Genomic DNA, 1,030,782 nt, shown 5'->3' with positions numbered 1-1,030,782 from the left:
TGATGACTAGTCCACATTGTTTACTCAGCACTGCACACTGCTACTAAGTTTTCTGATAGTTCTATAGTTTCACTCAGAACAAAACCAGCTTCTCTGCTACACGTTTTCAAAATGTGATAGTAACAATGGAATGTTTAAAGAAGATTTCACATCATAAATACAGCAAGAAAAGCAGAAAGGAAAAAGAAAGGAGAAGGAACAACCATAACGAAGGATATGTGATAGTCTGGTTCATTGAGGCTTCTGCTACAATGGAAAATTTTCCGCAGGAAAATGGATGGATTTCCCTGGTATAGAACTTAAACACTTTCTAATCACTGAGGGGCTTTTCTTCCAAATAATGGCTATTGTTACCATATTATACATGTCACCCCACTTTCTCCAACAGCATCCTTTAGTTGTGAGAGAAGGAACTGTTGGAGCTTGATTCTACTTTAAACCATAATAGCCTGGGGTGGGGAGAAATACCAGAGCCCAAATTAATATAAGGTGACTCCAGCCCACTAATTTTGTTTCCAGGAAGGATAAGGATACCCTACAGTCTCCTCAATAACTTCTCTATAATAGCGCTTTTAGGCCAAGAAGATCCTCCCAGGCAGCTAATAGGGAGTTGCATTCTCTCCACAGGGTTACACATTCATTAAAAGTTAGACTGCTAACTCCAATGCTAACTGAGCAAAGAGGCACCTTTTTAAAAGTGGTGATTCTCTTTATTTAGCAGGAGGAGAGAGAAACTGGCCCTATACATCCCCAGCCCAGCATCCCTCCAATGGCTATTGCTGGTGTCTACCTTATGTTTCTTTTTTAGATTGTGAGCCCTTTGGGGACAGAGAGCCATTTTATTTATTTATTTATAAATAAATAAGTTCATTTTGGGAACTTTTTGTTCCCAAATATATAAATATTTTTCATATTGTCATATTCCTAGACAGTCTACGAATTGCCAGTTAATGCCAGTTAATTGCCAGTTAATGTGGCAATAACTACTGCCACATTATTGAAGCAATTGCTATATTATAAATGTAAAAGTAAGTACAAGTAAGTGAAAAGGTAAAGTAAGGCAGAAATCCAGTGTTCATTTTAAGCATATGCAAACGCAGTGGTTTAAAGTCACAATAAATGTGCCATGAATGCCTATGGGTAGGATTTGCACTGATCTGTCTTTTTGTTTAGACCAGCGATAGATCTATGTTATACTAAATTGTTTCCTCCCCTATTCTGCAGGGGGGAAAGGAAGATGGGATGGGGGTGTGCAAAAAGGGGAGAAGGATGGGTTTTGCCAGCAGACCACAACAGAAGGCACCCATTCCTTCTTGAAGTATCCCTGTTTCACTGGTACATGCACAGGCTATGAACAATAATACCTTGTTAGTGTTAAAAACTCAAACAGCCAACCACTCTAATACTGAAAAACAAACATTAAGAACTTGCACAAGCAAATCTTATCTCTTTCTGATTTGCATGTGGTCAGCTGGATCCCTGGAAATGACTGTTTGTCTTCCAAATTGCTACAAAATTATGTTGGCCTATACATTTCACAAGAGAATCAAAGAACTGGAAAGGTCAGTGGCGGAGGAAGTAGGTGGCAGCCCCTGTTCCTCCCGCCACCGTCAGCCCCCTAGCCATGCCCCCTGTGTCTGATGTCAGACACAGGGGTTTGGTTTTGCTCACAAATGGGGCCATGCATGCCATTTGGCCTCAAACAGGGCCACACACCCCTTTGAAGGCAGCAAGAGTTCCCGGTCGTACTGTGAATGTGGCATTGGCCAGAATATGCTCCCCAGCGGGACGTGTGATCCCATTTGTGTGCAAAACTGCACCCCCTGTGTTAGAAGTCTGATGCAGGGGGCATGGCTGGGGCACAAGGCACAGCTCCTGAGGGGCGGCGGCCCTGGTTCTTTCAACCCATTCGTGCAATGGTGGATCCACCCCTTGGGAAGGTACAGTACAGGAAACTGCTACAGCATCCCTTGACAGATGGCAGTCCAGACTCTCTTTGAAAACTTATAGAAAAGGCAAGTTCACCACTGTGAGAGGTAGGAACATAGGGACATAGATAGAGTGTTCCACTGTTGAAGAGTTCTTATAGTTAGGAAATCCTTCCTAAAATATAGCTTGAATCGCCTTTCTTACAGTTTCAAACTTTTGGTTCTAGTCCTGCTACCCCTTCAAATATTTGAAGATGGCTACCCTATCTCCCCTTTGCTTCTCCATGCCAATATACCCAACTCCTTCAACCATTCCTTGTTCTTTGTTGTCCTCCTCTGAACACGCTACACTTTATCAATGTCTTCAGAAACTCTATGGTAGCTCTTCTGGGACAAAAAAAAAGTTATCCCAAATGGTCAACCAGGTGTCTGAAAAAGGGTAAAGGTGGAGGAAAGGTAACCTTCACAGGCAGCTTCTGATATTGAGGGACCCAATGGGGGCTTGCCCTTCCTCCCTCTCTGCCCTTTTACTAGGGCACATCCTTTCAAAATTTCCCTCACAGTCAAACAAGGAAGATATTCTCCCTTTGCTTGGCTATGGCATTTTCCAGACTACAAGATTTGCAATGGGTAAAGCATTGCAAAGTGTGATGGAATAGTGCAACGGTTTAAAACCAAGAGTAAAGCGTTATTCAATGTTTCGTTGAAGGCTGGTGGCCATTCATATTTTCTGTCCATTGCAACATGTTTTCAAGGCAGGACTGTCCATATTCTCCTTGAAACGTGTTTATGTGCCCCTCTTCCTGCTTCATTTGGGCCAATGGAGTTGCGGTGTGTGTGGGGTGGGTGACATGAAAAGAACTGCTTATTTGTGGGGGGAGCAAAAGGGAATCATGTGGTGAGGAAAGAGGGGGGAAAGAGAGGAACTGGCACGCCTCCAGAGAAATAAATAAATAAATAAATAAATAAATAAATAGGAGGGAAAAGGTGGAGGGGAGGCAAGCACTTCTCCAGTGAGGGCTGTGGGATTGCACAGAAGTAAATGAATCATGATTCAGTTCAATGGGCTTCCTTTTAAGTAAATGATTGTTCTCTCTCCCTGCCCTTTGCCTTGTAGTAAGCAACTGGAATTGCACAGAAGTAAATTATTTAGTTCAACGGTCTTCCTCTTCAGTAAAAGTGCACGAGAAAGGATTCAGAAATCTGCTCAGCTGCTTTCCCCTCCCCTTCTGTGTTGACAAGCTCAAGTTATATTCGAAGCAAGCGGAGCAGGAGGGAGGTGTGGGGTTTGGGGTCTGGGGGGGCAGGAGGGGCAGGAGGGGCAAGCTGAGATTTCTCCCTGCCTGTTTTTCTCCCCGTGGCAAGGGGGCGGAGGAAGCAAGCATGTGCGCGGGGCAAAGAACTGTCCATACTGCAAAACACTACAATGCATAAAATGCATTGCAAGGCTCCCTACAACCAAAAAATACAGCTACTTTCCTGCAGCACATTTACAACATTGTGGGCAAAATTCAAATCAAGGCATGGGAAATATGAATGGCACTCTGCTGACAACGCAGCGGCACTGATGTGGAAACACGGGCAATACGGAGGAGCATTTAGAGGATACGTTGCTAATATGTTGCAGCGTGTAATCTGGAAAACGCCCATGAAGGTGTTTTAAGGGCTGCATCCTCAAACTGGGGAGAATGGGAGAAAGGGAATATTGCATATTCCACCTGCATCACATTCTTTGGCCTCCTCCTCCTCCATATCTGGCCAATGGGGTCACGGAGGGCGGCTGATGCGACAAACTATTTTTTACAAAAATGATTTCTTGGTGTTCTTGCGCAAATCCACCAGCAGTGGGAAGCACAAGCTGTCCGTTCGCAGATGTGAATCAGGTTGCACAGATTGCGGGTTGCGCAAAAACCCGGGTGTAAAAATTAAAGGCGGGGGAATGGAGAGAGCATGAAAGCCCCTGAGCTGGCTGGAGATGTGCCAATCTGGTGGGCGGGGAAGTAGGTGGGGGCTGTAGGTCCATCTGCTCAGGAGAAGCAGAGCCATGGTGGTGGCAACTGAGAGAGAGCCATTCAGGAACAGGCGTGTTTGTGCTTCGAAGCAAAACAAACAAGATTGTGTCGCTGAGGACAGAGGGAGAGAGAGCACCCATCCCTTCACACACACACTCCCTTCAGCCAGCCAGGCTAGTCTAGAGTTGCTGCCTGATTGGAGACAATATGAGGGATCACGGAGGCTTCAGCAGCCTCCCCTTGCACACACGCACACACGCACACACATGCACACAAATCATTTCACCCTGGCGCCAGAGCCAGCAAATTCTATCAGCTCGTCCCCTAGGGGGCCAGTCAAGCCTTGCCCTGAAAGCCCCACACATGCACACACATGCCTTTCCCGCCCACCCACCAACTCAGGCAGGGGGGCATGCAGGCAAGCAAGCAGCACGGGGAGGCAGAGGGGTGCACAACAGGGTGATGCAACTGCCACACATACCCCAGCCGGTCAGCAGAGCCCCCTCTCTGTGCCTCACTGGTGATGCGCTTTTGGTGGGGAAAGTGGGGGGAAAGGAGTCTCTTGCTCTCCCCGCCATAAGCAGCACCGTGAGCAATTAAGCCTCAGAGAGCTCCTGCATCCTCTGAAGGATGACAGAGAGCTCTTTCTGATGCATTACATGGCCTGAGCTTCCATTTAGCTATTTTCTGCTTAACTTCGTGATTAGATTCATGATCGATGCATCTGTGAGTTCGAAAGCAATTGCAGCTGAGTGCCGCCCCCTGGTCCTTGGGCCACTGCCCCCCCCACTGCCAATGCCTCCCCCCCACTCAAATAAAAATTATTTCATGAATGAAAATAACCGTCCACAACACTCTATGCTACAATGCATAAAATACAGGGCAAGCCTCCCTGCAACGGAAAAATACCGCTACTTTCCTGCAACGCATTTACAACATTGTAGGGCAAAAATGCATCAATAACATTCAAAGCAAGGCATGCAAAATATGAACAGCACCCTGCTGATAACGCAGCGACACCAGTGTGGAAAAACGGGCAATACGGACGGGCACTTAGCGGAAGCATTGCAGACACGTCACAGCACGTAACCTGGAAAACACCCAGGAGCTGCATCTCCAACACAAAGTATCTTCCAAAATGAATGTTTTTCCTGTGCACAGACCTACTATTTAAGCTCTGCATTATCTTCTGTCTTGGCCAGCTTTTATCTCCCACTCTTTATCCTGACCTGACAGGTTTTTATTAGCTTCCTTGCAGAGTTTGGAAGGAATGTTCCAGTATCACTTACTGGTCCTTTGAGGGTGGAGGTCCTCCCCACTGCTCCCATTCCTCATGTGGTCTCTGAACTTGTCAGATGTGAAGAGGTTTAGGATTGGTTTAGATTCAGATGGGTTAAGACTTTTTTCTGTTCTTTGTAACAACTTCGGACCTGGCTACAGTGAAGGGCAATAAGAAGACTGAAATTGAGGTCAGATGTAATTCTCCAATTCAGGTATAAGCATATTTGGAGCCTGGATCCAGGTCTCTCTCTTATTTCTCAGACTGAGGCAACAGCCAAGAGTGCATTCTATCAGCTTTGACTGATATGCCAGCTGACCCCATTTCCAGAAGAGCCCATTGTTTTCTAGCAGAGATATGCATCACCTTAAAACAGTGGTACATATGCTAGTAACCTCTAGGCTTGACTACTATAATGCTCTCTATGTAGGGCTACCGTTATACATAGTTTGAAAGCTTCAGTTGGTGCAAAATGCAGCAACCAGGTTGGTCTCTGAGACAACTTGGACAGACTACATTACTCTGAAAGAACTAGTCTGGCTGCCAATAGGTCTCAAAATACAGATAATTACCTATAAAACCCTTAATTATCCTTAGGCTCAGGATAGTTACTTAAGAGAGTACCTTCTTCTACATGCTCTCTGCCGCTGGTTAAGGTTATTAGGAGAGATCTGCCACCAGTCACCACCAGCTTGCCTACAACTTCTGCAACTTATTTGTAGCCACCCTGAGCTTTGGAATGTGCTCCCAGCCAAAATGCATGGTTTGCCTTCTCTGCTGGCCTTCAAGAGAGCTTTAAAAACACATATTTTTAGCCAGGCATTTTAATTTTAATTGTGGCTTTTAACTGTTCTAATTGGTTCTTTTAAAATTTATTTTAATTGGTTTAGTTTAATTGGTTTTTAACCACCTAGAGATTTTTATTAGGTGGTATATAAATACAAATAAATAAATAAACAGGCATTAGCAAACACATATCTCCTCCACACTGGTATAAGGTTGTTAAGCTGATGTTGTTTTAATCAAGTTGTGGCATATTTAATCACACTTTTGTGATTTGTCTCTTTCTCTCCTCTGCTGTCCACAAAGTAGTACATTTTTAAAGTTATCAAAAGAGGGCACAGACTTTGAGAACTATACCTGTAATATTTACTCTATTTATTGTAATTCTGCATGGCTGTGTTATTGTTACTTCTGTTTCTGTTTGGCCTATGGCTGCAATAAAAGAACTACTACTACTACCTGTAACTAAAAGCTGAGAAGGCCTCAGACAGAAGCAGTCTGTAGCATTTGAATAAAGGGTGTCCCCCCCCCCTTTTTTTTTTTTTTGTTCTTTGCATTTTAAAAGCCTCTCTGAGTGGATTTTTTACTCAGGAAAGGGGTGGCTGGGAGCTGAAAAGGGTTTCTCTGGTGCAATATGCCTCAGATGTTAGGAAACATAGGAAACTGCCATATACTGAGTCAGATCATTGGTCTATCTAGCTCAGTATTGTCTTCACAGACTGGCAGCGGTTTCTCCAAGGTTGCAGGCAGGAATCTCTCTCAGCCCTATCTTGGAGAAGTCAGGGAGGGAACTTGAAACCTTCTGTTCTTCCCAGAGCGGCTTCATGCCCTGAGAGGAATATCCTGCAGTGCTCACACATCAACTCTCCCATTCAGATGCAACCAGGGCAGACCCTGCTTAGCTATGGGGACAAGTCATGCCTGCTACCACAAGACCAGCTCTCTCAAGACCAGCAATCTACCAGTTTTCTCATCACGTGTAGGCTTGCACATGGGAGGATTTTTGAGTATTTTTCCCATAGCAAAAGAAGGAGAGTTTATCTGGGATTTCCACCCCAAACCAGGGTCAAACTCTGAGATAAAGAGGGGTGGTGGTAGAAGCCATTTTTGAAACTACCAGAAGTACAGGAAAGTTTAGGGGAAAGCCTTGCTAGGGAAGAGCAGAGGGGATGATCCAGCATTTTTCTTGCCCTCACGTGCACTTGCTCTGAGACAAAGGCTTGTAATCCACTACAACTACCTTTAAATCACAGGCTCCCGCTTGATGGGTACTATGTTTTTCTTGTTGAACTGTCTAACTGCCCCTGCTAACTGGGCAAAGAGGCACCTTTTACCGTGGTGATTCTCTTTATTTAGCAGGGGGAGAGTAACTGGCCCTATCCACCCCCAGCATAGTACCTCCAGTGACTGTTGCTGGTGTCTATCTTGTTTTTTGTTTTTAGAATGTGAGCCCTTTGGGGACAGGGAGCCATCTTATTTATTTATTATTTCTCTGTGTAAACCGCCCTGAGCCATTTTTGGAAGGGCGGTATAGAAATTGAATTATTAATAATAATAATAATAATAATAATAATAATAACTAAGTAGGAAGGGAAGATTTCCTGGCATTCTTTGTTTAAAACATAATAGTGCAGTTTTTATACCTCACCTTAACTATACAGGCACTTCCATGCCTATATATTTCAGCAAAAAGAACAATACAATAAGCAGTTAATCATCAGGATGCATTTATTCATTATGAGCATTAATGGTGAGTTCTTTTAGAGCAACTTATATTACAAAAGATATCACAACTTGCTACGTAATTAAATTCAAATCATTTGATGCTGGGTTTTTGTTTTTTGTTTTTACTATGCTGCAGTTATACTCCACTCAGAGTACAAACTAAGGAAACAATCTGTCTTCAGCTTTTGAAGCCAAATTTGCCATTGCTTGCCATGTGGTACTGTCAAAAAGAAATTGATGTAGAATTGGCTAAATTTCCTTTGCATCATTGACTTTGCTGGAATACACACACACACACACACACACACATTATTCCTAAATATTAGCTGTTTCATTTCTTCATTGCTATAAAGAAAAATTGAGGCTTCATCACACTCACTTTAACTTCATTAGAACAAAAAACCCTGATATTTATCAACCCAAATGGTACCCATATCCAGTTGTTGTTGTGTAACAAAATTTGAAATTATGGAAATTTGATATTTCTACTACCCTTATTAATCTGGATCAAATTCTAACTATGGCATAATATTTTTTCTAATTGTTCCTAAATAGGACATAGTTAAATATTTCTTCACCATCATTATCATCATTAATAACTTGAAGGATATTTTGGGTTCCCTCCCACTTCCTGGTCTACAAGTCATATCAAAACATCTGAAATTCTCAATAACTCTTATTGGAATCTCCAATACATCAACGCTGAAGAAGTGATTGTGTCATTTCACACTTTGAGGGACGTAGCTGGGGGAGAGGGACCCCGTGTTCGGTCCTTTCCTCAGCGGCCCCTCAGAGTAAGGGGGAGAATGAAGAAAATGGGGAGGGGTGGAGCTGGGGGAGCCCTCAGGAGCTGAGGGGCCCAGGTTCTTTGAAGCCATCCACTCAATTATAGCTACACCCCTGCACACTTGTATACTGGAGAGCTTTCAGAAGATTTCTGCACAGCAGTTTCTGAGAGCTGGAAGTTAGTTTCCAGAAGCAGCCAGGCTTCTTCATCATACTGCACTGGCTCAGTTGTGCTTGCAAGGGAAATATGTAACTTACCTTCATACACAACTCTGCTTGGTCATACAATGGCAGGTATCCCTTTAAGAGGGAGAGTTCCAGACACAAAATCTTGAGGGTCTTTGAAGTGCTCCAGATCCATTCCTATACAGGAGTCACATGTCACTTACATTGGGAGGTTTCACACATAACAGCAGCAAGTAAGAACTGCTGGTTCCAGGGGGCAGGGTGCATGCTACTGCTACTGCTGCCGCTTCCATGACCTGGAAATGTCTGGTGGAGAATGCCAAGTACCTACCTGTGCCTGACATTTCATCTGATATGTACAACCAATATCTGAAGTTGGGCAGAGAATGTCGGGCAGAAGTGGGTACCCAACATTCTCCACCTGACATTTTCAGGTTTGCAAGGAAGTGGCAGCAGTAGCAGGAGTGTGCACCTGCCAGGAGCTAGCAGCTCTTCCATACTTACTTGCCGCGGTTATGTGTGAGCCTGCCAATTGTTTTGGTTTCCTTCTCTGAGCCGAGGAAAGTTCTTTTGGGAATTCTCTCTGGTAAGAGATACCCTTCTATTACAGCAGAGTGCACAGAGCCAAAACACAGCAGAGTCTGCCCAGGCATGCGTGTATGCTGAGAGTAAAAGAAACTTGGAGCCAGTTCCTAGTTTCAAATCAATATAAGGAGTCTTTATTGGAGAACTCCATTCTAGATAGGGAAGTGGAGAGATAGGATGTCTAATCTAGCTAGCTAGCTGGATGCAGAGGGATGGTTTCTGCATCTCTGCACACATGGTGTAGGAAGAGAGGTGTGTGGCTGTTGCAAGGGAGAAGAAAGGGAAAGAGGAAGCAGCAAAGCAGGCAGGCAGGAAGTCCCTGAGAGTAGCAATCTACATATCAAAGGGATAGTGTCAGAGCAGTAGAGAAGGGATGACCAATTTCTTGACCCCTCTAGCCCTCTGACTCACTAGTCTGTCCCCCTCTGTCACTGAGGCATGAGCCAGTGCAGAGTCCTTCACTTCCAACAAGTCCCACAGTCAGCATGTACAAGACAGTTTTGGAAAAGATGGAACTGGAGACTGCTTGGGTTGTTTACGAATATAACTGTTTGTTTACAAATCTGTTTGTTTACAAATAGACAGGCTGAGCAGAGGGCTAGCAAGAACGTGGCATACAGTGCTCATCCCAAAGAAATAGCAGCACCTCAAGTCCACTTCAGTTCCCGAGTTCCAAACACCTGGACCATATTCAAACTGAATCAACTTTCCTTTTCAGTACTCACACTAGAGAGTTAACTATTTGCATAACAGACTAACACTGCCATAACAATATTATTCTTGTAAATGTACATTTTTAAAAATCTTATTCAGAAAAAAAAAATGGATTTCTTCTCTTATAAACTGGCAGAGATAATGATTTGCTAACAATTTCCCACTTAGGCCCTTAGTCTTTAAAAATTAGCATCTACACAGCATTAGGTTCCCCAAATTCCAAACAACACTATCCCTTGGCCACAGAATTACTTCTATTTCTATGCAACATACTGATGATAATAGTACTACTATACATTTGTATACTGCTTGCTTGACATATTTCACAGATCTTATCTCAGTTATTCTTATAATAGCCCAGTAAGGTAGGTCAGTATTGCCACCTGCGCAGATGGAGGGGGAGCACAAAGGTTGAGAAAGAGTTGCCTAAGGGCACTTACTGAATTAATGTCTGAAACTTGTAATTGGCTGTCTAAGACTACATTTTTATTTCTGCAAGAGAAATTACGTTGATTGGATATTGATATTTCTCATTTTATTGGCCATCATATGGTATACAAGACTTCACCAGGAAGCAACTACTCGTTAAGAAGAATATGTGGATTATTCTGCACAAACTAGATCTCCAACCTGGTTCTGTTCCGTTCCCTAATGTGTTTGTTAGCTTCCTGCCTTGAAAACTGTAATCTGGAGGAAAATTTGGAGGCACAACCATTTCTGTGGGAAATGTATCCTCAAGGCCAAATGACACATTACTTTAAATGCATAGTTTTCCTTTGCATGTATTCTTTTTTTCCTTTTAAAACAGCAAAAGTGAGGAGGGGAGAACAGGATTAGGAAGTTAAACTTTGCACCATAATCCCAATGAAAATCATCCCCTCCCCCGCAAGCTGCTTTTCTCTCACAGTAAATATTATTATTTCTTGTTTACACAGTCAGACAGAAGTTATTGACTGGTTTGTTTTATCCAGACATTGAGTCCTTCCCAAGGACCTGGGATGGCTGGATTTTATTGTCAATGTTGTTGTTGTTGTTATAGATACTGTATCGTCACAGAATATAGGCTGTTCCCAGTAAAGCTGCTTTTTTGTAATTGTGATTTCTGTGGCCCCTATGGTGTTGAGGCACTCTTCAAGGTCTTTTGGAACTGCGCCCAGGGCGCCAATTACCACTGGGATTATTTTCGTCTTTTTCTGCCACAGCCTTTCAATTTCAATTTGTAGATCTTTGTATTTGGTGATTTTTTCTATTTCTTTTTCTTCTATTCTGCTATCCCCTGGTATTGCTATGTTGTTGTTATTATCATTATTATTATTTCGATTTCTATACCACCCTTCCAAAAATGGCTCAGGGCGGTTTACAAAGACAAACAAAAAATAAATAAGATGACTCCCTGTCCCCAAAGGGCTCACATTCTAAAACGAAACATAAAACAGACACCAGCAACAGTCACTGGAAGTACTGTGCTGGGGTTGGATAGGGCCAGTTACTCTCTCCCTGCTAAATAAAGAGAATCACCACAGTAAAAGGTGCCTCTTTGCCCAGTTAGCGGGGGGGGGGGATTGTTAGTCATACCCATGGTACAAGGGCAAAGAGATTCAATCTCTCCTTATGTGCTATGGATCCAACTGGCCCCATCAATCAATCAATAAGAAAGAAAGAAAGAAAGAAAGAAAGAAAGAAAGAATAGACTATAGGTGTTAAATAAAGTGACGTTTGGCTCTTAGACTGGATCCCTCCTCACACTAGGCCACATTTGTTGTGTTTTGATTGTACACCAACCACCTAAAGAACATTTTAGCAGGGAACTGCCTTTTAAATTTTAGGCGAGGGGCCTAATTTTAGGCCCCTAATTTTAGGTGAGGGGCCTATTAGAATGGTCCACCTGAAGATGTTATTGGATCCAGTAAGATTGCAAGAAGCCTTGGAAAGATTCAATGTTGGCTTTGCCAGTGATCCTTTTGATGCCCTGGTTGAGAATTGGAACAACTTGCTCACCAGGGCAGGAGACACGATTGCTCCCAAGTGTCCTCTCCAACCAGCTTCAAAATTGGCCTCTTGGTATACGGAAGATCTACAGGGACTGAAGCAGCAAGGTAGGCAACTGGAGTGCAAGTGGAGAAAGAATCGATTCGAATCTGACAGATTGCGACATAGAGCACATCTAAAGATCTATGCTCAGACAATACATGTGGCAAAGAGGCAGTTCTTTTCTGCCCATATTGCCTCTGAGAGTTCACGTCCAGCGGAGTTGTTCAGGGTTGTGAAGGGACTAGTATCTGATCCCCTTCCCTTGAACCAGAATTTGGAGTCATCAGTTACCTGCTGCAATGTGTTTAAAGAGTTTTTCGCAGATAAAATATCTCAGATTTGAGTGTCATGCCCTCAGTCTCAGATAGCGAGGAGCAAGGGGATGCTGACAGCCCTTCAGCCGATGCAGGGGTGCCTGAGGGGCAGAGCCCCGCTGTCAGTTCCCAAGAGACGGCTGAGGCAGGTCTGGCTGATGTCGCAAAGCAGGCACAGCAGTCTGAGGCAGCAGAGACAGGGACTGACGAACCAGAGGATGATCTGCGCAGGCAACCCCCACTGACTCCACAGCAAAGACGGGTCGTAAGATGGCAAGCACAGCTGCAATCCATCAGGAGAAGTAAACGCCTCTTACAGAGGGCTGATAAGCCTTGAATCCCTGCTAGCTGAGAGTTATCAGCTTGGACTATAAAGCATATCTACAGCTTGCAGTTGGCCTCTGGAAAACAACGTACGTCATCTGTAGTGTCGACAGCCTCCAGCCTATGCCAGAGATATATATATATTTCCGAGCCATGTTTTTGCCTCTGCAACCCAGACTGGCCTTTTGTGAACTACATCCTAGACTTCCCTGCCGGGTGGCTAGATTACTGACATTGAGCCGACCTAGATGTAGACCCCACAATTAATTTGATGTCTGAACTGGAGGTGCCCAACAACTCCTCTTATGTGATTCATTCAACTGGGTTGGTTTCAGTTTGTGACTCCTGAGGATGTGGACAAGCTGCTTGGAGTGGTGAGGCCTATCACTTGTTCTCTTGACCCTTGTCCAACATGGCTTGTTCTATCTAGCAGGGAGGCTATTGTAGACAGCCTGGTGGAAATCATAAATGTTTCTCTGAGGGAAGGCAGGATGCCTCCTTGTCTTAAGGAGGCAATCATTAGAACTCTCGAAAGAAGCCTGCATTAGATCCCTCAGAATTGATCAATTATAGGCCTGTTTCCAACCTCCCATGGCTGGGCAAGGTAATTGAGAGGGTGGTGGCCTCTCAGCTCCAGGTGGTCTTGGAGGAAACTGATTATCTAGACTCATTTCAAACTGTTTTTCGGGCGGGCTATGGGGTGGAGACTGCCTTGGTCGGCCTGATGGATGATCTCCAATTGGGAATTGACTGAGGAAGTGTGACTCTGTTGGTCCTTTTGGATTTCTCGGCTGCTTTTGATACTATTGACCATAGCATCTGTCTGGAGCATCTGAGGGGGTTGGGGGTGGGAGGCACTGTTTTACAGTGGTTCCGCTCCTACCTCTCAGATAGATTCCAGATGGTGTCGATTGGAGATTGTTGCTCTTGAAATCTGAGCTTAAGTATGGTGTCCCTCAAGGCTCCATACTTTCTCCAATGCTTTTTAACATCTACATGAAACCGCTGGGAGAGATCATCAGGGGATTTGGAGTGGGGTGTTACCAGTACGCTGATGACACCCAGATCTACTTCTCCATGTCAACTTCTTCAGGAGCTGGCATATCATCCCTAAATGCCTGCCTGGATGTAGTAATGGGCTGGATGAGGAAGAACAAACTGAGGCTGTATCCAGATAAGATGGAGGTATTTATTGTGCAGGGTCAGAACTCTAGAGACGATTTTGATCTGCCTGTTCTAGATGGGGTCACACTTCCCCAAAAGGAACAGGTTCACAGTCTGGGAGTACTTCTGGATTCACACCTCTCCCTGGTTTCTCAGGTTGAGGCGGTGGCCAGGGGTGCTTTCTATCAGCTCCAGCTGATACGCAGCTGCGCCCATTTCTCAAGATCAATGACCTCAAAACAGTGGTACATCTGTTGTTAAGCTCCAGACTTTACTTCTGTAATGTGCTCTATGTGGGGCTGCCTTTGTACATAGTCCGGAAACTTCAGTTGGTTCAGAATGCGGCAGCCAGGTTGGTCTCTGGTCATCTCGGAGAGACCACGTTACTCCTTTACTGATGGAGCTACACTGGCTGCCAATAGGTTTCCGGACAAAATACAAAGTGCTAGATATAACTTATAAAGCCCTAAATGGCTTAGGCCCTGGGTATCTAAGAGAGCATCTTCTTCACTACGAGCCCCATCGCCCATTGAGGTCATTTGAGGAGGTCTGTCTCCAGCTACCACCAACTCGTTTGGTGGCTACACAGAGATGCACCTTCTCGGTCGCTGCCCCGAGATTGTGGAATGTGCTCCCTGCTGAGATACGATCTTCCCCATCTCTGGCAATTTTCAAAAAACACCTGAAAACCCATCTTTTTGCCCAAGCTTTCTTTAATCTCTGGTTTATTTTTAAATTGTTAAATTGTTTTAAGTTTTTTGTATATGTTTTTAACCTATTTTATACTATTGTTAACTGCCCAGAGACGAAAATTTGGGGCAGTGTACAAATTTGATAAATAAATAAATCTACAATTTAAAAAACACACACAACCTGTGTCTACTTTTTAATTATAGATTTTGGAACAAAAATGTCCACCAATTCAGCCTATCAATCAGAGGCAACATCTGGACTCCTTTACTCCCTTGATTACAAATCCCATTTCCAGCACACTCTACAATTTCACTTATTGTGGATACCTAAGAATTCCAGTAACATTAAGAAATGGGCATGAAGTTCATGAACCCATGCAACCAACACATTCTGTTGGAAGTAAGGCAGAATGCTGGCTAGCTGTGAAAACACTGTGCAGAAGTAATTAGGGATAAATAAGGAGGCTAGCAAATACATGAAATGTATGATACTAAAGTATTCTGTACTAGAGTACAAAATGAGACTGCTCCGGAGTAAATGCACTGTGGAACCGACTTAAGTACTTCCACTTACAGGAAGGTGGAAGGTTGTCTGTGAAGTCTGGCAACCTTGAGTGAATAACTTTTCAGGAAGGTGGGGGCAAGGAAATAAAACCAAATGCAAACAACAATTGAGAAAATGCCTCAAGGGAGAGAAGGGTTTAGTTGATGAGGCTTGTAAGACTTTTAATTACAGTAATTATCAGGCTGTACCTACACAGGTCAGAACTCATTAGCAAAAATATTAACACAACTGTTTAAGACACTCACCAGTTTATAATATTGCAGACTATATTATTACAGTGTGATGCAGGAACTACACATATTGGCACCATTTGACAGATGTGAATGTTCTGTACACTCTGTTTTGCTTTATTAACTGTTTTATTGTCTTAATGTCGATGGCAACCAACCCTCATCTTAGTTTCATTCCCTTACTTTAAAATTCTATGACTAAAATTCTATTGCTTAACAACGCAATAGCCTGAAACAGTGTTTCTAATCAGCTACTTGCTGAAGTGCTCTGACTCAGCCAGAATTTCTCTAGGGCTTTGGAAGAGAGTAGAGTGCATTCTATGGGGAATATACACCACAGTGAAGGAAATTCTGAAGGCACCTAGTACTACCTTGTTTGTATTGAACCATTTGAATGGTGGTAACACACACTCACAACAGAGTGAGTGGGAGAACTGAAGACGGACACCCATTCCGATAAAGCCTTAGCAGCAATCATGTCTGCTGCCCTGGTGAGTTTGCTGTTCCAGTTCTCCACCAGAGCATCAACAGGATCACTGGCAGAGCCAACACTAAATCCCTCCAAGACTTCTTGGAATCCTATTGGAGCCAATAACCTTCTTGGGCGGACCATCCTACTAGGCCCTTTAGCCCTGCTGAAATTGTGTGAAAAAGTGCTTCTGTTTGCTGGTCCTAAATTTCCTGGCAATCACTGTTATGGGTTCTAGTATTATGTGTTTCTAGTGTTATGTGAGAGGGAGAAAAATTTATCTCTATCCACTTTCTCCACACCATGCATGGTTTTATAGACCTCTTTCATGTCTCCCTGCAGTCATCTTTTTTCTAAACTAAATAGCACCAAGTGTTGTAGCCTTGCCCCATAAGGAAGGTGTTCTAGGCCCTTGATCATCTTGGTTGCCCTTTTCTGCACCTTTTCCAATTCTACAATGTCCCTCTTTAGATGTGGTGACCAGAACTGTATGTAGTACTCCAAGTGTGGCCGCACCATAGTTTTGTATAAGGGCATTATAATGTTAGCAATTTTATTTCCAATCCACTTCCTAATGATCCCTAGGATGGAATTGGCCTTTTTCACAGCTGCCACACATTGAGTCGACACTTTCAACAATCTATCCACTGCGATCCCAAGATCCCTCTCCTGGTCAGTCACCAACAGCTCAGATCCCATCAGTGTATACATGAAGCTGGGTTTTTTCATCCCAATGTGCATCACTTTACACTTGCCAGCACTGAACCGCATTTGCCATTTTGTCACCCACTCACCCAGTTTGGAGAGATCCTTTTGGAGTTCCTCACAATCTGTTTTGGATTTAACCACCTTAAGTAGTTTGATGTCATCTGCAAATTTGGCCACCTCACTGCTTACCCCAACTTCTAGATCATTTATGAATACATTAAAAAGCACCAGTCTGAGTACAGACATCTGGGGGACCCCACTTCTTTCTTCCTTCCATTGTGAAAACTCTCCATTTATACCTACCCTCTTTTCCTGTCTTTCAACCAGTTACCAATCCACACATGTACTTGTGCTAACTAAAGCAACTGCATCCATTGTGCAAGTGTACATTTAGTCAGGATGTCATAAGAACTGCCCTGCTGGCTCAGGCTGAAGGCCTATCTAGTCCAGCATCCTGTTTCACACAATGGTCCACCAGATGCCTCTGAAAAGCCCACAGAGGTGAGGGCATGCCCTCTCTCCTACTGACATGCAGGAGTTATGCTGACTAAAAATCTTTTAAAACTAAACAGAACCCTAAACTAGTTCTTATTAGATCTGTGTGGCTACTGCCCAAAACAGCAACCCCCGTGTTGCCACCAGGGCATCATGGGTTTAGAATGCATGCAGACTAACAAGTTACATTATTATGTATTAGCCCTTTAGTATAGCCATGTAAAATTGTTGTGGAGTCCAGCCAAAATCCTGAGTAGTCGTCTAGAGTTTTTAGTCTATATTCTATAGGGTTACCCAGAAGCAGGGGGACTTCCTTTCTCTCAGCCAATCCAGAGTAAGCAGCTCTGCCCTTTGTTCTTCATTTAGTTTTTCAGGCTTACCGAGAGCAAGAGAGATGTTCTCTCTGAATAGTTTCATGGATAGCAAAGCAATAAATCTTTTCACCTAACAGTAATATTTTCCACATTCACATCCTTCAAGAATTCATCTCCTGTAACCCCTTGGAAGTACTACCCTTCAGGATTAAGTTATCTGCATATCTTGGATGTAAAAATAAAGCTAATAAAACTATGGAAATCTTGGTTGTTTGAGTGATGCTTACCGGAATCTCCAGATTCACAGGACAACCCCAGATCTCCTTCTCCACTCTCCCTGGTAATGTATACTAAAAACACAGGACCTCTTATTGATGTTTCTCACTATGTCAGTGGTTGCCATTTCTCAATGTGGTAAAACTCAAAGCACAACAAGTTTAGTTTTATCACACATTGGCCACCTTTGGACATTATGGAAAACCTGAGGCAAACTCATCTTAGGTATGCCCCCCATGACGTCCAAACAGTTAGTGCCGCGGTTCCAAGACCAAACCACAGCTCCCATCCCGCCCAGTCTCCAATTGAACGCTTGGTTGTAAGTAGGGTACACTTACCTAACTAAGTATCCAAAGGCTAGAGCGTGTTGCCTGGTTTGGGCAAATCATCCAAACTGGAGTTAAGGGAGGAAGCTCCTCCTGCTGCTTGAATTCCATTGGCTGGTGCAGCTTTCCTTCCTGGGTCAGAGGAAGCCCATGCAGCCAGTTCCGCCCCCTTTGCAATCTCCCAGACTGTAGATTGTCATCATGTGGGAGCACTCCAGGGGACTCAGAGGGGAACTGCAAGTCCATTGAACCCGCAGTTAGAAGCTACGACTGAAGGCGGCCATTATGAGAAGATGACGGGACCCATGCTTATGAGCAGTAGCAACAGGTCCAAGAAAGCCCAAAAGTGTTGTTAAAACGCATGCCTATGAGCTACAAACCCATTCAAAAAGTCCTGCCCAAAAGTGTTGTTAAAACTCATGCCTATGAGCTACAAAACTATTCATGAAATGATGTTATTGTACAGTGGAAACAATTCAGCAATAGCTTGACTTCAACTTAGAAAATTTGAGCATATGATTAAAAGTCTAAACAATTCTGTTTAGTGCACAGTTAAAGAAAATGATTAGAATAACTAAAATGTTAAAAACAACAACAAAGAACTATAGCATTGAGAGATTCCTCCTTGGAGGCTGAAGTTGTTGATTGGCCAAAAATTTTACCCTCTTGGGTGCTTGCCAGAATTTCAGGATCCAAAGCCAAACGCATCTAGTTTCAGCAAAAGGGTATTTAAAATTCATACCTATGAGCTCCAAAACTGCATGCTCTTGTGCAGTGGTGCAATTCAACAAGGATGCAAAGCCAGAAAAACAAAAAAACCAGCCGAGTAGTTTTTGTTGTTAGTGCTACATTATCACTCAATCCACCCCGACCACATGGGTGGAAGACATTTTAGCAAAGCCACGATGTGTAAATCAGGCATTACATGTCATGTGGGGAGGGAGATTTGGCAGCATATGTAATCACATTTTATTATTTACTTACTTGCTTGTGAAATGTATATTCCACCACATGGCACGACAGTTCCTCCAGAATGGCTAACAACAATATGAAAGCAACCAAACACAAAACCCACAATAAAACTTAAGTAAGCACATTAGAATTGTAATATAAAAGCATTAAGAAAAGGTTCAGAACAGCATAATGCAGCATCAGCAAACAGCAGTAATTAAAACATTATTCCCTCCTCCCAACACTTGCTGGTATAAAAAGGCTTTACTTTTACAATAAAAAACTAGCCTGTTGGGCATCTTCAGGAATGGAATGCCATAAGGATGGGGCTGCCACTGAAAAGGCCCTCAACATTATACCTGTCATTTTAACTTCAACAAAGGGAAGGAGTTGAAGCAGAACCTCTCATTTACATAGGGACCTTGTTCCTACAATCGCAGAATTAGTCCAAGGAGCAGCCAGTTAAGATGCAGGAGCCGTGGGTGCTCCTGAAAAGTGATTGGGTGCGAAGGGTAAATCCTGGCTGAAGAACAGGAAAGTGACCATCTGTGAGGCGCAATCGTTCTCGGGCACCATGCTGAACCATCACCGGCTCTCTTAGATTTTATGCATAATGGCTTGGAGTGGCACCTGACTACAATCGCACCTCACAAATTACCACTTCCCAGTCCTCCAAACCAGAGGCGTAACTAGGGAAAACGGCACCCAGGGCAAGCACTGAAATTGCGCCCCCGCCCCCCCCCCCCAACATCTGATAATCACTCCTCTCGCCCCCTATTCCTCTTCCAAGACTACCTTTTTAAAAAAAACAACCATGCTTTTTCCCTACGTTATTTTCCAAAACGCACACACACACACAAAACGCACAAAAGGATGCACTTCTCCAAAGGTTGGGGTAATAGAAATAAGACTCACAAACAAGCACACATACAGAGGAATGAACTCCATGGAATATGCAGTCCAATTCTAAACATATTAGCAATGGGAAAATAGATTTTTAAAAATGGGGTGGTTGCAGTGGGGAAGGGAGAGAGATTCCGTTCGCCTCTCTGACTGCCAGGTAGCTGCTGCAGCCAGCTTCCCCAATCACCTGCCACCCCAGAGGGAAAGGGGAATGTCCAGGAGATTAACAGGGCAACTCCAAGAAGGGCAGAGAACTTGGGAAGAAGAGAAACGGCTGGAGACTTTGTAGTGCTCTCAACTCTCCACTGCCAACCCGCTCCCTCACACACATTTACATAGTGTTTGTTGGGAATTCGCCTCTTCTGCACATCCGGCACCTTCACCTCCAAGATACTCTTCCGGGGCATAGCGCTGGTTGTCTGCAAGCAACCCGAACCCCAGAAGCAAAAAGCGTGGGGTGTGTGTGTGTGTGTGTGTTGGGTTAAAAGCATTTAAATAACCCCTTCCCCACGGGGGCTGGTGCAGCCGAAGCTCCTGCTAAAGAACGAAAACTTAAAAAGCAGTGCTTGCAAAGAAGAGCAGAGATTGTGCTGCTAAGAGAGACCAGCCACAGCTCCCTCAGCTTCGGCTTCCTCTTCCTCCCCCCACCCCCCACAGTTCTTCTACCCCCTTCTCTCTTTCCCAGTCCAGAGTTTGCAGATGCGAGGACGGTTCCTCCCAGCCCTCCCTTCCTGCCAGACAACCTATCCCACTCAGGCACAGGCAGGGTGCTTATACGTCCACTTCCAGCCCACACCCTGCACTCTGAAAGGGCCACAAGCACGGCTTGGCTCACAGTCCTGCTTTTTCGATCCCCTGCTCCCCACCCTCTTCTCGCAGTCTGTGTTGGACTCACCCCATAACTTTGCTGCCCGGAAGCTACAACTTTCCAATGACAGCCAAAACACGAGTGGGAGCAAAAGGAAATTAAGACCTTCCTGCCTTCTGAGCGGTTTCTGCTGGTGTGAGCAACTGGAGCACGAACAAAACGGCTCCCTTTCTCTCAAAACGGCTCCCTTTTTCTCTCCCTAACTAACTTGGCCGAGAGGGAGAGCAGCGTGTGTGTATATATACACACGCTCTCCCTTCTTTCTCCCTGCTCTTCCCCGCCCCGCCAGCTCCAGTTCTGAGGGAAGCGGGCTCTCTGAGGGAAGTGGGCTCTCCAGACACGCATGTGCGGCGTGTCCTCCCGACACGCATGCGCGACTGGTGGCGGGGCGGCGGGGCGGGGAGTGAGCGTGCGTCAGCGGACTATAGTGTCAAGTAAAGTGATGAAAAAGAAAGAGAGAGAGGTCCGTGAAGCTGCAAAGCAGGCACTGCAAACAGCAAACGCGGCACCCAGTGCGGCGCCGGAGGAGCTGTCTGAGCAGTGAGCAATCAGGGGGGCGCCAGGACCAGGTGAGGGGGAGGTGGACTGCTCTTAATGCGGACTGCAGTGCACTAAAAACTTTTTTTTTTCTCGAAAAAGGCAGGGGATCGGCGGGGGTACTTTTTGGCGCCCCCTAGCAAGTGGCGCCCGGGGCACGTGCCCCCCCTGCCCCCCTATCGTTACGCCCCTGCTCCAAACAGGATTTACCCCTTACACATGATCACTTTTTGGGAGTGTGCAGGTCTCCTGCATCTTAGCTGGCCGTTCCTCAGACTAACAAGGCCAAAAAATATCTTACAGAAGAAAGACCCTTTTTGTTCACTCAAGGCTTTAAAAATTTTTATTTTTAAATCTGTTTTTTAACTGATTTTAAAAGATTTTTTAAAATCGCTTTGTATTGTATTTTGTATTTTCTCTTTTCCCTTTTGGTCTGTTATGATTTAATGTGCGGGGTGTTTTTATTTCACGTGTTAATGTTGTGATGTGAGCCGCCCAGAGAACAATTTGTTATGGAGCAGCTAACAAAGTTTCTTTATTATTATTATTGTTTACAGTCAGACAGGTGTTATTGACTGGTTTGTTTTATCAGACATCGAGTCCTTCCCAGAGACCTGGGATGGCTGAATTTTATTATCAATATTGTTGCTGTTATTATTATAGATATTGTCGCAGAATATAGGCTGTTCCCAGTAAAGTTGCTTTTTGTAATTGGCTGATGGTGATTTCTGTGGCCCCTATGGTGTTGAGGTGGTCTTCAGGTTGTTTTGGAATTGCACCTAGGGCGCCAGTTACCACTGGGATTATTTTGGTCTTCTTCTGCCACAGCCTTTCAATTTCAGTTTGTAGATCTTTGTATTTTGTGATTTTTTCTTTTTCTTCTATTCTGCTATCCCCTGGTATTGCTATGCCGATTATTTTAACTTGTTTTTCTTTCTTCTCGACTACAGTTATATCTGGTGTATTGTGTGGCAGATGTTTGTCTATTTGTAGTCGGAAGTCCCATAATATTTTTGCAGCTTCATTTTCTACAACTTTTTCAATTTTATGGTCCCACCAATTTTTGGCTACAGGTAGCTTGTATTTTTTGCAGACGTTCCAGTGTATCATCCCTGTTACCTTGTCATGCCTTTGTTTGTAGTCAGTCTGTGCGATCTTTTTACAACAGCTGATTAGGTGGTCCACAGTTTCATCTGCTTCTCTACAAAGGTGGCACTTGCTGTTTGTGGTGGATTTTCCTACTTTTGCTCTTATTGCATTTGTTCTTAGTGCCTGTTCTTGTGCAGCCAGTATTAAACCCTCTGTTTCTTTCTTCAAGTTGCCATTCTTAAGCCATTGCCAGGTCATGGTGATGTCTGATTTTCCATTTATATTGTGCAAATATTGACCAAGCAGTGGCTTATTTTTCTGCTCGGTTCTTGACTTGTTCTTTCTTGTAGGCCTGCTTTGTTTCATTGGTGTTGAATAGTTTTTTGTTATTGACCATTTGAAGTGCATCTTCTTCACTATCCTTGATATATTCTTCATGGCCTCTTTTCTCCTCCTCTACTGTTTGATGGACTTGCAGCATTCCTCTTCCACCTGAGCTGCAAAGGAGGTATAGCCTATCTACATCACTACGGGGGTGCAGAGCATGATTGATGTTCATGATTTTCCTGGTCTTACGATCTAGCGTCTCTAGCTCTGCCTGGGTCCAGTCTATTATTCCTGCACTGTATCTGATAACAGGTATAGCCCAGGTGTTTATGGCTTGTATGGTGTCCCCACCATTGAGTTTGGACTTTAGGATTTTTCTAACTCTCCTGATGTATTCACTTCCAATTTTTCTTTTAACTTCAGTGTATGCAATGTCATCAGCCTAGAGAATGCCCAAGTATTTGTAATGTTCTTTTTCTTCCAGGTTCTTGATCTTGCTTCCATTAAGCAGTTCTATTCCTTCTGGTTGTGTTATTTTTCCTCTGTTCATTATTAATGCTGCACACTTGTCTAGTCCAAACTCCATTGCTATATCGCTACTGAATATACAGATAGTGTTTAGCAGTGATTCGATTTCTGACTGGGACTTTCCATACAACTTCAGATCGTCCATGGACAGCAGATGGTTGATTTTACTGGATGTTTTAGATGTTTGGTACCCGAGGCCTGTTTTGTTTAGTAATTGTGAAAGTGGAGTCATGGCGATTACAAACAACAGAGGGGATAGTGAGTCTCCTCAGAAAATACCTCTTCTAATGCTAACCTGTCCAAGTGTCTCGCCATTGATTGTTAACTGTGTACTCCACATGCTCATTGCTTTTTTTTATAAATATCTGAATGTTTTTTCTGACACCAGTTGTTTCTAAACATTTTAGTATCCATGTGTGAGGCAATGAGTCAAAGGCTTTCTTGTAGTCAATCCATGCAACACTTAGATTTGTTTTTCTTCTCTTGCAATTTTCTAAAATCATTTTGTCAATCAGCAGCTGGTCTTTTGTGCCTCTGGTGTTCAGACAATTTCCTTTCTGTTCAACTGGAAGCTGTTTGTTTGTTAATAAGTGTTGCATTACTTCATTTGCTATTATTCCAGTTAATAATTTGAACATGGTTGGCAGGCAGGTTATCGGTCTATAATTACTTGGAACTGTTCCTTTTGCTCGGTCTTTCATTATGAGATGAGTTTTCCCAGTTGTTAGCCATTGTTCAATATCACCTCCTTATATTATCTATCTATCTATCTATCTATTTATTTCTCTAAGATGTACCTGTGGCTAATCCCATGTGTGGCAGCTCTCATGAGAGTACATGAACAGCTGTCGATTAGCCATGGGGATGGGGAGAAAATGGCGATGGCGGCGGAGAGGGCATCACCCTCTCCAGCCTGCCTGCCAGCTAAAAGACAGGACCACGGGGGTAATGGTGGCCAGCTGGCTGGCAGGCAGTGAAGAAAGCAGCACAGCCCCCTTTCCAGCCTGCCTGCCGGCCAAAAGGCAGGAGCACCAGGGGGAATGGGGGCGGGCAGGCAGTGGAGAGGGTGGTTCAGCCTCCCTCTCTGACTGCCAGCCAAAAGGATAGATAACAGGAGCTCCAGCAGAGGGGAGAAGACAATGGCGGTGGGCGGGCGGCGGAGAGGGCGGCTCAGCTGGCCACAAGGCAGGAGCGCCAGGGGTAGGAGGTGCCAGGGGTAGGGGGGACAATGGGGATGGAGGAATGGGGGAGAACTAGAGGTGCAGCTGCTCTGTGTCCAGCCCAGCTAGTTGTTGTTGTTGTTAAGATATTATTAAGATACCCTGGGCTTGTGCATGCTATGAATGTGAATGCATACACTCTGTTTCTCCAGAGGAAATCTGCTCTTCAATCTATCCACAGTGCAGAGCTGGCAGGTAGACTGGGCCTCCAATCGCCGGAAGTTCCATCCAGCGTCCTATCGCGCGCACGCACACCCAAGGCCCCAGTTGGGCCAGGACTTTGCCGAGAGAGGAGCTCTGTTCACTTAACTTTTGGCCCTAATCCGCTTGCGGGGGGGCGGCGGGGGCGGCTGGTTTCCAGCGCCCCAATTACACTGTGGAATACGGGTGCTGGAGGGGGCAAAGAGGAGGGAGGGGTAAGCAAGCCCTCCCCGCCCTAAAAGAAAGGCCCCAGACCGCGCACATCACTGACTGCTCCGGACCGCGCACATCACTACTTACTATCCTAAGCCGACACGTTAATAGTGAGGCGCAAGGGACTTGATTCTAGGGCAAACCTAGACAATCTCCAGTCAGATGAAGGAAAACTTCGGCCACAAAGGCAAGGCACTCTGAGTCAAGTTTATCTCAAGTTCTTTTTTCTTTTCTTTTTTAAATTATTGTTCCCTTCTGGGGCATAAGGATCTCTCCACATATTCAAATCAAACTAAGCCACACTTTTTCAAAACAAAAGTTGGCTACTCTGGCAGAGACACGTACTATAATTTTAAAATTGTGATGCAATATGAGACTGTGAGAAAGGTCTCTATAATTAGTCCCAGAAATCATTTATTAATTGAACACCACATTCAATGTTCGCACATGGTTAAATGAATTGTGGCTTAAGACTGTAATGTCTTCTTGGGTTTTCTTGCTGCAGAAAATAAATTGCATGTTCTTCTTTCACATGCTCATGATTATTAGCAGTCCTCTCAGTTTTGTAGAGATCTCAGTATCTTTTAGCACCTCAAATCTAAGATCTAAGATCTAAGTCAAGGCTACCATGGTGGCCAATGAGCACAGGAATTGCTCATTTTTTTAATATCCTTGGGTTTTTTACCTTTGCTAATTAATTTCTTTCTACTAATTAGAAGTTTATGCAACAACCAAGTATTTCCAGATGTACCATGCTAATAAATGGAAAGTATAACATGCTGACAGTTGACACTTTCCTGTCCCTCCTCTCTTCCACCGTTTCTACCATGCTTCTATCTTCCGTTGCCATCCAGGAAACTCCCCTCATATCAGGGCAGTAGTCACAACAACATGAATTAACTTCTGATTCTGCTTAACTTGTGTGCTGGTCAACTCATGAATAAGTATCCATTCCAGTGCCACAGATTCTTGCCAGCCACTGGCACTGGAGTGTGCACTCTACACCAGTGGTCCCCAACCTAGGGAGCCTCTAGATGTTGCTGAACTACATCAGACCCAGATACAATTTATTGTAGCTGAGGATGAAGGGATTTGTAGTTCAGCAACATCCAGAGGCCCCCAGTTTGGAAACCATTGCTCTATAGCAGGGATTCTAAACTTTGAGTCCCCAGATGTTATTGGACTTCAACTCCCAGAATCCCCAGCCCCAGTGGCCTTTGGTTGGGGACTATGGGAGTTGAAGTCCAATAACAGCTGGGGACCCAACGTTGAGAATCCGTGCTCTACATCATTGGGCGTGTCCATGTAGCAAGTGGCTAATGGTATACTCAGAATTTGGAAGTGAGAAGCATTTCTTGTGGCTGCCACGATTTGTCTGAATCAGCCCTAGACAGTTACCATCTTAGTGCAAAGAACACAATATTTTTAGAATTCATATAAATGGCATGTCTGGCTTCAACTATATAGTGTTGCCACCGCTGAATAATATTCCTTGTAGGCAGATTCAAGACAAGTTCAGGCAAACCTAAGGATTCTCTAAATGCTGATGATTTATTTTATTGCTCATTAAGGAAAAAGAGCAATATACAACTTATACTATAAACACAACTTATATAATGCATATAAAATACTTTTGAACTAAAACATGCTGTGTAAATTATTTAAGTGTTCAACTTGCTAGGGAATAGTTGAACAATTAGAAAATATTACATTAATGTAAGTCATTACAAAATAGCAAAGAACTTCAGTCTTTTGTTGCCAGCATCCAGCATGACTTCACTGAAGAAGAGCTTCCAAAGAAATTGTTCTGTAATAAAAATGATACCATCATTTGCAACAATAACATGTTATCCCGAAATACCATACATTTATGTTAACCTTGAGAAGCAGGGTGAATATAATGGCTGCATTGCCCCAGCTGCTAGGGTCATGATGTTGCACTCCCACAGTTATTGTATTCAGTCTATCATTTGAAGTACAGAATATCTTTCATACAATAAAATGTTATCTATCCTGGCATATTATTGCCAGGCCCTAGATATGTATCTAGACAAGTTAACCTACAGAGTTTCACTTCTCTTTAAGCATGCTCATCTTTTCCCTAGGTTCCTGGTACAAGATATTAAGAATCCTATTAGGGAAGTGACAGGGATAAAATGCCAGTGTTCAAATAGGTGTCTTACGGAGAAGCCACAGATATTTTTAGTGTTTGAATTGACTGTCAAAACTGTCTGATGTGTCAGAAGTCAGTACGAAAGTGATTATTACTCTAAGCAATTAGTTGGATGCTATGATGTCTTAAAGCTTTTGTCACAAGTTAAACATGGACTTTCTGCACAATTGCTGCTATATAATTAAAAGCAATATACTTTCTTTTAATCCCCATTTCCCATTGTATGTGAAATCACTTTAACTGCCTCACCAAAAATAGCTGAACTTCAGGAATAACCACATAGCTTTGTATAATCTGTGAATTATTTCTTTAGAAGACTCATCATATCCATTCTGTAGTTAGGCTAGAGATAGCTTAGTCTTAAAAGCTCTCCTGTTGTCTGGAAACTAGTCTCCCTGAATGTCTTTATATGTCTTCTCCTGTAATAAAAGAAAGTACATTTCAGAATTGTTATCACTATTAAAATGTTCATATTTGGGTAATGAATATAGACCTTTATCAGCTCGCTACAACTCTAGATTACAATGGATGAGGAACATCAGTTTTTGTTTAACCTTATTGAGGAAAATGCATCTTCTAGATCTGAATATAATAATTGTTGCAGAGTAATTACTTAACCTCTATAAGTAATTGAACAAGGAGCCAACTTTAACTGAGAAACAAGAGTTTGATATTTATTACTAACTAAACATAGGCTAAGAAAACAATAAACAGACCAACAGTCCCTTATGCAGAGAGAGGGAGAACCTCTCAGTTTGAATTCAAGGCAACACGTCAGGAGCAGACAAACAAAACATGACTCCATCCCCAAGCCAGTACATAGGGACATTCACATAAGAGAAGCATGCCCCATACAAAGAACTGAGACAATGTCTTTGGCAAAATCCCAATAATAATCAATCAGTAAGGTGGCTCTGTTAGTCCAAAATGTAAAATGCAGAACTGAAGATAATTGTTAAGTAATGATGTCCCTTATGAAAGCATAGTCAATGCTGATGGAGCTATTGCTAAAAGGCTGTACTTATAAAATTCAAGCAAAGTTCTTTGCAGCCTGCTCTGCAACGACTTGAAGCCAACTAGAGCTGGTAAGGTTATCTAAATTATTATATTATTAATTATTATTATTAACAATATACAATATTATTTACAGTATTTGTTGTGAACCACCTGTTTACCTACCTACAGGTATTTTATTTATTTATTTATTTGATTTATACACCGCCCCTCCAAAAATGGCTCAGGAAGGTATAACTTGTAATCGGAGGCATTGAATTTTATAAGCAACCAAAATGCATCATTTTCTATTTGGGGGAATGCAGTAGTTCCCCCAGATAGTCTATTGTGTGTGGAAATTGCTTGAATAAGTGTTAAGGACGCCTGTTGAAGTGGAGGCTCTCTCACCCCCTGGACTCTGGGGACCCGGCCCGTAGCCTCCAAGGTCCAGAGGGGCCTCCAGTGGACCAGGGGGGCCTCTGGGGGGCCTCCTGCTGCTACCCCATGCCTGCCCCGCTGCTGCCCTGCTGCTCTGAACCACCAAAAGTTATCCTACTTTAGCCACCAATGTGCATGGCCGGGGGTGGGGGTGAGCCGAGCAGGCCTCCCCCTGCCCCATGGTGGCAGTGTTGGTGGGCGGTGTGGTGGCTGGGCCTGCCTGTCTGGCCCAGCCGCTCCACCCACCACCACTGCTACCGCCACAACGGCGCAAGGGGAGGCCTGCTCGGCTCACACACACCCCACCCCCGCCCATGCACATTGGTGGCCAAAGGAAGGTAACTTTTAGCAGTTCACGACGGGGCAGGGGCAGGTGCGGGGTGGTGGCAGGAGCCCCCCCCTAAAATGCAGGGGGGCCTTGTGGTGGGGGGGCCTCACAGCAGGGACAGTCCAGGCACCAGTTTGCCTAAGTGCACCACTGTGTTGGAGTTTTATTGTGATATAATTAGTAGTCACCCACAGATGTGCCGGGCTTTCCCACTGTGCAATGCATGGAAGGCTATTTCCCTATTTTACAGTCCGTGTGTGTGGGGGGGGCGGGGGATCTTCCCTTCCATCTTCAGCCACTTTGTACCTCCTATGTATGATGTCCGTGAGAAGTGGGAGACATGCAAGAAGATAGTTTCAGAAGGTACAGGGAGCTTCAGAGAGAGAAGAGGGAATTGCTGAAAAATACCCCTTTCCCCTCAAGCAATGAAATAACCTGGTGTGTCTGCAGAAGGTTAGCCTAGATGTTGGCCAGTGACTCAAAGTCCCCCTCCCCACATACACACTTTATAAAACTTGTGTGTTAGATTTAATTTGTTTTATATTTTCAAACATTGGTGGGAGGTAATGGGGAACATTGATAGGGCTATTTCCCAGATCTCAGAGGGCCCTTGACAAATGAGTGCCGTGGGTCCCCTATTGCAGGCACGGTTGGCTCCAAAGATTTCTCTGGGAACCACATGACTGGGTGACTCTGCAAAAAAAGATAGCTCAGAGAGTTGGGACCTATTCCTACTAATCCAGGATGGTGGAGCATGTTCGTAGAGAGATCACTTGACCCGATTTCAGCCAACAAAGTTACACAAAATGGCCACCACTCCATTATACACCTGCACCATCTTTCCTTTCCAGGCTATGAAACCTTTTCCTATTGGTCCAGGATGGTATTGCATGTTCATAGAGGGGTCACACGCCCACCTTCAGGGAATGCACAGGCATATTCTGGAGTGGGGTGAGGAGGTGGGGGGGGGGCAGAACTTCTGGAGTGAGGGCATAGGCCTGGTACTGACCATTTCCAGTGATGTAGGCCCCCCTCTGATCTGATTCTGACAGCTTCCAATGACATCAGCAAGTACGTGCATCGGGTAAGGTCACTGAAAGCCGCGTGGCTTTGTTTGTGAACAAAAGCAGATGGTTTTTGACAGCTAATATGTCTCTTATACTATGACTGAGCTCTTAAATACCTCTGGGTTCAGGCTATTCCTCCTGAGCTCTTATCTGCTCCATGTTTGGAAAGTGGAAGCCTTCAAAGGGCAGCCTTCTAGGCTGGAGTTTTGCACTCCCCTTCCTCTGTACTTGATTGTGTCTAGTCTGTTGCCAGCACTGACATGCAGATTTCAGGGAGTGTGATGGTGTGGAGAGACTCAAAGGCAGGATGCTTCTGAGTACCAGTTGCAGGAGAGTAACAGCAGAGAGAGGGCATGCCCTCAACTCCTGCCTGTGGCTTCCAGCGGCATCTGGTGGGCCACTGTGCGAAACAGGATGCTGGACTAGATGGGCCTTGGGCCTGATCCAGCAGGGCTGTTCTTATGACTCCAGTGAGGCTCAGCAGGGCAACTCTGAGGCTCTCTACGGTCCAGTCCTAGGGCCTGTGCTGCTTCTGCTTTCTCAGTGTCAGACTCGGGGCAGGGGTCATGACAAAGTTGGGCTGTCCATATTTTCTGGCATCAGGTACAGTATATACTGTACTAGATGCATATCCATTCCTTGTGTTATTTTTTTTTTAAAGACACCATTTTTGAAACATTGAAAAATTTCTGTGTTGATCTAATGATTGGAGCTACCCAAACTAAGCTGTATGCAGCTGGTCTGTGGTTCCAACTGTTAACAAGAAAAATGCGTTTTCTCTAGAGCTCAGTCCTCAAGAGAATATTATAAATCTGAACAGAACAAGGCAAATGCACTTCCAAGGCGGGCTTACTGCTCAACTTATGTCCATCTTGACACACCCTTAAACACAGCTATGCCTCAAAAAACAATGTCTGCAGCATTTTCTTTTAGATTTCTAAGAAATGCTTAAAGTCTGTCTACCTCCCTGATATATGACCCCTACACAAGAATGCACATCCAGATTTATTTCTTCAAGAACACAGACACAACATAGCTGTCTCTGTAGTAAAGCTACCTGTGGGAATATTCTGCCATACATAAAAGCTGCTTCTATCATCTTTTCAATGATCCTACAGAAATGCACTGTAACGCTGAAGTCATCCTAACTTGGCTGAAACCAGCTATTTGGACTTAACTGCATTGCTGCCCAATGATTTTCCAAACAATAAATTATGTATGTGGCTAGGTAAGAGAAATTGCCTTCATTTAATATCCACAGAACATCATCCATATCAAGATATTTTCTTTCCCTCTGAAATTAATATATGCCTGGAAACTGACAATAGGTAGCTAAGAAGGTCTGCTCTGGTTTGGCCTCCCTCTTTTTTTAACACTTCCAATTGCCCAGAGTTTAGTCATGGGCTGGATATGAAGGATTGTGCAACACTGATTCTTTGTTTATGATTACTGAAGTGTGCACTCTGGGGCTCCTCCTTGGAGCCAGGAGCCAGGCAGCTAGTGACATTGGTCTAGCAAGCAACGTTTGCAGTTCACATACTTCATTGCACATTATTGGCCCCTGTATGCTTGTTCTGTTGTCCTAAATCAGCTATGGAGGGGAGCTAATCCCCCCTGAAGGAGAGGAGGGCAGAGGTAATTTAACTAAATTTCCCTAGCACAGTCCCAAACTAGGTCACCCTTTGTGGGGATGGGGCCATAGTTCAGTGCTAGAGAATCTTCTCTGCACGCAGAATGTTCCATGTTCAATCCCTGGCATCTCCAGATAGGGCTGGGAAAGCCTCCTGCTGAAACCTTAGAAAGCTGCTGCTGTCAGTCCATTCAGACAAAACTTAGCTAAATGGACGAATGGTCTGATCTGGTGTAAGGCAGCTTCCCAAATCCCTCCGTTGCTCTTTGGTCCAATAGAAAAATTGCCTTTGGCACACCAATGGTCATTTCCCTCCTCCCCCTAGAGCAAATAGCAGCTACTGGGGCCCCCAGTCCAGATCAGGATCACATTGGGAGAAAGGGTTAAGTCTCCTTTTAATGACTTCTCTTCTTTGACTGGTATTTAGGAGGAGCGGGAAAAGCATGCATGGGTGAATAATGTGTTTTACATAACATGTATTATTGTGCTTATTTATTTAAAATATTCATATACCTCTTTTCAGCCAAAGTGGGGGAAAGTACTCAAAGCAGTTTACACAGCAAACAGAGAAAATGATTCCGTCCCAAAAGGGATCACCCACAATCTAAAAAAAGATATAGGAAAGACAACAGCAACAGCCACTGGGATGGACAACATGCTAGGGTGAATATTTTATTCAACAACTGTTGGTTATTTTTTAGTAAATAGGCATTTATTTAATCTGGCTTACCCCCACTCCCACCTCTACTCCTTCTGGACTGGCTCTGGCTGTGGCATCTGTGTACTTCTCCCATTGGCTGCTATCTGTTGTTTTGCTCACTTTTAATTGCTGTAACATCTTGCACCTCGGCCGGGTTTACCTGGTAGGGTGGGTGAGAGGCACACCTGTTGGGCTTTTAAACTTTTGGCCCAAATATAGGGGAGCAATGCTGTGGGTACAGCCACTAGTGCAGCCCACCAGTGGGTGGGTCATCTGCAGGTGGTCTCCAAAGGAGGCCAGCTTTCAGTGGTGGCCTTTGGGGGTGGGGGTGGGGCCAAATGTGTAGTTTTGGACTTCTAAAAGAAAGACTCCTGCTGACTATAGTATTATTGTTGCCTAGTAATTGGTTGGGCCTGGTACAGGTGTGTGTCTTGGGTTGTCCACAGATGGGGAGGTGGGGGATAACTCGGGGGCAGCTATTCCAGTGGTGGTGGGGAATCGATGAAGATATAGCACTGAAACAGGTGAAGGGAACTCACAAATTTAATTGCTGTTTCCCCTTCCAGCAGGCCTACAACGTCTCTGACCTTGGAAAGCAGTGCCAATTACCCACAGAACCTCACCTTATTACTCTGTAATGCCAAGTCAGGCCAAAATAGGTCTGAGATAATCAATGACTTGATTTTGGATGAAGGAGCTGGCCTGGGATGCATTACAGAGACCTGGTGAGGCGAGGCTAGTGGTCCAGCTTGGTTTTAGCTTCTCCTGGTGGGATACTCTTGGTGGAGCAGGTGAGAGGATGTGGGTGAGGAGATGGTGCGGCTGCAGTCTATAGGAATACCATCTCCGTTACCAGGCTCCCTGTCAGGGAATTGGCATATATTGAATATATATGCCTAAGCCTAGGAATCAAGGATAGACTGAGATGGTGTACCGATCACCATGCTGCCCGACAAAGTCCCTAAATGTGCTGACAAATCTGTGTGTGGTGGAGTTGGCATTGGAACTGCCCGGGTTGTTGGTGGTGGGGGCTTGAATGTTCATTTTGGGCCTGGGTTGTCAGGAGTGGCTCAGGAGTTCATAGCAGCTATGACAACTATGAGCCTATCCCAGTTGACCTCTGGACCAACGCATGATGCTGATCACATGCTCGATTGGGTCTTTTGCTCTGATCAGGGTGGTGTTCTGTAGGTGGGGATTCCTGTCTGCCTGTCTGTCATTGACATGGACAGACCACCATCTAGCTAAGGTTGGAGTTGCAACCATAGCCCATCTCTGCAGGGGTGAAGGACCAATTAGGATGGTCTGTTGGAGAAGGTTATTGGATCCAATAGGAGTCCAAGAAGCTTTGGAAGGGTTTAAAATTGGCTCTGCTAGTGATTCTGTCAATGGGGGCATATGGACCATGGTGATCATCCCCCAACTGCCAGGGTCTTGGGGGGCACCAAGGCACTCCTTTGCCTTAACCCTGGGTGCCCCCTTTCCCCCTCCCACACCCAGCTGGTGAACAAAGCACTCGCTGACTGGGAGCACAAGGCACACCCCTCTCCTCACCAGCCAGTGTTTCACTGAAACACTGGGTGTGCTGGGCGGGGGAAAGCCCAGCCAGCATTTCAATGAAACACTGGCTGGGGAAGGATAGGATAGGGTCTGAACAGACTCTCTCCTGGGCAGTGGCCCCACCTCCACTGCATCTGACATCATTGAAGATGTCACAGCAAGTGATTGATGGTTCCAAGTTCAAATTCAAGGGGGAGGGGGCACATACTAGCCCCCTCATGACCCTAGACAAAATTCAAGGATGTGAATTTGTGGAAGCAATGCGGGCAGAAAAGAACTGCTTCTTTGCCGCCCACACTGCCAGAGCATAGATCTTCAAAGGTGCTTTTGTGTTCTGATCTGTTGGATTCACGCCAAGTCTTCCTCCAAATGCACTCTAGTCATCCTCCTCACCACTTCAGCTCCCATAGTTATTCCAAATACCATGGGGCTAATTTTGAAGCAGGTCAGAGAGGACGCTTAGGAGCAATTGTGTCTATTGAGTTCATTATTCCATGTTTGCACCAGAGCATCAACATTAACCCCTGCTAACTTGGCAAAGAGGCACCTTTTACCATGGTGATTCTCTTTATTTAGCAGAGGGAGAGTAACTGGCCTTATCCACCCCCAGCACAGTACTTCCAGTGACGGTTGCTGGTGCATATCTTATGTTTTGTTTTAGAATGTGAGCCCTTTGGGGACAGGGAGCCATCTTATTTATTTGTTATTTCTCTGTGTAAACTGCCCTGAGCCATTTTTGGAAGGGCGGTGTCGAAATCTAAATAAATAAATAAATAAATAAATAAATAAAAAACAGGGATGTAGGGAGCTTAGCTGCAGCCAGAGGATAAAGTCCTCCGGTGGTTCCCCTGCTTAGGTTTTACAATTCCTAGGCTTTACAATCGCATGTCAAAGCATGTATGCCCCAAGCCATGCCCACTGCGTCTGACATCAGATGCAAGGGGGCAAGGAAGATGCCAAAGATGGGGCCCATCAGCCCCAGAAGCGCTTCCCTTCCCCAGTAAGCGGTTCATTGAATTGCTGACTGGGAGCTCCTTCCCCTGCCTCTCTGACTTTCGATTTGTGACTCCTGAGGATGTGGACAAACTGCTTCAGACTGTACATCCTACAACCTGTTCTCTTGACCCTTGCCCAACTTGACTTATTTCATCTGGTAATCATATTATCAGAGAGGGTCTGGTAAATATTATAAATGCTTCTCAAGAGAGGGCAGGATGCCTCCCTGTCTTAATTGACCTTATTTGAAGAGGATCCCTCCGGGTTAGCTAATTACAGACCCGTTTCAAATCTTCCATGGCTGGGCAAGGTGACTGAGCGGGTGGTGGCCTCTCAGCTCCTGGCAGTTTGGGATTATACAGATTATCTAGACCCATTTCAAACTGGCTTTCAAGTGGCTATGGAGTTGAGACTGCGTTGGTTGGCCTGATGTATGATCTCCAGTTGGCTACTGAGAGAGGGAATGTGACTCTGCTGATCCTTTTGGATCTCTTGGAACCATTGGATACCATCAATCATGGTATCCTTTTGGGTTGCCTGAGGGAGGTGGGATTGGGTGGCACTGTTATACAATGGTTCCATTCCTACTTCTCAGATTCGCCTTTACAAGTATACCCCTGAACCAGCCCACGAACCGGTGCTTAGAACTGGAGCTGGTTCGGTTCAAACTTGGACTGACTGAACTGGGCTGGCTCAATTTGAACTGTACTTTAAATTGAGCCGACTCGCACATCCCTGCCATCTGCTGCTCAGTCAAGAGTTTGAACATAACACAGTTATTGCATCAGTTCATACCCAACATTCCTAGATTTTTCCTGGTATATTCAGACATGCCAACATTCCAGGATTGGCTTGTAACAGGTTTCTAAGCAATTTTGCGAACAAGTTCTGGAATGCCCTAGCCTGATGGCATTTTGCTATTAGGGGATTAATATACTTTGGAATCTTATGCCACTTCCAGATATGGCAAGTATGAACTTCCAGAACTGTACTACCAGTTTTCACAAGGAGAAAACATATTGGATAGTTGTATTAAATACCACCTAATCTTATCCTGAAAATCTACAATTTTTTACAATCTCTAATTTTAACTATATACAAAGATTTCAAACACACACAGACACACACACAAAACCGGTTTATCGCATTCCTAATGCAGCATATTTTCCCATTAGCAGTTTGGATACGCATGTAAAAACATGTTATAGGTTACAAAACAGCAACAAATTTGAACTTCAGGCAAAGCAATCTCAAATTAGAATTGGCATCAGCATTTCACAAACTGATTTGTCTACAAAGCTGCTCTCACATGGTTAGCAGAGAGAACAGCAAGGAAGGAAGATTTTATAACTCAAATATATTGTTCTGTTTTCTCCTATAGGCCATAGAAGACAGAGGTTTTTTTAGGATGGATGAACATCCTTGTTGACAAAGTAACTCTGCAATTTCATGAGGAGCTGTTTATAAAGAAATGCCTCTCAGCATGAAACTGAATTGGGTGGTTCACATGTAAGGGCAATACCACATCAGACAGCCACATAAGAATCAGGCAAAATTTACCTCCAGTATCCAAATGGATCCTATTTATTCTAGCCGGCTGTAGGGATGTGCATGAACCTGTTTGGAGGCCCTTTTACGGGCCTCAGAACAGGTTCAAACACAGGGCCAGTTCAAAGTTCAAAGGCCCCAGGTGGTGGCGCTGTAAGGGTGGGAGGAGGGTGCACTTACCCCTCCTGCCGCTTTCCCCCCCACCAGCATTATTTTTTCATAAAAACCTTTGGGGCAACAGCGTACCTCCCTGCTGCCCCATTGCCCGCTTCGGCCGAAAGTACCAGGCATGTGGGCACACATTGTGTGTGTGCACACACCATCTGACATGCACACGTGCATATGATGTGCACACACACACCTGTCACTTCCAGACGAGGAGGGCAATGGGGTGGCAGGGATGTACACTGCTGCCCTGAAAGTTTTTACAAAAAAATAACACCGGTGGGGGGGACGCGGCGAGGGGGTATGTGCATCCTCCCCCTGCCCTTAAAGTGCCACCCCTGCCGCTTCTGAACCACCCAGCCGCAGTTCTGTGCACAACCAGTTGTGATACCAGCCCCACAACATAATGGGTTTTTCTTCTTCTGTGCTTCTGCATTTATTAACACAGTAGCCTGGTTCACACAATAATCTAAATCAAGGTTTAATGTGGGTTATCGACATTAGCATGATTGTGTGAACCCATGCCAAGGTGGTTTATGGCTCTTTTCTGCCTTGGCATGGGTTCACACAATCATGCTAATGTTGATAACCCACATTAAACCTAGTTCACATGATTATGTAAACCAAGCCAGTGTCTGTTGACTAAGACAAAGAGTTTGTAACATTTATAATATTTGGGGCCTGCAAATCTTAGAGTATCTGTAGCTGTATATACCCCTCACCTGTTAAGTTCAACTATGAAGGTCAGGGTCCAGGTTTCTTCACTTAGGAGCCTAAATTCAGGCATGGGACTGTAGCTCAGTGCCTGAGTACCTGCTTTGCATGCAAAAAATTCCATATTCAATCATTGGCATCAGGCTGCGAAATGAGCAAAGAGTCCCCTTTTAAAGTGGTGATTCTCTTATATTTTGCAGGGGGAGAGCAACTGGCCCTATCCAACTCCAGCACAGAATCCCTCCAGTGGCTGTTGCTGGTATCTGTCTTATGTTACTTTTTAGATTTTTATTTATTTATTTGTTTATTTATTTATTTACTGCCCAATCCACAGACTCTGGGCAGTGTACAAAGCAAGAATAGCATCTGAGATTTATTATTAATAATAACAACAATAACAACAATAACAACACCTGTCTGGCTGTGTAATCAATAATAATAATAATAATAATTTATTTTATTTGTTTTGTTTAGTATTTGTAAAAGTAGAGTCATGGTGATTACAAACAACAGAGGGGACTCACTATCTGCTATTAAACTGAGGGTTTAATACTGGCTGCACAAGAACAGGCACTAAGAACAAATGCAATAAGAGCAAAAGTAGGAAAATCCACCACAAACAGCAAGTGCCGCTTTTGCAAAGAAGCAGATGAAACCATGGACCACCTAATCAGCTGTTGTAAAAAGATCGTACAGACTGACTACAAACAAAGGCATGACAAGGTAGCAGGGATGATACACTGGAACGTCTGCAAAAAATACCAGCTACCTGTAGCCAAAAATTGGTGGGACCATAAAATTGAAAAAGTTGTAGAAAATGAAGATGCAAAAATATTTTGGGACTTCCGACTACAAACAGACAAACATCTGCCACACAATAAATACACTAGATATAACTGTAGTCGAGAAGAAAGAAAAACAAGTTAAAATAATCAACATAGCAATACCAGGGGATAGCAGAATAGAAGAAAAAGAAATAGAAAAAAATCACCAAATACAAAGATATTGAAATGGAAAGGCTGTGGCAGAAAAAGTAAAAAGACCAAAATAATCCCAGTGGTAATTGGCACCCTAGGTGCAATTCCAAAACAACTTGAAGAGCACCTCAACACCATAGGGGCCACAAAAATCACCATCAGCCAATTACAAAAAGCAACTTTACTGGGAACAGCCTATATTCTGCGACGATATCTATAATAATAACAGCAACAATATTGATAATAAAATTCAGCCATCCCAGGTCCTTGGGAAGGACTCGATGTCTGATAAACAAACCAGTCAATAACACCTGTCTGACTGTGAAAATAAATAATAATAGTAATAATAAATTAAAGGGCAAATGCCTGGTGGAAAAGAAATGTCTTCAATAAGGTCTTAAAGACTGAAAGGTAGGAGGCAGACCAAATCGAGGGTGGTGGGAGTATTCCAAAGTGAAGGGGTGACAACAGAGAAAGCCCTTCCATGGGCCCTAGTACTATGGATCTCTGTGAGACCAGGGACCAAAGAAAGGACAACCTGAGAAGATCTCACAGGAAGGGACAGAACTGGCTGGGAGAGGCGGTCCTGAAAGTAGTGAATCCTTTGGGAACAGGGGACCATCTTATTTATGTATTATTTATTATTCTGTGTAAACCGCTTTGAGCGCTTTGGTTGAAGAACAGTATATAAATATCCATAGTAATAGTAGTAGTAGTAGTAGTAGTAGGTAGGGCTGGAGAGCTGCTGCCACTCAGTGTAGACAATTCTGAGCGTAATAGACTAATGATCTGAGTCAGTATAAGGCTGTTTTCTATGTACCTATATACTGTCAGATGCAAAGTCCTTGGAAGTGGCCCTTCCCATCACTATAGGTGTTAAGGCAAGGAAGGCCTTAATATTCCATCAGGCTTTTGGGAATGTGCTTTAATCAGTAGCCAGGATCAAGCGAGGCCTGTGCCTGTGTTCAGAATGCTCTCACACATATATGGTTGCCAGTTTTTCTTTCTAGCGGCAGCTCCTTGCACTTGGGCTGCTCTTGACCTTTATGGGTGTTTCTCAGGGGACATATGGAGTGCAGCAGAATAAGGCTGAAAACTCCCGTGTACGCATGGGTGCTTTGGATTCCTGCCAATATGCTGCTTTGTGTTTATAGGTTATCTTAATCTGGGTGGTTATTTTCAAATGGTTGTAAATATGCATATTTGATTTTATTGCTGATTATAACTGAATTTTATGATATTTTAATTACAAGCTGCTTTGAATAATCTGGCGAACAGAATATTTTAAAATAACTAATCAAAACTCCTACATATATTGATATGAATAGTATAAGCCAACTATTTGTTTAAAAGTCCCCTGCTTCTCCCTAGCCACACATTGCTTGTGTAGATACAAAAATGTCTTACATTGTATCCAGAGGATACGTACTAGGCTCAGGTTTTATGGACCTCTACAACTCCCAAGATTGAGAGCTGGCTTCACTATTAAGAATATATGCCCCTACCATTCAGATCTGACACCATTAAGAGTCCATTCTTAGCTTGCCATAGAGATTAGAGAGAGAGAGAGGGGGGGGGTCCTTAAAGGCTTGGACTCTTGTAGTGCATATATGTGTGTTTGTGTGTGTGTGTGTATGTGTGTGTAGATAGATAGATAGATAGATAGATAGATAGATAGATAGATAGATAGATTTGCTGGCATATATACATATGCAGCAAATGTTCAATGTTTATTACATCAGCATTCAAATGTATCTGTACTTTGGTTTGGGAAAATGTTATATCAAAATGCTTGTATTTTTGCCAGTTTTATACCTTCCCTTACAACACATAAACCTACCTATTTATGTGTGTCACAGCATATATTTCTATACACTTATTATTACAAATACTTAGAGAAAACAAAAATAATTCAGATTAATGAAGAATTAATTTAAATTAATATGGTAATACCAGAATTTATCCTAGCTTCTTTCTGTTGTGGAATAAATTTACATATGTTTTAGATAGGAAATGTATTATTTATAATGAAAAAAATGTGCATCTCTGTATGCTTAGTAAGTCATTGATACAGAATATGTATACTGGGAGAATTACCTTCTTATTTATATGTCCGGTAATCAAAAATGATGGGAAATGGGTGGAACTACAATAGAATAATGCATTAATCATTTTTTAAAAAAATACAAGTCTAGGCAGTTTTCAATCAGGCAGGGCACAGTTAGACAAACTAATGAGGTACCTTGGTAGTAAGTGCCTTTACATATACATACATAAAGTAAACTGTGAAACTATGTTTACTTACTCATCTTAGCTACTAAAATGTCATTATGCATTTATATTTTTAGAAGTAATACTGCAGTGTAAAAATAGAAAAGCGAGACTTAACATTGGTAACAATGACTTTCCACTTGAAGTAAAAAGTCTATTTTAACCTTTTTAAATATATATATATATAACCAAATCCTAAGTATATTTAAACAGAAGTAACTTCCATGAACTAATCCTGCCATTATTGAATGCATCCTCCTAAGTGGACAATGGTGCCTGCAGAGTAGGCAGGGGCAACCGAAGGATGGACCACAACACATTGCTAACCTCCTGAAGGATCTGCTGCCCCAATATAATCAGCAGGATAGTGGGGCAGTGGCAACACCTGAAGTAACACTGGAAGGACACAAAAGGGGCAAACTGCAGAGGAGGTGAGCTTTCTTGCATATATTAGATTTCTGAAAGAGAAATAACAATATGTTTCATATTAACACACCCATACATGAATGGAAATGAGCCCATGGGGAACTGTGTCACGATGACGATGATGACGACGACGACGATGATGATAAAGAAAAACACAGAATAATTTTAAAAAAACAATCTGTAAATGGAAGGGGTGAGCTATTTGTTTGGGGAAGTGCTTGCCTCCACTTGGTTCCCTATGTTGGCACCGCCTATGCTGATTTCCATAGGAACTGGGAGAAACTGGCACACAATCTTATCCAGTCATGCATGGAGCAATGGTCAGCAACAGCTGTGTTGGATCTGCATGCCCATTTGTACCATCTGGAATGGGGCTGATGTTCAGGCAGTCCACACGGTCCTGTTCATGGTGCTTGTAGCCCTAGAACTAACACAGCCTGCTATCCCACAGTGTAAGTCTATGATGCATTTTATTTATTTTTATATTTGTTTATTTGCTTCATTTATACACCGCCTGATTCCAGAGGCTCCAGGCAGTTCACATTTGGCACCATGATTAAGGATGTGCATGAACCTGTTCAGAGACCCTTTTATGGGCCTCCAAACTGGTTTGAACACTGGCCGGCTCGAAGGTTCAATGGCAGGGTGGTGTCTGCCTTTAAGGGCAGGAGAAGATGCATTTACCCCTCCCCACCACATTTCCCCCACAGGTGCTCAATTTCCTAAAAGTCCGCCGGAGCGGCAGCGTACCTCCCTGCCATCCCGTTGCCCCCCTTTACCAGATGTAACGGGAGTACTCAACACACCTGCGTGCATCAGGTGCACATCTCCCCGCCGCTGTCGAACCAGCTCCCGCCAATTTTGTGCACATCCCTAACCATGATGGCTTTAAATAGCCCCATGTTTCTCCTTTGGATGTCACATTCCCTCTATCCCTTCTCCGTCCCATTCCCTTTTTGTAGATAACAATAATACAGTTTTCTTGTTGTTGCTTCTGTGTGGCTCCTGTGAGTCGTTCACAGCTCACAGGAGTTCCCTCCGGATCTCCCATCTAGCTTGGCTTCCATTTACAGTTCTTCCATAGCACTTGTGGCCGTAAGTGTAGCCACAAAGTGGTGATATACTCAGTCAACTCAGTACAGTTGTTCCTGGGGGTATGGCAAAAGGTGTGCGTACTGCATCCACACACCATATGTGTGAAACATTATGCAATGGTAAACCAAAAATGCTTAAAGTATGTAGCCTACAGAGCCTGATGACATGCAAATGTTAATGTTATGTCATACCTCAATCATGCACAACTACCACAGATTACTTAGAAAAGGCCAAAGAGAAAAGAGGAACAGCACACTGAACAAAAAACAGAGGTAGTGAATGCCAGGAGGACCAGTGTTCCCTGTAACAGAGATTCCCAAATGTTGTTGACTACAATTCCCAGCATCCCTAGCTGCAGTGCCTTCTGACTGGGAATTATGGGTGTTGTACTCAACAACATCTGGGAGTTCCTGTAACAGGGGACACTGGCCAGGACACTGAAGACCACCAGCTTGTGTTGCTAGCACTGCTTTTCTGCCGGCTCCCAGAAACTTCTCTGCTTGCGTCTGAGGCTGCAGGCGAATGGGTCTCACTATTGACATGCTCGGCAGCCTCATAGCATCGTGAGCTCTCCATTTGTTGGCATATTGAGGAACAGTCACTTAGGAGGCAGTGGGACAGTTACCCCTAGATTTAGCAGCTGCAAAAGAGCCAAATTGAAAGGGAACTTGCCTTGCGCCTTCCCCATGCTGGGACACCTGAGTAGGCTCCTGAAGTTAACTCATAAGTTAAGACTCCGCTCAAAGTCTCTCTGAATGGTTGACCCTCCTTTGGTTTACCTCCCCTCCATAAATGCCTCAAAGGAGCTAAAAGCCAATTACCTGAGCAGGAAGTCAGATAAGGCTCTGTGAATGAGCATTCCCTCCTTATCAAAAGGAGGCTAGAGTGGACTATAGGAATTCAGAGATATACCCATTAAAAATGCTGATTAGTTTACTAACTAGGTGTTTCCAGCTGGAATGAATTTTGTGCTTTTGCACATTTAATCACTCTATTTGCATCAACCTATTCACGCATTGTGTTGTAGCGCAACACAACAGACAAACAATGGGATCTTTTGAGATTCCCCAGAACTCCCCTACTAAAGAAACAAGGTCAGTTGGAATGTCCCCTCAGGACACATTTTGGGCTTGATCTGCCCCTGGATTCTTGAGCCTGTGTGCTCCCCTTGGTCTCCAGTGCTACCCACTTGGTTTCCACATTCTGGAGTCACCCATTACTTGGACGCTGCAGCGGACACTTGCTATACCACTTAGCTGTGTTTTGCTCTGCGGGCCACCCTTGTTTCCGGGCCCTAGACTGGCTCCCTTGCTGGGCTCAATCTGCACAGCCCTCCTCGCTACCACTTGGACCTGGCTTCACAAGAACATACGACCTTTGGATTCATCCCTGCTACCTAACTCCCTTGATTCTTCGCTGCTACATGCTGCTCCCCAGTCCATCCTCGAGGAAAGAGGTATTTTGGTTGCTCCCAAGTCACAAGGGTCCACTCACTACTGAAGGAAGAAATAAGGTTGTATGATAACTGCTGCACTCCAACCTGGGCTCCCTCTATCCCTGTCTTTTCTCTCTTAAATCCAAGAGTCTTGTTTCTCTGAGCCTCCTTTCTCTGTCCAGCCTAGAAGCTACTTTAATTCAGACATTAAGCTAAATTTCCTCTTAGCAGTTGTATGGTTAATCTTGTAACATATTTTTAGTAATAATGTTCTTTTAGTGACTCACTTATCCTTACCCTCAAATAAAATAAATCTCTGTTTTTTAACAACTCTCTCTCTCAGCCAGTCATTTTCTGTAACCAATGCTTTGCACTAAATTTATTCTGATGTGGAACTGCTCCACTCTGAGCTAATTTCCCCTCACAAAGCCTGAACACAATTTTGGGGTGTTTACCAATCACCCCAGGGCAGTTCCATTAATACTTGTCTGGCACAATTTACTTTATACTGGAAGTTGTCTAGCTGGCATCAGTGCAAGCGTCTGTCTGGAACACCTCAGCTGTGCTTCTGGTTCACACTAGAACATAAGAACAGCCCTTCTGGATCAGGCCCAAGGCCTATCTAGTCTAGCATCCTGATTCACAAAATTGCCCATCAGCTGCCTCTGAGAAGTCCACAAGCATGCTCTCTCTTGTGCTGTTGCGTACCCTGCAGCTGGCATTTAGAGGCATCTTGTCTCTGTTACCAGAACTGCCCCAGAGCACTGGCTAGATGCTCCAACTGTACTTTTGGCTTAGTGTGGGGGAATTAACTTGGCTAGAGGGAACAGTTTGGTTCCAGTATCAAATCTGAGCAAGTTTGGTGTCTTGAAAACGATGATGAGACAGAAACACAGTTCAAAGGTTTTAGTAAGGTTATTTGGGGGTACAGAACACAAAGGTTCAGGTAGGCAAGGCAGTAAATCTTAACTAATATTCTAAGCATGAATATGGCTAGCAATAATTTAACTTAAAGGTCTAATTAGAAATGTATCAGCTTGGCTCCGGCGCTTGACCAGAGCCTAGCTTAAGGCTTGCCATGGAAAGTGCGTAAAAGTGGGGAGGCTGAAAAGAAAGAGGGTGAGGAGGCTTAGAAGGGTAAGAGGTTAGTTTACCTATCCTTCCCTGGTTTGTTGATGCATTCGTTGCATGTTGGTTGGCCTATTCTTGCAGGGAGTGGGCAGAAAAGTGGGGTAGAAAAAGGGTGAGGAGCAAAGGCTACAACTTGCTTAAGAATCTGCAGGATAGTGATCCAAACAGATTCTGAGGCCATGTGCTTTGGCCAGAGATACTTGAAATGTGTTCTGAGGCAGTTTCTAAGCTGTGCTGTCTACCCAGAGTACACTCCATTAAATACCCAGAGTACGCAGATTCCATGAAATACATAGAAGTTCATTGCTACTTGAGCTTAATCTTATTGAGTGAATTTTGCCCAATGAAGTTCTGTAGATGTGTGTATGAGTTGAATAGGGCTATGCTGGACTGAATTCTGAAGAGCAGGATGCTTTTAGGTGTATAAGATTACACATCTCTTGTTTCGATGTGCTCTTTTTCCAGAGGTCTTGCCAGCTAAATTGTTAATTCAAGGACTGGTTAGGAAATGCACCACTTATCAGAGTGACTCCCAAGGAATACTCCACTGTTATATTTTGTGAAAAGGGGGATTTCTTCCCTTGATTGATTCACATTTTGAAATTGTGTCTGCTCGCTTGGGTATTTTCTCCTCTTGTGTGCAAGAGAGGTGTGGGGATGTCCCATCCAGTCTTTGCTATTTCCACCTTGGGGTGTGTTGCTCCATGCTTAGCTCATGCTGAGCAACCAGCTATGGATCTTGCCAAACCAGGTAGGTGAAAAGTTCATAATGGAGGCCGCGATCTTACAATCTTGGGCTGTATAGCCTTCCAACATAGTATAGATAGAAGAGTGCTCTCTGGACTACCCTGAAATTGGACTGTCTGGCAACACCTCTGAGACTGGAAGTGGAGCATAGCCACCAGACTAGTAGCCCTTGATAGACCTGTTCTCCCCTTTAAAGCCATGCAAGCTAGTAGCCATCACCACACCTTGCGGCAGATAATTCCATAGATTAATTACGCGCTGTGTGAAAAAGTACTTCCTTTTGTTGGTCCTAAATTTCCTGACCTTCAGTTTCATGGGATGACCCCTGATTCTAATGTTGTGGGAGAGGGAGAAAAATGTCTCACTGTCCACTCTCTCAACTCCATGCATAATTTTATACATCTCTATCATGTCTCTCCATAGTCGCCTGTTTTCCAAACTAAACAGTCCTAGATGCCAGGGACAGAGCCACCACTGGGCGAACGGGTTCAAAGAACTCAGGCTGCCACCAATCAGGGGCCGCAAGGGGGCCCCTGGTTTAACTCCCGAGCGGGGCCGCGGGACCTCGTTTGGGAGTTAAATGGCCAGTGCTGCGTTCGTGACGCGGCCAGGAGCAGCCCTCCTTGGGAGCCAGACCACACACCCCACATCTGACGTCTGACATGGGGGCATGGCTAGTTAAAGAGTTAAGTTTAAAAGTTAAAGAGCATTGGTCCCAATACAAATCCCTGGGGGACCTCACTTCTTACTTCTCTTCATTGTGAAAACTGTCCATTTATTCCTACCCTCGGTTTCCCGTCCTTCAACCAGTTACCAATCTACACTTGAACCTGTCCGCTTATCTCATGACTGCTAAGTTTACTGAAGAGCCTTTGATGGGGAACTTTGTCGAAAGCTTTTTGGAAGTCCAAGTATACTATGTCAATTGGATCATCTTTATCCATATGTCTGTTGATACGCTCAAATAATTCCAAAAGGTTAGTGAGGCAAGACTTGCCCTTGCAGAAGCCATGCTGGTTCTCCTTCAGCAAGGCCTATTCTTCTATATGTTTAACAATTTTGTCCTTAAGGATGCTTTCCATCAAATTACCCAGAACAGAAGATAAGCTAATCTGCCTGTAGTTTCCCTGATACCCCCTGGATCCTTTTTTGAAAATCGGAGTTACATTGGCTACTTTCCAGTCCTTCGGTACAGAGCTTGATTGCAGGGATAAGTTCCATATTTTTGCTAGGAGAGCAACAATTTCAAATTTGAGTTCCTTCAGAACTCTTGGGTGGATGTCATTTGGCCCTAGCAATTTGTTAATTTTTAGTTTTTCAATACAATTTAGAACATCTCCTCTTGTCACCTCAAATTGGCCCAGTTCTTCAGTCTCCAAGCGTAAGGAACTGTGTTGGACTTCCTTGGCAAGGCTCCACTTGCATATAAGCTGAATTGGATCACACTATGGTCACTGTCCCCCAGTGATTCCACAACTCTGACATCTCACACCAGGTCCTGGACACCTGTCAGGATTAAGTCCAAAATCACCTTATGTCTGGTTGGTTCCACAATAAACTGTTCTAAGGCACAGTCATTATTTAGTGTGTCTAGTAATCTGGCCTCTCTGTCAATACCGCCACATGAATTTGCCCAGTCTATAGCCACCTTCGCACATAGTGCCAAACTGCAGGTTGATGAATCTGAGGTTAAATCTTGAAACCACATGAATTTGCCCACTCTATGGCCACCCTTGCCTTCACACATAACGCCAAACTGCAGGTTGATGAACCTGAGGTTAAATCCTGAAACTGGGAATCATCCTGCAGATGATCTTCCAACCTGGGCTGGGCAACCTTTGATTTCAGGGCAGAGTAGCCTGATCACTGGCAAGGCGTCAGCAAGACAGCAGCCACTGACCATGATCTTCAAAGGGGCATGCCCAGCATAATCGTCCTTTTTTGGCATGGACCGCCCACCCACCCTCGGCAGGGAAAGGGCATTTAAACCCTTTAAATGGCATTGAAACCCTTTCCCTCACAACACTTGTGCCGCCACCCTCACAAGAACCCCACCACCCAAACAGTCACAAACATGATCACTGCTAATGAGTGGGGTGAGGTGGAAAGGGGCATTATTTTTTTAGGGTTGTGCACAGAACTGGATCTGGTGGTTCAGTTCAAATTCAAACTGAATTCAAACCAAACCACTGGTCTGCCAGCTGCTTCGCTCAAACTGGCCGACCGTTCAGTCTGTTGGGAGAAACTGATTCAAACCAGTTCAAACGGCTTCAATCTGGTTTGAACCAGTTCAAGCGCTATGCTTGTAAAGGGGAATCCAATAAGAATTCCCTTTATAAGCAAAGGGGTGGGGAAAACATTTTAAAATGTTCTAAGACTGGCTGGGGGCGGGGCACGCAACAGCTCCTGTAAGCCCCACTGGTGGTGCCCACCAGCAGCACAGGCTGCGACCGGCCCAGTTCCGGCCTCCACAGATGCACAGAGGCCATTTGCATGATATTGCACCCCCCCAGAGGTGCGGACCAGCGGCGGCTGGTTCTGGCCTGTGCAGCTGGGGAGGAACACCGGCGGGACTTACAGGAGCTGCTGCATCCCCCCCCCCAGCCAATCTTAAAACATTTTAAAATGTTCCCCCCACCCCTTTGCTTCAATTGTAAGCCCTACAGGAGCCACCACCACCATGGCACAAGCCAGTGAGGTGCCCTCTTGTCGCCACCCCTGCCGCCCTTAGAACATTTATAAAGAATTTCCCCATGCCTTTGCTTGTAAAGGGGAATCCTCACCTGATTCCTCTTAAGTATAACCCTCGAACTGGGTTGAACTAGTCAGTATCAGACCAGTTCAGGTCTGGTTTTAACCCTCCTTGTGGGGCAGGCAGTCCAATTCAAGTTTGAACCAGTCAAACTGGGCTGGTTCAAAGAGAACCTGGTCCAATTTAAACTGGTTATGCACACCCCTATTTTTCTGTTACTCCAGGAAGTGACCATGATGACTTCCTAGGAAGAAATATGTATATGACGGCAGGCAAAGGATCTTGGGGTCTGGTCCACTGTGAGAAAGGATGCTCTTGTGATGGCAGACCTGGTTGAAGCAGCACAGGAAAACCTGGTTGAAGCAGCCCAACACACTCCTGTCTCTGTGTCAGCTTGCCAGTCAGGCATTAGCCTTATCATAAGAGTGCCTGTCCACTGGGGAGGACTAGAGACTTCATAAACTTTGGGTCTCCATAGGACTGCACCCTCATGAGCTAGGGCATCCAAATATAGGCCTCCCCCCACTATGTGTTTATATGTGTTATATGTGTTATAATATGTGTTTTAAATAAATAAATAAATAAAATATGGGCCCCCACTAGATCTGTTCAAAGAATAGAACTCATACTCCTCGCCTTCCTCTCTACACTCAACCCCTACAAACTCCCAAGGAGTCTGGGTCACTCCATGTGTCTCGCCATTTCCCTGTGGGCTCCATCTAGCAGGATCGGTGATGGCTCCTAGTACACTTTCAAAATTCCTGGGTTTGGACCGGCATTGGGGGAAAGGGAGACCCTATTTTCAGCTATTTTTGACAAGCTAGGCAGCTGTACTGAGCAAAAATCAACATGAAATGTGCCAGAGTGAGTGATTTCCAGAGTAAGCCCTTTCACTCCTGCTGTCCACCAGTCACCACAACCTGGAAAGGTGTTGCTGTTGTACCCTTCCCCTGGGCTTGCATGGATCTAGCAATGGGGCTGGACAGTGAAAGCCCTCCAACCCACATGCCAATCTATGGCCTGCCAGTCTCATGAGAGAGTGGTCCTTGGGAGAAGGGGCATTGTCACACATTATTAGCAATCCAGCCCGATGTACCCCGAGGTGGTTCTTCTCATGGGTATTGCTATAGGGTACATGCTTGCACCCAAGGGGAAGGGACTAGGTCCCCCTTCCCCTACTAATGTCTGCAAAAAATAGAGCAGAGAGTCACTCAATAATCCCAGGAACTACCTTTCAACCCAGACCCTGGGTATCACTCTCCTGTCATGTGTTATCTTTGTGGGGAAACAACATGTTGCCCGGCTCATGGTGCAACCGGAACTCTACTTGCTTGTGCAAGTACGTATTCATCACTTGATTTGTGGAGACCAGTGCCTGTCTTGTCATCCCATCCCCCTTTTCTACAGACTGGGGGGTGGGCCGACATGAGACACAGTGAAATGTGGGCACCCCCATTTTTCTCTTGATATGCTTTGAAGCTTGGGACGCAGCAATGAGGCGACCCTGTTGCCAGGTAATGGCTGGAGGTGTGCGGAGACAGCAGAGAGGCAGGGCAAGTGCTCGGAGAGGTGGCCAGAGAGAAGCACGGCAGGCATAGTGTTTCTGGTCTGGTCTGAGCCACTCTCTCTATGGCGTTGGCAGCAGCCACAACTCAAAACCTAGGTTAGTGTGGTGGCAGAATTCAGACAACACAATGCCACCTTCAAGCCTCAGGTTGGAGCAGCAAAACTCACTACAAACCAAAGGTTCAGATTACAGTTTGGGGATGGAAACCTCAGGTTGATCTTATGATGAAACTGTAGTTTCACATATTCGGATGACCATGAAATAGAACCTCTGCCCCCTTCATCTCTAATCTGGCATTATTTCCAAAGGTGGCCTATGTGAGGGTAATTGAAGTCAGCATTATTACAGCTCTGTCTCTCTTTCATGCCTCTCGGAATAAGTGTCCCACTGGTTCTCACCGTTCCACCAGGTTTCCATTATTCCTAATATTTCTAGAGAACAGAGACAAGGAAATAGGAATCCAAGTAACATAACAAGGAAAAAAGAATGAAATTCCAGGTCTGTCAGAGAGCAAGATTTGAATATCTCCACAAATCAGCAAACAGCCCCTCTCTGAGCCCTGATCTGGAACTCTCCCTCTCTCCCTCCCTCCCTCTCACACATAGGGAGAGCGGGGGGCTTATACTGAGTCAGACCATTGGTCCATCTAATTCAGTATCATTTACACTGACTGGCAGTGGCTTTCCAAGGTTTCAGACAGTCCTTCCCAACCCTATATGAAGATGCCAGGGATTGAACTCAGGAACTTGTGCATTCAAAGCAGATGCTCTTTCACTGAGCAATGGCCTTATACAGTCTATGGCTGTTATTTGCCAACATTTAAAGAGATGCATGATCCAATCTGAGAACTCTGTTGTCTCATCTAGTTTGGCCCTGAGAGCACATTTGTTAGAAGGGTAAAAACATTTCTTTTTGTAAAGTTGTTTATGTGAGATGAATAGTTTTAAAAACCATGCTGATACTTGAACATGCTATACCAAAGGGACTTCCTAATGGTGGCCAAAAGAGATGGTTCATGCTGGGTATATGCACTTCTCATCCTGTTTTTGAAATTCAACTTTGCAGTAAATGCCCTGGTTCCAGAATAATTAATTAACTGAGAAAGTATATAATTGAATCATTTGCACAGGCCTCTGGAACCAGGTAAGCTGTTTGGCTGGGCTAGATTGAATCTGTTCCATTAAGCATATTTTCAGAAGTCTATTCTCTGACATACACATTAATATAGTTCAATAATTAAAAAGATGCAGATGGCCACTCATTTCCACCATTTATATACCAGTTTGGGCTCTTTAGAAAACGAGGTGTACTCCTGGGATCCCTAATATTTTGTTCTGAAGATGTTCAAAAATAGAGAGTCAATGGTGCCTCCATATTTTGGCTCCATAAAGGATCCAAATGTATTGTTTTTAAAATAGGGGGAACAGCATACCACCATCACTCCTCCAAAACCTTATGACTCCTAAGACCTGCTGCTTAGTTTTCACCTTTCTTTGTAGCATTAAATCTAAATTTCCAGTTCCCAGAGCAAGAAACAATAATCTTTTCACTAGAATTAAAGTATTGATACAACTGTGTGGAAATAAGGAATCCAAATATACAAAGCTGGGTTGTGACTGAATACATTGCTTTCATTTTCTTGTAATTAACAGATTCTATTTGTAGAGGATATCCAAGGCTGATAACAATATGCTCAGGCCCACCTGGGTATGGGGGGAAAACTATTGTGAACCCTGTGCGAGGAATGGTCAACCAGAAGTTATCCCAAAGTAGAAGGCAGTTTGGCAGACTAGTTCTGGTTGCCATGGGAACTAGAGAACTCAGAAAGGGGGAGGTCAACTGGGAGAAAGCCCAGTTTATCATTCTTACTTATTTTGATGTATTTTTGATGTTCTCTTATATCAAAACTCAATAAAATAATTAACAGTAAAAAAAAGAAAAGAAAACAAACCTAGGAGAGACTTGATACAGAAGCAACATGGCAGCTGAAAACTGTTAGCTGAGATGAGATCTGTCTGAAACTTGCTGAGGTTTTATCTAAAGCTGAAGAATCAAGAGAGCAACTACACCCAAGTAAGAGATCTCAGTTTTTGATCCTGTAAGAAAGGAAGACCAGAATGAAGGTCCAAGCTACGTCGAGATTAGTGCTGAGAAGATCCACAACAGAATCTAGCTGCTTTAAAGGGGTTGTCACCTGAAATAAATGCTGAGAGGTGCCAGTTATCTGAGTGCAAAGCTGCCATTTGAGCCCAGCAGTTGCCACCACATACAGACTGTGAACCAGTTGTGTGTGTGTGGAAGTATGTTGTAATGGAACTAGTAATGTTAGTTTTTAAAAGTGGGACTATTATCTAATTCATATGTGTATGCATTTACTAAGTTAATGTTAGCTAAGAGCTTGAATTTAACTTGAATTTAGCAACATCTATAACTTACAAATTATTTCTTCTTTAGCATCTGATTTAGCACTTCTGATTTCTTTCTGTAAAATAAAACTAAGCCAATTATGAAAAAAATCAAGGATTGCTTTTTCTCTTATTAAAATCCTTGCACTTTGAATCCCTAACCAAGGAAATATTGTCAATGTACTACAAAATACCATACAGGTGGCCCTCTTTATTCACGGGGGTTCTGTTCTAGCATGTACGGAAACTTCAAATAAAGAATTTTACCCCTCTGGAAATCCAGGGGTTAGATTCCTTTTTTAAAAAATGCCGAAGGAGTGGGATGGGGAGAGAATTAAGAGTAGAAATGCACATTACTTTGCTCTCCAGGACTCCAGAAATGTCCCTCAAACCCCCAAACTGGCCAAATTTTTGATGAATATTTGCCACCACACAAAAATCTTTTTAAAGATAGAGCCTCAAAATGGCTAAGTGCTGTAAAATACTGGCCAGAAGTGACACCAGATGTTAACTCCAGGTAATGTCTGAATTCAAACTGAATTCGAACTGAACCACCGGTAGGGATGTGCATGGAACCAGTTCGGAGGCCCTTTATGGTGCACATACCCCTCCTGCCGCTTTCCTCCTGCCAACGTCGGTTTTTCTAACAGCCCATCGGGGTGGCAGCATATCTCCCTGTCGCCCCGTTGACCTCGTCTTCCGGATATGACCGGAAGTTGCTGGTGCGCCCTCCCCCCACTCTTAAAGGGAGACCCCCGCCGCCTTCAAACCACCCCACTGTGATTCCATGCACACCCCTAACCGCTGGTTCAACTAAGCAACTGTGAATAGGTGAATTTTAGCCCTTTTTTGTATGGAAAAGGAAACCAGGTCTCTGACCCATCTGCCCCCACCTGCCCTTTTTCAATCCCCATAGGGTTCCCCCTTTGCTTGTAAAGGGGAATTCTTACCAGAGCCTCCTTTGCAAGCATGCAGATCTGGGTCAAACTGGGCTGAACCAGTTCAGCCCGGTGAAACCAACTGCCAGTTGCTTCTAATAAACCAGCTCACAGACCAGTAGTTCAGTTTGAATTCAGTCTGAATTTGAACTGAATTATCTGGAGCAGTTCCATGTACATCCCTATTATCCATCCACAAGTGTGTCTGAAAGTATCCAGAGCGGCACTCTAGGAATTGATGTCACCTGCTGCCTGTTTCAAATACCACTACTTCTACCACGGATTGTGCCAGATAGAGACATTAATAGGCAATCCAGTGGAAGAAAGGGGTGTGAGACACAGAAAATCATGTCTTCCTACAATAGATTCAACAATGATATAATTGTTATAATATTATTATATTATATTATAATTAGATACATATAATTTGTAAGCTTGTATACACTGAGGGTTGTAAAGACCTTTCTATAAAAGCAAAACAAAGTCACTCCCACTATGTATTTATATAATTCTCCAGCACACTAAAGGAAGGGAAGGGGTTAGAACAAGGGAGTTCACCACTGTGTTAACAGAGGACAAAAACTGCAAACTCTACAAACACCACCATGCTCACCACCAAAAGGTGGTATATTTCAATTCTAATAAGCATGTTTGCATGTACTTGTTCTTTGTTTCTTATCTGTAACCGAAGATGAATCAGGATAAAATCCTTATAAATAAACAAAGTATATTTGCTGTCCTGTAGTCCTCTGGGATCTCACTTGCTATATATAAATTGCCCTGAATAACAGCTAAAGGCTGAAACATCTCTCCAGCAAGCTATGATAGCAGGCCCCTGTCTAGTTGAAATAATTTAGAATTAGTGAGAATTCTTTAACATGTCCTTTTCCTATCCTAACCTGCATAAACTTCCCTGTCCAGGCATTGACCTTGCTAGAATTCTCATCTCTAGCACTAGTTTGTGCATGTTGAATGTTTTCTTACATGCCTGAGAAATACATTATCCACTCCTTTTCCATATTTGTATCTGAATTCTATAGAGACTGGCCTCAACTAAAACCTGTGCATGTTACAGAAGGTTGCATGCTTACTGCTGTGAATGTAGTTTGAGCAGGGGGATAACAAGGTTAGAGTGGACCCAGAGACAAGATTTTAAAATGCCCCTCCCCCTTCACTGAAGCTCAGCTCATGAAGCAAAGAAATCTTAAATGAGGCTGAATAGTATGTGCCACAATAGAACATCATCCTAAATTATTTTTTGAAGGTTTTGTAAATTGTGGACGATGCAAGTCATTTAATGGTACTAGAGAAAGACATGCTTTTCTAGTAGCTCCAGGTCTTAACACTCACATCAATTTTGGAGGATGAGTACAACTGAAGGAAGGCCGGGAGGGTGCACAGCTGGGGGAGTCAGTCATGTGACTTGCCTCTGGGGGCCCCAAGGCAGTGGGCCCCCAGACAACTGTCTCCCCTTGCCCTATTATAGTTATGCCCCTGAGTTTGAGCAAAATAAGCAGGTTTCTGGGCAGTGATTTATTCCACCTTGACTGCTAATTCCTATGGGCAATGTTGCTGGTTGTCCAGAAGATGTAGAGCTCTTCCCAGATTTTTTTGTTGTTGTTCATGCCGCCCAACTCGTGAGAGAATCTGTATATTTTCAAACTACTTTGTTACTATTATGAATGAGCAGGGCAAAATATTGTGAGATAAAGAACAGTATAGGAACATATTTTAAATTGGGCTGGAGAGTGGACGCCTCTCACAGCTTTTAGGCAGATGGAAATTGGAGCAAGAAGCTTCTTGACTCAGTCTGGGTGTTTTCCTTCCTCTCTCCCATAACAGATTGGCATTGTGAGGAGATTCTGAGTGACATTCTTCACATCATCAGTCACCTGCTGGGTAGGGAGAAGGACTTTCACTCCATCTAACTGTGATCAGTCCTATGAAGAACTTTATGAAGTCCTTGCTTAACTTAAAATGCCTGATTTAGTTAATGTACCATGCCCCTCCCTACAACCATTCTTGCCCGACTCTTTGCCATTTCCCTTCAGTGTGTACTCCTTTTTCTTGTTATCATTAACTGTATCAAAGAATTGAAAATTCTAAATTATAGTGAAGAATTGTTTAAATTTAGCATTTAGAATTATTACATAAGAGGGTGTTTTCCTCCCTGCCCAAGTGCTAAGCATTAGGTCTGCAAATTTTAAACAATGTAATTGTTAGATTAATGGAAGTTTTAACTTATTAAATTTGCAATGCTATGCTTTGATACCTGGAAGTAAGTCTCATTGAACACAGTGGGACTAGCTTCTGATTGAGCATGCATAAGATTGGCTGCACATTGTTGATCAAATAAAGCTTAAGTTGTAGATTAAAATTTACCCCCTGATTAACTGGTGAGGCTGAAACATTAACTGGTGAGGGGCTGGAACTAAAAGCCCACCACCTTGCAAGCTGCACAGAAATGGCTGTTCCTCTTTCTTGTGCCATATTTAATGAACTAGAAATGTAATTATGGTTTTTTTTTTCTTCCATTCATATCCAAAGCTAGCAGGCAATTGGTATATCAAAGTGAAACAACTATGGCTTTTCTTCTTGAAATAAGAACCACACGCAACCAAAGCTGAACATACTCAGTGGAAATCAATATAGGTCTTTCAGATCTGGAACTTCTGCAATAATGATGAGATTTGAATTCATTCTTTTTTTTAAAAAAACACAAAACATTTTTAGCACCGATTGTTCCTGTAAACAGAAATATTCTATACTCAAAGACGCAAACTGACCAAAATATATATATATATATTAAAGATGCCCTGTCTGCCTAATGATGAGCAGTAACCTTTGCTTATTATGCTGTTCTTCCTTCATCACCTAAAATCCTCAAAAAGGCACATATTTTAATATATAAATACATTTAAGTGTATGGATTACTCTATTGAAAGGTAATTAACTTTCAATAATTTTTAGTATTGAGCATTAACTAAATCAGGCATTTTAAGTTAAGCAAAGACAAAGTAGTCAAGTAGGTCACTGGAAGGTTTGGCCAATGTATTTACAAACTAGCAGATGATAAAGCCTGGAACTGCCTATACCTCTGAAAAGAAAAACAAAGTCAATGAGAACAATTTCATAATAGACTTTATAGCCATAGTTTCGGATTCCTTAGAAGCTTGTTGTGTGGTTCCTGTTGTGTTTTGTTGCCCTAGGTCTGAGCATTGTAAAGTGAACCAATTGTTAATTCTGCTATTTTTTTTTTTTTAGCAGACCAGGTTGCATAGGGCTTTACATGTACCAGAGTAAACCATTGAGGAGCACAAAGGGTTAACCATTCACTAATCTTCAGAAGCCTTAGGGGAAATCCAGGAATATTCAGTCTCTTTTTTAAAAAGTCTAAAAATAATATCCCTGCAATGTGAACAAGCCTTGTTTGGATTAATAAAAGGACTCCATTTAAGTTTTCCTGCTGATCCTCCCCTCCAACAAGAAATCCTCCATTGCCAAGTTTTCTTTCTTCTCACTCACTCAGAGCATAATGTGGTTGGTATTCGTGTTGAGTTCTCTCTCCCGTGTTCAGTAGAGTGGTTGGGGCTCTCTGACACTTTACTGCCTGTTTGGGGACAACATCATTGATTTGCCACATCCTACCGACTACTACATCCTCTCTTAAAAGTTTAGACGCAGCTGCTCCTAATCATAATTCTTTTTTTTAAGGACATAAATAATCATACGACAAAACTAATTTCCAGAAGTTAGCGCAATGAACTCTTCTTCTCAGTCTCTTGCCTACTGTGCATGAGGCCAATCTATTGTGCCAGAGAGCATGGTGGTGTCTTCGGCACAAGTCGGGAAAACACACGCGTGTGTCTGTGTCCGGGGTGCGGGAGCGCGGCGCGCCATGGCTCAGGGTGCCCCGGCAAACTGTTGCTGCCGCTGCGCTAACTTGCAACAGCTCACTAAAATGCTAACGGAAGGTGAACGTTCCTCGCGCGCAGAAGAAGTTTGATGTTGACAAACTTCTTGTGGCAGCGAGACTGTGTCAGCACAACTTCCAGGAGAATGAGAGAGCTGCTCTTGCAAGGGCGGCGGGAGGCGGCCGCGGGGACGGAACAGCAAATGCTATTCAGCCTGAGCAGTTTCAAGCCGCCCATGCTGGGGAATTACTGTAGTCTAGCTACGGCTCTTAGCACTGGCGCTGGCTCTGTGTGTGTGTGAGAGAGAGAGAGGAGAGAGAGAGAGTGAGCGAGCGCGTGCGTCGGGAGAGGGGAGGAGGGGGAGGCTGCAGGCAAGGGAGCCGAGCTGGGAGCTTTCAAGTTACTTCGCTCCAGCCTTGCTCACAGCAGAGGCAGGCGAGGCTGCCTGTGGAGTGCGAGCGGCGCCTCCTCTGCTGCTCTCAGGGGCAGCGGCCCCTGGAGTCGCCAAACCCGTCTCTTTCTCTCTCTCCTGCTCCCGCACCCGAAAACTCCCTCTTTTGTTTCCCCGAATAGGACTCTCCAAAAATGTATGCTCGGGCAGACTGACAGCCGGGGTCAAGAAACAGCTGTTGGAGTTAATGTTTCTTCCTCCCACTTCGTCTGATGGCTGTGCCCTGCCAAGAGAAAGTGAGGGGGTGGGGGCTCTCTCGCGCTCACTGCCTCAGGCAGGCAGTTTGCTTTAGCAAGTAGATGGTGTCTTTCGTGCACAACCACACAGGCACACAAATGCACGAGATACACCACAAGAGAGTGCACACAGATACACACGCCGCGCGCGCACAGACACATACACTGAGCTCTGGTCGTCCAGACCTCTCGCCCGCTTCCCCGCCCCCGCCCAAAAAGAAACAGCGGCAATTTGCAGGAGTTAAGTGACACAGGGAATGCCTACAGAAAATGCTTCAACCTAAAACAAAAAAAACCCAACTTTGCCCACTTCTCTCTCCTTCAACCCAGCCGCCCGCTTGAGAAAGGGACAGTCATATAGCTCGATTCATTAAGTCGGAAGTGAGTTCCATCATGTTGTCCTCAATGGATCGTACTTCTAAGCAGTTGGATTGTAGCCACCGAGAGGAGAAAATGCTTTTCGTTTGCAGTGGCTGATTCGCCCTGAGGGTTGGCAGAACTGGTTTGTACAAGAGAGAAGTACACTAATGGTTTGGGAATACTCAGGCTTCTAGTGGAGGCTGCGTATAATGTTTTGACCACCCAAGTTTTCCGTGTTGCAGCGTTCTTCTTGGCAAGTAGCTATAGCTGCCTGTGCATTGGGCACCATTCTCCACACTGCCCCCTGTAGGTCTGCCTGTGCATTACACTGATGTGGTTCTAAATGAGAATCTCTTGTCCTTCAAGACAAATATTGTAGATAGCCAAAGTAGTGTAAAACATTCATTAAAGCCAACTAAAAGGTCACAAACAAATGAGCAAGCTTTCAGGTTTACCAAAGACTTTATGAGGCTGGTAGTAATAGCACTGTAGTTGCTTGGCAAGATGGACAAGTCCCAATCTGCAGCCCTGCTCCTAAAATGGAATGTGGGAGATGCAACACAAGAGGAGAGCTAGTCTTGTGGTAATTGTTCCCTTTATTAAGCAGGTCCCACCCTGGTTTGCATGTGAATGGGAGACTACATGTGAGCACTGTAAGATATTCCCCTTAAGGGATGGATCTGCTCTGGGAAGAGCAGAAGGTTCCAAGTTCCCTCCCTAGCATCTCCAAGATAGAGCTTAGAGAGACTCCTGCCTGTAACCTTGGAGAAGCTGCTGCCAGTCTGTGTAGACAATACTGAGCTAGATGGATTAATGGTCTGACTCGGCAGCTTCTTATGTTCCTATAACTAGGTTATGCCATGTTGATGCAAAAAAAGATCTCACATTACACCAATAGCTATAGGAACAGAAATGGGAGCACTTTTGAAGCTTGGGAGCCCTGCAGTTATTCAATTCTGTCTCTAGCATTAATTTGAACACATGGGCCCCTTGGAAAGCAGAGAACACAAGAAAAGGAAAGAAATTATAGTTTTTATGTAGCAAAGATCGTGATTAATGTTAAGTGCTACACTAGGCAAATTCTATAGAGTTACCTCTTATCTAGTGGTTGGAGGGCATGTTGATTCCCCCATAGGAAAGATCCCATTCAGTTGTAAAAAATAATCTTTCTTCAGTTCTAGGGCAATGTAAAGTGACTGCTTTTTAGTGGACAAGCAATCCTCCCACTGATGCCCCCTGTTCAAGGCAAAGATATGTATTTCACATTGCTCCAACTAAAGGTCAGTCTTATACTGAGTCAGACTGACAAAAGGAGAAATATCAGATGACTCCCGCTTTTCTTAGGTAAGGCAAAAAAGTTAAGAAGCAAATGATTGACAGTTGTGCTAAGTCAGTTGTGTAGGTAAAGATTCAGAGTGAATCACTCAAAAGTATACAATAAAATGGCATTGTAGTTTTATTTCTGTATATAAAGTAAATAAGGTGGGTCAGATCATACATTTTTGGAAGAATATTATAATGTTAAAAATTGTATAATAATATACAAATGCACATAACAAGCATCACCAATTTGTATTCGCTTTTCCCTTTCTTCTTAGGTTGTTAGCTCTTAGGTTTCCTTCACATCTAAATTTTAAATATTTACTTGGAAGTTTCATTGGTTCAAGTCATTTTAACAAGTGATACTATATCTTTTCATTTTCCATACCTGTAAGATGAATGTAATATCTTGGAACACTATCCACTCAAACTTAGAATTTGAAAATTCCATATATTTAAACTGGAGAACACTGAATACCTGTTTTCATTTTAGGATTGTGGCTGAGAGTCTGGTTATGTATATTGCTCATCTCTTTACTTTCAACTCCAGATTCAGAAATTAACCATCTAATTTCTGTCATGTCCCTCACCCTGACCCTGAGGATGCAGGACCAGCACTAGACTAAAAGAATCTCAGAACCAAGGCTCCCAAAAACAGCACCTTCAGAGCTGAAGCCCTTCAAAATGGCACATGAGACTGAATCCCTGAAGAGCTGGTTCTCCCACACCATTGCACTCCCTGATATCTGTATGCCACTGGCAACACGATAGAAAAATAAGACAGAGAGGAGAAGTGCCAGACTCTAGGCCAGAAGGCTATCCCTTTAAGGCTTCCATTTTCCAGACAGGGAGGCAGAGCCCAGGAGGGTTAGCTTGAGCTCAGAGGTATTTGAGAGCACAGTCTACCTCTGACTGCTGTCAGAGTAACCTGTCCTATGGAGCTCTCTGTGGTGCTGCATTTTACCTTGTCTTACCTTGCCTCTCCAGCTTCCAGACTTTGCAAATGTGTTTGTGGGATGAGACAGGACAATTTCACCATATTCTGCATGGCTGCCAAAAACAGAATGCTAGTAGATTTTAGCATTTGGGAATGTAAGATTTAAACATGATATTCCTAAATGCCTGCCTACTGGCAGTAATGGACTGGATGGGGGAATAATAAATTGAAACTGAATCCAAGCAAGATTCAGTCATGGTAAGGGGTCATACTTTGAGGGACATGATATATCCTCCTGCTCTGGATGGGTTTGTGCTCCCCCTAAAGAAGTGCATAGCTTAAGAGTATTTCTGGACACAGGCCTCACTCTAGTTTCTCAGCTTGAGGCTATGGCCAGAAGTGCTGTCTATCAACTTCAGTTGATAGGACAGCTGTGTCCATTATTTGAAAATAATGATCTCAGAACTGTGGTAACCTCTAGGTTTGACAACTGCAATGCATGCTACGTGGGGCTGTCTGTGTATGTAGTTCAGAAACTTCAGTTGGTCCAAAACACAGCATCTAGATTGGTCTCCTAGGTTTCTCGGAGAGACCATATTATGCCTGTCTTAAAACAATGGCATTGGCTGCAAATAGGTTTCCAGGCAAAATACAGAGTGCTGGTAATGACCTTTAAAGTCCTAAACAGCTTAGGACTGGGTTACCTGGGAGAGCGCCTTCTTCTGCATGATTCCCACCACACATTAAGGTCATCAAGAGAGGTCCATCTCCAGATACTGCCAGCTCATCAGCCAGTGACTCAGAAATGGGCTTTCTCTGTAGTCACTCCTGGACTATGGATGCCCTCCCTATAGACATTCATGGTTTAACATCTTTACTAGCCTCTAAAAGAGCCCTTACAATACTTTTTTTTCCCCAGCCAGCCTTTTAGAAATCTTTGAATGTTTTAAATTGTGGTTTTAACAGTTTGTCTTGTTTTGTTTTTGTTGTGTTTGTTGTTGTTGTTGTTGTTGTTGTTGTTTTGTGAACCACTTAGAGCCTTTGGAGTCAGGTGGTATATAAATAAAATAAAATAAAATAAAATAAATAATAAACTTTATCCTCTGCTCAACCTACTGGTGATACTTCAATAAAACTTAAGGCAAGTTATTTCCTTAATGCAAGTTTTTTATGCATCAAAATAAGTGCCTTAATTTAAAAGAAAACAACAACAAAGCACCCAGCACTGCAACTTCAGTACCAAACTTCTTGTACCAACTTCTGGTACTAAAAATGAAAATAGGCCCAGAAGCCCATTTTATAGTCCCTACTCAACTTTTGGGACAAAACTACTAAAGAGGAAACTCTCATATAGGTACATTGTTCCCACTCTTTTATTTGATTATTTTGTCATTTAGGGCTGTTATTAACTTGCATGCCTTCATGCTTCCATATAAATATTTAAGATTTGTACCATAACATCCAGTCATATATTACAGGTTGCTGTTACAATCATTAGACTACCATGAGAACTCAGATGAAAACTGTTATATTCCTAGACAAAAGCCTAATTCAGATGTTATTCAAAGAGACACTGTATAGTGTCTCAAACAGGGCTGCTTGAGCTGCGGGCATGCATTTGCAGGGAACCAGCGGTTCCTGCTGACTTACTTTCTAGGGGTCATGTGAAACTAACCAATGTGTACTAGCCTAATTCAAACGTCACTCACTTCCTCCACCAGCAACTCATGCTTCCAGTGGTGTTCATCTGAAAAGTCACGGTGGGTAATTCTGTGATCAGGATGCATGGCGGTGACTTCTTCAGATGAACACTGCTGTAAGCATGAGTGGGAGACAGAGGAGGTGAATGATAGGGACAGGATGGGACTTCTGGCCCCATTTGAATAATGTTTGAATTAACTTAGAGAGTAGTACACATTGGTTGGCCATCAGAAAGTGAATTAGCAGGAACCACCAGTTCCCTGAAAGTGTGTGCCCTCAGCACAAGCAGCTACTTCCACCCATTTCTGTGTTGTCTGAATCTGCCAGCCTCTGGTTCTCAAGCTGTACTGTTCCTGTTCCATCCAGGAACTCGACATTTGTAACCTACATTTGAAGTTGGGTGGCGAATGTTGGGAGGGAATGTCCCTCGGGAAGTTGGTGAGTTTGGGTGACAAAGAAATGGGCAGAAGTAGCTGTGCATGCCAGGAGCGCACATTCACCAGGAACGGCAGTTCCTACAAACTTACTTTACGGCCCGTTGTATATGAAGAGATCCGCATCTCTCCATATGCAATATACGTCCCATTGAAGAGATCTGCATGTAATCGGGGTACAGTTGGTTACATGATATCTCTTTGCTGTGCAAAAATTCATACAAATATTTGTTGTTGTTGTTGTCACAATATTATTGTAATAATAAATGCTCATTCTATGTATTGTGTATGAATGGCTATATCTAGTAATAAACTGACATTGCACACTTAATGAGTGGATATATCAGAGGAAAAGTCTAGGGGTAGGCATCCTAGAGATCAGGGGCATTGCAAGTTGGAGTGGGGAGGGAAAACAGACCCAGCTCCCTACCATCTTTTTCAGAGTGGTGTGAGGGGAAGAGCAAAGAGCAAGCCATCACCAGTCACTCCCTCAGGGGCCCAGGGACACTTGTCCTTTCTTGTTCAATTATAGCTACACCCCTGCTAGAAATGGTTGTGGGGGGGTTTTCCAGTTAACATTTGTAAGCATTCACTTTTAATTTGCTGAAAACAGTTTACAACAACCTTATCAAAATCAAGGATGACTTGCAAACTAAACTACAAGGCAAGCTGAGCTATGACAATCCCCACTACTTCCTCATAATTTATGCTCTCTCACCCACTGCTGTCTTTTGGTCTGCAGAATGTAGTCTTTAGGTTGCGATCTTCAGATTGGTCTGCTCTATTCCTATTTTTTGCACTCTGTTCCTATTTTCTTAACTCTGCCACTCATTTCTAATTACTATCCTATTTTTCTAACTAGAAAGGATAAGCCTTGATTGGTTACAGATATATAATCAGAATTAATGCTTGTGCTTTTTAGAGGATAGGAAGTGCCTAGAGCTTTATGCATTTTATTTCTGTTCATTGAACTTTCCTCTCCGGTTAATGTAGCTCTGTGTTCCTGCTTATTAAGTTCTTGACTCTGAAGGTATCTACCTACTATTAATATCTACCTATAGTGCATCTGTAGATATTACCTCTGCATGTTTGTTACTAGTGCTACCCAATAAGAAAGTCATTTAAACTGTTTGTCATCTTAATTTATTACAGCCTCAAAAGGATGGACATCTTCAATCTGGCTTTCCAGACACCATAATTTTAAATACTCAATAAGCAAATAAAAATAAAAAATGAAACCCTAACTACTACTTTTGATCTGGAGTCCTTACTGGAGTCCTTGCATGTTATACTTTTATAAAGTATTAAAGGGTTAAGGCTACAATCCTACACACACTTGTGTGAAAGTCCAGTGGGGAGCAGTAGGTCTTACTTCTGAGTATACATGAATAGGATTGTACTCTGATACATTCGAATACTTATTATCTTGATCCAGGAGCATGGTGTCTCCCAGGAATATTTTTATTTAGATGACCAGAATGCAGACTTTTAGAGCATGATTTAGTTAAAGTGAAGCACTTTTAATTTCCATTCATTTATGGAAGGTTCATGCTTAAAATTGCTTAGCTATGACTGTTTCTTTTCCTTGGTTTTCTATGGACTCATTTGATGGCCTTGGACAAAGTGGATGCTCTGCTCAGTTCAGATGCCATCTGCCAATTGGGAAGCAGAGTGCTCCACTTACAGGCTTGTGAGGATGAGTTAGATAAAGAAATGATATTGCCTCCCCCCCCCACTTTTTTAAAACTGCTGGACACTTTCTTAGCTACTTGCATGAAGCAGAGTCAACTGTTTCTTGTCTGCATTTTTCTACATATGGTCATACACTCTAGGAAATGGCTTCTAATCAGATTAATATCTCAAAAGTATTTTTTATAAACTTGCCCCATCACATACAATGACTGCTCACTATGAAGCATTTTGCTAAAGCTAACTGAAGTCCAGTATAGATCCCAATAAGGTCTGGATCAGGCCTTGTAGCCCCAGCCTTCTGTGCTCATTTAGGGCCAAACCTTATGATAAATGTATGGTTTTATCGTATGTATTTTCCCACACTCTAGTAAATAGCAGCAGGGGAGACAAGAAGTCAGGACTGTGGCTGCTGGGAGAAAGTAACACCTTTCCCCTTGTGCTGCAGTCCCAACCAAAATCTCCCTCACCGGAAGCTGCTATTTGTTTCAAGAGTGAAGCTGCCATTGGTGCTGGTGGAACTTCTGTCCTAGAACAAACAGTGGCTTCAGGGGTTAATTGCTGTTGAGACTACAGTGTGAGGGGAAGGGGTTAAACTCCTCTCTCCATGTATGCCATGACCCCAGTCCTGATTGGACTCCCCTCATGGTTGCTATTTGCTACTCAAAAAGAAAAAGAACAATGCAGAAGGCCAAATTATGCGTTTAATGTAACATGGAGTTTGGGCCTTATTACTTATTCTGTAATATAGAACTGTGAAGGAATGAGGTCTGAACTTCCCCTTTTTCTGTTACAGATTTCTATACTGCAAATTTATTTGCTTTCCCCCTGTGTTCTATGTTTAAAAGCTGTGCAAGATTTAGATGTTCACAGTTCCTGTCCTACAGCTGGTTTGGGAGGGGAAAGATATTTTCTGGTTAACATTTGGAGGGAAGAGAGGGTTTGATTTGATTTGGTATGTTTTAAAATAATGGAGGGAACTTGAGTTGTCCTGATTGGTTTGTTTAAAAAAAATTGGAGGGGGGAAATAAAGTAAAAGGAGGCTTGTCTGCAGCAGAGAGTTAGTTAGAGTTGGAGTCTTGGAAAGCCAGGAGAGAAGAGCTGCTGAAATTAAGAACTGGGAGAGTTAAGCTGAAAACTCTCTTGAGATCTTAATCACCCTCAAAGCAGTTGAAGGAACAGTCTGGAATTGAACCCCCAGTACTGGAAAGGAAGAGCCAGACCTGAAGCTGGTAAAGGTAAAGTGTGCCATTGAGTCGGTGTCAGCCCCTGGTGACCACAAAGCCCTTTGGTTTTTCTTTGGTAGAATACAGGAGGGGTTTACCATTGCCATCTCCCACACAGTATGAGATGATGATGCTTTTCAGCATCTTCCTATATCACTGCTGCTCAATATAGGTGTTTCCCATAGTCTGGGAAACATAGTCTGGGAAACATACCAGCGGGGATTCGAACTGGCAACCTCTGGCTTGGTAGTCAAACCACTTCCCCGCTGTGCCATTATGTGCCCGAACTGGCTTGGGCAACCATGGGTGGGGTGGGGATTGGTTTCTTTAAAAAGCAGACAAGCAGGTTCTTACCTCTGCCGCCCCACTGCTTTTCCAAGTGCAGCACCCACTTTCCAATGGCTGCATGCAGCTGCATGTACGGTGGCCTTGTGTGTGCCGATGCTGTGTGCAGGTGGCTGGGATCAGCATTGCAGCTGTGCATGGATTTTGGAAAGTGGGTGCTGCACCTGGAAAAGCGGTGGGGTGGCAGAAGAGCAGGTAAGGATCTGCTTACCTGCTTTTTAAAGGAACTGATCCCTGCCCCACTGAACTGGTTCAAATATGTGTGCCCAAGCTGGTTTGGCACTTTCCTAAGGAGGTGCATAACCGGTTCAGGCACATCCTGAGCATAAGCTGATTAGAGGTGATTATAAGAAAACTTGTTGTAAGGACTCTGGGTTAAGGCACAGTAGTAGGTGCAGGTTAGATAGGATGTGTTTTTCTCTTATCTTAATTTTTCCTTTATGTTCATATGGCTTTTGTTTTCTTTGTCCTAAATCTTCTGAAAGAACTACTCTTTTGAATTGAACTTTTTAAAAGTAAAATTTCTCTTTTTGAATTTAACAATCTGTATAGCTTCTGCCTGTTTTCCCCACCCCACGCTTAGAAGCCTTTCCACGCAACTAGCTTTTTAATGAAAAATAGGTTTGGAAGGCTGTTTCAGTAGACTCAGCCAGAGCAAATATGGAAATCTACATGGTGGCAGCGGTAAAGCTACAAATCACAGGAGTGGTGAGACCAGGCCATGACAGGAACTTTGTTAAAACTTTAACGATATTCTCTTTCTATGCTCTTTTTCTCAAAGTTCATCCTATTGTTAATTGTAATGTGCTGTACAGATTAATGTACAGCAGTGATCTTATGTATTTATTTATTATTATTCTTTTGATTTGATTTCTATACCACCCTTCCAAAAATGGCTCAGGGCGGTTTACACAGAGAAATAATAAATAAATAAATAAGATAAATAATATGGATCCCTGTCCCCAAAAGGTTCATAATCTAAAAAAACATAAGATAGACACCAACATCAGTCACTGGAGGTACTCTACTGGGGGTGTATAGGGCCAGTTACTCCCCCCTGCTAAATAAAGAGAATCACCATGTTAAAAGGTGCCTCTTTGCCAAGTTCGCAGGGGTAACTTCACTACTTCTTCACTATTCACTTCACTTCACTTCACTTCTTCACTATTTTTAAAAAGGGGGCCACTTTGGCAAAAAAAAAAAAAAAATTCCCTTCAATGTGAGAGCCATTTCCCACTGTGCTGACCTTTGCACAGTAATGTGTTTTTTGGCATTAGTGGGGTCCATTTAAAGAGATGGGGCCCTTTCTTAAGAGCTCTAGGAGAAAAGCACTGAGAAGGAACACACTTCCCAGCACTCTGTGCATGCCTTCCAAGATGGTGCAAGGGCTCGAGGGATCTGTTTCCATTTGAGTCCCCTGGCACTGGGCAAAGGGCAAGACTGCACAATGGCAATCGTTGCCTCTGAATGGTGCCAGCGGGGACTGTGGAGAGTATTCAGCTTCAGCTTTGCATGCGCTCAATAAACTATAAGTCAGGGAGCCACACTTGGTTTAATGGGGGCTGCCACTGGCCCCCAAGCCTTACAATGAAGAACACTGCTGTATCCTAAATGTTTTCCTTCTGTTTTTCAAGACAAACTATATTTTCGTTATCCAGAACTCCTTTAATTTTCAGTGGCCTGGTGCCTTTCTACTACCTGCTCACAAGGTGTGGTTCTGATATATTACATTAGGAGACTGTCTTCTGAGTTCAGTGGAGTTCCTACAGCTATGCTTTCTATTGTCAGATATAATTTCACCAAATTATTACTCCATAAGGAACATGTATGTACAAGAACTGAGTAATGAGTCTGAGACAACTATACAGCAGCACTGAAAATGCAAGTGAATGAAGGATTTGTCAAGCCAAACAGTAATATAAATTGTTAGCTAATATTTGATCCTAACAGAATTATTCTATCAGCTTTCTGTGAGAAAATGCCTCCTCATTGCTCTATATAAATCTGCATTTAATTTATTATGGGCAAATGGTTAGATTAAAAATTCTAGAAAATCTCTTTTGAATTGATACAATTATTTGTATCAATAGGAAATTTAAAAGAAATATTTTATTTATTATATGTATACACCACCCCAAACATCTGCCTCTGGGTGATTTACAACCCCCCCCCCAAAAAAAAATTAAAACCGACATAAAAACCTCAAAACCATTTAAAACCACAAGTCTAGTTTAAAAGCTTAGATGAAAAAATGTGTCTTTAAAGACTTCTTAAAAGTTGTCAGAGATGAGAAGGCTTTTATTTCAGTGCGGTGCACATTCCAGAATTTGGGGAGGAGGGGCAACAAAGAAGGCCTGTCCCTGTGTAGCCGCCAGAGATGCTGCTGCCAACTGCAGATGAACCTCTCCGGATGATCTCAATGAGCGATGGGGATCATGGTGAAGAAGACATTTTCTCAAATACCCAGAGCAGCTTAGGCCCTAGGTATTTAAGATAATGTCTTCTTCACCATGAGGGTGTTATAGGTTATAACCAGCACCTTGTATTTTGCTCCGAAACTTATTGGTAGCCAGTGTGGTGCTTTCAATACAAGAGTAATATGGTCTCCTCAGGATGATGATGAGTTGGTACCTGGCTAGGACATTCTGTACCAACTGCAGTTTCCAGACTACGTGCAAAGGCAACCTCACATAGAGTGCATTACAGTAGTCAAGTTAGGAGATTACCAACACATGTACTACTGTTTTGAAGTTGTTTATCTCAAGAAACGGACGCAGCTGGTGTATCAGCTAAAGCTGATAGAAAGTACCTCTGGCCACCGCCTCAACCTGGGACACCAGGGAGAGGTTTGGGTCCAAAAGCATTCCCAGACTGGATACTTGTTCCTTCTGGAGAAGTGTGATCCTATACAGAACTTGCAGATCAAAATCATCTCATGAGTTCCGACCCCATACACAATAAGTATCTCCGTCTTATTTGAATTCAGTCTCAGTTTGTTAATGATAATAATAATAATAATAATAATTATTATTATTATTATTATTATTATTATTATTATTATTATTAATGAATGAATCACCATGATCCCACTTTCACAAATACTAAACAATACAGGCCTCGGATACCAAACATCTAAGACATCAAGTAAAATAAACGATCTGCTCTACATGGACAATCTGAAGTTGTATGGAAAGTCCCAGTCAGAAATCGAATCACTGCTAAACACTGTCCGTATATTCAGTAGTGATATAGCAATGGAGTTTGGACTAGACAAATGTGTTGCATTAATAATGAACAGAGGAAAAATGAAAAACCAGAAGGAATAGAACTGCCCAATGGAAGTAACATCAAGAATCTGGAAGAGAAGGGACATTACAAATACTTGGGCATTCTCCAGGCTGATAACATTGCACACACTGAAGTTAAAAGAAAAATTGGAAGATCAGGAGAGTTAGAAAAATTGGAAGATCAGGAGAGTTAGAAAAATCCTAAAGTCCAAACTCAATGGCAGGAACACCATACAAGCCATAAACACCTGGACTATACCTGTTATCAGATACACTGCAGGAATAATAGACTGGACCCAGGCAGAGCTAGAGATGCTAGATCGTAAGACCAGGAAAATAATGACCATCAATCATGCTCTGCACCCCCGCAGTGATGTAGATAGGCTATACCTCCCTCGCAGCTCAGGTGGAAGAGGAATGCTGCAAGTCCATCAAACAGTAGAGGAGGAGAAAAGAGGCCTTGAAGAATATATCAAGGACAGTGAAGAAGATGCACTTCAAATGGTCAATAACGCGAAACTATTCAACACCAATGAAACAAAGCAGGCCTACAAGAAAGAATGAGTCAAGAACCGAGCAGAAAAATGGAAAAATAAGCCACTGCATGTTCAATATTTGCACAATATAAGTGGAAAATCAGACATCACCAAGACCTGGCAATGGCTTAAGAATGGCAACTTGAAGAAAGAAACAGAGGGCTTAATACTGGCTGCACAAGAACAGGTATGAAAGAACAAATGCAATAAGAGCAAAAATAAAAAAATCAATAACAAACAGCAAGTGCCGCCTTTGTAAAAAAGCAGATGAAACAGTGGACCACCTAATCAGCTGTTGTAAAAAGATCACACAGACTGACTACAAACAAAGGCATGACAAGGTAGCAGGGATGATACACTGGAACATCTGCAAAAAATACAAGCTACCTGTAGCCAAAAATTGGTGGGACCATAAAACTAAAAAAGTGGTAGAAAATGAAGATGCAAAAATATTATGGGACTTCTGACTACAAACAGACAAACATCTGCCACACAATACACCAGATATAACTGTAGTCAAGAAGAAAGAAAAACAAGTCAAAATAATTGACATAGCAATACCAGGGGATAGCAGAATAGAAGAAAAAGAAATAGAAAAAATCACAAAATACAAAGATCTACAAATTGAAATTGAAAGGCTGTGGCAGAAAAAGACCAAAATAATCCCAGTGGTAAATGGCACCCTAGGTGCAATTCCAAAACAACTTGAAGAGCACCTCAACACCATAGGGGCCACAAAAATTACCATCAGACAATTACAAAAAGCAACTTTACTGGGAACAGCCTATATTCTGTGATGATATCTATAATAACAGCAACAGCATTGATAATAAAATTCAGCCATCCCAGGTCCTTGGGAAGGACTTGATGTCTGGATAAAACAAACCAGTCAATAACACCTGTCTGACTGTGTAAATAAATAATAATAAATGAACAACTTTATTTGTTAGCCACCCCATAACAAATTGTTCTCTGGGCGGCTCACAACAGAGGATTAAAACATACAATAAAAAACATAACACATTAAATCATAACAGACCAAAAAAAGAAAAGAAAAGAAAATACAAAATACAATACAAAACAGCTTAAAAACTCATTTTAAAATTAGTTTAAAAACAGATCAAATCTGAAAACCAGAATTTAAAATGCCTGGGTGAACAAAAAGGTCTACCTGGCATCTAAAATAACCAAGTGACAATGCCAGGTGAACTTCCCTGAGGAGGCTATTCCATAAATGGGGTGCAACCACCAAAAAGTCCCTCTCCCTCCCCAGTAGCCACCTGCCTCACCTTGTTTGGCAGGGGCACACGAAGGGGGGCCTCTGAAGAAGATCTTAAATGTTTGGGTAGGGAAATATGGGGCAAAGCGCTCTCTCAGGTAACCCGTTCCCAAATTTGTTATCTCTCATCCAGCCCATCACCACCTCCAGGCAGGCATTTAGGGAAGTTGTGCCATCTCCTGAGGATGTTGACATGGAGAAATAGTTTTGGGTGTTATAAGCATACTGATAACACCCTGCACCAAATCTCCTGATGATCTCTCCCAACAGTTTCATGTAGATGTTATAAAGCATTCGAGACAGTATGGAGCCCAGGGGACACCATAGAAAAGTAGTTTCCAAGCAACAGCATCTGGAATCAGCCCAAGAGGTAGGAGTAGAACCACTGCAAGGCAGTGCCTCCCACTCCCAACCCCATCAGATGCTCAAGGAGGATACTATGGTCAATAGTATTGAAAGCTGCCAAGAGATCAAAAAGGAACAGTCACACTTTCCCCATCAATTCCCCATTGGAGATCATCCATCAGACTGACCCAGGCAATCTCCCCACTATAGCCCACCCGAATGCCAGTTTGAAATGGGTCTAGATAATCAGTTTCCTCCAAGACTGTATGGAGTCGGGAGGCTACCACCCTCTCAGTTACCTTGCCCAACCATGGAAGGTTGGAGACAGGCCTATAGTTGCTTATCTTTGAGGGATCTAATGCAGGCTTCTTCAGCAGTGGTCTAATAATTGCCTCTTTAAGACAGGAAGGCATCCTGCCCTCCCTCAGATAAGCATTTATTATCTCTATGAGGTCTATGAGTTGCGGGCATGTACTCCACTGGACATGATCTGTAACCTGTTGGATTCAAGGTGAGTCTTTCTCCACTTGCACTTCAGTCGTCTACCTTGCCGCTTCAGCTCCTGTAGTTCTCCCATATACCAAGGGGGCAGTTTCGAAGAGGGTCAGAGAGGACACTTAGGAGTGATCATGTCTATTGTCCTGTTCAGGTTGCTTCTCCAGTTCTCCAACAGGGCAAAAACAGTATCACTGGCAGCACCAACACTAAATTATTCCAAGTCTTCTTGGAAATCCTATTGGAACCAATCAACTTCTCAGGCGGACCATCCTAATAGACTCCTCACCCCTATATAACAAGGACTTTCAAAAAGGACAAAACATACGAAACCTTTACTTGAACCATTTACAGCTATTTCATATATGACATTTCCTCTACACAGATGCACAAGGTATAGCTTTTAAAATGCATGTATGCCTGTGTACATCTTCATGTGAAAATATCATGTGTGCATCTGTTTTACAATGCTTGCCCACAAGCTCCCAGCATTCCCAGGGGGCCAGCGTGGTGTAGTGGTTAAGGTGCTGGACTAGGACCTGGGAGACCCGAGTTCAAATCCCCGTTCAGCCATGAAAATAGCTGGATGACTCTGGGCCAGTCACTTCTCTCTCAGCCTAACCTACTTCACAGGATTGTTGTGAAAGAGAAACTCAAGTATGTAGTAATGTAGAAAACTCAAATATGTAGTATGTGTAGTATGTAGAAACTCAAGCTCTGGGCTCCTTGGAGGAAGAGCGGGATATAAATGTAATAATAATAATAATAATAATTTGTATATGCGGTAACACAAACATTGTACTTTCATATGTTGTGTTTTTCCTATGCATTGGATAAACACAATAATTTATTTATTTATTTTAAAATCATGTATACCGCCTCCTTCAAATACTCTAGGCAGTGAACAACAATACCAATCACATCACACACACACACACACACACACTAAAGGGCAAAAGCCTGGTGAAACAGGTAGGTCTTAAGAAGGGCCTTAATGTATGAAAAATGCATGAAAATGAAGAAGGTGGGGTGACCAGGCTCATTGTATTTGTTTGTTTGGTAGGTTGTTTCCTAAGAACCTCCATGAACAGAAGCATTTATGTTTTCTCAGTAGTGGGGTGTTTGCATGTGTCATTCTTTACTGAGCTACCTTTTCCCTATGCAGCTTCCTGAAAATCTGCTTCTAAGGGTTGGGGGACCCACCAGAGCAAGTGGGTCTCTGTGCTGTGCCAGTACAAATCATTCTGGTACACCAATATGTGTCAATGCTATTCTACCAATGTCCATCACTTCTAGTTTTGCAAAGCTTTTGCATGATACATTATGTTATATTTATGTGCATACAGGCATATATTTATGTGCATACAGGAATATACATGTGTTTGTGTAAATGTATATGCATTTATTTTGAAAGTGAATCTGGATATAGACCCTCTAAAATGCAGGGTACAGATAGGAAGTGTACAGCTATACATGTGTTCAGCATAACATGAATAATTGTACATGTGTACTGATCTGCATATATCTGTGTATAGACTGTACACAGATTTACTGCACTGACCATAATGTGTGAATACAGCTACAGCCTGTTAGGGAAGGGCTGGAGAATAAAGAGCTGTGGGCTTTAAGGCATCTTAAAAGGCATTTTTTATTCCATAAACCCATTTAGGGCAGCACAAACCTATTTAGTATTATTTAGGAGTATATTAAGCCATGTTGCATGCTCTACGTTTATTTGTAGATTTAAGGGACCCGGTAGGGGTAGTGCAGTGTAGTACTTTGAGTGGAAGTCAACTATAAGCTTTAGTGCCCCCCGCTTTAAAGATAAAGTTTGTGGAGAATTTGAGTACTATATAGGATGCTAATTTATAAATTATTAATCCATGATTGATGCTGAAAACAAACAACATAAACTGAGTTTCATTTTGCCCAAGTGATAGAGATGTTTCAATAGACCCATTGATTGTAATAGGCTTGTGAAAATGGGTCACATCCTTAAGTTTTGAAGAAATGTAAAAGTTTGGCTAACGTTGACTTTCCAAAGAGGAAAGTTACTTACCAATGTAGAGTCAATAAGCATCAGGATTGTGTGGTCCCAAGACATAAGTATTTAGGATGTAGTATGTATATACCAACAGCTTCTCTAGTACAGCATCACAGCATGTGGCATTATGGTGAGGTCTAGAAATTTCACCATGTGGCAGACAGATGGGCTTATAAACTGGTTTCCTACAGCTGCAAGTGTACAAAAAATATGGGATGGGATGGAATCTTCTATGTAGGTTTGATTAAGTACATTAAGGTAAGTGTTTTATAGCTGCTTCCCTCATAAATACAAAGCCATCTTATGTGTGCTTAACAAAGACTTTATTCCAGAAACAACTCTACTTTCTCCTTCTTCTTTCCCTCCCTTTTCTTTCTGACTCCATCCTCAACACTGTCTACAGAATCCCCACTGGGACAAACTTCTAATCAACAAAACATAAAGGACTGCTAGATAGAATACAACAGTAAGTTAAGTACTGTCTATTTTACATATAAACATTTTGCTTCCCTTTTAGCAGCCTGAAAGACTATTTGCAGCAGTTGCAGTCAGTGTATCAGGCCATGTTCCAAGTGCCTTCCCTGTGTCGCGCAAGTACATGCAACAACCACAATTAGGGCCTTCACAGAAGTTGCCACAAGCCCCTGGGGCTTCTCGCTCCAGAAGGTGCAGAGTTACGACTTTCTTGCTGTTTTTCATAGAGGATGCAAAACATTATTATTTTGCAAAGCTCTTGGCTGCTAAATTGTTGTTTTGCCATGTCATTGTTTTTTACTGTTTTATTACTGTGATTATAATATTGTGTAGGGATGTGCCCAACTGCAGTTCAAAGAGCGGTTCAAACACTTTTAGGGAAATTAGAAAAGGAACTTGATGGGAAAGGAAAGCTTGTGTTTACCTGCTCTCAGCCGCCCCTTCCAGCTTCCTGCTAGGTGGTGTGCATCCCAAAACGTTTCTCACACCATCAGCACACACATGGCATCCGTGCGTTCATGGGCACCATGTGCGTGCAGACAGCGCACAGGGCTTTTGGGGATGCGCACCACCCAGCAAAAAGCTGGAAGGGGCTGTGGAGAGCAAGTAAGCACAAGCTTTTCTTTTCCGTAAAGTTCCCTTTCTAATTCTAAAGTTCCCTTTCCCTTTCTAGCCTCAGTTGCCAGAAGCCTTGTAGGGAGGAGGAGGCTTCAACATCTGCTTCCCAGAGACAGTGGTTGCCCAGTGGTGAGGGCCTGAGTGGTTGCTGTCTTCTGTTGTCAGTTTGCCAGCCTGGGTGCCCCCTAGCTTGTGGGGTTGTAGCTGCCCTGCAGGTGAGTCTGTGCAGGACCAGGGCCAGAGGGGGTGAGTCAGCAGTTCCTGAGGGTCAGCTGCTCAGAGTAGCCATCTTTCTGGGCTTATAAAAGGCAGGGTTGTCACCAAAGGGGTGACACCAAAGGGGGTTGCCCCCTTGGGGGAGCCACCTGGGGGGGGGCAATGAGGGCAAGGGCCCGGTGATATTCTTGGGGTTCTGTTGTTTTTGGATCTTGGGTGTTTCAGAGGTGTCTTGGTTTGTCTGGGGATGGGGAGACAGGGGATGTGTCCACTGACTGTGGGCTGGCTATTCCGCTGGTATTGGGGAATAGAGGAAGTAAAGTTGGCAGATCAGCGCATTGTTACAGGGGAAGGGAAATCAGAAAGCTATTAGCTGTTTCCCCTTCCAGCTGCCCTGCCAGTTCTTTGACCTCAGGGAGTAGTGCCAACCGCCCACATACTCTCACCTTGCTCCTCTGTAATGCCAGGTCTGTCCAGAATAAGTCGGAAACTGTTGGAAGTGAAGCACTTCGCGCTGTCTCTTGTCTCAAAGACAGTGGAGGACAGACTAGTGAGTCAGAGGGCTAGAGGGTCAAGACATTGGTCATCCCTTCTCTACTGCTCTGACACTATCCCTTTGGAATGTAGATTGCTGCTCTCAGGGACTAACTTCCTTCCTTCCTGCTTAGCACTTCTTCTCTCTCTTCCCTTCCTGTTCCTTCTACCATGCAACATGCAAGCTCCTCTCCCTGCACCATGTGTGCAGAGATGCAGAATCCATCTGCATCCAGCTAGCTAGATAGATTAGAGATCCTAACTCCTCACTTTCCTATCTAGAATGGAGTTCTTTAATAAATGCCATATATATTGATTTGAAACTATGAACTGGCTCCAAGTTACTTTACTCTCAGCATACACGCATGCCTAACCAAATTCCGCTGTGTTGTGCCTCTGTGCACTCTGCTATAATGAAAAAGGGATTCTCTTACCAGAGAGAATTCCCAACAGAAACTATACATGATTTGATTCTGAATGAAGGGGAAGACCTGGTATGTATTACAGAGAGTTGGTTTTGGGAGGCTGGTGGTCCGGTCTGGTCCCAGCTTCTCCCTCCAGGGTACTCTGTTGATGAGCGGGTGCAGGGATGTGGGTGGGGAGGTAGAGTGGCTGTGGTCTATAAGAATAACCTTTCCCTGACCAGGATCCCTGTGGAAGTGTCTGACCATATTGAATGTATGTACCTGTTTGGGGACCAGGGATAGACTGGGACTTCTCTTGGTGTACCAATTGCCCCGCTGCCCAGTGGAGTCCCTAACTGAGCTGACGCACTTATTCTCAGGTTTGGCATTGGAGTTTCCCAGGCTTGTGGTGCTGGGGGACTTCAATGTCCACTATAGGACCGATTTGTCTGGGGCGGCTCAGGAGTTCATAGTGGCCATGATGGCTATAGGCCTATTGCAAGTGGTCTCAATACCAACTCATGTTGCTGGTCATATGCTTGATCTGGTCTTTCACTCTGATCAGAATGGTGTTCCGTGGGTGAGGACTCCTGTGATTTCCCCACTGTCATGGACGGACCACCATCTGGTTAAGGTTGGACTCACAGTCACACCCCAACTTCGCAGGCGCAAGGGGCCTATTAGGATGGTCCGCCCGAGAAGGTTATTGGATCCAATAGGGTTCAAAAAAGCCTTGGAGGGATTTAGTGTTGGCTCTGCCGGTGATCCTGTTGATGCCCTGGTGGAGAACTGGAACAGCAAGCTCACCAGGGCAGTAGACATGATCGCACCTAAGCGTCCTCTCCGACCTGCTTCAAAATTAGCCCCTTGGTATACGGAAGAACTACGGGGGCTGAAGCGATGAGATAGACAACCAGAGCGCAAGTGGAGGAAAACCCGACTCTAATCTGACAGATTACAACATAGAGCACATTTGAAGATCTATGCCCTGACAATATGGGTGGCAAAAAAGCGATTCTTTTTGGCCCGTATTGCATCTGCAAGTTCACATCTGGTGGAGTTGTCCAAAGTTGTGAGAGGGCTAGTGAGTGCCCCAACTCCCTTGAATCAGAATTTGGAACCATCTATTACCCGCTGTAATGTGTTTAATGATTTCTTTGTGGATAAAATCTCTTGTATTCGGGCCGACTTGGATTTAGAACCCACAATTACTGCAGTTTCTGAATCGGAGGTGTCCAGCGACCCCTCCTATGTGGTTAGGCTGGATCAGTTTCAGTTTTGACTTGTGAGGATGTGGACAAGCTGCTTGGAGCAATGCAGCCTACCACCTGTTCTCTTGACCCTTGCCCATCGTGGCTAATACTGTCTGGCAGGGAGGTTGTCATAGAAGGCCTGGTAGAGATCATAAATGCTTCTCTGAGGGAGTGCAGGATGCCTCCTTGTCTTAAGGAGGCAATTATTAGACCACTTCTGAAGAAGCCTGCCCTGGATTCCTCAGAGTTGAGCAACTATAAGCCTGTCTCCAACCTTCCGTGGCTGGGCAAGGTAATTGAGAGGGTGGTGGCCTCCCAACTCCAGACAGTCTTAGATGAAACTGATTTTCTAAACCTGTTTCAGACCGGCTTTTGGGTAGGCTATGGGGTGGAGACTGCCTTGGTCAGCCTGATGGATGATCTCCAATAGGGAATTGACAGAGGAAGTATGACACTTTTGGTCCATTTGGACCTCTCAGCAGCTTTTGATACTATTGACCATAGTATCCTTCTGGACCGTCTGAGGGGGTTGGGGGTGGGAGGCACTGCTTTGCAGTGGTTCCACTCTTATCTTTCAGGCAGATTCCAGATGGTGTCCCTCGGGGACTATTGTTCTTCAAAACTGAACTTCGGTATGGTGTCCCTCAGGGCTCCGTATTGTCTCTGATGTTGTTTAACATCTACATGAAACCGCTGGGAGAGATCATCAAGAGATTTGGTGCAGAGTGTTATCAGTATGCTGATGACACCCAAATCTATTTCTCCATGTCAACGTCATCAGGAGAAGGTATAACCTCCCTAAATGCCTGCCTGGAGGCAGTGATGAGCTGGATGAGAGGTAACAAGCTGAGACTGAATCCAGATAAGACGGAGGTACTTATAGTGCGGGGTCAGAACTTGGGAGATAATTTTGATCTGCCTGTTCTGGATGGGGTCACACTTCACCAGAAGGAACAGGTACACAGTCTGGGGGTGCTTCTGGACACAAAACTCTCCCTGGTGTCCCAGGTTGAGGCAGTGGCCCGAGGTGCCTTTTATCAGCTTCAGCTGATAACGCCAGCTGCATCAATTTCTTGAGATAAATGACCTCAGAACCGTAGTACGTCTGCTGGTCACCTCCAGACTTGACAACTGCAATGTGCTCTTTGTGGGGCTGCCTTTGTATATAGTCCGGAAACTGCAGTTAGTCCAGAATGCGGTGGCCCGATTGGTCTCTGGGTCATCTACGAGAAACTATATCACTCCTATCTTAAAACATCTGCACTGGCTGCCGGTAAGTTTCCGGGCAGAGTACAATGTTTTGGTTATAACCTATAAAGCCCTAAACAGCTTGGGCCCTGAGTATTTAGGAGAACATCTTCTTTGCTATGAACCACACCACCCATTGAGATCATCTGGAGAGGTTCGTCTGTAGTTGCCACCAGTTCATCTGGTGGCTGCTCGGGGACAGGCCTTCTCCATTGCTGCCCTGAGGCTTTGGAACATACCTTCTGCTGAAGTAAGAGCCTCCCCATCTCTTACAGCTTTTAAAAGGGCATTTGTTCACCCAGGCTTTTAATTAGATTCTGTTTTAATTGTGTTTTAATAGCTTTAACTTTTTAATTTTAGTTGTTGAAACGTTTTAATCTTTTATTGGCTGTTTTTATTGTTTTGTAAACCACCCAGAGAACTTGCGTTTTGGGTGGTATAGAAATGTATAAAATAAATAATAAAATAAATAAATAAGAAATAATTTCCCTAAAAGTGCTTGAACCACACTTTGAAGCATGGTTCGGGCACATCCCTAATATTGTGTCATGTTGTTCTGAACATTCTTTTATATTGTGAGCTGTTTTGAGCTCAGGAAACACAGGACAGTAGTATTTTCAATAAACAGATGACTCAACCAATGGTGTTATCTTCTCTGAAGCAGGTTCATTATCACTTTGGATATAAGTAAAATAACTTAATTGCATGCTGGTGTTTCTTGTGGCTCTTTATCTGTAGTAGCTCCTCACTTATCCCTACCTTGTGAGTCTCTTGTCAGGTTCCTCCACTTACTGGCCATTTTCTAGACTTCCCATGAAATTTCTCAGGAGCCTATTTCATTATTGCTGAGATGCTCTAGATCATGCAAATGCTCTAAAAACCAAAGCACAACTACCAATGATAACGTCCAAAAGTAATCCTTCATTACACGGTTTCATTATGTTTTGGACATGTGGGAATTGAGAGTACACTAATGCATAGAAGCATTATTCACTTTATACATCCACTTTTTGGTAGTGAGCAAATCCTGCATAAAACATGTTCATAGGTATATAACCTTTTAGTTTGTCTTCAGCATGAAGTTAATGCCTTTGCTAGTTTATTGCATTGCACTGCTGCATTACTATTATATTGTACAAATAGCAAAGAGAACATTTATGGGCAGCCAATTAGTTCTAGACCTTTTGTTGGGTTTATTTCCTGATGAAGTTGCTATTGCCACAACTTGGTTTCAAGGCTTCCTCCACTTGGTCTAAGCTATTTTAGCATTCAGAGAATTGCAAAAACATTCATTGTTTCCCAGTGCTATCTTTTACTTGGCTTCTTTTATTGTTCTACCTATACCTCTTGTGTTGCATATACCTCCTGTATTGCAGTTTTGTCCAGCCTATCCTATAATTCCCTATATTCTTCATTGCCAGATTATTTGTATATATAAGAGCCTGAGTGAACCCACTCAATGTATCTTACTTTTTTCAAGCACTTTGTCATTGTTGTTGTCTCTTTTCTAGAGGAAGTGGTCTATGTGGGTTCAGGAATGGGGCATATATGCACAGAAAGAGAGTAAAACTTACAAGATGTTTTCTTTTGAATTCTGTTACATGCACTGGAGCACTGGGTACATCATGAGCAGAAGAGATTTTGTTACAGTTTCTATCATTTGCAAAACCAACTAACTCTATGTGCTCTGGGGCACCAAAACCTGGTATTTGTAACTTACAGTACAGTACTTATCATCTTACAGCTGGCAGGCCTAATAGTTCAGATAAGCCTACACCACATCATGGTAGTTTGTTAAACTGAGGTGAGATATAGATTAAGCTATGCCTTGTACTACTTTGATCCATGCAGCGTCTCTTTTTTGATCTTTCTCCAGAGCATTGAGCCATGTACCAAGTATTTGTTTCCCCATAATGTTACCAGATCTTTTCATATGTATGTTTAAAGCTGGGTGCATTTAATCCTCCTTTTTATTGCCACATGTTTCTGATTTCATGCAAAATATATATTTTCACTTCTTTCTCAAAAATATGATATTCGAGCAGAAATATTACTTTAATGTACTCTCTCAATGTGCCTGCAATTTCTCTTTTTTACAATTATATTAAGTGAGAAAAGCCTTTGACCATCTTGGTGAAAGACCTGATGAGCAGGAAACAGAAACTTCTGTCAAGTGAGCCAAAAAATAAAGAATATTTGTCTAGCTCCCTGTGTTGGAAGGAAGGGCACATAATCAAAAGAGAAATTGAGGAAGATTTAAAGGAAGAGAGGAATATTTCTTCAGTAGTGTAGATTTTTATAGTAAAAATCTATTACTGCACAGGACAGCACAATAAAAACAAAGACCCTTTGAGTGAGAAACTGGCAGGCTCAGACAGAACAAAGGGGTAGAAGTGTATTTATTTATTGTTTATCCCTATGCTTATACCTACTGTTCCCCTGAGGAGCTTTTTATATATGGTTCACAGGAAGACTCCTGTCCTAGCAGCATACAGGGCCAGATCTGCTTAGCTTCATCAGTAGAACCACATCATGTATCTTAGACCAAGGAGACAATAACGTCAATGAGAAGCTTCTGAAATTATTAATTCCCTCACGTGCATGGGCTCACTGGTTAATTCAGATGCAGTTCAGAGGTGCTCTTATGAAAGCGTAATGAGTATAATAGAGAAGGTGAAGTCCTACAGCATGAGTAGCATCAATCTGTCACTATGGAGTAAACTGACGACAGTGGAAAGTGGTGGGTTCAGTAGCAGTACAGGTGGCCCTCATTATCTGCAGTCCTGGCACCCACTGTTCATGCATCCACGGTTGGGCTACCACCTGAGTTCCTTATCTGTGGTTCAAAAAATACTCAACATTCACCTATCCACGGTTCCTGAGTGGCCAATGTCATTTCCAGCCACCATTTTGCACCACGGTGTAATTTTGTGGCTCTTTCTTTTTAAAAACAATTTCCCATGGTTTTCCATGGAAAATAGGAGGAATTGGAGGTTTGGGGGACATTGCTGGACAGCTGGAGACCTGGAGAGCATGGTACACTACTTTACTTCTCTTATTTCTGCCTCCTCCCTGGTTTTTTTTTTAGCCCTTTTTAAAGCTCTGGAAACTTAATCCCCCTAATTCCTATTGACTCAAGGTCTCATTACCCACAGTTTCATTACCCATGGTTGTAGGGCAGAATGGAACCCCTGCGGATAATGAGGGCCACCTGTATATGACAAAGATGACTACAAATATTGATTATATTTTGAGTTTATTATTTTATTTATATGCTTTTAAAATAAGTTTGTAAAATAGATCCGGTTGCACTAGCAGAATGAAAATTATTTTAAATTTCCACAGTAACCATAATGGTAGTAATAAACCTCAAAATAAATGCAGAAATATGTCCATGCTTCCTCTCCCCACTCCACCCAAAGTTAGTATGACCCAGTAACTAACCTCTATGAAATCTGGATCACAGTGTATAATATCCAAAGTACATCTCATTGCAAAAGTAGGTTTGCAGAGTAAAAAAAAAATGTAATTCAGGCAAGATTGCTGAACCACCTGCTAGGAATGACTTGGGCTAGTCCTTAACCAATTTGATTCATGCAGAAATTCCTTCCTAGTCAAAGATCATGATTAGTAGTGGCAAGTGACCATCCTTTGAAGCTCTAGAAACACTTCTCATATGTTATTAACTTATCAATTAATAAAAATATTATACATATACATTGTTACCTCTCCTCCATACTTTGACTATGCTCATACTTTGACTCTAGCCAGCATGACAACTGCAAAATATTTGAAACTATGTTGGCTATCAAGACATTTATTAACTTAACGTGTAACACAAAATTAATCCACAATCAAAACCAGACTTTCAAGTATTTTACAAGATAAAATTGAGGTGTTTGGGTTGTGAAATGGAACCCCAACAGTGGATAGACTAGGTTGCCTTTCAGTTGGATTGAAAAGCCAGAAAAGATATTAAAAAAACATCACCCATTCACAGACTAGCATCAGCAAGCAGGATATTAATTTGAGGGGATGGTGGGATAGGGGAAGAGCGAAAGCTCATAAAGAGGGCCGAAGGACTAAGTTGTGAAAAACCACACAACAAATGAAGAGGATGGAGATGTAGCTGAGTGGCTGGGCATCTGCTTAGCAGAAGATCCCAAGTTCAATCCCTAGCATCTCCAGGTATGGCTGGGAAAGACTCCTGCCTGAAATCTTGTAGAGCCATTGCTAATTAATGTAGACAGTCCCAAGCTAGGTGGATCAATGGTCTGATTTAATATTTGGCTGTTTCCTATATTCCTAAAGAGCTGTATTGCCATCCCTTACAAATTATTTAATTTGTATAACATGTAGCTTCTGATACCGCTATAGAGAATTTATGTTTTATTTGTAAAGCATCTCTGTTCACATTTTTAAAAGAAATTTTATATTTATGCCTTTATGAAGTAAACAGTATTAATGTCGGTGATATGGGAGATAAATGCAGTCCATGGAAGAAAGAGGTTCACAATTAAATCATGGATTTGCTGCTGTGCAGTTCTAAGACATTAGCTTTACTTACAAGACAATAGGTTTATACATATTCCATAGATTCTCATTATACATCTTCTGTCAGCAAAATTAAATTAGACAATCTCACTACTTGCATCATCTCAGTATTAATAGTATTTAGAATACAAAAGGTTCCTTTACTTTATGTTTACACTCATTATCACCAATCATTTTGCTCTTGAAGGATAATATTACAATTTATATATGATAACATTACTATTGCTTTTTAATATTTTGTAATAAAAAAGCCCCACTGTTTTGATGTCACACACTTTTCCTTTTATTTACAAGCAATTATTCCATGCCTGTTTAAGGCACTAAAAGTAAGCTGGCTGTAACTGAATAGAGTCTGCTTAGGCAAAACCTGCAGATAAATCCTTATCTCCCAAAAGCACCTCAGAAAAGCATTTTAAAAAAATTGTTGTATTCTTTTAAAGACACCTATTATGTTTTGTACGGAGACTACTATCTGTCTGAATAAACTGTATGTGTGTTTTTTTTAGATTTTTAAGAGGCAGCAAAGAAAGACAAAAATAGTGCCAGGAAGAGAGTAGTATGTGTCTCCTTGGTAACATAATATCTGAGCTTTGCCTCACAAAATGGCAGCCAACCTTGTAGACAGAAGATTCTTAGGGCATTTTTTAAATATCTTCTGATTACTTGGATCAGCTTGGGTCCAGCTAATATGGAAAGAGCTCCTGTATCTTCAGTAGCTGCATTCTAGGGGAAGAGTACAGTCAGTGACACTTTGTCTCTACCAGACTGTGGCTAGAAAAGCTTTACCTGTTTAACTTATTGCCAATAGACTTCCACTATATTTTCTTATTTGTGTTTTAAAACTCATGTAAAGCTATAGCCTGAAGACACGCAGCAACTTTGTACTGCTGGACAAGTCGGAACTGATTCTGAGACATGAAGGCTATAGAAGGTCCCATGTGCTCTCCAAGAAGCTGGACATATGCTCCTGTCTGATCCATGTGACGTTATCAGTATGTGCATCATTTATCATTTTCTGGCTATTTCTGCACATGTCAGTTTTTTAAAACAATTTTTTTAAAAAACATGAGGAGATTTAATGTCAGAAGCCACTCTGAGCTGACACAGGTTGCACTTTCACACAGCTAAATGATGCTCTAGAGAAATATAATTAACCTCTGTGTTAACTATATCAAGGGGTAACTTGAGTTAGTAATGTGAAGAGCAATGAAATCCTCCTCTGAAATTTAAAGCTGGACTGTTCACTAAGGTCATATATTATTTATGAATAATGATAGTGTTTTTCTTTTGAACGTATACAATTGTTATCCTTTGTATAAGGATTGTTATCCTTATCCACACTGGAAGTATGGACTGCATTTCTATTTACTTGAACAACATCACATCAATAGCAAATTAATGAACTCCCTAATTCAAACTATAGACATATAAGGCTAAACCCTAAAACACTTGAGCTTGGATGCAAAATGTAAAATAATCTTGTCCACTTAAATTGCAAATGTTCTATCTGCTTTATTATGAAATAATAGTAATAATATAAATATTTTTGTGTCCCTGAATAATCACAGATTTATTCAGATTTAATAACAGATTTTCAGAAAATATTTCACTTGCATGAACATGCATGAATATATTATTATTACCATTTCATCAGAGAGAAGTATGAATTCTATGCTATCTACTTTTCAGCAATGTATATACTTGACCTTCACATAATTATTAATATTTTATTCCCCCACCCCGTTATTTCTGTCTTCAAGAATGAGTTGAATCAATGATCAGGGATTTTATATCTATATATCTATATATTTAATTCTCCTAAACATACCCATCGCTAATCCCATGTGTGGCAGCTCTCCTGAGAGCAGCTGCCTGGGAGATAGTGATGGGGACGGGAGACAATGGTGGTGGCGGGCCGAGGTGGTGGCAGGCCAACCTGGCCCTGGCCCAGCTAATCGGCTGGAAGAGGTGGCAGCGGGCCAAGCCTGGCTCTGGCTCGGCCACTGGTCAGGTGGAAGAGGTGGCAGCAGGCCGTCCTGCCACTGGGAGGAGGAGGAGGAGGCCGGAGGCAGTGGGCCAGCCTGGCCCTGGCCCGGCCACCGGAGGAGGCAGTGGTGGGCTGACCTGGCCTGGCCACATGCCGGGAGGAGGTGGCCCACAAGCCATAAAGCATGAGGTAGTGGTGAGAAGAAGCGGGACAGCCAGCGGGCCTGTCAGAAAGCATGGGGAGGGGGGCGAGAAGCGGGTGGCAGGTGGCCTGTCAGAAAGCTGGGCATGCCGGCGGAGCAGGGGGAGAACAGCGGTGGTGGCTTGGCCGGCCCGAGGCACAGATATCTGCGCCTGGCCCAGCTAGTTTTATATATTTTAGTTAGATTTTCTGCACATGGTGAAATCAGATCATCAAGAATAATTGCTGTGCATGTGACTTATAGAAATTGTTCAATAGCCATGTTTGGTCGGTTGTGCTACACACACAAAACACAGTAAAGATCCCAAAAGATCATGAAATTGATGTTTCTGTGTTAATCTGAAATTGGTCCAATGAAGCTGCTTTATTTTTTCCCCATTGTGCCATTTGGCCATTCTGGCTTATAGTTTACATTTTTATAGCCCCATACCCTGTTGCAGTAGCAGTTATGAAGCAGGCAAAACATTTCTCCAATAGCGACAACACATTCTATTTGACGCATGTGTGCCAGGGCTGTTCAGTTGTACTTCCCACTTAGGAACATAGGTAGCTGCCCTATACAGAATCAGATCATTAGTCTATCTAGCCCAGTATTGTCTTCACAGACTGGCAGTGGCTTCTCCAAGGTTGCAGGCAGGAATCTCTCTCAGCCCTATCTTGGAGAAGCTAGGGAGGGAACTTGGAACCTTTGTTCTTCCCAGAGCAGCTCCATCCCCTGAGGGGAATATCTTACAGTGCTCACACTTCTAATCTCCTATTCATATGCAACTAGGGCAGACCTTGCTTAGCTAAGGGGACAAGTCATGCTTGCTATCACAAGACCAGCTCTCTTCTACACTTCCCTCTATAAAACCCTTGGTACTCTCCTCTTTATGGTGGGGCAAATTTGCACCAGTGGTTTCTTGCTTTCTTAACCCTCAGATGCAGTGGTGCTAGCCAGTGTGGGTTGGGATGAGAAGTCCATGTGTGTCACTTTGGTAGCCTTGTACACATATATATGTAGTTGTCTCTTTACTTAAAGTCAGATCATTCATCAATCTAGCTCAATATTGTCTGCACTAACTAGCAGCAGCTCTCATGGGTGGTAGACAGGAATTTTCCCAGCCCTGCCTAGAGATGCCAGGGATTAAACCTGGTATCTTCTGAAATGCAAAGCATGTATTTATCACTAAGCTACAGCCCCTTCCCCAATGATCCCTTTGGCTGCCACACAACAGAGGATATTCAGTGAGCCACTGTAGTATAGTGAATAAACTGGCTGAAGGCTATTGTGGCATGGGGATGATAGGAATTGAAGTCCAACAACATCTAGTGATCCCAGCCTGAGAAGAACCCCTGCCTTAGGAGACAGGTTGTCTCTGGAGATCTAATGTAATCTGTTCTTGGCTTGCAGGAGAGGACTACTATTTGCCTCCATCTGATGCTCCAACCCATCTAACGTCTATATATTTGTAAACAAATCAAATATTATAAAAATGCCATAGGCCTCCAGTGATCTCTCCTCCAAAGGAAGCCAGACTCTAAGTAGTACTTCCCCTAGAAAATCTTCGCCACCGGGGAAGTGAGGAGTGCATGTAACAGTATTCATCACACTGATCTCCTTGAAGGAAAAGAGAGAGAAAGAAAATGGTTTGATTTAGAGCAATTAACTTTAGTTAAATGACCTTATATCACCTAAGTAGGGCTTCCTGACTGAAAATCATAATAGAGTTTTGGTCCAACTCAGTGGATTTTAACGAAGGGATATCTTCTTATCTCCCATTCCTTTCCAAAACCTGATGCTTACTAGCACAGTGAATGTGATGAAAGTTAACGTACACTTCAGAAAGGGAAAAGAGAATCGCTAAGGTTTGGCAGGCAAGGCTAGAGCTAGATCTTTCTTTTCGTTCACTTTTCACTCACAGATAAGCAGACACACATTCCCAAGTATCTTGTAAAATCAGTTGCAGTTCTACACATGCATGTACAAGTGCAGGGCAGTTTTTACAAGATACACAGAAATTCTTACTCACCCACATATCTTTCTGATGACAGAATCAAGTCACCACTTCAGATCTACTTGGAGTTATATTTGTTAAATGAATTGAAGGAGAATAGATATTTATTGTCTATTGAGACTTAGAGTTCTTGGTCCTAGTTGAAATGATAATAACCAGGTTTTAGCTCTACGATGAAATGCACAACCCTATGAATCTATAGTGGTAATTTATTTTATTTATAGAAAACATTTTGATTGTCCCCACAAAAGAAGGGCATTGCTAATTTCATTTTTCAGATACAAAGAGAGACCAAGTTATAAGAACTGGTCACACCTAGCTTATATCTGGATTTAATCCATGAAATTTGGGGATTTCAACAAAGGGCCTCTCCGATTACAGTTCAGCATTCCATTCAGAGGACTATGAGCCTTTCCAAATGACAATAAACTATATGGGATGTTAAAAGTTTTCACACAAGTTCCAAGCATAATCTTACTCCCCATACACATGCTATAACAAGCTTCCATGTGATCTTTTAACACAATCTTATTTTCTATACACACACTGACCAGCGACCTTGTGCAATTTTTGCAGCACCACCTGCCGGCCAGCTCTTTCACTCTGAGGAGAACCCACCCTTTTTCATTACCACTTTTGAGGTGACTGGGGGGAAAGGCAGGTTCTTCGCGGGATGCAAGAACTGGCCAGCAGATGGTGCTGCAAACATCATCCAGCTCGGTGTGTATGCAGGAAGTACAGTGGGTGAAAACTTGTGCAAAAACTTTTCAGTTTATTGCCATCTGCAGAAGGCCAATGATCATTTCCCTGCAAGTGGAACCTGCAACAAAATTTTGCATCTCCTCTATCCTAATGTTTGCCTGTTAAGGGCTCAAGCAGGCCAATTTCCCCCACTCCCACCCCAACCCTCATGCCCTGATTGGATTTTTCTACAGACACCTCAACATTCTGTGGTTCCTGGGGACCATTGAGCACACCTGATCCATGTCAGGCTTTCCCCCCTTTTCTTATTCTAATTTACAAATGTACGTACTTCTGGATACCTATGGAGTGCCCAATTCTGTAGAAACCACAGCCTTACTTTTGGGTGGTACAGTTTTGCTTCCTGTTTGATAGGCGTTTTATCTCCTGAGTTTGCTGTTAGTATATATAGATAGCAGTTCTAACAGTGGTGGCTCCTGTGTAGGGGCAAAGTGGGCACAGTCCACAATCACCTGCAGCTGCCATGTTACTTGCCTGACTATAAGTTGCAGGCATCATTTTGAATTCAGTAACATATGCAGTCTTTCTGTCTCTAAATATTTTACTGCTCCAGGACCTGCAGTTTGTGTGGCTATGGTGGGCTCCAGGCTCTCTGCCCTTGATGGACAACATTATCATAAGAATTCCCTCCCCAATTTTATTATTAAAAAGCCTCCTAGCCAATAATCAGCTTTTAGTTTGTTGTCACAAAGTGGGCTAGTTCTCCAGGAACCACTTACAGGTCCTCTAGGAGCCTCAGCTAATGAGGAAAGGCTCAGCTATTATTGATTGATTTGACCACTAATCACAAGCACCTGGAGGCAGGCACAGTTTTTTAATAGGGTTAGAAGGAAACAGAAGCCCCATTTTTATTAGAGCACATTGTGTTACTATTCCATCTTTTGTCCATCTGGCAAATCTTAGTAACATTCAGAGATCCAGGAAAGGGAGTAGGAAAGGGATGAACTGACACTTCCTCTGGGGAGTGCTTTTCAAAATGAATAGCCACCTCCTTTCTTCTTCCTTGTTCTTGGACTTTAAGAAATCCTGTTAGCTGCCTCATCTTTCTCTTACTCTCTCACCTCTCTGGAGAGGAGGAGGGAGGAATTTTGTTAGCTCATAAGACATGGTATTTTAAATGAAATTACTAACTGGACAATTTCAAACTTATCCTGTCTGAAATTTGTGTCTTTAAACAGAAATACTTGTTTTTAATTTTTAAGAATTCTGGGATTATTGACTCCTGTTTATGAGCAACCTAACAGGCACTGCTTGGAAACCAGAGAAGTTGAAAATAATCAAGTAGCTGCACCTCTCTCTATAGTCCTTATACCAGTTTTTGTTTGCTGTTGGTTGATTATTTTGTTGTTGTTTTTAAAACTCTTTTTGGTGACTGGTAGTAGTATTGAAAGGAGAGATCTTCAGCATACACTTTGGTCAAGTCTGTGATCTATGTTGCCTAATTTTCAAAAGTAAATGTTGCATAAAATTGCAGTCAATTCTATATAGTTTCTAAGTAAAAGCCTTAATAAACACATGGATGCTTACTCCCAAGTAACTGAGGTGTGCATAGCATTGCATCCTAAGGACAGATTCCAGAAATGATTATATTGTGAGAGAGGGAGAAAGAAGTCTTGCTTTTTAAAAAAAGTATGCATGTGTGTATTTGTGAGAAGAAAGGAAACTAGTGGGCTCGGTGTGGGCAAATACCTTGCCATGTTTGCCCACTAGTGGGCACTAGTATTTGCCCACTAGTGAGCAAATACTTCGCTGTATTTTCAAGCAGTGTGAAACTTGAAAATGCAGTAAAACTGCAAATAGGTGCTCAAGAATCCAACCACCACCACCAACACCACCTCCCACACACTTCAGGTGGTCTTGTTAGCCTAGCTCTGAATGGGGTAATGCACATTGGGGCAACCCCCCCCCCAATTTCTCATATACGCTGATGGGATCTGAGCTGTTGGTGACTGACCAGGAGAGTGATCTTGGGGAAATGGTGGACAGCTAGTTGAAAGTGTTGACTCAATGCGCAGCCACTGTGAAAAAGGCAAATTCCATGCTAGGGATCACTAGGAAAAGGGATTGAAAATAAAAATGCTAGTATAATAATGCCCTTATACAAATCTGTGGTGCTGCCGCATTTGGAGTACTGTGGTTCTTTTTATATTAAGAAAGACATTAAGAACAGGAAAGGGTGCAGAAGAGGCCAAGCAAAATGACCAGGGGCATGGAGCACCATCGTTCTGAGGCAAGACTACAGTATCGGGGACTCTTTAGTTTGGAAAAGAGGCAGCTATGGGGGGACATGATAGAGGGGTATAAAATTATGCATGGAGTAGAGAGACTGGACAGAGATAAATTTTTCTTCCTCTCTCACAACACTAGAGCCAGGGGGCATCTCATGAAACTGAATGTCAGGAAATTTAGGACTGACAAAAGGAAGTATTTTTTAACACAGTGCATAATTAATCTATGGAATTCTCTGCCATGGCACGTGGTGATGGCCACTTGCTTGGATGGCTTTAAAAGGAGACACAGCCATAGAGGACAGGTATCAAAGGCTAATAGTCTGGTGGCTACAGGCCACCTCCAGCCTCAGAGGCAAGATGCCTCTGAATACCAGTTGCAGGGGAGCACCGGCAGGAGGGAGGGCAAGCCCTCACCCCCTGCCTGTGGGCATATCGGAGGCATCTCTTGGGCCACTGTGTGAAACAGGATGCTGGACTAGATAGGCCTTGGACCTGATCCAGCAGGGCTGTTTTTTTGTTATGTTCTCATGGGGTTGAGATTGCAAGGGGGGGGTGGATATAGTGCAGATAAAAGGGATGGAGCTAGTGAGGGGACAAGAGACATGAGGACTTTAGAAAAAGTCCACACTGACAACCAGACTAAGGCCATGTTTGGAGCTTTACTTGCAGGGGCACATTTAGCACTAAATCTCCAACTGCTGGTATGAATTATGGAGATTTTGGTTGAGACAAGTAAACAGCTTCACAGATTGGAGAAAACCATGGACTGGTGATGCCCTTTTTAACTTGTCTCAGGGATGGACCTGTCTACTCTTAGCCCCACATATGGTTACCCCTAGCTCCCCGCCACCCTTCCCCCTGCCTCAACAGGCAGCAGCTGCCAAAGAGTCCTGGATTTAGGGCTGCAAACTGACACTCAAATTCTAAACATGTTAGTCTCACCTGATTTATTTCAATCTATCATTTGTAGACCACCCCAAACTTCTGTCTCTGGGTGGTTGACAACAACATAAATCAAATTAAGAAAAAAATGAAAACCTTAAAACTATTTAAAACCACAGTCTAGTTTAAAAGCTTAAGTGTTAAAAGAAGTCTTTAAAGATTTCTTAAAAGTTGTGAGAGATTGGGAGGTTCTTATTTCAGTGGGGAGTGCATTCCAGAGTCTCGGCAGTGGGCAGCGGGAGGGCCCATCCCTGTGTAGCCACCAGACAAGCTGATAGCAACTGCAGACAAACCTCTCCAGATGATCTCAATGGGCGGTGGGGCTCATGGTAAAGAAGACATTCTCTTAAATACCCAGGGGCTAAGCTGTTTAGGGCTTTATAGGTTATAATCAGCACCTTATACTTTGCCCAGAAACTTATTGGTAGCTAGTGTAGTTATTTTAATATAGGAGTAATATGGTCTCTCCAAGATGACCCAGAGACCAACCTGCCTGCTGCATTCTGTACCAACTGCAGTTTCCGGACTATGTACAAAGGCAGCCCCACATAGAGTACATTGAAGTAGTCAAGACTGGAGGTTACCAACATATGTACCACTGTTCTGAGGTTGTTTATCTCAAGAAATGGACACAGCTGGCGTATCAGCTGAAGCTGAAAGCACCTCTGGCCACCACTTTAAGCTGGGACACCAGGGAGAAGTTGGAATCCAGAAGCACCCCCAGACTGCATACCTTATCCTTCTGGAGAAGTGTGACCCCATCCTGAACACAGATCAAAACTGTCTCCTGAGTTCCAACCCCACACGATAAGTACATCTGTCTTATTCAAATTCAGTCTCAGTTTGTTATCCCTCATCTAGAACATCACTGCTTCCAGGAGGGCATTTAGGGAGGCTATGCTTCCTCCTGATGATGTTTACATGGAGATATAGATTTGGGTGTCATCAGCATATTGATAACACACTGCACCAAATTTCCTGATGATCTCTCCCAGTGGTTTCATGTTAAAAAGCATTGGATACGGTATGGAGCCCTGGGGGATGATATATAAAAGTTCACGTTTTGAAGAGCAACAGTCTCCAAAGGACACCATCTGGAATCTGCCAGAAAAGTAGGAGCAGAACCACTGCAAAGCAGTGCCTCCCACCCCCAACGCCATCAGACGCTCCAGAAGGATACTATGGTTGAAAGTATTGAAAGCTGTGAAGAGATCCAAAAGGACCAACAGAGTCACACTCTCTCTGTCAGTTTTCCACTGGAGATCATCCATCAGCCCATTCAAGTCAGTCTCCACCCCATAGCCCATCCAAAAGTCAGTTTGAAATGGGTCTAGATAATCAGTTTCCTTCAAGACTATCTGGAGCTTGGAGACCACCACCCTCTCCAGGAGCGAAGCCAGCTGAACGGCAGCCTGTGTCCAGCCCTGCCCGGGAGCTCCTCAAGGGATGTCCCATGAGTGTGATGTCATGTGTACAGGGCATGGCTAGGGCTCCGAAAGAGCCCTGAGGGAACTCCACCCACCCACCGTCCAGGCTCCAGCAAGCCCCGAGCCAGCTCTGCCCTTTCATTTCAGGCAGCCTTTGCTTCCTGAAAGCTTCTATGTCCTACATCAAGGGAGAGAACGGGAAATAGCTGCTTCCAGGCAGCAAGTGCTGCCTGAAATGACAGGGCAGAGCTGGCTTGGGGCTCACCGGAGCTTGGACCGTGGGCAGAGGGAGTACCCTCAGGGCTCTTATGGAGCCTGAGCCATGCCCCCCCTGTGGGCTTCGTCGGCCACTACCATTGGCAGCCCAGGTTCTTTGAACCCATTTGCACAATGGTAGCTCCACCCCTGAACTTCTCAATTACCTTGTCCAGCCACAGAAAGTTGGAGACAGGCCTATAGTTGCTTAACTTTGAGGGATCCAATGAAGGCTTCTACAGAAATGATCTAATGATTGCCTTCTTAAGACAGGGAAGTATCCTGCCCTCCCTCAGAGAAGTGTTTATAATCTCTAACTGGCCTTCTACAACAACCCCCATGACCGACAGCATAAGCCATGTTGGACAAGGGCCTCAAGGTAGCCTCAACCCATGGCCTCAAGGTAGGCCACACTGTTCCAAGCAGCTTGTTCACATCCTCAGGAGTTACAAACTGAAACGGATTCAACCTAACCACCTAAGTTGCTGGACACCTCCGCATCAGACATTGCATTAACTGTGGGATCAGAGTCTAAGTTGGCCCAAATGAAAGAGATTTTATCCACAAAGAATGCATTTAAAATTTCACAGTGGGTACAAATACCCCAAACAAATACAATAAATATGTATATACCTCTTTTCAACAGAAATTCCCAAAGCAGTTTACGTAGATAGATAAATAAATAAATAAAATGGCTCCCTGTCCCCAAAAGGCTCACAATCTAAAAAGGAAATATAAGATAGATACCAGCAACAGCCACTGGAGGAATGCTGTGCTGGGGATGGATGGGGCTAGTTGCTCTCACCCTACTAATTAACGGTGCCAAATTATTATTTAAGGCAAGAGGGGCATGTACTAATCCTTTCACAATCCTGAACCACTCCCCTGGACATGATCTTGCTGATATAATACAGGCAGAAAGGTATTGCTTTGCCACACGTGTTGCCCAAACATAGATCTTCAAATGTGCTCTATATTGTAATTGGTTGGATTCAAGTTGAGCCTCTCTCCACGTGCACCCCAGTCATTTATCTTGCTGATTCAGCTCCCATTGTTCTTCCATATACCAAGGAGCCAATTCTGAAGCGGGTCAGAGAGGACACTAGGATCAATCATTTCTACTGTCCTGGTTAGTTTGCTGTTCCAGTTCTCCACCAGGGCATCAACAAGATCACCAGCAGAGCCAACACTAAATCCTTCCAGGGCTTCTTGGAATACTATTGGATCCAATAACCTCCTTGGGCAGACCATCCTAATAGGCCCCTCACCCCTGCAGAGGTGGGGTATGACTGTGAGTCTAACCATAACCAGATGGTGGTCCATCCATGACAATGAGGAAACCACAGGAGTCCCCACCCACGGAACACCACCCTGATCAGTGTGAAAGATCAGATCAAGCATATGACCAGCAACATGAGTTGGTATTGAGACCACTTGCAATAGGCCTATAGCCGTCATGGCCACTATGAACTCCTAAGCCACCCTTGATAAATTTGTCCTAAAGTGAACACTGAAGTCCAACACCACCACCACAAGCCTGGGATACTCCAACCCCAAGCCTAAGACGAAGCACATCAGCTCAGTTAGCACTTAGCAATAGCAATAGCACTTACATTTATATACCGCTCTATAGCTGGAAGCTCTCTAAGCGGTTTACAATGATTTAGCATATTGCCCCCAACATTCTGGGTACTCATTTTACCAACCTCGGAAGGATGGAAGGCTGAGTCAACCTTGAGCCCCTGGTCAGGATCGAACTTGCAACCTTCTAGTTACAGGGCGACAGTTTTACCACTGCGCCACCAGGGGCTCAGTGAGGGACTCTATTGGGCAGCAGAGTGATTGGTACACAGACAGAAGTCCCAATTTGTCCCTGGTCCCCAAACTTAAGTGCACATATTCAGTATGGCAAGACACTTTGACAGGGATCCTGGTAAGGGATATGTTACGTTTGTAGTGGCTGACATCCTGAGCAAGGAAGCAGCAGGAGCTGGGTCTTTGCAGCAGGAGGCTGCTTTTAATGGAGCTGGTGGCTTCCCCACTACGGCAATGTGTGTGCTGGGTGGGCAGAGCAATTTTTGCTGCTCTTCCCTGCCTCTGTAAGTGCTATGTGCCTTCCAAAAAGACGTCCACGAGGGCTGCATGATTCAGGACAAATGTTTGAAGGCACAGAGAGCTTCCAGAGGCAGGAAACATCAGCAAAGGTCATTCCCCTTGTGCACGTCACAGTAGTGGGGAACAGTGGTGTAGTCACAAATTCAGAAGGGCAGGTGCTTTCCATTACAGCCCCCATAGCAACACCCACTCCAACATCCACACCCCGTAGCTACACCCATCTCAGTGGCCACAGACTGCATAGATGCAATAATTTTTGAGTTCTGCTACAAGAAGTCTAGTTTCCTAATCCTACAGAGCTTGAATCTCATGTGGTTATTTAGGAACACAGGAAGCTGCCATATACTGAGTCAGACTATAGGTCCATCTAGCTCAGTATTGTCTACAGACTGGCAGTGGCTTCTAGGGATGTGCACGAAGTTCTTTCGGCACCGGTGGGGGTAGTCCTTTAAGGGCGGGGGAGGGTGCACTCACCCCTCCCACCGCATATCCCCCGCCGGCACTCCGTCACTTTCAAGCCCCTCGGGGCGGCAGTGTTCCTCCCTGCCGCCCCGTTTTCATCATCGGCCAGAAGTGGCCACTTCCGGCCACTTCCGGCCGATGACGAAAACGGGGCGGGAGGGAGGAACGCTGCCGCCCCAAGGGGCTTGAAAGTGACGGAGTGCCGGCGGGGGATATGCGGTGGGAGGGGTGAGTGCACCCTCCCCCGCCCTTAAAGGACTACCCCCGCCAGTGCCGAAGCACTGAAATGGCCCCCGGAGCCAAAACGTTTCGGAGGCCTCCATAATGGCCTCCGAAACGTTTCGGGCACAAGCCTAGTGGCTTCTCCAAGGTTGCAGGCAGGAATCTCTCTCAGCCCTTTCTTGGAGATGCCAGGGAGGGAACTTGGAACCTTCTGCTCTTCCCAGAGCAGCTCCATCCCCTAAGAGGAATATCTTATAGTGCTCACACATCAAGTCTCCCATTCATATGCAACCAGGGCAAACCCTGCTTAGCTAAGGGGACAAGTCATGCTTGCTACCACAAGACCAGCTCTCCCCAAAAGATCAGTCTGGATTGTCAGTTACAAAGGGTGGAGTATACTCCTTGTAGCAGAAGACAGGAAGAATGATAACAAAATCAATTGTACTAGCTTAACCCATGCAGAGCATCTGTGCATTAGTACTTGATTCTTCCCCTCACCCCCACCACAGCCCCCTCACCTCAGAGATCTCTCCACCCTCACCCGAGCCACGCCCCTGCTCCTTCTCCCTCTTCTTCCATCCCATCGCTCCATCCCCCTCACCCCTCTTGGTCGTGATTGCTGTGCTGCTGGTGCTGATTGGCCAAGCCGCAGCCCCTAACCACAGATACCTCCCTGAGCACCACCCCTTCTCCTCCCTGCAGGAGCAGCAGCAGCAGTTGACCAGGTCCTTCCTCGCTGCCACCATAGCCATTCGTTCCCTTCAGGCCTCTGACAGGCCTGGACCCATCCCTCGCCTGCCTGCCTGCCTCTTCCAATGGCCTTGATAGCCCCGAGCAGGAGCGGTGGCAGTTGACTAGGCCCTTCCTCACTGCTGCTGCCGCGGCCACTCGTTCCCCTCAGGCTGCTGACAGTCCTGAGCCCATCCCTCACCATTCCTTCTTTCTCTCTTCCCCTCCCTGTCCCTTCTCTCTCTCCCTCCCTTCCTGATCTTGTTCATCTTGTTTCCTCATCTAATTCACACAGTGGCTGCCTCCTTCTCCTGAAGGAGCTCTTTCCTCCCTCACGACCCCCTTTAGTCAGGCTCAGCCAGTGAGTGACTTTAGTATCTGGAATGTTAGTCTACTGAAGTTAACTAAGTTGTGGGTTGGATTATGATGGCAACAGCATCACCACCAATGTGCAAATGTGACTCCAGGAGGAAATGGGGAGCCATATGAATCTCCACAAAGCAATTACCCTTTGAGAATGTACAAGAGGGGGGAGGTAATTGCACATATGTAAATCTTAATTATTACATTTTAGTGGGAGCAATTCTATGAGCAAGGATTATTTGTATTATAAACAATGCAATTGTTTCTTATGTATCTTGAAAATGAACTGGATACTCAAGAGATAGCAAATGTTGAATTGTGTGTGCGCACACGCACGCACACACACAAACTCCTGTTAAACAGCTGATATTATTCAATGTTGGGATAAAACAGATATCTCTTACATACAAAGGATGCTGGAAGTTTGATTAGTGCAAAATAATTTTATGCAACATATCTCAATTTCAAGGTGAGGGTCATTTTGATATGTATATTTATAAATTAATATGCAGGAACATGCTTGGGAAGTTTTTTCTAGATATCTTAATTCTGTTGATGCAAAGAGAGAGAGAGAAATTACAGGTGTCGGTTTGGAATACAGACAGCTGATAAACAAGTTGCCATTTTGCAGTGTCTGGTCACATCTGCAGCCTTTTGGGATGCAAAAGTACTGGAAGGATTATTGCACAACTTAAAGACACTTCTGTTACCTTAACTCTTATTTTTAAGCTAAATGAGATTTCAGATTTTGTTCCTGGAGAATCACATTGCTTATATAAAACTTATTTAGCTAAATTTCTAAATTCAGTAGCAGAAATAGGCAGAAAGAATCAAACATACAGCACTTGTTAGAAAACTTTTTTAGTTTGACCTTACAAGGAGGCAGGCAGGCATAAAACTATGGACAAGTGGATTGTGGTTTACTAATATAGCCTATACAGAAACTTCAGAGATCTAATACTTTAATCTGATATGTCAGTAACACTAAATTGTAATTGTCACTATAATGTGATTAACAGTCTGTGGAAGAATGCATGCACAAATCCTCTGTGTGTACGTTTGTGTGTGCATGCATACACACACACACACACACACACACGTCTTTTAGCCTGGTGAATAAATTATTTGATATTGTGACCAAAAAAACACTATACAAAAACTATAGTGAGGAATCTTGTGATCAGAACATTTTAATCCTCCATTCTATGACATTTATGAAGCTTTTGTACTTGATCCAATATAAAAAATTTCTGTAAATGTTATATATTCTTATTGTTTATCCCAATTTATTGAAATTTCTGTAGAAATCTTGTTTGTATGTACTTTTCTTATTAAATCAATAAGCATACTATATACATATTTATACAAAGATGAGAAAATAAAGGGATCTGATTTTTAATATACCTCATATTACAGCTGAGCAGACACACAGCTAGAGTTAAGGTTATAAGAAGTATTTCTGAAATCCTTGCAGAATTTCCATCAGGTCACTGTACTAATAATTATGCATGTATGCAGTTAATGTTCCCTGACTGCTTCTGATCCTCTGTGTCTGTTCCCTTTCTGTGCTCTCCTGTTGAGATCATACGGTCTGAATCTAACACACTGCAAACTGGTCAGAACTAAAAACCCTGGCAAATTATATGCCTTGCCTATGGAACAGAAGGTTTTCTATCCCTATACAACAGAAAAGAAGGGGTAACACAAGAGACATTTCTTGTGTAATTGAATATATATTATTCTTCATGTTGGAAATGTCTGAAAGAGCTTTAGTTATATTCCCTACTGTTGTCCAGAAATGATTTCCTGTTATATTAGGCAGTACATTCCTCTTGAGAATTTAATTTCAAGTGGGGGCTGAACTGAAATCCTCATCCATGTAAATGAGATAAGGGTGACTTTTTTCTTCTAAAGATAGCTGATCACGTTTGCAATTTCAGAGGGAAACAATTCAAAATCTACACCATTTTTTTAAAAACCAGCATATTGTGTACAATTAAATAAAATGCTGTTACAACTGTGCATGTTTGGATACTAATGAAAATAAAGAGAGGTTGTGGGCTTGCTGGGTGACTCTGGTCTTAAATCTTGAACTGAAACTCACATTCATGTCTTTGTATATCTGATCTGATGTGTTGCAAAAAGCTCCACTTTCCCTTTTCTTTGCTCTTGGCTTGATGGTACTTGACTTCTATTTGACAACCTTCAGTTCTATTTCCATCTGCATTGCACAAACAATTCACATTATGTCAAGAAACCTTGGGCTATAACACATCAGAAGCGGTGGGGTGGGGTGGGGGGACACTACCAAAGGACCAAGACCTTGCACTGAAGTGCTGCAAGCAGAAAAATTCAGACACAGGGTTTCAAAGAGTGGCATGTTTGATATAGTAAGTGTTTAAAAAACAAACAAACAAAAACCAAACAAACAAACTTTCAAAGGTATCTTCAAAGTGTCCAAAATAATCAATAGCTCTGTTTAAAAAAAATAAAATAAAAAAGCTCTCCCCTTCATTTTTTCTTTGTTTTCTAACATGTATTATAGAACCAGGCCCCAACTATTATATTCTTTTCACTGATTTCCCACCCATTTCCCCTCCACATCACCTATAAAGGTATATCACTCAATACATTTAATGAAAAAAATCCTATATTCATATACAGTACTCCAACTGTCCCTATTTTCAAGAACCTCTCCCCCAATAAATAAAGCTTCAGTGATTTTAATGCCTTTTGAGGATGCCCTCTTAAAATTAAGTTAGTGTGAGATGCTAGAGGTGTAATTTGTTAGGGTTAAACTCCTCCCCCAGGTCCTCTAAAAGTAAAACTGAGAGCATAGTACAGGCAGATGCACCTTGTCTGTAGTGCACATGCATGCAAATGTTGTGCATGAACATTGTAATTATGTGGTGCACAGTCTTCCCATACTACAGCTAGTGAGGTTTAGTTTGAATAGTTCATGACAGATTGCAGGACAAATTTTTGCTTTGCTAACCTAAAGAGCATATTCTCTTCTTGGCTTTTAAATCAGCAAAAGACTATTGAAGAGTAAAGAAATACAGCAGGCAGCACAGAGTGTAGTGCAGAGGTTGGGGGAGAGGGAATTCAAGTAATGCTTTGTATAAGAATAGGGGTATTACAAATATGTCCCTATTTTCATCTGTGAATTGCTGGAGGTTATGCAAAATACATGTTTTGCAGCTAAATCAAAGAACCAGATCTTTTTTCCCCCCACCTTGAGACAATTGTTTTCAGTATTCTTATAGGAAATGTCTATTTGTATCTTGATCTTGTGAATTATTCCATGTGCTTATATCAGAAGCCAGATTATATGCAAAAGTTTTGATTTCTGAACATTTCTATACATTTATGATCCAGCCGTTTGAGACAATCTTGAACCATTTACAAGGCCAGAATTCATGTGGATAGCTTCCTTCTCCTGGTCAGGAATATGCTATAGTTGAAAAAATAGCCATAAAACCTACATAAAATGTGGGTGTTATCTGCCAAGCACTGCTGCTTTTGCAAGCAAATTAACTTCAGTGATGTTGGGTAAGGAACAACGCAGTAAATGTTGACCTGGACATGCTTAGGACACAAATAGAGTCTTTATCCTAGTGGCCTAGATACCATGCAGTGCCCTGCTGAAAGAACAAGGTGCACACACAGGCCCCATGGGTGTGGAAAACCTGTTGATGCTGCTTGCAAATGTGCAGAGCCTCCATGGCTCCTAAGAACTGCACCTGTGCTGTAGGACATTTCTCCCATTGGAAGTGATCCCACAGCAGTGATGCAATCTTTAAGAACCACAGATGCGCTGCACATTGCAAAAGGCTTTCTACACTCACGGTAAGCATGTGCATCCCACTGTTCCATCAGCAGAGTAGTACATGCTATCTTAGGCAGTATCTTCATCACTCTCCAGCCTGGCATACCTTAGGACAGGCCTGCACAACATAAGGCCCGGAGGCCGGATTCGGCCCCCAGGGACTGTTTGACTGGCCCTCAGGTATCCTGCAGCAACACAGGAGCTGGGAACTGCTTTATAGCACCATTCTATGCATGCTTTCTCAGAAATATGCTCCATGGTGTGCCCAGTGAGGCCTGCTCCTATATAAGCATGCCTAGGATTGCAGCCTGAAAACAACGGCAATTTAGGGAGAGGAGAAGATTTCGCATTTGTTTGGGGCTGGCATGCATTCCAGGGGCCCCATGGATGAGCAGGCACAGGACCCATTTTCTGGCCACTATCCTTGTTTAAAACTATGGGTCAATTGACAGGGGGAATAGATCCACAAGTAACTAATAATATTTTTAATTTGAGTGTAATGTGCTAAAAATTGACCTCGGCCCCTGCACACCAAGTTGTTGATGGTTCCGGCCCACTAGGGCATTTGAGTTGTGCAGCCCTGCCTTAGGAACATAGGAAGCTGCCATATACTGAGTCAGACCATTGGTCTATCTATACTGAGCTAGATGGACCAATGGTCTGACTCCATAATGGTAGCTTCCTATGTTCCTAGATCAGTATTGTCTTCACAGACTGGGAGCGGCTTCTCCAAGGTTGCAGACAGGAATCTCTCTCAGCCCTATCTAGGAGATGCCAGGGAGGGAACTTGGAACCTTCTGCTCTTCCCAGAGCAGCTCCATCCCCTAGGGGGTATCTTACAGTGCTCACACATCAAGTCTCCCGTTTATATGCAACCAGGGCAGACCCTGCTTAGCTAAGGGCACAAGTCATGCTTGCTACCACAAGACCAGCTCTCCTCTCTTCTCTGTTGCTTTCTGTTAAACATTGATTCAATTTCAGGAATCTGCAACTCACTGTACAGCACCATGCTTACAATCAACACATTGCAGACAGGGCAAGAGTGAAATGAAAGGATGATGCGGGATGGAAAGTGTCACATCCAGGTGGAGCAGCAAGCACACTATTGAGACAAACCAAACCAAAGTCACAGCAGTCAAGGGTCAGGAGCCAGGCTACCAGTCTGTATGGAGCAAACCAGATCAAGGTACGCTCGAACAGGGATCCCCAGATGTTGTTGACTACAACTCCCAGAATCCCCAAGCAAAAGCCATTGCAGCTGGGGATACTAGGAGTTGTAGTCAATAGCATCTGGGAATCCCTGTTAAAGGGAACACCGATCAAGGTCATAACAAGCAAAAGACTAGAAGCCAGGAATCTCAGAAAATGGGCACATGTCAGAACACATCCACAATGAATTTGCTTCACAGAGAATCAGATTCAGGAGCCAACTGAAGCCTTAAGTAGAGCAGCAAGGAATGCAGCCCCACCCAAGCCTGGAATGTCCAGGTCTTAAAGGGCCTGTTCCCTGTTTCCCAAGTACTGTTTATGGTAGAGCTGAATAGCTGCTGGTTGAGTTTGTGGTGCTGCTGTTTCATCCTCTGAGTCTGAGGATGAGGGTAGTGGGATGTCAAAAGGGTCAGTAGTAGGTACAGGGAGCCCTGGTGTCCGAGGTGAAGGCCGCTTGAATCCTGCCTCATTCTGCAAGTCCTTGGTGCCAGACCCAGGTATTATGGGGTTAGGGTTTGTGATGAAAAGCAGTAAGGATGGGAAGAGAAATTTTGGCTGGTGTCATTAGAAGTGGTGATTATACTAACTAGTGGGGTTAGACATTAGACAGAGGCTTAAACTTTGTTCCAAGAGATTTCGGTTCACATTTCCGCTCGGGTGGATTTTGGATGTGTCTTTATCACTTGGTTCGGAAGTCTGGTGTTCGGCTGGTTTGGTGGCAGGGGATTACCTTTTAAGGAGGGTAAAGGAGGGTGCCCATCCCTGCCCACCGTGTCCCCCCCCCGCCGGCGCTGTCGCCAAAACCGGCGCTGCGGGGCTGCTGCATACCACCTTGCAGCCCCGTTCAGCAGTGTACCAGAAGTGGCTGATGTGCATGCGTGATGTGCAGGTTTGCGTGATGTGCAAGTTGAGGTTTGTATGTTTAAAAAACAGTTTCTCAGCCAAGGAAATGCATATGCTCAAGGGGGTGGGGGCGGGGGAGTGTCTGTATGTGTGGAGAGTGTGTGATATTATTTGCCATGACCAGCCTTAGGGTTTTTGGCGCCCTAGGCAGAGCTTGGTTTTGGTGGCCCCCTAGCCAAAAAAGTGTGGAGGCAGCAGGCAGTGTTAGAGCCACACAGGCTGCTTATAACCTGGGTCGAATGACCAACTCATGCGGATGACCAGCGAATGAGTCTCCTGTGCTGGTTTGGAGATAGGTAGGAGAGGGAAAAGAGCTAAGGAGCTTGGAGTCTGCCCGGAGCCTGCCCTTCTACTGCTGCCTTCTCCCCCCGCTCCTCAGCAGTGCATATCCTGTGCTCCTTCTGCCAAATTCTCCCTAAGATGCAGACTTTAATGGCATTGCAAAGAGCTTCCCCCCATGACCAACCAGGCAAGACCACAGCCAAGCCAACCATCAGTGCACACCACTTGCTTCCTGTTTGGGGTCTGGGCCCTTGAGAAACCAGGATGGAGGCTCCTGCCTGAGCAGATACAGCAATCAGAGCGAGTCAGGGAGGGGCAAGCTCGGAGAGTGCTGAGGAGCGGGGAGGAGAAAAGCAAGCCAGAGACTATAGGAAGTGGGCCCTGCCCACTCAAGCTCTGCCCAGGTGGCTAGAGAATCCTCCAAGAATTGATATCCTTGGCTGCTGCCTAGGTCTACCTAGCGGATGTGCTGGCCCTGTTATTTGCACTGGAGTGAGGGAAAGGGTGTGCCAATAATGATTGTTTTTCATCAAGTCCTTGCAGTTCTTCTGCAGCAAATATACAAGGGGGGGGGGCATGTCTTTAGAAAGGGGCAGTGGTGGTGGTGGTGGTGGTGGGTGGCCCTGCCAAAGAGATGCTTCCCACTCCAGGACCCACTCTATTCTTGCTATGCCCTGGCGAAGTTATTTATTTAAGCTGTAAAGTCAGGGAAGAGTAAACTTGAAAAGGAAAAAGAACAGTGTAGAAACTGGGCAGTAGTTTTTGTTCACACAAATATTAGTACTCTCACATAACTACTTGTAGTACTAAAACTACAGTCTGCCAGGCATATACCTTATGCTACAAAATCCCAAAGATCTGAGTCACAGGCTATGTCTGCTCTAGCATGAACTTGCAGCTTGCACATCAAATTTACAACTAACTCACTCAATCTTAGTAGAAGATGGGTATCTGGGCTGGGTGCCATATTGTTCCTTGTTAAACAAGTACACAGATACATTTTCTTAAAGCATGGATAGGCAATCTTGGGTTTACAGCCGTTGCTGAACTGCAATCCCATCACCCCCAGATGTGGCTGGGGGTGATGGGAGTTGTAGTTCAGCAATATCTGGAGTACCACAGGTTGGGAACCCCTATCTCACAGTATAATTGGTCCACCAGTAGCTCCAACATAAGAATGCAGTCTCATTTACTGCATGACTGCAACGGTGTAAATAGTTTGTAAATGTCCCTATTAGTATGCACTGTTGAACTGTCTCCCATTTGGCAACATATTGTGTTGACATGTTTAGCAATATAGTGTGGTGGTTTTTCCTAACTTGGTTGTGTGTGTGTATATGTGTGTACAATAGGTGTGGGCACTGAGTTAGTGTTTGCTTAGGGCATGCTAGCACAAGAAATCTTTCCTTTCTCTCCTCCCTTCCCCAAGCTTCCTGAAAAGTCCTTGCTGAGGGTCAAGAAGAAACCACATTACTGAGCTAGATGGACAAATGCTCTGACTAGGTTTTAAGCAGCTTCATAAGAACAGCCCTGCTGGATCAGACCCAAAGCCCATGGCATGCCCTCTCTCCTGCTGTTGCTCCCCTGCAACTGGTATTTGGAGGCATCTTGCCTCTGAGGCTGGAGGTGGCCTATAATCACCTGAGTAGTAGCCATTGATAGACCGGTCCTCCATTAATTTGTCTAAGCCCCTTTGAAGGCCATCCAAGCTAGTGGCCATCAACACCCCATGGCAGATAATTCCATAGATGATGATGATTATTTTACATTTATATCCCACTCTTCCGCCAAGGAGCCCAGAGTGGTGTACTACATACTTAAGTTTCTCCTCACAACAACTCTGTGAAGTAGGTTAGGCTGAGAGAGAAGTGACAGGCCCAGTCACCCAGCTAGTACCATGGCTGAATGAGGATTTGAACTCAGGTCTCCCCAGTCCTAGTCCAGCACTCTAACCACTACACCACGCTGGCTCCGCACTGTGTGAAAAAGTACTTCATCTTGTCAGTCCTAAATTTCCTGACCTTCAGTTTCATGGCCGTACACGTTCATGCCGTACACTGAGTCAACACTTTCAACAAGCTGTCCACCACAACCCCAATATCTCTTCCCTGTCAATCTTTACAATAAAAGATCATTGTAATAATCAATAATATTACAACAATCAGACCCCATCAGTGTATATGTGAAGTGGAGGAGGTGGGGTTGCCCCAATATGCATCACTTTACAGTTGCTTACATTCAACCACATTTGCAATTTTTTTTGCCCACTCACCCAGTTCAGAAAAATCATTTTGGAGCTCCTTACAGTCTTATTTTGTATTTCACTACCCTAACTAGTTTAGTGTCATCTGCAAATCTGGCCACTTTGCTGCTTACCCCAACTTCTAGATCATTTATGAACAAGTTAAAAAGCACAGGTCCCAGTACACATCCCTGGGGAACCCCACTTCTTACTTCCCTCCATTGTGGAAACTGTCCATTTATTCTTACCCTCTGTATCCTGTCCTTCCGCCAGTTACCAATCTACACATGAACCTATCCCCTTATCCCATGACTGCTAAGTTTATGCAAGAGCCTTTGGTGAGGAACTTTGTCAAAAGCTTTTTGGAAATCCAAATATACAATGTCAACTGGATCTCACATTCATATGAGATGGGCTTAGTACAATGTAATATAGATATCTACCACTATTTCTAATTCATTTCATGCATCTGATTAAGTGGACAGTTGCCTACAAGCAACAGCCTAGTAAGTCACTAAGTTGTCTTATCACCTTTTCTTTGTGCTGCTGTAGACTAACATGGCAAATAACCTAGAATTTATCACTGGCTAAATTGTTACATAGGAAGCTATACTGAGTCAGACCTTTGGTCCATCTAGCTCAGTATTGTCTACAGCAGGGCTTCTCAATGTTGGGTCCCCAGATGTTATTGGACTTCCATAATCCCCAGCCGAAGGCCACTGGGCCTGGGGATTATGGGAGTTGAAGTCCAATAACATCTGGGGAGCCAACGTTGAGAATCCCTGGTCTACAGTGACTGGCAGCAGCTGTCTAAGGTTTCAGGCAGAAGTCTTTCCCAGCCCTACTAGGAAATGCCAGGATTGAACCTGGGAACTTCAGCATGCAAAGCAAATGCTCCACCACTGAGCTACGGCCCCCTCCCCAAAGGTGGCATGCATGGGTCTGCCATCCAGGCACTGACCACACCAAGACCTGCTTAGCTTCAGCAAGGTGGCTGAATCATGTACTTGCAGACAATGCTTTGGGACCCTATTGTTGTTATAAATATTTATATACCTCTTTAAAAAAAAATCATAAAGCAGGTTACATAGGAAAAGGAATAAGAAAAAGAATCAGAGGATGCTTTTCTGTCCCAAAGGGGCTCACAATCTGAAAAAAGGAACATAGATAGGACACCAACAAACAGCCACTGAGGAGATGCTGTGCTGGGTTGAACAGGGGTGGTCGAGCTCCCCCTGCAAAATATAAGTTCTTCCTTATCCAGTTAGACAATAAAAAGTAACATGCTCTTCTAACTAGCCACAGTTACAAATAGATTGTTCCTTTCCCAGAACTCCCATTGTTTTCGGCCATGATCTTGCTAGCATAAGGATGGAAAAGAGGGTCAACCCAATATTTTTAATAGCACTTGGCACTTCTGAGTCTGCTGCAGGCAATGACTAATCCAAAAAGGGTGACATCATTTTGGACTCTGGCAGTTTGGCTTGTCTGAGGAAGATGCTGACTTTAAACCATCTTCCATGCTGCTAAAATAACAGACTAACTGTTCAAAAAGGAATTCTTTAAAATCTCTATGTAAATACTCAGAGTGCATACAAATATATCTTAAAAGCAGGACTTACCGCATTATTTTCTCCCACTGGAGAGCCCAGTTTCCACCAATCTTTGCTATGAAAAAAAAAACCACCAGATCTACACACCAGAGATTCCAACTCCATCATTTCTTGCTCTCCTACCCACCTCATGTTTCAGGTGGGTTCTCTTGTTTTATACTAAAACACTGCATCCTTCAATTTGTTTTTTTAAACCCAAATGAATCAAACCCACAAATAATTCATTTAAAGGTCCAACATTTTGCCAGAAAAATAAGGTGGTATTATGATGTCACAGAGATGCACCAATCGGTACTGTGCTTAGCTAACCTACTGAAAACCTGTCAAACCTGCTTTCACTGTGGTCTGTCAGAGGCAACATGGAGCCAAGTTTGAATTTAACCAAGCTTCCAAAAACAAGCAGAGATTCCCTCTGCAGATGATAAACAAAACAATGTAGTTTGTTTTGCCTGCTGGTGGTTTTGACCCTCCCTTCACCCACTCCTCCCGAATACAATCCCAGAATTTCAAGTCTGCCCAACCTGGCATTGCTTCGCCCTGTCATTTCTTCCCTTGCCATTGGTTGCCAGTTTTGTGTGGGTGTGGAAAAACTGCACAAGGTGCTTCGGCGCTTTTCCTCAGCTGCTCTGAGCTGGTCCCAGCCTAGCCGTGGCTATATAAAGATAGGCAGCCTGCAGCTTTCTTGTCATCACGGAGCTTTCTTCTAATAGGTTAGAGGGGAAGGAAGATGCTGTCCCACAGCACCACAACATAGAAAGCTGCTGGAATCTTGCCTTTGGCTCCTGGTCACCCTGCCCTTTCCCACCAACCCCCCAAACTCCTGGTCAATGTCTGTGCTCAGCATGCAACAGTATAGGAGAGTTGGCGTTGCAGACTGCTTATGGTAGCAGTGACATCATTAGTCATTAGGCAGTTTTCACCTGAGTGCTTCCAAAGGAAAAACCACAGAGAGGCTGCTTCTCAGCCACTCTGTGCTGGCGGTTCTGTGGGCAGAGCTCTTGCAACAAGCTAAGAATAAACTTCAGGGTCCGTTTTGTAGACGCAACACAATGACAAATTGAAGCACGGTTAAAACAAACAAGCCAACTACAAACTTTGGTTACAAAGGTCAGTTTTTTGGGCCATATTGAACCTTGGTTGAATTTCAGAGGTGTTTTCAGACGAAAAAACCAAACAGGGAATTCTGAAATTCAGCCAACTTCTGCATTGTGTCTGAATGCGCCCACTGAGTCTCCAGTTCAGTGCCACTGGCTGATAGGCCCCATTCAGAAATAATGGCAAACCATAGTTTTGTTGTGATGAAAACATGGCATGAAGAACCTCAGGCTCAAGTCCTCCTCCCTCCCCTTCTACTCTCCTTCATGCACAGGGAGGAAGGGAATAGAAAACCTCTATTCACAGTTGATAACAAACTGCAGCTTCTCATTTGGGAAACTCTGATTTATACAAACTACAGTTAACAAACAGGGTATCAAACCAGGATCTGATTCTGGTTTCTTAACTAATTCTGCTTTGTTCAAATAATAGTTTCCTGTATTCAGATGAAACAGGAAAGCATGGTTTGTTATAAACTGCAAATGAGATATTTCAACTTCCTTGGGAGGGGAAGCTGAAGGGGCAGACTGTGGCTCAATGTTTGTTATGGCATGTTCTCATTACAACAAACCATGTTTGGTCATGATGTCTTGATGACTGAAGTTTCTCAGATCTGCTGTCTTCCCTTAGTTTGGGCGAGTCGTCATAAGTGTGTGCAAGTTGTCAGTAATGGGGATGCATCATTGAGTTTTTGAAATACAGTGTTAAAGGGTTGATACAAGTTTTCACCAAGGAAGGCCACTAGATCCTCCTAAATCTTTGGCACTTTATACATAACAAATATAATTTCATTATTATTATTATTATTATCATTATTATTATTATTATTAAGAGGGCAGACAGAATCTTCAGGTTTTCTAGAGGCTTACAGTGATCCTTGTTAATCTGTTTTTAAACCTACATTGGTGGTCATGCCCATTCACATTACAAATGCATCTCTTCTGTGCTTTCTTTTGCAATGATAGCATCAAGACATACACTTAAGACCACATGAGAGACCATTTGAATCTGACATATGGAAATACTCTTGGCATAGTGGTTAGAGTGTTGGACTAGGGCAGGGAAGACCCAAGTTCAAATCCCCATTCAGCCATGAAGTTCACTGGGTGACCCTGGGCCAGTCATGTATCTCTCAGCCTAACCTACCTCACAGGGTTGTTGTGAGGATCTACATAACAATGTACACATAACTCTGGGATATAAATGTAAAAATAAATAAAATGTGTGGCAATATGTCTTCAGCCTCTCCCCAGCCTGATGTGCCCTGGTGGAACTTAAGTAGTTCAAATTACACTAGTGTAAATAACCAATCCCTCCTTCATTCACAAATGTCTTCCTTCATTTACAAATCTCTTTCCTTCCAATTTTCAACTAGTAGATTTCCCCATTCTTAACTCCTAGTAACAGGCCTCTATGGATGGGGTACTTCCTATATGTATCGTAATCCTTTGTTTCCTTCCACCGTATGCATTGTGTCCCCTAATCTTCAGCACATCTACTTGGATATAATCTCTACTGATTTCAATTTATGTTGCTTTCAAGTAAGTATTGTTGAAGATTACAGACTGCAAATGCAGTCTGGCAAAAGGTAACATGCTTGAAAAGCCTCTCTGAAATAATTTGGAACTAAGCCCTCCAGTCCCACAGATTTCAATGAATACAAACACCCCAAAGTTTATCTGGACATTTGGCTTATGTGTGACTTGCTGCTGTTTGAATGAGGATTGTAACCAACTGATGTTCAAGTCTCTCCACGCCCACCAACTACAATATGGTTTTTAGCATCCTATAGTACCCCTTGATTACAAATAACAGTGTAGGACCCATTAATGGGTAGCCAGCTGTGTGTGACTGGGGCAATACGTTATAGGAGAATTGAGGGCCCGCCGAGACTTCCAAGCACAGACATCATTCTAATGTTCTGATTTGCATTGCGTGGATGTCAGTGAGCAAATACATGACTAGACTTTCTTTACAAAAGACTTTCTTTACAAAACTCTCACAAAAGTAATGATTTCCAGAGGGGTAGCTGTGATTGTCATTTTTTGCTGCAACACTCCAAGGCAAAAATGCAGAAGCAAAGGAGACCTTAGGAAATACTTTGCCAAAGGGTTTTTAAATGCAGAATAATTATTCACTCATAACTGGATAAAACTTTGCCAGAGAAAAAGAGCTAATCTATTTTAAATTTTTTTAAGTTGTGCCATAGATTTTTTAAAAGCAATTTTTCTCAGCCAAACGAAGGCATCAGAGCACTCCAGTGGGATTTGCTGCCAGAAGATCGAGGGCAAGGACTCAAATCTCAGAATGAATCTGGCCCTGAGATTATGTTATTATGCTTTGGTTGTGTGCTTTAAAAACCATGATCCTTTGTTTTTGATAAACTATTGAGCTAGTTTTCAGATTAAAGTATTCCTTGCTCATCCAATCACAGTTAATTTTTTTCAAGTATGAGACTGTGTCTCAAATGCTTCACTGAAATTTCATTGCCATCACCCACTAATTTCATAATTTTATATTTTAAAAAAGCAATCAGGTTTGTCTGACAAGGTTTATTCTTTATTACCCTATGGTATTAATTTATCAGCTTCTGAAGGACGAAAACTGGGTCAGCTCCATGCAAGGCTCATCAAGCTTATCCAAACACCTTTGCACAACAGAATGGACTAGAGGTCTTGTGAGAATAAACACCATTTGTGTCATTTATTTTTTTTCTAATGGAATAGGACAGGAAGAAATGGTTTCTCTTCAGGATGTTAGCCTTTCCGCACTTGGCCTCACAGAAAACAAGGACATGCATCAAATTCTTCAGCTATTCATTAAGAGTTAAGCCAAGTTTTTCATCTACGAAAGTCTGGATTTGGTTAAAATTTGGGAAAGCAAAGAAAGTTCACTTCAAGTTGTCTTGAAGTGAATTGTTCCCCTATATTTAAATGACAACAATAGAAAATCATAATCTTGTGGCCAGAATTTAACTGGTTTCGCATGACTTTCTCTAAGGCCTTAAGCTTTTCCATTACATTGTGGCATTCTATTCTTCTCCTAATGAACCATTTGGACAACTCTGGGTACCACTAAAGGTCACATTATTCAACCACACAATCAACAGGTCATATACAAAAAGGACAAAAGACATTATAATGAAATGGGACACTGGGACCTCTAAAGATCAGCTGTCCTGGGAGTCCAGGAAGAAGCAAGGCTCCTGCTAGCCATAAAGCCATTTGGACAAGCTCTGGGGATGACTGGCCCTACAATAATTGCCAGGGAATTATTCACACATGACTTCATGCTGTGGGGTAAATGTTAAGTGAAGCCACTTTAAATTTCACTCAAGGCGTCTGAGGGAAGCAGCCCGCCCACTCTGCTCTCAGGTTTGTTTTTGATGCAGGTTTGCATTGCATGCCTCCATGTTTTTGTTCTAGCCAATGGAGAGAGTGCAAGAGCATTCCATGGATAGGAACACAATGATTCTATGTCAGTGCCTCTCCCTATCTGCGGTGTTTTCAGAAAAACTCTCTTGAAACTAGCATTTTTAAAACCCGGAAATACATCAAGATAAGCTAGAAATTGGAAGACAAAGCCCGATTTGTGTGTGGAGTGTTTCCAAGGATCTTGAATGGACTCTGGGGTAAGTTTGGCTGGTGTGTGAATGCACACACACTCTAATGGAGGAGATTCAGGGTAACAGCCCTGTCTGTAAAAGCTCCTGTTCCTTGCTCGTTCAAACAGTTCCCTTTAAGCACTCATGCCACCAGCTGCATAGTTGCCTGCCTTGCTACCTCACCTGACCTAGGTTCGGACACTACCACATACATCTTAGGCTTTTACCATCTGTCCACAGCCATAGCTTCTTGAGTGGTTGCCATCAAGGGAATGAAAGTCAATCCATGCAAAGTTCAACGTGTGACAAGATTAACATGCACAAGATTAGCTTTTTCTGGGTTGATACACACTGAGTAGCTATGTAACAAGTAGGCCCTTAAATTTCAGGTTGTTATGCTTTCATCTAATTTTGTATTGTTTATTGTCACAGTCATAAACCAGCACAAAATATTCTGTTGTATGCAGCTTTGTATATAAAGGAAATGCAAGCCTTTTACATTGATTTTCTCATTCTCTTGAGATAGGTACTCTGAAAACAAATTCAAAAAGAGGGATTTTAAAATACTCATCTGTAAGCTGGGTCCCACCAGAGGTGTCTGCTGGGGGCCTGCTGAATTGCCCTCAATAGCCAAAGCATACGGTGATGCCACCCTAAGTCTTAGAGCAGGCCTCTCCAGGGCTGGCTGAGCTACCACAAGCCTGGCCCAAGAAGAGGATGGGAGGGGCCCACTAGAATGCTTTTTAAGGTTCTTGACAGTGGGGTATCCAGAACCGGCAAATCCAGAAGAATAGATCAGAAGGAAGATAGGCCCAGGGGAGTAGCTATAATTAAGCAGATGGGTTCAAAGAACCCATCCTCCCAGCTCCTGAGAACCTCCTAGGTCCACCCCTCCCTATTTGCTTTATTTATTATCTCCCTCACTCTGAGGGGTCACTGGGGAGAGGGGTGAACACAGGCCCCCTCTCACCCCTGGGTAGGCCAGAGACTGAGCTGCACCGCTTCAGCAGGCTGGAAAGTGGTCGTGTAAAGACCAAGCAGAGAGAGAAAGAAGGTGGGGAGAGGAGGGACACCAACAGCTCAGGAAAGGGAGAAACAGCGGTAACAGGAATGAGTTGTGCTGCCTTTTCCTTCCTTCTAGAACCAAGGCCAATAAGGGGTTGACTGAAGCAAGATCCCTCACTCTGTTTTATCCCTGGTTATGTGGGTATGGTGAACACACAGTCCTTTGAGGTCGATCTCCCTGTGTGAGGTAGTGACGATCCCAACATCATTTCAGTTGTTTTTCAACTGACTTGCCTCTATGTGTTCTACATGAAACTCAGCTGGCCCTGATCCAACTGTGTGTGCGCTGAGAGCAGACAGAGTTGTGCCCATGGATTCCCTGTCATAGAAAAATTAAAAATTAACAAATCACAAGTTCTGGAGAGCAGCCACTTGAGAGTACTTAAAGAACGCAAATGTGAAACTGATGATCTTCTAGAAATGATATGTAACTTGTCCCTAAAATCAGGTTATGTGCAAGAAGACTAGAAGGTAGTCAATATGACATTGTTTTTTTCATTGTTGTTGTTTTTTTTTAAAGGATCCAAGGGGTGTGTGTCCAAGAGGGATATAGGAAATTACAGGGCTTAACATCTGTCCCAGGTAAACTGATGGAAAATATAGTTAAAGATAAATTTATTAAGCATAAAGAAGAACAAATCTTGCTGAAGGAGAATAAATCATGACTTCTGCAAAGTTAAATCCTGCCTCACTAACATTTTAGAGCTCTATTATTGTCAACAGGCATGTGAGATAGAGTGATCTAGAAGCTTTTCAAAAAGCATTTGACAATGTCTCTTGCCAAAGGCTCTTGCCTAAAACTATTGGTGACGGGCTAAGAAGACAGATCCTTTTATGGATTGGTAATTTATTAAAAAGCAGGAAGCAGAGAGTCGGAATAAAAGGACTATGTTCACAACAGAAACAAGTAAGAAGAAGAATCCCCAAGGATCTATATTGGGATCTGTGCTTTTTAATTGGTTTATAAATGATTTGATGTTAGGGATAAGTAGCAAGATGGCCAGGTTTGCAGATGATACCAAGATATTCAGGATGGTGAAAACCAAAAGGGATTGTGAAGCACTCCAAAAAGATCTCTAGACTGGGTGAGTGGGCAACAAACTGGCAAAGATGGTTTGCTGAAAGTAAATGTAAAATGATGTAAATGGGGGCAAAAAGACCCAGCTTCACATATACACTGATGAAGTCTGAGGAGATGTCAGTGACTAACCAGTAGGGAGATGTTGGGGTTATAGCAGGTAATAGGCCTGTGCATTTTTAGAAATGGTTTGATACTGGTCATTTTGGAAGATATCAGAGATAATTCCAATCTGAAATAGGGAAGCCTATTTTGGATTAGAATTCTCTGAAACAATTTTGGGGATTTGGGTGAATTTTTCAGGAAAAATAGGAATTTTGGAGTACAAAATGGTGATAGATATTGCAGCTTCTGATTGCATTCAGGAGTGGGGAGGATTGCCTTCTATTTGCCTGCCTGCTTGCTCGCTCGTCCATTTAGTTATTTATTTAACTGATTATTTGCTTCCCAATGTAGAAATCAAGTGGTAGATTCTAGGATGTTACATCATCACTTCCTCCCCTGTGATTCTTGGATATGACATCACTTCCCTTGGAATTCTCAGATGTTGCATTACTTTCACCCACAATTCTTGGATGTGAGTACAATTTCCTGGTTACGTTTTAAAATTCACTAAAAATCAACAGATGGGCAGATTTAATTTAAATTAAATACACAGAGTCCTGCCATACTTACCTTCCTGTGTGCTAAATTTCAGAGCTCCCTGCCCAGCTATTGTTTTCAATGATTTTCTCCCCCCACCCTCACACACACCATCACATAGACTTCTATGGGGACACTTAAAGAATATTTTCAGATTTCCAAAAGGAAATCCAATACCAAAATGATACCAGAAGGATCCAAAGGATCTGAAACGGAAATCTATGGTTTTGGATCAGGTATTGGATTTGGATCCGATCAAAAATTTGCAGTGCACAGCCTAGCAGATAGCACAATTAAAACATTGACCTGATGCATGGAAGCTTAGAAAAAGACAAACTTCATGCTATAGAGCATTAGGAAAGAAAAGAGAAATACAACTGCACTATTAAGGCAGTGTGTGCACATAACTCTCTCTCTCTCTCTCTCTCTCTCTCTCTCTCTCTCTCTCTCTCTCTCTCACACACACACACACACACACACACACACACACACACACTCACTCACACACACAATATTTCCCCAGGCCCCCAGAAATAATCAATACACTGTGCAAAGTGCGGCACACAACATTTTCTAACCTTTTTTTACCCCACCTCCAATCTCTCTGGGCTGCTGATGGAGGGGAGCCGCTGCTGCCCATCCTCCTCTGGCTGGAGGAGGAGGAGGCCAAGGCCTGGCCAGGAGGTTGGGAGGAGGCAGAGGTAGTGTTGCCGCCGCGGCCCAGCCAGGAATAGGGGGAAATGGGGCAATGCTTCCCTTCCCGCCTGGGGAAATGGGATGCTGGGCAGTTGGGCAGCAGTGGCAGGTGCAGCAGAGACTGCACACCCTGCCAGAAATGGCTGTGCAGGGGCCTGGGGGTTGGTGTACACCTTAGAGGGAAGCCTGGCTAGAACATCATCATCGGCCATGTTCTCATGACACACATTATCATAAAAGGGTTAACTATGATTGGTGAGTTGGGTGCACTCTCACAGAACATGATGTGAAAACCAACACTTTAGTACCAATTGTAGTCCCATTGCTGTGGTTAACTAATATTAAACTACAATTGTAAACTATGATCAGATCATACTTAATCCTAGTTAAAGTGCAGGTTCTCTTGTCATGTTCTGTGGGAGTGCACCCAGCTCACCAGTTGTAGTTAACCCTTTAACTATGATCATGTGGGTCATAAGAACATGGCCATTCTGAAGTATGTCTCCACTGATTGGGACTTTTTATTTTATTTTTAAAAGCTACAAAGCGGGGACATGACTGAGCCTAATAAAATTAAGCATGGTGTGGAGAAAGTGGATAGGGAGAAGGTTTTCTTCCTCTCTTACAACACTAGAACCAGGGTAATCCCATAGCATGATTGGCTGGAGAATTAGAATGCACGCAAGGAAGAATGTCTCCGCATGCATAATGGGTCTATGGGATTTGCTGCCACAGAATGTGATGTCCACTAGCTTAGATGGTTTTAAAAGGGAATTAGACAATATTAAGAACCTAGCCTGACAGAAACAGCATCATAGACCCTCTAGGAACAGCGTCAACAGGAGGCAGACAGAGTTGGCAGGAAGATGGATAGTGCTGTTCAGTGGATGCCCATAAACATGCTGGGGTCATCAAGTTGTACCAGCTGGGGGACGCCTCCAATGGCAGGGTTGCCTTAGCAATGTCTAGTGAAGCACAATGAGGAGGAACACTGGAGGAAGGCAATCTGACCTCACAGGATTTTGGCTCATTAGAAAGGGATGGGGACCTGCATCACAGGGATTATAAACAGCGAGTAGAAAGTGCTGAGCAGGAGATCAGAGTGGGCAGATGGATTGTTGCCCAGCGAAAGATGGACCAGGAGAATAGAGGGTGCTCTGGATAATGTTGGGAAAGCCAGCACCTTTTCACCTCTCATACCTGAGGAACATGTTGAAGCAATAGTAGGTCTCCTTTCCACTCCCTGCAGCAGCCTCACAACATTACAGTTATATTCATGGCAGGCAAGTGTATCAGTCAGTATCTGCCAGTCTTGATAGCTATATGCTTCTGCCTCGAATTTCAGAGGCAGCAAGTTGAAGACAGATCATGCTGGAGAGAATCTATCTATGTGATTGCTAAGAGTCGACACTGACTTGACGGCACTTAATCAATCAATCAATGACTCTGAATATCCGTTGCAGGGGAGTAATGCCAGGAGAGAGAGCTTGCCTTCATCTCCTGCTTGTGGGCTTCCAGAGGCATCTAATTGGTGGCCACTGTGGAAATCGGGATGCTGGACCAGATGAGCTTTGGCCTGTGTAAGGTTAAGTGAGACTGTCCTTTAAGAACAACGCTCTATCTGGGGGACTAGGAAAGAGGGTACAGCCAACAGGGTAAGCAGTAAGCAGTAAGGAAAAGCAATTTCAGTTTGTTAAGAGACTTAAAATAAAGAACACCAATTTCTTCATCAGTCTCTTGATTATTAGAAGGAAAACAGCACATGGTACCTGGAGAACACAGCCTGATCCAGCCAGCCTCTTCTTATGTCCTTAATTTCCTAAAGCAAGAATCACACCAATTAGCGATTGGCAGAGATGTGGGAGTGGCATTTGTGTGTCAAAATCTAGTCTCTTGCTGTGCCACCTCCTCTTTGGTAAGAGGACTCTCTGTGTCACAGCCTGCCTTAGTAGCTGGAAAAGGGAGAGGAACAGCACATGGATGGAGCACCTCTTTGCAGCTGTGGTTCCTCACTCACACATACTATGCATACAAAGAAACAAGCTATCGCGTGTTTATGGCCCGTAGCTGGATCAGGGCATTTGTTTTCATTATTCAAATTTTATTAGGTTTGCTTTAATTATAGCGTCCCTCGTTGTCATAATGCAAAACACTCCAAATATCTTGGCCAGAAGATAGGGAAGGGACCAGTAAATAAAATGACATGTTAATTACTGTTAAGCATTCAGCACTTGAGAGAGAATTGAGCCAAGCCCTGGAAAATACAGTTTTCCTATGGTTCTGTGAAATAACGCGTAATGAAGGGCAGATATAAAACCTGATGTTGAAAGAAATCTAAAATGCATCAAACTATTGAATATTATAGGATGAAACAAGAGTCACCTTAAAGAAAACCATGCTGAGCTTCTCCACTTTAATTAGATCAGCTCTTTTGCGCATTATGGTTAATGAAGCTATGATATAACTGCTCTATAAATTTGGGCGAACTGATCTTAGCTCGGAATATCTGGACTTTGTCACTGATTTCCCTAGAATCAGGATTTGGTTCATAGATTAAAATCTTTGCTTACCAGCATGTCAATTAAACAGACCGTCAGCAGGAAGAGGAGCTTCACGTGTACAGACACATTGCATAAAGCATCCCTGCAAACTGATTAAAGAGGCACCTTTTAAAAGTGGTGATTCTCTTTATTTAGCATGGAGAGAGCAACTGGCCATATCCACCCCCAGCACAGCATCTGTCCTGTTGATGGTGTCTGTCTTATGTTTGTTGTGTTTTAAGATTGTGAGCGCTTTGGAGACAGGGAACCGTTTCAGTCTGTCTCTCTATCTCTCTATCTCTCTATCTATCTATGTCAGGCCTGCTCAACTTTGGCCCCCCAGCTGTTTTTGGACTACAACTCCCATAATCCCCAGCCACCATGGCCAATAGCCAGGGATTATGGGAGTTGTAGGCCAACATCTGCAGGAGGGCCGGAGTTGAGCAGCCCTGATCTATGTAAACCGCTTTGGGAACTTTTGTTGAAAAGCAGTATATAAATATTTGTTGTCATTGTATCCATCCTGCATCATGTTACCTCCTAAAGAAATAACACTTTTATATAGGAATATTCAGCTTTAGACAGGGGTATTCAATTGTCTGGGAGCATGCTGACTTTTCCTTTATTTGAAACTGCACCTGTACTGGTTGTGTTGCATGCTCAGGACCATCCCTAAAGAGGGACATGCTTTTAAATTCATACTTCTCAATTTGCACGTCTTCTTCCTGTCAGGATTTCTCGCAGAATCTGAGGCTGGGAACTAGCCCATGGACTGTATATGCTCATGCCTCCTTTGATGCCCTCCTTCAGACACCAAAGGAATTATAAGAATACGCAGCAACATTAGCCCTATTCAGATATTATGTTGCATTTGTGTTCAGATGTCTGTATCTCAAACACTCCCCCCCCCCCCGTGAATGATTGTACCTGCGTTGATTTTAAAAGTGAAGCTGGGTACAAGTGCCTTCACATGCAGGATAGGAATTATACATAGGAAGTATATGGCCGACAGGGATACAGCTAAGTAAGTTTGGACCTTGTGCCTAATGGGCTTGTGATGGGGGGCCCTGCAAAATAAGTATCCTACACACACACACACACACACACACACACACACACACACACACACACCATGGTTTCACACATGCTCGAGTATATAAAACCCACTGTGGAACATATTAGTGCATCTGTGAACACACACACACACAGAGGTGCTCTTACCCCTGGACTTCCAGGCTGAAGTCCAGGACCTTCACACCCCCTGGGGGCCCCCAACTCCTCTTTAGTCTTTACTGGGTGGTAATGTTGTGCCAGGCAGCCAAGTAAGACTGTGACTTCTGCCGGTGGCCGAGCATGACCTCTGCTTTAGAGACAGAGCGGGGAGTGGGGAAAGAAATCTGTGGGATGGGAATATGTTAAGTTGTGTTTTTGAAATGTTTCAGCTAATGCATATCTGCAGAAATATACCTGTTTTATAGTCTTACATTCTTGTGAGTTCAGTTGCTGTTTGTGCCCTCAAGAACCCATGTGTTGAAAATACTGTGTGTGTGTGTGTGTGTGATGGTGTGTGTGATGGTGTGTGTGTGTGTGTGTTGGGGGATGATGCTTAACTTGCAGCAGGGCGGGAGGAGGGAGCTCCATAGGCCTTTAGGTCCAGGCTCCAAAATTACTTAGGTGCACCTCTGCATGTGTGTGAGTGTGTGTGTGTGTGCACACACACACACACACACACACACACACACAGCATGGTTTCACACAGTGTTCTTGAGACAGACAAATCTGGCTGAAGTGGAGAGCAGCAGCAGAAGCCAAGACAACTGTGGGGGCAGGCACCAGCAGGGGGGTGGTGGCAAGCTTAGGCAGCCACGACAGACACACACCATGCAGCACTTGGCAGCGGCAGCGCCACTCTGCTTCTGCCTCTTTGCGCTTCCCATGCCTACCGCCTGGAAGAGCTAGGGACTGGTGGGCAAGCAGGAATGGGAGGTAGGCTCGTGCACTCTGCCTCAGCCAGTGCCCTCCCCCCGAACAGCTGCTGGTGGGTCACCCAGCCCTTTTTATTTTTAATCGTGTGTGCAAAGTGCAGGTGCACCCCAAGCATGCATGCACCACAAGCCATGCCCCCTGCATCTGATGTCAGATGCAGGGGGCATGGGGAATACTGGGGATAGGCTTGTCAGCTCCTGCAGAGTTTTGCCAGTCAGCGATTCATCAAACTGCTGACTGGCAAAACCCTGCAGGAGCTGACAAGCCTATCCCCAGTATTCCCCATGCCCCCTGCATCTGACATCAGATGCAGGGGGCATGGCTAATGTATGGGAGAGGGCCTGTTCAGATCCTTTCCTATCCTAGCCAGTCAACATTTCATTGAAACACTGACTGGCTCGACTTTCCCCCACAGCCCAGCCAGCATTTCAGTGAAACACTGGCTGGGGAGGAGAGGGGTGCACCTTGCACTCCCAGCTGGTAAGCACTTAATTCGCCAACTGGGGGGGGCAAGGGGGTGCCCTGGCCAAGGGTGAGGAGGTGCCTTGGTGGCCCCCTAGACCCTGGCGGCCAAGGGACGGTTGTCCCCCCCTTGCTCCATTGACCCCATTCCCCTGAGCTGATCATCATCGGGTGGGAGGAAGTGCAGCAGCCTTCCCATTAGCAAGTGCCAGTATGAAGGAATCCCCATTGGCAACTGCACCAGTGGCAGCATGGGGAAGAGATTCTTGGCAGACTGTGGGCGCAGTGATGAGGCTCTGTGAGAGCACAGCCCACACGGACTTGGGCCCCAAGGTCCAGGGAGAAGATGCCACCGACTGCTGTACCTGCATTCAACCTAACATGTGAATAACTTTCCCTGTGTACAACTTGTATTTGTGTATCCTGTACACAGATTGTATGTTGAACATAATGTGCCAATAGGCTGCTGCAATTGGCAGGCAATATGAAACCTCTGGATTGGACAGGCTTGGTAAAAGTATGAGTTACCTAGCCTCCATCTCAAGCCACTGGTTTCAGGGATTCTAGATTTGGGCCCAGCCATTCAAGGTCCCCGATTGACCCTGACCCTCATTAGACCACTTGCTTAAATAGATACTCTCACAGCAGGACAATGGTTATTAAGTTTGGCCACAGACCTTCATGACTGAGAGCTCCCATTGATTTATTTTATAGCAGACCAGAAAATGAACAACCTCTTAGCCTCGGGGAAACAAGGTCATCATGATGTTAGGAGCCTGAGATCTTTAAAGCAGCGTTCTCATCAGGGTGAAAGACAGGTGAAGAGAAGCTGATGCAGAAGTCTCTTTTGTAATAATTTATAAGGTTGATTATAGTAATGGAGTTGAAAGCACAATAGAGAGAATTTAAAATACAAGTAATGAAACCCAGTTGATCAAGGATACCTTGTAGTGAACCCAAAAGTCTCCAGTCCGGAGAAATGACTGGAGTTTTCTTCCTCATAGTCAAATATTAGAATACTACATATGTAAACTGATATCTTTTCACCTAGAATTCCATGCTTGCTTTCATCAGGTTAACAATATATACAGTACATATGCAAGATCACACAATTAACTAGAGTAATTGCTGATTTTCTTATCACATAAACAGATATAAATTAAACTGCTTTCTTCTCCCAGCAAAAAGGTGATCCCCTCATGAGTATAATGGGGAGGAGAATTAATTAACTAGTAACGAATGTGCATGTTAAATGTTCACCTATTGACAACATGCCTTTCCTTTCCTCCCCATGGAAATTTCTGCCTTTCTACACTAATATTGTGTGTTCACGACACTTGTCTGTTAAGCATCAATCCATTATGTTTACAAGATCTGAAGAACCATTGCATATTGGATACGTGTTATATTATGTGCAGTTGGCTTAATTCTGTATTATATTCCCCATTCAAAAGCACAGACATCTCATAAGCAACATAATGCCATTTGCAATCATTGTTGCAAACATCATCTACACAGTTAACCCAGTTACAAAACAACTTGTGAATACAGTCTCTGTAGTGGTTGTGTGTGTACATATCAGACAATAATATCTTCAACATTGTTACCAGTTCAATACACTGATCTATAACAATGAATATGCAGATTTGTGTTGGGAGCGAACCATCACAAATATTCATGGCATTTCTGCAATTTGCTAAGAACAAATTCTTCAGTAAGGAAGAGTTGCTTGCTTTACTTACTGCAAAGCAGATTTCTTTTACACTTGGAAGTCCAGCTTATCTCTTCCTAGTTACATAATCATGTCTCCACTAGAGAAATGTGCTAAAAATATTGCAACCAGTTCTAGGTGGCGGGGGGCGGAGAAGCAAAGAACGCCACTTTAAACCATTTGGTACATGAACAAAAATTTATGTTAATGCATCACTTGTTTATTAAAAGGCCCTTAGAAGCATGCGTCAGTCAGGACAGACTTTCTGCTACATTTTGCTGCAAACCTCATCACAGCAGGCAGCTTACTCAGTCTGAAAATTAATTTCAAGGAACATGACTGACCACTGAGTAATTTTAGCAATAGTTTTTGCTGAACCTTTTGTGGTAAACAATGTTGTTAGCTGAGCAGAAGAGTGACTAGACTTCAGAATGAATAGGCCTACAGGCAAGTACCGAAATACTTCATTGCCCAATCGTATGCTGGAGATTCTTTTATTATGAACAAAGCACATTAAATTCCTAGGCAGTCACCACACTGCTGGTGCAAGACAAGCAGAGAACCTATATTTAATTCTTCACTTTAGTTCATAAAAAGCAAGAATATGGTTCTGAAATCTGCCCTACAAATATTTTATAAATTGAAAGGTATTTCAAAAGACTCTAGTAACACAGAGTATATCTTTACTGAAGACCCTATGTCTCAAATAGGCCCACTGTTGTCCTTACCGATAACTTGTTAAATTTTTATTTTATTTTTTACTTTATATTGTATCTATTTTATTAATGTAATGATCCGCCCTGAGCAACAGTGTACTGGAGGGGCAGGGTATAACTATTTTTCATCATCATCATCATCATCATCTAGTAGTAACAACACCAATAGGCAACCTCAAGACTTTGGGTACAACTTTTTGCTGAAGCAGAATATGGGAAAGGCTTTCCCGTTCCCTAATCTTATGGACAGGACATGCATGTGATTCTGCTATTCAGAAACAACTGGGGCAAGGAGATTGCAATGCTCTATCTCCCTGCAGGCTTGCATGTTAGTAAATAATCAACCCTGCTCTGGATATCAACCACCTCAACTCCTTCCTTCCTTGTATTTTCTTTGTTCTCCCCTTTCCCACATTCAGCTGTTTTATGCCACCTCATTTATGGAGAAATACTTAAGGGCAATTCACACAATCATCAGAGTAGGAGACGCCTCCTACTCTAATTTGAAAGCTGGGCACACTCCCAGTTTTTGATTTCCTGCCTATCTTGGTCAGAAGCTGGGGATGGAATCTGGGTAGGGTGTGCTTGTGCTACCTGGCTGGGGCTTGACTGATGATCAAGCACCTCGCCTTTGACCTTGCTTTTATCTAACGACTGAAAATTGGGAGCATGCCCAATTCCAAAATTAGGATAGGAGGCTTCTCCTACTCCAGTGACAATCGTGTGAATGGGAGTCTCTCCTTCTCCCATTTCCCTGTTTCTTAAACTCTAAGAAGACAATGTCACACAATCTCCTCCCTTCCCCTGCTCTGTCTCTCTGGGCTCCAAGGTTTCTTTCTGTAGCTTAAATCCCAAGTTAGTTTAGGCATTCTTTGTAGATAGTGATGTGTCAAGGACCAAAAAGGTCAGGCCAGGCTGGGTTCCAGTTTCTGTGCAAGCAGACAAGGATCAAAGGACCAGAAGCAGAAAATGTCCTCAAATATGGGCCGATGGCCAGGTACCAAATTAGGCAGATGAGAACCAGAAAAACAGAGACTAGAGATATGGTTGAAGAAAAACTGGTGGTCAGGTACTGGTTAAGGCAAGGGAAGGCAGGATAGACAGACATTACTCAGTCCAAGGCCTCATCTAGAAGCAGGAGAGTGACTGCACAGTAGGATGTCAATGTTGCTATCCATCCATCCATCCATCTCACCTTCCCACTTCTATAAGCTTCAACAATAATCCCTTAAAAGCAATTTTGAAAAGTTAAGCATCATAAAAATAATTAGATCAAATATGGAAACACAGAGATGTCAGATAAACAAAAATGGGATGGGGGGATGGGACAGCCAATGAGCCAAATTAAATGCCTATCTGAACACAAAGGTTTTAGGAAGATGATGAAGATAGAGTTAAAGTGTTCGATGACTCTTTTGGAGGAGGGCATTCCATTGCCTTGGTATCAGCAGTCCCTCTTCCCCATTCCCATTAGGTACACATCTGCCTCCCCAATTGATATTCAAGGGAGGGAACGGAATTTGAAAGGGAGTGGGAGTGAAATTTTAATAAATAAAAGAAAGAGGGTGAGGAGGGGAGAGAGGAGTACCATTAGGTCCTCTGCTCCAGGCAGCAACATGTCATGGGCTGGCCCTGTGCAAAAGACTGGCTCCAGTCAGAACTTTACTTTACTTTATTTATTTACGGTCAGTGACCAAAAGAGAAATGTACAGTCATTAAAAACTCAAAATCACATAAAATCCTTAAAATAAGAGTATATTATTTAAAATAAGTGTGTGTGTGTGTGTCTCTCTCTCTCTCTCTCTCTCTCTCTCTCTCTCTCTCTCTCTCTCAAAATGGCAAGTTCACTGCAACATTTTGTACCCACTAAAGTTTCTGGCCATTTTTCAAAGGCAGCATTACAGTAGTCCTCTCTTGCAGTAACTAAAGCAGGGATGGGCAAATTTGATCCTCCGGATGTTGCTGAACTACAACCCACATCATCCCCAACCACAATAAATTGTGTCCGGCCATTCTGGAAGTTGTAATGCAACAACAGCTGGAGGACCAAGTTTACCACCCCTGAACTAAAGTGTATGTCAGCATGGGCAGATTTTCTTTCTCAAGGAATGGATGAATCTGGTGCACCAGCCTTAGCTAGGGAAAGGCACCACCTGAGCATCCAGCAGCACTGGCAGCTCAAGGAGCACCCCAAAATGTGAAGCTTGTTCTTCAAAGGAAGTGCAGCCCTTTCCAAAAGCAGATGAATTCCTACCCTATGATCCTAATTATTATTGACCAGAAGCACTTCTGTCCTGTCTGGATTCAGTTTCAGTTTGTTGGCCCACATCCAGCCTTTCTCTTATCACCTTTCTTTGACCCCCTCATCCATTTATATTTTATAAAGGAACTTTGAATTGAAAACAAGCTTAATAGCACAAAGAATTAATGGATAAAGTTGTTTTGTGGGAAGGGTTGGGAGGAAAAAGGGGAAAGCCCTCTGGATCACACTGCAGCTTATCTGCTGTACCCCATAAAAGCTAGCTGGTAGGGGTGTGCACAAATCAAAATCTGAGCTCAAATCGAATCACAGACACCCCCCGCCCCAACTGATTCATCAGCAGCAGCCGGCTTTGCCAGTTGCCTTGACGAATCAGCCCCAAATCAGCCAAATTGGGTGATGAATCAGCCCCAAATCAACCATTTGGATTATTCGCATGCCATTTTGAGGCCCACTTTGCTGGGAAAGCGGGCCTCAAAATTGTGCTTCTTTCTGGGGAGAGCTGGTCTACCAATTGGGATTGGTGAGTAGAGCAACCCTCCGCTCCAGACTTAGCACATCAGCCCACCTTAGGTAGATCTGTCCTCTGAGGTGGGCTGACACACCAAGTCTGGAGCGGAGGGTTGGTCCACCCACCAACCCCAATTGGTAGATCAGCCCTTCCCAGAAAAAAAGCACCACTTTGGGCCCACTTTTCTAGCAAAATGGGCCTCAAAATGGTGTTAGAATCACAAGAATTGATTCAGGCTGAATCGGGGGTGATTTTCCTTCACCCTGAACTGGGCCCTCTATTCTGAGGGTGATTCAGTTCAGGATCAAATCTGCAAACCATCCTCAATTCACCCTGAATCAATTAGACAAATCGATTTGCTCACTCCAGCTCTCTAGACCCCAGTTCGAAGCCCCACTGGTATGTTTCCCAGACGATGGGAAACATGTATAGCAGGCAGCAGTGATATAGGAAGATGCTGAAAGGCATCCTCTCATACTGCGCAGGAGATGGCAATGGTCAACCCCTCCTGTATTCTACCAAAGACAAAAGCTCTGTGGTCGCCAGGAGTTGACACTGATGCGACAGCACACTAAACCTATACTATCTGAACGAGCATCTGTTTCCCACAGCAACCAGTAAGGTGCCTCTGGGAAGCCCTCAAGCATAACAAGAAGATAATAGCTCTCTCCTGCTCTTGCTCCTCAGCAACTGGTATTCCGAGACATACTACTTCTGAACCTGGAGGTAACTATATAGCTGTCATGACTAGTAGCCAGATTTCCTGCTAAATCACAGGAGTAAAATCATGATGTTTAGCATGGGGGTGGGGTGGGGGGAGGAATGAAGTAGCCCAATCTCTAGACAGATTATTTGGATGTTTGGAAATGGAGGTTATGTACACGGAGACCTTACCCTAATGCAGGGGTTCCCAACCTTGGGTCTCCAGATGTTGTTGGACTACAATACCCATCATCACCAGCCACAATGGCCAAAGGTCGACATCTGGGGACCCAAAGTTAGGAATGTGCAAAAAAGGTTCACTAGATACCCACCACCACCACTGGTAAGTTTGATCAAACCAGTTCAGGGACCCATGGTTCAATCCAAATTCAGTTTGGATTCAGGTCAAGCCACCACAACCAGCACACTCCTACCCAAAGTTAGGAATCCTTGCCCTAATGGAGACATTGAGAATTCAGTGAAGGTGGTCAGAAGGCTAGATAATAAATTAGGGTACTTCATACCCCTACCCTCCAGTGAACACTCTTCTTAACCTTTTGCAGGACACACATTTACAGCAACATACATCACTAAAAGCCCTAAAGAACAAGGAGAGAGCATGGCTAGCCTGTGCATCCATCATGGGCATGGTTAGCAGGCATGATCCCACAGTGCCCCCATGCATTTGCTGTGCCTGAGAGCAGAATGCCTGCACATATTATATCTTCCTTAACAATTCAGAAGTCTCACTGAATTCTGAGGGAGAAATAAATCACAGATAACATACAAAAGGAGTAGTACCACTTATAAATGTAGAAGTAGAAAAAATATATATATTTAAAATATGCCTAAAATGAAATAATTGTCTTTTAAAATTTGATTAATTTAATAGTGAATCTCTTTCTTTCATTATAATAAGCTAATGTTGCCACTCATATTATCATAATCTTTAATATGAAGAGTTTAAAAGGGCGTATCTGTGTTGGAAATGGTTAATCACAGTTATGCTGAATCATATTCTTGGCCATTTTAAAGGACATTATAAAAATTGCCTATGCCAAGTGAGACCATGATCCATATAGGTCACTATTATTGATTCCAGGGGTTTCCAACCTGTGATACTCCAAGTGTTACTGAATTACAACTCCCACCATGCCTAGCTAAAATTTATTGTGGCTAGGGATGATGGAGTTCAACTACATTTAGAGTACCATAGGTTGGGAACCCCTGATCTACTCTGATTGGCAGTAGCTCTCCAAGGTTCCAGATTGGGATCTTTCCCAGCCCTATCTGGAGAAGAGGGCAACCAAAATGATCAGGGGCCTGGAGCGCCTTCCTTATGAGGCAAGGCTACAGCATCTGGGGCTCTTTAGTTTGGAAAACATGTGATTATGGAGAGACATGATAGAGGTGTATAAAATTATGCATGGAGTAGAGAGAGTGGACAGAGAAATTTTTCTCCCTCAATCACAACAATAGAACCAGGGAACCTGGGACCACAAAGCATATGCTCTTCCACTAAGCTACAGCATTTTTCTCCTATAATTCCTTACCCATTTACCTACATCATGGGAACAATACATGTCCCTATCTTGGGAAAAACTATATTTGGGTAGTCAAACCATGTTTTCAGTACCAGCAATGAGAAATCATATTCTGAAGTTTATTGTGGATTTCTCTTTTTAAACAGAAGATAGGAGCAGAGCTAGAACACACGATGCATTTTCTGGATGGCCTTGAGATACAGTATGCAGCCAGTAACGTTGCTGAAATTAAGCAGGTATGGTTCTGGTCAGTCTCTTGGTGAGAAACTGCTTGGAATTACAGTTAAGCTGACTTGGTTTCCATGAAAGAAAGTTGAGATATATATGTAATAAAATAAGTAAACAAATATAACACATCTGGTACAAACCTAAAAGATCCAGACAATTAAAAATTAAAAGCCCATGTCCCCTTTTTGTAATCCACTGACAGGCATTCACATTTAATGTTCACCTCAATTTCTTATCTTAACTCTCATTGTTCCGTTCCACACTTACATGTGAACAGCCATCCTCTAGCACTTCATGCACAAGATAGTCTGGTGGTGTGACTCATCATCACATCTGTGATGTTCCCAGCAGAAGCAGCAAAGTACCTTGTCCCTCACATCTCCAGTTTTCTTTAGCACTGCTCTTTCCGACTGAGCTAAGAGTCAGCTGACAGGGCTGTCTCCTTTGGCAATGCTGTGGTAGTGTACATTTTACCTTTCCCCAATGACTCCCTTCCCTTGGCCTTGCAAAATGCTTATTCTCCTCAAACAGATACCAGTGTTGTGTACATCGTTACAGGCAACATCTGTGTGGATTGGTTTTGCAGCAGGACTCACACTCTCCTTCTGCGGGCCTCTGTGTGCAAACCTCAAACTTCCTAGGCGATGGAGTCGACTGGAATTCCGTTCTCCCCTAGCAAAGGGGTTGTTTGCAGGCTGCATTTGGGCTGACAGGAGATCTGAACTCTGTCTGTAGGGGTGGTTGTGGTTGCAGGTGTTTGTTGCCACATGCTCAGGCGTGTGGTCATCATGCCATTATCATTGCTTTTGATCTGAATGGGGGGAATTAGCACTAATTGGGTGCAAATGTGCATACAGCAATGATGTTTTTGGATCATTGGCTATGGATAAAGGCAGTCTCAGGGTTGGGATACCCCAATGGGGAGTAATTAACTCAAGTTCTTTGAAAATAAAGAGTAAGTTTTTAAAAAGTGTTTTTTTTAAAAAGACAAGCCCAGAAGTAAAAAGTGGTAGTTGGCAATCTCCCAGAGGACCCGAGTCAGAGAACTCCAACTACAAGATGTTTGTCCTTAAACAGAGTACAGAACTCAAATGAATGCAGGCTTAAGAGAAACCTAGCATAAAGGGGAGGGGGAGAGAGACAGGGAGGATAGACAAAGCAATAGAAGAGACCGAGTTACAGTTTATATGTCTGTCCTAAATTCTGTGTTTAAGGTTGTTAGGTATAGGTCCTGGGCAATTCAGACACACATTTGGGAACTAGTACTGAGCTGATTTAGGGAAACTTCACCTTCAATGGAAGTTGTGGGGAAAGAACAGGGGCCAAGTCAACAAGACCAAGAGAGGACAGCTGGTCTTGTGGTAGCAAGCATGACTTGTCCCCTTAGCTAAGAAGGGTCTGCCCTGGTTGCATAAAAAAGGGAGACTGAAAGTGTGAGCACTGTAAGATATTCCCCTTAGGGGATGGAGCTACTCTGGAAAGAACAGAAGGTTTCAAATTCCCAAGATAAGACAAGATTATTATTATTATTTTTTAGGACAAGATTTTTTTATTGAACCAACAAACTACCAAAGCATACAGTATGTTACCAAAGCACAATTATATACAAAGTGGTTGTTTGTACATCATATATCTATGATTCCTGCCTGCAGCCTTGGAGAAGCCGCTGCCAGTCTGTGAAGACAATACTGAACTAGATAGACCAATGGTTTGACTCAGTATATGGCAGCTTCCTATGTTCCTAACTCTGGTGCTGTGGAAAGCTGCCTTCAGTCCCCCAGCACAAACAGATTAAAGGGAAGAAACCCAGGAATTGCTATCCAGAGCATTTAGCTGGACTGAGGGTTCATGGCTATGTCGACAGAATTGCGGAGAAGCACCAACAACGTGCAGGTTGGCCCAACATGCCCAAGAACCACATGCATTGGGAGTGGGGGTGGGTGGGAAGAGAATCCTTTATAGGGATTATTTGCCTTAGGGGCAGAATTAGGCAGTTGCATATAAATGACGCTCAAGGACTAGGAACAAAAGGTAAAGTAAAGTGTGCTGTTGAGTCGATTTTGACTCCTGGTGCCCACAGAGCCTTGTGGTTGTCTTTAGTAGAATACAGGAGGGGTTTACCACTGCCTCCTCCCGCACAGTATGAGATGATGCCTTTCAGCATCTTCCTATATCGCTGTTGCCTGATATAGGTACCAGCGGGGATTCAAATCAGCAACCTTCTGCTTGTTAGTCAAGCATTTCCCCACTGCGCCACTTAAGGTGGGATAGAAACAAAAGGCTTGATTGCATTAGGGCAAGTGATGCCCCTCGATTTCATTCAGGTACCTGGACAGAGGACAGACATGTAGTTCTTGCTTTCTTTTCTTAGCCAGTATTCAGACCTTCTAGAACAGTCACCCTGGGACATGCTGAATCTTCTTGATAAGAAGGAGGTGATCTGACCTTGACAGCTCCTGGACAAACCACAATGGTTCTCATTGTGCCAGATTGGGATACTCCCTTAGGCAGAGGTGCTGACTCAGCTGTGAATACCTTTGTAAGTACTGGGAGCCTCTTGGCCTTTGTTATGGCTATTAGCTCTTTGTGATTCTGGCTCTCCTTTTCACTGGGGCACTAAAGATGCCACATCCGATGACACAGTGGAGGTTGTGGCGGGTGGGGGGGGGGAATCAGGCTGCCTTTAACCATGTCAGCTATAGAGGTCTCTCACCAGGAAGTGCTGTGATCAATGCTGACCCTTCCAAGAAGCAGACCTAGGACACCAGTTCTTGGTGGGGGGCAACTCCCTGGGTGGAAGTCAAGTAGGCAGGGCCCACCTCCTAGCTGGCCTCTGGCTTGCTTTCCTCCTCCTCCCTCCTCCTCCTCCCTCAGCACAATCTGTCCCCCTCCCTGCCCCACTCTGCTCTGCTCTGTTACTGCAGCAGCTGCTCAGGTAAGAGCTGCCATCCTGGTTTCTCAAGTGAACTGACCCAAAACAGGGAGTAAGTGATGCGTGCAATGGTTGGCTTGGTTGCAGTCAGGCCTGGTTGGTTGGGAGGGAAGCTCCTCACAGCGCTATTAAAAGCTGCCTCTCAGGGAGACAGAGAGGCTGGTTGACTCAAGATCACAGGTCCTTCACTGCTGAGGGGAGGCAGGCAGCAGAAATGGAAGGGTGCTCTTCCACTTTTCCCACTGTATCCTCAAATCAGTGTGGGCTAGTCATTCATTAGTCATCCACGTGGGCTGGTCATTTGACCAGGTGAACGAGCGAGTGGCCTGTGCAGTTCATGTTAGTCAGGGCTCTGTGCTTCTTGGCTGGGGGCGGGGAACCAAAGTCAGAGGATTTTTTAAAAACAAAAACAAAAAACCCTAAGGCCGGTCCTTATTGTGGTTTCTTTTTTGGATCATGCCTGTGCATTATGTGTCAGAAGGATTCAATTACCTCATGATTTTATTGATTGATTGATTGATTGTCCAGGTTTTTATACTGCCTTTCATAAGGCATCCCAAGGCAGTTTACAAAAGTTAACATACAATACAATTCCATTTAAAAAATCATATTTATAATGACATATTTGCCATTGTTATGTGGTGATTTGTGATTTCTCTGCATGGGTAATGTGGGGTGCATAATGTTGTGGGTGGTGCCAAAGTTAGCAGAGATGCTGTCAGAACGGATGTTGGTGACAATATTTTCTCTTATTTCTGTTGGTGTCATTTTGCTTTCTAGTTTGCCACTGGGAGTGCTTAGTATCACAGCTACATTTTGGTGTAATAATGGCATGGCTCTAATGTAGCAACCACAGGCACAGTGGAATGGTAAAATCAGCCTGTGAGTCAATAACATAGACTGAAATAATCTCATACTTATTCTTGCATGCTATTAAAGCTTTTTGCCACGTCAAGCCAGACAAAAAGGTCACAGAGAGTCACTGTGTGTGTTTGAACATGTTGGTCCAGCATGACTGATGTGGCATACCTCTGGGATACGATTTAATTCATCAGTATGTGCTAAATAAATATGAGGATAGCTAGAACCATTTACTCATCTTTAATATTTAGTATGAACATTTATTTGTAAAATGCTACCTGGGAAGAGAAAAATCACCCAATGTTTGTTTTACAAAACGAAATAAAGCTTCCAAATTGTTCACTATATGGTTGCTTTGGCCATTCAGTTTTCCACTTTAGATGCTGTTGTTGGTTTCAGTGCACTTCAGTTCAGTTTTATTTCCATATTGACCATAGGCCAGAGGAGAAATTAAAAATAAAATCAAAAAGATTAATAAATAAATATATACTTACAGAACCCACAACTTAATGACCATTACAGTGGTCAACAATTCAGATTGCAGAAGCCTCCCAAACTGCTAGTTGTTGGGGCAGCAAGGTAGGATGTGGGATAGAAAGGGAGTGGTTGGAAAATCAGTTGCACAGGGTTCAACAGAAGGCAGTAACTAGGGGAGAAATACTTTCTTTTGCTAGTTGTGACCACAGATATTGATGTTATCTTTGGGTGTGAGAAAGAGGCAATACATATTTCTTAATTTCCTGAATGGGGCTGCTTCACTCACAACCAGAGACTCATAGATGCAATGGTGCAGCAGAGTGTGGAGTACTTGCACGCTGTTTGAGGAAAATGCTGCTTTGGTGAACCCCCCCCCCCAAACACACACCCTGGGGTCATTTTCCCCCTTTGTGGCTGTATTTGACATGAAAGAGGTGCTTCTGGTTTTGAACATGCACATGTGTGCACATTTTGCATGGCCCTTAGACAATGCCAAAGCATATCTTGCTGATAGGAGTAACAAACCATTTTACTTACCCAAAAGCATACGGGGAAGAAATTTATTCCTAACAAATATGAATGAGACATCGAAAAAGATAACAAACAAGATTATCAGTTGCTCCTGTGCCACAAAAACATAGATGGGCATTTTATGGAACATAGAGCTGTTGGCACCAGATTAAATCTGAATAGAATAAGAGCTCTACTTATTGGTAGCAACTACCAGTTTGCTCTTGATGATCAAGAGTGATGGTATTCAAATGTAGCAAATAATGATCTAATTTTATTACTACTTATTAAGGCAGTATTGCATTGGATGAAAGTGTCATAGACCCTAGGTCTAAATTCATTTGGTCAAATCTGCCTATATGGATAACAATTAATTGCGAGAGAACCAATATAATTGCACTACTTGGATTAAATTCTAATACCAGGTTGGCTGCTGGGATGGAAAGAGAGGCATCTGCTCCCTTAAGCATATTTTAAGTCTATTTTCAGACATCAAAATGAGTATGATCCCTAAGGAGCCTATTTTGGGAAATGTCCAGATTGCTACGTTTTTGTAGGCCCCAAACTTCAGCACCACACAGAGCTTAGGGATGAAGCTTTTCTTCCAATATTTCCAGAATGGACAGAATCTGCTTTGTTTCCAAGCAGCTTCTAGAAACAGAGTGGCTCTGATGCAGCTCACTCTAATGCTGCTTGTTTTAGAATCTTTTATGTAAACACAGATTAATAGATGCTTAAAATTGTAGGCACACTGAAGAGATTAGTTATCCTGTAATGATATATTACTGGGTATGGGCCAAATTCTACATTCTGATACACCTGGACAACCCCAGTCTTGCATCCAATCATAAGCGGCTTCATTTGAAAATCCAGCCACATTTGGACTTCTCCCAAAGATAAAACTAACAAGAGAGCTTGCCTATTACATGAGTCTGCCGGGGTTATCAAAAGTCAGCCAGTATCAGACCTGGATAGAAATCAGAAGTAGATTCTTTCTTTCTTTCTTTCTTTCTTTCTTTCTTTCTTTCTTTCTTTCTTTCTTTCTTTCTTTCTTTCTTTCTCATATATTCGGCACATAAGTAATACTTTTAATACAAGTATGTGCTTTAATAAATTATAATAAATGCTCTTGGCCAATTGTTCCAGTCTGCCAAGACTATCTGGGCAATGCCTATGATTCTGCAAAGCCCCTCTGATAACAGTGATGATCTGCAAGATCTGGTTGTGTGGCATAATTTGTATGATAAGGCATCAAAGGATAATCTTTAGTTTTTAGTTTTTATAATTCTCCATTTTTAGCTTTTAAAATAAATTTTAATTTGAAACTTAATTCTGACTTTTAACTTGTCTGACTTTTAACTAGTCTGACTTTTAACTTGTCTGCTCAATTTGGTTAATTTTATTACTTTCCTTTTACACTGTATTTATTTTATTGTTGTGAGCCGCCCCGAGCAGTAGTGTACTGAAGGGCAGGGTATAAATATTTTAAACAAACAAACAAAATAAAAATCTTATACACAGTACAAAACTGGCCTAAGCAACCCCTGCTATGAGAATGGGAAACACTGATGGTTGTTTTACATCATCAATTGTTCATGTGATCAGATGTGTATATGTTGTATAGGCCTTAAAGTTAAAAAACGTTTTTCCCCCTAACTCCTCTAGAAAACTAGCTTTTCTCATTGCTTTGAAGGAAAGGAAATTGAGGAAGCTTCTGAAATTAGTGTCGGCTCCACATGCTTTCCTGTAATTCAGGACTAATGCAGCTTCATTTTCATTATGCTCATAAACATTTGACTGGCAAAAGCTGGAGGGAACCAACAGGGAAAGGGTTACTTCATAATGGCTTTATATGTTTTTGGAGTCTTGACTTCCACAGCAGCTTCTCACGAAGTCCACAATCTGTGAAAGATGGATGATTGGTCTAAGCTCAAATGCCAGGCAAAGTGACTAGAGCACATACTTGGGAGCCATATTTTCCATGAGAAAGCATTTTATTAGCGCTTTATTATACAAGAAAATAAGAACTGCTATATTCAGTTTTGGCTCAGTTCCATTTTGGTTTGTTGTTTTAAAGGTGCATTTTTTCATCTGTGCTGCTTAGGTTCAGAGGTTACTTTGACATGCTGGTAAATGGTAAATTCCACATGTATGGAAGCCATATATGGAAGCACTCTTGAATTTTCAGCTCTGGTATAATTCAGCCTGCAAATGTGGCATCAGCTCAACCCTGTGGATCAGTGGCATAGCTAAGGGAGTGGCAGTTCAACTCCCTTCTGTAGTGGGGGTTGCACATGTGTGACCCCCATTGCCAGCACTGTACACTCTGCACACACCCCACTCACAGCCCCTGCTCACCCACCTCACATGCCAGCAGCATGTGCTGCCCACACTAACCCCCAGCCACCCATTTGAACACTTCCTGCTTCCACTGAGAAGCATGGTCAGCGGCAATTAATGGAGAAGGCCAGCAGGCAGGTGGGCAGAGGAGTAGGAGGCAGAAGCAGCAAGAAGGCAGATGGATAGCAGTGGATGGTAGCACCGGTGGATGGCAGTGGCTGGCAGCACTGGATGGGAGACAGGCAGGAGGTGGGAGGGTGTTCCCAGAAGGCAGACCCAGAAGGCGGTTCAGGGACACCCTGAAACACTGGTAGCAATGCCCCTGCTGTGGATGTTTCATAACCCAACCTTAACAGACACTAAGCCAGTTCACACAATTCTTAATTGTGTAGGGCAAGTGTCCTACCCTGCTTCAGGACTGTGCGTGCTCCCGATTATCGGTTGTGTGTGAAAACCTAGGTTGGAGGAGAAGGGAGTGACTGTCTGTGAGACAGGAGCTGGGTAGGATAGCTTTCCCCCTACCTCGTTAAAGTGCCAGGTACAAGTGCTAGGTAGGACAGCACCCCCTTACCTGCTCCTGTCTCACAGACTATCACACCTGGCTCCTTTTACCTAGGTTTCCACTAGCACACAACCAAAAATTGAGCATGTTCAGCTCCTGAAGCTGAGTAGGACACTTGACATCCTACCCCATTAATTATAGAGTGAACTGGTTTACTGAATCCCTCATACAGGCAATAAATTCTAAACATATAAATAAATAATAAAATAATTTTAATAGTGTCGGATCTTGAAATAAAATCTGTTGAATGCTTCAGGTTTCAATGTGTACCAAGGTACCAAATCACACATTCTGTGTTTATTACCTGATTAGAAAACATGATATCTCAGAATATGCCCTTGTGACACAGGTAATCCTGCAAGCACGATACCTGGGAATACATTCATGCTTAAAATGATGTAAGTGCACATATCTCTCTCTGCAGTCAAGGCCTATGCATATAACAAACTCTTTCACACTGCAGCTTGTACAGGAATACAGTGGCTTGTACACAGCCAGAAATATTTTTATTCTCTGAAGTGCATGTCACAAATTGTTGTTGTTGAAACTCCCGCAGTTTAAAAAGCAATTTGCATTGCAGCAAAGGGGGGTGCTATTCTGGGGGTGCTTCTGGATCCAACCTGGGTGTCCCAGGTGCCAGAGGTGCCTTCTATCAGCTTTGGCTGATACACCACCTGCCTCCATTTCTTGAGATAGATGACCTCAAAACAGTGGTACATCTGCTGGTAACCTCCAGACTGGATTACTGTAATGTGCTCTATGTGGGGTTGCTCTTGTATGTAGTCCAGAAACTACAATTGGTTCAGAATGCGGCAGCCAGGCTGGTCTCTGGGTCATCCAGGAGTGACCATATTACTCATGTATTGAAGGAGTTACACTGGCTGCCGATAAGTTTCCGGGCAAAATACAAGGTGTAAGTTATAACCTATAAAGCTCTAAACAGCTTGGGCCCTGGGTATTTAAGAGAATGTCTTCTTCGTTATGAACCCCACTGCCCATTGAGATCATCAGGAGAGGTCCGTCTGCATTTGCCACCGGCTCATCTGATGGCTACTCAGGGACGGACCTTCTCCGTTGCTGCCCCAAGGCTTTGGAATGTGCTCCCTAGTGAAATAAGAGCCTCCCCATCTCTGACCATTTTAAAAAAGTCTTTAAAGACGCATCTGTTCACCCAGGCTTTTAACTGATACTGTTTTGATTATTTTTAATGTTGTTTTAGAATATTATTTTAATTTTTTTAAATTGTTGTGTGTTAAATTTCATGTTTTTGTTTTTAACTAATGTTTTAATGTTTTATCTTGTTGTAAACTGCCCAGAGTTTTGGGCAGTATAAAAATATGTTAAATAAATAAATAAATATTTGAGAGAAACACAAGTCCATGTTTCCCTTGACTGCCCTGAACTAGTCATGAAGTTCCTTGGATCCTAGCTGTAGGTCTATGAGGCAATTACACAAATACAAGAAGTATACATCCTTTCATGATTACTAGGCAAGATGATCAGGAAATGTACTGCCATTTTAAGGACAAATCATTACTCTATTGCTACAAGTTTTGGATGACATGAGGTAGATCATGTCAGTTTATTGTATTTGTTTATTTGTTTGTGGGTTTTTTACATTTATATCCTACTCTTTCTCCTAGGAGCCCAAAGCAGAATACATGGTTATCTTTATCTTTGCAACAATCCTCTGAGGTAGGTTAGGCTGACACGAGAGTGCCTGTTTCTTATGGGTGGAGAGGTAAAACAGCATTCTATCATGTTATTTAATCTAGCCTCTCCTCAACTTTTCATGGTTTCTCAAGGCTTTTCTTTTGCACTATTTGTGCTAGAAAAGGCATTCTCATGAGGGAGAAAAAGGAAACATCCAGCAGGGAGAGAAAGTGCTCCACCATGAACGCACATTTGTTCTCCGTGTTGTGTCAGCACGATGACATAAGGGGAAGGGGTGTGGCTAGCGTGCTCATAGCAAGGGTCCACTGGGACCCTTGCTATGTCTCTGTGTAGCGGCTCCAACTGAACTGCAAAAAGCAAGAAAATTCAATGGCCCATTATATTCAAGCCATAGAGGGATTTATGTCCTCATACCCTCATGGCATGAGCCTGTGCTATTGTACCGGCCTACAAAATCATAATCATGGAATCACAATTTGGCTAAGTCCTTCATGCTCCAGTCCACTACCTGTATAGGCTGGTGGCAACAGCAAAAGCTGGGGCATTTGACAACATGTGCATCCAAGCATGGATTATTGACCAAACTTCATATAGCAGTGCTTATGTTTTTGATGCTAATGATCAATGCCTTTTCAGGAAAAAAGGGTTTCCCTGGTGTGTGTAGGGATTGACTTTTGTGCAGTGTAACCACAGCATCAACCTAAACTGGATGTACTCGGACTGAATTTTCCTGTTCAAAAACCAAAGTTTTTGGTTCATGGGAATATGTTGATTCATTGTCATTTGTGTCTGTGTTTCCTTCAGGCTGGATGAATACATTTCCAAACATAAGCTTCACTTAACTATTTGGTTTAGCAGCAACCAAGTGGTAGCCATGGTTATTTCTTCCCTTGGTCCTCTCCCCCGGGTGAGTCCTCTTCCCCTGGTCTGGCTTGGGGCGCCTCCTCTTCGGGGCCTTAGCAAGGCTGCAGAGGCAATGTGGGGAGCAGGGTAGTTTTAAGCAGCACCAGGGCCCCCGTCTCCCTCCAGATCATTCTCTGCTGCAGGCTGCCCACTTGATTGCCCGGGGGGAGCCACCTCCTCCCTCCTCCTCCGGCCCTGCCTCATCATCAGCCAGAGGTTTAAATACTCGTCGGCACTCATCACAAGTCTTGTGAGAGCCCAAATTCCCATATCATGAGACCAAGCGAGTCCCAGTGACTGTGCTTGGGCCCTCCTCCTTCCCCATACCCAGTCTTGGGGCTCCATGGCCAGGATAGGCGTCCCTGCTGCCGATCTGGCCTTGCCATCCCCGCGACCCCACCCTGGGATCCTGAAGACAGGGGGTTGGGAGCTTGTCTCGTCCAGGTTTCAGGTGAAGCATCACACCATGATGCAAGGAATTATGTTAGAAATCTGCTATATGGTATGTTGCAATCAGGGCAATTTTCTCTCTAGCTCCCAGCAGCTGATGCTTGTTTTAATCCTTTAATAATAAGGACATGTAAATGTGTTTCAAATTCTTGTTTATCAGTATTTGAAGACTAAAAGTATTGGCCGACATCCAGAGAAAATTCCTCTAGAGTACCATTCAGTAGTTATTCTAAAGGACTACTTAATTTCAGTAGGACTTCTCAGGAGTAATTTAGTCTGTCAGCCATTGTGTTGTCAATAAATGTGTCTAGCAGACCAATTTGCTGTATCTTTACTCAAAAGTAAATCCCGCTGAATTAAGTTGAGCTTACTCCTCAGTAAGTGTGCATCGGTTTCAATGTAAGGCTATAATTCTAAGCACACTTATTTTGGAGAACACCTTACTGAATTCTGAGGGTCTTATTTCCATTTAAACATGTGTCAGTTGGGCTGTAGAATGGCTTCAAACCCAAACTTGCTTATTAGGGAGTAAAGCCTATGAATGCCCTCCTGACTAAAAATGCACGTAGGATTTTGCTACCCAAGTTTGGGATCTTGCTTGGTTTTTTTGTTTTTTGTTTCAGTGATCACAAAGAATAATTAGGTACTATAGGGGAAGGTATTTTATGTATTTAGAAGGTTATGTATTTAAATTTCAGCTGAATGCACCCTTCTTTAGCAAATAATTACTGGAAGGGGGTGGGGAATCCTAATATGTTTTCCCTGTAACAGATGTTAGCCTTTATATGCTATTCATTCCTTTTTACATATGCCACATATAGAATATCAGGTCTGACTGATTTTCCAAGCTCAAGCACACTAGAACCCAGAAAGTTTAATTGCAGTTGTAGATCCATAAACTAGTTCAGGCTCACTGAAGTGGAATGGTATGTGAACCTTCACAAGCCTTTTCTGAGTTTTCTTCTGAATCTTTTGTACCGCTCTATGTCTCTCCCTTCGAGAAAAATATTGCTGCTGGGGCCTCAAAGTAGCTGATGGAAAACAATCAGTGACGGAGCTAGGAATGAGGCAACCAATGGAGACAAGTGCTGTAGCAGAAATGCCTCCATTTGGAAACAGTGATTTTCAGGGTCTCTTCATTAGGTAAAGGGCAGCTCATTTGCCACACAACTTAATACTAAAGAAATAAACTTTACCTTATCTACAAGTATTGGGACTCAAAGAGCACCATGACCTCTGTAGTTCAATATGATACATTTTAGGGACAGCCTTCTAGGGGTGCCATAAGGATATTCACATTAAACCCCACTGTGCCTAGCCCAGGGCTCAACCATTGCTCCCTTCTGTGTATTGTCATCATCCAAGCACTAGATGCAAATATGAAGGACATATAGTGAGGGTCATAGTGAAATTTTTGACTAGCCTCACAGCTAATGAAATTCCCTCTCTCTCTCGGGGTTTGCCTCCAAAGCAGTGATGTATCTAGAACCGAATAAGTTGGGACAAATGTTCCTGGGCCCCTGATGGGTATGTGTGTCTGCCGGTTGGGCGACAGCTCGCTCTTTGCTCTCCCCCTCCCACCTTCCCAACTCACGGCATGCTTCTGGTGCAGTGGCACCTGACTGGAGGACTCAGCTTTAAGAGAGATTAGGGAGAAGGGGGGCATCTTCAATTCTTGTCCCAGGGCCCACTCCAACTTTGTTGTGCCCCTGCTCCAAAGTGTTGTGAGAATCCTTGTTCAGGCTGCTTTTAAAAGCCAGATTTAGATAGTAGTGGGTGACCCCTGCTAACTTGGGACCTCTGCTAACTTGGCAAAGAGGCACCTTTTAATGTGGTGATTCTATTTATTTAGCAGGGGCAGAGTAACTGGCCCTCTCCACCCCCAGCACAGTACTTCCAGTGACTGTTGCTGGAGTCTGTCTTATGTTTTTTTTAGATTGTGAGCCCTTTCGGGGGACAGGGAGCCATCTTATTTATTTATTATTTCTCTGTGTAAACCACCCTGAGCCATTTTTGGAAGGACGGTATAGCAACTGAATGAATGATTCTATTCGATGTTTGATATGCTATCATTTCAATTGGTTATTTTATTCTCTTTTTACTGGCTTGGACCCAAAGAAGTGCCAGCAAAACTCTACTTGCTCAATAGGCTTTCTTGCATCATCTTTCCCACTACAGCTCCTTGAGTTGCCCTCCAAAGCTGCTCTTGAGTGCTGGAAGATGTTCAAGAATGGCGTTCGTTGTGGAGTTGAACTGGCAGCTTTTAACCTGGTACCATAATTGCAGTATTACCATAACTGGTTTTAAAGTGAGGCAACATGAAGCAGACACTTTGAGCAGCAGATGTCAGATCATTTGCCTGTTTGCAGTTTCTGTATAGCATTGAACAAACAAACAAAAGACCTCCTCCAGCCCAGAGTGAGGCAATAAACATTAATAAAAGGAAAAAAGTCTAAAGCCATGTAATGTGTCAGGGATCCTGGCAGAAGGTTACTTACTTCCAGCTTACTTCCTGCAGCATCAGGGGAACTTGAGGAAGGAGGCCTGACTGACCAAAGCTTTGGTGTTCCCCAAAGGAAAGGGAATTGCAGCCAGCCAGCCCAGGACAAATAATGTGATCTGGGGAGCTAATAAGGTCCCTGCAACCCTATATAAGAATGTCTCTGAATTTGGCTCCCCAGTCCCTTTTGTGAACAGTAGGTGATGGATATAGGGCCTTTCTGACCTTGCTGCACCATTAATTTTCCGAAGAAGAAGGCGGCTTCTCAGACTGAGCTTCCATGGAAGAAGTTGTTAACAGCCTTGTCTTGCTCTGCCTTGCCACTTCTCTGCCCTGGAACCTATATTCTAGGAACCTGTCTAATTATTTTCAAATGCTTTCTAAGTCACCATCATACTGCACCACATTCCATAGGTTTGTGATGCATTGTAGGAAGAGGTACTTATTCTTTCCTCCTAGTGCCAGAAAGTCATTAGATTACCCTAAGCAGTACTGTGTGTCCAAGTTACAACATTCCACCTAGTCCTTCATTCTTGGCAAGAATCTGAGCAACTAGCAGTAAAATTTCCTCCCTCAGTCATCAATTTTTTTCTAAACCAACAAATCCTCAACCTCTTCAGCCTTCCCTTGTAGGAAAGATGCTGCAACCCATTCATCATTTTAGTAGCCCTTTCCCATATTTTGCAGGTCTATGATATCCTTTTAGAGACTGGGTGACCAGAATTTTACATAGTATTATAAAGATAGCAGCACCATTGAGTTATATGATGCCAGTATTTTGATTGTTTTATTTTCAGTCCATTTACTTATAATTCCTATCCCTGAATTTATCCATTTCATTGTTGCAGCACTACTGTGTTAACATTTCCATTATAAGCCAAATAGCTCTTCCCTGGGTAGTCACAATAAATTTAGGCCTCATCAATGTATATGGGAAGCTACAATTTCCTTTTGTCAAAATGTGCATCACTTTGTACTAATGTCTTAACACTGACACTTTGTTACTAACTAGCACTGAATCTCACCTGCCATTCAGTTGTCCCTAAGCCTAGATTGAAGAGATCTTTCAGCTCTTCATCGTCTGTTTGGAACTTCACTATTTGAATATTTGGTAATACACAAACTTTGCTCCTTCACTAATCACCTATACAGAGTAGTACTCCAGATAATTTATTTTATATTGCATACTTTGGTTAAATAGCACTAATACAATATTGTTAAACAGCACCCAAAACTTTTCTCTTGGAAGATCCTACTGTTTACTGTGGAAAATGAACATTTATTACTACCTTACCTATCCTGTTTATAAACCCATTACTAATCTACAAGAGCTTGATTTTATTTATTTATGCAAGGGACTTATATCTCACTTCTTAGGCACAAAGGCCACATAAGGCAACTTGCAAGAAGTGACTATGCCACAAAGGTAGAACACAGTTTTTGATTGTGTGAATGACCTCTTGAGTATATAGGCTTTATCCTCCAGGCTGATGGGAGAGGGGGCTATCTATCTTGCCTCACCCTCTTGGAGTTGCTTGGAGCAGAGGGCCAGAAGGTAGCATAGACTCCAAGTGTCCCTATGTTCTAGAATCTGCCCCTGGTAAATCACTGTTTAATTTTTTTCCCCATGTGAGTTGCCAGAGCCATTATTCTATAGCATTCATCTCCCTCCCCAGAGTCTCTAGGAATTAAAGCTTGAGGTGGGTGGGTAGATGCATCTTGTCTCTAGTACACCTGCATGTAAATGGGTAGACAGCACTATAAAGTGCACAGCATATGGCAGGTGAAATCCAGTCTTCAACCATGTGTAATGGGTGGGATTGGGTGGGGTGGGGTGCTTGAGCAGCAATGCTTAGTATGAGAATAGATTGTTACAAGTGTATTCATTATTATTATTATTATTATTTATTCAATTTCTAAGCCACGCATTTGCAAAATGTTGGATGGTATGGGCTTGACTCATCTGCACTGGTAGTCTGGAATAAGTTGCTCTGCATCACCTGCTTTCCATTTGTGATTTTATTTATTTATTTATTATTTATTTATTAAAACATTTTTATCCCACCCAAAACCTACGTCTCTGGGCGGTTTACAACAGAATAAAAACAAAGTAAAACATTTGTTATGACAAAAATGGGGGGGGGACACACACATTACAACAATTTAAAAAATTTAAAATAATATTTTAAAACAGCATTAAAACCATTTAAAACAATTGAAACAACATTAATTAAAAGCCTGGGTGAAGAAATGGTCTTCGCCGCCGCCTGGGTGATATGGCTGAAACAAAGATTATATGCCACAATAGCCAGGTTGCTTGGTCTTGCCCCCTACATGTTCACAGACAGGGACTATTTCCCTTGGTGAAATACTGGAGAGTATGTGGCAGTTGGTATTTTTTCTTACTCCATCACTGTTATTTTTTCTTACTCCATCACTGTTTTCCTAGGAGGACTTTGTGAAAAAGTGAAAGTCCAAATCTATCAGATCAATACTATCTATGTTTACTGACACTCTCAAAGAATTCTAAAAGACTAGCCAACCCCACACAGAGCATCTGTGCTCTCTTTGGGGCTGGCGGTTACCTCCCCCCCACATCTTCTGCCCCAGTCTCTGCTTCCTGACCATGGCCGGCCATGCCAGGCCCAGCCGCCTCTCCTCCCCACTGCCACTTCTGCCCCCGCACTTTCTTTCCCCCCTCCTGGGCCTTGTCTCCGCGGCTGGCCCACCACCGCTCCTTGCCTGCCTCCACAGCCGGGCCTGCCACTGCCTCTGGCCTCCGCGGCCTGGCCTGCAGCCACCACGGCAACCAATCCTCCTGGGTGTGGCTCAGCCAATCAGGTGACTCCACCGCCCAGCCAATCCCATCTTGGCGCCAGGACACACATTCCAAGGCACACCCAGGAGAATTAAATATAGATTGGTGAGGCAAGACTGCTTTGAAAATGCAGTCTGATTCTTCCTCAGCAAGGCTTGTTCTACCTTTTAAACAATTCAAGGCTTAATAAAGCTACTTTGCCTGAAGGCAACTTAGACTGACAGGTCTGTAATTTCCTGCTCTCCAATCATCTTTATATTCAGACTCCACACATGTGTCTCTAAACACACCTCAAACCCATCTCTGCTTTGTACGTTGTGAAAAATATAGTTCTGTTACTTTTGTAGGTTATGATATCTTTAAAAAATTGATACCTGGGAGTGCATTTCTGGATTATTATTATATTACTGGCATTATGCATTCACCATATAACCATACACCTGGTTAAACTATAAAATATATGTTGTGGTGCCACAGTGATGCATAAACTCAAGATACCTAGTACAAATTACCTCATGTCCTAATTATTTTTTTTACATCTTACATACCCAACTTCTACATCAGGAATGAGCTCCTTTTAATCTTGTGTGCACTACTCATTTATATATTTGAATTCCTGTGTCCCTCTGATGTGTTTTAAAGTTATAAAGCAAGAGCGCATAATCAGAATCTCTTAACAGATATTGGCCAGTGGACTGTGGTCTACCTTTTGCTCATCACTGACTTGAAAATATCATAAACCTTTCATTGTAAATGTCATTGGGCAACATCCAGACTGAGTACGATTGACATTTACTCATGACTAACTTGTCTCATTGCAATCAGTGGTGCTTGGTCATTACTAACCAGTTTGGATGTTGCTATATGTGGATCAAGGAAGCAGAGGCATAGCTAGGGGAGAGGGGGCCGTGTTCGACCATCTTCCCAGCAGCCTGAGGGAGATAATGAAGAAAATAGGGAGGGGTGGATCTGGGGGGCCCTCAGGAGCTGGGACCCCGGGTTCTTTGAACTCACCCGCTAATTATATAGCTAATTATAGCTATAACTGAGCAGATAGTTAACCCATCCGCTCAATTATAGAACCCCTGCCAGGAAGTTCTGTGCTCTGCATATTGGTTCTGTGCCATGTCAATGCCAGGAAACACTAAGTTTTGATTTTTAAGTTGTTGCCAGCAGATGTGAGGTACAGACAGATGTGAGGTACAGACTTCTAGAGTCCATGCCCTGGATATGGAGTTTTGCACCAATGTGGCATCAGGATGATCTGGATCTTTGCAATACACTCACTAGTGGTTGATATTAAATATGGATATATGAAAGGTGAATGCCTGAAGTTTTCATAAACTTCAAAGGTTTGGAATAATATGTGACCCAAGATCTGTTTCTTGCCACCACTGTGATACTAAGATGTGTTGATTTCTCCATTGTGCGTATGATGCATTAAGCAAGAACTGATGATTGGGCTGTGGTTTACATGTGGGATTTGAGAGATCTGGACCATCCACATCACTGTATCAAGGAGGGTGAACTGTTTTGTGCTTCGAATATGCCAGTGCTTACTGGGATCTGTAATTTGTATAATGCAACACAGTAGTGCTCTAAAAACTGCTGTGATCTGCTGGGGAGGTTACACTTTACTCCACTCATTGGGATGGAGGCCAGAGAATGTTCATAGAGTGGTAGTTGTCTGAGCTAAGAGTGAGAGAAAGTTTATCTACTGAGTGAGGGACCATTTTAGCTCATGTTGTTTTCAAGGTATGACACGTGTGTGCTGCTGGTTGTGTGGAAGTCGGGGCTTGAGGGAAAAGATTCTGACTGTTGTGAGGGAGAGCAAGCAGCCAGGAGCTCGAGATCACCGTTGCTCTTGTATGTGCATCAAGGTTTTGTGCTGCCTGACTCAGGGGATGGGAACTTGAGGGGCCGTGAGTGTACTGTGCGTATGTGTGTGTAGTGTTGTGGGTGCTCGTCTCGCAGGTGGGCTGCTGATAAACAGAGACGCTGAGACTAGATTAGCAGTTCAGGGAGACTGGTAACGTTTCTGGCCTGAGCTAAACGCGGAGGGGAGAAGCTGTCGAGACGAGTACCCTGCTGGCTAAGTGGGTTGGGGGGGTGACTGGTGACGAGGGCAACGCAGCAGCTCGCGCGGGCTGAGCTGAAAGAGCCTGAGTCTCCCTGTGTTGTGCTGGCTGCGAAGGAGTCCAGTCCGCAGTTTCCGTCTCTCCTCAGCAGTCTCTGTCTCTGGCAGCGGCGGAGGGCGGCAAGGCAAGCGCACGGAACAGCCAGTTGTTTAAAATCCTTCTAGAACCGTTTCTAATTCCCCCTTGCGCCGGGGAAGGGAGAGCGGGAGGGGGAGGAGGAGCCGGAGGCTGGTGGGGGGAGGGAGCCAGCGGAGAGGAGGAGAGAGCAGCCTGTCCTGGTCTCTGCCTGTCAATCACGGCGCGGGAGGTGTGTCCGAGCGCGCAGCGGGCCAATGGCGTGTGTGTGTGGCGGCGTCTCCATGGTGACTGGGCTGTTCCTGGGGAGGCTGTGATGGGTTGACAGGTGCGTGACAGTCGGAGCTCTCTGCAGGCATGTACGGCAAAGGCAAGAGCAACAGCAGCGTCCCGTCCGACAGCCAGGCCAGGGAGAAGTGAGTACAGCCCGCCGGACCGCACAGCACAGCCTGACTGGGCGGGGGGCGCGCATACGCCCTGCACAAAGTAACTTTCCCGCTTGTGGCAGAGGGGGCCTCGCACGCGCTCGGGGGCAGCGCAATCCCGGCGCGGGAAAGAAGCAGCAGAGCGGGGCTGGGGGTGGGGGGCGGACACACGACGACGCCACAAGTCGGGGTGTAGGGAGGAGGGTGCGCGCGCGCTTGGAGTGTGTGAGTGTGCGCGCGCGCGCTCGCGCGTTTGTGTGTGTGTGTGTGTGTGGGTAAAAGTGAAGTATGCGAGACCCTCTCCCGTTGAGGCAGCGGCAGGGGGTAGCGGAGCCCCCTCCGAGGGGGGTGGGGCCGGGATGTTGGGCGCTCCTTCCGTGTTGGCCGGGGACAGGACAGGACGCGCCGGAGCCCCTCGCACCCCGGCGGGCGACGGAAGGCTGTAGCTCAGTCGGGGAGAAGAAAGTGGCTGAAGCAGGCGGTGTGGTGCCTCTCACCGTGGGAGGCTTAGGGTAGGATTAGCGTTGAGGATCCAGAGCCTTTCTCTGTTCTCCTCTCCCACCTTTAGCTTCCCGAAGGGTCATGGTGTCTGTCTGGGGGATGGGCCAGAAGATGGTGTTGGAGTAACTTTGGTAACAAAAGAGACTGTGCTGTTGTTGAGGCTTCCGCTGGGGAGAGAGAAACAAGCCTCCTTGCGTTGCCTGTTAACTCCGCGACAGTCAACTTTTCTTAAAAACACACACACAAACACCAAACCAGGACCTACTATTCCCCACACGCACGCACCCCCCCCCCCCGTTAAATTCAGAGTTTGTTTCTTTTGGCACAACTTGGCCTAGGTTGGGGAAGAAGGCAACTGTAAACGGCTTTAAAAGAGAAAACAACTCAGGACTTGACAGTTTAAATGTGTTGCATTCTGCATTTCAAAAGAAAAAAAGAGCCAGTTGGGATAGGTCATGTTTTGAAGAGAAAGGTGAAATTGGGTTGGTTGTTGGTGTTACTGAAAGCCCTGTGTTGATGAGAAGTAAGCCTTTAGCCTGGGATTTTGGTGGAAGATTGTCCATGTTGTGGGTTGTGTATAGGTGGTAGGAAATGTTGCTATGTGAAACCTATTATACTTTTAAAGAAGGAAAAACCCTCTCCCCCAAGCTACAAAAGTATGTAATTTCTACTGAAATGCTTTAATTCACCTGTTATAAATATACCAAAAGTGCACTTTTTAAAAGTACATAAAGGTTTGTTGTAAACAAAGTTAATATCTCCCCAGTATACAGCAGAGCTAGAGAAAACTACTTTGTTGTTAACTTCCCAGTGTCCTATAATAAGACAACTTGTCATCTTCTGTTTGTAAGCCAAAAGAAGAACTGGGCTAAATGAATACAGCAGAAAGTGGTGTTAACAAATTCAAAGTAAACAACAATATACTGGTGTGGTTTTTGAAGTTGTTATAATGCTAGAGTCTTTTTGGCACTGCTAAAGTTAGATGTTTCAAGTTGCTACCACTATAAGTTAGCTGTAATTACAGCTTTAGTTTGCTTCACTAAAACTAGTAGAACTCAGCGAGGAGGGCCTTATGAAGAAGGAAGAAACAGTTTCTGATTGGATGTCTATTACTTAGATAGAGAGCATTTACTACTTACCTCCTTTTCTCATTTAAAGACTTCTTTGGTGTACTCGTTACCTTCACAGTTTTAGGGTGAAGTTCTTGAGGTCAGCTCCTGCCTCCCCCCCCCCCGCCCCCACCAGAAATTATGTTGGTATAGATCTTCTAAAGTGTCACTGTGCATGTCTTTAGAGCTTCCATTAACATGAGAATGAATATGCTAAGCATGAGTGATAAGTTTCCATTGAGGCAGTTTGTGCTGAACCTTCACCTAAAAGTTTTTCTTGTTGCTGTATTTTGGAGAGGAGAGTTACTTCCTGACTCCAAAGACAAAGAAGCAGGCCAGAGGCTTATACTATCTGTCAGATATTTGATCACTGTGTGATCAACTTTGTTCAAAGAAAGGAACACCTTCCCAGAACTCATAGTGTGACTGACATTTGAAACAGAAATGGATAAATATTTAAAATTTAAGCCAGTGAAAATTTTAAAATTACAACTTGGAAAAAATTTCCCACACTTTTATATGTCATTAAATCTTATCTTTTTGGCCAAGCTTATGCAGCTGAGCTCGTATATTGTGATCATTTCTATTGTTGTAACCTTTGTTAGAACAATAGAAAAGAAGTTCTAATTTCACAAACTTGAGCATGGAATCTGTGTTGCTGTCCAGTCTGTCTGGGATGTATATTAGAAGTCTTGATTTAATCGTTCTGTAGAACCATGGCTGTGTTGGTATTATGAAATCAATGTGTGTTTCTGAAATGTTGTAGCTCTGGATATTTTAGATCATGACTTTGAATATAGAATGTAGTAAGAATACTATCTGGACTTTTAAAAGGAGGAAGAAAAAACAAACCAACAAGCTAGCTACACCGAACTGCCACCAAGTAATAAGTACCCTCTGAAGTGAAGTTAGAGGAACTGCTAGATGGTGCTGTTTGATCTAAATACATTCATCACCTCATTCATTACAGCTTGCAGCAAGAAATCTGTATTGCCCCTACAGAGTTTGCCTAGAACTATAACAATATTTTCCAGTAAACTTGAAGAAGTTAATTGTGATCTGGGCAGTGTCATGTTTGTGTCAGAAAGGAGCATTTTAGAATTTATGAAAAAAAGAACTCGATGTTTTGTTGAGTATTATTGTATAGGCAGTGCTGTACAGAACATTTTCTGTATTTATTACGAGTAAACTGGGGCACTCAGTTGTCATCCATGTGCCTTTACTTCTGTGGACCTATAAAGTAAGAGTTCTGTACATTGTTTTCTTAGTACTTTTCCACCACAGTACAATTCTCACCCTGGGGATATCGTTCTATTGAGAGCAGTTGTCGTCATATTAAAATGAGTACAGTGGGGTGGGGGTGGAGATTGGAGAGAAACATTTTTCTGAGCTTATAAACTAGTGATTATCTGAAACTCTGCAAGATTGCCCATACCTGGAACTGGAAATAAAAATTAATATTTGTTTCTCTCTCTTTCTTTTTTTGTAAGATTAATTTGGTATGGTTACATGCTTGCTTTTAAATATTTATATTTATATGTAAATATTTGCAGACAGTATAATAAAGCACACAATGGCTAGATCCAGAACCCAGTTGTACATGCTAAAAATCCACTTAAATGGGATAGATGTGCTTAAGTAGATCCAAGATTACATACAGATTCTGCTTTGGGATCTTTAAAAAAATGCAGTGCTTTAGCTTAATCAAATCATGAAACAAATGTATTTGTGGTTGACAATATCATGGTAGCTAATTTTCAAAGCATTAATAACAATTTTTTTCAAGTTTTAACAAAGCACACTTGGTTCTGACTCTTCACTATAAGTCTGTGGCCAGAGTGACAGAATTCTGACATGAAAAATCTGTTTAAAGAGAACGATTGTGTGTATGTGAATAAGAGTGTAGTTTATTGTAGTTTGTCTTTACACTGGGAACATAATGCACTTTACATTAGATCTAGTTACAGTATACTTAGCGAGATTTTGGCAGTGCTGGATTTCTTTTCTTTGCAGATATGATGGTAATATTTGTCACCCTCTGGCAAGTTTTCAAAGTGTAACAAATTGTAATAGCTTAACCTGTGCAGAGCATCTGCGCGCTAGTACTTGATTGCTCCCCTCATCCCCCGCCATAGCCCCCTCAGAGTTCTCTCTACCCTCAGAGTTCTCTCTACCCTCACCTAGCTGTGCTTCTGCCCCTCCTCTTCCATCCCCCTCACCCCTCTTGGTTGCTACTTGATCCCATTGCTCCGTCCCCCTCACACCTTTTGGTCATGGCTGCAGTGTTGCCAGCGCCAACTGGCCACACCGCAGCTCCCTATCCCCAGAGTCCTCACTCGAGCCCCGTTCCTGCTCCTCCCTGCAGGAGTCGCAGCAGCAATTGACCAGCCCTTCCTCATTGCCACCGCCGCCAGGGCTGCTCATTCCCCTCAGGATGCCGACAGGCTCGGGCCCATTCCTCACCTGCCTCCCACCGCCAATGGCCTCTGTAGTTCCGAGCAGTAGCAACGGTTGATCAAGCCCTTCTGCGCTGCCGCCATGGCCACTTGTTCCCTTCAGGTCACTGTCAGGCCCAGGCCGGTCTCTCACCCTTCCTTCTTTCTCTCTTCTCCTCCCTTCTCTCTCTCTCCTCTGCTCACTCTTCCCCTGTTTCTTCCCCTCCCTTCTCTCTCTCTTCCTTCCTGAGTTAACAGATCTTCTTTGTCTTGTTTCATCATCTAATTCACAGTGGCAGCCTCCTCCTGAAGGGGCTCTTTCCTCCCTCACAACCCCTCTCTTTGCAGACCCATGCTCACTATCCTTTATATTTATATTCTTCTCTCTTCTACAGTCTTCTCACCAGTAACAGCTGCATTTTCATTCCAACTGATCTTAATCATTACAGGCTCCTCCTCCCTATCTGCATATGGAATTCTCACTGCCCAATCACTGTGGTGTGGTCAGGGCTTGCCATGCACATTTCGCCACGGACCACCTAAGCCCTATATATATATAAAACTCTAGAGGGTGTGTGTGTGTGAGAAAGACAGACACAGAGAGAGATGTAGCAGCTAAAAGGTATGAAATTTCATATAATATGTTCTGTCATGACCATGTGAAGAATATTTTGTAAGAAATGGCAGGCATGTGGATGCAGCAAAGAATGAAAGATCTGCTTCAATGAACAGGTCTACTATTGCAAGTGTTGTGAACATTCCTCTGAATTTAGTCTTTCTCTATTGTTTTAGCAGTATTCTTGTCTCTTGTGTTCCACGTCTCAAAGGTGAACTGAAATTAATGAGAAATTAGGAATATTCACATATTAATTGCCAACAAACTCTTACAAAATTACTTCAGATTATTTTATATATTACAGGAAACTACTGGACTAGGTTCTCTGTAGAAGGTTTTTGGCAGAGCTTATATGACTACTAGTTAAATAAATGATGGTCTTGGCAGAGTGAACATGGGACAGCTTTATTTTCTAAGATTCTGTTAATGGTTTTGGGTTTTTTTTTGCGGGGGGGGCGTGTATGATCCCTCTTCATGTAAGTTTCACTGAGCATTGAAGGTGGTGAACAGTAGGGTGACATGTTTTTAAATAGTAGAGTCCAGTGACCATTTCCCTCTAATGTAAGTGGTTTTGTCATATTGGGTCACAATGACAAGGGATCAGATAATGAGAACATCCATCTTAGTATGCAGGTATACTTTTTAGGTTTGTACTGTTTTGGAAATACCTGTTAGAATCTTCCAGCGTAGTGAAAGAGAGACCATCATCTCATACTTGGTTGGTCCTGTGCATATGAGTTGGGCAACTAAATGGGCCCACCCAAAAATAAGATTATGAGTTCTATGCACTTGGGGGACTCTCCAGGTATGCAGAAGCACATTGGTTTGCAATTTTTTTTTAAAAGGGACTCTTGTTTTAGAGTCCCTTTAAAAGGGACTCTAAAAGGATTCCAAAGAATCTGTGCTCAGTGGCTTCCAGGACCTATGGAATATTACATAGGAAGCTACCTTATACTGAGATAAGACCCTTCTTGGTAAGTATTGTCTACACTGACTGGCAGTGGCTCTCCTAGGTTCCTGGCAGGAGACTTTCCCAGTCCTAATTGGGCATACCAGGGATTGAACCTGGGGCCTTCTGCATGTGCTTTTTCACTGAGCTCTGGACCCATCAGGTGGAGGAAAAACAAAAGGAAAATGGCAGGGTGGGGTGGAAAGGTGGAAATCATCCTGCTTGAGCCCTTAATACAATGGCATATTATACTGCCTTGAAGTAGGCATTTGAATATGGAGGATGTGTGCCATGAGGTTACTCAACTTCCTCCTCTTCTCTGCACAATGGAGAAATTGTGGGGTGGGGAGGAAAAAAGTGTTCCCTCTCAAGGCTGGCTGGAGTCCTGAAAAAGATTATTCCTTGGGGCTGGGGATATAGTGCAACGACTTCCACACTTCTGAATTTTAAAAAGATAACAGAGTTTAATGGGATTTTTCAAAATGACTTGAATATTGGTTTTATGGGCAAATATTTTTAGTGCCAGCACTGTACATAATAAAAAGATGTGGTTCCTGTTCAGAAGCACTGTTACTATGAGTGAGGAGCCATTGCTCATCTTCAGCTCCTGGGGACTTGCTCTTCTTCTCTTATTTATTTTGTAGCTTTAAAGAGAGTGTGTGTCATTTGGCTCTGAATGTTTTCCTCAAAAAACACAATGAAGCTTTACGCTTAAACAGAGTTTAGAGTAAACATTATTAATGTAGTCTCCAATCCCCTTCTCACTTAAATGAACGCCAGAAAGACAAGTTCCCTGTTTAACTTGGCAAATCACTATGACGATTCCAGGATTTATGCACTAAGGGCATGAGCCTTAGAAGCACCTCCTGTGCTGACACAACACTCTTTCCCCACCTCCATTCCTCGTCAGTGCAGGTAACAAAACATGGGGCCTATAAGCTCTAGATACTGTATGGTCTGCAGATTATAAGTTATGGAACCATCTAGCTGAGGAAAAGCGGTACTTGCACAGTTTGTAGCCCATGAGGTTATAGTCTGGTGGTTATAGGCCACCTCCAGCCTCAGAGGCAAGATGCCTCTGAATACCAGTTGCAGGGGACCAGCAGCAGGGGAGAGGCCCTCACTTCTTGCTTGTGGGCTTCAGAGGCATATGCTGGGCCACTGTGTGAAACACAATGCTGGGCTAGATAGGCCTTGGGCTTGATCCAGCAGGTCTGTTCTTATAGGCCTTAGGTTTACTAGGGTTCCACTGTCTATACCAGGCCTGCTGAACTTAGGCCCCCCACCTGTTTTTGGACTACAACTCTCATAAGCCCCAGCCACAGGGGCCAATAGCCAGGGATTATGGGAGCTGTAGGCCAGCATCTGCAGGAGGGCCGAAGTTGAGCAAGCCTGGTCTATACTGATGTGATGGAAGAAGACTATTATGCAATGTATCTTCTTGGCTTTTAATAGCTTAATTTTGTGGGGGCTGGGAACCAATTATAGATGAATATACAAGAAAGTATAACTCACTAGTAGACTTGCCTCTTTGTAAATATTTTTGTCTTTAAAAATAGCTTATTTTATAAGATGAATGTGATGACAAAAACTGGGGGGAGGATTTGTAAAATAATGTTTAAATACAAAATGTGGAAATAGGATCAATAGGTTGATCAAATTTCTTACAGGATTCAATAGATAATTTTAACACCGTGTTCTGAGTAGCTCTTTTCTTTCTTTAGTATCAACATGTGCTAGACACTGGTTATGCTAGCTCTGATTGTATTCTGGTAGACCGTTTCTGTGAACTTCTTATAGACTCTTGTTAATAGTTCTGAAAGCATGAAACAGACTAGTGGAAGCTGTCTTGATCATGGATACATGCTCCTTATCACTGCAATTCAATTTCTATTGTTTAATCATAGATAGCTGCTACTACTGATATAGCAACAGTATTAAACAGTTTAGTCAATTGTCACATAAACACAGAGGATAGTCTATTTTGTTGTTCTGAAGCAAATATAAGCCTTTAAGTGTGGTTCTCCTGGTTGTGAAAACTGTATTATTGTTAAATCCTATAAGCATTTTTTAAAAGTTAGAATTAAATATGTAGACAATATGATGCTTTGTTCATCTATGCTGGATATTGGCTATCTAAGATACCACCACAATCTATACACTAATAATTCTGCCAAGTTCTGTAGAGCTCCAAGTTACATAAAGGGCTGTGTGTGTACAGGTTCTTCCCTGTGAATTAGAAAACGCTCTGTATATGCAATAACTATATCTAGGAGAGAGCAGGCAACCAATAGTCAAGCAGAGTGCTGTGTGTACAGTGAGGTTACTTGTTTATGCTCGAACCAATGGGTTGTGATAAATGTTTCTAACTATTCCTTCAGACTATATCTGAAGCTGAGAATTAGTGTTGTTTTGAATGGGAATCCTAATTTACTGAAAGAAGGTATTTCAAATTAGAAACACCTTTCTTGCCTTGTAATGTTAATAGTCTCCTAAATACCATTAACATTAAGCAAACCATCTGTGTACACATTCTCTTAAAACGGCTGTAATTCTTTTCTTTTTTTTAAAGAACTTGCTTTTTTCTGAAAGCAAGTCTCATGGAAATTGGAGTTACTTAAGAGTAAAACTGCTTAGGATTTGGCTCTAAGGAAGACTCATTTCATTTTCAAATGGCAAATAATTATTTACAGATATTTACTCCCTGTAAATAAGAGATGAATTAGGTTTTGTCTGTCTTACATGCGTTTTTCAAATAATTCCATGTACAGGATAATTCTTAAAATTGAAATGTAAAGTTAACAACCAAAGGTTCTATGACGTACTGTTGATTGGAATTCATTTGCGTTTTAATTTGCTGTTGACTGTGCCTGTTTGATGCTGTATCTTTGAAATCTTATGTTCCTGAACTCACAAGCTACTCTGGGTTTCTTTTTGGTAGAAAAGGTGGGTAAATAACTCTATGTGATAGACTTTGGTTCTGTTCAGTCTTGCCCATATTTTCTTGGAAGGAAACTGCATTGAATTCAATGGGGCTTACTCCCAGGTAAGTGTGCATACCCTCGTCCAGTTCGTACCTTGTGAAGTTCAAATGAACATCAGGGTGTGTACAGAAGTCATGATTAAATCTTCTTTCTCTTTCCCATGTCTGTAATTTAATTAGTATGTACATTGAAGTTAAAATTGGCTGTCCAACATTCTATGCTACATTAATAATGTTTTTATGTGTGCAGTAGTTTACAAAAGGCTCAAAACCTTTAGGTGTTATATGAAAACACTGTGCCATTGAATGCATGAAGGAGCTGTTTTCTCTGGTTGCATTATCTTGTAATGAAAAGTTTAGGATTTTAAAATCACTCAAGTCAAAACCAGCTGGTGTGATAAGCCAGAACGGTCAATATCTAGTCTTTTTAAACAGCTAAAATATTTAGAATCTTTTCCTTGGGTTGATAGGGCAAATATAGAGGTATCTATGTTGTTAAAATAACCTCTGTATTTCGCCTGACTGGATGGACGTTGTTTCACTTGCTTAAAATGGCAACAGTACCAATTTCCTGGGTAACTGTGAAAGGAAGGGATTTGCCTCTTGTATGCCTCTCCACTTTGAAGTCCCCCCCTCCATTTTCACAGCTGCTTTACCCATAAAACCAGCTCTGCATAAAAATCTTTTAAACGGTGAATTGGCTCAGTATAATGAAATGAGTATGTCTTGCAACATGAACCACAGGTTGTAGATTTGTTCCTGCTAGCATGCTTATTCTTCAGATTTAAGCTGAGAACCATGAGTCACTTAAACTGGTTTAAGTTCAAACACAGCAGTGTAGGTTGTTTGCTTTCTTCTACTTTTGTCTCCATTCTTTCCTTCATAGTTTTTGTGGTATTTCCTGTGGTATTCATGGCAGTCCTCTCTTTTTGCCAAAGCTCATTACTTTAATCTTTCCTTCCCTAATGTTCACACTTACGGTGACAGCGGGGAGTTGAACCATTAAATTTTCTGATTTAGTTCTGGTTCAGCTGTGACTAAAATTGTTACAGTTTGGTTGTGGCTCAGGCCTGAAAAACTCAGTGAAAAGCTTTCCAAATTTGTCAAAATCTGTTGGGTACCAGTTCACATGGGAAAATGGGAACTTCATTGATGCTATACTGGTGTGCTTTTGTGCTAATCTTAGCTAATATAATCATAATAGTAGGTCTTAGCATACCCTGGATATCAGCTTGCCATGGTGCTTGGAAATTGAATTGTGGCACCTAATCCCCTGCATCCGCTGATCATGCAAAGAGGAGGAAGGAAACAATCTGTGAAGGATACCAGCTGTGGCACTGGCTGCTTGTTGGCTTTTGAACTGAGTTCTTGTGGGAAGTCATGGGATTCTCTGGCAGCACTAGCGTGGAATTTCCATCAATGTTGACATCCAGACCAGGGAGGTTGAGAAGGAGGTACTGACCACTTGTTGGCCTTCACCAGGGCTGTAGCTATAATTGAGTGGATGGGTTCAAAGAACCTGGGCCCCCAGCTCCCAAGGGCCCCTCAGCTCCACCCCTCTCTATTTTCTTCATTATCTCCTTCATTCCGGGGGGCTGCCGGGGAGAGGGGCAAACACGGGCCACTTCTCCCCTAGCTATGCCCTTGGCCTTCATACCAAGCTCTTGCGATAGCTTATGGGATTCTGCTATAGTGTTGGTGCACATCCAGACCAGGAAGGCTAAGGAAGTTGGTTGATCACATTCGCTCTGTTTTTGATAAGTGTGAAGATGTGCACATCTCTCTTTTCCATGTATGCACGTTTTGGGAAACTGCAGATGCTTGTAGCTTCCCACCATGTGAATGTGTAACAAAATAAACACTCATGGAGTCTCCACACATGGTAGTGAATCCATATTGAAAATTCACTGTGGTGCTGTGTATTAATATATAAAGGGTTGGAGCGTAGCAAGATCCCTGCTAACCCATTAGAAGACGATAATATAATATCGCTCCAAGTAAGAAAACGCATCTCCAATATGTATACACTACCACATGTAAAAAATGCATATGGGGGGAAAACCCCATGTGCATTTTTGACACATCAAAAACAAGTGTTGGGCACATTATTCCTGCATAGAGTAGAAATGCAAATATATAACTTTTGTATTGTTTTGCAGCTTGTTTAAGGGTGGTATATGATTATGCATGTGCCATTCATAAGTCATTCATAAGTACTAAAGGAGGTAACTAAACCTAGAAGGTTGAAAAATAATGTGGCTCCTAAGGTTTTTGGACTGGCTCCTAAATACAATGAAAATTTGTCAAGGTCTGATGATAGTACTTTTGATACTTGAAGGTTAAAAATACAGACAAAAAATACAGACAAAAAGGCCTCCAACAGACATTTGGAACAGGGGGAAAATGGGAAAGGACTACATGGAAAATTCTATGTTGATCATGACTTTTTAGTTGATGTAGTGTGGTGGAAATAAAGTGTATGTGTTAATTTTTTTTTTAAGCATCCATTCTCTTTCTTCCCACAGCGCTATATTTCCCCTTCTCTAGTACCTGGAAGCTTGGACACTGGGATGCTGTTGCATTCTGCACTGCCTAGACCCTGCAGACCTAACTGCCCAAAGAGGCAGCCTCTTTAAGGATTTAATTATATGTTACAAGAAGTAATGAGTTCAGTGCTTCCATGTAAATAGCCACAATGACTCCAGTTCTTGTGATGGTGGCAAAGGGTTTAAGCCCTGTATGCTGCAGTCTTGATTTTGATTGGACCTCCCTCTACAGCTGCTGATTTTAGTAACAATCAACTAAGCACAAAAATGCGAAACACTTCTTGTAGTTAGACCCTAAGGGATCACAATAAACCTCTCTATATATGTGTAGATCTTTAGGTCAAAGACTAGCAAATATATATTTAAGCCAAAACCTTTACATCTACAGAGCCTGGTTAAGCACTTCTTCCTGAGGAAGGCATTTAAATACAGATCTTTTTCTGCCATAATCAGAGCCCATTCTACATCATGGGTTCCCAGCATGCCTTGGGTCTATTAGCACAGCACATTTCTGGTTACAAGCCCTAGAGCCCTAGTTCCATTCCTGTCTTGCTTCAGAGAACACCACAGAGAGAGAGCTCCTGCCATCGAATAGCTTTTCAGGCTTGTACAGCCCTTTCCCTCTTACTCTTCCAGTTCCTTTTCTGATTAGTGTCGTCGTGTTTTGGAGGAGGCAATGGTAAACCCCTACTATATTCTACCAAAGAAAACCACAGGCTCTGTAGGCACCAGGAATTGAAATCGACTTGACAGCACACTTTACATTTTACACTCATTTGTCTGATGATACCTCTAACTGGCTCAAGGATTTCATTGCAACGGAGTTTCATGCCCTCCTGCATTCCCTTCCAAGCCCTTTCTGTCCCCTTTGCTTGATTCCAGCCCTGTATGAAAGGCTATCCCCTGGGTGAGTGGGGTTGTTTCCTTCCCAGACCCATCCACTCCCGCAAGAGGTGCCTAGAACCATCATCTTTTTCAGAAGAGTACCCACCAAAAAGGCTACCTTTGAAGGGTCCTTCTACTCACCCACCCTGCACCCTAGTCTGACTAGTCTAGACTGCATTCAACATGCATCTAGATCCATGGTGTCAGCTGTGGTTGTAAGGAGGTGTTTATGGCTTAAACACTGGAACGTGGATTCCAAGTCAAAATTAAACCTTGCATCCACTCCCTTCAAAGGAGCTAAGCTGTTTGGCGATTCCCTTGATTCCGTTCTAGGGATAAGAAAAAAGCAATGCCCACCTCTATACTCGACTCTCAGAGGTAATTTGTCTTCCTTTCAGCCCTTTTGTTCCTCTTTCAGACAGCCCAGCTACACTTCCAGCATCTCCTTCCGCAACAACAGGAACTTCAACTTCAGACCCACAGATTGCCCCCAGTGGCAGAGCAACTTCAGGCAACAACATCACCAATTCCAGCCATCTACTCCCCATTCCTGTAAGCAATGACTCCCCACCAGTCGGGGTCCAGCTCTGCCTTTTGCAGAGGCATCGACAGGGGTTTCCTCCGACCACTGGGTCCTGAGGACTGTCTTGGAGGAACTGTCCCTAGAATTCTCATTGCTCATGAACAACTGATTCATCCCCACCCTGGTATCCAAGAACCTAGACAAATGCCAGTGTATGTACCAAGTGATCCTATATCTTCTTTAGATCCAGGCAGTGGAATATGTCCCATCGGCAGAGTTATGTCAGGGCTTATATTCCATTCTATTTTTGCATATCTGTTGTCTTGCTGTTGCTGCAGGTTTTTGTTCATATGAATTGCTTTTCCAGTTAATGCATAGAACAGATGCAATATGCAATCTTCCTCATCATTGGTGTGTACAATCTCATCCCCATAATGTTTGCATTAAACAGAAACAATGCTAACATCATGGCTTGTTCACTTGCAAGATGGTGCAGTTGCGCATTGCTCCTAATGCAGCAAATTCCTTGCCAGAGGTGCCTAAACATCTACAGAAAATACTGTATGGTGCTCCATTTTAAAAGAATGACCAACTTGCTCATTGAGCTTTCCCGCCTAGGTCCCTCCTCTGCTAGACAGAGATCTGGGTTTGTTGTTGTTTTTTAAAATATTTGAGGAAATTTCCACAGAGTCCTGTGGTTTCCTTTGGTAGAATACAGGAGAGGTTTACCATTGCCTTCTCCCACACAGTATGAGATGAAGCCTTTCAGCATCTTCCTATATCACTACTGCCTGATATAGGTGTTTCCCATAGTCTGGGAAACATACCAGCAGGGATACGAACTGGTAACCTTAGTTAAGCATTTCCCCGCTGCACCACTTAAGGTGAAGCCTGCAAACAGCATTACCACATTTATAATGGAGATAAATGCTGTATTCGCAACAACGTTGCTTATGTAGCCACCAGTTTTTAAAACCATCAGGACTGCTTTCTGGCTCCAGACATAGTCCATGTGCACATCATGTTGGCATGTGCACATCATGTCGGCCACTGACTTAATAGGAGCGGATTGTATACCTGATAGTTCCACTGTAAGTCTGCAGTTCCATGCAGTTGACACCTGCTTTGTCACCATGTGTACAGGTGGAGCTTGCTATTTGCGGTACCGCATACAGTATCTGTAGGTGCCTAATTGACACCTGACATCCTCTGTGGATACAAAAGGGTTAAAACCCACATAACTGTGGTTTTGGGATGGCTGGAGGTTATTTCCAGCCACAATTTTGTGAAGAGGAGCCATTTGTGACTCATTCAAATCCCCATTCAGCCATGATACTAGCTGGGTGACTCTGGGCCAGTCTCTTCTCTCTTGGCCTAACCTACTTCACAGGGCTGTTGTGAGGAGAAACTCAAGTATGTAGTACACCGCTCTGGGCTCCTTGGAGGAAGAGTAGGATATAAATGTAAATAAATAAATAAATAATTTTTTTAAAAAGTATTTTTCAGTCATTGCTCACTTAAAAATGGGGTACTTGGGGGTGCATGCCTGGACATCTGGAGACCTGTGGAGCATGATAGGGCACTTTATTTGGCTTTCCCCCATGTTTTTGGCCCATTTTCCAGCCTCCAGGAACCTAATGGAACCCCTGTGGATATTGGGGTTCGCCTGTACTTTCATCTCTAGTTTATTACATACACTGGTATGTTATAATGGGTTGAGGTCCATGTAATCAGGATGCCATTGCTCTAGATGTATCCAGTTTGAAGTGTGCATTGGCTAGGTTTTCTGTGGCTTCAGAGTATTGAGTACAAATGCATCATAATGCTAAAGATGTAAAAGTCATGTCCTCAGTCACTTGTACAGGCAGAATGTGTTCAGAAACATTGGTTTAGGCTTTCTGATGGGATGTGCATATTGGGCACCCTGGAGAGGGGTGTGTGTGTGTTGAAACTTGAGCTTTCAATAAATGCTACCCCTCACAATTCTGACCCTGGCTCTGCCACAAAGCCCCCTCCATATCCCAACCCTGAAGAACTGATTTAAATGGAGAATTAATTTCAGTGAAGTAGAATAAATTAATTGGAAAAGGAAAAGATTTCTGAATATACAATACTCTAGGGTTTATCTTCACTTTTAATGCGTTCACTATCCCTGTCCCTTTGGGGGAGAATCTCTTCTGCTTACTAAAGTTCCCATTAATTTTCTAGCAAAGAGTCAATGTTTTAAACCACGGTGTCTACCATGTTACCAGGAACACACACACATCTTGTGTTTGACCTTCCAAATCCCCATTTTTCATGTTGCTAGCAGCAAGTGCTTAAAAAGCAGGAGAAAGAGTTAGAAGTGTAACATAGTTTCAGTAGAATAAAGACTGAAGAACAATCTTTATGTACAGTAATGGCATTTCCGCCAGCCCCTGCCCCCAGTTTAAAAGTTAGCACTCTTCATTATGAACATAGGAGCCCTGCTGGATCAGACAAGGTCCATTATCCAGCATCATGTTTGTAATTGTGACCAGCCGTGTGTCTTGTATGGCCTAATGATTTAGATCTCTGTAGTCTTAACCATGCATAGTACTTGAATTTGTTTCTTAAACTATCTCCAAAGCCCCAGTTAAAACACATTTCAGACAAACAATAAATAGGATTAAGCTAATGTATGCATTTAAATCTCTGTCAGTCTGCAGTTCAGCTCCAAGTAATAAGATCTTATTTTGTGGCCACGAGATCCTGCTGTTGCTTCTTAGTTTTCTGCCCTGTTTCCTCTAGCTATCTTCCATGAATGAACCACTTACACAGTAAAGTCAATGGCATTATAAAAGGGCTATATTGCATCATGCTTCTGAAAATGAAAGTTTGCACCTATCTTTTACAAGCTTCTTCATTCCTTGATGACAAGGTCATCAAAGGGGGCTCTGCTCCATGTCTGCTCTGCATGTGGGACAAGGCTTCAGTTATTGCCCCCAGACTTTGGAATGCTCCCCTGGTGGGCAGCTGTTCCTCAGCCTTCATCATAGTTTTTAGAAAGCAAGTGAAATCTTTGGTTTTTACCCAGACTTTAAAAATGTGAGTGTGTTTTGTTGTTGCTGCTGCTATGTATTTTATGGTCCGATTGTGTATGTCTTTTAGACTTTTAGTTAGATTGGCATTTTTATATTCCAATTCAATATTTTTATTGTGTAACATATTGTCTCCGATGTTGTTTAACATCTACATGAAAACTCTGGAAGAGATCATCAGGGGATTTGGTGCAGGGTGTTATTAATATGAACATAAGAACAGCCCTGCTGGATCAGGCCCAAGGCCCATCTAGTCCAACATCCTGTTTCATACAGTGGCCCACCAGATGCTGCTGGAAACCACAGGCAGGAGTTGAGGGCATGCCCTCTCTCTTGCTGTTACTCCCCTGCAACTGGTACTCAGAGGCATCCTGCCTCTGAGGCTGGAGGTGGCCTTTAGCCCTCCAGTTGGTAGCCAATGGTAGACATCTCCTCCATGAAGTTATCCAAACCCCACTTAAAGCCATCCAGGTTGTTGGCTGTCACCACATCTCGTGGCAGAGAATTCCACAACCTGATTATGCATTGTGTGAAAGGACACTTCCATTTGTTGGTACTAGATTTCCTGGCAATCAGTTTCATGGAATGACCCCTGGTTCTAGTGTTATGTAATATAAATAAATAAATAAATTTACCTTTGGGGAAACCATGCTGGTTCACTCCCAGCAGGGCCTGTTCTTCTGTGTGCTTTCCAACTTTATCCTTGAGGATGCTTTTTATCAATTTGCATGGAATGGACATTAAGCTAACCAGCCTGTAATTTCTTGGATCGCCCCTTGATCCCTTTTTGAAAATCAGTGTAACATTTGCTACTTTCCAGTCTTCTGGTACAGAGCCCGATTGCAGGGATAAGTTCTATATTTTTGCAAGGAGGTGGGCAATTTCACATTGGTGTTCTTTGAGGACTCTTGGATGGATTCCATCTGGCCCTGACAATTTGCTAGTTTTCTGTTTATCCGGACAGTTTAGAACATCATCTCTTGTCACTTCTATCTGACTCCGTTCTTTAGCCTCCATCCCTGAAAAGCCTGTTTCAGGAACAGGTATATGCTCGGTATCCTCTGCCATGAAGACGGACACAAAGAACTCATTGAGCTTCTCTGCAACCTCCATATTCTCCTTAATAATCCCTTTCACTCCCTCATTGTCTAATGGTCTAACCGCCTCCCTGGCAGGTTTCCTGCTTCTGATGTATCTAAAGAAGTTTTTGTTATTCCCCTTGATACTTTTGGCTAAATGTTCCTCAAACTCTCTTTTTGCCTCCCTTATTGTCAACTTGCATTTCTTTTGCCAGAGTTTGTGTTCTTTTCTGTTCTCTTCATTTGGACAGGCCTTCCAATTTTGGAAGGAAGTCTTCTTCCCTTTTATGGCTTCCTTGACGGTACCTGTTAGCCATGCTGACATCCTCCTGGACTAGTGGTACCTTTGGAGTATACACTCTAACTGGGCTTCTAGTATTGTGGCTTTGAGTAAACTCCATGCACTCTGGAGCAAAGTGACTCTCCTGATTTCCCCTTTCAGCTTTCTTTTCACCATACTCCTCATTTTGGAGAAGTTTCCTCTTCTGAAATTCAAAGTGTGTGTTAGACTTTCTTGGTGATTCTCTCCCCGCATGTATGCTGGATTTGATCACACATCATTTTAAAAGCTGCTCTGCAACCTTTTTGATTGTAAGCATCAGCAGTCTGGTTCCATCTTGGTTCAAGTGCAGCCCGTCCCTTTTGTACAGGCCTTGCTTTCCCCAAAACGTTCCCAGTGCCTAACAAATCTAAACCCCTCCTCCTAGTACCAACATCTCATCCACGCATTGAAACTCCTCAGCTCTGACTGTCTCACTGTACCTGCGTGTGGAACAGGTAGCATTTCTGAGAATGCTCTATTGGGGGTCCTGGACTCCAATACGGTACCTATCAGTGTAAATTGCACCGAGGAGTGTACGCTCTGCTTCATAGTATATGCCTGCGGCATATGTGTGTACGATTCCTTGCAATAAATATGGAAGAGAGAGGATAATTCTTATTCTTGGGCACTCTACCCAACTAGCTTCAGTCTGCTTTTAAAGTTTTAATCTTGGGCAAGACACAAAAGTACAGTGAAAGTAGTTAGAGACCAAAATGTTAAGACCTGTTTTTCTTATAATGCTGCTATTAAATTACTATTGTTACTGAGGGGAGATCAAAAGCAGTTTGTGATATATCACAAACCACCCGGGTGTTTGTGAACCGCAGCATGAACACAAAGGAAAATGAATTTTAAAAAAACAAAAACCACACTGGGTTAGTGCAAACCCCTTAAGTGAGTCTAGGCAGCTTTTTGGATCCTGACCTCTCTCTGTCTTTCTCTCGTCCTCCCCAAACCAATTAGGTGATATTGAAACAAACAAATGCTGGATTTTCCCACAGTAATTGAAGACTAAACTATACTTCTGCTTAAGTATTAGTACTGTACCCTATAGTAGTAGTAGTACATATAGCAGTAAATCAGTGGTAAACTGCTAGTGCAAACATATCTTTTTCCTTGATCTGAAAGACTCTGAATTTCATTACAGATATCCAGAAGAACCTGGTTCCAGTTTTTGGCTTTGGTCACTGCTTGTTTTTAAACAAAAGTGCAAAAAGAGAATTGTGAGAGAAAGTGTCTTCACTTTCCTGTATCTTGTATTACTGTTCTATATTTGCTGTATTGCTGTTCAGTGACTTGTATTGATTTAATTCTCCAGTGACTCCAAGCAGAAATAGCTGTGGTGTGTGAGAAGAACTGACTTCCCCAGAATTTCTCTTCCTATATAACAATATTAATAAAATATTAAGAAATTATAAATGTGACAGTTTGTAAACCTGTTGATAGATACGCTGGAATCTTTGGTCTAGTCTGAAAACACAAACTAAGAAATGGAGGGACCTTTCTGCACAGCCTTCTTCAAATCACATTATATTGTTTCTGTAATAATTCTGCAGGTTACTTGTTAATGCTGATGGTGCTATATCCTATTCACATGTAATATATGGAGAAGTCTGTTTGAAATTGGGAAAGGGAACTCAGTGTTCATACTGGAGCATCTGCCTTGGATGATGCCCAGGATTCCATGGTCATCATGGCAACCCAGATGATAAAATAATCCACTCATAGGGCCCACTATGGATCTTGTGTTTCTAGTGGAGGGATCTATTTTTAGTGAAGCATTTCCCCACTGCGCCTCTTAAGGTGGCTCTGCACAAGAGTAGGAGATGCATTAAGATATTCTGCCTCTGAAGGTGTACATATCCAGAGTGATTCTTGATATCTCTGGCTATTTTCCTGCCAACAAGGGGCAATGCTGCTTCCAGACCTCTGGAATAGGAAGATGATCCAGGCTATATTTTATTTCAATTTTTATACCACCTGTCATAAGATGTCCAAAGGTAGTTCACAAAAATTAAAATTAAATTTCATAAAAATAACATTTAAAACCCTAAAATCTGTTAAACAGTAAAAACCATACCATGCCAAAAAACAACCATTAAAAAAATAAACAAGAACTGGAAAGTTGAGACCTGACAGCCCCTAATGGGTAAAATCTTGAACAAATAAGCCTTGATTGATTGATTGATTGATTGATTGTTAAATTTAATTTAACCGGCGCAAAGCCCCCTTAGCTGACCTTGTCAAGTGGGCAGCAACCCTTGGGAGCAGGCGGTCCCTCAGATATCCAGGGCCCAAACTGTTAAGGGCTTTAAAGGTCAAAACCAGCACCTTGAATTGGACCCAGAAACAAACTGGTAGCCAGTGTAGCTCTTTCAAAATGGGTGTGATGTGCTCCCATCAGGCAGCTCCAGATAGAGCCCTAGGTGCTGCATTTTGCACTAGCTGCAGTTTCTGGATATTCTTCAAGAGCAGCCCCATGTAGAGCGTGTTACAGTAATCCAGCCGTGACGTGACTGAGGCATGGGTAACTGTGGCCAGATCTGCCTTCTTGTGAAAGGGATGCAGCTGGTGCACTAGCCGAAGCCGTGCAAAGGCACCCCTGGCCACCGCCTCCACCTGAGCTTCCAAAAGCAGAGCCGAGTCTAGTAATACCCCCAAGCTGCGTACTTGCTCCTTCAAGGGGAGTGCAACCCTATCCAGAACCGGTAAAATCTCCTCATCCTGATTGGCTCTCCTACTGACCAACATTACCTCCGACTTATCCGGATTAAATTTCAGTTTATTAGCCCACATCCAACCCATCACAGCCTCCAACCCCCGATTCAGGACATCCACTGCCTCCCTAGGATCAGGTGACAAGGAGAGATAGAGCTGAGTGTCGTCTGCATATTGCTGACAACTCAGTCCAGGTCCCTGGATGACCTCTTCCAGCTGTTTCATATAGATGTTAAACAGCATGGGGGACAAGACCGAACCCTGCGGGACTCCACAGGCCAATGGTCATGGAGCCAGGCCATAGTCGCCCAGCACCACCTTCTGGACCCTCCCCCTAAGAAAGGACTGGAACCACTGCAACGCAGTGTCTCCAATTCTCATACTCGAGAATTGGTCCAGAAGGATACCATGGTCGATGGTATCAAAAGCTGCCGAAAGGTCCAGCAGAAGCAACAGGGACACATTCCCCCTGTCTAGTTCCCAGCATAGGTCATCCACTAGAGTGACCAAGGCAGTCTCAGTCCCACAGCTGGGGAGGAAGCCAGGTTGAAAAGGGTCCTTTAGTTGTTTTTTAAAAGCAGACACAGAGAGGACATTCACTGGGAGAGCATTCCCAAGCTTGGGGGCAACAACAGAGATGGTCCTGTTCTGCATGCATGACAGTTTAGCCCCTCAGTGTCGGCAATGGCCCCCCGATGAACTTGTTGGGAAGGCTCAAACAAACTGCTTGGGAGCAGGTGGTCCTTCAGGTATCCAGGGTCCAAACAGTTCAAGGGCTTTAAATGTAATAACCAGCACCTTGAATTGGATCTGGAAACAAACTGGCAGCTAGTGCAGCTCTTTCAAAATAGATGCAATATACTCCGAATGAGCAGTTCAAGAGAAAACCCTGGCAGCTGCATTCTGCACCAAAGGAATATTATTCAAGGGCACCCCCACATAGAGCGCATTGCAGTAATCCAGCTGCAACATGATTAAAGTGTGGGTAACTGTGGTTCAGTCTGCCTTCTTGAGAAAGAGGCACAGGTGGCATACTAGCTGAAGCTGTACAAAGGCACCCCTGGCCACCATCTCCACCTGAGCATCCAAAAGGAGAGCTGGGTCCAGCAACACCCTCAAGCTACGCACTTGCTCTTTCAAGGGGAGTACAACCCCATCCAGAGCTGGTTGAATTGCCCTATCCCGATTGGCTTTTCTACTGACCAGCAGCACCTCTGTCTTGTCTGGATTAAACATCAGTTTGCTAAACCACACCCAGCCCATCACTGCCAGCCCCTGGTTCACGACATCCACTGATGCCCTAGGATCTGAAGTCAGGGAGAGGTAGAGCTGAGTATCATCTGCATATTGAGAACACTTCTGTCCAGATCTCCTCCTGATGAGCTCTCTCAGCAGTTTCATGTAGATGTTAAACAGCACGGGGATAATACTGAGCCTTTTGGGATGCAATAGGCCAAGGAGTTGAGATGTCATCCTTCAGCACCACCTTCTGGAACATCCCCCCAAGAAAGGCCCAGAACCACTCCAATACACCACTCCTAATCCCTATACCTGAGAGGTGGTCCAGAAGGATACCGTGGTTGCAGCTGCAAAGACACCACACACTATCACCTTGCTTAAAAAGGGAAGATTTGAAACAGGCTGGTAGTTATCAAAGCTGGTGGAATCAAGGGAGGGCTCTTTAAACTGTGGTCTTACCATCACCTGCTTGAGGCTCAATGGCATTTTGTCCTCCTTAGTGAGGCATTAATAATTGACTAATTAATAATTGATATAATTGTGCCTCAATGCCCTCTCTTTGGCTGCAGAGCCTTGTGGGCTTCTTGGTTTACTGAGGAGCTGCAGGCTATTAAGAGACGGTTAGGCTGATGGAGGAAAACTCACAACAAATCTGACAACACAGATTCAAGCCCATTATTGGGTCTATTTTGTGACTTTGGTGGCAGTGAAGAGAAATCACTTTCCTGCTACTATTGCATTTGCAGAAAGCCATCTGTTCTTGGACCAGTCAGATTTGGCAAGAGTGAACCATGCTTTAGTTGTGTCATGATTGGATTACCGTAGCGTACTCTGTGTGGGGCTGCCCTTGAAGATCCTCCAGATGTTTCAGCTAGTCCAAAATGCAGCAGCGAGAATCTTGACAGGGTCAAGACTTATGGACCATATAACACCAGTCTTGTGGAAATTCCATTGGTTACCAGTTTGCTTCCAGGTGCAATTTGAGGTGCTTATAACTAGCTTTAAATCCTTTCATAGCTTGAGACCAGAGTACTTGAAGGATTGTTTTCCCACATAAATATGCCCGCCCTGTAAGAGCTGACAGTCTCCTCCAACGGAGAGACTGTTTATTTAGCAGCTACAGGGGGAGGTCTTTTTCTGTTGTGGCCAGTCAGCTCCCTCTCTCCCCTCTTTTAGATGGCCAGTGAAGACTTTTTTTGTTCTTTCAGATACATTTTTGTCAATGGCTTTTTTTGTTAATTTTAGCTTTTGTAAGCTGCCCTGGGAGTTTTTGTTGAGGTGTCGGTTATATATCTTTTACATAAATTATACAACTTCAAAAGGAATGACGCAAAAGACAAGGTACTTGCCTGCAGGGCCTTGCTTTGCTTCTGGCTTACTTTAAACACAAGTAAGAAGGGGGTTCCCCCCCAAAAAAGTATGTAGGCATTTATTTACAGCCCTCAGTGTCATACAAAATTCCTAGTAGTGTCACACATAAAAGTCTAACACAAGTTCCTGTATATTTGGCAGCCAAAAATGTGCCATCTAGAGGAAGTATTCCATCTTCGCAGAAATAACATGCTAGGTTGGATCAAAGTGCCTTAGTAGGTTTTCTTTTGTTATGTGCGAGATATCTTCTGCTCATGGAAAGATACCCCTTCTGGTTGTGTGAGAAGAGTGATACTATACTGCTAAGATGATGACAAAGAATATTTATATAGTACTTTTCAACAAAAGTTCCCAAAGCGGCTTGCATAGAGAGAAAGAAAGACCCTTGTCTCCCCAAAGGGCTCACAATCTAAAAAGAAACAAGATTCTGTTCCAGAGATGACCTTCTGCTTGTAGAAGGACTACTACATAATCTGTATATAGCACTATGGAAACTTTTTTTGTGATAGCACTTGCCAGGTGTTTGAGTAAGAGTGCTAGAGGCTGTTCTCCTTCCACTCATTGTTATTTGGATCCAAGCCTTTATTCTTTTGAATGCTGGGGAAATGGTTAGTCTTTGCAGTATAAGTGCCAACTTGAGAGAAGGTGATGTGTGGGCCCTTCACAAGTAGGAAATCCTTAAAAAAAGAAAAGAAATGGCATAGGCCTGAGTTAAAAGGCAGAATGTGCCCTTTTTGGTAGTTTAAATGTTTTCATTTTTAGCAGCAATTGCAAAGTAGGGCTGTAGAAGGGGAATATGTGCTAGGAATTTTTAAAAAAACCTTTTGCAGTAATGATAGTACTTAAATCTATATCATTCTAACACAGTATATTTTGCAGTATAGTTTGTGTCACTTTTAACCTTAATTGAAACTGTCGTAATTACTTAAATAAACTTAACAGTTTAGAACAGGATTCCCCAACCTGTGACCCTCCAGATGTTGCCGAACTACAATTCCCATTACCCTCAGCTACAACTTATTGTGGTTGAGATGATGGGAATTGTAGTTCAGCAACATCTGGAGGGCCGCAGGTTGGGAAAGCCTGGTTGAGACTAACTTAATTTCATATATTTGAAGTTCTAGAAAGAAAGTGACAATACAATAAAAATTGTAAGAAGCTTGCAATTTCAGTAAGTTTAGCAGAACGATGGCATAATTGGAAGCAGAGTGGCATCTTAAATGGATTTCTAAACTGATTAAAATTCTGAATAAAAGGCAGCCTGTATATACAGTAAGCTGTATCAGTTGTAATAGTAGACCTTATTTTTCAAGCCTTACCAAATATTCCCCAAAGAGACTCATACTCTGTAGTTAATTATTTAAAAGTTTTTTAAAATACATTTTGAGCTTTCAAGCTTTAGCCTTCAGTTCTGCACAGGAACTGCTATGGAGTCCATAGTAGTTGGACTCCTTAGTACTTGGGCATGGACTTCATAGTGGCCTTGCAGAAGCCTTATGATAAGGCTTCAGAGTGGTACGCCAATGTAAGCATTTAGGGGTGTCTGTATGTATACCACACCAATGGAGTATGATGTAACCTTAACTGGGAGTTGCTACTGTTTTGAGGAACTCTTAAAACAGCAGTGACAGGCAATTAAGGCTATATCATGATGCACTGTAGTGTAGGACAGTAGTGTAGTATGTAGAACAGGCAGTAACTTTCTCTGTGTCTTGTTCTGGTGATTTTCTCAAGGCCGGAGTTTTTGCACTGGAAGAATCTGCCCTGGTACAATAGGACTTTTCCCTGTAAATGCAATTCCTAACAAATATATGAATGCTTTAAGACTGGAGACTTGTATTCATGTTTTCCCTAGCTCCACTGTAGATATCCCAATGATATTAGGATTCATTTTAGTCTTCTGAGTGATAAAGTTCCTCAGATGTATTCTGTCTGGAATCTCCCTATTAAACACTATTTTACTGATGGTTTTTTGGAGCATTTAGTAAGTCTAGATACTTAGGGCAGATTTGGATCTAGTTGATGATATAGTTTGGCTTTGCTTCAACCTTGAGTAAAAGATGCTGAAAGTAAGCATGCTTTCAAAGTCAATCTGGTTTTCGTTTTTTTAGGTGGATTTTAAAAAAGTAATTTGCAGCCTCTCTCTCACCAGTGGTTCTAGTAAAAGAAGAAAAGAGAACTTAAAATTTGGTAAACATAAATAATGTTCTTGCCAGTCAGGCTGCTCTGGTCTGTAATTACTATTACTGTTTTAGTTATATTTTGCTCAAAATACAGCTAGTGGATCTTATTTTGTACTTGCCTCTGCCTGGAAAAAATGGAGTTCAGTTCCGAGTATACTGAACACAATGTCATGTACAAGTTTAATAACTTACAGTTGAAGACCTTGTGATTGACAGTGATGACTAAGCCATAAATTATTGATTTGTTTTCCTGGACCTACCTGCATTGTAGACTATTTCCCAAAGTCAAACACCTAATTTATACTTGCTTATTACACTTGAGTGTTTCAATACCCACAAACCTTAGTCTGTCAATTACTATGCTAAAGCAGGGGTGGGCATTAGGTGGCTCTGGAGCTACTGGTAGCTCCTAGACTTCTCCGAAGTAGCTCTTGGGGCTTTGCGGCTTGCTTCTGCCTTCATTCCTTTCCATTTAATATTGCAAATCTGGTTGACTGTTTGAGTGCGGGCATGGTTGTGCAATTTTTAATCTCTCCCTTTCCCCTACTCTCTCTGAGTAGTTGGAATTGCCTTTACACTTTCTCTCATAAATTTCTCTCCAGTTTCTTCCTCCACAAATAGCATATCTTGTTCCCTCCTGTCCTACAACAAAGTTTTCCTGGAATTCAGGAAGGTTGATGTTAAAATATCTTATTCTCCCAGTGTAAATTTTTGTGCAAGCTGCCATTTTGTGACTGGCTCTCTCTCCAAGCTGCTGTTTCCTGCTGGTAGCTCTCAAGGCTCTGGCACCCCCCCCACAAAAAAAAAAGGCCTCCCAACCTCTGTACTAAAGTTCTCTATAGTGAGTCCAGTTCTTTTTTACTTGGCAAAGTCCCACAAACAATCTAAAAGTTATTTGTTTTAGAAACAAAGTTTATAAAACATTGCACAGCACAGAGCTCAGTAGTCCTCTGTTCAAAAGCTGTGCTCACACAGTGAGGACCCCCCACACCCCAGAAAATACCAGTGCATCGTTTGATATCATCTTGGCGATCAGGTAGAATGTGGTCTTGATTAGACCAGAAAGTTTCCTTTAAAAGAATAGGAAGTACTTGCATGTGCTGCACTTTGGGTTGTGCCTAATTTTTGTCTCCAATAAAAGAGGTAACTTTTATGCATAGCTTGGCATGGGCAGGGGTTTTACATGCAGATAACTATAGTCATAGTTACTGTAATTGTCTCCATGGACTAGCCTTGCTTGAGGAATTCAGTTTCTGATCCCAAGGATCAACCTATAAATCAGCAATGCTGTAGGGGCTGCCTTCTCTGCACCATTCAGATGAGAGAACTATTTGTGTTAATGCATTGGAGATGTGCATGTGTCAGACATAGTTCCCTGCCCCTTGCATAACACTTTACTTTGGTACATTGCTTAGGAGCATCAGTTGTCCCCTAGAAGTGATTGCAATGTAAATGCTAAAATAATAATAATATGGTGATGTACCTGGGAATTGCTTGAGTAGTTAACTGTATCCCTGCTGTTCAGTATGAACTTCAGTATATTGTACTATATTTAATAGGCATGGGACTGGATTTAAAGGTTTGTAATGATGAGCAAACTCCCCTGATTGGATTCTGGGTTCCACAAATCAAGCTAGTTTTGCCTGTTCCATGCCCTTTCCTCTTAATGTGACAGTCAAGCCACAAAACTGCTGCAACAACAAGGAGTTCTTGTCTGCCCCACTTGCACCTGTGGGACACTGCTATGAAAGTGTCCCAAGGACCTTTGGAAAAAGTCTTTTTCAGGGTACCATGATACTTTGTATGTGCATCAGGTGTGCTGAAAACTGCCTGTACCCGGGGCTCCTGGTGTGTGTGTGGGATGGTGTTATGTTAGTGTTCCAGCACATGCCAGGAGGAGAAGAGAGGTCCTGTGGGATATGTTTGCTACTGTTGACAGACCAAGTAAATAGGAAGGCAGGCAAGGGAGAATCTTCAATTACAGTTCAAGTCATAGATGAATTCATCTGGCCATTATTCTTGCCTTTCGTTAAAAATAATCATTATTAGTAGCTGAGTAAAATGAACTTTGGCAATGTCACTAGAACTTTTTAGAATAGCAAATCCAAATTCAGTGGCTAAATTTTACCCAATGATGAGTGATTTGGAATTGTATTTTGCCCTTAAGGGGCTTTTCATACACCTTAGGTTTTTGCACAGAAAAAGCTCTATTCCTATTTGTACAGGGGAACAAAATATTTTAATTGAAGGAGATTCTTCTGGTGCTAGTATGATAGTTTCCCATTTTTAAAGACTAATATCTTGTTCCTGTGGGCAGAGGCACAGCAAGATGGGACAAAAAGTGAAGATGGGCTCCTGGCCCCCCTGCCAAAGATATGCCCCGCTCTTGCATTTTTGCTGCAGAACAGCTGTAAGGACATGGTGAAAAACAAAATATCTCTTGACATACCCTATCACTCCTATGCAAATAATATCTCACAGTCCCACGCGTGCTGTCTCTTTCTCTCTTTGTCTCTCTCTCAGCTCAGAATCATTTTTAATATATATACCTTGTCTTAAAGCCAAGATGAAAAGCCATCTAATGGCTCAGCAAGGAAATGCCTTGATTAGCAATCCAGAAGATGCTGGTTCAAATCCTTGCTGGTATGTTTCCCAGACTATGGGAAAAACCTATATTGGGCAGCAGTGATATAGGAAGATGCTAAAAGGCATCATCTCATACTGCACGGGAGGAGGCAATGGTAAACCCCTCCTGTATTCAACACCTGCTCAACGGCCCACTTTACCTTTTAAGCCAAGATGAGTCCTCCAATCAGAATTCAGCAGTGTGCTGAGAGCAGTGAGCAGTGTGCTGAGAGCAGGAAAGTGAAGAGTGAGTTATTGCCCAGCCAATGGGCACCCTCCCCCCCCCGGGCTTGGTGACATTTGTGTCATTGTCCCCCTTGTACAGTTACAGTGAGGGAAATAAGTATTTGATCCCCTGCTGATTTTGTCCGTTTGCCCTCTGACACAGAAATGACCAGGCTATAATTGGAATGGTAGGTTTATTGTAGCTGTGAGAGACAGAATAACAACAAACAAACCCTCAAAAGCCCAGTGCCCAAAAGTCAGCGATGGATTTGCATTGTAGTGAGGGAAATAAGTATTCGATCCCTTCACAAAAGATGTCTTAGTACTTGGTGGCCAGTGCCCAAAAGTCAGTGATGGATTTGCATTGTAGTGAGGAAAATAAGTATTCGATCCCTTCACAAAAGATGTCTTAGTACTTGGTGGCAAAACCCTTGTTGGCAATCACAGAGGTCAGACGTTTCTTGTAGTTGGCCACGAGGTTTGCACACAACCCAGGAGGGATGTTGTCCCACTCCTCTTTGCAGATCCTCTCCAAGTCAGAAAGGTTTCGAGGCTGATGTTTGGCAACCCGAACCTTCAGCTCCCTCCACAGATTTTCTATGGGATTAAGGTCTGGAGACTGGCTGGGCCACTCCAGGACCTTCATGTGCTTCTTCTTGAGCCACTCCTTTGTTGCCTTGGCTGTGTGTTTTGGGTCATTGTCATGCTGGAATACCCATCCACGACCCATTCTCAATGCCCTGGCTGAGGGAAGGAGGTGCTCACCCAAGATCTGACGGTACATGGTCCCGTCCATCGTCCCTTTGATGCGGTGAAGGTGTCCTGTCCCCTTAGCAGAAAAACACCCCCAAAGCATAATGTGTCCACCTCCATGTTTGACGGTGGGGATGGTGTTCTTGGGCTCATAGGCAGCATTCCTCCTCCTCCACACACGGCGAGTTGAGTTGATGCCAAAGAGCTCGATTTTGGTCTCATCTGACCACAACACTTTCGCCCAGTTCTCCTCTGGATCATTCAGATGTGCATTGGCAAACTGCAGACGGGCCTGTACATGTGCTGCCTTGAGCAGGGGGACCTTGCGGGCACTGCAAGATTTCAGTCCTTCACGGCATAGTGTGTTACCAATTGTTTTCTTGGTGACTATGGTTCCAGCTGCCCTGAGATCATTGACAAGTTCCCCCCGTGTAGTTCTGGGCTGCTTTGTCACCATTCTCATGATCATTGCAACTCCACGAGGTGAGATCTTGCATGGAGCCCCAGACCGAGGGAGATTGACAGTTATTTTGTGTTTCTTCCATTTGCGAGTTATCGTGCCAGCTGTAGTCACCTTCTCACCAAGCTGCTTGGCGATAGTCTTGTAGCCCAGTCCAGCCTTGTGCAGGTCTACAACCTTGTCCCTGACATCCTTCGACAGCTCTTTGGTCTTGGGCATGGTGGTGAGTTTGGAAGCTGAGTGATTGCTTGCTTCTATGGATAGGTGTCTTTTATACAGGTACTGTAACAAGCTGGGATTAGGAGCACTCCCTTACAGAGGGTGTTCCTCATCTCAGCTTGTTACCTGCATATAGTGAAAAGACACCAGGGAGCCTGAAATCTTGCTGGTTGATAGGGGATCGAATACTTATTTCCCTCACTACAATGCAAATCCATCGCTGACTTTTGGGCACTGGGCTTTTGAGGGTTTGTTTGTTGTTATTCTGTCTCTCACAGCTACAATAAACCTACCATTCCAATTATAGCCTGGTCATTTCTGTGTCAGAGGGCAAACGGACAAAATCAGCAGGGGATCAAATACTTATTTCCCTCACTGTATAGCTATGTCCTTGACTATGGGAAATAATTCATAAATTCATACAAAATTTATTGTATAATCCTTTTTTGTGAGTCGCCCAGAGAACAATTTATTATGGGGCAGCTAACAGTTTTATTATTTATTTATTTATTTATTTACACAGTCAGACAGGTGTTATTGACTGGTTTGTTTTATCCAGACATCGAGTCCTTCCCAAGGACCTGGGCTGGCTGAATTTTATTGTCAATGTTGTTGCTGTTATAGATATCGTCACAGAATATAGGCTGTTCCTAGTAAAGTTGCTTTTTGTAATTGGCTGATGGTGATTTCTGTGGCCCCTATGGTGTTGAGGTGCTCTTCAAGGTCTTTTGGAACTGCACCCAGGGCGCCAATTACCACTGGTGGTGGTGGTTGTTATTATTATTTACCATCTAATCAAATAGCTATGAGGAATGTGACAAATGTCAGCAAAATGTTGTGGTGGCATCTGCGTATTGAAAAATGTATGTTTCCCTTGCATCCCCTTGAAAAATATATTTCTCTAACTCTGTTGGCTGCTTTGCACCCATATCCATGATTACCAGTTTCATTTGTTCATCTGAGTCTTCTCCAAGGAGCACAGTGGTGTACTGTAAAGGTAAAGTGTGCTGTCGAGTCAGTGTCTGCTCTTGGTGACCACAGAGCCCTGTGGTGGTCTTTGGTAGAACACAGGAGAGGTTTACCATTGTCTCCTCCCTCGCAGTATGAGATATGCCTTTCAGCATCTTTCTATATTGCTGCTGCCTGATTAGGTACCAGTGTGGATTCACAAGGTTATATTTATCTTCACAACCACTCTGTGAGGTAGATTAGGCCAAGAGATAAGTGGTTGATCCAGAGTCTCCAGTGAGTTTCGGGGCTGAATGGCAATTTGAACTCTGATCTCCTCATCCTAGTGAAACTCTCTAACCACTACACTGCACTGATTCTCTGACCGTAATGTGTGGATTTCTCAATTTGTGGAGATGCTTTATGGAGCTGAGGTGGATTAATTAAACAATGTTGCCATGATAATCTAGATTTCATGGATAGATTGGTATAGAGAGAGACAAAGGGCTTTTGGAAAGATCCTGAGAAACTGGTTTTCAGAAGAATTTGCTGTGTGAAGAGGAAAAGTAGTTCACTTTAAGGTTGACATCTTTGTTCTAGATGTCAGGTGCTCTTGAACATGGGTGGCAAGTAAATTTTTAAAAAGATGGAGTGAAGGGGAACCTTTTTGTGTATGTTGAATAATCTCTATTCTAAGGTTTCTTTAAAAGTCTACTATACAGGTACTGACCAGGCCAGTATTTGCTTAGCTTATGAGATCTGACAAGATCAGCCCTTGTGATTTTATTTGTGGTATTCCTGGAAGCCCTAGGGAGAGAAATAACTGGAGCATCAATGAAATCTAACCTTCCTGCTGTATAACACATCCCAACATTATCAGTAGGCTACCAGAAAAACAGCTATGTGTGACAATATGAAGCTCATTCTAAAGAAATTATGTATAGTCTTATAGTGTTTTATACTAAAAATTGAAATTCTTAGCATTTGTCTTAGAAAAGGAAATAGGTAATAAATAGGTAATAGCAAATAGTCTCATTGTACAGGAGCTTGATCCTTTCTGTAATTATGTTTGACACTTTCAACAAAAAAAATAGAAAACTATTTATTTTATATAGCTCCATTGAAATACATGGTGATTTACAGAGTAACGTTTAGACTGTTCCTTGCTCTGAGGTGCATATAATCTATACTGCAAACTACAATTTCAGCAGTGAGGAAGGTAATGGGAGCAAGAGGAAGGACCTGTGTAAATTCAATATTGTGGGTTTAGACTTGGCTTCTAGAGAGAGTAGGCATTTTAGGGGTTAAATCAAAGGCGTAAAATGAGAGCTTCAAGTTTCTAAAATGGGAAATGAAAATTGTTTTCTCAGTGAGCCCCAAGTGCATTTTGGGCAAGGAAAGGCAAATAGATATAGTTCTTTAGATAAGCCAATAATAACCAACCCATTCACATCTGCGGAGATCTGGGCCTTTCAGATATCTGTACAAAACCTAGTTGACAACTGCAACATCGTGTGGTGCTATGAGCCATAATAAATAAACTTGGATATTTCTTCCAAAAACTGGACTTTTCAATGGAATCAATTTACAGTTGTGAGCAAAAAAGTTTGAACTCCTTCCACCCCCACCCCAATACCTGTTTTTGTTTCTGCTAGACTGCTGTCTTTGACATATTCTACTCGATAAGGAGCTTCTTTCCCTTTCAAAGTAGTAGAAATAGCAGACAAGAGGGATAATTGGTTAAGGAATACAATGCTGGATGGGACATTATATTATACTAGTATTTGTAAGCCCGTTCTAATAACGGGCTCTAGTGGGGGGGGGTGCCCTCCCATCCCTGTCAGTCTCCTGCCCCACTCCCTCTTGCCCTTCCCCCTCCCCGAGTCCGCTGCTCAAACGCAGCTTCCTTCCTTTCTCCTCCTGTTCCCTCGGTCTCTGGCGGGGCTCCTGCTTTGTTTTTGCGGCCAGCCACCATCCAGGCAGAGGGGCAGGAGCCACCGAAATCTAGTCTCTGAACCTTGGATTTACAGCAGGGATAGTTATGGGTGTGGCAATGAGTCATAAATTGATTCGAGTTCCTCCTCCTTGGAGGAAGAGCAGGATGTAAAAATAAATAAATAAATATTGGTTTGGTGTTTTTTTCTGGTGTTTTGGCTAGTACTGCTTGGTTTTAATTTAAATATCAATCTGGCAAGCACCAGGGTCCCACGCACACAGACAGCAAGCAAAATCTGTCCTGTGGGGGCAGAGCAAACACAGTCAGCAGCAGCCTGCTCGGGCAGGAAGGGTCGTGCCCAGCCCGCCCCCTCCGGCCACCCGCGCCAGACTCCTGCTCCTTAACGGCGGTTGGTAAGAGGAACAGGTGCACCAACAGCTTGCTCTTGGCTCTTGCCTGGGGATAGCAGCCCCCCTTCTCCTCCTTCCACTGGCCAGCCGCTGACTCTGACTGCCTGCAGCTCTCGCAGCCGCTTGGCAACTCCGAGGAACGTTCAGATAATGCCACCCGTGGGTGTTTTGGTGCCGCCGCCGCCTCTGCCTTCCAGCGGCTGACGCAGCCGCTTCTCTGACTGCCGCCTGCGGGTGGGTGCTTCCAAGAAGGAATTGGGCAGCTAGGAGGGCGGGAGGGCGGTCGGCGTCTGCGGCAGGAATAACATGGGCTTACTTCTGCCCTCCCCGTTGCCATTGGCGGGCCAGCTGCTGCCGTCTTTGCTCTGCTGCCGCCCGCGGGTGGCCTGGCGCCGCCGCCGCCTCTGGCTCCCTGCGGCTGCTGCAGCCGCTTCTTCCCTCCCCTTGGTGGTGCCTTTGGCCTCCCTGCGGGTTCCCTGCGGCTGCCGCAGCCGCTTCTTCCATCCCCGTGGCAGCAGAACAACAAACATGGCCGCCTGGTGCCTGTCTCCGGTTCTGCTTCGGCCGTTCTGCGCATGCGCTCCGCGCATGCTCAGAACAGCCGAGGGAGGCACGGACACACGCTTGGTTGTCCATGGACGGACACCAAGCCTTTTATTAGAGAGGATTCTTCCATGCCAATTCATTAGTATGGGGGTGGGGTGGGGAAATAAATCAGCTGCTGGGAACAAATCCCAAAATGAATACACTCCAGTTAGCTAAAAGGCAGAGAAATAATAAATCCCAAGTTCCCAACCAGTGTTCTCTCTAATTTTTTTCATCTGTGTGTGGAATGAATTTTGTTCTGGGTGGCAGTATCAAGGTAGGGTGTGTGCACGTGCATTTTGCGTGGGGCCTTCCTGATTCAACCTGAGTGGGATCTAAAATTAACTGAGCAGACATCAGAAAATGTGTGAGCACGCACACATGCACATGCCTTAGAGGGAACAGTGTTCCCAATGCTTGTTTGCTCCATGTATCCATATGATACTTGTAAGTTTCCACACCTCCCACCCAAAGTCAAATTTTTACTGTGGGCACATAACTTTCAAGCCAGGAGTTGGCACATTTTACCTAACCTTTACTAACTTTATTTATTTGAAAACAAAATGCAGGATAAAGAGTTTACTCCCCTCCTCAATATGCTGGTCCCCATCAATTCTCTCCCCATCAATTCTTATCTATTGTGACATCGTTAGTTGTGTCCTTAAAGTGTGGGTAGAAAACAAATATGTCAGATACAGGGATATAGTGTTAAAATTGCTCCTTTGGAAAAAGGTTTAGGCTGTCTGTCTTTTAATTTTTACAAGCTAAAGCTTTAATTGGTTCATGATTGGGACAAGCATAAGTCAGTGATGCTAAGATGGAAATATTCTTTTTGTGTTTGAAGCCATTTTAGGACTGTTGTATGGAATAAAAATATTAAAGATGACTGAGAGTTTTGTAAATTAATTTCTTCGACGTAGTCTCTGTCTTTTACATGAATGGGCTATGTGCCTGCACAGAGACCTCGTTGGAATCTAACAAGCTCAATTCTCCTGCTTTGGGCGGGAACCCCTCCCCCAACCGCTATATGTGGCTGCGCCACTCCTCATCCCCTCAGTCTTTCTTCATCCGCGCTTCAGTGAACATCGAGGAATCTGCAGTTTGACGAGTAGGATCTATCTATCCTCTTGTTTTTCTCCCTGCTTCATTTTCCTTCCTTCTTTCTTTCTTTCTTTCTTTCTTTCTTTCTTTCTTTCTTTCTTTCTTTCTTTGCGTAGTAGCATTTTTTCTTAGCATTTTAGTTTTTACGGTCTTTCTTTCGAAGCTCCAATCCTGGCTGGGACACAGCGTGGTGGCTGACCGGCATTTGGAGTTTATGCCGGACACGACGAACTTTAAGAAGTATGTTCGGTGTGGATCGACAATCCCTTCCCCCGATACTTATACTCAGGGTCGCTTGTGTCTGGGGGAATCCCACATTGTTGAGACCTGTCTTCACTGTCAGAAGTTCATGAAGTAGGCTCACAAAAATAGGGCTTCTCGCCTGGGTGCGGCCCTGTGGGACCTGGCTCTCCGTTCATCGGAAGCCTTATCGTTACAGCAATCTGTGGAAATGGCTTCATCGGTGGCATTGGAGCGTTCTGTATCTGCTCCCGTAGAGGCCAAGAACCTGAACTTGGTACCAGTATCGACACCCCCTAAGGTTGTCCCTTCGACGTCGAGTGAGCCGGTGTGCTCAAAAGACCCTCCGCAGCGTTTGGCGACCGTGATACCGAAATCGTCCTCGATTCCTGTGACTTCAGTACCTAAGATAAAGAAGAAGAAGCTGAAGTTCCATCATGACTTGCCGGTGGGTCAACATCTCCTTCCTATACCCAAGAGCAAGAAGACAGAAGAGATTCCTGTGTCGGAGGCCCCTGTGGCCAAGAAGACTAAAATGGTCTTGGATCGTCCCATACAGAAGTCGTCGGTGTCGGCATGGCCTAGCTTGCCTGTGGTTGCAGAGTCGAAGGAGGCTAGATCGAATAGAGAACTTTCGGTGGTGACAGATTAATGGGGGCATTCTTCATTGGAGGAGGCGGCCTATTCTCCAACCAAACCTGCAGAAGATGCAGCGTGGCTGCCTTGGCGTCGGTCGCCCCCTCGAAGGCACCAGGAGCGTATCCCTCTGAAGGACCATGGTGCCCCTTGGGACTCGGAAGAACGCTCCTTGACTTACAGACAGGATCAGTCCTGGGACTGTCATGATCAATCATATCCGGATCGATACTGGGCGGCAGAATATTGCTCCTCAAGTGAAGTTGAGCCTTATGGTGCTTGGCGCCGGGACCCTGGATTGTGCAATTGATATCAGGTGGACTACCAGTCTGACTATTTGGACTATGTTTGGCCCCGCTATGGGTCTCGTTACTTGGATGGTCTCACGTATGGGAAATCCGTAACAATGAGGGATTGGTGTGAACCCCTCTCACACTCGGAAGGGAGGCCGCGTTCCCGCTCACCACAGCTCTCCTTGGGGGATCGAAACGAGTGTAGTGAACCGCCCCCTTCAGTTCCAGTGAGACAACAGGCGGCTACCGTGACTGTTCAGTTGCTGCCCGCAGGACTTTCCACTTTGGTACCAGACAATTGAGATAGCAAACCGGGCTCCCCTTTGGGTTCGATGCTCATGGCACAAGACCCTTTGGCTTCCCAGAGCCCGAATATGAAAGTGATGCTAGCTCCCATGGCTCTGAAGTTGTTTCCCTGGGCTCATCCCCGCTCGACATACAGTCGGACTCGAAGCCTGTTTCCCCGTTGGAGGACTTCAAGCTGTACCCTGCTTACATGGCCCGAATGGCTTTGGCCTTGAGAGTGAGCCTCGGTACCCAGCAAAAAGGAGAACTGGACCTGTTGTTCGGCCTTATTGACTTGGAGGCCAAGGTGCCAGCCACTTTGCCCCGGAACCCAGCGTTGTTGAGGGTCATGTTGTGTCACTGGAATTAGCTGGTGATGCTTTCTCAGCCTGATAGGTGTTTAGAGAATTTCTACAGGGTGCAATTACAGGATGATACGACCTTTTTGAAAAATCATCCCACCCCGAATTCGATTGTCATAGAGGTGTCCTTGCGCCAGAGGTCACAAGCAGTTGGCACCGAGTGACAAAGAGGACAGAACATTGGACTCCTTTGGGATAAGGCTTTATTCGGCCTCGGCCCTCCACTTTAGGGTGGCCAATTATCAGGCTTATAACATCCAATATAACCACTTTTTGTGGGAGAAGGTGGGTCCTTTCCTGGATCTCCTCCCACAGGACAAGAGGGATCTGGCAAAAGCATTTTCTGCAAGGCTATTCAGGTGGCAAAGCAGGAACTTTATTTGGCACGACATTTGGTGGAATGTGCAGCTAAGGTGATGGCCACATCCATGGTGCTCAGATGACACGTTTGGCTGTGTTCGTCTGGACTGCACTATGAGGCCCGTGCTAGGGTTGAGGACCTGCCCTTTGAGGGCTCTAGCCTCTTTTCTGAGCAGACAGATGACACGCTCCAGAAAGTTTAGAAATTGAGGAGCACAGCGTGCTCCATGTCATACACTTTGTCGACTACCAAACCGCAGAAAACTACCAAGTGGTCGCCTTACCAACCACAGAAGGCCCCTTCCCAGCAACAGTTGCCTTTTGGAATGGTCCTTTTGTGGCAACAATTCCCAGTCAAGATACAAGTTGGGCATCCAGCCCAGTAAGCTGGCCTTTCAAAAACAGTGCCTGAATACCTTCCAAAAGAAGCAATAACTTGGGGTGCTTCAGGACTCGCGTGGCCCCATTCTTGGCAAGCTGGGACAAAGTGACTACTGACCAATGGGTCCTTAGTATCATACATTTGGCCTCTGCCCTAGAGTTTTGTGGGACACGGTCAGTGTCCGGGGTTGTGGTGACTCCGTGCACTCTGGAGTTGGACCAGGGGGTCACTGTGCTCCTGTCAAAGGATGCGATCGAGAAGGTCTCCAATCTTGACAGCCCCAGGTTCTATGCTTGGTACTTTCTGGTACCAAAACCGGATGGCGGTCAGTGCCCTATGCTGGACCTCAGGGCCCTGAACAAACATTTGTTCTACAAAAGGTTCAGAATGCTGTCAGTACCGACTGTTATGACCATCCTGGCAAAGTTCATGTGGATGGTTTCCCTGGACTTAAAAGACGCATATTACCATGTCTCGATCCGCCCTCCACATTGTCGCTTCCTGCGGTTTCAGATCGGGGGGGGGATCCCCTATTAACTCAAGGCCTTGCAATTTGGCCTCACGACGGCACTGAGGGTTTTTACGAAATGTCTGGCCCCGGTGGTGGTTTTCCTGCAGGAGCGAGGATTGCAGGTTCTACCCCGCTTAGATGATTGGCTCATCGTGGCGAGCACCAGACTTGCGGTCCTGGACGCCCTCAAGATCATAGTAGATACTCTGCAAGATCTGGGCTTCTAAATAAACTTCAACAAATCTCAGTTGGAACTGACCCGACAGATTCAGTTCATTGGACTGATATTTGATACGACGTTGGAAAAGGTCTTCCTTCCCATGGGCCTCATAGATACTCTCCGGAAACTGGAGGCTGCTTTCTTAGCCAGAGGTCCACAGACCATGTGCTCAGTGCAGCGCCTGTTGGATCATATGGTGGCTACTACATATGTGCTGCCTCAAGCACGTCTTCAAATGCGCATCATTCAGAGATAGTTTCTGGACGTGTTCGATCCCCTTCAAGATCCGGGCCATCTGGAGCGCACGCCCCCTCGATGGGTATGGGTGGTGGTGGTGTGCTGGATGGAGTTTCAGCAACTGAGTTTATGTACTCCCTTTCAGGCCCCTTGAGCCTGTTGGGTGGTCACAACATACACTTTGGAGCTTGGTTGGGGGGCATACGTAGAAGGGTTTCACCTGAGTGGACATTGGTCCCCCAAGGAAAGGGTTCGACACATAAATTATCTGGAGCTGTTGACCATTTTTAATGCTCTCAAAGGCTTCCTGCCCATGATTGGGGATCACACAATGACTATACAAACAAACAATACGACTGCGAAAGCCTACATAAATCACCAGGGCAGCGCATCCTCAAGGAGCCTTCTGTTTCTGTCTCTGGACCTTTGGCATTGGTGCATGGCACATGTGGTATCGCCTCAGGCGATTCATATACAAGGTTCCCTGAATGTCGAAGCGGACACTCTGAACAGAATGGCGGTGGGCTCCCATGAGTGGGCATTACACCAAAGTGTTCTCGGGGACATATTTGTAGATTGGGGAGTCCCAATTCTGGAACCTATTTGCTTCCTGGGACAATGCACAATGTGCCCTCTATTGCTACAGGGGGAGGGCAGGGCGAGGGTTCTCTAGGCGATGCCTTCATCCTGTCTTTGACGTGCCCTCTCCTGTATGCATTTTCCCCATTTCCCCTCATTCTGAGGGCCCTGCACAAACGGAGGGTGGATCGGGCCAGGGCAATCCTAATAGCCCCGTGGTAGCCCAGGAGGCTTGGTTTCCAGCCCTGAGGCATTTGGTGGTGGATTGGAAATGACTGACTGTCCTACCGGAACTGCTGTCACAGGAGGAGGGACAGGTGCTCCACCCGGATGTTTGGTCCCTCTATCTGACTGTATGGAAGGTCCTGCCGACTTCCCGTTGAGACTTAAGGAAGTTTTGGTTGCTACCAGAAAGCAGTCCACACGGAAGTCATATAATCACAAGTGGACTCATTTCTGTTCCTTCACTTCCCTGCATGGGTTTGATGCATCTAATCCATCTGTACAACATATTTGTAATTATCTGTTGTCCCTTAAGGAGTCTGGTTTAAAGCCCTTAAGGTGTATTTGGCTGCCATTGTGGTGCGTTCTCCCGCTAACCAGGCTTCATGTTTTAAAGATCCGGTGGTAAAAGGTTTTCTGAAAGGTTTGACACGTATGTTCCCAGACCATCCTGTCATGTCACCAGCCTGGGACCTATCAGTGCTATTGGGTGGTCTGCTACGACCGCCATTTGAGCCTTTGGCTTCAATGGATCCCCATCTTCAGACCTGGAAGGTCGTCTTTTTGGTGGCCATTATCTCCGCCAGGAGGGTCAGTGAGTTGAGGGCCCTGAGGGTTGAGCAACCATACCTTCAGTTCTATAAGGACAAGGTTGTGCTCAGGCCAGATGTCCAGTTTTTATCCAAAGTGGTGTCCCTGTTTCACCGTTCGTCACTTCTCACTTTGCCCGTGTTTTTCCTGAATCCTTCATTGGATGCAGAGAGGAGGTTACATCGTTTGGACGTTCAAAGGGTGTTATCCTTCTACATTCAGAGGTCTGTTGAATGGAGGAAATCTCCTGCCTTGTTTGTTCTGTACGATGGGCCATGTTAAGGTCTCCAAGTGTCGGCCCAATCCATGTCTAGGTGGATAGTTTCCACAATTGAACTTTTATCAATTGGCTCATAAGCAGTTGCCTGCCATGGTTATGGTGCACTCTGTTAGATCCGTGGCAGCCTCTGTGGCCTTTGATTGTGTTGTCCCATTGGATGCTATATGTCAGGCAGCTACCTGGGCTTCGCCCCATTCGTTTATCCGTCATTATGCAATTGCTAGGGCACGGAATGATGCTATATTTGGCAGGAGTGTCTTGCAATCCATTTTTGGTTGATGTACTTGTTCTAAAATAAATGCTTCTGGCAGATTACATATTGTTTCTGACTTCTTTCCTCCTTGGGTGCTAGCTTGTTATGCGCCCATTAATGTAAAAGACAGAGACCACATGAAAGAACAACGGGTTACTCACCTGTAACTTTGGTTCTTCTAGTGGTCATCTGTACTTTTACATGTCCTCCCGTCCTCCTCGCACTGAAGTTAGACTCCGTGACTGAGGAGATGAGGAGTGGCGCAGTCGCATATAGTGGCTGGGGGCAGGATTCCTGCCCAAAGCAGGAGAATTGAGCTTGTTAGATTCCGACGAGGTCTCTGCGCATGCACATAACCCATTAGTGTAAAAGTACAGATGGCCACTAGAAGAACCAAAGTTACAGGTGAGTAACCTGTTGATCTTCAAAAGACATTTAAATTTCAGTTTGGATAGTAAGATAGATTTAAGCTTAATTACAAGCCAGATTTTATTTTTAAAAAGATAATTGACAGAACTCTAAACATGGGATATTAAGTTACACGTTTTAAATACAGAACTCTTATTTTGGGAAAATATATTTTTAAAAGCAGTGGAAAACCTATCATATACACATTTTGTATACAGTTGGCTGGAGAAAGTATGACAAAGATTTATGAACAATTGGAAATTGACCTTGGGCAAATGGCTTTGGATTTTTTCCTTGAGTTTAAAATAAGGTTATATTAATATTTTGTTAATATGTAACTCTGTCAAACATGGCTGAAGGAGACCTTAAGCAAAATCTATGAGGATTGAGAGGTAATAGTGATGATGTGAGTTACTTTTACTTTTCATGGTTGTCAAGTTCTGGGGGAAAAAAGGAAGTAGTTAGAGTAATCAGGCAAACCTAAATAGACATACCAAATAGTCGCCTAGGTTCTAAAAGATTTATCCCATGGAAAGGGATGGGCATTCTTGAATCCATCATCACTGATTGATGCATTCTGTATGCTATACAAATCCCTAAACTGCACCCAAGATAATTTCCAAATTGTGTGCTTTCTCAGTAAATAGACTCACAAAATCCACAATATTGAAAGGTGACTAAATATGCTAGGAAGTTCTATAGTCCCAGGATGAAAAAAGATTCTGTACAGGTTTACTAATACTGGAAATGTTAACTTTTAGACCTTGGGGGGTGGAGAGATCTGGAGAAATGCAGTTACAATGTGTTGTTGTGGCTGGTGGAATTGAAAAATCATCCCATCTTTCCTTAATTCATTTGATTCAACTTTGGCTCAGAAAATCATGGCCTATATACCTACAACTTCTTCACCTGAAGCTTCATGTGTGTTTCAAGATGTTTGCAGATTTTGTAAAATTAATTCAGTTTAGCTGATAATATACAAGTTTGCTCTGGCTCCTCAAACATAAAGATTAGTGAAGGAAGTCTAAGCTACATGAAAAGGGTTAACCTTTCAAGGTTTTTAAGTATTTTAATTGGCTTTAAATAGTTTTGAATTGTTTTAAAATGGTTTTTATGTTGTTTTAAGCAGTGTGTTTTAAATGGCGTTTGTTTTTATGTCTTTTTAAGCTTGTTGTGTGCCACCCAGAGCCTTTGGATGGGGCAGTCTATAAATCTAAATAAATAAATAAATAAATGAATAGGAGTTAAAATAACAGTTGATTCAAGCCAGGGCATAGCAAGGTTGGAGTGGGCCCAGAGACAAGATTTTAAAATGTCCCCCACCCACTGAAGCTCAGCTCATTAAGTAAAGAAATCTTAAATGAGGCTGAATAATGGTAACAAATATATATATATATATATATAAATAAAAACACCTATGTGCCACAATAGAACATCATCCTAAATTATTAGAGAAAGACATGCTGTTCTGGTAGCTCCAGGTCTTAACACTCACTCAATTTTGGAGGATGAATACAACTGAAGGAAACCCGGGTGTGTATGTGGCTGGGGGAGTCAGTCATGTGAGTTGCCTCTGGGGGCCCCCCAAGGCAGTGGGCCCCCAGACAACTGTATCCCCTTGCCCTATTATAGTTATGGCCCTGGATTCAAGAAGTAAACAAGTTGTGCATGGCACAAGTCTTGTACTGAGACGACTAAAATGCTGATGTGTTTCTCTGTATAGTCATGATCTTTTTTAAAGGATTAAAAAGTAGTAAATCCAAATATAGGTTTTGGTGGTCTTCAGGCATCTCCTTGACTCTTCTGGGCAGTTGTGGATATGTAACTTTGAAATAAGAACCGTGTTCCTTGAACTAACTCTTCTTAAAATCACTTTTCATGTAAAGTCCTTAGTAATCAGTGCTGTGCTGATGTTTTAAGCTTTGTCTGTGCCTATGCTGTACTAGAAGCTGTATAAGTAAACTAGTATTTTTATTGAAGCTCTTTCTCTTGAATACTTTAATTATTGTCTGCACAATACCCTTGTGAATGAATCCATGTAGTGGTGTACTCTTTGGATTGGAGCCATGCACACTACAGTTTTCTTCTTTAGTTTATGGCTAATCTAAATACTGAGGTGTGAAAGGTCATCTAGCCAGAGGCAATCCACAACCATGTCAATCCTTCATATGATTCACTGCTGTTATTGGGATTAGTATGAGTTCTTCAAACTGCATTTGGGTGCCCAGACTTGAGTTTCTTCTTCTCTTTCAAAGTTTTTCTTCTCAGTCTAAAGTCCTCTATCAAAATAGTGGAGTAACACCCTTTTTTTCTCACACAGTGTGGGACCTCATACTTTACCATGGGTTGTGTCCGAAAACTTGCTCCTAGACAGGACTTGATTGGACAGCCTTCTTTCCTAGCGGTAGCAGGACCCTCCCAGTTTCTCTCCTGTCTTGCTCCAAGACAGGTGTGCCTTGAGGGAGCTCCCGCTCCCATGCCTCTCATCTCCCACGCCTCTAGTCTTATCTTCTTTCTACTCTCCAGTTGGGTGAGATGCTCCTTCTCCTCTGGAATTCTGTTAGCTTCTGATTTGTAAGGGGAATGTTTCTCATTCAAAATTTGGCAAACTTCAAATATGTTTGGATGATTTGATTCAGCTCTAAGTGTGTTAAAATGGGCTTTTAACTTTCTGTTTCCAATTGTCTAGCATGTTGAACTCTTATTTCTAAATTAGTATATCTAGGCTTCTCATGGGGTGACTTCCATATTTAAGTCATAATGCTTTAGGTTTCTTTCTTTCATTTCAAACTACTGTTGGCAGACATCTTGATGTGTTAATGAAAGGGAGGGTTAAGTTGTCTGTTTTTGGGAATCTGATTATGTATAAAGAACAGCCTTGTTTTACCAAATTGTTGTTGCCTGGATCTTCTTTTAGCAAAATAGGCAACTATCTTCCCTTAGCAATAGCAATAGCAATAGCACTTACATTTATATACTGCTCTATAGCTGGAAGCTCTCTAAGCGGTTTGCAATGATTTAGCATATTGCCCCCCAACATTCTGGGTACTCATTTTACTGACCTCGGAAGGATGGAAGGCTGAGTCAACCTTGAGCCCCTGGCCAGGATCGAACTTGTAACCTTCTGGTTACAGGGCGGCAGTTTTTCCACTGCGCCACCAGGGGCTCTCTCTGGTGGACCTTAATCCTTGGTTCTGTGTTTGAGTAGCCTTATCTTTGCTTTTATTAGCAAAAGATGTTTTATTATTATTCACTGGGCTATCATACTGTCCTGGCCACTCAAATGTTATACTTCTAACCATTTAGTGCCCACAGTGTTTCAAAATAGAATCTTACTCTTCAGGCCAAGCTCATTGGGGCCTGCAGTAGGTGCTGATTTTGCTGATAAGAAATAAACATCATGTCCCTGGAGAAGCTGAAACATGCTACATAGGAAACTGCCTTCTACCGAATCAGAGCATTGGTCCATTTAGCTCAATATTGTCTACACAGACTGGCAGTGGTTTCTCCAAGGTTGCAGGCAGGAGTCTCTCTCAGCCCTATCTTGGAGATACCAAGGAGGGAACTTTGAATCTCATGCTTTTCCTAGAGTGGCCCCATAGACAACTGCTTATGGACAAGCTGCTTGGAGAAGTACAGCATACCACCTGTTCTTTGGATCCTTGCCCAACATGGCTGATTTCATCTTTCAGGGAGGTTTTTGAAACTGGCCTGGTTGATATCATTAATACCTCATTGAGGGAAGGTAGGATGCCACTTTCTTTGAAGAAGGCAGTGGTTAGACCCCCTCTTAAGAAGCCCAGGTTGGATCCCCTGGTGATGGATAATTATAGGCCAGCCTCCCATGGCTGGTAAGATGATTGGTGGTGGCTGACCAGCTCCAAGTGGTCTTGGAGGAAACTGATTATCTAGATACATTTCAAACTGGCTTTAGGGTGGGCTATGGGGTTGAGATGACCTTGGTTGGCCTGATAGATGACATCCACCACGGAATTGACAGAGGAAGTGTGACTCTGCTTTTGAACCTCTCAGTGGCTTTTGGTACCATTGACCATGGTATCCTTCTGGATCGCCTGAGGGATTTGGGGAAAGGAGGCACAATTTTACAGTGGTTCTGCTCCTATGTCTCGGGTAGATTTCAGATGGTGGCACTTGATGACAGTTGCTCTTCAGAATGGGAGCTACTTTATGTAGCCCCCTAGGGCTCAATTCTGTCATCAATGCTTTTTAAACATCTACATGAAACAGCTGGTGAGGTCATCAGGGAATATGGTGCTGGGTATTATCAATATGCTGAATGACACCCATACCTATTTCTCTTTGTCATCGATATCAGGAAATGGCACTAGCCCCTTAACTGCCTGCCTACAGGCAGTAATGGGCTGGATGAGGGATATGAAGCTGAATCTAAGCAAGATGGAGGCGCTTGGGGGTCATAACCTGCAAGACGGGATAGAACCTCTTGTTCTGGATGGGGTTACATTCCTCCATAAAGAACAGGTCCATAGCTTGGGAGTGCTCTTGGACCTGGGTGCCTCAGCCTGAGGCAGTGGCCAGGAGCGCTTTTTACCCGCTGTGATTGATTCGACAACCCAGTCCCTTTTTTGAGGAGAGTGACCTGAAAGCAGTGGTATACCAGTTGGTAACCTCCAGGTTGGACTACTGCAATGCGCTCCATGTAGGGCTGCCTTTGTACGTAGTTCAGAAATTTTAGTTAGTGCAAAGTGTGGCAACCAGATTGGTTTTTGGGGGTATCCTGGAGAGACCACATTATGCTTATCCTGATCTAATTCTTCTAGTGCATTATCTTCTCTTAACAGTTTTATGCAGGCAGAAGAAGGTTAACCCAAACCTGGTAGTTCTCCCAGGTGTGTTTGTATGAGAATTCTGCTGCATTTAAAATATGCAGCATTAAACATATTATATGTATACATTTTAAATATATCATATAAATATATTTGAAATATATTTAAGTATATTTAAATATCATAAAGGCCAATTGTAGTAATAACTTCCTGCTGTGGTACAACTGAGATTTTGATGGGAGAGCAGGGTACTTGTTTTGCATGGTGCATGCAAAAAGTTCACACATCCACTTTTCTCTGGAGATGCGAACTTTCGGTATGGTAGCATTCTGAAACAGTACCCCAAACATGAAATTTTAGATGGCAACTCTGAGAGAATGCGTGTTTTCAAACGAGACAATATGAAATACATCTCATTGAGTTCACTACCTGGCTTCTTAAACTGATCTGTTGGTATGACATTTTGATATTTCTGCTGTACACAACTTTTTGGGGGTGGTACGTTTTGTACAACTCCCGTTCTACAAATGTTCAAGATTTGGCCCTTGAACAATATAACTTTTAATCTCTTAATTCAGCAGTTGCCTTTAAATAACAAAGAATATTATAATTATAATTATATTTATATTTATATCCTGCTCTTCCTCCAAGGAGCCCAGAGCGGTGTACTACATACTTGAGTTTCTCTTTCACAACAAACCTGCGAAGTAGGTTAGGCTGAGAGAGAAGTGACTGGCCCAGAGTTACCCAGCTAGTATCATGGCTGAATGGGGATTTGAACTCGGGTCTCCCAGGTCCTAGTCCAGCACTCTAACCACTACACCACGCTGGCGCTTAGCGTAGAATAGTAGAATATTATTAGAATAGTAGCAGCAGGTGAAAATCTTATTACCATGCAATTACCAAAGCTATATCTTTTTAGAAATGCCTTCCAGTTTCTTGCAGTTGATAACCTTCTGCCTCAGCTATCTGTTAAAAGGATGAAACTACTTCTAGATAGTCCTAGTATACATGATGAAAAATTATTATAGGTATTCATATATGGGCTTTTCATGTGCACTTGATCTTGGAAGGAAAAAAAATCCATGCTTTTTCCTAATTAGTGTGGCTTGTTCTCTTCTTTAACTAATTAAACTGAAGAATGAGTTGGAAAACTTTTAGTTCTTGATCAGATAACTTCTACTGAAAACGTGCTAATGCAGACAAAACTTACCTTGAGATATTTGGTCTCTTCACTTGATGTTTGTGTTCATTTGTAAGCCATGCCACATGTAGTTTCCTGCTTTCCACCTTGGGAATACACATAATGAATTCCATGATCATCTGGCATTCTAGGATTATCTCATGGCATTGATTGTTTGTATTATGATCATGTAGGTTGTTGCTCAGGCAAACGTTAGTCTGCTTGAGCTGCTTGTGCAGATTCTGTAGCTGCCAATTCTGTGAAGACTATGTAGGCATAAGACTCCTATGGTTGTCTCTCAAAGTACTGGTATGTTTCAGTTTATTTATTTATTTATTTATTTTATTTAACACACTTCTATACTGCCCCAGACTCATGACTCTGGGCGGTTTACAACAAACAAAAGCTAAAAAATTATTATTATTATTATTATTATTATTATTATTATTATTATTATTTATTCAATTTCTATACTGCCCTTCCAAAAGTGGCTCAGGGTGGTTTACACAGAGAAATAATAAATAAATAAGATAAGATGGATCCCTGTCCCCAAAGGGCTCACAATTTAAAAGAAACATCAGGACACCAGCAACAGTCACTGGAGGTACTGTGCTGGGGTGGATAGGGCCAATTACTCTCCACCTGCTAAATAAAGAGAATCATCCAGTTAAAAGGTGCCTCTTTGACAAGTTAGCAGGAGTGACAATGTATATCAAAGAAGGGATAGATTCCAATAAGCTAGAAAAGCTGGGTGGACTGGAGTCCTCCACAGAAACATTATGGGTAACATTATGAGGTCTGAAAGGAAATGTGTTACTAGGGGTGTGCTATTGGCCTCTGGATCAAAGTGTTGAGAGTGACCCGGAGTTGGAGAAACATATATGAGAGGCGTCAAAGAGAGACAGGGCAGTAATAATGGGCGACTTCAACTACCCACACATAGAGTGGGTAAATTCATATTCTGAGAGGCCAAATTTCTAAACATGTGCCTTAGAACAGTTAGTGACGGAACCAACCAGAGAGATGGCGACCTTGGTCTTAATCCTGAGTGGTGCCCAGGACCTCGTGCAAGATGTCAGAGTTGCAGAACCATTGGGTAGCAGTGACCGTAGTGTGATCCAGTTCAGCATATATGCAAGTGGAGAATTGTCAAAGAAGTCCAACACAGATGCGTTGGACTTCAGAAGAGGAAACCTCTCAAAAATGAGGGGACTGGTAAAAAGGAAAGGGAAAGTCAGGAGGGTCAAATCACTCCAGAAAGCATGGAATTTATTTAAAACCACAATACTAGAAGCACAATTGGAATGTATACCCAGAAGGAGGAAAGGTACCACCAAGTTCAGGAGGATGCCAGCATGGCTAACAAGTAGAGTCAGGGAAGCTATAAAAGGGAAGAAGACTTCCTTCAGAAAATGGAAGCCCTGCCCAAATTAAGAAAACAGGAAGGAACATAAACTCTGGCAAAAGAAATGCAAGGAGACAATAAGGGATGCAAAAAGAGAGTTTGAGGAGCATATAGCTAGAAGTGTCAAGGAGAATAACAAAAATTTCTTTAAATACATCAGAAGTAGAAAACCTGCCAGAGAAGCGGTTGGCCCCTTAGATGATGATGGTGTGAAAGGGATTATTAAGGAGGATAAAAAGATTGCAGAGAAGCTGAATGAGTTCTTTGCAGCTGTCTTCACACCAGAGAATACTGACCATATACCCCTTCAGGAATTGAGCTTTTCAGGTTTCACGGCTGAAGAACTGGGCCAATTTGATGTGACAAGGAAAGATGTACTAAACTTGTCTTGAAGAATTAAAAATTAACAAATTTCCAGGGCTAGATGACATCCACCTATGAGTTCTGAAGGAACTCAAATATGAAATTGCTGATCTCCTAGCAGAAATATGTAACTTGTCTTTACAATTAGGCTCTGCACCAGAGGACTGGAAAGTGGCCAATGTGACTCTGATTTTTAAAAAGGGATCCTGGGGGATCTGGGAAATTACAGGCCGGTCAGCTTAACTTTGGTGCTGGGTAAATAGATGAAAAGCATACTTAAAGACAAAATTGTTAAACATATAGAAGAAAAAGCACTGTTGAAGGAGAAGCAGCATGGCTTCTGCAAGGGAAAATCTTGTCTCACTAACCTTTTGGAGTTCTTTTGAGAGTGTCAGCAGTCATGTGGATAAAGGTGATCCAGTTGACATAGTATACTTGGACTTCCAAAAAGCTTCTGACAAAGTTCCACACCAAAGGATCTTGAATAAACTTAGCAGTCATGGAATAAGGGGACAGGTTCATGTGTGGATTGGTAACTGGTTGAAGGACAGAAAACAGGGTAGGAATAAATGGACAGTTTTCACAATGGAGGTAGTTAGGAAGTGGGGTCCCCCAGAGATCAGTACTGTGACTAGTGCTCTTTAACTTGTTCATAAATGATCTAGAAGTTGGGGTAAGCAGTGAAGTGATCGAATTTTCAGATGACACTAAACTGTTTAGGGTAGTGAAATCCACAACAGATTGTGAGGAACTCCAAAAAGATCTCTCCAAACTGGAGGAGTGGGCGACAAAATAGCAAATGTGGTTCCGTGTAAGCCAGTGTAAATTGCTGCACATTGGAACAAAAAACTCCCACTTCACATATACGCTGATGGGATCTGAGCTGTCGGTGATTGACCACGAGAGAGATTTTGAGGTCATGGTAGTCAGCTCATTGAAAATGTCAGGCTAATTCCATGATAGGAGTCATTAGAAAGGGGATTGAAAACAAAAATGCTAATATTATAATGCCCTTATACAAATCTGTAGTGCTGTCACATCTGGAGTACTACGTACAGCTTTTGTCACCGTATCTTAAGAAGAATATTGTAGAATGGAACAGGTGCAGGAGACAGCAACCAAGATGATCAGGGATCTGGAGCACCTTCCTTATGATGCAAGACTACAGCACCTGGGGCCCTTTAGATTAGAAAAGAGGCGACTAAGGGGAGGCATGATCGAGGTGTATAAAATTATGCATAGACTGGAGATGGTGGACAGAGAATTTTTTCTCCCTCTCACTACACTAGAACCAGGGGACACCCCATGAAACTGAAGGTTGGGAAATTTAGAACCAACTAGAGGAAGTACTTTTTCACATAGTGCATAATTAATTTATGGAATTCTTTGCCATGGGTTGTGGTGATGGCCATCAGCTTGGGTGATTTTAAAAGTGGCTTAGACAAATTCATGAAGGACAGATCTATCAATGGCTACTAGTCTGGTGGCTGTGGGCCACCTCCAGCCTCAGAGGCACGATGCCTCTCAATACCAGTTGCAGGGGAGCAACAGCAGGAGTGAGGGCATGCCCTCACCTCTTGCCCGTGAGCTTATCAGAGGCATCTGGTGAGCCACTGTGTAAACATGATGCTGGACTAGATGGGCCTTGGGCCTGATCCAGCGGGGCTGTTCCTAAGTTCTTACGTTCTTAACTAATAATGTCTGCTCATGTATGTGTCATGCCTGCACTTGTGTTTTACTGAAAGATTGGGAATAGCTTTCCCAGCAATGTACTGTCATGGTTGTAATAAGAAATCTGGGGAATTTGGTGCTTGAGCATGTGCATGGGAGATTCTAGCTCCTTTCCTCCCTGGCATCTCCAAGATAGGGTTGAGAAAGATTCCTTCCTGCAACCTTGGAGGAGCCACTGCCAGTCTGTGTAGATAATACTGAGCTTGATGGACTGGTGGTATGATTATGGCATGGCAGCTCCCTATGTTTCTATGTTCTCCATATACTTTTATTCTCTCTTTAATATCTGTAATAGTCCTGCCTCTTCCAGACCTCCTCTGGGAAGCCTTCAATAAATATGTGAAGGGTCATGATTTTAGAGATTTTTACCTTCAGAGGAGGGAACTGAGGAATCATCTTGATTATGCAGAACAAAGATCAGTGGCATCACTAGACACTTCCTGCTTCTTAAAAGAGATTTGTATGTGAAGATGAGCACCATCCTCAAACCACTAGGTGAATTTCCATATGTTAGAATAGTTCCATATGCTAACATGAACTTTGTCCTGACTTGACCACCTGTTTGGGATGGTGAATGGTGAATATTGCTTCTGCCAGATGTCAACAATGTGTAGGCTGTATTTTCCTTCACTTGTTTTATTTATTTGATTGATTGATTGATTGATTGATTGATTGATTTCATTTCTATACCGCCCTTCCAAAAATGGCTCAGGCCAGTTTACACAGAGAAATAACAAATGAGATGGAACCCTGTACCCAAAGGGCTCACAATCTAAAAAGAAACGTTAGATATCAGCAAAGTCACTGGAGGTACTGTGCTATGTGTGGATAGGGCCAGTTACTCTCCCCTTGCTAAATAAAGAGAATCACCACATTAAAAGATGCCTCTTTGCCAAGTTAACAGTACTTGTAGTTCTGCTGACTAATATACTGAGAGGTACCAGAAGTGTGAAGGAATGAAACTGTTTCTGTCATGTTGAAACTTTTTTCCCTCGCTTCATAAGGTGATGTGAAATGGTTGCCTGGGAAGTGTGTCATCTTTGGTCTTGATATTGGAGTCAGTCAGTTTTAGTTCCCAAAGAATTATTTTGTAGTTCAGCACTAGGAAGATAAGAAAAAGGACAGTTCATGTAGGAGCTTCAGAAGATCTCATTCTCCCAGGAGGTTCAAAAAGTCCAGGAAACAAAGGGTTTTGTGCAAACAAAAGCTTAAACTTGCCCTTTTAACTGGTCACAGTCTTGGAGGGAAAGTCCAAGTCAGACTACTGAAGCCAGAATGAGACCAAGCCAGATGAGAGAATACTGAAGAACTGGCTGCTGAAGAAAGGCAAGGTGCCAAGTTTTTTTTTTTTAAAGTGATTTGTAAGATATTGAGTTAAAACATGGCTGAAGTAGGATATGATCATGAATTAGTTTATTTTGATGCATTTCTACATTGTTGTTCTTGTATTCCTACTGTTATGAGCTACAGGTCAAATATTGTTAGAATTGTTCTTGATGTACAAACTTGATTACTACGTGCTTTTCCTAGTGCAAGATTCAAATGTAGTACCAATGCTCAACTAACAAGCAGGAGGTTGCTGGTTCGAATCTAGGCCAGTATGTTTCCCAGACTATGGGAAACACCTATATCGGGCAGCAGTGATATAGGAAGATGCTGAAAGGCATCATCTTGTACTGAGTTGGAGGAAGCAATGGTAAACTCCTCCGGTATTCTACCAAAGAAAAAATCAGGGCTCTGTGGGCGCCAGGAGTCGAAATTGACTTGACGGCACACTTTACCAATGAAATTATTCAGACTTAAGTTAGTTGTGATTAACTTAGTCTGGATCCTATCTATTGCCTTTGATTTTTTTTAAACTTACATTTATTTACCTTGGCCTCTGAAACATTTCCACCCCAAATCTAACTGCTAACCCAGACTACTCGGTAGAACTACACTGGCAGAGTTTGATCATTCTTTTCTAAGATTGTAGGTATGTCTGGAAGCAACAAGGGGGCGTGGGGATGTTTGGAAGCAACGAGGGGGTGGAGGGATAAAAAATTCGTCTTGGTGGCAGTGGTGAAGACCATAGGGAGGGGAGAGCAAGAATAGAATTAGTATATTGATTTTCTCTCCCTTCCACTCACAATGCAGGCTACTATCTCTCCCATAACAAGGAGAGACAGTCATTTGCTGACATGCAAACTAATGTTGCATGCACTAAAAATGTTTCAGATGTGCAACAAGGGAGAGGTGATTTTTGCAGATCCTCCCTTCCCTCTGGGTCCTTCAGAGTCCCATAGACCTCGGGCATATTTTCAGAAGGCACAGAAGACCAGGGTGGATTTGATTTAAATCAAACTGATTTAAATCACGATTTAAATCACGATTTAAATCACTAGGAGGGTGGATAAAAATTAAAAAAATCCGATTTAAATTAAAAAAATCCGATTTAAATTAAAAAAATCCGATTTAAATCAAAAAAATCCGATTTAAATCAAAAAAATCCGATTTGATTTGTGCTGAACATACTGCTCAGCACAGCTGTAGGGAGTGGTAGGCTCTTCTTGTCCCCCTGGCAAGGAACCAAATAAGCCCTCTGTGAACCACCGGGTGGTGGAACGTGGAGGTGGCACTGGGAAGAAGTGGTGGTGGTGGCAGTGTTGCTGGGGGTGGAATCTGCACTGCTAGGCTGCGTACCAGCCCCCTCCTCCTTGTCGTCTGTACCTAGACTCTTCTCCTAAGCACGCCTAATGTGCTCAACCAGGAGGTCCCTCCACCTGGGCAGCTGGGCAGAGGTGAAAGCTCTGCCCTTCATCCTTGGGTTGCAGATGCATGCCAGGACATGCCATACAGATGCACTCAAGGGTGTCGTGAGCTGTTCCACTACCCCAGTCCTCAGCTGACCTGCCAGGGTGACGGTGTCTCCAGTGGTCAGGGTGACGTGGAGATTACCCATGGTTTTTTCAATGAGAAGATCAGTGGGCAAAGCCTGGCTCAGCGTAGCTGCTTCAGTACACAGTCGTCTGGGGGCCCCACTGCCTGGAGGGGCCCCCCAGAGACACCTCACATCACTCCCCATTGCCCCCTGCCCAGCCCCAAGGCCCCTCAGCCACTTGCCCTGTTCGTCCTCTCTCCTGCTTGTTCTCCTGGCTGGCAATCTAAGCAGCGGACAAGTTGCTAGAGTTCCTTCTTTCCCTGCCTCTCAGCTGATCAGCAGGTGAGCAGGGCTTCCAGAGAGGTCTCAGTGTAGGCCTCACTGAAGCCTGAACTCGAGTAGGCCGGCAGGCCCCAAGCAAGCGAGGAAGGAGGCAGGCAGAGTGGCCACCACAGTTCTCTGCAGCAGACCCTCTGCCCAGGCCAGCCAGCCCAGCCATGGCCAGGTAGAATGTGAATTCCATTTTGTGGTTCCCCCCCCCCCCCCGAATATATAGGGATCTGCTTGCCATAGGGCATGATATGGTGGGGGGGGGGGAGACTGAGAATATTTTTCCAACACATTGGAAAATTTGATGGCTTAAAAAAAAAAAACTATCTAAAAAGTCCTATAAGAGGCTTGTTTCATGGCAGAAAATTACAAAAACTTCTGGAACAAACAATATTCATTCATTCATTTATAAATGCACTTATGTTCAAGTTCTGCAACACAGAAGGTCTGAGTGAGAATTGTGAAGCATGTGTTGTGCTTCTATTTTATTTTATTTTTCTTGTGTGTGAACTGCTCCCCAATAACTCGCAGGGACTTCAGAGTAAATCTGGCCAACATGTGAATGCAGCACCTCCATTCCAGAGGAGATGTGTATTAAAGGGCTTTAAAAGCCTCGTGTGAAAAACCTCCTGGAATCAAACTTTACTGAATTTGTTCAGAATTCTGAGAAAAAATACATAGGCTCACACTACATGGTTGAAAGTCTCCTTTGCTAATCTGCAGCAAGGGGCCCATTTTAATAATTAGTGTTTCTAGTGTGTTCTAGGCATTAAAAGTAGCACAAATATATAGTACTCAATGTATATCACTATATATTGTGAAGTGTCGGAGTGTGTATTCAGTGAAATTATTTCCAGGCAGCATACCTATTTTGAAATATCAGACTTAAATCCTTGGGATCCTGGGGTGTGTGGAGGCCCTGGACTTTGAAAGGGGGCATTTTAAAATCTCATCTCTGGGCCCACTCCAACCTTGCTACGCCCCTGTGCCTGTTGCATGATTAGAATCTGTGTTTTTTCATCTTGTTGTAAAATGTAAATACCTCGCCAGACCCTGATTCAGATTGCAGAAGAGGAAATCCTCCCTGGGCTGCTATTTTGCGTTATGGGGAAAGAATACTGTTTGGCTCTGAGTGGGATGTGACCTATTCCACCACCATTTGCAACAGAAGCCTCAGCTAATGGGAAGGGATCCTCCTTTGTTTTGCTGGAACACAGGTTGGCTAGCAGTACCACTCTCTACCTCTCTTTTCACACTACATGAGTAGCTGAGTGGGAGTTGGGTGAGCAGAGCAAGCAAGAGAAGAGACCCACTATCACTTGAACATTGTTCTGATTCCCATTTAAAGTAATGTCTTTGTAGAGGATAGGGGGGGCACATATTAAAAAGTATCACCCTTTGTCCACCTTCTACTTTTGCAATCATTTCCCCAAATGGGATAGACAAGGGCGTGAGGGGAGAGAAAAGCAATATTCATGCCCTGTCTTCTGCATCCCCCCCACCCTTTCGGATCTCTGACTGGTTTCAGGGAGATAGTTGACAACTGGGAAACTACTAATTGTTGATCCCAAGAGAAGGTAAATGTGCTACAGTTACCGAGTCAGCACATTATTCTTTGAGAGATTGTATTTATTAAAATACAAAAGTACCCCAAAGTTTGCAGGGTATTATTAGCCCAGAAAGACTAGTTACTGTGCCATCTAGTAGAACTGAAATACAAAATATATAACTTTATCCTACGTAAAATCCTTCAAAATCATTGGGACTGCAGTTGTTGAGAATCAGAGTTCCCACTATATTTGCTTGACATGTAGAAAAGAGAAGAAAATCCTGTGCTACAGCTGATAGTGACTACTGGTTCTGCATGTAGGTCAGTCTCCTGCCATTCCCTAGAGTCCTGCTTGGGAAGTAGCAGCCTTTACTTCTTTTAAACTGAGTATGTGTTCTTTCTCTCCTACTGTCATATAGGCGTGGCACGCTACTCTTCTCATCCTGTAATACCTTTGGGAATAGAAAGGAGGAAGATGGGGAAAGGCAGAAGCTCACGAGGAAGAGGAGGGAGGGCTACTTTCTTCCAGGGTGGATTTGATTTAAATCAAACTGATTTAAATCATGATTTAAATCTCTAGCAGGGTGGATAAAAATCAAAAAAATCTGATTAAAATAAAAAAAATCCAATTTAAATCAAAAAAATTGGATTTTTTTGATTTAAATCGGATTTTTTTGATTTAAATCGGATTTTTTTTATTTTTATCCACCCTGCTAGTGATTTAAATCGTGATTTAAATCAGTTTGATTTAAATCAAATCCACCCTGCTTTCTTCTCTCTTGTGCATTCCTCTAATCTTGTAAACTGAACTGGAAAGAACAGGGAGAGGGTAGACTTCTTTTTTTCAGCTTCCACTGTACAAGTTATCCTGAAAACCAAACTTGGGAAGAGCAGCTGCAAGTAAGGACTTAATCTGAGAAAAAGTCTTGAATAGGCTACGATGTGTGTACTATCAAAGAAATTATGTGGACTCAATACATGTATAGACAAACTGAAACTGGATCAAGTGACATTTTAGTTTTAGCAGTGGTGATCATACCTCCTGGAAGTAATAGTCTGGAAGTACCCTCACAGAAAGGTATGATACATATTCATTTAGTAGCCAGTATTTGGATAATTATTGTAACTCTTATATTAATATGTTGATTTGTTTCTGTGAAATTCATAACATACATCATGATGACACTGTGTAAAATAAGCAAATACCCTTAAGTCAGTGTTCTTCACTGTAGGGCCCAGGAGCCAGTGGCAGCTCCCATCAATCCATAGTGCAGCTCCCTGACTAATTTATTGGTCAAAGCTCTAATTTATTGCTCTGCAGACTCCCCCGGCACCAAGCAGAGATGACCATTCTTACCACTCTGTACTGTACTTTGCTGTTCTTTACTATCAGTGCTGTACTGGTGGTGTGGGAGTGTTCCTATAAAGGAAATAGAGGCCTCTTGAGCCAATGTACCATTTTGGAAGGTGTGCACAGAGTGCTGAGAGCTTTTCTCCTAGAGCTCCTAAGAGAGGGCACCGTCTCTCTTAAAGGGCTCTCCCAGCACTGAGAAAAGCACAGTACTGTGCAGAGGTCAGCACAGTAGGAAATAACTCTCACACTGAAGGGTTCCCCCCCCCCCCGCAAGTGGCCCTGCACTTAAAAAACAGTGAAAATCACTGCCATTGATAAATTGAATTAAGTTGTCATTGAAGACATAAAATCAAGGTTATCTGTCTTGTGTTGGAGAATTACCGCCTGAAATTGACTAGGTAGAAATCATCTACTGATGACTTTACTTGGTGAACAATCAAGTTGAAAATTACCAAAATGATAAGCTTTCCTGATTTTTTTTTCTGTTGTGGCAATGTAGATGATAACTATTTGGTATTTATCACTACTGGAGTAGCAGCAAGTAGTCTTGCATTTAGTATTTTCCTCTTATTTTTGTCATGCTTTTGAGGACCATTCGAAAGTACTTTGTAGACTACAGGTGGTCCATGGGTTCATAACTGAAGACACAAGTGTAGTAAAATAACTGGTTGAATGTATTCTGGATGCTGATGCTGAACATAGACATGCCCCAAAGAAAGAAGGATGCAGTTTTCAGATTCTTGGGAATTCTTGTTTAGAAAACAGAGGATCCTCAATACTTTCATTTGGTATTGCTGCTTTTTGTTGCATTTTAATTTATGACTCCATTAGCTAAAGCTTTATTCTGTGTTAATGTTGAAGCATTTTGGTGAACTTTCCAGTGCTGGCTTGAGCACAGTAATCCTCTCCTTCGCCAGCATAAGTTCCCAGCCTGGATTCAACAACACCGCTTATTCTTTTTCCACATGCACAGGCTTAGGTGTATGTTGCTCTGCTTGGCTTTCAGTTTATAACTCTTACTAATAATGCTGCTTGCAATATTTCTTCTCATCCCATAAATCAGTCTTGCAAAAATACATTCATATTGTCCATATTGTATCTTCATGTAGTGAATAAGAGACTAGAATATCTGAAGGCTTTTCCCTCTGCATGAAAACATATTTCATTGTTTGCAAGAGCAAAATGAAAAGCTGAAGCAGGCAGGAAAACACATGAACTTAGCAAGATTCCAGTAGTAGTGTAGCCAGAAAAACTAGTTCTGTGCTTTGAACAATTGCTTCAGCTAGCTGCTCTCTGGCTGCTGGATAGAAAATCTTGCAGTTTTCTAAGTGCAATAAATTGACTGGAAAATATTAAATATTGGAAAGGCTGAAAACCATGTTTTGACTTAAAGAGATGTTAATTTGTAAACAAAAAACAAAAACCTACAGAAAATGCTTAAGATGGAAATGCATAAGGTAGTCTCCTTGATGTGCAAGCTGTTGGTGAACTTATAGCATTTCATAGCATAAACAGATGTAATTCATTCATTTTTGCTGCTTCTGAAATCCATAGTTTGGTTACATAAAACTGTATAAATTCCTTGCCAAAAAATATTCCTTTCTAGATAACTTGCCTACCTTGAGGTGGGAGTGGCGGGGGGGGGGGGAGAAACCACATATCTATAGTTTTTTCACTGCTTATGTGAGACCTTATATAGGACAGTGTAGCACACAGCATAGAACTGGGCCATCAGCAGTGGTGACCACATGTCTCCTGCCCTAAACCACTTTCTGTGTGATCTTTAAATTCCCCCTTTAGCCTATGACATTTCTTACTATTTGCACCCTGTATTCGAACTACAGATCAGAATAGGCACTTTGTATGGCAAGTTAGACAGAAGTTTCCGTTTTGAGGGGGAAAGTAGATTATTTTGCTATCCATCAAAAAGCTGTGAATAAAAATAAGTAGGGATGTGCCCGAACCGGTTCGGAGGCCATGCTGGAGGCCTCCAAACTGGTCTGGTTCCGAGCCGGTCCAGCAGTTCGGCACAGAGGGGAGCTGTAGCTTTAAGGGCGGGGGGGTAGTACTCACACACACACCCCGCCGCTCTTCCCCTTCCGGCGCTGTGTTATTTTCCAAAGTTTCTGGGGCAGCAGCGTTCCTCCCTGCCGCCCCTGCCCCCGTCGTTAGCCCACAAGAGCCGATGTAAAGAGCACGCATGCGCCCGTTCCGGCGCGTGTGTGCACCCGCCGCCCCGCGCGCGCTCCACATACGTCACACGTCGACGTGGGGCAGAATGTGGTTGACTGTTCCAAGTCTCTGAGGATCAGAGTTCTTTTTTTCTCTCTCTCCCCCCCCCCCCCCCAATAATGTTCTGATGGGGAAAAGAACAGTTTCTAGTAACTGAAGATTCCTCTCTTGTACTCTTCCGTATGTAGGATGTTAAATCACATTGAAATGCAAAATGCTCTTCTAGTTTCAACCAGTCTCATGACATGATGATTTCATAATCTCTTCATAGCTTTGATCAATGTGGGTCAAAGTCAGTGTTTCAGTGTTTATGTGAATGTTTTTTAATTGGAACTGATACATTTTCAGTATTAAGTATTGTTATAGTGACTAGGTTCTAAATACTTCTAATCAGCATAAAATTCACTTTGTGAGTTGAGTTCCTTATGCCGATTTTATAGAAACTGAAGATAAACAAGTAGAATCGCCAGCTTTTTTCTGGTAGGACCTTTGTATTTTTTAATGGTTCCATAATGAGTTGAAATATAACATGTGGCATTTTATTGAATTCCCATACTGGAAATATCTTGTTGAATTTCTTCCTGCCGGGTAGCTCTTAGACAAACAAATCCAGCAACGGGGGCGGGAGGGGGAGTGCACCTATTCACAAATATAGCCACCTTAAGTGGTGCAGTGGGGAAATGCTTGACTAACAAGCAGAAGGTTGCCGGTTTGAATTCCCACTGCTACTATATTGGGCAGCAGCACTATAGGAAGATACTTAAAGGCATCATCTCATACTGCGTGGGAAGAGGCAGTGGTAAACCCCTCCTGTATTCTACCAAAGAAAACCACAGGGTCTGTGGGTGCCAGGAGTCAAAATTGACTTGATGGCACACTTTACCTTTATTCACAAATATAACTGCTTCTGTGAGAGAGATCATGAAGGCCTTTGGCTGCTATTCAGATTAAATTAAATTTGTTGATCAATTCCTTCATTGTTTAATTTTTTTTTAGTTTACATATTTGAAAACAATCTGAAAACAATCACTCTTAAATTTAGAATTTTAACTAAGATTGTGTACACGAAGTTGCCTACTAGAACATAATTTTTTCTGAATAAGCATAATGGACCAAATGGTCCATTTGGTTCAGTAATATCTAGCTTGACTACCAGTAGATCTCTAGAATTTAGCGCAGCTGATTGGTGGGGGTGGGTGGGTGTGTAAGAGGGAGTGCTATTTTGGACTGTTCCCACTAAGCAGTTTAATTCTTCTCAATATATTTTATGCCCCTCCTTTGATAATCCCCCCACTTTTGGGAGGAGTTACAATTGTTTAATAAGAACACAGTCTTGATTTGATTTAGTGACCATCACATGCATGGATTGGCTAGTTTAGATGAATCTGGATAATTACCATTATAAGAAATGTGGGACTAAAAGTACTAAGAATTCAGATGGTTTCATGTTTAGTGACTCTACTTAGAAATATCTAGTATTGCTATAATTATAGATATGTAGTATTGTTTACTGTAAGCATAGCTTTGTGTGGATAAATATAGATTAATAGTAGCTGAACTGTTATGAACTAACTGGGCATATGTCCAAGATAATAAAATATTGACAGACTCTGATATTTGCATAATGGCATTCTTAGCTTTGGTGTGATTTTGTTCACATATATAGTTGGAAAAAGTTAGGAATGTAGATGAAGCAGCACTTACTGTTCTAGTGAACTTCTTTTTTGATAGTACATACTTAAGACTATAAATGTCGGAGTACATTGGTAATTTAGAATTTTGCAAATCACATTTTCAATAGTAACTTTTTTCTTTTTTTCAGGTTAGCACTGTATGTATATGAATATCTGCTCCATGTAGGAGCACAGAAATCTGCGCAGACATTTTTATCAGAGGTACGTTTCCTATCACATTGATCTCTTCCACAATTCTAGATAATCAGTTTCACACCTTTTAAAAAGGGTTCAGTCCATTCTCTGTGACTGCTTGTTCCACTTAAGTAAGCTTACCTCATCTTTGGTGTGCATCCCTTCACTCTGCTGAGATTTCTATCTTTGGTAAGGATCAGAAGGGGAGAACCTATATATGCAGCAGCCATGGTGCTGTGTTACTGTAACTGGAAACTCTACCTATGCACTGTGGCTGCTTTTCCGTGTTGTCTTGGCCATGGCCACTCTCCTGGAAGGGACTTTTACTTGCCACAGGTAACCAGGTAAGGGCTTAATTACAAATTTGATTGAAACCAAATATAATAATAATAATTCAAGTATTTGGTAACCGCATTAAAAGTACATCAGTTTTTTCTTTACTCTAGCAAGTGAGCTTCACTTGCTTGTCAATCTTGTTTCTAGAAGGTGGGGGAAATGTTGGCTTTGTCTTTAAGTTTGGCATCTTCAGTTTTCATCAGTGTTGGGCACAGCAAGAAGGAAGATAGCTTGTGTAGTGAGGAGATGTGTGTTCTTCAGTTGCGGCCTTGTGAATTCATTGCAGGGGTCAAGAGGGATTTAGTCTTCAACTTTAGCTCTTTTTGACTGGTTCCGGTTGGTATGCGGAGGCAGAAGAATTTTCTCTGCTAATACTACAACTCAGAATTGCCCAGTGGAATTCTTCAGCAGTAGGTCAGAACAGATAAAACAGAGTACTGTTTTGCACTATATAGATTCAGCTTAAGGAATTTACTATTACAAGCTGAGGGCCACTAGCTTAGATGGCTTAAAGTTAGACACATGGAGGCTAGGTCAGTCAATGGCTGTTTGCTATTATGACTAAGTAGATGAGAAGGCAATATATCTCTGAATACTAGATGCAGTTGATAAGGGGTAGATGTCTTTATGCCTTGCTTGTAAGGTTCTCTGAGACTCCAGATGTCCGCTGTTGATAACAGGATGCTAGACTAGATGGACCAACATCAGATCATATGGCAAAATTGATTAAAATGTGCAGTAGTAATAGCATTATCAGTAAAATATACAGAAAACAAATAGATATTTGGCGGGAGGGTCTGATGGAATTAAAATTTAATTATCATCTTTGGACTGAATGGAAAAGAACTATCACTACTTGTGTTCTTTTTAGATAAGATGGGAAAAAAACATCACACTGGGCGAACCCCCAGGATTCTTACACTCTTGGTGGTGGTAAGTATTTTGAAATTTACAGAAATTTTGTTTTTGCATCTAAAATGTTAGGCCTCACAAAAATGAGATTTTGTACAAAATCACTGAAATCTATCATTGCTCAGCTGAAACAAATGTGGGCAACATTTAAAGATAAATTGACAGCTGGCTTCTTCTTAAAGACAAAGATTTGCATAATTATTCTTGTTCATGTTCTCTCTCTCTCTCTCATATATATTTGTAGACCACCCCAAACCTGTGTGTCTCGGAGGTTTAAAACAACATGAAAAAAATTAAAAATGAGAACCTTAAAACAATTTAAAATGACAGTCAAATTAAACAGCTTGGGTGAAAAAATGAGTCTTTTGTGACTTTTAAAATGTCAGAGATGGGAAGGCTCTTATTTCAGCAGGGAGTGCATTGCAGAGTCCCGGGGCAGCAACAGAGAAGGCCTATCTCTGTGTAGCCACCGTACAAGCTGATGGCAACTGCAGATGAACCTCTCCAGATGATCTCAATGGGTGATGGGACTCATGGCAAAGAAGATGGTCTCTTAAATATCCAGGGCCCGTGTTGTTTAGGGCTTTATAGGTTATAACCAGCAACTTGTATTTTGCCCAGAAACTTATTGGTAGCCAGTGTAGCCAGTTTTAGTATAGGAGTAATATGATCTCTCCTAGATGACCCTGGCTGCCGCATTCTGTACCAACTGCAGTTTCCAGACTACATACAAAGGCAGCCCCACACAGAGCACATTGGTGTAGTCAAGTCTAGAGGTTACCAGCATATGTATCACTGTTCTGAGGTGGTTTATCTTAAGAAATGGATGCAGCTGGTGGCATCCTGTGGCCACCACCTCAACCTGGAACACCAGGGAGAGGTTTGGTTCCAGAAGCACTCCCAAACTGCATACCTATTCCTTCTGAGGAAGTGTGACCCCATCCAGAACTGGCAGATCAAAATTGTTTCCTAAGTTCTGACCCTGCACAATAAGTACCTCATTCTTACCTGGATTCAGTCTGTTTGTTATCCCTCATCCAACTCATCACTGCCCCCAGGCAGGCATTTATGGAGGTTAAGAACATAAGAACAGCCCTGCTGGATCAGGCCCAAGGCCTATCAAGTCCAGCATCCTGTTTCGCATAGTGGCCCACCAGATGCACTCCCTCAGAGAAGCATGTATAATATCTATGCAATCTTTTACAATAATGCCCTCTGCCAGATAGTATAAGCCATGTCGGACAAGAATCAAGAGAACAGGACATACCATTTCAAGAAGCTTGTCCACATCCTCAGGAGTCACAAACTGAAACTGATCCAGCCTAACAACATAATAGGAGTTGCTGGACACCTTTGCATTAGACACTGCAGTAATTGTGTGGTTTGAGTCTGTCAGCCTGAAAACAAGATTTTATCCACAAAGAATTCATTTAAAACATCACAGTGGTTCCACATTATGATTCAGGGGAGGAGGGGCATGTATTAGTCCTCCCACAACAACTGAACAACTCCGCTGGATGTGTGCTTGTGGAAACAATATGGGCACTGCCCATATTGCAGCAAAGAATCACTTCTTAGCTGCATGTATCGCCTGAGTATAGATCTTCAAATGTGCTCTATGTTGTAATCTATTGGATTCGTGTTGAGTCTTTTTCCACTTGCACTCCAGTCGTCTACCATGTCACTTCATCCCCCATAGCTGTTCTTTATATCAAAGGGCCATTGGGTCGGAGATGACACTTAGGAGCGATCATGTCGACTGCTCTGGTGAGTTTGCTGTTCCAGTTCTCCATCAAGGCATCAATAGGATCACCGATAGAGTCAACACTAAATCGTTCCAGGGCTTCTTAGAATCCTATTGGATCTAATATCCTTCAAAGGCGGACCATCCTGATAGGCCCCTCACCCTTGCAGAGGTGGGATGTGGTTGTGAGTCCAACCTTAAACAGATTATGTACTGTTCATGATAATGGTAAACCACAGGAGCCCCCAACCAACGGAACACCACCCTGATCAGAGTAAAAGACCAGATCAAGCATGTGACCAGATCAACAAGTTTAGTTTCCCGTCTTCAAAATATCCAAGTCTTCAAAATAATAGACTTCACTTGAAAAAGAGTCCTTTTTTTTCCTCTGGGGTTTAATCAAAAAAACTTCCCTTCTTCCCACAAGAAAGATTTTTTTTTAAAAAGTAGTTTAATCTGGTTTAATCTTAATGTTAGAATAGATTCTACAGAAGGGCCTGCCAACAAATTATCAGGTTTGACATATATTTTTGATTCATATTACGCCAACAGAAGGGGGGATGACAGCCCACTTCATGAGCTTTTTGTGTGCATAAACAGACTCCCATATGTATAGGAGTATCCACAGTAACAATGGGGGGGGGGGAAGAGCTTAGTGCGCACATTCTGGGGTGGGGGTGGGGGCAGAGCTGCACACATCCCTCTGTGGGGTTGGTCCCATCACAGAATGGAAACTTTGCACAGGAGCACATCGAAGCACCTTCCATCACAGCTGTAGAATACTGTCTGATAACTTGGGAGCAGGCACCCTAATGAATTTCTAATTAATCTGCCTACTTAGTGATGATGAAGCTTTGAAGCAACCATTGGAGACACAGCATGGATCTCCTGGAACTATGTGCTAGATTTTGCTGCTATTGTTGATTTGCCACCTTGGCCACCTGTATTGGGCCTATGATGGCATGATCTATAGTACATGATCTATTCGACCAAATCCCTACTACATGACATCAAAACCATGTTTGTTATTATTCATTTCCTTATTTTAGGAAATGAACAGAAATACTTTAAGAAAGCCTTTAAAATTATTTGCATTACTTTGCTCATCAGAGTTGGCCTTCTCAGTAGCTGTTCCTGAGTTATGGAACACATTCCCTACTGGGATGAGTGGTCTGACTTCTGTCTGCCTTTAAGAGGGCCTAAAACTCCTCTTTTCACCCAAGTGTTTGGAGATGTTTAATCTAGTCTGTATCTTAACTATCAAGATAATGTTTTAAATGTTCTTAATCCTTAAGTACTGTGTTTTAACATTTTGTTTCCACCTAGAAACTGGTTGTATATAAATGTAATAATAAAATAATGTTTAGAAGAAAAATTACATTAATACAGAAGTAAGCATTGCAATAGAGTGTACACATGTGTGTGTTGCTGAATTTAACCCTCTTTTTAAAAAAGAAAGAAAAAGAAACTTGGTATAATGTTAAAAGTCTGATTAAAAAATAGCATTAAAACCCATTGCATTAATAACATTTGTATTTGCCTTGCACCACTAATTCGTTCCCTCTCTCCTCCCTTTCAGTCTCTTATGTGAGACTTGTACAGGAGAACAGATGCTGTATTCTGGAGATCCCAGCTGTAAAATTGTTCATCAGCTTTGCAAATTACTTCAAACACACTCTGATAGTGTGTTTAGACTTCTACTGCCCATTTAATTCCTCAACAGTTCTAGTATTTTCTATATATTCTTGCATGTTCCATATGAAGTAAAGATTTCCATATTCTTCATACAGCACACTAGCATCTAAATAAGGCAGATCAGTGTGGCCTTCAGGCTGTGCAGTAGTAAGTTTAGTCTTCACTGCTGTTATGTGTGCAGAGTCTAGTACTGTGTCCATCTTATTTATTCATTTGTTATTTCTCTGTGTAAACCACCCTGAGCCATTTTTGGAAAGGTGGTATAGAAATCGAATAAATAATAATAAATAATAATAATAGTTTGCAAAGGGAAAATGTTGATGTTTTTAAAATGTAGTTTAAAAGAATTACTTTTGAATACTATATTAATTTATATTCCACTTTTCATCAAAAAGTGGTTTACAGAGCAATACTACTCCATTTCAAACTCACAGTCTAAAAAGAAACACAAGGGAAAGACTAGCAACAGTCACTAGAGGGACACTGTGCTGTGCTGAATATTTTTATTATTAAGCATGGATATAGTTGTTAACTATGATATTTAACATATCTGTTAAATATGATAGTTTAAACATGATAGTCACCACATTAAAAGGTGCCTTGTTGCCCAGTTAGCAGGATGAGGAGAGATGATGGTTAGTGCTTCAATGACAATATGCTATGATTTGTGTATGCAATCGTAGGATCATACACATTTAAAATGCAAGTTATGTCCTTGTTTCACTTTCAGTGTATTTTGGGATCTCTATTGTGCAGCTCCAGAAAGACGTGAAACATGTGAACACTCAAGTGAAGCTAAAGCCTTTCACGACTACGTAAGTCTTCAGTGTTTGTTCACTGCATTTTGCCTGTTGGCTCTCTTCACAGGTAGAACCTGCTATGCACTTGGTAGTTTTCCATTATTCAAGAACGATTTCTGGTGCCCAGTGCTTGCGTCCCTGTGATAAACAAGGAACTAACGTTAATCCTGTAGGCAATGAAACAGTTTGCTTTATGTAGGTTAGCAAGGATTCGTCCTTAAAAGAAACTCCAAGGTCAAAGCCATGTGGATAAGGAAAAGAGGTCTTACCTGTCTGAACTATAGCATAGATGGAGAAGAATGGGCAGGTGGATGTGTAGGTAAGAGAAGATGTATAGGAATTGGCAGAATTATCTAAGACTGTAAGTGATAGTCTGGTACCTCTATTGTCTAGTGCAGGCATCCCCAAACTGCAGCCCTCCAGATGTTGCTGAACTACAACTTCCAGCATACCCAGCCACAAAAAATTGTGTCTAGGGATGCTGGGAGTTGTAGTTCAGCAACATCTGGAGGGCCGCAGTTTGGGAATGCCTGGTCTAGTGGAAAAATACTAGATGGGGGTGGAGACAGGTATAAATCAAGGCAAATAAACTTGAGAAAATTTCTCTGTAAAAGTGTTCAGTAGTCTAAGTTAGTGTTGCAAAGTTGATTTGGCACAGCTTGTAACTTTGGATTGATTTGAAGCTGGGCAAATTGTTCTTGCACAACTCCCATTAATTTCAACAAGACTTTGGTACAGGGAATTCCCTGTGGATATTGTCTTCTGTCTTCAGTAAGAAGTGGGTGGAATATGGCATTTTGTTGGTCTTGGTGATTTTAGAATATGTTGTTCCAGTAACGTTTCACTGGAGCATGTATTTTCATAGTTATGGCTACAAGCAAGCAGGGTTAGGATTGTATTTATCCCTGAATGTTTTAACTTATGGCACTGTCAGGTTTTGGGTTTGGGCTTGATCCAGCAGGGCTTTTTGTTATGTTCTTATGATTCACAATCATTATATGGATTTTAACAGTGAGAATTAATAGAAAATCGAAACACTGTTGTAGCATAATTTTAAAATGTTTGGAAGTAATACATTCGTGATTGGAGGTCTTGTTCAGTGAACGGGTTGATTCAATATATATTTAACCAATAGCCAGTTCACACAACCAGTTTTTCAATGCCTTGTGACCCCTACAATTGCCTTTCTCTCTGTACTTGCTGCTTGTTGTTAACTTCTGAAGGAATCTACCATGTACTTGGCCCTCTGGGATTAAAACGCAGCTATCTCCACTATTAATGTATTCATCCCACTATTAATATGGGCGTGGCAAGGTTATGTGAGTTCTGATGCTACCTGGATACTTACTGTGGCCTGTAATGCTTGCTGTGTGTTAGTTTTATTTTAAAATACAAACCAACAAAAATAATTGAATTTAAGGCTATTGGTGTTTTAAACTACATTTTATAGCTTTTTAGTTTGCATTATGTTCTACGCTGTTGCATTATCTATAGACAATGGACCAATGTTCTGACTTTTATATAAAACCATTCATATTCACTTTTCCATTTCTGGCCGATTGGCTTACCAGCAGAATGTCATGGATGTGCTCCAGCCAAAGTTAAAGCACTTTTAAACAATGTTTTTTTGTAAGTACTTCTAACTTCAGTGTAAGTATTATGCTTGTACTCAAAATGAAGCCATTGAAAGTACTGAAACTTAAAGTGCTAAACTTTTACTGGATTGTGCCCCAGAGATATACTACTGAGTGATTGCATCAGTTCTATCGATCTATCTACATCTTAGGTATTTGTGGATAAGCAGCTTTACATTCAGACATATTCAAATAGTGAAAATGTACTGAAAAAGTGTTATACCCTCAGAGAATTAAAACACACTCACAGCAGAAAATCTCAGGGGGGAAATCCCATGGATGCTGTCGATTTATTTATTATTAGAGAATTAATACATGTTTTGAGCCAGTTGCTGCTCTTCAGAGGCAGAAACGTATCTGGCAATAGTGTTTCATCCATAAACCTTTATTTGGGTGCTCAGTTCCAGCCAAAGTGCCACCTTAATAACCGACATGTGTGGTGCCATTTTGGGCAGGTTTATTACTTTATCAGTATTAGTTAAATATTGATGTTTCAGTTTCCCCAGGCAAAGGAAGTTGAAGGCAGCCTTTGCCAAGTGAGTTTTCACAGAACACTGGATAATTTAGTTTCTATCCAGTATACAGTCTGTTTGCAAACATACACATTAGTGAAGATATTGTGTGGATTCTCAAGCAGTGTGAATTCCACACAAGAGATTTCTGCAAAATTCTCGAGTTTTATCCAGCTCAGCAGAATCCAAACATCCTTTCTTAATGTATTCAGTCTTAGTCCTGCCAGACCAGACTTGGGCAAATCAGTCTTGGGCCCATGCAGATGGTTATACCTCTCTACTGTATTCTGATGTGTGGAGCAAAGGGTTCTCAATTATCTATTAGCCTAACTTCCATTGTCCTTGTTACCTAGAAGACTGTGTAAAGGTTAGAGAGGGTCCATCTCTCTGCATTGCTTGAGATTATACTGGCATGGTAGTGCCAGTATAGTTAAAGCGGGGAGTTGTTTCAACATTCTGCCATTATAAGCCCTGAACATTTTATTAGTTATAAAATTGAAACTGTCCTGAATATTCACAGAAATCAGTTAGGTAACACCACCTTTCCAAATGTAATGCTGATCTGATGTAAAATGGCTGTGATTCAGCAGTTTAAAAATTGTCCCTTAAACTCTAGAAAACTATTGTCTACCTTTTTGCCATCAGATAACACATCTTAAAATTTTGTTTAACTGCTTTGTAAAATTCTGGCAAATCCTGAAGCATAATCCTGTGTTGTGAAGGGGCGGGGGGGACCATCCAGTATTGCCTGAGATATTAGTCTCTGAGTACAACAAGGAAAGAAAGGCTAAGTGTGCAGACCAGTGATTTTGCTCACTGAGGACCTGAAGCCAGAGTTGGGATGGGCAAGTCCTGGTGAGTTCTGGAGATTGATTTCCTGGTTATGAATGTAGCTGCTTGATGAGGAGCGTTTAGAAGCAGGCTGGCATTTCTATAATTAAACATATGTTCCTTTCCTCTCCTATTTTTTCTGTGGACTTTTGTTTTCTCCCCGCACTGAGGTGGCAACAAGGTGCCAGGGGAGCCATACAAAGGCATACGAGGTGGTGAGGCACCTTGTGAGGAACATGAGGTGGCAGCAAGGTGGCAAATGGACTTACAAGAGAAGAGGCGGCAGGGGGTCTGCTGGAGCACAAAAAGTGGTGGCAGACTGCCTTTGAATAAGGAGGTTCTACATCAAAAGTATACTCCTCTCTGTGAGCAGCTAGAATTCTACTTTTGAACATTCTGTTTCAGAGGTGTCTAGGAATATGGAGGCTCTATTTAGTCAGCATGGGCAAGAGTAAGTGTTATACTACTGTTTCCCACAATGCCCAATCAGAGTTTCCTTTTCAAAAAGCCTGCAGAGTCATTCATTCAAAAGTCTTCAGTTTAAGATCTCGCATACTATTCTGCTTTGGAGATGAGACTCCATGCATTCGTACTTTGCCTTGACCCTTCACCTTGACATTGGGCTGGGGATTTGTGCGACCTTGGACTTAATTCTGAGTGGCACCCAGGACCTGGTGGGCGATGTCAGTGTCAATGACCCTTTAGGGAACAGTGACCATAGTGTGATCAAATTCAGCATACATGCGGGGAGAGAATCACCAAGGAAGTCTAACAGAGACAGTCTGAATTTCAGAAGAGGAAACTTCTCCCAAATGAGGAGTATGGTGAAAAGAAAGCTGAAAGGGAAAACCAGGAGAGTCACTTCGCTCCAGAATGCATGGAGTTTACTCAAAACCACAATACTTAAAAGCCCAGTTAGATTGTATACCCCAAAGGAGGAAAGGTACCACTAAGTCCAGGAGGATGCCAGCATGGCTAACAGGTACCGTCAAGGAAGCCATAAAAGGGAAGAAGACTTCCTTCCAAAATTGGAAGGCCTGTCCAAATGAAGAGAACAGAAATATTGACCATGCAGGGGCTTATTTCTCCATTTTTCTGCTCGGTTCTTGACTTGTTCTTTCTTGTAGGCCTGTTTTGTTTCATTGGTGTTGAATAGTTTCTCGTTCTTGACCATTTGAAGTGCATCTTCTTCACTGTCCCTTATATATTCTTCAAGGCCTCTTTTCTCCTCCTCTGCTGTTTGATGGACTTGCAGCATTCCTCTTCCACCTGAGCTGCGAGGGAGGTAGAGCCTATCTACATCACTGCGGGGGTGCAGAGCATGATTGATGGTCATTATTTTCCTGGTCTTACGATCTAGCGTCTCTAGCTCTGCCTGGGTCCAGTCTATTATTCCTGCAGTGTATCTAATAACAGGTATAGCCCAGGTGTTTATGGCTTGTATGATGTTCCTGCCATTGAGTTTGGACTTGAGGATTTTTCTGACTCTCCTGATGTATTCACTTCCCATTTTTCTTTTAACTTCAGTGTGTGCAATGTTATCAGCCTGGAGAATGCCCAAGTATTTGTAAGGTTCTTTCTCTTCCAGGTTCTTGATCTTGCTTCCATTGGGCAGTTCTATTCCTTCTGTTTTTCTTATTTTCCCTCTGTTCATTATTAATGCAGCACACTTGTCTAGTCCAAACTCCATTGCTATATCGCTACTGAATATACGGACAGTGTTTAGCAGTGACTCGATTTCTGACTGGGACTTTCCATACAACTTCAGATCGTCCATGTACAGCAGATGGTTGATTTTACTGGATGTTTTAGATGTTTGGTATCCGAGGCTTGTTTTGTTTAGTATTTGTGAAAGTGGGGTCATGGCGATTACAAACAACAGAGGGGATAGTGAGTCCCCTTGGAAAATGCCTCTTCTAATGCTAACCTGTCCAGGTGCCTCGCCATTGATTGTTAACTGTGTACTCCACATGCTCATTGCTGCTGCTGCTGCTGCTGCTGCTTCTTCTTCTTCTTGTTTACACAGTCAGACAGGTGTTATTGACTGGTTTGTTTTATCCAGACATCGAGTCCTTCCCAAGGACCTGGGATGGCTGAATTTTGTTGTTGTTGTTGTTGTTATAGATATCGTCACAGAATATTGGCTGTTCCCAGTAAAGCTGCTTTTTGTAATTGGCTGATGGTGATTTCTGTGGCCCCTATGGTGTTGAGGTGCTCTTCAAGGTCTTTTGGAATTGCACCCAGGGCGCCAATTACCACTGGGATTATTTTGGTCTTTTTCTGCGTCATCATCATCATCATCATCATCATCATCATCATCATCATTATTATTTTAAGTTTTATATCCCGCTCTTCCTCCAAGGAGCCCAAAGCAGTGTACTACTTACTTAGGTTTCTCCTCACAACAACCCTGTGAAGTAGTTTAGGCTGAGAGAGAAGTGACTGGCACAGAGTCACCCAGCTAGTATCATGGCTGAATGGGAATTTGAACTCGGGTCTCCTCGGTCCTAGTCCAGCACTCTAACCACTACACCAACTTCGGGCTCTGTACCAGAGGACTGAAACTTCGGGCTCTGTACCAGAGGACTGAAACTTCGGGCTCTGTACCAGAGGACTGAAACTTCGGGCTCTGTACCAGAGGACTGAAACTTCGGGCTCTGTACCAGAGGACTGAAACTTCGGGCTCTGTACCAGAGGACTGAAACTTCGGGCTCTGTACCAGAGGACTGAAAAGTAGCAAATGTAACACCAATTTTCAAAAAGGGATCGAGGGGCGATCCGGGAAATTATAGGCCGGTTGGTTTAATTTCCATTCCAGCCAAATTGATGGAAAGCATCCTCAAGGATAACATTGTAAAGCACATAGAAGAACAGGCCCTGCTGGGAGTGAACCAGCATGGCTTCCGCAAAGGTAAATCTTGCCTCATGAACCTTTTGGAGTTCTTTGAGAGTGTGGATGTGTGGCTAAATGTGTGGATCAAGGTGATCCAGTGGACATAGTATATCTGGACCTCCAAAAAGCTTTTGACAAAGTTCCTCATCAAAGACTCCTGAGGAAACTTAGTGGTCATGGGATAAGGGGACAAGTACATGTGTGGATTGCTAACTGGTTGAAAAAGATAGGAAACATGGGGTAGGTATAAATGGAGAGTTTTCACAATGGAGGGAAGTAAGAAGCGGAGTCCCCCAGGGATCTGTACTGGGGCCGGTGCTTTTTAATTAATTCATAAATGATCTATTGGAATCCATCCCTTCTTTGATATACATTGTCACTCCTGCTAACTTGGCAAAGAAGCACCTTTTAATGTGGTGATTCTCTTTTGTTTAGCAGGGGGAGAATAACTGGCCCTATCCATCCCCAGCACAGTACTTCCAGTGACTGTTGCTGGTGTCTATCTTATGTTTCTTTTTAGATTGTGAGCCCTTTGGGGATAGGGATCCATCTTATTTGTTAGTTATTTCTCTGTGTAAACCGCCCTGAGCCATTTTTGGAAGGGTGGTATAGAAATCAATCAAACAAATAAATAAATAAACAGGAAGAAGTCGAAGCTGGAACCATAGAAGTTATATCAGAGCAAATCTAGATGTACAAGCCAAAAGAGCATACTTACCCGAAGAATGCTATCTACAGATCAGAGACCTAGTGCAGCATTTCACCCTGAACCCAGTACAACCTGCGGAAAACGTACAGCGGTCAATGGGGCTAATGGTATCTTGCAACGCCACAGTACTTTACACCCGTCTCCGCATGAGACCATTGCAAAAGTTTAAGGAACTTTCAACCCAATGTCAACAGCCAAAGGAAGCTGCTGACACTCCCGCAGACAGTGCTATTTTCCCTACACTGGTGAACAGTGAGTACGAATGTATTGGAAAGGGTTCCATTCAAGACAACCCCCACTTGGTTTGTGACAGCAGATGTATCCCTGATGGGATGGAGAGCCCATTGTGCAGAGCACCAGGTACAAGGGAGATGAGCGAAACTTTATGCCCAGCATCACATAAAGTACTTTGAACTGCAAGCAGTGTTTATGGTGCTAAAAGCCTTCAAGCCAATGCTCAGGAGCAGATAATCACAGATTGTCAACTAGAAAAAATTATAGGAACAAATGGAGGAGATTTGCAATACCTGTACAGAGGCATGGTTACCTCTCAAAACAGGCTACTTTAAAATAGGTGCTCCTGTACCTGACCTCATTGAAGCTTAATGGCCTAGCAAATGTGTCCTTAAAAGTCCACCTAGCAGCCATATCATCCAGACATAGTGGGTGGGATGGATCGACTGTATTCTCCCGTCCAGACTGCAAAAGATTTCTAAAAGAGATTAACAATTTATATCCACCAATACAGAAACTAGTTGAACAATGGAGTTTGTTTTTGGTATTGTTGCCCTTAACTGAGGGCCCTTTCGAGCCAGTGAAAGAGGTAACTCTCAAACTGGTCATCCTGAAATCTGCATTCCTGATTCCAATCATCACGGCTAGGCGTGTGAGTAAATTAACGGCTTTATATAGGGACAGCCCATATACTCAATTCTTTCCACATAAAGTGGTCATGAGCTAGACCCCACCAAAGTTGGTGATGGAGTTCCATCTGAATCAGGAAATAATTTTGCTGATTTTTCCCCAGAGCCCAGTAACAGCATTAGAGTAAGCATTTCATTCTTTGGATGTACGTGGGGCACTGCTGTGTTATCTGGAAAGAACAAAGACACTGAGAAATACAAGGAAACATTTTGTAGCTTACAAGGGAAAGCAAAAAGGCCAACCAATCTCGAGGCAGGGACTTGTGCATTGGTTTGGTTGAGTTGATTGTGTAGACTTACAAACAGGGAGTAGATCCCCCACGCATGTTAAGAGCACATTCTACAAGAGCATATGCTGCTTCAGCAGCACATTTGTCGAGGACTAAAATGGCAGATATTTGTGCATCTGCAACATGGTCTTCACAGCAGCCATTTATAAAACATTATACCATTGACCTGCGTTTATCAGAGGAGGCTAGATTTGGGAGGAATGTATTTAAAAGGGTGTTGCCATAGGCTTCTGGGTCTTCTGTGCCCTCCACCTTTCAAGAAGCTGGCTAATCACCCATTCCTTGAGAATTCAACAGATCACGATCCAGATAAACAGGTTGCTCACCTGTAACTCTTGATCTGGTAGTGAGCCGTTGTACTCATAAGACCCTCCTGATGGTCAAATTATGGCGGTCTGCAAGAAACTGAGGAAATGGCGCCCTCAACTGCCGATTTCAATGGAAGCACAGAGCACGTGCGAGGCAGAGTGGGCATCACAAGGAGCTAGCTAGTCTACCCGTGAGGTCCCTGCACAGGCACAGAACCCATTCCTTATGAAATACAACGGATCACTACCAGATCAAGAGTTACAGGTGAGCAACCTGTTTATATGTTAAGGCCGCTGATCCTCTAGCATTTACACTTTCCAGGGAACAAGATACTTCTGTCATGACTTTACTGTTTTAAAGGTTTGTTTTAATTGTAAACCACCCTGAGCCATTTTGCAAGGGTGGTATAAAAATCAATCAAATGAATAAATAAGACTTGTTTAGGATTTATGCATGGGAAATTAAGGGAAGTTTCATCATAGAATAAAACAGAACAATGCAGTTGGTGACATTGAGATTGTAGATACTTGGAAGAAGTACTAATGCCAATATGTACCATTTATTCACGTAGCAAACCAAATCTGAAAAAACTAATAGATGTGCTTTTAAACACTATATATAATTTGAAAGGTTGGATCCACATGATTTAAGACACAGAACAATTGTGTTTGGATTTTTTATGCAAATAAACTTGAGTCTCACGTTTTGGTGTTGCTCGAAAGGTCATAGGAGTTGTTAAATATATCACAATTTATTGCATAAGTAGCTAGAACTACTGTTTGCTATCTTACTATTATTACTGGTGCTTATAACTTCCCATCAGTGCATGTAATGTTTCATGACTGTTAAATTTCTTGTATTCTGATCCCAGCTGACATGTTACTTAGCTTTTATTTACATTCTTGGACAAGATTTAACAGATTGTCAATGACTGTGTGTGCTTTTTAATTAAATGAATCAACATAACAAAATAAACTTACTGCAATAACATAAGGGTTAGTACTCCAACTTCAATTAAATATCTGTTGACAATATATCCCTGAGCCTCCAGTCAGTTTTCTTTTTCATGCATTACTTTGGGGGAAACTGTCAAACTTTATCAGTTGTCTGACTAGGTTTCACTGTGCAAGAGTTAAGGATGTACTTAACTCTTTCCCATTGCAATCAGTGATATTTGAAAGTGTGTAGCACTGACTGTATTACACTTTAAATTACTTGCTGAAAAAATGTTGCTCTTAATGTTGGTTTAGTTCATTTTGTGCCAAAATGCAAAAATAAATTGGTTCCGATATTTTTGTGTGTGGTGACTTGTACATTTTAATAAAAACCAAAAAAGTGCTACTAGATAGCTATATTCATTATTTACAAAGCAATATATAACCTTTTGAGACAACTTTATTGAGCATTTTGAACACTGCCATTCCTAGTTTTAGTTCACTTGGTACACAGCACCTCCTACCTTGCTTGCACCTGATGTTTCTCTACAGTCTGTTTTTCCCCATTCACTTGCTCACATGATGTCAACGTGAATGTCTTGAATAATTAGCTGCTACTGCATTTGAGTTGTTATATAATGCATTAATCATGGGACATTAACAAAATATGCATGTCTTCAAAAATTAACATGAAGATATCTTAGGAAATGTATCTGTATATTAAATAGAAAGAAGCCAGTATGTTCTTGAAAACAAAAAGCATGGTTATGCAAATCCTGTGTGATGATATATCATTTCGTTTGTACGGGGTTTCAATATAATCGTTATTCACTTACTAGCTATATAAAAGTGTCACAATTCAAGGGCTCAGACTTCATAAACGGAAGCACTGGCTTCTGCTACTTGAAAGTAGATCTCCTTTTGGAGATTTGCATGTGAGCAGACTCCTGATGACATAAACAGTACTTGGCACGGATGCTCAAGTCATTCAGTTGTAGCTGCCTGCACTCTCAGGACAGTTCTTGATTTAACATGAAATTCAGTTCAGTTCAAGGTTTATTATGGTCTATGACCAGCACAACAAGGAAATAGAATAGAACATATAAACATGAAATTAAATACTGTAGATTTCTTTTCCAAGACCACCTTTGTAGATTGTGCTTGTCATGTTAGTATAAAGTTAGAACATTATAATTCTATCCAGTTATCCCTAAAAAGATTTTCCTGCCATTCCTTATGTTGACCTTGTTTTTACAAAGCTTCTCTACATTCTGTTTTGTATTGTTTGATTCATTTCCTCACATGATGTCAACCTGAATGTCCTGACGTTGACATGTGAAATTACCAATGCTTGTTGCACAGAAACAAGCATTTGCAAATGGTGCTTGTTTCTCTGCAACAAGCATCTATAGTTTTGCTATTCCTAATTCGTGTTAAACATATACACCTACCTTCTTTTAAACTACTTCAAAACGATCTAGGTGGTTACAAAATTCTGTGGGATAGTTTTGGCTTTGCCTAATATGCTCTAGGACAGGGGGTCCTAACAGGAGATGTTAGTACTCCAGGGCTCCCAGTGAGCCCCATGCTGCAGCCATGCAATTTGTTCCCCATCTGAGGATGACTCACTTGAAACTCCTGCTTTTCTGCTGAATGGCTGGCTGTGTGCTGTTCAGCATGCCCGTCCCCTCAGCCTGATGGACAGTCTTTGGGAAATTAGCATTGAGTTGTCAAGTTGAAATTAATAGGACGTGTCCCATTAATTTCAGTAAGGCTGCAATTATACCCTTAGTTTGGATGTGAGGCTGTGACTGGAGTAGCCTGTCTCCCAAACTGTAACACTTACATTTGGTTTTTTTTATGTGTATTCACCTATTCATAAAAAGACATATGTAAAAAATTTAAATGTTACAGTTATGGAATGAGCTACTCCAGTCACTGCTTTATATCCAGATTAAGTTACTCATTATCTATTTCATTTATATACCACCGATCCAAGAACAACTCAGGGCAGTTAACACACACAAATTTTAAAATAACACTTAACATTTTTAACATAAATATAAAATAAAAACAGTTAAAATTAACATAACTCATTTTAAAAACCAATTAAATATTATTAAAAGTCAGGCTGAAAAGATGGGTCTTTAGGGCTCTCTGAAGGCTTCCAAAGACAGAAAGTTTATTATACTTATGGGGAGTATGTTCCACAACCTAGGGGCAACAACTGAGTATGCCTGATCCCAGGTTGCCAGCAGATGAACTGGTGGCACCCGAAGACGGAGCACTTATTGAAATTAATGGGGCAAGTGAACTTTTCCCATGAATTTCAGTGGGACTACTCATGAATAACATAGTCTGGATGTAAGCCAGTGACTGGATCAGCCCATCTCATAATATTTGAGTGTGTGTGTGTGTGCGCGCGCGCTTGCATCCTCTTGCGCATGCGGACTCCCTCTCAATCTCTATGGGGTATCTGAACTGAAGGTTTGACAGAAGGGGTACACTTGTTTTTTAAAAAAAGGTTGTGAATCCCTGCTATAGGAGAAGGCAGAACGTTTACAGTTTAATTTAGTAATAAACTAGATAGCTAGATAGCTATAGATAGTTATAATTTAATCTTTAATCTTTGTGTGGGTGCTACTGTATAGAGGTGTTTCATTGTCTGGTATCTTTCTTACTGAATTAGTGAACATGCATAGCCGTTTAACTTCTACATTTTCAGTATACAGGGGATCCTTTTGCTACTAACCTTGTATGCCATGAATCAATGTGACTCCTAGTTTTCTCTTAACAGCTGGTGTCATTTTGACTATTTTCTTGTGTCTGAAACCAAGTCTATTGTCTGTCACTGGAGCCATTTGTTGTCCTTTGCTTTATGGATCAAGCTGTAGAAACAATTGAAAATTGCAGATGGCTTGTTCCTTCAGTTTTTATAAATATATAATGTATTTGATATGCTTGTAAAAAGTAATCAGTTATTTGGTTTTAACAAATAGTTGTCATCAACAATTGGAACTACTGGTTTCTGTCTTTACTACTGGTGCTTATGACTTGTCAATGTGTATGTTTGCAGCTCATTCTTAATAAAATATACTCAGAAGTGCCTTAATTTCATTGAGTCCGAAGTAAGTTTAGGTTATTAAAAACAAGTTGCTCACCTGTAACTATTGATCTGGAAGTGATCCATTGCAGTCATAAGGCCCTCCCACCAGCCCCACTGCAGTTTGTGAAGTGACAAAACATATGTTTACAAGAATTCTTCAGATGACTTACCTTGTTGTACTGTGGTCTGTTTCCATGCGATGATTGCATCCAAATGTCGGTCCTTCAGGAACTGAGGAGAGAACGCTAGACTGCCCAAACTGAGCAAGTGCACCATGTTAAGGGTGTTCAGGTTAAGCGCTTCGAGGAGCTAGTAAATTCTGAACAAATGGTCCTGCACAGGTGCAGAACCCACTCATGACTGCAATGGATCACTTCCAGATCAATAGTTACAGGTGAACAACCTGTTTTTTTGCAGCTGTAGTGAACAAAAACATTAGTTGACTTCTCTATTTCTTCAAAAAACAAATTAAACCATTTTTCTCATACAATGACTGTAGTTGTTTAGTACAAATGAAATAAGGTTCTAAAAACTTTGAATGATGCAGATGAAAATAGTAACACTCCTGGGTGTGATTACTGAATCAACCCGAATAGAAGTTGACCCCCTTTAAAAATATGGGTTAAATTTAGGTTCTCTTATTTACCCCAAAGGAAGAGGGCCCTAAACTTAATTCCTCTTCCCCCCTGCTCCCATTTCTAACATCAGAGAACTTAGAAAAAACCTAGTCTGGCCTCTGTTGCCAGATTTGGCTTTTTTAAAGCCAAATTTTGGGTTATGGCCCATTTGACTCATGAGTATACCCCTGAGGTTCTGGCCACCCACTTCAGATAAATACAGTACCTAGGTAGGGTGGGGGATGGTGTCCAGAAGTCTATGGGGTTAGAATCAAAGGTGTGGAGTGGCAAACAATAGAGGATTGGGGCAAGACCATCACAACCCATACTGTGCAAATGTACAGGAACTATGAAAAGTATATACAGAACAGAGAACTCAAAGATACAGACACATGTACATATGTCATATATTGTAGAGCAATTTAAGTGTTTAGATTACATTTTACAGTTGGGGAGCACTGAGGTTTGAGAAATGATTAGTCCAAGATTGTCAGTGAATTTATGGTAGAGCAGAACACCCTTAGTGAATCCTTGGCAAAGTATTCTTTATCACAAAATAGTTCCTCATTTATCACTTAGTCCCCTTGTACAGCCAGGGAACACTGAGGCACTGGTACTGAGCAATCTGAACTAAACTCTTGGCCACCACCCAAGCAAGCCAGGCTTACTCAAATGCTCTCTTGCCTGAAGAGAATGATAAAAATGGACTTGAGAAGGTCTGCTTGTCAAGATAGGACTCTTGGAGAATCATCATCAAATCAAGTTGCATACTATAGGAGGGACATAAAAAACGGGCCATTCTAATCTAAAGGCAAAGGCTTTAATAACCCCAAGCAAAATCCATGCACAAAACATCACATAGAGAATTCTCTCAGCCTGCTGTCATAAACCCACAAGGAGTTACCACTGTGTGTTCTTTTAAGAAATAACCTTGAAGGAAAAGCATTACACACACTCTTCAGAGTCCTCTGTTTAAGAACTTCATATGTTCCACAGTAAGTGAGGTGTGTAATTTCTCCATGCACTTGTTGGAGAACAGACTGAGGGCTACTTCTTGCCCCAAGGAAACCATGCTCTAATGTAGGCTGATGAACTTTGGTCCTCCTGCAGATGTTGGCCTACAACTCACATAATAGCTAGCTATTTGCAACTGTGGCTGGGGATTATGGGAGCTGTAGTCCAAAAACAGCTGGGGCAGCCAAAATTGAGCAGGCCTGATCTAATGGGATAGTACTCATGTACAAACTTGACAGCAGTTTGAATCCACCAGCAATCAATGCTGAACAAAAAAGAGAAAAGGTGTGTTTGGAGAACTGGGACTGGGCTATATGAAAAATGTTAGGAGAGAGAATCCAGGAAAAGATTTAGCCTTCCACATACAGATATTAGATAGTCAACAAACCTGCTACTTTCAGACCAGAGTTGAAGCTCCGGCTCCACAAAGCCAGAAAATTTGAACCTAAGGCTAATGCCTTAACAAACATGCCACGCGGTCAGTAATTATGTGCAATGCCATTACTTGCACTCAATTCCAACTTGCACTCACACTGTTCAGTCGTCTTTTCCTTGGTAGGATCTTGCTACAGTGGCTGCAAGGAGCAGGGGTTGTCTGAGAGGAAGATGGAGTCAGAGAGCTGAGTCGCCATACTGTGCTGAAGAGATGCATATAGAGGGGCAGATGGAAATCAAGCCCAAGTGAGGCCCTGCCCTTGCCCAGTCATAAAATGATATTTGGCTGGACCATGAGAGGGGGAGCCTGTGGCCTAAAGAATTTAGTTTTGGCTCTCCAGAGAGAGATGGCTTGCTCTCTGTGTGGGCAGAACTGGAACACCTGCATCTGAAGCCCCTGTAGCCAGGCTTCTTTAAGCATGGAGGGGCACTCTTCACCAATCTGTGAATAAATAAGCCAGGGAAGGAAGGCATGAAGGAACTCTGACTGTAGTGTAACTCACCCTGGAATAAAGAAGCTGCTGGGACCACCTGATGGAGAGCTTTCCCCGTGGGAATGACATCCCAGCAGAAATATTAAAAAGCACTTGTCTTCATGTGTACACATATACAACTCTCAGCCATTAGCCCAAGGCTTGCTTTCTGCCATGCTCCCCAAAGCTTAGCCATTGTATGTTGTAAAGCTAGACACTAGCCTGCAGAAGTAATGATCTCCTCTCATGACCCAGGTGTGACTATATTCTCTGCTCTTGGATTTGGTCTTGGGGTGGGGCTGCGTCTCGGGAGGCCTTGAGCTTTGTAGTGAGGCCAAGACAGTTGAAATGGCCACTGACATCAGCAATCAAGGGCAAGTCTGCAAACCGTCTCCTGTGAGGATTCATCAAGTTAAAGGATTTGATGTTCCAGAACAGACAGGTCTAAGGGAACCTGTTGGTTTGTTCTGGGGCAGACAGAGTTGGCCTTAGGGGTGGGTGAGTTAGGCTGTCACCCAGGATGCCTATCTGAATGAGATGCCAAGCTGAGTTTAGTGGCTCACTATTTGTTGAGTGTGCTGTCTGTAGTGAAGTTGCAGATGCCCTTAGGCTTCAGTGAGATCCCAAAACTGGAGCAGGAGAGCATGGCAACAAAGCAGCAAATTTTCAAAAGGCAGCTCTAGGCCTTTTTCATGGACTTTCTTGGGAAAGCCTCAGAACAGGAGGGCCTTTTTGCATACGAGCAGCATTAATAAACTAACCATAGGGGGATGCTAAAAGTTCTTTAGCTTTTTATAATTTTCAGTTTTAATTTGAACCTAACAATGATTAATCTGACAACTTTTTTGTTGCTTAATTTAGTTAATTTTATTACTTTTTTGAATCTTGTATCTATCTTATTGTTGTGAGCTGCCCAAGAAGTAGTGCACTGGAGGGGCGGGGTATAAATATATTATTTATAAATAAATAGGGCACTCCTTACCTCGGGTACTATTTATCCTAGGATGGCCCTGATGACAGATGTACATGTTGAAGCCCACCTCTCTGTGCCTACTGTATTCAAATGTGTCTGTAAACTGCCTTGAAGACCTAAATGTAAATCAAATATAATCAATAATAATGGAGAAAGAAGTCATGATTAAGTCACATTGAAATTAATGGGAATTTAGTCATTGCTAACTTGTTGCATTGATTCAGTAGTGCTCAGTCATATTCTGGATGCTGCCTAGTGTCTATCAATGTGTGCAGCAAGCCTTCTGTTTATAGCTGGGTAACTGCATCAATTTCTTATCAGGGATCAACTGAAGGATCACAGTGGTAGGCTGAACCCCAGGGCCCCTTCATATTTAGAAATTAACAATTGTATTGAAATTTGAAGTCTCTCTTGGCAGTATTGTACTTATCCATAGAAAGGCATACTGAGATGGATAGGGCTGCTGAAATAAAAAAGATGTCCTACTACAGTGATGGGTCATTCTCTAAACTCACTCTATCTCATTCTCATGTATCAAGTTAAATATTTGCTGTGGATCTGCATAATTGCAGAACTTAGATAATTTCCAGCTGTTGAGAATGATCCTTTAAAAATGAAAGTCCGGGGGGAAACCCTCCCAACTGACTCTGTTTTCACTAAACATGAGGGAATATTCTGAAATAGGATATCCGAGGGTTTCCCAACCTGTGGTACTCTAGCTGTTGCTGAACTACAATTCCTAACTGTTTAGGAACCCCTGGGGTATATAATACACTCCAGTTAGCTAGTTCTTTCTAAAGAACTATTTTTTCTAACTATTTAACTATTTTAAAGAACTAAAGAACTATTTTTCTTATATGCAACTAAAATACGGTACCATATATATGGGGGATACTGATGCTTGCTCCTGCTTCAAGAAACAGCTTCCACTTCTGACACTGCAAGACCTCTGTTTTTAATTTTTAATCCTAACCTGCCAGGCATTCAGATTCATTGTCTGTAACTGTACTAGAATCAACATATTATTGCATATGTTTGATGAACCATGGAATTAGTTCAGCGTTCATTTCCAGTTACTTGATTTCTAAATGTACTCTTTTGGGACCTAAACAGTGTTGTCAATATTTTTTGTTGTAGTTGCTCAGCAGTTTTCAGTTTAATATTGTTCAGAGGTTTTTTGAATTGCACCAGCTGCCTTTGTTATGTCTTCCTGAAGGAAAAGAAAGCGTTCCCATATTAGTACCAAACAGTGAAAGATAGTTTGCCTTCATCCAGCTATTTGCCAATATAGCCTTTGGGTTTAATAAACACAAACACTTATAGTTTTTCTGGATGTTTTGATACAGTTCATTTAAATAACACGAAAAATAAGCCCACCTTCAGTGGCATTTAGGAAGAAGTTGGGGCCTTTTTACACAATTGCGTGTGGGAAGGAAGGCAGGGTTAAACCTATCTTCCCTGCAGATGATCTGGACTGGCCCCAGTGGCGCTGCCACACACATGATTGCCATGGCGGTCCAGAGGCCAGGGGAATCCCATAATGCATGCGACGAGCTTGGTGCATTCGGGGATTCCCCTGGGAGACCAGCACTCTAGGTGCTCATCTCTGTTTCAGCGCAGGTTGCAAGCAGCCTGTGCTGATACATGATCCTGAAGCCTGAGCTAATGATGTGCTTGCTCTGTTAACTAGGGGTGTGTCCAAACCGGTCTGGAGGCCATTCTAATGGTCTCCGAACTGCCGGACCGGTTCGGACTGGGCCAGTCCAGGTCCGGGTGGGGGGGTCTCACTTTAAGGGCGGGAGGGCTTGCTTACCCCTCCCGCCTCTTTGCCCCCGTCAGAGGCCGTAATCTATGGTAAAATTGGGGCGCTGGAAACCAGCCGCCCCAGCCGCCGCCACTTCCGCTGCCCCCCCCCGTGAGCAGATTAGAGAAGGAAAGGCTACTGCCGCCCTCCCGCCCCGCCACTCGCCACCCCCCCCACATGTGCTCACCAAGTTTAAAGAAATTAGAGAGGAGCTTGCGAACAGAGCTCCTCTCTTATCGAAGCCCCCGGCCCAACTGGGGCTTTGGGCGCGCGCGCACGCGCGCTAGAGCTCTTTATCTGCTAGACCTTTTGCCGGAGGCCCGGTCTACCCGCTGGGAAGAAGCCGGGTAAACCGGGCCTCCGGCGATCGGAGGCCCGGCGGGTAGACCGGGCCTCCGATCGCCGGAGGCCCGGTCTACCCGGCTTCTTTCCGGCAGGTAGACCGGGCCTCCGGCAAAAGCTCTAGCGGATAAAGAGCTCTAGCGCGCGCGTGCGCGCGCCCAAAGCCCCAGTTGTGCCGGAGGCTTCGATAAGAGAGGAGCTCTGTTCGCAAGCTCCTCTCTAATTTCTTTAAACTTGGTGAGCACTCGTGGGGGGGGGTGGCGGGGCGGCAGGGCGGCAGTAGCCTTTCCTTCTCTAATCTGCTCACGGTGGGGGGGGGGCGGCGGAAGCTGGGGCGGCTGGTTTCCAGCGCCCCAATTTTACCATAGATTACGGCCACTGGCGGGGGCAAAGAGGCGGGAGGGGTAAACAAGCCCTCCCCGCCCTAAAATGCAGGCCCCCCTTCGGTGCTGGTCCGGACTGCTCCGGACCATGCACATCCCTACTGTTAACCCAGGCTAAGAGCCAGACTTCGGCACTGGATTTGGCACCATGGCACCACCAGGATCTGCATGGATTCCAGTTGTTCTCACTGGAAGCCAAGCCCAGGCTTGGCTGCTTGTGAGAAGAGCCTCATTATCTCCTAATACTTTCATAGCTGAATTCTTCACTTTAAGAGTGCATTCGCCTAAAAGTGCAGTCAGTGTGTGCTAAGAATTTATTCAGCTCATTAGGTCATTTTAGACTTGGTGTCAACCAGGGTTAAAGAGGTTTAATTAGAATTTGGCATGATATCTGGATAGCCAAACCACAATTGTTTGGTAAACCAGTATTGGGAGTCATAGTTTGAAGTGGGTTTGCAAGCTATGGGTTCTGTGAACTATGGCTTGGCATGACATTCAAATTGATAGACCATAGTTACAGCTGTGGCTCTGGCCTGGAGGCCACCACTCTACTTATAAAAGAAGTGCTGAGTAGATATACACTGAGTTGTATCCATACAACTCATGGAAAACTCCTTTACCAGATTTGGATAGATTTCCCCTGAAGCCATGTGCCACATCTATCCTGTTCCTGAGAGTCCCTTGATACTGCGGAGCAGCTTTTCGGGAAGTGGGGCTGGGAAGTATGAGGTGGGAAAGTCCCCTGCTTAGGGTTGTTCAGATACAACCCATCGAAAGTAGACAAGTAGCTCTGATTGGTAACTTCCTGGACTTAAAAAAATCTTCAGGACTTAAAAAAAAACCACAATGTATTAAATTTCTCCTCTGCAGTTCACAGCCTAGATGAAGGCTAGTGCAGGGAACCAAAAGATGAATTTGGTAGAAGACTACTGGTACATGTGATGTACAAACCAAGTCATCTGCCATCTAGGAATAGCCAGCCAATGATTATGAGGCTGGACGCGTGTTGCTTTGAAATCAGTTGGATAAAACAGTGTTGGGATGCTCTTTGCTGACTCTCTAGGCATCAGGCCGTAGGAAGGATAATGTGCTCTGAGTTTAGGGTTTCACTTCTTTGAGTTAAACCTAGTTCACTCATACATTGTAGTTTACCCATACATTTGAAACCTATAAGCAGTGGTTAGCACAAAACATAATTTGTTGTGACTTGAATTGAGCCGCTGCAATATATGAATATGAAAACCTCAGCAGCGGCAGCCAACAATTCTAAGACTGCTTTATTAGTATTTATGATATACTCCTGAATTGATTATCAGTAGACATACCTTTTATGCCTATTGTGTTTTCTCTAATTTATTTGTATTTGAAGCCAGATTACAATTGTGTTAAAATTGTAAGCTTCATAATTAAAGAAAAAGGAATATTTTTCCCCCTCTAATAGAGGTTAGCTTAAATAAGTATTAAAAGATTGTATTTGACTCAGAGGTACAATGACCCAGTTCACACATAATATGGAGCTAGGATTTAATCCTAGTTTTGTATGATATACCCTAGCTCCATGCATGTGTGCTCCTCCTTCCCTTTTGCATGCACGAGAAGGAAAGATACTACTACTGGTCCTGGTTTAGAACAAGGTAGGATCTGTCATGGTGTCCAAAGTGATTGAACCTGGCAGACGCTAGCCAGAGTTTCAAAATAAACCAGAATTTGAAGTTGCAGTTGTGTGGGCCTTGTTAAAACAAGGTACTGATGAAGCGGTACTGATCATCTGCCAATTGACCTGTATGTAGACCAGTTGTGGTATGATAATTTGTTTCTAGTGGGTGTCAAAACAGATCTTATTAAACAGGGAGGTTCATATGGGCATGGGTTGCCCCCACAGTGTGAATGTGAGTGTATTTACACTTAAATCCCACTCTTTCTCCAAGGAGCCCAGAGTGTTGTATGTGTTTGTTTATCCTAACAAAAACCCTATGAGGTAGGTTAGGCTGAGAGATAAGTGATTGGCCCAGAGTCCCATTGCTGAGTGAGAATTTGAATTTGGGTTTCCCCGAATTCAACAACATTCATTGTAATTTTTGAAATCTACAAAAGACATCCCTGGTCTGATTCCTTGTGTCTCCTCACACATCCTCTGGCCGAGCCCTTCCTCGTTTTGACAGCGCAAGGGTACATTGGCACATCAGAGTGATTGATCCCTTGGACTATGGTTCGATAGCACATCAACACCTTGGTTCATTGGCACAATGGCACATTGGTGAAGTCTCTCAAACTCCTACAGTGCCTAACACAAGCAACATGGAATACAGAAGGGACATATGTGGACAAAAACCTCCCACATGAAAATAAAGCCACACAGAAGCCCTCATTCTTTTATTGGAAAGGAGGAACTGAGGGCGATGGGGGGGGTGTTGTGTTTGAGTGGTCCAAAATGCATTCAGTTATTTGTGTTACTAGGACTTAATGTGTTTGTGCTCAAAGCACTGGAGTGATGAAATGTTGGAGACCTTCCTTGCTGTCTCCATCTTGTTCTCCCATCCTTTTTTTTTTTTTTTTTTGCTGAGAAATACACAAGGTGCAAAACATTCAGGGGAAAGCAGGCTTTCTCCAGAGGTGTTCTGTCCTTCTAAATTCATAAACTTTAGGGACACGGCATCCCTGTTGCCAAGCAGCTGCAGGAGGAGTAAGGAGATGGCAGAGGGTGGAGCATCAACTCTTGAGAGGCGGCCAGCAAGAAACACGGCCTCCCTAGAACTCACACATTTCTGGGCTGCTCTAAGCTGGCCTCTCTATAGTTCTGGGAGGAGCTTGCACACAAAATAGGTTATAGAAACAGCTGAAGACGACACAATGGTGCCTTCGAACTTCAGGTTTCAGCAGTGAAACTCACTGTGAACCAAGGGTTCAAATAAAGGTTTGGAAGTAAAAACAGAGCTTCGGTTGGGTGACAAAACTGTGGCTTTCCCTATTCAGACAATCACTAACTCCAATTTCTGTTATGTTTAGCTCTGGTTTGGTATTATGTTCAAACATATCTTGTATGTTCCTGGTTACTTGAGATATGTGTGTATCTTTACCTTCCCAACCCACACACTCCTCCTCCTCCTTTAATTACATCTTGTGATATACTGCACACGGCATAAAGTCTTTATGCCTGGGGTTCTGAAATCTTCTTATGTCAGTGAGCACCTCCTCAAGTGATGAAACAAATAATAACTTGATAAGTATAATTAAAGAGAAAATAAAAGGCAGAACAGTCTCTTGTTCTAGTTGCAAGGCCAGGTAGACAGAAGTAAAGAGAATGATTATGCTGTAAGAGTGTTCTCTGAGATGAATCCCAGGATAGAAAAACTCTTCAAAAAGAAAAATGGAGCGGCTCACAAAAATTGAAGGGGGAATTTGCTAGGATTTTATGCCACTAGCAGCAACTGATCATGCCTGCTTAGTGGATCCACATGGCAGTTCTAATACTACTTTCCATCTGTGAATACTACCTTGGCCTAACCTTTTTCCAAGTGAAGGGCTCTGAATTGTACGGCCTGCTTCATGAACATACTCATGATGCAGCACATCCTTATTCTTTCTCTTATGAGTGATCTTTCTATGGACAAGTAACTAATTTTGCTCTGATCTTCTCCAGTCTTTCTGTTTATCATAGAAAATATGGTGAGAAGTGTAATTTGAATTGAGCAATATATAGCATACCTTCAAGATATACTTGTTTCCATGGCAACATTTTCTCTAAAATGGTTGAGTCTGAAAATAAGCAGGAATTGTATTATGCAGTGGTCATTAGGTCATTTGTCTGGTTACTGAATTAAAGATTATGAACTTGTAAGATTTTTTTCATGCTGTGTATCACTGCGAAAATACCTATATATTTCGATGCTGACTTTCATGATGCAGAATTGTTTCAGTGTACAAAAATGTGAAATCTAGCTAAAGGTTTGCATTTGTAAACCTTAAACATCACTTAAACTAACAGAGACAGAGAATATTATTGTTAATTTTATGTGGCAAAATATTTTTATTGCAAGCAAGCTTTTGAAAGACTTGAATCTTCTCATTTGTAGTTATTTTCTAAGATTTTATGCTGTGGTGATTACTCTTTCTAAATCGTGAAGGGATGCTATTTTAATGGGCAGTTGCATACAGTGCGTCTAAAACTGGACCTATAAGTTAGTATCTGATTGCAGCTTCTTTTCACTCTAACTTAAAACATTACTGTGAGGAATACATATTAATCATGAGTAACAATTTGAATCCATTTAATGATTGTCTCATCCTGTTTTATCTGTTATATTTTTGTACAGTCTTTTCCATGTAGACCTCTGCTAGAGGACTGCTCATGGTCTGTAGACAGCAGCCAAATTTAGTGTCGACATATAATTTGAAACCCTTTGTGGAAATGTAGTCACATTTTCTTCAGATGTACCACCTTTACTTAAAGATCAAGCTCAGGAGAAACTCTGTTTATAACTAAAGCTGGCTGTTAATATTTTATTACTATAAAGTTGAAGTATTTTTCAAAACGATGAGAACATGTGAATCTGTTTTATACTGAGTCATACCACTGGCCAGTGTTGTCTACAATGACTAGGTGTAACTTCCCAGGGTTTCAAATTTTCCATTTCTAAAATTTCTACTTGCCTACTTGAAAATCTTTTGAGATACAGTAAGGATAAATTAATATGGTGGAGGTGTTTTTCTTCTTCTTCTTCTCTGTATAAATTGGTTATTTGACCTAAAAATCTGATCACAATCTATTTAAGGCATTGGGGGAAATTGTATAGTGTGTGTATGTGTTTTTTAAAAGAAATTAATGCAACTTCTATGCAAATGAGGGGGAATTTTTCATGGGAGAATTTCCCAGAAAACTCACATCTCTGGTTTTATTGAAAGAAAAGTCACATTTTTTTAAGGTGCTCTTTTGACTGGTATACAAGGGGGATGGCAAAACCCTTTAACCAAATAATGTTGGTTGAATTGCAGGGTCTTATTAATCTTTTTTTGTTGCACATTCAATGCTTGCTTTTCCAACCACTTATTCCTTTGCTCCTTATGAATAGCTTGGCTTTTCTCCTTGAGCTTTGGTTCACGTTGGTTTTTTCATTGGATTTTTTAAAGAAAGGAACCTGTATTATGTATTGTGTATTAGTATGCTTTCCAATTAATTAATCTGAAGAACTGAACTGTTATTACAAAACCTTATTCTTCAGGCAGCAGTGGGCATTGCCCTAAGTTAGTCATGATTAAGTCTCATTAAAATCAACGAGGCTTAAGCTAGTCATGATGAACATGTCCCATTAATCTCAATGGTGCTTAGTCATGACTAACTAGCTTGGATGTTGTCCAGTGTTTCTATGTTGCCATGCTACCCTTTAACTTAACTTAATATTAGATTTTTGTGTGCTAAAGATTAACCAAAAACAAACACAGAGGAATTATTCAGTCACTTCATATAACAGAAAATTTTAGTTCTAGTAGAAAACGTATTAAAAACAAACCATTTTCTCCACTGAACAAAATCCTAGAAGTCATTACTCATATAGGTCTATGTCCCCCCCCCCCACAAAAGTATCTTGTGCCTAGTAATATATTGTACCTTGTCAGCATTTCTTTCTTTGCAGCACTAGTTTTTCATTCCATTTCGACAAAGTAACATGCTGCTGCTTGTTGAAATTTAATATGATCTCATCTTCAGTGAAGCTCCCTTTGAAACTCTACTCATTTTTTGTTTAATATATGTGGCCCTTAAAATCATCATTTTATCTCCTAATTAGTATGGAGCTTCAGAGATGGAAGTAATTATCTCAGTTTCTTGCCTGACATGAGCATAAATATGCTGAGACAGTATTTCCGCCCCAGGTCAATTTACAGTTTCATACATGCATCAGCTGCTTATTCTTCTCTTTTATACCCCAGGAGCAATGAGAATTTTCTTTAGGGGTAAGAGAACCTAAGACCATCAGAAGGGCTGGTCACTGAAAGCTTTTGTAGTGCTGGGAGACATAACCCTCGGAAAAGCATTCTATTAATTTCTGCAAATTCAAGAAATGGAGAACAAACAATTGCAGAATTGTTCTCTTCATATTTAACATATGTGGGTGACAGACACACCTGTTGGGCTTTTGAACTCCTGGCTCTTATAAAGGTGAGCAGCACAAGGTGCGGGGGCAGCTCAGAAAATGAATGGTAGAGACACTGTGGACTAAGGAGTTTTTTAAATCTGGCTCCCCAACCCCATTTCTGGATTGGGAAAGGAACTTTGCCTGCGGCTTCTGAGCACTTCTCCCTTTTGCTGGCTGCCATTTGCTATCTGGTGTGCTCACTCATTTTAATTGTATTATGATATCCTGTACCTGGACTGGGTTGTGTTTGAACTCCTGACCCTTATAATAGCGAGCAGCACCAGGGGCGCAGCCACCTACTGTGGGCCGCCTGTAGGTGGCTGCCAAAGGGGGCCAGACCTTGGTGGAGGCTTTTAGGGCTGAGTCTGAGGGCTGAGGCCAACTGATTGTTTTGGACTCCTAAAAGGAAACCACCTGCTCACTATGCCTATTGTTGCCTAGTAATTGGTTGGGCCTGGTACAGGTATATGTCTTGGGTTGTCTAGAGATGGGGAGGTAGGGGATGACTCTCAGGCAGCTATTCCTGTGGTACAGGAATGGTATATTCCTGTGGTATGGGTGGGGAGAATCAATGAAAATATGGCATTGGTAGGTCAGCGGGCTGTTACAGGAGAAGAGAATTCAGAAATTTAATTCCTGTTTCATCTTCCAGCAGGCCTGCCACCCACAGTGCCAACAACCCACAGAACTCCACCTTATTATTACTTAAGTCCAGATTGATTATCTCAGAAAATAAGTCTGAGATAGTCAATGACTTGATTATGGATGAAAAAGCCAAAGAGCTGGTTGGGAGAAGCTAGTGGTCCGGTTTGGTCCCAGCTTCTCCCGGTGGGTTACTCCATAGTGGATCAGGTGAGAGGATGTGGGTGGGAAGGTGGGATGGCTATAAGAATGCCATATCATTTACCAGGATCCCTGTCAGGGAATTAGCTGATATTGAATGTCTATGGACCAAAGATAGACTAAGACTTCCTTTGGTTTACCAATCATCCCACTGCCCAGTGAAATCTCTTGCTGAGCTGACAGACCTGATTGTGGAGTTGGCACTGGAGTGGCCAAGATTGTTGGTGGTGGGGGACTTCAGTGTTCATTTCAGGACCAGGTTGTCAGGCACAGCTCAGGATTTCATAGCAGCCATGACGACTATGGGCCTATCCCAACTGGTTTCTGGACTGACACATGATGCAGCTCGGTTTGGTCTTTTGCTCTGATTAGGTGGTGTTCCATATGAGAAGACTCCTGTCCTCTCCCCACTGTCATGGATGGATCACCATCTGGTTAAGGTAGAGGACTTCCAACCACAACCCACTTCTGCAGGGGTGAGGGACTTATTAGACTGGTCCAACCAAGGAGTTTATTGGATCCAATAGGATTCCAAGAAGCCTTGGAAGGGTTTAGGGTTGGCTCTGCTAGGGATTTTGTTGATGCTCTGGTGCAAATATGGAATAACAAACAAACAAACAAACTTTATTTTTTAGCCATACCGTAACAAATTGTTCTCTGGGTGGCTTACAACATTAAAACATGACATACAAACAAACAACATTGTGGAATAATGAACTCACTAGAACAGTAGACACTATTATTCCTAAGTGTCCTCTCTGACAGTCAGCCACGTGGTATCTGGAAGAAATACGGGAGCTGAAGTGATGAGGTAGATGACTAGAGTGCAAGTGAAGGAACACTCGGCGTGAATCTGACAGGTTGCGACACGGAGCACACTTGAAGATCTATGCTCTGGCAGTGCGGGTGGCAAAAAAACGGTTCTTTTCTGTCTGCATTAGTTTCTGCAAATTCATGTCCAGCTGAGTTGTCTGGGGTCGTGAGGAGGCTAGTATGTATCCCCTCCCCCTTGAATTTGAACTTGGAACCATCAGTCACTCGCTGCAACATCTTTAATGACTTTTTTTCAGAGAACATCTCTCATTTGGGGGCTGAGCTCGATTCCACAGTTACTGCAGAGTCTATTGTGGAAGTGTCCAGCAACTCCTCTCATAGAATTTGATTGGATCACTTTCAGTTTGTGATTCCTAGGGATGTGGGCAAACTGCTTTGGACTGTGCATCTGAAGCAAACTGTTCTCTTGACCCTTGCCAACTTGGCTTATCTCATCTGGTAATCGTATTATCAGAAAAGGTCTGGTAAATATTATAAATGCTTCTCTGAGGAAGGGCAGGATGTCTCCTTGTATAAATGGGCCTATTATTCGACATTTTTTGAGGAAACCTGCATTGGATCCCTCGGAGTTAGCTAATTACACACCCATTTCTAATCTTCCATGGTTGTGCAAGGTGATTGAGCGGGTGGTGGCCTTTCAGCTCCAGGCAGTTTTGGATGATACAGATTATCTAGAACCATTTCAAACTAGCTTTTGAGTGGGCTATGGGGTTGAGACTGCCTTGGTCGGCCTGATGGATTATTTTCAATTGGCTATCGGTGGAGGGGGTGTGACTCTGCTGATACTTTTGGATCCCTTGGTGGCTTTTGATACCATCAACCATGGTATCTTTCTAGGTCTCCTGAGAGAAGTGGGATTGGGTAGCACCTCTCTGGTAGATTCCAGATGGTGTCACTTGGAGACTGCTCTTCTGCAGAACAGCAGAGAGAACTAAAAAAAATGGAGTTCCACAAGGCTCCACACTGTCTCCAGTGCTCTTTAACATCTATATGAAACTGCTGGGAGAGATCATTAGGAGGTTTGGTGAAGGGTGTTATCACTATGCTGATGACACCCAGATATATTTCTCCATGTTAACCTCATCATAAAATGGCAGAACGTTTCTAAATGCCTACCTGGAGGCAGTAATGGGCTGGATGAGGGAGTTGAATCCAAATAAGACAGAGGTTCTGACTGTGGTGGTTCAGGACCCAAGAGATGGTTTAGATCTGCCTATTCTGGATGGGGTTAACTTACATTTTCCCTTGAAAGATCAAGTACATAGCTTGAGAGTGCTCCTGGATCCAAATCTCTCTCTGGTTTCTCAGGTTGAGGCAGTAGCCAGGAGCGCTTTTTATCAGTTTCAGCTGATACACCAGCTATGTCCACTTCTGGTGGTACATGACCTTAATACTGTGGTGCTTATGCTGGTCACCTCCAGCATTGACTACTGTAATGCACTCTATGTAGGGCTTCCTTTTTACTAGCCCGGAAACCACAATTGATACAGAATACAACAGCCAGATTGGTCTCTGGGACAACCTGAAGGGACCACATAACACTGATTTTAAAATAACTGATGGGTTTTCGGGTGAAATGCAAAGTGCTGGTTATTGCCTATAAAACCCTTAATGGCTTGGACCCAGGGTAGTTAAGAGAGTGCCTTCTTTGTCATGAACCCTGTTGACTATTTCGATCTTCTGGACCGGCCTTTCTCTGTGGCTGCTCTGGGGTTTTGGAATATGCTCTGTATTGGAATAAGAGCATCTCCTTCGCTGTTTGATTTTAGGAAGACCCTCTTTAGGAACATAGGAAGCTGCCATATACTGAGTCAGACCATCCGTCCATCTAGCTCAGTATTGCCTACACAGACTGCCAGCGGCTTCTCCAAGGAAGACCTTGTTTTCGCAGGCTTTTAATTGAAATTGACTTTAATAACTTGTTCTGTTTTATGAGATTGTTTCTATTGTGTTTTGTGAAATTTTAACTGTTTTTACTTGTTTATATATTGTGTTAAATTTTGTACACTGCCTAGAAATGTACATTTCAGGCAGTATAAAACTATGATAGATAAATAGACTCCAGTTCTCCATTAATAAACGATAGGGCAGAACTTTTGTCTTTGGGACTCGCACTGATCAACACAGAACAATTGTTTTAAGTTCCAAGCTCATTTCAGACATACTTAAAATATCTATGAACAACCACTTAAATGTAACTGTTTAACAAATCTAAGTAAAATATTTCTGTATGTATTCTGGTGTAGTTTATGGAGTGCATGACCTTTCCCTGTGTTCATACTTATACAATAAATGGGCAGGCTTTGGATCCTAGTCAGTGGCTGTCAGCCTGCCTAATGAAGCACATGTGTAAGGAGGCTCTCTGGAACACGAGCAGTGCTCAGAAGTGTTATTCCTGTGGTACAACAGCACACATACAGGAGGATTGGGGAGTTGCATAAGAGCTCCCACATGTCCCTATGCAAGAGCCCTCGCACAGCTTCTACAGTCCCCCTATGCATGCTCTGTTGCAGCACAGGGCTAACACTTTTGAGCACTGCTTGCACTCTGGAGGCACTCTGTAAGATCAGAAATGCATTACTGACCCTCAGCAACTTGTTTCTGACCTTGAAGCATTTGTGGAGCTGCAGCAGCACTTGGAAGTGTTAACCCTGTAGTGCAACAGTGCGTGGGCTGGAGGACTAGGCGAGTTGGATGAGGGCTCCCAGTATGTCCTGAGCATTCTTACTTGTGCGCTCTATTAGGCTGTCAGCCATTGTCTCTTACCTTGCAACTGTCTGATCATGTGAGTGGATGCTGTTCAAGCCACAAAAGAAATATATGAAGGAAAATTTTCCTGACAATGTGGAGAACCACCAACCTTCAGAAAAATGCATAATTGAGAACATGGAATTTTTAGGGTAGGAAAAAAAATAATGAGAACTACTTATTCTTTCACATACTGTTTCACATAACATTTTAAATGAAATGGTATCTAATAAATACACTGAGGTTATTCACACAATCAAACACTGCGTTCTTCCTGGGTTTGGGAGTTGTGAGGGCTCCCAGTTTTCAATTGTGTGGAAGCAAGGTAGGAGGAAAACCTGGGTAGAAGTGATTGTGTGGAAGCAAAGTAGGAAAAAAAGCTACTTGGGTTTTTTCCTACCTGGCTTACACAAAACCGAAAATTCGGAGCACACACATCTCCCAAACCTGGGTAGAACACAGTTTTTGATTGTGTGAATGACCTCATTGTTTTTAAAACCAGAGGAACAATTAGATATTGTTTATTATCTCCTTTTCATTCTTTATATGTTAAACCCAGGGCTTCAACAGTAAGAATATCCTTACTCTGGATCAACTGGCTATACAGACTTGGTGTTTTAAAGCTTTGCAGCTATACATAGTGTTTTAGTTGAAAGAGGTTTTTTCTTCTTTTTTTGCTGATTCATTAGAACATGAAACAATGATTTAGTGCTACATAAATGCCCTGTTTATGCTTTATGAAGCAGTTGAACTGCAGTAAAGGAGCTGTCCTTGAAAAATGGTAATATCTGTTTCCTCTTCTATCCCCTACCCCATACCAAAATCCTGTTAAAATTGTCAGTTTCATATCTGTGGAGCAAAGAAAATGAAGATGCATGAAGGTGGTTTGCATGTGTAGAAGGCCGGTATCTGTATGTACGAGGTAATAGTTGCATGGAAGTTGGATCGGTATTTCCATTTTGATTTTAAGTGTATAGTTATTAGATTATTCCAAGTAAGATATTTCAAAGTGCTTTTTCAAAGGCTTTATGTTAGTGCAAACAATTTTAATGCATCAGGAGTAAACTGTAAAATTATCTACTGTTCTCTTCTGTTAGTATATGTGATCTTGGTATATAACTTGAAAGTTTAGCGAAGAATTCTATAGATACTTGTGGGATATGTGTATATTTAGGCACCACTACAATAGAAAAATAACACTTAAATTCTGCATGAATGATCCAGAAATACAGTTATCAAGATGATTATAAACTGAATTCTGGCAACCAGCAGGGTGAAAACCTCTAATATATTCCACCACGGGAGTAATAAGCCTTAAAAAGAAAACAAGAAACTGCTGGTGGCATAAGAATATTGTGCGTCTTCCAAAATAAGGCTCTATGTTGAGATGGAACACATCATGAAGTGCACTCTTGCATTCTCTGTGTATACATTAAAATAAATATAAAATTTTCATTCTGGATCTGTAAGCAGTCAGTAGATTGAAGATTTAGAATTTTAAATTTCTGGAACATTTTGATTGTAGTAACAATGAAATAAGCTATAATGTTTACACATACATTTTATCTTGTCATGGAGAATGATTTACTGACTTGTTTTACATTAAGGTTTTCTAGTTGCAAAGCTATGGCAATGGTGAACAACTTGGCTTGAACCTGGCATTATCCTCAGTCCAAACTAGTCTTTCTCTCTCTCTCTCTCTCATATATATATATATATATATATATATATATATATATATATATATATATATATAAATAAAATTCATTGAAAGCACCGTTTGTTGTTCTTAAGAATATTTATATACTATTTTTCAACAGAAAAGGCTCTCAAAGTGGTTTACATAGAAAAGGGGATAAGATACACACAATCTAAAAAGAAACACAAGGTAGACACCAGCAACAGCCCTTGTAGAGATGCTGTGCTGGGGTTGGATAGAAACAGTTGCTCACCCCACAGCTAAATATAAGAGAGCCACCACTTTAAAAGGTGTCTCTTTGTCCAATTAGAAGGGATCACGTTAAACACGTAAACATATTTTCAGTTCTATGTAGACAAAGGCTGCAGTCTAGAAGTGGTAGCTGCACTTCTAGATGAACCAATGTGGCTGATGAACCACATTGGAAACCAAAGTCTGAGTGTGAACCTTTCCATTTATTATACTGGCACAGAAGTGCCAGTATAGTTAAGACAAAGAGTAGTTTCAACATTCCACCATTATAAGCCCTGAACATTCTATTGCTTATAAAATCAAAACCATTTGTCCAATCTGCCTGGCCATCAGCACACATTCACTAGGTGACAAGACAACCTTACCTGCAAATGTGGTGAAGATCTGTGGGTGACAATACAAGGCCTTAAAGGAAATGTGCTACTGGGGACGTGCTGTCACCCTCTGGATCAAAACTCCGACAGTGACTGGGAGTTGCAGGAAGAAATCAGGGAAGCTTCAAGGAGAGGCAGAGCAGTAATAATGGGTGGCTTCAATTATCCACACATAGACTGGGTAAATTCACAGTCATGTACGCTGAATAACTGTGAACTAGAACAGTTGGTCTTGGAACCAAGCAGAGAGAAGACTTCCTTGGACTTAATTCTGAGTGGCACCCAGGACCTGGTGTGTGATGTTAGTGTCATCGACCCTTTAGGGAACAGTGACCATAATGCGATCAAATTCAGCATACATGTGGGGAGAGAATCACCAAGGAAGTCTAACAGAGACAGTCTGAATTTCAGAAGAGGAAACTTCTCCAAAATGAGGAGTATGGTGAAAAGAAAGCTGAAAGGGGAAACCAGGAGAGTCACTTCGCTCCAGAATGCATGGAGTTTACTCAAAACCACAATACTAAAAGCCCAGTTAGAGTGTATACCCCAAAGGAGGAAAGGTACCACTAAGTCCAGGAGGATGCCAGCATGGCTAACAGGTACCGTCAAGGAAGCCATAAAAGGGAAGAAGATTTCCTTCCAAAATTGGAAGGCCTGCCCAAATGAGGAGAACAGAAAGGAACACAAACTCTGGCAAGAGAAATGCAAGGTGACAATAAGGGAGGCAAAAAGAGAGTTTGAGGAACATTTAGCTTAAAAGTATCAAGGGGAATAACAAAAACTTCTTTAAATACATCAGAAACAGGAAACCTACCAGGGAGGCAGTTGGACCGTTAGATAATGAGGGAGTGAAAGGGATTATTAGGGAGGATATGGAGGTTGCAGAGAAGCCCAATGAGTTCTTTGTGTCCATCTTCATGGCAGAGGATACTGAGCATATACCTGTTCCTGAACCAGGCTTTTCAGGGATTGAGGCTAAAGAACTGATTCAGATAGAAGTGACAAGAAATGATGTAGAACTACATTATGTTGTCTGGAAAAACAGAAAACTAGCAAATTTCCAGGGCCGGATGGCATCAATCCAAGAGTCCTCAAAGAACTCAAATGTGAAATTGCCGTACTCCTTCCTAAAATATATAACTTATCCCTGCAATCAGGCTCTGTACCAGAGGACTGGAGAGTACCAAATGTAACACCTATTTTCAAAAAGGGATCCAGGAAATTCCAGGCCGGTTAGCTTAATGTCTGTTAGGAACATAAGAAACTGCCATGTACTGAGTCAGACCAGTGGTCTATCTAGCTCAGTATTGTCTTCACAGACTGGCAGCGGCTTCTCCAAGGTTGCAGGCAGGAATCTCTCTCTCTCTTTTTATGGTTAAATTTTTATTGATTTTAACAATATCTTAACATTCACATCACATGAAACAAATATTGACTTCCCACTCACACCTCCTCGTGAATCACCAACTATAGAATTAACCCTTGCTATAATAGTAATTCAAAACATATATCTTAAACCTTACAAACTCGATTTTGATCTACCCAACCTGCTATTATTACTAAATTTACAAATTTAGTGAAATTCAGGAATCTCTCTCAGCCCTATCTTGGAGAAGCCAGGGAGGGAACTTGAAACCTTATGCTCTTCCCAGAGGGGCTTCATCCCCTGAGGGGAATATCTTGCAGTGCTCACACATCAAGTCTCCCATTCATATGCAACCAGGGCAGACCCTGCTTAGCTATGAGGACAAGTCATGCTTGCTACCACAAGACCAGCTCTCCTCTCCAGGCAAATTGATGGAAAGCATCCTCAGGGATAAAATTGTAAAGCACATAGAACAGGCCCTGCTGGAAGAGAACCTGCATGGCTTCTGCAAAGGTAAATTTGCCTCACAAACCTTTTGGAGTTCTTTGAGAGTGTCAACAAGTGTGTGGATCAAGGTGATCCAGTTGACATAGTCCTGGACTTCCAAAAAGCTTTTGACAAAGTTCCTCATCAAAGGTTCTTGAGGAAACTATGCAGTCATGGGATAAGGGAACAAGTACATGTGTGGATTGCCAACTGGTTGAAGGACAGGAAACAGAGGTTAGGGATTAATGGAGAATTTTCACCAGGGTGGATAAAAATCAATGGTTCTTTTAAAAAAATCAAAAAAATCAGATTTTTTTATTTAAATCAGATTTTTTTGATTTAAATCAGATTTTTTTTAAATAAAATGCTTTTTGAGGAAAATATATTACCATCCAAAGGTTATTCCATCATGAAATAAAGATTAGTTTTTTAATTATGTAGAATAAGGCTGTATATGTTTAATTTTTTTGGTAAATAAATTCCATTAATCCATTCACAATGTCATGCTCTTCCAGAGGTTTTTGTAAGATTATTGGGCAGTTTCTCTGCCTACAAGATATTATCACAGATGCTTGGTTTACTTTTGCAGTTCTCAAAACTGAATTTGACTCAGCAGAGATCACATGCCTCTTCTTCACAGCAAAAATGTTATGACATGAACAGAGTTGAGAAAAAGACCTTAATCCTATTGTTCTACAAACCTATGAATACAGAATCAACCCCTTCAGTGCTAAGTTTCAAGAAGTTCAGTGAAATAGAATAGAAACAATATTTTTCTGATTGTTAGGAGTGGAATAGATCTGCACAAGAAGAAAGTGAAACGAAGTGTGAGGAGGGAGGGGCAAGCAGACAAGCAGTACAAAATGAAAGTGGAACTTTCTGAGCACAATACTGCATAGCCACAGACAGACAAGTCTTTGGATCTTTTTGTGTGTATGACCTGAGGTTTATCACATTCTTTCCTTGGAGGAAAAAACCTATAATGGCAGCAGGCCGTAAAAGAGACCCAGTTTGGCAATATTTTAATGAAGTTCCTTTACCTATCGGTAAGGCAGGCATGCGTGCAAAATGCAAACACTGCAACAAAGAAATGCAAGGCCTGGTGGCCCGAATGAGGCAACATCATGAGAAGTGCTGTGATGAAGATGACCAAAGAAACACATTTGAACAGGCAGGATCTTCAGGTTGGTAAACATTTTTATTGAATCATATAATATTTCTAAAGACTGCCTTGAACTGTCATGTTTGAGCAAAATTATATTTCTTATTATTACTGCATGTTACTGTCATTTGGTACAGTTATGAAGAAAAGCAAATATTCCTTTTGGGGCAGTGCTGTGTACAATAAGCAGAAATTGTATAAACAATAAAATAACAGCATTGACTTTTTTGTTTAGGGGAATTTATGGATTCTGGAAACTATCTACCTTCAAGATCACCATCCTCCTGTTCTACAGTTTCAGAGTTATCCATCCAGGATAGTGCTTCATTAGCATCATCATCAGACACCCACAGCCACATATCACTATCACCTAAAAGAAAGAAAAAATCCTTCCCTCCTGGAACCACCATAGATAAGTTTGTGATAAAAACTAGCAGATTAGAAAAAGAGTTAATTGATGAAAAAATTGCCCAGTTTGTTTATGCAACGAACTCTTCTTTCCGTCTGACTGAGAACCCACATTTCATTAATATGGTTCAGTCACTGAGACCAGGATACAGTCCACCCAGCAGAGCAGATGTTGCAGGGAAACTGCTGGATAAAGTGTATGACAGAGAAATGGAGCAATGTGCAACAGCTCTGGAGGGTAGAATTGTTGACCTAAGTATTGATGGGTGGAGTAATGTCCACAATGATCCTATTGTATGTGCTTGTATAACAACAGAAGAAGGGAAAGTCTTCCTTGCACAAACAATTGATACGTCAGGAAATGCACACACAGCAGAATACTTACAAGAAGTGGCAGTAAAAGCTATAATAACATGTGAACAAAAATTCAAATGTCTAGTACGCAGTTTGGTCACAGACAATGCTGCAAATGTATCCAAGATGAGAAGAAATTTAGAAGAGCAGGAAGGGAATACAAAGCTAATAACATATGGTTGCAGTGCTCATTTGCTGCACCTCTTAGCCAAAGACTTAAGTGTTCCAGAAATAAAGACTAATCTTGTTGAAATTGCTAAATACTTCCGTAACAATCACTTTGCTGCAGCAGCTCTGAAAAGGATGGGTGGAACCAAGCTAATGCTCCCACAAGATGTTAGATGGAACTCTGTGGTGGACTGTTTTGAGCAGTATATCAAGAACTGGCCTATTCTGATGACAGTTTGTGAACAAAATCGAGATAAAATAGATGGCACTGTCATGGCCAAAATCCTCAACATTGGGCTTAAGAGAAATGTTGAACATATGCTGAGCATCCTGAAACCCATCTCTGAATCTTTAAACAAAATACAGAAAAATAGCTGTTTTATTGCTGATGCTGTTGAAATTTGGAAGGAACTGAGTGAACACTTAAAAACAGAACTACACATGGACAGAATTAAATTACAAGCATTAAAAAAACGAATGGGACAAGTACTGTCTCCAGCTCATTTTTTGGCAAATATTGTCAATATCCAGTACCAGGGTCAAAACTTAAGTGCTGAGGAAGAGGAGTTAGCTATGACATGGGTTTCCAGCAATCATCCATCTGTAATGCCAACTATAATAAACTTCAAAGCTAAGGGGGAACCATTCAAGAAATATATGTTTGCTGAAGATATTTTAAAGAAAGTCACACCAGTGAACTGGTGGAAGTCACTTAAGCACTTGGATCTAGAGACTGTTCAAGTAATGATTTCACTTTTAACAGCAGTAGCTTCTTCTGCAGGCATTGAAAGAATATTTTCTTCCTTTGGACTCATTCATTCTAAATTGAGAAATCGTTTGGGACCCGATAAAGCAGGAAAGCTTGTTTTTCTTTTCCAGATTATGAACAAAGAAGAAGATGAAGATGACGAGTGAGCTACAGAGGACAGTATTTAAGTTTTTCATGTGTAGGCTTGGCTGACAGTCTAGGTTTCTTAAAATATATATATTTTGTTTAGCCAAATTAGTTAACAAACATGGATGTTTGTTTAAGCAAATAACATATGCTGTAATGTTATTGTTTCAGTTGAATAAATCTATTTAAATTGTTATTATTAAGGTAATGATTATTTTTCTCCTTCCTAAGTACAACAGAAAAGTTGTCCAAATATGAATGATTAACCTATTAAACTGGGGATAAAAAAACTAATATGAAAAGTTGTTATTCTAAAAATCTTCATCTACTTGCATATTAAAGTTATACCAGCAAGAATTAGTCTTTATGTAGAAAACTATGATTTAAATCAAGCCTTACTGACTAGTGATTTAAATCGTGAATTAAATCAGTTTGATTTAAATCAAATCCACCCTGATTTTCACAATGGAGGGAAGTAAGAAGTGGGGTCCCCCAGGGATCTGTACTGGGACTGGTGCTTTTTAATTGATTCATAAATGATCTAGAAGCAGGGGTAAGCAGCGAGGTGTCCAGATAAACAGATGATGTCAAACTCTTTCGGGTTGTTAAATCCAAAACGGATTCTGAGGAGCTCCAAAAAGATCTCTCCAAACTGGCTGAGTGCGTGACAAAATGGCAAATGCAGTTCAGTGTTGGCAAGTGTAAAGTGATGCACATTGGGACAAAAAACCCCAACCAAGTATATGCTGATGGGATCTGAGCTGTTGATGACTGACCAGGACAGGGATCTTGGGGTCGTGTGGACAACTCGTTGAAAGTGTCGACTCAATGTGCGGCAACTGTAAAAAAGGCCAATTCCATGCTAGGCATCATTAGGAAGGGGATTGAAAATAAAACAGCTAATATCATAATGCCCTTATACAAAACTATGGTGCAGCCACACCTGAAGTACTGCGTACAATTCTGGTCACCACATCTAAAAAAAGACATTGTAGAACTGGAAAAGGTGCAGAAGAGAGCAACCAAGATGATCAGAGGCCTAGAGCACCTTTCTTATGAGGCAAGGTTACAACACCTGGGGCTATTTAGTTTAGAAAAAAGACGACTGAGGGGAGACATGATAGAGGTCTATAAAATCAAGCATGATGTGGAGAAAGTGGATAGAGAGAAATTCTTCTCCCTCTCTCAAAACACTAGAACCAGGGGTCACTCCATGAAATTGATTGCCAGGAAATTTAGGACCAGCAAACGGGAGTATTTTTTCACACAACACATAAACAACTTGTGGAATTCTCTACCACAAGTTGTGGTGACAGCCAACAACCTGGATGGCTTTAAGAGGGGTTTGGATAACTTCATGGTGGAGAGGTCTTTCAACAGCTTCTAGTCGGAGGGCTATAGGCCACCTCCAACCCCAAAGGCAGGATGCCTCTGAGTACAAGTTGCAGGGGAGCAACAGCAGGAGAGGGGACATGCCCTCAACTCCTGCCTATATGCTTCCAGCGGCATCTGATGAACCACTGTGTGAAACAGAATGCTGGACTGGATGGGACTTGGGCCTGATCCATTAGGACTGCTCTTATGTTCTTATAATCTTTAGTTTTGGACATGGTGTTTAAAGCATTTGCTATTTTTAATTATCGTGGTTTGTGGGTGGTTTATAAAAAATAAAAAATGAAGTACAGATGTAATGTGAAGGCAAATTAACTACTTCTTTTGTCCTTAGTCACTGCTGAATAATCATGAGGTGGGAACACACTGTCACTATAACTGAATCCACTAATTTCATTTAATTGTGTTTTTTGAGGCAGGTGGCGGGGGTGGGTATGACCTTATCTTAGTTGAAAGCTTTACAAAGTGTATTCTTACAAAGTGTGTGTGTGATGTTCAGCATCAGCAAGTTCTACTTTGTGGTTTGGGTAAGCTCTTGAGTGTCTAATCAGATTTTCCTTCTTAAAACACTAGGAAATTTAGTAATCCAAAAATCTTTGGTTTAAGATGAGAGTTAAAATGCTTTAAATTTTCATTCGTGCTCTAAAAAGAAAGGAAGTTGCAAGTTAACATGCCTGTCTTAACTTCTGCACCATATAAGCTGTAAAGACGTTGTACGGTCTGATTTAGAAATGAGGCTCCATTTACCCACACTTTGCCTTGGTCTTTCAGTTGGGAATTGGGCTGGGAAGGGATGCATCCAGGCAGACGTTTAACAGGTGCAGTTTCACTAATCACTTCCTAGAAATGGCCTTGATGAATTTCTCTCTGATGCATCTCTGATCTAGGCAGAGTGTGGGTGCATGGAGCCTCATTTATAAAGCCATTGTCATATACCAGACAGTACAAAGTCTTTATAGCTTATAAGGCATGGAAGTTAAGATGCAATTAACTTGCAATTTCCATTCTTTTTAGAGAATGAGTGAAAATGTAAAGCATCTTAACTCTCATCTTAAACTGAAGGTTTTTAGATTACTGAATGTATTTGTTTGTGCATGCATGCATTACATTGCTAATGCTAAGCAACAAATATTTCAGTCTTGAAAACAAAGGGAGAATGAATTTAAAATCAGAGAGAGAGAGACTGGGCATTTCAATATTATCACCTGTGATGGGGTGTAAATAGGAGTGTCAACCATGATAGCTATAGGGTGCACTGAGGTACTCACAACCTCATACATATCTCAGCTCCTTGGGTCCCATGAAAAGGCAATCTTCTGGATCAGAGGACCTTCCAGTACAGCATAGGATGTGGTCTGGGGAGTTTGAGGGAAAATCAGCTGAAATCAGAGACTTCTGCCCCTTGTGCAAGAAGAAATTCCTTCCATTTGCACAAAGTGCTTTCTGGATCCTGGTTTTAACTTATAAATCTCTGTCCCAACTCTTCAGGAAATAGTACATACTAATGTGAAATACCATGGCATAAAAGGTTTTATCATGATATCTTAAAATATTTTATCTGCATTGAAGAAATATTTCTCCAGTTTTCTTTAATAAAAATTACTCGGAAGAGTATCTATGTTCCTACATAATTTTATCAGGAGTGTCATTCTTTGTATTGCTTGTTCTTAAAAGTCTGGTTGCTGCCATACTGAAAGTTTGAGATTTCCTGCTTTCATCTTTAATTCCTCAAGGTTTTTAGATTACTGAATGTATTTGTGCATGCATGCATGCATTACATTGCTAATTGTAGATGTTGACAAGTTGTAGATAAACATTTCAATGTGGTTCATAGCTAGTGATGAGATACCAAACTCGCATGATACTAGTTAGATTTCATATTTTAAATATCAAACCTCACAATTTGTAGCATGTGAAACAGTTAATGTAAATTGTCCCTTGAGAAGATATCCTTCTCCTTCCTTCATTTCCTAATGCATCTCCTGCCTGTAGGACTTCCAGCGGCATCTGGTGGGCCACTGTGTGAAACAGGATGCTGGACTAGATGGGCCTTGGGCCTGATCCAGCAGGGCTATTCTTATGTTCTTATCTCGTTGCTTTTCATTTGTAAATTGCTTTATGTCTAGCTGATTTTTTAACATTTGGTAAGTAAAAATAGAAATGTCTGTTACAGTCATGCACAATGTTACAAGAGTACATTTTGAAGGAGCCTGTCACTACTGATTCACAATGTGAGATCCATCCTGCAATGTTTTACGTGAACATCCTTATAAAGAGTTTTCCAATGTAGAAATCAGCCTGTATGTGATCATACAATTCCAGCCAGGAAGCAATTAGATTTGAAAATAATATGAGGAAAAGGGATTGGGGGTGGGGGTGTAGACGGCAGATAAGTTCTGGGTATCGTGACAGGAAATAATTTACTATATAGATTAGCTAATTGCACAATCAGATTTTTAAAAAAATGTTTACAGTACAAACTGCTAATGGCAAGGAAGGGCGATTTTTTATTTATACTGTCTTTGGAAGTCTCTAAATTAAGAAAATTATGGCCCTGATAAATCAGCTTAAACTACTGCTATAAAAATAATGCAATTAACAAACTCAGTTTTGCAATAATGTACCATAGCTGCATTGTTTGAAATATATCACTCTTTAATAGGTGAGTATTTGGGAAGGTTAGGTAAGGAGTTGTATTATAAAAAGTTAGCTGACTTAATATGCCATCACTAACAGCTATTTTCATACTTTTAACCAAATGGCAGCATCTTCTTTTGATTCCTTATGTCCCATCGTTATACTAATGTGCTTCCCTTTTATTCAGGAAGTGTCTAATGGCATTTGAGGGAGGGAAAACTCATTAGCTTCCTTCCTGACTAATGTAATTTTTATTTCCTGTTGCAACTGTGTCCTCGGCCAAAATCAGCAATGAGAACAGAAAATGCTAGCTTGTGCAAAACATTTGCTTGTTTGATGATCAGAACTATGGTATACAAAACACAATATGGATAAGTCATCAAATTTTTAAAATTCTGTATGCCCACTCCTTTCAGCTTTCTAGTTTTGGTATACATTTTATGTATCTTTGTTTTAAAAAACATTATGTAGGTAATTCAATATTGCGTCTCATTTTGCATCTATCTCCTCCCCCCCCCCCCCAAATAAGGGAGATACAAGTTCAAGGCTGGCATTTTTCACATTTTCTTTGGTTGACCTCAGAAACGGACTTCTTAGGCAGTCAGCCAAGATTAAAAGGGAAAAATATCCAGTCATCAGGCCACGGCGCTTTAGTTCCCTTGATTGACAAAAGAATAGCTTCAGTCAATATCCTGAGAACGCTCTGTGTTGTGTCTAAAGTCAAAGACAACTTTGGCAGGTAAGCAAAAAAAGCCTACAGGTTTAAGATAGGTATTGATAATGTTTTGCTGATAGAATTGTTGACATTTCTTCAGAGAAGTGAAAAGCATCCAGATTGGGTTGTGGTAACTTGACAATTCTGTTTGGCTAAAAAGAAACAAATGTTAAAACTGTTTTTAACAAAATGTAGACTATATTTGGAATTTGTATTACTTTATTTCTGAAAATGGTCACTGTTGTTTAAAGAAAAAAAATCACGAAAAAAATCAATTCATGTACTGAAGAAATAAGATTTAGAGTATGGTATGTAAGAATAAAAAGGCTATAGAGTTTTATTTATTTAATTATATTTTTATACTGTCTGATACATTTATCTCTAGGCCGTGCTATTTTATGATAGTAGAGGACTACTGTTAGCAATGAAAGTATCTGGATAAAAATACTAAGATTCGAGTTGACTAGAAACTGAAAAAAATGTGTGTGGCCTTCTGTTGGATTTGTACAATAATAATATAATTTAAGAAGTACTAGGCAATAACATAACAGTAGTATTAACTTGAAATTATACAGAATGTTCATATCTGATTAGCTAGTGTAATGAAAGCATAAGCATACTCCCTTCACTTGGAAGGTTGGTTGCTTCAATACATTCATAACCATCTGGGATGGGGGGCAGAGGAAGGGTAAAATTGATAGTTGAACGGTTGAAATCTGGTTACAGAAAGGCTGAAGAATAAATATAATCTACATTCGTGTATATGTAAAACTGTAGTTATAAAGCCTTGTAATCTGTCTAATTTTGTTCTGAATGTGCCTACTTAACAAAATAGCTACTGTAAAATAAAGGGATCTTCAGATCCTGCTTACAATATATTTTCTTTTACAACTAGGTTAATAAAAGCTTGGTAGGTTTTTTTTAGTGTTTTTTAAAGTTTGTTCATTGGTGGTGAGCAACATAAGCAAATCTTGCTGCTGCTAAAGGTTCGGAAGTGTTACAACAGCACACTAATTTAGTTGTACCTTGAACTTAGTTTGTTTGCAGAGAAGAATAAGCACAAACTACCTTGGTGTATATATACAACTCTGGTCTTAATCCACAGTATTTGTAATCTGTCATCTTGTAATCAATACTTGTAGTCTTTCAGTTACTTGCAAATGGAAACATCCTAATTTCTGGTTGGTTTAAAAGGAGAAAGTATTTAGACCCATTAAACCATTTATAGAATATATAATACCTTTATATATTTATAATACCTTTATACATACATATAATACCTTTGTAAATTTTAGAATATATAATAATACTTGCAATATTGCCTTCTCTTCTCTGCTTCAAAACAGAGAATATTCCTCATCTGGTAATGTGGTGTTATCCTGTAGGGCTTTCTGAATATTTTCAGGGAGGTGGCAACGGGGGACTAGTCCCTAAAGACTGGAGAAGATCTTAGACATTCAGAGTTGGTTTAATGGAGTGGAGACCCAAGGAAAGCAACTGACTGGTTTAGTTTTCCACATGCTTACTTTTGAGTGCTCTCTCGCAAAAAAAAAGTTGCTTCTGTCAACCACTGGATTGACACTGGACATTATTTCTACATTTAAAAAAGAAGAGAGATGGAAATGACTGATAATCGAAGCATTTGTGCTGCGATAACTGTCTGGCAATGCCCAGTTGATGTTTTATGTGTTTGTTTGTTTTACTGTAATGTTACCTACAAATTGATATGCTCCAGGCTAAGCCAAGTCTTGGTGCTCTAAGGCTAAGCATTTAAGTTTTGGAGCTCCAGTAGGCTTACACCTCATTTGAAGAGGTCCCTGCTGCTGTTCCATCACTTGCACAAAACCATATTATTAGTATACAGTTTTTAATAGGCGTTTGTATATTTCTTCTATGAGTGCTTTGTTCTGTGTAAACCGCTTTGAGAACTTCTGTTGAAAAGCAATATATAAATAGTAGTAATAGTTTGGCATCCATTTCCGTTTGTGGACCATGATACCATGATGTTTTGGGGTTTGGGTTTACTGAATGGACAGTGTCACTATTGCTTGGTTCCTGGGGACTTTTTGAGCAGTGACACTAATGTTATTGTGATGGCTGTGTCAAAGGACTCTATATCTGTTGATACAGATAAAATACTGCTTCATATGCTTGTGCATAGCACTCCTAGCAGGCGTGTTGGCCAACCCCTGCTAACTTGAGGCACCTTTTAACATGCTGATTCCATTTATTTAGCAGGGGGAGAGTAACTGGCCCTATCCAACCCCAGCACAGTACCTCCAGTGACTGTTGCTGGTGTCTGTCTTATGCTTCTTTTAGACTGTGAACCCTTTGGGGACAGGGATCCATCTTATTTATTTATTATTTCTCTGTGTAAACTGCCCTGAGCCATTTTTGGAAGGGCAGTATAGAAATCGAATAAATAATTAATAATAATAATAACTTCTGGATCCCAGTCTTCTTCCTGATACTCCTCGCCCCCCCCCATCAAATGCAATTTACAAATGGGCGCAGAATGTCAGACAGAAGACACAGGAAACAGAGTGTGGACATCACACCTGCTGGGAGACTTGTATGTACATCCACCTTCCAGTTCTTTAATAATCCTTAGTTAAGTTAGAAACCTAACATGATTTATTTCTCACATAGTATAGGAGGTTGCTGATAATAATGGGATGCATTTTCAACTTGCTTCTTTCCGACCGGACTGCTTTCAGATCGAAAAGTCAGATGAGCAGTCAGGTAGTCCTGACTCCTTTCCCAGCAGGAGCAGGATATCCCTATTTCCCCACTTTTCCCCTGTCTTGTTCCTAGCTATAGGATTTTGCTGCCGTTCCCACTTTTTCTGTTTTCCCCCTACACCTTCAAATTGCTTATCTGCTTTTTTTATCTCTTCAAATTGGTGAGAGGCACCACTGATCTCTCTTCCATTGCCTTTTCCTACCAAAAAGGTCTGTTCTCCTTCTCTCTACCTCTATGGATCTTTCCCAGGCTGGGGACATCCTAGCAAGTCCCTCTCAGAGGAACCCACTTCTACTGAAAGGACCAGGGGTTCTAACAAACGCAAGGCCAACAGGAAGCACAGGTGCCACTTGGCATGACTCAGTCTTCAAGCACAGAAGGCCCCTAAGAAGGGAAATGCCATCTTGAGGCAGGAAAAGAGCAAGGCCAATGTGCAGGCAAAGGCCAGGCCCCTAGCAGCCGGGCAAAGTGAATGCCTGCTCATACAGGCTGCTTGCAGTGGCTCTGTGCCTGTGGAGAATCCAGCTGCTTTTCAAGAGCTGCCTCTCTGGCAAGATCATGGTGAAGGCGCCATCACTGGTGACTTAGCATCCACAAACACCCTCTGGGCAGCAGACCTAATTGGGCTCTCCAGCTCAGCAACAATAGCCTCCCACCAACCTGACTCCTTCCAAGTCCCCACATGACTCTGGAGTGCCCCTCCAGCCATCTGCCAATCTCCCCTGCCACGTGGAGGCTTTACAAGCAGCACTGCCTGCCACTCTAGTCTTCAGACACATTTGCAACTCATCCCCCCTCTGGGCCCACCTACTGGGCCTCCCAATGGGGAGTCATTGCCCCAGTGTTACTGGTGGCAGGGCAATCAGTGGGATTGGTCCCCACAGCAACACAGCCTCTGCCAGCTCCACTGCTGGCCTCTACAACCCTAGCCTGGCACCCCAACTCCACCAGGCTTGCATCAACTCCCAGAGTATTCTCAGTAGGACAGCCACCTGTCAACCTAAGGGCTTACACACTGGACTACTCATGACCTACTATTGGGGATCCTCTCCTCCCCTGATAGCAGTCCCACATGAAGCCAAATCCCTCCCTCATCTGAGTGGGAGGAGTTCAGCCCTGGGGCCCTGCACAAAGGAGGAAGAGAGAGCTCAATTCCTTCTCATGCTCTGGTGCAGGCTCTTCAGACCCCAAACGGCTATTTTAGCCTAGGGCAGCCACCCTTTCCGTCATCCCAGTCGGAACAGGAGATTCTGGTTCAACATTTGGACCACGACAGGGAAGAGTGGGTTGTCTGAGGAAGAGGGCCCATACCAATTCACATTAATGCAAAAAGGCCATTAACACCTCTTTCTCGCTTTCCCCAGCCAAATCTCAGGATAACTCCCTCGCCATGGAGATCTTTCCTTCTGCCCTTCAACAAGAAACTCTTGTCCCCCACCACACCCTGCTTCTCAATACTATGCATTCAGAATGGACTAACCCCACCTACACAAAGCACTCAGATTTCATCCCAAAGAAATTCTACATCCTGCTAGTGACATCACGCATCAACTTTCCATGGTAGCCATTCATGTGCCTGTTGTTGTGTCCTGGTGTCTGGAGCTATTATGAACAAAGATGGCAATAAACAGCTCAAAGGTCCCAAAGACGAGAACAGGACACACTCTTACATACGTTTCATGAAGCTAAGGTAGCAGCCTCCGCCTTCATTTTCACCGGAGCTTCATTCCTTTAGACTAAGGATCTTCTCTCTCACCTGACCCCAGGACAGACAAAGCTACACGAGGGTGTTAACTTGGCAAGGCCACAGCCATTATGATGCAAGTCCTCCCTTCCGCTTCCTGTCCTTGGTTGTCCTCGAGTCCTTTTTGCTAAAACATTGGCATGTAAATCCAAAGTCAAAAATCAGTTTGGCTTCTGCCCCTTTCAAAGGGAACAAGCTGTTTGATGAGTCCCTAGAGCCTATCCTGGTGGAGATGTGACAAGAAAAAGTCTATGCCCTGCCGTTCGTTCGCAATGGGGCCCTCAGAGCAGGTCTAGCTTTAGAGTCATCCCCCTCAGCAAGTGTCCCCTGGTGTCCCAAGGCCAAAAGGCAAACAGAACTGACTGTCTGCCTTGGATCAGTGGGTCGTCAGCAAGCTAACACAAGTCTACTCCCTAGACCTTATCACTTACCCTCGTGATCACTTCATTGTCTCCAGTTTCCAAGTACACAGTGACACATTGCCTCATGAATCAGGTTATTCTGTATCTGGTTGAGATGCAGGCAATCAAATCTGTACCCTTGACAAAATCATGTCAGGGTGTGTTCTCCATTTTGTTCTTGGTACCCAAGAGAAACAGAACATGGTGAGTAATCCTGAATCTCAGGCGGTTCAACCATTTTGTCTGCAAGCAGACGTTTTGCATGGAGTCCCTCAGGTTCATCAATGATGCCATTGCCCCAGGGGACTTTCTAGCCTCCATAGATCTATATGAGGCTTACTTCCCACATCCCAATCCTGCCAGCACACAGGAAGTTCCTAAGGTTCTGTTACAACCAAAGACACTTCCAGTACAAGGCCCTACCCTTCGGTCTCTCATCTGCCCCATAGGATTTCACCAAGATAATTGTGGCCCTTCTAGCTCACATCAAAATCTAGGGCCTGTACATCTCCCTCTCCCTAGACAGACAGAACAAGATCCGCTAGCTCCTTTCTAATATCCTTCAAAGCTCTTCTATGAATCTCATGATCTTCACTAAAGCCCTAGTTGCCATCATTTTCCTATATAGATTGCACACCCTTGTCCCGCTGGTTTGCTTGCTCCCTCCAGTGTTTTCTCCTCCCTTTCCACTGCCACATCATGGCACACTCCCACAAGATCATGCCCTTCCCCACTCATATTCATGCGTCTCTACACTGGTGGCTCTCCCCAGTGATCACCAGAAGTCTTCTCCTCAGGGGATAGTCCCGGATCATGATAACCTCCGATGCCAGCCTTCAGGACTGAGAAGCCCATTGCAACAATCAAATTGCCCATTGGAACTCCACTACAGCATCAACTGGCTGGAACTTTCTCTCTTCTTACACAGTTGCCACATCCTTATCCAGACAATCAACACTACTGCAAAATTTCACATAAAGAGTCAGGGCGCAGGGGCATAACTAGGAAAAATGGTGTCTAGGGCAAGCACTGAAATTATGCCCCCCCCCCATCCAAACATCTGACACCTATCTTTCAGATCAGTGTTTCCCATAGTCTGGGAAACATACTAGTGGGGATTCAAACAGTCAACCTCTGGCTTGCTAGGCAAGTCATTTCCCCGCTGCGCGATTAGGTGGCTACTACAGGGCCTAAAAAAGGAACATCCATTATGTTCCATGGAGGCATCAATTATAAAAAATGAAGGCACCCATTGTATTCTGCTTTAAGGGACACGTTTTGGAAAGGGCACATCTAACAACCCTGAGGACAAACTTCACTCTGTATTTATTGCATAAGCAGCTTCCTCACTGGCTAAGCAAGTACTCTTATACAGAAGCAGCAAGCATGACCCCAAGCACTAATCAATATTTCCATTTAGCTACAAACAGAATTTGGGAAGTGGGGAAGAGAAGAAATGCAACATGCATACAATCCCTGCAGAAACTTGTCATATCCCCAAATTCTCATGCAATCTTTTGCCAAATTAAAAATTGCCAAATTAAAAAATCTCCTCACAGATATGTCCCTACGCAAATAACGGAACAGAAACCCAGCCAGCCACTTATCCCAGTTTGGCTACTGGGAGCCGCCCCCCCCCCCCCCCAGCAAGCACTTGTCATTTATTTCAGGCAGTGTTATACCACCTTTCCTGAAGTAGCTCAGGGTTGTTTACTTTAAAAGAAAACACAGAATAAACAAAGTCAAGAAACATTTAAACCAGATTTGAATCTCGTTGAAATAAAGATTAAAACTAGATATCATTAAAAGCCAAACTGAAGAGATGGGTCTTTAAGTCTCTCCTGAAGGCCTCCAAGGAAGACAGCTCTCTTATATCCATGGGAATGTGTTCCACAAACTAGGAGTAGCAACTGAGAAGGCCCAATTCTAGGTTGCCACCAGATGAACTATGGTACTTCCAGACAGATCTCTCAGGACGATCTTAATGAGAGGTGAAGATCTTGTAAAGAAAGGCTTTCTCTCAGATAACCCAGACCTAAGCCATTTAGGGCTTTAAAGGTAATAACCAGCAATTTATACTTTGCCCAGAAATATATCGGCTGTCAGTGCAACTATTTGAGAACAGGCATAATGTGGTCTCTAGATATCTCAGAGACCAATCTGCCACATTTTGAACTAACTGAAGTTTCTGAACTACGTACAGGCAGCCTTACATAGAGCACATTTTGAACATCTTTGTTTATTCATAATATTCTTTGGTGCAAAATGATGAATGAACGTAGAATCCATTCTCATTTCCCACCAAAGAGTCTACTCTCAGAAGACCTCAAACATTGAAAACAACAAAACCCAGTACTGCATGCGCGTGTGGTTTTGGAGCAGTTGGTACCCTGTGTTCACTACACCACAACCCGCTCTGGGCCACCCTGGTGCCCCCTCAAGTGGAGTTATATGGCTGCTGAAATCCCCATAATTCCCTATGGGGGAAAAGCTTAAAGACGTGCCAACTTCAATTTTTTTTTAATCGCCCCTTTCACCAATTTCTTTGAAATCTGGGTGGTAGCAGGCACCCACAACCCACTCTTCTTCCCCAGAACCCCTTTTCTGCCCCAAATCTGCCACAAAGACATGCCAACTTCAAAAGATTGTTAAAAATCACCCCTTTGCCCAATTTCTTTGAAATTTGGATGGTAGCTTCCACCCATTGGGAAGTACCACTCAACCCACTGTGGTCACAAACTTGAGGTCCGAATCTCTGAATTTTTTCAGGTACAAATCTAGGTGATTTGTTTTGTACCCGGACTGGACTAGGACTGGGGAGACCCGAGTTAAAATCTCTACTCAGCCATGATACTAGCTGGGTGACTCTGGGCCAGTCATGTCTCTCTCAGCCTAACCTACTTCACAGGGTTGTTGTGAGGAGAAAACGCAAGTATGTAGTACACCGCTCTGGGCTCCTTGGAGGAAAAGCGGGATATAAATGTAATAACAACAACAACAACAGACCCCAAGTATATGAGGTGATCCACTTCATCACAAGCCCTATTAAAGCCCATGTGGCAAAGGTACTACTCACTGAGTTTGGGTCTCTAGTGGTAAGTGGTTCTCACGCTTTAAGGGAGGTGATCTCAGCTCTTTAAAGTATACTACTGTTGGAATCTGGAGGAACAACAAGAGAATTCTAGACATGTAGACCTGGAAGGGGGGATCTGGATTCATATATCTGGAATATACTATGTGGGGAAAGCTATTGAGATCAGTGTTTGCTAATGTTAAGGAGAATATGAAAAATTTGTAATTTGTTATAAGCAATGACCTTAGTTCCATTCTTTGGAGAGATTATTTAGATGAGGATTCTTTCTTCCATATATGGTGGGAATGCCAATCAGTAATTGAGTCCTGGGAAGCTATTTTCACAGAAATACTGAAAATATTTGAATCTGTATTCAAAATTGGAATTACTAGTGTTTAATACAGTCAAAAATAAGTTGCATAAAGATGTATAGTCTTCCCAGTACACATTCAGTTTTATATTGTGATTTTTTTTAAGGAAGCGCGCTTGAGATTAATCTTCCCCTTATTGTCGTAAGTTTTTAGGACACTCTGATAATTTTTATTTGAAGTTTAAATTACTTAATCCAGATGAAAAAATTATTAATATAGTGGCCAGGTTTTGTTTTATAATCTGCAAAACTCGATCTGATCTTTAGCAAAGCATTTCATAAGTAGTTTATATATTTCTTTCTTCTCTTTTTAATTTTATTTACATGATGCATTGTTTGCATTTCTTTGTATATTGGTCTATGACCACAGTAAAGTTCTGTTCTGTTCTGTATAGTCTTCTCAAGAAGTGAAATTACGTTGCACTGTAAATCTGCCTTGAATTGTTTCTTGAATTGAATCCCTAATATAGCAGAGTTTGATCAATAGTATTAAATGGGGAAACTTAGTCAACAAAGTAGATGCATGAAAAAAGTGAGTAAAGGCACCTTCTTTGCTACATGGTATTTTATTTATTTTATTTTATTTTATTTATTTATTACATTTGTACACCTCCCCAAACTCTGGGCGGTTTACAATATTATAAAACAAGTTAAAATATATACAAAAACTTAAAACAATTTAAAAATTTAAAAATCAGCCACTAAACCTTAAAATTTTAAAGAACAGAAAAAGCTTGGGTGAAGAGGTGGGTTTTCAAATGCTTTCTAAAAATTGTCAGAGACTTTATTTAGTTGTATTTAGTTAGTTAGTTACAATGATGACCAAGAATACCCAATAACTATACCAATAACATTTTTGAAAAGAAGTTCTTAGATGACCTGCACCTGTTTAACAAATTTTAAAATTGTCTTGTGTGTTTTTGTTTTGGCTCTTGTATTATTTCCTATAGCTAGCTCTCTTTGTAACTTGATTGCATGTCAAATGTGATGTAGGTCCTTATATGCATTACATACCTTTTACTTTATTAATTTCTGAAGATTTCTTTTTAAATGTTGATGCATAAAATTTGGAAGATCTAATTATAGCTGAAATGTGTATAGTGTCACAAAACTTGTATAATTAATTCTCTAAGGAGAGTTAATCTCTATAGATAATCACTCTTGGGTCATAGAATATGGGGAATTGACATGTTTGTTCGAAAGTTAAACCAGCGAACTTGAACTTCTCTGACAACTGTATATTTATTATTATTTATTTACTACATTTTAATACCGCCTTTGATATGAACAGGTGGGTGTACCCCTTTTTAGAACCAGGGTCTGCTCTGAGACCCCCAAAAGCCAAAAGGCTAGATCGAGGCCTGTGTCTGAATTGTCTTGCAGGAAATGGAAGCCTGACTTTGATTTTTCTCTAAGCCAGGCCAATGAGCAGAAATGCTATTCTTGAGAGTCTGAGAAAGAAGGGAAATTCCACCCCTCACTTGCTCCAAGCACTTGCCTGTATGCCTAATTACCTACACTTGTACTCATTAGCCTTAATAAAGCCCATTTAAACTCACAGTTGTGAGTGTGCGTGGGTGACATCTTTCCTTCTCCAGAATCACCCATGAACCTCAGAAAACGAACATTGAGACAGCTTGAGGGCTGCATGTGATAGGATAAGGGGCAGACCACCACCAATGCCTGCCCCCTTATCGTATCACCTTTGTGCCTTGAGAAAGGCACCCAAAGCGGTTTACAATCTCAGGGCACACTGGTCTTTCAGTACTCCTGGGAAAGTGGGGGGAGGGGCTGCCCCAACAGTCCTCACATGCCAGAGCCATATGTATATAGCATGTATCAATAATTTTCAATAGTCTTCTACAATTATTTCCAGACTATTTCTAGGACACGAAATTTTCATGACAGGCAATGAAATTGTGAAGTTTTAATAATCCTACCTTGTGGTATAGAGCAATATATTAATAAAGTTTCATAACTTGGAACTTCCTAGCCACCATCAATTTCTAATGACAATTAGGAGCTGTAGAACTGTATACTTATTGTTCTGCATTTTCAAAATAATATTTAACAGCATCCTGTCAGAAAATTGCTCCCCCTGACTCTTCACAAAGGAATTGTTAAGATGCCTTTTCTACTTCAGCTGCAGAAACATCTGTGATTTGGATCCCAACATCCTGATATATGAGTAAATAGTTCACCAATCCTTCCTCCCAAGTGCAATCTCCACATGGTCCAAAATGTTGGGGGACTGCCCCAAGAGTTCCTTGCGGACGGTGGACCAGAAGAATATAGTCACCCTCCTTTCCTTCTGCTCAGGCAGTAAATTTGAATCCAAGCTTGTGTTTCATAAGTTACTTCATCCTTGGCTTTACTGGATGTTGCATCCATATCCTCTTCCCTCTACTTTCTGTGTGTGAGACCATTATTTTGCTAAATGCAGGTTTGGCACAGTTCCATCCACTTTTGCTATTGAGGACCCCCTGTGTTAGATGACATGATGGTAACTGGCATTCTAGTCAGGGCTACAGGTGCCCCACCACTGCCAATATAATGGTGGTTGTCAACACTTGAACAAAATATTGGAAGGTCGATTGAAGGGGCAAAGTGTTTTTCTGGACAGGAAGGAGCAAGTTCTATCTTGCATGTTCGATTTCTAAAGGAGGAATTACATGTTTCATACTAATGCTCTGAGCCCAAGCTCCTAGTAACTGGGCAAAGAGGCACCTTTTAAATTGGTGACTCTCTTAACATTTTTCAGGGTGGGCGCAACTGTCCCTATTCAGCCTAGGACAGCATCCTTCCAGTGGCTGTTGCTGGCATCTCTCTTGTGTTTCTTTGTTTCCTTGTGCCTTTGGCACAAACAGCCATCTTCTCCTTCCTTTTTGCTATGTAAAACTTTTTGTGAACTTTTCCCACTGAAAAGCAATATATACATGTTTTTAATAATAAATGTTTTGTCTGAAGTAAATTCTTATTTTGAAGAGTTTAGAATTAAAGGAACAGATATAGGATTGCAGCCACATATTAATTTCTAGTTCATTTCTGCAATGGGAATTGACTTTTCTGGGGGGTGTTCTCCCCCCCCCCACCTCCAGCATTGCATGCGTGTGCATATTGCAGGGATGGATTTGCCTGTTACTCCCCCCCACCCCAGTGCTCTTGAATAGTGAACCAGCAATTAGCAAGTCTGCCTCTACGGTGTAAGAATGCTGTTGTGACCCTGCACTGCTGTGGTTATTGAGCATCCTGCCCTAAACATTTATAGGCTGCTAGTAAAACAAGTCTTGGAATTAGGTTGTAAATGTAGCTCTAATTGTTGATATGTGAAGTCCATGTAGACAGCCTCTGATACTTGGAGCATAAGTAAAGCTGGCTGTTGGAGAACTCAGTCAAAAAAATTCAGTCAGTTTTGCCTTAGAACTCGGGTGCTGGCTTGCCTGTGTTTCACAAACAATCCTTTGTGAAGTAAAATGCAATTTTAGTCTTTTAAATGGGTCATTTTCTCAAAGCATGTAGATATTGCTGAAGTTTGTGGAATTCCATTTGAACTTTGAGGTTCTTAGTTTCACATTTTGCGGAATTAAGGAAATCTATTCTGTCTGCCCTTACCTTAAAAATATTTTCATCTTTGGGACAAGCTGCATGTAGTGTAGCGAAGCATTTCCCCCCCAGTTCCTACAATTACGTGTAATTTTGGTAGGTACTCTAGTAGTATGCGAGCTGCCATAGTATAGAATGAAAAGATGATCGTCACAACTTTCAAATATTTAACAGCAAATTTGACTGAGAAGTGTCAGGGCTTGCATTTTAATAAACATTTTATACTGTTGCAGCTTAATAAAGTAGGGACTGTGGCAGGTGAGGATGATTGGTTCAGTGTAGCAAGATAATGAAATTAATTATGTATGCTGAGCTGGTAATAGCAAATTCTGAGTAGAAGTGGGGGCGGAATCAAGATTAGGCAAAATGTAGTAGTTTGAGCAAGTCCAGTATTGTCCTAAGGCACCAATTAGTTTTTTCTGCAGAACTTGATTTTTTATGTGTGTGTCATTTGAAAATGCTGCTTGTGACTCTCCTGCAGTGGTCTATGCCACTGCCATGACTCCAGAACATTGTTAGCAATTGCCAATGAGTGGGGGCACACTCAAGTGCAAAATGTTATTGTATATTCTAGTATCCATGGCATAAAAGGTAGTGTAGCTCTTGCATCTGTGATTTTGTTGTTGATGAAACAGTTGCTCCATGGATTGCTCTTAATTATCTTTTGTTTTCAACCGTGACAGCATCTCAACAGCAGGCATGGCTGTCTAGGTTAGCATTGAAATTTTCCATTTTTAAATTTAAAATATCTCATTGAAAGTTACTGGAAGTCACTCTGCAGTTAGTTTCCTTCCATATCTAAGTGGTCAACAAATTACTAAACAACTAGCTGTGCCAGCGCAGAGCATCTGCGCCCCTAGTTCTCCCTGTCCCTTCCCCCGTCCCTTCAGCCCCAGCCACCATCTCTCTCTGGGCGGCACTTTCTCTCGGTGGCCGGCAGCACCACTTCCTTTCGCTGGCCACTCATCTTCCTCTCCCCCTCCCCAACTCGCGAAATCTCACGAAAGCTGCCATGCATGGGATAGGAGTGTGCACAGAACCAGTCCGGGGCCATGTAAGAGGCCTCTGAACCGGTTCGGAATTGGGCCGGGCCAGCGGGGAGGGGGGTGTCTGGCTTTAAGGGTGAGGGGGTAGTACTTACCCCTCATGCTGCTTTTCCTCCTCCGGCGCCCCACTTTGTTGCAAGGTTTTTGGGGCGGCAGAGTTCCTCCCTGCTGCCCCTGCCCCCATCGTTGTTGGGGAAAAGGGGAAGTTGCTGCCACGCATGCGCCCCTCGCGGCACACGCATGCCGCTGCCACGCATGCATGCCACACACGTTGAGTGTGTGACGTCACACATGCAACGTATGACGTGTGTGGCACACGCGTGCCGCCACAGGCACATGCATGGCAGCAACTTCCCCCTTTCCCCGACAACGATGGGGGCAGGGGCAGCAGGGAGGAACTCTGCCACCCCAAAAACTTTGCAACAAAGTAGAGCTCCAGAGGGGGAAAAGCGGCGGGAGGGGTAAGTACTAGCCCCCCACCCTTAAAGCCAGACACCCCCCAGTGCCGGACCGTGCCTCCGTGGTTCCGTGCACATCCCTAGCATGGGATTACCCACAGTATGTCTTTGTGAATTTTTATATCTATCTGCCTGTCTGCCTGTCTGTCTTCCTGTCCATCCATTGGAAGGTGCCCACATGGGTGAAGGAACGGGGGGTGCCAAAGCCAGGTTTCACCTGGGGTGCCCCCAAGCCTTGGATTGGCCTTACTTCACTGGGTATATAGACTAGTTCTATTAGTCATTCAAGCTTGTTGCTCCTAAGGCAATCACTATCCATTCATTAAGGAAGTGGTTGCCTCTGCAATTCTTGGGGTGTGTGTGTGTGTGCGCGCGCAATATCTCCCTTGGAGGACACATATAGAGTAGTCAAATGGTTGCCTTGTAAAGATGTAAGTAGTATCTAATAATGGACAACTTGGCAGAAGCAAAATTTGTCTAGAGGACACTTATCTGAGAGCTGATGGTTATTGGAGCCATGGTTATTGGAGTTATTTGCACATTTTAGATATTACTCCCCATCCCCTTCCATCCAGTATGTAGTACACCGCTCTGGGCTCCTTGGAGGAAGAGCGGGATATAAAATGTAAAAATAAAATAAATAAAAAATAAATCTGTATCACCTTAAGAGGAAGATAATTTTTGTTTTCCTGTAAATTCCCATTCCTTGAGTTATTGGGTAAGGAACTATCACCCTGCCCAACTTTCTGAAACATGCAATTCAATTTCTGCAGGATGGGATAGAACTTCCTGTTCTGGATGAGGTTACAGTCTCTTAGGAATAAAAATTTCTAGAGTAGCCTGTGGTACTCGTGGACCTGGATCTCTCCTTGGTGCCTCAGGTCGGGGCTATGACCCGGAGTGCTTTTTACCAGCTGTGACTGAGTCAACAAGTCTACCCATTTCTTGAGGAGAATGACCTGAAAACAGTGGTGCATCAGCTGGTAACCTCCAGGTTGGCCTACTGCAATGCGCTCTATGTAGGGCTGCCTTTGTATGTACTTAGGAAACTTCAGTTAGTTCAAAATGGGGCAGCCAAATTAGTCTCTGGTATCCCGGAGAGATCACATTATGCCTTTTCTCAAACAGTTGCACTGGCTATTGATATATTTCCTGGTGAAGTACAAAGTGCAGGTTATTACCTTTAAAGCTGGCACTGCACAAGGGTTCTTGGGCCCAGCACCGCCCCAGCAGGAAGCTGCAAAGGGATGTGGAGAGCAGGTAAGGACCTGCTCTCCTCTTCCTTTAAAGCTCCCCCACGCTGCTCCCAAAATGTTCTCAAACCACGCACATCTCTACTGTAATAGAATTAAATTATACTAAGCTGGGTCTGGGAAGCTTGGTGGTGCCTACTCTTGATATCGTAGCAATGCCGATAGCTAAAATGAGGTGCTATCCTGGGTGGAATAGCTGCCTTCTGCTCTAAGAATGGGATTTTACAGAAAGCAAAATTTCCCTTTCACATGTCATTATTTGTTTTCCAAAAATTAAGCTTCACTCACAGGTTCTATTGCACATTTCATAATTTAATTAAATAATTATTATAAGTAAGAACAGCTACTACCAGGTGTTGGGCTCTGTCTACTTTCCAAAAGCTTCAGTAGCTTGATATAGCTGCTCAACTTCTATCCCACCAAAAGGAAAATTGCATTCTCCCTTAAACAATAAATAAATAAATAATAATTGTGCAGTCCACCCTATGGATAATGCAAGGTAGCTGATTAAATATAATTTCAGACCTCAAAAATAATGGAGGTTTGTTAGCCATAAACTGCTTACTTAAAATTTTATCAATGTGTACAATTTTGCAGAAATAAACATTATTAGAATGTTAGAACATTAGAATGTTCTAGCTGAAAGTCATCTAGTGCAATCAGCTCCATTAAAAGAATGGAGTTCTGTCAGTAACTTCAGTATTATTATTTTTATTATTTTTTATTTATCAAATTTGTACACCACCCCAAACTTTCGTCTCTGGGCAGTTAACAATAGCATAAAACAAGTTAAAAACATATACAAAAACTAAAAACAATTTAAAAATTTAAAAATAAACCAGAAATTAAAACCTAAAAATTTAGGAAGCTGAAAAAGCTTCGGCAAAAAGATGGGTTTTCAAGTGTTTTTTGAAAATTGCCAGAGACGGGGAGAATCGTATCTCACCAGGGAGTGCATTCCATAATCTCGGGGTAGCGACCAAGAAGCCCCAGCAGTAGACCATTGTAATTTAAGTTATTTGGCAGGTAGGATGTAGATGTGCAGGTTAGAGGAAAATAATTGTGAGGGTTCTGGTAGCCAGCAGATAGAAGCAATCTTGGTTTCAAAAGAAATTTGACGATAGAGGGGTTAAATATTACTTGTGGAAGAAGATATTTCTTTAAAGTGTATTTGCAGCCCATCTTTAAAATTAAACACTAAGTGTACCTAAGTACTTTAACATGTCAGTAGCATGGATATGACAATATACTCTCTGGCTGTGATCCCTAAGTTCACTTATCTTTGAAATAAGTTCGATTGCACAGAGTATAGTAGCATGATAAATATGGCTGTGTGAATTGGATATTACTGTGTGATATTTAAGTAAAAGTAGAATACTATACGTCTGCTTGTTACATTGCACAGAATGAAAGCATCTTACTGTTAAGAATGCTACCCTTGTCATATGAATCAGCTTTAGTTACTGAAACAGAAACTGTAGTTAAAACCACATCCTATATTGAGAATGAAATGAAGAAATGAGAATCTGACCCATTGTTACAGGAGAGTTAACTCAGAAAACTCCCTTGCCGAGATTATTGGGGAGAACATTGGCATCACATCTCTGATGGCTCCTAGTGCATCCATAATTGGGCTCCTTGACTCCTTACACTGAGTCCAGAAGATCAGATGCACCATCACAGGAACTCATTTGTGCTAAGGGATCTTATGCTAGTCTTAAGAAACACTTGGGAAAGGTCTATCTTTGGGTTTCAACAGTTTGTCTGGTAACGAGTTGGGATCAGGCCTTCTCAGTAGTCACCCATAGATTGCACTCATGGCTATAAGAGGTTTATCAGCCTTGGAGGCTTTCAAGAGACCCATAAAGACTACCTCATCTGCTTGGCTTTTAATAAAATTTAAGTGATTTTAATGGTTTTTACAGTAAATGAGTTTCATGTTAAATGATATAGTTTTAGTTTGTTTTATTTAACTATTTTAAATGGTTTTATTTATTGGATGAGCGGTAAATAAATAAATAAATAAATCACTAGCATTATCTAAATTCAGTTTACTAAGTTGATACCTTCTTTCTTTCTTTTTGCAAGACATTCTCAATTCTTGCTGTGAAATGCACTTACGCAGCAAGAATTCAGGACACATGCCCAGAGCCCTTAAAAGGCCTAATGTAACACTTTTGCTTAAAAGGCCTTGTATAATGGCTATGTTTCATTGACTTGAAGTGTATATACTGGATAAACTGTTTGAGGACAAAATTGTTGTATTGGTTGGTTCCATAACCTAGTTAAAATTAAGTACTCCGATTTAAGCAATTTTAGTGCCATTCAGTTCACATAAAAATCCAAGTACTGAATTGCAGACTTTCAAAAAGGTTTGGACTACAAAGTCTTTCACCAAAGGCTCTTGAGTAAACTTAGAGGTGATGGGATAAAATGGTAGGTCCTTTTATGGACTGGTAATTTGTTAAAGAATGGGAAGCAGAAGTTAGAAATAAATGGGCAATTTTAACAATGGAGGGGAGTAAGAGGTGGAATAAAACTGGGTGTGCAGCCAATTTTACTACACCAATTATCTTCAATTCCTGCCACTCTCCCCCCACCTCTTAGACTGCTGGCTGATTGTAAAAGTGCCAGAATCTTGGATTTCCTAGAAACAGAAACTCTTAGATGGACTTTGGCTATTCAGCTGCTGCATCAACTGAATAATACTTTGACATTTTCTGTGGTCAGTGTAGCAGAAAAGGGAATCCCCTTAGGTTGCAAAGTTCCAAAGCATCATGGGTCTTGTAGATTAAAATCAACACTTCTTGGTCCATAATCAAATCATGGATTATAGTAACTTTAATAATGTTAATTAACTTAATTACATTTGTTAATTAAATTAATTAAGCTTGCATTAAATAGCACGAAGCAAATAATTGATTCTCTGCTAGCCGGTAGCCCAAGCTTCTGAAGCCACTACATCTGATATTCTACACAGTTCAACTTGTGTTTGTTCCAGGATTTCACATAGGTTTTTTTAAAAATATAGTTACTTTATTTATCTTGCTTTAGGAAAGGCAATTTATTTGCTATTGCCTTTCTTTGCCTGCCATCAATTTGTTCTGAAACAATCTAATGCATCCACTGCTTGTCATCTGTGCCCACCTATGCCACACCTGAAACTTGTTGCATTGCAGATAATATAACCACACTGTCTTCTCATAGGGGCAAGCTATTCCTGTTGTAAAATGTACTGCTGTGGGAATGTGGCAATTAATTGTCTGATCACATGATAGAAAATCACTATTATTTTCACTCTTTCATTGAAGCATCTTACTGATAGTAGCAGAAATGTGCTCACAATGCATATCATGGGCTTTCAGCTAAACTGTAGGAAAAATCCAGATTGGATTGAATTGGCTGATGTATTCTGTTTTGTTGGCACAGTGGCATACTGTGATGTTGCACAGAGCAGGAATTGAATCCTGATTCTGCATAATGCTCCCTAGTCTTGGGTGCATATGTTCCCCTCTCTCGCACGCGCTCTCGCTCTCTTTTGTGCATAACGAGAAAAATGACTATTCTTCGAATCCTGCCTTAGAACAGGCCAGGATCCATTGTGACATCCAAACCTCGCAATTCTGTCTTGTGCTTGCCAGAATTTCTTAATAAACCAGGAACTGAAGCTGGGATGTCTGAACTGGGCCATAGATAGAAATCTTAATTCAGGACACTTTAATATAGGCCAGAAACCAGTTAAACCTCTGCTTGCTGCAAGATGTTAAGACAAGCTATCAAAAACAGTGGCATGTTTCTATATTATTCTCACATTGGGCTCTGACCAAAAGTAACCTCTTCAGGTGGGGAAAATGTCTAAAATCAGTTTTTTTGAAGAGAAAAACACAGGTTCAGGAATGGTTCACCTCCTCACTACAGGTTTCCCAAGCCCTAAAGTTTATTAATGTTTCTCAATTTGAACCTCTGCCAAATTAGACAATACTGCAGAAGTCTTCTTTGTCAGGATTGTGTTGCCACCAATTTATTTATTTATTTATTTAATTTCTATTTCACCTAGTGTAAAAATCTATAGGCGGTGTACAGAATTAAAACATAAAATTTAACACATTTAAAATTCATAAAAAGATAAAAATCATAGATAAATACACATTAGAATTTAAACATCGAATCTCAGTTGAAGGTCTGGGAAAACAGATCCATCTTCAGGGTCCTCCTAAAAGCAAACAGAGAAGGAGATGCTCTTATTTCAGCAGAAAGCACGTTCCAAAGCCCTGGAGCAGCCAAAGAAAAGGCCCAGTCCCGAATTGCGACCAAATGAGTTTGCGGCAACCGTAATCATTAGAGTTGTCTGCAGATTAGTATGGAGATTCTTATCCACATGAAAGTGAGCAAAGACAATCCAAGACGAAAGTGAGCTGTAGCTGTCACTTCAAACCCACTGCCTGCAATGGGGCGTTTTGCAAGTGATTGTGATTTCAGATGTCTCCCAGTGCACTCCCAACTTCTGGCATTGACACTGCCATTCACCTGCATTTGGAAACACTTCCAACACAGAAGCAATGTTGGCATAGAATTGTTACTGAATAAACCATGTGCCCATTATCTTATTGCTTGAGATCATGAAATCCATGGATTTTGTTTACTTGAATTCATGTTGTATTTTCTCCTGCAAGTTTCCTTGCTTCCTAAAGGAAGTGTATCCACTAAGGACCTTTGCATTACAACTCTGTCTTTCTCTGGGGATGGTGATGAGCTCAGCAAAGCTCTGACTTTAATATTCAAAACAATCCTTGTGTATTAATAGTTAGAATTCTTTTCCAGTATTGATTCTGTACTACAAATCAACTCATAAAATAACTTATCTTGGCAAACTTATGGACGAATTTTAATAGACTGTAGCCATCTAGATATCTGAAGAATCCCTCTTATATTTTTGTGGTGTTCTTGGTTGTTTGCTTTCCTTGTGATCTATTTTATTTTTGTCTTTTTACAAATGTCCATATTCTGCCTCATAATGGATACGTCCTTGGTAGAAGTAACTGTTAATGAGAACGTCACAAAACCTGGTGGTGGTGGTGGTGGTGGTGGTGGTGGTAGTGTGTGTGTGTGTGAGAAAGAGAGAGAGAGCTTTGCTGAGGGAGTAACCTTTCAGAACCGTCTGATGGTTATCAGTGAAAGGAAAAGACAAAACTAAATTATGCCATATTGTGTGAAGTCACTTTCTAATATTGTCTAGAGTAGAATGTATTGCAGCCCAGTTAGGAAAGAAATAATGGTGGGTGTAGGTTTTCTCATATCTTGCAAACTATTAAATTGTTTGAATTGTAATTCATCTGATAACCATTAATAAAAATATTGTACTATTGTAGAGTGGGGAGGAGGAGGCTACTGAAAGTGAAGCCATCGATCTTGGGTATTTTCTGACATAGCTTGGAGCTCTGAGTGGTTTGAACTAGGGATGTGCCCGAAGGTGATTTGGCGCTGGCAGAGTTGGTACTTTAAGGGTGGGGGAGAGTGTACTTGCCCCTCCCGCCGCATTTCCCCCGCCGGCGCTCTGTTATTTTCAAGCCTCTCGGGGCGGCAGTGTTCCTCCCTGCCGCCCCATTGCCCTCATCGGCCAGAAGTAGCGATCGTGCGTGCGCCCGTTGTGTGTGCGTGTATGCCTGTCTGCCGTGCATGCGCACACACGCAATGGGCGCATGCACAATCGCTACTTCCAGCTGATGAGGGCAATGGGGTGGCAGGGAGGAACGCTGCCACCCTGAGGGCCTTGAAAATAATGGAGCACTGGTGAGGGAAATGCGGCGGGAGGGGTGAGTACCTCCCGCCCTTAAAGTACCACCCCAGCCAGCGCTGATACACCAACACACACACCCCCAGCAAAAACATTTTGAAGGCCTTTATAATGGCCTCTGAAAAGTTTAGGGCTGAAGCCTAGTTTGAACCAACCACATGAGTATCTCCACATGGCAATTTTTCTAGAGGTGTAACATCACACAGGTTTTCCAGAGCCTTGACTAGAACTCATATAAATCTGGGCAATAGGTCCCAAGTATTTTCACGTGTGATCACATTAAAAAGTATTTCCAGGAACTCGCAAGTATTTCATTTGGTTACTTTGAGATCCAATGAAGGCTTGTCTGGTACTTTTTCGTACTTTCTTTTTGAGGCATATTGAGAATAGTTTTTAATTCACATGTCTTGATCTGTGTATATATGCTTAGATCACAATCTGTATTACAAAGTCGTGTACGTATTCAACTGCTAGCGTTCTAAAGATAAAAGCTCTCTATGCTTTTTTGCCTTTGTTTTATATTGTTTATCTTGCTACTATATACAGACTCATTTCGCTAGATATTTAGTTGGTAGGGACTATATGATTTTGTAAGTAAATAGTTAACCAATAGACATCTTGTCTTGAAAAGTGGTTAGAGAAGTGTTGAACAATCTGAGCATATTTATGCCATTTTTCTTTATCTAAAATTATCACTTCGTACCAGCCTAATCAATTTAGTGTTCTTATGTTCTCAGAATTATACTACATACTTCTTTAAGCTAGACAGTATGCCAAAACCTTGAGGATTTAATTACAGATGTGCTTCTATATATTGGGTGCAAAAGTGACATCCAGTGGCCAGTTTTGTTACTAGAGTATGTTGTATTCCATAGGGCAAATAATTAGGAATTCATTAATAAAATGAAAGTAAATCATCTTGAGTCCTGTGCTTATAGGATTGCTGTGTCAGAAGTCTTTACAGTACTTCGGCCCCACACAATCACAAAATGTTTTGCTGGGAGGAAGAATCTTAGAAATTGTATTGGGGGTTGCAATACATGGAAAAAATAGTTGGTTGGCTAATGTTTTCCCCGTGCTTCTCCATCTGGGAGTTATCAAGTGCCTACTTATTCAGTTTGAAGGATGTCCAGAGTTAGCTAACTTAATCCTCTGTTTCACTTAAACATAATTTATTTATATTTGCTTCAAAAATTAACCCCTCCCCCCACTAAACAAGAGGGTATGGAAGAAACTGGAGCCCACAAGATTAATCTATTGTAAGGAAATAACATTTTAAAGATTTTGTTGATTTTAACATGATTAGCTCCTCTTTGCAGTGACTTTGCCAAGAGAAAAAAGAATGAAAGAAACACAAAAGTATAAGCTGTGTTCTGACATAATTTCAGTTTTAAAAGATAGTAAAACCTTTACACTGGATCTTATTTTTATTAATGTAGCATTTCTTAAATTTTAGAAAGTGCTTACCCTTATATAGATATTTTTTCTTCTGCTAAGATAGGGTCATGGCAGAGAAACATTGACTTGCCCAGGATCGTACAGTAAGACTATAGTTAGTGGCATTTGGACCCTGGTTCCCAGCTCTCTACTAATTGGACCGTGCTAGCTTTGTGGTTTTAATATATTCTGCTTAAAAGATCTTTTAACATTAACTAACTGAATAAGTAAATGTTTTGATTATACTTACTGTTTGGCAAGTGAGGTGAGTAGCTGCTTTAAAATTATGCTGTCAGCATTGGGAGCAGTCTACCAGTGTATCATTTGTACAAGTGTTTTGCTCAGTCTTCATAAATTTCAGTGGGAACAGGTGATGTTCCTGCTAGATCCATTACTTTGAAATCTCATGTAGCTTCCCCCCAATTTTTTTTTAAACAGCTGGAATATTGCCAGCAATATACCAAGATGTTTTACTGTTTCAAATGAACACTTCTTATCTGAGCGAAGAGTAAAGTAAGGTGTTCCTTTCAATTAGTGAGCTTTGTTTAGGCAAATACTCCACAATTCAGCTAAAGATATTTAAAATATTTTTATTTCAGAGGAAGAAGTTAGAATATGTTCAACTATTTGGTCCTCTAATGCAGGGAGCCTCAACGTTGGGCCCCCAGATGTTATTGGACTTCAACTCCCATAATCCCCAACCAAAGGCCACTGGGGCTTGGGATTATGGGAGTTGAAGTCCACTAACATCTGGGGGCCCAACGTTGAGGATCCCTGCTCTAATGGAAAACTAGACATTGTACTCACAGACACATGTGTTCTGACAAGTTGCCATAAAAGACATATAAATTAGATGAATGGGGAGACATTTTAAAGTGCAGTATGGTTAGAAGGGAGGAGCTGGCCTAGTCCACAATTCATCCCAGCTGAGTGCTTACTTTTGGCCTTGCAGCCCCACTCTTACTCCTGTTGTGAGAAGAACAAGTGGGGATAACTGGCTTTGGGGTGGAAAGTAGTATCAGTGGGGGACTGAACACCTTCCCAGTCACTCTAAATTAAATGCCCACTCCACCCCTGCTTTAAATGAATTAAACATTACTGAATGTGGGTCATATTGAATTGATCATGTTGACTGACACACGTTCAGTCATGCTGCTATATCTTTTAGCTTTCTCCCAAATCAGTGGCATTTGGTGGCTAAATTTAGATATAGATATACTCCAGAATAGTATATAGACAGATATAGATATACTCCGGATATAGATATACTCTGAGAGAAACTCCAGACAGTTTTGGATGAAACAGATTATCTAGACCCATTTCAAACTGGTTTTCAGGCAGGCTGTGGAATGGAGACTGCCTTGTTTGGTTATTTCCAACTAGGAATTGACAGAGGGAATGTGACTCTGGTACTTCTGGATCTCTCTGTGGCTTTTAATACCATTGACCATGGTACCCTTCTGGATTGTCTGAAAGGATTGGGAGTGGGAGGTACTGCTTTTCAGTAGTTCCGTTCCTACCTCTCGGGTAGATTCCAGATGGTGTTGTTTGAAGGACTGTTTCTTTGCAAAACAAGAGCTTCTGTATGGCATCCCGCAAGGCTCTATACTGTCTCCAATGCTTTTTAAGATCTACATGAAACCACTGGGAGAGATCATCAGGAGATCTGGTACAGGGTATCAGTAGGCTGATGACACCCAAATCTATTTCTCCATGTCAATGTCACCAGGAAAGGCATAAACTCCCAAAAGCCTGCCTGAAGGTGGTAATGGGTTGAGGGATAACAAACTGAGATTGAATCCAAATAAGACAGAAGTACTCACTGTACAGGGTCGGAACTCGGGAGATAACTTTGATCTGCTTGTTCTTGATGAGGTTACACTTTCCCAGAAGGAACAGGTACACAGTCTGGGAGTGCTTCTGGATCTAAACCTCTCTCTGGCATCTCAGGTTGATGTAGTGGCCAGAAGTGCTTTCTATCAGCTTTGGCTGATACTCCAGCTGTGTTTGTTCTTAAGATAAACCTCAGACAGTAGTACACATGCTGTTAACCCCCAGACTTGACTACTGCAATGTGCTCTGTGTGGAGCTGCTTTTGTATGTAGTCTGTAAACGGCAACTGGTGCAAAATGCAGCTGCCAGGTTGTTCTCTGGGTCATCTTAGAGACCACATTACTCCTATATATCACACTTCCCCAGGTATGCAGTCTGGGGGTGCTTCTGGATCTGAACCTCTCTCTGGTGTCCCAGATTGAGGCGATGGCCAGAAGTCCCTTCTGTCAGCTTCGGCTGATACCCCAGCTATGTCCATTTCTTGAGATAGACTACTTCAGAACAGTGGTACATATGCTGGTAACCTCCTGACTGGAGTACTGCAACTGTGCTCTATGTGGGGCTGCCTTTGTATGTAGTCCGAAAACTACAGTTGGTCCAGAATGCCACAGCCAGGTTAGTCTCCGAGTCATCTCAGAGGGACCATATTACTCCTGTACTGAAAGAGCTACACTGGCTGCTGATAAGTTTCCAGGCAAAATACAGGGTGCTGGTTATAACCTATAAAACCCTAAAAGGCTTAGACCCTGGATATTTAAGAGAATGTCATCTTCATCATGAACCCCACCGCCCATTGAGATCCTCAGGAGAGGTCGCACTGCAGTTGCCACCGGTTCGTCTGGTGGTCACTCGGGGGATGGGTCTTCTCTACTGCTGCCCTGAAGCTTTTGAATGTGCTCCCTGCTGAAATAAGAGCCTCTCCATCTCTGAGAAGCATCTGTTCACCCAAGCTTTTAATTAAATACTGTTTGTTTGTTTGTTTATTTGTTTGTTTATTACATTTCCTGCTCTTCCTCCAAGGAGCCCAGAGCGGTGTACTACATATTTAGGTTTCTCCTCACAAGAACCCTGTGAAGTAGGTTAGGCTGAGAGAGCAGTGACTGACCCAGAGTCACCCAGCAAGTAACATGGCTGAATGGGGATTTGAACTCGGGTCTTCCTGGTCCTAGTCCAGCACTCCAACCACTACACCACACTGGCTCTCTTCAGTTTTAATATTTTTAACCTTGTTTTAAAATTTTAAATTGTTGTAATGTTTTTACTTTTTCTGTTGTCGTTTATTTTGTTTTATTGTAAACTGCCCAGAGATGAAAGTTTTGGTTGGTATAAAAATAGGTTAAATAAAATAATATAAATAAATATTTTAAAAGAACTACACTGCCTACCAGTATGTTTCCAGGCAAAATACAAAGTGCCAGTTATAACCTGTAAAGCCCTAAACAGCTTAGGCCCAGGGTATATATATCCCCTGGATATACAGATACAGGATATATAGAGATGTATATATCAGATGGTATAAAAATATGATAAATCAATATTAAGAGAACACCTTCTTCATTATGAGCCCCATTGAGATCATCCAGGGAGGTCCATCTGCAGTTGCCACCAGCTCATCTGGTGATTGCTTGGGGATGGGCCCTCTCTGTTGCCACCTACTGCTTTGGAATGCAGCTCTTCCTGTAGAAATAACAGCTTCCCCATTTTGGACAGCTTTTAAAAGGGCTGTTAAAACACATGCATTCATCCAGGCTTTTAATTAGATTTACATTATCTGTCATTGTCTTCAATTACTTTAATGTTTTAATTTATGTTGTTTTATTGTAAACTGCCCAGAGAAATGAATTTGGAGAAATATATAAATAAATATGCTAAATAAAAATAAACAAACATCTTTTATTTTTGATTAAAATCAGCTATGGTGGCTCTTGATTTTGATCAGGGCCACAGTGCTGGTGACGGGGGTTAGCAATACAGCCACTCCCGGAATTACAAACACCCATACTTACAAAACAAAGCTCCATACTGTATTACATTAATGAAGTCCCCAACCTATAATAACACCAACGCACACATACAAACAAGTAATCACTCTTGGGAACTATATGTGTTCCAAGTTATAAACACCTGACTTGCAACCAAACTTTTAGGACACAATCCATTTATAAGTTGCGGACTTCCACTAAATGTTTCTCCCACAACATTGTTCACACGTACCTGCTTTTGAGCAAGCAAAAAGAAGTTGAGCATTCCAATTGCAGATTTTCAATGTCATGTCTAGTTAGCCTATAAATGTGCATAACTTTGTATCATGTCCACAACGTCCAGACTGCTAGATGATGATCTACTTTGAATATTGGCTTACTTTGGCTGACAAATGCTGATTTTCCTGTTTGAACAGAAGCTAAATTTTGAACTGAGCTGTAACCCATATACAGACACATGATAAAATCAGTCTTCAGTTAGCTAAGTGTTAGGATACAATACCCCTAAGCACCTTCCATATGCAAATGTGGCAGCCATTTATTCAAGCAAGTTATATTTGAAATTAACTGTTTCACATATGTATTTTGAATTGATTAAAAATGGAGGCAACTATGAAACATGTCATGCAGAGAGTGTTACTTTCTGCTTTGCCGCACTGTGGTAAAAATAGTGTTTTGGTTTTATGCCTATTGTGCAATGACAAAGGTTTATTTCTCCTTTGTTCTTTTCAGAGCGCTGCAGCAGCTCCCAGTCCAGTGCTAGGAAACATTCCCCCAGGAGATGGCATGCCAGTAGGTCCTGTACCACCGGGTTTTTTTCAGGTATTCAGAAATATAATTATAGGAATTTTAGGATGTAGAAATCGATCAATAGCATATGCGGTGTTGCACAAAAAGGGCACCACTTCAATTCAATCATGTGTACAATGCATAGTATTTAAACAAGATTGGATGAGGGGAATTAGGATAGGTTATCTGTGGATAATGATTTAGGACAAACATTGAAAATTGTGAATCAGTGCATGTTTAAAATAACCTACTGTGATGAAATATTAGATGTGAAATAGTTATAATTTTAGTGTGCAAGTCAGTGCAGGTACACCACAGGTTAGGTTGTGCTTCCTATACTACCATAAGGAACTGGTGTTAGCTTTGCCTTGTCATTAGAGTCCATCAACCTGAAATGGCATAATTCTGGTACCTTAGGGATTGGCAGTGCTGTGTTTTAAAATTAGTAGAATGCAAGTTCTGAAGTCTAGAAACTTCAGGATGCTATGTGAATCTACATTTAGGTAACATCTTGGTTTGTTGTCATGTCTACTGCTGGGCATAAGTGTACTTGTAGAAACAGTATTCCTTTGTGCAAGAACAGAGTTTTATACTGACTCATACGAAAGAGGAAAACTTTTGTCCAATTCTATTAAGGTAAACAAAGCATCAGGTTAAGAAAGAAATCATGAAAGGGAACTTTTCTTCCCTGAAAATGGAAATGAAAACCATATAAATGAGATGCTTCTGACTGAAGGTTCAGGCATTGAATATAAGAAGTTCAAGGTATATTATGTGCTAGTGGTTGGAGAAGCTTTATTTGTCCTGTATGGATAAGAAGACATATGGTTCACAGGATAAGGTACTATTGGCAGCATGACAGTAGTTGTGGAACTGCCCTCAATAAGTGTGGTATTCCCAAAGAGTTGACAAATATCAGTTGTTTTAAAAATGATTTTTAAATTTTAATCGGATAGCTTTAAAAAAACCAAGCTATCCATTATCATTAATATTTCTTAAAAATCCCCACCTTATTTTGTTGAGATAAGGAAATAAGACTTTCATACTAAAATATTTTGAAGTCCACACTTGGGATTTCTTAAAACTGAATCACTATCATATATCAAACAGATGGTTAAAAGTTGTAAAGTTCTATGTAAAGAAAGAGGGAGGGGAAAAACACAGAGGAATGCAAATTCTAAGTGTCAACAATGCAATAACATACATCAGGCCTTGTATTTATTATTGTTAGCTTTTTATAGGAGCCCGAATCTAAGAAATTCTGTGAACATAAGACGCTACCTTTTACTCGGTCAAGCCTTTGGTCTCTAGGTCAAAATTATCTACACTATGACTGGTAGGGCTGACCCACATTTCAGACAGGTCTTTCACAGCCTGGGGATGCCACTGATCAAACCTGGGACCTGTATGCAAAGCTTGTGCTCTACCATTGAGCTTCATTCCCTCCCCTAAAAGCTTGTAGAGTGCTTTAATAACCTATGAAGTCATTACAGGTGCTAGGATTCAGGAGATGCAACCTTACGTACCACCAGTATCCTTACCATTATCTTGAATTATTTTATACCCAGGTGGTTATTTGAACTTTACAATGTTTTTATTTATTTATTTAAAATATTTATACCCTGCCCCTCCAGTACACTACTGCTCGGGATGGCTCACAACATTAATATAATGTACGATATAAAATAAGACTAATAAAGTTAACCAAATTAAGTTAAACAAGTTAAAAGTCCAGGCTAAAACCACATTAAAATTACATTTTTTTAAAGTTTCAAATTAAAAGTTATTTAAAAATCTAAAAACTGGGAGCTATAAAAACTAAAGAACCTATCAGATATAAGCAGCAGGTGGAACATTTAAAAACTCTTTTAAAAGATGTGTGTTTAATTGCTTTTTAAAAACACTGAGGGAGGGAGCATGGCGAAGCTCTTCGGGGAGGGTGTTCCAAAGCCAAGGGGCCACAACTGAAAAGGCTTTGTCTCTAGTCCCCACCAGTTGGATCTCAGTTAGTGGCAGAGCCGTGAGCAGAGCCTGAGATGATGAGCGGAGGGCCCTGGAAGGCTCATGTGGTCCGACAAGTACACCAGCCCCAAGCCATGTAGAGCTTTAAAGGTCAAGAGGAGCACCTTGAATCTAGGTGACTGGTAACCCCTGAAGCTGCTTCTGGATGCGTGTGACACTCATTAAGTGACTTGTGCCCACGAGCATCCTTGCAGCATCGTTCTGAACCAGCTGAATCTTCAGAAAAGTTTTAAAGGGCAGCCCAACACAGAGCGCATTGCAACAGTCCACTCTAGTTGCAGCTGGCATACCAGCTGTAGCTGGTAAAAGGCATTTCTGCACACCACCACTACCTGTGCCTCCAGTGACAATGTTGGGTCCAGAAACACCCCCAGCTGCAGGCTTTGTATTTCAGGGGAACTAAAAGTAATTTTTAGTTCTGAAATTATGAATATTTATACTCTACCCATCAAGCAGTGTGGAGACTTCCATCTCATAGAAAACCACTATTCTGCTCAGTACTGTTCAGCCTTAGCTTTTGGAAAGTTCTGGTTACTTATAGAGCAATACTTTGTTCCATGGTGCTTACTTCCATGGTGCATACGTGGCTTTCAGTTTAATGATCTTGCTTAGTATCCTTGCATATATATTGAAAGAGCCAAATAGAAATCAGTCTCCTCTAGGCAGATAGTATTTTGCAAATGTGGGCGATGTGAGGTTTTATATTATACAGGAGAACCTCTGTATTCGTGTGGGTTCTGTTCTCTACTGCTACTGCGGCTATGGCAACCACGAATGCGGAGGGATTGGGGCAATGGGATTTCAGGGGTTAGGTTCCCGGAGGTTGAGAAAATGTTCTGAAAAAGAGAAGAAATGGCCCTAAAAATGCAGGGGGGGGTGGCCTATCATGGTCCACAGGTCCCCAGCAGCACAGCAGTTCCCCCCAATAGCAGAAAAATGGCAAAAATTTGGCCAAAAAAATGCATTTCCCCCCAAGGGGTGGTTTCTTCAAAAGGAGACATTTTGAGGCTCCCAATCTCAAATTGGTGGCTGGAAATGAGCTCCGAGGTCATTTTCGGCCACTTCCCGACCTGCAGACATGCAAAAATTAGCCCCTTAGTTGCCATTTCCCTCCACTTATACTGAGCTTGTATGCCAATTCCCCAACTGGAGATACGCAAAACCGCAGATATGGAGTCTGCGATTAACAAGATTCTCCTGTACAACTAAAAGTATAAAGGTCTATTTAGCTGCTAAACAAAATGTGTCCATTGCAATAGCAAGCATGGTCAGAGGTGCACCTAGGTAATTCTGGAGCCTGGACCTAAAGGCCTTTGGAGGCCCCCCTCCCATGCAAATTAAGCATCATTGGGTGACCACACCACCCAGGACAGAGGATTTGGGAGGCCCCAGGGGCTGTGGAGGCCCTGGACTGAGGCCCGAAGTCCAGGGGTAAGAGCACTTCTGAGCATGGTGGTTCAGTATATATATGAATTTCAGCATAGAAAACTTGATGTAAATCAGCCTTTTATTCTGGATAACTCTCCATAGTTGTTCCATGTTCATATTGTTTGATATTCTAGTCCAAAAAATATTTTGGTGAGCAATAGCCATCTTCAGTTCTAATGCAGGAAATGGTAACTGGCAAATTTTGTTAGCTGACCTTTAAACAATACATGGAAAAAATGTTTCCTCCTGGTGTCTGTGTCTCCCTGTTCTCCTCCTTTAATTGCTGTGATAGTAAAACTATGGCTCCACAATCCATTTTAAAATGAGATGATGTGTTTTTTTCATCATCTTTGCAGCAAAACAGGATGTACAATCTGGCACAACGGCCAACATCCAGACTAGCACTGTGTGCATGAAGCAGTGTTAATTCCAGACTAGCAGTTCATTATTGCCTCAAGGAGCTTGATCCTCCAAGGCTCAAACAGGCCCTTCTAGATGCAAAACTCTCTCACAAACATAGCTGCTGGCTGCAGGGAACTACTTAAAACAGGGATTTCAACACATGATCGACAGACTGAGGTAGAGCAGCTGCTATTTTCGTCCGACCTTGGTAAAAATCAAGGTTAAAAAGTTGGGCTACCCACATTTGAATAGGCTGCATAAGTAGGCAAGCATCTCATGGGTTGTCACAAGAAGAAAAAATTAGGTTTACTACTTCCTACCTTCTGGTTCTTAGTTGTGTGAAAGGCCTTCTTGAGTCTTGCACTGTTTTTACATTGAGTTTGATTCATTCTCCAAACACATTTCTACTGGCCTATTAATTTGCATATCTCAAGATGACATTGACTGTTCTTGAAGAATACCGGGACCTGTAACATGCAGAGATCTATCATCTAAATATGTTGTCTTCCACTTTCCTCAATATATTGATTTGTATGCCAGTTAGACTATTAAGCTGTGCACTCAGTCTATTTGGGGAAACGATACCAGACAATTTTAAAAGTAGTTTCCCACTGGATAATTCTATCAGGCGCCTGACAGAAACTGGTAGATGCCAGTGTAATCAGTGAACAAAAAGGCCATATAAATGTGAACACAGTATATTGGCCACCAAAAAGGGGTGGAGTGAAGTTGTTCTTCCTTATAAGACAAGGAAGCAAGGGGGGTTCCCTGTGTTTAAAAAGCAGATCAGAGAAGACTTATTATTATTATTATTATTATTTTATTATTAATAATTTGATTTCTATACCACCCTTCCAAAAAATGGCTCAGGGCGATTTACACAGAGAAATAGCACATAAATAAGATGGATCCCTGTCCCCAAAGAGCTCACAATCTAAAAAGAAACATAAGATAGACACCAGCAACAGTCACTGGAGGTACTGTGCTGCGGTTGGATAGGGCCAGTTACTCTCCCCCTGCTAAATAAAGAGAATCAGTACGTTAAAAGGTGCCTCTTTGCCAAGTTAGCAGGGGTCTTTGACAGACATAGAGTAATGCCTCACAATTCATTGTAATAGAATTAGTGGTTTCGAAGTGTGTGCCAACAAATCATATAGTTTGGGATCATTTTCATGAAAGGAACAATATTGGACATCTTTTATAATGCAAGTTGATAAATCAATTTTTCTTCTTAATTTGAATTTACTGAATTCAAAATTTTGGTTCTTTAAAATAAAAACAAAAGCATACTAGTGACAAAACTGGTATACTTTTTCATAATTGACTTAGTTTACAAAATTAATATATATTGTTAATGAGAACAAAACTGTTACATAGGTTGTGATCATTTTGAAGTGAAAGTTCCTATAGGTTGCATCATGAGGTTTTTGCTTCATACTTTGAATTGTTTTTAATCCTACTAAAACACAGTGGACATAATCATAATTTGAGAGGTGATAATATTATTGATGCATGTAAGCATTATTATCAGTTGTATACTTTGATGCATTGTAGTTTCCCTCTCCTACAATTGCATTTGTTTGGTTTGCATGCAGTAGATCAGGGCTACTCAACTTCATTCTTCCTGCAGATGTTGGCCTACAGCTCCCATCATCCCTAACTATTGGCCACTGTGGCTGGAGATGCTAGGAGCTGTAGTCTCCAAGAGTGGATTAGCTGAAGACAAATGCAACATTCCATGCACTGTTCCAAAGTTCATGTTACTATCTCCAATATCTGATGCTTTTGCCAAAATCCCCACTTGCGTGTGTTCTACTGCAGGCCTACTCAACTGAGGCCCTCCAGCTGTTTTTGGAAGACTTCAGTTGAGTAGGCCTGTAGTAGAGCACATGCAAGTGGGGATTTTGACACAAGCATCAGATATTAAAGGTAGTAACATGAGCTTTGAAACTTTGCATTACATTTTGTCCAACACTGGTAAAGGTGTGTTTGGAATGTTAAAGCTGTTTATATGCACACCATTGACCAATAATGAGCTCTTAGAATGTGGAGGTTCAGTGCATTACTTATAGGAGGCAATGCTTCAATTGACCAGCATTTGTTAAAGAAATCCGCTCTTGCCTTATCACAGCTGCTTCTATTAGGAGGATTGTAAAACAAGCAAACAAAATTCTCTAGACTTGTGTATTTCCTGTTGAAGCCCACCTTTTCCTATATTTTTTGGAAGATCTGAATCTGAGCAAAGCAAAATGCTTTCCTAGTTGTTTTCCTACTGTGCCCAGCGATGTGGGAAAAGGTATGACAGTATATGAATGCATGAAATGAAACTATGTTAGTTTAGATCTTCTAGTGAATTGGATAACTTTATACTGGTGATGTGCACAGGACTATAGTTTGGTTTTGCTGCTATGCTTAATCCACAATTCCTCAGTCATTTTGTTGAAATGGGCCACTAGCAGCACAAGAACATTCGTGTAATGTGCTTGCACAACAGTGTTGGCATTAGCACGAATACAGTGAAGTACAGTTCTTGTATTATCCTTCTCATGTTTGGCTACCAGTGCTCTTATATGCACAGTAGGGTTGGAAGATTTAACTGTTTCATCATCTTTGAAGGCACCCAAAACAACTGTAGTCTTGTTCTCGGGTGCCTGAAATATGAGTTGTTCAGAAAGGAAAAAAGCAAGACCAGCCTTATAGTCTGGGAAAGCCAAAAAAATTGCCCAGTTGCTTGAGAGTGGAATAGTTCTGTCTCCAGCAAATCTCCAAATGGGCAAAAAAAGACAATTTTTTACTTGTCCCTTCTGTGATAGGTTCCGACTTGTATCTATCAAATACAGTGTAGATTTGGCCATGGGGTTGAGACTGCTTTGGTTGGCCTTAGGTGCAGTAAACACAATCTCTCCTAAGCATCCTCTCTGACCTGCTTCAAAGTAAGCCCAGTGGTATTCAGAAGAACAATGGGAGCTGAAGCAATGAGGTAGACAACTAGAGCACAAGTGGAGGAAGACGGTGCGAATTTGACAAGTCACAACACAGAGCACATTTGAAGATCTATGCTCTGGCAGTGCAGGTGGCAAAGAAGCGGTTCTTTTCTGCTTGCATTGTTTCTGCAAATACACATCCAGTGTTGTCGTCTAGGATCATGAGGGAACTATTATATGCCCTCTCCCCCTAGAATTCGAACTTGGAACCATCAGTCACTTGCTGCAATGTCTTTAATGACTTTTTTGCAGAGAAAATATCTTGTATTCGGGCTGAACTGGATTCCACAGTTACTGCAGAGTCTATCATGGAGATGTCCAGCAAGTCCTTTCATAGGGTTAGATTGGATCACTTTTCAGTTTGTGACTTCTGAGGGTGTGGACCAACTGCTTTGGACTGTGCATCCTACAGCCTGTTCTCTTGACCCTTGCCCAACTTGGCGTATCTTATCTGGTAATCGTATTATCAGAGAGGTTCTAGTAAATAGTATAAATGATTAGCTGAGGGAGGGCAGGGTGCCTCCTTGTCTTGAGGAGGCTAGTATTATACCTTATTTTGAAGAAACTCGCATTGGATCCCTTGGAGTTAGCTAATTACAGACCTATTTATAATCTTCCATGGTTGCACAAGGTGATTGAGTCGGTGGTAGCCTCTCAGCTCCCAGCAGTTTTGGATGATGCAGATTATCTAGACCCATTTCAAACTGGCTTGAGAGACTGCCTTGGTCAGCCTGATGGATGATCTCCAGTTGGTCATTGGCAGAGGGAGTGTAGCTCTGATGATCCTTTTGAATCTCTTGGTGGCTTTCGATACCATTGACCATGGTAGCCTTCTGGATCACCTGAGGTGGGTGGGATTGGGTGGCACTGTTTTACAGTGGTTCCATTCCTACCTCTTTGTAGATTCCAGACTGCTGTTCTGCAAAGTGAGAACTAAAGTATGAAGTTCCACAAGGTTCCATACTGCCTCCAGTGCTCTTTAACATCAAAGGCTTCAGTTGCCAGGAGCCTTGCAGGGAGGAGAACACCTTAACATCTGCTTCCCAGAGACAGCTGCTGCCCAGTGGTGAGAACCTGTGTAGCTGCTGTCTGCTGTTGTCAGCCTGCCAGCCTGTGTCCCCCCTAATGTGTGGGGCTGTGGCTGCTGCCCTGTGGGTGAGTCCGTGTGGGATTGGGGCCAATGGGAGTGAGTCAGCAGTACCTGAGGACTATCTGCCCAAATTAGCCATCTTTCTGGCCTTATAAAAGGGCTGCTGCTCTGTGACAGTGGGCCCACCACCGGTGGGGTCACCACTGAAGGGGCGACATCAAAGGGGGTTGCTCCTTTGGGAGGCAGCGAGGGCAAGGGCCAGATAGTATTTTTTGGCGTCTGTTGTTTTTTAGGTCCTAGGTGTTTCAGATGTGTCTTGGTTTGTCTGGGGATGGGGAAACAGGGGATGTGTCCACTGACAGTGGGGTGGCTATTCTGGTGATGGTGGTGGGGAATAGAAGTACAGTTGGCAGGTCAGCGAGTTATTACAGGGGAAGGAAAGTCAGTAATCTATTAGCCGTTTCCTCTTCCAGCTGTCCTGCCAGCTCTTTGACCTTGGGGAGCAGTGCCAACCTCCCACAGACCCTCACCTGGCTCCTCTGTGATGCCAGGTTTGTCCAGAATGAGTCAGAAACCATCATGATTTGATTTTGGATGAAGGAGCAGGCCTGGTATGTATTACAGAGACTTGGTTGGGAGAAACTTGGTGGCCCAATCTGGTCTTGGCTTCTTCCTCTAGAGTACTCTGTTGAGGAGCAGGTGCAGGGACGTGGGCGGGGAGGTGGAGTGGCTGTGATCTATAAGAATAACCTCTCCCTGACCAGGATCCCTGTTGAAGTGTCTGACCATATTGAATGTGTGTTCCTAGTTTGGGGACCAGGGATGGACTTGGACTTCTGTTGGTGTACCGATCGCCCTGTTGCCCGATGTTAGCAATTTGAACAGTTTGTGATTTTGTAAACTTTTGAAATTCTTGAATTTTCTTATTAATGTTATTAATTGTTATTGTTTGTTAATCTGGTCTGTGACCACAATAAACATACTACTACTACCTGTTGCCCGATGGAGTCTCTAACAGAGCTGACAGACTTGGTCTCGGGTTTGGCGTTGGTGGAGTCCCCCAGGCTTGTGGTGCTAGGGGACTTCAATGTCCACTTCAGGACCAGTTTGTCGAGGGTGGCTCAGGAGTTCATAGTGGCCATGATAACTATGGGCCTATCCCAAAGGGTCTCGGGACTGACGCACATTGCTGGTCACATACTTGATCTGGTCTTTCACTCTGATCAGGGTGATGCTCCATGGGTGGAGACTCCTGAGATTTCCCCATTGTCATGGACAGACCACCATCTGGTTAATGTTGGACTCACAGTCATACCCCACTTTCGCAGGGGGGAGGGGCCCATTGGAATGGTCCACCCAAGAAGGTTATTGGATCCAGTAGGGTTCCAAGAAGCCTTGGAAGGATTTAGTGTTGATTCTGCTGGTAATCCTGTTGATGCCCTGGTGGAAAATTGGAACAGCAAACTCACCAAGGCAGTAGACATGATCAGTCCTAAGCGTCCTCTCTGACCTGCTTCAAAATTGACCCCTTGGTATACGGAAGAACTACAGGGGCTGAAGTGGCAAGGTAGACGACTGGAGCACAAGTGGAGGAAAACTCAACTTGAATCTGACAGATTACAATATAGAGCACATTTGAAGATCTATGCTCTGGCGAGATGGGCGGCAAAGAAGCAATTCTTTTCAGCCTGAATTGTGTTCACAATTTCACATCCAGAGGAGTTGTTCAGGGCTGTGAGAGAGCTAGTGAGTGCTCCTCCTCCCTCGAATCAGAATTTGGAACCATCTATTATCTGCTGTGATTTTGTGGATAAAATCTCTCATATTCTTGCCAACTTGGATTTAGAACCCACAATTACTGCAGTGTCTGAATCTGAGGTGTCCAGCAATTCCTCTTATGTGGTCAGGCTGGATCAGTTTCAGTTTTTGATTCGTGAGGATGTGGACAAGTTGCTTGGAACTATGGAGCCTACCACCTGTCCTCTTGACCCTTGCCTGACATGGCTCATACTATCTGGCAGGGAGATTGTTGTAGAAGGCCTAGTAGAGATAATAAATGCTTCTCTGAGGGAGGGCAAGATGCCTCCTTGCCTTAAGGAGGAAATTATTAGACCACTTCTGAAGAAGCCTGTCTTGGATTCATCAGAGTTGAGCACCTATAGGCCTGTCTCCAATCTTCTGTGGTTGGGCAAGAAAATTGAGAGGGTGGTGGCCTCCCAACTCCAGGCAGTCTTTGATGAAACTGATTATCTAGACCCATTTCAGACTGACTTTCAGGTGTGCTATGCAGTGGAGACTGTTTTGGTCTTCCTGATGGATGATCTCCAATTGGCAATTGACAGAGGAAGTGGTACTCTGTTAGTCCTTTTGGACCTCTCAGCGGCTTTTGATACTATTGACCATAGCATCCTTCTGGAGCATCTGAGGGGGTTGGGAGAGGGAGGCACTGCTTTGCAGTGGTTCCACTCTTACCTCTCTCACGGATTCCAGATGGTGTCCCTCGGGGATTGTTCTTCAAAAACTGGAATTTGGTATGGTGTCCCTCAGGGTTCCATATTGTTTCCGATGTTGTTTAAGATCTACATGAAACTGCTGGGAGAGATCATCAGGAGATTTGGTACAGGGTGTTATCAGTATGCTGATGACACCCAACATCATCAGGAGAAGGCATAACCTCTCTAAATGCCTGTCTTGAGGCAGTGATGGGCTGGATGAGAGGTAACAAGCTGAGGCTGAATCCAGGTAAGACAGAGGTACTTATTGTGTAGGGTCAGAACTTGGGAGATGATTTAATCTGCCAGTTCTGGATAGGGTCATACTTCCCCAGAAGGTACGCAGTCTGTGGGTGCTTCTGGGCACAAAACTCTCCCTGGTGTTCCAGGTTGAGGCAGTGGCCAGAAGTGCCTTTTATCAGCTTCGGCTGCATCCATTTCTTGAGATAAATGACCTCAGAGCATAATACATCTGCTGGTCACCTCTGGACTTGATTACTGCAATGCACTCTATGGGGCTGCCTTTGTACATAGACTGGAAATTGCAGTTAGTCCAGAATGCGGCAGCCAGGTTGGTCTCTGGGTCATCTCAGAGATAACATATCAGTCCTATCTTAAAAGATCTACACTGGTTGCCGATAATTTTCCAGGCAAAATACAAGGTTTTGGTTAAAACCTATAAAGCCCTAAACGGCTTGGGCCCTGGTTATTTAAGAGAATGCCTTCTTCGCTATGAACCACACCACCCATTGAGATCATCTGGAAAGGTTCATCTGCAGATGCTACTGGCTCATCTGCTGGTTACTTGGGGACGGGCCTTCTCCATTGCTGCCCCAACTATTTGGAACACACTTCCTGCTGAAATAAGAGCCTCCCTATCTCTTACAACTTTTTAAAAGGCCATCAAGAAGATACTGTTTTAGTTGTGTTTTTAATAGTTTTAATGTTTTCAATTTTAATTGTTGTAATGTTTTAATCTTTTTATCTGTTGTTTTTATTGTTTTATTGTAAACCGTGCAGAGACTTGCGTTTTGGGCGGTATACAAATGTGTATGTATGTATGTATGTATGTATGTATGTATGTATGTATGTATCAATCAATCAATCTACATGAAACTGCTGGGAGAGATCAGCAGGAGGTTTGATGCTGGGTGTTATCACTATGCTGATGACATCCAAATCTATTTCTCCATGTCAACCTCATCAGGAAATGGCAGAACTTTCCTAAATGCCTACCTGGAGGCAGTAATGGGCTGGATGAGGGATAACAAACTGAAGTTGAATCCAAATAAGATGGAGGTACTGACTGAGGGGATGAGGAGTGGCGCAGCTGCATATAGCGGCTGGGGCAGGGTTCCCGCCCGAAGCAGGAGAATTGAGCTTGTTTGTTTCCAACGAGGTCTCTGCGCAGGCGCATAGCTCATTTGTGTAAAAGAACAGATGACCACTAGAAGAACCAAAGTTACAGGTAAGCAACCTGTTGTTACTATGCATACAGTGGCATTTGGCAACTTTGATCCTATCACAGTTGCACAGGGAGTGAAGGCAGCTACCAGGGAATGGATAAGGAGGCAGCGACAGTGAGGAACTGTCTAATAATTTAGTGGTTGGCAGGCATCCAAATGTGGGAAGAAAGTGGAGGGGAAGAGAGACAGAAAGATAGTGGGTGGGGAAAGAGAGAGTAAAGAGCAGCTTATTACTTGTCTGTATCTGCTGCTTCATTTGCAATGTTAAAAGAGATCACAACCTGGATAAAATTTGGGGTCCCTTGTAAAGGTTTTGAAAAGGATAGGAGAGGTAGTGGGGTGCTGGTATGGCACCAAGATCTGCAACATTACATATGCCCACTGCTAGCAAAGGGGAGTACTGGGGTTTCCAGGCAGTCAGGTGCAGGGGTCAGCCTGCAGTAAGCCCATGTAAGGAATGACCTAGCCGTAAGGTTTCTCTAGGGTTCTGCTTGGGAGTCAGGCACAGGCCTGGCCCTATGGCAAGCCTACACAGAAAATAAACCCAGAACTCTGGTTTCCCAAGAGTGTCCAGGCATTCCTGAACAGTTCTCCCTTCAGCAGACCCATGCAAGGAACACTCAAGACGACTGATTTCACTTCAGTAGCAGTTCTGGACCCCATGGTCCAATGTCCCAAGTTGGGGCTCAACAGCCCAGTAATTCATCGGGGGAGGGGGGTGAGTATAAGGTGTGTACTTGGCCAGGTGGGTTTCTTGGGACAGTAGCTGGCAGCTTGCGCCAGCACATTCCCACAGCAACCACAAAGACGCTTCCCTAGAACCTTCCCAGACTCTTCATGACCAAAAATCCACACATGTCTGAGGAGACAGGACCTTGTTATAAGGCTCTGTCCTCTGCAGAATCCTAAAGGGGAGGACTTTAGGCATTGAGATGGGCAGAGAGACCAGATTTTAGGAGGATGGGCATGCTATTCAGAGGACAAATGGGATATATTGTGTCTAATCTGCATAATTGGTTTGGGGACTTGACCTTGATTGCATTTGGGGATGTCTGAGTAGGTTAAAGGCTCTCTCATCTCACATGCTTTTAGCACTTCTTGTACTGTAGCAGACTTAAAGATGCACATAATGTGTGTGTGTGTGTGTGTTGCACTACCCTTCCTAGGCATCATCTATACCAGTTTAGTTTCTGCATGACACTGCTGCTTTAGCCAAGGAGAGACCAGCTTCATCTTTGAAACCAAGTGCCTGTCTGTGCTCATGTCAGCCAGCATGGTGTAGTGGTTAGAATGCCAGACTAGGACTGGGGAGACCCAGGTTCAAATCCCCATTCAGCCATGAGACTTGCTGGGTGACTCTGGGCCAGTCACTTCTCTCTCAGCCTAACCTACTTCACAGGGTTGTTGTGAAAGAGAAACCCAAGTATGTAGTACACCGCTCTGGGCTCCTTGGAGGAAGAGCGGGATATAAATGTAATAATAATAATAATAATAATTTTCTACCACTGGATGTGGTGATGGCCACCAATCTAGATGATTTTAAAATGGCATTAGACATGGGTGATAGAGCTATTAATAGTTACTAGTCTTGATAGCTGTATATTACCATCAGGATTGGCGAGGGGCATGCCCCTGAATACCAGATGCTAGGGAACACCAATGATAATGGGTATTGCCTTCTTTTCCCTGCTTGCAGGCTTTCCAGATGTACCTAGTTGGCCTTTACGTGCAGCAGAATGCTGGGTTAGATTGGCCTTTGTCCTAGGGGTGTGCACCGAACACGGTTTGATCTATGGCCTGTATTCAGACCGGTCCAGTGGACTGGTTTGGCCTGGTTCAGTTAAACCTTGGATGGGTCCAGCAGTTTGCGCCGGTGCGGGGGGCAAGGGGATGGCGAGTGCACTTTTAAAAAGTAAAGCCTCAGGTCCTTGGTAACTTCTTACCAGCATTACCACACTACAGGCAGCATCCTTTGGCAGCAGCACATCTCCATCACTCACCTGGCCTCTGTGCATGCAGAACTGCTGGACCAGTTCAATGTTCAGCCAAACCAGTCCACCGGATTATGGACTGGTTCAAATTCGGATCGCTGAATCTGCTAACACTGGATGTTCAATACATCAGGCAATAAGATTGTAGATTGTCTAGGAAAAACAATTTCAAGTATTAGGAAGTACTGGGTTTTGTGCTGCTCATGTTGTTGACTTACAAGTCCAGGATCCTGAGAAGTATAATAATCTGAAGGAAAGACTTGGGGCCAATTTAGACATTAGTATATGAGGTTACCTCCCAAAAGCTATTTCCTGTCCCTATAATCCCCACAGTGAAGGGACAACATTGAAATACTTCTCCCATGTGTGCCACATAAGTCCTGAGGAAAGCTGATGCTGGTGTGCAAATGCTGTAGTCCTTGGATCAACAGATTCAGTAAACAGTAGATTCCCAGTGAACATCCATTTATTCTACTAGTGATCCATTTACATATTTTCAAAATAGTCCAACATCATACACCCATGTTTGACCTTCATCTTGAAATGTTCATCTAAATTAATTTGAAATTGGTGCATGTGTGACTTTGTAGTAAAATAATGTGACATCAGATTGTAACCACATAATAACATGATGAATGCATGTTTTCTGATTTTCAGTCTTGGATCACATGACTTTGAGCATCACATATTCCTATTAATATTCCTATTAACACATTAAGTTCAACTCATGTGCAATCTGTATACAGCGTGCACACATTATGTTGATCGCATGTACAGTGGTACATTTCCTATCTAACCTTGCATTTGAGGAGGCCTCTACCCAGGTTCACTTTTAAAGTAAGTGCACATACAGTCATTGGCACAAAGACATGTATGTTTGTACAGTCATCGATATGCACGTACATCATAATGTCTGAATAGGACGAGTTGTATAACTACACGTGTGAGCACATACACTCCTAATTATTTCAATGTAGACATTTATTAGCTAAACAGTATCACATGACAGTCCATGACAGAGGCGTAACTATGGGGGGGCAGGGGGGGCACGTGCCCCGGGCACCATCTTTTCTGGTCACGTGGGGGGCGCCGACATGACAAAATTTTTTTTTAAATTTTTTTTTTAATTTTTTGTTAATACAAATGTTTCCTGCTCAGTGCTGCAGCAGTCAAGGGAGCGCGTCGGCAGCCCATCCCCCACGAGCGGTCCCTTCCACGCTGCCCGCCCCCCCCCATTGCTTTGCTGGCGCCTGGCAGCCAGTCAGTGGCCTGGCTTGGTGGCGGCAGCGGGCGCTTGTGAGGAAAAACCTAAGTATAATGTAGTATGTTGTGGCACGGGGGGGGGGCACGGGGGGCGCCATTTCAGTGCTTGCCCCAGGCGCCATTTTCCCTAGTTACGCCTCTGGTCCATGAAAGTCATTGTTGACCAGTGGAGACCCTGGAGGTGGCAACAACTGCTGTAGCTGAACAGAACAGTCAACTCCTGTCAGCAGTTGCTGAAAAAGAATTTTTCTTTAAATGGAGCACATTCTCAGAAAGAGCTACTGCAAGAACCTGTGTTACTGCAGTGTTAAAGAACATTCTAAAATTCTGTGCAATGATCGGCAGAATGAGAAGATTTAGATAATAAAACTGAAAGATGGCAAAATCAAAACTGCTGGGGAATACTTCAGAGTAATATGAAACTGGCTTGTTTTGTGCATTTCTTCTAAAGGTTGCTGTGGGTTTAATTTCAGCTATGTTAAAAAGGAGAGAGGACTCATGATTTTGTGTGTGAGAAAATCTCTACCTGTTAGGTATGAAGATTGGATCTCACTGGATTTCACTTTATCCCAGATCTGTGTGCTGCCAGACAGAATCTACATCCAGATCATTAGTCCTAATCTGTCAGCAACTGGATACACAGATATATGGACACTATATTTGCACACTCCATCTACAATTCATATTTATCTGGTAACTAAGTCTGTTAACAGGACTGTTTTGGAGTTCTGGCGGAACACCCTGAGACTACTTTTGAGCTTGTCTGGGGAATTAGCAAGACCATGGTAAACAATCTGTTACAGAATAAATTTATGTAAAGTTTTGGTCTGGAAATGATGAGAAAGATATGATACAACAAGATTTATTTATGGAATAAGGGATTCAGAAAGAGAAAAATTGATTAAGCTGGCAAAAGGCAATAAAATCTATTATATTAATCCTTATAGATGTGCCCATAGGGATGCGTCCCGGCAACCCAGCGGATTGGCTGGGTGGCGGAGACTCTCTGGATTGGCTGGGCTGCAGAGGCTCGCAGGAGGCCTTTGGCTGCTGCTGGGGGAAATGGCGGTGGCGGGTCCGGCCACTCCAAGGAGTCAGGTGGCGGTGGTAGCAGGAGGGAATGGGCAGGGAGGTGGCGCAATAGAGAGGTGGCACACTTGGCTCTGGTGGCGAGGCAGTGGCGGTTTCGGGCCCGGCCACGATGGTGAGGCAGCGGGTTCCTGAAGAGTGCAGGCGGCGAAGCAGGCGGCGGGCAGAGCCCCACTGCCCTGAAGAGCGCGGGGGGGGGGGTCAAGTGGAGGAGGATGCCGGAGGCGGGGGGGGCAAACTAGCGCACAGATTTTCTGTTCAAGGTCGGCTAGTATTAACTAATAGTGCTAATTTGGAATCTCACAAAGAGGCGTTTTAGCTTAAGGTTCAAATTATTACAGAATCAGCTCAGGACTGTCTAGAGAAAGGGCCTGAAGAGCAGCTCTAGACTTAAACAGAAAAGAGAAGGAGGTGAGGAGATTTAGGAGGAAAGGCAGTTAGTAATACCGAATCCAATATCTGGTGTGTATGTGTCACACTTGCAGAATAGCATGCGTTGGTGGATCTCCTTGTAGGGACAAGGCAGGAAGGCGGGGGGGGGGGGAGGAAACCAAGATAGTGTCTGATTCCAAGAAAAGTCCAAAGGTGGTCAGGTGTCTAGGGTCCAATTATCTGGGATAGTTGTATTTTGTACTTTCTCCCCCCCCCTTTTTTGGTCTGTTATGATTTGTGTGCTTTTATCTCATGTTTTAATGTTGTGTTGTAAGCCCCCCAGAGAACAATTTGTTATGGGGAGGCTAACAAATAAAGTTGGTGGTGGTTGTTGTCAGCCAAGCATGGTGGATAGTTTGGGTCTGGAGACAGATCCAAACTGGAGGCTGGGATCTGAGATGGAATCAAGGCTGGAGCAAAAGCTGTAGCTGATGGTAGAGCTAAAGCCAAAGCATACCATTTGTTGGTGTTTTGGCTAAAAATAGGCAAAATCATGCCTTCTACCCAAAAGCGGTCTCAGCTTTGAACGCAGCAAAACACAGCTTCTGAGGGGGTTTTTGTATTTAGTTTTTAGAGTTTTTTAGTCGGTTTTTAGTGGGTTGATGGGAGGGGGGCGTATGGGTATATGTTTAGATTATTCTTGTTAGGTCCTGTAGTAGTGGTTGTAGATTCTTTTCAATCTCGTTGTTCTGCACAGGACAATGACAATAAAGATCTATCTATCTATCATCTATTCAGGCCATACACAGGCCACACATCCTTGCTGTTGGGGCTGACATCCGTGGTTGATAAAATCTATTATATTAATTCTCATGGGTCTGCCTCAGAATGTGCGTCCAAGTGCCCAGCTGATTGGGTGGGTGGTGGAGGCACCTGATTGGCTGAGGCACACCCAGGAGGATTGGTTGCTGTGGCAGCAGTGGGCCAGCTGCGGAGGCCAGAGGCGGTGGCAGGCCCAGCCCGGCCGCAGAGGCAAGGCCCAGGAGGAGGGAAAGAAAGTGGGGGGGAGGGCAGAAGTGGCGGTGGAGAGGAGAGGCGGCTGGGCCCAGCATGGGCCGGCCGTGGTTAGGAAGCGGAGACTGGGGCAGAAGGTGGGGCGGGGGGATGAGTTTACTGCCGGCCCCAAAGAGCACACGGATGCTCTGTGCGGGGTCGGCTAGTAATTCATATTGCTTGATTCGATCACCGGCAGGTGTGATCTTGATGAACAATAAAGTGAAATGGTTTAAACAAATTAGAGTGAATGAGTGAGCCCAAAGCTTATCTGGCACACCAGGAAGAGGAGATGATAAATCTTTTGATACCAACAACTGTTCCTCCTGGTTGTGCCAGGCCATTAGTACAGCAATAGTGAGGTGAGAGTGCTCAGCCTTATCTGAGTTCCTGTGTAGATAATTAATGATACTAATCCTTTATTTCATTTTCATTTCATTTCATTTTTTTTTATTTATATCCCGCTCTTCCTCCGAGGAGCTCAGAAATAGTCTCTGTTCTTATCTCACGTCTACTCAGCCAGCTTCCTTCTCTGAGCAGAGAAGAGCCATAGCTCTCAGTGGCTTGTTATACTGACCTTGGGCTAAGCGGCCAACTTGAGAGTTTTGCCAAGTCATGGGCATGTGCTAAGTTCACAGTCCCATGAGCTCATAGCCAAAATGGAGACTGCAAGCCTGCAGTTCCAAATCACATAGTGGGGTACTGTTTGTAGCCCCCAAACAGGCTGGCAACAAATCTTAAAGACTTGCCTTATATTTTGAATAAAGCATATAATCATAGGCTTAAATCTAGCACCTGACCCCTTCCAAGGAGTGGAAAACACTGCACGCACACACACATGGAAGGCAGTGATATATCCTTCTGTGCCAGTCCTTTGTGCTTCATATGGTACCACATTAGAGAATCCCATAACTTTGGGTGGGGCTTTTAGGAAGCCACCTCACCCCCCATCAAGTTAGCCAGAGAATAGTTCATACTTGTCCCAAGGAGGTGATGCAGAACAAGTGAACTCTTAGATTCTGGAAAGTACAGATTTTTCTTAAGCAGCAGTTTGATTTTGAGCAAATAATCTAGGGCAGCATGAGGAGTCAGGCTGGTCCATGGTCCATATGGAGAGTGCTGGAAGGAGGCAGTGGTGCTTGCTAGTTTACTACTTTTGTGAAAAGATAAAGAGGAAATGGTGACTAGAAAATGTAGCAGGAAATATAGCAAGTCTGAAAGTACACTTTGATTATTGTAGCAGCTTCTTGATATATACTTAGGCGTATTACAAATTAGATCGTCATTACTGGCTACAGTTACCAACAGCATTTATAGAATTGTAAATTCTGATGTGGAAAGAGATGTTGATAGCAAGTTTGAAATTCATATTATGCCCAGAGACATAAGTTTTGGGTGGTATAAAAATATGTTAAATAAATAAGTAAAATAAATAAATATTTTAATACACTTTTTATTTTGTAAAATAAAAATAATAATAAAAATCTGATGTAAATAAGATTATCATGCCACCTAGTGGTTATTGTTTTGTCAGCATTTGCTAGCTATGATAAAGCATTGGAGCAAAGCTGATCTTATTTCATATGATTAGTTTTATTTACAATAATATTAGTATAGAATATTTATACGGCTTTTCAACACAAAAGTCCTCAAGCCAATTTACACAGAAAAAGAAATACAATGGTTCCTTGTTCCAAAAGGACTCACAGTCTAAAATGAAATACAAGGGAGGCACCAGCAACAGCCCCTAGAAATATGCTGTGCTAGGGTTAGATAGGAAAGTTGTTTTCCCCATGCTAAATAGGCACCACTTTAAAAGATGCAATGCTTCTTTGTTCAGTTAGCAGATTTATATTGTGCCGTTTTCTACAAGACAGACTAGGGATGTGCCTGAACCACGGTTCGAAGCACGATTCAAGCACTTGCAGGGAAATTCAAAAGGGAACTTTTAGGAGAAAGGAGAGCAGGTGCCTACCTGCTCTCTGTCGCCTGTTGCAACACCATTTTGACCACACAAATGTGCAGACGTCATGTGCATGCTGACCGAATGGGGCTTTTGGGGATATGCGCCACCCCAGCAGGAAGCTGGAAGGGGCAATGGAGAGCAGGTGAGCACCTGCTCTCCTTTCTCTTAAAGTTCCCTTTTTAATTTCCCTGCAATGCTCAAACAGCACTTCAAACCATGGTTTTGGCACATCCCTAAGACAGACACAAGGTGGCTTATAACAACTGAATTAAACAGTAAATCACAACAGGATAAAATACAGTTATAGTATATTTAGTTTTCAGTATGATGTAGTGGTTAGAGTGCTGGACTAGGACCGGGGAGACCCGAGTTCAAATCCCCATTCAGCCATGATACTAGCTGGGTGACTCTGGGCCAGTCACTTCTCTCTCAGCCTAACCTACTTCACAGGGTTGTTGTGAAGAGAAACTCAAGTATGTAGTACACCGCTCTGGGCTCCTTGGAGGAAGAGCGGGATATAAATGTAAAAATAATTAATAATAATAATAATAAGTAGGCTATTGCTATGTTGTTACTGATGCAGCTGGTGTAGTTTACAAGGCTTAAGGCAAAGTGTTTTATTTTGTGATTTAAGATTTTAAGTTGAACATAGTATGTTCATAAAGCAAGTTTAATGACATTTTAATGACTGGCTATAAAATGAACTTAAAATATGGACCTATTCTATTTGATGATGGGGCTGTAGCTCAGTGGAAGAGCATCTGCTTGGCATATAGAAGGTCCCATGTTCAATCCCTGGCATCTCCAGGTACGACTGGGAAAAACTCCTGCTTGAAACTTTGGAGAGTTGCTGCCAGTTAGTGTCACTGTAGACAATACTGAGTTAGATGGACCAATGGTCTAGGAACATAGGATAAGTCCTTAGTATAAAGCTGAGTCTGACCATTAGCATAAGTCTGAGTCTGACCATTGGTCCAGAGAGCCAGCATGGTGTAGTGGTTAGGGTGCTGGACTAGGACCGGGGAGACCTGAGTTCAAATCCCCATTCAGCAATGATACTTGCTGGGTGACTCTGGGTCAGTCACTTCTCTCACAGCCTAACCTACTTCACAGGGTTGTTGTGAGGAGAAACGTAAGTCTGTAGTACACCGCTCTGAGCTCCTTGGAGGAAGAGCGGGATATAAATCACCATCATCATCATTTAGTTCAGTATTGTCTACACAGACTGGCAGCAGCTTCTCCAAGGTTGTAGGCGCAGGAGTCTCTCTCAGCTAGAATTGCCATATTCAAGCTTCCCAAATCCATGTGGCTTAATTTGCATATTATACAAATTACACGGCAACTAATTTGCATTTTATTTGTTTGACAGGTTTGTATACTTTCCCCTCCTTCTCTCCCCCCCATGTGATCGGATCCAGAGTAAAATCTGGGCAGAGCATTTGAAATCCATGTAAATCCGGGTGGAATTCAGCAGCAGGGTGGAGGAGCCAAAATCCAGGGGCTACCCTAAATTCCGGGGACATGGCAAAGCTATTATCAGCCCTACCTGGCAGATGCCAGGGGAGGGAACTTGGAACCTTCTGCATGCAAGCATGTGGATGCTCTTCCCAGAGTGGCCCAATCCCCTGAGGGGAATATCTTACAGTGCTCACACATGTCTCCCATTCAGATGCAAACCAGGGTGGACTCTGCTTAGCAAAGGCGACAGTTCATGCTTGCTACCCCAAGACCAGCTCTCCTTCCCAGTCTGAGCTGCCTATGTTCCTATGTCATGCTACAACACAATCTGCCCTGCCAAGAATCAGCCAAATTTATGTTCCTGGTGCCCCCCGCCCCCAAACTGCATCAACCTAAAATCCATATGTAGCTGAATTGGCCAGAGATTCCTTCCCTAGCTCCCCGCTTGAGTAGTTCTAGAAAGCTTGTAGATGTACAAGGAGCATGACCAGCAAGCAGTGCAATTTCTTCTTTCATTTGGCTGGCAGAATGAAATTATTATAAAACCCAACAGTTGCAGAAGACAATCAACTTGAAATCAACTTGAATCAGTTTCCAAATGTTGTTCCTCTTTGCTGTAGTATCTTACATAATTGTCATGTATATAGATGAACAGATTACATGAAGCCAGAATATCGGTGACTAGGTGTTATGTCGTGGCCAGTATGAATATAGCTCTAAGAATTAAAAATAACTTGCTGGCCCGGCACCAAACATCTGCACCCTAGATCTCCCAGTCTCTGACCCCTCCCCTTGGCTCCTGCTCTTTCTTGGCAGCAGCTACCCACCTCAACCTGTCTCCTGCCTTCTCTCTCCTCGCCGTAGTCGCCTTCCCTCCTCCATCACCCTCCTGCTCTTCCTCAGCAGCAGCTACCCACCTCAGCACGTCTCCTGCCTTCTCTCTCCTCACCCTCCCTCCTCTACCGCCCTCCTGCTCTTTCTTGGCTGAGTGCAGGTGAAGCATTTAATCCCCCGACACTGGGAATTGCCATGAAGTTGCTCGCTGCCCCTGAGATGCCCACTTCGGCCACCACCATCATGCTGCCCCAACTCACTCTTACCACGCATGTGCTTAGTGCTGCATGGGCGCAGCTTGCCATGTATGACCTTAGTGTAATATAGATAGATATATACGAATCTGGAAAGGCACTCAAAGCAAGTTCCTCTAATCTAGTTCTGACTGAATTTTCTTTCTCTGTTAAAATAGAAAAAATATAATCCTTGAAAAAAATGAAATGAATGTTGCAAAGTCAAATTTCATGTACTGTCCTATGGAGAAGGGAAAGGAACAGTTGATCCTGAGAGCTTGAAGAAATGCTAATATTAAGCTATTGTTAGAGAGGATGAGAGTTAAACATATAAGCAATCACCTAGTATTCATATTGGGAAGGACTAAATGCATGACAAGCATGGGTGATGGTTGTGGGTTTGTTTTTCTTTGCCTTTGCCCTGTCTCTTGCAACTAAAATAGGTGCCCAGTGACTTGATTCAAAAACCATTATTAGAAGGATGATGAGTTTGCATTTGTTTGCCATATGGGTTTGGAAATGAATGTAGTCTGAAAAGACCTCAAGGAAAGCGGAGGGGGAGGGGAGTGCTTGAACTTATTTTGAGAAGTTCTTCTGAATGAGGGATCTTGCTGTTGTGAAAAAAGTTTTTATTTTTATGTAAAGACCCTTCGTGACAGAGCCTAATTTTTTTTAAAAAAAGATGTGTGTGCAGGCTTTTTAAAGCAAGCTGTGTATGTAGGCATAATCATGGCTTTCCAGATTTTTTATGGCAAGTCTCCTGTTCAGCAAGGGCAGATTGGAGAGAAATGCTATGATGACTTCAGGAAAATTTGATTAATACTGATTTCAGCCATGTTCCCACATTGTTAGATCTACTGTCTTCTTCAAGCCTTCTACTCTTCTACTCTTAAGGAAATACAATTTCAGCAACTGCTCGATCATTTCAAAGCACTATCAAATTGTATTTATTGTATTTATTCATGTAGACATAATTTGCTATGTCCCAAAGACAATGGATAGCTGACATTATATGAAAAATGGCCAAAGTTCAAACGAGCCTTTTATGCCCTCACCACAGTGGCATGCACTTGGTGCAGCTCAAATGCATGTGTAACTGGAGCTATACCCACTTGCCTAATTCAAATGAAGTATTTGTGACAGGAAAAGCTTCAAACAAAGCTATGACTGCTTGTGCAGTTCCCTTACGGATGCATACTCAGCTACTTCAGATTATGTTCTTTACAATGTGAATGTAAAAAGCTTCTTGACTTCTGAGCTCCAGATGGCAACTTCAACAAGTGAGAAGTGAATTGATGAAAGGATGTCTACAATTGTTGGTGGCAGTGATGTAATTTTTCAGAAAATTATGAATCAGAAATTTTTTCTGATGCACTGAATAGCTTGTGATCTCATTTGGCATTATATGTCATAAGCAAAACTTTAAAAAGTGCCCCAAGTTAATTTTTTCTCCAGTATAAGTATCTCAACAGTGTTCCTAATAGTTTTTAATATTCAATATTTGAACTGAAATATTGAATGTGGCTTAAACGTTAAAACAAATTCAAAATGGAAATTAACTTTTATAACGATTCTAATAAAAATAAAGGCAATACACAATAGTGCTTTTCATATACTTTTCCAGCCTCCACAACTCAACAAAAGAAATGTGATAATTGCTTGTTCACTAAATGTAAAATTAAAACTAATCACAATTTTAATTTTGCTTTTGCTTGCAATTGTAGATGGAATAAGAATGTTTAGCTTTGTCTGTGCAAGTCAAAATGAAACCAATTAGGTGTTGGGTTAGCTTATTATGTGCATTTAATTTTGTTCCCCTCTCCATATCACCCCTGCTATTTAAATTTACTTTACATTGTTAGTGCATGTGCACTAAGCTTGGACTGCTATGGCACAATTAGAAGGCCTGAGATTAGCACACACATACAAAAGGCTGTGCTGGAAGGAGTGGTTGCCTACCCTCTATTCTCTGTAGAGATTCAATTTGCCTTGGTAACACATCCAGTCCCCCACCTGCACACAAGAAACCCTGTATGCTTTGATGGGGATTGCAAATAGGCATATGACACGTGCTTTGAGGTGTGGAAGGGAGATGTACTTTTTCTCTTATGGAACTGTACTATTTAGACGGCACATGAGGTTCACTTGTTGGAAAGAGATCCTTGGTCAAAATTGCCCTGCACTTGGAAGCTGACATGTTGCAGAAAAGGTTTGGCCTTCTTCTTAGCATGTTAGCCTTCCATGTGTAGATAGACTGTGATATCAGATAGTGATTCCATGTGTGCTTTCTAAAGTGGTACAGTCCCATGAAGTATTAAACTGTGCTACCCCTAAATGCTTGAATTGGCTCTAAGAAAAGTGACTAGAAGAATTTAAAACTTTAGGTTACTTAAAGCAGCAGCATTTTTAATATCCCAAGCTGATTATGGAGAGCTAGTCTACATTTTTAATATAAATTTGAAGAAATCATTTTAAGAATATAAGATCAGCCCTGCTGGATCATGCCCAAAGCCTATCTAGTCCAGCATCCTATTTCACACAGTGGCTGACCAGATGCCTCTGAGAATCCCATAGGCAAGAGGTGAGGGTGTACCCTCACTCTTGTTGTTGCTGCCCTGCAACTGCTATTTAGAGGCATCTTGCTTCTGAGGCTGGAGGCAGCCACCAGACCAGATAGCCACTAGACTAGTAGCCTGTCCTCCATGAATTTGTCTAAACCCCTTCTAAAGCCATCCAAGCTAGTGGCCATCACCACATCCCATGGTATTGAATTCTATAGATTAATTATACACTGTGTGAAAAAGTACTTCCTTTTGTTGGCCATAAATTTCCTGGCCTTCAGTTTCATGGGATGACCCCGGTTCTAGTGTTGTGAGAGAGGGAGAAAGAAGTATTCTCACCAGAAACTCTTAAATATGTTTGCATAGCACAAATATATATCAAACTGCAATAACTTAAAATTACTGGAGAAAGTGCAGAAGAGGGTTAAATAAGATGATCAGGGCCTGGAGCACCTTCCTTATGAGTCTTTTTAGTTTGGAAAAGAGGCAACTATGGGGAGACATGATAGAGATGTATAAAATTATGTATGGAGTAGAGAGAGTAGACAAAGAGAAATGTTTCCATAATGTTCCGAATTGCCAGTTGTTTGTGAATGTTGGCTTCTTGTTTGCCACTACAAACCACCAAAAATCTACTTTTGAGGTAGACTTCTGGACCCCAGTGCTGTAAATGATGCCCACAAGCTTGGCAGAAATGTCGTCTGCATGCTACAACAAGGCTGGTTGACAGTAAAACATCCATTATATCAATTGAAAATATTTTTTGCTTATATCGGAAATAGGATGTTAGGAATTGGCAACATTTCCAGGCAGTGGTGCACCTAGGTAATTTTGGAGGCTACTGGACACACACACTGGACACCCTAGTTAAGCATCATCAATACCACATGCAGAGATTTCTAGAGAGAGGCAAAGCAATTTATTCAGCATCATAGCAACCACAGTCAAGCCTTCGGAAACATCTGAAATTCACAATTATTCAACACACACAAAAATCTGGGGTGGTGAGGGAGAGCTGATCTTGCAGTAGTGAGCAATATTTGTCCCTTGTCCATTTGCTAAGTAGGGTTTGCCATGGTTTGCATTTGGATGGGTGACTACCAGTGTTCCATGTAAAAGGGAATTTCCCCTGATATTTTTTAAAGATACTTTTTAAAAGTTTTTAAAAACACATGTATTCACCCAAGCTTTTTAACTAGACCTGTGGTTTTAAATTGTTTTAAAGTTTTAATTTCTGTTTTAATTTGTTTATGTTGCTGTAAGCCACCCAGAGAAAGAAGTTTGGAGTGGTGTACTAATAAATAATTTAAATGCTGGTGACTACAGTTCCTAACATCCTAAGCTGCAATGGTCTGGCTGAAGTCAACAACAGCTTCGATTTGCATCAATTTCATCCCTTGTAAAACCCATCCAATTTCCACAGGAGTAAACAAAAGTTCAAGAAAAGGAGCACAAGGGTGTGGGAAAGATCTTTACGGGGTTGGAGGAGACAGATCTGGCTAAGTGGATAGAGGTGCTGTGGGCTGTTGTTGCTTGCAAGCCAAGGAAAACTTTGAAACAGGGGGGAGGCTAAATTTGCAGCTTGCAGACGATCCGGGAAGACTCTGGTTTGCCTCTTCCCACCCCCACTCCTTCTTTTGCATGTGGCGCCCTTTCTGCTCTCCAGCTGTGTTGTCCTGATCCTTCTCCACTTTCCATTCCACATGTGTTTGTTCTACTATGCTGCCCCCCACTTCTTCTCCCCATTCCCACTTCAAGGGCTGCTATGATGACAGCTCAGGATCTGCTGCTCTCTCCTGCTGCAAGCTGTGCAAGCCCCAGCAGATGCTGGCAAACAAACAATTCATTAGTTCCTAGTACCTACATTACAGGTTTTTCAGGCAGAGAAGCATGGGAAAGTCCTGCTTGAAACTGAGTCCGGTTTGGGTATTCAAAAGGGGAGGCTGTAGCTGTAGCTGACTTGGCTTGTGCCTCAGGCCAGCACGGTGCTGCATCACTCCCCAAGAATAAAGTGTTTCTCCCTGCTGATCCCCCACCATATTATTTTCCCTTCTTCCCTTGATTCTGCAGTGAGCAGCGTCCATGTGCCCGCTCATGGAGGGGCTGCCCCAAAGCAAGCAGAGGCCAGCAACATGAGCTTGGGTGGGTGGAGGCTTTCCCCGAATGATAAACAAACTTTATTTCTCTGGGTTTGAGGACTGGCTGTTTTTTACTCATCCCCTGGTTTTCCCTGCCTGCTGCTCAGTCAGAACTTAGACTGCTGTTGAGGTCAGTGCCCAATGTCCAGTTGGAGCAGCAGCTGCAAGGAGATGGTGGCAAAGAATTTGAAACCCTTCTCACAGCAGCAGTGGTACCCCCGAGTGTGCATCCCTTGAACCTTGCCCTGCTCATGGCTCACCCACGCCTGCCTGCGAGGGGGTGTTGCTCCTGCTGCCAAGCTTGATGGGGGCCAGCAAGGCACAGAGGAGCTGCCCATTTGGGGTGTCCAAAGCATTGCTTGGATGTTCCAATCTCTTCCTACCCCATCTCTCTTCCTTCCCAGGCCATGTGCTGGAAGAGAGATCATCGTCAGGGGCTGCTGGTGGGACCCCTGCTGCAGCATGTCTTTCCTGCCTTGTGTTGTTGTACTTGTTGTTGCCTGCAAGTAAGCGCATGGCCACCCAGCTCCCACAGATAGCCACCCGTGGTGGCAGCCTCATCCCTACCAACGGCATGGTGCTGCCACTTAGTCTGGACCCCCCACCCCCACCCCGAGCAGTCCAGATAGTCCCCCAAGGCAGAAGCACAGCCCTGCCCCCACTGGCAGTGCAGTTGCCGTCATTTGGAAGCCCTCTGACTCTGAGAGCACTTCATGGCCACCCCAAGGCCCATGCACAAAGCCAGCTGCGTGGGTGAGGCAGAGCGGGAATAGTGTAGGGACATTTGAATGCCAGGTGAACACATGGCCACCCACACATACGGCTGCCACCAGTTCAGTTGCAGTCACTGGTAGAGCGGGCATGCTGCCATGGAGGAACATGATCTAGGCCCCCAGCCGACCTTTGGAGGCCCCCCTTTGGTGGAGGACCAGACTTCGGTCCGAAGGTCCAGTGGAAAGAGCACCACTGTTTCCAGGCAAAATATTAATGTTGCCTCTGTGGTTTTACCAGATGTTTTCATGCACTATCTCTGCTGGAGTCTTTTTAATCTTTATGTATGTTCTTCTATATTATACATGTTGTATAATAAACCAAAATTCTGTGTGTATTCAGAAGAGCTTATAGAACTCTTTTGTATGTGTTTTAGGGATAGGTTCATTCATATAAGAGGTAGAGAGAATCCCCTGATAACTTTGTAAAAAAAAAAAAGAAGAAGAAGATGTGCTAGTTTCCTTTCTCAATATTGATAAGAATGAGAGAGAGTGAGTTTATGTGAACAATTGGGGAGTCAAATATAATTTAGTCCCGGATGCTACCGTGACAATGACCACTAATAAGGATGCCCTCAAGAGCAAGGAAAGAAATTAATTTATTAAAGTATCTGTGGTGTAAATTCGCTAAATATATTTGACATTTTTTTATGTCCCATTGCTTAACTTGGAAAGTTCTGAAGAATATTCCTTGGGTTTTCCAAGTAAAAGTGATTGCATCACAAATGTTTCAACATTTTTAAAAATTATAGGAATTGGGAAATTGGGATTTTTATAGCAAGTTGTAGTCTTCAATTTGGTGAATGTTGGAATTTGTGTCTTTACAGAAATGCAGTTGACATTACGATATAGCAGCTATTAATATTCACATTTTAGATTACTTTCCCTAGATAAGAAAGTCAAGATATAAGATATAACATCTGCTATAGACAGTCTCCTTTCAGAATCTAGTAAGGTAACAAAGACACTAGAGAATCAATTTTTTTTAGTGCTGGAATATGCCTACATGCCTACATTCCTAACAGTTTTATTGTAGTAGTCCAGCTATTAAGGTTGCTCATGGTCTTTTTCCATATAGCAGTCTCAGGCTCAACTATGTAATTCATGTTACTGTGATATGCTGTAACTTTTCCTTGAAGTAAGCCTGCTCTTAATCAGGTATCCAGTGGAGAATGTAGTATTCGTTAGGCACCTTATTAGGGCTTGGTCCTAAAAGGCAGGATATAAATATTTTAACTAGAGAAGTGTAAATAAGTTTTTCCTGCATTACTTACTTTGTGTTAATATGTTTGTTTGTTTGTTTGTTTATTCATTCTTCATTCTGTACCCACCCTGGCAAAGTGATTTTGGCTCATGAAAACTTTCACTTCAATAAATATATTAGACTTTAAGGTGCTATAGACATTCTAGTTTTGCTGCAGCTGACTAAGTTCCCCTGGAATTTACAACTCCTATATGTTCACGTGTGTTTAAATAAAACATTTCTGTCCCATATTTATATGACAAGGACATCCAAGGCAGTCAGCCATAAAATGCATAATCAAAGCAAGACAAGCAACTGACCCCATCCCTTAGTAGTCTTTCCCCCTGTAAACACAAGTAAAACTGAATTAGCCCTGCCTAGCAGTAACAACAGTAGAAAAGATGACACCACTGTCTGTGTGTCTGTCATCTGCATCCTGTTGGATATTATTTTTGGAATCACATTTTAACAGTTGCTTAAAACTTGAACCAAGCATTCATTAGGCAAAAAACTGATAAGAGTGTGCATCTCAAAATCATTACCAGCAAATACATTCTTCCCTTCTAAAATAGTGTTGATAGAATTACAGCATTGTTAAGGCAAAAGTAGTGTTTGTGTTCTATAATAAAATATTGAGATGCATTTTCATGACACCCTACTGCTACCATGTGGCGTTGTAGTGAGTAAGTGAAAGTGAAAACCACTTTCTCACTGCTAATGACTAACCTGTAAACTCATTTTCATTCTCAGCTGTATGGATACTACTTTCCCATTCTTGGCATCTGCAAGTTGAGTCCTTAATCTGCTCCCCACCCCCCACCCCAATCAGTTGAGCAGCATTGATGTAATCACTTTCCTTTCATTAGTGCGTCCTGTGATAGAAAACTTACAAATCAGTTTTTTGTGTGTGGGACTGTGGTGATTTCTGCCTCTCCTTACTTCTCACTATTTTCAAAGTCCTATTGTTTTCTAGACTGCTTAATTGCCCTTAGAACATATGCAACTGTCTTTATTTTACTAATTAAATGATTTTTAAAACATTGTTAAGGAATCTAACGATCTGATACAAAGTAGTGTTTTGCTTGTACCAAAGCACAGCTTGGAAATCATTTAAGAAAATTAAAATTGTTTAACATTTCTGAAGGATCTGTTCTCAAATCAGTTGTGCTGCTGTATCCTGAAACAGTGGGAACATAACATCATGTTTTGGGATGATGTTGGTTTAGATGTTCATTCAGCCCATCAGAAAATTCAACAAAAGTTGAATCGGTAGCTTTGCTCCTTTTGCTTTGATTGTAGAAATTGAAGCAATTCATTGAGTGAGTGAGTGCCATCAAGTCGATGTTGACTCTTAGTGACCACATAGATTCTCTCCAGGATGATCTGTCTTCAGCTTGACCTTTTAGGTCTCTTAGTGGTACATTCATTGCTGTCATAATCGAGTCCATCCACCTTGCTGCTAGTCATCTTCTTCTTCTCTTTCCTTCAACTTTTCCCAGCATTATGGACTTCTCAAGGGAGCTGGGTCTTCACATAATGTGTCCAAAGTATGATATTTTGAGTTTGGTCATTTGAGCCTTGAGTGCCTTCGAGTGCCTCAGAGCAATTCATAGGAAAATAAAAAGCATAACTTGTTATTCCAACCCCCTTTTGGACTGGTTTGTTGTTTTTTTGCGGGGGGGGGGGGGGTTCATAAAATTTAACTGTTCTGAAACTGAAGGTAATGCTTTTATACCTCAATGAAAATTTAAAGCAAGAATGGACTTGTTATGCAAAGTAAAGTAAGATACGTTGGTTTCAATTCTGTATATTTATATACAGTCTGAAAATATTTTTATATTTGGTTAAGGTTGGGAGTAAATGTCTAGACAGCTAAACTAAGGAAAAATGCTCAGATTGCTGACATAGTCTTCCACCCCTTCTTGACCCTTTAACATATTTTATATCAAATTTTTAATGTTTTGCTATGAATTAAACTTTTTTATCTTCCATGAAACATATTCAAGAAATTTGATAAGTAGAATTCAAGTTCATTCTCCCTACCAATCAAATCCTAAATGTTTGTATCCAGCATCACTGTAATGCTTTTGCAGTACCAGTATTTCAACATGCTTTGCTTTGTCTGACTGTTGTATGTTCTGTCCTAATCCATAGTACAATATGTCTTGCTAGTGCAAGCCTGCAAATGCAGTTAAAGTGTTTATAGGCACCTAGTCTGTAAGGTTTACTAAATTCTTTTTAGTGGACTAGTAATTTTTATCACATTTTGGACTGAAATTGTAAAGTACTCAGAATGGTGCTGATATGCTGCATTGCAGAGGGTAGTATGTTGACCTTCATAGGAGCTGATCACCCAAGTTTCAGGTAATGTTTCATCCCTGAAGGATGTGGGAAGGTTGGAATAAAATAGGGAAAGGAGCATAGAAAAGAATGTGTCTAATCTTTCCCCCAATTTTATTAATCCATAGGGGCCTGCAGGTTCACAGCCTTCACCCCATGCACAGCCCCCCACTCACAACCCCAGCAATCCCACGATGGGACCTCATGGTCAGGTAGGAGGGTATACAAAAGCACCCATCTGAAACACCTTACGTGCAACTGCCATTACAATGATAGTTTGCTCATTTCAAATTTATCATTTAACTTTCCTTCTCCACCTAAAGTGGTTCATATTTTGAACCAGATGCTCAGTAGTATTCATTTTTCAGTAGTTTTTCAATAATACATTGACCACACTACTCCCTGCCCCCCCTTTCCCCATATTCTCACCATCTACTTAATAAATTATGTGGTATTGTTCATTTGTCTACTTGTGTGAGTAGTTACTTTTCCAACACTCTTGTACTTTATAACGGCAATTTTGGCATACATTGTGGGCAAGCTATTTTGCCATTACTGTTCCCCAAATATACTCCTACGTGTCTTTTTCATACATGCTTTCCCACTTTTTGTCTGGTTCTGTAGGTTTCTGAACATAGTATAGTTCACCTGCTTTGGACCAAAGATTACTAATTTTAAACCATTATTTCCAAACTGTGAATATGAAATAGATGCTCTTCAGCTATTAAAGATTATGCTTGCCAAAACATTTGATGCCAAAATGTTGGTAAATCATTCCAAATGTTTCCATACACTATGCAAAATGTATTTTTGTGGCATCATTTACTTCCTTTCAAATAATCCCAGAGAATGAGGTTTTTCTTGAGTGCATACCAGTTACCTATCTATGTTGCTTGTTTTGCGGGAGAAGAGTGGACCTGTTGTTTGGGGCCACTGTGAGCAAAGCAAATGGGCATTTTAGAATTATGCCATTTTTTCAGTTCTTTGCAGTGTAAATAATTCTGAGATGAAAATGGTAGAGAGCAAGGCATTTTGGGGGCTAAAAGCTCTGTTTTCATCATTTTTAACAGATTAAACTTGGCAGCTTGCTACAGTTTCAACAATTCAGACTTCTTTGTTCTCCAACTGTGTTTGAAAATACAGGTGTCATGGTACACCAATAATCTTAAATCTGGTATAACAGCAAGGCCATTTGCATTTATCATCCATCTACCTCTTTGATATAGTATAATATTTCTATGTGCTGTGTGTGAGGCTATATATCAAGGCTAGTTTAATGTTCTCAACATTGCTTGCTTGAAGTTGTAGCACAGAGGTTGGCAACTATGTAGAGTCCAGCACCATGGCTGTGAGTGGTGTACTACCTAGAGCAGCTGTGTCTTTCATCTGATCCCTTGTGTACTTAAAAAGCACCATACAAGCATAATAATTTGACCAGGTTCAGATGTAACCGTAAACCATGGTTTCATGTTGTTAGTAATCATTTATGATTTATTTTCTATGTAAACCATTTTGAGAACTTTTGTTGCAAAGCAGTATACAAAAATTCGTAGTAGTACTCTTGGGCTCATATGCTCACCCTCCTTCCACTTTGTGTGCAAGATGAAGAAATATGCTGTTTCTAGTCCTAATTTGAAAGAAATTGAGATTTGCCATTGCATCTGAACCTAGCAAATTATGCTTTGTTCTAACCACAGTTAATGAACAAGCCAGGCCTCCTTTGCAATTTAACTCTGGTTTATAAACCATGATGTGAAAAACTTTGAAGTAGGGTTCATATCCTGGCTTGTAATCCAGAGTTAACAACTGTTCCTGGTTTTGCACAAGCACGGAGCTCTGATTTAATAAGCCAGGATGTTGAGTGGCGCATGAGGTAAAGAGAAAGGGGGAGGAGGAAGGACACAGACTTGGCTTGCATTCCTAATTGATAGATCATGGTTTATTGATCATGTGAACTGGTCTGATAGCAAATCATGGTTTGTTTAAACCAGAAATTCAAGCAGCACATTTCTTCCTTCTATATGTAAAGGGGAGGGAAGCACGCATGCTTAAGTCTTCTAACATTAAACCATGATTTAGCATTACATCAGAACCTGTCCTTTATCCCCAGCTAATTACAAGTGGAAAGTACAGGAAGGCCTTGGACTGTGGGTCAGATTACCCTGTGGTCAGCTGGTGACAAATTGGTCAATGGGCCAGATTTGTATGAACTGAATTTTGCTTATTGATTGGTAGTTGCAACAAATGGTTGTCATGTGGAATACAAGAACTATTTAGAAAACGTTTACTCTCTACACTTGAACAATTTTAAGAATTGAGTTTAGCATATAGTTGGGTTAAACTCAGCATTTAGGAAAAACTGTTTGGAACACTGAGCTAATCTGGCAGATAAGGTCTGCTCTGCCAGTCCTGAGAATTTGGGGTGGTGACAGTATTTCTGGATCTTGAATATTGGTTGCATCAGTTATTCAGTTATAAAGCTCAGTTCTTGATGATATCATGAATTACATACCTTTTATTTGCACATCCAGTATGTCAGCTTTTAAACTATGGTAATCTTCATAAAATATAGTTATTCAGGGTGTGTGTGTGTGTGTGTGTGTGTGTGTGTGTGTGTGTGTGTATGATTTAAACATTTGTATGTTACTCTCTAGAATTGTATAGAATTAATGCGCTAAATATTGCTATAATTGTGTGAGTTCCTGAAACTGGGATACTGTACAACAAATAAATGCAAATATAATTATTAGGTTCGCTGTTGTAATAGAAGATAGTCTTGCAGAAGTGCAAGCCATTGTAGCTGGAATTGCTTGCAGAGCTGAATCTTTGTGAGTTCAGTTTTCATGTTGAAATTTATATGTTCAATGAGGGAGAACATTTCATTGAACAGCTAAGCAAACTGCATGAAAATCAAGCATGTTTCCCTGCTTTTCATTCCAAGTCCTGGATACGAATCATAGCTGAGATAGAGCTATGATGCAGTAGTCCCCGAGGGAACAGTGCAGTTTTTACACTAGCCCTCAGGGCACAGCTCAGGGAAGCAGCTGAGTCTTGCAAGCAAGGAATTTGTGCAGTTCCTTAATTTATCTGACCAAGCTCAGGAAAACTCCCAGCATGATCTAGCTAAAATTTAGGCAAGATTACTTTATACTCTTTGTCAAGTCTGCCTATAGTCATATGACTGGGTAGGAATGCTTACAGACCATATGGGCCGGTTCTCACAATCCAGCTATATTAGTTATGCCCCCAAATGTCTGGCAGTGGAGAGAGGAGACAGCGAATGCACTCCTGATTCCCAGGCATCTCTGTAGTGGGAAGTGATCATGTGGGCAGAGTCCATTGTGGTTTCTTGACACACACTATTGACATTGGCCACCCTGATTCATATCTAAGATTGTCTATGTTGGTTGCCTGCAGTGAGCCAACACAGTGGACTCCTCCCACATCCTGATCACTCTCAGGTCCTTTGCACCACTCAAATGACTGGGAACCAGGAGTATGTGTGCCTCCGCCTCTATCTACTGCCAGCATTCAACAACATAACTGAGCCAGATCCTGAAAACCAGCCTCTATAAAGGGACTGTGCTTATGCTTTGGCTTGAAGCGCAAGATCATCCCCGATTCCTGTGATGAGTATATGCAGAAAGTTACCTTCCCATATAATGACCACATGTTGGTGGTTCTGATCTTAGCTAGGAACTGTTTCACTTCCATTTCCCAAGAGGTGAGTTGGTGGATCTTGGGCTACTGAGGATGTTAGTGGTGATGCCTGGTGCCCTCAGAATGCCTCCAGCTCCAAATTATAAGCCTCAAGCAATATATTTCTGGCTGACCACCAGGCAAAAAGTACATTAGCACTGGCACAGCTCAAACAACTTTATTTGTTGTTAACTTCAAATAAGAGTCGGTATCGATCATATTTTAGATGTAATTTAAAATGCTTGTATCTATGTTCTTAATCCAGTTATCTCCTTTTGTAGCCTTTCATGTCCCCCCGATACCCAGGAGGCCCAAGGCCACCTTTAAGGATACCCAATCAGGTAAAAGTCCTTTTATTAGTGAAATGCAAATAGGGAAATCATATTAACTAGGAAAGCCAGACTCTGCACACACATTTTGAACAGAATAATATATGCAGATTACAAAAACTATGCAGATATTTGCCTTAATAACAATCAGCTTTCTAATATTGGAAATATTCTACACCAACTGCTTGTTTCAGATGGTACTAGGACAAAATTCTCAAGATTTGGGTCTCTTGTACCTACATCAGTACATAGCAACCAAAGATTAGTGCCATGGCACTGAAAACCTGTGGTTTAATGTAGCATGAGGTTTCCTAGGATATGCTGAAGATAGCTTTTACCTTAAAAATGACACAGAAAAGATATTTTTAGCAGCCATAATATATTGGTTTATTTAGTAATCTGTCTGTACTAGACATACAGAGTCCACAGCCTCTTTCTTGTTTATCCATGAAGCAGATTTATAAAGCACTTCTCAGGAAAAGTTATACATCTTTAAAATGGATTTATAAGGTTCTGTAATAGGCTGTTTAGGATAAGGCGTAGTTATTGCTTTGATCACATGTTATATTATGTTAAAATTTGAACATTTAGCATGGTTAAATATGTGCGTTTATAGGATGTATTTCTCAACCAACATCCCACTGAAATCAATGGGATTTTCACAGTATTGCTATGCAGGATTGCAACATTTTTGATTGACAAATTCCAGGATGTGTCAAAGATAATTAAACAAAGTTAATTAAAGTTAATTAAACGAAGTTAATTAAAACTAGAAAACATGGTAGAATTTCTGAAGGTATAAGGAAAGTTATCTCTAATTTATTTTGCCATTTTGGCAGATGAAGTTGTAAATTCTTATAGACCTGGGATCTGGCTACATGAGTGCAGATGATTTTTACCCTTAATCTTTCAGTGGCTGACATCCTGACTAACGAAGCATACACATTAGGACAGTCTGTGGGGATGTGGTGGGAGCCCTCACACAACTCCCGTAGTACTCCTGTGTGCACACTGTTGTGCAAGGGAGCTCGTATTTCTGAGTGCTGCTCATGCTCTGGAAGCACTCTGTAAGATCAGAAATACATTGCTGTCCCTCAATGACCTGTTTCCAGTCTAACAAATCTTCCAGTGTTCAAAAGTATTAGCCATGTTGCACAAGAGCAAACATGCAGGAAGACTGTGGGAATAGTGTCAGGGCTCCCATCCAGGGGCGGAGGGAGGTCAGCGGCAGCCCAGGTCCAGCCTGCCGCCACACTAGCTCCACCCCCTGTGTCTGATGGCAGATGCTAAGCCATGCCTCCTGCATCTGACATCAGTCGCAGGGCGTAGCTTTGCTTGCAACTGGGCCACGTGACCTTGTTTGCAGACAAAATCCCGGGCCAGCACCGCGTTCGCAGAGCAGCAGGAGTGGCTGTCCCTGCCTAAAAGGCAAGAAGAGTTGCTTCCAGCCGTGCTGCAAACACAGCGCTGGTTTTGCTCACGAATGGGCCACGCTGTGAACACAGCACTGGGCTGCGTGTCCCCTAAAAGGGCTCTCCCATTTCGGCAGGGAGAGCTGCTCCATCCAGCGGCTCTGGCCAGGGATTTTGCCTGCAAATGGAGCCTCACAGCCCCTTTCGCTTTCGCAAGCAAAGCTATGCCCCCTGCATCTGATGTCAGATACAAGGGGTGTGGCTGGGGCACCAGGCATGGCCCATGATTGGCAGAGGCCCGGGTTCTTCGAACCCGTTTGCTCAGTGGTGGCTCCGCCCCTGCTCCCGCCACATCCTCGCAGACCCTCCTAATACACATGCTTCATTAGTCAGGATGTCAGCCAATGAAATTAAACTGCATATTTAAAAAATATTTTTAAAGAAAACGCCTTTATCAAAATACAACTGACTTCTGTTTTTCTGTGGATGTTTTTATTTCTAGGCACTTGGAGGTGTCCCTGGAAGTCAGCCATTATTGCCTAGTGGGATGGATCCAACACGGCAACAAGGTAAAATATATTATCACTAGATACACTATGTAAACTGCCCTGAGCTACTTTAGGAAAGGTGTTATATAAATTGAATGAATGAATGCATGAATGAACATGTCAGTTCAGATATTTTGCATCATCGTGCTTTCATTTTTCACTTTTTATTAGTTGGGGTGAAAGGCAACAAATTGGGCACTATTGTGACACAATAAGTAGGAAGTTCCTATTACACTTTTCATTAATCTCTTGTGGAATGCTATACACACTCTACACTTGACCTTAGCCAAAAGGCTGAGAAGTGATTGGCTTTTGGCTGTAGACATAGAAAAAAAGGGAGAAGCTTCTTGTTTGCCTTTCAATGCAAAAAGTCCATTTGCTCTGCCTATATTTGAGTTTTGATCATTTTGTTTTGGTGTACAAATTGCATCATGACAGGATCTCCATCAGAATCTGAGGGTTTTATGTAGTCAGTGTTGATGGAGATTAATTAAAAAATTATCTAAAAGCCCATGCCTGATAAAGATTTCTTCCCAATTCATACTCACTTTTTCTGTTTTTAATAAGTTGTTATTGCTTGGAGTCATCTGCTTTTCAGAACTGCCAGATATCTGGTGCTCTGTGTTGCTGCCGTCTGTATATTAAACGTGTTTCTATACATGTTTTGAATCTATTTCAATCTCAAGTTGAAATATATTCTGTGGTTATGTAATGTTTAGTATTGTCATTCAGAGCATCTTACCAAATGGTATGAGTATAATAGTGTGCAGTTTCCCCAATAAGTGTTTAATAAACCTAGTTTATGTCTGAATAAAAATGAGACTAGGTACATTACATTTGGACCATCTTGGACTGGAACTAGGTGGCACAGTTTTGTGCTGGTTCTGGAATGGACAGTTGGGGGCCTGCTGTTTAGCCACTTGGGCATAGGTCTACAAGGTCCTCCAGTGTTTTGTCATTTCCCCCAAGAAACGTTGACATGAAACCACTCAGAGAGAGGATTTGACATGGGAGATAGTGTCACCAATATGTGGATGAAGCACATGGGGGATGGGGTGGGGAGAGCACCACACAAACAAGAACAAAAGAAGAGAACAGGAATGTGGACTGAAAGTTTATTAAAAAGGCAGGTCCCAGCGCATTTCAAGTAGAACTCTACTTCAGGGGAAGAGATTCATAAAGCACAATGCTCAGCTTCTCACCAGGTACTAGCTGCCAGTTTTCTAGTTCTTGTTTTTACCAATTTGTGGGTGACACCTAGCTTAATCTCTTTCTTCCATCTGGTTTAAGGTGGCAATGAAAATTAATCTCTTTCTTCCATCTGGTTTAAGGTGGCAATGAAAACCCTTGACTGTGGTTTGGAGGTTTGCTAACAAACTGGAACTTAATCTAGGCAAGACAGAAGTGACTGGTTAGCAAGAAAGCTGATCTAGAATTGATTACTCAGCGTGTTCTGGACAGGATAGCATTTCCTCTTTAAGGATCAGCTGTGTAGTCAGAAAGTGCTCCTTGATTGTCTTTGTTCTTGGATGGCCAAATTGCAGCTTTTGCCCATCTTCATCTGGTGCACAAGCTACAGCTCTTTGTGGTGTAGGCAGATGCACCAATCATATCCAAGCTTGGCTACTATTATGTGTTCTTTATGGGGCTGCCCTTGAAAAGTGTTTGGAAACTGTAGCTATTGCAAAACGTTGCTGCCCTGATGCTTCTGGAGGCTTGGTTTTTGTAGGATAATGTTCCAAGTTTGTTCAATTTTCATTACCACCTGATTTGTTTCCAGATCCTTGTTTTTACCTTTGACTGTTTAAAGCTTTATACAACTTACCTGAAGAACTATTTTATTGCATATGAATCGCCTGTGAGGTAATATGGAGAAGCCCTGCTCCAGATCCCTTCCCCTCCTGAAGTGAAGGAAAGGGATTACTGGTGTGGCAGGTAGGGACTTGGAACAGGGCCTTTTCAATGGCCACATCCAGATTATATGGAACTCCCTTTCTAATGAGGCTTGCCTGCCCCGCTTGATCTCTATTCCGCTCTTGAAGATTGTGAAGACCACCCACCCTCTTCTACATGCCTGTGGCTTCTTGTGAGGCCTTCATAGATTTGCTATTGCTATGATCAGTTGCTGCTGGGTTTTTTATTTGACTTAGTTGATTTTAGTTTTGTTGACTGATCTTAAATGTATTTTTGGTACCTTTCTACCTTTTTCTAGAAAGGTAGTCTAGAACTTTTACAGTAGTTAAAATCACACAGCTAAACAGATTACATGGGGAATTTGCTATGGCTCCTAAAAAAAAAACCGATTAAATTTTTATAATAGAAATAAAGTTCTGGAGAAAAACAGCATTTGTTCTTTGATTATAGATAATACAAGCACCATCTGAGAAGAGCTATTCCATCCAGTGTATGAGATGAAGAAATAATACCTCCTCTGTGATGGTGCTCTTATCACTTAAAAAAAAAAATTCTCTCTGATTACAAATGTGCCTCTGATCAATCAAAAGATGTTTAATCAGCTTGGTTAATCTATTAAAACTTGTAGAGTTAATATTTTATATTGTTGTTGTTTTTAGGACATCCAAATATGGCCGGGCCAATGCAGAGAATGACTCCTCCTAGAGGAATGGTTCCGTTAGGACCACAGGTATATTGCTTACATGTTTCAGCTCACATATCATATTAAACTCCCTTTTTTCATAAGCAGTTTGGAATTATAGTGTTATGACAGCTATAATGCTACTTATAAGTGTTTGCAAAGGTATGACCTTACACAGAAATACAGCCTGGATCCACCACTTGATTAAACTACAGATCATCTGGTCTACCATTCTGGTTCTAAATGTGGCCAGTAAGATGTATATTGAGGTTTCCAAGTCAGCAAACCCAACAATAAAGTGACCCAATATGTGATAGAAATAATGAATACAGCATCTATTTTAATACAAACTTGTATTAATATACGAAGTATGTAAACTAAAATACATACAATGTGAACACATTCTACAGTCTTTAAGTGTAAGCATGTAGTTCAGTGGGCCACCAGTATATTGTGAACCACCCAGGGACCTTTTTGTATGGGGCAATGTATAAATATATTAAATAAATAAATAAATTTGAATTTTCATTTTAACAAGGAAGTCTTTATCAAGAAGATACAAATAAATGTGTGGTAAAGTCTTAATTTTTCCAGAAGCAAGAGCAAGCTGCTGTTGAGTTCAGTTCCTCCATGAAGGTGTCTGCAGCTATCCTAGAATATCATTTGCTTGTCTTCTCACAATGGAGCTATAAAAACACCATGTGGTAATTCATACGGTATATATTCGTCACCTGTTAAAAAGATTCATGCATTCATAGCTGAGCTGAGCCTTCATATCTCTTCTTCACTTCACTTTAAATCATGGTTATGTTAGCTATAACTAGGATAAATGCAAAATAAGTTATGAAAACAAAGAAAAGTAATATTATTCATGTAAAATATTTATATCCCTCCTTTCCAGTACAATACTGCTCACGGCAGCTCACAACAGTAAAACAAACAAAACACAGTGTAGTATAAAATCAATTAAACACACCCAATTAAAAATTAAAAATGCATCAGACTTTAGTAAAAGACATTAAAAAGCCTCTCTAAACAAGTAACTTTTAAGATCTTTTTTAAAAAAAACTCTAAGGCAGGGAACATGGCAGAGCTCTTCTAGGAGAGCATTCTAGAGCTGAGGGGCTACAACTGAGAAGGCCCTGTCTCTTGTCCCCACCAACCAAATCTCAGTCAATGATAGGGCCATGAGCAGGGCTCAAGATAATGCGCAAAGGACAGATTCATATGGTTGACTGCAGTTTGACTGATACCCCAGCCCCAAGCCATGTAGGACTTTAAAGGTCAAAACCTGCACTTTGAATCTAGCCCAGAAGCAAACTGGCAGCCTGTGAAGGTGTAGCAGGATGGGTGTAATGCTTGAGAAGTTACTAGTGACCACAAGCATCCTTGCAACATTCTGGACCAGCTGAAGCTTCTGAATCATCTTCAAGTGCAGCCCCACATAGAGTGCATTGCAGTAAACCCATCTGGATGTCACCAGTGCATGAGTGATTGAGGTCAGAGCTGACTTCTCCAATTAGGGTTGCAGCTGGCGTACCAACTGTAGCTGATAAAAAGGACTCCTGTGTACTGCTACCACCTGCAATTCCAAGGACATAATCAGGGCCAGAAGTAACCCCAAGCTGCAAACTTGGTCTTTCAGGGGAATTGCAACCCCATCCAGAACCAAATTTTCCTCACTATGTCACCTTAAGTGGCGCAGCAGGGAAATGCTTGACTCACAAGGAGAAGGTTGCTGGTTCAAATCCCCGCTGCTATTATATCGGGCAACAGCGACATAGAAAGATGCTGAAAGGCATCATCTCATACTGTGTGGGAGGAGACAATGGTAAACCCCTCCTGTATTCTGCCAAAGAAAACCACAGGCACCAGGAGTCGAAATCAACTTGATGGCACACTTTAGCTTTTCTCAGATAATCCATTTTACCCAGGCTACATCTTATCTGGATTAAGTTGGTTTGCCACCATTCAATCCAGAACAGCCTGAAGACTCTGGTTCAGAACATCTGTTGCCTCCCTCGGATTACCTGATTTAAATGATAGGTAGAGCAGATTGTTGTCATCAGCATGTTGATGATATCACAGCCCATACCTATGGATGACCTCTCCCAGTGATTTCATGTAGACGTTAAAGAGCATGGGGAACAGAATAGAACCCTACAGCACCCCATAAGCCAAGAGATAAAGCAGGTGGCTCTCAGCATCACCATCTGGGTACAACCACCGAGGTAGGACCGGAGCTGCTGTATCAATGTAATAGGTACCAAACAAAAGAAAATAGTCAAACTGTTTTTGATTGTTGACCTTTGGCCATCTTTCAGGACAATTCCAAATCAATCTTCATATTTACCTTCTCATATTGTATTATTTTAGTATCATTTTTTCACAGGCTTGACTTTTTTCTCTTTTTCAGCCATATATCATCAATGTTAAATGCATAATTTGTGTAAGGGATTGTATCCTATCAAAGTCCAACAAAGAAACTGATTTGATTAACAAAGCTACAGCATTCCATTAAAACCTGTTCAGAAGAAGGAAACAGAAGAATGTGAATCCCGCGATTCTAATTGGAGAAAATGAAATAGAATGCAAGGCTGCTTTCCTTTCTATTGACATATAGCAGCTATATACAGGGCCAACCCTAAATGAAGCAGGGTAAAGCTGGCCACTTCAGGCAGCAGATTATGGGCCAGTTCTCAGGAACAGAAGACAACCCATTCAGCACACATTGTTAGATGTCAAAATGGCACAACACTATTTTTCCTCTTCCCTTGCTAACAGGAAGAGAGGAAAGGGAAAAGGTTTGAAATGAGGAAGAAACTGAGGGTATGTTTAGAGGGAAAGCAGGGGCAGGAAAGGAGAAGGAGCAGGGGCAGGAAAGGAGCACCATTTGGTGCTCTTCTTCAGGCAACAAAATGTCATGGAACAGCACTGACTATATATTATTTTAATACACTAATAATAAAGGAAAGCTCCTTAATCGTCAGTTTTAGCATGTTGCCTTTTACCCAGAAATGTTGGTTTTACATAATCACCGTTTTCACTTTCTTCCTGCCATAAATACTTGATTAAGCTCTCTTGGAAGGTATTCCAACATAGTAAGATTTACATTTAGTAGTGATTTAAAACATCTTGTTTTTGAAAATGGTCAAAAGTGTAATACAGGTGGACATTGCTATACATGATACTGCTATTCACGTATCTGTGGTCCCAAAATAGGCACCTGTCCTTAGCATATGTGGAACACAAAGGGTTAAGTTCCACGTATCCCTAGTGTCGGGGTGGCCAGAAATAACGTGGTGGTCATTTACGGCTGCCATTTTAGAAGAAGGAGCCATTTTGTAGCTCATTAAAAATAAAATCCTGTGAGTTTTTGTGGGCAAATGACCAAATTGGGATGGGGAGGCATTCCTGGAAGGCCGGAGACCCGCAGAGCTTGGAAGGACACTTTTTGTTGTGATTTCCCCCTCTTTTTTTGCCCCTTTCCCCAGCCTAACCCCCCACCGCCCACATTCCCATTGCTGCAATGCCCTGGTATTCGTGGTTCCATGGTGGAATGGAACTCCCTGTGGATAACGGGGTTCACTTGTAACGTAATTTATCACTGGAGTGCATTTATAAGAAAGCTCAGCCATGACAAACATGCAGTAAAAGTAATTATAGTGTCTTTTCCTTGTCAACAATGTGTACAGTTGCACCCTTAGATAAATGATGGATGTGCTGAGTGGCTTTGGGCAATTTGTTTTCTCTGTTTTAGCTGCTGCCTATAAAATACCAACAGTATTGTGTTGACTCACTAGGTTCTTGTGTGGCAGAACAAGGTCTAGTATAGCCTTTGTTCACTGAGAAAATAGTCCCAACAAGTACTGCTGCTGAGCAATCTTTCTTCCAAAGGACCTTATCTTGTACCTAGTTTTGCATAAACTACATTGAAGGTTGGCTGCTTAATAGCCCTGCTAAATGGATAGCACCCTAAAAATGCTGCTTTGAATTGTTCTATGGAGAATCTGTTCTTGAATGATTTGATATAAAATCTGTTCTTGCAATCCACCAATAAAGTATAGTGAACTTTTAGTGGGAAGAGTTAATTAGAATGGATTTCAAGATTATGAAACTTATTTTAAAAAACTTGTTTAATTTCTTATGGTGATCATGATATGTATTTATATTTATAGGATATTTCTGTACAGTATCACAGAAGTTCTGAGTGACATGTTATCATGAGTCATTGCTTGAGCATATTATCCTACAACATAGATTTTCTTATTTGGATAACTTTGTTTTAATTGTATGTTCTAACTGCATTACAGTCACAAAATGTTATAAGGGACAGCCTTGGCTAATTCAAAACATTCAGATTTTCCTGTCTTCACTTCGCAAAGCACAGTGGACAGCATTCAGACTATGTTAGCCATGATTAAGTCCCATTAAAAACAATGGAACTTTAGTTAATCATGACTAACTTTTCTCATTGATTTTAGTAATGCTTAGTCATGGCTAACTAGTCTGGATGCTACCCCTGAGATTTCTCAAAATACATATCACTTTAAAAAAAAATTAGGACAGCTTTTATAGTCTGTACATTTGAGATAAGATACAGTTGTGCTACAATTGCATACAGATAGTTGAAAGATCGGCTGGGAGCTGTTTGACACACATCTGGTTTTGTGTAGAACATGCCATTGGACTGGGTATAGGCTCTGCAGTTTCCAGATCACTTTCATGTCCTCTGAATAATGTTGGTGCTCATTACTATTGCTTGCTTATTAAAGAAACCTAGTATTCATCTTGTTTTGTATTCATGAAAGAGCATTTTCTATGGCATAGATAGCATTCTAATGCTTGTGTTACTAAAATACTGCATTAGGAAAGAGTTGTTTTAAAAATCTGAATCCCTTAAAATGTTTTTAGAGCTTGAGTCAGCTTTCATAAATGGGCTGGCTATAAAATCTGCCCCTCACTGACAATTGCGTAGGCTACCATAAATGTTGCAATCTTCATGAATCAATTAACATTTTTAAATGTGCTGACCACACTTCCATTGTTAAGATAATAAGACTATTAGAAAATGCTAAATAGTTTCTTTCATCAGAGATAGTATAGAAATAATAATTGTTCTTAAAGTCAAGCAACACAAATCCTGACAATGAATGGTACTGGCCTGTCCAATCAGCAGATATGTAGGGAAGTCATTAACCTGCTGTCCTTTCTTTCCCCCCTCCTCTTTGGTTTTGTTTTTTTGTTTTGTGGTAGTCTGACCCTTGGTTATCATTGCAGAACTATGGAGGTGCAATGAGACCCCCACTGAATGCTTTAGGTGGTCCTGGGATGCCTGGAATGAACATGTAAGTAAAACAATATATTACTATAACATTTGCAACAAGCATCATGTTTTCCATGTTTTCATGGTTAGTTAATGAAAGTGATGTGTAGAATGTTATAGGCAGAATGTTCTTTAGTTCACTGGTTAACATTAACTTTTGCAATAAAATAGCATATGTTTCATATTCATATGGCATCAGACAAAGCCTCACCTGGAGACTTTCCACAAGCCAAGATCCCAATATTTTCTTGATAAAAATGTTGATTTCCTGCAGTGGTATTATATTGAAATTCTGTGTTGTTGTTGTTGTTGTTATTGTTGTTAATTTTTGTATATTTTAATATATTTGGTCCTCATTCCACACGTATTAAGGCACATGCAAGGACTCACTCTTTTTGCTAGTAGAGATAACTGCTTTTCGAAGTCGTCCTTCTCTCTCCCTTTTGGTTTTTATGGGTATGTGAAATTGTTTTTGCCTGTAGTAAAATAGTAGTGTCCTTAAAATGTAATGGTGTTCGGTGGATTTCATTTGTTTTTTGGGCTTTGAAGGCAGTGGTAGACATCCAGCAGGTTAGTGTGCTGGACTAGGAGTGGGGAGACCTGAGTTCAAATCCCCATTCAGCCATGATACTTGCTGGGTGACTCTGGGCCAGTCACTCCACTCTCAGCCTAACCTACTTCACAGGGTTGTTGTGAGGAGGTACTTAATCATCGTCATCCCCAGCCACATTGGCCAGTAATAATCAGGGATGACGGGAGTTGTAGTTCAACATCTATAGGATTGCCAAAGTTATGCAGCTCTGACATAAACTGAATAAGTAACACTGTTGAACAGGTTCTTATGTTTATTATTTTCCCACTTGATAGCAAGAGTTTAGCCTTTGAAATCCTGCCCTGAGGCAAAGTGTAGGACTCTTGCTATCCATCTCATCTTTTGAGAAACAAGATGTATACAGTCAGATACTGATCATGGTACCATTTCCAGTTTTCAATGAGAGGACCCTGGTTACTGCTGGCTTTTGGTATGCATAGGGTTTGTGCAAGTTCAGAAGATTAGGTGAGCCAGCACCACAGCTGAGTTACATTTTAGTTCTTATTGAGGGGAACAGCACTTACTGGTGGAAGTCTAAGGGTGCAATAGACGTAACTGAGATTTGTGACAAACCTGGGCAGAATAAATGTGGTGGTGTTCCTAGAGTAATCTCTCTGGGTACATTCATGCATAGTAGAAGCTACCTCTCCCTACAAGACTATCTATAGGAGTCCATAGGATGGAAATTGCAGTTTAGACTCACAGGTAGCCAGGGTTGAATGATAAACGATAATGTTGCCTCCAATGTGCAGATGTATTGTGACATAGTACTCTAAAGCATATTTTTTATAATGGACATGGTATACTAGGCAGATTAGTGCTATGGATGGTGTCATGCACTTCCCTGACTGTGTAAAGTGACCCACAAGGACTCTCCTTAGCAATGAGAGTAACAGTGAAAATAGTTTTGTCCAGCCACAAAGAAACAATGCCACCCCCTAGGGTATAAGTAAAGTATTGATTGAAGTGTCATCCATTTATAGGTCCTCCATAATGCTAAGGGTGTGTGGCAACTAGCAGAGTACTTTAACAATCTTTAGAGGAACTCCCTAACACAAAAAGAGGCTAGAAAGTGGCAGGTAGCTTTGTGTCCCCCCAAAAAACATTTGTTGTCTCCTTATCAGGATTTTGAAGTACAGTCACCACTTCTGATGAGACTTATCTCAGCAATAGAGATAGAGTAGAGCAGCAGATTTATCTTCCTCTTTCTGCAGTAAAAAGTTGAATTTGTTTTTCTCCAATGGTTCTACGATGGGTCAGTCTTTACTTTTGGGAAGTAGTCTTATTGGTTGACAGGCAGGGTCCATTGTTTACATGACAATGAGAGTGCCTCCTGAAAAAAATAGATCTCACTGGGTAGTTTAAAAAAAGCAAATGAACTGAGGAAGAAGAGGCCCTTCCCTTCCTGCTTAGCTTTGGTTGCCTCAGTTAGGTTTGGGTGCCTCATTTTTCTGACAGCTTGATATTGAAAGGTTTTCTGCTGTGCCGGGTATCTCTACATGAGACACCAATTGAAGGAGCTTTATTACATCACAGTCAGGGGCATCAGTTGATTTCTTATAGACAACTGGAAGACCTTATTTGCCTTACAAATCAACCTGATGCTGAAACAGAAATATGCGAGCATACACCAGTGAAACCTGATTTTTCTTGCGCATTAGAGAAAAACAAAAGTATTGTTATATGAACATTCACAGACAAGTGTGTCCATCACATGCAGCCATTATTTCCAAAATATTTGAGATTTGCTTTTAGGATGAGCCACCAGCAGCTCATCCTAAGGAGCCAGGGGTGGGGGGTGGGGAGAACGCCAAAGGAGACAACTCAGGTGGCGCCTCTCTTTCCTGTGCTGCCTGCAGGCTGGCCCTTCATCAGGTAGAGCTGTGCAGTTAAGCAAAGGGTCAATCTGTAGGCAGCATGGGAGAGAGAGGAGCCACCCAAACTGCCTCCTTTGGGTGCCCCCTTGGTTCCTTAGGATGAGCCGCTACTAGATTGAGGTGAACTATACTGAAACAAATGAATTAGTTTATCTTATTTTAAACTGAGAATAACAGGGAGAATGTACACAACAGAACATAGCATTGATTTTTAAATGGTAGGTTAAATTAAATTATTGTGTGATCTTTTATATTTTAGGGGTCCAGGAGGTGGTAGACCTTGGCCAAATCCTACAAATGCTAATTCTGTAAGTAAATCTTGAAAAGTATTGGATGTTGCTTTGCTCCTTTTAAAAAGTACCAAAAATCACTTTACTTCTATGATAAAATACCATCCGTGTTCCTCTGGGATGGTGCTGATGATGAAAAGGGCCTTTTCAGTGGTTTGTCCAGACTCTGGAATGCTCTCCATCCCACCCCAGAAGTCAGTTTTGTCTTCCTCCCTAGTAAAAGATTTGACCAATATGGCTGCTTAATTATCTTTTATTTCTGTAGCCTCCACATTTATTATATGGTGGTTGTTATTTATTAAGCTTCTGTACTGCTGTCCTCTCTCTTAATACAATTTAAAATGTATTATTGCTAATATAGCATTTAAAATATGTAGTGGTTTTTGTTAGCTGCATTGGATATTCTTTTCTAGAAAGATGGGACCAAAATTCTCTTAATAAATATTCCTTTGTTTCCATGTGTTCATTCTAGAGGTATTTTCTTACACACATACGGACCCACTTCTAATTGTGCTGATTATAATGTACAGCATGCATAATTTAAAAATGTCTTGTAACAACAGTTGCTGACATTGAGAAACAAGAAAAAAAATTCACCTTTAGATCTTCTTAGTGATTTGATCAATAGAAATCATGGAACAGTTAGATGGCCTTTATTGACTTTACTGGTTTCTTCTCTCTAAAAACCAGATTAAAATGGAAAATTAAGTACGTAACTATTAAGAAGAACCCTCTTTTTCTTCCATCTTAAAGGGGAAAATAGCTTACTGTGGTTTCCTTTTCTCTTTTAGATACCATACTCTTCTGCTTCACCAGGGAATTATGTAGTGAGTATGTGTGTGTGTGTGCTTATGCGCATGTGCATATGTGTTTACTCATTAGCATAGATGTTGCATATCATTTAGGTTAAGAAATTGTTGTCCAGATGTTAAGGAAAACCCATGTGTATTGGTTGAGAAGTAAACATTGGATGTTTTGTGTCATTGTAACTGCCATATATCTGTAGTACATATGTTGATGTTCATTAGTAGAGCAGTTAAGAGTCTGGCCAAAATTGCCCTGAATGCTGTGTTTTACTTCAGCATATGTTCTCTAACTGGTACAATACATAGTCTTCAATAATGAAGAAGTAAAGTCAGCTGTTTCAAGGGACACTGTAATTGGCTTGAATTCTAGAAATTGCATTTGAAGGGTCCAAAAAGCATAATCACAAATACAATTCCGTGCAATATTTTACTTTCTAGTCATTAATTACCTGAGAACTATCTTTATCATACACACACCCCTTGTGCTGTTTTACTTTAACAATACTTATTTTCCTCACTTAAACTGAATGGGATTGGATAGTTCAATCTCAAGGCACTCTGGTGGTGGAATCCCCAATGTAATTAAAGGAAGATTAAAGGAGGAAAGCAGGGAGTGGGCTTGGGATGACGGAACCAGGGGAGAAATGTCCCGGGTGGGCAATGAGGGGGATTAGATGTGTGCAGCCTTCTGAAATAAGTTTTGACTGAAATAAGTAAGTTTTGACTGCATGTTTAAAAGCAGCAAAATTGGGAATCTGCGAGCAAGTGAGCTGAGGTGTTTTGTTTTATGTTTTTGTTACTGCATGGTGTCCGGATAAGGGATACTCAACCTGTACAACCAATGTGTGTCTCCAAAGTAGTTGAGGAGAACTGTGCATTGGGGACAAATGCATTGATACTGGGTGGCCTGGCAAGCACAGACAGAGACCAGAGAATCATATAGAGAAGCCTGCCCTGCCCTGCCCTGCCCTGCCCTGCTGAAGGCAGACTGTAGGACAGGAGCAATATGTTTCCATGCTTTTCCCCACTCAAGGAGCTAGATATGGAATGGGGAATAAATGAAGGAGGCAAAAAAAGAGCATCGCCATTCCCCTCATCCTGAAAGGTTTACGGGCTGGAAGGTTGAGCCAGAGGCCATGTTTGGTTTGAGGGAAATAGGAGTGTGAACAGGTTAATGTTTAGTCATGTTTCTACTGTGTCCCTGATGGATGAGAATGGAGAAACACTGAAGACTTAAGAGAATAGGCAAGGGGGGTGAGGGGAGGACTGGGATTTGCTGTTCTTCCCTTGCCTGTCAGTCTAGGCAGGTGTTTTTTGGCTAGAATTGAATACTAGCCCTTTTAAAAAAAATTAAACCATAGATAATTTTACTGTAGGAAATTTAAGTGCTGATTTTGTTTTATTTAATTACTGTTCAAATGAAAACAATGTTCAATCAGGTTTTGATGTCACTTCTGGAATTTTACTGTAGCTGCAAACGTGGTAGGAAAACAGTTATGCTGACTGCTGAATAATTAGGTGATTGGGGCTAAAATTAATTAGCAGTGTTGAATTAAAAATAATAGCTTGCTTATTAATCAGTTCACTCTGTTTTGATGGTTAGCATATTAGCAACACAAAAATAAAGACAAAAAGGAAGGAAAGGGGGGAAGTGCATTTGGGGGATTTTAATAGATTTTGTTAACATTAAATCAACTCTTGTCAGTCTAATTTTAATGCATTAGTTACATTTGTGCACATAAAGACAGAGCTGATTATCTAATACTTGGTCATTCAGTTAATCAACATTGTTTAAGATGTGTATTAAAAAGCTTGTGACATGTTATAAGAACTAGATAAAGGGTACCTAGTCAGTTCAATAGAAAAACGTTTTGAATACTGCTTACTCAACCTATATGGTTTTTGAAAATTTTGTTCAGTATGTAAAGAACAATAGCATAACTCTTAGGGATACTTGCATATACCATATCTTTGCTGAATATAATCAGTGATTAATCAGATGCAAGATTTTGCATCTGAGGGTGGAGATGTGAGGAATTAAGTGGATTAAAAAATAAGGATTTTTTAAAATACATAACTGCCGATCAGCTGCTATCTATACTCATTCAGAAGGAGTGGATAATAAATACAAAGGGTGAGGATAATACAAGGGTTTTGTTTTTACATAACCAACGATCAACAGTGAGTTTTATTTGTGTATGGGTTATATTCACAAAAATACAGTACTGGTATCCAACAGTTACTAAAATCATCCAAGGAAGTTGTGTTGCACCTTTAAGATATTAGGGTCCAGATTTTAGAAATCACATATTTCAGGGTCACAAAGAGATTGTGGTCAATACAGAAGAGAACATTTGGCTCAAGCAAAACAAGCATGAAATAAAGTGGTCAAGAATTAAGCAGAGCCAAGACAAGTGAAAAGACCAGATGATGCTCCAAGGCTATATCTGTGCTATTGTCAAAATCCAAAGAAGCCAGTGAATAGATAGTTCTTGAGACTAGAGTTGTAGTTAGCCGTAAGCAATGATGAGTGAGTGGGAGGCAGCAGAGAAAATGGGAGGCAAAAATGTGATTCCAAGCAAAGAGGAGAAGCAAGGGTTGGACTTTATTTTGGGAGAGTGCAAGTCAATGCTTGTCTGTTGGATCAGATGTAGTTCAGTGGGGCTTATTCATTAACTGTGCATAGAATTAATTGTGCATAGAACTGCAGCCTTGAAGAGCATTATGTACATGCAAGTTGCATGATGCAACCCCCCACCCCATTGTTTCTCAACTTCCTGCTGGTCTCTTGTTGCTTCTGGACTGAATTGTGCCCATTAGTTTGACTAACAGAAAGCTCAGTGGGTTTAGTCCAGAAAGTGATTGATGGAAAGGGCAGATGAATGGACCAACCAACCGACTGATTGCCGTGGCCACTGCTATACACCTTGCTCTGTTTCGTCTAGCCATTTGATCTGGGTCGAGATCCATCAAGACTCATAAGAAGTGGGTACTGCACCTGTGCAGGGACCATGCGGTAGCTATGCTGAAGCTTGTCGAGGTGTCCTGGCCACGCCCCCATGCTCTGCGCTTGCTATTTAAGGGTGGCCAGGATGCATGTTCCTCAGTTCTTTTCCGACCACCGTTGCGATAGGACCTCGGTCTGCCACTAGTCGGGAAGTTCCTCGTATTTTTCTAAGAGTTTGTGACCTTGTTTTCTCCCACGGACCTGTTTATTTGGCTTTTTAACACGGACTGGCTGACGATCCACATTTTCCTCCTTGACTCGGACCAGCTGACGTACTCTCTCCCTCATTTTTGAACTCTGACTGGCTGACCGACTCTTCTGGCTCTTCTGACTAACTGACTGGCTGATGATCCTTCGACTCTCTTACTGCGAGATGGCTGACAAAAAGAAATCCTTTAAGAGGTGCGAGCGCTGTAAAGCAAAACTCCCCTCTAAGCATTTACATGACTTGTGTTTCATCTGCTTGGGAGAACAGCATAACATCGCCACGTGTAAGATATGCCTATCTTTTTCCAAGCAGACCCAGAAAAACCACGTGCTTTGTCTTCATGCTGCTATATATGACGACATGCTGAGCCCCTTGATGCCAGGGACGCCCTGCCGTTCAGCGTCGGGAAGGAGGACCCCTCCTAAGTCCTCGTCGGTGTCGACCTCGCACAAACCTAAATCGCAACCCCGACGAGCATCGACTTCCAGTCCTGACCATCCTTCCAAGGTTGTTCCAAGTAAACCCGAGAAACGAAGCTCGACACTGACCGCTCGACACCGAAACCCCCTTCGGCATCGACATCTAGTGGGAAACCCACATTGACGCGCAAGGAGGACTGATCTTCGACATCGACCTCGGGGTCGAAGGCTGCTCTCCCCTTGATACCAACATCTTCAAAGTGCAAAAACACCGATCGCCCCTCAACACCAAATGGGAAGCGTCAAAGACTTATCGACCTGACGGTAGAACGTACTCCGTCCCCCTCGAGTGTGCAAATTCGTCCCCCCCACACACACATCAGGGCCTGACGGCACCACCTGCGCGCCACTGTCCTCGATTGACGCGGAAGCTTCGATCCCAGCACAGCAGCCTACGCACACAGCTTTGAAACCGACCGCTACCGTTCCGAGAGCCCTTTCCCTTTCTCCGGCTCCAACGCCGATTGCCTCTTCTCCTCCATCCACGCCGAGGACGACAGCCCTTCCTCTCTCGACACTTCATGCACCAGTGGTCTCTGTATCCAGGCAAGTCTCCCCTCGATACCGACCACTGCCACCAACCTTCAACATCGATACTGGCAAAAGTCAATCCCGCAGTACCTCTTGTTCCGACGGAGTCGAATGTACTCCTTACTTTGCTGGACTCGACATCGAACACTCCATCGACGTTGACATTTTTGGGTTTTCTTCTGGAAGCGGAGCCTCCAGAGCCTGCATCCTCGCTCGCTCATCCATCATCTAAACTGACAGCAGCCCACCTGCAGAGCCCTCTCCCGTGGTTTCACCCACATGGTTTCACCCACATGGGGTCGATCCAGGGTCTTGGTTCATCCTCACCGGCGGCTCCCTACACGTGTGATTCAGCCAGACCGTGGAAGCCTGCCTCTCAGTTTCCCCTGCCTGCAAAGTTACCTGTGATTGCATGTCCAAAACTCACCACAGTCTCCACCCAGACTAGTACCGCTACTCTGGCACACCAAGCCTTGCAGACTAGATCCATTGGGACGCGCTCAGTGTCCACGCAGACGGATGCCCCTGTCTATCACGGGACTGCTTCAGAAACACAGACCATAATACCTGCCTCACCATCTACCTCTCACTCTGACCATTGTGGTTCCTCCGATTTCGTATCAGACCAGGAGGAAGAGGAAGAAATTATTGTAGAACCACTGACTGATTTGGCCCCTGCCACTTATGTGTCGCCAGATGAGGAGCTCAAGACGTATCACAAACATGTGCGGGCTATGGCTGAGGCATTAGGGCTGGATCTTCGCTCAGAACTAGCCACCATAGATGACCCGGTCTATAATTTCATGCTTAAGACCCAATTAATAGCACCCGTTGCTTTGCCAATGCTTCCTGTTATAACGCGGGCCGCCAAGTGCGCCTGGGAGGTACTTCACACCTCCACCCCAACGTCTAAACGCCTGGAAAGCTTGTATCGTATCCAGGACAAGGATAATGCCTACCTCCACAAGCATCCTGCACCAAATAGTCTGGTAATTGATTGCGCCTCCACATCTAAAACTGGAAAGCGCTATACAGTGCCACCTGACAAGGACAGTCGAAAATTGGATCTTTTGGGCAGGAAGGTTTACTCAACCTCCTGTCTTTCTATCAAGGTGGCTAACTACTCCGCCTGTACAGCTAAATATAGCCACAGCATCTGGGAAACCTTTCTTACGGACTTGGACACTTTGCCCCCAGATGAATTTCAAAAGAAATTCTGCCGCACTTTGGAACGATCCGGTGACCTGACCAGACAGCTCCTTAGCATTCCCAAACACTTGGCAGAAAGTGCGTCCTGGGCAATGACAGCAGCAATCACTCTTCGCAGACATGCTTGGCTGCACTCCACTAATTTACAGCCCAATATGCAAGAAAAAATAGAAGGGTTGGCCTTTGATGGCTCTGGCCTTTTCAGCGAGGCAGTCGACTTGATGATGGAGCAACTAAAAAAATCGAAGTTTATGGCAAAAACTTTTACAAATCAAGCTTCCACTTCGACGCCCTACCAACCAAGGTTCCGCTCCTCCTTCCAGAGGCAGAGATCACCATACCATTGCTCAGCGCAAGTCCACCGACGCCCAGAAGCGTCCCTGAACCATCTGTCCGCTCACTGACACCTCCTCTTTCCCCATCCCTGCCTGCGGGCGTTCAACCATCATCTGTACCGCCACATTACATCAGACTGGTGAGCCATGCCCCCACATGGCACCACCTAACATCAGACCGCTGGGTCCTGAAGATCATATCCTCGGGGTATGCCATCGAATTCAGGACAATACCATGGTTCACGGGAATGAGGTTCACTCCTTCAACGTGTGCCTTACAGGAAGAGGTAAACGAGCTACTGCAAAAAGGAGCAGTAGCCCCAGTGTCGTGAGCAGACAGGCGGAGCGGCTTCTATTCCCGTTACTTTCAAATCCTCATGTGAGATGGGGGAATTTGTCCCATTATGGACCTCTGCCATTTAAACAAGTTTGTACACGTCCAGAAGTTTTGCATGATGGCATTGCAACAAATTCTTGCTCTCTTACAAGGAGAAAAGTGGCTTGCGACGCTGGATCTCAAAGACGCCTACTTCTACGTCAGCATCAGACCTCAACACCGGAAGTTCCTAAGGTTCACCATAGGAACCCAAGTGTTCCAATACAATGTATTACCCTTTGGACTGTCCACAGCCCCAAGGGTCTTTATGAAGTGCATGGCCCCAGTGATTGCCCACCTACGGACATTGGGGATTTCAATTTATCCATACTTAGACAATTGGCTCTTGACCTCAAAGAGCAAAGGCAAGTTACTTTCGCACATCCGCTGTGTATTGGACCTACTTAACGACCTGGGCATCCAGGTGAACTGGAAGAGGTCTCACTTGGACCCGGTCCCAGTAACCACGTACATAGGCGCAGTCTTGGACACAAACAGCCAAAGGGCATACTTGCCAGAAGAGCGATATGTATGCATTTGGGACCTAGTGGGTCTATGCCAATGATCCCCTGTTCAAACGGCTCACACAGTTCAACGCCTTCTGGGCCTAATGGCCTCTTGCAACACCGTCATCCGCTTTGCGGGCTTGAAAATGAGGAAACTGCAGCTGTGGTTCCTGTCTGTCTTCACCCGACCAGACACAGCCAGCGAAAACGTTTAGAGATCCTGTCCCTGGTCCTAGACTCACTCACCTGGTGGAAGGAAAGAAGGAATCTCCTTGAAGGCGTACCCTTCCAAACCCCGATTCCATCAGTCTGGCTGACGACAGACACCTCTCTTCAAGGATGGGGAACACATTGTGGCCACCACTGGACTCAGGGGAAGTGGACACCAAAACAAGCCGAATTGCACATCAATTTTCTCGAATTGCTAGTGGTTTTTCTTGCACTACAAGCTTTCCAACCGCTCCTCCAGGGCTCGTCCGTGCAAATTCAACTGGACAACACGACAGCTCTGGCTTACATCAACCGCCAGGATGGGATGGTGTCTTGCAGCCTGTGTGCCCTCGCTGTTCAAATATGGAATTGGTGCCTCCAGCACCGGGTCTCACCTGTGGCTGTCCACATCAAGGAGTTGGACAATGTCCTAGCAGACGACCTCAACCGGGTTTTCCTCCAGGACAAGCCCCAAGAATGGGAACTCAAATCATAGTATATCACCCCCATTTTCGACCGGTGGCTTCAACCGACGGTAGACTTATTTGCAACAGTCTTGAATACGAAGTATGCCCGCTTCTGTTCCAGAGCGGGACACGACCCACTGTCCTTGGGGGTTGCCTTCCAGTTGGACTGGACGAAGGAATTACGTACATGTTCCCCCCTCAGCCTATAATTGCCAGAGCGGTGGCTCATCTTCTAGCGACTCCCGTCCCTTGTATCCTAGTGACACCGTGGTGGCCAAGGCAGCCTTGGTTTCCACAGCTACACAGACCGTCCAAGAACAGGTACCAGCGCCTTCCACAGGTACCGGATCTGCTATCTCAAGACGACAGCCTCATTCTCCACCCGGACATACACACCCTGAGACTGACTGTGTGGCACGTAGGATTTTGAAAGAAATCCTCTTAAATCGCAGGAAGGAGTCCACCAAGCGAAATTATGCTAGTAAATGGCTCTGTTTCCGAAACTACGCAAGAACCAGGGTATTTTTGCCCCAGCATGTGTCTGTCAAGCAAGTATTACACTACCTCTCCTTGTTAAAGGCCCAAGGCCTGGCTAATGTTTCTTTGAAGGTCCACCTGGCTGCCCTGTCCTCACGTCACCCTGGTTCGGATGGCACCACCCTCTTTTCTCACCCAGAAAGTAAAGCTTTTTTGAAGGGCTTGGCTAACGTCTACCCTCCAGTTAAACCGCCTGTGGAACCTTGGAGTCTCTCCTTGGTTCTCTCCACACTCACTGAGTCGCCATTCGAACCCATGGCAACAGCGCCTGTAAAACTAGTCTCCTGGAAGACCACTTTCTTAGTCGCCATCATGTCGGCCAGACATGTTAGTGAGCTCGTGGCTCTGAGGAGTGACCCCCCCCCATACACTCGATTCTACCAGGATAAGGTCCTGATGTGCATGGACCCTACCGTTCGACCTAAGATAGTCTCGGGTTTCCATCTGAACCAGGACATTGCCCTCCCGACTTTCTTTAAGAGCCTATCTTCAGCTCTGGAAATGTCCATGCACTCTCTTGATCTGCGCAGGGCGCTCCTATTTTACCTGTCATGGACAAAGACCTTTTGCAACGCTTGTTTGTGGCCTATGCAGGATCCTCCAGGGGCACCTGCATCTCTCATCAACGGTTATCCAGATGGCTAGTGGACCTGATACTGTTTACATATAAGCTTCAGAACCAAACCCCTCCTGAAGCCATCAAAGCCCATTCTACCAGGGCCCACGCTTCCTTGGCTGCACACCTCTCCGGAGTGACCTTCATGGACATCTGCAAAGCAGCAACCTGGTCCTCCAAGACTACCTTCATGAAACATTATGCCATAGACGTTCGCTCTGCTGCAGAGGCCAACTTTGGGAGGAGTGTTTTTCAAAGGGTATTACCCTAATTGTTACTGCACCCTCCTCCTTTTTGGAGCTTGCCAAACACCCACTTCTTATGGGTCTCGACGGATCTCGACCCAGATAAACAGGTTGCTCACCTGTAACTGATGATCTGGTAGAGATCCGTCGACATCCATAAGACCCTCCCTTCCTACCCCTCTGCAGTAGTGTGCCAGGTGTGCAGCATTTGTTTCCATAAAGATCTTGTATGTATGTATGTATGTATGTGTGTGTGTGTATATATATATATATATATTAATTTAAAAAACCTTTCACAAACTCACCTGGATGGTCGTCACCTTGGCGGCGGTGATCCAAGAACTGAGAAATGTGCGTCCTGGCCGCCCTTAAGTAGCACACACAGAGCGTGGGGGCATGGCCAGGACACCCCGACAAGCTTCGGCATAGCTTCCGCATGGTCCCTGCGCAGGCGCAGTACCCACTTCTTATGGATGTCGATGGATCTCTACCAGATCATCAGTTACAGTTGAGCAACCTGTTTTTTCTCTTCCTCCTCCTCCATTTAGAATTACACGTGCTGTAGAGCTTTTCTATGCTGCCCCTTTCCTTCCAAGCCAATGGGAAGAGGCAAGAAACAGAATGGAACCTCAACATATGAGAGCCAAAGGAGGAAGGATGGAAAATGAGTAGGGTAGAGCAAGGGACTGCTGCTACACAGCTCACCTTGTCAGTGTCCTGTCCTGGTTGCCGGCGACACACAGGCAAGACCAATCCAGAGGTCCAAGAGAGCAAGTTAACTTGATACCAGCCAGAGGCAGACTGAGCCCTTATGTGCCTCTGAGCCAAGCTACTCCGCTTGAGTTCCTCTTCCCTGCCTGGAGAGTGGAAGCCTTAAAATGGCATCCTTCTAGCTTGGAGTCGGACCCTCCTTCTCCATGTTATCTGTTTCTGCCAAGCTTGTTGCCAGTGCTGGTGTGCAAATTTTGGGGGCATGATGATGTGGAAGAGGCCAGCCCTGTAGTGGACTCGGGTTCCAAGCATGCTTTCCCAGAGACCTCAGGCCCCAAAGAGCTAACTTTGTGGCTCCAACTCCAGGGCACGCTCATGTTCTGGTGGGGTGTCAAGAACCTGAGCTGGGGCTGGTCCTACCTCCTAAGCATCTGACTCCATGTAATTACTGAGAGCAGGGCTATGACAATCTGGGCCATGACAGTCATCCTTGCCACACTTTTCTGTTCGCCCTCATGTCCCGTGATAGGGACTTGAACTTTACAGTCCAATAGGTATTGGAGACCATTGGATTAGAGGTGGTTAATATTCTGTTGTATGAAAATGTGCCCCTTCTGTCAAGGCAAAAAGCTCTTTCTGATAAAAACTGATAAGATTTTAAAATCTTATCAGTTACCTCAATGTCTTGGATTATCGTTATTGTGATTTTAAAAAAAATTTCCATTCATGAAATGGTTTTGCTTTGTTTTTAGGGTCCACCAGGAGGGGGAGGGCCACCAGGAACACCCATCATGCCTAGTCCAGCAGGTATCTATTTTAACCAAAGAATGTAAAGACGATGTTTCGAAAATCAATTTCATTAAGAAAAAAAACCTTCACTTAAATATTACTAATACAATCAATTTCATTAAGAAAAAAACCCTTCTCTTAAATATTACTAATACATCACTTATACAGCATAAGAATATAAAAATGCACCGCACCCACACAAAAAGGAAAGGAAAAATACACAACTTATAATGCGGAGAACAGATTATACTTTTTGTAAACATTAGATTTATATCTGAACAATTTATGCCCTCTGCTAAATCTGAGGTTTCTGACACCCTTCCTTTTTTGCAGTCATAAGATAGAAATTTATTCATTGTGGCACAAAGTCCCACAGTTTTTGAACCATTTCCTGAACTTTGATAAGTCCATAGTTTCCCTATGCTGTTCATAATTTATTGTGGTTGCCACTATCATGACAACAGCAGCATCTCTGTTTCCTGAGAACTGCTCCTTTAAAATAGGTCATTAAGAATATATTTAGATATAATGTGAAAGTAACCTTCAATATATTATTTATTACATGTACCAACTGTGCCCAAAACTGTTTGACTGTAATGCAAGTCCATTAACAGGGTAAAGCACTTAAAATTGGAGTTCTGCTCCATTCAGACTTATTGATATTTTTAATAACTCTTTGGTTCAGTTCCAGCTTAGAAATTGGGTGGGTTCAGAACTTGTACAAAGCCAAGATTAAACCTTGGCTTTTGCATGATGTCCCCCAGCCTCCAGAGTACGTGCTGCACCTGGCCTTCCTGTCCCCTTTACCAGTCAGAAGTATTTTACTTGCAATTGTAGTTAGAAAGAAGCCAGGTTCATTCGTGTTATCCATTCTTGGCTTATTCAAACCACAGTGCTTCAAGTAAACCTAGATCTGAACACAAGATTTGAGGTGAGTTTCAGATCTAAGTTTGTTTGGAGCATTGTTAGAATAAGCCAAGGTTCTTTCTGTCCGCAAACACAAGTAGAATTTTTCTGACTTGCATGAGGGAAATGGGAAAGGGGAGCGCATACTCCAAAGGTCTGAGGGCAAAGTGTTTGTGAAATGAGCATTGTTCTAGCACAAGAAGATCATGTAGTTGTGCTAAAAAGGGAGAGATATGAGAGCTCTCTTCCAAGTATCTGAAGAGCTGTCACATAGAAAATGGAGCAGACTTCTTTTCTGTTGCCCTTGAGGACAGGAAGAGACCCAATGGTTTGAAATTACAAAGAGGCAAAGAAGTTAGACTAGTTGTTACAAGGAAATTCAATGATTTTATGAACCAATTTTAACATTTGCTATCTCTTTTCCTTGCCTTGCAAAAATGTCATCTAGTTTTTCTGTTAATTATTGAGCAAGAGGCAGCACACTTTCAATTTGACACTAATGGTTTTCATTGAGAGCACAAAGGCGGGAATTCCCAAACATCCAGAATTTCAACGCCATCAGTTAAATCTTATGCCCCTTGATCCAGCTTCTAAAAAACTATAACACAAGCAAGGAAGGGAGAGACATAGAAATCGGAAATATACTCAATGTACGTATTACAAAATACCTAGTAAACAAGAACTGTTTGCCCACAGTCCATTGCAAAATTGTTTCTGAATCCAGCTCAAAGTTGTGTCTCTCTGGATCACAGCAAATTCTCTGTGCACCTCTTTAATTCTTCTACTTTGCTGGTCCAAACCTTGCTTGACCTATGCTTCTTCCATAAAAGTTAGAGGTGTGAGAATTAATAGCCAGTATGATTTGTGGCTTTCAGCCTGAGTAATCTGGATTAGAGTCTGACCTCATTTGTGGGGCTAAGTGGGTGGTCTTATACAAGTCACTCAGCCTCTGTTCTTAATCTGTAATGTGTAGATTGTAATTATCTCTCTAATTATAATTATCTTATAAGGCAGCTGCCTTATAACCCCAACCCCAGCACAGCATCCCTCCATTTGCCCCCTGCTAACCGAGCAAAGAGGCACCTTTTAAAAGTGGTGATTCTCTTATATTTAGCAGGGGGAAAGCAACTGGCCCTATCCAACCCCAACACATAATCCCTCCAGTGGCTGTTGCTGGTCTCTATCTCTTTGTAGATTGTGAGCCCTTTGGGGTCAGGGGACCATTTTATTTATGTATGTAAACCGCTTTGAGAACTTTGGTTGAAGAGCGGTATATAAATATTTGTTGTAGTAGTAGCAGTTGTTGTAGTGAGGTCAAACATTTATATTATAACGTGTGAAGTTGAAAGATGCAAACTGCATCTGGTTCTATGCAGTATTTTATCCTGCTTTCCTTTTAAGAGCATGCATTAAATCCCAGCAAATTCAGCTCCTGGCCATGACCTAGCCAAGAGCTGCTTATGAAGGAAATCCCTTATAAAGAAAGAGTTCTATTGTATTATTGGCACTATCTGTGTCTTGAATGACACTTCATTGAAAGTGCTTAATCTTCTGAAAATATCTTTGTTTCAGATTCAACCAACTCTGGAGACAACATGTACACTTTAATGAATGCAGTACCTCCTGGACCCAACAGGCCTAATGTAAATATCCAAAATTAAATAAATATATTTAAATTGTGCAGCTTGCCCCAACAATCAAAATATAAACACTTTTTCTTATATATGCCCACTCTCATTTTCTTCATGTGGAAGAACATATACACAACTGCTGCTTACGAGGCCAGCACCACTGAATTTTGACAGTGCAGCAGTGGGTGCAACAAGGGCCATGTTCCTATGCAATTATGCTTACAAAAATATTGCTTATAAGGAATATCTGCAGTTGTTTATGTAATTTTGTGGGGAAAGGATTTGTTTTACTGTTAATGATAGGGTTCCAGAGCATGATCTAAGGGCACTTTGCTGAAGCTAAGCAGAACTTGGTACATCAGTGCCTGGCAAGAAGTCCTTCCAAGCACTGGACGGACTCTTTCCAAGAAACCCATGTATGCAACCTTTGGGCGTAGCTCAGTGATGGAGCATCTGCTTTGCATTCAATCCCTGGCATCTCCAGATAGGGCTGAGAAAGACTCTTGCCTGAAACCTTGGAGAAGCTGCTGCCAGTCAGTATAGACCAGAAGTTCCCACTCTTTTTAAACAAATGTAGCCCTTCTGTCACAAACCTTCAGCTCAAGTATCCCAAAGAGTGAGGGGTGTGGGTATGTGTTTGGGTGTATGTGTGTACGCATACATACATTTAAATGTGTTAAATCTGTGGTGAGAGTGAGTTAGAGAGTCACTGGCTTACATCTATACTGTTACTTAAAATTAATGCATGATTGAAATTAATGGGATAATTTTACTTGTCTTATTAATGTCAATGGGAGTACTCAGTGCTAATTTTCTGAAACCTGTCAGTCAGGCTGAGGGGAGAGGAGGAGAACGCTGAGGGGAGAGGAGGAGAAGCCCTTCAGGTTTTCAGCATCTTAGAGCTCTAATTCTGCCCTCATCAGAACATAACAGAGGAGGAGAGTCTTCACCCTCCTCTTCTTCAGTAGACACATTGCTAAGGATGCATTGGCTTCAAAATGGTAATCCTCAGAAGGGGAACAAAAAGTGTGACTGTAGCATGGGGAGGCAGGAGAGCTCTGAATACTCCCTAGGAGCCCTTCAAGAACCCTTAGGGTAACAAGTGCTCCCTGTTGGGAATGCCTGGTGTAGACAATACTCAGCTAGATGGACCAATGATCTGACTCAGTTTAAGGCAGTTTTCTATGTTCCTGTGATATTGGCAATTATATTTTGATAGAAGATTGTATGTCCTCTTCTAAGTTAAGTCTAAGGAACTTGTTGATGCTGGTTATTCTCTACTGCATGTTCCTCTTCAAAGGAAATTTCTAGCATGTAGTATGATGCATTTTTACTCTTTGCAGTTTCCAATGGGACCAGGGTCTGATGGTCCTATGGGTGGATTGGGTGGAATGGATTCACATCATATGAATGGATCATTAGGTAAGGATAATTCAGCTTGGGGGCTTTTAGGCTACGGTACTTGTTCAGTTTGGAAGGCCTCATCACTTTCAAATTTTCCTTTGCATCCTACTAGAGTGTTTAAGCTACTAGCAGGACTGGGGCACACAAATAAAGTCTTTATTTACTTTGGCTATAATTTTTCTTCTTCTTCTGGTTTTCATATTTACCTTATTCTTTGGCATAAATGCCGCACCATTGGAAAATGGCTGAGATTTTTTCAAACGCCATCAGAAACGCTGCATCAGCATAAACGCCACAGCTAAACCAGCAAGTAAATTACACAACTCCTTTCTATTTCACATGGAGTGCCATTTGCAATCCCCATGGGGGCATTTCGGCTCTCTCCTCTGCCGAAGGGGTTTGCTTGGGTGGGGGTGCCCAGGTTGGGCCCACAATGAGGCCATGGCCATATTTAGTGGCCGGTGCGGGTGCCACTAGGGGAAAGGCACTTTTAAGTATAAATTAGAAGGTGCTTACCTGTACCACCAGCCCTGAAAGCTCTTCCTGGTAGCAGCGGAGGATCGACTTTGCCACTCTTCTGTGGCCGCTAAATATGGCCATGGCCCCGCCGCAGGCCCAACCTGTCCACCCCCTTCAGCAGGGAAGAGAACAAGGGACCGAAATGCCCCCACATGGAGCGCAAATGGCTCTCCATAAGAATGGGAAGGGCGGGTAGCGGAGCATACAAACTCAGGGCCAGCAAGGCCCAGCTGTGCTGTCGCTGCTCCTCCGCTGCCACCTCTGTTCCTTTTGTCACCACGCCTCCTTCCATCACCCCTCAATTCCGGCATAAACACCGCATCAGCGTAAATGCCGTAGGCACTTTAAAATAACTTTTAAGAACATACGTGCTGTAACATTCCTGATGAAAAATATAGTACTAAGCAATTACCATAAGAAAATTCCTATGATGGGGAGCCCCAACCTAGGTTTCAACCTAAAATAAAAAATTGATCTAAGACCAAAGTACTAAAAAATCAAGAGTGGGAAAACCTGTTCAGGCTTAGGAGCAAGAATTTCTCTCAGTTAACCAGTCTTCTGAAGAGCAGTGCACACAACTGTTTCACTGTCTACTTCTTCTCCTTGCTCATATAAAATAAAATAATCTTTCTAGTTTGCCACAAAGAGAAACTGACAATTAAGCATAAAAAGAATGGCCAACAAAACTTCTGCTTATGAGAAATGATTTAGATGTCCTTTTGACACAAGCAGTATGGAAAAATAGCCACCGCCAGCAGATGGTACTTTGTTTGACCAGTAAATAACAGAATGCAAGGGAAAAGGCACATTTGTATTTTGAGTAAACATGACAGCTCAAGAAAGTACATGCTGTTACGCCAGCACTACATCACATCTAAAAGGCCAAAAGTTAAGAATAACAAATCAAGCAAATCTACTGTCTATTTATAAAAAGAATAACTTGTAACTCAGTTGCAACAAATATTGGTTTACAGTGGGCAAGGGCTCAAAATCCCAAGGTAATAAAGTATTTAAAACATCCACAGAAATTTTATCATATTTAACATATTTATATACCGCCCAAAACACAAGTCTCTGGGCGATTTACAGTACAATAAAAACAACAAATAAAAAGGTTGTTTAACATTACAACAATTTAAAATTTAAAACAACATTAAAATTATTAAAAACCATCAAACTATTAAAACAGTATCTAATTAAAAGCCTGGGTGAACAAATGTATCTTGACTGCCTTTTTAAAAGTTGTAAGAGATGGAGAGACTCTTATTTCAGTAGGGAGCATGTTCCAAAGCCTCGGGGCAACAGTGGAGAAGGCCCGTCCTTGAGTAGCCACCAGACGAGCCAGTGGCAACTGCAGACAAACCTCTCCTGATTATCTCAATGGGTGGTGTGCTTCATAGCGAAGAATACGTTCTCTTAATATAGAAATAATATATTAAGATGATTTATAAAATATATAAATAAGAGAAGATGTTCTCTTATATATAAAAGCAACATATAACCTCAAAAAGATGAAATGGCTGAAGAGTATTTGGTCATTAAACCATCACAAAGGTAGTCATCAAAACTTCAGCAACCCATATTTATTTTATTTTTATTTTATTTACTTATATTTATGTATTAATTATTACATTTCTGTACTGACCCATCCAACAACTCTGTGCGGTTTACAAACTCAAAACAAAATATAATCATTTAAAAATCAAAACCACATAAAATCTAAACAATTCAAACACCATTTAAAACAGTTAAAACAATTTAAAAAACCCAGGTCTGGCCTTATGAAGCATGAGAAGGCAGTTTTTGTGTTAGATACTTTCTGCAGAACATGTTAGCCCACACTTTCAGTCAGGTTATCATTTTTGACTAACAATACAGCTTCAAATAGTAGTATTCAAATTGTACTCAGATCTCAAATGCTAAAAGAATGACTGGTTTAAAATATAAAATACATGTTTTATGTTTAAAATCAAATTGTCATTCTTTTAGCATCTGAGTTTGAACAATACTATTTGAAACCGCTGTTTGCGCACTGCCATTAAAAGTACAAACCCCACCAGGATCCCTTCCTTTACATCCCTTTCCTTTGCCCTACAATTGATAAATTCCTAGAATCACATAAAACAAGTTCTCCAAAATTTTCTTTGATAGTTGGACTAGAATGTTATGTTATAGTAATAATTGCTGCTGTTGGTGTGTATCTACAGTATTTCTAAAATTTCGATCCTACATAGCTAGCCAACAAGGCTCTTGTCATGGTGCATTTATGATGATCTTAGATACACCTAAACTCATTGTTGCATAATGGAAGGTGGTGGTGGGGGGTTGATTTTGAAAATGTAGAATTCTCAAACTGATGAGAATTATAACTAAACTGAATATTAATTTTAATTTAAGGCTCAGGAGACATGGACAGTATCTCAAAAGTAAGTATGCATTTAATTTTAACACAGTTTTTTCACCAAGGAAATGTGTTATAGTTGTTGCTTTTTAGAAGTCTAGTTTAAACTTAATTGTTATCAAGGGATACATTGTTATCCTTTGTATCAAAAGATTGTACAAGCAGAATTATTTATTAGAGAGTTAAATTAAATCTTTAGTGTACAAATTCTGTATAATAAAGATTTAATTTTATTCTCTAATAAATCACAGGTGTATTCCTTTTTTGACCTCTCACTCTTGACTTAAGCATAATACTTGCACAACAGGATTTACTACTAATCAACAATTTAATGCCAACTGCAAATCTTGGTCAGGATTAATCAAGTTTAAGTTTGATGTTTATGTCAACAGTTCACTGCGGTTATGGCCATACTGGGAAATTCACATGCAACAGAAGAGGTGCTGGAGGGAGAGAGTTCATACTCATGGCTAAATCATTTTTAACCATGGTTAAAAGATTATCAGAAGCATTTCATATATCCTAGCCTCAATTCAGTTTGCTATATAAGTTTATTGTAATGTCAAACAAGGAAGCTGTTTTATATTTGGTTCATAACTTGAGGAGGATTCCCCCCCCCCGGGACTTATGATGCTCGCCATTCAAAATTAATTTTATAATGTAGGATAGGTGGGAGCATTATCATTCCACAAGCACCAATAACTGGTTGGTTTGCGCCCACCCACCCCTCCGCACTCCTACACACAGCATTCTACTCTATACATGGTGTCAGATTTATTATAATCTGTGTTTGGAAGCCTATTTCTGGTTTTGAATCACCATTACTAGATTGAGGCATTGATGAGATGCTTGAGGGTTTATGTTTTCATCCTCAGATTGCTCAATTTACACACTGGACACTGTTCTGAAGCATACAGTTTGCCTGTCCTCTTTTTTCCAAACAGAACTCACCCAGTAATATGAGCATGAGCAATCAGCCCGGGACCCCTCGCGATGATGGTGAAATGGGTGGAAACTTCCTAAACCCCTTTCAGAGTGAAAGTGTAAGTACTATGTTTGATTTTTGGTTGCTATATAACAACTTTTGCAATTGTGCTCACTTCCAGGATTTCCATTTCAGGATTAATTCTTCGCCCACTTAACATGTGCATAAATGCTGTTCAATTTCTACATGCCTAAGAGGTTTAGATTGGAGCCTCAGTTTTGTGGCATTCCCCATTATTATTAATCATAACGTTAATAATTGTTTTTATGCAGCACTTGTAGCTTCTTAATTTTACATGCTTGTCACCACGAAATTTTGGTAGATCACAAATTGTCAGATTGCAAAATGGAAATAAGGTTGAAAGATAGTGATTTATGCAAGGCTGTTCAGTGGGTCTGTTGCTGAACCAAGCTTTGAGCTAAGGACTAAATAGGAACCAGACGTTCAGATGCCTGTAACTTTACCCCAATGGCCATTTTTAAAGAGAAAGCTGCTTCTAAATGGGTGATTGGGGTTGAAGAAAAAGTAGGGGAAATGAAGTACTTAATTCTTTCCTGGCCCATCATTCCCCTGCTCCAAATTAGTGGATTTCTACTACTTTTCCAGATGTTTGTAGCCAATAGCCCCACTGATCCTGAGCTAAGTTTGCTGCAAATTTTTCTGCAGTTTGTCAGGAGGTAGTTCAATGACATACACTCAGCTTTGTAAGCAGACAGTTTAAGAATTGGAGGCTCTAGTGTTCAGAATTTTATATAAACTTGGGGCCATGATGGCAAAAAATGTCTAGAAGAGATGTACAGTATAATAAAATACTTAATGGAAGCACTGTGAAAATGCAGAATAGATGTGAATTGTTTTAAAAATGTGTGCTGAGGTTCTACTTATGGATAAAATTGATTATGTAGCCCAAAGTAGCCCATCAGTTGGATAATACTTAGTCACTTCTCTCTCAGCCTAACCTACTTCACAGGGTTGTTGTGAGGAGAAATTCAAGTATGTAGTTCATCGCTCTGGGATCCTTGGAGGAAGAGCGGGATATAAATATATAAATAAATAAATAAATAAATAATATACACCATTTCCCCCCATTTAACCTGCCATCAGCTACTGTGCAAGAGTCAGTCATAAATCTATTGAAGCAATGTTTCTGATTGCAAACCATTGCTTACCTTTTCTTCTTCTTTTGCCTATCAGCGGTAGTACTCCTGGTTCTTTGTAAATATGCCCCATGTTTTAATTCCATGAAAAGTAGAAAGAGAGCAAATGCATAGGTGTTTACGTTACACAAACATTTTAAAATAGATGACTGCATGTGTTTTTATTGGGAAACGGTAGGATTTGGCTTAATGGCAACATTAGAGGTAAATAATGAAACAAAGCGAGTACATACAAAAATATCATACACAGGATTACATATCATGCTTTAATGTCTCACTGGATTGAAGTGAGTTACAGATCTCGTGTTATCTGAAAAAAGTAGGTTAGAATAAGCCAAAATTGGCCAGTTCAGATGACACGAACAATCTGCACTTATTTTAACCTGAAAAGGAAGTTGCTGCTTGCCTGAGGAAGGGAGAGCACATGTTCCCCAAGCCTAAGGACATTGTCTGGAGCCCAGCTTTATCCAGGGTTCAGTGTGATGCCTGAACCAGCCCATTGTTCTGCTATCTTACATAATATTGACTGGAAATAGTGTACCTTAGGGATGTGCGGACCGGTCCGGGGCTTCAGGGTTGAACCGAACCACCCCACCCCACCCCCACCCCCGGTTCTGTAGGACCGGATCTGGACCGCCGGGTCTGGTCCGGCCGATCCACAAATTTTCTTTTATTTTATTTTTAAAATTAAAGTATATTTAAAATACCTTTAGCCCCTTCAGAGGGCTTGCTGAGGACGCCGGGGGGGGGGTCCGCACGGGTTCCCTATCCCCCCACCAGCCATCCTTATCACCGCTGTGGACAGGTAATTGACCATTATCGGCCTTTTCGGGTCTCCGTATGAGTGTGCGGCGGCCACCAAAATGGCAGCCGCGCGCTCATACGGAGGCCCGAAAGGGCTGAAAATGGTAAATTACCCGGCCACGGCGGTGAGAAGAATGGCCAGCGGGGGGGAAACGTACCTGTGTGGACACACACACACACCCTGCAGCCTCAGCAAGCCCCCCAAAGGGGCTAAAGGTATTTTAAATATACTTTAATTTTTAAAAAGAAAATTTGCGGACCAGGGGCGGGTTCGATGGGGGGCCGGACCGAACTGGCCCAGTGCAGTTCGAGGCTGGTCTGGCCTTGAACCGGGCCAGCCGGTTCCATGCACACCCCTCGTGTACCTACTTGTATCCAAACAAGAGTACTACAAAGAACTCAGTTTTTGAAATCAGTATATACTCCAGAGACAGAATCACTTCAGTGGCATGAGATCAAACTGCAAAAAAAAGGAAAAGGTTCAAAACCAAAATACGATTTGACTGGAATCAGCCTTTTACAGTTCATTTGTAGATTGTGTCACAGTTATGCCCTCTTGTTGTCACAAGACAATATGAAGGCAGTATTACTCCTAATGTATGCATGGAGAGATCCTGACAGCACGTTAATTTAAAAAGATGAGGCCATAATGCACATTTGTCCACAGCTGAAAGAATTATCAGTCCTTTCAATAAGACCCGTTTAGTGTGTTTAAGTGCAGTGGGTGTTCAAGTGTGATTACAAATTATTCTCTACCTGCTGAATAGAGAGGTGAAATTGTACTGATGTACTATTTGAAGCAGCAACTGCTTTCTGCTATTCTGAAAATTTTATTGTCCATAAAGAAAAAATAATCTGAAAACATGTAGTGATGATGTCAAAACAAAAGCATTGATATATCAGCAAATATATCATATTAAAACAAATGTTTTCACCAAGGCTTCTAAGAGACGAAATAGAACGATATCTTATTTGAACAATATCTTGTCCTAGTATTTGAGAGCACTTTTATACCCCCTCTTTCCTGTAATACTCAGATTCCTATAATACTTAGGCAAATCTGAACATATCAGCAGCTCTGGACTTTTATCTTTTCAGAAGTTAAGATTGCATTGTTGATTCCCCCCCGCCCCCAAAAAATTGTGTAATAATTCTTGGCATGGATTTTCTTAGAAGCTGCATGATGCTTCTTCAACATTTAGTGTACCTTGTAGACCAACATTTGGTAACACTAGAGACATTTTTTTAAAAAGAGGGCTAAGCTTATAATAAATTATAAATTGAACTATTTGGCTTTGGCACAAATTAGTATCCTGCTGTCAGCACAAGCGTGTAGAAATAGTATTATGGAGCATCTTATTGTTTGCAAGCTATTACATTTTTGTGTAGGAGCAGAACACCACAATACAGATAATTCTTTCCAGCGGTGACTACAAAGCAGCAGTTTAGAAAGCCACCAATTAGAGATCCCTGGGAGCTTATGAAGCATCAGTGTTCTTGAAGCTAAAAAGGTTGGGGACCACCTGGGAACTCTATGTCCACCTTGTAACCTTGGATTACAAGGGAGAACAGCATTATTGTTATATATGTGTGTGTGTGTGTGTGTGTGTGTGTGTGTGTGTGTATTTGTTTCTGCAAAAGAAAGTCATGCTTCCCGATTACCTACAGATTCCAAATTTTGCATGGCCAATCCTGCCACTTAAATAAACTGAATAATAATAATAATTATTATTATTATTATTACATTTATATCCCGCTCTTCCTCCAAGGAGCCCAGAGCGGTGTACTACATACTTGAGTTTCTCTTTCACAACAACCCTGTGAAGTAGGTTAGGCTGAGGGAGAAGTGACTGGCCCAGAGTCACCCAGCTAGTTTCATGGCTGAATGGGGATTTGAACTCAGGTCTCCCTGGTCCTAGTCCAGCACTCTAACCACTACACCACGCTGGCTCTCATTAACTTAAATTAACTTTTTACATTGGCATATGCTGGGAGACCAGTTTAAATACTTGGTTTTTTCATTTTAGAAGAAATGCTGAATGATCTTATTTTATCTGTTGTTCTCAACAGATTTTTAACACTCAATAATCAGATCAATAATTCAAAAACGACATCATGCCCACGAAACGCAGATCTTTCTCAGATCCAAATGTAATATGATTCAAATTTACTATGTTATGGTAATAATTCAGTAAAATGAATAATGTTTGATGTTGAAATTCTACAAATTTAGAACTGTTCTTTTACTTCCCTTTTGCAGTAAAAAATCTGTGGCATATATTTAATTTATTTAACTTTCCTATAAGTCTAATCTATGCAACATGACTTTGCCCAGTTAACGATGGGCCTCACCTCCTAGTAATAAATAATGTAAGAAAAATATTTTTGTTTTTATTTTTTACCCCACTTTTCAGCAAACCATTTTTACAAAGCAGTATACAATAATAAACTTATCCAAATTAAAATACAATGGCTGACATCCAGAGCAGCAGAGCAGAGCACTTTAGGCTAGGTTGTGCAAATTGTGGAGCTTGTGCTCCAGACTAGTGTTGCACTATTGCGGCACATTTATTTTAGTAGAACCTTTTGCTCAAGAGTGCTAAAGTGCAATCGTGTTGTTACTCAGATTCCCATATTTTAACCCAACCAAGTTAACTTATTGCACTACTTCAGATTTGCTCATTCTGCAAATGCTGTGTGGCTGTGGATGTCAGCCACTGAAAGCATTTTGTGGCTGGGTTCCAATTCAGCCTTGTTAGCAAACAGTTGTACATTGATAGAATGCTATGGTGATCACCTTGGATAATTAGTTTCTTCATGTTTCTCCCTGTTCCTGTTTTGTTTCAAATTACAATAAACTTTCCTTGAGACATTAAAACAATATTTGTAATCTTGTTGTGAGTGCTATTGTGAGTGCTATTTTGTTACATACTATTTCTTTTTTTCCTAATGTTGTCTCTAGACCAAATTATACTATTTTTTCATGAAAATGCATTCATTCACTTATTTAAATACATGTTTTCTTATCAACCTTGCATGAAATTGAAATGGCGTACATATATCTGCAAGGAACCATGAATGCTAGTATTAATAAGCAAGCAACATCACCTGAATAGAGAAGGCTGATTATTGCACAAGTATCTGATATCAGGTTAAATGAGGAAAATGTTTATGTACTTAGTACTTTGTACTTAGATGGGCCCAAACTCTAGAATCTGTGAATATCCATCCACAAGGAAAACAGCTTTTTAATACCCATTTGGCACTATTTTGCATTTTTACATGATGTGTTCAGTAATTGTTTCTTTATATTGTATCTCAGTCACTTTTTAATCCCTTTGGCTCCATTTTAAACAAATAAAAGTTACTGCCTCGAACTCTTAAACCAGCAGGGCACAAAGACTGGTTTTAGGGTGGTTTCTTTTAATGCATCCTGACAAACTGCAGGAAAATTTGTAGAGAATACCAAGGATAATGGGGCTACATAAAGCCACTGGAAAAAAAGTAGCTCTCAAGCAATTGAATGAAAATATATTTCCTGCTTGCCAGATAGCATATTTAGGTCAGAGTAAACAAAGATGCCCTCTAGTGTTCATTCACAAACAAAACATGATGAAGAAGAAAACAGAGTTTCATGGTTCTTTAAGTATATGTACTTAATGTTTTTTCAAGTTAATTTTTTTAATTCATACTTAATTCTGTAGAAGCAGGGCTTTTCTTTCAGTCATGGCTGACCCATCAGCAGCTCTCATTATATCAACAGGTTTGCTGCAATTAGACTTAAACTCTGTTGTAAACAATAATGTGAATTACTTATGCCAGATCTGACCTACTTGTATAAAACTTTAGCTTTAATCAGGGGCAGTTCTATTTTTCTTGATTCAAACCAAGCAGCAAAATTTCATAAACAATATTTTCATTTTTATTTCCCAAATAGTTACCTCTAGGTAACTAGAAGAACTATTTTAAATTGTTTTAATTGACCACTTGCCACAAATATGCCACTTGTATAAATTAACAGTGGGGGGGGGGGAACAGCTGTATTAATGGTCTGTACAAGAAGTGATAATTCAAAAACTGAAATGACCTGCCTGATTAGATAAAAATCAAAATTCAGTTCTAATTGGACATCACAAAGTCTGAATGAATTGGTGTGTTAAGTCATTTGATTTGATGTATGATTTTTCTCATGGTTATGAGATTCTGATCTTGCAGGATCTTCCTGCATCCTGCTTGGCTGGTTTTAAGGACTTCCTTCCTGCTATGAAGCTAAACTGTAAGTTAGAGAGACTAGTTTCAGACCCCAACTCCATCATAAAACTCATGTGAGTTTTGGCCAGTCACTATCGCTTAACCTAACTTACTTCACAGAGCTGAGGGTACTATTGGGATGGAGAGTACCCTGTATGCTACCCTGATCTCCTTGGCTGAAGGGTAAAAGAATTAAAATGTAGTAAAAATTAGATTTTTAAAAAACAATTCTACAGTTTGATCTTGTCTTTAGCTTTTTAATCCTTCCAAACCTCACTGAGTCTTTGAACTCTAAATGCAACTAAAATGTTAATAAGCTTCCTCTGAATCTCTATTAAAAGTTTACGAACCTATAGATATATCCTTACGCTGTCCCAGTGATTTTTAAGCTACTGTTAATGTAGCCATCAGATAAAGAAATCAGCTTTCCCCAGTTAGGACACCAGCATCATTGGAAGTTTCCCCTAAAAATGACAGGATTTGGTATGGCATTTCATATATTTAGCAATTAGATTTCATTTATTAATTCAGCAATGCAATTATGAGTGATAGTCTTCATTGATACAAGTAAACCTGTTGTTCCAAACAATGCATGTTGGGCTAGTTTCTGTTATGAATATCTACATATTAAACAAAGTTAAAGTACTTTTCTGGAATAAAGCCAAAGTCTCCATTGCCACCATAGGAGAATCAAACTAACTCAGTGTGGGAAAATGTTAATGTGTTTAAGTGTTAAAAGTCAATGTTCCTCAGATTGCACTTGAAGACACCAGGGGGAATTGATGATTCCAATAATCATTTATTGGGCACAGGGAAAGGTTCCCATGCTAACTTGCAAGTTCTTACACTAGATCATTCTAATTAAGCAATCTCCAATCCACACAGTTGTCACCTTGCATTGTTGTAATATATTCATTGATAGCACAGAATTTGCCTAATCAGGAACTGTTTACATGGCATCCAAAACTATGGTAAGTAAGATATTGTGTATATATTCCATGGGATATCTTCATTACAATCTTAGAAATATACACAAGCCATCACGTGAGATTATGATTGGGGTCACAAGAAGTTTACATTCAATCTTAGTGGCTTGGTGAACGAGTTGCTGCTAAAATGTGGATTCCTATTTTTCAGTATTCCCCCAGCATGACAATGAGTGTGTGATCCATTACCAAGTCTCTTCGTGAAGGCTGCACTGAGTTGGCCCTCTCCAGAGAGCTACTAAAGAAGAAAAATTACTCATCCCTGTGTACAGTTTAACAGAAAAGATCTCAGCCACAATTGGACCCACCATTTTTTTTCCAGCCATCTTTCCAGTTTTGTGAAGAAAGTGGGTCCTGATTTGGTTTCGGCAACAATATGTGGCATATCAGAGCTGCCCAAGACTGAACTGCAAACAGTTATCTGTGTATGTATATGTAGGGATAGGTGTATGTATGTGTGTGTTACAGAGACATAGATATGCGCACATACATATATAGACCTGCAGGACGTTGTAAATTATCACACGACATCTTAAGTAGAAATAAGAAATAGGGACTTTTATTCCATCTTTTTTCACGTTTACATTTTAACTATTAAAAGAACTGCTTCCCTCTCCCCATCTGAACTGTTTTGTGCTGTGTATATCACTGCTTTGTAAGTTATTTTTTAAGAAGATCTCAGATAAGTTCTGTTTTTTTGTCAATGTCTGCCATCATGGATAGGAATAAAACTGCTTATAAGAGGGCTCTCATACAGTTGTGTTTGATACCAGTAAACATATGAATTGAAAACTTCACTATCTCAAGAAACAGAAGAAATGCATTGATCTTATTAAGCAAGTAAAACTTGTCTTTTGCCTTTTTAAAAAGAATGAGAGAGAGAGAGAAGAAAACAGAGGGATGCTTTGCCCCTGTTTATTCATAGATGCCTAATGCTGCGATCCTAAACATACTTGCATGGTGGTAAGCTCCACTGGTATCTATTAGATTTTACTTCCAGGTATTATGTTACGGATCGGAGTGCAAATACTTCAATATTTGTTTTCAAGGGAAGTCTGAGCTTAATCTCAACTTCTTGATCTATGCAGAGAAATACAACATTACTGTGTTGGGCTCTGGTTTGATTGCTGTAGCATCCAGCAATAAAAGTGGCAGGTTTGGTATTTCTACCTTTGGGGGAAAAAGAAACTATTTAGAATGATCTTCCACAGCCATAGTAAATTATTTAAATGCTATAGATGTTACTGCTGAGGCACACTTTCCCCCTCCCCCAACAATCTACTATTGTAGCTGACTGGGCTGCTGACACTCGAATCCCCACTATCTGTAATGCGAAGAAGGTCCATCAACGTTTTGCTGGGACGAGGAAGAGAGAAGCTGTTGTCCTTTTCCCCAATTCACAATTATTGGACCCATTGACCATTTCTCTCCCTTACCCTCTTGCCCACTCTCCACCCCACTGAAATATTTCCATGTAATTGTAATTTCCATGTTAGCTGTAATGCTATCAGAACTCCTTGGATATTCTTAAGGCCATACAAATAATTAGGATTACATCATTTCAATGTATCATTCTTTAAGGAATCCTAAAACTAAATTTCTTGCATCTCTTGAGGCTCAATATGATGGAGCAATTTAAAGCATGCAATACATGGGGAAGAAAGAGCGTGACAGCCTCCCATTTTCCTTCTTGCCTACCTGCCTTCCTTTCTTTTTTGGCCAGTAATGGCTCATGAAGAGAATTTTATTATTATTATTATTGTCTCTACCTTCCAAATCTGCTTCATTTTCTGGTGTTTCCCAAGTGAAACTAACTTCCTTTTCTGCATCTCTTAACTATTCCTCCTGGTAAATATGTAAACTTAACTCTATTAAGGATTGACGTGTAGAGATCATTAGGAAACTTGAGTTGCATTCTATCCAGTGCACCTCACAGATATTACAGAAGAGTATTGAATAAAGAACAGTGCTTGGTGGTGGTGTTCACCCTTTGAGATTAACCTTACAAGAGACAGGAAGCTCCATTTAACATTTGTTGGTTTTAAAGCAATTTTACCTGCAAATAGTTAAACACAAGCATAAAGTTTTATACTATTAGCCTTGTAGAGCTGATTGAAGCAAGTTGAGATGAAGGAGTAGAGCCAGGGGTTGGCCTGATAAAACATAAGTATAATAAGCCACCCCACTGAGCTCTGGCAAGCTTTACTGGGTGATAGTGGATAACCAATCAAGGGGCTCAGTGCAGGGCTTTATCCCAAAGCTTGCTGCAACCTACTACCAACCCTGTTGGGATGTATACAGTTACATGTGCTTACCTCTTTGCAGATAAGATCTGTAGATATTGGAGGTGGGAAGAAGTAAAGATCTCCATTTACTGTATTTTCAGCCACTCATTTTTATGCATGTGAAGTGTTCTCTGTACCTACATTTTCCGTGCACACTTTACAGTAAGCCACATAGAATAGTATGCTGTATGCTTAACATGTAAAATCACTGGCTGACATCCTGGCTAATGAAGCACATGTGTAAGGAGGCTGCAGGAACATGCTGGAGCCCTGCGTGTATACTGTTGCACCAGAAGGTTAGCACTTCAGAGTACTGCTTGTACTCCTGAAGCATGCTGCAAGATCAGAAACATGTCACTGAGTCAGTGATGTGCTTCCGATCCTGCAGAGTGCTTCCAGATAGCAAGCCGTGGTTGGAGATGTTGGGCATCTGGTGCAACAGTGCTCATGTAGGACAGGGAGAGTTGCATGTGGGTTCCTAGCATGGCTCACCCCACCCCACCCCCAGAACCTCCTCCTTGCACATAAGATTAATCAGGATGTCAGCCACTATGTAAAAAAATTGTATTTTGTTTTGTGTGTTAGTTTCAAGCAAGTTGTTTATAGAGGCTAGCAATATAGAGGACATAATTAAAATAGGAGATTGATTTCCAAGCACTGATTTCTTTCTTCTGCACTAAATAACCATGTGTACTGTCCATAAACTAGCCTTAATGCTAAGGTTCCCCCTCCTTCCCCAAAGAGGAGGATGTGTGTGTATGAGGGCCATCCAAGATGTAATTGATTTCTTCCATGGGAGTATAAATGGAGTTTTATTTCCAAAAGAGAGGCCTACATGTGGAAACTGCTTATGGAGGAAGTGTGAACTTGTGCACATATATTGTTTTTTATTTTAAAGATAGATATGTTATCAAAATACCTGGACCTTCCTTCCAGATCCTGCATATAAACCTGTCCTGAAAATTTACATTCATTAGCAATGCTGTTGTTGCATAATTTCATAGCTTCATCTCTCTGAATCTTGCAAAACTCTACAGATCCTTTATTTACACCCATAGTGAAGTGCTAGCATATTCTTTCGAAGACAGTAATCATTCTTTAAAGCAAAACTGCTTTTCCTGTCTAAAGCATAATTTTGTGAAGATTTAACGTTTAATGCCTGGTGCAGAATGAGTTATCAAGTAATGGAGACAGAATGGCAGAAGTAGAAGGTGAGCCTTTTTGTGGAGGCACTTTATGTTCAAAATGTGTTTGCCTTGTAATTAGCATGAGAATGGTCTAAGGCTGAAATCTGTTACTGCTCCTTTAACTTTTACAATTGTGTTTAGTGTTAAAAGGTGGCATATTTACAGCTATTCTTCTGCCAGCACTTGCCAAGTAATGTGCTTTAGCCATGGTCTGTTGTCTAGGAGCAAGTATAGTCAATATTTTCTTCAAGCATTTTCTTTGTTCATATTTGCCAATGTTATATTTGGAAGCTTTTTCATTTTTGTCTGTCTCTTATTCCATGTACATCAGCCAAAACCTTTGTTACCACCATCCCAGTCCAGTTTTGGGCATATCCTCAAACCTTGTTTGCAGGTTAAGCACCTTGTTAGTGTGAAAGTACAGCAAGCTATGGTTTGCCACAAACCAGGAAGCAATGAGTTAAGTGGAATATGAAATGGGGAGGAAGGAGTGTGCATGCACAGGGCTCATTCCTGTAGCACTACCAAGCCATACCTTTTGTTATGTAATACTGAACTAACACACAGTCCTCTTGAAAGCAATGGAACTTATATGTTTACTGACTGCTAACTTGTTCACTTGGGTTTAATGGGGCTTAGTAACAACTATAACTAGATCAAGGCTGTTGGTTAGATCGAACTAGGAGTTCCATCCCTAGAAATGATTTAGAATGCATCAGAAAGCTCATTTGAGTCAACAGACCGTTTGCCATCTCTGTGATGATATGCCAATATGCTGTATGTAGTGAGGCTATGGGATTAGATGGTGAACTTTGAGGGACCAGTTACTGTTAAGCTGTAAACGTTACATTTCTTTCATTTGCTTCGTAACACAAATTTTAGCCAATAAATTTTGTGCTGACTTTCCCAGAGTCATTTTAAATATCTTAAGTATTATAAATTTGTTTTGCTATTTTTTAAAAGAAAAGGATAAATGCTGTTTATGTGGGAATTTGGCATGCAAGACTTGAGCCAAAGAATGCCACCAGGGTAAGAGTTAATGTAGCAAAAAAAGGTTACCAGAACAGATTGATTTCTTGCTTTAATTTTCTGAAAGTCTGATACAACTTCAGCACCCATTCAGATCTAGTTTGCTTGGAAGTTTAAGAGCAATGTTTGGTAAATATGTTAAATTATATGCTGAAGCCCTTGATTATATCAACATATCATCTTTCTTTAAACATGCTTAAGTTGGGGGCAAATGCATACATGGGTACAGATTAAAAGTTCCCTTGTTGCTATTTAATAATTAGAATTTTGAGTATAAATATTTGCTCAATTTCCACAGTTGTGAATGTAGTCACATTACTGTTGGTTTACTGAGTTGCAAAGTTCTCTAGCTGTGCTGATATGCATGTGGAGACCTATGCAAGCAGATATTGCTCCATTCCCTTCAGTACTGGTGAATACTGTGTGTGCACATTCACTCACCTTGAAGAGATTAGCCAACCTTCCTTGGAGCAACTGGAGCCTCTCCATATTGACTGGAACTGGGACAAGTAACCTTCCATTCTGCTATGCTCAGGATCTAAGCTGTGTGACTTTTTATCAGTCTGAGAAACTCAGTTGGTTATGAAGGCATACAAGTGCACACACCATTGGTGTTTTAAGTCTTCCTCAATTCTACTTTTCATACTTCATACTTAAAAAAAAAAAAAAAAGTAGAAACATATGTATGCCTGAATATAACCAAATTATTTCCCAGAAACTAAGGGGCGTTTTTCCTGTTCCTTAGTCCATTTGAGCATTACTACCCAAAACATTTTTGCTGGCTTACCTTCTGTATAAGGTTCAGTATTCATATTTTATCACTGAAACAAGTGCTAATTTAGCCATTTCTATCTAAATTTGTTTTGTCATTTACATGTGTAAAATATGCAAGGAAGCTTCTGTGTAATTGGAGAATTTGCTGTAGAAGTGGGTTTCCTTTCCCCCCCCAATTTTTTTTTAAATTTTAATAGAAAGGTAAGATAAAAACATGGTTAAGTCCAGCCATTTCGAATTACATATGGTATTACATGCCAATACATAGCCATCATAACTCAAAACTCCCAAATAACAGAGTAATACAAGTGTATCTATGAGATTCAAGAGAAAACTCTCATATAAGGAGAAGTAAGATTACAAGAATCAAAAGAAACAGAGATATACAACTAAAAACTTTAAAAAGTATAAACCCCTAAAATATTCAAAAAAGTAAAAAAATAAAAAAGGGGGGGAGACAGAAGCAACAAAATTAATTGCATTGTCAGGCAATCTAACACCTAATTAAAAACAAGTTAAAAAATACTAAAGTGATAATATGTAAAGTAAATGATGAAAAATAAAAACTTTTAGTATGTACTAAGTAATTAATGCAATACCATTATAGAAGTATCTATTGGAGACTACTAGAGTCTAAAGCATATATAGAAAAAAACAGCTACGTTAAATTTATTCTTTTCCCACCCAGAAGATAATACCAATAATTTCCCCTCAACCTTGGAACGCTGCTGCCAGTCAGTGTAGACAAGCCTAAGCTAGACAGACCAAGGAAGCAGCTTCCAGTGGTTCCTCATGCATCTCCATTTTCCACTCCAGTTAAAAAAATAATCTTGCAGTGGACAGTATCTCTGCACAGCTGATATTTACCCACAAGAAATTTTCTAACCCCAGGAGTTACTCTAGGTCATCTTCTGTCCAGGAAATATTACAGTCTATAAAAAGTGATGGAAAGATTTAATCTCTGGTCTTAAATCATATTCTCCCACATTGAGTCCCTCCAAAGAAGAATTCTCCTTAAATTTAAAAACCTGATTAATTTAGTTAACTCCATGTTCATTCTGCTTTATTACATTAGATAGCAAAGTCTAATTTTCAAAAATTGACTTCCAAAATCAAGTATATAAGCCAGAATTCACAAATATTGGAATTCCTTGTTTTGCATGTTTTTCTAATGTAACCTGTGGGCTGGGATCCAAAGGACCACATCCAGTGTTGCACACATGGGTTTTTCTAGCCTGCTCAAAAGCTACTCCTGAGGATTATTGGTGGCCAGGTGGTGCAGGGATGGCCTCAAATAGTGTTTACCAGAGCCACAGAGAGAGAACCCAGGCTCCTGGGCAAAACATAGTCTTGGAGCCCTCTTCCTTTCAAATGCTGTTGGTAGATAATAATAGTATCTTGGGGGCCCTGGGGCATTTGTCCCCCTCCCCACCAATTGCTCACCAGTTACAGTTGCTCTGGTGTGTACCACAGCATTGGGGATATGTACCTGGGGACATAGGAAGCTGCCATATACTGAGTCAGAACATTGGTCTACCTAGCTCAGTATTGTCTTCACAGACTGGCACCGGCTTCTCCAAGGTTGCAGGCAGGATCTCTCTCAGCCCTATCTTGGAGAAGCCAGGGAGGGAACTTGAAACCTTCTGCTCTACCCAGAGCAGCTCCATCCCCTGAGGGGAATATCTTAACAGTGCTCACACTTCTAGTCTCCCATTCATATGCAACCAGGGCAGACCCTGCTTAGCTAAGGGGACCATTCATGCTTGCTACCACATAACCAGCTCTCCTCTCCTTTTACATTTGAGGCCTTGCAATTCTTGGGAGTACAGATATTCCAGGTACTACTCCCATCTCTTCCCCTGAAGAAGATGACCATGATCCAGCTTATAGTTAAATAATTTTATTTACTGACTTTCCCATAACAATTGTTTGCTGGGTAGCTTACAAAGCACTCTTAAATCCCATGATTTCAATGGCACAGTTAAGAACATGCTTTAATCTCTCCTGTTCAAATCAGTGGGATTTAGAAGTGCTCAGGCTATATGATATGTGCACATACTGATAATTATGATAAATACAACTACTAGGTTACACAAAGTTCCAACTATCTTTGTGTATAATACATATGCTTTCTGCTGATAAAGCCACTAAACACTTATACAACAGTATGGTGCGGAACTCCTTCTACATATGTGTAGACCAAAAAGCTAACTGCAATTTCAAAGGGTAAAAAGGAACATAAGGAAAATCATTTTTTATGATTGGGTAAGTAAAACATACTCTTCACACTACCATTACAAACAAACAGCAATAAGAATTTATTTTGTATAGCTGCTTTACATACAAATCATGGGCACAGTGTTTCAGATAATCTTACACATGCCCTGTTTAAATGGCTGTAATAATTGTTAATGGCTGTAATAACGCTTTTATAGGCATACACTACTAGTATCAGGATACAAATTAGTTCATACAAATGGAAAAGTCCACAAACCATTTGTGGAAAGGTTAATTATAATTGGCAAATTCTGAATTCAGCTCTCTTCACCATTCCCGCCCAAAAGCATAGTTTCCTAAACAGAACCCTTGGATTTTATCTAATGATGCCAGTCACAAAGACATGGAGAAGCAGAGAGCATATTGGCATTTCTGCTCTTCTCATCTTTCCACACAACTCCTGTCACTTGGCAATTTATGAAGGCTTTTGTTAACATGAGGTGGTATCCAGGCTAATCCTCCATCAGCGCAAATTCCTACTCACAGTAGTTCATTTCCGCAACATTAAAATATAAGAGCTCTGTTGGATTGTACCAAGGGCCTTTCTGGTCTAGCCTCCTGTTTCCAGCAACGGCCAGTCTGATGCTTCCAGGAAGCCCATTAGCAGGGCATGAAGGCAACATCCTTCTGCATCTGTTCTCAGTACCTGGTCTTCAGAAGCATATTGCATAAGGCTCCATTTAGCTATAATGGCTAATAGCGATCATCCTCCATGAAATTGTCTAATCTCATCTTTAATCAGTCACCATCCCCACATCTTGTGGGAGTGAATTGCATTACATTACTTTATTGTGTTAAAAAGTGCTTTACAGTACCTTTTCACACAATTCAGTACAGTACAGCCATTGCCTGGGATGAGGATAGCTCACAGAAGAGGTACACCTAGGTCATTTTGGGGCCTGGACCTAAAGGCCTTTGGAGCTCTCTCTCCACACACAAACACCCCATAACACACACGGTATTTTTAACACGTGGGTTTTTGAGGGCACAAACAGCAACTGAACTCACAATAATGTAAGTACAGAAAACAGGTATATTTATGCAAACATGCATTAGCAGAAACATTTTAACACACAACTTAACATATTCCCACCCCACATATTTCTTGCCCCACTTTCCCTCTGTCTTTAAAGAAGAGATCACACTTGGCTGCTTGGCTCCACAGTGGGCCAGCACCTCCCAGGATAGACCAAGAAGGATTGCGGGGGAGGTGTGGAGGCCCCCCAGGACATCAGCCTGGAAGTCCAGGGGTAAGAGCGCCTCTGGCTCATAGCAAAACAGATTTTCAGCCACTTCCACATCAAATTCCAGCTTTTTTGAGCACCATATCTTCTCTGGTCATCTTTTCCTTGGCACCTATACTTAGTTTGCTCCATCCATTTCCCCTTTTGATCATTCCCCCACCAGCCATTTCTGTCTACTGCTTCATGCACTTCTCTTATGCTCTTCTGCCCATTTATTATCTTGGTGTAATACCCTTGCTTCCTTTCAGTTCCTCCCTGCTAGTCTCGCCTCTTTCTTTTCTGTTTTCCAAACTCCTCTCCGGGCTTTGATCTCATAGTAGTTCAGCCAAATGCTAGGGAAGGCTCACAGGTGGTGAGATAATAGTCACCCTGTGTTTTACACCAGGGTGGTGAATCTTTTGGTTTTTTGTTGTCCTTGTCAAGTTTCTGTGGAGGAAGGAGCAAGACTGGTAGAATTTATTTATTTTTTTACTAATATCTCAATGTTCTTTGACACATCATTCATGAGTCTCCATTTGACATGCCATTTGACACGCTATGCCTCAAGACTGCAACTCCTAACACTCAAAGCACAAGATCTTCTACTAAGAAAAGTTCCACTTTTGACCTAGATACCACATGCATTTCTGCTGTGGTGAGAATGTCACAAGTCGCATCAGAAAAATACTTGCCAGATAATTTAGTAAGCAACAACACTCTTCCCACTCCCTAATGTCTATTTTGTGAGCTGTTGGTTGAAGATTTTTTTTTGGGGGGGGGGGCGGAATTCTCTAGTGGCAGCTTGTTTCCTTCTCCCTGCGCTGTGGTGCACACCTATCCAGAAGCTTTTTCTAAAATGCATGTGAAATCGGAAGTACAGCTATCACTACAACAAATCTGTTTTCTTCCCTGCCCCTTTTAATGTATGGGAAAGATATGCTCTTTTTCCTTAAAAGGGATATATGATAGGGTTGCCCAGTGTGAAACGCATTTGGGATACTCCTAGATCATGCAGAAAGGGCCCACACTCATTGGACTGCAGTAAAGGCAGTTCCACAGCTTACATGCTGCATGAAACACTGGTTTACATGCAGCAAACATGATTGCCATACAAAGCATGGACATAGAAATGCATATTGAAATGTGCCATTCACATGTTTGCTGGGGTTTTCCTAAGGGTCTATAATAGTACCCACTGAGAAACTCCTTAAGTTTGATGTTATGCTGTTGATTGTGCATATTAGTGCCCTATGTGTGATTTAGAGGACAAAAGGCCATTATTATTTTCTTTCCATCATCATGCATGTGTGTCTATCCCTTATATCCTAATACATCACAGAGGTTTTATACCAGGACTGCAGGCAATTGCTACAAAATTCATAAAAGTTACTGTGTTCCATCTACAAATAAAACGGTCACTTTAGTTATGATTTCACCATGCTGTTGGGTTTCATCTTGTTCAGTGCAAAGTTCATTTGAAGATTACTTAACAACTTGCTAAAGTACAATCATTCAAGCAGGCAACAGCCTGAAAATTGCTGTTTGGCACACAAAGAGGGGGAAAGAAAATTACAAAAGTTCAGAATTTAAACTGTCCTTATGCAGAAAGTAAATATTGTCAATAGGAAAGCCACAGTGAAACAGATACCAACAAGCTGTTAATCCAAGAAGATGTGCTTGATTTAGAAGTATAATCGGAGCCCATGTTTCCTAGTGTCTATGAAGAGTCCCTGCATTTATGAGATTTGCCATGTTCACATACCATACTGTTTGTCATAAGCTTAAACCAGGAAAGCATCTGAGAATTCTTGACTTTAGACAACACTCTGGTCCACATACAAAACTACCTTTTTATGTAAATTCCTGAGTCTTCAGTGCAATTGGCTGTGGTGAGGTTACAGAATTCTTGCATCCAGTAGATGTTTGGAGTGGGCTCTGCTTTGCACTTTTAGAGTCCTCTCCCATGTCAATAGTCTTTTAGATAGGGAAAAGTGGTTTTATGAATCTGGTGTGGAAAGATATAACAAAATACATTGATATTAAAATGTTTTAAGAAATCCAAACACTTGTATAGTTGTATTTTTAAATTTTCAAAATTGATAGTAGAATCCTTCCAAAAGCTACTCATAAAAATATCTTCCAGTTGTTTTTTCTGTTGTTGATGTTAATATGTGTAGTGAGAAATTAGGAACCAAAACCAAATCAAAGCCTTAAAGAATGGTATAAAACTACAAAAGATAAATATATCTTCTCTGCTATATGTAATTCAATAATACCTTCTTTAAGAAAACAGAGGCCCTTAAGAAATTTTGGTAAAGGTACAATTAAATTTTAATTAGTTCACTTATTATTTTATTTCTTGTGACAAGTACTCCCTTGAAAATAATTTATTGCGGCATCTGCTTTTTTTATAGTGCCTAACATTAAGACAAAAGAGTTCTTTTCTGCCTTGAAAATGTATTTTTTCCTCCCCCCCCCCTTTTTATTTTTGGTAGGAAAACAGAGAGATTGACACCTGATGGGTTATGTTTGTTTCAATTGTCTAGTGCATCAGTAAACAATTGTCAACTTGTTAACATTTGCCCAAGGTATTCTATGTAGAAAATGTATTTTTTCTTTTTATTACTGGTATTATAAACATCCATAACTATGGATATGCTGTAAATTATTGTAGGTTTTGAGTAAGAAAACTTGTCACCACATATTACTACTGTCAAATCTTGTTTCAAAACGGGAACCGTTTTTGACTGTATAGCCATATGTATTATATACGTAGTACCTGTTCTGTCATCAAACGTTACAGTTCCTATATGGTTAAACAGTTGTAAAGCACGCCTAGTGGTTTCAAAATTTATTTCATATAGCCCATGCAGCAATCATTGGCAACAACACAAACTCCAATGTAATATTACATACCAATCCAATTCATGTAGAAACTTGCAGATTTTAACAAGTAAGATTCAACTGCATTGTAACTTAAATATCTTTATTTTTGGTATGTATGCATCTAAAGGAAAATTAACTGTTTAAGATACAGAAGACTGGTACACCTAGATGTGAATTAGTTGTGAAGTTAAAAATCCACACTCCACCCAGGAGGGGAACCCCATTTTGAACTTCTTTCATCACAAAATGTCAAATTATTGAAGGCCCTTCCCAGGTTACCTTTAAACAACACTGCAGTGTTTTTCTTGGGGCTTCTGTGAAGTCCCACATGCAGTATCTAAATAGAATGCTCAAAGCAAGCACCAAAAATCAATATTGAGGAAGAAAGCATTACAGTAAACCCAATCAATTTCTATACAAAGTTAAAGAGGTAACAGTCTTGTGCATTTTCCAAAAGTTACCCTAATTCCGTACTACTTTATCCCAAATACTGGGACATAGTGGAAAGGAGCACTCCGTTCTACCCTAGTGCCACTGAGAATACAAATCTTCCTAAAATTAGTCTCTCAAATGTCATGTTTGGTTGAAGGAAAACTATTCTGAAACATAGGTTCAGTATCCATCTCTTGCCCGAGTGTCTAAATGAGTCTCTACAAATAACCTCTTGAGCGATATCCGTAGCAAGGCAATCTGCTGAGGCCCAAAAACCAGCAGCAATACATATGCATCCACAGAATGTTCTTCACTTCCAGTGGAATTCAGCTCTTGATTAAAAAGTCAGATTTCAGGTGAGTTGAAGGGCAAAAATACCATGCTGTTCTATGCTTGCTTTCAGAGTAACAGCAGCATTCTTGGTTCATCAGACCTGAATCAGTCTGACACACTTGCTGAAGGGATGAGCATGTTCCTGATAGCTATGCACTATCAGGTTAACCAGAGTCCTTAGTAGTCAGATGCCATATATGCTGGGTAAGTACAATTTGAACAGATAGAGAGAGAATATTCTTTACTTGAATATGATTTAAACGAGATTTTTGCAGTCCTAAGCATGTTTGACAAGCAGTGGGGCCTCAACTCAAGTTAGGTTGAACCTACTTAGAAATACTAAGGCACACTTTAATACTTTAAATAAATTTAAATACATTTGATAGCTTAACAAAGCAAATATTGTGGTCTGCAATACCACAATTACAGGGTACCAGATCCCTGGTGATCTGAGATAACTCATTAAAAAGATGTTGAAATATTTAGGTAATACTTCATTTTACAACCATGCCCGTTCCACATGAAGAACATACACCTTGATCCAAACACTTGGAAGCCTACCTTAAGAGTTGAGTGGAATTTCTAAATATAGTTGCTTGAAAGAGTTAGATTCTATATTAGAAAAAAGATCAAATGCAATTAAAATCTACTATTTACATATTAATCTGCCGTGCAGTAGTGTATGAAGCAATGTACATCCCCCATCTGGTATTATTATTCCCCTGAAAAGTAGAGCACAGTTTTAGACACTCTGGCTGGCATCCTGTCTAAGCACTTGCATAATGAGCAAGGTTTGCACTAGCACAAGATTATAACATCATTGTGCTAAAAAGGGGGAAATTTGCTCTATTGCACTTTTGCACAAGAGTGCTATAGTGCAAATGTGCCTTTTAAAACCAATGAGGCATGCCACAGATTGTGCAGCTGTTTTGCAAGCACAAGCATGCTTGTAGTGCAACACTAGGCTGCAAGCTCCAGACTTAGTGCAAGTAGCTAGCACAACATTCTTTCACAAGTGCTTTGTTAGGATGTCAGCCACTGTGATTAAGCAGCCCCTAAAGTAAGTCTGGAGAACAGTAATTCCAGGATACCATTGATAAATGGAACTGGGGGTGACCCTGTGTTTAAAGTATAACATCTCTGAGGAAGAATTATAGAGCTGCTCTGATAGTCCTGCTGTCTCCACTCCAGTTGCATCATAAGAACTGCACCATCATCATATTCAGTTATTGCTGTTAACCTACCAAATTGACTACTCCTTCATCTGTCATTAGTTTTCAGTATTTGTGAGGCTCCTTGTTGATACACTTGAGTCTGACACTCATGTAACTGTGCCATTCCTTTCCCACCCCAGTTAAACAGAGGCCCTAGAGCAGCAGGGAAAACTCTTTCTGCAGTTATTGAATGATCTAGGGTTCCTTGGTTTCCCCACCAATGTGGAAAGAAACAGGACTATGCAAAGTCCTATACCATATGAGAAATGTGAGTACTGAGTCCAAGCAATTGTAAATGTAGCAAAATTCCCAGCCCCATGTCCATGATGCTAATTTCTCATCATCAAGGATTTGCAACCTTCAATTTGATTTACCTCTTCAAAACCCAGATGTAGCTTTCTTTTACTCATCTGGTATCTATAGACATCACTTACTGAACTAAGATTTGAATGCTTTTTGGCAACAACAAAACTCTATATTTTTAGTGTGAACTATACAGTACCAGTTGTTTTGGGAAACACACAAGATTTATTGTGCTTTATTGCCCAATTGATAACAAAACAGTTTTGCAGAGTGGTGCAAAACTGAATAATCTAGTTAGCAACTATTTGTTTTTAGCAGTTAATTTTCAGTGTGCCTACTGTGTTTTGTTTTGTTTTTTTATATGGCTGGTTTAAGGCAATTTGGGACATGTCTTATAAATGTGGTCAGAATTATTTACAGTTTACACTAAGTGTTGACCTATAACTCTTCTTTTCCTGTGCCTCTTAACAAATTGATTAATATCCAAATGTTCCCTTTTATATCCTCCCTTTATTTGAAAAACGTTCTTGAATATGAATACAGCTGACATCTCATTCTGCATCCCAGTAGGAGTACTAGTTCCCTCTTAAAAGTGCCATAAAACTATAAACTGCATACAAAAATTGGCCTACTTGTTTTCCAGTAAACTTTGTCCAAGTGACCTCATGTACAGAACAATATGAAACACTGTTGCGATACAATGTATTTCATTGTTACACACATACATACTGTTCTGTTTCCATTGTGCACCTATTGGTATAAATTGTTTAAAGTTTCCTTATTATTTCTTGGTATGTATGTTAAGCAATGAAAGACAGGTAGTGTTTCACTGACTTAAGATGAGGAAAAAAAAGTCTCTCTGTGTGTGTGTGTGTGTATTCCATGATAGAAATGTCACACTGTGTAAATGCATCTTTTCAAAGTGTCATCTGATCTTTGATGAAGCATGAATCCCAATGGAATCTACACACTTGGATTGGAGTAAACCAAACAGCAGCTAAGCTAAAAGATGACAGCTAGGTGGAGGAATCTTAACATATAACCCTTTTTAATAAAATAGTCTTTGGCTGTTTAACATTTTTTGGGCCTATTCAATATTTTACTGCACAGTTTCTTGAACATGAATTTTCTACAAAGTGACCTTCACTTTGTGTAAAGCAACCAAACAAGAAATAACCTACTTTGCACCTGCCTGCCTAATTGTCTGAAATGTCATTCAAGCCATAAATTCCTTTGAGATGATAACTTGTGTTCGTGCAATCAAGGCAGTTAGGTTGGGAACATTAGGTGTAAAAATGGTTCTAGTTTGTGTGTATGGGTGCTTGGATGCACATATGCACGTAATAACCACAAGTCTGGTGTCTTTTTTGAAGCGAGGTATCTCTTTAAATTCCACCTACTGTACCCTTAATACTTTTATTATCTAATATAGCATAAACATTTTATTTGAAAACAAGGAAATGATACAAATACCTTGCAAATAGATTTGATATCAAAACTGAAGACCAGAAGTGAAAGGCAAAAACGTTTTGGCATCAAATCTTGTAAACGGATCTTTAAATTTTTATTTAATGGAAGTGTAATTTAGAATTAAGTGGAATGTGAGAACAAACTGGGGAGTTTTAGAAATCACTCAGCAATCATTTTATAAAGTTTAACTTCTAAATGCACTATGATTTATTACAAAAATATATTTTCTTCTGCTTGCAGATATGGTTGTTCCATTTTGTGATAGGTTTAAACTAAGCAGTTAATTTGTTGCACTGTGTAACTGCATGAAATCATCAAATGTACATATGTACCTGTGCAACATTATTTGGGGTTTTGTATTTGAATTTCAGTATTGGTTATTTTTGTATTTTACTTTACCTGTATTGGAGTTGTAGTAGACATAATTTATACATATGATTTTAAAACTGTTTTGCAACTGAAAAGTCTTCTTTAAATTGTAAAATTTTGTTGATGGAAACTCATTAAAATGGTATAAAATTATATTAACAATTGTTTTGTGTTTTGATGCTCTCTGTACATAAATATGTATTTATCTGTTTTAATGGTGTTGTGTCTTGCAATTTTGGATACATTTTAGAATAAAGTTTCATTTTACAAAAATAAGTTGTACTTTAAAAGCTATGTCCTTATAATGATTCAGAACTACCGTGGATAACTTTACTCACTCTTAAAACAATTCTTGAGTGACTTTAAGAATTCTGGCTTCAGTGACCACAGGTGCACCCAAGGGCTTCAGTATGCCCAGTAAGTCTCTTTTTACCTTTGAACATCAGATTCCATACCATACAACAAACTTCTTTTGAAAATCCCCTATTACAAAAGCAGTTTTGACATGCGTCACAAGAAGCTGCTTTTGAGAATAAGACCTTGGACATGAATAACTAGTTTGGGCTGTTCTTTGGAAATTAGCCTCTGAAATGAGGCTGGGTTCTTTGAACAGCCAGGCATTCAGCTGACAAGATGTTGTACACCTTATTTAATTTTATCTATCAGATAGCATGTTGTGTGCATATGCATACATAAGTGCAAAGGAAGAGAAGTGCAATGTCATGAGTTTTCTAGTCAAAATTCTGTGATTTCTGAGAGCTTTGAAGAATGCTAGGCGTTTGTTCAGGAAAACCAAGAATAGGGAAGAAAGAGTTGACCTCTAACTACAAAGGAATTTAGATACAACAGCACTGAGTGTGAAAGTAAAATCACTTGCAGATTTTGATATTTGCATCACTCGAATCTTTTTAAATATCTTCTTCACTTACAAATGCATATTTTAAACTGAAATTCTAAAGCACTTTTCATTTTTATTTTTGGGGGCATGTTTCAAGTCACCTCACCATAGTGTTGCCAACCCTTCAAGATTAGTCTGGAGTGCCTAGAGATCGACATCAATCTCCAGGTGATTACTGAAAGCAGTCCTAGAGACTTAAATGGCTTGATATTGTGAAAACTATTGGGGAGAAGGAGAAATCTCCAGGAAGAGCTTCAGTCACAATTGGCAACCCTATCTCCCCATGTTCTTTAGGCATCATCATCCATGGGGATGCCTAAAAAATCACTCAGTGAAGATAACATGCTGCCATAGATAGACCTTAGTGTGAAAACTATTGCTTGGTTTTTTTACTATTACTCTTCTGTCTCCCAACACTTGCTCTGGATCCATGGTGAAGTTTAAGGAATGTTAATATCCACATAGCAGACATCTGAGAAGAAAGAGGAGCAGGTTGGTGGTGAACTGCTCATAAAGACCCAGAAGTGGGACAGGTGTGCTGCAGGAAGCAAGCAGGTAAGGGTGAAGGCAGATCTTCACAGATTACCTAAGGACAAGAGGATCTATGTGCTGTTAGTGGGAAGGAGTGCACAGAATTCAGAAGGATGACAGAATTCAGAAGGATGACAGATTCAGCACCATAATTGTCCTAGATATCCTACTTTAGTATTAATAATGCTTAAAACTTTCTTCAGCGTCCTCCAAACCCCTCTCACAACCCACAAGTATGTGCAGGAAAAGCATGACCATGGATGGAACCATGTTCCGAAAACCGCGGATACATGAAACCGCTGTACCACAAATAACTACATCAGGTCTATATTGCCTGACCACAGATACACGAAACCACAGGTACCAGGGCCACAGATAACAAGAGCCACCTGTTCATCAAAACAAGCGAATAGTTTGCCTTTGACCTGTGTATTCTGAATATACAAAAACCTAGAATAGACAGTTTGCAAAGAATAAAGTTGCATGCAGTACTCTAACATATGTATGACTTCATGAGTAATGCATAATGGGCTCTATGGCAATCACTGATAAAACACATGGATGTATTTAGATGTTTCACTTGTATTCAACAGACTTTCTTCTTTTCTCTCCTACATATTCCATACTATTTTTAGATCGTATTTATGAATTTTGTGTGTAATACAAAATTAACAGCTGATAACAAAATACATTTAAAAAACCTGCATATCTTAAAACACCACAATTCCAACAAAACAAATACCAAACCAATGCACACCATTATAACATAATTTACTTAAGAGTATTAGGTATAAATTACGAATGAGCATTCATTACATACAATACCAAGGAAGCATACAATACAAACTATCTCAATCTTTCTGGTCTTGTATTAGTTGATGTTGTTGTATCAATTTTGTCTATGGTTTATAAAATAAACGAAAAGTTCAGCAGCTACAGGTACACAACAAACATAGATCTTTAAGTTGTCCCCTACAACCTTGGCTAATAATCTGAATTTTCTACACAATACAAAAGCAATCCTCCTTCCTAGAAGCTAGGCACTGCAGAGAAGTTTGAGACTCTCCTTAAAAATAGCAGCCTTCCCTCTGCAGAAGTAACTAGAAAGGCTGTGTTTTTCCTTTTCCTTTTTAATTCTAGAATCCCTCTATGCTGCCTAAAAGAGAACTCATTATCCAGCCAGAGCACATACTGCTCCAGGGAATTCAAGAAGGCTCGTACGTGAGCAGATTTAGACTTTACATTGCTCTGGGATGCCAACAGCTTTGCAGCTTCTAATCTTATAGCAAACAGCAGCTACACTATGGGCAGAAGCTCTGGTCAGCTGGGTCAAACTCAGTTTAGATGCAGCTTCAGCATGCAAGAAGAATCATAATGAGCATTCTGGGATAAATGTAAGGTATATAAGTGCAACTCTGTATATTTGGACAGTCATGTGTGATTATAGCTGAACTGGAACATATTTAACTTCTAAAATATCAAATATTCTGTTTAGTTTGAGACTCCACTTTTGAGTTATAACATTCCTGAAGTAAAAGGCCAGACAACTGAGAAGGCAAGCCGCCTTGTGCATAGTTTATATGCATGTCATTATGCAGCAATTTGCTAAAGCTGTTGGAACCAACCTTCTAAAGGATAGACTGGTGTGCTATCACTTCAGTGATTGGCTCAAAGAGCCAAAGTGCAATAAGTCAGAGAACTTAATTGTTCACTTAAGCAACAAAGTACTGAAGTAAGCTCAGTGTTAAGTTCAGTGTCATGACTGCTAGAGATGTCCTCCTCCCAGGATGCATCTACAATGGAGCAAGATTTTTTGCATACTTTCCATGGAGGGTGAAAAGTTACTTGCTTGGCATTGTTACTTGTTGCTTTGTTTTGATGGTGATCATGAAGCCCATATAAATGTCAACATTCTGAAGCCAGAATCATGTTATTAATATTTTGTCAAAAACTCTAAACAATTTTTATTTCAGCGAAGTATATTTTGCAGTCAAAACACTCAAGGTGGATTATAAATACAATTAAACATATGAATACCTATGTTACAACCCAAGACATGTTACAGTGGTGAACCCTCTGGTAATGGTTCATTGAATACTTGTAATTATCACTAAAAGGGATGGGATGTAGCTCAATAGTAGAGCATCTGCTTTGCACACAGAATGTTCAGTCTCTGAACATGTGGTGGGGTTGAGCAAGGCTCCTTCCTGAAAACCTTGAAGAGCTGCTGCCAGTATAGACACTACTGAGCTATATGGACCAATGTTCTGACTTGGTATAAGGCAAATTTATATTTTAATTGTTAACTGGTTTTAATTGTTTTTATCCTGTTGTAAACTGCCCTGAGCCATTGTGGAAGGGCGGTATATAAATCAATCAAACAAACAAACAAACAAAACAAACAAACATACTTGTTTATCTATATGCGGAATGAGTTTTGTTCTGTGTGGCGGTATCAAGGCAGTGTGTGTACATTTGCATTCAAAATGTGACCTTCCTGATTCCGCTTGAGCGGGATCTAAAATTAACCGAGTGGACATAAAAAAACTTGTGGACATCAAAAACTTGCCTTAGAGGGAACCTTTATCCCTGATCTTGCCAGAATGAGCCCATAGGGAAACAGCCGGATAAATTGAGTGGCCCAGACTCCTTGGGAGTTGGCAGGGTTTGAGAGTTGAGGAGAAGGCAAGGAGCATGAATTCTCTTTTTAAACAAATATACTTGGGGATGATGGTCTACCGTCTAACTCATAAGGGTGTGTTATGATGGCCTAACTCATAAGGGCACAGTCCTTTGGAGACTTGGAGTCTCTGGTCCTCCACAGTAGACTGGCCCTCTCATGAGAGGTTTAATCCCTGGCTGGCAAGCCAACATGGGAGCAGGAGTGTGTTGCGGTTTCCTGGACCGCTTTGACTGGGTCTGCCATCCCAGGAGCATCCTTTGTCACAGACCCCTGGATCTTTTGCCTGCCCTTGATCAACCTGATGGGTGATCTCCAATTGGCTATCAATAGAGGGAGTGTGGCTCAGCTGATTCTTCTGGATCTCCAGCAGCTTTTGATACCATCGGCCATGGTATCCCGCTGGGTCGGTTGAAGGAAGTAGGATTGGGTGGTACTGTTCTACAGTGGTTTCATTCCTACTTCTCTGGCAGATTCCAGATGATGTCACTTGGCTTGGAGACTGCTAAAGAGTGGAGTTCCACAAGGTACTGTCTCCAATGCTTTTTAACATCTACATGTTAAAAAGCCACTGGCTTTTCATCTACATGAAATCACTGGGAGAGATCATCAGAAGGTGTGATCTGGGATATTATCAATATGCTGATGACACCAAGATCTATTTCTCCATACCAACTTCATCAGGAAATGACTTGACCTCCCTAAATGCCTGCCTGGATGCAATAATGGGCTGGTTGAGGGGTAACAGGCTGAAGTTGAATCCAAGTAAGATGGAAGTACTGTCCATAGGGGGTTGGGACCCAAGAGATGGTTTTGACTGCCTGTTCTGGATGGGGTTACACTCCCCCTGAAAGATCAGGTATGTAGTCTGGGAGTGCTCCTGGATCCTAAACTCTCCCTGGTTTCTCAAGCTGATGCAGTAGCCAGAAGTGCTTTTTATCAGCTTCAGCTGATACACTAGATAAGTCAATTTCTGGAGATAAATGACCTTAAAATAGTGGTACATGTGCTGGTCACTTCTAGGCTTGACTACTGTAATGCACGCTATGTGGGGCTGTCTTTGTACATAGTTTGGAAACTACAACTGGTACAGAATGCAGCAGCCAGATTGATCTCTGGCTTTACCCGAAGGGATCATATAACACCGATTTTGAAAGAACTGCACTGGTTGCCGATATGTTTCTGAATGAAATACAAAGTGCTAGTTATTACCTATTAAGCCCTCAACAGCTTGGGTCCAGGGTACTTAAGAGAGCACCTTCTCTGTTGTGAACCCTGACACCTATCATCTGGAGAGGTCCAGTTACAGTTGCAGTTGGCTCATTTAGTGATGACCTGTGACCGGGCCTTCTCTTTGGCTGCCCTAGGGCTTTGGGATATGCTTAAATAAGAGCATCTCCTTCTCTCTTTGCTTTTAGGAGGACCCTGAAGATGTACCTCTTTCCCCAGGTTTTTAATTTTAATTTTAATATGTCTTTACTCTAGATATTTTACCTATTTTATGAATTTTAAATATAAATATTGTTTTAATATTTATATTTTAACTTGTACAGTGCCTGGAGATTTCTATATCAGGCAGCATAGAAACAAACATAAAAATACATACATATTCCCTCCTAGGAAGTCATCATGATCCCTTCCTGGGGGATCAAAATGTTTCTCCAACCCCACCCCATTATCAGTAATTGTGTTTGTGCAAGACTGTCTGGTTGCGGGGCTCTTGCGAGGGTGGTGGCACAAGTGTTGTGAGGAGAAGGGTTTAAACGCCCCCTTGAAGATTGTGGTCAATGGATACTGCCCTCCTGACGTGCCAGGGGAGTAACTATAATAGGGCAAGGGGAGACAGTTGTCTGGGGGCCCACTGCCTTGGGGGGTCCCCAGAGGCAAGTCACATGACTGACTCCCCCAGCTCGGGCTTCCTTCAGTTGTATTCATCCTCCGAAACTGATGTGAGTGTTAAGACCTGGAGCTACCAGAACAGCATGTCTTTCTCTAGTACCATTAAATGACTTGCCTCGTCCACAATTTACAAAACCTTTTAAAAAATAATTTAGGATGATGTTCTATTGTGGCATATAGAGGAGATCTATATAAAACTATGCTTTTTGTTACCACTATACAGCCTCATTTAAGATTTCTTTACTTCATGAGCTGAGCTTCAGTGAGGGGGGGTGGCATTTTAAAGTCTTGTCTCTGGGCCCACTCCAATCTTGCTATGCCCATGTGATCTGCTGCTCTTTTGCCCATTCTGGCAATACGAGTGCTACTATGGAGCTTGCTGGGATGCAGCCTCAGCGGACAAAGGAGAGGGAGGGGCTCTTCTGCCCAATCAGAACAAAGGTGTAGGCAGATTGTGTGCAGGACGATTCCTGGGTTCAAGCAGTTTGGCAGCCACTGATTATGGCATTATGGCAGTTTGGCAGCCACTGATTACTCCTCTATAAGGTTTACTTCTTTAGTAGAGCACCTCTGAGATAGACTTTTAAAAACCCAATTGCACCTGTTTGCCATTAGCCTTTCCTCCCATTATTCCAAAAAGCCCCCACTGCTTTTTAATAGACTTATTTTCATCTCTCTCTCTCTCTCTCTCTCTCTCTCAGTAGAAAAGAGGCTAAGGGCTTTCTTTCTACCGTTTGCGGGGGAGGGGCACCACCACGACCACCACCACATCAACGGATGCAGCTTTGGATACTTTATCTTCTTCAGTCTGACGTGTCTTTGAAAATGATGCAGAGCCCCTCCCTTTGAAAAAGGTGCTCGCCTCAGTGTTTGGATGCCCAAGTTATTTACTCTTCTTCTCCCTTGCTATTCCTCAATAGTCCCCTATATATAGCTTTAAAACGCGCTAGCTATTTAATTAAAAACAGCACCACAGGGGCATCCTTTTACCCTTGACCCCACACTGAGCGTAGTCCAGACAAACGCAATTGCATTTTATATTGTAGCAGCCTGGTTGGAGTTGGCAAAATACTGCTATGGCAAAACTGACACATCAAATTACGTTCTCCAAGTGGCAACTCTTGCTGATGCTTGTAGAGCGAGCGCCCCGCCACGCCCCCTGCTTATGCCTCTGCGCTTCTTTCTGCGCATCCTGGGGCGAGAGTTCTAAATAGCCATAGGATTGCGCTGCAGGCTGCCTGTATATTCTTGCCGGCGCACATCTTTCCTGTTGATTGGATATTGATAGTGAATCATTTGAAGAACAAGCGCGTCGCGTAAACAACAAAGTACTTTGAATATTGTCTTTTTCTATCATGTTGTGAAACTTGAAATGCGTCAACCACCAAACCACCACACTGGTTGCTCTCTCCTTTCGGCTTTCTTGCCCCAGACTGAAGGCTGAAATCTCCCCTCGCCTGCGCCGCTTGTTCTGTAAGTGGCGTCGAGGCACGTGCACACACCGCTTGGAGTAAGAGGGCGGCGGGTGAAGGAGGAGGGCGCTAGTTTGCCGATCGGCACTGGCTTCCCGCGGGCGCCGTAGCTAATTCCACATTAGCCCAGCAGCAGCGGGAGGAAGCAGGCACACAAATGACTAGGCTGGCCTGCCAAAAGGCGCATCAAACACGGGCGAGCTAGGAGGCGAAAGAAGGGCGGCTGCTGCTGGCACCATGGCGGGCGCCGACGTGCACATGTGCCAGACCATCTTTCCCGCTCACGCCAACCACCGCGGGGAGCTCAGCGCCGGGCAGCTCCTCAAATGGATCGACACCACCGCTTGCCTGGCTGGTAAGCCCCCTCCCCCGCCCCGCATATCTATCCCATAATAAGCTCTCGGGGTCGTGCCGCACAAGGAGCACTTTAGAGGAAACTTCACCGCCGGATACCAATCCCAACTCTAGTCCTTTTCTTCACGTGGGCGTCCAATGTACAACACTGAGTAGGCACTCCCACCTCGCCCCAGGTCGGACTTCTGTACCTGTACCGCACAGTTTTTGCAAGAACTGTGTACGGCACAAGCAGAACGGCAGCTTTTACCTACACACAGGAGGGAGAAATTGGGAGAAAGTTTCACCTGGTGGATTTCTGCAGGTCATGTCGTATAGGAGCCTCCTTCTGCCTGTTGGAGGCATGGGAGCGTGGCCAAGAGACAGCAATCCCCCACCAGAAACATTACCTGGAGGAAGAACAACTGCTGCCCAACAATTGTTTTAAAGGAGACCCTAAGGAGGGAAAAGAAGCCACCTAATGGCGCAGCGGGGAAGCAACCTGCCTAGAGAGCAGGAGGCTATTGGTTCAAATCCCCGCTGGTGTGTTTCCCAGAATATTGGAAACTCCTATATCGGGCGGCAGTGATATAGAGAATCACTATATATAGGAAGGTGCTGAAAGGCACAATCTCAGACTGCGTCGGGAAATGGCAGTGGTAAACCCCTCCTGTATTCTACCAAGAAAAACACCTGGCTCTGTGGTTGCCAGGAGTCGACACTGACTCACGGACGGCACAACCTTTCCTTTATCTTTAAGGAGACAGAGGCACAGGATCTCTGGGTCCCAATTCCTTACCTAAACTGACACACAACAGAAAACAAAATAATAAAGGAAAAGAGCAGGACAGGTATGAGTGCATAACTATTAGTTTGCTTGTCATCTGATTATAAAGACTCTTTCTAAAGTTCCAGGGAATATTTTGCTCTCAAAACAACTTTTTAGAAGTTGGCAAAGTAACTTTTAAATACATACACTTGTATAAACTACCAATCTGGATGAAATCTAATAGCTGAAAATGCCCCATCTCCTCTCATGTGATCTGTTGCTCTGAAACTGCTTTTTAACTAGATGCAATATTGTTTGATCGTAATGTGGCCATCAAGTTTATACACACAGTTTTATAATAGATATGTGTCTAATGTTGGTTGTATTGTAGGTTGGATGGGTGATATTTTTAGCAGACTTACATATGTGAAAGCAAAATTACATATTGGGTTTTACAGATGCCTGTAGTATATTGCATATGTATATGTAGAGAATATATTTGTATTTGAAACTTTGGTCCCTAACTTTAATCTCTGACTAAGAAGCACACTAGAATCATGATACCCTCATTACTTTCTTTTTCGCTGGTGTAGCTCAACTTGAGGCATCTCTCAGTACTTAAGATGAGTATACCAACTGCACAAACCGGCTCCTCCCTCTGTTTACAATTTCACATCTCTCATCTGAAACTCACAATATAAAATCTGTTTCATAATAGCAGAAAACAAGTCAAGCCACACCTACAATAGCATGAAATAACTACTTCCTTTGCATACCAGCCTCAGATTGGGAAGAGAGAATTTGCGGTGTCAGCCTGTAATGTATCTCTTCTTGCAGGATGCAAATGCTTTAGTATGTACAATAATTAGCCTATTATTAACATAGACTCGCATTAAATGTCACCATGTTCTAAGTATACATAGATATAGAAAATGGATAGAATTATATAGAGAACAATGAAAGTCAGGGCAAGTGCATTGAAGAAAAAAGTGAATTTATCCTCCACCCGCTAATCGCAATTGGGGATCAGGAAAACAGCAGGGAGTGCAGTTTAGATCAGAAAAACACATGGAGAGAAAGGGTGAAATGCCTCTCTCCCAGCACCACTGTTCCAGTCAAATTTGGAACCTCTGCAGCTGTTTGAAAGTAAAACAAAATAACAACAAAACTCCAGTTTTATCATCTAGGCCTTCAGATTGCCCTAGATAGACTACAAGGAGAAAAGTAAGTTAAAAGTTAGGATTACAGAAACTATTTTATTTATTCAGTACTGGAATACCAAAGGACAAGATAATATTTATTAATATTTATTAAGTCTAAACAACTTCTCTAAATAAACTGAAATATGAATTCAAAGTTTGAGGTGTGTTTTGTATCTCAGTTTATTTTAGGGAAACTGGTTAGAATAAACCAAGATCTGTTGGTTTGGACATCACAATCAATTTTGGTATCTTTCTCATCAAAATCAGAAGTAGAATTCTTCTGAAGCTTGGGTAGGCAGAGGAGGGAGAAGTGTGTGCTCCCAAGGTTGGGGGACATTGTATGGGGCCAAGCTTTAACCATGGTTCTGTGTGATGTCTGAACTGGTTCCGTTTATGAAAATTAATGGAGCAATCTGAAAAAGTGTAAAAAGAAACTTGTAAATATTATGTGCTCATATAATTACAGCCTTATAATACTATTTTGATGTATTATCCAGGACAAGTAAGCTTCTTAGCCATATTTTTAAACGATGAGCTGAATTTTTTAATGAACTTCATTTACAAATCCAAAAGTATTCACTAGAAGATAGTAATGGACATTGAAAAGATAAGTTGATATATGTTTCTGTGTGGCATGCTATCTAATTGTAGGGTTTTTTAGATGGAAGTTTGCTATTTATAGAGTTTGATTTCAAGGCTGCAAGGTTTCCTGGAGCATGTATCCCACTGAGTAGCCTATAGGTTAAGTGTCCTACTTATTACTATCTTTAAAAAATATTACTATCTTAAAAAAAAAAAAGCCACAAAAAACATTGGCAGGCATCCAGACTAATAGTGTGTTTGCGCAATGAGCAAAGTTGTGCTGGTGCAAAAAGCTTGCATCGCTGCACTCAAATCTATATAATTTGTGTAACTCTGCAAAAATTCCATGTTAAAAAAAAGAGAAGTGTTGCAATTGCACATTGTTGAGCAGGCATACTTGCAGTGCCACATTAATCTGCACTCAAGCTCAAGTAGCTAGCGCAACAGCTTTTCACTAGTATGACATCATTCCTAAGCACTTCCTTAGTCAGGATGTCAGCCACATTCCTTATCTCTCTTCTGTGATATCTATGTATGGCAACAACTCCTGCATCATACCTTTATTGTTACAACATTTCTCTGAGGTAGTAAAGAAGAAGTCAGCTTACACTTTTATTCTGAAGTGCAGAATATGTAGCTGGAGTTAGCTAAAATGGAAACATGCTTGGGGTGGAGTTTCCCTCTTTGAGGACCTTATGAAGGATTTGCAACAGTGCTGTCTCCTTTCTAGGAATCTTCTTTCTCCCAGTATTCTCAGCTACTTAGAAGACTGGAAAACAAAAGTTATAAAGTTGATAAATGCAAAGATTTATCATCTCTGCCTACATGAATTATGCATTACTGCTGTAGTACAGAAGTTATCTCTTCCGCATCAGTACCATTCCATCTAGCCCTCAATTTCATGTAGTTTCTTTGTTCTCTTTAACATCAATGGGGAGTTTGTCAAAATTACTAAAATTGCACTTTGTAATGGTGGCTCTCTTCATTGTTTTGAAATTCTTACTCCACTTTATATCCCATTTTGTTGCTTCTTTTGTGCAGCAATCCATTCCTAACCATATTTTGAGTCATTTTTCAAAAAGTAGGTATCCTCACAAGAATAAAAAATTACGTAATTACCACAGATTACCCAAAACAAAACAAAACCCAAACCAACTTCTTTTATATTATCCAGAATGGTGCCATGCCTTTACTCTATACTACAGGATGGAACGGATAACATGACAATACTACTGGTGTAGCAGTAAAAGTCTATAACTCTGGAAAGATGGCAGATTTTCCTTCATCTTGCATAGCAGAATGAAAGTATCTATATTTACAATATTTGTTAGCTGTTATCACTGACTTTGCTTTCCTAGGAAGAAGAGCTTTTTTTATATGAGTGTTTCTTTTGAAATAGATCTGATTTGCTGCCTGGACACATTGGGAAACTGCAGTTGGCACTGGTTTTCCAATTCCAAATGTCATAAAACAGATCAGTGATCTGCATTACGCAGTTTGCAGGCCCCTGGCGGCTTGTGCAGACCCTGCTGGCGGTCCCCACCAGTGGGCTGAACACCCTACCCTGTGCCTTCTGCTGTGACTTCTGACTGGCTGCAGGAGGCAGGAAAGCCAGGAAGTTGCCTGGCCAGCGCCTTCAGCGTGCGCCTTCCCACTCACCGCTGGTGGGGGCGTCCTGCTGGACCAAGTTACAGGCCTGCGGCAGAAAGCACAGGGGTGTGTCGGTGCCCCGCATCTGTAAATCAGTGAAGAGACTGGTGTGCAGCTATATATGGAATATGTGAAGATAATCAAACCTACCATTCTTAAAGAGAAAGGCGTGTACAGAGAGAAGTGCCTGGTGTTTATAACCCTCCTTTCTCCCCCACTTTTCTCTTTTTAAGCTGAAAAACATGCTGGCATTTCCTGCGTGACAGCATCGGTGGATGACATTCAGTTTGAAGAGACTGCCAGGTACAGCTTTGCATAGTTATTATCAAATCACAGCCCTCCTTTTTTTAATCTTATACAGTATTTAACAAAGATTAACCAGAACATATGCAACAGGACATAATGGTCCAATGATTTTCCTAGGGTCATAGGGTTCACTGCAGAAATTTGTTTACTATGTGATAAATCTGCCCACTTGCTAAAATGTCCATAGATCATCTTCGCAATGTCTAAAATAAACTAGAGTTACTTTTGACCCCATAAACTAGGAAATAGTTTAGTGAATCATGTAGACCTACTGATCTTTGGTACTTGCAAAAGTGCATAAAGATACCCATTATTGTGCTTTCTGGGTGGAAGGAGGATTATCTTCACAGAAGCAGTTATTGTTAGAATTTAACTGTTGCAAGCTTTTTAAAAAAGTCTCTATACTGTAGTCATTTTTATCAGACAATACAAAGTAGCCCAGCATAAGGAAGTTATACATTGGCATTTCTTCCTGTTTTAAATATGATGTGTTGTTATCCTAAGAACTTCTTCCAGACCCCTCTCTGCTCTTGCTGTCCTTGTTCCTGCTCAACATCTTAGGAACACAGGAAGCTGCCCTATACCGAGTCAGACCATTGATCCATCTAGCTCAGTATTGTCTACACAGACTGGCAGCAGCTTCTCCAAGATTGCAGGTAGGAGTCTCTCTCAGCCCCATCTTGGAGATGCCAGGGAGGGAACTTGGAACCTCCTGCATGCAAGCATGCAGATGCTCTTCTTCCTAGAGCGGGCCCATACCCTGAGGGGAATAGCTTACAATGCTCACATGTAGTATCTCATTCAAATACAAATCAGAGTGGATGCTGTTTATAGGGTTGACAACTGTCCCTCATTCCACAGGATGTCCCTCATTTCAGGGATGAAATGTTTGTCCCTATAGGGATAGCACTTGTCCCTCATCTGTCCCTCATTTATTCAATAGCATATAATTCAATTACATATACATCAATGATACTCAGGCTCTTGATTACCACTGCATACACCTCCCAGCCCCCCCAGCAGCCCCCACAAACCTGTGTCCTTCATTTTGGAACTTGTGTCCCTCATTGTCGCAATGGAATGTTGGCAACCCTAGCTGTTTAGCAAAGGGGACAATTCATTCTTGCTACCACAAGACTTGCTCTCCTCCTTCTCTCCCCCCACCCCCATAGCTGATAGCACAGTTTTAATTTACTGTTAAAATCAGAGTCAATGAGAGTGCAGCTGCTCACATAATGGGGTTTCCCTCTTCCTGGCCGCACTGTGCATTGTGAGAAGTTTTTTCTGATTCCCAGTAGACTTCCCTAATCCTAGCTCACTGCTATGGTGCTCATCTGGGTGCAGGGCTTGCAGAGCCCAATAGAGGGGACAAGGTATCTTCAGTATGGGATAAGTATGATATTGGCATTAACACTCACTGCAGTGTCAACAGTTTGTTGGTTTAGGGTAAGTGTGGAGATAATTCTAAAGATTGCTAGTATTATACCCTCAATGCAAAGGAGTGTTAAGACTAAGTGGGTTCAGTGAAGTGATAGTTCAATAGTGCTAAGTATAAAGGCTGCTTACGGGGGGTGGGGGGGGAACAGTTTGGCACTGAAGAGCAAACCACTGTCTTTTGTCTGCTTGTATTCGTTGCATACATGAACACTGTCTATTTAACATATATTTGTACTTGAATTATTTCCCTTCTGTCTGCATTATTTTCTTCATGTAGCCATACTCTGAACTCTCAGCCTGCTGCACTTCAAACGGTCTTCATCAGTTACAAATGAAAGTGCAGTGGTCTGTGACACGTGTTGCTTGAATGCCAGTTCCCAGGGCCTGTGAAGTGGCTTTCATGGTACTCAGAAGTGACAATGGGACCAAACAGTGCACTTCCTATACACAGACAGAATTATTAACTGTGGATGGAATATGACTGGTCTTATAATCACTTTTCAGAGTGTTTATACAGGATGTTTTGATAATATGCATGCTCCAGACTTCAGAGATCATCTGCTCTATAGGATAAGAGCAGATTATTCATCTGAACCTATCCACATCAGGGAAACTAAGGGGTTTTCCTGGCATAAGAATCAACTTGAACCACATGGATATTGTGGCTAATTGAAAGGAAAATGACCATGTGGTTTGAACTCCCGTATTACTCCAAGGGAGTAATATGTGAAACTAGCCTAAGAGATAGTATTTTCTCTTATCTTTACTTCTGTAGTGATCAGTCACCCCTCCCCTAAAAAGTTAACTGGAGGTTAGCCCTGTCATGACTGACAGGCTGGTTCAGCCAATCAGCACACCAGGTGGGTAGGACCTAGAGAGCCGTTGGGTGGAAGGAGAGTTTCTTTGTTAGAAGAAGCAGGCTGGGAATGCAGATAGCAGGACATGTGGCCATGGAGTATGGCTGCAGAAGGATGACTGCAGTTCTTGGAAAATAGCACTGCAGGGGCTTGGATTCTCATCCAGGACAAGACAAAAGAAGCCAGGGCTGGCTTCAGGAAGTATAGGGAAAGTTTGTTTAGTCAGATTATGCATTTGACTTTCTGTTTCTTTTGTGTATGCTTTGTATATCCCTGATACTGGTCTGTTATTGTTCATCTGCAATGTAATTAAGCTAAGAAACACTAACTTACGCCTATCCAGCCAGGGTGTTGTAAAAGAGACTGGAAGTTTTAATTGTGCTTTTGTATTTTCCTGCATACCTGTTCCTTGCAACTGGATAACCACGTTTGTTTAACGCATGCTGTCCCAACTTCATCTGGGGTGCTTTTTGAAGTATTCTTGTCACCTACTGAGTATTTTTACCTGTAACTAAAAGCTGGGAAAGCCTCATACAGAAGCAGTCTGTGGCATTTGAATAAAGCTGCTTTTCTTTTTTGTTCTTTTCTTTTTTACAAGCCTCATCTGAGTGGATTTTTAACTCGGGATAAAGGCGGGGCGCTAAAAGGTGGCTTTTTATCTGGTGCAAAACATGCCTCAATCGGTCAATGGTTATCAGTTTTCTCCCCATCTGTAGGCTTGTATATGGAAGGCTTTTTTGTTCTTGTTTTTTGTACTTTTCAAATAGCAAAAGAGAGTTTTCCCTGGGATTTCCACCCCAAGCCCAGGGAGGGTCAAGTTCTATAACAGAGAGGGGGGGGGTGGCAGCCACTTTTGAACCTACCAAGAATCACATGAAAGTTTTAGGAGTAGCCTTTGCCAGAAAGCCCTGCAGGGATGAGTCAGCATTTCTCTCCCTCCCATGAGCTTGCTCCGAGACAGAGTCTATAATCTGCTACAACCTAACATATCTCGGGTATGAATCCTAGGAATGAAAGCAGGTTTCAGGATTAAGCTCTAGTAAGTCCTGGCTGCTGCTATGCTGCTATTCCCCACCCCCACCTCTCTCTCTCTCCATTCTTCAGGTACCAGAGACAGTAATATAAATCAGTCTGCTTGGTGTTCTTATCAATAGCATATGAAGAAAGAGTGGAACTACCTTGACCTACAATCACTTCTCCCAGCTAGATGAACCACTAACAGCTTGCAGCTGGTCCTGCTATTTTCCTGTATTATAAAGTCCAAAACAATCTGATGGTTGGTCAGCAGCTTGATTGTGAAAAATAGGCAGAGATTGTGTGAACAAAAGAAATTCTGAGTGGAGTATCACATACAGTACATGCATAACAAATATAAATCAAACAATATCAAAATTCTGACATTAAAAAATGCAAATACAGTAAGGTCCTTCACATGACCATTTTACCTGAGGCCAGGCAGGGCTGGCGGGAAGGCAGGATCTTTCCTATTTTCCTCCACATGAGCACCGCTTTTGCCCCTTTCGCTTTGCTCACACATAATTGCCACTGCAGAGAGCAGTGTGGTGAAAGACATCCAGCTGCCAGGAATCCCACAATGCAGCGATTTGCATTGTAGCAGGATGCTACATTGTAGCAGCGCATTTCATTGTAGAAATTCCAGAGGCCATGTTGCTCCTTCCCCTGACCTCTATGGGTAGCAGTGGCTTCTGACAGTCCATGCTCTTACACAACCAAGTGGTGGTGGGATAGGAGGGCGTGTATGTGCCCTCCTACCTCACATTTAGCCTGGGGAAAGAAACCTGGGTTTCTCAGCAGAGTAGCACCAGGATCTGGACTGATCCCAGTAGTTCTCACAACCAGGTCTACTCGGGTAGGACTGTGCTATTCCAGGTGGACCTGGTTGTGTGAATGACCTCACAAAATGTTTTGAAACATTCTTGTCAGTTCACCCTTAGGTACAGAAATGATGAAACAAACTTCAAATTGCCAGTCACCATAAACATATAGAGTTTTATTCAAAGTAATAAAAGCAGACCTCTGCTCACATACTGGGGTTCTTCTCCTGCCCCTGGCACTGCAGCCCCCGACAATCCATTCTTAGTCTGGGATGGAGTGGGTGGGCAGCGGGGAGGCTGCAGGGGCAGAGAAATTAGAGGAAATCAAAGGACTACCTTGCACAAGTCAAGTATCTTTCTACTTGCACAGGGCACCCTTGCATACAACCTATAGTGAAAGAGACAATATGGCAAGCTGTGGATGGGGTAAAAACAAGCTTGCCAGTGATAATACCTTTAGGTTGAATTACATTTGCGGATTCCCAATCTTAAGCTTTTTGCCCCTACTACTATATTTTCATTTCTAAGAGTGAGTTACCATCTTGTTTATGATATGTTTGTTTTAAAATACATTATATATTTTAGTTTTTAATATAGTTGTTTCAACTATATTAGCATTCAATGTTTGCGTTTAATATATGTGTGTGTGATATATATGTATATATCTGTGAGTGTGTGTACTGTGTATTTATATGGAGGGGAGGGAGAGAGAAAGAGTGAGTGAGTGTGTGTGTGCGTGCGCGCACATGTGCTGCTTAGAATTCATACACACTCACTCATTCACTAACTGACATGAAACTCTCAGACTAAACTACAAAAAATAGAAACATGCTCTTTTTGAAGATAGGTTCCAGGCTTCGCCCAGACTACCACAGAAATCCAAAACCCCAGAACAGTTTATTACTGTCCTGAAAAATGCTGAAAAACTCTGCCATTGGAAAGCATAAGGAATGATACCTCATAGAGCTAGGAAAAGCATAGAGTCTCAGAGATAAGCCATTGATATGCTTTCAGATTGTAAGTTTGTGTGTGTGTGTGTGTGTGTGTGTGTGTGTGTGAGAGAGAGAGAGAGAGAGAGAGAATATTATAACATAATAGAACATTTGTTAGGTCTTTTACCAGGACCTTTTTTTAGTCACACCTCCTTTGTGGTTAGGAGCAAATTATCTTCTTTATCTTTCACTCAGTAATTTTATTTGTTTAGCCATAGCCTTAACAAAAATATTTGATTCAAAAATTGGATAGTTAAAACAGAAAAATCACGCAACACTCAAAAACACAAATTTGTAATAATTTAGAACAATTAGACAGATTATCAGCTTGTCACATACTTTGATGGCATAAACTGGAAAGCTGGCTACTTTTCTGGTAACATAAGGCCTGGTGTCAGCTAATAAAAAATTTGCATACAACGCCAAAAGCCTCTGGAAAAAAAATCTTTTTAAAAAGATGAGTGGGCAGAGGCTGATCAGGCATCCTTCCTGGCCAGTGTTCCCTGTAAAGACAGAATGTGCTTAATGCCTACTACCATTGCACTTTTCCCTGTGGCACTGCTGGCAAAAAAAAAAATCCAAAACCAAACCCTGTAGTAGCCAGCACTGTATGGTTGCTGTTATTGTATCAGGACTCAGCACACCCCTGACACTTAAAACATTCTGTGTAATAGATTGAGATGATGTTGCTTTTTCTTAACAGAGTGGGACAGATTATCAGCATCAATGCAAAGGTAAACCGGGCATTCACTACCAGTATGGAGGTAAGAGATTGTATTTGTTTGATTTGGCTTTGGATTATATAGTATATAACTTTATTCAGGCAGAATAAAACTAAGATTTTATTCTACAAAGATTTGTATGGCTTCTGCAAAGGTAAATCATGCCTCACGAACCTTTTGAAATTCTTTGAGAGCGTCAACAAGTTTCTGGATAAAGGTGATCCAGTTGACATAGTATAGCTGGACTTCCAAAAAGCTTTCAACAAAGTTCCTCATCAAAGACTCCTGAGAAAACTTAGCAGGCATGGGATAAGGGGACAAGTACATTGGTAACTGGTTGAAGGACAGGAAACAGAGGGTAGGTATAAATGGAGAGTTTTCACAATGGAGGGCAATAAGAAGTGGGGTCCCCCAGGGATCTGTACTGAGACTGGTGCTTTTTAATTTATTCATAAATGATCTTAAAATTGGGGTAAGGAGCAAGGTGGCCAAATTTGCAGACGACACCAAACTATTTAGGATAGTGAAATCCAGAACAGATTGTGAGAAGCTCCAAAAGGATCAATCCCAACTGGGTGAGTGGGCGACAAAATAGCAAATGCGGTGCAATGTTGGCAAGTGTAAAGTGATGCACATTGGGATGAAAACCCCCAAATTTGCGTATATGCTGATGGGATCTGAGGTGTCGGTGACTGACCAGGACAGGGATCTTGGGGTCGTGTGGACAACTCGTTGAAAGTGTTGACTCAATGTGCGGCAGCTGTGAAAAAGGCCAATTCCATGCTAGGGATCATTAGGAAGGAGATTGATAATAAAACTGCTAATATTATAATGCCCTTATACAAAACGATGGTGTGGCCACACTTGGAGTACTGCATATAGTTTTGGTCACCATATATTGAGGACATTGTAGGACTGAAAAAGGTGCAGAAGAGGGCAACTAAGATGATCAGGGGCCTAGAGCACCTTTCTTATGAGGCAAGGCTACAACATCTGGGGCTTTTTAGTTTAGAAAAAAGATGACGGTGGGGAGACATGATAGAAGTCTATAAAATCATGCATGGTGTGGAGAAAGTGGATAGAGAGAAATTTTTCTCCCTCTCACATAGCACTAGAACTAGGGGTCATCTCATGAAATTGATTGCCAGGAAATTTAGGACCAACAAACAGAAGTACTTTTTCACACAATGCATAATCAACTTGTGGAATTCTCTGCCACAAGATGTGGTGAGAGCCAACAACCTGGATGGCTTTAAGAGGGGTTTGGATAACTTCATGGTGGAGAGGTCTATCATCGGCTACTAGTTGGAGGACTATAGGCCACCTCCAGCCTCAGAGGCAGGATGCTTCTGAATACCAGTTGCAGTGGAGTAACAGTAGGATAGAGGGCATGCCCTCAACTCTTGCCTGTAGGCTTCCAGTGGCATCTGGTAGGCCAATGTATAAAACAGGATGCAGGACTAGATGGGCCTTGGCCTGATCCAGCAGGGCTGTTCTTATATTCTTAAAGATATGCATACTTACTCCTATTAGGTATTGCTGGTAGGGTACTTTGAGTTGGGCTCAACACTCTCCTCTCATCTGTTTGCATCTACTTTTCACATCTCATGAGCACTTCTTGCCACAACTTCTAGGTCAGTAGGTCCAAAGGTTTTGCAACATCTTTAACTTCCAAGTCCTTTCTCAATGGCTCTGTCACTCCTGCCTCCTTTTATCTTTACCATTTCAAAAGATGTGCTTTCTCAAACTCAGTGGTGGGCTACCTTTGATAGCCAAGGCTACTCTGTTCTTAGCGTGAACTGCTCTTATATCTCTGGTTTATTTCAAACTAACCAAAATCTGTCATAGTGTGTTATAGACTGTAAATGTTTTGTTGAAAGAGATCCTACTGTTCCATAGAAAACTGAGCTCAGAGTCTAAAGTAAAAGTTCATCAATGCAAATGTCTGTATATCAGTTCATGTCGATTCAAAACTGAGTTAGCCATCTTGCTCAGGGGAGGTGGCAGTGATGCTGCTGGTTTGCCTTTTGAAAGGCAAGTGAGCACAAGAAAGATGCAGTACCCTGCAAAGAGGGGATTCACTGGGCCTGCTGAAACTGGTTGATTTCAGAGCAACATCAGGAGACTTGGTCCTGGTAGGGAGTTTGAATACTGTCTGCATGGTTGATACCACCAAAGATTTATCCACGTCAGACTAGTCAGCTCCAAAGAGAGTTGCCGCTTTTCAGGCTGAGCACTGTCATTGGGATCAACACACAGCATGATGACCATTGGATGGGGATGGTTGTTGTTGTATTATCAATGATACCAGAGAAACTATCCAGTAAATGCCCGTGACAGTCAAATAACCACCCCAGACAGCATCTCAAACATCCATTAGCTGGGAAACAGTTCAGTGCTCCCAGCAACAATAGATTGCCCAATAAGAGATGCCTAAATAGAAGCACTTTCCAGAGGGAAGACTTGTAGACCCATTCAACCAAAGAACAATGATTTGTTGAGCTATAAACAGATTGTCTGGGAAGGTTCTAAGTGTTTGCACTATGCCTTGAGATCTCATTCTTTCCATTTGCTATTCCAAACAACATTCTACATATATGGTTGTTGCAACCACTTAGATACTTGGGAAGTAACAGCAATACTAACACATTAATGAAAATGTTAGTGCTGTCTGGTTTTTATTAAGACTAAGGGAGCAATTATTGCTACATGAGTTGGTTTTCAGTGATGTAACTGCCTGGAAGTGAACTGTGTTTTTGTTATCTTACTCATGTAGGTTGGTGTCAAAGTTACATTACAGGATCCCTTAACTAACATTCAGAAATTGATTAGTGTGGCTTTCTCTACGTATGTGATAAAACCAGCAGGTGGTGACAAGGTAATAATTTCTTACAAAAAACTTTTAAAAAGCAAAAAATATATATATTATTATGAAATTGAAACAGTTCTTGTACTGCCTATTCATTTTCATTCCATTATCCTATATAATAAAACCCTAAGGTACCTGCGTCCGTGTCTCTGGCAGGAGTTCTGCGCATGCGTGGCGCGCGCGTACGCAGCAGCGGACAGCGTTGAGTCCCATGGGACTCCAGGACACCCTAGGGAGCCAGCCAGCCACACGGGGCGGGAGAAGGGGAAGAATGAGAGAGCGAGGGCGGGTTGATGTCAGGGCAGGGAGAAGCAGGCTGGAGCCACCAGGCGCAGGCAGTGTGGCAGTGGCAGGAGGAGGAGGAGAGGACTGAGAGCAGTAGGTGGCCTAAGGGAGGCGGGCAGGGAGGGTGCCGGCCTTCCCGGCTATTGCGAGAAGCACCGCCAGCAGGGGAAGGGAGGGGAAAGAGTGAGGGAGAGGCAGGCGAGGAATGGAGCGAGCCAGTGGCTCTCCTGCTACCAGCAGCTGAGGGGACTCGCAGGCTGCCGTCATGGCGGGGGCCAACGGCGGCAGAGCGAGAGGCCCGGAGAAGTGGGCCACGGCGGCGCGCCTGATAATCATCCTCCTAGCACCCGTTAATGTAACGGGCTTCATGACTAGTTGGCAATAAAATATTATGCAGTTTAGTTTTAGAATTTTTTTTCCTGTGGCCTAAAATTGGCTAAGTGATTCTTCCTAGTGATGTTTTGTAATGATGGTGGGCTGTTTCTTTTTAAAAGTCAGAATCTTCACAATAATGTTATTGCATCATAAAAAATTGTTTGCAGATACAATTTTATTATTTATTTATTACATTTATATACTGCCTCATCCAAAGAGCTCTTGTTGGTGCACAGCAGCAAAAACAAAACCCACAAATAGGTCATTTATAAAACAATCAATACAAAACAATTTTTAAAACAGTTTAAAACCATTAACAATTAAAACATTTCAAACAGTTTAAAAACCCTGGAAGGCCAGGCCAAACAGATAGGTTTTAAGCATAATTTCTCTTTTAATGTTTCTTTCATCTTTAATAACGCAAATCTTTTTGGGGGAACCCCCTACAAATAAATAAATTCATGGTTGGAGCTTGCAGGCCTGCTCAACTTAGCCCAACCCCAACTGTTTTTCAACTACCACTCCCATAATCCCATGTTCTACAGAGGTTTTGTTCCTACCTCTCTGGCAGATTCCAGGTGGTGTTGCTTGGAAAATGTTATTCTACAAAGCGCAAGCTAAAGTATGGAGTTCCACAAGACTCCATACTGTCTCCAATGCTTTTTAACATCTACATGAAACTACTGGGAGAGATAATCAGGAGGTTTGATCTGGGATGTTCTCAATATGCTGATGACACCGAGATCTACTTCTCCATATTAACTTCATCAGGAAATGGCATAACTCCTCTAAATGCCTGCCTGGAGGCGATAATGGGCTGGATGAGGGATAGCAAGTTGAATTTGAATCCAAATAAGACAAAGGTACTGTCTGTAGAGGGTTGGGACCCGAGATATGATTTAGATCTGCCTGTGCTGGATAGGGTTACACTCACCCTGAAAGATGAGGTACGTAGTCTGGGAGTACTTCTGGACCCAAACCTCTCTCTGATTTCTCAAGTTGAGGCAGTGGCCAGGAGTGCTTTTTATCAGATTCGGCTGATACACCAGATAAGTCCATTTCTGGAGACAAATGACTTTACAACAGTGGTGCATTGTTCACATCTAGGCCTGACTACTGTAATGCACTCTATGTGGGGCTGCCTTTGCACGTAGTTCGGAAACTACAATTGGTACAGAATGCGGCAGCCAGGTTGGTTTTTTGCGTTTATCCGAAAGGACCATATAGCACTGATTTTGAAAGAACTGTACTGGCTTCTGATATGTTTCTGAACGAAATGCAAAGTACTGGTTGTTACCTATTAAGCCCTCAACTGCTTGCGTCCAGGTTACTTAAGAGAGCGCATTCTCTGTTGTGAAACCTGCCACTTCATTAGGATCATCTGGAGAGGACCAGTTTCAGTTGCCGCAGACTCATTTGGAGGTGACTCGGTCCTTCTGTGTGGCTGCCCCAGGGCTTTGGAATGTGCTGCCTGCTGAAATAAGAGCATCTCCTTCCATCTTTCATTTTTGGAGGACCCTACAGACATAACTGTTTTCCCGGCTTTTAATTTTAATTTGTTTTTATTCATTATGATTTTTATCTGTTTTGTGAATTGTAACTGTTTTTATATTGTGTTTATATTATGTGTTAACTTGTACACCGCTTGGAGATTTCTATATCAGGTGGTATAGAAATATAATTAATAAATAAATAATCCCCAGCCACAGTGGCCAATAGCCAGGGATTATGGGAATTGTAAGCCAATATCTACAGGAGGGCCTAAGCTGAACAGCCCTGAGTCCACTCATGCAATAGAACTTCACCACCCTCTCCTTCCTGCTGCACCCTCCTGTCTTTTCACTCACTCCTGAGAATTGAGGGACCGTCTATTATAAGGTGGCAAGGGAAGAATCAGTGGAAACTGTGCAGGGGTGGAAGTTATCTCGACAAACATCATCTTGGGAAGATCTGAGAACAACATTTAGCTCTTCCCTTAAATATATCCGTACTTAGATTTCTTTCACATATATTTCAGTTAGCATTTTCCGTATCTGTAATTCAGTCTTACATTAGGGTTGTGCATGAACTTGTTCGGAGGCCCTTTTATGAGCCTCCAAACAGGTTCGAACATGGGGAGGGGTTGAAGTTCGAAGGCGGGGAGGTCTCACTTTAAGGGTGGGGAACGGTGCACTTCCCCCTCCCCCGGCTTCCCCCTCCCGCTGGCGCTCGGTGTCAGTAAAAGCCTTCGGGGCAGCAGTGTATCTCCCTGCCGCCCCTTCCTACTCTTGGGCTAGAAGTGGCTGGAAGTATTGGGCATGTGTGCCCATGTTGCACGCTTGTGCATGTGCATGTCTGACATGCACACACGTGCCTGGTACTTCCGGCCAAAGAGGGGGAAGGGGCGGCAGGGAGGTACACTGCCGCCCCGATGCCTTTTATGAACACCGAGCACTAGCAGGAGGAAAGTGGGAGGAAGGGTAAATTACCCTCCCCTGCTCCGCCCCATTCCGTGCACATCACTACCTTACATAGACCAAACGTTTGAATTCAAAACAACTGTCTTCCACTTTCTATCCTGCATTAGCAGCCTTCACAAGTGACATATGATTAAAAGGCATTAATTGCAGCAGAAGCCTGTTCTAGGGATGTGCATAGAACTGGCTGGCCCAGTAGGGGTTGAGTCCAGACCGGACTCAGACCTGACTGGGCCAGTTCGGTCCAGCACCCCCTTGAACCACCCCCTCCGGTTCGGTTCCGGGAGGTTTGCGGACTGTTTTTAAATTAAAAAATTTTAAGGCACTTACCCCCTCTGGACGAGTTGTTGGAGACAGTGGGGGGGGGGTCCACGAAGGTTCCCCTTCCCCCCGCTGGCCTCAATGCTGCCTGAACTGGCACATTGGGCCTTCCCCCTCATCATGGCAGCTATTTTGGAGGCTGCCATGCCTGTGCAATTGGCCTCTGCGTGGCCTGACTCTCAGAGGCCAATTGCGCAGGTGTGGCAGCCTCCAAAATGGCCACCGCACTGAGGGGGAAGGCCTGAATGGGCCAAAGAGCCGGGCAAACAGCCTGGTTCAAGCTGCATTGAGGCTGGTGGGGGGAGGAGGAACCTCTGTGGACACTCACACACACCCCCGTCACCTCCAACAAGAGGAGAGGAGAGCTGGTCTTGTGGTAGCAAGCATGACTTGTCCCCATAGCTAAGCAGGGTCTGCCCTGGTTGTGTATGAATGGGAGACTTGATGTGTGAGCACTGCAAGATATTTCCCTCAGGGGATGAAGCCTCTCTGGGAAGAGCAGAAGGTTTCAAGTTCCCTCCCTGGCTTCTCCAATATAGGGCTGAGAGAGATTCCTGCCTGCAACCTTGGAGAAGCCGCTGCCAGTCTGTGAAGACAATACTGAGCTAGATAGACCAATGGTCTGGCTCAGTATATGGCGGTTTCCTATGTTCCTATGTTCCCCCCAGAGGGGATAAGTGCCTTAATTTTTCTTTTAAAATTATAAATAAATAAATAAGTAAATAAATAAATTAAATTAAAACGTTCGCAAATCCCCGAACAGTCGGGGGATGTTCGGTCTGGGGTCGGACTGAATGGGGTGGTTCGGTTCGACCCCGGACCACCGAACCAGCTTGACGTTGAACCTGTCCGACGTTGAGCCAGTTTACACATCCCTAACCTTTTCATGTTTACTCAGAAATAAGTCCCACTGTGTTCAGTGAGGCTTACTCTCCAATACATGTACATGTGATTCTAGCCTTAGTGTCACTTGTAAAGATGCCCTTAATCCATTTAAATCATGGGGATCACTGAAAATTAAGTATTAATAAGACTACTTAGATATAATTCAAGAATACTGTACTTAATTTAAGTGGTTGCAGACTGAGCTGCAAATTGAGTTGCAATGTTCACAGAAGTTGGTACAAGTGCAACCTATGTTGTGCTTTTTAAAGCAAGAAATAGTTCCTACCAGTTTATATCTGGTAGAACTGAAGTGAGCAAATATATAGAAAATAGCTTCACTATGGGAATTTAAGCCTAGGCCACATAATAGGTAGCAATTTCACAGTTGCATTGTGTTAAGTGCATGCTACAAAGCCCAGCTACTTAGTTGCATTTCTGATTTTTGTTTTCTTAGAAAATTTTTCAGCAAATCTAGGCTTGGCTGATTTTTGTTTGCACATTAAAAAAAAACTTATCTCCAAATCTTGGTAAATTGTGGTACTGTAAACACTGTAAACAGTGGTGTCAAGATATTACGGGGGTGTCAAGATATTACGGGTAAAATTTTTCTCTTTTTACCTGGCATTAATGAAGGTTCCTGTGTTGCAAACACACACACACACACACTCTCTCTCTCTCTCTCTCTCAGGAAGAATTCTAAACAATTCTATTGTTAATGTGTTCAAATTAGAATTTTGCTCTGGGCTGACTAGATAATGAATTTAAACATTTCTTCATTTGTTTAGATTAACTTAAAACCAGTAGAGCTTCTCACTGCACAAGATTTCCTGGAGCACGCACTAGCTGCTGAGAGAAGAAAAATCCGACTAGAACATGAACATGTGTTTAAGAACTTGATGCAAGAATGTGCCATGGATAATGGTGAGTAAAAAAGACATATTCAGCATTTGACAAATGAGGGACAGGGAACACATTGCAGATAGTATAAGATTTTATCATGAAGAGTGAACTGCCCATTTGTGTGATACCTTGTTTCTGACCCCCCAACCTTTGAACAATAAGGCCTAAGAATATAAGATTTGTAAAGAACAACAGGAAACTGCTTTCCTAAGAAACATCTATCTTTTCTGAATCCAGGTTTCTAGATACACACCATTTCTGGTGCCATTTACTCTAAGGCAAAGTAAATAAATACATTGCAAATCAATCTTAACACAGTGTCCAGGGGACAAGGGATATTTTGCATACAAACCTAGGTATGAGGATGCAGGCTTGCACACTAATCTATATAAAGCATAACCTGCAAAATTAAACAGAGCACTTCTGTCCAGGATTGCAGTCTCATAGCTTTAGATTGAAACTTTTCACAGTGCTTATTAGCCATTACACAGGGTGGGAATAGAGGACAGAATCCCTCACCAATCCCAACCTGCTTCCTAACAAATGCTCAGAAAAGTAACCTTTTCCTGAAGCCTCTTATAGTGCCAATGCTTTCTGTCTAATGGATGTGGCTGACATCCTGACTAATGAAGTACTGGTGCAATGAGAGAAGCACTGCGGCTTCTGAAAAATGCAATTAATTCAGCTCCACTGCTGACAGCAGTGGGAGCAAATGTGATTACTTCTCCTTCCCTAGGAAGTGCTTTGTGCCACCCAAAAATATGCTTCTGAGGATTGCACAGCCATTAGGGATGTATTTTCAGGTGACACAGCAGACTTCCAGGGGAAGGAGAGGTTGTTGAAATCCCACCCCTGGCCCCCACATACACTAGCACTGGTGCAGTGTTAATCTTCAACTTTTCAAAAGCACTGGTGCTAACCAGTGTTTCTCCCATTGCATCAGTGCTTCATTTGTTAAGGATGTAAACCTGTGTAAGAAGGTGTAAACCTAATCTCAAACATTTTGGGTGCTGATATATTTACTAGTATTTTGATCTTTACATAATCTCAGTTTTTATGGTCCAGAATTAAGAGATTGTGGAGATGTTGGGAGCCAAGATTTTACACCAATGGTTCCATACCCATAACGGATCAAGAAATATGAATTATGCAACATTGGATTTTTGATGTCTTTCCTATAGTCAGGCTCTCTGTTCTAAAGAGTGATTGCCTATATATTTTTAAATTAATTAGCCAATTGTTTTGGAATGAGATTTCAACAAATAATAAAATGTCTTTCAATTGTGAAACTTTACAGTAAATTTTAAGTTCTAGATCACCTAAGCCTTCTTTGTTGGGAGAGATTGCAGATCAAAGATTCCTGGCCAAAATATTCTGTCAAAATATTAAGGGTTTTAGAAGATAAATGAATGGTTGATGTTTGAAGATACAATTTTTCTGAAGGTTCATCATTTTAACATTGGAGTTGGTTGTGTTTTTTTTAGTTTATTTTCATTTGAGAATTTCCCCCTTTATCTGCAAATGACAAAAACAACAACAACTGAGTACCAAAATATATATCCATAATTACTGGTGCTCCTTGTTTTAAGGTCATAACCGCCTGAGTCAAATCTCTGCAAAATAAATTTTATCACAGATCTGAGAATTATTTTTGGAGCTGTTTTTCCTTGCCTGTTCCGTGCTGAGGATGCAGAGATGATAAAGTAGACTAAAATAATTACTAAAGTATAAAATAAAATATCACACATCTCAGGTCTTCAGTGCTATCAAGTGCTAAGTATTATTAAGTGCCAGCTTAGTAAATCCAAGCCCAAGTCCTGCATAACATATATTGGACCACACCAATATGTGTATCCAACCTTGGTAAAAGGTAAAGTGTGCCATCAAATCGATTTTGATTCCTGGCACCTACAGCGTCCCGTAGTTTTTCTTTTGTAGAATACAGGAGGGGCTTACCATTGCCATCTTCCGCACAGTATGAGATGATGCCTTTCAGCATCTTCCTATATCGCTGCTGCCCGATAAAGGTGTTCCCATAGTCTGGGACATACCAGTGGGGATTCAAACCGACAACCTTCTACTTGTTAGTCAAGGATTTTCCACACTGCACCACTTGCCAGTAGTTTAAAAGAGATTATTTGATGTTATATTGCACTACACATTTCTGCTGATGACACCAGTTATTTATTTATTTATTTTTAAAATTGGATTTCTATACCGCCCTTCCAAAAATGGCACAGGGTGGTTTACACAGAGAAATAACAAATAAATAAGATGGATCCCTATCCCCAGAGGGCTCACAATCTAAAAAGAAACATGATAGACACCAGAAACAGTCACTGGAAGTACTGTGCTGGGGGTGGATAGGGCCAATTCCTTTCCCCCTGCTAAATAAAGAGAATCACCACGTTAAAAGGTGCCTCTTTGCCAAGCTAGCAGGGGTTATTATAGTTTAATAAATAGGGACTCTTGCTCAGTGGTACAGCAAATGCCTTGCCTGAATAAGCTCCTTAATGCAGAGCTGGAGCAGACCTGTTGATCCCTAGAAAACAGAGGAGATGCTCCTGGACCAGATCTACCAATAGACTGACTCCGTGTAAGCATCTTCTGAAAATCTAATCCAAACAGCAGCAGTAACTTAATATTCTTAAGACCAGTTAAAAGTCATGAAGCAGTACAAAACTCTTCTTTTTTTAACATCAAAGGAAATGGAAAAGAGTGGTAAAGAGAAGAATAAAAGATGCTGCTAGTAGCGGAAAAGCCCTTTTTCATCATATATTTTATTCTTTTCCTTTTTGTGTGTCCTTTTGTTTTGTTTAAAGTCAATAGCTAGCTTACTCCTTTATGGCTTTTATTTGATTGTAACATAATTATTATGCTATCTTTCTGCCTGGATTTTTTTGATTTTTGATAGACCAGCATGCCTGAAAACATTTTGTTTTGTCTCCTTAAATCTATGTTATCCGCTATGGAAAAATGTTTTGAGCTTGTGACCTTTGACATTTGAAAGCTGCTCCTGAACAAAATGAAGTCTTAGCAGTTTTCTTGGACTAAAATTAAGACAACTGATGCAATAATTTAATCTTCAGAATTGGCACCATTATATGAGACATGCTAAGAATACCAGAAAGCTGTGGGTTACTCTCTTTAAAATATAGTATCACAGCCAATATTGGTCCACACTTCAGTGATAAATGGCTAGAAAATAAGAATGAAATTCATGTTTGCTAAAGCTGCTTCCTACCAAATATCTAGTTCACAAAGAAGTAATAAGGTGGAATTTGTCTGTACAACACAAATTGTACAACCTGATAAGTAGGTCCAAAGTACAAGGCAGCCAGATGGATCCAAACTACGACACTGGGATTGTAAAACAGAGTTAACTAGGGCAGAAGCCAAATGCTTAATTCAGGTCAAATGGAATCGTGTGACAGCTTAGAATGATTGGCATTAAAACAAATAAGTAGGACCTGAAACGAGCCACAGTATATATATCCTAAGCCCATTAGAGGAATGCTCTTTAACAGGGGCGTAGCTAGGGGACAGGGGGCCAGTGTTCATCTGTCTCTCTGGTGGCCCCCCCGAGTGAGGGAGATAATGAAGAAAATAGGGAGGGATGGAGCTGGAGGGCCCTTAGGAGCTGGAGGGCCCGTGTTCTTTGAACCCTTTTGCTCAATTATCGCTACGCCCCTGCCCTTTAACCAGCCTTACTGCCTCCTCCCTCCTGAATGAACCCTGTAAACTTCAAGGTGGATAATTTTTTAACCTCATCGCACATTCCCCCCCACCCAACAATTCTAGCATGCCCTAGAATATCTACTGTAAACTATATTCCCTTTTCTGTCTCTTTCCTCCTGACTCTATTTTCTTTTTTGATTGCTCCCTTCAGCTGCCCTCAACAAGACTTAAATAATAGATTCACACAGCCTGCTTGACTTCTGGTTTCTTTAGACCCTTTTAGTTTTTTTCTCCCTGGGAGTGAGAATGAGAGCTGCCTGTAGAAAACGATGGAGAAATCAATAGCTGCAATTGGGTAGCAACAGCAAGTCTCCCAAACAAAATGTAGCAGAAAAAACCGGAGATGTTGTCTTTCTAGACAATGAGATGAGTTTAACATTTTCTTATCTCTATATGCCCTCAACATTCTGAAAGTTGCTTAGAACTCACACAGGTCCTAGATGCTAAAAGGGTTAGTTTTGGGTTTTTGTGTGTGTTTGTTTTAACAGTTTCATTTTCTTTCTGCATCACAAGGGAGAGAGTCTTAAGTATGTAGAAACCACAGCCTTGTATGTATTTATTTTACTTGTATATCAGCCTTGTATATATTTATATATATTTATATATAAATGTCATTATATATAATGACATTTATATCAGCCTTTTGTTTGAGGACTCCAAGGCAATTTACAGATATAATAGGCATCATAAAAACACAAAAGGTGTTAAAATGTCCACTCTCCAGACTTCTGGTGTTATATTAGAAGATCCCCTCTTCTGAATGCTGCTCCTTGAACATTTCACGGTGAAGACAGAGAAGAAAGTTGAACAGTCTGCAAACCCTGATTCTTCCCAATGCCAAGAATCTGAAGATTCCCAATGACTTATGAAGAAGTGATTGATACTATCTGGTCTCCAGACCTAAGGTAGTACTTATTTTTGAGTAGTGTTATGTTACATCAAACCTGATAGGCACTCAGCCCCCTGAGTTCACTATTAAAGGGAATAAGTAAGACCTACAACAAAATGTTCAGCATGTAAATTTATTTCATTTATTTTCATTTCATATAAATTCATTTATATGCTCAACATATACTGAGAGAAGCTGGATTGGAAGAAGATGAGCATGGTTTTAAAGTTGGAGGAAGAAACTTCAATAACCTGCGCTATGCTGATGACACCACTTTGATAGCTGAGAATGTGGATGATCTGCTAGCTCTAGTAATGAAAGTTAAGGAGCATGAGCCAGCATGGTGCAGTGGTTAGAGTGCTGGACTAGGACCGGGGCAACCTGAGTTTGAATCCCCATTCAGCCATGATACTAGCTGTGTGACTCTGGGCCAGTCATTTCTCTCTCAGCCTAACCTACTTCACAGGGTTGCTGTGAGGAGAAACCCAAGTATTTAGTACACCACTCTGGGCTCCTTGGAGGAAGAGCGGGATATAAATGTAAAAAATAAATAAACAGTGAAAAAAGGGACTACAACTAAATGCAAAGAATACTAAACTAATGACAATGGGTACATCAACCAGCCTCAGAATTGACAATGAAAACATTGAAGTGGTTGATAGCTTCTGCCTTTCAGGATCGACCGTCAACAGTAAAGGATCCAACTGTCAAGAAATACGCCGTAGACTAGCACTTGGTAGGGTTGCAATGAAGGCCTTGGAAAGGATATTGAGATGCTGTGATGTGTCTACACCTACAAAGATTAGAATTGTTCAGGCAGTGGTTTTTCATGTGACACTCTATGAATGCGAAAGCTGGACTTTGAAGAAGCAAGGTAGAAAAAGCATTGATGCTTTTGAACTTTGGTGCTGGAGTAGACTTCTGGGGATACCATGTACAACCAGGAGAACAAACATATGGATCATTGAAGAAATCACTCCAGAATTTTCACTTGAGGCACAAATGACCAGGCTCAAACTATCCTACTTTGGACACATGATGTGAAGATCCAGCTCCCTGGATAAGTCCATAATGCTGGGAAAAATTGAAGGAAAGAGAAGAGGATGACCAGCAGCAGAGTGGATGGACTCGATTACAACAGCAGTACATACACCACTGTGAGACCTTAAAGGCCAAGTTGAAGACAGATAATCCTGGAGAGTATCTATCTATGTGGTTGCTAAGAGTTGACACCAACTTGACAGCACTCACTCATTCACTCACTCACTCAATCACAACAAAATGTTGCATTTCCCTAGTCCTAATGCCAATGTCCAAGAGAGTATAGCCAAAATGAGCCTCTCCAGCTATTGTCGTTCAGCTCCCATCATTCCCATCCACAAGAAATTGCAGCTGAGAAAGATACATTCAAGCCAACAATAGCTTGATAACTTGGGCATAGCATCTATTGGACAACGGGGGACAAATGTCCCTGGGCTGTCAGGATCTGGGAGTGCCACAGTGCTCCCTTGTCCTCCTCCTCCTGCACCAAGCCAATGGACTTTTGTCTGGTTGGAAGCGCGTTGTGCAGCCCCTCATTCTCTCCCAGCCGTTACTTGGTTCACCACAGTGCCTGTGTATTCTTTCTCTCCCTTGGGCGAGGGAGAGAAAGAACATGCAGTTAGTGCAGCAAATGAAGCACCAACTGGGAGTGGGGGCACATGTGCACCCTTCCTGCTCCTGGCCATGCTCCCTGCCTCGGGATGCATGTGATACCAACTTGGGGCATGGCCAGTGTGTGAATGGGCATGTGCAGTGGCAGTTACAGGCAGCAATAGCCTCCTTCCATCTTCCCTGTAACAGGGAATCCCCAATGTTGTTGACTACAACTCCCAGAATCCCCAGGTGCAATGGTGTTTGCTTGGGGATTATGGGAATTGTAGTCAACAACGTCTGGAAGACCCTGTTAGAGGGAACACTGGCCTCCTGTCCCTGAGCTGTTGGTGAGCCCCTTATGCAGTTGTGGAGACCCTCATGTTGGCCACTCCCAACATAATTGTCATCATGTTGGGATGATCATGTCCTGGTATTGTTGTTAAACGTTCAGTTCTCTCTCTCTCCCTCTGCCCTGAAGAGGCAGGACCAGCACCGGACCTTGCTCTGGGCCCTGACACCAAGCCAGAACCTGAGAGAGGTTCTGGGATGGAGCACCTTAAGACAGCACCCAAAAAGCCTGAACCCCACAAAGTGACCCCACTAGAACCCAAGCCCCTGGGAAAGTCAGCTCTTCCCCTTCCATCACCCTCCCTTATATCTGCATGCAAGTGTTGGTAAAAGGCAACAGGCAAGGCAGGATCAATTGCAGAGAGGAGGAAGAATGCAAAACTTAGGCGACAAGACTGCCTTTTTAAGATTGCTGCTCTCCAGGCAGGAAGGTTGAGCCCAGCATAGGTAGACTGAGCTCAGGGGTATTTAAGAGCTCAGTCTAGCTCTGGCTGTTGATGGATCAGTGTGTTCCAGGGACATGTTCATGGAGCTGCCGACCCTAGCTTGCTGTCAGACTTTGTGGTCTCTGGGCCATGGAATGGGGCAAGATGGGACACTTGTCAGGCTAGAGAAGCCTGCTGGAGAAGAGGAGAAGAGGATACCATCTCCCCCAGGGTGTAAGCCTGCCTCTTCTCTTCTGCCCTCCCTGGTTGCCATCTGCCTCCCCCCAGGACTGCTTGCGGAGAGGCTTTGCAGGACTGGGGCTGGGGGCGTAGCAAGGTTGGAGGGGGCCCAGAGACAAGATTTTAAAATGGGCCCCTTGCTGATATACACACACAAACACACTTCACAATATATAGTGCACTCACACTCACATCCCCATTATGGATACGGTGAATATCTAGTTCACATTGAATCTAGTTTTTTTACTCTCTGCTCCTGCTGATCTCCAAGAGACTCAACATAATTCATAGGGGGTGCAACACAGGTGGGCGGGGAGTCATGTGATGTGCCTCTGGGGGGCCCCTTGAGGCAGTGGGGCCCCAAGATGACTGCCTCCCCTTGCCTAATGGTAGTTACGCCCCTGACTGGGCCTTAAGGGTGCCTGGGCAGTTTTTCCTGGTTCCACCTGCTGAGCTTATTGCTCAGCCTATATAGGAAGACTGCCAGTGGTGGCGGGCCCGCCACCAGCGGGGGCGACACCAAAGGGGCGACACCAAAGGGGGTTGCTCCTTTGGGGGAGGCACTTTGGGGGAGAAACGAGGGCGAGGGCTGGACACTTTGTCCAACCATTTGTATAGAGGGAGGCATTCAATAGTGGGGCTTCTGTTTAATCCGTTTTAAGTTGTGCTGAGGTTAGGTTGAAGTTGTAATGTGTGTGGGTTTGTCTGGAGATGGGGAGCCAGGGAGTGCCTTTGTTGAAGGTAGGGCAGCTATTCCGGTGGTGTTGGGTAATAGAAGAAGAAATGCTGGCAGGTCAGCGGGCTGTTTCAGGGGAGGGGTGGTCAGAAATCTAATAGCTGTCCCCCTTTCCAGCTGTCCTGCCAGCTCTTTGACCTCGGGGAGCACTGCCAACAGCCCACATAACCTTACCTTGCTCCTCTGCAATGCCAGGTCGGTCCAAAATAAATCAGAACTCATAAATGATTTTATCATGGATGAAGGGGCCGACCTGATGTGTATTACTGAGACTTGGTTGGGGGAGGCTAGTGGTCCAGTTTGGTCCCAGCTTCTCCCGCCAGGATATTCTGTAGAGGAGCAGGTGAGGGGACTTGGGCAGGGAGGTGGAGTGGCTGTGGTCTATAAGGATAACATCTCCCTTACCAGGGTCCCTGTTAGGGTATCGGACCATATTGAATGTGTGTACTTGAGTTTGGGGACCAGGGATAGATTGGGACTTCTATTGGTGTACCGATTGCCCCACTGCCCAGTGGAATCCCTTACTGAGCTCACGGACTTGGTCGCGGAACTCGCGTTGGAGTATCCCAGACTTTTGGTGCTGGGGGAATTCAATGTTCATTTTGGGACCAATTTGTCCGGAGTAGCTCAGGAGTTCATAGTGGCCATGACGACTATGGGCCTATCCCAAGCAGTCTCTGGATCAATGCATATTGCAGGTCACACGCTTGATTTGGTCCTTTATTCAGATCAGGGTGGTGTTCCGTGGGTGGGGACTCCTACGATCTCCCCGTTGTCATGGACGGACCACCATCTGGTTAAGGTTGGACTTACAACCGCTTTCCACCTTCGCGGGGCAAGGGGCCTATTAGAATGGTCCGCCCGAAGAGGTTACTGGATCCGGTAGGATTCCAAGAAGCCTTGGAGGGATTTAATGTTGGCTCTGCTGGTGATCCTGTTGATGCCCTGGTTGAGAACTGGAACAACTTGCTCACCAGGGCAGTAGACACGATTGCTCCTAAGCGTCCCCTCCGACCTGCTTCAAAATCGGCCCCTTGGTATACGAAAGATCTACAGGGGCTGAAGCGGCAATGTAGGCGACTGGAGCGCAAGTGGAGAAAAACTCGACTCGAATCTGACAGATTACGACATGGAGCACATTTAAAGATCTATGCTCAGGTGATACGTGTGGCAAAGAAGCAGTTCTTTTCTGCCCGTATTGCCTCTGCGAGTTCACTTCCGGCGGAGTTGTTCAGGGTTTTGAGGGGACTAGTATCAGCTCCCTCTCCCTTGAACCAGAATTTGGAGCCATCAGTTACCCGCTGTGGTGTGTTTAATGAATTTTTCGCAGACAAAATCTCTCAGATTCGGGCCGACCTAGATGGAGACTCCACAATTAATTTGATGTCTGAACTGGAGGTGTCCGACAACTCCTCTTATACGATTCGACTGGATCAATTTCAGTTTGTGACTCCTGAGGATGTGGACAAGCTGCTTGGAGCAGTGAGGCCTACCACTTGTCCTCTTGATCCTTGTCCAACATGGCTTGTTCTATCTAGCAGGGAGGCTGTTGTAGGCGGCCTGGTAGAAATCATAAATGCTTCTCTGAAGGAGGGCAGGATGCCTCCTTGTCTTAAAGAGGCAATTATTAGACCTCTTCTAAAGAAGCCTGCGTTAGATCCCTCAGAGTTGAGCAATTATAGGCCAGTTTCCAATCTCCCATGGCTGGGCAAGGTAATTGAGAGGGTGGTAGCCTCTCAGCTCCAGGTGGTCTTGGAGGAAACTGATTATCTAGACCCATTTCAAACTGGTTTTCAGGCGGGCTATGGGGTGGAGACTGTCTTGGTTGGCCTGACGGATGATCTCCAATTGGCAATTGTCAGAGGAAGTGTGACTCTGTTGGTCCTCTTGGATCTCTCGGCGGCTTTTGATACTATCGACCATAGTATCCTTCTGGAACGTCTGAGGGGGTTGGGGGTGGGAGGCACTGTTTTACAGTGGTTCCGCTCCTACCTCTCGGACAGTTTCCAGATGGTGTCGATTGGAGATTGTTGCTCTTCAAAATCTGAGCTTAAGTATGGTGTCCCTCAAGGCTCAATACTCTCTCCAATGCTTTTTAACATCTACATGAAACCGCTAGGAGAGATCATCAGGGGATTTGGAGCTGGGTGTTCCAGTATGCTGATAACACCCAGATCTACTTCTCCATGTCAATTTCTTCAGGAGTTGGCATATCCTCCCTAAATGCCTGCCTGGAAGCAGTAATGGGCTGGATGAGGGAGAATAAACTGAAGCTGAATCCAGATAAGACGGAGGTACTTATTGTGCAGGGTCGGAACTCTACAGATGATTTTGATCTGCCTGTTCTAGACAGGCTCACACTTCCCCAAAAGGAACAGGTTCGCAGTCTGGGAGTACTTCTGGATCAACGTCTCTCCTTGGTTTCTCAGATTGAGGCGGTGGCCAGGGGTGCCTTCTATCAGCTCTGGCTGATACGCCAGCTGTGCCCGTTTCTCGAGATTAATGACCTCAAAACAGTGGTACATTTGTTGGTAACCTCTAGACTGGACTTCTGTAATGCACTCTACATGGGGCTGCCTTTGTACGTAGTCCAGAAACTTCAGTTGGTTTAGAATGCGGCAGCCAGGTTGGTCTCTGGGTCATCTCGGAGAGACCACATTACTCCTTTGTTGATGGAGTTACACTGGCTGCCAATAGGTTTCTGGCAAAATACAAAGTGCTTGTTGTAACTTATAAAGCCCTAAACGGCTTAGGCCCTGGGTATTTAAGAGAGTGTCTTCTTCGCTATGAGTCCCACCGGCCGTTGAGGTCACTTGAGGAGGTCCGTCTCCAGTTGCCACCAACTCGTTTGGTGGCTACACAGAGACGGGCCTTCTTGGCTGCTGCCCCGAGATTGTGGAATGCGCTCCCTGCTGAGATACGATCCTCCCCATCTCTGGCAATTTTCAGAAAACACCTGAAAACACATCTCTTCAACCAGGCTTTCTCAGCTTTTTAAAACTTGTTTTTAAATTTTTCTGATTATTTAATTGTTGTTTTATGATGTTTTTAATTGTTAATCATTGTTTTATGCTTTATAATTTTTGTTTTAATTATTAACTGATTTTAATGGTGTTTTAATGTAAACCGCCCTGAACCTTTTGGAAGGGCGGTATAAAAGTTGTTTTTTTTTTATCATGGTTTCCTTCCCCTTTATTATATATTTTATTTTAATTGACAATCATAATTACTCTTGCATACCTAGGGAATTTGCTCAAGTATGTAGAAATCACTGTCTTTGTTTGGGTGGATAATTCACTCTTTGATAAAGATCTCTCCTTTGATAAAGATCCAGTGCTGATTGTTGGCCCTTCTTCCTCTCTGGAGTCTTCAGCAGCATGCTATATCCTCTGGCAAGCACTACTCCTTGCTGTAGTGGACAGCCGGCATCAGCCTTTGCTGGTTGATCTCTCCTTTGCTGCTGCTACTACCACTGCACCACTACTCCAGCTCATATGTGTGCTCTCTCTCCCATCTGCCAAACTTGTTCGTTCCATCTCCTCCCAAAATGAAGGAGTCACAGCAGACAAATTTAATGGAGGGGATAGAGAAAGCATGAGCTGGAGCAGCAGTAACAGCAAAAGACAGACTGACCAGCAGAGATGAATGCCTGCTACATCTAGATGAATGCCAAAGCAGCAGCATTGGCTGGAGTTCAGAACACACTGCCCAAGAAGCCAGTGAGGGAAATATGGGCAGTGCAATGCTGGGCTTCCAGTGAAGGGGGCAGAGCTGTGATTTGGGTGGCAGAGGGGGGCAGCAGGCAAAAATGAGGTGGGGGCAGCAGGAGCCTCTGCCTGAAAGGGTCCGCTTTCACCACCAGAAGCCATTGCCTCATGGGGGAGCCACCTTGGATAAGAGAATAGGAATTCCAACTGAACTGAAGCAATCTGGACTGATTGATAATTTTGCTAACATTGCCTGCTGTTTAATTTAGAGGTTTTAGACTATGTTTGCAATAAAAAAGAAGATGCGGTTTCTACAGACCATACCCATGTGCAGAGCATTGAGCTTGTCTTGCCCCCTCATGCCAATCATCAAGGAAATACGTTTGGTGGCCAAATTATGGCTTGGATGGAGACAGTGGCTGCTATTTCCGCAAGGTACTGTTCTTTTTTTGTTCATTTCCCTGTGTTATGTATTACTGGACAGGTCTAGTGTAGAATGCAAGCCTCCTTTTTTTCTACCAGTTTAACATTCATCTAATCATGCAGAGAATTCCATCAATGCCCCTGTTGCTCGGTACATGTAGCTCTCTCTCTTTGTGTGTGAGACATGAATTTCTATTAGAATTTCCTTCACACACCAGTGGGCCTGATTCATTGCCAGGATGCTGGATGTGTCATTCCCATTCATTATTCATGTAGCACTGATTTGTAACCTGAAGTTATACCAATAATAACTGGCTTTCCATTGTTGCTGGATATACAGCTCATTTTATTAAAATTGCAAATCTGTCTAAGGTTTTACACAGTAATAATGCCATTGACCCAAATGAGTTACATTTATGTGTAAGCATACACCTCATTTATATATCTATATATATAGATATATATAAATGGTTCCAAACTACCCTGTAATAAATCTGGTCCAACAAAACGGGGGTCGGATTTAGTTGTAACCAAAGAACATGCCAAACACTGAAAATATTTCATTTTTTCATAGTTATATGTGATGACTGATGTTAAAATTCCTGAATGTAGTAGGAAAAAATGCTAAATGGTGACAGAGAGCTGTCTGTTCTGCTTAAGAAATAGCTGGCCTTGCTGCAAAGCTTTTGTAAAACAACTCACAATTCAATTTGACCTTTGAAGGTGCCAGTTAAGAGTTGCTATGGCCACAGGCTTACAAGGAATGAGAATGAGGTTTATTTAAAAAAAAACCAAAAAAAACAAGCAGTACTCAAAGGACAAACTAAAAATATACTCAAAGGTTTTTCTAAAGCGTATATTTTATTTTAAATATTGTGATATTGACTGAGCAGCACCAATACCAGGCTTGACAAAAGCACATGTGCATGAGAACTGGCCTTTCAAAAATATTAAGTCACCTGTAGTAATATGAAGATTTAACTTTCTGGTAAAATAGTTAGTTTTTAAGGCCAAGTTTAACAGTACAAAAACCTTCTTCTACTAATTCTTCCCTTCATTCTTGACATTAATCTGCCTGTGTCTTTATTGTGAGTATTGCAAATGAGATATTTAGCAATTTAAATAGGAGGAGCAAATTATTCCTAATGAAAAAACCAAAGTAATTTGAATGCATTATAAAGATGCACAATTCAATTAATTAGAAACAGATAATTGTGCACGCTTAACAATTCTGGTACATCATAAAGGGTAATTGAGTTAAGGCTAAGGATAAATAATGGTCCAAAACAGTGTTATCTCTAAGCTAAACAAAGGTTAGGAATAAAATTGTGAGAACTTCGTATTGTTGCTTTGTTGCAGGACTCAATGTTAATATGTTAAATATGTTCACGTAAAATATGTTAAATATTTTAACATCCTGTTAAAATCTGAAAGGACTTAGTTTTTTAAAAAATGTATAAAGGGATGTAGTTTGGTGCTCTTTTTAGAAATACAGAAATGTCATTTTTGTATAATCATGTGAATATGTAGATGATATTAACTTCATGGTTAATGTGTCATACTTGTCAGCATTCTAGTACTGAGCCCTAAGCCCTGTTCACACATTAGGTTAAACACACACATGATCTATGTGGATGTATAGATCTGTAAGAAGGTACAGTTATCCATACATTATGTTCAGTGTACATATAGCAGTACACTTCCTATCTCAGCTTTGCATTTGGGTCTGTACCCTGGTTCACTTTAAAAATGAACACATGAATAGCTTTTCACCTCAAAACGTATGTATGTACAGACATTCGTACACTTGTACGTCTGAATAGAGCTCTAGTTCCTCTGATATCATAGGAGCTCAGCAAAGTGCTGTGGAGAGCATCATAGTTGTTCAGCCAAAAGACTGAAGCCTGATTAATGCATTAACTGCTGCTTCCCAACAGTTGGATCCCAAGATGCTCTGGTAATAAATGATAGGAAGAAATTGTTAATGATACTGCTCCTGGGGAAATGGCAAACACCCATGACTAACTTTTGGGCTTGTGTGTGGAACCAGCGAGTGAGGGAACAGCTCATTTCAGAATAAATTTGTGCAAATCTTCAGTCTTGGAAATGACTGTCAGAGAGTTGAAGACAAATGCAATCAGGTTTATTTAGGGTTTAGGGGTACAAAAAGAAAATCTTGACTAGCAAGCAACACAGTATTCACTAACAAAGCTAACCAGCAAGCAACACAATATTAGTTAACAAAGCTAATAATATTAATAGTACTAAACTGAAGCTCACGAAGAGGCGTTTTGGCTTGAAATCCGAATTAAATCCACTCAAGCCTGACCAGAGAAACAGTCTTAGAGAATAGCTTTAGGCTTTAAAAGGGAGCAGGAAGAGAGGGGAGCATGAGACTTAGGAGCAGAGATTAGTATACCTCATGTCCTTTCCCGGTGGTGTCACTTGGACATTTGTTGCTCAACCTCTTTCCTCTGGGTCAGGCGAGAAGGCAGAAGGCAGGAGTGGGGACCCAAGTTCCACTTGAGGATCAGGGAGCCAGGAATAGTCCAGAGGAGGTCTGATCTCAGGGGACCAGTTTCTCACTTCAGCCAAGCATGCTGCACAGATCAGACCTAGGAGCAGGGCCGGTCTGAAGGCGAAAAGCTGGAAGGGTACAGAGCCAAGGCAGAGCAAGGTGGTATAGCTGGTGCCAAGACACACAAACATGCAGCGGGTGACTCCAGAGAAGAGAGACACTGCTTGGTGGTCTCAGGCACAGAAAGAGGCCATATCTTGCTCTGAGGCCAAGTGTTGACCACACCTTTCTGCTGAAAAGGGTGACATCCATGATAGACAAAAGAATACATTTTGTCCTGTTCAAACTTCATTAATTAATTAATTAAAATATTTATACCCCGCTCCTCCAGTATATTACTGCTCGGGGCAGCTCACATTTATAGAACAGTTACAATATAAAATCAGACTAATAAAATTAACCAAATTAAACAAGTTAAAAATACAAGCTAAAACCACAATCAAAATTAGCTTTTAAAATTCCAAATTAAAATCTTAAAGCTAAAAATTAAGAATTCTGAAAACTAAAGAACTTACCAGATATACACAACAGGTGAAACATTAAAAAGCCTGTGTTTCTAGTTGTTTTTTTAAAACACTGAGAGAGGGAGCATGGGGAAGCTCTTCAGGGAGGGCGTTCCAAAGCTGAGGGGCCACAACCGAAAAGGCCCTGTTTCTAGTCCCTGCCAATCGGATCTCTGTTAGTGGAGGGGCCATGAGCAGGGCCTGAGATGATGAGCGGAGGGCCCTGGCAGGTTCATATGGATGAATGCGGTCCGACAGGTACCCTGGCCCCAAGCCATGTAGGGCTTTAAAGGTCAATACCAGCACCTTGAATCTAGCCTGGAAGCAGACTGGTAGCCAATGAAACTGACGCAGCATGAGTGTAATACTCGTGAAGTAACTTGCACCCATGAGTGTCCTTGCGGCAGCATTCTAAACCAGCTGAAGCTTCTGAACTGTCTTCAAGAGCAGCCCCACGTAGAATGCGTAGCAGTAGTCCAATCTGGACGTTACAAAGCATGAGTGACTGAGGTCAGGTCTGACTTCTCCAAATAGGGTGGTAGCTGGTGCACCAGCCGTAGCTGGTAAAAGCTTCTTCTGCACACCGCTGCCACTTGTGCTTCCAAGGACAGCGTTGGGTCCAGAAGCACCCTCAAACTGTGGACTTTGTCTTTCAGAGGGAGTGTGACCCCCGTCCAAGACTAGATCTACCTCACTACTTGAATAATCAGTTTTACCAACCCAGAGCACTTCCGTCTTATCTGGATGAAGTTTCAGCTTGTTTGCCCCCATCCAGTCCAGAACAGCCTCCAAACCATGGTTCAGAGGATCCACTGCCTCCCTGGTGTCTGTTGACTTAAAAGATAGGTAGAGCTGGGTGTGATCAGCATACTGATGGCACCGCAGGCCACACCTATGAATGACCTATCCCAGAAGTTTCATGTAGATGTTAAACAGCATGGGGGACATAATGGTTCCCTGTGGCACTCCATAGGCCAAAGGCCAAGGGTTGGAACAAGTATCCCACAGCACCACCTTCTGAGTACAATCCCCAAGGTAGAAACAGAGGCACTGTATAACCATGCCCCCAAGTCCCAACCCAGAGAGACGTCCCAGAAGGATACCATGGTCAATAGTATTGAAAGAGGCTGAGCAATCCAGGAGGATCAACAGAGACACTCCCTCTGTCTATCTCCCGGCGTAGGTCATCCACCAGGGTGACCAAGGCAGTTTCCATCCCATATCCAGGTCAGAAGCCAGTCTGGAAAGGATCAAAGTAATCAGATTCATCCAGGGTAGCCTGGAGCTGAGATGCCACCACGCTCTCCAACACCTTGCCCAAGAAAGGGAGGTTAGAAACTGGTCTTTCTTGCCCAAGAAAGGGAGGTTAGAAACTGGTCGGAAGTTATTCAGATCATCTGGGTCCAATAAGGGCTTTTTTAGGAGGGGCCTGATGACTGCCTCCTTCAGCTGAGGGGGCACCACTCCCTTGCCTTAGAAAGGCACTCACCACCTCCACCACCCATGGACCCAGTCCCTTCCTAGAAGCCTTCACCAGCTATGAAGGGCATGGCTTGAGCACTCACATGGTAGGTAGGCCTCAGCTTTCCAAGCAGCCTATCCACTTCCTTAGGCAACACAGTCTGAAAACCATCAAATATAATAGGACCAGACGATGCACTGGCAACATCCAGTTCCGGCACCACATAAATCTTAGCATCCAAGTCAGAAAGGATTTGAGCAATTTTATCTGCAAAATGTAACACAAATTGGTCACAGTGGGCTGCCAAGGGTTCTGTTTGATGGTCTTTGGGGAGGGGTCCTCACCTAGGAGGCCCCGAACCACTCAAAAAAGTTCCTGGACGACATTGGACAGATGTAATAGTGGCCGAAAAGTAGGATTTCTTCGCCACCATCACCGCCATAGAGTAGGCCTTAATATGGGCTCTGGCCTGTGTTCAGTCACATTCATTCTGAGTTTTCTGCCAACGATGCTCAAGCCGTCTACCAGCTGGCTTCATTGTCCGCAACTCACCTGTATACCAGGGAGCTGCTTGGGCTTGGTGGGTCGGGAGAAGACACCTAGGTGCAACCATGTCAATTGCCCGACCCAGCTCCTCGTACCAGAGGGAGACCAGGCCATCAACAGGATCAAACTTTGCTGGGTGTGCTCTATCAGCACAATGAGGTGAACAGGTTGAGAGAGATGAGCCCGTTACCTCTTAGCTTATACCTTCCTGCGAAGATAAGCTTGAGCAGATACAATGTGTTAACATAGAGGGGAGCATTTGGCTATTTATTTAGAAGAATAGTGCTTAATTAACTCATGCCTACTTTGGCTTCCTCACCTGTGCTGAAATCAGAAAGGAGAGCAGAGAGAGGAATAGTCCTCTTGCAGTCACTGAGTCACTTTTCCCCATGCTACCAGCCAAGTGACATACCCTCATGAGTTAGCTTCATGCAAACAAATGGTGAGCCCACAATCCCTTGAGTTCAGAGCAACAAAATGGAAACTACAAGCCTGTAACCCCAAATCTAGTGTAGGGGTGCTTCTGGGAGCTCCCAAACAGGCTATCTTGGTAACACAATACATTGGAAAATTGCTATATCAGTGTCCTCCCCTCAGTTGGACTGGCAACATTGACATGGAAACTGATCTGCCACTCTAAAATTTCCTCTTTTTTTAAAAAATAGCATTTTTGTACAGCAGAGGTTCTGAAATTGTGGTACTCCATATATTGCTGTACTACAACTCCCATCATCCACATCCACAATAAATTGTAGCTAGAGGTGATGGGAGTTGCAGTTCAACAACTTGAGGAATACCACAGGTTGGGAACCCTTGATGTAGATCTTTTTGAGTGTGCAAAGCACTTCATATGAATTATCTTGATGTAATCCTTACAACAGCCCTGATGTTTCAGTCTTACTATGCCCATGTTGCATCTGGAGATCTGAGACAGAGAGGAAGTGATTTGCCTAAGATTACCTGGAGAGTTCATGGTAGAGGTGAGATTTGAACTGGGAAGTCCTAATTTATCTTAGCTACTATGTTGCACCAGCTTTCAGTGCTGTTATTACTGCAGCAATACCGCTGCTTTTCTCTGTTGTGTTTTTATGTTTGATTTAAAAATGAACTGCTTTTGACATCCATTCAATGGAGAGGTAGAATATACAAGTTTGAAATGATTAAATAGAAGAAATATTAATACATAAAAGAAAGAAGCTTTAACAAAAACATTTCACTCACATACGGGGTGAAGGGTTTTCAGCTAGTAACAGAACAGACAATATCCATTTGTGCTCAGAATGGAGGTGGCTCATCAGTAACAGAAGGAGAGGCTGTGCCCCTCGGCCAAACAAACAAGCTACCAGAAAAACTCTGACTTACAAGCAAGCCAGCAAATCTTCCTAAACACAGAGCTTTCTCCATCCCCTCCTCCTTGCCTGTTGTTTCCTTCCTTGGTCTTATTGGCTGGAACAGCCTGCTAATCAAGCTTTTCCAGCTAGTCTGATTCCTAGAGGGTTCCGGACTGTCATCGACCACTCCAGGAACTAAAATTTGGTTTAAAAATTTAACCAACTTTTTAGTTCCTGGAGTGGTTGATGCCAGGCTGGTGCCCCCCAGGAATCTGTAAAATGGCTGGCTGTAAAAGCTTAATTAGCAGGCTGTTCCAGCCAATAAGACCAAGGAAGGAAACAACAGGCAAGGAGGAGGGGATGGAGAAAGCTCTGTGCTTAGGAAGATTTGCTGGCTTGCTTGTAAGTTTGAGTTTCTCTGGTAGCTTTTCTGTTTTGGTTGGTGTGAGGGAGTGCAAGTTCTGGCTTTCTTCCCCTTGAGTTCCCTTTTCAGCCCCTCTTTCTTCTTTCCCTCTGCCCCCTTTTTTCTGCTTTCTGTCTTATGTCCCCTGCCTCTCCCTCTCCCGCCTTTCTGCCTTTTGGCCCCTGCCTTCTGCTTTCACCAGTTTTTCTGGGTGGTTTTTTTTTAATTGATTGATTGAAACATTTAATATACCGCCCACTCCAAAGACTCTGAGCGGTGCACAAAAACATGCAAACATTAAAAATTACATCTAAATTTAAAACTAAAGTAACTAACAAAAAACAAACTACAGGGCAAAAGCCTGGCAAAAAAGAAAAGTCTTCAATAGAGATTTGAAGATCAGTAAGAAAGGGACTAGACGAGTCTGAGCAGGAAGAGAGTTGCAAAGAAGTGGGGCAGCAACCGAAAATGCCCTTTTGCGGCGTCCTAGAGCCCCAAACCTCTCAGAAATCAGGGACCGACAAGAGGGCCATCTGAGATGATCTAACCAGATGGGATGCAACTGTGTGGGAGAGGTGGGTCTGTAGGTAGAGAGGCACCAAGCCCCGAAAGGCTTTGAAGGTCAGAAATAGGACCTTAAATTGAACTCGGAAGCAAATGGGCAACCGGTGCAGCGACTGCTGGAGAAGTGTTACCCGGTCATATTTTCTGGCACCCATGAGTAGACAAGCCGCTGCATTCTGGACCTGTTGTAGCTTCCCGATTGTCTTCAAAGATAACCCTAGATAGAGGGCGTTACAATAATCTAAGCAGGAGATAACAAGGGCATAGGTCACTATCATTAATGCCTGCCGATTAAGGTAAGGGTGTAATTGGCAAACCAGATGAAGCTGGGCAAAAGCACTTCTGGCCGCAGCCTCCACCTGCTGCCTCCCCACTTTCTGGTTTCTTCCTTTTGCCCTGCTTTCTGCTCCCCCCTGTTTCTGATTTATTATTTTCGCCCCAGCTTTTCTGCCTCCCTCCCTGCTTTCCTTCATCTCGGCAGGCTTCCCACCCCCCAGCAAGGAGGAAAGCTCAGTGGTGGGGAGGCTCCTGCCTTGTCAAGTGGGCTCTGCTTCCTTGCATTCCCAACAGTCCCATATTGTGTGGGAAGTCCTATGTCTGAGGCAAAACTCTCTTGTCCGATACGGGAATCTGTTTTCCCCATATTATTGTCGGAGCCTGGGGTTCTCCCTCATCCCTCAGTGCATTTGCATTGAGCCCTTTGAAGTCCATATTATAATGTGAAAGAAATGACAAAGTTCACAAAAGAAGCCCCAGTTGCTCTGCAAACTTGCAGGAGCAATTGCCTGGGTTTATTTACATCTTGCAAGTGGCTAATCATTTACTTTTCAAATGCAAATAGACCCACAGTCTCCTGCTAACTGACTCATCACTTCTGGCTCTCTTGCTGTGGGTGTGAGTGTAAACCTGGGGGATTTTCTTAATTTTTCACCTGAAGCTTGTTCTATGTCCAAGTGGGATGGTCTGTGTGAACCAAAAACTTTGTGAAATCATAGGGCTTGAGCTGTTTTGTTGTTACAAATGCATTGCTACTGCCAGAACATGGAGAGCTCCTGATGCTAACTCACCTGGAGCTTCCTGGAGGCTAAAAGAGCTCCTGCAAGCCATTGACTGTGATGTAGCCAACTTGGGGCTCATTTGCCATTGCTGGACTATTGCTCCCATCATTCCCAGCTGTTGTGGTTCAGGATGATGGAAATGATAGTCCAGTGGCAGCTGGGGTCCCAGGTTGGCTATCCTTGCTTTGGGGAATAGTTCGGCCCGGGTGAGCAAAAGGTAGATAGGGATCTTTTTTTAGATTTCTGGGTGATGCATGGTTTTGACTCCCACCTTTCTTCTTTACCTTATTTATTTTGTTTTAAGAACTTGATGACCCTCCCCTCCACTCTCCCCCACCCCTGTGTGCTTCTGCAACAGCGACCAGAACAGCTTACAGAACATCCACCATGAAGTGTAAAATACTCGCAGGGGGGCATTTTATTCCTTTTGCTATGTAAACTATTTTGAGAAGTTTTTTGGTTGAAAAGTGGTATAACTTGAATATGTTTATTTATTTATTTTTTTTATTTTTACATTTTTATACCGCCTTTCGTTAAAAGAAAACCCCAAGGCGGTTTACAAAAATTAAAACATACAATAAAAGCAGTAAAAACATCAAGCTAAAAACATACATAAAAACAAGACAGCAGATAAAAAACACACATAAAAAACACACAAGAACAGCAGTAGAAAATGATTATGTAAACGCCTGGGTAAAAAGCCAAGTCTTTAAAAGTTCTAAATGTTCTAAATAACAATGCTGGTATTATTCAATAACATATAAGTCAAGAACATATACGCCATTGATACTCAGGCTCTTGATTACCACTGCATACACCTCCCCCAAAAAACTTGTGTCCCTCATTCTGGCAATGAAATGTTGGCAACCCTACCCTTAACCCTCCTCCGCCCCCCTAACCACCAGCCGCCACTGGCTCAGAACATGATAGGCTTTTGCACCTGTTCATATTGTTGGCTGTGTAGGGGGCTGCAGGTTGCCACTGCTGTATGGCTGCCAAGGAAAAAAGGAGAACCTTGTTCATTTTGTTGTCACATGTAATTAGTATATAAAGTCCTCTATACCTGCTTGGTTGACCTAAGATTAAAACATTAGTTAAAACAGAATAAATGGTAGAAGGTTGAAACATGAATTAAAACAAAACAAATAACAGAGAAGATTAACACATTACAACAATTTAAATATTTTAAAAATATTTTAAAACAATGTGATAGCAATTAAAATACTATTTAATTAAAAGCCTGGGTGAACAGATGCGTCCTTAAAGACTTTTTAAAAGTTGTCAGAGATGAGGAGACTCTTATTTCAGCAGGGAGCAAGTAGTTATTTTCATCACCATAGCTTTGGGGCAGCAGTGTAGAAGGCCTGCCCCCGAGTGGCCACTAGACAAGCTGGTGGCAACTGCAGACGGACTTCTCCTGATGATCTCAATGGGCAGTGGGGTTCATAACGAAGAAGACTTTCTCTTAAATACCCGGGGCCCAAGCTGTTTAGGGCTTTATAGATTATAACCAGCACCTTGTATTTTGCTTGGAAATTTGCCGGCAGCCAGTGTAGCTCTTTCAATACAGGACTAACATGATCTCTCTGAGATGAGCCAGAGACCAACCTGGCTGCCGTACTCTGAACCAGCTGTAGGTTGTATGAACTATATACAAGGGCAGCCCCATGTAGCGTGCATTGCAATAATCCAGTCTGGAAGTTACCAGTATATGTACCATTGTTCTGAGGTCGTTTATCTCAAGAAATGGACACAGCTGATGTATCAGCCGAAGGTGATAGAAGGCACCTCTGGCCACTGCCTCAACCTGGGATAACCAGGGAGAGGTTTGGGTCCAGAACCACTCCCAGAAGACATACCTGTTCCTTCTGGGGAGCATGACCCCATCCAGAACAGGCAGATCAAAGTTTTCTCCTGAGTTCCATCCCCAGACAATAAGTACCTCAGTCTTTGGATTCAGGCTCAGTTTGTTGTCCTTCACCCAGCCCATCACTGCCTCTAGGCAGGCATGTAGGGAGGTTATACCTTCACTTGATGAAGCTGACATGGAGAAATAGATTTGGGTGTCATCAGCATACTGATAGCACCCTGCACCAAATCTCCTGTTGATCTCTCCCAGCGGTTTCCTGTAGACGTTAAACAACATTGGAGACAGTATGGAGCCCTGAAGGACACCATACAAAAGTTCAGATTTTGTAGAACAATAGTCTCTAAGGGACACCATCTGGAACCTACCCGAGAGGTAGGAGCGGAACCTCTGCAAAGCCGTCCCTCCGAATCCCAACCCCCTCAGACGCTCCAGAAGGATACTATGGTCGATAGTATCAAAAGCCTCTGAGAGGTCTAAAAGGACCAACAGGGTCACACTTCCTGTGTGAATTCCCAATTGGAGATCATCCATCAGGCCAACCAAGGCAGTCTCCACCCCATAGCCCGCCTGATATGGGGCAGCTACAAACAATACATCATTAAAAAATCCTACTTCATATGATTTTATTTATTAAGAAATTTCTATCCCGCATTTCCATTCTCATCAAGAATGCTCAACTTGGCTACATTCCAAAGCAATCATCTAAAGGCAATCTAAAAAACAATTTAAAAGACTATAGGAACAAAAAACAATACTTTTTTTTTTAAAGCAAAAGACATCAAATAACAGCTCAAGTAAAAGCCTGATGGAATAGTCAGGTCTTCAGATGATTGTGAAAGAGAGGTAGAACAGGGATTGAATGAATTTCCCAGGGCAGGGAGTTCCACAGTCTGGGTACCACAGTGGAGAAGGCCCTTTCATGCATTTTGGTTTGACTAGAAAAGTAGACCATCTTTAGGGATCACAGGGTAAAAATGGAGTTGTATGTATGGCTAAGCCAGGCAATTTTTTTGAATACACAGATACAAAAATGAAAATCTTTGTCCTCAAATTCCTATTGGAGTTAATTCTGCTTTATTATTATTATTTCTTGTTTACACAGTCAGACAGGTGTTATTGACTGGTTTGTTTTATCCAGACATCAAGTCCTTCCCAGGGACCTGGGATGGCTGAATTTTATCATCAGTACTGTTGGTTATTATAGATATCGTTGCAAAATATAGGCTGTTCCCAGTAAAGTTGCTTTTTGTAATTGGCTGATGGTGATTTCTGTGGCCTCTATGGTGTTGAGGTGCTCTTCAAGTTGTTTTGGAATTGCACCTTGGGTGCCAGTTACCACTGGGATTATTTTGGTCTTTTTCTGCCACAGCCTTTCAATTTCCATTTGTAGATCTTTGTATTTTGTGATTTTTTCTATTTCCTTTTCTTCTATTCTGCTATCCCCTGGCATTGCTATGTCGATTATTTTAACTTGTTTTTCTTTCTTCCGACTACAGTTATATCTGGTGTATTGTGTGGCAGATGTTTGTCTGTTTGTAGTCGGAAGTCCCATAATATTTTTGCATCTTCATTTTCTACCACTTTTTCAATTTTATGGTCCCACCAATTTTTGACTACAGGTAGCTTGTATTTTTTGCAGATATTCCAGTGTATCATCCCTGCTACCTTGTCATGCCTTTGTTTGTAGTCAGTCTGTGCGATCTTTTTACAACAGCTGATTAGTTGGTCCCCTGTTGTTGTTGTTGTTGTTTGTTTATTTCGATTTCTATACTGCCCTTCCAAAAATGGCTCAGGGCGGTTTAAACAGAGAAATAATAAATAAATAAGATGGTTTCCTGTCCCCAAAGGGCTCACAATCTAAAAATTATGAAGTATCTTAAAATTTGGAATTTTATATTTTGTACACACCTTGTGTATAAATGCTGCATAGTTGCATTGATATGAACAAAAGAATAGCATAACATATCTTATTTTGCTTTTCTGTTTCCATTCAGTCGCCTGTGTTGTTTGCCTCCAACGTTGAAATCGGTAGATATGTTTAAATTCCGAGGACCATCGACTGTTGGTGATCGACTTGTTTTCAATGCTATAGTTAACAATACTTTTCAGGAAAGGTGAAAATCTGTATTCTTTACATACTGTCAGACTCCCTCTCTACTTACTGTGTTCAAAATGATGTTGCACTGCCACTAGCAGAAGACCTTCTCCAAGATGCATACAAGGTTATGCAGCTTGCTAACATCTTTTACTAGCCCAAGAACTATTTTGGAACAGATATTCCTTTCTTGTTCTAGTGCAATAGTATTAAGTTAGTGCAACAGGAATCTTTATGTAGGCCAAGATTTTTATTTTCGGGTTTCAGTAAACAAAAATTAAAACATAGTTTAAAGCTCTTAGTGGTGATCCAGTATCTTTCACAACATGGGGTTTGCGCCTGTGCAATAGTCCCTGCAGAAGGATTTCAAGCTCCTCAAAGTGCTCTGAGAGGAGAGCTGGTCTTGTGGTAGCAAGCATGACTTGTCCCCTTAGCTAAGCAGGGTCCACTCTGGTTGCATTTGAATGGGAGACTACATGTGTGAGCACTGTAAGATATTTCCCTTAGGGGATGGAGCCACTCTGGGAAGAGCAGAAGGTTCCAAGTTCCCTCCCTGGTTTCTCCAAGATAGGGCTGAGAGAGATTCCTGCCTGCAACCTTGGAGAAGCCGCTACCAGTCTGTGTAGACAATAATGAGCTAGATAGACCAATGGTCTGGTTCTGCTTCCTATGTGCCCTGCCCTTCACATGCAGAGCACACTCGGTTTCTTCAGTGGCAGAGCTCTTCCTAGGTCAGTTCCCCCTCGGCTGCCATCATGAACACTTCCCTTGGGATTTGCTCCTTGTGCTTGGTTCCTGAAATTAAATGTTTATGGTTTGCTTTATTGGTTCTCTTGCTTTTGGACAGTTTTTGATGACTCTTTGCCTCATGTTTTGGTTTGGTTGCTAATGGATTCTAAAAAGACATTTAAGCAGTGCTCCTCCTGCTGTAGGACCCTTCTCTCTTCCAACAGACACAACCTAGGGGACTTCTCTGTCTGTTGCTGCTCAGACCACCTTTAAGAAAGCTAAGGATGTCTCCAAGGATGGACATAGACATCATAAGAAATGCAAACATCCCTATCCAAACATCAGAAAAATTTCCTCAATGCCAACCTCGATGTCGACAGCCCCAGCCTCACAGACCTCTCTCAGGCTGTAAAAGCCCATCAACCATCCACCTCGCTCTCAGTCAAAAATCAGCCCTTTGCCCAATCCCCCTGAAATTGGGGTGGTAGCCTGCACCCATTAGGCACTACCACCCCACCCCACTCCTTTTGCCCAAATCCCATGCTATGCCCCCGAACTGCCCCAAAGTCACTAAAACTTTAAAAATTCACAAAAAATCAGGACTTTGCCCAATCCCCCTGAAATTGGGGTGGTAGACTCTACCCATTGGGCACTACCACCCCACCCCAAAATTTTGCCCCTGGGCCCCTTTTTACCCCCCCCGAATCGATTCGGATTCGGATTAAATCCGAATCCGAACCGAATCAAGGGTGATTCGGGTGACCCAGATTCGGGCACAAAACAGAACGGGGGTGATTCGGCTCGGGTCCGAGCCGAATCACCCGAAAATCCGAATTGCACACCCCTACATTCTGCAGCTGAGGCTAGCTTTGGGCAGGCAGTGCTTAAGAAAGTACTGTAACTTCACATCCTCGGGCCCACATCCTTCAAGGTGAGCTTGCTAATTGCCCACGTTGTGATGGATAATGGATCGACACTGATAAACAGGTTGCTTACCTGTAATCAGGTTGCTCACCTATATACCTCCTTTCATTAAAATAATCTCAAAAGTTACGTGAGTAACCTGTTTTTACTAAATCTGTGCTGCAGTGGTAAAGACATCTATTTTAAACACTTCATATTCAACTCAAGATTATCTTCCTATTTGTTGTCTAACAGAACTGTTTATGTATTTTTATATTCTGATAAAATTAGTTATTGTACCTAGTGCTGTTTAATAATATAGTAACTTCAGTCTTTCCTCTTTTTTTATCAAGTGTACAACTTCTTTGTACTATTATTTATTCATTCATTCATTCATTCATTCAATTTTTATACCGCCCTTCCAAAAATGGCTCAGGGTGGTTCACACAGAGAAATAACAAATAAATAAGATAAACAAAATGGATCCCTGTCCTCAAAGGGCTCACAATCTAAAAGGGAACATAAGATAGACACCAGCAACAGTCACTGGAAATACTGTGCTAGGGGTGGATAGGGCCAGTTACTCTCCCCCTGCTAAATAAAGAGAATCACCACGGTAAAAGGTGCCTCTTTGCCAAGTTAGAAGGGATTACTATTGGCTGCTTCATCTATCAGCTGTTAAGTAAATTTATTGAATGCTCTGTTTTCTCAGTGTCGAGGTTGGTGTCCGAGTTGAGGCTTACAACTGTGAGGAATGGGCCAAAGGCCAAGCACGGCATATTAATAGTGCGTTTCTCATTTTTAATGCTGCAAATAAAACTGGAGAGCTTCTTACCTTCCCCAGAGTGACATCCACTACAAAGGTGAGTTTAAAATAATAACAATAATAACAACCACAAATGTCTATAGGGATTTGCCCAAACAAGTTTATCATGTTATCGGGAGCCCCTGGAGTTAGAACCAGGAACTCATGAATCTGTGTGGTCATACCCAGTGTGATGAACTAATGGGGTTATATTATCATATGTTCAAGTTTATACTTGCTTGGTTAATAGATTAGCGGGGGAAGTAAAAAAAAAATTAAATAGATGTAAATAGAATGTGGAGTAACCTATCAGGAAATGTGCAACTGTTGTCTTCATGATTTGTATTTAGGAAGGCCTTGAAAAGAGTTTGAGTTGGACCCTAACTTATATAAGCAGAAAGAAGCTTATACAAAGCATCAGCATCCCACAGCAGTCTGCTATGCCCAAAAGAGTCTCATGAGTGTTGGGGGATCCTTAAAAGGGGAATGAGATAGGGCACATAGAAGATGTTTGTGCCTGATTTCTAGGGACTCTCCCTCACCCTGTAGCTCCCCACTGTGCTCCACTCCATCTCCTCCCCAAGGGCCCCCCAGCTCTCAGGAGAAGACTTTTCAAGGTGTGCAGTGGGCTGCTGTGAGGAGGCGGAGCTGGGAAGATCATGTGTGTGAGCTTAATACAATTTATGCAAGTTAGGATCCAGTCTTTTTATCCCCGTAAGCACTTCAAAGTGGCAGCAGAAATAAACAGCTCCTTTCAATGTATTTGTAGCCTATTGATGCTTTAAAATCTGTGGCCAACATTAATGGTGGCATCAGGGACTTGCTGTGATAGATGCAGTGGTGTTGTGAACACAAGAGCAGTCTTGTGCAAATACTTAAAAGAGCCCTTGAACAGTATTACTTCCATTGGAAACAATGGAAATACAGTAGAGCCTCAATATCTGCGGATCCAGCATCTGCGGACTCACATATTCATGGTCGGGTAATAGACACCTGACTTCGGTATATGCAGGTGACCAGAAAAGACCTTGGAGGTTATTTCCAGCCACCATTTTGAGATTGGGAGCCATTTTATGGATCCTTTTGAGTGGGGAAAACCCCTGGAAAAACTGATTTTCTGCTGACTTCTTATTTACTTACTTATTTATTTATCTGTCAAATTTGTACACCAACCCAAACTTCCATCTCTTGGCTGTTACCAACAACATAAAACAATTTAAAACATACACAAAAATCTTTAAACAATGTAGGCAATATAAAAATTAAAACAGATTAAAACTTAAAATTTAAAAAACTAAAAACACTTGGCTGAAGAGGTGGGTTTTCAAGTGGGTTTTCTCTCCCAGCGGTTTCATGTCAATGTTGAAGAGCATTGGAGACAGTATGGAGCCCCTAGGGACGCCACACATAAGCTCATATTTTGAAGAGCAACAGTCTCCAATCAACATCATCTGGAATGTCTGAGAGGTAGGAGTGGAACCACTGTAAGACAGTGCCTCCCACCCCCAAAACTCTCAGACGTTCCAGAAGGATACTATGGTCAATAGTATCGAAAGCTGCTGAGAGATCCAAAAGGACCAACAGAGGCACACTTCCTCTGTCAATTCCCAATTGGAGATCATCCATCAGGCCAACAAAAGCAGTCTCCACCCCATAGTCCACCCGAAAGCCAATTTGAAATGGGTCTAGATAATCAGTTTCCTCCAAGACCACCTGGAGCTGAGAGGCCACCACCCTCTCAGTTACTTTGACCAGCCATGGGAGTTTGGAGACAGGCCTATAGTTGCTCAACTCTGAGGGATCTAATGCAGGCTTCTTTAGAATAGGTCTAATAATTGCCTCCTTAAGACAAGGGGGCATCCTGCCCTCCCTCAGAGAAGCATTTATGATTTCTACCAGACCTCCTACAATAGCCTCCCTGCTAGATCAAACAAATCATGTCAGACAAGGGTCAAGAGAACAAGTGGTAGGCCTCACCGCTCCAAGCAGCTTGTCCACATCCTCAGGAGTCACAAACTAAAATTGATCCACTAAACCATATAAGAGGAGTTGCTGGACACCTCCAATTTAGACACCGCAATAATTGTGGAGTTTCCACCTAAGTCAGCCCGAATATGAGAGATTTTGTCTGCAAAGAACTCATTAAAAACATCACAGCAGGTAACTGATGGCTCCAAATTCTGACTCAAGGAAGCAGGGGCACATACTAGCCCCCTCACAACCCTGAACAACTCTGCTGGATGTGAGCTCACAGATGCAATACGGGCAGCAAAGAACCTCTTTGCTTCTTTGGTATTGCCTGAGCATAGATCTTTAAATGTGCTCTATGTCGTAAATCTGTTGGATATGAGTCGATTCTTTTTCCACCTGCACTCCTACCTTGCCACTTCTGCCCCTGTAGATCTTCCATATACCAAGGGGCCAATTTTGAAGCAGGTCGGAGGGGATGCTTAGGAGCAATCATGTCTACTGCCCTGGTGAGCTTGTTCCAGTTCTTCACCAGGGCATCAACAGGATCACCGGCAGAGCCAACAGTTAATCAATCCAAGGATTTTTGGAATCCTATTGGATCCAATAACCTCTTCAGGCAGACCTTTCTAATAGGACCCTCACCCCCTGCGGAGGTGGGAAGTGGTTGTAAGCCTAACCTTAACCAGATGGTGGTTGGTCCATGACAATGGGGAAATCACAGGAGTCCCTACCCATGGAACACCACCGTGTTCTGAGTGAAAGACCAGATAAAGCGTGTAACCAGCAATATGTGTCGGTCCAGAGACCACTTGGGATAGACTCATAGTTGTCATGGCTGCTATGAACTCCTGAGCTGCCCCAGACAAGTTGGTCCCAAAGTGAACATTGAAGTCCCCCAGCACCAGAAGTCTGTGAGACTTGCAGGTTCCGCAACCAAGTCCATGAGCTCAGTAAGGGATTCGGTTGGGCAGTGGGGCGATCAGTACACCAACAGAAGTCCCAATCTATCCCTGGTCCCCAAATGTATGTACACACATTCAGTATGATCAGATACCCCAACAGGGACCCTGTGAGCAAGATGTTATCCTTATAGACCACAGCCACCCCACCTCCCTACCCACATTCCTTCACCTGCTCTTCTACAGAATATCCTGGAGGGAGAAGCTGGGACCAGACTGGGCCACTAGCCTCCCCCAACCAAGTCTCAGTGATGCACACCCAGTTGGTGCTTTCATCCACAATCAAATCTTGGATGAGTTTGGATTTATTCTGGACTGACCTGGCATTGCAAAGGAGCAAGGTGAGGCTATGTTGGTTGTTGGCAGTACTCCCTGAGGAAAAACTGTTGGCAGGACAGCCAGAGGGGAAGACAGCTATTAAATTTCTGACTTCCCTTCCCCTGGAATGGCCTGCTGACCTGCCAACGTTACTTCTTCTGTTCCCAACCACCACTGGAATAGCTGCCCCACAATCAATGAATCTGTCTGTACCCTGTCTGTAGACAAACTGAAACACATTACAAACTAACTTCAATCAAGTCTTGATAACAAAGCTGGCAAACTGGCTGTTGCAGCTCCTAAAATAGCCAAAAGGGGATATATATGCCCCAACCCTCAGTCGCACACCAAAAGCTAGCCCCCTTTGGCAGCCAGCTTTGGGGTTCTCCTGTAGTGCTGCACAACTGCATTCAAGCTGATTTAAGCATTTGCACAAGAATGAATACATGAACTTTATAAGTTGATTAATCATTTTCTTGCTTTTCTTCCCATTTGTTTAAAGTATCTTGGATTAATATTTTACTAGGACAATGATCATTTAATTCCATGACCAAAGACAGAACTGTGCTGTCATTCTTTGGTGAAAGGCCTTGTGTACTCCCCTCTAGCAGGATAATAAAACAGGGTTATATTTTCCCGTTCTTAATAGTTATATGCACATAACCCTAGATAATTTCTGTCAGAAAAGTTTGCAATAAATGTAAATTTAATCTGGAAATACTTGATACCAAAATTTTCAAAAATGCAGTACACCATTTAAAATTATCTTTTTTTTTTCCTTTGTGAAGGATGGTTTAAGGAGGTACTATGGAGCTATTTCCCGCAGAAGAATTCGATTAGCCAGGTATAAATGAACCTTAAAGCTAATATGAATATTTACATTCCAGTAACAATACAGTACCACCTTAAGTGGTGCAGTGGGGAAATGCTTGACTAACAAGCAGAAGGTTGCCGGTTTGAATCCCTGCTGGTACTATATCGGGCAGCAGCAATATAGGAAGATGCTGAAAGGCATCATCTCACACTGTGCGGGAGGAGGCAATGGTAAACCCTTCCTTATTCTACCAAAAGAAACCCACAGGGCTCTGTGGGGGCAAGGAGTCAAAATCGACTTGATGACACGCTTTACCTTTAACAATACAGTACAGTAGATGTTGCTCCACTCTGTAGAGCTGACCCAGTTTGTTTAGTGAACCATTGCAATTAATGGAAAATATTCAGCCCATGAGGAATTTGACATGGATTGTGCTCAAAATCATTTGTGTATATCAGCATAATTCTAATCCATTTTGAACATGTCAGATTCAGGAAGCCATAATCTTTTTTGGATTGTATGGTGGGTGGTGCACAATGTCAGGATTTGCAGCTTCTCCTATTTGTACATCTCCCAGACATTCATACATTGTGGAGGCTTGCTTTTTATTAATGTTAGGGGAAAAGATCTATTATAAGAACTATATGATGTCTGATATGGGCTGCAAAATCCTTGTCTGGAAACCTTTAATGCTCCAAGGCACTGGGGTGGGGGGGAAGCAACTTCTGCACCTCTTGTCTAATTCCTTCACCACTGCCCATTCTTTTCCCTTGCTTGCTGTAGACTCTGGTTTCTTTCGCAGTAGGCAGGGCAAGAATGTAGGTAAGAGGATTAATGAATGAAGAATTCAGAGGTGCATCCTGTCTAATTGCCTTGGAGTATTTACAAGCTTTGTGCAAACAACTAAAATCAGGTCATTGTGTGGAAGTGATCATGTTTGCTGGTCCAGAGCCAGCTCTGCACATTGATCAACTCTTCTGCACAGAACCGACTCTCTTATAAGCTATAAATAAGTAGCTGCTCTTTTCACATTATGCACCCATCATTTTTCCTCCAACCTAGACAAATATAGACTGGTTTCTAACCTTCCCTTCTTGGGCAAGATGAAAGAATGTGTGGTGGCGTCCAGCTGCAAAGGGTTTTAGATGATACGGATTGTCTAGACACTTTTCAATCTGGCTTCACTCCTGGATATGGGACTGAAACTGCCTTGGTTGCTCTAGTGGATGACCTACGCTGGGAGCTTGACACGGGGAGTGCGTCCCTGTTTGTTCTGCTGGACTTTTCAACAGTGTTCAATACCATCAACCATGTTTTCCTTTTGGACAGCTTCTCAAGTATCGGGCACTGCTTTGGAGTGGCTTCGGTCCTTTGTTTGGGGGAAGGGTGCAGAAGGTGTTGCAGGGAGACTACTGCTCGGCTCTGTGGCCACTGGCCTGTGGAGTCCTGCAGAGTTCGGTTTTATCCCCCAAGCTGTTATTAACATCTACATGAAACCACTAGAAGAGGTCATCCGGGGACTTGGACTGAGTTGTCAGCAATATTCAGATGACACTCAACTCTATCTCTCCTTGTCACCTGATGCTAGGGAGGCAGTGACATCCTGAATCGGCTGGAGGCAGTGATGGGTTGGATGTGGGCTAACAAATTGAGATTGAATCCGGGCAAGATGGAGATACTGTTGGTCAGTAGGAGAGCCAGTTGGGATGAGGAGATTCTACCAGTTCTGGATGGGGTTGCACTCCCCTTGAAAGAGCAAGTGCACAGCTTGGGGGTACTGCTGGACTCGGCTCTGCTTTTGGAAGCTCAGTGGGAGATGGTGGCCAGGTGTGCCTTTGGGTGGCCTAGTATGCCAGCTTTCTCAAGAAGGCAGATCTGGCCAATGTTATCCACGCCTTGGTCACGTCACAGCTGGATTACTGCAACATGCTCTATGTGGGGCTGCCCTTGAAGAAAACTGCAGCTAGTGTAAAATGTGGCAGCTAGGATTTTATCTGGAGCTGCCTGTTGGGATCACATCACACCCATTTTGAAAGAGTTGCACTAGCTGCCAATTTGTTTCTGGGTCCAATTCAAGGTGCTGGTTTTGACCTTTAAAGTCCTAAACAGTTTGGGCCCTGGATACCTGAGGGACAGCCTACTCCCAAAGGTTGCTGCCTGCTTCATGCAGTCACCTGGATTGGGGGGGGGGGGCTCTGCTCTGGATGCTAACAATGAGGGAGGCTCACCTATTGTGTACACTGGACAGGGCTTTCTAAGTCATTGCCTCCAGACTTTGGAATGCTCTCCCAGTGAGCCTCCACTCCCCAGTCTCCATCACAGTTTTTAGAAAGCAAGTAAAATCTTGGCTTTTTACCCAGGCTTTTAAATGAGTGTTTTGTTTGCTGCTGCTTTGTATCTTATGGTTATATTGTACATCGTTTTTTAACTTTTAATTAGATTTGTATTTTTATATTCCATTTTAACTCTTATTGTATAGTTTTTTATGGTTTTATATTGTTAAATGTTTTGTAAACTGCCTTGAGATTATTTTTAATGAAAGGCAGTATAGAAATTTAACAATAAATAAATAAGTAATGCATCCAGCATGTTTGCAGGGTACAGATTATGCATATGGAACCTACAAGCTTATGTACGAGTAGGCTTTGTGCAGGGAGGATTAGGTTATGATCCTGCTTCTTCCTCCATGCATTGAATGTCCATAGATTTTAGCTGTTTGTTCCGGGCTATAGTTGTGGATAAATTTCTGGGAAAGGACTTAACTCTTTTCTTGCAAGAACAATATTATTAATAATAAATGCATATTACTGACTCGTGCTTAGTTATGACAATTATGCTTTGTTAAATTATATTAGGAAGAGGCTGAATGCTATATAAATTTATCATTTGATATTTTTTGTTGGTAAAGTCTGGGAATTACCTTAGTTTACTTTTGGTCGTCTTTCCACATGCCACCAATTTCAGGAGATATGTCCTCTTAAAGAAGGAAGACAATTGCATCCCTCTTTCCTGGGACCAAAGTAACCAGGTAACATTTACAAGTATACTATGTAAAGGTATAGATATGTCATTTTCCTTTCGACATCTAGGATATGCTCCAAAGATTCTGAAAAAATCTAATGAAAATCTTATTTTTATGTCCCATTATCTTTGATTGATTGATTAAGTGCCATCAAGTCAGTGTCGTCTCTTGGCGACAACATAGATTCTCTCCAGGATGAGCTTTCTTCAACTTGGCCTTTAAAGTCTCTCTGTGGTGCATTCATTGCTGTCGTGTCCTGTCTATAGGCTTCCCATGAAAACAATGAGATGTTCTGAGATGCCCATTTTGTCATAAAAATAGGCAAATCCACAGTGGCTTCCTGTAAAAATAAATTTAGTTTGAATTTATTTTGAATTCCTGCATTTTTTGTATTAATATTTACTAGTGGACCTGTGATGGTTAGATGCATACTAATTTTGAAAGACTTATCTTTTTCATCATCTAAAAAAGAATAAGTACTAACCATTGGAAATATAGAACAGTCCTCAAATGCTGCACCAGCAGAAGCCTCAGATAAGACTGTTTAATAGGTAGATCAGAGATGCTAATTGTAACTAGTCTGTGTTGTATAATTTCTGGTGGGTGCTTCATTCCCACTTCTACAAAGTCATGGAGGCAGCAAAGGATGAAGCAATAGAAGATGCCTTGCTTTCCTGTTTGCTGCTGGGAGAGAGGTGGTGTTTTGGAAACTGCCCTCTTCTGATCTCCAAAAGATATCAAGTGACCAAGATGATATTGGGAGAAAACTTTTTGAGTTCATGTGTTTTAACTCCCAGAGAGCTCTAAGGCTGTCATTTTCTAGCCGAATTACAGTGCCTATACTTTTAATTGCTCTCATTACATGGACCAAGTCAGAATGCAGCTCCTGTCCCATTTTTCCACCAGCCCCTTTGCCTACATTCTTCCCCTACCTACCATGGAGCAAATTAGTATCTGAATGCATGCCCTGCTTTAGCCAGCTCCCACCATGCTGCCTTAACAATTATAGTTTATTTTGAGATATTCCACAGAGGTCCTTTTTGAGGATTAACAAGACTGTGTTAATGTGTGTGCAGATAGGTTGTTGGATATGGGTTTCTTGCTGGCTTTGTCCTCCCGCTGACCTTTGCAACAGCGCATCCATGCTCAGAAACCACCTTCTGTTCATGGATCACTGTTACTGTAGTGGGTCATGTGTGTGCAGAGGTTTTGTTTAATTTATCAGTGAAATGTAGATTACTTTGCTTTTAATCAGCATTCTCTTGGTCATCAGTCAGGCATGAGAGGTATAATCTAACTCCTGCTGTTGAAAGCTTTCAGTGAGATAGAACTAGCCTGTCTTTTTCTTCCAGAAGAAAAATATTCCCTGTTTTGCTGCTGTAGTTTATTCATTTTGAAGTTAAGATACCTCAGCTCATACACTTTTCCTTATTGATTGCTATCTTACTTACATTTCAGGTGTACATAATCAAAAGCAATATTGCAGCACTGAGTGCTCTGGCAGCAAAGCCTGGATGGGAAATAACCAGCACACTAGCACATGTAAGTACTGAATAGTGAGAGCACTGAAGTTTCCTACCATTCTAAAAGAATGACTGTGAAAGTGTGTTTCTTCCCTACGCTACCAGAAACAGAATGCAAAGAGAACAAAACACTTTCATATGAACAGTCACATGATCAGTGCCAACAACTGATCCAGCGTGGTGTAGTGGTTAGAGTGCTGGACTAGGACTGGGGAGATCCAAGTTCAAATCCCCATTCAGCCATGATACTAGCTGGGTGACTCTGGGCCAGTCACTTCTCTCTCAGCCTAACCTACTTCACAGGGTTGTTGTGAGGAGAAACTCAAGTATGTAGTACACTGCTCTGGGCTCCTTGGAGGAAGAGCGGAATATAAATGTAAAATAATAATAATTATAATAACTTGACATTCAAGAGCTGTCCTCCAGCAACATACCAGTTAGCAGTCATGGAGGAAATGAGGAAAAACTAGTTTTTTAAAAAGAAAAAATCATCTTTTGGTTTCAAGCTGCTGTTACAAACAGGAAAAGAACAAATAATATTAACAGCTTTAGAAGATACTTTAAAATGCAGTTCTTAAACTGCAGAAATGCAAATTTTCCTGTACAGGCAGTGCTTGTAATAGACTTAATGACAAAAATATCTTCTTGTAGATTTTGGATTGGATACCAATAAGTTTTCCACTTCCAGTTGTGCCCAGTTTTTAAATGAAATTAACTGGGTCTGATTTGTATGTGTAGGTTGCCTTCATGGACTGCAGTTCCGCATATCTATGGATGGGTCTCAGAGACCCAGCTTCTTTATCTATGGGTAGAAAAATAAGCGAAATTCACATATCCACAGTTTTGAGTGGCCAGAAATGACTTTGGATGTTATTTCTGGCTGCCATTTTATAAAAGAGAGCCACTTTGTGGCCCTTTAAAAAAAAATGTTTTGGGGGGGCAGTTTTCAACTGTTTTGGGGCTTTGGGGGGGCATTGCTGTAGACCTGAAGAATAAGGTGCAGTGTTTTCCTCCTCTTATTTCCACCTCCCTTGCTTGGGTGGTGGTGGGGGGGCTTTTTTGTGTTAGGAACCTAATCCCTATATTCCCATAGGAGTAAGGTATCATTATTCAAGGTTTCCATATTCATGCCTATTGGTGATAATGGAACCCCCACAAATGAATAATGATGTCCACCTGTATTTTCTAAATACTTAAGTGATTTCTGACATGTGTCTGGGATTGACACATACTGTATTGATCCTGAATCTTATTTATATTCCTGGAAAGGAAAACCTACTTCTTTTGCTTTGAATGTCAGAAACAAATTGTGCTGGCAGCTTAATAAAGCATTTGTATGAAAGGGTGAAGAGACTGAATAATATCAATTCCCATTCACATCAGAGAAACTGGACAGCAACAGGATAAGGTCCCAACCTTCTCAGAATGCTTATGATTTTTTCCACTGAAAACCTCCAATGTGCTCCATCCAATGAATCATATATAAAAGAACCACCAGTTCAACCATCAGTTGAACTAGTTAACATCTAACTAGTTCAATGTAGCTCTCAAGGTTAAAGAGCGAAAATGCGCACCCCATAACATACAATAAATGAAACAAGTTTGGCGTGCAGTAAATATAATATTGTAAATACAATATTGGATCACAAATGTCAGGGCCCGTTCTTAATTTTTTGCAATACTTAATCTCATATGCATTCTCTCTCATTATATTTATTTATTTACATTAAATTTTATAAGCTGATTGTCAACCTGAAGGGCCCCAGAAGTGTTGTTCACAAAAATGAACAAGATGTAATCAACAATTAAGCAGCACAAAATCAGCCAAAATAGACACAGAGCCAAAAACAAAACTTTCAAATCAAAGAGAGCAAGTTACTACTATTCCTTAGTTTATGTTAAAGGTCCGTCAGAACAAGATGATGGTTGTTTCCAAAAGGACCACCTGAAGGGGATTAGAAGGGCTTCTCAGGAGTGCCAAATGTGGGCACCATAACTGAGAAGGCCCTGTTGGGCGTATCCACAAGTCATACAGACAGCATCAAAAAGCACAGCAGAATAATCTGGGTGCTGAAGATCCTTTAATTTTAGTTTAGATTCATTTTCTATAATAATCCTGTCACTATTACATGTCTTATTCCACTCAGGGGAAAATTGTTACATAAAACCTAATTAAATGTCTCTTAAATACGGTTTCTCTAATCACTTCACACCACTTCTATTATTTTTGCCTGGATTCTTTGTTCCTCATCTAGTTCAACTGCCTATATTGCTGTACTGAATTTTTATTAAGTTATAGTATTTGACCGGTTTTACCAGTATTTGTCCTAGAAATTATGGAATTGGGTGGCTGATTTTTTTTTAAAAATAGCTATATTTCCCTGGGATTCTTTAAAAATGGAACAATTGAAAATTACAAAAAACTGGAAAAAAAATTTCATCTGAATCCATAATACTGTGCTTTAAAAAAATGTTCAATTTGTGTTTCAGATAAAAATGTTCTCTCTCAAGGAGAGAGATGCTTTGTCTGTCAAGGTTGAAATGCAAGTACAAGTATCTTCAGAATTAGCGTTTTCCCTTTTATCTGATTTTACACTCCATGTACACTGGGACCCATGGTGTTCGTAAGTATCTAACCCTTATAATAATTTCCAAGTGTGTGCCATGAGTTGGTTGCTCATGCTCCAAACCCCATATGTCCCTTCACTTTCTGGGCCAATCAATTCAAACATGACGTACACTCTACCCGCCTGCGCCAGCACTCAGAACTTTGATTCTCTTTAATCACTCTTTAAATTCATATGGTGAGTGTTCTGTGTTTAAGCAGCAGGGAATGCACCTGAAGAGGGGAAGGGGAGATAGATGAGGGCTAAACAGCAATGTGGGGAAGGAGGAGGGGAAACAGAAAAGTGGGGCGCTGAGATGGAGGAAATGTACATGACTCTCAGATATTAAACTCCATTTCTGTATGTTTATTTTACGTGCAGAACTTGTCGGGTCATAAAAAGTGTGACCAGAGAGGACAAAATATACCACATTACATCACCACCTGCTAATGGAAATAAGCCCAATGATTTTTTAATTCTTGTGTCTCAAAGACAACCCTGTAAGGCTGGGTAAGTATGGAAAACACAACTACCTTATGGCAATTAAATTCAGTTGTAATGTTTTACTATAAAGCACCAGGAACAGCAAGCCCAGCAATCCTTTCCTGTGAAAATCTGGGTGAAAGAATAGCTTTTCTTTTTTCAAAAATGTGTGGTTCACCAGTTATTTGGCAATCCTTTGCATCACAAAATAGCAAACAATTGTCAAACTGAAAAGGAAAGACATTTATTTAAATTCATGTGGTTACTGTATGGTACCATGTAATTAAATGCATTTTTTAACAAGCTTGCTAATAAAAAAATTCTGTCTTAGTGACCTGCAAGTCAATGCAGGAGAGAAGAATATAAGAGCAAAATGCTCTCCTCTTTATAGGTCTGGTTCAGAAATCAGGAAAAGAAACCAAATATTTATTTATTTAGTACATTTATATATCCCCCTATACAAAAATGTTCCTGGGAGTTTCACAATACTAATAATAAAAATAAATAAACCTTATTTGTTAGCCGCCTTATAACAAATTGTTCTTTGGGTGGCTTGCAGCAGAGGATTAAAACATACAATAAAAACACATAACACATTAAATCATAACAGACCAAAAAAAGGTGAAAAGAAAATACAAAATACAGTACAAAAGCAGTTTAAAAACTCATTTTAAAATTAGTTAAAAATCAGAATCAAATCTGAAAAACCATAATTTAAAAGGTCTCGGTGAACAAAATCTTTACCCTGGTGTCTAAAAGAGCAAAGTGATGAAGCCAGGTCAACCTCATTGGGGAGGCTATTCTATAAATGGGGTGCAACTGCCAAAAAGGCCCTCTCCCTGGTAGCCACCTCCCTCACCTTATTTGGCAGGGGGCACCCAGAGGAGGGCCTCCAAAAAAGATCTTAAAGTACGGGTAGGGAAATATGGGGCAAGGTGTTCTCTCAGGTAAGCCGGTCCTAACCCAATTAGGACTTTAAAGGTTAAAACCAGCACTTTGAATTGGGCCCAGACTGGAAACCAGTGCAGCTGACAAAACACTGGCATAATATAATCAAAACGTCCAGTCCCAATTAATAATCTTGCAGTCCTATTTTGTACAGCTGCAGTTTCTGGACTGTTTTCAAAGGCAGCCCCACGTACAATGCATTGCAGTAATGCAAGTGAGAGGTTACCAGAACACGAGTAACTGTGGCCAAGCTATCTCTGTCCAGGTAAGGTTGCAGTTGGTGTATCAGCCGAAGCAGATAAAAGGTGCAATAAGGCAGGGAGGCCACTTGAGCCTCTAATGACAATTCTGGATCAATGAGCAACCCCCAGACTGCGAACCTGTTTCTTCAGGGGGAGTGCAATCCCATCTAGAACAGGCTGAACATCAATATACAACCATTAAAACATTAACATAATTAAAGCAGTTTAAAATACAATAAAATCTCTTTAAAACTTTAAACTATAAAGCTTTAAAACTATAAACTAAAAAGCCTGGCCGAACAGGTATGTTTTTACGTCCTTCTTAAAAACATTCAGAGAACGGGAAACTCTAATTTCATTAGGAAGCACGTTCCAGAGTCCCGGGGCAACACTAGAAAAGGCCCGGTCTCAAGTCACCACCAACCGAGCCAGGGGCAACTGCAACCGAACCTCCCCAGATGATGTTAACAGGTGGTGGGGTTGATGAAGAAGAAGAAGCTCTCTTAAATACCTTGGGCTCAAGCTGTTTAGGGATTTATAGGTAATAACCTGCACTTTGTATTTTGCCGGAACTTATTGGCAGCCAGTGCAGTTCTTTTAAAATAGGTGTAATACGATTTCTTCGGGCAACCCTGGAGGCCAACCTGGCAGCTGCATTCTGTACCAACTGCAGTTTCTGAACTATGTACAAAAGCAGCCCAATGAAGAGTGCATTGTAGTAGTCAAGCCTGGATGTTACCATCATATGCACCATTGTTTTAAGGTTCTTTATCTCCAGAAATGGGCGTAGCTGGCAAATCAGCCAAAGCTGATAGAAAGTACTCCTGGCCACTGCCTCAACCTGAGAAATCAGAGAGGTTTGGGTCCAGAAGCACTCCCAGACTATTCTTTCCGGGGGAGTGCAATCCCATCCAGACCAGGAAGATCTAAACCACTTCCTAAGTTTTGACCTCCCACAATGAGTACCTCTGTCTTGCTTGGATTCAGCCTCAGTTTGTTCTTGCTCATTTGTTCTCCCTCATGCAACCCATTACTGCCTCCAGGTAGGCATTTAGGGAAGTTAGGCCATTTCCTGATGAAGTTGACATGGAGAAATAGATTTGGGTGTCATCAGCATAACACCCGGCACCAAATCCCCTGATGATTGCTCCCAATGGTTTCATGTAGATGTTAAAAAGCATTTGGAGACAGTATGGAGCCTTGCAGGACTCCATATCGGAGCTCTTGTTTTGAAGAGCAACAGTCTCGAAGTGACACCATCTGGAACTTACCCGAGAGGTGGGAGTGGAACCACTGCAAAGCCATGCCTCCCACTCCAAACCCCTTCAGATGCTCCAGAAGGATACTATGTTTGATGGTATTGAAAGCCACCAAAAGATCCAAAATGATCAACAAAGTCACACTCCCCCTGTCAGTTCCTAACTGGAGATCATCCAACAGGCTGACCAAGGTCAACTCAACCCCATAGTATGCCCGAAAGCCAGTTTGAAATGGGGCCAGATAATCCACTTCCTCCAAGACAGCCTGGAGCTGAGACACCACTACCCTCTCGGTCACCTTGCCCCCCAACCATGGGAAATTGGAGACAGGCCTATAATTGCCCAATTCTGAGGGATCCGATGCAGGCCTCTTCAAGGGTGGTCTAATAATTGCCTCCTTGAGACAAGGACACATCCTTCCCTCCCTCAGAGAAGCATTAATGATCTTAAGGCCATCTGCAATAACCTCACTGCTAGATCGTATAAGCCATGTTGGGCAGGGGTCGAGAGAACAGATGGTAAGGTGCAGTATCCCAAGTATCATGTCCACATCCTCAGGAGTCACAAACTGAAATTGATCCAATTTAACCACACAAAAGTAACTGCTGGACACCTCCAAAATAGACTCTGCAGTAACTGTAGCATCTAGTGCAGCTCGAATACAAGAGATACCATCTGGGGGGGGGGGAACCTCATTAAAAATGTCACAACGGGTAACTGATGGATCCAAATACACATTCAGGGAAGGAGGGGCATGTACTAGCCCTCTCACAACCCTAGACAATTCCTCTGGACATGAGCTTGCAGAAGCTATGCGGACAGAAAAGAAATGTCTCTTTGCTGCATGCATAGCAAGAGCATAGATCTTCAAATGGACTGTGTTGTAATATGTTGGATTTGAGCTGAGTATCCACTTGCACTCGAGCTATCTATTTAGCCGCTTCAGCTCCCATAGTTCTTCCATATACCAAGACACTAATTTAGAAGCGGGTTGGAGAAGACGCTTAGGAGCAATCATGTCTATTGCCCTAGTCAGTTCATTATTCCAAGTCTGAACAAAGGCATCAACAGAATCGCTGGCAGAACCAACCTTTAAACCTTCTAAGGCTTCTTGGAATCCTTTCTTCTTGGAAGTTGTGCCATCAAGTCGGTGTCGACTTCTGGCGACCACAGAGCCATGTGGTTTTATTTGGCAGAATACAGGAGGGGTTTACCATTGCCTCCTCCTGCACAGTGTGAGATTATGCCTTTCAGCATCTTCCTATATCACTGCTGCCCAAAATAGGTGTTTACCAGCGGGGATTTGAATCAGCAACCTCTTGCTCCCTAGGCAAGTTACTTCCCTGCTGCTCCATTAGGTGGCCTCTTACTTCTGTTAAAAGGTAAAGTTTAATTACTGAAGGATCACAAAGTATCAAGCAATTAACTAGATAAGTAAAAAGATGGGGAGGAGCAAGAGGGCATATTGCAATTAAAAAATTTTTTAAAAAGCACCTCAGAGCAGTTTACATAGGAAAAGATGTGAGAAAATGTTGTAAGGGCCTAAACAGTCCGCAGTTGGTACAGATGGTAGGCTTTACAACAGAGACCTGGAGCAGCCTCTAAATTTGTGAGATAGTTTTAATGCCCAGCAAGGGCTTCTGGGACAGAGGAAGCAAAAGAAAAAGAACAAAATACTACTCTCCCAGGTTTTGAAATGTAAAATTTGGAAATTACTCAGTGCAGTCCGAAGTGCTTAACTGAAAGTCACAAGTTCCTTCCAAAGCAGAGAGCAGGGGGGAAAGCGAGGAGAAACAAGGTGGACTTTATATTGGCAGTGGGAGATAAATATTAAATGTTGCACTAGGATGAACGTCCAATGAAGCTAAAATGGGTATCGTATTTTCTGGTAGAAAGGCCACAGTGCATACATTTTAAAAAGTTACTTCAAGGCGCCTGCGGCCCTTATGCCAATGCGGCGTTTACACCAGAATTGAAGGGCTTTGGAAGGAGGTGGGGTGGCAGCACAGCAGGACCTTCTGATCAACAATAGGCTTCACATGGTTGAGAGGGCCTGGAAGGAATGGAGGCAGCAGAGGAGGAGAGGCGACAACAGTGCAGTTGGGCCTTCTTGGCCCTGGTTTGCATGCCCCCCTTTTCCATTTCCCATGGTCCTCCTGGAGCACCCTTTGCTCCCCGCATGGGGGCACTTTGGCCCCTTGCTCTCTCCCCTCCAAGCTGTTTGCTTGGGTGGGGGTGGCCAGGTTGGGCCCGGGGCAAGGCCATGGCCATATTTAGTGGCCAGTGCAGGCGCCATGGGAGGCACCTTTAAGTTGAAATTAGAAGGTGCTTACCTCCCTGTATCACCAGTCCTGAAAGCACTTCCCAGCAGTGGCAGAAGATTGACTTCCCCACTCAGCTGCAGCCACTCTTCCAAGCAGCTTGTGCCCTGGTTGAGTGGCAGAGATTTCAGGGCCAGTGATATAGGGAGGTAAGCACCTAATTTTCACTGAAAGTTGCCTCCTGCAGTGCCCGCACCAGCCGCTAAACATGGCCATGGCCTCGCTGTGGGCCCAACCTGGTCACCCTCTCCCAAGCAAATACTTTCGGGGGGGTGGGGGGGGAGAGCAAGGGGCCGAAATGTCCCCACATGGAGCGCAAAGGGCTATCCATGGGAAATGGAAAGGGGATGGGTTCTTGGTGCTTTAGCTGCAGCCTGTACACTGCTGCGGCATTTCTCATGTGATTTTAAAAAATTTTCAGCCATTCTTCAGTGGTGAGGCTTTTACGCTGATGCCGTCTTTCTACTAGAAAATACAGTCTTTTACCTGATGCTGAGGGGTGTTTCAGTCCTCAAAAGTTAAATATCATCCAGCAGTAGAAGATAATCCTCCGAAGTTCAAATATCTTCACCGGGATGACTGCCTGCAGTATTCTCCAGAACACGAATTGATAGGGAGATGATGCCTTTCCACATCTTCCTATATCGCTGCTGCCCAATATAGTACCAGCAGAGATTCAAACCAGCAACCTTCTGCTTGTTAGTCAAGCATTTCCCCACTGCACCACTTAAGGTAGCTTGGTAGGAAGCATGAATTGTCAACTTTGCTAAGCAGGGTCCACCCTGGTTGCATTTGAATGGGAGACTACATGTGTGAGCACTGCAAGATATTCCCCTCAGTGGGGTGGGGCTGGTTTGGGAAGAGCATCTAGGTTCCAAGTTACCTGCCTGGCATCTCCAAAATAGGGCTGAGAGAGATTCCTGCCTGAAACCTTGGAGAAGCCACTACCAGTCTGTGTAGACAATACTGAGCTAGATGGACAAGTGGTCTCACTTGGTAAATGGCAGCTTCCTATGTTCCTCAGCTTTCTCCAGTGGCTCTGCTGGGTTCTCCTTGTTAGCCTACTTTCCAGTAGGTTTATGAGATCACCCAGCATTCTGTGTGTCCGTATGTGTGTCACTGCATCAACTTCACAACACCTGGACAAATATGAGCCAAATCGGGTACAATTGTAGACACACCTCAACAGCATAGTTTGATGATGTCATCCACCCTGATTCAAGATGGCAGACACATAAATGTTTGAGTCGCAAGTGGGCTAACTTGTGGCCAGTCTAACCGATTTGAACCAAATTAGGCACATTTGTAGTGAATGACACACAGGGACGCCTCAGTGGTGTAGTCTGTGATGATGTTATCCATCCCAATTCAAGATGGTGGACAAAAACCTTTGAGGCACAAGTGGGATAACTTGTGAACTGCTTAACCAGTTTGAATCAAATGTGCTACAGCTGTAAGGACACATAGATGCTCCCATGGTGTAGTTTTTGATTATGTCATTCACGCCAGTTCAAGATGGCAGACATGTGAACTTTTGAGGCACAAGTGCACTAACCTGAGAACTGTCTTAACTGATTTGAACCAAATTTGGTACAGTTGTAGTGAAAGTAGGCAGATTAGTTCTTACTAGAACAACTTGTGTTTCTTTTCAGATTGTGAGCTACATTGAGACCATTGGAACCATTTTCAGATTGGCATGGAAGGAGGAATTAACTTTTTCCACTTGCACCATTTTCCTGCTGAAAATCACCCTTATGCTATATGCCCCAAGAGCAGTAAATAGCCAGGAGCAATAGCACTGGAAAATGGGGCTGGGCAAAAGAGTTAATCCCTCCACCACCACCACATGCACCACAGTTTAGTCCCAAACGGAATGGCTTTTGACTCGTGCTGCTTTTAGTTAAACTTTTCTAGGATTGAGCACATCTCCTTCAAACACAACTAGCTGCATCTCTAATTTGACCCCAAGGTTACAATTTTAAACACACCTTCCAAATTGAGCAATTATTGTTTTATGACCATCATAGTAGCTTTATGCCAGCTGCAAAGTGGAAAAGATAGCATTTTGGCAGCTCAGGTTTTTGGTTTTTTTGGATGGGTTATTAATAGCACTACTCTTATTACATTTAGAGACCCTTATATAATAGCTGTGAGGTCAGTAGCCTTGACATCTGTTCCACCTTCTAATAAAAACTACTGCAGAAATGAAATCCAGTGTGCGGGATTCTTGATCTACGGTGATGGTAATTCCTCTTTGGTAAGCTGCTTTGTAATTAAATGCAATTACTTGATAAGCTTTATTCCTCCTCTGTCTTCATTCCTCAGTAAGAGAATCTTATTTGAAAATTGTGTGTGTAGATGTATACACACAGGATTCTCCCTGGCCCACCTCATTCTGAAGTACATGTAGCCTTTTAAACAAAGTTGAAATTAAACTGACCAGCTGTGGGGGCGGGGCAAGTTTAGGGCTAGATTCAGTGCCCTTCCTCACCGCCCACCTGCTCAGCTTTTTCAAAAGGCCACATATGTGATCTGTTGAACTGCAGCCAACATCTACCTCTGACACCAAGGAGTGTAACAGTCCTAACCGTGAATAAAACTGTGGTTTTCAAATAGCTAATAATGGCTGATTCAGATGATCACATGCTTTTAAAAGTGCCCATTTTCTTATCAGGAAATATGATATGGATATGTAGGAAATATGATATATGTACTTACCAGGCAAGTACAGCCAAAGGGGCCTGGCTAGTTCTGATCAATGTTAAATTGTCTCTTCACCGTTGCCCACATGCATTTCCTCCTGGGCTTTCCAACTACCTTAGGGCAGAGGTTTTCCAGCTTGGGTCTCTAGATTATGTTGGACTACAACTTCCATCATCCCCAGTCAGTGGCCACTGTGGCTGGGAGTTGTCCAGCATCTAGGAACCCAAATTGGCCTTTGTTGTATCTTTTTTCTTTTCTACACAAGTTTGTAAAGCTAGAGGAGATAACAGGTTCCATATAAGAATCCCGAAGGCAGGCGTTTTGTACTTACACAGGCCCACATGGAAAGGGATTTACCTGTTCTAGCACCCACTTATGCCTTAACCACCAAAAGGTAAGCAGCTGATAGAATGAGATTATTTCAGTGCTGTTAGGTTGTTTCAATAAATGACTAACGTTGACTTTTTATTTATTTTAAAGGTGTCGTACTTCGTCCAAGGCACACCTGGTATCTTGTCTTGTTTTGCTGCGAATCTTGCTGGGTTATCAAAATCAATTGAGGAGACAGCTTGTATGTGCACCCAGTACTTGGAGTTAGAAACCAGCAAGGATAAATGCATTCAGTTAAATAATACTGAATCAAGTACAGTACCTTAAAATGAGTAACAACCCACTCAAACTTGTGCATAAACTGTCACTCCCAACAGTGATATCAATACGGCAAATCAACTGCTTATCAGCATCGGTATGGTTAAACTGTCAAAATGTGTCATCTTTATAAGCCCTATTTAGATTGTTGTACAAGTCTAATTTTAAAATGCATGGTACAGATAGGAAGTTTGCTACTCTGCCTGTGTTCAACATGTCTTAATAACTGTACCTGTGTACACTGTACACCCCTTGTACAAGTGTTGAACATAACATGTGAATAGGTTTCAAATCTTCACTAAATAGTAGATCTCCAAGCAAGCTTCAAAGTTTCATCATACTCTTTTGAATCCTACAGAAAGCATGCCACTACAATGTATATTTCTTCCCACAAAGTATACTAATTTTTAAATTTGAATGCAAGTCTACATTTGTATTGTAAGGAATGTGCCTATTCTGCACAGGACAGAATAGCTGCAAGGATAGGCTTAAAACATAGGCAGTATCTGAAAATCTGAACAGGAGTTTCAGTGCTTACAAGCAAGGCTACAGTTCCCCACAATGATCTGTATGGCTAACAAACTCACATTGAATTACACAAAGCTGCCTCATTTATACATTTAGAATTTAGTTGTACTTGGAGTAGAATTTGGATAATGGCATAGAATTTTGATTTTAATTTAATATACAGCCCTAAAAATACAGCATTTCCACAGTTACAAACAGCAGCATATATGTCTCCTTACATACTTGTTTCAGTATATACATCATTATGATAGACTTGTGCAGTGAAACTGTGCCCCTTATTTTATATTCTAGTGTGGAAATATCAAATCAAAATAAAAGAGCAACAAAAAAGACAATCATCAGCTAGGGTCTGAACTGTATCAAACTAATTTCTAATAAATCTTTCCGATACTATTGCTAAGTTTCATTTTCCTTATATTTTTAAAGGTTGTATAAAGATTTTCATGGATCATATCCAGCATGTTAATAATTTAAAAATAAAGATTATGGCCCAGGAGTCCAATTCCACTTGGAAGTGTTTTCAAAATGAACTAATGTAGGTTATGTTGACACCTTTGGATTTACAGAATTAGAGATATTATTACAACAGTCAGTTTAGCATTGTATAATGCTAGAGTATTTCTTACTCTAAAATTAATGAAGTATTTCAGTAAAAGATGGGTCAAGTTCCCTCTGCTGATGATTTTTTTGAAAAGAGAATGGGAGACCACATGTGAACACTGCAAGATATTCCCCTTAGGGGATGGAGCCACTCTAGGAAGAGCAGAAGGTTTCAAGTTCCCTCTCTGGCTTCTCCAGGGTAGGGCTGAGAGAGATTCCTGCCTGCAACCTTGGAGAAGCCGCTGCCAGTCTGTGTAGACAATACTGAGCTAGATAGATCAATAGTCTGATTGATACAGCAGCTTCCGAGATTCCTTCCTTCCAAAGCTGAATCCAATCCAATCACTGAATCTTGAGATATCTTTCAAATATATAGTTTCACTAATCTCTATCTCATATTTCACTGGAGACAGAAATATGCTAGTATCCTTGTGCCAGTTTCACTCTTGACTACTAGATGCTATATCGTTTACCATTTTTCCAGCCCCACATTATTTGTTTATGCTACAACTGCTGTAAAGGGGTCTGTGACTGGAGTAAATTCAACTGTAATGTAATTTTTTTCAGAAAAAAACCTGTTTCTGTACAACTCAACTTTAGTTGCTTCTGTATTCTCCTTCCTAGTTTCTGTGGTTTAAAATTATTTAGTGCTTGGGCCAGAAAGAAGTTACATAGCTTATATGTAACATAGCTATAGGTATGTTTACTCTAGCATTCATAAACTGCTTAGATTTCTTTGAGGGCAAACACAGAAAATAAATGCTTATTCATTTGAAGTGCAAAGAAATAAGACCCCAAATCAAGGAATTAAACAAAACCGATGGGTTGGATCTAAACTTATGCTCATGCCACCATCTTCTCTGCATCTACTCCCCACTATACCCCGCAAAAGTCACTCCTGCGGGCTAGGAAACCTGTGAGATGAGATCTGGTGTGAGGGGCTACAGGGCAAAGATGGTTAGGCTTGTGCCCGAAACTTTTCGGAGGCCATTATGAAGGCCTCCGAAATGTTTCGGTGCCAAAACACCGACGGGGGGAGCACTTTAAGGGTGTACTCACCCCTCCCGCCGCATTTCCCCCACCAGCGCGCTGTCGTTTTGAAGCCCCTCGGGGCGGCAGCGTTCCTCCCTGCCGCCCCGTTTCCCCCGTCGGCTGGAAGTCGCGAGTGCGCGTGTGTCTGTCGTGCATGCGTGCACACATGGCAGAAGGGCGCGCATGCACAACGGGCGCACGCGCGCTCGCGACTTCCGGCCGACGGGGGAAACAGGGCGGCAGGGAGGAACGCTGCCGCCCCGAGGGGCTTCAAAACGACAGCGCGCAGGTGGGGGAAATGCGGCGGGAGGGGTGAGTACACCCTCCCCCACCCTTAAAGTGCTACCCCCCGTCAGCACCAAAGATCTTCGTGCACATCCCTAAAGATGGTGTCATTCCACTTTCTGGGGATATCCCCCCTCCTCCTGCATCTCACACCATTCCCAAATGTTCCCTGATCCTCAGGAGCAAGTTCTTGAGCAACTACAGTAGTGAGGATGTGTCAGGGAAGTTATAAAGCACATGCTTAAGTATGGATTCAACTTTATACCCATAATACAACCCACTGGTCAAATGAATGCACTCTTTCTAAACAGGTTACTTGAACAAACGTGATTCTGAATTAAACAATGATCTGTTAGAAACAAAGAGGCTATTCCCACGACCAGCCAAAACTGGGCTAAGGGAGCCCAGTCCTGTTTTGGATGGTAGTGTGCCACCACGGGAGCTGTGTGGCTCCCAGCAACCGGCCCTCTAAAATGCCACCCACCCCACCCCACCCCGGGGTTAGCGGAGTGAGTGCTCTGCTAACTCCGTTTTTGTGATCAGAGTTGTCATGGCAACTCAATAGGAGACCCCTGACCAGGAGACTACAACATGCACTCATATGGGGCATTCTGGGACTTCCAGGGGCCAGGCAGCCCCCCAATCCCTGCCGCTCCATGACAGAGCTGGTAATTGTGTGGGAGGCTGATCCAGCTGCCCAGGGTGAGCTCTCCGCTAATGTGCGGGGAGAGTGGGTCAAGCCCACTCTCCCCACACAAGTTCTCATGGCGCTTCACACTGTTCGTGTAAAGTGCCTCAAAATCTCCTTCAATGCCATTTCTTAGACCCTTTTCTCTAATTACTCCCATCCCTCCAAAGTAAAAAACATGGTAATTACAGTAAAGTGGATTGCTGAGATGTCATAGCAAAACATTAAAAGGAAATGGCAAATTATGACACTGCAATGAATAGAGAACTGGGTATATATGGTTTTACTTAGTATACAGTACTGATGTTTGACTTGAAAAATTGTTTTAATGAACCATCCAACTTATAGCATGAGAATTTAGTACAAGATTGATCCTGCTGACATTTGAACATGGCTTTGGATGTTCATCTATGGACATAAGTGTTCTTGGCTTGGATATCTCTTTCCTATGTCCATAGCAGTAGCACTTCAGAAAGATACCTACAAAAGCATCCACATAATTTTTGTGATATCTCCTCTTCTAGCATGACTTTTATTTACAAAAAGGGTCTGAGCTGTTTCTGCTCCACTTTGATTATTGCTGTTGCTAGTCAAAAATGAGCAACATGTTACCCAGGCTGGTTGGTAGGTCAGTAATTGCATAGATTCAGAGTTGCTTCCCAGCACTATCTTGGCACAAATTGTTCTACAACCCATTTTCTTTTCTGCCAGGAAGCCTCTATTTAGATTAGGGTTTTAGTAAGTGATTATACTTCCCAGGTAAAGAAGATTACAAGAACAGAGTAAAGGTGCAATTATGGCTTCTTCTGTAACTAGAGTCCATAATCCAGCTCTATTGTCGTTTATAAGCCATACCTTAAGAATAATAAAGAATTGTGTCTGCTGGTAGATATCAAAAGTTAACAACTTTAGCTGCTTTTGGTTTGGGTTTTGGCCGATCAGAGCTCTCTAGAATTTCTTCATAATCTGCACTCATTCCTTTGGTCCATCGACCAACAGTAATTGCTCGATCTATCAAGTCAAACATAGACAAACAAGACAAGTTAGCTTCTTTTGTTATATTCCAGATATGACCCAAACCAATACGCTATCATTTGTAATTCAGGTATACAACATAGTCCAATTAAAAAAATATTTACCATAAATATTATATAGTACTTTTCATTTGTGTCTGTGCACAAATAAGCAGCTTTGTAAGAAGGACTGCCAATTTTAAAATCAGAAATGTGAAATCTCGGGGGTGGGGGGAGAAGCATGTTTTCTCTGGTCTCCTCCCATCCACAGGCCACTGCTACCACCACCTCCTTTTTCTTCAGTGAAAATCACCAACAGCAGTACTGGGTGAGCACTATCAGTGAGCAGCCAGTCAGTACTCAGCAAGCATTATGAGGCCACTGCAACAATGGTCTACAAAGTTACACTCCTGCTAGCACAAGAGGAACCACACACACGTTGCACAATGAGTTTCCCGTTTGTACATGCATGGATTACTGCAAGGAGGCCTCCCATAGTTATGATACAGAAGGTGGAGAACTTGTCGGGGTGGATCTCTTCATTCAACAAGCCCTCCGCTATGTCCTTCTACCAGCACAACAGCATTTATGCTAATGCAAAACTATTCTGGATGTTACTGGATGTCTCTTAACAGTCCTGACAGTGTTAAGAATGATCAGTTGTGCTAGCTGCAGTTCTGCAGTTTCCCCCATTGTGGCAAACAGGGAAAGCTGCAGAAGCACAGCTAGTAAAACAACTTGTTATTGTCGGGGCTGTTGGAGACATACGGTAGCATCCAGACTAGTCTTGTATTAGCTAGACTGGGGCAAATGGAAAAAATGGTAGAAGTGCTGTCAGAGCAAATGCTCATTCTTAACAGCGCTGAGGCTGTCTTCTGACTCTGCAGCAGACCCAGGGTGCAGTGTTACAGCTGCGTAACACTACACATGTCAGCCACTCTCTCTTAATAAACAGACATTCTTCCACTCTTACCCAGATTTTGGTTTTCTGGACAATCTTTCTTAAAGTGCTCCACAGATCCACAAATCCTGCAAGCACCTCCTGTAAGAGAGCAACATACAAAAATACTTATTTTGTCTGCAATATATGGATTACATTTATGCATGTCTAATACAAATTGGCATAGTTTATAATGCATAAATTCTGGCACAGCACAGTGAAACACGGGTGGTTGAGCACCTTCTGCACTGTTGCAGAACAGCCCTCTTCTGCAAGTACAATTGCAAGACATGACACCCACGATTTCCAATAGATGCAGTGTGAGTAGGGCTTAGGTGCATGCAGTGGAGCTGGCAGCGCTCAACTGCCCGTGTTCTGCTGTGCCGTGTGTCAGCAGCCATTCTTGTTTTTTTGCATAGAGTCAAATTAGAATTACACTGGAAAAATAATTTTATGGGGTGGAGTGGAGAGGGTCTTGTGCACTTAAATGATTTCTTCCTCGCCACTCCTGCTTTGACATCAGGATAGTTTCTGCAACAAGAAGTGCTTCCTAATTTTCATGCCAGTCTTCAAATGTCTTACTTTAACACTGATTACATAGAAGTTCACTGTGAGTTTCTTTAGCCAGCATTTTTCTCCATTTAGAACACACTGTCAAAACATTCCCAAATACTGCTGATCAGCATACGCAGAGGCCATGTGTGTGTCGGCACAGCACAGGGGCGGCTGGGAGACACCCTGCCAGTATGCAGGCACAGCGAGTGGAGGAGAAGCAGGTATGGACCTGCTCTTCTCTGCTTTAAAGGGGCTGTGTAAGCCCTCGATTTTAAAGGGAGGTCCTTGTGATTTGGCCAGCCGAGCTGTGTTTCGGCACATCTCTATTTTTTAATTCCAATTTTTTAATTCCAATTTTCAAAGCAGCAGCTGCTCCTATTTGGGAAAAATCAGTAAAATGCCTATCTGTAAACACACACTCAGAACAGGTGTGTAATGGGGTTTTATAGATCAGGACCAATGTGGCTAATACAGAAATAATAAGGAATACTCTCCTGCATGGTACAGAAAAATACATGGTTTGTCCATGTAAATATTTTGAGCAGCCTTTATTGCAATTCTTTTGTAACTGAGGAAAAAACTGTTTCTATAGTAACCAGTGCTAAGATATTAGTGAATGAGGGAAAAACCAGCTTGATAATCTGCTGAGAAAAAGGCCATACATACAATAACCCCTTTAAAAGACTTTCCCCCCTCATCACTAAGCTCTTGAGAAAGAGGAAGTGCTATCAAGTGTATCAATGAACCACCATTATTGGGTCGGGGCGGGGGGAGAAGAGTGGGGCTGAACAAAGTGTTGTACTCACCTTCAGCATAGAGTCCTTTGGGATTATCCGGACATGACCTTGAGAGATGTCCCATCTCACCACAAATAAAGCATTTTGCATAGGGAAACTCTCCTGTAACAGTTCAGAAATGTTCATGTTATAATGGAAATGTCCACTAAAATCAGTTTAGAGACTACAGCATGAGATGGCATTACAACAATCTTCAGAGATCAAGTCATAAATGTGCTGAAGCTATTGAAACAGGCAGAAACCTTCCAGGCAGAAGAGTTGTAGTTATTGTACCTACCAAGAGCTGGATCTATTTTTGCTTTGCATTTGTTGATTTCATGCTCTGTAGATCCACAACGGTAACAAATTCCAGTTCCCATATCTTGGCTTTCGAGTACAGCTGGACAATCTGCAACCCCATGTCCTGGCTTTCTGCAATGGAAGCACACCTTTGGCAATACAATGTGAATTAATAAGTGAATAGATCTCTTTCTCCCCCACCCCTTCAGTTAGCCACATTTAAAATTAATATTACTCCTAAAACAATAAGACTGATAAAGAAGGTTCTAGCATCTTTAGGGCAGTGCAACAGCAATATTTTAGATGAGAGATGAAAAGAAAAAAGTTCTCCTCAACTGCTTTCACATCCAAAGAACAGTATTAAAGTGACATATCGAGAAAAATCCCAGGCATACACCTTCTTGCTTAGGCCTCTAAACATTTAGTGCCAGTACCTTGGAATGAGAACAATTTTTCTAGCTCTTTGAATAATGTGTGGCATCCACTGGACTACTATTGAAAGGGATTCCACAAAAGCTTTATCTTTCAAATCGGACTGCTTCCCAAACTGGCATGCAATGTATTGCTACAAAATGTATACTATATTAGGGGGTGGTGCTTATGGAAGTCTGGCTAGTGTGCCTCCAGTACTTACCTTTTCCTTCACTGAGTTGCTCTTCCGCAAGGAGGAAGAGATGAGGAAAAGCAAGCCCTGAGGTGCTCTAACTAGAACACCCCCATACTTGTCTTTACTCAGCTGTTCTTTGGGAAGGAGGAAGAGCTGAGGAGAAGCTGGCTGGGTGCAGCGGCGGCAGCATGGGTAAGAACAAGGAAAGGCAATGGCAGGCTATCTGCTGTGTGTGGAGGAAGCCAGGCAAGCAAACTGGGGAAAGGGAAAGCATCCCATAGAAGGGAAGGAACAGAGGGAAGATGCTGGCTGCTCTGCCCTCTTCTGAGTTCATATGCATCCCTCCACTATTTACTGTGATTTGCTTTAAGGGCACCTGCCTCTAGGATTTCTGCCCCCATCTGGGGACTTCTTCCAAGTCAGCTTTCCAGTCATTAATACTACACACAGCCATTTCCGCAGGGTCTGGGTGAATTGTTCCCAAGCCTAACCAAAGCAATGACACCCTTCTCACAAAATCTGGATGTGAGAACCCTGGATAATTTTAATAAAGCACATGTTAGCCTGAGGTTTAGCAGAGCAAAGTGAGCTGTAGTAAAACACATGCTTTGCATGCAGAGAGTCCAAGCTTCAGTCCCAGGCATTTCCAGTTCAAAGGAGCTCTGGAAACATGGCTGGCAAAGGCCTCCACCCTGGAGGATCTTTGTACCCTGGCTGCTAGTCAATACTGGGCTAAATACTAGACAATACTGGGCTAAATGGACCAGTGGCCTGATTCATTATGAAGCAGCTTCATAACTAATGACACAGAACAGTCCTATGCATGGACATTTATTTATTTATTTATTTATTTAACATATTTTTATACCGCCCAAAACTTACATCGTTGGGCGGTTTACAACAAAATAAAAACAGAAAGTAAAACATTAGTTTAAAAAAAAACCCCAAAGTTTAAAACATTTAAAACAGTCATTCAGAAGTAAGTCCCTCTGCGTTCAATGGGAGCTCATTACTTGGTAAGTATACATAGAAGTGCAGTCTTACAGCACAATCCTGTGCATGTTTTGAGTAGGATTCAGTGGGATTTCAGTGAATTCAATGGTAAGCAAGTGTGTGAAGCCTAAATCACACTGATGCTTAATAGGCACAATTCAGCCAGAGTGAAACAATTTTTTAACTCCATCAGTTTCAGTGGGAGACTAACTCTTTGTTAGTGGCTCATGGCCCCACCACTAACAGAAATCAAGTTGGTGAGGACTAGAGACAGGGCCTTTTCCATTGTGGCCCCTAGGCTTTGGAACTCCCTCCCTAAAGAGCTTCGCTATGCTCCCTCCCTCAGTTTTTTAAAAACACAATCAAAAACACATTTTTTAAAAACAGGCCTTTTAATGCTCTATCTTTGGTTATATCTGGTAGGTTCTTTAGTTTTTATAATTCTCAATTTTTATCTTTTAAAAATATTTTAATTTGAAACTTAATACTGATTGTGGTTTTTAATCAGACTTTTAACTTGTTTACTTAATTTGGTTAATTTTATTACTTTTATTATACATTGTATCTATGTTATTGTTGTGAGCCGCACCGAACAGTAGTGTACTGGAGGGGCGGGGTATACATGTTATAAAATAAATTAATTAAATAAATAAATTTATAGAGTATACATTTCCCCTCCCTTGAAATAAAAGTGCTTAGGTTTGGCTAAAACAACATCCTTTGTGATCATAACAGTATTGTAGTGTAGCAGTTTGCGAAGTTGAATTTTTATCCTCATGGAGTCAAGAAAATGCTGAAATTTTTTGGCAAAGTTTGTAATTTTGTACTATTTCCCACAACAATTATGATTCAAACATACATTAGCCAGGGATTATGCAAACATTCATCAGGGTACATGATGCAGCCCTCATGAGAGTGCATTTTTAATGTCTTCTAGGTTCCAGTAGCACTTAAGGAGAACTGCTTTTAGCTTAGTCTTCCTCTTGGCAGTAAAGCTTTGTGTTGGAAGACTTAAAAATTTGCCAGCACTGAAACATGTAACCTGCATACATATCTCAGGTCAGTGGTCAACATCTTGACTAGATTTATAGGTTATTACCTACACAATCCTGAATGACTTAGGTCCAGGGTTCTTAAGAGAGTACCCTTTTGTCATGAACCCTGCTGCCTATTATGATCATCTGGGGAGGTCCGGTTACAGACTCAGAACCAGGCCATCTCTGTGGCTGCCCCAGGGCTTTGGAATGCACTCCCTGTCTTCTTCTCTATCTCTGATTACTTTTTAAAAGACCATTATGACACACCTGTTCTCAGGCTTCAATTAAAACTCTAAACTGTTTAATTGTATTACTTTGTGAAAGTGTTTTAATTGTTTTTATTCTGTGAAAGTGTTTTATTGTTTTGTTTTTATATTTGGATTATGTACATCGCATAGATAGATAGATAGATAGATAGATAGATAGATAGATAGATAGATAGATAGATAAAAAATTCACTCAAAGTCCCATTGAAATTAAAACAACAAATTAGACATGCTGGACGTCAGTCACTATCTCCCAAACGTTTGATGCGAAGGCATTTTTTCCCCTTTTGGATTAAAACTGCAGGCACACTTACTTCAGTCAGAAAAAGATAGAGGGTATTATTTCAATCTGTTCTTATTCACATTTTAACCTGACTTCAAAAGATTTTGTTTGTGAAGTGAATCCATTCATAAATCACAGTCTCATTCATAAATCCCAGAGGAGACATTGAAGGTTTGATTGATGTCAATTTGAATGTCAAACTGATGCCAATTTGAAACCCTGAAGACTGAAAAATAAGCCTGGCTCTGAAATGTTCAGGTTAGCTACTAGATGCAAAGAAAGGTTGTCAAGAGCTGGGTTATTACTGCATTTTTATTCTGCCTTTCCTCTAAGATGTTGAGGGCAACATATACTGTTCTTACAAAAACCCTGTGAGGTAGGTTAAGCTAAGAATTTGTGACCTTGGGTCAGAACACAGCAGCCACGTTGGTCTCTGGGTCATCTAGGAGGTACCATATTACTTCTGTGTTAAAGGAATTGCCCTGGCTGCCAATACGTTTCTGGGCAAAATACAAGGTGCTGGTCATTACCTATAAAGCCCTAAACAGATTAGGCCCTGCGTATTTAAGAGAACGTCATCTTAGCCATGAGCCCCACCGCCTGCTAAGATCAACTGGAGAGGTTTGCCTGCCACTGCCACCAACCCGTCTGGCAGCTACTCGGGAACGGGCCTTCTCTGTTGCAGCCCCTGGACATTGGAATGCGCTCCCTGTTGAAACAAGAGCCTCCCCATCCCTGGCAACTTTTTAAAAGGCACTGAAGACACGTTTATTCACCCAGGCTTTTAATTAGATTCATAGTTTTAAATAATTTTAATACTGGTTTAATATTAGTATTAATTTAAATATTAATTTAAATAAATACTAGTTTAAAAATTATTTAAAATAATTTTAAATGTTTTAAATCTTTTAAATGATTTTAATTGTTAATTGATTTAATGTTTTAAATGATTTTAATTGTAAACCGCCCAGAGATGCAGGTTTTGGGCAGTATAGGAATATTTTAAATAAAAATAAACTAAATCACTCAGTGAGCTTCATGGCTTACTCATTTGAACCTGGGTCTCACCAATCCAAGTCTGGCTCTATGTAACTTTCCCAGAGAAAATCTGTGACCCCTAGGATGTCAAATACTACTGGAATCAGCCCTAAATGTATTGTGAATCCAAAGAAGTAAATAGTTAAAACAGTTGGGTCAGCATAACAAACTGAATAATTGATGCCCCCCACATGCGTGCACAAACAAGTCCACTGAAAGAGATGTTGTAAAAATGGACGATGGCATTTTCTTTCTCTGCATGACTCTGCAAGACATCTCCGGAGAGGAGAGCTGGTCTTGTGGCAGCAAGCATGACTTGTCCCCATAGCTAAGCAGGGTCTGCCCTGGTTGCATAGGAATGGGAGACTTGATGTGTGAGCACTGCAAGATCTTCCCCTCAGGGGATGAAGCCACTCTGGGAAGAGCATAAGGTTTCAAGTTCCCTCCCTGGCTTCTCCAAGATAGGGCTGAGAGAGATTCCTGCCTGCAACCTTGGAGAAGCCACTGCCAGTCTGTGAAGACAATACTGAGCTAGAAAGACCAATGGTCTGACTCAGTATATGGCAATTTTCTATGTTCCTATTGTTTTGCCTTGCTATTCTGGGTCATTGACCCAGTTGGTTAGATGATCATGTATAAGCCACAGTGAACCTTGGGCTTACATACTCCCATCCCCTTGCCGAGGAGATTAAATGCTTCCAATTTCAGTTTTTGGGCAAACCATAATTTCCAATTACATCTGAACTCAGGAACAATTGTGGCTTTAAAAAAAAAAACAAAAGTGGAAGCTTTCAATCTCCTCCCATCATGTGTGAATGAAGGGAGGGATGGGGAGCACATGAGCCCAGAACTTGTAGCTTGTTCCCAGTAATCTTAACCACGGTTTTGATGATTGTGAATTACTTAATTTATAGGTAGCTTCTAAAGTGTGCCTCCTTTCTGGATGAATTCACTCATCGTAGTTATTATTTATCAAATTTGTAGACCACCCCAAACTTCCGTCCCTGAGTAGTTTACAACAACATAAAGCAAATTAAGACAAAAATGAAAACCTTAGAACAATTTCAAACCACGGTCTAGTTTAAAAGCTTGTGTGGGGAAAAATGAGTCTTTAGGGACTTTTAAAAAGTTGTCAGAGATGGGGAGGCTCTTATTTCAGCAGGGAGCACATTCCAAAGTCTCGAGGCAGCAACAGAGAAGGCCCATCCCTGTGCAGACAAACCTCTCCAGATGATCTCTATGGGCGAGGGGGATCACAGTGAAGAAGACATACACTTAAATACTCTAGGCCTAAGTTGTTTAGGGCTTTATAGGTTATAACGAGCACCTTGTATTAAGATGGCCTAGGTCAACCTGATAGATGCCAGGGAATTGACAGAGGGAGTGTGATTCTGCTTCTTCGTTTGGATCTCTCAGCAGCTTTCAATACAATTGATAATGGTATCCTTCTGGATCGCCTGAGGGATTTGGGGATAGGAGGAGCTGTTTTACAGTGGTTCCACTCCTATGTCTCAGGTAGATTTCAGATGGTGGCGCTTGGTGACAGCTGCTCTTCAAAATGGGAGCTACTATATGGAGGACCTCAGGGCTCCATTCTGTCACCAATGCTTTTTAACATCTACATGAAACCGCTAGGTGAGGTCATCAGGGGGTTTGGTGCTGGGTGTTATCAATATGCTGATAACACCCACATCTTTTTTTCCTTGTCATCAATATCAGAAAATAGTGTTAGCCCCTTAAATGCCTGCCTACAGGCAATTAAAGAGTGGATGAAGGATAATCAGCTGAAGCTGAATCCAAGCAAGGCAGAGGTGCTCATTGTTGGGGATGGTAATTTGCAAGATGGGATAGAACCTCCTGTTCTGGACAAACTTACACTCTCCCAGAAAGAAAAGGTTCGTAGCTTAGGATTGCTCTTGAACCCAGGTCTCACCCTGGTGCCTCAGGTTGAGGCTGTGGCCAGAAGTGCTTTTTACCAGCAGCGATTGATATGACAACTCCACCCATTCCTTGAAGAGAATAACCTGAAAACAGTTGTATTACAGGTTGGATGACTGCAATGTGTTATGTGTAGGGCTGCCTTTGTACATAGTTTGGAAGCTTCAGTTAGTGCAAAATGCAGATTGATCTCTGGGGTATCCCAGAGAGACCACATTATTTATTTACTTAATATATTTTTATAATGCCCAAAACTTGCATCTCTGCAAGTTTTTATGCCTGTTCTTAAACAGTTACACTGGCTGCTGATATGTTTCTGGACAAAGTACAAAGAGCTGGTTATTACCTTTAATAATAAGTCCTGAATGGCTTAGGTCCAAGTTACCTGAGAGAGCATCTTTCTCTACAAGATCCCCACCGCTCATCGGGAAGGGCCCGTCTTCAGGTGCCACTGGTTCATCTGGTGGCAACTTGACAACTTCTCAGTTGTTGTCCCAAGTTGTGGAATGCACTCCCCATGGACATGAGAGGATTATTTTCCTTGGAGGCTTTCAGGAGAGCCTTAAAGACCCATCTTTTTAACCTGGCTTTTAATGATATCTAGTTTAAGTTTTCATTTTAATCTAGTTTAAATGGTTTTTTTATTTTCATTTTTAATGTGTTTTTGATTTTAATATAAACTGCCCTGAGCCACTTTAGGAACAGTGGTATATATATCAAATAAATAAATGTGTACTACTGTTCCGAGGTTGTTTATCTCAAGAAACAGACATAGCTGATATATCAGCCGAAGCTGATAGAAAGCACCTCTGGTCACCACCTAAACCTGGGATAACCAGGGAGAGGTTTGGATCCAGAACCACTCCCAGAAGGCATACCTGTTCCTTCTGGGGAGCGTGACCCCATCCAGAACAGGCAGATCAAAGTTTTCTCCTGAGTTCCATCCCCAGACAATAAGCACCTCAGTCTTTGGATTCAGGCTCAGTTTGTTGTCCTTCACCCAGCCCATCACTGCCTCTAGGCAGGCATGTAGGGAGGTTATACCTTCACTTGATGAAGCTGACATGGAGAAATAGATTTGGGTGTCATCAGCATACTGATAACACCCTGCAAACAATCTCCTGATGAGCTCTCCCAGATGTTTCACGTAGATGTTAAAAAGCATCGGAGAAAATATGCAATGCCCTGAGAGACGCCATATAAGAGTTGACATTTTGAAAGGCAACAGTCTCCAAGGGACATCATCTGGAATCTGCCCAAGAAGTAGGATCGGAACAACTGCAAAGCAGAGCCTCCCACCCCCAACTCCCTCAGATGCTCCAAAAGGATACTATGGTCGATAGTATAGTGAGCCACTGAGAAATCCAAAAGGACCAACAGAGTATTCACGTTCCGTCGGTCAATTCCCTTTTGGAGATCAACCATCAGGCCGACCAAGACAGTCTCCACCCCACAGCCTGCCCACAACCCAATTTGAAATGAGTCTAGATAGTTAGTGAATTGAGTATTTGTAATACACTCTGCAGAATGGCTGACTAATGAAGCATCCATGCTTCACACAGCTGGAAGGACCCAGTGAAAGCCATAGTGAGGGCCCAAAGGTGCTCCATTGCATTCTGAATTATGGACACAATTGCACTAGAGCACTAATATTTTGGAGTACTCTTCCATGCTCTGGAAGAACTCTGCAGAAGTAGAAACACATCCATGCCTTCTAAAGGACACTTTTGGAGTGTGGGAAAGTGCTCTGAAATGTTAGCGCACTCATAATTCCGAACACAATGGAGCACCTTTGGACTCTCACCATGTCCCTATGATAAATTACTTATGAATGCAAATTAATTTCTATCCCATCCCTAAAACATCAAAAAGCCTGGGCTAAGAACGCTGTATAGCAGGGTAGGAAGAGAAGGGTAGGTAACCTTGGCTCCCCAGCTGTTACTGAACTACAGTTCCAATCAACTGTGGCTTGGGATGATGAGAGCTGTAGTTCATCCACTGTTGGAGGGCCAAGGATCCCCACCCCTGCTGAACAGACTAGTGGAAATGCCAGCTTCCTCTTTTGAGGGACACTCAAGCATACCCTATTCGGGGGGAAAGGAACATTGGGTCTTACCTGTGAAGGGTCCTTTTTCACCATAATCGGAGCCCATCCTTTAGTTGGGGTATTTCCTTCATGCCATCAGAATCGACAGGAAGTTATCACAGCAAAGTTATCCTGAAGGGCTATTCTGATCCCTAATCCCCAGTTCCAACTGTTGTGCCAAAGGATGCTGTGAAGAACTATAGAGAGAGCGCTCTGTTTCGAGGTTAATGCAGAGAACAATCTGAAATGATGCAATGTCTATAGAACGGCCCATCCGTGTGACACCAGTTTGGTTCACAGCTAAACCCTTTTAGTCTACCATCTAGTTTATGTTATTTTTTTTATTGTATTTATTTTATTTTTACATTTATATCCCGCTCTTCCTCCAAGGAGCCCAGAGCGGTGTACTACATACTTAAGTTTCTCATCACAACAACCCTGTGAAGTAGGTTAGGCTGAGAGAGATGTGACTGGCCCAGAGTCACCCAGCTAGTATCATGGCTGAGTGGGGATTTGAACTCAGGTCTCCCTGGTCCTAGTGCAGCACTCTAACCACTATACCACGCTGGCTCCCTAGTTCATCTAGTCTAGTTTGTTTACCATCTATTTCATAGAAATATATCAATCTAGAACAGGGGATTAATTCACATCAAGAAATTATTACTATTACTATTATTTTTTGGTAAAAGAAAATCGTACAGGAATCCCACTTCCACGGGTTGGGATGGATGGGCTCTGATTACGGTGAAAAAGGACCCATTCACAGGCAAGACCCAGTGTTCCTTTTTCCACCATAATCGAAGCCCATCCTTTAGTTAGGAACATACCCAAGCTAGATGAACAATAAGCCCGGGTGGGTCGCGGAAGTGTCTTAGATAACCTGCTGAAGTACAGTGCGGCCCAAGGCCGCCTGTTCCTCATGGAAAGCCAAGATTTTATAATGCTTTATGAATGGGGTGATCGAGGCCCACGTCGCTGCTTGGCAAATGGTCTGAAGTGATGCTCTGGTGGAGGAGGCCGCTGAGGTGGATGCGCGCTTTGTGGAATGTGCGGTGATGTCTCGTGGAACCGGTATCTCTAGCGTGTTGTAGTCCAGTACGATGGTATCTCTAATCCACCTTGCCAAGGTGGCCTTTGTATCCTTATTCCCCATAGTTGTGGTGCTGTAAGAAACAAAGAGGGCCTCCATCTTACGGAATGGCCTAGTCTTTTGTATGTATGTGCGCAGCACTCTTCTAACATCCGGAGAGTGCCAAGATCTCTCCCTTGGGTGTGATGGCTCTGGACAAAAAGAAGGCAGTACTACTGGCTGTGACCGGTGAAAAGTGGAGTTGACCTTGGGCAAGAACGTTGAATCTAGGTATAAGAACACTGCCTCCTTCTGAAAAATACACAATTATTTCCGCACTAATAGGGCACTGAGTCCAGACACTCTGCACGCAGAGGTGATTGCCACCAGAAATTGAACCTTGCCTGTGAGTACTCTCAGGGAAGCTTCCTTCAGGGGCTCAAAGGGCAACCTTGTGAGTGCATTGAGGACTTTGTTCAGGTCCCATGACGGGAATCTAGGTATTGGAGGTGGGGCCTAAGGAAACGCCTTATGTGGGGATGAAGGAGAATCGAGCCCTTTGGGTTTAGCTCAAGGATGGAAGCCAGAGCCAAGGTTTGCCTTTGTAGGGTGCTCGGTCATAGGCCCTGATCAAGACCGTCTTGCAGGAAGAGTAGCACATCCTGAACTTTAGCAGCAGTGGGTCGAATCGCCTTTCTTCTGGACCACAGTGAAAAAGCCCGCGAGGTGGTCTGGTAAATTCTGTTAGTGGATGCGCTCCTGGAGGCTAGAATTCTAGTCTGTACTTTGTGGTCATATCCCTAGGCAGCTAAGCTTTCCTGCTCGATATCCAGGTGTAGAGTTGGAGCCAGTCTGGATCTGGATGAAGGACCGGGTCCTGAGATAGTAGGTCTCGTCGTCTTGGGAGGGACCACGGTGGTTGTACTTACATGACGAGTAGATTGGCGAACCAACATCTGGCGAACTAACGATTGGCGTAGCCACCGAGGGGCAATTAGGATGATGCTGGATCCTTCCTGACACGTCTTCTGAACCACTCTAGCGATTATCACTGTGGGTGGAAATGCGTAGAGCAGGCCTGCTGGTGGACAGCACATCTGTCCCCTCCGCCTGTGGATGGTGGAAGCGAGCCATGAAATGTTGCACTTTCCTGTTCTCGAAGGTGGCAAACAGGTCCATCTCCAGTCCGGCTAGTATTCTGGTCATCAATAAATAATAATAATAATAATAATAATAATAATAATAATTCGATTTCTATACCGCCCTTCCAAAAATGGCTCAGGGCGGTTTACAAAGAGAAATAACAAATAAGATGGCTCCCTGTCCCCAAAGGGCTCACATTCTAAAAAGAAACATAAGACACACACCAGCAACAGTCACTGGAAGTACTGTGCTGGGGGTGGATAGGGCCAGTTACTCTCCCCCTGCTAAATAAATCAACTCGAAGACTTCCTGGTTCAAGGACCATTCTGCTGCATCTACCTGTCTCCTGCTGAGCAAGTCCGCCCTGTGGTTTGAGGCACCGCTCAGGTGCTCAGCCGTTATGGACAGTAAATTTCTTTCTGCCCAAATAAAGAGTCTGGCTGATTCCTGCATAAGTTCCTGCATGACTTGTTCCACCATGGTTGAGGACGTGAGATTTCGCCGTGGCCTTGCCCATTCGGGGGACTACTAATATTAATGGCCAGAGCATCCGGTGGTTGAGCTTCTGTGGCGGCTGTAGCTGCAGTTCCATCCAGAGCTCCAGAGCCCTCGTTCCCTACAGGTGTGGCCAGCTCGGAAGTCACGGAAGGCCCCATTGCCGCATCTGCCCCTTTATCAGCTTGACTTCCTCCCTGGTGGGCCAGTAGCCTTGGGGAGGGAATGCGACGTGGCTGGCACTGCTGACATACCGCCTGCAAATGCAGGTGTTCGCTCAGCCGCGCAACCAGAGACTTTGTTGCTTTTCGGTGATTCCCGGCAGCCAGTGGCTGCTCCGCCACCCATTTCTCCTTCCTTTTGCTCTTTTTGGCTTTTTTTCACAGCGCGACATCTGTCCCCATAGAAAGGGTGGCGCTTTGGGCTCTTTGTCATTTGTTGGCCGCGATATCCGACCCCATTGTAAGGGTGGCGCCTGCTTCCCTCTGTTCTCCCTCCAACAATGAGGCCATTATGGCATCGGCGGCATGGGAGCGCTCCATTGACGGTTTTGGAATCGAAGCGGGGTGAGGAGTGAGATCAGGAAGATTCAAGCTAAAAAGAGCAATTAAAGCATGTGGGACGGAGCTAGAGGTGCTGAGGAGTGAGAAAGGTGTGTAGAAAGGCTGGGGGTGGGGCTCGGAAAAAAGGAAACAAGAGAAAGATACAGAAAAGGCTAGGTTCTGCTGGAGCTCTTTCTCTTGCTGCCGATCCTGAGGCAACAGGAAAATGAACTGGGGATTAGGGATCAGAATAGCCCTTCAGGAAAACTTTGCTGTGATGACTTCCTGTTGATTCTGATGGCATGAAGGAAATACTCCAACTAAAGGATGGGCTCCGATTACGGTGGAAAAAATAAAATTCACTTACATTTCTAATCCATGTACATGTAAGTGTGGACACACTTATTAATTAAGCCACTGTGTAACAACGTGCCTGTAGCCTTTAGGGTATTTTTAACCCACTTTTGGGATACAGTCAACACTCACAATACATACAAGGTCATTAAAAAATTGAGAGATGTAAGAAGGGCATGGAGTTACAATAGATCTCAGACAGCAGAACACACACTACAGAACAGCATCTCACCATTGAATTCTTCTTTGTTTCCTGCCTCTTTACTCTTCTCACCTCTCGTCGCTTATCCTTTTTCAAGGCTGTTGCAATTTCTTGCTTTGCTTCATGGCTGTTGTCCACTTTTCCATTATGCAACATCTGTGAGTTCTGTTTTAAATATTCCATGAAACCATTAACATCTTCATTCAGATAATCTTTTTTTTTCTTATTTTTCTTCTTCCCCTGGGTACTCCTTACAGAAAGCCTGTCTGGAAAGCTTTGCCTTCTTTTTGTTGCTGTGGTTCCAGTAGTGTCATTCTTCATCTCTTCCCATGGTGTTGCATCCAGCACCTTCTTGCTATGGGTGACGCTGGCTCGAGCCCATCTGGTCATGACTTTATCCTACAAGACTTCAGAACAAAATGTTGTTTGTTAAGTCCACATGATTGGGTTACCTTGTTTACACATTCAATAGTGCTTAATGTGAACATCAGAGACTTATGATTCTGAAGTTCCCCTGAATAAATTACTGCTGGTGAAACCAATGCTATTTTGCCCTGAACTAAAGGCTAAATAAATGTTTCAGTTTCTTTAGTGGCTTGGGATTTTCTCAGTCTTCTACCCAAGTTTGAAAATACATTTTCGCCACAAGCAGCAACTTGTTCTTAAAACATTCAACTTCTGCAAAAGTTGAGTTTTAATTTTTAAAAAATTAACATTGTCAGTTCCTAAAGTCAACCTCAGCCTCCCATCAGCACTAAATCACTGGAAACATCTTATTCCCCATCTTACATTTTGCCTAAAAATCCCAATAACTCATATCAAAGCCTATCACTATTTTCCAGCAGTGAAACAATACATTGTATTGTACTGCCAATTTCAGATCTGGTGAATATTCCGTATTCCTCCCTCACTTATCTTAGGAAGTGTTGTAGTTCCTACAACAGCTTGCAGATTGGACAAACAGCTGTCAAAAACATTACATTGAAAAAAGTAATACTAGTAGCTGTTGCTTCTGTCCAGAAATCCATTAACAGGCTCAAGACAATAGAAGAGTCAAGCCTGGTCTACCTGTGTCGCAGAGGAAGGTAGTTGAGTCGTGCAGCCATAGAATGGACTGTACTGCTTCAGCTTGTAGGTGGGAGATGCCATTTTTGAATACCTACCCATCAGTGTTCCCTGTAAGAGGGATTGCCAGATGTTGTTGACTACAACTCCCAGAATCCCCAGCTAAAATGGTCTTTGGCTGGGGATTATGGGAGTTGTAGTCCACAACATCTGGGAATCCCTCTTACAGGGAACACGACTACCTACATTAAAAACAAAAACCCCAAAACCTCACTTGAAGTATCCTTTATGGACTGGTGTGGATAAAGGTGATCCTGTTGACAGAGTATACCTGGACTTTCAAAAAGCTTTTGACAATGTTCATCATCAAAGACTCCTAAGAAAACATAGCAGTCAAGGGATAAGGGCACAGGTTCGTGTGCAGATTGGTAACTGGTTGAAGGATAGGAAAAAGAGGCTAGGAATAAATGAACAGTTTTCACAATGGAGGGAAGTAAGAAGTGGGGTCCTCCAGGGAGCTGTACTGGGACTAGTGCTCTTTAACTTGTTCATAAATGATCTAGAAGTTGGTGTAAGCCACAAAGCGGTCAAATCTGCAGATGACACCAAACTATTTATGATAGTGAAATCCAAAAGAGAGTGTGAGGAGCTCCAAAATGATCTCTCCAAACTGGGGAAATGGGCAACAAAATGACAAATGCAGTTCAATATTAGCAAGTATAAAGTGATGCATATTAGGGCAAAATACCCCAACTTCATATATACACTGATGGGATCTGAGCTGTCAGTGACTGACCAAGAGAGGGATCTTGGGGTCGTGTTGGACAGCTCATTAAAAGTTTCGACTCAATGTGCGGCAGTTGTGAAAAACGCCAATCCCATTATTGGAATCATTAGGAAGGGGGTTGAAAATAAAATTGCTAATATTATAATGCCCCTATACAAAACTATGGTGTGGCCACATTTGGAGCACTGCATACAGTTCTGGTCACCATATGTTAAGGAGGACATTGTAGAACTGAAAAAGGTGCAGAAGAGAGCAACCAAGATGATCAGGGGCTTAGAACACCTTCCTTACGAGGCAAGGCTACAACACCCAGGGCTTTTTAGTTTAGAAAAAAAGATGACTGAAAGGAGACATGATAGAGGTCTATAAAGTCATTCATGGTGTGGAGAAGGTTGACAGAGAGAAAATTTTCTCCCTTTCTCATAACACTAGAACAAGGCATGATCCCATGAAACTGATTGCCAAGAAATTTAGGACTGGCAAAAGAAAGTACTTTTTCACACAATGCATAATCAACCTATAGAATTCTCTACCACAAGATATGGTAACAGCCAACAACCTGGATGGCTTTAAGAGGGGTTTAGATAAATTTATGGAGGACAGGTCTATCAATGGCTACTAGTCTGAGGGCTATAGGCCAATTCCAGCCTTAGAGGCAAGATTTCTTTAAATATCAGTTACAGGGGAGTAGCAGGACAAGAGAGTGCATGCCCTCACCTCTTGCTTGGGGGCTTCTCAGAGGCATCTGGTGGGCCACTGTGTGAAACAGGATGCTGGACTAGATAGGCCTCAGGCCTGATCCAGCAGGGCTGCTCTTATGAAGTGGAAAACTAGTGCACAGAGTGGGCTGGACTATAATCATTTCGTCCTGGTGTGTTGATTCATGTGTGCTTTGTTGTTTTTAACTTGCAGGGAATTTTTATGTAGGGGAGCATTTAGAATGGAGCAGTCTGAAGTGATACAGTCTACAGGTGAAACTCGGAAAATTAGAATATTGTGCAAAAGTCCATTAATTTCAGTAATGCAAATTAAAAGGTGAAACTGATATATGAGACAGACGCATTACATGCAAACCGAGATAAGTCAAGCCTTAATTTGTTATAATTGTGATGATCATGGCGTACAGCTCATGAAAAGCCCAAATCCACAATCCCTGAAAATTAGAATATTACATGGAACCAAGAAGACAAGGATTGTAGAAGAGAACAATATCGGACCTCTGAAAAGTATACAGTGTACTGTGCTTGATTGACCAGCAAACTCGCCTGACCTGACCCCATAGAGAATCTATGGGGCATAGCCAAGAGAAGGATGAGAGACATGAGACCAAACAATGCAGAAGAGCTGAAGGCCGCTAATGAATCATCCTGGTCTTCCATAACACCTCATCAGTGCCACAGGCTGATAGCATCCATGCCACGCCGCACTGAGGCAGTAATTGCTGCAAAAGGGGCCCAAACCAAGTACTGAATACATATGCATGCTTATACTTTTCAGAGGTCCGATATTGTTCTGTTCTACAATCCTTGTCTTCTTGGCTCCATGTAATATTCTAATTTTCTGGGATTGTGGATTTGGGGTTTTCATGAGCTGTACGCCATGATCATCACAATTATAACAAATTAAGGCTTGACTTATCTCGCTTTGCATGTAATGCGTCTGTCTCATATATCAGTTTCACCTTTTAATTTGCATTACTGAAATTAATGGACTTTTGCACAATATTCTAATTTTCCGAGTTTCACCTGTATTCTTCTGAATGCACAGATAAGGTTTAATTCTAAGATTGTTACATATTACGGTGTTTCTCTCATACACTTAGCGACTGCACAACATAATTGCACTATGAAGCCTACTGAGGGTACTAGCAACATCTTGGCAGTTTTGTTCCATTGCCATAATCAGTAGATCAGTGATAGGTAAGCAGTGAGAGTTGCTTGTGGGATGGGGAACAAGTGTGGGAGGAAGTCTCCAATGCTACAGGTACAAACTAGCACACACATTAGCTCATGAGCAGACGACTGATCAAAACCACCTATCTGCTTTGGTGGTTTGTAGCACTTTGACCAGCAGAGGCTAACTACACATAATATGGAGATCTATAACTGCACTCTGACACCATTTTTTAAAATGAAAAGTCACTTCAGGTGTAGAGAACAGAGAGCAGCAGAGTGTGCGTGTATGCAGGCACTGTGCTTGCGCTGCCCACCACTTTAGAGCTCAAAAAGCTGCCTAGAGATGTGATCTAGAGTAGAAAAACATAGAGTGGGGCAAGAATTAACTGCCTCACTTCACTACTGCTTCTCCACTTTTCCCTTGTCACCCCAAAGGATTTTCAAGATAAAAAACATAATCAGGGCTCATTTCCAGACTTTTGTGTATTAACATGTAGTTAGTCACACAGTTCGGGACAAATAGCTCAGGGAGAATATGAGCAGGCTGAAGGGAAGAAGAGAGAAATGTAGCAAGGGCTGTCCTAAAGGTAAAGTGTGCCATCGAGTCGGTGTCGACTCAAGGCGACCACAAAGCCCTATGGTTGTCTTTGGTAGAATACAGGAGAGGTTTACCAGTGCCATCTCCCGTGCAGTCTGAAATGATGCCTCTCAGCATCTTCCTATATCGCTGCTGCCTGATATAAGTGCTTCCCATACTCTGGGCTGTCCTAGCCATTATAAAAAGGAATGTGAGAAGGGGAGGAAGCTAACATATACCCGAGGATTGGTGCTGATGGGTGAAGGTTCATTGCCTCATGCCACAATGTCCACACTGTATAAGAGTAGGAGGAAAGCAAGGATACAGTACTTTCAGATAAGAGTGTTTCAGCAGCACCCAAATGTTGCTTTTCCACTTCAAGCTGCAACCAGAAATGTCACTCTGTTTAGCAACACTCTGTTTAGCTGGGCAGTTCCCCTTTCCCCAGTCCTAAACATGCATGTGGGAGGGTAATTTTTGCCAGGACTTTGGAATGAGGGGAAATTGTTACACACTCCATTTTCCCTCAGTGGTCTCAATTGGGGCCCTGTTGTTACTTGACAGGAAAAAAAACCAAACCAAAGAACAGAAGGGCACTATCAAATTAAAAAAAGAAAGGGTTAAAATCAGAGAATTCAATCCTAGAGAGGAAGTACAGATATGAAAAGGCTACAGCAACCTATACAGGCCATATAAAATGCTATCTCAAGGAATGCTTTCTGGAGAGACATACACACTTTATATTTTATCATCTGTTCTGTTTCCTATGGTATGTGTTTTTAACTTTTTGCGTTTTATATTAGCTGTCTGTCTAATATAAAACTGCAAAAGGGGAGGTATATATATACGAAAATAAATACATACATGTGAAGTAATTCTTTGCTCATGGCACTGGGCACATTCCCCCTAAAAATGTGTAAATGAAAAGTGACAGTAATGCCAAGTGTGAAAGCCCTCCTCTACAACTAACAGAGATGTACATAATAGGCGGTATAAAAATATGATTGATAGATAGATAATAAGCAACCTAATTTCTACCACAAAAAAGAGGCTACAAAAATTGCTACTTCATGACTCACTTTCCAATGCAAGTATCCAAATTTAAGGGTTGTTTCCAGTGTTCTCTCTAAAGTTTTTTGTGCAGAATGTGTGCAGAATGAGTTTTGTTCTGGGTGATAGCATCAAGGCAGTGTGTGCACATGTGCATTCAGAGTGGGGCCTTCCTGATTCAACCTGAGCGGGATCGAAAATTAACTGAGCGGACATCAGAAAATGTGTGAGCATGCACACATGCGCACGCCTTGGAGGGAACAGTGGTTGCTTCAATGCCAGCCACACAGAAGCTACCTATAGTCACCAGTACATTGTAGGGACTCATGAAGTGTCTGCAACATGTTTAAGTGACTCACAACACAGAGTAGCCCTATCTGGCTGTATTAACACATGAATCTGGAAATACTAAAGCACTATTCACACTATGTTCAAAGAACAATGCCAAAAGGTTGACTTTTTAAATGAACACAAGCATATTTACATTCATACAAATGCATGTATATGTGTACAGACACAGTGTAATGTCTGAATAGGTACAGCGTAATGTCTGAATAGGACTCCTGTGTAACCTAAGAGCATACTGAAAAATACAGGCAACCAGAATTCTGCCAGCAGCACAACAGACAACATCTGGCAGAGGGTACTGTTCAGTATTATGTGCAAATTAAATATCTTAATAGCAATAGCAATAGCACTTACATTTATATACCGCTCTATAGCCGGAGCTCTCTAAGCGGTTTACAATGATTTAGCATATTGCCCCCAACATTCTGGGTACTCATTTTACCGACCTCGGAAGGATGGAAGGCTGAGTCAACCTTGAGCCCCTGGTCAAGATCGAACTTGTAACCTTCTGGTTACAGGGCGGCAGTTTTACCACTGCACCACCAGGGGCTCTTAATGGGTTTTAAGAGGGCGGCAGTTTTACCACTGCGCCACCAGGGGCTCTTAATACCAAAAGAACTACCCAGCATGGGAAACTATGTACTTTTTGTGGGGAAATGCTTAACTAACAAGCAGGAGGTTGCCAGTTCGAATCCACGCTGGTACTACATCGGGCAGCAGCGATATAGGATCGATGCTGAAAGACATCATCTCATACTGCGCAGGAGGCGGCAATGGTAAACCCCTCCTGTATTCTACCAAAGAAAACCACAGGGCTCTGTGGTCGCCTTACCTTACCATTCATTGTATCCACTAGGATTATTCCAAGTTTTTTCTGGCAGATCTCTTAAGCCAAAAACAGCATGGCAGGCAGAAATTCAATAGTGGAAACTTCTCTCCACATAAGGATAGGTATAGTTTCATGTACCTGTGTTCAAGTGTTTTGCCAAAACATTTCTTGCTCACTCTCCCTCTGGATGACAGAGTGGTGGGAACTGGTCCAGGCAAGTTTAACTCCCGCACCCAGAAAGAGGAAGAAGGCTGAGCAAGCAGAGGTGGGTGTCACTGAGCAAAGCTTGCAAGAAGCAGCTGCCACTGCTTCCAATTGTTCACCTGCCACGGCCCATTCAAAGGCTCTTGGGAAGCAGGGTGGGGAGGACTGGGCCCAGTATATCCTAGAAGCAGGATACATGGTTGCATCTTAGAAGAGTTTACCCACCTCTCCCACTTTGGGCAGCACAGCAGGGAGGATCTGGGTTGCTGGGCTCAATCCACACCACTGTGTCAGCCAGAGAGAGAGCACAAGCAAGTAAGCAAAAAGGAGCAAATGCTGACTGCTTGCTTGCACACTTCTACTCTTCCTCCAGAAGCTATAGTGAGAGAATAGAGTTGCTAACTCTCCAAAACTGGCCTGGAATCTCCTGGATTTGACACCAATCTCTCAGTCCTGGAGATTTTAATGTCTAAATATTGTGGCAAAACATGGAGGGGTGGGGCTTTCAAATAATAGCTTGAGTGAGTCAGTTTGTAACTCTGGGTAAGTGGGTCCAACAGGGACTGAGAGTGCTCTCTCTCTCTCTCTCTCTCTCACACACACACCCACCCATGGAGTACAGTACAGGCATTGTCATCATACCAGGCTGTGAGAGAGAGAGAGCGCTGCACACAGGCATGTTTATATGTGGTACACAATCTCAGCCAACTTACTCCTCTTGCACAGTGGGGAAGACTGAACTGACTGGGACAGGGGAAGGAGAGGCAAAGGAGGAGAGGGAAAATATAATACTGAGCTAGACGGACGGATGGTCTAACTTGGTATAAGGCAGCTTCCGATATCCTATGTAATATTTGGGGTATGGGGAAGTGGCTCAGTGGTAGAGCGGTACAATTCTGTGCATTTCCAGATAGGGCTAGCAAAAATACTTCTTGGAGAGCTGCTGCCAGTCAGAGTAGAGCTAGGTGGGCCAATGCTCTGACTCACTGTAAGGCCGCTTCCCATACATATGTCACCTGCCCTACCGATGAGAAAGCTGCCCCAGGTGCGTGACTGCGGCTGCGCACTGTTGGTCCCTCACCCCACCAGCGCCCAGCCACCTCTGCCTCCGCGGGTAATCAGCAACACAATCCGCCACAGACAAACACAGAAAGCCACGAGTTCTTCGGCGGCTTGTCCAGCGCACTAACCGGTACCTACAGACGGGGCTCCTCCTTCTTCGCCGTTCGCCTTCCCCAAGGGCTTCTACTACGGAGTACCACGAGGTGACTTTCCGGCAACAGAAGGCGCGACAACCAATCCTCCCGTACAGTAGAAATTCACAGGCTGCATGGGAGAGAGCGGCCCCTCCAGAAAAGTTCGGATAGTGCACTTCCGGGAGGTGGGGCAGGGTCACAGTCGTTGCTCGAGGAAGAAGTCGGGGCGGAAGCAAAGCTACGACTTCAAAAAATACAGCATACACGATGAAGCCGGAAGTGCCATTAAAACACATTCCAGGAAATACCGAGTGTCCGCTAGGGGGCCTTCAGAACAATCGGATATTTGGGGGCCAAAATGGAGGGGGGGGGGCGTGTTACAGAGTGACATCCTTAGGTTCCTCCTGCATTTAAGCAGATAGTTTGTTACTACCGGCCGGGCTCGGATTTCAGATTCGGGCAAGGAGTTCTATTTGCGAGGCTGCTGCCGCCTTGCAATCTGCTCATCTCCAAAAGGCATGCCCCGAAAAAGCTGAGTGATGGCTCGCAGATAGAATTGTTGGTCAAAAGGAAGGCAAACGTACAGTACCTCCGTGCACATGCAAAGGGCCTTTCTACTAAGGGGAACCAATTTCTGTTTTTAATGGAAACGTTTTAGGTGCACAGTTTAAATCCTCGCTCAGTCAGTTGGCTACCTCTCAGCCAGCCTACTTCACAAGGTTGTTGTGAGGCTAAAAGCGGAAAGGAGAACGATGTACGCTTGAGCTCCTTGAAAGAAGGCGGAGAAAAAAGTATAATCAATGAATACATTTTTTAAAAACAGAGCTCTCAGGTCCATCATCAGTCTTATTATTTATTTAACATATTTCTATACCGCCCAAAACTTACGTCTCTAGGTGGGTTGCAAAAAAATAAAAACAGAAAAAGCAAAACATTAGTTAAAACAAAAACAAAACTTTTAAAACATTACAACAATTTAAAGTTTTTAAAACAATATTTTAAAACAGCATTAAAACCATTAACATCCCCCCACTCCAGCACAGTACTTCCAGTGACTGTTGCTGGTGTCTGTCTTGTGTATTTTTTAGAATGTAAGCCCTTTGGGGACAGGGAGCCATCTTATTTATTTATTATTTCTCTGTGTAAACCGCCCTGAGCCATTTTTGGGATGGCGGTACAGAAATCGAATTATTATTATTATTTCTTGTTTACACAGTCAGACAGGTGTTATTGACTGGTTTGTTTTATCCAGACATCGAGTCCTTCCCAAGGACCTGGGATGCTAGAATTTTATTGTCAATTGTTATAGATATCGTCACAGAATATAGGCTGTTCCCAGTAAAGCTGCTTTTTGTAATTGGCTGGTGGTGATTTCTGTGGCCCCTATGGTGTTGAGGTGCTCTTCAAGGTCTTTTGGAACTGCACCCAGGGTGCCAGTTACCACTGGGATTATTTTGGTCTTTTTCTGCCACAGCCTTTCAATTTCAATTTGTAGATCTTTGTATTTTGTGATTTTTTCTATTTCTTTTTCTTCTATTCTGCTATCCCCTGGTATTGCTATGTCGATTATTTTCACTTGTTTTTCTTTCTTCTCGACTACAGTTATATCTGGTGTACTGTGTGGCAAATGTTTGTCTGTTTGTAGTTGGAAGTCCCATAATATTTTTACATCTTCATTTTCTTCAACTTTTTCAATGTTATGGTCCCACCAATGTTTGGCTACAGGTAGCTTGTATTTTTTTGCAGATGTTCCAGTGTATCATCCCTGCTACCTTGTCATGCCTTTGTTTGTAGTCAGTCTGTGCGATCTTTTTACAACAGCTGATCAGGTGGTCCACGGTTTCATCTGCTTCTTTACAAAGGCGGCACTTGCTGTTTGTGGTGGATTTTTCGACTTTTGCTCTTATTGCATTTGTTTTTAGTGCCTGTTCTTGTGCAGCCAGTATTATTATTATTATATAATAAATTAAAACCAATTAAAACAATATTAATTAAAAGCCTGGGTGAACAGATGCATCTTTAAAGACATTTTAAAAGCTGTCAGAGATGGGGAGGCTCTTAGAAGCTGTAAATTGAGTGCATTCTTTGCATTTAGACTAAAATAAACTTTCTGAAATAAATAAAAACTTATATATGCTGAATTTAAAAAAAAAAAACCGTTCCCCTCAGTGGAAAGGCTGCATAGTTTTCTTCTGCATGTTCACAGGGACACTGTGCCTTTAATAGCAAAACTAGAATAACAGCCCTAACAGAGACTGGTAACTGGGGACTGCTTCTCAGATTTTTTTTAGCACATAATCTGATAACTGATGGTTTTTGTATTTGTAAAGTGGATTCTTAGAGTGTACTTCCCTGGGGATAAGCCCTGCTGAAATTAATTGGATTTACTTTTAAGTAAATATTCATAGGGCATGTTTATAATTTGCTTTTATGACCTAGCCTCTGAGACCTTTCTACTTGATAAAACTCATACTGTTTTATCATTTATTATGATGTTATCTAGCAGTAGTTTATATAAACAGCTTTGAAGAGCTGCCTTGACAGAAAACTGTATAAAATATTTTAAATAAATAAGGCACAGTTCTTAATTATTCTACAGGACTGAAATGCACTGAAGCAAGGCTATGACCTCTTCCAGAAACAGCCCCCCTCTTTTTAAATTATACTCAGCCCATGGTCTTTTGTGTAACTCATAAGCTCACAAACCGCACTGTGAACTCTCATGTTGATAAAGGTATTTTCCTATCCGCTGCACTTTTGTTGTTGCTATTCAAACATATAACTTTACATACAGGGGTAGATCTTATCTATGGGCAAAGTGGGCAGCGTTCACCTTAAATTTCTCAATCAGCCATGTAGTTTCTGCCTCTATTTTGTGTTCCTACTGCTTCCTTCTGTTGTTCCCTGCTGCTCTTTCCTGCAGCCCTCTGCTGCTTTAAGAGCTGTGAGGTAGGTGACAATAGCAACAACTAATGAAAAGCCCCAGATCTTTTATAATATTAATATTAATAAAGCAGGAGCCAATAAGCATGCTCATTTTTGTATTTGCAAAGTGGGCAGTCCTAGGACTATCCTATAAACCAATCAGAGAGAGACTAGTCTGATTGACTCCTCAGACAGCCAATCAGAGTGCCCAGAGGGTGGGGAAGTCTTTTTCTTTCAGCTACTCAGAAAAATCCAATTACAATTTTGGTTAGAGAGCAGGTTGGCTGGCTGGCTGTTGGTAAGTCTAATCTTTAACTGGCTTCTTTGTGTTTAAGGGGAGAAATGCAACTTCTGCATGCTCTCCCTTGCTCTCTGATCTGTTCTGTATGCCAAGTATTTTGGCCCATTCCCAAAATGACATGCCATAAACATTGGAAGGAACAGCAAACTGTAAAACTGGACTAATTGAATTAGAAACTGGTGTAAGAAACTAGGAAGTTCTTTTAGGGCATATGCATGGATTTCTGAGTAGGGATGTGCACGAACCGGTCCAGAGGCCATTGTAGAAGCCTCTGAACCGGTTCAAATGTGGCGCAGTTCGAAGGTTTGGCGCCGGGGGTGGTTCTTTAAGGGCGTGTGTGTGTGTGTGTGTGTACTTACTCCTCTCGCCACTTTCCCCCCACTGGTGCGCCTTTAAAAAAAAAACCTCTTGGAGTGGCAGCATACTTCCATGCTGCCCCTGCCCCCATTTTCAGCCAGAAGTACTGTGCGCACGTGCACACGCGTGGTACTTCCAGCTAAAAATGGGGGCAGGGGCGGCAGGGAGGTACGCTGCCATCCCAAGAAGTTAAATTAAAATTTTAAAAAAGGAGCGCCGGCAGTGGAAAAGCGGTGGGAAAGTTAAGTGCACTCCCCGCCCTTGAAGAACCACACACATCCAGCGCTGGACTGTAGAGGTGTGGTTCCGTGCACACCACTATTTTTGAGTTCAAACTGCTTTTCAAATAATTGCAGAAGTGTCTTTCCAAGTTGATGTGGTGTAGAGAAGGTATGGATTCTGTTGGAAGGGAAATAATTTTAAAAATTCATTTGCTATGCAGAGAGCTAACCAGGTTTTTCTCTGGATTGTGGCCAGTATCTGTAACATTAATATGTCCACTAGGGGTTATGGTTTATTGGGCAGGGATTAAGAACGTGATCACAATTTTTAAAAAATTGTTTCTTGCTAGGATGAATATCCAGGCTAAGTGGTGAGCACCCAAGGCGGGCAGAGAGTGGCACCAAGCTGTTCAGCAGGCATGAAGTAGAGAGAGGGTGTCCACATGTATCTTTGCTTCCCATGGTGTCCTCTAAGTTACAGGAGATTTTCATAGCTGCAGCAAGCATCATTGAAAAATCTGTGATTTTTCTATTATTTATGTATGCATTTTTTAATGAGGCAGGCAGAGCTTTTCTTTTAACTTCAGAATGCATTTGTTCTCCACTTTTGTAGCTGCTCTGCTTTATCTATGGCTTATATAGAGTCACTTACTTTTACATCTATAGCCTGTCCTTCCTCTACCTAATGGCTCTGCAGGGAAGCAACCTGCCTGGCGAGCAGGAAGCTGTTGGCTTGTATCCCTGCTTGTGTGTTCCCAGAATATGGGAAACTCCTATATCGAGCAGCAGCGATATAGGAAGGTGATGAAAGACATCATCTCATAATGCACAGGAGAAGGCAATGGTAAACCATTCCTGTATTCTACCAAGAAAGCCACATGGCTCCGTGGTTGCCAGGAGTCAACACTGACTCGACGGAACAATCTTTCCTCCCCCCCCCCCCACAAGAAGCCCAGAGAGATGCACATGGTTACATTTATCCTCCCAACAGCCTTATGAGGAAGGTTATGCTGAGAAATAAGTGACAGTCCCAGAGTCACCCAGTGAATTTCATGGCTGAATGGAGATTTGAACTGGGATTTTCCCAGTCTAGTCCAGCACACTAACCACTGTACCACTCTGGCTCAGAGTTTGTTATTATTATTATTAGTAGTAGTAGTCATTTTTGAAATACAGTAATCAGGCAGACAGAGCTGCCCTGGTGACTTCAGAATGCATCTACTCTCCACAGAAGCAGCCTTTTATAGCTGGTCTGTGCTTTACTTGTCTAACTGGGAAAATTAAAGAACAGAAAAAAATAGTTAATTGTTTTACTCATTCAGCTCTTCTGAAATAAACATACATGTTTACTTAAATGAACATCCCATGGATTGTTCTTTTCTCGTGTATGTTTTTGCTTGTGTTTTGATTCTGCCATGTTAGATACAAACCTACACACTACTTTAGTCCTGTTGAGCACTATAAAGCAACTGATATTTTCCATATTTATCTGTATCTCTGCTGATCAGCAATTGAAATTTGTGTGTTTGTGTGTCTTTTGATCTCATTCGCTAGCTACAAATCTACACGTTGACAATTATTGCTAAGGCACCCTCCTAGTCCTGGCACCACCTCCCAGCTGCCCACACCTCTCACTACCTGTGGCGCTCCACCCATCACCTGTCATGCCTAGCACACACGCACACACACCCCAGCCCCAGGAACCACCACCAGCTGATGCTGCTTATATGTTACATTTTTATACCAGTCTCGGGTATAAAAAAACTTACTACTTCACTGCCCTTTCAGCTTACAATTGTGAAATTAAAGAACAGTTAAAAAACAGTTAATTGTTTAACTCATTCAGCTCTTCAGAAATAAGCATACATGTTTACTTAGATGAACATCCCATGGATTGTAGTGGAATTTATTTCTAAAGAAACATGTTTAGAAGTGTCGACTCTGTGTTTTTTGCGAGTAGACACATAAAATGTGGAATTTTGTGACTGGAGTTATTTAACAAAATATTTTCCATGCAAAATTGTTCAAAATAAATTCAGTATTCAAGCGTTTTTAAATTAATATTGAAAATGGCTTTTCATAATACAACATGGTGATGTAAAATGAAGGAAATAAAAAATTTGTTTTGTGACTCAGTGCAATCCTGTGCAAGCTTATGTGGGACAAAGTCTATTGAATACAGTGGCTGATAGCCTGACTAACAAGGGGCACACGCTTCAAGGGACTCGGAGCGGGGGGGGGGCAGTTTACAATGGAAGCTCTCATGAAACATCCCCAGTTGCCTTACATGAATGTTATTGCGCAAGAGCCTTTAGAATTTGGAGAGTTCCCTGTACTTCAGGAGAGATCAGAATCACATTGCAGACCCTCACTGATGCATTTCCACTCTTGCAGAGCCCTTCTAGAATGCAAGGAGCCCTCCAGACTCTAAAGGCTCTTGAACAACAGTGTGCGCAACACTGTGCACACTGGGGATTGGGTGAGTTGCGCAAGGACTGCCATCATGTCACTGCAGTCTCAAGTACACTTGAGGTGTACATGCTTCATTAGGATGTCAGCTGCTGAGATTTACAGTAGGGATGTGTGTGGAACCTCAGTGGGGCGGTTCAAAGGCGGCGGGGGTCTCCCTTTAAGAGCGGGGGGAGGGTGCACTTCCCCCTCCTGCTGCTTTCCCCCTGCCAGCGTCAGTTTTTAAAGAAGCCCATCGGGGTGACAGCGTTCCTCCCTGCTTCCCCATTGCCCTCGTCTTCCAGATATGACTCGAAGTTGCCGGCGCACGGCATGTCGGTGACTTCCAATCATAGCTAAAAGACGAGAGCAACGGGGCGGCAGGGAGGTATGCCGTCGCCCTGATGGGCTTTTTAAAAAACTGACGCCAGGGGTGGGAAGCGGTGGGAAGGGTAAGTGCACCCTCCCCCCACTCTTAAAGAGAGACCCCCGCTGCCTTCAAACCAGCGGAACCGCCGGTTCTTAAACCAGTTCGGAGGCCCATAAAGGGCCTCTGAATGGGTTCCGTGCACATGCCTAATTTACAGTACTTCAAGCTAATGTTTGTGTTGCTTTGCCACAGTGGTTGCTTAATATGAGGTTTTTGATTGGTTGGTTAAGTGCCATCAAGTGTCAACTCTTGTCGGTGTCGTTGTCAACTCTTAGCAACCACGTAGATAGATTCTCTCCAGGATGATATGTCTTCAACTGGGCCTTTAAGGTCTCTCAGTGGTGCATTCATTGCTGTCGTAATCGAGTCCATCACCTTGCTGCTGGTCGTCCCCATCTTCTCTTTCCTTCAACTTTTCCCAGCATTATGGACTTCTCAAGGGAGCTGGGTTTTCGCATAATATGTCCAAAATATGATAGTTTGAGCCTGGTCATTTGTGTTATTTGTATCTCAGAATGAGATACATCAGATCAGATCAAATCATCTTTATTACATTCTTTACACTCCAGGTTTTCTCATTGCGCACAGGAGGCTGTGTGATATTGGGAAATCTCACCTTCCCTCTGCAGTTGCTTGTGCCTCCCCAAACTATGTTTCTGAAAGTTGCGGGGGGGGGGCATCCTTAGGAAGATAGTTTCAGGAGACACAGGCAGCTGCAGAAGAAAGGGGAGAATTGCCAAAATAGCCCCTTGGGCCATGGAAAAATCTTGCACACCTGCAGAAGTTTAGTCTGGCTATTATACCATATCATACACTTAACAGATCCATACTGTGCAATATATCAATACCCTATTACAGTTCTACATATAAATATGTAGATTATATTTGGGTAAATCTCAAGGGGGATTTAATTTTTGAATAAACATGCATAGGATTATGCTGTACGAGCAATATGTCAATTCAATAACGGCACAAATATTTAGGACTGAGATGCTGAATTGTTTGATAATATTACTAAATCAAATTGACCACTAGAGGGAGTATGCTCATGTAGTCATATTTACAAGTAACTAAGTGTTATCGGTTTGAGTTTTATTTTACATTTAAAGTTGTCTCTCTTTGTAATTTTTATAGTGGGTGCTATTCAGAATTGTGTGATTAAATCCATGGGATACCATTGAGCTTAAGCGGTCCTAATTTTGTATTGGCCCAGATTGTTAAATTTATATAAGGGTAAGAATTTGCTAGGGCACTTTACCAAATGTTCCTTTCTAATTTTCTGGGAGACTGTATGAAAGGTCCTTTCTAATGGCTGTCCGATCTCTATGGTCCTCAGCTTCAACTGCCAAACTAGTAAGTTATACTCAAGATACATAAGAGGTAGCTGCTTTTTATTTTTTAAAAAAAAGACCCAAACACATGTGAATAATTATTGATAAACCTGTGAATAGGCATTGTCTTTATCAATTAGCTATATCACGTGCTAATAGCAACTCACAGTCCAAGAGTATTAAGAGTATTCCTAGAGTATTAAGCAACCTAACAGTATTAATTCTTTCTCAATCCTTTTCTCGCCTGCTTTGGAAGGCAGTCCTTCAGCTCCAGATTTGAATTTTGGCTCCTTCTGGCTTTTTGGGATGTTGGTTACTTAACATGTATTATATTTATATTCAGTAATTTTCACTCAAGGCACAAATGACCAGGCTCAAACTATCATACTTTGGACACATTACGTGAAGATCCAGCTCCCTTGAGAAGTCCATAATGCTGGGAAAAGTTGAAGGAAAGAGAAGAAGAGGATGACCAGCAGCAAGGTGGATAGACTCAATTATGACAGCAATGAATGCACCACTGAGAGACCTTAAAGGCCAAGTTGAAGACAGATCATCCTGGAGAAAATCTATCTATGTGGTCGCTAAGAGACGACACCGACTTGACGGCACTTATTCGATCAATCAATGTAGAGCTGCAGCTGGAAGTACAGGGAACTCTTGGATGGCACTGACTCACATTCTGCATGGAGCTCCACTGATGGAAGCACACATCCTCACTTGTCTTCCTCCAGACTGCAGCCATGCTCTGCTCCAGAACTTGAAGAGGCTCCATGGCTCCTAAGATGAGCATCAACGCCTCTAAGGAAGGACAGCCGAGCATGGGCATGGTTTGGAGGAAGACAGTGAGTACAAGTGAGCTCTATCCGATATGTGAGGTTTTGTTCACTGACTTAGTTGCGCTAGAAGAGATGCTGGGATAGGAATTATTGATGTGTTGTGATTGCCTCTATTAGATGGCTTTTCACACCTTAATTAATTTAAATTAAGCTGCCCAGAGACTTGAGTTTTGGGCAATATACAAATATGTTAAATAACAAAAATAAATTAGCCTGAAGCTTCCTTAGCAAGCTGAAGAGTATGCAAACTTCCAGTTAGAGAATACCATATTGTGAGTCCAAGTTCACTAGGGAATTGTACTGACAATTTAAAAGATTAGAATTTGAGACAAAGTTTCTGCTAAGATACTTGTTTACTTAAAAGTTAACTTATGTTTATCTAAAGCATATGGAAAATGTAGAATGCAGACAAAACATAAGACAAAGAATTTATTACAAAGGACTTTAAATGAACAATAGGAACTCAAGGAACTTAGTATTAAGTCAGCGTCTTATTTACAGCTTCTCACAAACTGCCCAGAGTCAGGTGACGTGTCTGAGGACATCCTGACTGAAGACATTCTTTTATGCTAAAATGCCTTCGGTTTGTGCAGAAAATCACAACTAGAGAAACACATCAGCACTCCAATAATAAACTCTCCTCCTAAATTATTTCTACAGTAAAAAAACAGGCTACCACATACCACCTTGTTTAAATCCTCCCTTTGATCTACTGTATCCCTAACTTAGATAGTTCATTTCTTTCATGTAGCTATACATTCCTTCACTCATACTTACGCTTGAGGAACAGAGAACAACTAGGTAACTACTGTATCAGAACAAACATCTGTATTGGAAAAGCATGCTCTTTACAAGTGTCTAGGCCAGAGTTGAATTGAATGACAGAAGGTGATTTTGTTCTTAATATCTGTGACAGATGAAAGTGTTACCAGTGATAACAGCATATTTATATAAAAACCTCAAATAGTTACACAATGAAAAAATCTATACTGTTCAACACACCATGTCCTTCAATGGTATATATCTGTTACCAAAATAAAAACTCATTTATTTTCTTTGCACAAATAACTTTTTAAAACATCCAGATAAATACATTGCTGCTGATTTGAGGTTTATAAACAATTATATTGTTGTCTCTTTTAAAATGATGGTTGGAACCCAGAATCTTGGAGATCTGGAATTACACCTGTTTAATATTGCTGATATCAAGGCACAATATTATTGTTACTTCTGTGCAACCACTGTGATAATGTTTGTGTTGAAAAGCAGTATATAAATATTTTAAATAATGCTCACTCACATACTGCACAGAGAAATGTTGATGGTCGGGAAAGGCACCCATGCTGCTGTGAAGCACATCAGCACTCTTGCAGAGGCAGGCTGTTCCGTTCCTCCTTAGCATTGCACAACCACAGTTGTGATGCTACTTCCACTAAGAATGATGGAATAACTGCAGTAATCCTATTTCTGCAGTTGTGCAACACTTAGTAGGAATGGAGCTGATATACTTTGTAGAGCTTTGCAGCAGCATGAGTGCCTCTCTGGACTGTCAACATTTCTTTGTGACCAAAATGTGAATGGCCAAAATTAATAATGTGTATGTTTCTCATCTGATCTTAACATGTATGATGGGGGAATATTGAGAGGGGGGCTTTTGTTTGGTTTTTTGTTCTTTTGTAATCTAATTTGTATAATTAGGAAAAGCTCGTTTTTATTGTCACACCAGCTGATATTATGATGTTCTACTTTGTTTAATTATTGATTCTTCTTCTTCTTCATCATCATCATCATCATTATTATTATTATTAATTCAATTTCTATACCACCGTTCCAAAAATGGCTCAGGGCGGTTTACACAGAGAAATAACAAACAAACAAGATGGCTCCCTGTTCCCAAAGGGCTCACATTCTAAAAAGAAACACAAGATAGACACCAGCAACAGTCACTGAAAATACTGTGCTGGGGCTGGATAGGGCCAGTTGCTCTCCCCCTGCTAAATAAAGAGAATCATCACAGTAAAAGCCTCTTTGCCCAGTTAGCGGGGGGGGGGGATCAAGGGGGGACCCCTCCTTGTGGGGAGGGGGGTCATTTTAAAAAGTGAATTTTAGTCACTATGTGGGCTTTTTTCAATTTTATTATGGTACAATGGAAATTACCATAATATAGTGACAGATATCTGTACAAATGTCATTCTACAGCTGCAGACTTATTCTGATGGGATGCCTTTTACCATCTTTGTGTCAAAAGTGCAGTTTCCATCAGCATCAATCTTACTTTAGTTATATTGCTTCTCTTTGTCTGAAGTTCAATGTTGTCAAATATGACTCTAAGGCAAAGTTTAATATACTGGAACATCGGTGACCTTCGAGATGATTTAGCCTCACTCAGTTCCCTGTGCATACTAATATCTTTTGAATTTTTGCCTAGTTGTACATACAGAAGACATTCTGTCCTTGTTATTGATCTATTCAAATGTTTTCTTTTCAAATTTTGTAATATGAAAGAAAACAGTGTTTTCAGTAGGAGTAAATACATGGAGACAGGAGGGGGAAAGAATGATTGAAAGGAAAGCATTCTCAACAAACACTGCTTGCCTAGTATAACTGCTTTCTCCGTTCCTGCATTGTAACTAGCACTGCTCAGCTTAGAAGCAAGCCTCCACTGATGATGGGTAGGATGATGGGCGGGGGGGGGGCGGACCAGTCACCATATGGCATGTGCTCATTTCAGCACAGTAGTGTTCACTGTAAAATAGGTGGCAAAATTACAAATGAAGGATTTTTTAATTCCTTCCTTTGCTTACCCCGCCTCCTTCTTGCAACATTTGTCTCTCTGTTGAGATTTGTGGTATGGGTAGTGGGGATGTTTAAGGCTCCCTGTCACTGGAATTAAACATTTCCCTCTGTTTCCAAAGTCTGAAAAGGCAAAACATGCATTGATACTTTTCTTTTCTTTTCTGGAGATGTATTGTCAATATACCCTTGTTCTTTATGGTGCTCAACTGAAGGCCTTAGTGCAAATCAACAAGGACCGGTCATTAGGATCTGTTGACAGAGTGGTAGCTGTGACCCATTCTAGGCACTTATTTGCTGAGTGGATGATAAAGACCAGACCTGACAGAAATTTCTGGTTATGTATAATACTTTGTTTTACTGAAAATCCTCTTGTCAGATTTATAGAGCTTTACCAGTAGATGGAAGTATGCACAAAGAACCAGTTTAGTTTGCTATTCTTTTTGTTCCTTTTTGCCTTGGCCTTGGTTTGAAAATGATTGGAAGGCCTTTACTACTGGCAAGAAAAATCAATGAATGGCATTTAAGAATGGATTTTAATAAGCTGTAACATAAACACTGGAAGAGCCAGGTTGTCATTTTAAATTTGAGCTTATATTTTAGCCTCAGTGCCTGTGAAGTTAGGGAAATAATTGGTCTCCACTTCAGTTTTTGGTTTTAATTCTGTGAAAAGTGTTTTCTGTTTGTTTTATTTTGATTTTGTAATTTGGATTATGTACACCACCTAGAGATATACATATCAGCTGGTATATAAATAAATAAAATGAACAGATTAAAGACTGTGTCAGTACAATCCAAAAGGTCTCATTTTCAAACCCCACTGAAACACGTGCAAGCTGTACAAGAGGCATATGTGGTTGCAGCAATAGTAGGTTCTACAACTAGAAGTTGAACAACAGCTGTTTTGATAAAATTAAGTAATTATTTGGCAGTGGTTATCATGGAATAGTTAAGACTGTGTTTGGTGATGAAAATGCTTTATTTCCAATGCTTTTTAGAGCAACCTACAACTTAAGAGATGATCAAGGATTTGTGATTTCCTTGTTGTGTGCAGTTGTTGTTGTGCCGTCGAATTGATTTTGATTCCTGGAAACCACAGAGCCCTGTGGTTATCTTTGGTAGAATACAGGAGGGGTTTACCATTGCCATCTCCTGCACAGTATGAGATGATGCCTTCCAGCATCTTCCTATATAGCTGCTGCCTGATATAGGTGTTTCTCATAGTCTGGGAAACATAGTCCGGGAAACATACCAGTGGGGATTCAAACCAGCAACCTCTGGCTTGCTAGTCAAGTCATTTCCCCACTACACCATTAGGTGGCTGGTAGTGTGCAGTACTAATTGTAAATATTTTCTTGTTGCAGGGTTTTTTAATTATGCAATTCCCTCTCTTCTCCTACATGTGTTTCATAGAAAAAACAGCAATAATAATATGACAGAAGAGATCTTACAGCAATTGACCAACTTTTTTTAACATGTGTATTCTTTTGATATTTATATATTATGTAAGATATTTCTCACTCTGCTCTTCAGCCTAGAGGCTTTCAGGGTGACTAAAACATGGAAAAGAAAGCATACGTTGAAAACAAAAAGAATAGGCAAAGTATGTCAGTGTCACGCCAGATTAAGACAAAATCTTAAAAACAAAAAAATTAAGACTCCAAAAGCCCTAGACAAATAAAAAGGTATTTACTTGGCACCAAAAAGACACCAGACTAGGGAACAGAGTTGCCAGCCCCCAGGATTGGCCTGGAGTCTTCACGAATTGGCATCGGTTCTTGCAAGACTGTTTTTTGTGAGGTTTTGGAAACCTGCAAGAGATTCCAGTTCCTCTGGAAATGAAGAAAATTCTGTCCTATCCTCTGAAGAAGGCTTTGTCTTTAAGCGTGTTGGGACTGCTAGTGCCTCCCCATCCCCCCAAATAAATTGCCTCGTGCACCCATGAAGTTCCTCCTTTTGTTTTTTTCTGTTTTGCGAAGCTGTCCTTGTGCTTTTTTGCCTCTCTCTCTCTCTCCCTCTCTCTCTGCTATCAAATTGCTGATGATGGCCAAAGATGGCTGTGTGAATATTTCAGTGGCCAGGAAATGTCCCTGAATGTTGGGTAGTAGTTGAGTGTTCTTCAGATACCTCTTTGAATGGGGAAGCAATTAAAAAAAAAAGACTCATCCCTGCCCCTTCCAGGGACATCAGTATGACCAATGACAGACAGACAGAAATTGGAATGGAAACAAAGAGAAACTGAGCTGTGAGTGAAGCCAGTTTTGGAGTGCAGGACCCCTCTCTGACAACCAGGTGTGATCTGTCGCTAACCTGCACATGTGTACATGCTGCTTACTTCCATCTGATGCTAACTTGTATATTTGTAAATAAACCAAATATAACAAAGACATAAGCACATAAGAAGAGCCTTATTGGATTAGTCCTGCCCAAGGCTTCTCTAGTTCAGGATTGTGTTTTCCACAGTGGCCCCACCAGGTACCTCTGGGAAGCCCAGAAGCAGAAGATGAAGGCATGCCCCTTCTCTTGCTGTTGCTCCCACACAGCTGGTATTCAGGGGCATCCTACCTCTGAACATGGAACTAGCCTAATGGATAGACTTGCCTTCCATGAATTCTCCACCCCCTCCTACCCCATGAACTCTCCAACCCCTTTATCCCAGAGTGTCCCGGGGCACAAGCGTGGTGGCTGCTCTCGTTAGAACAGCGGCCGCACTTGGCGTGGCCACTCCTTCCCCCGGTTTGCTGCCAGAAATTGTGGTGGACCGGGGGGAGCCATTTAACTCAGCGGCGATCACCCAGATAATCGCTGGCTGAGGTTAAGTGAACCACAGGTTCACCGGGTCAAAATCCCAGGCTTGGCATGGGGAGCAGTGCCAGGATCGGGCTTGATCCATCCTGGGCTAGGTTGCACATGTGAACAGCCGCTGTCTCTGTTATAAGTGATATACATTTTAATTGAAAGTTTTAATATCTGAGATGAACTGTCTGAATTATTGCTGCAGATCTGCTGTAGGACATTTGAAATTGGAAGGGGGAAAAGACAGAAATTACATAAGAATAGGATACATTTAGGAGGATTTTAAAATGCTTAATTTTTGTGTGTGGAATCGTAATCAACATGCTCCTTTTATCTCTGGCGAGCCTTCTGTGCTGTGTGATTAGTTTCCTTCTCCACATTTTCCCCAGAACCCTTCCTCAGAAAAACACTTGAGCTGTCACCCTTGCCTTGTGGCACCCCAAGCAATAATTTACAGCAAGTGCCAAAAACAAGATGTTCTTGGCTAAGATATAAACATCGCCAGCTTCATTGAAAATTGGCCAAAGGGACTGTGGCACCAATGGGTGAGATAAACAACAAAGCATCCGTTTGCTGGGAAATGCCAAGAGAGAAGCTACATGGATAATTGCTATCTAATTTGCTTATTATCATGCCTTTGCACACCATGGAAAGTAAACCTAGAAAGCATAGGGGAAAGAAATTAAATAGAAGCAAACATAAGAAATCTGAAGGTGATACTGAACATTTTTGGATAAATATTTGAGTGCCTGTTGTGTGCTATTGTGCGTAGCAGTGTTGACTAATTGGCAAGAGTTGTGCTCTTATGCAATTAGTAACCACTGAATATAACTTTAAGTTTATGTCAGTAAAACCCCACATAATCTAGGCTTGCAGTCCAATCCTAAACAAGTTTACATAGAAATAAATCCCATCTGAAAGCAAGATATTTTATTCTGAGTCAACATACTTCAGGCTGGGCTGCAAGTCCAAGTTCTTTCATTTATACAGAAATGAAGGTATATTCACTAACTTATTTGTAGGTGGATGCCTTCTATGCATGAGTGTCATAGGGCATCATTAGGAACATAGGAAGCTGCCTTATACGGAGTCAGACCATTGGTCCATCTAGCTCAGAATTGTCTACACAGATTGGCAACAGCTTCTCCAGTGTTGCAGGCAGGAGTCTCTTCCAGCCCTATCTTGGAGATGCCGGAGAGGTAACATGGAACCTTCTGCATGCAAGCATGCCGATGCTCTTCCCATGGCGGCCCATCCCCTAAGGGATTCCTTAGGGGATGGGATATCTTAGGATATCTTACAATGCTTAATATACACAGTAGTTGGTTGTTCAAATGCAAACCAGGGCAGACACTGCTTAGCAAAGGGCATAATTCATTCTTGCTACCACAAGACCAGTGTGCAACATCATGATTGTTGGGTGGTGACAAAGTTGCCTGGAATACTGTGGGGAGTGGCTGTCAATGTTACTATGTTTCTATTGTAATCAATATATTATGTTTCAGTATTCTGTTATAATTGTTTTCTACATTGTTACTAGGAGTGTATAGGATTGCCAGCATAAATCTAGTGTAGCAAAACAATAGAACTGGCCTGCTCAAATACTGACCAATCCTCTTTCAAAAAGCAGTTGTAGAAATGTGTAACACTGAAGGCACCAGGTAGCATTTTATTGAACATATTGCCAGGATCATATTCTTCTGTTTGACCAGGTATTTTTTTAATGTGTGTGTGTGTGTGTTTTAAGGAACTGAATATACAGAGTTAATAGTCTGTCAAACAGACACATTTTAGGTCAGTTAATAATCACTGGAAGCAGCTTCACTTCTTTCCAAACTGGGACAGTGGTGGTGGTATTTTGATGTCTTGACCTTTCTCCAACTTCTTCTCACAGTCCACCATATAATTGACTCCATCAATGACTAATTGAACGAGTTCCACCTCAGATAACAAGAAAGAAATGTTTATGGAGTTTGTGCTATGTAGCTGGGCAAAGTCTGGATGATATTTATTTATTATTATTTATTTAACACATTTTTATACCGCAAAAAACGCAAGTTCTATGGGTGGTTTACAAGACAATAAAAACAACCAATAAAAAGATTAAGACATTTCAACAGTTAAAATTCAAAACATTAAAACTATTAAAACACAATTAAAACTATTAAAACAATATATAATTAAACGCCTGGGTGAACAAATGTGTCTCGACTGCACTTCTAAAAGTTGTAAGAGATGGGGAGGCTCTTATTTCAGCTGGAAGTGTGTTCCAAAGCCTCGGGGCAGCAATGGAGAAGGCCCATCCCTGAGTAGCCACCAGACTAGCCGGTGGCAACTGCAGACGAACCTCTCCAGATGACCTCAATGGGCGTTGTAGTTCATAGCAAAGAAGATGTTCTCTTAAATACCCAGGGCCCGAGCTGTTTAGGGATTTATAGGCTATAACCAAAACCTTGTACTTTGCCCAGAAACTTATCGGCAGACAGTGTAGATCTTTTAAGATAGGAGTGATATGGTCTCTCCGAGATGACCCAGAGACCAACCTGGCTGCCACATTCTGGACTAACTACAGTTTCCGGACTACATACAAAGGCAGCCCCACATAGATCGCATTGCAGTAGTCAAGTCTGGAGGTGATCAGCAGATGTACTACCGTTCTGAGGACATTTATCTCAAGAAATTGATGCAGCTGGCATAACAGCCGAAGCTGATAAAAGGCACCTCTGGCCACTGCCTCAACCTGGGACAACAGGGAGAGTTTTGTGTACAGAAGCACCCCCAGACTGTGTACCTGTTCCTTCTGGGGAAGTGTGACCCCATCCAGAACAGGCAGATCAAAGTCCTCTCCTGAGTTCCAACCCCACACAATAAGTACCTCCATTTTATCTGGATTCAGACTCAGCCTGTTACCTCTCATCCAGCCCATCACTGTCTCCAGGCAGGCATTTAGATAGCTGTTTACCACAAGGCTTACAGTATTTGCGTACTTGGTAAAAGTATGTGAGTCTTCCCTGGACTATATCACAGTCAAACTCCAGGTAGGGAAAACTGCATTATGAATGATCCAATGGGGACAAAAATCCCTGATTGTAGAATACTAGTACATTGGGGGAAAGACTATACTAGAAATTTCCACCACAGATTTTAAAAATGAGAATGAGCATTCAAAAAGGCATCCCAAAAAATGCCAAAGTGCAGTTGAATGGCGCAGAGACACTGCATGTTGCAAAGCACGTCCTCAGCATTTAGTAATCCAGAGGCCTAGTGCCTAGGTGACCGACCTCTCATTTCTCCCAGAAGCGCTCTTTAATACACATTCACAAATGTCCCTAAGGGATGTGTGACCCTCTGGGACATATTTATGGGTGCTTTTGTGGGAATGAGAGATCAGTGAAAATGCGCCTCACACACAGAGTGGGATTTTGGATTACTAAATGCTGCAAAGGTCCTTTGCATGCAGCTCCTCCACAGTTAGCATGTTGGACAGCATGTGTTCATGTATAAAGTCATCAGTTTTCAAATGCTTGATCTTGCAATTTTTTTAAAAGTATCAGTAGTTGTTTTTATCAGTGTTTGGACCCAGAGGAGGTGGGGGTGGAATCTTACCTCTGATCGGCCCATGCGGTCTAGGTTGGAGATATCATATATATCTGCTACTGCAGCTGTGTCTACTCCACCAGTGCCACGCTTCTGAAGTCTCAAATTTTCCAGGATCTTTGCAAATCTAGGGTCCTATTGTTAGGGGAAACTGATTATTTTAAAACACTGATTGCTTCTTCTTACTCCTGCATGTAGATACCGGTTTGCCTTATTCATTAATTCAAAGTATTTAGGTGTGCACAGGGCCTCAGACACTGCTAATTTATCTGGATTGTACTTACTGACATTGCAAAAGACTAATACTTGTTTCCAGTGATGTAGTCACAAATTCAAAGTGCAGGTGCTCTCCATTACAGCTCCCATAGCCACACCCACCCTGGCAGTCACACCAATGGTCATGCCCATCCCCATGGCCACACCCCTCACTTAGATAAATGCAATAATTTGGGGGCAGGGTTCTGTTACAAGAAGTTAAGGATCATGTCAATTCCAGGGAATGTATTAGAATGAATGACAGGGAATGCCCACTGAAATGCACTGGTTCCTTCCAAATGGCCATAGGAATGCATGGAATAGCAAGAGCAGCACATTATTTCCATATAAAAAGCTCAGACTCTGAGACCCTGCTGAGACCCGGCGTGGGGGGCGGGGAATACTGGGGCTGTGTCCCTGCCCATCCCTGCAGCACTATACCACTGCTTATTTCTTTATTTAAGATGTATCAAAAGCCATGTTAGTTGCTTACGTACCTTACTGAGTTTTGGAAGTTTGACGTGAACTCCTGCACGTAATCCTGTCCCCAGGTTGGAAGGACAGGTCAAGATGTATCCTAGCCGTTCATTCCACATAAACTCCCAGCCTCGTTCTTTAATTAACCTTTCAACCTGAAAGGAAATAAAATTCAGTGAACCATTACAGGCAAATATGCCATTGGTCGCGCCTGCCGTCTGATGAAATACATTCCATCTCTTAGCAGCCTGGATAATAATTGCACTACCTGAAGGTGGTGAGAATTGAGCCTAGGAACACCTGCACACATCACAAAGCATGAGCTCTACCACTGACCTATGGTCCCTTCGCACTTAGTCTCCCAGCTTTTTAAGGTGCATCAGTTGGCGAGAAGCTCATAATTGGCTCAGCAAGCAGTTCCATTACTTCCTCTCCCTACACTATGCTAACTAGGGCTGCCATGCAGTTAATACAATCTTAGTAGATTAATTGTATGGATTGTAGTTGAGGAATCAATCAATTAAGTGAATAGATGCAATGAAATCTACATCTGTTTACTTGCAAGCAAAAACATTTGTTGACAACCTAAGCACATGTGCATATGTGGAGGGTCTGCAGGGACGTACCAGAAGCCTTTACACAACTCTCCCGTCCTCCTGTGTGGCTCTGTTGCATTAGATGGCTAATACTTCCAAGCAGGTGCATACCATTAATAAGACCAAGGGAGACAAGTGTCTCCTGGCCCACAGCCTCTGAGGGGCCCCCAAGGCTAGTCCTTGTCCCTGTTTCTCTTTCCCCATTTCTCTTTCCCCTTTCTCTATTGTGGTGGCAGCTCCCCCACGTGACCTACGGTGGTGTTCTGATTGCTCAGAGGTCATGGCAAGCATTGAGTTGCTCATGGCTTGTAGGAGGTGGGAGTGGGCTGGGTGACTCTGGCGTGGGGCATTTGTAGGTTGCGATGATTAAGCGCCACCAGTGAAATTAATGATGCTCCTAAAGCTCTTTATGAGTCCAAGTGAGCGAGCCTAACAGCTCAGTCCTGGGCATGTTTTTTCAGAAGAGAAAGTCCAGCAGAATTGATTGGGAATTCTAAGTAAGTTTGACTGGATTTTAAGCGTAGTGGATGGAATCACTAACCTCACCTGCCCTTCCCCAAGTGTTTCTCTCAAAGAAATGAAAATCGTAGGTGGCCATCAGTCTATTAAGGGAAAACACCCAAAGTAAGGTAATACTTTATTGGGACCAACTAAAATATCACAAGCAAACATGGAAGTTATCTTTTTCAGGCTCAATGTTAAAGAGAGACAAGGACGAGCCCCAGATCTTGGTGTTAGGCTTGAGATGCTGTACAGGAGGTTAAGACTGATAGGGTTAGGGTGGGGGAGCCACTTTTTTCTTTGTCCAAGTCCTCACGCCCCGCCCCCCCCATATGTACTATCTGTTCCGCACCTAGTAGAAGGTGAAGGAGAGGAAGGCAGTGAGGGGCCCATTTTAAAATCTCGTCACTGGGCCCACTCCAACCTTGGTATACCCCTGCTTCCAAGCACTGCTTGAACTCCAGAATTGCTCTGCAAGATCAAAATCCCATCACTGAGGGGTCAGCAGTGTATTTCCAATCTTGCAGGGCTCTTCTGGAATGTGAGCAGCGCTTGCAAGTAAAAGGCATCTGTTTGCACAGGAGGACTGGAAGAGTTGCATGAGGGCTCCGAGCGCATCCCCACAGACCCTCCTTACATATGTGCTTAATTAGTCAAAATGTCAGCCATTGTTCTAAAATGGAAGAAAAGCATCATTGACTGTATTTCCAGGTGATAGATGCCTCTGTTGCAGCAGACAGAACAGAAGTGGCATTCCTCATTCTCCCTTCTACAGGAAAAAATGCCTCTTGCCATCTACAGATTTTTTTAAAAAAATTCCAAACAATATACAAGATAATACACAGTCACTAAAATAGAATAAACATAAACAAGCAAAACGTACAAAAAGAAGGAAAAAAAACTAATCTGTAATCAACTGAGTTGATTGCCTCCTACTTGCAAGAACCTCTAGAACAGGAAGATGAAGTTAGATCAGCACTCCGGTCATTACCAAGTCGGAAGGCTACAGGAATTGATGGAATAGCTACAGAAGTATGGCAAGCAACAAAATAATCAGTCAAGACTCTAACCAAACTATGCCAGCAAATCTGGTGAACGACACAGTGGCCAACCAATTGAAAGAGGTCAGTCTACATACCCATACCAAAGAGAGGAGACAACAGATTGCGCAAACCATCACACAACATCCTTAATTTCATATGCTAGGAAAATAATGCTAAGCTCATCCAACACAGATTAGAGCCCTACGTGGAAATGGAAATGCCAGATGTTCAAGCTGGTTTCAGAAAAGGCACAGGAACAAGAGACATTATTGCCAATGTACACTGGATAATTGAGAAAGCCAAAGAATACCAAAAAGAAGTCAATATGTGCTTTATTGACTACAGAAAAGCCTTTGATTGTGTCAACCATATCAAGTTGTGGAATATCCTTAGGACAATGGATGTCCCAGAACATTTCATTGTTCTCATGATAAACCCATACACAGGACAGGAAGCCACAGTCCAGACAGAACATGGTGAAACAGACTGGTTCCAGATTGGCAAAGGAGTAAGACAAGGTTGTATACTTTCTCCTTCTTTATTCAATTTATATGCTGAACATATACTGAGAGAAGCTGGATTGGAAGAAGATGAGCATGGTTTTAAAGTTGGAGGAAGAAACATCAATAACCTGTGCTACGTTGATGACACCACTCTGATAGCTGAGAATGTGGATGATGTGCAAGCTATAGTAATTAAAATCAAGGAGCACAGTGAAAAAATAGGACTACAACTAAATGTAAACAAGACTAAACTAATGACAATGGGTACAGCAACCAGTCTCAGAATTGATAATGAAGACATTGAAGTGGTGGATAGCTTCTGACTTTTAGGATCGACCATCAACAGTAAAGGATTCAGCAGTCAAGAAACAAGTACTTGGTAGGGTTGCAATGAAGGCCTTGGAAAGGATATTTAGATGCCATGACATGTCTATACCTACAAAGATTAGAATTGTTTGGACAATGGTTTTTCCTGTGACACTCTATGGATGCAAAAGCTGGACTTTGAAGAAGCAAGATAGAAAAAGCATTGACACTTTAGAACTTTGGTGTTGGAGATAGAACAAATCAATCCAGAAATTTCACTCGAGGCACAAATGACCAGGCTTAAACTATCGTACTTCGGACACATTATGTGAAGATCAAGCTCCCTTGAGAAATCCATAATGCTGGGAAAAGCTGAAGAAAAGAGAAGAGGACGTCCAGCAGCAAGGTGGATGCACTCAAGTACGACAGCAATGAATGTACCACCGAGAGACATTAAAAGCCAAATTGAAGAAAGATCATCCTGGAGAGAATCTATCTATGTGGTCACTAAGAGTCAACACCGCATTGACGGCACTTAATCAAGCAACCAATCAATCGACTGAGTTAGGATAATAAATGTTGATTATGCTAACAGAAAGTAAAAAAAAATAAAAAGCCACTTCAGTTATCATTAACACAGTTCTATACCAATCCAATCAAACCCAGCAAATTCAATTGCATGGATGCAACTATAAATCTTTTAGACCCATTGCCTTATCTGTAATTACCTGTTACAAATATGATGAATATTTATATACTACTTTTCAACAAAAGATATAAATAAATAAAATATTAAGTAAAAGAAACATAACCCACAATATGGATAGCACCTGTACACTTAAGGTTTTTTTGCTACATATGTATCTGCAGACTTTATAAGTGTATTCAGATAATTTTACAAGTGAAAAACATGCTGTCTGATTAATCAGAGATCTCTTTTTAATCTATCAGAATGCTTTAGCATTTAATCTAATTGATATTAAATGTTGCAGTCCTAATATTAATGGAATATAATTTTCTCTAACATCCCTGTAGTATCTTCTAGCTTCCAGATCAATATGACAGCAGTGGAAGGACGAACAACAAATTATTACATAACTGTGTAAAATCAGTTATGGAGTGATACAATGTGCTACATCAGGGGCTTATTCACAAGTACATTTTCTAGTTGCTTGAGTCCACACCATGTTCCAAAGCTGGTGGCACAAGCTGGTTAACTCAGGGTCTCATTTCTGGCAAAACCAATAGGAATCTTGAAAGTCACTATAAATGCACACTTTTTGCTATGCCATTTGTGGTAATACTAAAAGATATTAAAGGCTAGTTTATTTGGCGGGGGGGCAATCACCTGAATTTTTCCTTAGCCTCATCAATCATTAAGTGAAGGATTTAGCAGCTGGGGCTGAGGGGACCTTTCCCCTCTTTGGGGCTGGGGGGGATCTTTGCACAATCATATTAGAGAAAGGAGGTGAGTACAATGAAGTGTACCCATCTCCTTTTGATATCCTCTTTCAGGATATAAAAAATCCTCACACCTTCTACGTTAAACAGATGAAGCTTTAAGTTTGGAATAGAGGCATGTCTACAATCATTTTGTAATGATTTATTTATATAGAAGTTCTTACCGGTATTTCATTCATTCATTCATTCATTCATTCATTCAATTTCTATACCGCCCTTCCAAAAATGGCTCAGGGCAGTTTACACAGAGAAATAATAAATAAATAAGATGGCTCCCTGTCCCCAAAGGGCTCACATTCTAAAAACAAAAAACAAGATAGACACCAGCAACAGTCACTGGAGATACTGTGCTTGGGGTGGAGAGGGCGAGTTACTCTCCCCCTGCTAAATAAAGAGAGCCACCACGTTAAAAGGTGTCTCTTTGCCAAGTTAGCAAGTTAGTTACTTGAGTAGGATACAGTTGTGGGAACACCTCATGCAACTTACAAAATCAGTTGCACTTATTCCTTTAGAATTCCATTTCTCTGTGGGGCATACATAGGAGTAGGGGTGCACATGAACAGTTTGCTGCCCAACTTGAACTGGGCAGATTTGGCGGTGCAATCACAAGCCAAACGGGGCAGTTCAGTCTGCGATTGAATCAGACCAATCCCATTTTGGGTGAATCGGTTTGGCAGTGAAGGGTTGACCAGCCGGGGCAGCAAGAGAGGTAGAAAGGGCCTTAGCTGGCCCTTACCATAGCATGGCCTCAAGTGAACGTGAAACATTGTTTAGGAAGCTGCCCAAGTGGGCCAATTCCAGCCTCCATGGATGTGCCATTTGCGTGGCCATGCAATTTGCCAAGCAAATAGACTCTGTGCCATTTGCATGTGCAGATGCCACGCAAATGGCCTCCATGCATCCGTGGAGGATTCCCCTAAAGGGAACAAGTATTAGGTGCCCAAGCCGCTGAACCTGCTCAGTCAAATGTACTAGCTGGTCAGTTCAACTGAACCAGTTTGGCAGCACTCAGTTTGGCTCAAATTCAATTAAAGATGAACCACATTTTTTGGTTTGTGTATACCCCTACATGTGAGTAATGTTTGGTGCATTGTCAGGGTCAGTCCTTTTATGAGGCAAGTTGAGGCAGTTTTTCTTGGCTGGCGGGTTCAGGGGCAGAACCATCATTGGGTGAACAGGTTCAAAGAATCCAGGCCACCACCAATCAGGGGCTGCGAGCATGGCCCCAGACACACACCCCTGCGTCTGACATCAGATGCGGGGGGCATTATTTTGGTCCTAAATGGGGCAGTGCAGCCCCGTTTGGAGCCGAAATCGGCCTGCGCTGCATTGGCAGCATGGCCGGAGTGACTCTCCCTGCCTTAAAGGCCGGGAGAGGAGCTCTTGGTCTCACTGCCAACACAGCAGGGATGATCAATCTCCCTTCCAAACGGAGCCACATGACCCTGTTTAGGAGAGAGATTGGCCCACGCTGCATTGGCAGTGTGGCCGGAACAGCTCTCCCTGCCTTTAAGGCAGGGAGAGTTGCTTAGGCCCACACTCCCCAATGCAGCATGGGGCAATCTCCCTTCCAAACCAGGCTGCGTGGCCCCATTTGGGAGGGAGACCACATCCCCCACATCTGATGTCAGTATGGCTAGCTGGGCCCCTACGTCTCACATCAGATGTGGGGCCAGGGGGCCGTGGAAGTGGCTGCACAGGGGTTCCACCAGCCTCCCTACGCTGCTGGGTGGATTATTGGGGTTCCACCCAGCAGGAGAGCAAAATGCTGCTACTATCAGAGCAGCTCTTTGAGACCAATCTGACCCTTGCAAGCTTTGGAAGGAGTGCATCTCCTCACATTTCTTGCAGGACTTGTAACAAGCATGAGGAGAGAAGAGGAGGCTGCTGTCAATCTTCCCTTCTTGCTACCCCTGCACCAATTTCAACGTTTGCAAAGGTCCGTTTTAAAAGGGGGCTGACCTCACCAGAGTCATGGGACAAGGTAACATTAGGCACCTTCTCTCAGGCACTGCAATACCTTTGGCAGCCCTGTGTATTATGCCCAAAGAGAAACGGGGAGAAAAATCTGTGGATAAATAGAGCATACTAGCTGGGAAGGGCGCCCCCCCCCCCATGCCAGCATGCCCGACTTTCTGGCCGGCCACTCCCCTCACCAGCTGCCCACTTCTCTCCCCTCCCCTCACATTTTCTGACGGGCTGGCTTGCCAGCCTGCTTCCTCTCTCCGCCCACACACACTTTCTGGCTGCCAGCCTGCCACCTCCTCCCACCTTCTCGTCCCGGTGGGCAGGCGGGCCAGGTCAGCCCGCCACCTCCTCCGGCAGCCAGGCCAGGGCCAGGCCTGCCTGCCGCCACCTCCAGCCTCCTCCTCCTCCTCCTGGCGGCCAGGCCGGCCTGCTGCCAGCTCCTCCGGCCGACTGACAGCCAGGCCTGCCTGCTGCTACATCCTCCAGCCAACCGGTGGCCAGGCCGGCCCGCCGCCGCCTCCACCAGCCGAGCCAGGGCCAGGTCGACCCACCGCCATTGTCTCCCATCCCCATCGCTATCTCCTAGGCAGCTGTTCTCGTGAGAGCTGCCACACATAGGATTAGTGACGGGTATGTTTAGGATAATTAAATATATAGATGGCACTGGCACATAAACTGGCCCTTGGGTTAGCATTAATTTTTTCAGAGTGCTATGAGAGTTGCATTAAAAGCATTTCAGATTTATTCTTATTCTTGATTATTCCTTCATTAAGGAAGGAAAGGTTATCTCTGCTGGATTTAAGATTTAGTAAACTACTTGAGTTGTTCAGTGTTTGGGAGGTTTTAAATTTTTATTTGTATTATAGATATCGAACTTTATACATTAGCTGTGGCATTTGAGCTGAGAGGTGATCAGTGGACCATGATCCACATAATATGTACTCAGGTCTACCAAGTTCAGTGGAGTTTACTCCCAAGTAAGTGTGCTTGAGATTTTTTTTTCCCTATATCTATATCTATGTGTACCATTACCAGCTGGCAGTGAAACTTAATGCATCTGATGAAGTGGGTTATCTATTATATTAATTCTCCTACATGTGCCTTGGAATGTGCATCCCAGCACCCAGCTGATTGGCTGGGCGGCGGACACGCCTGATTGGCTGAGGCACACCCAGGAGGATTGGTCGCTGTGGCAGCGGTGGGCTGGCCGCAGAGGTCAGAGGCAGCAGCAGGTCCAGCCCGGCCGCAGAGGCAAGGCCCAGGAGGGGGGGAAGAAAGGGGGGGGGCAGAAGTGGTGGTGGGGAGGAGAGGTGGCTGGGCCCGACACAGGCCGGCCGTGGTTAGGAAGCAGAGACTGGGGCAGAAGGTGGTGGGGGAAGAGGTAACTGCCAGCCCCAAAGAGTGCACAGATGCTCTGTGCGGGGTCAGCTAGTAGTCAGTAAAAGTTTATGCCACAATAAATCTGTTTGCATTTAAGGTGTCACAAGACACCATTTTGCATTGACTGTTAACAGTCAATGGTTACTCCTCTGGAAATTTAATTTCCTGTGTTACAGGCATTTGTGAAGGGATTGTTATTTGTGAAGTAAATTTAATTAGGGTTCTTTTTCACACTAACATATGTGAACTAAATTTTCTCCCAAAATCTTAATTTGAAAAGGAAAGTTATATTGTGAAGAAACAAGTGATAAATATTGTGAGCTGCTAAGTTAGGCCTGGCCTTACACAGAAAAATGAGGTGGTAGAATCCAATGATTATTATATTATTATTTCTTGTTTGCACAGTCAGACAGGTGTTATTGACTGGTTTGTTTTATCCAGACATCGAGTCCTTCCCAAGGACCTGGGATGCCAGAATTTTATTGTCAGTTGTTATAGATATCGTCACAGAATATAGGCTGTTCCCAGTAAAGCTGCTTTTTGTAATTGGCTAATGGTGATTTCTGTAGCCCCTATGGTGTTGAGGTGCTCTTCAAGGTCTTTTGGAACTGACCACTGACCACGCCAATGACCACTGGGATTATTTGGGTCTTTTTCTGCCACAGCCTTTCAATTTCAATTTGTAGATCTTTGTATTTGGTGATTTTTTCTATTTCTTTTTCTTCTATTCTGCTATCCCCTGGTATTGCTATGTCGATTATTTTGACTTGTTTTTCTTTCTTCTCGACTACAGTTATATCTAGTGTATTGTGTGGCAGATGTTTGTCTGATTGTAGTTGGAAGTCCCATAATATTTTTACATCTTCATTTTCGACCACTTTTTCAATTTTATGGTCCCACCAATTTTTGGCTACAGGTAGCTTGTATTTTTTGCAGATGTTCCAGTGTATCATCCCTGCTACCTTGTCATGCCTTTGTTTGTAGTCAGTCTGTGCGATCTTTTTACAACAGCTGATTAGGTGGTCCACAGTTTCATCTGCTTCTTTACAAAGGCGGCACTTGCTGTTTGTTGTTGACTTTTCGACTTTTGCTCTTATTGCATTTGTTCTTAGTGCCTGTTCTTGCGCAGCCAGTATTAAACCCTCTGTTTCTTTCTTCAAGTTGCCATTCTTAAGTCATTGCCAGGTCTTGGTGATGTCTGATTTTCCACTTATATTGTGCAAATAATGACCATGCAGTGGCTTCTTTTTCCATTTTTCTGCTAGGTTCTTGACTTGTTCTTTCTTGTAGGCCTGCTTTCTTTCATTGGTGTTGAATAGTTTTGCATTATTGACCATTTGAAGTGCATCTTCTTCACTGTCCTTGATATATTCTTCAAGGCCTCTTTTCTTCTCCTCTGCTGTTTGATGGACTTGCAGCATTCCTCTTCCACCTGAGCTGCGAGGGAGGTATAGCCTATCTACATCACTGCAGGGGTGCAGAGCATGATTGATGGTCATTATTTTCCTGGTCTTACGATCCAACGTCTCTAGCTCAGCCTGGGTCCAGTCTATTATCCCTGCAGTGTATCTGATAACAGGTATAGCCCAGGTGTTTATGGCTTGTATGGTGTTCCCGCCATTGAGTTTGGACTTGAGGATTTTTCTAACTCTCCTGATGTATTCATTTCCAATTTTTCTTTTTTATTATTATTATTATTATTATTATTATTATTATTATTATTATTTACATTTTATATCCCGCTCTTCCTACAAGGAGCCCAGAGCGGTGTACTGCACACTTAAGTTTCTCCTTACAACAACCCTGTGAAGTAGATTAGGCTGAGAGAGAAGTGACTGGCCCAGAGTCACCCAGCAAGAATCCTGGCTGAATGGGGATTTGAACTCAGGTCTCCCCGGTCCTAGTCCAACACTCTAACAACTACACCATGCTGGCTTGACCAGTGATGATGTTGGAGACACCCGTACCCCAACTTTAGACCCAGAGTTACCAACCCAGAAGTATATGGAATTCAGGCCTGTGTCTGATTCCATTTTATTAAGAGTTCAATTAAATGCCTGAACTCGAGGTGCACTGACACCCAGGTCTCATGACTGCCTTTGCTAACTGCTCCGTGAAAGAGGAGGCAATCCAGCATTGTATTGTGAAATGGGCACTTACAGTAACACAAGGGCTAGGCCTGAGCTGTCAATATGCTAAAATGTAACTCACTAACAGATAATGTCTGTGGAAGAGGCCAGAGGCTGAGCTCCCCTTTCCTGTTGCAAGAAGTCTATGTTAATCCTTGTCAATGATGGCTCTGCTCTGCCCAGAGGGGATACTCAACTGCTGTCTATAGAAATCTCACTCTAGGAAAACACCTGTAGATTTAGTCCTTTTACTAACACCTTTTAACACCTTCTGAGACGAGGCCCCAAATCTGGGGACAAGAGGATGCCGATTTGCAGCTCAGAGATGCAGATTTGCTTTGGGCAAAATAGAAAGTCCCCTCCCCAAGATAACAGCTAACAGAAGATGCAATTGAGATTACCCTGGACTGACCAAATATCCTGAGCTAATTTTGATAATTAAAAGACAATATCCAGAGGATAACAGGAATTGACACCTTTTGTGATCCAGGAGACTCAAATGGACATCAAAGGATGGAACCAGTATAAGAAGGAGTCTCTGGACATGGCAGATTAGCAATCTTGCCTAACATGCATACTTGCTCAAGAGCCATCCCAGAGTTTGCTGCTAAGCCGCGGGGCAACAAGCGGGAACTCTGTCCATGGACAGGAAATGTCTGTGACTTCTGATGTGCAGTGAGAAGTCAAGACTTCCCCATCCATGGTGCTCTCACTCTCTGCCTCGCTCTGAGCAAACTGCCTGTTTGACCAGCCTGCTTGACCACCAGAAGCCTGACCATCGCTCCCAAGCTGCTGTTCCCAGCTACAGCATCTCTCCTTCAGCTGAATTCTCACTGCTCTCAAAGCCTCTGACCCTGGTAATATGCTGTTTCCACAAGCCTTGTATCCCTCTTCCCTACTAATTACTGCCACCCCCTTCCTAAGCCTTCCCTTCCTTCTTCCGTCTTTCTCTGCTTCTCTCTAAATGTTTTATTAGGATTTGTTAGATAGCTGTAATTACTGATTGCACACACATATGTTAGGCACATTACACTACACTTTGAATGAGAAACATGTTTTTAATGTGGATTATTTTATCCTGATGAGCAACTTTCTATAATAAAGCCCATTGAACTTTCTGAGTGTGTCTCTCTCTATCTCTGTTTGCACGCCGAGATCCTACATGGTCACCATCTCCAAGAACCAATTCAGTTTGTGTGTGATGTGACTTTGCCTCTTTCCCTCTGAGCATATACAGAGTGCAAAACCAGGTGTAGTTCACAACAATGGTCAAGCAGATGGTACCACTTTAAACTGCAGGTGAGGAATGCCATTTTTGGATGATTCCTCCACTTTGAAAAAAAAGGCTTTCAAATGAAAAACAAAACAAAATCCTAGCACCAAGTTTCAAGCCAGCCTTCTCATTGCTGTGCTGACTTTCTACTTTCAGGGATTATTATATTTTATATAGGAGAGAATGGAAAAGTGGCATCCTCCACCTGCCTTCTGAAATGGTAGGGTGCATTCTATCATCTTAGCTCTCTGCTGCTGCCCCATTCTGCTATATGCCTAGACTAGGCCTCATTTCAGGAAAGCTAGGGGTCCAATGGCACCACTTAAGTAAGGCCAGCTTCAGTTTTCAAGGGGCCTCGGCAGACTCACTGCCTTCCTTTGGTCCCATCCTACTTGGGTGTGCACCAAAAAAGTTGTCCTGACACCACCACACAAAGGCTATAGGCACATAAATGACATCAGGGGCCCTCAGCAGCTGCCTGAATTGTGCCAACATGACAGGTTTTGATCCACAGAGATGTTAATGAGAGCAGCAACAGCATAAAATAACAGGCAGATGATGCTAGTCTATAGTACAAATTATTGCTTCCTCATAAATATATATACTTTTCAAATGATATGATAATGTGTTCACCTCTAGTAATCCACGGCAAAACCTTTCAAAGACCCGTTTCATGTTGCCTCCCTTTTCCATGGAAATCACCCTTGTATGGTCCTCTTCATTAATCCAGATGAGAAATGTTTTGTCATTGTTGTGCCTGGTTGGAAGAGGAAAGTGGTATTATTTCCACACAAATCTCATACAGATGCCTAATCGCTTCATTTCACCTGGCCCCTTTTCTGCCACTACTGTGGATGGGGCAAGAGTTACGTGATGATGATACGGTGGCAAGGTTAAGAACAAGGACTACAGAGGATTTCTATAATTTTTTTCCATCACCCAGTAGCAAGAACATAATCCTTCTGGTTTCTAGGGTTACAAAGCGAGCACTGCTCAGTTCTGATCACACTGGTGGTGAAGTGTTGCTAGACTAGAAAGTACATTTTGTTCTCTGAGATGAACACAGCATGAGGTATGTGCTGCTATGGGAACTAAGAAATGGGAAAGCATGGACTCCTTTTAATTGAGGGAAGGGGGAATTGCCCCTCTAATTTAGAACATTTGAAAAATTAGCATTTGAAGTTAAAGCCTTTCCATCTAAATCCTATTTAACAATTATTGTTGTCTTGGCTCCTGTCCCAAGCAGAACAGAACTGGCACAAAAATAAATTATATGTAAATACACCCATAGCCCATAAATGTGTCAGTCACTGCAGTGTCACACACAGTCGTATGCTTTTTGAGACAAGTATGTTCCTAATCATATTTTTGCATGAATGCTTCTAGGTGACTGAGAGAGGCAATTTAGGCCAATGAATAGGCAAGTTATAGATATCCTGCTCCCTATAAGTCTGTCAAAGGCATATCTTCCTTTTTTCAACTGGCTTTTGGAAACATTGTGTTATGGCTTGCCTGATATGGTTCCTGCTGGTTTTGCTGCTGTTATTGATGTATTTTATTGTACTATTTTGTTGTGGATTTTAATGTTGTAAACCATTATGTTATAGATGTTTATGAGTAACGAGGCACATTCATACATTATGTTCAACACACATACGAGTGTACAGTGTACACAGGTACAGATCTAAGCACAGGTACAGTCATTCACATGTTATGCTGAACACAGGTACAGAAGTACACTTCCTATGTGAACCATGCATTTGAAGTGCCTGTATCCAGGTTCACTTTTAAAATGAACATAGGGACAGTCGTTCACATAATCACGTGTATGAGTGTACAGACAGCATACTGCATAATGTCTGAATCGGGCTACAGTCTCAAAACTATTATTTCTGGGGTACCCACATCTTTTTACTGTTACATTGTTCTACAGCAACTATCACAACTTACAAAGGTGAGTGCAACAAATACAAAGAGTTAGCCAAGAACTGTTCTGGCTGAAGCCAATTCAAACATTTCCAGATAAATAAATATTGATCACAAAATGGTATACTGTGCATTAGTAACAATCATATATTAAAACAGAAATGCAGTATTTCAGAGTGGAAGACCATGAGTGAGTGTAGTTTTAACTGGGTGTGTGTATTAATCTAATAAACAGAAGCAGGTGACGATATGTTAATTGGGTCACATCAGTACATTAAAATACTCACAAATGTTTGCCACTAATAAAGCAAGACATTACAAACAAAAATCCAAAATTACACCCTAATAACTTAACCATGATTTTTTAACTCATTGAAGTTTTCCTCCAAAGTTTGAAATAGAAAAAAACCTGAAGAAACCTTACACTCCTAAATTTATGTTACCTTTTCCTTGCTGTTGATGTTCAAATATCTTTGATTTTTTTAAATGCTTACTTTAAAAATTAATTGAAAAGAGCATATGCAAAAACATGCAATCAGAGTGAGGAATAGCAGCTGTTGTGTTAGGACAATTAAGGAGGGAATTAAAACCATTTGCTCACAAATTAAGCATGCACTGTTCACATTCCATACCAGATTCCTCTGGCATCTGGCCAATCACGAGCCATCCCAGCACATGTTAGCAAAGGAGACACTGGCTTATCAAACAGGAAATGGTCCTGCAGACCAGCATGTGTGATGTAGAGGGGAAAAAGGAACAAGTAAAGTTTGTGTTTCATATTTATTGTTATAAAGAAGATTACACAGGCAATACAAAATCAAATAGAATTCTTCACTGCAAATTAGAATGTTGTTTTTCAGATGATTTGGTAAGTTTTTATTTACATGTGCTAATAGAGACTTGTAACCACACAGATAAACAGGAGAAATGTTGTACAAAAACAGAATAAGGTTCAAATCAGTTTGTATGGTAATGAGCCTATAGACTAACAGCTTCTAGAGAGAGGCTAAATGTCAAGACCCTAACCAGCAAACAATTTTTTTAAAAGTGGCTTATTATGGAAATCCATTACAGAAATATAAACACAGCTTCATGGGACATTTGGGTATTACAGATCCATTCTGCTCTTTATTTTCAACTGTGTTTTTGCTGAATACATTATTTATTTTATTTATAGATGTCTAAACTACCTTCTGGAGATGCTCCCACAATGTAAAAGAGACCCAAAGGGAAGAAGGCATTGACTTCTGTTGCCTCCCTGCTCTACCATGGGGAGGGAAATGGGGCTGGCAGATCTTCACTTGCCCTTCTTCTGCTCAGACTGACATCCTGCTGAGGCTATTTTTGGCTAAAGCATAAATCAGAGGAAAATAACAAGATCTCTACTTCACTTGTAGCTTGGAACCAAATAAAATATGACACACAAAATAGAACTCAAACTGAGTAGACCTCAGTTTCAAGCCTACTCTGGGAAGAGCAGAAGCAGCTTCAGGAGGTGAGCAAGCTTTTCTAAACAGAACAATATCAAGCCTTTCCCTAACAAGACGAGGGGAGATTTTGAGGGGCTGGTTTCTCTTTAAGGGACAAGTCCTAGTCTGTGTGTTTGTTATTTGCCAGGGCTGGCAAACTCCTGTGGCATTGGGTTTTGGTTTGTCCCTGCCTGGAGGGGTGGAGTCGGCCAGGGTGACTCCCTGTGGGAGGCCCCACACTCCTTTGAACCACATCCTGTCTTTCCTGTGTCTCAATTTGAAGCCTACTCTGGGAAACGCAGAAGCAGCTTCAGGAGGCGAGCAAGCCTTTCCCCCCTTCAAACTAACTAACAGGAGGAGAGATTTTGAGGAGCTGGTTTCTCTTTAAGAGAGAAGTCCTAGTTTGTGTGTTTGTTATTTGCCAGGGCTAGCATTTGCCAGGGCTAACAAACTCCTGTAGCATCCAGTTTTTGTTTGTCTCTGCCATACAAAACTATGGTGCGGCCACACCTGGAGTACTGCGTACAATTCTGGTCACCACATCTAAAAAACAGGACATTGTAGAACTGGAAAAGGTGCAGAAGAGGGCAACCAAGATTATCAGGGCCTTAGAACACCTTTCTTATGAGGCAAGGCTACAACACCTGGGGCTATTTAGTTTAGAAAAAAGATGACTGTGGGGAGACATGATAGAGGTCTATAAAATCATGCATGGTGTGGAGAAAGTGGATAGAGAGAAATTCTTCTCCCTCTCACATAACACTAGAACCAGGGATCATCCCATGAAATTGATTGCCAGGAAATTTAGGACCAGCACACGGAGGTATTTTTTTCACACAACACATAATAAATTTGTGGAATTCTCTGCCACAATGTTAAACAAACAAACAAACAAGGTGTGTTGGCAGCCAACAACCTGGATGGCTTTAAGAGGGTTTTGGATAACTTCATGAGGGAGAGGTCTATCAATGGCTACTAGTTGGAGGGCTATAGGCCACCTCCAGCCTCAAAGGCAGGATGCCTCCAAGTACAAATTACAGGGGAGTAAGAGCATGCCCTCAACTCCTGCCTGTAGGCTTCCAGCGGCATCTGGTGGGCCACTGTGTGAAACAGGATGTTGGACTAGATGGGCCTTGTGCCTGAGCCAGCAGGGCTGTTCTTATGTTCTTAACTAGTTTGCAATGTCGTATTTTTGAGCATAGACCTTGGAAATATTTTAAAGGTAAAGGCCTCCTCCGTGCTAGAACTATAGGATATGACAACTCTTAGGGACATATTTTTGGGAGGCACAGCTGGTTGCAGAGGAAGCAGGGAAAGCTGACAGTCTCCCCTCCACTACTTGTGTGCCTGTTCACTACACAAAATTGTTCACTGCACACAGCTCTTACTCAGTATGTCAGGCTGTCGTAATAATGGCTGACATACTACGCAAGGGTATTCAGCCCAGTAACATTGCATGTGCACAAGTTGCAAAATTGCACAATGCAAAATTGTGCAAATGATGTTGCACAAGAGTAGGCCCATGGGAAATAATAGGCTTACTCTTGTGTAACATCATTTGCTCAACCTGTGTGCAAGCAGAATTACTGGGTTGACGTATCCTTGCGCAGTATGTCAACCAATAATTTCAGTCTCAGGATTCAATACAATATTAATAATCACTTCAATATCTGAACACAAAAGGGAAACAATATAAGATTTCTTTAAGAAACCAGGCTGGGTGTTGTACTTACATCAATAAGCTGCTGCTGCTCCTTGTCAGACATAGTTGTCAGGCTATAATATTTTCCAGCAAGATCTCCTTTCAGTCCAGCCAAAGCAGTGACTACAACATTTTCTACTTCTCTTCTCTCTGCCCTGGAGCAGGCAGGAGGTAGACTCAACCCTCGAATGCTGCGGCCAGTGCGTACACGAGATGATAGGACATAGCGATCATCAAATTGACCTTGGGTGATCTGATCAAACATAATTTGAAAGTTTAGAGAGAAAAAGAGGTAGGGAAAGCTTTGCATAGTACAAAAAGTTGCTTTTAAATCTCCTTTTCCTGAAGCATGGTTGTCATTTTTGTATCTTTCAGAAGTGAACCTGGAGACTCTGCAGTTATGTGTCTCTATGAATTCTAGGAACATGCTCAGAGAGATACAAAGCTGTTTTAACCCATAAAATTGTTCAGATAACTCTTAAGGTAACACTTCAGGGGATGATTTGGCAAAAAGTTGGTGTGGGGGAGGGCTATATACCCCTTCTAAATCTTCTACTCTGATCAAGCCCCCGTAGATAGAGTACTATCAAATAACTTAGTCTGGATGTCAGCCATTGTTTAGAAAAGAGCATTGCCTCTGCAGGGCGCTTTCCAGATCACACACTACAACAGCAGTAAAATGCTTCAGTTTGGCAGGATTGTATTGAAAACATAAATAAAAGGTCTAGCTGTTTGTTGTGCAAAGCCACCAGCAGGGGGACACGTTTTTTCTAGCTTGCGCAAACCTTCTACAATAGGAAAATACAGCTTCTTTTTTGTGACACACATGCAGTGTTGTAGCACTACAACACAAAGATAAAATCCGAAAGAAGGCATCGGAAATATGAACAGCACCTTGCTATCAGCACAGGGACTGTGGTGTCACACCACAGGAAGTACAGAAGCACACTTAGCAGATACATAATGACACTGTTGTAGCGTGTAATCTGGAAAGCGCCCAGGTGATAATTATTTCCTTTGCCCTCCAAATCCAAGGCCGTCTTTGAAAGAACAAGATTCTAAGTTGGGTCTTACCTTGGAGGCATCCAGGTCAGTGTGATGCTTCATTACTTTTGGATCATAGCCGTTGTGTCTAACTTTTATAACTGGGTCAAACACTGCAGCAAATACCTGGAGTCAAGGGAATATATTCACATTTATTTTGCAATTTGTTTTGTCTTATACTCTCAAAATCATCCTCTCAAAATCATGTTTACTTTTGTTTCACCTTGTTTGTTTGTTTTTTTACTATTCTGCTAACCAGCTCATATTATTTATTTACTTACTTACTTACTTACTTACTTACATTTATATTCCACTCTTCCTCCAAAGAGCCCAGAGCTATATACTACATACTTAGGTTTCTCCTCACAACAACCCTGTGAGGTAGGTTAGGCTGAGAGAGAGTGACTGGCCCAGAGTCACCCAGCTAGTATCATGGCTGAATGGGGATTTGAACTCGGGTCCCCCCAGTCCTAGTCCAGCACTCTAACCACTATACCACGCTGGCTCTCTTTATTTCTCTATATCTATATTTAGATATTATCTAAATTATATATATATAATCTATATTTAGGTTAAAAGAGTATTCAAAGGCATTAAGAAATACGATAGATTAAGAAAGTGATCAGGAAAGCTTATTGGGGTGTTGGAGGTAGAGCTAGTATCATATGTCAAGAAGTAGGAGGAAAATAAGTAAATCCAACTCCTGTTGTTTGCCTGTCGGTTTGAAGTGCATTTATGCAGGCATTTCTTAAGGGTGGCAAATATTGCACATTTGCACTCTCTCACGCATCTACTGGGAATGGCTTAGCTTGCTTTGTATCAGGATTGCCCTTGAAGAGTGATCTAATGTTCTCTAGAGAAATTATTTTTATGTTTCTCTTAATTGATGTCTGTGCTTGCTCTTCTTAGGAGTTGCTCTTGACATCTGGGCTGTTAAGGGAAGAATGGAATGAATTCATTGTGTGTGCATGACTTTGCGTGTCATTTTATTTACATAAAGCAAAAAATTCTAAAAAATCTAAATCTAAAGCAAAAAAAAAATTAATAAAGAGTTTATAGAGAGTGTTGGCACTTCAGTAGGGCAAATCTCTTTCAGTCCCCTACAAAATTATAGTTCCTATCACTAACTTCTGCTTCTAATTACACTAATTAGCCAGTGTATCTGGCAGTGGCAGTTTAAATGTTGGTGAACACCTGACACAGCCTGAACACTCTTCCTCTTCTTTTTCTCCAGAACGTTTATTATTTCTTCTTGTGGGTTTTGAAATCTGCTCCGATTGTTCCATCACAGCCTGAAAAAACCCTTTTGTACCCCAAATCTTGCTTATTTTTTTATTTTTTATTTTAAAAATGTTTTTATTTAATAAGAAAGTAAAAAAGAAATAACATGATTACATTATCATGTCTTGAACTTCCAGCAGTTACATATGATATATTACATATGACAATCCGAGATTCCACTTCCACCCTTTGCCAACCTTCCCCCTCCCAACAGATATTACAGAAAGATATAATCAGCGCTCAGTATTAGAAAAAACCAAATCTTGGATGTAGATGTTGACCCTGTGCTATACTGTAATTTATAAAAGGTTCCCAAGTTAACACAAATGTTTCATCTGAGTTATTCTGCAAAAGTCCTTTTTCTTTTACTAGTAAAATATTTTATTGCACCCAGTGAAAATATTCTGCCTGTCCCATGGGAATGTCATAATTTTAATGAAATTAGTCACGACAATGGATTCAGATTACCATTCCGAAGCAATTGAAATAACCTTTAGGACACTTATTATTATTAATTTGATTTCTATACCGCCCTTCCAAAAATGGCTTAGGGCGGTTTACACAGAGAGATAATAAATAAATAAGATGTCTCCCTGTCCCCAAAGGGTTCACAATCTAAAAAGAAACACAAGATACACACCAGCAACAGTCACTAGAGATACTGTGCTGGGGGTGGATAGGGCCAGTTACTCTCCCCCTGCTAAATAAAGAGAATCACCGCGTTAAAAGGTGCCTCTTTGCCAAGTTAGCAGGGGTTGGATGCTTATTCAGAATTAGCGTGTACGGGCTGGTTCAGACATCACCCCAAACCAGTGATGTCTGAACCAGTGCAGTCTCTGAGCCTCAGGAGTGTGCACTCCTCCACTTCCCTGTCTACATGAGCATCTGCTTGCAATTTGGATGGCTTTAAGCGAGGCTTAGACAAATTAATGGAGGACAGGTCTATCAATAACTACTAGTCTTGATGGCTATAGTCTACCTACAGATTCAGAGGCAAGATGCCTCTGCCTACCAATTGCAGGAGAGCAACTGCAGGAGAGAAGACATGCCTTCATCTTCCACTTGGGGCTTCCGAGTGAGCCACTGTGGGAAACAGGAATCTGGACTGGATTAGATAAAGCCTGGGTCTGATACAGTAGGGCTGTTCTTATGGTCGTAAGATCAATTTGTATGTAGTTCGGAAACTGCCTTGGTATGTAGTTCGGAAGCTTCAGTTGGTTCAAAATGCAGTGGCTAGAATGGTCTCCAGGCTGTCTCGGAGAGACCATATTATATTATGCCTGTTTTAAAGTAATTGCATTGCCTACCAATAGGTTTCTGGGCAAAATACAAAATGCTGGTGATTACCTTTGAAGCCCCAAACGGCTCCAGAAATGCCTCTGAAAACTCCCAAATCAGATAACATTTTGGTGAAAAAAATGTGTGTTTTTAAAAGCAAGAGTCTCAAAGTGGCTCCAGTCTCTAAAATAGTGGCTGGAAATGACACCAGAAGTCATTTCCGGCCACCCCACAACCACAAATAGGTGGATTTTAGCTTATTTTCGCACCACGGATAAAGAAACTGGGGTCTCTATGACCAGCACTTGGAACTGCGATTGATGAGGCCCACCTGTAAAATGAAACCAAGATAAGTTATGATGTCTGATGTCTGACTAAACCAATCTTTGTTTTTTGCTGGTCAATGACCGAATAAACTTATATCTATCTTTGTTTATTTTAACCTTACTTACTTGCAATAAACCATGACCTGTAACCAAGGTTGACAGTGAGTTACTGTTTGTCCCTTATTTCAAGTAAGTGGGTTAGAATAAACCAAGATTGCAAAGTTAGGGTGTCATGATGGATCTTGGTTTCATTCTAATCTAAATTGGAAGTGGATGCTTGCATAGGCAGGGAAAGTGAGGGAATGCACGCTTCTGAAGCTCAGAGATGTCATGTGAAACCAGACTTACTCATGGTCCTGCATGGCATCATGATTAACTTTAAGGTATAGTATGCTGTCAAGTCGATTTTGACTCCTGGCACCCACAGAGCCCTGTGGTTTTCTTTTGGTAGAATACAGAAGGGGTTTACCATTGCCTCCGCCCGTGCAGTATGAGATGATGCCTTTCAGCATCTTCCTGTATCGCTGCTGCCCAATATAGTAGCAGAGGGGATTTGAACCGGCAATCTTCTGCTTGTTAGTCAAGCATTTCCCCACTGCGCCACTTAAGGTCACTAACTTAAGTCCCACTAATTTCAATGGGACTTAGTCATGACTAGTTGAGTCTGGATGCTGCCCATTATGTTTCAAAGATATCTTTAAGTGCACATGAAGCAAGAGGCATACATCCTCCATTCTAAGATTGAATGCCTAGAGGGCCATGAGAGGTATGTGAAACCTGAAGAATTGTACCTCTTGCAAATTGCACTATTCATTTTAATAAGGTATCCTCAAATATGGGCACTGGTTTACCAGGGGCAAGCCCAGAAAATAGCAATTGTCCCTGGTAAACAGGAGCATATGACATATCATGGAAGATTTTATATGATAGTTCTAGTCTCTAAGCGTGACATATCAGTGCCAATGGCGGTAGGTAGAGTTTCACAACAAGGTTCAGAAGCCTGCTTTTGGAACTGCAAGAAAGCACAGCATTATGGTTACTTTTTATCTACATCACAACTACCAGGGATATAGATGCTCTGGAGGATTAATCAGATGTAGCCCACCTCTGCCAGTCTTTAAATTGGCAAGCTGGAAATGTGCACTCACTTGCTTTGAAAACCTGCAGCAATTATTTCGTTCCTCCCGTTTCTGGAGGAGGAAGACTAGAGCTCTCCTCTCCTCAGGGTTTTGTTTATAGGAGGGGAGGAATTCACTGCTTCAGTGTCATATAATTTGGGCAAAAACCTACAAATGCAGTGTCTCCTCATTTGTTGCCTATGTATTTTTTATCTGCCAAACAGTGAAGTCTTGGTTTTGCTATGAAGAGCATAAACAATATTCTGTTGTAACTTTAGGTGGGATGCGGAAAAACAATGTGTAAATATTTTAGATGATATTATTAAAAAGTGTTGTTTCCTTCCAGATTTTGTGATGCCTATTCTATGTTAAAGCAACTCGATCAATATATGCTTGTATTATACATCTGGATTTTTTTAATATTCCAAGAAAATCTGTAATAATGTATGCCAAAATAGGTAGAGAGGTGTGTGTGTGTGTGTGTGTGTGTGTGTGTGTGTGAGAGAGAGAGAGAGAGAGAGAGAGAGAGAGAGAGATACTTCTACTTCATTCATTTAACAAGGTTCCACATTTTTACCTCAAGCTGAATCTAGCAGCAGGAGAGAAGGCAGCTACAGAAAACAAATAAAATACTGTCTTCTGTGCCTGCATTTTATTATTCTGGATATCATTATACAGAGAGTGACTTTAATGATGTTTTCTCTTCGCTGAACTTCCCGCTGAGGAAAAGAGACTGTAAAATCCCACAAAGAAAATAAACAAGTACCAGCATTATCCATATGGCTTGTGTTTTACGCACACTCTAGTGTCCCATTTTCCTTAAAAACTACACTTCACATGAAGGATCTGTGTTTATCTAACTATTCCATCGAGTTAATATACAAGCCAAATATGTGGACACAGCATATGATAAAAATATTTCACCTCATAAGATTCTTCATCTCCAGCGACCATGCCCACAGTTTTAATGAAAGGATGGCCAGGATTGTCAACACCAGTTTGGATGCACTGATCCAGAGTATATCCATTGGGAGTCATCTTATCCCTCAGTTTGGCATAGATTGCTGGTGTGAGGCATTCAGCCATGCAGTTGTTGTGTTTACGAAGATCAGGATAGTCTGCACTGGGTATAGGAAGAAAATTAAGAACATTCATATTGATCAGTAATGCTTGGTTCTGTTTTCAGTTCATGAACTGAAAAAGAAGGTGAATGGAATCATCATCTCACTTGTCTTCGTGCTTCCATGCCTTTAGCAAAAAAAAAAGTGTGTATATGAATATTCTGCAGTGGATCAGGAGGTTTGAGGAAAACAGCAGGGAATTGGAAAGTGTGATTGGTTGTTGGCTCATGCATGAGGTTGAAATTTGTAGGGGAAGCAAACATACAGTGCTTCCCAGGGGTATGCTGCCTGCCAGCTAAAACCGTAGAGATACTCTCAGAAGAAGAGGGAAGCACATAGGCAGAAGGAAAAGAAACAAATAACCTTCATAGTTTATATATTTGTTTGCGTTTCTGATTTCTGACAAAATGCAAGTAAAGTTAATGAGTTGAATCTGTACCTGTGTATATAAATGTTCAAGCAGAATTGTCGATCCAAAACCGATTCACACAATTTTCACATCCTATCATATACTTTTATTACAGTCTAAAACCAGAATAAACATAATAACGATACAAAACAATCAGTCATAATAAAACACAATAATCATTTTTTAAAAACCCAACTAAATTCTGAAATGCAATTACTAAAAACCACAAACTACTTTTAAGAGAATTTCCCAACAAGAATTTCAGTGGTGGGTTAACAGAGAGGCAGAGTAGGCATTTGCCTACAGTGGCAAAATTTGAGGAGCAACAAATTTTGCCACTCTTCAAATTTTGCTGCCCCTCTCTGTGGGCGGCAGTGGCTGCAGCGAGGGGGGTGGGCAAGGAGAAAGTCCCTCCCTTTTATCTTTAGAAATACCACGCGGCTGCACGACAACAGCTGCAGGGAGGCGATGAGGGAAAAGCTCCCCCTTTTGCCCTCTAAAGAATGCCACTGCTGGTGGCGGGATGGGGCACGCTGGTGGCTACAGGGAGGGGGACAGGAAGGGAGGGAGGGAAGGTCCCCCCCTTTTCCCTTTGAAAAAAGGTAAAATCTCTCTGCTGTGCAGCCCATTTTCAGCCTTCTTCCACATGTGGAGGAAGGCCAAAAACAGGCTGCAGCAGGGAGGCCCTTGCAGTCACTTGGGAGGAGCAGGGGAGCTGGAAGGCGCTCGCCTCCCTGCAGCTGCCACTGCACCTCATCCCACCGCAGTGTTCTTTAGAGGGCAAAAGTGGGAACTTTCCCCTCACCCCCCTCCCTGCTGTGCAGCAGAGGATTTTTTTAAAAAGGTAAAAGAGCGGGAAAAGCCTTTCTGCCTATGGGTGTCAAAAAGCTTAATCCTCCTCTGACACCAATGCAGTTATGGAGGAGCTACCAAGGCACGTTAAGCTCTTGTGGCTGAGAAGCAGAATTTTGCTGCTTGATATGTGATTTTAAAATCTTTATGAGTTAAAAGATATATAGTATAAAATTCATCCAAATGACCTGACAATTTTTTTAGAAAGGGCAGGATTAACCAAGTCCGAAGATCTAAGTAAAATAGGTAAAGTAAAGTGTGCCGTTGAGTTCAGGGACGTAGCAAGGTTGGAGGGGGCCCAGAGACAAGATTTTAAAATGGGCCCCTCGCTGATATACACACACAAACACACTTCACAATATATAGTGCACTCACACTCACATCCCCATTATGAATACGGTGAAAATAGTACACATTGAGTTTTTTTACTCTCTGCTCCTGCCGATCTCCAAGAGACTCAACATAATTCATAGGGGGTGCAACATGGGCGGGTGGGGAGTCATGCGATGTGCCTCGGGGGGGCCCTTGAGGCAGTGGGGTCCCAAGATGACTGCCTCCCCTTGCCTAATGGTAGTTACGCTGCTGGTTGAGTTGGTGTAGACTCCTGGCAATCACAGAGCCCTGTGGTTGTCTTTGGCAGAATACAGGAGGGGTTTACCATTGCCATCTCCCATGCAGTATGAGATGATGCCTTTCAGCATCTTCCTATATCGCTGCTGCCCGATATTTATTTATTTATTTGATTTCTATATTGCTCTTCCAAAAATGGCTCAGGGCGGTTTACACTGAGAAATAATAAATAAGATAAGATGGATTCTGTCCCCAAAGGGCTAACAATCTAAAATAAACTTAAGATAGACACCAGCAACAGTCACTGGAGGTACTGTGCTGGGGGTGAATAGGGCCCGTTACTCTCCCTCTGCTAAATAAAGAGAATCACCACATTAAAAGGTGCCTCTTTGCCAAGTTAGCAGGAGTTTCCCATAGTCTGGGAAACATAATAGCAGGAATTTGAACAAGCAGCCTCATGCTTGCTAGGCAAATCATTTGCCCACTGCACCATTAGGTGGCTCTAAGTAAAATATACATTGTAAAATAAGGGGTATTGAATCAATTTATCTGGAATCACATGGGCATAACCACTGGGAGACTGCAATATTGTGATACCTGCCCTCTAATAGATTTTCAGGAAGAGTGTTAAAGCAGGCTCTAGTAAAAGCCCATCAATACTTGGCAACAGTAAGTGTAGATAAGTAAGCTGCTGGGGGAAATCTCATGGACTCTTTAAGAGGTCAGTATGTTCTTGAAGTTAGCTAAAGTCATTCTGTAGTTCCAAATCTCAGACCCATTGTCCTTGGCCTTTTCAAATCCTAAAGATTTGCAGCCGAATAAAAATTGCAGCCGAAGGCCCCATGAAACCAATTTACATTCAATACTCTTCCAGCAGTTATAACAATAATTGTCTGATAATAAAAAGGAAGTCAAGCTAATCGGAGTTAAGTTTATCCTTAGCCATGCAACCTTTGGCTTAAATTCTGATTAGCCCAGCCTCTCATCTCAGATTAGAGGCCACATTTGGGATACATCTTGGGATCAAAAAGGAGGATCTTAAAAAAACAGATTGCACTTTTTCCAGGGGCCCAAAGTTGGCATAAGGTCCTAATTGTGCAACTTATATGAGCTGCACTACTGAATCTGCCATAAATAGTTTGACAGCAGTTGGGAGGAAATTCCCTCCTTGAATTCTATGAAATTTTAAAATTGCTGCTGCACTTCTTTGAGCCAAGGAGGAAACATAATTAACTTGGGCTGTCTTCCTTCTAGAGGCCTGAAAAACAACTCCTAGATATTTAAAGCGTTTGACTTGCTCTCTCTCTCTCTCATGATTATCTATGTTCCATCATTGTATCAGAACTATTTTATAGTAACTTTCATTTTTTGGTAATTAATAACCCACTGCTCCTCTTTACAATGTTGAGCAATGGCCTTAAGAGCTCTCCTAAGACCAATTTGAGTCTGTGATGGAATAATAGTGTCATCTGCATAAAGCAGAATGGACAGTCATTTATCCGCCAGCTCTGGAGCATGTAAATCAAAGCCCTGCAAACATTTAATCAAGGAATTGATGTAGATATTAAACAAACAGGGGGGCAGTATACAGCCTTACATGACCTCCTTGAAGGTCACAATTGAGTTAGAAAGCTGGCTGGCACGATTGCATCTTACTTGAAGTCTGGTATCATAAAATTTATACATAAGTAACAACAATCATTTGTCAATAGTAGAGTTCTTAAATTTGGCCCATAGGGAAGCTCTTGAAATTGAGTCAAAAGCCACTCTAAAATCAAAAAAATGCAACATACAAATTATTTATTGTTTATTGTTTGATTTCTATACCGCTTTTCATTAAAATAATCTCAAAGCGGTAGAAAGAATTAGGACTCCAAGTGTATTTCTCTGCTAGATGCTGTAGGACCAAACAATGATCAACCACAGATCTTCCTGCTCTAAACCCCACCTGCTCATCTTCAAGTATATTCTCATGATCAAGCCAGTCACAGAGCTTCCAACACAAATGCCTAGCATATAATTTGCTAATTATAGTCAAAAGACTGATACGTCTGTAATGAGCAGGGCCATTTCTGATGCGCTTTTTGTAAAGGGGGGCAACTATAGCCACACCCGTCCTCTAGGATCACACAATTTTCAAAGATGGACCTGTTACATTTCAGGGTCAATTAATTCTTTTTAACAGTATTATACTCATAAGAGAGAAAGATTTAAAAGAATCAGTGCTACACGAGTCTCTGTAGTTTGGTGATTTTATAAAATGGCATATGCTTAGTATAAGGAGCTTTATTATACTTATGCATTTCTTTGTGCACTGCAAACACTCTCCATATATGTTTGCTAAATTAATCTGTGAAATACGGTTCTGTTGTTCCATTCATCTCAGTACATCTATCTAGTTCACTTTCTCTGTGAAGCTTTATTGCCTGTTCATCCCCATTCCCCGACAAGAGCAGTTAGTCTTTTCAGTCTGAATGAGAAAGTGAACTAAGTGAGATTTCCCTCCACTTCTTTCTCTCATTGGCTTGGCCTTGGTTCTGCCCCCTCTCTTCTAACCCAACCCTGTTCTTCCAGTGGCATAGGGAGGGCATAGGAAGTCCATGTTCAGGCCGCCTGCCCCCCCCCACCTGACGGCAGTGTGGGTGGGGTGCCCCTACATTCCCCGCCATGTGGGTGGCAGCAAGAACAGCAGTCCTGACAGAGCACTGGGTTAGTATGCATGAGTGGAAGTCTACTAAGAGGCAGGGGCAGGGCCTCCTACTACCCCTGTCTGCTCGTCAGAGCCACTGCTGTGTGTGCGATGGGGAGAAAAGAGGGCACCCTGCACATGTGGCAGGGAGATAAATGGTGCGGGACCACTGCCAGATGCCTATCACAGTGAGCGCAACGGCCCAACAGCTGTACACAGGTTATTCATGCCCGTGCGCAGAATTACAGCTCTGCCCCTGTGTCCCTCCACTTATATAGGAGAGGAGAGCTGGGCTTGTGGTAGCAAGCATAACTTGTCCCCTTAGCTAAGCAGGGTCTGCCCTGGTTGCATTTGAAAGGGAGACTAGAAGTGTGAGCACTGTAAGATATTCTCCTCAGGGGATGGAGCCGCTCTGGGAAGAACATCTAGGCTCCAAGTTCCCTCCCTGGCTTCTCCAAGATAGGGCTGAGAGAGATTCCTGCCTGCAACCTTGGAGAAGCTGCTGCCAGTCTATGAAGACAATACTGAGCTAGATAGACCAATGGTCTGACTCAGTATATGGCAGCTTCCTATGATCCTATATAGCCTTCCCTCACTGCCCTGTTTCTTAGCCATTGCCAGTTCTATTTTTCTTCCTTTAACCAGGCTGCCTCCTGTCTCTTAGCTCTTGTATTTCTTGGGCATTCAACAGGTCTCAGCTATCCTGGATACTCAAAAACGGTCAAAGGACTGTTTAAAAGAGATCCTAATGTCCTCTGGACATTATTATCCCAGTATTGTTCAAAGATTTAAATCAGAGTATTTACCTTGGAGGAAATAATTTCAGTCTGTCAAAGGATCCAGCATTCACATTCTGCTGTTTCAATAAATATCCAGTGGTTAAGGCCCCAGTGCTAACTGTTGCAAAGAGAACAGCAGTTCTCCGACCAGTCAGGAGACGTGAGAATATGCTAGCCATAGTTTTTTCCACTTAATATTTCTGCAAGACATAAGAAACACAAAGAAATCTGCATTGAGGTATAAGAAAAAATTAGAATGGTGATATGGTACATTAACAGATGAGCTCATAGAGGTTAGAAGCATGCTCATACTCAACAGTTACAGCCTTTATTCATCCTGAGCCAAACTGGATGTGGGTTTTCGTAACCCACTAACCTCTCAGGAAGCTGTTTGTAGAGAGTTGCCACTTTTTGTGTCTGCTTAATGTTTCTAGTCACTGTAGCTGATCCTAGTTTGGAAAATGTTCCGGTCAAGAAAGCCTCGTTACAAACATTTTGTAGAAATCAGTTTATTTTGGCTTGCAAATGCCAATGCATGCAAATACATCCCTTAATTTCAAATCCCATGAAATAAAACTTTGGTTTGTGTATTCCCTCTTTAGCTTTACTTGTTGCTTTGGTCATTGTGCAGAATAGTGTTTATAGAAAAAAACTATTCCTCTATTTGTGCTGTTCTTTAGATTCCACACATGAAATCAAATTTGTTGTTGTGAAACAGAAAAGGGTAGAATCACAATCTGTTTTCCCCCTAGGCAGGCTGTGATACTGGGGCATTACATAGATGGAAGAATTTGCCAGCTCCCCTAAAAGCAGCACGATGTAGCTGACACCACAGCAACTCTGACACCACAGCAACAAATCCAACACTTGTTCTTCACAAGAAGAGGTTGCCCTGGGTTGAATAAAAAGACAGACACTTTGACTACAGTACTTGGGTTCAATGGCCATGATGCATCCAGTTTGCCATTCAGTTTTCCTTCAGTGTTCAGAAAAATATGTTCCTTCTGTTTAATCATCTCTCAATCAGTTTTTGTTTGAAGGCTTTACTGGAATCAGTATCATGTACCAAAACACTGTCTGTGACAAGAATGATGTCATTTTTGAATAATAATCCTTCTAGCCTCAGGAAGAATTTTATCTACAGTCATCTCTCTCCTTGTTTTGAATCCTGGGGAGACTGTCATTCTGTACTTCAGTAATGTCCTTGGGTAAGAAACGGGTTTTTTGTTTTGTTTTCTCTTGGATTTCCTTTCATGGCTGCAATATATGACTTTGTTACTTATTGTATATCAGTGTACAGGTCCACATAGATCTTGTTCTAGCTCTATTTTAAAGTGTTTGATACTAGGTTTTCATTAGTCTTCAGGGCAAAGGGCATTTGAAAACTAATCAAACTGTCTCTGTACCCTGGTCACACACATTCACATAACGGTTTAATCACTAAAAAGAAACACTGATCTACTGAATAAAAGAAAAGCTGCAGATCAATAATTGAGTGCAGTGGCAAAGTTTGACTTAAGGCACAGGCAATAGGCACCAGTCTCATGCAATAGATTTATTTTCATATCTTTGATCTACCAGGAAATTATTCTGATCTATGGTTATCCGAAAAACGACTACAGGGGCGGAGCTATAATTTTTATTGTTTTGTTGTAAACCACCCAGAGAATTGCATTTTGGGCAGTATACAAATGTGTTAAATAAATAAACAAAAATTGGGTGGATGGGTTCAAAGAACCTGAGCCGCACAGCTCCTGGGGGCCGCCTGCTCCAGTGGTCTCATTTCCCAGCCAGCATTGTTGTCCGCTGGGTGTTTTCTTTGTTCCCTCCCTCACTCCAACCAAGAGAGAAAATGAAGAAAACACTAAGCCTGCTGGGACATGAGCTGTGGAGGGTTGTGCTGGCACTTCCGGCTGCTGGCCACACTCCCTGTGTGCACAGGAGAGAATGAAAAAATACCCTCCAGCATTGAAGCCAGCTGGGAAATGAGCTCTGGAGTGCTGCTCTGGCCCTTCCAGTTGCTGGCCATGCCCCTTGCATATGATGTCATATGATGTCATATGCAGGGGACATGGCTGGCATGTGCAAGGGACTGCCAGGGAGAGGGGAAAACACAAGCCCACTCTCCCCTAGCAAAGTGCTTGCTAATACAAAATAGGGGTCTATATTCTAAGCCCTGAGACAATAGTTAAACAAAGAAACAAACCTCTTAATCAACAAAACACTGGCTGACATCCTGACCAGCAAATTACCGGTGCAATGGGAGAAGCTCTGGTGCTTCTGAAAAGTTCAGCTAACTTAGCTCCACTGCTGGTTTGGCGGTGGGGGCAAATTTCAATGATCCCCTCCCATGCCCAGGAAGCGCCCAGAGCCACCCCAAAATATGTCCCTGAGGGCTGCACAGCCCCCCAGGGCTGTATGCTCCAGTAACACGTAGGGCTTCCAGGGGAAGGGGAGGTCACTGAAATATCTCTCTCACACTCACACTCACACTCTGATGCAGCATTAGTCCAGAACTCTTCAGAAGCACTGGTGCCTCTCAGTGCACCTGTGATTCATTAATCAGGATGTTGGCCACTGTTCTCTAGTAAGCTGCTTATATGATATTGGGGTTGGGGCCTGGTGAATGAAACCTTCTTATAGTTCCTGTTTAAATATTTATAACTGTCTCCAGATTGGCCGCCTCCATTTTACAAAGCCAGTTGCCAGGCTGGATGTCCTCTTCCTTAATTTAACAGTTTGTTCCTTTTTCAATGCATTGGGTTTGTCTATTGATACAGAGGCAGGCATTCTAGGCTCACTAGAGACAGAGGTTGCTTCACAAAATACTGTAGCACAAGTCTTCAGCAATATGGCTATATCACCAGCTATCCTGTGCTGACCACGGAGTAGCATGTTGGATGCATTTTGAGCTTTGTCTTTAGACAGTTGTTCCCTTGAGTCAGTGTCGATTCCTGGCAACCACAGAGCCCTGTGGTTTTCTCGGGTAGAATGCAGGAGAGGTTTACCATTGCCTCTTCCTGCGCAGTGTGAGATGATGCCTTTCAGCACTTCTATATCTCTGCTGTCCGATATAGGTGTTTCCCATATTCTGGGAAACGTATCAGCAGGGATTTGAACGGGCAACCTCTTGCTTGCTAGGCAAGTCATTTCCCCACTGCGCCATTAGGTGGCTCATTAGACTGTAGGAATACAGAATCCTTTTAAAAGGATATCTCAGCCATATATCTAGATGTGAGATATTTTATACTAATTTTCCCTATGCACATCTTTAAAAGTAGGGGATGGAGAAAGCGAACTCCTGTCTAACACCTGTATCTCATAATGTTCAAAAGGCCTGTGTAAGTGGGGGGAATTGAATACCTATCTTTAGATCCACCTTTAATATAAGCTCTGTTAACGTATTATGTTGTGTACAGCACTACAGATTGTACACATTGAGAGTAATTCACATATTATGCTTGACACATGTACAGTAGTACATTTCCTATCTGCACCATGTATTTGAAGGGGATCTGTACCCATATTCACTTTTAAGATAAATGCAGGTACAGTCATTCACACTAAAACATGTACATGTTTACAGACACATGTTCATATGTAATAACTTAATGTCTGGATAGAGCTATACAGTTATTGGAATGCAACACTGGAAATAATCCTCAAGCCTTGATTTTTTCAAGTCCCAGAGTAAAACAGGTACAAAAGTTTCACTAAAATTTGATGCCATTTGTATTTGTGGGGGCAAGGGAGAGATCCATCTCTGAATGCTGAAAGAAATATTTCTAGTGACTTTAAAATGGCCATGAGGGTCATGAAATATTTTTTGTTAACTACCCAGGGGCATGGAAGTGCTGGAATTGCTTCTGAATAATAAATATGGCACTTTTATTTTGTCAAAAGATTGTCCCTTCCATTCTTAGACTAGTGATCTGTCAAAATTAAGAAAATAAAACAGGACAATGACCATAGATCTTAATACAAATAACGAGTGCTTTGCCTTTGTTGAATGCAGGAAAGTCTATGAAATAACAGGTAACATTAATGACAGGAGACAATCTGTCATGTTTGGGTAGTTCATATCATTTCTGCTGACAAGGAGGCACTGCATGGAAAGTTGTTTTCATCTCCCACACTTTCCTTATAGTAATGGGAAATGACACAGTCATCAGGCACCTTGTATGAGCAGTAACGGATTGCTGATTATTTTCCCACTTTGAAGCCCTTTCATACAGTGTGCTGGGCAGAAAAGCCCATGACAGTGCATAGAAGTGTCGCAGGCCACATTGCTACAATATCATTGTCTGAAAATCAGAGTAGCTTATATTGTTTTACAGTATGGTAAAGGCTGCACCTCTTCACTTTATATTTTTCATATTTTACATGAAAGAGCCCCTGGCTGCTGCAGAAAAATCCAAAAGTTAGTGTAGAAGAGAAAACACTTCAAAACTAGCAAGTTCTCTGCTAATTTTTGTTTTTTAGTGTGTAGACTATTTCACTCACATGTTTCACCAGGCCAAAATGAATTATTGTAAGTACAGCACATGAAGATGTTTCTGCATTGCAAAATAATGTTAATTCAGCTGTTTGAAATACGTATGTAATTAAAAGGCTGTAACTGAATGCACGACACATACAATCTGTGTACAGTGTACACACGTACCGATCTGTATTCGCATACAGTTATTCACACATTATGTTGAAAGCACATACAACAGTATACTTCCTATCAATATCCTGCATTTCAGGGAGCTTGTACTCAGGTTTGCTTTTAAAATGATGACATATATAGTCATTCACACACAAAAATGTATATGTGTACAGATACCTATGCATACATACAACGTACCGGATTGACTAAAATGAATGCAAGCCCCAATTCGTGAGCAGGATGGGATTGTGCCTGGGGTGAGGCTGTCCTAATGTCACTGAAGGACATCCTTTAATCACATAAGAGGAACATTCATCCAAATTGCCCCTCTACATGTCCTTCAAAAGCCACATGTCCTTCTGTGATGTCAGGAGGGACACACTCCAGGCACAACCCCATCCTGTTCACATATTGAGACCTGCGTTCATCTGAACCAGCCCAGTGGCTGACATACTGCATAAGAGTATGTCAGCCTAGTTATGTTGCATTTGCACAAATTGCAACATAACCAGAAGAAAAATAGGCTTACTCTTATGTAACACAGTTTGCACATAACTAGGCTGACATACCCTTGTGAAATATGTCAGCCATTGTCTGAATAGGGATATAGTCTTCTTTTAAGATGTTTATTTGCACATAGATCAAATAGGCATGCTGTATATTTTCTCCCATTGGTACCATCTGATAGCTCTTTAGCTCCTTTTACAGTGGCATATTTAATGTGCCCTTAACCTTTTTTGACATTGACTGATATAACACCTGATCCTGAAAGGAACTGAGCTGTCTTAGTTCTCACCCCTATGCCAGTTGCATCAACCTTGGCACTTAACTAGAATCTAAAATTAGTATATGTTCCCATATGCGAGGCATACATGACAGAAGGCACAGAGAGACAGGAGTGGGAGGAGAGTACAAAGAGGACTAATGGTGGGTAAGCTTATGTGGAGTGGGTGGGGGAGGTAATGAAAAGCCCATGAGACAGAACTGGAAGAAAAATTAGGACTGATACTGAAGTTGCTTTCAGATGTGGTAGAGTCACCACAAAATGACTTTACTACAACGGTTTTGCTTGTTGACTTCTTCAGCTGAATGTGTGCACACACATAATGACAGCTGCTAGTACCATATTCCGGAAAACCACTGCCTACTGAAAGCTATCAGGTTGTAATTGTTTGAGATGGCAATGCATCGACTCTTAGCACCATTGGGGTAGAGATAGCCAGTAAGGGCATTGCCCCTCTGACCATGCTTTCTCTATTCTGATTCTCCTTTGTTAGACTCATAGTCTCAGTTTTCTTTCTCTCATCGGAGAGAAAGAGAGACTTTCTTCTTCTCCCTTCCCCACTTCCTGTATGAAGCTAGCAACCAAGCATATAGTTGGTTTGGAAATATAACGGATTTCCTAAATGGATTTGGAAATAAATTTTCCTTTATTTCTAAATAAATTACTACTTTATTTGGAACTTTAGCTCCATGTCTCCCGACAATATCAATCAGCAGTGCTCCCTTACCTGTTCACTTCCTCTGTAGCTGGGGTAGATGTAGAAATCTCCCCTCCTGAGCTTTTTTACAGTAATATCTTTATTCAGTCCTAGTCAAAATGGCACAAAGTTGTGAGCAGCAAACACTGTTCCCTCTAAGGTGTGCGCATGTGCGCATGCTCACAGGTTTTTGGATGTCCGCTCAGTTCAATTTAGATCCTGCTCAGGTTGAATCAGGAAGGCCTCATTCTGAATGCAGGTGCGCACACACTTCCTTGATACTGCCGCCCAGAACAAAACTCATTCCGCACAGAGATGTAAAGAAATTAGAGGCACTACTGGCAGCAAATGTTCAAGTTCTCCAGTACTTTTGTGCTGACTTGAATGCATAGGGGAAAATAATGTGAGGAGGAATAGCATCTGGACAGATTCAGCACTACCCTTGTAGTGTGGCTCTCCATACAGGTGGCAACACATGGGAGGGTTGGTGCCAAACGTTGCCCCAGCATGCTCCCTGAGTTCTGCACCTGGGCAGACCACACAGCCCTTTTCCAGTCAGTGATCCATCAAAGTGCTCTTCATCCATCCCCAGCTATCTGACTCCCCTCCCACTTTTTAAAGGTGTGATTCATTTGTGAAAGGTTGATTTTCCTAGCAGTGCAATTTGGCAGGCAACTTTCCCCCCTTTCTTTTTTTTTTTAAGGTGCTTTTTAGCGGCAGACCACCTTCCCAGTATCCACACAGAGAGGCAGCCATGGGCAGCCAAAGCCTTTTTTTAAGGCAGCTGATGCCTGTGGAGCTGAATTCACACTGTGGATTCTCCAGTGGGGATGTAGTTTTAAACAGAAAAGCAGTCTGCAGGGAATTCTTCATCAATCTCCGGCTACCTAACTTAAAACAAATAATGTAAGATGCTTTGGCGGAATACCACTTTCCCAGGCACTCGCACCCATGCAGGGGTACAAGTTGGCAGCACAGGCAGCTGAGAGCTGGTCTTGTGGTAGCAAGCATGAATTGCCCCCTTTTCTAAGCAGGATCCACCCTGGTTTTGCATTTGAATGGGAGACTACATGTGTGAGCACCACAAGATATTCCCCTCACCGGATAGGGCCACTCTGGGAAGAACACCTGCATGCTTGTATGCAGAAGGCTCCAAGTTCCCTCACTGGCATCTCCAAGACAGAACTGAGAGAGACTCCTGCCTGTAACCTTGGAGAAGCTGCTCCCAGTCTGTGTAGACAATACTGAGCTAGATGGGCCAATGGTCTGACTCAATATAAGGCAGCTTGCTGTGTTCCTATGTTCCTAAGACTTTTAAAAGGCCAGAGGAGGAGGACAGCATGGCAGCTAATGTTAATTAATTTTGGAGCTATGACCAGATAGCAGAACACCAACAGGACATAGCATACTTTCACACTGTGAATTCTCTAGCATGCATATATGAGAACATGTACAGTACTCACAAAGCTAAATGCTTCTACAAAGTCATAGCCACAGGGTGACATGGAGGCATGGGGTAATTAAAAAATGAGGGGAGATCAGGGTCAGCACATTTCACATTTCCATTATTTCCATGATTTTTGGTCTTCTTTGCAGAGCATCTGCAGAGCATGCAGCAAAGCTGGCAGGTATAGTGGCTGGGAATTAGAAGGATGAGTGGGTAGGATATTAGGAAGGGGAGAGGAATGGTGGCATGGATACTGAGAGAGGAGGGAAATCATTACTGCAGACATTCATAACGGATAAAGTAGTGGGGATGGGGAACTGCGGGCAAACTACAGGAGGAAATGCAGTGTGTGCGTGGACAGCCCACACTAGCTTTGCACAGGATAAATCATGAGAGCCCGTGATGCTTCCTGTATTTTACCCCTCCATCTGGGAAAGGGTCCAAGAGAATAAAGGTACTATGAACTGGATTTGCAACCAGCATGAAACAAGCTCAGATATTTACTGCTCAAAGTCAAATGCAGTACAGTCCTATGCAGGTTTCGTCAGAAGAAGCAAGTAAGGATGTTTAGTGAGAATTACTGCCTATTAAGTGTGTTTAGAATTACAGCTTTATAAGCCTAGCAGCACATGCCAAAATAAAAAAGATGTCGGAATACAGCAGCTGAGAAATTCGTACCAAATAAGGACAGCAACAGTTGCCAGGCACATTTACTGCATCTCAGTTCCATTTTTAAACAGATGTTTAAAAATCAATTCATTGTGTATTGTGCATCAGAGTTTTACAGGCAATGCCCATTTCAACACTGAAGCAGTTGATTTTTGTGTGGGAGTAATTAACAGACAGCACTAGTGACTAAACAAGACCCACCATTTCAATTTTGTACACAGATTTCAAAAGCTGCCTTTTGAGCTAATTTGTTGTCTCTGACCTTTCGAGCTGATTCTGACTGCCACAAAAGAGAAACGAAAACTTGGAGCAAATGTAATTGTGTTTTCTAGACTAACATTTCTGTACCTGGCCTGATAGGTGAACTTCAAGAGACTGATAACAGCCAATATAGAAGGTCACAAGCTTGCAGGCTTTCACATAACATTCTTTTAAACAGATTTGTGCATCTGCTGTGATCCAGGTTCTTGCAGCTGACATTTCTTCTTCATTCAATAAAAGAAAAATCAAATACTCAGAAGACTATGTGGGAGGTTTAATAGAGGCTACTGCAAGAGTTTGGAAACAAATTGTTAAACACATAACACAAATTAATAGCTAACAAGAAAAAGCTTTTCCCGCAGGAGCATCACTCGGAGACAATTACATCCACTTTTGGAAAGCAGGCCTTTTAATTTGTGATGTGACAGTTTCCATTTTTAAAAATGAAGAGCTTGTTTAAGAATGGGAACATCTCTGATTAAAAAGGAAACCAAAAGCGGTCTTCAAAATATTTAATTCATTTTTTCCACTCTTATCCTGCTTTTCAGCCAGCTGTCTCTCAAAACAACTTATGACAGGGGTTCGTAAACTTGGGTCCCCAGAGGTTGTTAATCTATTACTGCCATAATTCCCAGCTACTGTGGGACCCAAGATTGAGAACTCCTAGCTCACAAAAATACAGTTACCAAATTTAAAATTTAAAATTCAGTATAATTATAATTAAAATTTATATTTAAAGTCCATCAGACAAGACAATTGTTAGAATAGGAAGACAGATCTGTAGGAAGCATAACAGATTACCCCAGCTGAGTATTAACTGATTCACCCATGGATTTTGTGAAATAAGCCTTTTTCATTTGTTCTGAAAACTGTTAAGACAGATTTCCTTTGGGAGTTTTATAAATAAAATGCCACTTTGTAGGCTCTGTTGGGATATACAACAGCTGCAGCCTAACTTACTGTGTATAGTTTGCATGTAATCTGCTATGAAGCCAGAGGGGGCACTGTAGATTCCTCTGTGCTGGTTGGGCTAGCTAGGAGTTTCTATTCTTCCTGTTCTGTTCCTGTGTGAGTCAGCAAGTTCTGTACTGACCTCTAAGCATTTGTCTCACAAGTAAAGTTGTCTTAAACCTTGCACTGGTGTTTGTTCTGAAAATCACGTGGACAGCTCACATTCTGCAACAGGTTATGGTGCCCAGATTTCTTTAGAGCAACGTAGTATACAGCCCAGAACGACCTTGATGGGCAAATGACCTTGAAGCAGACTGGAAAGAGCAGAAGCCACAAGGAGACCTTCCTTCTGAGAGGAAGCCAGCTGAATGCAAATAAGCACAGCTTGGATTTTTCAAAAAATAAAAATAATTTTTAAAAATGGCTTGTAGCTCTGAATATAAGCTGTCTTTTGGAAAGCTGAATAATGGAAACCATCAGCTATGGAAGTTTAGAGTAGAAATTCTTCTAACTAAGGATGGCCTGTGGGAGGTTACTAACAGACAGACTAGCAGCAAATCCCCAAGAATGGGATAAAAAGGACAGACAGGCATGGGCAACCATTAGTCAAGTAGTGGAAGATGACCAATTGAGTCACATAAGGAATCAGGCTACAGCAAAAGGTATGTGGAATGAGAAACCTGCATGAAAGAACTGGTTTGAACAGTAGACTATTCCTTTTGAGGAAACGGTACAAAATGGGGTTGCGGAGTGAAAGGGGGATCGCTGACGTGACGGAACTTAGATTTTTTTTTTTTTTGGTGGAGAAGGAGGGAGGAGGTGAAGGGGAGGCGAGTGCTCTTCCAGTGAGGGTAAGCAAAAGACATGGCCGGTGCGGGGGGGGGGGACAAAGTAGGGGAGAGCTGCCATTTGGATATTCTGCTCATTTAGAAGTTCTAAAAGAGGGATACAGTCCCTTTTCTACAAATCCCATTGCTCCATTCCTCTACTAAATAACAGCAGATGCTTTCAGGATCGGCAGCAGAAAGCATCAACGAAAGCATCAATCAATTGCGCAAAAACCCATGTATAAACTTCTGGAGGTGAGGGGCAGCAAGAGCAAAAAATTGGGAGGTGGAAGGGAGACTATTCCCCCTTGCTGCCATAAGCAGTGCCTGCCGCCTCCAGAGGGGTGGAAGGGAGACTATTGTCCTCCCTGCAGTATGCAGCGCCTGCCGACTCCCCGCCGTCATGAGAGCTAAACATTTGAAGAGGCAGGAAGGGGTCTGGGAGGGTGAGAAGAGGGGCAGCAAGGAGACTATTCCCCCTCACCGCTGTAAGCAGTGCCCGCTGCCTCTCCTGCCTCCAGAGGGGGTGGAAGAGAAGGGAGACTATCGCCCTCCCCACTGTATGCAGTGCCCGCCGACTCTCCCACCCAATGCCATGAGAACTCAACATCTGAAGAGAGAGGAAGAATCAGAAAAGTCATTTTAAAAAGAAATAGAAAAAACTGTCCATACTGCCACACACTGCAACGCATAAAGTCAGTTTCAAGCCCCCCTACTACGGAAAAATATAGCTACTTTCCTGCAACTCATTTACAATGTTGTAGGGCAAAATCGCATCATTATAATTCGAATCCAGGCATGGGAAATGTGAACAGCACCCTTCTGACAGCGCAGCGACACCAATGTGGAGACACAGGTAATATGGACAGGCACTTAGCAAACACGCTGCAAGTACGTTTCAGCATGTAATCTGGAAAGCACCCAGAAGTAAAGCAGACCCTTGCCTAATATCGAAGAAAGTGGACAATTGATGGATTTTTATTCTAGTCTTCGTGGATGACCTACTGATATGTTTTGAACAAGAAGGGGATGACAGTGAATAATGAAAGCATTAAATCAACAATTCGAAATGAAAGCTCTGGGAAACGTAACACATTATTTGGGAATACAGATAGAGAGAGAAGATGATGGGAGCTACCTCAGTCAAAGCTGCAAAATAGAAGGAATAATAGAGAACTTTGGAATGAAAGATGCAAAGGCAGTAAGTACTCCCATGGAAACCAGTTACTTAAAAGAGAGCAAAGAACAGAGTACATTTTTGCCAAACAACCAACAATATAGAGAAGTAATTGGGGGAATGTTACTACAATTAGTATTCAGAGGCATCCTGCATATTTTCATACCCCTTACTAATGATTCCAAGCATGGAATTGGCCTTTTTCACAGTTGCCACACATTGAGTCAACACTTTCAATGAGCTGTCCACCACGACCCCAAGATCTCCCTCCTGATCAGTCACTGACAGCTCAGATCCCATCAGCGTATATGTGAAGTTGAGGTTTTTTGTCCCAATATGCATCACTTTACACTTGCTAATATTGAACCATATTTGTCATCTTGTTGCCCACTACCCCAGTTTGGAGAGATCCTTTTGGAGCTCCTCGCAATCTTTTTTGGATTTCACTACCCTAAATAGTATGGTGCCATCTGCAAATTTGGCCACCTCGCTTCTTACCCCAACTTCTATATCATTTATGAACAAGTTAAAGAGTACTGGTCCCAGTACAAATTGCTGGGGGACCCCACTTCCTACTTACTTCTATTTAGATTGCTGTCCATTTATTCGCACCCTCTGTTCCTTTCCTTCCATGAGTTACCAATCCACACAACTTTTGCTCAAGAGTCTTTGATGAGGAACTTTTTTGAAAGCTTTTTGGATGTCCAGGTATACTATGTCAACTGGATCACCTTTGTCCACATGCCTGTTGACACTCTCAACTCCAAAAGGTTAGTGAGGCAACACTTGCCCTTGCAGAAGCCATGCTGGTTCTCTTTCAGCATGGCTTGTTCTTTTATATCCGTAACAATTTTATCCTTGAGAATGCTTTCCATCAATTTGCCTGCAACAGATGTTAAGCTAACTGTCCTGTAATTTCCCGGATCCCTCCTGGATCCCTCTTTGAAAATCAGTGTTACATTGGCTACTTACCAGTCCTCTGGTACAGAGCCTGATTGTAGGGATAAGTTATATATTTTAGCAAGGAGGTCAGCAATCTCACATTTCATTTCTTTAAGGACTCTTGGGTGGACCCCACTGGCAATTTGTTAATCTGGCCCTGGCAATTTGTTATTTTTTATTTTTTTCAGGCAGTTTAGAACAACATCTTTTGTCACCTCTGTCTGACAAAGTTATTTAGCTAAGTTCTGACTAAGTTCTTACTCTATCTGTCTAAGTTCTCTGTCCTCGAGAAACTCTGTTCACGCACAAGTATACACTCAGTATCCTCTGCTGTGAAGACAGATGCAAACTCATTTAGTTTCTCTGCAATCTCCTTATCCTCCTTAATAATCCCTTTCACTTCCTCATCATGTAACGGTCCAATCACATCCTTGGCAGGTTTCCTGCTTCTGATGTATTTAAAGAAGTTTTTGTTATTCTCCTTGATGTTTTTAGCTAAATGTTCCACAAACTCTCTTTTTGCCTCCCTTATTATCTCCTTGCATTTCTTTTCAGGATGTCAGCCAGTGTTTTGTCCCTTTTCAGACTCTGTGCCTGTCTCAGTAAGTGGACTGTTTTCCATTACCACCTGGAAATGTTAAGCCTGGCTATTTCCCAGTTACTGCACTATTGCAAAAGGGACATTTCTAACTGCTGCACTTCTCCAAAGCATCTTCTGACGAAAACACAGGATTCGCCTTCAAAATAGGAAATTTTCATCTTAAAATTATGGCCTTCATCAAATTGTATAGAAAGTTGACCATCCAACTAATCCCTGCTAGAAGCTTAGAAAACAGAGGGCATATACTATAGTCACAAAGAAAAGTCCCTATGCTCTGTATAATTTCTTTTCTGCTCCTTTTCTCATTATTCAACTTCTTTGTCTCTTTGATCTGCTCTCTGCCTCCCTCTTTCCCCTTCACTCTTACATCCTTGCCAATACTGAACTAAATATTTGCAAGTCGGTTTATTCCGACTGCAGAATTTGGGCTTCTTTTCTGAAGGAGTTAGTTTTTAAAGTCATGTAAGCACAGTTGTGTGTGTGTGATTTAAAAACACAGAAAAAAGTCATTGCCCTGGAAACATTATCCTTTGATTCACACTGACATCCAAACTTCACAGGCCTCAACTTGCAGCCTATTTTGGGGCTCACTTTCATTGATGGAATATTTATAATTTGCATTGCTATCTCTTGCTAAAGGAGGCCAGCTATCTGAAGGTAGGAACATAGGAGTAGGGATGTGCACGGAACCAGCTGGCCCGGAACCAGTTCGCACTCGAACCCTACTGGGCCAGTTCAGTCTGGCACCCTGGCGAATCCCCTTCAATTTGTTTCAGCTTGAGGGGGTTCGTGAATGTTTAAAGGTCTTAATTTTTTTAACCTTTTCAGCCCTCTGCAGGGTTCCTGGAGGTGGAAGGGGGGTTCTCTCAGGGGTCCACCCTCCCCCGCTGGCCTTCTATATGCTCCCCAAGAGCCGGTTTGGCCAGCTCTTCAGCTGGTTTTCAGCCTTCTCCTGGAGGGGTGGCCATGTTGGGGGGTGGGCACCTGTGCAATAGGCCTCTGCCCCCAACATGGCCACCGCCCCCCAGGAGAAGGCCTTAAACTGGCTCAAGACCCAGCCAAACCGGCTCTTGGGGAGCATATAGAAGGCTGGCGGGGGAGGGGGACCCCCATGGACCCCCCGCCACCTCCAGGAACCCCACAGAGGGCTGCAAAGGTACCTTTAATGGGTGCAGAGCTGGCTGAACTGGCTCTTGGGGGGCATATAGAAAGCTGGCGGGGGAGAGGAGACCCCCGCAGACCCCACCACCACCTCCAGGAACCCCACGGAGAGCTGCAAAGGTAAAGCATTTTTTAAAAAGACCTTTATACATTTGTGAACCCCCCAAACTGCCGGGGGGGGGTTCAGTTTGAGGTCAGACAGAATGGGGGGGGGTTCGGTTCGACCCCAAACAGTCAAACTGAACCGGTTCGACCTTGAACAGGTTCGGGGTCGAACCTGTTTGTACATCCCTACATAGGAAGCTGCCCTATACTGAATCAGATCATTGGGTCCATCTAGCTCAGTATTGTCTACACAGACTAGCAGAGGCTTCTTCAAGGTTGCAGGCAGGAGTTTCTCTCAGTCTCAGCCTTATCTTGGAGATGCAAAGGAGCAAACTTGGAATCTTCTACATACAAATATGCAGATGCCCTTCCCAGAACTGATTTTGGCTGTCTGGATTAGCATGAATGAATCTTTCACTCTGGTTTTGTGTGACAACCCTGATAGATGATCAAAGGCTTAACAGCAGGACTTAATGTTCCTTGAGGGCTCCAGGCTTTGGAATCTAATACCCATCAGAATCTGGATGAGGGTTAGTAGAGGGACAGAAAGATACAAGCAGTTTTTTACAGTTTGACTTTGGGCAGAAACCAAGAGGGGAAGCACCAGGATGCAATTTATTTTTTGTAGGAGTGTAGCATGGTTGGAGTGAACTCTGGGACAAAATATGAAGATGGGCCCCTGTTCCCCACTTCTCTTCCCTTCTCTCAGGAGCATTTGTCTTCTCTTGTTTAACTATATCCCTGCTCTTTTACAATCTGATGGAGGATTGACAGTTATGCTGCCTAGTTGAAGTTCTAGGTGTCTGCTTGCTTCCAATATTATTATTATTGTTGTTATTATTATTTATTATTTATTCGATTTCTATACCACCCTTCCAAGAATGGCTCAGGGCAGTTTACACAGAGAAATATTAAATAAGACGAATCTCTGTCCCCAAATCACAATCTAAAAAGAAACACAAGATAGACACCAGCAATAGTCACTGGAGGTACTGTACTGGGGGTGGATAGTGCCATTATTATTATTATTATTATTATTATTATTATTATTATTATTATTATTATTTCAATTTCTATACTGCCGTTCCAAAAACGCCTCAAGGTGGTTTACACAGAGAAATAGATAAATAAATAAGATGGCTCCCTGTCCCCAAAGGGCTCACATTCTAAACAGACTCATATGCTTATATAATTGTAAATATACAGTGGTTGCAAAGATGCCATACATTTCCAGTTCTCTATCTCATCCAAAGGAAATTAAATTAAACTCTGGAGCACTGCCTTCTTGCCAGCCCAGGATGTGAAGAGCACATAGCAATTTCTCCTGCAGATTCTCCCTCACCAAGAATAATATAACGTATCTTCTGGCAAGGACAAAGTGTGGCTAAACTACTTTGCACCTAGAACAATTGGAAAGCCTCCTTCTGCATTTCATTTCACTTCAGACCAGAGGTCACCAGAATCAGGCTGCATAATCTCTTTTAGGAATAGGTGCCAAATCCTGTAATCTGAGCCTTCCATATCACATTAGCTGGAACTGAAACATTTAGCTGTTTGCAAAGTGACTTGCACTGAGTAATCATATCGCTCCTCGCCCCCCCATATGTTTGAGGTGTGGGGCAGGCCTTCCAGGTCAGGATATGCCTTCTGATATCCCAACATCTCCTATTGACAATTTAAGCACAGCAAAGGCCCCTCATTATTTTCACTAGGAGATTTCAGAACTGACCTAGAGTTATCACTTCCCATATTGCAACATTTCCCAGGACAGTTGCTCTCTTGGCTTGCATCTTCACATGGTGTCCGATTATGCACAGTGAATTTATAAACTGCATGTCAGATGTTAAACCACTGAAGCTACAGTATCTGAAGTAGGGATGTTTGAGAGTGAGCCTGCTACAGGAGAAATAGTTGTGGTAGCAACATTAAGCAAGTTTTAATCTTTCTCTTTGCACATGTCTTATTTACTTTATTATTATTATTTCAGACAGGTGTTATTGACTGGTTTGTTTTATCCAGACATCAAGTCTTTCCCATGGACCTGGGATGACTGAATTTTATTATCAATGTTGTTGCTGTTATTATTATAGATATCGTCGCAGAATATAGGCTGTTCCCAGTAAAGCTGCTTTTTGTAATTGGCTGATGATGATTTTGGTGGCCATTATTATTATTATTATTATTATTAATAATAATTCTATTTCTATGCCGCCCTTCCAAAAATGGCTCAGGGCAGTTTACATACATTACACATTATTAGAGAACATATGCATCACCACATTCTACTAGTAGTTGAAAGTCTTATAGCATTTGATTATTAAAACCAGCATGCTAAAAAAAAAACAACACAGTTCCAAAAGTTGCATTTCGCTTGAGAACCATTATACCATATTAGTCCATGAACCACTCACAGCATATTATTTCGATTTAAGCTATTCTGAGATTGGATGTAGTTTCAGTTCAAATGAGTTGTGATTTGGATGACAACAGTTCCATTAAAGCATTATAATTTAACTTGTTTGCAGATTAGGTTTAAAACATACCGGGAAAGGTATCAGTGGTAACTAATATCTCTTAACTCCACATTGGCAGGTGAGGCCAATATGCAGCTAAGCCAGATAAGAATTTTAAAAACAAGGGATAGTGCAGAGAGGACTCGAAAGGTTGTTCTGCGGAATTCTGTGGAACAGAACTGTTGTAAAAATCCATCAAAGTCAATACTTCTCACTAAAATCTGGGACTAGCTTGCAGAGCTGCAAACACGTCAGGCAAGGATAATTCTGGCTAATGATCGAATTTCAGACTGTATTCTTTTATAGCCATAAAACAAACATCCAGAATAACATTTCAGCCTCTCTAGTTAATGCGAGACATTTATGGACAGCACTGACATTTGAAAAGTGGATGCTCTGCAGGTTGCCTCCTGTTCTAATTTGCACAAGAGAGGTTTATTTCCCTATATTTAACATGTTTGTTTCCATATTGCCATTTGGAACAGCCTGGCAAATTTCAGTGTCATAGTTTTCTGCACACTTATGTAAATAAGTACACCGTCTTTCCCAAAAGGCTACAGTCTGTGTGGCACTTTGAATATATTTTAATAAGCCTCCCATTTTAAATGTCAGTGTCTGTAGCGAATAAACAGATGCAAGTTCAACTGACCTTGAAGCTGAAGCCAGACACGTCCTGCAAGCCTATGAGCCAAGAAGTGTAAAGTGAGCAAGTAGTTTGTGCTGGGACAAAATTATTGGTCATAGGAGGAGGAGGAGGAGGAGGAGGGGAGTGGGTGGGGGAAGAAAGGGAGAAGTATTACTTCCACTGGCCAATCCTAGGCCTGTTCAAACCATTTGCTCTCACAAATATGTCCTTGAGGGTACGAAGAGAATGATCAAGTGAGGCAGCATTGTGGCACTGCCCTTAAACTGATTAGTATTTACTGCTGTTTTTATACCTGACATGAAAAATCAAAATAGCATCCTGCATCTTCACCAATTTGAATTGTGGCCCAGTTTCTAAAAATGATGCTAGAGAGGACAAAGCCTTAGAGGCTGGAGGAAGTATTTGCAATGCATGTAGTGGGGCGATTTCTAAGGGATCATCAGCCCTTCACACACAAGTAAAGGACATGCCGAGACTGCCATAATGACGTCAGAGTGTAGCAACAAGGGATGATTTGATTTAAATCAAACCGATTTAAATCGCTTCACAGAAGGACTCAATTTTAATGATTTAAACCACAATTTAAATTACTAGTTAGGAAGATTCTCTTCAATCATCATTTTCTATAAAAGTACATTCTTGTTGTCTAATATAACCTTATGCTTTTTCATTTGGGCAGCCAGGCCTTGCATTTTATTGTTGCACTGTTTGCACTTCACACTCATGCCTTCCTTTCCCACAGGTCCAGAAACTTCATTAAAATATTTCCAAATGGGATCTCTCTTATGGCCTGCTGCCATGATAGGTGTTTCCGTTCTACAGTGGAGAATACACTCCGAAAATGTTTCCTCAGTACTTAATTAATATGTTCTGTTCACTTTGGGTTTCATTTTCTATCCCCCTCCCCTCCCCATCCCATCCCATCCCATCCCCTGCAGTTATATCCATACTCCCCTGCCTTGCTCATATTTACTCCATCTCCCCAAGTGCTCTATCCTTCCATTGACCTTCTTTGTCTTTGCACTTGGGGTGGGGAGCAAGGCTTGACTATGTGTGCGTGTGCTGCATGTACACCACCTGCAGAATAGGACTGATCAGGTCTGTTATCGCTCATCCACATATTCATGATGATACGAATAGTGGGGGACTTTAATTTTCATTTTGAGACCGGGTCGTCGGGGGGAGGCTTAAGAGTTCATAGTGACCATGACGACTATGGGCCTATCCCAGTTGGTATCTGGTCCGATATATGATGCTGGTGACACACTCGATTTGGTCTTTTGCTCTGAACAGTGTGGTGTTCCATGGGTGGGGACTCCTGTCATCTCCGCACTGTCATGGATGGATCACCATCTGGTTAAGGTAGAATTTACAATCACAACCCATCTCTGCAAGGGTGAAGAACCTATTAGATTGGTCCGCCCAAAGAGGTTATTGGATTCAAGAGGATCCCAAGAAGCCTTGGACGGGTTTAGGGTTGGCTCTGCTAATGATTCTGTTGATGCTCTGGTACAAAGATAGAATAATGAACTCACTAGAGCAGTAGACACAATAGCTCCTAAGCATCCTCTCTGACTTGCCTTAAAGACAGCCCCGTGGTATTCGTATGCATTATGGGAGCTGAAGCAGCAATGTAGATGATTGGAGCGCAAGCGGAGGAAGACTTGGCGTGAGACTGATTGGGCACAACACAAAGCACATTTTAAGACCTATGTTCTGGCAGTGTGGGCAGTAAATAAGTGGTTTTTTCCTGCCCGCATTGCTTCTGCAAATTCCCATCTAGTTGAGTTGTCTAGTGTTGTGAGGGGGCTAGTATGTACCCTGCCCCCTTTAATTTAAACTTGGAATCACTGATTACTCACTGTGACATTTTTAATGACTTTTTTGCGGATAAAATCTTTCAGATTCGGTTCAAGCTGGATTCCACATACTGAAGAGTCTATTGTGGAGGTGTCCAGCATATCCTCTTATGGGGTTAGAATGGGTCATTTTCAGTTTGTGACTCCTGAGGAAATGGACAAACTGCTTTGTACTGTATGTCCTACAACCAGTTCTCTTGATCCTTGCCCAACTTGGCTTATCTCATCTGATAAACATATTATCAGGGAGGATCTGGTAAATATTATAAATGCTTCTCTGAGGGAGGGCAGGATGCCTTCTTGTCTTAAGGAGGTTATTATTAGACCTCTACATGGATCCCGCAAAGCTAGCTAATTAAAGACCTGTTTCTAATCTCCCATGGTTGGGCAAGGTGATTGAGCGGGGTGGTGACCTCTCAGCTCCAGGCAGTTTTGGATGATGCAGATTATCTAGACCCATTTCAAACTGGCTTTCATGTGGACTATGGAATTGAGACTGCCTTGGTCAGTCTGACGGATGATCTCCAACTGGCTAGCGACAGAGAGAGTGTGACTCTGCTGATCCCTTTGGATCTCTCTGCGGCTTTCGATACCATCGACCATGGTATTCTTCTGCACTGCTGAGGGAGGTGGGATTGAGTGGCACTGTTTTATAGTGGTTCTGCTCCTACGTCTCTGGTAGATTCCAGATGGTGTCGCTTAGAGACTGTTGTTCCACTAAGTGAGAACTGAAGTGTGGAGTTCCACAAAGATTCATACTGTCTCCAATGCTCTTTAACATCTACATGAAACCACTGGGAGAGATCATCAGGAGGTTTGGTGCTGGGTGTTATCAATATGCTGATGACACCCAGATCTACTTTTCTATGCCGACCTTATCAGGAAATGACATATCTTCCCTAAATGCCTGCCTGGAGGCAGTAATGGACTGGATAACAAACTGAAGTTGAATCCAAATAAGATGGATATACTGACTGGGGGAGGATAGGACCTGAGAGATGGTTTGGATCTGCCTCTTCTGGATGGGGTTACACTCCCCCTGAAAGAGCAGGTACATAGCTTGGGAGTGCCCCTGGACCCAAAGCTCTCTCTGGTTTCTTAGACTGAGGCGGTGGCCAGGAGTGCTTTTTATCAGCTTCAACTGATACATCAGCTACGTCCATTTCTAGAGGCAAAAGACCTTAAAACAGTGGTACATATGCTGGTAACCTCCAGGCTTGACTACTGTAACGTGCTCTACGTGGGGCTGCCTTTGTACGCAGTCTGGAAACTACAATTGGTACAGAACGCAGCAGCCAGATTGGTCTCTGGGACAATACGAAGGGACTACATAACACCAGTTTTGAAAGAACTGCACTGGCTGCCGATACGTTTCTGGGTGAAATACAAAGTGCTGATTCTATAAAGACCTTAATGGCTTAGGTCCAGGCTATTTAAGAGAGGGACTCCTTTGTCATAAACCCTGCCACCTGTTACGATCTTCTGGATTGGTCCAGTTACGGCTGCCACTGGCTCGTTTGTGGCGATCCATGACCGGGCTTTCTCTGTGGCTGCCCCAGGGCTTTGGAATATGCTCATGACTGAACTAAGAGCATCTCCTTCTCTGTTTGTTTTCAGGAAAAGCCTCAAGACTCTCCTGTTTTTGCAGGCTTTTAATTAGAATTAAGTTTAATAATTTTAAAACCTTGTTTAATATCTATTTTATTCTATTGTTTTTATTGTCATGTATTTTAATTTGTAACTTTTAAATATTTTAAATTTTGTACACCACCTAGAGATGTACATATCAGGTGGTATAGAAATGTGAGTGAGTAAATAAATAAATAAATAAATAAATAAATAAATAAATAAATAATCAGACCACAGGCCTGGTTGTAGGGGGAGAGGCTTCTTTGGTAGCACTGGCTAGCACCAGGGGTGCAGACCCCCCACCCAAACATTTGAGAATCCCCCTTCATTTTACTGAGCTCCCTCTGCCAAACCTATATTTAATAGTAACCTGTATGTTCCCTCCAAAAGTGTTCCACTTCAAGCTTCCCCTCTGCAACGCAAGCTACCTCTTTGCATAGCACTGGCAGAAGTTAGTAGTAGTAACAGTACTTTATTATTTTTCTGGGCCACTCAGCAGCTTTTGACACCACTGATCATAACACGTTTAGAAAATTAAAAAGGTGTCTGTGGCAAGTTGTCTTCTCTAGATTTCCCCCCACTTAAGTTACTAAACTTTTCCCAGTGTACTTTGTTGCACTGCTATTTAATTCATATTAGATGGATTCCACAGAAAGAAACTGATGTTCAGGGGCAAGCACCAGTGAGTTACAGGGACTGTGCACTCTCTATGTACATTTAAAAAGAAAGTTGTTATTGTATTAAAGAAATGCAGATGCTGAACATTATAATCAAACTATCCTGGGCAGCTGTCTTGTACAATGGGTGACACTGTGTGCAAAATAATGGAGATAACAACATTGGTCTATTTATATTTAGTCTTGGCTGGACAGTTGTGTTTAATTTTTTCAACATAATTTACACAGGCAATCATTCACAGAACAGCGATAGAAATAAAGAGAATGGAGCACTGGGCATATAATGATGAATTGTAGTAAAAGTGTAAGGAATGGTTAGCTTAGGGGTCAGGTCACGAGGCCAGATACAATAAGGTTCTTCTCTGCAATGTTGTTCTCTGTGTTATTTTAAGTGCAGTCACATATTTAGAAAAAGAGTGTCCTCGGAACTGATAGCTTCTGCTGGCCCAGGGTATTTCTAACCACAATATCCATCAGGACACTGGGCCTATTGGATGATGTCCATCTTTCAACCCCTTCCTCTGAATAGATGATTGGCTTTATTGACCATCTGTGTAGTCCTGTCTCTTGGATCATTTTGTTTTTTAAGTTTGGGGGAAATGCATACACCACACCTGTGTGCATGTATATATCCACCTATTGAATTGAGGATAACATTAAAATATCATATGATGTTACTTTTCAACTTCATAGATGTACTCGAGGTTCTCCAGTTTTCTTTGAGCTTCATTTTTTTTTTAAATGTAGAAACTTTTGGAGTCAACAGAATATGACTATTTTATTTTTACATACCAACCAAAAGGAAGTAAAATAATATCAAACTAGCTGAGCTGGGTGCAGAGCATCTGCGCCTCTAGTTTACCGGGCCCTCCCCCCCCACCTGGCCTGCCATCTCCTTCTTCCACCTGGAGCCGCCTTCTCCCCGTGCCCTCCCGGAGCTGCTTTCTTCTCCACCCGTCCGCAACCATCTTCTTCCTCTTCAACGCCTACCCCATCTTCTTCTTTTCCAATGACCGCCTGCCCCTGCTGCCGTTTTCAGGCTGCCCACCTGCTGGCCGGTCATCCAACTGGTGGCTGCCTTCGCCTGCTGGTCATGGCCAGCTGGCCAGCCGCCGGTTGTGGCCCCCTCCCACCCACTGGATGCTACTGCCCACCTGCCCGCCAGTTGAGACCCCCTCCCACCCCACAGTTTTTTCAGCTAGCGAGGGCCGCCCGCCGCCACCACCGCCATATTCTTTCTCTCGCCCATCCCCGTCGCTATCAGCAGCTGATCACGAACTCTCGCTAGAGCTGCCACACATGGGATTTGCAACAGGTACATCTAAGAGAAACATATATAAAGAAGATAACTGTTGATGACTGACATACTGCAGCAAGACCACAAGGTTGTGCAGAATTCTGCAGCCGAGGACCATTGGAAATAATGACCCTCTATCATGCAACTGTTTGCACAATTTTGCAGTCATGTTTTTGGGCAACTGGGCAAATGCCCCATTCCAAGGGAGAGTGTTAGGCAGTATGTCAAGCAGTACTGTTTATATTCTTCAACATTATATTTGTTTTGAAATTAAGAATATTTGAAATAAAGACATTTCAAAGCAACTTAAACTTGTTTATCCAGGTGGGTTTTTTTAAACTGAAAGGCATTTAGGATATTTTTTTTAAAATTTGCATATAGGCACATTGCCTCATACAGTATGGCTTACTAACAACACAGAGTAATAGCCATATGGCAAAAGGTTGTCACAATACATGCTGAAGCCTTCCGGATATTAACCTGATGGACTATTAGTAAATGTCTCAAATAAACACATATATATTCATGACTTTATTAAGGGGGAAACACAGTGATTTAACCAAAAGTGAAATGAAAGGAGGTAGACATAAAGTCACTAGCAATGTAAAAAAACTGGTAGCTTATGGGCGCTAAAGCCATAAGCCAACAACAGTTTAGGATAAAGTCCAGCGGCTTTCATTACTGGAATTAATGGGCATAAACATGTCTAATTGTGCTGCATGGTGGCCAGTAAGCCTAGTATTGGAAAGAATTCGTAGCCTTGCTGAGGTTTATCATGTGGGAGATGACAAACTTGAGAGATCTAAGATGTTAATGGTCCTGCAGGGATGTGCTATAATTATATATATGTTTTTGAAGTTAGAAATTAATAGAGATGTGCAGAACCAGTCCGGCGGTTCATGGTCCGATGGTTCGGCCAAAATGGTGGCCGCTCGCTTTTACGGAGGCCCAAAAGGGCCAAAAAGACTATGTTTATCTGGCCGCACCAGTGATGAGGGAGGCCGGAGGGGGGAGAGGGAACCCGCACGGACCAGCCCCCCCCCCCCGTGACTACAGCAAGCCCACCGAAAGGGCTACAGATAGTTACTTTTTAGATTTTTAAAAAAATTTTGAAGTCCTGGACCGGTCCGTGCCCCCCCCCCCGCCCGTGGCTACAATAAGCCCCCTGAAGGGGCTACAGGTAGTTACCTTTTGGATTTTTAAAAAATTTAAAGTCCTGGACAGGTCCGGACTGGGGGGGCAGGGGTTTGATGGGGGCCAGACCAAACTGGCCCGGTTCCGTTCAAGGCTGGTCCGGCCTCAAACCAAACTGGGCCAGACAGTTCCATGCACACCACTAGAAATTAACAAACTGGGGGAAATGCAATATCTCCAGAATACATACATAAAGTAATATATCTGGCACAAATGCTATAAACGAGTGTGAATTACACATTTTGGGGGCTCTAAACCGACTCTGTGGAAAGGCCATTAGCTTTCATTTCTTGTCAGCTACTGCACAAAATAGTTACTAGAAAGGTTTATGGTGCTTTTTAGAGACATTAGCATAACCAGAATTCACCTGAATTCAAATCTAGGACTAAATAGCAGCAGTGTTGGTCAATGGACTCAAGTGCCCTGATCCAAGACACAGTGAAATGCAGAAGATGACTGCCTGCATACATTCTGCTGAGCTCTTTGAACATCTTTCCCAGAGTCAGCACCAAGTTGCAGAAGGTGGTGCACTGGGCACTGCCTCCCGGCAGTGGTGCCTGCATAGGTGGATATGCATCCCTTTCCAATAGTGCCCAGGAAAGCTAACTAGGCACCAGATATGCGCTTTCCCTTCAGCACTGCAGCAGTAGCACTGAAGGAGAAGCATCCATCAATTAGCTTTCCTAGCTGTCCCCTGGGAGAGCAGCATTTGCTCATCTGGCATGAAGGTGCTGCCCCCTGCTAATAGTGCCTGGGTGAAAAAGCTAAACATGCTGCTAGTGCTTTAGGTGCAAGGGGAGGCACTGAGGAAGGAGTGTCCTCTGCTGACATTCCTTACCACCATCCAGTAAGCAAACTTGCCAAGCTTACTGGGTGATAGCAGACGGTGGCAGCGCATGCTCTTCCTTTAGTGGCAGCACCATTTTAGGTTTCCCATGTCCTGTTGCTGCACTGAAGGTAGCGCATAAGAAATCTAATATAATGCTTCTGCTGAAGGAGGAGCTCCTTCAGCTGCTTGCTTCTGCTCAGGATTACCTGACAAGCTTGCCAGGGCTAGAGAGGCTTACTGGGGTGGGGGGCGGGGGGGATAGACAGCAGTAGCAGCAACAGACACTCATAGGAACATAGGAAGCTGGCATATACTGAGTCAGACCCTTGGTCTTTCGAGCTCAGTATTGTCTTCACAGACTGGCAGCGGCTTCTCCAAGGTTGCAGGCAGGAATCTCTCAGCCCTATCTTGGAGAAGCCAGGGAGGGAACTTGAAACCTTCTGCTCTTCCCAGAGCGGCTTCATCCCCTGAGGGGAATATCTTACAGTGCTCACACTTCTAGTCTCCCTTTCAAATGCAACCAGGGCAGACCCTGCTTAGCTTTGGAGACAAGTCATACTTGCTACCACAAGACCAGCTCTCCTCCTAAAGATTGGGGCTGCAAGGGTTGGCTAGATGGACTCTCTAAAGCAAGGCTGCACAATTTCGGCCCTCCAGCTGGACGACAACTCCCATCATTCCCAGCCACCGTGGCCAATAGTCAGAGATGGTGGGAGCTGTAGTCCAACATCTGCAGGAAGGGCAAAATTGGGCAGTCTTGCTCTAATGTGTATGGGTCCCTTGGCCCATGCATGACCTGGCTGCCCCTGTCACCATCCCTTTGCCTCTTGCAGAATGCACCTTTCAGTGTATGAGAAAGATTTTTGATGGATTGATTAATCTGTCAGACTATATTCGCCCATATGAATTTGCCAGGGCCCATCGTCTTAGGCCCTGCGCATGGCCCTGCCATTAACAGAGATCCCGTTTTCAGGGACTAGAGAAAGGGCCTTTTCTGTTGTATCCCCTTGGCTTTGGAACGCCCTCCCTGAAGAGCTTCGCCATGCTCCTTCCCCTCTGTGTTTTTAAAAAACAACTAAAGACACACCTTTTTAAAGGAGGCTTTTTAATGCTCCATCTTTAGTTATATCTGGTAGGTTCTTTAGTTTTTAGTTCTTGTAATTTTCAGTTTAGCTTTTAAAATAACTTTTAATTTGAACTTAATACAGATTGTGGTTTCTAACCTGACTTTTAACTTGTTTACTCAATTTGGTTAATTTTATTACTTTTATTGTATATTGTATCTATTTTATTGTTGTGAGCCGCCCCGAGCAGTAGTGTACTGGAGGTGTGGGGTATAAATATTTTAGATAGATAGATAGATAGATAGATAGATAGATAGATAGATAGATAGATAGAGTGCCGTCAAGTCGGTGTCGACTCTTAGTGACCACATAGATAGATTCTCTCAGAACAGCAAAAGGAGCACCAAGATTCAGTGCAGTGCTTCTTTTCTTCCCCAAATAGGTGACTGGTGCTGTGAAACTTTGGAATCATATAGTGGGACAGTGCAAAAGTATGGGGGCCTCCCAGTTGCTAGATGCAGGACTCTTTCCCCTTTACAACTGTTTTTTTCCATTTGGGCCGCAGAAAAAGTGTGTGAGGCAGCTTGTTTCCAAGCATGGATTGCTGTTATTGGGTTGGAATGATGATTAACTCAGGTATGCTAAATATTTGAAATTAAGAAGTTGAAATATTAATAGCAAGGACTACACAATAGATTTCACCTACATTTTAATGAAAGTTGACAAATAAATAGGACAGAGACACAAATGCACATTCTGCTGCAGGGTGGGCAAAGGACCCCAAAGTACAAAGCATACATTGAATGAAATTATAAATCAACCACTATACATCACAAATGATGCTTATGAAAGGACTCTTCTTGTATCGAATTTTGTGGAGGTGGGTTGATGGGTGTTGAGTTAAAAAAAATACACACACAAGTAAAAAGGGTAGTCCCTTTTGAATTCAGTGTATTTTTCTTCAATAACTCACATATAGCATTAAAAAAACACACACTGAAAATATGCAGTAAAATTACTGTTTGGTCCAAATAACCCATGCTTAGGTTTTATCATGCATCAGTCAGCTTCTCTTATTGGTCACTAATAAAAAGAACAGCAGCTTTAAGAGAAATAAATGAATAATAATAATAATAATGACATTTCATATTCACTTCTATCACATTCATTAATCAGAACTATTTAATCATGCCTTTGGATATTTCTCCTTAATTCTTTTTAACTTAAGAAGTTTTTCCAATATGTCTTTTGATGTTTAGTCATGAAATTATTTATGAAGGTGGTCTTTTGTAGGCAACAAATGATAAAGCTTACTACTGCACAGATAATTTATAAATGCTAGCATTTACAGTTAGACAAAAGTGGAATTTATTGATCAGCTCTTGTCTGGGCTGGCAATATCTAATTAAAGTGCAAATAAAGAAAAAAAACATAAGCCAGGCAGATCCATTTCCCACTGTTAAGAGTTAGCAGCTTAGTATGTGATAACAAACATCAGCTCAAATATACATAGTTCACAATCTTTTAAAATGGCTATCTCCCTGAAAGGGTTTAAAGGAGGTAAAGAATGATATCTAGCCTTATTTTGTCAATTGGCTGATAGTCAGTGGAAAAGGAAAGACACTTTTCCAGCCTAGTTATTCAACAGTGCTTATATCATATACTGTGATTCGAGTATGAGTTTGTGTTTACTTTCCATGAAACTGCAGACAAAGGCTACTCTTCATCAAGGAACCATAAATAGTACCATACATATTTGAAACCAAATGATTTAATCTGGGATCACAAAATAGGATTTTTTAGAAACAAGTTACAAATAATGAGCACAACTCAGCTAACAATAAGTGTTTTAAGTCCCACTGATTTGAATGAAAAAGATTGAAGTACATTATCCCCAATGAATTCAGTTGGACATAAAAGGGGCTTAGAACTGCCTGGATTACATCCCATATTTTTATTTTGCCAATGTGATGAGGCATTTGAGGTGTGGAGGGGTGGAGAAAACCTTTGCTGCTTATCCACTGAGTCAATAAATAAACACTTTTCCAAACTGTTTTAAAATTAATGTTAAAATAGATATGTCTAATCTTAAAATTTAGAATCTCTGGCTGACATACAGAGCAAGAAAGCACCAGAACAGTGAGTGGAACCGAACTTCCCAACTAACTGCACTGGGGAAGAGGGAATACTTTACAACCTCTTCTTCTCCAGGAAGCCCTCTGTGCCACCCAAAAATATGTCCCTGAGTGCTGTACAGCCCTCAAGGAGATATTTTTGGGTCGCACAGAGGGCTTCTTCGGGAAGGGGAGCTCATCAAAAATTGCCCTTTCCCTGATACACCTCTGCAGATAGTTGGAAAGTGCTGTCTGCCTGCTCTTCTTGCTGCAATGGTGCTTCCGTGCTGTAGGTCAGCCAGGAAAATTACTGATCTAAACAAATTACTGATTAGATTTTACACTCTAAAAATTATATTCTATCAGTAATCATCAATATTACGGTATATGTGTAAGTACAAAATACTTTTAGAAACCTGTATCAGAAATATAAATATTCTAGTAGACATAGGAACATAGGAAGCGGCCATATACTGAGTCAGACCATTGGTCTATCTAGCTCAGTATTGGCTTCACAGACTGGCAGTGGCTTCTCCCAGGTTGCAGGCAAGAATCTCTCTCAGCCCTATCTTGCAGAAGCCAGGGAGGGAACTTGAAACCTTCTGCTCTTCCCAGAGCGGCTCCATCCCCTGAGGGGAATATCTGACAGTGCTCACACTTCTAGTCTCACTTTCATATGCAACCACGGCGGATCGCGCTTAGCTAAGGGGACAAGTTATGCTTACTACCATAATACCAGCTCTCCTCTCGTTGCAGACCATGGCTGCAACCTAAAACTGCCCAGTTCCAGTGTGTGTACTCAGCTTAATGCTAGAAGGGTCTGCAGTTTGTCTATGCTTTCCAAGAGAATGGGGAAATTCCAGCTTGTGTGGGGTTTTTTGTGTACATAAAAGCCACTACATGCATCTCAGGCTACCAAATTATTACATTTATGTCAACATTGGGGTCATGCCCATATCTTTACATGTACAAACATATTGGCCATAGTGGCTGATATTCCACACAGCAGAAGGTTGGTGTTAAGTACCTGCCAGTACTGCTGCACAACTTGAAAGGCAGCCCTGATAGGATGAGGCAACTGCGGAACAGTTTCTGGGCAGAAACTGTTTCCAATGAAAGTAGCACTGTAAAACTGTTGAAACAGTTTTAAGTCATTCAGCAGCGATGGTGAGTTCAGCAATGTACAGCAGCTCTGGTGAGTCCAGCAATGTTCTGCTTCTCAGAATATTGGCTAGTGGAACTTTAGTGGATATCACAGAGTAGTGGGTCATGGTTATGGTGTATATTAGTGATGCACGAGTGTGCTTTGTCTGGCAGTCTGACAACCCTTCAAAGTTCACTCTAAAGGATACACTAAGGAATTCAAAGTCATATACAATTCATATTTTTACCCTGGCCCAACTATTTCCTATGATTACTGGGCTTGGATGCACAAATTGAGCCCATCTGCAAGGTCTTACACATTTGCTACAGTGGAGTAAAATGCTCACTCCACACATTGTGATATTTGCTTGTAGCTGAATTGAACAGAGAAAGCCCACACAGGTAGTTGCTGTGCGTGTGCCCTGGAGAACATATAGGATGCTGCATTGAGACATATATTTTACCCGAAATTATAAGAATAACTCTACTATCTGCAAAAGCAAAATTATAAAATATCCAAGCAATTCATCTACAAAAGGAAGCTCATTTCTGATGAAACTCAAATGTCAGACAAAGTCCCAGATAAGCTTTTACCTCTTGCAAAAATGTGGGGTAACCTGTAGCCTAGATTGCTTCACCATATGTTCAGATAAGAAATTTGTATTTTACAACATGCAGCTAGCTTTTGATATGCGACATCTTTCCTGCAGCCTTCTATCAATTTTGGGAAAGGAGTTAAGATACCTAAATATAACAATGAATTTATGAAGATTTTTTCAATTAATGGTTAACACACCAGCTACCATTAATCTGATGATGTTAAATGTTGTCCTGTTGTCTTTACAGATTAATATATGATCCTTAAATGTCTATTGTTTACAGTGGATATGATGAAAAGCAAATGGATCAAAATCATGGATGCTTGCAGGCTCGGTGTGTACCCTGTGTTGTATTTGTCTATGCGGGTAGGCAAGGCTTTTCTCTTTATATCGACATTTCCCTTTTTTATTGAGTCTAATGAACATGGTACCTATATTTCACTTTGGCTCCTTCAGTATGGTTATTACAGCCATTTCTTCTGCTCTTCATTAACTCCACAGTCTGTCTTTTTAATGAAATGTTACCTTTGCAAAGCAACAATCATTTAGCCCATGTCTCTGACATTTTGTCTTTCACCTCCAGCAGCTGCTTCTTCTTGCCTGAAAACGAATTTCCATGAGGCTTTTGAGTCCCTTTATAGAAAAGGGAACTTGAATTCTTCTCAGCGTTTCCCCCTTGCATTCTGTAGGGGCATGCCATGCATAATTTTTCCGTTACACTAAAGTTCTTGGTATGCTGACGACAATGCTGATTTCTCAGGCAGGCAGTCTGGGTTCAATTTTTAGGGATAGTTCATACAAAGTATCTTCATCTATGATGAGGCTCTTGTCAAGTAAGTACTGAGTGACCTGAAAGAACAATAGGACTACTATGAGATACTGGAAATACTATTTTATATTTGAGCTGAAATATATTAACTTACCTAGATGTGATATTTCCTACACATATGAGAGCAGTCAGATGCATATTAGCATGTGCACTTTTGTGAAAATGTCAGATTATGAAAATATAATGGCTGATGGCAAACACACTGCTATTCTGGAGGAGCCCTTGTACAGGGTACAGTGTGTGAAGTAATTACAGAACTCATCCACCTTCTCTCTCAGATGGGCTCAAATGACTGCCAGAAAACAAGTCTGAGCCCAGTGAGCACAGATTCCCAGCACGAGCAGCTACTTCTGGTCATTTCCATGTAGGCCATTTCCATGTAGCCTATAGGGTTGACAATGTTGGTTTCTCTCACTATCCAACATCCTCTGCTTACTTCAAATCTTGGTTTGAAATGTTGGGCAAATGTCAGACAGCGGAGAAAACCCTCCACTATTACTGACATGGGTAGGTGCAGACATCACAAAATGAGCTGAGCTTGTGTCTCGCATCAGGAGCACATGCCCCCTTGGAACTCCAGTTCCCTCTGACTTACTTTGTGGAGGTTGTCTGAACCCACCCTCTGAAACAAAATTTCAACACATCTCGAATACATGTATCACACCTGAACACATTCTCATATGTTTTTAGTGATCTAAAATAAAATAATCATGTATGCTGGACCTTCACCCCACCCCAAACGCCTCTCTGGTTATGGGAAGTTTCCCAGTCCAGCTACTGGATTTATTTCCCAGTCTAGCTTTGTAATTCAGCTGAGACAGCTCAAGACTTTTATAAATGAATTTATTGATTTATAACATTTCTGTACCACTTGATACGTGCATCTCTAGGTGGTGTACACAATTTAAAACACAATAGAACAGTAAAAAAAAAATCCATAACAATTTCAAAACAAGCAAACAGAGATGCTTTTATTTCAATAGGGTGCATATTCCAAAGTCCCAGGGCAGCCACAGAGGAGGCCTGGCCTGAATCACCACCAAACGAGCTGGTGGCAACTGTAACCGGACCAATCACAATGTTTATGAAATTACACAACTATAGCTGAGACCATGTCAGTACCCCTTATATAGGAGGCACTGCTCCATGTTCTTTTTGTACTGGTCAGGGAAACAAATGACCAAACCAATGGGATGAATTTAACTTGGAATCACAGATCTCTTCCTTTCTAGTTATTTTTATAAATGGGACATGGCTTTGACTGCTGCACCTAGTTGAGAAACTTGATATTGGTGGTAAAAAGAGAAAAGTATTGTACCTTTTGTTGATGCTCTATTCGATAGGAAGTCTGTTGGAACTGGCGTATCTCCCTGATGATATGTGATATCTATTAAACAAATATAAATGTCTCTTCTTTAATTGTATATATATAGACTTTATTAAAACTAAATTTAGAAGGAATTGATTCAACATTTATCCTGGCACAAATGCTCTATTTCAGGGATCTTGAACAAGAATCACCTTCCTGAATAGCAATTCAGACTCTCTTTCATTTGTGCCATATTACCATTTCCCCCTTTACATGGATACACTTACATTTCACTTAAGTATCAACTGTACATTACTAAATGCAACAAAAAACTGATTTAGATACTTCCCCAAAACTAGTCACTTCTCAAATCGTGTAGTTCAGAAAGTATGACCAACTAAATAAACATTGTGTACGTTTTTTGGTCTCAGAAAATAAATATAATACTCATAAGTTACTACTACTAAACAATTGCAGAGTTGGTGCATTATTTGTATTTCATTATTTTTCATATATAGTTGAGTTAGCTGCCCATGATCTTCAATTTTCTTTTGTACAAACAAAAAGTGCATATATACAAATTAAAATAATGATACTCCAGAATCTGCCAGCAGGTGGTGATAGAACATTATCCCTTGAATTTAAATCCAGTTCCTAATTTCTGCCTTTGATATACATTGAAATGCTGTCATTTCAAGCATTTGAAATTCTTAGGAAATTCAAGGCCAGTTCTTAGGTTAATAATAAATCCTTGTAAATAAATAAAGAATTACCATTCGCATTTTGGAAAAATTGACAAGGCCTTCTTCAGTAAAGTTTGGTGTCCCTTCTTCAATAAACGCAAGGTCTGTCAAGTACATTCCAAGATATGGCACCGAAGGGGGATTACAACTACATGACAAAAGAAGTTACATTTTACTGCTGCGTAGTGGCTAGGTTATTCTGATTTTGCATTCTAAACTCCTGGTCCAACCTAACTGTATACATGTTACTTGGAAGTAAATTCCATTATTTTCATTGGGCTTTACTCCCTGGCAATTATGCAAAGAATTGCACTGTTACAAGACTTAAGTCTAAATTCATGAAAGCAAGCATAGCTCAGTAGCAAGAGCATAAATGCCAAATTTGGCATGTTGTCTTAAATTGAGAACTTTAAATAATTAAAAAAAACCTGTCTGTGTGTAGTAGGGGTGTGCACAAAACCAGATGGCCTGTTTCAGTTCGAGTCCAAACTGGACCCAAATCAGACCAGTTCAGTTTTGCCCCCATTGAACCTTCTGGTTTGGTTTGGTGAGTGAGGTTTGCAAACTTTTTTTTAGTACTTCCAACTTCCACCCTCCGGGGGACTTCTCCGAGGCCATGGGGGGCCCCCACAGGTCACCCCTCGCCCCCGCTGGCCTTCCTCATGCCAAAAATTGCCTGGATTGGACATTCTTTGGCCCTTTCCAGGCCTTCCCCCCATTGTGGTGGCCATTTTGGAGGCTGCCACATATGTGCAAAGGGCCTCTGCATGGCCTGGGTCATGACCCAGCCACACAGGGGACCATTGCACATGTGTGGTGACCTCCAAAATGGCCACCATGACAGGGGAAAGGACCGGAAAGGGCCAAAGAATGCCAGAACTGGGCAATTTTTTGGATGAAGAAGGTTGGTGGGGGGAGGGGGAACCTACACACACACACACCCTGCACAGCCTCAGTGAAGCCCCCTGGAGGGGAAAAGTACTAAATAAAAATAAAAATAAAACCCACTCACAAACCCCACAAACAGCTGGGGGGGGTTCGGTCTGGGGTTGGACGGAACAGGGGATGGTTTGGTTCAACCCCAAACTGTCGAACTGTCTTGACACTGAACCGATTAGCCTGCCCAAATAGTGTAGAAGAGACACTGAATAAATCATACTCCTTGGTGTTAGTGTGCATAAAATAAGAATGATCACAAAACTGACTATTATTGCTTGATGCATGCTCACTGGGATCTAACATCACAGTTGTGAAGTCTGATCATTGTATATTTAAAAAGTATGTTAGCACTTGCCAAATCTTCCAAATGGAACTGTAACACAAACCCCATTGAAATGGATGGGGGTTGCATAGCAGAAGCACTTGGTAGCTTCTCCTCTAAAACAAACACCCTAGAAGAATAATTGTGTAGAAACAGTTCTGTTGTACTCTTGAGTATATAAATCTCAGTAGCACTACGGAGATATTGTAGGGTTTTCCCAGTGGATAATGTTAGAAGAGTAAGTTGTCCTTAGACTTATTGGAAAAGTTTATCATTTCATCAGCAAGAAGCATTATGTACAGAATAATTGTTTAATAAGTCCTGGAATTTCTCCAGAGATCCTGTAAGAATCTATATGTGGTAATGACTTTGGAGTATGTTCAACAAAGCACTCGAGCTGAACTCCATAAAGCCTGCATTAAAAAGATAATATTGTATCATAATTTTATAAGATTATTTCCATTATAAAAGGTAACTGAAGACATATCTTAATAACTATCAAATATACGGCAAAATGTAATCATTTAAGACATACTTCTTGAGTGTTTCTCTGAGATTTTTAAATCTTCCCTCAGATGATACAGTCTTCTGAAGTTTATCCATAAGAGCTTTAGTCTACAAAGAGAATGAATCAAAAGAGACACTCCTAGTGAAATAGAATATGACAGTAACTCAGTCCTGAAAGCACTTCTTAAGCATGAGCTTATCTTCAAACAAATATTTAGCTCTGTAAATGACCGTGGAACTACTCAATCATAATTAAACCTAAGTGCTTGACTGAGGCTCAACATGACGCACAGCATTCTAATCATCTGCCAACTTGTTTAAATTCACTTGCCATCCTATGTGCTTGCACTCTTATGATTGTATCTGTCTCTGGTCTAGACAGATATGCTGTTGTGAGATGCTGCAAGCCAGTCCAAGTCCAAAATGTGTATGCTGGTGCAAAAAAGCTCACCAATGCTTTGTTGGTGCTTTGTGGCCAATATCATGTTTTACAGTATATGGACCAGACTTTAGGCCATAGTGAAGTCTCCAGCATTAGCAGAATAACTTAGTGGTTAATCAAGAAAATTCAGAAATAATGCAGCTAAGTAAATTACTACTCATCACTTCTTCTTTTATGGTGCAAGACATATGGGAACTCTGATCCTCTGAAACTGTCATGCTTGAAACATTCATAAAAGTCAACAAGTGCTGAAGGTGTTTCTTAGTAATATCCGTTCCATTTTAAATCCCACCTTTCCTCTAAGGAGCTCAGGACAGTTTGCATGAGGGTTATCTCATTTCCTCATATCAACCCTGTGAGGTACATTAGGCGCAGAAACTCTGACTGGTCTAAAGTCACCCAATGAGCTACACAGTTAAGGCAGGAGCAGACTTTCTAACCTCCTTTTAGCTCCTAATGCTGATGAAGAATCCAGTCTTGGATTTCCCAAAGCTGAGCAACTCTAGGCCTGTCTCCAACCTTCCATGGCTAGGCAAGGTGGCTGAGCGGGTGGTGGCCTCTTAACTCCAGGCAGTATTGGAAAAACAGGTTGCTTATCTTATGATCTCTGTGGGGATCAATGGTCACTCACAACTGGATTTTCTGTACCTCCGCAGGAAGCCCACAGAAGACTCAGTTTCGGCACTCTCCGACCCTTTACGGTGTAGTGATATCGGAGCCTACAAAGATGGCTATAGAGTGCCCCCTCTTCGGTTCCTGAATCGGCCACTGTGAAGGGACTGATGACATTGAGAGACAGAGAAGACAAGCCACAGCAGCACAGGTAAATAAACAGTTCATGCCAAGCTAGCAGAGGGGAAATCCAGGTGGGCGTTGTACGTGACCATGGATCCCCACAGAAATAATAAGTAAGCAACCTGTTTATCTCTGTAGGGATCCATGGTCCCTCTCAAGTGGGTGAATGACTAGCTCCTGTAAAAAGGAGGTGGGTGCTAGTGGTTACTGTACTTTCTTTAAGACTGCCCAACGGTGCTGCCTAGACCCTTGTCTAAAAACTCCTCTGTCTTGGGAAGGCCGAGGTTGGTATCACTGCTTGTAACCAGGGCAATATCTGTATTGGAAGGACAAGGTTTGAGACTGAGTAAAAAGTCTTAGCAGTATAATGAGACTTTTTCAGTTTCTCTATCATCTTGTCCATGTCCTTCGAGAAGAGACCCTTGCTGTCAAATGGCAGATTTTCAGTTTTATCCTTCATGCCTGGCTCTAGAGGAGTGGACCCGAGCCAGGCATGGTGACGGAGAGTGAATGATCCAGCTAGCACCTTGGACTCTGCTTCTGTCAGGTGCTTGGCTATACTCAGGTGCTTCCTGCTAAGATCGGCAGTCTTGGAGCGTGTTGACAGGAATTTGGCCTTAAAGGGCTCAGGAAGATCAGCAATGTTCTCCTTCAACATGTCCCAGAGGGACTGCTGATACTTGGCCATGTAGGCCAAGTATTTGGCAACCTAAAGGAATAGACAAGCAGTGGAGTAGAACCTCCTCTCCAGAGTCCAATTTCTGGCCCTCCTTATCCACCGGTGCTGAATGTTTTCGTGTGGGCTTCGCTTGCAGTGCGCAGTTCACCACCAGCGAGTTCGGTGCTGGGTGTTTCAACAGAAATGGGCAAGATGCCTCTTGGACCCAATACAGACTCTCCATCATTTTACAAGGAAGAGTGGATGTCACTGGGGCAGACCAAGCAGCTTTGGAAGCAGCGACCTGAGCTGGGAACATGAGCAACACAGTAGGGTGAGCTACATATGTGGCAGAAAGATAGCCATAAACAGAAACTTTGATTGTATCCTCTGGAGGGGGTGCCTCCAGGCTTAAAGCCCTCTCCATATCCTATATTTGTACCCGGTAGGATTTAGTCTCCTCCATTGGAGAGTTAGATGGTTGGTTTGACATGTTATTGTCTGGTGATGTGCCCGGTAGAGCTTCTGAGAACCCAGTCAGGATTGAACGCATAAGAAGACTCCCTCAGGTAATGGAGTCCTGGGATGTGGTCCCACAGGATGAACAGGCTGTGCAGGCACATAGGAGCTGCAGGACCGGGGGCCTCTGGAAGGGCAGGACCTGGGGGAGGCACAGGCACAGATGGGAGTCAGGCGCAGGCGATACTGGCAGCATAGGTGTAGGCAATGGTGTTGGGGTTTGTGATTATTTAGCAAAGCACCAAGGAAGCTACCACTCCAGTTACAGAGTGCAGAGCATAATTGTTGCAGCTATTTAAGTAACACACATGGAGATAGATCACTGCAGAGTCTAAACTAAATTGATTTATTGGTGAAGTACATTTGAGATTGGAAAGACCTATCCTATCTATCAGCGACATAATGAATAGGTAGGGAGAGAGACAGATGTTACCATCTTCTCTCTAGGAGGAAAGGAAGAGGACTGACTCACTACAGGAAGTACCTGAGGAGTCAAAGCAGGGGTCATAGAGCAGAGGCAAGTAGGGACAGGTCAGGAGACCCCCACTAGCTATCTCTGCTCCCAATGCCTCTAGTGGCCATTAGGATAGTTCATGCAAAAGGCTGATGCACGGTAACTCCATCTCCAACAGGTGGAGCCCTGGGCATCAGCATAGCAGGACTAAAAAGGGCAGCCGGTGTAGCAGGGCGTTTAAAAGGGTCAGTAGAATTCAGAGTAAGAGGTGTTGGAAGAGCCCCCAAGAGATGCATTGATTTCCATAGCCTATATTCTTGGAAGCCCCTGGAGAGCTGCTATAGTTCAGGAGGTCCCTAGGAACATGGGAGGACAAAAGGTGGAAGCACTCCCTCCAGGGTACAGCTGATGGGCAAGTTGGTGTTGAGGTGGAAAGGCCACCCATAGGGGTCTTAGGAATAAGCAGAGGCGAGCTGGGTTCATCAATGTCAAGACCCTGAGGTGAAACCCTTGAAAGTAGAGCCTGAGGGCATTGAGTTAGCAGAGCCAAGTAGGTGCTCCTGTTGTTGTTGTTGTTGTTAATTCAGTTTCTATACCACCCTTCCAAAAATGGCTCAGGGCGGTTTACACAGAGAAATAATAAATAAATAAGATGGATCCCTGTCCCCAAAGGGCTCACAATCTAAAAAGAAACATAAGACAGACACCAGCAACAGTCACTGGAAGTACTGTGCTGGGGCTGGATAGGGCCAGTTACTCTCCCCCTGCTAAATAAAGAGAATCACCGCATTAAAAAGGTGCCTCTTTGCCCAGTTAGCAGTTCCTTCTGAAGTAGGTTTGCCAGCACCGGAGAGTCCAAAGAAAGTGTAACAGGCTGCAACAGCGAAAGGCGGAGAGAAGACCGGGCAGGAGTCGATCCATGAGAGATGACGATGGGTGAATGAACAGGTGAGAGCCACCAAATGAACAGGTGAGAGATGAAGAGCAGTCATATTGGCACAGAGAGAGGCCTGTGCCGGTGGTGCTGATGATGCCTCAGGTGTAGTCAATATCAGGACCAAGGTCATCATTGCCGGTGAAGGTGAGTGCCTTGGGTTCAGAGCAGCAGGTGTTGATGCTGAAACATGAGGCACAGGCATCTAATGCCTTCTAGCTAAAGGAGTAGGATTCAATGCAAACGGAATTGATGCAGAGCGTGCCAATGTCGATGAATGTCCCAGTGTGCCTAAGTTCCTCAATGCCAAGGGAGCCAGAACTGAAGCTCTTGCCATCAGAGACTTGGAAGAGGATGAAGGCTGAGGAGAAAAGGAGGTGGCTGGATGCTCCATAGAAGGCGACGGGGTCTTGATGGAAGACAAAGTTGACAGCTTAGGCATCAAACTCAGTGTCGAATGTGACCTCGGCAAAGTAGAGAGCATTGAAACTGGTGTTGAAGTCAAAGTATCCTTCTCATGCTTTTTGTGTGGCTTGGTCATGCTTATGTTTCCGGTAGTGCTCTCAGCCTCTCTCCACAGGTTTCTTAAAGTCTGCACTTGCAGATGCGGTGGACATCAATGGGGTTGGTACTGAGGCAGGCGCCGAGAGGCTGGAAGGCACCATTTTCAGCAGTGGTGGTGGGCTCAGCCTCGGAGTCCCTGGACAGAGACTATTTTCATACAAAGAGGCTTTCAGTCATAGTTCCCTGCTTAAATGGGTCTTTTTCTTAAATGACAAACAGACCTTACAGGCACTGGTATTATGACTAGCCCCAAACATATGAGGCAGTCAGCATGGCCTTTAGCGGAGGGCATAGTGCCCCTGCAGGTAGCACACCTTTTAAAACTTTTAGGAGCAGACATAGCCAAGTCCAAAAAAACTATCTGAAGTCAGATATAAAATGTCAAGTCCAGAAACACAAGTCAGCGAATAGTCAAAAACAGTCTGAGATCAAACAATCCAAATAGACCATTAACTCTGACAGACAAGAATAGTAAAAAAAACCCACTCCAAGTCAAAGCACAGGAGAGTCAGATAAAGAGTTGTCAGAAAAACAGTCCAAATCAAAACCAAGAAAACAGTCCAAATAACAATTTTCACTTTCTCATAGGATTGAGGGAACAGGAACAGATTCTCCATGAAGCAGCACAAGCGGCAGATGAGAAGGAACTGAAGAGGGAAGCACTCTACAGATGGCTATGTAGGCTCTGCTATCACTACGCTTTAAAGGGCCAGAGAGTGCCTAAACAGAGCTATAGATTCTTCCGCAGGCCTCCTGTGCAGAAGACCCAGTTATGAGGGACTATGGATCCCTACAGAGATGAACAAGCTATGGGCTGGAAAGAGCAACAGGGAAAAGAAAGAGCTAGCAAAGAGCCAGGAGGGGAGGAGGACAGAAGAAAATACAGTGACAATGTCAGAACTACCCGGGAATATGAAGCAGAACATGAAGCATGGACAAAAAATACACTCGATTGGGGGATATTAAAGGAGATCAAGGGGTGCTGAATACTTACGTCTTCCCTGTGTCTATGTTTTCTGGGGTTGTTTGACTTACTCATCAACCAACCCCTATTTTTTGTTTTCATTTGTTCACTCATTTACTATCTCCCCCCACACTGAAGCTGAAAATGAGGCCCCCTTTTGAATATATTCCCATTGTTTCTTCATTAGGCTGGTCCTGTCCGTGATCATTACAATACTGATGTAGTAATGTAGTTACTAAACATCATCTTGACATAATCACTAGACATCATCCTGAACTATAGAAAGCCACCAAATTGTTACTTTCACCTAAAAATAATTCCAGTAAGAACACCTCTTACTTATCCAGGTAAGCCATCACACGAAATGCATCAATATATACAGATTACTGGCCTGTTTAGAAACCTTAGCCCAGGTTTTCTTCAGTCTGTAGATTGCACTTCTGTTCAAGGCTGATGTGATTTCAAGCACGCCATTGTAGTTGTGCAGACATCGGCAAATGTCAGCCACCGCTACCCATTTCTCAATTGCATTAGCACGTGAGCCAACATCAGCATAATTCATAATTTGGGAGGCAACAAGGTTGCTCATCTGGGTCAAAAAAAGCAGTATTAAAAATGTTTGTGTATTTATAATATGCAAAGCACAGTATTTTTAAATACAGGGTCTAAATGAAATAAAAGCAGTTCTGAGTTTTCAAAAAGTAGAACATTGCTAGAGAGCTAGGAAAGAACAAGTGAATTAAGGAAAGGATAGCAAAGGCAGAACAATATTCAAAGGACAAAATGTTGCTGGCACCAGTAACGTTGCTGTGAGCAACGACTCTTTGGTTTTGTGTTATGGCCAAGGAGTCAAGGGCAAGAACTAGGGAAAAATATCTAAAGCAGGAAATCATTAAACTAAATGATGTCTAACTGAATTGGCACTAGTTTGGCGTCTAGGTAATAAATACATCTTAATATGTCAATACTTGTAGATTTCAGCAAGTTGCAAAGGTTCCAAGTTATTTCACTACTACCAAATTGCTGGTTAGTGGTTCAGGGAAATTGAATGCTCTGGTGGTTTTATGATTAGTCATAAAGAGACTGAAACATTTATAAATCTGGGTTATTGTATTCCTAGAAAGTGTTCTCTATTTTTATGGTAACTTACATCATTAAAGTGTTGGCTGGTTTTCATGATATAAGGTGTTCTTTCATTTTTATCCAGTTTCATCCATCCCTGCCCAAGAAACTCCCTGGAAAAGGAGTAAGAAGAAGAAAAAGAAGAAATTGTCATCAGAAAATAAGACTAAAATAAAAGCCTGGCAATTGATAACTCAGCTGCGACTCCAAGACATAGTTCATGGCACACAATCAGAAGACACTTAATATCACTGGACACAATCCACTACAAGGTTCTCCTGCATAAGCCTCATTTAAATTAATGAAAACACCAACAGTGTTCATTAGTGCTTTTGTGCAGTTTCAGTTCATCTCAAAGGGGCTTACACAACAGAGATTTCCAGTTCATAATGCCCCTTTTGTTTCATAATTTCAGAATATTATAGAAAGAGTGTTTTCCTATTTATGGTTAGAACTGGCAGAGGTGATGGTGGATGGCCTTATGGGAGACTCCACTTCCCTCTCCCCTCAAGATATCCTAGATGGGGGAGATGACAGAGAGAACTGGGAGGGAATATCCATTTGTAATCACAACAATGCATATAACAACCCAGTAAACAGGCAGTAGTATAGAAATCCTGACTAAGGCCATACAGACTCACCAGGAAGACTTGTCCACACTGTGGAGAACTTCCCCACCGTTGCTGTGCCTGTGCATGCCCTTAAGAAGTGCATTGTGCCTTCCAAAAATATGTCCCCGATGCTTGCATGGCCCTCAAGGACATATTTTTGGAGGATGCAAAGCACTTCCAGAGGCAGAGAAGATTGACAAATATCATTCCCCACCCCTGCACACAGATGTACCCACACGTGGGAAGCCTAGGATTGAGTTAAGAGCAACCTCCTCTGCAAGAATGCAGCTCCCTTGCTGTATTAGGACTCTAATGAAGAGTGTAGTCAAGATCTTTGGTAGAGCTTCCGTTTGCAACTCTTTAAAGCAAGAAATTGTAGAAAGCAAGCTTCAAGCTTCTTATACAGTCCTACTGAAGTAAAATGTAGCTTACTACTAGTCTGATGAATGACATACTTATGAAAAATTGGGTGAGTTTTATATAGTTATGTATGCGGTTTCTCCTATATTTTCTAAGAGTTAATTATCCATTCATCCTATAAAATAACTATAACTGCCTAGGATTTTTATTGAAGCCCATACTAAGGTAGCAACACCACCATTTGGTTAAAAACAGGTGGCTTATTTGGAAAGCAGAAAGGATACATGCCTGAAATACTCGGTCTTTGTTGGACTTGTTCTCAATCCTGCTTACTTCCTGAATTGGCAGTAAAGAGGGTAATATTAATGTCAGATGTTCTTTGGAATATATATGGAATATATACAGATATGTTGGAATATATACACATATGCTGAAGGCGTCTTCACAAAATGAACTGCATCCTGCTCGCAAAGAACTGCAGTCGAGATGACTGCAGTTGAGGGAGGAGAGCTGGCCTTGTGGTAGCAAGCCTGACTTGTCCCCATAGCTAAGCAGGGTCCACCCTGGTTGCATATGAATGGGAGACTAGAAGTGTGAGCACTGTAAGCTATTCCCCTCAGGGGATGGAGCCGCTCTGGGAAGAGCAAAAGGTTTAAAGTTCCCTCCCTGGCTTCTCCAAGATAGGGTTGAGAGAGAGTCCTGCCTGCAGCCTTGGAGAAGCCACTGCCAGTCTATGAAGCCAATACTGAACTAGATAGACCAATGGTCCGACTCAGTATATGACAGCTTCTTATGTTCCTAGATGTTGTGCTAGTATGCAGCACTTTGAGATTAGTCTTTCATAGTCTAATTATGCTACAATCAGTGTCAGCACTAGGTTTGTCAGGACCCTTAAGCCAAGCGCCCTTTGTGGGTTCTTCTGAAGATTAGTCAGGAGGAAGTCACAACGAAACCAACATCTTTCCCCCACATAATACAATGACCCCACCACTGCATCACTGGATGAACAAGCGGGGTTATTGCATTATAGGAGAAAAATACTGCTGCCACCAGTGTGGCTGCTGAAGAGAACACCAGCCCATTGCTATTTCTGCTGCTAAGCTGAACCACCGCAAGGGTTTGAGTGTAACTTATACCTTGATGGCAGTGGCTGCACTGACAGTCACCATCTTTTTTCTTAATCAGGGCCTCAGGGACCTTTGATGGCTCTGGGTCCTTAGCCAGTACTCAAGTTGGCCAACCCCTGACACCAGCCTATGCGTCAATTGATCTTGAAAACAATACCAGATATGGCTCTATCAATTATCTCTGCCAGATTTTTTTTGTTGGCCTTTGCGAATGATTGTAGCATCCATAATTTCACTTACAAAATAAGTTCACATTGATAATAATGATTGAAAAAGCACTTACTCATAAGGTATGCTTCTGAAAACAATGTGATCCAAGAGAGTTATTTGTTCAGCAAGCTCCATGGCTGACAAAGTTTCAAAGCATTCTGGTTTGGGACATTCTAACTGTAAAGAACAAAAGCACACAATTGACAAATAAGGTTATTTCAGCTGTTCCTCTATTCATCCAGTTTTCTTAACACCATCTTGCGCCCAGACCCAAGGAGACACGGACACATGGTACTTTTGGTGAAATTGGCCACTTTTATTGAGATTTAATTCGTGCTGTGCCCACGAGGCACTCAGCTGGGATTGGTGCTCCAGCCACAACAGTGTGGTCCCAGCTGGTTGGCCAGGACCGTGGCCGCTTCAGCCTACATGCCCATGGCGCTAACACCTTGGCTCCAGGTGGCTCCACTGCTATAAAGCAGGGGTGCCCCTCTTCGCCAATCCAACGTCAGGTCTCTGGCATCAACGCCACCCCTCTGATGCTGTCCAGCCATACGGAAGGATGTCGCTTGCAGAGAGGTAGGAGTTGAGCTGCATCCCCGATCTGTCAAGCCTCAAGGGATCTGCCCCTCCTCTTTGAAGCCAAACGCTTACCTAAGGTGCTGCACCGATTTCCAGCTGTTTACTGCCGCACTGTACCTGCCAGACCCCGTGACCAAAGTGACTGTGAAATTACCGTGCTAGCTAACTAATGGGAGAGCAGATATAGCATGAGGCAGGCGAATAAAGGTCCACACCAGCTGCCAATTAGGTGTGGATCCCCAAAATTCCTGCCCGGCCCGAAGAGACAACCAGCCAAGCCCAGTTTATATATGAGGGATGGGAGGGAGGGTTCACAATTGAGAGATGGACTGAGCCAGTGCAGGCGTGCTGCCGGCTCGCCTGCCCTGGCCCTGCCCAGGAGGCACACGGCAGCCAATGGGAGATGGCTCCCGGTGTCACGTGCTCCTCCTAGGTGGGGCCTAGGGTAAACAAGCCGCGCTGCCTAGAAGGGGGGCGAGTGGCTAGCTTATGTCAGTGACTGCCATGTCAACTTCATTCCCCATTCCTAGTTCATAAAATAAAAAGAAGAGGAAATGTACTACTAGTATAACAAGGCAATAGCATGTGATGGTTAAATGTGTTGGACTAAGAGCGGAGAGACTTGGTTCAAATCTCCACTTGGTCATGAACCTCACTTGGTGGAGTGAGCTTGGGCCAGTCACCATCTCTCAATATAAAATGCCTCACAAGGTTGTTGTGAGGATAATATGGAGGTGAGAACTATATATCCTGTCCTCAGCAATTTGGAGAAAGGACAAGATAAAAATACAATCAATAAACCAACATAAATTATACTGTAGAAGATGAATGCCACATTGGAGACAATGGTGCCTAAGCGAAGCACTTGTGGAGCTGATATAAACAAATCAAAATGAATATTTAAATCCATTTAAACAGATATGCCATAATGTGGTTTCTTTCTTGGTGATAACATTTATCTTTCAAATTCATAATTTTTCCCATTCTTTCTATGACTTAAGCTGATCTCCTGCTCTGAAAGGCTTAACATCCTTGAAGTTTCCAAAAGGTTTGAGAACCAAAGCTTGTGATGCTGAAAGTCAGTGGCTCACATAGTGTGCAAACTTCTGTGCACTTTGCAACATGACATGCATGCAGTTGCACACATGCATTTCTGCGCACATGCAAAAACGGAGAAAAAACATTTGGGTGATTGTACAGCCATTATTTCCAATGGCCATACTATCCTGCAACCACACTTGCACAATTGTTGCATTGCACAAGAGCATACCTGCACAACTGCATGCATGTCACGTTATAATGTACACAGCGGTTTGCACAGTATGTGAGCCAATGAAGCTGCCCTATACAAAGTCAGACCAATACTAGTTTAGTATGGTCTACCTCAACTGGCAGTGACTCTCTGTCAGTCAATGTAGACAATCAAGACTCAAATAAAGATTCTAGCATTTCAGACAGGAATTCCAGTATTGCAATATTTTTGCTGGAGCTAGACAGTTAGAAATAGCACCCACTTGCATTTTTGTACATTGACCCTTTAAATATCCTAAAAATACTACTACTGTAAACTTAAATTCTAGGAGACTATAATGGTGCAGCAGGGAAGTGACTTGCCTAGGGAGCAAGAGGTTGTTAGTTCGAATCCCTGCTGGTATGTTTCCCAGACTATACGAAACACCTATATTGGGCAGCAGCAATATAGGAAAAAGTGCTGAAAGGGCATCATCTCATACTGCACAGGAGGAGGCAATGGTAAACCCCTCCTGTATTATACCATGAAAACCACATCACTTTGTAGTCGCCAGGAATCAACACTGAGTTGACAGCATGATCTTTCCTTTCCTTTATTGAAGCTAACACCCTCTATAGCTCTGACTTAGCCCTTTGTATGGGTCTAAGCTTTGGCACCTGGAGCACTGTGTGGCTTGTGTTATATTCTTAAATAAAACCCTTACTGAAGAAGTCTAGATGTTCTATTTCCCCTTTCAATGTTTCTGTAAAATGGGATTGATATGTGTTCAGATCACATCGCCGGTATTCTTCACAGTGATTAGCATATTGTTGCTGCTCAATGAATACTAATAGGAAATAATGTAGAGCACGATTAACTTGAATAAAGATTAATGTGAATAATTATTTGGGAATTACAAAAGAATAAATACAGCAGAGACCATTTAAAGTTCTGAGGCATGGTGTGGATAGATATCCCTACTATCCATACTCTTAGAGCAGGATGGGGCAAGGGTAAGTGATCTGCCTTGGGTTTTGAACATCAAATTAAGTTGGGAGTTTACTGTCATTGTTTCATCAACACTTCACACCTTGATTGGCAAGTATTATAATTGCAAAGCCATGTGCTTTCCCAGTGCGAAGCCTTTTTATATTTCAATGTTCTACTTCATTTGACGGCTTATCCATGTAAAATAACTTCTTCCTGGTTTAAGGAAGCATACAGAATCCTCTCTTCAAGGTAGTTTTGTTTGTGCTTTCACTTGCAAATGGACATTATGATCTCTCAGTAATGTGTGTAATAATACCTGGAGTGACTGTAGACAAGGGCCCCATTCACAGATATGCCCATTCTAAAGGAGATCTACTGTATATTCCCACATATACATATGAAGACCCACATTTTGCATAATTTCCTATCAAGCCAGGCTTCATGTGCTATCCCTTCACCTATTTCCAGCAATCGTTGAACAATTTGAACACAGAGTGTAAATACAAAAGAAGTAATAATTTACCATGAGGACTAATCCTTGGACTAATCCTCCACCAATCTGGACTAATCCTCCACCAATGGACCAGGGTTTTCCTTTGCATTTTGGGGAAGAGTGCTTTTTGGTGATCTCTCAATCCCTCTGAAGCTACCGATGCCACCTAAAACTATGTCCCCGAGGGTTGGGTGATTTACCCCTATTTATTTAGTATATTTGCACATTGCCCCAAACTCTCATCTCTGGGTGGTTTACCACAAACTTACAAAAACAAAGCTGACAAATGCTTATTTAAATGAACTCACCATCTGCATTATATCCTCTATTTTTAAGTGGTTGTCATCTTGATCTTCTTGAGAAAGTGCCCTAAAAATGATAGGCAGAATATTTCATATAGAAATGATTTTCTCTATAGCCAGTGAAAATACTTTTAAAGACATCAATCTAGGAATGCTGAGGTGAAAATATGATAAACTTTATAATAGCAGCTTTGAAGGCATATCATTTGTAATGATGAGTACCCAGAATGTTGGGGGCAATATGCTAAAATCATTGTAAACCGCTTAGAGAACTCCGGCTATAGAGCGGTATATAAATGTAAGTGCTATTGCTATTGCTATTGCTAATAACTAAGACTTAATTTTTAAACAACTGATTGTTAGTGCATACGGTTCCCTTTAAAGTATGCACAGAACATATTCCACATTAGCCCACTTCTGACTAAATCACTCCTCAATGAATACCATTGGGGCTGGGGATGAAGGAAGTTGTAGCCCAACAACATCTGGGGATTCAAGTTTGAGAATTCCTGTTATAATGCAATTTTGCTTTGAACAGAATGAGTACAGAAATCGGATATGCCCCAAGCCACATGGTTGTGGGTGAGGGCTAGAGGCAAATATCTGCTGAGTCCTATAAGCAATTGCTTGCTGCTGCTAATTGTATAGTACTACCAACTATGGTGGGCTAGTCTGTGGGAAGATTTATTTATTTATTCGATTTATATACCACCCTTAGAGTGTTGGACTAGGACTGGGAAGACCCGAGTTTGAATCCCCGTTCAACCATGAAACTCACTGGGTGACTCTGGGGCAATCATGTATCTTTCAGCCTAACCTACCTCACAGGGTAGTTGTGAGGATAAAAATAGCTATGTACACCACTCTGAGCTCCTTGGAGGAAGAGCGGGATATAAATGTATGAAATAAACAAATAAAAACAATTAAAACCAGTTAACAATTAAAACCAAAACTATAAAAACAGAATAAAACTAATTAAACATGCAAACAGCTAAAAACCCTGGAAAACCAGGGCAACCATTTAAAACAATTTAAAACAGTTTACAGTAGTTTTAAGGGCTCTCCTGAAAGATAGTAAAGAACTCAAATTACGGATTTCTGCCACGAGTGCATTCCACAGCCCAGGAGCAGCTACAGAGAAGACCCGCCTCTGACCCGCCGGTTGCCCATGGTGCTTAGCTGAAGGGGGCGCCAAGCTCAGCTTGGTGACTCATTGTTTGATGAGTATATTGCTTGTAGTGAGGTGGAGGGGGGGGACCCATTGAAACTAAGCATGGGAGGTGCCAAAGGCAATCTTTGCCAAGCATCATTTAGCGAAGGTCTCGACCTGTCCTTACATTTCAGTTTAGAATTTCACTATGATTTCAGTCTGTTGTCAAATTTTGGTGGAAGGAAGAACAAAGTTCCTGAAAGGAAATGGGGCGCAACCACTAAGTGTATTTAATTTTCTGTTATGTGACCCCTTTGCATGTGTTTAGAGAAAGATGTAAAAAGCATGGCGAAGGAGGAAGATAAGACCCTGCTTCCATCCACTTTATTGTTTAATGTCCTTAAGGAAAACAGAGGGCCAGATATCACTTGTGTTTTTTCAGATTAACTAGAAGTATTAAGAGAAAAAACTGATTTAATTTTTATCTGTTCAACGAAACCATTAATAACGGGCGTATTTTTATTATACAAGCAATTGCATTTCACATTATTTTGTGGCCCCTTTATAATAAATACCTTATGTATAAGAATAGCTACAGTTTTCTTTGTTTCTTATAACACTAGTGTTATAACTATTCCATTGTATAAGCATATAAGTGTAATGCATTTTAATCTCTTTACCTCAAGATGTTGGCGGTGGCTTTTCTTTCTTGTGGCAAAAGGTCAGGGTCTCTCAAAACTTCTTCTAGCAGATTTAAAACATTCATTTTCAGTTCATTGTTCAATTCAAAATCCTACAAAATGAAATGATTCTGAATGAAGAAATCACATTTATTCTTTAAAAATAATATAGAGACACAGACGGATAGAGGCTGACAACCCAGACTAGTGTTCCAGGGACACACCAGGTTTTTCCCTTGCATGAAAGAGAGGGGCAATTTTCAGCAATCCCTCTTCACACCCAGTGACATAGTTTCAGGAGGCATGTGTGGCTGAAAAGTGAAGCGCTTGGGGTTTTGGGGGGGGGGGGTGGGACCTAAAATCACCCCTCCTCACCTTTGTGCAATAGAAAAACCTGGTACATCAGTGGAAGGTTATGTCTAGATGTTAACCACTTTTATTTTAACACTGACAACCTTTGAAAATGATAGCCGATAGTCCACAGAACAGCACTGAGTTTTGAAGAATTTTAATGATAATCTGCTAATATACTTTAACTTCCTTGTGAGTCACTTCTGAGTATTATTTATTTATTTATTAAAGTGTTCTTTTTACCTTGCTAGCACTGTAATAACAATAAAATAATATAGACAGATCCTTATTTGTGAATGTAAATAAGCTAAAGCACACAATAGCATATGAAATGTAGGAAATTGGCTTGCCAGATTTTTTTTACATGCAAAGGCTGAGTTAAGATGTAATCTGAAACTATTGTGCCCACACAATCCACTTTTTTAATGTCTAAATTTTAATGTCTAAATTCAAGCTTGCCAACAAATGGTGGTTTGTTTGGGTCTGAAAAACCAGCATTTGAAAGCACAGCTTGAAGCTGATTGCAACTACACTCTGTGCCACAGTATGCTGTTATGTCTGAATTCATAAACCATAAATAAATCACCACCTCAAAAGACTGAAGTAATAAAATGGAAGTGATCTTATGAAATCTAGTCTTGTGCAGATGAGAAAAAAAAGCAGACAAGCAACAGGTTTGCCTGTTTTATGTCTGGAAGCTCAATTTCTGCTGACACATGAATCCTGCATTTGAAGAAATTTACTTCAATATTGCGTGCATCCCTGTTGCATTTGAGAAGTTTCCTCCAACACAGAAGCCTGCTTGTGTCAAGAAGCCAACATTTTGAAACTTATTCTGCTGCACTGAATTTTGTTTCTAATACAAATTATGCAAAGCATACAAATTTGTACATCTTTAGTTTAATGTTTGTAGATTGCAAAATGCAGATTTTACATAATTTGGAATATTTGTTTTGTAGGGGTTTTGTAAATCTTCTGTCATGGAGGCTTCCTTCCTGCGTGGTATTTTTACAATAGAAGAAAAGCCCAGTCAAGCTAGTAAACCAAATTCTGTAGAAGCATACTAAATTTGTAAGGTGGAGTGGGCTATACAGTTGAGCAGAAGCTTATGTTAAAAATAATACTAATAGCACAAACAGAAGCTTATGCTAGTAAGATAAGAGAGAAGGATCTGACAGCTTTCTCAGGGTACCTGGATCTTTTCTGGTGGGGGGATCTTTAGTAGGAATTTTAAATGATAAGAGTTTTCCCCTACCATGTGTTACCCTTCTGCTTTAATTTGTGGCTGCATTTTGCAAACAACAAACATCAGGGATATGGCCTTCAGTGAACCCAAACATATTAAAAGCTTCCTTATACCAAGTCCGACCACTGTTACATTTTGCTTAGTATTGTCTGCATTGTCTGACATCCAGACTAATGCTGTGCTGGCAACTAGCAGGGAGAGGTGATTTTCACCTATCTCCCCTTCCTTCTGAAGTCTGCTGAGCTTCCTGAAAATGTCCCTGAGGGTTGCGTATTTTTTGGAGGCCTAGTGGACTTCAGAGGGAAGTGGAGATTGGCAAAAAAAAGCCCCTTCCTCGTAACACTAGTGTAACGTTGGTTTGGATGTCAACCACTGACTGGTAGTGCCTCTCCAGAGCTTCAGACAAAATAACTTTTCCAGCCTTACTTTCAGATGCCAGGATTGAACCTGGGACCTACTATATGCAAAGCATGAGCTCTACCACTAAGTTCTCTCAACGTAAATCCAATTTACCAGGGAAGCAATGATGAGGCATACCCATGCAACAAATCTCTCACATTTCAGATATGATTTTACATAGTGTTAGTTAATATCCCATATTGCTTTAGATCTCTTAAGCAGGGTCATTACAGTATATCTAGTTCTTGAGCATCATCATGAAGTGAGTTGCTGCTGGCGGGCTGCTGGGTTCTTCAACTTTAATTTGAAAACTAGGAGGAGGAGGAGTACTGCTTGTCAGGATAAATCTAACAACTCGCCCACGAAAGCTTCTCCTGAACATATATTCTTTTAAATTCTCCCTTATTTGTAGCAAGAGTACAGTAGTTACAGCTTGTTACATAATATATAACAAAAGTGCTTTGAAGAGGCAGAGAAATGCAAAGTATATTTGGGATTGTCTGCCAGAAAAATAGTAAGAGCATTGAGCTCTGAGAGCAAAACACCCATGTTCAGCCCACACCTATGGCCACTTTGGGACAGCCAAAGTATCACCATGGAAACTTACTACATGTTGCGATAAGAAGGCATAAAACCTCTCTAGAGAAAGGAATGGAAAATCTACAAGGAATTAAACATGCAGATGATAAGAATAAAACCAAGAACAGTAAAAACTGGCAGACATAATACTTTCTTGATTGACTGGTGAAGTATTAGATATAAATAAGAGAAGTCATATGAGCATAACTCAGCGACAATGCACATGTTTGACTAAAGCAATTGAATTTATACATTCAGGGCAGTGTATAAATGATAGACGTGATAGGCAACACAGTGTTGCTCTCTCTCCTCCCTGTAACATATAAAGGAACTCACCATAAAATGTGATCTCTTACACTGTAAATTTCTACATCTCTGTTCCACAATAATGGCTGACACTTCTGGGACTGAAGAACCTCACAAAATGACAATAGCATGTCACATCGTGAGTTCCACTAGATACTCACCAGAAGGGGCCAACTAGACATGGAAATCTTGTTTTCAGTGGCTGAGATGACACACGGCAGTAGGTTGGTGTAAGTAGAGCTGTAGGTCACACAGCTCTCAGGAACATATTCCTGCAAGTGGAAACAACTTTTGGAGGGAGGGAAGAGCAGAATCTCTCAACCCTCCTCCCTCCATGCCTGTTCAGCTGTGCAACACAGTGTTGCCATAGGGACACTGGAGGTTCCCTGCAGACCCACAGCCCTTCCTACACCAACCTAAAGCTGTGCATTATGTCGGCCACTGTCCCTCTTGGGCGTTCCATAACATCAAGATACACCCACATAGGAACATAGGAAGCTGCCATATACTGAGTCAGACCATTGGTCTATCTAGCTCAGTATTGTCTTCACAGACTGGCAGCGGCTTCTCCAAGGTTGCAGGCAGGAGTCTCTCTCAGCCCTATCTTGGAGATGCCGCCAGGGAGGGAACTTGAAACCATCTGCTCTTCCCAGAGCAGCTTCATCCCCTGAGGGAAATATCTTGCAGTGCTCACACATCAAGTCTCCCATTCATATGCAACCAGGGCAGACCCTGCTTAGCTATGGGGACAAGTCATGCTTGCTACCACAAGACCAGCTCTCCTCTCCACAATATGAATGATTTCAGCAAGACTTAAATGACTACCTCTTGATTAAATCCTAATAGCACCAACCCCTCAGACAAATAGCAGACACCAGGAGCAGAGGTGCCCTTCTCCCCAGACTTCTGGGTGGACATCTGGGGTCCCCCAGAGCCCCTGGAGCCCCCAAATCCTCTTGGGTGGTGGTCGCACATGCTGTGCCGGGCAGCTGAACATGACTGTGATCAAGCCTGACGCAAAGTGACTGGCTCCTTCTGGCTTGCCATGTTTCTGCTGCATGTCCCTCTCCAGGCAATGGGAAGTCATTTCCATCCCCTGGACACTCTCGTCTCTCTGCAGGTGCACATGCCCACCCCCTCCAGGAAGTGGGCAGCTCAGGCTACTGTGGTGTGCTTCCAGATTCTCTCTCCAATGGGTCATGAGCAGCTAGCCACAGTCTAAGCAGACAGGGCTGGACAGTACTGCCAAGGGAAACAGAGGTGAAGTGGAGCAGGAGGCACTCCTCACCACCTCCTCACTGCCCCTCCTATGGCCAGGATTCTTCAGGTGAATTTAGGGAGCCCCATGCAGTGGGGAGCCCCACGCCCCTCCCATGGCTGCTGCTCTGCCACCTGGGAGGGTGGTGTGAAGAAGCTGGCTGGGAGATGAGCACCTGAGTGAGCTGGGAAAAGCAGGACACAGCAGAGTGGGGGGCAGGGAAGGTGAGCGGGAGTCAGTCAATGGCAGAGGGAGGGGGATGCAAGGGAGGACCTGCATTAGACGGGGTGCAATTTTGTAGAGGTGCAATTTTGGAGACGCACAGCACCAAAGAAGCCAGGATGCGGTTTTCCCTGCTGGAGTTGACTGGAAAATCTGCCTGGAAGTTTTTCACATGGGGCTTTTAAAGCCCTTCATTCTCATTCTTCCAGAATGGAGGGAGTGTGTTCACATATCGGCCAGATTTACCCTGAAGTCCCTGCGAGTTATCGGGGAGAAGTTCACACGCAATTTGGTTTTTTCACTGCGCTTAAAAAAAAATCCACTATTTGCCTCGGGGGTTTTGGACAACTTTGAGTTTGCAGTAAAGCTTCCCAGTAAACTCGCAGTAAAGCCTGCTGTGTGTAAAGCTCCCTGGAGGGAAAGACCGATTGCTGAATGTTCTCCCCACCCCCACATCAATTGCACAAGTTGAAGTGTTCACTCCTGCAACTTTTACTTTGGTTGCTATCCAATATATTTTATAAGGTCGCCACTAAATAAAATAAACGTTAGTTGTTTAAATTTTCATTAATCCGTATATGCTCCAGAGCAAAAAAAAACCCCAAACTTTCTAGTTTTTATATAGTATAGCAGGCATCATCTTAGAAGAGTCATGATCTTCACTTTGAGAGAGAAAAGGAAATTCCCCTTATAAAATGAGACAGAGATCTGTCTTTGACTAGAGACAGAGGGGATTCCTTAGAGACAGAGGAGGGAGTGGGAAAAGAAATATGTGGGATGGGAATATGTTAAGTTGCATGTTTAAAATGTTTCTGCTAATGCATATTTGCACAAATATACTTGTTTTACATCCTTAAATTCTTGTGAGTTCAGTAAAATGCTTTCCTTGCCACAGGGAGGGGGTGGTGCACAAAGCCTTTAGGTCCAGACTCCAAAATTACCTAGGTGTTCCTCTGAACTGGAGAGATTATAATACCCAGTACAGCACAATTTGCAGTCTGCCTTCCATGATTGTAATGTGGATGTGAATGTAATGTGACTTGCTGCGGAAGAAAATTTGCTAGGGGAGGAGTTAAAGCCCCATTTCCCCCCCCTCATTTATCTTGCTCCCCAACAATAAATAAACATCCTTGAATGGAAATAAAAATAGGAGAACATGTCCCAGGATATGGAGTGAGAGCACGTCATGCAGCCATCTTGCTCAAGCTAAGTAGGACTGGGTTTAGTCAGTGCTTAGATGGGAAACCACCTGGGAATTCTCTCCATACATCAAAATACCAGACTGTATTTGACCACTGTATCTGACCACTGTCAATGACCACAGGAGGTCATTGTCTCTAGCTGACTCCTGGGGTGAAAAATGCCTGCAGTTGTGGCAGTACAGGAATTTCAGTTTTAGTCCCTGATTTAGGTAATATTGACTCTGCTTAAATGTATGGAGGGGAAACAATGGCAGTATACTAGACGTATCTTTTATCATTTACCATAGCATTCAAGCTCCTGATCATGCAGTTCTACAATAATAATTGTGGCTATAGATAGTTTAGAAATAAATCCTAAGTGAATTCTAATCAGTCTGTGCCAATGAATTATATTAAATTTAAGGTGAAATTACGATCTACAAACAGAATACGGCTCTCATTGGTCATTGACTTGGTCTGCAAAATAAGAAGGACGCCTAATCCGTCCCCCACACCAAACAAAAAGCTGGCATCAGTATTTGTGAGACTGTCACTTTGTTCCTACGACTGCAGTTTGTCAAACATGATTGATAAAATTAGTTTACATATACAAGCAATACTAGTAACATGACTTCAAAGCTCCCAAAGATCTTTATGGTCTTGGCACTCCTTAACAAAATACTACACAGAAACCATACACACAATCTAGCTGATAGGAATGATCAACTTTTCAATAGTGCTTATAAAACCAGATATTCCTACCTGTAAGTATTCAGAGTTAAAATGTTTAATTGCATTACCAAAAAACCACCCCACTCACTTTTAATGTTTAACAGCATGACCCCACTTGCTTATGAAGAACCTGTCAGACTCAAGCAGGAGCAACTACAACATACCTCTACCCAGTTTGACTGATGGTATGCTTAGTAGTCTGTGTTTGCTTCACAAGTAGATATTTGCATATATTTTTAATCAGTTCAGACATGAAAGTGGCTTGAAAGGGCATTCCTGCAATTAAAAACTGTAACATAAGAAGCAAACCTTATCCTCTTGTAGTCATACAACAGCAACATCCAGAAGAATAATTATAATAAGGCAGCCTTGGGAAAACTTATATTAACAGCATTTGATGCCTAATACACAGCCAGACCTGGCAATTCTGTAGCACTGGGGGGGTGGGGGAACATAACAAACAGTGTACAATGTACAGGGCACACAAATAATGCAAAGGAAGTAAATTTCTCCCACATGATAGAAATAACGTGATGTGAAAACGTGTAACATACAAAGTACCTGAGAATGTTTTGAGACCCAATGGCGAAGGACATTCAGGACACGGTTAGTGGCTGCTCGACGTATTATGAATTCCTTATCACATGTCCGTTCGGAGTTATTGAATCCTACACAATTAAAAAGATAGACCATGATCAAATAAATGCAGTCTGCTAAAGAAAGAAAATCAAAGGGAATCACATTTGGAGAATATTGCAACTGGCCATCTAGAAAAGGGATTCTGAAAATGGGAGGAAATGATCTACTACTACCTGGAAATAGTATTTTACTCTTTGACAGTTATATGCCTTTCATACACTATTTGCCTTTTGGGGACAGGAATCCATCGTATTTATTTGTTATTTCTCGGTGTAAAATGCCCTGAGCAGTTTTTGGAAGGGCGGTATAGAATCAAACAAACAAATAAATAAATATAGAAAACTACCAAAATTAGCATCTACTGATTATATACCCTCTGTATTACACAACATTAATCGACAGCTTTCCTAATATAAAGGCTACCATCTTACAGTGCTCACACTTCTAGTCTCCCATTTATATGCAACCAGGGTGGATCCTGCTTAGCTAAAGGGAACAAGTCATGCTTGCTAACAAAAGACTAGCTGTCCTCTCCTATTTTAACCAAATTTGCTACAACTGTAGGGACACATAGGGACACATCAATGGCATAGTTTATGATGATGTCATCCACCCTGATTCAAGATGGCGGATGTGTAAAGGTTTGAGGTGCAACTGGGCCATGGACCATCTAACCGATTCGAACCAAATATGGTCCAATCGTAGTGAGTGACACATAGGTAGACTCAATAGTGTAGTTTGTAATGACGCCATCCACCCCAATCCAAGATGGCAGACGTTTGAACATTTGAGGCACAATTGGACTAACTAGTGAACCACGTAACTGATTCAGACCAAATTTGCTACAGGTGTAGAGACACATAGGGATGGTTCAAAGGTGTAGTTGTAATGATGTCATGCACTCCATTTCAAGAGGGCAGATGCATAAACATTTGAAGAGGGCTAACATGAACTGTCTAACCAATATGGACCAAATTTAGTCCAGTTTTAAAGATAGTGAAAGGAAAGTAGGCAGATTAGTTCTTACTAGAACAACTTGTTAAAGAATGCAATGGAATACCATGCAGTAACTGACTGATATAGGGAAGTATTGTTTACTGTAGCTATTGAACTGGTCTATGACCGAAATAAATAAATTGACTGATTGTTTACTGTAGCTTAGATTTCAAAACCAAAAAATTCCCCAAACCTTTTGTATAGGGGAATCCTGCACGTATGTGACATACTATCTCAAACATACTTTCAGATTCAACAAATTCTAGAGACTAAATGCCCATAGACAGCAAAGTAAACAACTCTGTTGAGGAGCAGGTGAGGGACCGGGGGTGGGGACGTGGAGTGGCTGTGGTCTATAAGAATAATATCTCCCTTACCAGGATCCTTGTTAGAGTGTCAGGCCATATCGAATGTGTGTACTTAAGTTTGGGGACCAGGGATAGACTGGGGCCTCTCTTGGTGTACCGATCGCCCCGCTGCTCAACAGAGTCCCTAACTGAGCTGACGGACTTGGTCTCGGGTTTGGTGTTAGAGTCCCCCAGGCTTGTGGTGTTGGGGGACTTCAATGTTCATTTCAGGACCAATTTGTCCGGGGCAGCTCAGGAGTTCATAGTGACCATGACGACTATGGGCCTATCTCAAGTAGTCTCGGGACCTATGCACATTGCAGGTCATGCACTTGATTTGGTCTTTCACTCTTTCACTCTGATCAGGGTGGTGTTCTGTAGGTGGGGACTCCTGTGATTTCCCCATTGTCATGGACGGACCACCATCTGGTTAAGGTTTGACTCACAGTCACACCCCACCTTCGCAGGGGCAAGGGACCTATTAGGATGGTTCACCTGAGGTTATTGGAGCCCATAGGATTTCAAGAAGCCTTGGAGGGATTTCGTGTTGGCTCTGCCAGTGATCCTGTTGATGCCCTGGTAGAGAATTGGAACAGCAAACTCACTGGGGCAGTAGACACGATCGCTCCAATGTCCTCTCCAACCTGCTTCAAAACTGGCCCCTTGGTATACGGAAGAACTAAGGAGGCTGAAGTGGCAAGGTAGATGACTGGCGCGCAGGTGGAGAAAAACTCGGCTTGAATCCGACAGATTGCAACATAGAGCTTATTCGAAAACCTATGCTCAGGCAATATGTGTGGCAAAGAAGCGATTCTTTTCTGCCCGTATTGCATCCGCAAGTTCACATCTGGCTGAGTTGTTCAGGGTTGTGAGAGGGCTAACATGTGCCCCTCCTCACTTGAATCAGAATCTGGAACCATCGATTACCTGCTGTGTTTAATGAATTCTTTGTGGGGGAAATCTCTCATATTCAGGCTGACTTAGATTCTGTCTCCAAAATTACTTCAGTGTCTTATGTGGAGGTATCCAGCGACTCCTCTTATGTGGTTAGGTTGGAACAGTTCCAGTTTGTGACTCCTGAGGACGTGGACAAGCTGATTGGAACGGTGCAGCCCACCACCTGTCCTTTTGACCCTTGCCCAACATGGCTTATATTATCTGGCAGAGGGTTGTTGTAGAAGGCCTGGTATAGATTATAAATGAATCTCTGAGGGAAGGTAGGTTGCCTCCTAGTCTTAAGGAGACAATTATTAGACCGCTTCTGAAGAAGCCTACCTTGGATCCCTCAGGGCTGAGTAACTACAGGTCTGTCTCCAACCTTCTGTGGCTGGGCAAGGTGATTGAGAGGTTGGTGGCCTCCCAGCTCCAGACAGACTTGGAGGAAACTGATTATCTAGACCCATTTCAAACCGGCTTCTGGGCTCGCTATGGGGTGGAGATGCCTTGGTCGGCCTGACAGATGATCTCCAACTGGGTATGGGCAGGGGAAGTGTGACTCTGTTGGTCCTTTTGGATTTTTTGGCGGCTTTTGATACTATAGACCATAGTATCCTTCTGGAGTGTCTGAGGGGGTAGGGAGTGAGAGGCACTGCTCTGCAGTGGTTCTGCTCCTACCTCTTGGGCAGGTTCCAGATGGTGTCCCTTGGAGACTGCTGTTCTTCAAAATCTAAACTTCTGTATGGTGTCCCTCAGGGTTCCATATTGTCTCTGATGTTGTTTAACATCTACATGAAAACACTGGGAGAGATCATCAGGAGATTTGGTTTAGGGTGCTATCAGTATGCTGATGACACCCAAATCTATTTCTCCATGTCAGCATCATCGGGAGAGGGCATAACCTCCCTAAATGCCTGCCTGGAGGTGGTAATGGGCTGGATGAGGGATAATAAACTGAGACTGAATCCAGATAAGTTGGAGGTACTCATTGTGCGGGGTGGAAACTCGAGAGACGATTTTGATCTGCCTGTTCTGAATGGGGTCACCCTTCCCCAGAAGGAACAGGCACACAGTCTAGAGGTGCTTCTGGATCCGAGCCTCTCCCTGGTGCCCCAGGTTGAGGCAGTGGCCAGAGGTGCCTTTTATCAGCTTTGGCTGATACGCCAGTTGCATCCGTTTCTTGAGATAGACGACCTCAAAACAGTGATACATCTGCTGGTAACCTCCAGACTGGATTACTGCAATGTGCTCTGTATGGGGCTGCTCTTGTACCTAGTCCGGAAACTACAGTTGGTCCAGAATGAGGCAGCCAGGCTTGTCTCTGGGGCATCTAGGAGAGACCATATTACTCCTGTACTGAAGGAGTTACACTGGCTGCTGATATGTTTCCAGGCAAAAGACAAGGTGTTGGTTATAACCTATAAAGCCCTAAACAGCTTGGGCCCTGGGTATTTAAGAGAACATTTTCGTCATGAACCCCACCGCCCATTGAGATAATCAGGAAAGGTCCGTCTGCATTTGCCACCGGCTCGTCTGGTAGCTACTCAGGGACGGGCCTTCTGTGTTGCTGCCCCGAGGCTTTGGAATGTGCTGCCAAATGAAATAAGAGCCTCCCCATCTCTGACACCTTTTTAAAAGTCTTTAAAGACGCATCTGTTCATCCAGGCTTTTAACTGATATTATTTTGATTGTTTTAATGTTGTTTTTAGAATATTGTTTAAAAAATTTTAAATTGTTGAGTTTTAAATTTCCTGTTTTTGTTTTTAACGAATGTTTTACTTTTGTTTTTATCTTGTTGTAAAACACCCAGAGACATAAGATTTGGGTGGTATACAAATATGTTAAATAAATAAATAATAAACATTGCAGTTGTTTTAGCAAATAAAGTGTAACCTAGGAAACATTTCTCTGTTAAATATCTACTTTCTGTACTTTTATCCCCTGGGAAAAAGCATTCGACATGTCTATTATAAATTGTTCATTTAGCTATTTAATTGCAGCATTTAAGTCACAATGGTTTATATACTAAGCCTCTGCAAACTGTTTCGGATAATTTTTTTTAGTAGAACAGGGTATTTTTGAGGTAAGCAAAAATTGGGGGAAATCTGCAAACTCAAAAGAGGGTGAGAGAAAGAGAGAGGTTTTATTATTTATTTATTTATTTATTTATTTAGCTAGCTAGCTAGCTAACGTATTTATATGCTGCCTGATATATGCATCTCTAGGCAGTGTACAGAATTTAAAACGCAACAAATATAAAACAGTAAAAACAATTAAAACAATTTCATAGAATAAATTTTTTTTTCATAGAATAAAACAATTTCATAGAATAAAAAAAAATTCATGAGAAAAAAAACAATTAAACAGTTCAAAATTAATTTCAGTTAAAAGCCTGAGAAAACAGTGTGTCTTGAGGGTCTTCCTAAAAGCAATCAGAGATGGAGATGCTCTTATTTTGACAGGGAATACATTCCAAAGCCCTGGGCAGCTTCAGAGAAGGACCGGCTCTCCAGATGATCACAATAGACGGCTGGATTCAGGACAAGGAAGGTGCTCTGTCAAGTACCTTGGACCCAAGCCATTGAAGCCTTTTATAGTGAATAACCTATCATTTTTATAGTCTTCAGTTTTTAGCTTTTTATTAATAACTTTTAATTTGAAAATTTTGCTTAAAAATTGTAATTTAAAATGTGGTTTTAGCCTAGTCTTTTAACCTGTTTAACTTTATTAATCTTTTGTTTTACATTGTATCTATTTTATTAATGTTGTGACCTGCCTCAAGCAGAGGTATACCCTGGAGAGGCAGGGTATAAATATTTCAAACAAACAAACAAACAAACAAACAAACCACATGGAAACATATTGACAGCCAGTGCAATTATTTTAAAATCCACGTTATTTGCTCTCTTCAGGTTGTCCAAGAGACCAGTCTGGCTGCCACATTCTGTACCAATTGTAATTTCTGTATTATGTACAAAAGCAGCCCCACATAAATGCATTAGAGCAGTCAAGTCTAGGTTACCAGCATATGCACCACTGTTTTAAGTTCATTTACCTCCAGAAATGGGCATTGATGTATCAGCTGAAGCTGGTTAAAAAAACTTCTAGCCACTGCCTCAACCTGAGAAATCAGAGAGTTTTGGATCTAGGAGAACTCCCAAGCTACGTACCTGATCTTTCAGGTACGTAGAGTAACCCCATCCAGAACAGGCAGATCTAAACTATTTCTCAGGTCCTGACCTCCCACAGTCAGTACCTCCATCTTATTTGGATTGTTTGTTATTCCTCATCCAGCCCACTACCACCTCTGGGAAGGCATTAGGGAAGTTATGCCATTACCTGATGAGGCTGATATGGAGAAATAGTTTTGGCATATTGATAACAGTTTCACCAAACCTCCTGATGATCTCTCCCATTGGTTTCATGTAGATGGTAAAGAGCACTGGAGACAGTATGGAGCCTTGTGGACCTCCATACTTTAGTTCTCACTTTGTAGAGAATCAGTCTCCAAGTGACACCATCTGGAATCTACCAGAGAGGTAGGAACAAAAACACTGTACAACAGTGCCACCCAATCCCACCTCCCTCAGGCCAACCAGAAGGAAAGCATGGTTGATGGTATCAAAAGCCGCTGAGAGATCTAAAAGGATCTCTCCTATATTTATGATTTCAATCATACGTATATTTATATTTTCATGTCATGACATCAAGAATCTGATCCTTCTGTATATTTGGTTTTCATTTTATTTATTTGTAATAAAAATGATATATTTTTAATCTGTCTCTGTACACACAGTGACTGACACTGATATCCTCACTAACGTGTGCCTGCAAAAGGGAAGTAAAAGGGCAATTTGAAATTTGTGGGATTTCAACTTCAAACATGTATTCTATTGAATAACTAGCATATATGGTAAATTTGAATCTGAGAAAAATCTTTTGCTGTTCTTGGGTATTGTGCCAGTTTGGAATTATTGATCTGATTGTTGAGTGTTAAAATTCTGTTGAGAACAACAACAGTTAAAATATTATATCCAGAATTCCTCCTAAAAATAAAATTAAAAAATCAAACCTTTCCCCTGTATAAGAACATAAGAACAGTAAGAACATAAGAACAGTCCCGCTGGACCAGGCCCAAGGCCTATCTAGTCCAGCATCCTATTCCACACAGTGGCCCACCAGATGCCTCTGGGGAGCCCACAGGCAAGAGGTGAGGGCATGCCCTCTTTTGTGCTATTGCTCCCCTGCAACTGATATTGAGAGACATAGTGCCTCTGAGACTGGAAGTGGCCCATAGCCACCAGACTAATAGCCATTGATAGACCTGACCTCCATTAATTTGTCTAAGCCACTTTTAAAGCCATCCAAGCTAGTGGCCATCACTACATCCCATGGCAACAAATTCCATAGATTAATTATGCACTGTGTAAAAAAGCACTTCCTCTTATCGGTCCTAAATTTCTTGACCTTCCGTTTCATGGGATGACCCCTGGTTCTAGTGTTGTGAGAGAAGGAAAAACATTTATCTCTGTGCACTCTCTCCACTTCATGCATAATTTTGTACAACTCGATCATGTCTCCCCTTAGCCACCTCTTTTCAAAACAAAAGAGCCCCAGATGCTGTAGCCATAAGGAAAGTACTCCAGGCCCCTGATCATCTTGGTTGCCCTCTTTTGCACCTTTTCCAGTTCTACAATATCCTTCTTAAAATACGGTGACCAAAAATGTCAGCAGTACTCCAGATGTGGCCGCACCATAGATTTGTATAAGGGCATTATGATATTAGCATTTCTATTTTGAATCCCCTTCCTAATGATCCCTAGCATGGAATTTGCCTTTTTTAAAACGCTGCCACACACTGAGTCGACACTTTCAATGAGCTTTCCACCATGACCCCAAGATCTCTCTCCTGGTGAGTCACTGACAGCTCAGATCCCATCAGTGTATATGTGAAGTTGGGAGTTTTTTGCCCCAAGTAAGAATGATGCACACAATACGCATCACAAGTAATAAGTAGTGCATTCAGCTAATTTCAGTGGCAGGACTGTTCATGCAAAATTTGGTATATGTTCATCATTGGGAAGTATGATTTTATTTTGCATAACCAACCAACTAAGAAACCAACAAATACATAATAGATTATATCATTGATGTTTCCCTGAATATTACTACTCAGACTTGAAGAATTTGACAAAATATTGTCTTTGGCCTGAAATAGTCTTTGGCCTGAAATATAAGCATAAATAGCTCCCTCTACTTTAAATCTTTTATTTTTCAGCATCCTTTTTGATGCACAACCTTGGACCATATAGAAAATATGACCATGGGTGCTTTAATATATTTTTCTCTGTGAAGTTGTTTCTCACAAATTGATTCAATAACCTTATTTGTTTTTCTTAGTCAAACACTGTCTGTTCTATTTGGTTACCATTATTCAGTAGCAAGACTTTGCCTATCTGTCATGCTTAATAGACTCTATTGCTTTCATATTTATGATTATCTATAGAGTGAATTATCTTTTCTTTTCTCAGGTTTTTATGATGCTTGGGTTTTTGTTTGGCAGATTTAGTGGATTAGTTTTTGCTCTGCTCTGGCACAAGCAGCTCCTTTTCAAAAGTGGCAGCCCTGTGTGCACCTGCAAAAAGTCTTCTCCCCGTGTGGGGAGACCTTATGGATTAGCATCGATAAAGTATAAGGGGGTGCCATCAGAAGTCATTTTTATTGCTTTCCCTGTGTGTTAGTGGAAGTGCTTTCTGGTGTGTGTGAGGCAGGTTTGGATCTCTCCCAACATTTGGATTGGGAAGGAATTTTTCCACAGGCCGAAATAAGCTGGATACCCTATGGAATGTTTGGCTTCTCTTGAACTACATGGCTTGACAACTAGGATCAATCACCAGGAGCTTTCCCAGACTGCAGGCTTTACTGGAAGTTCGAAGTGGCCCCAAAAATTGACAAAAAAGGGGATTTTTTCCCCTTGAATGTAAATTGAGCTACACGCTTAACGTGTAATGAAAAACTCAAATTGTGTGTGAAGTGCTCCCTGATAGCTTGCAGGGACTTCAGGGTAAATTTGCTGGAAGTTAAAGGACTTTGCACTGTCTCTTTGTCTCAGACAGTGGAGGATAGACTAGTAAGTCAGAGGGCTAGAGGGTCAAGACATTGGTCATCACTTCTCCACTGCTCTGATGCTATCCCTTTGATATGTAGATTGCTAATCTCAGGGACTAACTTCCTTTTCTCTCTCTCTTCCCTACCTGCCCTTCTACCTTGCAACATGGCAAGCCTCTCTCCCTGCACCATGTGTGCAGAGAAGATGCAGAATCCATCTGCATCCAGCTAGATAGATAGATTAGAGATCCTAACTCCTCACTTTCCTATCTAGAATGGAGTTCCTTAATAAATGCCTTATATATTGATTTGAAACTATGAATTGGCTCCAAGTTACTTTACTCTCAGCATACACGCATGCCTAACAAAATCCGCTGTGTTGTGCCTCTGTGCACTCTGCTATAATGAGAAAGGGATTCTCTCACCACAGAGAATTTCCAACAAAATTTGCTGATATGTGAACACACACCTCCATTCCGGAGGAGATGCGAACTAAAAGCCAGGTGTGAAAAACTTCCTAGAATTACCTGTGTTGTAGGCATATTCCTGCTGGTCACATGCTGTGCTTGTTATATACTATAAAATAGATTGTGCAGGTTAATGTAGATGGTTTGGTCATTTAGCAGGGGGTTGAGCTAGATTATCCTTCTAGATTTTGCTAGATTATCCTTCTAGAGATTGGGCTAGATTATCCTTCTAGGTTTGGCTAGATTATCTTTCTAGATTTGGCTAGATTATCCTTCTGAATATGGTATACACACTAGGGTGATACAGTCACGTTGATCCAACAGACCAATACTCTGTTGAGTGTTGTTGGAGAGGTTCCCCCAATAACAGCAGGAAGACTCCCACAGTTAGAGATGTTGGGAAGGATATTGCTTTTATTTTGGAACTCTGTCAGAACTCCAACATCTTTGTTGGACACCCTCCCACCGCCCTCTACGCCTCATTTTTTTTACTGAGTAAGGGCAGGGGATGAGCCTAGACTGCATGTGGCTTTATCTTCATTCCAGAGGGAACACAGGGCTTTTTTTCTTTAGCTGTCCTACTAGGTACTTGAATGGCCTGGGTAATCCCAGAAGCAGCTGGACAATTCAGATACCTAGTAGGGCAGCTTGCACTAGAGACAAGATAAATCCATCCACCCATTTAGAAATTTTATTTCCAGAGACTCTGAGCTGAATCCTGTAAGGTGAAACTCTAGAAACTCACATGAAAAAAGCCCTGAATAAATCATCCCCATGAGGCAAAGAAGGAACAACAATGGAACAGTGATTTACCAAGAACAGATAGAAAATATCTTGAAATAGGGACAGTCCCTGTTTCCAGAAAACAGGGACTGCCCCTGGCAGTTAGGGACAGTTGGAGTCTATGGAAGTACAGCAATCTATAGAAAGTTTTACAGTGAAAATATAATTGTGCTACTGCTGAAACTATTATGAACAGACCAAGTTTCATTTACTCAGGTGAAAATATCAGCGCTGTGCCATAAGTAAGTACAAAACGATGCACATTGGAGGGAACATTCTTACTTTGTACACATATAGTGATGACATCTAAATTCATCGGACAGAAGATATTTTATTATTTATTAACAGGATGAGGTCCATTTTATCTTTCTTAAATAATTACCATTTTAACACAAGGTAACTGCATAACTGCACATTGAGGTTTGCCTCCGTTTGAAGGAGAGCATATGCCCAGCCAGTTGACAGAATTGCTAAGCAACAGTTCTGTTAGATTCAAAACAGCTCTTGATTCAGGAACAAAAATAGAATCTTATTCAAATTCATCACAGAGTTCGTGAATATTGAAAGAGGAGGGGGAAGGAATAATGTGCATGGCTGTACAATTCAACAAAAGACTGAAAATTAATTCTCAGCATGTTATTGGTGCCACAGACAGTCAAGCAAAGATAATCTTCTGGGGGGAAATTAATAAATATATAAATTTCTGATGGAAAGGCATTAGGGAGGAAAAGCCAGGATTGAGATGATAATGAGTGGGGAATTACAGTCTTAATTGTGGAAACACTGCCATACTCTCAAAAGAAAACACAGATTGTGCACAGTCCAGGTGTGCCAGACTGAAAGAAGGAGAGAGTTACTGTATCTTGGATAGCTGCGGAGAAGAGAGAATATCACCCGGTATAGTATCTACTTGAATTGTGTAGTAGTAGCACAATTTACACCAGCCTAGAATCTCTCTGTTGCACAGCTCTTAAAGGAATAACAATTCAGAATGCCTCATATTGAATGCAGAAAGCTTAGTAAAATATTGAGCCTCTTCTCACGAACCATGAGAAGGGCTAGAGGGTGGTCTGCGGGAGACGTGGGTTAAACCTATCTTCCCTGCAGATGATCAAGCTGTTGTTGCTGGGCACACTCCATGCGTACCCAGACGATTACCTACACACCGGGGCAGTGGGGAGGTTCGGAGGTCTGGGATATTTTATCCCGACTCCCGGAACTACCAGGATGTACCGTGAGAGTGTGCGGTGCATCATGGGGATTCCCCCTCCCCTCCCTGGGCTTCCTGCAGTGTGGCAGCCACATGATCCAAAAAACAAGGTTAAAGGAACATTTGCTCCCTTAACCTTGTTTTATAGGGTGGCTATTTAGGCAGGTTTGCCACCGTGGAGTGGCCGGAATCGGCCCAATCCCAGCAGTTCACACAAGTGTGCAAAACCAGTCTGGGCTCCCTTAGCCCAGTTTTGCACACGTGTGTGAATAGCCTCACTATCTGCTCAGGGACAGTGAAACCTCTCTCTGGAAGTAGATCTGGAAACCAAGGAAACAAGACTTGGATACTATCAAGCAGCACAGTTCCCCCATCCAGAAAAAGCAAGAGCAGTGAGGAATAAGCAACTCACATATCTTCATGTTTCTTCTGGAATGACTGGTCACTCTAAGGATTGAGATGTTATGTTTGATGAAATGTCCTTGCACTGTGTTCTGCCTGTCCCTTCTTCACACCATCGACTGCTGGTGGAAGGGACAAGACAATACACAGCACAATGCGAACATGTTCCATGTTGTGATGGACAGACTATTATGAGGAAGGAGGAGGGAAAGACATATGGACTGAAGCAGCTTCGTGACTCTCAACATCCATCTACAGATGGTCTTCACAAAAACTTTGTTTGTGCACCACTCCCCACAAAACCTGGGAAATATTTTCCTTAATTTGCATGCAGATAGTAATAAATTGGGAATTCAACACTACTAACTGTAATTCTGTAGCACAGCCTTATTCTTCTTTATTTTATTTATTTATTTAATACATGTCTATACTGCCCCAAACTTGTGACTTCTTCCTTTGATCCAAAGCCCTGCCACACTATATTTAAGAAGCACAAGCTGTTATCTCATTTACACATAAGCTACCAGACATTTCCCTCCACCGCCCCAGCCCAACATTGTAAGCCTCAATTTCATTCTACTGGTCTTTCTTGGACATGTAGGTTTATATTCATTCCCCACTTTCTGCTTTCAGTACCTAGTGTTCAAGCAAGAGGAAGAGCATGATTTTCATCAATTTCCCCTTCCTTCTCTAGCCTCTCACCTCCCAAATTTGGAGGGGATCGTGCTGGGAGCTAGGGATGGGGAAATTTGGCCAAACTCAGATCAATGTAGGATTTGGACCCCAAATGCTGGATTAAATTGTCCTTTGACTGCAAAGTATAGATGGCAGCTCCACACTTAGAGACCATGAATAGGATTCAGTTAAAGTTAGAAACTGTAAGTCCCATTTATTTCAACAGGAAAATTAAGCATGTGCTACTGTATAGTCTTATAAACCTGCACACAATTTACTGCGCATTAGAGTGTAGCCCAATTTACATCCGGGGTAAAAAAACCCAACTTTTTGCGTTGTTTTTTGAGAACAACTTCAGGTTCACAGTAAAGTCTCACAGAAAACTTGCAGTAAAGTCTGCTGTGTGAAGAACTCTCATGAATCAAATGACTAAATAAAAGAGGAATGAATTTTCTCTTCTGTATATACATCAAGTGGTACAGTTGGAGAAACAAAATTAACTGTGATCTATTTCATTTGCACATGCAGCAATGAAACATCAACTGAATGAGCTGGTGCAAACAGCCCACATCATGAATATTCCAAGCTGTGTAGAAACAATGTTCTCAGAAGAGATAAGGAAGAAGGGGCTCAAAAGTACCCACAGAGCTTATGGTTGAGAGAAAGTGGCCTACATATTCTGCAGTGTTACACTGGCATTTCCAATTGTCCTGTGCTTCCTTAGATTCCCAGAAGCACTGGTGGTCTTGTGCAAGAGTGCAAATACTTTAAGTTATGCACTGGCACTCAGAAGTACAACTTACATTGTTCTCAGTTATGCTCCTGAAATGTGGGCACACAACTTTAGCAACAGTGAAGGCTGATCAGAAATGCTGACATAACACTATAGAATATGTGGGTCATTGCATGTCCTAGGGAAGAGAAGGATAAGTGTTTTGGAGAGTCTGACAAAGAAACTGGAGACAGGTCCCCAAGGAACAGGACAAAGTAGGCAATAGGCTAAAAAGCAACTGCAAAGCAAAATATGCAATATATTTTCAGTGATTAAAGGATGTTGAAAGTGCTGCAAAATATTAATCTGCATTCCATAACTCTACATCATGTTCTTGGAAGCAGAGGAGGCTCTTCATTTGTGGTAGCGGGGCCAGGCGCCAAACATTGGTGTGAATGATGAAGATTTTGGTTGAAACAAGTAAAGAACTTTACAGATGGAGAAAACCATGAGTTGGTGATTCACTTCTTTTTAACACAGGGGTGGACCTGACTACTATTAGCCCCACCTATGGTTACCCCTGGCTCCCTTCCCTCCTCTTTGTGCCCCCGACCCCAAGAAGCAGCAGCTGCCAGTGCTTGGAAGATCAGCATTCTGGATGCACTTGGCAGCAATACATTAAGCTAAGAGGTCTATCTAGAAAATCTCCAATGATTCTATTCAAAGGATACCTCTGTGTAATTTTATACAAAAACATGTAAGGCCCTTGCTGCAGTTACAGTGTTTGTACCAAAAAGGCAAACACGCACAGAAACATTATGACATCAGGGAACTAGCTAAAGGTTGTAATTATTACTGATCAGCAATTGCAGGTCACAACTTAAGAGACTGAACGATACTAACAAAAATTATGAGGAAATTTATTATGCTAATTATAGACATATCATTACTTAGCCTCACTTAATTAGGCTTATGTTTCATGCGTGTGTATGGAACTGTCTAATCTAATGGAGCAGCATGTACATTGTGAACTGTTACAATGTGATAAATGGAAGTAACTGTTACAGTGTGATAAATGGAAGTTTGTAAACTATAGTATAATTAATTAACAGATACACCATGCTTACTATACAATTTTACACCTACAACTTAACAGCTGTATTTCTTCATGCTTATTTTTTCCAGAATATGTTTGTCTGAAAATTTACAGTGGCTCCCTGTATACACAACATACTGTCATTTAATGGACAATATTTTTATAGATCCCCGCACCACATTTTAAAATGCTTTACTTAATTTATAAATTTGAACATAAATAAGAAAAGCCTTGAGGCATCAGGCTGAAGGCCTATCTAGTCCAGCATCCTGTTTCACACAGTGGTCCACCAGATGCCTCTGAGAAGCCCACAGGCAAGAGGTGAGGGCACGCCCTCTCTCCTGCTGTTGCTACCCTGCAACTGGTATCTTGCCTCTGAGGCTGGAAGTAGCCTATAGCCACCAACTAGTAGCCATTGATAGACCTGTACTCCATGAATTTGTCCAAGCCCTTTTTAAAGTCATCCAAGCTAGTGGCCATCATCACATCCCATGGCAGATAATTCCATAGATTAATTATGCGGTGTGTAAAAAAGTACTTTCTTTTGTTGGTCCTAAATTTCCTGGCCTTCAGTTTCATGGGATGACCCCTGGTTCTAGTGTTCTAAGAGGGGGAGGAAAAATCCCTCTCACTGTTCACTCTCTCTATTCCATGCATAATTTTATATACCTCTATCATGTCTCCCCATAGTCACTTATTTTCCAAACTAAGAAGTCCCAGATGCCGTAGCCTTGCCTAGAAGGTGCTCTAGGTCTCTGATCGTCTTGGCTGCCCTCTTCTGCACCTTTTCCAGATCTACAATGTCCTCCTTAAGATTTGGTAACCAAAACTGCACTCAGTACTCCAAATATGGCCAAATGTATATAGATTTGTATAAGGGCATTATAATATTAGCATTTTAAAAAATCCTTCAGCAGCACTTAATCATTTTAGGGACTTTATAAATAACATACAATAATACATTGTTAAATAATGTTACCACCTTAAACATTATGCATCTGTTTATCAAGAAATTTAAATATGCTGAACGGCAAGACAACATCACAAAGCTGGAGTTGTGCTTTCAACTATTCAGTCAATAGCACCATGTAGAGCTGCAGCCATGGGAAGCCTGAAGAAATTCCAGGCCCCCTCCCTACGTTTTTTGTTTTTATTTTAACAAGTAAGTCTCTAGATCTTTCATATTTGAAGATGTAAGAAAACATGTGCAGGCAGTATTCTACTCAACTGCCCACAAAGAAATAACATAATTAAATAAATTTTAACATATTGGGCAACATGCATTTGTGTTCTGGTTTTTCTGTAATGATCTACCACCCCATTAGACCCCCTCCGCACAAAGTGTATGGCTACAGTCCTGGCACCATTTACACTATGGCTGACATCCAGACTCACAGTGCACTGATTTTATTTTATTTTATTTATTTATTTACATTTTATATCCTGCTCTTCCTCCAAGGAGCCCAGAGTGGTGTACTACATACTTAAGTTTCTCCTCACAACAACTGTGAAGTAGGTTAGGCTGAGAAAAAAGTGACTGGCCCAGAGTCACCCAGGAAGTATCTCTTGCACTAGCAGGGAGGGTGACTTTCAACAATCTTCCCTTCCCTTTACAGCCACCTGTGCCTCCTGAAACTATGCCATGATGGACTATGGGTTGAGGGATTCTCAGGCATAGTTCACGAGGCACAGGGCACTGCAGAGAGAAGGGGAGATTGCTGAAAATTGCCCCATCTTCCTCATGCTATAGAAAATCCTGGCACATCCATGCACCATTAGTCTGGATGTCAGTTTTTGACCATAGTGATTAATATCCCACACAAGTAAGGCAGAAATTTTTACAACTAGGCTTAGGGCCCATTTGTTTGCAAGGGAAATTTAATTATTTGCACTGGAAGGCTCACCTGGCGGACTTCCATGTCCAGCTGCAGCTGTAGCAATGGCAAAAGCAGAAGCAGGAGAAACGGAGCAATGACTGTTGTCAGTTGTTTGTACTGCAAAGAGGGAAAATGAACAACTAGTACTTGGTGGCAAAAGGAAATTGAAAACAGAACGACCTATGTATGTGTACCTCTTTGCTGAAAGAAGCAGAATAGGTTGTAAAGAAACAGAAATAAATATTGGACCATTACTATCTAATCATAGCAATAAGTAACATCTATTTCAATGTTGTCTTTCAGAACGTTACTTACTAGTACAGTATAATCACCATCCAGGAACGTCACTCTTTCTAGGAACTGAAATTTAGGGCCATGATCTGCAGACCCGTTCCTTGAAAACAGAGTACCACCATCTTCAGTGTGAATATAGGAGAGCTGGTCTTGTGTTAGCAGGCATGAATTGTCCTCTTTGCTAAGCAGGGTCCACCATGGTTTGTATTTGAATGGGAGGCTACATGTGAGTACTGTAAGATAATCCCCTTCAGGGATGGGGTCACTCTGGGAAGAGCATCTGCATGCTTGCATGCAGAAGGTTCCATGTTCCCTCCCTGGCATCTTCAAGATAGGGCTGAGAGAGACACTTGCCTGCAACCTTGGAGAAACTGCTGCCAGTCAGTGTAGTTGGTACTGAGCTAGTTGGACCAACGGTCTGATTCGATATAAGGCAGCTTCCTATGTCCCTATGTATAAAAGTATTCATTATGGCTTGGCTCCAGAGACCCTCAGGTTCTTCACCCACAGAACAGGGATTTCCCACTCCTTCATTCATACTGCAGCCCTCCCCCGCCCACCAGTGCCCCCTGAAAAGCTGATTATAAGAGTCAGATTATAAGAGTCAGGAGTAACATACGATATGGAGGGCTGCTGATAGAGGAGTCAGCTGGCAGAAACTGCACTTTCCATGATTGCGAGCAGAAGTGCCTTTCTGTTCACACAACCCCTCAGAGGTTCAATAATTGAGGGAATGGCAGGGAAGCAACAACCAAAACATACAAAAGAGCCAAACCAATTCAGAGCCCATGACATGACACTATCCTTGTCAGTTTTCTGTTTGCAGTACCCAAATCCGTTTTCTGTTTGCAACACCCATATCACTGCAAGTTGGATCCTAGGAAGGAAAGCTGTGCAAGCCAACTTTCCATCCTCACCTTTCCACAGCAACTCTCTGAGTTGCCTGAAAAATCACTCCGGAGGGCCAGGGTACCATCAGGAAAGGAGTGGAATGGAGAATGGGGGAGGGGGAGAATCCTTCCAAACTAGGTAGAGGCATGTTGTTGTTTTTTAATTTATTGAACTTTTTTATTGAGCTCTGCTTACGGAAGGAGCTGGCTAATAATGTGGGGAAAATGCCCCCTCCCATTTTCCCTGAAGCTCCTGGAACTCCATCCCACCCTGTCCGGGTGGTCCCTGACTCTAGGGAGCAGCTTTGGGGGCAGTCTGGAAGGCTGCTGTGGGTAGAAGGGGCAGATAATTTTGCTTGTGCAACCTTCCTTGTGCCTGTGGATCTTAGGACACAAACCTATGTTCCCAAATCAGGCCATACCTCCAGTTGCCGCATTTAATTACAAAAAAACCCACCCTATATATAGTTGGAAGTCTACGACTGCCAAGATAAACAGGTCCAAACTGTTTCTGGCCCAGGTAATATAGTATCTTACAGTGGTTTTGGCTGTTTGAGACCCAGAGGGAATAGGAAGCCCTAGTGAATCTCACTTTCTGTCCTCTGTTTTTACAATGTACAATGTTGAACTTTTAAAATGTTTGCCACAGTCAGTTGCACAAGCTCTCAAATATGTGATTGCAGAGAGTGATGTAAAGAGCCACTTTGGATGTTACAAAAATAGCAAAGCGAACAAGAAGCAAAAATCACTTCTACTTTCTGAGCATGCACTCGAATTGCTAGATCACAGCTGATGTGTTCAGGATCAGATTGTTAGAATATTGCATTCTTGGACATCTGGTGATAGGACAGTTCTGCTGGAGATCTACCAAGACAATTGCTCCTAGTTAAGCAATTTAATCACATCCTGTAATGAGTAATTAGGATACCATCTGTACATTTTCAGTGCCACACATGTAGGAACAAATATTTCCATTAACAAAAAATTGGCATAATACATTTCACCATTATATGCAGTGACCCCAGTGTGGTTCGTGAAAATCTGTCAGGAATAAAAATCAAGTCAATATTTTTCTCGAACAAAGGTACATCTTGTTCAAAATATTACAGAACATTTCATCATGTTTTAATGCAAATATGCTTTTAATTCTATGCTAATCCTATGCTTTGAATTCATATGCTAATCATTTAGAATGGTGTTGTTCACATGCTCCTATCTTTTAATAATTTGTGTGATGAAAGAAATATAAACAAATTATTTAGAAGCTTAATATTGTCACAAGACTAAGACTAAACAGACTGTTCCTAATTCAAAATTAAGATCACCATCCATCATTGAGTTAAGCTAGTTTAACTCTCTCCCTACTGCAGACTCTTAAACTCATGCAAATGTGTTCTGTGTATTAAAGCTTAACAACAACAGCAACAACAACAAAATGTACCTCCAGACTGTCGATAGCGTAGATGTCGTGGAGTTGAAGGGGATCTACAAGGGGAAAGCTCAGGTGTATCCACAGCTGAGGCACTTTCTGGAATTGTGCGGTCTACTGATACAGACTCTAGAACCGCTGCTTTAAAAAAAAAAGGTTCATGCTTTAAAATAGAGTTGCAAAAGATCTTATAATTTAAAATGTATCTGGGAAACACTACAGGTAAATACCTTTATCCTATGCCTCCCTAATCCTGAATCTTAATGCTTCTGCATTTTTAAAGAATATTAATATAGCAATAGCAATAGCACTTACATTTATATACCGCTCTATAGCCGGAGCTCTCTAAGCGGTTTACAATGATTTAGCATATTGCCCCCAACATTCTGGGTACTCATTTTACCGACCTCGGAAGGATGGAAGGCTGAGTCAACCTTGAGCCCCTGGTCAGGGTCGAACTTGTAACCTTCTGATTACAGGGCGGCAGTTGTATCACTGCGCCACCAGGGGCTCAGTAATGCCTTTACATTAAGAAGAGCCCCTGGTGGCGCAGTGGTAAAACTGCTGCCCTGTAACCAGAAGATTACAAGTTCGATCCTGACCAGGGGCTCAAGGTTGACTCAGCATTCCATCCTTCCGAGGTCGGTAAAATGAGTACCCAGAATGTTGGGGGCAATATGCTAGATCATTGTAAACCGCTTAGAGAGCTCCGGCTATAAAGCGGTATATAAATGTAAGTGCTATTGCTATTGCTATTTACAAAAAAAGGTGGGGGGAGACACTAATATGGCACTATCTGGATGCTGCTGACTGGCCTCAGTGACTCAGACTCTTTTCATATCCACTATAGACTACTGCAGTGTCTTCTTCATGGAGCTGCCTTTGAAGACAGTTCAGAAAACACAAGTGCAGAATGCAGTGGCCAGGGTGTGGGTGGTAACTGGGTATATGTATCATGTTATGCCTATACTCCACTGGTTGTCCATTTGCTTCCAAGCTCAATTCTGGCTTTAATCTTGAAAGTCCTACATGATCTAGAACCAGGTTACCTCAGGGACCACCTACTTCCATATGAACTGCCTGTGCCCTAAGATCAGCATTGAGAGCCTTGCCCTCAGGCTACCTTTGACCAAGATCGATGGGGCAGGTTCCACAGACAGGGCCTTTTCAGTGGTGGAGCCTCACCTGTAAAATATGGTCCCCTGAAAGACGTTTCAGGCTCCCTCTCTGGCCATTTTTAAGTGAAGTCTGAAACAGTTTTTGTTCCCTAGTACTTTTAAATTATGTTTTTATTTAGTGAATCATTGGTTTTTTTGTGAATCATTGTTTTTTTTACAAATCATTGTGAATCATTGTTTTTTTCTTAATTTTTTTGTGTGCTATGCAAATCCTTACAACTGATCTAATGAGCCCCAGTCGGTAAAATGAGTACCCAGAATGTTGGGGGCAATATGCTAAATCATTGTAAACCGCTTAGAGAGCTTCCAGCTATAGAGCGGTATATAAATGTAAGTGCTATTGCTAGTGCTAGTGCTATTGTGTTTTATCTGTAACGTAAGAATGCTGAACCTGTGCCCACTTATCCATCCAGGGCACTGCAAAAGTCTCTGTAACCTTTAAAGGTGCTTTCTGAATTATCCTTGCATCTGAGTAACCACAATTTTTAAAGTGTGCCACTCCAAATACCAGCTGGAGTGCTGCTTGGAAGTATTATTGCAACTACTGAATGTTTCTGTTACCTGTAATTAAAAGCTGAGAAAGCCTCAGACTGAAGCAGTCTGTAGTATTTTGAATAAAGTTTTCTCTTTTTATTCTTTGTATTTTACCTGCCTCTGAGTGGATTTTTAACTCAGGTTTTACTCTGGTGCAAACATGCCTCAATGTTAATTGCTCAGCAACTCACTACCAAGTGTTCTCTTCATGTGTAGGCTGCATGTGGAGGGGTGTTTTCATAATTTTCCATTGGTAAATTAGAAGGAGAGTTCCCTGGAATTTCGCCCACACCAGGGAGGGATTAAACATAAACTCTGTTTAAGTGGGTGTGGTGGTGAATACCAAAGGAATAGTTTAGGTTTTAAAGGAACAGCCTTTGTTGAGCAAACATGGAGGGAATGATGCAGCATTTTTCTTCCCCTCACATGGGCTTGCTTTGAGACAAGGGCTGGGCTTAAATCTGCTACAGCAATAAAGAATGGCTCAAAGATTTATAAATACCAGTTATAATAAAATAGATGAATGAACACCCTCATATAGTGTCAGCAGGTTCAAATAATCCTTCAGCTGAGTCAGCTCCAATGTCAAGTGGTTCTGGGAGCAGGGATCTTGTTTTTGACTCAATAAACAGTTCTGCTACAGATGCAGTGATTCCTGTTCAGATGCAGAACTCTTTGCTGGGTCTTTCCTACTCTCTTCAGTTCTGAGGAATATTCTGGGCATAAAACAGTACATGCAAAGTATTCTTCATCATGGAAATTATAAGACAGCCTATGTTGACATGGAGCTTCATGCTTAAATGCAGGTGTTTGGAGTTTGGGATATCTGCACTCCATTCTTTCACTGTACAGTATTGAACAACGATGCTGTTAAACTTTGTTTCTATTATGACTGCCTTATATATCACTCTTGTAAATGTTTGAAATAAACCTTTGGAAAGTTTCATAAATGATTAGTTAATTCAGGGCCAGCACAAGGGCCCACCTAAGTCAGGTCCTGGCTGAAGGTTCATGGAAAATCTGAGAGGCTCCAGGGCCCCAAAGTGTAGTGCTGGGAAGAGGCAGCAGTGCTGCAGGTCTCTTGTGCTACTGCTGTATTCTCCCAACCACCTCCCTAACTGCAAATGTGAATATCCCAGGAGATACTGACTCCTTCCTCCTCCCTTTCCCCTTGGCAAAGTGACTTCCTCACTAAGTCTTCGCAAAGAACTCTAGGAGGAGGGTGCATTCACTAGACTACCTCATTCCTACTAGGGATGTGCATGAAATGAATTTTGTGTTCTGTTTCGAGCTCCGAATGAAACATAAAATAGCATCTGACCAACATCTTGGGGGTTTTTCGGCACCCTCCTGGACAGGTGCACCAGTGGCACTTGGTGGGGTGTCAGGGAAACCCGACAAGAAGGCTGCACTGGTGGAAGAGCAGCAGCTTACACCATGGGAGTTGAACTGGGGTGGCGAAAAGTCCAGGGGCATAGACCTAGGACAGCTGGGAGAGTGCAAGGTGTCAGCAGCGACGGATGATAAGAATGAGAACTACCCTCACGGGGATGTGTCCTTGCCCCTGAGTGACCAGTGGTTGGTGTCCATGAAAAAGAAAATTTGGAGGAACGAGTACATGGATATTTTTTCACTGCTGTTCCATGAAATGGAACCCCGGGACTGGGACAAAGGGGACTTTAAAGAGAAGGAGAGGTTCAGGCACAAAGTGGTAGACTGGAACTGGTCCAACTGGCTGGTTGGTTACATGGTGTACATGGGGGTGGTACTACAGAAACAGCCAGCATGGGGGGCATCCATGGTGAAATATCTAGACATCATCTACCATGCCTTCTCGGAGTTCAGTAGGCCTGCTACGATGAGGCATTTCGGAGGCAGACCAAACTAAACTCCGCCCTCTCTTGGGAATGTCACCATCAACAGCTCTGGTTGCGGATTATGGACCCCAACAGGCCAGTGACTGGCGAGTACTTGGACAGCGGTCACTTGATAATGAAGTCAATTGCAGTACCGGCTAGGAGCCAGACGTCTGGGTCTGTAGGCCACTTTCATTAGCTATTATGGGAATATGAGTCCTTGGGGTCATGCTCCCACAGTCCTTGATGTTTTCGTCACACCTGTACCATTTGTGGGGGCCTGCACCACTTTAGCTCCTGTGCTAGGGGGCAGGGGCTCTGCCCTAGCCCCAAGGATGCCCACTTTGCCAGGAAAGGGGGAGTCCCCTCCCCTGCTCCAGAAAAGGGGACCAAGTCCCATTCGATTGAGACCCCTGGTGCAACTACTGCAGTGTTACCCAGTAGTGCAGACAGGGGTTACTTGGGGGAGGGGTTCCAACTGGTTTTTCAGATCCTGGAAGGATCCCAGGGTCAGTTTCTGGGTGGAGAATTTGAGATGGGTCCGGGAGCTGGAGTATGTGGTCAGGGAAAACATTGCTAAGGAAGTACAGGAGAGGAGGGTGCCGGGCCCCTTCCCCGTGCCACCCATCCCCAGCCTTAGGGTTTTCCACCCTGGGAGTGGTGCCCAAGAAGACCAGTGGGGTGTATCGCCTAATACATCACCTCTCCTTCCCTGCGAGCAGAACTGTGAACAATGCAATACCCCGCTGACTGTTCTGTGCAATACACATCATTTGAAACCACGGTGGAGATGGCCCACGCGCAGAGGAGGGGGCCATTGATGGGGAAATGCGATATCAAGTCAGCCTTCCGGCTCCTGCTGGTGCATCTGGATGACTTCGACCTCTTGGGATTCACATTTGAAGTGGGCTACTACATGGATAAGGCCCTGACCATGGGGTGTTCTATCTCTTGCTCTGCTTTTGAACTGGGAGGAGTACCTGCACTTTGATTAGTTAGGGACCTCATTGCAAGTCTTATTCCACCATACATTAATAAAATGGCCCTATTTTACTCCAACTACGCATGTCCTGTCTTCATTGGGTCTGGGAGCGCACTTCATTCTGCACATCCCTAATTCCTACATTATCTCCATAGGAGCTTGCAACAAAAGGCCATTTCAGGCCTTTTGTTTAATTTCAGGCCATTTCAGAATTTAACACCGAATAGCACCCAAAATGGTGCTGAATTTAACACACTACCAAGCTTTCTTCCTGATGACCTTTCCCCCTTTGCTGTGGAGGCTAGAGCTTCATTTCAAATATCGTATCACACTGTAATACTATCTTAGAGTTTCTTTAGTTCTGAAATCACAATTGTGACTAAGACTAATATTTAAACCTCAAGGGACACTCCTTGACAATGATCAAGGATATGTATATTCTGCACCAAAAATCCAAGTTTCACACTGAAGAAACTTGAATTGAGAAGACTGAATCCTGCAAATAAATTATATTTGCATGTTTTCATTCATTTTTCTTCTTTTGACAGTGAGCATAGAGTTTAATTTTGAAGGATAGGTTTGTTAAGCTAAATATCAACTATACTCCTCCGCTGTTATCAAACCCCAATGCTTTGAAACCTTGGATTTTCTCAGAATTGATATCAAAATTGTCACAGGGTCTGACAATTCTGCCTCAAGGAGCATTCCTAACAATGCTAAAGACTGTGTGTATTCTGTACCAAAATCCATTTTTCCCACCGAAGAAACTAAAACTGAGCAGAATATATCATGCAAATTAGTTGTATTTGCTTGCATTCACTTGTTTTACATAATTCTGTTTTATTTTGGTTATTCTAATTTACATTGTTAGCACTTTATTCTCAGAGCTGCATATTCAGGAAGGCAGCCACCAACCTAGACATCTGGCATAACAGATGCTTTATTTTATTTTATTTTATTTTTTGCTTTTTTTATTTACTGATGAAGACCCTGTGGAGTTCAAAAACTTTCAGAATTTCTACACAACAGATTGGCTGTGTACAAGATATAGCCTCATCTTTTCTGTATCATGAGGCTACACAGAAGACACACAGGGTAAAACCACACGTGACTACAATTGCATCAACATGCAATTGCAGGATTACATTTACTTCTCAATAGAAGCTGTGCTGGGCACAGCTTGAAACAGAACCACAGTTCAGAGGAAGTGGGCATTTAACTCTTTACTGCCGTGTTGTATACCAGCTGAAAATTACTCTCTACAGCAGCTATTTAGCCCTGAAAATATAATTTGCTACAATGGCATTTGGGGGGATTAAATACCTGCTGGGTGTGTTTTTCAGGGGGGAATCAGCACACAATAAAAGTTTTAAATATGTGTTACCTCCACATTGTGGTCCTGATCCAAATCATGGCCTCACATGGCTACTACTCACAAGAAAACTTAACAGCCACGTTGGACTACTATTTGGATCAGGACTACACTGTAACTATGCACAGATGCATTCACCATCACATGTAGCTTGGCCCACAGTGGCTCTACATCATCAAGTTGCTGAGACTAATGGGATTTAGTTATACCAGAACTCTGCTATAAATCTACAGATTGCTATCAGCAGAGAATTAGCACAAGAATGAAACATACTCTAAAACCGACGCACAGTGTTAATAGTTAGAAAGCTATGGTAAAAACTACCACACTACATGAAGGTATGAGATCTTCCTCAGTTCACATATACATAGTTATTATACCCATAGCATTGCATCTGCAACAAACATATGCAGCAGCTTAACATAAAAGAGATTGCTGCTGGGATCTCTGTCCATATAGTGAATACCGCTCTCCTAATATATGAACAGAAATGGCAGCAAAAGGGTAAGGTAACTGTGATGCATAGCAATGTAAGCTAATTTTTACTGGGGAAAAATCTCACATTTCATTTTCTAGCTAAACCCTGATCTAAACCTTGTTTTATTTCATTACTCACTAATAGTATTCATACTGACACCACTGCTTGAGCTTGTTGTTTTATTAATGATTGGTTAATTATCTTTGCCATAATCACTAAAGTAATTTTAAAATATTCCTTGTTAAACAATATATTGTGTTCTATGGTGACAACTCCTTTGGTTAAGATTCTATTAAATGTCTCACTGGGGAGCTTAAAACATGATCATTTCCAAGGGAATAATCTTTTCTTCTTCAATCATGACTGTAATACTTTTCATTGATCTTGTCAGGTTTCTCCTTAGAAAATACAAAAAAGGACAATACTATTCTTGCAACACAATTCAGGTAAAGGAACTGAAGCTGAACCAAATTTTCAAGTGTTTCAGTTTTCAGACAGAAATATTTGTTTTCAAGCAGGAAGAACCTTTCCTCAGCTAAGGAAATTACATGAAAAAAGAATGTCAGCTCTTAATCCAAATTTTGGACACTAAGCACAACTCAGACAGAGCCTAGACAAAGGCCCTCAGTGGCTGATTTTTCTAGACCTTTGCAGTCACTGGGCTAGCCCAGAGAGAACAGCAGAGAAACTCCCAGGCTTTGTAAAAAAGAGAACTGTGAAATCCCCTAAATTTGTCTGGCCAAGCTCAGGAAAACATTCCAATCCAAGCTAAGGCTTAAACTAATGTCTTCTATAAACTATCAGGAAGCTATTCTGTGCGTATGTGGGTAGTAACATCCCTACTTCCATGCCTGTCTGATTGTGGAAAGGCTTACAGAGAGTATCTATCTATCTATCTATCTACCTATCTATCCATCTATCTATCTTTCTATACCACCTGATATAGACATCTCCAGGTGGTGAACAAAGTTAAAAACATAACAAATATAAACACAATATAAAACAGTTAAAATTCATAAAACAGATAAAAACAGTATCAGTAAGTAAAAACATTGAAATGTAATGTAATGTAAAATTTATATCAAAGGGAGTGTGCCTGAGCATAGGCCAATCAGGCTGAGCTGTCATTAGTATCCAGTATTTGGATGAAGAAGGACATCTTGAGAAGGACAAAGAGGAACAAACTTATTGTTCATCTCTAAATGGAACTGAATGGGTAGAAAAGGTCATTTGGGAAAGGCCAAAGGGACAATCTGACAATAGTAGATTTTGGTATTTAAGGGTAGAGGGCCACAGAAAAAGCGATTACAGAAAAAGAAAAGGAATAATTGCACAAGATTATCAAACCATTGTCTGTCCAAAGAACTGTGCAAGAGGCCTTCATAAGAGAAGGCAGAATTTTAAATTTTGCAGATCAAATGTCTTGGAAACACACCCTTTTGAAGTCTCTGCAGTACTCTATTGTTTAAAATCAGCCAAAGGTTTTTGAACCTTTGCGGGTTATTCCTCCACTGTTCCTTCTCCCTTTAGCCTCTTTTCTCACACAGGTGGTACATGGGTGCAATGGGTGGTACTCACACAAAACAGTCTCCTTTCCTCCCATTCCTTTACCCTGATCTCAGCATATAAGCAGTGATTGCTAATATACACAGCACAGTTCATTTATAGAATACCTCTTCGAATGCTTCTTCTTAGTTTGTTGCAAAGTTCAATACGTGGGTTCTCTGAGTTTTCATCTGCAAAGCCAGGACTTTGTTCTGGAGACGAAGGGCCTCTGCTAAGATCCAATGGTACTTTAGAAGAAGTGGGGGGTGGTGATGTGGCAGGGCTGTATGTTGAAGTAGGACTACTAGCAAGAGAGGAAGTAGATAAATCTAAAGCCCCTATTCTTGAATTTAGTGGAGAACTTAATGACAGTTTTCTTGTTCTGACAGGTGAAGAAGTCCTAGAAAGTGATAGAGGGGGAGGAGAAGAGAATTTGCGGCAAAGATGGGGAGATTTGGCATCAGTGAGATGTTCTCCTCTGTTGTTTTGATTAGTAGCAAAGAACAATTCCAAAGACCTAAGAAAAAAACACAAAGTACAGAAGAAACTTCTAAAATATCTTAAGAGAAGATATCAAGATATTGAGAAGATGTCAGGTTGCTTACCTGTAAACGAAATTCATCTAGTGGTCATCTGTTCATTCACAGGAGCCAATTTGGGATCCTTCCAAGCTCTCTTAGTTCTAGCTTTTTCGGCAGGAGCCCCTCCCCCATGGTGACATCACGCCTTGCTTCCCTCAGTTCAACTGTCCACCAATCTTAAAGAGATTGCAGCAGGGAGGAAGGGAAGGGTGTGTGAATGAACAGATGGACACTAGATGAACTTTGTTTACAGGTAAGCAACCTGTTGTTCATCGTTGTGGTCTCTGTTGTTCACACTGATGGGAGCATCGCAAGCTCACCTACCTGGTGGTGGGCCCGCAGCCACTGGAAGATGGAATTCAGCACAGCTCTCCCAAACTCAGCACCCTATCTGGAGTGCAAGTCCAAAGCATAATGCATGACAAACAATTGGGACGTAGCTCAGGTGACTGCCTTGCAGATGACATCAACTGTGACATTTGTATTGAAGGCAGTAGATGTGGATATCGCTCTTACAGAGTGAGCCCTGGTGGACTTCAGAGTGTCTTTACCTGTGAGTTTGTAAGCCAGAGTGATAGTGTTCACATCCGGAGACAACTGTACTTTATCCCTGTGGAACACCAGATATGGGTGGGTGGGTGTGTCCACTCTAAGAGCTCTGAGTTCATTCACTTAATGCACCAATGTAACTGCCACGAGGAATGCAGTCTTCCAGGTAAGTAGGCAGAGACCACAGGTAGCCCGCAGTTAGAAGGGTTTGCGTACCAGCTGAGTGAGGACCAGGGGGAGGTCTCATGGAGGGGAACGTGAGCAGCATATCAGAGTACAGGTTGAACAGGCCCTTAAGGAATCTCTTGACTATAGGGTTCATGAAGGGGGATTCTGTGCCCCGTGGTGTAATGTGTGCCGATATTGCTGCTAGCTGGACCCTAATGGAAGACATAGAGAGACCCGTGGTTTTTAACTGAAGTAGATAGTCCAAGAGGAAAGGGGTAAGCACCCGGTATGGGCCAACCTGCTTGGCTTTTGCAAATTCCGAGAAGCACTTCCATTTTCTTTCATAGGTCCGTCGAGTTGAAGGGTTTTGGGCAGCCTCTAGGACCTCTTGTAAATGTGGGTCTACGTTGAGGAGAGGAACCATGCTTTTAAGCGCAGGTGTGTCAGATCCGGGTGCCATACAGAGCCCCCATCCTGAGTCAATAGATTCGGTAGGTTCTGGAGGTGGACTGGACTGTCCAGGAAGAAAGATGTCAATACTGGAAACCACGTTCTTCATGGCCAGTAGGGTGCCATCAGAATTGCTCTCGTGGGTTCCGTTCTCAATTTTTGTAGGACCCTCGAGATCAAGGGAATCGGTGGAAAGAGGTACAGAAAGATCCCCATCCAGTATAAAGCGAAGGCATTTCCAAGAGAGTGGTGATCCACACCCATCCTGGAACAGTATTGTAGACACTGGCGTTTCGCCCGTGTGGCAAAGACATATACAGCCAGCATTCCCCAATGAGGGAACAAATCCTGGAGAACTTGACGGTTCAGGGTCCATTCATGGGAAGTAATGGGAGCCTGACTCAGGGAGTCCGCTCGGATATCTGTTTGTCCCTGAATGTGGATGGCTGAAATTTCCAAATCATGTACTTCCCAGTGCTAGATCTGTAAAGTTAGGGAGAGTAGGGTTTTTGAGCCCGTACCCCCTTGCCTGTTCAGGTAAGCTTTGACAGTTGCATTGTCCATGCGGACTTGTACATGATGGCCGTGATGGGATGGTAACAAGGTCTTCAGAGCTTTGAAAACCACCAGAAGTTCCAATTGGTTGATGTGACTCCTGGCTTCCAAGGATGACTAATGCCCATTTATTGGATAATCTAAAACATCTGCCCACCAGCCCAACTCGGACGCATCTGTCATTAGGGTTATTAGCGGCCTGTCTAAGGTGAAGGGAAGGCTTACCTCTAAGTGGTTATGAGATGTTCCACCAGCGGAGGGACCGCCTGACTGACAATGGCAGTAGAATGTGCTTGTTTTGTCTATCCAGTTGGGGATCAAAGTGATCAAAAAACCATTAGTGTAACATTCGTATCCGGAGCCTTCCATGTGGCAGGGCTGAGGTCATGGATGCCATGAGTCTGAGCATCCTCTGCACTATCAAAATGGGGACAAATGGAGATGCCGTGCATCCTCAAATGGGTGATCACCACCGCCATGCACTTTGTGAAAACCCTCGGGGCAATGGACAGTCCAAAGGGCAAGACATTGTATTGGTATATTTGGCAGCCTACAGTAAACCATAGGTACTTCCTGTGATCTGGTCTGATGCTGACATGGAAATAGGCATCTTTGAGATCTAGCGTTGCAAGCCACTTCTCCCCGTGGAGAAGTGGTAATATTTGTTGCAATGCCATCATCCTAAATTTCTTGATGCGTATGAACTTGTTCAGGTGGTGCAGGTCCATAATGGGGCGTAAACCCCCATCCCACTTCGAAATGTGAAAGTAGTGGGAATAGAACCCATCCTGCTTGGCCATCCACGGCACCGGAGTGATTGCCTTCTTCTCCAACAGTTCTTTCACTTCCTCCTGCAAGGTGAAAGATGGAGGGGTGAATCTCATTCCTGTGAACCGCAGAGTCTGCCTGAATTCTATGGCGTATCCTAAAGAGATGATCTTCAGGACCCAGCGGTCTGATGTTATACGGTGCCATGCGGGGGCATGGCTTGCCAATCTGATGGAAGTAGATGGCAGATACAAATCAATGGTGTGTTCCGTTCACTAGGGGCCCCCGCAGGCAGGAATGGGGAGAAGAGTGGCACCAGTGGACAGGCTTGATTCTCAAAGATTCTTCTGGGCATCTGATGTCTTGGTCGCACGGAATTGTGTCTGTTTGGTCTTGCCAGATAAATTCTGTTTTTGGTACAGGTTGTATTGCCATCTAAAGTCCCAGTGATCTTGTTGGCAGTAGGACAGCTGTTGTTTCTAATACGAAGTGCAGCATCTCGGTGCATAGGTTGAGGTTGTTGGCTGGGTCATGGAAGTCTTAGCTGTAAACTTTGCTATTTTCCATTTGCTCTATGGTACTGTTTGTTGATTCACTGAAGAGACCAGAGCCATCGAATGGAAGCCCTTCGATCTTGTCCTTCATGCCAGTTTGGAGGTTAGTCGAACACAACCAGGCATGTCTGCGCAAGGTCACGGCAGCAGATAGAGACCTGGATTCTGACTCTGCCAGATGTTTGCTTATGCTTAACTGTTGTCTAGTCAGTTCTGCTGAGCATTCAAGAGTCTGGTGGAACTTACGTTTGAAGTCTTCAGGAGTCATAGATTCCAAGTCTGGTTGCAGATTTCCCCAGATACTATCAGTGTACTTGGCTGTGCAAGCAGTATAGTTTGCCACCTTGATGGACAAGCAAGAGGTAGAGTAGATCTTGCAACCCAACAAATCCAACTTCCTACCCTCCTTCTCAAGTGGAACCACATGTTGTTTTCTAGCTTTGGAAGTGGTTGCACAATCAATCCCTAGGGAATTGGGTGCTGAGTGCTTTAAAAGATACGTACTGTCCTTTTCTTGTATTCTATACAAGCTCTCAAGGCGCTTTGATGTGGGGGTTGAGGTGTGGAGAACCTCCCATGTGCACTTGGCTGCCCTAGTAATAACAGGGAGCATTCACAATGCCACCAGAGCTGTGCTTTGAGTTTTTAAAATGAAATTGTAGACCGGGTTGTCGATTGTCTGTAATTCAGAGCGCAAGTCAAGGCCCAACGCTTCTGCCATGGCACGCAAGTGTCGGTGGTATGATTTTAATTCTTCATTTGGTGAAACATAGGTTGATGGGGCCACATCTATAGGGGGCTCCACCAAAGATTCTTCTCCCTCTGGGTTGGATTCAAAATCCAAGGAGCCATAGTGTTCTGAAGCCGAACCACTAGGTGAAGCTGGGATGGCTGTTTGAGTATGTGCGGTAGATAACTGCACCATAGACAGCGGTGCCGTCTGAGCGGCAATGGTGTGCATGGACGGGCCTGTAGTCTGTACTGCTCTCTGCGTTGTAGGCAAAGGAATTGTCTGTGACGCTGTGGTAGACAATGGCCATGAGGATGTCACTGCCAAAACCGAGGAAGATGGCACATATGGATTCCATGGTTGTTGGTAAGGCGCACCTGGAGAGCTGGCCCCTAAGATGGGGACTGAGTCTTCAGCAGCTGACCAAGTCACATGTGTGAAACCGCAAGTGTACCATGGAAGAGGGCTACGCAGATGCTTCACAGTGAGAGAGGTAGGTTGCGTACTCACGGTGGTAGGAACCCCTGCTTCTGTAGGCAAGAACCCCTTGAAGGTGGATGTCGACGGGGTGCTTGAAGACAAGTCCAAAATGGATAGAATTGTGCATGTCGTAGCTGGGTTAAGTCCAGTTTCAATGCCAGCAGTTGAATCCTCATCGTCATCAGCCTCAAAGACTGGTAAGGGTGCTTGAAGGCTCGGAGTCACCTGCTTCAACATCGACAGTACTGGTGCATGGAGAGTCGATGTTGGTGGTATCGGATGTCGTGCCATCAGTGTCAAAGGTACAGAAAAAGATATAGGGGTTGATGCTGGAGAAAGAGATCTTGCCCTCGATACCGACAACCTCAATGTCGAAGGTGGGTTGAGTCGATGTTGAGGAGATGTCATCGATGCCATACAGAGACGCTCAAGCGCAGGCTGAGATGCCGGCTGTTGAGTCACAGACAATGGAGGTTCCTGAAGACCAGCTGGGGATGATGTACAGTCCCCTGTCAGGTCAATAAGATGTTGGTGTTTCTCAGGCGGTGGTGATGACTTATCAACGCCATGGTGCTTAGATGGTCTCAGAGTGCTCGATACTGTTTCGGAGCTGTGATCGCGGTGGCCGTTATTCGAACTGGAGCCATGCCTGTGTCTATCACCGATTGACATTGATGGTTTAGACAGCGAGGATTTGTGATGGGCGGACGATGTCTACATCGATGTTGATGGTCTCTGATGACCCGGTGTCGACATCGACAGCTTCTCCAACACTGACGTTTTCCTTTGGGCCGACAATGTTGAGCTGGTCCCTTTCGATGTTGATTTTGCCGATGTCGACGCTGAAGCCGGTGGCTTCAAAGGCAACGCTGAGGCAGATTTTGGCGGTGTTTTTCGTGGTGTCCCTGGTGTCATGGGACTCAATACATCATCGTAAATCGCAGCTCTTAATCACAGGGCCCTGTTCCTGTAAGTTTGCTTAGAAAATGAGAGGCAAATTTTACACGCTGAAACATTATGTTCTTCTCCTAAGCATATCCTAGGCACAGATCGTGCAAATCCTTCGAGGGGAATTTTGCTTTGCAGCCCTCACACCTCTTGAAGGTCTTTTTCTTTTCAGACATTTTACGAAAGCATTAGCCAAGTCCGTTCCAAGGTGAAAAACACCAAACTTTTTCCTCAGCCAGTCCAATGTCAACACTAAACAATTTCCGTCGGCCAGTCCAGGTCATACACAATACAAAACTTGCCAGCCAGAAGAAAAGGTCATACACAAAAATCCAAATAGGTAAAAAAACATAATTTTTTTTAAAAAGGGATCGAACTAACAAGGAACTTTCCAATGAAGGAGCGGCAGACCAAGGTCCAAATGCTAAGGCGGTCAGAAAAGAACTGAGGAATGTGACATCCAGCTGTCCTTAAATAGCACGCATGGCGGGCGTGACTTGGATGCCTCGACAAGCTGCGGCATGCTTACCGCGTGGTCTCCGTGCAGGCGCAGAGCCCATTCTTATGGATCTTGACAGATCTCGATCCAGATCACATGATCACATGCTGGGTCCAGTGTACTGACTTGGTTAAGATGAGGTAATCTGTAGTAATTCCTTTGTCATGGATGGATCAGTATGTGATTAAGGTTCAACTCACTATCTTTGAGAGAGAAAACGGCTGCGGCAAACTAGAGGCACAGATGCTCTGCGCCCAGCCCAGCTACTATTCTATAATGTTCTCAGTGGTGACAACCCAGTTACAATAGCCTCTTCAGTCAGGTTTATGGATCTGAAGGGTTTCAGATGGCTCTCAGAGAATGGTTGACTGATTTTGTTAGCACTCATACTAGGAAATTCCCTCCCCAGGTCCATTCCATTACAATGTTTATTTCATTTCTGTACTATTCCAAACCTCTGGGAGGTTTACAAATGGTTACAACAATAATAAAAGTAACAGCAACAAAAAATTAAACAATTAAATTGTTCAGCTAATTTAGGCATTGTTATTCCACTTAGATTTCCAGTTACCTGATTTTAATATGAAAATAATTTGCAGTTTATGTATTGGATTGGAGGGTACTTTGTTTTGAAGAACTGTTTTGTTAAACAGCGTATAATGGACATAGAACACCAAACTGATTTAGGCAGGGACCCGAGCTTCCTCTTCAATGAAAGACTTCGATATTCTGCATCCCCCACTGTTCACCTAATGTAGCTGGAAGTTCCAAATCACAAGAGAGCCTTTATCCTGGCCCCATGCCATGTCCTCCCCTCAGCTCTGCTAAAAGATTCAGAAAGGCAGATAGGCAGATACAAAAAGAGTGCCCCTGCGACTCTGGGCAGGTTGAAACAACAGCACATGTCCTCCTCCACTGTCCATACTACAGATATATCCATGCCTTCCTCATCCTACCATTACTATTCAAGCTTCCAGGATGCTCAAGCCACTTCTAAAGCCACTTCTAGCCACTCTGCTGCTAAACCTGCCATCACACATAACGTTGCCAAGTTTCATTCTCCAAAGCTGAGCTTTTCCAAGTGATGAGAAAACTTATTCAATCTGTCCTCTTCCTATTCTCTTGAAAGCTAGTGAAATCATATATCAATGTATTTGTATTCTTCTGAACTGTCTGCTCCAAATAGTGCCTGGAGAACATCAGAGACACCAATTTATGGTGGTACTGCTCTACCAGCTAGGTTCTGGGAAGTGGTAGCGGATGATTTCCACACTTCCTTATGAGAGCTTTTTTGTGGGGTTCTGCAAGATTCCATATTGTTTTCCAAACATTTTAATACTTGGGTGAAGTCATCCAGGGATTTGCAGCACAGTATAAGTATGCTGATGACACCCAGCTCTATTACTCCCTCTGTACCAGGGGTGGTAGCCTCCTCCCCACTCTCACACTCCACCTTAGAGATCAGGTTCAGGGGTTGATGAATTCATTACTCCTGGATTATCAGCTGTGGTGAAGAACACTGTTTATCAGCTTCAGCTAGTATGCCAGCAGCTAAACCCTTTTTGGAGACAAAAGGACTGGCAACTGTCATGTTATGCTTGCATTAGGGCACACTGCTGTAGTCAAAAAGGGAAATTCTCTGAGCATCCATAGATGCCATCTGTGGGGTTGTCTTTGAAGACAGTCTGGAAATTTCTGCTAGTCTAGAATGCAGCAACAGGTCTTTTGCTGAGGGCTATTTTCAGAGGTCGATTAACACATTAAAAAATAATAATTTCACTGGGCATTACTTTGTTTTCAGGCCCAATTCAAGTGCTAGATTTGACATTTAAAGTTCTAACAATCTGATTCTCAGATATTTAAAAGAATGGTGGATCCAATTTATAGTGCCTCCTCATTTGCTGAGATTTAGTGGAAACAGGTTACTTGAGTTGCCATTTCCATATAGAATAATATTAATACTCATTAGAAACAACACTTTTTCAGTAGTGGCATTCATACTGGGAAATTCCCTTCCTAGACTCATTTCATAGCAATAATTAAGAAATCTGTTAAGACATTGTTATACCACCTAGGCTTTCAATTATCTTGTTTAATATGAAATTATATGCTGTTAATGTATTTTTATTAAACCATTTTGAGGGTGTCGATAGCCAAATAGTGTCATGGGAGAAACAAGACTAGAAAGGTAACTCACCTAACAGGGATTGAGGTGAAAGGCCTTTTGTATATATCTGACAGTTTCTCCAGTACAACTGCTGCAGTAGTAAATATGCGATAAGTATGTAGAAAAGTATTAAGGAAATCAATACTGAGAAATCTCAAGTCTGTTAATCTCTCCAAGAGGCGTTCTACACTTGCATAACGAATCTGGGGCACTTTGCAGGAATTTAGGGTTTTGCTGAAGCAGATGTCAATGTCATCTTTGTGAAGACGAGCATCCGATCTACATAATACAGTATTTTAAAAGTTATTAAAAAGTTGTTTTTAAAGGCACACCAATTTTAACAATTACAAAGCAATTCATATATATATATACATACATGCAATTATATAAAGACACAATCTCTATTGTATTCTTGGGTAACCAATACCCATATTATCGAAAAGATTACATGCGTGGAAAGTGAGGTAGAGCCTAATGGAGAAATTTGTTTCATCACCTTTCTCATAACCCGTGGGACCTTTGTAATCATGAGTAACACAGCTTCTAGTGGCCCTGATGCTGTGCCATGGATGTGCCTGTAACATCACTGCTGCTCTGCACTGAGTACATGGTAACTGCAACTATAGCAGTTGCTGCATGGGTTCCTGCTGCAAGCATTCTAAGGTTAGGTGGGTCTACTGAGAAGTCATCTGTGCTGCAGTCAAACCTATGGTATCTGTGCCTGCACAGAGCCTCATCCAGAACTTCCTAGAACTCAGCTTTTAAAATGTTGGCATGAGCCACACCTCTATGGAACAAGGGAGCATACCCAAATGGGTGTGGCTCATGCTTCCTCCCTCAGTTCCATTAGACCACCATGGCAGAATGCCAAGACGGCAAATAGGGAAAAGGCAATAGGTTGCTGCAAAAGGGAGAAGGGAGTGTTGAGTGACTGCACAGATAATTATTCAAAGACCATGAGTTACAGGTATGCAATTTGTTTTTCATGGTCTCTGTGCAGCCACACAGATGAAAGACTAGCAAGCCTCCTTATCTGGAAGGAGGATGCAATACAGCTGAAGAAGGGCTGTAGGATAACCCTGCCAAATGTCAATGTGAGGAAGCAGGTTGAGATCATAGTGTGGGTTGAGATTATAGTTTAACATTTGAGATCATGTGGCTGCTCAAAAGAGTTTGGGAGTTGTGACATCTCTGTAAAATACTGCAGATGTTGCCGTAGCCCTTGTGGAGTGGGCCCTAACAGTCAGAGGAGAAGGGCAATGAGCTGGTTGGTATGCCCACTGATCATTTGCAATGTGGAAGGCTAAAGCAGAGATGAAAGTGGGGGGAGGGAAGCAAACCCTGCCCATCCCATTAAATTTGCAGATCAGAGAGGAGCTTTTGACTTCTCTGACACAGAGATGCTTCCATGACCGTAGAATTAGGAATCGGGTTATGGAAGATAAATGAACTGCCCTGTGGTTGACCCAGTACATAGTTTCTAACTGTCAAGGAGCCATGGAAGACATCTTATCCCATGAGCTTATCCCATGATCTCCAGAAGGACAGGGAAAACTGGGAGCAGAACTAGAGTGTGGGCATACATTTCAACTAACTAACTGAAAAATGGGTCTTCAAAGCAAGCCCACATGAGGGGAAGAAAAATGCTGAATCATCCCTCTCTCTTGCTTTCACCCACAAAGGCTGTTCCTTTAAAACTTGCCTGTTTCCCCAGTAGCTGATTCACTGCCACCACACACTACTTATTACAGAGTTTGATCCTCCACGCCCCCCCCCCCCGCCCACCCCCCTGGATTTGGGTGAATGTCTAGGGAAATGCCTTGGATCCTGTATCAGAGTTAAATTAGTTAGAGATAGTGTTGGTTTCAGGTGAGTCCAGTCTTGGTACAATACCGAGCTCTTGGGTCAGTTACATAGCCTGGATCTGTACTCAGATAAAGGGATTTCAAGATGAGGCAGGCAAGGACAAAGTACTCAAAAGAGCCAGTGATGCTGATGGTTTAATGTCAGGAGAAATAATGGAACTGTGAGTGGTTCTGAGGGCATTGAGCCCAAGGTGTGTGTCCAAAGGTTTGGTAGTGGAAGAGACATATCCTCAGGAAGGTCAGGAAACCATAGCAGAAGGAAGTAGGATACAAAAGGTGTGATAATCCATGTGGTGACAGTGGGAACGGAAACGAAGAGCTTGTTACCAATCAGAATCAAAATAATGATCAGCACATTCTCAGCAATACAGAGATGCTGAGTGATGCACTGATGGAGAATGGAATGGAGGACATCTCTTAAGATAGGCCTAGGCCAGAATTGGAGAGTGGGATCAAGACTGGGCATATTCATCTGTGGATAGGAAATGGTAGTATTGACAAGAATATTCCCAGTTGATGTAGCCAACTTTCCAACTATGAGTTGGATGGGAATTCTGCTGTGCAATGCGGATTGGAAGTTCAATATGTGATGTGAGAAGAAGTCGAGGAGGCTGGGCAGGATGACACACCTGACTGGAAGCCTTCCAGTTATTATGTGGTTTTCATGATAGGATACAGCTCAAGAATCTGTAAGAGTAAGGATGTGCTCCCTGGTTTAATTCTGGGGGCCAGTGTGTGTAATGGTTGTGTTGTGGACGGGTTTTCCAGGCAGTCCAAATGAGATGACTGTGGAAGGGTATCTTCCGAACTTCAGCCAATGTGAAGAATCTTGGAAAAAGGTTTAGCAGGGTCAGACAACTGCATTGGGAGAACTGGTTGGAACTGAGAGAATCAGGAAGAAGCAACGAAGATTGAGTGAGAAGAGCAGGTTGCAAGGTGGTGCAGACTGACAGGAGAAGTTGTAGGTGCGGACTGACTGTAGTAGTCTTAGAATAAGGCAATGCCTTCTTTTTGAGCTTCTTCCTAGGCTCAGATAGAGAACAAGACCTTGTATTGCTGCACTTTTGCTGATTTCCTAGGAACCAGAAAGGGTTTAGGAAGTGCTGATAAGGAAGGAGCCAAGATCGAGAGTAAGTTCTGAGTCAGTTCTGAGGTAGAGGCCTAAAGAATGAGTCAGGGCAGAAGTGGAGGTCTAAGGAGTTCCTGTCTCCAAATCGTCCAACATTCCCATGGGAATGGCTGCTTGGGGGCCTGAAGGGACAAGAGCAGAAGCAGCTGAGGTGTGCATTTGGAGAATGGGCAAAATAATTGGAGGCCTGAAACACTTTTTACTAAAAAGTGGCAGAAAATCTGGTAAATTTATTTTGTCTTGCCTACTAGGTGGATGCAGGATTCAACTTTGTGGAGACACATAAAGCAGTGATTGTGGCAGCTGGTAGTAAGAACCTACCCCCACAAGTTTTGCACTTTTTAAATAAGGTCCATAATGCCATAATCTCAGAGTGCCCGTCAGGGAAACAGAATGGCAGTCAGGGAAACAGGAGAGGGCACAAATACAATAAATAGGCAAACTGAACTCTAGAACAGGGTTTCTTAACCTTGGGCCCCCAGATGTTTTTGGACTACAAATCCCATTATCCTCAGCCACAAAGGCCATGTTCGGGGATGATGGGAGTTGTAGTCCAACAACATCTAGGGGCCCAAGGTTAAGAAACCCTTCTCTAGAACATTCTAAAAATGGCTCTTGCAGAGGCGCAGAGCCCCCAGAAACTGCGCAGAGACCATGATGAACACTAGTATTTTGGGCAAATATTAAAACAAGCATTTTAAATAGCATACACATCAAATATAAATTATTAAAATGTTTTCTGGAAAAAATAGTATTCATACAAGTATCCAGAATATTTTGTGAGATTTTTAAAAAACCAGTTAAGACATAAACAAAAACAATGCATTTCTTCATAAAACATGATGGCTGTTTAACACAAGTCAACATGGGCATTCTGAACCACCCACAGTGCTGTGGGTGTCTAAAACACGGCCTGCAATGTTGTGCAACATGGCTGTTCCACTAATAATTCCAATCACAGTTGCATGTCACTACACTAATTGATAATAATGGATGTAGCATTGTGCAACTGCAACAATTTAAGTAGTAATTGAACAGTCCTGTTCCACAGCACTGCAGATGCTGTTTTAGACACCTGCAGCAGTGTACAGGTGAAACTTGGAAAATTAGAATATCGTGCAAAAGTCCATTAATTTCAGTAATGCAAATTAAAAGGTGAAACTGATATATGAGACAGACGCATTACATGCAAAGCGAGATAAGTCCAGCCTTAATTTGTTATAATTGTGATGATCATGGCGTACAGCTCATGAAAACCCCAAATCCACAATCTCAGAAAATTAGAATATTACATGGAACCTCTCAGAAAATTAGAATATTACATGGAACCAAGAAGACAAGGATTGAAGAATAGAACAATATCGGACCTCTGAAAAGTATAAGCATGCATATGTATTCAGTACTTGGTTTGGGCCCCTTTTGCAGCAATTACTGCCTCAATGCAGCGTGGCATGGATGCTATCAGCCTGTGGCACTGATGAGGTATTATGGAAGACCAGGATGCTTCATTAGCGGCCTTCAGCAATTCTGCATTGTTTGGTCTCATGTCTCTCATCCTTCTCTTGGCAATGCCCCATAGATTCTCTATGGGGTCAGATCAGGCAAGTTTGCTGGCCAATCAAGCATAGTACACTATACTTTTTAGAGGTCCGATATTGTTCTATTCTTCAATCCTTGTCTTCTTGGTTCCATGTAATATTCTAATTTTCTGAGATTGTGGATTTGGGGTTTTCATGAGCTGTACGCCATGATCATCACAATTATAACAAATTAAGGCTTGACTTCTCTCGCTTTGCATGTAATGCGTCTGTCTCATATATCAGTTTCACCTTTTAATTTGCATTACTGAAATTAATGGACTTTTGCACAATATTCTAATTTTCCGAGTTTCACCTGTAGGTGGTTACATTGACGCCCATGTTGGCCTGCACTGAATGTCAGCCAGGACAAGATATATCTTTCATCTCTCAGTTCTGCACCTATGTGAAAAATAAAGAAATCTGAGCCTGCATTTTAGCCCTATGTTTAAGTAGTCACACTTACTTGATCATATGTGGCACAGTGACTTTGGAGTTTTCTTCAAATACTATGGTCATTAAACCATTGCATCGTATGTTGTCAACACACTGTATAAATTAATAATAAAGACAAAGAAAACCACAGCTACATAAATTATAGGATCACCATTTGTTCCTCTGTCCCTGTAAACCTCAAATATTATACTCACTGGAAATGAAGAACAGTTGGAACAACTTTTTAAAAGTTACACAACAAATACAGTAGACTGAGCTGCAGGGCAGGTTCAGTTAGTAGTGTTTACAAATTCAAGTCACTGAGGCCACAACAATCTACTATAACATTTCTAGGTGGGGTTTGAGCAATTTTTCTAGTATTATGTGATTCTCCATAGAAAGCTGTGATCAACTTCCAGGGAGGTCCAAGATTTCCCATGAGTCTCTGGGCTGGGAGAGAAAAGAGAATGCCATGCCTCAGTGTAATACAAGACACTGTGCTTTATTCTTTGTATTGGTTCTCAGTACTAGGATATCCCTGATGCAATAACCTATTTCCCAAATTATTTGATGGGAGAAGGGGTTGAACCTATCTCATAATGTACTCAGGAGTGAACTACTAGAATTCACTGGCTGACATCCAGACTAAGCTACTTCTGAGAGTCCTATTGAAAGTGAGTAGTTCTTTAGACTACTCCCTGAGTAGCCCTGTTCAATAAGTTACTCTGGATGCCAGCCACTATTCCAAATCCCAGTGATAAGACTGCACCGTAATTAATGTCTTCTGTTCATACTAAGGGAATGCACTGATAATTTCCCATTTGATTTACATATAATGAGCTTTCACCTTTTATTGCTCGCTAAGTAAGTACATTTTTTACAGATTTCATATTCTTTGAGGCTGTCTTTCCAAATATCTGCCACATGCAATGATAATCCAATTGCAACTTTTTAAAAATGGGAAGATGGAGAAAAACGAAGAAATAGATCCTTCACCACAGAGCAATAGTGGGTCACTGAAATAAATTCATTGAGTTTTCTGCTGTCTTATGAATACTGGACATTCATGTATTTATTTTTAAGCCAGGTTCCTAAATCAAATCAAAATCAAATATCTGCTGATGTTGATAAAAAGAGGCAGGCATCTCTAAGTTTCTCTCTGAATATATTTGGTGAAGGACAGAGGATGAGGAAACCAGTATATCTGTGCGGCCTGCAAAGCTTTGTCCTTCAATAGCAGCCCCAACAATTAATCAGGGGTAAATTTTAATCTGTGATTAAAGCTTTAGTTGATTAATGCACCAATTATATAGATTAAACGTTGTATCCCTAATCTTATTACCTGTGCCTGAAAAAAGGAATGTCCTCTCTGTCAGTTTGGTATTATTCAAAGCAACTAATAGGTTTAAAATGAATGTTTGGTGTAAGTGGTATTAGGCTTGCATCTTTAAACATAAGAGAATATCGGTAAATTTATAAGACTGTGTTTGCAATAACAGTTTTTTATGCAATCAGTTACAAGAATTAATATCAGATGGCAGCACAGTCTGTACCACATCCTTGGAACTGCCAGTGCGGCAGTCCTGGTCTTCCTGCACCAAATCATTCATGCCACTGAAGAGGTACAAGCATTTGTAACTCTTTCTGGCCACTGTCCCATTCTTTTGACCGTTGGTAAATTTGCACAAGCAGACCCATGCACACAAATCCAAAGACATGTTGCCCATCATAGTTGGCAAAAGCTAAGGCACGGGTCCCAGAATCTGGTTATTCTACAAAGTAGAAATGGCATCAGTAGGCAACATTGTTTTAATACTTAAATATTATACTTTGTATATATAAAGCGGTGAGATGACTTTTAATGCTGGGGGGGAAATGTAAATAAAGTCACCTGACTAATGTCACTTGTCCATGCAGCTTTTTCTTGCCGGGAAGGGGCTAACAGGACAACAGTAAAAGGCGGTGCATCTGCTGGTTCTACCACGATCTTGAAGTCAAGATGTCCAAACACTTGTCCAGAAACTTTTGCTTCACAATAAGAGAGGGGGCATCAAGCAATTACAGACTGAAATTTAGATTTCCTAGAAAATGATTCATAATCTAAAGGGATTGCATTGGTTTAGCCAGAACTCAAAAAGGCATTCAAACTCATACAAGGGGCTTGCAGTAGCCCAGAGGTATACTACTACTTTATTTTGAGCAGCAGATTCACATAGAATATCATAAACATCATTTGAAATTCCCCACTGTTCCAAAAACAGTTTGTCTTACACCAGTTTGTCTTACACCAGTGATTGAGGGAAAATAAATTAAAAACCTACTCGCCTATTTGTGCCCAAAAACCTAATTAATTAATTAGCACATTTATATTCTTCCTGTACATTTATATACTGCCTCAAGGTGGCTTACAATTTGATTAAAATATCTGTAAACATCTATAAAAATTAAAATCAACAGTTAAAACAAGTAAAAATAAAAATATGAAGCTCTACAGGTTTTTAATGTGGGGATGAAGCCATATGAAGCGCATTCAGTTCAATGTCAGACAAAGCTTCATACACATATAATGAACTCACCTGGCCACTGAGGTGAGAAGGGAAGCCCATGTTCATGAAGAGCTTAATGTGCACATTAGAGTGCCTATTTGTGCACTTGAAAGATGAATTTATCGCTAAACTGAGCACATAGGGCAGCATCCAGAATATGAATACAAGGATGAAAATGTATATAACACTTTTCAACAAAAGTTCCTAAAGCAGTTTACATGGATATAAACAAACAAACAAAAAATTGCTCCTTGTCCCCAAAAGGTTCACAATCTAAATATATATATATATATAAGATAGACACCAGCAACAGCCACTAGAGGGATAGATAGGGCCAGTTCCTCTCCCCTGCTAAATAAAGTGAATCACCACTTTTAAAAGGTGCCTCTTTGATCAGTTAGCAGAGGATCAGTCAGTCATGGCTAAGCAGCATTAAAATCAATGATACAAGTTAGTTGTGACTAATTTAAGTCCCATTAATTTCAGCAGGACTCATACATGACTAATTTAGTTTGGATGCTACCCACAATATGTAATTCAGGTCACTATTCTGGCAGCAAAAGAAAATTAATGTTATTTCCTGCTTTGCAACTTTGAATAAAGTACCATTTCTCTGATTCTTTATTACCTTGAATCTTTACAGAGCACTGGCTTGTAGACAAAACAGCCAAAATGCAATACCCCCATCTCCTCAATCTACAATTCATAAACTCATGAAAGGTCCCACAATTCCATCCTTCCAACTGAAAATCACCAGCTCACATGGAGCAAGTAGAATCAAAAATGATTTTCTAAAAAACAGAAATAGTCACACAGACCCACTTAACTGACAAATTGTGAACAGTTCTCTTGAGATTAATACAGTCATATAAATAAGTACTTGGGTGATTACACACCTCCCTGCTTTGCTTGTCTCTCCTCATCCTGGTGGTATAGAGTTGTGTTGTCACAGTTTAATGTGCCACTGTCTGCCATTAAATTAGATGTTAATTTAACCACGGAACAAGCTTGCATGCTTTCTTTTTATTCAGTATTCCCCTGTGTGCCAGAACGGGTGAGGGGTGTGGGATATTTAATAATCTGTCCCTGCCACACACACAGTCCCAGTTCACATCAGGACCATAGTGGTGGTAGAGAATTAAAGCTCCTCATGCCATAGTGGTAATAAGCATGAATTGTCCCCTTTGCTAAGCCAGGGTCCACCCTGGTTTGCATTTGAATGGGAGACTTCATATGGGCACTGCATGATATTCCTCTTAGGGCACAGGGCCACTCTGGAAAGTACATCTGCATGCAGAAGGTTCCAAGTTCCCTCCCTGGCATCTCCAAGATAGGGCTGAGACTCCTGCCTGCAACCTTGGAGAAGCCGCTGCCAGTCTGTGTAGACAGTACTGAGCTAGATGGACCAATGGCCTGACTCAGTTGATGAACATAAGAACATAAGAACAGCACTGCTGGATCAGGCCCAAGGCCCATCTAGTCCAGCATCCTGTTTCACACAGTGGCACACCAGATGCCGCTGAAAGCCACAGGCAGGAGTTGAGGGCATGCCCTCTCTCCTGCTGTTACTCCCCTGCAACTGGTAATCAGAGGCATCCTGCCTTTGAGGCAGGAAGTGGCCCACAGCCCTCTGACTAGTAGCCATTGATAGACCTCTCCTCCATGAAGTTATCCAAACACTTCTTAAAGCCATCCAGGTTGTTGGCTATCACCACATCTTGTGGCAGAGAATTCCACAAGTGGATTATGCGTTGTGTGAAAAAGTACTTCAGTTTTTTGGTCCTAGATTTCCCGGCAATCAATTTCATGGGATGACCCCTGGTTCTAGTGTTATGGGAGAGGGAGAAGAATTTCGCTCTATCCACTTTCTCCACACCATGCATGATTTTATTGACCTCTATCATGTCTCCCCACAGTCATCTTTTTCTAAACTAAAAAGCCCAGGTGTTGTAGTCTTGCCTCATAAGAAAGGTGCTCTAGGCCCCTGATCATCTTGGTTGCCCTCTTCTGGACCTTTTCCAGTTCTACAATGTCCTTTTTTAGATGTGGTGACCAGAATTTGTCACCACATGACATCTTCCTAAGTTCCTATGGCTCAATCCAGGCATAGAAACAAAATGTAACATACTTAAATATTACATAAACATTATAATTACATTAAACAATTTGATACAACTTACAGTCATCATCATTCATATCAGTTTCCTCAAATAGGGTGCATTCTATTAATGAGAGAACTCCTCCCGCCTAGGGAAATAAATAAAAAATACTTTTTCAGAAAACTAGTTTCCCTCCCCACTTTCCCCTCCCCTCTTAAAATTATGTAAAAATGAAGACTTATTGTTACAAAACTTCCTTTAAAAGGATTATTCCAATAGCTCAACATATTTCTAAGACTCAAGAACATTATTAATTTCAGCAAATGAAAAAAAGTTTAAATCGCTGTTTCTTTCTCCAATTAAAATAATCCTGTAATGTACTAACCCACAGAAATGAAGATTAATTTCATTGATAGGATTAATAGTATGGTACAGTCCTACATCTCAGCAAAACAAATGAATGGGGAATATATCTGAATAAAATAAACAAGTTATCTATATCCCAAACTGTAAAAAAAAAAAAAAAAGATTAGTGCAGACCTATTTTTTTCAGACATGAATAAATTACAGCTTTAATCTAGGTAAGGGTTTAATTCCAGAAGGATTTAGCAGTACAAAGTAATATTAGAACATTCTGTGCTGTAAATAAAATAAAATATGAGCAAGAGTAAATAATCTGACATACTCAACATAAATCCACCAACAGGCAAACCAAGGAGGAATCTAAAGGCTAGATTGATGGAAATACATCAGGGAACAATTAAGATTCATTAAATACATCCCCAACAGTATGTAGATTACAAAAACTGTAAAAAGAGCATTCCAGAAAGACAAAATTTGAACAGAAACTAAATAAATTATTTACAGCTGCCTTTACAGAAACTTAACTGAGAAATCACAGTCCACGCACAGAAATTATTTATTTTTTATCATATTTTTATACCGCCTGATATATACATCTCCAGGTGATGTACAAAATTTTAAACAATATAAAAGTCAGATTAGAATCCACAAAACACAATAAAAACAACAGCAAAAAACAGTTATTTAAAAAATATTATAATTAATTCTAATTAAAAGCCTGCGAGAACAGATAAGTCTTAAGGGTCTTCCTGAAAACAAGCAGATAAGAATATGCTCTTATTTCAGCGGGGAGCATATTCCAAAGCCCTGGGGCAGCCACAGAGAAAGTCCGGTCCCAGGTCACCACCAGACAAGCCAGCGGCAACTGTAACCGGACGTCTCCAGAAGATCATAACAGGCAGCAGGGTTTATGACAAAGAAGGCACTCTCTTAAAAACCCTGGGCGCAAGCCATTGAAGGCTTTATAGGTGATAACCACTGTATTTTGCCTGGAAACATATCAGCAGCCAGTGCAGTTCTTTTAAAATCGGTGTTATGTGGTCCCTTCACGTTGTCCCGGAGACCAATCTGGCTGCTGCATTCTGTATCAATTGTAGTATCTGGACTATGTACAAAGGCAGCCCTTCATAGACTGCATTACAGTAGTCATGCTTGGAGGTTACCAGCATTTGTACAACTGTTTTAAGGTCATTTACCTTCAGAAATGGACATAGCTATCAGTCGAAGCTGATAAAAAGTGCTCCATACCTCAACCACTGAAACCAGGGAGAGCTTTGGGTTCAGGAGCACTCCCAAGCTACATACCTGATCTTTCAGGGGGAGTGTAACCCCATCCAGAACAGGCAGATTTAAACCATCTTTCAGGTCCCGACCCACCACAGTCAGTACATCTGTCTTATTTGAATTCAGCCTCAGTTTGTTATCCCTCATCCTGCCCATTACTGCCTCCAGGCAGGCATTACGGAAAGATATGCCATTTCCTGATGAAGTCGACATGGAGAAATAGATCTGGGTGTCATCAGCATATTGATAACATCCTGCACCAAACCTCCTGATGATCTCTCCCAGCGGTTTCATGTAGATGTTAAAGAGTCGTGGAGACAGTATGGAGCCTTATGGAACTCTACACTTCAGTTCTTGCTTTGCAAGTGACACCATCTGGAATTTACCAGAGAGGTAGGAATGAAACCTCCTAAACAGTGCCACCCAATCCCACCTCCCTTAGGCGATCCAGAAGGATATCATGGTCAATGGTATCAAAAGCCACACAGAGATCCAAAAGGATCAGCATAGTCACACTCCCTCTGTCAATAGCCAGTTGGAGATCATCCATCAGGTCGACCAAGGCAATCTTAACCCCACAGCCTGCAAGATTTAAAATCATCCTTTATGGCATGTGGTAGTAACATGATAAACCTGACATCACTGAAAGCATTACAGGAGGATTCTGAGATTGTCAGTCCAACCACTATCCCAGGTAAAGAGGTAGAGACTTCAGCACTATATTAAGCACAGAAATGATAAACCTGTAGTTAATCATAGCACATTTGTAGTGGGAATATGTGTCTAATTCATCCATAAGCATTGTAGCTAGCTATGGTCTATTAGGGGGGAAATCCAAAAGTAACAGTGGGATAAACCCTTTATCAGAATCTCTATTAATGCCTTGCACACCACTCTATGACATTTTTGTTATTGGATAATTACTGAAAACCCTCCTACGGAAAACTGAAAACCATCGCTTTTAAAATAACTTTTAATCCTTCTTCGACAGCTTTTGGAATACCAAACACATTTTTGTATTCATGATATGATATTGCCAGTTGCCTTCTTTTTATTGTATTTTTAAACTTTTATAGTTTTATTCAATTGTTATAAGCTGCCTTGAGCACTGGAAATGCAGGATACAAACATTTTTAATAAATAATTACTGGCCACTGCCCATTATCACCTAGGAAAGATGCTCAAGTACATGAAAGCCAACCCACTATAGAGGTTTCTGGATGGAATTGATCTTCTTGACTCATTTCAATCTGGCTTCCATCCCAGTTTTGGGACCAAAACTGCCTTGGTTACCCTGGTGGATGGTCTACTGGGAACCAGGCAGGGAGAGTGCATCCCTGTTTGTTCTGCTGTATCTCTATGCTGCAGAACAAACAGGGACCCCTCTGTTGTACCTCTTGACTATGGTATTATCCTCTTGGTCACCTTGCTAGGATAGGGCTTGGGGCACAGTGTAGTAGTGGCTCTGGTTCTTTCTGGAGGGTAGCTTTAAGGTTGTGCTGGAGGATGCCTATGATGTCACAGAAGGGCCCATCATGTCCCCTGTGCTGTTTACTATCTACTTGATATTGCAGAGGAGATGATTGCAGATGTGCCATCAACTGCCATCAGTATGCAAATGACATGTAGCTCTAGATCTCCATTTTGTCTCAATCTGGGAAGGCTGTAGCATTTCTGAACCATTATCAAAGGTCAGTAACAGGTTGGATGTGGGCAAAAAGGCTGAAACTTAATCCAGAGAAACAGAAGTTATCTTAGTCAGGAGGACTATCAACAGTGATAGAATATCATTCTGTAATGCAGGGCTGTACTTGTCAGCTGCACTGGCTCCCAGTCTGTTTCTGAGCCCAATTCAAAGTGCTGGTTTTAAACTTTAAAGTCCTAAATGGCTTAGGACCAGGTTACCTGAGAGAGAGCCTTGCCCTATATATCCTGATTCAGACCTTAAGATCTTCTTTGGAAGCCTTGCTCTGAGTGCCCCTGCCAAATGAAGTGAGGCAGGTGGCTACTAGGAAGAGCACCTTTTCGGTGGTTGCACCCCGTTTATGGACTAGCCTCCCCAGTGAGGTTTGCCTGGCTTTATCACTTTGTTCTTTTAGATGCCAGGTAAAATACCTTTTCGTTTACTCAGACCTTTTAAATTTGATTTTTAAATTTGATAAATTTTGATTAAATTGATTAAATTTGATTAAAACTGATTTTTTAAAGAAGTTTTTAAATTGTTCTATATTGTATTTTTCTTTTGGTGTGTTATGATTTCATGTGTTATGTGTTTTTACTTGATGTTTTAATGCTATGTTGTGAGCTGCCCAGAGAACATTTTGTTATGGGGCAACTAACAAATAAAGTTGTTGTTGTTATTATTATTATTATTATTTTATTACTCCCCTTAATGATCAGGTTCATAATTTGGGAGTGCTCCTGGACTAGGCTTTGCTCCTGGATGTCCAGGTGGCAGCTGTGGTCAGGAGTGCTTAGAATGGCATACCCGTTATTTGGGGGGGAAAGGACTTGGCTGTGATCATGCATGCCTTGGATTCCTGTAATTCACTCTACCGTGGAACTGCCACTGAAGACAAAATGCAGCTGTGAGAGTTCTGACTGAACCAGATCTTGAGAGCATATTAACCCATGGCTGGATTGGTTGTTGGCCCATTTCCAGGTGCAATTCAAAGTGCTGGTTAAAGCCCTAAATGACTTAGAGCCACAATACCTAAAGGACTGCCTCCCCCCGGTATGAATCCATCCATCCACTAAGGTCATCTGAGGAGGCCTTTCTATATGTTCTACCACCTTCTGAGATATGATTGGTGGTCATGCGTGAGAGGGCCTTCTCCTTTACAGTGTCTAGGATGTGGAACTCCCTTCCCCAGGAAGTTTGTTTGTCTCTCTTGATCATGTGATCTTGACATGGAAGTCACACATGTACAGGGACCCCATGTCTTGTATAATTATTGTTAGAGCAATCAGAACATTTCTTAGCAAACCTGGTAACACCCTCTTTGCTAGTATTCTTCTGAAACTGCATGACAGCACTTCCTTAAAGGAAAAGAAAAATTCCCCTACTACATAAGGTTTTTTTTAATTTTGGTTTTTAATGTGTTTTATCTGCTCTATTCCCCCCACCTTTGGTTTTTTTCTATTAATTAGTTTTATTATTAAAACTCCAACCAGGTTTTTTTAAAGCATAGATCTGATATTCATGTCATCTGAAATAATAAATGAACACCTTTTGTAACATAGAGCCAGTGAGGTGATAACCAATGTGCTGTGACTGGTAGCATGTTGTGTTTGAGAGCTGTTGGGAAGATAAATGAGAAAAGAATTATTAAGCCTTTTGAATATGAGAAGTGCCATAGAAAGGATTAATGATAGCTAATTATAATGATGATGATAATAATTACTGTAGACAAATGCAGTTGGATTACTCTCATTATTATATTGAAGACATCTTTCTTTATCGTTACAAGACCTGGTGAGATGGAAATGAATGACTCCTCTTGGTACCATATATATATATATATATATATATATATATATATATATATATATATATATAATATATTATATATATATATATATGCATGCTAACACCAAGGTTTCACTGTTAAGTATGTTGGGCCAAGGACTGGAATAGATTAGCTAATGACTCAATTCCATCTCTATTATTCCCTTAAAAGAAGATACTTTGGCTAACATCCTGACTAACACAGCTCAGGGACACCAGAAAGACATGTCCACGCTATGGAAAGCTCCACTATTACAGTGCCTGTGTGTGTAATTGGCGGCGGGGGAGGGCAAATTTTGCCAATCTCCTCTGCCTCCAGAAGTTTCCCATGTCATCCAAAAATATGCCCGAGGGCTGTGGAACCCTTTTGCAGGGCAGTTCTGGAGGCAGAGGAAATGTTAACCATGTCTTTATCCCATATAGCTATGTATACTGATGACAGAATTTAATTACATAACATTAAATTTTATTTTTTAATTAGAAAAATCTATAATTAAAATTTGAACAACAAAATGGGGGGGGATGCAGAGGGGAAAGCACGTTTGTTCCTGTTGTAAAAGGGAGAGCACATTAAAAAGCTCCATGTAGATTCAATCACCACTAACTTTCTTACAATAAAGGTGAAGTAGGTAAAGTGTGCTGTCAAGTCGATTTCGACTCCTGGCGCTCACAGAGCCCTGTGGTTTTCTTTCGGTAGAATACAGGAGGGATTTACCATTGCCTCCTCTGGCACAGTATAAGATGATGCCATCATCCTATAGCACTGCTGCCCGATATAGGTGTTTTCCATAGTCTGGGATTCGAACCGGTAACCTCATGCTTGTTAGTCAAGTATCCCAGTAATTTTTCACTAACTAGATTTCACTTTTAATGAGAATCTATTTAGAAACACTAGTACTCCTTTCAGAGCCAACAATTATGAATTCACAAATATGGAGAGCCAAACTACATGTTATATCAAACACATCATTTATTTATTATTTCTCTGTGTAAACCGCCCTGAGCCATTTTTGGAAGGGCAGTATAGAAACCGAATTATTCATCATCATCATCATCATCATCATCATCATCATCATCATCGGCCCTTGGTGCTTGTTTTTTGTTTCCTAATTAGAAGCCACAGGGACTAGGGTGTGAATGGACCATTCTTAGCTATTTGGTCTGAATTCGGACCAAATTGTGGGTCTGTGAACTGGTTTGCGGTTTGTGTGGTCAGCATGGGAGGAATAGCAAACAGGACATAGGAGTTTCGCAGGAGTTTAGCGGGAAGTGTGCAGGGGAGTTTGGAACAAACCCCTGTGATCACAAGGAGCCTGGTGGAAAAGGGAACGTAAGTACATATCCCTTCCTCGTATCCCTCATATCTTGGGAAAGGTTGTTTGGACAGTTAACTAGCTGACCATTACAGCTGAGACCTATCCTTCAAATAAACTATCTAATAATCAGATAATAAACTATTTCCAATAAACTAAATACTGTAAACAGCCAACAAAACAGTATGAGGATAGAAAGTCAGCAGGGGAAGAGGCACTTCCCAGTGTATTGTAAAGAGTGCCACATGTATGACTATTTGCCCCATGGGCAGAGGTCATGGGTGTGTGCTCGGTGCAAGGAGCTCCTGGCCCTCAGGGAACAAATCCGTTCCCTTGAGACCAAGGTGGTGGATCTGGAGAAGCTCAGAGAGACAGAGAGGCATGTGGACGAGACCTTCAGGGATGTGACAGAGGCATCCCACTCCAGGGCTGGTAGCTCCTCGGCTGTCAGGGAGAATGAAGGTCTTGGGCAAGGAGGACATAGGTCTGAGGAAGAGGGAAATGCTCCTTTAGAAGGGACCCCTTCTGTGGATGATGAGCCCATATCCTCTCACACAGGGGATACTCCTCTGGGGGGTGGGGGCCTCCTTGTAGTGGGTGATTCGATCATTAGAGGTATAGAGAGATGGATTTGTGACCCGCATGTTGACCACACGGTGACTTGCCTAACTGGTGCGAAGGTTGCAGACATCAAGCGGCGTCTAGACAGGCTCCTAGGCAGTGCTGGGGAGGAGATAGCTGTCATGGTGCATGTCGGCACCAACAATGTGGGGAAATGTAGTCAGGAGGTCCTGGAAGCCAAATTTAGGCTGATAGGTAGCGTATTGAAGTCCAGGACCCCCAAGGTAGCATTCTCAGAAATGCTACCTGTTCCATGCACAGGTACAGTGGACAGGCAGAGCTGAGGGGTTTCAATGCATGGATGAGACGTTGGTGCTGGGAGGAGGGGTTTAGATTTGTTAGGCACTGGGACACATTTTGGGGCAAGCAAGGCCTGTACAAAAGGGATGGGCTGCACTTGAACCAAGATGGAACCAGACTGCTGGCGGTTAAAATCAAAAAGGTTGCAGAGCAGCTTTTAAAATGACACCTGGGGAACAGCTGATGGGAGCTCGGCAGTATACCATTTGGCAAAAGCCATCCTTTAAAGTGTGAGGGTGCAAAGAATTCAGATAAACAGATGGGGACAGAGCAGAACCACATAAAGAGCAGACAGGAGCCGGTGCCAGCAGGTCAAAGAGTCCAAAGAATAGCATACTTCAGGGGAGAGATTCAGCGTATAGGTGCTTATATGCCAATGCCAGAAGCCTCCAAGCCAAGATGGATGAGATGGAGTGCATGGTTGCTAACTCAGAAATAGATATAATGGGCATAACAGAAACATGGTGGAACAGTGAGAACCAGTGGGACACAGTTATCCCTGGGTATAAACTCTACAGAAAGGACAGGGAGGGGTGCCTTGGAGGTGGAGTAGCACTGTATGTTAAAGAAGGAATAGAATCTGACAAGCTAGAAAACTTAGGTGAACTGGAGTCCTCCACAGAAACACTGTGGGTGACTATACAAGGCTGGAAAGGGAACGTGATACTGGGTACGTGCTATCGCCCTCCAGATCAAAACGCTGACAGTGACTGGGAGTTGCAGGAGGAAATCAGGGTGGCATCAAGGAGAGGCAGGGCTGTAATCATGGGTGATTTCAATTACCCACACATAGACTGGGTAAACTCACAGTCAGGTCAGGACAGGACAGAGAGGTCAAATTTCTAGATACACTAAATGACTGTGCCCTAGAACAGTTGGTCATGGAACCAACCAGAGAGAAGATAACCTTGGACCTAATTCTGAGTGACACCCAGGACCTGGTACATGACGTCAGTGTCATCGACCCTTTAGGGAACAGTGACCACACTGCCATCAAATTCAGCATACATGCAGGGAGAGAATCACCAAGGATGTCTAACACGGACATTTTGAATTTCAGAAGAGGAAACTTCTCCAAAATGAGGAGTATGGTGAAAAGGAAGCTGAAAGGGAAAACCGGGAGAGTCACTTCACTCCAGAGTGCATGGAGTTTACTCAAAACCACAATACTAGAAGCACAGTTAGATTGTATACCCCAAAGGAGGAAAGGTACCACTATATCCAGGAGGATGCCAGCATGGCTAATGGGTACCATCAAAGAAGCCATAAAAGGGAAGAAGACTTCCTTCCGAAATTGGAAGGCCAGTCCAAATGAAGAGAACAGAAAAGAACACAAACTCTGGCAAAAGAAATGCAAGGTGACAATAAGGGAGGCAAAAGGAAAGTTTGAGGAACATTTTAGCCAAAAGTATCAAGGAGAATAACAAAAACTTCTTTAAGTACATCAGAAGCAGGAAACCTGCCAGGGAGGCGGTTGGGCCATTAGACAATGAGGGAGTGAAAGGGATTGTTAAAGAGGATATGAAGGTTGCAGAGAAGCTGAACGAGTTCTTTGTGTCTGTCTTCACGGCAGAGGATACTGAGCATATACCTGTTCCTGAACCAGGCTTTTTAGGGATGGAAGCTACAGAGCTGAGTCAGATAGAAGTGACAAGAGATGATGTACTAAACTATCTGGAAAAACTGAAAGCTAACAAATCGCCAGGGCCGGATGGCATCCATCCAAGAGTCCTCAAAGAACTCAAACGTGAAATTGCTGACCTCCTTGCTAAAATGTTCAACTTATCCCTGCAATTGGGCTCTGTACCAGAGGACTGGAGAGTAGCAAATGTAACACCGATTTTCAAAAAGAGACCCAGGGGCGAACCAGGAAATTACAGGCCGGTTAGCCTAACGTCTGCTCCAGGCAAATTGATGGAAAGCATCCTCAAGGATAAAATTGTAAAGCACCTAGAAGAACAGGCCCTGCTGGGAGTGAGCCAGCATGGCTTCCGCAAAGGTAAATCTTGCTTCACAAACCTTTTGGACTTCTTTGAGGGTATCAACGAGTGTGTGGATCAAGGTGATCCAGTTGACAGAGTATACCTGGACTTCCAAAAAGCTTTTGACAAAGCTCCTCACCAAAGACTCCTGAGGAAACTTAGCAGTCATGGGATAAGGGGACAAGTACATGTGTGGATTGCTAACTGGTTGAAAGATAGGAAACAGAGGGTAGGTATAAATGGAGAGTTTTCACAATGGAGAGAAGTAAGAAGTGGGGTCCCCCAGGGATCTGTACTGGGACCGGTGCTTTTTATTTTATTCATAAATGATCTAGAAGAAGGGGTAAGTAGCGAGGTGGCCAGATTTGCAGATGATACCAAACTCTTCCGGGTAGTGAAATCCAAAACGGATTGTGAGCAGCTCCAAAAGGATCTCTCCAAACTGGGGGAGTGGGCGACAAAATGGCAAATGCAGTTCAATGTTAGCAAGTGTAAAGTGATAAACATTAGGACGAAAAACCCCAACTTCAAGTATATGCTGATGGGATGCGAGCTGTCGGTGACTGACCAGGAAAGGGATCTTGGGGTCATGGTGGACAGCTCGCTGAAAGTGTCCACTCAATGTGCGGCAGCTGTTAAAAAGGCCAATTCCATGCTAGGGATCATTAGGAAGGGGATTGAAAATAAATGGCTAATATTATAATGTCCTTATACAAAACTATGGTGCAACCACACTTGGAGTATTGCGTACAATTCTGGTCACCACATCTTAAAAAGGACATTGTAGAACTGGAAAAGGCGCAGAAGAGGGCAACCAAGATGATCAGGGGCCTAGAGCCCCTGGTGGCACAGTGGTAAAACTGCTGCCCTGTAACCAGAAGGTTACAAGTTCAATCCTGACTAGGGGCTCAAGGTTGACTCAGCCTTCCATCCTTCCAAGGTCGGTAAAATGAGTACCCAGAATGTTGGGGGCAATATGCTAAATCATTGTAAACCGCTTAGAGAGCTCCAGCTATAGAGCGGTATATAAATGTAAGTGCTATTGCTATTGCTAGAGCACCTTTCTTATGAGGCAAGACTACAACACCTGGGGCTTTTTAGTTTAGAAAAAAGACGACTGTGGGGAGACATGATAGAGGTCTATAAAATCATGCATGGTATGGAAAAAGTGGAGAGAGAGAAATTCTTTTCCCTCTCACACAACACTAGAACCAGGGGTCACTCCATGAAATTGATTGCCAGGAGGTCTAAGACCAACAAACGGAAGTACTTTTTCACACAACACGTGATCCACTTGTGGAACTCTCTGCCACAGGACGTGGTGACAGCCAACAACCTGGATGGCTTTAAGAAGGGTTTGGACAACTCCATCAATGGCTACTAGTCAGAGGGCTGTGGGCCACCTCTAGTCTCAAAGGCAGGACGCTCTGAGAACCAGTTGCAGGGAGTAACAGCAGGAGAGAGGACATGCCCTCAACTCCTGCCTGTGGCTTCCAGCGGCATCTGGTGGGCCACTGTGCGAAACAGGATGCTGGACTAGATGGGCTTTGGGCCTGATCCAGCAGGGATGTTCTTATGTTCTTACGGTGTTGCTGACCACACAAATGTCCTCTGAGCATGCGTGGAGGCCTGGTGAGTGCCAGAACAGCAGCACTGCCACGTGGGCTGCAGGGGGGAGTGCCGCACTGTTGCTCCAGGCAGTTTTAGTAACCGCTAAGGACCTTCTCATTGACTTTGAAAGATGCCTCTCACTGCCCTCACTCTTCTCACTGCTGAACCAGTTCATTTTGGACTGGGTTCTGTTAGGTTCCAAAAAGGGCCCCCTTCCTGAAGGGCAATCCGCTTCACAATCAAACCGCTCGAACCACCCTACTTCATGGCAGATCAATTCGAGAGTGAACCGGTTCTGCACATCTTTAACCAGGACCCCCTCAAAAAGGTTAAATTCCTTATCCTCCACTCTGTGATCCTAATCCTGTTTGCCTCTCCCTCTATCCTGCAGTTGCTTTTTAGGAAACAACGCCCCCCCCACACACACACAAGGGCATATGTGTAATTTGGCCCTGTGATAATATTTCCTGCCAATTCTTGTGCATTTCTTCAGTGATTCAATTTACTAACTACATTAGAACCTTTATGTTAACATTATACATCTATTGTGCAATTATGAAATATTGTATGGTGGAAAGACACCACACCTAGGAACCATGTGTTCAAGAGAACGCCTTCTTCGCTATGAACCACATCACCCATTGAGATCATCTGGAGAGGTTCGTCTGCAGTTGCTACCGGCTTGTCTGGTGGCTACTCAGGGATGGACCTTCTCCACTGCTGCCCCGAGGCTTTGGAACACACTTCCTGCTGAAATAACAGCTTCCCCATCTCTTACAACTTTTAAAAAGGCAGTCAAGATGCATTTGTTCACCCAGGCTTTTAATTAGATATTGTTTTAATTGTGTTTTTAATAGTTTTAACATTTTAAATTTTAATTGTTGTAATGTTTTAATCTTTTTATCTGTTGTTTTTATTGTTTTGTTGTAAACCACACAGAGACTTGCATTTTGGGCGGTATACAGATGTGTTAAATAAATAATAATAATAAATATACATTTTGCTAGGCTGGTTGTAAATGAGGTGGTTTTAAAAACACTGTACCTTAAGTAGATGCAGCTTTCCTCCAGAGCTCCTCGTACAAATTAAGAAGTGTTTTGTAAATAAAAAACATTGCCTTTCTCCTTCTTTTTTCAAAGACAATGATCCCAGACGAACTTTACTAAGTTTACCCCTCTCAACTGAAGGGACCTGAATAAGAGTTCCTGGCAATCACAAAAGCAAACAGTGCATCATAAATACATGAATAGTAAGTACCTCATTATCAGTTTGATATTATGTATCTCTCTCATATCACATCATACAATACACTTAGACCAAAGAAGTTTTTGGTGGCAGTCCTATACACAACTTGTTTGCAGACCACTGATGTCAGTAGGAATTAAGCAACTTGTATGCAGAACTGTAGTCTAATTACACAAAAAGGAACAGTTGTAAGATGAAATCAATGGAGGAACTTACTTACTTCACTATGCAAAATTCTTAGTTTGCCTTAGGACAAAAATGATGATAACAATCACTGCTAAAACAACAAAAAACCTATTTCAGCCTTATTTAGACACATGTCATTTATTTCAAGGATCAATGAGAGCCCTTGAAAAGGGAGTAAAGAGGCACCTTTTACCGTGGTGATTTCTCTATTTAGCAGGGGGAGAGTAACTGGCCCTATCCACCCCCAGCACAGTACATCCAGTGACTGTTGCTGGTGTCTATCTTATGTTCTTTTTAGAATGTGAGCCCTTTGGGGACAGAGATCCATCTTATTTGCTTGTTATTTCTCTGTATAAACCGTCCTGAGCCATTTTTGGAAAGGCGGTATAGAAATCAAAACAACAACAACAACAACAACAACGTGTTGGACATATAAAAGATTTTTAAAACAGTAACAAATCAATACTGATAACGAGAAGGATCTAAGCTAGCACTGCGCTTGTGCAAGGTGGCAAATACACACCTCTAAGAAGTTTGCACTGATCTGCAGTGTTGCACAACTACTAGCAGAAGAGGAGGACTTAAAGTAGCAGAAGGAAGTTAGTTGCGTAAGAGGTAGGTAGCAGGGGCGTAGCAAGGTTGGAGTGGGCCCAGAGACAAGATTTTAAAATGCACCCCCCCCCCGAAGCTCAGCTCATGAAGTAAAGAAATCTTAAATGAGGCTGAATCGTGGTAACAAAAAGCATATATATATATATATATATATATCTCCTATGAGCCACAACAGAACATCATCCTAAATTATTTTTTTAAAGGTTTTGTCAATTGTGGACGATGCAAGTCATTTAATGGTACTAGAGAAAGACATGCTCCAGCGTGGTGTAGTGGTTAGAGTGCTGGACTAGGACCGGGGAGACCCGAGTTCAAATTCCCATTCAGCCATAATACTAGCTGGGTGACTCTGGGCCAGTCACTTCTCTCTCAGCCTAGCCTACTTCACAGGGTTGTTGTGAAAGAGAAACTTAAGTATGTAATACACCGCTCTGGGCTCCTTGGAGGAAGAGCGGGATATAAATGTAACAACAACAACAACAACAGTTTCGGAGGATGAATACAACTGGAGGAATCCTGGGCAGGTGCGCGGCTGGGAGAGTCAGTCATGTGACTTGCCTCCGGGGGGCCCCCAAGGCAGTGGGCCCCCAGACAACTGTCTCCCCTTGCCCTATTATAGTTACGCCCCTGGTAGGTAGAGTTTGCGCAACATTTTCTAGTGCAAGAACTAGTCTGGAACAAAGTTTATTTTTTCATACTTGTGAGACATACTTCTGCTAGCAAACCCTGATCAATGACAAAGGGCTATTTTAAGTAATCAGACTGATCACACACATCTCTATATATAAAAGGCTAAGTTTGTAGATGGCAAGCCCACCCACACAGTGGTTTACCAATCGGAGGTAACAAAGCAGAAGCACCATGGAGATTGGGCAGTGGGGATTCCAAATGCAGATAGGGAGGAGGAGCCTGTGATGGTTAAGGTCGGTTGGAATGCGTCACTAGACGTAAGATGTGCTTGGTTGTAGAGGAGAGTAAAATCTCTCTATATAAAAGGATAGTGTGCAGGGGTCTGCAAAGAGAGGGGTCATGAGGGAGGAAATAGCCCCTTCAGTAGGAGGCAGCCACTGTGCAAATTAGATGAGGAAACAAGATGAACAAGATCTGTTAACTCAGGAAGGAAGGAAGAGGGGGAAGGAAGAAGAATGCAGAAGAAAAGACAGAGGGGAAGAGAGAGAGAAAACAATGAGGAAGGGGAAGAGAGAGAAAAGGAAGGGTGAGGGATAGGCCTGGGCCTGTCAGCAGCCTGAGGGAAATGAGCAGCTATGGTAGTGGCAGCAATGAGGAAGGGCCCGGTCAACCACCACCACTGCTGCTGCTCGGGACTACCGAGGCCATTGGAAGAGGGAAGCAGTCAGGCAAGGGATGGGCCCAGGCCTGTCAACATCCTGAGAGGAATGAATGGCCATGGTGGCGACAACAAGAGCCTGGTCAACTGCCATCACTGCTGCTGCTTGGGGCTACTGAGGCCATTGGTGGAAGGAGGCAGGCAGGTGAGGGACAGGCCTGACCCTGTCAGCATCCTGAGGAGAATGAACGGCCATGGCAGTGGCAGTGAGGGAGGGCCTGGTCAACTGCTCCTGCTGCTCCTGAGGGGAAGAGCAGGAGTGGGGTGAGGGTGGGGAGGTCTCTGGAGTTAGGGGGCTGCAGTTTGGCCAATCAGCACCAGCTACGCCACAGCCATGACTAAAAGGAGTGAGCAGGGTGGAGCAATGGGATGGAGGAGCGACCAAGAAGGGTGAGGAGGTGAGGGGGAAGGAAGCAACGGGATGGAGGAGGAGGAGAAGGAGCATGGCTCAGGTGAGGGTGGAGAGATCTATGAGGTGAGTGGGCTCTGGCGGGGCTGAGGGGAGCAATCAAGTACTGGTGCGCAGATGCTCTCATGGATTAAGCTAGTATTATTAAACATATCTGGGTTGGAACCCTAAGTCTGCATATGTAGTAAACCTTTTCCAGCTCTCTCTCCACTGTAGTACCCCCATGCCCTTGAAAAGCTGTTCCTGAAGGTCAGGAGACCTTTTTGAAGAGGCTTTGGTATGGTGTGAAGGGCTGTGGTTAGAGCCAGCGTGGTGCAGTGGTTAGAGTGCTGGACTAGAACCGGGGAGACCCGAGTTCAAATCCCCATTCAGCCATGATACTAGCTGGGTGACTCTGGGCCAGTCACGTATCTCTCAGCCTAACCTACTTCACAAGGTTGTTGTGAGGAGAGACTCAAGTATGTAGTACACCGCTCTTGGCTCCTTGGAGGAAGAGCGGGATATATTGGAGGATTCCTTGGAGGAAGAGCGGAATATTTATTTATTTATTTATTTATTTATTTATTTAATTTGTTGTATTGTTTTATGCCTGTTTTTATATGTTTTTATACTTTTAGCATGATGTTTTTATTGTGTTTTTATTGTATGTATTGGATATTGTGTTTTTATTGTATGTATTGGGGCTATCTTTTAACGAAAGGCGGTATAAAAATGCAAAAATAAATAAATAAATAAATAATATAAATGTAAATAATAATAATAAAAATAATCACCACCACCACAACAATAATAATAATGGATCCAATGGCCTGGAGGGGAGGTCCTGATGCAATCTCAGGGTGGGTCTTTTCAGTGATGGTGGCCATTTTAGAGGCTGCTGCACATGCGCCCTGGCCATTTGTGTGGCCAGGTCATGATCCAGACCACACAAATGGCCAGTACACATGTGCGGTGGCCTCCAAAATGGGCACGACTACCACGGAAAGGGCTGCAACGGCCCGAAAATGGGCCCAAACAACTCTTAGAGGATGGGGGGAGCCCAGCAGGGAGACCAGCGGGGGGAGAAACAGTGGAGGACACCCCCCCCATGGCAGTGCCGGCACCCACCCACCCTGAGGCCTATCAGTGAATGGTTCTAACATAATTTTTTTAAAAAACAAGTTTGAACCTCCGTCGAGCCGAGCCAGGGGGGTTGTTCAGTGGCACAAAACCGAACATACCTGGTTCTGTTCGTCTGGTTCAGACTCGAAGCAACCTGAGCAAACCAGTTTTGTGCACACTCCTAAGTGAAGTGTGAGCAACTTCTCTTATTGCACTAGTCCAACATTAGTCTGGATGTCAGCCAGTATTTTAAGTTTTTAATTGTTATTCCATACTACAAAGCAAGTAAATATCAGGCAAGACAGAATGTGATAGAAGTCCAATTAAATATGTGATAACGCATATTTATCTATGCAATGAAATAATGAAGGCACAGGTAGGACTTATATTTACAAAATGATGAATAAAAAAAGGCACAGAACAGTGGCAGCTTTAATTATTATACAGTATGATAAGACTTACTCTACTAAGGAAATCTGTCATGGGAGCCAGAAAATTGTCATAGCAGGAAAACCTTCAAAAGCTGAAAAATATATTGGTGGTGTTTGCACGACCACTGCACCACTCTGCTCCAGACTACAGATGGCTGCCTCTTGCTGGATGAGAGCCTAAGCTGGATTGCTAGCCAGTCTGCCACATTTAATATAAAACCAAGTACCTATTCAAACATTCCTTACTCTGAAGCAGAGCAGAATTTATATTTCTATAACTTGACCGCAAAAATGAACTAGTTGCATAGGCAGAGAACATCTATTCCTTCCCAAGAAGTATGGTCATAGTTAGAACAGAATTTCAGAGTTGGAAGAGGCATTGGAGGTCTTAGTGCTATAACCTGGAAAGCTCGCTCTTCAGAAGCCTCTCCTCAAGTGAAGGAGAGCCTACCACAGCACATAGCAGATTGTTCCACTGTCAAACAGGCAGTTCTTCTCTACAGCTAGCCTAAATCTGCTTCCTTGTCATTTCAAGCCAGTGGTTCTAGTCCTGTCTTCAGGAGCTACAGTGAACAAACCTGCTCCTTCTTTTATGTGACAACCCTTCAGATATTTGAAGACAATTACCATATCTCCACTCACTTCTCTTCTCCAGTCTAAACATTCCCAGCTTCTTCAACCACTCCTCACAAGACTGGGGTTTCCAGATCCCTCACCATCTTTGTTGACCTTCTCTGAAGGGCAATTCCAGTTTATCAATGCCCTTCTTAAAATGGGTAACAATAGAGGATGAACACAGAGCATTCTCCAAATTGTGCCAGAACATTTAGTTATTTATTTTTAATGGTTATTTCCAGTGCTTGTGTGTGTGTGTGTGTGTGTGTGTGTGTGTGTGTGTGTGTGTGTGTGTGTGTGAGGGAGGGGAAGGTGCCGGTACTCTTACCTTAGTGCCATGTGGGTGTTTTCAGAACTTGGCCATGCGCCCTGTGCATCACATGCACGGGGGCGTGGCAAAGCACTGAAAGCACCCGGCGCAGTGCTCAAAAACTCACCCCCTGCCAGGGATCACAGCAGCAGGGAGGGTGTTGCCTTCTTTCTCTGCAAGGAATGAAGGCAAAGCCTGCCACTATGATCCCAGGAGGGACAAGGTGCCACACAGGGACGTAACTACTATTAGGCAAGGGGAGGCGGCTGCCTGGGGGCCCTCACACCTCGAGGGGCCCCCCAGAGAGGCAAGTCACATGAGGCAAGTCACATGACTATATATTGTGAAGTGTGTGTGTATCAGCGAGGGGCCCATTTAAAACTTTTGTCTCTGGGCCCACTCCAGCCTTGTTACGCCCCTGGTGCCACACCATGCCAGTAGGTGCCAGTACTCAGTACCAGTGCGTACCGTCATTTAAAAAGCACTGCTTATATCTCACTCTTCCTCCAAGGAAGGGTAGCATGCATAACACTTTCATAGATTACACAGAAACAACCCCAATGAATGTCAATGAATGCAAATTCAATAGAGAGCATGCTCCTGCAGTCAATGGGCTGTAACCAAACCTCTGGTATCAGTGGAAGCCATTTCCATGAATAGGAGAGTAATGCTCATGCAAGGAGCCTTTCCACAAGTGGAAGAGGTTCTTGTGCGAGTGCAACTCTTCTTCCATTCACAGAAAGGGACTTCTGAAAACTGAGTGCTACTGCACCACAGGTTTGGATAAAATCCAATATGTATTCTATATGGCATATATCTCAGGGCATGGCCAGGTCACATGACACAGCCCCCTTGCTGAAGCTAAGCAAGTTTAGAGCTGCTCAGTGTCTGGATGAGTGACTGTATATTTTTTGAGTACAAAATGAAACTCTTCACCTCAAGGCACAATTTTCAGAGCTCTGGACGGAGATCTTTTAAAAAAATGTTAATTTGAGATCAGTTAGTTTCCTCACAGCCCAGGTATGCTGTCTTGAATTCCTTGATGGCAGAATGGAGGAATATAAATGTAATCAAATAAATTTAAAAAACTGATTTTCAAACACCCATTTTTTGCATTTACATTTATTATTACAACTTTTAAAAGTTAGGTGTACACCCAAAAACATGATAGAGCAGTGTTCCCTTTAACAGGGATTGGTGTTGTTGACTACAACTCCCATAATCCCCAAGCAAAAGCCATTGTATCTCGGGATTCTGGGAGTTGTAATCAACAACATCTGAGAATCCCTGTTAGAGGGAACACTGGTAAAGAGGCCCAAAAATTTATCCAATTCTGTCTTCAAAACAGTTATGTGAAAGTGTCATGAAACCAGAGATAGTTTAGGATGAGAGACTATCATACTGCCCAGCCATCCAGAGAACTTCATGGCTGAGTGGGAATTGAACCCAACTCTCTTTTCTGCACCACATATCTAAAATATTCTAAAGCTGCAATCCTATGTGTGTTCTTGAAAGTAAATTCCATTTACGTCACTGGGACTTACTTCTGAGTTAAAATGTCTAGAATCAGACTGCACACTATGATCCTCAGCATACTGATTGGAAAGGAATTTCCCTTAAAATCCATAGTTCTTACATCCAGGTTAATAATGCTAGCTCAATACTGAAAACATAACTTTCTCCAGAAGTATACAGTATTGGGACTTGAAACATTTGAAGAATGACAACTATAATATGTGATATTTCCAAAGTGGCTATAAGGAAACTAAAAGGTAAAAGGTAAAGTGTGCCATCGAGTCTGTATCGACTCCTGGCGACCACAGAGCCCTGCGGTTGTCTTTAGTAGAATACAGGAGGGATTTACCATTGCCTCCTCCTGCGCAGTATGAGATGATGCCTTTCAGCACCTTTCTATATCACTGCTGCCCGATACAGGTGCTTCTCATAGTCTGGTAAACATACCAGCGGGGACTCGAACCGGCAACCTCTGGCTTGCAAGTCAAGTCATTATGAGAATACTAACTGATTCCCAAATCATTTTTTAAGAGCACTGTCTAGAGTTCTGAAAATTGTATCTTGGGATGAAGAGTTTCATTTCACTTTCAATAGATACACTAAATAAGCTATCTCTAGTTGGTTAATTTACATGTTTGGAATTGGAGACAGATACACAAAACAAGTCAGCTATTACTGGCATGCTAAGGCACCTAAACCCCACTTTTTAAGACAACAAGGGCTATTTAATAACAAGGCAGCTGGGGTGCATGTACCCATGCAATCTTTTATGCAAGTAAGCATTTCATTTAAAAGGTGCTTCAACAGTGAACATGCATCATTTTAATTCCAGTGCAGCTTCCTGTGAGACCAGGTCACATGGAACCCTGAATGCAAGTAAGCAACTTCATGGGCCTGGAATCTCATATAAAAATCAGACCAACATCCTGCTGATTCAGTATGACTTGCTTGGGGCTGTACTAGTAAAAACAAAAAGTAGGCATAGATATAAGCAGTTTTGCAGTAAATGCAGTTTAATGCACTATTGGATACTGGGAATGATATACAGCATAAAGAATCAATGCACCACAGCATACTGATGAACTATTATTAATAGATTACTGTCAACTGAGTTTACAATTCTTTTTTGAACCTGTACACAACAAAAGGCAACTTTCTGGTCTAACACGTTTCAAATGTAATCCCTTGCATGTATAATAAAGCTCACTTGATCATCACTTAGCCTATTTTTATACCAGGATGTCAGGCAGAATAACTTCAAAGAATGTAAATGTTTGATGGAATAATGTGCAGCAATTTCTGTTTATACTGGTAAGAACACTTTATTATAAAGCACTGCAAGAATGAATTTTTAACAGCATATCTTTCAGATCATTGGTGCACTCAGAAATGTACTCTCAAGCTTCAGCAAGTTTTTCTGTTCCACACAAACACTTCAATATGTGACAAGATAAAAGTTCTGCAGTACTGATATCTAACAAGAATTATTATTTATATAATCATTATTAGTTGTACATTCAGTGTAACAGCTTGCTTTGTCAGAATTAGTGAAAGTGGACCAATCATAAAATGCATTGAGCCACCGAATAAATGTTAGCAACAGATACATCAATTGTTGTTCAAAAGCAACATCTCACACCTGTATGGTTCAAAGTCTTACTCTTGAATTGTAAGCAAATAATGCTGGCGTAAATGCTGAAGATCAGAGGGAAAGCTATAACAGCTGGAAAAATATTTTACATTTCCCAAGGTGCTGTTTTTTAGGGTTGCGCGTTTTGTATTTTTTCTGTTTTGATTTGTACCAGATCCAAATCAACCCCATTTTGTATTTTGTCCAAAATTAAGCCTTCTGAATCACCCCAGTTTTGGTTTGTATCCGAATTAATCTGAATACGAATCTGAATTAATTTGGATTTAAAAATGGGTCACATGGTCAAAAGAGTGGGTGGGGGATTATAGTGCCCAATGAGTGGAAACTACCACAAAAATTTCAAAGGAATTGGGCAAACTGCTGATTTTTGGTGAATTTTTGAAGTTTGCACATCTTTCAGATTTTCCCCATAGGATATGATGGAGGTTTCAGGAAAAGTATAGCTTCACACGGCGGGGTGGTGGTGGCCTAGAGTGGAGTGTGGTTGGTGGTAGTGCCCAGTTGGTACAAGGAAGCTACCACAATTTTTTCAGAAGAATTTGGCAAAGGGCTAATTTTAAAATAATTAATGAAGTTACGCATCTTTCAGATTTTCCTCGTAAGGTATAATGGAGGTTTCTGCAGTCCCATAACTCCACTTGAGGGGCACTGGGGTGGCCCAGAGCAAGTGGTAGTGTAGTGCACATAGGGTGCCACCACCCACATGGGTTGCTAACCCATAAAGTACAGGGTTTTGTTGTTCTAGAAGCAGGGGTGTAGCTAGCCCGCCGGTGGCCCGTTTGCGGCCGCAGCGGGTGCCCCGATAGCCCCGCCCCCTGCATTTGATGTCAGACGCAGGGGATAGCCATGCCACCCGTGTCTGACGTCAGACGCAGGGGGCGTGGTCTGGCTCCCGAACGGAGCCTTGAGGCTCCGTTCGGGAGAAGCAGCTTAACTGCCGAAGGGGCCGCGCGGCCCCTTCAGCAGTTAGACAAAGGCTCGTGCTGCATTCGCAGTGCAACCCAGGAGCAGCTCTTCCCTGCAGGGAAGAGCCACTTCAGGGCTGCGTTGCGAACGCAGCACCAGTCTTAGCTCCTGAAGTGGCCGCGCGGCATTCGCAGCGCCAGCCAGGAGCAACTCTTCCCTGTCTTTGCATGGAAGAGCCGCTCCTGGCTGGTGCTGCGAATGCAGCGCCAGCCTTTGTTTAGTTCCCGAAGGGGCCACACGCCCCCCGCTCGGGAGCTAAACTACTGCCCCCGCATCTGACGTCAGATGCGGGGGGGTGTGTGTCAGGGCCGCAAATGGCGGCTCCTGATTGGGCACAGCTTGGGTTCTTTGAACCCGTTCGCCCAATTATAGCTACGCCCCTGTCTAGAAGTGTTCTGAGAGTAGATTCTCTGGTAGCATATGAGAGTGGATTCATGGTTTTTCATTAAAAATCTCATTTGCTACCAGATAATCTAAACTCAACACCTCAGAAACAACAAAGCCCAGTACCCCAATGGGTTAGCAATCCAGGGAGGTGGTTGACACCCTCTGTGCTCTACACCACCACTCGCTCAGCACCACACCAGTGCCCCCCAAGTGCAGTTATGCGGCTGCTGAAACCACCATTATTCCCTCTGGGGGGAAAGCTTAAAGACACTCAAACTTCCCCAAATCACAAAAAATCAACCCTTTGATCAATTCTTTTGAAATCTGGGTGGTGGCAGGCACCCCTTGTGGCACTTCCTCCCAACCCACTGTTTTGCCCAGCAGACCTCTTTCTGCCCCAAATCTGCCCTCAAAGACACACACTTAAAAATCAGCCCTTAGGCCAATTCCATGGGAGTCTGGGTTGTGGCAGGCACCCCTTGAGGCACTTCGACCTAACCCACTGTTCTGCCCCTGCAGACCCCTTTCTGCCCCAAAGACACTGCAACTTCGACAATTCCTAAGAAAGCAGCCCTTAGGCCAATTCCGTGGGAGTCTGGGTTGTGGCAGGCACCCCTTGTGGCACTTCCACCCAACCCACTGTTCTGCCCCAGCAGACCACTTTCTGCCCCAAATCTGCCACAAAGACACAAAACCCCTCACTCCCCCAAGCCCATGCTCCACTGCTGCAACCCCCAAGCCCATGCTCCACTGCTGCAACAAACTACGGCTAACAGCAGCATCAAGTGTGCCCTCCTCTCCCTCCTCTACCAAGCAAGCAGTTTTCATCCACAGATACTTTTTTCAACACATCAACAACAACAGCAGAGCTTTACAAAGAACCAGTTTCCAAAGCAAGATCACACAGAGGCAGCAGAACAATGAACTATCCTAGGCAGGCAGGCTGGCTGGCATTTGAATTGCATTATATACTATATACACATACATGGTAACTAAATAGTGAGCAGTATGCTGGGCTCAGGCAGGTAGCAAGGCAAGCATGGCATCATGGAAACTTGATTTTAGACATGCAATGCAAAATTAATTCTTTCTCTGTCTCTCTTGAATGAGGCAGGCAGAAAGGCAGAAGCAAGCGAGTAACTTGTTAATGAACTGAAACAAACTCCCCCCCCCCGCTCCACCCTCAAAGCAATCAGCCCAGACAGAGTGGAAACAGGGTGTTGTTTTTTAGAGAATTTCTTAGCACATAACTGCATCACAACAGAACACATTCCAAGGAAATGAGCTTCCTCAGCAATGCTGTTCCTGCTTTTTGCATTTCTTATCTTCTGCTAATCTCTTTTTGACAGACACTCACTGCCTCCCTAGTTGCTGCAGTCAGGAGACCTAAGCTCCGAAGAACAAAACAAAACAAAACAAAACAAAACAAAACAAAACAAAACTTCGGCTCCAAAATAGGGTCATTTTGATTTGTATACAAAAAATTTTGTTCTTAATTGTTTCATTTCGATTTGTATATAAAATGTCCGAAAATGCCATTTTCGGACACAAAACGTTTTGTTGCCGAATTGAAATGCACAAGCCTACTGTTTTTAACTTTTAGTCCAGCTCTTCAGAGAGTTGAGGAAAAACATGTAAAATATCAGCACCAACTTTTAGTTACTTGGGATTTTTCCAGCCACATATTATGAATACCATATAAGGTATTCATAAAGGAACAAAAAGCCTGTTCTACCATTTCTTTCATTTCCTTGTATCAACTGGTGACATCCAGACTAGTGTTGCACTAGCACAGGAGAAATTCCATGTGCTTAAGAAATTTGTGGAGCTGTGTGAAGTTGCAGTGCTCCATAATGTTGCACAACTGCTTGCAGAAGGCCTTCTCTAATTACATGCAAAGCTGTGCAATGCAATGTAATGTGCAAGGCATTGTTCAACATGTTCTGCAACACATTGTGCAGTCTGTTCTGCAACATATTATGCAATGTGTCAATATCTTCCATTAGCACAAGAACAATTCTGTAAAAGACACTGTTTTCTTTGCACAACATTATTACACTGTCTCCTTGCGCCAGTACAACAGCATTATGCTTGTGTAACACTAGTCTGGCTATAGGTCACTGAATTTTTAAGCCAATAATTTTAGGCTGAGGCAGTTTTGGTTTAGGTGGAAAGTTGTTTGCAATCCCAACTGTGAGTGATGAGGTGTATGCGTATTTAGCCGCTTGGACATCACTCACTGACTGACATGAAACTCCGAGACCAAACCACAAAACATGGAAACATGCTGTTTTCAAGGGTAGGTTCCAAACCTTGCCCAGACTACCAAAAACTTCAGAAATCCCTGAAAAAGTTGTTAATGTCCTGGAAATGCATAAAAGTTCTCCCATTGGAAAAGCATAGATTAGGGCGAGGATTCAAACAATCTTTGGCTATTTTCTCAGGTACACTTAGACAAAGAAAGTCCAGAATTTGTGGTACAACTTTCCACAAACTTTGTGGAGCCATGCTTACAAACTGCAAGCCCTGTTTAATAGTATTATATGTCTACTAGTCATTTTGTAGCCCGTTGGATAACGGGCGCTAGGGGAGCTCTGCGCTCCAGACCACCGCCGCCATTACCCCTCCCGCCTGCGGCTCTGGCCGGGTCCGCCACTCACCGCCGCCCGCGGCTCCGGCCGGGCCCGCCACCCACCGCCGCCCGCGGCTCCGGCCTGGTCCACCGCTGCCCGGGCCCACCGCCGCATTCTTCTCCGCCGCCTCGTCCAGCGGCCATCCTGGGCGGCTAGAAGCAGCCGCCCCGAAGAAGCCGGGTAAGCGGCAGCACGGCCAGGCCTCGGCCATGGCTCTGCCGCCTCCCGGGCCGCGCCGTCTCCTCTGGCCGAGGCGGCGGCTTTGCCGCTGCCTCGGCCAGTGTCCCCCGCCACCGCTGCTTACCCGGCTTCTTCGGGGCGGCCGCTTCTGGCCGCCCAAGATGGCCGCCGGGTGCTGGCGGTCCTGGCTCCCTGGCCTCTTCTGGCCATGTGCTTCGTGCATGCCCAGAAGAGGCCAGGGAGGCATGGACACACGCTTGGTGTCCGTCCATGGACAGACACCAAGCGTTTCATAGATAAGGATAAATGTAGACATATACTGTAATTGTAAACTATGTAATTGCCTTCCATAAATACTTTCTTAAAAGGATACCAAAAAATGTAGGCCCCATTTAGACAAGTGTGCAGTATTGCAGACAGTGGAATTTTAGATTGTGTTTACCTCCAGCTCACCCCACCACACCCCCATCCCCAAACAACTCCTTTTAGCCATGGGAATTTCATCAGCTGTTTGAATCAGGGACTACTAGTCAAATAAACATTCAAAATCTAGCTGGATGAACACTGGTCTTTTGATTCTCATAAATAATATGTGTTGATTGTTTTCTTTTTCTTTTTAAGAAACCACAGTAGACAAAGCCACCTACATTCATATAGTATAGTGGGACATGAAGTATTTTTACAGGTAATTTTTGCCACATATGCTGAGCACCCAAGAGAACCATAGCAGACATCTTCCAGCAGGCATAACTAATGCATGTCCCTAGACATTTCAAGTACACCAAATAATGATGTCACAGTCTCATGACATCCCCCCCCCCCCGCCTTATGGCACTGGCAAAAAAAGATCAAATAGTATCATTTTGTGCTGTTCCTGAAGCACAGATGAAAAACGGGAACAACAGACAGCTGTTTTCATTCCTCACAATCTCTCCACCATTTGACAAAGCTTCAAGTACTCCAAGTTTCTCTTGTGCTTTTGCCCGAATGTTGGCATCATCTGGCACTGCAACATCTAGTGGCCAGACAGACCTATTTTCCATGGTGCTGTAGATAATTTCTGGTCCACTGAAGACGATAGTCCGGTTATTGTGTATGTTACTTTCCCATGAGTGCTTTACTATTATTGTGCTGCTGTTTTTCAGGGCCCCTGGAAAAAAAAACAGCATAGAGGTGGGGCTCAGCAGCAGCCCAAAATTGTAGGGCTAATATTCATGAATCTTATCTGGACAACTGCAGACTTCCAGCGCCAACTACTTATCACACCCTTATCTTCCCAATGATGCCAACATTAATTCTGCTAGGTTCCGTTCCATTTTCTTAGTGCTCTTAAAATGCATGTTACATACAAATACAAAAAGATCTTACCTTGTCGTATAAAAGTTTGGCTGGTGTCCAATAATATATCACAACCCTCCACTATCATTCTCTCTATTGCAAGATTTTTCCGTATGTTTTCTGTGTCACTCACTTCATCATGCATCACTCTATTACCAAGAAGAGAGAAGAGAAGATTTTGACCTCTCAGAAATGAAATTGCAAGTACAAAGTCCAGTGGGCTTTGTACCTAGGTGAAGATTTACCACATCCACACCCAACACTCTAACCAATATGCCACAGCAGTTATGTTTTAAGAATGTATTTGTCATATTTCAAGGGGTCTTACACATCTGTGGATATTCTAACAAATAAGCTCTTAACATAGAGCTAGTGTGGCACACTGGTTAGAATGTTGGGTGCAAATATGGAAAATCTTCACCTGGGGGTCGGGCCTTGGAAAGTCAAGGCCTACTGGTCGGACCTTGGAAAGTCACTTTCAAAGCTTAAAATGAAACCCTTACAGGAACTATCACAGATAGATAGATAGATAGATAGATAGATAGATAGATAGATAGATAGATATTTCTGCTGGGCAGTACAAAACAGAACCTTTTGTGGGAGGGGGGACAGGAGATAGTACAAAACACTAACTTTAATGTATTTTGGTTCAGTTCAGTAGTAGCCCATACTAACAAGCTGGCCCCAGCTGCTTCAGTGCTGGCAGCTGCTTTCTTCTGCCCCTGTCCCAGCTGTAATTGAACTGTGTGGGCTCATCATTCATCCAGTAGGGGAGGTAGATTCCCAACCCTGGTCATTTGCCCAGTAGGGGACTTCCCTCCCCTACTGGACGAATGATGAGCCCGCATGGCTCAATGATAGCTGAAGAGCTATAATTATAGCTATCAGAAGGCAGAGAGCAGCTGCTGGTATCCAAGCCGCTGGGGCTTATTTTCCATCCCTCCACTAGTTAGCATGGGCCACTATTGGTTCTATTAAATCAAATTATTCAGTGAAGATTGCCTAGTGGTGCTTTTCATTTTAGTATAATTGTTTATCAGAAAATTTACAATTACATTTTCCTGCATACGTCACATTAATTCCACCCAAATCCCTTACAGCTTCTAAGAAATGTTTTTTCAAATAGGAGCTTTCTTTACACCTGGTTCAAGCTGTAGTGTACAACTAGCAGGGAGCATGGAGGAAGATAAGAACCTCTTCTCACAGTATACCACCACACTAAGAGGTTTGCAGTGCAGATAGCACAGTATGCTCTGATCTCATGTCAGTCCCCATCAGCCATGTCAGCCAGCATGATGCAACACTGGGCTGAAACACCTGGATCATAGAGAGTAGATACCCTGAGCTCATAAACTGGAAACATCTAGATCTGTCCAGAGTTCGTATCTTGGCATTCTTCTGTTAAGATGTACATTGCCGAGAATGTCTTTTTGCTAGGCAGTATAGAAATGCAATAACTAAATAAATAAATAAGATGCTCAAACAACTTATTCAGTCACATAGACATATTTGGATCTATTAAATATAGGCTCAGAACAAAGAAGGAAATGCATATCAGTAATTTAGGCACAACTGTAATGCTGGCCTTTGAACCTATTACATTTTGAATTTTGTTGTGTCAAGACAAAATTCAGTCTCTTTACAAGTTCAATCTTTTTACAAATAATATGTTGATTTATAAATTCACAGCTTCTTCTTTAGTCTCTTATGTAGAAAACAAAAATGGTCTCACCTTGAAAGTTCTTCTAATTTGGATTTAGCAAATTCAAGACTCTTTCTTTCCACATGTTCATGTGGTGTGTGAGCTAGAAGTTCATGAAGGGTGATAATATATCTAGGAATCTAAAAGTGAGTGAAAGGGTGATCAGCAAGATTTTTTTTAAATGATAGATTATTTAAAAGCCTGTGGGGGGGGGGGGGGGTTTATAGCACAACTTCACTTAACTAAAACAATATGTTCTGTAATAAATCTTCAGCTATAGCCCCAAACCAGTGAGAAGATAAATGCATGCAGAAGGCAGAAACAGTCTTCTGAACATCTGGATGTGTCTTCCCATTCACATCACAATGCTCACACAGGCTACTTGAACAGTCTGGATGTGTCAATATGGGTGCATATACACATCTGGAAACACTAGTTGCTATATGCAAATAGTTCCCTGCTATTCAAATTAGATATGGGGTTATATTTTCAGATCTTCAAGTAGCTTTAAATGCATATGAGATGCAAGACAGATATGAAGTCTCTCAGTCTAAATCTCAAGTCACCAGATTAGTTTTTAATGTGATAAAATGCAAGCCCCCGTGATCTCAGTCTGTAAAAACATTCTGGAGGAAATTCTCCTGGGGTTCATGGGCTTGATTGTCATTTGCAGTCAGAGACCTTGGGAACTTGGAAGCCTCCATGATCTCCAGCTGCAGATAGTGGAAGAGGTTGCCTGCCACCAAACTGTCCAAATGCCGATTCGTGCACATCCCTAATGGAGATCATTAAAATTCCTGCCTATCTGAGATCTGAGGGAGAGTCTGCTGCTATTCAGGAAATTCTTCCCTCCTGCCTGCCCCCTGAATATGCAAGAACTCTGCCCTGCCCTTCCAGAACTTATTTGTGCACACTCTAGTCCACACATGGTATTCCCCTATCTTTGCTATTATTCCAAGTGATGTTAATGTTGATGGCTGGATATATCAGGGTGGATGCTCATCTCCATCTGGGACTACTAGTTATTATATAGGAATAGTTCCCTGCATATTACCTCAGATACCTCAAAATTCTTAAATGAAAAATGTATATTTTAAAAAATTGAAAGACTTTCAAAATATATTTAACAAGCAAGCATTACATTTATTAGCATCTCTAATACCTGACTGCAGTACAAATGTAGCTCCATGATAACAGCATATTTCCACTGGATAGAAAAGAATGTTCTGCTATAGTACCAGCCCTTAGAACTGACAGTCAAAATGATACAAACAGTCTTTGCAAATGCATGACAATAAAAATATAGTACCTGAAACATAGGATAAGTAAGGAATGTCTCAAGCATTCTGCCTTCACATGCGGGGTTGGCTTCATATTGCTTCAAGAGTTTGTCAAAATCTCTATTCTGCTTACAGTTTGCAAGCACTTGGAGACTATACTGGTGATTTCGAACAAATTCCTGATAAATGTTCAGCATAGGTAGCAGAATATCAAATAAATCAGCTATAAAGAGCAAAGTGAAGAAATGGTTTTGTTACTATCTACCCTTTCTTACAGGCATCCAACGGAAATCTACATTAGAGAAACTGTCCAATCTGAGGACCTAAAAAGGAACAAATTTCCTATTCCCCTAGCAAAGTGAATGCTACTTAGAAGATATAATAGTAGACATTATAACATTAGCCTCTGGAAAAGGCTGCCACATTTTTCCTTGGCAGATGCTGTGCACTTCTAACAGCGGAAACAAAATGCAGCTTCTTTTTGACACAGACATTCAGTGATGAGAAAAACTATGGGCTAGTTCAGACATCATGAATAACCTCAGTTAAAGCCTAGTTTAGTGTGACATCCCCAAGCCTCGGGCACATACACTTTTACTTCCCATGCATCTACTTCCAATTTGGGTTAACATAAGAACAGCGGAGCTGGATCAGGCCCAAGGCCTATCTAGTCCAGCATCCTGTTTCACACAGTGGCCTTTGATAAGCCCACAGGCAGGGGGTGAGGGCTTGCCCTCTCTCCTGCTGGTGCTCCCCTGCAACTGGTATTCAGAGGCATCTTGCCTCTGAGGCAGGAGGTGACCTATAGCTACCAGACTAGCAGCCTTTGATATACCTGTCCTCCATGGCATTGTCTAAGTGCCTTTTAAAGCCATCCAAGCTAGTGGCCATCACCACATCCTGTAGCGGAGAATTTTATAAGTCAATTAATTATGTGCTGTATGAAAAAGTCCTTCCATTTGTCGGTCCTAAATTTCCAGACCTACTAGACCTGGTTCTAGTATTGTGAGAGAGGGAGAAAACTTTCTCTCTGTCCACTTTCTCTACTCCATGCATAATTTTATACACCTCTATCATGTTTCCTCTTTAGTCACCTCTTTTCTCAGGCAAAGAGCCCCAGATGCTGTAGCCTTGCCTCATAATAAAGGTGCTCGGACTCCCTGATCATCTTGGTTACCCTCTTCTGCATCTATTCCGGATCTTCAATGTCCTTAAGATATGGTGACCAGAACTGTATGCAGTACTCCAAATGTGGCTGCACCACAGATTTGTATAAGAGCAGGCTAAAACAATCGAAGAAGTTTTGTGATCTCTGAACCAAAGAATCTTGATTTATTCTAATCTACTTACGTGAAATAAACCATGAAACTCACCTCACACCTTAGTTTCAGACAGTAGTTTAGAATGAACCAAGATCAGTTGCTTTGGATGTCACAACTGATATTGGTTTCATTCTACTCTGAGCAAAAGTAGATGCTTGCATGGGAGAGGGGAGAAGATACCTCTAAGGCTTGGGAACATTGAATGGAGCTAAGCTTTAACTGAGGTTCTAAATGACATCTGTACCAGCCTTCTACCCATTCACTTTCTCCTTGACATGCAGCTGTTAAAGATGCAGACTCTGACAAGAAAAAGAAAGTAGCAACTCTACCTTCCACCCACTGTATAATGAAATATAATGCATGCCACTAACACTGTTATTCTTCCTGCAAAGCACATATAAAAGTTAACTGACAACTTGCAGGGAACCTATTGTTCTTATTCATAACCATACAATTGTAGGCCCATGTTCCACCAGCTTACATTTTACATTCCCAGGCCAGCATACGCTGGGGCTTTCAAATCTCTTCTGCATTACTTTCCAAATCTAAAACATATCTTAGTGTTGCTTTGATAAAAATTCAGGTTGTCTAAGGTGGCCAGACAATAAGGAACATGTGTATCTGAATGAAAATCCTATCAAACACACAACTCTCCTTACTTTCACTTTGACAAACTTCATTTATCAATGCAGTTACTAGCCCCATATGTCCATATAAATATAAACATGGCCTTAGTTATGAGAAACACAAACATTACAAACATGATACTAACTTACCTAAAATTAAAGTAGGCCAGTTTGCTATTCTTGCTTTTAATCCTTGATGAAATATTTCATGAAGAAACATTATGGTTTCACTAGAAATAAACAAACAACACTTGTCATTAATTATTTTTATTTAAATATTATCAGCACATATTATATATAGTTGATCCTATACATCGGGGGAAAGGCAGATATTCATTTTATTTATGCAACAACAGCACAACCAACTGTGGTCTGTAATATATGGGGTGTGATGGGTTAGAAATTTTAATCAAATAAATAAAAATGCTATTGACCAGTTTAACACTTGCAATCTCTCTGTATAATATGACTGTTTATTAAATCACAAAACTAGAGCTTTTTTATTTAGCGAATTTTATTACCTTAAACATTTCCTGGACAGTATGTCATTAAACTTTGTAATGAGAATGTCAATATCTATTCTCCATGATGCTTCACAACAGGTAGAAGATCTACTACAGAGCTGAGAAACGTTATTTATTCTCCTCTTAGTCCCCTCCCCAAGAAACAGGAAAGCGGTATTTTTGATTTAAAGAAGACTAAAATATTAACACACAACAACATGGGACAAATCAAATTCTAATATGCATCTTAAATGCTGTGAATTAAACATTCCATGGAGAAGAATATTAAGAAGGAGGGAGAAGGAAAATGTTTGGGTCTACTTGTTCAGGCCCCACACTGCCAGCTTGATGCAATAAATCAGAAGCCTGGGGTGAGGGGTGTAATGTGCCCAACAATGCTGCACCACAAGCCAGAGACACATGGATAGTCAAGAACAGACAGGTCTACCATTCACCAATTGCAGTACACCCAGCTAGGGAAGCAACAGAGGTGGAAGGAAGGAGTAGGAAAGGTGCAATGCTTGTGTGTTCTCACAGGGCCAGGAGATGATCCTGCAGGAGGCCAGAAGCCACCCGCAATTAGGATCAAGAGAGTGGAAAGGGCACCAATGATGACACAGAGGAGAATGTGATTGGGCTGAGTGTCCTGGCTCCGGGTGAGGAGCAAGATACCATATTTAGAGGGAGATTCCATGCGTAACTGAAACTTCCTCCCTACATACTGAGACACTCAGAGAGAGACAGGAAGGATGCCAATGGCAGATGGATGAAACTTTATTCAGTCATAATCGAACAAAATTCACAAAATACATCAAATACCTGTTGAGGAATATGCTACTGACATCATCATGACTAATTGGTGGTTTCTTTGAACTTGCAGCCATTCGTAATGGCCTCAGAAAACAATTCACAAGAATGTAAAGTTGATGTACATATTCAGATTCAGCTTCAACCATGTTGAAAACTATCTGGTTTCTCTTTCGCATGCTTTCTGCATGTGGAGAACAAATATAATCTTGGACAATTGTCTTCCATTTTCTTCTACACAACCAACCTCGCATAAAACTCTGAACCTAAAAACAACAAAAAAAGAACACTTTCTTAGAATTGCATGTACATGGGGAAGAACTTCCTCTTAACAGTTCACTTCTCCAATCTTCACATGTCTGTAGTCAGGGATGTACGCTTCTTATGTCTACATGCATGTATGATGTGGTAGAGAGAAAAGTTACATGTGAAGTAGACCTCAATTTCCCCAATTTTTCTTTTATTTCATAACTTTGCACACCATGATACATAGTGCTACATTCTTCTGTGCAGTGGTCCCTTGCAGGTGTGGGAGCTGCCTTTTACAGTGAATAAAAGAAGGGAATCCTGTATGTTCATAAACTCCATATTATCATGGCTCAGACCTATGACTCAGAAGAGTCAGAGGAGGAACAGGAGGATTCGGTTGGGAGTGCAGTCTCAGAGGCACAGCAACAGGATTTGGCAGGGAGAACAGACTCTGGGGCTGAGGAATCGGAACAGCTGCCAGACATGAGGACTCAGGAGGCTGATCAGGAGGAGATGGGGATTTCGCCTGTCTTGAGAAGACGTCTCAAGAGGAAGGCTTAGTGGGAGACACGCAGGCGCAGAATATCACAAGAGAGGAAGTAGAAGTGCTGACTCAGGAAAAACTGATTGGCTGCCGGTTATCTTGAGCCCTATATTAAGCAGTCTGTTAGTTGCACAGATTGCTGTCAGCAACTTTCGCTTACTGCAGAACAAGTTCCTATTTAGAATTCCTCAACCTTTTGGGTTCCAGTTTGCCCTTGTTCTGTACTTCCTGCTCTGTTGTTCCTTGTTCCATTAATTCCTTACTCCGTTGTCCCTTGTTCTATTCATTTCTTGCTCTGTTGTTTTCTTTTCAGTTATTACTCATTTATCGTAGAGGGGGGTACCTAGTTTAGTTCAGGGACTTTATTCATTTACTACTATTTTTCTTTGTGAGTCTTTCATTTTCCCTCATGCAGCTTTGCTGTTACTTTCTGTTTAACTCACAAGGTCAGAGCTGTAGGGTTTGTAAATCCTGTTGGGTTAGCCGAGCTAACAGATTTACGACACATATGCACACTGCAACTCACAGAAGACTGTAAACTGGGAAGACAAAGTAACATCTTTATGAAATAACATCCTGGTGTTAAGTTACTTTAGTTCTCCAGTTCTGACATCTCTGGAAGTTTCCAGTTTAAAAATGCATGATATAGTCTTTACTGTGGATGTTAAGACAGATCTTGATCATATAACAAACACTAGGAGTTTATCTTGGTATTGTAAAATCAGATCTGATAATAAAAGGCCATCTGTTTACAAGAACAAAGCTTTTTTTCCTGTTAGGAAAAACAAAATCTTTTTTTCCTGCATGCCTTTACCCACCTCCACTTCCAAACTACACCTACAGAATATCTTGCAGGAAGATTCCTTCAAAGGACAGTTACTGTTGCCTTTGCATTTGCTGAGCTAATCAAACTGAGGACATAATACATTATATCTTATACTGCTCTCTGTATAATTGACCTAGGGAATGGTTCCTTTCTACATTTCAAACACTTCTAGACAGACAGTCAGATGACCTTAAGATTGGCTGGTGCTTGGCAGATATGTATATGTATATCACCTACAGGATTGGAAGAAAGCTGCAAATTATTTTCATGTCCCAAAAGTATGTAGACTATCAGGGGAATTCTTTAATTTAACTGGGGAGAATATCACTACAGTTTCCTTTCTAATGACAGGTATTTTATAATGAAGTTAAATTTTATTTTTGGACTGTTTGTGTACACTTGTTTATGTTATGATGGCCACTGGCTACACAAATACAGTGACTGACTGACACAGTAACATCTTTAGGCAGAGGAATGAATTTCACCTAGTCTGATAAACATTTAAACAATCAAGTACTGGCTGACATCCTAACAAAGCATGCACTAAGCACCTCTGACATCCTGATGAAACATCTCTGAGCAAGAAGCAAGATCTCCCCCTCAGCTCCATCAGTTCACCCATGTGTGTTTTTTTGCACAATTGAGTCAGTGGGCACATCTTAAGAAGAGCTCCCTTGTGAAACACAGCACTGCCCTCAGCAACAGCAGTGCTTCTGTTGTTTCTGCTGCAACAGGGGGCTTTGGGAGTGGAGGACAGTAATACAGGAGAGTGCCTCCATTGTGCAAAAATGTGTGCTTAACGGAACTGATGGAGCTGTGGGATCAGTCCCACTACTCACTCAGAGGTGCTATTTGCATACACACTTTGTTGCTCAGGATGTCAGCCACTTTAAACAATTAAGAGGATATACCAGCGATGAAATACGCATTGCACTGCTCCAAAGACAAACTTCAAATGATCTCTTCAATGTGTAAATATATATTAAAATAACTTACAGATTTCCCCATAAAACATGTAAGCGGAAACAAAACTGAGCAAATATTTTGGTGTAATACAACATTCTCAGTGCTACATTTAGCATGCCAGCTGAAGGCACTTAAATACAGAAGCTGAGAAGTGAAGCACCAAACAGTTAATAGATAACACCTGAAGGAGGAGAGAGCAGACCTTTTGCACAGAAGATAATAACTCTTACAGTGACCAATGTATCTCATGGCTTCTTTCATCTCATCCTTAACATTAATATTAGTTTTCAATTGTTCTATGAACATTGCTTCCTTGATCTTATGGCTTATTAAAGTCCCTTAAAAATTCAATAGTGATACTTTTGTTTTGGTCACTTTTTCATTGTGTTCTTCTTTCATACGTATTGTCTATGGTTTTGTTAGAATTTTATTATGCTGCATATCAGCCAGATGTTCTTTGTATCTTTTTATCAGTGGGCCTCCTGTTTCTATATAAAATGCTGCACATTCTACACATTCAGTTTTATACACCACCCCCTTCACCTTACACCAACCTTCATCCTCCTCACAGTTAGGACAATCTTTCCCTTCACATCTATCACCATACAACCAGGATTTAACTAAATGTTGTAAAGTAATACTATAATACATGATATGTGGTGGTCAAATTCTGTATAATAGCTAACATGATTAGATTTAAAATAAAGTCATCTAGTTTATTTGTTTGTTTGTTTAACTTACATCTCTGGGTAGTTTACAACAAAATAAAAACAGAAAAAGTAAAACATTAGTTAAAACAAAAACAAGAAGTTTAAAACATTACAACAATTAAAAAATTTTAAAATAATATTTTAAAACAGCATTAAAAACAGTTCTAACTAAAAACTAGTTATTGCTGAAATTAATGTTCAGTTGTGGTATGGCTATGTATCAAGTTTAATAGTGTAGACTAATAATGCAATAAGTCAAGCAATGTCTACTTTAATTTAATGATAACTGTATCTATCTTATTAATCTTGAGTTTTTTTCTGAATTGGTCAGAGACCACAATAAAGTTTGACTTACACCATTTAAAATCAGGTCTTTGGAAACTAAATATTGCATAAAAGACTGCTCAGCAGTGTTATCTTTCTAATTTATTTTTCATATATGCGCAGAATGAGTTTTGTTCCGGGCAGCAGTACCAAGGCATTGTGTGTGCATGTGCATTCAGAGTGGGGCTTTCCTGATTCAACTTTAGCGGGATCTAAAATTAACTTGTGTGCATGCATGCCTTAGGGAACACTGCTGCTCAGTGCCCAATAGTACAATGTTCAGGTTTCAATGTTTCCCATTTCACTAAATAGTATATCTCAGTTGTTAGGCAATTGTGCTGCAGTTTTAAAATGGGATAGATACTGAGCTAAATTAAACCAATTCATACCATTGCATAAACAGAATTATGAAAAATAAAGACACATATAGACAAATTTATTTTCAATTTAAGGAAGATGAGTAGAAATTTACCTTTTTAATTTTTTTAATATCTGGATCTTCTTCTTCTTGATTGCCTTGATAAGGTCTCATCCGTTCTTTAGTTTTATTGAGAGCTACGATCTGGGAAAAATAAAAAAGAGTTGTTAGGGTTTTGTATGAGTTCCAGAATTTGCAGCTCTGGAATCTAACTTGAGACTTCAAAGCTGCAATTTCAAGCCACTCGGGCCTTTTCAGTCCTGTATAACATAATAGTCACTATAATTTTACAAAGTTCATCCAAAGCCTGAAAAATGATTAAATTAAATTAAATATATATAAGGAGAAGAAGAGCCTCCCTGTTCAATCAGGTGCAATGGTGTGAATGACCATAGTAAAGCCTTCAATTCAGTATCTTACTAACTTCTCTAAAGTGGGCCTGCACAACTTGCAGCCTGCTAATTCACATACTACCTAGGTTTCTGCCCAAGACTGCAGAGACCAGGTGGTTGTTAAGCATTTACCAGGCCACAATAATGGTTGGTGGACTTGGTGAATCAAGATTTGTGCATTGTTGCTTCCAGGAAATGAAATACACAGCTATACTACATAATAATCTCTGTGGCAAAACAAATGGTAGGGACTAAATAAAATGCAAAAATGAATTTGCATCATGAATGATTACCCTGTAAGTCTAGTACATACTCAGTGGGGACTACTTAGTTATTAATCTAGGATTCAAACAAATCTTATTGCAGGAATTCTTAAGTTTTTCGCACCTACAGATTCCCCAGATTCTCAAGTATTTCCCACCCCCACCCTATGTATAAAATATACAATATTTTCATACGGCTTCAGTATTTTTTCTTAGAGAGAAAATAACTATTCAGGACAATTATTTTCAAAACCTTTATGCTAGTTTACCAGGAAGCAAATTGTGCAGCAAAGATTCTCCATGGACCACCCTACATTCTGAATGCCCCAAACTCCATTAGCAGAGTTTGGGGTGAGGGGGTCGCAGGAAACTGCAGTGGGGACAAGGGGGCAGGACAGTCCCATTGTAAAAGCAGAACTTTGCTGACACTTCTTTGGATATAGCCCACTATAATTAATGGGAGTTCTGCCACTTATAGAAATGAAAGAGAGACTGCATCTATTTGCTAATAATAGCCGTGCAGTAAAAATGAACTGATAAAAATAAACGGCACATGAATTTGGAACATACTTCTGATTTAAGCCTTTCAATTTCTGTGTCTTGATCTTCAAGCTGATGTCGCAACTGATTGGCTGAAATCTTTTCTGTCTCTACAATCTGAACGAGATGAATATATTTTTGCATCAATACTTCCCGCTCAATCAGGATATCTGAGTAGCTACAAAGAGAGGGAAAAGGGAGAAATGTTTCAGTTGGCAAAGAGATCAATCACTACATAGTCATACAATGTGACTATGTTTTATAGCTGCTTCCCTCAAACACAAAGTAATCTTATGTAGATTTAACTAAGGGTTTATTCAGAAACAACTCCATTTTCTTCTTCTCCTTTCTCTCCCTTTTCCTTTCTGACTCCATCCACCCATTCTCGCAACAGGATCCTCACTAGGACAAACTTTCAAACAACAAAACATGAAAGATTACTCTCTTAAAGTAGTAAGACATTTTTCCAAGGGATATAATAACATTCTCATCAGTTGTAATCTTTCTACAAATTACAAAGATGTTATCAGGGACAATTTAGATATTCAGTGTAACTGAATAACATCTGTATAATGATAGTATAATGACTCTCTTTTATATTCATTGGGAAGCATCCAGAACTTTGCCCTTGCATTAGACTGTTTCTCACACAATGGTTTTCTCTGCTGCCCTTCCCAAGTCTTAGGCACCCACCGGGAACTACACTGGTGGCAGAAAACTGAAGCGGGGAATGGGGGAAATCATTGCACATGCAAAATATTCTAACTCGAGGGCAGTGTTAGTCTGGATGCATTCACTTTTATTTATTTATATACCGCCCTTCCAAAAATGGATATATTTAACAAAATATTTTTACCTTTTTTCTATAGCCATTTGAGATGACTTTTGATGTCTACAGTTCCTAGCATATGTAGTCGAATTACAGAGATAAAAAGAGTTACTCCACCACATGTTCATTATGATTTTTATATATGGCAATTTTGGGAGCTATGAATTATAAATAATGATCAACATCCGGACTAACTTAGTCAAGACTAAGTCCAATTAAAATTAATGGGACTTGCATTAGTAATGACTAACTTGTCTCACTGATTTCAGTAGGGCTTACGTAAGTAACCTTTCACTGTTTATCCCAAAGTCCACACTCCAGGGACACACACAGAAATGAATTCAGAGGCAATTAAAAGAAATCATATGCTGTTAAACAATAATATATATAAATCAACCTGAACTAATTATTCACTCTTATTCATAACACAAACACAGCATATATAAACACTGGACCTCAACTCTTTCAAAAACCGTTCACAAAGGTGAAAGCAAGTCAAATCTCAAGCAGGAATCTGACAAAAGCAAGAGCCAGTCATGGAGGTGAAGTGAGTGTAGTAAAAGACCTACTCTGAGGCCATAATATGGACAAGAGAGAAAGAAGGACATTCTCCCCTAGAAAACCCAAGAACTGGTTAGTTAGCTAGTAACTGCCATTGGACATCTCATACCTGGCTTGGTGAATAGCCTCTACCCATTCTTCTCCATCAGCTTCCTCCTCACAACGGAGCTCAAGTGGCTTCTGTCCTTCATGGCCAAAGAGGACAGTAAAATAGTACTGTCAATTATAAAAGAAAAGATTTGAATATATTAATATATACAGCAGTGACTGAGCAACAAATGTTTATTATTCCACTAAATAAATAATTCAGTCAAAACTGTGGTTTAGGATTTAAACAGCACAAACTGCCTACTCTAAGACTGAACTTGTGTCTTTAATAAAATATAACATTAAAGTTGCAATTTTAAGAAAGTACTGTAATGTCAGAATATTAGCATGCAATTGAACACCTTCAAAAGGTATGTCCTACTTGTCTATTATTGTAATAAACAAATAGTCCAAGTGTTAGCCAGTTTACAAAATTTTTTAATGATTGTCTGTCTGTTTGTTTGTTTATTTACTTATTTATTTATTTAAAATATTTTTATACCACCCAAAACTCATGTCTCTGGGCGGTTTACAACAAAGTAAAAACAACATTTATTATTGTCATCATGCCCTGTAGCAGTCAGGTTCATTTCATTTCATATAGAAGGTTTCTGCTTATGTTAGAAACAGTGATAAACACTATAAAACATTCATATGATTTTTCATATGATTTTTAATTCATAGTCATGAATTGTGATTTTTAATTGATAGAAATGAAAGGTTTGAAGTGTCAGTAACAAATGTGGAAAAATAATTAGGATATTCAGAGGCAGAGATATTTAATAAAATCTTTATTTGTCCCAGGAAGCCTTGTTTGTTCAAAATGTGTTACTTGTAAACAAAAACTCATATAGCCTACCTCTTCACTATGTCCATTACTAAGCCCAGTAATTTTGTCAAGTGTCCACTGTCTGGCTCCTAAATTTGGAGGCTGGCTCCCAAATCCAAAGACAATTCGTCAAGGCATAGGCATAATATAATGATTTCCAAGCCTTTGATAGCGAAAACATGCTTTTTTAAAAAATCAGAAGATACAACTTTAGGGTTATATCATAAGATGGTTGTCTATCCTTGTTAAATGCAGGTTAACCGGAGTGGTTTGACCAGGATTGCCTGGAAATTTTGAGTTCTCACAATTGGACCTACAGGGTTCAGCAATCCTAGCTAACACTTTAACCAGGCTCACCATATAGGTGTGAATGGAGCCTACAACGTATTCAACATTTATTAACAAGTGCCATATATTAATTGCATTTTAACCCACGTCAAATACTATTTTTAGCATTCTCGAGAACAGAGTACATTACATCGGATGCTGCCATTTCCATTTTGAAGACAGTCCTATTTTCTACTACAAAAGTTAAAATCTTAATGGAAGTTAAAAATGTAAGACTATAATAGCAAAAATGTCATCATTTAAGGGATAAGGATTGCTTTCAAAGATTTATAATACAAACCGATTAAAAGGGCATGGGATAGGGTTTAGAGAGTGAAGGATTGGACATGCGTGAGGAGGATATGTTGGAGCAAAAATGAAAAAAGGATATGGCAGAATGAAAGACATTATCCTATTGTGACAGGACTTACAGAAAATCACTTTAAAGTTGCGTTACAAATGGTCTCCAACTCCTGTCAAACTAAATGGATGTAATAGAGCAATACTGGATGTATGTTGGCATTGTGCCTATCCCAATGCTAATGATTTCCACATGTGGAATAGCTGTCACAAGGTTCAAATCTTTTGGGGAGAAAGAGCTGAAGTAATAAGAGAGATATCAGTCTGCTCACTTCCACTGTCACATCTTAAGACTTCTTTTTAGGGTATGTGAAAGATCAAGTACCCAAAAAGTGGTAGGAACAAGTGATTAACTTAATTGTAGCAGTGAGAACTGTAGCTGCAAAAGAAAAAGGAAGAAGAAGAAGAAAAGGGGAAAGTTCAGGGTTTTAAAATTACATATTAGTTGGAGAATGTCTGGTGTGGATTGTATATGGTCAAATTGACACATTTGATTAGATTTAGAGAGAGAAGAGAGTTCATTCTGTGCTGGAATAAATTTATAAGATATTGGAATCAATGTTATCAACAGAACATTCCTCAAGAAATCCAGTCTTTATACAGGAAAAATAAGCATAATGATTGAGCAATATTGGTAATTGTTATAATAATAAAATTGTTTTATTTATAAAAGGAATACATGTTAAATTATACTTGGTTAAAGTCATGTGTCTTTTGTAAAAAGAAGTTAATATACTTTTGAATTCTTATATAATAATAGAACATTTAAAAATATTTTTAAAAATTTAATCTGTTTTAATACATTTGGAGCATTCATAAATATTGCAGGTGCAAGTCTTGAAACCAGTGCCTATCTGCTTATATTATATTATTTTAGAACATCTAGATATGTTTCCGGTGGGATTCCCTGTTCCCAACTATCCTCTCAGTCTGAGACAAGTGCCCCAATTATTCACTGAGGCTATTCACATGAGCAGCAAAACCCAGGCTTGGGCAGCCCTGCCAGGTTTGGCTGCAAGTGTGAAGTGCCAGGATCGAGGCCGATTCCAGTGCTGCCTCCCCCATAAGCCCAAGTTTTTGACCCGGGCTTTAACCTGGGTTAAAGGGTGCAGGTGTGCCCTTTACCCCCAGTTTGGGGTCATCAGTTTGCTCGGGCTTTATGAAGCCCAAGCAGACACAGAGCCGGGTGCTTAGATGCACCTAGCTGCTCGAGTGGTGCATTTCAGGATTCCTTCAGGGCAAAAATTATTTCCCCAGCCTCCAGAGATTGAGGTTGAGCCGGTTCGCCATTGAACCAGTCCGGCTTGAGGGTTTGCTCTCGGGCCAGACTAGGCCTGGTTCTGCTCAGAGCCAGTCCAGGGTCCAGAATGCGTGTTTTTTTTTTAAAAAAGGTCTAGGCACGCAAATAGCACCTGTGCAGGCCCCCAAAACAGGCCGAACCAGCCCAGAAAAGACTGCCACAGCGGCACCCCCCCGGAGGCAGCAAAACTGGGCTCAAATTCAAGACAGGTGTGTGTGTGTGTTCGGGGTGCACAAAACCGAACATGTCCGGTCCAGCTGAAGGTAATGTCTGCCTCTCTTCTAGATACCGCAGAGCAGCAAGAGGGAAAAAGCTCTCCAACTAGCCTGATGTTTCTCTGTTGGTGGATGGTGAAAAACTGAAGAGATAAGGGTGGTCAGGTACTGGAGGACAGAACAGCCAATCAGGTGTGAGAATGAGGAAGCCTGCAAACTCCCAACTAGGCCCTTGCTCTCCAGCTGAAGCTCATCTGTGTGATGGACAGAGACTATCCAGAAGAACCATAAAAAACAAAACAAAAAAACCACCACCCCACCCAGCCATAAAAAAGGCAACAGATGCAGGATAGCTGAGAGGTCCTGAAAGCCCTATGGGGTAAAAGACTGAACAAATATAAAGGTCTTCAGTTGTTTTATTGAAAACAGATATCAAAGATTGGATACTCACTGAGAGAGCATTCTCGAGCCTGGGGGCAACAACAGAGAAGGCACTGTTCACTGTTCCTTCTAAGGCATGCACACATGTGTGTGCTCACAAGTTTTTGGATGTCCACTCAGTTCATTTTAGATCTTGCTCAGGTTGAATCAGGAAGGCCTCATTCTGAATGCAGGTGCACACACACTGTCTTGATACTGCCGCCCAGAACACAGAGATGAAAAAAATGAGAGGGACCATTGGCCCTGTTCCATGTGCACAACCATTTAGCCTCTCTTGATGTCAGCACACGGAGCAAAGGCTCCACTGATGACCTTGTTTAGTGGGCAGAAACCCTTGGGAGCAGACAGTCCTTCAGGTATCCAGGACGCAAACCATTGAGGGCGTTAAAAGTAATATCCAGCATGTCGAATTGGATCTGGAAACAAATTGGCACCCAGTGCAGCTCTTTCAATAAAGGTGTAATATGCTCTGAACAAGCAGTTCCAAAAACTGCTGCATTTTGCACCAACTGGTTTTCAAATATTCTTCAAGGGCAGCCCCACGTAAAGTGCATTGCAGTAATCCAGCTGCAATATGACTACAGCACTGGTAATTGTGGCCAGATCTGCCTTCTTGAGAAAGGGACGCAGCTGGTGCACTAGCCAAAGTTGTGCAAGGACACCCCTCGCTACCGCTTCCACCTGAGTATCCAAAAGCAGAGCCAGGTCCAGCAACACCCCCAAGCTGCACACTTGCTCTTTGAAGGGGAGTACAACCATATCCAGAACTGGTTGAATCACCCTATTCCGATTGGCTTTTCTAGTGACCCACAACACCTCCATCTTGTCTAGATTCAACCTCAGTTTGCTAGCTCACATCCAGCCCATTATTGCTCACAGCCCTAATTTCAGTACATCCACGGCCTCCGTAGGATCTGATATCAAGATCTGAAAAGTATAGAGAGCTGAGTGTCACCTGCATATTGATGACACTTCAGTACAAACCCCCTGATGACCTCTCCCAGCAGTTTCATGTAGATGTTAAACAGCAATGGAGAAAAAAACAGTGTTCCCTAAGGTATTTGCATGTGCACACGCTCACAAGTTTTTTTGATATGCGCTCAGTTAATTTTACATCCCACTCAGGTTGAATCAGGAAGGCCCCACTCTGAATGCATGTGGGCACATACTGCTTTGATACTTGCCGCCCAGAACAATACTCATTCCACACACAGATGGGGAAAAATTAGAGAGAACACTGGACTATACTGAGCCTTACGGAGATTGGTAGAACATAAGCACCTGCAAGGTCTCTGTGCTTAGCATGGATATGTTTTTCATACCCAACTGTGTTTATGTTACTACCTTCATAACATTATTATTATTTAATTAACATGAGAGACCATAAACCAATTAGAACTTGTGATGGCACAGTACTAAAATGCAGCTATTCATGCGTAACTGAAATTATCTTCTAAACTGTGCTAAAAAGAAGATAACTAGCTTATCACAAAGTAGCTAAAAATGGCAAATATATTGTAATTATAAATGGCAAATATATTGTAATTATAAAGTTAACAAATTGTTCTAGTAAGAACTAATCTGCCTACTTTCCTTTCACTATCCCTACAACTGGACTAAATCTGGTCCAAATCAGTTAGTCAGTTCACAAGTTAGCCCACTTGTACCTCAAATGTTCTTGCATCCACCATCTTGAATTGGGGTTGATGATATCATCACAAACTATGCATTTGAGGTGTCCCTATATGAAGTATCCCTACAACTGTACCAAATTTGGTCCAAATCGGTTCCCACTTGCACCTCAAACATTCACATGTCCGCTATCTTGAATCAAGGTGGATGACATACAGGTGAAACTCAAAAAATTAGAATATCGTTCAAAAGTTCATTAATTTCAGTAATGCAAATTAAAAGGTGAAACTGATATATGAGATAGACGCATTACATGCAAAGCGAGATAAGTCAAGCCTTAATTTGTTATAATTGTGATGATCATGGCGTACAGCTCATGAGAACCCCAAATCCACAATCCCAGAAAATTAGAATATTACATGAAACCAATAAAACAAGGATTGTAAATAGAACAATATCGGACCTCTGAAAAGTATAAGCATGCATATGTATTCAGTACTTGGTTTGGGCCCCTTTTGCAGCAATTACTGCCTCAATGCGGCGTGGCATGGATGCTATCAGCCTGTGGCACTGCTGAGGTGTTATGGAAAACCAGGATGCTTCATTAGCGGCCTTCAGCTCTTCTGCATTGTTTGGTCTCATGTCTCTCATCCTTCTCTTGGCAATGCCCCATAGATTCTCTATGGGGTTCAGGTCAGGCGAGTTTGCTGACTAATCAAGCACAGTAATCCCATGGTCATTGAACCAGATTTTGGTACTTTTGGCAGTGTGGGCAGGTGCCAAGTCCTGCTGGAAAATGAAGTCAGCATCCCCATACAGCTCGTCTGCGGAAGGAAGCATGAAGTGCTCCAAAATCTCCTGATAGACGGCTGCATTGACCCTGGACTTCATGAAGCACAGTGGACCAACACCAGCAGATGGCATGGCTCCCCAAATCAACACAGACTGTGGAAACTTCACACTGGACTTCAAGCATCTTGCATTGTGTGCCTCTCCATTCTTCCTCCAGACTCTGGGTCCTTGGTTTCCAAATGAGATGCAAAAGTTGCTCTCATCAGAAAAGAGGACTTTGGACCACTGAGCAACAGACCAGTTCTTTTTTTCTTGAGCCCAGGTAAGACGCTTCTGACGTTGTTTGTTGTTTAGGAGTGGCTTGACAAGAGGAATACGACATTTGAAGCCCATGTCCAGGATCCGTCTGTGCGTGGTGGCTCTTGATGCACTAACTCCAGCCTCAGTCCACTCCTTGTGAAAGTCCCCAACACTTTTGAATGGCCTTTTCCTGACAATCCTCTCCAGGCTGCGGTCATCCCTGCTGCTTGTGCACCTTTTTCTTCCACACTTTCCCCTTCCACATAACTTTCTATTAATGTGCTTTGATACAGCACTTTGGGAACATCCAACTTCTTTTGCAATTACCTTTTGAGGCTTTCCCTCCTTATGGAGGGTGTCAATGATGGTTTTCTGCACAACTGTCAAGTTAGCAGTCTTTCCCATGATTGTGATTCCTAATGAACCAGACTGAGAGACCATTTAAAGGCTCAGGAACCCTTTGCGGGTGTTATGGATTGATTAGCTGATTGGAGTGTGACACCTGGAGCCTAGACTGTTGAACCTTTTCACAATATTCTAATTTTCTGGGATTGTGGATTTGGGGTTCTCATGAGCTGTACGCCATGATCATCACAATTGTAACAAATTAAGGCTTGACTTATCTCGCTTTGCATGTAATGCGTCTATCTCATATATCAGTTTCACCTTTTAATTTGCATTACTGAAATTAATGAACTTTTGCATGATATTCTAATTTTTTGAGTTTCACCTGTAATTACAAATTATACCCTATGTGTCCCTACACCTGTAGCAAATTTGGTTCAAATTGGTCAGGCAGTTCACAAGTTAGCCCAAATGCTCCTCAAATGTTCACATGTCCACCATCTTGAATTGGGTTGGATGACATCATCACAAACTATGCCATTGAGGTGTCCTTATGTGTCCCTGTACCTGATTTGGTTCATATTGATCAAGGCATTGCCAAGTTGATGAGGGGGCACTTCCAGGCTACTGGAAAGTAGGCTAAAAATGCCTGCTTGCTTTGTTGTGCAAAAATGCATGTAAGAGAACACAAGAGAGCTGGAGGCAGAACACTGCATACCTAAAGCTGCTTCATTAGTCAGGATGCCAGCCACTGTGACTATAACCAGAATCCTAACTTATTAGAACTTGTCTGCCATTACATCTAATTTGATTGTCTCGAGCCTATCAAAACAATTGGTTCACCTAATGTGAAACAGATATACAGTACTTATTTCCAATAGCAAATATTGGAAAGCATGTACAGATTTCAATCTGGTAAGATTAAATTATTTGAACTCAACAATCAAGTCAGTGATTTTTTGGGGAGGAAACAACTTTGCTGGCTTTCGGGGGAAACTTTTTTTGTTTGGATGGTTTTGGGGGTGCTTTTTATGGTCTTCATAAATTAGCTCCTTTTTTAGGTGGAAAAGTCTTGGCCTCATGAATCTTACAGCTGTACTGCTTCTTTTTGTTTGGCTTCATTTATTATTATTTTATAGATTATTGTTTTATTTAGTCTGTGAAACTGTTTTGAAATCAATATGAGGAAGCTGTATATACATATTTTAAATAAATAAAAATACATAAGAGATACAATGTCCTCACCATGAGAAATGAGAGGTCGCAAATACACAAACTCCATGTAATGTTCTGTGCTATAAATAACCTTCATAACCAGTGGGCCAGCTTTCAGCAGCAATTTCAAATCTTAACACTTCTTAATACTAAGGGGACCAACCAATTGATCTTTATTTTATTTTAGTTTAGTTTTGTGCTATCCATCTGCCATCTGTAAAAATGACCAAGAAGTTAAACTCACCCTTAAGTGAGTAGCAAGGCTGGAGTGGGCCCTGGAACAAATAGTGAAGACAGGCCCCTGGGCCTTCTGCCAAGATATACCTCCCTCCGCCCCTGCTCTAGCATTGCTGCAGAAGAACAAAAGGACATGGTGAACAACTAAACATTTTCAGCACACCCTTTATCTCACTCCTAGGCAAATAATATTTCACACTCTCCATGCACGCAGACACTTTCACACACTTTTCCAGTGCACATTTCCCTGGTTCATCTTTTTTTTTTTTTAAAGCATACAAAATGTGTGCCATCGAGTCGGTTTTGACTCCTGGCACCCACAGAGCCCTGTGGTTGTCTTTGGTAGAATACAGGAGGGGTTTACCATTGCCATCTCCTGCACAGTATGAGATGATGCCTTTCAGCTTCTTCCTATATCGCTGCTGCCCAATATAGGTGTTTCCCATAGTCTGGGAAACATACCAGCAGGATTCTAACCGGCAACCTCTGGCTTGAAAATCAAGTCATTTCCCTGCTGCACCATTCCTTGGCTTAAAGCTGAGATGAGTCTTCATCAGCAGCCAGCAGTGTGCCAGTGGGTCAGAAAGGTGGGAGTGGGAAAGCAAAGAGTGAGCTGCTGCCGAGCTAGCTGCATCCCCCACCCCCGCCGGATATTTATTTTATTTATTTGTTTTACATATTTTTATACTGACCAAAACATATGTCTTTGGGCAGTTTACAACAAAACAAAAACAGAAAGTGAAACCTTAATTAAAACAAAAGCTAAAAGGTTAAAACATTACAACAATTTAAATTTTTAAAAATATTATTTTAAAACAATGTTAAAACCATTAACACAATATTAATTAAAAGCCTGGGTGAACAGATACGTCTTTAAAGACTTTTAAAAAGCTGTCAGAGATGGGGAGACACTTATTTCACTAGGGAGCACATTCCAAAGCCTTGGGGCAACAGCGGAGAAGGCCCGTCCCTGAGTGGCCACTGGGTGGTGGGGTTCATGATGAAGAAGACGTTCTCTTAAATACCCAGGGCCCAAGCTGTTTAGGGCTTTATAGTTTATAACCAACACCTTGTATTTTGCCCGGAAACGTATCGGCAGCCATGGTAGCTCCTTCAATACAGGAGTTATATGGTCTCTCCGAGATGACCCAGAGACCAATCTGGCTGCTGCATTCTGGACCAACTGTAGTTTGCAGACTACATACAAGGGCAGCCCCACACAGAGCGCATTACAGTAATCCAGTCTGGAGGTTACCAGCAGATGTACCACTGTTTTGAGGTCGTTCATCTCAAGAAACGGACGCAGCTGGCATATCAACCAGAGCTGATAGAAGGCACTTCTGGCCACTACCTCAATCTGGGAGACCAGGAAGAGGCTCGGATCCAGAAGCACCCCAAGACTGTGTACCTGTTCTTTCTGGGGAAGTGTGACCCCATACAGAACAGGCAGATCAAAATAATGTCTCGAGTTCCGACTCTGCACAATGAGTACCTCAGTCTTATCTGGATTCAGTCTCAGTTTTTTATTTCTCATCCAGCCCATCACCGACTCCAGGCAGACATTTAGGGAGGTTATGCCCTCTCTCGATGATGCTGACATGGAGAAATAGATTTGGGTCTCATCAGCATACTGATAGCACCCTGCACCAAATCTCCTGATGATCTCTCTCAGCGGTTTCATGTAGATGTTAAACAACATTGGAGACAATATGGAGCACTGAGGGACACCATACAAAAGTTCAGATTTTGAAGAACAACAGTCTCCAAGGGACACCATCTGGAACCTGCCCAAGAGGTAGGAGCAGAACCACCACAAAACTGTGCCTCCAACTCCCAACCCCCTCAGACGCTCCAGAAGGATACTATAGTCGATAGTATTGAAAGCCGCCGAGAGATCCAAAAGGACCAACAGAGTCACACTTCCTCTGTCCATTCCCAAATGGTGATCATCCATCAGGCCGACCAAGGCAGTCTGCACCCCATAGCCAGCCCGAAAGCCAGTTTGAAATGGGCCAAGATAATCAGTTTCCTCCAAGACCAACTGAAGCTGGGAGGCCACCACCCTCTCAATTACCTTGCCCAGCCACGGAAGGTTGGAGACAGGCCTGTAGGGGCATTATAGCTATGCCCCTACCCTTAGCCTCTGCTTGAGCTGCTAGTCTCTAATGACTCACACAAAAGACTTCTTAGACTGACCATCTGAGAAATAGCGTACTAAGTAAACAACTTCTTTTTCACAACACTGAGATTTAGACAGCAATAAAAATGATTTACATGATACTACTGTCTTATTAAGAGACTGGAAATAAATATTTATTACACTCCGGACAAGTTTATATCCTCTTCCATTTATTTTTATCTACTGTATATTCACATATCTTTGATTGCAAGATCCTAAGAACAAGCAATAGGGAATAATCACCACCACCATGTTCTGCTTGTGAGGTTCCCAGCATCTGGTTTACTACTGCTGGAAATGGACTCCTGAACAAGATAAATTCGCTGGGTCTGATCCAGCAAGGAATTTTTATTAGCTCAAGGAACGAAACATATTTTTAGAATCATCATGATTTACATTATGTGTTTTTGTAAAGTTAGTGAAAAGTTATTTAAAATGAAAAACAGAACACCACACACCAAATGAGGAAGATGCTATAAATAAAATAAAATAGCAGGACATAATTAAAAATGTTGTTTTTAGTTCAAATAGAATAAAAGAACTATACTTTTTAACCTTATACACTGTTATCAGCACCAGCCAATAACATTTGGGTACAGTTGTAGGGACACATAGCAATATCTCAATGGAATAGTTTCTGATGATGTCATCCACCCCAATCCAAAATGGCGGACCTGTGAACATTTGAGATGCAAGTAGGCTACCATGTGAACTGATTTGGACCAAGTTTGGAAAAGTAGTAAGGACACATAGGGACATCTCAATGGAGTAGTTTGTGATGATGCCATCCACCCCAGTTCAAGATGGTGGGCCTGTGAACGTTTGAGGTGCCAACTGGAAATGATTTGGACCAAATTTAGTACAGGTGTAGTGACACATAGGGAAACCTCAACAGTGTAGTGCGTTATGATGTCTTCCACCCCAACTCAAGATGGCAGATGCATGAACGTTTGAGGCAGAATTAGGCTAACTTGTGAAGATGGTAATTAACAATGAAGATTATTTTGAAATAATAGGATTAGTTTTTACCAGAACCTTTTAGCATTCAAATCACATCCCCAATTCCTTCTTTCAATTATCTCCCCTTTCTTTACTTTTCTATTAGAAATGGAAAAAGAAAAGCAATGTGGTGGCACTTCACCTTCCTTTCTCTGCAAGGAATCCATGGGAGGGCCGCTGAGTGCCATTCTGCCCCTAAAAACTGGCACATAATCTGCCATCTGAAGTGGCTGATTTCACCCTGCTTCATAGTAGGACTGACCCTGACTGTTATTACTTGTGGGGAAAACTTTCACTTACAATGGCTGACATCCAGACTAAGTTACTCAGTATCAGGAGTTACTCCAGAGGATTACTTAATTTTAATACGACGTTCGTCAAGTAATTTAGTAAGGCTGTCAGCCAGTGCAATTCTAGGCATGCTAGAATTATGAGAAAGGCCATAGCTCAGTGGTAGCTGAATGTATATTTTACATTCAGGAGGTCCTAGGTTCAATCCCTCGAATTCTAGGTATGGCTGACAAAGACTCATATCTGAAACCTTGGGAGAGCTGCTGCCAGCCAGTATTTCCTACACTGAGCTAGTGGCTTGACTGAGTAGTGGCTTGAGTCTAAGGCAGCTTCATACATATATTCAGAAAGAGTACCACTGCACTTAATGGTAAGTGTGTATAGGATGATAGATTTATAATTAATTTTAGAATTGTAGTAATTATATTTATATTGATGAACTGAGAATAACGTTCCTAACTCTTAAGGGTTGTCAGCTCTATTTGTGTAATGGCAGGGAAACCTTTTGGCTAGCACTAGGTTTTGCTTGCCGAACCAGATACCACCCAATTCCTGTCAGCAATCCCACAGGCACCATTTTAAAAGCTGCTCTGCAACACTTTTTTATTTTAAGCGCAAGCCGTCTGGTTCCATCGTGGTTCAAGTGAGCCTGTCTGTTTGTACAGAGTTTGCTTGCCTAGTGCTAAGAAACCGAAACCTCTCCTCCCAGCACCACCATCTCAACCATACATTGAAACCCTTCAGCTCTATCTCTCTTGCTGGCCCTGCATGTGGAACTGGTGGCAGCACTTCAGAGAATGCTACTCTGGTGATCCTGGACTTCAAATTATTATAATTGTAGGCTTCAAATTATTATAATTGTGTATAAGAATTGTGTGCTGTGGGTTAGTGGCTTATGCTCAAAAACTCATTCTCCCCTTCATCTTTAAGATAGTGAAATCCAAAACGCATTGTGAGGAGCTCCAAAAACTTTCCAAACTGGGTGAATGGGTGACAAAATGGCAAATGCATCACTTTACACTTGCTCAATGTTGGCAAGTGTAAAGTGATGCACATTGGGATGAAAAACCCCAACTTCAAGTATACGCTGATGGGATCTGAGCTGTTGGTGACTGACCAGGAGAGGGATCTTGGGGTCATAGTGGACAGCTGAAAGTGTCGACTCAATGTGCGGCAGCTGTGAAAAAGGCCAATTCCTTGCTAGGGATCATTAGGAAGGGGATTGAAAATAAAACTGCTAACATTATAATGCCCTTATACAAAACTATGGTGTGGCTACACCTGAAGTACTGCGTAAAATTCTGGTCACCACATCTAAAAAAGGACATTGTAGAACTGGAAAAGGTGCAGAAGAGGGCAACCAAGATGATCAGGGGCCTAGAGCACATTTCTTATGAGTCAAGGCTACAACACTTGGGATTATTTAGTTTAGAAAAAAGACGACTACGGGGAGACATGATAGAGGTCAATAAAATAATGCATGGTGTGGAGAAAGTGGATAGAAAGAAATTCTTCTCCCTCTCACATAACACTAGAACTAGGGGTCATTCCATCAAATTGATTGCCAGGAAATCTAGGACCAACAAACGGAAGTACTTTTTCACACAACACATAATCAGCTTGTAGAATTCTCTGCCCCAAGATCTGGTGACAGCTAACAACCTGGATGGCTTTAAGAGGGGTTTGGAAAACTTCATGGAGGAGAGGGCTATCATCAGCTAATAGTCAGAGGGCTATAGGCCGCCTCTGAGTACCAGTTGCAGGGGAGTAACAGCAGGAGAGAGGTCATGCCCTCAACTCCTGCCTGTAGGCTTCCAGCGGCATCTGGTGGGCCACTGTGTGAAACAGGATGCTGGACTAGATGGGCCTTGGGCCTGATCCAGCAGGGCTGTTCTTATGTTATCTTCTGTGACATGATTAAAGGGTTTAGAAAATTCAGACCTAAAGTACACTCCATCCTCCAACACAAAACAGCCCCAGAAGCTTGATTATGTTTAATTACAGGAGGCCCTCTTTATTTGCACGGTTTCTTTCTTGCCTATAGGTGTGAATACGGAATTGCAAATAAAGAAATCTTACCCCTATGGAAATCCAGGGGTTAGGTTCCTTACACCAAAAAAAAAAAAAAAAAGTGTGAGAGGGAGAAATAAGAGAAAAGCACACTACCTTGCTCTCTAGCTCTTCATTCAGCAATGCTCCTAAAGCCCATATCCTCAGTTTTTTCACAAATTTTGGCAGATTTTTTTTCCCCAAAGAAAGAGCCACAAAATGGATCCATGCCCCAAAGTAGACCAAAAAGGACACCAGAAATCATTTCTGGTCACTCGGGAACCATGGGTTGGTGAAATAGCCTATTTTTTGTAACGCTGCTAAAGAAACCGTGTCTCTAAGACATGTCTGTGGATTCAGGAAACTGTGATCCATGAAACTGTGGATAATGAGGGCCTTCTGTACACTTAAAATAAGTGCCATTGTTTTCAGTTGAGGGCTAAGCCTCTGAAAAGGCAAGCAGGCAACAACATTCTGCTTTTCTGTGTTTCATGCTCATGTCAACCAGTGATACTAATGCTCCAAAAGGAAAAAGGAAAGTTTGTGCCATTGAGTCAGTGTCGACCCCTGGTAGAGCCCTGTGGTTTTCTTAGTAGAATACAGGAGGAGTTTACCATTGCCTTCCCCGTGCACAGTGTGAGATGACGCCTTTCAGCTCCTTCCTATATTGCTGCTGCCCGATACAGGAGTTTCCCCTAGTCTGGGAAACACACCAGAGGGGAACTGAACCAAAAGCCTCCTGCTCTCTAGGCAGGTTGCTTCTCCACTCCAAACTAGTTAAAAAGACAGTTGCCCACAAAAGGGGGAAAAAGAGACACATAAAGCCAAAGACTGTCATCAATAATAAATAGGAATATTAGGAAGAAAAGAGTTCTGGGAAATATGGGGAGGAAAGGAGAATTGGAGGGCCAGCAAAACCAAAAGAAAGAGAAATATAGAAAGGAGAGAAGGAAGAAAAGGAGATCAACATAAGCAGAGAGGGAGAAAGGCAAGACATAAAACCAACAGAATTCCTCATGATCATCAGCCTTCATCTAATTTTAATAATATTAAAATTATTCATTTGGAGCCATTGATTACTCTACGAGATCACACAAAAATTCCATTAATATGCCTTATTTAAAAATAGCTGTTACTATTCAACTAATCTATGAATGAAGCCATATTTTGAACAGGTGAATGAGACTTGGGAAGTCCTCAAAGTTCTGAGATTTGGGAAGACTTTGACCAATAAATGTCTTGCTTTTATCACACAAATTATCTTATGAAATATTATCTTATGAAATAACAAATTATTTGTGATCTCATGAGGTCAGTCAGTTTAAACAGCTTTCCATCAGTTGGCTGCACTACCAATGATGTAAGTTCAAGTTAGATGATTCACCATAGCATTAACACTGTATTTCTCAAGGTTTTTTATCAGACACTACAGCAATGACATTTCCTATTAGCTGTTTCAAGCAGAACTGGGGGCGGGGGGTGGGGGTGGAGGTGGGCAAAGAACAATTTCAAGCCCACACATTTTCTGGATCTAAACACCGGCAGCTCACAGAGAAGGCAGCTTCTACACATTCACCTTGGGAAAGCACAGGCTTTAGATACATCACTGGCTGCACTGAGCTTGTGCAGTGGTGCCATTTATGTAAACTGACTCCAAGTCTGCCCTTTCCCAAGAATTAGGGTTAGCCAAAAGGGTTCTCTGCCATTACACAAATATAGATGACCACTCATATTAGTTGTAGATCATCCTTTCTGTGTGGGAATATTCAGAGGGTTTAATAGGGTAAAGGATAATTGGGTTAGAATGAGAGGTATGTACGTATCACAATGGTACTTTAGTTTCCTTGGAACAGATTTAAAAAAAATGTCAGATTTGAATCTTACTTGGTTACATTTGTTACAATTATGATTTTTTTCCATTCTCAAAAAAATATCCAAGCAGCCAAAAGACAACTTACTAAATTTGAAAATGTAATATTAGATATCACTACATCAACTAAAGGACTGATATCTAAAATGTATGCTATTCTATTGAGAGTATAAAACTTCATCAATGGATGGATTAAAATTAGTTTGGGAAGATGATTAACAAGTGGTCATTGATGAAAGGGATTGGAACAGGATTTGGCTTTCTAAATCTATATTTTCATCCTCTTCTCAAATTAGAGGAAAATATCTTAAAATAATTTATAGATGGTACATGACTCCTGTGAAACTGTCATATATTACTAAAAATAAATATATGCTTTGTTGGAACAACTGTAATGAGAAGGGCACATACTTTCATCTACGGTGGATGTGCCAAAGGATTAGATCCTTTTGGGGTTTGGTATTTACAGAAATGGGTAAAACCATTAATCAGGAAATTAAAGTAGATGCTCAGCTAGCATTGTTGGGAATATTTACTGAAGACAATAAGGTAATAAAATACAAAGAGTTGGTAATTTACATGTTGATAGAAGCCAGAACAGTGATAACTAAAAACTGGAAGCATGAAATATTATCTGAGGTGAATGGTATAATAAGCTTATAGCTACAGCTGGGAAATTAACCCATTTGTTGCATCTTCGAACAAGACAATCAAAACCACATTATATTATTATTATTATTATTATTATTATTATTATTATTATTCTTTTTTACAATTTTGTGAGATTTAATTATTTTATCAATTTAAGAAATTATGGTAAAGTCTTGCCTGCTTTTATATTCAATTTTGGAAAGATGTGTGTTTTTAATTTTAAAAGTTTAAAGAAAGTTTGTACCAGTAAGGGAGGGGTGTGTGTGTGTGTGTGTGTGTGTGTGTGTGTGTGTGTGTATATATATATATTTAAAGTCATGCAATTCCCCATCTGCAGTCTGAATTGATAATATCCAAGAACAGGTTTATCGCATGATGACATATTTGTCTACAGAGTCTCTTTGTAATTCATACACTCAAGATATTACATTTGTATGACTATTTAAACTCAGAAGGGCAATCTATACAGATGTAGTATAACCCCTACTTTGTAAAATTTAGCAGTGCAGTTAGGTCCAGTGACACAAAAAGCAATAATCCATGTTTATTCTATCATATGTCTATGCGTAGATTGATTTGAGGTACCGACTTTCCTCAACAGGTGAGTAGCACTGTTAAACAATCTTTTAATGGGGGAAATTTTAAATAGATTGCTAAGGTAAACTTCTATAGATACTGCAAATGTGAAACTATCAATGGAGGCTTAATAGAAGTATGTTGAGATTGTTATCAAGTTTTCATACATTGGGAACTGGTATAAGAATGCTATACGATATTAGTCACTTGACTTCTTTTATTTTTCACGTTTGTTTTAATGCTTTTTTAATGCTGATGCAAATTGTTTGCCGCTTACAATGTGTTATATGTTTGTTGTTGCCTTTATTTTTTAGCTTGTAGTTCCTGTTTTTATGTTCTTACTATTGTGAATTGCTTTGTGAATTGGAATATTTTATTGTGCTCCTAAAGGAATTGTCATGTTTCCAAAGGAACAGTTTTATAATTATGGATCAATTAATTACATGTAAACAAATTTGAGAACCTGAAACACTAAATACCAAGCAAACTCGGTGGTTTGTTTCTTTTTTGTTTTGATGCTTTATGAGTAAATTAAGTACAAGGGAAAGCTCTTCTGAGTTGACAATCATTCATTGGCCCAGGGAGTGTTTGCTAAGTGCTAGGGATGTGTGGAACTTTTCAAGCTTGAAATGCTCCAATTCAAAATGGGCCATTTCGACCTTAAAACAGAATACCCTTCAAATGAAGGGCCTGTTTTGAGCACAGAATGGAATGACCCCATTCCAAATCGCAAGAGTATTCTGAACACCATTTTGGACGTCTGTTTTTCCCTTGCTGACTGGTTTTGGCACCGGCTTCTGATTGGCTTGCGATTTCCTTGCTTCTTGGTTGGCTTGTTATCATACAAATCAAGTTCGGAGCCAAAACCAGAAGCCAATCAGAGGCCAGTGCCAAAACCAGTCAGCAGTCAAAACATTAAAAAAAATTTTTTTTGGAAAGGCTTTAGGATCATGGTGTAAGGTTGCCTGAGATTTTCATAGCTTTTTATTATATATTTTGAAGAGTTTGTTTGTGGGCATGTTGGTGGAACAGAAAGTCAAGCTTCCTGATTACCTGCAGATACCAAATTTTGCATACACAATCCTGCCACTGAAATTAGCTGAATGAACTACCTTTTACACTGGAATATGCTGGAGAAAGGTTTTTTTTTTAAAAAAAATCTGCATTTTTAGAAGAAATTCTGAGTACAATAATCATATTTTAACTGTTTTATTCTTCTAAGCAGATATTTAACACTCAGTAATCAGATCAATAATTCAAAAATGACATCATGCCCAAGAGAAGCATAAGATCTTTGAAGACACGGACACATTTCAATTGGGTAAAAAGGGCCACAACTTTATTAAATAATCAAATTAGCAAACTGAGTGTGACATAAACTCAACCCCTAACAGTGCGGGCCTACGACAGGATGGGTTCAGACAATTTTGTCCTTGCCTGTGCCTTGAATGGGCGATACACCCTGGCTCAAGGATAGAAGCAGTACAAACCTGCTTCATCTCCATCATTGCCAACCCCAAAGGGTCAGGGCAACTTCTAGGGCTTCACATACCCCATGCCACTCAGTCTTTAAGGTTTGTGAAGCACTGAAGCAGGTGTCATGGCAAATCAGAGCCCCAGAGCCACAAAGCCTCTAAGGACCGATTGACCAATCCACCCTTTCAAACTGCCCAAGGGTGCTCACCGATCTCAAACCCTTCTACACCTCCACCCAGTCTGCACTGTACCTGCCCAGTTGTGACCTAATACTAACTAGCACTAAGAGTTGAGGGGCCAAAAATTCCTACTGGCCTCCAAAAAAACGACCAGCAAAGCCCACTCTGCCCCTAGGGACGGGAGGGAGGAAAGGCCAGACTAAAATGGACTGAAGAGGGGAGGTGAGGGACAGCAAGCGCGAGCATGCAAGCCCCACTTCCAATCCAGCCCTACCCAATCAGGGCACTTTTTGCGACTCTTGCTTGGAGGGTGGGACAAAGGCCCATCCCCTAGCACAAGGCTGCAGGATAGGGCATTCTCTGATTCAAATGTAGGTAAAAGATAAAGCGTGTCGTCGAGTCAGTGTTGACTCCTGGAGACCACAGAGCCCTGTGGTTGTCTTTGGTTGAATACAGGAAGGATTTAACATTGCCTTCTCCCACATAGTATGAGATGATGCCTTGCAGGATCTTCCTATATTGCTGCTGCCTGATATAAGTGTTTCCCATAGTCTGGGAAACATATCAGCGGGGATTTGAACCGGCAACCTCTGGTTTGCTAGTCAAGTCATTTCTCCACTGCACCATTAGGTAGCTAAATTTACCATACTGTATATGATCATTATTCAATAAAATGAATAATGTTTGAAATTGGCATCCTACAAATTTCAAACTGTTCTTTTAGATCCTTTTTTGCAAGCACGTTAATAAATTCTCTTACATATACACTTTTAAAAAATCAATTAGATATTTTGAAGAGTTTGCTTGTGCAAAACAAAGTCACACTTCCCCATTACCAACAGATACAAAATTTTGCATAATAATCCTACCATTTAAAGTAGCTGAATGCATTACTATTTACACCAGACTATGCTGGGGGGGACACTGTAACTAACTCTTTAAAATGCAAAATGACTTTGGCTGAACAGGCCTCATCTACTAGTATGTTATATTTTTGAACTGTTATTTTTAAAATTAGATTGAAACCCATGCAGAGTTTTCAGGATGAGCTGGGCTAAAATGTTGAAAAATATACTGAATGGGTTCAAACAACCCATTGAAATCCAGTAGCCCAGTAACATGTTGGTAAAATATTGGGACATAAGAGTGCATGCTCCCGGCAGGCATGATGTCTGAATCTGTCCACGTCCACTTCCTGTGCCATATCACCGACAGCTGACTCCACCCAGCTTCAAATATACAGTTGAAGTTGGGTGGACAAAGGCAGGAGAATCTCTGTAATGCAGCATGGGAACTAGGGATGTGCATGGAATGTCCAGATTGTTCCATCAGAACAACTGGATGAGCTGGTTGTTCCAATGGAACGAACCCGAAACTCTCAAAATTTGCCATTATGGACTCAAAAATGGTGCTCTTCTAGCCTCTGCACATGTGCAGCATGTAGTGGTGCTGTCCACAGAAATGTGCAGCTTGTGGTGGTGCTGACAACACAAATGGCTGCCACGCGTATACAGAGGCCAGAAGAGTGCATGTTTGGAGTCCAAAAATGGCACTTGGAATGTTCCAAGTGTTCCAACTTGGAATGGGGTCATTCCATTCCAAGTTTGGAACACTCGAAACAACTCAGTTCATGGTCACAACATTCTGACCATGAACCATTCTGCACGTCCCTAATGGGAACTGAACTTGGTGGGGAGGGGTTCAGATGCCATGTCGATCAGGAATGCTCTCACATCGAAACATATTGCTTACTGACTTGCAGTGAGTCTTGTGTGTTGAGGGGTGTGAGGAGAGAAACAATGGAGTCCTCACACAGCAGAGTATGCTCTGGTGTTAAAGAAATTTAGCCCATGAGATTATCTGGATACATTAGGTTGAGTTCAAAAAACAAGATTTATTAAGAAACTAAAGCATCCATCACATACTGAGAGAGACCTAGAACAACATACCTAAACAGGCACTAGCTTTCATAACTGAACAGTTCCAGGGTGGATTGGGGTGTGTGTGTGCCAGGGTACTCTGGCACCCCCTGTAAATTGGTGGGCAAAGAAAGATGTGGGAAGTTATTCTCCGGCTTTTTTCTTCACTTTCTCTGTTTCTGTTTCTTCCTTAGTTTGCTTTTAACTTCTGTGGGCTTGCTTGCAAAGCCCTGCTTCTCACTCTCTCATTTCCCTGACTGAAGGCAGAAGGAACAGAAACATTTAACTCATATGGTCTCTGTTGCATTGATCTTCAAGTAGCCTATTAGCTCTTGCATCTAAGCCTTGATTCATGTGGTCTTCTGGGGGGGGGTGCTTTATTGGTTGGTTTTATTCTGGTCTGTGATGGTTGTTGGTTTTCTTTAATCAAACAAGTTATTTATTTATTTATTCATTCGTTCGTTCGATTTCTATACCGCCCTTCCAAAAATGGCTCAGAGCGGTTTACACAGAGAACTAATAAATAAGATGGCTCCGTGTCCCCAAGGGGCTCACAATCTTAAAAAAATGGTATACGTAGTAAAGCATTTAAGAAAATGTTCCTTGCTCCCAGAATGGCTCACAATACTTGAGGGGTGGGAAAGAGTAGAGCATCCTGGACTGTTTGCTAATTTTAAACTGTTTTGGTTGGATTCCCAACCCCACTCGGCCTTTCCTTTACACACACACACCACATTTAAACATAAACATTAGAACAGCCCTGCTGGATAAGGCATAAGGCCCATCTAGTCCAGCATCCTGTTGCACTCAGAGGCCCACCAGATGCCTCTGGGGAGCCCACAGGCAAGAGGTATGTGCATGCCCTCTCTCCTGCTGTTGCTTCCCTGCAACTGGTACTGAGAGGCATCATGCCTCCGAGGCTAGAGATGGTCCACAGCCATCAGACTAGTAGCCATTGGTAGACCTGTCCTCCATGAATCTGTCTAAGCCCCTTTTAAAGCCATCCAAGCTGATGGCCATCACCACATCCCATGGTAAGGAATTCCATAGATTAGTTATGTGCTATGTGGAAAAAGTAGTTCCGCATGTCGGTCCTAAATTTCCCAACCTTCAATTTCATGGGGTGACCTCTGGTTCTAGTGTTGTGAGAGAGGGAGAAAATTTTTTCTCTGCCTATCCTCTCCACTCCATGCAAACAAAAGGTTCCCAAAGCAGCAAGTCCTCCAAAAATATGAAAAAGGGGTTCTCTGCTGCTATATGGCTTTCTCAAAAGAGTTAGCTAAAAAATTTTTTGTTCACTTCTTTATAATAGCTCATACATAAATCATTCACATATTGTCTGTTTTTATATGCTTGCAAAGTAATAAAATAGGCCAAAAGAGTGACTTAACTGTTTGCAAAGTGCAAAACTAAAAATTAAACATTTCTCCCTCCCGCATATACACAAAGACTTACTTGATTTACAAGACCCTAGAAGACTGAGTTGCTCTTGTTCGGTTTGTGAACTGGCCAATTGCCTTATGTGAGTTTATCTCTTGATGGGGTTGCACTTCCTTTGAGAGAGACGGTTCATGAACTGGGGGTCCTTCTGGATTCACAGCTCCTGCTTGAACAGCAGGTGGAGGCTGTGGCCAAGGGTGCCTTTGCTGGTTCACCAGTTACGGCCTTTTCTCAACCAGCAGGCCCTGGCAACTTCAGCTGGTTCACCAGTTACAGCCTTTTCTCAACCAGCAGGCCCTGGCAACAGCAACTCATGCCTTGTTACATCTCGTTTGGATTACTGTAATGCGCTCTACCTACGGTTGCCTTTGAAAACTATTCAGAAGCTCCAACTAGTCCAGAATGCAGTGGCCCGCCTCCTTATGGATGGCTATAGATTTGATAGTTTCACACCTCTTTTACGGTCGCTGCTTTGTTTGCCTGTTCGCTTCTGGGTCCAATTCAAAGTGATAGTTCTTACCTACAAAACCTTTATGGGCTTAGCATCTGAGTATCTCCGGGATCGCTTCTCTTGGCCAGTTGTATCCTGGCCTGTGAGGTCTTCTCAGTTGGCCCTCCTTTGTGTTCTGGGCCCTGGTGTTGTGCTGTGTGAACTCACCCATTGTGGTTCACTTTCTTAAAATGAATGGCAAGTCAAGATGAGGAGAGCGCTCCTAATAGAAGAACAGTTTGTTGGCTGGAATTGATTAAGTTATTTAGAATAAATAAGATGTCACTTGTCTTGATATATAGTAATATTTTAATCAGTTAATTGGTTACCTCTCCCCTGCCAAAAGCAAAGCTCTGATAAATTGACATCCTTGGTTTGCACTAAAATAAATGAAAAATACCCAGTTTATTCAAATACTGCTCCAATTTAATTCCTGATGTACAAAAAAGGCTTCCATGCTAGTTTTTCATTTATATCTTCATATCAATATCCCATGCAAAACTATAGCACTTGAAATGACTGCCTTTATATGTACCAAAAAAAATGACAATTCCATTTTAAAATTAGAATCTAACATCAAGAAATTGCAGATAAAATATGCACTTGAATTGTGTACCACATTGCCAAGCAAAAGGAGGAAGTAAATATGAAGATATTGACTCAGGTTTTGAATAGAGCATAGTACTTGTCTTTTATTGCTTTATTCTCCACCCGCTTAGTAATATAATGCACAGTTACATGTGTTTAATACTCTCACTGAAGTCAACATGACTTGAGTGTACATACTGTGTGCTGGACTGTGCCATTCATCACTGAGGGCAAAAGCTGGATTCCCTAGGCAAGTGAAAACTTAAAAAAAAAAACCTGTGCATGAAGTATGTGAAATTAGCCTTGTCCTTATAAAATAAAAACCAATACATCGCTTTTGAGGAAGATGTTTAACATGCTGACCTTGACTATCTGTATATAATATTACTCATGTTCCAGACACCAGTTCTGTGTTTCACAAGGAAGTACAGAAAAACCCAAAAATTAGGTTTATTGTATGGGCCATTAACAAAAGCTTACAGATGAAATGATCTGGGGTTTTCATTTTCATCTAGCAGACTCAATTGAAGTGACTGCACAGAGACCACAAAGAAGAACCAGCTGCTTTGGAAGTTTAGTTATGAAAGGTGGTTAATCGGTGACTTGCTGTTCAATTGGATCATGGAGCAAGTGCACCAGGAATTATTTTTAAATCTTTTTTAAAAATCTTACTTTAAGTAGGGATAGCAGCAGTGCTGATTGTGATTGGACAGTAATTGGGGAAAGGGGAGCCAAGTTGAGATGCCAATTGCCGCCTTGCCCCACTAGGGCCAACTCCACCCCCTGCAGGGTATAAAGTGGGTAGGCTGAGGAGAGGAGACTGCTTGCTAAGGGTGTACAAGGTTGGATCGGGGTGGTTGGAAATGGCTTGATGTGGGCCATATCAGAGCGTGTTGGAGATGTTCTGAATCCAACCTAAGGACACCTAGTTCGGGTCAGACTTCTCCAGTACCATTCCTCCTCCTCCGATCTTGCTTCAGAGCTCCCAATGGTGGTAGGGAGGTTTTTTTCTTCCCCGATCGTGGCTGCGTTTTTAAAAACCCATCTTCTGCCCTCTGTCTGCCCGTCTACTTGCCCATGCATTTATTTCAGGGTGTGTGTGTTTTAAAAACATGTTTGCCAGATTTAAAACTTGCTTTTAGAGAAATAAAGGTGCCAATTCCCAGGTTTTACATCACTTCCCCTGGGATTTTATGGTGTTATATCACTTCCCTTCTCATTCTTCAATGTTACAGAGCTTTTCTTCTGTGATGGTAGATTCTTTGATTTCTGAGCAAGTTTCAAAAATTAATTAAAAATCAAACAATAGCCAGATTCACTTATAATTACATATACAGAGTCCGGTCATCCTTACTTCCTTGCGGGGTGACTTTCAGAACTCCGCTTTGATCGGGGATTTTCCCAATGATTTTTTTAAAAAAAATAAAAAACCTTTCCCCATAGACTTCTGTGGGGATTTTTGCGGGACAAAAGCCAATTCCAACCCCAATTTCAACTGTGGGAAGGGTCCACAGGACCCAATCCCAACCTCTACCACTTTGGTCCAGGTGTGATCTGATACTATTTTCCCGTTCAGGCACACTCCTACTGCTTGCCAGTCCATTTAAAGATTTACAAGCATCAGATCACTCTTGATCACTTCCTTGCAAAGACCTGCAAGGGAGTGGGCCATGATGGCCCAGCAGCCCCACATACTAGCCCTGTTCTCTTCATTGGTTACAAAGACACCTGATCTGCCCCTTGTAAGCCAAGGAACCACTCCACCTTCCTTTTTAAAAAAGAGTGCCTTTGCAAGAATGCAGAAAGGTTGCTGCCATCCGCCCACTGGCGGAGCAGGACTGCCGGTGGCCTGTGGGCGGCCGTCGCCATGGCCCCACTAACCCTACCCCCACGTCTGATGTCAGATGCTGGAGCTAGCCACACCCCCTCATCTGATGTCAGATGCAGGGGCGTGGTCTGGTTGAACGGAGCCTTGAGGATCCGTTCGAGACCAGTCCAGGAGAGTTGCTGTTTAACTGCTGAAGGGGCCGTGCAGCCCCTTCGGCAGTTAAGCGAAGGCTGGTGCCGCTTTTGGAGTGCAGCCCAGGAGTGGCTCTTCCCTGCAGGGAAGAGCCACTCCTGGCTGGCACTGTGAACGCAGAACCAGGCTTTGTTTAGCTCCCAAAGGGGCCGCACGGCCCCCACTTGGGAGCTGGAATAGCACCCCCACGTCTGACACAGGGTGTGTGTCAGGGCCATGAGACGCGGCCCCTGATTGGTCGGTAGCCCAGGTTCTTTGAACCTGTTGGCCCAATGGTGGCTCCGCCTCTGCATCCGCCCCATTCTCAGCCTGTGTTCCAGAGGCTTTCTCCCCATCCAACAGATACAAGTCTTTAGTATGCAAAGCCTCTCTCCCCCAGCCAGCTTCTTATCCAGCAGCCACTGCTGCTGCTGTCACCATCACTCTCCCTCCAGTACTCCCCCCTCCGCCTTTTGAATAGGTGGAGAGTGGGGTGCAGCAAGAACGGCAGGAGAACATGTTGGTGAAGGTCCCAATCTGCCACCTGCACCAGTCCATCACCTGAGGCAACTGTCTCATAGTGCCTCATTCATGAGTTATCCCTGACAGCAATATTCTGGATCTCAAATATGCTCTTATCTGCAATTTTAAGATCACTCACTTATCACAAATCACATACAAAAAGATGGTACCCTATAAAAACTTTGCTGCATATTTCACATGTTGTTCTCTTATACCAAGGCAAATTCTTCTGTATGCAAAGCATATGCTCTACCACTAAGCTATAGCTTCTCTTCCTAAAATGTTACTCTTACTGGAGGGAGGGAGGGAGGGAGGGAAAGCACAAACTGGGCAAAGAGAAACCCTTCGAAGTGGTGATGCTCTTATTTATTTATTTATTTTTCTATTTATATACCGCCTTTCATTAAAAACAATCTCAAGGCGGTTTACAAAAGTTTAAAAACATACAATAAAATGAAAATAAGAATATTAAGCTAAAAATATAAAAAACAAACCAAATTTAAAATCTATAAAATACAAGCATAAAAACTATACATGGGTAAAAACACATAGAAGCAGCAATAAAAACAATCATGTAAAAGCCTGGATAAAAAGCCAAGATTTAACAAGCTTACTAAAAACTGTGATGGAGTTTTGATGGCGCGAATGGCCACTGGGAGAGCATTCCAAAGTCTGAGGGCACAACAGAGAAGGCCCTGTCCTGAGTGCATGACAGCCAAGCCTCCCTCATTGTCAGCACCCGGAGCAGAGCCCCCTTAGATGACCTCGTCAAGCAGGCAGCAACCCTTGGGAGCAGGCGGTCCCTCAGATACCCCGGGCCCAAACCGTTAAGGGCTTTAAAGGTCAAAACCAGCACCTTGAATTGGACCCGGAAACAAACTAGCAGCCACTGCAACTCCTTCAGAATGGGTGTGATGTGCTCCCATCTTATATTTACCAACGGCAAAACAACTGATCCTATTCAACCCCAGCACAGCATTCCTCAAGTGACTTTTGCCGGTGTCTCCTTTAAAAAAAAAAAGATTGTGAGCCCTTTGAAGACAGGGACCATCTTATTATTCTTGTCCTATGTAAACTACTTTGAGAATGTTTTCATTAAAAAGTGGTATATAATGCATGCAGCTGCCTTCTAACCCTTGGTTTATATAGCCTATTATTGGCAGTGGCTCCAAGAGTTTCAGACAAGGATCTTTCCCAGCCTTACGTAGAAACCAGATCTGGAATCTTCTACATGCAAAGGAGGTTCTCTACCTGAGTTGTGGCTCCTTTCCATGTTTCAAAATTACACAGTATAGTTGCAGGGTGGGGAGAGAAGAGCAAACACCATGATGTCAAATCAACCTTTCCTCATATATCTGGTCAATTATTTGCTTGCTAATAATTAGCAGGGTATACCAAAATGCACTATCTGGTATAACATAGAAATACTATGCCTGGAAATACAAACTGGTTGCCTAGCAGGCTCTGCATGACCCAGCATCTTGCTGCCGTTGTTCTTCTACTGTTCCATGCAAGCTGTGCTGGAGAGGAAGGACTGCTTGTTTTGTGGTTAAGTCTTAAAATTGTGTGTATATCTGGGCCTCTTAACAGTCTGTTACAGTCATTTTGTAGGACACTGACAGAATCAGTCATTCTCTACGTTGTTTGATTCTTCTCATCTACAAAAATGAAACAAGAGCCATTTTGTTTTTTGTTCTTGTCTTTAGATTACAATGGAGAAGTTTGATCACATCTTAATCTTACTGGTCCACATGTTGCACAGCCTAATGTGGGCAATGCCAAATTGCCTGGACTGCTTGTGGGCTTGTAGAGAAGCACCAGCCATCTTGTGTTTTTGCACAACACAGATGTCTAATGTAGCATGTCCACAGTCTAGAAGTGCTACTTTTATCAGAAACACACCTTTTGACTATCAGCAAGAGGTTTCTGGTTCTAATCCCCGCAGGTATGTTTCCTAGACTATGGGAAAACCTATATCGGGCAGCAGCGATATAGGATGATCCTGAAAGGCGTCATCTTATACAGCACAGGAGATGGCAATGGTAAATCCCTCTTGTATTCTACCAGAGACAATCACAGGGCTCTGTGGTCACCAGGAGTCGGCACGACTTTACCTTTTACAAAAGTACAGGACATCTGGTGCTTCACTAGGAACGTGCAGCAGTGCGGGCAGATTGGCACCACCCATATTAGGCTGTGCAACATACTAGACACTTTCACCAAGTGACAGCAATTCACCATGTGAGCTATTTGAGATTCTAAAAGTCCCTCCAATCAGAAAAGAAACCTGGGAAGTAGAATCACAGTGAAGGAGGAGCCATAAACTTTCTTTCTCCACCTGTTTCTTTTTCTTCTCTGCAGCTACTTTTTCCTGCTTTTTCCACTCACAACTTCTAGGGACATAAACCACTAAGAAGAAAGATAAACAACAGATGGAGAAAGGCAGCTAATCAATTCTCTTTCTCTCTGTGTGTGTGTGTGTGTGTGTGTGTGTGTGTGTGTGTGTGTGATTCCTATGGCAATTCCTTTGCTTATTGTGGTCAATCTGGCCTTGCAAACAGTGGCCAAACTTATAATCAAATTAGTTATTGTAGAAGCCCATAATAAATTTGATTATATTTTTGTGTGATTGAGTAATTCAAATGACAGCCTCTTAACTCATTTATCAGTTAAATGGAGAATCTAAGCATATGACCATAATCGCCATTTTAGGGCAAATGATCATATATATAATACCACACATTCTCTCACCCTCATGGTTCAACCCAGTCAACCCTAGGTATGGCACTTCTGCACAGTTGTGCTGATCTTTGATCATAATAAACTGAATTGAATTGACTTCTGTACAGTGGGATCACCATAAAGCATAATGGAGCCTTGTTTTCCCCATCCCTCCTCAATACATGCACACAGATTCATGTCCAGACCATCATAGGGAATGCTCATGTTTCTTGACTAAGTGGAGGTGACAGGCATGGAGGAGGATACAGGGCACATGCACGGACTTCCTATTCCTTGTAACAGCCAGGTGCGGTACCAGCATATATGCCGGTCTAGATAGTTCCAAGATCAGGCAGGAGAAATAGCCAGGGCACTGTTATGCACTATGATGATCTATTCATTTGTGGGTGTTGTGTCTGAAGAGGACGAAGTTCAAAACTCTTTGATTTCTCCTGGACTGCAAAATGTTTCTCATTGCAAAACCCTACTGCATAATTCCCAACTTAGCGCTTTCCAGACTAACTGCTGGAAAAGCAACATAATGCCTCCGTTCGGCAAGTCGCATTTGGAACATAAACAGCAGGGGGGAGCAGTCTCGCAGGAACTAACAACCCGAAAAAAAGCAAATTTTCACATTGGATGTATGACGTCCTTGCTTTATATTACAGCAATTAAAGTCGCAACAAGGCATTGGAAATGTGAATGGCACCCCGATGTCCGCATAGGTACTGCGCTGTCACGGTGCAGGAAATGTGGAAGCACACTTCCGAAATACATCCTGACCCCGTTGTAGGGTCTAGTCTGGAAAGCGCCCTGGTCTGTGGTCTGTATAATGTTACAGAACTTTTAAACATGCATCATATTATATTAGATTATCATTATTAATGATGATGATAAGTTTATTGGCCACTCCATAATAACTGTTCTCTGGGCAGCTAACAAATAGAACAAAACATACAAATAACAGCCCACTAAAAACAAAAAGTTACAATAACATACAAAACCAAACCTTTTAAAACCTTTTATTCTAAAGGGAAATATTTTATTGGCTGATATTTTATTGGCTGACCAGTGAGACACTGGTTCAACAAGAGAAGCACCACTGTAGCACCAGTGGTTCCAGACTAACACTGTACCAGTGCTAGAGAGAGAGTGTATGAAGCTATTTACACACACAGGTAAAACTGGGCTAAGAAAGCCCAGCCTGGTTTTGCTTGCATGTGTGTAGCGCCAGGATTGGGCCCAATCCTGGCAGCATTTCAGTGGGAAACCCGCCTCAGGAGCCACCCTCTAAAACAAGGTTAGGAGAGTGAGAGCTCTCCTAGCCCCGTTTCTGTGACTGTCTGCTAGCCGTGGCTGCTTACAGCTGTGGCTGACAGACTGCAGGGATCCCGGCCAGCTCTGGGGAGGGGAGGGGGAATCCCCATAACGTACCACACACTCACACAGTGTATCATGGGAGCTCGGGGGGGGGGACACATCCCAGTACCCCAACACCCCAAGCTACCGGCAGCACCCGGTAATCATCTGGGCGGGCACTCCACCCACCGAAGAGGGAGCTCTCAGTTGTCTGCGGGAAGGTCAGCTTTTTAAGGCTGTCTCCCCACTAACCCTCTTGCCCTTTCTCAGTGCTCATGAGAAAGAGCTCTGTGTGAGTGTGTTGCCAGTCAGCCATATTTCAGGGTAGTACTGAAAAGCATCCCGCTCTTTAATATCTCAGCAGCACTGGATCATGGTATCATGGTTATAGTCATGAGGCATAACGGGATTCAGATGTAGATACTAAAAGCAGGATCCACAGCTGGTCGCGTGCATGAACGAGTGTTGGGCAACATGCCTGAATGTCAGATTAGCAATCAGACTGAAATGTGCCTTTTGCAGACATCAGCCTGTGAGCAGACCCCCTTTTCAAAAGGATATAACAATCAGGGAGGAATTTTATTGCTTAAATGAGAGAACAGTATGAAACACTCCTTCCAGAGTGGCATAGATATGCAGCACATTTCCCAACTTGTTATGAATTAACAACTTGGCTGGCAAGGACTCAGTGTAGAAGTGGCTCATAGAAACTAGCAATATGTAATCTTGTCACACCTGAGGACATCCCAGTCTTAAGATAGTCAACCAAGCACAGCCCTATTCAACATGTGCATCTCATTTACATAGCTTCCTCCTGACTTTGTTGGCAAACTACCCTCAGAGTGGTTATGTTTGAGTGGCAATAGATTTCTGTCTTTTGTGAAATCTGCCACTGTCTGGGTAAGCAGAATGATTTGGAAACTGCCTCAGGGCACATTTCAAGGTATATTATCTGCCCGATACAAGCCACGTGAACTCAGAAAAGGAAGAGCCCAGAACACAACATCTTGGAATCTGTTTGTACACGCGAATTGTAGCCTCATTCCTTCTTCTTCACTTTCCTGCCTGGTTACTCATGAGGAGGCCTCCCTGTCAGCGTGCAATGAACACATCAACTTACCCAGGAAGGATAGGTAAACAAACCTCTGACCCTTCTAAAGCCTCCTCACTGCCGCTTTCCCTTCTTCACCTACCTTTTCTGGTTTTCAAGCACTTCCCATGGCAAGCCTTAAGCCAGGCTCTGGTTTAGAACCTGAGCCAAACTGATTGACTTTCAATTAGGACTTCACTTCAGTGACATTATTTCCAGTTAGAATACTGATTGATTAAGTGCTGTCAAGTCGCTGTTGACTCTTAGCAACCACATAGATAGATTCTCTCCAGGATGATCTGTCTTCAACTTGGCCTTTAAGGTCTCTCAGTGGTGTATTCATTGCTGTCGTAATCAAGTCCATCCACCTTGCTGCTGGTCATCCTCTTCTCCTCTTTCCTTCAACTTTCCCTAGCATTATGGACCTGTCAAGGGAGCTGGGTCTTCGCATAATGTCTCTGAAGTATGATAGTTTGAGCCTGGTCATTTGTGCCTCGAGTGAAAATTCTGGATTGATTTGTTCTATGATCCATTTGTTTGTTTTCCTGGTTACCCATGGTATCCTCAAGTGTCTTCTCCAGATCCAAAGTTCAAAAGCGTCAGTTAGAATACTAGCCAAGATTTATTGCCTTGCCTTCTGTATCTCCATTTTACCTTTTAAAAAGCTTTGAAACTGTACCTACATCTCATCTTTTCCAAATACACCAAACTTGCTTAAATTGATACTGAAGCTGAACTGCTCCCCAAGCCAAGCCAATTTCTCCACTTTAAGCCAAAAGCATAGTCGAGGTGTCTAGCCAGGACCTTGCGGCAGTTCTGGTAACGAGAATGAGAGTGTGTGTAAATGTTAAAGCCCTCTATGTCACCCAAAAATATGTCCCTTAAGCTGACCTCAGGGTGGCACATAGCACTTCCTAGGGAGGGGGGGTCATCAAAATTGCCCCCACGCTGAGCCAGTCATAGAGCTGAGTGAGCTGGACTTTTCAGAAGCATTGGTGCTTCATTAGTCAGGAGGATGCCAGCCACTGTGTCTAAAATTTGAACTACGAGTAGAACTACACCTGGAAATTGCTCATCTGTTTTTGTATAAGGATTTAAGACAGTTTTATTTTATTAAAATTTATGATGCCATTATCTAAACGTAGAGTAACAAAAAACTGCACTGAGATTGGAAAGTGTGCCACAACCAATAGTATTTTATATTGGGGAGAAGAATTGAAACTCAGGTTTGCTATAATACTAATAAACCTAAAAACCATTCTGATTTTAAAGGATAGGAAATATTCCAGCTATGTTTATTGATTATTGGCAAACAGAATTCCTTTCTGCTTATAAAAACAAGCCAGTATGTTATATCTTTGAATCCCTGAGATGTCTTGTCCTATCAACTGCCTGTGATCACTACCATAAATAGTACATAGAAGCCCATTAGAGTTACAGCTAGGAAACTGGGATGCATTGGGTTGCTTGGGACATGTTACACAGCCTTATTCAAAGAGGTAGAAACAACAGTAAGCATATCTGAATTAATAAAATTTTAAATTTTTATCACTTATAAGACTACAAATTACTTTATTAGTGATTTCCTTTACACTTTATTACCATGTATTACTATTTTTGTAAAGTATTCCTTGAAGGAACTTTACAATTTGCCAAATTTGTCAAATTAAAACTTTGAAACAGTTTAAAACCACAAGTCTAGTTAAAAAGCTTGGGTGAATAAATGTGTCTTTAGAGACTTAAGAAGATGTCAGAGATGAGGAGGCTCTTATTTCAGCAGGAAGAGCATTCCAGAGTCTCGGGCCAGCCACAGAGAAGGCCCATCCACCAGACAAGCTGGTGGCAACTGCAAATGAACCTCTCCAGATGATCTCAGTGGGCAATGGGGCTCATAGTGGATACTATATGAATACTAGTGAATATTATTGGAGTTTTAAAATACCCTGGACCTAAGCCATTTAGGTAAAGTGTGCCGTCAAGTCGATTTAGACTCCTGGCACCCGCCCACAGAGCCCTGTGGTTTTCTTTGGTAGAATACAGGAGGTGTTTACTGTTGCCTCCTCCCACGCAGTATGAGATGATGCCTTTCAGCACCTTCCTATATTGCTGCTGCCCAATATAGTAACAGCAGGGATTCGAACCGGCAACCTTCTGCTTGTTAGTCAAGCATTTTCCCGCTGCACCATTAGGTGGCTAGGGTATTATAAACAGCTTAGGCCCAGTATATAAAACACAAATATACATGCTTGAGGAGTTGAAAGAAAGAAAGGAAAAAAGCTACTCAAATCTCATTGTTCTTTTAAATCTATGGCATTCACATTTCAAAATTAATCCTACTGCTTCAATAACTCACACTGTTGCTATAATAGCTTTCTTTAGTATTCATTTCCCAAAAGGCGAGCATTCTTTCCATACACATCACTTGTAAACTTGCAAAGGCTGATATTTTAGCCTGGATTTAGAACCCATCCGTCATCCATTTGAAGCTTTGTGCCATTGACAGTTTATTGTTTTCCCCCAGTAAAAGTCTATCACATGGTGGGTCACAATGCGATTAAAGTTTCAAATGACCACATAAATATAATTCTTGTCTGACCTACTAGCTCTAGCCTTTAATTCAGTTTTTCATGCACTCATATCTTCTGTACACCAAGTTGCTTTGAAAAAAAGAAATATTTCAGACTTCATCTCTTCTAAGAGCAATTGCTCTGTAGATGTTAGGTGAATCTTGTCTTTCTTTTATGCATTAAAAGCAGAAATAGGATACAAGACTAATACGGCAGTCGACTCAAACAGAAATGGCAAGCTTTGGTTGTTTGCAGGACACACAGACCAAGATACAAGGAGGAGCCTATTAGGTCCTTATTTTTAAAAAAGTAAAGTAGGCAAGATTATTATTATTAAAAATATTTTTATATATACCACTTTCTCTCAGAGCAGTTTGTTTGGGTGGGAGCGGGGGATGCAATCCCTGCTTTCTCCCTTCTGTCCCTCATTCTGCCTTTTGCCCTTCCTTTCTGCTTTCTGCCTTTCTCCCTGCTTTTTGCCCTGGTGTTTTTTGCTTTCTGTCCTCCCACCCTCCAAAAAACAACACCACAACACTTTATGTTTTCTACTTCTGCCCTGCTTTCCTGCTCTTTCTGTTTCCCCCAGTACCCAAGTCCGCTGGTGTGGAGGAAATGGTGGGGTAGGCTTCTGCCTCAGTTACCACCTTCTCCCCTGCCCCCCCTGCTCCAATGCCCACCAGCTGCTACTGCCCTGGAACAACTGTAGCTCCACCCCTGGCACTCTTGAAGTCTTTTCTTCTGTGATGACTCTGCAGAACAGCTGTTTCCTCTTTTCCTTTGTAACAACCTTTTAGATGGTCTTTTAGAAATATCATGAGGTTGTTCTCACAACCAGCTGTACCCAGGTTAGCACAGCCCAATCCCAGTGCTCCTTAGCTGGGTAAGGCCTCCGATGGCAGCTGCACACAGTTTCTTGGAACCCGTGCGCATAATTACAGTTCCACCCCTGCACTGTGTGCAATCAGTCTTTACTGCTCCTTAGTCTGTTAATAATTATATCATGGATATTTTAATATCTCTCATTCTTGTGATGAGCAAATAATAATATTAGCAGAGTAGCTGGGAAGAAGTAAAGATGGGGACAAAGAAAGCTTGTCAGGGGAGGGGGCAATTGCCCTTGGCCCCACACATGGAAGGCCCTCCATCTAAAGCATGGTTCAGTAACTGAAATGATCAGATCAATCCTTTTCATTCAAGGCAGTAAAACTAATCAGTTAAAATATTTATTTCAGTTAAATACTTAAGTTGGCTAAATAGTTATCTCAGTATTTGGGTTTCCCCACACACTGGACCATTGACGTCAATGGACAATGGTGGTCCTGCAAATTTAATACAACATATAGTCCTTAAGTCATTGTCTTCTCCTAGTTTGGTTGATAGCTTGGCTGGGGTGAGTGGCAAATGAATCAATTTCCCATCCACTACCAGCAAGGAATACTTACTGGCTCAACTAAAGTTCTTGATATGTAGTACTGCCAACTTGCTTTTCCTTTCAAAATCTCACAAACCTGATGTTTAAAATCTATTAAACAATGGGGAAATCACTAGAAAGAAACGCCCTCCACTTTATCTCAATAAACAGATGCAGCTGGAGTATCAGCCAAAGCTGATAGAAAGCAGCTCTGGCAACCACCTCAACCTAGGATAGCAATAGCAATAGCAATAGCACTTACATTTATATACCGCTCTATAGCCAGAGCTCTCTAAGCGGTTTACAATGATTTAGCATATTGCCCCCAACATTCTGGGTACTCATTTTACCGACCTCGGAAGGATGGAAGGCTGAGTCAACCTTGAGCCCCTGGTCAGGATCGAACTTGTAACCTTCTGGTTACAGGGCAGCAGTTTTACCACTGCGCCACCAGGGGCTCTTGGATGCCAGTGAGATGTTTGAATCCAGGAGCACTCCCAGATTATGTACCTGTTCTCTCTGGGGAAGTGTGACCTCATCCAGAACCAGCAGATCAAAACTGTCTCCTGAGTTCTGACCCCACACAATCACTCCTCAAGACCGATCACTCCTCATTAGCAGTGTTCCCTCTAACAGGGATTCCCAGATGTTGTTGACTACAACTCCCAGAATCCCCAGATGCAATGGCTTTTTGCTTGGGGATTATGGGAGTTGTAGTCATCAACATCTGGGAGTCCCTGTTAGAGGGAACACTGCTCATAAAGGATTGTAATGATAGTATCTTGGGAAATTGTTCTGCGGGGAGTTATTTATTTATTTGTTTATTTGATTTATATACTGCCCTTCCAAAATGGCTCAGGGCGATTCACAACAGGATAAAAACAAAACAATTAAAACCAAAACTATCAAAACAAAATAAAACCAATTTAGACATTCAAACAGCTAAAAACCCTGGAAAACCAGGGCTACCATTTAAAACAATTTAAAACAGTTTACAGTAGTTTAAAAACCCTGGAAGGCCAGGCCAAAAAGATAGGTCTTAAGGGCTCTCCTGAAAGACAGTAATGAACTCAAATTACAGATTTCTGCCAGGAGTGCATTCCATAGCCCAGGAGCAGTTATAGAGAAGCTAACCAGTGGTAACTGGAGATGGACCTCCTCAGATGACCTTAATGTGCAGTGGGGATCATGCAGAAGAAGGCGCTCTGGAAGATAACTCAGACCTAAGCCGTTCAGGGCTTTAAAGGTAATAACCAGCACTTTGTATTTTGCCAGGAAACATATTGGCAGCCATATTATTTGCACATGGCTTCATGCTTCAGGGTAAATGTTGAGTGAAGCCACTTCCAACTAAACTCGCGGCTTTGAGGGAAGCAGCCCCTCCCCTCTGCTCTCGGATTTCGTTTTGAAACAAGTTCACATGGCATGCTCCGTGTTTTCCTTCTAACCAATGCGGGGGGGGGGAGAGCTTCCTAAAGAGTGATATCTGCATATCTAAAGAGAACATCCATCTTATCATGCTAATGATTTTATGTCAGTGCCTCTCCCTATTTGCTCTGGCATTTTCAGAAAAAGTAGCTTAAAACCAGCATTTTAAAAATCCGGAATTACATCGAGATAAGCTAGAATTCGCATCACAAAGCCCGATTTGTGGGGGTGGGGTGGGTCCAAGAATCTCAAAGGGACTTCGGAATATGTTTGGCTGGTGTCTGAACACACACACTCTCTTCTGAAATAGATTTGGGGTAGAAGCCCTGTGTGTAAAGCCTCCAGGAGGCTTCAGTTCCTTTGATGGTGTTATTCCAAATCACGACGATTTCATCTCCTGATGAAGAGTGATCTGTCTCAAAACATGCTGGGACTGCAATGGATTTTTAAAATCTATTAAACTGTCTCTTGCAACTAGTTGAGTTTTGTTTTTAGAGGTTGTGATGCTGGCCCCTTGTTTCTTGCCCCTTTAAATAAAGGGAAGCATCAGCACTTTCAGTTTCTTGGGTTAACAGGAGCCACTGGAGTTGTTTCAACAATGCAAGAGATGATCTCTAAGCACAGTTAGAACACTGTTGCAACTGTATTCTGGACCAACTGCAGTTTCCAAAGCATCTTCAAAAGTCCTCTCTTAAAGCTCCTCTCTCTCCCTTTAGCTCAAGATGAAGGCAGGGAAAAACCTCAAGAAATATGAGGGCATATAGGAGATCAGCTCACATCACCTTGTTGAGACTGATACCTTAGGTTTTTTTGCAGAGTGTGTTCTGTCTGCATGGATTACAGAGCAAACACCAGAGAAAGTTTTTTAAAGATAACTTTACTTGGGAGGCCACCTAATGGTGCAGCAGGGAAATAACCTGCCTAGCGAGCAAGAGGTTGCCAGTTTGAATCCCTTCTGGTATGTTTCCGAGACTATGGAAAACACCTATATCGGGCAGTAGCAATATAGGAAGATGCTGAAAGGCATCATCTCACACTGCGCAGGAGGAGGTAATGGTAAACCCCTCCTGTATTCTACCAAAAACAACCACAGGGCTCTGTGATTGCCAGGAGTCAACACCGATTCGACGGCACACTTTACTTTACTTCAAATATATAGCAATAGCAATAGCACTTACATTTATATACCACTCTATAGCCAGAGCTCTCTAAGCAGTTTACAATGATTTAGCATATTGCCCCCAACATTCTGGGTACTCATTTTACCGACCTCGGAAGGATGGAAGGCTGAGTCAACCTTGAGCTCCTGGTCAGGATCGAACTTGTAACCTTCTGGTTACAGGGCGGCAGTTTTACCACTGCGCCACCAGGGGCTCCAAATATATGAATCTAGGAATGTACATCTTGTTCCACAAGTCTGGCATTTATCACTCTCTCTCTCTCTCTTTCTCTCTCTCTCTCTCTCTCCAGACTTATGAAGAACTGAAATAATGAAACAATTGTTTCCCCTAGAATATTTAACTAAAGGTTTTGTTTGAACAAGGAGCATCACATTACAAAAGTTTATGTGGTAAATTTCTCAGAGGAGAAATCTTGCCATCTATGCCCTTATTCGTGTCAGTAACAGCTTTCAATATACGCTACACAGTATTTTTGCCTTCAGTGTGCTTGTTTTTCTCATCTACTATTTCATTAAACTATTCGGGGGGGAAACATAATGGAACAAATGTTGGGAAGAGTTCAAAAACATGTTGCTCTTAGTAAAATAATTAAAACAATCTTTCAGATCGCTTTTTCCATTTACTGCAATCATTTCCCCACAGAACTTGACTTTACTCCACCCCATCCATATCCTTCCTGTTCTGGGTTACTTACAAATAACTTTGCACTGAGAGAGAACTTCAGGACATGTATATGAAAATGCAAGGTAAACATACTTACAGCTCAGGCTCATTAACTAAAAAGTGAATATTTTTTCCAGTACCACCCAGAATGTGAAAACAAAGGAAATGCATTTTGTCAATATAAAAAGTGTAGACTGATGATGGTACAATATATATTCATAATCATTCACAATTGCCATCCCCCATATATCCCCATCTGCACTTCAGGTTTTATTGAAACTGGTAAGTTGAATTGCAAATTCACTTTGTGGGTAAATTAAAGAGAAAAACTTAATACTTAACTGCTGTTGTTCTATAGTCTTATTGTGTATGCTTTTTAAACTTTTAATTACATTTATATTTTTATATTCCAATTTAATTGTTTTAAGTATTTAATAGATTGTATTGTTTTTAAATGTTTTGTAAACCACCTTGAGATTTTTTTAATGAAAGGCAGTATAAAAACCCAACAATAAATAAATAAATGTACCCACTCTGTGGGTAAACTATATTATACAAGGAATATCTAAGCCATTGTTCACCCTAGCACTCACTGATCTTTGAAAAGCTGAAGAGAGAGAAAGATTTAGGGTACAATTTATCAAGAAGATCTTGTCCCACATTCATTTTAATGGGGCTTACACCAAAAAACCAATGTATTGTGCCCTCAGGATCCTTACCCTGACCTTTGAGTCGCCATCTTGTATTCCTGTTATCTGACTCATAATGAAAGCAAAGTCAAGTAAACGAGAGTCAATATTTTAATATTTAGCACTAATTTAGGTGTCTCAATCCATTATGCTATCTTGGGGAATTATCTCTCTCCCTCTTCAGATTAAGATTTTGCAATAAATTACCAAGTAAAAATCAGGGATGTGCATGAACCAGTTTGGCATTTCCTTTGGTAAGTGCCGAACTGGCTCGGGCGCCCACAGCCAAACCAGTTTGGCGGGGTGGGAAGGTGTTCCCTTTACAAGCAGGTAAGCAGGTCCTTACCTGCTCTGTAGCCACCCCACTGTTTTTCCGGGTGTGGCGCTCGCTCTACCAAAGGCCACACATAGGCTGCAGGGAACAGCACCACAGCCACATGTGGCCTTTGGTAGAGCTAGCACCACACCTTGAAAAGTCGCAGGGCAGCAGGGAACAGGTAAAGGCCTGCTTACCCGTTCTTTAAGGCAACTGTTTCCCGCCCCACCTGCACGAGTTGTTCGTGCACATCCCTAGTGAAAATAATGGAATTAGTAAATAGACAATAGACTACAATTCCAGCACAGTTGCTACCCAGACACTGTTCAAATACATCCAGAAGGGACCCACAACAGAAGTTCAACTAATATACTTACTTTGGCTAGAACACTTTAGGCCAGAGTGGCTACTGTTTTACTTTGGCTAAAACAGTTTAGGTCAGAGTGGCTCTCCAGCTATTGTTGGACTACAACTCCTATCATCCTAAGCTACAATGCACTGGGAGTAATGTAAGTTATAGTTCAACAAGTAGATTGTCTCAAGTTGGCCACCCTAGTTTAGGCTTGCTCTTCAACACTTAAAACTATGAGACCAATAATCTTCTTAAGCCGACTCTAACACAATGGACCTGTTTGATAGCTTTGGAAAATGTATAAACATACTTCAAGCAATGTATCTACATTAATAAAGAAGATGAATACATTGGCACATCATTTTCCCAAAACAAGAAAGGCATCTTGGGCTTCAATGAGCTGATAGTTTTCCAGCTGTCATTTGTTGCTAGATGGAATACAGCTGTATCAGACAGAGCAAACCTTAAATATATGATTAATATATACTTATTCATATCTTAATTTAAGAGAGAGCCTTCTTTGTTGTGAACCCTGCCGCCTGTTGAGATCTTCTGGAGAGGTCCGATTATGGTTGCCGCCAGCTCCTTCTCTGTTTGTTTTCAGGAAGACCCTCAAGATGCACCTGTTTTCTCAGTCTTAACTGGTGACAGATAAGATATTCCTCCTTTTGTTTTCACAATCACCCTGAGGTAGGTTAAGCTAAGAGAGAGTGACTGGCCCAAAATAAGCTACTCATTGAGGCTGTTCTCACAAGCAGCCAAGCCTGGCTTGGCTGCCAGTGAGAACTGCTGAGATCCGCATGGATCCTGGCAGTGCTGCAGCACTAAACCCAGTGCTGAAGCCCGGCTTTTAGACAAAGTTGAAGGCAAATGCACCCTTAACCTGGCTCCTGGGTTCGTGTGTCACCTTGTGCCGACACAGAGATGGACACTTAAGACTGCCTGTCCCCTGGGGGAATCCCCCAGTGCACTGCACTCAGCACACAATGCACTGTGCGATTCTCGGAGGCCAGGACAACAAGCCTCTGTTTACCTGCAATGCCAGGAGCAGTGGAGATAGTCATCCATGCTGCTTCTGGTCATGTGGGCACATGGCTTGCATGCCACAGGGACTCAGAGTGGTCATCTGGGAGAAGGTAGGTTGAACCCTGCCTTCCCACCTACCTGATTGCATGGTCCCATTATGGGACCGTGCAAACAGCCCCATTATGTTGAATGTATACTTTGGCTCTCCATGTTTGTTGGGGTTTTTTAAAAAAGAAGAAGAAGAAGAAACATAAATAGAAGCAGGGCAATCAGGATTGGGACCACTTTCTCCTTGCAACACAGCCCCAATATGATCCAACAGCAGCTGGAGCCCTTGTTATTACAATGCCATACAAAATATATAACATTATTATAATGCCATACAAAATGTTATATAATGTATAATGTTATTATAATGCCATACAAAACCATGCTACGGGCACATTTGAAATACTGTGTGCAGTTCTGATCACCATATCTGAAGGAGGACATTGTAGAACTGGAAAAGTTTTGCAGCCCTTGAGTCTACTATGGCCCTGACTCCTCCTCCTCATGGGTGCTATTACAGGTAAGAGAGAGAGGGAGTGTGAATGCCAAGCTACATGTTTAATGTTTGGTCTTGAACAGGGATTTGAAACCAAGTTTCCCTGATCGAAGTCCAACACAAACCATACTGACCTGGCATTATTCTATCCTGAATATTCTTGTGTAGGCTTCTCCTGCTTAGCTCACTGGCCACATTAACTAATTAGAAGTTGCTTATGAAAAAGTGAAAATGTGAGTGACCAGATCACTCAAAAGGAAGGTCTTGAAGCTCAGATGTAATAAACTTAACTGAATTAGCTTGCAAATGAGCTGTGTCTATTGCCAAGTGATCTAGCAATCTCAGCTTGGCAATTTACCTTAATTGTTGATAACACTGATTAGAAAACCACAATGAAGTTTACAGTTATCAGAACAGAGGCAATGCTGGAAGACATGATTTCAAAGCAGGAGGGCAAGTATGCAGCCTGATCAGCATCTTCGCCAAGTAATCAGTTCCTTATTGGCCCAAAATTAACATTAGGGCCAACTTAATGGCATATATGATCAATAAACACATGACAAGACGCGATGAGGTGTTAGGAGTGTGCATATGTTATGCATAATATTAAAAGGCAATGTGTGCAAGAGATAGTGTTTAATAATACTATCTAATGTTATTATAATGCCATACAAAACCATGATGCGGCCACATTTGAAATACTGCGTGCAGTTCTGGTCACCATATCTGAAGAGAACATTGTAGAACTGGAAAAGGTGCAGAAGAGGGCAACCATGATGATTAGAGGCCTAGAGCACCTTCCTTATGACTCCGCAAGGCTACAACACCTGGGGCTCTTTAGTTTAGACAAAATATGACTGAGGGGAGACATGGTAGAGGTCTATAAAATCATACATGGCATGGAGAGAAGGAAATTTTTCTCCCTCTTGCATAATACTAGAACCAGGGGTCCCCCCATGAAACTGATTGCCAAGAAATTTAGGACAAAATGAAGTACTTTTTCACACAGTGCATCAACCTATGGAATTATCTGTCACAAGATATGGTGACAGCCAGCAGCCTGGATGGCTTTAGGTAAGTTCAAGGAGGACAGGTCTATCAGTCTGAGGGCTATTAGGCCACCTCCAGCCTCAGAGGCACGATGCCTTTAAACACCAGTTGCAGGGGAGTAGCAGTAGGAGAGAGGGCATGCCCTCAGCTCTTGCCTGTGTGCTTCCCAGAGGCATCTGGTGGGCCACTGTGTGAAATAGGATGCTGGACTAGATAGGCCTCAGGCCTGATCCAGCAAGGTTTGATGTATGTTCTTATGTAATAAAACTGGGAAATAGATAGGTGTATGTATGCACTCGTTTGACATTAACTGTTATAATTGATGTAACAAAATATTTGTTTGTTTGCTTTTAATGATTATCTGGTCTGTTATTTTGTTTTGTTACTAATTTTTGCTTTTACCAATTTTATAGGTTTTAGATATTTCCTGTGTCTGTATATATCATCATTTGAAGTTATTCTGGTGTTTTAATAAATGTATGAGAGTCACGTTGGGTACTGTAAACTTGAAAAGTGATATATACATTAAAAAAACTGCCATATATGCCATGAATTTGGGCCTTGGGTCAATATGTAGTTTTGTTGCCTATTTTTAGACTTTAAGGTTTTGTTATGTACACTGTTTTGTGCTCGAGTGGAAAAGCAGAATACAAACTTTCAAAATATATAAAAATTAATTCTGGGACCAGTTTTGTAAAAACATAAGGAAGGGTTTGTCTAAGTCTTCTCAAGTAAAAAACCCCCAAATCAACTAGAAGTGGAGAGTTATGGAGATGAGAACAGAATTACACACTGGCCAGTGCAATTGATCCAGCAAAACAACAAACCATGGTTGAATCATGAACATGAACCTAAGGAGCTCTAAGCCCTCATGCTCCCTCCTGCTTTCCTCTACCCATGCACCTGGGCTGTGAGGGATGAACCCAGGTTAGCTCAACTCAACATCAACATCATCCAAGCTCAAGCTCAACATCATCCAAACCTGAGCACTGTTGTTTAACTATGGTTTATAAATCAGAACAAGCAACATGGGGGGCACCCTCGGGGACATATTTCTGGAAGCCAAAGAGCACTTTCAGAGGGGAGGAGAGAGGACTGAAAATTGCTTTTCCCCTCGCCCTTTGTGTGCACTATGCTGCTCAATACGCCTTTGACTAAGCTCAGAGCAGCCCTCACGGCAAAGGTGCCACTTCTGTTCCACCCTTCTAATACTGCACTGGGTTTCAGCCAAGGATCATCGGAAGAAAATTCTTCCTAGTCCTAACATGGTCTCAGTCAACCAGACCAGGCGCAAAACCCACCAGTTAAGTCATTTGGATTCCCCCCCCCCATTACAGCATGTTAAATTTCTCTGTGCATACATAGTAAAAATGTTTTATATTCAAGTAGCAAAAATACAAACTCAATATTTTAATTCATGGAAGTGTGTGTGTGCATGCAGTCTTGTGATATTTTTTCTTATACTGCAAGATACCATAAACAAACAGCAATACAAACATTACATAACATCCAAGGGAAATTAGGATGGGAGACTACAAAAAAAACAACAACAACACACACACAAAAAAACAGTACAGGTGGCCCTCATTATCCATGGTTTCAGCTACTCCAGTTTCACATATGCAAGGTGAGGTCCTAGAGACCCAGTTTCCTTATCCGTGGGTGCAAAAAGAGGAGATTTTTGCCTATCTGCACCATGGTTTCTGGTCCAGAGGCATTTTGTAGCTCTTTTTAAAATCACAATTTTTCACAAAAAACCAGAGGAATTGGAGATTTGGGGGGCATTGCTGGAGACCAAGGTACAATATTTTATTTCTCTTATTTCTCCCCCAATCCCACATTCTTAGCTCTCTCCAGGGGCGTAGCAAGGTTGGAGGGGGCCCAGAGACAAGATTTTAAAATGGGCCCTTCGCTGATATACACACACACACAATATATAGTGCACTCACACGGTGAATATCTAGTTCACATTGAATCTAGTCTTTTTACTCTCTGCTCCTGCCGATCTCCAAGAGACTCGACATAATTCATAGGAGGTGCAACATGGGCGGGTGGGGAGTCATGTGATGTGCCTCTGGGGGGCCCCTCGAGGTAGTGGGGCCCCAAGACGACTGCCTCCCCTTGCCTAATGGTAGTTACGCCCCTGGCGCCCTCGCTCTCTCTCTCTCTCTCTCTCTCTCTCTCTCTGTGTAGGAACCTAACCCATGGATTCCCAAAGGTTTCTTTATTCACAGTTTCCGTATCTGTACGTATGAACTGAACTGAACCCTCACGAATAAGGAGGGCCTCCTGTACAGGAGACCTGCAATTATCACAGGGTTACGTTCCTCAATACCACTATGAATGCCAAAACTGCCAAAACTATGAATGCCAAAACTTCCTTGGTACATTAAAAAGTACTAAAAAATTACCCACCTCCACACAAAAAAGCTGGATAAAAACCCAGAAATACTGTAAGAGAGGAGTACAGCACTAGAGCTTGGCCATTCCAGCTCCTCCAGTAATGCGCCCCACCAAGAAAATCCTCCAAATTCCACAAACACACATCCCCATGGCTCCACACTGCCTCCAAGTAGGGATGTGCATGAACCAATTCAGAGGTTCGGCGTTTGGTGGTGGGGTGTTACCTTTAAGTAATGGGGATGGTGCCCACCGCACCACATTTCCCCCGCCGGCGCTGTCACCAAAAACGCTGGTGTGGGGCTGCTACTTACCTCCTTTCAAGTTGCTTTCTTTTAATCAAATCATTTATATAAATATTAAACAAGGTGGGTGCAAGAACACACCCCTGTCTTACTCCTTTCGATGATTGGATTACTTTAGAAAGATGGCCACTTGAGTTAAGTCTCACTCGAACAGAGAGTTTTGATAAAATTTATAAATTAACAATTAATTTAATTTATTTATTTTATAATTTATTTATAAATTACAATAGTCTCTTGTCTACTGCGAGTGAGAATAATTTCGCCCAGAGTAAATCTATGGAGATCGAGTCAAATGCCATCTTAAAATCAACAAAGGCAGCATATAAAGGAGACTTCAACTGGCGTACATGTTTATTTATCCCATAGTGTAATATAAAACAATTATCTATAGCTGAACAATGGTTTCTAAATCCTGCCTGTTGTTCTTTCAATAACGCCTTTTGATCCAGCCAGTGACATAATTTCATACAAAGGTGTTTAGCATATAATTTACTAATAACGTTTAATGGACTTATAGGTCTATAATTCGCCAGATACTCTCTAGAGCCTTTCTTATACACAGGAATTATTATTGCGAGACCCCAGCCTGTAGGTATTTGCGCTGATTGGTCTATATATGTAAAAAGAGAGGCCAGAAGCAGCGCCCACCAGTTAATTTGGCTCTTTAGAAGATCTGGAGGAAGATGGTCATTGCCTGGAGATCTGGATGGAAAATGGTCATGGTCACACACACACACACACACACACGCGATCTCTATGGGGTATTTGAGTTGACAGTTTCCGGCAGAAGGGGTACTATTGTTTAAAAATACTAAAAAACCCTGGTCTAGCTCATGAAAAAGACAATGAGGTTTTCTCTCCAGTGTCTCATGATTAACTTAATGGAAGTGGAGTAATAGGGTACAAAAATAGAGATTTTATAGAAAATCTTGAATTCTGAAAAATATTCTATTTGCATCTTTTGTAGTGTAAAGTCAGCTTGACTCCAACGCAATAAATCCAGCTGATATGTTCAAAGCAAGAATGAAGTAATCTTTAAAAATGCAGGAAGTTTTCTAAATACCTTAAGAAAGCAGCATTTAAAGAGAAGTACATTCTTATCAGTTAATATATATATATAGAGGAAATGGTGCAGTGTTGGGGCCAACAGAAAACTTTTGTTTCAATACATCTAAGTATGTCATATTTAAACTGGAAATATGTTAGAGTTATGGTAAAATAAGTTGTCTAGTGATTCAGCAGCTTACTGAAAAATATCTACCAAGAGCAAAACCTCGCCTTTTAGATCTCAAGGCTCTATCTCACGAGTTAAGATATGGGAGAAGCTGGAAGCTCCTTGATTGACTGATGCCTGCTCTACCTGATCTGCATCTTGCACACAGATACGTCCCTCAAGGTAAAGTGCACCCCGCAAGGCCACCTTTCGAGCTCAGTTCCAACCCACAAAGCTACTAATATTTTGAGTTTATTTATATATGTAACAGTTATCTGTGTTTCTTAACCTTGTTATTAGTTTCTTTTTATGTAATTGAATGTAATTCTTCCTTTAATCTAATGAAAAAAACATTGATAAAGTTATGAAAAGTAGTAGATTTGCACTCTAATTCAAGGATTTGAAAGTTTTTGTAATGTGAAGACATTCTAAGGTTAGCAATTGACCATCTCTCATTATTTATCATTTTAAAGTAAAGTATTAGTTTTGTGTTTTAACCATACCTTATAAACTCTACTGCCTCCAACTATCCAAACCATGTCCGCTTTACTTGCTTGCTCTGACGATTCTAGAAGCTTTAGTGCCTCATCTAAGCTTCTGGTCAGGAAATGGGCTCCTTTGGGAGTTTACACAGTTTACACAGAGAAATAATAAATAAATAAGATGGACCCCTGTCCCCAAAGGGCTCACAATCTCCCCCTGCTAAATAAAGAGAATCACCACGTTAAAAGGTGCCTCTTTGCCAAGTTAGAAGTATGCACATGGCACGCACGAGCACCAGCTACTTCTGATACAATGCTGACCGGGGCTGCAAAGAGGTACGCAGTAGCCCACAGCAGCATTTCGGGTGACAGCACCTGCAGGGGAAACACGGTGGGGGGATGGGCACCCTCCCTGTTACTTAAAGGTAAAAACCCCCCACTGCTGAACCATCCGAACTGGTTCGTGCACATCCCTACCTCCAAAAAATACCACTGGAAATACCACCAAAAGTGTGAAATGTGTGCACAGGAATAGAGGGCCATATATATGGTTTCAATAGGCTTCAAATAAGGATATTCAATTGACCACAAATAGAAAACAGGCTCAGTTAACCTCATTTGATTCTCATCCTGGTGACACTAACAGTTCTGCCCCTGGCCTTATTCGTTTTTTATTAAATGTTAAATAATTACCCATTGTGATGAAGAAAAACTTTGACCACACTACATTCATTTTAATTAAAAATGATTAAAATTAGTTAATTTTATAAAAGACTATTAGTACATCCATGGTTTGTTTCCCTTTCCATTTAAATTAAGTTTCTGTTCCTTTAAATTTTTATTTAGAATGCACTTTTACAATATTAATTTTTCTAGTCCACACAGCCAAAGCAATCACCGCTAAGCTGTGATGTACAGAACAGATAGAAAAAGAAAAAATTTCGGTAACATGATGTGATGTACAGAACAAATAGAAAAAGAAAAAATTTCGGTAACATGCCTTAATATCACTAAATGTTGTGCATTCCTGATATTTTCTCAGCAATGCACAAGCAGTTTTTAGCACAAGGAATACGTAGCAGTTTTGAGATTGTTTATCAAAAAGCTCTCTCAGTCCACTGCACATATTTGGACATAATACTGGACACCAGACTGATAGGCCTCAGCCCCTCAGGCCCTCCAATTTCCATTTGCGATAGCAGCAGCACAAACATAAAAACCATTAGGTCTATGAAAAAGTAGCTCCCAAAGCTATAAAGGGATACTGAGCAAAAAGGTCCCTCTATCTTAGTTTGTTTTAAACCACCCATCGTCTTTAAATACGGTGCACATGCATTCCTTTGTTGCTCTCTTCATTTAACTTGAAGGTTTTCTAACTTTAAAAAAACAGTTTTCTTTTCTGATGTCAGATTACACACACACACAGAGGCTGACATCCAGACAAACAAAGCACTGGTATTACAGGAGAAGCACCAATGCTTCTGAAGAGTTCCATACTAATGTTGCACTGATATTTACATGGTGTGGGGGGGGGAGGGGTCAATGATTTCCCCTTCCTCTAGAACTACTCTGTGCCATCTGAAAATATTTGAAGATTGCATAACCCCTCAGGGACATTGGGGGGGGAGGGGCACAGAGGGCTTCTGGGAGAAGGGGAGATAGTCGAAATTCTTCTCTCCCACACTGCATGAGCGATGGAGTTGAGTAAGCTGAATTCTTCAGAAGCACAAACACCAGTGCTTCTCCTGTAGCACTGGTACTTTGTTAGTCTGGATGTCAGCCACTGGGTGTTTTAGGGATTGAACCTTCTGCACACAAAGCATATGCTCTACCACCAAGCTATAGCCCCTCCTCAGCATTCATGGCTTCCACTTTTATTCTCAAAACAACCCTGTGAAGTAGTTTAGACTGAGATAATATGTTCATCTGCAGTTTTCAGCTCTAATTTTAGAATTAGAACAGAATTTACTGAAAGTTGTCCCTTCTGCTTTTTCTATACAAATATCATATCAAATATTGCCTTCTATAATACTATTTTTTTTAATGCCATAAATATCTAGGCCATGAAGTAATAAAAAGTAGAACCTTAAGCTGAAGGCTTTTTGAACATTCAATAAATTTTACAGTAGTTACTGCCTTTGTGTAATAATACCCTGTGACAGATTTGTGGAATAGCCTAACTGCACTCTTAGTGGTTAAAAAAACCTGACATCTTTAAGCTGCTTGAGCATAATGGAAGTCAGCCCATGTGTTTACACAAATGCATTTGATGGCTTTAATACAGCAACACTGATTATTTCCTACATTGTACAAAATGTCATATTCAATAATCCAATCTGTGGCAGACTACTACACTTTATAAATAAAAGTTAGTTCATCATTCACGGGAGGAAAATCAAAATTAATGTTAATTAAAAAGATAGGTGAGGTTTCTCTTTTGCTTTCACTATATACATTCCATAATATGTGGAGAGACAAACAAACTAAAATGTATAATTTATACACTGACATAGTCTACAGTATAACATTTCATCACATAATCTATATTTGGCAGAATATTCATTTATTAACTGTCAGCCAACTAAAGTTGCACTACTGAATTTGCAACCACATCCTAATTCAAACATACATATTTGGACCAAAAAACCCACATGGGTTTCAGTTTCAATAATACTTAAATTAATAAAAAGCCTTTTTCAAAAATTAATCCTGAACAAGCACCTTATTTCATTTCAGTAGGATTTCTATTACTTTTGATAGTCTACTGTATTTATCATTAAAGTTTATAATCTTTAACAGTATGTTGCAGCTATATGCCAGGCACCTTCTAGAATAAATTAACACACTAAGCTTACAAACTGTAGATTTTAAGAAAGAAGTAAGGATACAATTTTGATCTCCACAATTCTTTACTATCTTTTTAGGACATTCAATAGCAGCACTCATCATCAAAGTGCCCAAGTAAATTAATGTATAGTAGTAATGGATACACAGCTTTCATTGAGCTTTTGACATTCTGTTTCCAGACAGCAGTTATGCCTGGAAGGAATAAATTTTTGTACATCACCATACAACTTTGCATCTCTCATCTTGCAGTCTTCACTGATGGAAACGCTCTACACATTAAACAGTTCAAATCTGTACTGGTACAAGAGAGGCAATTATTTTAATTCTGAAACTGTATGTATGTATGTGTTTAATCTCTAAGTTTGAAAATATCTATATATAAACAAATAGGTATGTTTACAACACAGACATAAACACCTACACTTTGTTGAGTCCTATTGATTCAAATGGAAATTAACTTGCTATTAAATTTGCATACAATTACAGTCTTTTATTGTTCAGTTTAAAAAAGTTATTGAGGTAACCAGGTTTAGGCTGTGCTGTACTTACATGGAAGCCGATTTCACTGAAAAAACGGACAGCATCCTGATAAGAAAGCAGCAGCACTTTCTGGTACTGTGCTGGTGCAGTGTGGGAGCACTCCCTGTGAATAACACAGTAGATTTATCCACCAGGAGCTTTCCCGCAGGTTTTCTGTGAGGCTTTACTGCGATTTCAAAGTTGCCCCAAACACACGACACAAAAAGGAGATTTTTTAAAATCCAGTATATAAATCAGGCTGCACTCTAACACTTAATGAAAAATCCGAATTTTGTGTGAAGTGCTCCCCGATAGCTCACAGGGACTTTGGGGTAAATTTGGCCAATATGTGAATGCATACCTCCATTCCGGAAGAAATGGGATCCAAAAGCTGGGTGTGAAAACCCTCCAGGTGGGGCAATTTTTGCTTATCTCCCTGCCCCCAGAAGCACTCACAGACCAGAAGTAGGTCCCCGAGAGTCTTGCAACCCTCAAGGACCTACTACTAGGTTGCAGGAAGCACTTTCAGGAACAAAAATCCTGGCCCATGAATGAACAGCAGAGCTGTGTTAATCTGCAATGCAGCAGCCCAGCAGAGTAGCACTGGTTCTTCCTTAGTCAGAATCTTGTTGGGCATGTTTTTTTCCTATATTTTATAACAATTTTTCTGCTTTTAAAAATCAATAGCAAATTTTTGGTTTTGAAGAAGTTATTCTTGAGCCTATTAAATCTTCAATCAAAACTATACTTTAATTGCAAATTTTTTGTGATGATGATCTCCTCTCCTTTGCTTTGCTCCCCCACCCACCATTAACTTGCCACTCTCCACCGCCAACACTCAACAGATTGGTTTGTTTCCTGCCACAGCACTGAGTTAGAGTGAGCATGGGAGTGGGGTTGAGCAATATAGGTGGCATGGGAGGCAGTGAAAGTAGCCCCTCATGGCCCCAGAGCTCATGTTCTTAGAAGGCACACACTCAACTGTGATGACATCCCTGGGCATATGTAATACAATCAAATGTGTTCACTCATAGCTGCATTAGTTGTTTTGCATTTATGTACTTTAACCACTACTCCACCACCCAACAAAAAGGTGTCCTCTTATTTAAAGATGGCCAAGAAATATATAGAAATGATAGTATTTGCACCTCTACTTTTCTATTGTTTCCATAATGTTAAGACAGGGGTTCCCAACCTGTGGTACTCCACATATTGCTGAATTGTTATTATTTATTTTATTTATTATTTATTTATTGAATTTATATACTGCCTAGTATAAAAATATCTAGGCAGTGTACAGAATTAAAACATAAAATATAACACATTTAAAATCCATAAGATAAAAATTAGATAAAAACATGTTAAAAACACATTAAAATCTAAAAAGTTAATCTCAGTTGAAGCCCTGGGAAAACAAGTACGTCTTCAGGGTCCTCCTAAAAGAAAGCAGAGAAGGAGATGCTCTTATTTCAGCAGGGAGCGCGTTCCAAAGCCCTGGGGCAGCCAGTGCAGTTCTTTTAGAATCAGTATTATATGGTCCCTTCAGGTAAACCCAGAGACCAGTCTGGCTGCCGCATTCTGTACCAATTGTAGTTTTCGAGCTACGTACAAAGGCAGCCCCACATAGAGTGCATTACAGTAGTCAAGCCTAGAGGTTACCAGCATATGTACCACCATTTTAAGGTCACTACTCTCCAAGAACAGACGTATCTGGCGTATCAGCCAAAGCTGATAAAAAGCACTCCTAGCCACAGCCTCAACCTGAGAAACCAGGGAGAGTTTGGGATCCAGGAGCACTCCCAGACTACGAACCTGATCTCTTAGCGGGAGTGAAACCCCATCCAGAACAGGCAGATCTATACCATCTCTTGGATCCCGACCCCCTACAGACAGTACCTCCGTCTTGTTTGGATTCAACTTCAGTTTGTTATCCCTAATCCAGCCCAATATCGCTTCCAGGCCGGCACTTAGGGGGGTCATGCCATTTCCTGATGAAATTGGTATAGAGAAATAGACTTACATAGGATTACAACTCCCATTATCTCCAGCCACAATAAACTGCAGCTAAGGATGATGGGAGTCGGAGTTCAGCAACATCTGAAGTACCACAGGTTGGAAACCCCTGGGATAAGAAAACCCTGTTAAGAGGCCATCTCCTCTACATACCGCAGTGGCAGATTCATAATGGTACAGTGGCCTTTGGGGCCCCTGAAGAACAGGAGGGCCTTCATGGCTTTTGTCCAACTGCTGCTCAGAGGAGTTGAACTGCTGTGTGAGAGTCAAGAGACTGACTCTTCCAGTGAAGAGCTTTTGCCCTCCCCACCGTACCCCACTTTCCTCCTCAAGAAGATAGAGGGGGAGCTGTGAAGGCAAATGAAGGAGAAGGCTGGGTGGTGTGTGTTGGTGTGTGCATGTGCGTGAGGTGGTCATCTTTGCTGACAGAGACTTCAGCAGCTTCTCCACCCCCATCAGCAAAGACAGTGTGGAGCCTTGCTCAGCTTCTGCTGTACACAGTCCTTTCAACAGCAGCTGCAGGCTGCTGGGTAAATATGAGGAAAGGGTGTCCCATACACCATGCTAATCAATGCCCCTGTACCATGCCTAGACCAGGGCTTGACAAATCCCAGGGGCCACAGAGCCATGCACCTAGAAATTTAATTGTGGCACCTAGACTAGGATATTCAGAGGTAGAGTTAGTTAATAAAATATGTATTTGTCCCAGGAAGCCCCATTTCTGTTCTAAATATGTTCTGTTCTAGACCTCTTTCAAACTGGCTACCTTGGTCAGCCTGATGGATGATAATTGGGAATTGACAGAGGGAGTGTGACTCCATTGGTCCTTTTGGATCTCTTGGCAGCTTTTGATTCTATTGACCATAGTATCCTTCTGGAACGTCTGAAGGGATTGGGGGGTGGGAGGCACTGATTTGCAGTGGTTCCGCTCCTACCTCTTGGGAAGATTCGAGATGGTGTTCCTTGGAGACTGTTGTTCTTCCAAATCTGAACTTTCCTGTGGTGTCCCTCAGGGCTCCATATTGTCTCCGATGTTTTTTAACATATACATGAAACTATGGGAGAGATCATCAGGAGAAGGTATAACTTCCCTAAATTCCTGCCTGGAGGCAGTAATGGGCTAGATGAGGGATGACAAACTGAGGCTGAATCCAGATAAGATGGAGGTACTTATTGTGCAGGGTCAGAACTCGGGAGACTATTTTGATCTGCCGGTTCTGGATGGGGTCATGCACCCCTAGAAAGAACAGGTATACAGTCTGGGGGTGTTTCTGGATCAAAACCTCAGGCTGAGGAAGTGGCCAGAGGTGCTTTTTATCCGCTTCAGATTATACACCAGCTGCATCCGTTTCTTGAGTCGAATGACCTCAAAACTGTTAGAGGTTGTTGATTTTTACCCACAATAGGTAAAACGGCAGAGCACTAAGGAATGAGCACACACTTCAGTTACAGAGTAGGTAGCAGAGGATGGTTTGGATATTGCAGCTATTTAGAGAAAACACATGGAGATTCTTGTATGACTAAACACTAAATATTTATTGGTTAAATACACTTAGATAGGAAAGACCTATATCTAATCTAAAGGACTACATAATGGATAGGTAAGGGGACAAAGAGAGATGTTTCCATCTGCTCTCTAGGAAGAAAGAAAGGATTGTGACTCAGCACAGGAAGTGCTGCAGAGTCAGTTATGGGGTTATAGAGTAGGGACAGATAGGGAGACCCTTACTCACTGTCTCTATTCCCAATGCCCCTAGTGGTCATTAGGACAGTTGGTGCAAAAGGTCAATGCACTGGAAGTTCATCTCCAACAAAAACAGTGATACATATGCTGGTAACTTCTAGGCTGGATTACTGCAATGCTCGCTATGTGGGGCTGCCTTTGTACGTAGTCCGGAAACTATAGTTGGTCGAGAATGCGGCAGCCAGGTGTGTCTCTGGGTCATCTCGGAGAGACCATGTTACTCCTGTGTTGAAAGAACTACACTGGCTGACGATATGTTTCCAGGCAAAATACAAAGCCCTAAACAGTTTAGGCCCTGGGTATTTAAGAGAACATCTTCTTCACCATGAGCCCCACCCCCTGTTAAGATCATCTGGAGAGGTTCGTCTGCGGTTGCCGCCAATTCGTTTGGCAGTTACTCAGGAACTGGCCTTCTCCATTGCTGCCCCTGGACTTTGGAATGCACTCCTTGTTGAAATAAGAGCTTCCCCATCTCTGGCAACTTTTAAAAAGGCACTGGAGACACATTTATTCACCCAGGGTTTTAATTAGATTTATGGTTTTAAAATTGTAATGTTGGTTTTAAATGATTTTAATGTTAATGGTTTTAATGTTTAAATGATTTTAATTCGTTAATTAATTCTTTTAGTTTTGATTTTAATTATTGATTTTAATTGTTTTTATTTTGAGGTAAACCGCCCTGAGTCATTTTTGGAAGGGCGGGATAATAAATGAATGAATGAATGAATGAATGAATGAATGAATGAATATATATATATATTAACTGTAAAGTGGATTATGAGAAGCCCATTTACCTTCTCCCCACTTGCACTGTCCCTCAGTCCAGTAATTTTGTCAAGAGTCCATTATCTGGCTTCTCAATGTTTGAGCTGACTCCTAGATCCAAAGGAAATTTGTCAAGACCTGACCTGGCCTGCCTAGCTAGTATCTCTGTTCTCCCCTCCTCATTCGGGAATGTGCACACAAGATGAGTGAGCAAGGAAGCCAGATGCACAAGCTTCTCAAGAGCAGCAACAGCCGCCACCATAGCTGAATCCTGGTTTACTTCGAAAAAGAAAAGGCAAAAGGAACTTCCTCCCCCGCTCTCTCAGCTTGGATTCTTATAATCCACTCCTTCTGCATGATTTCCTCTTTAAATACACCACTGGTAGATGGATATGTTATCACGATGCCTGCTAACATTATCCTTAAGCTTTTCCACCTTGCACCATTGATTGCAGCACTGATTATTAATATATAACAATAGTTAACACAGTGGTAAACACAGCAGTGCTTGCAGAGTTTTTACCAACTAACTGAAGCCGTTTCTTCCTAATATTTTTCATCATACCTCTAGGCTTGCTTTCAGTAGTCGACTAGAGATTGATGTCAATCCTGGAGAATTGGCAACCTTAAAGGGGAGGAGCTAGGGTTGTCAACTAGGGACTTTCACAGAGAACATGCAACTATTTCGGAGACCAAACAAATTCTGCATTTGTTGTGGCGTCCAAAGTTCTGGGGAGCAGCTAGAACATTTTGTTTGCTCACCACACTTTGCTACAGGGTTGATCTGATTTAAATCAAATAGATTTAAATAATGATTTAAATCACTCCACAAAGGACTCAATTTTAATGATTTATTTAAATCACAATTTAAATTATTATTCAGGAAGATTCTATTTAATCATTATTTTCTATAAAAGTACATTCTTGTTGTCCAATGTAACCTTAATACATATTTAGAGAGAGATGTAGGTTTCATTTTTAGAAGGAAGGTACACACTATAATAGGTACACACTCCTCAAATGCTGTTTCATTTGGGCAACCAGTCCTTGCATTTCATTGTTGCACTGTTTGCACTTCACACACATGCCTTGCTTACCAACAGGTATAGCACTTCATTAAAATATTCCCAAATGGGGTCTCTCTTACAGCCTGCCACCATTATAGCTGTTTGCCATACTCTGAAAATGTTTCCTCAGGACTTCATGAATATCTTCTGTTCACTTTTGGTATCACTTTTGAGTCTCCTCCCTCCCCATCCCATGTATTTGTATTTATATCTAGACTCTTCCTCCTTGCTAAGATCTGCTCCATCCCCCCCAAATCCTCTGTTCATTCACTGACCTTCTTTGTCTTTGCACTTGGTGCGGGGGGAGCAAGGGCTTGAGTGAGTGAGTGAGTGTGTGCTGCATGTACACCATAACAACATAAGAACAGCCCTGCTAGATCAGGCCCAAGGCCCATCTAGTCCAGCATCCTGTTTCGCACAGTGGCCCACCAGATGCCGCTGGAAGCCACAGGCAGGAGTTGAGGGCATGTCCTCTCTCCTGCTGTTACTCCCCTGCAACTGGTACTCAGAGGTATCCTGCCTCTGAGGCAGGAGGTGGCCTACAGCCCTCTGACTAGTCACCGTTGATAGACCAATCCTCCATGAAGTTATCCAAACACTTCTTAAAGCCATCCAGGTTGTTGGATGTCACATCTTGTGGCAGAGAATTCCACAAGCTTATGCGTGGTGTGGAAAAGTACTTCCGTTTGTTGGTCCTAGATTTCCCGGCAATCAATTTCATGGGATGACCCCTGGTTCTAGTGTTATGGGAGAGGGAGAAGAATTTCTCTCTATCCACTTTCTACACACCATGCATGATTTTATAGACCTCTCTCAAGTCTCCCCGCAATAGTCTTTTTTCTAAGCTAAAAAGCCCCAGGTGTTGTAGCCTAGCCTCATAAGAAAGGTGCTCTAGGCCCCTGATCATCTTGGTTGCCCTCTTCTGCACCTTTTCCAGTTCTACAGTGTCCTTTTTAGATGTGATGACCAGAATTTTACGCAGTACTCCAAGTGTGGTCACACCATAGTTTTGTATAAGGGCATTATAATATTAGCAGTTTTATTTTCAATCTCCTTCCTAATGATCCCTAGCATGGAATTGGCCTTTTTCACAGCTGCCGCACATTGAGTCGACACTTTCAACAAGCTGTCCACCACGACCCCAAGATTCCTCTCCTGGTCAGTCACTGACAGCTCAGATCCCATCAGCGTATACTTGAGGTTAGGGTTTTTTGTCCCAATGTGCATCACCTTACACTTGCCAACACTGAACCACATTTGCCACTTTGTCGCCCACTCCCCCAGTTTGGAGAGATCCTTTTGGAGCTCCTCACAATCTGTTTTGGGTTTCACTATCCGAAAGAGTTTGGTATCATCTGCACATCTGGCCACCTCACTGCTTACCCCTGCTTCTAGATAATTTATGAATAAATTAAAAATCACCTGTTCCAGTACAGATCCCTGGGGGACCCCACTTCTTACTTCCCTCCATTTCATTGTGAAAACTCTCCATTTATACCTACCCTCTGTTTCCTGTCTTTCAACCAGTTAGCAACCCACACATGTACTTGTCCCTTTATCTCATGACGGCTAAGTTTCCTCAGGAGTCTTTGATGAGGAACTTTGTGAAAAGCTTTTTGGAAGTCCAGGTATACTATGTCAACTGGATCACCTTGATCCACACACTTGTTGACACTATCAAACAACTCCAAAAGGTTGGTGAGGCAAGATTTACCTTTGCAGAAGCCATGCTGGTTCACTCACAGCAGGGTGTGTTCTTCTATGTGCTTTACAATTTTATCCTTGAGGATGCTTTCCATCAATTTGCCTGGAACGGATGTTAAGCTATTAGGCCTATAATTTCCAGGATCGCTGCTGGATCCCTTTTTGAAAATCGGTGTTGTATTTGCTATTCTTCAGTCCTCTGGTACATAGCCCGATTTCAGGAAATAGCTGTATATTTTAGCAAGGAGGTCGGCAATTTCACGTTTGAGTTCTTTGAGGACTCTTGGATGCATGCCATCCGGACCTGGTGATTTGTTAGCTTTCAGTTTTTCCAGACAGTTTAGAACATCATCTCTTGTCACTTCTATGTGACTCAGTTCTTTAGCCTCCATCCCTAAAAAGCCTGGTTCGGGAACAGGTATATGCTCAGTATCCTCTTCTGTGAAGACGGACACAAAGAACTCATTGAGCTTCTCTGCAGCCTCCATATCCTCCTTAATAATCCCTTTCTCTCCCTCATTGTCTAATGGTCCAACCGCCTCCCTGGCAGGTTTCCTGCTTCTGATGTATTTAAAGAAGTTTTTGGTATTCCCCTTGATACTTTTAGCTAAATATTCCTCAAACTCTCTTTTTGCCTCCCTTATTATCACCTTGCATTTCTTTTGCCAGTTTGTGTTCCTTTCTGTTCTCTTCATTTGGACAGGCCTTCCAATTTCAGAAGGAAGTCTTCTTGCCTTTTATAGCTTCCTTGATGGTACCTGTTAGCCATGCTGGCATCCTCCTGGACTTAGTGGTACCTTTCCTCCTTTTGGGTATACAATCTAACTGGGCTTCTATTATTGTGGTTTTGAGTAAACTCCATGCACTCTGGAGCGAAGTGACCCTTGTGATTTTCCCTTTCAGCTTTCTTTTCACCATACTCCTCATTTTGGAGAAGTTTCCTCTTCTGAAATTCAAAATGTCTGTGTTAGACTTCCTTGGGTGATTCTCTCCCCGTATGTATGCTGAATTTCATGGCACTATGGCCACTGTTCCCTAAAGGGTCCATAACACTGACATCACGCACCAGGTCCTGGGTGCCACTCAGAATTAAGTCCAAGGTCATCTTCTCTCTGGTTGGTTCCAAGACCAACTGTTCTAGGACACAGTCATTTAGCGTATCTAGAAATTTGACCTCTTTGTCGTTACCTGACTGTGAATTTTCCCAGTCTATGTGTGGGTAATTGAAGTCACCCATTATTACAGCCCTGCCTCTCTTTGACGGCTCCCTGATTTCCTGCTGCAACTCCGAGTCACTGTCAGCATTTTGATCTGGAAGGCGATAGCATGTCCCCAGAAGCACATTTCCTTTCAGGCCTTGTACTGTCACCCACAGGGTTTCTGTGGAGGACTCGAGTCCACCTCGGTTTTCTAGCTTGTTAGATTCTATCCTTTCTTTAACAGACAGTGCTACTCCACCTCCAAGGCGCCCCTCCCTGTCCTTTCTATAGAGTTTATATCCAGGGATAACAGTGCCCCACTGGTTCTCACTGTTCCACCATGTTTCTGTTATGCCCACTATATTTATTTCTATGTTAGCAACCAAGCATCTTGGCTCGGAGTCTTCTGGCATTGGCATATAAGCACCTATACGCTGAATCTCTCACCTGATGTATGCTATCTTTCTTTTGACTCTTTGACCAGCTGGCACAGGCTCCTGTCTGCTCTTTATGTGGTTCTGCTGTGTCCCCTTCTGTTTTATCTGAATCCTTTGCACCTTCACACTTTAAAGAATGGCTTTTGCCAAACAGGATACTGCCCAGCTCCCACGGGTATTCCCCAGGCGTCATTTTAAAAAGCTGTGCTGCAACCTTTTTGATTTTAAGCGCCGGCAGTCTGGTTCCATCTTGGTTCAAGTGCAACCCATCCCCTTTGTACAGGACTTGCTTGCCCCAAAAACATATCCCAGTACCTAACAAATCTAAACCCCTCCTCCTGGCACCAACGTCTCATTCATGTATTGAAACCCCTCAGCTCTGTCTGTCTCACTGTACCTGTGCGTGGAACAGGTATCATTTCTGAGAATGCTACCTTGGGGCTCGTGGACTTCAATATGCTACCTATCAGCCTAAATTTGGCTTCCAGGACCTCCCGACTACATTTGCCCACATCATTGGTGCTGACATGCACCACGACAGCTGTCTCCTCCCCAGCACTGCCTAACTGCCTATCTAGACACTGCGTGATGTCCACAACCTTCGCAAGTCACTGTGCGGTCAACACACGGATTACAAACCCATCTCTCTATACCTCTAATGATCAAATCGCCCACTACAAGGAGGCCCCCACTCCCCCAGAGGAGTATCCCCGTGTGAGAGGATATGGGTTCATCATCCATGGAAGGGGTCCCTTCAAAAGGAGCATTTCCCGCTTCTTCAGACCGATGTCTTCCTTGCCCTTCATTTTCCCTGAAAGCAGAGGAGCTACCAGCCCTGGCGTGGGATGCTTCTATCATGTCCCTAAAGGTCTCATCCACATGCCTCTCTGTCTCTCTGAGCTTCTCCAGATCCACCACCTTGGTCTCAAGGGAACTAATTTGTTCCCTGAGAGCCAGGAGCTCCTTGCACTGAGCACACACCCATGACTTCTGCCCGTGGGGCAAATAGTCATACATGTGGCACTCTGTGCAATACACAGGGAGTTGCCTCTTCCCCTGCTGACTTTCTATCTTCATACTGGTTTTGTTGGCTGTTTACATTATTTAGAGATAGTTTATTAGAAGCAGTTTATTATCTGTTTATTATTATCTGTTTATTAGATAGTTTATTAGAAGGATATACCTGCACCACTTGCAGAATAGGACTGATCAGGTCTGTTATCTCTCATCCCCATATACAGGTGAAACTCGGAAAATCAGAATATTGTGCAAAAGTCCATTAATTTCAGTAATGCAAATTAAAAGGTGAAACTGATATATGAGACAGACGCATTACATGCAAAGCAAGATAAGTCAAGCCTTAATTTGTTATAATTGTGATGATCATGGCGTACAGCTCATGAAAACCCCAAATCCACAATCTCAGAAAATTAGAATATTACATGGAACCAAGAAGACAAGGATTGAAGAATAGAACAATATCGGACCTCTGAAAAGTATAGTGTACTATGCTTGATTGGCCAGCAAACTTGCCTGATCTGACCCCATAGAGAATCTATGGGGCATTGCCAAGAGAAGGATGAGAGACATGAGACCAAACAATGCAGAATTGCTGAAGGCCGCTAATGAAGCATCCTGGTCTTCCATAATACCTCATCAGTGCCACAGGCTGATAGCATCCATGCCACGCCGCATTGAGGCAGTAATTGCTGCAAAAGGGGCCCAAACCAAGTACTGAATACATATGCATGCTTATACTTTTCAGAGGTCCGATATTGTTCTATTCTTCATCCTTGTCTTCTTGGTTCCATGTAATATTCTAATTTTCTGAGATTGTGGATTTGGGGTTTTCATGAGCTGTACGCCATGATCATCACAATTATAACAAATTAAGGCTTGACTTATCTTGCTTTGCATGTAATGCGTCTGTCTCATATATCAGTTTCACCTTTTAATTTGCATTACTGAAATTAATGGACTTTTGCACGATATTCTAATTTTCCGAGTTTCACCTGTATTACTGTTAACATATTCATCAAATATACTTAGAAGTTATGACAAATTTTCATCTTTTACCTAGGTTCTTTACGAATTGATTTAAAAAAAAAAAAAATCAACCCTGCTTTATCAACCTTGTCAAAGAGCAACCCTGCTTTGCTCTCACGAACAGCTTCTTTTCCTTTGTCTCTCTTCCGCCTGCCATCATCCTACTGACCGACCATCTATCCAGTCAGAAAACCAGAGTAGATGTTCTGCCCCAGCGGCAGGTTGGAGAGTCACATGAAGCAGGAGCATGGATAGGTAGACCCAGCAGGTGCAGCTTGCTTCCTTCATGTGGCGGCGGCAGTGAGAAGTTAGAAGTTAGCTAACTAACTGTACTCAGTTAGCAGTTACCCCTGTAAAAAGGAACCTTTTAAAATGGTGAATCTCTTCTATTTATCATGGGGAGAGCAAATGGCTATATCCAACCCCAGCACAGCATTCCTTCAGTGGCTGATGCTGGTGTTACCTTGTGTTTCTTTTTAGATTGTGGGCCCTTTGGGACAGGGGAGCATCCTATTATTTATTTTACTTTGAAAACCACTGTGAAACCTTCTGTTGAAAATCAACATATACATGTTAGCAGTCGTAGAGAACTTCAAGCGAGTGGGATACCATGCACACACCGCTGTACCAGCATGCAAAGAGATAAGAATGTGCGAGCCAGCTCAGCATGGAGCCAGACCAGTTCGGGCAGTGCTAGTCCAAAGTGGGGGTGCTGTTCCAAGTTTGAACCAGACTATCTCCCGGTTCTAAAGGCCGACTCAGGGATTATATTTGTAAAGGGGAATCTGGCTAGGATTCCCCTTTACAAGTACAGAGAAAGGCTTTTGAAGAGGCAGAGGTGTCCGCTGTGGTGGTGGAGACTCCTCCAACCACCCCGCCAGCCTCCAATATGACAGTCTGGGCCAGCTGCGGCCCGGGCCTCTGCACATGCATGGAAGCCCGAACAGGACCGCAGCTGGCCTGGACTGTCATTTGGGAGGCCGCCAGGACAGTCGGAGGAGCCCCTGCCACTGATGCTTCCACCGCGGCAGTGGCTGCCTCTGCCACTTCATTTGAAGGTTTAAAAAAGCCTGCCCCTCCCCTTCACAGGATAGGGAATCCCCTGTACTTATAAAGGGGAACCCTAGCCAGATTCCCCTTTACAGATTGTGGGTCAGACCAGAACCCCTGGCTCAATCAAGCCCGAGCTGCCAGGGTGGTTCGAATCCAGTCCAGATTCGAGCTGAACGGGGATAACTGGTTCCATGCACATCCCTACAAAGAGGCTGGCTCAGCAGCTGGCTACCCTTCCTTGAGCCAAGAGGTTAAGTTGCTGGCCTGGCTGGGGAGAACAGGCTGAGTGACCTGTGGGGGAGGAGGACAGAGGTCTGTGTGTGGTAAACCTAAGCAGGATATGAATTTACAGTTAAGAAGCAAGGGCCTTGAGAAATGTGCACATAGACAGCATACATACCACTCACCTGGTCATCAGCTTCACAGTGGTGAGTTGTGCTTATTCTCAAAATAGGGTTGGGTCCAGGGAAGGCCCCAAAATGAAGCTAAGCATAGGGCCACACTCTAATTCTAAATCCACCTCTGATTTCTGAATTCAGTCGGCCTGAAAACAGGACGGCCAACAATAGGGTTGAGTGGCTCCTGACTGGTCCTAGATTTCTCCTTGGGCCTGCTTGGCTCTCAGGTTACCTTGAGCTTTTTGAGCCTGAGCCCAGTGAGGGAATGGGAGGGCAGTTGTGGTAGGAGCAGTCTGGCATGCCACTCTGATCTTTGAACAAAACCACGATGATGGTTGTTGTACTGCTGTTAATAAAGTGCCCGGCTCATCAATCTGAGCAACCTGTCGCTCAGTTGCAGCCAAACTGCTCACAATCTGCTCGAGTCCCTGCCTGAAATGCTATTGATCGATCAGCTTGCCTCCCTGCTTGCCTCCATTCCCAATACATTCTATTTCTGGCATTATTTACTTTAAATTACTTTTGCAGAGGAAGTGCATAACACATGTGTGTTGAAGTCATCAGTCTTGTTTTCTGCCAGGAAAACACTATGTAGAGATCAGCCCAATGTTGCAGCAGTATCTACAGGCACAGGCTATTTATTACTGTTATTACTACAAATGTCTCTATACCACTTTTCATCTAAAAATAAAATGAAAATGGTTCACATAGAAAAATAAATGAGACAGTTCCCTTTCTTAAAAGGACTTACAGTCTAAAAAGAAACACAAGGCAGACACCAGCAACAGCCAATGAAAAAACAGTGTGCTGGGACAGGCACAGCTGCTCTTTTTAAAAGTGCCTATTTATTCAATTAGCAGGGGTAACAGGCTACACAGAATCCCTCTATTGCTTCAGGCAGTGTGGCAGTTTTGCCCTTATAATTCATTACTGGGGCTGAACAGCAGGTGCAGAGGCATAACTAAGTTCCAAAGTAGTGTACAGCTTCTGGTGCTACTCCATTGCCAAGAGTTGTAGTGTTATGCCAATATCAAGACTGTCGCAAATAATACATGACCCAGGATGGAATGTCCTTAGAACAAAGATACTAAGCCATTTTATTTTTTGAAGAAATACATTCCACTTAACCCATGGGACTTGTTTTCAATTAAAATATGTTTAGGATTAAGATGAAAAACACACCCACTTTTTTGCGCAGTTTTGCCAAGACAATTTCCATCTGCAATAGCAGAACACATCAAGAACAAGTAAAAAGTTTGTGCTCAGTGAGAAAGGAGGGAGGAAATATTTCCTCCTCTGCAACAGTCACCCCCAAATGCAAGTGTAAAAGCATAAAATTAGATATTTCACGTGTGGGTGTAGACTGGCAGCTCGTTAAAAGGATGGAGTATGAACTAGCTAAGCATTTTTAGGCTTGAATCCTGTTAACTAAACTGAAACCCACTAAATACACTTTAGAACACAGATCTCCCAATCCTAAGTGTATTCATTTGAAAGTCTGTTTTATTTCCATGGACCTAACTTCATTAGAATGCCCTTAGAATTGCTGCCTAAACTGGAGCAGCACCAAAACAATGGCTTTCATTACAGGTTAAATGAGTGGGAAGATTTTTGAAGCCAATCAAGATGTTATTCTCATCACAGAAAAATGTCAAAAGCTTGCAGTTTCGGAAAGCATCCTTCAAGAAAAAGGCCATCACTTCCAAAGCAACTGACACCTGTTTGATTTCACAAGTCAAGGAGTGACTGATCAGCACCTATATCAGACACAAATTCTTACTCAGGCTGTAGCAATGCAAAGACTATGAAGTCATCAAAAGTGACTCTTGCAGTAATGCTTTGCCAAGAGACTGGAATGGAATAGCTGACCCATCAGTACTGCCTCTTTTATTATTCTACAGCCCATATCATTTGTATTTGGTTAACATAATTTGCCCTTATTGTGTCAAGTTAATTGAGCTAACTTTAGCTGTTTATGACCTATGTCAGCAGGAAGGCTCTTCTCAAGCTGTAGAAGTAAGACCATCTGTAGATTTAGACTATCCCTACTTCAAGTTCCAGATACCAATTGAAGAAGAAGAAAAGATATCCATTACTGATATTTAATCCTCCTGCTTCTGTTTCCAAATCTTTGGAAACTAAAATCTGCATGAAATACTCATTATCTCTGAGTTATTACTGGATTTACCTTAATCCGCGACTAGGTTTTCCCCCCCAAAAGTTTTTTGATGTTACAAATTTGGGGGTCTTTAATTCAGGTTCCTCTTCCTTTGGGGTAAATAGTAGGCCAGTGCATGTCGGTAATATTGGAATTCCGATATCAGTATTCCCTATCCCCACCATCAAGAGGCTAGGCCACAGTGTAGAAGGGAGAAGTCCTGCGTGGGACTCCAACCCCCAGAAGCACGTGTGCTTTCCAGCGAGCACTTCCACACTCCCTCCCAGCCCCCACCCCAAACTCCCAATCATCTCTGCGCTGCGCAACCACCCCCATGCCAGCACTGGGTCGTGAATTAAAGGGCCCCCACCACCAGGATGCTACCCGGGGCATTTGCCCCCATGGTCTAATATCTCCTGATTGGGGTGGAGGGCAGGATATTCCGACGTTGAAATTCTTATACTACCAACATGAACAGGCCAAGTAAATAGTATAACCTATATTTGACTTGTATTTTAAAAGGGGGTTGTCTTAAATTCAGGATAGTCTTCTATCTGGGTAAATACAGGTAGATTTTTCAAATCCTTACATTCAGGAGTTGTCCTGGCTCTCAAAAGAACTGCCACTGAAGTCTTTGGATCTATAGTTTATCATAAACATCTGGAGAATTGGGCCTATTCTGTCCATATACAATCTAGATTAGGATTATATTTAAAGAAACAAGGCAGATTTGTTATTTGTGGCCATCAAAATTCAATGGGTAACATCCATAGTGATTATGGTACAAGAGTTAGCTGCAGTCCTTCCTTACTGCAGTCTCCTGAAACCCAGAAAAAGCATTTGTGAGCATCAAGGGAGCATCAGCAGTGGCATGGAATACAGCCTAGGGGGCTGCAGAAGGAAGGAGGAGTCCCTAGAAACAGGTGGAGGCAACTTCCTAAGCAGAGCTTAGTTAAATACTACAGTGTATAAATCAGCACACAAACAGTACAAGGAACAGTTCTTGTTTTTCTTACCGTTTGCTTCATTCTGGATTTAAAATGGCTCAGAAGTGCCAGGTCTCTCTGTATCCAAGCACTTAAACTGAGTAGTTGGATGCGATATTTGGATGCTTACACATTCCAAACTATTTCACATAATCTCACTCTCCAAGTGGAGAAATTTGAGAACGCACTCTCAAACATTCTGCTTGTTTAGACTAATTCTAGAGGGTATATTTTCCTACAGAAGTAGATACCATAGGCTGTATTTGATCAACAATCAAAAAATCATAACAACATATTTAAGGCACAAAAACTTCATTTAGACAGTAATAAAGATGGCATTATGAATCCTTTCTAATGTATATGGATTATGGATTGCTGAGCTTCTAATCATTATTTCATCCTATGCAGGGCTGAATGTTTGCTTCTTAGATGAGAAGGCTAGGCTGCTCTTCATAGGCACCTTGAGCTTCAAGCACATCATGACTCTATTGGATCAGTTCTTGGTCCCTGAATCTCATAGGAACATAGGAAGCTGCCTTCTACTGAGTCAGACCAATCTAGCTCAGGATTGTCTACATAGACTGGCAGCAGCTTCTCCAAGGTTGCAGGCAGGAGTTTCCCTTAGCCCTATCTTGGAGATGCCAGGAGGGAACCTGAGACCTTCTGCAATGCAAGCATGCAGCAAAGAGTCCCAGAGCAGCCCCATCCCTTAAGGGGAATATTTTACAGTGCTCACATGTAGCTCAGCTCTAAGTAACAACAAAGTAATAAAGAACAAAATGGCTCTAAATAGTTAAAAGCTCAGGTTGCATTTAACTGCAACTTGCCCACACACATCAAAATGGCTCTGGTTAAATGCTCAGGGTACATTTAACTGCAACTTGCCCACACACACATCTGGGATGGGCAGGGCAGGGCAAGACCATACCAGCATGCAGGTAGATTAAGTAGCTCAGCAGGTACCCACAGTAGTGGATGTCCAATAATAAAGATAATGAAGTGCTTAAAAATAAAGGAGATGTCACAGAGAATTCTACTATTCCTAGATCATGACTCTTTTCTCAGCAGGGGCATAGCTAGGGGGAGGGGCTCCAGGTTCACCCCTCTCCCGGGCGGCCCCTCTGGGTGAGGGAGATAATGAAGAAAATGGGGAGGGTACATTTAACTGCAGCCTGAAGTTAAATGCAGGGTGCACTAGTTAAAGGGGGGGGCGGGGGCGCCTGGGTTCTTTGAACCCATCCGCTCAAGTTTAGCTATACCCCTGGTTCTCAGGTGGTGGACTCCTGGTGCGAGCATGAAGGGCTGACTTTTTCCCACTCCCCCAGGGTGGCCAAAATCATTGAGAAGAGCTTTCATAGGAGAGGGTGCGGTTTTCAGGTAGCTGGAGCCTGGAAGCGATGTAGAAATGCGCTGCTCGAAAGTGATCTTGCAACATGCTGTGTGATGGGGGGCAGGGGGAATAGGAAAGTCAAGGTTACTTCGAAATCTCCACTGGCAATCTCATATCTTATTACAAGGCAGATGCGAAGAAAAATATCGCTTCTCTTTGTTTTACGGAGGCGCAGAGCTGGTGGCGAGCACAACACCCATTCGCAACCTTTCAAACTTGCAAGCTTTCGGGACCTGAGGCTTGCAAAGTGGGGGACACCGCCAGGTCCCTCTTTCTTCCGCCTGCCTCGCGCACTCATCTGATAGAAAGTGGGCAGATCAGAATCTGCGGAAGAGAGACGATGTAAGATCGTGCCGTCTACAGTGGATCGCGCGCAACGACGCCCGTGTCTTGTAGACTTCACTTCACTGCGTACAGGCAAGCAGGCAAGCAAGCACACCCTGCTCCGTCCTCTCTCGAGCTGCCTGCTTTCTATCAAACGAGGCGCACGAGGCTGGGCGGAAAGAGTCGGGTAGCGAAGTTGGAGGTCCGCGCGTGAGAGGGCAGGAAACCCCGCGGGACGCGGCTTGATTGTGGGGCTGGGGGAGGGGCAGCAACTACCTGCTTGTCCAGAGCCGCGTCCTTGGCGCTGCCGGTGGATGCGCCCTTGGGGGCCGGTGCTCTCTCGCAGCTGCAGCCTTCCAGCATGTACATGCCCGCGGGCCGGGCGCTCTGCTCGCTCTCGAAGTAGAAGAGCATGTTCTGGTAGAGGGCAAACCACTTGTCATGCCATCGGCTCGTCTCCGCCGTCTTCTTGCTCAGGTAACCGCGCTTGGTGCCCTCCTTGCGGGCCAGCACGGCCAGGTACAAGGCGTGTCCCTCGTTATAGCGCACGCTCTTCTGCATGGTGCTTCCAGAAACTGGCGCTTCGCTTCCCTTCAGCGGGAGCCCGCTTTCGAGCAAGAGCAACAGCAGCGCCTCATATGCGCGGCTCCTCTGACGGCGAAGGCGAGGCACCAGGGCAAGAGAGCCACCCTCCGCTGTGGCGCGCAGCTGAGGAGCCTGGCGCCGGCGCTCTCCTCAGTCCTGGGTGGCGGTGCTGTCGCTGCTGCCACCGCCCCTGGGCGCTACTGCTGCCGAAAGCTGCAGCTAGGCTCTTCCCCTTCGAGCCTGAGGGGCTCCAGGCTCCTCAGCACTCCTTTACGCGCCCGGCGCATCCCTAACTCCTAGCCAAGGACGCTGCCTAGCGCAGCCTGGTCCAGAAAAGTTCTCCGAGAGGCTCACTTCTTCGCTGGCGCTTCTTCACAGTCGAGCCAAGCTCGTCAGGTTCCCCACTCCTTCCTCTCTGGTCTCTCTACCCCCGCCTCCCCCCCAACTCCGCCAGGAGCCAGAAGGGGAAATATCACGTGGGAGATCAGCTGTAATCGGCTTTGAGACCAATTTAAAGAGCAAAGTCGCCGCTGCTTGAGTGCAGTAACCCTCCCTCAGAGAGCGCGCCCGGCGCGTGCGCCTGCCTGTATCTGTGTATGGAGAACTGAACTCCCTCCTCCCTTTTGCCTGCCGCCTCCGGGGGGTTTATCTCCAGCCAGTCGAGCTGGCCGAAGGGAGCGTGAAAATGAAGCCGAGAAGAAAAGGGCGGGCGGAGAGATTCCCACTGCCTCGAGGGCAGAAAGCGGGCTTCGGCTGGCGGCTTTTCTGCACAACGGTGTCAGTGCGAGGGCATGTAAACAAACAAGCACGCTCCACGAAGTTAAGAGGGGAGCTCGTTGCTCTCCCAGGCTCTCTAATGTTGCCTTTCTGACCGCGGGATTAAAATGGAGAGGGTGGGGGGATGCTTTCAAGTGCTCTCAGGCAATGCAGGACTTGGCTCCAGCACCTCTTTCGCGTGCTAAGGCTGAGCGCTGGAACATGCAAATAAAAGGTGAAAGTTCTTTTGGGCATGTGCAGAGGGGCACGTACATAACCGATGCGTATCGCAAACAATGAGCTCGCCACTCTTCTTTCCTAGCGGGACTCTTTGCTCAGGGTATGCGCAAATTCAACGAGTCTGGCTTTTCCTGGCTTGAAACTATAAGAAGAGCGGGGAGTCTTCACTTGTTGAATTTCTGTCTGCGATGCAATTGTTGAAAGCACTGTTGCCCTGCTAGGGAAAGGCGGTAGCCTTTTTGGCGCCGACAGACAGACGAGAAAGCTTCCAGTCACAAGGTGTGACTTCGAAGGCAGGCTTGAACCTCATGGCACTTAGTCTCTACCTCCACCACTCCACTTCCCTTTCATCAGCTCTGCCAGGAGCTAGAGGAGGAAATTAAGAACCAAGAAAACGCATCACTGCTTCCACCGTTGTCTTCAAAATGTACAAATCGGAATTTTTCACCCAATGATCACAGTGTCTTGGGGCTTTACTGCATTACACATAAGCCTTTCTTTGTCTCATTTTCTAGGTTTAGAGCTATTGCTCAATTAAATAAATCTTAATTTATCATATGAAATCCCCATTGCTTAATCGATTAACTTATTAATCACATTTGCAGATGGATAAAGCCCATCATTTGGATGGAAACACCACCACCCCACTTTATGTTTAGTGAATTAACAGAGCTTAAAACTAACAAACAGTGCTACATACGGTATCACCCTAAGAAACTAACCTAGAGGAATCGATAGTGTTTTGGCTCATGACATAATTCCCTGAAATTTAAGATTGAAATCCACACAACTAATAAAAGTGTCATTATTTAAAAAGACAGACAGACACACAGACACTGTCAAAGGATGGGAATTGTACTCCCTATAGTTTTGTTTTAATTTCCTCTTTAAAATATCTAATGGGTAACAAATCTCAGTCGGAGAGTGATGTCTGCACCCCTGAGTCTCTGCCATTTTGACCTGTCTGTAGCTCCTCTCAGGCCTCCCTTTCCTTCAGCTGAGTAGCCTTCCCCGCATGAGGAGGCTGAGGGACTCTCTGTCTCAGCATGCATTTGGATGCATGGGCAACAGCAAGGGCAATCACTGAATTTCTTTACTACCAGCTGGGCCAGCCAAAGCCAGGAATTGGCAGAGAACCCCCCCCCCCCGTGAGGTGGGATGGGATGGGTCACAAGCAACACCAACCAAGAGTTGGACAGCTTCCCATGTTGCGCAGCATGGCTGATTAATCAGGGCCAGAGTTTTAACTGAGAACGGTAAAGATTTTTAATCAAGTAATCAGTTTGTTTAATCAACTAAACATTACACCTTATTTAGAGATAACCATCTTATGTTGGAAAGCTTTTCTAGAACCAATTCCAAAGGGATTTTTATGCAAGTTTATTGCAGCAAAAACATACCAGGAGCTTGAATTTCATTAAATCTTTAAAATGAGACTACAAGCTTAGTTTATAGAACAACAACAAAATTCAAGGGACAAGACAGAGCAAAACAAATAAATATTTCCTCTTTTTGACATGAGAAGGTCATTTTGCACAGAAGTGACTAGTAATAAGCAGAAATCAAAATGATGAAAGCAATTAATGCCAAGCAACAACCACAACTAAATCCCCATTGTTTATACAAACACATTAATTTACATTGAATACACTCTTAAACTAAAAACCAAACCAGCAGTAAGATGGACATGTTTCTGCAATATCAGCTCAACTGCAAGGTCAGTCAAACTTGCAAGATATCTGCCACAAGATCAAACAAATTGGCAAAATCCGAATTGACCAGCTGTTCCAGCTGTTTGCAATTAGAGTCTCTGTACATCCTTCTTCACTAATCACCATAAAGGATTGCCAGATACAATAAGACTGTAGTATTTTTAAACAGGATATAACGGTTACAACCTGACTCTTGCATCCAGCTCAATAAACAAGTTGCAGATTAATTTGCTTCTCTTCTATACAGTGATATAATTTCTTGTACAACATTTTGGGGAATGCATTTGTGAATTTTCTTTTTCAGTTCAAATGACCACAAACTTTGTCTTTAAAATCTCTTGCCCTTTAAATGGCTGTCAGCTGTGGGGGGTGGGATACTCTCTAAAAACATGTCCTAGTCTGGTTTGCGATGAACTAGTAGCCCAAATAATTAAAATCTTATATTATTTCCAGCAGCATTTATAATTCTAAGTGGTATATTTCCTAATTTTATATCGTTTATGTTTATATTTATTGTTTTAAAGGGTTTTTTAAGCTAACAACCTCATTTTAAACACATGTGGATAATTATTACAATAAACTAGATAGAGAATATTCAATTAATGTATGAAACAGAACACACACAAATAATTATTGTCCTTTGAAACTGCTGTAGATCTGAAGTTAATGTAGTGCAACCCCATACCAAAATGCCCTGATCTAGTTACAGTGATGCGGGTTGAAACACAGGCTTCCACACTCATGGCCCTTTTCAGATTTGGAATTACATGCGTATGCGTATGCATATGCTACATGTAAGTTCCACATTTTGGAGTTTCAGCTACGAGGGCTGTGCTTCTGATTTCTATCACAGGATTATGAGCCATGAGTGCAGGCCTCAGTGTTGCCGGAGCCCATTGGTTGTTTAAGGGTAGCTTCCTCCCCATGCCAACAAATGATTGATGCTAATAGTACTATTAAGAATGGATGTGCGCAACCAAACCACCAACAAATGCTTCCCTAGTATTTACTGTAGTATTTCCTGTTCTTTGCAAAAATTACCAATTACCCACCTTCTTCCTTTTGATTTTATGTTAAAGTGATTTTAAAACAATATTTTAAAATATTTGAAATCCATAGACACCTATCCTCCATGCCTTAAAAATATTATTTTATGATAAAAATGCAATTGGAGGATACATACAAGTGCCATTATATATAGGTATACCCTACCAACAATGTATGGTATACTTACAAGTCAACAAGTTGTTTGCTTGTTACAATTGCCACTGTGTGATCTTCTTCTTCTGTTGCTGTTTTAGTTTCTATTTGATTGAATTTTGTTTTATTGTTTTCAACACTTCACACATTGCTTAGTATCTTTTTGATGAAGAGTGGTGTAGTAAGCAACCCCTGAGATGGGTGATTCCTATTCCCGTTTTACTGTTGCAAATACAGGAAGCAATTGCAGACAATGTGGGCTTTACTTTTGCATGCAGAACTACCTTAAATCTTATATATGAAATTACTTTAATATACTTGCTGACTTGCACATTTAAGAATGTAACTAATTTAAGACTGGCATTTAAATAAGTTAATGCAATGTCTGTGTGTAGAAATAGTGCTGCATGAGGCTCCCTTCTGGATGCATGCAAAAGGATGCTGTATAGGGAGATACCATGTCTGTGAGCATATGTAAGGTGCTCCTGAGTCTCGCATGGATCCCCAAATATGAATCCCCTTTTTGGGGAACGAGTTCTGTGTATCCCTACTGCAGTGTTGTCTAAATTTGGATCACTTTATCTTTCATAACCATGTTGACTGGTTATAGTTTCTTGGTAGGTAAGAAATGTTTGAGGAAAGAAGAAAGAAAGGGTAGGAGCTGTACTTCAGTGACTGAGCCACTGCTTTGAAAGCAGAACATACCAGGCTTAATTCTGGCATCTTCAGATAGGTCTAAGAAAGACCCGTCTGAAACCCTGGAAGGCTGCTTCCAGTCAGTATAGACAATACTGAGCTAGGTGGACCAATGGGTAAAGTAACTTCATATTTCATCATCACTAGGACTCCATAATTCATCAGAACAATCTGATTCCTTATAAAACTAGAATTATACTATGAGAGGCTGGAAAGTGAGTTGATAAGAATTACTGGTTCATGTGGTGCAATAAGCTACTTCTGCCTATTTCCAAGTGGTCAGAACCCACCAAACTTCAATTCCTGAGCTGCATTTCCCTCCACCACCCGAGATGTGCCATACAACTTGAAATGCAGGTTATGCATGTCGGGTTTCCAGAGGAAAGTGCAACTCAGGAACCAGAGATTGGCAGATTCAGACAACACAAAAATAGCTGCTCATGCTGGGAACTCTCGCTCTCCAGGAACCAACAGTTTCCACCAACTTACTTTTCAGCGCTTGTATGAAGCCAGCCTGTGAGCTCAGTTTGGAGTACGTTCATTTTGAATTCCATGTAAACTATAATATTTAGCAAGTTTTAAATCACAAGATCGTGTTTATTACATATGTTTTAATAATGTAAAGAATTCATCATCAGCTATATTAATATAATCCTTCTTAACAACCTGAATCTATACTTAGAATTGAAAATTAATGGCCAGGGTTTCAAACATGCTGTTTCCAAGTAACAGTCATAGGTTTTCACATGTGAATAGGAACTAACAGGTGTTCAATATTCTGAAAATCTGGCTGTGTGACTGTGATCATCTGTGGACATAGATGTTATAAGATTATCATGCACAATCTAGTAAGGTAGAATGTTGTTCAGTAAATGTCTAGAGTGACTTTATCTTAATTCCTTTTAAAGCAATAGAATGTTTGGATGAAAAAAAATATTTTTCATGTTTTGAAGCATCCATCACAGATTACCAGAGCCAAAGATGAGACATTGAAGAGGCTAAATTTCTGATTTAATAAAAATCCTTGGAAAGGCTTTGATTTCTTTCTCTGGAGCTAATATGTTACCTATAAAGAAGCAAGGAGGAATATTCAACAAAGTCAGATAGGCAAACCCTTAGTGGTTTTATGTTGTCCTGCACATATGAGACAAATTGCTCTCATGAGTCATCTGAATACATGTAATACATTTATTTGCCCTAAGAGAAGATCAACATAAAGGCCATCTACATAACTGAAAACTGGATAGGACATTTGTCCTACCCAGGTTTGGGAACTGTGTGAGCTCCCAAATTCCACTTGTGTGTGAGCAAACAACTAGGTAGGAGGAGGAGGAGTGATTTGTGTGAAGCAGGAGCTGGGTAGGACAACAGTGACCTACCCAGCTCCTGCCTCACACATGATCACTCTCCCCTCCTCCTACCTAGTTGTTTGCTCACACACAAAATTGGAAGTGCACACAGCTCCCAAACCTGGGTATCCTTTTATTCAATCCTTCTGTTATTTTCACTGTGAAGTATGGTGAAAATCCATTAAAGAACAACAGAAGTTCCATACATTTGTGGGGCACCACATTTGCCCTCCTAGTAATTAAGAAACATCTGAGTTTTCTTCTTTCCCCAATCATTATCTGTAGACCAGGGTTGCACAACTTCATCTCTCCAGCTGTTGTGACCAGTTGTTAGGCATGAGGGTGTTGGAGAGCTCAGGAGGGGAGATTTCTTTATCTTCCCCAGCTATAATGGAAGTGCACAGGAAAGGGAGCACTACTTATTCATACTGTCTGGAGACTTGGAGTTAAAGTTCAAAATGCAGTAGTTTATTTGGGAAATCCATAAGGGAGATAGATAAGACCCATCATGCCTCATTGATAGCTACATCTAGTAAGAGGGGAAAGGAGAAGAATGACGTCAGTCTCTCTCTCTTTCTCTCTCTCTTTTTCCAGATGGCTAGGGATGTGCTGAAACACATTTCAGCTGTCTGAATCACAGGCACCTCCCTTTAAAATTGAGGGCTTACAGAGCCCTTTTAAAACAGAGGAGAGCAGATCCGTACCTGCTTCTCCTCCACTTGCCACAATTGTTGTCATCCTGGCACTCCCTCCAGCTATGCCCGCGCACCAGCAGGGCATCTCCCAGCTGCCCCTGCACAGAAGCCGTGTGTGTGTTGGCACCGTGCAGTGGCAGCTGGGAGATGCTCTGCCAGCGTACAAGCATAGCTGGGGGAGCACTGGATGGCAGCAAGGTCTCATCATATTCTTTGCCAAATTTCCTTTGGCTACTAATCTGGCTTTGTAGTGCTCAATGTCTCCTTCTGCATTGTATTTGGTTTTGAAGACCTATTTGCATCCTAATAACTTTATTCCAGTGGGTAGTTCCACAAGTGTCCAAAAGGACACTTGTGTAGAGAGTCTCTCTCTTCTTCTGCAGCTCATCTCCAAGTTTTAGCTTTGATTGTTGGCAGTCTTTCAATGTCTCTCCATATGCAGGGTTCCTGGGTCTTTCCCTTTCTGGCCATGTGGGAGAGACTCCTGGGTGGAACTGCTTTGTTGGGTCTTTGGGAACATCTCACTTCTGGCTCAACTTCTGCTCCCCCTTTTGGTTCTGGTTTGCTGGTTAGCTCCAGGTTTATGAGAATATATTCTACTTTTGGATCCTTTTCCATTTGGATCTCTGGTCAAATTTCTGCCACTTCACTTGAGATTGCCCTTTGTCTTTCATCAAAGTATACTGCATTGCATATTCTCACTGCTCCAGTAGCCACATCAAGGATTCTGTATCCTTTTCGTCCTAGTGTATATCCAGAAAGTATTCCTTTTTCACATCTGCAGTTCAGTTTATTTCTTTTCTCTTTAGGAACATATGTATATGCTTTTGATCGAAACACTCTGATATGTCCTAAGTTGGGTTTGTTCCCATGCCATGAGAGCCAGTGTGGTGTAGTGGGAGAGCCAGTGTGGTGTAATGGCTAGAGTGCTGGACTAGGACCAGAGAGACCTGAGTTGAAATCCCCATTCAGCCATGATACTAGCTGGGTGTCTCTGGGCCAGTCACCTCTCTCTCAGCCTAACCTACTTCACAGAGTTGTTGTGAGAAGAAACCTAAGTATGTAGTACACCGCTCTGGGCTCCTTGGAGGAAGAGTGGGATATAAAATGTAAATAAAAATAATAATAATTCAAAAAGTGTTGCATCTGTTGCTTTGGTTACAGAACAGTCTGTTCTGTAGGTAACTGGCAGTCATAACTGCTTCTGCAACATGCACCTTGTCATCTCTACTAGGGAATGATTCACTATTCATGTTGTGGGGTGTAAGGCACTGTGTGTTCATGATTAATGCTTTGTTCCCTGAGATAATTGTCCATTTCCTTTGATGTGAATTCACCCCAATTATTACTTCTTAGTCTTTGAGGTTTTCTGCCAAACCTGTTTCTCACTATTGCAACATACTCCTTAAATTTCTCCAGAACTGACTTTTCTCTTTTAGCATGTAAGTAAAAGTGTATCTGGAGTAGTCATCAGTGTAAGTCAAGAAATATCTACTTCCTCCTGATGATTCACCTTGCATCGGTCCATAGACATCACTATGAATCAGCATAGGGGGCGCTGTGACTCTCTCTGTTTTCTTATGAAAGCCTTTATTGGTCCCTTTGCTTTTCAAACAGCATACACACTGTGAGTTGCAGGGTTGAACTTTCAAGCTCTTGCTAAATCCCCCTTCTCAAGTTTAGATGCTCCTTCCCTTTATGCTCCTTTGGCAGCTTGCATCTGATTTTTACTTTCCCTCTGCAGTGATCTTTCTGCCATCTGCTAGCTTTATTGGAGATTTATAATTCAAGACCAGCTCACTATACAGTTCCTTCTCTTTAATCAAATTTGCAAATTATCAACAATTAGATTCCCATAGTCACTTTTGCTACAATTTTCAATATTATTTTTAGCAAATTAAAAAGTTTCAGAAATTTCTGAGTTCACACCACATCCCTTTTTTGCTGTTTCCTTTGACTCTCTTTTAGTTCTGTGTAGTTTTAGTAATTTGAGTTCTGGGTACTGAGTCATCCCTCTTGAAATTTCTTTCAGTTGGACTGTGGCCAGGGCCTTTGTTCTGAGAACAATTCGCTTGCAATTGTTCTCAAGCTAATAAACCTTGCTGTTTTGTTTTGTTTGTAACACCATAACTTGATTCTTTTGGTCAGAGCCTCCACTAGGGATTATATCTGATCTTAAATCAAGATCCTGAAGTCTAGAAATCAGAAATTTCAAATCAATCTGTTTTCTTGATTCCAAAATGTAATGTATCCCTTGAAATCTCTCTTGCAGACTATTCAAAATAAATCCAAAAATTACTTGATCTGGTAATTTAACATTTCCTTTTCCACATCTTCTTTAAATGTCTAGGATTTGATTAATATGCTCAGTTAAATTCTGTCCTTCTCTGAGTTTCATATTATACTGTCTCACAATCAGGTCAACACTAGTATTAGTATTTCTAGCATACAGGCATTTTAAAGTCTCCCAAGTTTCCTTAGCTATCCTGGTCTTTCTCAAATGCACAATGATTGAGTCACTCACATGCAAGCAGACGAATCCACACACTTTTCTGTTTTGTACATCCCATGCTATTTGTTCTCCAGCTGCTTCAGGTCTGTCCTCTTTCTAGTCCCTGATCCATGAGAAAGAACTGCATCCTAAATGAACATGTTTCAAAATTAAATCCATCCAACCTCAGAATTGCTGCCTGTCCATGTCTCCATGGCAAAAAATTTCCCTGCCATTTCTCTGGAACTCCTTTCCAATCAAGCAGGCTTTTCACTTACCTACTGTGCCTCTTTGCTTGCTTTTTCCGGATTCTCTCTAACCCTGTTAGAGAGTTCAGGAGGGAAGATTATCTTCCCCAGTTACAGTGGAAGTGCACAGGCAAGGGAGCACTGCTAATTAATGTTGTCTGGAGACATGGAGTTAAAGTTCCAAATAAAGTAGTTTATTTGGGAAATCCATCAAGAAGAGAGATAAGACATATCGTGCCTCATTGCTAGCTATAGGAGGAGGGGAAGGGAAAAGAAGGAAGTATCTCCAGGTGAGAGAACGAAACCTGAGACTATCAGTCTAACAAAGGGGAAGTAGAGTAGAGAAAGCATGGTCAGAGGGGCAATACCCTTACTGGCTGTCTTTACCTCTAATGCTCCTAGTGGTCAATAAGGTTGCTGGTGCTAAGAGCCGATGCCATACAGGAGCTGCATCTCCAACAGATGGCAGTTGTAGTCCAACATCTGTGGGAGGACCAAAGTTGTGCAGCTATGATGCAGAAAAATAAACAACCCAGCTTTTGTGAGAAGCAACTAGTTGTGAACCAGGGCAGAGCTGTAATAGTGTGATACAGGTTCCAAGAACCCATGCTGAGCTGCCTCCAGGGCTGCCTCCATTATTTGGGGGGCTGCCTCGCTCACCTTTTATCTTCCCCATGGCTGGCAGCCACCGCTCATCTCACCACTGTGGGCACCTAGTGGACACCCCCGTGGCAGCGGCAATGAACTCGCTGACCCAGCAGCCTGTAGGGAGGCTGCCCTGTGCATGTGCAGTGGCCATTTGAGTGGTCGGCACGGCATCCAAGTGTCATGGGGGAGTCTGCTGGGTGTCCGGGGCAGCAAAATGAGCACAGGCCACAGAGAGGCGAAGAGGCTAATGAGGTGGCCCCAAAAGTGACCAAGGCAGGGAGCGTGACTCCACCATTGGGGGGACGCAGACTGCCCGTGAGAACACAGGCCGCTTATGCCCTCCCTATGCTACTGTTGTGCACAATGGCTAGTAGCCCTAGCTGGGGGTGTGCAGTCCTAACTAAATTAATAGTCACATCAATGACATTGTTGCTGGGCGCTCCAGAGGCTATTTGGAAATAGAGTTCACTTTAACTCCCATCAGGGTAGAAAATGTGTTTGAACATCATAGTGCAGATTGAATAACCCTCTAATGTGAGTCAACTGAGATGTCTGACGACAGAATTCAAAGAAAACTGTTTGGCATACTCTAAGCTTTTATTGCTAAATGTATTAAAAGAACTTGGTAACTATGGCAACAAAATTAGCATGAAAGCAACATGTTATATCAGGGTGAAACTTCACTACTAATAGTTTATATTCAGCTTGAATGCTGCCCAAGAACAGATATTAACAGCAACTGTGCTGCTAAGAAACAGTGTTCAAAAATTTAGAAAGACTATACATTTTGTCTTTACACAGAATTGTCACAGATAATTCATGTTGCATTTCATGGTCATATCGCTCTCCTCTCTCTCTTTTTCTTTTATCCACATACACATGGATCAGCTTTCAGTGTTCACCTGAGGATAACACTTCATACTTCTGATGAAGTAGATTGTAATCCATGAATCCATATGCTGCAATACATTGGTTAGTCTTTAAGGTGCCACAAGATTCTTTGTTGTTTTTGCATCAACAGACTAACATGGCTATTCCTGCTTACGAAGACTAGTATGGTTACTCCTACTTATCAAGCGCAGACAGCTTGGTAAAACAGGGAGGTTTGTGCACACTTCAGATATGGGCTGCATTGTGTGTGGAGAAGTGAGTGACAGTGCTGGCCGCTGTGCTGGGTGGTAAGAAGAACTTTTTAGCTACCTCTCTTGCTTTCCCCGGCTGCTTGTTTGACAGGCTTGGTTTGGTTCAACCATGGACCAAACCGCCCCCAGTTCGGTCTGCGATCGACCCCCCGAACAGGTCCAGTTCAAGGCAAACTGGTTCAGTGCCGAACCATTTGTGCACACCCCTAGTTGACAGACAACCATGTAGTTGACAGACAACCATGTAGGTGCAGCTAATGAAATTCAGTGGTGAGGAGGAGCAGATAAGGAGGGCTTGAACCAAAAAAGTGGACATTTTTCAGCTTAAGGAATGCTCCCTCAAGACAATCACAACCCTTTCTGCTTCTGAGGAGGAAAGGTGCCTAAAACTTCTATCATGCTCAGATACAGGGTCAAGTAACACATTTTGTTGCAGGTCCATACTTGTAAATCTGAATAACTCTGAATGCAAGTTTGAGGCATTTTTGTTTCATAGAAAAGAGACAGCTCACCATCCTATTGATATAGCCAGCATTATGTAGAAAAAGCAAACAAGTGTTGGACACATTGCTAGTAAACAACATGCCAATACTAGTACAAACAAATTTTGTTAGAAAGCCTGTTGGCAGCTGCCTTACAGAGGTTTTAAATTAATTTTAATGGAAACATTGAATTTATACACCAGGGTAGTTATCATTCTCTAGGGTCCCCTCAAGAAAAATATGTAATGTATTATGCAACTAAGAGCCTTTCAAAAATAGAGTGAGGAACTATTTTCAACAGGCTCACATGGCCTGTAGAAGATTACATTATTGGAGTACATTCCACACGCATTTCAAAGTAATCCTACCATAGTCTCATATGGGACTCCACCAAGAGAGAATCAGGTGAACAGCAATCTAGTTCACAGGAGAGAACTAGTGAACAGCTATCTATTATACAAATCTATAGAGGGCTTGAATTTAGATTAGAAGGGTTTGAGATCAGTACAATGTTGACTTTTAATTCCAAATTACTATAACAATTTTTTTAATTGATGGTTTAGTTGGATTTAAAATTTTATTCAGTATCATTTATGTTAATTGTGTTAATAATACCTATTATGCAGAGGTGAACCAAATGTCAAAACAAGTCAATAGAAAGCAAGTGCCTGAAGCTATTCTCACAATGGAGAGAAACTTGGCTAAGGGAGCCCAGCCCGGTTTTCCTCTGTCGGGAGAACCACTGGGCTTGTGGGCAAGCCCAGTGGTTCAATGGCAGCTAGCCCACCCTAGAATCCCTCCCCTAAAAAGAGGTTAGCGGAGCACTTGCTCTGCTAACCCTATTCTACTGCAGTGTGGCTCTGCAGTGCAGTAACAAATGAGTAGACCTCCGACCGGGAGGCTACAACAAGCCTCCCAGTCTTGGGAGTCTCTCCAGGATGCCCTGTGCACTCGCGTGGGGCATCCTGGGACTTCTGGGGCCGGGCAGCCCCCGATCCCACTGCCTCTACCGGCTCCGGATATTTGGCCACCCAGGGAAAGCTTTCTGCTCATATGCACAGAGGCTAAGCCCACTCTCCCTGCCAAACCCTCCTTGGCTCCACATGTTGATCATGTGTAGAGCTTCAAGAAGGCTCTACACAGGGAGGCTCTACACACAACCATGTGGAGCCTAGGATGGTTCAGCAGGGAGAGTGGGCTTAGCCCGCTCTCCCTACACATGAGCAGAGAGCCATCCCTGGTTGGCCGGATCATCCGCCCACATAATTACCAGCTCCGTCATGGAGCCAGTAGGGGCAGTGGGGATCGGGGGCTGCCTGGCCCCTGGAAACGCCAGGATGCCCCATGTGTGTGCGTGGAGCATCCTAGGGAGACCCCTGAGGTTGGGAGGCTTGTTGTAGCCTCCCGATTGGGGATCTACTTGTGTGTTGCTGTGGCATGGAACCGCTGTGCGGCAACACATGATCAGTAAAACGGGGTTAGCAGAGCGAGCACTCTGCTAACCTCATTTTAGGGGAGGAGTTCTTAGGCAGACTAGCTGCCATTGAACCACCAGGCTCGATGGAAAGAAACTGGTCTGGGCTCCCTTAGCCCAATTCTCTCCATCGTGAGAATAGCCTCAGGGAGTGAAGAGTCACCTGAACCTGAGGGGAAAGAGAGTTCCTCTGTTGGGGAGCCCTCACTGAGAATATCATGAGCTGGGATACTACCAATCATACTTCTGTGGGCAGCAGGAAACAGATCAAAAGCCAGTGATATTCTCAGGAGTGTTCTGAAGGCCAGAACTTCATCTGGCTGCACAAAAGGATCCTGTTATGGTTAAACAGCTTTCACAATTAAGCTGGCACCACACCAGTACAGCTTTCTCAATTATGGAGCACATGATCTTGCACATGTCTAGGGCAACAATAAAACTCAAAGGCTGACATACCACACAAGGGTATGTCAGCCCAGTAATGTTGCATGTATGCAAATTGCACAACTACACAAATATAAAAATTGCAGAAATGACTTGAGTAAGCCCATTATTTCTAATTGGCATACTGTTGTGTAACATCAATTGAACTTTTGTGCATGCAGCATTACTGGACTGACATACCCTTGTGTGATATGTCAGCCAAAGACTGAAGTAATATTATCTTGTGAAATCTCTGGATTTCTTACCATTTTGTGGGGTGGGAGTGTGGGGAGTCTTTCCTTTACAAATTAAACTGTGGGAAAGCATTTTATCACACCATGATTAAAATTCAGCAGACCTATTAGGGTTGAGATAATAAACTGTTTCAATGGATGGCTGACTGATATAAACTTTAAGGTATATCAAATTCAAAATACATTATCTTTTTGATTTTTTTCTCTTATATTGTGTCTATTCTGTTGTTTATATCTGTGTGTATTTTTTTCCCTTTGAGATAATTTAAAAAAAAATAGATTAACATTTATAGATATGGAGAAAGGAATAATTCCTTGGATCAGTGAATTTTAACAAACATTATGAATTATGGATTCAGTGCAAGCAATTGTTATTTCAGGATAACTTCTCAATTTGGACTGCTTGAAAGTGAATTCCCTGAATTATATATACCTTCATCTTCAACTGCTCTTGATCTCTTGTGAATGGTAAGGTGTTTCTCAAAACAGGCAATCTTTATGTCGAGTAATTAATTATTAGGTCAGAGAAATTCTGACCTAATCACATAGTTCTAGTTTGTATTTTAATGGGTATTATTAGCCTTTCTCAATGTGCATAGTTTCCTAAAATTTAGTGCCAATAGTATTCAGCCAGGGTTATAAAATCTTATAGTTATTGTCATGTACTTTGTAATTATTTTGTATGATTAAGCTTGCTCATCCTGGAAAACTGAGCAAGTTTTCTACCCAAGGGTATGTCTTTATGTTTCTCTGTTATTCATCTGTAATGCAAGTTGACAAGCACTATAACAGAGAGGAAGGAAAATGAGGGGTCTGGATTAGAGGCTGCTCTTACATAGAGGTTGTACTGGAAAATTTTCGATAGAAGAGTTAAGACTCAGAATTCCTTTTTGTCAGTGTAGAAAATGGTTTAGAATAAAAACATTGGCGTGTTTACAGAGCAGAAATATAACTCAAGTGAATAAATGTATAAACTAGGCTTTGTTTTATCTATCTTTTTCCTGGGTGGGCTCTAGTTGTGTTTTTAAAAGTATATGTGTGTGTCTAATTATGTCAGAATGTGGATAAGTATGTGTATTTTAATGTAAATTATTTTTGAATGCATATCCCATTGAAAACAAAGCAGCATGGATAGAGGACATTGAGACCTTGATGCACATTTGAATACACAACCTATTTGAATGTGCATCAAATGTACATAATCACAAATTTTTGTTGATTTTCTCTAGCTTTCCCAACTCTATAGTATCATTTGGGGCAAACTGAATCATCAAGGCACCATTTTCACTAGGGAACATGGATGTATCCCTTTTGGGGGTACTCCTCTAAAAGTCTGTTAGCCTGCTTCTAAATATAGTTACTTTCAAGTAGGTTCCTCGTAACTGGAACTCCTTTAAATGGATTTAGAACCCAGATTTATATTTTGGTTTTTCCTTGATTTGTTTCATTCTTTTTTAATATATATTTCTCACTGAAAAAAAATTAATGCTAATTACTTAGATGTATAGCTGAATATCATTTATAGTATCCCTTTTTTAAAAACTGGAAATTATTGGGGAAATGGTAACAAATTGCAGGATGAGTTTCTATATATATGTTTGCTCTTTATTAATGTTATTTAAAAACTGTTACTCACAGGAAGTATATAGAAATGATTGATTGATTGATTAATTGATTGATTGATTAAGTGCCGTCAAGTCGGTATTGACTCTTAGCGACCACATAGATAGATTCTCTCCAGGATGATCTGTCTTCAACTTGGCCTTTAAGGTCTTTCAGTGGTGCATTCATTGCTGTCATAATTGAATGGCTCCACCTTGCTGCTGGTCGCCCTCTTCTTCTCTTTCCTTCAACTTTCCCCACCATTATAGACTTCTCAAGGGAGTTGGGTTTTTGCACAATGTGTCTGAACTATGATAGTTTGAGCCTGGTCATTTGTGCCTTGAGTGAAAATTCTGGATTGATTTGTTCTATGATCCATTTGTTTGTTTTCCTGGCTGTCCATGGTATCCTCAAAAGTCTTCTCCAGTGCCAAAGTTCAGAAATGTCAATGCTTTTTCTATCTTGCTTCTTCAAAGTCCAGCTTTCGCATCCATAGAGTGTCACAGGGAAAACGATTGTCCAAACGATTCTAATCTTTGTAGATGTAGACATGCCACAGCATTTAAATATCCTTTCCAAGGCCTTCATTGCAGCCCTACCAAGTGCTAGTCTGCAGCGTATTACTTGACTGCTGGGTCCTTTACTGTTGATGGTTGATCCTAAAAGCCAGAAGCTATCCACCACTTCAGTGTCTTCATTATCAATTCTGAGGCTGGTTGCTTTACCTGTTGTCACTAGCTTAGTCTTCTTTACATTTAGTCGTAGTCCCATTTTTTCACTGTGGGCCTTGACTTTCATTACTAAAGCTTGCAGATCATCTGCATTCTCAGCTATCAGAGTGGTATCATCAGCGTAGCACAAGTTATTGATGTTTATTCCTCCAACTTTAAAACCATGCTCATCTTCTTCCATTACAGCTTCTCTCAGTATATGTTCAGCATATACATTGAATAAACAAGGAGAAATTATACAGCCTTGCCTTACTCCTTTGCCGTTCTGGAACCAGTCTGTTTCACCATGTTCTGTCTGGACTGTGGCTTCCTGTCCTACGTATACATTTCTCATGAGGACAATGAGATATTCTGGGATACCCATTTTTCTAAGGATATTCCACAACTTGATATGCTCGACACAATCCAAGGCTTTTCTGTAGTCAATAAAGCACATATTGACTTCTTTCTGGTATTCTTTGGCTTTCTCAATTATTCAGCGTGCATCAGCAATCATGTCTCTTGTTCTGTGGCCTTTTCTGAAACCAGCTTGAACATTTCCCTTTTCACATAGGGCTTTAATCTGCATTGGATGATCCTGAGCATTATTTTGCTAGCATGTGCAATTAAGGACATTGTGCAATGGTTTGCATAATCTGTTAAGCCTCTTTTCTTTGGTATGGGTATGTAGACTGACCTCTTCCAATCGTTGGCCACTGTGTTGTTCTCCAGATTTGCTGGCATAGTTTGGTTAGAGCCTTGACTGATTCTTCTGTTGCCTGCCATATTTCTGTAGCTATTCCATCAATTCCTGTAGCCTTCTGACTTGGTAATGACCGGGGTGCTGATCTAACTTCATCTTGCTGTACTAGAGAGATTCTTGCAAGTAGGGAATATCTTCTAGAGTATCTTGGATGTTGATGTCCCTGCTGTACAGTTTTTCATTATACTCCTTCCATCTCTTTTGATCTTCTTTGAATCAGTTACTATCTGTCCTTTGGCATCCCTTAACATACCAATTCGAGGTTGGAACTTCCTTCTGAGTTCAGAGATCTTTTGGAAAACTTGCCTTGTTTTTCTATGTCTATTTCCATCCTCAAGGTCTTTACAGATGTCATTATATGGAAATAATTACCAACTTAATAATACCTATCATAAAAATTGTACAGCAATTGAAACTTAGTGAACCACCAGTTGTACATTACTGTTAAGAAGAGTATGGACAAATGTTGAACTAATCAGGTTATCAAAGGAAGAGAGACAAATTCAGGCCAATTCCATGCTAGGGATCATTAGGAAGGAGATTGAAAATAAAACAGCTAATATTATAATGCGCTTATACAAAACTATGGTGCGGCCACACTTGGAGTACTGTGTACAATTCTGGTCACCACATCTTAAAAAGGACATTGTAGAACTGGAAAACGTACAGAAGAGGGCAACCAAGATGATCAGGGGCTTAGAGCACCTTTCTTATGAGGCAAGACTACAACACCTGGGGCTTTTTAGTTTGGAAAAAAGACGACTGCAGGCAGACATGATAGAGGTCTATAAAATCATGCATGGTGTGGAGAAAGTGGAGAGAGATAAATTCCTCTCCCTCTCACACCATACTAGAACCAGGGGTCACTCCATGAAATTGATTGCCAGGAGGTCTAGGACCAACAAACGGAAGTACTTTTTCACACAACGCGTGATCCACTTGTGGAACTCTCTGCCACAGGATGTGGTGACAGCCAACAGCCTGGATGGCTTTAAAAGGGGTTTGGATGACTTCATGGAGGAGAGGTCTATCAATGACTACCAGTCAGAGGGCTGTGGGCCACCTCCAGCCTCAGAGGCAGGATGCCTCTGAGTACCAGTTGCAGGGGAGTAATGGCAGGAGAGAGGGCACGCCCTCAACTCCTGCCTGTGGCTTCCAGTGGCATCTGGTGGGCCACTGTGCGAAACAGGATGCTGGACTAGATGGGCCTTGGGCCTGATCCAGCAGGGATGTTCTTATGTTCTTAAATAGGTTTAGCAACATGGTCCCTATTTGTTGGTGATTGGAGTACCAGATTTCACCAGAGGCTGAAAAAAGTTATTTTAAAATTATAAACAATTTCTTACATAGTCTATCACATTATTCATTAATCATCTTAAAATGTAAATGCATGTGCTGCTGGATCTGAACCAAGGGCTCATTTAGACTAACATTCTACAGTAGCCACCCAAATGCTTTTGTGAAGGCAAGAAGGCAATAGGGCTCTGCCCTTCCAGTGACTGGTACTCTGAGGAACATCACTTCCCTGACTAATACCCATGGACAGACCTGTCCAATCCCATTTTAGAACCATCTACATCCATGGCTATTGTCACATATAGTGATAGTAAATTATATAGATTTTGTTGTATGTGTGAAGAATTGTTTTAATGCAGGGTAAATATGCATTTTACACAGCCAGGACAAAAAAGTTTCAACACTGGAAAGGAAATGGACACCAGAAAGTTACTAAAGTACTTAAGGAAACAATTTCTTTCTGAGAAATTCATCTCTTTGCATAAGAGATAAGAACTTCAGGTACAGTTTGTGAACGAATATGAGGAAGCCTTTTTTAACAGACTCAAGGACATTTTAAGCTTATCCATCAGCTATTCCTTAGAGCACTGTGGTTCAATGCATCTAAATACCATTTTGATAAAAGATGGCAGATACATTAAGGTCATCTTTAGAACTGTGGTAGTAATAGTTCATACCCTTTTATCTGTGCTTCAGCATAAAGAGAAAAATAGAAGAGCTGGAAAAATAAGTTTTTACTGCTGATATATATGTACCATTTTAAATTGTCAGCATGTGTATCTTTAACTAGTTTCCAAATTGCTAGCTCTTAAAAGTATGACTTATGTCACATATCTGAGAGTGCTTTTTTTTTTTTTACAGAGTGAATCATAATTACAATCCTAATTAGGGCTAGCCAAAATAATTTTGCTCCCTGCAGAAAGCATCCCCATTGGCAAGTGGGGAGGGGGAGGAGGTTATGTTTGAAATGCCATGCAGGTGTTTGTGCATTCAGAATAAGGGTAGTATGATGAAAGCAGCATTGCCCTTATTCTGATGGCTTAATTTGCCCTAAAATCTGGTCCACTATGTGGTGTTGTGATGTCATCACTCAGCACATGTGAATATTCAGACTGGTAAAGCAGTTTATATTTCCACTTTTGACCTTAGTAAACTCTATTGGCAGGTTCCTTTAGAAACAAAATCAAAACAATATGCTGCATTTCAGACCTCATTTGGGCATTATCAGTTTACAGTTATGCCATTTGGTCTTCATGGTGCTCCAGCACCATGGAGCATTTAGTCTTTTAAAAATCAATGTTAACATTGACTTTTACAGAGCACCAATTATGAAAAATAATGTACTTTACAAGTAGATGCATGTGAAATGCATCTAGGAGCAGTCTTATCACATGAATTACACGTAGGGAGTCAGTGCAGGCTATTTATTTTGGGCAGAATGGGTGGCACCCACCTAAAAATTTGTCCAAGCCAACAGCTTCTTCACTCACTGCCTCCCAGCCGTGCTGCCCTGTTCCCTGCCTGGCTGCAATATTTTCACTGGGGGGGGCGGGTGATGGTAGCAGCATACTTGAATGCGCCACATGTATCATTTGAGTTAATTTAAATATTCATGAGGCAGCAGCCAATTAAAAGGCCTGCCTTTTTTAAAAAAGGTGGGCTGAGCTTGGAACACCCTGCCAGCCAATCGGAAACCATGAGGTTGATTGTCTGCTCTGTCTGCCAAATCAGAGTGGCCAGAAGGGGAAGGTCTTTTTTGTTTTAGAGGCAAATAGAGAGGGACTCTTCATTTGGCTTTAGCAATTATAGCTGCTTGTTCTAGCAGCTCAACTGAGCTTTGTAAAAAACTAAACACAGATACTATCAAGCAGTGTTCCCTCTAACAGGGATTCCCAGATGTTTTCACTATAACTTCCAACATCCCCAGCTGCAATGGCCTTTGGCTGGGGATTCTGGGAGTTGGAGTCAACAACATCTGGGAATCTCTGTTAGAGGGAACACTGCTATTAAATAAGAACTTTGGAAGAATGAGAAACTCAATTTTAGTGGTGAGTTTGTATTGTGACTTATATCTAAGCCTGAAAATAAAGAACTATGTGTACAGTCTGGGTTGAGCTTTAGCTCAGCTAAGTAAACAATGCCAACAAAATTTGGTTTCCTTTTTGGTAGGGATCCTAGTTAGGTGCTTGCAAAATCAGATTTGGGGCAGCAGGAGGCACGCTGAAAAGTTGTAGCACTGGTGAGGGTGAATGGTGCTTTTCATCGAACTGTTAGCAGCAAATTATTAAATCCCCCTTACCAGATCACGCTTCTCTCCTCCTTCCATGGCCGCCTCTCTCTATTCCCCCCACCACCACTGCACTTGGATCTTAGGACTGCCGATCGAATTGCCAGGTTGGCTTTTTAAAAGCCAACTTTTGGGTTACGGCCCATTTGACCCATGAGTATACCCCTCAGGTTCTGGCAACCGTCCCCTCCTGTCCCTTACGTTTTCGTCTGCGTGAATCATGCATATGATTCTGCAGGCAGAAGCTGCTATTTTTTCTGCTTTTTTGGTGTTGACACAGGGTATCTTATTGCCCCAGTCCAAATAAAGTTCTAATTACTGCACATGATGTCACCTTAGGCAGAGGAATAATCCCATCATTTAATTAGTTGAATGATTTTAACAAAGATTTGCATAGTTGTACTAATCAGTTGCCATGAATTACAGAGAAGCTGTTACCAGAGAGGGGTAGATGAGGAAAATGAAGAGACAAAAGTCCCATGGTGCTGTAAAGGTTTATTTGAGCCCAAAGCATGTCCGCTGAAGCCTTCTTGGGGCAAAATATTATCCAATGTAATCCTGTTACAAAAACGCTTCTTCAAAAACAGGTAACAAAGCTAATGGAGCACATTTGCTGATATCTATGCAAAAAGGTTTGCATAGCAGCACTAATCAGTTGCCATGAATTACAGAGGAGCTGTTGCCAGTGAGGGGTAGCAGATCAATATGTGTTTATGTGTAGGGGGGTTGATGATGAGGGGGGAGAGGAACGAAAGAGAGAGTGAGAATTTAATCTCCTTTAATATAATTAATTTAATTGTCCTGATTCTATATCTTTTGTTCTGGTTTTATTGCTCCCTTTCTTTACACACAACTTCTCTCTCTCTCTCTCTGTCTCTCTCTCTCTCTCCCCCCCCCCCCTTCCACTGACTGCATGGTTTAAAGAGAGACAAAATACACACTGTCTCTGGCTGGGTCACTTTGGGAGAGTGGAAAAAAAAACCCCACAAAAGCCCGTGTGCTGCCATTTGGCCCCCAACTCTGAATGGGGAAAAGAAGTTGGTCACTCTGGCTGGGTCACTTTGGGAGAAAAGTGGTGTTTGCAGAGGTAGCATGTAAACAGAGGCGAGTTCCTGGCCAGACACGAGGGCTGCCCTATGGATGCAGGAAACTGGTTGTGCAAGTTTATTATGCTGCCTTGCCTTTCCCATGTGCAAGTCAGATCAAGTGGGAAATGATAGCATTGGTGTTGGAGCTTCATTACTGTATCCTCCTACTGGGAGGAGAACTATTTTATTATTCCTACTTCATTTCCTCTTACTTTATTATTGTCTCCTCCTACTGGGAGGAGAGCTGGTCTTGTGGTAGCATGCATGAATTGTCCCCTTTGCTATGCAGGGTCTGCCGTGGTTTGCATTTGAATGGGGGTCTGCATGTGAGCACTGTAAGATACTTCCCTTAGGGGAACTCTACAGGAGAGCATCTGCTTTACATGCAGAAGGTCCCAGGTTCAATCCTTGGCATCTCCAGGTGGGCCTTGGAGAGACACCTGTGCTGAAACCTTGGAGAGCCACTGCAAGTATAGACAGTCCTGAGCTAGTTGGATCAATGGTCTGATTTGGCATAAGGCAGCTTCATGACCACCAGAACGCTCATGCAAATGGCTTCTTTACTCCCAAGGATAGTGAAGTGGGGCCACCCACAGACAAGAAATGGGGGAGACTTCCTAAGTACACAGAGAAACATGACTTTGGTTCTTCTTACTAGGATTCTGACACCTGCATCTGCAAAAAATCCTTCTGATACTTGCATGTGCAAAGACCTACCATATGAACAGAAAGCTAGAAAAGACTCAACAGTGATGAAAAGGTGTGATATTTCCCTTGCTAACTGGTGTTATATGTCCCCTGCTAACTTAGCGAAGAGGCACCTTTTAAAAGTGGTGGTTCTCTTTATTTAGCAGGGGGAGAGCAGCTGGCCCTATCCACCCCCAGCACAGCATCTCTCCAGTGGCTGTTGCTGGTGTTTTTCTTATGTTCCCTTTTTTTAAAGACTGTGAGCCCTTTGGGGATAGGGAACCATTTAATTAATTACTTTATTTCTGAATGTAAACCGCCTTGGGAGCTTTGGTTGAAAAGCGGTATATAAATCTTTGTCATATTCATATATTTCCCATTGACTCCGCCTCCAGCTCCGCCCATTAGCTGCCTACCTAGCACCCACTAGACCCTACAGGAGTCAGCAGCCATCACTGGTAGGGGAAGACCATCCCCTAGTTCACCTCTTGCTAACTGAGCAAAGTGGTGACTCTTCAATCTTTAGCAGGAGGAGAGCAACGGTACCTATTCAGCCCCAACATCACTTATCCAATGGCTGTTGCTAGTGTTTACCCTGTGTTTCTTATTCGAAATTATTCATTAGAAATATAAGATATGCTGTGTGGGAGAGAATGCTTGGCAATTAAGTGGACCATAGAAAGCTTTAAATATTGTTTGGGCATCACTTGAATCTTGAAATTGACTATAAAGCCTCAAAATTAGGGATGTGCGTTTCATTTCGGATACAAAACATTTTGTGCACAAAACAGGCCATTTCAGCTGTTTTGTAGCCAAAACAAAACACCCAATGCTCAAAACAGAAAATTTTGTAGCCAAAACAAAACGTCCTTGTTTTGGATACAAAACATTTTGTTGTTTCGGCTGTTTTGGAATTCCATTTTGCAATCACAAAAAGTCTTTCTCCTTCAGTCTCCATTTTGAGTTTTGACATCTGTTTGAATTTCCAGCCCTTCCAACCCGCAGATTGGCCAGCGAAAGCATGGGCTGATCTGCTGGCAATTGCCTCCTTATTCCTTTTAAGTAAATTTAAGGGTAAATTTTACCCTCATTGGCTAGTGGGGCAGTGTACATTTCATTGTTGTTGTTTCACACTGTTGTGTGTAGATCATTTGTATTTTGGGCAGGGGGGATGTGGATGTGCATGACCTTTGGAAATCTGGCTGATATTTTCCAAAGCTCTGCTGTTGTTGAAGTGTGATGTTGATGTTATTTGGGGTGGATTCGAGGCAGAAAGGGGGCTTTGGGGGCAGAAGAGTGGTTCAGGTGGTAGTGCCCCAATGGGTGCCTGCTGCCACACAGATTCCAAAGGAATTGGGGAAAGGGCTGATTTTCAAAGAATTTCTGAAGTTGACATGTCTTTGGGGCAGATTCGGGGCAGAATTCGGGGCCTGAGGGGCAAAACAGTGGGTTGGGTGGCAGTGCCCTAAGGGGTGCCTGCCACAACCCAGATTCCAAAGGAATAGGGCAAAGGGATTATTTCTTAGGAATTGTTGAAGTTTATGCTTCTTTAAGGTTTCCCCCCTAGGGAATAATGGAGGTTTCAGCAGACCCATAACTCCACCTAGTGGGCACTGGGGTGGCCGGGAGGGAGTGGTTGTGTAGTGCACATAGGGTGCCAACCACCCCCATGGATTGCTAACCCATGGGGTGCTGGGTTTTGTTGTTTCTGAGGTGTTCTGAGTGTAGATTCTCTGGTAGCATATGAGATTTTAAACGACAAACCATGAATCCACTCTCATATGCTACCAGAGAATCTGAATCTACACTCAAAACATTTCAGAAACAATAGAACCCAGTAACCCATGGGTTAGCAACCCATGGGGGTGGTTGGCACCCTATGTGCTCTACACTGCCACTTGCTCTGGGCCACCCTGGTGCCCCCCAAGTACAGTTATGGGGCAGGAATTATGGAGGTCCATCATTCCCTATGGGGAAGAACTTTACAGACACGCAAACTCCATTGCATCTTTAAAAATCAGCCCTCTGCCCAATTCCTTTGAAATAATTCTGGCAGCTTCCTTGCCCCCACTGGGCACTACCACCCACCCTACTCTGTTCTGGGCCACCCCTTTCCCCCCAACATGAACCTATACTTTTGCTGAAACCTCCATTCTTCCCTATGGGAAAAATCCTATACTTCAAAAATTCACCAAAAATCAGCCCTGTGCCCAATTCCTCTGAAATTTGGGTGGTTGTTTCCACCCATTGGGCACTACCACCACCACCCATTAGTTTTCCCCCGGGGCCATTTTTTAAAATCCAAAACGTTTTGGATTTGGATTTTGCAATTTCTAACAAAGAACAAAATTGGGGTGTTTCAGATTGGCTGATTTCGAACAAAGAACAAAATGGGGGTGTTTCGGATTTGGGCCAAAAATAAAACAGAAAAACAAACAAAACGCACAACCCTATTCAAAATGGATACAGTTAATGGAACTGCTCCTGGGGTATTGGCAGAGACCCCCAAGCTACGTTTTAGGCTTGTGTGGGGGAATTAGCTGGCTTGAAATGGAGCAGTCCCTCCTTCAGAATAAATTTGTTCAAGCATTGGTCATGGAAAGAACCGAACAGAGAGATTAAATTTTAAAATACAATGAGTTTTATTGAAGGGCTACAGGAAGAGAAGATAACGGTCAAGAGCAGCAATATTTAACTAGCAAGACCAACAAGTTACAAAAGACTATGTTACAGCTCAGAAGGAGAGCATTTGACTTGAGTTTCCGAATTAAGTTCCCTCAAGGCTGACGAGAGAGAAATTGACAGTTTTTGATTTTAGTCAATTCGAGTCTTGAGAATAGGGGTTATATACTATGTCGCTCCTTCCCAGAGGAATGCTGTGAACCCTTGCAGATTGGTTGTGGCTTAGAGGCTTATTTTCCCCAAGCCAGGCAGGAGGGATTGGGAATCTGGGGACCAGCCAGAGGTCCGTCAGCCAGGCAAAATCCAAAAATGAACCAAAATCTTGCAGCCCCGAGTGCTATGCAGATCGGGTTAGGAAAAGGGACGGTCTGGAGGCGAAAAGTAAAGCAGGAGCAAGAGTCAAGGCAGGGCAAAATCAAGGTGCCTGTGCCAAAACTGAGGGATAAGATGGTGGATCTGAGGAAGAACCACCTGAATCTGAGGTAGGGACAAGGTTACTCAGGAGGCACAGGAGGCATGCAGATCCCAAGAGAGACAGAAATCACACAGATTGATGGTGTCTTAATCAGTTATAGGAGAATTCTTGCCCAAGGGCATTATGCTGATTACACCTTGCAAAGGTTGACAATTGGGACAGACACATTGTTCTATTCAAAAGTGAAAAGTGAACTTCTTCCCTAGCCTTTGTCCAAGAAGGTCTGAAAGACCCATGTAGGAAGAGGCAAAATGGTCACATCAAAGATTATCACTCATGTCTTTTAGAATATCTGGGGGTGGCTAAATGTAAACAAGCTAGCTTCCTTCACCTCAAGTCAGTCATTAACATACTCACTAGCAAAGGAGATGGCCTATTGCTTTCTTATCACTCCTTCCTGAGGTGGTGCTGTCTTGACCTGATCTGCTGTGCCAGCATAGGGAGAATACTTGGCTTATTCTTTAAAGAATACCTCTTGGTTAAATCATGTCTACTCCAGCTTCCCACCTGTGAGTAATCAGGCGGTTGATAGCACGGGGAGGTCCTCCTGCAGTCCTGTGTGTTAAACTTGACCTATGAGTTCCTTCTCCCTGGCTACGTGCCAAAGTGTCATGCCTTTTGAGTTAGCCACAGGCGAAGCAAAGTGGGGATCTCATAGTCCCATTAGATCCAGAGTACAAGCAATGGCAACTACAGGCTTGTAGTTCCAAATGTAGTTTGTAGGCACAAACTTAACATGAGCCTTCCCATTGGCTGGAAGTCTTCGGTATCACCCCAAAATATGTCTTGCAAGGCTGAATGACCTTCAGGGATGTATTTTCAAGTATCACAAAAGACTTCTGAGGTAAGGGCAGGTTGTTGAATATCTCCCCCACTGCAAATGCTGCTACTGCATTAGTTGGGAACTCGTCGGAGCATTGGTGTATCTCATGTATCACCGGAAATTCAAGATGTCAGCCACTTTTTAAGAATTATATTGAAGACCAAACTGGAAGGAAGGAACATGTACATATAAAGCTTAATTTGACAGGTTTTGGTCACCTGTGAATGAATGGAACTGTAGAGACCATACAATAAGCCATTTCTGAAATGAAGCATCTAAGCTCCCCTTCTCACATGATGGCAATGAAAATTAAAAGTGGAGAAATGCAGCAGTGTGAATGGATATAATATGAGCATTTATAATGTCATTGTATGAAATGTGAATATCAGTTTCTGCATCACCTTCAGATAAGGACAGCCATTTCTCTATCCGTGCTCTCCAGATCTCCTAGAATTCTTCAGCCCAATTCATTAGCTTAGAAACACCAGTAAGAATTATGAAGAGGGTATCAAATAGGGGAGAAAATAGCTCTCTTTCATATTATTGAGAACTCAGTTATCTCTGCTTGCATAAGCAAAAAGCACAGTCTGTCCCCACAACACACACTGCAGTTTTCATTTGGTTAATTGCAAAGGAGGAAAGTGCTGCTCTGGTTTATTTTTGGCTAGAACTTGGCTGAAACACCAAAATTCAGCTTTTTGACAGTAGCTTCTACAGTATAGCAGCCTAATACATTTTCACTGATTCTGTTAAATGTTAATCTTTCACAACCATAATAATACTAAAGTCAACTGTAATTTTATTAGCAGTGGCTGGTAGAGCTTGTCTGCTCTTTGATGAAGAAGTCTATATGGCCTTATTCATGGAAGCAGGGGTGGCTCAAGCAAGGCACTTGCTTGAGGCAACGAGCAATTTGTCGCGTGGCGCAAACAGTGCCCTATCTTCCCCCTTACCTTCCGTGGCCACTCACTCTCTCCTGGGGCCAGCGCAGCTGTTGCTTGCTGTAGTAAGCAAACTGTACATCTCTCCCCAGCAAACAGGGAAAGGTAGGGGTCAGCAAATCTGGAGGATACATGCTGCCTGCTTAGCATCCTCCAGGCTGGAAGGTGAGAGATTTCAAAACAGCATTAACAGAGCATGGAGAAGGGAAGCAGGTGGGATAAGAAGGGGGAGGCTGCATGTGAGCGTAGTGGGCTAGCTTCATCATCCTCGCATTGCAGTCTCTCCCTTCTTCTCCCAGCTACTTATGTCCATGGCTGCTGTGTGTGCGGTGCTTGCAACAGGGAGCAGTAGCTTGGCTTCTGCCTTGCCATCGCCACTCTGTGCTAAAAGAGTCTCGTGCTGCAGCAGCTGAATAAGAAGAGAAAGGTAGCAGACAGCACAGAGGCAGGTGAGGTGATGCCTGTGGGCACAGAAGCGGGATGCCCACACTTGCTGCACCCCACTGCAGGTGCCACCTGAGGCAAACACCTCACCTCACCTCATTAGCAAACCGCCCCTGTGTGGAAGGCATGTAGAGCTTTTTGGCAGTATTTCTGTCAAAAAGCTCTCTGTGCCTTTCGTAAATAGAGCCATACACATTCCTGTGCCATAACTCTTTTGTATAGTCCCTTTGGTACAACCGTAAAGATGTTTAATCTTTTCAATATATAAAATGCTTGTACAAGCGGCTTCTAGCCTTACATCATTGAAAAGGATTATCCTATATTTATTTATCACATCCAAATTTGCTACAACCCCTAGTAGCTAGACAAATTAGAACCTCCTACCAGCTTGAATTCATTATTGTTTTTAAAGTGCACAATTGTGTGGAAAAACAAGGATGTGATAGCACAAATGCAATTATTTCTAAAGCAATTATACTTTTAAATTATGTATAGTTTTGGTGAGGCATAAATAATGATACAACGAACACAGGGGTGATCTGCAAGTTCCAGAACTGTATCAGTTCAGATCAACTAGCTGGAAATCAATTGTCTAGCCTTACCAATTGAGAGATGTATTTAATATTCAAATATGTTTGCAAAGAATTAGAAGTTGCATACAGATGTGTTTTCCTGTATAACAGGCGAAGTAGCCCAAATTTTAGAACAGGACAATTATTCCTCTTTCCATAAACTCTTTTCCTTACATAACATTTTTTACTTCCCTGCCTTTCAGGGCAGATTTTAAAGCACTTTCCAAACATTAACACCTTATGGACAATGCCACCACTGTGGTGGAAGGAAAGAAGCATTATTTATTTATTTAACTAACACATTTTATACATTTTTAACTAACACATTTCATACGTAAGTCCCTGGTGGTTCACAATCTAAAAAATGTATTATCACATATATTTTAGATATGAGAAAGAGAGACAGCAGTATGTCATCAGGCAAGGGCAGAGCTGAGAATAGAATCCAGATTGATGGCAAGTCAACCCATGTATGTCAGCATGGCTGTTCGAAACTTGGTTCTGGATCAGTCCATTACGTCCAGGTATGAACATTCTGATGCTCATACAAATATTCAAAATATGCATTAGATGCACAGGATACAGATTTGCCTGACAAAAATGCATGTATCCAAATGTTCATTTCAATAACAAGCTTTTAAAAGAACATAATTAAAAGATCTTTTACCTGCAGAGAAGGTGAAGGATTCTGCTTACTTTTCTTTTATAAAGCTACAGCATTCAGAAGCAATATTTCCCTCCCCTCTTTTTCAAGTGTCATAAATGTTATAATCTGGCAAAGGTTACATTGCAAAGTGCCCCATAAAAGCTCCCTTTGTGAATGTAGTAATAGAATGCTGGCCATTCAGAACAGAAGATGCTGTTAATATATAGCACAAATCAGACTTCTGATGAATGAAAGGGAAAAACAACAACTCAGCAGCCTTGGCAACAATCAAAGCAGCAGAGAAACCTCTTTGTGGGTATTATTGTTAGCCCCATTCAAGATGCAACAGAGACCTTGGGCTCAGGAAAGGATGTTGCCCATCACAGTTCTTCAAACTGGCAGCCTTGATTTAAAAAATAAATAAAAATTGTCTGCATCTGTGTACTTTATAGGCACTCATTTTAGTCATTTACATTGATAGGAACAGAGTTAATGTCCCTGAATTTAGTTACTGAGAGAGTGTGAAGTATAAAAGGACACTTGTGGTTCATAATCATGATTACGGGGTAGACATATAATCATGACTGAAATGTCCATAGGCAGGAGAGAACTAAATTTTCACCAGCTCTGGCTGATGCATATCACAAAAGCAGAAAAAAATGCTCTGGAATCTTCTAGAATAAAAATGTCTTTTTAATATGGCAAATTGTGCAACATATCAGCTGATTACAATTATTATAAGCAGGACAGCATTACATTTCCCCCAACTCTAGCTGATGGAAGTCACAGGGTCTCCTGCAGCCACCCTGCCATATCTGTTTGGTGTTTTTTTTGCATAATTTAGGCCTCCATGCGCATGGCCGGGGTGGGGTGGGGTGGCCGGGGTGAGCCGAGCAGACCTCACCTCACCACTCCTAGTGGCAGCGGCCGGAGTGACCGCTGGGCCTGTCCGTTTGGCTCAGTGGCTCTTGATCATTGCGAGGTGCTCCAGCATGCCTGCACAATTGAAATAGACTGTCGTCGTGACGATCTATTTCAACTGCGCAGGCGCGCTGGAGCACCTCGCAGTTATCAAGTCGCTGGGTGGATCGGACAGGCCCAGGGGTTGCTCCGGCAGCTGCCAGTGCCGCTGGGCGGGGGGGGGGGGGAGTCCTGCTCAGCTCAGCCACCCCTTGGCTGCACACATGGTGGTTTAAATTATGCAAAAAACAAAAAGGAGGTACGGTGCAGCAGGGTGGCTGCAGGAGGCTCCCCAGACCATGCAGGCCACTGACCAGGGCCCCAAGGTCCAGGGTAAGAGCAGAGCGCCTCTGATGCAGTGTAGTCAGAGTGTCAGCCAGTGTCTAGATGATGAGAAAAAGGCACTAATTTGTCCTTAAGATTCAGTGGGATTACTTTGAGTAATTTTCCTCATGTCAACTACTCTCTTTAATTTTCCACATATAGATCCTAAGGTGCTTTAGAGACGTACGTTTTGGGCGGTATAAAAATATGTAAAATAAATAAATAAATCTTATTACACCATACTTTGATGGAGAAGTACATTTTAAAGATTCCTCTTCCCCCCACAGCCCCAAGATCAATTAAATGCTTGTACAAAATCTGTGCAGCAGTACTGAGGGATTACATATGCTCAGACAGTGCATTTGATTGTCACAAAGAACTTGTTGAATATTCTTAGCCCTCACTGATCTCCTGTGTATCTGCATTGCAGACTGGGGAGGTGGATAATACCAGACTGAGACTAAGAAACACACACACAAACAGATGTGCAATGCAGAGGTTTTGTAGAGTTAAATTAAGAAATAAATAAATGCCAGTACTGGATTTTAAAATGGCCACAACTTTACTGAAAACGCATAACAGTCAACATGGCTTTGAGCAGGGTTGTCCTTAGGGTATGGCAAGCAGGGCGACCGCCCCGGGCCCTGCTCTTTTAACCCCCATTAGAATTAACTGGAAGGGGGCTCTGCCCTGGCTGATTTGCCTTGGGCCGCACACCCCGCCAGGGCTCTCTAAGGACAGTCGTGATGACCTGCCAGACTTTGCTACAAACCCAGTGGAACATTGGCCAGACTGCTTCTGCTGCGTGTTTTCCCCCACACTGGGGGAAATTCAAGGAACTTAACCACTAAGCAAGTCAAGGACAAAGCACAAGACCAAACAGCAATAATTCAACTTGCTGTTTGGCCCTCTCCTGTCACGAATACTAGTTTCCCCTTCGCAAGTCCCTGCAACTTTGTCAGTGGTGACCATCTTTGTCAAACTGTCTGCTGGCCTCAGTATCCCTGAGTCCCACCTTCCATAACTTCTCAGTCCAGCTAAATACTGGTGACACCCTAGTACTCCTTACTGTTAGAGAGCTGAAGTACCCAGAGGGCAAAACACTTATGCTTAATGGCCAATTACAGCAGATGTGAACACCCCCATAAAGGACAATCAGTAACTCTGGGGAACCTCAATGTATGCAAAATAGGATGGATGAGAGGGACACATTCCTGGTCCAGTCCTCTCACCCACATGAGCTGCAGAATATATAGATCTACAGGTATGGACTCCCAACAAAATGTTTCAGTATATCCCTGTTGTGTATGTGTTACCTGAGCATGGTGAAAACACAAAAGTTAGCAACAAAGTCAGGAGTTCCTACTCTAACTTGGCACTTACTTGATATGTAACATTTATTTGTTATGTTTTCTGGGGGTAGGGGTGTTTGTGAGGGGGTACTGGTGCTCAGTCTCAGATCCTTTTCATCTAGACCTAAAGATTCAAGAGTTAATAGTAAGTGAAGGATCAGTTTAATGTTTTCATCATTTTTTGCTGAGGTTATAGGGAAGGAAAGGGATTGTGGAATAAACAGGTTATATCTAATGGGTGTGTGTGTGTTTGTGTGTGCGTGCACGCATGTGTGTATGCATGTTTGTACAGTGATCAGCAGATTCCATGTACAATTTTCTCCTTTGTTCCTCAAGAAAGTTCAAACACATACCATTGTTTTTATGTTATCTTATTGGGGGGATTAACCCCACACACCAAGAGCTTAAATGTGTCAAACCCCTTCCCCCGCAGGAACAAACAACTGTGAACTGGCTGGTGAAAAAAACTAAGGAGTTTTAGACACCTTTCCTCCTGAGAAGCAGAAAGGATCGAGACTTTTGAGGGAGTATTCTTCGAGCTGAGAAATTTCCTGCCCTTTTTATTTAAGCCCCACACTTGGAACTGAGTTCCAGTATTCCAACCACCTGGTCATCTGTTACTTGCCCTCTGAGTCCATAAATTTTCCACTCCATTGGCATAGTTGGGGGTTCTTCCTCTCAGTTTTTCTTCTTCTGTGCTCTGTGAAACCAACATATGTGGGTTACTCTGAGTCTGCCAGTACTTCCCTCTCACTCACAGGTGCTCTGGTTCTGTGTTCATAAGGATCATAACATTTCCAGCTGTTTATGAAATACACACAAGATAGCTTAGCTGGTTTCCCACCTCTTGCCTTCCTGCAACTCTCACAAGAATTAGGCCTCTGATGAACCAATTCCTTTGAGGAAAACAAACAATCTCATTACGTCTGCTCATATTGATGCACTCCACAAAATACCCCCTCCCCAAAATATGTAAAGAGGACTCTAGGGATTCTTCCTGCCCTTTCAGTTCAGAATAAAAGTACTAAAAGGACAGGAAGAACTTACATGAGTGTAACTTGATCTGCTCGCTGCCTCCCTCTCTCTCAGAGCTGTATTCTAGGAAAATGTAGAAATGCAAAACACAGTAAGTAATGATTTATCATTACAAAATATCTCATAACCTATGCTACAGCTCTGTAGTGTGCTTTGAGTCATTACAAACAAATTGGTCTGGAGATTAGAGTTCATGCTGCTTTCACTAAAAACATGAACCTGATGCCATAATTTCAGTTTTTCCTAGTCAGATGATATTGGCAAACTTTGTTACACGCAAAACAGCATGCTAGTTGAGGAGTTAAGTAGTCTTACTCAAAGTAATAAATCGAGTGAACCACCCAGAGCTACACAGCCAAATCTGTGGCCAACATTCTGACTAAGGAAGCACCAGCACTTCTTGAGGAGTGCTGCCACCTCCGTGCTGCAGACTGGTTGCACTCTGCTGGTCACACGGAGCTCCCTGCAACCTGGAAGTGGGTCCCTGAGGGCTGCACAAGCCTCCGAGGTCCACTTCTGGGTCATAGGGAGCACTTTTGTAAGCGCAGGAGATGGGTGAAAAGCCCCCTTCCCATAATGTGAGCACCTATGCGGCTTTAGTCTGGAAGGCAGCAGCAGCAGCACATTCATTGAAATGCTTGCACTTCGTTAGTCAGGATATTCACCAGCATCTTTCTAGTCTGATTAAACGTTGTATTGAGTTCTTGCCAGTTACAGACTCTCAATAATCTTATAATCTGGATAGTTCATACTTCCAACCTAAATCAAGCCTTCTCCCCGCCCCACCTTTGATGTAACAGTTCTAGTTACAAAATGCATTTGAAATGACATGATGAAGGTACAGTATTGGCTGACATGACGGGCAGTGATCTGACGACAGTCAAGAGTTGTCTCGAGACAGGGAACCTTCAGGGCGGCTGCCCTGCAGGGGCAGAGTAGCATGCGCTGGGGAGAGGGATTGGGAAGCAATTTTCATTTCTCTCCCCTCACCACAAAGGTGCTGTTTATTCATTGTCAGAAATATGTCCGTGAGACTGTGATCCTCATGAACATATTTCTGGCAGTGAACAGCGCTTGTGCGGGAGGGGAGGGGAGAGAAGTGAGAACTGTCTCCTGTCTTCCTCCACACATAGTGCCCTACCCCTGCAGGGTAGCAATTCTGAAGGCTACCTGCCTCAAGACAGCTCTGACTGGATCGCTGCCCTGCCCATCATGTTAGCCATTACAGTATATGCTTTCCTCTGTGTTAGAAACACAATATAAAATATGGCAAAACAATCCTAGCATCATGTAACTATATATCTTTTATTATTAGGATAAAATTAGCAATGCAATAGTTTATTGGTAATAGGTTTGTTTGTTTAAGTGTTCTGTGACTGGTATCCAGAAACCTAGCAGTTCTTACTCCAGCAACCAACATCTGTTTCTGGCTTTCTCACATTGTCTGATCTAGCGATTCCAACTGTATGCATGTATACTGGTATTAGAGCTGGCATTTGAAAAGTTAAAAAGAAATTTTTGTTTTTTGTCAGTTCATGGATGCACTATTGTCAATTAACAGTCAAGTGTTGAAAGCATGACTTTATTGGAAGAGTAACAAAGAACAGAAATGATGTTGCAAACTCCAAAAAACTGTTGTCTAAAAGTTTCCAGTTGCTTCCAGCAGCTGTGCAATGCCAGATCACATGGCGCCCATAGCAAATGAATGGGCCAGGACACTTGGGAACTGTGCCACTGTGGTGATTGCTGTGTACACATGCTTTCCTCCTGAACCCTGTGTTTCTGTTCAGAGATAATTACACTTGAAGCACATGGCCAGTAGGAGAAATTAGGCCATGTGGCTTAATCTGGAAAGGAAAAGACAGATGCTCCAGCAGCTGTGTGCACCCTTGACTCCTGCAGGCTACAGAGGACCTTGACTTCTGTCATTCCTCTCAGGCACGGGTGGCCCTTCCATAAGATAGGATGAGGCGGTGGCCTCAGCTGTGCGGAGGGGCACAGGAACTGCAAGTGCCAGGACCCTGCCACTATGTATGCCACTTCATGCAGCCACTGATGCTGCCTTTCCCTACCCTGGTAGAACACACTGTTTATTTCCCCTTCCTTGCCCCACTGGGGTGTATCTCTTCTCCCCCCCCACCTCCTGCTCCACTGTTTCTTGAGCTAGCTATGCCCCTGGTACCACTGCCTGGCTTGCTGGCAGTGTTGGAGTATTTGCACGTTATCACTGCCACTGCCTTGGTAGCACGGCGTGAGAAGACTGAGCATCCACCCAGAGATAAGATGCTGCCTCAGACAGCAAAATATCTTGGGTCGCCTCTGCATTCATATGATCTCCATTTGTTGAAGGAATGGGTAGGCTATCATTTACACAAGGCTATTATTGACTTGATTATTTCATTCATTCATTCATTCATTCATTCAATTTTATACCGCCCTTCTGAAATGGCTCAGGGCGGTTTACAATTTAAAAAATTATTATTCAAATATTGGTTGAACAATATTTGAAAATATTTGACCCAGTCAAATAATAGGCATTCATTTAACCAATTAACTGGATCTCAACTCTAATTACATATAGAATAACTAATTGATTGCATACAGTAACCTTCAAAACCAATGGGACTTGCTTAAAAGAAATTATGTAGGACTCATATGTAACCCTGCCTAAACAGTTAACATCCTGGTTTAGTTCCTTTGTCAATCAAGTTACCTGTCTTCTCTTCAGTGATTAGAATCACATGGCAAAGTAATTTTATCAGTATGAAAAGTGCTATAAATAAGCACTCTTTAGCATATGAAAAAATTGCAATAGTCCTGGACAATAGTTGATTTCTGATGTTCTGTGTGTAGAGGAGAAAAATCTATTTCAGTATGTAGGCAGAATAAAAGGTTCTGTACTCATCTGAAACTTTAGTTTGTGTTACATAAGCAAAAGAGATATAAATATCTAGAAATTTTGGGTGCGGGTGGGGTTTTTTAAGGACTGAACATCCAGAATTAACATTCAACTTATATGAGAATTTTAGTTTGCAAGTTATGTTCCTAACATTCTACAGAAAGGAAATAGATGATTAGATGAATCAAATAGCTAATTAATAGTATCATTCAACTTATAAGTAACAATTTGTCTGTATTCCTAATCAATTATATATTTTGTATAAGCATGAATTACAAATGAAAATCATAATCCAGCTCAAGTTAATCACCTTTAAGCCTAACTGAATTTCAGTGCAAGTACACGTTTGTCTCACTAAAATCAATAGGATTTAAAGTTGCTAGATTTTCTCTCACACAGTCTCAGCAGTTTATATTTCCCCACGCATCTTAGCCTGAGAGCCGACCTTTTTTGTGTATGTGTGTGCAGCGCAGGCTTGCCTGCAGTTGAGAGGCTCACTCCAGGCAAGCTGCTACAGCTCCTTCCCTCTGCACTCCTCAGCTGTTCAGTGGGTGGGTGGGGCTTCTAGAGAGACCTCTTGTGTGGGCCTCACTGAAGCCTGAAGTGCTCTAGTGCCAGCTAGCAGGCAACAAAGAAGGAAGCAGAGTGGCCAGCACTGGTTGCCCATGCCCACCATAGTTCTGTGCAGACCCTCTGCCCTGCCCAGCCTTTGCCTGCAATACCCATTTCTCCCAAGATCCTCATGCTTCAGGACAGTTGAGAAATTTGCAGCCTAGGACTGGGATGTTTCCATCAATCCCTGACAGTACCCAATGTATTTGACACCAAATAAGATCAAGCTTTTCCATTCGCTGTGATGAAAATGAAAGTACAGATCACAAAACAACATACAGTGGCTCCCAGATGTGGCTGAATCTACTACAATTCATATCTAGCCATTTATTTTATTTTTTTTCAAACTCTCTCAATACAGTTTATGTGAAAAGGATCTAGGTGTCTTATAATGGACCATAACTTGAACATGAACCAGCAGGCAGGTCAGCAGGCTGTTCCAGGGGAAGGGTAGTCAGAAATTTAATAGCTGTCTCCCCTTCTGGCTGTCCTGCCAGCTCTTTGACCTCGGGGAGCACTGCCAACAACCCACATAGCCTTACCTTCTCTGCAATGCCAGGTCAGTCCAAGATAAGCCAGAGCACATCCGAGATTTGATTATGGATGAAGAGGCCGACCTGGTATGTATTACTGAGACTTGGTTTGGGGGGAGCTAGTGGTCTAGTTTGGTACCAGCTTCTCCCTCCAGGATATTCTGTAAAAGAGCATGTGAGGGAACAGGGATGGGGAGGTGGAGTGGCTGTGGTCTATAAGGATAAGATCTCCCTTACCAGGGTCCCTATTAGAGTATCAGACCATATTGAATGTGTGTACTTAAGTTTGGGGACCAGGGATAGATTGGGACTTCTGTTGGTGTACCGATTGCCCCTCTACCCAACTGAGTCCCTTACTGAACTCACGGACTTGGTCGCGGGACTTGTGGTGGAGTCTCACAGACTTTTGGTGCTGGGGGACTTCAATGTTCATTTCGGGACCAATTTGTCTGGGACAGCTCAGGAGTTCATAGCAGCCATGACAACTTTGGGCCTATCCCAAGTAGTCTCTGGACCGACACACATTGCAGGTCATGCGCTTGATGGTGATTTGTGAGGAAAACAAGTCCTATGAGGCATAGCTGAGGGAGCTGAGTATGTTTAGTCTGGAAAAGAGAATACTAAAGGAAGATGAGAAGTGTCCCCAAATATGGGAAGGGCTATCATAAATGAGAAAGAATGGACTTGTTCTCTATTGTTCCTGAGGGTTAGAACCAAATTTGCTTACCTGTTACTAGGGTTCTTCTGGTGGTCATCTGTCCATTCCACACAGATGGGGCTTTGCACATGCATGAAGTACAGTTCGGAAACCATCCAAACTTTTCTCTCTCTTCAGAGCTGTGGCGCCTCCCCCATCCCCTTAGGTCACATGCTCTGCACCCTCCTCCTCAGTTCTAGAGTCCACCGCTACATAGTTCTGCAGTGGGGAGGATGGGTGGGTATGTGAATGAACAGATGACTACCCGAAGAACCCGTTACAGGCAAGCAACCTATCATCCTTTTGAGTGGTCCATCACACAGATGGGTGCGTTGCAAGCTCTGTTCAACATTGGAGGAGGGAAGCAGAGCCCACAAACTCAGAGATGGAGACATACAGCCACAGAGACTATCAATGGGCCAAGGACTGCAAGACGGACCTTCTGAAGGCCAAGTCCCTCTTCGCTCTAACATCTAATAAGCGTAGTGTCTTATGAATGATGTTGGGATAGCCCACATTGCAGCCTGGCAAATGGATTCCAGAGATAATCCCTGATTAAAAGCTGTAGACATTGCTAGAGCCTTGGTTGAGTGGGCCCTAACCCAATTTGATAGTCTGAACTATCCATGTGGAGATAGACTACACTGAGGCTTGTTGGATTCTGCGAGGCTCCCCATAGGTAACAAATAGGGCAGGTGATTGTCTGAATGAAGACGTGTGCTCAACACAGAACAACAGGGTCCGTCTTAGGTCCAGGGTGTGCCACTTGCATTTCTCATTGGAAGCTGGATTGGGGAATAACACTGGAAGAGAGATTAGCTGAGATCTATGAGATGTTGAGACAATCCTAGGCAGGAATGAGCTGTCTGGCCTGGGGGGTGATCTTCTCCTTTTGGAAAACTAAGGAAGGAGGGTCATATTGCAGTGCTCGCAGCTCTCCAACCTTTTGGGCAGATTTTATAGCCACCAGGAAAAGTGTCTTAAATATTAGAAGCCCGAGGTCACAAGTCCCCATGGGTTCAAAGGGTTTTCCCCGTAGAGCTGACAGAATGCAAGGAAGGCTCCATGGTGGTGCTATTGTTGGGACATCTGGGTGAAGATCCTTAAGGAACGTTTGACCTTTAAGGAACTGTTTGACCTTCAGAATGGTAAAGATTGACGTCAAGGATGGTGATGACCAGAAGGCTGCAGTTGCTGCCAGATGCACTCGTACATAGAGAGACTGTTCTTTTAAAGTTTTAATAAGTGTGATGAGTGCCAGAGGGGCAGAGGTAGAATCGGAAACTCCTGATTCCAAGACATATTCAGAGAAATGTTTCCATTTTGCTTTGTAGGTGGTCAGGGTGAACAGCTTCCTACATGCTGTCAGTACTTCCTTCAGCTCTGATGGCCAGTCTGACGAATTCTCCATACTGTGAGGCATAGGGTCTTGATGTCCAGATTAGGGAAGTGAGAATCAATTCGGGTACAAATCAATTGTACCCAAATCGAGGTGATTTGGAGACAGAACAAATCGCTCCTGTGATCCATTAGCTAGATTTGGGTCCAAACTGAATTGTACCAGATTCGATTTGGATCTATTTGAGATTTGTATTCCTCTTATTAATTTCCCTAGATTCCCAGCTTTTATTTTTCAAAAAGCTAAGCTCTAGCCCTTGTAGAATTGGAGTTATGGAGCAAAATGTGTGGTCACTATTTTTCAAGTGTTTGGATTCTTTGGTGTATAATAACTTTTCGTCATAATGAATTCCTATGAGGATTCATTACACACCTTCATTTCTTCTATTCATTTTAACTGTCTATGGACTGTGCCAACTACACCTCCCTCCCACCCACAAGGCAGTGGGGTACTACTCAGTTTATGTTCTAGGAATTTTTTCAAGTGTTTAGACTCTTTTGTGTCTAATAACCTTTCCTTATAATGAATCCCTATGAATCCTCCCTATGAGGATTCATTATATGCCTTCATTTCTTCAGTTCGTTTTGACTGTAACTGTCAACTGCCATGTGTCAACCACACCCACACACTGGGGTACTCAGTATATATATTTTTAGGAATTTTTGTCCGAGTCCCTGAGGGCAGTATCGCAGTTGGTGGCACAGCCTGTCTTCAGGCCATAAGTGAGGCCCAAAATGTTGGCTGGCTGAAATCACAGCGAGAGTGACAGTAGGGGCCGTGCTCATAATCCTGGTTCCTGCAAGCAAAAGAGCCACCATCATGGTGGGAGCTGTCTTTACTAGGTGGTCCACAGACAAGCCACTATGTAGTTCCATAACTCCTGGGGCTGATAGGGCCTTTTCCCACAATGCAGAGCGAATTCTTGAGGCTCTGTTCCTATGTGCTTGGCACGTGAATTCTAGGCAATGTGCACAGGATGTACCAATGTACCAAGTGTGACTCTCCTAAACAAAACAGGCACAGGCTATGATTGTCTGAGGAGGGAAATTTTGTATGCACTGGAAACAAGGTTTAAATGTGACCTTACAGGCCATAAAATCTTGGGGTGGGGGTGGGGGGAATAGAAGGAAATCAAAACGCAAAACTGTCAGAAATGAGTAAATAAAATAGAGAATGACAGAAAATAAGGAGTGAGTAAGGAAATTTGTCATAAAACTGCAGTATTCTAGACCAAGAAGGCATTTGGACTAGAAGACCTCCAAAGTCGCCTCCAACTCTAAAATTCTATTATTCTACTTGCAAGAGGTCACCATTAAACTCAGCTAAGGTTCTACTATGGCAATCAGGCCTCTGCATGATGCAGCTACATGAATCAAAGTGGTCAGGCTGACTTCCGAAATAGGGCAGCAGCAAAAGGTGTAGCTTCTTCACTTTTAATAGTAATGTCTGCCCCATGATAATCCATGATAACATATTGTGATCTGCTGACACACACACAAAATTTCCAAATGAAGCGGAGCAGATTGACTGAGATCCTGATTATGGCTACAAGTTTATTCTACGTGTTAGGTGAAAATCACATTGTGTGCGAACCAAGGAGGAACATTTACTGCATATTTAGTTTTTTTATTGCCTACTTAGGTTGGTTTTGTTCCCTATTCTAATTTTGAAGTAATGTAGCAAAACCCGATGAACAATTAATGGTAATTACTAAGAAGCAATGGCTACATAGACACACAGCAGAAAATATTAATATCATTACATTTGATGTAGTTTTACTTCTATATGTTTAAAACCAGTAACAACTTGTTCTATTTGTACTGCCATATTTAATGTACAAGTTTCATAAAAGAAATTTAGCAAAAACATCTAGCATTTTCCTACTTTACCTTTACTAGACCTATTAACAATATGAAAACATTTTTAATACAAAATGGAACTAGTTTACATAGTAAACCTCAGAGAAATATTTTTTTAAATCTTGTTAGGGTAGGTTATCATACATACACTCTTTGCAATTCTAACTCACATCTAAACACTTAATACTCTATTCTGTTGCAAGACTGTTTAATTATATGCAATGACACTATACTTGGTTATTTCAAACAAATATTCCTCTTTTTATATTCCTTACTTTTCTGAATTGTAGCTTTTTGTGGAGAGGACAATTATGCCATAAAAGTCGCTTTGGTTTTATGCGTAGTTTGAATCAACTGAATGCTGTCCTCTCTCCTACCCTTGCTTATTATGTAAAAGGTAATAATGGTCCTAATAAACTCTTATTTTTGTGAGGTCTTGGAGAAAGTATAAGAATATGAACACTGATGTTTTAGTGCTCTGTGAATGCCTGCTCCAGAAATGTGCTGTCAGTGTTAAAGCATTTTATGCTAAGGGGGGGAAGCAGTAAATTGGCACGCCCACTATATAATGTAAAAGTTATTTTTCATAGATTTGATACTATGAAGTTTAGCGCATCTTTAGCCTACTTTCCAGGAGGCATATGAGATCACCCGGCTTTCCATGTGTGTGTCCGTGTGTCCCACCGCTACCAACCTTGCAACGCCTGGACCAATATGAATCAAATGGGGTACAGTTGTAGGGACACCTCAACAGCGTAGTTTGTGGTGATGTCATCCACCCTGATTCAAGTTGGCGGACGCATAAACTTTTGAGATGCAAGTGGGCTAACTTGTGAACTGCTTAATCGATTTGAACAAAATTTGTTAGAGCTGTAGGGACACAGAAGGATGCCCCAATGGTGTAATTTGTGAGGATGTCATCCACCCCAATTCAAGATGGCAGACATGTGAACATTTGAGGCGCAAGTGGGCTAACCTGTGGACTGTCTAACCCATTTGAACCAAATTAGGTACAGTTGTAGTGCATGACACACAGGGAAACCTCAATGTCATAGTTTGTGGTGATGCCATCTAGCCCAGTTCAAGATAGCAGATGCATAAACATTTGAGGTGCAAGTGGACTAACGTGAACTGCCTAACTGATTTGAACCAAATTTGCTACAGCTGTGAGGACACATAGGGACACCCCAATGGTGTAGTTTGTAATAATGTCATCAACCCCAATCCAAGATGGTGGACACGTGAACATATGAGGTGCAAGAGCTCTAATTTGTAGACTACCTAAGCAATTTGAACCAAGTTTAGTCCAGTTGTAGGGATAGAGAAAGGAAAGTAGGCAGATTAGTTATTACTAGCTTGTTTCGTTATAAAAATGCTTAACAATTAATGAATGACACCAAAGAAAACTGTCCATCCTTTATGTGTTTTAAAACCATGTTTTGCTCTACAAATTAAAACAGAAGTTTGCCTGAATAAAATGCCATGTAAATAGGTTTCTTTCTACCAATTGTCAGCATTTATAATGAGATAAAACCCTGGCTCAAATAAGGAGATGCTTTTAAAAAAGGCTTCATAAATTCAACAAAACAATATTAATATATCTTTTGATGCTGGCAAGTCATATATTATACACAAAGTCTATGATCCAAAGCGAGGCCTGTAAATATCTTATGCAGTGGGCTGCTCAACTTCCAATGCAGCAACTAATGCTATAATGGAAGACACATGGATTAGATCTTCAGCTTTCTTGATTGGTTTCCATGAGGAAACAAAAAGGGCTACAGTGAGAAGCAGGATGTCTAGAAGCGCCAAATCAGAGGCAGAGGTTCCATGCACAGAGACTCCACATACAGCTCTTTGAATCCCACCCATTATTTCTGCTTCATTTGGGGAGCAACAATGACAGATAGAGGTTATAAAAATACTCTCTATTAAAAATTACTAACCACGTTTTCAATGTCTTCACTAAAAGCATCAAAGAGATTTTAAACACAAAGATTAATGAGAAACATAGTAGTTCTCATTATTTGCACGGTTTATGTACTGTATTTAACAGGTGTTTTTAATAACAGAATTGCAGTTAGTTTGATGATCACTTGTGGCCTCGTAAATGGCATCCATTCACACAACTCTTGGCCAGTTCACATGCACCTGTTTTCCTTGGCCTGGCACATTCATTTACACTAGTAAAATACGATTTTTTTAACTGAAATTTTATGAGTAAGTTCATAAAGAAGCAAGGGTATTCTCTAAACATCTTTAGTGTTAAGAGTTCTCCAATTTGCATGTAGCTTATTCCATGGGAAGTTCACAAGTCTCAGCAAGGATTCAGTACCCAAGGATTCAATACCCACATCATTAAAAACAAATCCCACAATATAAAATTTCAGGTGAAAATATCCATCTATACCTTAGTACTGAATCGATAGTAAACACAGTTGCATTCTACATCCATTAATTGCAAATAAATATATTTTATAATTTTAATAGTTTCAGAAATCAAATCACATTTTTAAAAGGCCATTATTTTACTGCAAAGCAATTTCCTATAATTTATAAACATGATTTTCATACTTGCCACTAGTAATTAGAACTTAATCAAACAGCAGAAAAGTATTTCTTAAAAGTTTAAACAAATTATGTGGGGAGGGCATAGTCATCACTCCCAAAGCCAAGTTGATCAGCTTGCTCTTGCAAAACAAAATATGTGAAAATGTATTAAAATATTTTATGTTCAGTGAATAAATAACACAGACAACAGGGAGAGATTTTCAAATACAATGAGAGAAGCACAAAACTTCCACTGAATATAAATGAAGGTTAGGGCCTTCATTCACACAGGCTGTTTTTGTTACAGGTATTTCTTCACATGATGGACCTTGGATATGCCCATAATAATGTCAAGAAGGTACCATGTGAGCCAACAATACAACATACATTCTTTAGTGATGTTCAGAGATCAGCAATAGTAGCTCACATTGGGCAAGCAGACAAGATACATCCCCTTCTCCTTAGTTAAAGGAAGCCAAAGTCCTCTGAATTGGTTTGGGGTCACAACACTGAAGGGTTCTTAACACATTTCTCCCATACTATTTTCCTGATCAAAATGGTCCCCCAAACCTGTTATTTGCCGGTTGAAGGAATCTGTATGAATGTTCATTCATATTAGATAAACGTAATGTACGGAAAGAGTTGAACCCCTCCAACTCTGATCAGATGTGGGCATCTAATGGCTGCTTTCAACTTTTCAAAGAACTGTGGGAAATCCAATTACTGATTTCTCAGTTTCTCATCTACTTTGGCACATGGCATACTGCATCCCTGAAGACAGTTTTAATGAATTAAAAAGGACAAAAAGGATAATGCTAGCAGCAGTTAACCACTAAAAATCCACCAATATAGCTGTTAAAGAACCTGAAGTTCCACTTTGTATGAACACATTTCTTCATATAATAAATTATTTTAAACCACCTGTTCTATTTCTATTTTCAACTGGCAGAGTTTGAGGAATTTGGAAAGTTGGCTCAATCATTTTCTGCTTCACAAAGACTTTTCCATTTTTGCAGTTCTCCAGAATCATTAATATTCCATAGTTTAGCAAATGTCATCAATCTTTTTCTAAAAAGCAAGCACAGTGTTTAGTATTAGAACTTGAATCAGAATTAAATATTTTAGTAGCTTTGATATTTAATATACAATAAATGCTCAGCAAGTTCATTTATTCCTCTAATTAGACAAAGCATTGTGAACACATCTAAATTTCACGTCAGAACGCAAAAGGAAAAAGGGCGAAATCCACCAAGACGTTTTCCTGTGCAGCCTCACTGAAATGGTGTCATTTCTACACTCTTTCACAGCTCCCATTTATTTCAATGGGGCTCATGCTCGAAGTCATTACTTATTTGGCACTTTGTAAGGTTAAAAAAGTGGAATTCAGTTTCAGTCACATATCAGAATGGTCAAAACAATAACACTAACTAGCAAATATTACAATAGTCAAAGGAAGCTGCAACCTTCACTTTACTGTCCTGGCCCATTAAATACTGTAACTAAGATCTAGCTGGGACTTTATTTTATTTATTTATTTAGATACTTTATTTTTGGAATCTATTTTTAAAATTTTTTAAAATCTTAAATGTCTTAATCCTCGACAAAGGTAGGATAGAAACTGAAATAAATACAGGAGGCCCTTGTTATTTGCAGGGGTTCTGTTCTCACCTATAGGCACAAATATGGAAAACACGAACAACAAAACTTTACCCCTATGGGAATGTAGGGGTTAGGTTCTTAACAAAAAATGGAGGGGGGAAGCAAGGGAGGCAGAAATAAGGAGAAAAGCACTGCACCTTATTCTTCATGTCTCTAGCAATGCCACCCCAAACCAGTCAAACACTCCTTTTTTTACTCAAGGAGCCACAAAATGGCTCTCTGCTGTAAAATGGCAGCTGGAAATAACACTGGAAGTAATTTCCTAGTCATTTCCAGCCACTCAAAACCACAAATTTCTCCTATTTTCTATTCGCAGATAAAGAAACTGGGTGTTGAAGACCAAACCGTGGATATGTGATATCATAAATCCATACATAACAAGGGCCACCTGTATGTATTCTGCCTTTCTTACCAATTGGGAAAGCAAGTCCCTGAAGACCATCATTTGTGTCTCTAAACCCCTAATTTATATGTTACATTAGGTAACATATAAATTATGAGCTTCTGTATATTACCACTTCACTTACAGGTGCTTCAGGCATGTGCTTGACTTGGAGTGGTAACTTCAGCAGTGTACACTGCTATGAACAAAGAAGATGCTGGCTCAGCTCCATCTAAAGCCAGTCATGGCTAACAAGTTCCACCATTTTCTAAGTGGCTTTGTTACAACTAACATTAACTCTATCAGACTACTATCAATAAGGTACAGCCTTTCACAATTACTTAATTTCTTAAAAATGATTTATTTCAACAATATAATTAAGATAAGAATATGTGTTTATCTAGAACACAACAAAATAAGTTTACTTTTTATAGTTACTCAGAAAGGCTCTCCCACCTGCATGTGAAATAAGAATGATCTGAAACAAACTATGCTCTAACCTTTTCATGTTCACTAAACTCTCAAGCTCTCTTGATTTGTGAGCTGCCTTTTTCAGAATTTCATCAGGAACATCTGCTAGTTTAGCAACATTTAGCCCATAACTCCTTGCAGCAACACTTCTTGTTATTTGATAAAGGAAAGTGACAAATTCTGGACTTTCTTCATCTCCAGATCCTATAAGATTAAAAACATACATTTGTATTAAAAGCAAAACAAAACAGAAAGACTTCAAAAGTTATTTCATTTAGTTAGTTGTGCCTGAAGGATTCCTTTCTTCAGAAGAAGGAAAACTTTGGATGTAATCCACAATGTTTATTTTTAATTCTGTCAATGACTCCGGAAATGTCCAAAGTTACTTCCTATTATCCACCACCCACAACCAGTTTTTCACTAGTCTCGCTGTTGATAATATTAGTGTGGTAGGAACCAGTTCGGCAGAAGCCTCAGTAGAGGCATGCATGTAGGACAACACAACTGAGGTCATCAGCTGTTGTCAAGCATTCCCTCTCCCATGTTGGAATTTAGCCTCCATCTTGAGCAACACTGCTGTGTAGACCTAAAACTTGTGCCAGGAAGACTGAAGGGCAAAAAAGGAGATCACAGGTACAGAATTGTGCTTTGAGCCTGGAAACAGTGAGACCATATTGAGGGGCCTCAAGATTTTGGATGAGGCTACAATTTCCATTTGGAGTAAACAGGGGTCTTGAGACATAGGAACATCCTGGCGGACCAGCCAACTGCACCCCACTGTGATCAGGGCAACTCCTAGCAACTAACTGAATTTGGCTTACTAGGGCACTTTCGTTTTGTGATTTCAGCTTAACAGTGCTCATTCACCTCTGCATATGCACTGATTCCTGCCCCCTGCCCCATTACAACACCAACCTAAAATATATTCCTGACTTAGAAATCTCTGAGTTCTAGAACTCTGAAGACCCTATTCCTTTGTTTTCTCTCCTTCTTTGCCTTGGACCCCAAATCCTATAATTATACCAACCACCTCAGAACCTGATTCCAGATATGGAACTTGGAGTGCATATTGCCCAGTACTGTCCTGGAAGCCTCCCAGACAAGGGGCTGCTTCTGCCTACCAGCAGTTTGACTTTGACATCCCCCATCTCCTCACCCATCTTTCTTTTGGAACATCATTCCCACCAATGCAACCAATATTCAACCCTGGCTGTTTAGTTGTACTCTAAAAAATAAGTTTAAAAAATCTTATTTCTTTCTTTGGCAAAGTCCTTTCCTTCTGAGGTACCCTAAGGTGATGATCCGCTGTCTGGATGTGATCCGAAGTTACTCACAGTTGCTGGTCTGGCGCTAGTAATTTGAGCTTACTCTATCAGGCAGATAGCTGCTGCTTCCCTGACAGGTCAGAGTTATCTGCTGTAGGGAAAAGTGTTTCTCCTAACATTCAAGCAATTCCTCAGCTTCAAAGCATATGTTTCTTGGGCAAGTTAGTCCTGAGTGTCAGATACAAAACCAAGGGTATACAGGACACAGTCTGAGCAAGAGTGTTCACAGTCAGCCACTAAACAGCATTCAGGCAGTAACAGAATGAAGCTACCAGTCAGGTAAATTTGATATTGTACCCTTTTCTCCTCCACTATCATCTTCATTCACCAGAAAAGCCATGTGGTAGTTCCCAACCTGTCTTGGGTAGACCTTTTCTAATTCACAAACTGGAGGATAATGGGTGACAAACAGTGTCAGTGAACCCACCTAGAGAAATAAAATACACAAAGATTTGAAAAATACACATATTGAGATTTTATTTTTGACAGGCAGGTTCTAGAGGGCAACAATGGGTCACTGCTAATCTTTACATGAGCAGCTTGAAGTGCTCGGCTTCACCTGTTTCCCTCTCTCTATCCAACATGCCTTTCAGGCTACTGAGCAATATACAGCATTATTTGTTCTCACTAGGTTAATCATAGACAGTTTCCTCTTTTCTTTTCATCCAGCCTAAGTCCTACACTTTGGCTGTGACCTGCAATAGCCCATGTCCCCCAAAAGTCAGATTGAAGATCATGAGACCTCCAAAAATGGCATCTGATGAAGTAAGAGGGGAGACAACTAGAAGGAAAATTCATTCATCCACCCACCCCAGCCACATGCTCCCCTCACACTATATGCGGCAATTCTGTACGAGACCTGTCAACTCCCATTACATCTTAGGGCCAGCTCATACATGGCCACTTTTATGTTGGCTGCACATGGTAGGGTATTGGAATGAACTAATGTGATGCTTGAACAAAGGCACCTGAACATGAACCGGAGCACCTGTATTCACTCATACAAATCCACCCACCCTTTCCCCACAACAGATTGACTATATAAATTAAGCCTACTCATTTGGACATTTGCAGATCATATTCAAGGTTCTATACACAGTGAGAGAGGATGAGCAACCCTAAGGCTTGCTCCTCTCCACTGCTGTGTGTACAGTCAACACACTGAGGATGTGTGTGAACTAGCCACTAAATAGACCATGAGTACACTCTTACCAGTACTGCAGCAAGAACATCATATGCAGAGAGACATTCCTAGTGACTTCTCCATCTTCAAAATTCATCTCAGCTGGAGACTAACTGAAGGACAGAGCCTGACTATCTATCAAAAGCTTTGTGAAATCAGATGAGAGTGTGGCTGGAATGATGGTGGGGCTGAGTTTTTAAACACACAATTTTTTCTAACTTACTTTGCACTAGCTAATTGATATATTTTAAATTTAAACTACCAAGAGCCATTGGGATTGACTAAACATCCATATAATTACATGTTTCCATTTCTATAGCATTCTATTGTTTCACAATATTAAAAAAACAATATTGAAGGTTTGCTGTGTATACACTCTAAAGATCACTTATTCACACACCTAAATCTCTTCAAAATGACACACTTACATCTCTAATAAAATGTTCTAGTGTAGCATAAGCAATAGCAATTCCATCATGCGTGCTTGTTCCTCTCCCCAGTTCATCCAAAATTACTAGCGAATGTGAAGTTGCTTTTCTAATTATCTCAGCTGTATCTGTTAGTTCTTCCATAAATGTACTATGTCCTTTAAAAATGTTGTCTGTAGCACCCATTCTGCAAGAGAAGACAATATTGTTTTATTTTTTAGAACCAGATTAAAAAGACTAAATACTGTTCTGGAAAAGAAACACAGATATGCACAGGATGGCTGAAATGGAATGAACTTCCTCTAAAATATTTGGCTTCCATTCCTCCTTTTACATCAGAATTGTATCTGGCTACTGGAAAACACAGCTATAAAAAGCAAAGGTATTACAAAATACTGGAACAGCCAAATATGAGGACTGTTGCAGAAATAACACAGAACAGGGTTTAACACCCTGAAACAGGTTGTTAAAGGTCACAAGAACAGCCAAACAAGGACATACTATAGGTAGAAGGAGAAGAAAGAGTGGGTGATTTTGTGGCTTGCTCTCAATCCCAAACTATGCATTTACTTTACCTATCAGCCCAGAGTTACTAATATGAAGGCAATGTCTGCAAATTTGCAGAAACTTCAAATATGTATTGCAAGAAAACTGATGAGAGCTCCTGTTCCTGTGATTTATTGGATCCCAGCATAATTCAACAGCTTTTCAGTAACTTTTAGCGATGAAGATGTGGTTAAGCTGGATCAGTTTGTGACTCCTGAGGATATGGACAAGCTGCTTAGAACAGCACCTGTTCTCTTGATTCTTGTCTGACATGTCATACTATCTGGCAGGGGGGTTGTTGCAGAAGGCCTGGCAGATATTATAAATGCTTCTCTGAGGGAGGGCAGGAGGCAATCATTAGACCTTTCTGAAGAAGCCTGCATTGGATCCCTGAGTTAAGCAACTAGAGGCCTGTCTCCAACATTCCATGGCTGGACAAGGTAATTGAGAGGCTGGTGGCCACCCAGCACGACAGTCTTGGAGGAACCAATTATCTAGACCAGGTCTGCTCAACTTTGCCCCCCACCCCAGGTGTTTTTGGACTACAACTCCCATAATCACCAGCCACAGTGGTCAATAGCCAGGTATCATCTGGTGGCTACATGGGGACGGGCCTTCTCTGTTGCTGCCCCAAGATTCTGGAATATGCTCCCTGCTGAAATAAGAGCCACCTCATCTGACAATTTTTTAAAAGTCACGAAAGACTTATTTTTTCACCCAAGCTTTTTAACTTGACTGTGGTTTTAAACTGTTTTAAGGTTCTCATTTTCAACTTCCCCCCACCCTCACTGCGATGCGGTGAACATAAAACTTGTTTTATGTTGTTGTAAACCGCTCAGAGACTGAAGTTTGGGGAAGTCTACAAAACAAACAAACAAACAAACGAATGAATCAATGAATGGATGAATAAATAAATAAACTTTAACATTTACTTTTGCCTTTCCTTTCACTATTATCAAGACTGGGGAAGTACATGAACATCTAGGCAGCATTGAAATGCATTACCTCAATTAATTTTACCATGTGGACTGCCTCTTTTCTCATTAGTTAAATGAATTAATCTGCATTCAAGGCTTCAATTCTTTGCAGAACTTCCTGATCACAAATACAGCTCACAGAAGTGGTCTTCTATCTTTTGTAGGGATATGCAGAATATTTCTAGCTATAAACATTATGACTCGGAACGGCCCATTTTGACTTTTTCGAGCTCGAAACAGAATGCCTTTCAATGAAGGGCCTGTTAGAAGCTGGGAACGGACTGATCCCATTCTGAGTAGCAACGTTTCGAATGAGGGCAGCGCCAGATTGGATGGCGAGAGGTACCTTAAACAATCATTACCCCATTACTGCTTAGCCCGCACCAGCAGTGGCACGCCACCCTTTGCAAGGCTGCGCCGCCTACAGTGCTCTTATGGCCTCTTGGATTTGCATGGCTGCCACGTGTGCACAGAAGCCCCAAGAGTGCATTATGTGGGGCAGCCTTGGCATGAGATGCTTGGAGGGGCACTGCTGCTCACGGCGGGGGGGGTGTTGAGTGGTAACTCGGTAATGATGGTTTAAAAGGTACCTCCCACTGCTGCTCGCTGCACACCCTAACACTGCCCTCACAGGCTAGAACACTGGAAACGTTCCAACTTGCAATGGGGCCATTCTGTCAGAACAACTAACTTGACCGGTTGTTCCGATGGAACATTCAGAATAGAACACAAATCCTGTTCTATGCACATTCCTAATCTTCTGGGCACTTTCAGAAGCAGCTGTAAAAACAAATTCTTTTGTTCATGAGAAACAAGAAACAGCTAGGGATGTGAATGGAACTGCGGCTGGGTGGTTCGAAGGCGGCGGGGGTGCTGCTTTAAGAGCGGGGATGGTGCACTTACCCCTCCGGCCGCTTCCCCCCCACCGGCATCCTTTGTTTAGAAAGCTAATCAGGGCAGCAGCGTACCTCCCTGCTGCCCCATTGGTCAGAAGTCCCTGAAACACTTATGTGCGCAGGCACGTCGGGGACTTCTGACCATATCCAGCCATTGGGGCAATGGGGCGGTGTGGAGGTATGCTGCCGTCCTGATTAACTTTCTAAATGACACCAGGAGGGGGGGGGAAGCGGCAGGAGGGATAAGTGCACCCTCTCCCCCACTTAAAGCAGCACCCCACTGCCTTCAAACTGGCGGAACCACCGGTTCAATGCACATCCCTAAAAACAACTCTCTTGTCTTGACACTGATAAACTGTTCAATTATCTTTAAAATCAGCTGCATAAAAGAAAGTATACACTAACCCCTGCTAACTGAGCAAAGAAGCATCTTTTCAGTGATGATTCTCTTGTATTTAGTGGGGGGGGGGGAGAGAGTAACTGGCCCAATTCATGCCCAGCACCCACCAGTGCCTGTTGCTGGTTTCTACTTTGTGCTTTTTTAAGGTTGTGAGCCCTTTTGAGGCAAGGAACCATCTATTTATTATTCATTTTTCTATGTAAACTGCATTGAGAACTTTTTTTGATAAGCAGTATATAAATATTCACAGTGGCAGTAATGCTCATACACACAGCCAGAACTTGATTTATATGAGAATACTGTATAGAAATGGTATTCAGAATCAATAAAATTTATTTAAATTATTTTTATCATGACCTTCCAATGCAATGCTGCTCAGGGAAGCTCACAAAAATAATAAAGCAGAATAGAACAATATTAAAAATAAAGCAACATTAAATATCACAATAAAACAGTAAAAATAAGAGTAGGCAGGCAGTGTAAAAGTGGGCTAAAAACTGGCACCAAATTAAACCAAGGTTTAAACCCAGCATAAACAGACGCAGATAAAAACACTGGGAAAAACTCTCAGAAGAGAAGGGTCTTCAAGTGCTTTTAAATAACTCTGAGAGAGCCTGGCAAACAGAGGCGTATCTAGGGAAAATAGTGCCTAGGGCAAGCACTGAAATTGTGCCCCAGTCCAAACATCTGACACCCATCTTTCAGATAACTTTACCATAATCTCAGCTCAAAAATACAAGTCCAGACACTTTCAGGAGAAACAGGTTGTAAGCAACACACAAATGCATACACACATACAACCACACATGTGGCACATATGTGCCAGTCGCCTTCCCAAGGAAATGCAGCACATCCATGTGCTGGGCATGCCTCCATAGAGCTAAGCAGTGAAAGCTCTCTTCAGAATGCTCTGCCACCTCAGCACACCTCACTACAGGTTGCTGCCTCCAAGAATTTCAGGGATGGGTTTTTTCCTGTCCAAACAACTTTTGCCTTAAAGGGAGATGGTTGCAATGGGAAACCCTAGGGGCCCAAAACAATCTGAAATTATCCAGCAGCTTACAATAGGCTTGGATCTAGCAGCCTGATCAGGAAGAAGTGGAAGTTGCAGCTAGCCAGAGAAAAGCAAAACAGTGTGATAGTCAAATCAGAAAAATGGTGTATGTGTGTGTGAGAGAAAGAATTTATAACAGTAATCTACTCTGCACTACCGTCACCAATTTTCTGTCTCTGCCACACTGCAAAGGTTGGTAAAAGGTTGCCCCTGCCCCATCCCCTCAAGATCTGCCTGGCATGCAGAGGGGAAAAATATTACCAGCTAGAGCAAGCTGGCTTCCCTGCAAAGTTGCTACAGGCTGAGAAAGGAAAGGAGGAAGGCGCACCAAGGGCCAATTAAATAAATTAAAAAGAGACAAATTGTTCAATACGGAGGCAGGGAACAGGCAGACTGGACAGTAAACTTTATGTCTAGTTTATCAAATGCACTAGTCAATCAGAATCACAGCATGACTATTCAATGTGTCTTTTAAAAACAATTGTGTTCAAAGTAAAAAGGGAGTTGCATTGATTTTTTAAAGAAGACATTCTAAAATATAATTTTTTTTTAGAAGGCAAGGAAACTTGAGCAAATCTACTTGGCATGCACAGGCAATAAAAACCTGAGTACAACTCAGCTAAATTGAAGGGAATAATTTGCAGCACGTTAACCACTTATTTCAAAAGACAAGCCATTTCTCAGTATAGTAAGACTGCACAACACAGGGATGGCAATACATTGCAAATGCAACATTTCTGGGTGTGCATTCTTACAGCAGGGTTGTTGTTGTTGTTTAATTTAAGCACCACACAAGTTAAAGGCAGGCACTTTCCAAGTTTGAAATCCCACAAACCTTATAATCAGATTGCTTGACAAATACGCAGATAAAGATAGAGCTCTGTATAGAGAATTAAACAGCATGCAAGTGAATATTTCCATTTTATTCCTTGCCTCTCCCCCCACCCCCACCCTTCAGTTTTGCCAGCTTACAAGGTATTAAACCAACATTGTCTTTTTAAGGGATGTTTTGTCCACTAACTTTTGTGCCATTTATATCTGTTTTTTAAATACTCAGATCCATTGCCAACCATTTTGCATTCTTCTGACTCCCAAGATCAGGGGAAAAACTAGAGTAGGGCCTTGCCAAGGCCATTTGAGCATGTGCGGTGGCCATTTTTTAAAATTGGCTGCCCCACATGCTCAAATGGTCCCTGCGAGGTCCTAGGCCTTGCCAGGCCTCACAGAGGCCTTTTGAGCATGTGTGGCGGCCTCCAAAATAGCCACCACACTGATCTTTGTAGGCTTGAAAATCAGACCTGGACGGGCTGCGGTGGTGATCTAAGAGGCTGGCGGGGGGAGGGAGAACGTTTGTAGACTCCCTCAGCCTTTAGGGGGTCTACAGGTTAAATTTTTAAAAATTGTGAATTGGGGAGGGGGTGGGGAGCAGCATGGCACTGGCGCCCCCCAAATGGTGCCTAGGGCACGTGCCCTGGCTGCCGCACCCTAGATTTGCCTATGCTGGCAAAGGATTGCTTAAAACAAATGTTTTTTAAAATGAGTATGAGTGATGCTGTCAATGAACTTTCAACACTAATTGAGAACTTCTTATACATTTTTTCATATTTTTAATTCACATTTATTTGCATTTTATTTACTCAGGAATAAAGATTTAAAGTTTACTTAGTGATTTAAGTTTGTTAGAATATGGATAAGAGCTTGACCCACAAAGCTCATTACTGCAGTAACAGAACCTATCTTTCTCCTGCACTATGACAGGTAACTAAACCCCATCAAGCTCCAGGCATACCTGTGCTTGAAAGAACATCTATCACTTTCTGGGTATAGAAATTGAATTTTGATAGTACCTGGTATTTGTTTGGGCTAATTCTGAAATGACTCAAATAAAGCCCAGTAGTACTTTTCTGATTTCCAATTAACCCCAAACATGACATTTCCTAGAATATGGATCTTCTTCCAGGTTTCTCTTCATATTTTGATAAATATGAAATCTCTTCAATATTGATGCTTAATAGTAATCACTGGGCCTTCTCTGTAGTTGCTCCTGAGCTGTAGAATACACTCCCTGCAGAAATTCGTGGTTTGGAATCTTTACTGGCCTTCAAGATAACCCTTAAAACCTATTTGGTTGGTCTGGCCTTCCAGGGTTTTAAAACTGCTTTTAAATATTTTAAATTGTTGGAATCGTTTTTAACTGCTTTCTGTGGCAAAGTTCCCTTGCCACAGAAATGATTGAAAACAATTTTTAACACAGACTCTGTAATACAGTTACATACTGTAAATTGTGTGAAGATATCCAATATAATAACTTTCTCTTAAGTGCTGATAAGGGACTCATCAGCACACTGCAAATTCAGCCTAGCTAGAAAGAAACAGTTACATAACTTCTGAGCTAACCAAGACACATTCATTCAGAACAAAGGATTTTGCACAATTAAACTCACTAAAACTTACTATAAATTCAATAAACAACTTTAAAACAAGTTCATTTTAAGGCGTTTATATCTGAGGATGTCCAACTTTTAAAAAAACAACACCTGCTTTTTGATGTTAATAAAGTTATTACAGAGGGATATTATTGTCGCCAGAATTCTATTCAAGGATGTGTAAGAGGAGCTGATTTTCTTCATAAAACAGCATAGCTTGTTTAATTGGCTTCCACATTTGGATTAGATAATCTGTACAGGAAAATATACTCAGTGGGTACATGGAAGTACATAAGGGAAATGATAATTTGATGTAGCCCTAAATTATTAATAGGAGTATTCAGTGATTATCCCAAGCAACTGCATGAAACTGAGATTCTAAAAACAAAAAGCATTTCAGTATATTCCAGTTTCTGAGTAGTTTGCTTCATCATCCAGCAGGGAATCACTTGAGCCAAAATCTCTTAGGCCTGTATTGTTTAGTATGTTGGCCACATACTCCCAAAGATCATTACAGAGAGCATGGTCATTTAATGGAACCATTCTAGTATGAACCATGTGGGTAGTGTTAACAAAAATGCACACTTAGCAACCACCATTTAATCACTTGCTAACAGCAGCAGCAGAAGCTTGGCTGCAAGCTTCTCTCTCACATCCTTACTACTTCAGCCAGCCCCAATTATCTGCTGTTGAATAAAAAATGGGACAAACATCTAAACTGACTGACAAGCTGGGTCATTATGAACCTTTGATAGCAGTTCCCACCTACCAGGGGAGAACACTTATGGAACCAGAAAGGAGCATTGGTTACTTACTATGAAGGCTTCTTCTTCCTGCTGGCTTAGAGCAGGGGTGGGGAACCTTGGCCCTCCAGCTGTTTTTGAACTACAACTCTAATTGTGGCTGGGGATGATGGGAGTTGTAGTTCAACAACAGCTGGAGGGCCAAGGTTCCCCACCCCTAGTTTAGAGGATATCTCGTGTGGGTTATTCTTCCCACATTCTCCAGAGGCAGGATTATGCCTCATATAGAAGATTTTAAAAGCTTGGGATGGATAGCCCAACCCAGTTTCAAAAATCCAAGTCAAGTATTGAACACAGAAACCTAAATAGAGCCAATCCCCCAAGAAAAAAAGGCATAAAATAGAGTGTTCCTTTCAGTAGACCGGGATCGCTACATGGATGGGTTGAGATGTTTTCAAATTCAGCAGCAAGAAGAAGCTGTCATGGTAAGTAACCAATGCTCTTCTCTGCTGCTGGACAAGGAGTTATCATATGAGACATGCCACAGCCTAGAAGACCCAGATGTGGGTGCTACAGCCTAGAAGAACTAGATGGGGGTGCCTCAATCTACTGAGGAGGAAGGACTTACTGTAGCCCTCTTATGCCAAAGGAAGCAAGAGCAGAATGGTTAGAGTCCAGCTTGTAATGCTTTGTAAAAGTTGATGGTGAAGATGATGTTGCTGCCTTACTGGTTTCAGATAAAGATGCATTTGTGGAAAACGCTGAAGCTGCTGCTGTTCTTTTTGAATCGGCAGTAATGTTAGATGGTGGCCGAATACGCTGTGTCTTGTTTGTTAAGGAAATACAAACATTAATCCACCTGGTGACAGTGGAAGTGGCCACTTTTTGTGGGCAAGACGGTGGAAGCAGCCATTGAAGTGGACAATTAGAAAACAAATAGTGCATCCATGGAATGGAACGAATCAGTACATTTTAGGTAGGCCTTCAGGCACCTAGGTACAGCCAGCTTGTGCCAAGCTTGTTCTGAGGGGTGACTTGGCTTAGAGCAAAAAGACAAAAAGAGGGCAATATAATGTCCTCTGACCGGTGGAAGATGGAAGGTGCCTTGGGAACGAAAGATGGATCCGGAATGAGGCAGAAAAGAAAATACACAGGTGTTTGCTGATATAAGAACAGCTCTGCTGGATCAGGCCAAAGACCTGTCTAATTCAGTATCCTATTTCACACAGTGGTCTACCAGATGCCTCTCAGAAGCCCACAGGTAAGAGGTAAGTGCATGCCCTTTCGCTTGCTGTTCCTCCCCTGCAACTGGTATTTAGAGGCATCTTGCCTCTGAGGCTGAAGGTCGCCTATAGCCACAAGGATAGACGTGTCCTCCATGAATTTGTCTGAGCCCCTTTTAAAACTATCAAAACTAGTGGCCAGCACCACATCCAATAGGAGAGAATTCCATTAACCTTGGGTCCCCAGATGTTGTTGGACTACAACTCCCATCATCCCTAGACATGGCCTTTGTGGCTGAGGATGATGGGAGTTGTAGTCCAACAACATCTAGGGGCCCAAGGTTAAGAAACCCTGCCATAGATTAATTATGCACTGTGTGAAAAACTACTTTCTTTTGTTGGTCCTGAATTTCCTGGCCTTCAGTTTCATGAGATGATTCCGTTTCTAGTGTTGAGAGATGGAGAAAATTTTCTCTCTGTCCACTCTTCTCTATTCCATGCATAATTTTATTCACCTCTATCATATCTTCCCGAAATTAAAGTGCCAGTTGTTGTAGCCTTGCCTCATGAGGAAGGTGCTCTAGGCCCCTGATCATCTTGGTTGCCCTCTTCAGCTCCTTTTCCAGTTCTACAATGTCCTCCTTAAGATACGGTGACAAGAACTGTATGCAGTACTCCAAATGTGGCTGCACCATAGATTTGTGTAAGAACATGATAATATTAGCATTTTTATTTTCAATCCCCTTCCTAATGATTCCAGGTATGGAATTGGCCTTTTTCACAGCTGCCACATACAGAGTCAAACATTTAATGAGCTATCTACCATGACCTGAGATCTCTCTCCTGGTCAGTCACTGCCAGCTCAGACCCCATCAGTGTATATGTGAAATTGGAGGTGGGTGGGGTTGCCCCAACAGGCATCACTTTACACTTGTTTACACTGAACTGCATTTGCCATTTTGCCACCCACTCACCTAAATTTGGAGGGATTCTTTTGGAGCTTCTCACAATCTGTTTTGGATTTCACTACCCTAAATAGTTCAGTGTCATCTGCAAATTTGTCCACTTTGCTGCTTACACCAACTTCTATATAATTTATGAACAAGTTAAAAAGCACTGGACCCAGTTCAGATCCCTGGGGGACCCCACTTCTTACTTATTCCTACCCTCTCTTCCTGTCTTTCACACAGTTACCCATCCACACACGAACCTTTCTCAAGTTTACACAAGAGCCTTTGGTAGGGAACTTTGTCAAAAGCTTTCTGGAAGTCCAAGTATGCTATGTTGACTGGATCACCTTTATCCACATGCCTGCTGACACTCTCAAAGAACTTCAAAAGGTTAGTGAGGCAAGACTTGCCATTGCAGAAGCCATGCTGGTTCTCCTTCAGCAAGGCCTGTTCTTAAATATTTTTTAACAGTTTTGTTCTTCTTAAGTATGCTTTCCATCAATTTACCCAGCACAGAAGATAAGCTAACCAGCCTGTAGTTTCCCGGATCCCTTCACCCCTTTCTGAAAATCTGAGTTACATTAGCTACTTTCCAGTCCTCTGGTACAGAGCCTGATTGTAGGATGTGTTACATATTTTTGCTAGGAGATACAGCAATTTCATTTTTGAGTTCCTTCAGAACTCTTGGGTGGATGCCATCTGGACCTGGTGATTTGTTCACTTTTAGTTTTTCAAGACAGTTTAGTTTTTCAAGACAGTTTCTCTCCTCACCTCAAATTGGCCCAGTTCTTCAGCCTCCAAGCCTGAGAAGCTCATTTCTGGAGTGGATATATGGTCAGTATCCTCTGCCAGGAAGACAGATGTAAAGACCTCATTCAAATTTTCTGCATTATCCCTTCTTAATAATCCCTCTCATGCCCTCATCATCTAAGTGTCCAACCACCTCCCTGACAGGTTTTCTGCTTTTGATATATTTAAACAAGTTTTTGTTATTCCCCTTGATAATTCTAGCTATATGCTCCTCAAACTCTCTTTTTGCATCCCTTATTGTCTTCTTGCATTTCTTTTGCCACAGTTTATGTTGCTTTCTGTTCTCTTCATTTGGGCATGACTTCCATTAACTGAAGCAAGTCTTCTTCCCTTTTATAGATTCCCTAACTCTACTTGTTAGCCATACTGGCATCCTCCTGAACATGGTGGCACCTTTCCTCCTCCTTGGTATATATTCCAACTGAAGAATGTGTGTAAGAAAATGAAGAATGCACTGACCGAAAGTGCCTGTAACTTGGTCACTCTTCTGGCAGAAGGGATGGCTATCAAGAATGATAACTTGAACGACAGCTTGAGAGACATCGATCAAACAGGCTCGAATGGAGGCGACTGAAATGCTCTTAGAACTGCATTAAAATTTGAGGTTGGGAATCGATGTATTGTTGTAGGAGACATGAGAGTAGCCCCTCTAAGGAACCGTTTGAGGTGAGAGTGACTAGATAAACTTAGCCTGTTGTGTACTGATAAAAAGCTTATCAGGGAGGCTGCTTGTCAACATAGGAAGCTGCCATATACTGAGTCTGACCATAGGTCTATCTAGCTCAGTATTGTCTTCACAGACTGGCAGCGGCTTCTCTAAGGTTGCAGGCAGGAATCTCTCTCAGCCCTATCTTGGAGATGCCGCCAGGGAGGGAACTTGAAACCTTCTGTTCTTCCCAGAACAGCCCCATGCCCTGAGGGGAATATCTTACAGTGCTCACACTTCTAGTCTCCCTTTCATATGCAACCAGGGTGAACCCTGCTTAGCTAAAGGGACAAGTCATGCTTGCTACCACAAGACCAACTCTCGTCTCCTTAGGGTTTTTCGATAATCTCCTCTCTTTAGGATATTGGTTTTTAATCCCTTATCCAAACCCTCCTGGATGAAAGCAACAAGTTTTCCAGTCCCACATTTCTCCTTTTGTAACTGATGCCTAGAGCACCATCTTAGGAAAACCCCTCCATATGTATTGGTATATGCGATTAGCAGACAGCTTTCTTGACTCTAGGATGTCAAGAACCTTAGAGGAGTAACCATGTTGTCTGAGGAGGTTTCACTCAGTCTCCAAGCAGCTAACTTTAACCATGCTGGATTGTGATGTAGAATGGGACCTTACTGGAGAAGGTCTGGAGTGATTGGTAAAAACCATGGTTCTGATATTACCAGGTGTAGTATCTCTGGAAACCACACTCTCCTTGGCCAATATGGTGCTATGAGAATTATCTCCACCTGCACAAGGCGTACCTTGCATAGGAGACAGCTGATTACAGGAACTGGAGGAAATATGTATAGCAGAACTGGTGGCCATGGTGATGAAAGGACATTGACTGCTTTTGCACCCTCGTAAGGGAAGTGGATAAAGAATCTGTTCATCTTGGCGTTGTCTGGGGCAGCAAAAAGATCCACCTGTGGCTGACTGAAGTGTTCTGTGTTCTGCTCAGATGTCTATTTGAAGCTCCACTCTGCTGGGTCAAACTTTCTACAGCTGAGCCAATCTGTCTTGGTTTTGAGGGCTCCCTTGACATGGTGTGCCCACAGAGATGCCAGATTTGTTTCTGCTCACTGAAGTACTGCCTCCTAGTGTAAAGAGCACAATCTGATTCTCACTTGTCTGTTCATGTGTGCCTTTGCTGTAATATTGTCAGTCCAGATAAGCACATTCCTGTGGCTCACTATCCACTGGAATGCTAGCAGGGTCATGTGTATAATCCTCAGCTCTAGCCAGTTGATGCTGTTCTGGCATTCCTGTTCTGACCATTTCTTCTGTGCTGAATTGTGAAGGCAGTGCATTCTCCACCTGAGGATGCTTGCGTCCATGCTTACAATTATTCTGGGTGTGGCTCAAAATTGCTTCCCCTGAGAGAGCTGTCCCGAGCAAGTAGTGAATCTGAAGAAGAACCTGCACTCTCAATTGACATTTTAGTGCTATTGCCTTCTGGTGGGGGAGGAGAAACTATTGCAGGGATGCAGATGGAACAGAACCCAATGCACAGCATCCAGGGATGTTACCATCAGACCCAGATGGCAAGCTAGGGTTAAAACAAGTACTTTGTATGATGTTGACAATTTTCTGAATTCGCTCTTGAGGAAGAATGAACTTGTCTAAGACCCTATAGATTATAACTCCCAGGTGATGAATCCTTTGCATGAGAGTGAGATGGCTTTTGGCCTTGTTTACATGGAAGCCATGGTCTGCTAGCATTTGCACTGTCATATCTATGTCCCTGTAAGCTGATGGCAGATCAGGGGATCTGATTAAAAGATCGTCTAAATAAGCAAAGATCCTGATCCCCTGTTACCTGAGATATGCTACCAGGGATGCCATGATCTTTGTGAATACCCTTGGTGCTGATGACAGCCAAAATAGTAGTACTTTGTACTGATAATGAATTCCTCCATAGATGAAGCGGAGGAAAGTGCGACTGTCTGGGTGAATAGAAACATGCATGTAAACCACTGTGACATCTATTGAGACTAAATAGTCTTGGAGATGGATAGATTCTGCGATTGAATGCAGAGTCTCCATTTTGAACTTTCTGTGCTGCACAAATTTATTTAAACTCTTTCGATCCAGTACAGCTCTAAGGAAACCAACCTTTTGGGGTACAGTGAACAGAATAGAACAGACCCGCTACCCTTGTTCTATAGCCCCTATTTCTAATAGATCTTGAATTGCTTGAAGCAAGCTTGATATGTGAGTGGGAGCGGGGTGATCTTCGGAGGCGGCCTGGAGAAGAAGCTGTAAATTCTATTCTGTACCTGTAGAGAAGTGACTGGAGAACCCATTTTTCAAAGGTGGAGCTCTCCCATGCATGAAAATGTTTGGGGAACCGGACCACAATCTGAAGGGGACACAAGTCAGGACTTGTCTGGGTGTCATGTTCTGGCTAGTGAAAGCTGGGCATTGCTGAGTTCCTGGCTTGGAGGCTGCACATTGTTGATTCCAGAAAGGTCTTTGTGCTCTAGCATCCTTGTCTAAAGGAGGCTTTGAAGGGATGAAAGGACTGAAAAGGTCTTTTATAGTGGCTCCTGTTCCCCTTTACAAGATATAAGCAGGGCCTTCTTTTATCCTTTGTCTCATTAAGAACCTCTTTGATTCATTCATCCCCAAATGTTTTGAACTGACATAGAGGACCAAAGCCAAATTCGATCTTGATGTAGCATCTACTTGCCAGTGTTTTAACCATAGACTACGAGCTGGCTGTTCTTCTAGGGAAGGGAGTAACTGCAACACTCGTGTTCAGAAGAGGAGTGAAGTCCTCTGACATAAAGAACCTTTGGGAACTAGTGAAGGAGTCATTGGCTTGGTCATCTGATTATTCCCCATCCTCCTTAGAATCATGTCCATTACCTGCATCCCCTAGGGGAAAATGTGGGATAGAGTGGGTAGCTATAAAGTGCTCTTGAATGTGAGGACCTTGGGCTGTATCTACAGGCTTTGCAGTGTCTGGGATCTCAGGAATATTGTGGTGGGCATCTGGAGAGTCAGTCTGAGATTTCTGAGGAATGTTGCTGGAACTTATCCTTTCCAACATTCCTGGCTCTAGCTGTCTTATGAGATTTTGATGGATGTTTAGAATGCTGCTTTTTCTTTTAGATTTTTTGGAAGCAAGGCTGGAGGAGGAGGAAGAAGATGACGAGTTCCCTGCTTTTGCACTTTCCCCCTTTTGCAGACTTGCTCTGCTGCAGAGACTTAGATGTCATGGTTTAAAACCATGTCTGCCAGGGAAGTGGAACCTTCTTGTTTAAATTCTAGACAGGGGGAGAGTGGCTGGATTTGGCTCAGCAGGAGCAAGAGTTTATCAAATCTGTCTCTATGGGAGAGGGACCGAGTGGATCAGGTCCCACCAGTGATGCAGGTGCCTCCATGGAATGGATGTCTGCATCTACTGGAACAGAGGAAGCATTCAAGTTGGGGCCATGCTGATCCTTGCCAGGCCATGTGGCACACACAAGTTCCCTGCTAATTTTGCATGGTATGGGCTTCACAGCTCTAGACGGTGCAGACACAGGTACTGGCCCTGGTCCTTCTTTGGTTGTGGTGGTCTCTCTGCTTTGCTCCTCTGCCAGCCACTCTTGGCCCTGATGTTCCGCTGGCCCTGCTAGCTGCTCTTGAGCTTGCTTCCTTGCCAACCATGCAGGCCCTGCATGGAGACCAGGCCCAGTATGGATGAGCGCAGCAAGGCCCAAGTGATGGGAGGGAAGGCTCTGAGGGAGAAACTAAAGCTGCAGCCTTTTGGGTGGGAAACCAGTGGGATTCTTGCCCTTAGGTACAAGAACATTCCTAATTTTTGGCCCTTGCTAGAGCCATTAAATGAAGGAAGGAAGTAATAGAGAGTAATGAAGAACAAGAAATAAGGAACTCTCTCTTTCAGGCTGGAAGACTAATGAGGATATGAAAATCAAAAGAGCAAGTACTAAAGACAAAGACAAAGTAAAATGAATAAATAAGAAAGATAAAGATATAAGCCTCAGAACAGGAACAAGAGAAGGCTGTCTCTGGAGCTGGATTGCAGGACTAAGGAAACTGGATTGGGCTATCCTCGGGGTTTTAAAAGCTTCTATCTAATTCACATACTCCTGCCTCTGGAGCACATGAGAGTGATAACCCATATGAGATGATCTCATCAAGATACAGAGAATGATATATTTCACAGAGCGTACATGTGGCCTTGGTTAAAAAATAGGTCACTTAGCTTAATGAGCTTATTGACCTAAAGCAAGCCAACTTCAGTTAAAGACCTTTCTTGTCTATCTTTTACCTCATTTTCCAGTATGGGAGGGTGGACTTATCCTTCTACAAGACTTTCTAAGACATGCATTTACCAAGGAGATATGTTAACCTCTTTGTGACTGCCATTGTATATTCTGAAGCTTTGAAGAAGCTTGACTTTCCTGCCTTCTCAATGTGATTTTTATTCATTTATTTGTCTTTTTGTCTTTGTCTCAACTCATAGAAAGGAGAGATTGCTTCCTGTCAATAAGAGCAGTGCTCTCTCCTGAGATGTTTCTTCCAAGACTTATATGTTTCTGTCTATTGCCCTGAAGGCTAACTGCTCTTGCCTGTCATTGTGATCTTACTTCAAATCTATTTCAGTGCTTTTTGGCTCTGTTATGTCTTTTGCATTTATTAGATGCAGAGCTGCAAAATTTTGATGGAAAATATTAGACTACTTTTTCAGAAACAGTGAATTACATTTAAAAATACAACTCTATCTAAACTTGTACTTCTACATATTTTCAAAAAGGAGAAATGTTAATCTTCATATCTCTCTTTGAATAACTTTTGCTATATTTTTCAACTTCTGCACAAATTAATTTAAGGTGAGTTGAGAGTAAAAGGATCACATTGAATTGAATTTCTTAACCCATTCTGTTTAAAGCATGATTTAATAGTTAGAAAAATTAATTTATCAGATATTTGTTGTGAAACTGACACAGTTTTGGTAATCTATTAAGTAAGCAGATTTGATCTTTAATATAATTACATTATTATCCTTGACTGGCATAAAACAATGATATTAATATGTATCAGCTTTTATACATATGATCAGGTGCCCTTTACTACCACTTATACTTTCTGCAAGACTAATATTTTTCTTAAACACAAATTTGGAACAGATTCTAACGTATCAGCAAGTGGCATCACAGAAATTGCCTATGCCTGAGTTCCAAGGATTCGTCTACTACCTGCAGCCCCTGTGCACAATCCTACTCCCTTCTTGAAGGTTCTCCAACTATAGGAGAGGTTCTTTGGAGAATGCTGCGGTGGGGAGGATGGAACATCATTCTACTCATACATGTTAGGATCCAATCCAATATAAGTTGTTAATTGAATCTGTTTGGCAATATAAGTGCAATATAAGTGCTAAGTGGTCCTTATCTCATGCATTCTCCTCTTTGAGTTAGGTAGTAATTACTAATCTCAGCTGTATAATCAGGAAACTGGGACTGCAATATAATGACTTTGCTGAAACCCCCCTGGAAAGTTCAATTAATATCTGAGGAGGAATACAAATCAGGCTCGTAATGTTTAAAGTTGGTATTAAGCTAGTCATAGACCAAAATAAATAAATTGATTGATTGCAGGCTTGCCACATCCAACACTCTAGCCTACTGGGCACTATTAATGTAGTCTTGCACATTTTAAGGGTAATGATGACTGACAACATCCAGACTAGTTAATCATAACTAACAACCATTGAAATCAATGAAACAACTTAGTTGCGACTAATTTTGTCCGGATGTTGCCTGACAAAAATAGTCACTAAAATAATACTATTTTTAAAAGTTCAATATTGTAAACTGGTGATACCTTCAGTTGTTAGTAAAATAGATGTCACTTTTCCTCCCCAAAGATCTAAAATCCGACTTATATACTAAAGTGAATAAAATTTCCCTTGAAATGGTGCAATATGTTTCAAATGACTTTAACACCCACAGTCCTAATCCTAACCAAGCATTTCTCACATTCATGAATGTATATGGTAAAGGCAATCACCCTTTAATCCTTATTATTGTAAAATCATAGGGAACAGAAGCATATTGGGGGAAAGAGTTCAGGTGTCTATGCAATTTGTAAATTAAGAGTAACATATTAAACAGTTAGTTTTAATTTATGCTAATCTATCTGGATTGTTTAAGAATCCTAATCAGAATTCTTCAGGTTGATCCAGTCACCAAAAAGTGGGAGCAGCCTTCTTCAGAACTCACAATTTCTTCCTCAAGGGTCAGAGCATAAGAGAAGAAGCAGCTGTATGGTATGTTACATCAAAAATACATGTAAGGCTAGAGAGTGAATGAAACACAGGAGCAAGTGGTCATGCAAACAATGAACTATGAGAAATAAAGTAACTCTCTAACTAATGAGGTCTTCCCTTGAGATAAATGACCTCAGAACAGTAGTACATCTGCTGGTCATCTCCAGACTTGACGACTACAATGCGCTCTATGTGGGGCTGCCTTTGTACGTAGTCCAGAAACTGCAGTTGGTACTAGGGGCATAGCAAGGTTGAAGTAGCCCAGAGACAAGATTTTAAAATTCCTCCCTCCACTGAAGCTCAGCTCATGAAGTAAAGAAATCTTAAATGAGGCTGAATAGTGGTAACAAAAAGCAGTGTGTGTGTGTATCTATATATATCTATATATATCCCCTATGTGCCACAATAGAACATCATCCTAAATTATTTTTTTTAAGTTTTTGTAAATTGTGGACGATGCAAGTCATTTAATGGTACTAGAGAAAGACATGCTGTTCTGGTAGCTCCAGGTCTTAACACTCACATCAATTTTGGAGGATGAATACAACTGAAGGAAGCCCGGGTGGGTGCATGGATGGGGAAGTCAGTCATGTGACTTGCCTCTGGTTGGGCCCCCAGACAACTGTCTCCCCTTGCCCTATTATAGTTACGCCCCTGGTTGGTCCAGAATGCTACAGCCAGGTTGGTCTCTGGGTCATCTCGGAAAGACCATATCACTCCTATCATATCACTCTCACTGCCGGGAGAGCACAGCATGGCTTCTGCAAAGGTAAATTGTGCCTCACAAAACTTTTGGAGTTTTTTGAGAGTGTAAACAAGTGTGTGGATCAAGGTGATCCAATTGACATAGTATACCTGGACTTCCAAAAAGATTTCGACAAAGTTCCTCATCAAAGACTTCAGAGAAAACTTATTTATGGGATAAGGGGACAAGTATATGTGTGGATTGCTAACTGGTTGAAAGACAGGAAACAGAGGGTAGGCATAAACTGAGTTTTCACAATGGAGGGAAGTAAGAAGTGGGGTCCCCCAGGGATCTGTACTGGGACCAGTGCTTTTTAATTTATTCACAAATGATCTAGAAGTAGGGGTAAGCAAAGAGGTGGCCAAATTTGCAGATGATACCAAACTCTTTCAGACAGTGAAACCCAATGCAGATTGTGAGGAGCTCCAAAAGGATCTCTCCAAACTGGGTGAGTGGGCAACAAAATGGCAAATGTGGTTCAATATTGGCAAGTGTAAAGTGATGTACATTGGGACGAAAAAACCCCAGCTTCAAGTATACGTTGATGGGATCTGAGTTGTCAGTGACTGACCAGGAGAGGGATCTTGGGGTCGTGGTGGACAGCTTGTTGAAAGTGTCGACTCAGCAGCAATATGGTGGTTCGATTGTGAGGCAGGGATTTTAATGTGCCTGCACAATTCCTTTGCATTCCTTAAAATATCGCAGCTGGACAAAGCTGCTTTCAGTGGGAAGAGCAGATTCTTATCTTGGAGACAGCCAAGTAGCTGAGAGGGGTCCTTTTAACAGCCCCTGAAGTCTGGCAAATCCAGATAGAATTATTCTTCAGAAACCCGGGTCTGCAAGCATCCTGCATGTCACCTGCAGTTAATAACCAACCTGTATAATTAAGATCCATGGACTGCCGTTCCCGAATTTCTATCCTGCTAAGTATCATATACCATTCATCTTGACTTCTTCTTTACTACATTCCTCTTTTCTCCTCTTCTTCATTTGCTGTTATGACTTGGGGTTTTCAGTTAAGCACGGCTATTTGAAGCATTTCCCGTTCCTCTATGGGGAGTTACTGTTTTATTGCAGCCTTATTATAAACACAGCAAGACTTTAAAGCTACTTCTGGCTCAGCGGAAAGCGTGATTTACGATCTAAGACTTTAACTGTCTCTTACAATTGGAGTACTTGATTAGAGTTGTATATCTTTGTATTTTTGTCTTTGTCTGAGGACTCTTTATGGTTGTTTGGTGTTTTTTTTTTTACTGCTGTTTGTTACTCAGTATCTTTCTCTTTTTACATGATATGACTTAATCCCTTTAATAGTTTTATGGTGTTTCTGGTAAATATTTGTAACTGGAATTTCTGGGAAATATTTGTAACTTTGGAACTTCGTTGCAGTGTTTATTCATAACGATGGTCACTTCTGATTGCCTGCGGAAGGATCCTGTTATTTTCATTTGGAGGAATCTCCGTTTTTAGGAGATAATGGACTTCTTAGGAGTAATCCAAAGGACAATAACTTAGGAGAACGGTAATCTTTTCTTTTCCTGCTTGAAAACTTTTTTTTATTTTTAGAAATCCAGGCAGACTTATTTTTAGCTTTGGACTCTTTGCTCGCAGGGAAACATATTCCCATGACTTACTCCTTTGGTAATTTTGTTACGTCATTATTCATGTCGGTCCTTCTTTTTCTCTTTAATGGTATTTTGTAGTTTTAATTGATTGCCATACGAGGGAATCATTTCCCCATGTTCAATACAATGTAATGCTGAAATTTTACTCTGTATCTATTAATGGTTAATTTTTAATTTAGGGTCATCGTGATACCGTTTTAACAATAAGAAATCTGAGTTTTCTTTTGTCTGTACTCTATCCCATTGCATTTGGTTAATGTATGAGCAGGCTGAAGTTTACTGAATATGGTCCTGGTCCTGTTTTTTTTTGTTGTTGTTTCTTAAAATATCTACCAATGGTATAATCAAGAATCAAAATATCTACCAATGACATAAGTAAGCTCAGAATATGAAGTCAGGGTCTCACCGATTAATGGCTATTTTAGTCACTCTATAAATAGGAAAACTATTTTTAGTTTAATAGCAAGTATAACGTATTCATAGTACACGGTTTTAACTTTAATTTCCAGAGGAATAAATAGCTTATTTTCATTATACACTTAAATTAGGGATTCAATTTTGGTTAGTCTTTCTTTCTGTCCTTATTACACAAGTAGTTAAATAGCAAAGGGAAAGAACCAATATGATGGAATCTCATTTTCAAGCAGAGATGCTTTCTTTTTCTGGATTGCAACAATCAATAATTACAGAGCTGCAAATTTTTTGTACTTGAATTGAGATGAAAGTGGACCACTTATGTTCTTTTATTCCGAACCCTGACCTGGCTGCAGAAGAACCTGGATCTGCTCTGTCTGAAGAGAAACTTTCCTGTCTGGAAGAACAACCTCCTCCTTTGTCTATTCTTGGTCCGAAAGAACTTTCTGAAAAACAGCTGCATAACGTAGAGTTGGAGTTTTTCATTGCACAGGTTCTGATTTTTCTGATTCATGAGACTCACAACTTTAGCTCCAGACAAGACAGAGAGAGAATTTTTTATGGAAACATCAAGATATTACTTGCATACGAAATGATTAAAGAAGTGTCCTGTCCCCCCCACACACTTCAAGAAATCTCTTGGATAATGACCTGTGCCCTTTTGGCTTGAGTTCATTCTGGAAGATTGGGAACATAGACTGGTTTTTATTAAACTGGGCAATGACCAGATTTTTCTTGACAGTCTATAGTTTTTGGACGAATAAATTTTTTCTTGAGCAAAACAGTTCGATCGTTATCTGACAGGAGGGAAGAATTAAACACAGTTAGTTTATGTTTCTTTAAGTTGCAGTGTAGGAAGACTTTTCCACTGTAATTTTTTGTTGAATACCGCCATATTGCATTTTGGAGCTCAAGCCACTTCGTTATAATCAGAGATAAGACCTTGGCATTACAATTCTACAGAGATTTTAATCATTTTCAGCATTGATATAGTTAGTAAACATAGTATTCAGACAACAAAGCTTTTACATATACTTTGATTAGGAATAGTAAAATGTATCCTTAATTAGGATAGAGATGGCTTAGGAAATGCTACTTTCTGATTATTTTGGTTTCACATTGAAAACTCAGTTAAGTGAGACCTGGCTTTAGATATTTTAGTACTATCTGCAAATCTTTTATAATTCTAATAATACTTTCTTTGGGGCTGCCAATTATATTTAGAATCTGTCTTTAATTATGGAATTGTAATGTTTAGATTTAAGGAAACTACATATTTTTAATTTTGAAAATCTTTTCTTTTAGAAGCTGCTTTTTCTTAAGGGTACATATACTCCTTAATAGTACTGACTCTCTTTACTTTGTACTACTTTGGAGAATTGGTGATAAGATGGAAGAGGTCTCTTGCTTTTCTATTTCAGACCATTTGTATAACTTCTGTTGCTTAGAAATTCTTGATGTAATCATGTTTTTATCTCTTCTCCTTATAAAAATAAAAATTCTTAAGGAAAAAAGAAAGAAAGTGTCAACTCAATGTGCAGCAGCTGTGAAAAAGGCCAATTCCATGCTAGGGATCATTAGGAAGGGGGTTGAAAATAAAACTGCTAATATTATAATGCCCAAACTATGGTGCGGCCACACCTGGAGTACTGCATACAATTCTGGTCACCACTTCTATAAAAGTAGAATTGGAAAAGGTGCAGAAGAGGGCAACCAAGATGATCAAGGGCCTAGAGCACCTTTCTTATGAGGCAAGACTACAACACATGGGGCTATTTAGTTTAGAAAAGACAACTGTGGGGAGACATGATAGAGGTCTATAAAATCATGCATGGTGTGGACAAAGTGGATAGAAAGAAATTCTTCTCCCTCTCACATAACACTAGAACCAGGGGTCATCTAATGAAACTGATTGCCAGGAAATTTAAGACCAGCAAACAGAGGTGCCTTTTCACACAATGCATAATCAACTTGTGGAATTCTCTGCCACAAGATTTGGTGACAGCCAACAACCTGGATGGCTTTAAGAGAGGTTTGGTTAACTTCATGGAGGAGAGGTCTATCAACAACTATTAGTCAGAGGGCTATAGGCCACCTCCAGCCTCAAAGTCAGGCTGCCTCTGAGTACCAGTTGCAGGGGAGTAACAGCAGGGGAGAGGGCATGCCCTCAACTCCTGCCTGTAGACTTCCAGCGGCATCTGGTGGGCCACTGTGTGAAACAGGATGCTGGACTAGATGGGCCTTGGGCCTGATTCAGCAGGGCTGTTCTTATGTTCTTATCTTAAATGGTCTACACTTGCTGCCGATAAGTTTCCAGCAAAATTCAAGGTCTTGGTTATAACTTATAAAACCCTAAATAGCTTAGGCCCTGGATATTTAATAGAAAATCTTCTTTGCAATGAGCCCCACCGCCCATTGAGGAGAGGTTCACCTGCAGTTGCCACCAGCTCGTCTGGTGACTACCTGGGGATGGGCCTTCTTCGTTGCTGCCCCAAGGCTTTGGAACGCGCTCCCTACTGAAACAAGATCCTCCCTATCTCTTACAAGTTTTTAAAAGGCAGTCAAGACATATTTGTTCACACAGGCTTTTAATTAGATACTGTTTTAATAGTCTGAAGGTTTTTAATAGTTTTAACATTGTTTTAATTTTTTTTAAATTTTTTTTAACATATTTGTATACCGCCCAAAACTTGTAAACCGCCCAGAGACTTGTGTTTGGGGCAGTATATAAATATGTTACATACATACATACATTCATACATACATACATACATACATAAAATGCAAGTCTCTGGGCGGTTTACAACAATACAATAAAAACAATAAATAAAAAGGTTAAAACATTACAACAATTTTAAATTTAAAACAATGTTAAAACTATTTTAAAACATCAAACTATTAAAACAGTATCTAATTAAAAGTAATTAAATACAACAAAATTTAAATTGCAACATTTTAACCTTTTTAAAATTGTTTTGTTGTAAACTGCACAGAGACTTGAGTTTTGGGCGGTATAAAAATATATTAAATAAATAAATAAAATAAAATAAACAATAATGGATTTCAACCATGCTTAGAAGCTGAGTCTTTAAGAATGCACTCTCGTCATGTTTCCAAACAACTTTAGCAACAGTGAGGATTAGAAAAGTCAGGATGGCTACCTATAACTTTATGTGAAGCTTTTGAATGCTTTTAGAGCTTTGTAGAATTTGCTCTAACTCCAGCCCCACTGTGTGTCTTGAGGATGGGAAGTACTTTCATCTCCTTTAGTTCTTTTGTAGAATGCCTCGAGTCATTTTGAATCACCTACCTATAGTTGTGAGAAAGGATGGGTGGGTGTCTGCACAGAGGAGTCAGATGGGTGTCTGCACAGAGGGCCATCCAAAAAACAAGCCAAACACACACACACAAAGTTCTAGGTAAGAAACCTGCTTTCCTTCTTTGTGATCTCTGTGCAGTCACGCATATGGGAGCCTAACAAGCTTATCTTATCTGAGGTGGGTGGAGATAGGTTGGGATAAAATATTTTGTAAGGCATCTACTCTGGCCTCATATCCAAAATGCAGTACTTGATTAACATTGATAGTGTCAACCAGCTGGTGCCTTGCATAAATCAGGGAGCAGGATGCCTCTCAGATTAGCTGCAAAGGATAAGACTTTTCAATGAAGCAAATAGCGTATCCTCTCTAATAAAACGCTTGGTGTCCGTCCGTGGACGGACACCAAGCATGCATTCGTGCCTCGCCTGTTCTGGGCATGCGTGAAGCGCATGCCCAGAACAGAGCAAGGGAGGCACGAACAACAGGACCTGGCGGCCATCTTGGGCGGCCAGAAGCGGCCGCCCCGAAGAAGCTGGGTAAGCGGCGGCGGGGGACACTGGCTGAGGCGGCGGCAAAGCCGCCGCCTCGGCCAGAGGACGTGGCGCGGCCAAGGCGGTGGTGGAGCCATGGCCGCGGCCTGGCTGCGCCGCCGAAGCCGGGCGGGGGGAGGAGGTGGCGGGGGAAGCCGGCCTAGGTGGCAGTGGAGCCACCGCCGAGGCCTGGCGCCGCCGCCAAAGCCAGGCGGCTGGGAGTCCTTGGGGCCCTTGCCCGGCCGGGGAGACCGGCCGGGAATGTGATGCGGGGGCGGCCCGCACCGGTGCCCCCAGAGTCCGCCCGGCCGCTGATTTGCCCTTCCCTTCCTAGCGCCTGTTATTCAACGGGCTAAAATTTACTTGTTCTTAATAAATTGATATGTGAAGATTAGTTTTAGATACTCAGTGGGTAAGATAGTGGGGAGGAGGCATTTTTAATATGAACCCTGGTAACAACCTATTTTTTATCTTTTTTAAATGATCATGTTTTGGTAGTTACCACTCAGATTGCCTCATATTTATCCATCTTGTTCAGACATTTGCTGAAAATGTGGGTGTGGGAAGAGTGAACTTCTCTACATGCACTGAAATTGTCCCAAGATCAGAGATTTTTGGATTATAGTCCTTAATAGCATTGAGCTAATGATCAGGTACCAGTTACCATTAACCTCATTGATCACACTGTTCTGTAATTTCCCTTCAACAATCCTTTCTATAGATCGAGTGTTGCTCACATATTTATTAAGTGCTGCAAAATTGGTTATAACAAGAAAATTTGAACTTCCAGATCTTTTTATTTATTTTATTTATTTTTGCATTTATATACCGCCTTTCGTTAAAAAGATAACCCCAAGGCTATCTTTGGGATGATTGGTTGGTTAAAATATGGGATCTGACAGTTATTTGAATGCAGAAAAGTAGGCAGTTTGATGGTAATCTATGTTGAATTGTAGTCTTTTTATTAGTTTCTGGAATAAAATACAATATAACATTCAACCTTTTCTTTAATTTGGTGTCATTTAATAGAGCTGAAATATAATTATGGTTCCCATTGCCTTTTTTCTGACAATGAAAGATTTTTATGGTTTTGCCTAATTATAGTTATTTCTGTTAGTTTATATCTGTGAGAAATTTTTTAAAAAGAGTCCAACAAAACATCATTGAATTTAACATTGAAAAATTTCTGCAGCATAAAACAGAAGAACTAGGCAAAACATTTTAAAAGGTCAATTCAGATTGGGGGCCCAAATAAAAACAACAGTCTGCAAAAGGCCACGTTGGGGCGGGGGCATAGGCCTCTTCAGGGAGAGAGTTCCAGGGCCAGATATTACAGTCAAGAAGAGCCTATCCCACATAACTATCAATGGTGCTCCTGATGGAAGAAGACCTGATGGAAGAAGAGCCTCCCCCTGAATGGGTGGGAAGTGAGATGTGAATGGGTGGGAAGAATCATATAGGAGCATGTGGTCCTTCAGGTGCCTTGGGGCTTACGTTCATAACCAGCACTTTGAATTGGGCTGGAAACATATTGGGCTTGGAACATAATATTGGGCTTGGTGACTGATCAATTCCAGGCAGTTTTGGAAGATACTGATTATCTAGATCTATTTCAAACTGGCTTTAGAGCAGGCTATGGGATGGAGACCCATATTGGTCAGCCCTATTGGTTGGCCTGATGGATGATATTTACCAAGGAATGAACAGAAGGAATGGGATTTTGTTGCACCTCTCTACGGCGTTCGATACTATCGACCATGGTATCCTTCTAGATCGTTTGGGGTACTGCTCTGCAGTGGTTCTGTTCCTATCTCTCTGGTAGATTTCTGATGGTGTCGCTAGGAGATAGTTGCTCTTTGAAATGAGAGCTATTGTATGGTGTCCCTCAGGGCTCCATCCTATCTCCGATGATTTTTAACATCTACATGAAACCACTGGGTGAGATCATCAGGAGATTTGGAGCAGGGTGTTATCAATATGCTGATGACACTCAAATCTATTTCTCCATGATATATATCATCATCAGGAAATAACATAATCCCCTTAAATGCCTGCCTACAGGCAGTAATGGACTAGGTGTGAGAAAATAAACTGAACTGAATCCAAACAAGATGGAAGTACTCATGGTACGAGATCATACTTTGAGGGATGTGACAGACCTTCCTGTTCTGGTTGGGGTTGTACTCCCCCCGAAGGAAAGGTACATAGCTTGGGAGTGCTTCTGGACCCTGGCCTCACTCTGGTTTCTCAGGTTGAGGCTATGGCCAGGAGCACTTTCTATCAACTTTGGTTGATACAACAGCTGCATCCATTCCTTGGAGATAATGATCTCAGAACTGTGGCACATTCTCTGGTACCCTCTAGGCTTGACTACTACAATGCTCTCTATATGGGGCTGCCTTTGTATCTAATTCAGAAATTTCAGTTGGTCCAAAATGCAGCAGCTAGACTGGACTCCAGGGTTTCTCGGAGAGACCATATAATCCCTATTTTAAAGCAACAGCATTGGATACCAATAGGTTTCCAGGCAAAATACAAAGTGCTGGTAATTACCTTTAAAGCCCTAAACGGCTTAGGACTGGGTTACCTGGGAGAGAGCCTTCTTCTGCATGATCCCCACTGCATATTAAGGTCATTGAGAAAGGTCCGTCTCTGGATGCCACCAGCTCGTCTGGCGGGGACTCAGGAATGGGCCTTCTCTGTAGTTGCTCCTGGGCTGTGGAATGTGCTCTCTATAGACATTTGTGGTTTAATATCTTTACCAGCTTTTAAAAGAGTCCGTAAGAGGATTTTTTTAGCCTGGCTTTTAGTAGTCTTTGAATGTTTTAAATTGTTGTTTTAACAGTTTGTTTTATTTTGTCTTTATTGTATTTATTTTCGTGAACCACCTACAGCCTTTGGAGTCAGGTGGTATATAAACTAAATTAAATAAAAATATTAAAAACTGGTGCAGATGTCACAGCAATGGAGTCAAGTATTCTGAATACCTGGTTTTTATCAGCATTCAAGCAACAGCATTCCACACTAACTGGAGGTTTTGCCTCTTCAAAGGCAGCCCCATACAGAGTGTATTGTAGCAACATGGTAAACAGGATGTGAATAAGGCATGAGAGATCTCCAGGATAAGTGCAGCTGGTGTACCAGTTTAATCTGTCCAAAGCTGCGCTGGCCACATATGTCACTTGGCCATTTAAGAGCAACTAGATATGCAACTATACACTTTGGCAACCAGCAGGCATATGTGAATACTTAAATAAATACTTGTCAAAGTAAAATTATAATTAGTTTTCAGGGTTATCACATATTCCTCAAAACACATAGTTTTGACATCTCACCTGGTGAATATACCATCCACAATACCAACTCTTGCTTCCTGAGCCGGTACATAGGAACCAATCTGTGCCATGACCGTGATCAATGCAACTTGCTTTATATAGGAACTTTTTCCACCCATGTTAGGTCCAGTAATTATCATTACTCTTGGACTGTCCTCCTGGAAAAAGAAAAAGTGTAATTAAAATATTTTTCAGAAATTGGTCATTAACTCTTATGGACCTTTGGTCGTTCAGGAATGATCTGAACTATAATATTTCTTCTAAACGGGTTTCTTATTTGGAGTTCTTACTAAGGTTTCATTTATTTATGAAAATTTGCCTTTCTTTTTCCTGCTTATTATGCATACCATTAAAATACCACCACCACTCCACCAACAGTCTAAAATACAACTTGCACAGCTACTGTGATCAAATATTGTTTGGACCACAAAATGATCATTTAAGCTTAACTCCGGTAAAACAAGATGATCTTCACTTTCCTCTTGAAATGATGTGGTTGATTTTGAAGAGTATCTCTCAAAAAGGGAGTACCAATTATGGAGGGCCTACAACAATTTTTTATCATCACCTTAGGAATATAAGAAAAGCGAAATGCCTATCTCGCTCAGTATCCAATCTGTTTTCCACAGTGGCCAACCAGAAGCCTCTAGGAAGCCCACAAGCAGCAGATAAAAGCTATTCCACCCTCTCTCGTCAGTGACCTAGATCCAGGCACCTTTAGCACAGCAGCCTACTACAGCAGTGCAATTCAAATGAAGTAATATACGTTATTCCATCACTGGACGTGGCTTGCTTTGCCCCCTGGCTACAACAAACCCATGAGATTTTGTATGAACAGATGGTCTGATCCCTGGATCAGGTAATATACATATAAATAATAATATGGAAAATGCATTTTTCTTAAAATAAGACCAATATATTTGATAGATTGATTGATTGATACACCACACTTCCAAAAATGGCTCAGGGCAGTTCACATCAAGATAAAAACAATCAATTAACAATTAAAATAAAAACTAAATCAATTAAACAGTTAAAATTATTAACATTAAAATCATTTAAAAACATCATTAAAATTTTTAAACCATAAATCTAATTAAAAGCCTGGGTGAACAAATGTGTCTCCAGTGCCTTTTTAAAAGTTGCCAGAGATGGGAGGCTCTTATTTCAACAGGAAGCGCATTCCAAAGTCCAGGGGCACCAACGGAGAAGGTCCATTCCCAAGTAGCTGCCAAACGAATTGGTGGCAACTGCAGACTTATCCTTTATTAACCACATGACAATATTCACTACTGAGAGTTAATATAAGAAAACTCTAGTCTTCATCTGAAGTAATAATCTAAATAATATAATATATCCTTTCTAAAGTCATCTTCTGGGTCTTTCTTCCAGGTAACAGTCAAACACTTGTAGGGAGATTCCAATTATTGCTATTTGGAATTCAAGAAACCACATATACGGTGGCTTTTATGGACTAGAAACCATTTTATGATCTTATGATCCATTTCCAAATCCCTATACTATACTTACCAATAAGTATGTGTCATTTGGAACATACTGCTCTTGCTCTCCCAACAGCATGTCAATCACAGGGTGCTTCCCATTTTTTATCATTATCTCTGACTTTTCATCATTTATGACCGGTCTGAAAAAATGCATGTTATAGTACATTGTTACACTGAGAATGGAGTGAAGAGTCTAAAATCATATTTCTATCTTCTCCAAACAGAAGCAAGCTAGGCTCACATTCTACCTGGAATGAAACTCCACCTGTCCTACCAAGGAGCCACACAATCGAACCTTTTGGATAATATTTTGTGTCTTCAAAATGCAAAAATCACTTGACAATCACTTGACAATACTTATTTTTGTAGTTTGTTAAATAAACAAAGCTAGCCTATTCTAGAGAAGGTCATTACCTGCAATAGTCTCCTTGTTTCGCAACCTCAGCCAAGGAAAAGACACAGTCCACAGTTGCTAGGTGACCCACAGCTTTAGCAATGGAGTGATAATGTTCACTAAAATGGCTTCACATAGGTAAATAGAGAGGAAAAGAAAATAAGTGAAATATTACTATGAATAATTAATATCATAAGTGCTGCCACTAATTCCTTTTTATAAGATTCCTAAATACAGTTTCTATATAATGGCAAGAAAATAACCATTAAAATACAAGAAAAATCAAGTTAATTAGACCATATAGATGGGGTATACTGATGATTCAATGAGCCCTGAAAAATGAATCCTACCACCCTTTTATTTAGCATATCCTATTTATTTGTAGCCTGCTGGTGAGAAATTTCCTGCTGTCTTTTTATTTTATTGTTTTAGTGTGTTTACTGTATGATGTTTCTTTTTAGTTGTTAACTGCTTTGAGTTGTTTTTAACAGAAAAGGCAGGATAAAAGTCCTTAAAATAAAAAGGTAAACAAAAACAAGATTTGCCTACTTCAGTTATGAGTTATTGCAGCATAATATTATTAAAGGAACATGTATATCAGGGCATAACAAACATCTATTCTTTTTTTTTTTTTTTGCAGAACTATGACCTTCCATTTAATGGCCATGATTTAAATGTTTCTTCTTAAGCATGCTTTGAGCATGCACTGATTATTATGACATCTTCCTTGATGGTCTTTTTTCTGTTATTCTTTTGAAGCCTCTCTACACCATTTTAAATGGAGTTGCCCATTCAATGTTTTCTGCTCATCATTCAGACCTTATTACTTTTTTGTACCATTCTCTTCATGTCTTCAGTTTAAGCTTCTTGTACTTATTTTCAAAACACTGCTTTCCTCTTCTATAGCTTATTTTCTTTCTCTATATATTTAACCTTTTACCCTTTACTTTACAGATTTCCATCTTGCAATTAAACTTAAGATTTAAGATTACTCCATCAGTCTGTTGCCTGCATCACTTTTCTCTTGAAGTTTCCTTTTACTGAAAAGTATTTCCTCCTGACATCAGACCTCTTCCCCCATTTTTACGTTTAAGAATTGACATTTCTGAATCAACCCTCCCCTCGACTTTCATTTTCTTCCTTTCTTGGGATGTCTTCTACCTTCAGGCTGTAAGCCTGTGGGCAAGGCCTGTTCTGTTTTGCCTTTTAAAGTTTTGTACAGCACCTAACATTTGTACAACACCTTTCATTTAAGTAACTGACTAATTAATTAATTAATTATGCTTCCACACATTCAAACTGAAAGCTTTTAAAAAAGGGGGAGGGGCTTTTCATCCAATGCCTCAACTATCTTTTCTCATCTATCCTATTAATTCATGTACTCCATAAGCTGGTATCTGCTGATAAAGAGACTACTCCAAGGATCAGGATTTGAGCTGTCAATCATAAGAGGCAGTTAGGGAGTGACACAAGTTGGAAGTGAAGTACAGTTAGAGTGGGATTGTGGGTCTGGGTAGGAACCGTCTCAAAGAGGAGTTGTTCTGAAACTCGAAGGATAAGACAGTATTTAAAATAAAAGGACTGGCTTACTAGGACAGCCTGTAATAAAACAAGTTGTTCTACTAAGAACTAATCAGTCTACTTTCCTTTCACTGTCTCTACAACTGGACTATATTTGGTTCAAATCGAGGTCCAGTTAGATCACTTGCACCTCAAATGTTCATGTGTCTGCCAACTTGGATCGGGGTGGATGACATCATTACATACTACACCATTGAGATGCCCCTGTGTGTCACTCATTACAACTGTACCAAATTTGGTTCAAATTGGTTAGATAGTCACCAAATTAGTGCACTTGTGCCTCAAAGGTTCACACATCCAACATCTTGGATCAGGGTGGATGACATCATCACAAACTACACCATTGGCGCATCCCTATGTGTCCATACAGCAGTAGCAAATTTGGTTCAAATTGGTTAGACTGTCCACAAGTTAGTGCATTTGCACCTCAAAAGTTTACATGTCTGCCATCTTGAACTGGGGTGAATGACAATCTATGCTACTGAGGTGTCCCTATGTGTCACTCACTGCAACTGTACCGAATTTGGTTCAAATGGGTTACAGAGTCCACAAATTAGCCGGCTTGAGCCTCAGATGTTCGCACAACCACCATCTTGGATTGGGGTGGATGACATCATCACAAACTATGCCGTTGAGGTGCCCTACAACTGTATCCGATTTGGTTCATATTGGTCCAGGCGTTGCAAAGTTGATGGGAGTGGAGACACACACCCAGACAGGCACACACACAGAATGCCATGTGATTTTTAGCCTACTGGAAAGTAGACTAAAAATGGGTTGTGAAGCTGTCCAGAGAACAATTTGTTATGCGGCAGCTAATGACACAGCCATTTTTCTTTCTGGCGGCTTCCTGCACGTGTGATGCAGAGGCACGAGGGAGCGTTCAGAGGCTACCTTGGAGTGGAAGAATGAGCCAGCGCCCCATGGCCCAGGCCTAAGAGTGCCTCTGTGTGTAAAGTGACTAAGTACTGTGAGAAGTTCAAACCAACTTTGTGACCAAGCAAGATTTCAGCCCTATTAATCAGTACTGAAACAAGCAAACCTCAGATAACATCTTTAAATAAATATTCTTCTTGTTTAGTTGAAAAATACATCTGACTGAGTGATTTCTGTAACAAACCCTTCTCACATCTACTAAGTCATGTTAAAAGCATTAAGAAAACAATTACAGAGGCTTCATTGTATAACTGGTGGAAGCAGAAATGTAAGTAAACTTATACAAGCCAAAGTAACATCTATGATGAAAAACAACTGAAAATAAAAATTTTCTGACCAAATGCCACACTACCCCATAAGCAAGTCCATGGGCAGCTCACAATCTAAAAACACAATTAAAACAATGTAAAATACAGATTGAAACTCTAAAAAGTAAAACTATAAACTAAAAGCCTGACTAAACAGATATGTTTTCAAGTCCTCCTTTAAAACATCCAGAGAAAGAGAGGCTCTACTTTAGTTAGGAAGCACGTTCCAAAGTCCAGGGGCAACCCTAGAAAAGACCCAGTTTCGAGTTGCCACCAACTGAACTGGTGGCAACCACAACCAGACTTCCCTAGATAATCTTAATAGGTGGTGGAGTTCATGAAGAAGATGCTCTCTTAAATACCCTGGATACAAGCCGTTCAGGGCTTTATAGGTAATAACCAGTTCTTTGTATTTTGCGTGGAAACTTATTGGCAGCTAGTGTAGTTCTTTTTAAATGGGTGTGATATGATCTCTTTGGATAACTCCAAAGACCAACCTGGCTGCTGCATCCCGAACCAGCTGGTTTCTGGACTATGTACAGCCCAACATAGAATGCATTGCATTAGTCAAGTCTGGATGTTACCAGCATATGCATCACTGTTTCAAGGTAGTTTATCTCTGTAGCTGGAGTACCAGCCAAAGCCAATAGAAAGCATTCCTGGCCACTACCTCAACCTGAGAAACCAGGGAGAAGTTTGGGTCCAGACAAACTCCCAGATGATGTTCCTGCTCTTTCAAGTGGAATGTAACCCCATCCAGAACAGACAGCTCTAAGCCACTTCCTAAGTTCTGACCTCCCATAATGAATTCCTCCATCTTGCTTGGATTCAACCTCAGTTTGTTCTCCTTCATCCAGCTCATTACCGCCTCCAGGAAGGCATTTAGGGAAGGCCATTTCCTGATGTAGTTGACATTCAAAAATATATTTTGGCATATGAAGGAATTGTTGTGAACTGCACCTGGTTTCGCACTCTGTAAATCCTCAGAGTGAAAGAGGCAAAGTCACATCATAAACAAACTGAACTGGTTCTTGGAGATGGTGACCATGTAGGATCTGGGCGCGCAAACAGAGATAGAGACACACTCAGAAAATTCAATGGGCTTTATTATTAAAAAGTTGCTCATCAGGATAAAACAATCCACATTAAAAACATGTTTCCAATTCAAAGTGTAGTGTAATGTGCCTAACTAACATATGTGTGTGCAATCAGTAATTACAGCTATCTAATAATCTAACAAATCCTAATAAAACATTTAGAGAGAAGGAGGAAGGAGGGAGGGCTTAGGAAGGGGGTAGCAGCGATTAATAGGAAGGAGTGAAGAGGTATCCAAGGCTTGTGAAGGCAGCATATTACCAGGATCAGAGGCTTGAGAGAGGTGGGGCTTTTAGCTGAAGGAGAGAGGCTGTAGCTGGGAACAGCAACTTGGAAGCGGTGGTCTGGCTTCTGGTGATCAAGCAGGCAGGTCAAGAAGACAGTTTGCTCAGAGCAAGGCAGAGAGTGAAGGTACCATGGCTGGGGAAGTCTTGATCTCTCACTGCGCAGTGGAAGTCACAGACAGTTCCTGTCCATGGACAGAGTTTCTGCTTGTTGCCCCGCGGCTTAGCAGCAAACCCTTGGATTGTTCATGAGCAGATCTTGCTTGTAGGCACAAGATTGCTAGGGAGTATCATGGCTGGGGAGTCTTAACTTCTTACTGTGCAGCAGAAGTCACAGACAGTCCCTTCTCCCATGGAAAGAGTTCCTGCCTCTAGCCCCGTGGCTTGGGTAGCAAACTCTTGGATTACTTATGAGCAGACCTTGCTTGAAGGCACAAGATCGCTAGCTCTCTGTCCAGTAAGCCTCATTCTTTATAGTTGTATTTCCCTTTGATCCCCATAGAGTCTATTTGAAATCTCCTCATATTTTCCTGGGTCCCCAAAAAGGTGACAATGCTGTTACCTTCTGGATAATGTCTTTTAATTAGTCAGGATATTAGCCAGTCCAGGGAGATCTTAATCTCATCTTCTGTTAGCTGCTATCTTGAGGAGGGGACATTGCCCAAGGCAAATCTGCATCTCTGAGTTGCAAATGGGCATCTTCTCTTGTCTCAGATTTGCCAGCCTCATCCCATGAGGTGTTAAGGTGTTAGTAAAGTAAGAATTAAAGTCTATAGGTGTTTTCTTTGTGTGCATTTACCTATGTTGAATTTCTACAGAGAGCAATTGAGTATAGCGAGCAATCATTGACAAGGATTAACATAGATCTCTTGCAACAGGAAAGGGGAGATCAGCCTCTGGCCTCTTCCACAGACATTATCTGATAGTGAGTCACATATTAGCATTTGGATTGTTCTGGTCTGGCTTTTGTGCTTCCTTGAGTACCCATTTCACAATACAATGCTGGATGGCCTCTTCCTTCACAAAGCAGTTGAGATCTGCATGTCAGTTCACCTTGAGTCCAGGTATTTAATTCATTTCTTAATAAAATGGAACCAGACACAGGCCTGAATTCCACATACTTCTGGGCTGGTATCTCTGGGTCTAATGCTGGGGTACATGTGCCCCAACAGAATGAGGCCAGAACCTCCTCTTGTTGTATATAAGATGTGTGTATTGCAAGTTCTTTACTTATGTTAAAAAACTGTGCAGGAACCAAATGTTCACATCTCCTGTTCTACAGTTTGGTTTTGGAGGAAGAAGAATTATACTGGTTTAATTTTGGAGGGATTTTATTGGATATAATTTTAAATAATGGAGAAAAAAAGAATGTAAGGAGGCTGCCTTCAGCAAAGTTTTGGTGTGCAAATTGCAGAGCTAAAGAGTTCAAGTGAAGGAGTTCAAGGAGTGCAAATTGCTGTCAGAATCAGAGCTGGTGTTGGAAAGAGAGCTGAGAAATCACTGGGAGAGTTGAGACTCTCTTGTGGACTGAATCACTCCTAAAGCAGCTGAAGAAACAGTCTGGGACAGAACACCCCAGAACTGGTAAGGAAGAGCAGGACCCGAGGCTGAGCATGAGACAAGCCAGGCTTGCTACAGAAACCGACTAGAGGTGATTGCAAGAGGATTCTTGGTAAGGACCCTGAGTTAGGGCCCAGTATCCAGTATCAGTACAGGATAGATTACATGTGTTTTTCTCCTATTTTATCCTTATGTTCATATGGTTGCTGTTTTGTACTAAATTTTCAAAAATAACTTCAGGTTGCTTACCTGTAACTGGGGTTCTTCTGGTGGTCATCTGTCCATTCACACAGATGGGCTTCGTGCTGGCGCAAAGTAGAGACCAGAACATTCCAAGCTTTATTCTCTCCAGCTTGGTGCTGAGGCCCCTCCCCCAATCTACTAAGTCACAAGCTTGCACTCCATCAGTTCAGAGTCCACCACTACATAGCTCTGCAGCGGAGAAGGATGGGCATGTGTGTGAATGGATAGATGACCACCAGAAGAACTCCAATAAAGGTAAGCAACCTGAAGTTCTTCTGAGTGGTATCTGACTATCACATATATGGGCATACCGCAAGCTCTTATCATGACTGGAGGCAGGAGACAGAGCCCAGAGAGCTGGTTGAGTAGCTCCTGCACGACAGTGGAAGAGAGACTGTAGACCTGAACTCCAGAAGGCTGAGTCTTGTTGCGCCAATGTCCAGGGCCTAGTGTCTGATGAATGAAGTCAGGGATGACCAGGTGGCAGCTTGGGCAGACTTTGGTCAAAGGCTGTGGACGTTGCTATGGCCCTGGTGGAATGGGAGGCACCAACCCCACCACCTGATATGTGAGCTTGATGGCTTGAACTATCCAGGCTGAAATGGACTGGGCAAAGGCTTCTTCAGATGATGTGGGGTTTGGGAAAAACACAGCTAGGGAGATCAGCTGTGACCTATGGAACAATGAAACTATCTTAGGTAAGAAGGCAATGACTGGTCTAAGGGTGACCTTCTCTTTCTGAAAAATCAGGTAAGGCGGGTCTGAGCATAAGGCTCATAACTCTCCCACCCTACAGACTTATGTTATGGCCACTAAAAACACTGTCTTAAGATTCAGGAAGCAAAGGTCACAGGTGGCTAAAGCGTCTGCCTGTGAGGGAAGTTAAGACCTGGGTAGACGCCATGGTGGAGCTTCAGTAGGTGCACCAAGACGTAAGTATGCCAAACCCTTCAAAGACTGCTTGACCTGTGACACTGCAAGAGGGATATCAGTATGGGGTAATCCAAAAGCCTGCAACAGCCGCCAGATGTACCCATATAGAGGGCATCAACAAACCGGCCCTCTTCAATTTCAGCATGTGAGATAGTATAATAGTCAGGGGGGCAGTAGCCAGGTCAGATGAACCTGACAGTCTAGCATATTCTGAGAAATTTTTCTATTTTGCCGTATAGGATATCCTAGTGGAAGGCTTCCTGCAGGCTGTCAGTACTTCATGTAGCTCAGGTGTCCAGTCAATTGAATCTTCCATGCCATGAGCCATAGAGTGGCCATATCCAGATGTAGGACCTTGCCCTGTTGTTGAGACAGGAACCTGGGGTGAGGAGGAAGAGAGTGGAAGCATCATCCTGACAAGTGAAGTAGGAGAGAAAACCAATGATGACATGGCCACCATGGAATGATGAGGATGCAATTCTCAGCGTGGTGCCAGCATGGTGTAGTGGTTAGAGTGCTGGACTAGGACCAGGGAGACCAGAGTTCAAATACCCATTCAGCCACGAGGCTTGCTGGGTGACTCTGAGCCAGTCACTTCTCTCTCAGCCTAACCTACATCACAGGGTTGTTGTGAGGAGAAACTTAAGTATGTAGTACACCACTCTGGGCTCCTTGGTGGAAGAACTGTATAGAAAATGTAGATGATGGTGATGATATTAATAATTCACCTTGTCCTGGTGTATCTTCTGAAGAATTGAGGCATCAACAGAATTGGTAAAAACAGTTAAGTAAAATCCGTCAACCAGGAGATCGTGAAAGGATCTCCTTTGGAATTCTTCCCGAACCCTGCCCTGATGTGGAATGTCAAGCTTGGATTGGTGAAAAAGTCTATCTGAGGTTCCTCCCAGATCCAGAAGACCTCTTGTAACACGCCTGGGTGTAGTTAACACTCGTGGGAGATGCTGTGAGCCCTGCTCAGATCATCTGCCAATGTGTTGTTCAGGCCTTTGATGTGCACTACTGAAAATGGATGTGGTGTAGAAGCACCCAATGCCAGAGTTCTAGAGAAAGGACTAGCAGGGCGTGTGACCCTGTGCCTCCCTGCCTGTTCACATAGGCCATCGCAGTTGTGTCTGTCATTATCTGTGCATGTTGGCCTACCAAGTCTGGCTGAAACCCTTGGAGGGCCTTGAAAATTGGCAAGAGCTCAAGGAAGTTGATGTGATGGTGTTCTCAGACCAATGTTGGTTCAGATGAAGGTTCCTGTAATGGGCACCCCAACCTTCTTCAGAAGCATCCACCATCAGGTAAGCTTGAGGGCCTGGCCTGTTGAAGGGTGTTGATTGACCGGGAGTTGATTGACCGTTGATTGCAGGCACAGTCCCCAGTATGAGAGAGCAGACTAGATCAAAGGGGGCAGCTCCAGAACCCCTGATTGTTGCTATTGCAAAGGTTCGAAGAAATCGAGAAGCCACCTTTGAAGAGGTTGCATATGAAGTTGAGCAGTGGGCAAGACATCTGTAGTGGATGCCATCAGCCCTAACATTAGTTTTATCTGCTTCACAGGACAGAAAGGCGACTGGCGTAGAGAATGTGCAAGATCTGAAATCTGCTTTGCACGATCTTCTGGTAAGTACACCACAGCTGCGGTGGAATAGAAAACAATGCCTAAGAGTGTTATTCTGCGAGTTGGAGTGAGTTAAGACTTTATTTTCAGTTCTAGGCACCTTAGAAGAGATGTAGTGATATGTATATTCCTGTGAAGGGTTTCTAGGCGACTGGCTACTAAGAGCCAGTCATGCAAGTACGGGAAGATTTGTATCCTTCTCCTGAAGGTGACCGACTACCACTGATATGCACTTCATATAGACCCTTTGAGTGGGAGAGGGGCCAAAGGACATCACTTTGCGAGATTCTATAAGAAAGCTTAAGTACTTTCTGTGTTGTGGCTGGCTTGTTATAGGGCATTTTCCAAATCTATGGAGGCACATTTCCCTCAATAGCAGAGGAATGATCTCTGACACTGTCAGCATTCGGAAACGTTTCTAGGTTATAAAGGAGTTCAGGAACCTGAGGTCCAAAGTGGGTGAAGGCCTCCACCACTCTTTGGCACGGTGAAGTAGGGAGAAAACAGGTCGTCCAGAGAGATGGGTTCGATTGCCCCTTTTCAAAGTACAGCCTCAACCTCTTCTATCAGCGTCGCATTGGGCAGAGTGATGCGTTTCCCAGAATTTGGAGGCTGTTACTCAAACTCTGTGGTGTAACCTTTCCATGTACCTACCGTATCATTGAGATACATGAAAATGTGTGTGTGTATTCCATGTGCAATAACTTATTTTTACATATCCTGTAAAGTTTTTATAAGTGTCATAATTTGCTTTCAACATATGCAATGGCATACTTTAACTTTTATTAATATACTTTCTACATTTTTGATTGATTGATTGACTGCAAAACATCCCCAGCCCATTTGGCTAGCAAAAACAATTAACAATAACAAACAAAAAGAGAATTAACAATAGTAAAGAGAGAGAATGAGAGTGGGGAGAAAGAAGAAATGAACAGATGCCATAAAAGTAATCATAATTATAGCAGGATCTTGAGATGGGGGAAAAGAAGAAATGAACAGATGCCTTAAAAGCAATCATATTTATAGCAGGATCTTGTGAATGTAATGTTTATTTTTCCCCTGAAGAAAGAATTGCGACCAGGGTGAAGTAAAACCATGTCCTTTTGCACCAGCACTGTACAATTTAATTAGTCACTAGTCAGTTTTTCAAAGAGTGTTATGACAAATCTTCCTCAGGTGGAAGGGGAAAATGTTTGAAAACATCATTTTGTATTTTTGCGTGGTGAATGTATGATCATTTAATGTGTAGTGCTTACATAACATCACTTTGAGCCACGTCCCTTTCCTGTGATCAGGGGGGAAAAAAGAGTTCCTTTTCACAGTAAAGCTACGAACACTGGAGCAAGATTCCTCCCCACCCCATCCATGCCGTGGGGAAAGATCCAGTGTTTTTAAACAGCGAAGGGTTTGAGAACATGCTGCAGTTTGATCCTGTCTTGATGGGACAGATACTAGAAGGTGCTCCCATGAAGATGAGAGTGCTGGGCATCTGGGTGCTGGCCAGTATGATAACAGCACCTGTCCCTTCATGGTGAGGGCGAGCGTCTATAAGAAGAATATGATCTGGACAAATAGCCACAACACGGGCATCTGGACCGAGATCTGAAACTTTGCTGCCTTCTGCAGAACCAGTCGTTGGACCCGAAGCTGTGACCGTCACATCTGCATCTTTCACAGTCATGTCCCACATATGTGTGGCCCCTGTCCCTGCCAAATTCATAATAGTTACTGTCATAGTAGTTATACTTCAGGTTCAACAGGGGAGTAGTGGGGTCTTCTATATCTGTCCTGGCCTCTGGGAGGGGAGGAGTAGTCACTCGACCTCAACCATCCCAAGTGAAGGGATTCCCCCTCCGAGTCTCTCCCATTACTTCTCAGGGAGTACCACCTGTGATATGGGTATCAAACCACCCCGTTCAGGTGGGAGGCTCCATCAATTGTAATGGGCTGCTCCAGTGATCCAGCTGGCGATTTGTCAGCAAGATCGAGGCTGTGGTGAAGCTGTGTGCTGGGATCATGCTCCTTGGTACCAAGGGCTCTGCTGTGCTGTTGGGGCTACTCTGTTAAGCTGTGCGGCTGCATCCCGATGCACCTTCTCCAATCTAAAGCTGTGCACCTGCACATCGGGTTCCTTCAACACCTTCTTTTTCGGCTTCGGTGCCAAATTGAAGCCTGGCAGGTCATATTTTCTTTTTCTTCTGGGCTTCCAGTGTTGGCAGAAGCCCGCCCTCAGGATGGAGCATCCCCAAAGTTGATGGCAGTTATGGAGCCAGTAGCACTTGCCCCTGGGCTAATGGGACTGAAGGAAGAACTGTAGTGCTTGCCAGTGGCGCAGTAATGGAGGTCAGAGGAGTCCCAGGGCCGCCATGGGGAGTAGCACCTGCCATGTTGGAAGCGGTAACGATGGGATTATGCTTAGGCGAACCGCTACTTTGCTCCATGATCGGGGGTGCAGGCAGGGCTCACTCCCAGAGAGATAGCTGAAGTCTGGAGGTCCTGTTGCAATATGCCTGTTGCATAAATTTCTGGCAATGGGAGCAGTTCCACACAGAATGAGTCCCCCCCACCCACCCAAGCAGAACAGACAGAGATTATGCCCATCTGATGAAGGTATCTTTGCTTGACAGCCTGCACAGCGTTTAAATGTTGCCTGGCAGTGCATACAATAAAAAGGCAGGGGAAAGGCCCACTCCCCTGAGGAGGAGGGAAACTGGAAAGGAAAATGGGGGAAGGAATGCAATAAAAAATAAAAATGCAAACACGTCAGGAAAAAACTAGAAATAAAATATAGAAAGGAGTTGGAGAGAAAGAATAAGAGGAACTTCTATCATTTTCAAAAGCTACAAAAGGCTCTTGGTGAGATGATTCTTCTTTGGTGGATGAAAAAGAACTGAGGAGGTGGGTACAGAGCACATGACCTAGTAGATTGCGGGAGGAGCCTCAGCACAAAGCTGGAGAGAATGGCACTTGGAAGGTTCTAGTCTCTATTTCAAGCAAGCACGAAGCCCATCTGTGTGATGGACAGAGACCACCCAGAAGAACTATTGTTCTGAATTTAACTATATTAAAATAAAATATTATTGTTTTGAAGTTAAAAATACGTAGCTTCTGTCTGCTTCTCCACCTCACGCTTAGAAGCCTTTCTACTCTACCTAACTTTGAATGAGACAGAGGTTTGGAAGGCTGAAAAGAAAAAATACAAAAGTTTACTTGGTGGCAGCAATGAAGCTTAAGATCATGGGGTTGGTTGAGACCAGGCCATTTCACATGGTGGCAGCATGGTGGGATCTGTGACAGGGTGTCATCAGCATATTGGTAACATCCTGTGATATGAAAGATTTTGGACTTTGATGGGGAATGGCTAAGGGCCTGTGCGGAGAACCAGTGGTCAGATCAACCTAACTAGTCAAGGAGGCCCCAGGGGAAATTATAACTGCTGGCTTTGCAAATTGTATCATATTTGAGAAAGACAACTTGCATAAACAGGTTGTGTGGTGATAATCTGGCCACATAGAATGTGCTGAGTTGTAGGGAAATGTGAGGGGCCCTGACAACAGCAACAGGGTGTATGCCAAACTATAGGAGGGGATCTGCATGAAATGGAGGTGAGAAGTGAAAGTCATTAATCTGATATGAGAAGAAATTAAGCTGACAAAGGGAAAGTTACTAGGTGGTGAACAAAAGGGACTTGCATATTTAAAACCCCGGTCCATCTGGTCACCACAACCTAAGGAAGGAAGATTCTAAGTGACCATGAATTACACCCAAGATAATTGGGAGGGCCAGAAGAGGCAGATTTTAGCAGAGAACAGGGACTCATTGATTTTAATTAGGTAATCAGGATCTGCACACACTTATTGCCCATCTCTGCCTAGTCTGGTTTATAAAAAGCAGCTGGACCTCAAAAGGGAACCTTCAGACACCATCAAAACCAGAGATCATTTGGATGCGTCCCTACTTGCTGTTGATCTCTGCACACATTTGACTACTAGCTCACAACCCTGGCCACGTTATTGACCTAGTTGTGTAAGCATCTAGTATGCTGTTGTAAACCGCTCAGAGACATGCATTTTGGACGGTATGGAAGTGTTAAATTAAAAAAAAATAACAGTATAGACCTAGTATAGTATAGACCTAGTAGTATAGTATAGACCTAATAGGATAGACCTAGTATAGACTAGTATAGACCCCTGCTAACTTGGCTAAGAGGCACCTTTTACCGTGGTGATTCTCTTTATTTAGCAGGGGGAGAGTAACTGGCCCTATTGACCCCCAGCACAGTACTTCCAGTGACTGTTGCTGGTGTCTGTCTTATGTTTCTTTTAGATTGTGAGCCCCCTGGGGACAGGGTTCCATCTTATTTTTATTTATTATTTCTCTGTGTAAACCGCCCTGAGCCATTTTTGGAAGGACGGTATAGAAATCGAATAACTAACTAACTAACTAGACATAGGATTGCTTTTATGATATTGAAAACTTGATGTGTGTCCATTGTGTTATCCAAGGGTCTTGCTTTATTGCTGCAATATTAAAACTTTAGTTGGAATTATTATCTGGCTTATCAAAACTGTTTGTATCCTGATGGGTGTAGAACAGGGATTCTCAAACTTGGGTCCTCAGGTGTTATTGGACTTCAACTCCCATAATCCCCAGCCTCAGTGGCCTTTGGTTGGGGATTATGGGAATTGAAGTCCAATAACACCTGAGGACCCAAGTTTGAGAATCACTGGTGTAGAAGTACCTAAGCCTTGCTGGGTTGAAGGGTGGAGGGGTTCTGAGACTCTCTAGTTATCTGTAATCAATACACTCTAGTAGTTATACATCACTCAGTTGTCTCTGTGAATCTCTAAATAATACCAGTTTATCTGCACCGAAGTCTCGGTTAAGATCTGGGAGTAAAGCACCTTCCCGAGTCATACTTTTATTTAAGACAGGCTGTTTGTCTTGTTTTTCTCATCTTGTTTGTTGTGGAAGCACCATAAGCCCTAGTGGAATGTGCCTTGATGGACTTCGGTGGCTGAACTTTCTGTAGAGCATAAGCTAAATGGATGGTTTCTACAAGCCAGTGTGATAGTCTCTGCCCAGACAAAGTCTGACTCATGGTAACACCCTTGTAGGATACAAATAGCCTCCTTGATTACCTGAAAGGCTTAGTCTTAGAAAGATAATAGAGAAGTGCTCTGCAAACATCTCAGGAAAGTAGAGCCTTTTCTAGAGGCGTAGCCAGTGACTTAAAGAAGGTGGGAAGTACAATGTCCTGATTGATGTGGAAATCAGTCACAATTCTAGGCAAAAAAGTGATGTCAGGTCGCAGGAGAACCTTGTCCAGGTAGAAACGGGCATAAGTTACTTCCATTCTGAGAGCCGTACGTTCACTCACCCTGCGAGCGGTGGTGATAACTACCAAGAAGGCAGTTTTTAAGAACGTAAGCTTCAACGTAGAGGAAAGCAAGGGTTCAAATGGTGGCTCAGTCAGAGCGGATAGGACCAGAGAGATGCTCCATTGCTTCAGCGGTCTGCGGACAGGTGGATAGAGGTTAGTGAGGCCTTTTTTAAAACTCTTGCAGGAGGAATGGCAGAACACCATCTTGCCATCCCAGCCAGGGTGTCTGGATGATAGCGCAGCCAGGCGAACTCTAACTGACACATTGGAGAGTTTTGATGTTTTTAGGGAAGTCAGATAGAGCAGGACCTCACGGATGGAGGCCTTTTTAGGACAGAAACCATGTCATGAAGCATAGGCAGCAAATCTCCTCCACTTGCTGGTGTAATTTTTTTCCTGTAGATGGTTTAATGTTGATTCAGCAGGATCTTTTTCAGCAGTTGATCCTCCACGCTGTTAGCTGTAGGGTGAGAACTTCTGGATGTAGAACATGGCCATCTTCCTGTATCAGGAGATCTGTGCGGTTTGGAAGTCTCTGGAAGGTGTACGAGGTTAGTTTGAGTAAATGTGGAAACATACTTGGCAGGGCCATCAAGGTGTGATCCTGCACCTCATGTGGCCAGCCAGGATTTGCGCCACTACCCTGCTCACAAGAGGCAGTGGGGGGAACATGTAAGACCAATTACGTGAGCAGTCCATCTGGAAAGCATCCCCAAATGACTGAGGGTCGTGGCCTGCTCTTGAGCAGAACAGCTTGCATTTTGCATTCTGAGCTGTAGCAAATAAGTCGATCTCCAGGTGTTCCCAAAGACTGAAGATTCGCTGCAGGTAAACATCATTCAGTTCCCGCTCGTGCCGGGTTTCCGTCAAGAACGAGCAGCTGAGGCCATCCACTAGCACATTGTCTGTGCCCTTGATGTGGATGGCTACAGGGGTAATACTGTTCTTGATGCACCAGTGCCAAATCTGTATGGTGAGTGCACACAGAGCCCTGGAGACTGTCCCTGCTGCCTGTTGAGATAGGCGATGGCGGTAGTGTTGTCCAACTGCAGTTGTACTACCCTTCCTCTCAGCATCGGGAGGAAGGCTTTCATGGCTTGAAAAACTGCCAACAGTTCCAGGAAATTTATGTGAAAATGGCATTGGGTGCGGGTCCAGGGACCTTGCGTCACTGTGGCAATGCAATGTCCGCCTCAACCTCTCAGTGAAGTGTCCGTTGTGTCCGATATGGACGGAGCCTGTGGCTGAAAGGGTACTCCTTTGAGAAGATTGTGCTTCCGTGTCCACCAGGACACCAGAACAAAGGATTGGCAGAGGCACAAGTAGCTGCTTCGTTCGACTGTCTCTGTTTAGACAGAAGGACAACAGGAACCACAGCTGCAGTTTCCTCATCTTCAACCAGGTGTAGCACACAGTTGACTTGCAGGAGGCCATCAGGCCCAGCAGTCGCTGAATTTGATATGCAGTCTGCAAAGGACTGGCTTGAAACTGCCGAACCATTAGCATGATGGCTTGGTAGTGATCTTCTATTAAGAATGCTCTCCCTAAGCTGGCATCCAGTACAGCCACAATGTAAGGTATGTGGATACTAGTGTCAGGTGAGATTTTTTCCAGTTGACCTGTATCCCAAGATCCTGGAGAAGCTCTAACATGTACTGTATCTGCGAAAGTAACTCTTTTTCGTCTTTTGACGTCAGGAGCCAATAGTCCAGAGAGGGATACAGTTTTAGGCCCTTTATTCTTAAGTCAGCCACTATTACCGCCATGCATTTGGTAAATACACGTGGGGCAGTGCAAAGTCCGAAAGGAAGGACTCGGTATTGATAAATTGAGGTCCCTACTGTGAACTTCAGGAATTTCTGATAAGATGGCCAGATCCCTATGTGAAAAAGGCGTCTTTTAAATCCAACATCACAAGCCACAGCTCCCAATGTAGAAGTGATAGAATGTCCTGCAACATTGTCATCCGATACTTTTTCACAAGGACGAATTTGCTGAGATGCCTTAGGTCCATAATAGGTTGTATTCTGCCATCTTTATTTGGGATTTGGAAATAACGAGAGTAAAATCCCTCCTGTCGCTGAGCCCATTGCACTGGGACTATTGCTTTCTTGTGCAGGAGCTCCTGTACTTCTTGAAGTAAGGCAGGTGCTGCTCTTGTGAAGCGTAGGCCCCTGAAAAGAGGGTGAGTCTTGAATTCTATTGCATAGCCTGACGTGACAATCTTCAAGACCTACTGGTCCAATGTTATGTTGTGCCATGCTTGTGCATGATTCGCCAATCTGATGGAGTTGATGGCTAGTGGGGCTAGCAAGCAGATGTTGTAGGCAGGAACATTGTCCTCCCTGTTGTTCTGGGAGAGAGAGTGAAGCAGATGGTGTGATAATGATAGTGTGTGCGGTGGGCTTTCTTGAACCTCAAAGCTACTGTTTGTTGTCCTCCATTTGTTTGTTGCACTGGGTCGTGGCATATTTATCCTTCTGTTGCGAAACCCACTTATAGAAGGATTGGTAAGTCTTACGGTAGTCCTGTTGGTCTTGTGGTCTATAGGAGGAGCGGGGACGGTAGTAGAACCTCTGCTTGGAAGTTTGGTACGTTGAGGCTGAAGAACAACAACGTTTTGGCCATGAACTTTGACTTCTTCATCTTCTTCATTGTCGTGTCTGTCTCCTGTGAGAAAAGGCCCTTACCATCGAACGGAAGGCCCTCTATCTTGTCCTTCATATCTTGTTGCAGGGCGGCTGATCTTAGCCAAGCGTGTCAACACAAGGTAATAGCCGCGGTAATGGACTTAGATTCTGACTCCGCTAAGTGTTTCGTGGTGCTCAGTTGTTGACAGGTAAGGTGTCCTGCCTTCTGTAGAGTCTTCTGGAATCGAACCTTCAGTTCTTCAGGAGACAGTGTATCAAGGTCCTTCTCCAAGTTCTCCGAGATGCAATAGCTGTACTTCGCCGTACATGCGGAATAAGTAGCCGCTTTGACAGAGAGACAAGAGGTGAAGTAATGTTTTCTCCCCAAAACGTCCAATTTCCTGCCCTCTTTATCCGCAGGGGTGGTGTGACGTCTCCCCAATCTTGATAAGGTAGCACAATTCATAACCAGAGAGTTTGGGACTGGATGCTTGAACAGGTATGTATTATCTTGCTCCTGCACCCGGTAAAGGCCCTCCAATCTCTTCGACGTAGGTGTGGACATATGAGGAACCTGCCAAGCACACTGAGCAGCATTCAAAATAATAGGAAGTAGGGGTAGTGCCACTAGTTGGGCCGACTGGGACATCGATGGTTTTCACTTGAGAAGATAGATCCAGTCTTAAGGCAGAAGCCATCTGCTTTACATGGGAATGATATGCCTTCAATTCCTCCGTCGGAGAGACGTGGGCAGATGTGGCCACATCCGGTGATGGGTCGGGTTCTACAGTTTCGGCATCTGATTCAAAGTTGGAAGAGCCATGGTGGCTGTCATCAGAAACAATCTCAGAAGGAGTGTGGTGTGAAGGACCTCTGCCTGGCAATGCTACACATGGGAGAGCAGTCGAAGGTGAGTCCTCTGTCTGGGCCGCTGAAGAAGAGACTTGTTTCAGAGCAGTCTACATATATTTCATAGATGTAGGAAGCAGAGTCTGAGTAGAAGCGTTGGTGGAGTGCACCTTCCTGGGAGTAGGAGGGGCATCCCCTGCAGAGAGAGGATGGATTGGTATTGCACATGTGGCGATCTGAGGTATAGTAGCCTTCTGTCGCCATGCTTGATCCTCATTGTAGTCATAGGCCACACCCGGTGAAGTTATACCAGGCAAAGCAGTCTCTTTCGATGGGGATACTGTGTGACTGAAGCTGCAAGTGTGCCACGGCGCAACGGTGGTAAGTTGAGTAGCAGTCAGTAAAAGCGGCATTGGATTGGCAGTAGAACTGGAACATCATCTTCCGAACAAGGAAAACCTTTGAATGTAGAGGGAGTGGTAGCTCCCCATTGTAAGGAGAGACAGGGCAGCTCCCGGGTTCAAAGGCAGTGCCTCTGTATCAGAAAGATCAGCTTCCTCTAGAGCAAATGTCATGGGCACTTGGAACCAAGGAATGACAGTAGAGATGTTAATTAGAGTGTTCAAGGTCGAAGGCTGTGCCCCATCCCCTGATGTCGAAGGGGATCGTATAGGGGTCGGCGCTAGCAGCAAATCCCGCACTGTCTGTACCAAGCATGTCGATGTCGCCGTAGCCGGTACTTCTGCAATTTTTGACGTCGACGTCGAAGTGACGTGTGGCGGCTGGCTTGCTCGCTCTCGTGGCTTCCAACAGCGTCGAAGTTGGTGTCAAGCGTTGTGGAACCTTCAACGGTTCTGGAATCTGAGATTTTGTCAATGCCGATAGCGCCGTTGATGTCAAGGGGTTCGATATGGAGTTGAAGACTACATCTTGAGCTGACTTCGGCGAAGGAGTCGAGCTCAATGACGATATTTTCCGCATTATTTTTGCAGGCTTGCTAGTGGTCGCCATTTTCTCACCTGGCCTCTTTGAGGACTTTGGCGTTTTCACAGTGGGCACTGAGGATTTAGACTGGTCGGTACCCAGGGCCCTCGAGCCATGCACCTGAGATTTATTCAATGAAGAAGAAGGTGCAGCCAAAACATCATCATATATTGCAGCCCTCAAACAAGTTCATGATTCCTCCGTGTTTGTTTCGAAAACGACTGGCAAATTTTGCAGCCTGAAGTGACATGGGCCTCCCCCAGACAGAGCAAACATAAACTATGAGCATCTTATGAGGGCAATTTGGCATTGTATTTATCGCGTTTGAAATTTTTTTTCTGTGTTGGGGTATCCATATTCCCTTGAGTACTATTGCCAACAAAGCAGTCCGTTACTCACAAACTTCATCGTTAGACAGTCCAAGGTCAGATAACAGTCCAATCGGTCGACAAACAGAATCGGTACGGGAAGCAAGCGAAAATGTTAAAAAGTCCAGGCTATATCAGTCTGATCAGGCGACAAAGAGGCAAGTCAGAAGCTTTATCCAGAAGACAGTCCAAGATCAAACAGCCAGAGAAGACAAATAGTAGAACAAACAAAAAAGTCAAAGAACCAGAATGAGGAGCTGCAGAAACCGAGTGAACCGATCTCTGCAGCAGTCGCAAAGGAACTGAGGTGCCTACGCTTTCTCCCGCCTTAAATAGTCACATGGTCACATGGGGTGGGGCGCAGGCACCGAAAAGGTGCTGTGGAACTAGACACTGAGAGGCTTCCATGCAGGTGCAGAAACCATTCTAATGGATTCAACGGATCACGAACCAGATAGAACTGCTTCTTTGCTGCGCGCATTGCTAGAGCATAGATCTTCAAATCTGCTGTGTTGTAATCAGTTGGGTTCAAGCAGAGTCTTTCTCCACTTGAGCTCTAGCCATCTACCTTGTTGCTTTAGCCCCCATAGTTCTTCAGTGTAGCAGGGAGCTGATTTAGAAGCAGGTTGCAGAGGGTGTTTAGGAGTAAACATGTCTACCATCCTAGTAAGTTCATTATTCCAAGTCTGAACCAGGGCATCGACAGAATCGCTGGCAGAACCAACCTTAAAACCTTCCAAGGCTTCTTGGAATCCTATTGAATCCAACAGACTTTTGGGGCAGACTATTCTAATAGGTCCTTCCCCACTGCGGAGGAGGGTGATGGCTGTCAGCTAACCTTAAGCAGATGGTGGTCTGTTCATGACAACAGGGAAATCACAAGAGTCCCCACCCTCAGAACACTGCCTGGATCAGAGCCGAACACAAAACAGTTTTTGTTTGCCAGCTACATGCATTGATCCCGAGAGCACTTCGGAGAGGCCCATAGTTCTCATGGCTACTATGAACTCCTGAGCAGATCCTGACAAATTGGTTCCAAAATGAACATTAAAGTGTCCCAAAACTATCAATCTGGGAGATTCCAATGCCAGCTCCACAGCCAAGTCAATCAGCTCAGTTAGGGACTCTGGCAGTGGGGTGAACAGTACACCAACAGAAGTCCCAGTCTATCCTTGGTCTCCAGATGTAGGTACACACACTCAACATAAACCAATTTCCTGACAGGAACCCTGGAGATGTTATTCTTATAGACCAAAGTGACTCTTCTTCCCCACCCACACCCTCTCACCTGCTCCAGAACAGAGTATCCTGCCAAGAGACACTGGACTCAAACTGGACCACTAGCCTCCCCCATCCAGGTCTCTTCAATACATACCAGGTCAGCTCATGCAATTTTGAAAACAATCCAAATCACCAGTGGTGTAGTTGCAAATTCAGAAGTGCAGGCACTCTTCATGACAGCCCCCACAGCCATGCCCACCCCAATAGCCACACCCCTCATACATAATACCACTACATTTGCATTTTAATACACTTTATTGTTGTGTGTGCAAACATACAGGCTGTAAAAAAACAAAACACACCCCCTTCTAAAAATAAGCCTGCCCAAAATTGCTCCTTTTCTTCAAAGATTACGGGAAGACATGATAGAGGTCTATACAATTGTGCATAGTATAGAGAGTGTGGATAAAGAGATAGAGATTTCCATTTCTCACAGCACTAGAATCAGTGGTCATCCCATGAAACAGACTGCTAGGAAATTTATGACTGACAAAAGGAAGTACTTTTTCCACACCAAGCATAATTAATCTATGGAACCCCTTGCCATGGGTACTGTAAAGCAACTTTTTACTGCATTTACATTTGCTGGGGAACAAGTGCAACTATTGACCTGAAGCTCCCCAGTATGTATATACCACATGTCTGTGCAGCAAAAATAACTGAGTCATATCTAGATATGACAGTCTATGCATGCAGATTGCATGTAATTTCTTATCTAGCGATACCTTGCTTCCAGGTTAGAAACATGTAACACATGAACCAAAAAGTTAAAAAAAACCCTGAAAGTTTCACCCACGCTCTAATTTTTGGCACCATTCACAGGACCTAAACAACTAGTGTAACTAAGAGCACCCAGACACCTTTCTTATAGCTTCTGATGATTGTACTGGGACATGCTTGCTAGCCTTACAGTTCAATCCTATGCCAGTTTATTCATAAATCCATTTCACTGAGTTCAGGTGCAGCTTGCTTACTCCCACTTCAAGTCTAACAGGATTGCAGCCTTTTAAAGTTTCAGAAGGGCTAGGCTTAAAAACATCCAGCAGGGAATGCTTTGGATTTCCAAAGTGCATTAAAACACAAGCAGAGGGTGGGGCTACTTTTTTTTTTTAATTGAGATGAGGACTCTGGAAGAATGCAATGCAATTTAAATGCAGTAGCTGCTCTGGCAGGACTGTATCATTATCCTTGGGGATTGCTACTGGCAAGAGTCGTCCCATCTCCTGAGGCAGCGTCCCGTGCACTGGGAGAAGCTGGGCAGAAGTGGAAGGAGGGAGGAACTTTTGACAAAGTCAAGTTGCTTGGCAAATAAAGCAGAGATATGGTAATTCTAATTGACCCGCTGAGAACCTACTGAAGCTCCCCGCCCTCCCTCTTCCCCAACTCACTCACATACACACACACACTGGGACTGCAGTGGTGTGCACTGAGTCTGTGCCAACTCGCAGATATAAAAACTGGGTCTTTGGTGAAGTTCTTGGGAGGCATGGTTTCAGTGGCTCACTGGCCAACCAGGGAGGCTGCAGCTTTCCTGATGCTGCTGCAGTGCGCCTCAACCGGTCTTGCCCCCAATCTTGGCAAGCCGATGTTCACTGGCCTGGCACTTCTCCCACTGCTGAGTCGCACCCCCTGCCACCGCCACTGCCCTGCACTCTTAATTTTTTGATGTGGCTGGCTTACCTGTCATCCGGTCCCCGACAGGGAAGCCGGCGTGGAATGGCATGGCCCCTGGGCTCAGATGGCCTCTGTGCATGTGCCGGGTTGCACATGTGTGGAGGTTATCTGAATCCTCGGGGCAGGGCAGGGGGCCAGGTGAAGTGTCCTGCAAAGTGCCCTGCAGCAGGCAGCGGCAGCAGCAACAGCATGTGGTGGGGAAGCCAGCCACGGCAGGCGTGACCTGGCAGCATCCCGGCTGGACTACAAACCTGCAAAATGCTAACTACAACACCATGGGAAGGTTAGAGAGATAATAGCTGTTGTTTCCATCTCTGGAGCCCTTGGCAGATGTGGGGAGGTTTAATGTTGCCAAAAATTCAAGAGTGAAGATATTGTAGTACTCTGGTTGGTGCTTTTTCTGACAGGTGTTATGATGATTGTCTTAACACTGTGATTGATGGGAGATGTACAGATATTATGGATTCTGTCACAATAGAATTGGTTCTTATGCTGGACATTCATTTAAAACTATCCATTGCTTATTTTAGAATTGCAGAATTCAGTACAAGCAGAAATAGGTTCTAAAATATTATTTCTATGTATTTTAAACATACCACATTTTGAAATGCAACCAACCCTTTATGCAAAGCAACTTCCTCACAATTATGTAGCATCTGGAGCTTTAACAACAACCCTTATATTTCATTTGTTTTATTCAATAGCAAAAACTGAATATGTAAACTCACTCTAAAAAGCGTAACCATTCAGAATTGCAGTCAAGGACTAGTTGCTCACGTAGCTGATTCAGGTGCCTGTAATTTTCTACAATAAAAGGAGTGTGGAAACGGCTGACCGCTTTTGTGCTAGAAACGAAAATCAAATAGGAAATTAAGGTTACTAAGCAATCAATCATGCATCAAATTGCACTGGCTCTTAGGACTGGTCCACACATTATATTTTTCTACACAGAAGTAGTCTCCAGACAGAAAAAGAGTTTAATATCATTTGAAGGGCAACAAAATTATTCTCAATGAGGCTGCTGCTGCTTGTATATATGCTCACCAGTTTACTTGCAACACACACACCATATGAACTGCACCTCAAATGATACAGAATATACTTTTAATACAATGAGGTTATCTCCAAATTAAAAAAAAATTAACATCTGAAGCAGTCCTAATCTTTGAACACTTAAAAAAAGCTTTTATATTAGAACATTATTTTACTAGTTTATTAAATTCTTAATTCCATTCAGCTTCATTTTAAGTAAAGCACACAATATTTTCTAGGATAAAAAACCACTTTAGTTTGAAACAATGGTTACGCTGCTTAAAAATTCACTCATGCAATAAAAAGCATTACTTTCTATACCATGTAAGCATATTATGCTCACTTACCTGCTTTTGCCACCGTGAAGAGTCATAGACGACTTCGGAAACCTTCCTCAAAAGGCTTTAGAGCAGTGATTCTCAAACTTGGGTCCTCAGGTGTTATTGGACTTCAACTCCCATAATCCCCAACCAAAGGCCACTGAGGCTGGGGATTATGGGAGTTGAAGTCCAATAACACCTGAGGACCCAAGTTTGAGAATCCCTGCTTTAGAGGAACCCTGTGAGGTTAATGGAGAGTTCCTCCACACAAAACAGAAGGCACCCAGCTCAATGCCTCTTTTTCTGCAGCACTGAAAAAAACAGGTTGCTCACCTGTAACTGATGATCTGGTAGAGATCCGTCGATATCCATAAGAATGGGTTCTGCGCCTGCGCAGGATCCCCGCGGTATCCATGCCTGAGCTTGTCGAAGCGCCCAAGCCACGCCCCCACGCTGCTGCGTGCTATATAAGGCGCGGCTGAGGCGCGTAGTCCCTCAGTTCTTGGACGACCGCCATGGAGGACGATCATCTAAATTTTTATTTTTATTTTTTTAATTTAAATTAGGTAAGTTCATCTATGAAAAAGGGAGAATATCCTGAAGAGGATAGAAGCCACACACCTGTACGCACATAGAAGTAGCACTACTGCAGAGGGGAAGGTTGGGAGGGTCTTATGGATATCGACGGATCTCTACCAGATCATCAGTTACAGGTGAGCAACCTGTTTATCTGGTTCGAGATCCGTCGATGCCCATAAGAATGGGTGTTTAGCAAGCTCCAGTAGGAGGGGGGAGCAGTAGTCAAAATAACACCTGTTTTAAAACACTTCTCCCAAAGGTAGCCTCTGCCGCAGAGCATACATCTATGGCGTAGTGCTTAATAAAGGGGGACTCTGAAGACCAAGTTGCGGCCTTACAGATATCCCTGAACGAGACCCCAGAGAGGTGTGCAGCGGAAGAAGCCTCAGCCCTGGTGGAGTGGGCTTTAATGGCTTCCGGAGGTGATTTGCCTTGTAGATGATATGTCAGGAGAATAAGCTCCACCAACCATCTGGACAATCTTTGTCTTGAAATTGGGGATCCTTTCCTTGGCCCTTCATACGATATGAATAGCTGAGTAGATAGCCTAAAGGGTTTTGTGCGGTCCACGTAGTATAGGAGCGCACAGCGTACGTCCAGAGCATGCAACGAGCGCTCCAGAGCAGAAGTAGGGTTCCCGAAGAATGTAGGCAAGATGATATCCTGGTTCAAGTGGAAGTCGGATACAACTTTTGGTAGGAATGTAGGGTCTAAGCGCATACGGACTTTGTCTGGTTGAAATAAAGTATAAGGGGGATCCACCCTGAGAGCTGCCAGTTCGCTCACACGTCTTGCTGTTGTGATAGCAATCAGGAAGCTCGTCTTCCAGGAAAGGTGTTTAAGGGAGGTCGTAGCCATGGGCTCAAAAGGAGCCTGAGTCAGTGATGATAGAACTAGCGATAAGCTCCATGGATCTACTGGTGTTCTAATTGTAGGGTACACCCTTGACAGGCCTTTCAGGAAGGCCTTGCTCAATGGGTGCGAAAATAGTGTAGAGCCGTCACTACCCGGATGGTATGCGGACAACGCAGATAGATGGACTCTCAAAGACACGTTAGCCAGACCTTTTGCTTTCAAAGATGTAAAGTATCGTAGAACCTCACGGACTGAAGCTCGTTTAGGAAGGAATCCCTTGGAGAGTGCATATGACCTAAAACGGTCCCACTTGTGCTTGTAGTTGCGTCGCGTAGATTCTTTGCGCTGATTAAGTAGGATATGAGTCAGCAGACTATCCTCCACACAGTTAGACGGAGGGTTTGGACGTCTGGGTGCAGAACAAGACCTCCGTCTTGAGTGAGGAGATCCGGATAGTAAGGTAGGTGTCTGTAGCAGTTCTTTGCCAGTCTGCGTACCTGTGGAAACCAAGGTTGCCTTGGCCACCACGGAGTCACTAGGATGCAGTTGGTCGGATTGCAGAGAAGTCAAGTTACCACTCTGTGTATTAATGGCAGGGGGGGAAACACGTAAGGCGTCTCTAGGGACCAATCCAACTGAAAGGCATCTCCAAGAGACAGAATGTCGTGGCCCGCCCTCGAACAGAAGCGATCGCATTTCGTGTTCTCTGAGCAAGCAAAGAGGTCCACTGAAGGCCTCAACCACCGGTCGAAGAAGGGAGTTATCACATCCGTCCGGAGTTCCCATTCGTGCTGACGGTCCTGCAAGAAGACTCTGCTCAGGTCGTCTGCTAGGGTGTTGTCCAGGCCTTTGATGTGAACAGCTTTGGAGTAAATGCGGTGTAGAATACACCAGTGCCACATCTGAAGACCGTCCCTCCCTGGCGGTTTATATATGCCTGGGCGGTTGTGTTGTCGAGGTGGATCTGAACAATTTTCCCTTGAAGGACAGGTAGGTATGACTGTAGTGCTTGAAAAACAGCTAGAAGCTCTAGGAAGTTGATGTGCAATTTGGCACGTTGAGGGGACCACTTCCCTTGAATTTTGTGGTTGTCGCAATGGGCCCCCAGCCCTGGAGCGAGGCATCCGTCGCCATCCAAACTGAAAGGGAGGGGGATTGAAAGGGTACTCCCTTGAGTAGGTTCTTCCGATTGGTCCACCAGGAGAGCGACCGAAGTACTTCCGGGTGAAGTAGAAGGCGCTTTGATTGACTGTCTCTGATGGGACAAAATACTGAAAGAAACCAGAGTTGGAGCTTTCTCATTTTGAGTCTTGCATAATAGATTACCGTATTGCAAGCTGACATTAGGCCCAACAGACGTTGAATCATACGGGCTGGTTGTAGGGGATGATCTTGAAACTTGGAGATGAGGTTCAGAATGCAGTTGAATCTCTCCTCCGGGAGAAAAGCTCTTTGTTGTGTTGTGTCTAGGATTGCCCCTATGTAGGAGATTATAGATGATGGTTCCAGGTGCGATTTCTTCCAGTTTATCTCGATGCCCAAGTCGTGAAGTAGGTTGACTACATATTGGATGTGCAAAACTAACTCGTCTTTGACCTTTGCGGTCAGGAGCCAGTCGTCCAGTAGGGGTAGACCGATACTCCCCTGGTTCTTAGATGGGCAATCACCGCTGCCATACATTTTGTAAAAACTCGCGGAGCGGTGGACAGTCCGAAGGGCAATACATTGTATTGAAACACTTTGTCGCCGACAGTGAAACGTAGATATTCGCGGTGGTCCGGACGTATATTGATATGAAAATAGGCGTCCCTGAGATCCAGCGTCGCAAGCCACTTTTCCCCCTGGAGTAGTGGGAGGATCTGTTGCAAGGCCATCATATGGAACTTTTTGACATGGATGAACTTGTTCAGGCAACGGAGGTCCATGATGGGACGGATCCCCCCATCCCTCTTGGGGATCTGAAAATAGTGTGAATAGAACCCCATTAGCCTGTCTGCCCATGACACCGGGGCAATAGCCCCCTTCTCCAGAAGTTCCTTCACCTCCTGCAGAAGCAGCATTGAGGGAGTGCGTCTTATCCCCGTGAAGCGTGGAAGAGTCCTGAATTCGATCGCGTAACCATACGTTATAATCTTCAGGACCCACCGGTCCGATGTTATATTGTGCCATGCGGGGGCATGGCTTGCCAGTTTGATTGTTGGCTGGGACGGAAAGATGGAGAGATCCGTCAGTGCTGGTGGAGAAGCCCCCGCTGGCAGGGAAGAGGGGATGTATGGAGACAGTAGGGAGGCAGGTGTCAATGGGCAGTCCACAGTTTCAAAGACGCTTTTGGGCTTCCTGTGGCTTCGCTCGCTGTGATTGAGGAGCCTTTTTCTTATTATAGAACGGGCGACGCTGGTAAGACGAGTAGGGTTTCCTAAAGTCACGCCTGTCTTGTGATCTGTATGAAGGTCTGAATTTTCCATAGTTGTTCCTGTACGTTGATGCTGAGGAAGAGGTCGAGGGATGCGAGCTAAAAGTCTTTGCAGTGAATTTTGATTTCTTTAACTGCTCCATAGTGGAGTCAGTTGTTTCACTGAAAAGGCCAGTACCATCAAATGGCAATCCTTCTATTCTCTCTCTCATGTCCATTTGGAGTCCCGTAGACCTCAGCCAAGCATGTCTTCTCAGGGTTATTGCTGCCGCCATTGCCCGGGATTCGCTCTCAGCTAGATGTTTGGCAATGCTGAGCTGTCTGCGCGTTAGGTCCCCTGAGTTCTCTAGGACTTGGTGGAACTTAGCCTTAAAGTCTTCTAAGGGTAGGCAGTCCAAATCTTTTTCCAACTGTTCCCAGAGACCAGGAGTGTACATTGTAGTGCAGGCTGCATAGTTCACTACCTTAATAGAAAGGCAAGAGGTCGAATAGATCTTCCTTCCCAATAGGTCCAGTTTCCTGCCTTCCTTGTCAGGAGGGACTGTATACCTCTCGCCAGACTTAGACTCCGCGGCACAATCTATTACTAGAGAGTTAGGCGCCAGGTGCTTGAGCAGATAGTCATTGTCCTTATCTTGAATCCTATAGAGATTTTCCAATTTCTTTGAAGTCGGGGTGGAAGTGTGGAGGACTTCCCAAGCGCATTTTGCAGCCCTTGTAATTACTGGTAACATTGGAAGGGCAACTGGGGCAGTCATTTGAGTCTTCAACATAAATTTATATACTGGGTCGTCGATAGTCGTCAACTGCGACTGGATATCTAGACCAAGAGCATCAGCCATGGCCCGAATCTGTTTGTGGTATGCTTTCATTTCATCATTTGGTGAAACATAGGTCACCGGTGCCACATCTGTAGGTGGTTCCACAATGGAACTGGAGTCTTCAGGGTCGGACTCAAAGTCAGAGGAGCTGTAATGTTCCAAAGGAGAGGCAGGTTACAGCTGAGCGTCCTCAGCACGGTGAGGATCCGTTTGCGTGGCTGAATTGTTTTGTAGTTTTAGAAGATCTGTCTGTGTAGATGTAGACTTAAGGTGGAGTGATGAAGTCTGTGTGGCGCGATGGTTCCTCACGGACCCACACGTTTGGGTCGCAATTGTCGTAAAGGTGGAAAAGGGATGAGCAGGTGTCACTGGTCTCCAGGGCAGGTTAGCGCCATCTCTGTAGGGACCAGCTGGAAAAGAGACTCCTAATGAAGGGTGTCTGTAGCCACAGGAATGCCAAGGAGTGTGTGGCAAGTTGTTGGAGGATGGTGGAGCTGGAGGATGAGACAAGGTAGGCGTTTCTCCCTGAGCTTCAACGCCCACTGAAGGGAAGCTGGTAAATGTCGAGCGGCCGCTCGACGTCGAGTCCAGGAGAGACAGAAGAGATCGGGTTGCTGCTGGGAGAGACTCTTTGGCATCGACATCCACTATCTGGAAAGTCGGCATTGGGGGTCGATATCGAGGGTTTACTTGCGTCGATGTTGACAGGACTGGAGTGTGCAAAGTGGATGGCACAAAGGCCGAGGCTTGTGGTGTCGATGGAGAGGCAGACGAAGCTAGAGGTGTTGGAGCCGGTGAGAGGGTCCTTGCTGTCGGTATCGAAGCTCGTGGAGAACGCTGAAGGTTCGAAGCCTGCTCGTCGTCAGGCAAAACTCGTCTGGCGTCGAAGGAGGAAATAGGGTCCGATGTAGTCAGTTGAGATGGTTCGGCATCGAGCACTCTCAACGTCGACATGTTGGTAACGGGAGAATGCGACGAAGGGGCATCCACGTCGATAATTATCGGTGTCGAGGAAACAGGTGGCTCCTCCAGAATCACCGTCTGTACTGCGGAGTCAGTCGACATCGATGGCTTCGATATCGATTCCGATGATTGCGCCGTAGAGGGAGATGGTGTGTGGCCCCGCGGGCTCTCGCGAGTCTTTCGACGCTTAGAGTCAGTCGGAGTCGAGAGGTCATCATGTCGATGTTTCAAAGCCTTATCACGGTCTTTGGAGTGATGTGAGGGCTTCGAGGTAGAAGAGCCTGAGCTCTTTGATGAGGTCTTTTCGAGTGTCGAGCGTCTATCTGAAGTCGAGGCGCTTTTCGACATAGACAAAGTTTTGGCGGGAACCATGTCAGAGGTTTTTCCCCTGCTCGACGTCAAAGAAGGTTTTGGCGCCTTAGATGTCGACGGTCGAGGAGTGCCTGGTGTAGAAGGGCTCAAAACATCATCGTAAATCGCCGCACGGAGGCGAAGAGCTCGATTCTTTCAAGTCTGTTTCGAGAAAGACAGACAGATATTACAGGAGGAGACGTTATGCTCCTCACCAAGGCACAAAAGGCAGAGATCATGAAGGTCTTTGGAAGGTAACTTAGCCCTGCAGCCTTCACACCATTTGAAAGATTTTTTTCCGTCAGCCATATCAAGGTCAAAGCCGTACCGCGTCCGTTTGCCAGAAGTCACTGAAGCCAGTCCAAAACAAGAGCCAGAGGATCGCCGAAAGCCGTTCCGTAAGTAGAGCCAGAGAATTCCGATATTTTCAGTCCGAGTCAAGAGGATAGATGAACAACCGAGGAACTAGTAAAGACGAAGAGGCACAGACCGCAGGTCTAGGACACAAGGCGGTCGGAAAAGAACTGAGGGACTACGCGCCTCAGCCGCGCCTTATATAGCACGCAGCAGCGTGGGGGGCGTGGCTTGGGCGCTTCGACGAGCTCAGGCATGGATACCGTGGGGATCCTGCGCAGGCGCAGAACCCATTCTTATGGGCATCGACGGATCTCGAACCAGACCTGGTTGTTATACACAGCAGGTGATCAGTGACTTCTTTTTTCTAGTGATGATATCTACCATGATATGCAATGTTATATAGATCCATAAAGCTGCATCATTGGGCTGCTGCAGCCCTCGAAGGCAGCCCCAAGTGGGTAAGAATAGGCAGTAGGGCAAGCAGCATTTCCCCAATTGTCGTGGAAGGGGGGAACTGTCTAAGTGTTGCTTGTGCTAGCACCTGTTCTTATCAGTGTCAGGTCCGCAGCAGCCCCAGGGCACAGCTGTATGCTCCATAACACTGTGCATCCCGTGGTCCGATAAACACTGAAGATCTTGACTCACAATATGATTACATGTAGTCCATGCAGAAATTAGTACTGGTGACATGTATCCTCCAGTGTTGTTTTACCTGAAACTTCAAGCATTTTACAGAATTTCTCCCGCTATTCATCATAGTGTTTTCCTCAATGTTGTTTGCTTCATTAGTCAAAGTAATAAAATAAATGGTTATTGCATAGAAGATATTATCTTTACACACCTGCTAACTTTAATCCAATCAGATGGTATGGAAGATGTGAGCGAGTTCTTGACTTCAATCTGAAACTAAAATTACAGAGGTAAAATTCCAGAAGAGTAGGCATGCTTGTTTGTTGAAAGCAGGAGCTCTGTAGCACCTGAAAGACCTAACAAATTTAGCGTGGGACAAGCTTTTATGGCCTAGACTCTACTTCATCAGATACATCTAGCTACAAAGGTTTATGCCTTAATAAATTGTGTAGTGTTTACTACAATATTCTTATTTTTACAGCATGCCATATTTTTCAAGACAACACCCATAAAAATGTCAATACATACACTGAATAAACTGGAACAATGAAGACTGTACAAGCAACCACAGGATTAAATGCGAATCTTGCTGAAAATTTCTACCATTTAATCAGAGTTGTGGGTATCATAAGTCGATTACAACTTATGATGCAAGGACTTCATCTAGTCAGACCAAGGTTTATACATATAGCAAGGCTGCTTGGTTTCTCAAGATTCCCATAGACAAAGTGAAGAAAGGGTGGAATGAAGCATTAACTAGGTACATCCTTCAGGGCATATTTCCATGCAAACCCACAGGATTGCTATACAAATTTTGAATTTGGTAGCTGGCACAGAATTTGCATTTTTGAAATCGATATGTCATTTCTTTGTATATACCACTTTCAGCTACACTAAAAAAAGTTGAAAACATGTAAGCATATTATGCTGACAATCTCATATGCCAATGACAAACTGAGCAGATCATCCACTGGTTGGGATGGGGCTTTATTGACCCATGGCAGCAATACTTCTGAGCAAACCTATTCCCAATATCCCTTTGCCTCTTGTCTACTCAGTCAGAGTGTCTTTACAGACACTGGCTTATTTCAACATGAACACTGATTATTGTGGGTGATTCTGTGGCGGATTCAGACAACGTTCTTCGCATCCGGTAACTTGATTGTATGATCTGCATAACTATCTGGGCCACACACATATCTTTTCATGCCACATTTATTCCAAGTTTATTGCGGAAGGGAAAAACCTTGTGCTAGGTAGAAAGGTCTAGCTGGACCATAGTGTAACATTGAGCTGAACGGTTGTCTGTATAGATGGTGAGATATGGGAGGGTTGGCTCCCAAGTGTACATCCCTGCATACACTTCTGCACTTGAGCTCACCGCTATTCCTGGCTGCACTTTTAATTCCAGTTCTCAGCTTGTGTGGTCTTCCTCCCACCCCAAGTTGGCCAGTTGCCAGTGTGATTGATATTATAATCTTTTGGCCCCCTTTTAAATTTTTTACTGATATTTTAGCATAATTCCTGCAATGTTGGTTCTTTTTTAGATTAGCCATTAGGGGGGAAAGCCATCACTCCTTCCTCTCCCAAGCCTTCTCTGTCTCTTCCCACCACCACATGATTCACGGTTGCTGAGAATCAGGAGCCACTCTAAACCACATCAAAGGGGCATTAGAAATATTGTTTCTATCCTGACTGCTCCCATCATGGGGATTTAAATGGCAGAAAGTCAAGCCTCATAACTTTATAAAGTGTGTGGCACAGAAATTCAGATGGTATAATGGCCTCAAGATTCTTCTTGCATGCAACTTTCATCTCATTCTGACAAGAAAAACAAGTTATAAGCATTTTCATGATTTACCATTACATCCTATGGGGAAAGCATCAGGGAAAGAAGTGAAGTCAACCAAATGTAGCAGCAGCAACCTTCATGCCCTACTCCTCAGGCTGCAACACCCCAAGAACCACTCCCTTTGTTTCCCTATTATGTTTTACCTACATTTACATTTTTAAAAACAAAAATCACATATTATTCTCCCAATAGTCAAATAATTTATCTTAAATGTTAGTTAAGCATAATAATTTAACTTAATTTAAAAAAAAGAAAGCAAGCAAATTGTGGTCTCAATATCACAATATATGCATATTTATTTGGAGGCAAGTTCACTATGTTCAGCAGAAGTTACTTCCAGGAAAATATGCACAAGATTGCAGCCAAGTCATTAAAGGAATAATTGGGCAGAAGGAACAATTCAGCAAGTTTTCAGGAAGTGTTTTATTATGTGATAAGCAACGATGTGCAGAAAACCAGGAGCCACCAACACCCAAATCAAACATGGTTTCTTCTATTCCAATCTCCATGGGAGTCTTGGCAGAAATGTGTGTTTGTGTGGCATGGGGAGCTGCAGAAGTTTGATAAACTGTAAGTGTGCTAAACTGGAAGTGAACAACAAATTTTAAAATTTAAAAAGTCTGAGCATAAACACAGTAAGCATTGGGAAGGCAACAATGGGTGAGACACTGGTTCCTCAATGCTCCATGCCTGGTGCAGGCAGAAAACAGTAGAATGAGGTACCACAAGAGCTGTTAGTTGTAGACAGACAACTGTGACTCTACACACACTTCATTGTGCAAACCTATGAAACCTAGTATAAAAAAATTCCCTTCATCTGGAAATTTTCTGTGACAAAAAATGCAGAATTATTGGAAAACCTTAAACATTGCTATAAATTTTTATTTTAAAACAGAATAAATAGCAATAAACATAGTAAGTGGAGAAATCTGGGTTAGGTAATACTTTCTGATTCCACTGGTGCTAACTGTGATCACCTGTGAGATAATTATGATTTGTATCCTTATAAATAATTGAGGGCAGGGGGTAGGAGAAAAATCCCAAGGCTTGTTGCTGTTTTCTTAGGTGTGTGTCAGTAGCCAGCTCTCCAGTGCATGGCAATGCTGGAGATGTATATAAACAGGAGTTGGAATATTAACATCTGGGCTCATCGCTTGATTGATGGTTCGGGGGTAAAGGATCTGTTGTCAGATCTCCTGCCTTTAAATATGTTGATATAATACTTCTTGGAAAGAGCTAACCTGACCATGCAGGTCTATTAGACTAAAAGAACAATATTTCTCATGTTACCTAAGCCATATCTTAGGGGCTCTTGAAATTCCTAGTATGTCCAGCAGAAAGCAGAGCTTTTGGGACTGACCTAGATATGCAAGGAAGCAAGGACAGCTTCTCATAAGATACCCAAGAATCTATACACTCCTTTACATTAAGACCATTTACCTCCACCTTGAAAACTGGAGGGGAAAACTAGATGTGATCACAGGATCACATAACTGATTTTTCCCTCTGTTTTTTAAAAAAAAACTTAACAGCACCAAGAGGGTACCCAAATTCTATGAGGAATGTGACATGAGGGTGTTTGCACACACCCTTTCACCTAGGGCAAATCACTGCATGGGGAAATATTCATCAGGAAAATGGCATAGGAGAAAGAAAGGGTTAAAACCCTCCTCCTCCAGCACCACAATCTTAACAGGATTTAGCCCCCACCCACCCCCTACAGCTGCCATTAAACATTTGGAGATCTGATCATGGATTTCCCACTGTTACATCTAGTTTGACCCTCAGAAAATGAGCCTCTCGCCTGTCTTGAGTGCCTGGTATACTAACAACTGCCAAACTAAAGAATAATTAAGGCTTCCACAAGCTGAAAATCTACAGTATCCCCCCCCCCCATATCACCCAGTTATACTAGAAGAGAAGTGTGGTTTTATGAAATATCTTTTGGGTTTCTTGCCAATATGGAGGTTAGTCTCCATGCTGTTTGCCATATTGGAATATTTGTTAATGGAATTAACGTATGATACAAACATTAAACAACATACTTGTTTGTCAAATAAACATTTCTTTTCAACCAGAATGACAAAAAGTTATTTGTATGATTACTAAGAGTGCAGATTACATAAATAATGATGAATTACCATATTACTTTGCTATATTGATATTCCCAAATACTTCGGCTCTGACTCTATTACAAATCCCACATCTATTTTCCAAACTTCACCAGGGTACTCATATGTAACCAATATAGCTGCATTAGCTTCAAATCATTTTTCTATTACTATCACTCTAATCCCAGATATTAAATACAGTTCTATATAAAGAGATTATCTTCAGTCGATAAAGCCCTTTTCAAGGGTAAACAAGGAGCAAGTGATATAGAAGTAGGATAGGTATGCTGTCTGTGGTGTTTGCCGTGAGCATACAGGATTTTTTTTTTAAGGATGTAACACTTGGTGAATCAACACCTTCTCACACTGCCCCTGCGCAAACATGCATCTTTAACCAACCAACCAACCAGATTTTCTGGTAGCTTAATTGAGCTGTCCTGCTGACAGCTCAATTGCAGGGGAGTTGCAGCAGGAGAGAGGGCATGCCCTCAACTCCTGCCTGTGGCTTTCAGCGGCATCTGGTGGGCCACTGTGCGAAACAGGATGCTGGACTAGATGGGCCTTGGGCCTGATCCAGTAGGGCTGTTCTTATGATCATCTCTCTGAAATCATATGTAAATACTCAGATCCAAATTTCAGAGTATACTTAAATTATAAAGTCTGTATGACACACAGCACACATTTATATAGAACATGCAACCCAACTCCAATTTCCTAGTTCTTTTGGAAAAGGAGACTTCACTGCAATGAACTATACATATTCTATGCCATGTACAGCTGTAATTTTACCTCCTCTCAGCCAATCCTGTAAATGTAAAATCTAATTCAACTTCAGATAAGACTTGATTACACTCAGGGATGACACTTCAGATTCCAAGAGGGGCACAAAGCATGTTCATTTAGGAACTCAGGGAAACATACTTGGTCCCTCTTTATTTAATTCTCACAACAACCCTTTAATATATTGTTGAGGAATATTAAAGGGGGGCTAGAATATGAATGTAACTTATATTGTGTTTACCCTTACAACAAACCAATGAGATGGATCTCTTTTATTCCCAGTTATTTTATTTATTCATCAAATTTGGAGACTGCCCCAAACTTCCATCTCTGGGCAGTTTACAACATCACAAAACAAATTAAAGACCAAAATGAAAAGCTTAAAACTATTTAAAACCACAGTCTAATCTAAAAGCTTGGGTGAAAAAATAAGTATTTAATGACTTCTTAAAAGTTGTCAGAGATGGGGAGGCTGTTATTTCAGCAGGGAGTGCATTCAGCAGTCTCGGGGCAGCAACAAAGAAGGCCCATCCCTGTGTAGCCACCAGAGAAGGTGGTGGCAACTGCAGATAAACAACTCAATTACACATGGAGATCTCAGCTGGGAATGGGAATTGTCAGATGCCATAGAGACTTCATGACAAAGCCAGAACTTGAACACAGGCCTTAGAAGTCCAAAGCCTACTTCAACATTATGCTATACAGGTGTGTACACATATTTGGTTGTGTGTGAATTACTGCACATCATCATCATCATTATTATTATTATTAATTTGATTTCTATACCACCCTTCCAAAAATGGCTCTGGGCGGCTTACACAGAGAAATAATAAATAAATAAGATGGATCCCTGTCCCCAAAGGGTTCACAATCTAAAAAGAAACACAAGATAGACACCAGCAACAGTCACTGGAGGTACTGTGCTGGGGGTGAATAGGGCCAGTTACTCTCCCCATGCTAAATAAAGAGAATCACCATGTTAAAAGGTGCCTCTTTGCCAAGTTAGCACATATATTTATATAAAAAATGAACCTAGATAGTCCCCACTCCCAACTGCAGGGTACAGAAAGAAGTGGACTTTTGCATTTAATTGAATATAAGTGTGAGCTGAATATGTGTACACAGATTGTGTGTTAAACACAATATGAATGTAGTGAAGGGAAGGATTTAAGGGAGTTCTAGACCCCACTTAGAGCAGCTGCTGGGGGTGGGCGGGCCTTCCAAATAAGGAAAAAAGCCTGGGAAATTCAAAACAGAAGGATCAATCTAGAAGACTGGGTGGGAACTACATACACACAGCCACCTACTGGGGAGGGGAAAGCTTTGTTCTGTTGGTTAGTTCTGTCCCAGGAGTGCTCTGGCTGAGAGTTGATGGGGCAATGGGAAGGCCACAGCCAGTGAGTAACAAGTTAGGACCACTTCAGTTAAATGTGTGAGGGGAGTTATTTTTCTTTACTGTATTGCTTGAAATCTGAGCTGACGGGTTAATGAAAACTCTCTCTTTTTTACAATCTTTTTTACAATGCTTTATGAAGAGACAATTGATCTTATTGCATAATCTTGTTTTTCTTTTAATGTAATAGTAACCTTTTGTATTTGCATTGAACATAAAGTGTGAACAATTGTACGTGCTTACAGTACACAGACTGTGTGTTAAGTATGTGTATGTGTGTTAAGTATGTGAAAAAGGCTTTAATTTACTCTATGTTCAAATGGTAGTGGGATCTAACATCTACTTTCTTTTTAATATTAAAAATAGACAGATATAGAACAGTGAAGATGCAATGCTAGCATGCCAAGCTGTGACCTACTAAAGCAGAAGAAATGGATCTAAGATGATTAAAAGTGTTGCAAATTGAGAGATGTTGAATGTTGTAAATCTAATCTGCATAAATTGTCATTTGGCTTTTAATCTACTGTATATGTATTTATAGTTTGACTGTTTTATACATACATACATATATAATATTTTAAATGATTATTTTAAAAAAGATTATGTCTTTGTTTCTTGAACTATAATGTAACCCCCAATACATTGTTGCTCTGTAAGAAGTCTTCCACTGCCATGTATGCAAGAACTACTAAGTCATTTTCTCTGTCCATGCATATTGGAGCCAAGCCTATAGCTATAGAAGCAGAATAAAATACAAAAGCAGAAAATTCTACACTGCACAAAATAAAAAGAATAACTTATGAAAAATTAGCCTGTTCTCATAATTTTTGCCTTCTCTTTATTCCTTACAGTTTTTGATCAAAAGGTCCTAAAAATTAACGTTGGCCATCTGGATTTCAATGCCATCTGGAAGATCAGATTAAGGCAAGTAGATTTTAATCAAATTATAAATTACAACAAACCAGCAGCCAAAGATGTGATCATTAGTTCAAACTAACATGACACTCACCCTGTATCATCTACTCTTTCCACTAGCTAAGCTCCCTTGCTTGTTTAATTCCCAGTGTCCTAACAGCACAGTTTTTCCTAATCACTTGATATTGTGTGAAGTTCTATGGCAACCTTACCAATTTCTCTTATCAATTCAATTCCAGCACCACTATCTCTCCCTCAACTTCTTCCCTACTGCCTACTCAATAGTCTTGTTCTAGGTGGCTCATGGAAAATTAAATATATAATTAAAAGGTAGTTCTCCAAATACATCATTTATAATCAAATATACTATGTCCTTTATTTTTCTTGAATTTTAATTATAACTTCACTGTGACAAGAGATAGCAGAGTGCAACAAGCTCTACTGTTCCCAGCCTCTCTCAACAATGCATTGGAAAAGGACACAGGGCTTTTTAATGCAAATTCTTTGCAGCACTATATTTAATTTGCTTCCTGGTGGGCTAGAACAACTTGCTTGAATATAATTATCTTATGTACTTGTTTTTTATTCTAATTTTTGCTGGAGTCTTATGAAGAATATATAAATAGGAGTGGGGGCTATGAGTAACACTTGACGGTCTGGGGAGTCTGCTGGTGCAAAAAAAATTTAAGAATGCTTAATCCAAAAGTGTGAAGCCAGCATCCATGCCAGTTTGGAGTCTGACACGTTGAGTGGTCTTAAGGTGCCGTTCCATCCATGTGAGCCTCAATGGAACTAAAGGGAAAGGCCATCAGTCTTTGGATTGAAGACCAGACCCAGAAGAAAGTGCCAGAGAGGAACAGCAATCCACAAGAAAGCGCTGCAGCTCTACAGCCACTTTGTGGTGGAGGGCGGTGGTAACACCAGAAGGCATAGAGTCCAGTTTCCAGGCCAGCAGTGGCTGGTCTGAGAAGTTTAAGCACTGCTACAGCCTCTACCATTTGAAATGAGTCTAGATAATCAGTTTCCTCCAAGACTGCCTGAAGCTGGGAAGCCACAGAACTCAGTTACCTTACCCAGCAATGTAAGGTTGGAGACAGGCCTATAGTTACTTGACTCTGAGGAATCCAAAGCAGGCTTCTTCAGAAAAGATCTAATAATTGCCTTCTTAAGACAAAGACATCCTGCGCTTCTTCAGAGAAGCTCTACCAGGCCTTCTATGACAATCCCCCTGGCTGATAATACAAGCCAAGTCAGACAAGGGTCAAGAGAAGAGGTGGTAGGCCTCTCTGTTCCAATCAGCTTGTCCACATCATCAGGACTCACAAGCTGAAACTGATCCAGCCTAGGAGTCGTCGCTGGACACCTTCTCATCAGACATTATAGTAATTGTGGGATCTGAATATAAGTTGGCTTGAATACTAGAGATTTTATCCACAAAGAATTTATTAAAAACATCACAGCAAGTAACTGATGGTTCAAAGTTCTGATTCAAGGGAGGAGGGGCACACACTAGCCCTCTCACAACCTTGAACTTCACTGGGTGTGCCAGGCTTTTATTTTTTAATGTATGTGTATGTGTCTGTTTTCCCCATTTTTCTCTTGTTTTCATGGTTGTTTTAATTTATGTAAACCGCCTCAAGTCTATGGAAGTCAGGTGGTCAATAAATTTGCTAAATAAATAAATAAATGGATTGTTGTGTTCAAAGAACTGGCATCATATCATGCAGATGACAACACAGGTTAAAGCCAATGATTTTTTACAAACTAAATACATGGTACATATGTTGGTAACCTCCAGACTTGACTTCTGCAATGCGCTCTATGTGGGACTGCCTTTGTACGTAGTCCGGAAGCTTCAGTTGGTACAGAACGCGGCGGCCAGGTTGGTCTCTGGGTCATCTCGGAGAGACCACATCACTCCTTTGTTGATAGAGTTACACTGGCTGCCAATAGGTTTCCGGGCAAAATACAAAGTGCTTGCCATAACTTATAAAGCCCTAAATGGCTTAGACCCTGGGTATCTAAGAGAACGTCTTCTTCATTATGATCCCCACCGCCCACTGAGGTCGTCCAGAGAGGTCCATCTCCAGTTGCCGCCAGCTCAGCTGGTAGCCACACGGGGACGGGCTTTTTCGGTTGCTGCCCCGAGACGATGGAATGCGCTCCCTGCTGAGATACGATCCTCCCCATCTTTCACAATTTTTAGAAAGCATTTGAAAAGCAACCTCTTCACCCAAGCTTTTTCTGTTCTTTAAATTTTAAGGTTTTAATTCATGGTTGATTTTTAAATTGTTAAATTGTTTTAAGTTTTTGTATATTTTTTAACTTGTTTTATACTATTGTTAACCGCCCAGAGATGAAAGTTTGGGGCAGTGTACAAATGTAAGTAAATAAATAAAGTGAAATGCTACCAGTATTAGAACAATTTAGGCAATAGAAACAAATAAGATGCCAAAATAGTGAATATAAAAAACTTCTGTTTAATACAGAATATAATGGATAAGATGCATGGAATGTTAGCACACAACCAGACGAAAAACACATGATATTAATACTTGTTACCTCTTGTCCCGATACTGTTACATAATCTGCAAAGGGGCAATTCAGCATTTTTTGTATATCCTGAAGGTGTAACTGGATTTGATAGAGGACGTCCTGAATATCATCCTTCCTCTTCCTTATTAAAGGAAAATCTTCAAGATCCTTGAACAGCTGTGTTTTGTCTCCAGTTCTAATTATAGATAATCCAAAATTATGTTTAGAATTCTACTGAAATCACAATTCCCCCAACCCCGCAATTCCATAGTTCTGATCAGCATTATATATGTCCTTTAATATAAGTGATAAAAACAGGCTGATAACTCCTGTAGGCTTTTCTTCCATTCAGTTTAGAAATGTCTGATTTGTTCTCACAAGATTGCTTATAGGAGGCTGCTAATAGCTGTGGTTACCCCTATACTCTACAACAAGAAGATTATACAATCTCTATAGTTAATTTTTAGTTTTGCATTGTTAATGAAAGAAAACTCTAAAGTCAGTATCAGTCAAAAATTTATAAAAGCAAGATGATAATAAATACTTCCCCCCTCTTGCACTTTACAGTCAACAACTAGATAAAGTACTATAAAATACTTTTCAGTTTGAAATATGCTTTGGCAGGCTTTCAAACACTGATGAACTGCTTAATGTTCTATAAGAGAGGACATTTAACCATTTTTGTATAACAACAAGTAAATTAATTATGCATTCAGTTTACTTACTTTGCAGCTTCTTCATTAAGTATGCTTAAAAAATCTGTTGATGAACTGAGCAATTCAGGAATTTCCAAGAGGCTGTTCTGCAGTAAGGATGCTTGTACCTGAGTCTGTATAGCTGGAACCAGTGCTGTGATTGATGCTTCCAACTGTGAGAGTGTGTTGACGACCAGATAAAACTCTTGAGTGGAACACTGAAAAGTAGAAACCAATCCAGTTTCAGGGTTCAAATTGTTTTCTAAATGAATGCTCTCCAATTCAATTTTAAATTACTACTTAGACCAGGGGTTCCCAAGTTGTGATACTCCAGATGTTGCTAACTAAAACTCCCATCATTCCCAGTCACAATAAATTGATAAGCAACATCTGGAATACCACAGGTCAGGAACTGCTGAATTAGACCAATGTAAGTACAGCATGGAGATGAAAATTCACCACCATCCTAGGATATGAACAACTGTAATTGGGATGTTTCAGGCAGTGAACGTGCAAAACTTTGTAGATGTCAAGTGCACAAAACAACAGTGAGCAGGTTCACATGATTGCCAGCCAATCTGGAAGTGGGGGAAATGTTGGCATGCAGCAATGCATGCTCTGTCTGAAACCACCCAAGTCCAGTTTCTCTACCCAGCTTCAAATGTACATGTTGGTTAAGTGTGATAACAGCATTTTGGTAGGTTTCATTATCATGTCCATCAAGAGCATGCACTCTCATGTCCTGAGATATCTCCAACTTCCAGGTCAGCCAGTAGTTGTGTGAACCCACCCAATATATATTTTTCCCATTTGCTGGACTTATAAAGAACCCTGACAGTTACATTTAGATGACTATCAACACATGCTGACAAGGTCAGTTCCAAAAAGCCCCTGGCAAAGTGCCTTGGTGGGCTCCCTCACCTCAGTGGTACTAGTCTAGAGTGCTCTGTGACATTCATATTGGTAGGCAATTCATGTACGTACACACACAGAGCAATGCCTTTGTCCTATCTCAGTGACAGGATGACATATTGCATTCAGTGTTCCCTCTAACAGGGATTTCCTGATGTTGTTGACTACAACTCGCAGAATTCCCAGCTGCAATAGCTTTTGCTTGAGGATTATGGGAGTTGTAGTCAACAACATCTGGGATTCCCTGTTAGAGGGAACACTGATTGCATTGTTTTAAAAATATGGTGGCTGCCAACATGACTGCCACAAAGTGCTTCAAACTACTTTCCCCCCATCCTTATAAACCCCCACAAAAGTTAAAGGAAGGCCTTTCTCAGTGGTGGGGTAGCAGCCACTACATATGTGTGTACATGCATGTATGTGCAACATTACTGCATCAGTGATAGGACAGACACATTTGATCGTTTAGAAGAAAAGAAAAGAAAAAAGAAAAGAAAAGAAAAAGAAAGCTGCTGCAAAGTGTTCCAAGTTGGTACCATAGCCCTTGCCACCCAAGGTATGCCCCAATGGGGGAGGAAGCCTTCCTGCCACTCTATTCTCTATAAATGGGCTACTTCAAACCATGCATCATTGCAGGAGATTTGTGGAGAAAGTTCCTGCAGACGGAGAAGGTAGGAGAGAGCAGTGACAAGAATGACTCTCTTAACCAAGGGAGTTGCATCTTTGGGATGGCTTTGGGCCCCTGGTCAGTGTCTGATTTGGCTGAGTCCTGATGTTGATACACCTCTGAACAGTCATAAAATCCATTTGGGATTGTCAACATTCACACAGGAACTTGATTTACCAAATTTTGAACATTTACTCTAAGATACACTCAAACAAATAATATTAGTGTTGTTAAATTCCATGGCTAGGGTCCAAAGAGATCCAGCTACATATCAAAATCTGTGAGAATGTGTCTTGGGACTTCCCTGGTTTCCTCTTCTGACCACAGCACCTATCATTTCATCAAAAACCAATCCAGAGGGAACTCAAGCTTTTGATAGAAGCTTTTCAAGAGTGTAAATGGCTGCACTGGAAGGAGAAGCTCAGAAACCTTTCTGCATATGTAGAAGCTCCCCATGAATCCCTTTAGATCCTGGCCTATATAAATTACAGGAATCAGTTTCTCTTCTCTGTGTTGAAAGTATGCCAATATCAGAAGGGTCATTTATAGGACAAGGAGGATGTACTCAGTTTTCTGCACAGATGGTGTTTGCATTACAATTCTCACAGGAATGTCAGGTCAGAATATACTACGAATATACCAAATAAACCAGTTTTTATTGAGCAGGGAATAAAAGTGTTTATATCAAACAAAATTATACAATAGCGTACTTTACACAGACGATATTTTTATTTAAAATTTACTAATCAATAATAGCTCAAAATGCCATACCCTCTATGCACAAAACAGAACTATTTTTTTCCAAACTGCTGGTACAAGATACCTTTCCAGTCCTTCCTCGAACTACCCAAGTTGCCTTGTTGATCTACCCTTGGATCTTTTGGTATTGCTATTTAATGCAAAGTTGGTCCAGAATAAAGTATCTGTTATCCAGGATACTCAGGCCGACCTAGCTTGCATTACTGAAACCTGGGAGGATGACTGGGAGGGGTTGATTTCATGCAACTGTGGCTGCTTGGGTATTCAGAGCAGCACCAACATAGGCTGGAAGGCCAGGGAAATAGAGTTGCTGTGGTCAAGGATCCAAATATTGTGGTTCTGACTAGGCAGAAATCCTGACAAGGTAGTTACCTTGTCAGGATTCCTGCCTAGTCAGAACCACAATATTTGTACCTTGTATTGGGCAATAGGGACAGGGATTCTGCTCCTGTACCGATCACCCTGCTGCTTCTCAGTTACCCAGCCTGAGCTTATGGCTCAGGTTGCTCAACTTCGTCCCTCCTGCTAATGATGGCCTACAACTCCCATAATCCCTGGCTACTGGCCACTGTGGCTGGGAATTATGGGAGTTGCAGTCCAAAAATAGCTGGAGAGCCTAAGTTGAGCAGGCCTGGCTTATGGATTTGATCTCAGGTGCAGCATTGAGAACTCCCAGGCTAATGATTCTGCGAGATTTCAACATCCACACCAAGACTGGCTTGTCAAGAGCAGTTCACAATTTAGTGGCCATGAAAATCATGTGACTGTTCCAATATGTCACCAGCCCAACACACGGAATGGGCCACACTTTGAACCCAGTAACCTTACTAAAGGTAAAGGTAAAGTGTGCCATTAAGTCGATTTCAACTCCTGGTGCCCACAGAGCCCTGTGGTTTTCTTTGGTAGAATACAGGAGGGGTTTACCATTGCCTCCTCCCATGCAATATGAGATGATGCCTCTCAGCATCTTCCTATATCGCTGTTGCCTGATATAGTACCAGCAGGGATTCGAACCGACAACTTTCTGCTTGTTAGTCAAGCATTTCCCTGCTGCGCCACTTAAGGTGACGGTATCCTTACTACTGACTATTATTATGTACTGCTTTTCAATGAAAAGTTATCAAAGCAGTACACAGAAAAAGAACAATAAGGAGATGGTTTCCTGTCCCCAAGGACACTAAGAAAGAGAAACAATGTAGATATCAGCAACAGCCACTGCAGGAAAACTGTTCTGGATAAAAGAGTGATAGTTGCTCTCCCTCTGCTAAATATAACAGAATCATTATTTTGAAAGGTGCCTCTTTGTCTAGTTAGCAGGCAACTCTACAGGATGGTGATCTGGAACTTTGGAAATTTTTGATAACTTCCTTGTCATGGTAAGATCATTTCCTGTTTAAGTTTAGGCTGCCAGTGACTATTTACCTCCACAGGGGTGGTGGATCTATTAGGATGGGCTGCCCCTGGAGACTGATGTATCCTAATGTATTCCTGAAGTTAAGCAGAAGTAGACCTGGAGCAGTTCACTTGCAATGAGACTTCATTGCAAGCTCCATATAAGAGCAGGATACTTATTTAATCAATAAATATTTTTTTTTTAGATGGTTCAGACACTTAGCACATTTAAGAGGCACTTGTGTGTCATTTCCATCAACAGCAGTGTTTGTCAGGGATGACCTAAATACGTTATTGGAAATAATCTGAGAATTTTAGTTGACACAAAATCATTTGTTTGGTTAAAAAGTTTACCAATGAGTGTCTTCTATAAGCAAAGCATCTATTGTGACTGTTTCTTGCCACTGTGATGTAGAAGATGAAGTTTTTGATCTACACTGTTTTGAGTCAGTGTTTTTGGAAATAATGATTACTATCCATTTTGTTTTATAGAAATGTTTCTGTAGTACTGTACAGCTTATAATAAATACTGCAGCCAGCTTCTTTGATAAGCAAAGCTAATTCAATGTAATATTTGGTGTATTTATTCTATATTTAAGAATGTAATACTCTTTTTTTTAGTTGTTACCCATTACAGAAGCAACACCACAGCCAGGGAATGTAGTCTCATAGAGCAGGAAACCAAACCATAGTTTCCGAGTACACACAAACACTATTTTGAAAAGTATTGCCCCTCAAAATACAAAGTATTGTCACCTCTCTCAAACACTCAGATTAGTGAAGATTATCAATGTAAATAAACAGAGGAAGAACTGATCCAATTACAATTATTTTATTACAACGTTGAAGTCAAAAATATATAAGCCAAATAATATTTTCCTGGAAATATAATCAACTATGAACGGCTTTACACTTACAGATTTATCACAGATATTAATGTATCACTTGAAACTGTGGCCCTAACACTTTCTATAGAGTTATGAGGCATCTTGCTGAGTAGCCAAATAAATACTAAAATAAATCCACATTTTCCTGTAGCCACATGAACAAATCTTTTCAAGAGTGTTAAGTAAGTTTGATACTGCTAAATGTGGAGATGCTTTCAATTATCTCTTGCCTTTCATTGTATAAATTTTAACTATACACCAAAGCAAGTACTGCCTGTGAAAGCCATTTTAAATATGATAGGATATTGTTTTAATTTTCTGTGGTTCAAATTATTACCTTTTTGTGATAAATACTGCAGATTCCTCTCTCGATATCTGGCATCTTATATAGAAGAGTTTTAATTTGACCAAGGACACTTGATTCTGACAGGAGAGTCTCAGAAATTGCATCAAGTCGAGAATTAATTTCACTGTTAAAAGAAAACAAAAAGATCTACAGTGTTCTGTACAGGAGAATAAAAAATCATATATCTGTGTCAAAATTCAAACATTTAATGAGATAGGTGGACAGAAAAAGAGAGCTACTGCTTACGAAAGTGTATTTAAACATTGAAAAATACACTTAAAGCTTCTCTTAAAATATCTAAAACATCTTAATATCTTAAAAGAAAATAGTTGACAAAGTCTCCAAGGTTTATTAGTAGTTAATATTATACCTATTTCTGAGAGCTGGAAATGTTATGATCCTTGTGGATGCATAATTGGAGCACCTGTAGGTGAGAGGAAGGTGCCAGCATACTTTGGGTAACCCGCAGATACGTTTTTACAAAAATCTGAAAGAAAAACCTAAGAGGGAGAAGAAAGAAAAAAACCACCCCAAACTGCCCCAATGTAACTCAATGGAATAGAATGTTCGTGGACTCAGAGCTCTACTGCCTCCTAACGGCCCCACCCCAACATTGTTATATCCCCTCAAAACTTGGGGTTTTGCCTAACTTGGCTTATTTCATACGGTAATCTTATCAGAGAGGGTCTGGTAAATATTAAAAACACTTCTCTGAAGGAGGGCAGGATATCTCCTTGTCTTATGCCTTTTATTAGACCTTAATTGACACATTTATTGCATTGACTATGTCAAGTTGTGGAATATCCTTAGGAAAATGGGTGTCCCAGAACATCTCATTGTTCTCATGAGAAATCTATACACAGGACAGGAAGCCACAGTCCAGACAGAATATGGTGAAACAGACTGGTTCCAGATCAGCAAAGGATTAAGACAAGGCTGTATAAATTCTCCTTATTTATTCAACTTATATCTTGAACATATACTGAGAGAAGCTAGATTGGAAAAAGATGAGCAAGGTTTTAAAGATGGAAGAAGAAACATCAATAACCTGCACTATGTGGATGACACCATTCTGATAGCTGAGAATGCAGATGATCTGCAAGCTCTAGTACTGAAAGTCAAGGAGCACAGTGAAAAAATGGGACTACAACTAAATGTAAAGAAGACAAAACTAATGACAACAGGTACAGCAACTAGCGTCAGAATTGATAAGACACTGAAGTGGTAGATAGCTTCTGCCTTTTAGGATCAACTATCAACAGTAAAGGATACAGCAGTCAAGAAATACATCACAGACTAGCACTTGGTAGGGTTGCAGTGAGGTCCTTGGAAAGGATATTTAGATGCCATGACAAATAATAAAATCATTCGGATTATGGTTTTTCCCGTGACACTCTATGGATGCGAAAGCTGGACTTTGTAGAAACAAGACAGAAAGAGTATTGATGCTTTTGAACTTTGGTGCTGGAGAAGACTTTTGAGGACATCCTGAACAGCCAGGAAAACAAACAAATTGTTCATAGAACAAATGAATCCAGAATTTTCACTCGAGGCATAAATGACCAGGCTCAAACTATCATACTTCTGACACATTATGCAAAAACTCCCTTGCTCCCTTGAGAAGTCCATAATGCTGGCTGGGGAAAGTTGAAAGAAAGATAAGAGGACAACCAGCAACAAGGTGGATGGACTCGAATACACCAGCAGTGAATGCACCACTGCGAGACCTTAAAGGCCAAGTTGAAGACAGATCATCCTGGAGAGAATCTATGTGCTCGCTAAGAGTCGACACCGACTTGACGGCACTTAATCAATCAGTTTGAAGAAACCTGCATTGGATCCCTCAGAATTAGCTAATTACAGACCATTTCCAATCTGCCATGGTTGGGCAAGGTGACTGAGCTGGTCGTGGCCTCTCAGCTCCAAGCAGTATTTGATTATACAGAATATCCAGACCCATTTCAAATCAGCTTTCAAGAGGGTTATGGGGTTGAGACTTGAGACTGACTTGATTGGTCTGATGGATGATCTCCAATTGGCTTCTGAGAGAGGGTGTGTGATTCTTTTGGATCTCTCAGTGGCTTTCAATACAATCTACCATGGTATCCTTCTGGGTCACCTGAGCCAGGTGGGATTGGGTGGCACTGTATTACAGTGGTTCCGTTCCTACCTCTTTGGTAGATTCCAGATGGTGTCCCTTGGCGACTGCTGCACTGCAAAGTATAGAGTCCCATAAGGTTCCATATTGTCTCCTATGCTCTTTAACATCTACTTGAAACCACTGGCAGAGATCATCAGGAGGCTTGGTGCAAGGTGTTATCAATATGCTGATGACATCCAAATCTATTTCTCCATATTGACCTCATCAGGGAATGGTATATCCTAAATGCCTGCCTGGAGGCAGTAATGGACTGGATGAGGGATAACAAATTGAATTTGAATCCAAATAAGAGGAGGTACTGACTGTGTATGTGGTTGGGACCTTAGAGATGGTTTAGATCTGCTTGTTCTGGATGGGGTTACACTCCCCCTGAAAGATCATGTACGTAGCTTGGAAGTGCTCCTGGATCCAAAATTCTCTCTAGCAGTGGCCAGGAGTGCTTTTTATCAACTTCGCCCCATACATCAGCTACACCCATTTTGGGAGGTAAATAACCTTAAAACCTTGGTGCATATACTGGTAACTTCCAGGCTTGACTACTGTAATGCACATACATTACAGGCCTTCTCTGTAGATGCTCCTGGGCTGTGGAATGCACTCCCGGCAGAAATCCGTAGTTTGAGTTCATTGTTGGTTTTCAGGAGAGCCCTTCCAGAGTTTTTAAACAGTTTAAACAGGCCAGTTTGGCCTGGCCTTCCAGAGTTTTTAAACTGTTTTAAATGTTTTAATTGTAAATGGTTTTATGCCATTTTTAAATTGTTCTTTAGTGATGGTTTTTAAAAGGATTGATTTGTAGGTTTTATTTTTGTTCTTGTGCACCACCCAGAGCTGTTTGGATGGGGTAGTATATAAATGTAATAAATAAATAAATAAATTCATGGGGCTGCCTTTGTACGTAGTCCGGAAACAAGAACTAATACAAAACGAGGCAGCCAGACTGGTCTCTGGGACAAACTGAAGGGATCATCTAACATGGATTTTAAAAGAACTGCACTGGCTGCCCATAGGTTTCAGAGCTAAATACAAAGTGCAGGTTATTACCTATAGTCCTCGACAGCTTGGGTCCAAGGTACCCCAGAGAGCACCTTCTCTGTCGTGAACCCTGATCATCTGGGGAGGTTTGGTTATGGTTGCCACTGGCTTGTTTGATGGCGACTCGGGACCAGGCCTTCTCTGTGGCTGCCTGGGGCTTTGGAATATGCACCCTGACAACCTAAGAGCATCTCCATTTCTGATTGCTTTTAGGAACTTGACGGTTGACACACCTGTTTTCTCAGGCGTTTAACTGAAATTAACTTTAAACTGTTAGTTTTATCCTACGGAATTTTAAAAAAATTTTTATTCTGTGAAATTGTTTTTACTCTGTTTTATATTTGTTTTAAATTATGTGTATCTTTAGGTGGTGTACACATCAGGCAGTATATAAATATGATAAATAAATAAAAACCTCACCCACAGTTTTGTATTACTTTTGAGCCACAAATGATGAATTTTGGGTCACCTCATTTAACAGTACAATAGCCATCTCAAACTGGAGTTCCCAGTAAATTGGGGGGGGGGATCTTATTACATCTCCCCAAAACTTCATTTAGAGTTTTGTGCTGTATTGTGCCAAACACTCCAGGCTTTTTGCTCCTCTTTTAAGGTTGTAATGAACATTTCAAGTTGGAGGTTTCCAGTAAATGCTTAAAAAATTAATATTCTTCCCATGAGGTGGATGTTCTCAAAATCTCAATCTGAGTTATAAGGATGCACCACTTATAAGGATGCACCACTCATCTTGTGTTGGTGTTCCTAGTTAACACCTCAAAGAAAAGGAGCTGGGACTGAACACCAGTACCCCAACAAAAAGCCTAGTAATCAGAAAAAATAGAATTTACATACGAAGGAAGACATTCCTGTATTTTGTTACCAGCTGAGTTTATCCTGCCTGCTCCCAGAAGCCTCCCTGGCTGCAACTGCATCTCCTGGCTTGGAGATTGCACTTTTGCTATGTCCACAATGTGAGCTCCCAGTCTATGTTATACATGGGGACAAGTCACTTAGTTGGCAGTGGACTAGTCACCCCTAGATTTGGCTACAGGCCCCACAAATTGAAAAGGGGATTAGATCCATACTCCCTCTTTGTGTGAGGGGGCCTGACTAAGCAGACTTCCAGGACTAGCTTCTGCAAGTCTGGCATTCAAGATCATTTCAGCCTTGGAATGAAATCTAAATTTCCTCTTGCAAGAGAGAAAACACCTGTTGTTAACGAAGCACTCGGGCCAGGAAGGCAAGGAAGATAAAACAACAGACTCCATTACAATAGGGATTAGTCAGTGATGTAACTTTGAAGAGGTGCCCATCAAAACGCTTGATAGAATTATTGGGAGGCCCTTCCCAGCACAAGATGCTCAGGACGCACCTGCACACTCCAACGGTCCTCACAATCAGCCTTGAATGCCATAGGTGATTCATACACATTCCTACACAGGAAGGACTCAATGAATTCCAAAAAAAGGTTGTCTGGGCTCCCCTTTTCAGCAGAGCAGGACAAAGAAATGTGCCCTCAAGGCACTTTGGGGATATAAGTATCCCTAATTCCCTTACCCAATGTGCTTTCTCGTGTATTACTACTACACCTGGGACACCCACTGTGAAACATCTCAGTGTTCCATTGTGCCTCTCACTCTGGACCCCAGCAAACTGCAACAAGATACTCCTGCAGACCACCTTGGTGTTCCCCTCTCCAGGACAGGTGATATAGCCTCTTGCCTGGCTTCTTCAGGGCTGAACCTATCCCTTTCTCTTATTTCTGAAATCTTGCCCCTCTATCTTAAAGTACCTATCTAGCTTGCCTGGGAATTTATACATATACCAGGTCACTGTTTCCTGAAGACCATACTTGACCTCATCTCCCTAAATGTTGGATGAGATTTCACAGCAATGCTCTCTAGTGCAAGTAGCACATCTTAAGTAGTAACCTTTTTCTTGCAATGTAAATTTAGATCCATGTTCCGTTCCCCATTTGACATATAACTCAGGGTCACAGAATCAAAAATTTTAAGGTTGGAATGAATCTTGAAGGTCTTCTAGTCCAGTCTTCTGTTCAGTGCAGGAAACTGCTACAGCAGCTCCACCAGATGGCTGCTCAGCCTCTTTCTGAAAACCTCTAGCAGTAGCCCAACACTATTGGGCTGTTTTATTTGTAGAGACTGGAATTACATCATCCTCTGTATGAATATTATATGGAAAAGTCACTGAGGAAGACAATTAGTTGAAACACGTCTGACTTGCAGTAGAAATTTAGAATAATAAAGGACACTGCCACCCACACAAGACCTATTTCAGGACCTTCCAATATTGAAAACAGTAATAAGAGTGCTTATTGTTTACAAGTTTATGGAAGCTTTTAGATCATGAAGACTATTAGAATTTTTACTGGTATTTTATGTATTAAAAGCTTTTATAGGTTTTTAAAAAGTATTTATGTGAATGAGAGTCTTGTGAACTATTATTAGGATTTTAATATATACGTATTAATTACATGTTTACACATTAACACTGGGTATTGGATAATGAATACACTGTGCATAAAAGATGTCTCCCTGATATTTTATAGTTTTCTAGTTTTCATTTGGATCAGGTTGATTCCTTTTTGGTTAGGTGCAAACTAGATTCATGACATGAACTGAACTTAACATTTTGAACCAATACCAATGTCTGGGTATCTTTTCAAACAACTGTCCTATACAGGCTAAGGATGTTATCAAAGACTGTGCCTGTAAGCTTCTGAAGGACTTTGTTCAGTATTAAATGTATAATAATGAAAAAAATTCCCCCTACAGTGTTGCTGGAAATGTTTTAGATTACATTATCTCTCTTCGCTATCAAAAAGCCATAAAGAGCTACTTATCTTGCCTGAAAACATTTTGCTCTCGCTAGATAAAAGAATAACATTCCCAACTGACAATGCACTGCTTGGATATATGTTTTGTGAAAAGATTTAAGAAAACCTAAGAAACCAATAGCTTGTTCAAAATAACAATCAGAAAGTTTAGGTAAGACAATGCAGTTGCAGAGGATACAGCTACAACATCAACTTTCTTTCAAGAAACAACTGTTGAAATGTATAACTATTGATTCAGAAGTTTGCATTTGATGCAACAAATCTACATTAATATCTTCCAGTGGTTCTGACTTCCTAACCTGAGGAAACATACAATTTAAGTCCTCTAAAAATCTCTTCATACTGTATGAGGTTCTTCTGAGGTTTAGAGTCTAAGCTGCTACACCTCTGTGCAAAGGTGAAGAACCTATAAAAATGCTCCACCCCCATAGAGACTGATGGACTTTGATGTATTCCTGAGGGCTCTAGGGGATTTTCCAGCTAGTATGGAGGATGCTCCTGTCAAAGCTCTAGTTGCTCTCTGGAATGGAGAGATGGCTCGGGCGGTTGACATGATCACTCCCAACTGCCCTCTCCCGCAAAGCAGAGCCCATGCAATGCCTTGGTATACATCTGAACTGAGGGCAATGAAGCAAGCTGGGAAACAGCTGGAACGTAAGTGGAGGAAAACTCAGGGTGAGTCTGAGCGAACACAGGTTATAGAGCTCATTATCGAGCCTACTCTGTGGCAGTGATGGAACCATTGTATCCTCTCAACGTCATGCAGCAGGGCTTTACTGGATGGTACGAGGCCTTTTGAAATCTAGCCCTGAGCAAGATGTATTAGAACCCTCAGTAGCACGCTGTGATGCATCTGCACAGCATTTTGAGGATGAGGTTGCTCACATTCACCATGAGTTGGACACTATGGCTGATGCAGGATCATTGATGATGCCGAGTACAATCTGGTATAGTTCTGCTGGAGGAGTTTCAATTATTGGTGCCTGGGGATGCAGACAAGGCGTTTAGTCGAGTTCGGCCAACCACGTGCATGCTTGAACCTTGCTCTTCATGGCTTATTAAATCTAGTACAGAGGAAATTTTTAGCTAGTTCTAGCAGGTTCTAAATACGTTATTGAGAGAGGGAGTGGTCCCAGCTCCATTGAAGCAAGCTAATATTCAACCACTCCTAAAGAAACCCAGTCTGGACCCAAAGGATGTAAACAACTATAGGCCTGTGGCTGACCAGCTCCAGACACTCTTGGAGGAAACGGACTATCTAGATCCATTTCAATCAGGCTTCAGGCCTGGCTTTGGAACAGAAACTGTTTTGGTTGCCCTGTGGAATGACCAATGCAGAGAGAGATCGGGGGGGGGGGGTGTACAACCCTGTTAATTCTCTTGGATCTCTCAGAGGCTTTTGATACCATTGGCCATGGTATCCTTTTGGATAGGCTGGCCAAGTTGGGTGTGGGAAGCACTGCTTGGAGGTGGTTGCACTCTTACCTCCCGTTCCCAAAAGGTAGTTTTGGAAGATTACTGCTCAACCCCTTGGCAGTTATGCTATGGGGTTCCATTCTTTCCCCTATGCTGTTTAACATCTACATGAAATCACTGGGAGAGGTCATCCGGAGATTTGGACTCAGGTATCATAAATATGCAGATGATACTCAGTTGTATCTCTCTTTTTCATCAGACGCAGGTGAGGAGGTGACTGTCCTGAATTGGTGCTTGGATACAAATTGACTAGATGAGGGTGAATAGGCTGACACTCAATTTATGTATTTATTATTTATTCACTTAATTTGTATACCGCCTAATATAGAAATCTCTAGGCGGTGTACAGATTCAATCCAGACAAGACAGAAGTACTGTTGATCAGTGGTTTCTCTCCCCGGGTGAATGATGTTCAGCTTGTTCTAGATGGGGTTGTACTCCCCCTGAAGTACCAGGTTTACAGTTTGGGGGTGCTCACTAGATGCTCGAGTGGCCTCTGTAGCTCAGAGTGCCTTTTATCAGTTTTGGCTGATACACCAACTGCGACCTTACCTGGATACAGATAGCTTGACCACAGTTACTCATGCTCTGGTAACCTCTCACTTAGATTACTGCAATGCGTTGTATGCGGGGCTGCCTTTGAAAACGGCCCAGAAACTGCAGATGGTACAAAATAGGGCTGCAATATTATTAACTGGAACTGGATATTTCGATCAAGGAGAGGGCCTTTTCGGTGGTTGTACCCCATTTATGGAATAGCCTCCCCAGTGAGGTTCACCTGGCTTCAACACTTTGGTTTTTTAAGATGACAGGACCTTTTTGTTCACCCAGGCCTTTTAAATTTTAAATTCCAATTTTCATATCTGATTTGATTAACTAATTTTAAAATGTTTTTAAACTGTGTTGTGTTGTATTTTGTATTTTCTTTTCTCCATTTTTATCTGTTATGCTTTAATGTGTTATGTGTTTTTATTGTATGTTTTAATCTTGTGTTGTGACTCTGAGCCACCCAGAGAACAATTTGGAAAATGTCACACAAAGTCGCAAAACAGATAGATAAAACAGAAAACTGAACATGGCATTAATACAATACCGTTTTTAGCCACAAAATGTTTCTTTAGGTAATGCAATATTTTTTTAAGGAAATCTTTTGTTCAACTAATTTTTGTGTGTTTGTGTTTATTACCAACATGTTTGCTTTGTTTAAGTTGGAGTTCAAACTCTTTTCTTCTTATTCTCTATGCCTTTCACCACAATGCTTACAGGGTTCACATGGATAACAGGATGGTTCAGGTATTTGCCCCCAATGAACATTTGACTTTGACCCTCTTTTTTAGGTAATGTAACATATGTTTTGACAATATTTCTCTTCTCAACTTCAGTGAGATCAGCTTGTGCATTTCCTGCTCACCTCTCACCTCAAATTGGAGCACATTTTATATTGCAAGACAAAGGACATGAATGAATAAAAATGGCTGTTTCCAAGGTAAAGGAAATCTGATGTTCAGATAATATAGGGTGGTAGAGGAAGTGCAGCCACTTAATGGTGCAGTGGGGATATGACTTGACTAGCAAACCAGAGGTTGCTAGTTTGAATCCCCACGGATACATTTCCCAGACTATGGGAAACACCTATATTGGGCAGCAGCGATATAGGAAGATGCTGAAAGGCATCATCTCATAATGCACGGGAGATGGCAATGGTAAACTCCTCCTGTATTCTACCAAAGACAACCACAGGGCTCTGTGGTTGCCAGGATTCGACACCGACTTGACAGTACACTTTACCTTTAGAGGAAGTGCATGAGAGCCATTATCAACGTTACTGAGTGTAAAGGTGGCGGGGGGAGGGGGAGGAAAAGCCAGCCAAACAGGTCAAAAGTGAGTGAGCTAGCTTCTTAGCAACATAAACCAATCAGTTTTGATAAAGAAGCGGGGGGGGGGGGGAGAAAGAAAAAATAAATACCTGGCACCACAGCTTTCCTTTATCCTACATTAGAAAAACTCGAGACAAAGTGCTAATTAATATTATTCTTTCATACTAGCAATCAAATCAGTACTATCTAACTAGATTCTCATGAACATGTACTCGTTTAAGTGAACTGAGAATTATTAAAAAATTACTGCAACATCATGCAACACTATCAACATAATTGTTAGTCTTCTTTTGTCATATATTATCAATATTGAAAATTCTTAAGTAATATACAGAACTCAACTTCTCAATTCAGAATTAGAGAAAAATGTTTAAAGTAGCTATTGCATACAATTACAACAGAGATATATGTGTGTGTACATCCCTATTTCCTCCACTGAACACAGCTTTAACTTTTTTCTTCACTCAAAAGTACTTACAATACCCAGTATTCATTGGGTGTTGTATTCAGTGAAGCAAGGCTACAATACCTGGGGCTTTTTAGCTTAGAAAAAAAGATGACAGCGGGGAGACATGACAGAGGTCTATAAAATCATGCATGGTGCAGAGAAAGTGGAAAGAGAGAAATTTCTTTCACACACATAACACCAGAAACAGGGGTCATCCCATGAAATTGGTTGCCAAGAAATGTAGGTCCAACAAACTGAAGTACTTTTTCAAACAACGCATAATCAACTTGTGGAGTTCTCTGCCACAAGATGTGGTGTTGGCTACTAGTCTGAATGGCTTTAAGGGGGGGTTGGATAACTTCATGGAGAAGAGGTCTATCAACAGCTACTAGTCGGAGGACTATAAGCCACCTCCAGCCTCAGAGGCAGGATGCCTCTGAATACCAGCTGCGGGGGGAGTAACAGCAGGAGCTAGGGCATGCCCTCAACTCCTGCCTGTAGGCTTCCATTTGCATCTGGTGGGCCTCTGTGTGAATCAGGATGCTGAACTAGATGAGCCTTGGTCCTGATCCAGCAGGGCTGTTCTTATGTAATATTCTTGCCCTCAACAGAAGTAAGCTTTTCAGAGATTATAGTCCGTCCGTCCCCCCGCCCACACACACACACACACCCTTCATGGACAAGGATAAAGTTGCTACCCTATACATCTCCTCTGAATGTTAAAGACAGTCAGGTCACTTTCATACCCTGCTGCTGCTATCAGGAAAATTAAGTTGACAAAGCTGGAACCAAAGCACTCCTCTAATTTATATATATATTTATGGAGGGACTGGCTATAGAGCTGAAATAAATTTACAGGAGGATCAGCAAAAGGCAAGATTGTGGTGGGAGCATCATTTCAGAATTGTTTGGATAAGGTCTTCTCACCTGTAATGGATAGTTTAAGTTAAAGCTGTGTTGGAACCACAAAGGCTCCCATTCAATGTCGCACTAAATAAAGTGGCTGCAAATTAAATGAGTACCAAATGATACAGATATTTAGTGCTATCCATGCTGACCTTGCTAGTTTGTTTTGACTAGGAACAAAATAACACGATCTCTGTACAACTTACAGGTGTTATAAACACTGATTCAGCATACCTCCCCTACCACACACACACTTTGTCCTCCCCCCAGCCCCACAACTTTGTCTGAAATGTCCAGGATTATACTTAGAGGAGATAGCCTCCTGTGTCAGTTGGCTTCTCATAAAGCTATGAATACTACAACACAAAGGTAGACCCACTCTCTCGACCCTTCTTCCATTTTTCAAAACTAAGGTATACAGAAATTGCAAAAACATGAAGAACTCTAAAAATATTATCCTATTAATTAATTAATTAATTAATTAAAATATGTATACCCCACCCCTCCAGTACATTACTGCTTGGGGCGGCTCACAACATAGTTCTACATTATACTGTGATCAGAAAAAATGTGATTTAAGAATTTTACTTAAATATATACACATAATGTACCAATCTGAACCAGAAGTGTAAACATACAGGGTACAGATGCAACATGCCTCCCTTGGAATGTTAATCTGCACTTTAATCATTTTCACATATGGCTATGCTACTGTAGCTCCAGTAACAGATCACAAAATAAGCAGTTATACACTTTGCCTGTTATAATCCTCAATATTAAAAAAGGGGAGGGTTAGGAGAACATCATCAAATAAAGTGACCTATTTTTTCACCTCACTAGCACAAAGCATGTTTTTTGAAATACTATTCCAAGAATTATAAAATATGACTCTATAGAGGATTATATGCAGCTTACATATGAAACAAGCATGCCAGTATAAAAGATTTTTGCTTCTCTCAAATTCATCTGCAAATACAGTATAGTAAGTTTATTCAGCAAATACTGAGAACACTGATTCTGAGTAACAGTTCAAGTATGCACTATTCAATTGTAGTCTAGTTGTATATAGATTATCCAAATGTTGGTATAAACATAATATTTACATTTTCTACAAACATTATTAGATCTAAAATATTTACAAATCTTTCTATTAGCTGAAGTGCCATACAGTTGATTACACAATTGTGAAACAAGTTTGTAAGAACTACTGTGCAACTAAACTGAATATATGCAATAAGAACAGAACATGGTACAATCTACACTTTGTCAGTTAGAACTGATCTGTAAGAATTATTAAATAAACTCCAAATTCCTTTAAATTCTTATAAGGTTCTCTATCTAACCAGTTTGTCAAGGCATCTATATAATTAATTATTGTAGACAGAATGTGTGGGTACGTGGCAGAAAGGAGGCGACTGGCTGACAGAGGGGGAGACACGCACAAGAGTTCCAGCCACGCAGAGAGCACCTGCAACCATTGTGCTGAGAAGGAGGATGGGCGGGCCCTGTGGAGGAGGGGCAGCGGCAGGAGGTCTGGGCCAGCCCAGCCATGGTCGGGAGGCAGCAGCGGGATGATGCCAGGGTGAGGAGGCGGTAGGCCCTGGCCTGGCCACCGGTAGGAGGAGGCGGCGGCAGTGGGACGGCGAGAAATTGGGGGGGCGAGCAGCGATGGGATGCTGGGGTGAGGAAGAAGCAGCAGCAGGCCCTGGCCTGGCCACCGGGAGGCAGCGGCAGGATAGCAAGGAAGTGGGGGGTGGGGCCGAGAAGCGGGAGGAGCGGCCAATTGGCTGGCCGGCCAACCAGAAAGCTGGGCATGCCAGCATGGGGGTAGGAGTGATGGCTGCGCCCAACTAGAGGCACAGATGCTCTGCGCCTGGGCCCGCTAGTTACAGATTAATTTGGGATGGTATCATATTGGATAAACATGAGAACAGTTCCAACAAGAAGGGTAGCTGATGAATATTATAACAGAAATCTGCTACATCATATAAACCATCCATTTAGTCCAGCATCCTCTCTCTCATAGTGTTCAAAGGCTTCTGGAAGAAGAAGCCAGCAAGACAAAGTGTCACCATTGCCTTCTCCACCAGTTGGTACTGGACCCCTCCTTCTCTCATAGACGCCAGCAGAACCACCAAATGCCCTGTGAGCAGAAGCAACTAAGACAACGAGTGGAAGGAGGAGAGACACCCATTTTTCAGAGCCAGCATCAGGAGTTGGCAAGTTCAGGAAGCAGCTGGGGATACATGCATATTAGATTACTCATAGTTAGAACTTGATGCCCATCAAAATCTACTGTTCACACCATCATGGACAGTGACTCTCTCAGCTAAGGGAGTTGCTTCATTGCTGCTGCTTTCTCTTTTCCTCCTGATGTGCAAATGGGCTCTCTCTAGAGGGGAAACCAAAATAAACTTGGGAAGAACATCAGGTTGCTTTCTGTTGGTCATCTTTCCATTCACAAAAATGGGCTTCATGCTTGCGTGAAGAGTAGACCAGGAACTTTCCAAGTGTCTATTTCTCCTACTCCTAGTCGGTAGCTCCTCCCCTTTCCACTCTGAGGTCACATGACTAGCCCTTTCTCCTTTGGAAGGCAAGGGAAGTTTCGCATCTTCTACTCAGTCTGGAGGCATACCAGAAGCTACATCTGGTATGCCTGGGTTATCTGTGGCCTCCTCCGAACCCAATTCAGAGTCTGAATTGGAGAAGCCGAAACTATGTCCTTAAGGGCACCTGGCACTTGTGTCTGCTGCGTTGGCTTGTCTGACAGAGTTTGTTGAGCATGTATCATCACTGTGAGCAATGCTGCTACTGGTGGTGTAGGGGAGGGTAGATTAGCTGGCGTAGGCGTCTTCTAATGTGTGGTTGATGAAGACACCCGCATAGATTTTGGTTACCATTCAGCTGCTCTAGTAAAGCTCTTGAATGGGGGAGGAGAGCAGTGAAATGAAGTCTGATACCACCACAGAGGAGATCTCGAACGCCTGTAGCCATGAGGCAAGTGGGAGTGTGATCTGGAGTGGTACCTGTCCCTGTACCAATTGCTTTGATCTCTATTGCAGAAGTTCTCTATCCTCAGGGCCATATCTATAATCCAACAAACAAGTGTACCTGTCTCAGGCACAAGAAGATTAAGAATGTGTCACCCTCCAATATGTGTCCTTGTTTTTGTCGCTTGGAGGGAAATGTCAGTAAAGATGGAGGAAAGTGTTGGTAAAGACTGATGCGGAGGGAGCGTATAGTGTCACAGCACCAAGAAGTCAGGATAAAGACCATGGCCATCAGGCTGGTCCCATTCAGAGAAGCAGCAGCTCTCAGGGAAGAAGCAGTTCTCAGTACTGAGGGGGTCAGCACTGGTATCTGGTTTGGCACCATCAGGGCAAAATGCTTGACCTTTTAAGCCACCTTTAAGAGGTGATTGGCAGGAGCAGGCTGTGCGGGCAGCGCGGCTGGTACTGGTTCAGGGTTTTCCAGAGGAGGCATGCTGGAAGCAGTCAGAGCGCCTTCTTTTTCTTCCTAGGGATCTGTGGTGATCAGCCCTCCCCTCCCCTAAAGAGTGAACCGGAAACTGCTGGAAGTGTAAGAGCCATGAAGGGACATTTTATCATATGTAGTTGATATGTAGCAAAGCACAACAATTCTGGGGGGGAAATCACCATAAGATGCAAGAAATTTTAAACAGAAATTTCCCTTATTCTCCAGAGGGTTTGTTTTGTTTTGTTTTTTTTTGTTGTTAAATATGACTAAATCCTAAATTCCTACCAAGTATACGGAGCTTTCTTTGTATATGATTACTGCAGCCAGGATCTTATATGCTGCTAATTGGAGACAACAGATAATCCCGACTGTAGATGAGTGGTTATTAAAGCTATGGGAATATACCTCTATGGCTAAGGTTACTGCTTACTTACAGAATACTTCAGATGAAACATTTGTTTCAATTTAGGAACCTTCCATAATTTACAATTTAGCACAGGATCAACACCCTTATCCAAGATTTGGGTGTTGTTGTTTTTAGAATAGACAGCCAATTAAAGTGTTATCTCTGGGGTTTTTTTGCAATTCTTGGCAAGTGTGTGTGTGTGTATGTATCTGTGTTTGGAGGGTGGAGAACAGAGGGCTGTTGAATCCCCGACTGATGTATGTAATGACGAGATGTCCAAGAGATGTCAGCAACTCTAAAGTTACTCTTATCTTTCTTCTTTTTCTATGTTCCTTTATTTCTGTTATCTTGTTGGAAAAATAATAAAAAGATTTTTTTTTTAAAAAAAGAGTGAACCAGAAGTGAACCCTGTCCTGTCTGCCAGGCAGTGATCTCTAAGGATCAGCCACTCAGCACATAGTGGGCGGCTCCTGGAGGACCTGGCGGCAGGAAGTGAAGGGTGTTCTTTGTTCTCAGTTGGAGCCAGGCAGGGCAAGCAACAGGTTGTCTGGCCTGGCAATGGCGGCAACCAGGAGCTCTACAGGTGCCTGAAGTCTCTACCATGGATTTGGTGAGTTCAAGAGGGAAGCCAGGGCTTTGCCTTCAAGGAAAGGTTTAGCCAGGGAACTGTATGTTAGGTAGCCTGTGTTAGATTTCTTTTAATTTTTTGCTTTTGCAAATCCTTACAATTGGTTTACTGTGTTTTTATCTGTAACGTAACAAAGAGGAACTGAGACTGAGCCCTTTTATCCAACTAGGGCTCTGAAGAAGTTTCTATACCCTGTAAAGGTGCTTTTAAAGGTTTCTTGCACCTGGGAGTGCTTTTTGAATTATCCTTGCAACTGGGTAACCATGATTTTAAAGTGTGCCACTCCAAACACCAGCTGGGGGGATCTTTGGAGGTAATCTTGTAAAGTACTGAGTATTTCTTTTTTACCTGTAACTCAAAGCTGAGAATGCCTCAGACTGAAGCAGTCTGTTATATTCTGAATAAAATTTTTCTCTTTTCGTTCTTTGTATTTTTACCTGCCTCTGAGTGGATTTTTAACTCAGGGAAAGGGCTTTTTACTCTGGTGCCTCAATGTCTATTGTCTATTGCAAAGTTGCCTCAATGTCTATTACTCAGCAATGTCTATTGCTCAAGTCCCTGTAGAGCTCCTGTTGCCACCATTGCCAGGCCAGACAACCTGTTGCTCGTCCTCAAAGTTTTGGTTGCCTTTTTGCCAACTTAAATTTATTTTACTCTCTACTTTATACAAGATTGGGAAAGGTCCATATTTAAATGCTTAACACTCACTGAATCTGGCACTTACTATACAATGTAGAGGTCAAAGTATCTCTAAGAAATCTGCATTTAAATTGTTCAAGGAATTGGATTCTGAACTGGCAAAAAGAAACTACTCCATAGCAATGCAACAAATTCCTTCCAGGTCAGTATGCTTCATACCGTTCTACAAGCTATTATTGTAGGAATGTTTGGGTGCAATAGATTCTGCCTCAGTGCAAAGGATTCAAGTATATAAGCTTCAGAACCCATTCATAAGACAAGCATAAGAAAAGCCAGGCCCATCTAGTCCAGTATTCTGCCTCGCACAGTGATCAACCAGGTGCATCAGATCACCAGTGTTTCATATCCTGAAAGTTTGCAGTGACAGAGATGGATGGAGCAAAATTCCTGCTTATCTTTTAGGGAACAACAATATAAATCTCTGAATAACTGAGGTATGAACAACAATGTACCATCCAAAAAGTGCTACAAAGCAGCTTTTGTTATACAATATCAATAAAGCATCATCCAGAACAACCCAACCTATTTGAGCCCATTTGGCTCTTCAGAGAAAGCACTCAGAAGAAATAGTTCCCTCCTCTTATTTATTTATTTAAAATATTTATACCCACCACTCCAGTACACTACTGCTCGGAGCAGCTCACAACAATAAAAAAGATACAATGCAAAATAAAAGTGACAAAATTAACCAAAACTAACTAAATTAAGTAAAGAAGTTAAACGTCAGGCTAAAACCACAACCAGAATTACATTTCAAATTAAAAGTTATTTTAAAAGCTAAAAATTGAGAATAATAAAAACTGATAACTAAAGAACCTACCAGATATATCCAAAGATTAAAAGCCTCTTTAAAGAGATGTTTTTAGTTGTTTTTTTAAACACCACTGAGGGAGGATACATGATGAAGTTCTTTAGCGAGGGCATTCCAAAGCCAAGGGCCACAACTAGGGATGTGCACGGAACTGGCAAGGGGGAGGGGTGCTGGTGGTTCAAAGGCAGGGGAGGCATATCTTTAAAGGTGGGGGAGGGTGCCCTTACCCCTCCCGCTGCATTTCCCCTGCCAGTGCAGCAGCATACCTCCCTGCCACCCCATGTCCTCTTTGGCCAGAAGTAGCAGGAAGTACCCAGAATGAATTGCGCTTGCGCACTTGCCTGACGTGTGAGTGAGTGCAAAGTGCACATGCCTGGTGTGCACAAACACACCGGGTACTTCCTGTTACTTCCAGCTAAAGAGGACATGGGATGGCAGGGAGGTACACTGCCGCCCTGATGGAAACTTTTGAAATGGAGCGCTGGCAGGGGAAACGCAGCGGTAGGGGTAAGGGCACCCTCCCCCGCCCTTAAAAGATATGCCCCCCACCCTCCAAATGGTGGAAACGCTGGCCATTTGAACATCCCTAGCCACAACCAAAAAGGCTGTCTCTAGTTCCCACCAGCCAGATCTCCGTTAGTGGCAGAGCCATGAGCAGTGCCTGAGATGATGAGCGGAGGGCCCTGGAAGATTCATATGGGCAAATGCGGTCCAACAGGTACCCAGCCCCAAGCCGTGTACAGCTTTAAAAGGTCAAGACCAGCACCTTGAATCTAGCCCGGAAGCAGACCAGTAACCAATGAAACTGCCACAGGATGCGTGTGACACTCATGAAGCAATTTGTGTCTACAAGCATCCTTGCAGCAGCATTCTAGACCAGCTTAAGCTTCCAAATTGTCTTCCAAGGGCAGCCTCACGCAGAGCACATTGCAGTAGTCCAATCTGCATGTTACCAAAGCATGGAATGACTGAGAGGTCAGGTACAACTTCTCCAAGTAGGGTTGCAGCTGGCATACCAGCTGTAGCTGGTAAAAGGCACTTCTGCACACTGCCGCCACCTGCACCTCCAAAGACAGCGTCGGGTCCAGAAGCAACCCCAAGCTGCAGACTTTGTCTTTTAGAGGGAGTGTGACCCCATCCAAAATCAGATTTACCTCATTATTTGGATGATCAGTTCAATCAATCTTTTTACCAGTCTCCTGAAGAAAGCATTGTGTGAGTCAAAACACTTGGGGTTATCTTGCCATTCTCCTAGCTCTTTTCCCAACATCTTTTGGGTGGCTCCTAATTTTCTGTGATATAATGGTTCAGTTCTCTTCATATCTGCTGAGCCACAATACTTGAATATACTCATTAATGCATCCAGAATGACTAGTAGTATGTAGATGTATCCCCACATCTGTTAAATAGCAATCTGGTGCTTTTGTTTTGCACAGAGTGCAATTTCAGCAACATTTGCCATGAAAAAGGAAACTGTGAACTAATTCAAACCACACAAACTAATTCAAAACACATTCGTGTTTACCACATTCATGATGAGATGAGTTTTTACCACATTCATATATAGCTAGAAATAGTGGCTGACAACCAGAGCAAGGAAGCTTGGTGCAGTGAAAGGAGTAAACAAACACCCCTTCCCTCTTTTCGTGGGACCTTTAAGTTTACAGGTATAAGACAGATGACCCCCATCCCCAAACCCAGAAATTGACAACACAGAAAAAAATCTAATTAATAAATATTATTGAATACAAAGCAAGGCCAAGATAATCTAAACATGAAATATGCTCCCACATGTCATAAAACACGCAAGATGCAAATGCATGTTCTTGCATTAACACTTAGCCTATATTAGAGTAATAATTTATTACAGTCAGTGACCAAATCAACATACACACCAAAATACAAATCAGCATAAAACAAAAGAAAATCAAAGCAGTAAAACTAAGTAACAAAACATCAAGTTATACAGAAATTTCTATTTCAATTGCTCCTGTCTCAGTTTACAAGCTGCCGCACAGAATTTTGCTGTCACCACTGTAACAACCGCATGTTGATCTGCTAATAGATAGATGTAATAATCTTCTGATTGATGGTTCGATCCAGATAGTACGAATGGAATGTCCCTACAGTGCACAGTGTAAAAGAACATGTAAGACAGACTTAGTGTCACTCAAACCACATGGGCATAACCGGTTCCTTAGTGGTATCCCCTTAAATCTGCCATCCAAAACGGCAGAAGGCAAGGCATTAAACTGCACCAGCGAGAAAGCTCTCCTCTGGTTTAAGGTGGTCAAGTGTGTGAGGCATGCAGCTGGCCAGGCGTAGTTTGAAAATCCACCTAACATACTACCGGTGTTAAGCAGACTTAAATCAAATTGCTTTTCCATATCCATCACACGCTGCTTAACCTATATTAGAAATTATGCTTCTGTGTGTGTAGATGTTTAAGGTGTACTAAATATAGATTCCTTTTAATATGAGTCTAATAGTTTGAACCTGGGTGTGTGCAGGAGGGGGAAGCATGTGAAACCACGATAGCAAGGGGTTAACCCAGTGGTTTCCAACCTGGGTTCCTCCAGATGTTGCTGAGCTACAACTACCAGCATCCCCAGCTACAATTTATTATGACTAGGGATGCTGGTAGTTGTAGTTCAGCAACATCTGGAGGAATTGAAATACTCTAACTGATGTTGAGGAGAGCTTTAGAACCAAAACAGGGCATTTAAAAAAACAAGTAAGGTAAATGAATGCAGACTAAACCCAATCTGAAAGAGAGTTCAGGTTCTTAAGACAGGCTAGTCCAGTCTGGGCTTTCAGAGCTGAGACAGAGTCAAATCTATCTCAGAAAGCTAAACTGACTCAGGAAGACTGCTGCGTTCATGAAGGAAGAAAGGCTGTCAGCCAACCTTCCTGACTGGAACTTTACCCAGGGTTTGATTATTCAAATGAAATGATGAAAACAAATTCTTATAATAAAAGTGAATTCCCCAATATTCCTTAAATATAAGTTTACTACCCTAAACCTAAGGAAGGGGGAAAAGGATTTAATAAAGAGAAATAGAATGTTATCTAATTGATGCCCAAACACAGACTTAGAGGCTTCAAGGAGAGGCAGGGCAGTAATAATGGGTGACTTCGATTACCCACACACAGACTGGGTAAATTCACAGTCAGGTAATGACAAAGAGGTCAAATTTCTAGATACATTGAATGACTGTGCCCTAGAACAGTTGGTCTTGGAATCAACCAGAGAGAAGGTGACCTTGGACTTAATCCTGAATGGTATCCAGGATCTGGTATGGGATGTCAGTGTCATCAACCCTTTAGGAAACAGTGACCATAGTGCAATCAAATTCAGCATACATGTGGGGAGAGAATAATCAAAGAAGTCTAACACAGACACTTTGAATTTCAGAAGAGGAAACTTCTCCAAAATGAGGAGTATGGTAAAAAGCTGAAAGGGAAAATCAGGAGAGTCACTTCGCTCCAGAATTCATGGAGTTTACTCAAAACCACAATACTAGGAGCCCAATTAGATTGTATACCGCAAACGAGGAAAGGTACCACTAAAAGTCCAGGAGGATGCCAGCACAGATAACAGGTAAAGTCAAGGAAGCCATAAAAGGGAAGAAGACTTACTACCGAAATTGGAAGGCCTACCCAAATGAAAGGAACACAAACTCTGACAAAAGAAATACAAGGTGGCAAAAAGAGAGTTTGAAGAACATTTAGCCAAAAACATCAAGGGGAATAACAAAAACTTCTTTAAATACATCAAAAGCAGGAAACCTGCCAGGGAGGTGGTTGGACCATTAGACAATGAGGGAGTGAAAGGGATTATTAGGGAAGATATGGAGATTGCAGAGAAGCTAAATGAGTTCTTTGCATCTGTCTTCACGGCACAGGATACTGAGCATATACCTGTTCCTGAACCAGGCTTTTTAGGGATGGAGGCTAAAGAACTGAGTCAGATAGAAGTGACAAGAGATGATGTTCTAAACTGTCTGGAAAAACTGAAAACTAGCAAATCGCCAGGGCCAGACGGAATCCATTCTAGAGTCCTCAAAGAACTCAAATGTGAAATGCCGGCCTCCTTGCTAAAATATATAACTTATCCCTGCAATCAGGCTCTGTACTGGAGAACTCAAAAGTAGCAAATGTAACACTGATTTTCAGAATGTGATCTAGAGGCGATCTGGGAAATTACCAGCCGGTTAGCTTAACATCCATTCCAAGCAAATTGATGGAAAGCATCCTCAAGAATAAAATTGTAGAACAGGACTGCTGGGAGAGAACCAGCATGGCTTCTGCAAAGGGAAATCTTGCCTCACTAACATTTTGGAGTTCTTTGAGAGTGTCAACAAGTGTGCGGATCAAGATGATGCAGTTGACATAGTATACCTGGACTTCCAAATAGCTTTTGACAAAGTTCCTCATCAAAGACTCCTGAGAAAACTTAGCAGTTATGGGATAAGGGAACAAGTACATATGTGGATTGCTAACTGGTTGAAAGACAGGAAACAGAGGGTAGGTATAAATGGAGAGTTTTCACAATGGAAGTAAGTAAGAAGTGGGGTCCCCCAGGGATCTGTACTGGGACCAGAGCTTTTTAATTTATTCACAAATGATCTAGAAGCAGGGGTAAGCAGTGAGGTGGCCAGATTTGCAGATGATACCAAACGCTTTCAGGTAGTGAAATAGGAAACAGATTGTGAGGAGCTTCAAAAGGATCTCTCTAAACTGGGTGAGTGGGCATCAAAGTTGCAAATGCGCTTCAATGTTGGCAAGTGTAAAGTGATGCACATTGAGATGAATAACCCCAACTTCAAGTATACTCTGATGGGACCTAAGCTGTTGTTGAGGGACCGAGAGAGGGATCTTGGGGTCGTGGTGGACAGCTCTTTGAATGCGTTGACTCAATGTGCGGCAACTGTGAAAAAGGCCAATTTCATACTAGGGATCATTAGGAAGGGGACTGAAAATAAAACTGCTAATATTATAATGCCTTTATACAAAACTATGGTGCAGACACACCTGCAATACTGCATACAATTCTGGTCTCCACATCTAAAAGTAGCAAGTAGAAGTAGCAGAAGTAGCAGTACAGCTGTAGAAGTAGCAGTACAGCTTCAGACATTTTTGGAGAATCCCGTCCAGTCTGGGTTTCGCCCTGGGCGAGGGGTCGAAACGGTCCTTGTCGCCCTGGCTGATGATCTCCGTCGCCAGCTTGATAAGGGAGGGTTGACGCTGCTGTTGCTGTTAGATCTCACAGCAGCATTCGACACTGTGGACCATGATATTCTGATCCACCGTATAGCTGATGCTAGGATTCGAGGCGTGGCCTTGTTGTGGCTGCATTCTTTCCTACAAGGCCGGGGTTATAGCGTAGCGATGGGAGGTCTTCATGTCATGTATTAACATGTGGCGTCCCTCGGGGGCTATTCTCTCACCCTTGCTGTTCAATATTTATATGCGGCCTTTAGCAAAGATGGTGAGGAATTTTGGGCTAGGGTGCCATCAATATGTGGATGACACCCAGCATTTTCTGCTGATGGATGGCAGGGCTGAGGACACCATAGCTCAGCTGACCAGGTGCTTGGAGGAGGTCGTAGATTGGCTGAAGCAAAGTTGTCTATGGCTTAATCCAGATAAGACTGAAGTTCTGCGGCTGGGCCCAAAGAGGACGGGGGGAGTTACCAATTACCGACCCTTGATGGTGCTTGTTTGATACCTCAGCCTACAGTAAAGAGTCTGGGTGTGATTCTTGATGCCTCTTTGAATACGGAGACTCAGATCATGGAGATCACTCGAAAGGCCTTTTTTCAGTTACGCCAAATACGGCGGCTAGCCCCTTATCTGTCTCCTCTGGATTTGGCCACTGTGATCCATGCGATGGTCACTTCTAGGTTAGATTACTGCAACTCACTTTATGTGGGGTTGCCACTGTGCCTAACTCAGAGATTGCAACTGGTGCAGAATGCAGCGGCCAAGGTCCTTACTAAGGCGCCTTGGCGAGCACATGTGACACCTTTGCTCGTTCAACTGCACTGGTTGCCAGTTGAGTCCTGGGTTAGGTTTAAGATATTAACGTTAACATTTAACGCCCTACACAATATGGGCCCTCCATATCTCCAGGACCGTCTTGTTTGATACGTCCCTCGCCAGGTCCTGAGATCGGCCACAAGTAATACCTTGGTTATCCCGGGCCCTAGGGATGTTAAACTGCAATCAACGAAAGCTAGGGCCTTATCAGTGCTGGCCCCAGCTCCATGGAATGGTCTCCCAGATAATATCAGAGATCTCCATGATTTGTTGGCTTTCCGTGAGGCATGCAAGACGGAAATGTTTCGTCGGGTGTTTGGTTGCTGAGATAGCTGGTCGTAGAGTGATCTGGTAATCCATGGTTATTATGTCTTGTAATTAGTACTGTAGCGGGGCTGTGGTTATGATGTTATGTATGTTGTATTTTATAGAACTGTGTTGCTTTGTATGTTATTGCTTGTAAGCCGCCCTGAGTCCTATGGGAGTAGGGCAACATATAAATCTAACTAAATAAATACACAAATAAATAAATAATAGAGCACCTTTCTTATGAGGCAAGTCTACAACACCTGCGGCTATTTAGTTTAGAAAAAAGATGACTGCAGGAAACATGATAGAGGTCTATAAAATCATGCATGGTGTAGAGAAAGTGGATAGAGAGAAATTATTCTCCCTCTCACGTAACACTAGAACCGGGGTCATCCCATGAAATTAATTGCTGGGAAATTTAGGACCAGCAAATGGAAGTATTTTTTCACACAACGCATAATCAACTTGTGGAATTCTCTGCCACAAGATGTGGTGACAGCCAACAACCTGTATGGCTTTACTAGGGGCTTGGATAACTTCATGAAGGAGAGGTCTATCAACGGCTACTAGTCGGAGACCCACCTCCAGCCTCAAAGGCAGGATGCCTCTGAGTACCAGTTGCAGGGGAGTAACTGCAGGAGAGAGGGCATGCCCTCAACTCCTGCCTGTAGGCTTCCAGTGGCATCTGTTGGGCCACTGGGGTGAAACAGGGTGCGGGACTAGATGGGCCTTGGGACCGATCCAGCAGAGCTGTTCTTATGTTTTTAGAAAAAAATTCCAAAGACAGAACAAGAAAATGATCTCTGGGAAGGGAGACAAACATGGAGTGGTGCAAAAAGCAGACATAAAAACACAGACTTTAACACAAGGACTTTAACTCAGACAAAGCTGGTCTTGTGGTAGCATACATGAACTGTCCCTTTTGCTAAGCAGTGTCCACCCTGGTTTGCATTTGAATGGTAGACATATGCAAGCACTGTAAAATATTCGGATTGTGCCGCTCTGGGAAGAACACCTGAATGCTTGCATGCAGAAGGTTCCAAGTTCCCTCCCTGACATCTCCAAGGTAGGACTGAGAGAGACGCCTGCCTGCAACCTTGGAGAAGCTGCTGCCAGTTTGTGTCGACAATACTAAGCTAGACAGAACAATGGTCTGACTCAGTACAATGCAGCTTCCTATGTTCCTAAGGAAACAAACCATGGAAGGTAACAGGGAAAAGACGCTGCCCAATCCTATGGAACTTTGGCACATTGGTCCATGCTTCCAGAACAGGGACCCAGGGTAAGGTTATGTAAATAAAGTACACAGAGTGATTGAATGCTACATCTTAATGAGAATTTTAGGAAGAGTGTATGCAAACTGACCAAGAGTGAGAGCTCCTGGCAGCTGGTTAATGGTGCTAGGCGAATTAAGAGGAGGCAGAAGACTTTAAGCGTCTAACCAAAAACTGTGCCGAAACAGGAAGCAAGGTGGGCCATCTTAAGGTACAACCCCAAAATCTTACACCGAAAGGGAAGGTGTATATAAACAAGAGTGAAGATATGAGTTTAAGTATGAGTGCAGATCTGTGTGAAGCTTCTCAGAGAGGCTGTGGGGGGAACAGATGTTACTTATAGGAAGCAAAAATCAGTGCAGCAGAAGACTTTCCTATATATTAATTCTATTCACAAGAGTAGTGGGACAGTGTTATGGAGCTAGTCTTGTGAAAGAGAACGTTGAGGCATCCACCCTCAAGCCGCCCGATGGTAAGTACGGCTGCTTCGGGAGCGGCACAGGCGGGAGATAAATAATAGTGGCGAGAAAGCAGAGGAAAATTGGCCAGAAGGCAGGAGGCTGAGGAGACTGGGGTAGAATGGGGCGGGGGGAGAGGAGACTGGGGCAAAAGGGGGTGGGGGAGTGGAGAATGGGACAGAAAGGGGCAGGGGGAGATGAGTGGGCGGGAGATAAATAATGTTGGTGGCGGTGAGAAATCAGAGGAGACTGGGGATGGGAGAGAGAGAAGACTGGGGCAGGAGGAGTGGGGGAGGGAGGAGACTGAGTGGCGCAGGCGGAAGATAAATAATGGCAGCAGTGGCGAGAAATCAGAGGAGAATGGGCCAGAAGGCGGAGGGGCCGAGGAGACTGGGGCCAAAGGGGGCAGGGGGGAGGAGACTGGGGCCAAAGGGGGCAGGAGGGAGGAAACTGTGAAGGAGCCAGAGTGCTTTATGCTTTCAGGTTGGCTGCTCATGGGCTGGTTAAAATAATACTGCTGGCAGCACATGGGAAGGAGGAGGGGGGCACCGAGAACATGCCCATCAGGATGTCTTTCATGGACATCCCGATTAGCAGTGTGCCCGAACCGGTCCGGCGGCCATTCCAAAGAATGGCCGAACTGCCGGACTGGTCCGGCCCTGCCTGGTCCGGGTCCGGGTGGGGGGTATGCCTTTAAGGGCGGGAGGGCTTGCTTAGCCCTCCCGCCTCCTTGCCCCCGCCAGCGCCCGTACTGAACAGTATAGGGGCGCTGGAAACCAGCCGCCCCCCCCCCCGCCGCCGCCGCGGCGAAATAACCCCCAAAGTCAGCCAGCCCTCCCTCCCTCCCAGCTAGCTGCCCTCCCACCCACCCGCTCGCTCACCGATCGCCGGAGGCCCGGTCTACCCAGCGATCGGAGGCCCGGTCTACCCGGCCCTTTCCCGCCGGGTAGACCGGGCCGCCGATCGCTGAGTAGACCGGGCCTCCGATCGCCGGAGGCCCGGTCTACCCAGCGATCGGAGGCCCGGTCTACCCGGCCCTTTCCCGGCAGGTAGACCGGGCCTCCGGAGAACGGCGCGCGCGCAAGCCGCCATTCTTCAGGAGGCCTTCCGAACGAGAGGAGCTCTGTGCCGGAGCTCCTCTCGTTTTTTATCCAGTATTCGAGCGGGTGAGCGAGCGGGTGGGTGGGAGGGCAGCTAGCTGGGAGGGAGGGAGGGCTGGCTGGCTGGCTGGCTGACCTTGGGGGTTACTTCGCGACGGCGGCGGGGGGGGGCGGCTGGTTTCCAGCGCCCCTATACTGTTCAATACGGGAGCTGGCGGGGGCAAGGAGGCGGGAGGGCTAAGGAAGCCCTCCCCGCCCTAGAAACAAGGCCCCCCTTCGGTGCCGGTCCGGACTTCTCCGGACCGTGCACATCACTAATCCCGATGATCTTCCAGCATGTCCTTTGAGCACATGAAGTTGCTCATCTGAATGACCCCTAAATACATGCTCCAAATATTTGTTTAAACAAGTATTTGGAGCATGTGTTTAGGGGCCATTCAAATGAACAGACCCCACACATGATCAAGGGAGGTGCTGGAAGGGCATTTGGAAATCTGTGGAAGATGTCTCAACTAGTGTGCTCTTGGAGCGCCCCCTTCTTCTTCTCGTGTGTTGTGGTTATATTGTGTGAACTGGCCCCATCTTCTTCATGAATGGACTAGAGTAAGGATTAGAATTAAGAGGGTTGCACCAAAAAAAAATCAGTTTCATTTTGTTGTACTCTTGCAGCAACATAGTGAACTCTCAGTATTCTCACACACTGAATAACTTTGCTGCAGAGACAAATGACATACATATTATTATTCAAGGAGGTGGAGTAAGAACATCACTACTGCAGTTTATTACTCTTCTAAATAGCTTTGCATATTCAAACACATTTATGTGTCAAGCTTTCCATTGGTGTGCTGCTGCTATCATCATCATCATCATCTTGTTGTTGTTGTTTATACAGTCAGACAGGTGTTACTGACTGGTTTGTTTTATCCAGACATCGAGTCCTTCCCAAGGACCTAGGATGGCTGAATTTTATTATCAATATTGTTGCTGTTATTATTACAAATGACCAGCACCGGAGGGGGAAGAGCAGCAGTGGGGGGTAAGTACTACCACCCCCCCGCTTAAAGCTACATGCCCCCGCCCATCCGAACCACCGAACCGGTTCGGGGGTCTGTAACAGTGTGCCCGAACCGAACCATGCACACTACTATATGGTCCCACCAATTTTTGGCTACAGGTAGCTTGTATTTTTTGCAGATGTTCCAGTGTATCATCACTGCCACCTTGTCATGCCTTTGTTTGTAGTCAGTCTGTGCGATCTTTTTACAACAGCTGATTAGGTGGTCCACGGTTTCATCTGCTTCTTTACAAAGGTGGCACTTGATGTTTGTGGTTGATTTTTCTACTTTTGCTCTTATTGCATTTGTTCTTAGTGCCTGTTCTTGTGCAGCCAGTATTAAACCCTCTGTTTCTTTCTTCAAGTTGCCATTCTTAAGCCATTGCCAGGTCTTAGTAGTGATGTTTGATATTCCAGTTATGTTGTGCAAATATTGACCATGCAGTGACTTATTTTTCCATTTTTCTGCTCGGTTCTTGACTCGTTCTTTCTTGTAGGCCTGCTTTGTTTCATTGGTGTTGAATAGTTTCTCATTATTGACCATCTTAAGTGCATCTTCTTCACTGTCCTTGATATATTTTTCAAGGCCTCTTTTCTCCTCCTCTACTGTTTGATAGACTTGCAGCATTCCTCTTCCACCTGAGCTGCGAGGGAGGTATAGCCTATCTACATCACTACAGGGGTGCAGAGCATGATTGATGGTCATGATTTTCCTGTTCTTAACATCTAGCGTCTCTAGCTCTGCCTGGGTCCAGTCTATTATTCCTGCACTGTATCTGATAATAGGTATAGCCCAGGTGTTTATGGCTTGTATGGTGTTCCCGCCATTGAGTTTGGACTTGAGGATTTTTCTAACTCTCCTGATGTATTCACTTCCAATTTTTCTTTTAGCTTCAGTGTATGTAATGTTATCAGCCTGGAGAATGCTTTGGTATTTGTAATGTTCTTTCTCTTCCAGGTTCTTGATGTTGCTTCCATTGGGCAGTTCTATTCCTTCTGTTTTTCTTATTTTTCCTCTGTTCATTATTAATGCAGCACACATGTCTAGTCCAAACTCCATTGCTATATCGCTACTGAATATACAGACAGTGCTTAGCAGTGATTCGATTCCTGACTGGGACCTTCCATACAACTTCAGATCATCCATGGAGAGAAGATGGTTTATTTGACTTGATGTTTTAGATGTTCGGTATCCGAGGCCTGTTTTGTTTAGTATTTGTGAAAGTGAAGTCATGGCGATTACAAACAACAGAGGGGATAGTGAGTCGCCTTGGAAAATACCTCTTCTAATGCTAACCTGTCCATGTGTCTCGCCATTGATTGTTAATAGTGATGTGCACGGACTGGTCTGGAGGCCATTCTACAGACCTCCGGACCGGTCTCATCTTCTGGCAGTTCAAGATTCGTCCGCCGGGATGGGGGTTCCTTTAAGGGCGGGGGGGTGTACTTACCCCTCCCGCCGCTTTTCCTCACCGGCGCACGTTTTTTGCCAAGCATTTGGGGTGGCAGGATACCTCCCTGCCACCCCTTCCCCCTGTCGGCTGCAAAAGGCTTCAGAAAGACGGAGACATGACGCACACGCAAAAGGCTTTCTGAAGCCTTTTGCAGCTGAGAGAGCGAAGGGGTGGCAGGGAGGTATCCTGCCACCCCAAATGCTTGGCAAAAAACACATGCCAGCGTGGGGAAAGCAGCGGGAGGGGGTAACTACACCCTCCCCCTGCCCTTAAAAGGAACCCCCACCCCAGTGCCGGACCGCAGCTCCATAGATTCGTGCACATCCATAATTGTTACTGTGTACACTATTGCACAGATTAGGGGTGTGCACAAACCATTTGATCCTGAACCGGTCCGCCTCAAACCGGGTTGGTTTTATGGTTCAGTCATGAACTGGAATGAAAGTGGTCTGGCCCACTATCAAATCGAACCAAGCCCTGTCCATGGTGGACCGGTTCTGTGGTTCAAGGGACTATACTTATAAAGGGAAATCCAGTAAGATTCCTCTTTACAAGGGGTGGGGATTGGGGAATTCTAAAGGGCAGTGACAAGAAGGCACCTTTAAAAGTAGATTAAAAGTTCTTACAAGCCCATCCCCTGGAGCAGCCCAAGTGCACGGTGCTCCCTTCAGCAACCACCTGAGTGGCAGCAGCACAGTTCTGGCCTCTGCGAAGGCCGGAACCATGTGGACAGGTTGCTGGAGGAAGCGCCACACACTTGAGCTCTGCCAGAGGGATTCCGAGGAGCGGTGACCTTAATCTAATTTTAAAGGTGCCATCTTGTCACCACCGCCGCACACGCACACACCACCCTTTAGAAGACTTTTCAAGGATTCCCCAACCGCCTTTGCTTGTAAAATGAAATCCAGATTCCCCTTTACAAGCATTACCCCTCAAACTGCCGAACCGGTTCAGTTGAACAGAACAGACCGGAACAGATGGTTCAACTGAATTGGTTCACCGACCAGTGGTTCGGTTCAAATTTGGTGAGAATACAAACTGAACCGCAAAATTCAGTTCATGCACATCCCTCGCACTGATCTCCATGCCACACGCTGTACACGTACAACCCCATAGTTCGCCACATGCTCCAGTAACTGGAGAAAAAGACACCAGAGGGAGATATGAAAAACGGCTCAATTCTTTCTCTCACCTTCAACCTCTGTCCCCCTACCCAGTACTAAGACATGATGAATGTGTTCTAGGAGCCACCTAAGCCATCTCCAGTGAGTTTGCCAAACCCTTTTATGGGAAGACTGTTGTTAGCAAGTTCGCTAGGTGCTACACTCTTGCTTAACCACCCTCTTTTCACCTTCTGTACCCATTACCCCTCAATAAGGTAACCCTTTGTTTTCAAGGCATGTGCCTATGCTCTTTTGTCCTTTCCATAGTGTCCACACTGCAACCAACTTTCCCTGGTTATTTTAAAGTTGGGCTGGTCTGCCCCCATTTCAAGCTAATTCCCCTCACCACTTTGAGTAAAGAATAGTCACGAAGGATGGTAGTTGCCACACTTCCATGCAGACTCATCAACTATGGAGCTAGGACTGAAGGCTTCACAGAAAAGGTGTTCTCAGGTGTTCTGAGAAGGAATTCAAAGGAAATAGGTGGTGATGTCACAGAAACATTCTGAAAAGCAGCTCCAGGTATGAGGGACAGTAAGAATGAAAGGATATTAAGTTCTGGCATTCATAGTTTTCTAATCACACCTACTTTAACTGTCAATGAAAGAGAAAAGAGCTATTTAGTACCTGTTTATGAGGCACTTCCCCTTTTGTTGGGTCATAGGAACAACATCCTGATACCGCCTCACATCATCACTGACCAATATGCCACTCTATTTTCTCTTTCTGCACTTACACAAATCAGCAAGCAGCTTTTCTCTGTACTGCCAAGAACTTATCCTAATTTTCCTCCTCATGAAAGATTACTACTAGTATCCTAGATTTTTGCACAATGGAGAAAATGGCCACTGCTCGTTATGTACTGTATTCACGGCTGTGTGAAATTTAAGTGTCAAACATTTTTTTAAAAATCAGTACAGTATTCATACTGAATTCAACTCATAATTACATTGTAGTAGGTGCTATACTCCATAGGATGCTTGGCATTTTAGTCACCACAGCTCTGCTTCTACAAAAAAATTATTTGCACCATGATCCTTTATCTGTACCAGCAGGTCACAAAATAATTACAGTTTGTTATGATTCACTTTCACACTTTTAAGTGTGTGGCTGCTTCTTCTTTCTTTCTTTTTTGGTAGTATCTGAACAGGGCTTATGTCAGATATATTATCTGATTTATGATAAAGTGTCTTGTTCCTACATTTTGAATTCTTAGTTTCAAACTATTTATGTTGATCTAATTCCCAGGAAATTACTAGTGTGTCTAAAATAGGCTTTAGCCACATGCATTACATCTCTTAAGGAGAGATGAGCCATCTAGCATAGTTGTGTAATGAAAAGCTGCAATCATCAAGCGATTCTAAACTACAAGGACAGCACATATAGCTGCAACCAGCCATTCATTGTGATAATTCAGGAGAGGAAGCTTCTGAATACACACTGATTAGAAGAAAACTAGATAAAAGAAACTGCATTCCAAGAGACACATTAAACTAGTGTCTTAGTTTTTCAGCTTTCACTCACATATTACCATACGTAACTGCTGACTGGTTGGTATTTTATAGAAATAGAATTCTGAAATTCAGCCATGAAGCACCAAGCCACTCCAAACTAGCAGAATTCTTTCCCCATAAGCAAACACCTCCTTTGTTTCTGAAATAGTGGTGCTACTCCCACTGATATTATCTGGTACTGCGGAAAGCTGGCCTTTAACACTCTTCTATAATTACCATGGCCATCAGTCATTAGATAGTCATATGCCTGTATAGGAAATCAGAATATCTTGTGCAATTCCCTGAAAGAAGTTTGAACTCTAAACAACAAATGAGTAAAACATTAGGAGTAAAACATATCCATAAATATTTAAAGAAGGAACCAACAAGTGCATACATCTTTTATTATCAGCAAAAATCTAACATACAATATTTTGTTTATATGAATTAATTTTAGAAAACCAAAGGCTGCTGGAACTCCGCTCTTTTTGATAAGAGCTAGACTGACAGAATGGGCTTGAAATCTGATAATACCTCATTTTACTCAACCAATTGATATTCAGTTCAGTTACATAGTTTAAAAAAAGCTGTAAGTTAATAAATACCTGGATTTCAAGAGAGGTTGTGTCACCCATTTCTTTAGTAGTCTTCGCCCAAATGGAGTATTTGTATGATCCAAAACCCAAAAGAGGCTGCCTTTTGTTTTCATATCAGTCTACAATGACAACAGTGTGTGTTCAATGAACTATTTATTTATTTATTTATTTATTTATTTATTTATTTATTATCCCGCTCTTCCTCCAAGGAGCCCAGAGCGGTGTACTACATACTTGAGTTTCGCCTCACAACAACCCTGTGAAGTAGGTTGGGCTGAGAGAGAAATGACTGGCCCAGAGTCACCCAGCTAGTATCATGGCTGAATGGAGATTTGAACTCGGGTCTCCCCGGTCCTAGTCCAGCACTCTAACCACTACACCACGCTGGCTCCTAAAACTACAGATTCAAAATCAATGATGAATAATTAAATAATTTTAAAGAATATTTTGAATATATTATTCTGTATTTTTAATGCATATCGAGCCACATAAATCTGTTGTGGGTTTTTTTTTAAGCACTCAAAATATTTAAGCAAAATAAGCTGTTTCCAGGAAGGATTATTTCCTTGATTCCCTCTTTAAAAGGTACCATTAAATTGGCTATCATTATCATCAATGGTAGGAGGATGTTAATTCTTTAACTGTTGAGTAAATACCATTTGGCTTAATAACTTATTACGTTTTAATCTGCCTATTAGTTCTTAACTTAGTTATTTCTCACATCGACATTGTTTTCAGGTAAAAACTATGGTCCAGATACGGATGTTCTGGACCTTTTGTAGGGAAGAATGAAACAAAGGGTGGGTTCAGACATGAGAAGTGCAGTTAATTTAACTAAGGTTTGTGAAGCACACCAGGACTTCCATTGCAGACAATCACCTAATGTTAGTTTGTATCTTTTAACTTTGGTTTGTTAGTGGCCTGCCCCCATCTTTGCCTCTCATGAAGACCTTATATGCAGTCCCAGGCTGCTTTGCTGTGCACTGCTGCTAGCAAGGCCTCACCCTCTCACCAACCTCTGCTCCAGATTACAAAGGGAAAGGCAACCTCAGAATGAGTTCCTTCCGATCTCTCTGCCTACTCTTGGAGTTTTCCAGATGCAACTGACACCTTTCAAAAGGTGATCTTTATTCTATGTGTTGTCAGGTGGTTGTGTATTACATTTGAACATCCTCAAATAATTTAGTGAGAGTCTAGTCCATTTGTATACCTCCCTTAAGCACTCATTCTGCACCTTTATAAACATTCCACTATCTTCCTGGGTGGATTATTTCTTCTGATGTATTTAAATAAATGTCTGGTTTTTATCTTTAGCAATTTGCTCCTCAAATCCCTTCTCTGCTAGGATTACTGTCCATATGCAGTAGTTTTGCCAGAATTGGTGCTTTTCATTTTCCTTATTTGGGCAAAAACTGCACTTTCCAAAGAGAAGCTTCACTGGCAATATTGCTATTCTTTTAGACTTAGAAAAGCATAAATAAAATTTAAGTTAAAACATAAATAAAAACTTAAGAAGGATCTGTGCTCTTTTTACTTCAGCAAATGCATGTCCCAAATCTGTAGGGGAAAAACAGTGCTGCCAAATCACCTCAGGAGCACCCCATGGGGCTTTTGCATTCCTTTCTGCTAAGATTCATTTTCAGAACCACAGTAAGCATTATTCTCCATTGGTGTTTTGCTAGCGATGGTTATTTCCATCACTTATTGTTTGCTAACGCTGGTTATTTCAAAACCACAATTTGCAAACCTGTTTCTAACCATGGTGGTAAACTAAGATTTGAGGCAAACCATGGTTATTTTGTTAAATAAAAGGCAGGGAGGAATGCATTAACTAAATGAATACTCCCAATTTTCCAATGATGGTCAGGAGTCTGGGCAGCATTACTTCTGTGCTAAGCCACAGAACAGTAATCTTCACTAGGGCCTGGTCCTGACCTGTATTTCCCAAACACTAAGATAGGGCCCTCTATAAATTGAATTAAATTAAATTAAATTAAATTAAATCCTTTTTCTTCTCCTTTCTTTGCCATTTTCCCTTTCTCCTACTCTCTTGGATCACACACATCCCTTTGCAAATGCATCAGGTCCTATAAACATCTTTAAACATATTACCTACTCTCAGTTTCCAAGATGGTGAACATTCCCTTTGGGAATGTAAAAGCCTGAATTTGCTCTTGGATCTGTTCTTCTAGCAAACAAATGCAATGGATAAAGGAATCTTACTTGATTCTGTAGAATTTCTAGATTCTTTAGTGCAGTCCCATTAAGTATCATGTATTCAGCATCACTTGATAACTTCTTAAAATTACTGAAACACAAGACAGTAGCACATACATAGTGAACACACTCACAAACAGCTTTTTGTGCTGGAACACTAAAAATCATAGCATTGCATGTTGCTAAGAAAAACACATTAAACAGGTGTAGTAGAAACAGCTGCTATCTAAACATGTGAATCATTTTACTGATTTGAAAAGAGTCTAACTTAAATGACCAACAAACAATACTTCTCCTCCTTAAAGTAGTTTGCGTCTAACAACTAGGAGAGGAGAGCTGGTCTTGTGGTAGTAAGCATGACTTGTCCCCTTAGCTAAGCAGGGTCTGTCCTGGTTGCATATGAATGGGAGACTAGAAGTGTGAGCACTAGAAGATATTCCCCTCAGCAGATGGAGCCGCTTTGAGAAGAGCAGAAGGTTTCAAGCTCCCTCCCTGGCAGCATCTCCAAGATAGGGCTGAGAGAGATTCCTGCCTGCAACCTTGGAGAAGCCGCTGCCAGTCAATACTGAACTAGATAGACCAATGGTCTGACTCAGTATATGACAGCTTCTTATCAGGGGTGTAGCAAGGTTGGAGTGGGCCCAGAGACAAGATTTTAAACTGCCCGCCCACCCCCACTGAAGCTCAGCTCATGAAGTAAAGAAATCTTAAATGAGGCTGAATAGTGGTAACAAAAAGCATAGTAAATTTATTTAGACATGCTGTTCTGGTAGCTCCAGGTCTTAACACTCATATCAATTTCAGAGGATGAATACAACTGAAGGAAGCCCGGGCGGGTGCGTGGCTGGGGGAGTCAGTCATGTTGACTTGCCTCTGGGGGGCCCCCAAGGCAGTGAGCCCCCAGACAACTGTCTCCCCTTGCCCTATGATAGTTACACCTCTGCTTCCTTTGTTCCTAACTTGACAAAAATAATGTCTTTAATAATGCAGATTTGTCTCTGTCTGCTTCTCTTAACAGAATAATGCATTTTACCAACTCAAGTCATACACATATCTTCTTGAATTAAATTTTCCTAGCAATTTTAAGGGATCTGTCAGTGCAGCAGAACTATTGATCTGATGTTCTTCATACAGAATTTCATATTCTACATGGACCTCTCTTCATTCTGTTAAACATACTTACATTTTAAAATCCAAGAGCTGCTCTAAGTCATTAGACCAATGTTTTATTCATATCTGGGATATGAAAAGGGGATGTTGTTTTTATATTGCTCACTTGTTAGAAAGTTAAATAGCAACAGCCGACCTATGTAATTTCCCCCAATAATTTCTTTTTTAGAAAACAGAAGGAAAAACACACACAGATTGTGTTATACCCTTCTGTGAGAGAAGCATGATATGAGATAATCATATCTACGTCCAAATGATAATTTAATAGAAACTCCATAATAATCAGAATCACAACATTTCTACAGGTTCCTTGGTTAAACCACTGATAGGAATCCTAATCTTATTAATCAGCTTTAACTGCAATAGCACAAGCAGAAGGCAGCACAGGAGAGCTGGCCAACACTGATTTACTTGCCATCCCCCACTCCAGTCAGTCCAACTATGTTTCTCTAATGCACACATCAGAAAAGTCTGTGGAACCTCTGGATAGGGTGCTGCCAACACCTAAGAGCAGTACAGTGAATCTGGGTAGCACACCTGTATAATCAGTTTTCCATCAGCATTGTCTACTATGAAAGAGAATGTTTGGTGAGAAAAATACTTTGAATATTCAAATCCTAGGAACTTACAGGTTATTCACCTGTAACTTTGGTTCTTCTAGTGGTCATCTGTACTTCTACACAAATGGGCTATGCACATGCGCAGGGACCTCATCGGGATCTAACAAGCTGAGTTTTCCGGCTTTGGGTGGGAACCCCGCTCCCAGCTGCTATATGCGGCTACACCACTCCTCATCCCCTCAGTCACAGAGTCCAGCTTCAGTGAACCCTGCGGGGAGGACTGGAAGGAGTGTTGAAATACTGATGACCACTAGAAGAACCAAAGTTACATGTGAGTAACTTGTAGTTATTCAACATGGTCTCTGTCTTCTACACAAATGGGCGCATAACAAGCTAGCACCCACGGAGGAGGGAAGAACAGAAGCAAATATAATCTGCCAGAAAATTTTTATTTCAGAAACAAGTACATCAACTGAAAATAGATTGAAGGACACTCCTGCCAAATACAGCATCATTCCGTGCCCTGATATCAATTGCATAATGACAGATAAATAAATGGGACGAAGCCCAAGTAGCTGCCTGACATACAGAGTTCAACGGGACCACACAATCAAAGGCCACAGAGGCCGCCACGGACTTAACAGAGTGTGCCTTAACTGTTGCAGGCAACTGTTTATGAGCCAAATGATAACAAAGCTCAATTGTGGAAACAATCCATCTAGACATGGACTGGGCCAATACCTGTAGACGTTTACGAGGCCCATAGTAGAGAACGAACAAGGAGGGAGATTTCCTCCACTCAGCAGACCTCTGAACATAAAAGGACAATGCCCTTTGAACATCTAAATGGTGCAACCTCCTTTCCGCATCCGAAGAAGGATTTTGAAAAAACACTGGTAAAGTGCAGGGATGTGCATGGTCCGGACTAGTCCGGACCGGCACTGAGGGGGGGGTCTCCCTTTAAGGGCGGGGGGGGTAGAACTTACCCCTCCCGCCACTTTTCCTTCTCTGGCGCTGTCTTTTTTAGTGAAGATTTTGGGGCGGCAGCGTTCTTCGCTGCCGCCCCTGCCCCCATCGTCGCCTGGCAGTCTCCCTCAGAGTAGTACGCATGCGTGTGCATCGCCACGCGCGTCACCGCATGCACACTACTCTGAGGGAGACTGCCGGGCGACAACGGGGGCAGGGGCGGCAGCGAAGAACGCTGCCGCCCCAAAATCTTCAGTAAAAAAGACAGTGCCAGAGGGGGAAAAGCAGCGGGAGGGGTAAGTTCTTACCCCCCCCGCCCTTAAAGGGAGACCCCCCCTCGGTGCCAGACTGCCGGACCGGTCCGGAGGCCTCCAACATGGCCTCCGGACTGGTTAGTGCCCTGAGACATGGCAAGCAGCTTCAGCGCTGGAGGGGGAAGAGTGGCGGGAGGGGTAAGTTCTACCCCCCCGCCCTTAAAGGGAGACACCCCCCCCTCGGTGCCGGTCCGGACCAGTCCGGACCATGCACATCCCTAGTAAAGTGAGCAGGGATGAACAGTGAAACGTCCGTGTAGCACCCGTCCCTGTTCCTGAGATAGCAGGTCTGGCAGGATAGGCAGCCATCTCCAGTCCACTGCCAAGCGCAGCAGGGTCGGAAACCAAGGCCTCCTGGGCCACCACAAGGTTATCAGGATTGCCCTGGCCTGATCCACCGTCAGTTTGTGCAGGACCCTCAGGATGAGAGGAAATGGAGGAAATTAGTACAGGAGAGGGCCCGTCCAGGACATGACCAAGGCGTCACCCAGAGAAACCTCGCCCTGCCTCCCGCTGGAACAGTAGAGGGCACACTGCGCATTGTCCTGAGAAGCGAACAGGTCCAGAGTTGGGACCCCCCATGTCACAAACACGTCCCTCAGAACACCTTGATGCAGTGCCCATTCATGTGAGACCACTGTAATCCTGCTCAGAGAGTCCACCTGGACATTCAACACTCCCTGGATGTGAACTGCCTGGGGTGACACCGCATGTGCCACACACCAATGCCACAGAGCTATTCAGGGTTGTGAGGGGGCTAGTAGGGCCCCCTGCTCCCCTGAATTCGAATTTGGAACCATCAGTTGCCCGCTGTGACGCTTTTAATGAGTTTTTTTAGGGACAAAGTCTCTCGTATTCAGGTCGATCTAGATCTAGATTTAGACTCCACAGTTATCGCAGTGTCAGATGCAGAGGTATCCAGCAACTCCTCTTGTGTGGTTAGACTGGATCAATTTCAGTTTGTGACTCCTGAGGATGTGGACAAGCTGCTCGGAATGGTGTGTCCTACCACCTGTCTGCTTGATCCTTGTCCAGCGTGGCTTATACTATCTGGCAAGGGGGTTGTTGTGGAGAGCCTGGTGGCAATTATAAATACCTCTCTGAGAGAGGGCAGGATGCCTCCTTGTTTAAAGGAGGCAATTATTAGACCTAAAGAAGCCTGCCTTTGACCCCTCGGAGTTTAGTAGCTACAGGCCTGTCTCCAAGCTCCCATGGTTGGGCAAGGTGATTGAGAGGGTGGTAGCCTCTCAGCTCCAGACGGCCTTGGAGGAAACTGACTATCTAGACCAGGCCTGCTCAACTTAGGCCCCCCAGCTGTTTTTGGACTACAACTCCCATAATTCTCAGCCACAGCAGCCAATAGCCAGGAATTATGGGAATTGTAGGCCAACATCTGCAGGAGGGCCGAAGTTGAGCAGGCCTGATCTAGACCCATTTCAAACTGGTTTTCAGATGGTATGGGGTGGAGACTGCCTTGGTCAGCCTGATGGATGATCTCCTATTGGGAATTGACAGAGGAAGTGTGACTCTGTTGGTCCTTTTGGATCTCTCGGCGGCTTTCGATACTATCGACCAAAGTATCATTCTGGAACGTCTGAGGGAGTTGGGGGTGAGAGGCACTGCTTTGCAGTGGTTCCACTCCTACCTTTCTGGCAGATCCCAGATGGTGTCGCTTGGAGACTGTTGCTCTTCAAAATCTGAGCTTTTATATGGGGTCCCTCAGGGCTCCATACTGTCTCCAATGCTTTTTAATATCTACATGAAACCGTTGGGAGAGATCATCCGGAGATTTGGTGCTGGGTGTTATCAGTATGCTGATGACACCCAAATCTATTTCTCCATGTCAACATCATCAGGAGAAGACATATCCTCCCTGAATGCCTGCTTGGAAGCAGTAATGGGCTGGGGGATTACAAACAAACTGAATCCAGACAAGACGGAGGTACTTAATGTGTGGGGTCGTCACTCGGGAAGCGATATTGATCTACCTGTTCTAGATGGGGTCACACTTCCTCAGAAGGAACAGGTATGCAGTTTGGGAGTGCTTCTAGATCCACACCTTTCCCTGGTTCCCCAGGTTGAGGCAGTGGCCAGAAGCGCTTTCTATCAGCTTTCGTTGATATGCCAGCTGCGTCCATTTCTTGAGGTTCATGATCTCAAAACAGTAGTACACTTGTTGGTAACCTCCAGACTGGATTACTGCAATGCGCTCTATGTGGGGCTGCCTTTGTATGTAGTCCGGAAACTGCAATTAGTGCAAAATGCAGCAGCCAGGTTGGTCTCCGAGCCATCTCGAAGAGACCATATTATTCCTGTATTACAGGAGTTGCACTGGCTGCCAATAAGTTTCCGGGCAAAATACAAAGTGCTGGTTATAGCCTATAAAGCCCTAAACAGCTTAGGCCCATGGTACTTAAGAGATTGTCTTCTCCTGAATGATCCCCATAGCCCACTGCGTACATCAGGGGAGGCTCGTCTGTGGCTACCTTCATGTCGTCTGGTGGCCACCCAGGGACGGGCCTTCTCTGTTGTCGCCCCGAGACTTTGGAACGTGCTTCCCGTGGGAATAAGAGTCTCCCCATCTCTAGCAGCTTTTTAAAAGTGTCTAAAAACTTATCTTTTTACCCAGGCCTTTTAACTTTTTAACTTTGTAAATTTTGGATTATTTATTGATTTGTTTTGAGCTGATTTTAATTTTTTGTTTTTATGTGTTGTGAACCGCCCTGAGACCTTGGGTTAGGGCAGTATAAAAATGCACTAAATAAATAAATAGATGCAAGCTCCTCGAGGACATGCCGCCTTGTCGACTGACGTAGGCTTTCGCCGTCGTGTTGTCCGTTTGTATCAACACAGAATGACCTCCAATCAGGGGCAGAAAGCCTTTGAGAGCATTGAAAATGGCCAACAGCTCCAGATAACTTATGTGCCTGGTCCTTTCTTCGGGAGACCAATGCCAGGTAAGGCAAAGCCCATCCAGGTGCGCTTCCCAACCGAGTTCTGACACGTCCATCGTGACCACCGAGCTGGTTTGAGGGGCTTGGAAAGGAGTACCAACACCCAAGTGCCACAACTCCGTCCACCACTCCACCATCGCCCGCACCCAAGGAGGGGATGTACGCTTAAGATGGCCAGGGTAGTGAAGGGGATCGAACACATCTCAAAACCATCTCTGAATGATGCACATCACAGACATGCTTGAGGCAAAACGTACGTACTGGATGACTTGTGTCCCAACAGGCACTGCACAGAGAACATGGTTCGTGGGCCCCTGGCATGGAAGGCACCCGCCAACTTCCGGAGAGTGGTTATACGGCCCGTAGGAAGGAGGACCTTCTCCAAGTTCGTGTCAAATATCAGCCCAATGAACTAAATTCACTGGGAGGGTTCCAACAAGGACTTTCTGAAGTTTATGTGGAAACTCAGCCCTATAGAGTGTCCACCATGATCTCGAGGGCGTCCACATAGGTGAAACGGGGAGGGGGGGGCTAGGACACGTGCCCTAGGTGCCACTGGGGGGGGGGTGCCAGTGCTATGCTGCCCCCACTCACTCCCAAATTCGTGGATTTATTTATATCTATATCTATATATCTAAATCTATAGATATAGATATAGATATAGATATAGATATATATAAAAAAAATCTGTAGCCCCTTTGGGGAGCTTCCTGAAGGCCGCCTGGGGGGGTGTCTGCAAAGGTTACTCCTCCCCCCACCAGCCTCTTAGATCATCGCCGCAGCCCATCCCGGGATGATTTTCAGGCCTGTTTGGGCATACAAAGATCAGTGCGGCAGCCATTTTGGAGATTGCCGCACATGCTCAAAAGGCCTCTGTGAGGCCTGGCAAGGCATAGGACCTCGCAGGGACCATTTGAGCATGCGTGGCGGCCATTTTTAAAATTTAAAAAAGGCTGATGAAAACAAAAATGGCCACCGCACATGCTTAAATGGCCTCTGCGAGACCCAAGTCTAGATTTTTCCCTGGTCTAGGGAGTCAGAAGAATGCAAAGTCTTTGGTAAGGGACCCAAGCATTTAAAAAACAGATATAAATGGCACAAAAGTAAGTGGACAAAAAATCCCTTAAAAAGACAATGTTGGTTTAATACCTTGTAAGCTGGCAAAACTGAAGGGTGGCGGGGGGAGAGGCAAGGAATAAAATGGAAATATTCACTCGCATGCGGTTTAATTCTCTATACCGAGCTCTAACTTGTGTGGTGCTTTTTTAAAAAAAACTCTTGTAAGAATTCATACCCAGAAATGTTGCATTTGTAATGTATTGCCATCCCTGTGTCGTGCAGTCTTACCATACTGAGAAATGGCTTGTCTTTTGAAATAAGTGGTTAACGTGCTGCAAATTATTCCCGTCAATTTAGCTGAGTTGTACTCGGGTTTTTATTGCCTGTGCGCATCCCAAGTAGATTTGCTCAAGTTTCCTTGCCTTCTAAAAAAGTTATATTTTAGAATGTGTTTTTAAAAAAATGAGTGCAACTCCCTTTTTACTTGGAACACAATTGTTTTTAAAAGACACATTGAATAGTTATGCTGTGATTCTCATTCACTTGCATTTGATAAACTAGACATAAAATTTACTGTCCAGTCTGCCTGTTGCCTGCCTCTGTAGTGAACAAGGGAGGTTTAACTTATCCAAGGAAAAATATTTGTGTGCCTACTTGGTTCATTTATGGCAGAGCTCACTTTTGAAAGGGTTGTAAAGCTATGAAGGTGGCTGGTGTCCTCCATCCAATACAAAATAGCACAGGCCATATGCTCTTACTACCTTAGTATCTGTCACAGTGACAGATAGGAAATGGAATATGTGTGCAACAGAATTGGGTTTTTTGTTTTGTTTTTACCTTTAGACCCAGGAACTTGAGGGGATGGGGCAGAGGCAACCTTTTACCAAACCTCTGCAGTGTGGCAGAGACAGAAAATTGGTAGATTCTCTCTCTCTCTCTCTCTCTCTCTCCCCCCCCCCCTCTCTCTCTCTCTCTCACACACACACACACACACACACACACACACACACACACACACACCATTTTTCTGATTTGAATATCAAATTGTTTTGCTGTTCTGTGGCTAGTTGCAACTTCCACCTTCTTCCTAATCAGGCTGCTGGATCCAAGCCTATTGTAAGCTGCTGGATAATTTCAGATTGTTTGGGGCCCCTAGGATTTCCCATCGCAACCATCTCCCTTTAAGGCAAAGGCTGTTTGGACAGGAAAAAACCCATCCTTGAATTTCTTGGAGGCAGCAACCTGTAGTGAGGTGTGCTGAGGTGGCTAAAGAATGTGTTCACTGCTTAGCTTTTTTTTTTTTGCTAAAGAGAGCTTTCACTGCTTAGCTCTATGGAAGCATGCCCAGCACATGGATGTGCTGCATTTCCTTGGGAAGGCGACTGGCACATATGTGCCACATGTGTGGTTGTATGTGTGTATGCATGTGTGTGTTGCTTACAACCTGTTTCTCCTGAAAGTGTCTGAACTTGTATTTTTGAGCTGATATTATGGTAAGGTTATCTGAAAGACAGGTGTCAGATGTTTGGTCAGGGGCGCAATTTCAGTGCTTGCCCTAGGCACTATTTTCCCTAGATACGCCTCTGGACATCCAGAACAGCCCGCCTGATATAGGCCACGATCAGTCAATTCTCTAGGTAAGGCAGCACCTGCACGTCCTGCTCCTGTAGGAACACCACCACTTTGGCCAAACATTTTGTAAAGACCCTCGGTGCGGTCGCGAGGCCAAATGGCAGGGCCTTGAATTGATAGGGGATCCCCCCCCCCGATCTGAAAAATGCAGGAAGCGTTGATGCTGCGGCCGGACTGACACGTGGAAGTACACATCTTTTAAGTCTAGTGATACTGTCTACATGCCTTTGTCCAGGATGGACAAAAGGGTCGGTACCGACAACATTTGGAACCTTTTGTACGCCAAATGTCTGTTCAGAGTCCCGAGGTCTAGTATAGGGCGCTGGCCACCATATGGCTTGGGCACCAGAAAGTACCGGGAGTAGAACTCGGGGCTATCTGGGTTGACAATTTGGTCGATCGCGTCCTTTTTCAGGAGGGCAGTCACCTCCTGCTCCAACTCTGGGGTGCAAGGAATCACCACAACCCCAGGCACTGGCCGTGTCCCACAAAACTCCAGGGCATAGCCCAGACGTGTGATCATGAGGACCTACTGTTCCATAGGCACTTTGTCCGAGCTCACCAAGAATGGAGCCAGGCAAGTCGTAGCGCCCCGAGTCATCGTCTCTTCTGGGGAATACCTTGATGCTGTTTATGGAAAGCTGGCTTACTGCGCTGGCCTACCAACTGTTGCCCTACCTTTCATGACTGGTAGGGCAACCACTTGGCCGTCCTCTGTGGTTTACTAGTAGGCGAAGCATAAGACATGGAGCGTGCTGTGCTCCCCAACTTCTGCACCTTCTATAGCATATTGTCCGTTTGCTCATAAAATAGGCTAGAGCCTTCGAAGGGCAGGTCCTCAATCCTAGATCAGGCCTCATAGTGCAGTCCCGATTACCACAACCATGCGTGCCTGCTGAGCGCCACGACATGGCCATCACCTTAGCCGTACATTCCACTGAATGTCGGGGAGAATAAAGTTCTTGTCTGGCCACTTGAATGGCCTCTCTGGCAAATGACTTGGCCAGATCTCTCTTATCTTGTGGGAGAAGATCCAGAAATGGGCTTACCTTCTCCCATAAAAAATGATTATATTGGGCATTATAAGCTTGGTAATTTGCCACCCTTAGATATAGTGCTGAGGCAGAGTATAGTCACCTCACAAAAGAGTCCAACTTCTGCCCTCTTTATCAGCTGGTGCCAACTGGCAGTGGCCTCTGGTTCTTTGCAGGGACTATTCTCTACAACCAATCTCTACGACTATTGAATTCAGGGTGGGGTGATTCTTTTAAAAGGACGTATCCTCACCCAATTGCACCCAATAAAAACTTTCCAGACGCCTGTTGGGCTGAGAGAGCATTGTCGGCTTCTTCCAATGACCTTTTATGACTTTCAGTAATGCCAAATTTAGGGGCAGAGCGGCCGGTACCTTGGCCTCGGTATCAATGAAGCTGAACAGCGGGTCAAGCTCTCCTTTCTGTTGATTACCAGGTTCACGCCCAGGGCAGAAGCCATTCGTGTCACATACGCTGTATACAGTTTCAGGTCTTCTGACGGGAAGGTCGGTTTCAAGTTCGACTGGACATGGAGCGGCAGCGATCTCAGAGAAACCGCCTCTGAAGCCTATGAGCTATCATCGCTCTCATAATCGGGCTCCAGATGAGCCAAAGAGTCTTGCGCCGCAGGCGTCGACCCCGAGGGTGAGCCCAGGTTGACATCTTGAATGTTTGGTATCGAAGCGTTCTGGGACATCACCGGTGCAGAAGGGAGTGGTTCACGATGCTCAGTACAGTCTCTCGGGGAGCGTTGAGGTGGGTGTGAATGTGGCCTCCCTTCCGAATGCAAGGGGGTCTCATGCCAGCCCTTTGTCACCAAGGGTTTCTCATACATGAGATCCTCTGAATAACGGGACCCATAATGCGGGTGAGCATAGTCAGAGTACTCAGACCGGTACTCCCCTTGATACCAATCGCTTGGCTCAGCATCATGGCGCCACACACCATACAAAGGGTCAACTGCGCTCAAAGGGGAGCGATACTCTGATGTTCGATATAGATCTTGATAAGCTTGATCACGGCGATCCAATGGATGATTGAAAGACTTTTGGACAAGATACAGCAATTTGGCCAGTTGGCTGGATTTTATATAAATAAGACTAAAACTAAGGTTCTGACTAAAAATATAGATCAGAAAATTAAAGATAGATTTGGTGAAATAAGTGGGTTAAAAGTGGAGAAGAAAGTGAAATATTTGGGAGTTTGGTTAACAAATAATAACTCTGTGTTGTTTTCAAATAATTATGTTAAAACATGGAACTCAATGAAAAATGATCTGCAAAGATGGTCTAAAATGAATTTATCTTTCATGGGAAGAATCTCAGTGGTCAAGATGAATGTTTTGCCTAAAATGTTATTTCTTTTTCAGACTATTCCTATAATTAATAACTTGACTTGTTTTAGGCAATGGCAGAAGGATATAACTAAATTTGTTTGGCAGGGGAAAAGACCAAGAATAAACTTTAAGAATTTAACAGATGCAAAGGAAAGGGGTGGTCTTACCTTGCCAGATTTAAGGTTGTATTTTGATGCTGTATGTTTGACATGGCTAAAGGAATGGATAACATTGAGAAACCCTAGAGTCCTTGATCTGGAGGGATTTGATAGAAAGTTTGGATGGCATGCTTATCTATGGTACAAAAAAACTAAAGTACATAAAGATTTTCTGAATCACTATGTAAGAAGGAGTTTAATGAGGGTATGGTTAAAATATAAAAATTGGTTGGAACCAAAAACTCCGTTATGGATATCCCCGATCGAAGCTTTATCACGTAAAGAAGTAAATATGCAAATGTCGGGGGGTACGTATAGAGATCTGTTGTATTTTTATGGAAAGGATTGTAAGTTAAAATCTTTAACTGAATTACAAAATGTGGTCAGAGATTGGTTTCAGTACTATCAGTTAAATGAGATATATAAGAAAGACCTTAAAGTTGGATTTGAAGATCAGATCTCGAATTTTGAGAAGGAATTATGTCAAGACGATGAAAAATTAATTTCCAAAATGTATAAATTATTACTTTTGGAGGAGACAAGAGAGGAATTGGTTAAAACAACTATGATAAAATGGGCTCAAGATGTTGGACATAATATAGAAATGGCAGCGTGGGAGAAGTTATGGAAAAGTGATTTAAAATTTACTGCTTGTTATGCTTTGAAGGAAAATTATTACAAAATGATGTATAGATGGTATTTAACGCCCAAAAAACTGGCATTAATGTATAAAAATGTTTCAAACAAATGTTGGAAGTTGGGGCATATTGAAGGTAGTTTTTTTCATATGTGGTGGACCTGTGGGAGGGCTAAGGCCTATTGGGACATGATATATAATGAACTGAAGAAGATTCTTAAAGTGACATTTCCTAAGAAGCCAGAATCCTTCCTGCTAGGAATAACACAAGGAGCAATTTCTATAAATAATTTAACTTTTTTTATGTATGCTTCTACGGCGGCCAGAATATTATATGCACAGAAATGGAAGACCAATGAACTGCCTTCAAAAGAAGATTGGCTGATAAAGATTTTGGAATATGCAGAAATGGCAAAACTTACAACACTGATTAGAGATCAAAGTTTAGAACGTTTCAAGGAAGATTAGGAACCTTTTTTGGTTTATTTAAAGAATTATTTTCCTACTATGGATCTTACAGCAGGATTTGATATTTGAAATGCAGGTTGGGCAGATTAATGGTGGTGGAAGGTTTAAATTTGTGTTTTTTTAATTAATTTTATAATAAGGGTAAAATTTATAGTTGTTATCACAAAAAGGTGCGCGGGAAGTCAATTTTGTAATTGTGTTTATTATGATTGTTATGGTTATTATTATTATTGTTAAAAGTTAATAAAAATTTGAAATCGGAAGCTTGATCACGGCGATCCCAGGACTGTTCCTGTCTGTATGTTGAGGAACGCTCCTCCAATACCCAACGGGTACTTCTGTCTCTGAGCGGAACAGGCCTGAGCGGAACACGTTCCTGTAAGCCTTAAAGAGGCGACCATCACCTAGGCATCCAAGGAGCATCCGCTGCAGGCCTGGTCGGAGAATATACCTCCTCTGAAGAAGGATATCCCAGTTCCTCTGTCGCCACTGAAGGCTCCCTACTGGACTTATTACGATCGCTGGTCATGTCAAGGGCTTCCGTGGTCACTGGCGAACTAGGCCGCTTCGATGATTTTTGCACCATGCGATCCGATGCCACCATAGCCTTCTTGGAAACAGGCACCTCTGATGCTGGAACCTCTTCTGCCTTCTTTCTGGGTATAGGAGAGAGATGATAACCCGCCGGCAAGTCTCGATGTAGCTTTAGCTTCTTCTTTTTCAGCTTCAGTACCGATTCAGATGGATCTGTAGAGGACTTCAGTACCGTGGACGCTGGGCGCTGAGGAGGATCTTCCAAGCGCATGGGCTCACTCGAAGCCACCTATGATATAGTGGCCAAAGGTGTCGATACCAGTACTGAGGCCAGGACCTCAGATTCTGCAGGAGCAGATACCACACGCTTCGACTGTCCCAATGAAGCCATCTTCACTAACCATTTCCAAGACAAGGCTTCCAATGACTGGAGAGCCAGATCCCACAGGACTGCACACAGGCGAGAGGCCCTATTTTTGTGAGCCTGCTTCATGAACTCCTGGCAGTGAAGACAGGTCTCGACAACGTGGGATTCCCCCAGGCACAAAAGACACTAGGTATGAGTATCGGGGAAAGGGATCTTAGATCCACAGCGAATGCATTTCTTAAAGTTTATCGTGCCTGGCATGCAGCCAGCCAGCCATCCCAGCCGGGATCGGAGCTCCAAAATAGGGGGCAAACTCGCAAAACCAAATCACAAGGAACGAAAAACACTACTACGCAAAGAAAGAAAGAAAGAAAAACAAACAAACAAACAAACACAAACAAACAAGGAGAAAAAACAAGGGAATATCTTAATCCTACTCATTAATGAGTTGTAAACTCCACAATCTTCACTGAAGCGTGTGAAGCACTGAAGATTGAGGGGATGAGGAGTGGCGCAGCTACATATAGCTTCTGGGGGAGGGATTCCCACCTAAAGCAGGAGAATCGAGCTTGTTAGATTCCAACAAGATCTCTGCGCAGGCACATAGCCCATTTGTGTAGAAGACAGCGACCACGTCGAAGAACAAAAAAATATTTGAATTCAACACATAGGATGACTCCTTTATACTTATATGCACCTAAGCAAGTGCCATGAATACAGACCAGAAGTACATAAGTTGCGTATCAGAAAATCAAGCAGAGATACCTATTTTAAAAATGAATTCAGGTTATTCCAAACAGCATAGCAAAAGGTAAAGTGAAAAGATAAAGACCACATCTGAATTTCTCCTGAGCAGAGGGAAAGCAACAGTGACTGCACATTCCTTCTGCAGGCAGAAATTTCAAGAACCAAAAAATAGTTTAACTCTCCCTCCAGATCAAATGCTACCTATGGAAATAAAAATAGAAGACTGAGTTTTCCCATACATCTCCAGGTTTATCTGGATTATCCAACCATTCTTACTAGCCAATCCATGTTTGCAAGTAAAGCACACACTGGGGCTGTTACAAAAATGGGCTTCAGGCTCATGTACTCCCTCCCACCTCCCACTCCCCCTGTGTGTGCAGAGAGTAATAACTTCCAATCCCAGTTGGAGAGAAACCATTGTTTGTTAATTTATCTGAAAGAGCAAACTATGGGTTGTGTTACTTACAACCAGTGTTTTATGTTGGTTTGCAGGCAAGTACAAATCATTATCTTTTCAAAATCAAATGTATGTGTGCATTTCAGCATTTATCTATATTCTGTTAGATTATGTTTCTGAAATCAGTCAGTAAATTCGATTGTCTTCAATGCAACATAATATCTCAGATATTTCAGAATTAATTGTGGAAAATTAATAATTACAGTGTAGGCTTTGAAATGTATTAGAGGACGGGGGGGGGACAATAGTTTTTGTAAAAAACTACAAAAAAGAAGAATTCTAATGAATTTTGAACCACAAAACAAACAAGTTGTGATTATATAAAATAGTAAGGATTAAAAAAACAAACTTATTTATAGCAGTTCTGTAGGTGATTTTTAAAAAATATATCTGAATGCTGTATAGCCAGATTTAAAAACTGGTTGCTATGATTGTAAGCATACAGTTTTACATATCTAAAGTTTTTCACTTTCATTAGCTGGGGTTTCAACAACTAAGTGTACTTATTTTGTGAAAAAATTTAATAGATGCAAACAAGTATCACCATGGCATTCCTTCATCGGGATTGTGGGTTTTTTAAAATTAAAAACTGCTTACCTAGGGTTGTAGAGTATCTTTTCTAAATTGAATTCTTTAAGATATGTGATTACAGCAGCAAAGGAACATAGCACTGGTTTATCCAAGTTTAAAATCACAGACAATGCTTGGGAACCTGAAAAATACAATATTAATTTGTTAAGCAGGTTTCTGGGGGCAGCGAGCAAAAACAGCAGGAACAAAACCTAGCTTTGTGAGAGTGCTTATAGTCTTTTTGCATTATGTTTTAGCTTTTTCTTCAAAATTATTATATTAATCACTGCTGCTGCAAATATTTTTTTTACCTATCTTATACAGCAAGCATCTCTATTACAGGGAATCATATGAAGTAAATGCAAATAAAAAGTTAAAGGCCACCAAACATAACATTTCTACAAACTACACAGCTAATAATAGCATTTTAAATTTATTCAAACAGCTTAAAATGGAGATATTTTTACCTGTGAACAATTGGAACAGTGATATTTGACTGGGAAAGGGGAAATAACAAATTTTGCATAAGGAGCCTCCTCAATGAACATATCCAGAATATTAAAAACTCTACAGCTTTCCCCTTAGTACCACGCCCCCATTGCCTTAATCCGCTGTTTTACTATCTGTACCCCCATGGAATGGAACTCCCACAGATAATGGGGTTCTCCTGCATCCTGAGTACTAAACTCCTTTCTTGAGTGCAAGTGTCTACTTCTCACAGAATAAATCAACTTAACATTTGTTGCTTGATGGAGTTGTCTGGAAATAACCTAAGATACTAACAAGGAAATGGCACTACTAAGAAAATCACTCTGAGCCAACAGTATTCCTTCTGTTATTTTTTGTAAACAGCAAATCAGGCCCAACATGTTATTCAGTTTCACAACGCATATTTAACAGAGTTTTTAAGTTATGTTACTAGCTGACACTGCACAGATCATCTGAGCATTTGTGCACTGAGCCCACAGTGCTCTCACTCACTCCCCCCCGCAGCGCTCTCGCTCGCTCTCCCCCCCCCCCGCAGCTCTCCCCATTGGGCGGGCAGGGCCAGGCCATCCCGCCGCTGCCTCCCACCTCCTCCTCCCGGCTGGTAGGGCTTTGCCCGCTGTCTGCCCACCTCCTCCCCGCCACCATTATGTCTCCCCGCCACTGCCTCCTCTTCCTGGCCGGCGGGGCTTCGCCTGCCGGCACTCCACCTCTGCATCCTGACCGCCCCCATTATTTCTCTCCGCTTCAATGCTGGAACTCTTGCACGCTCTAGAGCATCTGCGCATTAGTACTTGATTGCTCCCCTCACCTCAGAGATCTCCCCACCCTCACCTGAGCTGCACTCCTGCTCCTCCTCCATCCCGTTGCTTCCATCCCCCTCACCCTTCTTGGTCGTGCATGCAGCACTGCTGCAAGAGAGATTCCTGCCTGCAACCTCGGAGAAGCCGCTGCCAGTCTGTGAAGACAATACTGAGCTAGATAGACCAATGGTCTGACTCAGTATATGGCAGTTTCCTATGTTCCTATTGGCCAAGCTGCAGCCCCCTATCCCCAGAGACCTCCCCACCCTCACGCGAGCCCCGCTCCTGCTCCTCCCCACAGGAGCAGCAGCAGTGGTTGACCGGGCCATTCCTCACTGCTGCCACCACCATGGCCGCTCCTTCCCCTCTGGCCTTGGTAGCCCCAAACAGCAGCAGTGACTGGGCCCTTTCTTGCTACTAGTGCTGCCATGGCCACTCATTCCCCTCAGGCTGCTGACAGGCTCAGGCCCATCCCTTGCCCTTCCTTCTGTCTCTCTTCCCCCTCCCTTCTTTTTCTCTTTCTCTCTCCTCCACTCGCTCTTCCCCACTCTTTCTTCCCCCTCCCTTCATGTTTTTTTCTCTCTCTCTCCCTCCCTCCCTGAGTTAACAGATTTTGTTCATCTTGTTTCCTCATCTAATTCACACAACGGCAGCCTCCCTCTCCTGAAGGGGCTCTTTCCTCCCTCACGACCCATCTTTTTGAGGATCCCTACTCACTATCATTTTATATATATAGATTCCACTCCTCTACAATCAAGAACTGCCCAATCAGGTGCTTCTGCTTGCAAACTCTGTCAACCAATCGCCTCCTTTCTACCACGTCCCCACGCTTGGCCCGTCTTGGAGAATTAATAATATAGATGTTTTCAAAGGCAATCAGGAAATAAATAAGAATGAAATGTTCTTTCTTTTCTTCTGTAAATAAATATTTTAATAAGCATTGTTAAAGTGCTATAGTACAACTTCCTGTGCACCAGGCAAAGCAGACCCCACTGTTTTGCCTTGTACACAGACTGTAGTCTTGGGCAAGCTGTTTCTCTCTCAGGGTCACCAACTGGCCTTCTGAACAATGGATGTTCCAGCAGTAAATATGCTTAGTGTTTGGGGTTCAGTGGAAACAGTGTCTCCCTCTGGGTTCAGCCAACTGCTAGACATGAAGGCAACAACTTTCCCCTATTGTACGTTCCAGGCATCAGACAGAGTAAGGAGAATATTACCCGAGAACACGGAAGCTCCCTTTAGATATAAGGATTAATAGGAGGGACCTTTCATGGGTCTGGAATAAGCAGGTGGAGCTTTTGGTGAATAGAACCAAGGAAAGGAGTGCTTTGGCAGAGAGGAATTTGTAGTATCCCTATTTTCTTTACGTACTAGCTATCCTGTGCTGACCATATACCCTGCATGCAGGAAGTGCTAGATTCAATCCCCAGCATTATCACTTAAAAGGGGATTCAGGTATCAGGGCTGGGAAGGATGTTTCTCTGAGAACTTAGAGGGGCGCTGCCACTAGACATCACTTGGCTAAATGCGCCAATGTTCTGACTCAATGTAAGGCACCTTCATACAACAAAAGGAAGTACTTTTTCACACATAGTGCATAATTAATCTACAAAATTCTCTGCCAAGGGATCTGATGATGGCCACTACCTTGGATGGCTTTAAAAGGGGCTTAGACAAATTCATGGCAGAAGGTCTAGCAAAGGCTACTAGTCTGGTGCCTATAGGCCACCTCCAGTCTCAAAGGCAAGATGCCTCTAAATCAGGCCTGCTCAACTTGGGGCCCCCAGCTATTTTTGAACGACAACTCAAATAATCTCCAGCCACAGTGGGCAATAGACAGAGATACTGGGAACTGTAGGCCAACATCTACAGGAGGGCCAAAATTGAGCAGTCTTGCTCTAAATACCAGTTGCAGGGGAGCAACAGCAAGAGAGCAGGCATGCCCTCACCTTTTGCTGTGGGATTCTCAGAGGTATCTGTTTGGGCCACTGTGTGAAACAGGAAACTGGATCCAGCAATGCTGTTCTTATGTCTCAGAATATTTTGATTCCCCTTTAAATTACGCAAACACAACAATATGACAGTGAATTAAGTTTTACAAGATGATCAAGTTGTCTTCAGTGCATATGAAAGATAATTATTCAAATCAAAAGAACATTTTGAATTAAAGTACCTGTGCTATCAATAACTCGACTGCCATAAAAGTCTGTAATCAGCTGGAAAGCACTGCTGTACTCAAAATGATTGTTTTCCATTCTTTCTATCCGAATTCTGTCATCTCGTAAACTGGGGAGGGAAAAAGAAATCTGTTTTCAACCTTATTCTCTTGACCAAAAGAAAAAAAAACTTGCAATATCAAAACTCTCCTTGACATATTTCATTACTGAAAATGTATCAAGACTAAGGACTATTTCATCCAAGCATAAATTTGATTCATGAGGGTGTTCTCTCTTTGTATAGTTTGATGGCAGTACTTTGTAACACAATATATTTGATTCCTATGTGATTTCCCAGCTGTCTTCTGGTTTTAGTACCAACCCAATTTTAATTTTTTTAAATAAAATTTTTTAAAACTGGTGGGTCACTGTGTGAAACAGGATGCTGCACTATTTATTTATTTATTTATTTATTGTTGCATTTCTATACCGCCTTTCGTTAAAAGACAACCCCAAGGCGATTTATAAAAGTTAAAAACATACAATAAAAAGACAATAAAAACATCAAGCTAAAAAATATAAAAACATATTAAAAAGGTGGGTCATGGGCCTGATCCAGCAGGGCTGTTCTTATGTTCTTAAATATTCCGAATGACTTAGAAGAATGGCATTATTTGTACTCTTATTTAGTTAGCTAGACTGATAGCTAACTAATGATCGCCAAGGCGCAGAACAATATTCTGTTACCCAATTCATTTTTACAATTTTGTGATACAAGCCTGTTCAATTTGCAACATGAATGGTACTAGGAATCAAGTCTGCCTGGAAACAGCACCTTTTGATCCTGAAGCACTGAGACTCTAGCTCTATATTCGTAGGGAGCTGAGAATACTTATTCAATGGAAGGGAAATATATTTTGCCATAATAAGCAGCATTTTTTCTTCTTCTCCTAGCAAGCCAAGAGCTACAAGGAGATGAAGATGTTACTAACAGTGACATTATAATGCTGCTAAGGAATTGTGATCCCTAACTAAAATTAAGCACATAACCATGGACTTCTTAACATTGTTCTTCTAGTGACAAACCTAGCTGGAGAATGAAGTAGCAAGCAGGGGTAGCCTAAGGTTTTTGAAGTACTGAAGCTTCCCCCTCACCATATTAAAGACCTTCCTCTCCCTCCCAATGAAAATATGCACACACAACACTGTAGTCCCAGATATATATCAATATATTTGGAGCCCCCACCCACCCCATCCCAGTTTCCTCCAGGCCCAAAGTGGCAGAAGAGATAGATTAAGGATCATGCTGGTATCCAAGGCTTTGATCAGGGAATAAGGCAAATATCTATGCTCCTCTCCAGCAGCTGGCCAGGTGCCAATGCCATTCATTCTGGGAACACCCAGTCCTTTTGAAACAGGAGATGTTATGTATGTATACTATAACATTCTACTTAACACTTTCTGGGGCTCAGTACTGGCAAGGCCTTGCTTAACCCAATGTCACTGCTATTATTATTATTATTCATAAGAAGACACCTAAAAGGGAACATTGGTACTCACCGTGAATGTTTCTTCTTGTTGGTGTTACGGAGGTCACTCATCATGGGTTCTCTCACCCACTTGCTCCAGAAGGCAGGAAATAAGTCACTGAAAAAGACCTTAACAAGCCCACAAGGGGTGGTCTTTTCCAGTCCATTGAAAAGCCTGAGTCCACACACAATTAGACAGAGTAGACGCAAACAACAAATGAAATTGTCAACTGACAACATGGAAATACTATTTACAAAATGCAAGATGTGAGAGCAAAGGAATGGGAGAAAGATGCACATGTCCCTCCCCCAGTAGGTCTGGGCCCAAAAAAACCTGGGTGGGCATGAGTGACCTCTGTAACACCAGCAAGAAGAAACCTTCACGGTGAGTACCAATTTTTGTTTCTCTTGCTAGTGTAGGAGGCCACTCATTGTGTGTCATACAACAACTCACACCCACGGGAGGGAACAAGCCCAGACCAGTACCTACCCTGCGATAACCTTTTGAAACACTCATCTACCACCCTAGAGGAGGTGTGTACCTCTAATTTATAATGACATGAGAATATAGACGGGACTTCTATGTAGCAGCCCTGCAAATTTAATCAAGTGATGCGGCCAAGGAGAATGCAGCAGAGGTAGATGCAGATCTGGTGGAGTGAGCCATAATCCCCGCCGGGGGAGTCATACCATGCAACGCATAAACTAACAGGATGCACAACTTGAAACATCTCCCAGTAGAAGCAGTGGAGGCTGATTGTCCTGTCCGCCCTCCCTGATGACATAGAAAAAGCGAATCCCAATGTCTAATTGCCTCAGTCCTGTCAATGTAAACCAGGCATCCCCAAACGACGACCCTCCAGATGTTGCTGAACTACAACTCCCAGCATCCCTAGACACAATTTTTTGTGGCTGGGTATGCTGGAAGTTGTAGTTCAGCAACATCTGGAGGGCCACAGTTTGGGGATGCCTGATGTAAACCCGCAGATCCCTGTGGACATCCAATTTATGCCACTCCTTCTCCAACTTGTGTTGTGGCTTCGGACAAAATGAACGCAAATATATATCCTGGGATCTGTGAAAAACAGAGATCACCTTTGGAATAAATAATGCGTCTGGAATCAAGCATATAGCATCTTTGGAGAATACACAAAACTCCACTGAAAGTGCACAGTTCCAAGACCAGCCTGGCGGAAATAACTGCCACTAGAAATGCCACTTTCCATGAAAGAATCCGCAAGGGCACAGTGTGCAGTGGCTCAAATGAAGCCTGATGTAGAACTCTCAAAACGGCTTGCAAATCCCAGGACGGAAATCTGTGACACACTGGAGGAGATAACAAAGACAAGTCCCAAAGGAACTTATGAAGAAGTGGCTGAAGGGGATCCGAAGCAACCCCCTCAGGAAACAGCATGTTTGTGAGACAAGCAGCTTGCTGTCACGCCCTCGATCTCAGACAGCGAGGAGGAAGGGGAAGCTGTCAACTTTCCAGCCGATGCAGGAGTGTCTGGGGGCAGAGCCCGACTGTCAGTGTTCATGAAACGGCTCTGGTAGATCCAGCTAATGATTCAGAGCAGGCACAACAACCCGAGACAGCAGAAATTGTGAAGGACCAATCCGAAGAGGAGCTATGCAATCAACCTCCACTGACTCCACAACAGCGGCGTCTTACGAGACGCAGGACTCAACTAGAGACTATTAGGAGGAGCAAACGCCTCTTGCAGAGGGCTGATAAGCCTTGAATTCCTGCCAGCTGGGAGCTCTCGGCTTGCACTATAAATTACGTCACCAGCTTTCTACTCACTGCTGAAAAGCAACATTTGTCAACCTCCGTGTCGACAGCGTGCAGCCAAGTCTGGTCAAGATGAACTTTCCGAGCTGTATCCTGTTGCAGCAGCTCCGTTTTGTCCAGTGATCTTCCCTGGCAGTTGGCCAGACCCTGACACTTGCCTCTTCAATGTCGCCACTTTTAATCCCAAAGTTAGGCCATCCTGTAAAAAATCCAACAGGTTTCCCAGTGTACAGTTAGCCACCTGCAAACCTTGCTTTGCTGCCCAATGCAAAAACCCTCTCCACGTAGACTGATATTTGTTGAAGATCTCCGAGAAGCCAGAACAGTGTCTGTCACTGCCGCAGAAAGACCCCTAGATTTCAACAAGTCCATTTCAGCTTCCAAGCAGTCAGTCTTAAACACGTGGGATCCGGGTAGCAGACTGGACCCTGAGACAATAGGTCTATCCTGTCCAGCAGATGAACGGGCCCCTGTATAGCGATGTTCACTATCTGTGAGAACCATGGCCTGTGAGGATAAAACGGAACTACAAGAATAATTGACAAGAAAGAGTAATGAAGATGACGGAGGCATCGAGTCAAGAGAGGCACAGGTTGAAACGCATAAACTATACAAAGCTAAGCCAAAGGCCTAAGAGGTACCAAAAGACAGAGAGCTATCTGACCAACTGGAGCGAAGGTAGAAAACAAGACTGGAAAGGACTGTCCCCTTGTGGGCTTGTTAGGGTCTTTTTTCAGTGACTTATTTCCTGCCTTCTGGAACAAGTGGGTGGGATAACCCACGATGAATGACCTCCTACACCAGCAAGAGAATCTCTGGGTGCTGTACAAAACAAAAACAAAAACAAGAGGCAGCATTTATATCACATGATTCACATGATTTCTCTTAGCAAAATCCTAACAACCCTGCAAGAAATCCCCATATTGCAGCCTGAGAACAGCCTGAAAGGGAGTGGCTTGCCTAGGGTCATCCAGTGTGTTCATGGCAGAGGAAAGATGCAAACCAGGTCCTGATCAGGAAATCAAATCTCAACCAAAAAACTGGTTCAGAGAGGTTTGGTCAGTGAACCAGAACTGAAACTCAACATAAAATCTCAAATGGAATCTGAACTGGAACTGAACGCCTAAACAAATGAACAAAAAGTGATAGCTGGCTTAGAACAAATGGTTCAATAAGCAGGCAAGAGATTCTTTTTTTAATGAGTGGGGAACACTCCTCTCTGCTCCAGTCATACACAATGGAAATTATAGTTTTCAGGGAGCCATCTAAAAAGAAGTGGGGAACAGTACAGATTAGAAGGCTGAGCCTAAGACCAGTAGTATGATACTCAAGTTGAAACTTCCCAGTCACAGAAAGTTGTTGTGGAGTAGCAGTAAGGACTCAGACTACGGCTGCAGCTGTCTACAAGCTTCTTTTATTATTTCCTTACCATTCATCCTAAACAGGGTAATTTTTTCCATTTTTAGCCTACTTTCCAGTAGGCTTATGAGATCACCTGGCATTCTGTGGATCCATTTGTGTGTGTCTCCCCGCCGCCCCGCCCCGCCATTAACGTTGCAATCCCTGGACCAATATGAACCAAATCAGGTACAGTTGTAGGGACACCTCAACAGCGTAAGTTGTGATGATGTCACAAGTGGGCTAACTTTGGACTGTAACCAATTTGAACCAAATAAGGTACATTTGTAGTGAGTGACACACAGGGACACCTCAACGATGTAGTTTGTTATGTCATCCACCCTAATTCAAAATGGCAGACATGTAAACTTTTGAGGTGCAACTGGGCTAACATGTGAACTGCCTAACTGATTTGAACAAAATTTGCTTCAGCTGTAAGGACACATAGGGATGCAAAAATGGTACATGGAGAAGCCTTAATGACATAGTTTGTGACCATGTCATTCACCCCAATTCAAGATGGAGGCCGCGTAAACATTTGAGGCACAAGTACACTAACTTGCGGACTGTCTAACCAATTTGAACCAAATAAGTTACATCTGTAGTGAGTGACACACAGGGACACCTCAATGGTGTGGTCTGCAATGATGTTATCCACCCCTATCCAAGATGGTGGACACATGAACATTTCAGGCACAAGAGATCTAACATGTGGACCTCGATTTGAACCAAATTTAGTCTAACTGTAGAAAAAGTGAAAGAAAAGTAGGCAGATTAGTTCTTACTAGAACGACTTGTTATGTTAGATTAGTCCAAGTTGAGAGAGAGGAGATGGATTTTTAAATAGGGTCCTAATTAATTTGGAACAGGGGAAGGAAATAAGAAATCCTGATTAATAATTATTGTACTGAAGGCCTTCTCTAGGTTGGACATAAAGCTCTTTTTCCTGCAGCCGCTAAGACTCTCAAGATAGAAACACTGATATTACTTAGCGTGAAGATTCTTTCTCCCCAGTGTATGGAGGATATCTATTAACATGGGTTGTCATGCTCACTTGTTCCCAGAAGATAGGACCACATGCAAACTCACAACTGCCAAATGGTGCCCCTGGGTAAGACCAGTTCTGGGACAGTCTGGAGAAAAATTGCAAGGAAGGAAAGCTCAAGAAGCAGAAAAATCAGTAACACCAAAAAGGATTAAGAAAAAACCAAGCTAAGAGAACAGAATTACAACAATAGAATGAGAACCAACAGTAAACAAACCATAGGCAGCAAAAGCTGACAGCTAGGAGGTGTTTCCCCAAAAAGAGGCGAGAGCCAACGTGGACCAAATTTCAGTGCATTTTACTTCACCCATAAACCTAGAGCCGGTCGGAAACCCTCTGTATACTGGAGAGAAAGAACCTTCACAGTAAGTACTATCAATGTTACTTTCTCCCCCCACCCCAGTGTAGGAGGATATCAATTAACATGGGACATAAAGCAGCAGTCATGGGGCAGGAAAAGGTTTCTGCAGAAAGAGAGAACTCTATGCTGAGACTACTTGCTGTAGTATCTTATGGCCAAAAGCCGTTTGTGCCAATTGGTGTACGTTCAGTTTGTAATGTTTAACAAATGGAGATACACAAGACCATGTAGCAGTCCTGAATATTTCTGATATAGGATTATTTGCTGAAAAAGCTGCAGAAGTGTCTGGAGAAACTTCTACTCCTCTTGTAGAGTATACTGTGATTTTGACTGGCGGGCACAATGCTAGGGACTCATAAATGGTAGATATGCAAGCCTTTATCCAGCATACTAGAGTTAATGGTGCTGCTCCTGGGGAATTGACAAACACCCGTGAGTACGTTTTGGGCTTATGTGTGGAACTAGCAAGTGTGAATGGAGTAGCCCACCTCAGAATAAATTTATACAAAGCTTCAGTCTCAGAAAGAACTGACAAAGAGTTGAAAGTACAAAAACAGAATCAGGTTTATTTTAGGGTTTTAGGGGTATAGGAAAAGAAATATTAATTAAGAGGCAATACAATATAAACTAGCAAAACCATAGAACTAAGTTAAGGCTCACAAAGATACAATTTGGCTTGAGATCCAAATTAAGTACACTCAAGGCTGACCAGAGAAATTGTCTTAGAGAACAGCTTTGGATTTTTAGAGAGAATGAAAGAGAAAAAGAGAAAGGAGAGGAGTAAGAGGTTTTAGAGATTAGTAATAGGTGGGGTGTGTGGACCCAAGTAGTTCGACTGATGTCAAGGGACCTCTCTGTCAAGGGACAGGCAGGAAGGCAGAAGGCAGAAAAGGGGACCCAAATGCCAAATGAGGGTCCAGGAGCCAAGCAAAACCCAAGGGGGGTCTGATTAGCAGAGAAGACGAGCTTGTTACCTCTTATCTTTCTCTTCTTGCGAAAGTGATAAGGTCGAACTAATCCAATGTGCTAACATAGGGGGTGAGTATTTGGCTAATTCTTGAGAAGAATAGGGCTTAATTAACTCATGTCTACTCTGGCTTCCCCACCTGAAATGTAGTCAGGGAGGCGAGCACTGAGATAGTACTCCTGCAGTCCCAGGTTAAACTTGGACCTAGAGCCACCTTTTCCTAGGCTATGTGCCAGGTGACATACCCCATGAGTTCATTCATGCAAACCAAATGGTGAGCCCACAATCCCATGAGTTCTGAAAGGCAAAAAGGAGAGAGAGAGAGAGAAAACTACAGGCCAGTAGCTCTAAAACAGGGGTAGGGGTGCTCCTGGGAGCCCTCAAACAAGCTCTCTCGATAACACTGGTGTAGATTTTGGTTTATAACCCATGGTGGCAGTGTGAAAGGAGGTAAGCAAAGCATTGGCTAGGTATGTGCATGAACACCATGCTGACCACACAAATGGCATCTGCACATGCATGGAGACCATGTACGTGCTGCGCATGGGCTGTTGAGGGTGGGGGGGACACCACCACAGCAGCAGGAAGCTACATGGAGCAAAGGAGAGCAGGCAAGGACTTGCAGTACTCCCTTTTAAAGGTGCCACTCACCACTCCCCTGCCTGGCACCTCGGGGTCCCAAACCTAGGTTTGTGCACATGCCTTACTTTGGTTTACTGAAGATTCCTAATGCATTTGATATGTATTTCGAGGGTTCTCTTGATGTTGACAGGATGCCAAAGTTTTTCTTTCAGATGTTTAGGTGATGGTCAAAATTATGACAGAATAATGTCCTGATTCCCATGAAAAGTTGTATTCATTTTCAGGCAGAAAGTGGGGTCTGTTTTTAGGACTATGGAGTCAAGCTGGAAGATGCAGAGATGTTTGTATACTGAGAGGGTTCCTAATTTGGAGACCCTTTGCGCGGATGTGATGGTCACCAGGAACATCACCTTGTAGGACAATAATTTAAGTGGCGCCATTTTAGGGGGCTCAAATGGAGCCTTGGTAAGAGCATTGAGCACCTTATTTATTTTGATTTGATTTCTATACCACCCTTCCAAAAATGGCTCAGGGTGGTTTACACAGAGAAATAACAAATAAATAAGATGGATCCCTGTCCCCAGAGGGTTCACAATCTAAAAAGAAACATCAGATAGACACCAGTGGCTGCACTGGAGGTACTGTGCTGGGGGTGGATAGGGCCATGGTCCATTTAAGTACCATGATGAAAATCTATGTACTGTGGGAGGTGCAGTATTGGTTGACCCTTTGAGGAATTGTCTGATATCAGGGTGAGAAGCTAGAGATGTCTTGAAAGAAGGCCAGAGAACCATGGAAAGAGCCAAAGCCCATCTCCAAAGAGTACTGGGTCTCAACCCCATGTCCTCATCAGACTGAAGGAAGGATAGGACTTGGAACACTGTGACCTTCAGGGGTTGTACCCACTTCGAGCTTCGACCACTTGAGGAAGGCTAATCTGGTAAATACATATGTAAATACATAAATACGTACGTACATACATACATACATACATACATACAGTGGATTGGCATCAGGAAGCCAGGATGGTATGCTGAATGCTTTTGGAGTAGAGTAGTCCCTTGAAGCTAGTAGTGCAGTTTCCACGGGTTAAGATGAAGCCAAGACAATTCTGGATGATGAACAGGCCCTTGCTTGAGGAGGTCCAGGCAGTCGGGCAGAAGCAATAACAGCTTCACTGCTAGATCCATGACAACTATGGCTTCCTGGGCCAGAAGGCAGCTACAAGATTCAGTGAATTGTCCCCTTTGCTAAACAGGGTCCACCCTAGTCGCATATGAATGGAAGACTACATGTGAGCATTTTAAGGAATTCCCCTAAGAGGATAGGGCTGCTCTGGGAAGAGCACCTGCATGTTTCCATGCAGAAGGTTCCAAGTTCCTTCCCTGGCATCTCCAAGAGAGACACACCTGCATGCAAGCTTGGAGAAGCTGCTACCAATCTGCGTAGACGATACTGAGCTAGATGGACCAATAGTCTGACTCGGTATATGGCAGCTGCCCATATTCCTAATTTTTGGAGGATATTTGGTATCAGAGAGCAACGCAGGGGAAGGCATACTACAGACCCTGGGGCCAAGGGGATCTTAGTGCATCTATTCCTTCCACCTGTGGACAGCGATATCTGGTGAAAAACTTTGGAGTCTGAATGTTCAGCAGGGATGCGCAAAGGTAGAGGACTAGATATCTTAAGCAGCAATCTATCATGGTGAAGACTGCAGGGTATAGCATCCACTCTGCCTGGTCTACGTTGTATCTACTCAACCAGTTGGCTTCTACATTATCTATTCCACTGAGATGCTCCACCATGATCAATGCCAAATGTTCTCTGCCCAGAGAAAGAGTTTGTTGGATTCCTCCATCAACAAGCAGGAATGCATGCCCCTTTGGCAGTTGATATGTGCCCTGGTAGTCACACTGTTTGTTCTGATTAGTACATGCCGGTCTCTCACCACACCCACAAACTGCAAGAGTGCCAGGCGGAGAGCCCTGAGTTCAAACCAATTTAGGCTGTGGTAGGCCTCAGTGGTGGACCAGGTGCCCTGGGCGATCAAGTTGCAGTGAGTTCGGGTTGCTGGTGCTCATTGTAATTTGGATGTGGAGGGGCTCTTTGAGGAGAACCCCCTGGTCAATAGCTGGCGATGACCACCAGAGCGACTGGGGAAGTAGGTGGGGTATTGATATGTGGTCCCTGGCCATGATCTGGTCCTGGTGAGGAAGGAGGAGCTACTGCAGGGACCTGGAGTGCCACCAGCACCATGGGATGGTTTCCAGACATGAAATCATGCATCCCAATAACCAAGCAAACATCATGAGGTTTACTCCTGGTAGAGCTTGGATCTGGTGCATTACCTTCGTAAACACCTGGAGCTGATTACAGGCCAAAGGGCAGGGCTTGGTATTGGAAGTGCTTCTGCATAAACAAGAAAGGGGGCCGAGGGAACCGGTGCCACTACTCACTAGTAACTCCTGCAAAGCAGGAATGGAGGAACCATTGTTGCAGTCTAAGGCTGCGATGTGGGTAGGTCCTCATTGGATGAGGAGAGTTCAACCTGGTCGTTCGCAGGCCGCTCTTGTTCATCTGGCTGCGAGGGCTGTGTCTGGTCAGCAAGGTCCTTGGGTAATGTGTGTTGGAAGGTTAGTGGAGTCTCCCTGAGAGGCTATGACAGGAGAAGATCCCGAATGGGGCAAAACCATAGCAGTGCCCAAGCTGGTGACCTGGCTGAGTTGGGTTCCCAGGCTCTGCAGGAGGCCCTAAGGCCATATCGCTTATTGCCCCAGATGGGTGGAAATGGGACTTGCAAGGTCAAGAGACATGTGAGCAGGTCCAATTGCATTTCTTGCAGCCAGTGTGCTCCTCCGAGGGTGGGCTGCATAGTCTTTTATGGGCTGCTTGGTTGCAGTCCCTCTTTCTGTCTCTGTCTCTACCCCTTTCTGAGTTTGCTCCCAGGGCGCTGCTCTTGGACAGCGAGGCCGTGAGCTCTGTGCACTGCATGGCGTGAAAGAAAGGAAAGAGGAGGCAGAAGAAAAAAGGCAAAGTACTTTGTCTTTTTGGTAGGGGTCAAGGAATGGGAGAGGGAAGAATGAAAAGGAGAAAGACAGAAAATATTTCTCAAAGGGAAAAGGAATAAAAGATAAAATCTAAGGTAAAGACTGGAGCTCTTCCCAGGACCTGTGCACAGGAGCAAGACAGGACCAGGTCTTGCCCAGGGGCACCATGGGACTGGTCTGAATTTGCTTATAAATCTGTCTGCTGTGAGCAAGTGGGCATGACAACCTATGTTAATGAATACCCTCCTATACTGGGGGAGAAAAGAGAATTCTATCTTCACATAAATACAGAAAATCACTGCATATTGCTTGCTTATTTGTTTAAATGCAGATTTGCAGGCAAAGTAATGTTATTTAAATGCACACACCCACCCACACCTACTGAAGAATAAAAATTCCTAACCATTCACAGTACAATAACAATGTTACAATGCTCTAGTGTGAATATAGGGCAGAATGCTAAAAACACCACTAATGAGCAGCTTTAAATCCCCACCCCCACCCCTCAGGTAAATAATTATTGATGAATTCATTTTACAAATTTATATTACAAGCAAAAGAGTTTGATATTATTCTACGTGAAATATATCCTAAACTGGTTTAGAGTGTCTGGACTGGTTACCAACCCACTTTTTAAAGTTAGTGCCTGAACCAGAGAGTTTAAAAATGCTGTTTAACTTCAACCAAATCCAAACACAAATTTTTAAATCGTTCAGCTCCCTGGTCCTGATTCTGAGGTATGATGATGAGTCTTTCCTCTGTCATAAACTCACTAGGTGACTTAGGCAAGCCACTCCCAGCTCTTTAAACAACAGGCTCTGCTCACAAGCTTACAATGTCAAGGTAAAGCCAAAACCGAGTAGGGAGAAAAGGAGAGATCATTTTCTTCCACATGAACCAGCTCACCATTTTGGTCATCAGCAAAGGTTCACATTCCATTGCCATTTGAATTTTGATTGGTGGGGACAGATAACAGGGCCTTTTTGGTTATACTACCCAGGTTGTGAAATTTCCTCCCCAAGGTTGAAAGGCCTGTTCTTTCATTGTTTTCAGCACATGTTAGAGCTTTTTGTTTTAACATTATGTTACTAGTTGAGTTTATTCTGCCCAGATCCCAGAAGCCTCCCTGTTTACAGCCGCATCTCCAGGCTTGGAGATTCAACTTTTGATATGCTCAGGAGTTGCACCACAATGTGAGCTCCCAGTTTATGTCATGCATGGGGACAAGTCGCTTAGTTGGCAGTGGACTGGTTGCCCCTAGATCTGGCTGCAAGCAACACAAATTGCAACAGGGATTAGCTTCACACCTCCTCTCTCTATATGGGGGGACCGGCTAAGGAGACTCCAGAACTAGCTATTGGGAGTTATCTGGCATCCGAGGTTGTTTTGGACTTAGGATGAACTCTAAAATTCCCCTCATCTTCTCACAAGAGAGATAACACCTGTTGCTAACAAAGCAATTAGGCTAGGAAGGGAAAGCAGATAAGACAAGTGCAGCAGCAGTTTCCACCACAAAGAGAAACAAGGCAGTGACGTAACTCTGGAAGTGTGCCTATCGAAATTTTTGACAGAATTATTGGGAAGCGCTTCCCAGCACAGGATCTTCTTTAATGCACCCTCAGACTCTGATTTTCATCTCAATCAACCTTGCACACAATAGGCTATTCACACATTGTCCTACCCAGGATGGATGATCAGACACAATGCATTCCATGCCAGCCTGTCCGGGCTCTTCTATTCAGCCAAGTATGACAACAGAAACGTGCCTCCAAGGCACATTTTGGGATATAGGTATCCCTAACTCCATGACCCAGTGTGCTTCCTTGTGCTTTAACTTGGGACTCTATCGGATACTCCATTGCAACAAGTGCTCCTTTGTCCTTCCAGCTTGGGACTCCAACTGCAAAACTTTTGTACTTTCTCATGCCTTTTAATTGGGATTCCATCACAATGAGAACTCCAGCAGACCACCTTGGTGTTCCCCTCTCCATTGGGGTCACCTGAGCTGAAATCACCACCCTGCCTGGCCAATTTGCTGTCCCCACAACGAGGCTCAGCTTATTGCACCTGTTATTAAATCGGTCCCCCTGATAATCTATCCAGCTGGCCTCACATTGTAACTTTCCTTGTGAGGAACCTCACTAACTCCTTCAACTCTCCTGCTCTCCACTCCGCCTCCCTAGACGGACACTAGCTACCAGCTGCTCGTCAGACTTTCATGAGGACAGGATATATAGCCTCTTGTGGAGCTCCTTCAGGGCTATATCTATCCCTTTCCCTTATTTCTGAGATCTTGCCCCTCTGTCTTAAGGTAACTCTTTTGCCAACCTGGGAATTTACATATAATCTGGAAACTTTAAGCTAAACGTGCCTTAAAATAGTCTATTTTTAAACATATGTATATTGCTTTTAAGTTAGGACCACCTGGTAACTTAATGGTTTTATTATTTTTCTTGCAATAAACTCTTCTTGATTGAATTAAAACCTATCTCCCAAGCCAGTTTATTGAGTTCAGACACTTGCACAAATTAAAACTGTTTGGAACTGTCTCCCCTTTTGAGCTAAATTCCCCACATTCACCCGAACTGGGGGTGCTGACCAATCACCCTCGAGGCAGTTCCAACAATTATTTTGGATTTCTTTAATCCTTTCTGTGATTTTTGGATAGCAACTTAGTTGCTGTGCTCATTTATGTTATTTTGATTTTATGTTGTTTTGATGGATGTTTTATTAGCCACCTTGGGAACAAAAGGTCAGATATTAGCTTTTTAAATAAATGAGATTTAGGATCAGTTAGGGAAAAGCCAATGTGATTATATGCATGTCAAAGAGGCACTTCAATTTAACAACAGAGGAAGAGTGTTGGATGTCAGGTGAACATAAGAACAGCCCTGCTGGATCAGGCCCAAGGCCCATCTAGTCCAGTATCCTGTTTCACACAGTGGCCCACCAGATGCCACTGGAAGCCTACAGTAGGAGTTGTGGGCATGCCCTCTCTCCTGCTATTACTCCCCTACAACTCGTACTCAGAGGCACCTTGCCTCTGAGTGGTCTATAGTGGAGGTGGTCTATAGCCCTCCAACTAGTAGCCATTGATAGACTTCTCCTCCATGAAGCCTCCAAGCCTCCATGAAGTTATCCAAGGTGGAAGGGTGTTGCAGTCTGTGGAGCTGAATGAAAGAGGGGGAGGGAAGGGGGAGGGGAGGAAGAGAGTAACCTTAGGTTTATTTAGAAGATTGATACCTGTAGATCAAAGAATAACTATAATGAAGATAAATATAAATAGACAGGACCATGGAGATATTTTAAAAGAAATAAAAATAAGACAAAAAGCAAGAGGATGCCAGTAAAGAAAACAGTAAAATTGCAGTAATATGATTATTCGGTACCTATGCTACAACCCCTGCTAACAGGGCAAAGAGACAAGCTTTAAATAGGTGGATAACGTATTTAGCAGGGGGATAACAATGGTCCCTATTCAATCTAGCATTGTATTAATGCCAGTGGCTGTTGCTGGTGTGTCCCTTGTTTCTTTTTAGCATGTGAGCCTTTTTGGGACAAGAAACTATGTCTTTGGTTTTTTGCAGGTTTGAATTAATAATCAGTCTTATAGGCACAAATTCAGAAATGCAAGTGCTCTGCATAACAGTCTGCATAGCCACACCGATCCCAAAAGCCACACCCACCTAAACAACCAAACATCCCACTTAGATGCAGTAATTTAGAGGGCACTGTTACAAGAAGTCAAGGACAGTTTCCTAATCCTACAGAGCTTGAACCTCATATGGTTATTCACCCAGAAGAGTAGTCTGACTTGTCAGCCACAAAGGATAATGGATACTCCTTGTAACAGAAGAAAGGAAGAATGGTAATAAAATCAGTTGTAGTCAGATAATCAGCAATGTAACAAACTGTTGAAATAGCAAGAGCAGCATGTTATTTCTACTTAGAAAGCAAAGGGCTTTGCATTCCTGCTGAGATCCTGGAAGACAAGAAGTCCCTGTACCACTACACCACTATTTATAGCTATACTGGCAAACCTTGGCATTCACAGACTCACTATCTATGGTTTCACGTATCCCTGGTCGGGTAATTGGCACCCATTCTCAGCATATGCGATTAATCTCAGTACACAAAGGGTTAAGACCCGCATTATCTGTGGGTGGGGAGAAGTGATCCCCGAGATCATGTGGCTCATTTTGTTTTTAAAAGGCTTTAAAAACCACGGTTTTTCACACACAAAAACCACCTGGATTTTAGTACTTTTAGAGGTATTGCTGAAGTGCTGGAGGCCCACGGATCACGGGAGGGCACTATTTTGCTTCAAACCCCCCCACCCCTTTTCACTGCCAATTCCCAGCCTCCAGGAACCTAACCCATATGATAGCACAGACCGCAGTAATGGCATGGAATGGAACCCCCAAGAATACTGAGGTTTTCCTGTACAATTATTATGCATCAGGGTGTCCAGAAAGAGCCAGCGTGGTGTAGTGGTTATTGTGCTGGACTCGGACTGGGGAGACCCAAGTTCAAATCCCCATTCAGCCATGATACTTGCTGGGTGACTCTTGGCCAGTCACTTCTCTCTCAGCCTAACCTACTTCACAGGGTTGTTGAGAGGAGAAACTTAAGTATGTAGTACACCGCTCTGGGCTCCTTGGAGGAAGAGCGGAATATAAAATATAAAATAAAATAAAATAAAATATAAAATAAAAATTCCAAAACAACTTGAAGAGCACCTCTATGGCTCCTATGGTATAGAGGTGCTCTTCAAGTTGTTTTGGAATTACACCTAATTGGCGCCCTAGGTGCAATTCCAAAACAACTTGAAGAGCACCTCTACAACATAGGGGCCACAGAAATCACCATCAGCCAATTACAAAAAGCAACTTTACTGGGAACAGCCTTTATTCTGCAACGGTATCTATAATAACAGCAACAACATTAATAATAAAATTCAGCCATCCCAAGTCCTTGGGAAGGACTCAATGTCTGGATAAAACAAACCAGTCAATAACACCTGTCTGACTGTGTAAATAAATAAATAAATAATAAAATAGAAAGTGGTAACAAAATGGCTACCTAACCTACATATCAAAAGTTGCCATGGTTTTCCAAACACCTTCACAGTACTCATGCATTAATATAAAAATGCCAAAGCATTTTTGCTACATCATGGTAGTGATACAGCCACATCACGTACTGGATATACAGATAAGCACCACCCGTCAAATGGTGTCATGTTTTAAAGTCTTCTACTGTCAATCCGCCTATACTCCATTCTACACGGGAAAAATCTATAACCACCTATTCTCAAATATACCAAACTGAGAATATGTAATGTAAACCAAATTGCTTTAAAGTGATCTGGCATTAGAAAGTTTTAATTAGTTCCAAAAAATACTCTTACATTGGTTTTGCAGTTTCCTTTACAGAAGGCACTGGACAACAAGCAGCAGACAGCTGGCTATGAAATTACTCTTCTAATTAATGCTTCCTTTGCTAAGCTGATGAGGATTTAAGAAGCCATTAAGTGAGAGGAAAACGCCCTTGTCAATTTTCCAATTAATTATTTTAAGCTTTCCCAGGAAATGTATAAAAATTCCTTTCTAGTATATGGGCCATGAAAAGTCCTAATATTTTTCAATATTAAATCCTCAGCATATATCTGTATGTTTATGTAATAAAATCATCTTTCCATGCAACCATGTGGTTTGGTTTACATCCAGCAGCATCCCCAACTGCAAATAATATTTTAAATAGAGAAGTTTTAAACTCTGCTTATCTGTTCATGAACTGGAAGAGAAGGGAAAGACTGAAAATGTAAACAATACACAAGACACTATTTAGTATGGTGTAATGGCTAAAAGGGATAGGGTTGGAGTGGGGAAATCTGGGTTCAAATCACTGCCCTCCTATGAGCTCACTGGCTTTGTAACAATCTCTTGACCTAACCTATATCACATACCATAAAAGAAAAATCTCATGTGTGAGGCCTTAAATTCTTTGAAGAAATGCTACATGGATAAAATACACAGAAATAAAATATGGAATTATTTTAATTATTAGCTTTATCAGGTTATGTCTTCAAGAGTTACCGTACCAAACCTTCATAACAGGACATGCTACAAAATTATTTGATTTATATACTGCCCTTCCTAAAGTGGCTCAGGGCAGATTTGCAATAAAATCAAGTACACATAAAACAATTAAAATAAAAACATTTAAACTAGATTAAAATTAAAAATGAGATATCATTAAAAGTCAGGCTAATAAGATGGGTCTTTAAGGCTCTCCTGAAAGCCTCCAAGAAAGATAATCCTCTCATATCCATAGGGAGTCTGCTCACTAATTATCCCACTAATGTACTTCCAAATTTTAACAAAGTTGCTATTTCCAAATGTGCCATGCCAGAATTATAAATGAAAGGAACAAATTGCACTTTGGATTACAACAGTGGAAATATACTGTATATGTCTCAAGAAATGTATACAGGCAGTGCAATGGACCACTATACTCCCCTTTTGCTATCCACTCCTATACATCCTTAAAGGACATCTATTATTTATTTATGAAATAGCTGGAAGTGTTATGCTCCTTATCGATGCAGAACCAGAAGATCTGTGGACGAGAGGGAGGTACTGGCAGACTCAAGAGTAACTCACTGATACATTGGTTTCACAAAAATCTGAAGTGGGGGGAACCCAAACTGTCCCAATGTAACTCAATGGAGTGGAATGTCCACACACATAGCGGTTAAAAGACCAGGTGGGCGGAGTTAATGGAACTCGGGGGCAAAGTATGAGGGAGGAGGACTTGAATAAAAAGATCAGGATACTCCATCAGGACAATCACAACCTCCTTCTACTTCTGAGGGGGAAAGGTGTCTAAAACTCTTGTTTTCTCACCAATCATTTAACACCTGAACACAAAAAACAAAACAAAAAAAATTGCATATCAAGTAAGATCCAAGTTAAACCAGGAACAACTGACTTTGTTGCTAACCTTTGTTTTATCACCATGCTCAAGAACAGGCTCAGGTAACACATGCACACCAGGGATATACTACAACATTTTGTTGCAGGTCCATACTCGTAAACATTTAGCATCAAGATAACTGCAACTTCAACCAGAAGCTTCTGGCTGATCTATTGGTGCTCCTTATAGTAAGTCATGGGGCTGCAAAGTGGAAGGGAAAAGGGAAATACTGAGTTCACAGATTCCAGCATGGCTCCACCCCTGAACAAGCCATTGATTTATCCTGGTGTCATAACTCCTACCAGAGCCAAAGGAGAAGGAGGGAATTCACTGGGGTTGAATCCTTGTCTGTAGGGGATTCACAGTAGGCTGCCACCATCCACTTTATGTTGATGTGGAAAACCCCACTCTTTCCACATAAAATTCCTAGAGAAGGTTAAAGTGGCAAAACCCTCTCAAAAAAGGCTGAGCAGCCCTAGGCCTTCAGAGGTGTGTGATTAAGGCAGACCCAAAATGAAGAGTAGCACACTTCAACAACAAGGATTTATTATTAGATTAAAAGAAAATGCTATGCAACAAGAACAACTGTCTTTTCATAAGACAGCTTGTAAGAGAGAGTTTTCATTAACCTGGCAACGCAAATTCCAAGCAATCAGTAAAAAAAACAACAACAACCTTCCCTCACACATCTAACTGACTTGGTCCTAACATTACTTACAGGCTTTCCCATTTCCCCAGCAGCTCTTAGCCTGCTGCTTCCTCAGGTCCCTCCTGGGACAGACTAAGAACAAAACTTTCTCTTCTTCAGTAGGTGGCTGTGTGAGTAGTTCCTGCCCAGTCCACGAGATTCGGATTTTGAATTTTCTGGGCTTTTTCTCTTATTAGGAAAGACTAACCCTGCCAGCAGTTACTCTGAATGAGGCCTAGTCCTCCCCCTGAAGCCCTACCATCACTACACCTGATCACAAATGTTCTTAGGTTACACAGTCTTCACCAGGGCAACAATAAGGCTAGGGCAATAAAGCTAGCCATGCTAGCATCGCTCCCTAGCTTTGCCGTGGGTATCTCTGTCAGCCTGCCTATTCCTCCCCTGTCTACCAGTTCCCATTCTAGTCTGTCAGCCTCCATGTCCTTACGTCTCCTCCAAGGCTACGCTGGCTCAGACCTTTGCCTGCAATTAACTCTGCCTCCAGAATGACCTTCTTGTGAATCTTCCTGAGTGTTCACATCCACTTCATTCCCAATCCAGCTGGGATTCCCAGGACAACTCTCCATGTATTTGGGCTGCCTACTAACCAGCACCTACCTGTAGCAACAGAATTATCTGTTAAGTGAAGCAGTATAGATAATTTACAACTGTCTTACAAATGCTATATTATAGAATATCTATAGGGAAAACATTGTTTGCATGGTTGGCTTACAAGCAATTCTTCTGAGGCACTTTTAATTCCAGCTATCAAATTCACCTATCAAGTATGTTGGAGCAATAGGGATTTCTTTGATCCAACTTTTTGGTGAGACCTAGAGTCCAATTAGACATTAACTATAAACATGAAATAAATGAGGATTCAAGTGAGGTGAAAGCCATTTTATAACAAAGATTCACTAAAACTGATCTCTATTTTATACATTTCTACAGTTTGCTGCAAAGTACGACAACAGGCCTTACTTCCAATTCTTTTTATGGAAATTCCATACTAGGGATCATTAGGGAGGGGACTGAAAATGAAACTGCTAATATAATAATGCCATTTTACAAATCTATGATGCCTGGATTTGGAACAGAAACTGCTTTGTTCACCCTGTGGGATGACCTTTGTAGAGAGAGACAGGGGGAGTACAACCCTGTTAATTTTCTCTTGGATTTCTCAGCAGCTTTCAATACCATTGACCATGGTATCCTTTTGGATAGGCTGGCTGAACTGGGTGTGGGAGGCACTGCCTGGAGGTGGTTCCACTCCTACCTGGAGGCCTGTTCCCAAACAGGCCGTGCTGGGGGATTACTGCTCAACCCCTTGGCAAAAAAAAAAGAGAGAGAGAGACGTCTGAGGGGTGACACAATAGAGGTCTATAAAAATTATGCATGGAAAAAAATTTCTCTCACACACATAACACTAGAACCTTGAGAACTAGAACCAAGGCTAGAACCAAGGCTCATCCCATGAAATGGACTGCCAGGAAATTTAGGATCGACAAAAGGAAGTACTTTCCCACACCTATGGAATTCTTTAAAACAAAATGTGGCAACAGCCACCAGCCTGGATGACTTTAAGAAGGGCCTCGATAAATTTATGGAGGAGAAGTCGATCAACAACTGCTAGTCTGAGGGTTATAGGACATCTCCAGCCTAAGAGGCAAGACCCCTGTAGTTACCAGTTGCAGAGGAGCAACAGCAGGAGAGAGGGCATGCCCTCAGCTCTTGCCTGTGGGCTTCCCAGAGGCATCTGGTGGGCCACATTTGTGAAAGAGGATGTGTGAAGCAGGATGCAGGACTAGATAGGCCTTGGGCCTGATCCAGCAAGGCTGCTGTTATGTAAAACATTTGGATATTGGGGGAAAAACCAAGAAAACATATCACACTTTTCTAAGGAGAATGCAGGATACCCCTTAACATTGATCCAGGATTTCTGTTAGTCACTAATTTCCCTCATTGTTTGCAAGGAAGAATAATCTGCATTTGTAATGTATACAACATTTTCCTACATGCTTTAATTGCCTCAGCTTGTTAAGCAACTTCTGATAGTGGGCCAAACCTTTCCAGCCCATTAGAAAATTAAAAGTATAACTCATATAAATTACAGTTACAAATTCTAATTATCCCCATGCTGCTCACACTTACAGCGTTCGTCTACAGAAACAAACACTGTAATCATGTTCAGTGTGGAGAAGAGGCTTCCGAACCTGTCAGCACTGGGGCTTGCGGTTATGTTCTTGAAATGCTATACACAGGTACAGCACACACACCCCTTTTTTTAGCATCTGAAGAAGGCTATATTTTGCTCTCAAACTAAAATAGGGAGTATCTGTACAAGAGGGAAAATAGAGGAGAAGGTAAAGTAAGGTAAAGTGTGCCATCAAGTGGATTACGACTCCTGGCACCCACAAAGCCCTGTGGTTTTCTTTGGTAGAATACAGGAGAGGTTTACCATTGCCTCCTCCTGTGCAGTATGAGATTATGCCTTTCGGCATCTTCCTATATTGCTGCTGCCCGATATAGGTGTTTCCCATAGTCTGGGAAACATACCAGCAGGGATTCGAACCGGCAACCTTCTGCTTGTTAGTCAAGCATTTCCCCGCTGCACCATTAGGTGGCTAGAGGTAGGCCTTAGATTTAATTACATCTCTACTGAAACAAAACAACAACAAAAAGTCAGTTTGAAATAAATGTCATCATACTTCCTTGGACTCATGTCCTATATACACGTGCATATTGTTTGCATGTCTGTGGCTGAAACGTCAACCTGATTTTGGAAATTTACACTTTGAAGCTGGCGGGATTACTCATGTGCTAAGGGGAACTCCTTTCCTGCTTCAGCCAATTGACCAGCAAGAGAAGCAAGCAGCCACCCATCTGATAGAGTGGACCCAGATTAACTCACACCAAAACCAGCATGTGTCATTAACTACAAGTCAGGTCTTGTGGACAATCATAGTATCACCATAGAGTCAGAGCTTTTCAAAAGAAAGAAAAATCTTATTAAAAGAACATAACAAAACCATAAGTATTGAGTATTGGCTGCAGTAGCAAGATTAAAGGCTCTTCTGAGGGAAAGGGGTGGAAAAGCAGTTGATGATGTATTCAGGAGACTCAAAACAAAAGGTGAGAAGGCAGCGAGGAGTGAGGGGGAAAACCTGTTTATACACCTCTCCTAGTATGCTGCAGTTGAGGGAATGACTCTCAGAAAGAGGAGATCTGGAATTCCATACCACACTAAGGCCTTAATTGCATAGGGAGTATCCAAGGTATTAGACCCCTTAATTATGAGGTCTGAAATATACAAGTATAAGGCTGGCACAGAGTTACCACAGCATGTGCCACAAGCAAAATCCAAGGAAAAGGGGGAAGAATAAATTTGTTACAGTTATAGGCCAGCATAAAGGTGAAGGGGAGAAAGTCAAACAGCTGCTCAGCTGGGAGATTCCAGGGTAGTAGTGGGCAGAATGTCCACTAGCATTCTTACATCTGAAATTATGTAACCATAATAACCCTGCCAATACGAATGTCTCACATGCCTGAAATGAAGGCCAACACTCAAAGCACAAGCTCCTGTTAGTGTAGCAGCTTGCCAGGCTAAGATGGAAGCAAAAATCCAAGAGTGGAAGTTTAAAGTCTAGGGGCATGGAGCTTCTAGCAACACTTTGCACACTTTAAATGAAGGATTTTTTTCCTTTCACAAATGCTGAGGAAAACACTGGTAATTCACCACAGAGAGACCTGGAATGGAGAACAAGAATGGAGGCAAATCGGGTTCAAGACAAGCTGTAACTGTGAGGCCAAACTATCTCCTTTTTTACAGGTAGGAGTCATAACTCTGTGCTAGAGCACATGGTTTGCATGCAGATGGCACCAGATTTCATCTGGTTTTCAAAGTGGGCTGGGAAAGACCTCTGTCTGAAACAGCATTGACAGTACTGAGCTTAATGAACCAATGGTCTAACTCAGTATAAGGCATCATCATAAGGATCTTGTGAGGATAAAAATAACAATGTAGCTTGACAATAACAATCTCTGAGCTCCTCAAACAGCGGGATATAAGTGCAAAAATAAAAATAGATAAATAGATAAATAATAAATAATGTTCACAACTCCTTCCGAATATATTTGCTTTTTACAGCTGCAATTCTCCACAGCTAAAGATAGAATATCTAAAAGGAGGTGAAATGAAGATACCAAGTTAGAGTCTGAAAGCATCCAGAATGTACATGTAGATAGAATGCTAGTAATCAGAATTAGCTGGTTAGTCTGAATTTATTTATCTCTCTCCATTGTAGCTAGTCTGGTATCCTAATCCAGACAAGCAAAACAGAACCATCCAAGCCTTGTCAACGATATGCTCGTATCTCATGATCATTTCAGCCACTAAGATTACACATCAACCATGGCAGCCACACTTTCTGGCATACTAGTGCGTTTGTAAGACACTAGTAAAGTGTGCAAAAGGCAGATGCTGTGTTGAAGCTGGTTCCAGTATTGAAGTGGTAGAGAGTTGCTCCTGACAGTTGTCACAATGAGCCTCTTGTGATAAAGAAATCGGGGGAAATCTGTGTTGAGGCCCCGTCAGAGCTGGCATGGAAAGCCCACCATCCTCCGAAGACTACGGGAGGGCAGGGATCCCTCCATCAGCAGTGCCGCCACTGATTGCAGCCGAGAAAGAAAGTGGGGGAGGAGGGTGCAGGCAAGACAATGACAGTAGGCACGCCTGGAGTCCACAGCAAACAGCCAGCTGCCATCGCAATGGAACCGTGCCTTGTAGAGCAGGATGGAGAGCCAGAGCTTCCAGAACCTAAAGTGGGGAATTGGGACGTGTCCGAAGAGGTGGGACTTCCGGAGGCAGAGTTTGCATGCCGGACCTGTTTGGGCCTGTTTAGGGGAGGGCCTAGGCAGTGATGGAGAGCTCTTTCCCTGGTATTGGGCAGGTTGGGGTCCTCTGGAAAGAGGCCCAACTGCAGGCAATGCTTACTTGGAGGAGGGCTCAGGGTGCTGTAACCCCCTTCCCAAGAGACTCTGAGGCCAAACTGAAGGGACCAGGACAGGCTCTTCATTGGACTATCCTGCAGAAGGTATGCCTCAACAGACACTTCCAGACATGATGGAGAAGGTATGCCTCAACAGACACTTCCAGAGAATGATACCTCTCATTTTGTAGAATGCATGAAAATCTCTACTATAAATGGGAATTTAAGACATTAAGTATCAGTATCTCACAAAACACTGAAAACTTCAACTGGCAAAAATTCAGCTAAGTGCAGAGTTAAAGGACAAGGTTAGGAAAATTTCAGTGCCATAAAGCAGAGATCCAAAATCAAGAAATACCTTTGTAAATGGTCTCAGTTGTCTTACTTCTAACACAGTATATATTATACATACACATACACACTAACTGAACGATACTATCTTCTACTTAGGTGCACCAGGAAGGGATAAAATCTTCTTTTGTCGTCCCGTGTCAGCATCACCTGAACATATAGACAGAGAGAATCTATGCCAGCATGGCATCAGCAGCACTCTTACACCAGAAGCACATGTGAACCATAGTTGACAACTGAAAATTATTTGTACTCAACAGATTTTCTAAATTTTAGAGAATATAAAAGCAAAAAGACACATTCAGCATCCAATATATGATCTTCAATAGTACTTCAGACGGCAGAGTTTTTTTGAAGAAGGTTCAGTCAGTGAACTACCACAAGTACCGCTCACAGAGTCATTCTTGGGCATCTACAACTATGCAGTTCTTATGGTAGTTCTTCCTGCTTGTTTCTACCAGCATGGGAGCAGACACTCTTGAGTTGTGTTCTCTGCCTTTACTTTGCAGGTTGTAGTCCACACCTTTCCTCCTCTTCCTGAAATATTTTGCCTTACAAATTCAAGTGGGGCGAGGGGAGTACTGTACTAGTCACTGTAAAGGGTTAAATGGCAGCAACCACAGCTATTTGTCCCAGGATAGAATCTTTCATTGATAGACTCCTATTGCCTCAGAGAAAAATAAAGCCCCACCTGTTTGGGGGCCTGACTCGGATCAGGACCATGTCAGCACATGCTTAATGAGCAAGGCAGGCAGTGTGGTATGAAGGAACAGGGCCACTCTTGGCCCTTCATCCCTAGCTGAATAAATTTGAGTTGTTTATTTGGACACAAAAATTGAGAAGAAAGCCTTAAAGGTGCACAAGGAATAGTTTAATTTTACCAAACATGTTTCAAAAATTATCATCGGGGCTCATGAATAAAACTGTATATAACCTTGAACACAGCTAGTTATACATTAAAATAAAATAATCCCCTTATTCAAGTAAAGGTACTATCACTGACACTAACTCATAAAAAATTACTAGGTGGGGGAAATAAGCCTTGCATATCTCTGTTCACAGTCACACAGTGAAAACTGCATATCTGCAGCCCAGTAATAGAAATTCCTTGAGCTTCTCCAGCTGAGGCACACTCTCCCCTTCTACCAACTGTTCCTCACATCAAGAGGAGGGGAGGACTAACTTGAGTTCCTCCACTGAGTCAATGCAGTCATTCTCGCAATCACTACCTACTTCCTAGCATTAAAAATCAATTTAACAGAGCGTGCTAAATATTGAAGGCATGGCTCAATATTATACAGATGTTATACAGATGTCTTCTCAAGATCGTTGCAGAGTCACATGCTCTAGTACAAGGTGCATTCACTTCCAATAGACACTGCACTTGTCTATAGTAAGTTTTAACGGCTGAAAAATAAATCCACCTGGAAATAGGATTGTGCAGAAGCTATTTTGCCTTTATTTTGCATCTCTAGCAAGTGACTGGGGAAGCTGTACTAGTTTCTGCATGGATTTATCCCCACCAAGCCCAACGTCAAGCTGAAAGACCATGGCAAAGTGTGGGTGCATGGAACCTAATTTGTAAAGCCAGCGTTATATGTGAGATTGTACATCATCTTCATTGCTCACATGGCTCAGAATTTAAGGTGAACACCTTAACTTTCAGTTTCCGTGCTTTTTGAAGCTTGAGTGAACGCTGTAAGCACCTTGACTCTGAGAAGGTTTTTGGTCTTCAATTACTTATACAGCTCCAAGAACATACATACCACTTTAGGACATTACATAAGCAAAAATGACAATTACTTGCCCAAACGACTTTTACAATTTAAATTTGAACAATTGGGACATACAAGAGGAGGAGAAATAGGAACATGAGAAAAAAAGGATGAAGGAGAAAAAATATCATTTATTCCAGGTATAGATGCAGATTAAAAGCTTGCACTAAGAGGTTTAATGGCCTAATGCCAGGATATCTTCTTGTGTGTTTTCCGCTATATGTACTTTTTCATACATCCAGGTTATCCAGGATTCTGGTCAGAGTATCATGACCTTCAGAGGCGAGGCGAGATGAAAAGAGTAACAGGGCCATTTCAGTTGTGCTGCCCACTCTCTAGAACTTAATATCCAGAATGGCTCACCAGGCTTGCTCACTCATAGTTTTTAGAAAGCTAGCAGAAACATTTCTACTTAAAAATGCTCTTGGGATAACCTAGAATTTGCTGTTTAAATGTTCCACTTTAGATAGATTTGCTACACCTTTCATCTATTTTTATTTTATTTTATTTATTTAACATATTTGTATACTACCCAAAATGCAAGTCTCTGGGCAGTTTACAACAAAACAATTTTTTTTAAAAAAAGGTCAAAACATTACAACAATTTAAAAACTAAAAGGTTGAAACTATTAAAATCCAAACAATTAAAATAGTATCTAATTAAAAGCCTGAGATACCTGAGTATCTAATTAAAAGCCTGAGACAAAATGTGTCTTGACTGCCTTTCTAAAAGTTGTAAGAGATGGGGAGACTCATTTCAGCAGGAAGCGTGTTCCAAAGCCTTGGAGCAGCAATGAAGAAGGCCCATCCCTGAGTAGCCACCAGATAAGCTGGTGGCAACTGCAGACGAACCTCTCCTGATGATCTCAATAGGTGGTGTGGTTTAAAAAATCATTACATGGTTGATTGTTTTAATTAGGTTTTTAGTAATTTTACTGTAAACTGCTGTGTAGGCTAATTTGGCTAGTGAAGCATAAATACTTGACGGGTTGGGGAACCACAAACACGGGGGGGGGGCTTGACAGAGAAGCTAGATGCTGAGCTTTTGAGCTTAGAACTTCTAGGATGTAGTAAAAAGCTGAATTCGACACATCAAGGATAACTTCAAGTCTATAATGATATTTTCAGGAATGCTAAAAATCAGGAGATGGAAACACCTACAATATCCACATACAAGGCACAATCTATCAAAAATTAAAGCATTTTAAAAGATCCATTGGTTTCAATGGGACAGTTAAACACTTGTTTATATTTCTCAAAGGGTTTATATTTCTCAAAGTTTTATTTATTTACTAGTGTGTTTAAGCCCGTTATAATAACGGGCGCTAGCTTTTACCCTCCCTTTATTTATTTTTCCTTTTTTTGGTTTAATCTTTCTGTCTGTTTCTTTATCTCTCTGTCTCTTACTCTCTTTACTGTTTTCCTGTATCCCCCCCCCGCTTTTTTGTGTTTTGCTATTTCTTCTCCCTTGCGTTGTTCTAACATATTCATGAATTTTTATTTTTATTTTTGGTTTAAGTAATTTTGTGTATTTCTCCCCCCTCTGCCCTCATAGTATTTATTTATACACCACTGTGAGTGGAAAAGGAACTGTGAATGGAAAGGAACTCTCTCTGCTTGTGAGGGCTCCCCTGTCGGCTGGTGTGCTGTCTCCCCTCAGGGAGTTGTGACTGCAGCCTGATATCATGGTTCTCGTTAGTAAATTTTGACAATGTGGTGACAGTCATCATCAACGTGCTGTGCTCTGTTAAGCTTGCTAAATAAAAGATCAAAGTTTGCTCCACTGTGAGTGGAGAAGCACTTTCTCTGGTTCTGAGGGCTTCCCTGCCGGTTGGTGTGCTGACTCCCTTCAGGGAGTTTAGACTCCTGGCAGTATTTGGTTGTAAATCACTAATAGAAAGCCACTCCTGGATGTTATGAGCTAATTTTGGCAATGAAGAGCCAGAAATAAGCGTCCTGTTTTGCTCTCGGAATAATCTCCTCTAACGGTGAAGTGGAGACCGTTAGTGAACTCGGCTGCTGCGTGCGGCCATTATTTCTGCAGGCTGTTTTCCCGCCCTTAGTTGGAAGGGGTGGGGGGGAATTTCGCAATATGTGATTGGTTGGCCGGGGAAAGGGGCTTACTGTGTTTACTTACTTGCTTGTGCAACTGTGTGTTATGGCAGCCCGCCCTCCCAATTCCTCCTTTCCACCACCCCCTGACACGGACGGCCATTTTCTTTTAAATATTATCAAGAATGACTAAAAGGGCTAAAATGCCCCATTAAAATGCCCCCGCGGCTGCCGCCGCCAACCAGCCACCCCCCCTCCAAGCAAAAACCCACACTCCCGCGTTTTAAGGCCGAAACGGCCCATGAGCATTCCCCCGGGGCTCCCGCTGCCGAACTACCGCCAGCCCTCCCAGCTGCCCAGACCTCTCCTCCCCGGGAACACGTCCTAAGATTGCTTGCATGACCAATGTAGAGAAGGAGAGAGGAGCGCTCGTGCAGAGCTCCTCACTCCTTAAAGCCTCTTCCTGCACTGCCGCTTTGGCCGAAAAGGACGCAATAGGCGTCCTTTTCGGCCAAAGCGGCAGTGCAGGAAGAGGCTTTAAGGAGGGAGCTGCTCTGCACGCGAGCTCCTCTCTCCTTCTCTACGTTGGTCATGCAAGCGATTTTAGGACGTGCTCCCGGGGAGGAGAGTTGTGTTGGTAAGCAGGTTTTGGCAGCTGGGAGGGCAGGCGGGCGGTTGGCGGCGATAGCCACGTGGGCATTCGGGGGCATTTTCAAGGGCCGTTTTGGTCCTTAAACGTGGGGGTGGGGGTTTAAAGCTTGGAGAGGGGGGCGGACGGTTGGCGGCGACAGCCGCGGGGGCATTTTAATGGGGCATTTTAGGCCTTTTAGTCGTCCTTCGCAATATTTAAAAGAAGATGGCCGGCCGTGTCTGGGCGGCCGTGTCTTTTTGGGCCGTTCTGAGCATGCGCTCCGCGCATGCTCAGAACAGCCCAAAAAGACACGGGCAGCACGACCGCACGCCCAAGCATTTTATGGTATAGGATAAAACTATCAAACTTTGGATGACTCACCACCTAGAGATTATTTAGGATAAAAGGCAGCAGCATTATAGGAGCCACTAATCCACATGAAATACTATAGAACCCTCTAGTGGTGACATGTTTACTGTAGTAAAGCTTTTTATTAGCAACTTTTTATTTATTTATTTTTAAAGCAATTTTGTTTTTATTACTCCAGAATAATTACAACTATTTAACCTGGAAAGCTGACCTGTCAGTACTCCCCAGAAGGGCTAAACATAAGGAGGGATGAACAAAAGAAAAAAACCTTAGCTACCATCTGTCAAGAGCTCAGCAAATGCAAAACTGTCTTTTAAAAAACAAACAGACCTGTTAGTAAATGCCTTTTAAAGTCAGTTGTACATTGGTGGGGTTGAGAAGGGAAACTGGCACTGAACGTGTTCATTAACTAAATCAACACAAAGCTTTTGAAAATATCAATTTAAAAATAAACACTATCAATCCCTAAAGAAAAACTAGATCTAGACTTATGATCAACCTGACAGAAAATTTGCTTGACCTCAAATTAAACAATTTCAAATTCCATCTGCAACACATGACAATGACTTTAGAAAGATCTGAACCTCAGTATCTTTTCATAAACATTAGATTTAAACAGTCACTGTCTGTCACACCCTAATGTGTTGCTGTGTGTGTATGATGGGACCACTAGAGAGGGTAATATTCTTTGAATCATCCTAGAACCATGGCTCGCATATTCATTTCATATTCTAAACTCTCTATTTTTCAGGACCCACTTCTCCATGAAAAAATGTAAGAATTTGGGTTAATCACCAGTTAATAATTTTTAATTAATGTGATTGGTGTGACATCTTGTAATTAATTAATGTGATGTCTTATAAACCTATGGAGCATGCTTTTCTCTCACCACTGAAAAACCACAACCAGTCCCCACGCACAGTTAAGGGGACAGAAGAGTTCCATGGCAAATTGGTGCTTATGTCTTCATGAAAACTATACACTCTCTGGGAGGTTGACATTCTACACAAAAACATGATTTATTTTAACTAAGAATTATTTAACAAATCTGGTTTGGCACTGTTTCATCATATCACAGCTTGTTTGGGTCCCAATCCTTACTTACTTTCCATGATCTAAGCTTGCCCCCACCCCTCCCCAGCATGTTAAAACTTTTTCAGTGACTGTAGCCATAAGTAAATTTTCAATTTGGTATTCTATATACCCACTATAAGGTATATATCCTACTATAAGCCTATATTTTATAAATCCCTTAAATATTATAGTGTTTAAAACTGGCAAAATCCATTAGTAACAGAATTAAACTTTTTGGACATCCCTTTGTGTACTTTGTGTAAGTATCTGCAAATTCAGGCTAATATATAAGCTTCAACAGATGACTATTTTTTTCCGGTAAACTACGCTCAGTGTTCAAAGTTTTGCACTCATTCGTTTTTCTCTACATATTTTAACTTTCAAACGAAAAACAAGCACATCAATAATGGAATACAGATGTGCAGTAACTAAATGCACAGCATGGTGTAGTGGTTAGAGTGCTGGACTAGGACCAGAGAGACCCAAGTTCAAATCCCCATTCAGCCATGAAACTAGCTGGGTGACTCTGGGCCAGTCACTTCTCTTTCAGCCTAACCTACTTCACAGGGTTGTTATGAAAGAAAAACTTAAGTTTGTAGTACACCGCTCTGGGCTCCTTGGAGGAAGAGCGGAATATAAATGTAAAAACAACAACAACAAATCAGGTTGTAGTGTTTCTTGCTAGTCATCGAGGCAAATCATTAATAGAAAAAAGTATGTAAGTCCTGAAGCATATATATCTATTTCAATTTATTGTATTTAAAGATTGCCTCATATATAATTTCTGGGCATTTACAAATTAAAACAACAATAATTAAAACCTCCTATTCCCCACTTTCTTCAGTTAATTTCCTTGTGCAGTTGCCTTACCAATCACCTGGTTTCTACCTGCTCCAAGCTCTAGCAATAGCAACTGGCCAGTCATTAAACTTCCTGCCAATATTTTGCAGTCTTTTTGGCTTAAGTTATTTTTCTCCTTTAAGGCCTCCTAATATTTCTGCTACCTCTATGCAGAACTATTTCTTCACACAGCCTATTTAAAACAATGGTGTTTACATACATAGCATTACATTAAACACATATCTGTACTCACAGGAACTAGTTAGAAAAACAAATCGTTCTAGTAAAAAACTAATCAGCCTACTTTCCTTTCACTATCTGCACTAAATACAAATAGAGGGCCACAAGTTCGATCTCTTGTGCCTCAAATGTTCATGTGTCCGCCATTTGGATCGGGCTGGATATCATCATTACAAACTGCACCATTGAAGTGTCCCTGTGTATCACTCACTACAGCTGTTCAAAATTTGGTTCAAATCAGTTAGACTGTCCACAAATTAGTGCACTTGAGCCTCAAAAGTTTACATGTCAGCCATCTTGAATTGGGGTAAATATATGGCAAGGCGGCCATATATGGCAAGGCAGTCATCACAATCTTCGCCGTTGAGGTGTCCCTATGTGTACCTACAGCTGTAGCAAATTTGATTCAAATCAGTTATGCGGTTCACAAGTTAGCTCACTTGCACCTCAAAAGTTTATGGTTTTGCCATTTTGAATCAGGGTGGATGGCATCATCACAAACTACACCACTGAGGTGTCCTTGTGTGTCACTCACTGCAACAGTACCCAATTTGGTTCAAATGAGTTTGGCAGTCCACAAGTTAGCCCGCTTGCGCCTCAAGTTGTTCACATGGCTGCCATATTGAATTTGAGTGGATAACATCATCCCAAACTATGCCACTGAGGTGTCTCTATGTGTCACTCACAGCAACTGTGCCTAATTTGGCTTAAATAGGTTAGATGGTCCACAAATTAGCCTGCTTGCGCCTTAGATGTTCACACAGCCAACATTTTGAATTGGAGTGGATGACATCATCATACACCACACCATTTGGGCATCCCTATGTGTCACTACAGCTCTAGCAAATTTGGTTCAAATCGGTTAGGCGATTCATAAGTTAGCCCACTTGCGCCTCAAAAGTTTACGTGTCTGTCATCTTGGATCAGGGTGGATGACATCATCACAAACTACACCATTGAGGTGTCCCAATTTGGTTCATATTGGTCCAGGCATTGGGAAGTTAATTGCGGGGGGAGAAACACATGGACGGACACGGACAGAATGCTGGGTGATCTCATAAGCCTACTGGAAAGTAGGCCAACAAGGCTATGATATCACACAAATAACTATAAAGTATACTTGCAAGTGGGCTACTGTAGTTGAATGAAGACTGCTAGCAACGGTCTTGTGACTGGACGGCAAATATAGCTGACCAACCACTGAATGAATGCTGCATTTTTGTTAAGACGTTTCTGAGTTAACCAAGGTATAAGTTAACTATGCATGAATTATTGATCTTCAGACATTTTTCTACAAAATCACAACTGTGGTCAGTTTACACCATTTTTAATTTGTAACCCTATGTCCTTGTTTTCATGGAATTGCCCATGACTGCCTAAGATAAACCATAGTTTGATAGCTGGAACAGGTTCGGATATACAAGCTAACCACTTGGATGAAATAAATCATGGTTCTGCATGATGACTGAACCCGCTTTGTCTCTCCCTCTCTCTCTTTAGCACAGCTCACACCTCACTTGTTACCACAAGTTGAAATAGAGTCCATTCCCAGCCACACAAATCTCTCCCAGTTTATTTTTTACCTTGCCTCCCATCTAGTCAGTCTTCACCCCACTTATTTTTTTCAAGTAACGTTTCTGCTTTGAAAGATCTCAACAAAAATTACAGCTCCTCAACCTTCAAGGATATGTGATATACTTACAGAGGGAGCTGCCTTCAAGCATGTGTTGGTTCCTCACTACTGAACAGCTGCAGCTGGCCTCAACCCACACACTTACAATTAGGAGAAGGGGAAGGGGTCTAGGGCAGATGACACAGCAGAACACAGCTAGACACAAATCTATTCCACTTCTCCCCACCACCAACCCCAGTTGCCCCATTCCACCATCTCTTTTAACCATTGAACCAGTGGGGAGGACAAGGGACAAAGTAAGTGTGTCTGCCTTGATGAACACACAGACATAGAAGCTGTCTACAGACCTTCTGAGGTCACCTGGAATATAAGTGGGGTGAAGAAATGAAGAGGAGGAGAATTTCAGCCAACTTCCTAGGCAAACTTATTGGCTTTGGCAGAGCTCCCTGCAAATGCAGCAGGAAGGTGCTGGGGTAGAGGACAACAAGGCACAGTTCAGGAGCATGTTCAGCTCTGGCACACAGACTGTACTGTGCTGGAATTCAGCAAGCAGTGCAACATCCGAAAGTGCAGTAGCAATAACTAGTGCACCAAACTCCTTCTCCTTCCTTAGATCTGGCAGCATGGGGATGGGAAGGCAGCAGCAGCAGGAGGCTGCTCAAGTTGCTGTCAGATCTAAGGCAGGAGAAGACAGCAAGCTGCAAGCAATTTGGTGTGGCACAGCAGGGCCAGCTGTTGTTGTTGTCTCTGATATTTCACTGCTTACCTATACACCAATGCTAAACATATTCCTGTGTTACTGTAGGAACGTACGAAGCTGCCTTATACCAAGTCAGACCATAGGTCCATCTAGCTCAGTATTGTCTACACAGACTGACAGTGGCTTCGCCAAGGTTGCAGGCTGGAGTCTTTCAGCCCTATTTTGGAGATGCCGGGAAAGAAACTTGGAATCTTCTACATGCAAATGTTCTTCCCAGAGTAGCCCCATCCCCAGGGAAATATCTTAGTGTTAACACATTTCCTATTCAAATGCAAACCAGGGCAGACCCTGCTTAGCAAAGGGGACAATTCATGCTTGCTACCTCAAGACTAGCTCTCCTCCCATGCTTGCTTGGACATGCATTCTACACACGTGTGCACCCAGACCATGGACATCAGCTAACAGGAAAATCTTACTGTGGAGAATTACTTGAGTATTTTAAGTTGTGGCTGACTCTACTAATGGGATAGGCAAGCAGCTATCCATTAAGCAGAGTGAACCAAAAAAGCCAAATTAGCAAGCATAGTGTGGATCTTTTGTCCAGACCAAGAAGCAACACTTTCAGAGAGGTGAACAGAATCAGAACTAGAATGAATTAGGTTTATAAGAAAGAAAGAAAATGTAAAATTAGAATCAGATATAATAATTAGGGTAACCAAGATTATCAGGGGCCAGGAACACCTTATTTATGAGGCAATGATACAGCATCTGGGGCTCTGTATTTTGGAAAAGAGGCGACTACAGGGAGACATGATAGAGATATATAAAATTATGCATGGAGTAAAGAGTAGACGGAGAAAAGATTTCTCCCTCTCTCACAACACTAGAACCAGGGGCCATAGAATGAAACTGAACATCGGGAAATTTAGGACCATCCAAAGAAAGTACTTTTTCACATAGCACATAATTAATCTATGGAATTCTCTGCCATGGGATGTGGTGATGGCCACTAGATTGGATGGCTTTAAAGAGGGCTTAGACAAATTCATGGAGGACAAGTCCAGTGTTCACTCTAACAGGGATTCTCGATGTTGACGACTACAACTCCCAGAATCCCCAGCTGCAGTGGCTTTTGCTTGGGGATTCTGGGAGTTATAGTCAACAACATCTGGGAATCCGTGTTAGAGTGAACACACTGGACAGATCTATCAATGGCTACTAATCTGGTGGCTACAGGCCACCTCCAACCTCAGAGGCAGGATGCCTCTAAATACCAGTTGCAAGCGAGAAACAACAGGAGAGAGGGTATGCCCTCTCTCACAAGAGAGCTGATCTTGTGGTAGCAAGCATGACTTGTCTTTTTAGCTAAGCAGGGTCTGCCCTGGTTGCATACAAAAGGGAGACTAGAAGTGTGAGCACTGTAAGATATTCCCCTTAGGGGATGGAGCCACTCTGGGAAGACCATATAGGTTCCGCGTTCCTTCCCTGGCATCTCCAAAATAGGGCTGAGAGAGATTCCAGCCTGCAACCTTGGCGAAGCCGCTGCCAGTCTGTGTAGACAATACTGAGCTAGATGGACCTTTGGTCTGACTCAGTATATGGCAGCTTCCTATGTTCCTACCTCCTGCTTGTGGGCTTCCCAGAGACATCTGTTGGGCCACTGTGTGAAACAGGATGCTGGACTAGGTAGGCCTTGGGGCTGATCCAGCATGGCTATTCTTATGTTCCAATTAAGAAGCAAGGTTATTCAAGGTAGGACCATAATGAATAGGGGAGTGAGAAAGGTTAGAAAGTTATATCTTTTTACAAAGTGAAAGTTGTTTCCAGAAAGAAAGATCAGAGACAAGAAAGGCAGGACATGGGGGCCAAACCAGCTGTAAAAATTAAAGTGGGAAGTTAAGGGAAGAAGGGAGAGAGACAGGAAAGAGCAGTTTTAGACCTTTCCAATATTCTGCTTTTTTGAGAGCAATGCTGAGTAGTTGGTTTTCATCAAGGAGGACTACACAGGTGAAAGTTATCAAGGGAGCAAGGAGGCTACCAGAGCAAGCACGTTAACCTACAATTTCAGGGGGCTGATACAAGGTGCATGAGAGCAGCCAAGTTCCAAGACTGAAAGTGTCTTAGTTTTTTGCAGGTGCTCTCCACAAAGCCTCGAGTCACCTGAATTTAATGATTTCTGCTTAAGCGGAGGAGAGTTGTATCAGTGCTAGAATTGAGATCTTCTTTTCTCTAACCTTACAGGCCTCTAGAGATTGTAGCTGCCTTGCCTACAGCTTTCTTCTTCCGTATATTTCCACCTAGCTATTCCAGTTGAGTTTTTATATTTTGTTTACTGTTGTCTTGGTCTATCTCAAGACCTGGTATCAATGATAAAAATAAGTTAATCCACTGCACAGAAACTTACCATACAGAAGTCATATTATTGATAAGCTTTTCAGTTTGATCTGACACATCTCTTGGAAGAATAACTTCAACAGGCTGTAAGCGTAAAATTTGACTTTCCAACTCTAAACGAGCTCCAGAATCCTGAAAGCTATCAAAGATAACTTCCCCTGTAGTGGGTTGGACAGCCTGAAAAATAAATGTAAACAAATATAAATATATAAACATGTATTTTAAAAATAATAAAGTACAGTGGTCCCTCTACTTATGAAATTAATCCGTTCCGAATGCACATTTGTAAGTCGAAAAGTTCATAAGTCGAAAAGCGGTTTCCCATAGGAATGCATTGGGAACGGATTAATGCATTCCGGAGCCTAGAAAAAAGACCCAGACCCCCAGTAAGGCTTGCAAACTGCACAGGAACATTTCTTTTCAAGAATAAACAGGCAGTAAACAGGCAGGCAAGTCAAGGAAACCGCATGTAAAATTCGTAAGTCAAGGAAACCCCATCTAAAAATTTGTAAGTCGAGGAAACCCCATCTAAAAATTTGTAAGTCGAAAAAACCGCATCTAAAACCGGATCTAAAACTGCCGTTTGTAACTCGAAAAATACTTATGTCGAGTAGTTTGTAAGTCGAGGGACCACTGTACACATTTTATTAACAAATGGGGCATTGCTACTGTAGCAGAAGCCTGTATGCTATATGCTTTAACTCTGTAACATAGTTATCAAATGCAGACACGGAACAGTTTTAATGACAGACAACTATAAGACAGGAAAGAAAAATATCACAGTTTACATTATTTTATGAACATGTTTGCTTTTCTTCTAGACCCATGACTGAGAACAGCAGGAAACAAAGATGAGATTTAAGGTACTCTAAATGGGCCTATTATCCTGAACAGGCTTAACTTCATTGTGGCCTTTACACACCAACCATCAGTTAAAAACTTAAGCGAGATCAGTGTTTCTCATTGCCCAAATGTGTCAAAATCCTACAACTGTGGTTCTATTTCCGCCTCCAAAGCACAGATTGAACCCTCAGTTTGAGGAGTAGCAGGTTGCTGGAACCGGAGATCTACTGACCCAACATGTCGTTCTCATCTGTTTAGGAATGCAATCGCTGTTGTGTAGTCCAATTGCAACTGCACAGTTCTCCCTCTGAGCATTGGTAGAAAAACCTTCATGGCCTGGAAAACTGCTAAGAGTTCCAGGAAATTTATGTGGAATTGTCTTTGCCAGCGACTCCATTGACCCTGGGCCACTCTGCCAATGCAATGTCGCCCGCGCCCCCCCGCCCCCCCAGGCCATCAATGAGGCATGCGTCATCACCCAAGCTGATGGAGACTGCAGTTTAAACGGGACTCCTTGCAGTAGATTCTCTGCACAAGCCCACCAACTCAATGACCGGGAGGATTTGCTGAAGAATAACTAACCGTTTCTTGGGATTGTCTACGTTCAGACAGAAGATGGATATGAACCACTTCTCTGTCTTTTGAAGCCAGTAGCCAGTCATCTAGGTATGGGTATATCACCAGCCCCTTCGTCCAGAGGTGTGCCACCACCACTGCCATGCACTTTGTGAAAACACGTGGGGCAGTACAGAGGCCAAACAGTGGCACTTGATATTGGTAAATCGAGGTCCCCACCATGAATCTTAGATACTTTGGCATGAAAGCCTGATCCCCATGTGAAAATAAGAATCCTGCAGGTCTAACATTGTGAGCCACCACTCCTAATGTAGAAGTGGCAGGATGTCTTGCAATGTCGTCATCCAATACTTTTTCACATGGACAAACTTGTTCAGATGTCTCGGGTCCATTATTGGCTGAATTCCACCATCCCTTTGGGGGATTTGAAAGTAGCAGGAGTAGAACCCTTCTCGTCTCTGTGCCTATTGCACCAGGACAATCACCTTTTTGCTTAGTAGCTCCTGTACCTCCTGTTGCAGGTCAGGAGTCACTTTCATGAAATGCAGCACTCTGAAAGTTGGCCGGGCCTTGAACTCTATAGCGTAGCCTGAGGAGACAATCTTCAACACCCATCGGTCCGATGTTATGTGGTGCTATGCTTGGACATGGCTTACCAATCTGATGATGTTGATGGCTTAAGGTGTTGTTTGTGCCTGATAGATGTTGCAGGGAGTTGTACGCAGCTCTACAGTGTTGAGGAAGGCTGATGTTAGCAATGCATCCACTGTTGGCAGGTGTGATGGGCTGTTGTTGGTCTCAACGGTGCTGCTTTTGGGTCTCCCTGTTTATTACATTGGCCTTGGTTGTTTTTGGTTTTTTGCAGATAGTGTCTATTACAATAAGGTTGGCGGGTCCTCCAAAAATCCCTGCGGTCCTGCTGTCTGAAGCTGGAGCGTGGATGGATGTAAGGCTTGGATTTGGAGATATAAGTAGAAGAAGAAGCTGAAGTAAAAGTCTTTGCAGTGAACTTTGGTTTTTTAAGCTTCTCCATTGTAGCATTTGTCTGTTCTGAAAACAGACTTTTTCCATGGAATGGAAGACCTTCTATTTTGTTCTTCATGTCTTTTTGTAAAGCTGCTGAACGTGGCCAAGCATAGAATCTCAAAGTAATAGAAGAACTCATTCCTCTGGACTCAGATTCTGCCAGGTGTTTCGCAGTACTCAATTGCTGATGTGTCAAGTCTGTAGACTTTTGTAATGTTTTCTTGAAGCGAGCCTTGAACTCTTCTGGTGAGAGGGAATCCAAATCCTGCGCTAAGTTGTCCCATAAGTACAATAACTGTACTTAGCCATGCAGGCTGAATAGTTAGCTATTTTTACTGATAAACATGCCGTCGAATATATCTTTCTCCATAGTACATCTTATTTTCTTCCCTCTTTAACTGCAGGAGTTGTGTGATGCCTACCCACCTTGAAGCAGCAGAGCAGTCTATTATGAGGGAGTTTGGTACAGAATGTTTCAGTAGGTAAGTGTCATCCTGCTCCTGCACTCTATATAAGCCTTCTGGTCTTTTAGAGGTTGGAGTGGAAGTATGTTGGACGTTCGAAGTGCATTTATCTATCTATCTATCAGATTTGTACACTGCCCCAAACTTTTGTCTCTGGGTGGTTAACAAGAACATAAAACAAGTTAAAATATATACAAATACTTAAAACAATTTAGACAATTTAAAAATAAAAAACAGATTAAAACCTAAAAATTTAAAAAGCTGAAAAAGCTTGGATAAAGAGGTGGGTTTTCAAATGCTTTAAAAAAATTGTCAATTGTCAAAAAAATTAAAAAAATTGTCAATTGTCAAAAAATTGAGATGGTTCGTATTTCAGTAAGGAGGGCATTCCACAGTCTCGGGGCAGCAACTGAGAAGGCCCATCCTCGTGTGGCCACCAGCCGAGCTGGAGGCAACTGGAAACGGACCTCTCCAGATGGCCTCAAATGGGCAGTGGGGCTCATAAAGTAGAAGACATTCTCTTAAATACCCAGGGCCCAAGCTGTTTATGGCTTTATAGGTTTTAACCAGCACTTTGTATTTTGCCCGGAAACCTACTGGCAGCCAGTGTAATTCTATCAACAAAGGAGTAATATGGTCTCTCCGAGATGACCCAAAGACCAACATGGCCACTACATTCTGTACCAACTGGAGTTTCTGGACTATGTACAAAGGCAGTCCCACATAGAGCACATTGTAGAAGTCAAGTCTGGAGGTTACCAGCATATGTACCATGTTTTGAGGTCATTCATCTCAAGAAATGGACACAGCTGGCGTATCAGCCGAAGCTGATAGAAAGTCCCTCTGGCCACTGCCTCAACCTGAGATACCAGGGAGAGGTGTGGGTCCACAAATTCTCCCAGACTGCGAACCTGTTCCTTTTAGGAAAGTGTGACCCCATCTAGAACAAGTAGATCAAAATAGTTTCTGGAGTTATGACCCCACACAATAAGTATCTCCATCTTATCTGGATTCAGTCTCAGTTTATTCTCTCTCATCCAGTCCATCACTGCTTCCAGGCAAGCATTTAGGGAGGTTATGCCATCTCTTGATGATGTTGACATGGAGAAGTAGATTTGGGTGTCATCAGCATACTGATAATACGCACCAAATCCCCTGATGATCTCTCCCAGTGGTTTTATGTAGATGTTAAAGAGCATTAGAGACAGTATGGAGACCTAAGGGACTCCATACATAAGCTAAGGTTTCAAAGAGCAACAGTCTCCAAATGACACCATCTGGACTCTGTCTGAGAGGTAGGAGTGGAACCAAAGTAAAACAGTGCGTCCCACCCTTAATATTCTCAGATGTTCCAGAAAGATATTATGGACTATAGTATCGAAAGCCGCAGAGAAATCCAAAAGGACCAACAGAGTCACACTTCCTCTGTCAATTCCCAACTGGAGATCATCCATCAGGCCGACCAAGGCAGTCTCTACCCCATAGCCCACCTGAAAGCCAGTTTGAAATGGGTCTAGATAATCAGTTTCCTCCAAGACAGTCTGGAGCTGAGGCCACAATCCTCACAATTATTTTCCCCAGCCATGGGAGATTGGAGACAGGCCTATAGTTGCTCAACTCTGAGGGATCTCACTGAGCATTGATCCGCCTTGGAAATTACCAACAAAAGAGGCAAGGCGACCAGTTGTGCAGACAAGGACTTCGCCATAAAACTGTATACAGGGTCATCAATTGTGGACAACTGTGATTTTAGATGAAGACCCAGTGCTGCAGCCATCTCTTTAAGTTGGACATGATAAGCCTTCCTCAGTGGGGGATACATGCAAATACATGAGTGCTGCCACATCAGGTAATGGGTCAGTATCACTCAAAATCTGATGAACCATGGTGACTATCATGAGAAGGTACTGGGGAGGAATACGGCTGATACGCCCTAGCAGGAGGTGTTGGAGGCCTAGGAATCGTAGGTTCCCATGCATCTGTTTGGATAGCTGTACATAAAACTTCCTTCTCCTTGGTTTGGGTCGATTTTGCATACAGTACAGTTTTGGTGGTGAAAGAGCTTCTGTTAGAATCTGTATGGCTGCAGCTACTGTCATCACAACCTTGCTTGGTACCAGAGTAAGAGCACCCCCTGCCAGAATGTGTAATGGAAGAGACAAAGAATAAGCTCTGGCCAGAGGATTGTTTCTTTTAAACCCTGCAGACCTCCACAACCTATCTTCATCATAGTTATAAGCTACTCCTGGAGAAGTCTGGCCAAGGACACTTGCTTGTCCAGTAGGTGAAGTACCATTAGAATCCACACGTGTGCCAAGACGATGAAGTGGACAATTGTGCTGCCGTTAAAGCATACGGCACTTGTTGATTTGTACGTGCTGCTGTTGAATAGGCCATCTCCGGAGGTAGAGAACGCGTCTCTCTCGCTTCTGATTGTGGGAAACCCCTAAAGGTTGATGGGGTAGTAGTGTTGGAATCCAACATAGACAGTAGGAACTGTGCAGTATTTGGATCCAATGCACTCACTTCCTCAATACCAGGAGAGTCGTCGTCCTCAACTTCAAATATAACCAGCACCCAGCATAAAGGCATTACAGTATATGTTAATACCGGCGTGTTCAATGTCGAGGTCAGCTCCCTTACCTTTGGCCTCAATGGGGACTTAAACAGAGTTGCTGCCAGGGACATAGAAACCACTCTCGATAAGCTTTTGATAATCTTTCCTGGTAGTTCATGTGGAGGTTATTAGATACAATGGGCGTTGGTAATAGTTTTACTAGGGCTATCAAGACAATTTATTCAGAGCAATATGCTAAGATTACTGTAAATGGGGAATTATCAGACAATTGTAAAATACAAAAAGGAACTAGACAAGGATGTCCACTTTCCCCATTACTTTTTATATTAGTATTAGAAGTGCTCTGTAGAAACATTAGAGAAGATGATCAAATACAAGGCCCGAAAATTGGGAAACAAGAGTATAAACTAAGAGCCTTTGCGGATGATGTCATTTTTTTTTTAGAAAATCCATTGGACAAGATCGGAAGACTCTTGGAAAATATACAACAATTTGGCCAATTGGCTGGGTTTTATATAAACAAGACTAAAACGAAGGTGTTGACTAAAAATATGGATCAGAAATCTAAGGATAGATTTTTTGAAATAAGTGAACTGAAAGTGGAGAAGAAAATTAAATATCTGGGTGTTTGGCTGACAAATAATAATTCTTTGTTGTTCTCAAATAATTATATTAAAATATGGAATACAGTAAAAACTGACTTACAAAGATGGTCTAATATGAACTCATCTTTAATGGGAAGAATTTCAGTGTGAAAATGAATATCTTACCCAAAATGTTGTTTCTTTTTCAGACTATTCCTATAATTAATACTTTAACTTGTTTTAAGCAATGGCAGAAGGACATAACTAAATTTGTTTGGCAAGGGAAAAGACCAAGAATTAATTTTAAAAATTTAACAGATGCAAAAGAAAGAGGCAGTCTTACCCTATCAGACTTAAGGTTGTATTTTGATGCTGTTTGTTTAACGTGGTTAAAAGAATGGATAACATTAAGAAATTCTAGAATACTTGATCTGGAGGGATTTGACAGAAGGTTCGGATGGCACTCCTATTTGTGGTATGACAAAAGTAAAGTACATAAAGATTTTCTTAACCACTATATAAGAAGGAGTTTAATGAGAGTTTGGGTAAAATATAAAAAATGGTTGGAACCTAAAACTCTGTTACGGTTATCCCCGATTGAAGCTCTCTCTAGTACGTAAAAAGGTAAATATGCAATCGCAATGGGGTACATATAGGGATTTGTTATGTTTTCAGGAAAAGGACTGTAAGTTAAAAAGTTTAATTGAAGTACAAAATTTGGTTAGTAATTGGTTTCAGTACCATCAGTTAAATGAAGTTTATAAGAAGGATCTTAAAGTTGGATTTGAAGATCAGATGTCGAGATTTGAGAAGGAGCTGTGTGAAAATGATGAAAAATTAGTTTCTAAAATGTATAAGCTCTTGCTTTTGGAGGAGACAAGAGATGAAGTGGTTAAAACGACTATGGTAAGATGGGCTCAAGATGTGGGGTATAATATAGAAATGGCAGCCTGGGAAAAATTATGGAAAACTGATTTAAAGCATGTTATGTTTTAAAAGAAAATTATTATAAAATGATGTATAGGTGGTATTTGACACCTAAAAAACTGGCATTAATGTATAAAAATGTTTCAAACAAATGTTGGAAATGTGGACACTCTGAAGGAACTTTTTTTCATATGTGGTGGTCTTGTAGGAAGGCTAAGGCCTTTTGGGACATGATATAGAATGAGTTAAAGAAATTTTTTTAAATGACATTTCCTAAGAAGCCAGAATCCTTCCTGCTGGGAATAACGCAAGAAGTGTTTTCTACAACCAACTTAACATTCTTTATGTACACTACCACGGTGGCCAGAATAATATATGCACAGAAATGGAAGAGTAATGAACTGCCTTCAAAAGAAGATTGGCTAATAAAAATTTTGGAATATGCGGAGATGGCAAAACTTACAGTACTGATAAGAGATCAAAATCTGGAATGCTTTAAAGAAGATTGGAAACCATTCTTATTATACTTAAAGAACTATTTTCCTAATATTGATTTTACAACAGGGTTTGAAATTTAGTAATATTAGCAGGTTGGGTAGATCAAAATCGAGTTTGTAAGGTTTAAGATATATGTTTTGAATTATTATTATAGCAAGGGTTAATTCTATAGTTGGTGATTCACGAGGAGGTGTGAGCGGGAAGTCAATATTTGTTTAATGTGATGTGAATGTTAAGATATTGTTAAAATCAATAAAAATTCAAACGGGGGGGGGGGGGGAGAGAAAGAAACCACTCTCGATATCAGTGCTGACTTAGACACCGGTGGGATTAGAAGTTTCAACGTTGATGGTCTCAATGCCAAGAGTGATGTAGTGGACAAAACTTGTGTCCATGTTTGGAGATTTAAATGTAGGTGATGAATGTTTAAGGCTGGGTTGAAGCCTCAGCCCTTGAGCCATCCTTATTAGGAAATGGATGAGTTCCTTCTTTAGATGTGCCAGGCGAACTTAATACATCATCGTAAAGCACAGCCTTCAAACAAAGCTTCCAGTTGTGTAGCGTTTGTTTTGAAAACAACTGGCAAACCTTACAAGCGGAGGTGTTGAGGGCTTCCCCCAGACACAGTAAACATAAGTCATGGCCATCTTTTGAGGGTAACTTCGCTTTGCATTTAGAGCAGCGTTTAAAAATCCTTTTTTCTGTTCTTTTTTCTAAACACTTAGGGTCATCCATGGCCATTCCATTTTCAAAACCAAAATATCTGTCTGATCTTTCACCTCAAATAGTCCATTGCACAAAATACATAGTCAAAAACACAGTCCAAAGGTCAGAATAATTTATCTTCTTATAGAATTTATTTTCTTATATATAACTGAGTGAGTTATATATTGAACTCACTCAGATCAAGGAACCAAAATGAGGATTTGCAGTGACCAGGGAACCAATTACTACGGCCGTCACAAAGGAACTGAAGTACTGGCACTTCGTCCCATTTTAAATAGCCATGTGGTCATGTGGGGCAGGGCGCAAGCACAGAGAGGAGCTGTGGTACTCTGACAGGCTTCAGCGCAGGTGCAGAACCCATTCTAATGGATTCAACAGAGCACGCCCCAGATCTTAAGTTATACGTTTAGTTGGTTCTGAGCCTAGTGTGAATTAGCTTCATTGGATGATCCTTAGGTGCTGGTCTGAGCTGTCCAGGCAGCCTTCAAAGATCTCTCCACATTGCCAACCTAGAATATAGAGAATGCCACTGTAGCTGCACTCACTCCTAGTGACCAGGCATGGCCCCACTGCTGCTGTAGATGAACTAACTAAAATACAGGGCAAGCATCAAAGTTAACAACCGCCAATAACTACAGATTTCCAAAGTTTTTCCTACATAGGTCTTGTACAAAAATTTTACAAATTATATTCCTGAATGAAATTATAGATATATTGTTAACTTCTTTATTAACTGCCCCCACCCTCCACAAAGCAACCTCAAAATAATTCTAAGATAAATTACATTACAAAAGGGTTTCAAGAAATTCTTCAAGATCACTTACCACAATGCCGATGACAGTATTCCTGCTCTTATCTTTTAAACTTTCTTTGCTTTCAGAGATACAGAGGAGATAGTTATCGCAGACATCAGATGGCATTTCATCTGATGAATCTACAGGATTATCAATCTTCAGCAGAGGATTCACATTTAACACAATGTTAAGGAAAACTGATTTTCTGCATTGTTCTTATAAGCAACTGAAGTAGCTTTTCTTGGTGATTCAGCTACATAGTACTATATACACAGTACCTGAACCCAGGACTAGGTTTTTCCAAGTTTTTTGATATAAGAAATCAGGAGATTGTCTTAAATTCAGAGCCCTGTTCCTTGAAAGCAAATGCAGGTATAGCCTGTCTTTAACCTCTACTTTTTAAGGCGATCATCTTAAATTCAGAGTCATCTTTGATTCAGGTAAATACAGTGTTAAATATGCTGCCAACCAATCCACCATTTGACAGAAAGGACTCTTCCAAGAGTGACTACATTAAGAACCACCGAATTATTTTAGCCACAGTCACACAAAACATACCCTAGCTTACCCTAGGATTAATAAGAACATGACATTCGCCTTGCTAGATCAATAAGTCTGGAATTCTGACTCCCATAATCACCAACTTCTATAAGTACACCAGCAAGATATGATGGCAATTACCTTCCTTCATTTGTCCCTAGCATATGTATTCAGAAATATACTGCCTCTATATAGAGGTTCTTTTAATCACAGCTAATCATCACACAGATCCATCCTCAAGAAATAAAATTTATAAGAGAGATTACTATCACATCTTGAAGTGAAGAGTGTTTGTAGGAATTTTTTTCTTAAATCTCTGCCCATCAGGGTTTTAGGTCACCTTGAATTAGAGGAAAAAATAATTTTCCCCCTTTCCACACCAGCCCTACTCAGGCTAGCACAGCCCTACCCAGGCAGGGCTGGTCATGAGACCAATCCGGGAGCATTTCAACTGGGTAGCCTGGGTTCTTTACCTGGGCTAAAATGAGGAAGAAGGGTGGCACTCATGTGCCGGTTGTATGGGCACGCAGTGCTGCAAAGACTGCAAGTAGTGCTGGTCATGTGGGGGAAGGTTGGAAGGCTCCTGTCTTCTCCCCAGTCCTCCCTAGCCCCAGGGATTTTGGTCATGTGAACAACCTTCATGTGTTCTATAAGCTTCTATAATGTCTCCCCTAAGCTGTTTTTTTTACAAACCAAAATGTCCCAAAATAGTTAGCCTTGTTTTATAAGGAAGATGTCCCAACACCCTTGATCATTTTCAACTGCTTTTCTCCACCCCATGAAGCCTTTTTTGAGATGGATGAAGTAGTATACACAGCATTATAAGTATGGCTGAATTACAGATCTTGCTTATGATAGCACTTGAGAGCACTGAAACATTGCTAGGTTTGGGAAAACCTATTATTTCTACCTTGAAGATCAATGGAGGCAAGAAAAGGGGAAGCATGTAACAGGTTAATATGGAACCAATTATCTGCCTCTGAAAAACAAGTAAAATTACAGAGAGAATAAGACCTCTGTAACAGACAAAGCAAATATAGAATTAAATGTTGTAATGGAAGACTGGATGTGGTTCAACACAGATTACTTCAAGCTTACAATAATGACACCTAATAAAAAGAAGCAATATACATTAAAATACTATTTTTGTATTATAAGGATATCTTCTCCTAAAACTGTAGATTTTGTATATAATGCAGTTAGTTTTCGGGTAAAGAGAGAGCTTTTATTCCCACCAACAGCCTTCAAGGCAGCTGTTTCCATTTGTTTTACAACTCCTACCTGCAAGAGAAAAAGAAAATATAAAACTCAAATATGAAATGAAATTAAAAGCATTAAATTTAACACAAAAAAATGTGGTGTTAAGAGTGGGTGTGGATTACAAATCAGGCCAATGCTACTCTCTTGCTCCTTGTTCCAGAGACAGTGTACACATGCTTAAGCCAATAAGCAATAATGTGCTCTCTATTTTACAAAGTGTAGCCCACCATTCAACAGAGGATACAGACAAGGAGTAAAGCAAGCAAGTGTGGAGACACAGAGATAAGCTGAAAAGCAGACAAGAAGAGAGCCCACAAAGGAAGTGACAGACTGAAAATGGTCTCAAGTATATTAACCCTCACACAGTGAATAATAATTATAACTCGCCCAAAATTGGCACATACAATACAGATCATGTAGTTAGTGAAAAATAACAGTGACATTGGTTTGAGGCTGTTCTGCATGCTTTTGTTCCCATGGTCATTTCATGTTCTCTGCACCTTTTTGAAAACCCCACTGCCATTTAATTCAATTGGTTATGGTGAATCAAATGATTTTGTTAGGACAAATAATGTCTTATATGTGATGACATTACAGATATTTGTTAGTCATTTGGGATAGAACAGTCAGACTAAAAAGCAAAGGAGCAAGCAAGACCAAAGGCCAAAAGGGGGTGGGGTGGGGGGAGATCATATACGATGCTGAGAAGCAGCAGGAGCTAGGGGCTAAATTGCTGCTTTGTAGAAAGATAATGTGTGTAATGTGAAGGCATATATAAGCCTCTTGTATATAAGCCCATTCTCCATCTTCATCATACTAGTGATCAGAACAGACTCACTTCACCATGTAGATAAGGAACGCACTGTCCGTATTGTTCAAATCTCATTGTGCTCACTGAAAACAAAGGTGAGTGGGCCCTGAAGTGGGGCACTAAATGCCATTCTATCCCAGCCTCACACATGCTGCCTTCTTCCTCTTCTATCTTTCTGTCATCGTCTCTCACTCTCATTTCCCCCACTTTTCCTTCGCAGCAACCTCCCTTCATCATACTTTTTTGGCACACGCGCTGTATTGAAAAAAAGAATAAAGCAGAAGAATGGAAGTAGTCTAGTATGTCTCTCCAGAGGCTGCTACTCTCTTCTCCTCTGCACTTCGTCTTCTACACTATTCACCTTTGTGCCTGCTGTGGATGGATGGAGTCAGAAAGGCTTGCTGCTGAGGAGAGGAGAGCATGCGCATGGTTCAAGGGCTAAAGCATGGAGAGTGGCAAGGATGAGGGGTTGCATGGTAGCCAGCAAGGAGGGTGGTGAGCAGGGGGAAGAAACCACCATCCCCCTCAATTTGCCAACTGAAGTAATTGCATCACAACAACTCATTATGGGTCAGTGCCGAGGGAAATGTCATGGATAAACAGAATTCTGGCCTTCCTGCTTGATATGAGGAGGAGCCATTTTTGTGCCAGATCTGCTTGGAAACTGGAAACAATAACTTTTGTGCATATGAACTGTTCAGCAGTTTTTCTGCACATGTATCAAGGCCTTACATGCCATTGATAAGAGACCAGTTGGACCTTAATGAGGAGAAAGAATGAAAATAACCAAAACAATATTTCTGTCTCCACTAAGAGCAACATTACAAGGACTAAATAATGTAAATTACTTTGAATTAGGAGGGGCAGGTGGAGTGGAAGTTCTCCATTTAGGTGAAATGCTTCAGAGCACACACACAAACTTTTAATCATGAGCACAGCCGGCCTAGGGCTGGCTGAGAAAACAAACTTTTAAAGATGCCTTTAAAGAAGCAGAGTAGACTGGTCACGTGTTTTCAAGATGGAGCCAGTCTCTTTTGAGACTAGAAACAGCTTTGAATTGTACTTTTTCATTTTAAGAATGCTTTTTGAGATGCCAGGAAGAGCTAAAGTGCTCTCTTTTATATGCAAGCTAGAGTTAGCCTTTAGGGCCAAAATATTCTTTCTAGTGTCTTTCCAGAGAGAGGGTTTTTCAAGCCTTGATCATTTATTACTGATTTTTTCTTTTCAAAGAAGATCTGTTTTAATTTATGCATTTATCTTGATGCAAGCCTTTTCTGACGGCAGGTTATTTTTTTGATGCAAGCCTTTTCAATGTAAATCTGTCCTCCTTTTCCAATAAGAGTATTTTATACCAAACCTCTATTACTTTTTTTTTTTTTTTTTTAGTTATATCCCACTCTTCCTCCAAGGAGCTCAGAGTATTAAATAGTGTTTAGATTATATTTTGTTAGACAATAAAAGCTATGTAGAAAAGAAGGGGGAAAGCCCATGCCTGTAATATGTCCAAACAATACCCTGGCAATGTCCAGAAGGTATTTGTTCTGTGATAAGGAGGCTTTTGAATGGGATAAGACAAGTTCTTGGCAAGTTAGATCCCCTTACACAGAAGAGGAATCTAACAGAACAAAACATTGTTCTGTTATTGAGACAACATTGAGAACACACAAGGAGGTTCATAACAAGTGTGGAAGCTCACAAGAACATACATGAGATTAGGTTAGTAGCGTTGGCTCAGACCTAATTCTGACTCCAGAGAAAGCCGTAGCAGGAAGTAGTAGCAAAGAACACAATCATTTATTTAAGTCATATTTTTATGTATGTTTTAATTTGGTTTTATGTTAATGTTTTTATTATTGTTGCATTTTAAATTGTAAACCACCTGGAGATTTTTATATAGGACCGTATAGAAATGTGCTAAATAGATATTTGAACCTATTTATTAAGAAAAACATTATGTAACTCTGATATGTATGCTGAAATAGCACAGAGTTTGATATTTAGTTAAAAAACAAACCTTATACCCCTTTGCTACAAGACGCCGAACATGAACAAATAGTCTATGAGTTGGTATGCTGGCAGTCATAAAGTTGTGATTTTGATGACAGTAGATGTTCAGTTCCTTCGCAGCAATCTATAAAATATTACAACAAACAGCAATTCATTCTGACAGCCCATAAAATCCATGGAACTCTTATATGTTCATATAGTACATACTTAATGAGCAAGTATCTATTAAATATTGACATTTATATCCCATTTATTTATTTTTTGTTGGATTTTTATACCACCTTTCATAAGGCATCCCAAGACAGTCTACAAAAGTTAAAATACAATAAAACTCCCCCCCCAAAATCACATTTAAAACCTTAAACAGTAAAAACTATAACACACCAAAAAAACCACCTTAAAAAAGACAAAAAGAAGCAAAAGAGCTGAGACACCTGGTAGCCACTAAGGGGTAAAGACATGAACAAATAAAAAGGACTTAAGTTGTTTTTTAAAAGCAGCCACAGATGTGAAAGAGCTGACGATCACTGCTTGAGCATTCCAGAGCCTGGGGGCAACAACAGAGAAGGCCCTGTCTCGTGTGCAGAACAATTTAGCCTCTCTCAGTGTTGGCACATGAAACAAAAGAGCTTCCGACAACATTGTTTGGCAGGTAGAAACCCTTGGAGCAGACTGTCCTTCATGTATCCAGGGCCCAAACCATTAAGGGTTTTAAAGGTAATAATCAGCAACTTGAAATGGATTCGGAAACAAATTGGCAACCAGTACAGCTCTTTCAAAATAGGTGTAATATTTTACAAGGGGGTGGGGGGAGTAGGAAGTCTAACTTAAAAAATATATAAATAATATATTGATAAATTGATTTTTTTAAAAAATCTGGAGATATAGCTGCTCAGAACAAGCAACTACATAAGCGGTTTTTTAAAAACCTTTTTCCTTGCCAATATCAATCTGACATGTCAAGCAAGTTATGCTTTTAAAAAATATAGAGACAATATGATGCAAAAGCACCAATATTTTAAATTACAAAGGCATGACTATACAGAAATCTGCACTGCAGCCATTTTATTCAAAAAAAATACAATGCCAAAGCCTTATATGCAGAATTAGGGAAAGCAGAGGCCATCCAGGCCCCTGAAATTAGCATGCAGTTACAGTGGCCATGCCTCTCCTCCATCAGATATTCATGACTGTTCCTATTAGTTTGTAGTGAGCTTAGATACTTTTGGAGACATCACATTGTGAAAGTTCCTGTAAAGTATGCAGAAGGTATAATGTGAACTAGTAACAAATGCAATGCTACTGACAGAAGTCTTTTACCTCTGCATCTTCTCCAAAAAATCTGTATTTATAACCACACTCAACACATAAAATAGCATCTTTATATTGCTTTTTCATTTCTATGAACTGGAGCTCAAGCGGCGTATATATACTTTTGGTTCTTTTTTTCAGAGATACATTAGGCGTATTTTGCGTGTTTTCACAACCCATGTTCAATGCAGAAATCTGGCTTCTACCAAGGCTTGTTTTTTCCTGTGCGCAAGAGAGAACACATAAATATAAAGCAATACATAAATTAATGTAAATAGTATAATTTTTTTGAGTCAGAATAACATCATATTCGTTTAATCTAGATTGAACTATACTCAAGATGTTAATGTCGAATTATCCTTCCTTTTCAGACCATAAGTCAATGATAGACTTATGTCAAACAGGAAGACCAGATTAGTCCAAAAATCAAACAAATCTAAAATCTAGCCATGGAAGATGGCAATCAACAAGTATTTGAACAGAAAGGCAACTTCATATCACCAAAATACTGGAAGAGTGCGGATAGTACTCTTGCGCCACCCCTGGTGGCGCAAGGAGCCCCTGGTGGCGCAGTGGTAAAACTGCCGCCCTGTAACCAGAAGGTTACAAGTTCGATCCTGACCAGGGGCTCAAGGTTGACTCAGCCTTCCATCCTTCCGAGGTCGGTAAAATGAGTACCCAGAAATGTTGGGGGCAATATGCTAAATCATTGTAAACCGCTTAGAGAGCTCCGGCTATAGAGCGGTATATAAATGTAAGTGCTATTGCTATTGCTATAGTAGTAGATCTACTACAACCTCCAACTAGCCAGACAGTGCTAGGAATGCAGAGTAAGGGCACAGACACAAAGGTATTAGTTAGCAAACCTGGGATAATAATGAGGATTGCAGCAAACGTATAGCTTCACATCAGGGGGAAAGGGGTGTCCGAGAGCAGAGTGTGGTGGGTGGTAGTGCCCAAGGGGGGCAAGGAAGCTATCAGAATTATTTGAAAGGAATTGGGCAAAGGGCTGATTTTTAAGTGATTTTCGAAGTTTATGTGTCTTTAAGGTTAGCATATGAGAATGGATTCATGGTTTGTCACTGAAAATCTTATAAGCTACCAAAGAATCTACACTCAGAACACTTCAGAAAGAACAAAACCCACTAGCCCATGGGTTAGCAACCCATAGTGGTGGTTGGCACCCTTGCTCTTGGCCAACCCAGCACCCCCCAAGTGCAATGATGGGGCTGCTGAAACCTCCATTCTTCCCTATGGAGAAAAACCTTAAAGCCACTTGTGGGGTGCTGGGGAGGCCCAGAGTGAGTGGTGGTCTAGTGCACAGAGGGTGCCAGCCACCCCCATGCTTCTCTATGGAGAAAAACCTTAAAGACGCGTAAAATTCAAAAATCACTTAAAAATCAGCCTTTTGCCCAGTTCTTTTCAAATAATTTTGATAGCTTCTTTGCCCACCTTGGGAACTACCACCCACCACACTCTGCTCTAGGACACCCCTTTCCCCCTGACGTGAAGCTATACATTTGCTGCAATCCTCATTATTCCCTATGAGGAATTCAAAAATACTTTAAAAATTCACCAATAATCAGAGGAGTGTCCGATTGTCTTGGGGTTTGGGGGGTGGTAGGTACCTCTGGGTGCCTACCACCCACCCCACTTTTGTGACCCTAGGTGCTCCACAATAGGGGATAATGGGCTGACCTCTATTAAGTCGCCCCGCAGTCATCTTTTTTCTAAGCTAAACAGCCCCAGGTGTTGTAGCCTTGCCTCATAAGAAAGGTGCTCTAGGCCCCTGATCATCTTGGTTGCCCTCTTCTGCACCTTTTCCAGTTCTACAATGTCCTTTTTTAGATGTGGTGACCAGAACTGTATACAGTACTCCAGGTGTAGCCGCACCATAGTGCATGTATACGCACATATAAGGGCATTATAATATTAGCAGTTTTATTTTCAATCCCTTTCCTAATGATCCCTAACATGGAATTGGCCTTTTTCACAGCTGCCACGCACTGAGTTGACACTTTCAACGAACTGTCCAACACAACCCCAAGATCCCACTCCTGGTCAGTCACTGACAGCTAAGATCCCATCAGCGTATACTTGAAGTTGGGGTTATTTGTCTCAATGTGCATCAATTTACACTTGCCAACCTTGAACCGCATCTGCCACTTTGTTGCCCACTCCCCCAGTTTGGAGAGATCCTTTTGGAGCTCCTCACAATCTCTTTTGGATTTCACTACCTGAAAGAGTTTAGTATCACCTGCAAATTTGGCCACCTTGCTGCTTACCCCTACTTCTAGATCATTTATGAATAAATTAAAAAGCACCGGTCCGAGTACAGATCCCACGGGACCCCACTTCTCACTTTCTTCCATTGTGAAAACTCTCCATTTATACCTACCCTGTTTCCTGTCCTTCAAACAGTTAGCAATCCACACACGTACTTGTCCCCTTATCCCATGACTGCTAAGTTAGTCCCATTTGAATGGGAGACCACACGTGAGCACTGTAAGATATTCCCCTCAGGGGATGAAGCTGCTCTGGGAAGAGCTGAAGGTTTCAACTTCCCTCCCTGGCCTCTCCAAGATAGGGATAAGAGAGATTCCTGCCTACAGCCCTGGAGAAGTCACTGCCAGTCTGTGTAGACAATAGACAGACCAATGGTCTGATTCAGTATATAGCAGCTTTCCTATGTACTTGAAATGTTTCATAGAGAGGAGAGCTGGTCTTGTGGTAACAAGCATGACTTGTCCCCTTAGCTAAGCAGGATCCACCTTGGTTGCATATGAATGGGAGACTTAATGTGTGAGGACGGTGGATGGGGCTGCTCTGGGAAGAGCAGGTTTCAACTTCCCTCCCTGGCTTCTCCAAGATAGGGCTGAGAGAGATTCCTGCCTGCAACCTTGGAGAAGCTGCTGCCAGTCTGTGTAAACAATACTGAGCTAGATGGACCTATGATCTGACTCAGTATATGGCAGCTTCCTATGTTTCTATGTTCATGGCAAACAGCAACTTTATTTGGTCACTGAGCTTAAATAAATAAATTCAAACAAGCCAGGAAGTCAACCAAGTCAGTTGCAGAGGGGAAGAGGCAACATACAAGCTTGTTCCTGATCCAGCTAAGTCCCTTGCATGAGCCTCTGCAGAAGCGCTAGTTGGGATCCAAAATGTATTTTAATAGCTAAATTAAGAGGTACCAAAAGAATGCTTACCTTATTAGTGTCCTGTGGATGTAGCATGTCATTAGTTTCCACATTTCCAGCTGCAGAATGCTGGTAAGTTTTCAAATCTCCAGATTGGATTCCATGAAAAGTCTCAGAATGAGTTCTGTTACATGGATACTCCAAGTGGCTAGAAAATTCTCGTAATTTATCAAAAGTTTTTGAACATATCCATGAACTGGTACATTTCTTTGGCTCACCTTTATTAGCAAACATAAAAAGGCCATCTTGTAATTCAAGCTTCTACATTTAACATAAAGAAGTTGGAAGCATTACATATATTATGCAATTCTGAATTTAATCATTTAAGTCCTTCTTCAGACAATAATTCTGCCCCTTCACTTCTATGCATGATGAGGTCAGAATATCTCAGTATCATCAATGGGCAAGTATTAACTGAGCATGCTCTATGAAACCTTTACGGGCATGCTTCAAAGGCTGCAATCTAAATACACCTACTAGGGAGCAAGTCTAAAAACTCATCTGAACTTGTTTCTAAGTCCTTATGATTGTGCTGCATATTGTAGTGATTTATAATATGTATAGAATAAACTTGCTTTGTTTATTAAGTCTCATATCTAGAACTATATGAAAAGCAATAAAAATGCTGTTGTAGTAGTAGGAGAATTAATTATTGCCTTTAATAGTGGTTCAGATACAGTGATCAGCCATTTATACAAAATACAAGACTAAAGTATTTTGTATACTAAATACAAAACTAAAGTATACAAAGTATAACTAAAGATAAATTCCAAGTCAGCCATGGAAGGTACCATACGCAGAAGAACGCCTGACTCTTCCCTGCCTTAGACCCTGAGAAAGTAAAGATCTCTAGCCCCAGGAGAGGGAAGTAGAAAACATACTTATCATATTATCATATGCAGCCTCAGGTATGGACTAGGGATGTGCACAGAACCACGGCGGGGCGGTTTGAAGGCTGCAGGGGTGCCGCTTTAAGAGCAGGGGAGGGTGCATTTACTCCTCCCACTGCTTTTCCCTGCTGGCGAGGTATGCTGCCGCCCCAATCAGCTTTCTTAATGAAGGAGGCCGGCGGGGGAAAGCGGCGGAAGGGATAAGCGTACCCTCCCCTGCTCTTAAAGCGGCACCCCTCGACTTTCAAACTGGTGGAACCACCGGTCCTTTGAACCGGTTCAGTGCACATCCCTGGTATGGACTCATTAGTGTACATGAGAATTAGCCTTGTCAAACTGATGGCTGGTTCTGCTAGCTTTGACAGCACTATCAATGAAATCTAGTGAGTTTGGTACAGTGACTCTACCAGCTATTGAGATTACCCCCTCCCTGAAAGAAAGTCTATGGATTCCAAGAGTGCTTCTCAAACCTATACTCTTCCTCAACTCCCAAGTTGCTACAGCTGTATAGGTTCTTTCTGATTTTCTCGAGCAACTTCTTGATAAGGGAGAAGCTGCAATAGAAACAGAGAACCTCAGAAGGTCTGAAGTAGGTATTGTAGCTCTGTCCTTGGAAAACACTCTGGATTTCTTTCTTCTAAAAACGGTAGCTTCCAGAGGGGAAATCATGTTTGCCGGTTGAAACAAAAATATGATTTTTGAGACACTTTAAAGACAAAACACATTTATTTTCACAAAAATCTTTCTGGACAAAAGCCCACTTCATCAGACTTGTCAACTGAGGAGAGCATTTCATGCAGCTGATGAAGTAGGTTCTAATCCACAAAAAGTATACTACAATAAATTTGTTAGTCTTTAAGGTGCAACAAGATTCTTTGTCATTTTTAAGTAAGCAAATAGTTTTTCATTTTTAAATAAGATTTTTATTGAAAGAACAGTTAGCAGTAAGGTAAAAGCAAGTAATAAGGATCAGGGACAGAAAAAAGGATTTGGAGAACGGAATACTGTAGTTAGGAAGTCAATTGAAGAAGTAATATCAGCAAAAAATAGAGAGCTAGAAAAAGACCGCCTTGGAGCTTGCCAAGGACAGAAAGAACTGGGGCAGAGTTATCCCCCTCAGGCTCTAGTGCCCGTGGCTTAGTTTTTTAACTATTTACTTTCTGTCCTGCCTGGAGCTCCTGAGAGAGGATAACCCATGAGATGTCCCTGGCCTCAGCAACCAAGAAGAAAAAGACTTAGAACTGTTCTGTAAACTCTTGTGCAAATGGTAAAAAGGTAAAGCTGCACCATCGAGTTGATGTCGACTCCTGGCAACCACAGAGCCATGTGGTTTTCTTTGGTAGAATAAAAGAGGGTTTTACCATTGCCATCTCCTGCGCAGTATGAGATGATGCCATTCAGCATCTTCCTATATCGCTGCATATAGATGTTTCCCTTAGTCTGGGAAACATACCAGCAGGGATTTACTGAAGGTTGCATTAACATATGAAAAGCATGGCTGTAGCATAAACACTCTTTTAGCCATGAAAATGTTTTGGGGGAAACTTGTGCAAAGTCTTGTGCAAGAGCTTGAGCAAATGGAGGACTCCTCTGGTTGTGAGGTCACAATTCTCAAGAAACCTTCTTCTGCTAAGTCAGAAACAGATTTTCTGTGCATGAAAAGATATCCACTAATAAAAGGCACTTTTGGACCTAAGCCATACATATATATTTAATTACAGACACATTATTCAGAACTCACCAGTGTTCAAGTTAACTGTATTCCATACTTTCTTTCTTGTATTCTGCAAAGGCTTTGAACATGTGGCAATATGTTCTTTGCTTTCCGCAATTCTTCTCTTTTTTCCAGCAGGTTCATTAATCTACAAAATAGTAAATTAAACAGATTTTTTTGTACTGTGGAACCATCTAGAAGATATGCACACATCATATACAAGAAACTATACACAACAACCTACACGGAAACTCCTTACTGCAGTCATTGGATATCTTGTATTTATATCCAGTAACTGCAACTGGATATATATTTGTATCCAACTACAATGCCTGAGGCAGCAGAATTGCAACTCAAGAGTGCACCGTGCACCAATTCCCCCCTTCCCAACCCATGCATCAATTTCTCCCCATTTCTGATCTCTGCCTCTACCTCATAATTTGCAGTGGCAGCAGCAGCCATCACTCAAGTTCCCGCTCCCACTGCCACTGATCTCATTTTGCTCCCTGCCTAAAGGGAACAGAGCACCAAGAAGCGTGGAGTTGCCAAAAGGGGAGCCTGGTGAGGCAGGTGTAAGCACCCTCTACAACCACTAATCTGTTACCTGACGACATTTCATTGGCTGGCTGGCCCAGTTTACAAAGTAATTAACAACATATGGCTAACTATGAAAGTCCCACAGGTTATTAATAAACTGTAAATTTTAGTTCTCATTAAAAACAAAGTTTTTACTTTATTGGGGCGGGGGGGGGGGGTTGACAACTTACTGGCCCAAATTGATTTGAATAGAAAACCATTACATAACTTGAGTGTTCCTATTCTTTGTACAAATTATTGTTTGAACAACTGAGGTTGATAATTAGCAGGCAGTACCCAATACACAGGCCACCTAATGGCAAAGCGGGGAAGTAACTTGCCTCAGGAACAAGAGGCTGCTAGTTCAAATCCCCACTGGTATATTTCCCAGACTATGGGAAACTCCTATAGAGCCAATGTGGTGTAGTGGTTAGAGTGCTGGACTAGGACCGGGGAGACCCGAGTTCAAATCCCCACTCAGCCATGATACTAGCTGGGTGACTCTGGGCCAGTCACATCTCTTAGAATATTACATGGAACCAAGAAAACAAGGATTGTAGAATAGAACAATATCGGACCTCTGAAAAATATAAGCATGCATATGTATTCAGTACTTGGTTTGGGCCCCTTTTGCAGCAATTACTGCCTCAATGCAGTGTGGCATGGATGCTATCAGCCTGTGGCACTGATGAGGTATTATGGAAGACCAGGATGCTTCATTAGCGGCCTTCAGCTCTTCTGCATTGTTTGGTCTCATGTCTCTCATCCTTCTCTTGGCAATGCCCCATAGATTCTCTATGGGATCAGGTCAGGCGAGTTTGCTGGCCAATCAAGCACAGTAAACTGTATACTTTTCAGAGGTCTGATATTGTTCTATTCTACAATCCTTGTCTTCTTGGTTCCATGTAATATTCTAATTTTCTGGGATTGTGGATTTGGGGTTTTCATGAGCTGTACGCCATGATCATCACAATTATAACAAATTAAGGCTTGACTTATCTCGCTTTGCATGTAATGCGTCTGTCTCATATATCAGTTTCACCTTTTAATTTGCATTACTGAAATTAATGGACTTTTGCACGATATTCTAATTTTCCGAGTTTCACCTGTATTTTATTTTGAAATGTCTAAGTAGTTGTACACCAACTAACATGCTTATCTAATCAAGTGTGTGTTTGGGGCGAGGTAGGGGGTGAGAGAACGCCAGAAGAGGCATTCTGGCTGCCCCTTATAAGATGCCAGATAACTTATCAGTAAATCAGTACCACAATAAATCAGTACCACAATACAAAAATCCAAACTGAACTTTCCATATCTTGGAGACAGCACTTTCAGGTGATATTTCTACCCAGGATAAGGCTGAGAGAGAACCTTGGGCTCACATACTTACTTTATCTTACCACAGGCAAGTAGCAAATGAATCAAGACATGTGAATTATCCAGAACATTCTAAGGGGAATCTGAGACCAAATGAACAAGGATACACCTACCAAGAGTGTAATACTGAGAGCTTTGATGCTGTCACGGATAATAAAAATAGAATAAGCTCAGCCTGGCTTTGAGACAGCTTGTGAGTATAGCTGCAGTAAGGCACTGAATTGAGGCTAAGCTTCTTGTAATAATTTGTCATGTAATGTCCTATCTAATCAATTCTATTTGATGTTCGTTTTATGCTTTACTAAAAATCATTTAAACTAGGCTTTTAATAGAAACTTTGCCTCTCAAGTTCTTTGTTAAACTGTCTGTACATTACTCTAGGAATATAAACTCATCTAGCTGGGTATGCTCTGGCTTGGATCCTTGTAGACTAATTTCCTGATGTACCTTAGTCTAATCTAAAAACTGGGATGTAAGAGGTCATCTAACTAGACAATCCGTGACAACATTCCTTACATTTTTCCTTTATTTACTGCTAGGCTCTGTATAGTTAAAAATTCAAAAGCAACTTTCAGCATAGCAAAATGCTTTGCAATCTGTTACTCCAATCCTAGATCTATTTATGATCTAAGTCTATTTAGGAACAAAACTTTACAGTTCAGTGGGAAAATGTGCTCACAAATGCAATTTTTCCATTTGTATTCAAAAAACCATGAGCCTGGTATTAATTGATGCCGAAAACTAATCTGCCAAGGCGATCCAGTCACAAGGCTAAAGTATAATGTGAACATGGGCTTTGTAACACAGTGTATTGGATAGTGTGATAAGACTTTAACCAGAAGCAAAGATACCTGGTAGCCACCTAATGGGGCAACGGAAAAATGACTTGATTAGCAAGGCAGAGGTTTCCGGTTCAAATCCCTGGTGGTATGTTTCCCAGACTATGGGAAACACCTATAGCAGGCAGCAGCAATATAAGATGCTGAAAGGCATCACCTCATGCTGCGCAGAAAATGGCAATGTTAAACCCCTCCTGTATTCTACCAAAGACAACTACAGGGCTCTTGAGTCAAGACCAACATGAGTCACACTCTACCTTTAAAGCTACCTGGGCTCTAATCCCATTAAGCCTCGCACACCTTCAGTGAATTACCTACTCCACCATCTTTGGAGTTTGGCTGCAGTTCCTTGCAAGCAAAGCTGGTGATGGGCTTGGCGCTTTGCTAAATCACCCAAGGGCTTATACGGAGAGCAACCAAAGCGCCTGACCCACAAAGTGATATCGCATAAATTGTATTGGGAGGGTACACAACTCTTCCTTCATGAACATACAAGAAAGCCCCCAAAGCATTGCTTGTTCCCCCACAGTGTCCCAGGGTTGTGTGGAAGGAGAGGGGCCACCTTTCCAGTTCCTTGAAATAAGAGCAAGAGTGTGTGTGTACATTCCACACTCTATACACTGATATTTTATATAAGTTTATACAGATATGATAGATACACACACACTAGACCAATAGCCAGGGATTGTAGGAGTTGCAAGCCAACATCTGCAGAAGGGCCAGAGTTGAGCAACCCTGAGATAGATAGATAGATAGATAGATAGATAGATAGATAGATAGATAGATAGATAGATAGATAGATAGATGTCTTTGTGTGGTATATACGCGCCCTTATATTTTTCCGAGACACCCCTCCCTGCTTTGACCCAGACAGCAGCGCTGAGTTGCCTGCGCAAGTTACAGGAGGGGGACGTGTCTGGACTGTCCTGTTGTACACGGAGGGCGTCAGGTCACCGTCAGAGCCAGTGACACACAAACAGGCACACACGCTTCTACCCGCTTCCCCCACAGCCAGGAGCGCACCGTGTGTAAACCAGCAGCAGCAGCACCAGCAGCTGGAGCCGCCGTACAGCCTCCGCTTCTCTCCTCAGCAGGCAGGAGCGCAGCAGAAACCGAGGCAGAAGTGGTCGCCTGCAAAGATGCCTTAGGCAGGAAAAATTTACTCAACACCGACTGCCCGCGGGGCTCGCCAGGATTGGGCGGCCTTCGCGCCCGCGGCATGTCCGTAAACTCTGAAGAGAGTAAAGATGGAGAAGGACGAGGAAAGACAGGCAGAGGCCCGAAGAAGGACGCCCCGCAGCCCGCTCTTTGCTACGCGTATGCGCGCTAAGGCTGCGTGCCGAGTCCCTCAGCTCCGCCTCTTTACGACAGCAAAAGCGCGCGCAGCCCAAGGAGGCGGGGAGGTCCGGATTTCGCCATACAGAAACACGTCCCTCTGTGGCTAGACTGATAGAAACTCTAGACTATAGTCTATGTACTCTTCGTTCGGGTTTTTTCCCCGCTCCGCCTTCAGAAGAGGCGGAGGCGCTTTGCGTGTGTGGGCGGGGTTTCGTCCTACTGGGTTGTTCAAAGTCGAAAGCGGGGAAAGGTTCGCTCTCGAGTATTGCTGCAAGAGGAAAGAAGGCACTATGGTGCGTTCGTTGAATGCCATTGCTGCTGTATGCCAGAATATGGGTATTGGCAAGGATGGGCAGCTTCCTTGGCCCCCGCTCAGGTAAGGACTCATTCCTGTTGTTATGTTGTTTCTTCTTCTTTTTTCCCGCGCTATGGAGCAAACGGGAAAGACTACATCTCCCAGAATGCTGTGCTGTTTCTTGTCTGTGCGGGTGAATTGGATTGAATGGAGAAGTGTAGGCTGGGAGTTGTCGTTTTTATTATCTCAGCATGTATTGCAATATACTGATGCCAGTTCATATTCGGGGTATATAGAGTTATATTATAGTTTGAGGGTTAGCTCTTCACTTAAACTGGGGGTGTTTGGGGATAGAAAGGGCAATCGGGAGTTGATTCAAATCCTACCCTTGTTTTTTAAACTTGTCTAGTCTGCTCCCTGAATCATGGTTCCGTTATGTTATGTTGAAATGTTATGAAAGCCACTGTGAATTGTATTTTTTATTTTGGTACCGGTCATGTGAAATGTGCTGGTACTAAGTCAGTCTGAGTTCCAGGGTGGGGGAAAACCTTTTAAATACAGATTTGCAAATATAAAGAAAGCAAAGCAAATGTTTTAACATATGAATGTGATGAATATTTATATACCACTTTTTGACAAAAGTTCCCAAAGTGGTTTAGATAGAAAGATAGATATAATTATGGGAGTAACTATGATCCCAATGTGTGTCATAATCATTTACAAACCCAAGTGCAGATATTGCTGTTGTTTGCTCAGGGCATATTGCAAAAAGTCAATATGACACAATCGTTCAGTAAATGGTCGTACACTGTGGCAGAAAAGGGGCAAGAGAAGCCTTTCTAGGAAGAGATTCCAGAGTTTTTTGCATCATGAAAATAGAAAAGAAATACCTGTAGTAGCAAGTTAAAAGTGTGACATTTTGAACTGTAGATAATTTCAAAACCTGTCTCTGACCTTTGATTCACCCTAACCCTCTCTTTCCTGCCTTCCAGAGGGCCAAAAGTCCAACTTCCTATCAGTGTTTCAAAGTGCATGTTGTAATCATAACCTGACATTTGTTTCACTCCAGGCATCAATTTTGTGGGCATTGCTGCAAATATGCAATCAAGTCTTGTGTGAAGATCTTCAGTTTGAAGTTTAGCTAGTTATACACTATGTATTGTCAGGAGGGGAATTCTGATTTCCAAACCTATTGCCTGGTGCTATTGATCTTCAGGTACCATGTAGGATAAGAGTTGGCTGCTTAATTTGGTGGTGGCCCTATCCACCACCAGCACAGTATCTCCAGTGACTGTTGCTGGTGTCTATTTTATGTTTCTTTTTAGATTGTGAGCCCTTCGGGGACAGGGTTCTATCTTATTTGTTTATTTCTCCGTGTAAACCGCCCTGAGCAATTTTTGGAAGGGTGGTATAGAAATCAATCAGTCAATCAAATAAATAAATTCATACATAGCTTTGTGTGGCCATTAGTCCTTCATCTACATTAGTTTTGTGTGTGCATTGTTGTGGCATCTGACCAGCCAGCAACACACTCCACTCCATGGAGAATGGACTTGCTGTGATCAATTCCCTCTGTTTCATGGGCGGGGTGGGTGTGATGGACTTCCTGTCTTATATGATTCCTCCTTCTCCTGGTTGCATCTGTCCATTACCTGACTTGGGCAGGTGATAGACAAACACTAACAGGAGGAGAATGGATCAATCCGTTGCCTTGCTTGCTTGCTCCCTCCTTCTTTTGCTTATGTCTATCCATCACCTGCCCTGCAGCTCTCTGAAGTTTGTTCATGACAGTGAACACAAACTAAGGCTTGCACCTGAACCAAGCCTTAGACCCTAAGGTGCCAGAGGCTGCATTTTTGTTACAAGAGACTCGCACATCTAGCCTCAGGAATTTTCCTATTTTGCTGTCTATTTAAGTCACAGTGAAGGTTGGGGGTGGGGGCTCATTCTGCACTTATTGCTGGTCAGCTGCTTACCCACTTCCATAATCAAGTCCTTACTGTGGACTTCAGATTTCTGATTTATACCTTACGGAAAGTGTGATAACAGTAATCAGTTAAAAGGCAAAATCTAGATGCTGCTGTGTGGAAATGAAACCAGCCCATACCTGTTTGAGCTGCCGTGATATTTAACAAACCAGCTGCCAAGGGTTTGAGGAAAGGGAGAGAATGGAAGGAGCAATTAATAATAATAATAATAATAATCCCAGCATGTGTTCTTGTTTGTTTTTCTCACAGGAATGAGTTTAGGTATTTTCAGAAAATGACTAAGACTACTACGCAGGAAGGTAATGTTGGCTAATTTTCCTTGGGCTGTCGCCTCCCCACGTTGCACTAATACCGTGTTTCCCCGAAAATAAGACAGTGTCTTATATTAATTTTAGCCCCAAAAAATGCACTAGGGCAATTAGTGGTACATCAGAAATTACTGCTAGGTCTTACTTTCAGGGTATGTCTTATTTTGGGGGAAACAGGGTAATATGCTAGTTTGGGTGGTGTATACTACTGGCCAAGATTTTTTTGTTGCTTTTTGTTCAGTTCAGGAAATAAGCAGATGAAAAGCCCTCTCATCCACATTGCAAGATACTATGAGGTGAATTATGACGTAGAAAATATTAGTTAACTGTGCTAGTGCTGTCATGTCAGAGTTACAAGTTGCTGATTGAGGGAATGTTGTATGACTTAAAGGTAAAGTGTGCCGTCAAGTCAATTTCGACTCCTGGCACCCACAGAGCCCAGTGGTTTTCTTTGGTAGAATACAGGAGGGGTTTACCATTGCCGCCTCCTGCGCAGTATGAGATGATGCCTTTCAGCATCTTCCTGTATCGCTGCTGCTGCCCGATATAGCAGCAGCGAGGATTTGAACTGGCAAACTTCTGCTTGTTAGTCAAGCATTTCCCTGCTGCATCACTTAACATGGCTTAGGCTGTGGTAAAACTATAAAGAAGCATCATCAGAGGCTTGAGTTTTGCGCAGTATACAAATATGTCAAATAACTCATGTAATGTTAACTCATTTGACCTAGCTTTGAGTCCTCATCTGGCGCATGCCTGTTTCCTCCAAAAAAAAGCCTACTTTTTTTGTTAAGCAGTATGGTGTAATGCCTAGAACAGAGAGTTGCCCCCCTCCGCCTGGCGCGTTGGCCCCCCCCCCTCCGCCTGGCGCGTTGGCCCCCCCCCCTCCGCCTGGCGCGTTGGCCCCCCCCCCTCCGCCTGGCGCGTTGGCCCCCCCCCCTCCGCCTGGCGCGTTGGCCCCCCCCCCTCCGCCTGGCGCGTTGGCCCCCCCCTCCGCCTGGCGCGTTGGCCCCCCCCCCCTCCGCCTGGCGCGTTGGCCCCCCCCCCTCCGCCTGGCGCGTTGGCCCCCCCCCCTCCGCCTGGCGCGTTGGCCCCCCCCCCTCCGCCTGGCGCGTTGGCCCCCCCCCCCTCCGCCTGGCGCGTTGGCCCCCCCCCCTCCGCCTGGCGCGTTGGCCCCCCCCCCTCCGCCTGGCGCGTTGGCCCCCCCCCCCTCCGCCTGGCGCGTTGGCCCCCCCCCCTCCGCCTGGCGCGTTGGCCCCCCCCCCTCCGCCTGGCGCGTTGGCCCCCCCCCCTCCGCCTGGCGCGTTGGCCCCCCCCCCTCCGCCTGGCGCGTTGGCCCCCCCCCCTCCGCCTGGCGCGTTGGCCCCCCCCCCTCCGCCTGGCGCGTTGGCCCCCCCCCCTCCGCCTGGCGCGTTGGCCCCCCCCCCTCCGCCTGGCGCGTTGGCCCCCCCCCCTCCGCCTGGCGCGTTGGCCCCCCCCCCTCCGCCTGGCGCGTTGGCCCCCCCCCCTCCGCCTGGCGCGTTGGCCCCCCCCCCTCCGCCTGGCGCGTTGGCCCCCCCCCTCCGCCTGGCGCGTTGGCCCCCCCCCCTCCGCCTGGCGCGTGGGCCCCCCCCCCTCCGCCTGGCGCGTGGGCCCCCCCCCCTCCGCCTGGCGCGTGGGCCCCCCCCCCTCCGCCTGGCGCGTGGGCCCCCCCCCTCCGCCTGGCGCGTGGGCCCCCCCCCTCCGCCTGGCGCGTGGGCCCCCCCCCTCCGCCTGGCGCGTGGGCCCCCCCCCTCCGCCTGGCGCGTGGGCCCCCCCCCTCCGCCTGGCGCGTGGGCCCCCCCCCTCCGCCTGGCGCGTGGGCCCCCCCCCTCCGCCTGGCGCGTGGGCCCCCCCCTCCGCCTGGCGCGTGGGCCCCCCCCCTCCGCCTGGCGCGTGGGCCCCCCCCCTCCGCCTGGCGCCTTGGGGCCCCCCCCCTCCGCCTGGCGCGTGGGCCCCCCCCCTCCGCCTGGCGCCTTGGGGCCCCCCCCCTCCGCCTGGCGCCTTGGGGCCCCCCCCCTCCGCCTGGCGCCTTGGGGCCCCCCCCCTCCGCCTGGCGCCTTGGGGCCCCCCCCCTCCGCCTGGCGCCTTGGGGCCCCCCCCTCCGCCTGGCGCCTTGGGGCCCCCCCCTCCGCCTGGCGCCTTGGGGCCCCCCCCCGCCGCCTGGCGCCTTGGGGCCCCCCCCCCCGGCGCCTTGGGGCCCCCCCCCCCGCCGCCTGGCGCCTTGGGGCCCCCCCCCCCGCCGCCTGGCGCCTTGGGGCCCCCCCCCCCGCCGCCTGGCGCCTTGGGGCCCCCCCCCCCGCCGCCTGGCGCCTTGGGCCCCCCCCCCCGCCGCCTGGCGCCTTGGGCCCCCCCCCCGCCGCCTGGCGCCTTGGGCCCCCCCCCCGCCGCCTGGCGCCTTGGGCCCCCCCCCCGCCGCCTGGCGCCTTGGGCCCCCCCCCCGCCGCCTGGCGCCTTGGGGCCCCCCCCCCGCCGCCTGGCGCCTTGGGGCCCCCCCCCCGCCGCCTGGCGCCTTGGGGCCCCCCCCCCGCCGCCTGGCGCCTTGGGGCCCCCCCCCCGCCGCCTGGCGCCTTGGGGCCCCCCCCCGCCGCCTGGCGCCTTGGGGCCCCCCCCCGCCGCCTGGCGCCTTGGGGCCCCCCCCGCCGCCTGGCGCCTTGGGGCCCCCCCCCGCCGCCTGGCGCCTTGGGGCCCCCCCCGCCGCCTGGCGCCTTGGGGCCCCCCCCCGCCGCCTGGCGCCTTGGGGCCCCCCCCCCGCCGCCTGGCGCCTTGGGCCCCCCCCCCCGCCGCCTGGCGCCTTGGGGCCCCCCCCCCCGCCGCCTGGCGCCTTGGGCCCCCCCCCCCGCCGCCTGGCGCCTTGGGCCCCCCCCCCCGCCGCCTGGCGCCTTGGGCCCCCCCCCCGCCGCCTGGCGCCTTGGGCCCCCCCCCCCGCCGCCTGGCGCCTTGGGCCCCCCCCCCGCCGCCTGGCGCCTTGGCCCCCCCCCCGCCGCCTGGCGCCTTGGGCCCCCCCCCGCCGCCTGGCGCCTTGGCCCCCCCCCCCGCCGCCTGGCGCCTTGGCCCCCCCCCCCGCCGCCTGGCGCCTTGGCCCCCCCCCCCGCCGCCTGGCGCCTTGGGGCCCCCCCCCCGCCGCCTGGCGCCTTGGGGCCCCCCCCCGCCGCCTGGCGCCTTGGGGCCCCCCCCCCCGCCGCCTGGCGCCTTGGGGCCCCCCCCCGCCGCCTGGCGCCTTGGGGCCCCCCCCCGCCGCCTGGCGCCTTGGGGCCCCCCCCCCCGCCGCCTGGCGCCTTGGGGCCCCCCCCCCGCCGCCTGGCGCCTTGGGGCCCCCCCCCCCGCCGCCTGGCGCCTTGGGGCCCCCCCCCCGCCGCCTGGCGCCTTGGGGCCCCCCCCCCGCCGCCTGGCGCCTTGGGGCCCCCCCCGGCGCCTTGGGCCGCCGCCCCGGCGCCTTGGGGCCCCCCCGCCGCCCCGGCGCCTTGGGGGCCCCCCTCCGCCCCGGCGCCTTGGGCCCTCCGCCCCGGCGCCTTGGGCCCCCCCCCCCTCCGCCCCGGCGCCTTGGGCCCCCCCCCCCCTCCGCCCCGGCGCCTTGGGCCCCCCCCCTCCGCCTGGCGCCTTGGGCCCCCCCCCTCCGCCTGGCACTCAGTTTCCTAAAAGTCCTTTGGGGTGGTAGCATACCTCCCTGCCACTCCATTGCCCCCTTTACTGGAAGTACTCAATACTCCTGTATGTGTTGGGCACATGTCGTGTGCATGCATCTGATGTGCGCACGCGAGACCGTGACACTCATAGGCATGTTGAGTACTTCTGGTAATGCCGGCCGACCAGCCTGGTGTAGTGGTTAGAGTGCTGGACTAGGACCGGGTAGACCCGATTACAAATCCCCACGCAGCCATGGTACTAGCTGGGTGACTCTGGGCTAGTCACTTCTCTCTCAGCCTAACCTACTTCACAGGGTTGTTGTGAAAGAGAAACTCAAGTATGTAGTACATCGCTCTGGGCTCCTTGGAGGAAGAGCAGGATATAAATGTTAAATAATAATAATAATAATAATAATAATAATAATAATAATAATAATAATGGGGGCAATGGGGCAGCAGGGAGGTACCCCGACAGACTTATAGGAAACCGAGCACCGGGGGGTGCACCCTCCCCTGCCCTTAAAGGCAGACATCCCCCCCAGGTTCGAACCTTCGAAACCGGCAGTGTTTGATCCTGTTCGGAGGCCTGTAAAAGGGCCTCCAAACAGGTTCGTGCACATCCCTAACCTGCTTTCCTTACTGACCAGCCACCACTGTGGCAACTGCAACAGGAGCTCCCCAAATGATCTTCATAGGTGGCAGGGTTCATGAAGAAGGTGTTCTTTCTCTCTTTCTCCCCCCCCCCCCTTTTTTCTCTCTCTCTCTCATCAAGCCTGCCCCATTCCCATCCTCTTGCGCCACACCCCCACCCCGGTCAAGTCTGATCCATCTCCATCCCCCACCTCTCTGACTAAGCCTGCCCCAACCCCTTTTCCTCTCTTGTCTCCCACACTTGTGGGGTTTGTGGTGAAGGATCAAAAAGTGTCTGGATCCATTAGGATGTTGGCCACTCTACTCCTTCCCCCTGCATCCTCATAGCAGGCTCTTCAGCACACAGAGTGCTAACCCAGAGGAGGAAGAGGGGAAAGAAATTTTAATTTAAGTGGCAGGACAAGAGAGGGGGGAAGAAAGAGTGGGGGGAGATGGAGGAGGAAGACACAAGCTGGTGCGAGGCGGGCAGGAGGCAACAGAAAGCAGCAAGAGGCTATGTGCGGCTCCCCAGAGGTGCATTGGAATCCAATCTGGCCCACCACTAGATTTGAGTTTGACACCCCTGGCATAGAACCTTTGTCAGCTACTAGTCTTGCCAAGAGGCCACTCTGAGAGAGGAAATGTGGGTTGGTGAGCCCATGTTCCAACTCTCAGTTCTTCAGATAGCTGGCTGCCAAGGCCCATTTTTCACAGATCCCAGTCATACACCTTTTTTACCACAGTCCTAAATAATTGTTCTGGATTGTGAGCAACACCTGTATAGGAACTGCTTAGTTGCATTCTACATGCTTATTGGTTAACACTTCAGGTCAGGCTCTATAACTAGTCCCAGTTGAGTTGAAGTTCAACATCCTTCTGTGGAATACTATGGATGAGGTCCATATCCTAAACTGGTGGTTTTAATAATACTTGTATAGTAATTTAGGGGGATTGTGCTTTACATATATTATCTCAGTAATCCATACAACAGTCTTGCAGAGTGGGGCAGTCTTACTATCTCTGTATTGCAAATATGGGGCTAAAGCTGGCAGGGGTTTGCTTAAAGCCATCTATCAACTCTGTAGCAGAGATTATACTTGGCTCATGGCTCTTAGCCACTTTGCTACAGTGGCTCTTGCATTATTTAATGCATGTCATAAATCTTCTTCAATAACTGTGTTTCTCAAACCAGTTCTTATCAGTGAAGATCCAATGGTGCTCAGAGTGTTTTGAGGATTGTGACCCTGTTGCTTAAATAGAGTTGAAAGAGGAAATGCCACCACTAGATGTCACTGCATCATAAAGCTAAATGTATTTTCTTTATTGTACAGGAAAACAAAATGTAGTGATCATGGGGAAAAAGACCTGGTTCTCCATTCCTGAGGACAAACGCCCTTTAAAAGACAGAATTAATATAGTGCTCAGCAAAGAATTGAAGTAAGTACCCATTTTAGTGGAAAGAAGTAAATAAAATAAGTTTCAATTATTAAACTGCCAAAGGGGTAGCCATTTTCATTTGTCTCAGCAAGAACAACAAAAAGCCTTGTGGCTCTGAACTAGATCAGAGGGAGAAGTGTTGGAATGATTGGTAGCATCAGGACTGTTTGTGCATCAGGACTGTTTGTACCTCTTAAGCACAATTCCCTCTTCAAGAACAGAAGCAGTCGTTCTGTGGAATGTTACTGCATCCTATGGTAAGAATCATGCTATTTGCTCCCAAATGCTGTGGCTTGTACATCGCTTTGATTTCATGAGGCAGGTCTCAAATTTAACATAACTATACAAATATCAGTTGGGAAGCCTTTGACTTCTACATTTTATCTTGTACTATTAAATACAAAGATAAATTAATCCTCACATAGACTGTTGGGCTTAGTAAGATAGAATAGTAAAGATCTCCTAATAGAACACAGGGAAACATTGCACAGAACGGTCCGGCACTGGGGTGGGGGTTCCTTTAAGGGTGGGGGGAGGGTTTACTTACCCCTCCCGCTGCTTTTCCCCCTCCGGCGCACATATTTTCATCAGTAATTGGGGCAGCAGGATACCTCACTGCCGCCTCTTCCCCCGCTTGGCTGCAAAAAGCTTCAAGAAGCCTTTTACGTGTGTGCACATAGCGTGCGCTTCACATCTCTGCAACATGCGTGTGCATGTGTGGCCGCGCACACGTTGCGGAGACGTGAAGTGCCCGCGCAACGTGTGCACGCGCAAAAGGCTTCTTGAAGCCTTTTGCAGCCAAGCGGGGGAAGGGGTGACAGGGAGGTATCCTGCCACCCCAATTACTGATGAAAATACGTGCGCCGAGGGGGGAAAGTGGCGGGAGGGGCAAGTAAACCCTCCCCCTGCCCTTAAAGGAACCCCCACCCCAATCCACCCAAACCGCTCATGTCCAGACCAGTCCAGAGGCCTGTAGAATGGCCTCCGGTCCGGGCCAGGCACATCACTAGGAAACATCACTATTCGCAGACTCGCCATTAGCATTTTCATGTTTTCACAGGTGTCTAAATGACACCCAATTTCATTATCCACAAATACTAGAGGTTTAAACCCATGTATCCACATTTCCTAGAGGGCCGGAAGTGAGTGCAAGGTCACTTCCTGCTGCCATTTTTATGCATTCCAAAGGAGCATGTAAGCAGGAGCCATTTTGTGGCTAATTTCTATTTTTAAAACAGGCATTTCAACATGACTTCCTGCTATTGCGGGAGGGGGACATATTTCGCTGCTTGTGGGACATTGCTAGGCACAAGGAGAACAGAAGGAGACCCCATGGAGCACTGTGTAGGAGGGTTTTTTTCTTCACCTTTTTTGGGGATGTTTTTTGCCCTTTTTAATCGATCCAGGAAGCTAATGCCCCTTTCCCCATATGCATAATGCCTCGTTACTCGCAGTAGTAGGCGAGCAATGGAACCCCCGCAAGTAACGAGGTTTGCCTATAAAGAATGTTTGCCACTACTTTAAAACAACACATTATATTACTCTTCAGTTCAACAACAGGGAGACTTTTCCCCCAGCAGCATATCTAACCCAGATGAAGAAAACTAAAAAAGACAAATGCAATAATTTGCATTTTCACATTACATACTAATAAATTCTAAGAAATTGTATGCCTTTTTCAGGCATCTACAAATCCACTTGCCAATGGAGAGTGCCCCCAGGAATCCTTTTTGAGCATTCCCACTAGAGGATCCCCACTTTTTCTTAACACTTGCATATCCTAGTGCAAATGACATAAGACCTCTGCCTCTGTAGCAGAAAAGAATCTGAGGAAAGAGAGAGGATTGTGGATCCCTGGTCTTTTGCTGGCATTTCCCTAGAAATGAGATTAAGTGATTTTATGTAATACACAGAATTCCTTTATTTCTATGTCGAGACATGTCCTCTGTCGGTTAAGGTACTTGCTGTATCCTCATGGTCTGATTCTGTACTGTCCCTAGACACAGCAATTCAAGCAGGGCCCCTGGGGATTAACTTAGTGGAGAGGAATAGCTGCAATATTTTAATTTTTATACATGCACATATACATCAATTCATTTATCCATAAAAAGTTATATACACTGTAGGAGAAATCTCCAACTAGGGTTGATTATAGGCAGAGGCCGCATCATTCCATCAAATTCAAAACTTTATTGATCGCGGTACTGGGTCTCCATCAATCACCAGAGTGAAAGAAGAAGAACCTCACAAAATGGTGGTTATATACCAAAGCCTTATCAGTTATGCAAATACATTTGGTCAGAATGAGTACCCATACATTGTACATCTTCAGACCAGCAGTGAACAATCACGGTACTCTAGGCTAGATACATTTCTATAGCTACTGTGCATGTCCAACCTTCAAGCCAGAGAGAGGCTATTGTTTATTGTTTTGCACGCATAGCATCTTTCCCAAATACCACAGACAGGGAGTAAAACTTTTGGATTTTCATCTTGGATTTCGCTTTTCCATCTTAGATTTTCTATAACACATATAAGAAATATGCATATATTTTTAGAAATGGCTGTTTGCAAGACCAGTGATCTTGTAACTAAAGAGAAGCTGTATTGAGAATCATATCTGAGCAAATGTGGTGGGAATAGTCATATAGGCTGCTGTTGCAATTTGTGTATGTATGTGTGTGCATGAGCATGTACTGCTAATTACTAAAACTGAAGCAATATCCCTAGACTGTCTCTGGTCTAGCTCAGTTCATCATGACATGTTCAAAGGTACGGACTTGGATATTAAGCAGTAACATTCATTTCTTCTAGGGAAGCTCCCAAAGGAGCCCATTTCCTGGCCAGAAGCTTAGCTGAGGCACTAAAGCTTCTAGAATCGTCAGAGCTAGAAAGTAAAACTGACATGGTTTGGATAGTTGGAGGCAGTACAGTTTATAAGGTATGGTTAAAACACATCTTTACTTTAAAATAAATACTTTACTTTAAAATGATAAATAATGAGAGATGGTCAATTGCTAACCTTAGAATGTCTTCACATTACAAAAACTTTCAAATCCTTGAATTAGAGTGCAAATCTACTACTTTTCATAACTTTATCAATGTTTTTTTCATTAGATTAAAGGAAGAATTATATTAAATTACATAAAAAGAAACTAATAACAAGGTTGAGAAACACAGATAACTGTTACATATATAAATAAACTCAAAATATTAGTAGCTTTGTGGGTTGGAAATGAGCTCGAAAGGTGGCCTTGCGGTGTGCACTTTACCTTGAGGGACGTATCTGTGTGCAAGATGCAGATCAGGTAGAGCAGGCATCAGTCAATCAAGGAGCTTCCAGCTTCTCCCATATCTTAACTCATGAGATAGAGCCTTGAGATCTATAAAGGCGAGGTTTTGCTCTTGGTAGATATTTTTCAGTAAGCTGCTGAATCACTAGACAACTTATTTTACCATAACTCTAACATATTTCCAGTTTAAATATGACATACCTAGATGTATTGAAACAAAAGTTTTCTGTTGGCCGCAACACTGCACCATTTCCTCTATATGTATTAACTGGTAAGAATGTACTTCTCTTTAAATGCTGCTTTCTTAAGGTATTTAGAAAACTTCCTGCATTTTTAAAGATTACTTCATTCTTGCTTTGAACATATCAGCTGGATTTATTGCGTTGGAGTCAAGCTGACTTTACACTACAAAAGATGCAAATAGAATATTTTTCAGAATTCAAGATTTTCTATAAAATCTCTATTTTTGTACCCTATTACTCTACTTCCATTAAGTTAATCATGAGACACTGGAGAGAAAACCTCATTGTCTTTTTCATGAGCTAGACCAGGGTTTTTTAGTATTTTTAAACAATAGTACCCCTTCTGCCGGAAACTGTTAACTCAAATATCCCATAGAGATCGTGTGTGTGTGTGACCATCTTCCATCCAGATCTCCAGGCAATGACTATCTTCCTCCACATCTTCTAAAGAGCCAAATTGACTGGTGGGCGCTGCTTCTGGCCTCTCTTTTTACATATATAGACCAATCAGTGCAAATACCTACAGGCTGGGGTCTCGCAATAATAATTCCTGTGTATAAGAAAGGCTCTAGATAGTATCTGGCGAATTATAGACCTATAAGTCCATTAAACGTTATTAGTAAATTATATGCTAAACACCTTTGTATGAAATTATGTCACTGGCTGGATCAAAAGGTGTTATTGAAAGAACAACAGGCAGGATTTAGAAACCATCGTTCAGCTATAGATAATTGTTTTATATTACACTATGTGATAGATAAACATGTACGCTAGTTGAAGACTCCTTTATATGCTGCCTTTGTTGATTTTAAGATGGCATTTGACTCGATCTCCATAGATTTACTCTGGGCAAAATTATTCTCACTCGCAGTAGACAAGCGACTTCTCTTGTCTATTATAATTTATAAATTAATTATAAATTATTTTAATAAAATAAAATAAATAATAAATAAAATTAATTGTTAATTTATAAATTATATCAAAACTCTCTGTTCAAGTGAGACTTAACTTAAGTGGCCAACTTTCTAAAGTAATCCAATCATCGAAAGGAGTAAGACGGGTATGCTCTTGCACCCACCTTGTTTAATATTTATATCAATGATTTGATTAAAAGAATGCAGCAACTTGACATTCATGCTCCTGGCAGATGGGAAATTACTAATATTAATGTATGCTAACGATGCTGTAATTCTTGCACAGTCGAGAGTTGGCCTAAATAGAACTTTGGCAGATTTAGTTAGTTATTTCCAAACTGAATATTTGGAAATTAACTATTCTAAAACAAAAACAGTGCGATTCAGCTCCAAATGTAAGAACTTTAGATTGGTAATAAATGGTCAGCAGATAGAACAAAATACCCAATATAAATCTCTGGGTTTGACTTTCCGTTATAATGGCTCCTTATCTTCACATGTTAAGATGACCACTGATTCTGCTAAGCATTCCTCGTCTGCTATTTTGAGATATTTTCGCTCACAGGGTGGTTTTCATATACCAGTTGCCATCAAATTATTTGTAGTGCAACCAGTTGCGCAGATGTTGTATGGGGCTCACTTAGGCCCGTTTAAAGATGGTATGATCCTTGAAAGGATTCATACGTCCTTTCTAAGATCTTTATTTGGTGCATCTAGAAGTACACCTAATTCAGTGATTCACCAAGAAACAAATCTAATTAAAATTGAAATAAGGGTCTGGATGTCAGCTATTAATTACTGGCTAAAAATTCACCTTAATCCAATGGGACTTATACTTAAGTTCCTATCAATTGATCCACAACCTAGATGGTTGCTTACCATTCTGGAGAAACCTATCACCATGGGCTTAAATCCTCTTGCTCTACTAGAGTTAGGATTTGTTGTTGCAAAGAAGGCAGTACGTCAAAGAATTGAAGATATTGAACTGCAAGCTGAAAGGGCCCTTTTGCCTAATTATTATTCACCACTAAAAACAAGAGAAGGGTTTGTCCCGACTGGTTATTTTTATTCTATATCTGTTAATAAATATACGTGGGCCTTTTCGAGAGAGTGCTTTAATGCGATTCCTTCAGCTTTTTTAGTAGGGAGATATCAGCACCTCTCTGTTCAAGATAGAAAATGCCCTTGTGGTGATATAGAAACTAGAGATCATATTTTGCTCCACTGTAAGCTCTATCATGAGGTTAGACGACGATTGATTTCCCCGTTGATACATAGTGCGGGGGGCGGGATCATCTGATGAGGCTCTTGTAAAATTTCTTTTGTCAGATTTGGATGAAGTAGTATCTTATGTTACAGCTAAATTTTGTTATATTATTATTAGTTTCAGAAGATCTATGCACTTATAAATTGTATGTTTTATTGTTCATTAGATTTTTTGCTGTATGTCTTGGTCCATGACCATAAATTTAATAAAGTAAAGTAAGTGTGTGTGTGTGTGTGTGTGTGTGTGTGTGTAATACACACACTCACAAATTTAAAATGTTAGTTATGAAGGGGGGGGGCAGACTATTACAGCTACTAGCTTATACCCAGACTAAGTTACTCATGAGTACTGCCACTGAAATTAATGAACAAGTAAAGTTGCCCCACTAATTTCAAAAGCACTAGTCATGAGTAACTTAATATGGCTCTAGGCCAGTGACTGTAATAGCCAAGCCTTCTGTGATGGAATGTACATATAGGAGCTGGAGAGGGGAGCGTGAGAATGTGTGTTGCCACAGTAACCAAGCATGAAATGTTCGGGGGGGGGGGTTAAAAAGGAGGACAGTTGATCAGGAGAAGACAGCTGGAATTAGGAGTTACAGTAGGAGCGTTGGAGCTGATTGTTGGGAGTGAGCGGCTGGACAAAGCATAGTAGAGTAGTTGTTCAGGGGTTTGTGTGAGACTTGATAGTTGATTGTTTGGAGACTGTAGAATCAGCAGTAAACTGGGGCAGTACTCTAAAAGTGGGGAGTGTTATCCTGAGAAAGAATCCTTGAATGTGAAAGGTGCCCAAAAGTGAGACCACCTGGTGACACAGGAAAGTCTGTTGATTCACTAAGTCTGCAAACCAAGTTTTATTTACCTCTGTCCCAGTTATATTGCCTCCCTAAATGTTGCATGTTACCAAGAAGAAAAAAACCACTCAGAGTTAAACAGCTGACGTATTTAGCAATTTTGTAGAGAAGTTTATGTGCCCTGCCTTGAAGAGATCTTTATTCCAATCAGTTGTAAACAATAAACTTATTCTTGTTTTTTGTTCTACACCTCAAGTTTTGTTTCATTTGTACCCTGAACATGAATTCCTATCCTTGCGTAGCTTGCAAGACTACGTAACCAAGGTGTTGAATATTAAGAGCAGGGTAATAAGTGATCATATGGTGGCAGCGAAAAAGTAAAAACTGAATAAATTTCCAGAACCTAGAGACTTAAGTTGTTATAAAACAATATAAAAACAAATCATCTCCCTGGACTTGAGGGGGGCGGGGTGTCAGGGTGGGTTCCTGATACCCTCTGTTCAGGAGGCAATGGAGCTGCATCCTAATTGCTAATCAGGGAAGTGGGAGGGTTCAAGGTACCCCTTACAAGCCTTAGAGGTATCTCTAGGGGTTGAAACTGCTGAGCTTTTAACATGCTTTTGGGGTAATTGCTTACTCCAGGTGCAAACTTCTTACAAAGTCTTAAAAGGTAGTGGCCCTGTCACTTTGTCCTTGTAGAATATTGCCACCAGCACTCTGGTGCATGAAAACCTCAAAGGAAAAAGTGTTATCATTAACCATTTATTTTCTGTGAGCAAAACAGCACCCAGGGTTCAGAATTATCCCAGATACCACTTTGATTGTCCCACTGGGGTAATTTTGTACCCAGCTTATATTAAGTACCAGCTGTCATATCACCCTCCCAATAATGCTCTGTATCACGAAGTGGGCTTGGCCATGTTCAAAAGGCCACAGATCCTGCAAGCCATGTGACAGTTCTTGATTTGTTTACCATAAGAACTCTGCATCTGTGCTCTTGTGTAATTGCTGCATTTAGTTACTCAAAACTAGAATGACCATGAAACTGTATTGATGTTTAGACATGATTAGAAACATCCAGAAGCTTTTAGAAAATGTGCTAAAGTTGCTCAGTCTGTTTTCAATAAAATCTTTACTTTTGTCATAGAACATAATACTTATATGCATATCCACAAGATACAAACACTTATTTATGTATGTTACCAGGGTACATTATGTTGTATCCTGTATATTGTGACATGTTTCTGTTAACACATACATCTATATTTCCTTGGGGTTCAATTGGCTGCTTTTTTTATATGTGTGGTATGCCACAGAATCTACCTGAGGTAAAACAAGATATCCCACAAAGCAAAAGTATTGTGATTTTCCTTTGTAAAGGTTAAACAGCTACAATTATCTATCTATCTATCTACAATAATGTATCTATCCAAGCATTTGGGAAAGGAACTCTACAAATGCTAGATCTGAAAATATTTGATTATCCAGCTTACTAGTAAATATGACTAATTCTCTGATCCTAATTGTACTTACTAATTTAAATGGAATCTGTCAGCTACCAAATAAATAGGTTTTGGAGCAAATCAATTAGATGCAACCCACCAAGCTATGCTGCTGTACTATTTGCACTCCTTTGTTTTAAAGCTATTTAGTAAGCCCCATTAAAATGAACAGAGACTGAACAAGTATAGTGTCTGGTGAACTGTAACAAAGGTGAGTGCAGATCTTCACCATACTTGATCCCTAGATTTGTTAATCCTTTCTTCTACTCTCTGTGTGTGTGCGCACATGTGCACGCACGCATGAACACATGCATGCACATATTCACTCACGGGTGAGCTCTCTCTCCCTTCCTCATGGTACATTGAAGCTCTTTGGTTTTTTGAAATCTCAGCAGCCTTTCAAATTTGCACATATACAGTTTTACTTTGTACTTGTATGAAATTGTTTCAAATTTATTGTTATAAGCCAACTAGAGCAGCTGTGGAAAGCTGTGATATAAATGTTTAAATAAATAAAATACTGGTGTAGGTGGCAGCAGTCTCCACATGGGAGAAAAATGTTTGGATAATCTAAATTCTTGCTTACGCAAAGATGCTTTTCTAGTGTTTCAAAAATGTGCACTTCATTTAAGCATTCATATTGTTAATGTCTAACCAAGTTAAGTGTTGTATCTTGTGCTTCACTTCATTACTTCAGAGGGAGCACTGAGTAAATACTGCCATTCAGTATTTCAGCACTCAGGCATAAGTATTTCCCCTCAGTGTTTAATGCAATCGTAATAAGTGCAGGATTTATCACTCAAGCTGTCTTGCTCAAGAGAAGCTTTGAAACATGTTGCTGTAGTGATCAATATAATGATGAGGACTGCTGAATATGTAAATACTGTGTATAGCTTCAAGTATCTAATAATAAAGGCACTTCCTGGTAGACCACAGAAGAAAATAAAATGGTTCTACAGGGAGCTTTGAATTTTAGCTGGCAGCATGATTTTTAGCCTACTTTCCAGTAGGCTTGAGATCACCGAGCATTCTCTGTGTGTGTCTGTCCATGTGTCGTTGTGTCCACCCCCACATCTTCGCAACACCTGAACCAATATGAACCAAACCGAGTACAGTTGTAGGGACACCTTAGTGGCATAGTTTGTGATGATGTCCATCCACCCCAATCCAAAATGGTGGACGCATAAACCTTTGTGACGCAAGTGGGCTAACTTGTGAACCGCCTAACCGATTTGAACCAAATTTGCTACAGCTGTAGGGACACCCAAATGGCATGGTGTGTGATGATCAGAGGCGGCCCGTGAATGTGCCTCTGGGGGGGGGGGGCAGCAGGAGGCACCTTTAAGAGTAAATTAATTCGGTGCTCACCTCTGCCGCTGCGGCACATGAACTCTGTTTGGAGCTGCAACATGCCACCCAGCAGCCCTTATGGTGGGGAAGTGCCTCCACCACTCACCTGGACGCTGGTGGGGGCCATTTAGGGTGAAATGTTATGATAACCGGTATTACAAGACATTGGCCTCTAATGAGGAAAATTATTCAAACTTGTCCTTGGTATTAAAAGGACAAGTCATTTATTTAACATTTATATACTGCCAAAATCTCACGTCTCTGAGCAGTTTACAATAAGTTATCCTAGTAATTTTAGTGGGACTACTTTGAGTAATTTTCCTCTTCCTATCAGACATTGTTTCACTTCTGCAAAATGCACCCCGTCCCTGCCCCCACAAAATGTAGTAGACAGTGTATTGGAATTGGACAATACCCAAATTCAAATTCCAGATAGCCATTAAGCTCTCTGAGTGACCTGGAGGTTGTTACCATGTCTCAGGCTAACCTATCTAGGATTGTTTGATCCTGACCTGCAAACAGTGCTTTTCACTTGAACAGCTTCTGGCTATAGAGACATTTGTTTCAGGATTGGTGTCTTCTACTGTACTACTGCAATGGCCTATCATCCCTCTGTCCTCTTTCCTCCACTTGCTCTAACAAGGTGGGCTTATGTTCTGCTTTACACTAGGCAGAGAAGAGACAAAAGCACTAAAGCAGAATCAAAATGGCTGCTAGCTCCTGAATAATGTGCCCTAAAGCTATTAAACACGGCCTCCAGATCAGGACTCAGAAGTACAATATGTACAATGTCAGACAGGGTAAGGGGCTGAAAATTAGTATTAATAGAGTCTTACTGTTTCCCAGCTGTGACACGGGCCACTTCAGTGGGGTATGCAGGGCCTCTTATATTGTAGAATTTTTTAAAAGATCCATTCCAAGTGGTCGATTTTTCTGCTGCTGTTCCTTGTTGTACTTCAGGGAATTGGGTCTAGTAAGGAGCACCTGGTTAAATCAATATCTGAATGTGAGCTGGGTGAAGGCATCATGTGGTAGATAACTAAAATGAAATTCTGCATGCACATGGGCGATGGGATTTATATAGCATAGCTTGTGAGTTTATTGTGTTCGAATAAGTTATACTAAAGGAATATTCACAGACAGGTGAAATCTAAAAGGATAACAAAATTGATAGTGTATCTCCACTTTTCTGTTTCTCCTTGGGGAGTACATATAAGAACTACACTGAAACAGACCACAAAGAGGGCTTCTTTCAGGCACAGCTAGCACTTCTCTTAAGGTTTTTTCTCCTCAGAGTTGACATAAAATGATCCAGTGTTTACTGTGTGTTTCTTATTTGGTCATATGGTTGCTTGCTGCACTTGCCAGGATCTTTACTACCCTGGTTCCCTGGTAGCAATTGAAGGTGCATTCTTGAGTTAGTGTAATGGAAGACTTAGAGCATACTGAATGACCTACACTTTGTGCTGCCTGTCGGATGTGCCTGCAATGCTGCTCAGAAGGCTAGCTGCCAAAATCTCCCCACACACATCCCTCTGGTTTGTATGTATAGAGAGACTCCTCTCCTGATTGGCAGCTCTTTGAACCACTCTGCAAGCCTGGCAGAATACTCAGCATTTCAGCAATGTAGGCTTGTCACATGATCTGTATGCAGAAAGCACATAGTGACTGACATCGTGACCAATGCTGCATGGGTGCAATAAAACAAGTTGCACTCGTGCAAGAAGACTGCAAACAGTAGCTGCAATATATTACAGGATAGAAAGTCAGCAAGGGAGGGAGCATTTCCCTGTGTATTGCACAGAGTGCCACATGTATGACTATTTGCCCAGGGGCAGAAGTCATGGGTGTGTGCTCGGTGCAAGGAGCTCCTGGCTCTCAGGGAACAAGTTTGTTCCCTCGAAGTCAAGGTGGCGGATCTTGAGAAGCTCAGAGAGGCATGTGGATGAGACCTTCAGGGACATGGTAGAGGCAGCCCACTCCAGAGTTGCTGTCAGGGAGAATGAAGGTCTCGGGCAAGGAGGACATCAGTCTGAGGAAGAAGGAAATGCTCCGTTTAGAAGGGACCTCTTCCGTGGAAGATAAGCCCATATCCTCTGGCACAGGGAATACTCCTCGTGGGAGGTGGGGGCCTCCTTGTAGTGGGGTTTTCAATCATTAGAGGTATAGAAATATGGGTTTGTGACCCCACGTGTTGACTGCAGGGTGACTTGCCTGCCTGGTGCGAAGGTTGTGGACATCACAAAGCATCTAGATAGTCTCTTAGGAGGATCTGGGGAGGAGACAGCTGTCGTGGTGCACATCAGCACCAACGATGTGGGGAAATGTAATCAGGAGGTCCTGGAAGCCAAATTTAGGCTGATAGGTAGCGCTTTGAAGTCCAGAACGCCCAAGGTAGCATTCTCAGAAATGCTACCTGTTCCACGTGCAGGTACAGTGAAACAGGCAGAGCTGAGGGGTTTCTATGCGTGGGTGTGATGTTGGTTCCGGGAGGAGGGGTTTAGATTTGTAAGGCACTAAGATACATTTTGGGGCAAGCAAGGCCTGTAAAAAAGGGGCGGGCTACACTTGAACCAAGATATATTTTACCATTGTTAATTATAATCGTATTCCTTTATTTTATTTATATTTGTTATATTGACATTGTTATTTGTATTCTTTATGTTCTCTTTTCTGGTCAGTGACTGTAATAAAATTGAACTGAACTGAAGTATATTCAGTTCAGAGGGATCTTGGGGTCGTGGTGGACAGCTCGTTGAAAGTGTCAACCCAATGTGCGGAAGCTGTGGAAAAGGCCAATTCCATGCTAGGGATCATTAGGAAGGGGATTGAAAATAAAAATGCTAATATTATAATGCCCTTTTACAAAACTATGGTGCGGCCACACCTGGAGTACTGCATCCAGTTCTGCTCACCACATCTAAAAAAGGACATTGTAGAACTGGAAAAGGTGTAGAAGAGGGCAACCAAGATGATCAGGGGCCTAGAGCACCTTTCTTATGAGGCAAAACTACAACAGAGCTGGTCTTGTGGTAGCAAGCATGACTTGTCCCCATAGCTAAGCAGGGTCTGCCCTGGTTGCATATGAATGGGAGACTTGATGTGTGAGCACTGCAAGATATTCCCCTCAGGGGATGAAGCCGCTCTGGGCAGAGCAGAAGGTTTCAAGTTCCCTCCCTGGCTTCTCCAAGATAGGGCTGAGAGAGATTCCTGCCAGTCTGTGAAGACAATACTGAGCTAGATGGACCAATGGTCTGACTCAGTATATGGCAGTTTCCTATGTTCCTATTTAGTTTAGAAAAAAGACGACTGCATGGAGACATGATAGAAGTCTATAAAATCATGCATGGTGTGGAGAAAGTGGATAGAGAGAAATTCTTCTCCCTCTCTCGTAACACTAGAACCAGGGGTCGTCCCATGAAATTGATTGCCAGGAAATCTAGGACCAACAAACGCAGGTACTTCTTCACACAACGCATAATCAGCTTGTGGAATTCTCTGCCACAAGATGTGGTGGTAACAGCCAACAACCTGGATGGCTTTAAGAGGGGTTTGGATAACTTCATGAAGGAGAGGTCTATCAACAGCTACTATTTGGAGGGTTATAGGCCACCTCCAGCCTCAAAGGCAGGATGCCTCTGAGTACCAGTTGCAGGGCAGTAATAGCAGGAGAGAGGGCATCTCCTCAACTCCTGCCTGTAGGCTTCCAGTGGCATCTGGTGGGCCACTGTGTGAAACAGTATGCTGGACTAGATGGCCTTGTGCCTGATCCAGCAGGGCTGTTCTTATGTTCTTAAATCAAGTTGCACTAGTGCAAGAAAAGTGCATACAGTAGCTGTACTATATCACAGGGATTTTTGGAACTGAACTCTTGCACTATTGCATAAAAGTTCCCTACAAAACATATGAGGTGTGCCACAGGTTGTGCAAGCGCAACTCTAGTCTGGAACATAACAGCTTTTACACAAGCACAGTGATAGCATTACTTCATCCTTTTTCAGAATAGCTACCTTTTTGTGTATTGGCTTTTCCCCCAAGAGCTTGCTGTTCATGCTCCCAGAAGTGTTCCCTGGTTCCTAATGAGCTGCCTTTTCTTGGAACAAAACATGGCATGATATTAGTATTGCAGGCACACCAGATACACAATAGAAGTCATTCAGCATATTCCAGTATTCACCACCACGACCATAGGAACCCAAGAATGTATCATCAGTTATTAACATGGAGCTGTGATAGTAAAGTAGATCTTGGTGAATGTACCAACCATATGATCATAGAAGAAACACATACTGCATGATGCAATGTTGGCTGATTTTCCTTCTCCTTGCTTGTTGTACTGTTCCTATAGAAAACACACAATAGAGAAAGAATGGTTTATTGTGGTGCGAGCTTTCTTAGACAATGGTCTACTTCAGGCCTGCTCAACTTAGGCCACCCAGCTGTTTTTGGACTACAACTCCCACAATCCCCAGTCACAGTGGACAATAGCCAGGAATTATGGGAGTTGTAGGCCAACATCTGCAGGAGGGCTGAAGTTGAACAGCCCTGGTCTACTTCATCAGATACATGAACAAAGAAGGTGGTTTGGCCATATAAACCAATAATGAAAGTACACAAAAACAGAGGTACAGGATGCCAGTGAGATGATATGGAATACAGGCAAAACATAACACCATAGTTGTTCTGCCAAAATGCCTAATGCCTTCACTGATCTACACATGTAAGAGAGTCTCATTAGCAATTTAATTCATCCTGTCTTGAGAGGGATACAGATGGCAACTTACTATTGCAAAAATTGTTTCTGCCACTTCTAAAAATGTTGCTACGCAAAATGGCGGCCACTCGCTCTTACCGAGGCCCGAAAAGGCTTCAGTTATGCAGCCACAGCAGTGATGAGGAGGGCCGGTGGTGGGAGAGGGAACTCCCCCCACACACACACAGCTTCAACAAGCCTCCCTGAAGGGGCTACAGGCACTTCCTTAACTTTTAAATTTAAAAAAAAGAAAGTTTGCGGACCAGACCGGGGCGGTTCGATGGGGGGCTGGACCGAACTGGTCTGGTTCCGTTCAAGGCCGGTCCGGCCTCAAACCGAACCGGGCCACACGGTTCTGTGCACACCCCTGAGCAGGTTTTCTGAGTAGTAATTTCCTAAATGAGTCATAGAAGCAAATAACATACTAACCAAGGTTGTTTTCTACACTAAGGCACAACATCAACTGAGTGCATTTTTATTACTGTAAAGTGTAAAGAATTATTCATTTAGCAAGAGAACAAGAGGGTGTCTGATGCTTAGCTTAACAATAACTTAAGCTAATAAGCTTAATAACAGCTTAATTGAACAATAGAAAATGAACGTTTTGTGTGCTTTCATAAAAAACTTCATCTTTAATATTCAACTTATTAAACAAGTGTTCAAAAGGGACATCATTTACTGTTGCATTTATCATGGCTTTCAGAATTTTCCTGTTTTTCTTTCATTAAGAACTATCTTTTTTGACTTAATTACTGTGCCAAGTCTCTAGCATATGATCAACTGCCTTTTTAAGAGAGCACTTCCTGATAAAGCAGTCAGCACACCTCTTCATATACTGTAAATGCCACTCTTGCTAAGCTGAATAGAGGCCAGTAGCCAGAAGGCTGGAGGAGTAGGAGACATTATAAGTTTGTGAAAAACAGCAAATATCTAAATATAAGTAGTTCAATATGTCTCCAAATTATTTCATTTAATAAAAAACATTTAATTTTTTTCTCTGTGTAAACTGCCCTGAGCCATTTTTGGAAGCGCGATATAGAAATTGAATTAATATTAATTAATTAAATAAATAAATAAATAAATTTTTATAACATTGCCTCTGAATAACCACGAGCAGGAGAAAATGTATTAATGCTCTGTGAATAATTGCTAGAGGAAGGCTTTTAGCAATGCAGCACTAGTGTTCTGGGATTGCATTTCAGTACAAGAAACAGAAGATATTTGCTGTACCATATGAACTCTAGTGGGTCATACAAAGGTCTGGAAAAGAACGTAGAAAGTATTATGCAAACAAGAGAACTTGGAGGATTTGGAGCCATTTTTCTCTCACAAACACTTTTCTGCTAAGTCAAAAACAGCCCTTCCATTGGTAGAAGAGGTTTCCCTCTAGCAGAAGGATTCCAGGCTTTAAAAATAAGTGCCAATTATGCCAGTAATCCCTGCCCTTTTCTAATTCTTGTCAGAACTCTGGGGGAAGTACAATTATTTATTACTGAACAATCAGCTAGCCTAATACTTGGGTTTGTTTTCCTTACATCACAATATTTAAAAGCATAAGCATTTTACTTGTTAAGCTGATGGTTAAGGAAATATCCCTGCCCTAGCAGCCTTCACCTCATTCATGGTTGCTGTCACTGGTCAAATAAGAAGCCATTCTTTTTCTGATGGGGATTGATTAAATTACATCATTTGGTAGTATACTTAGGCCCTTGAGATGGGCAAGCTCTTCTACTTCCTCAACTAGCATGGGGGCCAGGATTGCAGATGGGAGAAACAGGCAGGAGGAGGGAGCCTGCTGTTCTTTGTGCCTGTCTGTCATACTGAGATGGAAGCATAACCAGCTCACTCGGAATTGCGTGTGAGGTGTGTATGGCAGAAGATGTCTCTTACCCAGTTCCACAAAACCAGCAGTCTTCTAGGATCACCCCCACTCCCAAGTGTGTGCCAGGTGAAAAGAACAGCCCTGCTGGATCAGGCACAAAGCACATCTAGTCCAGCATCCTGTTGCACACAGTGGCCCACCAGATGCCTCTGGGAAGCCCACAGGCAAGAGGTATGGGCATGTCCTTTCTCCTGCTGTTGTTCCCCTGCAACTGGTATTGAGAGGCCTCGTGCCTCTGAGGCTAGAGGTGGCCCACAGCCACCAGAATAGTAGCCATTGATAGACCTGTCCATGAATTTGTCTAAGCCTCTTTTAAAGCCATCCAAGCTGGTGGTCATCACCACATCCCATGGCAAAGAAATCCATAGATTAAGTATGCACTGTGTGAAAAACTACTTCCTCTTGTTGGTCGTAAATTCCCCAACCTTCAGTCTCATGGGTGACACCTGGTTTTAGTGTTGTGAGAGAGGGAGAAAAATTTCTCTCTCCATTCCATGCATAATTTTATGCATCTTGATCATGTCTCCCCTTAGTCACCTCTCTTCCAAGATAAAGAGTCCCAGATACTGTAGCCTAGACCCATAAGGAAGGTGTTCCAGGCCCCTAATCATTTTGGTTGCCCTCTTCTGCACCTTTTCCAGTTCTACAATATCCTTCTTAAGATACAGTGACCAAAGCTGTACGCAGTACTCCAGATGTGGCCATACCACAGATTTGTTTAAGGGCATTATCATATTAGCATTTTTATTTTCAATTCCCTTCCTAATGATTCCTAGCATGGAATTAGCCTTTTTCACAGCTGCTGCACAGAGTCGACACTTTCAATTAACTGTCCACTACGTCCCCAAGATCTCTCTCCTAGACAGTCACCAACAGCTCAAATCCCATCAGCATATATGTGAAGTTGGGGGTTTTAGCCCCAATGTGCATTACTTTACATTTGCTTACATTGAACTGCATTTGCCATTTTGTTGCCCACTCCCCCAGTTTGGAGAGATCTTTTTGGCGCTCCTCACAATCTGCTGTAGATTTCACTACCCTAAATATTTTAATGTCATCTGCAAATTTGGCCGCTTCATTGCTCATACCAACTTCTAGATGGTTTATGAAGAAGTTAAAGAGTGCTGGTCCCAGTACTGATCCCTGGGGAACCCCACTTTCTGCCTCCCTCTCAGTCCACACATGAATCTGTCCCCTTGTTCCATGGCTGCTAAGTTTATGCAAGAGCCTTTAGTGGGGAACTTTATCAAAAGCTTTCTGTAAGTCCAAGTATACTCTGTCAACCGGATCACCTTTATCCACATGCCTGTTGACATTCTCAATTAACTCCAAAAGGTTAGTGAGGCAAGACTTTCCCTTGTAGAAGCCATGCTGGTTCTCCTTCAGCAAGGCCTTTTCTTCTATATGTTTAACAATTTTGTCTTTAATATGCTCTCCATCAATTAACCCAGCACCAAAGTTAAACTGACCAGCCTATAATTTCCCAGATCCCCCACCCCCGGATCCCTTTTTGAAAATTGAGTCACACTGGCTACTTTGCAGTCCTCTGGTACAGAGCTTGATTGTAGGGACAAGTTACATATTTTTGCTAGGAGATCATCAGTTTCACATTTATGTTCCTTAGAACTCGTGGGTGGATGCCATCTGGCCCTGGCAATTAGTTAATCTTGTTTTTTCAAGACAGTTTAGAACATCTTTCCTTGTCACTTCAAATTGGCCCAGTTCTTCAGCTGCTAAACCTGAAAATCTCAATTCTGGAGAGAGTACATGGTCAGTATCCTCTGCACTGAAGACAGATGCAAAGAACTCATTCAGCGTCTCTGCAATCTCCTTAGCCTCTTTAATAATCCCTTTCACACTCTCATCATCTAAGGGGCTAACCGCTTCCCTGGCAGGTTTTCTACTTCTTATATAATTAAAGAAGTTTTTCTTATTCCCCTTGACACTTCTAGCTATATGCTCCTCAGACTCTCTCGTTGCATCCCTTATTGTGTCCTTGCATTTCTTTTGCCAGAGTTTATGTTCTTTCCTGTTCTCTCCATTTGGGCAGGACTTCCATTTTCTGAAGGAAGTCGTCTTCCCTTTTATAGCTTCCCTGACTCTACTAGTTAGCCATGCTGGCATCCTCCTGAACTGGGTAGTACCTTTCCTCCTTCTTGGTATAATTCCAACTGTGCTTCAAGTATTGTGGTTTTAAATAAGTTCAATGCTTTCTGGAGTGATTTGACCCTCCTGACTTTCCCTCTCAACTCCTTCTTACCAGTCCCCTCATTTTTGAGAAGTTTCCTCTTCTGAAGTTCAACGCATCTGTGATGGACTTCTTTGACAATTCTCCACTTACATATATGCTGAACTGGATAATACTATGGTCACTGCTACCCAATAGTTCTGCAACTCTGACATCTCACACCAGGTCCTGGGCACCACTTAGGGTTAAATCCAAAGTCACCATATCTCTGGTTGGTTCCACAACTAACTGTTCTAAGGCACGGTCATTTAGCACATCTATAAATTTGGCCTCTCTTTCATTACCAGAATGTGAATTTACCCAGTCTATGTGTGGGTAGTTAAAGTCACCCATTATTACTGCCCTGTCTCTCTTTGACACCTCTTATTTGTTTCTCCAACTCCAGGTCACTCTCAGTGCTTTGATCCGGAGGGCGTAGCACATCCCTAGTAACACATTTCCTTTCAATCCTCGTAATGTTACCCATAGTGATTCTGTGGAGGACTCCGGTCGACCTAGGTTTTCTAGCTTATTGGAATCTATTTCTTCTTTGATATACAGTGCCACTCATCCCACAATCCTCCCCTCACTGTCCCTTCTATAGAGTTTATATCCAGGAATAATCATGTCCCACTGATTCTCACTGTTCCAACAGGTTTCTGTTACACCCATTATATCTAAGTTCTCTTTAACCAAGTACTCCAGCTCACCCATCTTGGCTCGGAGGCTTCTGGCATTGGTATATAGACACCTATACTCTAAGTCCCTCAACTAGTGTTGGCGTGTGCTATCCCCCTTATTGACCTGTTTGGCAAGCTGTCATGTGTTTTCTTCTGCTCAACTCCTGGCTCTGCTCTGTCCCCTTCTGGTTTATCCAAAACATGTTCACCTTCACACTTTAGGGAATTTTGCTGGCCAGAGCAGATGCTACCCAGTTCCTGCTGGCAATCCCCCAGTTATCATTTTAAAAGCTGCTCTGCGACCTTCTTGATTTTAAGCGCCAGCAGTCTGGTTCAATCTTGGTTCAAGTAGAGCCTTTCTCTTATGTACAGGCTTCACTTCCCCCAAAATGTATACCAGTGCCTAATGAATCTAAGCCCCTCCTCCCAGCACCACAGTCTCATCCATGCATTGAGACCCTCAGCTCCACCTGTCTTGCTGTCCCTGCGTGTGGAATATGTAGCACTTCAGAGAATGCTACCCTGGGGGTCCTGGATTTCAGTATGCTACCTAGCAGCCTAAATTTGGCTTCCAGGACCTCCCAACTGCATATCCCAAAATCGCTGGTGCCAACATGCACCACGACAGCTGACTCCTCTCAGCACTGCCTAACAGCCTACCTAGATGCAGCGTGACGTCTGCAACCTTCTCACCAGGCAGGCAAGTAACCGTGCGGTCTACACATGGGTCACAGACCCATCTATCTATGTCCCTAATGATTGAATCACCCACTACTAGGAGGCCCCTACCCCCTGGAGGAGTATCCTCTGCGTGGGAGGATATAGGCGCATCACCCAAGGAAGGGGTCCCTGCTAAGGGAGTGTTTCCCTCTTCCTCAGACTGATGTCCTCCTTCCCTAAAACCCTCATTCTCCATGACAGCAGAAGCACCATCAGCCTAGGAGTGGGATGCCTCGACCACATCCCTGAGGGTCTTATCCACACACCTCTCTGCCTCCCTGAGCTTCTCCAGGTCAGCCACCTTGGCTTCAGGGGAACTAACTTGTTCCCTGAGAGCCAAGAGCTCTTTGCACCAAGCACACACCCATGACTTCTGCCCCCCAGGCAAATAATCATACATATAATACATTGGGAAGCAGCCTCTTCCCTGCTGGCATTCTGCCTTCATAATTAGTTTTATTGGTTGTTAAGAGTATATTTATTTATTTTTCATATTTGTACACCACCCCAAACTTTCGTCTCAAGGCGGTTAACAATAGCATAAAACAAGTTAAAAACATATACAAAAAACTTAAAACAATATAACAATTTAAAAATAAACCAGAGATTAAAACATTTTTTTAAAAATGGAAACTTGAGAAAGCTTGGGCAAAAAGATGGGTTTTCAGGTGTTTTTTGAAAATTGTCAGAAATGGGGAGGATCGTATCTCAGCAGGGAGTGCATTCCACAATCTCAGAGCAGTGACCGAGAAGGCTCATCTCTGTGTAGCCACCAAATGAGTTGGCGGTAACTGGAGACGGACTTCCTCAGATGACTTCAATGGGTGGTAGGGCTCATAGCACTTTGTATTTTGTCCAGAAACCTATTGGCAGCCAGTGTAGCTCCATCAGTAAAGGAGTAACATAGTCTCTCCGAGATGACCAACCTGGCTGCCGCATTCTGAACCAACTGAAATTTCCGGACTACGTACAAAGGCAGCCCCACATAGAGTGCATTACAGAAGTCCAGTCTGGAGGTTACCAACAAATGTACCACTGTTTTGAGGTCATTGATCTCGAGAAACAGGCGCAGCTGGCGTATCAGCTGGAGCTGATAGAAAGCACCCCTGGCCACTGCCTCAACCTGAGAAACCAGGGAGAGGTGTGAATCCAGAAGTACTCCCAGACTGCGAACCTGTTCCTTTTGGGGAAGTGTGACCCCATCTAGAACAGGTAGATCAAAATAGTCTCTAGAGTTCCGGCCCCGCACAATAAGTATCTCCGTCTTATCTGGATTCAGCTTCAGTTTATTCTCCCTCATCCAGCCCATTGCTGCTTCCAGGCAGGCATTTAGGGAGGATATGCCAGCTCCTGAAGAAGTTGACATGGAGAAGTAAATCTGGGTGTCATCAGCGTACTGGTAACACCCAGCTCCAAATCCCCTGATGATCTCTTAGCGGTTTCTTGTAGATGTTAAAAAGCATTGGAGAAAGTACGGAGCCTTCAGGGACACCATACTTAAGCTCAGATTTCGAAGAGCAACAATCTCCAATTGACACCATCTGGAATCTATCCAAGAGGTAGGAGCGGAACTACTGTAAAACAGTGCCTCCCACCCTCAACACTCAGACGTTCCAGAAGGATACTATGGTCAATAGTATCGAAAGCCACCGAGAGATCCAAAAGGACCAACAGAGTTGGTCTTCCTCTGTCAATTCCCATTTGGAGATCATCTATAAGGCCAACCAAGACAGGCTCCACCACATAGCCTGCCCAAAAACCAGTTTGAAATGGGTCTAGATAATCAGTTTCCTCTAAGACCACCTGGAGCTGAGAGGCCACCACCCTCTCAATTACCTTGCCCAGCCACGGGAGGTTGGAGACAGGCCTATAATTGCTCAACTCTGAAGGATCTAATGCAGGCTTCTTTAGATTGTCTCCTTAAGATAAAGAAGCATCCTGCCCTTCCTCCCAGAAGTATTTATGATTTCCACCAGGCTGTCTACAACAGCCTCCCTGCTAGATAGAACAAGCCATGTTGGACAACAAGTGGTAGCTTGTTCACCTCTCCAAGCAGCTTGTCCACACCCTCAGGAGTCACAAACTGAAACCGATCCAGTCGAATCACATAAGAGAAGTTGTTGGGCACCTCCAGTTCAGATGTCAAATTAATTGTGGGGTCTCCATCTAGGTCGGCCCGAATCTGAGATATTTTATCTGCGAAAAACTCTTTAAACACATTGCAGCGGGTAACTGCTGACTCCAAATTTTGGTTCAAGGGAGGGGGAGTGCAGATACTAGTTCCCTCACAACCCTGAACAACTCCGGTGGACGTGAACTCGCAGAAGTAATACGGGCAGAAAAGAACCGCCTCTTTGCCGCACATATTGCCTGAGCATAGATCTTTAGATGTGCTCTATGTCGCAATCTGTCGGATTCGAGCTGAGTCTTTCTCCACATGTTCCAGTCACCTACCTTGCCACTTCAGCCCCCGTAGATCTTCCGTATACCAAGGAGCTGATTTTGAAGCAGTTCGGAGGAGACGCTTTGGAGCAATCGTGTCTACTGCCCAGTGTCTACTGCAAGTTGTCCCAATTCTCAACCAGGGCATCAACAGGATCACCAGCAGAGCCAACACTGAATCCCTCCAAGGTTTCTTCGAATCTTACTAGATCCAATAACCTCTTCGGGCGGATCATTCTAATAGGCCCCTTGCCCCTATAGAGGTGGGAAGTGGTTGTAAGTCCAACCTTAACCAGATGGTGGTCCGTCCATGACAATGAGGAAATCACAGGAGTCCCTACCCATGGAACACCACCCTGATCAGAGTAAAAGACCAAGTGAAGCATGTGACCTGCAATCTGCGTCGGTCCAGAGACCACTTGGGATAGGCCCATAGTTGTCATGGCCGCTATGAACTTCTGAGGTACCCCGGACAGATTGGTTCCGAAATGAACATTGAAGTCCCCCAGCACCAAGAGTCTGTGAGACTCCAACGCAAGTGCCGCGACCAAGTGCAGGAGCTCTATAAGGGATTCCGCTGGGCAGCGGGGCGATCAGTACACCAACAGAAGTCCCAATCTATCCCTGGTCCCCAAACTCAAGTATACACATTCAGTATGGTCCGATACGCTAACAGGGACTCTGGTAAGGGAGATGTTATAGACCACAACCACTTCACCTCCCTGCCCAAGTTCCCTCACCTGCTCCTCTACAGAATATCCTGGAGGGAGAAGCTGGGATCAAACTGGACCACTAGCCTCCCCCAACCAAGTCTTGGTAATACATACCAGGTTGGCCCCTTCATCCATGCTCAAATCATGGATGAGTTCAGGTTTATTTTAGACCGACCTGGCATTACAGAGGAGCAGGGTAAGGCTATGTGGGTTGTTGGCAGTGCTCCCCAAGGTCAAAGAGCTGGCAGGACAGCTGAAAGGGGAGACAGCAATTAAATTTCTGACTACTCTTCCCCTGGAACGGCCTGCTGACCTGCCAACATTACTTCTTCTATTCCCCACCACCACCAGGATAGCTGCCCCATAGTCAACAAAGGCACCCCCTGTTCCCCCATCTCCAGATGAACCCAAACACATTACAACAACATCAACCCAAGTCCAAAACAGCTTAGAACTGATTAAACAGAAGCTCTCTAGCCCTTGCCCTCATTCTCCCCAGAAGTGGCTCCCCCAAAGGGAGAGGTGGTCCCTACCACCCTAGAACTGCATTTTGAATGGAGCTGGCCACTACCAAAAGCATCAGCCTAAGCCTCCTATTCCACTCTTGCCCATTCACATTTAGTAAAGCAAAAAAAATGCTACCAAGCTTCCTGTCCCCACTCTACATCATTGGCTGCTGCTTCATTGGGTGGGGAAACTCACAATGTAATGTACATCATGCCTTCACCTTACTAAAGAAAGAGTATATGGCACAAGGCTCCTACTTTCAAAGGCAGCCCCACATCAGCTATAATTTGTTCTGATTTGAGAAAATGAATTTGGTCAAGTGTCATTAACACCTGCTGCATTTTAGACAAAGCCATCTTGAACTCGCATTGCTACTACACATGCATGAAGCTAGTCCAGATGTCAGCCAGTGATGTTTTAGAAATAGAAAACTTCCCACCAGGAAAATAACATGGGGGGGGGTGTTTTGGAATTTTTTCTGCAGAAAAATTTCCACCCAACTTCCATGGATGGAGTTTATTCTTATTTACGTTTTTTTAAAACCCTCTAATTCCTTGTGGATTTGTGTGTGTGTGTGTGTGTGTGTGTGTTAATTGTCTTTTTAAAGAGATAAGATAGCTATTGCAACATCCAGTTCCAGGAAAATCCAAACTCCCACAAAGATTACTACTGCTAGATTATCATGACCAGGTTGTGCTGGGCTTTATGATTCTGATGGGCTCAAGGAATATCCCATAAGGGGTTGACAACAATCCCACTACCACTTGTGTTAGTGTTTCTATGAAGAACAGCTGTTTGCACATCAGCTACCAGTATCTCAGGAACTACCTATATTTAAGACTGGAAATCTGAGAATTTCCATACTGCTGCTCCATTTGGCAGTCAGCTGAATTTCCTGTTTCAAGGTCTCCTTTGTCCTGGTGTGTTATGTTTCTTGATTCTGATTCCTGCTTGGCTTGACTACTGATTTTGGATATGCTTTTTGGCTTGTGTTTTGCTTCTGGTTTGCGTTTTGTCTGCTTCACTCTGCCACTTGGCTTCAATTGTGCTTCCTAGCCTCTCTCCTGGTTTTGGTTCCTGATTTTTTGGCTCAATGTTGACCTTTGGATTCAACTCTGACTCACAACGTGTCTCCCAATCTTTGTTTATCAGCTTGGTTTTGACTTTTTGTTTTACCACTGGCACCCAGTTTGCTTCCTGAGTTCCTACTCTGTCTCCTGGTTCTCTCCTGGTTCCAATTTCAGACTCCAGTACATCCTTCAGTGGCTGCCCATGACCTAGAACTGACACAGAATGACCGTGCTGAGGAGGGAGGCTGTTGCACCAGTGCTGGAGTCAGATTCCAGCACTGTGGCAGAACGATACATCTAGAACTATACATTTTAGCAGCACTGGGACTTAAGACACCCGATGCTGCACCAATAGGATCAGACCTTAAAAATACTACAACACAGTTTTAAATAGAAAATACATGCAAGGTGATATTTATGACGCACTCCAAAATTAGCAGTCATCTCTTATTCATATTAATAAAAAAATTGTATTTGGAAAAATTATAAAGGTTAGAGAACTACTCACAGATGAAGTCATAAGCTCCAGTCTTCTGTATTTTAAGTACATTCTTGGAAGTGTTTGCTAAAATAGAAGGGGAGGATTTAAACTTCTTTGAAGGTGAGATGTTGGGGAAGAGACTTGGAATTGGAATTCCAATACATTGGAGCTGAGGCTGAGCAACAGATTATGGATTTTTAAAAAAAAAATTAATAAGCCAGGGTATAGTAGAACCTATTTCTTTTGCGTACAGTTGCTTTGTGAAAATGGTGACTGAACTTTTGTATGCTGTGTGTCAGTGAACCAAGTATGTGGGGTTTACTCTGTAACCAGTAGCTGATCCTCTGCCGCTGCTCTATCGTATGCTGCCAAGCCGAGCTATCACCACTGTTCAGAGCTGGAAGGCTCAGTTGTTGAAACCCGCAAATTTGCCTCCCAAATAGCCCAGTCGAACAAGAGACCAAGCCGTTGCTCGCCCTCATGTTTAGAGACTAGCAGCAAATGGCTTGCTTTCCACTTAGTCCAAAGCAACTGCTTCTGCAGCTGCTCCTGCGCTCCCATTGGACGGCCTAAGAAACATGGCATGGGAGCCAAAACAGCAGCCCCACAGTGTCTGTCACAAGGGCCGGGAGCACAACCTTGCCCCTCCCATAAAGCCGTTAACAGCAACAGAGAGCAGCATAAATAACTTTACAGGTACACAAGAGAAGGTCAGGGTATTCAGAAACCCACCATACTGGAGCTTTTAATTAGTCGCTCACTAAGGTCAGTTAGATGGATAATGAATTTAGAAGAAATGTTGTTTATTGTGTTGCATAAGAACCAGGTGACTATGAATTACACTGGTCACTATATATGTATGGTTTTCCTGAGGATAGATTCCCCCATTAGTTTTTTACTTACAGGAATGTAGCTGCAACTCCCTTCCCCCTAATAATGAAATTAACAATGTCAAAAATACCCTTATCAGAATCCACAGTTCAGATCATGGATAATGTGAGAATCTTGGAAGGAGGTTATCATACTCACTGCTGACTTGTGGTTATGCATTCTCCCACCACTGCAGTTTTACTATGGGAATGACAGGTACGGGTAGGTGCTGTGAAAACTGCAGCTTCAGAAATGGCCTTTTAGGCATCATGAAGCATTTGTTCCAGTTAGTAGCAACCTTCTGTTAGAATTCTGTTAAGAATTAGAATTCTTAAGAATTCTGTTAAGCAAGTATCCAATATGAGGTAGCAGACTAGATGAACTACTGGTTTCATTGAAGGTGTTTCTTAGATTCCACTTGCTTGCAGCTGTTGCCTACAGCAGCTAGTACCTACCAATCAGATGACCATTGTGTTGTATGACTCATAAAACACTTATTATAACCCCTGCCATCTTGTTCCAAAGACTTACAAATCTGTTGTTGGCTAGATTACTTCCCTTTATACTGGCTCAGTTTTAGTAGTGAGTGCATTGCAGAATATGGCAGCAGGTAATTAGGTGATGCAAAGAAAAATGCAATCAGTAAATTGCATTTTACTCCTGTAATCATATTACTCCTATGCAGCTCTCGCATGGACATGAGTACAAAATATGATTTCCCTTGGCCAGTAAACACTAGAATTCTAGCTGATTAAAGATGTTGTCTTCTTTTCAACAGAAAGCATTCATGCTTGGAACAAAGCAGTTTCTTTAGAAATTCATGTTCTTAGCAAGTGCTGACTGTTAAATTGTTGGATTAGATCTGCATGAACAGACATTTGTCAAAGCAGTAGCTGGCAACACGATGTTAGGCGAATGATCTTTAGAAAATTAAGCATTCAGAGAGCAGAAATAAAATCTCTATATTGCACATTAGTTCCTGTATACTGTTCATGCTCTTGTTTTCATATGATCCCCTTTCCTCCAACCCACCCCAGCAACGCTGATCAGAATGTGTATTATTACAAAATTGTTTGCTTCCCATTTGTGCATCCTGTTAGCAATATTTCTGATTACTGACACATTTCAGATTACCACACTTCTTACTATCTTTGGAATGTTCTGAAGACTCTGGACACTCTCCTGAGAGAGTTCTGGCTCCATTTTTATTTGTCTTTAGGCATGAAGTGAAGACAATTTTATTTTAACAAGCCTGTGGCTCCTCATTGAAGTGCTTAACAGCTTGGCTGTATTGCTGTTTTATTGTAATGTTATTAACTGCCCTAGAACATCTATTGCTGAATAATGGGGTACACATTTTTTAAATAAATAATAAATATTTTAGACTCTGCAAGTCTATTTTATAGAAATAAATAAAATGCATAGAAATAAATAAAAAAATGTTGTGTCCTTGTGCAACATTAATCTTCAAAAAGCCCACAGAGAGTTTTATCTTATTGAATCAAATTAATTCTTTACCAGTTGCACAGGAATGGTTTTGGATCTTTACTGCTTGTTGTACAAGTAATGAAAAATGTATGCTATTTCATGGTAATGTAGATATGGGAGAACATATGGGGAAAGCATTTATGTTCATAGACAGAGGATAAACAGGATGTGATTTATTCATGATGCCCTGCTTGTGAGCTTCTAGAAGAATCTGGATTACTACAACCGATAATGAAATGTTGAATTAGACTGACCTTTTTATCTCTTCTGGCAAAGCAATTCTTATGGTCATAGAGGTTCTGATGCTTTGTCTTTTGAAAATCTCTCTGCTGTCTTTTGCCTTATAGCTCCTTCATCTTTTCTTCACCTTTAATTATTTGGGCATTGAACTTCAGTACTTGCTACTATCAGTAAATGTCTTGATTTTGCTGCTTGTAAATGACTGATTATATATTAAAATTGTCAGTCAAACTCTGTATTAATGACCAAGCATACTTGCACTGTGACCCACTTTAGGGAACAGGTCTTAGTTCACTTTTTCTTGCTTTTTAAAGGCAGCAATGGATGAGCCAATTCATCAGCGACTGTTTGTGACAAGAATCTTGTGTGAGTTTGAAAGTGACACATTTTTTCCAGAAATTGATTTAGAAAAATACAGGCTTTTACCAGGGTAAGTACTATATGAACAGTAATCTCTTATATTCAACTGAAAGTTAATATTAAATAGCATAACATATTTTACAGTCTTATAGTTGGAGCATCATGTGCCCAATGAAATAACATATTATTTCCGGTGTGTAATTAATTATGTTTATGAAACTACATTTCACTTATTCTCTCTCTCTCTCTCTCTCTCTAGATACCCAGGAGTCCCTGCTGACATCCAGGAAGAGAATGGCATTCAGTACAAATTTGAAGTGTATGAAAAGATCATCTAGGCTTATTTGACATGGCATCTCATCTCAATACATATTACTTAGTTAATGTATTTTGTGGCATGGACAACTACTCATCTGCCTCACACATTTTCCAGGAGGGAAAGGGGAAGAAAAGCATTCCTGCTTTCAGTACCTACTACCTTGGCAAAGAAGCCATTTGTCCTGATAGCCACTGCCTTGAGCAGCTGCTTCTGCAGTAGGGGTGTGCACAGAACCAGCTAGCCCCGTTTGGTTCGAGCGCAAGCTACACTCGAACCTGACCAGGCCAGTTCAGAGGTCGGGTTGCAATCTGTAGCCCCTTCAGAGTGCTTCCTAAAGGCCATGGGGGGGTTGTCCACAAAGGTTCATATGAAGATAAACGAGGCCGGCGTGGGGAGGGGGGACCTTTGCAGCTTCCCCCCCACCCCGGCAGCCTTTAGGAAGCCCCCCGAAGGGGCTACAGGTACTAAAATTTTATTTAATTTTTTTTAAAAAATTCACGAACTGGTACAGGGGTTCGGTTCTGGTCCGGACAGAACCGGGGGGGTGGGTTTCAGTTCGACTCCGAACCCCCAAACCGAACCACAAACCCACAAACCAGTTTGCACATTCCTATTCTGCAGCAATTAAAAAAAACAACCAGTTTTTTTTGCAACAAAGTAGCTATAACTACTAAGGATCTGATAGAGGGTGCAGCAGCATCTCCTTTTCCATTCTGGAGAATGGGCAGAGCTCAAATCCTATGTACACTTAAACAGGAGTAACACCCACTGAGGTCATTTGGGCATAACCTCCAAGTAAATACTGTATACAGACTCCAATTTTAGCCACCCCAGACTCCAATTTTAGCCACCCCAATTTTAGCCACCCCTCTTGTGTCACCCCATCTCTGGATTTTTCTTACCCCTACCACCTCCCACGCTAACACAGGCACTGTTGGTGGTGAGGCTTAGTTGCCACAAGTTGGTTTGAGAAACTGCAATGATATGTCTGTTGTTCATGTGAGCTTTCCATGGTTGTAGTTGACAGACTGTCTCTTGTTTTTTACCCATTAATAAAATGTGTCTTAATTTAATCTGCTTCCTGCGCTGAGACATTACTGACTTGCCCTGCTTCATACAAATCTCCAAGAACAGCCCTTCTGGATTAGGCCCATGGCCTATCTAGTCCAGCATCCTGTTTCACTCAGTGGCCCACCAGATGCCCCTGAGAATCCCACAGGCAAGGGGTGAGGGCATGCCTCTCTCTTGCTTTTGCTCCTCTGCAATTGGTATTTAGAGGCATCAGCCTCCAGCAGGTGCCCTATAGCCCTCAGATTAATAGCCATTGATAGACCTGTCCTCCATGAATTTGTCTAAGCCTCTTTGAAAGCCACTCAATATAGTGACCATCACCACATCCAATGGCAGAGAATTTCATAGATTAATAATGCGCTGTGTGGAAAAAAGTACTTCCTTTTGTCCTAAATCTTCTGGCCTTCAGTTTCATGGGATGACCCCTGGTTCTAGTGTTGTGAGAGAGGGATAAATGTTTATCTCTGTCCACTCTTTCTACTCCATGCATAATTTTATAGACCCCTATCATGTTGCCCCTCAGTTATCTTTTTTCTAAACTAAAAAGCCCCAGATGTAGGCTTACCTCACAAGGAAGGGGCATTAAGCCCCTGATCACCTTGGTTGCCCTCTTCTGCATCTTTTCCAGTTCTACTATGTCAAGATACAGTGACCAGAACAGTATGCAGTACTCCAAATATGGCAGCACCATAGATTTGTATAAGGGCATTATAAAATTAGCATTTTTATTTTCAATCCCCTTCCTAATGATCCCTAGCATGGGATTTGCCTCTTTCACAGCTGCCGTGCACCGAGTCAACACTTTCAAGGAGCTGTCCACCAAGATCTCTCTCCTGGTCAGTCACTGACAGCTCAGACCCCATAAGTGTATATGTGAAGTTTGGGTCATCCCCTCCACCCAATATGCATCACTTTACACTTGCTTATATTGAAATCACATTTGTCTTTGGCTACAATAGCAAACACTGTGCAAAGTTATGGCGTTAAAAGGACCAGACCTGCAAGCTAAACAGCTGAACCATAAATATTCCCCTGGGGGGGTCTCCTAGTGAGACCTGGGTAATATCCCAGCATGCCTTGTGCCACTTCCCAGTCATTAATCCCAATGACAAAGAAGGTGGGCTCACATGGAACAAACCAGAGGTTCATGAAGAGCATGGTTTCATACATAACATGCACCTCAGTGGGAACATAACATAAGAACAGCCCTGCTGGATCAAGCATCCAGCAGGGCTGTTCTTATAATTTTATATACCTCCATCATGTCTCCCATTAATTGCCTCTTTTCCAAGGTAAAGAGCCCCAGATACTGTAGCCTAGATGCATAAGGAAGGTGTTCCAGGCCCCTAATCATTTTGGTTGCCCTCTTCTGCACCTTTTCCAGTTCTACAATATCCTTCTTAAGATACAGTGACCAAAGCTCTATGCAGTACTCCAGATGTGGCTGCACCATAGATTTGTATAAGGACATTATAATACTAGCATTTTTATTATCAGTCCCCTTCCTCATGCTTCCTAGCATAGGATTAGCCTTTTTCACAGCTGCCGCGCACTGAGTCAACACTTTCTATGAACTGTCCACTACGACCCCAAGATCTCTCTCCTAGTCAGTCACCGACAGCTCAAACCCCATCAACATATATGTGAAGTTGGGGTTTACTGCCCCAATGTGCATCACATTACACTTGCTTACATTGAACCATGTTTGCCATTTTGTTGCCCCCTCCCTGAGTTTGGAGAGATCTTTTTGGAGTTCCTCACAATCTGTTGTGGATTTCACTACCCTAAATAGTTTAGTGTCATCTGCAAATTTGGCCACTTCGCTACTTACCCCAACTTCCAGATCATTTATGAACAATTTAAAGAACACTGGTCCCAATACAGATCCCTGGGGGATGCCACTTCTTACTTCTCTTCATTGTGAAAACTGTCCATGTATCCCTACACTCTGTTTCCTGTTCTTCAACCAGTTCCAATCCACACATGAACCTGTCCCCTTATTCCATGGCTGCTAAGTTTACACAAGAGCCTTTGGTGGGGAACTTTATCAAAAGCTTTTTGTAAGTCCAAGTATACTCTGTCAACCGGATCACCTTTATACACATGCCTGTTGACACTCTCAAAGAACTCCAAAAGGTACTGAGGCAAGACTTTCCCTTGTAAAAGCCATGCTGGTTCTCCTTCAGCAAGGCCTTTTCTTCTATATTTTTAACAATTGTCCTTAAGTATGTTCTCCATCAATTTACCCAGCATCAAATTTAAGCTGACTGGCCTGTAATTTCCTGGAGCAAGCCAGCTTGAAATCTTGATTTGAGACTTCAAGGCAACCTAAGGCTCCTTCCTCAATCACAGATAAATTAGTTACCAACCTTGCCAGTAGGTTCTGTGTTGTGTCACCTCACCATATATTTTTATTTTATTGTTAAATTTATGTACCGCCTTTTATTGGTGTTGTGAGGAAATATTTATTTACATTTTTAAACCCTGAGCTCTTTGGAAGAAGGATGCAATGCAACTGAATTAGCATATGAAACCATCCACAATCAAGGGAGACTTGTATTAGTCACTTATACAGTTAAGTAACTGTAATTTCATACCCTAAACTAAGCTATTAAAAGGGCCTGCTTTAAAGCAATGTACCACTACTCTATATAACCGAATGATACACACTGCTATTTCAGATCTGCCTGAGACTATGCCAAAGAGCCAGTGAGGAAGATATTAGAGAGGAATAGAAGTCCAAGCCCTTGTAGCCTGTCCAAGGAAAGAAAAAGAGCAAAGGGCTGGGCGTGGGGGGGGGGCACTGCCTTATAATATGGATGCGGGAGGCTAAACAATTACCAAAAATTGTACAGATTAGAAGAAGAAAAACACTTGAACAGAGGAAGCAAAAAGTCAGAATCCTGAACTGTGTGGTTTCCACACTGTAGACATACTAAATTGAATTCAGATAGGGAAGGTCAGTATGTTCTCTGTTCATTTCAGACCTAGAAACTTATTCATGAGTTTTATAACAAAACATGATCTACCTGGAACTGCCTTTGAAAAGTGGGCAGCATGTACAAGATTTCTCCTATTAAGTAAGAAAATCAAAAGACTGACATTTTCTTGGTATTTAATACACATTTACGAAACCCTCTTGTGAAATCATACAATCCTGAGCAGGGTAAGACTTTTCTGTTCAAGAGAGCACCTGGAATTTCTATCTTTAAAAAATAGGTGTTTAGCTTTGGCCGAGTAGATGGGATAATGCAAGACAGCCCTATTCATACCTTATGTTCAATATTCATACAATCTGTGTACAGTTGTACAGATCTGTACACAAGTACAGTTACTGACATATTATATTGAACACAGGTACAGCAGTACACTTCCTATCTGTACAATGCATTTGAGGGACTTGTACTCAAGTTCACTTTTAAAATGAACACAATCATTTGCACAAAAACATGTACATGTGTACAGACATCTGAAAATAAGTGCAAAGTAATGTCTGAATAGGGCTGAAGAGACCATTTCAATGGCAACGTTATCTTGTCTTATGATCAGAGGAAGGCAGAGTAAAGGACAGGAAAGACAGGGCAAAAATTCTTGGAATGCATGAAGATAGGATTCTGGGAAGCAAATGCCTACAGAAGGTTTTACTCCTAATGGCCTCCTCTCTCTCTGCTGCATTCACACGTGTTTAATTAATACAGGCGAGGACTTTGATCAGATGACCTGGCATTCTATCCATTTTCTGGATCTGTCAAAACACACAGAATATTTAGTGAACAAATATGTTCAGGTACTTTGACACCCAAAGCAATTGCTTCACTCTTACATGGCCATGATAAGAGGAGTTATGTGGAGTTCATAAGAACAGCCCTGCTGGATCAGGCCCAAAGCCCATCTAGTCCAGCATCTTGTTTCACACAGTGGCCCACCAGGTGCCACGGGAAGCCTCCAGGCAGGAGTTGAGGACATGCCCTCCCTCTTGCTGTTACTCCCCTGCAACTAGTACTCAGATGCATCCTGCCTTTGAGGCTGGAGGTAGCCTATAGCCTTCTGACTAGTGGCCATTGATAGACCTCTCATCCATGAAGTTATCAAAACCCCTCTTAAATAATTTCACATTCTGAGAACCATGCTTCTTATAAAATCAGTGAGGCAAACCCAGTCAGGTCTGAACATGAACAGCGAAGGGCTGTAGTTGTTATAGAGCATCAGTTTTGCATGCAAAAGGTCCCCTGTGTAATTCATGTCATCGGATGTAGGGCTGGGAAAGACCCACATGTGAAACCCTGGAGAGCTGCTACTAGTCAGTACAGACAATATTGATCTAGATGGATCAATGGTCTGACTCAGTATAAGGCAGCTTCCTGTTTCCCTAAGCAGAGGGAGTCTGCTAATTCTAATTTACTAGCAATTCATTTCTTTCAAGATGGCATTTTTTAAAAAGCTTTTCAGAAAAAACTAAGTTAGGAACATAGGAAGCTGCCATATACTGAGTCAGACCATTGGTCCATCTAGCTCAATATTGTCTACACAGACTGGCAGTGGCTTCTCCAAGCAGGATAGGGGAGACCCAAGTTCAAATCCCCATTCAGCCATGATACTAGCTGGGTGACTCTGGGCCAGTCACTTCTCTCTCAGCCTAACCTACTTCACAGGGTTGTTGTGAGGAGAAACTTAAGTATGTAGTACACCACTCTGGGCTCTTTGGTGGAAAAGCGGGATATAAAATGTAAAATAATAATAATAATATATTACTCGCCCCCAGTGAGGCACTACCTTGACGTGGTTGTGGGGCTTGTGTGCTCTGATGAAGGTGAGAGCTATGCCAGAGGTCCAACCATACTGGACAGGTCTCACCAGAGAAGCCAGACAAAGAGTGCCTCTCCCATCAACAATATGGTGAGACGTAACTTTAATAAATCTATACCGGATCGGTCGTCGCCCGGGTCAACAAGGACCGCGCCAGGTGCTATAGTCCCTGGACATCTGGTGGCAAGTGGGCTACAGGACTCAGTATCTTCAGTTGAGCAACCAGGGCTGGAGACAGCAAAACTACTGGAAGAAACGTCGCTTAACCAAAAAATATATACAAAAAATGCCAACAAGGAAATAATGATCTGCTATTACAAGTCTAGTCCAACTAGAAGAGGTTATTTAAAAAGAATGTACCAAATTTGGAAAGAGAAGCATCCAGATACAGAAATAACAGAACAAATGCTAGCAGACAAGAGAAGATTCATAATAAGAAATAAAGTATTCACAGGAGTTGAGCTGGAAGAACTGCAAAGAGCAACACAGGCTCAAGATATGGAAGAAGAATTACCACCAACTGAAGCAGTTGCTCAAGCGCAGATGGAGGAGGTGTTGGAAATAGAGGATACCACCGTTGCTGAACTGTTTCAAAATCAAAATCAGGCAACCTCCCCTTTGCCTTCACCTCAAAAACCCGAATGCCGTTTAACAGAAAAGCAACAAGAACTAAAGCAAAAAATAACTGAGCACATGAACCAGACAACCACCAGGGTTCGACTTCCCGCTCTAAAAACAGTTGCCAAAAAACAACTTGCTCAGGCATTAAAAGATGTCAATGTTGCACTTGCAGAAATAACAACCAATAATTTGCAAGAAACAAACCAACTAATGTACAGTGCAGCAACAATAACAACACAAGAGCTCGGATATAAGATCAGTGGACCTGTAAAAAAAGAAAGCAGTACATCACCTAAATGGAAGATTAGATTAGAAAATAAAATCTCCAGGCTTAGATCAGATGCTAGTAAATTGAAAGATATGAAAGACAAGAAGCTGAAGAATGAAAACACCAAACAGTATCTGATTCAAAAATACCACCTAGATTCAAGGAAAATTAGAGAAGTCCTGGAAATAATAAAGCAGCGAATAACAACAGTGTCAAAGAAGATTAGCAGATATGAAGCCAGAATTACACAACAGAGGCAGAATCTCCAATTCCAGTCGAATCAGAGACGTTTCTACCAAAGCATAGAACGAGAAACTGCAAGAAACGTAGAAACATCAAATAAAGAAGAAACAGTGCAATTCTGGCGGAAATTATGGGACAATCCAATAGATTATAATAAAAAAGCAGGCTGGATGAAAGAGGTCAAAAAATGTAACCAACAAATGCAAGATCGAATAATAACACCAGAATTAATAAGTGAAAGAGCAAAGAAAATTAAAAATTGGACTGCGCCAGGCGACGATGAACTGCATGGCTTCTGGCTTAAACACCTAACAAGCCTTCATAAACAACTATCAAAACAGTTCAATCACATTTGAAAGGCGGCGATATTGAACAATGGCTAACAACTGGGAAAACTCATCTCATCATGAAAGACCCAGCAAAAGGTGCAGTTCCAAGTAATTATAGACTGATAACCTGCCTGCCAACCATGTTCAAATTATTAACTGGAATAATAGTAGATGAAGTGATGCAACACTTATTAACTAACAAACAGCTTCCAGTTGAACAGAAAGGAAATTGCCCGAACACCAGAGGCACAAAAGACCAGCTGCTGATTGACAAAATGATTTTACAAAACTGCAAGAGAAGAAAAACAAATCTAAGTGTTGCATGGATTGACTACAAGAAAGCCTTCGATTCATTGCCTCACACATGGATACTAAAATGTTTAGAAACAACTGGTGTCAGCAAAAACATTCAGATATTTATTTAAAAAGCAATGAGCATGTGGAGTACACAGTTAACAATCAATGGCGAGGCACTTGGACAGGTTAGCATTAGAAGAGGCATTTTCCAAGGGGACTCACTATCGCCTCTGTTGTTTGTAATCGCCATGACCCCACTTTCACAAATACTAAACAAAACAAGCCTTGGATACCAAACATCTAAAACATCAAGTCAAATCAACCATCTGCTGTACATGGACGATCTGAAGTTGTATGGAAAGTCCCAGTCAGAAATCGAATCACTGCTAAACACTGTCCGTATATTCAGTAGCGATATAGCAATGGAGTTTGGACTAGACAAGTGTGCTGCATTAATAATGAACAGAGGGAAAATAAGAAAAACAGAAGGAATAGAACTGCCCAATGGAAGCAACATCAAGAACCTGGAAGAGAAAGAACCTTACAAATACTTGGGCATTCTCCAAGCTGATAAAATTGCACACACTGAAGTTAAAAGAAAAATTGGAAGTGAATACATCAGGAGAGTCAGAAAAATCCTCAAGCCCAAAATCAATGGCGGGAACATCATACAAGCCATAAACACCTGGGCTATACCTGTTATTAGATACACTGCAGGAATAATAGACTGGACCCAGGCAGAGCTAGAGATGCTATATCGTAAGACCAGGAAAATCATGACCATCAATCATGCTCTGCACCCCCGCAGTGATGTAGATAGGCTCTACCTCCCTCGCAGCTCAGGTGGAAGAGGAATGCTGCAAGTCCATCAAACAGTAGAGGAGGAGAAAAGAGGCCTTGAAGAATATATAGTGAAGAAGATGCACTTCAAATGGTCAATAACGAGAAACTATTCAACACCAATGAAACAAAACAGGCCTACAAGAAAGAAGAAGTCAAGAACCGAGCAGAAAAATGGAGAAATAAGCCCCTGCATGGTCAATATTTGCACAATATAAGTGGAAAATCAGACATCACCAAGACCTGGCAATGGCTTAAGAATGGCAACTTGAAGAAAGAAACAGAGGGTTTAATACTGGCTGCACAAGAACAGGCACTAAGAACAAATGCAATAAGAGCAAAAGTAGAAAAATCCACAACAAAGAAGCAGATGAAACAGTGGACCACCTGATCAGCTGTTGTAAGAAGATTGCACAGACTGACTACAAACAAAGGCATGACAAGGTAGCAGGGATGATACACTGGAACATCTGCAAAAAATACAAGCTACCTGTAGCCAAGAATTGGTGGGACCATAAAATTGAAAAAGTTGAAGAAAATGAAGATGTAAAAATATTATGGGACTTCCGACTACAAACAGACAAACAACTGCCACACAATACACCAGATATCACTGTAGTCGAGAAAAAAGAAAAACAAGTGAAAATAATCGACACAGCAATACCAGGGGATAGCAGAATAGAAGAAAAAGAAATAGAAAAAATCCCAAAATACAAAGATCTACAAATTGAAATTGAAAGGCTGTGGCAGAAGAAGACCCAAATAATCCCAGTGGTCATTGGCGCCTTGGGTGCAGTTCCAAAAGACCTTGAAGAGCACCTCAACACCATAGGGGCCACAGAAATCACCATCAGCCAATTACAAAAAGCAGCTTTACTGGGAACAGCCTATATTCTGCGACGATATCTATAACCATTGACAATAAAATTCTGGCATCCCAGGTCCTTGGGAAAGACTCGATGTCTGGATAAAACAAACCAGTCAATAACACCTGTCTGACTATGTAAACAAGAAATAATATAATAAAAATTCTCTCTCAGTCCTATCTTGGAGAAGCTAGAGAGGGAACTTGAAACCTTCTGCTCTTCCCAAAGTGGCTCCACCCCCTGAATATCCTACAGTGCTCAACATGTGGTTTCCCATTCAAATGCAACCAGGGTGGACCCTGCTTAACTAAGGGGACAAGTCATGCCTGCTACTACAAGACCAGTTATCTGCACTGCCTTTGTCTTTATACTGGAAAGAGAGTGGGGAGGAGAAACCATTCCTAAAGTATTCTTGTCTCAAAAAGACATCTTTTTTTAACCAGTGATAGAAAACAGCAGTGCTAACTGCTGTGGTGTTTCAAGCTCTAGAACTATTTACAAAACAGGCGTTGACATGCAGACTAAGGAAGCACCAAGAAAGCAGTGGTGCTGGGAGGCACTGCTGTTGCATTCTGCACCAACACAGTGTGCACACCTGTGAGGGGCAATTTTTACCAATGTCCTGTGCTCCCAGAAGCGCTTCCCCTGACCCAGAATTAGGCACCTGAGGATCATGTAGCCCTCTTGACCTACTTCTGGGTCACAGAGAGTGCTTTGGGGGATGGCAGTGCTTGGTGAAAATCACCCCTCCCTGCACAAACTGTGGAGCTACACTAGTCAGCAGCACTTCATAGGAGCACTGGTGTTTCTGCAGTCTGCATGTCAGCCAGTATGCTGTCACCCAGTCTTAATGAAACTGTTTAAAATAAACAAAATTAGCCATGTTACCTTAAAGGAATTAGTGGAAATGTAAAGGACAACAGACATTGCCCCTTATGACTTCACTTTGTGTTCAATTTCACTGCAAGCACAGATGTACTGGCAGTTTCAAGTCCCTTCTATTCCTCTGTTGGTAATTTAACTCATGGCATTTTGTCAAAACATGAAATATAATTGGCAGCCATTAGCTCAAGTGAAAAACCCATTTTTTCTGTAGTTCTGAAAAACTTGACACTTATTAAAACCCAAGCAGATTTTTTTGCTATTGCCTTTAAAAAAAGAAAAGAAAAGAAAACGGAGAAATAATTTTTAAGTTGCTTAGCAGCAACCACGACACTTATGAGTCACTACTAGGTACAGTTACCAATACTAGGAAGTTACTATAATCTCCGTTAAGAAATTTTAGAAGTGGATGATCTCCAAAAAATCATCAGCTTGTCTGATCAATTTTTTTATGGAATCCAATTTCCTACAGAAAAGGAAAGAAGTGGTTTTTATGAAGCTGCACTAATTATTCTCTTGGTAATATTATCTGAAATGTAGTATTTTCCCCCTCAGATGCTTAAACAAAACAGTTGTCAAATGTTTTCAATGGTATGTTCTTATTCATCCACCATGGTTTCATCTTGCTCTTTTTGTCATGTCAGAGCAAGAACATTTTCAGTTCACTGCTGGCTTTATAATGGCAACAAGTAGAAGCCACAGCAACACTGGAACTACCAACATGAAAATATTGCTTGTTACAGCAAGATTTTAAAGCATTCAACCTAATATCCCTTTTTACTTTTAATGGAGCTCTGGTTCTTCACACATGCTGCTGCTGCTTTCCCGACTAAGGCAACGTGCACACTCACATGGTGGGGAGGCCATTTTTGCTGATCTCTCCCACTCTTGGAAGTGGGTGAGAGTTGCACAGCCCTAAGGGACACACTTTGGGGTCACTTCTCTGTGTAAACTGCCCTGAGCCATTTTTGGAAGGGCGGTATAGAAATCGAATGAAGGAAGGAAGGAAGGAAATGGGTGAAAAAATACCCTCCACACATGACCAGTAGTGTGCTACTAGTCTAGTTCCTCATTGAATGCTGGTGCCTTATTAATCAGGATATCAGCCAGTTACTACCTTGTACAATATTGTTGTTCACCTCCTGGTAACATGAAGGACATGAGCAACCACTTGGCTGCTTCAGTTGGAGAAAGAACTTGGACATTATACAGAAGAACTTGGACATTTCCCATGTGCCTAAAGTTATAACAAAATGAGCAGGTTCCCCAGACAAGGTTGTAGCAATGTATGACATTTAAGGTAGGGAAGAATGCACATCCAAAAAGCAGTTTCTGTCCTCCCTGCTCCTTCCTCACGAATGCAATAACTTTTAAGCAGACTGCTCCTAGGAACAGGAGGAGGTTTAGGAGAGGCATAAACAAACTCTCTGTGACTACATCCACTGCTGCTGCTCCACCACCTCCCACCCACTGGAGTGCTAGTCTGCACGGTAATCAGTTACTGAATCACATAAAGGCACTTATGTGAAGGTAGACAAAAGAGACAGCTGTTAAGTGCATGCATGTCAATAAGAGAACACCCACACTGTGAAAAAGACGTGAGTTGGGCAGAGATACTGTTACCCAGCAAAGCACCACTACTGCATATATGTGAAAGCTGTGTGATAATTAAACTCTCCAAAATTTTGCTGAAGGCTGGCATATTTTAGGTGAATCATTGGTCTACTTTTGGAACCGTAACGCAGACCAGCTGGTTTCAGCTCTCTTACTAGTGCTACTATTAAACAATATTTAATTTTTAAGCTGTTTAGAACACTTTGTTCCCAGGGAACCATGAATGAGGGGGATTAAATTATATCTGTATTATACTTTTCTTAGTGATTGGCAATTACATTGTCACTCATCATGCCATGCTATTCATTGCACTTAGCTACACAGTGACTATAAAAATGATTTTATTTTTCTTATTCTACAAGATTCTCTCTCAAAGCTACTTATTTCTAAGCCAGTGGGCCTACCTGTGGGAAAAGAAAGGTCAAGAATCTGAAAATCAAGATTTCCTACTGATTCACAGTACAAAAAGGTATATGGAAAAAAATAAGAATAAGCATCACTTCGTAATACATTTTGTTCCAACAAACAAAATGGTATTGAATTGTTTCCATTCTGTCAGTGACAGTTTACAGAGACCAGGGCCATTTTAAATACATTTAACTAGGCAGAAGAATCAAGGTTTTCTTAATCTTCAGAGAATTGTTTAAAATAACACTGTTCACAGTTTGTATGAGACAGCTCTCCACATAGGTTCAGTGGCTGAAATCCTGACTAAATTTACTAGAGGAGGTCCTTTTAGAGTAAAACTCCTGAGTAGTACTATTGAGTAACTTAATCTGGATGTCAGCCAATTATTTTAACCACACCAGCATAAATCAGCAACAAAGTAACTGAGATGAAGCTATACAACATAATTCTACCCATCACAGGTTAACATTCACAATGATGCATGAACAACAGCACTGGCACAAGCCATCTTCCCGGTCTCCTTCTGCCAGTGGTCCCTGACCTTCAGGAACAGCTTTTTGGGATCTGCAGAACTGTGCAGCCAGGAAGAAAGGGCAGAGAAGATGGCCTGCATAAGTACCATTGTACAAAAACCACCATGGATGCAACCGCCTTCATTTACATGAGATGATTCTTCACACAAACTGTTTCCCACAGGGAGAAATCCCTGTGGCTCCATTTTCTGATAAATACCATTTCAGGTGTGTAACATCTTTAGCCCCAACTATATTGTACTGTGCGGGAGGAGGCAATGGTAAACCCCTCCTGTATTCTACCAAAGAAAACCACAGGGCTCTGTGGGTGCCAGGAGTCGAAATCGACTTGATGGCTCACTTTACCTTTATATATGTGCAGCTGGTCTATCTGGAGGCTGAGAACATCTAGGAAAGGCATGCAAGAAATTCAGCTAGAAATATTACACAGTACACCATCAGGTTCTATTCTTGCATAAACAAAAAAGTTACTTGCTGAAAGCAGGATAAAATCAAAATAAGATGTATAGTGAGGAGGGCATTAGGTAGCTACAGAGCTACTGGTAGCTCCCAGGCTTATCTGAAGTAGCTCTCTGGACATTTGGACTTGCTTCTCCCTCCCTTCCCTTCCCTTCCCCCAATATGGCAAATCTAATTGGCTGGCTGAATGAAGGCATGGCTGTGCAATTTTTAATCCCTCTCTTTTCAAGTAATCAGGGTTGCTTTTACTTTCTTTCTCATTAATTTATCTCCCAGTTTTTTTTCCCGTACTGGCCTCCTGTCCTGCAGCAAAATTATCCATGAATTTGGGGATTTTGATGTTAAAATCACTTATTATGTCTATGTAATTTTTTCTACAAACTGCTACTTTGTGGCTGTCTCTGCCTCCTCAAGCCATCATTTTGTGACTGACTCTACCTCTCATGCTTGTAGTTCCCAAGGCCTGGGGGGACGGAGTAGCTTCCAGAAGCCCTGCCCACTCCTGATTAACACCATCCAGGTCCATATTCTAGGCATATTTTGGAGGTGCTCAGTAAAAAGGTGGTCAGGATATCTTGGTCAGGATATCCAGAGAGCATATTGAATTGTAGATACAAAGAAACAATGTTGCACTTTGATCATAACACCCCTTCTATATTATATACTCTATAACAGTGTTTCTCAACCTTTTTGGAGTCAAGGACCGCTAAATCCTTCGTGCAGAGTTTCAGGGACCGCTACATTCTTCATGTGCAGTTTCCCGGACCAGCAGTTAGTAAAGGGGTTTCAAGTTTAAGTTTTTCCTATTTATTTATTTATTTACTTACTTACTTAACAGTCTTCTGTACTGCCCAAAACTTGCATCTCTGGGCAGTTTATAATTAAAATAATATAAGCATTACAATAATTAAATTGGGAATCTTTTGCAAACATGGAATATTACAGGTTCTCAACCTTTGGTCCTCAGATGTTGGTGGATTTAAATTCCCATAATGGCATTTGGCCATTATGGCTGGGGATTATGGGAGTTGAAGTCCACCAAAATCTGGGACCCAAGGTTGAGAACCCCTGAATCTAAAAACTTGGGTGAACAAATATGTTTCCAGTACATGCGGGGTGGGGTGCTTGTGATTACTCAAAGGAGAGGGTTAGGGTTAGAAAAATTCAAAAGCTGCATGGGGCCAACGAAAACAACACACAAGCAAGCTTTTGAATTCCCCAAAACTCTTCATCAGGCTGGATGTCAAGCAAAGCAAAAAGGAGGTGAGGAGAGGAGAGGAGAACTGGGCAAGTTGTCAGTAGAGCCCGAAGTCTACAGCCTCTCATGATGGAGGTGGAGTTTTAGCAGGAGTTGTGTAGTCGCAGGGTCAGATCAAGACATTAGTCAGGACCACCCACTGAAATTAGTCATCTGTGCCAATGCTGCTTGGTCATGATCACCTGGCTTGATCTGGATCCTGCTCTTAGATGTGCACTTTGTGAGGCGGACCTAATGAAACCCACGCAGCTCCTCCAAAACTCCTTAAAAACAGTTACGTGGCAGGCGCTGGGAAAGGGTTTTTTAAAATGGTGAAATAAAATGTGAAGAAGAGCGGTGGGGTCCTGGCATTAAAGGGAAGGGGGTGATTCTGAGATGGGGGGGGCGGGGTGCAGTAGTGGTGGATGCCTCGTCTTCCTCACTGGGGAGACAAGGCACTGTTCAGGGTGGGCAAGGCAATGGTGTACCAGACTGCACTTGGAAGGTCGCCTGTGTCCAAGAGCTGCCGCTGCTGTGCTTGTACACCAGAGTGTAGCAGGTGTTCCCCCAACCTCTCTCACAGCGCGTGCTCTGCGCCCCCCTCCCAACTCCCCTGTATGCACCAATCATACCAGCCTGCCTTTGGGGCCATGCAGCTCACGTGGTCCCACATGCTGACTGCGCGTAGCTGCAAGGCAAGCCAAGGCAGCCCTCCTCCCTCCCTCCACTGCTTAGCCCTCACCGCGACATGATCCCAGCCAGAGGCTGTCTCCCTCCACCCGGCGAGGTCATAAAGGGGACTGCCGTCTTCCACCAGCGGTGGAGACCAGGGGGTTATAGGGGGCTAAGGGACCATAATGCCTCACCAATGCAAGAGGGAAACAGCGTTTCCTCTCAAGGTGCCTTGGCCGCAACAGGCAGCTGGTTTTAAATCGGTTGGGATCGGACACGAACCATGCTGGGCATCAAATCCCCAGGATCACTTCATTCCAGTGCCATTCATCCAATGACCCTTTTGCATGAATGCACAAAATGTTATCTTGCCTCTCCCCCACACCATGCCGCCTCCCTCTGCCACTTAGCCCTCCTTGGTACGCGTGCTTGCTCCCCCTCCCCTGAGGAAGGTCCACCTGCACTCCCTTTCTGCAAAGCCTGAGCCAAGGAGGCCCTCCTCCTTCCCTCCGCCACATAGCCCTCAGCACGGCATGATTCCGGCCAGAGATTCCACCCCTTGGCAAGGTCACAAAAGGGACCGCCGTCTTCCACCGGCAGTGTATACCAGGGGGTTACAGGGGGCCGAGGGACCACAACACTCCACCGATGCAAGAGGGAAACAGAGTTCCCTCTCAAGACGCCTTGGCCGCACTAGGCAGCTGGGTTTCAATCAATCAACCTTTAGCTGCAAACAATGAGCATGCAAGAACCAGCAGCCCTTCAAGTGGCACCCACTGCCATACCTTTTCCTCCATGCCCCTGCACTGCATACAGTTTGAAGCTGTAAAGACAGGGAATAAGATAGCTGTAGGAAGATCTCAGCAGCACAGGGAGGCAAGGCAGAAGCATACTCCTCCTCTTCCTTTTCCGTGCCATGTGCAAAATTGAGGAAGTGAGTGCCTTGATTGCAATTGTTTGGGGTGGGGGTGACTCCCAGTCAGGGACCGACACTCAACCCTTCGCGGACCGGCAGCAGTCCAGGGACCGGTGGTTGAGAAACTGTGCTCTATAAAATAGAGTATATGCTTCTTCTAGACTCTTTCTGTATTATGTAACTGCAAAATGTTATTTATTGATAAGGAACCAGGAAGCAAAGAACTTAGGCAGAAATATGAAACCCAATAGATTGGAACCAAAATGTTATGCTCCTCCTAGGAATAATGTCCATGAGCTCAGCATAACTTGCAAAATCCTCTGCTGAAATAAAACAGAAACCTGTGGGTGCACATCCAATTACCAGCCTTGAAAAACCCAGCCAGTCATGCTAACCTTGGGGAAAGGAGCTGTCCATAGTACTGAAGTACTCACATGTTCTCTAACAAGTCTCAGTCGCATTTCTAAAGGTACAAGCTGCTTTTCCAGGATAGTATGCACATTCCCACTGCATCAGAAAAGCTCAGATAAATATCCCTATAGGGGGGATAAAGACACTGTATATTTCTATACAGTTGTCTTTATTATACCCTGCTAACTGAGCAAAGAGGCACCTTTTTAAAGTGGTGATTCTCTTTATTTAGCAGAGGGAGGGCAACCGGCCCTATCCATCCCCAGCACATCATCCCTCCAGTGGCTGTTGCTGGTGTCTATTGTATCTATCTTATCTTTCTTTTTTTAGATTGTGAGCCTTTTGGGGACAGGGAGCCATTTTATTTACTTATTCATATCTAAATAAACTGCTTTGGGAACTTTGGTTGAAAAGTGGCATATATATATATATATGCTCAACTGCCCAGATTTAGATACAAAACAAGTCACCCAGATTCAGACCCGAAAAAATTCAAGGATTTGGACCTCCATTTTGTGGCCACAGCGGATGGGTGGTACTGCCAAATGGTTGGAAGCTACCACCCAAATTTCAAAGAAATTGGTAAAGGGGTGATTTTTAACAATTTTGTGAAGTTTACTTGCCTTTAAGCTTTTTCCCATTGGGAATAATGGGGATTTAAGCAGTCTTATAACTCCATGTGGGGGGCACCAGGGTGGCCCAGAGTGGGTTGTGGAGGGTGGTAGTGCCCAATGGGTGGGAAGAAGCTACCACCCAGATTGCAAAGAAATTGGGCAACGGGGTAATTTTTAACAATTTTTTGAAATTGGTGTGTCTTTGTGGCTGATTCAGGGCAGAAAAGGGAGTCAGGTGGTAGTCCCCCAATGGGTGCCTGCTACCACCCAGATTTCAAAGAAATTGGTGAAAGGGGTGATTTTTTTCAAAAATTGATGTCTTTATGCTTTTCCCTCATAGGGAATAATGGGGATTTCAGCAGCCCCACAACTCCACTTGGGAGGCACCAGGGTGTCCCAGAGAGGGTTTTGGTGTAGTGCACATAGGGTGGTGTAGTGCACATAGGGTGCCAACCACCCCCAAAACCACAAGCCCATGGTGTACTGGGTTTTGTTGTTTTCAATGTTTGAGGTGTTCTGAGAGTAGATTTGGTGGGAAATGAGAGTGGATTCTAAATTCATTCATAATTTTGCACCAAAGATGATGAATGAACATAATTCATGTGACTTGGTCACTAATAGTGGTTGCTAATTAGTGTGCAATCAGCGTTACACACCTTGGATCTTTGATAGTTGACTCGTATGCACCTGCTAAGTGGGAGAGGGCTGTGAAACTCATCTAGCTAATGTGAGGGTGGCAAGATACAGGTTTAGCAATGGTTATCGGAGATGTCAAGGGATCAGGAGAAACACAGTTTAGGATTGGAGGGATGCTGCTGCTATTTTATTATTATTTATTCGATTTTTATACTGCCTTCCAAAAATGGCTCAGGGTGGTTTACACAGAGAAATAACAAACAAATAAGATGGAACCCTGTCCCCAAATGGCTCACAATCTAAAAAGAAACATCAGACAGACACCAGCAACAGTCACTGGAGGTAGATAGGGCCAGTTACTCTCCTCACTAGAATCACCACGTTAAAAGGTGCCTCTTTGCCAAATTAGCAGGGGTTAACAGCTGATGTTGCATAAATCTAATGATGAATACATGAGCTTGCTTATACTCTACCACCATATGCTCCACTTGTAAATTATTACAGATGAAACGCCACCACTAATCTCCTCCAAAAGAATCTGATTCTATTAAAAAAAAAAAAAAGATGTTCTGAACTTCCCTCTGCTTATTGAACAGACAGCACGAAGTATTTTACATTAAATAATTCTGATTTTCTTTCAAAACTCCGGCTGTACAATGCAAGCATAGACAACAATGGATTTGCCATTTCATTCTTTAACTCAATATTTCATATTCCTTCAGATGAAAGAAACATCCCTTGTTTACTGCTACAAGCAGGACTACTTTGATTGAATGCTGCTGTAAAAACAGCTTCGGCATTAAATGCTGAGCATATGCTCTTACGTTGATTTAAAATACTAGCCTTTCAGCACAGATGGTAATCTTTGAAGTATTAACACACGTGCTTTTATCTTCAGCAAAAAGAATACGCGCACCAACAGTCACAGTGTGCCTAGGTGTTTAGGCACATAGGACAGAATTTCCTCCTAAACTAATCTGCCCAGGGCTTCAGTTGTCTATAGGCATAGTTTATTAGGAACATAGCAACATAGGAAACTGCCATATACTGAGTCAGACCATTGGTCTATCTAGCTCAGAATTGTCTTCACAGACTGGCAGCGGCTTCTCCAAGGTTGCAGGCAGGAATGTCTCTCAGCCCTATCTTGGAGGGCCTCTCATTTTTACTCAGTTATGCCCCTTCGGGGGGCGAAGTAAAACCCCAGGCGGACCTGGGGTCAAAGGAGAATGTTCCAGCGATGGAAGGAGTCCATTCCCAAATCTCTGGATCAACTGAAGAAGGAATTTTGGGATCCTCCAGCCTGGGGCCCAGGAGACTGGAAGAAAAACTGCAGCCTGTGAGTACAATGGAACTAGATTTACTGGGGACAGTCTCTTGCCAGTCAAACCAGAAGGACAATTTAAATCCTAGGAGCTTGGGGGAAGGACCAATAGATCCCCAACAGCCAGGAGCACAATTTGATCACCATGGGGTGAGTGGATCTACAACTCTAGAGCCCCCCAAAAGTAGAGGGAAATGTACCCTTGTTTTCCTCATTGCCATCATTCAATTATCCAGGCAGAAGTGAAAGCGAAACAAAGGCAGCCCTCTACTGAATTTGCTGAGTCACAGGCTGCTTTGTCTGATGGAATCTCACCCATTCCTGAAGTAATTACAACAGCCCTTGTGAGGCAGACTCAGTTTTATGGTCAAGAAATGGTTAAAGAAAGTCTGCATAAACCAAGTGGCTCTAATTGCAACTTGCTAACAGCATAATAACTCTTGTCCACTTGTTGGTATGTAGACAGGAGGCCCCCTTGCTATCTGTAGATAACAAACTGCTGGCCAGCACATGCTCAAGGCCACATCTGTAGGAAGTGAAAATAGTTTTAGCAATATGCAGAGAGAAGGAGGGGGAAGATGCATAGTTATAGTTAGTAGGGGAAATTGTCTGATTGGTAATAATTGTAAGATGACGATGCTTACTAATGAGAATTGTATTCACTGTATGTAAATTGTTATGTGTATAAAAGGCGAGCCCGCAGTGTAATCAGGGTCTCAGCCTTTGGAAATTATTCCGCTGGGATCATTTGCCAGCAAATAAAGAAATCTGTTTTCTCTCACCATTGGTGTCAATCTCTGTCACAGAACCCGGGGAATTTCTGCTACATTTCCTGGGGGCTCGTCTGGGATTGGGGCCTCTTGCCCACTTGCCTTGAGTGCATGTGTGGGGGGCGTCAGGCACCGCCTGTCGAGGAGAGCCAGGAGCGCCAGGGTTCCACTTGAACCTTGTTCAAATCAGTGGACGGGTCAGGGAGCCCTCCCTTCATCCTCAACGGCCTTGAAGGTGATTGCACCAACTGAGAGAAAACAGAACAGGGAACGGAGCTCCGCTGCAGGACCTGGTGAGACACTGCGATATTGCACCGGGACACTTGACCTCCTTCCTTAGAAGGAGAAGAGGAGACTGATCACCTCCTACGGGGGCCTGAGTAGACTCCGTAGAGGGAGTCAAAACCACCGCCCAGGCTTGTGGAGAAGGGATAGCAGTGTGGCTGTGCGTGTGAATCTGACGGGCTGAGTGCGGATGACCTCTGATAAGCGCAGTTCCCAATCACGCGAGTGCATTTGGGTCGCTCAAGGGGGCTTTTGAATCAGCTGTTTTGTCTGTCACCCTGTGTGTGAACTGCCAGACCCCCTTCACTGGCAGTCTGTTACACCCTCCCCTTCATTGTCTCTGTCCTTAATAGCTGTCTGAATCGTGGGAGGGAAAACCCACAAAGAGCACACCCCTAGACTGTATGCTGAAGAACTTCAAGTCAGGCTTTAGGAAGGTAGGAGATTATGGGATCAACCTTGATCCTGGCCAACTAAAGATATTTTGTACCCAGGAGTGGCCCACCCGCAACGTAGGGTGCCCGCAGAAGGTAGTACAGACCCAGATGTAACCCAAAGGGTGTGGAATGTAGTTACAGGGGGCCCAGGGCACCCAGACCAATACCCCTACATAGATTCCTGGCTGGTCCTTGTGACCAACCGACTCCCATGGCACAGGAGCTGTTGCAAGCAATAGGCAGCCCTCTTCATGGCCATGAGGGCAGGGACCCAAACCCGGGGAATTTCTGCTACACTTGGAGATTTAGCAACCTTGGGGGAGCAAGGTTTAACAGAGCAAAGATTAACAGAATTAACAGCAGAAGAGAGTAAAAAAGAAATGTTTATGATGAGTTCAATGCCTTTGCTGGAGAACCAAAGTATGGAGCTTTTTGAAACAGAGTGCAGAGATAGATCCCCCTTAAAAAGTCCAGGGTGGTCATCTTGTTTTCATGTAGAAGACTTTGAAGACCAAAGAGATACCAGACCCTCTGTATTAGAGAAATTACCATTTCTTCACTCTATGGGAGTAGAACAAGTACTTTCCCCCACTCCCCTCAAAGCCGGTCTAACTCCTGCAACTTCTGCAGCTACTCCAGAAGAGGGCGATATTGCCCACAGTTACTCAGTTAATGTAACAGAAAGTGAGGAAAGTGCCTTGGAATCAGATGCTGAGTATTCAAGCTCGGGGGCGGGGAGTGAAGCGGAACTTTCTGAAGATGACCCTCAATCATCGATACAGCCTTATCAAACAGATGGGGGTGATAAGTCGAATCCTGAGATAAATGACAAAATTTTAGAATCAGATGCTATCGAAGTGCTAGAACAAGGGGGCTGTTACACACCCAATCAATGGCAAGAACTTCTGAAAAGGACATTAAGGAGGTCTCCACCTTCCTACTAAGAACTGATATAAAACCATTGGACATGTTTGAATTTTGGGCCTTCTTCATAGTCCATATGGCAGTACCAAGATCCAAAGTTTCCTCAGCAACATGGGAGAAAAGGGGTGCGTATGCACAATGGGAACGCCTACATAAAGACCACAATATTATTTTTCAGTTCCTACTTAGAAAGGACGCCATGTCCATTTCCAGTTCAAAGGTCTCGACTGCAGTGTCAACCAGCCTGATGATCCTAGAAAGGATAATGACTGTCAAGCACAAGGGGCAGCGCAGAAAGCTCCTGAAACCATTGAGATTTCCCCTTTGGCTAAATGAGTCTGTATTACTTAAAAACATACAAGAACTCATCCAGTCATGGCAAACAAAAATAAACGGAAAAGATGCTACATCACAACTGTCCCCATTATCAGAGGAAACTGAGGTTGAAGGCCCACCCATCCCCGTAGATCAGTGGATAGACTGGCTTTTCTCACTAACTACCATTCTGAAACAGAGAAGGAAGACGAAGAAGGAGAAGCGGCAACTAGCACAAGCAACCCGGGAATTAGGGCCACCACAGAACAAGAAAGAGAGTGGTGAGCATGGTGATAAATCAAAAGAGGTAGCAGCAAAAAAAAACTCATCTAGAAGAAGCCTTCATGACGGAGGGGACATCAAGCCCATCAAGCCGCTTACTCCCAAGTACTGAAAGTTAAGCAACACTTTCTCAGGAAGCAACCTCAAAGGGAGAAGACCAAGGTGAACCTGAGTGGCCTGTCACCCTAGAGGGATCAAGAATAGGAAGACTGACATCTGAACCAAGAGAACCGGAGACTCAGGAACAGAGGGCAGTAAAACCCAAAACTAAAGTTACTACAGAAAAAAACACATGGAACACACAGGGAAACCCAGGAGTGAACCTGCAGACTCCAAAAGCCATTCCCGAAACTTTACAATCCAAGAGGGGGACCGCAACAGGAAAGTCAACTCCACAAACTAGCATGCAAGAGCCACCAGATACATAAAAAGCAGCATTGGGAAGATCTCGATCCTTTGCTTCTGTGATCAACTCCAACAGAGGCAAAAAGAATGATATACCAAGGCAGGGGAAAACCACAACCAGAGTAGCCGCGGACAGACGGGCTGACTTCTTAGCTCAGTTCGAAATAGAGGATGAGATACTAGCAGCCATCCCCAGCTCTCTATCCGAAGATGATGACCCAAAGAAACGGTTTGTAATCCGGTTCCGCTATTTAGGAACTGATGGACAGAAGGCGACCAGAGACTATGTCATCAAAAGGTTAATACTGGAAGCAATGATTTTCCCGACATCACAGTTACGGGCTGTCATCCAACTGGTGGAGTCTAACGAAATAGATGTTTGTTTGAAAAACCAGGCAGCGTATCACAGTTTCTGGTCCAGCTGCAAGAAGACAGACAACCTCTATCCTGATCTTCTTGCTGGTTTTCAATTAATACCTCTATTTAAAGCAGATACTAGGGTCCTTACGATAACCCTTCGGACCACAACAGTGCCAGCAGAAGATGTGGCTATGTGGTTGGGGAGGCATGCTAATGTCCTAATGGGCTCGCATGAAAGGAAGGACAGTTATTGAATTTGGACTGGCGAATATCGGTGCATAGTAGCACTATGTACAGACCCCATAACGGGGACAATACAGCACCTTCCAAAATATTTCTTCATGGGCTCCGACAGAGCAAGCCTCTGTTACAGCAGACAACCGCCAGCATGCTACCACTGTGGGGCCTATGATCACATTCACAGGGAATGCAACACATTACTCTGCTCCAAATGCGGAGTAAGAGGTCACAGTACTATGAGTTGCTATAAAAGCATTCACTGCAACCTATGCATGGAAGTAGGTCACACGTACGTCTGGTGCCCCAAAGCACATTACAATAAAAGTAATAGAGAAAGGGCAACGAAAGCGGCGAAAGTTGCTGAATCAGGGAAACGGAGAGCACAAAAACAAACAGAAGGACCACCTGAAAGACAAGAAAGACAACAACAACAACAGGATCACCCTGGGGCGGGAGAGGAGATGGACACGCATCCTTTTCCATGGGCTGATGACACAAGCTTGCACGGTGCATCTAGCGAGACGCAAGACCATTTTTCGTCCCCATGGATGCAGGCATCCTCTAAGAAAACCAAACAAAAAAAGCAATGGGAGGATGAAAGAAACGGATCAACCAATTTGAATAGACACCCCAAGGACACGGGGATGGGTCTAATCCAGTGATTCTCAAACTTGGGTCCTCAGGTGTTATTGGACTTCAACTCCCATAATCCCCAACCAAAGGCCACTGAGGCTGGGGATTATGGGAGTTGAAGTCCAATAACACCTGAGGACCCAAGTTTGAGAATCCCTGGTCTAACCCAACAGAATAGATTCAAGGTGCTAGCAACCATGGCAGAGGTTCCAGATGCCAATGATGAATTGATCCCTCCTTCAGACTCGGAAGCTGCCCAACAGGTAGATGAGTTGATCAAAGAACAGAGACAACTCAGAAAGCCCGCAAAAAACAAACGGATATCCTCGAAACACTCAAGGGCCGCAAAGAAAACTGGACTAAATACACCCAAAACTGTAACCGACCTGGAGGAAGAGTTGAGGGTGGAACAAGACAAAGCAGCAGAAATATGGAACCTAAAGAAAGAATACAAGAGCATTCTAAAACAATATGAAGAGGAAAAGTCAGCCCTATGCCAAGCCATACAAACAAAAGACCCATCAATCCAAACTTCAGGGGAGAAAGACACCGATGTGGAAAAATTGGACCTAGTCCTAGCCCAGATTAGTAAAGATACCGCAGAACTTAAGTCTATAGACTCGAGTTACAGCTATCAGCTTGCAAGGATAAGAAACATACAGGAGGAAATGGAAGAAATTAAAAGCATCCTAGAGGACCCCTGACAGGGACACAAAGTAACTACCTTGGCCAAAAATGGTGTTACTGATGATTGTATCATGACAGAAGAGAATATGTTAGTGGAAGAAGGGACAGATCCTAAAAACAGCTTGGACGAAAATGTAGAAAAAGAACATCCCTTAGAGGCCTCCCAGGAACCTGGGAGCAAAAATGGGTCTATTCTCATCCCAAACCACCCTGCCTTGCCTCCCGTCTCTGAACCCCAAACCCCCTCCCCCTCACCAACCCTCCCCGGGGCCCATCTGCCTCAAAGTAGGTCTACACTTTCACGTGAAGTAAACGTGGAAGGGGTAGGAGGTAATACAGATATCATGGAAGACATGGAGGTAAGGGTTGAATTAACCCAACAAGCCCCTTTGAACAATACTTGACACGATCTGAGATCTAAGGAACAAATGCCTACTATTCTATTGCCTCGCTTCTATGCAAACAGCGACTCTTTGTCTGAATGGGTCCATGCCTTACACATAACACCCTCCTATCATGGGTTGTCGGGCCAATTCCTATAATATACTTCCATGGAATGTTAATGGATTAAGGTCACCAAATCGTAGGCAAAAGATCCTACATTTTTTAACAAAATGGAACTATCACATCTATGTTCTGCAAGAGACCCATTTTGAAAATGAGAGCCACCGCTTTTCGGCACAACAGCAATGGACAGTGGGCCCATCCTTCTGGTCCTACGATGGGAGCGGCAATGCAGGGGTAGTGGTATAGTTTAAAGACAGACCTGATCTCAAAATCGAGAGGGTATTGGAAATTGATCAGGGCAGACTAATATATGTAGATTTTACTGTCAGGGGTGACCCAAGCTCAGCAACCACTCTAAGGCTCAACCGAGCCTTTAGACTCTGTGCCATATATGCCCCAGTACAATCACACCTTAGGAAGGCTCTTTGGGCTAAATTAAAAGATATATGTGACACCAAGCGCCACCTCCTGATCGCGGGGGATTTGAATAACAGAGCCCAACTGAGCGACAGGAAAGCCTTTTCAGGAGGCCTCCCAGTCTTCCCCTCAAGTCCCTCTCTAACGAATGAGGAAAAAGCTCTCCAACGTTTTCTGAGTGAGACTCTCGGTTTAGATGATAAGGTCTTGGGGGTATATAATGATTTGGATTTTTTCCCAATCCGTCACAAAGAGAACTTTAAATTGCAGTATAGACATAAATTTAAAACCGGAGTCAAGTTTACACATTACCACCCGAGATCAGCTAGCCGGCTAGATAGACTCTGGGCTCCCCCTTCTTTTGAAGTCTAGAGGTGTAAACTAGTACTTACCCCATGGTCAGACCATGCAGCTGTGGGATTTATTTGTAATCTCTCTGAGGTAATTCCACATGGTAAGCCCTTGTGGCGATTACACCCAAAAATGTTAAGTGATGAATATCTCAAAGGTGTCCTTTTATCAGAACTAAGGCGACAGATCCTTCAGCTATTAGAGGCAGAAGATGATCTTTGGGAGCCTGGGAGACACTTAAAAAGAGGGTGGGCTGCCGTACTAGGGCAGTGACCAGCTGGACATATAAGAGAGGGGTCAAAAATTATCAGAAAGTGATCACCCAACATCTGAGGATTGTTGATAAGATGAACAGGGGAGAAGCCTTTGATGTGGAATCATGCCGCCGCTACAAAGAGACAATCAGGACATTTCAAAATAAGCTGCGGCACAGGCGTTTAGAAAATAAGCGGTATCGCTTCAAAGGGTCTGTAGTTGAAAAGGGGGAGTGGGCAAAGGACAAGATGCATGCATCTAGTTTGACATTCCAAGGCCTGCAATCGGATGGAAGTAGCCCACTAATGGCCAACCCCCACAATATGTTAAAAATCATGGCCCAGTTTTATACAAACTTGTATGCATTGAAGGATATTTCTGCAAAGGACATTCAATCCTATCTAGATAGGTTCTGCAGTCTGAATGAATATGGTCTCGGCTATTCCCTCACTGAGGGGGGGGAAAGCTCTTTAACCCATCCTGTAACGATAGAAGAGGTCAGAGCAGTTATCTCAGTGGGAAAGAACACATCAGCCCTGGGGCCTGATGGTCTGACATGGCCTTTCTATAAGATTTACGCAGACCAGCTACTACCAGTTTTAGTAAAATTATTTAATTTTGTCCTAGACAATGGGCGTTTAAATAGGTCCTTTGGGGACAGCCTCTTAATTTTTTCCCCCCAGGAAAGGTGACACCACTTTACCACAAAACTGGAGACCTATAACCCTCACAAATATCGATTACAGAATCTTTGCCAAAATCCTAAATAATAGATTGGCGAAAGTGGCTCCTAAATTGGTCTACAGCTTGCAGACAAGCGCTGTCTCAGGAAGAAAGATGACAGACTCATTGTGTCTGCTGAGAGAACTTTTTTACTCTATACAGAATGAAAGTTGGAAAGATCACCTCCTCTTATTGGATCAAGTTAAGGCCTTTGACAAAGTGAACCACAATTATCTGTGGACATTGTTGAAAGCTAAAGGTATACCACCCCTATTCGTGACTTGGATACAGCTGCTCTATACGAATGCAAAGGTGACACTACAGATTAATGGATGGCGGGGCAACCCGGTCATTTTGCATTCGGGTGTCCGCCAAGGATGCCCACTGAGCCCATTACTTTATGTTTTGGCCTTGGATCCGATCCTGATCAGGATTCAGAGAGAACCCCATCTGCAAGGACTCTCGGTCTCTATCCCTCTGCCCTGTGAGATCTTCCCGGGAGGGAGGAGGAGAGAGAGTGAGGGGATAGCCAAACCACCTGTCCACTCAGAACCGCACTCTGAGTTTAGGGTAAAATTTGTAGCTCATGCTGATGATGTTACATTACTGTTATCAAATGAAAATGAAATCTCTGTAATACTAGACCTCTTCTGGGAATATGGCAAAATCTCGGGCTCAGAATTAAATGCTGACAAAAGTGTATTCGTTAAAATGGACCCTGGACGCCAGCAACTCTCATGCCTACCAATCTCTGAATGTAAAAGCGAAGGGGCCCCAGAGTCCAAACTGAAGTGGGTAGATACAGTAAACATTTTGGGGATTGAATATGGGATTAAGGAAAAAGTCTGGGGGCGGGGGGGATTGGACAGATTGGGAAGAAAAAGTAATGCTTAAAATCACCATGTGGAAAAAAATGGAGCCTCGCCATGTACCAGAAAGCGGTTTACATCCGGACTTACCTGATACCCCCGGTGCATAACCTGGCGGTAGTCTATCCTCCCCCGCTCGATCTCCTTCAGAGAGTTGAAAGCCAGATCTTCCGTCTAGTATGGCACACAGCGTCCTTCCCTTTGGCCCGTGCGGTAGCATTTAAGGAGGTTGAGCGGGGAGGCCTAGCCCTACCTGCCCTATTTTGTAACTGAATTCATGTCCTACAATTTTGGAAACTGGATTTTCGTGAATGTCCATAATATGTCCAACCTCCTGCAAAAAACCTGGGTCTCGCTTTTCGCTCTGCATTGGCACAAGTCAGCATGGGGCATAGCATGGTGGGGGAAAGGATCTTTCAATGGTAATATCACACAAGTATTAAAAAGAGAACACCCGGACTACTTGAGAGATTTGTTATTCACACTTAAAAAATGGAAGGTTGAACCGGATCTATTTAAAGGATCCTCCTCAGTTAAGCAGCTAAGGAAAACAATTCATTGAGAGATTCTAGAAGTGGATTTCTTAAAACCTGATTTAGAACGTAAACGCTACAAACACTTGTTGCAACCCGATCACCCTATCACTCTCCTTAAGGAGTACTTGTTGCAACCCGATCACCCTATCACTCTCCTTAAGGAGAAAAAAGGCCCTTTCCATTTATGGGAAACAAGGTGGCGCTTATACCATCAAGTACTACCACTTAATGCGGCTCAGCCATGGCTCCCAGAGAACCAGCAAGAGTGCCCTAAAATCACCTGCAAACAGAAAGCTAGTGAGCTAGGTAAAACATTCAGGGAAACCCACTCACATTTCTTAAAAGAGTGTGTGGTAGCCAAAAGAGTGTGGCAGAGAGTAAGCAAGCTGTTAGAGAGGCCTGATTTGGAAAAACAGACTTGGGAAGAACTAACATCGGGTTTGAGCGATAGAACCTCCTTTTGAGGTCCCAGAAAGAAACCTTCAAGGAAACGGGACAGAACGGGTGCCCTCATACTAGGGAATTGGAATGTTCCCCTCCTCGTAATCAGGTTAGTAAACCTGTATGTCATTTATGCAATGCTCCTGCATAGGAATAGGGAGGGAAGACGCGACCAAGAGGTTCACACAGATGAGACAGTAAATCTCTTCTGGAAAAGTTTGTACAGTTATGTGCAAAATGACAAGAGTATCTCTTCTAAACAGCAATGGGACAAATTGTGGAAATGGACGTCGGACGTAACCTCCCCCCCCACCGATTACCTGATGTGCCTTGAAATCTCCCACCCCCGAGTTACAGTACTACCTGCATATACTTCATAACCTTGTGGGTTTCCAAATCATTGTGTGTAAATCTTTGTAGATATATTGTGTACAAACAACCACTTGGTATATAATTGTGCTTTGGCAACGTACTGTATGCTTTGGTAGTTTGTTGGTTCAATAAAAAAATCTTGTCCTATTAAAAAAAATAAAATCTTGTCCTATCTTGGAGAAGCCAGGGAGCGAACTTGAAACCTTCTGCTCTTCCCAGAGCGGCTTCATCCCCTGAGGGGAATATCTTGCAGTGCTCACACATCAAGTCTCCCATTCAGGTGCAACCAAGGCAGACCCTGCTTAGCTATGGGGACAAGTCATGCTTGCTACCACAAGACCAGCTCTCCTCTCCTCTCCTATTCATTTAGTACCTGTGCCACAGTGCACATAGTCTAAAATAACAAAGTAGGGGTCATCTCAAATTGATGGATCAATCGATTAAGTGCCGTCAAGTCGGTGTCGACTCTTAGCGACCACATAGATAGATATATCTCAGATAGGACACTGAAAATTGTCTCCCCAAGCTGAGATGGTTAAAAAAAGAGCTACTAACAACTTACTTCCTTTTTTTTTAACATAAAGTGTGCAAGCTGCTATTTAGCAATAGCAATAGCAATAGCACTTACATTTATATACCGCTCTATAGCCGGAGCTCTCTAAGCGGTTTACAATGATTTAGCATATTGCCCCCAACATTCTGGGTACTCATTTTACCAACCTCGGAAGGATGGAAGGCTGAGTCAACCTGGTCAGGATCGAACTTGTAACCTTCTGGTTACAGGGCAGCAGTTTTACCACTGCGCCACCAGGGGCTCAGTGGTATTTATTTATTTATAAAATAAATAAATATTTATTTTATGACAGCTGTGCTTTTGATCAAATCTATATGTCGAAGCGAGGAAGTGACTTGATTAACAAGCCAGAGGTTGCCGGTTCGAATCCCCGCTGGTATAACACGTATATTGGGCAGCAGCGATATAGGAAGATGCTGAAAGGCATCATCTTATACTGCGCAGGAGGAGGCAATGGTAAACCCCTCCTGTATTCTATCAAAGACAATCACAGGTTGTCTGTGGCCGCCAGGAGTCGACACCGACTCAATGGCACACTTTACTTTTACGTGTTTATGCAGAATATTATTCTAAGAATAGAATGCTCTTCATCCCACTGAAAAATAACCCATACAAGTGATTCTACTGAAAGGGATTGTTTTACAACATGTTAATATTAGCATAGCATTCACTTCTGCTTTTTTGTATATGTATAAAGCTTTCAAACTTACTTTATAAATAACATTCTCTAAATGGATAGCATTAAAGGAACTGCCATCTCACTATTTCACCACACAAGATGTGTGATGTCCCAACTGGAAACTTCTTCAATGTTACAGCCCCACAACTGCTGCTCTCTAAGGCCACTGGGCCAATTTTCACTTGAGGCACAAATGACCAGGCTCAAACTATCATATTATGACACATTATGCGAAGACCCAGCTCCCTTAAGAAGCCCATAATGCTGGGAAAGGTTGAAGGAAAGAGAAGAAAAGGATGGCCAGCAGCAAGGTGGGTGGACTCAATTACAACAACAAAGAATGCACCACTGAGAGACCTTAATGGTCAAGTGGAAGACAGATCATCCTGGAGAGAATCTATGTGGTCGCTAAGAGTCAACACCAACTTGACAGGACTTAATCAATCAATTAATCAATCAATCAAGGCCATTGGGAGAAAAACCATTCTATCATGCTGAACCCATTCTAATGAATAGGGAGGACTGTGCCATTAAGTCTGTGTCATATCACAGTACTGGTATTGTCATAATGCTATACCAGTTTCACAAGCAAATATGCAAATTCAACTTCTTCAGTTAGAAGACTGATTACTTCAATCCTAATTGTGTTACCAGCAAGAAAATTTTCATTTTCAGCCTACATCAACAAGCAGATATGATCTTGCACAGGTCCTATCTTTTTAAAGAGAGAATCTGCAGGAGTTCAAACTACTCAGCTAGTTCTTCCAGGGCACAATGCATTGTGAAGATAAAGTTTCAAGGATGCTCGTTTCAAATCAAAGCCCTCTTGCACACCAGCTACCCTGAGTTTCTCCTGTTATTTAATTAGCAAGACATAAATACTGCAGGCAGACTAAGTGAATGTGTAGGAGGCAGCATCACTACTGTTTTAACCAATAGTTGTGATGCTGCCTCCCCAATAACCTTGATAAACAATCCAGAAGTGTACACCACCCACATACCTTACATAATGCACACAATAACGGGTCAGAGGAGAGCAGTAACCTTTCCAAAAGAGTGGGTGTGTTGCGCATGCATTTCCCAGGCTGTTCAATAAAGAAACAGTATTAACAATGTGGGTGGTATGTGAAGAAAGGAGGAAACAAGGATAGCAAGACAGAGGATGAGATAGCATAAGTGTCCTTGGATGTTTTCATAACATGGACTTCTTCATGAGATTGTTTCTATCTGCACCTTATTCATATAGCTCAGAGTCATGGTAACACGGTATTATTTGTCTTCAAACCCTATGTTTATTGGTAAGAATGAATCAACAGTCAGGGCTGAATTAACCATTAGATTCACATGCTACAGTGTCGTGACCCTGCTAAACTGGAGCTTTCTGTGGGTAATATGCACTTCCTGCTCCCCAAGTCAGGCACTTTTAATATTAGAAAAACCTCTACACTGACTGGCAACAACTGTCTTATTTACAATCAAAGTTCTTTCTCAGCCTTGCTACCTTTGCTAGGGATTACGCCTGCAACCGCTGCATGCAGATCATGTGATCTCCCACTGAGTCATGGTCCTATGCCTGTATAACTGAAGACAGAGGAAAGAGCACAACATAGAGATCAAAGCAACACAAGCCCTTGGAATAGGATTCAGATCTATGACACAATGAGGCTGTTCACACAAGCAGCCAAGCCCAGTCTTGGGCAGTCCTGCCTGGGTTTGGCTGTCCATGTGAATCAGCGGAATCCGAGCTGATCCTGGTACTGCCTGCCTCACAAGCCCGAGTTTTTAACCTGGGCTTTAACCTGGGTTAAAGGGTGCAAGTGCACCCCTTACCCCAAGTATAGGGTCATGTGCAGGGGCGTAACTAGTATTAGGCAAGGGGAGGCGGCTGCCTGGGGGCCCCCATGCCTCGAGGGGCCCCCCAGAGGCAAGTCACATGACTATATATTGTGAAGTGTGTGTGTGTGTGTATCAGCGAGGGGCCCATTTTAAAAAAATTTCTCTGGGCCCACTCCAGCCTTGTTACGCCCCTGGTCATGTGTGTGCTCACAGCCCAAGCATACAGAGTCTGGAGCCTTAAACACCAAACTCCAAAAACCCCCAATGCACTGTGCTGCTTGTTTGGTGCATTTTGGGATTCCTGGAGACTGGGACTCATTTTCTCATCCTCCAGTGATCTGCGCTGCTCAGAGCAGCGCAGATTGTGCGGGCATGTGACAGCACACCAAAGAGGAAATAATCAAACATCTAGGGGGAAGGCAGGTTCATCCCTGCCTTCCACCTGCCTTCCCTCCCTGCCCCTGTCATGATTATGTGTACAACTTTAATCACTCCCAACATTTTTCAGCCATTATTGTCAACTTTACTTACAATAGGGACTCACTGGGAACACTGCTTTCTGTGTCATGAACACAAGTATCCTGCTTCATCGGAAATCAGAGGTTTATCTGTTAGAAGCAAGAATTTTAAAGCATTGCTCTTAGCACCACAGTAACCTCTTCTGGCCACTAGAAGCATGAGGAGTTATGTTAATAGGTCTCTCCTGGTCAGTTAAGAGTCAGTTAGAACTGTCCAGTTGTTGAAGGCTAGTGCCCATTTGTGTATGTTGTTCAACATCTCTCTCTCAGTATGAGATGTTTAGTTTCTTAATAAAACTTTATTTTCTGAACTCAACCTACTGTCTTCAGATGATCTCTTGGACTAAACTTCTTTACCACTAGAGGATATACTGCTGTGTGGGGAATTTTTATAGAAATATTTTTTTAAAAATTTTTTTAAAATGTTTCTCCTCACACCCCTTAACAGGGTTTCTCCTCATAAGCCTCAACAAGGTTATGGGCCCAGAGCTCTGAGACTGCTGAAGAAAGTAATTAGCCTGAATAAGAAAACAAGGTTTTTTCTCAATCCAGGACATGGAGTTGCAGATGGAACACGCAAAGTTACTGAGTAAAATTTACATAGGAAGTCAGGGCACTGAGCTTAGTCCTGCTACATATTTAAGTAGTATCTTAATCTCAAAGTTTAGACAAGCTCTAACACTTGCCCATGTAAATGCTCTTCCAACAGCCGTACTCCATGGGAGATTCCAGGGTATACCATACACATTGAGATTATGCCCTTGTGGATCTGGTAACATTGAAACAACTGCCTATGTTCTCCTGTATTGTGAATATTACAAGGACATAAGATGCCAATTAATTGCCCCACCTTTGATTAATTTTCTGGGTCATGGAGATGATTTTTATTTAAACTATTTGCTTACTAACCTTAACCTGTATGTTATCCATATTGTGGCCAAATATTGCTATATGATATGCCAAATGAGTATTAATGTAGTTTGATTTTACATGATTGTCTTATTATTTTTATTTGATTGATTGATTGATTGATTGATTTCTATACCGCCCTTCCAAAAATGGCTCAGGGTGGTTTACACAGAGGAATAATAAATAAGATGTATCCCTGTCCCCAAAGGGCTCACAATCTAAAAAGAAACATAAGATAGACACCAGCAACAGACACTGAAGGTACTGTGCTAGGGGTGGATAGGGTCAGTTACTCTCCCCCTGCTAAATAAAGATAATCACCACATTAAAAGGTGCCTATTTGCCAAGTTAGCAGGGGTTATTTGTTTTATTATTTGTTGTACTGCTGGTCTACAACCAAAATAAAGTTTTACTTATTAAGTTTTCTCAAAGATGAAGACAGATCAAGTGCTACCAAGGATTGAAATGTTACAAGGTCCAGATTTTGAGCTGTGGAAGCTGCCTTCATGAACAGCCAAGGCAGCCAAGTCTGGGCTTCACTGCCTGTGAGAACTGCTGGGATCCGCGTAGATCCTAGCGACGCCGCAGCGCCAAAACTAGGACCAAAGCCCAGCTCTTAGCCGAGCTTAAGGGAGAAAAATGTGCCCTTAACTCGGCTCCCGGGATCACCTAGACTAGAGCAGGGTTTCTTAACCGTGGGCCTCCAGATGTTGTTGGTCTAAAACTCCCATAATCCCCAAGCAAAAGCCATTGCAGCTGAGGATTCTGGGAGCTGTAGTCCAACAACATCTGGGGGCCCAAGGTTAAGAAACCCTGACCTAGAGCACCCGTCCCCTGGGGGAATCCCGCAGTACACTGTACTGGTGCCTCAGAACAATCCATGCTATTCTGTGATGCACAGAGCAACACTGATAGTGTGAGAGCACACTCTTTGTAAATGGCCCTGTGGTCTTCAAAATGGAGATGCTCCTAAAAAGCCACTGAATCATCAGGGGTGATCACCCGCCTTCAAATGTTTTGTCTTCTTTGCTACTTTTTTGTGTTGCTTGGAAGAGTGCCCAGGGAAAGTCTCGAGGGAGGTGGGAGGCTCATGGAGAAGAAGCAGAATGCGGGCACTTAGTTCCCTGGGAAGGCTTTTTAAAAACTTTCCTGCCCCTAGACTCAGATTGGGGGCCCTCAGAGACGGACCCCACCAGTGTTCCCTGTAAGAGGGATTCCCAGATGTTGTTGACTACAATTCCCATAACCCTCTGCCAAAGACCATTGCAGCTGGGGATGATGGGAGTTGTCATCAACAACATCTGGGAATCCCTCTTACAGGGAACACTTGATGCCATCAGTACATATCCCATATATGAGGCCTCCATATTGTGAGGCAGATTTAGGTGAGAAAAAACTAAGGCAAAACAACAGAAACAATCCAATCAGCCAAATGTAATAACATGGGAAAAGACATTTAGAATTTAGAAAAAACAAACATAAGCAACTCCCTTCTCACCTTGGCACACTGAGGTGAAGGAGGAAGGGAAGGATAGAGAACAACTAGCCTGAGAAAACAGTCTACTCAGAAGAGCACTTTCCAATGCTCTTCCTGTCTCTCAGAGCAAAACAGGACCGGAACTGGGGATTAAGCACCTCCTAGCTGCTAGGGATGTGCACAGAACTGGCGGGGGTTCAACAGCTGGGGGGGGACACCTTTAAGGGTGGGGGAGGATGCACTTAACCCCTCTGCCACATTTCCCCCACTGGCTTGTGACATCTGAAAAGCCCATTGGGGCAGCAGCGTACCTCCCTGCCACCCCTGTTGCAACGTTTACTGGATATACTTGCAAGTATGAGGTGTGCCTGCCCACATCGCGCTTACGCGCCCGTGCGCAGGCGCACCTTGTAATTCTGGGTATATCTGGTAAACATTGTAATGGGGCAGCAGGGAGATACACTGCTGCCCCGACTGGCTTTTCAGATGCCACACACCAGCAGGGGAACCACAGCGGGGGGAGAAGTACATCCTCTCCCGCCCTTAAAGGCATCCCCCACACCATCGACCCTTTGAGCCAGCAAGGGTTCAAACCAGTTAAGAGGCCCGTAAAAGTACCAATACCAAACCAGTTTGTGCACATCCCTAGTAGCTGCCTAGTAGTCCTAGTCTTTCTTGAATCTGATTGGATCTTGTCTTGAAAGAGCATGCAGAGGCAGATAACCTATGCTTCAAGAATGACCTCTCTATACCTTGGGGAAAAGAAGTTGATGAAATTATTGTGCCAACTAACTATCCAGAACAAAATGAAAACTTTAAGGCTCAGTCACAGATAAGGTGCTCAGCAAGCACCAAAAAAGGTGTTCCAGCAAAAAGATGCTTACTAAAGAAGAAAATGTGTAAGATCCTACTACATGGGAGGATATTGATAAGATGCCAGCTGATCTCCCACTCCTTTTCAACTTTTACATCAATGGCATGGTGAGACACGCCCAGACTTTCACCCTCCCAAGCTAGCAGATAGATGCATTTCCTCCCTGCTCTATGCCAACGATGCTACATCCTCTCTAGGACCCCTATAGGTCTCAGAAGAGTGCTGACTGCTCTAGATCAGTACTGCAGAAACGATCAACTAGAAATCAACTATCAAAAAATTAAAGTTATGGCTTTAATCAGAAGACCCAAGTCCCATCCCTGGTGTATAAATGGCCAAAAAACCAAACAGGTCACCTTTTTTCAAATATCTGGGAGTGGTCCTATATGCCTCTGGCTCAAGAAAGATCCACTGTGATGTCGCAATAACAGAGGAAGAGTTTGATCTTGGGCCTTAGAAAATCCTGAGTTGCCAAAGCACCTCAACATTTATTTCCAATATTTATATATTACTTTTCAACAAAAAGTTCACAAAGCCGTTTCAATAGCAAAGAAATGGGTGGGGGGAGTGGTTCATAGGAACATAGGAAACTGCCATATTCTAAGTCAGACCATTGGTCCCATCTAGCTCAGTATTGTCTACCCAGACTGGCAGTGACTTCTCCAAGGTTTCAGGTAGGGATGGGCCCGGACTGGTCCGGAGGCCATTGTAAAGGCCTCTGGACCGGTCCAGACCTGGGTGGTTCGGTTCGGGGGTGGGGGTAGCTTTAAGCGCGTGCACGTCAGAGACGTGAAGCGCGCGCACAATGTGCATGCGCGCAAAGGACTACTGGGAGTTTTTCTAGAGCAGCATCGGGGAAGGGGCAGCAGGGAGGTATCCTGCTGCCCCAATTACTCATAACATTACGGCGCCAGAGCAGGAAAGCGACGGGAGGGGTAAGTAAACCCTCCCGCCGCTCTTAAAGCTACCCCCCACCCCAGTGCCGGACCGCAGTGTGGCGGTTCCATGCACACCCCTAGTTTCAGGCAGAAGTCTCTCTCAGCCCTATCTTGAGGATGCCAGGGAGGAAATGTGGAACCTTCTGCATGCAAGCATGCAGATGCTCTTCCCAGAGCAGCCCCATCCCCTAAGGGAAATATCTTACAATGTTCCCATTCAAATGTAAACCAGGGTGGATCCTGCTTAGCAAAGGAAACAATTCATGCTTTTTAACATAAGACCAGCTCTTCCTGTGTTTTTAACATAAGACCAGCTCTTCCTACTCCCAGTGGCCCTTGATCCTCTGGCCAAAGTAAACTTGTCCTAGATCCTGTTCTCAGGGGGCAAGCAAAATGGTACACTAAACTATTCCAGAAAGTTCCAGTTGGTCCAAGAGGAAGACACATAAGGCATAAAGCAAACAGGAACAGCCATCAGTAGAACACCTACGGGAGGATAGGGTGACAAACAAGGTGTTCCTTAGGTAGATGACAAGTTCAAACCAAAGATGAATTTCATTATACTGATCACACAGTAATCAGCGTGATGCACAGGGGCAAGCTAATTCCTCTTATTGCAGGAAGCAGATGACTAATAATGACACACAGTTCAGAACAGAAGTGATCAGATTTCTGTATCAAGGCACAGCAGCAGCTCTAGGAAAAATATTAAGGAGCTGGAAGGGACAAATAAATAGCAAAGGGCAAGCTTTATGAGGGTGGAACTCTTTATGAGGGTGGAACTTGCCTGAGTTCATTGTTAGGGAAAGGGTACTTCACAATGAGAGCAGACTATGCTCCTGTTACGGAGCACTATTTCCCAAGGGGAGCAGTAGTTTATTTCTGGAGACACTTTCCTCCTCAGCACAAGATGGTAGCCCCCTCAGATTGCATCATACCTACTTGTTTACTTGGAATCATTTCATGTGTCCACTTTGTAAACATCACCACATTATGCAAGAATGATGCCATGGTAAGAACCAGATAGGCATTCAGCTGTGCCCAAGGGTTGTGCAAGGAGAGCCTTTTTGATCCCAGAGAAAGCAAATAACTGGGATTGACCTGGACCATTCATGAACTGCCTGCCTTAATTCAGCTCCTGGAAAGCCTCTCACTTATGTACAATGTCCGGAAACAACACAGAATGCTATACATGACTGGCAGGTTTCCTTCTTCCTTGGAGTTTACAATACCTCCCCTTTTTGCTCAGGTGATTACCACTGAATAAGTTGTACCTGGTAAGAAGCTGATGTCTACTCAATAACAGAGGAGAAGTTTGACCTTGGGCCTTAGAAAGTACTGAGTTGTCAAAACACCTCGACACTTATTTCAAATATTTATGTATGTATGTATTTGTTTATTTCGGCCAAAGGCCAGCATAAATATTTATATATTACTATTCAACAAAAAGTTCACAAAGCAGTTTCGATAGCAAAGAAATGGAGGGGAAAGAGGTTCCCTGAACCAAAGGGACTCACCAATCAGACACAAACAAGATACCAATGAAACCACTGGAAGAGACACTATGCTGAAATGAAAAAGATAGTTGCTCTCCCTCTCCTAAATCTAGGTGAGTCACCATCTGAAACACCTCTTTGCCCAGTTAGCAGGACACTGGGGGGAAAAGCTTCTCCCATTAACTTCTTTATTACAGGGATCAAAACATAAGAACAGCCCTGCTGGATCAGGCCCAAGGCCCATCTAGTCCAGCATCCTATTTCACACAGTGGCCCAACAGATGCCACTGGAAGCCACAGGCAGGAGTTGAGGGCATGCCCTCTCTCCTGCTGTTACTCCCCTGCAACTGGTACTCAGAAGCATCCTGCCTTTCAGGCAGGAGGTGGCCTATAGCCCTCCAACTAGTAACTGTTGATAGATCTCTCCTTCATGAGGTTATCCAAACCCCTCTTAAAGCCATCCAGGTTGTTGGCTGTCACCACATCTTGTGGTAGAGAATTCCACAAGCTGATTATGTATTGTGTGAAAAAATACTTCCATTTTCTGGGCCTAAATTTCCTGGCAATCAATTTCATGGGATGACCTCTGGTTCTAGTGTTATGTGAGAGGAAGAAGAATTTATCTCTGTCCACTTTCTCCACACCATGCATTATTTTATAGACCTCTATCATGTCTCCACGCAGTCGTCTTTTTTCTAAACTAAATAGCCCCAGGTATTGTAGCCTTGCCTCATAAGGAAGGTGCTCCAGGCCCCTGATCATCTTGGTTGCCCTCTTCTGCACCTTTTCCAGTTCTACAACGTCCTTTTTTAGATGTGGTGACCAGAACTGTACACAATACTCCAGGTGTGGCCGCACCATAGTTTTGTATAAGGGCATTATAATATTAGCAGTTTTATTTTCAATCCCCTTCCAAATGATCCCTAGCATGGAATTGGCCTTTTTCACAGCTGCTGCACATTGAGT

At 42.6% G+C, this 1,030,782-nt stretch overlaps 8 protein-coding genes and 5 long non-coding RNA genes across 52 annotated transcripts; 6 read left to right on the top strand and 7 right to left on the bottom strand.

Annotated features, from left to right (window-relative positions):
• Window positions 1-26,269: 26,269 nt before the first annotated feature.
• LOC128342552 (uncharacterized) lies at window positions 26,270-52,894 on the bottom strand. Of its 7 annotated transcripts, none has more exons than XR_008315072.1 (5): window positions 52,812-52,854; window positions 51,893-51,938; window positions 51,408-51,552; window positions 27,166-27,335; window positions 26,270-26,550 (listed from the first exon to the last, which is right to left on the bottom strand). It is a non-coding gene; the product is annotated as an uncharacterized LOC128342552 (long non-coding RNA). The 7 variants fall into 7 exon arrangements; XR_008315067.1 differs by lacking the exon at window positions 52,812-52,854 and adding an exon at window positions 52,468-52,563; XR_008315071.1 differs by lacking the exon at window positions 51,408-51,552 and having other exon boundaries at window positions 52,812-52,894.
• Window positions 52,895-145,702: 92,808 nt separating this feature from the next.
• SSBP2 (single stranded DNA binding protein 2) lies at window positions 145,703-356,276 on the top strand. Of its 16 annotated transcripts, XM_053288736.1 has the most exons (19): window positions 145,703-145,966; window positions 205,249-205,321; window positions 206,502-206,563; window positions 210,712-210,796; window positions 277,897-277,986; window positions 309,277-309,360; window positions 313,129-313,188; window positions 315,091-315,157; window positions 317,710-317,780; window positions 322,989-323,080; window positions 323,431-323,514; window positions 325,787-325,835; window positions 326,609-326,644; window positions 336,813-336,867; window positions 339,328-339,398; window positions 340,730-340,808; window positions 343,707-343,735; window positions 344,655-344,753; window positions 352,045-356,276. In XM_053288736.1, exons 1-19 carry the CDS (start codon window positions 145,908-145,910, stop codon window positions 352,072-352,074), a joined length of 1,275 nt encoding a protein of 424 aa, XP_053144711.1. In that variant the 5' UTR covers window positions 145,703-145,907; the 3' UTR covers window positions 352,075-356,276. The 16 variants fall into 16 exon arrangements, with proteins under 16 accessions (XP_053144711.1, XP_053144716.1, XP_053144722.1 ...); XM_053288741.1 differs by lacking the exon at window positions 309,277-309,360 and having other exon boundaries at window positions 145,705-145,966; XM_053288733.1 differs by lacking the exons at window positions 145,703-145,966; window positions 309,277-309,360 and adding an exon at window positions 146,223-146,487.
• Window positions 356,277-375,188: 18,912 nt separating this feature from the next.
• Window positions 375,189-442,458, top strand: ACOT12 (acyl-CoA thioesterase 12). 5 transcript variants are annotated; one of them, XM_053299794.1, is made up of 16 exons: window positions 375,372-375,510; window positions 379,925-379,994; window positions 380,502-380,653; window positions 385,822-385,882; window positions 388,705-388,718; window positions 393,817-393,952; window positions 405,919-406,084; window positions 418,382-418,501; window positions 420,827-420,977; window positions 424,956-425,011; window positions 427,946-428,009; window positions 429,462-429,545; window positions 432,017-432,150; window positions 432,514-432,642; window positions 439,516-439,642; window positions 440,569-442,458. In XM_053299794.1, the coding sequence occupies exons 2-16, from the start codon at window positions 379,967-379,969 to the stop codon at window positions 440,743-440,745; spliced, it is 1,599 nt and encodes a 532-aa protein (XP_053155769.1). In that variant the 5' UTR covers window positions 375,372-375,510; window positions 379,925-379,966; the 3' UTR covers window positions 440,746-442,458. The 5 variants fall into 5 exon arrangements, with proteins under 5 accessions (XP_053155772.1, XP_053155771.1, XP_053155768.1 ...); XM_053299793.1 differs by lacking the exon at window positions 380,502-380,653 and having other exon boundaries at window positions 375,191-375,510; window positions 388,617-388,718; XM_053299797.1 differs by lacking the exons at window positions 380,502-380,653; window positions 439,516-439,642 and having other exon boundaries at window positions 375,189-375,510; window positions 388,617-388,718.
• A 1,667-nt stretch (window positions 442,459-444,125) lies between these two features.
• Window positions 444,126-470,389, bottom strand: ZCCHC9 (zinc finger CCHC-type containing 9). Of its 5 annotated transcripts, none has more exons than XM_053301956.1 (6): window positions 470,291-470,389; window positions 459,537-459,913; window positions 447,452-447,602; window positions 447,184-447,276; window positions 445,856-445,924; window positions 444,126-444,880 (listed from the first exon to the last, which is right to left on the bottom strand). In XM_053301956.1, the coding sequence occupies exons 2-6, from the start codon at window positions 459,894-459,896 to the stop codon at window positions 444,762-444,764; spliced, it is 792 nt and encodes a 263-aa protein (XP_053157931.1). In that variant the 5' UTR covers window positions 459,897-459,913; window positions 470,291-470,389; the 3' UTR covers window positions 444,126-444,761. The 5 variants fall into 5 exon arrangements, with proteins under 5 accessions (XP_053157931.1, XP_053157929.1, XP_053157928.1 ...); XM_053301954.1 differs by lacking the exon at window positions 470,291-470,389 and adding an exon at window positions 467,452-467,682; XM_053301953.1 differs by lacking the exon at window positions 470,291-470,389 and adding an exon at window positions 467,458-467,680.
• Window positions 470,390-470,610: 221 nt separating this feature from the next.
• On the top strand, window positions 470,611-553,745 carry LOC128342976 (uncharacterized). Its single transcript, XR_008315281.1, has 3 exons — window positions 470,611-470,680; window positions 549,536-549,702; window positions 553,392-553,745. It is a non-coding gene; the product is annotated as an uncharacterized LOC128342976 (long non-coding RNA).
• On the bottom strand, window positions 483,548-531,469 carry CKMT2 (creatine kinase, mitochondrial 2). Its single transcript, XM_053291229.1, has 10 exons — window positions 531,387-531,469; window positions 513,979-514,151; window positions 508,456-508,654; window positions 503,559-503,654; window positions 502,516-502,737; window positions 499,946-500,031; window positions 498,021-498,144; window positions 486,248-486,382; window positions 485,505-485,630; window positions 483,548-483,839 (listed from the first exon to the last, which is right to left on the bottom strand). Exons 2-10 carry the CDS (start codon window positions 514,128-514,130, stop codon window positions 483,720-483,722), a joined length of 1,260 nt encoding a protein of 419 aa, XP_053147204.1. The 5' UTR covers window positions 514,131-514,151; window positions 531,387-531,469; the 3' UTR covers window positions 483,548-483,719.
• Window positions 540,625-720,603, bottom strand: RASGRF2 (Ras protein specific guanine nucleotide releasing factor 2). 5 transcript variants are annotated; one of them, XM_053291216.1, is made up of 27 exons: window positions 719,608-720,603; window positions 652,686-652,792; window positions 651,217-651,364; window positions 650,046-650,135; window positions 645,967-646,220; window positions 644,795-644,874; window positions 642,726-642,919; window positions 641,447-641,556; window positions 639,745-639,863; window positions 625,832-625,992; window positions 613,887-613,953; window positions 611,052-611,188; window positions 609,192-609,274; window positions 604,185-604,433; window positions 595,834-596,222; window positions 587,773-587,898; window positions 585,175-585,264; window positions 569,461-569,567; window positions 562,626-562,738; window positions 560,802-560,862; window positions 557,271-557,374; window positions 554,918-555,002; window positions 554,159-554,356; window positions 548,466-548,545; window positions 546,700-546,817; window positions 545,936-546,004; window positions 540,625-544,637 (listed from the first exon to the last, which is right to left on the bottom strand). In XM_053291216.1, exons 1-27 carry the CDS (start codon window positions 719,890-719,892, stop codon window positions 544,545-544,547), a joined length of 3,717 nt encoding a protein of 1,238 aa, XP_053147191.1. In that variant the 5' UTR covers window positions 719,893-720,603; the 3' UTR covers window positions 540,625-544,544. The 5 variants fall into 5 exon arrangements, with proteins under 5 accessions (XP_053147191.1, XP_053147190.1, XP_053147194.1 ...); XM_053291215.1 differs by having other exon boundaries at window positions 587,773-587,901; window positions 719,608-720,601; XM_053291219.1 differs by lacking the exon at window positions 719,608-720,603 and adding an exon at window positions 660,664-660,684 and having other exon boundaries at window positions 587,773-587,901.
• LOC128342975 (uncharacterized) lies at window positions 719,673-835,269 on the top strand. Its single transcript, XR_008315280.1, has 5 exons — window positions 719,673-719,808; window positions 734,107-734,194; window positions 748,484-748,620; window positions 805,791-805,853; window positions 834,332-835,269. It is a non-coding gene; the product is annotated as an uncharacterized LOC128342975 (long non-coding RNA).
• MSH3 (mutS homolog 3) lies at window positions 749,827-955,133 on the bottom strand. Of its 6 annotated transcripts, XR_008315277.1 has the most exons (26): window positions 954,936-955,133; window positions 951,148-951,268; window positions 948,526-948,734; window positions 945,326-945,538; window positions 944,013-944,129; window positions 942,026-942,253; window positions 941,091-941,208; window positions 939,418-939,563; window positions 930,382-930,548; window positions 894,952-895,064; window positions 891,517-891,631; window positions 876,533-876,617; window positions 874,319-874,428; window positions 842,580-842,712; window positions 837,656-837,843; window positions 836,958-837,126; window positions 827,556-827,620; window positions 819,752-819,868; window positions 797,305-797,412; window positions 796,916-797,030; window positions 795,386-795,543; window positions 768,411-768,597; window positions 767,097-767,226; window positions 765,504-765,678; window positions 763,884-764,030; window positions 749,827-752,078 (listed from the first exon to the last, which is right to left on the bottom strand). XR_008315277.1 is itself a non-coding variant. In XM_053291220.1 (25 exons), the coding sequence occupies exons 1-25, from the start codon at window positions 955,131-955,133 to the stop codon at window positions 763,937-763,939; spliced, it is 3,579 nt and encodes a 1,192-aa protein (XP_053147195.1). In that variant the 3' UTR covers window positions 761,817-763,936. The 6 variants fall into 6 exon arrangements, 5 of the variants coding, with proteins under 5 accessions (XP_053147195.1, XP_053147197.1, XP_053147198.1 ...); XM_053291220.1 differs by lacking the exon at window positions 749,827-752,078 and having other exon boundaries at window positions 761,817-764,030; XM_053291222.1 differs by lacking the exon at window positions 749,827-752,078 and having other exon boundaries at window positions 761,817-764,030; window positions 942,083-942,253.
• LOC128342977 (uncharacterized) lies at window positions 777,938-785,911 on the top strand. Its single transcript, XR_008315282.1, has 3 exons — window positions 777,938-778,015; window positions 778,775-779,101; window positions 783,032-785,911. It is a non-coding gene; the product is annotated as an uncharacterized LOC128342977 (long non-coding RNA).
• LOC128342972 (uncharacterized) lies at window positions 869,317-872,612 on the bottom strand. Its single transcript, XM_053291232.1, has 2 exons — window positions 872,567-872,612; window positions 869,317-870,803 (listed from the first exon to the last, which is right to left on the bottom strand). Exon 2 carries the CDS (start codon window positions 870,748-870,750, stop codon window positions 869,614-869,616), a length of 1,137 nt encoding a protein of 378 aa, XP_053147207.1. The 5' UTR covers window positions 870,751-870,803; window positions 872,567-872,612; the 3' UTR covers window positions 869,317-869,613.
• Window positions 955,134-955,384: 251 nt separating the features above from the next.
• On the top strand, window positions 955,385-992,735 carry DHFR (dihydrofolate reductase). The gene is made up of 6 exons (XM_053291233.1): window positions 955,385-955,626; window positions 957,783-957,832; window positions 963,444-963,549; window positions 966,364-966,490; window positions 991,298-991,413; window positions 991,603-992,735. The coding sequence occupies exons 1-6, from the start codon at window positions 955,385-955,387 to the stop codon at window positions 991,679-991,681; spliced, it is 720 nt and encodes a 239-aa protein (XP_053147208.1). The 3' UTR covers window positions 991,682-992,735.
• On the bottom strand, window positions 965,720-989,553 carry LOC128342974 (uncharacterized). Of its 2 annotated transcripts, XR_008315279.1 has the most exons (4): window positions 989,415-989,553; window positions 988,413-988,469; window positions 973,747-973,894; window positions 965,720-967,247 (listed from the first exon to the last, which is right to left on the bottom strand). It is a non-coding gene; the product is annotated as an uncharacterized LOC128342974 (long non-coding RNA). The 2 variants fall into 2 exon arrangements; XR_008315278.1 differs by lacking the exon at window positions 988,413-988,469.
• Window positions 992,736-1,030,782: the final 38,047 nt, after the last annotated feature.

Source organism: Hemicordylus capensis, chromosome 2 (genome assembly GCF_027244095.1).
Source record: "Hemicordylus capensis ecotype Gifberg chromosome 2, rHemCap1.1.pri, whole genome shotgun sequence".
Taxonomy (NCBI): Eukaryota; Metazoa; Chordata; class Lepidosauria; order Squamata; family Cordylidae; genus Hemicordylus; species Hemicordylus capensis.
This window is presented reverse-complemented; position numbering and strand designations above follow the sequence as displayed.

Bases quoted from the DNA above. Each gene is read 5' to 3' on its own strand.
- MSH3 (XM_053291220.1), bottom strand. From the start codon at position 955,133: ATGCCGCGGGCGCGAAGGCCGCCCAATCCTGGCGAGCCCCGCGGGCAG. The intron at 930,549-939,417 runs GTAAGTGATCTT...TTTATTTTTCAG, and splicing joins ATACTGTCATCGGCATTGTG to GCTGTCCAACCCACTACAGG. The intron at 768,598-795,385 runs GTGAGATGTCAA...CTTCTCTTGCAG, and splicing joins GTGGATGGTATATTCACCAG to AATGGGTGCTACAGACAACA.
- ZCCHC9 (XM_053301956.1), bottom strand. From the start codon at position 459,896: ATGACCAGATGGGCTCGAGCCAGCGTCACCCATAGCAAGAAGGTGCTG. The intron at 447,603-459,536 runs GTGAGATGCTGT...GTATTGCCAAAG, and splicing joins AAACAAAGAAGAATTCAATG to GTGTGCTTCCATTGCAGAAA. The intron at 445,925-447,183 runs GTGAGTACAACA...GCTCTCTTACAG, and splicing joins CAAAGGACTCTATGCTGAAG to GAGGTGCTTGCAGGATTTGT.
- SSBP2 (XM_053288733.1), top strand. From the start codon at position 146,264: ATGCGAGACCCTCTCCCGTTGAGGCAGCGGCAGGGGGTAGCGGAGCCC. The intron at 313,189-315,090 runs GTAAAAGTCCTT...TTTTATTTCTAG, and splicing joins CTTTAAGGATACCCAATCAG to GCACTTGGAGGTGTCCCTGG. The intron at 317,781-322,988 runs GTATATTGCTTA...GTTTTGTGGTAG, and splicing joins TGGTTCCGTTAGGACCACAG to TCTGACCCTTGGTTATCATT.
- CKMT2 (XM_053291229.1), bottom strand. From the start codon at position 514,130: ATGGCTAGCATATTCTCACGTCTCCTGACTGGTCGGAGAACTGCTGTT. The intron at 508,655-513,978 runs GTAAATACTCTG...TCCTATACCCAG, and splicing joins CTGAAATTATTTCCTCCAAG to TGCAGACTATCCTGATCTTC. The intron at 486,383-498,020 runs GTGAACACATTA...ATTTCCTTTCAG, and splicing joins TTTGCCGTGGATTACTAGAG to GTTGAAAGGTTAATTAAAGA.
- RASGRF2 (XM_053291215.1), bottom strand. From the start codon at position 719,892: ATGCAGAAGAGCGTGCGCTATAACGAGGGACACGCCTTGTACCTGGCC. The intron at 562,739-569,460 runs GTACTTTGTATG...TTCATTTTGTAG, and splicing joins GGGTCTCAAAACATTCTCAG to GATTTTGAATTGAACAATGA. The intron at 555,003-557,270 runs GTAAGTGCTTTT...CTCCTTTTCCAG, and splicing joins TTCAGAAGCATACCTTATGA to GGAGTTTCTTGGGCAGGGAT.
- LOC128342972 (XM_053291232.1), bottom strand. From the start codon at position 870,750: ATGGATGATCTGAAGTTGTATGGAAGGTCCCAGTCAGGAATCGAATCA.
- ACOT12 (XM_053299793.1), top strand. From the start codon at position 375,393: ATGGCGGGCGCCGACGTGCACATGTGCCAGACCATCTTTCCCGCTCAC. The intron at 393,953-405,918 runs GTGAGTAAAAAA...TGTTTAATTTAG, and splicing joins AGAATGTGCCATGGATAATG to AGGTTTTAGACTATGTTTGC. The intron at 425,012-427,945 runs GTATAAATGAAC...CACCAATTTCAG, and splicing joins AGAAGAATTCGATTAGCCAG to GAGATATGTCCTCTTAAAGA.
- DHFR (XM_053291233.1), top strand. From the start codon at position 955,385: ATGTACTCTTCGTTCGGGTTTTTTCCCCGCTCCGCCTTCAGAAGAGGC. The intron at 957,833-963,443 runs GTAATGTTGGCT...TTTATTGTACAG, and splicing joins TAAGACTACTACGCAGGAAG to GAAAACAAAATGTAGTGATC. The intron at 991,414-991,602 runs GTAAGTACTATA...CTCTCTCTCTAG, and splicing joins AAATACAGGCTTTTACCAGG to ATACCCAGGAGTCCCTGCTG.